The sequence below is a fragment of the Podarcis vaucheri genome (genome assembly GCF_965113315.1).
Source record: "Podarcis vaucheri genome assembly, chromosome: 13".
NCBI classification, from domain to species: Eukaryota; Metazoa; Chordata; class Lepidosauria; order Squamata; family Lacertidae; genus Podarcis; species Podarcis vaucheri.
The window spans coordinates 57,640,216-58,639,317 of NC_138751.1; the positions used below are offsets into that span (position 1 = coordinate 57,640,216).

A 999,102-nucleotide genomic window follows, 5' to 3' on the forward strand; every position below is an offset into this window, starting at 1 on the left:
GTAACAATTTCAAATGCTTCCTCTAGGGGGAAACAATTTCTATTTGTATCAATCCTTTTAAGCACAGTTCAAGCAATAAAGTTAGTTTCAATTTTCAATTACTTTTACTCCTTTTTAAACGCAGGAGACAATGGAAACAATGTATTTCTCTACTTTAACTTACTGTCAACAAACGATCTATTCACAGTCAATGAGCATATCCAAAACTTCAGTCTTACTAGCAGCCCGTTTCCAGGTTCAGAGCGGTGGTAATTTGACTTTCTTCACTCTCTCCTGCAGGCTTACACGATCTAAAATTTTCCCCCTCTTCTCCTGCTTCCAAGGGGGGTTTGATGATTTTAGCCGATGGAAGTTTAATCCTTTATGAAAAGCTTTCCAAGACTTTAGCTTGCAGACTCTTTGCTTCAGTCTATTTACAACAGGGGAAGGCGGGACTTCCGGGGTGGCGCCTCCGGCGATGGCGGACTCCCTCTGAACTGGAGGGACAAGCTCCGCACGAAACGGGTCTTTTCCGCTGCGGCGTAGTGGGGACCCTTCTGAAAATCACAGGCGGATGAAGCCTATGACTGTGGGACTCGGCGGGCACCTTTAGCGCCCCCCCAACCCACTAAGGAACCCATAAACGGGCTCCGAAGTGAAGAGGGGGAAGTGGCGCGGTGCTGTGAGTCAATTGCTTTTTCTGCACAGCCGTCGTCAGAGAGCGCTGCCTTTTTCCTGGGACAATTTGGCATTTAAAATAACCAACCGTGACTACTGGAACGCTAAATTTTCGGATTTTAAACAAGATTTGGCGAAATAAAAGGAACTTGGACTTTAAAATATACCCTAATTTGGTACTGAAACGGAAAGGGCTAAACAGGAAGTCACCCTTCCGTTTTCTTGTAGCTATAACAAAGCAAAGACAACGCAAACTAGAGCCTTAAAATCACTTTTAAAGGATCGACTTTCATCATTCAAAATCACGGAACCCCCCTTCGGAATCAGGAGAAGAAGGGGGACTTTTATTGAGCCGTTTAAACCTGCAGAAATAAAGCTAAAGTAAAGTAATTTTACACCGTCCTGACCCGGGAGCGGGGTGTCAGATTTGATGATTGAAGCTCATTGACCAGAAATAAATGCTTTGACAGATAGTTAAAAGGAGGGAAATATTGTGATTCCATTGTTTCCTCTCGTCTTTTAAATGAACAAATATGGACATAATATATTAAAAAAGAAACTGTTGCTATTGTTCTCAAGGAAAAGAACAATCAGAGGTTTTTCCCCCTAGAGGGGAATGGTGAAATTGTAACTAAATCTAGGAACTTGCAGCTGTTATTGATTACAACTGTGGGAAAGAACTTTGTGACCTTGCAGGACAATGCCTTCAGAAACACTGTTGGGTGTTTTCTGTAAAATAAATGCCCTATTGGATCAGTTAAGTCAGAAGATGGATTTTATGACTAATGCTGCCAGAGCCTTTGATCAGGTAGTGGAAAATTATATGGAGCCCACTCAGGAACTAAAACAGGAGTGTGCCACGACAGAACAACAGAAAGAAGAGGATCTTTCGGAATTTGAGATGCCAGAGATGGAGGGACTTTTGGCTCAGCAGGAAAATGAGCCTTTGGATTTGAACTTGGAACAAACAAGACTTGGAAAGATAAAGTTTGGATTGAACTGGAAATGGGGGGTTGGACTGACCCCCCTACACAGGAATGTTTGGACTTTCTGAGTCTGGTAATGGGCCGTCAGAGGTTTGGAGCTGTTGGGACTTCCAATTTTGGAGGAAATCTGAAATGTTTTAAAACATCACATGGAGCGTAGTCTGGACTATGAGAATGGGGCTGATTTGTTGAAAAGGGTCAAAAACACTACTAAGCTGGAGTTCCCGTGAGTGAAAGGAAAATATGAAGAAGAGCCGCTGAAGGCCTCGGATATAAGAGCACCAGGTTAAATGTGCCAGATAAATGGGACAAAAAAGACTGACAATCCCGGGACCGGGGGGAGGGGACACTGGAAGAAGATTGGTTTGTATTCTATTGTATTTTTTTTTATTATTACTAGAAATGTTTTATGAACGTTGGAAAAATGTTGAAATAAAAATACTTGGCTCTTGTAAAAATGTTTATAGAACCAGGTAAAAAGGTAATGGTTATGAGAAGTTAGTAGAAATAAGATTTAAGGTTTAAGCTTTAAGGTTGTTTTTATTAGACAAGATGATAATAGAGTAAGGTAACGTTATGAGAAGTTAGTAAAAATAAGATTTAAGTTTTAAGCTTTAAGGTTGTTTTTATAAGACAAGATGATAAAAGAGTAAGGTAACGTAATGACAGAATATTATGAATTATGGAAAGGATTTGCTGTGCCAACTATTAATCAAGATACAAGAGATGGGAGGAGGAGGAGGTCATGGAAAGAAGGTAATGAAAATGAAGAATTTGAAAGTGATGGTTTTATTTTTTGTGTATGTTTTTGTTTTTTGGTTTTTTTTGGTAATTTTGTCTTTTTTCTGTGTAATTTTAAAAATTGTTTGTTTCAATAAATATCATTATAAAAAAAAATACAAAAGGGGAAGGCGGACTTCCTGTTTGAAACCTCCCCGTTTTGGTGCCAAATTAAGACGTTTAAAAAATCAAATTTTCCGTTCTACTCACGGGTAGTTGTTTTAAGATCAAATTGTCCACAGGAAAAAGTCAGCGCTCTCCGGCAACAGCAATGCAGCTTCACTCAAGGAAAGAAGCAGTCAATACGAAGCACCGCGCCACTCACCCCACGTCGCTCCGGATCCCCGAAACCGGGTTTCCCCGCGAGTAGGGGAGGCGCAAAAGGTGCCAGCAGAATCCCACGTTCACAGGCTTCTCCCGCCTGTGATTTTTTTGTGGGTCCCCGCCTTCGCCGTGGCGGCCAGACCCTAATTTCCACAAAGCAAATTCCTCCCGATCAGAGGAATTCAGCCATTACCGGAGGCGCTAACCCGGAAGTCACCCCTGAGGATCTTCTAGGGCTTCCTCAGCAAAGCTGGACAAATGGATTCTGGATTTATTCTGTTTCTCATTTTCCCGCTCTTATGTTCAGTTTGCCTCATTTCCACAAACATTTGCATTTTTAAAAAAGACACATTAAAATTAATGCACACTTTTGTGCATTGTTCCCCTAATACACCATTTGCATGCAGCTTTGCAAGCAATTTCCCCTTACAGAATGCATTTTGTACGTTAATTTCACCAATATGCATTTTTATACACATTCCTTGATTGATTGAAGAACTGCAGATCAACATTCAGGGAAGTGTAGATTTCAAAGGTAAAGAGGGTTTCTGTTTACATACTGGTTTAGGAGCTGCAAATTTGGCAAGTGTGCTTTTCTCCCCATTCCTGCTCCACATGTAACAAAAAGCTGACTGGTCCAGAAGAAGCCTCAGCTGGCCACCTTACTTGGCTTTCAGACAGAGCTAGGAGACTTTAAAACCAGTCAGGAACTAGTTCTATTATTTGGGGGGGGGGGGACAAAACCATACAAGATCATTTCAAAGCCATGTTTCTCTAGTCTTTTTAATTCACATTGCCACTTACAGTCACATGTTGCTAGTATAGAGAGGAACACGGAGGCACGATTTCGACTGCAGAACCTTCCCCCCACCCCACCCCACCTCCCTTCGGTGGGCCTGTGGCTGCCCAAGCAGCAGCAGGGATCTCAGGGTTCCCCCAAAAAACAGTGCCAGAGAAAAATGAGGAGAGTTGTGTTCCAAAACCCTAAGGGACAGCAGCTGCCTGCTGGATTCAGCTTTACAGGATTGCCATTACGCTTCCAGCCCTGTAATGGGAAGAATACTTTTTCCAGAGTGTAGAACTTCCTCCTTCACTTCTAAGGTGCAATTTTTTTCTGAGGCTTTCCCCACTTGGACCTATTAAGGAAATCTAAGGAAATCTGTAACTGTTGACTTAGATTAGAGGCAAGTTATCACAAAAATATAGCCAGTTATTGGTAGTATTCATACAGTCAGTCATGGGATCTGCAACAGTCCTATGGCATCAAAACACTCTTTGTAAGCATCAGAATTATAATATGGGCTCTGCTCCTCTCCACAGAGGCGTTTGGGCTACTTTCTCTTTTGAACATCAGCAGTTAACAGCCAAAGGTGGAACAGGTGCTTCCGTCAGGATGTTATTCTGGGTGATACCTGTTGGATTTAAACATAGAAAGATTTTTTTTTAAAAAAAAATATTAGATGCCTCTCTTCTCATTTTGCAGCCCCTGCCTAAACAGAAGCATTGTTACTTGAGAGGCCTGCACTGCAAGATGTTAGACTAGATGATCCTCAGGGTCCCCTTCAACTCTACAATTCTGTGATTCCCACCAAAAGGTCAAAGGGGAGCTGACAGGCAACTAAGGGATCCGGCTTTTTAAAAGGAAATTCATGCCCTATAAATTCCTATAAATTCTAATTGTTGTTGATACAAAATACCGGTACATTTTACTTATGGTCACCAATCAAAGCAATACGTACTGCTATACATCATATCTGTAATTATTTTGGTATAGACACTTTGACACAGCTTTGTTATTATATTCAGAAACATTTATCCAAGTGTTTATTGCAGTTTTATTTTTAATATTTAATATTTAACATTATATAATTGTTGCATGTCATATGTTCTAATGTAAAAAGATATATATCTCAATACAAGCATATTAAACAGTTTAAAGATGAAAATTAATTTTAAAAAACTTCTTTACGAGCAACAGGGGGCTGCGCTGGATGGACCTTTGATCTGATTGATCTATTTTTGATGTTTCTCTTTAGAAAGCACCTGCCTTGAAATAAAAGCCTGTTTTGACAATGTTGCCTATTATAAATCATCCACTGTGTCGCACGATGAGGAAGGAAAATCTAAGAGCCTGCTAGATCAGGTGGCCCATTTTATCCAGCTTCTTGCTCTCAGAGGGATCAACCAGCTGCCCCAAAGGGAAGAAGCTCCTAAGCAGGACGTGAAGGCAATAGCAGCCTCCTCCCCACTGACGACCCCCAGCAACTGGCATTCAGAGGACTGTCCCCTCTGATTCTGGACATAGTGCGCAGACATCATGATTCATGGCTATTGATAGCCCTCTACTCCAAGAATTTGACCCAGTCTAACTATGTGCTGCATGTAGAAGTCCTTTTTTTTAACTGTCTCCTAAATCTTCCAACATTCAGCTTTGCTGGATGTCCAGCAAAACAGTGGGGTGAGAGAAAGAGAAGCTGTTCCCTTCTTCAAGGGAAGAAGCTGTAGTTTGAGCCTCAGACTCCAAAGAGGGATGGGCACAAAGGTTACAGCTCATCAGCATGGAAAATCACAGACAGATTATCAATATAGAGAAATAAGGGGGCAGCACACCTGCCTGGGAGGTAGAAGGCTCAGCACCTGACATTTCCAGCCCTTGTCGCCTAGGCTAGGTGGACAAGCAGCCTCACCATCTGGCCTAGGGGGCAACTTCACATGCAATTATTCAAGCAAGGCCAACTTAAACATACCCAAGGGACTTTTGAAAGTTTGCTTGGCTTCATGATAGTCTGGTCTGACACTATACCTGGGTTTAATTGGATTCCTCTTGGTTATCTAGACACTCACTTGCAATGTTCCTACACTGGTCTGCTCACCACCCCAAGTTACCTGCAAAAACCTCACTCCAGCTACAACATTTAGGCCCCTAAATCTGCTCTGCCAGTCATTCCTTCAGCATCCAGTTATTTGCCTGTAGAAAAAGGGCCACAGTCATTGCAAAGGACTTACCACCGTCAGTTGTCCATTTTTGGCTTTGTAGACCTGAGCATCCTGCCCAGTGGTGAAAACCATTGTTCCTTCTTTCCCTGAACTGATTTGGAACTGGAGGCTACAAAAAGAAACACCAGCAATGACATTCACAAGCCCACCAGGCTTAGGTGCAAAACCACCATCCTGGCCTCTAGGGAAGGGTCCGGGAACTCAGGGAAAGAAGACCTGCTCTCCATGCAGAAATAATAAGGCTGATAGTGAAGTCCCTGGAGAGCCACTGCCAGTTGGATAGACCAATAATAAATGAATAATAGTGCCCCAGTTTAGGAACTCCAATCCCTGAGGGAGATGTTGCCAACTCTTTTAAACCTTTACAAGCCAGTTGAATCCCTGGCCCTTCACTCAGGCTTTGGGAGGCATTTCAATACCAGCACCAACATGTGTCTTAGTTGGCTGGAAGCAACCACCTGGGGGTTACATTCCTGGAATGGCACATATATGCAAAAATGTATATAGTTGAACCATCCTCATGCGAGCAACCTTACCTTCTGAAGCCAGCAAGCCCAATGGATCCTACCCCCACCCCAAGCAAAGCAGAGTGTTTCTAAGCTGTCCGCTGTGCTTTCCAGGCTCTCGTGTGGCCGTCGGTGTTCCTGCAAGAGGCTCCCAGAGCCCAGTAAGCAAGTGAGAGCTTAAAAGCCAGGAAAACCCTGGAGCAAAAAGAGCTTTTAAGCTTTCCACCTTCTGCACATTTGATTTGTGTCATTTCAGCTGGCCAGACTTCAAGTGCATAAAGATGAAATCACACCTGCTCACTGGTTGCAATTGGACTGTTCCTAGGTGATTATGATGGTGGGGGTGGTTGTTGTTGCTTTTGTTATTAAACTCATTACCTGTCCTTCAGCAGCAGGTCTCAGGCAGGTCACAGCAATTCAAAGTTCAGTATTAAAAAACAGTTAAAAGAAATGACAGCCACAGGAATTGAAGTGGGTCCCAAAAACACAGGTGTGTCTTCAACAGTCATGGAAAGCTGTACACTTAAGGGACCAGTTGCCCTTCAATGGGATGGGAGTTCTGCAGTTTGGGGGCTGACACAGAGAAGGCCCTCTCCTGGGGTTACAACCCCCCTCCCTTGCAGTTCTGAGGGCAGCAGAACTACCAAGAGGGACCCGAAAGGGCCTAGAGGGAAGGAGGCAGTCTCAGATATTTCATTTGGGACCCAAGTGGTTTTTCTGAGCCAACTGCACTGGGACAAGGATGTCAGAGGCATCAGGCCAGAATCCCTCTAGTGGCTGTTCAGATGTTTCCCAGAAGCCCACTTACAGGCTGTGAAGGCGCCAGGCTTCTCCTGCCCTTCCTAATTCAGTGGTGTATCCTTCCCAATGTGGCATCAGAACAGCCTCTTCAAAATAGTCCCCTGGGTTTTTGCTTTAAATACATGGAGTGTGAAATTCAGGCTGATAAGCAGGCCTGTGCTTCCTATGTCATCAGATGTGGGTGATGCTTAAGAACAATCAATCCCATGATTTCATTCATTTGCAAATGCAAAGGCCTCGGAAGAGTGAGGGACGCACCTTCCCTGGACCACCGAGACATTCTGCTTGTGGGCCAGAATGCAGAGTTTTGTGACCGTCTCAAAAAAGTGCTCACACTGCAGAATGGCGTCTCCCTGGAAGCAAGAAACGGAGTCAGGCAGGGCTCTCCATTCACGGAGAAACACCCTTTTCACCACTGTGTTATGATCAGACAGCTGCATTTGAAAACTGAATACAAAGAGGTTAATAACACTTTTCAAAAGCAAAATATAAAATAAAAAAATGCACTTGGGCTAAACATGTCTCTATACCAGTGGTTCTCAAAGGGTGTGGCAGGAAAATTCTTTTATTTTATTTTTATTTTTTGCATTTTCTAAAACAGGAACATAGAGCATATTTAATGCCCCCCCATCCCACTTACAACTTCGTACTAAATACCACATTTATACATATACCATATGACTTCTCTTCCACACTTTTCCTGGTTCCTTTTGCTTTTCTACTACTCCGTGTAATCCACATATTTTTAATCATCCAATTTGTTATCTGTCAAATACTCTATTTCAAATCTGCTGGATTTACTAGAGACCTGCAAACTATGCATTTGTCTATACTGGTTTTTGAAATACTCAATAAACTTTATCCATTCCTCCTTCTATTCCTGATCTTTGTTTTCTCTTATCCTGTTTGTCAGACCAACCAGTTCAGCACATTCAAACATTTTCTTCCTTAGTGGGTACTAGACTTGTTCTCCCCCTTTGTGCCAATAAGGTTCTAGCTGCAGCCGTCGTGGAGAGTAGTAAACTCTCTTGCTTTTTTTTTTACCATCCTCAAGAGGAAAATCTCAGGTGTTTGGGGAAAAGTTTTTTTAAGTATCTTTTTAAATTCATTACATAGTTCCCCAATATTCTTTAATTATTTTACAGGACCACCACATGTGAAAAAAGATCTCTCAATTTCATTACACTTCAACATATACCTTCTTCTTTTTTAGACAGTTCTGCCAATCTGATGGGTGTTAAATACCATCTGTGGGACATTTTCATCACATTTTCTTTTAGCACATAACATGCCATAAAATTCTTATTTATTTTCCACAACTTTCCCCATAATTCATAATCAATACTGTGACCCACATCTTGGGTCCATTTAATCATGCTCGATTTCACAAATTCCTCTTTAGTTTCTCGCTCCAACAGCAGTTTGTACATTTTTTATAATACTTTTATATTTGTATCTAATAGGACTTTAGAAAACATACTTTTGTTCTGCAAAGCCATTTTTCCTATCTTAAACAATTCATTAATCTCATGTGGTTTTCTGTGCAGCCCCATATCCTACCACTAAGGAAAATAAAAACTGGTAAGCTAACTTTTCAGGAATACAGAAGAGGAGGCCTGGGCTGAATTAGGCCAAAGGGCCCAGCATCTTGTTTTCACAGTGGCCCCCCCTGATAATAATAAGAGCAAGACGCGAGTGCTCTCCCCACACTTATTCAAAGTCATGCCTTTCTCTTCTGATAATTAGCTGTATCACAGGCATCCATTGCCTGAAAGTAAGGCGTTCCTTTTGCTCCTTAGCTTGTTTTATTTCCATGCATTTCACACACGCAAACACACACCATGGGTGGGTAAAGGGAAACTGCTACCTTCTCTTGTTTGCTGTCTTCTGAAACATGGATGACTAAGATATGGTCGCCCAAGCTGCTGGCAGAAAGGCCTTGGAAAAAGAATGCAAAACAAAGTCACTTGCTAGAAAAATTTGGAAGGGCTGCCTTTCTTTGCCAAGCTGCAAAGAAGCCTGGCAGGTAGATTTTATTGTGTGCTTGGTTGCAGAACTGAGTTTCATACTTTACTGCTTCCTCTCCCTCACATGGGCCATTTGACAGACTGCAAGAAAGGACTGTTATGAGGTGGGGGAGGGGCGGTCAACCTGGGTCCCTTTCAGGCTCTTTGCTAGAAGAGACGGCTGAACCAGCCCAACCAGTTCCTTTGCCAGAGGGATGGCCTTGGCTGACCAGGCCATTTAGGCTATCCAAACAGGTTGCTCTGTTGCCAAGGAGGCAAATGGGTGGGTCTCTCCCCATCTCACTTGGCTGGATGCCTGGGAAGGGAAAGGGTTGCCCAAGGACAGCAGGGATGTTACCTCCGAGGGTGGCGTACTCAATCCTCTGCTTGATCTTGGCCATCTCCACCACATAAGCGGCCACACGCGTCAGAACCAGCAGCCGCTCTCGGGGCTTGAAGCCATTCCGGTCGTACTTCACCACCGGCGTCACATACTGAAAACCAACCACGAGGCGAGTCTTAGAAGCAGAGGCAGCTTCGCCTGAGAGTCGCAGCTTTAGCCACACACATTCAAGGACCACTGGGCAGGTTGGCCTGTCCTTGCCCCACGCACCCCAGCCCTCACCTTCACTCTCTCGTGTCGGATCAGCTGCAGGACTTTGGGGCTCAACTCGCTCTCATCTAGGAACACAGGAAAGAGCAAGGGTCACATCCCGACACAAGAGTGGGGAGCCACAAGGAGACATGCACAAAAGGAAACTGATCTCGGGGAGAGATTTTAGGCTGCCTCTGGCACAACAAAAGACATATCCCAGTCAGTACCAGCTCTACCATTCGGCAAAGTGAGGAGGCTGTTGATCTTGATTGTTATGGAAGGGCAGAAATTGCTATTTATTTACATATTGTAATATTTATACTGCTGAAGGCAGGAAGGAGAGGTGCTTCTGGGATTAATTTTTGCCTCAGTGACAAAACAACTTGCGCCTTGATCAGCTTCTCCATCTCTGAACTCAGCATCCCCTCAACCCTCCCCTGGCACAATTAAAATGCACGGTTCAAGTAAGGGGCTGAAATACAAGAGCCCACAAACCTATTAAGTCAATGATTGTTGACACATTTATGCTTGTGATATTCTTTGTTACATTAATCTTATTACGGTGGTACCTCGGGTTACATATGCTTCAGGTTACAGACGCTTCAGGTTACAGACTCTGCTAACCCAGAAATATTACTTCGGGTTAAGAACTTTGCTTCAGGATGAGAACAGAAATCGCACAGCGGCGGCAGGAGGCCCCATTAGCTAAAGTGGTGCTTCAGGTTAAGAACAGTTTCAGGTTAAGAACGGACCTCCGGAATGAATTAAGTACCACTGTACATATAAAACTTTTAAAATATGTATCAAACACTTTAATTATGTACCAGTTAAAATTAAATGTCTGTAACCCAGCTAGACTGATGTTTTTGGTTCTGTATCTGTGGGGGTAGAAGGTTTAAGAGCAAGCCTGCTAAACCAGTCCCTCTGCCTAGGCAGTGGTTGTGGCTGACTACAGGTGAAGAAAATGTGAAGCACAACCAAATAAGTTGCTCCGTGCCATCAAACAAATGGGTGGGTCTTTCCTCTGCCCCACAAACTGCTAGGGAGGAGAACAAAAGGCAGAGTTGTGTGGGAGAGCCGGAAGCCGTTTGGAGACACAGATACCTGTTTGCTCTGTGCTGGACCCCAAGCTGTGACTAAGGGGGAAGCAAGATCTGTTAGGGTGTTAATGCTGGGAGCCCCTCCATCCTCTGATCAGGTTGTATATATGGGCAAATAAAACCATATAGCCTAAAGACACCAGTCTCTGGCAACCTTCATTCCAAGGACCCTGGACCCTGGGAAAGTGCCTGGAACCCCTGGATTACCTCCCTGCTCAGATATTGTACAGCCATGTCGTCGTCTCCTTGGCAAGTGTGTGCTTTGGGGTTTGTCTGCTCAGGTAGGCTAGCTCCAAGTTCTCTTCTGTTTCCAGGGCGACTCTTCCTAAAAGATGCCTTAGCTATGCAAAAGTTTGGTTGGAAATCAGGCTTTTAAGCTTTCGTTCTCCTCTGCTTGTGTAGCCTTACATATTTGCATTTCCTTGCAAAGGAGGAGCCCACAATGTGTGTGTCAGGCCTTGTGCCTCCTGTGAACCAAATCCTCAACCAGCCTTGCCCTTTCTGGTCTACTCACTTAGCCTGGTCTCAAGAAACGGTTCATTCAGGCTCTGGGCATAGCCAGCCTTCTTACCGCAGAAGATGCCACTAGCAATCACTTTTTCCTCCATCTGTTTTGGAGCAAAAGAAAGAGACTAGGCCAGTATTTTGCAAGAAGGAAACCACATTAAAACTCTTACTTCAGGCTGATGTGGGGAGTTGTACTTATGTTACTAAGAGGCATAAGATCCCTCCTGCAAGCCATGGGCTCAGTTTTATTCATTCATTCATGTATTTGTTGTTGTTGTTGTTGTTGCTGTTGTTAATAACAACAACAACAATAATATCCTGCCTCAAGGTGACTTACACAGATATACTGAACAAGCTAAAAACAGAAAATAAAATCATTAAGATGCAATTAAACACAAATAAATTTTAAATAATATAAAAGATCTATTAAAAATACAGATAATTATCACAACAACAAATCACAGCACCAGCCCTTTCCTCAAAAACATCCAGTTCTTCACCAGCTGCCAAAAGGACAGCCAGGAGGAAGCCATTCTGGCTTCTCCAGGGAAGCGTTCCAGAGTCTGGGAGCAGCCCCCCCAGAGAAGACCCTCTCCCACACCTCCATCCACCAAGCGGGGCTGTCAGGGGGGCAGGACTGAGAGAAGGGCCTCCCCCAAAGATCTGAGCCCAGGCAGGTTTGCATGAGGAACGGGGTCTCTCAGGTAGCTGACCTAAGTCCACAGTATCACCGGCACCACTGACTTCCCGTTGTAGGCAGCGGGGCAAGGGGATGCGAAGACCAGCGTGGTGCAAACGCACTGGCAGGAAGCTATCCAGCACTCCAGGTGATGCATTCGTTTGTTTGTTGTTGTTGTTTTAATACTTTATTGAAACAATACTTTAAAAACAAACCACAAAACACTACAGTAACAGCACTAAAGAACAAGCAAACAAGAAAAAGCATCACATATTCCTTTGACTCCATTCATCCCACTATGTTTTCTAGGCTTCCCTTTCGATTTCACACTTTGTATTATCACTTAACTTTAATTATCACTTAATTTATTCATGTTTCATATTGTCTAGCAAGGTTCAGCCTAGGCTCGTCAAAGCATTTTTACAATGTAGCTGTAAATATTTGTCAGGGAACTACCATCAGCTCAGAGGCGAGAGGTGGAAGGGCAGTTGTGTTACAGGGAGCCTCCGAAGATCTGGCGAAGCAGTTCCTCCTCTGGCGAGGAGGAAAGCCCCGCCTCCAGTGGGAGGGAGTGCAGGGACCAGGAGATGCTAGGGAGAGCCCCAACACTGAGCCTGAGCCAAGCGGAGGGGAGGCAAGTCCCCCTTTGCCAACGCCCCTTCTGCGCAGTAGGGTTTTGTTTGTTTGTTTTTTAATGATATTTATTGAGAATTTAAAATTACAGAGAAAAAAAGAAAAAGAAAAAAAAAATAAACAATACAAGTCAATAAAAAGAAAAAAGAGAGCAAAACACACAATATATCCGAGCCAAAAACAAAGGCAAACAAAAAATTAAAAACAAATCCAATATTCCCAAATCTTTATCTTTCGTTATCTTGTTTCATCGACCTCCTCACACCTCCCTTTTTTGTATTCTAGTTATTAATTATCTCAGCAAATCTTTTCCATCTTTCACTATGTTCTGTCATTAAATTATCTTAATTTATTTTAACCTTATCTTGCCATAAAAAGCCCCAAAGCTTAAAACTTATTTGTACATAACTCCTTATAGCATTTCTACTACAGTGGTGCCCCGCAAGACGAAATTAATTCGTTCCACAATTTGTGTCGTCTAACGAATTTTTCATCTTGCGAAGCACGAAATCCCATAGGAATGCATTGAAAATCAATTAATGCGTTCCTATGGTCAAAGAAAGTCCAAACAAAGCCAAATTTGGTACAACAACAGTTTATTAACTGCTCTTTAAAGTCACACATACTGTAAAGAGCAGTTCAAAAATTTAAGGGAAAATAAATTAACTTTATAAACAAAACATGTCTTTGTTTTTAGTCAAAGAAAAAAAGTCGCGAGACGTTTTCGTCTTGCGAAGCAAGCCCATAGGGGAAATTCGTCTTGCGAGGCAAATCGCGAACGGAAAAAACTTTTGTCTAGCGAGTTTTTTGTATTGCGAGGCATTCGTCTTGCGGGGCACCACTGTAAAGCCAAATAGTTTCATTCCAACATTTTTTCTAACACTCATTAATTTTACAATATTTCTCTAAATGAATTTTTAAACTTTCTTCCAATCTTCATCCACCGTCTCTTCTTCCTGGTCTCGGGTTCTGTCAGTCCTTTCTATCCATTCCATTTAGTCCATCAACCTGGTGATCTTCTCTCCGAGGCTCTTAACTCTTTTCCATGTCCCTTCTGCAGGTCTTCTTCATATTTATACCTGCACCTTACTTTGTCTTCTGCTGATCTTGTTCTTAGTTTCCTTCCTTTATCGCTGAGGAGTAGATCTCAGGGAGACTCCAAACTACAATGTCTGGTTCTCACAATCTTTAATCTCTACAGCTGGAGAATTCTCCAGATCGACTCCAACAACAGTTTTCAAAGCTCCCTCTAGGGGAAACAATTTCTGTTTGTATCCGTCCTTTTAAAAGCAGATCCAGCAACAAAATTACTTTCGTTTTTCAAATATGTTGTTCCTTTTAAATGCAAAAGGAAACATTGGAATCAATACGTTTCTCTTTTTTAACTATCTATCAGCAAATGTTTTATTCACAGTCAATGGACGTCCCAAAACGACTGTCTTCCTAGCAACCCGTTCCCAGGTTCAAGGCGGTGGAAATTTATCTTTCTTTACTCTCTCTCCTGCAGGCTTGAACAATCTAAGATTTCCCCCCTCTTCTCCTGCTTCCAAGGGGGGTTTAGTAGTTTCAGCCAATGGAGATTTAGTTATTTACAAAAGTCTTTCCAGACTTTAGCTTGCAATGTCTTTGCTTCAATCTATTTACAAAAGCGGAAGGCGGACTTCCTGTTTAGAGCCTTCCCGCTTCGGTGCCAAATTAAGATATTTCATAGTCCAATTTTCCGTTCTACTCACGGGTAGTTGTTTAAAGTCCAATTGTCCACAGGAAAAAAGTCAGCGCTCTCCGGCAACAGCAATGTGGCTTCACTCCGTGAAAAGAGCAGTTGATTCGAAGCACCATGCCGCTCACCCCATGTCGCTCCGGATCCCCAAAACCGGGTTTCCCCGCGAGTAGGGGAGGCGCAAAAGGTGCCTGCCGAATCCCACGTCCACAGGCTTCTCCCGCCTGTGGTTTTTGATGGGTCTCCACCTCGCCGTGGCGGTCCAGACCCTAATTTCCACGAAGCGGATTCCTCCCGATCAGAGGAAATCCGCCATTGCCAGAGGCGCTAATCCGGAAGTCCTCTGCGCAATAGATTTGGGCGCAGAGAGGGGAGGAGAAGGATGGGGGTCACACAACTGTTATGCTGGGGGAGGTACATGGACTTGCGATGCTCTGCACTGTAAATAGTTTGTATTAATAATAAAGCCTGGAAAAGAAGGGTTGGAGTCTTGCCTGTTTGCTCTCGAGCAACCACACCACCACCTGACAATATTCTTTAAAGACATTCCATTCTTTATTTAAGCTCTGTTTTGATCAGCTCTTAAGCTGCCAGTCATTTTGGCTAGTTCTATATATTCTGTCATCTTCACCTGCCTGTCTAATTTGGTGGGTATCACTTCTCCTTTTCAATTTTTTGCTATCAAAATTCTAGCCACCATTGTTGCCTACATGAAAATTCTTCTAAACATTTTCGGGATTTCATTAAACATGATTCCCAACAGGAAGACTTCTGGGGTTTTTTGAAATGAGCATATAAATATTTTTTTAAAGTTCATGATATATAATGTCCCAGATTTTTTTTCTTAACTGTGAAAGCTTCTGTAGGGGAAAGCCACCAAGGGGTTTTCGGTTTGAGTAAATCTTTATATTTAGCCCATACTTTATAAAGGGATTTTCTTATCATATGATTCAAAGAACCCTTGTGGACTTTCACCCTGTCATAAACCAGATATACGTGCCAACCATAACGGTTGTCAAACCCCTCTATGTCCAACAGGTCTGTGTTTTGCAGTACTACCCATTCACAAATCCAAGTTAGGCACGCTGCATCGTGATACAATTTGAGATCAGGTAAGGGGAAAAAACCCTCTCCCCTTAACATCAATTAATAGTTCATGCTTAATCCTAGGTCTTTTCCTTTGCCATATGAATTTCGAAATGTCTCGTTGCCAGTCCTTAAAGCAGTGTATTCCCCCTAACACCAGAATAAAGGTAAAGGTAAAGGTACCCCTGCCCGAGCGGGCCAGTCTTGACAGACTCTGGGGTTTGTGCGCCCATCTCACATCTATAGGCCGGGGGCCAGCGCTGTCCGGAGACACTTCCGGGTCACGTGGCCAGCGTGACAAAGCTGCATCTGGCGAGCCAGCGCAGCACACGGAACGCCGTTTACCTTCCCGCTGGTAAGCGGTACCTATTTATCTACTTGCACCCGGGGGTGCTTTCGAACTGCTAGGTTGGCAGGCGCTGGGACCGAGCAGCGGGAGCGCACCCCGCCGCGGGGATTCGAACCGCCGACCTTTCGATCGGCAAGCCCTAGGCGCTGAGGCTTTTACCCACAGCGCCACCCTGAGAACACCAGAATAGTCTGAAACAAAAAATAATAATTATCGGAAGGACATTCATCTTAATTGTGGAGATTCTTCCCCAAAAAGAAATTTGTAGTCTATCCTAAATTTCCAAATTTCTTTTTATCTCATTCCAAGTCTTTATGTAATTTCCCTCATATAGGTTGATATTCTTTGCCGTTAGCCAAATCCCTAAGCACTTGACTTTCTTCTTCACCTCTAATCCAGTGATTTTTTTAATTTCATTTTTTCCCTGTAACTCCATATTTTTAACTAACAAATTTGTTTTTTTACAGTTAATTTTAAAACCAGCCACCTGTCCAAATTTTTTTATCAACTTCAATCACTTTCAGAAAACTTTCTTTGGGATTTTCCGTAGTAACGATAGGGTCATCAGCGTAGGCTCTCAATTTGTAAGATTTTCCTCCCAATACTATACCTCTTATACCTACATCATTCCTTATTTTCCTGTCCAGAATTTCCAACACCAAGATACATAGTCATGGGGATAGAGGAAACCCTTGTCTAGGGACTTCCGGGTTGGCGCCTCTGGCAATGGCGGAGCTCCTCCGTTCGGGAGGAACTTGCTTCGTGAAAAACAGGGTCTGACCGCCACGGCGAAAGTGGAGACCCATTGAAATCACAAGCGGAAGAAGCTTGTGAACCTGGGATTCGGCTGGCACCTTTTGCGCCTCCCCTACTCGCGGGGAAACCCTGTTTTGGGGATCCGGAGCGACGTGGGGTGAGTGGTGCGGTGCTTTGAATTGACTGCTTCTTTCACGGAGTGAAGCCGCATTGCTGTTGCCGGAGAGCGCTGACTTTTTCCTGTGGACAATTGGATTTTAAACAACTACCCGTGAGTAGAATGGAAAATTGGATTTTTAAATACCTTAATTTGGCACTGAAGCGGGAAGGTCATAAACAGGAAGTCCGCCTTCCGCTTTGTAAATAGACTGAAGCAAAGACGTTACAAGCTAAAGTCTTTGAAAGCTCTTGGCAAAGGATTAAATTTCCATCAGTTTAAAATACAAAACCCCCCTTGGAAGCAGGAAAAGAGGGGGAAATTTTGGACCTAGTGAGCCTGCAGGAGAGAGTGAAAAATCAAATTACCACTGCTCTGAACCTGGGAACGGGCTGCCAGATGACGTTTGGAGAGAGTGCATTGACAGAACGGATTTGACAGCTAGCTAAATAAGAGCAAGATATTGTTTCCATTGTCCTCTTCTGCGTTTATAAAGGAGGAAAAGTAACTGAAAATTGAAAATATCTTTAATGCTTGAGTTGTGCCTGAAAGAACTGATACAAGTGGAGACTGTTTCCCTCTAGAGGGGGCTTTTGAAACTGTTACAGGAGTGTAACTGGGGGATTTCCAGCTGCAGATAAGGATTCTGAGAACCAGAGATTGACCTTGGACCATTTAAAAATGTTGACAGGAGAGGCCATTGTGACTGTTTTATGTAAGATAAGCTGTTCGCTGGGACAGCTTCACAAGAAGATGGATGACATGACTTTTAAAGCTGATAATTTGGAACAGAAAGTGACTAATTTGAGTCAAAAAGCAAACACCAACACAGAAATAATTCAGGACTTGGTACAGGAATCCATTTTTGCAGGACAAATGGTGGAGGAGAAGGAGGAGAAGGAGAAAGCTGCTGTTGTTGAACATAAAGTAATACAAGCGGGATCCGTGGCTTTACAGAAGCAAATTGAGGACTATAAGTTGAGGCCTTTTATGATTGAATCTAGGAAAATCAGGCTTTGAGGAATGGATCCCGGCTTGGACTAAAGAAGGAAAGTTGGAAAGATCCCTCTATGCAGGGATTAACTGACTTTTGGGACATGGACTTGGGCTTGGAGGAGATTGAAGTTTTGGGGGCCTTTGGATTTGGAGGAATCTTGAAATATGCCCTGAAATACTTTATGGACTGTAGCTTCAACTATGGAAATTTGGCTGATCTGTTCAGAAGGAAGAAAAGTATTGATAGGTTGGAGTTTCCCTGAGATTTGCTCTTTAGCATTAAATAAAATGAAGACCTGCAGAAGGTACTTGGAAAAGAGTTAAGAGCCTCGGACATAAGATCACCAGGTTGATGGACTTTATGGAGTTGACGGAAAGGACTGGCAGAATCCGAAACCAGGGAGAGGAGATGGTGGAAGAAGATTGGAAAATTTAAAGTTTATATATAGACATATGGTAAAACTAATGAGTGATAGAAAAATGGTGGAATGTTATAAGGAGTTAAGCATATATAAGTATTTTAGTTTTAATGGAAAATAAGGTTAAAAAATACGTTATTTACAATATGATAGAAAATGGAGAAAGATGGTAAGGATTTGCTGAAACAATTAATAGAAATGGAATACAAAAAGGGAGGTGAAAGGAGATCGAGGAAACAAGGGAATGAAAGATAGAGTATGGAAAAGGGATGATGTATGTTTTTAAATTGCTTTTGTTTTGTTTTATTTAGGGTTAATGTTAGGGAGTGGGGTTTGTTTAGTTTAGTTTAATGTGTTTAGTCTTGAGTTTAGGTTGTGTTTTGCATTGTTTATATACTGTATTGTATTGTTTTTTTCCCTTTTTGTTTTTCCTCCATTGTCGTCTTTTCTGTTTTTCTTTTCCCTTTTTGTAATCTATAAAAGTAATAAATATATATATATATTTTTAAAAAGGAAACCCTTGTCTAGTTCCCTTCCGTTTATTTTAAGTCTGGACTGTTTTCCAGAATATACTGCCTCTACAGTATTCCCCTGACAAAGGTTTCTCCAAAACCCACTGACCTCCAGGAAATATTATTGAACGCCTTTTCTGTGTCAACCAGCATTAATGCTGCTTGCCTATTGTTTCTGGATTGCAAGTATTCTAAGATGTTAATGATGTTTCTTATATAACTTTGCATTTGGCATCCAGGTAACAAACCAGCCTGATCTTCGTGTATTATTTCCTTCAGAATCTTTTTCAGTCTTTCTGCTAAGATATCCACAATGATCTTGTAGTCACTATTAAGTAATGAAATTGGCGGAAAGTTGTAAATCAGGGGTCGGCAAACTAAGGTTCACGGGCCAGATTCGGCCCAATTGCCCTCTGAATCTGGCCCGTGAACGGTTCTGCAATCACCGCTTGGATGGGCACGATCACCATTTTTTTTCAAAAAAAAATTGGGCGCCATTTTTTTGCCCTCCCTCCCTCACTATGGTGGCCTCCGTCCTCCCTCCCTCTTCCTGGCTTCTCCCCGTCCTGGGGAGGAAAGGGGCTGGGCTTTAATAAGAAGCCTGGCGCCCGGGAAAGCTGGCCCGAAAAGGAGAGGTGCCGCTGCCGCCGGCCTCCAACCGCAGGCAGAGCAGCAGAGGGGGTAGGCAGGGCAGGGGAGAGAGAGAAGTCCCCTCCGCTGCGTGCGCGCACTCCGGCCCACCACTAAGTCAGGGGGACGGTGAACCAGCCCCCTCCAAAAAAGGTTTGCTGACCCCTGCTGTAAATCCATCCCTTGTTTAGGAATGAGCGTTATATAGGCCTCTGACCATGAAACTGGTGTTTTCCCATTAGCTAAAATATCATCCATCATGTCTTTTAGTGGGAACAATATAAGATCTTCCAATTTTTTATAATAACCGGCCAAAAGTAAGTCCGAACCTGGGGGTTTTCCTACTTTTGCTTTTTTAATTGGAGATTGAATTTCAAAGATCGTAATTGGCGAATTAAGCATGTTCATTTTTTCACTTGATATTTTTGGTAGATTGGTATGTTTTAAAAATTCTTCTATCTTTTCATGGTTTGCCTCTCGTTTTTGGTATAAATCTCTGTAGTATCTTACCAAGCTTTCACAATCTCATTTGGATCATCTATTGTTCTCTTTCCTATTCTCAGCCTCTTAACGACTCTTTCACTCTGTTTTCCTTGAGTTGCCACACTAGTAGTTTTCCGGACTCATTTGCAAATTCAAAATTTCTGTTTTAATACTTTGATTTTCCAATCAATTTCTTGGTCAATGATCGTTGCAAATTGCATTTGTAACAATTTAATACTCTGTTTAATTGTTCGCTTCCTGGATTCTTTAGGAGTTCTTTTTTTTGTTATCTCTTCTAAAATTTCTGTTTTTCTCTTCTCCCTCATTCTTTTTTGAAACATATTTTGTTGAAAAAAGAATCCCCTAACCACCGCTTTTCCAGCATCCCACACTACTTTAATATATGTACCTTGATTCATATTAAACTTTAAAAATTCTCTCAATGTCTTTTTTGCTTTCTGTAAAATTTCTTCATCATTCAATAAGTTTTCGTTGAGACTCCATCTTGGGTTTTTTTAATCTCTCCTCTTAGCGTTAACGTGACTGACTTATGATGAGAAATGGTTCTCGGCAGGATCTCTGGTTTTGCTACTTTTAATAGAAGTTCTTTAGACACCCATAAGGCGTCAGTTCTGCTTGTTGATTGGTTGCAATTTGTACAACACCAACCTCGTTGCTGCTTTGCCCCACCCAATTAGCCAATGGAGGCCAGGTGCATGGTGGTGCCACCTCACGAGGGCGTCCACTGCAAACGGCAGGATGCAACCGCCATTTCTGTCATGCATCATCTGTTGAAGGGGGGCAGTCTGAGGCCACCTTGGCACTATACATTTAAAAGCACCACGATACCACTTTAAACAGCCATGGCTTCCCACAAAGGATTCTGGGAGCCGTAGTTTGTCAAGGGTGTTGAGAGGCATGAAGGAAGCCCTATTCCCCCTCACAATTCCCAGAGTGCTTTAGCAACCAGTCCCTCCCAGGGAACTCTGGGAACTGTAGCTCTGTGAGGGGAATAGGGGACTCCTGCCAATGCTCAGCATCCTTAACAGATGACAGTTGCCAGGATTCTGTGGGAATGCACTTTAAACATATGCTTCGGGCAGAGGTTTCCAACCTTTTTGAGTCCACAGCTCCCTTTACCAACTACAGTGGTGCCCCGCAAGACGAATGCCTCGCAAGACGAAAAACTCACTAGACGAAAGAGTTTTGTGCTTTTGAGCTGCTTCGCAAGACAAATTTCCCTATGGGCTTGCTTCGCAAGACGAAAACGTCTTGCAAGTTTGTTTCCTTTTTCTTAACACCGTTAATACAGTTGCGACTTGACTTCGAGGAGCAACTCATAGAACGCAGTGTACATAGTAGCCTTTTTTGAGGTTTTTAAAGACTTTGGTGATTTTTGAAGCTTTTCCAAAACTTCTTTTGCAGCCATTTGGTAAGTTAAGCTTTTAAAACTTTTTTTGGGGGGGTTGGATTTTGGGTTGGGGTGTTTGGAATTCAAGGACTTGATGTTGGGAAGGGGTTTGCAAGAATCTGGAAGCTTGTGTGTTTTCCCCCCCTGCATTTTTATGATATTCTGTGACCATTGGGCCACTCTGCTGTTTTTCAAAAAAAATTCTGGGTTTGAATTTCTGTGTGCTGGGTGGCTGGGGGAACAGTTGGGGAGGGGTTTGCAAGAATCTGGAAGCTTGTGGTTTTTTTCTGCATTTTTATGATTTTCTGTGACCATTGGGCCACTCTGCTGTTTTTTAAAAAAAATTCTGGGTTTGAATTTTGAAATGCTCTTTACAGTATGTGTGAATTTAAAGAGCACTTAATAAACTCTTGTTGTACCAAATTTGGCTTTGTTTGGACTTTTTTTGACCATAGGAACGCATTTATTGATTTTCAATGCATTCCTATGGGAAACCGTGCTTCGCAAGACGAAAAATTTGCCAGACGAAAAAATTCGCGGAACGAATTAATTTTGTCTTGCGAGGCACCACTGTACATTGTTTCGGTGGCACCCCTGTGGGGCTCAGGAGCCCAGTTATGTAACCCCTTCCTCCAGAGCTGGCAGCCTCTCACCCTTTTGGGAACACCCTCCTTTGTGGAGTATTCCCTCGGCCTCCTCTCCTCTCCTTGGGAGTCCCCTGGTCTCTGAGCTGCCCCCCCCCGCCCCAAAGAGAGGGGCCTCCTCCTCACACTGCCCCACAGGGGCCTGGGACCTGTCTGTCCACTCCCAACAGCAAGGGCTGGCGGACGGCCTGGCTAGACTCCCTGGCCCGCTTGCTGGCTTACTCAGAGGCCGCCTCAACTCCTGACCACCAGCACCCCCTGGCCAGCCCCAGAGGCACCATTTGCCCATGGAGCTTGTGGCTAGGGCTGGTGCAACCAACAGCTGTGCAGAGATGCAAGAGGGCATCAGAGGAGAGAGGGAAGGAAAGGGGGACGGAGACCCCTGACCATCATTCAAGGCACCCCAGGGTGCCATGGCAAACGGGTTGAAAACCACTGGCTCAGGGGAATGGAATAAACCCCAAACCTCTGGCAGCTCTCGTCACAAGAGTATTTGATTTTCCATGAACAGAATTGCCTTTAACTGTCCTGGTCCTTCCCCACAAGGAAACCAGGGCCTTCTGGTGGTTCCCTCACTGTGAGAAGCTAAGTTACAGGGAACCAAGCAGAGGGCCTTTTCGGTAGTAGTGCCCGCACTGTGGAACGCCCTCCCATCAGATGTCAAGGAAATAAATGACCATCTGACTTTTGGAAGATACCTGAGGGAAGCCTTGTTGAGGGAAGTTTTAAATGTCTGATGTTTTATTGTATTTTTAATATTTTGTTGGAAGCCACCCAGAATGGCTGGGTAAACCCAGCCAGATGGGTATGTATGTATGTATGTATGTATGTATGTATAAATAAATTATGATGGTGATGATGATGTGAGAGAGCTGGAGTAGAGGTCTTTGGCCCTTCTGAGAGCTCCCAAGCCTCCGGACCTCTGAGCCTTTGCAGAGTGCACTGTCAGCACAACAACAGTAGATGCAACTAGGAGCCAGGGGGACGTACCCAGGGCAGATTCCAGCTCCCAACACCGTTCATTTTAAGAATTGAGCTCCACAAAAACTCAAAAACCCAGACTTTACCTGTGCCTTCTTCTGTGCTGTGATGCCACGGCAATATTTCCGGACAAGGTTTCTTGTGCAGATCTTTCTCAGGAACTCAGATGTCTAGGTTGAGAAGGGGGGGGAGTGTAATCTGTCATTTGAAGTGGGACAAGGTGAATGTTTGGGAAGTGGCCTTAACGCAGCATGCAGAAGGCCTCAGGTTCGAGTCCTGGTTTCTGGCTAGCGAAGACTTCAGCTTGAGAGAGCAGCTGCCAGTCAGAGCAGGTCGCACCAGGCAAGATGGGGATATGCCATATTGGGACTGCAAAGAGCACTGAATTTCAGCTCTGCAAGGCCCCTGCAGCTTGGTCTCAGCCTGCCCTGGGAATGGGCAAATCTGCCAATCTTGGTTTCTCTGTTTTGCGTTTTCCCAGCCACTCTCCTCTTTCCCTCCTCAGCGTGTGACATTCCTTCCAGGAAAGTCCTTGTGACAATCCCTCGGCATTTTAGTGCAAATTTCTCCCAACATATACAAGCAGTTTGGCCAAAATATGTACATATCGTGTTTTCTGTTAAATATATATACATACACACACACATACACATCTAACATAATATGGGGTGCTATTTTCAGTGATAGAGGCATCTTTGTGTACACCAAACTTTAGCATATGCCTATTTCCCTACATGTGCCTTGGCTGGAGAACTGCATTGCAAAATTTGGAGAAGTGCGGATTCCAAAGGACAGCTGAGCTTTGGTTCAAATTCCTGCCCTTCATCAGTGCCCTCAGCTAACACGAGAAGGGCTGGATCAGACCAAAGGCCCCTCTTGGCCAGCATCTCAGAGTGGCCATCCAGGCACTGCAGGACACCTGCAAGCAGGGCTTGAAAGGCAGCTGCCCCCCTCCCACTCTTCTTCCCCAGCAACCGGCATTCACAGGTACAGTAGCTCTGAACACGGAGGTTCTAACAGCTCTCACCTCTTGCATGATCTCTGGAGGCTTAAGCCAGCTTTTGTCCAGGACGTTCTTTGGGACGTGGTCTCTGAGTTTCATAAGGTAGGTGTACTGCACAAGCCTCACAAAGTCCTTGTTATTGCGGTTCAAGGGTTGCTTCCGGTGGATGAAGCCTCTGATGTACCTACAGGAGTGGTCCATTTTACTGATAATTTCACTGTTTTAGTTTTCTTGTAAACCACTCTGAGGTTTTGCTTTGCTTTACAATTCAGCAATCCAATGTAAATTGAATGAAACAAACAAACAAACAAGCCAGCTTACTTCCGGATGGTCTGGGCTGCCCACATCCTCTTTTTGGCCAGCTTCCGGGCCAGGACTCCTCTCCAGCAGGACTCCAGTTTAATGGCTGCGAAACAGAGAGCGTCACCATGGAGGGGAAGAGGACCCTTTTGCACAAGGGCAGAGCAAGAAGAAAGAGGGGCTGCCAAGAGGGATGCGAAAGCCCTGACCTGCCCCACCATTCCTCCAAGTCAAGCTGCCACGACCCCTATTTTTGGGGACTCCAAATTAAGGAAATGGGGGGAGATTGCCCAGAATGGTTAAGCTTGGGGGGGGGAGTTGTTGAGTTTTGTGGGGGGGATTGCCGACAATTGCTCACCCTCCTGAACACCACTGCCAATCGCATGCCTTGCCAAACCCACCAATCATCTGTCCGCTTGCCGCCAGCAAACACCAAATGACCGCCCAATTGCTGCAGCAGCCAATCAACAGCAAGCCTTGCGGCTCACAGCTGCCAACAATCACCCATCCCCCTTCTGCACTATCCGTGTGTAAGACAACCCCCCATTTTTAACATATATTTCTAATTAAAAAACCATAGTCTTATACACAGAAAAATACGATCCTTTTTTCCTCATCCCAAGCCAAAGAGGGGTCATAAGTACCTGAGAGACAGAGGGAACCTGAGCAACTGACTCTGGTTCTCACGGGTCAGGAAGGGACAGAAATCACTCCCTCCCAGGAGAGAGACTTTAAAAGGCTGAGCTGCCTTCCCACCATCAGGGATCCAGACTGGACTTTCTATAAAATTGACCATCCTTGTTGACTACTTGTAAGTAAACCAAACAACCACAGTGTGGCAAATAGGCTACGTTTAGTCCAGCTTTAGAGCCACAGTGCTCTGGTTCATTGTGAGGTCCACTTCAACCTTCTGCCTGCTTACCCCCTATCTTTGCTAAAAAATAAAGTTTTCTGAAGTATGTGCGAGGGCCAACATCAGGGTTTTGGAATCCCCATGCTGGGAGGTTCAGAAACCCCTGGAGGCAGCAGCATAGCTTAGCTGCTCAGGTGCCCGGTGCGATGCACGCATCCTGCAGCCAGGGGCAGGGCAAGCTGCCCATGGGGGTGGGGCAAGCCAAGGGAGGGTGCGCTGCGTGGAGCCTCTCCACAGCCTCCCCCTCAGCTGTAGGGCAGCTGAGGTGGTGAGCAGACGCAAGCCCCACGCTGCTCAAAAAAGCAGCGCACAGGTTGCAGGTAGTCCACCCACTGCCTCCCCCTCAGGAGAGATGCATGGCTCAGGCACGCTGCAGGCCCCGTGGTAGGAAGCCCAGTCCCCCCGCCTCACCTGGCTACCAGTGGCGTAGGAAGTGGGGTGCAGGAGTTATTTTTTCAAAAAAAAGTGTTGGGAGCCCAAATTTTATTTATTTTAGAAACACATATTTTTGCCATTTTGTCACCCGCCTCAGTGATGAAACCTGGGGCAGCCCACCCCCACCGCACCCCCCTTCCTATGTCATTGCCTGGAGGGCCAAAGGTTCCTCCCTTCCCACTTCAACATAACAGTTATTTTATAGAGTTTTAAATATTTTATTGTGAAGCTGCTTGTAAGTTATATCAATGAATAATAATGTCACATAATTGTGGCAAAGAACAGACAGCAGAGGGCAACAATGCACTGTTCTTGCTGAAGACCCAAGTAAACACTGAATTACCGTATTTTTTGCACCATAACACTCACTTTTTTCCTCCTAGAAAATAAGGGGAAATGTCTGTGCGTGTTATGGAGCGAATGCCTGCGGGTGGCGGGGGGGATCTGCTGCAGTTGTGAGCAGAGGATCCATAGTTCCCCTTCCTTCCCTCCTCCGTGGTTACAAAGCATGGATCCACATGGATCCTCAGGATTTTTGCATTGGGCTACTCCAAACTCACTGTCAGATCACATGTCTGTGGCCACAGCATGAACCACAAAAATCATATATCCACTATTTTGTTTAGAATATTTTTTTTCTTGTTTTCCTCCTCTAAAAACTACGTGCGTGTTATGGTCTGGTGCGTGTTATAGAGCGAAAAATACGGTAATTTCTTTGTTCAGCTGCACTATTCTGAAATCTAGGAGACAGAGAAGCTGAACAAAGAAATTAATTCAGGAGAATAGACCTCAAGTATGTTCTCCAGTGCTCATGTCCCAGCTGAAATGGGAATCTGTAAAGGAAAGGAAAGTTACCCATCCCCTCCTTGACCCGTTTCCACTCCATCTAGGCACTAAAAGAACTTGTAACTAAGAACAGAGGCCCAAGTTTTATTTTATTAAACTGTAAGCCTGAGAGCAGGGACCACCTTGTTTCTGCTACATTCTAGCAGAGGCGTAGGAAGGGAGGCGGACCCCCTGGGTGTCATCGCTGAGGGGGGTGACTCTCAGTGTGCCACCCACCCACAACACCCAAACCTACCCCGAGCCATCAATGGGGGGGGGGCGTGATAAAAAAAATTCCATGCTGGGTACCACTTGACCTTGCTACGCCTCTGCAGTCTGGGACACTTTCCAGCTGAAGAGGGGGCTAACCATTGTTTACATCAAATCAATAAATATGCAGCAAATTAATGTTCATTAGTAACATTCAGAATTGCAGCAAGAAGCTGAATGTTAGAAACCAGCATTTGAAATAAAGACGTTTTGGGTCTCAATTCCAAATAATGCATTTTTTATTTAAAAATCCTGAATTAGTACAAAACCAAGCAAGGTCCCCCTGGGGTTTTTGCAGCCAAGATCTGCTACTTACCTGCTTCCCTCATCTTTTGGAACTCACGCTTCCCTAAGCATCCTTTGTATTTGGCTTGTATTCTGGAAACTGAAAAGGAAAAGCAACTGGGAATTAGAGAATGGTAGAGTTGGAAGGGATCCCCAAGAGTCATCTAGTCCAAACCCCTGCAATGCAGGAACCCCAGCTAAAGAATCCATCACAGGTGGCCATCCATTGGCCGTCCTCCAATGAAGGAGAGTCTGCCACCTTCCGCAGGAATCCAGAGCTTAAATTTCCCTGAAAATATATTTGTGAGGTGAAAGTCCACATTCCAAGTCTAGCTTTAAGCCTGGGACAGGCAACCTGCTGTGGCGCTCAGGTGCTGCTGGGCTCCCAGCTCCCCTCCGCCCTGGCAGCCAGCGCAGACCATGGTCAGGGGCAGGATGAGAGCAGGAGTCCAGCCACTCGCTCCCCACCCTTGAAGGACAGAAGGCTAAAATGCTTCTGGCGGGCACAAGGTTGGCTGTGCCGATGCAAGGCTGAGGAGGTGAACAAAACAATTGGTTGGTAGATAGACAAAGATTGTCCCACCCCACCCCACCTCCAATTTCCACAGCAGAGCAGGACGCCAGGGAGTTCCAGGCACTTAGCCGGGTCCGTGTTTCGTTTTGGACAATGAGTCCCAGCAGAGACTGTGCTGTCTTTATGATATATGGTTAATTTACACATATATGCAACCTGAGCCTATGATGGAGGTGTTCAAAGCATTAGACTCCATGAAGGTCCCATCTCTTCCACTGCTGCTGCCTCTGATTTGAACAGACACCCCCATAAATTTCTGCAGTAATCTACAAATTTCCTTTCTAAAAAATCTGCACAAAAAATCAATTTACATATTCCATTGCAAAATACCTATCTAAACAAGGATTGTACGTCAAGGTATGTATTTCTAAACACACTTTATCCTAAAAAATGCATTTTAAGTGGATTTTTGTTTATATCTTTAGCCAAGAGCTGTACTGAAAAATCCAAAGAAGTGCAAAATCTGGAGGATGTTTACATTCTGATCTGTGCAAATTAAATCAGCTCATGTAAAACTGCAGACCAAATAAAATTCTCCTCCATTCCTAGTTGCAAAATCCTAAATTTCCTGCAGGCCATGTGAACTGCAAGGCTGTGGTCTTCTCAGATGCTGCCTAGGCCAAACCCTCACAGAAACTAGGTGGCATCAAAATATTCAGTTAAAAATGACTTTTGGGGATTTGCAAGATCAAAAGTGGGCAAATTACATACCTAGCCGATTTTTTCTGAATTCAAAGGCATCTTCTGTGGCAAACAGAGTTCTTGGGAAACGGATGAATATTTTGGTCCTAAACAAGAGAAAATCACCCAATGAGATGCAGGCACCCAAAAATCTATCATTTGCTCTGAGGGTGGTCTCACCGAATTTAAGCACTTCCAGGAAGAGATGAGCAAAATCTGTCCATTTCAGTTTCTCCCCATTTCCCACTTTTAAGTTCAGTTCACCACATTTCCACATCCATTTGCAGTCCTCATGAAAACACTTCCAGATTTCTCCTAACAGACATTCTTCTGTAATATTTTGCCCAATGTACACATTTTTGCAAGCAATTTATCCTAATGCCTATTTGTATGTTGCTCTTACTTTCCCATTTTGTACTCTTCTGGCTTGTAGCCAATATGCTTGATTAGCTTCTCAACTCCTTTGGCAGCCGTCCCTTGCCAGTAAGGCCAGGTATCCGGACACAGGGACTTGTACCTAAAAACAAAATTATAAATAAATTCAGGGACTAAAGGAAAGTGTGTTCCAAGCAAATCTCCTGAGCCACTTCTGACCCCCCTCTCAGGAGCTGGAGTCAAGTGTACTCAAAGCAAAACACTGTATCAGTGAAGTTAACTCTTTGTTCAAAGAAGCAAAGCAGCGCAGGCCTAGTGGTGACAGCAGCCCTTGCCCCCACAAGGCATTTGCAAGGGCTGAAGCTCCCTCTTTCCCACCGCTCTCTAAGGCTCCTCACCCAGTTCCTTCCCCAGCAGCTTAAGGCTCTGTCTGCTTCTCTCTCTTTCATAGAATCATAGAGTTGGAAGAGACCACAAGGGCCATCGAGTCCAACCCCCTGCCAAGCAGGAAACACCATCAGAGCACTCCTGACATATGGTTGTCAAGCCTCTGCTTAAAGACCTCCAAAGTAGGAGACTCCACCACACTCCTTGGCAGCAAATTCCACTGTCGAACAGCTCTTACTGTCAGGAAGTTCTTCCTAATGTTTAGGTGGAATCTTCTTTCTTGTAGTTTGGATCCATTGCTCCATGTCCGCTTCTCTGGAGCAGCAGAAAACAACCTTTCTCCCTCCTCTATGTGACATCCTTTTATATATTTGAACATGGCTATCATATCACCCCTTAACCTCCTCTTCTCCAGGCTAAACATGCCCAGCTCCCTTAGCCGTTCCTCATAAGGCATCGTTTCCAGGCCTTTGACCATTTTGGTTGCCCTCCTCTGGACACGTTCCAGTTTGTCAGTGTCCTTCTTGAATTGTGGTGCCCAGAACTGGACACAGTACTCCAAGTGTGGTCTGACCAGAGCAGAATACAGTGGCACTATTACTTCCCTTGATCTAGATGCTATACTCCTATTGATGCAGCCCAGAATTGCATTGGCTTTTTTAGCTGCCGCGTCACACTGTTGGCTCATGTCAAGTTTGTGGTCAACCAAGACTCCTAGATCCTTTTCACATGTACTGCTCTCAAGCCAGGTGTCACCCATCTTTTTTTTTTTGCCCAAGTGCAATACTTTACATTTCTCCCTGTTAAAATTCATCTTGTTTATTTTTGCCCAGTTCTCTAATCTGTCAAGGTCGTTTTGAAGTGTGATCCTGTCCTCTGGGGTGTTAGCCACCCCTCCCAGTTTGGTGTCATCTGCAAATTTGATCAGGATGCCCTTGAGTCCATCATCCAAGTCGTTGATAAAGATGTTGAATAAGACCGGGCCCAAGACAGAACCCTGTGGCACCCCACTAGTCACTCTTCTCCAGGATGAAGAGGAACCATTGATGAGCACCCTTTGGGTTCGGTCAGTCAGCCAGTTACAAATCCACTGAGTGGTAGCATAGTCAAGACCGCATTTTACCAGCTTCTTTACAAGAATATCATGGGGCACCTTGTCAAATGCCTTGCTGAAATCAAGGTAGGCTACATCCACTGCATGTTTCCTCGGCGTGTTCTAGACCATGGCGAAGGGAAACTGGTCGCAGCAAGAGGGGGAGACTCCCCGGCTTCTTCTCAACGCTGTCTCCTGGGCCCCGTCCTCTCCTGCCTCTGAGCCTGGACCGCTCTCTGCCACGGACTCTTCCTGCTCACCAAACTCTGTGGCCTCTTCCAGCACCCCCTCCTGCCAGTCTGCTCCCTCTGACCCCTCATTGTCGTCCCACCCCCACTCCCTATTCCCCAGGCCCCAAACCTTCTTCCCTTCGGGGTCCCCAGCTGGTTCCTCCCACCACAACTCTGTGACCAACCAGTCCATGAAACCTCCCTTTACTTTGCCAATAGGGCAGTTGGTGCAGTGAAAGTAAGAATGTAATCAAAGCCTGCTGGATCAGGCCAATGTCCTACCTAGACCAGGATCCTGTTCTCACAGAGGCCAACCACATGCCTCTGTAGGAAGCCCCAAGCGGGACTGGAGCACAAGAGCAACTCTCCCCTTCTTTGGTTCCCAGCAACTGGTATTCCGAAGCCGTGATGCAGGCGACTCGGCCTCCAGAGTCAGAGGCAGTGATGCTTCTGAATACCAGTTGCTGGAAACAAGGGTGGGGGGGGGAGAGCTTTGGGCCTCACCTTTGCAGAAAGTGCTCATACTTCCGACGGTAAGCGAAGCCGGCTCGCCTCACTCGCAGGTGCTCCATCAGGCCCAGGTACTTCACCTGGTGCCTTATCAAGGAGTCATCAAATTTGTCTGCAAAAGACAAAACCCACACCAAGGACAAGAGGTTGTTGCTACCAGCTGCATGAGGGCACATGTGCAAACAGGGGCGGAGGAAGGGGGTGTGGTGGGTGCAGTCTGCCCCAGGTGACAAAATGCCGGGCGGCACTCGCTGCGGGGCCTGAGCCACACGTCTCTCCTGGGAGAGACGCGGTGACTTGGGCGAACACAGGTTCCACGCTGCCCATACAGTCCGCCCGCTCCCCCCCCCCCCCGTCGTAGGGCGGCTGAGTGGGAGGAGGCAGGCAGACTCTAGAGGCCCTGCAGTGCATTGCCCCAGGCACCCGAGCGGCTTTCTCCGCAGCTGTGTGCAAACTTTTAAGTTAGGAGAGAGAGAGAGAGAGAGCAGGCAACTGACCAAGGGAAGAGACTGGCCAAGCCACGAGCTCCCTTCTCCTTTTACACCATTAAAATACATATGGTTGTTGGGGGGGGGGTTGATTCTGGATTATGCTCTGAGTCCCTTCCAATTTTTTGGATCCCCATCCCCAGTGAGGGCTGGAGTCTAATGGAGTAGCTTGCTGAACTGATCAGACAAGTTTCTTTGTGAGACAGTGACCCAAAGTATCCCCAAAGAATAAGCAAGTTTGTAAGAGCTACAACAAAGCGACAGTGCCCTCCAGAGGCTTTCCTTCACCCCCCCTCCCCTCATCTGGCTGCTAGGTAGCAGAACAAAGCCAGAGTTGTGTGTGTCAGCTGAGCTGGAAGCAGGCTGGAAGCTGGGGACACAGAGATGCAGAGATTTGCCTGCTCTGTGCTGGATCCAAAGCTGTGAGTCTGCTGCCCCCATTCCCAGGAAACCAAAACTGGGCAAGTGGCTGGAAACCGCTAGATTCTCACCACTTGGAGACTGGGATGGTGCCTATAGTTGCCCAGGGTTCAGTTTCCTTGGAATGGAGGTTACTAGAGACTGTGCTGTCTTTAGGATATATGGTTTTATTCACACACATATATACAACCCGAGCATAAAACCAAGAGACTCACAGCATGAATACCCCAACAGATCTCACATCCCTGTTAGGTTTCTAGGGGGTGCCCCCTCTCAAGCCATAGCTTTGGCTTCTGCACACAGAGCAAGTGACACCTCTCCTTTCCAGCTTCCAGCTTCAGTCCAGGATAAAAAGAAAGTGGCAATCATTGTTCTTCTCCCACCCCAGGATGATGTGGGCTAATCATTGCAGCAGTCCCTACAAACTACAGTCTTGCAGGCACAAAACCACAGGGTTGGTTGGGACCCAAAGAAATCATCCAAAACAACCCCTCAACCCAATAAGAATATATATTCTCCCAGAGATCCATCCTCTTGGTGGGAAAACCCAGATATGCACTCAGTTGTGCCAAGGAGGAACTGCATTTCTTACTTCTTTTAAAAGCCCCCCCCCCCAGCGCCTTTCCTTATTCCAATTATAGTATTGGGCATTTTGTGGGGAAGGATAGAAGTTGAAGAGGAAGGGAAGCTTGACCTTATGGTTGCATCTTAAGCTAAAAGGTTTCCTGGTTAGTAGGTCTAGAACAGGTCCCCATCACCGGAGATCTCTGCCAGCCAGAGCAAAGAGATTTGCCTAACAATAATTATGTTATTATTATTAACATAATGCACCCTCCTGCTGAGTTCCCAGAGACAACCTTACCAGCCGCTTTGTCATCATTGGGTTTAATGCATCGAATGTAGGAAGGTTCTTTCGACATGAGGATGTCTATCAAACTAGCCAGGCTGTTTTTGAACTGAGTTGCCACCTGAGCAAACAGAAAAGACTCATTCAAAACAGTTACACAGAATGTCACCTAGGAAGTACAGTTGCAAGAACAAATAATAAAAATATAAAAATAAAAGTGTCCCCCTCCAATTAATACAGGATTGCTGGTGGGACTGTGAGTTCTGGGGACATCCTTCCATCTGTGGTGGGAACGCCCTCGGGTTTCATTACAGTGGTACCTCGGGTTACATACGCTTCAGGTTACAGACTCCGCTAACCCAGAAATAATACCTTGAGTTAAGAACTTTGCTTCAGGATGAGAACAGAAATTGTGCTCCAGCGGCACAGGAGCAGCAGGAGGCCCCATTAGTTAAAGTGGTGCTTCAGGTTAAGAACAGTTTCAGGTTAAGAACAGACCTCTGGAACAAATTAAGTTCTTAACCCGAGGAACCACTATATTTTGATCTCAAGTATATGAAGAAATATCTTAAACCATGTGCCCTGGCTTCCCCACAACTGTCGTCTCTCCACATATTCCGAAACAGCATGTAAGCTTCATTTGTCCTTGTGGTATAAGAACTTAGGGACTCAGGCTATTGTAGGAAAAAATTACACATAAGCTGCGTGCCTCCAGGGAGGTGGAGGATCCAGAGCACTTTCATGTCTTCCCCCTCCAATTAATACAGGATTGCTGGTGGGACTGTGAGTTCTGGGGACATCCTTCCATCTGTGGTGGGAACGCCCTCGGGTTTGCAGGGCAGCAGTTTGCAGGGCAGCAGTTGAAGAAGGAGCAAAAGGTTTTCTTGTGTGTGTGTGTTTCTTTGTGGCTGATTAGCTGTTTTCCCTGTGTAAAGGTCAGAGGGGGCAGGGTTTCTGTTGAGGCAGGGGATTAGCTGTGGGAGGAGCTTATCAGAGTTTGCAGGGCAGCAGCACGCGCCTAGCGGCGCGCACAGTTATATCCATCTTTTAGATTTAGGGGAGCTAGTCTCAAACGTTTGTTGGGGGAGACCTAGGTTTTTTTGTGTGGGGGAAGTTATTTGTCCTGTCTTCAAGCTTTTTATGATGGAGGACCGCTGTAGCCACCCCCAACGACACGATCTCAAGATGGAAGGGGAGGGAACAGCTGCAGTCGCCTGCGATTCCTGCGCAATGTTTGCCATCTTGCCAAAGGTTGCAGGCAGCTTTACCTGCAGCAATTGCATGTTGATTGCCCTCTTAAAAGACAAAGTCCAGCAACTGGAGGAACGTGTAGCTACGCTCCAAAGAATTAGAGAGCTGGAGTTCTTCTTGGAAGCAACAGAGCACACCGTCTCCACCAAGGAGGAGACAGGGGACTCCCCTGAGAAGGAGTCTAGTTCACCAACACAGGAGCCAGATATATGGAGAAACGTGACTCAAAGAAGTAGGAGGCCCAGGGTTCACTCTGATTGTTTAGAAATACACAATCGCTTTGAGGTCCTCTCCCCTAGCATGGAAGACGAAGAGCAGACTCCATTTGAGGATCTCTCCCTCATTACAGTCGATCAGGTATATGAAGACGAGCAGCAAAGTCAGTCCTCAGGGAATGTGCAGGCGACCTTGGAACGGACAGCTCACGGAAGAACCCCGACCAAACCCAAGAGGAGGCGTGTAGTGGTGATAGGGGATTCCCTACTGAGGGGAACAGAAGCAGTGATCTGTGGACCTGACAAGATGTCTCGGGAAGTGTGCTGTCTCCCCGGGGCTAAGATCCAAGATGTAACTGAACGACTGCAAGGAATCATAAAACCCACTGACAAATACCCCTTCCTCTTGGTTCATGTGGGAACCAATGACACTGCAAGCAATAGCCTCCAGAAGATCAAAAGAGACTACGAGGCTCTCGGCAGGAAATTGAAGCAACTAAATGCACAAATTGTCATCTCATCTGTCCTCCCAGTTGAACGACGTGGCCCAGGGAGAGAGGGGGAAATAGTGGAAGTGAACAGCTGGCTTCGCAAATGGTGTAAACAGGAACGGTTTGGATTCTTAGATCACGGACTGCAGTTTCTTGAAGATGGACTTCTGGCAAGTGATGGGCTGCACCTCACAACGGTTGGGAGAAATGTTTTTGCCAAAAATCTCAGAAACCTCATCAGGAGGGCTTTAAACTGACTAATGTGGGGGAGGGAGACAGTGCTCCTGAAGGTAGGAGTCTATCAATTGATGAAGATGATCATCCAAATGTCATAGACCAAATGGAGCAAACAGCGCGCAGACCTAGTGGTGGGAGGAAAAAATCCTTAAATAAGAGACATGGGGGAATGATTAATGGACTTCAATGTCTGTACACTAATGCGCAAAGCATGGGAAATAAACAAGATGAGCTTGAGCTCTTAGTACAGCAAACTAAATATGACATAATAGGCATCACTGAAACCTGGTGGGATAAGTCCCACGATTGGAATGTAATAATGGGGGGATACAATCTATTTCAGAGAAACAGACCAGACAAGAAAGGAGGAGGAGTGGCGTTATATGTCAAGGATGTGTATACCTGTGAAGAGATCCAAGATTTAGATCCTCAAAGCCAAAGTGAGAGCATTTGGGTCAAACTTAAGGGAGAGAAGAACAACAGAGACCTCATTGTGAGAGTTTACTATAGATCCCCAAGCCAAACGGAGGACATAGATGATGCCTTCCTGGAACAGATGGCCAAGCATGCAAAAGGAAGGGAGATAGTAGTAATGGGGGACTTCAATTACCCAGATATTTGTTGGACGTCAAACTCAGCCAAGAGCATAAGGTCAAACAGATTCCTCACTGGCCTTGCAGACAACTTCATTGTCCAGAAAGTGGGAGAAGCAACAAGAGGAACAGCCATTTTAGATCTGGTCCTAACCAATGTTGATAACCTGGTTAGTGGGGTAGAAGTGGAAGGATCATTAGGCGCGAGTGATCATGCTCTTCTGAAGTTTACTATACAGCGGAAAGGAGCAGCCAAGCATACTAGGACTCAATTTCTTGACTTTAAGAAAGCCGACTTCATAAAACTTAGGGAAGTGCTGGGTGAGATCCCATGGACAACAATACTAAAAGGAAAGGGAGTTCATGATGGCTGGGAGTTTGTTAAGAGGGAGATAGTAAAAGCACAACGTCAGGCAATACCAATGAGACGGAAACATGGAAGGTGCCTAAAGAAGCCAGGGTGGCTATCTAAAGAACTTTTAACTGAATTAAGATTAAAAAAGGATGTGTACAAAAAATGGAAAAGGGGGGAAACCACCAAAGAGGAATTCAAACAAATAGCCAGCACGTGTAGACACAAAGTCAGAAAAGCTAAAGCACAGAATGAACTCAGGCTTGCTAGAGAGGTTAAAAGCAACAAAAAAGGCTTTTATGGGTATGTTCGTAGCAAAAGGAAGAACAAAGAAACAGTGGGGTCACTCAGAGGAGAAGATGGTGAAATGCAAACAGGGGACACAGAAAGGGCTGAACTCCTCAATGCCTTCTTTGCCTCAGTCTTCTCCGATAAAGAAAACAATGCCGACCTGAAGAATTTGGAGCAAACGATTCAGCAAAGGAAACGCAGCCCAGAATAACTAAGGAGATAGTACAATAATATTTGGCTAGTTTAGATGTATTCAAGTCTCCAGGGCCAGATGAACTGCATCCAAGAGTATTAAAAGAACTGGCAGATGTGATCTCAGAACCACTGGCAGTCATCTTTGAGAATTCCTGGAGAACAGGCGAAGTCCCGGCAGACTGGAGGAGGGCAAATGTTGTCCCTATTTTCAAAAAGGGGAAAAGAGAGGACCCAAATAATTACCGCCCAGTCAGTCTGACATCAATACCAGGGAAGATTCTGGAGCAGATCATTAAGCAAACAGTCTGTGAGCACCTAGAAAGGAATGCTGTGATCACCAATAGTCAGCATGGATTTCTGAAAAATAAGTCATGTCAGACTAACCTGATCTCGTTTTTTGACAGAATTACAAGCCTGGTAGATGAAGGGAACGCAGTGGATGTGGCCTACCTTGATTTCAGCAAGGCATTTGACTGGGAGGGGTGGCTAACACCCCAGAGGACAGGATCACACTTCAAAACGACCTTGACAGATTAGAGAACTGGGCAAAAATAAACAAGATGAATTTTAACAGGGAGAAATGTAAAGTATTGCACTTGGGCAAAAAAAATGAGAGGCACAAATACAAGATGGGTGACACCTGGCTTGAGAGCAGTACATGTGAAAAGGATCTAGGAGTCTTGGTTGACCACAAACTTGACATGAGCCAACAGTGTGACGCGGCAGCTAAAAAAGCCAATGCAATTCTGGGCTGCATCAATAGGAGTATAGCATCTAGATCAAGGGAAGTAATAGTGCCACTGTATTCTGCTCTGGTCAGACCACACCTGGAGTACTGTGTCCAGTTCTGGGCACCACAATTCAAGAAGGACACTGACAAACTGGAACGTGTCCAGAGGAGGGCAACCAAAATGGTCAAAGGCCTGGAAACGATGCCTTATGAGGAACGGCTAAGGGAGCTGGGCATGTTTAGCCTGGAGAAGAGGAGGTTAAGGGGTGATATGATAGCCATGTTCAAATATATAAAAGGATGTCACATAGAGGAGGGAGAAAGGTTGTTTTCTGCTGCTCCGGAGAAGCGGACACGGAGCAATGGATCCAAACTACAAGAAAGAAGATTCCACCTAAACATTAGGAAGAACTTCCTGACAGTAAGAGCTGTTCGACAGTGGAATTTGCTGCCAAGGAGTGTCGTGGAGTCTCCTACTTTGGAGGTCTTTAAGCAGAGGCTTGACAACCATATGTCAGGAGTGCTCTGATGGTGTTTCCTGCTTGGCAGGGGGTTGGACTCGATGGCCCTTGTGGTCTCTTCCAACTCTATGATTCTATGATTCTATGATTCTAGGTGCCCCATGATATTCTTGTAAAGAAGCTGGTAAAATGCGGTCTTGACTATGCTACCACTCAGTGGATTTGTAACTGGCTGACTGACCGAACCCAAAGGGTGCTCATCAATGGTTCCTCTTCATCCTGGAGAAGAGTGACTAGTGGGGTGCCACAGGGTTCTGTCTTGGGCCCGGTCTTATTCAACATCTTTATCAACGACTTGGATGATGGACTCAAGGGCATCCTGATCAAATTTGCAGATGACACCAAACTGGGAGGGGTGGCTAACACCCCAGAGGACAGGATCACACTTCAAAACGACCTTGACAGATTAGAGAACTGGGCAAAAACAAACAAGATGAATTTTAACAGGGAGAAATGTAAAGTATTGCACTTGGGCAAAAAAAATGAGAGGCACAAATACAAGATGGGTGACACCTGGCTTGAGAGCAGTACATGTGAAAAGGATCTAGGAGTCTTGGTTGACCACAAACTTGACATGAGCCAACAGTGTGACGCGGCAGCTAAAAAAGCCAATGCAATTCTGGGCTGCATCAATAGGAGTATAGCATCTAGATCAAGGGAAGTAATAGTGACACCGTATTCTGCTCTGGTCAGACCACACCTGGAGTACTGTGTCCAGTTCTGGGCACCACAATTCAAGAAGGACACTGACAAACTGGAACGTGTCCAGAGGAGGGCAACCAAAATGGTCAAAGGCCTGGAAACGATGCCTTATGAGGAACGGCTAAGGGAGCTGGGCATGTTTAGCCTGGAGAAGAGGAGGTTAAGGGGTGATATGATAGCCATGTTCAAATATATCAAAGGATGTCACATAGAGGAGGGAGAAAGGTTGTTTTCTGCTGCTCCAGAGAAGCGGACATGGAGCAATGGATCCAAACTACAAGAAAGAAGATTCCACCTAAACATTAGGAAGAACTTCCTGACAGTAAGAGCTGTTCGACAGTGGAATTTGCTGCCAAGGAGTGTGGTGGAGTCTCCTACTTTGGAGGTCTTTAAGCAGAGGCTTGACAACCATATGTCAGGAGTGCTCTGATGGTGTTTCCTGCTTGGCAGGGGGTTGGACTCGATGGCCCTTGTGGTCTCTTCCAACTCTATGATTCTATGATTCTATGTCATCTGGCTGGATTTTATTTCCTGTGCTTCAGACTCAAATGCCCCCGCATTCACCATCCATGCCACCTTGGGAAATACAGATGTCTCAGTTTATATTGGTATGGCTTTCCCTTAGTGTTTATTGTCTGTTTGCATTGCTTATGGTACTGCACTTTTCAGTTGTTAGCAAAGGCAATAAAGGTTTTTTTTAAAATTAAGGCCCCCCCCTCCCCACCACTTTCCACAAAACTGTGGAAGTTTCAAGCTACGTCACTTGAAGCTTGCATCAAGCTCAGCCCTGACATCTAGGCCCACATGTATGGGATAAACCAGGGGTTGGCAACATTTTTGGGGCATGGGCCGGTTTGCGATCCTGCAGACACCATTTCCAGCGCTCCTTGCGACGCGGAGGAGGCGTACGCAGCTTCCCATTGGCTAGAGGAGCTTCTTGCAGCCAATGGGAAGCCGCCCAGTGTCGCGGAAGGTGGTCCCCGCTCTGCTCCACGCCGGTTTAGTGCAGCACACAGGAGCCAGCCGAGTGGGAGGTGGGGGTCCATGGGCGGGTTAAACGACCCCCATGGGCCTTGGGTTGCCTATGCCTGGGATAAACTCACAGTCTCAGGCCTCCTTCGGTTGTCCAGCTCCGTCAGGTGGAAACATTCTCTGAGGATCCCATTTTTTGACCTGCACAGCACCTGGGATCAAATGAAAATAAAGCAAAGTCACTGGGAAGATCAGAGCACGGGTGGCCTATTCAAAATTTGCTGGGGGAGGGAAATGATGCAAAATTTCTAGACGTGCATGGGGCACAGGAAGCTGGAGAAAATACACCTCCTTTAAAAATCATGGACATTGGGGGGGGGGGCATGGAAAATTTGCAAATCCCAAGTCAGATCTTGCTGTTAAAACGAAACATAACCCAAGCTTTGACTTTAGAAAACAAGAGGATTCCCATCAGAACATCGTGGATTCTCCTTTCAAGTCGCCAGAATTATCACACGTTGAGAGCCTCACACTATAAAACAGCAGCACCCAGCAGCTTGGGTGGAGGGAAATCCCTGAGGCTTGCAAATCTTTTTTTCAAAAGAAAGGCATGGGGGGGGGGGGAGAGAATCCTAAAAGAGTCTCCAAAGAGGACTGGGGTCTTCCGTGACCACAAAATGCAGACTGGCTGGCTGTTGAGACTGGAGAGAGGAGGAATTCAAGGGCAGATTCGCAACAGGGGCTAACTTGGGGCTTCCAAGGATCTCCTCTCCAGACCATGGCTCATGTTTCAAGTTTGCTTTTGGGCAATGTAAGATTGCTGGAGAGGAGAGAGGGGAGGGGGTCCACCACCAGTGCTGCACTACACAGTAAATCTAGCTACCCTATAAGCGGGGGGGGGGGGGGCGGTCAGTAAAAAAACCCAGGGACTTGGGGGCCCTGTCTCACCCCGAAACTCTCTCTACTTATCTCCAATCAGGTAGTTTTATCTGTTGTTGCCAGACCAGACATCAGACCCCTAAAACATCCTTTGTTTTACATGAAATAATTTGTGTATTATTTATGTACTGGGTTTGTGTATTTAAATATTCAGTGGTACCTCAGTTTTTGAACGTAATCCATTCCAGAAGACCGTTGAAGTTCCAAAATGTTCGAAAACCGAACATTTACTTCCAGAAGCACTTACTTCCGTAAAACTCAATACGGAAGACGCATGGCACGTTCGATTTCCGAGATGTTAAAAAACCGAGGTACCACTGTATATGTAAGAACATGTGCCCATGTTGCTATTTAAATTAGCCATTGATGTCTCATAAATAAGACAGGATAGAAGCCCAAACAAATTAACATAATTAAAAGATGGGTTTACCTCTTTAAGGTTCCGGTACAGCAAGTCATTATTTTTCTCCAAGAATCCTGGAATTGGGGTGGGGTGGGGAAATCAAAGTGAATTAAAACACAAAAAATAATAGAATCATAGTGGCTAGGAGTTATTGATAGCTGTCTTCTCTGTGAAGCAAATCCCAAAATGATGCCCACCCCACATCTTGTGGGACTGAACTCCTCCTTTCTTCACTCCAGCAGCCCAAAAGAGTTACTGGAAATTTAGCCCGAGGATTAAACGTCGTGTGCTAGAGGGTAGCTAGTTAATGTCAGAACACCAGAAGAGCCTCCTGATCAGGCCGGGGGGGGGGGGCCTCTAGCCCAGCATCCTGTTCTCACAGGGGCCACTCAGATGCCTGTGGGAAACCAGCAAGCAGCGTTTGGAAGCAACACTGCCTCTGACCAGGGGAGCCATATCTGTGGGGCTGTGGGGGGTGAGCTCCCCAAAAAATTTTCCATGAGGGGGCCAAGCCCCCTCAATATTTTGCAGCCCACATAACGGAAGGAAGCCCAATGGGGCCTGCTACGCCCTCCAAAAAGCCCAGTGGGGCCTGCTGTGGCTGCAATGGGATCCGTCTGGCACCCACAATGTTGGGCAGAACCCGGCATGCCTGGCTCTGAATGTGGAGGCAGAGAATAGTTATTGTAGCTAGAAGCCATCCAAAACCTCCTGCTCCAAATTTGCCCAACGCTTTTTGAAAGCCACCCAAGTTGGTGGCCATCCCCGTCTCTTGTGGGAGGGAGTTTCATAGTTTAACTACGCGTTGCGTGAAGAAGTGCTTCTTTTTACATGTCCTGAATCTTCCAACATTCCGTTTCATGGGATGTCACTAGGGATTAGTTCCGACACTCTTTAACCTGGTCTGGTCTTAGTGTGTCTGGTCTGGTGCCACCACCAACGTGGCACCTCCAAGCCAGCAGAGGCTGGGCTCTTGCTTTCTCACCGACAGTGCAATAGGTCACCTCTCCGGCATAGTGAAGAAGGCGGAAGTCCACCCAGTCAATGGATTTCCGCGTCTTCTGGTCAGCAAGCTTCCGCCTGGAGACAGAAAGAGAAGAGGTCAAAACCTTTCCGTTCCAGGCGCATTTGCACCTCCCTCAGGGTCAAAGAGAAGAGCCAGGTGGGCAGGGTAGGGCTAGGGGGTGCTCTGAACGCAGAAGGGCTCTCCAAGGAAGGGAAGGGCATGTGGGAAGCAGGTCTCCTCTGGGGGAGGTTACGGAGCGTAGGTGCATACGTCACGAAGTGGGCATGGTCTCCTACTTTCTCTTCCAACTTTTCCAGAAAGCTCAGGTCTGTCGCTTCTCCGGGCCGCAAGCATTCTTCATCCTGACACAGGAAGGAATATGAGAAGTCTTGCCTATTCTTCAGCTAGCCAAAACTGGATTTCTTCAGCGGGGGGGTGGGCACATTCTCCCCACACATTTAAATCACCATGACACCATTTCAAACAGTCAGGGGTTCCCCCAAAGGATTCTGGGAGCTGGGGTTTGGAAGGGTGCTCAGAGCTGACCTCTATTCCCCTGAAGTCCAGTTCCCCAGGATGCAAAATCCCACAAGTGCTTCTGAGAAGGACAGATGGAAATGCCTCCCTGGGCCACTGCCAAGTCTGATGAAGTTTCCACTAATGAGCGTTCTGGCCTCAGGTTGCCCATCTATAAATCATTTGGCTCCATTTCTCTGTCAGCAGGCAAGGAGGCATGCGAAAAGTTATCCATTCTTGAATAACTCCTTTTATCCCTGAAAACCCACCACTTTGGTGGTTTCCTGGGGGTGAGAGTACAAGTCCTTCGTCCATGGAGAAGGAGGAAGAGGAGGAGGAGCAGGAGAATGGCTAATGCCCACCATTGGAGGCAGTTGCGCTCCTGAAGCTGGAAGATGCAGGAAAGGCCCTCGAGGGCTCTTTCCTCATGCTCTACCAACTGAGCTAACATGACTAGAAAGAAGATGTCGATTCCAGGCAGTCAGGCATCCCTGGGGTGTTGACACCACCAAACTAAAACATGACTGGAATTGGTTTAACTGCTGCACCCAACTCAGAAAGAAACTTTGGGGCTGTAGTTTTGGAAGGGTGTGCGACTAATTCTCTGTTAGAAACTCCCTAGCCATTCCCAGTATACTTTTGGCAGGAAGCCATGACTTTTAAACATGAATCTTCTTTCTTACCAGTATGGAAATGATCCCCTTGTGTTTCTCTTCCACGAGGTCACATATGATCTTGTTGTTGAAGTATGGGATTGGCTCCCACTGGAATGAGAAGCAAAAACAGAGACTCAAGAGGGCTTCCTGCAAAATTAAAAAGTCACACCTGATGCACATAACTTTTCCATCAGCAAAAGCATCTCTGAGATCCAGGTGTGTAGGGATGGGCTATTTTGGGGACAGGAGTCCTTGGGACAATCTGAGGCTGAAGATCTGAGGTGAGATTTGTTCAGAGAATTCAAACAAGGAATTAAACTCCCTCTGGGCTGGAAAAGATTATCAAGGGGTGAGCTGCAGCAAAATGTTGCCGTATGAGGCCCTCCTGTTTGGGTTTCCAAGCGCTTCATTCCCTGTTACCCCCTTCTACCTTGTTTTCCACATACACCCCGCTAAAGCCCCCTTACCTTGGCATTCCATGGCCACACTGGGCACCCTCAAACCTCATTAGTTGCTTCGGGGGGGGGGCTGCCTACCTTGAGGATTTTCTTTTCTGCTTCTGCAAACCTTGAAAGTCTCCCAAAACCGATGCCCCCCATCTCCATGCCCTATTTGGGCTATGCAAGGATTGGCAGAAACAAGAGAAAACTAAAGTGGGGTCTCTGCTTGTGATGTGCCCATCCCACTTCCCCCTCTGGCAGACACATTCAGCAGGTTTGGATATTGCTTTGAAAACTGGCAACACCTGTTTTCGCTGTTTGGGGTATGAGGAACCTGTGTCCCGACCAATTTCCAGCAATGGTAGGGAGCTGAAATCTCCCAACATCTGGAAGGCCAGTGATGGACAGATCACAAATGACCAGATCATCTAAGTCAACTTCACCTGTGTTTATTTGAAATTTCATTCAATCCACATGTACTTAAATATGTGTTTTATTTTAAGGAAGGATCTGACGGCAGACCAGGAAGGCAATAAGGAATCTTTTTTTTTGGGGGGGGGGGTTGCGGCCTTTACCTCAATGCCCTCCAGTTCATACTCCTCCTGCTCAGCCTTCAGGGTCATCTCTATCAGCAGTTGCTGTAGCTTCTCATTGCAGTAGTTGATACAGAATTGCTCAAAACTTGAGAGGAAATTCCAAGTGCAGAAAAGTCATTTGAAAAATATGGGCATTTAATTCTCAAACAGGAGCTAACGAGGGTAAACCCGTTTCTGCACTGCAGCTGCTTTAAGACTGCTGGGTGGGGGGGTAGGGTCTCATAGGACTGACAACTCTTCTAATCCTCCCCCACCCCACCTGCCATGTCAGGGACAAGGAGTCCAATGTCAGAGAATCCAAGAACTGTAGAGCTGGAAGGGACCCCAAGGGTCATCTAGTCCAACCCCCTGAAAGGCAGGAATCACAGCTAGAGAGTTCCTGACAGATGGCCACCCAATCTCTCTTTAAGAACCTCCAACGAAGGGCAGTCCACCACCACTGATATGCAAGATTTCCATGTACAGGGATTTTAAATTTATTTCATTTTTACTTTTTCACCAAGGGCCCTTAAGAAAAACCACCCTGAGCAATTGGAAGTGGAAGAGCTTGCAAAAGATGTTCTCCTCCTTTAGGTCTCAATACTCATAAGTCAGCTTTTTTTTTTTTTTTTTTTTTTGTAAATGCTGTGACCAGAAACACATGGGGACCAGCCCAAAGTTTCCAGGCAGACCCACATAAAGCACATTGCACTAATCAAGCCTGGAAGTGACCAGAGCAAGAGTAACTTACCTGTTTGTCTCAAAAACCTCAAAGCCATAAATATCAAGCAGCCCAATCACAGTTTTCCTGGTGAGATCCTGCCAAGCAAAGCAAACAACAACAACAACAACTTAGGGGGATTAAATCCAAAACATCATTTTCAGTTACTTGGTTTCCATTTGTCAAATTTTCTCTATATATTTTTAAGCCTACAGGGAGCAGTCCTCCTCACCCTCCGCGGATCTTCTGAGTCCATTATGGGCAGGTAGTATACCTAAACACTTTGGGCCTTTGCTTAAAAACATATAAATGACTTCCTTTGACATTCCAGGTTACTGTTTCTACATATTACCTCATTTTGTAATATACAGATGGGCGGGGTATAAATAAATTATTATTATTATGTCCCTGGTTGCATCAATTTTCTTATTCTCTTTATCAACAGGTAGTACTGGGACTAAGTTCAGAGTAAAGTTTTGTTATATATGTTGTGTTTACTATTATGTATTTCTTATTTGTCTAAGAAAATTTCTATAAAAATCAATTTATAATAAAGAATAAGTTATCAGAATATTGGCTTATTGAGCACTATGATCCAGAGATATAAAACTCAGTTACAACTCTGGATTACAGTGCTCAGTAATTTTGATATTTTTGATATTTGTAGATATATTTTTGTGTTAATGTATGTTTCAGAGCTTTTATCTTTTTATTTTGAGTTGCTCAAAGAGGGATTTTTTGTAATAAGTTAAGTGCCCTATAGGGGACGCGGGTGCACTTCCGGAGGCGGTGCGAACGACAATGGTGGTCTCCTTCACTTGCTGAAGGGGAAGCTCCGCGGAAACGGGTCGTCCGCTACGGCAAAGCGGAGACCCACGTTGGAAAACCACAGGCAGAGTGAGCCTGTGGCCATGGGACTCGGCGGGCACCAGAAGTGCCCCCCGAAACGGAGAAGGGACCCCGTAAGGGGTCTCGGAACGTGGAAGGGCAGGCGCGGTGCTGTGAGTCGATCACTCTTTCCGTGTGAGTGAAGCCGCATAGCTGCTGTCGGTGAGCGCTGACCTTTTTTCCTGGATTATTGGATTCGGAAACAGCAACCCGTGAGTAAAAGGGACTAAAATAACTGGACTAAATTAATTTCAAAAATTCGGCTAAAGCGGGAGATGCAACCAGGAAGTCCGTCTCCCGGTTCTGCTAAAAGTTTTAAAGCAACGACTTTGATCTGAAGCCTTTGAAGAGGAGTTAAAAGCCTCAATTTCGTGCATGACCTGAACTGTCGCTGTATGAACTAAGGGATTTAAACTTCTTATTCTTTTCTGTTTTGGACTTAGTTTTTCCTCTCCCTGTGGATTTACAAAAATTTACAAGGAAACCCAGGTACTTGACTGCCAAACTACTAGAGCTGTCAGTTTGCGGACTTTGTCTTTGTTACAGTGAACTGCTACATTTGAGTGTTGTTGGACTAGCTACTTTGAAACACTGTTTTCTGGCACCTTTCCTGAAACATTGTTTAAATAAGGACTTACTCTGCTGGTTTTAAAGAAGAGCTGAAGGTCTTTTCGAAATTTATGAGCGGTTGGACATTGTTGGACATTGTTTAAACTTTTTAAACTTTGGAATAAGTTTTGGAAAGATTTCCTTTGTTTCCCTCAAGACTCGTTTGAACTCCCCCTGGTGGACTTTGGATTTACAACTGTCTGGGACCCGTTTTTTTCCTCTTTCTTCCTTGAACTTGTTGTTTACTCTCTGGGCTTGTGCTTCCCATGGGAGTATACATAATTTGACCTTGGTACGTAGACAGGAGTGGAATGAGTGGCACTGGGAAAACAAGATCGGCCAAAGCTAAAGCTAAACAATTAACTCAATCAACATTAACTTCTCAGTTGTGCAGATCATCTGTTCCCACTGTTTTGGGAACACAAGAACTAGAAACTGAGTTGACTTTATCAGAAGGCATGGCAGCTGGAGGAAATGAATCAGTACTAGATAAAATCCTGGAGAAATTGGAAAAATTGGACAAAAAAGTGGATGTACAATCGGCCAAGATTGATCAAAACACTGCCAGCCTAAATAAATTAACTGAACAAGTTACTTTACATGCACAATCAATTGGGAAGCTTTTTGAATCGTAAAGCTACTACAGAGAATCGTAAATTGGCTGAGGAGGTTAATCAAAAAGTGGAAGCAGTGAAGGAAGAGGTTAAACCATTGTGTAAACAGATTGGTGAACACCAGGCCTACCTGTCTATGATTGAATTACGCAGCAGGGAAAATAACCTGAGGCTGAGATCAATTTCAGAACTTGAACAAGGGAATTTAACTGGCTATTTGACAAAAGAACTTTCTAAGTTTTGGAATTTGGAGGAAGATAAGGACTTCAAAATTGTGAGTGCCTTCAGACTTGGAAGAGTAGTAAGGAAGGACAGACCCAGAGACTGCTTAATTACTTTGAGATCTAAGGAAGAAAGGGACAAAATACTAAGCTTACACTACGAAAAATCACTTGAAATCCAGGGTAGGAGAGCGGAAATTTACAAAGATATCCCTAAACAACTTTTGGATCTTAGAACCACCTACACAGAACTAACAAAACTGCTGAGAAGTAATACAATTCCTTTCAGGTGGGAATTCCCCCAAGGATTATCTTTTACATTCAGAGGGAAGAAAGTGAAAATCAAAACACCTGAGGACAAAAATAAGTTTTTGAACGACTACGAAGAAGACCTTCAGAAAGGGATTACAGGGCCTGGGTCTTGGCCACCGCCACCGCCTGCACCTACACCCTTGGGATATGAGGACCAGAAGAAAGAAACGCCACCACCTACCGAATAACAGATTTGCCCAGGATGTCTCTGCAACTTCTTAGCTGGAACATTAATGGCGGAAACTCCCCGGATAAAAGGAGAAGGATATTCCATATATTAAAGAAAGAACAATTGGACATTATTTGCTTACAAGAAACACATGTGACTAGGCTCCACAGAAAAGTGCTAATTAATAAGAGATTAGGTCAAGAATTTATCTCATCAGACCGAGTGAAAAAGAGAGGAGTGGTGATCTATGCAAAGGAGAGCCTATCACCAAAATTCCTTTTTAAAGATGAGCAAGGAAGAATCTTGGCAATTGAAATACAAACACAAGGGGAAAAGTTTTTGATATTGGGAATCTATGCACCGAATGAAGCGAAATCAGAATTTTATAAGAGGCTGCATGAGACAATGCTGGACTATCTGGACTATAATAACATCATTATGATGGGAGATATGAATGGGGTGGTGTCTACAAATATGGATAAGTCACACGGTCAAAGCTTGACAAAGGATGGCAGACTACCTAAAACCTTTTTTGAATTAACTGACAATATGGACTTGATTGATATTTGGAGGATAGAGAACCCCCTAGGAAGAGAAGGAACATTCTTTTCTGAAGCCCAACTGACGTGGACAAGAATCGACCAAATATGGATAACTAGAGGCCTGGCTCCCAAGACTAGAAAGGTGGAAATCTGCCCAAAAACCTGCTCCGACCATAACGCCATAAAGATGGATATGAGACTTACTCCAACTGGCTCCTTTAGATGGAAGATGAATGACTCCTTGTTAAGAGACAAAGAGATTATACAGAAGGCCCAAAAGACATTGAAGGATTATTTTGAAATAAATTTGAACACTACAGTTGAAAAAAGAGTAATCTGGGACGCAAGCAAAGCTGTTATGAGGGGGTTTCTAATACAACAGAACACGATAAAGAAAAGAGCATTGAATGAGAAAAAGGACAAGATTTTGGAGAAAATAAAGGAAGGAGAGAAAAAGCTAAGATTGAAACCAAAATCACAGGAGATTTTGAGAGAAATTAAACTTTATCAATCACAATATTCCAAATTGATAAATCAGGAAGTTGAATGGAAAATTAAAATGATGAAACAAAGGACTTTTGAATCTGCAAACAAATGTGGGAAACTGCTAGCCTGGCAGTTGAAAAAGAGACAAAAATTGAATACGGTTACAAATTTAGAGATTGAAGGAAGAAACATCAAGAACCCCGAGGAAATTAGAAAATGTTTCCAGAGATACTTCAAACAATTATACACGCAAGGGCTGCAAAAAGAGACTGAGATGGATCAATTTTTAAGAAGAAATGGACTACCAAAACTGTCTCAAGAAAATAGAACAATTTTGAATTACAAAATAACGCAACAAGAAATTGAAGGTGCCATTCAGAATATGCAACTGGGCAAATCTCCAGGGCCTGATGGGCTTACCTCCAAGTATTACAAGATACTGAAAGACTATTTGACACAACCACTATTGGAGGTTTGCAATGAGATCATGGAGGGGAGGAGGGCACCGGAATCGTGGAAAGAAGCTTTCATCACATTGATACCCAAATCAGAAACTGAAAAGACACAACTTAAGAACTACCGTCCTATCTTGCTCCTGAATGTGGATTATAAAATTTTTGCAGACATTTTGGCAGGCAGACTTAAAAAAGTGCTAAATGAAGTAATTCATAAAGATCAGGCTGGTTTTCTCCCTGGAAGACATCTGTTTGATAATACTAGAAACATTATTGACATTTTGGAACTTTTGCAAACAAATATCAATACAAAAGCAGTGTTGATTTTTATAGATGCGGAGAAGGCCTTTGATAATATTTCATGGAAGTTTATGAAGAAAAATCTTGAAGAGATGGGAGTAGGACGGGGGTTTGAGAATGGCATAGAGGCAATCTACTCAGAACAAAAAGCTAAATTGATAGTTAACAATGTGGTGACGGAGGAGTTTAAGATAGAGAAAGGAACACGACAAGGTTGCCCCATTTCCCCTTTGTTGTTTATTTCAGTCCTGGAGGTGCTCTTGAATATGATTAGAGGGGACCGGTTGGTTAAAGGGATTCAGGTCGGAGCCAAACAGTATAAGCTAAAAGCCTTTGCAGATGACCTAGTTTTGACATTACAGGAGCCAGAATCTAGTACGAAAAGGGTTCTAGAATTGATTCATGAGTTTGGTCGGGTGGCGGGATTTAAATTAAACAAGCAAAAGACTAAGGTTTTGGGGAAAAAATTGACAACTGAGGAATCAGAAAGGTTTCAGAAAGAGACAGATCTAAAAGTGGTTAAAAAGGTGAAATACCTAGGGGTTAATATGACTGCTAAGAATCTGAATCTATTCAAGGATAACTATGAAAAGTGTTGGACAGAAATTAAAAAGGACTTAGAAAGTTGGTCAAGGCTGAAACTTTCCTTGTTGGGCCGAATTGCTGCGATAAAGATGAATGTATTGCCAAAAATGCTGTTTCTGTTTCAGACCCTTCAGATTGTGGACAGGGTGGAATGTTTTAGAAAGTGGCAGAGAGACATCTCTAAATTTGTCTGGCAGGGCAAAAAGCCCCGAATAAAATTTAAAATACTAACTGATGCTAAGGAGAGAGGGGGTTTGCCCTGCCAGATTTGAGGCTGTATTATGAATCTGCAGCTTTCTGCTGGGTGAAAGATTGGTTTCTTCTTGAGAACACTGATGTCCTAGATCTGGAAGGGTTTAACAATGCTTTTGGATGGCATGCATATTTGTGGTATGACAAGGTAAAAATTCATAAGGCTTTTAAGAACCATATTGTCAGGAAGGCAGTGTTTAATGTCTGGATAAAATACAAAGACTTATTAGAAAACAAGACCCCAAGGTGGCTGTCACCAATGGAAGCCAAGGCTCAGAAAAGACTCAATATGGAGGCCAAATGGCCGAAGTATTGGGAAATACTGGAAAAAGAAGGAGATACTTGGAGATTGCAGAGTTTTGAGAAATTAAAGGACAAAGTGCGAGATTGGTTACATTATGCTCAGATCAGGGAGGTTTTTAATTTGGATAAAAAAACAGGTTTCCAGGTGGAAAAATCGAAATTAGAAACAGAACTGTTAGAACCTAAGACCAAGGTACTTTCAAAAATGTATAGCTTGCTGTTGAAATGGAATACGCAGGATGAAACTGTTAAATCAGCTATGATAAAATGGGCACAGGACATTGGGCACAATATTATGTTTGCTGACTGGGAAAAGTTATGGACCACCGGAGTGAGGTTCACGGCATGTAATGCCTTGAAAGAAAACATTATGAAAATGATATACAGGTGGTACATGACCCCAGTCAAGCTGGCAAAAATATATCATTTGCCCGATAATAAATGTTGGAAATGTAAAGGAACTGAAGGGACATTCTTTCACCTCTGGTGGACATGCCCAAGGGTTAAGGCTTTCTGGGAAATGATCTATAATGCGTTACAAAAGGTATTTAAGTACCGTTAAAAAAAAAAAGTACCGTTAAAAAAGGTATTTAAGTACTGACAAACTGGAACGTGTCCAGAGGAGGGCAACCAAAATGGTCAAAGGCCTGGAAACGATGCCTTATGAGGAACGGCTAAGGGAGCTGGGCATGTTTAGCCTGGAGAAGAGGAGGTTAAGGGGTGATATGATAGCCATGTTCAAGTATATAAAAGGATGTCACATAGAGGAGGGAGAAAGGTTGTTTTCTGCTGCTCCAGAGAAGCGGACACGGAGCAATGGATCCAAACTACAAGAAAGAAGATTCCACCTAAACATTAGGAAGAACTTCCTGACAGTAAGAGCTGTTCGACAGTGGAATTTGCTGCCAAGGAGTGTGGTGGAGTCTCCTACTTTGGAGGTCTTTAAGCAGAGGCTTGACAACCATATGTTAGGAGTGCTCTGATGGTGTTTCCTGCTTGGCAGGGGGTTGGACTCGATGGCCCTTGTGGTCTATTCCAACTCTATGATTCTATGATTCTATAAGAAACCAGAGGCCTTCCTTCTGGGCATTGTTGGCCAAGGGGTGTTAAAGAAGGATAGAACTTTCTTTATGTATGCAACAACAGCAGCAAGAATACTCATCGCAAAGCACTGGAAGACACAAGATTTGCCCACTCTGGAAGAATGGCAGACGCAACTGATAGACTACATGGAACTTGCTGAAATGACTGGCAGAATTCGAGACCTGGGAGAAGAGACGGTGGAAGAGGACTGGAAAAAATTTAAAGACTATTTACAAAAACATTATAAGCTGTATGAATGCTAAGAGAATGCATGATAGAAAACAACACGGCATCAGTAATTTAGTTGTAAGATGTATGAATAAGTGATGACTAAGAAAAGGATGAAATTTGAAGTAATATTATGTTTAAGTTAAGCAGTTCAGTACATGATAAAATATTGAAAATTTGGGACATAATATCTGAGAACTATAAAATAAGAACTGAAATAAGGTAATAATTTGCTGCTTATAACTATATGGCTGAGAATGCAGGAAAGGGTGATGTGAGGAAGTCCAAAGATTATGAAAATATGATTTATGAATAACTGTATTTTATTCGTAGTCTTTTTTACCCTTTTTTCTATTCTTGTTTATTTCTTAACTTTGCTTTGACTTTTTCTGTTTGTTCTATGGTGATGGTATTTTATATGTTTGGTGGTTTGTTTGTTGTTTAAAAATTGCAATAAATATCATATATATATATATATATATATATATGCTTTCGTAGATTTTCACGGGTACAGGAATGCAGGTTTTGGTGTCTTCGGGTGTCTTCCCGTGTAAGAGTCGGGGTGTCTGTGCGACGTTTCGACGAGGTCTCACTCGTCATCTTCAGGCTGGTGCTTTCGGCTTCTTGTTACTGGAACAGAGCTTTCAGTAACAAGAAGCCGAAAGCAGTAACAAGAAGCCGAAAGCACCAGCCTGAAGATGACGAGTGAGACCTCGTCGAAACGTCGCACAGACACCCCGACTCTTACACGGGAAGACACCCGAAGACACCAAAACCTGCATATATATATATATATATATATATATATATATATATATATATATGGGACGCGGGTGGCGCTGTGGGTAAAAGCCTCAGCACCTAGGACTTGCTGATCGAAAGGTTGGCGGTTCGAATCCCCGCGGCGGGGTGCGCTCCCGTCGAACGGTCCCAGCGCCTGCCAACCTAGCAGTTTGAAAGCACCTCCGGGTGCAAGTAGATAAATAGGGACCGCTTACCAGCGGGAAGGTAAACGGTGTTCCGTGTGCTACGCTGGCTCGCCAGATGCAGCTTGTCACGCTGGCCACGTGACCCAGAAGTGTCTGCAGACAGCGCTGGCTCCCAGCCTCTAGAGTGAGATGAGCGCACAACCCTAGAGTCTGTCAAGACTGGACCCTACGGGCAGGGGTACCTTTACCTTTACTAAGTGGCCTATAGATGGATAAATAAGTAAATAAAAGGACTTTTCCTATCTGGCTGCCCCTTTATCCATTGTTTAAGGGGGAAAGGTGGGCTATGCAGAAGAATACACTCTGTTCTGGCCAGGCCTCCCTTCCCCAGTCAGCACGGGACCCAGAGAGGGGGATGTGGCCCGTCTCTCACAGACTGGCTCCAAGGAGGAACAGTTATCTTGGAACGACTGCCGGATTGCCAACTGCAAACATGGTTTTAAAAAAATGTTTCAAAGGGTCACGTTGTATTAGCTACAACAAGAGACTCACCTTGTTTGCTAAAGAGCTGTTGATTTTGTTGACCAGCCAAGTAAATGTCCGCCCATAAATGGCCTTTGCCACTGCATCTCGAGCGTAAAAGGCCAGGTCAACATCCAGTGGACTTAAAACCTTTGGGGAGGAAGAGCACAATGGTGGGGTCACCTAGTGAATTGGCTACTTCAGTTCTTTGCAAGCAAATCAGGAAAAGCTTGTTAGCATACCTCTTCAAACCGGGCTTCAATTTTTCTGTGAGTTAGGGCCTCTTGCAGAATTGATAAGTGGACCCCCAAAAGCTAGAAAGAAAGAGAGGGGGGAAATGGACCTTAAATTTCAAAGTCTAGCAGTGCCTTTCATTAGGAGCAACCAAGATTTTGCACAAGCTTTAGCGTTCTCCACAATTCTTTTCAGGTGAGACAGGAAGTGCTCCTTGGACCTGGGTCTGCCACCTGAGGCCACTGCTTCTCTCCAGCCTCCATTTCTCTTTTCTTTTCCCCAGGTGGTGGGGGCGGAGGAGGAGGAGGCAGGGGGGCAGCTGGGAATTCTGCCTCAAGCAGCAAAATGTCCTGGGCCAATTCTGCTCAGTATCATCTGAAGATGGAGAATGCAGACTGTATCAGGCTATACCTAGGTAGGATTCTGGGATGAAGCAACAATGGCTGCTCCATTTTTGAAAACACAAAATCTGGTTGTGTTACCCAAATCTGTCTTGATGCCTCAAGTGAAACACAGTTAAGCAGAGAACACAAATACAGACTCTGATGTTTTCCTTACATAAGTGAAGCCAGAGATTTAATTATGGTGGTCTACATGGTAAGGGGACGTGGGTGGCACTGTGGGTTAAACCACAGAGCCTAGGGCTTGCTGATCAGAAGGTCGGCGGTTCGAATCCCTGCGACGGGGTGAGCTCCCGTTGCTCGGTCCCTGCTCCTGCCAACCTAGCAGTTTGAAAGCATGAAGTGCAAGTAGATAAATAGGTACTGCTCCGGCAGGAAGGTAAACAGCGTTTCTGTGTGCTGCTCTGGTTTACCAGAAGCTGTTTAGTCATGCTGGCCACATGACCTGGAAGCTGCACGCCGGCTCCCTCGGCCAGTAAAGTGAGATGAGCGCTGCAACCCCAGAGTCGGTCACAACTGGACCTAATGGTCAGGGGTCCCCTTTACCTTTACCTTTTTACATGGTAAGGGCAATCAACTGAAGCCAAATGGCAAGTACCACCTAGCGGTTGGAGGGGACGCAACTCCTGAAATGCAAATGCCATGTTGAAGTGGCAGAAAAACATATTCTTCTGGTAGTATGTTTTTGCTGCTTCCTAAATTACCAGGCAGCTGGCAGAAAAGGAGGTTCAATGCAGGTGAGCCTACCAGAGATCTCCCTGTGGGTTCCTTCACCATCTGAAGTGGATTAAAGCTGGATTAAATGGGGGAGGAATACAGAATGGCATTTTGATGATTTAGCATCATGTGGATGCAAATGAATAGCCAGAACCTAGGAGGGACTCCACTGGAAGCGGCTGCTCCCACCTGCCACCCCCACCATGCCGGTACCTTTGAGATCCACTTGATCTGGGACCCAGTAGTGATGATGGCATGGCCATTGCTATCCTCCTCAAACTGGATGTTTCCCAGATGCAGGACACTGGCAATTACTCCAAAGAGGTTCTGCGGACACAAAGAGTCAGGTGAGCGCAAGGAAGGGTGACCAGCAGAAGAACAAACTCTGCATGGCTGGCAGAGCCCTTTCGGACCAAGTGCCTCTTCAGAGGCTGAAGTGGGCATTACTCCAGTCTGCACAGACCAGATAACCTCAGAAACGGCATTTCACTTCCAATTTATGCTCTGCACCTGCCAGGCTGCAGAACACCACCGTCACAGCAGCAAAACAGAAGAGCCCCCCTGGATCAGGCCAATGCCCTGTCCAGCCCAGCCCCCCGCTCTCTCAGAGCAACGAGCTCTTGCTCCTACTTGGTTGCATTGCTGTTGATCCATGTCCGCTCTCTTTCGGCCTGCCTTCTTACTTTGTTTCTTACAGTGATGTGGGTGCACGCCCACTTTTCCTAGTGTGTCTGTGATAGGTTTGATAGGGGAATTTGGATCGGCTCCTATAGGTTTCTCAACACCAGGTATATGGTTTCTTCAACGGTGCATTTTTAAAACTAGAGAGCAAGTTCCCTTAAGCACCCTCCATCTGGACTTCTTAGTCCCTTCTTCTAATTCAGAGGTCCCCTCACCCAAATGTTGGCCCACTGCCCTTGCTCAGCTGCTCCTTCCTCTTTACACAGAGTTCATAGAATCATAGAATCCTAGAGTTGGAAGAGACCACAAGGGCCATCGAGTCCAACCCCCTGCCAAGCAGGAAACACCATCAGAGCACTCCTGACATATGGTTGTCAAGCCTCTGCTTAAAGACCTCCAAAGTAGGAGACTCCACCACACTCCTTGGCAGCAAATTCCACTGTCGAACAGCTCTTACTGTCAGGAAGTTCTTCCTAATGTTTAGGTGGAATCTTCTTTCTTGTAGTTTGGATCCATTGCTCCGTGTCCGCTTCTCTGGAGCAGCAGAAAACAACCTTTCTCCCTCCTCTATGTGACATCCTTTGATATATTTGAACATGGCTATCATATCACCCCTTAACCTCCTCTTCTCCAGGCTAAACATGCCCAGCTCCCTTAGCCGTTCCTCATAAGGCATCTTTGCCTCCCACTGTGGAGGGAATGTATGGTAGTATATAAAGCATGTATATAATGTATATATATATGTATATAATGCATAGCTAGTAGTCTCTGGTAGGTAGCCTTTTTAAAAAATTGCACTTAATTTATTTATTATTAATGTTACAATACATATATGAAATCTTTACATATTCCTTAGTCACCACTTCCAACCTTCCAACCACAGTTTGATTCTTCCTTTCTCACTTGCTCTTTGATTTGTGCATGAACTTCATTTAGAGTTCTGTTTATTTGGGGACAGAATCCTAGAATGGAAGAGTTGGAAGGGACTCAAAGGGTCGTCTGCCATCTGCTAATGCTTTTTACAAGAGACTGAACTGTTGCTCAGGCTCCCTCCCGGGACAGATAACTTTTGAACTTCATGACCTCGTTGCTGTGAGCCCCACCGTACTCCCTGCCCGTTTCTTCTTTGCTAAAGTGTTCAGAACCATTGGGTGGCCCGCCAGGCATGTTTCAGCCTCCTGCTTCATTCCCCGTTTGTTCCAGGTTAACTGGTACTTTAATGCCCATAAATGTTATTGTTTCATTAGTTACTTAGTTTTTCAGGGACAAAGACCTCAGGGCTACGCAGCCATCTTGCTCATGAGCAAGCCATATCCAACTTAGAAGTGTGAGGAGCGGAATCTCATTTTACATGCAGGGGAAGTAGCATGGCTTCCTGGCTCCGGTAGAAAGTCCCTGGCTTAGTGCTCAGCATCTCCAGGGAGAGACCCTGCCCAAAACCCTGAAGAGCAGCTGCCAGTTTGCAGGCACTAGTGAGCTCAGCTGGCCAGTGGTCTGTTGCCCTGCAAGGCAGCTTCCTATGCTCCACTCAGCTCTTGACCAAAAAAAAAGCTTGCTGGCTTCTACAGGGATTCCAGTTTCCTTCCATCACTAAGCAGGGGCCCACTTCCAAGCAACGCCCCCTTCACCTGCCCCCCCTTTGTCTGTACCTCAAGGTCTCTCGCTTTGAAGTCAATGACAGTGAAAGCTTTGTGCACCGTCCTCCAGTCGCTCCTGTCGTTGATGGAAGACACTTTGGCACAGTGCCCCTGTTGTGGGGAGAGGGGGGTGGTATGAGAAACTTCTGCACAGGCAAAGCGCATGGCGGGGTCTGGGATTGAAGTGGGTGAGGCTGGAGGTTTAACCCACACACAGACACAAAGGGCTGAGCCACCCTAACCTTTTGCCCAGCTCTTTCAAGGCACAGGTCTGCGCTTAAAAGCTCAGTGTCCAAGTGCTCTTTATTTCACCCTTAAACTTTCTCCATGAAAATCCATTCTTTAAAACTGGAGCACAACAAACGGCAATTTGGGTTTTCCAGGGAAAGCCATTTGCTCCAATTCAGCATTAAAGGGCAGGTTTTCACAGGGAAAGCTCTGGAGGGAAAAAAGGGGGGGGAGCGCTCGAATACTGAGCTTTCAAGCACCTGGAAAGCGTGGAAGAAAGGCAAGTGTAGAAAAGCCAAAAGCTTACAGGGTGAGGATAAAATGAGGGTGGGGAGCGCCTTCCAAGTGCCTTCCTGAGCTCCTTGGAGGAAAGGCTAGATACAAAGACCACACATGCATACAGTACATTTGGTTGCCTTCCATTTGGCAGCTTGGAGATACAGTCCGGCCAGAGCATAGGAAGAGCCCGGCTGCTGGACTGGGCAGGAGGCCAGCTGAGTCCCGGCTCCTCTTTCACACAGTGGGTGCCCAGAGGCAAAACACGAGAGCAATGCAGCCCACACTAATGCAGCTATGAGAACAAAACGCAGGTGGTGCACATTTTAAGGAGTGCCCACTTATTTCGCACATCCTCAAACAAGATGCAGACCAAAATACAAATATCTTTGGAAAACCACGCTTTTCTAAATTTTGTGGTGCAGAGAATAATGAGCATATTAGGGCTATGTGAGCATAAGGATACATATTTTAGTGATAGCAATGTAGAACAAATAATTTTACTCCAGGAAATTGCTTGCAAAAATGGGTAATAAGGAGATTCACACTAAAATTCTGACAAAAAAATTAACGTGTTTTTTTTTAACATTGAGACAGAAGTTTTGATAAACTGAATTTAAGAATGGAAAAATGGAGAAACCAAAGCTGATAGACTCATCCACCCTTAATTCTGTCTGTGTTGATGCTCACTTGTATTTTTGTTCTTGGTCTGCTCGGGATCATATACACTACACATACAATATTTTTAAAATTGAGCATTCCTTTGAAGCAGCAGAATAACAGTTTACAAATAAAACAGAATGGGAATATTCCTTTCTCCCTTTTCTAAATCAAGGCCTACTGCTTGAGGTCCTTGGGGTCCTCTTTCCTGAAGCAGATGCTGAGTTTGTGCTGAGTGGAACACGCAGCCTGACCTACTGCAAGCACTTGCTAAACAGCGGGGCATGGAATAACTCTTATTGCACCCTGAGAAATAGATGAGTGGCTGCCATGAGCTCAAAGCACCTAACCAAAGGAGGATTTCTGGCGTGCTTCTGGGAGAAGCAAGGACCAAAACAATAAACTGCAGTCCCATCCTCTCTCCTGCTGGGTGCCTGACACCTTCCTGCATCATCTGGTGTGAGTGTGACTGAGACACTGGATTATTTCCTTTGCAGAGTGCAAAAAGATTTACCCATCCACAGTAGGGACTGTGGGCCTGTTTTCACTCTGTCTACCAAAGACACTGTTCTGGGTTTGGTCCCTCCCAAATCAGGAAGCCTGCTCAGATCAGCAACTCTTGCAGAACCCACCACGGGTTGGGTCTGCTCCTCTGATGGCTGGGAATCCAAGCCTTTTGGGGTTCTAAAGAGTAAGGTGTGCCTCTGTTATTGGGTTGAAACTGCATGTTTCAGTAGTTACTGGAGAAAGCTGGGCATAGAGAACAGAGCTGTTAAGAAGGGGGCACACAGAGAGCCCCCCACAACCTGAATTAGGTACATGTACTTCTGAGGGTTGCGTTCCAGGCCGAGGTCATGGAGCAAATCCTCTTCCCCGCCTTCCAGCAACTGGTAGAAGATGTGGAAGTTCCGTTCCCCAGGATTTTGGTAGACAACACGGGACTTCTCTATCAGGTAGCTGAGGATATGCCCACCAACAGGAGCTCCCTGGGAAGAAAAGAACAAAAAAACAAAAGGAAAGAGAGAGCATGTGATAACAAATGAAGAGCCAATGGAGCCCATCTGGGCCAGCATCCTGTTCTCACAAGTGGGCAACCTAAAGTGGAGGCAGAGCATAGAAAGAGCTTCTCCACACGTACCTTTTGCCTGGCTCTTTCCAGGCACAGGCGCACACTTAAAAGCTCTGTGTCTGAGCATAAATTTCAGAGGGTCTACTGAGTAAAACCTAGACGATGACTATCCCCTGTGTAGAATTCTGGTTCCACTGCACCTCAAAAATGGACAGAGAAATGAAGAAGGGATGGCTGAATTGTCTCAAGTCACATGGAAGCATCTCATGGCACTAAGAAGGCAGAGAGTCACCTTCACTTGAGCAAACAGTCAACCCTGATGTGAGCCAGTGTGGAGGAGTGTCTGGCTTGGCAGGGGGAGATCCAAGGTCAAATCCCTGCTGAGCCATGAAGCTCTCTGGGAAATGCTAGGTCAGTCACTCTGTCAGCCAACAGTGTCAGCGTGAGGGTAAAATGTGGGAGGAGGAGAATGACATTCGGTTTCTTCAGGGGGAGTGGCGCATAAGTGGCTCTTATAGCAGACCACTGCAAATCTCCCCATTCCAAGTGAAAGAAAGAAAGAAAGAAAGATGCTTTACCTTAAAGTCAAACTGGATGTCCATGTACTTTCCAAACCTGCTTGAATTATCATTCCGTAAAGTTTTTGCATTTCCAAAAGCCTACAGATTAGCACAAACAAAAAAGGAGGTCTTTTGGTGTTCCCCTCCCCTCTCTTCCTCCTCGCCTTGTTCAGTCCTTGAGTTGTTCTTGTTAGTTGCGCTGATCATTCAGTGCGACCCACATCACCCCTTCCCCTTTTCTCCCCCCCCTTGCATTCCAGCATTTCCCCACTCTTTTTCAAAATTTCATTTATTTATTAAAGCTTTTCTATCCCACTCCTCATTGCAAACAATTTCAGACAGGGTTCCAGATTAAAAATACAATGCCTCATCATGAAGCAACCGCACGAAAGACAGAAAGATGAATAAACTGCAACCAGGGCACTCACCACACCTCAACAGTCCTTAAACACCAGGGAGGTTTCCACAGGTGCCAAAAACCCACTCCAACTGTTTCAGTGGCTGTGTTTTACTCAGATTTCAGTTAGGATAAATACATCCTGACAGCAAGGAGCCCATCTTGGTTTTAATGCTTTTTTCTATGGCTTAGGCCCAGCAGATAAAAGACCCTATTCTCCTAGATTAACCTCCGAGATCTTGGAGGGGGCTTCTCTCGGGGCCCCCCCCCACCGTCACCGCTTGGTGGGGACGCGGGAGAGGGCCTTCTAGGTGGTGGCTGCTCCCAGACAACTTTGGAACTAAAGACGCTAGACGGGCTCCCTCTTTGTTATCCTTCTGCCAGCAGGTGAAGACTGTTTTTATCCCAACAAGCTTTTTTTAAGGAAAGGGCTTTAACAGTGCTGTGCTGTTTTTACTATTTGTCTTGTAATAGATTTGTTTTATATTGTATTTATTCTATTAAGAATTCAGTTACTTTTTGATGATTATCTTTTATATGATTTTAACTTATTATATTTTAGCTGTATTTTTAAAATTTGTGTAAGGGAAAAGCCTGGATGATGATGATGATGATGATGATAATAATAATAATGTAATTTGTATCATGCATTTTACTCTTTATGTAAACCTCCTAGAGAACTCTGCTGGGTAGGCAGACAAAATCTTGCTGCTCTCGCCTCTGATGTGGGAGCAATGTGCATTTCCTGCTTACCTCCAGAACAGGGTTGGAGAGCAGGAGCCTGTCTCGGACGACCTGCAGTTGCTCTGTGGTAGGGCAGGTCATGGCAAAATACTGAAGGATCTTCTTGGAAGCTTCTGTTTTCCCAGCACCGCTCTCCCCCGAAATCAGGATGAAGTGATTGTTGTACTCTGTACACATGACCCGGTAGGCATTGTCGGCTATGGCATAACTGGAAAAGGGCCAAACACACCCACTGGTCACAGTGACAGCCTTCTCAGAGTTAAGTAAAACAATGCCAGGCACCTTCAGAAGCTAGGAGGTTTCAAAGCATCCTTCATCACTTAGGCAGGTGGATTCTATCTTTATTTTTAAAATTACATTTATATTCCAGCTTTCCTCCAAGGATCTCAAGGTGGCATACACAGTTCTCCTTTTCATTTGATCATCACAACAACCCTGTGAGGCGGGTTAGGCTGAGAGATGCCAGTGACTGGTCCAAGAACACCCAGGGAGCATCATGGCTGAACTGGGATTTGAACCCTGGTCTCCCAGGTCAGAGTTCAGTGCTCTAACCACAACACCATACTGGCTGAATCAGTCTATCACCAGCCAATTTCACATGTATTAGTAAGTCCTTTCTGTTCAATTTCCTCATTAATTTTACAGACACATTAAAAAATGTATAAAAATCTGTATTTAGATTCATACTTAAACTCTTACTTTCAAATGTAATCCTAAAATGCACACTTTTTAAACTATACATTTTGGTACATTTTTGAGACAATAGTTTAAATGGCAAGATTTGGAGAAGTGTGAAATCTGAAGGTTAATTACCAGTGCTATTTTTCTAGGGAAAATAGCTGCTGCTCCAGAGAAGCGGACACGGAGCAATGGATCCAAACTACAAGAAAGAAGATTCCACCTAAACATTAGGAAGAACTTCCTGACAGTAAGAGCTGTGGAATTTGCTGCCAAGGAGTGTGGTGGAGTCTCCTACTTTGGAGGTCTTTAAGCAGAGGCTTGACAACCATATGTCAGGAGTGCTCTGATGGTGTTTCCTGCTTGGCAGGGGGTTGGACTCGATGGCCCTTGTGGTCTCTTCCAACTCTATGATTCTATGATTCTATGATTCTATGATTCTATGGAACGAAGGCTGGGTGAAAGCCCTGACAATAACATTCCATTTCACATATTAGTCAGGGAGCTGCAAATTTGGTGCTGCTACTTATAAATGTGGATAAAGTAAAATTCTCCTCCAGCCACGTTTTACACAACAATTTCCTTTCCTCCCCCCCCCCCAAATATTCTGCATTGTTATACAGCTCTATTAACTATGTTTCTGGAGTCAACCCTGTGTGATGCTAGTTACTCCCTTACAGTGGTAGCATTTTTTTTATGCCAGGTATTTAAAAACGAGTCTTTTGTTACACTGTCCACAAATTAGCGTAAACTTTTTGGAAGGTGCAACAGGCTCCACATCTACTCAACTACAAGCAGTAACTCAGAAACATAGCAATATAAGGATTTTGCCATTTAAAATCTAATTTGGTTCTTTAAAATCTGGGTGGGAGGAGACTTGCGCAAGCAGACACCTAAGAAAGTTGGCAACGTGCTTACATGTGTGGTGGCAGCTCAAAGAAGTTCACCCCTTTGTATTGCTCCATCTGCTTCACCGTGTAGATGCCCAGCTCTTTGTAGGGATTCACAGACACCAGGAGAGTGCCAATGTACGTCTGAGGGGTAAGGAACAAACGCTACAAATAAGGACCCAAACAGCCACAGGGATGAGGGGGTCTGTCCATTGCAGGTTATCTCCGTTTCTCAGTTTTCCAGCCTTAAGTGCAAGCTCTCCACTTTTACACACCATTTTGCAACGCAATTTGTTTGTGTGCAATTTTGCCTAATTCATAAACATTTTTGTAAAGCAACATTTTGTAAAGAGTACATCCTGGTATGTCCCACCACCGATGCCCATCAACAGGCATGAGGGAAGAGCACGTGGGAAATAAAACAAACAATGGTTTGTCTGAATGCCTTTGGAACAAGGCATGGTCAGAGAAACAAATGATGGCTTTGTGTTATGCTCAAGCCAGGCAAAAGCCAGGAAGAGGCAGAGCCCATGCAGAAGGTCCAAGGCCCACGGCCCTGCCATCGTGGCCCATGGCCACTGCTAGCCTTGTCCTCCATGAATTGGTCTGATCCTCTTCTGAAGCTACCCCAGGAGGCCCAACACTCCTTTTCTAGTTCCACATTTCCTCTCCACATCTGGAAGAGACACCAATCTAACAGAACAGCAGGCATCCCATAATAACCACCCATCACCACCCCTTTCTTCACAAGACAGCTCATGACCAACTGGAGCATCCCTAAAGCAGCTCAGAGTGCAATTACATAGATGAGGTTCTCCTGATATCGCTTGCGAAGGTTGTCCAAGAAGGCATTTTCACTCGTGTGAGAATCCAAAAGGACGAAATCTTGAATCCCAACTCTGTCCCGGGCCACGAGAGCCCCTTCCATGTTCAGCTTGTAGGGCTTCCTCCACGCTGCTTCGATCTGCAAGGGGCAAGGGGGGGGGGGACTGAATCAAGGATAGCTAGAACAGCACAATTTCTCCAAGAGAATTTGGGTACAAGAGGGAGACTAAAGTACAAAGCAACTTCCGGCAGGGCATCTTTGACACCACCTGCTAGTTTTCAGAGATGGAAGAGAACCGATGAGTGTAGGAGAATGGTTAGAGTGCTGGACTAGGACCCCAAGAGACCAGGGTTCAAATCCCTCCCTCAGGGTGACCTCGAGGGGCCAGCCAATGCCTCTCAGCCTCACTTACCTCACAGGGCTGCTGCAATGATAAAATGGGGAGGGGGAAAACAATGCACACCACCTTGAGCTCTGGTGGCACGGGAGGTGGTATACAAATGTAACAAATAAATAATAAATACATTTCTTACATGTCAACCCCTTTTTCAAAGACTCTGGACAATATAGGTATATATAAAATTACTATTTATATATTTACCGCGTTTCTATCCCCCTTTCCTCTCCACGACCAAGTTGGGATCAGAAGAACCCTGATCTCCCCGGTCCTAGTCCAACACTCTCATGGCTGCATCCCGCTGTCTCTCACGTCTGCCGGCAAAAACTTGACTTCATAAAGGACTATGGTATATTTGTTAGTAGCCACAACATACTTTTTTACCTCATTTTAATTTTTGCTGCTGTCCCTCTAGAAATAATTTGACACAATCATCCCATTATACTTTTATTTGGATGCCAGCCAGGCTTGTGAATTATCCTGGAAGCAGCCTTGTGTCTTCCAGAAACCAGCATTTACTTGACCTGCAAAGCTGCACAAACACAACTTTTTTATTCTCTTTTATGGTTTCCAAAATTCATTTAGAGTCTGCATTGAGAAGAAAACACAACGTTTCTTCCCAAGGCTGCAAAATTTGGGAGTGATGACAATTTTTCTAACTGGAGCAAGATTAATAAATTGTAAACCCTTTGGAAAAGCAATGAAACAAAATCCATCCGATTCAGCCTATTTACTCACTTATTTGCACTTAAAACTACAATAATCAGAACTAGAGAAAAACCTTCTTTTTGCAAAGTTCTCCTGCCTCATGCATACTACAAGCAACAAGGAAGTTTTTCCTAATGTTTAATCAAAATCTCCTTTCTTGTCATTTGAATCTGTTGGAACCTCAGTCTCCTCTTCTCTTCTATGCACACTTTTCATCAGTCTCCCTTAATTGCTAAGAAATTATTTGGATTTTGGAACGAGGCCACCAGCAAGACGTCTGCAAGGCAGAATCAGTATTACCATCACACTGCAGTTTAAACCATAAGTAGCACGGAGCGCACCAGAGTCCCTGCAGCTGTAAATTTGGAGACACCGCAATTTGGTCTAGAAGTTCACCGTCGGGAAGCAATTGGTTCCCCTCTTAATCGTCATTCTGCCCACTGAAACACTATTTTGCACCTCAAGGTACTACTTAAAACAAAAAGTGATCTCACAAAAACCCTGGCGTCTGCCACTGCCTTGGTCCAAGGCTAACCATTTGTAAATATTCTGGTTTGTAGCTCATTTTCTTGGCCGCTTTGCAGCTTAATAGTTTCACAGCAGTATTTGGCCAGGATTCCTCGCTTCCACTGCCACTTGCTGGATGGCAGGCTTCTCCAGCCTGGCTCCCCTCTGGCTGTTTTGGGCCAACTAGGACTTATGGGAGTTGTAGTCCAAACAGCACAAGGTTGGGAAGGCTGTCCTAAGACACTGCTGTCCTCTTAAGTTAATTCAGGAATCCACCTGAGTTCTCCACAAGTTGAACAGATGTGCTCTGCCAAAGGAGAGAGGTGGTGGTGGTGGTGATGAGGATCAGGGCCCCCAGATTATTTGCACGGAGCCCTGGAACTCCTGCCCCCCAAAATACACTTTTAAAGATTTGCTTGCAGGTCTGCCAAAATTTGCCCCATGCAGATTCATGGGCACTTGCCATTTTTAATGGGAATTTCAGACACAGGCTGTGCCACAAGTCTTTTAAGGATCTAGCTGGGCACAGCTGTGTTCCAGGGGGCGTCTGCTGGGGCTTCAGCCTCCCCCGCGCTCCCTTACCTGGCAGGCCTCGGCTCCCTCCTGCGATTCTCCTCTGCCTGTTCCGCAACACAGCCCTTTCTAAAGTGAGCCAGCTGGACTTTAAACATATTGTTGCAATCTCTGCCCTGACTGGGGATGCTGTTCCGCCAATGGGAACTCATGGCCATGGTTGGGAAGGCAGTGAATTGGACAGGGCGTCTTTCTGTGCAAGGTTTTTATCGGAGCTTGCTGGCCACCACAGGGTCATGAGCTGAGCAAAATATATTTTTCATCACCTTGGAGGAGAGAGAGAGAGAGAGATTCCGAGTGGCTCTTAGAAACAGATCTTGCTCATCTGCACCTGCAGCAGAGAAAGGCTTGCTGAACAGATCACAGGGACATGGCCAGCCTTTTCAGGTGCTGCAAAGACTCTTTCATAGGTTCCAGAAAACTAATTCAGCCCTGAACACACACCTAGGAAGTTGTCTGTCAAGCAGGGATGGGGGTGGGGGAAGAAATCCATTCAATTCACATTTTACCTAATTTACACTTCCCAAACCAGTAAGCGAACTGGGACACAGCCATCTATCAAAATCTGCATTTCTCCAAATTTTTTAATGCTGTTCTTTGGCCAAAAAGTGTGCAAAGATATGTGTAAACTGGTGAAAATTCCTTGCAAAAAATACATATATTGGGATAAATGTACACAAAAAATCATATTTATTTTCATGCAGATTATTTTTTCAAAAGGTCACTGATGCAGAAATGTAGCCAGCTGAATTTAAGGTTGGAAACTGAGAAACTGAAAGAAAGCAGATATTGACAGATTCACCTGGCTCTCCTGTCGGGGAGAATGTCTAAGTGACAGAATTTGGGGCTGCTTTACATGCACCCCATCATGACAGGCCATTTGCTCAATTTAGCTGCGAAGCAGTTTGGGAGTCTGCTGTGCTGCTTTTCACTTTTGCTTGGCTGAGCCCATTTAGTAGCTCCTCCTCCCCCTCAAAATCTCACCCACAAGCACACCCTGCGAAGACAGCGTCCTGCAGGTGCCCTTCCCCACAGGCCAAGCCCCACCTGCTGCATGGGGAAGGGCCTGCAGCAGACTTCCCCAACCTGGGGCCCAGAAGCCAGCAGGGCCAACATTCAGAGATGATGGGAGTTGTAGTCCAAAATATCCAGAAGGCAATAGAAGACACGTGTGCTCCCCATCCTCATGGGGACGCTGTGCCACCCACCCTCCTGCTTCCCTGCATCTCGTGCTGCAGAGAAACTATGAGCAGAGAATCACAGAACTGCAGAGCTGGAAGGGACCCCAAGGGCCAACCCCCTGCAGTGGAGGAATCGCAGCTCAGGAATCCCTGGCAGATGGTCGTCCAACCTCTGTTTAAACCCCTCCAACAAAGAAGAGCCCACCACCTTCCCAGGGAGTCTGCTGCATTGTCAGACAGCTCTTCCCGTCAGAAAGCTCTACCCAACAGCAGACTGGAATCTTCACTAACTCACTGGCCCTTCTGAAAACGTCACTCTCTGCCTTCCTAAATCTGCTGCGTGAATACTCTCCAGGGCTGCTTCCCAGGGCTTCCGGTGAAGCAAGACCGCACCTGTTCTTGCATGCAGAAGGTCCCAGGTTCAATCCCCCAAAGAGAGCCCAGCCAGAAGCCCTGGAGAGCTGCTGCCAGCCAGTGCAGGCAGTACTGAACTGGGTGGTCCAATGGACTGACTCGCTAGAAGGCAGCTTCCTTTGTTCCTATGCTGACACAGCCTGGGGTAAGGGTGGAGAGAGGAACACAAAATAAGAGACTAAAGTGCCTCTGACCATGTGCAGAGTTGCTCTCTCCACTGTACAACTCTCTCAGTCCTGTGCACATCTAGGGTTAGAACAGCCAAGGCTTCTCATTCGACATTGTGGCAGCTTCAGCCTTTCCCCTTTTCCTCCTAGGAAATAACTGCGTCTTTCCCAAAGGTCCCAGGCCTGGCTGACCAGCATGCTCGGCCAGCCCCTCTCAAGGGGCACTGACAGTATGAAGACCAACACACTGCTCTGCACTGGATACAGAAAGAACACCTTACCTTCTCTGAGACCAGAGAGAGAAAGGAGTGAGTGGCCTTTGAAATCCCAGGAGCTGCCTACTGGATCAGATTTCTCTCACCTATTTCTTTTCACGGAATTACCCCTCGGGCAAATTGCTTCCCTTCCTGCCATCCTTGGACTGCCACAGCTGCACAAGGAAGTGCTCAGTTCCCACTGAAACATTTCCACTGACTGCAGTTAGAAGCCAACCCATTAAGGGCACGGGGGGGGGGGGGGCAGGGAGATTCTCATCATTTTCTCTGCCATCCAAAACAGCATTGTCTCAAGGACGGCTGCCTTCCTGCAGCCAGGGACCCTGGCTCAAGCGTCTCATGGAGCACCAGAAATGCCTGCTCAAGGAAAACACCTGCCCCAAGTTGGTCAATACTGAAAGGACCCAGGGTGCAGGGCTCATGAGACACAAATCTATATAAGCTAAATTATATTACATTAACAACAAACAATAATAATTATGTTGCCAAGCCTTCACCAGCAGGCCCCAGGCTGGGTTACACCAACTCAACATTCAGGATTCAAAGCAGTTAAAGCATTTTGCATTTGCAATAATAGGTGGGTCCTGAAAACACACATAGAATCATAGAATTGTAGAGTTGGAAAGGACCCCAACGGTCATCTAGACCAACCCCCTGCAACACAGGAAACTCAGCTAAAGCATCCATTATAGATGGCCATCCAATCTCTGCTTAAAAACCTCCAAGGAAGGAGTGCTGAAGAGGTACATCTTCAACATTTGCCCAAAGCTGTTCAGTGAAAAAGGCAGGTGCACCTCTGTGTAGAGGGACCTCCACAGCTGAAGGGCTGCCACAGAGAAGGCCCTGCTCTGGGCTGCCACCACCCCAAGCCTCTGATAACCTACGCATTTCAGGTGTTTGAGGCCTGCAATGTTTGTAGGGTTGCCATATTTTGAACAGCAAAAAAGAGGACATATTTGCCGACTTCTACTTTTAGCTATGGATCACTATGACAACTCTCATTTTACATACCCATGGAAAAAAGGAGATAGGACAACCCTAGCTAGGGCTTTGAACACTAATGTGAGCATCTTGAATTGGGCCTTAAAAAACAAAACAAAACTGGCAGCCACAGTTTTAGAACAGAGGTCATATGTGATCTAAAGCCAAACCAGCTAGTAATTTTGGAGAAGCTGGAGTTTCTCAGCTGTCTTCAAGCACAGCCCCACATAGACCACAGCGCACACATGGCAATAATACAATCTGGAAGTTGCCAGAGCATGGAGTGCTGTAGCCAAGTCATCTACCTATCTACGGCCTTTGAAATCCCTGCACTGGGCACATTAAGATGGCAGAGGACTCACCAACCCTTCATTTTGCAATGCACTCAGCTGCCCTATGAGCAAAATATAAGAAAAAAATCTTATGGTGGCAGGAGCGAGAAAGCAGGAGATCCAATTATTAATGTCCTAAAGCCATGAGTTGCACATCAGCAGAAATCCAACAGGTTAAACTCCCACAACCATCCTTGCATCTAAAATTCCTGCCTGCAGAACTCCTTATTCACCTCCCTCCTCTAACAGGGCTGAGCTGCTTTTCCCAGCTGAACAGCAAGAGGAAATTCAACAGGTTAAGTATCCTGAGCCCCCTGTTGGATTTTGGCCCAACAAGGCACCTGTTTTGTTTTGTTTTTTTTTTAAAAAAAACATGTCTGAGGAGAAGAGGGCGCTGTGGTTACAGAAATGACAAGTGACTTTTTCACATTTTCAGAAGACGTACGTCCTGTTTTCTCCCACAAGAGGTCACCCTAAAACCTTCTTTAAAATTAAATCCTTAACAGTCCCTCTGCTGATCACAACACAAAGTGGGCAGAAAGTTTATTAATTTGTCTTATCAATTGATTTAATTCATTCTTACTTGATGGATTTATATTCTGCCCGAGGTGAGTGCATAAAATACAGACACATGATAACAGAAGCTGATGAAGATTTTTTTTTTAAGTCCAGTGTAAGCAACATAAAAAAGAAGAAAAAATTAAGATACTGAATTTAAGCACCTGAGTAAATTTTAGAGCCACTTGTTTGTCTAAACTCTGGCCAGCTCTATTAAGATCTGTCTCTATTGGGCTGCGTTTCCAAGCAATGCCCTCAGCTGTGCTGGACAAGCAACTAGATCCCATATGCAGATAGAGAGACTCTGTATTTGTGGGCAAGTGCGTGTAGAAGACATTCACCGTTATTTGTGACATGGCCCACTATACACAGAACCTAGGAGGCACTTTCTGAATCCCCTGTTTGTTCCAAGAAAGCAGTCTCTCCTTGGCAGAGAAGTTCTAGGCTGCTGAGCCCTCTTTGCGCTGGTGGCAAGAAAAATCAAGGAGGAGGAAGTGGAGAAAATTGCAGTGACTTGTAAGGGAGATTCAGAGGTCTAAACAGAAATGCATTGCATGCAGTCCTGGAGGCGCCCCAATTGCAGCCTTGCTTATGTCTTCGGCAGAGGCACAAACACACTCTTTCTGACAGGGTTTGTATGGTTTTGTCATGGCCTCTCTGGCTAGTACAATATTATCTTATTTACTTACTTCCTATAAGATGAGCCAGTCAGCAGCTGCTGCAGCTTGAACCGGATTTTTTTTAAGAGAACCTCGTCCTCAAGGGCAGCCCGACATACCAACAGATTGCAGTAGTCAAACCTGGAGGTGACTAGGGTCTGTATAATTCTGGGCAGGCTACTTCTGCCTAGGTAGATCCTACCCTTTCCGACAGGCTCTGGACAAACAACAGCCACCAAGCGTTTGCAGAGTTCACCTGCTTTTGGGAAGGTAGTCTTCTTGCAAATACAGTGGTAGACGCTTCAGGTTACTGACTCCACTAACCCAGAAATAGTACCTCGGGTTAAGAACTTTGCTTCAGGATGAGAACAGAAATTGTGCTCTGGCGGCGCGGCGGCAGCAGGAGGCTCCATTAGCCAAAGTGGTGCCTCAGGTTAAGAACAGTTTCAGGTTAAGAACGGACCTCCAGAACGAATTAAGTTCTTAACCCGAGGTACCACTGTGTGTTTCTTATCCCTGCGCTGCGGTGCACAGCTTTCTTTGACCCAGGCCTCTCCAGAGCACAGCACCAGCGCTGAGCTCAGTACAGGAGCAAGCCATGCGTGACACAGAAGCACTGAAACCTAAGAAGAGTTCTGCTGAGTCAGGCCCACCCAGTCCCGCCTCCTTTTCTCACAGTGGCCAACCAGATGCCCCCATGGGAAGCCTGCAAGCAGGAGCCGAGCAGAAGAGCAACTCTCCCCTTCTGTGGCTTCCAGCAGCTGATATTCAGAAGCACGTCTGACTCTGACCAAGCATGTGCAGAGTGCCACTCTCTCGCCACCAAGGAAGGGCAGCCAAGCACTTAAGATTACAGAAATGGAGACAACATTGATCAAGCATAGGGATGGGGAGAAATTAACTTCCTTTCACATTTAAAGGCTAGCCTGCCTTTGAAATATGAAAACTGAAACACAGCCATCCTTCACTATTTGCACTTCTACAAATTCTGCAGTGCAGTTCTCTGGCCACGTAAAGTGTACAAAAATGCAGGCATTGGGGTAAAATGTGCATTATAATGCATCTATTAGTGAAAGCAACATACACAAATGTCTTAGGGAAGATTGCTTTGTTCAAATGTGTGCTGGGCTAAACTGCAAATTTAAAGTTTGCATTGAAATACTGATGAATGTTGTGAGCCCCTCCATCTTATGCCCAGGCTCTACATAGGTGTAAATAAAACAGTACACCCTGAAGGCCTCGGCTGACCCTCATTCCAAGGAAACCGAACCTGGCAAAGCGCAGGGCCCCCAGAGTCTCTCCCTGCTTGGAGAGAGGGGTAAATACAGAACAAAGTAGAAGTGGTACTTAGAATCATAGAATTGTAAAGTTGGAAGGGACCCCCAAGGGTCATCTAGTCCAACCCCCTGCAATGCAGGGACCTTTTCTGCATTACAATCACAAACATTAAAAGAAATATTCTAACATAAAATAAAATACATACTGGTGAACAATTAAGAGTCTGACCTGGCATAAAGCAGCTTCTGGCACACTTCTCTGTGAAACTGTCTATCCCTCCTTGAAAACCAACCAGTCAACTGGCAATCGTTGACATGTAGATCTGGTATTGCTGAATTCCCCAAGGAGCCCTGCCTTGCCTTGCCCAGGCTCCCATTTCCTGCAGAGCCGTCCCTCTCGTTGGGCAGAGAGTGGCAGTGCCGATCTCAGGAGACAGCTGCCGAAGGATGTGGGGCAGAGCAAGGGGCCAGCTGGCATCTCATGAGCTAGCCTGCTGTCATTGGCCACGGGGGAGGAGGAGGCTGTCCAACCATCAGCATGGAAATATGCATCAACTTCCAGCCTGGATGGTTTGCTGAATGTGGAGTGGGGTTGCCATCTTGTCCTTTGCCTCAAGTGGCAAAATAGATTACACCAGTCCCATGCAGTGGCCATTCAGACACTCTGGAAAGCTCAGAGGCAGGGCAGGGCAAGGCGGAAACCTCCATCCCACCTGTCCCCAGCCTGTAGGGCACAAAAGGTAAACTGCTTCTGAAGATGGAGATTTCCTTTAGGTTTAGAGCAGTTCACAGGCTTCTCCTTCTCCACGAACTTAACTTTTTTCAAAAGCCACATAAAGCCTTTGCCACATCTTGTGGGACTGAATTTTATAATCAAATTATTTCCACTAGGTCAAAATATAAAGGGCAGAGGGACACCTGCTGTCCTGGAACCAGCTGCTCCTTAAAGGTAAGGGGACCCCTGACCATTATCTCCAGTCATGACCAACTCTGGGGTGGCAGCGCTCATCTTGCTTTATTGGCCAAGGGAGCCGGTGTGCAGCTTCTGGGTCATGTGGCCAGCATGACTAAGCCGCTTCTGGCAAACCAGAGCAACACACGGAAATGCAATTTACCTTCCCGCCGGAGCAGTACCTATTTATCTACTTGCACTATGACATGCTTTCGAACTCAGCTGCCCCTTAGCAACCAGCAAAACACCCCCAGAACGCCACAGGAAGTGGGGATGGTCACTCTTGTGGTGCATGCACAGAATATCATTTATAAAGGGAAACCACACATCTAATATTGGATTGCATAAATCGTTCGGTTTGATCTTTATGAATTATCTCTTTCAGCACCATTTTTAATCTATTTGCAAGAATGTCTGCGAATATCTTGTAATCGTTGTTTAGCAGTGCAATGGGTCTGTAATTGGCCATGTTTGAGGCATCTGTTCCCTGTTTATGGATAAGAGTAATAAAGCTGTCCTTCCAGGTTTTTGGTAGCTTTCCATTTGCCAGAATATTATTCATTAGGTCTTTCATGGGAAGAAATAATCAATCAGAACTTTATTAGCAAAGCCAACAGGCCACAGCTATACAAGAATTAGAAATAAAATAAAATAAACATAAAGAGGGGATAAAAACAAACAAAAGGAGGTCCGTCAGGTGAACACGTCTGTCACTCAGATGGTGGCCCTTAATTTCACAGCTCTCTCGATGTACCTTGCGACCTTCTCTGTTGTCTGACTGTCCGTATCAGATAAGAGAAAGAACAGTATAATGTCTTGTGGACGGCCGGGGTTGGGGAGAATGAGTGGGGTAATAATCTCATTCCTTAGGTCTCTATAAAGGGGGCAGGATAGAAGGACATGGGACACTGTTTCCGTGTTACCATCTCTGCATGGGCAGAGTCGTTTTTCAAATGGAGTCTTTTGGTAACGACCTTCGAGTACGGCAGAGGGAAGAACATCCCATCTAGCCAATGTAAAGGCGCGTCTGTATTTTGGGATGGTTAATTTAGACAAATATGAAGCTGGGAAGTCAAAGTGGGCAGGGGGAGAGTAAGTATACCATGGACACATTTTCTTTAGAATAGTCAGGTTGTTTTGCCGTTCAATGTCTTTCAGGCGCTGGCCTATTAGGCTCTTTGCTTTACTAAGGCCCATTGATAGTAAGGATTGCGAATGCAGACCGCATGTAAGGAGTTTTTGATGCACAGTTTTGAACCACATGCTTTTATGAGGGTCTTGCATTACTAGAGGCAGTAGACCGGGTGGATTTAGATTAAGGCGGAGCCAACAGTTGAGTGTTCTTTGCCAGCTCTGAGTTTCTGCAGATGGGAGGCAGGCCTCGAGTCGTAAAGCTGCGTTTGGGACACAGGAGGGGACACCGAATATCTGCCTTAGGAATTTAGACTGAACAGTTTCAAGACTTGAGCAGTGGTTCCCCGTCCATATTTGTGCCCCATACAGTAACTGCGCCAGAGGTTTTGCCTGAAAGACTTCAAGGGCTGCTGGGATATATCTGCCCCCCTTCGTGTAAAAGAAGCGCGACAGCAACTTAATGCTTTGAGCTGCTTTTTCTTTGGCATATTTTTGATGGACATCCCAGAACCCGGTCGACTGGAAGACGATACCCAGATATTTAAAGGCTTTAACCTGTTCGATTGTCTGGTTGTCCATCCTCCAGCTATACTGTCTGCATTTCCTTCCAAAAACCATGATTTTGGTTTTCTGATAGTTTATTACCAGTTGCTCTCTCCTACAGTATGCTGAAAATTCACCTATGAGCCTATTTAAGCCTATTCTTGTTCGAGATAGAAGTATCGCATCATCAGCATACAAAAGCACGGATATTGATTTGTCAGCCAGTTTGGGGGCATGGAAGTCCGGAGATGACAAGCAGTTAACCATATCATTGATGTAGAAGTTGAATAGAACTGGGGCCAGGATGCAACCTTGCTTGACCCCCTTGCTGACAGGAACTGGTCCTATAAGATGGCCATTTAACGAAGTTCTTACATACAGCACCGTGTCTTTATATAAACAGCTAATCAAAAATAATAGTCTTTTGTCTATACTTGATAATGCTTGTTCTAACTTTTTATAGTAATTAGCTGGAAGACCATCTGGGCCCGGTGTCTTTCCTAATTTTGATCTCTGTATAGCTTGTTGCACCTCCATAGCTGTTATTGGTGAGTTCAAGATTTCAGTTTTTTCCTTAGGTATTATTGGTAGTTTATTTTTGCCCAAATAATCAATTATTTTTTCTAGAGTTTCTGGACCTTCTTTATATAGTTTTCCGAAAAAACTAGCAAAGATTTTACTAATTTCCTTCGGTTCTTGAATCCATTTGTCTTCAATTTTAATTTTATTGATAATTCTATCTTCCTTTTTCTTCTTTAATTGCCAGGCCAGAAGTTTGCCAGGTTTATTTGCAAACTCAAAATTTCTATGTCTCAACCATTTTATCTTCCATTCTATTCATAATATCATTTATAAAGGGAAACCATTCCAGGTTCTTTTTAAGAAAATCTACCACATCTGTAAGCTTACTAATCTCACTGAAAAGCCAGCATTAAATATAAATGTGGTGACCAGCTGTCTGCTTGGGAAAAAGACAAAACTTGGCAGACACTCCTGTCCAGTTTTTAAAAGATGATATAATAATGTTCTAAACTTGATTATACCCACAGCAAAACATTTACATGGCAATATATTCCAGAGAACAGAAAATGCAAGCTTTTAAGGTTAATCGTCATCGGCATGAGGGGGACAGGATTATTCCACGGTTCCTTGTCAATAGACAAATCCTTGCCTGTAACTTTGGCACAGCAGCCTTAGATGGTCTTTCTCCGTGAAAAGCACAGAGGTTGAGAGGGGAACCCAACCTCTTCTCCCAAAGCAAAAGACAGTTCAAAAACATTCCTTTAAAACCCCAAAGCTTCCAACAGTTCCGCAGGCTTCACGGCTGCCATCTTGAAAAAGATTTGATGGCCAGGGGGCCTCTTTCCATTTCTATCAGGGTGGAGGGGAGAGAGAGAGAAAAAGACACCCTGTTATAAGAGTTTGATGGTAATCCTCTGAGAATTTTTTTAAAAAACCTCTCTCCCGGGGGTGGGGAGGGGGAAGAAAGCCCTTCTCCGAAAGCGCTTATGAAGGACAACATTTTTGTGTCCCCGAATAAAACGTTTTAATGTGCTACAATCCATTACACACACATCCCACCATTTCCTTTCAATAATTATTCATTAGAAAACATTTAACGTCACTGCAAATTTCACACCGGGCAGTCTGTGGACAAAGGGCCAGCGATGGCCCATTTAGGAGAGAGGCTGGAGGCCGCCTCTGCTAATCTGAGAAACGGGAGGGGGGTGCCTGGGCTGGCCAGGCTGGACACAAGGGCCCCCGCCAAATTGTGCAGTTAACGGTCAAAGCCCCCCTGCCTACTTTGACACTCATTTAAAGATGACAGCAAACAATAGAGATTTGTTCCTGGCAACTCTTTCTTGTCAGGCTCAGGCAGGTCTACAGCCACTGAGCCGAGGACCGACCGGCTCGGCCGGCGGGCGGGGTTCCGTTAGACCTGCCATGTCAGGCCTCTTCCTCTGGGGCCTCCCCCCCCCCCAACTCAATGTGACAGGTGAAGAATGCACAGGTTGAGAGAGAGAGAAGGGGAGCCCCAGGCAGAACACGTCCGCTCTGTGGATGCTATGGCAAGGTGGGCCAGGTCAAGAGAACCTTCTTTGGGACAGGAATCCTGATGCTTTGAAACAGTGTGGGCTTTGTGATGGGTGGGAGGGAACCAAGGCATATTTATTTCGGTCTCCCCTGCCCACCTCCCACAGAACCCTCCAGTCGCTGTCATCTCAGGGAGACGGTGCAACTCCTGCTCATTTGGGGTGCAGAAACAATAGGCCAAGCCAGGGGCCAGGGGCCATTCAAATTTCAAGCAGGGAAACCAACAAAAAAGTGGGTCTCTTGGGCTTCAGAAACTTAAGGGGGTATGCAATTCCCTATCTGTGGACTGGTCAGCAGCAGAGAGAGAATCTTGTGGGGGTCAAAAGAGGCCGCAGGTACAAGGAGGGTCGTGGCTCAGAGCCACAGCCCCTGCTTTACTTGCAAAAGGTCCCAGGTTTGACCCCCCCCCAACATCTGTAGTAGGGTGGGAATATTCCCCTTCTGAAAGAGGTGTTGCCAGTCCACGTACACAATGCTGAGCCAAGCAGATCAAGGCCCTGACTTTGAGAAAAAGCAGCTTCCAATGGCACAGTAGCTACAAACTGGAGATTCACCTGTTAAGGGTCAGGAGCAGCAGCAAGAGGCTTTGAGCTCCTGTAGCAGCCAAGAGACTAAGCTGAAGCTCATTGGGGAGGGGAGGGGCTTGGCATCACCTCTGCAGGATGTTCCCAAGTTCTGCAGCGAGGAGGTCAGGTTTGGAGAAACAGAGTAGCATCCCTGCTTTTTACTTGTTGCAAAAATTAGCCTGGATTGCACAGGCTGGCTATTTCTAAATTCTGAGGTTACATCGCATAGGACATCACCTGCGTGCGCAAATGGTATAATAGTATACATCACTGGAGTTATCACCAGGACTTTGTACACACTTTAAAAAAAAACAAAAAACCCCACACTATTTCTGTAATCTGTATCTATAATGCAAGCCAAGTACCGTATATCTGTATGCAGTTGCTGCTTATACATAATTTAATCTGGTTCTGCAAACCAGATTTGAGAAGGAGAGGAAGCAAAATTTCTTTCCAAAATTTGTACCTTCCATTTCTGTACCACCACTTTCCAAAGTGGCAGATGACACAGTTAAAAAATAGCAAACACACAGTAAATAAGAATCAAATCAATATTTTGTTTAAAGCATAAATCAGTGTACAATAATAAAAACAGCTGGACTAAAAAAATAAAATAAGAACAGCTGCCTTTTGTTATAATTCAACAGCTAATTCAGCAGTGGAACATAACAAAGTAAAACAGCAGATTAAAATTAGAAAGGTTGGCCTTGAGGCCACGTGTAACCCCCAAACTACAAAGTGCCACCTCTGTCAAGAGTGACCTGTGATCTGCTGCATCTGGCTGGGCAGAGAGGAAGCCGGAGAGAGAGCGGAGGTTGCGCTCCCCACTTTGTATCCAGCCCTGCCTACCATGGGCTTCAGCTGTGCACCCAGTTGGCACGAGGCCTCTGGCAGATTCCACCTTTGGGAACGTGGCCCTCAACAGAAAAAGGGGGTTCCCATCCCTCTTAGAAAGAATTAAATCAAAACTACTGGTGAATAAAAGGCAGGAGAGTGATGCCCCCTTTCCCTGCCCCACAACTGGAAATTTTGCTTGGCTTAACTGATTCAGAATTAACCCTCATGTCTTGCTCATAAATACAGATTTATCAACAAAGCTTTTGGAGGTGCTGCACTCTGGGGATAAGGCAAGATGCTCTTTGTAATCAGCACACTATACAGTTCTAAGAAACTGATGCTGCAATTACTTTTATTACTGGACAATACTGGACCAACCATCACATGCCAACCCTGTATCAAAGGTCTGGTCATGAAGAGAAGCATCCCTCCATCACCAAGAGGTCCCAGGCCCTGCAATGGAAGTTTACTAACGTGGAGCTGAGCAGGGGCTTAACATCTCCCATCAAGTAGAAGAGAACAGATGTCCCCGAGTCCTGGCAGAAAACAAGCACAGGCATCCTAGTCTAATTGCAGGTAGGGGAAACCATCATAAATCCCAGCCCAGGCATCGAGGCAAGTTGAGAAAGCTGACATTTGTCTGTTTATTTATCCTACATCTTAGAGAAATAGCAGGACAACAAAACAGATCCACTTTTGCATTTCGTGACTAAATCATCCCATTAAACCTTTCTCAGCTGCAACTCAATTCAAGCTCAATTCAAACTTAGCCAAAATCTACACTGTCCCCAGAGCAATTGCACAGAACACCTGCAACTTTAACTTACCCCTGCCTCAGTCCAAATGCTTGTGGGGTCAGATGTCGTGTTTGCAGCCAAGACCAAAGTTCATCTAGGACCTAGATTCTGGTTCCAGCACCAGGACGGTAGGATACTGAACTGCCGGATTCCAGCATTACCTTGTGGGTTAAATGTGTGCTGAGTTGGCAGCCCATTGCTGATTCTCAACTTAACAGATAGTTGGGGGGGGGGGGCAGGAACGGGACTTGCCGTACTTTGCATGCTCTCCTGGTTCCAAAAGTGCTGCACTCACTTTAACCCCAGGACAATGTTGTCAAGAAACTACCTGTCAAAAAGACAACGGCGCATCTGAAGGGCCGAGAGGAGCAAATGCATCTCAGCAGAAATTTTACAAAGTATCACTCTGCACGTTCCCAATCAATTGTGACATCAGCCTTTTTGACCTGCCCAAGCCTCGCTCTCAAATCCAGTATCACAGAGCAATGCAGTGACCCTCAACATAACAGCAACTTCCCTGGAGTCGATTGTGAGCTGAGCAGTTGCAAAGTCGAACCAGGGAAACAAACCCAAAGGAAGGACTTGGGACATAGGAAAGCAAAGGCACCAGGGCACCAAATGCAGCCTGGACACTCAGGTTCCACACACAGCAGACTTTCAAAGCCCACGACTCTTGCCAAATAATCCCTAGAGGTGTGCCTTGTTAAGGGCACTGGGAATTTTAGCACTGTGAAGGATAAGCTACAGTTCCCAAGATTCTTGGGAGGGGGAATATGCACTTCTGATGAGCTTTAAATGCATGGTGTGTTCAGCTTGGATTAAATCTGGGTCTGAGAACCTGCAGCCCCCCAGGTGCTGTTGGGCTTCAGGTCTCATCAGACCTGGCAAGAAGTTGGGAATGGAGGGACTTGGAATCCAACCCCTGGGAGGTCACAGGAGACACAGACACATCTTGGAGTGAGAAGTTAGTGGGCACCCTCCCCTACTAGCAAACTCTGAGAAATGGAGTTCTGTTTCATCACTTGTAATTTGCTGCCCTGAGCTCCTTTGGGAGGAAGATCAGGTTAATAAATAAACAAATCCATACAACGTTCTCAGCCCCTCAACCAAACAGCGCCCAAGATTCTTGGTGGGCAGTCAAACAGGCTTCCCTGTGAGTTTAGACACACTCTGGATGCTCCCCCATCTTCCATAGCTTCATTCCAGTGCAGAGCTTGGACCACCTTCCCCTGCCCTCCTCGTTCTGCCCTTCTGCCCCTGTGAGCTGCTGGCCAGACACTGCTGCGCCTTTCCCAGGAAGACCAACCAACTAAAGTGCACCTCATAGCACGAGAATGAAGTTAGTTGACATGTGACGGGACAAGGCCTTCTTAGGGACAGCCCCAGTGGGCTCCCTCTCTTCTAGCCCTCAAGCAAACCTGAAGAGGGCTATTTAGTGCTTTACTTTTTGAACCCCGCTGCTACAAATAGGTTTCCTGTTGCCCCAGTTCTTGTAACCCCTCAGTTCTGTATTTTCTTGCATGATAAGCTATTGTGTGGGCTCTTGTAGCCAAAAGGCAAAATATAGCCAGGGCTATTTTTCTAGAAAAATAGGTGCAATGGCACCCACCTGAGAGGTGCCAGACCTGAGTTCCATCTGAAAAAAGCCCCAAATATAAGCCTAATACAGTGGTACCTCTAGTTACGAACGTAGTTTGTTCTGGAGGTCCATTCTTAAGCTGAAACCGTTCTTATCCTGAGGCACACTTTTGCTAATGGGGCCTCCGGCGCGCGAATTCCATTCACATCCTGGGGCAAAGTTTGCAACCAGGAGCAGCTACTTCCGGGTTAGTGGAGCTCGTAACCTGAAGTGTTCGTAGCCAGAGGTACCACTGTATAAGGGGCATTCAGCAGCACTGACAAATGCCCTAGCTATACCTGGCCCCTCATTTTCTCAGTTGCCCAACTTCAAGCCTAGGTGCATTGGGGGCAGTGAATCAACACCCTCCAGCAGGAACGTTAACCAGGCGGCCACCCCCGCGGGGCACCCCGTTCCACGCAGGAGCAAGGCCACTGGGTGTCTAAGTGCTACCACAGCCTGCCCCAGTGGGAGCAAATGCCTGACTAGGGAGCTGCCTTCTATGCCAGTGTTTCCCAACCTTTTTTGGGCAAAGGCACACTTGTTTCATGAAAAAAATCTTGAGGCACACCACCATTACAGCCCCGTGACGTCAGCGTGCAGCGTCACGCCGGGAGGGACATGAATTGCTAGCAAATTACATAATCACCTCCTTGAGGGCTGGCTCATCTTCTCCGAAGGCAGAACCCCATTAATTAACAGCACAGACTCACACCATAGCCAAGACGAGGGGGGAAAACCTCAGTCATGCACATGTGGGGGCTAAATGAGGACGAAGACCGGGCAGAGAGCAGGGTTCAAATCACCCCACCTGGCCAGGACAATCCCTGGGTGCCCCCTTGGGCCACTCGCCTGACCCACCTCACAGGGCTGTTGTTGCGAGGATAACACGGGGAGAACCACGTGCGCCCCCGGGAGCTCCTTGGAGGAGAAAGCAGGCGATGAATGCAATGCACGAAATATATGAGAGGCGACCAGGTTTTGCAGGTGAGGGGCCCCCGCCAGCCTCCGCTTCCAACACCCGGCGCAACGACGCCGAAGTTTCCCCCCGGGCTCGGCTTGGGGAGCAGCGCTGCTCCCCCCCCCCGGCTCCCCTTCGCCCTCCCGGCTCTCTCTGCCGCCCACTGGGGATCCCCCTCACCTGCCAAGTCCGGAGCGCCGGTGGAAGTTGCATGCATGCATGCAGGGCGCCGCGTTGCCATTGCATTGCACTGCACTCCATGCAACGCCTGCACACATGCATTGCCTTGCACGCCCGCCAAGGGGTCTCCCCGCGGTCCAATGCGTCCCCTCCGGCGCGGATGCAGCATTGCAAAAATAAAAAACCCCCGACGCAGCCCTACCTGGGGGGCAGCCTCCGCCTCTGCCGCTCCGCCTCCGCGGGGATCCCCGGGCTCCATCCTGCCGCCCGATCTCCGCGGGGGCGCAGGCAGGCTGCGTGGGGTCTGCGCGGAAGAGCCCCTGCCCGCCCGGCCGCCGCCGCTGTGCTCATTCCATGGCTGGGAGAAGAGCGCTTCAAACAAAACGCCCGGCCCGCCAGGCCACGCTGGGAAACGTAGTTTGCGCACCCCGCGCGGGCGCGGAGCCCAAGGGCGAGGGGACTATGGATCCCGGCAGCCCCCGCGCCGGGGACGGAGGGGGAGAGGCCGGGTGCAGGGATGGAGGGACGGGTGGGCGAGCGAGTGAGTGAGTGGCAGCCGCCAAGCCTTGGCCGAGAGCCAGGAAGGGCCTCCCCGGAGGAGGAGGAGGAGGAGGGAGGCGCAGAGCGGGAGGGAGGGAACCCCAGGGGTCATCTAGTGACGGCGCCCCAATCGAAAATTTGACTTTAAAAAAAAATAATCTTTCGAATTTTTTAATTTTTCCCGCGGCACACCAGGCAACATCTCGCGGCACACTAGTGTGCCGCGGAACAGTGGTTGGGAAACACTGTTCTATGCAATGCGACCATTTTGTAGGCCTCACTTTGTTTGATTAGCTAAAATTAAGGAGTTTGCATAACGGGACTCTTTCATGGGGCGGGGAGGGGAAGAGTTTTATTACTTCCACATCACAAGAAATGCAGAAGAACTTGGCTGGAGAGAAGTGTTTCCTTTGCTGCCCCGTTTTATTGGCCGAAGCGATGGCTAAGGTGGCTCCCTGGGGCGTCCGAATCCTCCTTCCCGGCAGTGGGGAGCTTATGGGGGGCGCGGCAGCTCGGGAGCCCCCCGCCCCCCGCCGATGCCCCCAGCGCCTCTCCCCTGAGGCAGCCGACAAAGCTCCCTGGGAGGGACGGAGGGGAACAGGAAAGCCTGGCGTGGCCCCTTCAGCTCCAGCGCTCCCAAGTTCCCCGGCAATAAACCCCAGGCGCGGGGTCTCCCTGCTGCCTCCCCCCGTTTCAGACGCGCCTCTTTCTTGTACTGAAGGGGATGAGAAAGTCCAGGACAGAGAGAAGTCCTCTTCCCTTCCCTGCCCATACTTTTCTCCCGGAGCTCCGCTTACCTCCTCCGCCTCCGCCATGCTGCCTCTCCTGCAAGGAGCAGCCACCGGCAGAGCCATTTTGCGCGGGGCTCTTCTTGGGCCCCAGCCCCGCCGTCCCTTTAAAGGCGCAGCTTCCCCCAAAGGGCTCTGGGAGTTGTAGTTTGTGGGGTGCTGAGAGGAGGAGACTGCGAACTGCAGCTCTGGGAAGGGAACTCTCAGCGCCCTCCACAAACTACGGCTCCCAGAAACCTTTGGAGGAAGGCCTGCCTGGCGCTTGAGGTGGGTGGCGTGCCCATGGCCTCGGTCCCAAGGGTGCGGGGGCAGGTGCGGCGGGGCCCTCTTGTGTTTAGGAGACGGGGCCCCTTCAGATAAGGACACCCGGTGGAGCACAGTGAACCAACGGGGCTTAATGGCAAGAGGAAGAATTGCCATTCCAGTTCATAAGCGCTTGGGTTGCAATTTCCATTGGAAACGGGGCTTCCTTCTGAGTAGACAAGCACCGGATCACACTCTGAACTGCTTTACAGTTGGTGGATGAGAGAACATAGACCTTAGATTCAGGGGCTCTGACTTGTTAAAGACAAGAAAACAGTTTGCGGGTGTCCTGTGAAATCACAGAAGCATCACCAGTTGGGTGGTACCTCCTCCCCCCTCCTGTATTTGACTGAGCCTGTGCTTTTTTCAGCAACCAGCAAGGCAGCAATTAAACAGGTGAAGCTTTATCTGTCACTTAACTCTGTGCCAAGCAAACCTCCTAGTGTATAATGTTAAAGGGGAATGAGCAGGTCTACTTTATTTGAATGAATGACATCCCTGCGCAGGACTTTTACTTTCTTACTTTCTCTCTCCCCCCCCCCCTTTCAATAATGTTGTTATGGTGTAAAAGGCTCTAGAGAACCACTTAATGCAAACATTGCTTTTACCAGACAAGCAACCACAACAGCGATGCCTCGTGTAATAAATAAGTGAACGAACAGGTTCTGTCCACCGCCACTGCCACTTCATGGCTGACTGCATTAGGAAATGAGATTTTTATAACGGCCTGGCTGGAAGCAAACAAATGACCCATTTGTTTGGAGGGAACAGCTGCAGTCGCCTGCGATTCCTGCACAATGTTTGCCATCTTGCCAAAGGTTGCAGGCAGCTTTACCTGCAGCAATTGCATGTTGATTGCCCTCTTAAAAGACAAAGTCCAGCAACTGGAGGAACGTGTAGCTACAGCTCCAAAGAATTAGAGAGCTGGAGCTCTTCTTGGAAGCAACAGAGCACACCGTCTCCACCAAGGAGGAGACAGGGGACTCCCCTGAGAAGGAGTCTAGTTCACCAACACAGGAGCCAGATATATGGAGAAACGTGACTCAAAGAAGTAGGAGGCCCAGGGTTCACTCTGATTGCTTAGAAATACACAATCGCTTTGAGGTCCTCTCCCCTAGCATGGAAGACGAAGAGCAGACTCCATTTGAGGATCTCTCCCTCATTACAGTCGATCAGGTATATGAAGACGAGCAGCAAAGTCAGTCCTCAGGGAATGTGCAGGCGACCTTGGAACGGACAGCTCACGGAAGAACCCCGACCAAACCCAAGAGGAGGCGTGTAGTGGTGATAGGGGATTCCCTACTGAGGGGAACAGAAGCAGTGATCTGTGGGCCTGACAAGATGTCTCGGGAAGTGTGCTGTCTCCCCGGGGCTAAGATCCAAGATGTAACTGAACGACTGCAAGGAATCATAAAACCCACTGACAAATACCCCTTCCTCTTGGTTCATGTGGGAACCAATGACACTGCAAGCAATAGCCTCCAGAAGATCAAAAGAGACTACGAGGCTCTCGGCAGGAAATTGAAGCAACTAAATGCACAAATTGTCATCTCATCTGTCCTCCCAGTTGAACGACGTGGCCCAGAGAGAGTGGGGAAAATAGTGGAAGTGAACAGCTGGCTTCGCAAATGGTGTAAACAGGAACGGTTTGGATTCTTAGATCACGGACTGCAGTTTCTTGAAGATGGACTTCTGGCAAGTGATGGGCTGCACCTCACAACGGTTGGGAGAAATGTTTTTGCCAAAAATCTCAGAAACCTCATCAGGAGGGCTTTAAACTGACTAATGTGGGGGAGGGAGACAGTGCTCCTGAAGGTAGGAGTCTATCAATTAATGAAGATGATCATCCAAATGTCATAGACCAAATGGAGCAAACAGCACGCGGACCTAGTGGTGGGAGGAAAAAATCCTTAAATAAGAGACACGGGGGAATGATTAATGGACTTCAATGTCTATACACTAATGCGCAAAGCATGGGAAATAAACAAGATGAGCTTGAGCTCTTGGTACAGCAAACTAAATATGACATAATAGGCATCACTGAAACCTGGTGGGATAAGTCCCACGATTGGAATGTAATAATGGGGGGATACAATCTATTTCAGAGAAACAGACCAGACAAGAAAGGAGGAGGAGTGGCGTTATATGTCAGGGATGTGTATACCTGTGAAGAGATCCAAGATTTAGATCCTCAAAGCCAAAGTGAGAGCATTTGGGTCAAAATTAAGGGAGAGAAGAATAACAGAGACCTCATTGTGGGAGTTTACTATAGATCCCCAAGCCAAACGGAGGACATAGATGATGCCTTCCTGGAACAGATGGCCAAGCATGCAAAAGGAAGGGAGATAGTAGTAATGGGGGACTTCAATTACCCGGATATTTGTTGGACGTCAAACTCAGCCAAGAGCATAAGGTCAAACAGATTCCTCACTGGCCTTGCAGACAACTTCATTGTCCAGAAAGTGGGAGAAGCAACAAGAGGAACAGCCATTTTAGATCTGGTCCTAACCAATGTTGATGACCTGGTTAGTGGGGTAGAAGTGGAAGGATCATTAGGCGCGAGTGATCATGCTCTTCTGAAGTTTACTATACAGCGGAAAGGAGCAGCCAAGCATACTAGGACTCAATTTCTTGACTTTGAGAAAGCCGACTTCATAAAACTTAGGGAAGTGCTGGGTGAGATCCCATGGACAACAATACTAAAAGGAAAGAGAGTTCATGATGGCTGGGAGTTTGTTAAGAGGGAGATAGTAAAAGCACAACGTCAGGCAATACCAATGAGACGGAAACATGGAAGGTGCCTAAAGAAGCCAGGGTGGCTATCTAAAGAACTTTTAACTGAATTAAGATTAAAAAAGAATGTGTACAAAAAATGGAAAAGGGGGGAAACCACCAAAGAGGAATTCAAACAAATAGCCAGCACGTGTAGACACAAAGTCAGAAAAGCTAAAGCACAGAATGAACTCAGGCTTGCTAGAGAGGTTAAAAGCAACAAAAAAGGCTTTTATGGGTATGTTCGTAGCAAAAGGAAGAACAAAGAAACAATGGGGTCACTCAGAGGAGAAGATGGTGAAATGCAAACAGGGGACACAGAAAGGGCTGAACTACTCAAAGCCTTCTTTGCCTCAGTCTTCTCCGATAAAGAAAACAATGCCCGACCTGAAGAATTTGGAGCAAATGATTCAGCAAAGGAAACACAGCCCAGAATAACTAAGGAGATAGTACAATAATATTTGGCTAGTTTAGATGTATTCAAGTCTCCAGGGCCAGATGAACTGCATCCAAGAGTATTAAAAGAACTGGCAGATGTGATCTCAGAACCACTGGCAGTCATCTTTGAGAATTCCTGGAGAACAGGCGAAGTCCCGGCAGACTGGAGGAGGGCAAATGTTGTCCCTATTTTCAAAAAGGGGAAAAGAGAGGACCCAAATAATTACCGCCCAGTCAGTCTGACATCAATACCAGGGAAGATTCTGGAGCAGATCATTAAGCAAACAGTCTGTGAGCACCTAGAAAGGAATGCTGTGATCACCAATAGTCAGCATGTATTTCTGAAAAATAAGTCATGTCGGACTAACCTGATCTCGTTTTTTGACAGAATTACAAGCCTGGTAGATGAAGGGAACGCAGTGGATGTAGCCTACCTTGATTTCAGCAAGGCATTTGACAAGGTGCCCCATGATATTCTTGTAAAGAAGCTAGTAAAATGCGGTCTTGACTATGCTACCACTGAGTGGATTTGTAACTGGCTGACTGACCGAACCCAAAGGGTGCTCATCAATGGTTCCTCTTCATCCTGGAGAAGAGTGACTAGTGGGGTGCCACAGGGTTCTGTCTTGGGCCCGGTCTTATTCAACATCTTTATCAACGACTTGGATGATGGACTCAAGGGCATCCTGATCAAATTTGCAGATGACACCAAACTGGGAGGGGTGGCTAACACCCCAGAGGACAGGATCACACTTCAAAACGACCTTGACAGATTAGAGAACTGGGCAAAAATAAACAAGATGAATTTTAACAGGGAGAAATGTAAATTATTGCACTTGGGCAAAAAAAATGAGAGGCACAAATACAAGATGGGTGACACCTGGCTTGAGAGCAGTACATGTGAAAAGGATCTAGGAGTCTTAGTTGACCACAAACTTGACATGAGCCAACAGTGTGACGCGGCAGCTAAAAAAGCCAATGCAATTCTGGGCTGCATCAATAGGAGTATAGCATCTAGATCAAGGGAAGTAATAGTGCCACTGTATTCTGCTCTGGTCAGACCACACCTGGAGTACTGTGTCCAGTTCTGGGCACCACAATTCAAGAAGGACACTGACAAACTGGAACGTGTCCAGAGGAGGGCAACCAAAATGGTCAAAGGCCTGGAAACGATGCCTTATGAGGAACGGCTAAGGGAGCTGGGCATGTTTAGCTTGGAGAAGAGGAGGTTAAGGGGTGATATGATAGCCATGTTCAAATATATAAAAGGATGTCACATAGAGGAGGGAGAAAGGTTGTTTTCTGCTGCTCCAGAGAAGCGGACACGGAGCAATGGATCCAAACTACAAGAAAGAAGATTCCACCTAAACATTAGGAAGAACTTCCTGACAGTAAGAGCTGTTCGACAGTGGAATTTGCTGCCAAGGAGTGTGGTGGAGTCTCCTACTTTGGAGGTCTTTAAGCAGAGGCTTGACAACCATATGTCAGGAGTGCTCTGATGGTGTTTCCTGCTTGGCAGGGGGTTGGACTCGATGGCCCTTGTGGTCTCTTCCAACTCTATGATTCTATGATTCTATGATTCTATGACCCAACCCTAGTTAGATTTACTGCCGCATCTTCCCTGTCATGATTATTATAAGCCCTGTTTGGCTGTGGAGAAGCAGGAAGGAGAATGAGCTTTGGGAGTGGTGGGGTTTTAATAAGCGGGCTGGGGTGGGCACCCACACCTCACAGTGGGTTGGGAAATTTAAATATAATGGAACTTTAACAATGCAGTCCTATATATGTCTATTCAGAGATAACCCCCACTGAGCACAATGGGACTTACCCCCAGGTAAGCATGCGTTGGAGTGCAGCCTAAGTAATTTGGCCATATTAAAGGGGTCCCAACCGTGGCCTCCTTTAGTTCTGTGCTCTTCACCCCAGTAACTAGAGCTCTGGTCTGAAGCTAGTTCTGGCCAAGGCCAGGTCTCCTGGCCACAAAGGCCACACTCCAAGTCTCTCCTTTCTCATGACAAAGGTCACATTTCTGGATGCACTAAATGACTCTGCCCTAGAACACCTGGCTGTTAAAAGAAGGAAGTTTGCAGACCTGAAGCTGCAACCCCAGAGTCGGCCACGACTGGACCTAATGGTCAGGGGTCCCTTTACCTTTACTAGGAAGTGTGTTGGCCAAGGGCTTTCCCTCACTCTCCACCCCTGAAGACAGACATTCCCCCAACATGATGAATGTTTTCTTTTGAGCATGCAAGGCTCTACTGCTGTCCTTCCTTATTTCAAAAGGGTATTTGGCAATCTGGATTTATGTCTTGATTATCTCTCGTCACTGCATAATTATGTCTGTTGGCAGGAGTACCAGCATCCGATATCTAGCCTGCCATGGTTCCTCCCCAGAAGTCCGCCACTGGGTCTGATCTTGAGTGGCACCCAGGACCTGGTGCGAGAGGTGAGTGTTGTTGAGCCTGTTGGGAGCAGTGACCAAAGTGCTATGAAATGAAACAAACATGCAAATGGCCAGTTGCCAAGAAAATCCAATACAGTAACATTTGACTTCAAAAGAAGAAACTTCCCCCAAATAAGTTGAAAGGCAAAGCCAGGAGCTCCTTGTCAGGAATGACAAGGTTCTACTCCCTGGTTGCAAAGCTGGTTTGAAGGGAATCCTCTGGTGGGACTCCTTCCTGGTTCTGGTGCCCACCCACCCCCGACACATCCACTTTCATTTCCCACAATGCTCCAGAGCCATGCTGTGTCTGGGATACTGTGATGAATTAAAATGGCCAGCTGCCAGTTTGTGGCCCAGGGAGAAGGTGGGTGCTGGGGTGTCTGCAGCTGTTCCAGAGTGGCAGGTGCTGAGAGATGACCTCCCCAGCTGGGGATCCTGCAGCAGGCTGGACCAGCTCCATACAAACGTGTTGCTGTTGCTCGTACTGTAGTCTTATAATACCACCAGAGTATATGGTGCTACACAAGGAATGAGATTCTAGGTTTCTGCCCCATGGAGCTCAAATTCTGCGGAGCTCAAATTCTACCCAGGTTGCAGGTCAGGACCATCCCAGACTTTGAATTTTCAGGGCCCAGACTTGAGACCCAGGGCCGACCCCCCTGGTGACATCACAGGGGCAGGCCCCAGAGATGGAAAGTAGGTAATTGGGAGAGGGGAGCAGAGGACAGCAAATTCCTTCAGAGTGTCTGTACTGTAATTTGCAGTTGCTGGGCTGAAGCTTGCAAGCTGCATGCACAGCGCTCTTAATCATTTTTACCATGATCACTAAAGGCGTTCTCTCCTCCACCTGCCACCTGGAGGGGGCCAGGCAACCTGGAGACAGACCAGGAAAGGCAACCCTACACTCCAGGGAGAAAACAGGAAGTGGAGGCCTAACTGGGATGGAAGAGTTTCAGAGCTGTGATCCCTGGCTTTCTTGGACTTGGTTGCTTGAATGCCAGTAGCACATCACAACACGTGGGGTGGATGCTGGAACCTTATGGATGATGCCCTTTCTCCATCAACTCTGAGATAGCTGGCTGTTAAGTTCCCTTTTACAGGTGCACACCCACCTCCAGCAGTTATCGGATGGAAACAGAACCCACCAGCTGTAACATCCATAATATCAAGATATTGTTTCCTGCAGCCAGCGGGAGACGTTAATGGAGGCAACATCCTATCTGCTTATTGACTCTGCCATAGCCTGTTGTCTGTTGCTTTAAAAGGCAAGGGCTGCCTTTCTCTCTGGGTGAAAGGCAGAGCAGAAGGCAAATACTCTTTTCCTAATGCACTTTGTTCTCAGTTGTTCAAAAGATGCCTCCATAGCTGCAACATGTAATATGGCAACCTCTTGGTGCCTTATTGTTCATGGGCTGGAATCTGGGCACATGCGCACCACAGGCAAGATGCAGTTCACCCCCTCACTTAGAAAATGAACTCCAGCAGCTCCTGCCAACAAGAAAAAGAAGGCGGCAAAACCAGGGGTTTCAGGGTGCCAGAACTGTCTCGGGTAAACAAGAGCAAATGCAGAGGAGGCGCTGAGAGCGTGGCCTGCCCGAGGTCACATAGTGCACCCACAGTCGAGGCAGCGGGAGACTCCATCTGCAGCCATGGAGCTGTGTGGCTGCCGAGAAGCGAAGCAAGCCCAGCCTAGGTCTGGACAGTTCTCCACCACGACAACCTCGCCCCATTGCTAAGATTACCTGGGCAGCCATCCCGAAGGCCGTTTCAAACAATGGTTCCAGCTAAGCCATTCAGAGCTCGCTTGGCGAGTTGCTTAGGATCCATCCAGCGTAGCCTCAACACGATGCCGTGAGTTATGAGAAGCGGCTCTTCCGTCCCAGTGGAGAAAGCTCAATAATTCATGCTGCATGTCGGTGGCTTTGCCCTTCGAGTCCCAGGGAGGTGAGTATTGGCTGCTTCTCCAGATAAGAGTGAGAAACCGGACCTTCCTAGAGATTATATTGCAGCCACTGCTGATCTTTGATTAGCCACAGGTACATTACAGGCTGAGCATGGAAATAAGCCAGAGATCACAAAAGGGATCGAGCTGAAAATGTCACTCTTCCCTCGTGACACCCCCTCCCTCCCATTGCCCACCACCCCAAATCACTGGACCCAACGGAGGCCAGTGTGCTTTTTGAGCTCAGAAGCCAAGGAAGCCCAACTAAGCCACAGCCTTCATGGTGAATAATGCATAGCTGGTGAGCAAAGTCACAGGATCTCTTGCCAAGTTGGGTCCAAGGCAGGCGGTGCTTAAAAATTAAAAGTGCAGAGAACTGGGCTAACAATAAGACCAAGAAGTTAATGTTTAATGTGCTCAATAACTCACAAGACATGATAATTCTGACTCCCGCTTCTCCCAATCCAATTTGTATTATCATGGACACAGACCAGCCTCTAAGTTACAGGCAATTACAAATGCAATTTGCAATTTACAGACCAGTAGAAGACTATTAGGAAGTATCAGCACAGCAAAGGACTAAGATAGGCATGTGCTCAGTGGATTGCTGCATTGCTAGCATGCTTGGTAAAGAGATTTAATATTCCAGTTCCTAGTAATGCTTGCTGATGCCCTGAATTTTGCCACTTTAGTAGTGATTTGTTTACAGCACCTGACAAAAGGACAGCGGTAAAATTATCTAATCTGCCTAGGAATTTAGAATCATAGAATCATAGAATCATAGAGTTGGAAGAGACCACAAGGGCCATCGAGTCCAACCCCCTGCCAAGCAGGAAACACCATCAGAGCACTCCTGACATATGGTTGTCAAGCCTCTGCTTAAAGACCTCCAAAGTAGGAGACTCCACCACACTCCTTGACAGCAAATTCCACTGTCGAACAGCTCTTACTGTCAGGAAGTTCTTCCTAATGTTTAGGTGGAATCTTCTTTCTTGTAGTTTGGATCCATTGCTCCGTGTCCGCTTCTCTGGAGCAGTAGAAAACAACCTTTCTCCCTCCTCTATGTGACATCCTTTTATATATTTGAACATGGCTATCATATCACCCCTTAACCTCCTCTTCTCCAGGCTAAACATGCCCAGCTCCCTTAGCCGTTCCTCATAAGGCATCGTTTCCAGGCCTTTGACCATTTTGGTTGCCCTCTTCTGGACACGTTCCAGTTTGTCAGTGTCCTTCTTGAATTGTGGTGCCCAGAACTGGACACAGTACTCCAGGTGTGGTCTGACCAGAGCAGAATACAGTGGCACTATTACTTCCCTTGATCTAGATGCTATACTCCTATTGATGCAGCCCAGAATTGCATTGGCTTTTTTAGCTGCCGCGTCACACTGTTGGCTCATGTCAAGTTTGTGGTCAACCAAGACTCCTAGATCCTTTTCACATGTACTGCTCTCAAGCCATACCCATCTTGTATTTGTCAATCTCAATACCCATCTTGTATTTGTGCCTCTCATTTTTTTTGCCCAAGTGCAATACTTTACATTTCTCCCTGTTAAAATTCATCTTGTTTGTTTTTGCCCAGTTCTCTAATCTGTCAAGGTCGTTTTGAAGTGTGATCCTGTCCTCTGGGGTGTTAGCCACCCCTCCCAGTTTGGTGTCATCTGCAAATTTGATCAGGATGCCCTTGAGTCCATCATCCAAGTCGTTGATAAAGATGTTGAATAAGACCGGGCCCAAGACAGAACCCTGTGGCACCCCACTAGTCACTCTTCTCCAGGATGAAGAGGAACCATTGATGAGCACCCTTTGGGTTCGGTCAGTCAGCCAGTTACAAATCCACTGAGTGGTAGCATAGTCAAGACCGCATTTTACCAGCTTCTTTACAAGAATATCATGGGGCACCTTGTCAAATGCTTTGCTGAAATCAAGGTAGGCTACATCCACTGTGTTCCCTTCATCTACCAGGCTTGTAATTCTGTCAAAAAACGAGATCAGGTTAGTCTGACATGACTTATTTTTCAGAAATCCATGCTGACTATTGGTGATCACAGCATTCCTTTCTAGGTGCTCACAGACTGTTTGCTTAATGATCTGCTCCAGAATCTTCCCTGCTATTGATGTCAGACTGACTGGACGGTAATTATTTGGGTCCTCTCTTTCCCCCTTTTTGAAAATAGGAACAACATTTGCCCTCCTCCAGTCTGCCGGGACTTCGCCTGTTCTCTAGGAATTCTCAAAGATGACTGCCAGTGGTTCTGAGATCACATCTGCCAGTTCTTTTAATACTCTTGGATGCAGTTCATCTGGCCCTGGAGACTTGAATACATCTAATCTAGCCAAATATTCTTGTACTATCTCCTTAGTTATTCTGGGCTGTGTTTCCTTTGCTGAATCATTTGCTTCAAATTCTTCAGGTCGGGCATTGTCTTCTTTATCGGAGAAGACTGAGGCAAAGAAGGCATTGAGGAGTTCAGCCCTTTCTGTGTCCCCTGTTTGCATTTCACCATCTTCTCCTCTGAGTGACCCCACTGTTTCTTTGTTCTTCCTTTTGCTACGAACATACCCATAAAAGCCTTTTTTGTTGCTTTTAACCTCTCTAGCAAGCCTGAGTTCATTCTGTGCTTTAGCTTTTCTGACTTTGTGTCTACACGTGCTGGCTATTTGTTTGAATTCCTCTTTGGTGGTTCCCCCCCTTTTCCATTTTTTGTACACATCCTTTTTTAATCTTAATTCAGTTAAAAGTTCTTTAGATAGCCACCCTGGTTTCTTTAGGCACCTTCCATGTTTTCGTCTCATTGGTATTGCCTGACGTTGTGCTTTTACTATCTCCGTCTTAACAAACTCCCAGCCATCATGAACTCCCTTTCCTTTTAGTATTGCTGTCCATGGGATCTCACCCAGCACTTCCCTAAGTTTTATGAAGTCGGCTTTCTTAAAGTCAAGAAATTGAGTCCTAGTATGCTTGGCTGCTCCTTTCCACTGTATAGTAAACTTCAGAAGAGCATGATCACTCGCGCCTAATGATCCTTCCACATCTACCCCACTAACCAGGTCATCAACATTGGTTAGGACCAGGTCTAAAATGGCTGTTCCTCTTGTTGCTTCTCCCACTTTCTGGACAATGAAGTTGTCTGCAAGGCCAGTGAGGAATCTGTTTGACCTTATGCTCTTGGCTGAGTTTGACGTCCAACAAATATCCGGGTAATTGAAGTCCCCCATTACTACTATCTCCCTTCCTTTTGCATGCTTGGCCATCTGTTCCAGGAAGGCATCATCTATGTCCTCCGTTTGGCTTGGGGATCTATAGTAAACTCCCACAATGAGGTCTCTGTTATTCTTCTCTCCCTTAATTTTGACCCAAATGCTCTCACTTTGGCTTTGAGGTTCTAAATCTTGGATCTCTTCACAGGTATACACACCCCTGACATATAACGCCACTCCTCCTCCTTTCTTGTCTGGTCTGTTTCTCTGAAATAGATTGTATCCCTCCATTATTACATTCCAATTGTGGGACTTATCCCACCAGGTTTCAGTGATGCCTATTATGTCATATTTAGTTTGCTGTACCAAGAGCTCAAGCTCATCTTGTTTATTTCCCATGCTTTGCGCATTAGTGTACAGACATTGAAGTCCATTAATCATTCCCCCGTGTCTCTTATTTAAGGATTTTTTCCTCCCTCCACTAGGTCCGCGTGCTGTTTGCTCCATTTGGTCTATGACATTTGGATGATCATCTTCATTAATTGATAGACTCCTACCTTCAGGAGCACTGTCTCCCTCCCCCACATTAGTCAGTTTAAAGCCCTCCTGATGAGGTTTCTGAGATTTTTGGCAAAAACATTTCTCCCAACCGTTGTGAGGTGCAGCCCATCACTTGCCAGAAGTCCATCTTCAAGAAACTGCAGTCCGTGATCTAAGAATCCAAACCGTTCCTGTTTACACCATTTGCGAAGCCAGCTGTTCACTTCCACTATTTCCCCCTCTCTCCCTGGGCCACGTCGTTCAACTGGGAGGACAGACGAGATGACAATTTGTGCATTTAGTTGCTTCAATTTCCTGCCGAGAGCCTCGTAGTCTCTTTTGATCTTCTGGAGGCTATTGCTTGCAGTGTCATTGGTTCCCACATGAACCAAGAGGAAGGGGTATTCGTCAGTGGGTTTTATGATTCCTTGCAGTCGTTCAGTTACATCTTGGATCTTAGCCCCGGGGAGACAGCACACTTCCCGAGACATCTTGTCAGGCCCACAGATCACTGCTTCTGTTCCCCTCAGTAGGGAATCCCCTATCACCACTACACGCCTCCTCTTGGGTTTGGTCGGGGTTCTTCCGTGAATTTAGTTAAAATGGGTGTAATACCTGAAAGCTGTTAAATGGAAGATGGAGCAAGCTTGTCTTTTCCTGCTCCAGAGGGCAGGATGGGGACCAAGGGATGTTTCATGTTTTATTTTGTTGGAAGGCGCCCAGAGTGGCTGGGGCAACATATAAATAAATTGTTGTTATTGTTATTGTTACAATGGCAAGAAACGTGATTCCAACTAAACATCAGGAAGATCTTACTTGTGGTAAGAGTGGAATGGTCTCCTTCAAGAGGTTGTAGACTCTCCTTCCTTGCATTGCAGGGATTAGACTAGATCCCAATCAGGATCCCTTCCAACTCTATGAGTCTACAAATTTTCTATGATTCTACAATTCTATGACTCTACAAATTTTCAGGTGTAAATTGTACAGAGGGAGTCCAATTTTGATTCAGAAAACTGTCAAACAGCTCTTACTGTCAGAAAGTTCTTCCTGATGTTTAGTCTGAATCTCCTTTCTTGTAACTTGAAGCCATTGGTTCAAGTCCTAACCTCCAGAGCAGGAGAAAACAAGCTTGCTCCATCTTCCATGTGACAGCTCTTGAGATATCTGAAGATGGCTATCATATCTCTTCTCAGTCTCCTCTTTTCTAGGATAAACATCAGCAGCTACTTCAACTGATCGTCTGCACACCTTCCAGCTTATCAACATCTTTCTTAAATTGTGGTGCCTAGAATCATGGGTATAGCCAAGATTTTTGTTAGGGGGCAGGCTTTTGTTTGGGGGGGTGCAGAACCTCAGATTTGTATGCCCATGCCCAGAATTGGACACAGTATTCCAGGTGTGGTCCGACCAAGGCAGAATAGAGGGGTTCTATTACTTCTCTTCATCTGGACACTAGACATCTGTTGATGCAGCCGAGAATAGCATTAGCTTTTTCTGCATCTGCATCACACTGTTGACTCATGTTCAGCTTGTGGTCCACCAAGACCTCCGGATCTTTTTCATATGTACTGCTAGTAAGCCAGGTGTACCACATCCTCTATTTGTTTATCTGGTTCTTCCTGCCTAAGTGCAGAACCTGACATTTGTCCCTATTGAAATTCATTTTGTTAGCTTGAGCCCAGTTCTCCAATTTGTTGAGGTCATTTTGAATTTGGAATCTGTCTTCTGTGGCATCAGCTCCCCTCCCAGTTTGGTGTCATCTGCAAATTGGATGAGCATCCCCTCAATTCCTTCATCCAAGTCGTTTATAAAGTCGTTGAACAACAGTGGGCCCAGAACAGAGCCCTGCATCACCCCATTTATTACTTTTTTCCTGGATGATGAGGAACCAATAATGAGTACTCTTTGGGTTTGGTCAGTCAACCTGCTACAAATCCACCTGTTACCTCATTCAACCCACATTTTACCAGCTTCATCACAAGAATATCATGGGGAACTTTGTCAAAAGCCTTGCTGAAATCAAGATATACTACATCCACAGCATTCTCCAGATCCACCAAGCTTGTGATTCCACCAAAGAAAGAAATTAGTTTTCTTCTCAGGCAAGTAAAGTGTACCAGAATTTACATAGAATCTTAGAGTTGGAAGGGACCCCAAGGGTCATCTAGTCCAACCCCCTGCAATGCAGAAATCTCAGCTAAAGCATCCAGGACAGATGGCCATCCAACCTCTGCTTAAAAACCTCCAAGGAAGGAGAGCCCACAAACTCTCATGGGAGTCTGTTCCACTACCAAACAGCTCTTACTGTCAGAAAGTTTTCCCTGATGCTTAGTTGGGATTTCCTTTCTTGCAACTTGAAGCCATTGGGTCGAGTCCTACCCTCCAGAGCAGGAGAAAACAAGCATGCCCCCTCCTCCATGAGACAGCCCTTGAGATATTTGAAGATGGCTGTCAAATCTCCTCTCAGTCTCTTCTTTTCCAGGCTAAACATACCCAGCTCCTTCAAGCACTCCTCATAAGCAGGGGCGGAGGAAGAGGGGGCGGTGGGGGCGGGCCGCCCCAGGTGTCACCACTGAGGGGTGTGACAAAATGCCGGGCGGCACTCGCCGTGGGGCTTGCACCCATGCCTGAGCTATGCATCTCTCCTGAGCGAGATGTGGTGGCTTGGGTGCACCACTGCCCAAATGGTCCACCCGCTGCCTCCCCCCGCCCCAGCTGTGGGGCGGCTGAATGGGAGGAGGCAGGCAGACTCCTCGGAGGCCCCACGGAGCCAGCTGGTCCCGCCTTCAGGCACACCGCCCCAGGCAGCCGATGGGCTTGCTCCACTGCTACTCATAAGGCTTGGTTGATCCCTTGATCCTCTTGCTTGCCCTCCTCTGCGCACCATCCAGCTTGTCAACATCCTTCTTACATTGTGGTGCCCAGAACTGGACACAGTGTTCCAGGTGTGGTCTGGAATAGAGTGGGACCATGACTTCCCTTGGTCTGGACACTAGACTTCTGTTGCTGCAGCCTAGAATAGCATTAGCTTTTTTTGCTGCTTCCTCACATGGTTGACTCATGTTCAGCTTGCGGTCCACTAAGACCCCAATATTCTTTCCACATGTACTGCTAGTAAGCCAGTGTAAAGGGCACACATGGTGTAAATGCATATATAAGTGAAGATAACATAAAAAAATTATAGGAGGAGGAACTGTTTTGCAAAGATGTGTATAGTAGGCTAAATTGCAGGAGAAAACTGCACTAAAGTGCTAGTGAATTTCATGAGGAATATTTTTTAAAACATTTGCAAACCAATGTGGAGAACTAAACAGATGACTACAAAAATGAGAAGCTGAGGAGGGTTTCCCTCAAAAGAGAACCCCTACCTGCAAACAACCCCCCATAAATCATACAACAGCAACACCTCAACAATGACCCCAAATTGTTTTTTAAAAGAGAAATTTAAAAAATAAGTGGAAGAGGCAGGGTGCCTTGTTGGGCTCCAGGGGGGATGATTTCTCAGAGATTTGCAATGCCCATGGGCACATGTTAGGAACCCCTGTTTTTTATGTATTTGATTTTTATTTTCCTGGAGGCCCCCCAAAAGACATGATGAAAACCTATATTCCCACACATAAACAACTAACAGCAGTATACATCTGCAAAACACATTCTTATTAAGTGATCCACAAGTTAATGTAAACCTTTGGGACTGGTCTTTGGTTTTCTGGAGAATTTCTGAACAAACTAAAGCTCCCCCTTTCTCCCGCCAAGGTGTCCCTTTGTGCTTTGTTCCTCTAGCTGGTCTTAACTTGTGGATCAATCTTCCCATAAGGGCAAGAGGCTATCCTCTTTTGTACCAGGGATTCAGGGTTGCACCTTTTAAGTCATTCCGGAATGCAGCTATAACCATTTATGCTGCCACTAAGAGAAATCCCAGTTAGTGGTTTATCCACCTAGTCCTGATTCTCATTTAAATACAGATTCAGTAATGCAAGGGCTGCAGACTTTGCGACATGCTGTTGAGTAATTTTACTTAATTCATTACTATCTAGATGGCTTCCCCTTTCCTCAATTTAATCCCCACAACAACCCTGCAAGGTAAGTCAGGCTTAGAAGCAGCGACTGGCCCCCAAGGCTACCCAGTGAGCTTCATGGCCAAGTGAGGATTTGAACCCTGGTCCCTGCCAGGTTTAGTCTAACCGCTACACAGCACTAGCTCTATTACATTAAACCCTGAGTAAAATACTTGTTGACACTTTAAACACTTGCTCATTAAACACTTGTTCCCCCCAATCTGCCACCCTCGGACATGCCCACCACAAGTGCCTATAGCTGCCTCTCTCCCAGCCCCTCGCCAGGACACAGAGCCCCCATTCTAAGGCTGTGCTGGTTGTACTTTTGCTCTTGGGAGGTGGGGTTCTTAGAAGCCAGATGCCTAAGGAAAGTGCTTCAGACCCCACGCCTCATCCTCTTTTCTGCCATGCTCCCTTTAGGGCAATGGGCCAAGCGCCACTCTGGAACCTGCAGCATTTTTCTGGCAAATGCTCTAATTATTCCTATTGCGTTTTACAGCCTGCATTCAGCTCCATGCCATCCTACCTCCATGCAGAGAGATCTCCGACCCGTTATTCTTTCCAGGAGTTCAGATTCCTGCCTTGCTCTGACATGATGAATGACTTTTGAGCAATCTGATACGTGCCGTGCCCCTCCGTCTTGCACACCCATTCCATTGCCAGTTGTCTTAAATGACCAGATCCGAACGGCATTGTTTGCAGTCAGACAAAATGGAAAGAGGAATTCCTTACCACATGCCAGGATGTCTCTTGTTCGAATTTAATTGAATTCTTGCTTGTGCTAAAACAGCCATCAATTATTCAAGGCCGCATTCATTAATTCTAAATATTACAAGTAATAAGTGGGGTGTTATTGCACCGTTAAGGATTCAGGCAGATAAATGCACCTGCTTGTTGCATTTTAATCCTGCATATTTGATCAGTCATCAAGCCTGGAAAGGATTTAACCTGCTGCAGCTCATGAGAGATGGGAAATGGATATTTATTTTACAGAGAGCTAGTTACCAATCTAGTCAACAGTGTGATGCAGCAGCAAAAAAAGAGAGAAATGAATGCTGTTCTAGAGTGCAACAACAGAAGAATATAATGTCCAGATCAAGGGAAATAATAGTATCTCTCTCTTCTGCCTTGGTCAGACCCCACCTAGAACAACACTGTGTTCAGTTCAAGGAAGGCATTGGCAATCTGGAAGGTGTGTAGAGGATGGCAACCAGGATGATCCAGGGTTTGGAAACTAAGGTGGAATCTACACACATATAAAAAGCGTTCTGAAAATGCTTTTTTAAAACCGTTTTTTAAAAATACATTGAATTTTCCATAAGGCTCACCATCACCATCCAGTGTCACACTTAAAACATTTTATTTGCAGCTGTATAGCTGAGTTCCAAGCCTTAAGAGGAGCAGCTGAGGGAGCTGAGGATGTTTAGCCTGGAGTCTGGAGAAGAGGAGACGGAGAGGAGATACGATGGCCATCTTCAAATATCTCAAAGGCTGTTACACAGAAGATGGAGCAAGTGTGTTTTCTCCTGCTCCGGAGGGTGGGACTCAAAACCATGGCTTCAAGTTACAAGAAAGGAGATTCCGACTAAACATCAGAAAAAACTTTCTGCCAGTAAGATTGGTTTGACAGTGGAACTGTTTCCTTCAGCAGGTTGTGGGCTCTCCTTCCTCGGAGTTTTTTAAGAAGAAGTTGGATGGCCGTCTGTCATGAATGCTTCAGTTGAGATTCCTGCATTGCAGGGGGTTGCACTCAGTGCTTTTTTTCTTAGAAAAAAATGTTGAGGGGTACTCTCATTTTGACTCAAGAAGATCACCATTTTATTGTTCAAATCGGAAAAAATAAATACAGTAAATGGACAAAAGTAAAAAGATTCACAAAATATTTAGGGGGTCTGTGTACCCCCAGGAAAAAAGCACTAGCTGCACTAAATGGAGCTCAGGGTCCCTTTCACCTCTACAATTCTATGATTCTATTATCACTAGCATTGCTTAAAAGAGTAAATAAAACACAAAGAGGTCCCATTGGCAAGAGGGGAAATCTTTACTTACGGTGTTTTCATCTTTATGAGGTCGGCTGCCTTGTGCATTTTTCCTGACTATCTGTTAGTCTGAGCCCTGTCCTCTGCTGATGGGGGGCCTGCAAGGTCTACACAAGACTGACTTAGTGACACAAGAGAGCATCCTCAGAAGACAATGTCCACCACAAACACCCCCCTCCATGCTAGAATGCTGGCTTTCCTAAATACTAATTCAACAAGCACATTAAATCTTATCAAGTCTGCAAGTTAGTATTGTAATAAATGAAAATCTGCCCTTATTCCCTTATGGGGGAATAAGAGCCCTTATAGAGTCTTTTGCAGGTTCTCCATCGGTCGGAGAAAATAACAGTCCAACCAGAGAATATTGAGAAGCAAAGCAGCTGAAAAGCCTGATCTTTATTGAACTGTTGCAATAGGATGCTCCCCTCACACACAGGAAAGGAGGAGGACCCCAAACAAAGGTGTGCCCGCCCTTATATAGACATTTTTAATTGCCTGCCCTGGAGTCCAAGACCACCCTCAGAAACATCATACCTACATCACAGAAAGGGTGTAGCTCAAGAGAAATCTGAGTTCGTTGTTTACCTCCTGTCTGGCAGGTAACCTGTTAATGCTCACTTGATTGGATACCCTGGGGAGCCTGGCCAGTCTTTTGTAATGATAAATACTTAGTTCCTGAGCCAGGTCACAGGCTCACCCTATTCATACACAGACATACCCTTAAGACAGGATTTGTGAATGAAAAGACAATGGAGAGGCTTTTCCATTTTCCTTGACCTTGCAGAGAAATCATTTGGTCAGTTTGGGAGTCAAAATGGTTTCCAGGCTGTTTTCCTGTGCTGCTTCAGACATGTGGTTCATATATTTATGTACGTGTTTGCTTGGTACATTTATGAACATTTATTATATATAGACCTGAATTTTTTTATTTCAGTATAACTAAGGAGATAGTACAAGAATATTTGGCTAGTTTAGATGTATTCAAGTCTCCAGGGCCAGATGAACTGCATCCAAGAGTATTAAAAGAACTGGCAGATGTGATCTCAGAACCACTGGCAGTCATCTTTGAGAATTCCTGGAGAACAGGCGAAGTCCCGGCAGACTGGAGGAGGGCAAATGTTGTCCCTATTTTCAAAAAGGGGAAAAGAGAGGACCCAAATAATTACCGCCCAGTCAGTCTGACATCAATAGCAGGGAAGATTCTGGAGCAGATCATTAAGCAAACAGTCTGTGAGCACCTAGAAAGGAATGCTGTGATCACCAATAGTCAGCATGTATTTCTGAAAAATAAGTCATGTCAGACTAACCTGATCTCGTTTTTTGACAGAATTACAAGCCTGGTAGATGAAGGGAACGCAGTGGATGTAGCCTACCTTGATTTCAGCAAAGCATTTGACAAGGTGCCCCATGATATTCTTGTAAAGAAGCTGGTAAAATGCGGTCTTGACTATGCTACCACTCAGTGGATTTGTAACTGGCTGACTGACCGAACCCAAAGGGTGCTCATCAATGGTTCCTCTTCATCCTGGAGAAGAGTGACTAGTGGGGTGCCACAGGGTTCTGTCTTGGGCCCGGTCTTATTCAACATCTTTATCAACGACTTGGATGATGGACTCAAGGGCATCCTGATCAAATTTGCAGATGACACCAAACTGGGAGGGGTGGCTAACACCCCAGAGGACAGGATCACACTTCAAAACGACCTTGACAGATTAGAGAACTGGGCAAAAACAAACAAGATGAATTTTAACAGGGAGAAATGTAAAGTATTGCACTTGGGCAAAAAAAATGAGAGGCACAAATACAAGATGGGTGACACCTGGCTTGAGAGCAGTACATGTGAAAAGGATCTAGGAGTCTTGGTTGACCACAAACTTGACATGAGCCAACAGTGTGACGCGGCAGCTAAAAAAGCCAATGCAATTCTGGGCTGCATCAATAGGAGTATAGCATCTAGATCAAGGGAAGTAATAGTGCCACTGTATTCTGCTCTGGTCAGACCACACCTGGAGTACTGTGTCCAGTTCTGGGCACCACAGTTCAAAAAGGACACTGACAAACTGGAACGTGTCCAGAGGAGGGCAACCAAAATGTTCAAAGGCCTGGAAACGATGCCTTATGAGGAACGGCTAAGGGAGCTGGGCATGTTTAGCCTGGAGAAGAGGAGGTTAAGGGGTGATATGATAGCCATGTTCAAATATATAAAAGGATGTCACATAGAGGAGGGAGAAAGGTTGTTTTCTACTGCTCCAGAGAAGCGGACACGGAGCAATGGATCCAAACTACAAGAAAGAAGATTCCACCTAAACATTAGGAAGAACTTCCTGACAGTAAGAGCTGTTCGACAGTGGAATTTGCTGCCAAGGAGTGTGGTGGAGTCTCCTACTTTGGAGGTCTTTAAGCAGAGGCTTGACAACCATATGTCAGGAGTGCTCTGATGGTGTTTCCTGCTTGGCAGGGGGTTGGACTCGATGGCCCTTGTGGTCTCTTCCAACTCTATGATTCTATGATTCTATGATCAGTATAAACCGCTGGAACTGGAGAAATTTCTGGAGAAATTGTAAACGAATCCAGTTATCATCACTGGTCCTGCTGTAAGGAGGGGTACGATTAGCTCTTTACATTGACGCCCCCCCCCCAAATATACTCCTCAAATATACTTAGAAGAGACAGCTTATGTTACAACCTGCGATTGTGGGAAACCAGAGCCTAGACTTCCCATTTAGGGTTTTTAATGTTGCAATTCTTAACACCCTTTGCGGAGAGGGGGACCCTGTTTTCCAATACTCATGCACAGAAATGAGCACACATCTGGAGAGGATTTCATCAGAGTCACCCAAGCTGGCCTTTGCTGTGGGAGAGCATCCTTGGGGGCTGAGGAGAAGCCCCTGTGTCCTGCGAATCGCCTTGGAGGGACTCTGGAGAGGAAGAGCAGAAAGAGATGTAACGTCACGCAGTCCTGTTCCTTTGGCTTGTGTCTGCTTGCAGCATCTGTTCCAGATCAGGACTCTGTCCCTTTCTGCCTCCCTTCTGACATGCCCCTCCTGAAGAATGTGGCAGCCCAACATCAGCTGAGGTCTGAATGAGCTCATTGTTGCCCCTGTTATTCTGGTCATAATCTCCAACTCTCTTTCCTGGATTGCTTTTTTGGTGGGGGGACAACGACAAAGGTGACAACAGAGATTAATCCCTCTGCGGGGCTGCTATACCTTCACTCTTACTTTTGTGAATACTTCTCATCTTTTAGGGTTTTTTTAAAGACTATCATTTAGAGCTGGGGTGTAACAAAAGCTTTGCAAAAGCAGAGGTCTTCTTAGCAAGCATTTGCTCTTGGGCTGCCTGAACTGCCAAGCCTCTCAGCCTAGGACTGTCCAGGGGAAGGGGCTGTTTTTGGCGCTCATTGCAAATGGGAATGGAAATCACAGGGCCTTGTGAAACTGAAGCATGCATGAGATCAGAAAATGTTCTGGGACTTCTTCAGATCTTAACATTCACCAGAGGTGGGGTAGAAATTTGGTTTGGTTTGCATTTTAATGTGGACTGGTCTCATTCTCAAAACAATATGCAAACCAGAGTGCAGCTTGCCTTTAAAATTTGCATTTCTCCAGATTTTACAATGCAGAAAAATGTGTTCAAACATGCATATTTATGGAACAATTTAATTTTTTCTTTATTATTAAAAGCTAAAATAACATTTAAACTGTATTATATTTGGGGGAAATTCTTTTTAAAATGTGTTATATTAGGCAAAATCACATGCAAAGGTGTGTTTATTAGGAGGAAGAGAGTTTTAATGTTCAACATATATAGATATTTAACACAAATGAATGTGGAAATGTGTTGGACTGGAAATACTGGAAAATGAAAAATTTAGAGAAACGTAAATTGACAGATCTAACAATCCCTGCCATCCACCTTGAATTACAATGGAAGCATTTATGACACACTGAGTATATTTTGATTTTTCAGCTGTCAGATTACACACACACACAAAGCAGCAAAGAGGAATGAGATGTAATTGATTATTTAATAAATTGCATACCACTTTTCAAGGGGAAAAATCATCCAAAATATGTTTACAAATGACATATCAGATAAGCAATAAAATACAATTTAAGACTGCAAAGCACTGCCAAAATCTTAAAATAATATTTCAAAATGTTTCTAAAAAGCCAAGAGGACCAATGCTAATCCAGCATAATGTAAAATTATCAAAATCAGGTAAACATTGGAAAGTTATGCAGCTCAGATCAAACAAGTTGCTAAAGGTGGTGGGAAAAGGTGGAGCGTCTTGAAGGCTGCAAGAGAATGAAGAGAACAACCTAAGAAGAGCCGGCTATATCCAGCCAATGGCCCATCATCTTCTCCCAGCGGCCAAATGGATGGGCCGGCCTGGTCAGACTCTGACATCTCACGTAATCACATTCCACTGTTGTGGGACTGCCGCTAAGAATGCCTTCATCATGAGGAAGAACTTCCTGACAGTAAGAGCTGTTCGACAGTGGAATTTGCTGCCAAGGAGTGTGGTGGAGTCTCCTTCTTTGGAGGTCTTCAAGCAGAGGCTTGACAACCATATGTCAGGAGTGCTCTGATGGTGTTTCCTGCTTGGCAGGGGGTTGGACACGATGGCCCTTGTGGTCTCTTCCAACTCTATGATTCTATGAGCGCTTCACAGACATTTCATAGTGGATTGAGTAACTTCATTGATTGACTGTAAACTATCATCATCATTATTAAAGATTTCCTTATACTACGTCAGATCCTGGCTCCACCTAGCTCAATGTTTTCTCCTTACAAGGCAGATGTTGTGCCACGGAGCTATGGCCGCTTCGCCTAAGAGAGTGTGTATTGTTTTGAAAATGGCCAAAAACAATAAAAGGAGCAGAATTGGTTTTCTCCTGACTCCAAAGCAGACAAAAGAGCAGGATTGTGCTGGGCACCATCCACTGTGCAGTCCTTTCCTGCCAAAGTCCGGTAGACGTGGAGGGGGAAGCCGGGATTCTCCTGGAGGGCTCCTATTCCTCAGAAGGTCTTCTGCAGATTTTCCTGAATGACTAAGCCCATTGTGTTTTATTTAACTGCAGAACTATAGGACCCAATTAAAAATAATGAGGCCCGTCTCCACCTGCCAGGCTCAGTTAGTGATAATGGAAGCTGATAGCTCCTGGAATATATTCATTTTTGTCTGATAGGTGAACTAGGGCAGGGGTCTTGGCTTGGGTCAGTGGCACATCCCTAGCAACAAAACATGGGTCATTTGCACCCAAGGGGGCCTTTAGGAACCCAGTGATTAAATAAGGAAGTAGGAAGTAAATCAAATACCCCCCCCCTCTCTCCGTTTCAGCTGCATTTTACTGTTTGGCTATTCATCAGATTATTCCCTCTCTTTAAGGCCAATGGGAAAAATCCTCTGACTGTGGACAGATGAGGAGAGGGATCCATTTGACATCACACATCCAGGGACAAAGAAAACAAGCAATGTGATTCTGGTCCACATTGAGGAGTTGTGGAAAGGTCAGTATTCCCTGCCCTGTCCCAGAACCACCATACAAGCCTAATTGTATTACGAAAACCTGAACTTGATCGCGTTTGGGTTTAACTGAAAGAATTATTAGAAGTGCTGACATCTGCATGGCGAGATCAATATAAAATCACAGAGCTTTTAGTTAATGCACCAGGTTTCTTTTATCATTCAGCTCCCTCTTGAGGTATTAAAAAATACACATATATATTTACCCGTCAATGGAGACAGTGTGCTGGGGATATGTCCTAAATGAGAGCCACATGGGAGGAAGCAAGCCCAGTGGATGGTGTTTATTATTGGCTCAGGCCTTTCAAAACATACTATTTTGTGTGTGTGTGAGAGAGAGAGAGAGAGAGGAGGGGGGATTTGAACTTGGCCATCTGACATGACTGGTTCTTGAATTAACCTTAAGTATCTGTGCGGCGAGAGCACTCCAAACTTGGAGAAGCTGGACAGGACCTGTCATTTTGAATGAGTAATCCATCCTGAGTGCAGAGGCGAGGCAACACATTGCTTCCCCCTTCAGTCACGGAGAAGGGCAATCACTATCTGTCAGCAGCTCTTAAAACACACACACACACTCCAAGATGGGATGCTTAACTTATTGGCAGCAATTCAGCCCTGGCACCTCCACTGTCAGCAGTGGGTGACTTTGACACTTGTTAGTAGGTGACCACGGTGCAAGCTGCGCACCACCTCCCGTCTCTCTTGGCCATGAGAATTTTTTTTAAAAAACCCACTAACATCCTTCTCTGTGTCTAATGATGTTCCTGAGAGAGGCGAGAACAGCCTTTCCTGCGTTCTCCACCCACCTTGAGCCACTGCAAACAGCAGCCAGCAAATGCCTTAAAGGGACGCAATCCATCATCCAATAGTCCAGCACCCATTCCTTCGGATGAGATTGCGCAGCATAAACAGCTTATGGTGGGAGTTTGTGTTACATCCATTGCAGAGCTAATAACAATGTGGATTCTGTGTATTTGGGCTTGAATAGACCAGTGCATAGCTACCGTGAACCATGGAGCTTGCTCCCACGGGAGGCAGTGATGGCCACCAGCCTGGATGGCTTTAAAAGAGGAATAGAGAAATTCACAGAGCTACCAGCCAGGATGGCTCTGCTCTGCCTCCATGTGCTTCTGAATGCCCATTGCTGGGCATAGCAGGAGGGGGCAGGGCTCTTGCGCTTGGGTCCGGCTTGCGGGTTTCCTGAACACATCTGGTTGGACAATGTGAGAACATGGATCCTGGACTGGATGGGCCACTGGCCTGATCCAGCAACTCTTCTTATGTTCTTGGCCGCAGATTGTATCCTATTAGAAAAGTGTATATTGGAGCAATCTAAGTTAGGCTGGCTGATGAAGTTCCATTACATGGGAAGAACGTGAGACATGCCCAAAGCTGTTTTGAGGGCGCAGCCATGGGGGGAGGACATGCCCCCTTCCAGGGGAGCAGCACAATGGCACCATCACCTATTCTCCTCCAGACCTCTTTTGGTGGCAGAACTTTGCAGCTATCCTGACATCATTGGGAGCAATTTTTTAAGCTTTCCCACATCACTACAAGAGCACGTAGGTAGCCGGGGATGTGTGTCTGCCTTTTTGCACCATTTCCTGTGTTTTGTGTGTGTGTCCCAGGATAAGTGAATATTGGATACAGCAGCTGTTCTGATTCCTCCCCTCCTCCTCCCCCTAACTGCATCAGCATAAATTATGGGTATAGGATTGCTCTGCATGTTGCTTTTTTCCTCTATAGTTGACAACTAGGATAGCTACTCTCAAGTTATATATATAGTTTAAAAATGCACACAAAACTCAGCAGGTAGCTTGTGAATTTTTTCTCTGGTCTACAGTTATTAGTATCAATAAGAAAAGATTATGTAGGGAAAGAGGAAGGGGAAATGTCTGAAAGATACCAGAAATCCCCTTTTGTCCTTGTGTTCCCCATTGTTGTTGTTTAGTCGTTTAGTCGTGTCCGACTCTTCGTGACCCCATGGACCAGAGCACGCCAGGCACTTCTGTCCTCCACTGCCTCCCGCAGTTTGATCAAACTCATGCTAGTAGCTTCAAGAACACCATCCAACCATCTCATTCTCTGTCGTCCCCTTCTCCTTGTGCCCTCCATCTTTCCCAACATCAGGGTCTTTTCCAGGGAGTCCTCTCTTCTCATGAGGTGGCCAAAGTATTGGAGCCTCAGCTTCACGATCTGTCCTTCCAGTGAGCACTCAGGGCTGATTTCCTTCAGAATGGAGAGGTTTGATCTTCTTGCAGTCCATGGGACTCTCAAGAGTCTCCTCCAGCACCATAATTCAAAAGCATCAATTCTTCGGCGATCAGCCTTCTTTATGGTCCAGCTCTCACTTCCATACATCACTACTGGGAAAACCATGGCTTTTACTATATGGACCTTTGTTGGCAAGGTGATGTCTCTGCTTTTTAAGATGTTGTCTAGGTTTGCCATCGCCTTTCTCCCAAGGAGCAGGCGTCTTTTAATTTCGTGACTGCTGTCACCATCTGCACTGATCATGGAGCCCAAGAAAGTAAAATCTCTCACTGCCTCCATTTCTTCCCCATCTATTTGCCAGGAGGTGATGGGCCCAGTGGCCATGATCTTCGTTTTTTTGATGTTGAGCTTCAGACCATATTTTGCGCTCTCCTCTTTCACCCTCATTAAAAGGTTCTTTAATTCCTCTTCACTTTCTGCCATCAAGGTTGTGTCATCTGCATATCTGAGGTTGTTGATATTTCTTCCGGCAATCTTAATTCCGGCTTGGGATTCATCCAGCCCAGCCTTTCGCATGATGAATTCTGCATATAAGTTAAATAAGCAGGGAGACAATATACAGCCTTGCCGTACTCCTTTCCCAATTTGGAACCAATCAGTTGTTCCATATCCAGTTCTAACTGTAGCTTCTTGTCCCACATAGAGATTTCGCAGGAGACAGATGAGGTGATCAGGCACTCCCATTTCTTTAAGAACTTGCCATAGTTTGCTGTGGTCAACACAGTCAAAGGCTTTTGCATAGTCAATGAAGCAGAAGTAGATGTCTTTCTGGAACTCTCTAGCTTTCTCCGTAATCCAGCGCATGTTTGCAATTTGGTCTCTGGTTCCTCTGCCTCTTCTAAATCCAGCTTGCACTTCTGGGAGTTCTCGGTCCACATACTGCTTGAGCCTTCCTTGTAGAATTTTAAGCATAACCTTGCTAGCATGTGAAATGAGTGAAATTGTGCGGTAGTTGGAGCATTCTTTGGCACTGCCTTTCTTTGGGATTGGAATGTAGACTGATCTTCTCCAATCCTCTGGCCACTGCTGAGTTTTCCAAACTTGCTGGCATATTGAGTGTAGCACCTTAACAGCATCATCTTTTAAAATTTTAAACAGTTCAGCTGGAATACCATCACTTCCACTGGCCTTGTTATTTGCAGTGCTTTCTAAGGCCCATTTGACTTCACTCTCCAGGATGTCTGGCTCAAGGTCAGCAACCACACTACCTGGGGTGTACGAGACATCCATATCTTTCTGGTATAATTCCTCTGTGTATTCTTGCCACCTCTTCTTGATGTCTTCTGCTTCAGTTAGATCTTTACCACTTTTGTCCTTTATTATGGTAATCTTTGTACGAAATGTTCCTTTCATATTTCCGATTTTCTTGAACAGATCTCTGGTTCTTCCCGTTCTGTTGCTTTCCTCTATTTCTTTGCATTGCTCGTTTAAGAAGGCCTTCTTGTCTCTCCTTGCTGTTCTTTGGAAATCTGCATTCAATTTCCTGTATCTTTCACTATCTCCCTCGCATTTTGCTTGCCTTCTCTCCCCCGCTATTTGTAAGGCCTCGTTGGACAGCCACTTTGCTTTCTTGCATTTCTTTTTCATTGGGATGGTTTTAGTTGCTGCCTCCTGTATAATGTTGCGAGCCTCCATCCATAGTTCTTCAGGCACTCTGTCCAGCAAATCTAAATCCTTAAACCTGTTCCTCACTTCCACTGTGTATTCATAAGGGATTTGGTTTAGATTGTATCTTACCTGTCCAGTGGTTTTTCCTACTTTCTTCAGTTTAAGCTTGAATTTTGCTATAAGGAGCTGATGATCTGAGCCACAGTCAGCTCCAGGTCTTGTTTTTGCTGACTGTATAGAGCTTCTCCATCTTTGGCTGCAGAGAATATAATCAATCTGATTTCGATGTTGCCCATCTGGGGATGTCCATGTGTAGAGTCGTCTCTTGTGTTGTTGGAAAAGCGTGTTTGTGATGACCAGCTTGTTCTCTTGACAGAACTCTATTAGCCTTTGCCCTGCTTCGTTTTGATCTCCAAGGCCAAACTTGCCAGTTGTTCCTTTTATCTCTTGATTCCCTACTTTAGCATTCCAATCCCCTATAATGAGCAGAACATCCTTCTTTGGTGTCACTTCGATAAGGTTTTGTAAGTCTTCATAGAACTGGTCAATTTCAGTTTCTTCAGCACCAGTAGTTGGTGCATAAACTTGGATTACTGTGATGTTAAAAGGTCTGCCTTGGATTCGTATCGAGATCATTCTATCATTTTTGAGACTGCATCCCAGTACAGCTTTCGCCACTCTTTTGTTGACTATGAGGGCCACTCCATTTCTCTTACGGGTTTCTTGCCCACAGTAGTAGATATGGTAGTCATCCGAACTGAATTCGCCCATTCCCGTCCATTTTAGCTCACTGATGCCCAGGATGTCAATATTTATTCTTGCCATCTCATTTTTGACCACATCCAACTTACCCAGGTTCATGGTTCTTACATTCCAGGTTCCTATGCAATATTTTTCTTTACAGCATTGGACTTTCCTTTCGCTTCCATGCATATCCACAACTGAGCGTCCTTTCGGCTTTGGCCCAGCCGCTTCATCAGCTCTGGATCTACTTGTACTTGTCCTCCGCTCTTCCCCAGTAGCATGTTGGACACCTTCCGACCTGAGGGGCTCATCTTCCAGTGTCATAACTTTTATATGCCTGTTGTCTTTGTCCATGGAGTTTTCTTGGCAGGGATACTGGAGTGGCTTGCCGATTCCTACTCCAGGTGGATCACGTTTGGTCAAAACTCTCCACTATGACCTGTTCATCTTGGGTGCCCTGCTCGGCGTAGTTCATAGCTTCTCTGAGTTCTTCAAGCCCCTTCGCCACGGCAAGGCAGTGATCCATGAAGGGGGTGTTCCCCATTAGTACACCCCATAACACCAGCTGGGAGGAGAGCACATCGTGATCGATTCAGCTGGTCACCCGTGTGCTACAGAAGAAGCCAAAAACCGACAAGCAGTTGGCTCATTCTCTTGCGATATTGTCACCCAGGAAACAAATCTATGATGACACAGTTACATGCATCTGTGAACCTCCTGGCCTCATAGGTCACTGGGCAAATCTCTGCAAACCCAACTGTTGACAGTTCTTCATGGGGTTCCCCACAGGAAACAGAAGGTTAATTGACCATTCCCGAAAACCATGAAGTGCTTTTGAAAATGTTAGTTTTAAATCATGGGACACAGCCCCCTGGACTACAAAAAGGAGCAAGTGCGAGAGTGGCTTGTTTCTACTAATTACTGAAATGTTGGATTTGGGGACTGGGAAGGTGAAAAAACGGTTTAATTGGATTTCCGAGTCATGTCAAAATTGAGCAGAAGCAACCTAAGAAGTGGTGGCAGGATTTGGGACAGAGACGTTTGCGGAGGGTGGGTGGATCCATCAGGCTAAAGTGCCCCTGGATAAAAATAACACCCCTGCCTCGATTGTTCCAATTTGATTAATACCTGTCAAGGAGACATGTGTAGAAAAGTCTCACCCTGGTCCATGTAGAATCTGGAAAGGACAAACAGGGATGAAACATTGACGACACAGCTCACATTGCAAAGGGACTGGCTTTTTACACCAACTTCATGTCCTGACAATACCCCAAAGTAGATGTCAGCAGCTCATCTGCTATCTCAACAAAATAAATAGGGAGACACAACAATGCATGCATGTCCTTGTAGGTCTGTCTGTAACAGGAAGCACAGAAAACCTAAAACAATTTGAGATCTTGTGCTGGAAGAAACATCACCAACAGCTGGGGCAACAGGGCAGCTGGGGCAACAGGATGGGGCTTTCCAGATGTTTTGAACTAACCCCCATGACATGACATGGAGAAAGTTGAGAAAGAATTTTTCCCCCCTCCCTCTTTCATAACACTAGCAAGTCACAGGCATCCAATGAAGCTCAATGTCAGAACATTCACAAGTGATAAAAGAAAGCACTTATTCACGCAGCAGATTGGTTGAACTATGGAACTCGCTGCCACAGGAGGCAGGGATGGCCTTTAAAAGAGGATTGGACAAATTCATGGAGAAGGCTATCAATGGCTGCTAGCCACGATTGTTTTGCTTTGCCTCCACAGCTGGAGACAGTTGGTATCCATCTGTCTCGGGAGACACTGGAGGAGTGTGCTTTCAGGGATGAAGTCCAAAGGTTGGCGAGTTACAGCGCCTGCTGTGGCTGTAGAGACTGATAGGGGAGAGACATGTTTTGTTGCAGTTGCGGCAGAGGAAGGCATCCGGTTGTGTTGCTGCAGATGCACCAGGGCGTTTTTCCTCTCTGCGCTTTTCCCAGCAGTCATTCCTCCTCTGAGCATTGTTGTGGATGCAGGACCTGACGGTCTCCAGGCACTGCAGTCATCTGCTAAGGATTCCTACAAGGCAGATGTAAGGTTAATAGAGGCAACATTGCTTCTGAAGACCACTTGCTGGAAACTGCTGGAGGTGAGCATTTTGCTATTGCTGATATTGTAAAGACTGCCTTCTATTTGAACCAGTCAGGCACTAGGACCACCCTCACTTCTCCTGGTTTTCAGGAAGACCTTTTTGTCCGTTACATCCCTGCATATAATCAGTGGTTGGTCCTATTGTACAACTCTGATGCACCATCTGCATGCTCTCAAGTGACTAGACTTTTGCTAAATGCCTTTTGCTGGTGGGATTAATGGGCAATTTCACACTAAATGATTTTAACCACAATTTGTTACACTGACAGAAAGTATTACAAGCAAATTTCACCCATGGGGGGTGGGGAGGCCTGGCCTTGTAAAATGGAGCACCTATTGCTCTGGTTTATGTCTATTTCAGTTTAAATATCAGTCTACAAGAAATACAAAGAGGATTTGTAACACAAGTGGAGGGGGGAATTAAATGCTCTGGTAAATTAAAAGAGGCATTAAGCGTTCTGAGGAAATAAGTTGCTTGTTTAAAAGCAGTTATTCACTATAATTTAATTGTGTGTGTCTAGACTTTCCTAGTGCTGTTTTTCACTTCTTCTATCCCATTTTGGTGCACATGGTCATGCGTGGATCAGCCCTTTGCTCTATTTCTGTCAAGCAAATCACTGTGTTTGTTGCAGAGTACTGGAACTTGCTAGCCAGTGTGTCGTAGCAGAAACACATTCTGAATGATCCCCTAGTAGAGACCGGATGAACACTCCTTATTGATATACCATGTCTACTTTAATTTACCTGGAAGAAGGAAGAGGAAGGTTGGCTCAGGATTGCTGCACACAGGTTATGCATTTTGTAAATTCAAGAGAAGGCTTACTCAATGCTCTGCCTCCACAGCGATGCCTCCGAATGCCAGTTGCTAGAAGCCACAGGAGGGCAGAGTTGCTCTTGTGCCCGGGGCCTGTTTGTGGGCTTCTCATAATGGGGGGCCCCTGGCTGGCAAGGGTAAGAACAGGATGCTGGCCTAGTTGGGCCAATGGCCTGATCCAGCAGACGCTTCCTATGTCCATCTGTGGCACCCTAGTTTGTTTATTTATTGAACTGCTTTTAGACCCCACCCTTCCTCCAAATAGAAGCGCAGGACAACTTACATCACAACACATGGAGTAACCGTACTATAATATATAAAGCAAAAATGAAACACAATTGCACATTTATTATTTGTACTTTTTTCACAGCATTTATATACCACTTGCAATTAATAAAATCTTAAATCTTACAAACTTTGTGCAAATGAATGAGGATTGCTGAATAAACAGGTCATCTGAAAGCAATCAAAAGGGAATCTGCATGTGCTCAGAGGTTTTCTGTTTCTGGTAAGAACTGGCAAAGCTTATTGTTGCTCCGTGAAAGCCCCAGGGAGACCTGGAATGGGCAGAAAACATCAGAACATTGGAAGAACCCTGCTGGGTCAGGCCAACAGGGGCCCATCTGCTCCCACAAACCGTTTCCCCAGGGGCTCCCCAAGGCCTGCTGGAAACCTGCAAGCAGGATCTGAGCACAAGATCTCTGGTTTCCAACAACTGGGATTCAGAAGTATTGATGCCTCCAACCGGGGAGCCAACTTGAATAAAATATTGGGGGGGGGGCTGCAAGTAAGCCCTGCCCTGCATAATCAGTCGCATGACATGGCGCGCACACACCACTTGAGCGGCAATGCCCATCAACTGGGAAGGAGCAGCCCCTCAAATGTTTCATTGGGGACCTTGGCTGCTAGGAGTTGGCTCCTCTGCCTCGAGAGCTCTCTCCTCCTCCCTGAATTTGTCCAGTCTTCTTTCCAAACCATCCAGGTTGGTGGGGCGGGGGGGGGGGCAGCCCCTCCGAAGAGGCATCCTGGCTCTGCCCGGGGCAGCAGGGAGTTCCGCCGTTCCGCTCTGCTCGGACGGGCCTCTCCCGCCCGGGCTCCTCGCAGCCCCTTCTCTCCCGGCTTCCTCCTCGCGGGCCCTTTCCCGCGGCTGGAGGCGCGGGCGCCGCGGCGCCAAAGGGGAGGCCGGCCCGCCCGCCCGCCCTCCGGGGCGACTGGCAGCTCCTCGCGGCCGAGACCCACCCGGCGCCGCGCGCTGCCTCCGGGCTCTTGGGGGGGGGGCGCCCAGGCCAGAGAGAGAGAGGAGGGCGCCGCCTGCCCGGAGCTGCCCCGCCGCTGCCCCCCCCCCGCCGGCCCGCCCCTTCTGCGCATGCTCCAGGCTGGACAGCTCCCCGAGAGGGAAATTTAAAAACGGTTTGGCGAGCGAGGGAGGAAGCGAGGAGAGCGCAGCCCGCCGGGCGAAGGGAGCCGCCGTGGTGCAGGTACCTGCCTCCCCCCCCCCCGCGCGCGCCCAGGGTGCAAAAGCCGCAGGGCCCCCGAAGAGATCCCGCAGGTGGGGAGCCCAGGACCCGGGGGGGGGCATAAGGGGGTCTTGGAGCAGCTTCGCCTTCCTCCCCGTGAAAACAAAGTGGTCTTGGGATAAAAGATGCTGGAGTGATGATTGCCCCCCAAACTTGTCAGTTGCTATGACTTCGTTTATTTTCACCCACTTCTGCAATCAGCGGGTTTCTTTCTTTATTTGTTTTATTTTGAGCAATTATTTCACTTCAATGGGTTGTGGCTAAGTCCACCTTGAGTCTATTGGGCTGCATTTCTGAGTAAATGTGTAAGGTCAGGCTGCTCTCTCTCTAGATGAGGACACTCACAGCAAAAATGCCTGGAAAGTCGGTCCTGTGTAAATCTTACTGAATTTGGACTTGCACATAAGACTGCAAAATATTGTTTATCCCAAATTTATCCACTTGATAATGGTGGATTTTCCCCTCATTATATACTAGTGTTTGCTCATTAAGCATCAACAAAGTTTTTTTAAAAAAAATAAATCCAAGGAAATCTTCTTCTGAAGCAAAATATGTAAGATTTGGGTGTCGCATTTTAAACAATCAAGAGGCTAGTTCTTTATTTGTTGAAATACTGGGTAGTTCTGTCATACCTATGTGGTCCCTCTCCCCTTCTTTCCATGTAGGAAATGATAGAAAGTGATATCACCTCAGTCATGTCTGGCCTCATTCGAAATTCAGGGCAAAGCCACCACCCTTCTCCACAAGAATATAGGTGAGCATTTTCTTTCTTTCTTAATGAATTTGTATTTCTCCCTGCTGTCCTGTGAAACGGTGCTCTGAGTGTCATTTGCCGCCATGCAACATTTGCCCTTTGCTTTTCAATTAGCTCTCCAGCCTGGCAATTTCTTGCATCTTAGGATGTGCTCAGTAACTAAGGGTTAATAATTATTTATCTCTTCCCTTTCTTCCTGGGTCCTTCCCTTGGGAACCTGGCAGAGCATTTTAGTAGGTGCTACTGGGGATTTCTGTCCCCCTCAAATGGCTTCTGGAGGTGTGTAAATGCCAGGTAGAACATCTGTACACTCCTTGGTGTGCAAACATGGTTCAGCCCTTCCACTGAAATGAATGACAGGTTTTGCGTGCATAAGAAATTTGGTGTCTTTGACACGTAGCAAAATCACAGACACATTCTGGCCTCTGTCTGTTTTACCAAAGACTCATGTGTTCATACAAATTACATGAGAAAACTTGGTATACTTATTGGTATAACATTATTCTTGTTTATAAAACCCATTTTTAAAAAATTTCTTTTTTCGTGTATGTGTGTGTGTGTGTGTATTTCTTTAGTTTAAACCCCATACTTTATCCAGCATGAGCTATGGCAGTTTGGAAGTTAATGCCAGCCATCCGTATGCTTTGAATATTGAGCGTCTAAAGATTGTCTTGCTGAATCAAGCCATAGTCCAGGGGAAAGGAATCTCCCTCCCGGTCTCCCTCAGTCCAAATGCGCCCTGAGCAGGGAGGCGGGGTCTCCATCTGGCCCGGCTCCAACAGCACTCAGGCTTGAAATCAGCCTTGCATCCACATGAGTACACTGTACAGTACAGCGTGGCCAGTTGGGCAGATGCCTTTGGGCTCTCGCCTTCAGGGAATCTGCGCCTACCATCTTGGATCTTTCCTCTGAATATCAAGGTTCCACTTAGCTATCATGCCCAGTTGGCACTGAGAGACTCCTTCTCTGGAAACTTATTGACTTCCCTTTGCAGCCATATCAGTTGGTGGCCAATCACCACATTGTAACCGGTGGAACTTCCCACCACTGTACACCAAATTCCCTAAGTTAAATTACATGCGGTGTTTGTAATTTTTGTCTGCTGTAAAACTGCAGCCTAAAAGCTTGAATGGGTGACCAAAAGTTCTGGTATCACAAAAGAGGCGGAAAAGGTTTCCTCTCTCTCCACATAGTTCAGAATTTTAGAAACTTCTTATTGTGTCCTGCTTTCCTGCCACCCTCTGAAGTTATTTACAGGAAAACAAAGCATTGCAGCTTTCTAAAATGTTATTGCATCCTACCATGTGATAGGAGGCAGAATAACTGCTATATGTACTCTCTCTCTCTCTCTCTCTCTCTCTCTCTCTCCCACACCACCACCAACAAAAACAAAAACAGCCACGCCCACCAGTTGTTGCCTTGCTGTACTTTGGGTTAAACTGGGTTACATTTTATACTGTGGTATGAAGCTCCTGGCTGGACGCGGGTGGCGCTGTGGTCTAAACCACAGAGCCTAGGGCTTGCCAATCGGAAGGTCTGCAGTTCGAATCCCCGCAACGGGGTGAGTTCCCGTTGTTCGGTCCCAGCTCCTGCCCACCTAGGTAAACGGCGTTTCCGTGCGCTGCTCTGGTTCGCCAGAAGCAGCTTAGTCATGCTGGCCACATGACCTGGAAGCTGACTGCGGACAAACGCCGGCTCCCTTGGCCTATAGAGCGGGATGAGCGCTGCAACCCCAGTGTCGTCTGCGACTGGACCTAACGGTCAGGGGTACCTTTAGCTTTACCTATGAAGCTCCTACCAATTAATCTACCATCAGGTAACCTACTCAAAAGCACTTTTTAAAACTCCTCAACTTTTGTGCATTTGGAATGGGCGACTCAGAAGCCCCCTTCCCTCTCTGCTGGAGGGTCTTCTACCCTTTTGCTTTGGGCAGCTACTACTTTCAGACACTCTTTCCCACGGCAAACATTCCTGCTCTAGCCTCTCTGAAGCTCCATGGGGAAAAGGTTCATGGAAGACCTTGTGCTGCTCTTTCGTCTGCTGGACTCTTGACATATCCTGGCATTTGTAAAGGATGGATTTCATTGCTAAATAAAAGTTGTAGGTAACCTATATATGCCTTGCTAGTAGGTTTTGCAGATAACGTTATTGTTTTTGAGTGGGTGAGATCATTTTGAATTCAAGACAGAAGGAAAATAAGTATCATTTTCATTTTTTTAAAAAAGAAAGAAAATAAGTATCATTTTCATTTGTAGATACAAGCCTTCCACAAACTGAAATGGAACTTATTTCTAAGTGATCATGCTGAACATAATACCTTAAAAAAAAAGCAGGCATACATGCTATTATTGGAACTTTCCCCCCCGGTACAAACTGAGTTCCCAAAGTTTGTAAAACATAATGCTCTAATTTATTATTATGTATTCTAAACTAATTTGCCCAACCCCATTTAAAAGCAGTAAAAGAGTATTTTAAAAACCCTAGATTGTACCCCAAAGTGCATGGTAGCATTTGTTCTACTTCATGAGAAAGCACATTGGATTATGTAAAAGAAAATCTTTCAGACTGACTGATTTTAAGAAGAGAATGGACCTGTCAGATTCTATCAGGTCTGTTTACTCTCTTGCTGTCACTGCAGCCGCGACTGGAACCTGCAGCCCCGAGTTCTCCATGGGGGGGGGGGCGCATGAAGACTCCACAAAATGGGAATTGGCCCCCAATTAGTGAGCGGGAGGCTGAGATTGTGCTGAGAAGACTCCGCTCTCTCCCTTGAAATGTTTCCATTGGGCTGCGGAACTTAGAAGAGACCCGGTTTCCAATACAGTATTTTAAAGGAGGGGGCGGGGAGGGGAATGAAAAGGAACGAAGGAAGAGAGTCGCAGTTTTGAAAGACCGATCTGAGAGGCCTTCAGTTCTCTGACCATCAAACCTTTGTGCAGACACTGCTCCCTCTTGCCTGGTTTGATAGATGCTGTGGTGCTTAAATGTTAAGAACTAGCCTTTGTCCCAAGGGCTACAATGCGCACACCTGATCCTGGTCTGGCAAGGGAGAGTGCTGCGCAGACACAAGCATGGCCAGGCCCACGATGACATCTCATCTCATCTTATAATGAATTGTGTTTATATCCCCCCTCCCCCCCCAGGAGCTCAAGGTGGTGCACATGGCTCTCCCCCTCCTCACTTAATCCCCACAGCAACCCTGTGAGGGAGGTTGGGCTCAGAGCCCAGGGGACTTCCTAGCTGAGTGGGGCTCTATCCCTGGCCTCCCGAGCGCTAGTCTGACACTCTAACCACTAGATGTGCAGCCCCCAGATGGCACCCAGGGCTGCCGCACTCGTGCGCCTGTGTGTCTCAGTAAATAGGGCTCCCGCCTGAGGACTCCTCCACAGGCCCCTTTGTCCTGCCTGGGCTTTTCTGCTCTGTGCCCAGGCACTTCTGAAGCTTGCCCTTTCCCCCCTTTTTCTTTTTTGCCCCACTGCTGTCCCTAGGAAAACCCAATCTTTACCACTGAATCAGATCAAACTTCAGTTTTGGTTTTCTGCAGAATTGTTTTCAGCAGTAAAGAGCAGGCTTTTGCGGGGAAAGCGCCAGAAAAAGTGCTTGGACATGAAATCCCAGACCTGTGCCTAGAAATGCAGAGCAAAGGGAAGTGTGGAGGACCCCCAGCCCCCCCCCAATACGCCCCCCTCTGGCCGGCTTTGCTGGGATCCAGGATGGTTTTGCTCTGTGGCTCCATCAGGAATAAAGTGAGAGAAAGGAATAAAGCCTGCTTCTTCTGGTTTCTACTCCAGCTGTGGAGTGCCAGGGAACCTGCTTTCCGTGAAGAAATATGTCATTGCAAAGGGTGATTAGCACCCCATGGAGTGGGATTTACTGTTGGTGTGCTTGCCTTGGAGGAGACATCTAGAGTCCCCTCCTCAGGGGGAAGGAACCTGTTTTGGCTCTCCATGCATTGTTAAGACTACATCTCCCAGCATCCCTGGCCACTTGGCTGGGCTGACTGCAGGGGCTGATGGGTGCTGTGGTCCAGCAGCATGGGGGGCAGGGGGTGCCCATGCAGCTGCTTCCTCTGTCCTCTGGAGTCACTGGTGGATTAAGATGAAAACAGCCACAGGAGTGGGAGTTATGGGGGTGGCAGTGGGGGAGAAAAATTATCTGAGCATTGCTCCATGTGGCATTTTTACTCTGCCTTTTGAAAGGACAACAAATCAAACACAATGAGGGAAGTCTGGGTTCAACTGGTGGTCTTTTATGCCAGGGCTGGGGAAAGCACCCACCTGAAGCCCTGCAGAGCTCATTGTGGAATCAGAGAATGGTAGAGCTGGGAGGGACCTCCGAGGGTCCTCTAGTCCAAGCCCCTGCAGTGCAGGGACCTCAGCTGCAGCATCCAGGACAACCTCTGCTTAAAACCCTCCAGGGAAGGATGCCCGTCCCTGGCTCTGCACGCCCACACTAGGCAGTTCATGGGCTCAGGCTGACAAAACCAAGCGCGATGGACCACTGGCCTGAGCTGGTATTAGGCCAAGTCGGGGACGGGGGGGGGCCTCACAGAACCAAGTGCCTGGAGTGAGTGCTTGGCGACTGCGCTCTTGTGGGCAATCCATTGAGGGGAGAGCGGTTGGCAGACGGAGCCACCCTGCTTGTTTTTCACGGTGTGCAGAACCAAAGCCTGTTTCAGATGGAAAAGCTACCTAAATCCAAAACATCCAATGGCTAGAAATGCAGGCTTTACTCCTGTGCCATTGTTTTCCCTTCAGCCCCTTTTACATGACAGAGATTTACACAACCATCTTGCCGGTCCTGCACTGCAGGGCGTTGGACTAGGTGGCCCTTGGGGGTCCCTTCCAGCTCTACAGTTCTGTGATTCTAGACTGTCTAGCCAGGGGCACCTAGGCTTTAGCCTTGGCTGGTGGTTCATAACATTCAGTTCAAGAAGTTTAAAAGGGTTTTGAGTGCGTGTTCTCAAAGCTATATTTCCCTCTAACTCTGTGCCAACCCCTGTCTCCATACAGGGTGGGGACACAGGAAAGGGGGGGGGAGGTCTACCCTGTAGGCTAGTTGTGCAAAGATCATAGAATCATAGAATCATAGAGTTGGAAGAGACCACAAGGGCCATTGAGTCCAACCCCCTGCCAAGCAGGAAACACCATCAGAGCACTCCTGACATATGGTGCCCTTTGGTACAGAAAAGGGGCAGGCGCCTTCCCTTCTCCTCCACACAAGGCGGATTTACGAGGAAGTGTTTATTAGGGAGAAGAATGAACAGGGATCCCTTAGATCTGCCATAGAAAGCAGTTTGTTCTCCCGGGAAGATCAGCTGGAGAAGGAGATGGTCTCCCACCCAGCCATGTGCTGCGGGGGGCGGGCCATGCACTTGCTGACAGGAGGCGTGTGCAGTGGGTCTTGACCCTCCCCGCCCACCTGACCCCATTTATTTGTTGTGGGGGGGGCTGAGGGTTGCCGGGGCCCCGGAGTGCCAGATGGCACGGGGTTGTGTGTCTGCTGTCTTTCAGCCAGATTAATGGGAAGTTTGTAAAAAGGGGGAGAAAACAATTAAGCAAGAATCCCCAAAACAAAAGGCAGCCACGTGGCCTGGCCAACAGTCGCTGGAGCACAATGCCTCCTCGCCTTACAATGCCCAGGGCCAACTGTTGCAAACGACAGGGGCCTTCCCCACTTTTTAAACCATTTGATGCTCCTGTTTACTCACAGCCTGGCCAATGGCGGAGGAGGAAGGGGGACCACCTGATGCTCTTTCCCAGCCCTGCCTGGCAAGGCGGGTTATTCCATCTTGCAGGCAAGGACTAATACTGAGGAAGAAGAGAGCAGGGGGGGGGGGGAGCCAGGAGGGTCCTAGCAGGGGCGTCACCTTTGCTTCCTGCAATCACCCTTGGCCTTAAAAAGAGAAAAACGAGCTAAGTTTTGCTTTGAGGTTGGCAGAGGAAAACGGCAAAACACTTTTGAGAAATGTGAGCACAAAGCTCTGTGAATTAACTTGGCTGCAACAGTTGCATTATTAAACTCTTGAAAATTGCAAAGGGAGCAAGTGCAAATGCCAGATTTATTTTAGGGCGTAAGCTCAGTGTCTTCAGCCAATGATGCATATGTCTATCAGAAAAAACATCTATAATCTTATTTTAGATAACAGGAAAATTTTTGACGCTCAATCTGCAATAAGCCAAGTGTGGCAAGTTCTGCTAGAACACTGTGGTTCTAGGTTTCAGTACTTTTGTGCACCCAGGTGAAATGGGATTTTTACTTTCATTAATGTACTTGGGAGTGAAATAATATTGAACACTGTATGACCAGGGTCCCCAATGTGGTGCCCGTGGGCACCATGAGCCCTCAGACACCCCCTTCATGCCCACACAGACCCTTTCCTCCTCCCAATATTTTCTTTTTACTTTTTTTATTTGGTATTGGGAGAGGTTGCCTGTTTTTTGTTTTCTTTGTTACCTGTGTTTTAATTCTGATTCCCCACCCCACCCCAGATGGTTATAACTTCTGAATGCTCTTGCCTGTTGTCTGGGGGGGGGGGAGTCGGGGTTCTGACCATTGCCAGCCTCTTATCTGAGAATTATTTTTTTATTTTTTTAAGTACACACCACTTGATTGTTAAAACAACAACTTCAAAGTGGTTTGCAATAAAGATAAAACAATGAACTGATCAGTAATAAGAATTAGCAACAATAATTAAACACTTTCAGAAAGTTAGAAATAGACTAAGTACAGGTTAAAGCTTTCTAAACTTTATTTATTTATTTCATAAAATTAGGGTGCTTTGTGGTGTCCACAACGGTTTCTCAGATTCCCAGTCATGGGCCTGGGCCCATGCTGTGTGAATTGGGGCCGGGTTGCAGTGGCTGACACTGAACAGGGATTTGTGTCCAACCTCAAGACTATTGGGGAAAAGCCCATCCTAAGTCTCTCACCTGCGCGTCTTGTTTCTCCGCTCTGTAGACTCTTGGCTTCTGACCCTTCACAACTGGGTGAAGACGACCTCCCCGGTGACTTACAGTCCCTGTCCTGGCTGACTTCCGTGGACGTCCCTCGGCTGCAACAAATGGCCAGCGAAAGGATGGACTTTGGACTCAGCTCCCAGAATGCTGTGCTGCAGCAGACAGGTGGGTCTCTTGCGGGGATGTTGAGTTGCTCCATCAACTGCTATGGGAGCCATTTCAGGGGGTGGGGTGGGGAGTGTTTTCCCCTCCTTATTTCTACCGCCCTGCAGATTTATTCATTTGTTTTGGCCTCTGTGCGTGCCTCGGGTGCTAAACGGACATGTGCTAGCACTTCTCTTGTGCGTGCGAGTGGCGTGGTTTTGTCTGCACACACACTGGAAGACTCACAACGCCCCGTGTCTCTCCCATTGCCCAGCAGGGTCTCTGCCAGGGAATCTGCACGCCACCGCAGGGACTCCTGGAGCAATGATCCACATCCAGGCCAGCCTGCCTCAAGGCATTCTGGGAGGACTGAACGCCGTTTCATCTCACGGTGCCAATGTAAGCACTTCCTTTCCCTCCCCATTCCTGGCCAAGGAGGCGTTTCTGACCTGGTTCAACTGACGTTCCTCTTCTCTTTCCTTTGGCAGCAGATAAGCCAGTATGTGGTTGGGGGCCAGCTGTCTCCCAGTCTGCAAGCGCAGGCAGCCCCCCTCTTCCCTCCTCTGCCCCGCCACATCCAGCAGGTGTTCACCATCGCTCAACACGCGCAACAGGTACCATCTCCTGCTCCCGAGGCTGTGCGTATGTTGAGGCACAGAGCTTTAAGGGGATGTAAAACAACTTTAACAAAGAAGTGCAGCCAAGTCAAGGGCAAGTGACCAGGGGCGCCGACTTATAAAAAATATTGGGGGGGGGGCCATACCGGGGTCCTGCCCCGGGAAGTTTTCTAAATTTTAGAGTCAGAGCGATTGGGGAGGAGGGGGCTTGTTGCCGGATTCTTCAGCTGGGCCGGAGATCCGCTGCTGGGGGGTCCCTGGGCCGAGTTGTGAGCACGGCCTGCTGAAGGGAGATCCAGCCGATTGCGCGACGGGGACGGCCGGGGCTCTCCGGCTAGGGCGCGCGGCTGGCTGGCGAGGGAGCAGGTGGGGAGGAGGCGGGGGACGGCGGTGGCGCTCTGCTGGAGGGGCGCCCGAGATTATTGGGGGGGCAGAGCCCCCCCAAATGAATTTTTGACGGGGCTCGGGCCCCCTCAGGCCCCATGGAGTCGGCGCCTATGCAAGTGACCCAAGCTGAGCTGCTGCGGGTTTATTTGCCTTTATTTGAAAGCCTGGCAGGGGGCCACAGTGGGGGGTTGGCAGAGGAAGCAGCATGTGTTTGGATTCAGAGCAAGAGGCTCAGATTGCAATCCAGATATTTAATCCCAATTTAATGCAGAGGTAGGGCTCATCCACACTTTCACTTGACCCGTATTTTGATCATATTGTGTCCTGATTATTTCCCCTGGGTCTGAGGGCATTTCTCATCGTTTGGCTGCTGTGCCTTGCGAAAATTCAGTCTTACCCACTGAACTGAAGCTCGGTCAAACTCAATCTCTCTTTGGATTTCCAGCACATCTGATAAATTCAGATTCAGTGGGTAAGATTGGATTTTCACAAGGCACAGCAGCAGAACAATGAGAAAAGCCCTCGGACCCAGGAGAGCAATTTGTACACAATATGGTCAAAATATGGGTCAAACGAAAGTGGGGTTCAGGCCTTGATTTTGGAGCAAGAGGCCCTGGTTTAAATCCAGAGATTTAATCTAAAGATTTGGCTTTGGAGAAGGAGGCCTAGATTTAAATCCAAATATAAATCCAGAATTTTGGCTATCATGTCACCTCTCAGTCCAGGCTAACATGTAATGTTATAAGTTATATCTGTGTCTTGGTATCCTCCTCTCACCACCCCGTAAGATGAAGGAAAAGGTCTTTAAAGTCTCTATTTAACTGCTGAGAGAGCTGAAACTTCCCCCCCTTTCTCCCCCCTCCCCTCTTCCCCACCCCAGTGCCCTCCAACGACCATCTACAGCACCTCTTACGGGACGCAGCCTCAGTACTCACAGCCCCCCCGCCTGGCTCCTCACAGCACCCAGGAACAGCAGGCGAAGCCTTACCCCAAGCCTATCTACTCCTACAGGTGAGAAGGACCACACTTTGCCCAGGCACACCTGCCCGTCTTATCCCCAGAGAAGTCTCTGCCCCAAACTCAGCAACTGCAGCTGAAGTGAGTTGCTGTTCCGAAGGGCTTCCAGGTGTGGGGCTTAATTTGGGAATGAACACACTTAAACCTCATGTGTCTTTAATTTGCATAGTCCCAACAGGCTAGCCTTTAACAGCGCAAGGTTGAAACTGCACCAGTTAAATTAATGTAAGGTGCAACTGTACTGTAATTAGTGACAGAGTTTCTTTTTCCTCTTTCTCTTACTGGATTTTCCCCACTAAGGATCAATCCAGCTAAAGAGAAACAAACAACAAACAAGCCCCACATGCTGATGCCAGCTGGGTTGTGTGGGTGTTGCAGAACTGCAGCATCCGCAAACAGCACCCATCCCACAGTAAACATCCTCTGTCATTCTCACTTCTCCATCATAAATGAGAAAAGAACTTTACGCTGTGAAAAAATTGCAAAACAATCCTTAACTGGACCTAAGTCCTGTAAATGCAGAAGGGATGACTCATGGGAGGGGGCTTACCGTGCCCTGGAGTTACTGAAATGGGGAGAGATTACTCCGAGGAACAGTCTGCAAAAGGGAGGTGGGGGATGTTCTGCACCACCAGAACAAGAGTGCTGGGCTAAGACCTGGGAGGCCAGGGTTCAAGTTTCCCCCCTCAGCCACGAAGCTCACTGGGTCACCTTGGGGCCACTCGCTGTCTCTCAATGTAAGCCCACCTCACTAGCTGGTTGTGAGGTTAAAGTGAAGAGGAGAGAACTGTGTACTCCAACCTTTTTGCTCCTTGGATTAGAAGGTGGAATATAAATGGAAGCAGCAACAAGAACAGGAAGGCAGGGAGGAAACTCTGACTTCTCCTCTTCCTTGCAGCTGCTTGATTGCCATGGCCCTGAAAAACAGCAAGACAGGCAGCCTCCCCGTCAGCGAGATCTACAGCTTCATGAAGGAGCACTTCCCCTATTTCAAGGTGAGGGAGGCAGGGCTTGCCTTGCAGCTGACATGGAGAACTGCAGAGACAGAGCAGAGCCATCCTGGCTGAGAGGCATTGAATTTGCCCCATCCTCTTGTAAAGCATCCGAGGTGGTCACTATCACTGCCTCCTGTGGGAGGGAGTTCCACAGTCTAACTGTCTCCATGATAAAGTCCTTTATTTGATCTGGCTTCAGTCTCCCAGTATTTAACTTCATAGGGTGTCCATGAATTCTAGTCTTATGAGAGGGGGCGAAAACTTTTTCTCTGTCAGCTTTCTCAACACCACGCATAATTTTATAAACTTCTATCATTCTTACTCACCTTTTCTCTAAACTAAAAGGTCCTTGCTGCAACCTTTGTTCTCGTAGGACCCATTTGGGTCCCATAGCAATGATGTTGCCTCATGGAAGTGCTCGCTGGTGCTTTGCCTTTGAAGGGCACAATCCCACCCCTGGACACAGGGCTTTTTTTCTTAAATGACATGAGGAAGTGGCCTTGCTCCCTTTTGCAGACAGCGCCCGATGGGTGGAAGAACTCTGTCCGCCACAACCTGTCCCTCAACAAATGCTTTGAGAAGGTGGAGAATAAGATGAGCGGCACGTCCCGCAAAGGCTGCCTGTGGGCCCTCAACCCCGCCAAGATAGACAAGATGGAAGAGGAGATGCAGAAGTGGAAGAGGAAAGACCTGGCAGCCATTCTCCGGAGCATGGCCAACCCAGGTGAGCAGCAGGCTGGCACCTGGCTAGGAGGCTCCTGGGGGCCCTGCCTGCCAATAGTTCTCTGGCAAAATCACTGGATGTGGCTGCCGCACCCCTGCAGGGGAGGAGTTGCACGGAAGGTGATGCCCACGGGCATGGAGGCTGCCCCCTCCACACAGACAGCAGCTCGTTTAGCTGGTCTCTTTTCCTCCCAGGCACTTGAGGCCATGCACAGGGCTCCCAATTTTATGCGGCATGCCTTTCAGCGCTCTAAGTGCATTGCGTGAATGTGGCCTTAGTGCTGTGAAAGGATATAGTTTCTATATTTTCTTGAGCTGTGGGCCCCTTCTGAGGGACTTTACTCCCCACGCATCAATGGCAATCTCCCCTTGCAGAGGAGCTGGACAAGCTCATCACAGACCGACCCGAGAGCTGCAGGCGGGTGAGCAAGCAGTCTGAGGGGGACGGTTCCACGCGGAGCCACATGGCGGCAGCCGCAGGGCGCATCTCACAGCTGCAGCCCCAGCCGGTCATGACACTCGCCCTGCAGTCCCTCCCGCTGCACCACCAGATCCAGACGCAAGCGTGCATGACTCCAGATTCGCCTGCTCCTGCGCAGACCCCTCCCTTGCACCCGCTGCACGGTCTTAGCCAGAGTCCCCTTCCTCAGCATCCGATGAGCCGTGCCCCAGATTTCCTCAGCATGATGACCGACATGAACGCAGAGGTGGATGCCCTTGATCCCAGCATCATGGACTTTGCACTACAAGGTAAGGGGAAGAGTTGGGGGGTGGAGATGACTGCTGGATGGCAGGGATTCTCCAGCTGTGATTCCCGCCTTGCAGAGGGTTGAACTAGGTGAGCCTTGGGGTCCCTTCCAGCTCTACAGTTCTTTAATGTGGGATTTGAACTCAGCTGTGGAGGGGTTGATACTGGTCCAAGTGGGGGGGTCTAGGTAGGTCCTCATGAGGTTTGAGATGGGGATCGCTCATGGGCTTCCTTAGGACAGCTGGCTGGTTTCATCATGGAGGGAGATGGGCCTCTTCTCACTAGAGTCAATGTGTGTTTCGCGGTCCTCCTCTCTTGCACCTTCTCAAAGCTGAACTGTCACCAATGTTCACTACTCTGTTGTTGTCCCTATTATGAAAAGGTAACATCTGGGAAGAGATGAAAGACGAGAGCTTCAACTTGGAGAGCCTGGGTGCTTTCAGCAACTCTTCTCTGGCCCTCTCTGACTGCGACCTGGCCCCCGCTGGCCTCACCCCTGCCTCCAGCAACAACACTGACCATCCCTCCTTTTCAGACTTGCAAGTGACAGGCCTCTACACAACATACACAACGCTGGACCCCATCTCTGCCACTCAGTACATCAGCGCCCAAGGAAACAAGCCTATCGCCCTTCTCTGAAAGAGCCATTCCCGTCCCTTGAGCCTGACTGAGAAACAGAGAAGCCCAGTTCCTTCTGGGGGTGCTTTGAGCCTGCAAAATTATCTAAATTGGGGAGGAGAACTTGCCTTGCTGCTCCTTCAAGCATCCCAAGCAAGAGATTTTGGTGAGATGCATAGTCTTGAAGACACTAACTGAAGTGAAGGGATTCTGGTGTGCTCCAAGGCAAGCTGCAAAATTTCAGCAAAGCCCCCCCAACCCGCCGATGCTTGGGCTGTTGTGAAGCCCATTAGGGTTGCTCTGTCATTTGTGACAGTCTAAGCCGCAACTGGCTGAGCTTTCTATCACTAGTTGCAACTGTGTGCCCCCAGCTCCACTCTGGGGCCTGCTGGTGGTTCCTCCCCAGATCTTCTTCCCCAGTTCCCAGAGGCTTCACTTCCATTAGTGATCCCCCTGCCTCTTGACCAGCCTCTCTTCTCTTCAGGCAAAAGGGGGCAAATCTCCCCTCCCCTCTGTCCATCTCAAGCCACACCATCCAGCTACTCTACCTTCCTGCAGGCTCCTATTTCAGCCATCCCTTCTGGGAAGCCCCTGAGCAGCTGCCAGATAGTCTCAGTCTAGTCCAGGCCATGGGCAGCAGAGTCTTCCGAGGGAGGATGGCCCATGTTCCCTGGTAGAGAAAGTCTCAGCTCAGCCCTCACCAAAATCTGTGCCCTGCAGCCTCAGCCCCACCTGCACATCTGTGTGAGCCAGGATGGATGGGACCCGTGGCCAAAAACAGCTGGGGAGCGTCGGCTTGGCAAAGGCTGTACTAAATAAGGAACTTTACACTGGATAAAACATTACCTTAGGCTTTTAAAACAAAGGAGAAATAATTTAGGATTTATATTCTAGACTTGTGTATAGTATTTCCTAATTATTGTACTAGGCAGTATTACTGTTGTAAATTTTATTTATAATTTATTTTTATGAAAACAAAAAGGAATTGTGTATTCAGCATCATTTTTTTTTAATGTTGTAGTGACAGGAAAACAAAACACAAACCTTAAATTATTCAGAAGCACAGCAGAATACTGCAAAACTTTTATGTCAGGTTCTTTCCCTTTTTTTACCTGAACTTTAAAAGAAGTACTTTGGATACTTAGAGATAAAATGGCACATGCGCCAGACCCAATACTGTTTTTTATGTTTAACTGATAGGGCTTTTCTACAGCTGAAAAAGGACTGTGGCTCTTTTTTTGCAATTCATTCCTGTGGATCTTTTCTTTGAAGTGCACCCCACCCTCTTCAGTGGGGCTTACTGCTCCCAGGTGAGTGTTTCCAGGGCTGCAGCATTAGGTCACAAGGTAAATAAATGAATAGGTCCACCAACAGGAGGAAAAACTGGAAACGGGTTTTAAAATTTGAAAACTTACAATTTAACGTTTAGTCTGCTGATGCCAGTATAACCTTGATGTAATATTTATATTTTTAATAATGTTTTACTAAACACTGGTTGGATAGAATTTTTATAAAGTCTTTTTCAGATCTGGAACAAAATATTTGCTCTTCTTTATAGACTGTGGAAATATTGAATGGGAAAGTTCCTTCCTCTTGGGCTTGTTTACACAACCACAAGTCGGAGAACGTTGATCAAGGCAGGTGTCACTAACAGAATTTTTATTGTTTAAGGAAACCTCCCTTGGAAAATGTAATGTCAGTTCTGCTTACATGACATGACTTGCCATCCAATAATTTACTACTGTTGGCCTTATGATTTTTTAAAAAAATTCACAATAAAGAAGGATTAATGCTAGAGGCAGTAATGGAAGAGACATATGTCCAGAAATAAATCAAGATTGCAATTCAGAACAAGAGCAATGGAGAGGAAATAGCTTTGTGGCCAAGAACAAATCTAGTTGGAAATGCTCAGAGAATTAAAAAGACCTGTTTTGCGAGTCTCTGACATGGTAACAGACAAAATGCATGTGGCATCTGTAAATAAAATCCAGAGAGGATCATTTCTAGTAAACATTGCAGTTTTTATTAGACGCTTGAACAGTAGAGGACCCCCCAATGACAATGTGCACATAAATTAATATATTTGCTAGGAGAAAGAGCAACTTTTTTGAACTTGGTGCTTCCTTCCTTGAAGGAAGAAACCAGAACTCTCTTTTTCTTTTAGAAAAAACTCCCACCTGTCACTGAACTCAACACAACATGTTCCTCAACACCCACCTGGGCTTGAATAGTCCATGGCAGCCTGGTTTGGACACTGGAACGTTAGTGCGACTGTCAGGATATGCAACACTCAACAGTGGATAGGATTAGCAACATAAACTTCCCTTCGGTTGCCACCTTTGCCCTTTACACACTTATATAAGTTTTCTTGGTGGGGGGACTTACAATGTTCAACATTATGCAGATTACAATACATTCCACCTGCCAGGTATTTACACCTTTGAAATGCACTGTGAATTCCCAGGTTGCAGCCTATTCCAACAACCTACCCAATGCCTCCAATGGCCATGGCATCCGCTTAATCCCATTAGGCCAACCTTTGATGGAACCACTAGGTTGGCGATGGAGGCACAGCCTTAGGCACCACCAGGAAATGGGCAAATGTTTCCAACTGAAGGTGGAGATGCTGCTTTGCTTTTGAGGTGGGCAGACCCTGGCAGAATTGCCTTGCGCTCGAGGGATGCAGTTGGGAAGGATGATGGAGGGAGACGGAATAATCCCTTTCATTAGGAAAATTGACAAAACTTCCTACATCAGGCAAATGGAGCTAAAAATGTCATCTGCAACCAAGAAGCAGCAACATTTTTTGTAGGAATTTCTGCAATGTGTTCTGTGGTGCAGCGTGGCTGCAGTGCAGTCTGTGTGACACAACATTTTGCCAAGGCCTTGGAGACTGGTTTGGAAGTGGTTACTGGCATTGTTCCCTAGTGCACAATTCTATCACAGACATATTTTTTTTAAAAAAAAGTCACTGAAAACTGGTACTGTTATTTTATAAAGACAATACATTTTGATGTGAAAACACCTGGCGAGACTTGTCTTGTACACCTTCGGTTGATAGCCAGCCAAACAGCTGGGGATAATTTTGTCCTCAGGTGCACGACAGACAGCTGTCCTCCACTGCACCTGCCATGTGGCTGTGCTCTAGGAACTGCTGGTTGAGCCCTGCACTGAAGATGCATTCTGCGCTGCGCCGCTTGGCCACGAGGCTGTCAGGTCTGAAGGAGGCTGGTGGTGGGCGTGAGCCTGTTCCTGCTGCAGCTATGCCCTAGTCACGAGGAGGAAGGGTTGTCCATTGTTGCCAGGAGGTGAGAGATCTGGGCCCTCTGAGCACGAGTGATGTGTTGGGTCATGTGAATGATGCAGTCCATGGCAACTTCGGGGTTTGCTTGAACTAAGCTGCAAAGGGGGGTGTTACGAGGGAGAAGGAAGGGGGTCATTTAAGAATGCAGGCTGCTGGATCAGGCCCATGGGAGGCCACCCAGCCCAGCATCCTGCTCTCACAGCGGTTGGCCAGATGCCCATTAAGGAAAACCCACAAGCGGGACCCAAGGACAAGAGTGCTCCCCCCCCTCCCCTCGTGGCTTCTAGCCACTGGCATTCAGAAGCCCCATGCTGCACTTTCAACTTGCAATGGCGCTTGCAATGTGAATCAGGCACCAAGCACTGGACGGTCCTCCCTCCAGATCCCTGCTATGCAACTCTTTCCAACCCAGAACTAGCCCAGATGCACCCCTGCAGCAAACAAGCTGAGCTTCCTCAAGCAGCCCCCCTGCTGTCTCACTTTACACTCACTTTCGGATGTGCTTGAGGGCATAATCCCTCTTCAGGTACTTGATGTTCTCCTGGATGGCAGACTTGGCCCCGTCTTCCTCTTGCAGGTGCTTCTCAAGCCATTCCACCACCACTTGGTTGTTGTCCCAGAGGTAGCCCTAGAGGAGGAGGAGTGGAAACTCAGACTGGCTTTGAAGAGAGGTCAGAGTGGGGTATGGGTCCTTCACGCAGTATGCACCCCTCACTTCCAACCAAGCAGGCCTTGAAGGTTGCCAAACCCATTTAACCAGAGGTGAGAATGGGATGTAATGCACAGGCTTTAGAATCATAGAATCATAGAGTTGGAAGAGACCACAAGGGCCATCGAGTCCAACCCCCTGCCAAGCAGGAAACACCATCAGAGCACTCCTGACATATGGTTGTCAAGCCTCTGCTTAAAGACCTCCAAAGTAGGAGACTCCACCACACTCCTTGGCAGCAAATTCCACTGTCGAACAGCTCTTACTGTCAGGAAGTTCTTCCTAATGTTTAGGTGGAATCTTCTTTCTTGTAGTTTGGATCCATTGCTCCGTGTCCGCTTCTCCGGAGCAGCAGAAAACAACCTTTCTCCCTCCTCTATGTGACATCCTTTTATATATTTGAACATGGCTATCATATCACCCCTTAACCTCCTCTTCTCCAGGCTAAACATGCCCAGCTCCCTTAGCCGTTCCTCCTAAGGCATCGTTTCCAGGCCTTTGACCATTTTGGTTGCCCTCCTCTGGACACGTTCCAGTTTGTCAGTGTCCTTCTTGAATTGTGGTGCCCAGAACTGGACACAGTACTCCAGGTGTGGTCTGACCAGAGCAGAATACAGTGGCACTATTACTTCCCTTGATCTAGATGCTATACTCCTATTGATGCAGCCCAGAATTGCATTGGCTTTTTTAGCTGCCACGTCACACTGTTGGCTCATGTCAAGTTTGTGGTCAACCAAGACTCCTAGATCCTTTTCACATGTACTGCTCTCAAGCCAGGTGTCCCCCATCTTGTATTTGTGCCTCTCATTTTTTTTGCCCAAGTGCAATACTTTACATTTCTCCCTGTTAAAATTCATCTTGTTTATTTTTGCCCAGTTCTCTAATCTGTCAAGGTCGTTTTGAAGTGTGATCCTGTCCTCTGGGGTGTTAGCCACCCCTCCCAGTTTGGTGTCATCTGCAAATTTGATCAGGATGCCCTTGAGTCCATCATCCAAGTCGTTGATAAAGATGTTGAATAAGACCGGGCCCAAGACAGAACCCTGTGGCACCCCACTAGTCACTCTTCTCCCCCTTCTCTCTGTAAACTTGCCTTCCACTCTGAAAACGCCACAATTTTACCCATGCTTTGTATTATTAAGGCGTCTTATATCTACAGGTAGATTGCACACAAGGGTTTGGCTGCAAGGGCTCCATGTACACATACAAACGGTGTACAGTGGTGCCCCGCAAGACGAATGCCTCGCAAGACGGAAAACCTGCTAGACGAAAGGGTTTTCCGTTTTTGAGCTGCTTCGCAAGACGATTTTCCCTATGGGCTTGTTTTGCAAGACGAAAACGTCTTGCAAGTGTTCCGGTTTTTTTTTGCTTCCCCCCCTTTTTCTAAGCCGCTAAGCTGCTAATAGCCTTTTAGCCGCTAATCCGCTAAGCCTTTAATAGCCGCTAAACCGCTAATAGCGCTAATCCGCTAATAGGGTTGCTTCACAAGACGAAAAAACCACTAGACGAAGAGACTCGCGGAACGGATTAATTTCGTCTTGCGAGGCACCACTTTATCTCCAAACCCTTGGAGGCGCTGCGCGGCCAGCAGCTGAGGTGGAAAGAGGGAGAACACCCAGCCCCCCCGAGTATGCTGGCTTGGGCTGAAGTCCAGCCTCTGTGGAGGGAACAGAGGCTACCCCATCCTTGCAACAGAGCCAAGCCAAGCACCTTCACGGCCCCCTCCGTTTCCAGGAACCATCGTCGCAGCATGGACTGGATGTGGCTGTTGCTTAACTCGCTGTGAGCCTCTAGGATCTCTGCCTTCACGACTTCCTCCAGCAGGAGGCGCCGCAAACGCCAGTAGAAGAACGCCCGGGCATTTTTCCACTGGAGAATGTCCTAAAAGGGAGCAAATAAGGTCGTTGCTAGTTAATTTTTTTATGGGAATATTAATAAATTATTGCACTGGCCGGAGGAAGCTTATCAGGATATTCACATTATCCAGTGTTGTAGACATACTTAACCCCCCTTAGGCAGCCTGAATGATGCTCTCCGTCAACTCTGCTGTGACAAGACAGGAGGTCTGGGGCCAACCATGGGGCCAAGTCTGGGGCCAACCATGAGAGTGGGAGGCAAACACCTCTGGGGGGCAGCAGGTTGGGCAAGTATGGCTCAGAAGCTGAGCAGGTTCATGAGCCCACAAGCGTATGGTTATATTTTCATTCCACGCTTTCTCCAAGACACTCTGCCCAGCAGACAAAGACCCTTCCCTGCATTTTATCTTCATGACAACCCTGTGAGAGAGGTTAGCGTGAGATGGAGCCCAAGGGAGATGTAGCAAGCATTAGGGTGGAACAAGGATTCCAGCCCTTGTTTTTCCAACTTGAATGAAATGAAAAACAGTTCCTACACCTTCTCAGGCATGAGGGATGATCAGACTCCAGAGGCTGGAAGAACAGAGAATTTGGGAGTGAGAGAAAAAACCCATGGCTTAACTGTAACGACTCCTTTCTCCTGCATCCTCCCTGGCGTGTCGTGGAGGTCAGCAAACTGCACCGCCACCTGGTGGAAGATGGGGAGGAGGTAATCCTCGCGGGCCTTCAGCTGCTTCTCCAGCTCCTTGTGCTCCTCTGCAGAGAGCCTCGGGGAACCTGTTAATCCCAGAATACAAGAAGTCTTTGTAGGAGAAGACAAAATCTGTAGACACCAGAAAAAGCGGCTGATCCGTGGCAGGGAGGAAAATGCCAGGGAGGAAGAAGTCTGTGCAGGGAAGGACTATAGAGTTCAGTGGTCAGGGCATCTGCCTGCAAGCAGAAGGTCCCTGGCGCCATCTCCCCTGGGGTGTCCGGAGGAGTCTTGGAAAGGACTCCCTGCCTGAAACCCCAAAGAACTGGTGTGGATAATGCTGAGCTCGAGAGACCGCTAGTCGGACTCTGCAGAAAGCAGCTTCCTCTCTTCTGACTTCCAGGTTCACCAGAGGAGCCTTTGCCAACCTGGTGCCCTCTAGATGTTTGGGACGGCATCTTCCTTCAAGCCCACCCAGCAGGGCCATGGTTCTGTCATCCTGCAGCTGTGCTGGATGGGGCCGATGGAGGGCGCCAGGGTGGCGCAGTCTGCTCTAGCAAAACATGCCCAAAAGAGCACATCAAGAATATTTGCTCTCCCTCACCTCCCCACCCTGGATCAAATAGGGCCTTTGAAAATGGGTAGAAACCTTATTTCAAGGCCAAGCTTCCAAGGGGAAGGTGGGGAGGGTAGGGAGGCAGGAAACAGCCCCACAGCCCTTCTCTCTTTTCTTACCCAGCTGCTCAGCAATCCTGACATAGGTGGCATCAATCCTCCTCATGGTCTTCAGCAGCTCCTTCCTCCGGAATTTGATTTCCACGGTGCCTTCAGCTTCTAAGATGCCCCCCCTGGAAAGCAAAGCCATCTTGCAGAAACAGAGACCAGAGGCTTACAGGAGCTGCACTCTTTCCAGCCAGACATCCTTGCGGCATTTAAGTACACGCTGGTGGAGATGTTCAGCCAGGCTCCACGGACGTGATCACTTTGGATCAGAGACTGGCCCTTTGGGGAGGCTCCAGATGTGAAGACCACAAGAACCCAAGAAGAGTCTGCTGGTTCATCCAGTCCAGCCTGCTGTTCTCACAGGGGCCAACCAGACAGCCCAAGACGGGAAACCCGCAAGCGGGATCTGAGCACAAGAGCAACCCTCCCTTCTTGCAGTTTCCAGCAACTGGCATTCAGAAGCACGGCTGCCTCACACAGCACATGATTAGCCTATGGAACTCCCTGCCACAGGAGGCAATGATGGCTACCAACTTGGATTGCTTTAAAAGAGGGCTGGACAAATTCACAAAAGAGAGGACTGTCAGTGGCTACTCGCCACAATGGCTGGAAGAAGCTTCTGAATGCCAGTTTCTTGAAGCCGTCCTGGGGGAGAGGGCTCTTTCACTCGGGTGCTTGGGGCCTCTGGCTGGCCCCTGTGAGAAGAGGATGCTGGCCTGGATGGGCCCTTGGCCGGACCCAGCAGCAGGGCTCTTCGGATGTTTTGACGACAAGACTGTCTAGCGGGAGAGCGCCTCCCTCAGCACCCACCTGCTCTCTTTGTCTGCATACAGCTCCATGTGAAGAGGATTGATAGTTGGATCAATCACCACCCAGGAGCCCCCGCGGAGCTCGGCATGGGGGGGGATGTAGACGAGGGCCGGCTGCTTGAATTGCCGAAGGCTGTCCACAATATACGCCCCAAACTTCAGCACCTGATCATACATGTCTGCAAGGAGGGCAGGAGTCACGGCCAGCTCCAGGGCCGAGGGAGCAAGTAACATCACTGGGTGATTTTTTAAAATTAAACTTATTTGCCACTCTTTTAAGCAAAGTAACTTGAAATGATCAACAACAATAATTAAAGAACATTTACATTAAAACCAGCATAAAACAAGGCAGAGAAATCTAAAACACGTGGCTATTTTAAAAGGAAGGATTAAAAGATCCCACCCACTAAACAAGGCGATGGGTGATTAACAGCCAAAGGCTTGGCAGAAAAGAAATGTTTCTGCCTGGTGCCTAAAGGTATATAATGAAGGTGCCAAGGAAGCCTCCCTGGGAAGAGCATTTCACAAGTGGGGGGACACCACTGAAAAGGTCCCGTTCTCAGGTTGCTGCCTTCCTGTCCTCCTATGGTCAGCTCATACAAGGAGATGTGCGTAAGTTACCTTTCATCCCACCAGAGAATCCTCTCCAGTTGGCAAAAATCAAAAGTGGAAGGCGTTCACGGTCAAAGTCTCTGATAGCCTGGGCTGTTTTAAAGGCTGAATCCGGAAACCAAACCTGTCCAGCTTGCTGGATTATCTAGGAAGGAGGGAACAGAAGAGGTTGTGTGGGGGGGGGGGGGACCCTTCAAAACCAAAAACTTAGTAAAAAGGAAAGCAGGTAAAAATTTCAGATCCTGGTGACAGCAGCCAGGAGGTTGAGGGGCCAGGGGCTAATGGGGGGTTACCAAAAGTTTGTTGTTGTTTTGCCATTTTCAAACGAACATTCGGGCCAAAGCTCCCCCCCCCCCACACACAGTGCCCATGTTTCAAGGGATGTGTCACAGCAGAAGAGGAGCCATGTGGTCTGCGGACTTTTTACACAAGGAATGTAGAGGTCACCAAAACAACAAGGCAGCTTGAGAAGAACAATACAGGTTCATGGAAAAGATAAAATCAGCAATGGTACAGGAATGCAAATGACTCTAGTGCTCCCAACCTTCGCTTCTGATTCTGGGTTTGCTGGATCAGCTGGCACCGCCAACTCCACTGTTCGGGTCTCCACTGCGATCACACCCACCGGGATCCCTCCCAGCCTGCAAAGAATCCGAAGGAGGGAAAAGAGCTTCATGTGGACTCCATGCAAAACAAATGAAAAACTATTTAAAGACTCCAAGAGCATTTCAATGATCATAAGGACTAGGAATCCTATTTATGCAAAAGGCAGAAAGCAGAGATTTTCATTCTGACGAATTCTGCACCAGGCATTAAATGACCTGGGTGCCGTGACAAGGGCAGGAGTGTAGCCCACCCCAGTAACTGATCAGGCAGCCATTGGGGGGCACCTTTAAGAATGTGCCAGCCCCCTCCTCTCCCCAACTGCCTCTAGTAAGAGGGAAGATTCAGCCCATACCTGGCTCTGCCAACCACCACCGTCTGGGCCCAGGGCTGCATTATCTCCATGAAAGAGCCGTGGTCAAAGAAGCCGCTTTGCCAGGATCCCTTCACAGCTGCACAATAAAGGAACGGGGGGGGGGGGGGGAGAGAGAGACACTGAGAAAAGTCTGACTGTGGCCTTCCAAAGCCACAACCTTTTCATATATGCTGCATTCATTATATGCAAAGCTGGAGAAATGTCGTAGCAGCAGCTCACCTCCATTTCCAGCTTTTTTTTTTCCTTTAAAAAAAACTTTCACAGTGGAGTTTATGATCTTTTGCTTTCCCTTGCATTTTTACTCCACATATTTGATCCACATCTTTTAATTATGCAATTCACAATGCTTTGGGTTTTATACTGTATTTTGGGCTGTCAGATCCTGAGAGCCCAGGGCCCAATCCTGAGACCTTGGGGCAGCCTCTGGCGATATCATTGGGGGCTGGAGCCCAGTGGTGCCCTTAGGCATGACACATTAAGCATTAACCATAGTCGCCAAGAGCATGTCGTCCAAATAAAAAACATGACGTCTACAAATGAACAAATACGTCACTGGATGGAAATTCCTCCCCACACAGTGTGTTCATGCAGTTTTTTGCTTGTCCTGCCATTTCCTCCTGGGAAGAACTTCAGTCTTTACAGCTAAAACAGAGCAATTATCAGTGGGGTTTTCCATGGACTGACATTTGCTCTGACTCAGTCGCGAAGGGAAGGTTTGCCTGGGGTAAGCAGCAGGTCAAATGGAAAACCACTCAGACCTGTTTTTTTTAGGCAGGGGACAAGCAAAGCCTTGAGCCTTGGTGATGGAGGTTATTTGGGAGGGGGGAAGGGGGCAGATCTTCCAGAGAGTCTATGCAATAACCTGCAACCAGCTCCTGCCAGACTGAAGCTTGTAAGCTTCAAGCATAGCCTATTATTATTAGTAATGACAACAACAACAATGGCAACCTCCCTCTGTCACTTGGAAAGGGCCACACAAACCTAGAGACTTCAGGTCAGCCCTGGAAGTCTGGAAAACAAATTGTAGATTTGCCTTGATGACACTGACCAGGAGGAAATGTCAATGAAGAAAATTCCAGGTCAGAAACAATTCCCCTGCTATTACATTGCAACCCCTCCCCTTTCAGTTCCATACCTCCAAAAGCATTGCAGAACTCTTGCAGCTGGGTTAGTGTCTGTACTTACTGGGATGAGGTCTCCCTGCCAGCATCCACCGGGGATCATAAGGGGCTTTGGAAGGGACAAAGTCAATTTCTCTGTCAATGGGGTCACTTGTGGTGGTGATAGGCAAAGGGCTACGATTGTCCTACAAGAAGAAACTTCTCTTAAACGAGCTTTAAACAAAACGAGAGCCCTGAGAAGATGATCAAGAAAGGAAGAAATTAGGGCTGCTTAGCTCTGAGAACGTGAACAGCATCTTATATAATCAAAGCCTCATAAAATTGTCGGAAGGGACCCTCTTTCTCCCTCAAAGGGGATGGCAAAGGGGGCCTTGGGGAGGGGGCAGGCCATCTGTGCCCACGGAGAGGGTGGTCAGCAATATCCCATGGCCCCAGTGAATGCCCTTCCTGGAATCATAGGGTCTCATCCTCAACCCATCAATTAAACCTACATAAATCTGCCCTCCGGTTTATGAGAGAAGCAGGACAGAGAATTTTAAGATGGTGGCCATCAACCACAGTCATACTTCGGAAGTCGAACGGAATCCGTTCCGGAAGTCCATTCGACTTCCAAAACGTTCGGAAATCAAACCTGCAGCCAACCGGAACCCACCTCAGACATTCGGGTTCCAAAGAATGTTCGCAAACCAGAATCCTCATTTCCAGGTTTGTGGCATTCAGGAGCCAAAATGTTTGACTCACAAGGTGTTTGATTTCTGAGGTATGACTGTATTGGATTTTTATTTATTTATTGGTAATTCCCTTAAAAAAAAAATTAAATCATTATTTTTTTATTTTACGTCTGCTGCCCAGTTAAGATAGGGGGAAACGTTTTCAGTCAATTAAGATACTTTATTGTAAGAATTTATTTATGGATAGGTTTTGTTTTCACAAGGAAGAAAACAAGAACATGACATAAATAAATAAATAAATAAATAAATAAATGAAACAAACATTGCACCCCTGGTGTTTATCACCCCTATTAGGATAAATGATGAGGCGGGATGACTAGAGAGGAATTGTGAGGATTGTCAAAGCTCTGTCGCCCTCAACCTACCTTTGGCATAAATGTAAGCCACTGCAGAATAGTGTAGACGCCTTCAAAATCGTCTGGAACTGTTACGTGGGAAACGCCATTATTGTGCATGATCTGCACCCCTCCAAGCTGGTTGTTTGAAGTGTACACTTCACGGCCCAAGACCTGGTCCAAAAACACAACCCCAATCCAAGAAGAACGTAAGAAGAACCCTACCGGATCAGGCCAATGGCGACCCATTTGCCCCAGCCTCCTGCTCTCACGGGGGCCAGCCAGCAAGCAGGACCGGAGCCCAGGGGCTGCCCCTCCCCGCCTGCCCCACTGGCCAGCAACTGGCTTCCTCCAGGGGAAGCAGCAGGACAACGGGGAATGTGAGAGGGAGAGAAGGACTTTTCTCTCTTCACTTTCCCCAGGCCAGGCATATTTCTGTAAACTTCCATTGTGTCGCCTCTCACTCGCCATCTCTCTAAACTAAAAGGTCCCAAATGCTGCAACACGTGTAGGACTGTGATGCAAATCACTTAGGGAGATGCAGTGACTTTCTTTTTACATCCCCAAAATATTTCATGGGCAGAGAGAGAAATTGTTCCGTCCTTTCCCACACTGCAGCTGTCTGCAGCTGAGATGGTCTGGGAGCGGGTGGCTCCTTGGCCGAGAGGCAGACGTGGCAAAAGGAGAGCCATCCAGCTGAGAAGAAGAAGAGAGCTCCAGGCAGCTCTTTAGTGCTGCATGGGAACAAGCAAAAGGAAGTGGAGTGCCAAGAAGGATCTGCGCAATGGAACATGGAGGAAGCTTAGGGAACGCCGCCTGCTCACTACCTTATTCAGAGCTCCAGCTCCGGTCAGAATGATGTGGGAATTCTCCACCTGGATCACCCGCTGGCCCAGCCTCACCAGGTAAGCCCCGATTCCGATGGCACGGCAGGTCACCTGCAGGAGACAGAAAGAGCCCAGAGCTGCTTTGAGTCCCAGTCTGGGGGAAAGCAGGATATACATACATACATACATACATACATACATACATACATACATACATACATACCATGCTGATGGTGACAATTTCATCATAGGCAAGAGAAGACTCCCCAGCGATGGTGCCCGACGCTCTTAAGTTCTCCACACCAAAGCCTTCTTCTTTGCCAATGATATCGGTGATGATGTACCTGCAGGAGGCCAAGGCGGCTGAAAGATGGAGCCAGGCAGGGCAGGACACCAAGAGTTCCTCCTCCCAGGAACGAGGGAAGCTGCCTGAGTGAGGCAAAGCACTGGTCCATCTAGCCTGGCACTTGGCTGCCTTTCCATGACTAGTAGAGGCTCTCTGGGATTGTAGACACGGTTGTTGTTTCCCCGTCTCACCTGGAAATACCCTTGGGGGTTGAACACGGGACCTTCTGCAGTCAAGCCAAGACAGGGGGACACCATTGACTCACCTCGATTCACCGGCTTCCTCCACGTGCTCACAGTGAACAGAGTTTGTGGAGCTGATCCTGGTGTACTCCTGCGGGGTCAGGTACAGATACTTGAAGCCCTTTGGAAAAAGATGGTGGAGCAACATCAGTTGGGGAAACTGGGGGCACCACTTTGAAATCAGTGCGACAGATGAGCCGGAGCACAAACCAGGTGAAAAATGAGGCCACTGTGCTAGATGCCCTTACAGAAAGCAAAGCACCAGTTGAGAGCAGATAACTATTTGCCCCGTAATGCTTTGGCAGACCTCCCTGAAAACTTGCAAAGGGGGGCGGGCTTTTGAAATGGACTGAAGTGCCAAGAAGTTCTTGCACCCCACCCCACTTCAGCACAACCCTAGACTTGAAACTGGCAGGGTTTTTATTTGAAATCATGAGATTTTAAATTATGTATTGGGAAGGAAATTTATTAAGGCATAAGCTTTTCTCTTTTTTTGCAGACTCGAACCCACAGTGTCAGCTGAACATCCAATGAAGCGGATGCCATGATAAATCTGTTAGGCTTTAAGGTGCCTTTCTTGCAAGAGACTAACATGGTTGCCCCTCTGGAAGTCTCATGGATTAAGGGCATGATCCTGGGGAGGCTGCTGCAGTGCCTGAGGCAGAGCATATTGAGGCTCAAAGCGATCAATGGCCTTCTCCTCTTCTTCCTCCTCCTCTTCCTCCTCCTCCTCCATGCATTTGTCCAACCTCCTTTAAAGTCATCCAGGTGGGTGCCCTCATGATCTCCTATGCAAAAGAATTCCATCCTTTAACTATGTGCTGCATTAAAAAGGACTGGCTTCCTGTGGGTCCTAGCTTCCACTTCCAATGGCTGCTTTCTACAAGGCGGAGATGGGATTGCAGCCCAGAGGAGAGGCGGCTGTCGCTTGAGGAGGAGACCCTCCCACAGGGCTCTGCACACACTCAGGGAAGCTCCAGGAGACAAGTGGATCTCATTGAGAACTGTACCTATCCACCCCCCCACACAAAATGTCTCGGGATTCTACCCTAGTGAAACTCTCTTTTTGGGGGGAGGGGGGATCTGCCAGGAAGCCACATACCTTGTATGGCTCTGCAGGGTCCAGCCAGCCCACCTGGAACTTGTGCTTGATCTCATCGGCAAACCCAATGCGGGCCCCACTGTTGGCTGCAATGTAGATCCTGGGGATGCCTTCGCTGCGCGCCAGCTCTGAAGCGCGCAGGAAGAGGAGGTCTTCCTCCGGCCCAAAGGACCCGATCTTGTAGGTGATGTCATTGCTAATGACCACAATGTCACGGCCTCGGGGGTACTCAGGGGTCTTCATCTTCATCTTGAAGGCCACCATCCCAATCTGGAAGGATATTGAGGAAGAAGGAGAGGTGAAGAAATTACCATCTGTATGTTCTGGAGGTTTTGTCCACAAAGCTGACACTGATTGCTTTCAAAGAATAGCAAGTATTATGGTTATGGTTTAGTGAACAGCAAAAGCCAATGAGGTCATTTGTCTGAGAGCATTATCCAGCTTCCCCATCTCTCCTCAGTGGGCCTCCTATATATAGCCCTCGAGGGTTTAGCAACAGCCCCACCTCAGCAGTGAACATACTGGATCTAGAGAGCCAAGAGCCAGCTTCTCTGCCTGCACCTTTGCCATAAGAACATATTCAGCTGGATAAGGCCAAAGCAGCCCATCCATCTAGTCCAGCCTCCTGTTCTCACAGGGGCCAACCAGACAGGCCAAAGGACCTGGGCGCCAGAGCTCTCTTCCCTCCTGTGGCTTCCAGCAACTGGGACCCTGGAGGCAGATAATAGCCCTTGTGGCCAGTAGGCCTTGACAGCCCCCTCCCCCAGGAATTTGCCCAGTGCCATCTCTGCCTCTGGTGGGAGTTTGTTCCATAGCTTCTCTCACGCTGCCTCTCACTCGCATTTTCTCTATATCTTTCCTCACACGGGAATTGCTCCAACTCCTTGATCATATTGGTTGTTCTTTTCTGAACCTTTTCTAACTCTACAATGTTCTCTTTGAGGGGAAGTGATCAGAACTGCACATAACATTCCAAATGCTCTTGCACCACCTATTGTTGTAGTGGTAACAGGGTGAGACTAGGGTTCAAATCTCCACTCAGGGTGACCTTGGGCCAGTCTCTGCCTCTCAACCCAACCCACCTCATAGGACTGTTGTGGGGACAAAATGAGGGAAAGAACCAGGTTTGTCACCTTGAGCTCCTTGGAGGAAAAGGTGGAATATAAAAGTAATCAATCAATCAATCCAATGGCATTATGATGTTGGCAGTTTTCAGTTCCTTTCCTAGCGGGGGATTTGCCTTTTCCATGGCCCTACCTCATTTCCTCCAGGCAGCCTGTTCATCTGTACCAGCTGCCCCTGAGAATCCAGCACTAATTCTGTGTAGGTCAGGACATCTGCAGGGTCTGCTTCCGTGGAACCCCACAATTTGAACAGAGCCTAAAGAGGAACCAACACAAGAGTCGTTTTTGAAAACAAGGAGCCATGAGAAAAACAACAGAGTGCCACTCTTTCTTACTCCAGAAGATCCAGTGTGTCAAGGATCCCTGGCGCAGCTTCTGCAGTGGGGTGAGAATCCAGTGGCTTTCCAGCTTTGACTCGCCTTCCCAGCCAGAAGGACCAAGGAAGAAGGGAGCAGCCGTCTGGAAGCCCCCCCCCCCGCCATGTACTCCTGCAGTTGTGTCTCACTATCAGTTCTGGAGAAACAGGGACTAGAGGGTTTTTAAAAATAAGTAATGTAAACCTCAAACACCTTCCTGACCAGAGCTAACTGTGGGATGGGGGCTGTGTGTGCAGCAGTGTGCACAATCCCTCTTCTGCTTTGTGAAGCCTCTGGGCTGAACTGGAGTCTGCTCTTCCCACTTACAAAGCATTTCCCTGATCCAACAGAAGGAGATGTGGGGGCCTCGTCCTCAGCTCACCTGCCGGAACATCTCAAGGAAGTCGTAGACGTAGGTGGTGCCAAGCGACTGGGCCTGAAAGCGCTTGGATTGAAGCAGGTCTTTGGTGACGTACGGAGTGTTGATGAGCATTCCGTGCAGAGGCCCTTGCTTGTCTCCATAGGAGTGGAACATGATCTAGTCCAGGAAGCAAAGCACAGCGTCAGGCCGCCTCCTCCTCACTCTTCCCTGCAGACTTCTACACTTGTGAAATCAAAGCTGTTCCAAACCTGGCAACAGAGTTTGTGAGGGGCAGAACTTGGCCACATTCTCTCCATACATTTAAAGTGCTATGATGCCACTTAGAATCATAGAATCATAGAATCATAGAATCATAGAGTTGGAAGAGACCACAAGGGCCATCGAGTCCAACCCCCTGCCAAGCAGGAAACACCATCAGAGCACTCCTGACATATGGTTGTCAAGCCTCTGCTTAAAGACCTCTAAAGAAGGAGACTCCACCACACTCCTTGGCAGCAAATTCCACTGTCGAACAGCTCTTACTGTCAGGAAGTTCTTCCTAATGTTTAGGTGGAATCTTCTTTCTTGTAGTTTGGATCCATTGCTCCGTGTCCGCTTCTCTGGAGCAGCATAAAACAACCTTTCTCCCTCCTCTATGTGACATCCTTTTATATATTTGAACATGGCTATCATATCACCCCTTAACCTCCTCTTCTGCAGGCTAAACATGCCCAGCTCCCTTAGCCGTTCCTCATAAGGCATCGTTTCCAGGCCTTTGACCATTTTGGTTGCCCTCCTCTGGACACGTTCCAGTTTGTCAGTGTCCCTCTTGAATTGTGGTGCCCAGAACTGGACACAGTACTCCAGGTGTGGTCTGACCAGAGCAGAATACAGTGGCACTATTACTTCCCTTGATCTAGATGCTATACTCCTATTGATGCAGCCCAGAATTGCATTGGCTTTTTTAGCTGCCGCGTCACACTGTTGGCTCATGTCAAGTTTGTGGTCAACCAAGACTCCTAGATCCTTTTCACATGTACTGCTCTCAAGCCAGGTGTCACCCATCTTGTATTTGTGCCTCTCATTTTTTTTGCCCAAGTGCAATACTTTACATTTCTCCCTGTTAAAATTCATCTTGTTTGTTTTTGCCCAGTTCTCTAATCTGTCAAGGTCGTTTTGAAGTGTGATCCTGTCCTCTGGGGTGTTAGCCACCCCTCCCAGTTTGGTGTCATCTGCAAATTTGATCAGGATGCCCTTGAGTCCATCATCCAAGTCGTTGATAAAGATGTTGAATAAGACCGGGCCCAAGACAGAACCCTGTGGCACCCCACTAGTCACTCTTCTCCAGGATGAAGAGGAACCATTGATGAGCACCCTTTGGGTTCGGTCAGTCAGCCAGTTACAAATCCACTGAGTGGTAGCATAGTCAAGACCACATTTTACCAGCTTCTTTACAAGAATATCATGGGGCACCTTGTCAAATGCCTTGCTGAAATCAAGGTAGGCTACATCCACTGCGTTCCCTTCATCTACCAGGCTTGTAATTCTGTCAAAAAACGAGATCAGGTTAGTCTGACATGACTTATTTTTCAGAAATCCATGCTGACTATTGGTGATCACAGCATTCCTTTCTAGGTGCTCACAGACTGTTTGCTTAATGATCTGCTCCAGAATCTTCCCTGGTATTGATGTCAGACTGACTGGGCGGTAATTATTTGGGTCCTCTCTTTTCCCCTTTTTGAAAATAGGGACAACATTTGCCCTCCTCCAGTCTGCCGGGACTTCGCCTGTTCTCCAGGAATTCTCAAAGATGACTGCCAGTGGTTCTGAGATCACATCTGCCAGTTCTTTTAATACTCTTGGATGCAGTTCATCTGGCCCTGGAGACTTGAATACATCTAAACTAGCCAAATATTCTTGTACTATCTCCTTAGTTATTCTGGGCTGTGTTTCCTTTGCTGAATCATTTGCTCCAAATTCTTCAGGTCGGGCATTGTTTTCTTTATCGGAGAAGACTGAGGCAAAGAAGGCATTGAGTAGTTCAGCCCTTTCTGTGTCCCCTGTTTGCATTTCACCATCTTCTCCTCTGAATGACCCCACAGTTTCTTTGTTCTTCCTTTTGCTACGAACATACCCATAAAAGCCTTTTTTGTTGCTTTTAAACTTCAGAAGAGCATGATCACTCGCGCCTAATGATCCTTCCACATCTACCCCACTAACCAGGTCATCAACATTGGTTAGGACCAGGTCTAAAATGGCTGTTCCTCTTGTTGCTTCTCCCACTTTCTGGACAATGAAGTTGTCTGCAAGGCCAGTGAGGAATCTGTTTGACCTTATGCTCTTGGCTGAGTTTGACGTCCAACAAATATCCGGGTAATTGAAGTCGCCCATTACTACTATTTCCCTTCCTTTTGCATGCTTGGCCATCTGTTCCAGGAAGGCATCATCTATGTCCTCCGTTTGGCTTGGGGATCTATAGTAAACTCCCACAATGAGGTCTCTGTTATTCTTCTCTCCCTTAATTTTGACCCAAATGCTCTCACTTTGGCTTTGAGGTTCTAAATCTTGGATCTCTTCACAGGTATACACATCCCTGACATATAACGCCACTCCTCCCCCTTTCTTGTCTGGTCTGTTTCTCTGAAATAGATTGTATCCCCCCATTATTACATTCCAATCGTGGGACTTATCCCACCAGGTTTCAGTGATGCCTATTATGTCATATTTAGTTTGCTGTAGCAAGAGCTCAAGCTCATCTTGTTTATTTCCCATGCTTTGCGCATTAGTGTACAGACATTGAAGTCCATTAATCATTCCCCCGTGTCTCTTATTTAAGGATTTTTTCCTCCCACCACTAGGTCCGCGTGCTGTTTGCTCCATTTGGTCTATGACATTTGGATGATCATCTTCATTAATTGATAGACTCCTACCTTCAGGAGCATTGTCTCCCTCCCCCACATTAGTCAGTTTAAAGCCCTCCTGATGAGGTTTCTGAGATTTTTGGCAAAAACATTTCTCCCAACCGTTGTGAGGTGCAGCCCATCGCTTGCCAGAAGTCCATCTTCAAGAAACTTGAAACACCCCTGGCTGCCAGGAGATCCCCCATTCTCTCCACGGAGCCACAATTTCCCAGAGTGCTCTGGGAAGAGGGATTGTTAAACCACTCTGCAAATGGTAGCTCTTTGAGGGGAACAGGAGTCTCCTAACAACTCTCAGCACCCACAGTTCCCAGAATTCTTTGGGGGAAGCCATGTCTGTTTATCATAGCACTTTAAAGGTCTGCTGCGGAGGTGGCCCTTGTGTTCTGATTTCTGAAATTCCCATTTTTTAACTAACCTACAACTCAAAGAGGAAACAGCTGGGGGATAGAAAAGGGAGCACTGACCATGTACCTATTCACTTCCCTCCCCAAAGTTACTTTTCTTAACAAGGAACATTTCCTTCAGGAAAAGAAAAGGCTGTGAAATGCCGAGAGGCACTTAGAGTAGGAGGATACAGAAGACGGGGCCGGCAAGGATAGCAAGAGAGCAGCGGCTCCTCTGTCCTCTCACATTCCGTTCCAACATTTGCAAGCGCAAATTCTTTGGGGGCTGCAGGAGACATCACCAAAGGCAGCCAGTGTCTATAAGGCCCAGTAGGAGCACCTGTGGCCATTCAGGTGGTGCTGAGCAATGACTCCCGCTCTCCCTGACTATTGGTTGCCCAAGGCAGATGGGAGTTGAGTCCAACAACCTCTGAGAGCCACCAATGTCCTCCATCCCTGGCCTCCTCTGAAGAGCAGCAGTTCTCCAGGGGTTCAGTCAGGGGACTGAACCAGGAGCCCTTGGCATGCAAAGCAGCTGCTCTGCCACTCAGCTAACAGAGCAACGGAGGGAGATACCCCACTTTATACTATGTGGTCATGACTGGTGCAGAGAACAAAAATGCAAGTACAGAGGAGTAGCGTACACAAACATTCCCTCATCTCCGGCACGTGCAAGAAACCTACATTTCCCGTGCTGGGGTCGTTGAGCTCCTTGTAGAGGCTGATATCCAGGTAGTAGCCCGACTCGTCTGTGAGAAAGAGGCGGATGGGGATGGCCTGGGCAGTTGGCGTCAGGCGGATGTTGATCTTCACTTCGGCTTGCAGGACCCGGAGTTTCCACAGACGGCTCCCGTAGCGCATCACCATGGAGCGCACCGATTCCTCAATCTGGGGATGCCACCAACATAATCAGACTGATAACATTATTTTAAGAATGTTAAGAATGCAGGGAGAGGCTGCTGGATCAGGCCCACGGCCCACCTGGTCGAGCATCCTGCTCTCACAGGGCCAGCCAGATGCCCCCATGGGAAAGGAGCAAGCAGGATCCAAGCACAGGAGCAGCCCTCTCCCCTCCTGCAGTTTCCAGCCACCGTCATTCAGAAGCATTGCAGATTAGAAAATACAGTGGAACTTCGGTTCCCAAATGCCTCCATTGTCGTACAGTTCAATTCTTGAACACCGAAGACCCAGAAGTGAACGCTTCCGTTTTCGAACATTTTTCAGAACCCAAGCGTACGACGCGGCTTCCGCTGAGTGCAAGAAGCTCTTGCAACCAATGGGAAGTCACGCCTCGGTTTTCAAAAGTTTTGGAAGCTGAATGAGCTTCCAGAATGGATTTTCTTCAAGAACCGAGGTACCACGGTACTTTAACTAATAACACACAAACACAAAGGTGTGTCGGAAGACTGCTGCTGGTGGTGGGCTTCCTGGAAGAGGCGTCTGGTTGGCTACTGTGAGCAGCAGGGCGCTGGATGAGATGAGCCCCCTTTGGTCTGCCTCATCTGCAAGAGCCCTTCTCAGGTGTTTACCAGAAAGGGAAGCAAGCAAGGCTCAGACCTTGGAGGGGTCCATGACGACGGTGGGGACGAAGTTGAGGAAGATGTGGTTGCAGTCGGTGCGGACACTCGTGTTGCTGAAGGCCACTTCCAGCTCATCCATGGCCTCCAGGAGCAGCCGCTCACCCTCGTTCTGCAAGTATTCAAACGAGGCTTCCTGTCCCAGAGAGAAGGCAGAGGAAGCGCCACATCAGAGAGAGAAAGGAAAGACCCTCAAAGCAGAAAAGAAGAGGCTTCACAGTGCTATAAGGAGCCGGGCGGGAGCCTGGTTAAAATGCCTGATTCGGGCTGAGCTGACCTCAGCAGACGCTTCGCTCCTGGCCCCCCCTTCCACTTCTTGCACACACACACCCCGACAGCTTCCCTTGGCTCAGCCCTGAGGCTTACCTTGGTGATCAGGTCCGAGTGTCTGACAATGGCACGGACAAAAAACCTGTAGTCTGTGACTTCAGCGCCTTCCTCCACCTTGGCAGCACCCAGGTAAAGGTGCATCTTGTGGTTGGCGCAAGGCACTGCTGTCAGGTCAAAGTTGCGCATGCGGTTCAGCTCCAGCTGGAAGGCCAACGCTGGCTCCAAGTGGCGGTAGATGCGGTCTTCGGCAAACTGCCAGGAAAGTGGGACAAGCACCTGTTGGTCTTGGCAGTGCGCAAGCTAAGCTAACTTCCATGTACAAAACCACCTGGGCCAACTCACCTTATCTCGTGCCCGAAATGTGAAGAACTTGGGAAATTCCCTCTGCAACAGAAAGCAAAAGTCATAAACAAGGAGAAGGAGAAGCCCCCTCCCTCCACTACAGAGAACTGGGCTCCTTCGGGAAGAAAAGTGGGATACAAGAACAACCGATAGCAACATTCCTTTAGTGCCTTGTCTTCTTTTTAAAGAAAATAACCCACCAATCCTAAAAACCCCAAAATGAAATTCCATCACTTTCACTGACCTGCTGTGTTATCAAAAATGTGATTCTTCGGAGCCCACATTCAACAAGGATGTTGTTCTGTATGGAGAACAGACCAAGAAGAGAACAGAGGCAAAGGTGTGAGTGAGCCTAGGAGAAACGTCCCACAGACATGACACCCTCCAAGGGCAAAATAGTTGATCTTTCAGGGAACAGCAACACAAACCATCGGCTCAGACAGCATCAATGTAGGCATGGCTTTGGCTTGAGCAGGAGCCAGCGTTGGCCTTGAGGATCTGCAGCAGAGAGCTTGCAGGGTAGCAGTTGAAGAAGGAGCAAAAAGGGTTTTCTTGTGTGTGTGTGTTTCTTTGTGGCTGATTAGCTGTTCTCCCTGTGCAAAGGTCAGAGGGGGCAGGGTTTCTGTTGAGGCAGGTGATTAGCTGTGGGAGGAGCTTATCAGAGTTTGCAGGGCAGCGGCGCGCGCCTAGTGGCGCACGCAGTTATATCCATCTTTTAGATTTAGGGGAGCTAGTCTCAAACGTTTGTTGGGGGAGACCTAGGTTTTTATTGTGGGGGGAATTATATGTCCTGTCTTCACGCATTTTATGATGGAGGACCGCTGTAGCCACTCCCAACGACACGTTCTCAAGATGGAGGGGGAGGGAACAGCTGCAGTCGCCTGTGGTTCCTGCGCAATGTTTGCCATCTTGCCAAAGGTTGAAGGCAGCTTTACCTGCAGCAATTGCATGTTGATTGCCCTCTTAGAAGACAAAGTCCAGCAACTGGAGGAACGTGTAGCTACGCTCCAAAGAATTAGAGAGCTGGAGCTCTTCTTGGAAGCAACAGAGCACACCGTCTCCACCAAGGAGGAGACAGGGGACTCCCCTGAGAAGGAGGCTAGTTCACCAACACAGGTGCCAGATATATGGAGAAACGTGACTCAAAGAGGTAGGAGGCCCAGGGTTCGCTCTGATTGTTTAGAAATACACAATCGCTTTGAGGTCCTCTCCCCTAGCATGGAAGACGAAGAGCAGACTCCATTTGAGGATCTCTCCCTCATTACAGTCGATCAGGTATATGAAGACGAGCAGCAAAGTCAGTCCTCAGGGAATGTGCAGGCGACCTTGGAATGGACAGCTCACGGAAGAACCCCGACCAAACCTAAGAGGAGGCGTGTAGTGGTGATAGGGGATTCCCTACTGAGGGGAACAGAAGCAGTGATCTGTGGGCCTGACAAGATGTCTCGGGAAGTGTGCTGTCTCCCCGGGGCTAAGATACATCTGAACAACTGCAAGGAATCATAAAACCCACTGACAAATACCCCTTCCTCTTGGTTCATGTGGGAACCAATGGCACTGCAAGCAATAGCCTCCAGAAGATCAAAAGAGACTACGAGGCTCTGGGCAGGAAATTGAAGCAATTAAATGCACAAATTGTCATCTCATCTGTCCTCCCAGTTGAACGACGTGACCCAGGGAGAGAGGGAAAAATAGTGGAAGTGAACAGCTGGCTTCGCAAATGGTGTAAACAGGAACGGTTTGGATTCTTAGATCACGGACTGCAGTTTCTTGAAGATGGACTTCTGGCAAGCGATGGGCTGCACCTCACAATGGTTGGGAGAAATGTTTTTGCCAAAAATCTCAGAAACCTCATCAGGAGGGCTTTAAACTGACTAATGTGGGGGAGGGAGACAGTGCTCCTGAAGGTAGGAGTCTATCAATTGATGAAGATGATCATCCAAATGTCATAGACCAAATGGAGCAAACAGCACGCAGACCTAGTGGTGGGAGGAAAAAATCCTTAAATAAGAGACATGGGGGAATGATTAATGGACTTCAGTGTCTGTACACTAATGCGCAAAGCATGGGAAATAAACAAGATGAGCTTGAGCTCTTGGTACAGCAAACTAAATATGACATAATAGGCATCACTGAAACCTGGTGGGATAAGTCCCACGATTGGAATGTAATAATGGGGGGATACAATCTATTTCAGAGAAACAGACCAGACAAGAAAGGAGGAGGAGTGGAATTTGCTGCCAAGGAGTGTGGTGGAGTCTCCTTCTTTGGAGGTCTTTAAGCAGAGGCTTGACAACCATATGTCAGGAGTGCTCTGATGGTGTTTCCTGCTTGGCAGGGGGTTGGACTCGATGGCCCTTGTGGTCTCTTCCAACTCTATGATTCTATGATTCTATGATGTAGTCGGGTTCATCATTCAATGTGCACCCTTGAGTCCAAAAACCAGCTCAACAAATGCATTTTTTTGCGGGGAACAAATGGGATGTGTGCAGCTGCGCCCCCACCTCCCTGCACAAACATGGCAAGAGTTTGCAGCCCAAAAATGGAAAGCAAGCTGCTAAAAACAAGGGGGCTAGCTGCCTAATGCATGGCTGTTGGGGCACAACGCATCTCCTTCTTCGCCTGAATGAAGAACCTGACACACACACACTGTTTGTTAAGGGGGCTGGGAGCTGCTAGGAACCCCCTCACAGCAGCTTTAACAAACTACATTTCCCAGGATTCTTTGGAGGAAGTCACGTGACTCAAATGTGTTTCCAATGAAGCCCAAGACCCATTCTGTTTTTCCTGCCAGTCCCCAGAGTGAAGTGGAAGGCACAAAACCTTGGACTGAGCAAAGGCTCTGAAGACGGGCACCAGCTCCTCATCTTCATGGTGCTCTGCCCACCGAATTGCAACATTCAGGATATGGATGGGCTCCTCTCGGAGGTTCTGGAAACGGCAAAGCCACACGGTCAGTTACAGTGACAACCATAGTAACTGTCTGGGAGACGCAGGGTGTACTGGCCTCAAAGTTGCTGGGGCTGAGGAAGTGGTGGGAGGTGTCTGCCAGGGAAACAGGCAAGCTGCTTTGGTCTTGGATTAGGATAAAGCAGCTGGAAGTTAGCTCTGCTTTCCCCAGAAATGTCTGTGCAGGCTGAACAAATGCCATGGTGCCATGGCTTGGAGCCTTCCTAAAAGTAAGTGCTTTAGTGCCTCCCAGGTTCCCTCCCATCTGGGCTGCAAGAGTAAGTGGGAGGGTGGCAAAGGGGTGAAGCCCCACAGAGGCTCTCCCACCCCATTTGTTGCCCAACTGCAACACAACAGCCCTGCAGTGCTGCCCATGGGTATTACTCTCCTGAAGCAGACCCTTTCTTCACAGGAGGATGGTGGCAGCAACTACTGGAGAGTAAGATCCATTGGCAGCACTGCAGGACTGTTGTGTTGCAGTTGGACAAGGAACAGGGTGGCAGAGGCTGTCTTGGGCATTCTGCCTTCCCCGCTTATTGGCGCGCCAGCGTGGAGTGTTGGACTAGGACCTGGGTTCAAATCCCCACTTGGGCATGAAGCTGACTGGCAGTCACTGCCTCTCAGCCTACCCTACCTCACAGGGCTGTTGTGGGGATTAAATGAGGAAGGGAGAAACCTTGTATGCCACCTTGAGCTCCTCGGAGGCCCACAAGTCGCTCACCTTGCTGTCTTCTTCATCGTACAGCGTGGCCCTCACCTCAGTGAACAAGGGGCTCTCGGAAGGGTTGGGGTCGGCAAAACAGGAAACGACCTCATCAAAGTTTCTGGCACAAAAGAGAAAACAGGGAGCAGAAGAATCAAAGCAGGAATGAGAGGGCCTAAATGCCGATGTGAAGAATAAGGACTGACTGGCTGTTTTTTCAGTGGCCGCTTGGCTATCTAAACCTGGAAGTCCTTACAAGGGCTGTCGCTTGACTTATGGTATAAAAATGTCTGGCAAGTGACAGTCGTTGAGAAAATAACTCAGAGCATAAAAGGAATGGGGGCAGAATCAGACAAACTGTATGCAACATGGTGGGTATACAAATAGACCTGGTCTTAAACAGAAACCCTCCAAAGCAACTTTGAAGATACAGTTCTCTTGAACAGAATGGCTAGAACTACATTCTTTCCTGGGAATGACTGGTGGTTAATAAAGACTTTTGTGCTGTCCCCAGGATGCTACACACAGGAGAACCACAGGGTTCTGTCTTGGGCCCGGTCTTATTCAACATCTTTATCAACGACTTGGATGATGGACTCAAGGGCATCCTGATCAAATTTGCAGATGACACCAAACTGGGAGGGGTGGCTAACACCCCAGAGGACAGGATCACACTTCAAAACGACCTTGACAGATTAGAGAACTGGGCAAAAACAAACAAGATGAATTTTAACAGGGAGAAATGTAAAGTATTGCACTTGGGCAAAAAAAATGAGAGGCACAAATACAAGATGGGGGACACCTGGCTTGAGAGCAGTACATGTGAAAAGGATCTAGGAGTCTTGGTTGACCACAAACTTGACATGAGCCAACAGTGTGACGCGGCAGCTAAAAAAGCCAATGCAATTCTGGGCTGCATCAATAGGAGTATAGCATCTAGATCAAGGGAAGTAATAGTGCCACTGTATTCTGCTCTGGTCAGACCACACCTGGAGTACTGTGTCCAGTTCTGGGCACCACAATTCAAGAAGGACACTGACAAACTGGAACGTGTCCAGAAGAGGGCAACCAAAATGGTCAAAGGCCTGGAAACGATGCCTTATGAGGAACGGCTAAGGGAGCTGGGCATGTTTAGCCTGGAGAAGAGGAGGTTAAGGGGTGATATGATAGCCATGTTCAAATATATAAAAGGATGTCACATAGAGGAGGGAGAAAGGTTGTTTTCTGCTGCTCCGGAGAAGCGGACACGGAGCAATGGATCCAAACTACAAGAAAGAAGATTCCACCTAAACATTAGGAAGAACTTCCTGACAGTAAGAGCTGTTCGACAGTGGAATTTGCTGCCAAGGAGTGTGGTGGAGTCTCCTACTTTGGAGGTCTTTAAGCAGAGGCTTGACAACCATATGTCAGGAGTGCTCTGATGGTGTTTCCTGCTTGGCAGGGGGTTGGACTCGATGGCCCTTGGGGTCTCTTCCAACTCTATGATTCTATGATTCTATGATTCTATGAATTTGGAAGAGACCTACAATTCACAGAGCGGTTTAGCAATCAATCCTTCTTCAAAGGGAGTTCTGGGAATTGTAGCTGGGAAGGGATCAGGGGCCTCCCAACAGCTCTCAGCACCCTGAACAAACAGCAGCTCTCAGAATACTTTGGGAGACATCATAACTATTTAAAGTGGTATCGTAAGCACGTCATAGGTACAGTGTGAATGTGGTCTAGCTGTCTGGTGACATTCAGAAGGCCAGGGTCACAAAACATTCCTCCAAAAACATGGCTGTTCAGCTACCTGGTGAAGTCTCCAAATCTGTCAAAAGCCACCATGGCCCCCATCCGCTGGCAAAGAGGAGAAAAGCCGCTGTCCATGAAGAGTTCAGTGCTGTGTCGGGCTAAGTCGGGGTTCGAGATGCTTATGGGCACAGACATCCTACACGCAAAGGAAGGGAGGAATCAGGCACAGCAGAGCCCCAGAGTCATGGAGACAGGACTCTTGGGTGACTCAGGGGGTTACGGCTATTCTCGTAAAGGAAACAGGAGTGCTGCAGCAGCACCACGGATCCCCCAGGGCAGCCCTCACTCCTGCCGCCTTGGAGATTTCACAGCTCATGATGATGATCCCACAACTCCCAGCATGGATAGAAGGCTGACCCAGGACAGGTCACAGGAGGTGGCTGCGCACAGCTCATCTCAGCCCTTGAAAGTCCTTGCTCCCAGTGTGGCCCTGAGGCCACAAATGCTGGCTTCTTAGTTCCACCTGGAGATTTTGATACTCACTTCTAAGCTTCATAGCAGGGACCAAAAAAACGTAAAAAAATAATCATAATCCCATGATCCCGGAAGAAAAACCCCTTTCACATGCTTACCAAAAAGCAAATTAGTTAGCAAGCCGAGAATGAATGAAAGAACCAGGGAAAGGTAGGCAAGGAGTCGTACACGCACTTGCAGCCAGGTTATTCTTTTTACATTGCCACTCATGCTGCACAGTGTAAAGAACCAGACACTCTACCTGCTCAGGGCGGGGCTGCTGCCTCTGAAAGAAGACACACAAAGCTTCCTTACACCTCATGCCCAGCCACTGAGCCACCTGCTCCAATCAGCAGCGGCTATCCAAGGTCTCAGGTGGAGAGGCCAGGGACTGAACCTGGGACCTTCCGGGAGCTCTGCCCCCATGCCCACACCTCCTTTCCAGCCTGCCCTTGTCCAGTTTCCTTCTGCACCAAAGGTCCTCCCATGCACACATGTTGAAGAGCCCCCAAAGCCCCAGGGAGCCAGTGCAAGACCGTCGGTCTCTGGCTCTTGGCTAAGCCCACCTGTTTGGATGGGATGATGGCAGCATGAACTGGAATTCCACCACGCAGGTGCCGTCCGTGAGCTGGCGATGCTGGAGGCTGTTCAGCTCATAGGCGATGTAGGCTCTTCTCACGTACACCTGGGGAGGAAAGAAGGGAATTCCAATGACAGGTGAAGAGCAGCATACTGCTATAATCTTTTCCTCCCCAAACAGGGGTGCTGGCCACAGGTTGGGGTGGTGGTGGTTTTGCTTCTTGGATTTCCCCCAGAAAGGGCACATCTGGAGGGGGTGGGTGGGGAAATGCAGGTTGGAAGTGGATGCCAATGAGTGAGTGCTGCAACGCATCTGTGAATGGCAGGGGTTTGGGCTAGGCGACCCTTTGGGTCCCTCTCTTCCAGCCCTACTGTTCTATGAATGACAACCCACCCTTCAGATCATGAATGCTGCATGCATTCACCCCCAGCCTGCCAGCAGTTCCCCCAAACTATGCAGCTGCCATCAATGCTACAAGAGCACCCTCCCTTTTTTGGAAGGGGGGAAAATGTCACTGTGTCCATTCAAGCACTACCCTACTCTAGCCTTTGCCATCCTCCCTTTTACCTCAAGGGCTGCCATGCGGACCACCTGGTTGGAGTGATAGAAGAAAGTAGGCAGGACATCAAAGATGGTGGTTTCAGAAAGGATCAGTTTCTAGAAAGGAAGGGAGGAGCAGCGAATGAACAAACAGGCCTGCCGTTGGAGAATACAATACATTTTTAGAATCACGCTGGTTTAGAATTTAGAATAATAGGATTTTAGGGTTGGAAGGGATTCCACGGGTATCCAGTCCAACCCCCTACAAGATTTCAGCTAGGTAATCCATGGCAGGGGGCCATCCAACCTCTTCTTAAAACCACCAAGGAAGGGGAGTCCGCCACCTCTCATGCTTCCATGAGGAAGTTTGATTAGAATCACTCAGGCCTCAAGTGAGACCAAGGCCCTCTCCCCCACTGCAAGCTTTATATTACTGTAGCAAAGTTAAGAAGATGGAGTTATCACCAACAATCACTGTGTTTGTGTCGTGCACACAGCTGAGGTTTCGACAAAAAGCATCAGGAGGCAGCATCCTTACTGGTTTGTGGCATTTTGACGCTGCTGCTTAGAGTTCTTCTCTCTATACCCATCTACATCCCTAAAGTATGGATCTGCCCACAGGGCATAATACTCACAAGGAGAAGGAAGAACAGAGTAAGACAAGGAATGAATAAAAACTATAGTTTGAAAATGCTGTCTTCTCTGATAAGCATGCAGGGGTCTTTCTCAGCTAAGTTTATTTACTTTTTTAAAAATGAGGGATTTGATAGACTGACTCTGGGCAAAGGACCAGCTCCACCCCTGAGTACTTCTTGGCTAAAGCGTGACTCAAGTTTATGTCATGTATTCGTATCCGACCTGTTTTTCTCTCCCAGGAGCTCAAGGTGGCACACACAATTCTCTTCCTCCCCATTTTATCCTCAAAATGACCCTGTGTGGCAGGTTTGGCTGAGCATGAGTGACTGCCCAAGGACCCCCAGGGAGCTTCATGGCCAAGTGGGGATCTGAACCCTGGTCTCTCCTGGGTCCTAGTCCAGCACTCTTGCCAAGACACGACAATGGCTCTTTAGTGTGAACAGATGCTGTCAGTTGCAAGAGCCAGACCTAACAAGCAATCCAGGTCACCTTCAGGTTTTCAGGGCAGAACTGGTGTCCGTACATGTCTATGGCCGAGAGGAAAATGGATTCCACCTGGTTGTGCCTCAGTTCGTAGGAAGGGAGGTGGGAGGCAATCAGCACCTGAGAACAAAAAGGGGCTTCAAGGGAAGCAAGGAGAGAGGAATCACAGGGGACCTTTCAAGGCCCCAGCAAACCTTTTGAAACAAGATTTGTGCACAATTGCTAACTTTTGTGCCATTTATTCTGCCTCCAAGACGGAGGATTTCAAACGATCTGAAAAGTGTGGGAGCAAAAGATCAGGAGAGAATGGAGATGTAAAAGTTAGTGGGGAAAGACACTGAAAGTGCCCCTCTCTCTTCTGAGATTTCAAAGACCAGACATTTTCAAACGGTCTTTCCATGCTGACACATACAAAAACTAGAGCACCATCTGTTTTAACCCCAAAGTATAAATCAAAACTGTTAATCTTGTTGTCATTCACAGACAACACCTTAAACATAAAAATAATAAATGCAAAATATAGAATACAGCAGGAAAACAAAACATCAGAAATAAAGCACAACAGCAACACATCACAATAAGCAGAAGCATTACAGTTTAAAATGCTGAGTAAATTTGTAAAAAACAAAACAAAACAGAACAAAAAACCAACAGAATCAGGTTGGCCATATTACAAAATGCATTGTTGCTGGAATCTGAAGAGTTACCACCTGGACATATCAGGATCATCCTCTTTCTGTCAAACACAGAGTCAATGCTAAGGAGAAGGAACATCTGTAGCCCTCCAGATGTCGCTGAGCTACAACATCCATCATCCTGAGACAACTGGCCATGCTGGCTGCTGGGTGCCCAACAACATCCAGAGAGCCACACTCTTCCCATTCATGCCATGTGCTCTGGAAGGTCTCCTCAGATTCCTTGAGAAACCCAAACCCTCCTCCAGGGCATGCAAAGCTTGACATGGGGCCGTTTGGAACCTTCTCCCCTTAGGCAGCAACACAAAGCCTTGGCACAAAATGCCTGCAGTTCCAGGAATGAAGGAAGAACACGGGAGTCCCACTGACCTGCCTGGCCCTCAAGGCCACTTTGGAGTGCTCTGTTTTGCTAAGCTGAGTCAGCTCATTCAGAATGGCCATCAGCTCATCGGTCAGGGTGTGGTCTCGGCCACAAAGGTGATCCTGGAGGTAAAAAAATGCCAGACTGTATTGTCTCTTCCTGCACCAATGTAGAAAGGAGCCAGCAGCGGATAGGGAGCCTGGCTTCTGAAGCTGAAAGCAGAAGGGGGAACAACATCTCGGAAGAGGGGTTTCCAGCAGCTCCCTTGCTATTTTTGCTATTGCCAAGAGGCACAATGTTGTTAGTGTAATCTTATTATATTGGTATTGAAATGTTGGCGCTTTTGTATGCTGTTACATTTGCTGTTGTGCTATTGGGAAATGAAATTGCTCTTGCAGTGGCTGATTTCTAAATGCCTTCCTGTTTTCTTTGTTGCAAGCTGCTTTGAGCAAGATTCATTTTTGTGGAAAAGCATCATACAAATAAAATTTTGAATGAATGGTGAATCTGGGGGCTGCTCCAGAGGTGGCCAAACAACAACTCCCACCAGCCCCAGTCAGAATGACCGATGGCCAGGGAAGATGGACGCTGCCATTCAACCAGGCCCGGAGGGCCACAGACCTGCTGCACAGATACACACAGAAAAATCTGTGGCTCCCCAGGAAGCCCCTTCCTTGTTCTGAGAGGACTCCTGGCTCTTAGCTTCCTCCTGCTACTCACAATCAACATCGTCACCAGGAGATTCTTCTTTGCCACCTGCGCATGGGAGAAAATGCATTCCAGAACCGGGGTCATGTCGGGCATGTATTGCTCGCGTAGGTGGATCACACATTTGTCATAGTGAGCTGAGACAAAAAGGGAAAATAAAAAGGGATGCTTGTCAGATCTGGTCTCCTTCTTTCACTCCCGTGATGACCGAAGAGCGGCATACCTGTTGTTGAGCCTACCTTGCTGGAACTGGGTCTCCACCTGCAAATAACACCTTAGGAGATCCAACACGACTGATTTCATGTGGCCTCGGATGCCACTGCGATACCTAAACGAGGGGAACAGGTGTATTCCTCTCTTGCTGGGGTTGACAAGAGCTTTTGGAGAGCTGAAGGTGGGTTCAGAGGGGCTTTGCTTCTCGTGGTGGGGGGCACCTACATAGCTTTGTCCCACTGATTTTGGTTAAATAGGCTTTGCAGGTTTCTAATGCAAGAGAAAAACCTGCTCAGCCTGTTTACAACAGGCATTGGTAGGATGAGCAACGCCACCTCTTGTAAAGTACTTTCAACTCTCAGCTAAAAATATCATGTCGCTAGCTTGAGGAATTTAATTGTGAAGCACAGCTGTTTGAATAGAGTAGATGAAAAAGTATGAAGGTTTTACTTTTTTTAAAAAAAGGAAGCACATAATTTATGTATCAGGTCAGAGCAAGTTGAACTGGAGATTTATCCATCACTAACAGCCTTGTCCCCTGTGTTGCTCTGGAATTCTAAGAAACCAAATCTTGATTCAAAATGGTATCCGACTGTATCCCAATGTAAATGAAAATCCGATTCTTGAACTGAGGAGCCACCATGTAAAATTTAGTTATGAAATCTTAAAGAAAGAAACAACTTTCAAATATATAATGTAGGAAAAGGCCCCAATGGGCTGTTTGCTGCAAGGCCACAGCATATTCATTAAACCAGCCTTCCTCAACCTGGTGCTGTCTAGATGTTTTTGACTACAACTCAAATCAGCCCCAGCTAGGAAAGCAGAAAAAACTATACACTCAGCACACACATTGGGTGTAGGGAATGTATGCTGCATGTAAGTGAAGAGAAAGGCCGGGTGCCCATCCCCTGAACTTGCCTCTGAACTAGCTGCACGATGCTCTGGGTGTTCAGGAAGAAGACCTCCCGGTCAGCTTTCCGCTGCAGGGTGGCTGCATGGCTGTCCAGAATGCTGGCAATCTGGGAGGCAAAAGAACATCCGAAGAGCCTGGCTGCTGGATCCAGCCAGTGGCCCACCTAGTCCAGCCTCCTGTTCTCACAGGGGCCAAGCAGATGCCTGTACGACATCTGCACGCAGGACCGGAGCACAAGAGCCCTCTCCCCTAAAGCTGGACCCTAGCATGTCTTTTAGGGGAACGAAAGAGAGGGCAAGGAGAAAAACTAGAGGAGATGACTTGGGAGCTGCCTGTTTCTGCACTTCCAGTTCTGTGTCCATGCTTCTTTCTCCAGAGCAGCAGAGGATGTTCACAGAATCAAAGAACTGTAGGACTGGAAGGGACCTCAAGGGTCATCCAGTCCAACTCCCAACAATGCAGGAATCACAGCAAAATAATCCCCAACACATGGCCATCCAGCCTCTGTTTAACAACCTCTGGTGAAGGAGAGCCTTCTGGGGGAGTCCACTCCACTACTGAACAGCTCTTACCATCAGAAAGTTGAATCCATTGGTTCATGTCCTACCCTCTAGAGCAGCAGAAATCAAGCTTCACTCTATATATGAGCGCCCTCCTATACTGAGAGTAAGGCCAAGTCCCCTCTCAGTCTCCTCTTTCCCAGGCTAAACATCCCCAGCTCCTTCAACTGTTCCTCATCAGGCTGGGCTTCCAGACCCTTGATCATCTTGGTCGCCCTCCTCTGCACACCTTCCAGGTTGTCCATAACCGTCTTAAATTGTGACGCCCAGAACTGGACAAAGATTCCAGGTGGGGCCTGACAAAGGCAGAATAGAGCTGTACAATGACTTGAGCTGGACACTAGACTTCTGTGGATGCAGCCCAGGGTTGCATTAGACCCCTTTGCTGTCGCATATTAACACATCACAATCTGGAGGACCCCTGCATGCCAACTGGAGAAGAGCAGTAACTTCAGTTATACAGACCTAGGGAGGGGGAGGGGAGGGGAAACTCTGCACAAAGCTCAAGAACACCCCCACTTCTCTCAGGATCCCCCCTGGGCCTCCCCAGCATTTCTTTTAAGGCAGCCCACCCCCAGTCCTCCTGGCATCACCTGCCCTCCCCCCACTGCAGGCCTCACTTGCTGGCTGGGGAACTGGCACAGCACTGAGGTGATGTTGCTGGCATACTGGGCCATCACTTTCCGGATTGACTTCTCCACAGATGGCGGGATGCGGCCCGAAATGCTTGTCATGATCTCCTGCAGCTCCAGGAGAGGAAGAGAGGGGTCTCGGAGGGTCTTCATCAGCTTGAAGACCCATTCTTTGAGCTGAACAACAACATCAAAAAGGAGTAAATTATCAGGGACACAAGGACCTCCCAAATAAGACACAGATTCAGTTTGGGAAAAGGCAAGTTCAGGGGCATCGGCAGTTTGTGCTGAGGGGCTCTATTGGTATGGGGACTGCCAAGGAACCCAAGGGAAGTACAGTGGTACCTCGGGATGCGAACGGGATCTGTTCCGGAGCCCCGTTTGCATCCTGAACAGAACGTAAGACGCGACAGTGCGTCTGCGCGTGCACGGGTCGCGTTTCGCCGCTTCCACGCCTGCGAGTGACGTCATTTTGACCATCTGTGCATGCACGAGCGGTGAAACCCGGAAGTAACGCACTCCGTTACTTCCGGGTCGCCACGGAGCACAACCCGAAAGCGCTCAACCTGAAGCGTATTTATCCCGAGGTATGACTGTATTAAGAGAAGTTCTGCACATCTGAGAAAACTGTCTGGCGCAATGAAAGCCAGCTTTGCCTGGGAGCCTCCCAAGCACAAGGAAGAGGCTCCACTTGCTTTGCTTGTGGAAGATCCCTGGCTTGTGCCTGCCAGGAACTGTTGAGCCCTATTCCGCGTTACCACCACAGCCTCAGACGTGGCTCGGCCCTGCCACCCCCTAGCTCCTCCCAGCAGGAAGGAGATTAGAAGAAGGCTTCCTGTCCCTGTGGGACTTTGTTGGCCTCTAGGGCAACCCACAACCTCCTTGCTTTCTGTGCAGGACAAGTGGCATGAGAGGGTGGGACTTGGCTTTGACTGATAGATCTGTTGTTTGTATTGTTTTAGATTAATCTTAATAAAAATCATATTACAAAAGCTCACACATGCAAAACCAGCTAGGGTCTTTGCACACAAGGAGACCCCCCCCCCTTACTTTGGTGCTGAAATACGGCTCTGGCAAACAATATCCATTCATGACGTTCATCAGGCTCTCCAGCACGTTGTGGAAGACCTGGTGCAATTTCTCACCGAGGATGGGCAGGGGCTGTTGAGTGGGCAGCCCCCCGGTGTACAACTGGGCCTGGAGGTGGGGATGGGGAGACATTGGGGAGGGCAGCACAAGAAGGAAGAAAGCAGAGAAAATCCTTTTAGAATCCAGAAGGCCGGAGCAGAGGCGGAGGAGAGCCCAGCCAGACACACCTTCCTTTCCCAATCAGCCTCGGCTCACTTACCAGGTGGACTTTGGTGGGGTTGTCCAGCTCAAGCCTCGCCACAACGCAGCCCGTCTCCAGCAATGTACCTGGCCGCTTCACGTAATGGATGAGGCCCGATTCCTCCACTGCCAAGGTCACCACCATCTTCATCACCTGTTTGGAGAGTGACAGGAGGCTTCCTCACCCTTGCTGACAGGCCTCGGATGAAAGCTGGATTCACGCAGGGCTGGATTAGCCCTTAAGCAAAATAAGTGTGCGCTTGGGGCATCCAGGGAAAGGGGGCACCCCAGAAATGATCCACTCATCCCCACCCACTCTGCAGCTGAAAGTTCATTGCGCCCAATATGCTCCCGTTTGCCCCTGCCATGCGGTGGCTGTGAAGGCCAGCTCCAGAGCATTCTCAGAAATGCTTCCCAGCCAGCCAAAGGCCAGGGCTACCTCGATTTCCGCATAGCTGTGGCCCACACAGACGTGTCCCCCGTCATCCACTGTGTACTGCAGGAGCTTCCCAGCAGAGGGAGAACGGAGCAAGGTTGGGTCGTTCTCCTTTTCAAAGTTGCAGGTTTTATTGCCAATGGTGATGCGGTATCTGGAGCCGAAAAGAGACGGGTTTTTTTTTAGCTTTTAGGGTGTTAACTGCTACCCATTGCAGAGAGAAGGGTGTCCCTTTACCATTGCGTCTTTCCATCAGTTGCTGTGTCCAAGAAATCTTAAGTTATATATTCATTTTAAATATTTAAACTAATTTAATGGGGGGGGGTGATTAATTTGCCAATGAATGTACAGAATAGTTCTCAAACACAGGATGTGGAACTCCCAACCTCAGAAGGTGGAGGATTCTCTCTTCCTTGGAGGTTTTGAAACAGAGGTTGGATGGCCACCTGTGAGTGATTCTTTAGGTGTGATTCCTGCATTGCGGGGGTTGGGCTAGATGACCCCTGGGGGTCCCTTCCAACTCTCATGCTTTTTTTGCTTCAGATTTATGCTATGACAAAAACACCAGATTAAAACAGATCACTGCCACCTGCCAACAATATAAGCAGTTTTAATAAATAGTTGTATTAAAAATAGTATTTGCACATGTAAAAAAATTAAAATCTGCGGCCCAATTAATTGAGGCACCATTTAGTTGATTAATCTAGCTACTTATAACTTTAACACTGCAGCTCTAGTTGTTATGCTTTTCTTTAGAGTTCCCCCCTTTTTCTATGTGAGCTGTTATTGCTTTTATGCTAATCTTTCCTCCCTCTTCTAAAGGTTTGTCTTATCTGGTCTGGGAATTGAATGCACTACCTGACAGCCAAAGTGAAATGCACAGCCCTGGCCTACAGCTCCCAGCCTAAGCTGCTAGCCATGCCATCACAGGCAACTGCGACCTAATTGTGAGCAAACGGCTGCTGCACGTGTGGCCAGACAAAGCCGCTGCCTTCCCTGGTAGGTGGCCTGGAAAAGCTTCTCTCCCTTGCTAAGCCTTGAACTGGATTCCAAAAAGAGCAAGAAGCAGCAACTCAGAAATCCACTTACCGGTCTGTTTCTTCCTTCATGTACGTGGTATAACTGTTGCCATCGTAGGAGAGGAGGAGCCCCCCGTCATTCAACCTGTGGACGTCGATCTCTATGTGGGTGTCGTTCATTATGATCACGTAGGTCGACAGCGACTGGCGAGCAACCTGCCCGAGCGCCAGAAAAAGAAAACGGGAGCCTTTTTACCCATCTTCCCCTCAGAGTGGGAAGGAAACCCCCAAGTTACCCCATCTATCACCCTGCCCACTTCCAACCTCACAAGACACACTGCAGATCCAGATATTCAAACAGCCAGACCTGCGTGTAGATCAGCTGCCTCAAGGAAGCCTTGCTTTTCATGTTTGGCTGGCCTGCAGCAGCTGTTCTGCCGAAACCATGGTGGGGGTGAAGGGGGAGAGATAAGGCAAATAAGAGCACTTTTCCCTTCCTTGTTTGCTTTTTGCAAGGTTTCAGAGGGGTTTCCTGGGTCTTTTCGTCATTTTGGGGACAAAATTGCGTGGTCAGAAAAGCATTATACATTTCCTCATAGGAATCAATAGAAAATGTTGACTTGTTACACAAACACTCTCAAGACAAACCATTTCCTGAGGACTGATTATGTTCAGGTAGTGGCACCTGTATTTACCGTATTTTTTGCCCTATAGGACGCACTTTTTCCCCTCCAAAAATGAAGGAGAAATCTGTGTGCGTCCTATGGGACGAATACAGGCTTTCGCTGAAGCTTGGAGAGCAAGAGGGGTCGGTGCGCCCCGACCCCTCTCACTCTCCAGGCTTCAGGAAGCTATCAGCAAGCCTGGAGAGCCCGCGGGAGTTCCCGCAGGGCTACCTAGGCTGTGGATAGCAGCCTGCTGCATGGAGCGCGGGGCGCGCTGAAGCAGAGCGCCCCGCGCTTCGGGCAGACATCGGCCAGCCCCACAAGCTCAGGGGACAGCGGGGAGGGGGAGCGCCACCATACCACTGTTCCCCAACCTGGTTTGGTTTCCCCGACCTGGTTTTGGGGGGGAAATAAAGGAATTTCCCCCCCTTTATTTTCCCCCCAAAAAACTAGGTGCGTCCTATGGGAAGGAGCGTCCTATGGGACAAAAAATACGGTATGTCCCATGATGAATAACTTCATTATCTTCTTACTCCCTAAGCAACAGGTACAGTCTGCTCTCCAATCAAGTTCCCAAACCGCACCCTGCATACCAAGACTCCCGGTGGGAAGCCGCCTTGTGTCAAGTCCATGTAGCCCAGTGTTGCCTGCACTGGCTGGCAGGGGCTCTCCAGGGCTTCAGACAGGAGTCTTTCCCCAGCCTAACTGGAGTAGTCTTTGCGGACTGAGCCTGGGACAATCAACTGGCTCTCTGAGCCTTCCCCTTTGGATCAACCTTTCGCAAGCATTACCTTGAGTGAGTATTTCAGGCCTTCGTAAATAAGCTCAATGTCAACAATGTTCAAAAGTGAGGCTGCTGGTAGGACTTGGCCCCTGGAAGACAATCCCATATTAGCACAAAAATTGCCCTACAATCCTCTTCCTCCCCTCTCCACCGCCCTTCAGTTACTCTTCAGAACAATCTTTTGAAGACAGATCTGCAGAGCACCTTTAGAATACTCTAAGCAATCCACACACACATACTTTGCTGCTATGCTCGGACAGCTGCTCTTTAGCTATGGCCGCCACTCCATGCAGCATAATTTGCGACTGCAAGTCAGCATCAAAGCCCAGGTGAGAAGGAAGAGTTTCTCAAATGCGGCTGAGTGGTGTAACACCCCAACACTCCTTGAGGTGGCGCTTTACCTTTCAAGCGAATGCAGGAAGTCATCCATAGACGTCCTGAACAGAGCATCCGCCACGTTGAGAGCACCACAGACCACGCCCAGAATAGTGTCTGGCTTCTCTGCCTGAAGGGAAAATAATGTAGGCAGACTGATAGACAGACAACTTCTTCATAAGAAGAATGAATTCAGACCAAGGTGCTCACATCTTTGAATCCCAAAAGGTTAATAAAAAATATGCAGTATATATTCAGAAGCATGGTATAAATGACTGGCACCCGAAGCTCGGCTCACCTGCACTTTCTCTGCAATCAGGTGATCTAGCCAGCTGGTGTCAGTCTCGTTGGCCTGGAAACTCTCTGTTTCCAGCAGCTTGACCAGGTACTCGACTGTTGTCCTGAAGTCCCCACGGATGGACAGCTCCTTCAGAGCTACTACTAAGTTTCTGAGAAGATAACCCTTCTTATTAAGGTACAGATCTGCCTCAGGAGATTTTATTTTTATTTTTTATCTAGACTCTGCATACAACAATAAATTTGCTTTTCTCAAAAAGATAGCTGGAAATTTGATTTATCGGGGGGTGAAGCAAGGCCCTTTCTGAAGTATCATCCAATCACAGCCTGGAATTACGGTAGATGTTACTGGTATGAAAAGAGGCAGTCTTGCATCTCCTTCTCTCCTCTCCCTAATAACATCTGCAGGGCACCCTTTGCATTCACTCAGTTGGGATTACTCCCAAACAGATGTGGATAGGATTGCAGTCTGATCATCTAAAAAGTTTACCATCACATTCCTTATCCTCAAGCTACACTTTGGTGACTGCCATTTGAGGGGGAAAGCTCACAGCCCAACATCATGGCTCTTGTTTTAACTTACTGCAGGGGTGGGGTAGTTTTGGCCCTCCAGATGTTGCTGAACTACAACTCCCATCAGCCCAAGCAAGCATGGCCAAAGGCCAGGGGTGATGGGAGTTGTAGTTCAGCAACAGTTAAAAGCAGCTATTTACAGTGGTGTAGCGTGGGTTGTCAGCACCCGGGGCAAGGCAACAACAACCCGTGGATTTGCGCCCCCTAACCCTAACCCCCAGATGTTGCGTCTGGTGCGGCCGGCCCCCCCTGCACCCCCCCACGCTACGCCACTGGCTATTTAAAACATTCAAATAATAATTAACCTCAGTGATAAGCTAAAATCAGATTAAAACAACATGCCAACATTCAATGTATCTGGGCAGGCTTGCCTAAACAAAAGTGGTTCTCGCAGGTGTGAAAAAGAATAGAGTGAATATCTACTCACTGCATAGATTCACAGTGGTATCTATAGGCAGGGAGTTCCAAAGTGTGGTGCGGCCATGTGGCACCTCCAAGGGTGCCCATTCAGAAGCTCAAAGCAGTCAAGTGAGCATATGCAGGGCAAGGTGATCTCGCAGGTAACCTGCTCCCAACTCCTTAAGGCCACTAAGGTTGATGACAGTGAAATACTCACGAGATGGCTTCCTCTCGGTTCTCTCCCCAGGAGAAACAGTGTCCAAACTGAGAGTCAGCAAATTCATGCAAGCCGCCAGTGGCTGCCACACTGAAGTACCCCCAGACATTCTTGTTGCTGCGGAAATTCAGCTCCTGCACGGTGCCAGAGCTTGGCTTGAAGCCCTGCAAGGTGCAAAAAAGAGACATGGGGAGCAGGAAAGTGGTGGGGGGGGGAGAACATGCGTTTACACTTTTGCCTTATTTCCCCACCGACTTTTAAGTGAGGTCTCAAAAGGCAGCTTGCCACAAAAATGGTAAACATGAGACAGCAGAGTCACTGAAAAGCATAGATGGTGTTACCTGACTGGTACTAAGAAAAACCGGATGTGGGCTAAAGCTCCAGGTCTTTACTACATGTCCCCAGGTCTTTACTACAGTGTGATTGTGTCATAGGCACTCTTAACTTGAATTATTTCAACCATACGTGGTAGAACATGATTGAAATTCCACAAGTTAAATCCAAGCAAGGTGGAAAGCTTAAAAGCTCTTTTTGTGTCCACTTTGATGCTCCCCATCTTGCTTGAAGGGGCAAGGCCCAGGCAGTGCCCTCATTAAAGGGGGGGGCGCTCTTGCAGGGTCATCTGAGTTCCTGCAAGATCTTCTCCAAGCAATCCTGGACTTAATTTTGTTTTATTGTGGCTGCTAGTCCTTGCTGCTTCATCGTGAATAATAATATTTATGGTAATAATAAACTTCATTGTTATATGTTCATATTTAATGGTTGCTGGATTGTGCTTTTATTTCATTTTTAGATTGTAAGCAGCATAACAGAACCTTAGGTGGAAAGCTGGGGTCCAAAAAAATTAAATAAATAAACAATAGGCAATTTGTGAACTCCTGTTGCACAGAAGTTTGACACTGCTTGATAAAAGGATTCACATCCCACACGCTTGCAATGTGGACCCAAGCTCTCTCAACATCCCCTCTCCCTCTCCTTACAGGTAAGGACAGTTTGAGTCTCCATGACTGACCTCATCAGGATTTTCACTGGTGATCCGTGCTGCAATCACGTGGCCCCTGGGGACGGGCACATTGCTGGGGCTCTCAAAGGCAATGGGAGAATCCCCCCAGGGGGGTTCTCCATAGAGGGCTCGGATGTCCTTCAGTCTGTGCAAAGGCACACCCATGGCAATCTGAGAGGAGGAAGAGAAAAGAAGGGGCAAAAGGAAACAGAATTCCTTGGACCTTTCAGGGTCCTTTCCAGATGCTTTTACAAACATTTTATTTCATGGGATGCGTTATCTTCTTTGCATCAGAACACATGGCAAGATATTGGCTGCATTCCATGGCAGTTTATTCTGTTTTCTTGACATTTCCCTGACTGTTAATTTCTGCATTCTATTTGAGTTTTCAGATAACATAAAACTACTTCTGGTAATATGGTGTACATTTAGCACTCATTTCCATGATATTTGCTTCCAGAAAATAAATCTATTTGCAAATAACATGGAAACAAGTGCTAAACTTGTGCTATATTCCACTATATTTCAGGAAGTGTCTTTTACATCACGTGAAAGCTCAAATATAAACCAGAACTTAACAATTAGGGAAACAACAGGAAAATGAAATAAACTGCCAAGTGAATGCAGATAACCCTTAAAGGCTTATTCACATTTCCTCTTTTCCCTCTGCTTCCCCCCCAGAGAAAACTGCTTTTTGGTGCTCAATCAGAGCAAAGTGAAATTTGGGTTTTCTCCAGATTGATGTTTGCTCTAATTTAGCACTAAAGAATGGGTTTTCCATGGGAAAGGAGCAGGGAAAGGGGGCAACTGCTCGGACCTGTGCCTAGAAAGCAAGTGGGAGTGTGGATGAACCCATAGTCTCAACCGCAGCTAAGAGATTAGGAGTGGCTTGTAAAAATCCCATACTCCTTTTTTCTCTCTCTTACAGGCTCCCATACGCTCATCCACAGTTGAAGAGTACATGTGCACCAAGTCTTAATCATGTTTAGCACTAATCAGGTTCCCCTCTTAACCAGGGTCTGCAAGCTCACTTCAGTCTCTGGTTATTTTCTCTGCTACATTCTTATGGAGAAGAGCTAAATGCAGGCACCTGGCCAGCCGCTGTGGGAAGGAGGTTGCTGGATTAGATGGGTGCTTGGCCGGATCCAGCAGGGCTCTTCCTACATTCTTTACTGCAACTGGAGAGCCAGTGTGGCTGGCGTGCTGGACGAGGTCCTGGGATATCAGGGTTCAAATCCCTCCTTGCCCATGAGGCTCACTGGGTGTGACCTTGTGCCAGTCACTGAATCACTGCCTCTCTGCCTCACCTACTTCACGGGATAGGTAAAGGAGGGTTGTTTGGGGGAATAAACGTGAAGAGGGAGAGCATATGGCACCCTGGAGCACCATGGAGGAAAAGATGGGATAAAAATGCAATAAATAAATTACTACAATGAAAAAGACCTTAAAGAGACTGACTTTTGGTGGTATGAGAACAACACCAGGCGTAGAAATTTCTAGGTCCCTGCAAAGATCCTGCTTCCCACTAGTCCTAGAGAACAGGGATGGGTCCCCTGTGGTCCTCCAGATGTTGCTGGAACTACAACACCCATCATTCCTGACCACTGGCCATGCTGGCTGGGGAGGGCCACGGGACAAAAACCCCATTTAGTAGTATCTGAATTACCTGAAGCTGGGCAGCAGGCAAGTTAACATCAGCAATCATCTCGGTGCAAGGGTGTTCCACCTGCAGGCGCGGATTCAGCTCCAGGAAGTGGAAGCTGCCATCTTCACTGTAGAGGTATTCCACCGTTCCCGCGCTCACGTATCCCACTATTTTGGCAAGTCGTACAGCGCACTGTGGAGAAAAGAAGCCATGCAAAATAAGCCTCCATAAAACATGCAATGCCTTGGGAGAGTGACAGGAACAATTCATTCAGAGAAGTGCACGCTTCTACATTATCTGAAACTTTGACTTTAATTTTTCTTGCATTGTGATATATTGGCTGCTTTGGAGAACTGAATTTTGAAGAATAAGGAATATATTCAGCAAGTAAAGAAACAAAATAGTTTGCGGTGAAGGTGAGATTTGAACACGGGACAAGGAGCAGTGTGGTGCTGCAGTCGGAGTGTTGGGGCAGGGACTAGGGAGAGACAGGTTCAAATCCACACTCACCCCCAAAGTACTATGGGTGACCCTGGTCTCAGCCTGATCTACAGCACAGGGTGGTTGTGAGTGTGAAGGAAGGAGGGGGAGGAGGAAGAGGGCCAAAGGGAACGATGAGGAGGTCTTTGGAGAAGAGGCAGTCTATCAAGGGAAATAAATAATAAAATGAAAAACAGGGATGTGGGCCTGTGGGAAATTTTAGGGCACATTCCACCCAGTATATAAATTTTTGTTATGTCATTTCTGCACAATTTCCCAAGCAAGTTCCCCTAATGCATCAACTTTTTCTTTGTTATTTTCTATGTGCATTTTCCCCCAATATAGGCAATATACGTAGGCCATTTACACGGGGGTTACGTTCTAAGGAACCACATGTGTCAGTGAAATTGAACATATCTGAAACACCACTGAAAAAGCCTGCAAACACCTTGTTCTGCCTCTGCCCAATCCATGTGTGCACAGTCACACACATATTGAACATATGTAAATGAGGGGTTGCCTGTATACCTGCATTGCAAAACTCAGAAAAACATGATTTGCGAATGGTGGCTGCAGTTCAGTTTGCTTATTGTTTTGGTGCGTGCAAACAAGGAGATGGGGACAGGGGTCTCTGTCAACGCTTGGGTGCCAGGTGCCATTTTGAATCAGAATGGCAGACCAAAATGCGAGTTTGCTGTGACTTTGCCTAGTTTTTGGCATGATGGGTCCAAACTCATGAATTACACCATCCATTTTATAAAAAACATATTTTATTTCTAAAAAATCCTGAGAAGCACCAGGCACTCTCTGCTACTGTAGAATAAGAATCCAGTTATTGTGGTCCCAGATAAAGGGCTAGTTTAAATAAGAATAGAGAAAGCTGCCTTTTACCATATCAGAACATTGGCCCAAGCCAGCTTAGTGCTGTCGACACGGACTGGGAGTCTCTCTCAGCCCTACCTGGGAATCCTTGGGGGTGGAACCTGGGACCTTCTGCATGCAAGGCAAGTGGTCTACCACAGAGCTATGACCCTGTTGGAAAACTCAGGTGTGTGTACCTGTTCCATGTATTCAAACACAGACGTTGCTGCTACAGTTGCTGGAGCTTCTTCAATAATCTTTTGGTGCCTCCTTTGGATGGAGCAGTCCCGGCTAAACAACGAAACCGCGTTCCCATACTGATCTGCTAAGACTTGGACCTCAAGGTGACGGGCGTGCTGCAACAACTTCATCACAAAGATCGGAGAGCCTGGAGCCTCACTCTGCACCTAGAATCACAGAATCATAGAATTGTGGAGCTGGAAGGGACCCAAAAGGTCATCTGGTCCAAGGCCCCGCAGTGCAGGAATCAATGCTACACAATCCACACCAGCTGGATAGGAGGGGAAGCTGAGATGGGTCTGGGTGACAAAAAACCCACCAATCAACACAAAGCAATCCAAAGCAGTCCATAACCTGGTCATTGCCTTTGGGGCCAGCTGGAAGTTTCTGAATTGTAGAAAGTGATGCATGCATTACAACAAGCCAGTCTGGAAGTTACCAGAGCATGGAGTACAGCGGCCAAGTCATGTTGGCTATGGCCTTCCAGGTACATTCCAGAGCAGCATTACTCAAGGTTGGGACTGGGGAAGGATGTGAGCGGAGGACAGGACAAGGCTATGAGACACCCAAAGTTTGGTGTTTCGAAGTTTCAAGGGGGGGGGGAGGCTTCTGGAGACAGTTTACTGGTGCTGAATTGTGTGGGCCATAAGGTAAGGAAGATCAGGAAAGGGCAGGGGAGGGAGCAAAACTCAAAGAACACAGAGGCACAAAAGCACACTGTACAGACAGATGCCAGGATGCTTCTGCTGGGCACAGGGGTTTCACAACAGAGCTTTCACCCTGGAGAGCTGGCCTGATAATGTGAGTCATCACCTGAACAAACAATTTCCAGGGTGCTTGCTTGGGAGTAAGCTCCACTGAATTTAATGGAATTTACTTCTGAGTAAATATGCATAGGACTGCATATACACCAGGTAGTTGTATGAGGCCAGTGAGTTGAATGTGCATGTGATAAAACCCAAACACTAAGAAATAAACTGCTGCAACATATATACTGCAGCAGCTTAGGAGAGGCACCCGCCCTGTGCAGCAGTGAACAGGGAGCATCCTTTCTAAGCCATGTTCATGTTAATAACAAACACAGTAAATGCTGCTCAGTTAATCAGAGGCATTTTTTAGTCAACCAAAGTGGTTTTTCAAATCGTCAAAGTTGCACCCTACTGAAAACTCCTGCCTTAAAGGAATGCAGACGTCACAGACTGATTCACATCTGTTAATGATTTATGCCTCTCCAAGGGCAAACTCCACGGCAGGCGGCAATGCTGGAAGCAACATTTGTGCTGTTTGTTATGAACACATTAAAACAACCCATGTGTTTAATCTGGATTCAGCATTGGGAGAAAAAGCCCAATTTTTTTCCACAGGAAAGCCCAAAGTACAGATCTGCCAATTTTAATAAATGTGAACACATTTTCAGATATTCTGAAGAAGCCAAAGGTTTAAGGATTCTCTGTTGTGCAGCTTTTGGGAGGCAGGGCCGGAAAACCTTTTTCAGCTTGAGGGCCGCATTCCCTCATGAACAGAACTTTCTGAGGGCCACATACCAGCTGTGGGCGGGGCCAGAGGCCAGAGTGGGTGGAGCCTTGGGGGGGGCTTTTCCCATTGCACAGTGGACTACCTGCAGGCCACACAAGCGCCACACAGCTCTCCTCAAGAGGCACTGTCATGGTTCCAGGATACACCCAGCCAAAGCCCTCAAGGAGGGAGTGGAGAAATGAGACTTGGGGGGAGTCCCGAGGGCCAGGCAGAGAGGACTCAATGTAGAGCCATATTCAGCTCCTAGACTTGAGGTTCTCTGCAAAGAGCAGCATCTGAATTTCATTTTAGTGTATTTGTAACATACCCTGGCCTCAACTTCCAAAAGGAAGCCTAGCAGTCAATATGCTTTGTCCTTGGCTATGGAAACTTTTCATACATGAAGCAAAACCTCAGATAGTTGCAAATGTTCTGAAGTGGCACTTGCATGGATTATAAGATTATAAAATGGATATTTTAGTGTGGCAGCACCTGCACTCTGGAAGCCCCTGCCTATTTACACCAGGCACTCTTTTTGGCACCAGCTAAAAACATTATTGTTTAGACAAGCCTACCTAGATATGTGGAATGTTGATGTATTTTTTATTCATTTATTGCAGTTTATTGCTGATTTTATCTTTTGAACATCAAAGAATTGTTTTTACTTATAATTTTATTAACTCTCTTTGCAAACTGATTTGATGGTTTGTTTGTTTGTTTTACAATCAAGTGGCGTATACATTCTATGAAATTAAATTAATTAATACAGAAATGCCACATTAACATAACGAGTTAACCGTAAACAAACAATTAAACATTTAATTGTTAAGTGGAGAAAAGGGCGGGGTAAATTAATAATAAATCCACCACGGCAGTTTTCACCTGTCTGAAGCGGGTGGGAAACTCTTCTGCCGCTTCCACTATCCGGATTCCTTTTCCACCCCCTCCCTCTGAAGCCTTGATCATCACAGGGTAGCCAATTCTCTCGGAAGCCTGAGAGAAAGGAAATTTCAGAAAAAGGAAAGGAAAATAAGAGTCAGGTGGCAAAGAGCTAAAGGACCATTCTCCACTAATCGCAGCCCCGGACTACGGAGCGAACCATCTTCTCTGGGAGGCCAAGGCCTCTGCTTCTCTCAGGCTAGACTTCCCTCAGTACAAAATGGTGCCTGATTCACCCCGTGAAAAGTGCCCAGCTACACACACACAGAGCTATGGGCTCCTTAAGTAACAAGGCCGCTGGCTGCCCCCCAGGGAGTTACCACCTTTGCCCGATACAAATGCTGCCCCACTCCTCCTCAATGTGTCATGTTTCAGGGTTGAACTGCAGATCAAAATTCAGCCCTGAACCCCAAGGCTTAAAAATTTGGTGGGAAAGGGAGAAACTTGGTTGTCTCAGCTTCTCTCACTTAGTAAGGGCTGATGGGAAAAGCCTTGGTTGCAAATTCTTCCTGCAATGTGGCTGTTAAATTGCACAGGATTTCTTCAAGGCTGATAATGTTTCTTTTTGAGAAGGAAGCTGTGTGTGGAGAATGCAACCCTTTTCAGGTGTGTTGTGGCCCTGAGGAAAACCCCCCTTTTGCAGCTGGAGAATGTGCCTTGGGAGGAAATTCTGCTGGGGGTTTTGCTCAGGCCTTTCTTTGGACTCTCCTGAATCCACCGTCCATCAATTTCAGGGGGTGATTCCCAGTCAGGCAGCATCCGCTGGGCTCAGGGCTTGCTTGCTGGAGGAGCAGCAGATCTGACCTCCAGAGCCGCTTGCTGCCTCCTGCGCCTCTTCCTCCACGGTTGCCATCCCCCTGCTCCCTCCCCCGCCACCCTCAGGGCTTCCCCCGGCTGCCTCAAGTTGCCTTAGGTGGTGGCAGAGTGAGGAGGAGTTGGGTGGCATTTTCTGTCCTAGTCTGGCCCTGGCAGGGCCACAGGTCAGCCACCCCTGCTCTGAAGTCCAAAGTTCCCTCTCAACCTGTGTTACCTCCAGGCCTTCATCCTGATCCCTGACGCAGCCCTGCCAATACGTCTCCAGGGGGACAGTGATGGTTCTTGGCTGCTCCTTCTCGTCCTCTATCCACTCAGCAACCAAACCTGGAAACATTCACATCAAGAAGCCTCAGAGTGATGGCCACAGGGATGTAAGAACAGCCGGGCTGGATCCGACCAGAGGCCTATCCGGACCGGCATCCCACAGGGGCCTGTCCATCACCTCCAGGCAGCGCATGTAAGCAAAGCCCTGCTGGATCAGGCGGGGGGGGGGCATCAAGCCCAGCATCCTGATCTCATCCTTGCCAACTAGATGCCCCAGCAAAGCCCAGAAGCAGAACCTGAGCCCAGGAGCAGCCCTCTCCCTTGGTTGCTCCCCAGCCGCTGGAATTCAGAGGCTTCGAGTCCTGGAAGTAACACATAGCGATCATGAGGAGTATTCTCTCCCTCTTTCCAAGCACTGGAACTCATGGATGTCTAGCGAAGCTGAATGTTGAAAGATTGGGAGAGGACCAAAGAAATGACCTCTTCATGCAGCGCCGAGTTGAACTATGGAACTCACTCCCGCAGGAGGCAGTGAGATGGTCACCAGCCCAGGAAATTGGACAAATTCATGGCTGCTGAAACCACAGGAGAGTTGCTCTTGTGTTTGGGTTCTGCTTGTTGGTTTTCCATTGAGAATGGCTGGGGAAACCCAGCCAGATGGGTGAAGTGTTGTTGTTGTTGTTGTTGTTGTTGTTGTTGTATCTGGTTGGCCAGTGTGAGAACAGAATGCTGGACAAGATACAAATGGAGACTTAACCTTCCTCAGCTCATGTCAAACACTGCAGAGGTAGGTAGGAGGGCGACAAAATGTGAGAGAGGCTCCATTTCACAAAAACAGGCCTTGGTTTCTGCCGTGCTCCTTGAGCCCTGAACCTCCACTCTGTCCCATCCCCTCTGGGCATGTGTAGAGTGAAGCTGGGATCAGGGGAGGCCTGCAATTGTTGGGGAGCACCAACCAGAAGCCTGAGCTAGGCAGGGTCAGAGCGCACACGTTCTCTTACCACTTCCACTCCAAGGCAATGTGGGGATATGGACCGTCTGGGCCACAATGGTGGAAGCCACTTTGTCCCCCAGAGCCCACATGGCTTCACTGGGCGGGCCTGGCAAAACAGAACAAGTCGTCCTGGGGTAAGTGCAGGAAGAAACCACCAAGAACTGTACTTACTTGGGCAAGGCCCAACGGGACGGATGGTCCCCTCGCACAACAGCATGCGAGCCCGTCCGTTTGTAGGCAGGATTGGAAGAGCGTAAGGCCAGGAGAGGCCCCACAAGAAGCTCAGCAGAGCTCCCTTGCTTACACCTGCTCCGCACGCTGCTTGTTTTTAGCTTCTGCACCACAGAAACTCCATCAGTGCTCCTGTTCCAACAGGCAGGTTGGCACACGACTCATCCTGCGTCTGCCCATTTAACAGTGCCACCAACATGCAAGAGGACAGGTCCCTGCCCCAGGCAGCTTACAGTCTGTAGTGCTATACAGGATATAACACAGGAGGAGCCGGTGCTCGTCTTGTGGCCCCGGTTTTGCAATTTACCACAGCAGACAATTGTCTATTTTTGTATCCATGTGGACACACACAGAGCAATCTCTCAGTGCATAAACAACCTTGAAATCAGCCATATTAACAGGTACACAGCAGCATGCATTTCAAAGACACTGAGCCAGCTCCCCATGTCAGTGTTTTGGAAATCTAAGATTCCGCTATGCACACCACAAAATATCAATTCACAGGAGGAGAAATTGGCAAAAACACATCTCATAAAACAAGCAAAACACCTACCCTGTCCCCTAATAAACCCGGCAAAAAAGAAGATTGTACCTTCAAAAGCCACCCCACCCCATTTTTCCTCCAAAGGAATCTTAGGAGACGCTGTTGTGCCCACTGTCAAAATAGTAGGGACCCCTGCACGAAAGAATGCCTACCTAGGAAAGCAATGCCGTGTTTGTGAAGCAATTCTGGAAGTTTTGGATTTTCCGATGCATGTCCCCAACCAGCCCAAACAGCCTGCAATGAAAGCATTTAAGAAACAGACTTCAGATCCATAAACAGCTGCTTGGACTCAAGATCTGCCCTACAGAGCCCAAAGACTACAAGAGAGGTGTATAGCAGAGAACTCCCTAAGGGGAGTAGAGGAGCTTCGGCCACCTTCACACCATGCATTTAAAGCAGCGGGATACCACTCTAAACAGTCCTGGCTTCCCCCCAAGAAGTCTGGGAGATGTAGTTTGTTATGGGTGCATTCTCTCCCAGAGCTACAAATCCCGAGTTCTCTGTGAAGAGGGATTGACTATTAAACCACTCTAGAAACTGCAGCTCTGGAAGGAGAACTGGGGTCTCCTGACAACTCTCAGCACCCTTAGCAAACTACAGTTCCCAGAATACTGCTTAAATTGCTTTCCAAGGGCTTTCCAAGGGCTTTAATTCCGAGGAGGGAAACTGGTTGAGAGTGCAGAGGGTCACAGAGCCACCTTATTGCCATTCCCCACCCAGAGCACCTGCTGCCTGAGCCAGCAGAGTCTCTCTATCTGTCCCCAGGAATCCTTTGCATTGCATGGAGGTTTCATGGCAGACAGACGGAGGATCCAAACACAAAAGGCTGCGGAAAGCACTCCAAGGAAGCAAGCTCAAGAGCTACAAACCTGTTGTAAACAACTGATCCTCAAAGCCGCCAAACCAAAACTGTTCTGTTGTCTTGTTCTCCGGAACAGGAAAGAGGCAGACCTTACCTGCACTGGAATCCTTTTTGAAATATCCACAATTAATTCTACGTTGGCATAATTGTTATTATTCGTTCCTCCGGGGACTGGCACATACTGGTCGGCCATTTTTATATACTCTGAAAAATCGTAACGGTAGAATTATTTGCAGCGCTGAATGTGCATGCAGAGACAGAGCAGCCACACTCTCGCTGCTTACCTGCATTTGCTTTGAGGTCTTCGGGTGTCACCATGACCACGAATCTAATGGCCCGTTCATTGCGGAACATCTCATAGGCCCAGCGGCGGATAGAGCGCATGCACTTCACGGCAGCAATGCCATTGTTGGCAATAAGGACCTGTGAAGAAACCACATACAGGTAATGTTTGTTACTGATTGTTGTTAGAATCATGGAATCACAGAGTTGTAAGGGACCCTGAGGGTCATCTAGTCCTACCCCCTGCGATGCAAGAATCTCAACTGAAGCATCTAAGCAGCTAATCCTGGAAAGATTTCCAGCTGGAGAATGGAGAGCACCCCAATCCCTCCTCCAAAGACTACAAGAGAAGTGTGGGCCACATTCACACCCTACACTTTAAAACAGCCGTTCTCAACCTTGGGCTGCACTGAAGATTGGTGGAGGGCCGCCCCCCCCTAAAAAAAATAATTGGAAGGGGCCTAAAAGAGCTCAGCCTCTAGGACAGGGGTAGGCAACCTAAGGCCCGTGGGCCAGATGCGGCCCAATCGCCTTCTAAATCCGGTCTGCGGACAGTCCAGGAATCAGCGTGTTTTTACATGAGTAGAATGTGTGCTTTTATTTAAAATGCATCTCTGGAGCATAGGAATTCGTTCATTTAATTTTTTTCCAAAATATAGTTGCGCCCCCACATGGACTGAGGGATGGTGGACTGGCCCACAGCTGAAAAAGTTTGCTGACTAGGAGTTGGTGCGCCTGATGATGACCTACTTAGCATATACCCTTAAGTATTTATTAAGCCCACCCTTCACCATGGGGTTCCAGGGTGGGTTCCATAAAGCTTAGTACAATGAAACCATGTAATGCACGAATATTAAATTGGGGTGGGGGGGAGAGAGTGATAGTCTAACCTCATCCTCCAAACCCAAAGCTCTGTGCAAAAGAGTGTCTTGGTCTTCTTAAAAATGGAAAGAAAAATGAATGAAAAGTGATACAAATATGGTGGTGGACCCAACCTTCCGTGGAGGTTTTTAAACAAAGGTTGGATGGCCATCTGTCAAGGATTCTTTAGCAGTGATTCCTGCACTGCAGGGGGCTAGCCTAGATGACCCTTGGCGCCCCCTCCAATTCTGCAACTCTGTGATTCTATGAAAAATTTGCATTTGAGCTCTGCACCTTACGCCAAAAGAGGGCGACTATGCATACCCTCCCGGAGATATCTTTTAGAAGCCCACAAGAAACCCAGCCATGATCGCAAACCCCCTGATGTGCTACCCTTGTCTGGGGATGCTACCTTTTCAATGACACGGTTTCCTCCAAAACGAGTCACAAACTCCGCAGGCGAGGCCACCGTGAAGTCCCTGTGCAAGTCTAGCTTCCTTTGCTCACGCCCCTTCTTGGTCAGGTGCATCCCCGACATGCTGGGTCTGGAAGGGGTGAGAAGACGGAGGGAAATTAAGAGTGGAGGCTGACCTGGTAGGACTGATAGGAAGCAGGAGTCACAGGCAGCGACTCCTTGGAACCAGAAGGGCAGCTCAAGAAGGAGCAAGCTTTCAAACCACCACTCCTCTGGTTATCAAGGGCGAACCAGAATTGCCCTCCAGGTGGCACGTACTGAATAATTCCACATTTCTTGTTGTTGTTTTTCTCCTCTTTTCAGACCAAAATGACTCACCAAGTGTAGGCTGGCTCAGAAATGTGTTTGTGATCTATAAACTTTGGAGAACTCGTTTGAAAGCTGCAGAAGAAATTGTCTGTGTCCGACCACAAGGACACCCAGCAGGTCTTCTCCCAATGCAGTGCCAAGAGCAAAGAGTCACCAGCCTCAAGGCTGCTGCTTTGAGACCAGGAAGACTCCCTTCGCTCTGTCTCTATGTGAATGAAATGTCACCACAGTGAAACAAATTGGTGGCCTATTCAGGACACAACCTGCAACCTAGTGGCAGAATTCACCCCCCTAGGACGCAGTGATGATGACTAGCTTACATGGTGGCTTTAAAAGGTGACAAAGGGAAGTGAGATCTTAGAGAGAGCCTCCATGTGCAAGCACATCATACCACCAAATAATGCCAGATGCTGGGCACCAGGAGAGGAGGGCTGCTGCTGCTGGTGAGCTGGAAACAGAAGGCTGGGTTAAGCAAGACTTGGCCTGACCCAGGCAATCCTTACCCAAATTCTCACCTTCCGTATGCCCTCCTAACTAAGGAGAGGCAAAGGAGGGCAGCTTGCCACTCGGCTTCTGCTCCTTGCTGCTATCTCCTTGCTCTCTCGCCAAGTCCTTGCAGGGCTGGCCTCAGTCCTCCCAGAAATGCAGCTGCCGGGCAAGATTAGGCCGGGGAGGGGGGGCAACAAACACCCTCCGGAGCAAAGGACAAAAAGTGAGTGAGGCAGTTTTGACTGGGAATTTAGCCTAATCATCAAAATAAAAATTAATAATCACTCCTTCCGATAGCAAACACAGGTGGTGAGTTAAGACAAGAGGAAACTACTCCCACCGCTGGCTCCCCCCATGAATGCTGAGCAGTCCAGAAGCCACAGAACATTTGAGTGCCAGCTGGAAAAGAAGAATGAAAAATGGAAGGGGGAAGAGAGAGAAAAAGGAGGAGTGGAAATCCCCTCTTGGAAAGAATGACAGGCTCATGAACATGAGCACTCCACTAGGGTATATATTTCCAAACACAAACACCCCACACTCTCAGAACTCTTCAGTCTTCAAGAAACAGACAGATCTCCAGTAACTTTAGCAAATTTCTCTTGATGGTCATCTTGCAGTGACCTCAGCCTTTGGGGGATGGGAGAAGGGGTGATGTGCCCTTTCATATACAAATCTGAACCTGGACTAATTGGCATTTCAAAAAGAAAGTATAAACAGTCGCAAAGCAATATGAAAAATGTATCTCCACCCCATTCAGTCATTTAGTCAAGTTGGTCAGGCCACAGTTTTGTTGGCATGCATGGACTCCTAGAGGGTAAACCCTTTGAAATCTCTTCTCACAGAGGCAGGCAGTCTAGTCCCTCTCTAATGCAGACTCAAAAAAAGCCCTCCCTCAAAAGCTCCTCCCCAGAGTTGGGACATGGAAAGTGTGAGCTCTCTTCAACTGCACTTGACTTTCTCAGATAATCTGTGCAAGAGGAAATGGAAGCCCTGCTTGGTCAGAGGGTCATCAAGAGACAGGGGCCTGGGCAAACGTCCGGCCATGCCACCCTCTGGCTGGGGAAACATGGCTGCGCTGTGGGACCCACATTTTGAGTGGTGCATTTTGTGGGGTGGGGAGGGGGGAAGGGAAGAGAAAAGAATCTTAATAACATATATTTAGGGAATTAATTTTAAAGCCACCTTTCCAACTGCTTCACGCAATATGCAATGCATGACACATTTAAACAACTCACACTCAAAGCCTTATAAATCAGAATTTACAACTTTTGTTTTGCTATAAAAATATGCAAATTGGGGGGGGGACTCATAAATGGTGTGGTGCCAAAAAGAATTCAGGAGAACCCTGAATTCCCTTATATACAGCAGAAATACTGATACAAAGGACTCCCTCTCCACAGCACCATGTGAAATTTGGTTTTCATAATGGTCTTAAGTACTTTACCAACCTAATATTAAGTCTCCCCCAGAAATAACCTTGGAGGTTTTAGGCAGAGGTTGGATGGCCCTCTGTCATTCATGATCTAGATGATCTCTGCATTGCAGGGAGCTGGACTAGATTACCATCAGGATCCCTTCCAACTCTACAATTCTATGATTCTATACTATGCTGCTTTGTTGCACTTATGTTATTTTTACTATATTGATGTGTTTATTGAAGTAAATCAAAACCTTCATTAATAGTAATAAATCGGGATAAATTATACTGGGATCAGTGTCTCCCATGTACTCCCAAGGCGTGCACACAATTTTGCTTATTTCTGCTTTTAGCAAAAACTTAACCCAATTTTTAGATGACAGGCAGGGAAAGCAAGGGGAAAGGAAGATCAAGTAACCTGACAAGATGCTGTGAAGTTAGTCCCCCCCCCCCCCACTTTCTAAACTGGATGTTTAAAAGAAAAACGCAGTGCGGGCAGGGAGGGAAGAGGGCAAGAAAGGTTTAAAATGGAAGAGGCAAGCAAGGGTCAAGGGTGGGAAACACAGTGACGTCACACAAGAAACGTGGATTTTGTTTTGGAAATGGGAAACTCCATCTAGGAGCTTTTCCGGCCACAGCAGTTTTCGAAACACACACGGGCACAATCTTTGCTGACGAAAACGAAGAAGCGGAAGAATCTGGAGAATCCACTCCCCAAATGCACGGGAGGCTCCAAAACACCCAGGGGGGCAATAAAGCAGACGAAAGGGCTTCTGCAAGCCCCCACCTGACCTCTGGCACTTCTGGAAACCCCACGCGGGAAACATCCACTGCAGAAAGCCAGTCGCCCTTCTGACATGCACGTGCCTGAAAACCCCTCTTAAGCTGGGGGGGAAGGACTTGCCCGTCCCAGCAGGGCAGCTGCCGCCTCCCCCTCCCCGGCGGAAGGGGACGCCCAAGAGCCCCTCCTCTCCCGAGGCCCAAGTCCCCTGCCCGCCCCCCAGGACTGACCTCCAAAGGCCCCCGGAGCAGCTCCGACCGGCTCCGCCGCCTTCCTCTGCCATCCTGCCCGGGAGCCCCCCAGAAGGGCGGAGGGCAGGGGCCGGGGCCCCCGAGGCAGCCTCGTCCTCCGCCGCCGCCTCCCGCTGCTCCATTGCTGCCGCCGGCTGCTCCCCTTTGGGCAAAGCGCCAGCAAACTCTCGAGCAGCACCAAGCGGCCCCGAGAGGCGGCAGAGAAGGAAGCCCCGGGCCGGAGTCTCCCAAAGACACACAAGCAACCCTTTCCTAGGCAGGTGCTTTTTTAAAGGGGGGGGGCGCGAAGCCAAAGAGCCCCCAGGTCTTGTGGGCAGCAGCGAAAAAAGGACTTGGAAGAGTCGGATTAGTGTCGGGTTAGTACCCCGGAGAGCCCAGGGTTCAAAGCTCCCTTGGGCAGGTCACGGCCCCCGGCAGAGCCACCTGGCAGGGCTGTGGTGAGGAGCGGTGGAACCAGGTGGGCCACCTTGAGCTTTGGGGAGAAAAACGTGGGATAGAAACCTGCTCTCTGATGGTGACCAGCCAGGCACCTCCAGAAAGCTCATCGCCTGGCAGATGGGACACTTTCGCTGGACGCCACCACTGGCTTGACAGACTCACGGAAGGCATGCGGGGTTTGCTTCTCACTGAAATCCAAGTTGTGGCTTTCCTCGTTGCCAAGAGTCCCCTGCGCAAGGGACCCCCAGGGCTGCAAAGCCCCTTCACCATTTCTACATAGTCCCCCCCATTGCAACAGGAGAGCAGCAGCAGGAGGGAGGCAAGGGGCCTGCCCCCCCCCCCAAGAAACAGTCCTTTGTCCTAATCAGGCCTTTTGTCCTCCGCTTATCAGCAACCCTGGAAGGCTTTGGGAACAACTTGCAGCTAATGTGTTTGCCTGCGTTTAAAAATAAAATGTGTCCTTGTGGACATTAAGGCTTATTGTGTGACACTGCTTCAGAAGAGGTTCTCTAAAAAAAAAAATTAGAAGCAGGATATAGATCTTTGAAATACCAGATAATAAATAGACAATGGGTATCTGGAATACATTACCAACCATCTCGGACCCTAGGATTGGTTGACTGGTTGGTGGGGGCTCCACCAGAGGACCTCCGATTCTCACCAGCCCCTGAGGGAGCCTTTTCAGTGATGCCCTCCCTAGTCAGGTGCACCTGCGTCCATCATTATTTATTTTCAGGAGCAATTTTTAAACTTTCCTGCTTGGCCAGGCATTTGGTGACTAAAGAATTGCGATTATTAATTGATGTCCTTCATATTCCACCTTTTTTCTCTCCAAGGAGCTCAAGGTGGTGTACATAATGCTCCCCTCCCCCCTTTCACCCTCACAACAGCCCTGTGGGGTGGCCTGGGCTGAGTGACAGGCCCAAGGTCAGCCAGGGAGCTTCATGGCGGAGTGGGGATTCGAACCCTGGTCTTCCAGCTCCTGGAGCAGCACTCCAAACAGTGGCACCACACTGGCTCTGACTGTTCCAGGCAACCCTAAGATCACTGGGTGGAAAAATGCTTTTATCTTTTTGGTTAACTGCTTTTGGAATGTTCTTAACTGTAACTGATTTTAGATGTTTTCAATTGTAGTTCTTTTTAGACTGTTTTAACCCGTTTTAAAACGTTTAACTTGCTTTTGTTTTAAATGGCCCATCTGTTTGCCACCCTGGGCTCTTTGGGGAGGAAGGGAAGGATATAAATTCAATAAATAAGCAACAATAATTTCTCGTCTGAAAAACAAACAAACAGGTCATTCCCTCTGCCCCATCTACACAGTTCCATCAGCTTCAAGATCTGAACTCGCTGCTCCTCTCTCTTTTCACTCACCACTCCTTGCTGTTAGGAAATGTCGGGTGCTTTAACAGTTAACTTTTACTCACATGAAGCAGGGAGCTGTGCCTGCCTTTTCTGCTATGCAGCTGGTACAGGCAAGGGCTCCTCCACATTTCTGTTACTCCTGTGATTTCTATTCAAGGGTCAGAGAGGTTCATCTTTTGTCCTGCCACTTTTCCTGGAAAACCCACTGCTTACTGCTGAATTGGAACAAATTCCAGTTGGGTTTTCTGCAGATTGACATTCAGGTTTTCCCAGGAAAAGCGGCAGCACAAAATGAAAACCTCTTGGACCTGTGAATGGAAATCATGGGGCAAACAGAAATGTGGATGAGTCCCTGCCCTTGGAGCCTCGAGCCAAAAAATGCTGTATGCTCAATGCAGGTTGGTGAGCAATGCACATGGCCTTTTAATGCCCCCACCCCATAAGGCCATTTGTAGTGAGTGAGGCATACATTATTATCTGGAGAGAGCTGCCGCCCTCCAGCCGCCACCCATTAGAATCACCAATGCCCAAGAAGGGACCCCAAAGAACCTTAAGTCCACAATCTAAAATTACCTAAATCCCCCACTGGCTGCAAGCCAAGACCCCGGCTGAACTAAGAATCATAGAATCATAGAGTTGGAAGAGACCACAAGGGCCATCGAGTCCAACCCCCTGCCAAGCAGGAAACACCATCAGAGCACTCCTGACATATGGTTGTCAAGCCTCTGCTTAAAGACCTCCAAAGTAGGAGACTCCACCACACTCCTTGGCAGCAAATTCCACTGTCGAACAGCTCTTACTGTCAGGAAGTTCTTCCTAATGTTTAGGTGGAATCTTCTTTCTTGTAGTTTGGATCCATTGCTCCGTGTCCGCTTCTCCGGAGCAGCAGAAAACAACCTTTCTCCCTCCTCTATGTGACATCCTTTTATATATTTGAACATGGCTATCATATCACCCCTTAACCTCCTCTTCTCCAGGCTAAACATGCCCAGCTCCCTTAGCCGTTCCTCATAAGGCATCGTTTCCAGGCCTTTGACCATTTTGGTTGCCCTCCTCTGGACACGTTCCAGTTTGTCAGTGTCCTTCTTGAATTGTGGTGCCCAGAACTGGACACAGTACTCCAGGTGTGGTCTGACCAGAGCAGAATACAGTGGCACTATTACTTCCCTTGATCTAGATGCTATACTCCTATTGATGCAGCCCAGAATTGCATTGGCTTTTTTAGCTGCCGCGTCACACTGTTGGCTCATGTCAAGTTTGTGGTCAACCAAGACTCCTAGATCCTTTTCACATGTACTGCTCTCAAGCCAGGTGTCACCCATCTTGTATTTGTGCCTCTCATTTTTTTTGCCCAAGTGCAATACTTTACATTTCTCCCTGTTAAAATTCATCTTGTTTATTTTTGCCCAGTTCTCTAATCTGTCAAGGTCGTTTTGAAGTGTGATCCTGTCCTCTGGGGTGTTAGCCACCCCTCCCAGTTTGGTGTCATCTGCAAATTTGATCAGGATGCCCTTGAGTCCATCATCCAAGTCGTTAAGAAGGGGGTCGTTAATGGGAGGGCTGGATTTCTTAAACAGAAAAGTTCTGGCTTTGGCTGGATGCTGAGCTACCATGAAGCTGAGCTACTCTGGAGATTGCTACCTCTTCATATCACCTATTTTCGTCTTTCAGAAACCACGTCTAAATTTTAAATCAATAAAATAACAATAATAACAACCATAATACAGTGGTGCCTCGCAAGACGAAAAGAATCCGTTCTGTGATTCTCTTCGTCTAGCGGTTTTTTCGTCTTGCGAAGCAAGCCCATTGACGGATTAGCGGATTAGCGCTATTAGCGGCTTTTAGCGTTTTATCGGATCAGCTGATAAGCGGCTTAGCGGCTTAGAAAAGGGGGGGGGAGAGGAAAAAACCCCCGCAGGAACTCGCAAGACATTTTCGTCTTGCAAAGCAAGCCCATAGGAGATTTGTTTTGCGAAGCACCTCCAAAACGGAAAACTCTTTCGTCTAGCGAGTTTTCCGTCTTGCGAGGCATTCGTCTTGCGGGGCACCACTGTAATAATTTATTTGCACCCCGCCCATCTGGCTGGGTTTCCCCAGCCACTCTGGGCAGCTTCCAACAAAGATTAAAAATACATTAAAATGTCACACATTAAAAACTTCCCTGAACAGCCTTCAGATGTCTTCTAAATGTCAGGTAGTTGTTGTTCTCTTTGACATCTGGTGGGAGGGCATTCCACAGGGCAGGGGCCACTACCGAGAAGGCCCTCTGCCTGGCTCCCTGTAGCTTTGCTTCTCGCAGTGAGGGAACCACCAGAAGGCCCTTGGAGCTGGACCTGAGTGTCTGGGCTGGACATTGGGGGTGGAGACGCTCCTTTGGGAATACTGGACCGAGGCCGTTTAGGGCTTTAAAGGTTAGCACCAACACTTTGAATTGTGCTCAGAAACGTACTGGGGACCAATGGAGGTCTTTCAAGACCGGTGTTATGTGGTCTCGGCGGCTGCTCCCAGTCACCAGTCTAGCTGCTGCATTCTGGATTAGTTATAGTTTCTGGGTCACCTTCAAAGGTAGCCCCACATAGAGCGCATTGCAGTAGTCAAGAATAAATCAAACATTTCTAAACTGGGACTTCCGGAGGCGGCGCCAACGGTAATGGCGGATTCCCTCTAGTGTAGAGGGAGAAGCTCCGCGGAAACCGGGTCTTACCGCTGCGGCGAAGCGGGGACCCTATCGAAAAGCACAGGCGGACGAAGCCTGTGTCTGTGGGACTCGGCGGGCACCTGAAGCGCCCCCCCAAATAGCAAGGGAATCCCGTGAGGGGTTCCGGAGCGGAGTGGGGGCTGGCGCGGTCCTGAGAGTCGATCGCTACTTCCGTGGAGTGAAGCCGCGCAGCTGTTGCCGGAGAGCGCTGACCTTTTTTCTTCTGACAATTCGGCTGATAAACAACAACCCATGAGTAGGTCAAGTTTAAAGACTGAAAACTAAAAGGAAAATAAGGTATAATTCGGTACTGAAGCGGGAAGGTGTAAAGAGGAAGTCCACCTTCCGGTTTGTATAAAGATCAAAGCAAAGACTGTTTAAGCTAAATACTGAGAAAGACTTAAATTCCAAACGTCAAACCAGAAGAATTCCCCCCCTGAGTTGAAGGAGAGGGAGGGAAGAAGAGAAAGTATTTTCTGCTTATATTAAAAATCTGAAAGGAGAAGGAAAGAGACTTAAGACCACCACTCAATTCTTGGGAATGGACTGTCAAGATTAAATTGAACTTTGGCGTTGAGAATTTGCACTTTTTAAAGACATTGTAATTTGTTGCTAGATAACTCTACAAGTGAGATACTCTGAAACAGTTGAAACTGCTATTTATTTTCCTGAAGGGGGGCTTTTGAAAAACTGACAAGACATTTTGTTGCATTATTACTGACTGTTACTGCGTCCCCCTAGAGGCCTACTGAAATTGTTACAATTGGTTGGGGAATTTTCCATTTACAACCAGCCTGTGAAAGGCTTACAGAAAAACAAGTTTGACTGTGGGAGTGACCTTGACTTAGAGATAAAGTGCCATGGATGAGAAGGCAACAAAAGTGGATGAAAAGACAACAAGATCAGGCAAGGTTAGACTCCAACAGACTAGTGCAATACTGCAGCAACGCAGAGCATCTGCATCTGGCCCCCCTGTACCACAAGGGGAAGATCCAACACAAGCCAGGGCAAAGGGGATGATATCAGAAGAAGGATTTACTTCAGTTCTTAGCAAGATTTATGAAACTTTGGATAAATTGAGTAAACAAGTCACTGAAGCAACTAATAAAATTGACCAGAACACTACAAGTATTAATAATTTGAGCCAGAAGGTGAACTCAAACACAGAATCAATTGAAAAGTTACTGCAGGAATCAGCATCAAATCCAAAGATAGCTCAAGAAGCAAAAGAAAAAGCAGTGGCAGTAGAAGAAAAGATAATTCCGATAAATAAACAGCTTGGGGACCATCAGTCGCAGCTTGGGGCCCACCAGGCACTTTTGTCTATGATTGAACTGAAGGAGAAGCAGACCAATTCGAGGGTCAGGGCGGTACCTGAACTGGAGAAAGAGAACTTAAGTGACTTTTTGACACAGGAATTTGCAGGATTCAGGAAACTGGATGATAAGCAAGATTTTAAGATACTAAAGGCTTTTAGACTTGGAAGAGAAGGGAGAAAGAACAGGGTGAGAGACTGTTTGATCACTCTTCGATCAAAAGAGGAGAGAGACAAAATATTGAACCTGCCTTACCAGAATACCTTGATAATTCAGGACTCAAGAGTGGAGATATTTAAGGATATCCCGAAACAACTTTTGGACCTCAGGTCCAATTATACAGACCTGGTGTCATTGCTGAAAGGAAACAACCATTTTTAGGTGGGAATTCCCTCAAGGCCTATCTTTTACTTTTAAAGGCAAAAGGTTTAAAATAAGATCAGTGGAGGAGAAAGAAAAATTTCTGAGAGATCACGAAGAAGACTTGCAAAAAGGAGTGGAAGGAGAACCAGGAGCCTCACGACTAGCAGCATTAGACAAAGTATTACCACCTTTGGGATTGGACAAACTACAGAAAGCGATACCACCGTTAGAACAAGAGGAGTCATTGGGAGCAGCTGGAGGGAAATAATACATCATGTCTCTGCAACTATTAAGCTGGAATATTCATGGACTAAATTCCCCGGAGAAAAGGAAAAAAGTATTTCATTTGTTGAAAAAGGAACATTTGGACCTAATTTGTTTACAGGAAACACATGTGATAAGGCTACACAGGAAAATATTGATCAACAAGAGACTGGGTCAAGAATTTATTTCATCAGATAAGGTTAAAAAGCGAGGAGTAGTTATTTATGCAAAAGAGAGCCTTTCACCGAAATTTGTTTTTAAAGATGACCAAGGCAGATTTATTGCAATTGAAATTCAAACAGAAGGAGAAAAAAAATTAATAATTGGAGTATATGCACCGAACGAGGGGAAATCTGAATTTTATAAAAAGCTGCATGAGACTTTGTTGGACTATATGGACTACATCATTATTTTGATGGGAGACATGAATGGAGTGGTATCCACAAATATGGACAAGTCGCAGAGACAGGTAGTAACGAAAGATGGTAGACTACCAGAAACCTTTTTTGAAATGACTGACAATATGGATTTGACTGACATTTGGAGAATTAAGAATCCCTTGGCAAGAGAGGGAACCTTCTTTTCTGAAGCTCAAAAGACATGGACAAGAATTGACCAAATTTGGATAACTAGAGGACTGGCACCTAAGATTAGGAAGGTTGAGATCTGCCCTAAGACGTGCTGCGACCATAATGCCATGAAAATGGAGATGAAATTAACACCAACTGGTTCCTTCAGATGGAGGATGAATGACACCTTGTTTAGAGATCAAGAGGTGATTAAGAAGGCCCCAAAAACTCTGAGAGACTATTTTGAGATAAATTTGAAAACTACTGTGGAAAAAAGAGTAATCTGGGATGCAAGCAAAGCAGTTATGAGGGGGTTTCTGATTCAACAGAATTCATTAAAAAGAGAGCCCAAAATGAGAAGAAAGAAATTTTTTTGGAAAAAATAAAAGAGGGCGAGAAGAAATTGAGAGTGAAACCCAATTCACAAGAGATTCTGAGAGAAATAAAGTTACATCAAGTGCAATATACGAAGATGATAAATCAGGAAATTGAATGGAAAATTAAACAAATGAGACAAAGGACTTTTGAATCGGCAAATAAATGTGGGAAATTGTTGGCCTGGCAGATGAAGAAAAGACAAAAACTTAATACCATTACTAACTTGGAAGTGGAAGGGAAAAATATTCAGAATCCAGTGGAAATTAGAAAATGCTTCCAGAGGTATTTTAAACAACTATATACACAAGGGCCCCAGAAAGAGTTTGATCTAGACCAGTTCTTCAAAACAAACGGTTTGCAAAAAATCTCTCAGGAAAATAAGATAATGTTGAATCATAAAATTACAGAACAAGACGTAGAAGGTGCCATTCAGAATATGCAATTGGGAAAATCTCCAGGGCCGGATGGCTTAACCTCAAAATACTATAGGACTTTGAAGGACTGGATAATTCAACCACTAAAGGAGGTTTGCAATGAAATTTTGGAGGGGGGAAAAGCGCCAGAGTCGTGGAAAGAAGCATATATTACACTTATACCGAAAACTGAGTCTGAAAAGACACAACTTAAGAACTACCGACCCATATCCCTGCTAAATGTGGATTACAAAATATTTGCTGACATTTTGGCTAAAAGTCTAAAAAAAGTACTAGGGGAAGAGATACACAAGGACCAAGCTGGCTTTCTCCCAGGCAGACACTTGTCTGACAATACAAGGAATATAATCAACATTTAGGAGAAGTTGCAAGAGGGCATTAACACTAAAGCAGTTTTAATCTTTGTGGATGCTGAGAAAGCCTTTGATAATATTTCTTGGAGTTTTATGAAGAAAAATCTTCAGGGGATGGGGGTCGGTCAAGAGTTTGAAAATGGTATAAGTGCAATTTATTCAGAACAAAAGGCTAAACTAATAGTTAACAATGTGGTGACAGAGGAATTTAAGATAGAGAAAGGGACACGACAAGGCTGCCCAATTTCCCCATTACTTTTTATTTCGGTCCTGGAGGTTCTGCTAAATATGATTAGAAGGGACCATTTGATTAAAGGTATAATGGTCGGAGCTAAACAATACAAACTGAAAGCCTTTGCAGATGACTTAGTATTGACATTGCAGGAGCCAGAATCTAGTACTAAAAGAGTATTAGAACTGATTCAAGAGTTTGGTCATGTGGCAGGATTTAAGTTGAATAAGCTAAAAACTAAAGTCCTTGAGAAAAATTTAACAACGACTGAGAAACAGAGATTTCAGAATGAGACAGGTTTAACAGTGGTTAAGAAGGTGAAATATTTGGGGATTAATATGACAGCTAAAAATGGGAATTTATTTAAAGACAACTATGAAAAATGTTGGTTGGAGGTTAAAAAGGATTTAGAAATATGGTCAAATCTGAAGCTTTCCTTGTTGGGTCGAATTGCTGTTATAAAGATGAATGTATTGCCAAGAATGTTGTTTTTGTTCCAATCATTACAAATTTTAGACAAGATGGACTGTTTCAAGAAGTGGCAGAGAGACATTTCTAGATTCGTCTGGTAGGGCAAGAAGCCCAGAATAAAATTTAAAATACTAACTGATGTAAAAGAAAGAGGGGGATTTGCCCTGCCAGACCTTAAACTCTATTATGAATCAGCAGCTTTCTGCTGGTTGAAAGACTGGCTGCTTCTTGAGAACACAGACATTCTGAACTTAGAAGGTTTTAATAATGTTTTTGGGTGGCATGCATACTTGTGGTATGACAAGGTTAAAGCACATAAAGCGTTTAAAAACCATATTGTCAGAAAAGCATTGTTTAATGTCTGGACAAGCTATAAAGACTTACTTGAAAATAAAACCCCAAGGTGGTTGTCACCGATGGAGGCGAAGGCTCAGAAAAAGCTCAATATGGAGGCCAAGTGGCCGAAATATTGGGAAATTTTGGAGCAGGAAGGAGACAAATTGAAATTGCAGAGTTTTGAGAAATTAAAAGATAAAGTGTGAGATTGGCTTCATTACCAAATAAGAGAGATCTTTAATCTAGATAAAAAAAATTGGCTTCCAGGTGGAAAAATCAAAGTTGGAAACAGAACTGTTAGATCCTAAAACAAAGATACTTTCAAGAATGTATAACTTGCTGTTAAAATGGAACACTCAGGATGAGACGGTTAAATCTGCTATGATTAAATGGGCACAAGATGTTGCACATAACATTATGTTTGATGACTGGGAACAGTTGTGGACCACAGGTATAAAATTTACGGCATGTAATGCCCTAAGAGAGAATATTATGAAAATGATCTATAGGTGGTACATGACCCTAGTCAAGCTTGCAAAAATCTATCATTTACCCGAAAATAAATGTTGGAAATGTAAAGAGACTGAAGGTACATTCTTTCACCTTTGGTGGACATGCCCAAGGATTAAGGCTTTCTGGGAGATGATATATAATGAAATGAAAAAGGTATTTAAATATACCTTCCGGAAGAAACCAGAGGCCTTCCTCTTGGGCATAGTCGGCCAATTGGTGCCAAAGAAGGACAGAACTTTTTTTATGTATGCAACAACAGCAGAAAGAATACTCATCACAAAGTATTGGAAGACACAAGATCTACCCACCCTGGAAGAATGGCAGATGAAGGTGATAGAGTACATGGAATTGGCAGAAATGACTGGCAGAATCCGAGACCAGGGAGAAGAGGCGGTGGAAGAAGAATGGGAAAAATTTAAAGACTATCTACAGAAATACTGTAAAATTAATGAATGTTAAAGGGACGTTGGATTGAAAATAAGCGGTGTTGGTTAAAAGATTAATAAGAATATGTAAATATGGATTGACAATGGTGGAAAATATATATTTATTATAGGTTAAGATGTTGAGTAAGGATAAATGATAGAGGGTAAGGATTTGCTGAACTAAATATCTGAACTGGAACAAAGTTGGTCAGTCGGCTGACTGACCGAACCCAAAGGGTGCTCATCAATGGTTCCTCTTCATCCTGAAGAGTGACTAGTGGGGTGCCACAGGGTTCTGTCTTGGGCCCGGTCTTATTCAACATCTTTATCAACGACTTGGATGATGGACTCAAGGGCATCCTGATCAAATTTGCAGATGACACCAAACTGGGAGGGGTGGCTAACACCCCAGAGGACAGGATCACACTTCAAAACGACCTTGACAGATTAGAGAACTGGGCAAAAACAAACAAGATGAATTTTAACAGGGAGAAATGTAAAGTATTGCACTTGGGCAAAAAAAATGAGAGGCACAAATACAAGATGGGGGACACCTGGCTTGAGAGCAGTACATGTGAAAAGGATCTAGGAGTCTTGGTTGACCACAAACTTGACATGAGCCAACAGTGTGACGCGGCAGCTAAAAAAGCCAATGCAATTCTGGGCTGCATCAATAGGAGTATAGCATCTAGATCAAGGGAAGTAATAGTGCCACTGTATTCTGCTCTGGTCAGACCACACCTGGAGTACTGTGTCCAGTTCTGGGCACCACAATTCAAGAAGGACACTGACAAACTGGAACGTGTCCAGAAGAGGGCAACCAAAATGGTCAAAGGCCTGGAAACGATGCCTTATGAGGAACGGCTAAGGGAGCTGGGCATGTTTAGCCTGGAGAAGAGGAGGTTAAGGGGTGATATGATAGCCATGTTCAAATATATAAAAGGATGTCACATAGAGGAGGGAGAAAGGTTGTTTTCTACTGCTCCAGAGAAGCGGACACGGAGCAATGGATCCAAACTACAAGAAAGAAGATTCCACCTAAACATTAGGAAGAACTTCCTGACAGTAAGAGCTGTTCGACAGTGGAATTTGCTGCCAAGGAGTGTGGTGGAGTCTCCTACTTTGGAGGTCTTTAAGCAGAGGCTTGACAACCATATGTCAGGAGTGCTCTGATGGTGTTTCCTGCTTGGCAGGGGGTTGGACTCGATGGCCCTTGTGGTCTCTTCCAACTCTATGATTCTATGATTCTATGATTCTATGATTCTATGAAAAAGGGAGGTGTGAGGAGGTCAAGAAACTAGTGAATGAAGTATAAGATATGAAAATACTATTTTTTTTCCTGTTTTGTTTTTTGGTGTTTTTTCTTCTTTTTTCTATTCTGTTAACTGTTTTCTATTGTGTACTTCTATGTGTTTTGTATTTTCTCATTTTTGTAAACTTTAATAAATATTATTATAAAAAACAAAAAAACAAACATTTCTAAACTGACATACAATGAAAGAGACCTCAGCATCTCAAAATGAAAGACATTTTTTTAAGCCACAACTTCAACAGTTGGAGTAACAAGCAAGGAGCATAGCAAATAAAAAATCAGTTTGCCAAAAAATAAAAGAAGAGGGAAAAGGCACAGAGAAATCTCTTGGCCTGTAGCTTGAACTGAACAAATGAGGAGCCAGGAGCTTCTTCTCTGCCTTTTGGTTCCTTCATATGTTTATTTACTCCATTTGTATCCTTCCCTTCCTCCCAAAGAGCCCAGGATGTGCCACCACCAAGAAGACGCCCCACCCCCCGTCAAAGCAGAACATGGCTGGCAGGCCTGTTTTTGAGACTCCCACTCCCATCATCCTGGGCCACTTGGCCTCGCTGGCTGGGGCTCATGGGAGTTGGAGTCCAGCAACATCCGGAGGTCACAAGCTCCTCATCCCATCCTTTAAAGCTCAGCCTTCCCCAACCTGGTGCCCTCCAGCTCTTATCAGCCCCAGAAGGACGAAGCATCCTTTGGGGGGAACGTGGCCGTGCTGGCTGGGTGGAGATGAGCTGTAAGCCAAAACTTATTGAGGGTATGGGGTTGGGGAAGCTGCTTAAGGTCATAGGCATTCAGCTGCAAAGGAGGGATCGACTGCTGTGAATCAGAAGGAGAGGGGGCTTTGGCATAAGTTAGGAAAGACAAAGAAGGCAGGATCTCATATTGTGCCCGTTTCACATGCCATGCTCAAAGAAGCTTTTGCCTGGCCCAGCTGCCAGCAGGCTCTCTGGCTGCCATGATGCTTACCTCATCACCCCACTGGTCTCCGAGGAATCCACAGAGGCCGAGGACCCGACGCTGGCCAAGCTGCTCCTCCTCCTGCCCGCCATTTTGAAGGATCCAGCCACCAGCTCGTCATCAGAAGAGTTGTCTTCGAAAGAGCCCAGCACAAACTTGGTCATTGCTTGGCGCCTCACTTGGGCCTGACTGCTCTCTGGTTCCTCTCCTGAGAGGGACCCCATTTGCCTCAGCGACTGGCCTGAGGAAGGGCCGATGACCCGGCTGAGAGGCCTCCCCGACTCCGTGGCTGGGGAGCCCTGGGCCGAATGGCCTGAGGCAGACTGGGGAATTGGGGGCTTGCAGGGGCAGGAGGGGTGTTCTGGCTGCCTAGGGGCACCCCCAGAGGCCTGCGTGCTCAGAGGAGGGCACGGCTGTGAGGCGTCTTCGGAGTCCTGGCTGGGCCCCATCAGCGGGGGCTGCGACCCACAAGCTTTGGAGAGTTGGAGGGGGGATCCATTGGTGGGAAGATCCAGAGTTTCGGAAGGAAGTGGCTGGTCTGGGGCAGGCCCTTCCACGACCAGTTTCCTTGGGTAGTTTGCCATTTTGGTCCAAACTAACCAGGCCAAAGTCAGCAAAGAGAAAAAAGCTAGCAGGACCATTCAGAAATCCTGGATGGGGGTGGAAAGAGAGAAGAATATTTAGGGGTGGTAGTAGGAAAAACCACACACACACTTTCAGAGTTCTGAAAGTTAACCTAAGGTCACCTTTGGCAACCTGGTGCTCCCCAGACAAACTACAGCCCCCGTCAGCATTGAAAAGCCAGTAGCAAAATGGATAATTTTGCATTTTAAAAAATCTGTTCTGCTGCTGCTGCATCAACTGCCTTCCCCACAAGCTTTTATTAGATGCAAGCTCTCACCACAGAATTATAAACACACAAATTGTTTGGGTAGCTACACAAATTGATACTGGGCCCCTCAAAACTGAAAAAGAGCTTTCCTCAGCTCTGACCCCATGATCAAGTTAAGAGGAATTCCAAGGACCATATGGGCCAGATTCATGCACAAACACAGACAACAACAGCATCCACCACACTGTAGAACTGCTGCCCCAAGACCTTCACTTAAAAAGAGACACGACAACACACAGCAGGCCTTTGCTCCAGGAAAGATCCACCTCTTACAGTATTTTATATTGCAGCCAATGGAATCTCTTCGCTGATCTATCTCTCTGCTGCCAGGTGCTGCGGCTGAGCCAGAGGGGCTCTTGAAACATGAGCTATTTTTGTTAAGTTGTGGGTGAACATATCAGTCGACACAGCGATTCTTCAGACAGCTCTTGTTTATTCACAGGCCAGAACTGAACTGAACTGAACTGAAGGGTTCAGCCAGCCTGCTTATATAGAGCTCCACTAGAACGCAACTGTAACACTTTCTGTAACTATCCAATCACTGAATGTCACTTTCAATCCCTTATTTGCATATGTGGACCTGAGTGAAAACTATCTACAGTATCCCCCTGCTGGCCCAGGGTGAGAACTTCAGTACATAACAATTTTCATTCTCCAAAAGCAGCCCCTTGGCAAAGTCTGCCTGTTCTCCTGTGCCATGGCCTGAGCATAAGGCAACACCCCCGCCTCCTAGAATCATAGAGTTGGAAGAGACCACAAGGGCCATCGAGTCCAACCCCCTGCCAAGCAGGAAACACCATCAGAGCACTCCTGACATATGGTTGTCAAGCCTCTGCTTAAAGACCTCCAAAGTAGGAGACTCCACCACACTCCTTGGCAGCAAATTCCACTGTCGAACAGCTCTTACTGTCAGGAAGTTCTTCCTAATGTTTAGATGGAATCTTTCACGGGTGTCAAACACAAGGCCCGCGGGCCGAATCCAACTCGCCAGACCTCGTCATGTGGCCCGTGTAGCCGCCGGCGGCCGCCAGCTTTCACCTTTTATTTTCGCTTTTTTTTTTTTACACAAGAAAGCCGCCTCTTCAGCGCATGCGCGGCAGCCTACAAGCCAGAGAACGTCTGCCCTCTAGCAGCGCCGGCCGTTCTACATGGGAAACCTCCACTTTACATGTCCTTTACATAGTCCTACAGATACAACCGGCCCTTTGAGGGTGACCAAACTGCTGATGCGGCCCCCGATGAATTTGAGTTTGACACCCCTGGAATCTTCTTTCTTGTAGTTTGGATCCATTGCTCTGTGTCCGCTTCTCTGGAGCAGCAGAAAACAACCTTTCTCCCTCCTCTATGTGACATCCTTTTATATATTTGAGCATGGCTATCCTGGAGCAAGAGCTTTTGCACAGAGACACCTGTCATCCCTGGAAGGACGGGGGCAGGTGCAAAGGCCAGGAGGCAACCGTCCCCCTCCAGCCAAGTAAAGCGGAGCAAACTGCATGGCCACCACTCTTTTCAAGGGCAATGGATGGATCACGCTCCTGGGTGGGAGCTGCACTTGGGAGCCTGGGGCTCCAGCTGTGCGCTTCTGTACTGCTGGACTTGCGTGTAGCCTGGGAAAAGTGACCTTGTTGGCAGGCACAGAAAGGGGCAGCCTTCGTGTCAGGTGGAGGGAGGCAGCCACCTCGGGGGCAGATTCTGAGGGGCAACAAGAGGACGGATCCCTTTGGCTGTGCGGGAGATGCTGCTGCCCCATCGCCAGGGTGGAAGCAATCTGCTCAGCTTTGGAACAGGCACCCCCTCCCCCTTACGTGCACCCCACCTGCATTTACGCAGGTTGCTGAGAAATAAATGGAGAAATAAATTGGCCTTCCCTTGCTCAGGGCTGCTGCCGGGAAGTGAGCAAGGGAAGGCATGCTGGATGGTAGCCCAACTGAGGGGAGGCTTGGAACGGGCCGGGCAGCGGCCCCCAGCAATTTCTAGAGGGAGTCTCTCTCTCTCTGTGTGTGTCCTTACTTTGCAACCCCCACTTTACTCAATTTCACTTATGTGTGCAGGGCCCCAGAACCAAAGCCCCACGTAAGGGGGCGCTGTATATGGAATTGCAGAGGGAGCATAATGTCTCCACTTTGGCCCCTGACAACAAAATGTCTCAGGGGCCCAGACACCGACGTGTCACTTTAGGACACAGGCCCATCCCTCTCCTCTACCTCGCCCCCCCCCCAAATCCTGCCTCCCACGAGATCAATGTCATGTCCAGCACAATCCTAGGCGCTGGTCCATGGGGGTGTCAGCTTACTACAGGTAGCCAATTCAAGGTGGAGATTCATTTTGGGGATTCATTTGCTTTTAACATTTATTATTTTTATTATTTTTGTTTATTAAATCTGTAAACTACCCTTCATCTGTAGATCTCAAGGCAGTTCACAACATAAAATTACAATATAAAAACACAAAATACATAAGAACACTTAGAACAAACCAAACAGATACCCCCACCATTCCCACAAACACATTTAAAAGGCTGTAGAATATTAATTGGCCAAAGGCCTGGTTGAAGAGGAACGTTTTTGCCTGGCGCCTAAAGGTGTATAATGAAGGCACCAGAGTCTCCCTGGGGAGAGCATTCCACAGATGGGGAGCCACTGCAGAAAAGGTCCTGTTCTCATGTTGCCACCCTCTGGACCTCTTGTGGAGGAGGAAGATCTCAGGGTCCAAGTCAGTTATATGGAGAGAGACAGTCCTTGAGGTCTTGCAGTCCTGAGCCGCTCAAGGCTTTATAGGTCAAAACCATACTTTGAATTGGGCCTGGAAACTAATTGGTAGCCAGTGTAGTTGGACCAGGATCGGTGTAATGTGCTCTAACCGTCTTGCTCTGGTGAGCAACCTGGCCACCAAATTTATGCACCATCTGAAGTTTCCGAACTGTCTTCAGAGGAAGCCCTACTTATAATGCATTTCAGTAATCTAACCTTGAGGTTACCAGAACATAGACAACAGTAGTTAGGCTGTCCCTGTCCAAATAGGGGCGTAGCTGGGCCACCAGCCGAAGCTGATGGAAGGCACTCTGGGCCACTGAGGCCACCTGAGCCTCAACGATTCAGGAGGACCCTCAAGCTACGAACCTGCTCCTTCACAGTAAGTGTAACCCCATCAAGAGCAAGCGATCTCCCACCCATCTGGTCTAGGGAACCACCCACTAACAGTGCCTCCGTCTTATCTGGATTGAGCTTCACTTTGTTGACTCTCATCCAGTCCAGCACTTCCACTGCAGATGTAAAGGAGAAATAGAGCTGAGTGTCATCAGCATACTGCTGACAACGTACTCCAAACCTCCGGATAACCCCACCCAGTGGTTTCATGTAGATGTTAAACAGCATAGAGGGGGAAAATTGATGTTTATATGAAAAATCCCACTGAATTCAATAAGACTTACTCTTAAGTAAGACCACCTTCACCTCATACTTTTAAAGTGCTTTAAACAGTCATGGGTTCTCCCAGAGAATTTTGGGAGCTGTAGTTTGCTGAGAGTTGCTATTCCCCTCCCAGAGCTACAATTCCCAGAGTGGCTTAACAACCAGCCCCTCTTCACAGGGGTCTCTGAGACATGGAGGGCACTTTCTTCTCCACCCCCTGCCAAATTCAACTCTAGACATATTTCTATGGTGACTGTAGAAGCTGCTCTGCACCATAAACAAACAAATAACCATTAGCAGAAATACGAGCTTCCTTTGGTTTTTGCCACTTACCAGCCTCTCTGAGCCAAGGAGCCCCCTCACCACCAAGCGGCCCAATCTACAAACCTCCTTTCTTCATTCCCAAGAACTAGAGAATCACTGCACCCATCCAGGCGCAGCCACTGTAGTCTGAGAAGGAGCTTGGCAGCTGTTGCTGTGAAGAATGTAAACTTCAGATTCACTTGGTCCTGAGCCAGGCCAAAAAAAGGAGTCAAAACAACCCCCCCTCATTTGCAAGGTAACATGATGATAGTTTGCAGCGGGAGGGGGGCAGGGAAAGAGTGGCTCATTATAGCATCAGCCACCTCCTTTGACCAGGCAATACATCAAGAAGTAACCACTGACTGGGGGGGTGTCTCCCGAAACATCCATCTGTATTCCTGCATCAATAAAGTTTGGAAGACATACAGAACAGAAACAGGTCCTTTTTCAACCCACTGAACTAGGGATGGGAAGCATCTGCAGCCTGGCAAATGTTGCTGGACTCCTTCCCATCAGCCAGAACTGCCAACTGGTTATGGGGAGTGAGAGTTAGAACCCAGCACAGGTTCCTCTCCCCCATGGCTCCTCTGTCTCTGATTTATTTCTTTTAAAAGTGAGAGCATAAGTTCCTAGCCTTTAAGGCCTCAGCGGGAGGGTAGTGGTAAAATGTTGAAGACAGCAGCTCGTTGTGATTACCCTCAAAGCCAATTGCTGAAGTTGCTTGCATGAAGTAGGAACCTCATCAAAGAAAAGGAATGAAGGAGCAAGACTCTGATTATTTCCTTCCTTCTCCAACTTTTGCTTTGTTACTCTGTTGCACACAATAGTAGAACTTGAAAGCCTCCTTATCACCTCATGCACTAGGCAGAACAATGAGTGTCAATCAGCTTAGCATCATTGCAGATGATGTCATCACGCCTGCTCTGTGCTCCATGCACTACAAGCTAATAGAACTCAAAGGTAATGAAATAAATACTGCAAAATAAGGACAGCAAATCTTAAATTTATGTGAGTTATGGAATGCTGAGCCTATTGCCACAGAATTGTCATCCTAGCAAAGAATGCAGTTTCTGTTTTTACCAACTTGAAACATGAACAAAGGCAATTTGTACAGGAGCACAAATTAGGTACACACAGAACCTTGCCTATATGTAGAACTGGCATGCGGAATTCCCTGCAAAATTAGTTCAGGTTATCACTATTAGGAACTTCTGTCAAACTGCGAGCTCATGATTTTTCTGTTGTGTGTGCCTATTCAAAGGTAAGCCCCATCAAATTCAAAGGGTTTACTCCCAGCTAAGAGGGTATTAGATAACAGCCTTTGGTTCTTTTGTCTTCACTTGCTTTCCCTGTTAGCTATTACTTTGTCTGCTTCATCACTGTGCTTTGGTATAGTTTTAATAATATCATTGTTTTAATATCTCAAAAACGGCCAACATGTTGCTTTTAAACTTTGCACTGTGTTTATACTAAGCCACTTCGGACATCACATTTAGAAGTGGGCAGGGGAAGGATGATATAAATACTAGCAAATAACTTTTCCAGGGATTCCCCAATTTGGTGCACACTTCTTAGGGAATTTAACTATTTTAAGCCTATTTTAAACCAACTGATGTCTTCATGCCATTTCAAATACTACTGCAAGGATTTTCCAAAGCTGCACCTTTGGATGTTCATCTTGGAATATCTGTTTTTCACTTTGCGTGGAAACATCTTTGGGGGCTGAAAGGTCGAGGAAGCTGATGCCAGGAGGGACAATCCTCTGCTTGGCTGCACCCCAAAGCCACCTGCTGCTCTCCAAGTGGGACGGCTGGGATGCAAGTGGGACAAAGGTTGACAACTGTTTTCGAACAACATGTACACCTCCCAAATGTCACCAGCTGCCAGATAGCCATAAAAACTGCACCAGTCACACATTTTGTCCCTTGTAAAGATGGATCAGCTACTGGCAAAGAGACTGAATTATGATGTGGCTAAGTTTAGTGCTCCTCCCAAGACTGCAAACAATTTTAATATTGTCAATATTTTCATGCCCAACAAGTAAACCGAAATGCTTTATTAATCTGGATACATTTTTAAAGTCTAGGTGTGGCCACAGTAGAAATACATGAATCTCAGAAGGTGTGGAATCCTGCCCTCTATAATAATTCTAATTTTAATTTTTAATAATGACAATGATTTTCTGTATCTATGACACTCCTGCTTTCATTCCCGGAACAGGTTACAGTGATACAGAAACCCCATAAACATTTGGTCTTGAATCCCTACAGAAATTCAGCTTGAGCTAAAAGGAACTTACTCCCAAGATCGCAGTCTTACAGCACAGTCGTATATGCCTACTCAGAAGTAAGATCCACTGTGTTCAGCTGCGCCTGCTCCCCCATAAATGTGTTTGGGATTGCAGGTTTAGGCTTCAACCCTATGCACACTTATCTGGGAGTAAACACCATTGAACGGGTTACTTCCTGGTAAACACGCTCAGAAAGTACTCTTAAATTCTGTTTGAAGACTAGAGTCTATATTCTGCATAAGCCGAAGGTGTCAGGACTTCCACACAAACTATCAGATGTCTGCCATGCTGACTGTAGACTATGCTCTTGTCCCAAGAGCTGCTTTTTACAAAAAACACAGGAGGCCAAAGCAATGAACTCCCAAATCCACCACAAGGCAAAAGCACCCAATCAGGACCAGCCAAAACAGCCACCAAAGAGGGAGGAAGCTTTTGCAGTTTTCCTAACCCCTGATTCCATGGTGGTGTTAAAATAATTGGGGGGGAGGAGGGAGAAAAAATTTGGAATGTTGCAGCTGCTGTTGTGTTCAAGTTGCTCTCTCAACTCCAGCATTTACAGGAGCAAAAATAGGCTCCCAAAAGGATGAAAAACAGGAACCATAGCAATGCTCCCCCCATGTTTAATTAAATTCAAGATTTTGAAGCCTTGTTTCGCATTTGAGTAGAAAGTGACTTTCAAAAAAATCACAAGGAATGTCAATTTGTAAAGCAACTCAGCAGAAAAAGTGCTCTTGCAATTTACTCTCCTGGGATTTAAACCTTATTTTACAGTTTTATTAGGTAAACTGATCGGAGATTATAAAGTGTAGCATATAAATGGAGTATGTGAGATTTAGTTGTGAGAACCTATGGCTTGTACAGCACAGGAGCAGAACCAATATAATTTTTAAACTTATAGATTCTGCAGTGTTAGAAACTGAGATATGGAAGCTAGGAGCTGGTTATGGGCACAACAACAGAATGTCTAGGTGCACTTTTTTTAATAAGAAAAATACAAAGCTGAAAATGAATGAACTGGAGCTAAAATATTATGTTCATTTTTCACATGGTCTAGTCCTTTCCCTGCCCACCCCCCTAATATTCTTAAATTGGAGGCAGAAAAAGGTCCTCCTTTCCTTCCACTCTGCAGCTTTAATCTGAAATTTTAGGTGCAGTACTGCTCCCAGAGCTCAGAAACTGCTTGTGCTAATGAAATTCCCTGTCGCAAAATGTGCCTAGAACAATGGGGGTTTCAAACATTCAGATTCTGTGATCATAGGATTCAACATACATATTGAACTATTCCCATATCTCTACATCCTGGCCACAAGCATTTCTTCTACATAATTTTTCTAATCTGTTAATCTCATTTGGGCCCATTCAAGTCCTCTACTCACTTACCAAAGTCACCTTTGCAACAGAAAAAGAAAAGAAAAAAGATGAAGGGGCAGAAAGGGAGCAGAGGCAAGAGAAGGGGGTCCCTTTATTTTTGCAGATTCTGAAAGAAATGTCAAGCCCCACACCCTCTGCGACCTCGAGGGTCCAGTGCATTAAGGACATGAAGTGCAGACAGAAGCGAGGAGGGCAACAGCCAGAGACAAGGAATAGGATCCCAGCAGAAAGCAGGACGCGCAGCAGGAGACACTACCTCCAGCCAAGAGCTCCAGAAAAAGATGGCATGCAAAGGGCTGCCTTGCTTCCAGGCCCCCCGCTTCCCAGGACACTTGGCATCTCGGCCCAGGACTGCGCTCGGAGGCCCTGGGCTTACGGGGCGGAGCGACAGCAGGGGATTCCCCGCTTCTCCTCCTCCGCTCTGCCAGGAGAGCAGGGAAGGTCTCCTCCGAACTCTCACCCCCCCACAAACTACAGTTCCCAGGATTCTTTGGGCGAAGCCCAGGACTGTTTCAAAGGGGGTTGCCCAACTTGGGTCGCCTCGCCGGCTGTTTTTGGACTACAGTTCCCATCACCCCGACCACTGGTACTGGCAGCTAGGGATGATGGGCGTTGTAGTCCACCAGCAGTTGGCGTCACAAGGTTGGGCAGCCCTGGTTCAAGGTCTTTGAATGCCTTCAGTAGATGGACTACAACCTCCACCAGCCTCAGCTGACCTGGTCAAAGAAACGAGCGCAGACTTCGCACGGAGGAGTCTCGATCTCTGCGGCGGTCTCGAAAGGCGGAGCGCTCGGAGGAGGCGTGTCCCTCGGCGGCCCCCGTAGCCCGGCCCGGAAGTGTTGCCATGGAGCCGCTTGGCGGCACCGGAAGGAGCTCAGCCGTTAGGAGTCGCGGAGGCGGCGGCAGGTCGCCTGGGGCCCCAGGTGGGTGGCGGTAGTTGGCTATCGCCCTGTGGTTGTTACATATTTAAATACAGGATTTACCTTTTCTTTTAACAGCTTCCGCCGTGTTGCGCATAGAAGCGCGTCGCGTCGATGTGAAAACGGTTCGCCTTTTGACGTCACGGCGTCGACTGTGTGACGTCGGAGGCTCTTTCGCGGCGAGGGCCCCCTGGCTGAGGACTGAATGGATCGTATCTCCATTTCCTTCCCCCTTTTTTATCCAGGGATCTCGAGGGGCGGATGCGAGGCAGGCTGGGCCGGGAGGCAGCAGCGGCGCCCCCCCCCCCCCCGCGTCTCCGCTTCTCCACCTGCAGCTGCTGGGTGACCTTGGGCCGGTCACACTTCTCTGAAGTCTCTCAGCCCCACTCACCTCACAGAGTGTTTCTTGTGGGGGAGGAAGGGAAAGGAGAATGTTAGCCGCTTTGAGACTCCTGAAGGGGAGTGAAAGGCGGGATATCAAATCCAAACTCCTCCTCCTCCCCCCCCCCCCGCCGCCTCACATCCCGGGGGCTTCATGGCCTTGCCCGGGCCCGTCGGCCTGCTCTTTCCTGGTGCGCTCGCGCGTCAGAGCATTGCCATTTCGGAAAGGGCTTTTTTCTGCTGGGGCGAGGCAATAGGGAGGCTCTCGCAGGTCCTAGGACGATGCTTGGTACGCACACAATTAACACGCGCAAAGCACTTAAGTCTTCTAGCTGCAGTGCAGATTTGAACAGACAAGGTAGTTCCTGCCTGCAGGATCGAAATATAGCCGAGGGCAAAGTGCACAATGCAGCCCATCAGCTGATGGATGGCACTAGTTGGTTCCTCTGCCCCCTTCTGAGTTCTGAAGGTGGATCAGATGCAAGGTCCCCCGTTGCAAAATTCAGTTCTCACTGGAGTCAGATGCCTGCAAGCTGGACGCGAGTGCCCCAGCACTCTCCCTGCTTGTGGGCCCCAGCACCTCTTGCTAAGAGGCCTGCCATCTCTGGCAGTGGAGGTGGCGCACAGCTACAGTAGCTACTGCTAGCTCTACCTGCCATGTGTTTGCCTAACCCCTTTTAATAGTCATGCATCTCCCAGCCACCCTCCCTGAGAGGCAGCAGGTGCTGCTCCCCAGTGGCAAAGGCCAGAGTCGGCTGCCCATCTGTCCTCCAGTCCCAGGGCAGCAGGCCCCTGGAGCAGAGTGGCCTGGCAGGCTGGCAGTAAACTCCTTGCAGCTCCCACTTACTTATGTGAATAACTTTTAAAATATTCTGCTACCCAATCAACCAACAGATACTTCCTATATTTGATCCAATTTTTTAGTTAATCTAAGTCACAGAATGGACTAAACATCACAGCCGTAATATATCTAGGCAGCTGGGAAAACACACTCCTCTCCATCTCTTCCAGGTCTGTGTTGCAGAGTGTGCGTTGGGGAGGCTCTGAGCCATGGAATGCCGAGTGCCTGGGGGCTTGGGCCGGCTGGCCTGCATGGGGAGTGGAGCTTGGTGGGCTGATGGTTCATGCACCTGTTAAAACTAATACTTCTCATGTCCTTCAGGAACGAGGTGTTTATTCCAGAGTTGCCCAGATGGCGTTGCCTACAATCCCTTCGTTTTGGAGCAACCGCAGCAGAGCCCTTGAGCAGCAGATTGTGCACCACCGTGAGCAAGAAGCCCATTTCCGGAAACTGTGGGAGCTGAACAGCCGCTATTTTCAACAGTCTGGGGTCTACAGCTCAAAGCAGGCCCAGTGGAGTTCACGCCACTCCTACGAGCAAAGGCAAGGCTAGGGCAGTGGGGACCCATAGCAGGGTAGGGAGAAGCAGCAACTTGAATAATGCCTGGGTAGAATTTTTGGCTGCATTTGCTGTTAACTCTGTCCAAACACAAGAAAGGGAAAGAGCAGCACTGGCAAAGGCCCTGGCCCCTCCTCCACAGCCCTGTTAGCTGTCCCCGGCAGCTGAAATGTAAGTAAAATAGCTGAAGTGTAAACAAGCACTAGAATCTGAGAGAGGGTAAGACTTTTTACACTTCTTCAGGAAAGAAAGGACCGCTCTCTGCAAGCTTGCAGCAAACTGGGAGCGCCAGCATCAGTGTTGTGTGCCACAACAAAGAGAATAAAGGTAAAGGGACCCCTGACGATTAGAATCATAGAATCATAGAATCATAGAGTTGGAAGAGACCACAAGGGCCATCGAGTCCAACCCCCTGCCAAGCAGGAAACACCATCAGAGCACTCCTGACATATGGTTGTCAAGCCTCTGCTTAAAGACCTCCAAAGAAGGAGACTCCACCACACTCCTTGGCAGCAAATTCCACTGTCGAACAGCTCTTACTGTCAGGAAGTTCTTCCTAATGTTTAGGTGGAATCTTCTTTCTTGTAGTTTGGATCCATTGCTCCGTGTCCGCTTCTCCGGAGCAGCAGAAAACAACCTTTCTCCCTCCTCTATGTGACATCCTTTTATATATTTGAATTAGGTCCAGTCGTGGCCGACTCTGGGGTTGTGGCGCTCATCTCACTTTATTGGCCGAGGGAGCCGGTATACAGCTTCCGGGTCATGTGGCCAGCATGACTAAGCTGCTTCTGGCGAACCAGAGCAGCACACGGAAACGCCGTTTACCTTCCCGCCGGAGTGGTACCTATTTATCTACTTGCACTTTGATGTGCTTTTGAACTCCTGGGTTGGCAGGAGCAGGGACCGAGCAACGGGGACTCACGCCGTCGCGGTGATTCGAACCGCCAACCTTCTGATCGGCAAGTCCTAGGCTCTGTGGTTTAACCCGCAGCGCCACCCGCGTCCCAGTAAAGAGAATAGGACATCCTTAAAGAAGGTTAGGGAAGTCAGGGCTGTTTTTAGAAGCTAAACTTGAAAAAGGGATCAAAGTTGGGACCAGCAGAATATTACCATTTTCATCTTCGCTTTTCTTTTTTAAAACCTTTGCTAGCATGACCGCCTATCACCGTGAGAAGCTTAAGGAAGAGAAGTGTCTCAGCCTGGAGCAGAGACGCAGGCAGCTCCAGAAGCTGCTCTTTGAGGAGCGTGAGATGCTGGCAGCAGAGCTGCAGGAGCTACAGCTGAACAAGGATGCAGACCTGAGTGAAAAGAGGCGGAGACATGACGAGCTGAAGTCAGCCAGAGAGGAGCGGAGAAAACAAGTCAGTCTGAAAGGAAGACTATTTCTCATAGAATCAGAATTGGAAGGGATCCCAAGGGTCATCTAGTCCAACCCGCTGCAACTTTCCTTCGGTTACAATAGAGAGACACATCCTTTGTCAGAGTCTTAAATCAGAGAGTCTTGAGGGCTCTTCCTCATAGGACGACATTCAGAAGCATTCACAGAAGCACTGGGAGGGCTGAGAGAATTGTCAGGAGGTGATCTCTGCCATGGGAAATGTTGGTCTGCTCTTCTAAACCATCTGGGGGGTGTGGGGGTGGGGCACACACCAGCTGAGTGTAATAATTTCCCAGGAGGAGGAAGGGAAGGCTGTGTATCTGCTGGCAAGTCTGGTTCCTCTACAAGTCTACTTTGTGAGTGCCCCATTGTCCATAAGTGCTGCTGCGTTTGCAGGCTTCCCAGAGGCACCTGCAGGAGCCAAAGCTTGACTTGCAACAGCTTTGGTGGTCAAAGCCACCTTCATGTTGCCTAGTGATGCTTCCAGGTCTTGGCAAAGGCATCCTTTCCCAGCAGCATTCTTCTGCCACTGCAGGTGCATCCCCAAGCGGTGTCAGTAATTTCATTTCCCATTGCTGATGTAACATGATATCCATGCTTACATTCCTGTACTGTTGTGTACTGTTCTGTCTGAGAACAGAAGTAAACTGGCAGGCGGGTGAGGCTCTGGTGCCGCCTGCATGAGGGATTCTGATTTCTGCTTTTTTAACAGATTGCAGAGGATTGTCTGTACGAGTGCTGGAAGAACAACAGCGCTAAGCTCCGAGAGGTGAGAGACAAGGGCACAATCCAGCATCATTTTGCCCCAAGGAATCCTGGGGTGTGTGTGCATTAGAACAGAATGCAGCTCTGTCAGGGGGACAGAGTAGGACAGTCTCCTCTTGGGGCAGGATCCAGGCTGGACCAGCTCCAAGGCAGAGTGCCTTTCCTCAGGCCCTGGTAGGCTTCCTAGCAAGGGGGGCACCAGCAGCGCTCTGAGCAACATGGCTGGGGTGAGCCCCCTGGTGTTGGGTCACTCTGGGGCATTGTGGGGTATGAGCATTGTCACTAGACTCTTGCTGCTTTGTGCTGGTGGGAATATCTGGCTGGGAAACCTTTCTGATAAAAAGGTGGCAGCAGGGCAGGTGTCGGCAGTGTGTCCTGTATCCTGCCCAAGGATGCTGGGTGCCAAGGCCAACCCTGGCTCCCTGCTTCTTTGTATCAGGATGCTCCTGCCCTTTTCCTCCACCTCAAACCTTGGAATGGGAAGCAATGCTGTTGCTCCCCTCTAAAGCAAGTTCTGCAGCTCAAAGGATGGGGGACGGGTAGCAGTTCATTGAGACAGCTGGGCTCCTGCTTTCTGTCCCTTCCCACCAGGTTGGGTCCAAACTGCACAGGGATCACGTGGTGGAGGCCTGGGGAGATCAGCTGACTCAGAAGCAACAGGTAGGAGCCACAGTGTGCCTCTTTGCAGGCTTCCTGGGCCTGGTGCCCCATGTCTCCCCTTCTCCCTGCTCCTTCAGCCTTGAGAAGGCAGCAGGCGGACAGGATGCTCACGCTTCCATTTGACCCCGATCCAGCGAGAAGCCACTGAGCGGGAAGAGAAGATCCGTGCAGAAAACAAATACGAGGCAGCCCGGAGGGAAGCCCTGGAGAGGATGAAGCAGGAGGAGGAGAGGCGGAAGCAGGAAGAAAGGAAGCAGGCAGAGTTCCTGCAGCAGCAGATGAAGGAGCTGCAGCTGCGGGAGGTGGAGGTACATGCTGGGGCCTGGCATTGAGGGGATGGTGCTAGAAAGGGAGCTGGTGGAGGATTGCAAGTGCCAGTCCCCACCCCCCACCTGTCTTGTCTTGCTTCTCTTTGTGGCAGTCCCCTGGAAGAAAAGTCAGAGATGAGATTGGGGGGGGGGGCTGGGGGAAGAGAGACAGTAACTCTGTAGTGGTGCAGGTGCAGATCCCTGAACCAAGCCTCTCTCCCTCTTCTGCTTCTTCCCATATGTGACCACCACAGAAAGTGGGGTTTAGGGGCAGGGTGGCCTTTGGGGGCTATGAACTGAAGGCATTTGTTATAAATCGACCCAGCTTTGGTGTCAGTGCAACCCACGGTCCCACGTGGCTGCTCCAGGGCTTTTGGAGCTGAGGAAGATGTGCCCTGCCAGGAGGAGTGTTGGGTGCCCAGCTGCACATGCCCGCAATTGGTTGGCTCTTGTGGGGGCAAGCGGCAAGGAGGTGCAAGAGCTGAGCAGCTCCTGGTCATGTGCATCTGGGATGCTGAGTGCGCAGCCTCTGCTGTAGGGGCAGCTCCAGTCCCTCCTTTCCCTAGCAGCTTCTGTCCCCCACCCCCCTGCTTTCCTGCTGGGAAAGGGAGGTGAGCCTGGAGATGAAGGATTCTGGGTCGTTCTTCTTCTCAGGCCACAAAGCTGAAGAGGGAAGAGGAGAACCTGCTCAGGCAGCACTGGGAGCTGGAAGCCCTGGAGGCCAAGCGGAAGTGCCAGGAGCAGGAGAGGAAGAAGATTGAACTTGGGTACGGCTGTTGGAGAGCAGAGGGCACCTGGCTGCCCCGAGAGCTGCTATTTAGTTCCCTCCCTAGCTAAGTAAGGATTTGGGAGATGGTGGTGGTGAGAGAGGAGGGCAGGAATGGGGGAACCTTTATTTGGCTGAGGAGAAATCTGTTGGGTGGATTCCTGGCAGTGCCAGAGCCATAAGTGAGGGACACCCCCTTGTATCTCATTCCTTCTTTCCCCTCATTCCCACTGTATCTTCCTCCCAGGAGACCTGCTTGAAATTAGGCTTAGGGGTGCAGGGTTCCTATCCGCGGCTAGGGGATGGGTCAGCGCCAGTACTTAATTTCTCAAACAAGATATATTAGGCAGCTGCAACTTCCACCTTGCCAAAAGTGACCCTGTGGGTGCCTTTACTTGTGGTGAAAGTGAGGCAGTTTGCACATGCTCAGGGATGCTGTTTACATTTTTGTGTAGCTGAAATGTACTTTTAGCTGCGCTTGAGAACTTAACAAGCTGGGGCAGTTCTGAAGCCCCCCTGCTTGTTTTCTCTGGCTCTTCCCGTGAATTACAAAGTTTGGCTCTCCTCTTCTCTCTTCTCAGGTGCTTTCTGAGGCACCAGTATCAAGCCCAACTGAAGAGGCGGGCCCAGCGGATCCAGGAGGAGCTGGTAAGTTGGTGCCACTGGAATGCTTTGTGCTTCAGGCCCAGAGCACAACTGAAGGCTGGTAAGATGGCTGTCCCATACCCCTTCAGTTCTGGAGTACAAGGAGCTGCACCCTGCCCTGTCAGTGGCACTTGCCTTGATTGCATCACAGCCTGCTGCCAAATCTCAACATTTTTTGTAAAGCCAACAATGCTGGAGACGCCTTCCCTGTTGTATTCCTGCTTTTTTGGCGGCTGTTCTACTGTTGGCAGCCTGATCATCCTCTTTGGTTTGCTAGACCTTTGCTACCTCCCATCTCTTCCAGCCACCTTGGCCCTGCCTTAAGGAAGCGGCTGGGCCTCCATGCCAGAGTACACCCTTTGCACACAGACGGTCCTGGGCTCTGTCCCCAGCAGCTCTGACTCCAAGGGACTGGGAAGGGCTCTGGTTGGCTTGAGGCCCTGGAGCTCTGCTGGCCCACGGAAGCTTCTCCTGGTCTGCCCTGCAGGAGAAGGACAGGCAGATTCTCCTGGCGCTGATGGAACAGGAGGACGAGGACCAGCGCCTGAAGTCTGCCCAGCGGGAGCAAGCGGTGGCTGTCGTGGCCTGGATGAAGGAGGTCATTGAGGAGCAGCTCCAGCTGGAAAAAGCACGGGAGGCAGAGCTGGAGACTGTCTTCAGGTGAGGTGGGAGAACGGGATGGAGGGTGGGCTGTGGAGCTAGCTGCTGCCAGCGTTCCCTTCGACGGTGTGGCTGAAGCAAAGGCTGCTGGGAAGAGGAGCAATTGCTTCCCTGTAGCTGACAAACCTCACCCTGCAAAAGTGGCTTAGCTGTTGTGGTTGCAATGGTGGGGAGACAGCTGGAGAAGAGCGGCCGCCAGCCCAGCCTCCCCCCCCCCGCCCCGCTCCACCTAGTGCCCTCCAGGTTTTGCATCAGCTCCAGCCAGCATAGCCAGTGATCCATTTGTGGATGGAGAGGGCTCCTAGGATCTGGCAGGGGATCTGTGATGAGCTTGGAGGAATCTCGTAACTGTGATTCCTGCATTGCAGGGGGTTGGACAAGAAGACGCTTAGGATCCCTCCCAACTCTGTAGTTCTATGATTTCTTTGGGTCAGTGCTCTTCTGTTCTCAAAGCAGCTGTGGGGTCCCCTACTTGTATGGAGGAAGGCCATTGTCCTCCATGACACCTCTCTGGCACTCAAAGTCACTTCCTCCTTTCTCTCCCACCCCACCCCTGCCCCACCCCACCAAAGGGAGGAAGCCAAGCAAGTGTGGGAGAAGCGAGAACAAGAGTGGGAGAAGGAGCGCAAGGCCCGGGACAGACTCATGGCTGAGGTGAGCTCTCTGCACCTGGGGCAGAAAGAATCAAGGCAGGTTGCCTGCGCAGCAGGGACAGGAGCCTGGGCTTCTCCCTCCCTCTCACCTCCGGGTTGAAACAGGTCCTGGCAGAGAGGGAGCGCCAGATCCAAGAGAGGATGGAGAGGAACAGGCAGGCGCAGCAGGAATCGGTGAAGTCCCGGGAGCAGCTGATCCAGGAGCTTGAAGTGGCCAAGCAGCTGACGCACCGGGAGAAGGAAAAGGAGGCTGCACTGAAAACTGAGCGCAGGCGGGAGTTGGAAGCGCAGGTAGGTCTTGCTCAGGAGCCAGCTGGGCAGCCCCTGTAGGACTTTGTTGTTGAGTCCTTTAGTCGTGTCCGACTCTTCGTGACCCCCTGGACCAGAGCACGCCAGGTCCTCCTGTCTTCCACTGCCTCCCTCAGCTTGGTCAAACTCATGCTGGTAGCTTCGAGAACACTGTCCCACCATCTCGTCCTCTGGTGTCCCCTTCTCCTTGTGCCCTCCATCTTTCCTAACATCAGGGTCTTTTCCAGGGAGTCTTCTCTTCTCATGAGGTGGCCAAAGTCTTGGAGCCTCAGCTTCACGATCTGTCCTTCCAGTGATCACTCAGGGCTGAATTCCTTCAGAATGGAGAGGTTTCATCTTCTTGCAGTCCATGGGACTCTCAAGAGTCTCCTCCAGCACCAGAATTCAAAAGCATCAATTCTTCAGCGATCAGCCTTCTTTATGGTCCAGCTCTCACTTCCATACATCACTTCTGGGAAAACCATGGCTTTATGCTTTTTAAGATGCTGTCTAGGTTTGTCATCGCCTTTCTCCCAAGAAGCAGGCGTCTTTAATTTCGTGACTGGTGTCACCATCTGCAGTGATCATGGATCCCAAGAAAGTAAAATCTCTCACTGCCTCCATTTCTTTCCCTTCTATTTGCCAGGAGGTGATGGGCCCAGTGGCCATGATCTTTGTTTTTTTGATGTTGAGCTTCAGACCATGTTTTGCACTTTCTTCTTTCACCCTCATTAAAAGGTTCTTTAATTCCTCCTTTCTGCCATCAAAAACCAAAAGCAGGAGTGGTCCAGACCTTTGGTGTCTGGGTGGGTTTCCCCAAAGTCTAGACAATTCAGGGCAGTTATCCTCACGCCAGCTACAAGATGGTCTGCTTCATCATCCTGCTTTGTGGTTCCTCTCCCCAGTCAGGAATGGGACTGTTTTTCCACACAAAAGGGCAGTAGTCAGGCAGAGACGGGAGCGAGAAGTGAAGGACTGATCAAGGGCTGGGGCATAGGACCTCATGCAGCAGGTGATGACAAAATGATGCTCAAAGTTCAAGGCGAGCTGTGCTTAAGAAGAGGGACTTGGAAGGCACAGGCTCACAGGGGGGAGCAGGAGGGTAGGTGGGCTGTCCAGAGAGGACTGCTAACTGTGTGAGCTCTAATAGTTCACATGGGCTGGTGACGCTGTACCCACCTTGCTGGGTTTCTCCCTCTCCTTTCCCTATTGCTTTTTCAGCTCACGGAGCGGCATCGGCAGGAGCAGGAGGAGCTGCAGTGCCAGTGGGAGGAAGCGGCTGAGGCCAAGCAGCAGGAGCAGCGCAACGCAGAGTTGGAGCAACTGGCCGCCAGGCGCATGATGGAGCTCGGCTATCGCAACAAGGTGAGGGGGGCAGCAGCCTATCAGAACTGGTGCCTCATGCCAGTCAACAGGGAATTTCCCCATCCTGTGGGCAAGAGAAGAGTGATTCTGTCCCCCGGGTGTTTCTGAAATGCCTCTTGTGGATGAGCCAAGCCCTCTATATGGGGGAGGAGCCAGCCTGTCTGTCTGGCCTCCTAGCACATGGGTCCTGGACAAGGGAGTCAGGCATTTCCAAACTGTTTGGGGTTTTGTGCCTGGACCAACATATTTGGGGCACAGCAAGGCAGCCTTCACCACCTCTTATTTACACATGCAGCTGCCTCCCATCCCAGCAGTTTCATTCAGGGATCTGCCAGGGGTTGAAGGCAAAGTGTTCCCTGCAAGAACTGAAAGCCTTTCTCCTTCTCTGTTCTTTTCCAGAGCTACAGCTATCCCAAAGCAGCCTGGACCTAAAGAAGCGAGAGGGGGCTTGCTTTCCAGTTTCAGTAGATTAAAATCCTCAATGTGGGAGCAGCTTCCTGGTTGCATCCTGCTGGGGGTGCTGTGGGAGTATTTGTATAGATTAAAAAGGAGAGAGGCTGGAGGGTTGCAGCCCCCCCCCCCCACACAGCAGCCCTCTCCTGCTGAAGGCTTTGGCCCTTCCCGGAGGGCAGGCACAGCTGTGGCTCTAAGAGGCTCTGCAGGCGGGGATTGCTGATCCTTCAAGGCACTTGGGGGAGATATGGGATGGTGGTGGACAGACTCAGCCAGCAGGCAGCAGCTCAACCACACGCTGTCCTTGCAAGCCTTCACCTTCCCCAAACTTGGATGTGGAAGTAGCAGCTACCTATTATTGCTGTTGGCAAAGCAGTGCAAGGAAGAAGAGGGTGGGAGGCTCCAACAGGGATGTCCAAAGGCTCAATAAAGCTTTTTAACTCTCTTAATGCAAGTTGGTGTTGCTCCTTTGCTTTGTCCGTGAGAGAGAAGGACCTACAACCCAGCGGTCAGGTGCTTTCCCTTTCCTGAGCCTACTTCCTGGCAGGGAGGAGTGCGCGCTTGCTGCCCAAAACAGTTTCTCTGCCTGCAATGGGCCCACAGGCCCAACAAGGGCAAAGACATCCAAATCGGTCTCAGCCACATAGCTGTCAATGTTTCCCTTTTTTAAGGGAAATTCTTATTCCGAATAGGATTCCTCGCAAGAAAAGGGAAAAGTTGACAGCTATGCTCAGCCAACATTTCATGCCAGTCAACACTGTTTGCAAGAAGACAAAACCAGGAGACAAGAATAGAAAAAGCAAGATACCTGTTCTACCTTTTTTGTTTGTTTGTTTCTTTAAACCCAAAAATAGTACAATACTTTTTAAAAAGGTAGTTAATTACAAGGTAACATCAGCATCCAACATTATTATGGCACTTGGTTTGGTTTCTTTTAATATATAAATACCAACAGGGTAAAACACACACACACTCTCACACACACCCCTCAAGTTGGACTGCTGCTTCTAAACCCAGAAACCTCTCCACCGCCAGCCAAGCATCCCTGGAGCAGACAGCCTGTCTGCCCATTTCCTATGAGTGGCATGCAGGTGGGCAGATCGCCTCCTCTGCCTTGTACAAAAGCAGTACCCTGCAGTGAGCTGGCAACTTCACGGGCCGTGGCAAAGCCTGCCGGGGGGAGCACTAGGCAGGGCAGGAGGAAGGTTGACTTGCTTGCTCAGGCCCAGCTAGCGTCAAGCTGCCTATTTCCCCAGACCCGAGACCCTCTCGGTTTTGTGCGTACATTTTGGCCAGACTCTTAAGAGAAGAGGAGCTAAGTGGGTCTTGTCCTGCTGGGGTGGAAGGCTGCAGTGGAATGAGTGGGAGATGAACCCAGAGCACCACAAGGCACCCTTGCACACAGCTCTTGCTTGTTATGAGACAGGTGTGCACAGAATTGGGCATGATGTGCCCACAGGCTGCCCTTTGGGTTTTCCACCTTGAGCACCAAACTCTCACAGGCCGGCTGTAGCCCAAGACTCTTTCTCCATTCAGCAATTCAGCAGAATTCATAAGAATTTCTCCGGATTCATCGGAATCCTTTACTAGTGGGGTGGCCCAGACGCACCAAGATGAAGGGAGGGAGTGGGGCTGTCGCTGGACAAAATCAGCTGTTTGTTAAAGGGCCCCTGCCAGAAATCACTACACAGCATGCTGCATGCTGTTGGGACCATCCCAGAAATCTCTCCCCCAGAGACACACAATGCAGACTTGCCCCCCGAACCGCCTTCCCCAGGGAAGACTCCCCTCAAGTGGCACAAAGGATGTTCTGAAGCACTGAGGATCAGACTGGGCAACTGGGCATAAGGGGGGAGAGAGGCTCCTGACCCAGACCTAGTTCTCGCCATAGAGGGCCATTTAAGACCCACCAAACCCAACAAGACAAACCTGTCACCGCTCCCTCAAGGCCTAGCGATGGCAGCAGGGCTTCCATGCAACCAATGTGCTCTAGTGTAGGAACCCCTCTCATGCATGCCCATCAATAGTACCGGCTTCGTTCCATGAAGCACCAGCCAAATTGCCAACCTAGCAGGAATTACGATGATCCTTTCACCAGCAGGCACATTCAGCCTGCCACTCTGGGCCACTCTGCTTCATGGCATCTTGTCTGCAAACCATGGCATCCACTGGACCACTTGGACACCCAACAGCAAAGCAGAGGCTTTCTTAGCCACCCTGCACAGCTGCCCCCTTTCTTAATGTCACCCTGCCTTGCTGCCTTGGTGAACACAGGCACAGTGGCTCTCAAGAAGCAAGGTTGCCGGGGCTCAAATGGGACAGGACACCAAGCCCAGCTCTCAACACCAGCAGTTCTCTTCCCCCCCACCAAAAAAACACAAGACAATCAGTCTCTCACTCCTCCCCAAATCCAGGCAGGTTTCCACTGTACCTTTGCCACCCAAGATGGACCTTCAGTCCCACCTGCAACCAGACACTCCCTGCAGTGCACCGCTCCCGGCACAGCCACCACCAGCAGCAAGCCATCCTCCCAGGAATGCAGGAGGGGGGGCGGGTGAGCAGAAACAGGACAAGCAAAAAATCATTTTCTGCCCTAGGAAAGCTTTGTGGTGCAGTTATGTCATGAAAAGCACTTTCTCAAAGATCCATATGAACTGGGGCCAAAAAAAATCTGAGACACTCCCATCTGCTTCCACCGTTGAAAGCAAAGAAGAGTCCCAGGAGACTAAAATATTAAAGGGGTTGGGAGGCTAGTCTTACCATTTTGTAGCAAGCCTTTGATGGCCTGGTATTTCGCAAGGGGTGGGGACTGATGGGCAGGGATCATGTTGGGGGGGGGGTCCTTACCTACCCCCGCTCTTCAGAGGTTAGTGGTACATGCAACATAGTGGTTCAGGTGTGTCAAACAGCTGCATAACAAGACTTGGGGATATGTGCCCTGTATCCTGATATGTGCATTTCAGTTCACAAATGGTGCAGAGTGCAACCCTCCTCGCCACTCCCTGCCCCAGATACACACACACATCCCTTTGAGAGCGGTTGATGCAAAGATTGGCTCATGACGTTCCATACACTGTCACCCTCTTTACACTGGCAATACAGGCATAAAATAAGGCAGTGGGTTACATTAATTCGGGGGGGGGGTCCTTTTGAGGGGGGGAAACATGCAAAACCCCTTTAATACTGAGATTCCTTTTTTAAAAAGAAGTAATGCACCACCTTAAATATTCCTGTAAAAAACATGAAAATGTTCAGCTTCCAAGCCGACCCTTTGCAGGAGGCCTGCTGCGGAGGTGGGGGGACACGGCGGCCTCAGTTGGTGTTCTCCTTGGTTGTGATGGTGACCAGCTGCTTGGCAGCTTTGGCGATGTCATAGGCGCACTGAATGACCTGCTGAGTGACCAGCTGGATGTCGGCTAGGGGGCAGGACTCTGGCGGAAGGGCCTTTGTGCACTCGGAATGCAGTCGGAAGGCACTGGAGGTCAGCAGCCGCAGAGAGGTGCGCACCAGCTCAGACTTGGGCTTCTGGGGAGGACAGAGGAAAAGGGGGGAAAGCATGACACAGGGGGGCAGGCACCACCCGGCTAGAGCAGCACTTCTGCATAGAATCATAGAGTTGGAAGAGACCACAAGGGCCATCGAGTCCAACCCCCTGCCAAGCAGGAAACTAACCAAGCATGAACATCAGAGGCAGGGGGCTAAAGGAGCATGGAGAGAGGAAGATAGGTCAAAGGGCCAAATATTTTCTTTCTACTGCAAAAATGTATCAGCAGTTGCTTCCGTTGTGTGCACCTAAGACAGTGGTGGCGAACCTTTTAGAGACCAAGTGCCCAAACTGCAAACCAAAACCCACTTATTTATTGCAAAGTGCCCAAAGTTTTTGAGCTTTCTGGGGGAGAGACAGAACAGAAAAATTGCCGCGGTTCTCGCCATCTCCCTCCGTCTTCTCCCCTCCCACCAGATGCACTGGGCGCGCTCCCCGGCTAGCTGGCTGGCTGGTTCTCAGGCTGATGCAATGGGGAGGACGGAACACCCCTGGGGCCAGATGAGCAGCGGACAGGAAGAGAGGGAGAGCGAGAGCCCCCACCCCAGCCAGCCAGCCCAACAGCCGTGCCTGCCTGCCTGCCTGCCACCTGCCCGCGATCCCTGTGTGGTCTTCCCCATCTTCCTCCCTCCCTCCTTCCCTCCAGCAACGGCAAAGGGGTGAGGCTGGGTTGGGCCAGGCACGCAGGTAGGTGGCGGGCACAGGTGCCCTCCTAGCCCAGGCAGGTCAAGCCCAAGGGAGACGAGGAGCCTGCGGAGGATTGGAGTGGGGGGGTGCAGAAGGGAATGGGTGAGGCCTGGCTTGGAGGGGGGAGCTGGGAACTACCACCCAGCACCGGGAAAAGTGCAGAAAAAAAATCACGAGGGTCAAATAGCAAACACTGTTATGTCCAATCAGAAACAGCCACTGCTGTAGCCAATTGAAAAACAGACCAATCGCCGAACACAATCGCTGGCTACCAGCAAAAAAGAAAAAGAAAAGTTCCGGGTTTAAGCAGTGGATGCACGCAGTAGCACGGGGAGGAGCGGGAGCACAAATGGAAAAAACAACAAAACAACAGCGCAGATGGGCCGATGGCATGTGTGCCAGCAGTGAGGGCTCAGTGTGCCCACTCTGGCACGCGTGCCATAGGTTCGCCACCGCTGACCTAAGAGGATTTACGGTTAGGCCTGGAGAAAGGCTTCATCCAGGGAGCTGAGACTGGCTCCAGTGTCCTAGAATCAGAACTGTAGCACTGGAAGGGACCCCCAGGGGTCATCTGGTCCAACCCCCTGCAATGCCGGAATCACAGCTCAAGAATCCCTGACAGGCAGCCATACAACCTTTGTTTGAAAACCTCCAGTGAAAGGGAGCCCACCACCTTCTGAGAGACTCCCTTACTGCCAGATAACTTTTCCTGCTGTTTAGTCAGACTCTCCTTCTTGTCCTTTGACTATTCACTCAGTGTGAGCAAACCTGGATTATTTCTCGCTGTGTCGCTCAGCCAGAGATTCAGGTGTGAGCAGTGGAATTTATGGCATAAGGTTTTACATCTGTAATAATGTAAAACTGTAATAATGGGGGGATACAATCTATTTCAGAGAAACAGACCAGACAAGAAAGGAGGAGGAGTGGCGTTATATGTCAGGGATGTGTATACCTGTGAAGAGATCCAAGATTTAGCTCCTCAAAGCCAAAGTGAGAGCATTTGGGTCAAAATTAAGGGAGAGAAGAATAACAGAGACCTCATTGTGGGAGTTTACTATAGATCCCCAAGCCAAACGGAGGACATAGATGATGCCTTCCTGGAACAGATGGCCAAGCATGCAAAAGGAAGGGAGATAGTAGTAATGGGGGACTTCAATTACCCGGATATTTGTTGGACGTCAAACTCAGCCAAGAGCATAAGGTCAAACAGATTCCTCACTGGCCTTGCAGACAACTTCATTGTCCAGAAAGTGGGAGAAGCAACAAGAGGAACAGCCATTTTAGATCTGGTCCTAACCAATGTTGATGACCTGGTTAGTGGGGTAGAAGTGGAAGGATCATTAGGCGCGAGTGATCATGCTCTTCTGAAGTTTACTATACAGCGGAAAGGAGCAGCCAAGCATACTAGGACTCAATTTCTTGACTTTAAGAAAGCCGACTTCATAAAACTTAGGGAAGTGCTGGGTGAGATCCCATGGACAACAATACTAAAAGGAAAGGGAGTTCATGATGGCTGGGAGTTTGTTAAGAGGGAGATACTAAAAGCACAACGTCAGGCAATACCAATGAGACGGAAACATGGAAGGTGCCTAAAGAAGCCAGGGTGGCTATCTAAAGAACTTTTAACTGAGTTAAGATTAAAAAAGGATGTGTACAAAAAATGGAAAAGGGGGGAAACCACCAAAGAGGAATTCAAACAAATAGCCAGCACGTGTAGACACAAAGTCAGAAAAGCTAAAGCACAGAATGAACTCAGGCTTGCTAGAGAGGTTAAAAGCAACAAGAAAGGCTTTTATGGGTATGTTCGTAGCAAAAGGAAGAACAAAGAAACTGTGGGGTCACTCAGAGGAGAAGATGGTGAAATGCAAACAGGGGACACAGAAAGGGCTGAACTACTCAATGCCTTCTTTGCCTCAGTCTTCTCCGATAAAGAAAACAATGCCCGACCTGAAGAATTTGGAGCAAATGATTCAGCAAAGGAAACACAGCCCAGAATAACTAAGGAGATAGTACAAGAATATTTGGCTAGTTTAGATGTATTCAAGTCTCCAGGGCCAGATGAACTGCATCCAAGAGTATTAAAAGAACTGGCAGATGTGATCTCAGAACCACTGGCAGTCATCTTTGAGAATTCCTGGAGAACAGGCGAAGTCCCGGCAGACTGGAGGAGGGCAAATGTTGTCCCTATTTTCAAAAAGGGGAAAAGAGAGGACCCAAATAATTACCGCCCAGTCAGTCTGACATCAATACCAGGGAAGATTCTGGAGCAGATCATTAAGCAAACAGTCTGTGAGCACCTAGAAAGGAATGCTGTGATCACCAATAGTCAGCATGGATTTCTGAAAAATAAGTCATGTCAGACTAACCTGATCTCGTTTTTTGACAGAATTACAAGCCTGGTAGATGAAGGGAACGCAGTGGATGTAGCCTACCTTGATTTCAGCAAGGCATTTGACAAGGTGCCCCATGATATTCTTGTAAAGAAGCTGGTAAAATGCGGTCTTGACTATGCTACCACTCAGTGGATTTGTAACTGGCTGACTGACCGAACCCAAAGGGTGCTCATCAATGGTTCCTCTTCATCCTGGAGAAGAGTGACTAGTGGGGTGCCACAGGGTTCTGTCTTGGGCCCGGTCTTATTCAACATCTTTATCAACGACTTGGATGATGAACTCAAGGGCATCCTGATCAAATTTGCAGATGACACCAAACTGGGAGGGGTGGCTAACACCCCAGAGGACAGGATCACACTTCAAAACGACCTTGACAGATTAGAGAACTGGGCAAAAATAAACAAGATGAATTTTAACAGGGAGAAATGTAAAGTATTGCACTTGGGCAAAAAAAATGAGAGGCACAAATACAAGATGGGGGACACCTGGCTTGAGAGCAGTACATGTGAAAAGGATCTAGGAGTCTTGGTTGACCACAAACTTGACATGAGCCAACAGTGTGACGCGGCAGCTAAAAAAGCCAATGCAATTCTGGGCTGCATCAATAGGAGTATAGCATCTAGATCAAGGGAAGTAATAGTGCCACTGTATTCTGCTCTGGTCAGACCACACCTGGAGCACTGTGTCCAGTTCTGGGCACCACAATTCAAGAAGGACACTGACAAACTGGAACGTGTCCAGAGGAGGGCAACCAAAATGGTCAAAGGCCTGGAAACAATGCCTTATGAGGAACGGCTAAGGGAGCTGGGCATGTTTAGCCTGGAGAAGAGGAGGTTAAGGGGTGATATGATAGCCATGTTCAAATATATAAAAGGATGTCACATAGAGGAGGGAGAAAGGTTGTTTTCTGCTGCTCCGGAGAAGCGGACACAGAGCAATGGATCCAAACTACAAGAAAGAAGATTCCACCTAAACGTTAGGAAGAACTTCCTGACAGTAAGAGCTGTTCGACAGTGGAATTTGCTGCCAAGGAGTGTGGTGGAGTCTCCTACTTTGGAGGTCTTTAAGCAGAGGCTTGACAACCATATGTCAGGAGTGCTCTGATGGTGTTTCCTGCTTGGCAGGGGGTTGGACTCGATGGCCCTTGTGGTCTCTTCCAACTCTATGATTCTATGATTCTATGATTCTATGATCTCTGTATACAATATGATTGTGTCAGAATTCCCTTTCTCTTTAGATCTGGTTAGATGTTACCAGTCTCTGGACATTAAGATGATTTACATAACTATAATATATTTTATTATTTACAAAATTCACAATGAAATATTGCATTTAAAGAAACTAATAAGGACGGGATGGGAATAGAGAGCTTCACGGCTGGCAAAGGAGCCCACTCTGCATGCAGACCCTTTGTCCAAAACCCTACAGATCTGCCACCCATCCATGGAGACAGCCAGTGCCGAGCTAGAGGGACCCCTGGTGTGTCTGGCCTAAGACCACTTCCTGTGGCTGGTAAGAGTTCTCCCAAGAGAGCTAGCAGGGTGTCCTGGTTAGAGTGCCGGGCTAAGACCTCAGAGAGGCCAGGGTTCAAATCCCCACTTGGGCAGGAAGCTCACTGGGTGTGACCTTGGTCTCTAGTCACTGCCTCTCTCAGCCTAACCTTCCTCACACAGCTGTTGTGGGGATTAATGAGGAGTGGGAAGAACCATGTAGGCTCCCTTGAGCTCCTTGGAGATAAAGGTGAAATGAAATAAGTCCTCTGGTCCTTTCCACAGGCTGGCCACCACAAGGGAGTCCCTGCCGCATTCACAGCCCCCCTCTGACCTCTGCAGGGCTACTCACTTTTGGAAAGAGGGCAGCCATCTCCGTCACTGCCACGCGGATCCTTTCTGAGCAGGGGATGTAGCTGCAAGGGGAGAGAGGGGGCAGGTCATTCTAAGGGAAGCAAGTTCCCCCACCCCCAGGGCCACAAAAGGTGACATTAGTTGCTGTGTCCACACATCCAGGCCCACCTCATGCACCTTGGCAAGTGGCCACACAAGAAGTACAGATGGGAAGTCCAAATGCTTGATGTGGAGACTTTAAAATAAAAATAGTAGCCAGAAGAAAAGCTTTAAGTTGTCTCAAAGAAAAGAGTCTCATTGTGCTGGGAGAGAGCAGAGGAGATTCAAACTGTCCCTTTCAGAGAGCAGTGGTCCTAAGAACTTAAAAAGAGGCTGCTGGATCAAGCCAAGGGCCCACCGAGTCCAGTTTTCTGTACTTACAGGGGCCAACGAGATGCCTGTTAGAAACCCGCAAGCAGGATCCAAGCACCAGAGCCCTCTCCCCTCTTGCAGTTTCCAGCAACTGGGATTCAGAAGCACTGCTTCCCCCAACTGTAGAGGCAGAGCAGAGCCATCGTGGATAGGGGTCATCAACAGCCTTCTCCTCTGTGATGGCAGCAGTGGTGGCAGCGGGGAGGAGGGGCAAAATGCTTGTCATAGTGTCCAAAATTGCTCCCCAAAAAGTGACGTGATGGAGTTACAGGCAAGCAGGGATTGGAGCCTGTGTGCCTGAAGTGCCAAGACCCACACAGCCCACAAGATCCAACTGGTGCACGCAGAACTGTTAGCCAGGGATTGTGGCCCAGCCATGTGTGCATTAGTCCCCCAGTTAACACACACACACACACAAACCTCCTTGCTACCAGCTGCATGCCCAACCTCCATGCTCCTCCCCAAACTCAAGCCACAGAGAGACAGGCAGACAGGTGAGATGGGGAGCTGGGTCAGTCATGGACGATTATGCAGGAAAGTTGCTTGAGGCAAGGAAGGTCTCATCTAAAGCCCACCAGAGGTGGAGACAGATGTGGAGCCCAAACAGTTGCCGCCAGACCCCAGGAGGATGGTGATGGGACCCAGGGAGCAGAGTCATCACGGCTAAGAGCCTTATTCTCCTCCCTGTATTTGTCCAATGCCCTTTTAAAGCCATCCAAGCCAGTGGCCATCCCTGCCTCCTGTGGCAGTGAGTTCCAGTTTAACATGTACAAGAGGGCTGGACAACTTGTGCAGTCCTCTAGATGCCATTGGACTATAGGACCATGCTGGGAGTTGGAGTTCAACTGTGTGTGGGAGGGACACACGTCCCTCACCTGAACAAGAAAATGAAAAGCCCATTTCAGCAAGCCCACCTAGGATCAGCAGAGAGCTCCTACTGTGCTCCAAGAGCAGCCAGGACCTTCCTAAAGCTCCCTTCCACCCTCCCAGTCCCTGCCTCCTAGCACTCATCCTGTTCCCAGGCCATCTTTCTCCATGGTTGAGGAGGGGGTGTCCCATCACCAAATGCCAGGGCCTCAACCTTTTCCTTTAGCTCTTGTGGGGCTTCTCAGAGGTACAGGATTCTTCATCTGGATTTAGGTCTCTCTTTCAGACATCAGCTGCCTGCGCTTCTGTTTTCTGCCCTCAAGTGAGCTCAGAAAGTCCCACAAGGCAAGTACAACCTGTGATGAAACACAGGGTGCCAGCTGAGCAGGTGACACCCCTGTGGATGGTCAAAGAAGGTTTCCCCGTTCACTGCTGCACATTAGGGTACCAGGGACGGAGCAGACACAAAAGGCCAGGCTGGATGAAGGAACCCTCCCCCCGCTTGCTGGCCCCAAACTGCACTCCCATCAAACCCCAGCTCCTCTCCCAAATGGTGCTGAGAGGCTGGGCCAGGGTGTTCTGCAGCCTTTCTTGCATAACCGCTAAACACCCCATGCTTGGGACGGGAGGGGAGGACCCCAAAGAAAGAAAAAGGACACTGTGCCTGGGAGGCAGGGACAGAGGCCAGAATACCAGGTGGTGGGAGGGTCAGGCTGCCGGAGGGTCAGAGGCTGCAGAGAAGCTCGCTCGGCCCATGGAACCAGGGGACTGAAGCAGCCCAGGCTGTGCCTAAGCTTGGGGGTGCTGCTGTGCCTGAATGGCCTGGGCACCCCAAGGAGGAAAACCAGAGAGAGAGACAGAGAGAGAGAGAGAGAGGAGAGAGAGGTTTTTCTGCAGTTAACTCAGCACCGGAGCACCTCACAGCCCAACGGAGCGCTTGCAGAACCAAGGAGCGCATAAAGCTGTCATAACCTACACTTTTGCTCAAGAGGACACACATGTGACTCAAGCTTCTCCCCTCCCAAACTCCCAGGGTCACTTCTGCCTCTTGACACCCCTCCAACCCCAAATGGGGCGAGCAGGAAGGGGCGTGGGAAAATCCAGGACACCATCAGATACTTGTGTAGCTCAGGACTCCTCTTGTAGACACACCCTTTCCCAGCTAAAGAGGAGGAAGGCATGATTTTAAGCACCAGATCCTGGCCTGTTAGGAGGCCCAGAAGGATGAAAATAAAAGCTGCCAGTTGCCTTGGATGGAAAAGGTAGCAAAGCCAGCCAGGGGCACAAGAATTTGGGCCTCTCTTTCTTTAAAGAAAGAAGGACGTCAAACCACACTTGCAAGACACACACGCATCATCATCGCTCTGCATGCTGCCTCATCTAATTGATTCCAGGATCCCTCCTGATGGGGGAAGAGCACTTTTGCTCAACGCAGACCAGAGTACTCAAGCGCTTCTTCCAGGGACCTCCGCTCTGACTTCCTGGCCTCCTCACCTGTCGTGTTTGTTCTCCTGAGCTGCCCGCAGAAGCTCCTGGATGTTCTTGGTGATCTGCTCTGTTTTCCGAATTACGTCCTCTGTGCTGGGGAGGCTGGGGCTGGCATCTGGGTCCTTGGCCTCGGAGGGGGGCCCTTCTCCCTGTCGGAAGGTGCTTCGCTGCCTGGCCTTCCTGCTGATTCTGCCAACACACACACACACGCAAGCGTTTCAGAGGGCCACTTGCCTGACTGTCTCTGGCAAATCAGAATCTCTGCCAAGTGGCCAAGAGAGAATTTCCAGAGGATAACTGTTTTCCTCTCCCTTTGAAGACTGATATGAAACAAGCCACTAAAGAAACTGGGGGTGGGGGGACATCTGCAAGGCTGCCAACAGTGCTCTTTGCTCTCCACCCCAAGTCCCTAGCCAGCTGGGCTTGGCTGTCAGGTAAAGAACAGGCAACCTCCTTCACCCTAAGATTCATCCTCCACTTGTAGGCAGTCATGAACAAGGCCCAGAAAAGATCTGCTTCCTGGAGGCTCTGGCTCACTGCCTACAGCTTTACCCAGGTCCATTTGGGGAGAGAACCGGGGAGGCGGGGGGGGGGGGGCTTTTCTTCACTCGCTTGTGAAAATGCAGCCTGGCTCGATTACAGGAGTCATACTGAGGCATGTGCTCAGCAAAACTTCCTGCCCAGTCTTGAGGGTTGCCATGTTGCGCTTTGAAAGGAACTGAAGGGACCCTGTGTTATCTGTGGACTTTTGGCCGCTGCTGGACTTCAGATCCCACAATCCCTGGCTGCTGGGAGTTGGAGTCCTGCAAGAGGTGGAGGGCCTCCAGCTGGCAGAGGAGGCTGTGTGTGAGCCCAGCTACAAACCAGGAGGACAGGGACAACACTGCTTGTGGGGGACCCTCCAGAGGCCGCAGGACTCCAACTCCCAGCAGCCCCTGCAGCCAGCATGGGCAATGCTCAGGGATGACGGGAGGCTGGAGTCCAGAAACCTCTGGAAGTCTTCATGGGTTTCCCACCCATTTAGATTTCATATAAGCCCTGTTTTAAAACAGCCACACTGGTTGCCAGCTCCTTACCTGGCCCAATTCAAGGTGAGCACATTGGGTGTCCAAAGCTCCAACCCACATATACACCTCAAACACAGGAAAGACCTTCTTGGGTTCGGACCTAGGGACCTCCCCCCTCACACTGGAGCCTGCAAAGGCTGAAAAGGCTCCTCTTGGCCCTGGCCTTTGTCACCTGAGACAAAGTTTGTAGAGCCCACCTTACTTTTATGCTTGTAAGTTGCTTAAATTGGGCCCTTACGGTGAAGTGTGGGTAATAAATACTAATCAACAGTAATACTCATACACAGCCCATGCTCTCCTGACGCCTACCCTGTCTCGTCGGGCTCCAGCGCAGGAACGGCATTGTCATAATCCCCTTCAGGCAGGCTGCTCTGCTTTTCCAGTTTGGATGCCTGGAAGAGAAAGGCCAGGAAGCAAGATGAGCGCCACCAGATTCATAGATACAGCCAGACAAGATGCTCTTCTAGCCAGACCTTTGCTCTGCCTAACCCAGGGCTACTTACTCTCACTGCTCTCAAGCAGAGGGTCCGTTGCCCCCACTGCTACTGCTGTCCAAACCTTTTAACTGGAGAGGATAACCACTGTCCTCATTCCAAAAACACCAGCGTTTCTCAGCATAAGGCTATGCCAGCCCTCTGGGCTTCCGTGTACTGCATGGACAAAGTGATACATTCACCCTCCAACTTGAATGCACTGGGGTCAGCCAATGGACAGACAAAAGAAAGTCCTTCTTTGCACCCTGCACAGTTAAAACTATGGCACTCTCTCCCACAAGAGGCAGGGAGGTGCCAACCTAGCTGGCTCTAAAAGACGATTGGACAAATTCCTGCAGGAGAGGGCTATGGATGGCAACTGGCCCCCCAGGCTATGTTCCACCTCCGTCAGAAGCAGCTGCTCCTACAAATAACTGTTGCCAGGAATCGCAAATGGGGAGAGTGTCACTCTTGCGTTTGGGTCCAGCTTGCAAGTTTCCCATTGAGGTGTCTGGCTGGCTGCTGTGAGAACAGGAAATTGGCCGTGATGGTCTTTGGCCTGATCCTGCAGCGCTTGTCTTATGTTTGTTGTTGTCCTCTGTTTAAGAGAATCATGGTAACTGCAAAACCCTGCTGGATTTTGGCCACTGCTGATGCTTTAAAGTGCTGGGAAATTTCTTGTTTGGGGAGCTCCACCCCTACAAAGCTGCAATTACCCTCTTCCCTGTTTTGCCCTCTGCCTGAAGGATTTCTGAACTAATTACCTATGAAGTGGACAGCACACCATGGAGTAAAAGTGATCTGGGTATCAGCTCATTAAGGGAGGGGTTTACATGTGGGTGGATGGGAAGACCCAACACCCGTTTCTCCAATACCTACAGAACACTTTGAGGGCAATTTAAGAGCAGAGCAAAATCCAGGGAGACCAGAATAAATAGAATTATCAGATCCAGAAATTAAATTCTGGAAGGCTAAAGGACAGAAATATAAGGAACAGGCATCTCCTTGCACAGATGGTATCAAAAGCACACTTTTGTCATCTTGCTTTTCCATGGTTCTGCATCACCAGGAGAAAGAACCCCTAGGAAGAGGACGGATCTCCCCCATTGCCTTCTCCGCCCTCCAACTGCCTCCCCCCTTTTCCTTTTCCTTCTTGCTTCATCCCTCTTGGTGGCACAAGCTAAACTCTGACCCTGCGGTGCCACTTTAATGACAGGTGATTCTCTGGCTGCCATTGGCTGAGCTGCTCTGATATCACTGAAGGGGCACGTCTGCTGGAAGCCAGGAGTCCTCACTCTTAAAACTTGCCGTATCTCTGCTCACACCCTAAACAGAGGTGGATGGCCATCTGTCTTGGATGCTTTAGTTGTGATTTCTACATTGCAGGGGGTTGGACTAGGTGACCCTCAGGGTCCCTTCCAACTTGATGATCCTGTGATTCTTGTCGACTGCATCCTGTGCAAATCCATCTGTGGTCTGCCCCCCCCCAATCCTGCTTGGCTCCTCTTCTGGACTCCCCTCCCCCTGGCTACGTTGCTCCTTAAGCTGGAACAGCCCCCGACACCCCCCAAGAGCTTTATTCCTTGCTGTGACTTTGGTCTTCTCAGCTGCGCCCACCTCCCAGCTGTCACCACAGGCCCCTGCCCAGCTGCCCTTCTCCCTCTCGGCTTGCCAAGCCCTCCAGGGCTTCTTTGCCCAGGTGGCCAGCAAAACCACCAGCAGATTGAGCAAGAGATTCTGGGGACTGCCTTGCAAGCATTACAGCCTCCCCCAATTTCTGGTCCAGCTGGCACAGCAGCCCCTCCCCCAACGCAGAACAGTTAAACCTTCTCAGGCGGCTGTGACCACCTCTCAGTCTCAGCCAGCACTCCAGCTTGATCTGCCAGGCAGCTTCGCAGTTCAAGCAGCTGAGATAGAAATAAGGGGAGGCGGGGGGAGGCACAGGCATGGTGGATCCACAGTGCCAGAAGCTCAGGCATGGTAAAGTCTGAGGGGTGGATAAGAAGTGACCCTCCTGCAGAAGAAGGAGAAGAAACAGCTCTGCTAGCACAAGTGGGGGCTTTTCCAGGGAAGATGTACTGTACACAACCTTTTGTGTGTTTCTGTATGCCAACCAGGAGAGAATGGAGAAAAAAGGCATGGAGGAAGAATAGCTGGTCACCAGCCCATTCCTCCCTGCCTAAAAATAAGGGAGAGAAAGATACACACATGCACGCGCAGGCACATGTGCACAGTATAAAAGCAGGTTCTTATAAAAAAAGAAAGAAACCCACAATGTTGTTGTTTAGTTGTTTAGTCGTGTCCGACTCTTCGTGACCCCCTGGACCAGAGCACGCCAGGCACTCCTGGCTTCCACTGCCTCCCGCAGTTTGGTCAGACTCATCCTGGTAGCTTCGAGAACACTGTCCAACCATCTCGTCCTCTGTCGTCCCCTTCTCCTTGTGCCCTCCATCTTTCCCAACATCAGGGTCTTTTCCAGGGAGTCTTCTCTTCTCATGAGGTGGCCAAAGTCTTGGAGCCTCAGCTTCACGATCTGTCCTTCCAGTGAGCACTCAGGGCTGAATTCCTTCAGAATGGAGAGGTTTCCTCTTCTTGCAGTCCATGGGACTCTCAAGAGTCTCCTCCAGCACCAGAATTCAAAAGCATCAATTCTTTGGCGATCAGCCTTCTTTATGGTCCAGCTCTCACTTCCATACATCACTACTGGGAAAACCATGGCTTTATGCTTTTTAAGATGCTGTCTAGGTTTGTCATCGCCTTTCTCCCAAGAAGCAGGCGTCTTTAATTTCGTGACTGGTGTCACCTTCTGCAGTGATCATGGATCCCAAGAAAGTAAAATCTCTCACTGCCTCCATTTCTTTCCCTTCTATTTGCCAGGAGGTGATGGGCCCAGTGGCCATGATCTTTGTTTTTTTGATGTTGAGCTTCAGACCGTGTTTTGCACTTTCTTCTTTCACCCTCATTAAAAGGTTATTTAATTCCTCCTCACTTTCTGCCATCAAGGTTGTGTCATCTGCATATCTGAGGTTGTTGATATTTCTTCTGGCAATCTTTTTTTTATTTTTTTTAGGTTTTAATTCATTTTATAACATCATACATTAAACCAAACAAAAAAGGCATACATAACACATTCACACCAAAAAGAATACATAAAAAATTAAGAAAGAAAAATAATAATAAAGAGGACAAATAAGAACTCTTAACATAGGACAACAACAGATTAACTACATTAACTGCAAAACACACAACACTGACTGACTTCCCTTCATCTCGGTTTCGGAATGTGTTATAAAGTTTTTCTATCTGCAGTTTCTTCTCCTCAGACCATTCTTTACATCACAAGTGTTATATCGCACCTACTGTAATTTTTAGATTTTTTACCTCTGTTTCCACGTATGCCATAAATTTTTTCCAATCTTTATTAAACTTTGTGTCTTTTTGATTTCTTATTTTCTGTGTCATTTTTGCCAGTTCTAAATAATCAAATAGTTTGGATTGCCACTCATTTATAGTTGGGATTTTTGGTATCTTCCAATTCTGCGCTATTAGAGTTCTGGCAGCCACTGTCGCGTACTGAAAAAATGTTTGATCTTCCTTTTTGATTTCCTCTCCAGTTATCCCCAGCAAAAAGGCTTCGGGTTTTTTTTTATAAAGGTATATTTGAAGATTTTTTTTAGTTCATTGTAAATGGATTCCCAGAATTTCCTGATAGGTTCACACAACCACCACATATGACAGAACTCACCCTCCTTGACCTTGCACTTCCAACATGATTTATCACCAATTTTATATATTTTATCCAATTTTACGGGTGTTACATACCACCTGTACATCATTTTATACATATTTTCCCTGAGTGTTGTGCATGCCGAGAATCTCATACCTTTATTCCATAATGCCAGCCATTTGTCAAACTCTATATTATACCCAAAGTCCATTGCCCATCTCACCATTACCTCTTTTACTTCTTCATCCTTGGTGTCCCATTCAAGCAACAGGCTATACATTTTCGATAGGAGTTTTGTTTTGCTTTCTAGTATTTCAATCTGAAATCTAGATTTTTTCTCACTTATCCCATTTTTTTTGTCCTCGGTCCAGATGGAATTAATTTGGTGAAATTGGATCCAACCTGTCAATTTGTTCTTTATTTCTTCATATGGCCTAATCCTCCAACCGGTCTCTGTTTTTACCAGTAAATCTTCGTAGGTCCATCTTTCTCCTTTGATGTTTGCTTTTTTTATTGTCAAGATATCAATTGGCGATAGCCACCAAGGGGTATTCTGTTCCAGTAATTTTTTATTTCTTTCCCACACCTCCAGCAGTGGCCCTCTAAAAATATGGTTTGAAAACCCTTTATGGACCTTTCCCTTATTACGCCATAGGTAAGCGTGCCAACCGAATCTTATATTAAATCCTTCTAAATCTAACAGATCTTTATTTTTATAACAATCCAATCCTTGACCCAACAAAGGCTTCATAATACAACTTTAAATTTGGAACTGTGAATCCTCCCCTATCTCTTTGATCTGTAAGTAATTTGAATCTAATTCTAGGCCTTTTTCCTTGCCAAATAAATTTAGAAAGTATTTTCTGCCAATCCTTGAATACTGAAGTTCCCCTAATTATCGGTATATTTTGAAATAGGAATAAGTTTCGGTAATAGACTGATTTTTATTGCCGCCATTCTTCCCGACCAGGAGAGTTTTATTCTGTTCCAAGTATCTAAGTCCTTCCTTATTTATTTCCATGTGGTTATATAATTATCTTCCATCAGATTAATGTTCTTAGTCTCAAACGTTTGTTGGGGGAGATCTATGTGTTTTTTTTGTGTGGGGGAAGTTATTTGTCCTGTCTTCAAGCTTTTTATGATGGAGGACCTCTGTAGCCAACCCCAACGACATGATCTCAAGATGGAAGGGGAGGGAACAGCTGCAGTCGCCTGCGATTCCTGCGCAATGTTTGCCATCTTGCCAAAGGTTGCAGGCAGCTTTACCTGCAGCAATTGCATGTTGATTGCCCTCTTAAAAGACAAAGTCCAGCAACTAGAGGAACGTGTAGCTACGCTCCAAAGAATTAGAGAGCTGGAGCTCTTCTTGGAAGCAACAGAGCACACCGTCTCCACCAAGGAGGAGACAGGGGACTCCCCTGAGAAGGAGTCTAGTTCACCAACACAGGAGCCAGATATATGGAGAAACGTGACTCAAAGAAGTAGGAGGCCCATGGTTCACTCTGATTGCTTAGAAATACACAATCGCTTTGAGGTCCTCTCCCCTAGCATGGAAGACGAAGAGCAGACTCCATTTGAGGATCTCTCCCTCATTACAGTCGATCAGGTATATGAAGACGAGCAGCAAAGTCAGTCCTCAGGGAATGTGCAGGCGACCTTGGAACGGACAGCTCACGGAAGAACCCCGACCAAACCCAAGAGGAGGCGTGTAGTGGTGATAGGGGATTCCCTACTGAGGGGAACAGAAGCAGTGATCTGTGGGCCTGACAAGATGTCTCGGGAAGTGTGCTGTCTCCCCGGGGCTAAGATCCAAGATGTAACTGAACGACTGCAAGGAATCATAAAACCCACTGACAAATACCCCTTCCTCTTGGTTCATGTGGGAACCAATGACACTGCAAGCAATAGCCTCCAGAAGATCAAAAGAGACTACGAGGCTCTCGGCAGGAAATTGAAGCAACTAAATGCACAAATTGTCATCTCATCTGTCCTCCCAGTTGAACGACGTGGCCCAGGGAGAGAGGGGAAAAGAGTGGAAGTGAACAGCTGGCTTCGCAAATGGTGTAAACAGGAACGGTTTGGATTCTTAGATCACGGACTGCAGTTTCTTGAAGATGGACTTCTGGCAAGTGATGGGCTGCACCTCACAACGGTTGGGAGAAATGTTTTTGCCAAAAATCTCAGAAACCTCATCAGGAGGGCTTTAAACTGACTAATGTGGGAGAGGGAGACAGTGCTCCTGAAGGTAGGAGTCTATCAATTAATGAAGATGATCATCCAAATGTCATAGACCAAATGGAGCAAACAGCACACGGACCTAGTGGTGGGAGGAAAAAATCCTTAAATAAGAAACACGGGGGAATGATTAATGGACTTCAATGTCTGTACACTAATGCGCAAAGCATGGGAAATAAACAAGATGAGCTTGAGCTCTTGGTACAGCAAACTAAATATGACATAATAGGCATCACTGAAACCTGGTGGGATAAGTCCCACGATTGGAATGTAATAATGGGGGGATACAATCTATTTCAGAGAAACAGACCAGACAAGAAAGGAGGAGGAGTGGCGTTATATGTCAGGGATGTGTATACCTGTGAAGAGATCCAAGATTTAGCTCCTCAAAGCCAAAGTGAGAGCATATGGGTCAAAATTAAGGGAGAGAAGAATAACAGAGACCTCATTGTGGGAGTTTACTATAGATCCCCAAGCCAAACGGAGGACATAGATGATGCCTTCCTGGAACAGATGGCCAAGCATGCAAAAGGAAGGGAGATAGTAGTAATGGGGGACTTCAATTACCCGGATATTTGTTGGACGTCAAACTCAGCCAAGAGCATAAGGTCAAACAGATTCCTCACTGGCCTTGCAGACAACTTCATTGTCCAGAAAGTGGGAGAAGCAACAAGAGGAACAGCCATTTTAGATCTGGTCCTAACCAATGTTGATGACCTGGTTAGTGGGGTAGAAGTGGAAGGATCATTAGGCGCGAGTGATCATGCTCTTCTGAAGTTTACTATACAGCGGAAAGGAGCAGCCAAGCATACTAGGACTCAATTTCTTGACTTTAAGAAAGCCGACTTCATAAAACTTAGGGAAGTGCTGGGTGAGATCCCATGGACAACAATACTAAAAGGAAAGGGAGTTCATGATGGCTGGGAGTTTGTTAAGAGGGAGATACTAAAAGCACAACGTCAGGCAATACCAATGAGACGGAAACATGGAAGGTGCCTAAAGAAGCCAGGGTGGCTATCTAAAGAACTTTTAACTGAATTAAGATTAAAAAAGGATGTGTACAAAAAATGGAAAAGGGGGGAAACCACCAAAGAGGAATTCAAACAAATAGCCAGCACGTGTAGACACAAAGTCAGAAAAGCTAAAGCACAGAATGAACTCAGGCTTGCTAGAGAGGTTAAAAGCAACAAAAAAGGCTTTTATGGGTATGTTTGTAGCAAAAGGAAGAACAAAGAAACAATGGGGTCACTCAGAGGAGAAGATGGTGAAATGCAAACAGGGGACACAGAAAGGGCTGAACTACTCAATGCCTTCTTTGCCTCAGTCTTCTCCGATAAAGAAAACAATGCCCGACCTGAAGAATTTGGAGCAAATGATTCAGCAAAGGAAACACAGCCCAGAATAACTAAGGAGATAGTACAAGAATATTTGGCTAGTTTAGATGTATTCAAGTCTCCAGGGCCAGATGAACTGCATCCAAGAGTATTAAAAGAACTGGCAGATGTGATCTCAGAACCACTGGCAGTCATCTTTGAGAATTCCTGGAGAACAGGCGAAGTCCCGGCAGACTGGAGGAGGGCAAATGTTGTCCCTATTTTCAAAAAGGGGAAAAGAGAGGACCCAAATAATTACCACCCAGTCAGTCTGACATCAATAGCAGGGAAGATTCTGGAGCAGATCATTAAGCAAACAGTCTGTGAGCACCTAGAAAGGAATGCTGTGATCACCAATAGTCAGCATGGATTTCTGAAAAATAAGTCATGTCAGACTAACCTGATCTCGTTTTTTGACAGAATTACAAGCCTGGTAGATGAAGGGAACGCAGTGGATGTAGCCTACCTTGATTTCAGCAAGGCATTTGACAAGGTGCCCCATGATATTCTTGTAAAGAAGCTGGTAAAATGCGGTCTTGACTATGCTACCACTCAGTGGATTTGTAACTGGCTGACTGACCGAACCCAAAGGGTGCTCATCAATGGTTCCTCTTCATCCTGGAGAAGAGTGACTAGTGGGGTGCCACAGGGTTCTGTCTTGGGCCCGGTCTTATTCAACATCTTTATCAACGACTTGGATGATGGACTCAAGGGCATCCTGAACAAATTTGCAGATGACACCAAACTGAGAGGGGTGGCTAACACCCCAGAGGACAGGATCACACTTCAAAACGACCTTGACAGATTAGAGAACTGGGCAAAAATAAACAAGATGAATTTTAACAGGGAGAAATGTAAAGTATTGCACTTGGGCAAAAAAAATGAGAGGCACAAATACAAGATGGGTGACACCTGGCTTGAGAGCAGTACATGTGAAAAGGATCTAGGAGTCTTGGTTGACCACAAACTTGACATGAGCCAACAGTGTGACGCGGCAGCTAAAAAAGCCAATGCAATTCTGGGCTGCATCAATAGGAGTATAGCATCTAGATCAAGGGAAGTAATAGTGCCACTGTATTCTGCTCCGGTCAGACCACACCTGGAGTACTGTGTCCAGTTCTGGGCACCACAATTCAAGAAGGACACTGACAAACTGGAACGTGTCCAGAGGAGGGCAACCAAAATGGTCAAAGGCCTGGAAACGATGCCTTATGAGGAACGGCTAAGGGAGCTGGGCATGTTTAGCCTGGATAAGAGGAGGTTAAGGGGTGATATGATAGCCATGTTCAAATATATAAAAGGATGTCACATAGAGGAGGGAGAAAGGTTGTTTTCTGCTGCTCCGGAGAAGCGGACCGGAGCAATGGATCCAAACTACAAGAAAGAAGATTCCACCTAAACATTAGGAAGAACTTCCTGACAGTAAGAGCTGTTCGACAGTGGAATTTGCTGCCAAGGAGTGTGGTGGAGTCTCCTACTTTGGAGGTCTTTAAGCAGAGGCTTGACAACCATATGTCAGGAGTGCTCTGATGGTGTTTCCTGCTTGGCAGGGGGTTGGACTCGATGGCCCTTGTGGTCTCTTCCAACTCTATGATTCTATGATTCTATGATTCTATGATTCTATGATTCTTTGTCGTTAACCAGATCCCAAGGTATTTTACTTTTTTGATTACTTTAATTCCAGTCTGAGATTCAGGATTGTTTTTAACATCCTTTTTCACATTTTTAATAAACATTTTTGTTTTTGTTCTATTTAATTTAAAACCACTCTCTTTTGGGTCCTCCAAAGACAACATAAGATCGTCAGCATAAGCTTTCAATTTGTATTCTTTCGCTCCAATTTTTATTCCGCGTATTTCTGAAGTTTTTCTTATCTTATTTGTAACTATCTCTAACATCATAATAAACAGAAGAGGCGACAGAGGGCACCCCTGCCTTGTACCCTACGAGATTTCAAAGGATTCTGTTAAGTTATTATTGATAATTAATTTCGCACTTTGTTGTGAGTATATTGCTTTTATTCCTTCCAGGAATGTGCCCTCTATCCCTGTCTTTTCCAAACATTTTATTAGAAAACGCCAGGATACGTTGTCGAATGCCTTTTCGGCATCAATGAACAATAAAGCTGCAGGAATTTCATTTTTGCATTCTAAATATTCAATGATATTTATTGTATGTCTTATGTTGTCTTTTATTTGCCTATTGGGTAAAAAAACCAGCCTGATCGGTATGGATAAGGTTAACTAGGCATTTTTTAAGTCGAGTCGCCATTACGTCTGCATAGATCTTATAATCATTATTCAATAATGAAATCGGTTTGTAATTCTTAATATTTAGCCTATCTGAGTCAGATTTTGGTATCAGCGTGATGTATGCCTCTCTCCAGGACGCAGGTGGTCTTCCTCCTCTTAAGATCTCATTCATTACTTCACATAGCGCTGGTGTTATAAGTTCTTCTAGGACTATAATATTTGGCAGACAAACCATCTGGGCCTGGGGCTTTCCCCAGTTTCATCCTCTTTATCGCCTCTTGAATTTCCTCTGCTTTTATGGGTTTATTTAATAACCTTCTTTCTTCTTCCGATATACTGTTAATTCTATTTTCTTCTAGATATTTTCCTATTTCTATTTCATCTTCTTCTCTTTTATATAGGTTTTCATAGAATTTAAGAAGGCTCTTTTTTATTTCATTAGGGTCTTCCAAGATTTGCTCATCCACTTTTATTTTATTAATAAGGTTTTGTTTTCTTCTTTTTCTCAGTTGCCACGCCAGAAACTTTCCAGTTTTATTTGCCGATTCGAAAATTTTTTGTTTCATTAACTTAATTCCCCATTCTACCTCTTGATTTATTAATGTTGAATATTGTGCTTGTATCATCTTCTGGCAATCTTAATTCTGGCTAGGGATTCATCTAGCCCAGCCTTTCGCATGATGAATTCTGCATATAAGTTAAATAAGCAGGGAGACAATATACAGCCTTGTCGTACTCCTTTCCCAATTTTGAACCAATCAGTTGTTCCATATCCAGTTCTAACTGTAGCTTCTTGTCCCACATAGAGATTTCTCAGGAGACAGATGAGGTGATCGGGCACTCCCATTTCTTTAAGAACTTGCCATAGTTTGCTGTGGTCGACACAGTCAAAGGCTTTTGCATAGTCAATGAAGCAGAAGTAGATGTCTTTCTGGAACTCTCTAGCTTTCTCCATAATCCAGCGCATGTTTGCAATTTGGCCTCTGGTTCCTCTGCCCCTTAGAAATCCAGCTTGCACTTCTGGGAGTTCTTGGTCCACATACTGCTTGAGCATTCCCTGTAGAATTTTAAGGATAACCTTGCTAGCGTGTGAAATGAGTGCAACTGTGCGGTAGTTGGAGCATTCTTTGACACTGCCCTTCTTTGGGATTGGGATGTAGACTGATCTTCTCCAATCCTCTGGTCACTGCTGAGTTTTCCAAATTTGCTAGCATATTGAGTGTAGCACTTTAACATCACCATATTTTAAAATTTTAAATAGTTCAGCTGGAATATCATCCAGCTGCCTCCTGTATAATGTTGCGAGCCTCCATCCATAGTTCTTCAGGCACTCTGTTCAGCCAATCTAAATCCTTAAACCTGTTCCTCACTTCCACTGTGTATTCATAAGGGATTTGATTTAGATCAATAAACCCACAATAGAATGTCCCAAGAGTGGGTAATGGGTGCAAGAGCAACATCTCTGAAATCCAGCAAGACACAAAGAGGCAAGCATCAGCATCAGCAAGTCAAAGGTGCAAAAGAACTGAGTGAGGAAAGACAAAGACTCACCACTGCAAGGAGCTCAGGGTGCTTGGACGTTGGCGTGAGCAAACTCTGGCTTTGAAGTAATGGAGAAGCCCATGGGAAGAAGCCCCCTGTGGATCCCCCTGCCCCCCTCCTGGGGTCCCACATCTTTCAAGGTGCTAACTGACCACCACCCCTCTTTCATATTTGATCGCCCCTCTTCATCAGAGAAACTGACAAGCAGTCGTAGTCTATGCTTAAGGCTCCTTGAGCATGCACAGAGCAGCTTTCTCTCCCCACTGAGCAACAGCAGTCCGTCCTCACATGACAGGCACCAGGTTGGCGAAAGGTGAAATGAAGAGGGCAAGCGGAAGGCCAAAGCTCCAGTCTGCACAGCAGAAATGCTACAGCCCCAGACAGCTAGGCAGAGATGCTCTGTCCGCAGAGAGGGGCACTTCTCCCAGGGACATGGCCAGCCTTGCGCAACATCTGGGGAACCCCAGATTGGAGGCAGGCTGAGTGAGGCAAGCCCAAGCAGCCCCCCCCCAAAGAGGCAGCAGGTTGGTGGTCTTACTTACGTGGGGAGGGAACGGCTGCAGCCGCGACGTGATGTGCTCCTCTGGGTAAGAGACCTCGGCCAATGGCAAGTAGGGCTTCTGGGCTGATCCTGTCTCGTACATGGACATGGGCCGGCTGCTGCGCACAGAGGGCCGCCAGATCAAGGAAGAGTGGCTGCTGGCGTCTGGGTACTCAGAGCCAGCGGGAGTCAGGGAGGCGTTTGTTGTGGCCTGCCGCCGGAGACTCGTGTTCTCACTCTGTAGCGTCTGAAGCTGGAATAAAACATTTCAGAGTGGGGGCTTGGATGTCCCCACAGCACAGCAAAGCAAGAATTGGGGGAGGGGGGCAGCACGGTCGGTGCATCCTCATGCTTGGAAACTGTCACCAGCTAGCCAGGTTTTGCTTGTCTTTCTGTTTTTAAAGGCAGTCTTTTCCTTTTATAGGCAACGTCTGCCAAATCAGTTACATTCTCAAAGCTTTGGGAGCCCCCAAATTTCAGGTGGGGTTGTGTGTGTCAAGAGGAGCTCCAACATCTAGCAACGTGAACCCAAGCTAGGCCAAGTTTCTGAGCAACGCAGACAGCAGCTTTAGCAACATTCTTTAAAAGTGGCTGACTCAGGCCAAGCGCCCAACAGTCAAATCAGAGAAAAGAGGGAACTGGGGAAATGGCAATGTCACCGCAGGAAGTGGAAGACGAAACGAGACTCAAACCTATTTGCACAAGAGAGAGGGGCAAGGCCACTGGAATGGAAACACAACAAGGGGGGTCAGAACAGGAGCACCATCACAAGAGATTCCCAACAATGTCCTCAAGTCAGCTAAGGGCACAATTAATCAGGAGGAAGAGCCATAAAACATCTGGTGGCCCTTCTGCAGTTTTCTGCGCAGTTTAAAGCAGCTGGTGCTCCTGCTCCCCCCCCCCCCGCAAATAGATATAAAAGGAGGAAGTTGCCCACACCCCCTGGCGGCTCATGAATTGCTACATCCATCATAAAGGGGAGGAACTTTACATAGCACTGAGACGCTAAGCCATGCAATTGCAGTATTGGGTCAGAGAGATCTTGAAAAGAGAAAGAAAAAACCCTTTCGCTGCCTTTGGAAGTTAGTTCTCTCTCCCACCCCTGAAGGCCTGTGGATACCCTTCCTCAGCCCCTCCTCTTCCTTCTTACTCTAAGCTGCAACATATTTCTCACACTACCTCCCCACTGCCTGCAGTAGCCCTGGCCACCCATCCAAAGCAAGAGGGGCTTTGTGGTCAGCTGCTGCTCCTTGCTGAAAATCTTTGGGGGAGATGAAGAAGTAGGTGGGGGGAGCCACAGTTTGCACTCAAAGTCCTACACACATTCCCAGAAGCCCATTATAATTTTAGCAAGGCTCACAAGTCTAGTGACATTGAACTGAGAACTGAAAGGGCTCAGTTGGTGGAGCATGAGACGCTTCATCTCAGGTTCGTGGGTTCAAGCCCCAAGTTGAGCAAAAGATTCCTGCGTTGTCAGAGGTTGCACTAGATGACTCCTGCGGCCCCTTCCAACTCTACAATTCTAGGATTCTAGGATCCCCATTGCTCATATTTTGCAAAACGTTTTGCTATGATCACTGGGTTTGCTCTCACACAATAGATCACGGCCATGGTGGAAACTGTGAGCTGAGAACAGGTAGTGCTGTGGTTTGAGCACTGGACTATGATGAGGGAGACCGGGGCTTACATCCCTGATTTGCCATGAAGCTCACTGGGAGGGCTTTGGACTCCTCGGTCTCCCCACAGGGCTGCAGTGAAGACAAGAGGCCCACACAGTGTATCCCATCCTGAGCGTTATCCTGAACGGGATAATTTTGTTTATCATTCTCCTTTTTCATGCTATGGAGAAGACAGCACAGAAAAATATAAAATAAAGGCAAACTCTTTCACTTTATTGACACAGCGTAGACAAAGCATTGCCCTTGACCACTCAAGAAATTCATGGATTTAAAATCTCACCACACGGGAGAATCCATAAATGGCTGCACAGACCCACCGTAAACCATTTGCAGTCATGCCATTCCTTAATGGGGCGACTGAGATCAGCGGGTGGGGGGAGGGGAAAACTATGAATTAAAGTGACCAGGGCTGTGGTCTAGGGATGCATGTGATGAATATTTGATCTATGGGGGTCCAAGCCTGAGCCATCCCAAGAGGAATTAACAGGAACAGAAGGCTTCCATTTCCTTTTCTTTCACAGTGAACAGTGAGGGACAACTTCGTGCAGGATTGGACAACCTGCAGCTCATGGGAGTGGGGAGCCAAGTGGCTCCCCTCCCTTTGAGTCCCCGGCTGAGTATGGTTGAGCACCATCAATCAGGAAGTTGATGCTAGACCATGCTTCACCCAACAGCCAGTGGGAGGGTCTCAGGTTGCAGAAGGCTCTGCAGTCCTTTTTTTTTTTTTTGAGCTTTCAACATTCTGCCCTTTTCATGCATGTGGGGTTTTTACTCAAGGCGCACTAAACTAAACCCTCTCTCGTTCACTCTCATGCTACCTTCTTCTGCATGATCCTCAGCTCATCGCTCAAGTTGACGTTCACCTTCATTAACTGCTGGATTTTCATCTCCGAAGCCACCAGGGCGTTTTTAACCTGCAGATATTCCTGGGTTGTGATGGGTCCATCCGACAAGTCTGAATCTAGGCTCTGCAAAATGCAACACACAATGATGTGTTGCTCATTTAGACACAGCTGTTTCCTCTCACTTTAAGGACCAAAGTCAAAAGAGACATGTTAAATAATAAACAATGAAGCCTCTGAGAATACTATGGCATGATGCAGAATTCAGTGCCACTTATATACTGCACATCAGAAACAAACATCAAACAAACAACTCCAAAGGCAATTCACAAATGAATCAATATAACTAGAAGTTTTCAACTCAGAAGTCAAAAGTGAGATAGGCTCTCAAAATTAGCATCAAAGGGTTTATGCTGGTCCAAAGGCAGGTGTCCCCAAACACCTCAAGGATTTTGAAGTCCCATCTCTCTCTCTCTCTCCTTTAAAGTCAGGAGAGGCCGTAAGTCTCCTTCCAGACCTGGAAGGGGAACCAAGCAGCCTTACAAATCTCTTTTCAAATGAACCAAGAGTGCTGGGGATGGAGGCCCAGCTGCTCAAATAAGCAGGGACAAGGCTCACTCTGCAAAGGACTGTTCACCTTTTAGCAGCAGTGATGGGCCTGGGGCGAGCGCTTAGTGAGGAGCAGCCTTTTTGCACAGCCCCTTCCAACATGCTGCCGCCCTCTAGATATCTCTGCACGGGCTCACCTTCTGCCGGGGTGCCTTGACTGAGCTTGTTTCCAGATCCACTTCTTCGTCAGAGGCAACGCTGTCGTAGTCAGGCTGGTCATTATCCTGACACTCTGTACTGTGCTGGCTGTTGACAGACTTCAGGATCAGCTCTACATTTTCTGCAAAAGCAGCAACCAAATGCCTGATGTTTAGGGAATGTGTGCAGAATGTGGCATTCCTCAAAATGACCAGCCTAGAGAATGCAGCTCCATGAACCAGAACGAAAGGGAAACAGGCAGCAGGAAGGAGTCAGCTGAAGCCTTCACCAGGATCCCTCTGTACTTTTGCCTGCACTGCGGTCCTAAGCACACAAGCAGAACCTGCTGGATCCGGCCAATGGCCCATCTAGTCCAGCATCCTGTTGGGTCAAACAGATGCCTACGGAAAACCCACAAGGGGTATCTGAGCACGAGAGGCCTCCTCCCTCCTGTGGTATTCAGGAGCCCTGCTGCCTCTGACTGTGGCGGCAGAGCAGAGGCATTAGGGTGAGTAGCCATCAATAGCCCTTCTCTCCTCCAGGAGTTTGTCCAACCCTTTCTAAAAGCCATCCAAGCTGGAGGCCATCACTGCCTCCTGTGGAAGCGAGTCCCAGTGTTTAACTATGTGCTGCATGAAGGAGGACGTCCCTTTATCTGTCCTGAAAACTCAAGTCAGCCAGTCGTCCAAAGAGGGACTCACCTCTGGAACTTGGGACAGGGTTCCCTTGCTGCCTTCGCTTGGCATCCCCAAGAATGTCTATGACAAGTGTTGCAAATTCATGGGCGTTAAAGCGAGCCAGCTTTTGCCTTCCCTGAAAGACAAGAGGCAAGACAAGGCCTCAGAGGAGCTGGAGGAGCTTGCAAGGCAATAGAAGAAAGCAGCCAGAGAAGCAGGAAGAGAAAGCAGATCCTTCGCCTCCTTTACAGATTCATGCCTTCCCAGGCTTTCTGGAAAAATCCATTTCCAGCAGAAGGAAAGCTCAGAGCTCTTGGCATCTCCTTGTTCCCAAGATAATATCAGCAACAGGTTCAGTATTCAGAGCCAAGATGCACAGTTTGTTTATTTATTCATACAGATATTTGCATACAGCTGTATCACAGATATGTGTGGGCATGGGCACACACACACACACACACACACAACACATACATGGCTTACAGCAATAAAATCATGTAAGAAAAACCTTTAAAAGGTTAAAAACAGATATGGTGGCCTCCCAAGAGATCGGACAGCCAGTCATGTCAGTAATTCGGGGTTAAATGAGGGTAATTAACCCTGGCCACCCCCCCCCAGGTAAGGGGGGAGCTGTGCCACCTGCAGATAGTCCGTTATCTGCGCCCCGCAACAAGATGCAGAGACAGGGACCCTGGGTGCTGTCCGAGGCACAAATTTGGCAACTCTCCAAAGTCAGTCTCGTCAACTGGGAGTCCCTGTTTCCTAACAATTAAAAGATTTGGCAAAAAAACAGGCATGTTCTAGATGGAAAGAGTTAAAAGAAAAATCTGCTAAACTACACAATCGTTGGAGGTCAAGTTTCGGACTTCAAAAAGACTCCTTTCTTGTCGTTTTGATGAATGAGGTGAGCGGCTGCCGTACTTTTGTATTTGTTATATTTACTATTTCATGATTTGGCGAACCCCACCAAGAAATAATTAATTACCCAAAGGAAACGCAGGAGTAGTAAAATAATTGGACTTATTGGCAGAGAGCCCTGATCGAAATTGGCAGAGCAAGATCAGATATGATCAGAACAGCTTGGGCTAAGGAGGAAGATGGCAATGGTAAAAGCTCTGATGCAGTAAGAAAAAGGATATGATCAGAAAAACCTCCTTCAATGGCGGGAGATTGGAGATTTTTTTTTATTGGAATTGCAAAAGGGGTGTACTTTACAGAGGACACATTTGCTTGCATGGAACATTACAGTTTGAGAAAAGAGTGGCGGTGAACTCTGGATGCCTGCCAGCTGTCCAAGGGCCCCAGAGAGCTGGCGTGTGTTTTTATGAGGAAACCGAAACAATCTTTTTTTTTTTTATAAAATTTTTATTGGTTTTACAAAATTTTTAAATAACAAACAAACACTTAAAAAGACAAACATACACGTATAGTTTCATAACATATTTTCATAAACCTCTTTTCTTGGACTTCCCCTTACCCCCCCCTTTCTGCATCCCGATGTCCATAGTTTTTAGCAACTCCCAATTGTTACTTCCAACCTCTGTCATCTTAGTCCTCTCTATATTCTGACCTTATATCACTGTATCCCTTTATTTCTAAAAACCACAACACTTTAACATTCATTAAGTTTATAATAGTCCTTAAGATAGCTTTTAAATTTTCTCCAATCTTCTTCCACCGTCTCCTTTCGTTGGTCACGGATTCTGCCTGTCATCTCAGCCAATGTCATATAGTCCATCACTTTCATCTGCCATTCTTCCAGAGTGGGTAGATCTTGTGTCTTCCAATACTTCGCGATGAGTATTCTTGCTGCTGTTGTAGCATACATAAAAAAAGTTCTATCCCTTTTTAACACCAATTGGCCGACAATGCCCAAGAGAAAGGCCTCTGGCTTTTTAAGAAAAGTACATTTAAGTACCTTTTTCATTTCATTATAGATCATTTCCCAGAAAGCCTTAATCTTCGGGCACGTCCACCAGAGGTGGTAGAAGGTGCCTTCAGTCTCTCTACATTTCCAACATTTATTATCGGGCAAATGATAAATTTTTGCCAGCTTGACTGGAGTCATGTACCACCTGTAAACCATTTTCATAATATTTTCCTTTAAGGCATTACATGCCGTGAATTTAATACCAGTGTTCCATAACCATTCCCAGTCAGCTGACATGATATTGTGCCCAACATCCTGTGCCCACTTAATCATAGCCGATTTGACTGTTTCGTCCTGTGTACTCCATTTCAGCAACAAGTTATACATTCTAGATAAATTCTTAGTATTGGGTTCTAATAACTCAGTTTCTAGTTTTGATTTTTCCACCTGGAAGCCAATTTTCCTATCCTGTTTAAAAAACTCCATTATTTGGCGATATTGAAACCAATTTTGTACTTTGTGTTTCAATTTCTCCTGGCTTTGTAGTTTAAGCTTATCTCCATCCTGTTCCAAAATTTCCCAATACTTCGGCCATCCGACCTCCATATTGAGTTTCTTCACTGCTTTAGCCTCCACTGGTGACACCCATCTAGGGGTTTTGTTTTCCAACAGATCTTTATATCTTATCCAAACATTATATAGTGCTTTTCTAACAATATGATTTTTAAAGATACTATTAACTTTGTCATACCATAGATATGCATGCCAACCAAAAGCATTGTTAAAACCCTCCAGATCCAAAATGTCCGTATTCTCGAGGAGCATCCATTCTTTCAGCCAGCAAAAAGCTGCTGCCTCATAGTACAATTTTAAGTCCGGCAGGGCAAAACCCCCTCTTTCTTTTGCATCTGTCAATATTTTAAATTTAATTCTGGGCTTTTTGCCCTGCCAGACAAATTTCGAAATATCTTTCTGCCACCTCTTGAAACATTCCATCTTGTCAAGAATCTGCAAGGTCTGAAACAAAAATAGCATTCTAGGCAATACATTCATTTTAATCACCGCAATTCGGCCTAACATTGACAATTTCAAATTTGACCATATTTCTAGATCTTTTTTGATTTCTGACCAACATTTTTCATAATTGTCCTTATACAAATTCACATTTTTAGATGTCAAATGAACCCCTAGGTATTTCACCTTCTTAACCACTGTCAGCCCTGTTTCTTCTTGGAATTTCTCCTTTTCTATGTCTGTTAAGTTTTTTCCTAAAACTTTGGTTTTTTGTTCCATGTTTTCCATCATTTCGAAAAAAGTCTTAGGAAGTCTCCCTTCCTTGCTAACTGTTAGTCTTTGTGCCTTGTCCATGTTAGTGGAGACCACACCATTCATGTCTCCCATGATTATCATATTGTAATCCAAATAGTCCATCAGGGTTTCATGGAGTCTCTTAAAAAAGTCAGATTTACCTTCATTTGGTGCGTAGATTCCAACAACTAAAAATTTTTCTCCTTGTACTTGTATCTCCACTGCCAGATATCTCCCTTGTTCATCTTTAAATATCATTTTTGGAGCCCATTTCTCTTTCACATATATTACAACTCCTCTTTTCTTAACTTTATCTGATGCAATAAATTCTTGTCCTAGTCTTTTATTTGTAAGTAGTCTCCTATGGGCTCTAGTTATGTGAGTTTCTTGTAGACATATCAAGTCCAGTTGTTCTCTGTTCAAAATATGGAACACTTGTCTTCTCTTCAAAGGCCCATTAAGTCCATTACAATTCCAACTAAGGAATTGCAGAGCCATCTTATTATTTTTCTGAAACTCCTCCAACAGCTCCAAGTTGTTGCTCTTCTTCTGATGGTGGTGGTTTTTGTCCAAACGAGAGATTCAGAATGTCTAGTACTCTCCTCTGTTCTGCAAGTACGTCCACTGTCCCCTTCTGCAGGTCCTCCTGGTTTCTTGCCAAGAATTTGTCTTTGTCTTGAATAGTCTTTATCTTCACCTTCTTTCCCCTGTAGTCAAATGACAGTCCTTGTCGAAATTCCCACCTGAAGCGGATGGAATTTTTCTTCAGCAGAAGAGCCAAATCCTTGTAGAAGTTTCTTAAATCCAGAATATATTTTGGAATATCTTTAAAAATCTGTATAGCTGAATTTCCAATTTGCAGGGCCTTTTCAAAGTGTAGTCCTAATATTTTGTCTCTTTCGTCCTTGGATCTAAATGTAATCAGGCAATCTCTCGGGGTCTTTCTGTCCTGCTTTTTGCCCAGTCTAAAAGCTGTTGTAATTTTGAATTCGTCTTCTTCAAGATCCCAGCAGTCAACAAACTCCCGTGTCAGATATTCCGCGAGATTGTCTCTTTCATTCTCTGGAATCAATCTTAATTTCAAATTTCTCTCTTTTCTCTGTAACTCCCACAAGGCCAAAGTTGCGTCGTGCTCATAAACCTTCTTAGCGATCGGCTCTAATTTCTCTTGTGTCTCTGCAGCAGTAACTTTAGCATCTTCAGCAATTTTACGCGTGGTAGCATTTTCCTCCACCAATTTATTTATTGATTCTGTGTTCTGGTTTAGTCTTACTGATATTTCTGTTAATTTTTGTGTATTTTCTGAAGTCTGTTTTGTCAGAGACTCCAAAGATTGATTTATTTTAAGCAGGGCTTCTGTCACGGCATCCATAGAGACAGCCGTCCCTTTTTCTTGTCCTGTTGCTCCTGCAGATCCAGTAGCTACGCCTGAAATTGAGCCTCTTTTCTTTGTCTGTTGCTGCAGCTGTTGTTGTTGTTGTTGCTTGGTCTTGGCTCTTGTAACTATCTCTTCTTGTGAGCCACTCATGTCAAGGTCGTTTCCCACGGGAGCTATTCCCCGTTGGAAAATTCCACTGTCCCAAGCTGTGCCAAATTTTACTTTACCCTCTAGAGGGAGCAAATCAAAATGGCCAAAAATAAGATGTCCAAGTACAAAGACAAAGGAGAATATCCAAAGATGTAGAAAGAAAAGTTTTTTAACACAGTTAAAGCAAATATAGCTGGAGGCTTATAGCTACAAATTGCCACAGTCTCCCAATATATACTGTTTCATCTTGTAATGTACTGTAGCCAGGCGCTGTGTAAACTTTGTATCGCAATATCACTTTTACAGGAGGAAGTCAGTTCAGTGTCTTAATGTCCTAAAAGGCAGACCGTTTCATACTTTTAATAACTGAGACAGCAGAGGATTTTTACTTTGAATAGATCGTGCAGTTACTACAGTCTCTTTCACCTCCCCTCTGCCCTGCTAGCTAGAGGGGAGATCTGAGGTCTGAATGTCCGGTTTAGTTATATAAAAAGCAAGTTTCAACGGATGCAGATTTAGAGTTCCGTTGCTTTCACTTTCATGCAGTCGGGGGGAGGCAGACTTCCTTGATTTAACTTCCCCGCTTTTAGCCCGATTTTCAGAATTTAAAGGGTCTCAATTGTTTTCAGCTCCTACTCACGGGAATTCAGTCCAAATTTTCTTTCAGGAAGGAATCGGCGCTCTCCGCTTATGGCGACGCGGCTTCACTCCACAGGCTGGGTAACGACTCTCAGCACCGCGCTCACTCCCGATGCCGCTCCGTAGCCTTTAAAAAGGCTCTTTCGCAGTACCGGGGGGCGCAAAGGTGCCCACCGAATCTCCTTGTTCTCAGGCTTCAGCGCCTGAGATTTTAGGGGTCCCCCGCTCGCCGTAGCGGGTAAGACCCGAACTTGTGGAGCAGTCCTTCTCCGGAGCTCGGAGGTAGGACCGCCATTAAGCGCTGGCACCGACCGGAAGTCGGAAACCGAAACAATCTTTGTGTGACTTACTGATTGCCAAGTACACCTCTACAGTACATTTGAAACATCAAAGACAGTGAGAAGTCGCTAATTAATTTCAACCTTGGATGGAAGCCCAGAGCCTATTAGAACGACAATCAGCAGAAAAAGAAGGGCCCATCAAAGTGGACTGTGCTTCAAAATATTAAAACTAAGAACAATGTGGAAAAAGCCCCCTGCGTGATTACAGAAATAATGAATGGTCAAATAAAACAAGACCGTGAGTTATACCAGCAACTGACTGAGAGAGAGAGGAGATTGTTAATATCAGGATTGGAAAACTGTGAAGTAATAGAGAAGATAGTTGAAAGATAAAGGATGGATATTTGACTTTTGAAATCCAGAACACGGAAAGTCCCATTGAAATTAATTAATTTAGATTATATAATTGACTATATTGTTTTTTGTTTTTGAATGTGGAAAGATTTGGTTTGTTACTAATATGAATGTTTTTTAATTGGAAAATGAATAAAAATTATTTACAAAAAACCCCAAACCAGACAACAGTTAACCATTGTGGAAGGATGTATAGTTAACTGCCTGCATAGTCCTGGCAGAACAGAACAATTTTCAGCAGGCATTTAAAAGTTGGCACAGAAGGAACCTGGTGAATCTCTAGTGGCAGAGGGTTCCTCAGGCTCATTTTCTCACTGTTGTCAAATGAGCCTCACCAACTCAGGGAACAATCAACATCTGCTGCTGCAGAGGATTTCAGTGACTAAGCTGGGATACAAGGGTTCAGGCCATCCCTGAGGTTTCCTGGGCCAAAGTTATATGGGGCTTTGCAAATCAGTGCCAGAACCTTGAACCTGGCTCGGAAGCAGATGGGCTGCCAGTGAAGCTGCTTTAACCCTGGTGCTCCATGTTCTTGATCGGAAGCTCCCTGCTCAGCAGTTTGCCAATCACATTCTGCACCAGCAGGAGATTCCACATACGGTGAATTCCAGCAATCCATTTGTAAATTTGTCCACAAAGGTAGAAATCTGATAGATGGAAAATCCTCTGCCTGTGTTTAGGGCTTGGGAATAAGTTTCCTCCTCAGATGACAGAGAAATGGCATGAGTAACATACCTGGTTCCTTGTTGAGGAGTACTCGGGATTGACGGGGAGAAAAGGGACCACCGTTGTCTCGGTGACCAGCGTGCTGTGGTTCTGAGTGGCAAGCCATACTATTTCAAGGGACAGAGAGAGGAAAGCCAGGGTTAGCTTTGCTTAGGTTTCTACATAAAAGATGAGTGACTTGTTGTGGCTCTCCAGGTATTGCTGGCCTCCAGCCCCATAATCCCGGACCGTCAGCCATGCAGATTGCTGAGAGTTGAAGCCCAACAACACCTGGAGGCCCACAGTCTCTCCATGCTTGGGCATTGGCTGGGAATCAGTGGCAGACAATGGGGGCTCCCTCCCTCATAAACCTCCCACACCTGAAGTCAAAGCATTGGACACATGTCCTAGAGCCCAGTCCTTGTCCCAAATGAAGCCCTCTGGGCAAATGAGCTTTCCCCCCATACTAAGACACAAATTTCAATAATACTACTAATATTTATTATTTATACCCCACCCATCTGGCTGGGTTTCCCCAGCCACTCTGGGTGGCTTCCAACAAAACACTAAAATACAATAACCTGTTAAACATTAAAAGCTTCCCTAAACAGGGCTGCCTTCAGATGTCATTTAAAAGTTTGGTAGTCATTTTTCTCTTTGACATCTGGTGGGAGGGCATTCCACAGGGCAGGCGCCACTACCAAGAATGCCCTCTGCCTGGTTCCCTGTAACTTGGCTTCTCGTAGCGAGGGAACCACCAGAAGGCCCTCGGCGCTGGACCTCAGTGTCCGGGCAGAATGATGGAGGTGGAGACGCTCCTGCAGGTATACTGGACCAAGGGCTTTAAAGGTCAGCACCAACACTTTGAATTGTGCTCGGAAACGTACTGAGAGCCAGTGTAGGTCTTTCAAGACTGGTGTTATATGGTCTCAGCGGCCGTCACCAGTCTAGCTGCCGCATTCTGGATTAGTTGTAGTTTCTGGGTCAAACACAATTTCACTCTAAAGCAAAAACCAAGGCTTGGGTTGTGGGCTATAATCAGCCTTGTCCAGCCCTTGAACTACAACTCCCCAAGCACCTGCAGGGCCCCAGACTAGGGAAGGCCCACAGCAGCTGCCAAGGCTGACACCCCAGGCCATCACATCCCTGTGACGTAGAGCTACTCAGGAGGGGAAATTGCAGTACGGGGCAAGAAGAGTAGAGAGGACTTGGCACCTTCCAGGGGCAGGAGCCCTTTGCTGCAATGCAGCGTTTTGCTGAGGAGGCTCATTCTGGCCTCACGCAAGGCCCCTGTGCTGCGGCCTGGCACCCACCCACCCAGCCGCCCTCCAGCACCCAAAAGTCCCGCAACAGAAGGTCACCTGCGTCCGTCTCCCGCCTGTCCACCTCGTCATAGACATCCATGGCGAGCTCTTCAAACAAGTGATTGCTCAGCTGGAGAGGAGGGGAGGGAAAGTTAAGCATGACTCTCTATGGCAAAGCCCCCTCCTGGGAGTGAGCGGCAAAGGTGTGCTTTTTATTTTCCCGACATTCAGAACCTAAAGGGCCCCTGCTTGCCTGCTGGCCGGTGGATCAGCTTAAATTCCATCTATCTAGCCAGGCTTCTCACAGCAGCCACCAGATGCCCCACCAGGAAACCCTCCTCATGAAGCCCCCAGCATTTCCCCACCATTGCCGCCGCCCCCAGCACTGAAACACACTGTCAGAGCTGCTTGAAGATCCTAGCTCACAGAGGATCACGCTAGCCAGCGATCATTTAGTAAAAGTCTTTATTGAATTACAGTTTCCATTCTCACGCTGCTGCGCGCAACTCTACGTCTAGTAGCTAGATCGACGAAGCTCCGTCTGAGTCTCCGCCCCGTGCGCACCAACTTAATATCCTAGCCCTGCTCCACCTTTTCCGCCTGACTGTCCTCCTCTGGGTCCCTCTACCCCCCGGGGCTTCTTCCTTCCGGGATTCTTCTGACGCTGACCCGGACCCTCCTGCCTCCTTGCGCCGGGCTTTAGGACCTGGCTCCCTTTCCGGGCTGCTTACTGCGCCGCCTTCCTCTGCATTTGAACTTGGCGCGCGCGCCCAACCTTCCACTTTCCTCTTAACCGTTTCTTCGCTCCCCGATGGAGGTGTGGCCACTCCTGACTCATGCCCTCCCTCCTGTGGTGAGCTGCCAGCGCTTGCCCCCTGGCTCCCTTCCTCTTCCCTGCTCTCTGGCGGTGACGCTGGTCCCGATTTCCAACTGCTCTCCTCTGAGTCCCCTCTGGCTCTATCTTCCTGGGGTGCCCCCCTAGACTCCCCCCTTGCCCTGGCCACTGGTGCTCCTTTCTGTGAATCCTCTGATTCACTGGAAAGACTCGGAGATCTCGGGTCGTCGTCATCACTCATCTTTTCTTCTGCCTCCTCCCCTTCGCTCTCTGTTTCCTCCCTTGCCCTTGCCTCTGCTCCTAAACCCCTGACATCCATCCCCCACTCGAAGCCCCCCATTCCCCCCTCCCCTCCTTCCGGTGCTGGAGCTGGGGTGTGCTGTTGCAAAGGGACGAACGTCGGATATCGTTCGCTTCCCGTGGCGGGCCTCCATCTGAAGTCTCGCGGGTCTTCCTCCCTGCTCTCGTCGACGACGGTCACCTCCGCTTCCATCTCTGTGCCGCCGTGCTCGAAACCAGGGTCGTCCCCGAAAACGTCCATGTCCGTCTCTCCCTCACTTCCTCCTGGCGGCGTTGCTCGTCCTGGGCCTTCCAGCCACCTTCTGCGGAACTGCTCCTCTGGTCTATCGTCCCACCAATACGAGGGTTCTGATGCAGATCCCGAGGGTGACCCCTCCGGGGAACGGACGTCTTGTGTCGGGTCCTCGTCCGAGTCGAACCCCCGGAAAGTGCTGGCCGAAAGCGTGGGCGTGAAAAGCCAGTCGTCGAAAAAGTCTGCTGGCATAGGTCTATGTGGGAAGAGGGCATGAAACTCGTCTTTGAGTAGAGGTTCGTCCAAGGCGTAGCCCGGCACCCAGCTGTTCGCACTGGCCAGGGTGCCCTCCTTGGCGAGAAAGTATTCTACCCCCTCTTCCCCCCATCTGGAGTCCAAAATCTCCGTGACGTCATTGATGCGCTCCTTCTGTGCCACTCCCGCGTGCCCCGTTCTGTCTCTGACCGGACTCGGCGCCGTTCCGGGTTCCTGGAACCTGTGCGGTGCCTTGTAGGGAGTGAGCACCGATCTGTGGAACACCGGATGCATTCTGGAACCCTCCGGAAGTGCCAGTCTGAAAGCTACCGGGTTGACCTGCTCTTCGACTTGGTAGGGTCCCAGTTGTTTATGCCCTAGTTTCTTCTTGGCCAACGACCTGGCCGGCACTGCGTGGGCTGCTAACCAGACCCAGTCTCCCACGTGGAGCTCTTCGCCAACCCTTCTGTGTCTGTCCGCTTGTACCTTGTATGCGTGTTTGGCCAGCTCCAGGTGGCGCCTCAGCTGATCGTGGACTTCCTGCAGCTCCGACGCGAACGCATCTGCTGTCTGCGGCTCCCCCTCCCCCATTCTTTCCAGTCCCGGGAAGGTTCTGGGGTGCCTCCCGTTGTTGGCGAAGAACGGCGTGACCCCCGTGGACACGTGCTTCGTGTTGTTGTAGGCGAACTCGGCAAGCGGCAGGTAATCCACCCACGTCGCAGGCTGTTGATTCGCATAGCATCTCAGGTACTGCTGCATGATGGCATTGACCCGCTCCGCTTGCCCGTTGGTCTGCGGGTGTCTCGCCGACGCCAGGTTGATCTTGACGTTTAGGAAGCCCATCAGCTTCTGCCAGAAATTCGAGATGAACTGCCGCCCGCGGTCGGACAGAATAGACCGTGGCAGACCGTGAACCTTGAACACGTGGTCTATGAACAGTTTGGCGGTTTGCTCCGCCGTGGCCACCTTCGCACACGGAATGAAATGTGCCATCTTGGAAAACAGGTCCACCACCACCAGCACTGCCGTCTTGCCCCTCGAGCTGGGCAGATCTGTGACAAAGTCCAGAGCCACCCTTTCCCAAGGTTCGACCGGAGTTTGCAGCGGTTCCAACAGTCCTGCCGGCGGTCTGTGCACTGGTTTGGCCCTCTGGCAGGTGTCACACCTCACCACGTAGTCTGCGACCTCCCCTCTCATTCCAGGCCACCAGAAATCCCTGGCTACTAATTCCACCGTCTTCTCCTTGCCAAAGTGCCCGGCCGTGGGCGCGTCGTGCAGCTTCTGCAGCACCTTGGCGCGAAGGTCGTCTCCCGGCACGTAGATGGCCCCTTTACGGATGAGCAATCCATCTCGTAGCTGGAAACCGTCGGCCGCAGCCTTGCCCCTTTGCACCTCTGCCATCTTTGCTTGCGCGAAGGAGTCATCCTGCAACGCTCGTCGCACCGCCTCCAGGTCCACGGTGGCCGCGGCGCACGCCCATACTGTTGGTGCGAAGATGTGCATGGCGGCCGCTGGCGTTGCGTCCTCCAGATACTGTGGCTTACGGGAGAGGGCGTCCGCCATGATGTTAGTGTCCCCCGGGACATACTCTATGCGGAAGTCGAAGTTCGCAAAAAACTCAGCCCAACGTATCTGCCTCTGGTTTAGGAACTGTGCCGTGCGCCAGTGCTCCAGATTCTTGTGGTCCGTGCAAACCTGCACCGTGTGCTTGGCGCCGATCAGGAAGTGCCTCCACGCTTTGAACGCTGCATGAATGGCCAGCAACTCCCTGTCCCAGATGGTGTAGTTCTGCTCGGACTTGCTGAGCTTCCTGGAGTAAAACGCTCCCGGCCGCCACACCCCCTGCTGGTCCTTTTGCAGCAGGACCGCCCCCACGGCTCTGTCCGAGGCGTCTGTCTCCACCCTCATCGGCCTGCTGGGGTTGACGTGAAGCAGCTGCTCTTCCGACGCGAAGAGACGCTTGAGTGCCTGAAAGGACTGCTCCGCCTCCTCTGTCCAAACGAACTTCTTTTTCTTGGAGCTAAGCGTGTCTGTGATGGCCGCTGTCTGCATAGCGAAGCCCTTGATAAACTTGCGATAGAAGTTCGCAAAGCCGACAAACCTTTGGACCTCTTTTCGGTTGCGTGGACTCTTCCAATCCAATACCGCTCGAACCTTGGCGCTGTCCATGGCGAGCCCCTTGTCAGACAACTTGTAGCCCAGAAAATCCACCTCCGTCACGTCAAATTGGCACTTCTCCAGCTTGGCGTAGAGCCTATGTTGCTTTAGTCTGGTCAGCACTTCCTTGACGTGTCTGTCATGCTCCTGCTGCGATTCCGAAAAGATCAGGATGTCATCTAAGAAACAGACGCACGTCTTGTAGAGAAGTCCCGCCAACACGTGATGCATGAAAGCTTGAAAAACGTGGGAGCCATTTTGCAATCCAAAAGGCATAACTCTGTATTCGTAGGTACCCAGTGGCGTGAACATGGCCGTCTTCCACTCATCTCCCTCCCGCATGCGAATGAGGTTGTACGCCCCTCGCAGGTCTAACTTGGTGAACACTTTTCCCTTCCGCACCTTCGCCAGGAGGTCGTCGATTCGTGGCATGGGGAAGTCCGACGGCTTGGTCCCATTGTTTAAAATGCGATAGTCCACGACCAGTCTTTTTTGGGGCGTGTCTCGCTTTTTAACAAAGAATACAGGACTGCCCCCCGCTGCCTTGGACTCTCGGATGAAACCGCGCTCCAAATTATGATCTATGAACTCTTTGAGTTCCTGCAGCTCGTCCTCTGACATGGAATACAGTTTCCCTTTAGGCAGCGCCGCCCCCGGAAGCAGGTCAATTTTGCAGTCATATGGTCTGTGAGGGGGTAGCCTGTCCGCCTCCTTCTCGCAGAAAACTTCCAAAAATTCTGCGTACTTGTGGGGAATCGCTTGCAGCGTGCCTAGCAGCAGCTGTGACTCCTCTTCCTCTCCTTCCTGCCGGGGCACGATGCAGTGTTCAGCACAAAAGGAAGAGCCGAAGATCAGCTGCCTCTGGTACCAAGCCAGCGTTGGGCTGTGCTTGTCCAGCCAACTCATGCCCAATACAATGGGCGTATCTGATAGTTGAGTGACATTGAAGCTGATGATTTCTTTGTGATTCCCAAGTCGCATCGCCATTGGCGGCGTCTGCTTCACCACTTGCCCCCCTAGCAACTCCCTGCCATCCACCGTGACAACCTGCAGGGGCAGCGTGGCAGGCAGCAACTGTATAGCGTGCTTGTCGACAAACTCCTGCCCTATAAAGTCCGCGTTGCTGCCCGAGTCGATGGTAATTGGCACGTCCATGGTGATTCCATTGGGCAGCTGGAGAGATGCGGTGAGCCTCACCACTGGTTTGGGCGGGAGGGGGTTCACGGGCTGTAAAATCTCTGGGGACTGCGTCACTAACACGTCTGGCTGGGCCCCAGGGCCTCTTCCTCCAGCCAGACTGCTTCGTTTCCCTGCTGTGGTCCTCCTTGCTGCGTTGCTGCAGTCACCATTGCTGAGGCTGCAGTGAGCTTGTGGAGCCTCTGGGGACACTCTTTCGCCATATGCCCTGGCTCCTCACAGACGTAACACTTCCTGTTCCCTCTAGGAGGCTTCGCTTTCACTGCTGCCGGTGCTAGGGCTCTGGTTGCTGACTGAGCCCTTGCACCTCCAACCTCCATAGGTTCGGCTCCTCCTCCTGGCGGAGGCGTGGATTGCGCCCGCGCTGCTTCTCTGGGAAGGAAGGAGGGGCCCCTGGCTGATTCGCGCCCTCCACGCCCTTCGTCCCTGCTCCACGGACGTTCTTCCAGCCTCACCCCCACTGCCAGTGCCCTCTGAACGGCCTCCTGGGTGGTTCGGGGTCTCTCCCCCCTCGCGATCTCATCTTTAATCAAGCTGTGCAACCCCTCCCAAAAGAGGTCTCTTACAGGGGCCGAATCTCTGTCCCATTCCAGGGCACTGACCAAGGCGAAAAAGCGGGCATGGTACTGTCTGACGCTGGCCCTCCCTTGTCTTAGCCCATGCACCTCCTTCCGGGCAAGATCCACGTCAATACTTGATAAAAAACACCCATCCATCGCTTTAATAAAGGCATCTGCATTCTGGAGCGCCGGATCCTTATCCCTCCATAAATTGCGTAGCCATGCTTTAGCATCCCCATGCAAATGGGCCATGATGAATCCCACTCTCTCTTGCTCATCTCTAAAGTCTTTATGCAGCAGTTGCAGTGCGCACAGTACGTCTGCTCTAAAGTTGGGATACTGTTGCAGGTTCCCATCGAAGTGAGAGACCAGCCCGCCTGTTCGTCTCGCCAACCCAATTCCCTCCTGCCGGGGTGTCTGCTTCGTCAGCACGTCTAACCTGACCTGGAGATCCCTGCAGGCGGCAGCTGCCTCCTCCTCTCTCTTCCTGGATGCGAGAGCCTCGGCATTCAGTTGTGCCACTGCTTTTCTGAGTTCCTCTATCTGCTGCTCAGCCGTCATGTCGTCTGCTGTTCGTGAGCTCACTAGTAGGCACCTGTTTCTCTCCCCTCCTCGGGGCTGTAGATGCCCACAATTTGGAGACGGAGCTTACTGTCAGAGCTGCTTGAAGATCCTAGCTCACAGAGGATCACGCTAGCCAGCGATCATTTAGTAAAAGTCTTTATTGAATTACAGTTTCCATTCTCACGCTGCTGCGCGCAACTCTACGTCTAGTAGCTAGATCGACGAAGCTCCGTCTGAGTCTCCGCCCCGTGCGCACCAACTTAATATCCTAGCCCTGCTCCACCTTTTCCGCCTGACTGTCCTCCTCTGGGTCCCTCTACCCCCCGGGGCTTCTTCCTTCCGGGATTCTTCTGACGCTGACCCGGACCCTCCTGCCTCCTTGCGCCGGGCTTTAGGACCTGGCTCCCTTTCCGGGCTGCTTACTGCGCCGCCTTCCTCTGCATTTGAACTTGGCGCGCGCGCCCAACCTTCCACTTTCCTCTTAACCGTTTCTTCGCTCCCCGATGGAGGTGTGGCCACTCCTGACTCATGCCCTCCCTCCTGTGGTGAGCTGCCAGCGCTTGCCCCCTGGCTCCCTTCCTCTTCCCTGCTCTCTGGCGGTGACGCTGGTCCCGATTTCCAACTGCTCTCCTCTGAGTCCCCTCTGGCTCTATCTTCCTGGGGTGCCCCCCTAGACTCCCCCCTTGCCCTGGCCACTGGTGCTCCTTTCTGTGAATCCTCTGATTCACTGGAAAGACTCGGAGATCTCGGGTCGTCGTCATCACTCATCTTTTCTTCTGCCTCCTCCCCTTCGCTCTCTGTTTCCTCCCTTGCCCTTGCCTCTGCTCCTAAACCCCTGACACACACGTTCTGCTCTTCTGGCACCAGCCCCTTCAAAGCTGGGCTTGGTGGGCTCTGGGGTAGAATGGGGAGGCCCTGCCCCACTCAAACAAGGGGAAGCCAATGGGTGTCTGGGGCAATTCTATTGACATCAAGTCCGTGGAAGGATGGCGGCTCTTTAGAGCATGCAAACGGGCAGTGGGGCAGATGAGGGACAATGTGGTACAAACTCAGTGTGGCACAATCTCCACTCAGCCAGCAAGGGCTGCCGACTTCCAGCAGTCAATCCATTGGCACCTCAGCAAGGGCCAAATGCTCCTCGAGTTGCTGCTGGCTACTCCCAGGAGTTTAACACCAGCAACGCACTCTTTAAAGTGAAGGATATAAAAATCTTTAAAAGCCCCTAAGGCTTGTTCCTTTGTCCCTGTTGCTTTCCACACTCAAGACTCCTGGTAAGCTGTACTCCCTCTGTATCCAACCCACCCTCTGCACCCTCCCCAGTCCCACCCAGGGTCCAATCCTCCTCCCTGAAATGCCAAAGCTGAGAGCGGGGAAGCAGAGAGAAAATGTTACTCACCGACTGAAGCTTCCTCTTGGCTGCTTTGGCCAGCTCTGACAAATCTAAACTGCTATGAAAGAAAGAAGTCATCACTGTATTTATTGACACCTGAACCTTGGAAGCACCACCAGGCAAGGAATAAACAAAGAGGGGTGAAAATTAAAGTAACGCGCCTGTCATTCCTTGACCAAGAATGCAGACACAGTTGTAGTTTAGTCCTCTTGCTTTTTACTGCATCATTTCATTTTTTATCACAGCAGCTAATGAAGAAGGAAGGAGAAATGGTTTGCCACATAAATATAAAACCTGTTTTGTTAATCACAGTAACACGTATGTTATTTAAGTGATTAACTGAATTCTAAACGGGATCCAGAGAAAGCTTGTGTGAAGTGCTGCTTGATGCTTTTATATCATCTATCGATCATCTATCTATCTATCTATCTATCTATCTATCTGCTTCTCATAGCAGGCAGGCTTGTGGACAGTTTCTGCTAGAATGTCAGCCTATAGACTGATATAAACTTAATTACACACACCCTGAGAGATAACCTAAAGGTATATTCAGGGATTTCCCCCCTAAAAAAATGTTTAGGGGTACTCTCATTTTAACTCAAGAAAATCACCATTTTATAGTTCAAATCAGGGAAAATAAATACAGTAAATGGACAAAAGTACAAAGATTCACAAAAGGTTTAGGGGTATGTGTACCCCTGCGCTCCCCAAAGCACTGGATATATTATCAGTCGCCATCTAAATGTATTGATCGCCTTCAACAGAATCATCTCAAGGTGATGTACAATAAAAAAACAGAGGGAGGGGAGCAGGAAAAAACAATTAAACACACACACACAACCTCCCCAACCCAAAAACACCCAGATACACTTAAAACAAACCTAAAACCATACAGACTAGACATTCATGGCAAAGACCCAATTGTCCAGCTAGGAAGGTATGTTGGAACAAAAATGTTTTCAACTCTTTCCGGAGGGTCCAGATAGTGGGCAGGATGTTATTCCACAGAACAGGGGCAGCCACACTCAAAGCCCTGTCCTGAGTAATCTTTTGAGATAAATCTTTCTGAGATGAAAGGCTTATCTCAAAAGGGTGCGCTGGCCAGAACACAGACCCTCAGTTTAACAACTTCTGCAAAAACAGGTCACATAATACGCAGAAATGAAACAACCAACCCACACTTATTGTCCACACTTTCTAGTGCACAGCTGAGTTATCAGTGTGCTTTGTGATAAGTACCTACTTTTCAACCCTCACATAGCAGAGTTAATTGGTAAATTAAACTACTGAACTACTTACAGCCGTCTTAATCCCCAAGGGACCGCAGCAGGAGAAAAAATATCAATTAAATTTATTAATGTTATTGCCTTATTTATCAACATCTGCCCCACCAATCAGAAAAGACTTTAGGCACCTCAATCAATTAACAGAAGACAAGGAGAGGTTGCAAGGAGAAGGAAGACAAAAAGCAAAGCTTGAGCGCACATCACTCTTGACAATCAAACGAATCTACGACTGTCATTTGATTTGGCCAACAATACTATTACCACATATTATTAGTGCTTAGTCTGCATTCTTACCTGTCTGCCATTTGAGGTATAATAAAATGTTGTCCACTTTTGTGATCTGAAAATGAAGTTTCAAAAGAGCATTAGGTGCGAGAAAGGATCATGTCATTATCTCAACCCACAGTTCTCCACAAGCCACAACTTGATTCAGCTGAGCAGCCTTTTCAGTGCCTGCATAAACTGGAGAGGTCTGAGGGCTGCATTCTGGCAGGGCTAGGACAGGCAGAAGCAGATCTGGATCTCCTGCAGTAGATTGGTAAGGGTTTCTGACTCCCATCTGTTTATAGCAGCAACAGAATGACCCCTCCCACACCCAAACTAGACTGCAGAAGTGAATAAAGCTTGGGTGTCACCAGGTGTGGATTTCTGTGTGAAAGGAATGTGAGCTCACCTCAGTTCTGGTACTCCAAACAAATTCCTGGGATCAGAATACATACCTTATTTTTCGTTCTATAGGACGCACATTTCCCCCTCCAAAAATTAAGGGGAAATGTGTGTGCGTCCTATAGAGCGAATGCAGGCTGCGCCGCTAAGCCCAAAGCCAGAACAGGAAAACGGAGCACTGCAGAGCACCCCGTCTCGCTGCTCTAGCTTGGGGACGGTGCCTTCACCCCGCTGTCCTACAGAAGCTAGCAAGGCTGTTCCCAAGCCAGAACAGCGAGACGGAGGGCTCCATCTCACTGCTCTAGCTTGGGGACAGCTGCGCGCAAACCTCTGTAGGGCAGCGGGGCGCTGCGCTCCAAAGGCTTCAGGGATCTTTGAGGCTGGAGGTGGGGGAAAGTAGCGCTTCCCCCCACCGCCAGCCCCACAAGTTCTGGTGAATGTACCTTGTTTTAGAGGGGGAGAACAAGAAAAAAAAAATCCCTGTTCTCCCCCTCCTATGGTCCGGTGCGTCTTATGGTCCGGTGCGTCCAATGGAGCGAAAAATACGGTATTTTATACCAGACTGCAGTTCTAGGAAAAAGTCAAGTAGTTCCTGCAAGTCTAAAATCTCTCCTCCCTTAAGCTACAGCAGTCATGTCAGTCCATGTGGGGTTAAAAGATAATGGCGACCCAGGATGAACATATTCCCCATTCCTGCTGGACCACTTCTCAAACAAGTAGATGCAGGGGGATACATGAGCCATGGACTCCACTCTGAGCTCTCTAGAAGCAAAGCAGGATAGAAATAAGACTACCTCTGCTCAGGGACTTGTAGAAGCTGCCCACTTGCTAGTGAGCCATCTTCAAGGTGTTGCTAACAGTACATAAAGTGACCCCAGGTCTGCCCCTCAACTGATTCCATCAACAAAACCAGCACAGTTACCGGGGCCACCTAATTATTGTTCTGCCTTAGCAAGAAATCTTTTAGTGTGGCAGCACCTGCACTTTGGAACTCCCTGCCTGTGGACATCGGGCAGGCGCCTCCACTGCACTCTTTTTGGCACCTGCTAAAAACATTTTGGCTTTGACAAGCCTTCTCAGATATGGAGAATGTTGACATGGGTTTTAATCCATTTTTAGCTTATCGCTGACTTTTAAGTTTTTGGATGTTTTAACAGCTTTTTTGAACTGTTTTTACTGATAATTTTATTGTCTTTTTCTTTTTTACTCTTACTCTTATTCTACAAACACCCTCCAAGTGTCCCTATTTTCCAGGGGTGTCCCTGATTTAGAGAAGTTCTTCTGGTTTCTGATTTGATCCCAGAATGCCCCACATTTCCTAAGGACGTCCCTATTTTCATTGGGGAAATGGTGGTGAGTATGAAGTTATCCGACCCCGGAGCCGTCTGAAGGCAATCCTGTATAGGGAAGGGTTTTTTTCTTATAATGTTTAACGTTTTATTATGTTTTTATAGATGTTGGAAGCTGCCCAGAGTGGCTGCAGCAACTCAGTCAGATGTGCTGAGATATAAAGAGTAAAATTATCATTATGGAATGGGACATCCCTATTTTCATCAGAGAAATGTTGGAGGGTATGAGACACTACTCTGAAGTTTGTTTATTTTTAGCAATCAACCAATATACAAATTTTATGGGGGGAAATGAAATAACCACAATAACATGAAATAAACCTAGTCAGACCCTTACCAGGTTTTCTGCCACAAAGATAGAATGCCAGCCTGTCCGTGAGCTCGTACTGGATTTCCGCAAGGCGTTCTGCCAGCTCATGGTGCCCTCCTTGCCTATTGGGCAAAAGGTGGGTGGGAGATTCATTCAGAAATCACTACTGTTGAGTTGAAAACATCAGTAAGAACAAAAATAAAAATCTGTTGCAGGTGACTTCTGAGGCTGCAATCCTACTCACAGAGTGAGTGAAATATACTACAGTAGTACCTCGGGTTACAGACGCTTCAGGTTACAGACTCTGCTAACCCAGAAATAGTACCTCGGGTTAAGAACTTTGCTTCAGGGTGAGAACAGAAATCGCATGACGGCAGCGCAGCAGCAGCAGGAGGCCCATTACCTAAAGTGGTGCTTCAGGTTAAGAACAGTTTCAGGTTAAGAACGGACCTCCGGAATGAATTAAGTTCTTAACCCAAGGTACCACTGTACTGCACAGGTTAGCGATCTAAAATAAGGCACTGAAAGCCACCATGCCTTATTTTAACTGGGTGAAAGAATCCCACAGCACATAGAGCTCCTCCTTCTAACCTAGCTGCAGAGATCCTCCGTTGCCTCAGAAACAGAGGAAGGGATACGGTGAGAAAGTTTTTCATGTCACTAAACAGCAAAATTCAATAGTAAGGAGGTTTGGTCCATCTCCCACCCACTCCAAAAGGGATTTGGGAACTTGCTCTTAGTTTTTTTTCCTGCCAACAATACCCCCACCCCAAGCTTGAAATGGCTCACTTTGCATAGTCAATAGGCGTCTTCCCACTGGAGTCCTGTGTGCCAGGATCAGCCCCATACACCGCCAACAACTCCGCTTGTAAAATCTGACCCGTCTTGGCAGCTACGTGCAGCGGGGTGTTCCCTTTCTCCTGCAAAGGGGAGTTAACAGGCATTTGCTGAGAAGCTGCTGCAGACCAGCCCAAAGCAATGATGGCCAAGCTCATGGAAAGGCCTTCTCTTACTGGATGGAAGAAGTTGGCCTGGGCGCCCAGAGAGAGAAGCCGCAAACAGGTCTCCAGGTTCCCCGTCCTGACGCTCGAGTGGAGTTGCTGAAAGGGAGAGAGAGAGGTCAGCAGAGAATTTTCTCTTGCCTCACCGCAGCTGAGAAACCTGTGCTGACAGTCCCAGAAACTCCTTCCAGGGATTCCCAGAGGGGCTTGCTTTGGGGGACGCCAAGGCTGGCATCTAGCCACCTGCCAACTACAACCAACAAATAAGGTGTGGAGACATGAAAAAGGTTTATCAAATGGCAGGCGGAGTGGAGCAACCTCCCCTGACCTGCAGCTCTCCAGGTGACCTGGGGCCCCCAACACCCGTCCATCCCAGCTGCAGCCCAAAACGCCTGGAGACTCTCTGCTGGGGAAGGCTGGTGTGGAGGGAGCGACAGATGTTTCTCTGTCTCTCATAAAAACATCCACTCAGATCAGCTTCACACTTAAGATTTAACTGATGTCACTGAGCAGAATACAAGCCTGAAGCTGTGTTTCTTAGTTTTCATTCATTGTAACCCTCTGGCCTCTACATCTTAGCTTCCAAAATTTTGCAGGTTATTTTCCGAGGGACACCTCTAAGATTTCATATTGCCCACAATATATCACAGGGAAGGAAGCAAATCCTTTCTAGTTCTCCCACCTGCTCAAAATCAACTTCAAAGACACCAAGCACTAAAATCCCTGGGCTGATTTGTCTGTTATTTGGCAAATTTCTCACCTTTGATGTACCCTTTTTTTCATACAAGTTGTTTATAAAACAATTAAATGAATCATTTTTAACTACCCCCAAACTGTAAACACACAAAAGGGGCTACCCTGCCTGAAAAGTTAGTCCATTTCTGCAGAAACATTTTCTTTTTTCTTTTTTTAAGTATTGATGGTTCCCTTTTTGGGGGGAGAAGGGATGAATTTTACAGATGAGCCCAGTGGCGGAGGGAGGAATCCTAAACCTTTTTGTGTCTAATTTGGTAGTCCTTTATCCAATCAGGAGGGGCTACTGTGCCTGTAAATTTCATCCAATTCTGTAAAAAATGAAGTTATTTTTTCAATTCCTCATTAGTAAAAAAAGGAAATATTAAGTTTCTTTTTTCTGAATCAGAATTTGGATTTTGACACAGAGTGGCCTCTGAAGCATTTAGGACTCAATCATACCTTTCCCCCCAAAGTGTCAGGGTGGCAGCTAAATGTTGTGGATGGAACACATCCTGATCAGCTCCCTACCCATAAAGTGGGCATCTAGTGAGTACAGAATGTTGGACTAGATGGGCCTTCAGCCTGATCCAAACTCAGAGGTCTTCATGAGAGGGAATCTTACCTTACTAAGGTCTTTGGCAGTCACACTATCATCATCCCGACATGGTAAGCGATGAACAAAGGCCAGCATCTGATACTTTGCTCTGATGAATTCCGCTTTATTGGGGCTACAAGTGAGTCAAAAGGAAAAGGAACTACACCACAGAAGAGCATTAAAACGTCTCATGAGTGAGATCTACTTTTGGATAGTTACAAGCTTGGTGGAACAGGGGAATGTTGTGGATGTAATGTATTTTTATTTCAGTAGGGCTTTTGACAAAGTCTTGCTCCCAATGCCTTTTTACTCAGTAGTTGCGCCTGTGATCCCTAATTAAGCACCTTTAGCTTGAAACTAAGGCCGTAATCCTGTGGGTAAGATGAACACTTGCAGAGGGCCTTCTCAGTAGTAGCACCCACCTTGTGGAATGCCCTCCCATCAGATGTCAAGAAGATGAGTAACTATATAACCTTTAGAAGACATTTGAAGGCAGCCCTGAATTTAATGTGTAATGTTTTATTATGTTTTTATATATGCTGGAAGCTGCCCAGAGTGGCTGGGGAAACCCGTCAGATGGGTGAGATACAACAACAATGCAATAATATTTAAATAATAATAATTCACTTTCTATAAAAATACTCAATGTCCCCATTGGCGAAGGATGGCGAGAAAAAATTCCACTTGATGGGGAGAGGAAGCATGCCATGCAAGAGATGCCATGGCCCAGGAGACCACAGAGGTGGTCTGAATTTCACATGCTGATTTGAAACAAGCATCCCAATCGTGCTCCTCCAGCAGCAGGAGGCCATGGACTCAGCCACACTTCTGACATTTTGATCCGGTGTGCTCCTCCAACGCCCACCCCCAAATAGCTCTCTGAATAAAGAGGCTTTCTCCATTTTAGTCACATCTGCCACCAAGAGTGTTTTCCTCTGCTTGGGCAATGTGGGAGGCAGGATCAGGATTGGCTCACATCGGCTCCAGCCCTGGCCATGGTTTGCTGGAGGTTGCCGTAGGTCTGCCCCTTTGGCCCTCTAGGGAAGATAGAGGCGTTGCTCCCCACCCCTGCCCCGATCCAACTTACTGAACTTTGTCCTGGGGGTTTGCTTTGCGCCTTCCGCTCATGACAGATGCAGGATCCAGCAATGAATGTTCCCAGATGGAGTTAGCCCCATTACTGTACAAGGTTTCCAACATCTGCAAAAAACAAAGCAGAATACAAAGCATGGAGTTGGTGTCTTCCTCTTGTCCAGAGCAACTTAGACGCTAGGTGACAGTTGTCCTGTTGCTGGCATGGAGCTCTGCAGATGTACAGTGGTGCCCCGCAAGACAAATGCCTCGCAAGACGGAAAACCCGCTAGACGAAAGGGTTTTCCGTTTTTGAGCTGCTTCGCAAGACAAATTTCCCTATGGGCTTGCTTCGCAAGACGAAAACGTCTTGCGAGTGTTCCGATTTTTTTCCGCTCCCCCCCTTTTTCTAAGCCGCTAAGCCACTAAGCCTTTAATAGCCGCTAATCCGCTAAACCACTAATAGCGCTAATCCGCTAAAAGGGTTGTTTCGCAAGATGAAAAAACCGCTAGACAAAGAGACTCGCGGAACGGATTATTTTCGTCTTGCGAGGCACCACTGTACTCTGCAAACGTTCTATAATGCACCAGCATTTATTACAGAAAAAGCCCTTCTCTCTTTTTTTTAATATGATATTTATTAAAGTTTCAAAGAAAAGATTACATAAATAAAAAAAGAGAAAAGAAATAAAAAAAACAAAATACAGAAAAAAGATAATAAACATTTTTAAAAAAACCATATCAATCTTTCCGTACCTTACATTTCATTTCCTTACTTCCCTGACCTCCTCACACCTCCCTTTTTTGTATTCCAGTTCTATTAATTAATTCAGCAATTCCTTTCCCTCTTTGTTTTTATCTTAATCCTTTAACTTAATAAATTATAACTTTGAATTTTCATCTGTTAACAATCCATTTTTACATACACCTTAATAACATTGCTGCTAAAACCACTTAACTACATTCAGACATCATTCTAACATTCATTAATTTTGCAATATTTCTGTAAATAGTCTTTAAATTTCTTCCAATCTTCTTCCACCGCCTCTTCTCCCTGGTCTCGGATTCTGCCAGTCATTTCCGCCAATTCCATATAGTCCATCACCTTCATCTGCCATTCTTCCAGAGTGGGTAAATCTTGTGTCTTCCAATACTTTGCAATAAGTATTCTTGCTGCTGTTGTAGCATACATAAAAAAAGTTCTGTCCTTCTTTGGCACCAATTGGCCAACCACGCCCAGGAGAAAGGCCTCTGGTTTTTTCAGGAAGATATATTTATATACCTTTTTCATTTCATTATAGATCATCTCCCAGAAAGCCTTAATCCTTGGGCATGTCCACCAAAGGTAAAAGAATGTACCTTCAGTTTCTTTACATTTCCAACATTTATTTTCAGGCAAATGATAGATTTTTGCAAGCTTGACTGGTGTCATGTACCACCTGTATATCATTTTCATAATATTCTCTCTTAAGGCATTACATGCCGTAAATTTCATACCTGTGGTCCATAACTGTTCCCAGTCAGCCATCATTATGTTATGTCCAACATCTTGTGCCCATTTAATCATAGCACATTTCACCGTTTCATCCTGAGTATTCCATTTCAACAGCAAGTTATACATTCTTGACAAAATCTTAGTTTTGGGTTCTAACAGTTCTGTTTCTAATTTTGATTTTTCCACCTGGAAGCCAATTTTCTTGTCCAAATTGTATGCCTCCATTATCTGATAATAATGAAGCCATTCTCGCACTTTATTTTTTAGTTTCTCAAAACTCTGCAGTTTCAGTCTATCTCCCTCTTGTTCCAGAATTTCCCAATATTTCGGCAATTTGGCCTCCATATTGAGCTTTTTCTGAGCTTTCGCTTCCATCGGTTACAGCCACCTTGGGGTTTTGTTTTCCAATAAATCCTTATATCTTATCCAGACATTAAACAATGCTTTCCTGACAATATGATTTTTAAATGCTTTGTGTACTTTGACCTTATCATACCACAAATATGCATGCCATCCAAATACATTATTAAAACCTTCTAAATCCAAAATATCTGTGTTTTCAAGAAGCAGCCATTCTTTCAGCCAGCAAAAAGCTGCTGATTCATAGTAAAGTTTAAGGTCTGGCAGGGCAAATCCACCTCTTTCCTTTGCGTCCGTTAGTATTTTAAATTTTATTCTAGGCTTCTTGCCCTGCCAGACAAATCTAGAGATATCTCTCTGCCACTTCTTGAAGCAACTCATTTTGTCCAAAATTTGCAATGTTTGAAACAGAAACAACATTCTAGGCAATACACTCATTTTTATTGCAGCAATATGGCCTAGCAGTGAAAGCTTCAAATTTGACCAAATTTCTAAATCTTTTTTCACTTCAGCCCAGCATTTTTCATAATTGTCTTTAAATAGATTCCCATTTTTAGCTGTCATGTTAATCCCCAGGTATTTCACTTTCTTAACCACTGTCAAGCCTGTCTCATTCTGAAACCTCTCTCTCTCAGTCACTGTTAAGTTTTTCTCTAAGACCTTTGTTTTTAACTTATGCAGTTTAAATCCTGCAACCTGACCAAATTCTTGAATCAGTTCCAAAACCCTTTTAGTACTAGACTCTGGCTCCTGTAATGTCAATACCAAGTCATCTGCAAATGCTCTCAATTTGTACTGTTTAGCTCCGACTTGTACACCTTTAACCAATTGGTCTCTTCTAATCATATTCAGCAGAACCTCCAGGACCGATATAAAAAGCAATGGGGAGATTGGGCAACCTGGTCGTGTCCCTTTTTCTATCTTAAATTCCTCCGTCACAACGTTATTTACAATTAATTTAGCCTTTTGTTCTGAATAAATTGCACTTATACTGTTTTCAAAGCCTTGGCCTACCCCCATCCCCTGTGGATTCTTCTTCATAAAACTCCAAGAAATGTTGTCAAAAGCTTTCTCCGCGTCCACAAATATCAAAACTGCCTTAGTATATATGTTCACTTGTAATTTTTCCAAAATATTGATTATGTTTCTCACATTATCAGACAAATGTCTACCAGGGAGAAAGCCTGCTTGGTCTTTATGAATCTCTTCCATTAACACTTTTTTTAGTCTTTTAGCCAAAATGTCTGCAAAAATTTTATAACAGAAACAGCCCTTCTCAACGCTCTGCTCAAAGTTTTGTTGACCTTTAGAATAAAGTTAAGGGTTAGAGTATTGGGTTTAATGCGCAAAAAACATCCACTTCAGTATTTCAAAAGGCCCCAGACCAGTTTTGAAGTCTGCTGCATAGTCAGTCTCTAGACACATTCAGCAATGTGCATTGATCCATAATATTCTGTCTTTTTGCCATTTGTGTCTCATTTCATTACTTCTTCAAAAATTTATTTTATTTATTAAAATTTACATAATGCTTGATTGTTAAAAAAAACTAAACCCAGAGCTGTTTTAACACACAACACCAGAATCAATCAAACCATAAATGAAATAACCGATAAGCTCACGACGTTTCCTGTAGTTTTTTCCCCTTCTTTGCCTGCTAAACTATTTTCAGTAAAGGAACCTATGTCTAATTAGCTACTGTTTTATGTGGCCCCAAAACACTTGGCAGGATGCTTTTTAAAGCAACAACCACAAGCCTTCTGATTTTATATTGCCAGCTGTGGAAGGGTGAAAGCAGCCTTTCTTGCAGGCATCCCCCCCCACTCCCCCATACAACTGCAGTTACATTATAAAACATTAAAAAGCACCAAAAGCAAAAGGTTAGGAAATGTTGACAAACATAGAATCAAGAATCATAGAGTTGGAAGAGACCACAAGGGCCATCGAGTCCAACCCCCTGCCAAGCAGGAAACACCATCAGAGCACTCCTGACATATGGTTGTCAAGCCTCTGCTTAAAGACCTCCAAAGTAGGAGACTCCACCACACTCCTTGGCAGCAAATTCCACTGTCAAACAGCTCTTACGGTCAGGAAGTTCTTCCTAATGTTTAGGTGGAATCTTCTTTCTTGTAGTTTGGATCCATTGCTCCGTGTCCGCTTCTCTGGAGCAGCAGAAAACAACCTTTCTCCCTCCTCTATATGACATCCTTTTATATATTTGAGCATGGCTATCATATCACCCCTTAACCTCCTCTTCTCCAGGCTAAACATGCCCAGCTCCCTTAGCCGTTCCTCATAAGGCATCATTTCCAGGCCTTTGACCATTTTGGTTGCCCTCCTCTGGACACGTTCCAGTTTGTCAGTGTCCTTCTTGAACTGTGGTGCCCAGAACTGGACACAGAACTCCAGGTGAGGTCTGACCAGAGCGGAATACAGTGGCACTATTACTTCCCTTGATCTAGATGCTATACTCCTATTGATGCAGCCCAGAATTGCATTGGCTTTTTTAGCTGCCACGTCACACTGTTGGCTCATGTCAAGTTTGTGGTCAACCAAGACTCCTAGATCCTTTTCACATGTACTGCTCTCAAGCCAGGTGTCACCCATCTTGTATTTGTGCCTCTCATTTTTTTGCCCAAGTGCAATACTTTACATTTCTCGCTGTTAAAATTCATCTTGTTTGTTTTTGCCCAGTTCTCTAATCTGTCAAGGTCGTTTTGAAGTGTGATCCTGTCCTCTGGGGTGTTAGCCACCCCTCCCAGTTTGGTGTCATCTGCAAATTTGATCAGGATGCCCTTGAGTCCATCATCCAAGTCGTTGATAAAGATTTTGAATAAGACCGGGCCCAAGACAGAACCCTGCGGCACCCCACTAGTCACTCTTCTCCAGGATGAAGAGGAACCATTGATGAGCACCCTTTGGGTTCGGTCAGTCAGCCAGTTACAAATCCACTGAGTGGTAGCATAGTCAAGACCGCATTTTACCAGCTTCTTTACAAGAATATCATGGGGCACCTTGTCAAATGCCTTGCTGAAATCAAGGTAGACTACATCCACTGCGTTCCCTTCATCTACCAAGCTTGTAATTCTGTCAAAAAACGAGATCAGGTTAGTCTGACATGACTTATTGTTCAGAAATCCATACTGACTACAGTATTGGTGATCACAGCATTCCTTTCTAGGTGCTCACAGACTGTATGCTTAATGATCTGCTCCAAAATCTTCCCTGGTATTGATGTCAGACTGACTGGGCGGTAATTATTTGGGTCCTCTCTTTTCCCCTTTTTGAAAATAGGGACAACATTTGCCCTCCTCCAGTCTGCCGGGACTTCGCCTGTTCTCCAGGAATTCTCAAAGAAGACTGCCAGTGGTTCTGAGATCACATCTGCCAGTTCTTTTAATACTCTTGGATGCAGTTCGTCTGGCCCTGGAGACTTGAATACATCTAAACTAGCCAAGTATTCTTGTACTATCTCCTTAGTTATTCTGGGCTGTGTTTCCTCTGCTGAATCATTTGCTCCAAATTCTTCAGGTCGGGCATTGTTTTCTTTATCGGAGAAGACTGAGGCAAAGAAGGCATTGAGGAGTTCAGCCCTTTCTGTGTCCCCTGTTTGCATTTCACCATCTTCTCCTCTGAGTGACCCCACTGTTTCTTTGTGCTTCCTTTTGATACGGACATACCCATAAAAGCCTTTTTTGTTGCTTTTAACCTCTCTAGCAAGCCTGAGTTCATTCTGTGCTTTAGCTTTTCTGACTTTGTGTCTACACGTGCTGGCTATTTGTTTGAATTCCTCTTTGGTGGTTTCCCCCCTTTTCCATTTTTTGTACACATCCTTTTTTAATCTTAACTCAGTTAAAAGTTCTTTAGATAGCCACCCTGGCTTCTTTAAGCACCTTCCATGTTTCCGTCTCATTGGTATTGCCTGACGTTGTGCTTTTACTATCTCCCTCTTAACAAACTCCCAGCCATCATGAACTCCCTTTCCTTTTAGTATTACTGTCCATGGGATCTCACCCAGCACTTCCCTAAGTTTTATGAAGTCGGCTTTCTTAAAGTCAAGAAATTGAGTCCTAGTATGCTTGGCTGCTCCTTTCCGCTGTATAGTAAACTTCAGAAGAGCATGATCACTCGCGCCTAATGATCCTTCCACTTCTACCCCACTAACCATGTCATCAACACTGGTTAGGACCAGATCGAAAATGGTTGTTCCTCTTGTTGCTTCTCCCACTTTCTGGACAATGAAGTTGTCTGCAAGGCCAGTGAGGAATCTGTTTGACCTTATGCTCTTGGCTGAGTTTGACATCCAACAAATATCCGGGTAATTGAAGTCCCCCATTACTACTATCTCCCTTCCTTTTGCATGCTTGGCCATCTGTTCCAGGAAGGCATCATCTATGTCCTCCGTTTGGCTTGGGGATCTACAGTAAACTCCCACAGTGAGGTCACTGTTATTCTTCTCTCCCTTAATTTTGACCCAAATGCTCTCACTTTGGCTTTGAGGTTCTAAATCTTGGATCTCTTCACAGGTGTACGCATCCCTGACATATAACGCCACTCCTCCTCCTTTCTTGTCTGGTCTGTTTCTCTTAAATAGATTGTATTGCTTCAATTTCCTGCCCAGAGCCTCATAGTCTCTTTTGATCTTCTGGAGGCTATTGCTTGCAGTGTCATTGGTTCCCACATGAACCAAGAGGAAGGGGCATTTGTCAGTGGGTTTTATGATTCCTTGCAGTCGTTCAGTTACATCTTGGATCTTAGCCCCGGGGAGAGACATCTTGTCCGAGACATCTTGTCAGCCCCACAGATCACTGCTTCTGTTCCCCTAAGTAGGGAATCCCCTATCACCACTACACGCCTCCTCTTAGGTTTGGTCGGGGTTCTTCCATGAGCTGTCCGTTCCAAGGTCGCCTGCACATTCCCTGAGGACTGATTTTGCTGCTCGTCTTCATATACCTGATCGACTGTAATGAGGGAGAGATCCTCAAATGGAGTCTGCTCTTCGTCTTCCATGCTAGGGGAGAGGACCTCAAAGCGATTGTGTATTTCTAAACAATCAGAGCGAACCCTGGGCCTCCTACTTCTTTGAGTCACGTTTCTCCATATATCTGGCTCCTGTGTTGGTGAACTAGCCTCCTTCTCAGGGGAGTCCCCTGTCTCCTCCTTGGTGGAGACGGTGTTCTCTGTTGCTTCCAAGAAGAGCTCCAGCTCTCTAATTCTTTGGAGCGTAGCTACACGTTCCTCCAGTTGCTGGACTTTGTCTTCTAAGAGGGCAATCAACATGCAATTGCTGCAGGTAAAGCTGCCTGCAACATTTGGCAAGATGGCAAACACTGTGCAGGAACCGCAGGCGACTGCAGCTCTTCCCTCTCCCTCCATCTTGAGAACGTGTTGTTGGGGGTGGCTACAGCGGTCCTCCATCATAAAAAGTGTGAAGACAGGACAAATAACTCCCCCCCCAAAAAAAAACCTAGGTCTCCCCCAACAAACGCTTGAGACTAGCTCCCCTAAATCTAAAAGATGTATCAAACTGCGAGCGCCGCCAGGCACGTGCCGCTGCCCTGCTAGCTCTGATAAGCACCTCCCACAGCTAATCCCCTGCCTCAACAGAAACCCTGCCCCCTCTGACCTTTGCACAGGGAGAGCAGCTAATCAGCCACAAAGAAACACACACACAAGAAAACCCTTTTTGCTCCTTCTTCAGCTGCTGCCCTGCAAGCTCTTCTCTTCTCTTCAAGCTCTTCACAAGCGAGCTCTTCTCTTCCTCTGCCCCGTCCACCTTTGGGCCACACACGACTACTATGGGAAGCTGTTAGGCAGGAGGGGTGGTCATTTGCATGGGCAGCAGCGAGGCTCAATGGCATGATGAGCCCAGTGTGTGTTACCTGAAGCAGCGTTGTGGGCCATGGTGTGTGTTTCAGGTGCCTGACTTGGGAGATGTGCCGGCCCAGGCTCCTATGAACACTGCAGCATTCATCACAAATCAGAACTCCTCTGTTAACTGATGCCCAACATGGGTCTGAAAGAAAAACAGTGGTACATTTAGCATAGGAAGAGAGAGAGGCAAGAGTTTGGTTGCAAATAAATTCCACTACCGTCCACTTCAGCCACAGGTAGTGCTTGGGTTTCTCAGGTCCAGTTTTTATATTTTAAAAACTACTCTACTTTGTGCATCACCAAACAAGGAAGGAAATCTGGATTTGTACTGAGCTCAGAGAAGGCACCCAGGGCATGACTGGCTGACTGACCGAACCCAAAGGGTGCTCATCAATGGTTCCTCTTCATCCTGGAGAAGAGTGACTAGTGGGGTGCCACAGGGTTCTGTCTTGGGCCCGGTCTTATTCAACATCTTTATCAACGACTTGGATGATGGACTCAAGGGTATCCTGATCAAATTTGCAGATGACACCAAACTGGGAGGGGTGGCTAACACCCCAGAGGACAGGATCACACTTCAAAATGACCTTGACAGATTAGAAAACTGGGCCAAAACAAACAGGATGAATTTTAACAGCGAGAAATGTAAAGTATTGCACTTGGGCAAAAAAATGAGAGGCACAAATACAAGATGGGTGACACCTGGCTTGAGAGCAGTGCATGTGAAAAGGATCTAGGAGTCTTGGTTGACCACAAACTTGACATGAGCCAACAGTGTGATGCGGCAGCTAAAAAAGCCAATGCAATTCTGGGCTGCATCAATAGGAGTATAGCATCTAGATCAAGGGAAGTAATAGTGCCACTGTATTCTGCTCTGGTCAGACCTCACCTGGAGTACTGTGTCCAGTTCTGGGCACCACAGTTCAAGAAGGACACTGACAAACTGGAACGTGTCCAGAGGAGGGCAACCAAAATGGTCAAAGGCCTGGAAACGATGCCTTATGAGGAACGGCTAAGGGAGCTGGGCATGTTTAGCCTGGAGAAGAGGAGGTTAAGGGGTGATATGATAGCCATGCTCAAATATATAAAAGGATGTCATATAGAGGAGGGAGAAAGGTTGTTTTCTGCTGCTCCAGAGAAGCGGACACGGAGCAATGGATCCAAACTACAAGAAAGAAGATTCCACCTAAACATTAGGAAGAACTTCCTGACAGTAAGAGCTGTTCGACAGTGGAATTTGCTGCCAAGGAGTGTTGTGGAGTCTCCTACTTTGGAGGTCTTTAAGCAGAGGCTTGACAGCCATATGTCAGGAGTGCTCTGGTGGTGTTTCCTGCTTAGCAGGTGGTTGGACTCGATGGCCCTTGTGGTCTCTTCCAACTCTATGATTCTATGATTCTATGAGCTAAAACAAGCTGCAAAGAACATGCCAGGGTCATGCAAAACAGGAAGCATGACAAGCATCAAGCCAGATTTGGCCTTGAGTCACAAGCCAAGCTGTCTGGTGAACCGGAGCAGAACGGGAAGGTGCCTGGCAAAGCATGAGATCTCTTGAACTGAAGCTGAATAGAACATCTGTTGCACTACTGTCTTTACTGCAAAGGTGCATCATTATTAGAGAAGTTGTAAGAACAGCAGAGGGAAATTGTCAGTTCTCCCTGAAAGAGCTGAAAAACGCACACAATGAAGAAATGCTTGCATACTTGTTTAAGTGTGGGGGAAGATATGGGGCAAGACTGCTGAAACAGCCAGCAATTCCCATTTCCACATAAATTATTAGGGTCCCCTGTGCATTTCAGGTGCACGGCAACTCAGCCTCTACCCTAAAAACTACTTACTTACAATGCAGCAAAGTGGAATTGCAAGCTGCAAGAAAGAAGAGCATCTACGCTTAACCTCAGAGCTCTCATTTGGGATTTATGTGCAGTATGCCAGTATACATATTTTGTACTTGATGCTAGGCAGGCTCCCCAACTAGTACAAGTTGGCAACTTACTTACAGAAGGACAACTCATGTGTTTTTGAGTTGGGGGCACAGATTACCAAAGTTGCCTCTGTCTGATCTGGGGGAAGTGACTGCCACAGTTGTGGTGTATGCCCAAGTGCCCTCGGCTGTATGAACTCAGCCCACAAATGGCAGAGCTGAAGTAGTACTTTCATGATGGTGCAATGGGGAGGAAGAAATCGTCCAGAGCCGGTACCTTGAATTGTGCCCAGACCACGAGGCAGACCTGAGATTCGCTGAGGCAGGAAGATCCACAACAACAGCCCACGGGGCAACCATTGGTAGCCACACGAGGCTCTGATGTCAGGGGCAATTCTGGCTTGTTCATCCAAGGTACAGGGGAAAGGCTTGGGCCCCTTGTGCCACCACAAGCAGAGCCGGGTGGTTTCTGAGAACTGGCTGCTGCTTTCTCTTGCCACCTGCAATTAACTCAAGGCAGGACGCGCAATTTCCGCAGCTGGTTTCCTGTTTGGGGCCCAGAATGTCATCTCCATCAAAGGCCCTGGGGGAAGAGGGTGTGTCCCACAAACTGCCCCCAAGCTGGGTGCTGGTGATTTTGGAAAACATAACCACCTGTGGATGGATCAGGCCCAAGGCCTTTCTAGCCTAGCATCCTGCATCCCACGGGCCGGGGGAAGCCTTTGGGAGGCTAGTGGGGCCCATCCAGCAAAGCCTCTTGTTCCCGGGCGGGCAAGGGAAACCCATGTGCAAAGGGGAGATGGGGGCCCCCTCTTTAAACCCCTCCCTCCCTCTTTCACAGACACCCCAAGCCCAGAGCGGAGAGGTGCCGGGGCTCCCCCGACAGCTCCCCCCTCGGCACCTGCTCCTTCCCCCACCCGCTTGCGAGGGGAGGCCCTCTGCACATGCCCAGAGGCCCCCTGCACACCCCCAGACGGGCCTCCCCTCAGCGGGATCGCAGCCCTGCCTTTCCCCGGCGGCTCTCCCGCGGCAGCCCCGTGACGAGAGAGCAGCCCTGGGGTGCCTGGGTCCCTCGGACGCCTGGGTCCTTCGAGCTCCGCGGTGGCCCCCCGCCCGCCCCTGGTCTCCCGCGGCGCTTACCGGGAGCGCTGCAATCGGCGCACACGTCGCTGCTCCGCAGCCGCTTGGACATGGCCTAGCCGGGCCGGGTGGAGCCGCTCGGGGGGCCGCCGCTCCCGCTAACGGGTCCCTCTCAGCCCCGCCAGTCACGGGGAAGGCGTCCTGCGCGTGCGCGCGCCACTAGCGCACCTCTTCGCGCGAGCCGAGGCATTCGCCAAGCCGCTTGCGCCAAGTGCGCACCTCACCATCGCCGCGCGGAGGGTCCGTGACGAGGGACGCTGGGGCGGGGCCTCGGGCGGCCATCTTGCCGCCGGGAAAGGCGAGGCATGCGGCGACCATATTTGTTGTGGGTAAAGGTGGTCCATTATTAGTGCTACTGTTTTTATAAAATTGACACTCCAGGAAAAATTAGGGAAGAAAATTAATATGATAGCCCTCTTAAAAAATCAGAAGGGCTGTCCCATGGAAGATGAAGCAAGCTTGTTTTCTCCTGCTCTGGAGAGTAGGACTCAAACCCATGGCTTCAAGTTACAAGAAAGGAGATTCTGACTAAACATCAGAAAAAACTTTCTGACAGGAAGAGCCATTCAACAGTGGAAGGTCTCCCTCCAGAGGTTGTGGACTCTCCTTCCTTGGAGGTTTTTAAGCTGAGGTTGGATGCCCATCTGTCATGGATGCTTTAGTTGAGTTTCCTGCATTTTAGGACGTTGGAGTAGATGAGCCTTGGATTCCCTTCCAACTCTACAATTCTATGATTCTGTGATTCAATCCCAAGCCAGAGACCTGCCTCTTTAAACCCTTTGATCCAAGGAAGGGGCAGAGCCTGGAAGGTGATCATCTATAAAGCCCTCATAAAAGCTCACCTGGAGCTCTCCACAGTGCTGCAATTACTGACCTTGCCCCATTGTGAAATCAGAATAGGACATACGGTAAGTGGAGCCTAATGGATGACCAAAGGGGACCCATCTTGTCCATCCTTCTATTCTCAGTGGCCAACGAGATATCTATCTATTTGGGATTGTACAGCTCTAGGCAGGCCTAAGCCACCATGCCACCCCAGTCATGTGCTGATAGCAGAGTTAACCAGGGTTCCATCTGCACCCCATGCAAATATTACTTGCCCAATGAGAGCACTTCCTCAATCTGGTGATCCTCTTTTGAGCCCCTCCCTGCTCTGTAGCCCTGCAGCCTCCAAACCAGCGAAGGAGAGGCCAAGTTCCCCTCTGTCCTCTTTGCTGGCACAGCCACAGCCTGTCCAAGAAGCACCTTGGGTGGCTATTTAAGCTGAAGCCCCCTGGCATGTCACTGGCTGTGATGAATGAGGTTCCAAGAAAATTTGCTATGTTCTGCTCCCAGACAGACAAGCGGATGTATCTTGAATGCCAGTGAGTCCCCCATCTGAGGAGGAACTGGGGAGACCAGGCAGCTGCTTTTCAGATTTGTATGTAAAAGCCCCCCCCCTTCCAAGTTTCCCCTGCTGTGCCCGGGCGTGCCTTCCCCCTTCATCTATCATTCTAAAACATTTCTGTCTCGCTATTCAGCCACACACACCCCTGCAGCGAAGCAGCTTACAAAAACTAGTAGACAGTTTTGCCCTTAGCTCTGCAATTTAAAATACACAACCCACAAGGAAAAAGAGATTGGGAGGGAGGAGGAAAACAACAAGCTCAGGCAGGTGTTCTTAAAGTCACAGTTCTTCTAATGAACCGTTGGGATAGAAGAGATGAACTGCTTCTCCCTTGGAGGTTAATTTTGAAAAACAAAGTGGCAAACTGCTATGGTTCTGCCTTGGACCAGTACACTTCCCATTTGCCTGAATAAAAGTACCCTCCCCCCAAAAAATTAGGTGGGATTTGGAGCCTTCCAGGAAGCATGGGAGGCCATGGCACCTCTCTTGGCTAGAAATTAAGCCATGGCTGAGCCCACCAGAAGTGGCACCTCAACGCAGCTAGGCTCGCTCTGGGATCCTGCGTCTGTTCCAGGTCTCATGGCTGAGGCACTGGCTTGGGCTTTCCCTGAGGGAAGCGGGGAACCCAAAGCAACCAACCTTTGGTCAGGCATCTGGGTTGGGCTTTGCTCGTTCTGACTTGGTCAGATCCTACCTGGGATGTCCAGTTCTGGGCACCACAGTTTAAGACCGGATATTGATAAGCTGGAAGGTGTGCAGAGGAGGGCAGCCAAGATGATCCAAGGTCTAGTTGGTGGAGTCAGGGATGTTGAGGCTGCAAAGAGGAGACTGCGAGGGGACAGGATGGCCAGACATACAGGATATGATGGCTGTTATCCAGAGGGTGGAGTGAGCTTTTGTTTCTCCTGCTTCGGAGGGTAGGACCCAAACCAGTAGATTCAAATGCTAAGAAAGGAAATTTTTTTTTATAAGATATTTATTAAGATTTTCAAAGTATTACAAAATAAAAATGGGAAAAAAACAAAATAAAAAAGGTTAAAATCAACTCCATCTTTCCATTACTTATTTTTCATTAGCTTATTCCCCGGACCTCCTCACGCCTCCCTTTTTTGTATTCCAATTCAGTTTGTTGGTTCAGCAAATCCCTATCCTCTTTGTTTATCCTAGTCTTTAATTTTAAAATATTATGACATTAGGTTTTTACCTAAATAATCCATTTTTCATATTCCCTTATAATATTACAGCTGAAAACCACTTAATTTCTATCCAACATCATTCTAACATTCATCAATTTTACAATATTTCTGTAGATAGTCTTTACATTTCTTCCAATCTTCTTCCACCGACTCTTCTCCCTGGTCTCGGATTCTGCCAGTCATTTCCGCCAGTTCCATATAGTCCATCACCTCATATTTATCTCAAAATAGTCTCTCAAGGTTTTTTGGGCCTTCTTAAGCACTTCTTCCCCTTCATGGATCACTGCCTTGCCGTGGCGAAGGGGCTTGAAGAACTCAGAGAAGCTATGAACTACGCCGAGCAGGGCACCCAAGATGAACAGGTCATAGTGGAGAGTTTTGACCAAACGTGATCCACCTGGAGTAGGAATCGGCAAGCCACTCCAGTATCCCTGCCAAGAAAACTCCATGGACAAAGACAACAGGCATATAAAAGTTATGACACTGAAAGATGAGCCCCTCAGGTCGGAAGGTGTCCAACATGCTACTGGGGAAGAGCGGAGGACAAGTACAAGTAGATCCAGAGCTGATGAAGCGGCTGGGCCAAAGCCGAAAGGACGCTCAGTTGTGGATATGCATGGAAGCGAAAGGAAAGTCCAATGCTGTAAAGAAAAATATTGCATAGGAACCTGGAATGTAAGAACCATGAACCTGGGTAAGTTGGATGTGGTCAAAAATGAGATGGCAAGAATAAATATTGACATCCTGGGCATCAGTGAGCTAAAATGGACGGGAATGGGCGAATTCAGTTCGGATGACTACCATATCTACTACTGTGGGCAAGAAACCCGTAAGAGAAATGGAGTGGCCCTCATAGTCAACAAAAGAGTGGCGAAAGCTGTACTGGGATGCAGTCTCAAAAATGATAGAATGATCTTGATACGAATCCAAGGCAGACCTTTTAACATCACAGTAATCCAAGTTTATGCACCAACTACTGGTGCTGAAGAAACTGAAATTGACCAGTTCTATGAAGACTTACAAAACCTTATCGAAGTGACACCAAAGAAGGATGTTCTGCTCATTATAGGGGATTGGAATGCTAAAGTAGGGAATCAAGAGATAAAAGGAACAACTGGCAAGTTTGGCCTTGGAGATCAAAACGAAGCAGGGCAAAGGCTAATAGAGTTCTGTCAAGAGAACAAGCTGGTCATCACAAACACGCTTTTCCAACAACACAAGAGACGACTCTACACATGGACATCCCCAGATGGGCAACATCGAAATCAGATTGATTATATTCTCTGCAGCCAAAGATGGAGAAGCTCTATACAGTCAGCAAAAACAAGACCTGGAGCTGACTGTGGCTCAGATCATCAGCTCCTTATAGCAAAATTCAAGCTTAAACTGAAGAAAGTAGGAAAAACCACTGGACAGGTAAGATACAATCTAAACCAAATCCCTTATGAATACACAGTGGAAGTGAGGAACAGGTTTAAGGATTTAGATTTGCTGGACAGAGTGCCTGAAGAACTATGGATGGAGGCTCGCAACATTATACAGGAGGCAGCAACTAAAACCATCCCAATGAAAAAGAAATGCAAGAAAGCAAAGTGGCTGTCCAACGAGGCCTTACAAATAGCGGAGGAGAGAAGGCAAGCAAAATGCGAGGGAGATAGTGAAAGATACAGGAAATTGAATGCAGATTTCCAAAGAACAGCAAGGAGAGACAAGAAGGCCTTCTTAAACGAGCAATGCAAAGAAATAGAGGAAAGCAACAGAACGGGAAGAACCAGAGATCTGTTCAAGAAAATCGGAAATATGAAAGGAACATTTCGTACAAAGATTACCATAATAAAGGACAAAAGTGGTAAAGATCTAACTGAAGCAGAAGACATCAAGAAGAGGTGGCAAGAATACACAGAGGAATTATACCAGAAAGATATGGATGTCTCGTACACCCCAGGTAGTGTGGTTGCTGACCTTGAGCCAGACATCCTGGAGAGTGAAGTCAAATGGGCCTTAGAAAGCACTGCAAATAACAAGGCCAGTGGAAGTGATGGTATTCCAGCTGAACTGTTTAAAATTTTAAAAGATGATTCTGTTAAGGTGCTACACTCAATATGCCAGCAAGTTTGGAAAACTCAGCAGTGGCCAGAGGATTGGAGAAGATCAGTCTACATCCCAATCCCAAAGAAAGGCAGTGCCAAAGAATGCTCCAACTACCGCACAATTTCACTCATTTCACATGCTAGCAAGGTTATGCTTAAAATTCTACAAGGAAGGCTCAAGCAGTATGTGGACCGAGAACTCCCAGAAGTGCAAGCTGGATTTAGAAGAGGCAGAGGAACCAGAGACCAAATTGCAAACATGCGCTGGATTATGGAGAAAGCTAGAGAGTTCCAGAAAGACATCTACTTCTGCTTCATTGACTATGCAAAAGCCTTTGACTGTGTTGACCACAGCAAACTATGGCAAGTTCTTAAAGAAATGGGAGTGCCTGATCACCTCATCTGTCTCCTGCGAAATCTCTATGTGGGACAAGAAGCTACAGTTAGAACTGGATATGGAACAACTGATTGGTTCCAAATTGGGAAAGGAGTACGGCAAGGCTGTATATTGTCTCCCTGCTTATTTAACTTATATGCGGAATTCATCATGCGAAAGGCTGGGCTGGATGAATCCCAAGCCGGAATTAAGATTGCCGGAAGAAATATCAACAACCTCAGATATGCAGATGACACAACCTTGATGGCAGAAAGTGAAGAGGAATTAAAGAACCTTTTAATGAGGGTGAAAGAGGAGAGCGCAAAATATGGTCTGAAGCTCAACATCAAAAAAACGAAGATCATGGCCACTGGGCCCATCACCTCCTGGCAAATAGATGGGGAAGAAATGGAGGCAGTGAGAGATTTTACTTTCTTGGGCTCCATGATCAGTGCAGATGGTGACAGCAGTCACGAAATTAAAAGACGCCTGCTCCTTGGGAGAAAGGCGATGGCAAGCCTAGACAACATCTTAAAAAGCAGAGACATCACCTTGCCAACAAAGGTCCGTATAGTAAAAGCCATGGTTTTCCCAGTAGTGATGTATGGAAGTGAGAGCTGGACCATAAAGAAGGCTGATCGCCGAAGAATTGATGCTTTTGAATTCTGGTGCTGGAGGAGACTCTTGAGAGTCCCATGGACTGCAAGAAGATCAAACCTCTCCATTCTGAAGGAAATCAGCCCTGAGTGCTCACTGGAAGGACAGATCGTGAAGCTGAGGCTCCAATACTTTGGCCACCTCATGAGAAGAGAGGACTCCCTGGAAAAGACCCTGATGTTGGGAAAGATGGAGGGCACAAGGAGAAGGGGACGACAGAGAATGAGATGGTTGGATGGTGTTCTTGAAGCTACTAGCATGAGTTTGATCAAACTGCGGGAGGCAGTGGAGGACAGAAGTGCCTGGCGTGCTCTGGTCCATGGGGTCACGAAGAGTCGGACACGACTAAACGACTAAACAACAACAACAAGCACTTCTTCATCTCTAAATAAGGTGTCATTCATCCTCCATCTAAAGGAGCCAGTTGGTGTTAGTTTCATTTCCATCTTAACAGGATTATGGTCGGAGCAGGTTTTTGGGCAGATTTCCACTTTTCTTGTCTTTGGTGCCATTCCTCTAGTTACCCATATTTGGTCGATTCTAGTCCATGTCATCTTGGCTTCAGAAAAGAAAGTTCCCTCTCTTCCCAAGGGATTCTTAAGAAAGGAAATTCTGATCAAACCTCACAAAAAACTTTCTGACGGCAAGAGCCGTTTGGCAGTGGAATGGACGCCCTGGGAAGGTGGTGGACTCTCCTTCACTGGAAGTATTTAAACAGAAGTTAGGGGCCCATGTGTCAAGGATGCCGTAGCTTTGATTCCTGCACGGCAGGGGGCTGGACTAGATGGCCCTCAGGGGTCCCTTCCAATTCCACAGTTCCATGGTTCTATGATAAGCTAATACGTCGCCCTCTCCAAACATGGCCGCCTGATCTACGTCGGCGGCAACGGCGCCCTTAGTCACCATGGTGGTCGGAGGGAAGCGCGAGCGAAGCAGAGAGAGACAATACCAGTTGCCTTCTTCCAAGATGGCCGCCGGAGTACCAGGAGACTGTGGGCCGCCCTCAGACATCATGGCGGGCAGCGCAGGAAGCGTGGGTGTGTCGTGGGCGGGGCTGACGCTTTTGCCCGCACGCAGCATGGCGCCCGCGGCTTCAAGGGAGCGGACGAGGGAAGGCGGGCGGTTGCCCTGAGCGATTCCCCCCTCCCGGCACCGCCTCCGAAGGCCGTCCCGCCCGCGAGGGGAGGGGCCGCGGTTCTTCCTCCTCCTCCTCCTCCTCCTCCTCCTCCTCCTCCTCCTCCCGGGGCCTCCTTCCTGGTCCCCACAAGCGGGCGCGGGGCCGGGCGGGTCAGCCTGGCGGGGGGCGAGGAAGGAGGAGCAGCGTAGGAGCGGTGGGGTGGGGGGTGAAAGGGGAAAGGTTAGGGGGAGCCCATAAGCTGACGAGGACCTCCCACAGATTCCGAGAGGGGTGAGGGGCTTCGCTGGGCACCCAAAGGAGGGGCGGGGGGCGGAGAGGTGCTCCCCAGCCTGCATTGGGGGCAGCGGAGGGCATGACCTGAGAGGAGTGGGCTGCCGGTGTCAAGGCGTTGTGCCCCCTCCGGGCCCTGACGCGGGGGGAGAAGGGGCCCATCGGCCCAGGATGAGCTCTTCGAGGGACGCCGACAGCAAGTTCCCTTTGCACGGCTTGGTCTGGAATAATGACTTCCAGAAGCTGGAAGAAGCGCTGAAGAACAAGGTAAGAAAGAGGAAGGCGGGCATGTGGCGTCGGAGGGGACGCCTGGGCTCTTAAGACTTCCACAGGTGTTTGTGTGGGTTCTGAGCAGTTGCACCTGTGGATCACCTTCGTGTCTTTCCTTTCTTCCCAAGAGCTTCAGTAGGATGTGCATGAGAACATCCTCATGACCACCCTGTGAGGGAGGCTGGGCTGAGAGAGGGCCGGTGGCCCCCATTCTCAAGTGCTCCTGCCGCTGTCTTCTCTGGAGCCAGGGCTCTGGTCTGTTGGCTCAGGGCTGGAGGGGCTCAAGAGGGGTTGATGGACACATTCATCATGGCAGGGGGTGTACCCATATTTTCAGTAGAGCAAAGCTTTTAGGGTGGTGGAGAACAGGGGTCCTACAGTGGACTCCTCCATATCCTAATTCATTCTTCTCTAACCTGGTGCCCTCCATCCCTTTTGGACTACCACTTGCCGGTTGGGGATGATGGGAGTTGTCCAAAACATCTGGTGGGCACCAGGTTGGTGAAGGCTCTCCTGGTTATTTCTGGGCTTGCAGGTTTTCTAAAAGTCTTATAGCAATTACATACTATTTTTAGGTACTGCTGGCTGTTTCCTTTTTTTAAAAAAATGTGGAGTTACGGGAAAGAGAAACCAGATTTGTCAGGCCAACCTGAGATCTGTGAAAAAGCAGGAGCAATTAAAAACCTGCACAAAGTATGCTTTATTCTCAGGCTGTGCTGCTGAGGGCTCCCTAAATGAGTGGGAGGGGGAATGAATCTGATTTGGAAGAGTTAATCCCTGTGATATGCAAAATAAGAGCAGAGAGGCCATATGGAATCTCTGCCTCTGTTCAGGCCTATAGGTAGATATATAAAAGGAAAAGGGATGAGAAAAGCCATCAGCAGCTAAAGCTTCATAGGAAATAATGAGTTATGAGAAGGGGCAAAGGAAGTAGTAGGGGTCCCTTCATTTGGCAGACACAAAAGAACACAGAAATGGCCAATATTTGAGCTTGCAGCCCACCATGCCACTGGTAGAATCCTGCCCACTCTAGCAAATGGTTTCAAACTGAGAGAGTGGAAATGGCAGTTGCAACCCTTCTAGGAAGCTCTAAGGCACCATCTCGGCTTGCTCAGGTGATCTACACGCCAGGTCAGTGTCCTGGTCAACTGAGCTTGTGCTTCAGAACCTGTTATGAATTTTTCTGCAGTGCAATGATGTGTTTGATGTCTAGGGCTCTGTAGCTGATACATTGAGGCAAAAGGGGTTTTCTAAAGGGAGCATCTTCCTTGTTTTTCTCTTTCACTTGGGCATCACAGCAGGAAGTGTGTTTTTCTGCATTTCCTCTAAGGAGCATCCATCCCCTATGAGAGAGGCTGGGCTGAGTGACTGTTCCAAGGTCACCTGGTGAGCATCATGATGGGAGGATTTGAACCCAGAGCTCTCTGGTTATGTTCCCCCTGCTCCATCTTTGCCACCCGTTCTTTTCTTGCTATGCTGGCTGTTCTCCAAAGCAACTGTACAACAGCCTGGTTTTCTTAAGACCAGCTGGCTTCTAACTGAAGCTTACAGTGGTCCACAAACAGTGTTGTTGGTGTCTGGGAAATGTTGGAAACTGTCCAAGTGGGGCCAAGAAGCAAGGCCACTAGGAGGATGAGCATGCTTGCTAGCCTAGATGGAAGGAGACCACAAGGAAACCTGGGACTTTGCTAAGCTGAACCACTCTTTACTGTTGTTGGTAAAGCAGAGAATTGTTCTTCTCCACCCCTCCAAAAATCTGATTTCTTTTTGGAGAAGTTGGTCAACTTGTTCACTTCCTTCTCTGCCCAGTCAGAAGGAGTGATTTGTGTGCAGTGTTAGGCAAGTTCTGAAGGCAGGGGGAGCTTCCCGCAGGCTTAGAGCTGAGTTGGGAATTTGCGGGCTGCTGTGTTCAGATAGACCAGTGTTTCCCAACCGGTGTTCCGCGGCACACTACTGTGCCGTGAGACATTGGCTGGTGTGCCGTGGGAGGGAGGCGGGCGAGTCGGGCGGTGAGAGGCGGCGGCAGCGAGGATCCGCGTCGAGCCGGGGGCGGCTCCGCGGTGGTGGTGCCGAGCGGCGGGGCAGCGCGTGCAAAAGGGAGGAGTGCGAGACAGCGGAGGAGGAGGAGGCCGGCATGTCCGGGCAGCAGCAGCAACAACAGCAGCAGCAACTCCCGGCGACGGCTCCTCAAGCCCCGCCGCCGCCCCCTCCTCCGCCCGCTATCGCCGCCACCACCACAACAGCCGCCGCCGCCTCAGTTGCCGCCGTCCCTCAGTCCCTCGCTCTGCTGCCTCCTCCCACCCCCAAAGCTTGGAGGTTCCCCGGCAAGGGGGAGGGAAAAAACTTTCACTTTCGTCCGTCCCTCCCGGCGTGACGCTGCACGCTGACGTCACGGGGCTGTGCCGCGGTGGTGTGCCGCGAGATTTTTTTCCTTAAACAGGTGTGCCGTTGCCCAAAAAAGTTTGGGAAACACTGAGATAGACCAACTTGCCCCATAACCCCTTAGGCCCATAATGCTAAACTTGGTTTTAAATGTATCTGTTATCGCAGTTGTGGTTATTGTGTGTCTCCGTACACACACATACACCCAAAACCTCAGGCCCCTTCCCCAAGGAACTTGCAACTTGCAATTGGCAGCAGGTGCCAATTGTCACTTAGAGGTCCTGGTGTGTAGCTGAAATTCTGAATGGTAAGGAAAATATCACATACGGTCTTTCCTTCTTACAAGGACTAGCAGTTCTTTTACTGTGGAACTAAATTTCACTAAATTAATCCCATGAAAGTGTGCATAGGGATTGTGCCTGAACCTGTGATTTAAAGAATATTTGTTTATCAGTTAAGCTTAAGTAATCTACATATGGCCAGAACCGATCTCAGGATCCTTTGATATCTTCCCTGCAGCCTTATGCATCTTCACACAGAGGTTAGCCCATCTGCAGTCAGCAGACATACAATTTTATTGCTGGTGAGGTTTTGGTAATCTGCAGATAGGTTGAATCTTAATTGCTAAATCATCTGAAATGCGGGACATTGGCCAGTGAAAAACCTGGTTATCTGTTGTTGGGCCTAACTTTACAACTTCAGTGTAACTTGTGTGTTTGTGTGTGTTGGCCCACGTGGCCCTAAACTCACTATTGCCAGCCTAGTGTCTCCAGAAAATCCAGACTACGGCTCCCATCAGCCTCAACCAGCACAAACTGATGTGTGGTGTGTTGGGAACATGGCTGGCTGGGACCGCTCTGGAGGGCATCAGGTTGGGGAAAGCTGCCCTAAGCAGTGCTGTGTACAGCACTGATTGCACAATAGAACTCCCACCAGCAGTACTGAAAATGATCATGACCTTTCCTCTTTGGCTCACTGTTGATTTTTACTTTTCCCCCTTAGTTATAGATGCTCTTCTGTTTCAGATTTCTAAAGCTAGTAGTGAAAGACCTAGGTAAGGCGCAAGTGTGTGTTGCTGTTTGCATGCTAGTGGCTCTTTCTCTGCCTTGTGTGGTTTGCATTTTGTAGTGGTCTGTCAAGAGCGCTCATTGTCGTGTGTGTGTGTGTGTGTGTGTGTGTGACTGTGTCCGTCCCCCAAGTGGGGGTCCAATCCCAGTGACCATCTGTTTCCATAACATCACCAGTCATTTTACAAAGTTTGCTTTGTAAAGGTTATTGCCTGGTATATGCATCAGCAGGCATTTTGCCATAGCATCCTCTTGTAGCTGAATAGGATGACAGCAATTCCTGGTACAGAAAATCAGAGGCCAGATTCTTCTTTTTTGGGGGGGCAAAAGCTTCTTTTCAGCTTTCGGGGGGGGGACAAGAGGGGGAATAACACAGTGGGAGGACATAGACTTTGTACACAGAAGTCCCTCTCAGTCCCAGGCCTCTTAGGACATTCACAGAAGAATGTGAGTGTCTCCATTTGCAAGTGCTGGAGAGAAGATGGCTTCACCCTATTGGGCCAACACTTGTGCAGGAAGGCCTCATCCTGCAGGATACTCAGTGGGAGAGGATCCTGCAGTGTTCTTCAGCCTTGGGTCCCCAGATGTTGTTGGACCGCAACTCCTACCATCCCTGACCATAGGCTAAGCTGGCTGCGGATGGTGGGTTTTGTCATTCAGCAGCATATGGGGACCCAAGGTTGAAGAACGCTGCTTACCTGTGGGTTGTTGGACTCCCACCTCCCAGCTGGCATAGCCAATCCATGGTCAGGGATGATAGGAGTTGGAGCCCAGCAACAGATTCCTCACCCCTCCTGTAGGAGAAATCTGGGCTGGTGAAGAGGGGAGGCACGATGGTGAGATAAAGTCCCAGCAGACTAGGCTTCCCCGTTCGCTCCCAAAGCCCACTCACAAAGAGCTGGGAAATTGTAAGAGCCTGGAGGAACTTGCTGACACAGTTCTTGTGGAGCTCCAGTTTGTAAAAGAAAGGAGGAACCTCTTCCCACAAGTGCTTTCATGATTATTGCAGGGGAGATCCTAGCTCAGGGGTTGAACTCTGCCCACCAAATGCCCCAGGTTCAGTGCTCAGCATCTCTAGCCAAATGATCTCACATAGGAAGGCCGGTTGCCATCTGGGAGAGCTGCCACCACTCTTGGGTAGACCAGCCTTCCCCAGCCTGTCACTACCCAGATGCCTCCTGCCATTCTTGCTGTGGCTGATGGGAATTGCAGTCCAAAATGGCCCTAAGGCAGAGGGGAGTTGTATCCAGAATATCTGGAGAGCACAAGTTTGGGGAAAGTAAACAATATTGTGTTAAAGGGACCAATGATCTGACTCAGTATAAGATTGCTGCTTGAGTTGGATGCTGGTGGAACCTACCAGGAGAAAAATGGTTTATTCTTAATTGCAAAACATTGAAGGAGGCAAAATCTGTCTGTTTCACAGACCGCTGGTGGGGTGCCCCACATGAGCTGCAGTTTGAGACCAGAATTTCTTCCTTGTCTCTTCATAATTTCATTGCATAGGGTGTTTTACTTATCTCTATATAAAGGATGATCAGTTTGATTTCTCTTGGGATTGCTGTCTCATTTTAAGCTTGCCTGCCTATGTGTCCTTATAAGCAACACCAACAGCATTGAAGCTGTCAGCATAGACTCCATGAAACATTGTCAGCTTTCATATTTAGCTCTGTACATCCTTGATGACCTGTGCTGACTATAGCAGAGGCCTTAGAAGAGGTCTGCCTATTGGCTTTTTAGCAGGATGTGGACCAGCGGGATCCCCGTGGCCGGACCTCATTGCATCTTGCTGTTTCTTTGGGATACATCGAGTCTGTCAGAGTCCTCCTGCGGCATAAAGCAGATGTCACCAAAGAAAATGCACAGGGATGGACAGGTAAGGGGTTGCAGCAAGGCATGTTTGCAGCAAAAGGGAGGAGAACAGAGGAAGAACTTCAGGCAGGGCCTAGACCAGTGTTGGGCAGAAGGTAAAGCTGTTGGTCTACTAGTCAATCGCTCGTTGATTTGGTGCTTCAAGGAACCACGACTTGGATTCCTGGGCAAGGAATTCCAATTCCCACTTATTTAAATAGGGCACCAACAACACAGTTCCCACCACCCTTTAAATTAGACTTTTGAAACAAAGAAAGCTTGGGTTAAGCAGGCGTGAACTTTTGTAGGACAGGTTTATAAGCTCCAGTTCAGTTCTGGTACTGAAAACAGCTCAGAGGCACTCTGCTCTTTCATTCTAGTGTTACGTCTTTTGCACGTGACTCTGTTTGATAAATTTGGGGACTCCAGTAACAAAAGGAAAAGTAGATCTGACCAGGCTAAAGCATGTCTATTCTAGGCCTAGATGTTTCTATGCTTTCAGCAGAAGGTGTAGGCAGGCCCTGGAGCTTCTGAGGATGGCTGTCCAGGGAGCTAAGAAAGTTCCAGAAAAGCAGATGTGAAAGTTCATGTTCTTGTTTAAACTGGCTCACTGGTTGCCAAGTATCCAGCATGACGTGAATCCCTTTCCCTCTCTCTTAGCCTCCCTCTGTTTGTCTTTTTTCCAGTCTTGCATGAAGCTGTCAGCACAGGGGATCCTGAGATGGTCCACATGATCCTGCAACATAGGGATTACCACCAGACGTCCACCACTCTTGGTGGGGTCCCAGAATTGCTCCAAAAAATTAATGAGGTAAATAGAGAGGCATGAATGATGCCTATTTAGCTTGCCTGTTCTTTTTAATTCCATAACCTTCATTTTAAAAGCCATAGATAGGCCTCAGCTCAGTTATAGACGAGAAATGTAAAATTTCTGAGAAAACCCTGGGGGGAAGCTACCCATTCTTTAGTTGAGCATGCTCGCAATAAGTGCATGCAGGGTTGCAACCTCAATGGTATGAGTGTTTTAGATTGCTACTTAATACAGATGACTGCGAGATTGACTTCTGAGTTGTTGTTGTTTAGTCATTTAGTCATGTCCGACTCTTCGTGACCCCATGGACCAGACTACGCCAGGCACTCCTGTCTTCCACTGCCTCCGTCAGCTTGGTCAGACTCATGCTGGTAGCTTCAAGAACACTGTCCAACCATCTTGTCCTCTGTCATCCCCTTCTCCTTGTGCCCTCCATCTTTCCCAACATCAGGGTCTTTTCCAGGGAGTCTTCGCTTCTCGTGAGGTGGCCAAAGTATTGGAGCCTCAGCTTCACGATCTGTCCATCCAGTGAGCACTCAGAGCTGATTTCTTTAAGAATGGATAGGTTTGATCTTCTTGCAGTCCATGGGACTCTCAAGAGTCTCCTCCAGCACCAGAATTCAAAAGCATCAATTCTTTGGCGATCAGCCTTTTTATGGTCCAGCTCTCACTTCCATACATCACTACTGGGAAAACCATAGCTTTTACTATACGAGCCTTTGTTGGCAAGGTGATATCTCTGCTTTTTAAGATGCTGTCTAGGTTTATCATCGCTTTTCTCCCAAGAAACAGGCATCTTTTAATTTCGTGACTGCTGTCACTATCTGCAGTGATCATGGATCCCAAGAAAGTAAAATCTCTCACTGCCTCCATTTCTTCCCCTTCTATTTGCCAGGAGGTGATGGGACCAGTGGCCATGATCTTTTTTTTTTTTTTGATGTTGAGCTTCAACCCATATTTTGCGCTCTCCTCTTTCACCCTCATTAAAAGGTTCTTTAATTCCTCCTCACTTTCTGCCATCAAGGTTGTGTCATCTCCATATCTGAGGTTGTTGATATTTCTTCTGGCAATCTTAATTCCGGTTTGGGATTCATCCAGCCCAGCCTTTCGCATGATGAATTCTGCATATAAGTTAAATAAGCAGGGAGACAGTATACAGCCTTGTACTTCTTTCCCAATTTTGAACCAATCAGTTGTTCCATATCCAGTTCTAACTGTAGCTTCTTGTCCCACATAGAGATTTCTCAGGAGACAGATGAGGTGATCAGGCACTCCAATTTCATTAAGAACTTGCCATAGTTTGCTGTGGTCGACAAAGTCAAAGGCTTTTGCATAGTCAATGAAGCAGAAGTAGATGTCTTTCTGGAACTCTCTAGCTTTCTCCATAATCCAGCGCATCTGGTTCTTCTGCCTGCCCCTTCAAAATCCAGCTTGCACTTCTGGGAGTTCTCGGTCCACATACTAGAATCATTGAATCATAGAGCTGGAATAGACCACAAGGGCCATCGAGTCCAACCCCCTGCCAAGCAGGAAACACCATCAGAGCACTCCTGACATATGGTTGTCAAGCCTCTGCTTAAAGACCTCCAAAGAAGGAGACTCCACCACACTCCTTGGCAGCAAATTCCACTGTCGAACAGCTCTTACTGTCAAGAAGTTCTTCCTAATGTTTAACATAGATTTAGTTAACACCATCAACACCCCCCCAGCCCCGCACCCCCACAGAAATCCCCACCCCAACACCAGTCCAGACGACCTCAACCACATTCCCCATCACCCACACCTTCAACACCCCCATACTCCATACTAAGGAAAAACAACTCCTCCAACCTTAATAACACAACCCACAATCAGGCTAAAATCTGATACCCAACCAGCATTATGGTGGCACCAGAGCGTACCAGCACCCACATCCCCACACCAACACACCAACAATGTTGCTCATAACATTGGCAACATTTCTTATGAACCTTATACCTGACAGCGATGTTACAAAGTCACTTCACACTGTCTTGCTGATCACCCCCTATCGCAAACAACAGGGGGGATGGCCTGTCCTTGAACATGGCCTTCCACACCAGCTGAGACCTAGGACCAACTGGCTAAATGCCAGATGGCCCAAAATACCCCAAACAAACACCTATATGACTACATATAGGAAACTCCCTACAACTTACCCCCTACTCTTTAACCCAAATCTCACTCTAATCCCACTAGCCCCCCACCCACCACACCCTAGGTCAGCACAACCCCACTGGTACTTTAAACAACACAAAGAGAGAGATACAAGACAACCCAAACGGGTTGGCAGGGAATCGCCCCACATAATAGATAAGCAAGATGGCTAACCTAAAAGCAATTACATTAAATGTGACGGGGCTGGGAAACCCCATCAAAAGGAAACGCATCACCTCATACATAAACACCATGAAACCACACATCACCTTCCTACAAGAAATACACAACCCACCCAAAGGCAGCAAACTCCTGAGCGACCCCCGCTTCAGTCAACAGTGGGTCGCATGAGGCTCAGGGAAAGCTCATGGTGTAGCCATAATACTCAGTAGAGACCTGAACTTCACTGCCACAACAGTCCTCAAGGACAAAAAAGGCAGATTCATTTTCGCTAAAGGGACACTAGATGGCAAAATCAAACTGACAATCGGCTCCATATATGCCCCAAACACGAAACAATTAGAATTCTTCCAGAAGACACTAAACAAATTCCTCTTCTTCTCTGAAGGGGAAGCAATCCTAGGAGGGGACCTCAATCTAAATATGAAAGGTATATCCCTGAAAGATATCCACCCTACAACCCCATGGGCAACCTTCCTCCGAAGGAAACCCCCAACAACTAGGAACCCTTACAAGTTACTAAAAATGCTAAAAAACAGGGGTCTCTACGACATTTGGGGTGAGCAAAACCCGGGAGACATCAGCCATACATTCCAATCGGGACGCCATGATACGGTGTCCAGACTGGACAGCATTCTACTCACACAGGGTCTGATCCCCTCAGTGGAATCAACAAACATAGGTAACATTAAAATCACAGACCACGCCCCAGTAGAAGTCATTGTTAAAATAGGAGAAGGAACACAAACCACCCCATCATGGTCCTTCAGTCCCATCCTAACTACAAACAAACAAATTAGAGAGAGTCTCACAAAAACCCTCCAAAACTACTTCAAGGAAAACGATGTAAACAATATAACAACCCCCCTCCTATGGGACGCAATGAAAGCGGTCACCAGAGGAGCTTGCATAAAAGAGAAAACATTCCTTAAAAAACAAACCTCCTCAAAAATTAGCAAAATAGAACAAGACATCACAGCCCTCTCATCACGCTACAAACAAACAGGATCTTAAAAACTCCTCAAACTTATAGAACAAAAAAGGAGAGAACTAGACTCCCTAGAAATTAACAAAACAATGATCAACATTCTATACTCTAAACAACGTTTCTACGAATATGGAGGGAAAAACTCCAGATTACTAGCAAATAGATGTAGGAAAAAAGCACTCAAAACAAGAATACACTGCATCACCAAAAAAGACGGCAACATAACATTCTCCCCCAAAGAAATAACCTCAGAATTTGCAGAATTCTACTCCAACCTATACACCTCCCATAACCCACCAGAGAAGGAAATCAGAAAATTTCTAGCAGGACTGTCCATGCCTACCCTAACTGATGAGGAACAGGAATTCTTGGACAGCCCTATCACCCCAGAGGAAATAGATGCGGTCCTCAAAAACCTGAAACCACACAAAGCCCCAGGCCCAGACGGCTTCACAGCAGAATTCTATAGGAAATTCAAAGAACCCTTGATGCCCTACATGACCCGCCTATTCAACGACATCATAAAAGGGGGCCCCATCCCCAAAACCTGGACCCACTCCAAAATAGTCTCCATCCCAAAACCACTAAAAGACAGCCTCAAAGTAGAATCATACCGCCCAATCTCATTAATAAACCAAGACTACAAGATCTTCACATCAATCTTGGCCAACCGCCTAAAAATCTTCCTACACAAGTTAATAGCCCCAGACCAGACTGGCTTTGTCCTTGGCCGCAATATAACAGACCCCATCAGGAAACTACTGAACCTGATCGAACACAGCAAGGCAACCAAACTCCCATTGACAATTATGTCCCTAGACATCCTCAAAGCCTTTGATTGCTTGGAGTGGAAATACATACTAGCAGTACTAACTAACATGAAATTTGGCCCCAACTTCCTACAAACCCTCAAACAAATATACTCCCAAGCCTCAGCAAAATGCAGAACTAACAATATGGATTCTAATACTATAGCTATCCAAAGAGGCACGAAACAAGGATGCCAAACTGTCTCCCTTCTTATTTATCCTGGCCCTGGAACCCTTAGCAATCCGCATCCGAGCAGCCACAGACATCAAGGGAGTGGAAATAAAAGGCAGAACCTATAAATTAGGGCTCTTTGCAGATGACCTAATGGTCACAACACCAGACCCCATAAGCACAGCAACCTCCCTAATCAGAGAACTCAACACATTTGCAATGGTGTCGGGCCTACAGGTAAATTTTACAAAGTCAGAAGCTATGTGCTTCAACACCCCTCCTCACACCCAAAAAGAACTCACGAAGGTCACCAAAATAAAACTTTGCCACACCAAGTTCAGATACCTAGGGGTACAAATAACCAGAAACCTCAATAAATTGTACCTCCACAACTACAAGCCCCTGTGGCGACAAATTAACAAAGACCTAAAGAGATGGAATAACATGAATTTCACTCTCTCAGACAAAATAGCCATGATCAAAATGATCACACCCCCAAAACTAACCTACCTATTCCAAACCCTCCCAATCTGGATCCCCTCAACCCAACTTCTCAGTTGGGAGAGAAAACTACACTCTTTCATCTTCTCACATAAAAAACCAAGAATAAGCCTCAAATACCTGCACCTCCCCACCTCAGAAGGAGGATGGGGAATCCCCAACATAGAAGCATATTACAATGCCAACCAAATACGCCATATACCGTATTTTTCGTCCCATAAGACGCACCGGCCCATAAGACTCACCTAGTTTTTTTTGGGGGGGAATAAAGGAAAAAATTTTTTATTTCCCCCCCAGGTGCGCTGCGCTAATCCCGAAGCTTGGGGCGTGCGGAGCTCAGCACGCCCCAAGCTTCTGGGTGCCGGCAAGGTCTCCGCTAGCCGTGGGAGAGCCGCGCGGCTCTCCCAGGGTAGCGGACCGCTGCGCTAATCCCGAAGCTTGGGGCGTGCGGAGCTCAGCGCGCCCAAGCTTCTGGGTGCTGGCAAGCAGACCGCTAGCCCAGGGAGAGCCGCGCGGCTCTCCCAGGGCTAGCGGAGCGCTGCACTAATCCCGAAGCTTGGGGCGTGCGGAGCTCAGCGCGCCCCAAGCTTCTGGGTGCAGGCAAGCTCTCCGCTAGCCCTGGGAGAGCTGGGTCTCCCACAGGTAGCGGATAGCTTCCTGAAGCCTGGAGAGCGAGAGGGGTCGGTGCATACCGACCCCACTCGCTCTCCAGGCTTCAGCGAAGGCCTGCATTCGCCCCATAAGACGCACACACATTTCCCCTTCATTTTTGGAGGGGAAAAAGTGCGTCTTATAGGGCGAAAAATACGGTAATCCCATATATACTAGAAGATGAGACAAAACAATGGGTACACCTAGAGAGGGACACAATTGAAAATACCTGCACCACAACATACCCACTCCTCCCAAACAAACTAAAGAAAATTCCCACAACACTTAACAGACCATGCTCAAAGCATGGAAAACACAAATAGGCAAACTATCCCCAACCCCATCCCCACTAATCCCCCTGGCATACCACCCATTATTCCACCATGCAGCACAAAACCTCCAGATAAAAACCTGGCAAACCAAAGGCTTATATCGCCTAAGAGACTTTTATAAAAATAACAAACCCTTGTCAACACAAGAAATACAAGGCAAACTAGAAGACACCCAAATGCCCTGGTTAACACAACACCAGCTACATGCCCTCTTAAACAACCCAACAGTAAAAGCAGCAGCAACTAGGCAACCTTCGAAAACCTCCTCCTAACAACAAAGGGAAACGGTAAAGGGACGGTATCTGCAATATACAAAATACTACTCCAAAATCCCGCAAACCCCCTAGACGCAATCAAAAAACAATGACATAGGCTATGAGATTAACCCCACTCAATGGACCAGAATGTGGTCTAAACCCCCCTTTGAATCCATATCAACGAAAAGAAAAGAACTCACACTGAAACTCACCTACAGGTGGTACCTAACACCAAGGAAACGAGCGCTAATACACCCAGGAACCTCACCAAAATGCTGGAGAGGGTGCACCTCCACAGGCACATACCTCCACATGTGGTGGGAGTGTCCCAAAATCCAACTATTCTGGACAACAGCCATACAAGAAATATGTAAAATAGCAAGTAAGTAATAGCAAGTAAGTAATAGCAAGTAAGCAAGTAATAGACATCACCCCAGAATTGGCCCTACTAAACATCTTCCAAGACAACAATGCCCATTTACACCACAAAGAACTCATAACCCACCTGCTCTCAGCAGCCAGAAACACCATAACCAGACACTGGAGAGACCTGTCAGGAGTAAACATGGACCAATGGTACCAAATAGTATGGGAAACAGCCCTACTAGAAAAATTAACTAATAAACTGAAACTGACACGGGGACAAACAGAAGAAGATGCCTTCATGCCGGTATGGCTCCCCTTTATCACATACACAGCCCAACAGGACAGTGACAATAATCCGCCAACAGCATACAAATCAATATGGCTAACCTGATCCAAAACACCCACCCACCTCACTCACACACGAAAACAAAGATCACCACAGCCAATCACAAGTAAACAATCACACCCTAGGCCAACCCCAACCTCTCTCACCACCAAAGGAACACAAGTGAACAACACAAGCAACGCTGACACCAAACTCTACATACATTAAACATAATAGAAACACTGCCACCCGACCCCATCCCTATCCATCTTCCCTCTCTCCACCCCCCTTTCTTTTTCCCTTTTTTTCTTCTCCCCCTAATGCCTCAACAAATGAAACGGATTTGTAAAAATGTTACATGGGGGGGAAAAATACGAGGCATTATACTTACTTCTGTAAAACAAGAAAATCCTTAATAAAATATTAAATATTTAAAGAAGCTGATGATCTGAGCCACAGTCAGCTCCAGGTCTTGTTTTTGCTGACTGTATAGAGCTTCTCCATCTTTGGCTGCAGAGAATATAATCAATCTGATTTCGATGCTGCCCATCTGGTGATGTCCATGTGTAGAGTCGTCTCTTGTGTTGTTGGAAAAGAGTGTTTGTGATGACCAGCTTGTTCTCTTGGCAGAACTCTATTAGCCTTTGCCCTGCTTTGTTTTGAACTCCAAGGCCAAACTTGCCAGTTGTTCCTTTTATCTCTTGACTCCCTACAATCCCCTATAATGAGAAGAACATCCTTCTTTGGTGTCATTTCTAGAAGGTGTTTTAAGGCTTCATAGAATTGGTCAATTTCAGTTTCTTCAGCAGCAGTAGTTGGTGCATAAACTTGGATTACTGTGATGTTAAACGGTCTGCCTTGGATTCGTATCAAGATCATTCTATCATTTTTGAGATTGCATTCCAGTACAGCTTTCTCCACTCTTTTGTTGACTATGAGGGCCACTCCATTTCTTTTACGGGTTTCTTGCCCACAGTAGTAGATATGATGGTCATCCGAACTGAATTTGCCCATTCCCATCCATTTTAGTTCACTGATGCCCAGGATGTCAATATTTATTCTTGCCATCTCATTTTTAACCACATCCAACTTACCTTGGTTCATGGTTCTTACATTCAGGTTCCTATGCAATATTTTTCTTTACAGCATTGGACTTTCCTTTCGCTTCCAGGCATAACTGCAACTGAGCATCCTTTCGGCTTTGGCCCAGCCGCTTCATCAGCTCTGAATCTACTTGTACTTGTCCTCCGCTCTTCCTCAGTAGCATGTTGGACGCCTTCCGACCTGAGGGGCTCATCTTCCAGTGTCATAACTTTTATATGCCTGTTGTCTTTGTCCATGGAGTTTTCTTGGCAGGGATACTGGAGTGGCTTGCCGGTTCCTGCTCCAGGTGGATCACGTTTGGTCAAAACTCTCCACTATGACCTGTCCATCTTGGGTGCCCTGCTCGGCATAGTTCATAGCTTCTCTGAGTTATTCAAGCCCCTTCATCACGGCAAGGCAGTGATCCATGAAGGGGACTTCTGAGTAGATGTACATAAAATTGTGCTGAAGGATATGAAGTGGGGTGTTGCGGTCATTGGAGGAACACAGTGAAAAGAACAGCAGATGCCTAATACTTCTGTCTAATGTCTTAATGCAACAGCAGCAGGGAACCTTTGGTCACTGGCCTTACTGGGCCCTCCTGACCTCTCCACTTGGCCAAGCCATACCCACCTGCTGCCATATATGAGATCAGTTGTGGGTCTTATAAAGTCACGGCTGGTGAAAGCGCTTTGATGCCTCAGCTATTGGCTGATTGTTGAAGCTTCAAATCACAGGGCTTTTTGCAAGCCTCAAAGATCAGCGGGTGGTAAGAGCTTAAAGAGCACCCAGAACAGCCAGCCGCCTGCTGTTCATCTGTGTGTTGACCAAGTTCTCTTTATGAAACCACTTAATGATGTGGCCACTTCATCATCATGAGGCCTGCAGGCTTCAAGTTCCATGCCATTTGTGCAATATTGCATTAATTTCATTTTAAAGTAACACATTGGATTTTATAGGCCCTACCCCAGTCTGAATCACACATCACAACTGTGCTCTTTTCTCTCCTCCAACAGACACCAGATTTTTATGTGGAAATGAAATGGGAATTCACCAGTTGGGGTACGTTCGAATTAAATTTCCTTCTCTTTTCTTTGAGGCTGTGTATTTCCTTTTCTGTTCAGCTCACTCTTACTGGGACTTGCTTGTTTTCAGTTATGTTGCACCATGTCTATGTGTCTGTCCTGCCAAAACTCCCTAAGAGCCCCCAAAGGGTCTGTGTTTAACCTGAGTGCACATATACAAACCACATGCTAGATAGTGAACCACAAGAGGTGAGAGCATCTTCCCTACAAGGAAATGCTATATCAGGGATGAGGAACATGCTGCTCTGCACACCCTGTTGGGCTACAGCTCCTGTTCACCTGGCCCTTGCCAAGGCTGGCTGCTGGTGGTGGGAGTTGGGAGTCCAGCAGCATCTGGAGGGACTGCAGGGTCCTCACCTGCCGCCACCCAGTTTAGGAAAAAGCATGATTGGAAAGGGGCCTGTGAGTTCATGGGCGGTGCTGAGAGATTTTCCTCCCTTGTAATATTAGAACTTGGGGTGGGGTCCTCCAATGAAACTGATAGGGAGGAGATTCTGGACAGGTGAGAGAAAAGTCTGCAAAATGCAGATTTATTGTTTGGAATTGGATGCTGTAAGACAGCTAGCTACTGGGTTAAGCATATAGTGGTAAATTTTGACATGCAGCAGCTCGTCATGATGTTCCTGAAGCCTTGCTCTCCCAGTGCCGTGCTGCAGGTGGGATTCCTGGAACTCTCCAGGAGGCCAGTCCTGGAAGCAGAAGGCCAGACTCTGTGGGCCACGGGTTTGACCTCACAGGGGACCTTGGACATTGGTGTCTTCTTTTGCAAAAGGTACTTTTCTTTTCTCTCCCTTTCTCCAACAACCAACAGTTCCGCTGGTTTCCAGAGTTTGCCCCAGCGATGTTTGCCGCATCTGGAAGAGCGGTGCAAAGCTGCGAGTTGACATCACACTGCTGGGATTTGAGAACATGAGCTGGGAACGAGGGAAGCGCAGTCTGATCTTCAGGGGGGAAGAAGGTAGGCAGAGAGGGCGACAGGGCGACAGGGCTTGCAGGCTGGGGTTGCAGGGCCCTGGAGGGCAAGAGGTGGGGCATTTCCATCAGTCAGAGGCATGACCAACAGTGAACCCAGCAGTCTGTTGGAGGCAGAAAGTAAGGCTGCAATCCTAATAACCCCACTGAGTTCAATAGGGCTTACTCCTGAGTAAACATAGTTAGGATTGTGCTGTGAGTTGTGCAGGAAGACAGTCTCTCTGCAGTGGGGCAGGTAGAGGTGGAGTACATGGCCTCCTTGATAATGTTTGGGTTTTCCCCCCAAAGGCTAAGAGTGCAACATGCATTTCTGGATTGACACCCAGGTGATGCCTCTTGCTCAGTAAAGCAAAAAGGCCTAACTGAAAACCTTTGCCTTGGTTTGTTTACAAAGCCCAGGAAATGGTGTTTTCATTCCACTTGAAGACGGGCTCTGCAAAAATCAGAAACTTGCAGAGCCCTTCACCTACCTGAGTTGGCTCCATTAATGTCACCTGACCACATTAGGCCTTTACTATCCTTTGGGCACCCATTGTTGGCTATCACTGTCCTTGGTTATTGTTATTGGTCTACAGAGGAGTAAGCAGAATGTGCCTTGCAATGCTTCAGCTTCCCCAAGCTGTTGGGTTAAACAGTTCATAATGTTTTTTATGTGTTCATTTATTTGTTGCATTTATATGCCACCTTTTCCTCCAAGGAGCTCAAGGTGGTCTACATGGTTCTCCCCTTCCTCATTTAGTCCTCACAACAAAGGTAGATTAGTCTGAGAGGCAAGGAATGGCCCAAGTTAAGGTAGAGAGCTTCATGGCTGAGTGGGAATTTGAACCCTGGCTTGTCCCAGGGCCTAGTCAGACACTCTAACCTCCATCCCACACTGGCTCTCTGCCAAAAAAAAGACACACTCAAAGTGATGCACAGTAATATTCTTTCGTTGAAAAAATAATAATCCAAAAGTATAAAGGAAAACATCAACCTTATACCATTTTAAACCCAGCAATCAGTTTAAAAACCAAAACCAGGTGCTGCCTTCACACTTGGGAGTAGCTGCTCTTCCCCCAACGGATATCAATCCTGATATCCCCACAAGGTGAGTGAGTGAGCAGGCCATGCCTTGTCCCTAAAAGCTCGTCAGGTGGGCGAGGGAACTCACAGGAACTTCTCTGTCTCTTTCGTCCAGTTTTCAACTTTTTGCTCTGCACCTGAACTCCTCAGTTGTGACTCCTGAGCCCTCTGTCTGTTGCTGAGCCTGTCATGTTACTTGCCCAAATAAAGATCACTCTCTTACTCCCAAGTAAGGGCCTTTGTGTGCATGTGCTGGCCAGGAGCCCAGAAAGGCATCTTCCTCCTCTCTCCAGATACTGGGAACTGGGCAGAGCTGATCGAGGTGAACCACGATGAGAAGGTGGTTGCCACAGAGCGCTTTGAGATCACCCAGCAAATCAAGCGCCTGACCTTGGACTCCATGACCCCGAAGACCAAGGAGGTGGAGAGGCGGCTCACCTCTCCCATCATCAGCACTTGCCTGGACACGAGGAACATTGCCTTTGAAAGGTGAGGAGGAGGAGGAGGCCAGAGCTCTCAGGCTCTCCTTTGCCTTTGGGAGGGAGGGACAAGGCTCAAGTTTGGGTCTCCAGCAGCTGTTCCCCAAGCAGCCTTGCCCAGGCTGGTGCCCTCCAGACATTTTGAACTGCAATGGCACCCCCATAAGTAAGGCTGCTTGGTTGGCTACCCCTGCCCTAGATCTCACATAGCCCCAGTTTCAGAGTCTGGCACAGGGAGAGGAGGCATCCAGAGCTCCCCAACCCCTGTCTGTCCCCATATCCAAAGCCTCTGAGGAGGTGGAGGAAGCCTTCCCCTCTTCTCTTCTCTCTCTCTCTCTCTCTCTCTCTCTCTCTCTCTCTCATCCTGCTAAGAAACTATGCCAAGGCCACCATGGAGTGGTAATGGGCTCCCCTAGGTGCACGGGGGGGCTGGTGGGAGTTTGAGTCCCTTCCTGGTTCTTTCCTTAAAGAGGTGGGTAGTGAATGTATGTATGTATTTATCTATCTATCATCTATCTATCTAGCTATCTTTCACATTTATATGCTGCTTTTTCTTCCAAGGTGCTCAAGTCCATGGTTCTCCTCCATGTACATGCTACCTCCATGTACATCATGCAACACCTCCACCTGGCACCCTCTTGGCTAGTTAACACTAACAGAGTCAGTTCTTGAGTTACAAACCCAATGGTCCTTGCTGTTGCACTTCCAACAGCCAGTTTGTAAAGGCAGAAGCACAGATTCTTTGATAGCTTCCTGTCTCTTGCAGAAATACGTCTGGCTTCTGGGTCTGGAGAACTGAGAAGAGTGAATTGGTGAGCGATTATGATGCAAAGGTCAGTTGTTGCTCTTGTACTGATGTCCCTTTTCCCTGACAGCTAGGAGCCTTGCTCAGCATTTTAAGATTTCTCCAGGAGTTGCCCACAAATCTCCCCCTTCCACAGAGCTTTAATTTGCAGCCATGAGGACTTGACACCTGATGAAAAGTGCATGCAGCCTGAAAACCTTTGCTTCTGATTCGGAAGAGTGGCATGAATGAGGTTCACAAGGCCTCAGATGGTCTGGGAAAAGCAAACACCAAATAATGGGCTTCATTGTCTCACAGTGTAAGCATGTACAGCTATCTGACAAAAACATGGATTGGCAGTGTACTCATGACAAGCAAAAGACAGGGTGAAATGAGCCTCTGGAACTCTCTGGGACCAGTTTCAGTGGCTTTAAGAAGAAATGTCCATTGGCAGCTTTAGGCAACATTCCAGAGAAATGCAGCCTCCATGTCAAGAGGCTCTAAATAGATTGGGCAAGTTCACAAAGGAGAAGGCTATCAATGACGTTCATTTGGAGGCAGTAAATGCTTCTGAATGCCAGTTGCTGGAAGCCACAGGAGGGGAGGGGGCTCATGGCTTGCGTCCTGCGCTGTGGGCTTCCCCTTGAGGCGCCTGGTTGACCACTGTGAGAACAGGAGGCTGCACTGGGTGGGCCCCGGTTGGCCTGACCCAGCAGGGCTGTTATGCTCTTAGGTGGTTTTGATGATGGGATGTCTCTGAGAGGCATCAAGAAGAAGAAGAGTTTGGATTTGATATCCCGCTTTATCACTCCCTGAAGGAGTCTCAAAGCGGCTAACATTCTCCTTTCCCTTCCTCCCCCACAACAAACACCCTGTGAGGTGAGTGGGGCTGAGAGACTTCAGAGAAGTGTGACTGATCCAAGGTGACCCAGCAGCTGTATGTGGAGGAGCGGAGACACGAACCCGGTTCACCAGATTATGAGTCTTACCGCTCTTAACCACTACACCACACTGGCTCTCAAGTGTTCCTCTTTCACTATGAAGTTCTGCTTGAGAACTTAATGAGAGGTGTTTTGGCCTGCTGCTTTCAAAGGACGCAGTGGGCCTTTGGTACGGCTGTGGAGGTTCTTATGCAAATTCCCTTTTTCTCCTACCAGAATTACACAGGCTAGCTGTACCCTCCAAAGAGCTTACTGTGCATATTATATATTGAGATGTTGTTGTTATTATTAAAATTTCTATACTGTGGATCACAGGGCAGTTTACAAAAATGCATCTCATAGTAGCAAACAAAAACAGTCCTCCCCCTCAGAGTTTAAACGGCCACAGATAGTTTAATAAGCCAAAGGCGATAGGGAAGAGGAAGGCTTTATGTAAGGAAGGCGCCAGGTGAGCCTCCCTGAGGAGACCCTTCCACAAGAGGGCCCTAATGAGATGCTTTAGCTGGCCAACAGATGGTGCTTTGGCACCTTTGTGTTGGGAATTGGGGAAGAATGAGGATGGGTTGGGACCCTCCTTGTCAGTTACCCCATAGCCACTTCTATGGGGGCTTCCAGAACTAGCTGGGCTCTCTACATCTCTCCCTCCTCCTCCTTGTTTCCCTCAAGGTCTATACAGCCAACAACGTGAATGTTGTGACCAAGATCAGAACAGAGCACTTGACAGAAGAAGAGAAGAGGAGATACAGAGGTAATTTGGTCCTGTGGGAGGAAAGGGCCGAGGTTGATCACCCTCCTGCAGGCAAGGCATATTTGATTCTGAGCCCAGACATTACGACCCAATTCCTTGGTGACAGCTTGGCCAAAATTCAGTCCCCTGCAAAATGAAATGTGTTCACAGGCATGCTGCTGCTGCTCTATAATTCAGGAGGCTGGGAGGGCTGTGGGAAGAGCAGCTGGTCTGTTTTGGGGCTCTGTTTTAAGCAGGGCCTGCTGCTGTTTCATGCGACTTTGGGGTGAGCTGGAAGTCAGAACAGTGTGGGTATCCTCTAAGGATATCTTGAGTTGTAAACGGTTTAGAAAAGGGCCACCCAAATGGTCAAGAGGATGGCGCAATTCCCAGTGGGAAGGTTTTAGCATGACAGAGATAACACTGCAGTTGTGCTTCCTCCCCCGCCCTTTCCTCCAGCTGACAGAAACCCCTTTGAATCCTTTTTGGGAACCATCGAGCATGAGTACGGGGCACAACAGGTGAGCAAAATGCATTGTCTTTTTTCCCTTTTTTATGGTTTTAAGTCTTTTACTGGAAAACTGCTAACAGTACAATTGAAAATACATAAAGAAAAACAAAGGAAAATGAATAAAAGTAAGGGAGCAAAGTAGGGTTCGTGCTGCAAATTTAATACAAAACAAATTTCTTATGAGAGAATTTTATATTTCATGATGTCGTCCAAGAGAAGAGGTTTGTGCATCTGGGTTTGAAACATGAGGGGAAGTCCCTCTAGGCAGCCTAGAAGTGTTCTGGATCCTCTACCCCTCTGGAACCATGAAGTGTTTTTTTCTGCAACAGCCAAGGAACTCCAGTTTTTATACCACAGAGATAGGAGCAAAATGTATTTTGAGGCTGATCTCTTCAGCAAAAGAGGACCCCTCTTCTATTATTTACTCACTGTCCCACATTTCAACCTCCTGGTTCCTCAACTGGCTAGCATTAAAAAATGCAAGAATAAAACAGCACAGTATGTTGCTGATTTAAAAATAAATACCGTATTTTTTGCTCTATAAGACTCACTTTTTCCCTCCTAAAAAGTAAGGGGAAATGTGTGTGCGTCTTATGGAGCGAATGCAGGCTGCACAGCTATCCCAGAAGCCAGAACAGCAAGAGGGATTGCTGCTTTCACTGTGCAGCGATCCCTCTTGCTGTTCTGGCTTCTGAGATTCAGAATATTTTTTTTCTTGTTTTCCTCCTCCAAAAACTTGTGGCCTTGTGGTCTGGTGCGTCTTATAGAGCGAAAAATACGGTAATAAACATGGACTTAAAAGCAGGAGTTGGCCTGAGCTCCTTCCCAGCAGCTTGTGTTGTTTTCTCACGGTTAGGCCAGGGGTGGAGAAAGGGATCCGAGCAACTTTGATAGGTGGGAGGACCACCTGTATGTCAATCAGCTGATGTCATAATGACAGCATTATGTAATTACGTTAGGTGGTTAATGCCTGGCAAACTTCAAAGGAGAAGCCTCATTTGAAGATGGGCTCCCTGTAATGCTGATCAGCTGAGAGGCCTGCCCTGCACTTGGAAGCTGGGGGCTTTGCATTGGAAGACCCCTTTTGGCCCAGCCATGTAGGGCGGAAGGCAGAAGCCTGACAGGCCTCATTTGGCCTCAGGGCTGGAGGTGCCCCACGCCTTGCTAATCGGAGTAATCGGAGCAAGCAAGGGCACCGACCAAGATGTTCTGCCTTCAACTCCTCAAAATATAAATTTGTTTAAATGTAAAGCAAATAAACATTGGAAGTCCTCTGGTGAAAGGCCAGCACTTTATTTCATTTATATTCCACCTTTCTCCCATGGTGCTAAAGGTGGTGCACATAGTTCTCCTCATTTTCTCCTCACAACAACCCTGTGAGGTAGTTGAAGCTGAGGGTGAGTGACCGGTCTGAGGATCTGAACCCTGGTCTCCCAGGTCCTAGTCTAACACGGTCCACTGCACCCCCACTGACTGTCTTCCTTCAGATACCTTCATGTTTCCCTGTGCCGATCCTGCCCTCTGTTTTTGCCTGAGGAGCCAACTCACTTTGAGGCCAAATCCCCCTCTCTCCCTCTGAGCAGCTGACCTGCTGAGTTGGGAAGCCTTGGCCCACTGCGACTGATCTCCTGGGCTTCTGTTTTGGGGACACCATTGGCTTTTGAGGCAACCTGGACAGATAGCCAAGAGTTTCTGCCAAGCCTTGCTGGTCACCCACCTTGTGCTCTTCTCTTTCCCCCAGGACCTCACGACAGAATACGCCACAACCAACAACCCTACAGCCATCACTCCTGAGGAATATTTCAACCCTCAGTTTGACCTGAAAGACAGAGATATCGGGAGACCCAAAGAAGTGACCATCCGGACTCAGAAGTAAAGCTACTACTCTGTTGAACGTCCTGTTATCTTTGGTTCAGTTTTCCCTCCCTTTCTCTTGTGCCCCAGCTTGCAAATCCTGCACTCTGTTTATCTCTGGAGGAACAGATGCTCCCTGCAGAAGTCAGGCCCACTCCCTGCTGGACCATGAGTTGCTGCTGGAGCAGCCTCACAGCACTTGATTTGAGCCTGCGCTGAGACCCAGCACCCATTCAGTGAGAGAGCCCTTCACAGCATGGTCCCCAGGAACCTGGGAGTCAGAGAAGTCTTCCAGGATAACTCAAGCCACAGCACCTTTTATTTTAGAAATGCTCCACCAACTGCAGCTGGGAGCCTCCATTAGAAGCCTAACATCTCCCCAAAATCTTGCTTGCTTTGTGTAAGGATGTCATTTCCCCCGGTGCAGAAGCATTAGCGATACTTGCTTTTGTCAAGGCTTGAGTCAAGAGACAACATTCACTTGGTCCATGTTTTAAGATACTGGCTTGGCATTCCCCCCCTCTTTGAGATGAGCTTAAGAACGATATTGTCTCTTGGTGGCCTGGCAACTCGAGGCCTATTGGCATCGTGGTGTCTGAGATGCTCCCCGACAATAAGGGGCGCCCATCGATGGTCTGCACTTCTAGAGGGAGCTCCAAACTCTGCGTGGCCAACCCCAACCTCTCCACCGAGTCCAAGTCTGTGGATGCTCCCGAATCTATGAGGGCGTGCACTGATTCTCTGCGCCCATCTGGGAGCTGTAGTACGACACAGCCTGCGCATCTTGAGCGAGCTGACTTCTCACCCTCCCACTCTCTGCTAGCTCCTTATCAACATTGCATTCTGTGTCAGAGAGAGGGGGAGGAGGACTGCTTACTGACTCATGCTGTATTTCTCTACTTGGGGCAGATGTGTTTATGACACTTTCATCTCTGGTAGGTTTAAAGCCAACTTGTGGATGTCCGAACAGTTTCCCCTCTCCCTTGTGGAGCAGGTCACCCCCATTGTGGACTTGATGGCCAGAACCAGTGCACATTTTGCTCAACTCAAAGACTTCATCACCTTGGACTTTCCTCCTGGATTTCCAGTTAAAATCGGTATGACCCTTTTTGTGCTGGTGGTTCCCTCTTCCTGCCCCCCACCTGCCACCATGTTCAAGACATCAACCCCCCCCCCCTTGAACAGTGCTTCTTGTCTTGGGGCACCTTCAAAGCAAACTGTCGTGATGAGGATAACTGGTGACCTTACTCAACCTCTCCTGTCCCTCTTCCCTTCCCCCAAACTGCAGAGATCCCATTGTTCCACATCCTCAATGCTCGCATTACTTTTGGGAATGTGAACGGCTGCAGCACAGCAGAAGAGGCGTCTCCCCAGGCTTCAGATGGGGCACAGCAGCCATCTGGTGAGAGAGCTGCTCCAGGGTTTGAGGGAGGAACTCAAGTAAGAGGAACCCTTTGGTTTCCAGATTGGGATATTCCTCTGGGAGACTCTGTGGCAGTCAGATTTAAGTGGACAAAATGTGTGGACCTCTTTGCTCCTGGTTGCGCCTTCACACAGGCTGAATTATGCAAGATATCTCCTTCATTTTTATATATTTAAAATCCACTTTTCACCTGAGATCATCTCCCAAAGCATTGTGCAGCAGAGGGATAGATAGTGCCATCTTCCCCAATGTGTGGTCCTCTAGGTGTTTATGGATCCCTTATTATGTTCACTGCACAACAAATTAAAATGCTCAACGCAATGACGCATCCTTCACAAACTGGTTGCAAACTCCACCTTCCATCAGCCCCAGCCAATATGGCCAGCAGTCAGAGATGGCAAGCGTCCAGCAACATCTGGAGAGCCACCATGTTGCGGACGTCTCTCCTATTTTCTGATTTCTTTTTTTTTTATAATGATATTTATTGAAAAAATAATTTTTTTAAAATTACAAAGAAAAAAGACAAAAACAGAAAAAGAAAAAGAAAAAGAAAAAACAAAACCATCACTTTCAAATTCTCCACTTTCTTTACCTTCTTTCCATGACCTCCTCCCATCTCTTGTATCTTGATTGATAATTGTCACAGCAAATCCTTTCCGTAATTCATAATATTCTGTCATTACATTACCTTACTCTATTTTCATCTTATCTTATAAAAAACCTTTAAACTTAAGACTTAAATCTTATTTTTACCAGCTTCTCATAACCATTACCTTTTTACCTAATTCTTTAAACATTTTTACAAGAGCCAAGTAATTTCATTTCAACATTTTTCCAACGTTCATAAAACATTTCTGATGATAAAAAAGAGAATAAAAACAATCCAATCTTCTTCCAGCGTCCCCTCCCCCCGGTCCCGAGATTGTCAGTCCTTTTTATCCCATTAATCTGGCACATTAACCTGGTGATCTTATATCCGAGGCCTTCAAATCTCTTCCATGTCCCTTCTGCAGCTCTTCTTCATATTTTCCTTTCACTCGTGGGAACTCCAGCTTGGTAGTGTTTTTGACCCTTTTCAACAAATCAGCCCCTTTCTCATAGTCCAGACTAGACTCCATGTGGTATTTTAAGACATGTTTCAAATTCTCTCCAAGATTGAAAGTCCCAACAGCTCCAAACTTCTGACGGCCCATTGCCAGACTCGGAAAGTCCAAACATCCCTGCATAGGGGGGTCAGTCCAACCCCCATTTCCAAATCAATCCAAATTTTGTCTTTCCAAATCTGGTTTTTTCCAAGTTCATTTATCAAATCCAAAGGCTCATTTTCCTGCTGGGCCAAAAGTCTCTCCATCTCTGGCACCCAAGATTCTGCAACATCCTCTTCTATCATCTGCTCTGTCAGGACACACTCCTGTTTAAGTTCCTGGGTGGGCTCCATATAATTTCCCACTACCTGTTCAAATGTTCTGGCCGCATTAGTCATCAAATCAGTCTTCTGACTTAACTGATCCAATAGGGCATTTATTTTACAGAAAGCACCCAACAGTGCTTCTGATAACATTGTCCTGCAAGGTCACAATTCCTTTCCCACGGTTGTAATCTGTGGCAGCTGCAAGCTCCCTAGAATTGGTTACAATTTCACAGTCCCCCTCTAGGGGGGAACTTCTGGTTGTTCTTTCTTTTAAGGACAATAGCAACAAAGTTTCTTTTTTTAAGATTTTTGTCAATATTAGTTCCTTTAAAATGCGAAAGGAAACAATGGAATCACAATGTTACTCTTCTTTTTAACTATCTGTCAAAAGCATTTGTCTCTGGTCAATGAGCTTCAAAACGTCAATTCTGACACCCCGCTCCAGGGTCAGGACGGTGGAAAGTTACTTTACTTTAAACTCACTTCTGCAGGTTTAAACAGTCCAAAAAGGATCCCCCTTCTTCTCCTGCTACCGAAGGGGGGTTCAACGGTAACCAATCCTTTAAAAGTAATTTTCTAGGCTCTAGTTTACGTTGTCTTTGCTTTCTTCTAACTACAAGGAAACGGAAGGCTGACTTCCTGTTTAGACCTTCCCGTTTCAGTGCCAAATTAAGATAAATTTTTAAGTCCAATTCCTTTCTAGTCGCCAGTTCTTATTTGAAGTCCAATTGTTCAATATTTGAGTACTCACGGGTGATTACTTTAGATGCCAAATTGTCCCAGGAAAAAGGCAGCGCTCTCTGGCAATGGCTGTGCGGCTTCGCTCCACGGAAATAGCAGTTGACTCACAGCACCGCACCACTTCCCCCTCTTCGCTCTGGAGCCCGTTAGTGGGTTCCTTTGCGGGTTGGGGGGGCGCTAAAGGTGCCCGCCGAGTCCCACGGTCACAGGCTTCATCCGCCTGTGATTTTTGAAAGGGTCCCCGCTTCGCCGCAGCGGAAAAGACCTGTTTCGCGCTGAGCTGGTCCCTCCGGTTCAGAGGGAGTCCGCCATTGCTGATGGCGCCACCCCGGAAGTCCCCCCTATTTTCTGATTTCTCATGGGGTGTACCACTGGATAGACCAGTTCAGTGGCCCTATTATTTGATTCTGCACTACTGTTAAATAGAGCAGTGGACATTGTATGCTCACCTGGTTGCCATGATAGAGGTGAAAAGGTGTTCCCTGCTTTCCCTATTTTTCGTTCAAGATATGTCCAGAGCCCTGGAGCTTTGCATACTGATGGTGCCGTGCTCCCAAACTCCTAATGGCCATTCCCAGGAGCTTCATATAGATACTGGATAGCAGTGGATACCAAATAGTGCCCTGTGGAGTTGAAGAGCACTCCTCCAGGGTTTCTGCACCTTCTGCAGTCGTCCACTCCCCTTGAAGCTATCTAGGAAGATGCCGCAGTCAGCGGTATTGAAGGTCGCTGAGAGATCACGGAACGGCCCCTCTCCTGACATGGGCCATCCACCCAGGGCTGGAGGAGGAGCAAAGACGGTGGCCTGTTAGTCCGCACCCTTTTAGTGGGGGACACCCAGGACTGACCCTGGGGCATCCTTTGTGCCAAGCAGGTGCCCATCGTCAGCATCTTCACCCTTGGGCTAAACCATTTTTCACCCTAAGAGAGAATTACATCCTTAAGCCAGCAAGCCAAATGGAATAATACTGCTACACCTCTGCTTTCTGCTTTATGGGCTCTCTGCCAATCCCTGGGGTTAATGCTTGGTGTCCTTTTTCCCCCCCCACATGGCTACTCCAGCCTCTGCCTTTGTGGTCGACCAGTCCGTCTTTGAGATCCCTAAATCCTATCACATTCAGGACGATGGCAGGACTGTCCAGGTGCAGGATGAAGACAACGAGATCATGCAGTTTGCTATCCAGCAGAGCCTGATGGAGTCTGGCCAGAACAGAGTGAGCCCCTCTTGCTCAGGGTTCTTTTCCCATTCCCTTACCTCACGCCCCTGGCCAACTTCTCATGAGCTTGGACAGCCTTGCTGAGCTTTGCCCCTGCTCTTTTCTCACGCTGCAGAAGGGGCCACCTGAGGAGGCGGAGTTGGGGCAGCAGCATAATGGGAGAATTCTTGTGTGAAATAATCAGAGCACAGGAAAGGCCAGGGGATCGGGCAAATGGGGTCTTCAGACGATGCATGTGAACCATGTTCCCCAACCTCCAAGGAGGGAGAGTCCACCACTTTCTGAGGGAGTCTGTTGCATCCTGGGAATGCAACAATGCATGTCAAAAAGAACTCAAGAAGCTGCTTTATTCTGAGACCACTGGTCTCTCCTGGAGATGGAGAACCTGTGGCCCTCTGGATGTTGCAGGACCACCACTCCCATTGGCCATGCTAGCGGTGGATGATGGGACCTGACATTCAACAGTTTCTGGTGGGCCACAGGTTCCTCATCACTGGCCTACACTGACTGGCAGCCGCTCTGGTTTCAGTCAGGTCTCCTTCCCCAGCCCTGTCTGCGATGTCAGGGATAAAACCCAGAACCCTCTGCATGTCAAATATGAGCTCTGCCACTGAGCTGAGGACAGTATTAGATCTCCATTTTAGGAGAGATCCACCAAGCTCCTTCATGTGTTTGCTTTTTGGCAACCACTGGAGACTTTAAAAAACCCACAGTAAAACCACTGAGGCTTTCATGTTTAATATTGCTACTTTTAAGGATTGTTTGGCTTCTGAATTAACATGCTAGTTTAATGCTAGTGTTTAGTTTTTTAGATTGGTTTGTTCTGAGTTTTTGTAAGTCACTTTAATGCATCCAATAGAAAAGTGGGTTAGAAAAGATATCAATGGTATTAAACCCCCAGCACCAGCCACTTCTGCATGATGTGTGAGTGTGCGTCTCAAATTGTCACTGGTATTAACTGCTCTGGTGTCTTTCTCAGGAGGCTTTGGGACCAGACTTGAATGGGGCTGTCTCTTACTCACAGGACCTCAACCTTCAGTATCAAAGGTAATGTTCCTTCTTGCTAAACATGAGGAGTTACTCACCACCAGGTGCTAGGAAGCTGAGCCCCATCCAGGGTTTACTGTAGAGCAGGGAGGAGGAACCAGAGGAATCTGTTATTAAACTCTAGCTCCCATCATCACTGACTGGATCTGATGGGAGTTGGATTCCCAGCAACAGCTGGAGAGCTCCAGGTGTTCCCCAGCCCTGGCTTGGAGCATCTGTTGCTAGTGACAGTATCTCATGCTCCCTTGCCTGGCCTTCCCATCTCCCAGGGGTTTCTGGTGGGAGAGGGATGGAATACGTGGAAAGTGCAGGAGTAGAGCAGGGCTGCTAAGTGCTTTTCACCAACTCTGCTGCAGCTGCTCATAGCAGGGGTGGGTGGCCCTTTCGAAGTTGGGGACCACATTCCCTTGTGGGAAGGTGATCAGAGGCCACATATCAACAACCCTGAGTGGACCCAAAGCAAGAAGTGTGTGGGACAGCCCTGGTTCATTCATCCACCCATTCTCTCTCTCTCTCATTCACCACCTGCCCATCATTAGTTGATTCCCCCCCTTCCCAGGCCTCGGAGGGACCACGTAAAAGGAGGGGGCATTATGGTCTTCGTTCAGGCTGAGCCTGTCATCACTCCTTTTCTGTGTAGCTTCTGCAGCATCTTCTGCCTTTTCTGGTTGTGGATGGGAGACTTTTATGACCACCCGAAGCGCCTGCTGGATCAAGCCAAGGGGGGCCCATCTAGTCCAGCACCCTGTCCTCAGGGTGGCCAACCAGATGCCTGCGGGAAACCAGCAAGCAGGACCTGAACCAGAGAGCAGGGCACTTCTCCCTCTTGTGGCTTCCAGACCTGGTGTTCAGAAGTGTAGCTGCCTCACCTCCAGCCGTGGGGGCAGAGCAGAGCCATCCTGGCCAGTGGCGGCCGATAGCCTTCTAACCCTTGTTTAAAGCCATTCCGGCCTCCTTTCCTTCCATGACAATTGAGTATGTGAGAGTGAGAAACACAAAAGTCGCCCACAAAGGGCGGTGGGGAGGATGAATATACATCCTAAGCACCTGCGCATCATTCGGCTGGTCCAGTTAAGTTCCCTGCAAACACTGACCTGGGAGGGTGTGTGGAGGCATAGCGGCTTCCTGGCAAGACCCAGGCATGGCTGACTGACCGAACCCAAAGGGTGCTCATCAATGGTTCCTCTTCATCCTGGAGAAGAGTGACTAGTGGGGTGCCACAGGGTTCTGTCTTGGGCCCGGTCTTATTCAACATCTTTATCAACGACTTGGATGATGGACTCAAGGGCATCCTGATCAAATTTGCAGATGACACCAAACTGGGAGGGGTGGCTAACACCCCAGAGGACAGGATCACACTTCAAAACGACCTTGACAGATTAGAGAACTGGGCCAAAACAAACAAGATGAGTTTTAACAGGAAGAAATGTAAAGTATTGCACTTGGGCAAAAAAATGAGAGGCACAAATATAAGATGGGTGACACCTGGCTTGAGAGCAGTACATGTGAAAAGGATCTAGGAGTTTTGGTTGACCACAAGACATGAGCCAACAGTGTGACGCGGCAGCTAAAAAAGCCAATGCAATTCTGGGCTACATCAATAGGAGTATAGCATCTAGATCAAGGGAAGTAATAGTGCCACTGTATTCTGCTCTGGTCAGACCTCACCTGGAGTACTGTGTCCAGTTCTGGGCACCACAGTTCAAGAAGGACACTGACAAACTGGAACGTGTCCAGAGGAGGGCAACCAAAATGGTCAAAGGCCTGGAAACGATGCCTTATGAGGAACGGCTAAGGGAGCTGGGCATGTTTAGCTTGGAGAAGAGGAGGTTAAGGGGTGATATGATAGCCATGTTCAAATATATAAAAGGATGTCACATAGAGGAGGGAGAAAGGTTGTTTTCTGCTGCTCCAGAGAAGCGGACACGGAGCAATGGATCCAAACTACAAGAAAGAAGATTCCACCTAAACATTAGGAAGAACTTCCTGACAGTGAGAGCTGTTCGACAGTGGAATTTGCTGCCTGGGAGTGTGGTGGAGTCTCCTACTTTGGAGGTCTTTAAGCAGAGGCTTGACAACCATATATCAGGAGTGCTCTGATGGTGTTTCCTGCTTAGCAGGTGGTTGGACTCGATGGCCCTTGTGGTCTCTTCCAACTCTATGATTCTATGATTTCCTTGCTGTGGCTCTAGCTCTCACAGCTGTTCCAGCAGGTCCTTGATGCCTCTGCTCGGGAGCGTTGCTCTCCATGCATTGGGGGGTGGCAGAAAGCCAGGGGGTGTTAGGAAAGCAGGTTCTGTGTTCATAGAATCATAGAATCATAGAATCATAGAGTTGGAAGAGACCACAAGGGCCATCGAGTCCAACCCCCTGCCAAGCAGGAAACACCATCAGAGCACTCCTGACATATGGTTGTCAAGCCTCTGCTTAAAGACCTCCAAAGTAGGAGACTCCACCACACTCCTTGGCAGCAAATTCCACCGTCGAACAGCTCTTACTGTCAGGAAGTTCTTCCTAATGTTTAGGTGGAATCTTCTTTCTTGTAGTTTGGCTCCATTGCTCCGTGTCCGCTTCTCTGGAGCAGCAGAAAACAACCTTTCTCCCTCCTCTATGTGACATCCTTTTATATATTTGAACATGGCTATCATATCACCCCTTAACCTCCTCTTCTTCAGGCTAAACATGCCCAGCTCCCTTAGCCGTTCCTCATAAGGCATCGTTTCCAGGCCTTTGACCATTTTGGTTGCCCTCCTCTGGACACGTTCCAGTTTGTCAGTGTCCTTCTTGAATTGTGGTGCCCAGAACTGGACACAGTACTCCAGGTGTGGTCTGACCAGAGCAGAATACAGTGGCACTATTACTTCCCTTGATCTAGATGCTATACTCCTATTGATGCAGCCCAGAATTGCATTGGCTTTTTTAGCTGCCGCGTCACACTGTTGGCTCATGTCAAGTTTGTGGTCAACCAAGACTCCTAGATCCTTTTCACATGTACTGCTCTCAAGCCAGGTGTCACCCATCTTGTATTTGTGCCTCTCATTTTTTTTGCCCAAGTGCAATACTTTACATTTCTCCCTGTTAAAATTCATCTTGTTTATTTTTGCCCAGTTCTCTAATCTGTCAAGGTCATTTTGAAGTGTGATCCTGTCCTCTGGGGTGTTAGCCACCCCTCCCAGTTTGGTGTCATCTGCAAATTTGATCAGGATGCCCTTGAGTCCATCATCCAAGTCGTTGATAAAGATGTTGAATAAGACCGGGCCCAAGACAGAACCCCGTGGCACCCCACTAGTCACTCTTCTCCAGGATGAAGAGGAACCATTGATGAGCACCCTTTGGGTTCGGTCAGTCAGCCAGTTACAAATCCACTGAGTGGTAGCATAGTCAAGACCGCATTTTACCAGCTTCTTTACAAGAATATCATGGGGCACCTTGTCAAATGCCTTGCTGAAATCAAGGTAGGCTACATCCACTGCGTTCCCTTCATCTACCAGGCTTGTAATTCTGTCAAAAAACGAGATCAGGTTAGTCTGACATGACTTATTTTTCAGAAATCCATGCTGACTATTGGTGATCACAGCATTCCTTTCTAGGTGCTCACAGACTGTTTGCTTAATGATCTGCTCCAGAATCTTCCCTGCTATTGATGTCAGACTGACTGGGCGGTAATTATTTGGGTCCTCTCTTTTCCCCTTTTTGAAAATAGGGACAACATTTGCCCTCCTCCAGTCTGCCGGGACTTCGCCTGTTCTCCAGGAATTCTCAAAGATGACTGCCAGTGGTTCTGAGATCACATCTGCCAGTTCTTTTAATACTCTTGGATGCAGTTCATCTGGCCCTGGAGACTTGAATACATCTAAACTAGCCAAATATTCTTGTACTATCTCCTTAGTTATTCTGGGCTGTGTTTCCTTTGCTGAATCATTTGCTCCAAATTCTTCAGGTCGGGCATTGTTTTCTTTATCGGAGAAGACTGAGGCAAAGAAGGCATTGAGTAGTTCAGCCCTTTCTGTGTCCCCTGTTTGCATTTCACCATCTTCTCCTCTGAGTGACCCCATTGTTTCTTTGTTCTTCCTTTTGCTACGAACATACCCATAAAAGCCTTTTTTGTTGCTTTTAACCTCTCTAGCAAGCCTGAGTTCATTCTGTGCTTTAGCTTTTCTGACTTTGTGTCTACACGTGCTGGCTATTTGTTTGAATTCCTCTTTGGTGGTTTCCCCCCTTTTCCATTTTTTGTACACATCCTTTTTTAATCTTAATTCAGTTAAAAGTTCTTTAGATAGCCACCCTGGCTTCTTTAGGCACCTTCCATGTTTCCGTCTCATTGGTATTGCCTGACGTTGTGCTTTTAGTATCTCCCTCTTAACAAACTCCCAGCCATCATGAACTCCCTTTCCTTTTAGTATTGCTGTCCATGGGATCTCACCCAGCACTTCCCTAAGTTTTATGAAGTCGGCTTTCTTAAAGTCAAGAAATTGAGTCCTAGTATGCTTGGCTGCTCCTTTCCGCTGTATAGTAAACTTCAGAAGAGCATGATCACTCGCGCCTAATGATCCTTCCACATCTACCCCACTAACCAGGTCATCAACATTGGTTAGGACCAGATCTAAAATGGCTGTTCCTCTTGTTGCTTCTCCCACTTTCTGGACAATGAAGTTGTCTGCAAGGCCAGTGAGGAATCTGTTTGACCTTATGCTCTTGGCTGAGTTTGACGTCCAACAAATATCCGGGTAATTGAAGTCCCCCATTACTACTATCTCCCTTCCTTTTGCATGCTTGGCCATCTGTTCCAGGAAGGCATCATCTATGTCCTCCGTTTGGCTTGGGGATCTATAGTAAACTCCCACAATGAGGTCTCTGTTATTCTTCTCTCCCTTAATTTTGACCCAAATGCTCTCACTTTGGCTTTGAGGTTCTAAATCTTGGATCTCTTCACAGGTATACACATCCCTGACATATAACGCCACTCCTCCTCCTTTCTTGTCTGGTCTGTTTCTCTGAAATAGATTGTATCCCCCCATTATTACATTCCAATCGTGGGACTTATCCCACCAGGTTTCAGTGATGCCTATTATGTCATATTTAGTTTGCTGTACCAAGAGCTCAAGTTCATCTTGTTTATTTCCCATGCTTTGCGCATTAGTGTACAGACATTGAAGTCCATTAATCATTAATCATTAAAGTGTTTCACTCCATCTCTCTTCCTCTCCCCAGGGCTTTGCAGGAAAGCTTCCTGGCTACTCCAGCCTCTGCCTCTCTGCAGGAATCTTCCAGTTTCGATCAGGACCTGCGCCTGGCTATGGAGCTTTCCGTTCGTGAGCAGCAGGACCTGGAGCGGCAGCGGCAGGAGGAGGAGGAGGCAGAGCTGCAGCGAGCTCTCCAGCGCTCCCTCCTTGACAAATAGGCAGGCAGGCGGAGCTCCCGCAACCCTCTCTCTCTGTCTCTCAAAGCAAAAGGAAGAGCCTCATCCTTTCTCAGTGCTTGAGAAGCACATGGGATCAGCTGCCCAGGGCTGGCTGCACCTTGCGCCAGGCTACAAATGTCCTTTGTGGGGACAATTTGCGGCAGATCTACAGGAGCCGTCCCCACCTCTCAAGCTTCATTCTTCTTTTGTGTGCTCTGAACTTTGGACTTAAAAGACGAACTCCTTGGGCTGCCTTCAACTTTTTTCTGAAAGGGGGGGGCACTTTGGCTAGTGTCCAGCACTGCAGGGAACTTGCCCTGTTTGAGGAAGGTTTGTGTGAGCATCATTTCATTGCCGGTCAAAGACGCAGCAAGTCCTCCAGGTTGTCTTTGAATCCAGCGAACAGCAGCCACTGTCTGTTGGGGACAGTGCCATGAGCATCCTTACCTTAACCTGGCACCCTCCAGGTATGGGGAAGGATGCTCTAGGCATAATGCCCTATTTCCTTCCAGCCTTTGACACTATCTCAACCCCAGCTGTTCGCTACTCCAGTGGGCACAAGACCTTCTGTCCCACACGAGTGCTTTATGAGGGTTTTTGTGTGTATAGGAGTGTTTGGGTTTTTTTAAAAAAGAAAAAAAGGGAATTGAGGGAAACTTAACTCAGTACCCAATTCCCCATATTAAAAGGGAGAAAGGGACTGCTGTAAAGCAAGTTCTCAAGACCAAAAGGGAAACTCATGTTGCCTTCTTATAGTGCATATTATCTCCCTTTCCTCTAGAAAGTGCATTTTTTGTCTGTTTTAAGATTAGTACACTTCTTAAAGCAGGTGCCATGGGGAATAGGAGCAGCATAGGAGTAAATTTTGCCTGTTTTTCTGTTGCCTGCAGACCATGTTGCCTTAGCTAGCAATAAACACAGGGGAGGGGGCTGGGGGTCAGGGCGAGGCAGCAGTGCCACCACCTCCTCCCTCTCCAGAGGCACAGAGGGGCTGGGGAGCAAGCAAAGAGGTGAGCTGGCTCCACCTCCTTCAAACGTTGTTTCAGAAACTGGCAGGAGGGAAGCAAATGTGAAGCCACACCACAGGAAGTCCCTCAGAGCAGCAGCCTTTGCCAAGGCGGTGCCGTCCAACTATTTGGTAGTACCACTCCTAGGTGGGGAGTGGGGGGCTAGCCAGCAGAGCTGTGGGATGCTTTGGCTAATGGGGGGGGGGTCATCCAAAACATTGGAGGGCACAGGCTGGGGAAGGCTGCCTTGTGTTGGTTGGCAGACACGTCCCTGGGCTTTCAGGTGCCTCAGACCAGCTGCAGGGCTAATCTTTGCTCACCTCCCCTTGGGGGGGGGGGGAGGACAGCCTCTCCAAATGTACCAGTTGCAAGTTTTGCCTGACTTTATTTAATCTTCACTCTTAACTGAATCTGTCTCAAGGCCCCGAAGGGAAGGGAATCTCTATAAAGCACTCCAGAAGAAAGGTAGTTACAATTTCTGTGTGTGCTATGACGGGGCAAGCCGGGGGGTGGGTGGACAACTCTGGGATTGTCGTTGTAACCAGGCCAGAAATATGCAGCTAAGTTTCACATGAAAATAAAAGGAATCCTTTTGAAGAGGGCTTTGTTGGGTATTGTGGATTCTTTCAGTGCTTGCAAGGAGGTAACTGGGAATCAGCCCTCTTGCTACAAGGATGCCTTTTCTTGTTTTTGCTCTGGGACATTTGTGGCAAGCGGACTGTCCTCTCTGTGTCATTGTGCCAGTGGCCCATTGAGTCCAGGATAATGTAAATTATCTCCTCGCCAGAGCCCTTCTTGCAGCTCTCAGAAAGTTAGCTTGCTGTTGTTGAGCTGATGGCCAAAGTAAAAACACACCAATTGGCAGGAATGTTAGCTTACCCCTTTTAGTAATTCAGATCTTGCCCTTTTATAGAGCTTCAAAGGCAGGAGACTGCAATACATGAGAGGCTTCCTAGAAAAAGATGGTCTTTATTTAAACCTTTGTTCATAGAGTATTGCTTCTTAATACCACTGCAGGCTTAAAAGCAACTTATCTTGCTCAGCAGGCACCTGTAAGTATAACAGACCTCCCCCTTTTGAATAGTTTTCTTGTCTATCCCAAAGTTTAAACCAAAATCAATGCTCCTAATTCCTTGTTTGATCCTTGCATCTTCTTGCAACCCCAAAGGAAGGGGCACAAGACACCCTTCAGTCACTCTGTGCTTATCAAAGACAGATAAAAGTCTGCAGGAATAAGCCTGACATTTGAGTAGCTTCACACTGCTAAACCTACAATGTCAGCTGGCCCTCCAGAACAGAGGCACCTCATGCGGTGTAGACATTCTGTGACATTTAGCAAGTCAGTGGACCCTTCGCTCTTTTGATGCAGCGTGGCACTTAGTTGGGTCCAGAGAGACAAGCCACTTTCACATTCAGCACTTTGTTTGCATGTGCTTGTAATATAATGCATTAATAAGCCCTTGCAAAGCAGCTTTCATAAAGAAATGTCTTGAGCAGGCTGCTTTAATACAGCATAATCTGAATAGCATCTTATTTGCTACATAATATGTTCCATTTTGGGGATCATGCAGGGATGCTTGAAAATATTTGGGCAATATCATGGCTGACAGAACCTCATTATCTCTCAGCCATGATCCTGTGCTGCCCAAATAATAGAAACAGCAGTGACTGCCTTGAAAGATGCAAGGATTGCAAAAGGCCAAGCCCTTTACATCACAATCAGTCTACAAAATATGTGAACCACAATAGTCAGGAATTTGTTGTGTGAAGCCACATTTTTTTTTACTGCACAGTGAAGCAATTGGAGTTACATTTCCAGCTCAGAAGTACCTGAACTACAGCTGCAGGCTCATAGTCACAATGAAGGGAAAGAGACGGAGGCAGAATTCTCATTTTGAAAGTGACATTTAGGTTCAAATCAGTTAAACAAAAATAAATACAGTGGCAAAATTAACCCTTTGTTAAGTATAAAATATATACACCAGGAAAATCAAGTTTGTATGTAAAACAAAAAACGAAACCACATCTGCACCAACAAAAACTTAAGTGTGCATTTTTTTTCAGTGTGAATACCCTCAACTAGCTTATTCCATTGCATCTTCCAACCTCTTGACTCCTTGAAGAAATGGTTGTGCTAAGATACACAAAAAAGCCACAATCCAAGCACCTATGAAGAGGAAAGTCCCAAGGTTTGGATGTGTCTCCATGACTCTGCATGTGTGACTCTGCATGCTCAGCATGGAAGCTGGATCATGACTGCTGTTCTCCATTAATACTGTTTTGTGCATTTGCTAGGACAGACAGGGGGAGTTCGCACTTGCAGCCTTACCAGTTTCTCTGGTTAAAGGGACCTTGCCCACATACACAACTCTGTGCACAGTTCAATCTACTCCCCAGTGATGTATGGAGAAGCCAGTACATCAACAGGTGTTCCCTACTCTTCACATCATCATCATCATCATGATGTTCGACAGTGGAATTTGCTGCCAAGGAGTGTGGTAGAGTCTCCTTCTTTGGAGGTCTTTAAGCAGAGGCTTGGCAACCATATGTCAGGAGTGCTCTGATGGTGTTTCCTGCTTGGCAGGGGGTTGGACTCGATGACCCTTGTGGTCTCTTCCAACTCTGATTCTATGATTCTATGATCATTTATAGGCTGCCCATCTGACTAGGTTGCCCCAGCCACTCTGTTCAGGGAAGTTTTTAATGTGTGATATTTTATTGTATTTTGGGTTTTTATGGAAGCCGCCCAGAGTGGCTGGGGAGGCCCAGCCAGATGGGCGGGGTATAAATAATAAATTATTATTATTATTATTATTATTATTATTATTATTATTATGAGTAGCTTTTTCATTCATGGTGTAAAATGCTGGCACATGCATCTGTGCATGATAACTCACAGTAGAAGTTATCCTACTGTCTGGAGAAAATGGAGCAAGCAAAGTAGCCTTTCATTCAGTGCATAATGTGTAGTAAGAGAGGCTTGTATCTCACTGGGATCCCGTTGGGGAGCGAGAGCACTTTCCTGAGGAATTTGTTCTGCACTATTTCTAAGGCTTTGTTAGCCTTTGGGTCCATGCCCCATATCGCTATTCCATAGAGCATCTGGGAAACCACTTCACTGGCAAAGATTTTCAACACAGGTTCTAGTAACTGGCCACCCACCGTAAAATAGAATTTCATTAATGCCCCACAAGCTTTCTGCGCTTTGAGTTTCGTAGCCTCAACGTGCCCCTTCCATGACAGCATCTCAGTGAAGAGAACTCCCAGATATCTGAAGGAGCATGTTTGCTCCAGATTCTGCTGATCCATTTTCCATTTGGATCTGGGACTACGCTTCCCAAAGACCATAATTTTGGTCTTGGAGTAATCATTATCATTATATGATAATATATTTCAGTATGTCAATCTCTGGTAAATGGCACCTTGTACCTTTGAATAGCACTGCAAAAACCAGTTACTGGCACTAAATAAAAATATAGAAACGTCAACTGTTTAAATCAAGGCCACCTTGTGGTGTAGAGCGGTAGTCACGTAATCTGGGAAACCGGGTTCGCGTCTCCGCTCCTCCACCTGCAGCTGCTGGGTGACCTTGGGCCGGTCACACTTCTTTGAAGTCTCTCAGCCCCACTCACCTCACAGAGTGTTTGTTGTGGGGGAGGAAGGGAAAGGAGAATGTTAGCCGCTTTGAGACTCCTTAAAGGGAGTGAAAGGTGGGATATCAAATCCAAACTCCTCCTCTTATTCTTCTCACATGCTGTTAAACATAATTGTATAGGCCTAGGTACTTTAAGTGTAAAGTATTAAAGCTACTTTCTGTAAAAATAAATAAATCACTGTGTGGCCATGGGTATAGAATTGCTAAGAATAAGGTCACACCAAAATAGAAAAAAGGCTATTACATATAGTTGAAATACATACAAAAATTTGCAGGTTAGATTAAAATCTGGGAAACTTTTTTCTATTGTTGATAGCTGTTAATGGTTCTGTACTTAACTATTGTTAAGTTTCTTCGTAAGTAGCCCCTGGGGCAAAGATTTAGGGCAACTTACATTTTTACACAAAGCCCACAAAGGGGTAGTTCTCACTGCAGTTTCCTCAATGGCTCCCAATTTTACCTAAAGAAATTTGAATATAGTTCCATGTGCAGGGCATAGCTTTGTCACCTCTTGGTTTAAACCTCCTTTTTCTTTTCTTTTCAACTAACATAGCCTCTGTACATGCACAGGGTTCATGATTCAGCAATCTATTATACCATTTAAAGTGTTACATCCCCTGACTAAATTACCATTGGAATAAAGCCATGATTGGCTTTTCTTACTAGGGACTCAAGGAAGGGGTAAGAGACCAAATTCCCAAGGGCCAAAAACTTGTTTAGTCAGTTTAAAATCCATTTTCCCAGTTTGATGTCCTAAGACATTTCTGATACATATGCTTTCCTGTTTCTTGCTGCTTAGGAAGCAGGCTTATAAATCTTAAACTTTACACAGATCAGAATTTCACCATTCAGACAACCCAACAACTCAACTTTTCCACCGAAAGCCAGTAATAAAAGTTAGAATCATAGAATCATAGGGTTGGAAGAGACCACAAGGGCCATCGAGTCCAACCCCCTGCCAAGCAGGAAACACCATCAGAGCACTCCTGGCATATGGTTGTCCAGCCTCTGCTTAAAGACCTCCAAAGTAGGAGACTCCACCACTCCTTGGCAGCAAATTCCACTGTCGAACAGCTCTTACTGTCAGGAAGTTCTTCCTAATGTTTAGGTGGAATCTTCTTCCTTGTAGTTTGGATCCATTGCTCCGTGTCCGCTTCTCTGGAGCAGCAGAAAACAACCTTTCTCCCTCCTCTATATGACATCCTTTTATATATTTGAACATGGCTATCATATCACCCCTTAACCTCCTCTTCTCTGGCTTAGTCATGCTGGCCACATGACCCGGAAGCTGTACGCCGGCTCCCTCGACCAATAAAGTGAGATGAGCGCCGCAACCCCAGAGTCGGTCATGACTGGACCTAATGGTCAGGGATCCCTTTACCTTTACCTTACGTGCTTTAAACTTTGGCTGGACTCTAGCATATTTGAAGTCTGATTTAAATAACAGACAAAATGGTGAAAACCCCTAGATACGCACTCAAATGCTTGGTATCACCAGCTCTGCTTCAAAACATCACCACTTTCACCTCCCACTTCTTAAAACTATTCCAAACTCTGAAAACCAATCCTTCCATCTTTCTATACCAAAGAGCAAAGCTCAGCTGAATTTCAGCCCATCACCCCACCCAACCCTAACTTCACTCTCCAATGCTTGCAGACACATTCCTTATCCTTCCTTCTAATCACCTCTAGCACCTTCACATTACACACAACATACAATCCACCACTGAACTACTCTTCCACATAGCCATCGATTTGTATGGTTGGAAGGGACCCTGGGGTCATCCAGTCCAACCCAGTGAAATACAGGGATCTTAGCACCATGACCTCCCTTTTGCAACAAGATTTGTACTACCAAAAAGACACACACACATGTATACACAGGCATGACTGGAGAGGGACATACAATCACGCCCCTATGTTCATCCAATTAAATTAGTTATTTTTAAACGAAAAAATTTTAATGTTTCTGTAGCTCATATTTCAGAACTGCCAATGGTGAATGACACAATGTAACTGGATCAAAAAAATCATTATTCATTATGTACACTGGCAACATCACAGCTTGACTTATTATTTATTTACAAATTTTAATGTGGGTTGTAAAACTGGTTCTTACATTAGTTTACAGTTTGTGGAGAATATTCTCACCTCACATCACTACTCTTAAGATTTCACAATTCTCTTTCTTTTAAGTCACACCAGTCCCATCACGTGGCAGAAGAAAACAGGAAGAACTTTCTGGTGGTAAAAGATGTTTGGCAGTGGAACAGACTCCCGGAAGGTGGTAGACTCTCCTTCTTTAGATGATTTTAAGCAGAGGTTGGATGGCCAACTGCCAGTGCTTCTTTAACTGTGATTCCTGCATTTCAGGAAATTAGACTTCCAGCACTACAACTCCATGAAAACTGAAGCCTTTGCTTGCTACCCTTTAGAGCCTGTTTCCTAAAAACAGGCCAGATAATTTTGGGACCTAGACTGTTTGGTGCTCCTTATTTGTACTCCAAAACAACTTAAATGGGTCTTGCTGAAGTTTAATTTGCTACTAGCTTAGTTCAGGTAGGTAGCTGTGTTGGTTTGATGCAGTCAAAATATATAAAAAATTTAAAAAATTGTCCAGTAGCACCTTAGAGAACAACTAAGTTTGTTCTTGGTATGAGCTTTCGTGTGCATGCACACTTCTTCAGATACACTGAAACAGAAGTCACCAGACCCTTCTATATAGTGGGAGGGTGGGGTGGAGGTTTTCTCAGAAGGGTTGTAGGAGATGGTTGATTTACCAGCTTAGTGTTAAGTTCTGTGTTTTCTGATGCAGAGAAGTGATGCTAACTGATTGAAACCTGGAAGCCCAGGAAGCTGCCTTTATGCCATGGCCCAACGGTCCATCTAGTTCTGGACTGTCTGCACTGACTGGCAGAGGCTCCCAGGGTTTCTGGCAGGGGGCAATTCCCAGCCCTACCTGAGGAGGTGGGGTTTGCACCTGGCTGGGACCTTTTGCATGCATAAGCAAATACCATGTGACTAAGCTAGACCTCTTCCCAGAGGCTTAGGACAGTGACAGCTTCTGAAGACCCCTGTAATGACTAATGGATCACTCAAACTAGAATGGATTAAGTTGTGTTATTGGTAAGTGGAACCTTTCTGCAAAATGATACAAGATGAGCCCTCTGTGCTGGCCAACCAGAAAGGGACTGGGGTGGGGAATCAGTCCTTCTCCAGATGTTATTGGGCTACAATTCCTAGCCTCCCCAATCATTGGTCCTGCTGGCTGGGCTAGGTTCCCCATCCCTGTTTGAGAAGCTCCCTCAACAAAGCAGAGAGTGACTTCAATGCCCCACAGTGCAACTAACGTGTTTCAAGTGCATCTGAGAGATGCAGTCTTCCCACACACCTGAAGAAGTGCAAATAGTGATGGAAAATAGAAATAGTGGGGAGGAGTTCACAATGTTTTGTCAGCAAGAATATTACAGACAACAGTTTGGGGGGCTGGGAGCCTCTGGTTCATACACACAAAGAAACAATTTTCATAAAATGCTGCTTTTCTTTCCCAGTTCAAAATATGCTCTGCATTTTTGAAAGTCCAGGAGTGCCCAACTGAAAACAACCAGGGTGGTTTTTTTAATGCTCTGTTAAGTCACAAATCCCTGTAGCGCAAATGCATGCAAACACACACACACACACACACACACGGAACAGCAACTGGAGCAATCAGACCAAGAGCAAAACAACTTTTACATGGAAGATGGAAGGAAGCACAGCCCCCTTCCGCGTGCGCATAAGCTGGTCGGGCATGAAGATGAAGTGTATATCAGAGCACATGGCCCACGTTGGTGTGGGGAGCTGGGTCTCCCCTCCAGCCACCAGCCCTCCTGAAGATGCTGCTCCTGGGCTACCGCCGGCGAATGGGCTTGTACACACACACAGACAGCAGGATCATGGCGACGAGCAGGATGCCAAAGACACTTCCCATCAGAACTGCAAGAGAAAGGAAGAGCGAGAGCCTGGCTGATAAGGCATGGAGGAGGGCAGCCAGGGACTGATTCTGTCTACAGGGCACGCTGCTCTCTCTTCAAGAGCAGGAGCTGGGAGACACAGGGTGCAGTTACAGGCTGGGAATAGCACTTGGGAGAAACCAGGGTTCAAATCTCCACTCGACCGTGAAGCTCCCTAAAGGTAAAGGGATCCCTGACCGTTAAGTCCAGTCACAAATGATCTGGGGTTGCGGCGCTCATATCGCTTTATTGGTCATGTGGCCAGCATGACTAAGCTGCTTCTGGCAAACCAGAGCAGCGCATTGAAACGCCGTTTACCTTCCCGCTGGAGCGGTACAGTGGTGCCCCGCAAGACGAATGCCTCGCAAGACGGAAAACTCGCTAGACGAAAGGGTTTTCCGTTTTGGAGGTGCTTCACAAAACGAATTTCCTATGGGCTTGCTTCGCAAGACGACAATGTCTTGCGAGTTCCTGCTGATTTTTTTCTCCTTCCCCCCCTTTTGCTAAGCCGCTTATCAGCTGATCCGATCAGCAGATAAGCTGCTAAAAGCCGCTAAAAGCGCTAATCCGTCAATGGGCTTGCTTTGCAAGACGAAAAAACCGCTAGACGAAGAGAATCACAGAACGGATTCTTTTCGTCTTGCGAGGCACCACTGTACCTATTTATCTACTTGCACTTTGATGTGCTTTCGAACTGCTAGGTTGGCAGGAGCAGGGACCGAGCAATGGGAGCTCATCCCGTCGTGGGGATTCAAACCGTCAACCTTCTGATCGGCAAGCCCTAGGCTCTGTGGTTTAGAGTAGACCACAGCACCTAGGAGCCCTCAAAAGCCAATCACTCACAGTGCCTTCCAACCCTCGCTACCAATTCCTCCCATTTTCAGAATTCCTTGGACTCTTGCTCTCATCCTTGGGCACAACAAGAACCAGTGCTCCTACTGAGCATCTGCTAGAGCAGAAACAGGAAACCTGTAGCCCTCCAGATTCTGTTGGACTCTGCCAGGGGCTGTCAATGGGGAAATTCCAGTCTGCAATCCTTGCTGGCCCCATCCTGGCTGCAAGTAAATGCAGCTGGGCCAGGAACTGCCTGGCAGGGTGAGGAGAAAGTGCTGGGAGCCCCAGCTTGGCTGGGGAAAGAAACAGCCAAATGACCAGCAACCTGATTGTGGGGATTCTCAGAAGCATAATGAGGAACACATTTGGAAGTCTTCTTCACAGGATAGGAGGAATAGTACAACTTATTACTGATGCAACTTTCTGACAGTGAGGTGTAAATCTCAGCACATTTAAGTCACAATTGGACTGGGAGGCAAAACAGTTCAAGAAAGGAAGCTCAGTGCCGAGAGCCAGCCCAGGAGGCACCAAGGCCTCTGAATGCCAGTTGCCAGGAGGAGAGAAAAGGCCTCTTGCGCTCAGGTCTCACTTGCCACTTTCCCCCTGTGAGAACAGGACGCTGGACTGGATGGGTCACTGGCCTGATCCAGCAGGCTCCTCTGGCATTAAAAAAAGACATGCAGGGTCCACAGAGTCTGTCTTTTCCATGGCTTTTCACCCACCCACCCCGCAGCATAGGCAGGGTGTCCCAGAGGCCATCTAGTCTACCCCAGGCAGGGGCTACCGCCTCCTTCCCTGGCCCCGGCTGCTAGGGGCAAACCAGTTCACCCTGCCAGCCCTTGGCTAGAGAAGGACTTTGGCCCTGCAAGGAGAACTGAGCCAGGAATCACAGGGATGGAAGCGGGGAGGGAGCCAAAGCCCCCCCCCAAGTTCCGGGGCTCCCTTTCCGGGGGGGGGGCGAACCTGCAAGCGGCGGGCGCGGAGTGATGGGCTTGGGACTGGAGGGGTGGAAGGCGGGTGCAGGGCCGTGGGACCCAGGCGCCCGAGGAGGGTGCCCTCTCTCCCTCGGGGACCCAGGCGCCCGGCCTCCTCACCCAGGTTCTGCGTCTGGAGCACGGCGTAGGGCCGGCTGTTCCCGGGCGGGGCCGCCTCGGCCTGGTCCCGCCGCAGCAGCAGCAGCAGCAGCCCCGCCGCCCGCCAGCCGCCGCGCCGCCCCATCCTCGCCCGGCAGCGGAGGCCGAGGCCGCCAAATCCCCGGAGCTCCACCCGGTGTCTTCTGCACGTGTGGATGCGGCCAAGTTGCCAGCACGTCTTAGCCCAAGGTGCTTCGAGCGGCAACCTGGCCGCTGGGCCCCGCAATGCCACGCTCCTCTCTGCCCAGCGCAGGGCGGGAGGGAGGGCGGGCGAGTCAGCGGGGGGGGGGGGTCGCCAAGCGGCCCAACGAAAGGTCGCGCGTGGACACGTGGTCTTTAGGCCCCCGGGGTCCCCTTCAGCTCCCCTCCCTAGCATTGCATGCTGGGAGTGGTAGTCTCCATTCTGGGATGCCGCTGGAGAGGCGTCCGGGCACAAAGAGGGAGGAAAGTGGAAACTTGACCGCGCGATTCCCGGCGTCCCTGCTCGGAAGGAAACCCACTGAATTCAATGGGAGTTACTCCCAAGTGTGCATAGGACTGTAGCCTAAATGCAAATAACCTAAGCAGGCTTCAAAACCATGGGTCAGTCAATGCGGCTTTTAATCTCCTGCTCTTTTTATTGCATTTTAATCAATGTTATCTCGTTTCACCCGTTACCTCCTTGCCTTGGAAAAGGCAGCAAGCTATAGATCTTTCCTAGAAATAAAACGAGAACGATACAGTCCCCAGCTTTGAAGAATTCTGATTTTCATAGGTTCAAATGTCACTCATTTCCTAGCTGTTTTTGTTTATAACCAGATATTCTACAAGTCTGTGCATTTTGCAAAAGTTTCCTTTCTTTTCCGACAGCACTTTCTGAATGGAGTTGGCACCCAGCCATTTCCATTTCCAGAGGGCTAGTAGCCACACCAGTCCCTTACAGCAAAAACGACAGTCTTGTGGCACCTCAAAGGCTAACAAATTTATTACCACGATATAAATGTTTTGTGGACTTCACAGGACACAGTTGTGACCCAGCATCTCTCTGAAAGGAACCACAGTGCAAATACATTCTCAGAGTAACCCCTTCCTCACCTCACCTCCCCAAAACAAATAAATTGGTAATTTGGGGAATACAAGAGGGTATTAAATACAAGAGAATTAAAATCCACAGTGCTTCCAGCTGTGTACAATAAAATAAGATGGTCTCCAAGTCAAAGGACACTGGTGACATCCAGATATTTGAAATACATTTATCATAGAACAAATGTAGGGTTGCCAACTTTTGATTACAGTACTGTATTTTCTGATCCCTGAACCTGTAGACCGAGATCTAATTGAGGGTGATTCTCTCCACTCTAAGAACAGCTTATTTTCCCCAAGTCAAAAGAAAGTAAGGCAGAGCTCTTTATCAGGGAGAAAGCAGCAAGAGCCTTTGAAGATGATCCAAGTCAGGAATATGTGGTGGAAATGATTTGACAGCCTAGAATTGGGTCTAGAGGAGATAGCCTCGTGGAAAATTACACAACAGAGGTTCCTGTTCCTTTAAAACAGGGCTGCAAACTTCCTAAACACATTTTTCTGCTGCTCCCCACTCCACTGATTCTGGTATTGTCTGCAACAAGAAAATACTTAGCCCTAGGACTAGGGTGCGGGAGCCCTGCATCCTGGTTGTGGGGCACACCACCCTCTCCCCAGTCAGCAGATCAATCACTGGATGAGTGGAGATCATGAGCGGAGAGGAGGTCTGTGTTGGTGTGCATATGAGAGGGGTGTGTTGGCTGCACCCAGTTTTGGCCACACCCACTGCTGGAGTGTGGCCCCCAGAGGGTTAAGGTAAAGGTAAAGGGACCCCTGACCATTAGGTCCAGTCGTGGCCTACTCTGGGGTTGCGGCGCTCATCTCGAGGGAGCCGGCGTAGAGCTGCTGGGTCATGTGGCCAGCATGACTAAGCCGCTTCTGGTGAACCAGAGCAGCGCACGGAAACGCCGTTTACCTTCCCGCTGGAGCGGTACCTATTTATCTACTTGCACTTTGACGTGCTTTCGAACTGCGAGGTTGGCAGGAGCAGGGACCGAACAACGGGAGCTCACCCTGTCGCGGGGATTTGAACTGCCGACCTTCTGATCAGCAAGTCCTAGGCTCTGTGGTTTAACCCACAGCGCCACCCGCGTCCCCCCCAGAGGGTTAGCCAAGGACAAATGTGGCCCTCCGGCAGGGCTGGATTTATGTTTGATGTGGCCCTAAGTTACTGTAGGTAATGGGGCCCTATATATAGCAGGCAGGGCCCATTACTTACGTCATAGGAGCCTACACAACACAAAAACTGTTGCTGTATGTAAGTTTTATTTTATTTGTTTTTAATCTTATATTTTGAAAATGTACATCCAGTTGTTTTTTCCTTTAAAATTTTTTGGGGCCCCCAAGAGAGTGGGGCCCTAAGCCAAAGTTTGTTGAGCTTATACGTAAATCTGGCACTGCCCTCCGGGTAAGACAGCCTAGTCCGTGAGTAGAACGGAAAATTGGAATAAGAAATTTCTTTTAATTTGGCACTGAAGCGGGAAGGTCTAAACAGGAAGTCTGCCTTCCGCTTTTTGTAAATAGATTGAAGCAAAGACACGGCAAGCTAGAGCTTAGAAAATCGTTCGTAAAGGATCAATTTTCATCATTTAAAATTACTGAACCCCCCCCCCCTTGGAAGCAGGAGAAGAGGGGGGGACTTTTTCTGGACTGATTAAACTTGCAGAAGACAAGCAAAGAAAAGCAATTCTCCACCATCCTGAACCTGGGAGCGGGGTGTCAGGACAGACGTCTTCGGGAAGTTCATTGACTACAGACAAACGTCTTTGACAGGTAGTTAAAAGAAGAGAAACATATTGATTCCATTGTTCCCCTTCGCATCTAAAAGGAAGAAAATATTGACAAAATATCTGAAAAAGGAAACTTTGTTGTTAGATTTGTTTTAAAAAGAGAGAGAGAGAGAGAGAGAGAGAGAGAGAGAGAGATGGATACAAATAGAAGCTTTTCCCCCTAGAGGGAGCTTGTGAAACTGTTATTAAATTCGAACTGGGGAGCTTTGCAGCTGCAATAGATTAAGATCGTGGGAACAGACTCTGACCTTCAACAACAATGTACTCGGAGGCTCTGGTGTTGGCCTTTTGTAAGACAAGTGCTTTATTGGAACAGTTACATGAGAAGATGGATTTGATGACTGTTGGGATTGGAAAGTTTGGACAGGCAGTGGGCACTTGTATAGAACCCACAGGAATTAACTCAGGAGTGTGCTTTGACAGATCAGATGAGGGAGGAGGTTGTTGCTGGACCTAGTGAGGCAGAGATGGAGGGAACTGTGGCCCAGCAGGAACATGAGTTGTTGGACTTGACGAATGAACCTGGAGAAAGCCAGATTTGGAGAGACAGTTCTGTTTGGTTTGGAGATGGGGGGCTGGATAGACCCCCCTATGCAGGGATGTTTTGACCTTTCAAGTCTGGCTTTGGGCCGGGAGGCGTTCGGAGTTGTGCGGGCCCTTAACTTGGGAGGGACTTTGAAACATGCTTTTAAATACCACATGGAGTTCAGTGTTGACTTTGGAAAAGGGGCTGATCTGTCGAGAAGGGACAAAAACATTGTCAAGCTGGAGTCTCCCCGAGTGAAAGGAACAGAAGACAAAGTAAAGCACAGGTATAAATATGAAGAAGATCTGCGGATGGGACATGGAAGAGATCCAAGGGTCTCGGATATAAGGTTACCAGGTTGATGGACTAGATGGATGGGATAGAAAGGACTGACAAAACCCAAGACCAGGAGCAAGAGACGTTGGATGAAGATTGGAAGAAAGTTTTAAATAATTTATTTAGGAAAATCTTGTAAAAATAAAGAGTATTAGAAAAATGTTGGAATGAAATTATTTGGCTTTAGCAGAAATGTTAAAAAGAATTATGTAAGAATATGTCATGGTTAAGAGAATTTGGTATAAATAAGATTTAAATTTTAAGTTTTAGGGCCTTTTATGGTAAGATAAGGTTAAAATAGATTAAGGTAATTTAATGACAGAATATTATGAAAGATGGAAAGGATTTGCTGAGATAATTAACAACTAGAATACAAAAAAGGGAGGTGTGAGGAGGTCGATGAAACAAGGTAATGACAGTTAATGATTTGGGAATATTGGATTTGTTTTTAAATTTTTTGTTTATTTTTGCTTTTTGATTTTGATGTATTATGTGTTTTGTTTTGTTTTTCTCTTTTTGACCTTTTTTATTGATTTGTATTGTTTAAATGTTACTTGTTTTTTCCTTCTTTTTCTCTCTCTTTGTTTCTTTGTGATCTTAAAATTCTCAATAAATATTATTATTTTTTAAAAAGACAGCCTAGCCAAGCTTTGTGAAGATGTTGTGAAGATGTTGTGAAGATGAAAGGTGTTGAGGGCTGCAACTGTAGAGCGACAGCAACTCCCATTAGCCAAACTGAAGAGGTAGCTTTTCTCTTTGTACCATGGGCAGGGATTGACAAGACTCTTCTCACAGGCCAATGACACAAACTTGCATATGCTAATTTCCATATAAATTCAAGACAAATTTCAGAGGACAGAAAACAAACTTGCAGTTAGCGCTTCCTCTTCACAACAGGATGTCAGGGTACTGTCTCCTCTCCCACCAATGGTTACTCATTGGGCAGGGAGCCCACCAGTAGGTGGCGCCAGAGCCAGCTCACCCTGCATTTGTCCCCCTCCTCCTGGTTCTATGGAGGTGTGCTCCCTCCCACCTGGACTGGTTGTAAGTGGAGAGACAGACAGGTGGGGCAGACAGAGGGGAGATGGTAGGGTAGAGCCCCTCTTTCCCCAAAGGGCGAGCCTATTGTACTCAATGCCCACCCTTTACTGCACAAGTGAGGAGAGTGGCTGGTGTTGCACTCACTCACATGGTGCTCAGGGGCTTCCCATGGGGGTGTCTGGTTGGTCTCTGTGGGAACAAGATGCTGAACTATATGGATCAGCAGCTAGGTAGGTATTTGAGCCACAGGTGGGCAGAGAGAGCTGCACTGCAGGGCTGTGCTGAGGGCTTTGACATCCTGTGGAAGAGGAAGAGCCCCCTTCAGGGTGACTTTCCCCCCCTCCTCCTCTTTGCCTTCTTCTATGAAAAGGATTGCAGGGGGAACTATGCTGGTTGCAGACATGCACACTTCCAAAATCTCTCTTGGCAGCTTCTTTTAAACTCTTCTAGCCACATCGTCTGGCCAGACACACCTGGAACAATTAAGTGGAAAAGCAGGGCATCCAAAATGGTAAAGACCCTGGGAACCAAGACATATGAGGAATGGTTGAAGGAGCTGGATATGTTTAGCCTGGAGAAGAAAAGGTGGAGAGCTGAGAGGACAGCCACCTTCAAATACTGTATTTTTCGCTCTATAAGACGCACCAGACCACAAGACGCACCTAGTTTTTGGAGGAGGAAAACAAGAAAAAAAAATATTCTGAATCTCAGAAGCCAGAACAGCAAGAGGGATTGCTGCACAGTGAAAGCAGTAATCCCTCTTGCTGTTCTGGCTTCTGTGATAGCTGCACAGCCTGCATTCGCTCCATAAGACACACACACATTTCCCCTTACTTTTTAGGAGGGAAAAAGTGAGTCTTATAGAGCAAAAAATACAGTACCTCAAGGGAGGAAGCTTGTTTTTCCTGCTCCAAGACAGGAGATCCCAGCTAAACATCAGGAATAACTTATTGCCAGTAGCAGCTGTTCAACAGTGGAGCGGACTCTCTCAGAAGGAGGTGGACTCTCCTTCGCCAGAGGTTTTTAAGTAGAAATTGATTCACTAGCTGTGATTCCTGCACCGCAGGGGGTTGGACCCTTGGGGCCCAATACAGCAGATACAGCAGATATAGGAGTGGAGAGCAGGAGCAAGAAAGGTGTGACTTGGGAGTTGTCCAGTGTTGATGGAAATGCACTTTGGTGCCCCTGCAGCTGGTGCTGGACGAGCAGGGGGCCTCTCGCTCTCCTGGGGAGGCGAAGCAAGTGGTGCAGCTGCCTGAGCAGCCAAGGGCAGCTGGGGGCTCCCGGTTGCTCTGTCCTGCTGGCCTCTCCCTTCGGGGGGCTGTCCGTGCCGTGGATTAGGGGGCCGGTAGCGTGAGCCCAGGCTCCATGGGCTGCTCTTGAGTTCTCCTCTCCGGCCGAAGGCAGACTGCCAGGCGCTGGATGACCAAGGCAGAGAGACAGACAGTGAGAGGGACAAGCCTGGAAAACACCACTCAAGTGATGGATTTTACTTGATTACAGACATTTCCCATTCCATCTTTATTTTATATGGTTCTTTTACCACTTTAAACTGACTTGTCTAAGCAATTCGCCATAAAACAATGCATAAAATAAAAAACAGGTTAACGTACAAAACATGGGTCCCAGTTACAGCTGCCTGGGGAATATATCTTGCAAAGGAGAGAGGGGGAGCTGATGCCAGTGGCGCTGTAGTGGTTAGAGTGCTGGGCTAGGACCTGGGAGAGACCAGGGTTCGAATCCTCCCCCTCAGCCGTGAAGCTCACTGCCTCTCTCATCCAGCAGGCCATAAGAAGCTCTTCTATCGCTGAGTACCATCACAAGCAAACACTGTATATACATCATGACGTCATCACCCCCAGTTCAATTTCTTTTGAATATATTACTCACAAAGAAACACTAAGAAAAAGTATATTTTGGGGGGAGTGGTTCCCAACAATGCGCGTGACTGGTTCATAGCTTAGCCTCTTCACCATCAGACTCCCTGAGTTGCACAGTAGGTTCACAGGTTCCATGGAGTCAGGTAAGCTCAGAATGGCAGCCTTAGTGCCTCTGAGAAGACCTAGAATTCCACCACTGCTGAGAGAAACTCCCTTTCTTGAACCCGCGCCCAGACACAGGCATCCACACAACCACAGAGTAGAGAGGATTCTAGCTCCCTGACCTGCTTAAGAGATCCCGGGGTCCAGACCAGCTTGTAGACCATGTAGACTGGGATGCAAATGAAGGATGAGGCTCCGATGAGGTAACCCACCAAGATGCTCCAGTCTGGGTACTGGTAGTCGAAGAGAGTGAGGGGAGGCTGGTCCAGGAGGGAGCTGGCAATGATGAACTGACAAGAGGAGACGGGCAAAGTCTGGGTGCCAAGAACCAGCATGGAGAGCCCTGCCCTGAGCTAGCTGGGACACCCATCACCAGTGGCTTAGTGTGCGTGACCAGCAACTGGGGCAAGGCAACCTGTGTGCCCTGATTGGCACAGGCAAGGAGTGCCACGTGCTCCAGCCAGCTGGGTGCTTCCCAGGTGGGAGAAGCAGCTTGGAGATCAGCTGGCAGAGCAGCAAGGGCAGGCAGGAGGGCAGGGGGTTCCAGCCCCACCTTGTCTCCTCACACAACACTGCCAGGGGCAGCCATTGAGTGACAGGTACCAGAAATGAGGTTGCTGTGTACACACAAGCACACATACGCAGCACATGCCTGCACACATGCATCTGTACAAGATGGAAGGCAAGCATACTTCCCCACCACCCGCCTCAAACTCGGCTTCCAGATGTCTGGGACAGCCATATGACGCTGGGAGCCGTAGTCCAAAACATCTGCAGGGTGCTGGGTTGGCAGAGGCTGTTCTACACTAAGTGGTATCAGATCTCCAGTCTCGGGCAAAGAAAGGGCTTCCATGTAACTTGCTACTGAGAATTATAGAACTGAAGAGTTGGAAGGAACCCCAAGGGTCATCTAGTTCAACCCCCTGCTTGCCCTGTCCTAGTTTTATTTGAGGATCCATGGGGAGGGGGGATTGAAGCAATTGCCTTGGCTGAGAGGGTTGGAGAATCACATCTGGCAGGGCCAAGCCAAAGAAGGCTGTGCAGAATCACAGCAGGAAGGCCAGTCTCTTCAGGATCACAGACAAATCCTTGCAGCAGGTAGCCCAATCTGGAGCTCCCCCAAGGAGAAAGGGGTCACAGCAGCACACAGGGGCCTTCTGGAGGCTGACGGGTGCAGACTTGCTGGACCAGAGGAGAGAGCCTTTCCTCTGAGTCTGAGGAGACAAGGAAAGCCATGTCCCCTGCCTGGATGGTCCTGGAGCAGAAGATGATGTCTTGCCAATCAACGCCTCCTCCTCCTCCATCTCTGGCATGCCATGTTCTTTGGTCACTCACCAGAGATGTTTTTAACTGGAGATGCCCAGGATGGAACTGAGAACCTTTTGCCAGCAAAGCATACATGCTTGCACCAAGTGGCAACCCTTGCGCTCAAGGGAAGGGGCCTGAGAAAGCCCCTCAGCCTTATCTCAATTCCCCAGTGGCCAGCATTTTGAGAGCCAGCAGGTGTAGTGGTTAGAGTGTTGGACTAGAATCTGGGAGACCAGAGTGCAAACCCCCCCCCTCAGCCACAAAGCTCACTGGGTGACCTTGGGCCAGCAGCAGTATCGCAGCCCAATCTCACAGGGTTGTTGTGAAGATCAGATGGAGAGGAGGAGAACTATGTAAGCCACCTGGAGCCACTCAGAGGCTGCAACAACCACATCCATCCCTTATTAGCTTGGCCTCTTTTTCCCTTCTGCTTCCTCTGTGGTCTCAAGCACATGGTTGGCATTCCTGGAAGCAGGGAAGTGTCTCTTTTCCTGAGCTGGACATTGGGGGTGAATGAGGATGATGAAGATTAGTACTTACTGCTAGAAAGGCTGGACTGACAGCAGCCCAGCAAACCTGCCAATAGATTCCTGGAGCAAACCCCAGCATTGCCTTCACATCATTGCAAAACTGCTGGATCCCTGGAAAGAAAAGAAGGGGGCCAAGGAGGGTGACGCTCCTGTTCATGCGGCTGTGGCAGTTGTGGGGTCTGCACCACAAAAATTTCAGCCACAGTAAGTGTGTGATCCCTCTCAGCAGGTGCAGAAGTGCCATTTGTGTCACAGTGTTGCTGCAGCTCAAGACCTTTGTATTCACTTTGATCTTTCCTGATGTCAATTCTTATGAGTTTGACTTTGTTTAAACTACTAATTCATTTGGATTATAATTGTATTGCATATTGTATTTGCGTTGTAACATTTCATATCATATTTTGTATTGCTGTTGTACATTGCCTGGAGATGCTTGCATGACAAGTGGCATATAAATATTTTAAAATAAATAGTCTAATTAAAAAAAAACTCCCCACAGCCCCCACAACAATGGAACATTTGGCACATAAGGATAATGATGAAACATCCAGAGCAGCTGTGGTGCAATGGCTGTTGGAAGCAAGGCCTTCTGAGGTGTGGCCCCACCTCTATAGAGTCCTTTCCCTATGGAAACCCACTGGACACAATCCCCCCCGACTTCTAGGCAATAGCATGTACAGGGGGTTGTTTCAGAAGGCAGGGAAGGCTGAGAATCTCTCCGGGGCTCATAGTAAACCTAGTAACTGGGACATGGTGTTTCTCTCCTTACCGTAAAACCAGGAGACTGCAATGGACTCCAGGAACACCACTGCTAAGATGGAGCAGCCGGCACCAAACTCTTCCAAGAGTTTCACGATGTATGACCCGCCCTAAAATGGGAAGATCCAAGCTTAGTAGCTTTTCAGCTCGGGTGACAGATATGGCCAATGCTTCTCTGTTGAGATCTTGGTCTCTAAGGTGCTACTGGAAGGATTTTTTTTATTTTGTTTCGACTATGGCAGACCAACATGGCTACCTACCTGTAACTATGCCAGCCATATGTTAAACCATGCCAGTGGTTTAACAATGGCTGTGGGAACAGTTGAAAGAGTTGAGTATGTTTTGCTGGGGAAAGAGATGAAGAAGAGGAGACATGATAGCCGTCTTCAAAAAATCGAAAGGACCATCACACAGAAGTCAGGGCAGGTTTGTTCAGGAAAGGGCAAGCAAAATGATCACTGGGATGGAGTGACTATTTCCTATCAGGAAAGGCTTTTTGGTTTTAGATAAAAGGTGAGTAAGAGGAGACATGACAGAAGCTGATTAAATTATGCATGGCATGGAGAGAGAAGCGGAGAGAGAAGTTTTTCTCCCTCTCTCATAACCCTCAAATTTGAGAATATCCAACAAAGCTGGATGTTGGAAGATTCATGGAACCCACTCTCAAAGGAGGCAGAGTTGGCCACCAACCTGGATGGCTTTGAAAGGCAATTAGACAAATCCACAGAGGAGGAGAGGGCTAGTCATGACTTCCCCATCAGAGGCAGCAAGCCTTCTCCATACCAGTTGTTGGAAAGCGCAGGAAGGGAGAAGGCTCTTGGGCACAGGTCCTGCTTACTGGCTTCCCATCTAGTTGGCCACTGCGAGCACAGGATGCTGGACTAGATGGGTCCCTTTGGGCCTGATCCAGCAAGCTCTTCTTATGTTCTTATGTGCCAGTCCCACCAATGGGGGAAATGGCTGGGAAGCAGTTTCTGGCTAAACATGAGGAGAGATGTCCAAATGGGAAGGGTGGCTTGGCACTCTGCCTCAGAGGACAGCAGGCACCCCCTTCTGGAGATATTTAAGCCAAGTCTGAATGGGCTTCATTCACAGATGAAGTAGTTGCAAGGTCCTGTTCTGATCAGGGGGTGGACTAGTTGGCCTCCTGCATCTATGATTCTATTAAAAATGCTGGTAAAAAACCCCAAACCACAACTCTTTGTCCTGGCTATTCTTCTGTTACTTGCTTCTCTCTCAGTCTTGTGGCTCCACACTTGTAAACCAGGGTATTAACAAGATCCCTTTGACCAGGTCTTTACTGAGCTCTGTTGGCCAGTTTGTTGGGGCTCTGATGTAGATTTGCTGTTGTATACGAAAACCCTTCCAGCTGATGCCCTTGGGGGCAACAGGCTCTGCACCTTTTCTCAACATTTTGATTCTAGACACCTATATTTTGCACCTACCTCAAGATTCTAGCAGAAAATGAAGTGGATCCCGAAAAGTCCACTTGTTGTAGGCTGTTGGACAAGATGACCCTTGGGATCCCTTCCAACTCTACTGTTCTAGGATTCTGTTATTCTAAGTCTGAAGGCTGTCAACAAGCAAGAGACAACCAAGCCCCCTCCCCCCCCCCGCATATGGCTCCACTTTTTGGCAACTCACACTGGTCAGAGTGGCTACAGAGCCCAGGAAGCAGGTTGTGATGAGCCCCAGGACAAACAGCTCCCGTTGCTTGGCCAGGAGGTGGGGGTACTCGTCCATTATTGCTGTGATCATAGCCTCCAGGCCCCCAAACTGCAAATACACCCCCCCAAAAGAGTTGTCAGCCTGAGTCAGCAAAAGGACACGTGTGTGTGTGTGTGACAGAGACAGAGACAGAGACAGAGACAGAGACAGAGACAGAGACAGAGACAGAGAGAGTTATGTGGAAGGCTCAGTCAAAATATGGGATAATTCTTCCACATGGCACTATGGTGGTGCAGCAATGCTTCTGAATGCCAGTTGCTGGAAGCCACAGGAGCAGAGAGTGTTGCTCCTGTGCTGAAATCCTGCTTGGAGGGCTTCCCTTGGGGGCATCTGGGGGCCACTGCAGCGTATCCTCATTTGTTCTTGTCCACTTCTTTTCCCTGAGGAAAACCACTCTTTGGCACTCTGTCGCAGCAAACAGCAATTTGGGTTGATGTTTGCTCTGATTTAGAGCTAAGGTTTTCCCTGGGAAAGGAGCAGGGCAGGGGGCAAACCACTCCGACTGATGCCTCAGAAGCGCAGGTTAAGTGCCGGCTGCCTGGGGCCTGGGTGCTCCAGCCCCCACAACATTCCCCATGAAGGCACCCACAGATTTTGCACTGGGGCATGTGTGCCCAATGTCAGCAGGTACATCAGCATGTGCGTGCAATGTCAGCACATCCACTGACTTGTGCGTGTGACATCAGACACACGTGTGCCCATGCTGTGTGCGGCCTTGGGCACTCACAGTCCTGGGGCCAAGCCAGTGGGCCTGGAAGTGTGGACTAGAGGAGCCCCTTTGGCCGGATCCAGCCAGGCTCTTCTCTGAAGGTGCACACTTTCAGAATTTGGAAATATTTCAATTCGCAGTAGCCTTTTTTTCAAAGAAACAAATAAAAAAGGAATGATGTGCTATATTGGAGGAGCGTCCTCTTGTGGGTGAAATCAAACTAAAAACATGGTGAAAAGAATCCCATAATCTTTCCTATTGCCTGACCACAAAGCAGGGTCACTGTTAGGGGTGGCTTAGGGGGCCTGAGCCCCAGGGCCCTGGATCCCCTGCTCCAGTTATATGTCTGGGGGGGGGTACATTTCCATAGCAGTTTCCCTGCCTCACCCTACATCTATGTTAGCACAGGCAAAGTTTGCCCAGGTGGGTGGAGAGCTATGCCCTGAGCCTTTTAAAACCTAGCAATGCATGATTTGGGGTATAAGGCAGAGTTCTCCCTACCGTGCTGTCCAGTCCCAGTGTTATCATCATGAGGAAGAAGATTATGGCAAAGAAAGTGGAGCCGACCATGTTGGCGATGGCTTCAGGGTAAGTGATGAAGAGGAGGCTGGGCCCTAAAGAAGAGAATATGCCAAAGAGCTGTGGCTCTGTGGGGAGAGCACCTGTCCCAGGTTCCATCCCTGCAGCATCACCAGGTGGGGCTGGGAGAGACTCATGTCTGAAACCTCAGAGAGCCATTGCTGGCAGTCAGCGTAGGCAGCTCTGAGCCACATGGACCAATAGCCGGGCTCAGAATAAGGCAGCTTCCTAGCAGACCATGAATGGCCAAGCATTTCCAAAGGCCAAGGGCAAATGGAAGGGCAAGGCCTTGGGATGGGACTGCTGCAAAGATTGGAGGATGGCTGGCAGCTAACAAATTGAGGTTGAATCCTGACAAGATTGAAGTACTGTTTTGGGGGGATGGAGTGGGCGGGTGTGGGGGACTCCCTGGTCCTGAACGGAGTAACTGTGCCCCAGAAGGACCAGGTGTGCAGCCTCGGAGTCATTTTGGACACACAGCTGTCCATGAAGGCGCAGGTAAATTCTGTGTCCCAGGCAGCTGTCCACCAGCTCCATCTGGTATGCAGGCTGAGACCCTCCCTGCCTGCAGACTGTCTCGCCAGAGTGGTGCATGCTCTGATTATCTCCCGCTTGGACTACTGCAATGCGCTCTACGTGGGGCTACCTTTGAAGGTGACCCAGAAACTGCAACTAATCCAGAATGTGGCAGCTAGACTGGTAACTGGGGGCGGCCACTGAGACCACATAACACCGGTCTTGAAAGACCTACATTGGCTCCCAGGACGTTTCCGAGCACAATTCAAAGTGTTGGTGCTGACCTTGAAAGCACTAAACGGCCTCGGCCCAGCATACCTGAAGGAGCGTCTCCACTCCCATCGTTCTGCCCGGACACTGAGATCCAGCGCCGAGGGCCTTCTGGCGGTTCCCTCATTGTGAGAAGCAAAGTTACAGGGAACCAGACGGAGGGCCTTCTTGGTAGTGGCGCCCGCCCTGTGGAATGCCCTCCCACCAGATGTCAACTGACAACTACCTGACATTTAGAAGACATCTGAAGGCAGCCCTGTTCAGGGAAGTTTTTAATATTTAATGCTGTATGTTTTTAACACTCGATTGGGAGCCGCCCAGAGTGGCTGGGGAAACTTAGCCAGATGGGCGGGGTATAAATAAATAAATAAATAAATAAATAATAATAATAATAATAATTATTATTATTATTATTATTATTATTATTGTTATTATTATTATTATTATTATTCCTCTCTTGTGGGTCTGCAGATTTTGGATTATAAGCCTAAGAGCAACTCACAGCATTTTAAACATCTTGGGGACTCTTGCCTAAATATACATGAAGATGTTATCTCAGAGTTTCACTATATGGAACCCCTGAGCTTTGTAATTGCCAAAATGCCACATTCAAAGAGTGTGTAAATCAAGTGTACTCTCTACGCCTGCATGGCCACAGCTTGCCCTTGTGTTCAACATCGTATGGGCAGAAACCTCCTCTAACTGGATGTGGCAGGGACATAAGCACCAAGCAGGGTATGGAGGGTTGTCCACATCTCAGGTGTCACAGACTAACGGAGGGAGTTTAAGGACTGGGTGAACTCTATGGCAGACTCTCCTTCCTTAGGGGTTTTTAAGCAGAGGTTGGAGGGCCACCCGTTAGGGATTCTTCAGTTGTGATTCCTGCATTGCAGGTGATTGGACCCTTGGGGGTCCCTTCCAACTCTACAATGCTAGGGTTCTGTGTTATGGAGTGTGGAGCAGGAGGCCACAATCAGATGCACCACGGGGAAGAATTTTTAGCACTGCAGTTTTGATGCACATGACACACAGAACACAAACCTTTGTCTCTTGCCACATCCTCGACTTCCACATCCCTCATTTCTGCCATGTATCCCAAGACGGTGAAAATGACGAATCCTGACAGGAAGCTGGTGAGGCAGTTGACCACGCTGGTGATGATGGCATCCCTGGAAGGCAAAATAAATGAGTCTCTGGACAGGCCACAGGCCTCACCACAAGGTGACCTTGACTGTCATTGAGAGGATGCAGCAACAGCCTCGTTCTGCAGCACCATCTCAGGGCTAGCGGAAGACATTTTGCTCCCTGCAGCAAAAGGACAACCTCCAGAAGCCCACTGGGCTGGCAGCTGAATCTTAATTCTACCATGACAATGTGATGGTGTGCCTCTCCTCTCCTCAGGGTAGCCATCCTGGTAGGGCCTCCTGCACTTACCCTCTCTGCTCGCTGTTCTGCCTGGGATGGCATCCTCCCTGCAAGCTCAAATAAATGCTGCAGTGCACCAGTGGTGGCACCAGCATGCGCCATCAAAGGAGAGCAATGCCTGCATGCGCACAAGGCCTTCTGGAGAGGCCAACCCTGTGACCTGTTCCACCAAACAAAAACCAAGTCTATATGGTCAGCCCACATTAAGCCTTGAAATGAGGGAAGACTGTAGGGTTACCAAAGGCATACTCACTCCTTCCCACAGGAGGAATGGCAGTTCCCTGGGAGTTGAGCACAGCTTACTGGCACACCAGCAAGGCGTCAGCCAAGCTTGGCCAGTCCTCACTCAAGGGAAAGCCATTCAAATCATGGTGCTGCAGAGAGAAGGTTGTTAGCCTTGTCTCACTCATCTGCAGTGGAGGCCTGGGGGGAGGGGGCAAAGGGAGAATTTGGATTTGGCCTCAGGCCCTTACCGGTAGCAATTGTTGTGGAATGGATTGTAACTGGACAGAGCGAGGAGGACGCCAAATCCTGGCCCCAGGGAGAAGAAGATCTGGGCGGCAGCATCGACCCAAACCTGCACAGACCCAAATACAACAGGCCTCTGGCTCAGAGGAACAAAATAGAACCCAGACAGAGGCGAAACACCCAGAATCATCCCCTCCACCCCAGGAAGGAATCCCAAGTCCTCTTGTTCAGTTGGGTCACACCATGTTGCTCCTCAGGAAGGAGCAAAGACTCCAGTTGTGGGTGTAGTCAAGCTGTCTAATGTTTGGGAAGAGCTGTTGCCAGGATACATGGTGAGGGACTGAAAAGACGGCATGTGGGGCTGTAGAGACAAATTTGCAAATGCAATTTTATATGTGGAGATGTATGTTTGGACTTCAATGTCACAGAAAGGAAGCCAACTCATCTTCCACTCCAAATCACCGCAAATAAGTCCTTCAATGAATGTGTGCCCCACCTTAAGTTCCCCCCAAATAATTTTCTTTCCAATTAATTTGCCCTCAGTTACCTTCCCAACAGATCTTGCTCCAGATCAATTCAATTTCTCTTCAATTATCCCCATTCATTACTCCTGACACACCACTAGGTGAAATTGTTGGGCCTTTCCTTCTTTCCTGAAATTAATATTGTGCCCAGAAGCCAAGATCACCTCTGTCTTCAGTTCCCCCCATAATTTATTGCCCAGCTAGAAGCACTTGGGGGCACCTAGGAAAGGGCTTGAGGCTCTCCCTCTCTCCTTGCTCCCTGCAGTGCCCCTGGGCGGTTGCCCTCCTGGCTGGCAGGTGGTGATGGGGGCAGTGACCACAGGTGAAGCGTTTGGCAAACAGATTGTTGGGCTGGGGGAGTCTTTGGACAGATCCTGGTCCTTATTAGTTCCTCAGAGCAGGAGAACAGAAGTCTTGGCCCACCTGTCTGTAGGGGCCAACCCCCCCCCCATGCCCACCTGGATTCCCACAAGGGGAATGTGTGTGACTATAAAGGCGGGGGGGGGAGACTATAAAGGCAGCACCACTTCTTGGTTCTGATTCCTTTGCTTTTTCTCCTCTCCACCTGATTAGCTTTAATCAAAATTCGCCAGGGCAACTCAGCGGTAATTACAGGCAGGAAGTGTATTGTCAGTCCTGCTTTGCAAAGACAGTGAGAGGGAAGCTGGTCAACTAAATCCCCAGCAGATGCAAATGAGATGAGTGATTCAATTAGTGATTTACATTTCCAAGGGCTGCTTTTGATTATTGCTTTCTGAAACAATAATCAACCTAATACTCTCCCTCCTGACAATCCATCCTCTGATCTTCTCTGGAGTGGAAAGCCAGGTGGAGGGATGGTCAGAAACCCCACAGCTAGGCTTTAAAGAGAGCCTGCCACTGTGCTCCCCCAACCTCTCCCTGATTCTGTCCACTACAAGCCTCTCCTCCCTGTTGCTCCATGGGGTGGGAGTGTCTCTGCCCACTTGGGTAGGTGTGCTGCTAGAGCATCAGATGCAACCTGGGAAAGGGACCAGCCTTGGTGTTGTCACATTCTGGTAATCATTAACATAACACTGCATTATGCAATGCTCTCATATCAGTATGGAATACTCAAGGCTGGCTTTGAAATGGCAGATGGTACGTCAGCAGCCAGCATGCTCAGAGGCTCGGGCAGGGCAGCTGGCCTGGTAGTGCAAGGTGCCCCTTGGGGCTGCCATAGTAGCTCATTTGCAACTTGCTTCCGGTTATTTAAAGGAAAGGACTCAGGCCCAATCATGCCTAGAACAGGCTGAGAGAAACCTCTATGCCGTTTTCCTGGTGCTTGTTCTGGGGTGGGAGGAACACATCTTGGAAAGCTCCCTTAAGGCCCCAAGGAGCTTCAGCACTGCGTCAGGTGGACTGCCAGGGGCCACCTCTGCATACGAAGTCACTTTGCTGCTTCTTGCTGATGGCCGACCTGACGCACATCTGGTCAAGGCACAGGAGCCCAGCCAGCGAGCAAAAGTGGCAGCCTTTGCTATGTTGTGCAGGAGGCATAAGACCATAAGAAGAGCTGGCTGGATCAGGCGCAAAGGGGCGCATCTAGTCAAGCATCCAGTTCTCAAGTGCCTGTGGGAAACCAGCAAGTGGGCCCTGAGCGCAAGAGGCTTCTCCCCTCCTGTGGCTTCTAGCAACTGGGACTCAGAAGCACTGCTGCCACAAACCATGAGGACAGAGCACAGTCATTCTGGCTAGTAGCCATCAATAGCCCTCTCCTCCTCCATGAATTTGTCTAATCCTCTTTTAAGTCAAGCAGGTTGGTGGCCATCATGGTCTTCTGTGGCAGGGAGTTCCATAGTTTAACTCTGCACTACATGAAGTAATAAAAGGTAGTAAAGAACCCCTGACAGTTAAGTCCAGTCATGAACGACTCTGGGGTTGCGGCGCTCATCTTGCTTTACTGGCCGAGGGAGCCGACATTTGTCCAAAGACAGTTTTTCCGGGTCATGTGGCCAGCATGACTAAGCCGCTTCTGGCAAAACCAGAGCAGCACACAGAAACGGCGTTTACCTTCCCTCTGGAGTGGTACCTATTTATCTACTTGCACTTTGATGTGCTTTCGAACTGCTAGGTTGGCAGGAGAGGGACCGAGCAACGGGAGCTCACCCCATCGTCATGGGGATTTGAACAACTGACCTTCCAATCGGCAAGCCCTCGGCTCAGTGGTTTAGACCACAGTGCCATCCATTGCCTTTTATCTCTCCCCAATCTTCCAGCATTCAGCTTCATTGGAGGACCCTGGTTCTAGAGCTCTGAGATTGGGAGAAAACCTTTTCTCCATGTTTTGCCTAATTTTATAAACCTCTGTCAGTTGCCCTTTTCTGAACCTTTTCTAGCTCTACAACATCCCTTTGGAGGTGAGGTGAGACCAGAACTGGACACAGTATTCCAAATGTGGCTGCACCATCCATTTGTATCATGGCCTTATGAGGCAGCCATCATGCTGGCTTACGGCTGTGCTGGTGAGCTTCTCCCAGTTGGGTCGCAGGTAGAAGACGATCCCCCTCCAGGCTCCTGGCAGAGTCGCTCCACGAATCAGCAGGATGAGCAAGACAGCGTAGGGCAGGGTGGCTGTCACCCACACCACCTGGAAGGCAGCAAAGGGGCTGCAGTGGGCAGGGCCATTGTGATCAACAGCTCCCCATCCACTTCCCCTCCTGGGTGGGCTGTGCATCCCTTCCTTGTTCCCCCAAAACGTCAAGTTCCCAGATTTTCTAGGTGAATCTCCTGCTCCCTCCCCCTGACAATCCATCAGAGTGGTCAAATTACCATAGCTCTCCCTTGGAGTAATTCCTACATATCTCCCCAGTAGGATGTTTATCATCATAATCATCATTGCAACTATTGTTTTTATTTTGAAAAGGGGGGTTTGGCATCCTGGATCAAGCACAACTGAATGCTGTAATTGGTCAAATTATTCCAATTGGCTTGTTTTGCACCCTTTATTTGGATCCCTCCTGCCAATCCAGGAGCCAGGCAGGGCTGCCCTGATGCCTCCCTCCCTCTTCCCTGGGGATCCTGCTCAGCCCCTTCTCCTTTGGGCTCCGGACTCTTTCATCGGGGGTTAGTGTAAATGTCTCAAACTTAAGGGCTAGGAAGCTATTTGTTTGCTTTCAAAATGAAAATGAAGATGCTTAACAGTGCAGACTTTGGTACCCACACGCCCACTGTGGAATTGCAGGAAACACACAGATTCAGGCAGATCTATTGAAATCTGTCCAGCCAATCTCCTCTCTTTGCATGCCCCATGTAACTATCCTTGGAGCAGTGAGCAAATCATTAAAAATAAAACAAAAGATTATTATAATTTTTTTAAAGCAAAACAGTTCCTCATAAAACAAGATGTCATAGACCAAATGGAGTCATAGACCAAATGTCATAGACCAAATGGAGCAAACAGCATGCAGACCTAGTGGTGGGAGGAAAAAATCCTTAAAAAAGAGACACGGGAGAATGATTAATGGACTTCAATGTCTGTACACTAATGCGCAAAGCATGGGAAATAAACAAGATGAGCTTGAGCTCTTAGTACAGCAAACTAAATATGACATAATAGGCATCACTGAAACCTGGTGGGATAAGTCCCACGATTGGAATGTAATAATGGGGGGATACAATCTATTTCAGAGAAACAGACCAGACAAGAAAGGAGGAGGAGTGGCATTATATGTCAGAGATGTGTATACCTGTGAAGAGATCCAAGATTCAGAACCTCAAAGTCAAAGTGAGAGCATTTGGGTCAAAATTAAGGGAGAGAAGAATAACAGTGACCTCACTGTGGGAGTTTACTATAGATCCCCAAGCCAAACGGAGGACATAGATGATGCCTTCCTGGAACAGATGGCCAAGCATGCAAAAGGAAGGGAGATAGTAGTAATGGGGGACTTCAATTACTCGGATATTTGTTGGATGTGAAACTCAGCCAAGAGCATAAGGGCAAACAGATTCCTCACTGGCCTTGCAGACAACTTCATTGTCCAGAAAGTGGGAGAAGCAACAAGAGGAACAGCCATTTTAGATCTGGTCCTAACCAATGTTGATGACCTGGTTAGTGGGGTAGAAGTGGAAGGATCATTAGGCGCGAGTGATCATGCTCTTCTGAAGTTTACTATACAGCGGAAAGGAGCAGCCAAGCATACTAGGACTCAATTTCTTGACTTTAAGAAAGCCGATTTCATAAAACCTAGGGAAGTGCTGGGTGAGATCCCATGGACAGGAATACTAAAAGGAAAGGGAGTTCATGATGGCTGGGAGTTTGTTAAGAGGGAGATAGTAAAAGCACAACGTCAGGCAATACCAATGAGACAGAAACATGGAAGGTGCTTAAAGAAGCCAGGGTGGCTATCTAAAGAACTTTTAACTGAGTTAAGATTAAAAAAGGATGTGTACAAAAAATGGAAAAGGGGGGAAACCACCAAAGAGGAATTCAAACAAATAGCCAGCACGTGTAGACACAAAGTCAGAAAAGCTAAAGCACAGAATGAACTCAGGCTTGCTAGAGAGGTTAAAAGCAACAAAAAAGGCTTTTATGGGTATGTTTGTAGCAAAAGGAAGAACAAAGAAACAGTGGGGTCACTCAGAGGAGAAGATGGTGAAATGCAAACAGGGGACACAGAAAGGGCTGAACTCCTCAATGCCTTCTTTGCCTCAGTCTTCTCCGATAAAGAAAACAATGCCCGACCTGAAGAATTTGGAGCAAATGATTCAGCAGAGGAAACACAGCCCAGAATAACTAAGGAGATAGTACAAGAATACTTGGCTAGTTTAGATGTATTCAAGTCTCCAGGGCCAGATGAACTGCATCCAAGAGTATTAAAAGAACTGGCAGATGTGATCTCAGAACCACTGGCAGTCATCTTTGAGAATTCCTGGAGAACAGGCGAAGTCCCGGCAGACTGGAGGGCAAATGTTGTCCCTATTTTCAAAAAGGGGAAAAGAGAGGACCCAAATAATTACCGCCCAGTCAGTCTGACATCAATACCAGGGAAGATTCTGGAGCAGATCATTAAGCAAACAGTCTGTGAGCACCTAGCAAGGAATGCTGTGATCACCAATAGTCAGCATGGATTTCTGAAAAATAAGTCATGTCAGACTAACCTGATCTCGTTTTTTGACAGAATTACAAGCCTGGTAGATGAAGGGAACGCAGTGGATGTAGCCTACCTTGATTTCAGCAAGGCATTTGACAAGGTGCCCCATGATATTCTTGTAAAGAAGCTGGTAAAATGCGGTCTTGACTATGCTACCACTCAGTGGATTTGTAACTGGCTGACTGACCGAACCCAAAGGGTGCTCATCAATGGTTCCTCTTCATCCTGGAGAAGAGTGACTAGTGGGGTGCCACAGGGTTCTGTCTTGGGCCCGGTCTTATTCAACATCTTTATCAATGACTTGGATGATGGACTCAAGGGCATCCTGATCAAATTTGCAGATGACACCAAACTGGGAGGGGTGGCTAACACCCCAGAGGACAGGATCACACTTCAAAACGACCTTGACAGATTAGAGAACTGGGCCAAAACAAACAAGATGAGTTTTAACAGGGAGAAATGTAAAGTATTGCACTTGGGCAAAAAAAATGAGAGGCACAAATACAAGATGGGTGACACCTGGCTTGAGAGCAGTACATGTGAAAAGGATCTAGGAGTCTTGGTTGAACACAAACTTGACATGAGCCAACAGTGTGACGTAGCAGCTAAAAAAGCCAATGCAATTCTGGGCCTCATCAATAGGAGTATAGCATCTAGATCAAGGGAAGTAATAGTGCCACAGTATTCTGCTCTGGTCAGACCTCACCTGGAGTACTGTGTCCAGTTCTGGGCACCACAGTTCAAGAAGGACACTGACAAACTGGAACGTGTCCAGAGGAGGGCAACCAAAATGGTCAAAGGCCTGGAAACGATGCCTTATGAGGAACGGCTAAGGGAGCTGGGCATGTTTAGCCTGGAGAAGAGGAGGTTAAGGGGTGATATGATAGCCATGTTCAAATATATAAAAGGATGTCACATAGAGGAGGGAGAAAGGTTGTTTTCTGCTGCTCCGGAGAAGCGGACATGGAACAATGGATCCAAACTACAAGAAAGAAGATTCCACCTAAACATTAGGAAGAACTTCCTGACAGTGAGAGCTGTTCGACAGTGGAATTTGCTGCCAAGGAGTGTGGTGGAGTCTCCTACTTTGGAGGTCTTTAAGCAGAGGCTTGACAACCATATGTCAGGAGTGCTCTGATGGTGTTTCCTGCTTGGCGGGGGGTTGGACTCGATGGCCCTTGTGGTCTCTTCCAACTCTATGATTCTATGATTCTAAGAAAGGAAACTAGCCAGAGAACAAAGCAAAATTGATTCAAAAGCTTGATGGTTGGGGTAGAAGAGGAGGAAAAGTTTGCACTACCTCCTAAATCTCAGCTGGTGGTGAGGTCTTGGCACCTCAGCAAGTGGAAGGTCCCAGATTTTGGGAGCCGTGAGCACCATGAAGGCTTTGCTGCTAGCTGCTCCTGTTCCCACTTGACACATTACCCCTCTCTAATCCTCACCTCTCCCACCACTGCTGTCAGCCACAGGGGGCTGGAGAAACACCTCAGAAGTGGTGCAGGTCAGCTGGGGGGGGTCAAATATTTGCTGCCATGGGGGGGGTGCTACTTGCAGGTAGGACAATGTCCCTTCAGGGGCCAGTGCAGAATGTATAGCTGAGACATTTTCCCCTCCTTGATCTGCCCACTTCCAGGAGCCCGGACAGAAGGGAGTCAAAGCATCTGTTACCTTCCCAGAGGTCTTTACCCCTTTCCAAAGGCTGAAGTAGACAATGGTGAAGATGAGGAAGAGGCAGAGGAGCAGCTGCCAACGGATGCCTCCCACGTTGGACAGGCCCTGTGAGTTCTGGAGCTCCAGAACCTTCCTCCTGAGGCAGACAGAAACCCTTGGGTCAGTGAAAGAGAGAAACAAGTGGAAACACCAGAGTGCCATCGCCCTGAGCGCCTCACTTGTCACCAGAGCAGGCTCTCTTTCTACACACAAATGGTCAAGGGTGCAATTGTAAGCGCCACTGAAGCCAATGGGACTTAGCTCAGAGCAAACATGGTTGCAGAGGCTCTGAAGGAGGAACTGGGAACCCTGGTGGGTGGCCCTGCAGATCTTAAGAGCATCAGAGGAGCCTGGGCTGGATCAGGCCAATGGCCCACCTAGCCCAGCATCCTGTTCTCAGGGTGGCCAGTCAGATGCCTTCAAGGGAAATGGACAAGCAGGACCTGAGCCCAAGAGTCCTCTCCCCACCGGTGGCTTTCCACCCAGTGGGTTCCATGTAACTCTGATTCTTGCACTGCAGGGCATTGGAACAGATGACCCTTAGGGTCCTCTTTGACTCGACAATGCTATGGTTCTATGTTGTTGGATTCCAGCTCCCATCAGTCCCTTGTGCCAGTCTAACATGGTCAGGGATGATAGGAACTGTGGTCCATTGATACCTGCAAGGCCACAAGCTTGAGAGATGCAAGAGAGGGTAGGCTACTGTGCCTACGGTGCCTTTAACAGCCCTGCAGAGGATATTTTGAAGGGTCATGGAGAGGAAACAAGAGAAGCGTGCTACTATTATTGTACCTTTGCAACATTTCTAACCACTGAAAAGACAAAATAACAGTTAATAAAAGCAGGAAAAACTAGTGAATGAGAGATAGGAAGTGAGGGAGGGAGAGGGTTCAGGCAGAATTTGCAAATGTTGACAAAACCACATAAATGCAGGAGATGACACAAACTTACATGTAAAACTCCTCGGCTGGCGACTTGGAGTGGTTGGTCCAGGTGACGTTGCTCTTCCCAAAATAGCTGGTGCAGTTGGGTGTATTCCAGGGGTTGTCACAGCTGGTCCAGGGCAAGGTGTGGGTGAATGATGAATAGAAGTAATACAGGGCCCAGGCAATGATGGTGTTGTAGTAGAATGAGACATACAGGCCAATGATGCAGATGGCAAAACCGATACCTGCGTGGAGAGCAAAACAGCACCTTGGAGGGCAGGGATTGGGGGGACTCCCTGGTTCTGAACGGGGCAACTGTGCCCCTGAAGGATCAAGTGTGCAGCCTGGGGGTCATTCTGGACTCACAGCTGTCCATGGAGGCGCAAGTCAATTCTGTGTCCAGGGCAGCTGTCTACCAGCTCCATCTGGTATTCAAGATGAGACCCTACCTGCCCGCAGACTGTCTTGCCAGAGTGGTACACGCTCTGATTATCTCCCGCTTGGACTACTGCAATGCGCTCTACGTGGGGCTACCTTTGAAGGTGACCTGGAAACTACAACTAATGCAGAATGTGGCAGCTAGACTGGTGACTGGGAGCAGCCACTGAGACCATATAACACTGGTCCTAAAAGATCTTCACTGGCTCCCAGTACATTTCCAAGTACAATTCAAAATGTGTGTCATGGGCCAGTCGGCTTCACCTGCTGAGTAGCAGCCTAAAGGAGCAGAAGGCAAAGTGACTCCACCTGCTGCTGATCATCCCTCTTGCTCCTGATGAGAACTAGCTCGCTCCAGCTTTCTTAAGCATGGTTTCTAGTCTCAGTCATTTGCTGGAAACAACATTTGCCTTCCTGGCCATATCTTGCTGCTTCTTGCTTCTCAAGACCTTGGACCCTCGACTTTCTTGACCCCCGGATTGTCTGACTCTGTAAACTGAGATATTCCTGACCTTAGGGCTGAACTGAACCTTGCATATGGACTCTGCCTCCAGGCAAGTACTCCCCTGAGATATGGCTGGGTGGCTGGTTTTTCCCTCCACTGAGCTCTACTATGACAATGTTGCTGCTTTAAAGTCCTAAATGACATTGTCATTCAGCTTGGACACTGAGGTCCAGCTCCAAGGGTCTTCTGGTGGTGGTGCCCATCAGATGTTAAGGAGATAAATAGCTATAGAACTTTTAGAAGACATCTGAAGGCAGCCCTGTATCAGGAGGTTTTAAACCTTTGATATTTTATTATGATTTTATATGTGTTGGAAGCTTGAATGACTTGAATCCCACACCATCCACCCCCCCATGGGGATTGGGTGTGATGTGAATCTAAGATGCGTGTATTACACACGAAAGCTCATACATTGAAAGCTTATATTTAGATGATCTTTAAGGTGCCACTGGAATGATTAAAACAGATTTTTTCATCTTTCATCTTGTTATTTATTATGACTAAGATGAGTGGCTAACCACTTTCCTCTGGGACCGAAGGTTAAGAGCTCCCTCGCCTCCTGCAGTTTCCAGCAACTGCTATCCCAAAGCACTTACTGCCCCCCAACAGTGGAACCAGAACAGAGCCATCCTGGCTAGCAGCCATCCATAGCCCCCCCCCTCCTCCAGGGATTTGTCCAATCCTCTTTGAAAGCCATTCAAGCTGGTGGACATCACTGCCTCCTGTTGCAGCGAGTTCCATAGTTTAACTATGTGCTGTCCAAAGAAGAGCTTTCTTTTGTCTGTTCTGAATCTTCCAGCATTCAGCTTCAATTGATGTCTGAAACTTCTAGTGCCATGAGAGAGGAAGGAAAACTTTTTGCTCTGTTCTTTCCAGGATATGCATCATTCCACATACTTTTGTCGTTTCCCTTCTAGGTAAGTTGCTCCAACCCACTGATCATTTTGGTTACCCTTTTCCAGCTCAACAATATCCTATTCTGAAGCAGTGGAATCAGAACTGAATACACTATTCCAAGTGCTGTCGTGCTGAACAGCTGCAAGGAGACATGATAATGGCTGCTTTTTAAAAAATCTCATTCCTAATGATCCCTCAAATGGAAATTTATTTTCTCGTGCCTCCTGCAGGTTGGGCCCGACATTCTAGGGAAGCACTTAAAGCTTAACATCTTTTTTTTTTTTTAGAAATTAACCTTTTTACTGTTTTGAGTAAAAGTAGCCTCTGAATATTGAAAGCTAGATTCTCTTAAGATGTCCCAAATCTAGAGACATAAACATTGGGTGAGTTGAGGGAGACAGATGGCTCCTTTCTTGAGACGTAGATTTTAATTTTAAAACTTAAAGCATTTTTTTACCCCACTCTTTAGCCAAAAAGGCTCCCAGGGCAGCTTCCAAAAACATTAGTAGTAAATAAGGGTGTCAGTATTACCCTCATCATTACAATCTAAAAGACACGGCACACAATGAAAGAGGGAAGGGAGGGAGGAGAAAAAAAGCAAGCCCATAGCTTATAGAATCTTATAATTTTCATCCTTGCTTGTTTGGCTGGTTTTTACCTTTAAAGATGGGGCAGATGTGCTTCCAAATGGGTATAGCTCCTACCCGATGAAATTGTCCGAGAGCCAGTTCCATGTAAAAGAGAGGCACTCCTCCGAAAACGGCCATCAAGATGTACGGGATGAGAAAAGCTCCTGTGAGAAGAGAACAGAAAGGCCTCCATTATCCTGCCTGCACATTCAGACTCTTTGAGGGGGTCTGGGCAGGGCAGGGCCTTAACAGGTTTTTCCTCCTGTGCTGCTGGATCCAGGGCCACCAGGAAAGACCTGGCCTCCATCTCCCCGCAAGCAAAAAGGTCTTGGCTGTGAGACAGTCAAGTCAGCTGTGGACTGGGTGAAATTATAAAAATGTTGTGAGTGGGTGCAAGGCAGCCAGCACCCCAGGCAAGAATCCCTGCAGCCCAGTGGGGATGGAGGGACAGCTGAGAGGAGAGAGAGTTTCATGAATATGCTTTGCCCCCTCCCAGTGATATGAATAATTCATGGTCTGAATGAAAGACCCGGGGTGGGCAGTGGGTCCCCTGTGATAAAGCCTCCTCTTCCCTATAAAGGGTGGATCACTCTGAAACTGCAGTCCTAATGAGCAACATTCACTGCATTGTTGGTACACCAGGGCTTGTGTAGAAAGACATACCTGTTGTGCTGGGGAGAAATGCACCCCCCCAACACTGGGGATAGTTGATGGATGCACCCAGAGGAAGCACCATTAGGTGTGACTGTCATGGGCAAGTCGGCTGTGCATGTGTGGGGCTGGGTGTCACTTATCTACATCTCTGCCAGGGTAAAGGGCTTTAAAGGTGCCTGGAGAACTCAACCAAATGTTAAAAGACGGCCATCCAACTCTGCTTAGAAATCTCCAAGGAAGGAGAATCCACCACCTTCCAAGGGAGACAGTTCCACGGTCAAGCAGCTCTTACTATCAGAAAGTTGTTCCTGATGTTTAATTGGAATCTCCTTCCTTGTAAGCTGGAGAAAACAAGCTTCCTCCATCTTCCATGTGATAGCCCTTGAAACATACCACCTCCTACTGAGTCAGACCACCATCCATCGAGCTCAGTAGTGTCAACACTGACTGGCAGAGGCTCCCCAGGGTTTCAGAGAGGGAGTCTCTGCTAGTCTTTCCTAGAGATGCTGTTGGGGATTGAACTCAGGACTGTCTGCCTGCATTGCGGATGCTCTGCCACTGAGTCTTGGTCCTTCCGAAGGTTTGCTGACCAGATCATGTTGATTCCCTCCCCCGACTCAGTTCCATTTTTATTTTTGTATTTTAAATAGCTTGATTGCATAAAAAATGGAAGCCATGCTAGGAGGCATTAATAGTTCATATTAAAATTAGAGGGATAAGAAGAGAGAGCATGTTCTTTATTGCAAGATCTGTAGCATGAGAATACCTTGTATTAAGCATAAAATGTCGCTGAGTCATGAGCAGGTTTGCTCACTATCTTGCAACATTTGTGTTGGCTCCGATAAAGGTGTCACCAGACTGTAGATTTTGGATTATTTTTCTTATTAGCCAACACAGCTTTCTACATTCTTGTGTGCTAGTTATTCCAGGAATGCCCAATACCACGGACAGCTCCTTGGATTTTTTTTAAAAACCGCACATTTCTTTAAAAAACAAACTAATCTCCTGCATTATATTGACTTGTAGAACAGCTGCAGAGCCAGGAAGAATGTGGCATTTGGAGCCTGTCATTTGGAGCCCTCCAAAAGACAAAGCCTCAGATTTTGCAATAAAAGGAGAAAAATTGGCTGCTTTTCAGTGCCTCTGTTTTAACACCATTTTCAACAAAAACTATCCCTATCTGTCAACCAAACTAGTGTATTCTTTGTGCATCTGAATGTTCCCAACAAAGCCATGTATGCCATGTCTGAAGGTCACTTACCTTTTCCCAAGGAGCGCAAGGTGGCATACATGGTCCTCCTCCTCTGCATCTAATCTTCACAGCAGCCCTGTAAGGATGGCTCAGCTTGGCCAAGTGGGGATTTGAACCCTGGTCTCTCCCAGGTCCTAGTCTGACACTCTATCTAGCATACCACACTGGCTCTCAGATATGGTCTTTGACATGGACGCACCAATCTCCTTCCCTGAACCAATTTTATTATCATGGAATGTCACAGTACCTTTTTCAAACACTTTTCAAAGAAGAAAAAAGTTATAAAGGGTAAGTGGCTGAAATTAGGGAAGTTGGCTTAGAAACATGTAACTGACACAATCCTAGAGGGGCTACTTCAATGTAAACTATGCAATGAAAAGAACTCCTGGGGCAGATTTTATACCCATTTTTTGTAAGAGGGTTTTTTTAATGCTGCACCCGGCTCCTTCCACATTCAGAAACCTGAAACTTCTGATTCAGCCAGGAGTTGCATTGATGGGGAAAGAAGCTGTCAAGCAGGAAAGGATGAAAAAAATGATGGGGAATGAAGAAGGATTCTGCAAAGCTAAGACAAGTATTGAAACCCTAGTTAGAAACAGAAAATGTGGGATCCCAGGCAAGGCATTAATAAGACTCCCACAATTAAAGTGGAAAGCAGTTAACTGTTTAGAAGGGGATGGGGTAGGAGAGAGCCCAAAATCACACCCCGTCTCCTTACCACCTCCATTCTGGTAGCAGATATAAGGGAACCTCCAGACGTTGCCCAGATCCACGGCAAATCCTATCACTGACAAAAGGAAATCCATCTTTTTCCTCCACTTGTCCCTGGAGTCTGCCTGGGTGAGGAGGGGTGCTGGGCTAGGGTTTGCCAGAGCAGCCTGCCCGGTGATGAGGAACTCAGCTGGAGGAGCAGACATCCTCCTGCTGCGTCTCCTGAACGCCCCTGCAGGATTTCAGCTGAAGAAGTTGGTGAAGGGGAAGGCAGACCCCAGAAGGGGAGGGCCAGATGGGGGGGCACCCCCCCACTTGCCACAGAGCAGCCACTGGGAAGAGATGCGGTGGATCAAAGGAAGGCGGGAGCCGCCTATCAAAGGAGGCACGTCCGTGGCCACAAGAGCTGGTGTGGCTTCAGTGGCAAAGAGGAAGCCCCAGCCCAAACTGTGCCTGCACCGCAGACTCCCTCCGAGGCCCTAGGTGCCGCTGCCACCACCATTTCTCCTTATTATTATTACATTTATATCCCCTCCTCCCTTCTCTACAAGGAGCTCAAGGCAGCATTCACAATTCTCCTCCTCCCCATCTTGTCCTCACAACATTCCTGAGAGATGGCACTGCCTCTCCAATCCAAACCCAGCCCCATAGCCTCAACCTTTATCTGCAGGGAAGGAATCGCTGGATGTTGTGCAGGAATTGCTGTGTGTGCAAAGTTTCTGACCCAGCTAAGAATTTTAGTGATTACCGGAGAATGAGAGGAAATTGGCATGGCAAGTGTCCTGGTGGCAGAAGCAGGGCGCTCTGCTCTCCCGCCTCCCTTTCTTCCAGGCAGACCTTAACGCAAAGGTTCTGGGCCTCTGGCCTACCAGGGAGTCGCAATCTGTGACGTAGGAGGATGGTCCCAGTGAATGGCTGCTGTGAGTTGCAACCAGGGACATACCCTGGAATCTTCCACGCTCCTTCAACCTGGGATGAAGTCCTGTTGAACTTTGTCTGGCTCTTCTTGCACAGGGACTGGATTGTGGGGCCTCTCCATCCACGCTACTGAGAGACCAGCGACTCAGGACACCTTCTCTCTTGAAATATTTCCATTCCATCTGTAATTGCAATAACCCTGCAAGTAAGAAAGAGTGACTGGGTTTTCCTTTTTCCTCCTTCCTCCCAAATCCTTTTCCTTTTGTGATGTGCTTTCCTTCCTTCATTTGCTGTGGTCTGCCTCTTTGGCTCAGACCAGCCCCCTGATTCTGAGGGGCTCTTTGCTCCCACAGAAAGTGGGATGTTACACTGGAAGCTGGGGTTGTCATATTTCAAACAATGAAAATCCTGGCAGAAAAGTTGTTTTTTTTGCAAAATTTCAAAAATGCTGTTTTTGATTTACTTTTATAGAAAATCAGGGGGGAAATGACACTGCCGACATGGGCTGCTGACTGCAGTATTCCATATATGTCCAGGAAATTCCTGAAGTATGGCAACTCTGCCGGAAGCGATACTCCAAGAGACTGATATCTGAGGGACAGCAGCACAGATGTACTTCTGGCATATGTGGGAAGGCACCTGAGCCTGGAAGTAAGGAACACAGGAGGCATAATGAGGGCCAACCAGGGCAAGTCCACAAGGAGCCCTGGTGGGATGGAGACCAGCTCAGGCCCAGTCCCTACAAGGACTGGTTCTTGTTGTGCTCGGGGGTTCATGCTGTGAGCCCTGTATCCTGTGCTGTGAGCCCTGTATCCTGTATCCTGTGCTCATGCTGTGAGCCCTGTATCCTGTGCTCAGGTTGCTTCTATGTGCAAATAACTCAACATCTCCTAAAGACACCACAGTCTTGCCAATCGGAGACTGGCATGCGCACAGCATTATCTTCTGCTCAGTGGTGCTGGTCTCAGAAACTCAGCCAGGGAAGCGTAGTCTCTTTAGTTCCCTATCTGTTCTGTCAGTGTGATGTTCACATCTCCTGTCATCTTTGGCTCTAGGTTGTCAATCAAAGGAGCAAAATAATTCGCAAGGTGGAGGTGGAGAACTCGGAGCGAGAGACCAGGCCCTCATGAGCACTGAACCAGTCAGGCATGCTATTGTGGGCCACCCGCAGGCTGGGCTACAGCATCTTCTGCCTCCAGGCATATTGGCCTCAGGTCCCCTCCCCCCCCCCCCCAAGATCAGGTTAGCGAAAGGTCAACACTGGAAATTTAAAATCATGGCAAAGAGGATCAGGCTGAATGGCAGTGCTGAGTAAGTGGCACAAGCTGCAGAGAGGTATAGACAAATAGTCTGATCCATTGAGAGCTTCTCCTGCAGAAGCCCACTGGCAATGCTTGGAAACAGGAAGATAAGACTACCAGTGGCTACTACCAGCCATGGTGGGTAGACTCCTGAATGCCAGTTGCTGGGAATCACAAGTGCAGAGAATGTTGTTGCACTGAGGTGCAGCTTCCCAGTGGGCCTCTGGGGACAAGCACAGTTGAACTCTGGAACTCACTCCCACAGGAGGCAGTGATCACCTCCAGCTTGTTGTTGTTTAGTCGTGTCCGACCCTTCGTGACCCCCTGGACCAGAGCACGCCAGGCCCTCCTGTCTTCCACTGCTTCCCGCAGTTTGGTCAGACTCATGCTGGTAGCTTCGAGAACACTGTCCCACCATCTCGTCCTCCTTCGTCCCCTTCTCCTTGTGCTCTCAATCTTTCCCAGCATCAGGGTCTTTCCCACCAGCTTGGATGGCTTAAAAAGAGGATTAGAGAGAAGAGGGCTATCGGTTACTACTAGCCACAATGGCTATGCTCTGCCTCCACAGCTGGAGACTGGAGACAGCAGGTACTTCTGAATGCCAGTTGCTGGAAGCCACAGGAGGAGAGAGTTGCTCTTGTGCTTGTATCCTGCTTGTGGGTCTCCCAGAGGCATCTGGTTGGCCACCAGGAGAACAAGATGCGGGTCTAGATGGGCCATTGGCCTGATCCAGCAGGCACTTCATATTTTATTATGTTCTTAAAAAAAACTTGCAGAACGTCTTCAGGCTGCAGAATTTGGATAGTATTTTTGAAGCCGAGACCAGGAGGTGGCCCTTCAGATGTTGGTGGAACCCCAACACCTGCAATCTCAAACCCTTGGTGGCTTGGGCAGATGGAAGTTTGGGTTCAACAAGATCTGTTGGGCCACAGGTCCTGCCCCAGCCAAATCAGTATTCTTTTCCCAACAGGCGCCAGAGAGATGCCTCTTAGGAGCCCTTGAGCAGGCCATCCAGGCAGTGTGTCTTCTCCAGTTCCTTAATTTCCAGCATCTGGACTCTGGAGGTAGACCTGCCTCTGAACATGGAGACTTCATAGCTCAACATTTGTTCTAAGAACATAAGCAAATGCTTTGCCAGATCAGAGAAAATGTTTGTCTAGGTCTGCCTTTACACAGCACCTATCACATTTTCAGGGCATTTCCTGAACTGTTTATTTGTTTGTTTGTTTTTCATACCCCACCCATCTGGCTGGGTTTACCCAGCCACTCTGGGTGGCTTCCAACAAAATATTAAAATACAATAATTCATCAATTAAAAACTTCCCTGAACAGGGCTGCCTTCAGATGTCTTCTAAAAGTCAGATAGTTGTTTATTTCTTTGACAACTGGTGGGAGGGCATTCCACAGGGCGGGTGCCACTACTGAGAAGGCCCTCTGCCTGGTTCCCTGTAACTTCACTTCTCGCAATGAGGGAACCGCTAGCAGACCCTCGGCGCTGGACCTCAGTGCCCAGGTTGAACAATGGGGGTGGAGACACTCCTTTAGGTATACAGGGCTGAGGCCATTTAGGGCTTTGCAGGTCTGTATTATAATCTGAGTTTTCATTCCACATAAAAGTCTCTTCCAAAGACGTAGTGAAATATAAGTTTAGTGCTTGCTTCTGTGTTATTTGCTTCCAGGAAAAAATCCGTTTGCAAACAACACATTTGCTAAGATTGCACTATATTCCACAACATTTCTAGCAGTGGCTTTTATGTCATGTGAAAGCTCAAATAAAGCACAGAAATTAACAGTTAGAGAAACATTGTGAACATGGAATAAACTTTCCTATGAATGCAGTCAGCAGGCTGTTGCAAAAGATAGTGACACCTATCTGCTTCTCTTGCCTGCTCCCCCCGGCTTCTGAAACGCAGAGGTAAATAAATTAATTTTAAATCCATTTATCTAGAAATGATCTAGTGAATCAGAGTTATTTAAAAGGGCCTGCACCCTAGTTCTTTTTGTCACATAGCAACACCCCTGGTCACTGGACATGGAGGTTTTACATCGCTGTCAAACAGTTGTCATGGGCCACCCAAGCAGGGGTCACGTCCTAAGACAGTATGTGCTCAGGCTCAAGGCTGCCTCCCAGGCTGGTCCCTTCCAAGTCAGGAATCCCTGCATCACCTCCATTTGAACGGAAATTATTTGGAAACTGCTGGAGAGTTGCAATTTGGAAGGGTGAAGCTGTCCCCATCTCTTCCCATTGGCATTTCCATGTCAAGAATTTCAGCATGCCACCAAATTCTCCTTTTTTCAGTATAGTGCTGACCCTTCAAGAGGGAGAGCGTGTGTGTTTCAGTGTTGTGCCTTCACCTGGTGAGCATTGGGTGGCAGTGGCAGACCATGGCAAAGTGGGGCTTTGTGGAAAATGTCAGTGAGACTGCAAAGGATTCTCCATTTTGCACGCCATTCAAGTTGAGGTAGAATTTTAAACTCCCTTAGCTTTCCTCTTTAAACAAAAGTGTTTGGATCCTAGAATCTCGGGAGTGTGTCTAGTTGTGCTGAGATGTGTATATTCAGAGCCACTTTCATCTTAGAACTTTATATGTCTCTGTGATGAGCCCTGGAATTCTATGCCGATTAAACAGGCTGAGCTCTAGTGAGCGTCAGATATGAAATGAATGCAGCTTTTGCCAATCTGGTACTCTCTGGATGTCTTGGCCTGCAGGTCCCATTGATAGAGCCTGAATTAAGAAGCCCTTGGTTGGGATTTAAATCTTGGAGACAGCTATGTCTATCCATCTAAGCCAGTCATGCCTCTTTGTAGTGGCAGTAGCTCTCCAGAGTCTCAGACAGAGACCTTTCCCAGGTCTGCCCTCTGGCCTCTTCAATGGGAAATGTCAAGGACTGAACCTGGGACCTTCTGCCCTTGTTAGGAGACTGTGAAGGAGAAGGAACCAAAAGGCTGAAGGTGACTTATGTAAAGCTTTGGAAGAAGTTGACCCACGGGAGGGGTCGAAGTCGTGGCCATGGTCAGGAGGACCTTTGCCTGGGCTGCTCCTCTGCCTTTAAGACCAGCTCAATATGCAGGCAAAGCTTTTCACTGCAGGCAGATGAGCACTAGAAGCCCCCAGATGATGTGTGTAGATCAAGCTACTGGTGAGAGGCATAGGAGCAGGGTTTAGCATGAAAGCTGGCCACCTCAGAAACAGCATTTGGTGCTGCTCTCAGCTTCTTCTTCCCTGGAAAAGAGGCGTGGGACACGGAGAGAAACGACACGGAGCATGTTATTGAGCTGCCAGCCCAGGAAGGTGGTGAGGCCCAGCTCCCTTTGTGGCTCCTGCCCACAGTTCAGAAGTTGCTCTGTGAAGCTGACCTTGATGGGAAGTGACAGGCCGGACTGAGCTGATGTTCATCTGCCTGCAAGGGGTGCAGGAAGATTGACAGGAGTGGAGATTTCAGTGGGGGGTGGGGAGAGCCTTGGTGGGCAAAGGGCAAGGAAGCCTTTATCTCCTTCATCCTGGGGCCTCTCCTGTACCTGGTGCTTTTCCAGCTACATGAGGAAGCGCAAGCAGGGCTCCCTCTGGGAGGAGGGCAGCTGCGAGTCAGGAGCCCCCCCCCCCCCCAGAGGGCAGGATGGCCCTTCCCCAAAAGGACTAAAAAATGAGCTCTAATTACCAGTGAGAGAGGAGGAGCCTTCCCATACTAGAACTGCTTATTGCATATTCATTACATATCCAAGCATGTGTTTCTTTATTCATTACATTTATATATTGGGGTGTTAGGGTAGAACATCTGGTAGGGGAAACATCATGCTCCTTCTGGGGTAGTTTGTGTTATGTTAGGATATTTCCGTTCCACCTTAAAAGGGAGCAGGCTTTGTGAGTCACAGAGTCTGCGTATTTCCTGTTCACAGGAAGTTTATATTTTTGTCTATTGCTTTCGTTTTCTCTCTGTGCCTGAGACATCAACGCAGGCAGTCATGTTTTCTTTGTTCTGACCAACGCTGAATAAAGTTGTAAATAATGCTCTCCTGCATAGAATCATAGAATCATAGAATCATAGAATCATAGAGTTGGAAGAGACCACAAGGGCCATCGAGTCCAACCCCCTGCCAAGCAGGAAACACCATCAGAGCACTCCTGACATATGATTGTCAAGCCTCTGCTTAAAGACCTCCAAAGGAGGAGACTCCACCACACTCCTTGGCAGCAAATTCCACTGTCGAACAGCTCTCACTGTCAGGAAGTTCTTCCTAATGTTTAGGTGGAATCTTCTTTCTTGTAGTTTGGATCCATTGCTCCGTGTCCGCTTCTCTGGAGCAGCAGAAAACAACCTTTCTCCCTCCTCTATGTGACATCCTTTTATATATTTGAACATGGCTATCATATCACCCCTTAACCTCTTCTCCAGGCTAAACATGCCCAGCTCCCTTAGCCGTTCCTCATAAGGCATTGTTTCCAGGCCTTTGACCATTTTGGTTGCCCTCCTCTGGACACGTTCCAGTTTGTCAGTGTCCTTCTTGAACTGTGGTGCCCAGAACTGGACGCAGTACTCCAGGTGAGGTCTGACCAGAGCAGAATACAGTGGCACTATTACTTCCCTTGATCTAGATGCTATACTCCTATTGATGCAGCCCAGAATTGCATTGGCTTTTTTAGCTGCCGCGTCACACTGTTGGCTCATGTCAAGTTTGCATGCGTCTTTCGCTGTGCAAACTCTGCTGATACAGCATGCACCAGCTCTGGAATGTGGCAAGCTATTTCTGGAGCTCGTGTCGCTAATTGAATGATACTGCGTGTCTATGGGAGATCGATGGATCGCAACGGAGACGGCTTGGGGGCATGATGGCCTTTGTCTCCCTGGCAGTATCCCAACAGTTTGTCCACCTTTGGTCCTCCCCGCCTGCCCACCCACCACCCACTGCCCTTCGGCTCTCACCTGTGGCTCCTAGAAGCTGTTAGCATGCCACAGCAGCCACAATCTTGGGAACGGCTTTGACTGGCCAGCTAAACCAGGGAAGGAGAGCCGATGGGTCTCAAATCCTTGGGAAGTTAGGGACTTCCCTGCATGCAAAGACAGGCTCTGGCAGATGGATCGGATGAGAGAGACCAAGAGAAGGTCCAACAGTCAGGAAGGTAGTTTCTGCCTTTGTTGTGGAGGGAAGTGAGGGGCAGATGGGGCTTGTCCACCTGGAAAGGGAGCCCATCTAGGAGAAGAAAAAGTCTGATCCTAAACCTCCTTTGCCTTGTGGGATATCTTCAGGAGCAGAAAGGACTAAGGAGGCAACCTTCCACAAATCCAGAATGGAGTCCATAATTTTCCCCAATCATCCATTGTATGTTGTGTCCTATATCTTGTGCCCATTTAATTGTTACAGATTTGACCTCTTCATCTTTAGTCTCCCATTCTAATAATAAATTACACATTTTCTTTAAGAGTTTATTATTATCATCTACAATTTCTCTTTGAAATCTAGATATGATATATCCAAATCCTTTCTTACTATCTTCTTTAAAAACCTCATTTAACTGATGATGCTGCAGCCAATCATGAATGTGTTCTCTTATCTCATCATAATCCTTAAATTTTAATTTCCCTTCTCTTTCTATCTGCAAATCTCTATATGTCGGCCATTTCCCTTCCATATTTATCTTTTTAATTGAAATTGCTTCTGTTGGGGCGATCCACCACAGAGTTTTTTGTTCTAATAAATCTTTATATTTCCCCCATACTTTTATCAATGATTTCCTGATTATATGATTATGAAAAGCTTTAGGTACTTTTGCTTTATTATACCATAAGTACACATGCCAACCAAATCTATTATTATGTCCTTCCAGATCCAGTAAATCGGTATTTTCTAATTTAATCCAATCCCGGATCCAAGTAGCACAGCTCACTTCATAATAAAGTTTGAAATCTGAAAGGGAGAATCCTCCTCTATCTTTAGTATCTGTTAATATTTTATGTTTTATCCTTGGTTTCTTCCCTTTCCAGATAAATTTAGAAATATCTTTTCGCCATTTCTTGAAGCAAACTGTGTTGCTTATTACCAGTGTTGTCTGGAATAAAAACAACATTTTTGGCAATGTGTTCATTTTAATTGCTGCAATTATTCCTAATAATGATAAATTCATTCTGCCCCATATTTCTAGATTCCCTTTTAACTCATTCCAACATTTTCAAAATTATAAATATTGATATTTCTGGTTGTTAGCCAAATTCCTAAATATTTAACCTTTTATGGGTTTCTATTTCTATGGTTTGAGATAATTCCTTGTTATCTGCTTCTGTTAGATTTTTAACTAATAACTTGGTCTTACTTTTGTTTAATGTAAATCCTGCTACTTGCCCAAACTCTTGAATTCTTTCTAACACTGTCAGAAGAGTGTTTTTGGGATCTTCAACTGTAATTACCAGATCGTCTGCATAGGCTTTCAATTTATATGACTTTTCCCCTACTTTAATTCCTTTAATGTTTTCATCTGCCCTTATGTTTCTCGCCAGGACTTCCAGGACTAAAATAAATAAAAGTGATAGCAGACATCCTTGTCTTGTTCCTTTTTGTATTTTACATTCTTCTGTTACCACCTGATTGACAATTAATTTCGCTTTTTGATCTGAATACAGTGGTACCTCGGGTTAAGTACTTAATTCATTCCGGAGGTCCGTACTTAACCTGAAGCACCACTTTAGCTAATGGGGCCTCCTGCTGCTGCCGCGCCGCCAGAGCACAATTTCTGTTCTCATCCTGAAGCAAAGTTCTTAACCTGAAGCACTATTTCTGGGTTAGCAGAGTCTGTAACCTGAAGTGTATGTAACCTGAGGTACCACTGTATGTAGCTTGGATTCCTTTTCTAAAATTTTCTCTGAAATTCATTTCTTCAAGTACTTTTTTTCATAAATTCCCAAGAGACATTGTCAAATTCTTTTTCAGTGTCACAGGTATCACACTTCTGCAGGTATGCACAGAAAAGCTCACACCAATAACAAACTTAGTTGGTCTCTAACATGTTACTGGAAGGATTTTTTAAATTTTGTTATAAGCATCAATGCTGCTTGTTTTTCATTTCTCATTTCCAGGTATTCTATAATATCTATAATATTTCTTATATTATCCTTAATTTGTCTACCTGGAAGAAATCCTGCCTGATCAGGGTGTATGTACTCTTCCAATACTGTTTTCATTCTATTGGCCATTATGTTAGCAAACAATTTATAATCATTATTTAATAATGAAATAAGCCTATAATTTTTTTATGGAAGCCACATCAGTATCTTGTTTTGGATTTAATGTTATATATGCCTCTTTCTATGTCTCCGGGACTTTCCCTAATATTAAAATTTCATTCATTATATCCTGTACGTAAATGTTTTAGCAATTGATTATCGAATTTCCTATCATTTCGCGTTTCCTGGCTGGGGTGGAGGCGCCAGCGGAGCCCCTCCCCTTCGCGGTGCCAAGCGGCTAGTCCGCGGGAAGGCGGCCGGCGGAGGCCGTAGGCGGAGGCGGCTGGGGAGCTCGAGGGGCGGCGCGTCGGGCTCGCCCAGCCCCGCGCAGCGCAGCGCAGCCACCCGCCCTCCCTCGGCGGCCAGCGGCTCCCTGCGCTCGGGCAGAAGGAGGAAGCGCACCATGGCGGCGGCGGCGGCGGCGGCGGCGACCTCCTCCTCCTCTCCGGCCGGGGGCCGGCGGGGGGCGGGCGCGGCGGGGGGCGGCGGAGGCGGCAGCCGGGGGGCGTCGGGGGGCTCGGCGGCCGCCCTGCGCGCCTTGACGCCCTCGTCGCTGCTGCTGCTGCCCGCCGAGGCCGAGACGCGGCAGCGCCTCCTGCGCAGCGCCAAGAAGGAGGTGGGTGCGCGCTGCTTGCCCCGCGGGGGGCACCACGGAGGGGGGGCAGGGCTCGTGGCTGGGGGGGTGCTGGGGCTTTTCGGGGGTGCGACTGAAGAGTCTCCTGCCTTTAGCTCCATGCGCTTGACTCATCCTATTCAAGGCGGAGGGGGGCAGGGGAGAGTAAAGCAGCTTTTCCATTCCCCCCCTTTTTGGGGGCCTTAGACTGAGCGAGGAGATTTCCTCCCTCCTCTCAGGAAGAAGAAACCTGGCCAGCTGCAAATGGACATGGGGGGGGGGTTGTTACCCCAAAGAGCAGATCAGTTTGTTCAAAAAAGGAAAGCGAGGCAATGCAGGAAGGGATGCAAAACTCTCCAGATTTTTTTTTGGGGGGGGCATGTCACTCCTTCCCCATTTTGCCCTGCATGTGCAGGGTTACCCTGTCATAGTGGTCTTTGCAGTCTTCACATGCTCAGAGACCTTGCTCCTGTCTCCCATGCTCCCCTTATTTGGGGCAGGCCATGGCAGCAAGGTCACCATGGAGGCGCACAGATGAGAGGTGGCGTGGAGAGGCGACCAGTTGTTGGGCACCGGAGGTGGTGCTGGGGCCCGTGGGGGACTTCCCGCAGGTATCTGGCTGGCCACTGAGAGTCGGGTGCTGGACATCTCTTCCTGATCCAACAGGACTTAAGTTTAAGACGACACTAGTCCCTGGGGCAAGATGAGATAGTAGAGGTAAAGGGAGTCTCTGAGAACACACAGAGTGGCTTTCCCCCATCTGGGGACAACCCTTCCTCTCTAGTCTGGAACATGTCCTGGGGAAGATGGGCATCGCTTGCCCTCTGGGCAGCTTATTTATTATCTTTGTTGCCTTCAGCGTTATTGGAACATGAAGAATTTCTCAAGGTCTCTGGCAGCGTGACATCTGGACCTGTCTGCCTAGCCGATGAACATTCCTAAGGGTTCAAGACCCTTTCATCCTCCCCCTCCCCCTCCCCCCTCCCCCAAGGATCAGAACTGAGATGGCTCTGATTTTGTCCCCCCCCCCCGCTCCTCCAATCTTTCCCATGTGGTGCTAAAAGAGTTGCTGCTTATGTAAGTCTCGTTCTGGATTGTGCAGAGTCCACAGCCTAGGAGGTGTGTGCGGCTGGTACTGGGCTGCCCCTTTGCAGCTCCCTCTCACTGTACATTCACTTGTGCTCTCTTGGGAGGGGAGCTGCAGGCTGGCTGGCTGGCCTGACCCCATGGGGAAGTTTGGCTCCGTTGCGCCCATTAATTGAATTCTGGCATCATCTGTTGCTGCGTCCTGACAGACCCACCAAGGGCAAGATGAACAAGAAGAGGTCACTGCATTCGTTTGCCAAGGCCTGATGCTTCTCCACTTCAAAGCCTCTCCTGTGTTTTCTTTTGTCACCGACTGGAGCAAAGCCCTTGCTGGGGGCTAGAGCATAGGCGCCGACTCCATGGGGCTTGAGGGGGCTTGAGCCCCCTCAAAAATTTTTTTGGGGGGGCTCAGCCCCCCCAATAATCTCGGGCGCCGCCGCCGTCCCCCGCCTCCTCCCCACCTGCTCCCTCGCCAGCCAGCCAGCCGCGCGCCCTAGCCGGAGAGCCCCGGCCGTCCCCCGCGAGATTAGGGAATCCCCGGGGGCGGGGGCTCCTGCCTCTAGCCCCAGGTTTCCCGCATATCAGCTGTTCCGGAGCTGATAAATAGGCAACAGCACGCTCTCCCCTATTCGCTCACGAGGGGGCGGCGCCACTTTATTTGCATATTCATGAGCTTATTTGCATATTCATGAGCTTATTTACATTTCACGAGCTTTCCCGGGCCCCCCCAATATTTTTTATAAGTCCGCGTCCCTGGGCTAGAGAGACCAGGGGCTCCCGCTGCCCACTGGTCCATCTGGCTCAGGACGGTCCATGCCAGGGATGGGGAACCTCTGCAGGAGGTCTCCCTGGCCAACCCTCTTTGCAGGCTGTGCCCCTCACCAGCCCGGCTCCATGCCCACCATCCTTTGGCCCGAAGGGGATGTGTCCCCTTCAACTGGGAGCCTGGATGGAGAAGTGCATGTAGGGAAACCTCCGTGCAGATCCACACAAGGCACATTTTAAAAAGTGACTTCCCCCAAAGAATTCTGGGACCTGTAGTTTGTTAAGAGTACTGGGAATTGTAACTCTGGTGGGGAGACACAGCACTTTCCAGGATACTTTGCAAGGAAGTCATGTGCTTTAAATATATACTGTGGAATTGCCCTTAGATTTTGGCATGGCTGGGATGAAACCTCCTGTGCAAAGGTGAGGCGCACGTCAACTACTAGGCCCATTTTTCTTTCTGACCTCTGCTCAACATGGTGGTCTCCCATGGGGCAGGGTGGTCTTTGGGGCTGCTCCACCCTTTCCAGCTGACACAAGGAGCAGCTGCTCTCCAGGCTCTGAGGCAGGGATTGAACCTGGGACCTTTTGCTTGTGAGGCAGGCATTCTGTCCCTGAGCCACAATGCTCCCTGCTCCTCCTACAGCCAGCCATGTACCAAGCCATAGGTGCTGTGCGCCTCTTCCTGTGAGCCTGGGAGAGCTGGAGTCTGCATAGGGCTTTTAATCAGCAAGCCACCGTGATGATGGTTATGTAAGTGCCAGAGATGAGTTTCATTCAGGCTGCCTCACAGGGAGGGACCAGGATGTGAAAGGCAAACTGGGCTGGGATGTGAACTGTGGCACATGGGGAATGTGTCACAAACCTTGGATGGTGATGTTCTCCAGGCCGGACTGCCTTGTATCTCCTGTGTTGGGGTGTAAGTTGTGCAAGAAATAAGAAATATGAGCACGTGTCCACATTGGCCTGGGAGTTTTATTTCTGTTTGCAGTTGTGAGCTGGCAATTCCTCTGTTAGTCAAATAAATTGTGCTTCTCTGCTTGCATGTAATTTGCAGTTGATAGAGAGAGAGAGAGAGAGAGAGCATGCCTGCCCACTTTATGATCTCTGGGATGAAGGAGTTGGGTGGCCCGAAAACACATTCCTCCTCCTTCTCTGAGCTCCTCTCAAGGAATCTGGTGGTGGGCTAATATGAAAGTGTCCCCACTGTAAATGTAAAACACTAGCAAGCCACTTTAAACTATCATAGCCTTTCCCCCAAAGAATCCTGGGAACTGTAGTTTGTTGTTTGGTGCTGAGAGGCCCTAACAGAACTATTTGTCTCACAAAACTTCAATTCTCAGTGTGGTTTAATGGTCAGTCCCTCTTCTCAGGGAACTGTAGCTCTGTGAGGGGGATAGGGGGTCTCCCAACAATGCTCCCCACCCTTAACACTACAATTCCCAGGATTCTTTGGGGAAAGACATGGCTGCTTAAAGTGGTGCGATACCACTTTACATCTAGAGTGCAGATGGGGCCCATCATCTTGTGAGATAGTTTTATAGTGACAAGTGCTGGGGAAATGATGCTTTGCCAAAAAGCATCACATTCACATTCACATTCACACGCACACGCGCGCGCGCACACACACACACACACACACACACATGAATTGTGTCCCAAAGGTGAAACACACTGAAAAAACACAGCCATGGTTTGCGTGAAGCAAGCAAAAAAATATGTCAGCATCTTTTTCTCTTTCTGGCTGACTCTAAATGCTCTCAAGGAATAGCAAGGGAACCAGTTCATGCAGTCCCAATTTATGTATTGATGGTGAGAAAGCAGAATGAAGTTCTTCTGGTTGCCTTGGCAACCCCACCAATATTGGAGGGGTGGTGGTTACTTAACACCGGGGGTGGGGGCTCACAGTGGCAGCGAGGGTAGCATCCTGCTGACCCAGAAGGCATCCTCCTCAGTTGTGTGTCTTCCCTTTGATTTTTAAATGGGGCTCCCAGGGCACAAGGTGGAGGTCGTCTCCAGCACCTTTTAATTGCCTGCTCTGCCGGCAATGAGCTTAAGATGTTTTTATTCCTTGGTGCTGAACACTCTTAAGGTCTATTCTTGGATAGCTTTTTCTGGAGAGTTATTGATTGTGTGGCGTTGGTGGTTGTTCTCAGAATGGCCTGCAGTCAGTGAGAGCTGTTTCCTCATGGACATCCAATCAGGATGGAGGATTCAGGGCAGAAAGGCCTTCCTTGTGCAGTGCATAGCGGAACTCGCTCCCACCAGAGGCAGTGATGCCCCCAACTAGGAGGGCCTTAAAGAGGATCGGCCACATGGGCTGTCCTCTGCCTCCACAGTCTGAATGCCAGTTGCTGGAAGCCTTGTGCTCAGATCCCACAGGCCCCTGGCTGCCCACGGTGAGAACAGGAGGCTGGACGGCATGGATCCCACAGCCAAGCACTTCCTATGTTCTGCCTCCACTGGTGGAGCCAGGATACCTCTGAAGAACACTTACTGGGAATTGCAATTGGGGAGAGTCCTAATGGTGGGCTTCCCATGGGGGCCTCTGGGTGGCTGGACTACAGGGGCCCCCATTTGGCTTGATCCCCCACCCAGTCTTCTTACCCTCTCCCTCTCCTGTTAAAGAAGGCATGCACACCCCTGAATACCCCTTGCAGGGAATTGCAAGTGGAAGAGCGCTGGTGTGCCCTGGCCTTGCTTGTGGGCCTCTGGGTGGCTGCTGTGAGAACAGGATGCTGGACTATGTGGGCCATTGACTCTGCTGAAGAAGAAGAAGAAGAAGAAGAAGAGTTTGGATTTGATATCCCGCCTTTCACTCCCTTTAAGGAGTCTCAAAGCGGCTTACTCAGAGGAGAAGATGGTGAAATGCAAACAGGGGACACAGAAAGGGCTGAACTCCTCAATGCCTTCTTTGCCTCAGCCTTCTCCGATAAAGAAAACAATGCCCGACCTGAAGAATTTGGAGCAAATGAATCAGCAAAGGAAACACAGCCCAGAATAACTAATGAGATAGTACAAGAATACTTGGCTAGTTTAGATATATTCAAGTCTCCAGGGCCAGATGAACTGCATCCAAGAGTATTAAAAGAACTGGCAGATGTGATCTCAGAACCACTGGCAGTCATCTTTGAGAATTCCTGGAGAACAGGCGAAGTCCCGGCAGACTGGAGGAGGGCAAATGTTGTCCCTATTTTCAAAAAGGGGAAAAGAGAGGACCCGAATAATTACCGCCCAGTCAGTCTGACATCAATACCAGGGAAGATTCTGGAGCAGATCATTAAGCAAACAGTCTGTGAGCACCTAGAAAGGAATGCTGTGATCACCAATAGTCAGCATGGATTTCTGAAAAATAAGTCATGTCAGACTAACCTGATCTCGTTTTTTGACAGAATTACAAGCCTGGTAGATGAAGGGAACGCAGTGGATGTAGCCTACCTTGATTTCAGCAAGGCATTTGACAAGGTGCCCCATGATATTCTTGTAAAGAAGCTGGTAAAATGCGGTCCTGACTATGCTACCACTCAGTGGATTTGTAACTGGCTGACTGACCGAACCCAAAGGGTTCTCATCAATGGTTCCTCTTCATCCTGGAGAAGAGTGACTAGTGGGGTGCCACAGGGTTCTGTCTTATTCAACATCTTTATCAATGACTTGGATGATGGACTCAAGGGCATCCTGATCAAATTTGCAGATGACACCAAACTGGGAGGGGTGGCTAACACCCCAGAGGACAGGATCGCACTTCAAAACGACCTTGACAGATTAGAGAACTGGGCAAAAACAAACAAGATGAATTTTAACAGGGAGAAATGTAAAGTATTGCACTTGGGCAAAAAAAAAATGAGAGGCACAAATACAAGATGGGGGACACCTGGCTTGAGAGCAGTACATGTGAAACGGATCTAGGAGTCTTGGTTGACCATAAACTTGACATGAGCCAACAGTGTGACGCGGCAGCTAAAAAAGCCAATGCAATTCTTGGCTGCATCAATAGGAGTATAGCATCTAGATCAAGGGAAGTAATAGTGCCACTGTATTCTGCTCTGGTCAGACCTCACCTAGAGCAGTGTTTCCCAACCACTGTTCCGCGGCACACTAGTGTGCCGCGAGATGTTGCCTGGTGTGCCGCGGGAAAAATTAAGAAATCCGAAAGATTTTTTTTTTAAAAGTCACATTTTCGATTGGGACGCCGTCACTAGATGACCCCTGGGGTTCCCTCCCGCTCTGTGCCTCCCTCCTCCTCCTCCTCCGGGGAGGCCCTTCCTGGCTCTCGGCCAAGGCTTGGCGGCTGCCACTCACTCACTTGCTCGCCCACCCGTCCCTCCATCCCTGCACCCGGCCTCTCCCCCTCCGTCCCCGCCGCGGGGGCTGCCGAGATCCATAGTCCCCTCGCCCTTGGGCTCCGCGCCCGCGCGGGGTGCGCAAACTACGTTTCCCAGCGTGGCCTGGCGGGCCGGGCGTTTTGTTTGAAGCGCTCTTCTCCCGGCCATGGAATGACCGGCGCTCCGGACTTGGCAGGTGAGGGGGGTCCCCAGTGGGCGGCAGAGAGAGCCGGGAGGGCGAAGGGGAGCCGGGGGGAGCAGCGCTGCTCCCCGAGCCGAGCCCGGGGGGAAACTTCGGCGTCGTTGCGCCGGGTGTTGGAAGCGGAGGCTGGCGGGGGCCCTTCACCTGCAAAACCTGGTCGCCTCTCATATATTTCGTGCATTGCATTCATCGCCCGCTTTCTCCTCCAAGGAGCTCCCGGGGGCGCGCGTGGTTCTCCCCGTGTTATCCTCGCCACAACAGTCCTCCGAGGTGGGTCAGGCGAGTGGCCCAAGGGAGCACCCAGGGATTGTCCTGGCCAGGTGGGGTGATTTGAACCCTGCTCTCTGCCCGGTCTTCGTCCTCATTTAGCCCCCACATGTGCATGACTGTGCATGACTGAGGTTTCCCCCCCTCGTCTTGGCTATGGTGTGAGTCTGTGCTGTTAATTAATGGGGTTCTGCCTTCGGAGAAGTTGAGCCAGCCCTCAAGGAGGTGATTATGTAATTTGCTAGCAATTCATGTCCCTCCCGGCGTGACGCTGCGCACTGACGTCACGGGGCTGTAATGGTGGTGTGCCTCGAGATTTTTTTCATGAAACAAGTGTGCTTTTGCCCAAAAAAGGTTGGGAAACACTGACCTAGAGTACTGTGTCCAGTTCTGGGCACCACAATTCAAGAAGGACACTGACCAACTGGAACGTGTCCAGAGGAGGGCAACCAAAATGGTCAAAGGCCTGGAAACAATGCCTTATGAGGAACGGCTAAGGGAGCTGGGCATGTTTAGCCTGGAGAAGAGGAGGTTAAGGGGTGATATGATAGCCATGTTCAAATATATAAAAGGATGTCACCTAGAGGAGGGAGAAAGGTTGTTTTCTGCTGCTCCAGAGAAGCGGACACGGAGCAATGGATCCAAACTACAAGAAAGAAGATTCCACCTAAACATTAGGAAGAACTTCCTGACAGTAAGAGCTGTTTGACAGTGGAATTTGCTGCCAAGGAGTGTGGTGGAGTCTCCTACTTTGGAGGTCTTTAAGCAGAGGCTTGACAACCATATGTCAGGAGTGCTCTGATGGTGTTTCCTGCTTGGCAGGGGGTTGGACTCGATGGCCCTTGTGGTCTCTTCCAACTCTATGATTCTATGATTCTAACATTCTCCTTTCCCTTCCTCCCCCACAACAAACACTTTGTGAGGTGAGTGAGGCTGAGAGACTTCAAAGAAGTGTGACTAGCCCAAGGTCACCCAGCAGCTGCATGTGGAGGAGCGGGGACGCGAACCCGGTTCCCCAGATTACGTGACTACCGCTCTTAACCACTATACCACACTGGTTCTCCGCCACCTCCTCACTTAATTTTTGTAAAAGCAGAGCCCCCTCCTGCAACCTGGTGCCTCCGCATGGTGCTGGGTTACAACTCCTACCTTCCCACCACCCAGTGACACAAGTTGGGGCGTTACAAGCCATTTTCTCTGTTGGATGGTCAACAGAACACAGAATTGTTGGGGAAGTTGATGCGAATCTACATCTCTTCTGATTAGGAGAATTGCAGTATCTTATTCTGTAAATAGGTTAGAAATTGTTTGACCAACTAAAAACTTCCATTGGAAGGCAGGTTGAGAAAACACACTTATATATAATATGAGTTGCTCTTTTTAAAAAAAAATGTAGAGGGCAAACCTGTCTGTGAGAAGGGAGCCAATGTGGTGCAAGGTTAGAGTGTGGGACTGGCGCCTGGGATTCATAGCCCGGCTTGGACATGAAGCGCACTGGGCCTGTCACTGCTTTTCTCAGCCTTTCCTGCCTCGCAGGGTTGTTGTGAAGACAAAAGAGGGAGAAAGTTTCGTATGCCACTTTGAGCTCCTTAAAGAAGGCTGTGAGGCGTGGGGGCTGCTCCCTGCAAGGCCCTTTCCACCTGGCCTAGGGGGCAGGGCCAGACTCCCCCAGCCCTACTGTGCTAAGTATGCATTCTGTAGTTGACCTCCTTTGTAATGCTTTATTTTGAAATCTTTAAGATAATATTTTAGTTTTCTGTTATGTTGCTTTGACTGTATACTCTATATTTGACTTTCTTCAGATTGCTTTAATTATGTTAACGACCGCAAGGAATCATAAAACCCACTGACAAATACCCCTTCCTCTTGGTTCATGTGGGAACCAATGACACTGCAAGCAATAGCCTCCAGAAGATCAAAAGAGACTACGAGGCTCTCGGCAGGAAATTGAAGCAACTAAATGCACAAATTGTCATCTCATCTGTCCTCCCAGTTGAACGACGTGGCCCAGGGAGAGAGGGGAAAATAGTGGAAGTGAACAGCTGGCTTCGCAAATGGTGTAAACAGGAACGGTTTGGATTCTTAGATCACGGACTGCAGTTTCTTGAAGATGGACTTCTGGCAAGTGATGGGCTGCACCTCACAACGGTTGGGAGAAATGTTTTTGCCAAAAATCTCAGAAACCTCATCAGGAGGGCTTTAAACTGACTAATGTGGGGGAGGGAGACAGTGCTCCTGAAGGTAGGAGTCTATCAATTAATGAAGATGATCATCCAAATGTCATAGACCAAATGGAGCAAACAGCACGCGGACCTAGTGGTGGGAGGAAAAAATCCTTAAATAAGAGACACGGGGGAATGATTAATGGACTTCAATGCCTGTACACTAATGCGCAAAGCATGGGAAATAAACAAGATGAGCTTGAGCTCTTGGTACAGCAAACTAAATATGACATAATAGGCATCACTGAAACCTGGTGGGATAAGTCCCACGATTGGAATGTAATAATGGGGGGATACAATCTATTTCAGAGAAACAGACCAGACAAGAAAGGAGGAGGAGTGGCGTTATATGTCAGGGATGTGTATACCTGTGAAGAGATCCAAGATTTAGAACCTCAAAGCCAAAGTGAGAGCATTTGGGTCAAAATTAAGGGAGAGAAGAATAACAGAGACCTCATTATGGGAGTTTACTATAGATCCCCAAGCCAAACGGAGGACATAGATGATGCCTTCCTGGAACAGATGGCCAAGCATGCAAAAGGAAGGGAGATAGTAGTAATGGGGGACTTCAATTACCCGGATATTTGTTGGACGTCAAACTTAGCCAAGAGCATAAGGTCAAACAGATTCCTCACTGGCCTTGCAGACAACTTCATTGTCCAGAAAGTGGGAGAAGCAACAAGAGGAACAGCCATTTTAGATCTGGTCCTAACCAATGTTGATGACCTGGTTAGTGGGGTAGAAGTGGAAGGATCATTAGGCGCGAGTGATCATGCTCTTCTGAAGTTTACTATACAGCGGAAAGGAGCAGCCAAGCATACTAGGACTCAATTTCTTGACTTTAAGAAAGCCGACTTCATAAAACTTAGGGAAGTGCTGGGTGAGATCCCATGGACAACAATACTAAAAGGAAAGGGAGTTCATGATGGCTGGGAGTTTGTTAAGAGGGAGATACTAAAAGCACAACGTCAGGCAATACCAATGAGACGGAAACATGGAAGGTGCCTAAAGAAGCCAGGGTGGCTATCTAAAGAACTTTTAACTGAATTAAGATTAAAAAAGGATGTGTACAAAAAATGGAAAAGGGGGGAAACCACCAAAGAGGAATTCAAACAAATAGCCAGCACGTGTAGACACAAAGTCAGAAAAGCTAAAGCACAGAATGAACTCAGGCTTGCTAGAGAGGTTAAAAGCAACAAAAAAGGCTTTTATGGGTATGTTCGTAGCAAAAGGAAGAACAAAGAAACAATGGGGTCACTCAGAGGAGAAGATGGTGAAATGCAAACAGGGGACACAGAAAGGGCTGAACTCCTCAATGCCTTCTTACCCTCTCCCTCTCCTGTTAAAGAAGGCATGCACACCCCTGAATACCCCTTGCAGGGAATTGCAAGTGGAAGAGCGCTGGTGTGCCCTGGCCTTGCTTGTGGGCCTCTGGGTGGCTGCTGTGAGAACAGGATGCTGGACTATGTGGGCCATTGACTCTGCTGAAGAAGAAGAAGAAGAAGAAGAAGAAGAAGAAGAGTTTGGATTTGATATCCCGCCTTTCACTCCCTTTAAGGAGTCTCAAAGCGGCTTACTCAGAGGAGAAGATGGTGAAATGCAAACAGGGGACACAGAAAGGGCTGAACTCCTCAATGCCTTCTTTGCCTCAGCCTTCTCCGATAAAGAAAACAATGCCCGACCTGAAGAATTTGGAGCAAATGAATCAGCAAAGGAAACACAGCCCAGAATAACTAATGAGATAGTACAAGAATACTTGGCTAGTTTAGATATATTCAAGTCTCCAGGGCCAGATGAACTGCATCCAAGAGTATTAAAAGAACTGGCAGATGTGATCTCAGAACCACTGGCAGTCATCTTTGAGAATTCCTGGAGAACAGGCGAAGTCCCGGCAGACTGGAGGAGGGCAAATGTTGTCCCTATTTTCAAAAAGGGGAAAAGAGAGGACCCGAATAATTACCGCCCAGTCAGTCTGACATCAATACCAGGGAAGATTCTGGAGCAGATCATTAAGCAAACAGTCTGTGAGCACCTAGAAAGGAATGCTGTGATCACCAATAGTCAGCATGGATTTCTGAAAAATAAGTCATGTCAGACTAACCTGATCTCGTTTTTTGACAGAATTACAAGCCTGGTAGATGAAGGGAACGCAGTGGATGTAGCCTACCTTGATTTCAGCAAGGCATTTGACAAGGTGCCCCATGATATTCTTGTAAAGAAGCTGGTAAAATGTGGTCTTGACTATGCTACCACTCAGTGGATTTGTAACTGGCTGACTGACCGAACCCAAAGGGTGCTCATCAATGGTTCCTCTTCATCCTGGAGAAGAGTGACTAGTGGGGTGCCACAGGGTTCTGTCTTGGGCCCGGTCTTATTCAACATCTTTATCAACGACTTGGATGATGGACTCAAGGGTATCCTGATCAAATTTGCAGATGACACCAAACTGGGAGGGATGGCTAACACCCCAGAGGACAGGATCACACTTCAAAACGACCTTGACAGATTAGAGAACTGGGCAAAAATAAACAAGATGAATTTTAACAGGGAGAAATGTAAAGTATTGCACTTGGGCAAAAAAAATGAGAGGCACAAATACAAGATGGGTGACACCTGGCTTGAGAGCAGTACATGTGAAAAGGATCTAGGAGTCTTGGTTGACCACAAACTTGACATGAGCCAACAGTGTGACGTGGCAGCTAAAAAAGCCAATGCAATTCTGGGCTGCATCAATAGGAGTATAGCATCTAGATCAAGGGAAGTAATAGTGCCACTGTATTCTGCTCTGGTCAGACCACACCTGGAGTACTGTGTCCAGTTCTGGGCACCACAATTCAAGAAGGACACTGACAAACTGGAACGTGTCCAGAGGAGGGCAACCAAAATGGTCAAAGGCCTGGAAACGATGCCTTATGAGGAACGGCTAAGGGAGCTGGGCATGTTTAGCCTGGAGAAGAGGAGGTTAAGGGGTGATATGATAGCCATGTTCAAATATATAAAAGGATGTCACATAGAGGAGGGAGAAAGGTTGTTTTCTGCTGCTCCAGAGAAGCGGACACGGAGCAATGGATCCAAACTACAAGAAAGAAGATTCCACCTAAACATTAGGAAGAACTTCCTGACAGTGAGAGCTGTTCGACAGTGGAATTTGCTGCCAAGGAGTGTGGTGGAGTCTCCTACTTTGGAGGTCTTTAAGCAGAGGCTTGACAACCATATGTCAGGAGTGCTCTGATGGTGTTTCCTGCTTGGCAGGGGGTTGGACTCGATGGCCCTTGTGGTCTCTTCCAACTCTATGATTCTATGACTCTATGATTCTATGATTTATTGATTTAATATGTTGTAAACTGCTTTGAGATTTTTCTTAAAAATATAAAGCGGTATAGAAATGAATAAAATAAATGAACAAAATAAATATTAAGTTAAACAAATAAACAAAAATAAGTAAAAATATGTGAGAGTTGGGAGAATGTATCTTTTAAGATGATGGTATCTATACCTGATACAAGATACATGAACCATCCTTTAAGAGCCGGAGTTATTTTATTTTTGCTCATATGTGGGTTTGGGACCAAACTAGCCATGGCCGCAATTAACAATTGTGTGTTTCATTTTATTTTAAAGTCAGTTGCTGGTGCCCCCCCCCCTGAAATACCTGGGAGGGGGGAGCTTTCTGCTGTGAGTTGGCTGAGGAAGAGCCTCCAGGGCCAATTCCTTTCTCTTTGAAGGTCATAGCCTCTGCTTTCTCCTGCTCAAGGTGCTTTTTGTGCCCCCTCCCCCAAGAGCTCCCTTCCTCTGCCTCTGCTGCTTTGAAAATGTTCCAGAAAAAGATCCATGTGCCCCCCCCCCCGCCTCTTTGGAGCTGACTCTCCTGCTCCTCGCCCAGCTTTGCCAGCTCATCCTCCAGCATTGATTGCTTCAGTTTGTTTCCGTGGTAACAGCTGCTGCCATGATTTTAAAATCTTCAGTGGCTTTGGGGAGTGAAGCAGTTAGAAGGGGATGGAATTTGGAAATGTGCGTCAGCTCAGCATCACCTTTCTTTCTTTCTCTTTGTAGCATCATATGATCTGAAAGGGCTTCCTGGGGGCACATTTTACAGCTCCCCACTGATTATGGCAGAAACAGATGGCACCCCTGTTGTTGTGCACACTACGTTTTCCAAGGGTGCAAAAGCATAGGGACATGGGGGGGGGGAGGGCTGCCTTATCTGCCCTTGGTCCATGTAGCTCAGTATTGTCTACACTGACTGGCAGCAGCTCTCCAGGGTTTCAAACAGGGTGACGCTGCTAGGGATTGAACCAGGGACCTTTTGAATGCCAAGCAGGTGTTCTGCCACTTTAAAGAAGAGCAGACCTGGAACCAGCTAGGCATTCCTGCATTGCAGGGGGTTGGACTAGATGACCTGTGGGGGTCCCTTTCAACTCCACAATTCTATGATTCTGTTCAACTATTTGTATACGGGTCTGCAGAAAAGCATTTTGGCAGGAGGAGGGTTACCAGCAATAAAGGCAGAAATAATAGTTTTTGCACCTGGTTGGTATGAAGAAACCTTACATGGCTGTAGGAACTTGTATGCTTTAGCGGGGAAATGGATTTAGCTTTCAAGATGCACACTACCTTCCAGGTCTCTGCTTGCCTTCCCCCAGCTCCATCTCAACAGAAACAGTGCAATTCTCCAGTCCTTTCCTTGTTGGGAAATGTAGCTCTGCAGAAGGCTCCCTTGTGGCATTTCCTTTGGTTCTGGGAAGTGTGGAGCCCAAACTGAATTCTGCATATGGTGAAGGTGGGAAAGGCTGCACCTGGCTCTACAGGTGTGTTGCAACCCTGGTGCTTAGGAGCAATACCTGGGTGCAATGTGTGTGTGATCCGAGAAACATTTTGATCCCTACCTCCTTAAGACTGAAGGCTAACCCCAGGCGCCTAAAGTCATTGTCCCACTTTGCACCCTCAGGTATCTGTTGAAAATCAGTTCTTACCATGATTGTTTTTTGTCTCCCTAAATGAAACTTTGTGTGTGTGCAGGGGGTGGAGAGAGAACAGTTGTGCTTCTTCCATCCGTATCAGACTTCTCAGCTATGTTATCATCTGTATAACCCAAAGCAAACAGTCATTGAACGCACAGGAATAATGCAAGCAGTGTGTTTTTCTTCTTCATTATTAGGATGTTGCTGTATCTGCAGGATAGTTTTTCCCACTTGTCCCTGCAGGATATTGGAATTACAGGCTGGTGACAGCAGGTGGACAAATTGGAGGGGGGTACAGGGTGGGAGGGAGTTGTGTTTTGTTAAGACGATAGTCAATGTGCAAACCAAAAGGCTCTCCTGGTTTACACCTGTGCAAATTCAAAATGAGAGAAGAAGTTTTTCAGTGCTGACACGGCCAAGGTCAGGCTAGCCTTCCCTGGTTTACTTTTCATGTGGATGGGTCCTGGCACTGCTGTCTAAAAACTTCTCTCTAAGCCTTGATTTGCAAAGCAGTGAGGAGGCAGTTTGACTGCTGGGGAAAATGTGTGTTGTTGGAGCCTTAAGAGTTGAGTGTAGCAAGCTGCCTTGGACTCTACTAAAAACATCAGTAGCGCCTGCTGGATCAGGCCCATCCTGCTCTCACAGTTGCTGACCAGATGCCCATAATGGGAAACCTACAAGTGGGACCCAAGCACTCCAGCGCGCTCCCCTCCTACAACTCTCCCTTCCAGCAACTGGTATTCAGCAGCATTTCTGTCTCCAACCGCGGAACTAGAGCAAAGGCAGCAGAGCCACCCTGGCCCCTGATGGCGTCTCCTCCATGAAAAGAGCCTTAATGCAGGGCTGGGTGGAGATGCCCAGGTCAGTGCCCTTTGGAGGATGTCATCCCGGTCTCTCCCTTGAAGGCGTGGTCAGCTGTGGAGGTGTGTGCACACCTGCGTGTGAAAGTGTCCTGGGTGACTTGCACTGCTGGCAGGCTTGTCCCTTGCAAGGCAGGCCAAGAGCAATGCCAGCCTGGGGCTGAAAAGGGTTCCTCGCCTGCTGTAAAAGAAAAGTGAAGTGGGACAAAAAGGGGAGTTCTCCTCACAGGCTTGTATTTATTTCATTTATAAATGGCGGCCCTTGAGGCATCCCAAGGCAATTTAGAAGGTAAGAACATTTATAAATCAGTTACATACAGTATAGAAAAACAGATAAAACAATGGAATATTGGGGGGTGCTGTTCAAGGTATAAAGTTCATAACAACTTGGGAGCAGTTCACCTGCCAGATGGCCTTACCCCGTAGATGCCCTCATGGCTGCTTCAGTGTGGCAGCACCCACACTCCGGAAGTCCCTGCCTCTTGACACCCCCCCCCCACACTCTTTTTGCTCCCGCTGAAAACATTTTCATTTAGGCAAGCCAGTCTGGATATGTAGAACGTTGACAGTGCACTTTTGTTGATTGCTGATCTTATCTTTTGAATGTTTTGAAGAGTTGTTTTTACAGTTTTTTCTGATAATTTTATTGCTTCCTTCTCTCTGAGCATTTACCATCAAACAGTGTGTAAATTTTATGAAGTAAATAACAATAGTTTTAAACAACAATTATAAATACAGAAACAGTTTAAATCAACAACAATACATACGTAAAAGGAATTCCGATCTGAGACCGTGGTCAACTGTGACAAAGACATTTTGAAAGAGGCCTCGATGCAAGAAAGGAGTGCTTTGGGGTGGGGTGGGGGGGAGAGAGAGGAAGTCCCAGGGCCCAAAGAAGTCTCAGAGAGCTCCCATAGGAATGATTGCCTGTGCTTCCTGGATATGCCTTTGGGGACTGAGCCGGGGAGCTCTTCCACTAAGCTATGGGCCTCCCATGATTCTTTTTAAATGGAAGAGGACTGGCAAATGTCAGATACCAGGGAGGGGAGGGGCAGAAAGCACAGTCTGGCAGCCTGCCTCAGGTCTCCTCTTGAGGGTTGCCCTCCTCCAGCTGCAGAACCAGGTGGAAAATGCCGCTCAGCCAGTTTGCCTTCTGTGGGCTTGGGGCTTCCGGCTGCCTGGTGGAAGCCGGGGTCATTGCTGTTCTGGAGGGACAGCCAGCAGTCCACTTGCTCTCTCTTGCTGTGGATAGCAGTCCCCCCCACTTTCTAGCCGGAAACATCTGAGTGTCTTGGGAGGGAAGGGCAAGTTGATGGTTCCCCACAAGCAAAGCTTTGTTTGTACAGAGCAGCATTGGGGGTGGGGTGGGGCTGCTGCTCTGTGAAGGAATGCGAGGACACTTCTGTTATGGGCTCAACACTCAAGAGGGTTGAAATCCCCCCCACACACACCTCAAAGATAATTGGCTACTTGCTAAAAGGCCATCCTGTTCATCCTGGCATTGGGTCGACTCCATGGCCAGGTTCTTGCCATTGTGAATTCCCTCCAGCTCTGAGAGCCCCAACAAAGATCTCCTATTCACCAACACCCAGTGAGGAGTTGAACCAGTTCCTGGACTGAACCACTGCAGGCTTCACAGGTGGGTTGGGTTTATCCCTGCCAAGAAGAAAAAGCAAACTCCCTGCACTTAGAAAACCAGCATGGAAGTGTGAAGCTGGGCCAGCACCATTCTCCCTGAGCTGCTGGTTTTCTGTGTGCAGGGATTTATTCTTTCCTGTGAGCTCCCTATCTTCCACCTGGAATGGTGCCATGCAGAAATAGGCTTCCCTCCTCGTCTGCTGTTTGGGGGAATTGAGCACAGGATCCCCTCTGCAATCAGGTCCTATTTCACTGCTTGAACAGACTCAGTTGGGGAATTTATGCGTGCTGAGGAATGGGGTGGGGGAGCAGGCAAATCCCACCTTGGATGTGGGCAGAGGGCCATGGGTACTAATTTAGTGCCAGCTGAGAAGCACTCTGCACATGGTTAGAGGCCCCTTCTGCTTCTTCATTTCTCAATTTGTTTGCAATACAAACACTCACTGGGACTGATCTCTGCTTCAGGTTCAAACCCCGCTTCCTGTCCCACAGCAAGGCAACGATAGGGAAAGCACCAAACCTGCACAGGAAATTGTGACTCTGAATGCCATTATTTTATTATCATCCTAAGGGCACATTGGGGGCAGGAAGCGCAGCTGGCAGGTGAGGCAGCAGAAAGGAGCTGAGAGGGATTGTCGGCTGAATGGGGTTAGTCATTGGCCTGGTGCATCCGCTGTTGGCTGAGCAGCTGTAAAGCTCACACTGTCCTGTGAAAAGAGGCAGCAGCTGCAGACCGGGAAAGGAGCACAGCAGCAGGAGCAAAGCCTGGGCTTGTCAGCACTGCAGAGACAAACAGAGCTGGATGTTGGCAATGCAAGTGAGGAGGAGGCCAGCCTGGCCACTTCCTGTTTCATGTGCTTTCAAAGGATAAGCCAGTTCAATGTTTGTAAGGCAGCACAAGCTTTTCAGGAGCTCAGCTGTTAGATCTGCATTACCCTCACCTTAGAGGTCACATCCCACACTTCTCTACTAGCTAACTAGCAAGTAGCCAGCTAGCCAGTCATTCACCCTTAAAAGCAGCTTTTAATTTTTCTTTTTAAAGAAATCATGTGGCAGTTCAGCCAGTAAGTCCACAAAAGCCTAGCTCTGCAAGCAAAACGGAACACAAATTACAGAGAATATAAATATTCTAAAATCTGACTCTTTGAGTTTTACCAACTTGGGATTTGCGTGTGTGATACCTTCCAGGTGTATAATAAAACATGCATGGCTCTCTCAAGTGCAAAAGAAGACACATTTAAGACATTTAAGAAAGCAAGTCTGTGCTCAGAGCTGCTTTGAGCTGGAGCTCTTGAGCTGCCATCACCTTTTCGATTTCCTTCTTCTCATAAGAGGAAAGAGATCACAACTATTTTTCCTCTCAGGGTAGCTTTCTCTAAGGGCTGCTTGCCATCACATTCTCTGCAGAACATAGGAAGCTCATTAAAAGCAGTTTTCTTCAGGAAAGGATTGGTGCAGATGCAGGACCTTTCCTGATTCCTGGGAAAGGAAAAATCCCTGCTTGTTGGACCCCTTTGCCTCCCAGAATGGCTGGCTGGTTGACATGAGAGGGGTGACTAAGTTAGTTTTCCCCATCCTATCCTCCCTATCGGACCCTTGATCTGATCCAGCAGGGGTGCTTCTTAGGTTCTTGGATTTCATCGAATCAAAGAATTGCAGAGTTGGAAGGGATCCTCAAGGATAATTTAGTTGTCTTCTTCTTTGGCGATCCCTCATAGCCGAGTAAGATTGTCTACCATCAATATGGTCTTAACAGGGAGGCTATAACTGACTGTGGAGGCCAATTCTGGATCCACACGTCCTTCCACAGTGGGGACATGGGTTTTCGGGTGGGAGTTGATCCCAGTGAGAGTTTGCCAGGCCTACCTTCCTCTTAGCTCGTTTCTCCCTTTCGTCCTGAGTTCAAGCATCTTCAAAGTCCATGACACCTTTGGTCAAGGCTGTTCTCCAATTGGAGCGCTTGCAGGCTGGTACAACCCCCTCCAATGCAGAAATCTTAGCTAAAGAATGACAGAGATGTTCCTGGAAGGAGCAGCTGCCACCCCAAGACAGATTTAAAATCTCTCCCTTTCCCACCTGTCCTGCCATCTGCTCTCAGCACCATTATTTTAAAATCCCGGGGAGTTGTGCACAGGCATCTGCTGTGTGCAAGTAAAACGTTTCTTTCATAATGTGAGGCAGGAGGAAGGGGAGGATGGCTGATGGGATGGTGGAGGGGGAAGCTTCACCCTCTCCTCACCTTCTCTGACAGCTGCTCTTGCAAGGTGCCCACTCATTTTGTGTCTCACTTTTCATGTTGCTCCAGCTGGAATCGGGGTGGGGGTGGGGGTGAATAAGCGGAGCTTTGTGGGTGGGGCAGCAGCCCCAGGGGAGAATCCATAGCCCAGGGATTGGGAGGAGCACCTTCTGTAACCCACTGATCTTCACTTTGACCCCTTGTACCCTTGTACCCTTCCATCACATCCCTGTTGCCATTACAGGAACAAAGCACTCACTGTGGCCTGTGTGCTTCATTCCTTTAAGAGCAATTTTTAAAACTGCTGTAAATGGATTTCATTTTGATGCAGGTGCTTTTAATCCAACTGCTCTCTGCTCTCCAGGGCTTAATTTTCAGCCTTCTGCTCTACTTGCATCTGAGTTCAGCTTCGGGGCATAGTCACAAAAATCCTTCTACTTCTTGCGTGTGTATTTTGGAGGGGCTTTCAGGAGCTCTTTGAACTTGGTCCCTGCAGCCTCAAAGCTTCAAATTCTGGAATGATCTCTGTCCTGGGAGTGATCCAGTCTGCTAGCAAGGGGACTGGAACCTAATACTTTAATTTTACCTTCACAAACTAAAAAACTCACCTTTCTTTTGTTTTGTCTCTACTGTTTTGCAGGTGAAACAGATAATGGAGGAATCCGTCACCAGGAAGTTTGTACATGAAGACAGCAGCCACATCATCTCCTTTTGTGGTAAGTCTGCCAGCCGGACGTCTCCCCTCTGGTGTGCAGTTTCCCCTTTGTGCCCCATCGGTCATGCCTGGCCACCAATATCTGAGCTGTGAGCCTCAGTAGCTTCTTAAAGGCAGCTGCACACTGCCCTTTCGGATGACATCTAGTCAGGGATGAGGTGGGGCTTAAGAATAAACATGGAAAATTGATCCGAACTGGAAATAGACTGTTCTATCTGTCTGTTTTGCCTTACCAACTGTGGATTTTTTCCTGATCCCATACCAAGACTCCTTGGAGGCTGCAGCAGCCCCAAGGTGGAGAGGGCCCTGGTTCATCCTGTATGGGTCCATGGAGCTCACCTTCCCTTCCCTGAGCCCCAAAATGTCAGTTCCACTGCTAGGCCCTCTTATTGGACTCATTGGAGAATCAGGAGATCCCAGAGGAGAGATCCCAAGAGCTGGAAACCCCATTACCTTGAGGAAGGTACTAAGCTGCAGAAGGCGGCACCAGTCCTTTAGGTAGGAAGCAGTTGGGGGGGGTCAAGCATCTACTCAGTGGCCACACAACCCTGCTATAAAACTTGTGGTTGCTGAGACATCATTAGTGGTTGGGCTCAGCTGCAGAAACACTGGTTCCAGATCTGAACCCAGCCTTTACCTCTCTCCAAGGTGCTGACTCTTGCTTTGCGCACACCAGCTTGGCTGTCTTGCTAGCCTGGGGAAAACGAGCTACTGACCTTCCCTTGCTCGGGCCATCAGCCATCTTCAAGGGTGGCTCTCTCCATGGACCACATTTATGGAGGAGAGGGCTATCAATGGCAATTAGACATTGCCGCCATGCTCTGTTGCTGGAAACCACAGGAGGAGAGAGGGCTCTTGGGCTTGAATTGAGCTTGTAAGTTTCCCACAGGCACCTGGTTGGCCACTTTGAGAACAGAATACAGTGGCACCTCGGGTTACAGATGCTTCAGGTTACGGAGGCTTCAGGTTACAGACTCTGCTAACCCAGAAATAATACCTCGGGTTAAGAACTTTGCTTCAGGATGAGAACAGAAATCGTGCAGTGGCAGCAGGAGGCCCCATTAGCTAAAGGGGTACCTCAGGTTAAGAACAGTTTCAGGTTAAGAATGGACCTCCAGAACGAATTAAGTTCTTAACCCGAGGTGCCACTGTAGTGGACTAGATGGGCCATTGGCCTGGTCCAGCACAATGTTTTTATGATCTTAGGTTCTTATCAAAACATAGAATCATAGAATCATAGAGTTGGAAGAGACCACAAGGGCCATCGAGTCCAACCCCCTGCCAAGCAGGAAACAGCTTCAATACGTCTTACAATACGAAGTTTTCAAAAGTGTCCCTAAATTTGTATGCTTCCATGGAACTGCCCCCCTCTCTACTTGCCACCTGATATTGGGGGGATGTAGTGAAGAGCCTTTGAATCATTCTCAACTGGTGGGCAGGATCTGGTCTGTCAGGGAAGATGAGGCTGTCAATGGCTGCTAGTCACAGTGGCCATGCTCTGCATCCAAGCCATGGTGGAAGCCCCAGGAGGGGAGGGGATTGCTTTTGTGCTGGTGGCTTTCCACTGGAGCATCTGGCTGGCCCCTGTGGGGACAGGAGACTGGACTAGGTGGGCCATTAGCCTCACCCAGCAGGCCCTTCTTATGCCCTTTGGCTAAGCCATCCATTGACAAGTGATGCCTGTTGACCATTACCTCAACCTGACTCTTTGGTTAAGGTAGGCCAGCTGTGTGAGTGGGGAGAGAATTAAGATAGGGTGATCCAGACACCACCTCCTCTTCCTTGGAGCAACTGTAGCCTGAATCACCAAATGAACAGAGCAGATCTGGAGCTGGCTGGCTCCCTATGGGCTTCATATTATTTATAGCGCTGTTCCTCACCACCCACAAGGCAGGACAGGCAGGAGTGCTTGGCAATTCTCATCCCAGCCTCTTAAGTCTTCTGTTGCTTCAGGGCAGCTCTGGAGCACCATCTGGGGATGATGGGTATTTAATTTGAGTTGCCTGCCAGCCTCCCTCAGCCTCCATGGGGAGGATCAGGCTCTTAAATAACCCTTATTAGCATGCTAAGTGGCAGAGGAGGGGGAAGGGAGAATGGCGCCAGGATAGGGCAGCTTTCAGTTCCATCCCTCTGCCTTGTTCTCCTCCAGGCCTTTAAGAAGTCATGGCTGCAACCTTTCTGCTTTGTTCTTCCTTTAATGCAGTCATGTCCAACAGGTAGATTGTGAACGTCTGGTAGATCATTGGCTCCCCCCAAAGAAGCTCAACCCCCCCAAAACAGGGCTTTCCTTCCTAAAAAAAGCTCAACAAGTTTGATCACTGTCAGTCTTTAACTGTGAGTAGATCACAGTCTCTTGGGAGTTGGCCACCCCTGCTTTAATGGAAAGGCTGCAGCAGATTCCACTCAAAGGACTTGTCCAATGTGGGTGCCTGAAGTTTGGTGGGATTGACTGCATGGCAGTCCCTCTCAAAGGCCTCATCCACGCAGGTGGAAAGGGTGATGGTGGGGGAGTCCTTTCATTCCTGATGGATCTGTGTTGCCAGCTCTTGGTAAACAGCACTTGCTTTGGTGGTTCATTATTTAGTGACAATGTGTCATCTTGGCTTAATTGCAAAGCATCCCTTGCTGGCTTCTCCCTTGATGCAGCTTAGATGAGTCAGACCACAGAAAAGAAAGAGAGATAGACATCTGTCCCTTTGGTTGGGCAAGGAAATGCATGACCAGTTGCTGTATGGCTCAAGGTTGGAGGGATGGGTTTGCAGGCCAAAATGGCCTTCCTGCGTTCAGGCAAGCCTGCTCCTCCTCCTCCTCCTTAATTTTAATTTTCAGTTTTCATCATTAGCATCATTCAAACTTAAATTCAACATTATTTATACAATTGGGGGATTCCTTGTACCCCAAGACTTCCCTCCTCCCCCTTCTGGTTTTCCACAAATACATTTTTTAATTTTAACCGCATCTAATTCATATATCCAACTTTGATTACATCCTTATTTATTTCTTTACCTATTAAAAAATTACAAGCACTATATCAATCCTGCTAACATCTTTAAATCTTTGCATTGTTCCTTAATATACTCTATAAATTTATGCCATTCTTTTTTAAATTTACTATCATCTTGGTGTCTGATCTTCCCAGTCATTTTCGCCATTTCTGCATAGTCCATCATTTTCGCTATCCACTCTTCCTTGGTTGGCGTTTCCTTGGTTGGCGTTTCCTCTTCCTTCCATCTCTGGGCAAAAAGTATTCTTGCAGCTGTTGTTGCATACATAAACCGTCTTTTTAAGTCCCTTGGTATTTCATCTCCTGTGATGCCTATTAAAAAAGCTTCTGTTTTTTTGTGTTTTTTTAAACAAAAGTTATCTTAAACATTTTTGTCAGTTCATTATATATCATTTCCTAGAATGCTCTCCCCTTCATGGATCACTGCCTTGCCGTGATGAAGGGGCTTGAATAACTCAGAGAAGCTATGAGCTATGCCGTGCAGGGCCACCCAAGATGGACAGGTCATAGTGGAGAGTTTAGACCAAACGTGATCCACCTGGAGCAGGAACCGGCAAGCCACTCCAGTATCCCTGCCAAGAAAACTCCATAGGCAAAGGCAACAGGCATATAAAAGTTATAACGCTGGAAGATGAGCCCCTCAGGTCGGAAGGTGTCCAGCATGCTACTGAGGAAGAGCGGAGGACAAGTACAAGTAGATTCAGAGCTGATGAAGCGGCTGGGCCAAAGCCGAAAGGACGCTCAGTTGCGGATATGCCTGGAAGCGAAAGGAAAGTCCAATGCTGTAAAGAAAAATATTGCATAGGAACCTGGAATGTAAGAACTTGGTAAGTTGGATGTGGTGAAAAATGAGAAGGCAAGAATAAATATTGACATCCTGGGCATCAGTGAACTAAAATGGACGGGAATGGGCGAATTCAGTTCGAATGACCATCATATCTACTACTGTGGGCAAAAATCCCGTAAAAGAAATGGAGTGGCCCTCATAGTCAACAAAAGAGTGGAGAAAGCTGTACTGGGATGCAATCTCAAAAATGATAGAATGATCTTGATACGAGTCCAAGGCAGACCTTTTAACATCACAGTAATCCAAGTGTATGCACCAACCCCTGGTGCTGAAGAAACTGAAATTGACCAATTCTATGAAGACTTACAACACCTTATTGAAGTGACACCAAAGAAGGATGTTCTTCTCATTATAGGGGATTGGAATGCTAAAGTAGGGAGTCAAGAGATAAAAGGAACAACTGGGAAGTTTGGCCTTGGAGTTCAAAATGAAGCAGGGCAAAGGCTAATAGAGTTCTGCCAAGAGAACAAGCTGGTCATCACAAACACTCTTTTCCAACAACACAAGAGACGACTCTACACGTGGACATCACCAGATGGGCAGCATCGAAATCAGATTGATTATATTCTCTGCAGCCAAAGATGGAGAAGCTCTATACAGTCAGCAAAAACAAGACCTGGAGCTGACTGTGGCTCAGATTATCAGCTTCTTATAGCAAAATTCCAGCTTAAACTGAAGAAAGTAGGAAAAACCACTGGGCCGGTAAGATACAATCTAAATCAAATCCCTTATGAATACACCGTGGAAGTGAGGAACAGGCTTAAGGATTTAGATTTGCTGGACAGAGTGCCTGAAGAACTATGGATGGAGGCCCGTAACATTATACAGGAGGCAGCAACGAAAACCATCCCAATGAAAAGGAAATGCAACAAAGCAAAGTGGCTGTCCAATGAGGACTTACAAAAAGTGTGGGGGGGGGGAGAAGGCAAGCAAAATGCGAGGGAGATAGTGAAAGATAGAGGAAATTGAATGCAGATTTCCAGAAAATAGCAAGGAAAGACAAGAAGGCCTTCTTAAACGAGCAATGCAAAGAAATAGAGGAAAACAATAGAATGGGAAAAACCAGAGATCTGTTCAAGAAAATTGGAGATATGAAAGGAACATTTCGTACAAAGATTACCATAATAAAAGACAATAGTGGAAAGGACCTAACAGAAGCAGAAGACATCAAGAAGAGGTGGCAAGAATACACAGAGGAATTATACCAGAAAGATATGGATGTCTCATACACCCCAGGTAGTGTGGTTGCTGACCTTGAGCCAGACATCCTGGAGAGTGAAGTCAAATGGGCCTTAGAAAGCACTGCTAATAACAAGGCCAGTGGAAGTGATGATATTCCACCTGAACTATTTAAAATTTTAAACTATGATGCTGTTAAGGTGCTACACTCAATATGCCAGCAAATTTGGAAAACTCAGCAGTGGCCAGAGGATTGGAGAAGATCAGTCTACATCCCAATCCCAAAGAAGGGCAGTGCCAAAAAATGCTCCAACGAACACAGAATTGCACTCATTTCACACGCTAGCAAGGTTATGCTTAAAATTCTACAAGGCAGGCTTAAGTAGTATGTGGACCGAGAACTCCCAGAAGTGCAAGCTGGATTTCGAAGGGGCAGAGGAACCAGAGACCAAATTGCAAACATGCGCTGGATTATGGAGAAAGCTAGAGAGTTCCAGAAAGACATCTACTTCTGCTTCATTGACTATGCAAAAGCCTTTGACTGTGTCAACCAAAGCAAACTATGGCAAGTTCTTAATGAAATGGGAGTGCCTGATCACCTCATCTGTCTCCTGAGAAATCTCTATGTGGGACAAGAAGCTACAGTTAGAACTGGATATGGAACAACTGACTGGTTCAAAATTGGGAAAGGAGTATGACAAGGCTGTATATTGTCTCCCTGCTTATTTAACTTATATGCAGAATTCATCATGCAAAAGGCTGGGCTGGATGAATCCCAAACCGGAATTAAGATTGCCGGAAGAAATATCAACAACCTCAGATATGCAGATGACACAACCTTGATGGCAGAAAGTGAGGAGGAATTAAAGAACCTTCTAATGAGGGTGAAAGAGGAGAGCGCAAAATATGGTCTGAAGCTCAACATCAAAAAACCCAAGATCATGGCCACTGGTCCCATCACCTCCTGGCAAATAGAAGGGGAAGAAATGGAGGCAGTGAGAGATTTTACTTTCTTGGCCTCCGTGATCACTGCAGATGGTGACAGCAGTCATGAAATTAAAAGACGCCTGCTCCTTGGGAGAAAGGCGATGGCAAACCTAGACAGCATCTTAAAAAGCAGAGACATCACCTTGCCAACAAAGGTCTGTATAGTTAAAGCCATGGTTTTCCCAGTAGTGATGTATGGAAGTGAGAGCTGGACCATAAAGAAGGCTGATCGCCGAAGAATTGATGCTTTTCAATTATGGTGCTGGAGGAAACTCTTGAGAGTCCCATGGACTGCAAGAAGATCAAACGCATCCATTCTTAAGGAAATTAGCTCTGAGTGCTCACTGGAAGGACAGATTGTGAAGCTGAGGCTCCAATACTTTGGCCACCTCATGAGAAGAGAAGACTCCCTGGAAAAGACCCTGAAGTTGGGAAAGATTGAGGGCACAAGGAGAAGGGGACGACAGAGGACGAGATGGTTGGACAGTGTTCTTGAAGCTACAAACATGAGTCTGACCAAACTGCGGGAGGCAGTGGAAGACAGAAGTGCCTGGCGTGCTCTGGTCCAGGGGGTCACGAAGAGTTGGACATGACTAAACGACTAAACAACAAGAATGCTCTTAGCCTTTTTGCACGTCCACCAAATGTAGTAGAACATGCCTTCATTCTCTTTACACTTTCAACATATGTTGGTAGTGTACTTGTACATTTTTGCTAATCTTGTGGGAGTCAAATACCATCGGTACATCATTTTCATATAATTTTCTGTCAGCGAACAGCACGTGGTGAACTTCAAATCCTCCCTCCATAATCTTTCGCAATCGGCAAGTTGTATATTATACCCAACATCTTTTGCCCAATGAATCATTACTGCTTTTACCTCTTCATCTTTAGTTTCCCATTCCAACAGCAATTTATACATTTTTGACAATAGTTTCTCATTATTTCCCAACAACTCTCTTGCAAACCTTGACAGTTTTTTACTGAAACCCAATCCTTTGTCCAACCTAAATAGATCATTTAGTTGGTGGTATTGTAACCAATCTGTTAGTAATTGTCTTATATCCTCAAATTTTTCACCTTTAATTGGTTTCCTACAGTTAACAGCTCTTTGTAAGTTGCGCATTCACCTTCCATGTTGTTTTTTTAAACTGATATTGCTTCTAATGGTGATAACCACCATGGAGTGGGAATTTTTATAATTTTCCCATACAGCATATATTGATTTTCTTACAACATGGTTCAGGAATCCCTTATGTACTTATGTTTTCCATACCAAAGATATGCATGACATCCAAATCTGTTATCATAACCTTCCAGATCTAATATATCTGAATTCTTTAATGTTATCCCTTCATGAAGCCAGCAGAGGCAGGACACCTCATAATATAACTTTAAATCTGGCAAGGAGAATCTTTAGTAACTTATATTTAATCCTTGGCTTCCCCCCCTGCCAGTTAGATTTAGATATGTCCTTTTGCCATTGTTTGAAGTGTCCTGCTCCACTAACTATCGGTATGGATTGGAATAAAAATAACATTCTAGGCAATACATTCATTTTTATTACCGAGATCCTTCCCCATTAGCATAAATTTTTTCTTCCCCATACCTCCATATTCCTTTTTATTTCATTCCAAACTTGTCCCTGCCACAGACTGGTTTTCCAAGTTCCACCATTGGTGTCCTGGGTCTAAGTCGTCTTCTTCTGTGTCATCTCTGGGGGGTTCTTGGGCTAGTGCCTCCCACCACTCTTCATCATCCATCCAGGCCCCTGAAACGAACTTCGAACATGCCTGTACAGTGGTACCTCGGGTTACATACGCTTCAGGTTACATACGCCTCAGGTTACATACGCTTCAGGTTACAGACTCTGCTAACCCAGAAATATTACCTCGGGTTAAGAACTTTGCTTCAGGATGAGAACAGAAATCATGCTCTGGCGGTGCGGCGGCAGCGGGAGGCCCCATTAGCTAAAGTAGTGCTTCAGGTTAAGTAAGGACCTGAAACTGTTCTTAATCTGAAACACCGCTTTAGCTAATGGGGCCTCCTGCTGTTGCCGTGCCGCCGGAGCACGATTTCTGTTCTCATCCTGAAGCAAAGTTCTTAACCCGAGGTACTATTTCTGGGTTAGCAGAGTTTGTAATCTGAAGCGTATGTAACCTGAAGTGTATGTAACCTGAGGTACCACTGTATTAGATATTTTGGGAAGGGGTTTGTCTGTCTGTTCCAGCCACCTATCAAACTTGACCTGTGAGTGGTGGGTCAGGGAGCTCTACCCCAGACTTGTCACCAAAACAGCAGTGTCAGTGCCCCTTTTTTTAGATAACTGACAATGACTTTTCCTTGTTTGAAGAAGCACTCTCTTTGAGCACTAACCCCTTGAATATGTTCTCGTTCATTCCCAACTGACAGTAACACACCAGAAGCAAAGTAGCCTAAGAAAATGAACCAGTGTTCCCTGAGTTTGCAAGTTACCCTCACAAATTTTACTGAGCTTCTCTCAGTTAATCAGCAAAAATTATTTGATTTGTCATTTTGAAGCCTTATGAAATGGGCTGTAACAGAGGAAGCATGTTTTTTCTTCAGAGGGGGGTAAGTGGGGATTGTGGGGGTTGGGCTGGATGGCCTTTGGGGTTCCCTTCCAAGTCTACAATTCTATGATTCTAGGTAGCTTCTGCCATTTCTTCCCCCCGCTATGCTGTGGGCTGCCATGCTGTCTGCTGATAAGGGAGCTTGCTGGCAGCTGAATGAGTTGGAAACACTGCAGCTTGCCAAAGCTGAAAATAATTCAGACCCAAAATGCTAATTTACTCTGTCTGGCTCCCCCCTGCCCCCCCATTGGACTCCAGAGAGACGGAGCCGCACCGTCACCCGCAGCAGGGAAGGCAAATGAATTCACAACAGCATTGGAAAGACTTGGGGGCCTGCAAGGCAAGCGCTCTCCCTGGCTCACGCTGTGGACCTCTGCTACCCAAGGGCAAGAGTGCCAGTAGGGAAGATGCCTCTGTCCTGGTTCTGGGCAACGTCAGCCTTGGGTGATAATTGGAGACATCAGCATCTCCTTCACTCGTGGACATCCAAGGAAGCTGGGTGTTGGAAGATTCAGAACAGACAAATGGACAGACTTCTTCACCCTGTGCGTAGAACTCACTCCCACAGGAGGCAGTGATGGCCACCGACTTAGATGTCTTTAAAGGAGGATGAGACACATTCATGGAGGAGGAGAAGGCTATCGATGGCTACCAGCCACAATGGCCATGCTCTGACCGCCACAGTTGGAGGCAGCGATGCTTCTGAATCCCAGTTGCTGGAAGCCACAGGAGGGGAGGGGATTGCTTTTGTGTCCCAAAACTGCTTGTGGCTTCCTCCTGGGGCATCTGCTTGACCACTGTGAGAACTGGATGCTGGGCTGTAGCCCTGATAGAGCCGGCTCTTCCCAAGTTCTTATGTTCTGAGAAGGATCAAAGTGGAGTTGGGAGTCCTCCCAGCAGCAGGTGGCAAATGGTCTTTGGATACCTGGTTGAGGTCACAGGTTGCGCCAAGCTGGTGGGGTTCAAGCTGGCATTGGTATCTGGGGACTGACAATGTTGTGGTAAAGATGGGCTTGGACAGCTTAGGGAGGAGCTTTTCTGAACTTCCAATTGTTGAAGTGCAATCTCTAGAGCGTTGCCGTTTATTTTACTTTTTTACAGTGTTTGCTCTTTGCACTTCAGCCAAAACAGCTACCAGAGCAGCTTGCGTACAATTGCTCAGAAACATGGCAGTCCCAGCTGTCAGACTCACAGATTAAAGACAGGACACAAAAGAAGAAAGGGGCAGGGAGGGAAGAGGAGGGAAATCTCAACTCTGGCACCAAACGCTAAAGTGGAATAGTGCTTTCTTATAAGGATAATCTGGAATGGAGGTCATTTCAGGGCATCAGGAGGTGTTTGTTGGAGCTGATCTCTCTGCAGACTGATAAGAGTGTGACCAGGTGGTAAGATGAACATAGGATGGACCACTTCCGCCACAGCCGCCATGGCAAACAGCTGTTCCTGCAGTAATGGATGCCAGCCATGCAGTTAGTTAAGGATAATTTGGGAGTAATTATCCTTGTAAGCCCCAACCCCCAGGTTGGGGGGAGAGATTTCCCTTGTGGATCGTCCGATAACTGCTTCTCGCTCCGATGGAATGCAGGGGCAGGGACGCAGAGTGCATAGCACTGCACATATTGGAAACTCTCCAAGGCGATTGCCATGAACGGCGGTATCTCTGTTTTTTGTAAAATGTATCTGATTTTGGACATAAGAAACGTGTTTTGGAAGAAGGAGAAAGATAACCTGCTAAACGAATCAGCCACTGGGTGCCAAGGTTTTGATCTGGAGAGGACTTTCGTTATCATAATTGGAATGCTACGTAAGTGAGGAGGCGCCTTTGTTCTCTTTGTGTATTTCTTGTGCTATGATTTGGCAAGTCTTCACTGAAGAGGAATCAATTATTAATGGAATGAAATTATTAATGAATTACAACTATATATGGAATGCTAGAGGGATTCAACAAGAACCTATAATTTTCTTCGTTGTTGTTGTTTAGTAGAGTAGTCGTGTCTGACTCTTCATGACCCCATGGACCAGGCACTCCTGTTTTCCACTGCCTCCCACAGTTTCGTCAAATTCATGTTGGTCGTTTCTATAACACTGTCCAACCATCTCTTCCTCCGTCGTCCCCTTCTCCTTGTGCCCTCAATCTTACCCAACATCAGAGTTTTTTCCAGAGAGTCTTCTCTTCTCATGAGGTGGCCAAAGTCTTGGAGCCTCAGCTTCACGATCTGTCCTTCCAGTGAGCACTCAGGGTTGATTTCCTTCAGAATGGATAGGTTTGAGCTTTTTGCAGTCCATGGGACTCTTTTCTTTATGGAGTACTTAAAAGAATAGACTGTGTGAAATACTGTGATGATTTGTGACATTGCCTGTTAAAGAGAGCTCTGATTCTGATTTATTATGGTTTTGGGAAGGCACCAGCTCGTTAGAAGGAACAGGGAGATAAACACTGGAAGTAGGCCAGAAGCCGTGGCCGGGCTCTGGAATGCTTTCGGATGGGACAAAATGGAGACGTGTCACACGTAGAAATCAGTTCTCGAAGGAGGGGCAATGTTGAAGAAAACTGACTGATTACAACAGGAAGGGGGGAAAGAAGGTAAATAAATATTTTACACAGCTACAGGATATAAAACTCCCTCTGCAATTGAATGGATATGGATTTATTAAATACGTTCGAAAGTGGTCACATCAATGGCTGCAAAAACCCCCACAAAGGATTAAGATTGGAATTGTGGAACTTGGACTAATTAAGAGAATTGGCGCAGGTTCAAGGAATAACATCAATAACATCAACTCCTGAGAGCCGGAACATGGGAAGTCATCCAAAAATGTTGATTTCGGAACTGATTAATTGGTTCTTTTGATTGTATTGTGATTTGGCATGATTTGGTATTGTATTAATGTGGCCTCCATTGGATTGTTATTAATGAAAAATTAATAAAAATTATCATAATAAAAGAACATAAGAAGGACCTTGTGGATTTCGTCCCGCATCCTGTTCTCACAGTGGCCTGTGGTATGAGAGAGGGAGAAACAGTTTTCTCTGTCCACTTTCTGTTCATCATTTTATGAACTTCAATCCTGTCTCCTCTTACTCGCCTTTTCTCTCAACTAAAAAGTCCCAAACTCTGCAACCTTTATTTATAGAGGAGTCCCTCTTTTCCTTGGATCATTCTGGTTGCCTTTTTCTGAACCTTTTCCAACTCTACAATATCCTTTTTGAGGCGACCAGAACTGGACACAGGATTCAAAGTGCAGTTGCACCATAGTTTTCAGCATTATGATGCCAGCAGTTTTATTTTCAATTCCTTTCCTAATGATCCCTAGCATGGAATTTGCCATTTTCACAGCCATTGCACTTTGGAGTGACATCTTCATTGAGACCCAAGGTCTCGCTCCTGGTCAGTCATCGCTAGTTCAGACCCCAGGCACATGTACGGGCAATTAAGACATTTTGGTCCCACATGTATCACTTTACACATTTCACTGAATATCATTTGCCAATTTTACCACCCATTTTCTTACTTTGGAAACATTATTTTGGAGCTCTTTGCAATCTCTTTTTTAACAACTTCCCATCATCAGCGAACTTGACTGCCTCACTGCTCCCTCCTAATGCACCAGCTGGCCCCTCTCTCTTGTCTCCTTCCAGCTGCCGTTGAAGCCTGTGTCCTCCACGGCCTCAAGCGGCGGGCGGCGGGCTTCCTGCGCAGCAACAAGATTGCTGCCCTGTTCATGAAGGTGGGGAAGAGCTTTCCTCCTGCTGAGGAATTGTCCCGGAAGGTGCAGGACCTGGAGCAGCTCATTGAGAATGTGTAAGTCTATGCTCTGAGCCTGGGCGTGCGCATGGGGCTGAGACGTGGCCAGACATCAGCTGGAATGGGGCTTCAAGCAGCAGAAGGAGATCTTCGGCCCTTGCATCTCATCCCCAGCGTCAGGCCCCTGGAGAAGTCTGGAGGGCCATTGGACCTGGGTTGCTAGTGCAAGACCTATGTGATTTTATGGTGGTATTTTTATTTACTGTAAGAGGATTGTTTGATTTTATTCATTATTTCTTCATGGGTGTTCTCATTAATTGTTCATTGTTTAAATTTTGTTATATTTTGTAACTTGGTAAATTATGTAATTATTTTTTTATTTGTGAGCCACCTTGAACATAGTTTGTTCTGGAACGGCAGCATCCAAATAAACAATGACGATGCTGAGACTCCTGGACCAATAATTTTTGTGACATGAAAAAGTAGCCTCTGATTTAGCCCCAAACTGGTCTGTGCAGATTAGGCCTTCTTTTGCTGCAATTTTCCTTCCACATTCTTAAAAACCTGGGTTATATCCTTTTGTAAGCAAATATGTCCAGTAAATAGATGAGTGCATCAACTTTGTGCATGTCTTTCTGGGAGATTTTGGCCGGCCACAGATGTGGGTGAATGTGGGACTTGTTATCCCTTCTCCCCTAAGGCGAAACCAGAGCCCGGGTGTCCAGGAGAGCACACGGAAGGCTTCCAAGCTCCCCAGCCTCTCCCCGCAGGCCATCAAGCACCTCTGGATACGGACGGCACTTTTTGAAAAGGTCCTGGACAAAATAGTGCTCCACTTGGTGGAAAACAGCAGGTAAAGAGAGACAATGAGTGGCGGCAGTTTCCTTTGCCTGCCTCCGCTCCTGCAGGAGACATCCGTAAGGTTCGTTTGCACAGTGAAACTTTGGTCTTTTCAGCATCTGGGTTCATTGGACTTCACATGGGAAGTAGGTCTTGTGATGAATTCCCCATGTGCCTGATCAATTTGTGGAGATCCAGAGGTTGTTTTAGGCCATTTGGAAAGCATGTCTGAAACTGTCTTCTGTTGGACAAGAAGAGCCTGCAGCAAAATGTTGCAGTGCCCCCCCCCGCAAAGCAGGAATGTTTTTTTGAGGTTATGATATTATAAGTTGCTGGAGGTTTGAGTAGTTTTCCATTTTTACTTCCCAACTGATGCACAACATTTTGTTTCTGAGACATGTCCGGTTGAGCTGGGGAGAGATACTTTACTCCCTTAGGTTTTAAAATATAAAAATAAATAAAATAAGTCACCTTGGAATCTCTCTGGATTAGAAGGTGGAGTAGAAATCAAATAAACAAACAAATTAATAAATAAATAAAGGGCAAAACTTTAATAATATCTAGTGATATTCAAAACCACTATGAACATAGCTATAAACTATACAATGTACAGAAGCCAACACACTTCTATTAAGGATAAAAACATGTCTCTGTGTGGTTAACACCAGACTGCAAGTACTGCAGAACAGCTTGTTGCCCTTGGGCTGAAGGCATTTTGCCTAAATTTTAGGTGCTGCAATTGAGTATTGTATCATGTCTTCTGATGGGGGCTCAACATTCTCAGCTGCTGGTCAAAGCTTGCCAGCAAGGGATAGGGTCTAGTGGGGTGCTGGATTCTCCCTGGCTGGGGCCAGGTGGGTGGAGCTCTGTCTCTGGGTCTCCTTGGGCAAACACAGATCAGGAGGAGAATTGGGCAGCGCAAGATAATTTGTGATTTTGGAAGGAGTGGAGTGGGCTTCTTGTAGTGGGAAAGCTTCTTATCTTTCCCCCCTTTTTCCCTCTCTCTTTAACTTCTTAAAAGGTGCTGTCATTTAAAAAGAACATAAAAAGGAAGAAGGCATTGGGTAGTGGGGAAGGAGATAGAGAAAAGTAAGAAGCTCCCACTTCTGTCATGGTAGCCTCTAAAACTGCCCCCATCCCAAACTGTGTCAGGGCCTGTATGGTCACTGAAAAAGTCTCCTCCAATTAGCGCCCTTCAAATAAGGTGGTGTATTTGGGACAGCCATTTAGATCTACCTCTGCAAAGAAATCTATGCCTTCCTTTTGGGCATGGATGTGGTAGAGAAGGACATCACTGCCTTTAACCTGTGTGCTTAAAAAGCATTATAGCTACAGGGAAAGGCAGGAGGAAGCCTCACTGATGTGGCATCAGGCTGAATTTTAGTCCCCTGCAGGCCAGACTGAAAGGAGGCTCTGGCAACAGCAGAATTTAAATCCTGTCATTTGTGTTAATTCAAGCCTGTTTCCTTCTCAGCTCCTTTTCCAACAGACTGATAAAATGGTATCCTAGCTTAAGACAAGCTCATAATTTTTCAGTGAGCAGATTAATGGTCATACAATAGCCTAGTTCAGTGCTGGAGAATTTTCACTTTTACTGGCATGCAGAGGCAACTGGAGGATTACCCAGCGGTATGTTAAATGCAGTGCTGTGCTAAAAAAAAAAGCCCTCACCCCATTATTTCCCCCCAACCATGCTCCATCAATTAATGAGAGAAATTACATTTGGAAGTTAACAAGGGGGAGAGGAAATTTTGGTGAGGTTCTCATGGATTTTGGGGGTGCTGACCTTATTGGTAAATTGGCCCGGGGGTGGCTGTGCAGCTGGCAGCCTTACTGGGTGCCCCCAATGAAAGTGATGATGTCATTGGGTCCCTCCTCCCACAGGGCATTTTTGGACGGGGCAGTGTGGGCAGCCAGGGAAGCTGTAGAGCGCTGGAGAAATGTTTCCTGGAAGATGCACGCACCATATCCTTCCTGGGGTTATTAAAGCCTTTCTCTCTCTCTCCTTGTTTTCTGTCTGTACAGCAAATACTATGAGAAGGAAGCCCTGCTGATGGATCCAGTTGATGGGCCAATCCTTGCCTCTTTGCTGGGTAATGTGGCTTTGCTTGCTTCTGCGCTGACACCCTGATGTACTTTGGGGCTGACAAATGTGCTTTTCTGAAGTGCTGTTGAGTGGTAAAACCTGACTGTTTTGGAGCAATACTTTGCTTGTGTTCGAGATGCTGGGAGTGAATTTTCAAGTTATACAGATAAAGTCTTTTAGAGTAGGTACTTGCAGTTGGGCAGGACCAGAGGTAGAAGTGCATGGGGCACAGAGCCAAGGGTGAAACTCCTGCCTGGCTACATTTCAGCAAAAGTCAGAGGTTTCCATGCAAGCAAACAGAATAATTATTGCAGTTCCAGGATACCTTCCAGTGGAGCAGGAACACCTGAGAAGGGGGTGGAGATGGGGTGGGGCATTCGTTGTCTGGAGTGGGAGTGGGAGCATGGTCTGGGGAGAGTCTCAGGTCCCCTGCCCTTGCTCTATATCAGTTGGAGACTCAGGTTTGGGAAACCCTGCTCTAGGCAATAAGAGCCCCCACTCCTCAGTATATCTTATTGTATCAGCTAGGTTTCCCCCTTGGCTGTTTTCTGCTTCCTCTAATGAATGGAGAGAAGAGATGGGGATGCCTTCAGGGAAATGGGGGGGGGGCATACCTGCTCCCCAGTGCCCCCAACTGGAACCCTGGAGAAAGTGGGTAGAGAAAAGTTTTTCTTCCTCTCTCATAACACTAGAACACGTGGACATCCCTTGAAGATGAATGTGGGAAGATTGAGGAGAGATGCAAGAAAGTCCTTCTTCATGCAGCGCGTGGTTAAACTATAGAACTCCCTCCCACAGGAGGCAGTGATGGCCACCAACTGGGATTGGGCAGATTCATGGAGATACGGGCTATCAGTGGCTCCTAGCCGCAATGGCTCTGCTCTGCCTTCACAGCTGGAGGCAGTAAATGCATCTGAATCCCAGTTGCTGGACGCTGCAGGAGGGAGATAGAACTTGTACTCAGGCATTGCTTGTGGGTTTCACTTTGGGGCATCTGGCTGAACTCAGTGGGCCACCAGCCTGATTCAGCAGGCTCTCCTTGTGTGCTCATGTTCTTCATTATGGTGTCTCAAGGTTTTGGGTTCTTGCATCAAGGGCATGCTGCACACACTGGTACTCCGACCTTCTGGGATTTTCCTGATTAATTCAGTGCTCTGGAATTTGGTCCAGCTGGGGGGGGGGTCTGTGTGTTTGGGGAGCAGTGGCAAATGGGGGATGGGCGCCTACCAGCTTGCTCTCCTTGTTTCCTCTGCCTGCCCTGCCTATTGCCTCCTTCCACAGTGGGACCTTGTGCACTGGAGTACACCAAGATGAAGACCGCCGACCATTTCTGGACCGACCCCTCGGCTGACGAGCTGGTCCAGCGCCACCGAATCCACAGCTCTCACTGCCGCCAAGACTCGCCCACCAAACGCCCAGCTCTCTGTGTAGGTTTCAGAAGCTGCAGGGAAGCAGCTGGGACTGTGGGGCATGTGTGCACATGCACATGTGAGGTTATTGATGTCTTTGTGTCATGCATGTTGTGGGGAAGGTTCATGACCAACACATTGAAATCATCATTAAAGACAGCACTCTAAAACATTCAAAAGATAAAATCAGCAACCAGCTAAAAACCGATTAAAACATCCATCAACATTCTACATGTCTGGGTAGCCTTGTCTAAACAAAAACATTTTTAGCATGCGCTGAAAAGAGTACGGTGGAGGTGCCTGCCTGGTGTCAATAGGCAGGGACTTCCAAAGTGTTCGGGTGCTGCCGTACTAAAATATTGATTCTTACAAAAGCAGAACAAGTATTACGTGGTGCCAGTTGCAGTGCCAGTTCTGCAGATCAAAGTGGTTAAGTGGGTGCATATGGCAGGTAAGGCAACCTAACAGGTAAACTGGTTCCAAGTTGATTTCCTGGCTGGATTCTCCTAGATTCAGAAGAGGCATTCCAGTGGAAGCATGGACGACCGGCTGTCTCTCTCAGCCAGAGACTACGTTGAGTCGCTGCATCAGAACTCCAGAGCCACACTCTTATACGGCAAAAATAATGTCTTGGTGCAGCCGGTGAGTAGAGCAAAGACAGTAGCCTCTCTGGGTCAGAAAGGGGTTGCTTTGAAACCAAATCTAGTAGCCACTAGCAAAGGTGGGAAGCACGATAAATCTTTTACCATGGTCAAATGATCAATGCTGAAACACTGAGCATACATACAGTTATGCTAGCTGTGAGGAGAACTCAGGAAATTTGCAGAATGCTAGCAATTTCTCTCCCCACCCCCAACCATGGAGTGAGTAGAAATCTCTCTTCGTAACCCTCTGGGCTCTGTAATGTCATGGCCCCCCAGTCATAAGAGCTGGAAACTGGCCTCTTAATTTTTTAACAGAGATTTTCAAGATGCAGAACAGACCCCCAGAGAGTGTTTGACCCTTGGCTATAACATTATAACAATAGCTAGGCTGTCACAGGTTCCCCTGTACACATCTAGCAGATCCTGGAATGGGCATGTCTAGTAGGATTGTGCTGTAAGCCATTCAGCTTGAGTTGACTCCCAGAGTGCGGTCCGGGGGGCACTTTCCCGAAGCTAAGCAGGGCCAGGTCTGGTCAGTGCCTGGATGGGAGGCTTGCCTGGCAATGACATTGCTAGGTACTTAAAGAACGGCACATAGGTCAAATTTGCATAAAATCTACATATGTTGAGCTTTGTGTACAGAAGTCCCAGGTTCAATCCCCAGCATCTCCAGGTCCAGTGTAGACCAGGCTTCCTCAAACTTGGCCCTCCAGATGTTTTGGCCTACAACTCCCATGATCCCTAGCTAGCAGGGCCAGTGGTCAGGGATGATGGGAATTGTAGTCTCAAAACATCTGGAGGGCCGAGGTTGAGGAAGCCTGGTGTAGTAGACAATACTGAGCTAGATGAACCCAGGGTCACCTGGCAGCAGCTGTTCCATCAGGTGGCAGGAGAGGAGCGGAGAGAAGGGCCAGGGCCGTCTGACCAGCCTTGTTGGGCATGTCCTTCCATGGCATTTTTCTGGCCCAGCTGCCCATTAGAAGAATTCATTGAATTCAAAGTATTGCACTTGGGCAAAAAAAAATGAGAGGCACAAATACAAGATGGGTGACACCTGGCTTGAGAGCAGTACATGTGAAAAGGATCTAGGAGTCTTGGTTGACCACAAACTTGACATGAGCCAACAGTGTGACACGGCAGCTCAAAAGGCCAATGCAATTCTGGGCTGCATCAATAGGAGTATAGCATCTAGATCAAGGGAAGTAATAATGCCACTGTATTCTGCTCTGGTCAGACCTCACCTGGAGTACTGTGTCCAGTTCTGGGCACCACAATTCAAGAAGGACACTGACCAACTGGAACGTGTCCAGAGGAGGGCAACCAAAATGGTCAAAGGCCTGGAAACGATGCCTTATGAGGAACGGCTAAGGGAGCTGGGCATGTTTAGCCTGGAGAAGAGGAGGTTAAGGGGTGATATGATAGCCATGTTCAAATATATAAAAGGATGTCACATAGAGGAGGGAGAAAGGTTGTTTTCTGCTGCTCCAGAGAAGCGGACACGGAGCAATGGATCCAAACTACAAGAAAGAAGATTCCACCTAAACATTAGGAAGAACTTCCTGACAGTAAGAGCTGTTCGGCAGTGGAATTTGCTGCCAAGGAGTGTGGTGGAGTCTCCTACTTTGGAGGTCTTTAAGCAGAGGCTTGACAACCATATGTCAGGAGTGCTCTGATGGTGTTTCCTGCTTGGCAGGGGGTTGGACTCGATGGCCCTTGTGGTCTCTTCCAACTCTATGACTCCATGATTCTATGATTCATAAATAAGCACGTCTACCTGAGTTTGCTGATTTCCTCCTCCCTCCTGTTCCATTTTCTTTTTGTTCCATGTTTTTATAGATTATAAGGCTCTGCGAATCAGGATGGGCTGTAACTCAGGGGCAGAGCATCTGCTTTGCATACAGAAGGTCCCAAGTTCAAATCTCGGTATCTCCAGGCAGGGCTGGGAGAGAAGGACCCCCGTCTGAAACACAGAGGAGCTGCTGCCAGTCAGTGCAGACAGTACTGAGCTAGACGGACCAAGGGACTGACTCCGTAGATGGCTGCTTGCTTTGCTAATCCTTTCTTTGCTGTATAGCAGAATAATTAAAGAAAAAGCACCAAATAGATATTTAAATAATAAAAAAATTAAAAAGCAAACAACTCTTCTTCCTGTTCCTCTTTTCTTAGCGGGACGATATGGAGTCCATCCCAGGATATTTGTCCCTTCACCAGACTGCTGACGTCATGACTCTCAAGTGGACCCCAAACCAACTGATGAATGGCTCTGTGGGTGATCTGGACTATGAGAAAAGGTGAGCAGCACAGAGAATAGATTATCCTAATTATTTTTATCCTAATAACAGGATAAAAAAGCAGCATAAAAAGAAACTAAAGTAAGCAGCAACATTATAAGCTCAGTCAGTAGAGCATGAGCATCTCAGGGTTGAGGGCTTGAGCCCCATGTTGGGCAAAAGGGGTTGGACTGGATGACCCTCATGGTCCCTTCCAACACTTCAGTTCTATGATTCCATGAAAAAGTATAGTCATGTCACCCACTCCAAAAGAAGAAAATTAACAAAAGGCTAGTCCCTGCAGCGGTTAAGTTGCTGCAGCACAGAATTTATCCACGTTGAAAACAATTGATCAGCCTCCCTCAACCTGATGCCTTGTGGACAGCAACTCCCATTAGCGCTAGCTGGGGCTGATGGGAGTTGTAGTTGAAAACACCCGGAAGGCACTAGGCTGGGGGAGGCTGCAATGGCTGCGTTTTGACCTGACAGGAGTATTTTGACCTGAAAGGATGTCAAGGTTGCCAAGGAGTGTGGTGGAGTCTCCTTCTTTGGAGGTCTTTAAGCAGAGGCTTGACAACCATATGTCAGGAATGCTCTGATGGTGTTTCCTGCTTGGCAGGGGGTTGGACTCGATGGCCCTTATGGTCTCTTCCAACTCTATGATTCTATGATTCTATGATTCTATATGCTTTGGAGCTTCCTGGCAGATTTAATTAGAGGAGTTTGATACAGACTTCTGTGTAGATCTTGGCAAAAGGAGCCCTGCAGGGCAGCCCAAACCATCTGTGGGCACCTGGAGGAAGGAGGCTGGACTACACAGGGGTGGGAGGGTGGGGGAGCTTTCTTCACTTCTTAGACAAATTCATCGCTAGGAGAGAGCTATCGATGGCTCCTGGCCAGCCTGGTTCTGCTCTGCCTCCACAGTCAGAGGCAGCTGTGCATCTGAATCCCAGCTGCTCAAAACTGAAGGTGAAGAGACGACTCTAGTGCACAGGTCCTGCACAGACATCTGGTTGGCCCCTGTGAGAACAGGATGCTGGCTGAGATGGGCCCCTGGCCGGATCCAGCAGGCTTTGCTTATCAGCAGCTGTGCTTGTCCAGATTCCTGCTGACTCCTCCTTCCGCTGGGTGGGGCTCCGTATTCTGGCCTCAAGCACGTTGTCCCAGCTGCTGCATTTCCCCAAAGGTCAAGGGGAAAACGCCTGCTTTCCTGTGTTTGCTTTTGCAAGGCCTCAGGGAGCATGGCTGCACTTTTTCAGCTTGGGCAAAGAGAAGTGAAAGGCAAATGAAACCCCAAAAGGTTCAGTCACCGCCTTTTGAAGAAGGATCTGAAGGGTCGGAGCTTGTCCTGCCCACTCAGGCTCCTCCATTTAAAGCACTACAGTGGCACCTCGGGTTAAGTACTTAATTCGTTCCGGAGGTCCGTTCTTAACCTGAAACTGTTCTTAACCTGAAGCACCACTTTAGCTAATGAGGCCTCCTGCTGCCGCCGCGCTGCTGGAGCACGATTTCTGTTCTTATCCAGAAGCAAAGTTCTTAACCTGAAGCACTATTTCTGGGTTAGCCAGAATGTGTAACCTGAAGCGTATGTAACCTGAAGCGTATGTAACCCGAGGTACCACTGTACAACTCCACTTAAAAGAATCATGGCGTACCCCAAAGAATTCTGGGAAGTGTAGTTTGGGAAGGGTGCTGAGAGTTGCAGAGGGACTCCTCTTCCCCTCCCAGAGTTACAATTTTCAGAGTGGCTTAACAGTCAATCCCTTTTCAGCAGAAACTGAAAGAGGAATGTGGGGTGTCTGTCTCCTAATATCTCTCAGGGGCCTTAACATTTGGAATAATTGTGTGAATGAGGATTCTAACATTTAAGTCACTTAAACGTTTCAATAAAGCTGAAACGCAACAAACAGCAATTCAGGTTTTATGCAGATTTCTATTCACTGTGATTTAACACTCAAGAGCACTTTTCACGGAGCAGAGGAAGAAAGAGCACTCGGATACAGAGCTTTCAAGTGCGAATCATGCCTGGGAAGGGAGGAGGAAAAGGTGAATAAGTCCTTAGTTGTGCTCGTCATGGGTTAGGAGGGGAGGAGGGCTGCCCAGCATCAGAGCCAGTGAACGCTCTGCTGGGGTTGAGGCAGAATGGCCGGCACTCTTCATACTGCTTTGTGCCAGTTGTCAGCAGGGATTTTCTGAGCGAAAGCCTGGACCTTCCGCCAAAGCCAAACACACACACACAAAGAGAGAGAGAGAGAGAAAGTGCCATCCTTGCTCATGTTGCTTGTCAACCTCCCCCTCACCCCACTCCTTCTACTCCCTGGCCGCCACCCTCCTCCCCATTGGGCAGGTGCTGCCTAGCTAGCCTCTAAGTTTGTCATCACACTCTTTTTCACAGTGCTACCTACTGGTGGTTGCGTGAACTGCAGAGCATGACAACAGCCTTAGATGGTTATGTATACAGTGGTACCTTGGGTTACAGATGCTTCAGGTTACAGATGCTTCAGGTTACAGACTCCGCTAACCCATAAATATTACCTCGGGTTAAGAACTTTGCCTCAGATAAAAATTTTGAAGAGAGGGAAAGGATTTGCTGAAATGGATAATTGACTTAGAATACAAAAAAGGGAGGTGTGAGGAGGTCAGGGAAACAAGCAAATGAAAGATAAGTTATGGGAAGGCTCAATTTGGTTTTTTGTTTTTTTGTTTTTAATTGTTTCTATTTTTCTGTTTTTTTATTGTCATGTGTTGTTTTGCTATTGTTTAATTTGGTTTTTTTCTTTTGCCTTTTTGTAAACTTAAAACCTTAATAAATACTATTTAAAAAATAAATAAAAAGAACTTTGCCTCAGGATGAGAACAGAAATCGCGTGGCCGCAGCGATTAACCTCAGGTTAAGAACAGTTTCAGGTTAAGAACGGACCTCCAGAACGAATTAAGTTCTTAACCCGAGGTGCCACTGTATAAGAAGATATATCTAGATCAGTGTTTCCCAACCTTTTTTGGGCAAAGGCACACTTGTTTCATGAAAAAAATCTCGAGGCACACCACCATTACAGCCCCGTGACGTCAGCGCGCAGCGTCACGCCGGGAGGGACATGAATTGCTAGCAAATTACATAATCACCTCCTTGCGGGCTGGCTCATCTTCTCCGAAGTCAGAACCCCATTAATTAACAGCACAGACTCACACCATAGCCAAGACGAGGGGGGAAAACCTCAGTCATGCACAGTCATGCACATGTGGGGGCTAAATGAGGACGAAGACTGGGCAGAGAGCAGGGTTCAAATCACCCCACCTGGCCAGGACAATCCCTGGGTGCTCCCTTGGGCCACTCGCCTGACCCACCTCGCAGGGCTGTTGTTGCGAGGATAACATGGGGAGAACCACGCGCGCCCCCGGGAGCTCCTTGGAGGAGAAAGCGGGCGATGAATGCAATGCACGAAATATATGAGAGGCGACCAGGTTTTGCAGGTGAGGGGCCCCTGCCAGCCTCCGCTTCCAACACCCGGCGCAACGACGCCGAAGTTTCCCCCCGGGCTCGGCTCGGGGAGCAGCGCTGCTCCCCCCCGGCTCCCCTTCGCCCTCTCGGCTCTCTCTGCTGCCCACTGGGGACCCCCCTCACCTGCCAAGTCCGGAGTGCCGGTGGAAGTTGCATGCATGCATGCAGGGTGCCGCGTTGCCATTGCATTGCACTGCACTCCATGCAACGCCTGCACGCATGCATTGCCTTGCACGCACGCCAAGGGGTCTCCCCGCGGTCCGATGCGTCCCCTCCGGCGCGGATGCAGCATTGCAAAAATACCCCCCCGACACAGCCCTACCTGGGGGGCAGCCTCCGCCTCCGCCGCTCTGCCTCCGCGGGGATCCCCGGGCTCCATCCTGCCGTCCGATCTCCGCGGGGGCGCAGGCAGGCTGCGCGGGGTCTGCGCGGAAGAGCCCCTGCCCGCCCGGCCGCCGGCGCTGCGCTCATTCCATGGCCGGGAGAAGAGCGCTTCAAACAAAGCGCCCGGCCCGCCAGGCCACGCTGGGAAACGTAGTTTACGCACCCCGCGCGGGCGCGGAGCCCAAGGGCGAGGGGACTACGGATCCCGGCAGCCCCCACGCCGGGGACGGAGGGGGAGAGGCCGGGTGCAGGGATGGAGGGACGGGTGGGCGAGCGAGTGAGTGAGTGGCAGCCGCCAAGCCTTGGCCGAGAGCCAGGAAGGGCCTCCCCAGAGGAGGAGGAGGAGGGAGGCGCAGGGAGGGAGGGAACCCCAGGGGTCATCTAGTGACGGCGCCCCAATCGAAAATTTGACTTAAAAAAAAATAATCTTTCGAATTTTTTAATTTTTCCCGCGGCACACCAGGCAACATCTCGCGGCACACTAGTGTGCCGCGGAACAGTGGTTGGGAAACACTGATCTAGATAATGGTCAATGGTGGTGTCTTAACAGGTTTAGAATCATAGAATTGTAGTGTTCGAAGGGACCACGAGGGTCATCTAGTCCAGTCCTCTGCAATGCAGGAATCTTTCGCCCAATGTGTTGCTTGAACCCACAACCCTGAAATTAAGAGTCTCCTGCTCTACAGACTGAGTTATCCCAGGTTTCCTGCTGAAATGTAATTATGCAGAGTTGCACCAGCCATACTGGTAGCTTAAATGATAGCTTCAGCTGCCAATCAGCAATGCTGCCATCATCTCTACAGGTGAGCTAAATTTTCATAACCAGCTCTTGCAGTTTCAGTGGTCCAACAGGTGGGAGCCAGTCTGAAAGATGACGCATCAATTGCATGTTAACTCAGAACTTCAATATTATTCACTAAATTGGTACAAAAACTGGTAGCATAGATGTAGTGAAAATTGCAGCTTCATTTTTTAAAGTGAGAGAACTCACTGTGGAAGGATTCTCTAATATTGTGGAACTTACTGCCACAGAATTTGGGATGGGTCTCTTTTTTTTGTTGAGCATTTGCCAGGAGTTTAGTTTTGCTTATTCCCACTCCATTTTCTTCCTGTTAGAGGTGGATGTGGGGCTGACCCTTCAGGGAGTTTTCTGAGGGTGACCCCGATGGGCTTTGTTCTTCCCTCTCACAGCATCTACTGGGACTACGCCATGACCATCCGCCTGGAGGACATTGTCTACCTCCACTGCCACCAGCAAGGTAAGAGAGGGGCTGGTTCCACTACAGAATCTGCTTTGGTCGCCCTGTCTGGTGGTCAGTCCAGTTTGGGCTCTGGCTTCACCCACGACTAACCTGGAGGGGAAGCAGGAGAGAAGCACCCCATTCTCTGGAAAGAGAGTAAAAGCTTCTCCACATCAAAACTAGAAACCTGTTGTATGTACGAGGGGATTTAAAGGGCGCACGAGGGGTGCATTGTTGACATTAAGCAGAGGTGTGGTGGCCCTAGGCCATTTGGGGGTGGGGGCAACAAAATGCTTCTGGCTCCCCCTGGAGGCCAGTGGGGTTTCTTTGGACAGAATCTGGTTCTCACCTCTTCCCTCTTTTCTGTCTCTCTCCCCTCACCCGCTTTCTCTTGCCAATAGTAGACAGTGGGGGCACAGTTGTCCTGGTAAGCCAAGATGGCATCCAGCGCCCACCACTGCGATTCCCCAAAGGTGGGCACCTCCTGCAGTTCCTCTCCTGCCTAGAAAATGGGCTCCTGCCCCATGGCCAGCTGGACCCCCCTCTGTGGTCACAGAGGGGGAAGGTAAGGTTGGCTGCAGCCTGGGGGGGGGTGAGGGTGGCCTCTCATGGGTTGGCCTCTCACAGCTCGGGACTGGTAATCTCCACTCAAGAATGACTTTGTAGAGCTGGAAAAGGACAACTGAGGTGATCAAGGGGGGGTGGAGAACCCTCCTACAAGGAAAGGCTGCAGGGCTTTGGACATTATAGTTTAGAGAAAAGGCAAATCATGGCTCATCCTTTTTGCCCTGATCTTTGCAGCCACAGTCCACACTTAAAAGCTCCATGTCCAAACATTTCTTCTTCTTTCTTTGGCTCCAAGCTGTCCCCACAAAAACCCATTCTTTAAAGCTCAATCGGAGCAAACGTCAATTTGGGTTTTCTGCCGAATGACATTTGCTCTGATTGAGCTTCAAAGAATGGGGTTTTGTGGGAAAAGCTCTGAGCAAAAAAAGCACAACCCCAACTCCTGCTCAGACCTGGAGCTTTTAAGTGCAGTCTGTGCCTGGAGACAGTGGAGGAAAGGCAAATGTGCATAAGGCCTAAGAGGAAACCTGATGGAAGTTTATGAAGTCATGCATGGCATGGAGAAAGTGGAGAGGGAAATGTTTTTCTCCTTCTGTCATTACATTAGAACTCATGGGCATCCAATGAAGTTGAAGATTTTAAGGTATATAGACAACAGAAAGGCCTTCTTCACATAGTAAAACTCTGGAACTCCCTCCCACAGGAGGCAGTAATGGCCTCCAACTGAGATGGCTTTAAAAGAGGACTAGACAAATTCATAGAGGTCAAGAGGCCTATCAATGGCTACTGGCCACGATGGCTGCACTCTGCCCACAAGGTCAGGGGCAGCAGTGCTTCTGAATGCCAGTTGCTGGAAACCAGTGGAAGGGAGAGGACTCTTGCGCTTGATTCCTGCTTGTGGGCTTGGCAGAAGAGGCACCTGGCTGGCCACTCTCAGGACAGGCTGCTGGACCAGACGGGCCTCACTGGGCGGATCCAGCAGGCTCTTCTGATGTTCTTATGAGCTGTTCATGGGCTCTGGAAGTGGCAGGTGCAAGAAGGGCTTTGTGGGTCTTCTGTTCTTCTGCTTTGCTTTTAGAGGGGTTGAGGAAGGTATAGGCCTCAGGAGCCCATCGAGGGCACCTGCTGGAGCTCAAGGTCTGTCACAGAGCTCCTGCTTTGCAAGGGGCTCAGGCCCCAGTGGCATCTCCAGGGAGGGCTGAGCTTGAGGCTCTGGGGGTATTCTATCTGGAGTCAAATCGTGTGATTCTAATCCTGCATATAGGATTTAAAAAATATTAATATTCTTCTGACTATCAGTACTGTAGCTAGAAATCACAGGAGGAGAACGTGATCTTGTGCATGGGTCCTGCTTGTGGGTTTCCCATTGGAGCATCTGGTTGGCCACTGTGAGAACAGGATTCTGGACTGGACAGGCACTGGCCTGATCCAGAGGCTCTTCTGATGTTCTTTCCGGAATGAACCCTTGTCGTGAAATATTGTTTTAATCAAATTTAAAAACTGAATGAAGAAAATCAGACTTGAAAAGCAACGAGGGAAAGCTTTGCTAGGGAGGGAAACCTCTGTGATAAGGGGAGACTGTTCTCACCCCCACCCCTTCTCCCCCATGGAAATGTGAGCTTGGCCTTAGGCATTCAGGAAGTTGTGTTAGATTGAGTCAAATAGTAGATCCATCAAGTTTCGTATTGGTTTCACAGACTGGCAGTGGTTCTCCACAGTTTCAGACGGGATAGTTCCTCACATTGGATGGGAATGCTATGGAAGTCTGAGCCTGGGACTGAGCCTGCTCTGGCACTGGCTTGGTCGTTGTTCTGCACTAAATGAGGCAGCCACATTTCTGAAGATCTTTGTTTCCTCCAAGTCTGGTCCTGACTGAAAGGATGCTGGAATCAACAAGGCAGACCCACATGACCTGAAGGTGCTGCTGTGCAATGCCCGGTCAATGATCCACAAGACCACCGCCATGCATGACTTGATTGTGGATGGAGAAATGAGGTTGGATGAGGCAGATGGGTCTGTTCTTGCCGCTGCTTGTCCACCAGGTTTCTCTTACGCACAGCAGCCCAGGTTATTTGGGTGGGGAGGGGGGGGGTTGCAGTGATCTTTAGAAAGTCATTAGCCTGCACCAGGCGTCCTATTGGGACGCCAGTTTTCTGACTGCATGTTCTGGAGCTTGGGCAATAGAGGCAGTGCAGGATTCCTATTACTGTATAACTTCCATACTGCATCAAGGATTCCCTGCCTGAGCTGCTTCAGGTTGTAGTGGATGTTCTCCTGAAGAAACCTAGTTTGGTTGTCCTAGGGGATTTTAACACCCATGCTGACACAACCTTACAAGGAACCGCTTGGGACTTTGTGGAACGCATGGCCTCCATGGGGCCGTCCCTAAATAAGTTTGGCCCAACTCATAGCCACGGACATGTCTTAGACCTGGTGTTCACCTCCATGGACGGGGGTGATCTGACAATTAAGTAAAACTGAAACAAAAGAAGTGCCATGGTCAGATCACTTAGTGCAACTGGAATTCTCTGCGACCCTTCCCCTCTGCAGGGAGGTGGGACCGATTCAGATGGTCCGCCCCCACCACTTAATGAATCCAGATAGTTTCCAGGGAGTGGTAGGGGATGTTTTATCCCATGTTGATGGCCTTTCAGCTGATTCCTTGGTGGCCCGCTGGAATGTGGAGTTAACCAGGGCTATCGACTGTCTGGATCCAAAGCGCCCTCTCCGATTGCATGGAGCCTGGACAACCCCATGGTTTCCCCCGGAGCTGAGGGCGATGAAACAATCGCTGAGATGGCTAGAGCACCAGTGGCAGAAAACTCATTCTGAATCTGACCAGACACGGGTTACAGCTCAACTTTGAGCCTACCAAGTGACGATAGCAATGGCGAAGAGAACCTTCTTCACCACCTCTATTGCATCTGCAGCAGCAGGAGACTCTTTCAGGTGGTTCACAATCTAATGGAACCACCTTCACCCTCGGGGCCTGGTGACAACCCCAATATCTTCTGCAATGATTTTGCAAAGTCTTTTGCAGATTAAAGTCACTCAGACTCCACCGTGGGAGCAGGGCCAGGGCGGGAGAGTGCTAGAGTCCTGTCTAGACAAGTTGCATTGGATCAGTTCCAATCTGTTACCTCTGAGGATGTGGACAAGTGAAACTGACCAAACTGAGGCTGCTTGGACAAGTGAAACTAACCAAAACATCCTCAGTTGCACTGGTCAAGGATCTCCAGTGTGCCGGGGATTGAGGTGATAGCTGTTTCCTAGTTCTGCTGGATCTCTCAGTGGCTTTGATACCATCAAACCGTGACATCCTTCTGGACCATCTAGAGCAGTGTTTCCCAAGCTTGGGCCTCCAGCTGTTTTTGAACTACAATTCCCATCATCCCTGATCTTGCTAGCTAGGGATGGTTCCCTCACTGTGAGAAGCGAGGTTACAGGGAACCAGGCACAGGGCCTTCTCAGTAGTGGCACCCTCCCTGTGGAACACCCTCCCTTCAGATGTCAAGGAAATAAACAACTATCTGACTTTTAGAAGAAATCTGAAGGCAACCCTGTTCAGGGAAGTTTTAAATGTTTGATGTTTTAGTATGTTCTGATATATGCTGTGAGCCGCCCAGAGTGGCTGGGGAAACCCAGCCAGATGGGTGGGGTATAAATAATAAAATTATTATTATTAATAATAATTTTGTTTGACTCCTCAAAGGGGAAGGTGTTTCCAAAGTTGAAGAAGCGAAGCCCCCAGGGGTCCTCGGAGTCAGCATCAGACAAGGAGGAGGAGGAGGCAACCGATTACGTTTTCCGGATCCTCTATCCTGGCCTTCAGTCAGAGTTTGGTAAGGTTGCTCGCCTGGTAGAAACTGAGAAAGCTGACATAGTTATCTTAAATAAGATTTTTTTTCCACCTTAGGCTAACTTTTAATTTTGCTACATGTTATAAACATATAGGAGTGTATTCCATTCATATATCATAAGCCATATTTATTATGCCATTGTAGCCTGCCTTCCATGCCCTGAGGAATACCAAGGAATGCTCAGAGGTGTGCATGATCCAGTTTGGATACATTAAAATTCGGCACCAAGGAATGTTCATGTCCACCACCAGTAAAAATTATGGAAATTTGCTTACTTTGTGTCAGGCATGGAGAGTCCTCTCCTCCCTTCGGTAACTTCACAGATAAGAATTAATGAGCAGCTGATAGATCTATAGTCCTTTTATTACTGCATCATGTTGAGGGCACAAATACACAGCTCTCCACAAGGAAGGCAGTTGGCTAGTTTAATCCTCTTTCCGGCTTCCGCAGCATTTTGGGCGCCAACTTTTGGATCTTAGAACCACCTACACAGAACTAACAAAACTGCTGAGAAGCAATACAATTCCTTTTAGGTGGGAATTTCCTCAAGGATTATCTTTTACATTCAGAGGGAAGAAAGTGAAAATCAAAACACCTGAGGACAAAGATAAGTTTTTGAACGACTACGAAGAAGACCTTCAGAAAGGGATTACAGGGCCTGGGTCTTGGCCACCGCCACCGCCTGCACCTACACCTTTGGGATCAGACGACCAGAAGAAAGAAACGCCACCACCTACCGAATAACAGATTTGCCCAGGATGTCTCTGCAACTTTTTAGCTGGAACATCAATGGTGGAAATTCCCTGGAAAAAAGGAGAAGGATATTTCATATATTAAAGAAAGAACAACTGGACATTATTTGCTTGCAGGAAACACACGTGACTAGGCTCCACAGAAAAGTGCTAATTAATAAGAGATTAGGCCAAGAATTTATTTCATCAGACCGAGTTAAAAAGAGAGGAGTGGTGATCTATGCAAAGGAGAGCCTATCACCAAAATTTCTTTTTAAAGATGAGCAAGGAAGAATTTTGGCAATTGAAATACAAACTCAGGGTGAAAAGTTTTTGATACTGGGAATTTATGCACCGAATGAAGGGAAATCGGAGTTTTACAAGAAGCTGCATGAGACAATGCTGGACTATCTGGACTATAGTAACATCATTATGATGGGAGATATGAATGGGGTGGTGTCTACAAACATGGACAAAGCGCAAAGCCAAAGTGTGACAAAAGAGGGCAGACTACCAAAAACCTTTTTTGAACTGACTGACAATATGGACTTAATTGATATTTGGAGGCCAAAAAATCCCCTAGGAAGAGAAGGAACATTCTTTTCTGAAGCCCAACTGACATGGACAAGAATTGACCAAATTTGGATAACTAGAAGACCAGAAAAGTGGAAATCTGCCCAAAGACTTGCTCCGACCATAATGCAGTAAAGATGGATATGAGACTAACTACAACCGGCTCCTTCAGATGGAAGATGAATGACAACCTGTTCAGAGATCAGGAGATCATTAAAAAGGCCCAAAAAGCATTGAAGGACCATTTTGAAATAAATTTGAACACTACGGTGGAAAAAAGAGTAATCTGGGACGCAAGTAAAGCTGTGATGAGAGGGTTTCTGATACAACAGAACTCCATAAAGAAAAGAGCACAGAATGAGAAAAAGGACAAGATTTTGGAGAAAATTAGGGAATGTGAGAAAAAGCTAAGATCGAAACCGAAGTCACAGGAGATTCTGAGAGAAATTAAACTTTACCAAGCACAATACTCTAAATTGATAAATCAGGAAGTGGAGTGGAAAATCAAGTTAATGAAACAAAGATCATTTGAATCGGCAAATAAATGTGGAAAGTTGTTAGCATGGCAACTGAAAAAGAGACAAAAACTAAATACGGTTACTAACTTAGAGATTGAAGGGAAAAACATCCAGAATCCCGTGGAGATTAGAAAGTGTTTCCAGAGATACTTTAAACAACTTTATACTCAAGGGCCGCAAAATGAGATTGAGATAGACCAATTTTTGAAAAGGAATGGCCTACCAAAATTGTCTCAAGAAAATAGAACCATCCTGAATTATAAAATAACACAACAAGAGATTGAAGGCGCCATTCAGAATATGCAACTGGGCAAGTCTCCAGGGCCAGATGGGCTTACCTCCAAGTATTACAAGATATTGAAAGACTATCTGACACAACCATTAATTGAGGTTTGCAATGAGATTATGGAGGGGAAGAAGGCACTGGAATCGTGGAAAGAAGCTTTCATCACTATGATGGGATGATTAGCTGCTTGTGCGTAAAATCGTGCTCCCTCAGAGTTTGTGCGGCTCCACAAACCTCTGTGTGTGACAGAGCTCCTCAAACATGTCTGCTCTAGTCACTCGTAGAGTCTGACAGTGGCTGTCTGCGGAAGCGCTTCCAGCAAAGAAGCTCCTTAACGGAAACGCGTCTCCTGGACTCACGACGTGGCAGCTTCCGGCGAAGCATGGGTCTCCCTATGGTTGCTTCTGACACCTCCCCGCTGTTCTCGCTGGACGTGTCTCTCACCCCTCCCTCTTCCCTGCTAGTTCCTGCCTTGGCTGCTGCGTCTCTTTCAGCATTCATGAGATCCTCCTCCAGAGTACACTCTCTCCCCCTGCTGGTCCCTGCTTTAGCTGCTGACTCCCTCCCAGCCTCTGGGAGCCCTACCACCTCCCTTTCCTCTGATGTCAGTTCCCTGACATCCACCTCCCCTCCAGGGCCCCCTTCCCCCCCGCCCATACTCTCTCCTCTGGGCGGTGAGGAGATAAAACCCCGAAAAGAATCCTCTTCATCTTCAGACGTCTCGAACATTTCCCTCCATCGGTCTTCGTTCCGGCTCGCTGAATCCTCCTCCTCCTCGGAATCAGAGAACCCCTCCAACTCTTCTTCTTCGTCGGTGGTGGCAAAGTATTCCCTCCGGAACCTCGCCACTGGCTGAGGTTTACGAGGGAATCTCTGATGAAAAGTTTCTATTAAAACCTCGTCATCTACATCCTCTGCCATGACCCAGGTGTTTTCCGACTCCGGTTCCCCTTCCCACATTACCAAATACTCTACTTGATCTCCCTTCCACCTGGAATCGAGAATCTCCGCTACATGGTAGCTGTGTTCCTTTTCCTCCATTGCTGGTCCCCTATTGACCCTCCCTTCTCTGTCCCCTTTATACGGTGACAGCAACGACCTGTGGAAAACTGGGTGCAGCTTCATGTGGTTCGGTAACCGGAGTCTGAAAGCCACTGGGTTGACCTGCTGCGTGACTTCAAATGGGCCCAGCCTTTTGGGTCTTAACTTCTTACAACCCCCTTTGAATGGTAACCCTTGGGTAGACAGCCACACCTGGTCCCCCACCCTAATGCTTTCACCTTCCCTTCTGTTTTTGTCTGCCTGCCTCTTATATTCCTCCTTAGCCCTGTTTAAGTTAAGTTGGAGCTGGCGATGGATCGCTTCCATTTCTTCAACGAACTGTTCTGCAGCTGGAACGCTCCAGTTCTCCCCTCCCCCCCCCCTGGGAAGGCTCGGGGATGGCACCCGTGATTAGCCAAAAAGGGGCTCATCCCCGTGGACACGTTCTCTGCATTGTTGTAGACAAATTCTGCCAACGCCAGCTTCTCCACCCAATCATTCTCTCTGTCATTCACATAACACCTCAAATATTGCTGGAGGACACCATTAGCTCTTTCCGCCTGCCCGTTGGTTTCTGGATGACGGGCAGTTGAGAAATTAACCTCTACATGCAGTAAGCTCATGAGCTTCCTCCAGAACCTGGAAGTAAATTGTTTCCCTCGGTCTGAAACCACCCTCAAGGGGGCGCCATGCAACCTAAACACATGTTCTACAAACAATTTAGCGGTTTCTTCTGCTGTGACCGCATGTGAGCAAGCTATAAAGTGGGCCATCTTGGTTAACAGGTCTACCACAACCATGATGGCTGTTTTCCCTCTAGACCTTGGCAGATCAGTCATGAAATCTATTGCCACTGTTTCCCATGGTCTTTCAGGTGTGGGTAGTGGTTCTAATAAACCTGCCGGTGCCCGCCTCTCCCCCTTGGCTCGTTGGCATTGGTCACACCCTCTCACATACTCCCGCACATCTTCCCTGACCTTGGGCCACCAGAATTCCCTGGTAACCAGCCACATGGTTTTGTGTTGCCCAAAATGCCCTGCTGTGGGGCTATCGTGCAGTTGCTTGAGTACCTTTTCCCTCAATTCCCCTTCAGGTATATATAACGCTCCCTTGTAGTACAACGCCCCGTTTCTCTCCTCAAAACCCCCGGGTTTGTCTCCCTCCCTCCTGAGACCCCTGAGTTTGTCCTGGGCGTATTCATCCTGCACCGTTCCCTCTACCAGTTCCCTTTGCCCCACCAATGCCGCCCCACACACCCAGCGGTCCTCTGGAATGACATGGGTCTCTTCGGGTGCTCCCTCCCCCTCCAAATATTCAGGTTTGCGTGAGAGAGCGTCCGCCCTAACGTTCTCTGGGCCTGGCACGTAACAAATCTCAAAGTTAAATTTGGAGAACTCCTGGGCCCATCTCAACTGCCGTTGGTTGAGCACTCGCGCAGTTCTCCAATACTCTAGATTCTTATGGTCCGTGCACACTTGCACCTTATGTTGTGCACCAATTAGCAGGTGCCTCCGTCTCCGGAAAGCCTCATGAATAGCAAAAAGTTCCCGGTCGTACACCGTGTAGTTCCTCTCGGATTTGTTCAGCTTTCGCGAAAAGAAGGCACACGGTCGCCACTCTGACTCCTCCTTCCCCGGCTGCAGAAGAAGAAGCACCGCCCCTATGGCTCTGTCAGATGCGTCTGTTTCGACCCTCAGCTTTTTTTGTAAATCCACATGCAGAAGTTGTCCTTCAGAGGCGAAGGCCCTTTTCAGTTCCTCAAACGCTCGCTCCGCCTCCGCCGTCCAAACAAACTTCTTTTTACTGCTGAGACAGTCCGTAATGGGCGCCGTCAGGTGGGCGAAGTTTCGGATGAACTTACGATAAAAGTTTCCAAACCCTAGGAACCTCTGCACATCCTTCTTGGTTTTGGGTGTTTTCCATTCCAGCACTGCTTGAACCTTGCCGGGATCCATGGCCAATCCCTTGTCTGACAGGCGGTACCCCAGGAATTCCACCTCCTTGGTATGAAACTGACACTTCTCCAGTTTCACCCACAGCCTGTTGGCTTGCAGCCTGCTCAACACTTCTCTGACGTCTCTCACATGTTGCTCCTCATTCTCTGAATACACCAACACATCATCTAGGAAGGCCACGCAATTCTTGTAGAGCAAAGGCCCCAGTACGTGGTTCATAAATGATTGAAAGCACGCGGAGCCTGCTTGTAATCCAAAAGGCATCACGAGATATTCAAATGCCCCCAAAGGGGTGAACATGGTGGTTTTCCATTCATCCCCTTTCCTTATACGTATTAGGTTGTACGCCCCCCCTTAGGTCCAGCTTTGTAAAAATCTTTCCCTTCCGCACCCTGGTCAAAATATCATCAATCCTGGGCATAGGGAAAGCCACCGGTTCTGTCACTGCATTTAACCGCCTGAAATCACATACAAGTCTCGGCTTGTCTGTGTGCTTTTTATCCACAAAAAACACTGGGCTACCCCCCGCTGCTTTGGACTCTCTGATGAAGCCTCTCTTCAGGTTCTTGTCAATGAACTCTCGCAACTCCTGCATTTCCCTGTCTGACATGGCATACAACTTGCCTACAGGAAGCTGTGCTCCAGGGAGTAAATTGATCTGGCAATCAAAGGGCCTATGCGGGGGTAGTTGGTCAGCTTCCTTCTCGCTGAACACGTCGCTGAGATCTGCATACTGTGGTGGTACCTTCACCTTCTCCATTACTTCAGTCCCTGCTAGGGTGGCTTGGGCCCCTGCTGAACCCTTTTCCCCCTTGCAGTGTTCTAAGCAATGTGCTGAACCGAAGGAAACCACTCTTTGATGCCAGCCCACCAGCGGATCATGTAGGGCTAGCCAGCTCATTCCCAAAATAATGGGAGCGCCTCCCAAGGTGGCCACATTAAACGCTATCAGTTCTGTGTGCCTTGCCACCCTCATTATCATTGGGACGGTCTGCAAGCTGACTCCTCCTCCCAACAGCTCCCTGCCATCGATCGTGGTCACCTGCAGGGGGTTGCTTAAAGGGATCGTCTGTATCTGGTGTTCAGCAGCAAACTCCTTGCTCATAAAATTGCAGGAGCTGCCTGAGTCCAACAGCGCCTTTATTTTTAGGGGGTGTCCATTTTGCAGCTCTAGCGACACTTCAATCACTAGAGCAGGTTGAGGAGCTTCTGGCACGGGCACTTTCACTGCTCTTTGGCCTGGCTGCAGTGCCCCGACTGTGGCAACCAGGCGTTGGCTTTTACCTGCTCCGTTTCTCCCTGCTCTCCTCCCTCAACAGCTCCCACCATCCCTTGCCATTCCTTCCTCTGGGGGCAGACTCTGGCAAAGTGGCCTGGCTGTTGGCAGAGATAGCATTTCCGGGCGCCCTTTCCCTCCTTCTTAGCCCCCTCACTGGGCTTTGAAACTGCGCACGCGCGCGCTGTTCCGATTTCCATCGGCTCTGCCGGCGGGAAAGCTGGCTCAGGAATGTCTGGAATGCGGAACTCCTTCCAACGTTCCCCTCTCCCTTCCCGCCTCTCCAAGGCTCTTGCCTCCTGGCGCGCTCCTATGGTCAGCGCAGATTTGGTCAGCTGATCCATAGACACCGCCCTGGGGCTCCGGGACAGTTCGTCTTTCACAGCCGAAGAAAGACCTTCTTCAAATAGCATCTGAATGGGGGCCGCCGATAAATCCCACCCCAATCTGTGAACCAGCATGGTAGAATCATAGAATCATAGAATCATAGAGCTGGAAGAGACCACAAGGGCCATCGAGTCCAACCCCCTGCCAAGCAGGAAACACCATCAGAGCACTCCTGACATATGGTTGTCAAGCCTCTGCTTAAAGACCTCCAAAGTAGGAGACTCCACCACACTCCTTGGCAGCAAATTCCACTGTCGAACAGCTCTTACTGTCAGGAAGTTCTTCCTAATGTTTAGGTGGAATCTTCTTTCTTGTAGTTTGGTTCCATTGTTCCGTGTCCGCTTCTCTGGAGCAGCAGAAAACAACTTTTCTCCCTCCTCTATGTGACATCCTTTTATATATTTGAACATGGCTATCATGTCACCCCTTAACCTCCTCTTCTCCAGGCTAAACATGCCCAGCTCCCTTAACCGTTCCTCATAAGGCATCGTTTCCAGGCCTTTGACCATTTTGGTTGCCCTCCTCTGGACACGTTCCAGTTTGTCAGTGTCCTTCTTGAATTGTGGTGCCCAGAACTGGACACAGTACTCCAGGTGAGGTCTGACCAGAGCAGAATACAGTGGCACTATTACTTCCCTTGATCTAGATGCTATACTCCTATTGATGCAGCCCAGAATTGCATTGGCTTTTTTAGCTGCCGCGTCACACTGTTGACTCATGTCAAGTTTGTGGTCAACCAAGACTCCTAGATCCTTTTCACATGTACTGCTCTCAAGCCAGGTGTCACCCATCTTGTATTTGTGTATAAATTCAGTCCAGTACTCACGGACAGATCGGCTTCCCTGCTTGCAAGCCATTAGCTGTCTGCGCACCACCCCTTCCTCAATATCGCTGGAAAACATGATATCCATTGCACGAAAGAACTTCATAGTGTCCTTTAGGATGTCATTGTGCGTTGCCATCAGGGGTCGAACCCAGTCCCGCGCCCCCTTCTCAAGATGCCCAATTACGAAAGCAACTCGTGATTCCTCATCAGGGAACTCATCAAACTGCACATTAAGGGCATATTGCATCTCTGTCCTAAAGGCATGGTAATCCTTGGGGTCCCCCCAAACTTCTGCACCAATCCTGGTACCTTTCTGGGGAACTGAGTGGTTCTCCCCTTCTTGTCTGCATCCTGAGCCCTTCTCTCCTCAAGCCTCGCCGTCTGCAGCGCAAGTTGGACTTCCAACGCTCGGTACCTTTCTTCCAAGCTTGGACCAGCTCCAACCCCTGCTCCTCCGGTTCCGGCTGGGTCGCTCATGATGCTTTCTCCTGCACAGGCAGCGTACAGAGACTGTCAGACTGCTATGATGGGATGATTAGCTGCTTGTGCGTAAAATCGTGCTCCCTCAGAGTTTGTGCGGCTCCACAAACCTCTGTGTGTGACAGAGCTCCTCAAACATGTCTGCTCTAGTCACTCGTAGAGTCTGACAGTGGCTGTCTGCGGAAGCGCTTCCAGCAAAGAAGCTCCTTAACGGAAACGCGTCTCCTGGACTCACGACGTGGCAGCTTCCGGCGAAGCATGGGTCTCCCTATGGTTGCTTCTGACACCTCCCCGCTGTTCTCGCTGGACGTGTCTCTCACCCCTCCCTCTCCCCTGCTAGTTCCTGCCTTGGCTGCTGCGTCTCTCTCAGCATTCATGAGATCCTCCTCCAGAGACCCCTCGCTCCCCCTGCTGGTCCCTGCTTTAGCTGCTGACTCCCTCCCAGCCTCTGGGAGCCCTACCACCTCCCTTTCCTCTGATGTCAGTTCCCTGACAATCACATTGATACCTAAATTGGAAACTGAAAAGACACAACTTAAGAACTACCGTCCCATCTCCCTCCTGAATGTGGATTACAAAATCTTTGCCGACATTCTGGCAAGTAGACTTAAAAAAGTGTTAAATGAAGTAATTCATAAAGACCAGGCAGGCTTTCTCCCAGGCAGACATTTGTTTGACAATACTAGAAACATTATTGACATCTTGGAACTCTTACAAACGAACATTAATACTAAAGCTGTGTTGATTTTTATAGATGCGGAGAAGGCCTTTGACAATATTTCTTGGAAGTTTATGAAGAAAAATCTTGAAGGGATGGGAGTGGGACGGGGGTTTGAAAATGGCATAGAGGCAATCTATTCAGAACAAAAGGCTAAATTGATAGTTAACAATGTGGTGACAGAAGAGTTCAAGATTGAAAAAGGAACACGACAAGGTTGTCTTATCTCTCCTTTGTTATTTATTTCGGTCCTGGAGGTGCTCCTGAATATGATTAGAGGGGACCGGTTGGTTGAAGGGATTCAGGTCGGAGCCAAACAGTATAAACTTAAAGCTTTTGCAGATGACTTGGTTTTGACATTGCAGGAGCCAGAATCTAGTACGAAAAGGGTTTTAGAATTGATTCATGAATTTGGTTGGATGGGGGGTTTTAAACTAAACAAGCAAAAGACTAAGGTTTTGGAAAAAAAATGACAACGGTGGAATCAGAAAGGTTTCAGGAAGAGACAGATCTAAAAGTGGTTAAAAAGGTGAAATACCTAGGGGTCAATATGACTGCTAAAAATTTGAACTTATTTAAGGACAACTATGAAAAGTGTTGGACAGAAATTAAAAAGGATTTAGAAAGCTGGTCAAGACTAAAACTTTCCTTGTTGGGCTGAATTGCTGCGATAAAGATGAATGTATTGCCAAAAATGCTGTTTCTGTTTCAGACCCTACAGATTGTGGACAGAGTGGAATGTTTTACAAAGTGGCAGAGAGATATTTCTAAATTTGTCTGGCAGGGCAAAAAACCCCCGAATAAAATTTAAAATATTAACTGATGCCAAGGAGAGAGGGGGGTTTGCCCTGCCAGATTTGAGGTTGTATTATGAATCTGCATCTCTCTGCTGGCTGAAAGATTGGCTTCTTCTGGAGAACACTGATGTCCTGGATCTGGAAGGGTTTAACAATGCTTTTGGATGGCATGCATATTTGTGGTATGACAAGGTAAAAATCCATAAGGCTTTTAAGAACCATATTGTCAGGAAGGCTGTGCTTAATGTCTGGACAAAATACAAAGACTTATTAGAAAATAAGACCCCAAGGTGGCTGTCACCAATGGAAGCCAAGGCCCAGAAAAGACTCAATATGGAGGCCAATTGGCCGAAATATTGGGAAATATTAGAAAAAGAAGGAGATACTTGGAGATTGCAGAGTTTTGAGAAACTAAAGGACAAAGTGCAAGATTGGCTACACTATGCTCAGATTAGAGAAGTTTTTAAGGTAGATAAAAAAACAGGTTTCCAGGTGGAAAAATCGAAATTAGAAACAGAACTGTTGGAACCTAAGACCAAGGTACTTTCAAAAATGTATAACTTGCTGTTGAAATGGAATACGCAGGATGAAACTGTTAAATCAGCTATGATAAAATGGGCACAGGACATTGGGCACAATATTATGTCCTTTCAGGGCTCTACCATCGCCATCGATCCCCGGCATCGAATGTGTTGGCCTAGTGTGGGGCTCCAAGGAGAGCTTGGCTGTCTGGCTGGTGTACCGGCCACCTAGCGCACCAGCAGCCACCCTGTCAGGCCTATTGGACGCGGTGGCCGGCTGGGCCTTGGAGTTCCCTAACCTATTGGTATTGGGGGACTTCAACATCCATGCTGATGCCACTCCCTCCTCACAGGCTCTGGACCTGGTGTCTTCCATGGCGACACTAGGGCTCTCCCAGTTTGTTTCGGGCCCCACACATCAAGCAGGCCACACGCTGGATTTGATCTTTGGCGTTGGTATAGATGTGATCATGTCTCCTTCGACGAAGGTGCCATGGTCTGATCACTACGCTCTGAAAGCCAGGATTGACTTTCCACCCCCACCCTGCTTAGGTGGCGAGCCAATTTGGGCTCGCCCGTGGAGGCTGATGGACCCTGATAGATTCCGTCAGGCCTTGCGGGACCTTGCTCCCCCTGGCGACTCATTGACTGAGCTTGTTGAGGGCTGGAATGCCCAGCTCCTGGCAGCCATCGATGAGATCGCCCCTAAGCGCCCTCTGCGACCCCGCAGAAACCGGGCTCCCTGGTTTACCGAGGAGCTCCGGAAAATGAAGCGGGACCTCAGACGGCTAGAGCGAGTATGGCGGGGTGCCCGTGACGGAGCCTCAAGAACATCTTATAGGGCTTTTATGAAAACCTACGAGATGGCGGTGAAGGCTGCTAAGAAGTCATACTTCTCGGCCTCCATTGCATCCGCTAGCTCTCGCCCAGCGCAATTATTTAGTATAATCAGGTCTTTAACGTCCCTTAAGGGACAGCCAAATTTAAATAACAAATTGACACACGGCTGTGAGGCATTTGCGAGCTTTTTTGCGGAGAAGGTCTTGTCGCTCCGCCATGACCTCCCTGCCAATTTGGATACAATAAAGGAACTGGAGGCCCCTCGACTGTCCTCGGGTCCAGTATTGGACCACTTCGACCAGATATCCCCAGCCGATGTGGACAGGCTCCTCCGAGCTGGAAAGCCCACCACCTGTCCTCTCGACCCGTGCCCGTCTTGGCTGATTAGAGCGTGTCCAGACGAGGTGCGGGCCCTCCTGGGGGATATCATCAATTTGTCCCTTGGCACGGGGACATTCCCAGGGGAACTGAAGGAGGCAGTGGTGCGCCCGCTCTTAAAGAAAACATCATTAGATCCTTTAGATCTATCCAATTACCGCCCGGTTTCGAATCTTCCGTTCCTGGGTAAGGTGATTGAGAGAGCGGTTGCTGAACAGCTTGGTGGGCTTCTGGATGAAACATCGGCTCTGGATCCATTCCAGTCCGGCTTCCGCGCTGGTCATGGGACCGAGACGGCTCTGGTCGCCCTAACAGATGACCTTCGTAGACAGCTGGATCGAGGCGGGTCGGGGCTGCTGATTCTTCTAGATCTATCAGCAGCTTTCGACATGGTCGATCACGAACTTCTGGACCACCGCCTTGCCGACGTGGGGATCCAGGGCACAGTCCTTCAATGGCTGCGCTCGTTTCTCTCTGGTCGGGGACAGAGGGTGGCGCTTGGGGGGGAATTGTCATCGCGCCACTCCTTGGTGTGTGGAGTACCTCAGGGTGCGATACTCTCCCCGATGCTTTTCAACATCTTTATGCGCCCCCTCGCCCAGCTTGTTCGGAGTTTTGGGCTGGGTTGTCATCAGTATGCCGATGACACCCAACTCTATCTGTTGATGGATGGCCATCCTGACTCGGCCCCAGACACACTGACCAGATGTTTGGAAGCTGTGGCTGGATGGTTACGTGGGAGCCGGTTGAAGCTAAATCCTTCGAAGACAGAGGTCCTGTGGCTGGGACGGGGCGATATGGGATTGGGGGGGCAACTCCCATCTCTTGCGGGGGCGCAATTAGTGCCAGCACCGTCCGTTAAGAGTTTGGGTGTAATCTTCGACACCTCCCTTTCCATGGAGGCTCAGATTGCAGCTATAACAAAGGCGGCATTTTTCCACCTCCGCCAAGCTAAGCAGTTGGCTCCTTACCTCTCTCGCCCTGACCTAGCCACTGTGATCCACGCGACGGTCACCTCCAGACTGGATTATTGTAACTCGCTCTACGTGGGGCTGCCCTTGAGACTGACCCAGAAACTCCAGCGGGTGCAGAATGCTGCAGCGAGACTCCTTACGAGGTCTTTGCTGTGAGATCACATTCACCCGGTGCTATACCAGCTGCACTGGCTCCCGGTGGAGTACAGGATCAGGTTTAAGGTGCTGGTTTTAACCTTTAAAGCCCTATATGGCCTAGGACCCTCGTACCTACGGGACCGCCTCTCCTGGTATGCCCCACAGAGAAACCTACGGTCTTCAAATAAAAACATCTTGAAGGTCCCAGGCCACAGAGAAGTTAGGCTGGCCTCAACTAGAGCCAGGGCTTTTTCGGCTGTGGCTCCGATCTGGTGGAACACTCTGTCACAAGAGACCAGGGCCCTGCGGGACTTGACATCTTTCCGCAGGGCCTGCAAGACAGAGCTGTTCCACCAGGCCTTTGGCCAGGGCACAGCCTGACTCCCTCCCTCGGCAATCTTCGCAGAGCTTTGGCCCAATGGTTGCTAGTGGCTTGAATTAATTAATTTTATAATGAATGATTTTAGAATGTTGTTTATGTTGTACTTTGTACTGTTTTATTGTTGTTAGCCGCCCTGAGCCCGGCTTCGGCTGGGGAGGGCGGGATATAAATAAAATTTATTATTATTATTATTATTATTATTATTATTATTATTATTATTGCTGACTGGGAAAAGTTATGGACCACCGGAGTGAGGTTCACAGCATGTAATGCCTTGAAAGAAAACATTATGAAAATGATATACAGGTGGTACATGACCCCAGTCAAGCTGGCAAAAATATATCATTTGCCTGACAATAAATGTTGGAAATGTAAAGGAACTGAAGGAACATTCTTTCTCCTCTGGTGGACGTGCCCAAGGGTTAAGGCTTTCTGGGAAATGATCTATAATGAGTTAAAAAACGTATTTAAGTATACCTTCCTTAAGAAACCAGAGGCCTTCCTTCTGGGCATTGTCGGCCAAGGGGTGTTAAAGAAAGATAGAACCTTTTTTATGTATGCAACAACAGCAGCAAGAATACTCATTGCAAAGTACTGGAAGACCCAAGATTTACCCACGCTGGAAGAATGGCAGACGCAACTGATAGATTACATGGAACTGGCTGAAATGACTGGCAGAATCCGGGACCTGGGAGAAGAGACGGTGGAAGAGGACTGGAAAAAATTTAAAGACTATTTACAAAAACACTATAAACTGTATGAATGTTAGGAGAATGCACGATTGAAAGTAACAGGGCAGCAGTAACTTGGTTGTAAGATATATGAGAATAAGTGAGGTTCAAAGAAATGATGAAATTTGAAACAATACTATGTTCAAATCAAGCAGTTTAGTTTATGATAAAGTTATTTAAAACCTGGGACATAAATATCTGAGATTTATAAGACAAGAACTGAAATAAGGTAACAAATTGCTGTCTATAACTATGTGATTGAGAACGCAGGGAAGGGTGATGTGAGGAAGTCCAAAGATCATGAAAATACGACTGTTGAACAATATTTTATATGTATTTTTCTTTCATTTTTTGTTTATTTCTTAATCTTGATTTGACTCTTTCTGTGTGTATGGTGAGGGTATTTTATATGTTTGGTGGTTTGTTTGTTGTTTAAAAAAATTGCAATAAATATCTTATAAAAAAATAGCAATCTGTACTTGTATTTAAATATATTAATAAATGAAAGCTGGGGAAACTGAATCCTCCATCAAACATCAAAGGGTGTGTATTTGCTCTGCTCTCTCTAGATGTTGACTGACTCCCAACTCCTATCGTGTTAGTGATCTTTATTATTGTTCTTTTCATTTATATCCAACCTTTTCATCCAAGGAGCTCAAGTTGGCATACATAATTCTCCTCCCTGTTTTATCCTCACAACACCCCTGGGAGGTCGGTTAGGCTGAGAGGCAGTGACTGGCACCCAAGGCCACTCATTGAACTTCATGGCTGAGTGAGGATTTGAATCCTTTTCTCCCAAGTCCTAAGCCCAACACTCTAACCACTAGGCCACACTGGCTCTCTTTTGCTTTCCCATAGGGGGATTTCTGGCCAATGATGGATTTTTCTACTATTCCTAGAATAGTAGAATACTATTCCTACTATTCCTGGAACCAACCCTCAGCAATGTGGGAATCACAGCTAGTGAGTTCCTAGGCTTGAGGAAGCAGCATGGACTGTGCCCGCCTTCATGTTTTGCCTTTTCTCTCCCTTCCTCTTTAGTGGTTGTTAACCACCCTTCTTGCCTTCCCTCCACCTCTACTGCCGCTGGGAAAGAAAAGGCCTGGATGCGTCAGACCTCTGGCAGAGTGGTGGTGATGCCCAAATGGTCTCTGAGTCTTCCTGAGGCAACGGCTCCCCTTCTGGTCACGTTGGGGTCCAGCCCACACCTGTGTAATGTTGTTGTTGGCACATGGAGGGTGCTTCTTGCTTTTGGCTTGGCAGCTGGGGCAGATGCTGGCATTTATGAATCTGGGCAGGGCAGGCAGCTGGGATCCTCCTCTTCCCCATCTTTTTCCTTGGCTCATTCCCTTGGGCTGCTTTGCCTGGAGGCACACAAGCAGAAGAAGCAAGTTCATTTAATTCATAACATTTATATACACCGTGGTTGTAAGAAAAAAAAAAGTGGTTTACAAGAAGAATAAAACAATAAAATTATTTTTTAAAAACCCTATGTAAAACATTTTTAAAAAATTAACGTTAATGAGCTAAAAACAGATTTAAACATACATCAATTGTCTGCATGTCTGGACAGGATTGTCTAAATTTTTTTTTAGCAGGTACCGAAAAGGGTACAGCAATTCCACCTGCCTGATGTCAACAGGCAAGGAGTTCCAACGTGTGCAGGCGCTGCCAAACTAAAACATTGCTTTCTTACAAATGCAGAACAGTATTATGGGGCACCTGTAAGAGTGAGTGTGATTAGGGCTGCTGCCCAGTTTAAAGAAATCTTAATAGATTGATCATACAATGCTTTTTAAACCAATGAACTGATTAGACCTGCATGTCCATAAAATACTCACAGCTGTGAAGGAAAAGCGGCCTCCTTTCTTCCCTCTGTAATGGTGTGCTGCATATGTCACAGCTGGCCCCAATCCCTTCTGTGTTAGGAGGAGGAGGTAGAGATGCCTGATGCCCACAGATGCATAAATAGCTATACCAATTAACATTTAAAAAAATGAAAACCGTGAAATCTATTGTCCAATTAAATCAGAGGCATGTTTTAATGGATCTAATTGCTTTTAGTAGTGATATAATGTTGCTGTCATACTTCTTGTTGGTTATAATCTGAGGCAGATGAAAGGAAGGAGGCAGCGGAGCTCAAATGAAAAATGTCCTTTAACAGATCAGCAGCTGCAGCCACCTCTGCAGAGATGGAGCCATCCCTCTTGCTGCCCAAAGGATGATCTGGGGAAGACTTTGTCCTCTCCAGGTTCCTGTCGGGCCAGCCCCTCTCCCTTTTGGATCTCTCCAGGCTGGAGGGGACAAGGGCAAGAATTGGCCCAGCAGACCTCAGCCTGACTTTCCCCAGTGTCACTATGGGGACATTATTGTTGTTAATGCTTGGGTCCTTCCTTTCCACCAAATGATACTTGAGGCATCTGATAGTAACATGGAAAACTGTCAATCAGCTGACCTTCGAAAAACACGGTGCTGTTTTTTCATTTCTCCTAGAAAGCAATAGAATCTGCTTTGTGCCTTCATTTTTAAATTGATTAGTTAAAAGCCCAGGCAGTTCACCTGCTAAATACCTGAACAGGTTGGTTGATGTAGGATTTAGCAAATACCAGCAGACACAAAGCCTCTGTGCAGAGTGACCTTCCTGCTGTGATCTGAATCAAAATGCTCCTCCCACCCTCCTTGAATTCACATTCCCCATTTCCCCTGCATAGAGTTTAGAGAGCAAGATATGGCTTTTGCGTCCTCCTGTGGTCCAATTCTTGTTTGGTGGAGGAAGGCTCCATTGCCCCGTCCCTCAAGAACAATCTGCTCCAGGGATGCTCTTTCTTCTTGTATCAAAGCATTTGGCATCCTTTCCAAAACTCATTTAGGCCATGGTGCTCCAGTGGGACATGTAGGGGTGATTCATGGAAATTTCCCTTCAATCATTTTGGTGTGGTAAAATTGTTTCAAAGTGACTCTGCTGCAGATTTGGAGTCAGCATGTCATTGCAGGGCTCCTGTGAGCCAGTGAGATGAGAGCTTGTAATTGGAAGGCACATCAGAGCCTTTGCTCTGATGTGAAACCAGCCAGGGATTATTTTGAAAGTTTTGCTGTGAATTGTAACTTAGCTGCCTCACAGCTCTTAAGTGCTTAGCCAGTTCTCCATGAAGTTTACTGTGACATGGTGAGCACTTAAGGTTAGTTGTTTCTGGGATAGCCAACATGGCCGCCGGATATTGCTGGACTACAACTTCCCAACACACACACCCAGTTTAGCCCAATGGTCCTGGACAATGGGAGTTGTAGTCCAACATCATCTGGGCAGCACAAGGTTGGCTACCCTGAGAAAGGGTTTGTATCTTTCCCTTCATCAAAGATCCCACAGTGATCTGCAAGATTTCAAAAATACAACATATATTTTAAAACAAGACAGAAAATGTGAACTGGATTCTGGAAAAAGTACCGTATTTTTTGCTCTATAAGACTCACTTTTTCCCTCCTAAATAGTAAGGGGAAATGTGTGTATGTCTTATGGAGCGAATGCAGGCTGTGCAGCTATCCCAGAAGCCAGAACAGCAAGAGGGATTGCTGCTTTCACTGTGCAGCGATCCCTCTTGCTGTTCTGGCTTCTGAGATTCAGAATATTTTTTTTCTTGTTTTCCTCCTCCAAAAACTAGGTCCGTCTTGTGGTCTGGTGCGTCTTATAGAGCGAAAAATACGGTATATAGATGGGTAAAAGGTAAAGCTAAAGGACCCCTGACAGTTAAGTCCAGTCGCGAACAACTCTGGGGTTGCGGCGCTCATCTCGCTTTATTGGCCGAGGGAGCCAGCGTACAGCTTCCGGGTCATGTGGCCAGCATGACTAAGCCGCTTCTGGCTAACCAGAGCAGCACACGGAAACGCTGTTTCCCTCCCGCCGGAGCGGTACCTATTTATCTACTTGCACTTTGTTGTTGTTTTTAAGATTTTTTTTTATTAACCTACCAATCACATCAAATCAAACCAAATTACATAAATTCCAAATTACACAGCCGAATTTTAAATTTTTGTTGGGGGTACCCATATTTCAAGTTCCAAAGGGGATCCAATCAACTTCTTGCTTCTTACTGCTGTTTTAATGTCCACAAATCTAACCTTATAATGTTCACAGTACTATCCAGTCCTTTCTTATTGTTTTTCCACATCTCTTGTTGTAATTTTCATATATTTTTCCTTTCTCTTTGTGACCTCTGATAGTCTCCACAAGCTGGTTAGAACAGTTTGTAATCCTGCGTGGATATTATTATTTTTATCCAGTAGCCATATCCAGACGTTTTCCATATAACATCACTTCCATACATCAAAACAGTCTTAGCATCATTAATCTTCACCAATCTGCCTCCTTTCTCAAAACCTCTGAGGAGATTCACCAGGAATGCAGTCTGAAAACAGCTCTGTTCCTCCTCCCGGCTATAAATCCTTTGGCAAGATGGCGACTCCGAATTAATTGCTGCACCATTCCAAAAGCTCTTATTGCTTCTCGATCTCCATAAAGCATACTTTTGGTTAAAGTTTATCTCCACACAGACCTTAATCATCCTGCTTGGGTCAGTTCAACCGACGATTCTAATGAGGAGGGGTTCTTGTAAATCACATAGAAGGAAAGTAAAAAAGGTCGTCCCCCCCATTCAGTCCCGTTGTCAACATACCCAGCCTTTGGTGTATCTTCATCATAAAATATTCCTGTTTCTCCAACCCGTCGTCTTCTTTCGCAGAGGTCACTTAAATTAGCAGACTTCACTCCCCTTCTTCACTTGAAATATGTGCATTTGCTTCTTTTGTAATTAATTATTCCAAATTGCTGCAGCTAGTGCGCGGTCAGAGACAGCGTCCAGGAGAGCCGAGGTCCACACGGGGGCATTCTGCCTAGGGCCCTCACCCCCTTCTTTCGAATTAGGGGGTGATTTATGGGCACAGCAGGCAAGGGCAGTGTTCCCCATTTCCTTGGGGCAACAAGGGAGGCTGCCTACTCCCATAACAGCCTCTTAATTACCCCGTGTGGTTCGGAGAGATGGTATTGTCAGCCATCTTCCAATGCGCCCCTAGTGGCCCCCCTATCTACTTGCACTTTGATGTGCTTTTGAACTGCTAGGTTGGCAGGAGCAGGGACCGAGCAACGGGAGCTCACCCCGTCGTGGGGATTCGAACCGCCAACCTTCTGATCAGCAAGCCCTAGGCTCTGTGGTTTAACCCACAGCGTCCCTTATATAGATAAGTAGAGGGTTTTAAAAGAGGATTGGACAAATTCATGGAGAATAAGGCTATCAATGGCTTCTAGCCCTTGAATTCTAGTTTTTGAACTCTGAACAGCATCCTCTGTACTCAGCCCAGCTCCTGCTTTACCTACACATCCAGAGGAGGTAAAAGCTGTGCCTAAAAATAACTGAGACTTGGCCAGCTCCAGAGAATGCTTCTGAGGCTGCCTAGAGACAAGCAAAAGCCCAGGCATCTCTGCTGTCCTACTATGTATGGAGGACCCAAGAAAGTTAAAGGCTGGGTGAGAGGATCCTGTTTTCCTGCCTCAGCTCATCCGGATGACCCTGTCTCACTGGTGGGGGTGGGGGCTTTCCAGAGGACTCCCCTCCACTCCAAACATCTTGGATGGAACCATTCTTCCCAGCAATAGAGCTCTTGATTCTTTTCCCTTTCATAACAGGAAAAGGGACCCTGCAAACACCAGAGGCAAGGTTTCTCTCTCCTCTGACCGCAGGGTTCCCAGTTCCCTTGAGGCACACAGTCCCTTGCAAATGACCCCAAGTTAGTCAGCAAGGAATAGGAGGTGCACAGCTTGATGGCTGAGCACCTGGGCTGCATGCAAGGGGTCCCTGGTTCAATCTCCAGCACCTCTGGGAGGGCTGAGAAAGTATCACTGCCTGAGACTGCTGCCATTCAGTGCTGACAGTACTAGCTAGATGGGCTGGGTACAAGGCAGCTTCCCTTGTGCTCCCTGCAAATTCATGTATTTTCCTTGGAGACTGAGGTGGTTATCTTGAGAAAAGCCTCCTTAGGTGCCACCTTTGGTTGTGCCAATGAGCCCAGTTTGTGGATGCTGGTGCAGTTGACCTTTGCTCTCTTTTTAATTGAAAGCCTTCCTGTGATTGGGTGCAGATCATGCAATTGGTTTAATCGATGTAGCCCTCCAAATATTGTGTGTCTGATTTTTCCCATCTAGCTTTCCCTCTCTCTCTGCTCCTGGGGTAAGCTGCTTCAAACCTTATCCTGATGTTGTGCTATTCTCTTTCTGCATTTCTAGCCCCGCAGGATCTGGTCGACACCCAGACGAGCACCCTCCCTTCCATGTGGCAGCCGGGCACCCGCAAGTCCTCCTGCTCATCCTGCTCTCAGAGCGGATCCACGGAGAGTGGCCCCTCCAATGGCTGCAACCATGAAAGGCAAGGCGACAGAGGCTGGCTTGGGGGTGAGATGGGGTTGCTCTCTGCCAGGGAGCCCAGGTGGCCTCACAGAGGCAAAAGGGCTGACTTGAGGGCTGGCGGGGTGAGGTCTGGAAGGACAGTTAAAGCACATGACTCTCCCCAGAGAATCCTGGGAGCTGTAGTTCAGGAACATAGGGAGTCAGGCCCATCTAGGGCAGTACTGTCCACACCAACTGGCAGAGGCTCTCTGGGCTCTGTAGACTAGAGAGGCAGTTGGGGATTGGCTCTTGGAGCTTCTTTGTGCAAGGCAGATGCTCTGCCTGTGAGCTACGACCCTTCTCTCTCAAGGGCTACTAGCCACGAGGGCTGTACTCTGTCTCCACGGCCGGAGGCCATTCTGCTTCGGTAGAGCAGTTGCTGGAAACCTCAGGAGGGGAGGGAGCTCTTGAGCTCAAATCCTGCTTCAGCGTTTCTCAGCATCTGGGTGGCCACGGTGAGACCAGGCTGTGGGGCTAGAGGGGTCATTGGCCTCATGCAGCAGGATCTCTTTGTGTTCTTAATTCCCAGCACCCTTAACAAACTACAGCTCCCATGATTCTTTGGGGGGAGGCTCTCACTGTACGGTGTGGCTCAGCCCACAGCCAGGTGCAGTAGCACATACATTCTTCATTATTATTAGCATTTTGAGTTTTATTGTGTTATTATATTGTGTTATTATTATGCTATTTTGTATAATGCCTTTTATAGACTGGGGGCTCTGGGCATGAGTTTATGGAACTAAGGGGGCAGGAGCCTGGAAAAGTTCAGGAACCCCTGTCTCGGATGCTTTTAAATTGCTTTTAATCTTGTGAGTCACTAAGGAGGGAAATGCTGTGCTTTGAATGGCAGCTAGTGTGTTTTTGAAAAGTACATCTTGAAAAATGGGATTATTGCTTGTGGTGTGTGCATTTGCAACAATCCATCCTCTGGTTCCTTACAGGACTGTAGCTATACCCCCCCCCCTTTCCCTCTCTCTTCCCAGGGCTCCTCTGAAGCTGCTGTGTGATAACATGAAGTACCAGATACTATCTCGAGCGTTTTATGGCTGTGAGTTTTCACTTCATCCCATTTTTAGTCACCACTTGGGAGCCAGGGGAACAGCCTGCTTAACCCTTCCCCCACCATTTCTTTGAAATTTGCTCCCCCCCCCCCCGTTTGCTGCATCTCCTGATGAAAAAGCATTTGGGGGCAGGAGATGGAATTACGATTTTGGGTGTAGAAATAACCATGGAGGAGAAAGGGTTAAGCAGCCTTTTCTGTCTTCTGCTGCTTTTCATTTTAAAGTACTTCTTTTGTTTATCCCAGACTTCCCCTGGCTCTTAAGCCAAAAAGACTTGCAGCTCAATAAAGATTAAGATGATCTTGGCCCTCAGGATTATGATCTATCAGACATGGCATTAAAGGAAAGAGATGGGAAGGGAGAAGGAAAAATCAAAGTCTGGCACCGGTTCTTAAAAGTGACAAAGTTCTTAATAAGGAACAGCTGGGATAGAATTGGTGCAGGTAGCCTGTGGAATGGCTGCCAGTTGGTGATGGTTGATGGAGGCAGCTGGCCTCTCATCCCCTTCTCTCCCTCTGCCACCAGTCTATAGCAGATGTTTGGAACTACAACTCCATCACCCCAGTGAGCATGGTCATTTGGACTACAGCGCATTGAATCGTAGAATAGTCGAGGTGAAAGGGACCGCCAGGCTCATCTAGTCCAGCCCCTCGCAATGCATGAATGTTTTGCTCAACATGGGGCTTGAACTGCGGCCTTGACACAGTTGGGGTGACTGGGATTTGCAGCTTAGAGCACCTGGAGGGCACAAAGCTTGGGCAGGGTGGTTGATACAACCAGTTCAGAATTTCTTTCCTCTAAGTGACAGCATGGGTCAGTGGAACTGTAGAGTTGGAAGGGGACTGAAGGGGCTCCTTGGGTCCTGACATGGTCCTACAGTCCCTCCTCCAAGTCAGGCGGGTGGGGGGGTCCTTCTTGTGCCAGTATTGCCCCTCCCTGGGGGAGGAATCGGCAGTGGTGCTTTAGCCGCCTCCCCTACCTGCCCTTCCCACTGTTGAGGGCTGGTCTCTCTGGGATTGCCCTCTGTGCAGCCTCTTTCTCTCTGCTTTCCATGGCTTAGGGCTGGCCTACTGCCGGCACCTCTCCACGGTGAGAACCCACCTCTCGGCGCTGGTGAACCACGACATTGTGTCACCCAGCGTGCCCTGCAGCGCCAGCCAGGGGCTGACCGCTGAGGTCTGGGAGATGTTCCTGCAAGACAGTACGGTAAGGGGGACCCCAATTCGCCCTGGCCAGCCCTGGGGCACAGTCGGCTCTGGCCCGGCTTTTGAAGGCGGATGGTTGAGGGCTGGCGGGGGGGGGGAGGAAAAGTCATTGTCTCTTTACTTGGCCTCAGTTTTCAGTGAACTTTCCCCACAGAGCTATGAGGAGAAAGAGCTTTTGCGGCTAGTCTACTTCGGAGGGGTCCAGCACAAGATCCGGAAAGCAGTCTGGCCTTTCCTGCTGGGACATTACCGGTTTGGGATGTCAGAAGCTGAGAGAAAGCAGGTGAGATAAGTAAAATTACTCATCAGTATGCCATGAAGTCTGCAGTGCTTGTGTTACTGAATCTGTATTTAAATGCTAAACAAGACGAACGATTAGTGGATAAACCACTAATTGGATTTCTCTTAGTGGCAGAGCACATGTGGTTACAGTCACATTCTGGAAGGGCTTAAAAGGTACAGAATTGAACGCATGGTACAAAAGAGGGTGAATCATTGCCTAAACGGCCTCGGCCCAGTATACCTGAAGGAGCGTCTCCACCCCCATCGTTCTGCCTGGACACTGAGGTCCAGCTCCGAGGGCCTTCTGGTGGTTCCCTCGCTGCGAGAAGCCAAGTTACAGGGAACCAGGCAGAGGGCCTTCTCGGTGGTGGCGCCCGCCCTGTGGAACGCCCTCCCATCAGCTGTCAAGGAAATTAACAACTATCTGATGTTTAGAAGACATCTGAAGGCAGCCCTGTTTAGGGAAGTTTTTAATGTGTGACATTTTAATGTATTTTTAATCTTTGTTGGAAGCTGCCCAGAGTGGCTTGGGAAACCCAGGCAGATGGGCGGGATATAAACATCATTATTATTATTATTATTATTATTATTATTATTATTATTATTATTATTATTATTGCCTTATGGAAAAATTGACCCACACATGAAGAGGAAGAGGAGCACAAAGACACCCTTGCAGGAGAATGGCGGAGCTTCATTCCATTCAAAAATTCTCCAGAAAACCAAAAGTTTATACTAACCAGTGGATCACAGTGTTTTATAGATATACGTAGAATCATAGAATCATAGAATCATAGAGTTGGAAGAGACCACAAGGGCCATCGAGTCCAACCCCCTGCCAAGCAGGAAACACCATCAGAGCACTCCTGACATATGGTTGTCAAGCCTCTGCTTAAAGACCTCCAAAGTAGGAGACTCCACCACACTCCTTGGCAGCAAATTCCACTGTCGTACCTCTTTGCTGCTATTTTAGTATTATGTGGGGCTGATTAAAACTTCCATTTGCTCTCTTTGCATAAGTCCTGCCTCAAAAATTGACTTTGCCCGGTGAAAGAGGGCTCCGTTTTTCTGCCTCATACTCAGGGCACTTTAGAGCTGGGGTTGGCACGTTCCTTACCATTGCAAAGTGGCTGAGGGTGTGGTGGGCGCATTTTTCTTTCCGCAAAGCATTTCTCTGGTGCTCCTCAGCCTTGCTGCCTGCCCTCACTTCCTGATCTGAAAATGCAGTGCATGGTTAAACTATGGAACTTGTTTCCCCAGGAGGCAGAGAGGTCTACAGACCTTTAAAAGAGGACTCATGGAAGAGAGAGCTAAGGGCGGCTCTCAGTGGCTCTGCTCTGCCTCCACAGTCAGAGGCAGAAAAGCTTCTGAATCCCAGTTGCCAGAAACCACGAGGGGGGGGGGAGAAGGCTGCTCTACTGCTTGAGCCCTGCTTGTGGGCTTCTCACTGGGGCATCTGAGTGGCCCCTGTGGGCTGAACTAGGTGGTCCCTTTTGCCTGACCCAGCAGTCTGTTGTGTTCCCTCCTGATCTCTTCCCCATGGGCTTTCATTGAAACTTGGGCACGCAGGAAGTCAGCAGAGCCCAGACCACTGGGTGGATGATTTTAGATTGAGAGAAAGGACTTCCAGAACTACTCCTTGGCCACCTTAAAAATAAGGCAGGCAGGACAAAATCCTGCACCCCACTCATGAGAAGCTCACTGAAAATTTCTTGATAATATTCAAATTAATTGATGGCAAATGATTTTGCGGGATGGGGGGATTGAGTAAGAGCCGAGGATCAGTGGATCAGGTTCAAACTCTGTAGAAAGTGGTCAGGCCTGGCATTGTTCTGTGCTGTGCAGTCTAAGGTATCACACTGCTTAAGGCAGCGCTGCGAGTGGTTTAAGGTTCTGGATTTAGGCTCCAATCTCTCCGGAGGCATGGGTTCAAATTCCCCTGCTGCCAAGTGTTCTTTTCCCTTGCTATCCTTTTCAAACTATCTGCACCACTTATCCTCTCTTGTGTGAGAGGCAGTGTGCTCTAGTGGTTAGAGTGTCAGACAAGGACCTCGGGAGACCAGGATTCAAATCCCCACTCGGCCACGAGGCTCACAGAGTGGCTGCCTTCTTGCAACCTAACCTCCCTCACAGGGGAGCTGCGGGGATTAAATGAAGAGGGAGGGGAACCATGTTTGTTGTTTTGTTTATTACATCTATATACCATCTTTTTCTTCCAAGAAGCTCAAGGTACATGGTTCTCCCCCTCCTCATTTAATCCCCACAACAACCCGGTGGGGTAAGTTAGGCTGAGAGGCAGCGACTGGCCCAGGGTCACCCAGGGAGCTTCAGGGCTGAGCGGGGATTCGAATCCTGGTCTCCCAGGTTCCAGCCTGACACTCTGACCATTATGCCACTTTTGAGCTACTTGGAGGAAAAGGTGAGACATAAATCCAGCAAACAAAGAAATGAAACTGGGTTCAGTTCTGCTCCAGGGTGCTGTGGGGGATGATGGGCCTCTCCAGCTTCTCTCTTGGCTTCAGGTCGACAGCCAGACTCGCGCCTGCTATGAGCAGACCATGGCCGAGTGGCTGGGCTGCGAGGCGATTGTCCGACAACGGGAGAAGGAGTCTCACGCGGCTGCCCTGGCCAAGTGCTCCTCAGGGGCCAGCCTGGACTCCCACATGGAACACATGATGCACCGAGATTCGACCATCAGCAACGATGTGAGTGGGGGGGGGGAATCAAGGTCCATTGGAATTGAGTCAGTTCCCAGATGGCTTCAGAATGCGTAAAAATCATTTAAATCTCTCAATTTCTCCCCTCCACTGCGCCCTTTCCTGCAGCACTGCCTGGAGCATGTTCGCCATATCCGCCCCCCACATTAAAGGCACTAGGATACCACTTGGAACAGCCATGGCCTCCTCCAGAGAATCCTGGGAGCTGTAGTTTGTTCAGGGTTATGAGAGGAGAGTCTCCCTAGCCCCCCCCCAACTGATTGTTAAAGCACCTTGTGAGTGGAAGGGGGCGGACAATTTAAAAAGAGGGGGCACTGTTGGTTCTTGCCCCCCAAGCTGGCCTCCTCCCCTGATTCCTGGCTTCAGCGCATTCTGCCCCCACTGCAGACACCTTGACTTGCCCCCTGGCCGGGTTCTCCCATGCGCCTCCTCTCTTCCCACAGTCTTCCCAGAGCGGCAGTTCCGGCCCACAGAACCTGACACGGCTTCAGAGCGACTCCAGTGGCAGTACCCAGGTGAGGTGTCCAGCCTGTTGGATCCTCGGGGGGGGGGCTGCTGTGCAAGCCTGAGAGACAGCACTGTGTAATGGTTAGAGTGTTGGCTAAGGAGCTGGGGAACCAAAGTTCAAATTTCCACTCAGCCACGCAGCTCACAGGGTGGCCTTGGCTGCCAGTCCCTGCCTTCTCACAGCCTGGCCCACCTCCCAGGGTAGTTGTGGGGATTAAGGGAGGGTGGGGGAGAAGCACATACACCAAATTGAGCTCCTTGGAGGACAGGACAGGATAAAAATGTGATTGTATGTTTTTAATAGATTGTCTAGATAGATGGATTGTTTTAATTCTATTAATGCTACCTTGTTTTTTAATCACGGTTCCCCCCTTCATGTTTTCAGTTGTTCTTATTTTACCTGTAAGTTACCTGGAGGGCAGTTCAATCCTCAGTGGTCTCCCCAGCCGAAGGGTCTCAGGAGCAGGCTGGGAAAGACCCCCAAGGCAGAGATTCAGGAGAGGCCCTGGCGAAGCTGGGTGGGCCAGTGGTCAGATCTGGCAGGTAGATAAAGTTTGCTGTAGATCAGCGGTCCCCAAACTTTTGGGGGCCATTGCCGCCTGTGCTCCATCATTCCATCTCTAGAGAGAGCATTGTTCAGAACTGCTTTTGGCCTGGCCCACTACGGTAAGAAAGATAACAACACAACAACTAATTGCACCTTTATTCAGAATCCAATTTAAACTATTTAGTTTAATTAATTCAAGAAAACTGATTAACTTGATCCAGTAATACCAGCTTTTCAAAGTCTGATAGTCATTTATACCTCCAGTGTCCCCTGCTTCTCCCTAGGTAATCCCACCCCTCGGGGTGCTACCACCCACTTGGGAACACAGCTTCAGATCTTTGCAGAATGCAGTCTCTTACTAAACATTTAACTATTTACTACTGTTACATAAGCATTTTTTAATTTTAATTTTTTGCTATAATAAATTAATCTCTGTTTTATGACTCACTGTAAAATATCTACCTATCTTTATAAACTCATTTTGGTATTTGTGTGGTGCCTTTCAGGGCTAGGCAGCCCACTCAATTCACACACAAATTTCACAGTAACGATCAAAATTTACATAACAAAAAATCAGCAGTGAAATGACAAAATAGGGTAGAAAAATTGTTGCAGCATTTTAAAATTGCACTTAAAAGCTTAGACCAGCCTTGAATGAATTGGATAAAAGCAGGTTTGAAAAGAGAGATCTTCAGAGCCAGTTCAGAAACCGTCAAAGGGGCCAAGTGCAGTTCCAAGGTGGGGGAGCCACCACTGCAAAGGACCTGCCTCACTAGACTGGTGCCCCTTCCTGATGGGAACCTCTACAGCCAGTCTTAAGAGCCAGGCAGCTTTGTGTGGGTGCTGGCAATCCTTGGAATAACCTGGCTCCAAGCAGTTTGTGGCTTTCAAGATGGCAGCCAGCACTTTGAATTGGGCTGGCAACCAATCTGGAATCTGAATTATATGCTGTGATCACTTGGCCAGAAAAAGCAACAGAGCATTTTGCACTGGCTGAGGCTCCTCGGTGGACTCAGCTATACAGCTGCAAATAAAACATTTTAAATGTGTTGTAAAGTGCAATATACAAATGTGACTCTAGATGGCAACAGTGAGCTATGCAAAGTTCGATGTATTTTTCAAAACTTTTAACAAAGCTTTTTCACAGCATTTTTTATACGTGTGTAGGTTCCACCAATATCTTGAAAGGCAGCTCCATGCAGAGGCCATTGCAGTAGTCAGACAATCTGATCCATTCCTGTTCTCTTTTGGCCTCTCCTTCTTTGCCCAGGTGTTTGAGTCGGTCGATGAGGTAGAACAGCCCGAGGCAGATGCCAAACCTGAAGAGGGCAAACGGCCCAAACTCTCCAACGGGATGATCCCTGATGGCGCCTCCTCCCCCGACCCTTGCTATCCCTCTTCCCAGAACTTTTTGGTCACCTCCCCATGCTCAGAGCAGATCTTCAGCACCGAGGACAGTATGGTGGAGACCGCAAAAGCCGCGGTGTGCCACTCTGCCCAGGCGAGCATGTCTGTCGGCCAGGGACCTCTCAGTGTGGACAATGCCCTTGTGGGTGGCACACAAACAGGGGAAGGTTTGCAGGGCCAGGACAGCCTGGAGGAGCTCCCCACCACCAGCAGCTTAGAGGAGTTTATCCTCATGGGCAAGGAGCACCCTGATAAAGAGGGGGCATCTCGGTCTATAGTGGATGTGACAGGCAGCTGGCCAGACCACAGTGTGGGGCAGCAGAGCTCCATGGGGAGTGAAGATGAGCTCTCAGAAGAGCCAGAGATGGAGAGCCTGTACCCGCAGCTGGAGTCCCACTCCCTGGCTGTCACTGACTTGACCATCAGCGAAGTCTCGCCTGTCTCCTCGTCGGGGGTCACCTACTCTGTGAGTGTGTGTCAGGGTCCCTGGTCCCTGGTTCCTCCTGATCTTTGGGAACGGTATTTTGTTTTGCTTTAAAACCCAAAAGGAGCAAACATTTTAGGCAGGGTGAAATTTTTGCTTTGATTGCACTAGAGCATTTATCTATTCACTTGCTAACTGTTACTAACTACTACAGTGGTACCTCTGGTTATGTACTTAATTCGTTCCGGAGGTCCGTTCTTAACCTGAAACTAACCTGAAGCACCACTTTAGCTAATGGGGCCTCCCACTGCCACCACACTGCCAGAGCACGATTTCTGTTCTCATCCTGAAGCAAAGTTCTTAACCCGAGGTAATATTTCTGGGTTAGCGGAGTCTGTAACCTGAAGCGTATGTAACCTGAAGCGTATGTAACCCAAGGTACCACTGTACAGCTAATTTACTTGCTAGCTACTACTAATGTACTACAGCCTTGCCTTTCTGGCAGTGTTCTCAAGACAGTTTAGTTTTTTAAATGATGGCCCACAGTTCTTGTTGGTGTTAAAATTTCCATACTGCCCTTCTTCTGAGGATCACAGGATGGTTTACAATATTAAAAATACCCAGTTTGTTTTGGGTTCCACACACCAAGCAGGCCACACGCTGGATTTGATTTTTGCTGTGGGTATAGATGTGATCATGTCCTCACTTGTGGAAGTGCCATGGTCTGAAAGCCAGGATTGACTCCCTCCTCCCTCCCGGGTGGCGAGCCTATTTGGGCTCACCCATGAAGGCTGATGGATCCTGATGGATTTCATCAAGCCTTGCGGGACCCTGCTTCCCCTGGCGGCTCACTAGATGAGCTTGTCGAGAACTGGAATAACCAGCTCTTGGCAGCCACCAATGAGAAGCGCCTTCTTCTCATCACCTAAGCGCCTTCTGCGACCCCACCGAAACCGGGGCCCCTGGTTTACCGAGGAGCTCCGGGAAATGAAGCGGGACCTCAGACGGCTAGAGCGAGTATGGCGGCGTGCTCGCACCAGAGCCTCAAGAACATCTTATAGGACGTTTATGAAAGCCTATGAGATGGCAGTGAAAATGTAAAGAAGTTTTACTTCTCAGCTTCCATTGCTTCCGCTAGCTCTCGCCCAGCGCAACTTTTTAGAATAATTAGGTCTTTAACAACCCTAGAGGAACAGCCAAATTTAAATACGAATTTGACCCATAGCTGTGAGGCATTTGCGAGCTTTTTTGCGGAGAAAGTCTTGCTGCTCTGCCGTGACCTCCCTGCCAGTTTGGATACAGTAACAGAACTGGAGGCCCCTTGACTCTCCTTGGGTCCAGTATTGGACCACTTCGATCGGATACTCCCTGCCAATGTAGACACCACTTGCCCCCTTGACCCATGCCCGTCTTGGCTGATTAGAGCATGTGCAGACGAGGTGTGGGCCCCCCTGGGTGAGATCATCAATCAGTCCCTTGGCACGGGGACTTTACCAGGGGAGTTGAAGGAAGCAGTGTCGCATCCGCTCTTAAAGAAAACATCCTTAGATCCTTTAGATCTATCCAATTACCACCTGGTTTCGAATCTTCCGTACCTGGGTAAGGTAACTGAGAGAGCGATTGCCAAACAGCTTGGTAGGTTTCTGGATGAAACATCGGCTTTGGATCCATTCCAGTCCGGCTTTCACCCTGGTTACGGGACCGAGATGCCTTTGGTCGCCCTAACAGATGATCTCCGTAGACAGCTGGATCGAGGCGGGTCGGGACTGCTGATTCTTTTAGATCTGTCAGCAGCCTTCGACATGGTCGATCACGAACTTTTGTACCACTGCCTTGCCGACATGGAGATTCAGGGCACAGTCCGACAATGGCTGCGCTCCTTTATCGCAGGTTGGGGACAGAGGATAGCACTAACGAGGGAGCTACCGTGGCACTCCTTGGTGTGTGGCGTGCCACAGGGTGCAATCCTTTCCCCGATACTTTTCAATATCTTTATGTGCCCCCTTGCCCAGATTGTCTGGTGCTTTGGGCTGGGTTGTCATCAATATGCTGATGACACCCAGCTTTATCTGTTGATGGACGGCCGCCCTGACTCGGCCCCAGACAAACTGACCAGATGCTTGGAAGCTGTGGCTGGATGGCTGCATGGGAGCCGGTTGAAGTTAAATCCTTCCAAGACAGAGGTCCTCTGTCTGGGTCAGGATGACATGGGGTTGGGGCGCCAACTCCCATCTTTTGCATGGGCTCAATTAGTGCCAGCGTCTTTTGTCAAGAGCTTGGGTGTAACGTTCGATGTCTCCCTTTTCATGGAAGCGCAGGTTGCAGCCACAGCAAAGGTGGCATTTTTCCATCTTCGCCGTATTAAGCAGTTGGTCCCTTACCTTTCTTGCCCTGATCTGGCCACAGTGATCCATGCGATGGTCACCTCCAGGGTTGATTATTGTAACTTGCTCTATGCGGGGCTGCCCTTGAAGCTGACCCAGAAACTCCAGCGGGTGCAGAATGCCGCGGCGAGGCTCCTTACAGGGTCCTTGCCGTGGGATCACATTCATCCAGTGCTTTACCAACTGCACTGGCTCCCGGTGGAGTATAGGGTCAGGTTTAAAGTGCTGGTTTTGACCTTTAAAGCCCTATGTGGCCTAGGACCCACATACCTACGGGACAGCCTCTCCTGGTATGCCCCGTGGAGGACCTTAAGGTCCACAAATGACAACACTTTGGAGGTCGCAAGGTGGTTAGATTGGTCTCAACTAGGGCCAGGGCCTTTTCAGTACTGGCCCCGACTTGGTGGAACGCTCTGTCACAAGAGACTAGGGCCCTGTGGGACTTGACATCTTTCCGCAGGGCCTGCAAGACAGAGCTGTTCTGCCTGGCCTTTGGTTTGGACTTAGTCTGACCCTTATGTTTCCCTCCCCTTATGGTTTTGATCTATGGGCTACTATTAAAATGAGGCTGCATTTTAAATTGTATTTTAACCTGTATTTTAAATTGGTTGCTTTTTCCTTCCCCGACGTTTTTATTGTGATTTTACTGGTGTTAGTTGCCCTGAACCCATCTCTGGCTGGAGAGGGCGGGGTATAAATAAAAAAATATTATTATTAAAAAATATCATAGTAACAAAGTCAATACCCCCCAGTTTTAAGGCCAGAGATTATGGGATAGATTGAGAGGAAGTAATCATATTTTAGTCCCATTGACATCAATGGGGTGTTAAAATTGATTTACCAATGCCAGGATATCTGTGTTATCAACAGCTCAGTTTTGAGTTTGTGTGAATAGTTTTGTAAATAACAAAACTATCACCACATGTACTTTTCTACATTTTATTCCTTTATTGCCCCATTTGAGGCAGGACTGGCCCACCTGTGAGGCAAGGTGAGGCAACTGCCTCGGGCAGCAGGATCCGCCTGTCATTTTGCTGTGATCCCTGCACTGCAGGGCGTTGCGCCAGATGGCCCTCTGGGTCCCTTCTAACTCTGCAATTCTATGACTTTTAAAACCAGCTGTTAAGTTTGTGGCGTGGACAGGCTCTTGCATGTACCTTAGCAGAAGTTGTGCTGAAAGTTAACTGGGCTGTGTTTCCTTGCCCTTTCTGCTTCCGCAGCCAGAGCTGCTTGACATGTACACTGTGAACCTGCACCGCATTGAGAAGGATGTCCAGAGGTGCGACCGGAACTACTGGTATTTCTCACCAGCCAACCTGGAGAAGCTGCGCAACATCATGTGCAGGTAGCTGCCCAGTGGGATGGGGGCGGGAACTGGCTGTGTCGTTCCTTCAGGCGACTCTGTCACTCTTTGGGCCTGGAACTGTGGGACCAGAGGATGTGCTTGGCGCAAGAAACAGCCCATGCACTGGCCACAGAGGGCCCTTTGCAGGCTGAGCGAAGTCTGGAACCCTGGCCCTTCCCGTCCAAATAAAGTGAGATCCCAGTCCTCATAATTCAGAATAAAGGATCTCCCTTCTACCACCTCAGGCCATTGGCACACCCAGCTCAGTACTGGTTATAGGACGCTGGTTATCCCACAGACCCAGGGAAACCTCAGCTTATTAAACAGAGGACTTGTCACTGATGGATTTATTAAGCTAGCATTTTTAGAGGGGAACCAACCACCCCCAAAGGCTATTTGGGGCTTTGAGATGATGCATTTCTGCATTGCAGCAGCCCCCCCCCCCAATCTTAGAAGATGCATTCTGCATTCCCTGTCTTGCTGGTGCCTCTTCTAAGACAGCACATGCCATCTTAAAAAAAAAAAAGAATCTGGGTGGTTTAATCAATGACACCATTTTCGCTGATCAAATTGCTTTTGTTTGTTTAAAATTATTTATTAATTAATTGGTTTAATCAGCTGTGGGTTCATTACCTATGGGTTAATTAGCAGTGATCCCTGCATTGCAAGCGCTTGGACTAGATGACCCTTGGGTCTCTTCCAGCTCTATGATTGTATGGTCAAATGTTGCAATCCTCCTATCCGAAAGCAAAATGAACTGGCAGCTGAAATATAGGTCTGCAGACATGCATGGTTTAGGGGAGGGACAAAGGTTTGGGATGTTTCCACACAGATTCTGCTCCTTTTTTCTGCTGGGTCTGCTGCTGACCCCTTGAAACCAGGGCCTTGGCAGCTGCTTTGCAGGACCTCTGTCACCTCACCCAGCCTCCTCTCTCTCTGCAGCTACGTCTGGCACCACATTGACATTGGCTATGTCCAGGGGATGTGTGACTTGCTGGCTCCTTTGCTTGTGATTCTGGATGATGGTGAGTTCTCTCTATTTGCCACTATGCCAGCCTTAACAGTCTGGGGAATTCTGGCTCTGATGAAGCCCCTCGCTGGACTATTCATTTATTGGTTCATTTATAACATTTTTGCCCTGACTCTATGGTGCAAAAGCACCATTCATGATAGTTTACAGACAGAATGGACTACCTGGGGAGGTGATGGGCTCTCCTTTGTTGGAGGTTTTTAAAATCAGATTGGATGGCCTCTGTCAGGGACTCTTTAGCTATGATTCCTGCATTCCTTGGGGTCACTTCTGACTCTACAGTTCTGTGATTCTATGAAATTACAATTTCATAAAAAGACCCAATGGAATAAGTCCACCAACCAAGGAAACAGGATCAGCAAATGTAAAAACATGATCACCCAGGCCCAATGAGAGCCTGCTTGAATGAAATGGCTCTGAGCAACTGATGTGGGCTTCTCATAGGCATCTGCTTGTTCACTGTGAGAACAGAATGGTGGACTGGATGGGCCTGTTGGTCTGATCCAACTCTTCATGTGCAGGAGGGGGCCAAGTGCACTTCCCAAGGCAAGGTGCTCTGTAGGTACAGCCGCTGTGAAAAGACCCCCCCCCCACTCTCTCATCCCACTCAGATGTGCTTCCATTGTGGGTGGGAGATTGTAGGATTTGGGCCTCACCCTCTTGCACCTCTCCAAATCCAGATGAGACAGGCGTGCCCACTCATGTTTCACAGCTTGAAGCAGGGACATGTCTGGTGTTTAAAAAAACAAATTCAGAGCCAGCTCCATGGCACATGAGAGGTAGCTGGAACATCAGGATGCAGAAAGCTCTGATGTGCGCTGATCCCCAAAGATCCACACGACTGTCAGACCAATGTGAACAGCCTAATTGGTGTGGCTTCCAGGCCATGGCTGGAATGTGGGGCTGCAGTTGGAGGAGGAGTATCCTGCACAGGAGAAGAGGTAGCACTTTTGTGATTTTCCCCAAGCCAGGATGTGTAAAACTGTCACCTGGACATGCATGCCTTTGGCAGCCAACACACAGAGAGCTCCTGGTTGTGTCCTTGGGTGGCCTGGGTCCTCTTCCTTCTGGGCAAAAGCAGGTGAGATCCAGGTCTACAAGGCACTGATTCCCCCGTTCTCTCTCTCTCTCACCCCCCCTGCCCCGCCCTTGTTCAGAAGCCATTGCCTTCAGTTGTTTCACAGAGCTTATGAAGCGGATGAACCAGAACTTCCCCCATGGAGGCGCCATGGACACCCACTTTGCCAACATGAGATCCCTCATCCAGGTAAAGAACAGGAACTCTTCCCTTTCCACGGAGTGTTCACCATGATCTGCTTGTCAGAGGCTTATGCAGAGGTTAGATCAGTGGTATGATGGGATGATTAGCTGCTTGTGCGTAAAATCGTGCTCCCTCAGAGTTTGTGCCACTCCACAAACCTCTGTGTGTGACAGAGCTCCTCAAACATGTCTGCCCTAGTCACTCGTAGATTCCGACAGTGGTTGCTTTCGGAATCGTCTCCAGCATAAGAGCTCCTTAACGGAAACCCGCCTTCTGGACTCACGGCGTGACAGTTTCCGGCGAGGCGTGGGTCTCCCTATGGGAGCCTCAGATACCTCCCCACTGTTCTCGCTGGAAGCGTCTCTGAGCCCTCCCTCCTGCTCGCATTCCCTCAGAGATCCACTCCTCCCCCTGCTGGTTCCTGCTTCAGCTGTTGAGTCTCTTCCTTCCTCCCTGAGCCCCTCCACCACCTGTTCCTCCGATGGCAGTTCCCTGACATCCACCTCCCCTCCAGGGCCCCCCTCACCCCCTCCCATTTCCTCTCCTCTGGGAGGTGAAGAGGTAAAACCCCGAAAAGAACCTTCTTCATCTTCAGACGTCTCGAACAATTCCCTCCATCGATCGCCGTCCTGGCTCGCTGAATCCTCCTCCTCCTCGGAATCTGTGAACCCCTCCAACTCCTCTTCTTCGTCGTGGTGGCAAAGTATTCCCTCCGGAACCTCGCTACAGGCTGAGGTTTACGTGGGAACCTCTGATGAAAAGTTTCTATTAAAACTTCGTCATTGACATCCTCTGCCCTAACCCAGGTGTTTTCCGACTCCGGTTCCCCTTCCCACATTACCAAATACTCTACTTGATCTCCCTTCCACCTGGAATCGAGGATCTCCGCTACATTGTAGCTTTGTTCCCTTTCCTCCATTGCTGGTCCCCGAGTGACCCTCCCTTCTCTGTCCCCTTTATACAGTGACAGCAATGACCTGTGGAAAACTGGGTGCAGCTTCATGTGGTTCGGTAACCGGAGTCTGAAAGCCACTGGATTGACCTGTTGTGTGATTTCAAATGGACCCAGTCTTTTGGGTCTTAACTTCTTACAACCCCCTTTGAAGGGTAACCCTTGGGTTGACAGCCACACTTGGTCCCCCACCCTAATGGTTTCACCTTCTCTCCTGTGTTTGTCTGCCTGCCTCTTATATTCCTCCTTGGCCCTGTCTAAGTTAAGTTGGAGCTGGCGATGGATAGCTTCCATTTCTTCTACGAACTGTTCTGCAGCTGGAACGCTCCATCTCTCCCCCTCCCCCCCTGGGAAAGCCCTGGGATGGCACCTGTAATTTGCCAAAAAGGGGCTCATCCCCGTGGACACGTTCTCCGCATTGTTGTAGGCAAATTCCGCCAATGCCAACTTCTCCACCCAATCATTCTCTCTGTCATTGACGTAACACCTCAAATATTGTTGGAGGATGCCATTGGCTCTTTCCGCCTGCCCATTGGTTTCAGGATGCCGGGCAGTCGAGAAATTTACCTCTACATGCAGTAAGCTCATGAGCTTCCTCCAGAACCTGGAAGTAAATTGTTTCCCCCGGTCTGAAACCACCCTCAAGGGGGTGCCATGCAACCTAAACACATTTTCTACAAACAATTTAGCGGTTTCTTCTGCCGTGACCGCATGCGAGCAGGCTATAAAGTGTGCCATTTTGGTTAACAGGTCTACCACAACCATGATGGCTGTTTTCCCCCTGGACCTTGGCAGATCAGTCATGAAATCTATAGCCACTGCTTCCCATGGTATTTCTGGTGTGGGTAGCGGTTCTAATAACCCTGCCGGCGCCCGCCTTTCCCCTTTGGCTCGCTGGCATTGGTCACAACTCCTCACATACTCCCGCACGTCTTCCCTGACCTTAGGCCACCAAAATTCCCTGGTCACCAGCCACATGGTTCTGTGTTGCCCAAAATGCCCCGCTGTGGGGCTATCGTGCAGCTGCTTGAGTACCTTCCCCCTCAACTCTCCTTCAGGTATATATAACGCTCCCTTGTAGTACAACGCCCCGTTTCTCTCCTCAAAACCTCCGGGTTTATCTCCCTCCCTCCTGAGTCCCCTGAGTTTGTCCTGTGCGTATTCATCGTTCTCCGTTCTCTCTACCAGTTCTCTTTGCCCCACCAATGCCGCCCCACACACCCAGCGGTCCTCTGGAATGACATGTCTCTCTTCGGGTGCTCCCTCCCCCTCCAAATATTCAGGTTTACGTGAGAGAGCGTCCGCCCTAACGTTCTCTGGGCCTGGCACATAACATATCTCAAAGTTAAATCTGGAGAACTCCTGGGCCCATCTCAACTGCCGTTGGTTGAGCACTCGTGCCGTTCTCCGATACTCTAGGTTCTTGTGGTCAGTGCACACTTGCACCTTAAGTTGTGCGCCAATTAGCAGGTGCCTCCATCTCCGAAAAGCCTCATGGATAGCAAGAAGTTCTCGATCGTACACCGTGTAGTTCCTCTCGGATTTGTTCAGTTTTCGCGAAAAAAACGCACACGGTCTCCACTCTGACTCCTCCCCTCCTGGCTGCAGGAGAAGCACCGCCCCAATGGCTCTGTCTGATGCGTCTGTTTCGACTCTCATCTTTTTTTTGTAAATCCACATGGAGAAGTTGTTCTTCAGAGGCGAAGGCCTCTTTTAGCTCCTCAAAAGCTCGCTCCGCCTCCTCAGTCCAAACAAATTTCTTCTTACTGCTGAGACAGTCCGTTATGGGCGCCTTCAGGTGGGCAAAGTTTCGGATGAACTTACGGTAAAAGTTCCCAAACCCTAGGAACCTCTGCACATCCTTCTTTGTTTTGGGAGTTTTCCATTCCAGCACTGCCTGGACCTTGCCGGGATCCATAGCTAATCCCTTGTCTGACAGGCGGTACCCCAGGAACTCCACCTCCTTGGTATGAAACTGACACTTCTCCAGTTTCACCCACAGCCGGTTGTCTAGCAGCCTGCGCAACACTTCTCTGACGTCTCTCACATGCTGCTCCTCATTCTCAGAATACACCAACACGTCATCCAGGAAGGCCACACAATTCTTGTAAAGCAAAGGCCCTAGTACGTGGTTCATCAGCGATTGAAAGCACGCTGAGCCTGCTTGTAATCCAAATGGCATAACGAGATATTCAAATGCCCCCAAAGGGGTGAACATGGTGGTTTTCCATTCATCCCCTTTCCTTATACGTATCAGATTGTACGCCCCCCTTAGGTCCAGCTTGGTAAAAATCTTTCCCTTCCGCACCCTGTTCAAAATGTCATCTATTCTAGGCATGGGAAAGGCCAATGGTTCTGACACTGCGTTTAAGGCCCTGAAATCACACACAAGTCTCGGCTTGTCCGTGTTTTTTTTATCCACAAAAAACACGGGACTACCTCCCACTGCCCTTGATTCTCTGATGAAACCCCTCTTCAGGTTCTTGTCAATGAATTCTCGTAACTCCTGCATTTCTCTGTCTGACATGGCATACAACTTGCCTGCGGGGAGCTGCGCCCCAGGCAGTAAATTGATTTGACAATCAAAGGGTCTATGCGGGGGTAGTTGGTCAGCTTCCCTTTCGCTGAACACATCACTGAGATCTGCGTATTGTCGTGGTACCTTCACCTTCTCCGTTACTTCCGTCCCTGCTAGGGTAGCTTGGGCTCCTGCTGAACCCTTTCCCTCCCTGCAGTGTTCTAAGCAATGTGCAGAACCAAAGGAAACCACTCTCTGATGCCAGCCCACCAGTGGATCATGTAACGCCAGCCAGCTCATCCCCAAAATAATGGGAGCCCCTCCCAAGGTGGCCACATTAAACGCTATCAGTTCCGTGTGCCTTGCCACCTTCATTGTCATTGGGACGGTCTGCAAGCTGACTTCCCCTCCCAACAGCTCCCTGCCATCGATCGTGGTCACCTGTAGGGGGTTGCTTAAAGGGATCGTCTGTATCTGGTGTTCAGCTGCAAACTCCTTGCTCATGAAATTGCAGGAGCTGCCTGAGTCCAACAGCGCCTTAATCTTCAGAGGATATCCGTTTTGCAACTCTAGTGACACCTCTATCACTAGGGCAGGTTTGGGAGGTTCTGGCGTGGGCACTTTCACTGCTCTTTGGCCTGGCTGCTGTGCCCGACGGTGGCAGCCAGGCGTTGGCTTTTACTTGCTCCGATATCTCTTCCACTCCTCCCTCAACAGCTCCCACCATTCCTTGCCATTCCTTCCTCTGGGGGCAGACTCTGGCAAAGTGACCTGGCTGTTGGCAGAGATAGCATTTCCGGGCGCCTTTTCCCTCCTTCCTACCCCCTTCGCTGGGCTTTGAAACTGCTCTCGCGCGCGCTGTTCCGATTTCCATCGGCTCTGCCGGCGGGAAAGCTGGCTCAGGAATGTCTGGAATGCGGAACTCCTTCCAACGTTCCCCTTTACCTTCCCACCTCTCCAAGGCTCTTGCCTCCTGGCGCGCTCCTATGGTCAGCGCAGATTTGGTCAGCTGATCCATAGACACCGCCCTGGGGCTCCGGGACAGTTCGTCTTTCACAGCCGAAGAAAGACCTTCTTCAAATATCATCTGAATGGGTGCCGCCGATAAGTCCCACCCCAATCTGTGAACCAGCATGGTAAACTCAGTCCAGTACTCACGGACAGATCGGCTTCCCTGCTTGCAAGCCATTAGCTGTCTGCGCACCACTCCCTCCTCAATATCGCTGGAAAACATGATATCCATTGCACGAAAGAACTTCATAGTGTCCTTTAGGACGTCATTGTGCGTTGCCATCAGGGGTCTAACCCAGTCCCTCGCCCCCCTCTCAAGATGCCCAATCACGAAAGCAATTCGCGATTCCTCATCAGGGAACTCATCAAACTGCACATTAAGGGCATATTGCATCTCTGTCCTAAAGGCATGGTAGTCCTTGGGGTCCCCCCCAAACTTCTGCACCAATCCTGGTACCTTTCTGGTGAACTGGGTGGCTCTCCCCTTCTTGTCTGCATCCTGAGCCCTTCTCTCCTCAAGCCTCGCCGTCTGCAGCGCAAGTTGGATTTCCAACGCTCGGTATCTTTCTTCCAAGCTTGGACCAGCTCCTTCGGTTCCGGCTGGGTCGCTCATGATGCCTTCTCCTGCACAGGCAGCGTACAGAGACTGTCGGAATGCTATGATGGGATGATTAGCTGCTTGTGCGTAAAATCGTGCTCCCTCAGAGTTTGTGCCACTCCACAAACCTCTGTGTGTGACAGAGCTCCTCAAACATGTCTGCCCTAGTCACTCGTAGATTCCGACAGTGGTTGCTTTCGGAATCGTCTCCAGCATAAGAGCTCCTTAACGGAAACCCGCCTTCTGGACTCACGGCGTGACAGTTTCCGGCGAGGCGTGGGTCTCCCTATGGGAGCCTCAGATACCTCCCCACTGTTCTCGCTGGAAGCGTCTCTGAGCCCTCCCTCCTGCTCGCATTCCCTCAGAGATCCACTCCTCCCCCTGCTGGTTCCTGCTTCAGCTGTTGAGTCTCTTCCTTCCTCCCTGAGCCCCTCCACCACCTGTTCCTCCGATGGCAGTTCCCTGACAAGTGGTTCCCAAATTAGGAGGCAACCTCCCACCCATCTGGCCTAGGGAATCCCCCACTAACAGAGCCTCCATCTTATCTGGATTGAGCTTCAGTTTGTTGACTCTCATCCAGTCCATGACTGAGGCAAGACACTGGTCCAGCACTTCCACTGCCTCACCTGCAGATGTAATGGAGAAGTAGAGTTGTGTGTCGTCAGCATACTCCATAATGCCGGAAAACCCAACTCAGTAGTTTCACCGTCCCGTCAGTCATTCATTTACCCCACACTTTCCAGTGCATTTTCACACAGCTTTCTAAACCAGAAAATTCCATAACATGAAATTGTTGGGCCACGCTGACAGCTCATTTTCTGACTTCTACAGTGTCTCACGTCCGTCTTTGGATAGAGACTTCTTCACAGTCTCTCCATCGCTTTCTGTTGTTTGCTTCCTGCATCCACATGAGCCCTACTGTTAGTTTTAGATTGCCCATCCACCGCACAGGTGGTCTTCTGAAATTGTATGGCCTCTGTGTTTGCTTTATTCCATTTTCCTGAGCCATCTCTTGCCACATGTCCAGTGCATGTGCATTTTAACTGCAACATTTCCTCCCATATCCATAAATTTGGATCTTTGCTGTACAGTGGTACCCCGCAAGACGAATGCCTCGCAAGACGGAAAACCCGCAAGACGAAAGGGTTTTCTGTTTTGGAGGCGCTTCGCAAGACGAATTTCACTATGGGCTTGCTTCGCAAGACGAAAGCCCATAGGGAAATCTCTGGGGACCTCTTTTAAATGCTGGTGGTGGGGAGCAAAGCCTTTCCCCCCCTCCGGCCTTCAGAAGAGGTCCAGGAAGGCCGGCGGGGGCCGAAAGGCTTTGCTCCCCACCGCCAACATTTTAAAAGCAGTCCGGGATAGCAGGGAAGAGCTTCCCGCTATCGCGGACGGCTTTTGAAGGCAGGCGGGGGGGAGCAAAGACTTTCGCCCCCCGCCCGCCTTCAGAAGAGGTCCAGGACCTCTTCTGAAGGCGGGCGGGGGGCGAAAGTCTTTGCTCCCCCCTGCCTGCCTTCCTGGGAGAGCTTTTGAAGGCAGGCGGGAGGGGGCAAAGACTTTCGCCCCCCGCCCGCCTTCAGAAGAGGTCCAGGACCTCTTCTGAAGGCGGGCGGGGGGCGAAAGTCTTTGCTCCCCCCTGCCTGCCTTCCCGGGAGAGCTTTTACATCCCCCCGGACAGCGGAGAAGTCCTCCGCTGTCCCGGGGTTTTTTAAAATGCTGGGGGTGGGAAGAAAAGCCCTTGTCCCCCCCCCCAGCGTTCAGAAGAGGTCGGGGGACAGACTGTCCCCGGACCTGGTCTGAAGGCGGTTTCCATAGGAACGCATTAATTGATTTTCAATGCATTCCTATGGGAAACCGTGCATCGCAAGACGAAAAACTCGCAAGAAGCAAAAACTTGCGGAACGAATTAATTTCGTCTTGCGAGGCACCACTGTATCCTATTTTTAGTTTTTCTGGCTTTTAAAAATATTTCTAACTTTGCACATTCCATGGCATGTTGAACACTTTCAAATCCAAGGAACTATTTTCATTTTTCACTATGAAGCTCTTCTTAGTCTACTTTAATTATGCAAACCTCAATTTGCACTGGAATCCCACCCTTGGTTACCGTTTGGGGTGATAAGCTCCTTGGTTTTTGCCTTGGGGCCTTAAGGAGGGGTGCCATTCCCTCCACATACACACCCCTGGAAAGAACCCAGTGCCTTTAATTAGTAGAAATTCAGTTGCTGAAAGCTCATCTCAGAGACACATTCTGCCTGCTGTTAGGCACAATACCTGTGCAAGGAAAATAAAGGGTGGCAGTGTTGCTTAGGTTCTCTGCTTGATACTTCCATGTCCTGTGAAGCTCTTTGAAAAGAGGTCAAGGGAGTATTGAGCACCTTGCTGCATGTAGGATGTGGGGGTTTTGTGGCGGGGGAGGGACAAATGTGGTTTTCTTGCAGAAACAAGATCCTGAAGCTTTTGCTTTTCTGGTAGATTTTAGACTCTGAGCTGTTTGAGCTGATGCATCAAAATGGCGATTACACGCATTTTTACTTCTGCTACCGCTGGTTTCTCCTGGATTTTAAGCGAGGTGCGTTGGGGGTATGGGGTCTGCATCTGCATTTTGACTTAAACACATCTTTTAACACTAGCTGGAGCAGCATGAGTTGCCCTGATAGCATCCTGAGGACAGGAGTTGGGAGAAGGTAAAATATAATTGCCCTTCTTTGTTCCTCCCCCCAATTTTTTTCCTGGTGTCCTCTTTGATGTTTGCTGCACAACGCTGTTAGCTGCAGAGAATTCTGGGATGGGGGTCACTTCTGCATTTTAGGGTTGCCATTTTTTAAAGAGCAAAAAAGAGGACACATTTGCTGACTTCTACTTTTAACTATGTATGGGACGCGGGTGGCGCTGTGGGTAAAAGCCTCAGCGCCTAGGGCTTGCCGATCGAAAGGTCGGCGGTTCGAATCCCCGCGGCGGGGTGCGCTCCCGCTGCTCGGTCCCAGCGCCTGCCAACCTAGCAGTTCGAAAGCACCCCCGGGTGCAAGTAGATAAATAGGGACCGCTTACTAGCGGGAAGGTAAACGGCGTTTCCGTGTGCTGCGCTGGCTCGCCAGAGTAGCTTCGTCACGCTGGCCACGTGACCCGGAAGTGTCTCCGGACAGCGCTGGCCCCCAGCCTATAGATGTGAGATGGGCGCACAAACCCCAGAGTCTGTCAAGACTGGCCCGTTCGGGCAGGGGTACCTTTACCTTTACCTTTACTTTTAACTATGGATCATTATGATGACTCTCATTTTACATACCCATGAAAACGAGAACGTGTCCTGGAAAAAGAGGGCATATGACAACCCTAGCTTTGGTCGCTTCGGATGGCTTCAATGACTGTTCTTTTTTTGTTCCTGTTTTCTAACAGAGCTAGTTTACAATGATGTCTTCTCTGTCTGGGAAACGATCTGGGCAGCAGCACAGATCTCCTCGTCTCATTATGTCCTCTTCATTGCTCTTGCCTTGGTGGAGGTTTATCGGGACATCATCCTGGAGAACAACATGGACTTCACAGATATCATCAAGTTCTTCAACGGTACAGATTGTAATGGGCTGGGGCTGAAGTTGAGGACACTTTTCTGTCCCAAATGACTGCACTGCAAAATCTGTGCCCCTCAGGAATAGGCACCAAGCCAGCCTCCAGGAGTCCTGAGCCAGGGACTTTGAGGTTGAGCTGCCTTCTGACCTCTGTGCAGGCAGAGAGAAATGTTGGCTTGTTCTCTGCTGCACTGCAGTACCACCACCAAAGCAGCCCAAAAGGTACTCTTTAGGGATCCGTTGGTGCCTGGAGGGACTCACCGGATTCCATCAAGCTGTAGACTTTGGCCTTAGTCTGAGCAATCTTTCACTTACATGCAGACTGAGCTACAGTGGTACCTCGGGTTAAGTACTTAATTCATTCCAGAGGTCCGTACTTAACCTGAAACTGTTCTTAACCTGAAGCACCACTTTAGCTAATGGGGCCTTCTGCTGCCGCCGTGCCGCCAGAGCCCAATTTCTGTTCTCATCCTGAAGCAAAGTTCTTAACTTGAAGCACTATTTCTGGGTTAGCGGAGTCTGTAACCTGAAGCGTATGTAACCCAAGGTACCACTGTATTTGACTTCTTGCTGAGCTCTTTTTTTGCACCATCTTCTTGCTTTCCTGCCCAACTGATATGCATGTGTGTTGTGAATGTCCTCTGTATCTTGCACATGACATACAGATCCTTTTTTTTAACTAGAGATGCTGGGGATGGGACTTGCGGTGTGCTGAGCATGGCCTCTCCCACATAGTTGTGGTCCCTTCCCAAAGGTGTCCCTGCAGGATGCCTGAGTGTGGGGATAGAGGCAAGGGCAGAGACCTCACCTTGTTTTCTTTGAACCTACCCTCTCTTCTTCCTCCGTTTTGCTTTACCCTTCCTTCCTTCCTTCCATTCCAGAAATGGCAGAACGGCACAACACTCAACAGGTCCTGAAGCTGGCGCGGGACCTTGTCTACAAAGTCCAGACACTCATTGAGAACAAGTGATTTGAGAGAACATCTGCCCTGGAGGAGGAAGGGAGACCGAAGCAACCTTGTGTACATTTGGAGGCTGGACTAGCGCATAAGGCAGAGAGCTAGAGAGGGAGCATGCCTCTCCCCATGAACTTGAGCCAGTCCCTGGAGAGGCAGTCTCCCAGCCAGTCATTCCACGGTTTGCGTGGGCTGGGTGTTTTCAGCCACTGCCTGCTGGCTCTTCTGTTTCCGTGATGACAATTAACCAAAGAACTCACAAGCTCTGCCTCCTTTCTCATTCAGGTAGGATGGAGCTTGACTGGCACAAACCTTGCTTTGAGGACAGAGGTCAGTCGTTAGGTGGGTGGAAAGGGTGTGGCTGTTTATTGGGATGTCTGGTTTTATTACCTTCTGTTCCTGTTTGGAAAGGTCAAGGTGACAGCCTTGAAAAGGGGTGGCTGGGATCTGTCATTGATTTCCCTCCCTCCCTTCAGCTCTTCCTTCAGAGAGAATATTTTAAACAGCCAGCATTTTTCCTTCCCCTGTCACCTCCAAAATGTGCAGGTCGGGATCTAACTCTTGGCCCTTTAATCAGGTGAGGCTTTGCCGAGGTCATCCTTTTATGGGGAAGCTTTCTCACCTTCTGAAGGGTGCCAGTTGAGGCCATCTCTGCCACTGAGGTTTGTCTGTCCTCTTCCTGATTTTCCTGAAATTTTCTGCAATGCCCCAGATCGCTGTCACCATATTTCATTAGGAAACCGTATAGCAGACTGAGGCCAGGCTGGCCTGTTCCATCCTGCTGTGGGGATGCTTGCCATTCTTTGCCCTTGACCAGGGCCTGACAAAAAAAACATGTTCTCCAACCCAGCACATTTTTTGCTGGACTGAGGACTTAAGCATCCTGCTTTTCTATCATGAGGTTGCAAAGCCATCATGTATGTCCAGGGCCTTGATGGCATCTCGTTGAAATTTCTCTCTCGCTTCTCTCTTTCTGCCCTAGATGGCTCCTTGTGTTTCAAAGCAGAAAGCACCCGATGGTTGCTCTGGTCCAGCCTCAGGAGTTTCCTCTCTTCAACACTGAACCTTGGAGGTTGGGCTCAGCCTATTCACACACACACACACACACACACACACACACACACACACACACACACTTTGCGCCTCTCCTTCACATTGTCCTTCTGAATGATGTGATAGTACAGGATACTTCTTGGAGAAAGTCTGTAAACACTTACTAGAGGAGGTAAGCCATCCTTCCCCAAGCTAGTGCCCTCCAGATGGTGTTGAGCTCCAACTTCCAATATCCCCCGTCTGCCTGGCCAATGGTCAAGGATGATGGGAGTTGTAGTCCAACACCACTTGGTGAGCCCCATGTTGGGAAAGGCTGATGGAAACGGCAGCCCATGGAGCTGATCCTGTGACTCCTTTGAAGTTCTGCCTCTGTGTTGTCTCTGGTCAGCACCAGATTAACCAGTCTTCTTAGCACTCTAGAGGACCAATATTTGAAATGGTCTGTGTTAAAAATTCAGGTGTTCTTTTTAAAAGAGAAGGAGAAAGAAACAGAATGAAATTAAATGGGTTTCCTGATTTTAAAAAATCTCCTGAAAAGGTTGCCATCATGGCTAAGTGAGTGCCTATATTTTGTTTGGTTGTTGTTGTCATGAAAAGGCCTTCCTCGTAGCCAGTAAATGCTCAGCCATAGTTGCTTCTCCCTCTCACTCCAGAGGACTAGTCTCTTAAACAGTGCTGCAAAATCCATCCCACCCACCCTGCTGGGTCTCTGTGCTGGCTACTCGTACTTCCATGCTAAGCCCTTCCTATTCTTCTTTCAGGAGAGAGTGGTCAAAGAGCACCGCTTCCAAAGTGAGTAACCCTTAATGACCTCCATCCTTAAATTGGGAGCGGGGGTTCAGTCCTTGGCAGCTGCACTTCAAAGCAGAGACCTCTGTCTCAACAGTACAGTCAAGCTGGTTTAACTGTCCCGGCTTCCCTATGCAAAGCCCTGGGGATTTGAGTTTGGAGAGGGAGCTGCTGACCTCGCCCAAGCCCATTAATTTTGCCCTTCCCATTTGGCGCCCAAGCTGTAAGTCCCAGGCTTCCATCACTGGCTGTGCAAGGAGGCCATGCCAGGTGGACCAGTAGTGCAAACTGGATTCCTTGCCCCAAAGAAGTTCAGCTTGGACTTCCCATGGCCTTTGGTGGCTGGTTGGACTTCCACAAAGTGGTAGGGCACTCCATTTTTCTGGCAAGTGTTAAAGAATCAGGCACCGCCCTCCAAAGCAGACATAGGCACATCCCAGGCTCAGCCAGACACTAAAGCACAAGAGAATCGTGCCCCTGGGCAGTGGTGCCAAGTGGGCTTTTGCCCCCATAAGGAAGGGGAACAGTTACAAAACAAGTTACTTCCTCCTGTTCTGGAGCTGATCTGCCTTACTACTTCTACCCCCAGAGCTTTTTCTGGGAGATGGCAGGGCAATGTGGTATTTTAAGGATAAAGTTTGGGACTGAAGGATCCATGCAGTCCATGGGGTGGGTGGGTGTACGTACATGTTGCTTGTGCTGGGCTTTTTGACTGTGGATGCTAGTGTTTCCACCCTCCTTTCTTAAAAGCACAAACTTGATCTAGTGACCTGTTTCTGAAAGATAAACCTTTCCACTTTGGAAAACTCCAAGAGAATTAAGCAGGCTGACTAGCCCTTTTCTGACAGGGCAGTGTCCTTGCCAAGCAAGTTGTGAGGAGCCAGCTGCCCTGGAGATGGCAGCGAGAAATGGTATGATGCAGTGGAAAGAGCATGGGACCTTGACTTGCTTTGAATTTTCGCTCACCCTTGAAGCTGTTGGTTGGTCACTTCCTGCCCATCCAGCCTACTTCACAGAGTGACCGTGAGGACAACATGGTCCATCTTCTCCCCTTTATTGGAAGAAGGGTGAGATGCAGTGCGTAGGCTGCATCTGCAGGGGATTTTTGATGTTGTCTTTGTTTTTGACACTATGAGAAGCTGTATCTAAATTTTGAGAAGTAGTTTATAGTATATAACTTTGCAATTGTTAGCACAAGGGTTTTCCACTCTCATATCACACTCTTGTTTTCAGAGCAATGTTACATCACCATGAACTCATTGCACTCACTCCTTGGGGTGAGCTTTTAGTTTTTCTGAAATCCCTTTAAAAAAATGGTTTTGTTTTAAAAGCTAGCTGAGTAATCAAGCCGAGCACTTTCTGCCTATGCTATCAGAGAGAGCATATTTTGGCCATTTGATAGCAGTCTTGCTTTGTGTGTGTGTGTGCGCGCGCGTGCATGTGTTTTAAGGAGAGCACTTTTAAATGCAAAGAAAATGTTATTTATTTACAGGTCTTTATTGATTCTCTCTGTGCGTCCTGAACTCTGTGTGCGTGAAGCATTATGCAAACGAATACATTCTTTTCTCAATGTTGCCAAACATATCTTTTAAATGTTGATCAGGAAATTGTTTGTGTGTGTGTGTCTATATCCATATATTATATAGATACAAATATTATATGTACAGTAAAGAAAATGTATATGTGAGTTAGGCAGGGTACTAAGAAATCATTGCTTTTAAGAAAAGCATTTTGCTGCTCCTCAGATGCCAAAATTCTTTGAGTGTATTGGGAGTAGTAGTGTTCTGTTGCACGTCAGAGGATAAAGACAGATAATAGTTTGCAAGAAAAAGTGGCTTCATTTCCTATGGGGTGTAAAGTGATATGTCTCTCTCATCCCATCACCTTGCCCAAGAGACTTGGCAGGTTTCTGAATCCCTATGAAAACCTTCCAGATTTTGTTGACCAGAGGTGAGTGTGCATGCCACAAGCATTGATTCCCTTTTTCACATTACCTAAAAAAAGAAAAGAAGTCTAATTTTGAAATTACAACACTTGGGGCTAGCGTGCATGTCAAAAAATTCATGCACAGAATGCCATGTCTGTCAATGAGAAACTGGCGTGGATTCGGATTGATTTGGTGGGGCAGAGGCTGGATGTGCTCTTAACTTGTGCATGAACCTGCCCTTTGAGTAGAAATGCTATCATGGGCAGCCTTTGGAATCTCTGGCTGGAGGACTTTTACATCCTTGAAAAAGACAGCCCATGTTATCTATACACATTACGACATCAGGTGAAGCCTTGGGCAGGGGGAAATAAAACCAGCTGTTACTCTTTGCAATCTTCTAAAAGAATGTTAAGCTAACACAGCAGGGGGGGCTATGGGGGGACACACACCCCAGAAGCTGCTGGACCTCCAACTGCCGTCACCCCTGACATCTGCTGGTCATCCCTGATGTGAGATGGGAGTCCACAACTTTTGTATAACACCCCCCCCCACACACATTATTCTCTTTCAGCTGCAGTGGAATTAATTTGACAGCCCACATTTAAACACTTGACTCTAGTTTTCTGGTCATTCTTAAGATGAAGAGATTTCTATTATTTCAACGGTGGCCAAACACAGTATCAGGCAGTCATTCCACTAGAACTTTTTGTTTCTTATTACAATCGTGGTTGAGAATGTGAACCTGTTAGAATATATAAAAAAATTGTCTAGTAGCACCTTAAGGTAAAGGTAAAGGGACCCCTGACCATTAGGTCCAGTCATGGCCGACTCTGGGGTTGCAGCGCTCATCTTGCTTTATTGGCTGAGGGAGCCGGCGTACAGTTTCTGGGTCATGTGGCCAGTATAAGTAAGCTGCTTATGGTGAACCAGAGCAGCGCACAGAAACGCCGTTTACCTTCCTGCACTTTGACGTGCTTTCGAACTGCTAGGTTGGCAGGAGCAGAAGGGTCAGCAGTTCAAATACCCGTGATGGGGTGAGCTCCCGTTGCTCGGTCCCTGCTCCTGTACCCACCACAGCACCACCCACATCCCTTATATAGATAAGTAGAGGGTTTTAAAGGAGGATTGGACAAATTCATGGAGAATAAGGCTATCAATGGTGTTTGCATAGTTCCTATATGCCCCTCCTTTTCAACTGGGACTTAAGTAGCAGCTGGAAATTTTGGTGATAATTGCCACAGATATGTTTTTTTAAAGGTTTCAATTGCTGCTATTTTGGTGTTTGAAAAAGCACACACTCCTTCCATTGCAACACCGTTTCTGCTTTTTCCTACGTTGGAGCCAAGCTGACTTTGATACCTGTTCTGTGGTGTGTAGTAAATACCCTTGCCATTGAACACCAAGTGTTCTTGTGTTCTCCTCTGACTAGTGTACAGTGCTGGAAGAAGCAAGTTTTGCAACAGGCTGACTGTGGAATATTCAAGTGGCATATTTGGAAATAACTGTTCCAGCCAGCTCTTTTTTAGTGTGTGTGTGTGTTTGTTTTCCAATGTCAGCTCTATCTGAAGACCTTAAAGCAAACATAGGGAACCTGTGGCTCTCCAGACATTGCTGGACTCCCATCTCTCATCTGCTGCAGTCAGCAGGGCCAATGATATGGGATGATGACAGGAGTTGTAGTCCAGCAACATCTGGAAGGCTGCAGGTGTCCCATCCGTGCCTTAAGGGAATGCAAAGTTCGAAGCAGAGAAAATGTATTGCTGTGCTTTCATTTAGGGGTGCCTCTGTTCTGCTGCATGTCTGGATTCTGGCCCCAATCCAAAGTTGTTGACACCCTCTGATGTGCACACACACACCAAGGTTGCAGGTTCGATCCCTGTACAGGACAGCTGCATATTTCTGCATTGCAGGGGGTTGGATTAGATGACTCTCAGGGTCCCTTCCAACTCTACAATTCTATGATCTCCTGCTGCATATGGTGGGGTGGTGATGGAGAAATCCCCATTCATTTCAGCAGGGCGGGCTTATGATAATACACAAGGAAGTATGCCAGAACAAAGATGAGAAGGACTTGTGAATTGGAGCTGTGAGATTTGTGTTTATCTAAATCAGCCTTTGCCAACCTGGTACACTCTGAGTGTTTTAGACCAGTGTTTTGCAACCTTGAGCCCTGAGATGTTGTTGGACAACAACTCCCATCATCCCCAGCCCACTTAACCCAAGGCCAAGAATGATGGGAGATGTAGTCCAGCAACATCTGAGGACCCATGGTTGAAGGGCACTTTTTTTTTTTAAGACTACAGTTCTTATCAGACCAAGCCCATGTGGCCTTCCTTCCATCAGCCCCATCATCATGCAGCTGCACTGGGAGGAGGGGCTGATGGAAGCTGGAGCCCCACAACATCTGGAGGGTCCCAGGTTGGTCTACAGCAGGGGTCAGCAAACTTTTTCAGCAGGGGGCTGGGCCACTGTCCCTCAGACCTTGTGGGGGACTGGACTATATTTTGAAGAGGGGAAAAATGAACGAATTCCTATGCCCACAAATAACCCAGAGATGCATTTTAAATAAAAGCACACATTCTACTCATGTAAAAACATGCTGATTCCTGGACTGTCCATGGGCCGGATTTAGAAGGCGATTGGGCCGGATCTGGCCCACGGGCCTTAGTTTGCCTACCCATGGTCTACAGCTTTTCCGTGTGAATTAGCAATTGTTGGCTTGTGGGCAACTGTGTCCTAATCACCAGAGCTTCGTTTTTGTTTTAACCAGGGTGGGGTGCATAGCTGTCAACTTTCGGATTTGAAAATAAGGGATCAGCAGGCTCACCTGTCCCTGAGACAGTCTATGGGATATCTAACAATCTGGGATAGCAGCGGGAAACAGCACTGAAATAAGGGAAATTCCTGCCAAAAAAAGGGGAGGTTGACAGCTATGGTGGGGTGGGGCTGGGGGCTCCATCTTGGCCAAAAGAGACACACCCAAAGCTGGAAGCTTAGTGGGAGTTCTGGTTGGAAAGGTGGTGTCTCTTTCTCTCTCTGTGTGTGTGCGTGTGTGTGTCTGTGTCAAGCAACCCAGGAAGATTCTTCAGGTACCTTTTTTGGAGCAAGAAAACACGAGCTCTGAATGTATCCTGTTGAGTGATTGCTGCCTGACACAACTTGCTACTGCTGCTGCTGCTGCTGCTTTGTGTGTGTGTCTCAGCGGGCTCCTTTGGGCTACTCTGGTATCACTCCTTATGAGATGCCCTGCTGTTGCTTTCATAGTTAATGTTTGACAATAAAAGTGCTGCTTTTTGCCTGTTTGCATTCCGCTCTGTGGCATAATCTTGGTTATTTAAAAAAAAATCTGCTTTGATATTTTGTTAACCGATGTTAATTGTAACTTATTTCTGTGGGGCCAGAAAGACAAAAGAAAGTTATATATTCTCTATGGTTCTATGTATTTTCAAATAATTAAACAAACAAACAAAATATGGCTGTTATATGTAACAGTTCTGGTGTTGGGATTGGGACAGATTCTGAGTTATGTCTCTCTAGCCTGGTTTGCATATAACACTGAGCCCTGCTTGTTACGGTTTATTAATCACAAACAAATGACACCCATAAGCCACAGTTTTTGACTTATAAACCCTGCCTTGTTTTAAGCATGACTTCTTGTATTATCATTAGAGGGTGAATAAGAGCTATTCCATGCTGTCATAAGAGGGTGGAGTGAATGAGATTGGACTGCTTATAATGCAAACAGCTTCTCTACGTCAGCCCATTTGAAATGGAAGTTAGTTCCCCATTCAGCAGGCACTAACTTCTCACATTGTAAAGTATGCTGGGCACCCTGAAGGACACAGGACAATATACTCATTCTGGTGGGGTGCTCTTCTATTCTAGAGCAGCCAAATAGGGTCAGGCCTTGGGCAACAGCTCTTTCAGGTCTTGGGCTTTCCCAGCCCTGCTAACCCAGCATCTTTCTACTTGGAGTTGAACTTGGAACCTGCACCCAAGGCTCATGTGTCCCCACAGGACTTTCTGCACTCTCCTACCACCTCTGCTCTTAGAGGGTTGTGTCTCCCGCTCCCCATTAATGTAGAATAATGATGAAGATGCACATACAATTTCCGGCTGTCCACCCACCCTTAAGGTTGCCAGGTCAGGAACATCCCAGATTCTGAAATTTCAACTTATCTGCTCCTTATAACCAGCCCTGAGCAACAGTCTGGCTGCAGCTCTTTGAGCCAGCTGATGTTTCTGAGCACTTTTCAAAGGTAGCCCTAATCCATACGGATTGCAACTAATGCATGTGTTACTGGCCAAATCAGACATCTCAAGGAATGGGTGCAGCTGGCGCACTAGCTGTAACTGCGCAAATGCACTCCTGGCCAATTCAGAAACATTAGCATCCATGCTCAGGGCTGAGTTCAAGAGAACACCCAAACTATGGACCTATGTCCTTAGAGGGAGTGCTCCCCATCCAGCACAGGATGAATCCCGATTCCCTGTTCTGCCTTCCAACTGATCAAGCGCACCTCTGTCTTGTCAGTATTATATTATAGTTAGTTCACTCTCATCCAGTCCACTACTGATGACAGACACTGGTTTAGAACTGAGACAGCCTCCTTGGATTTAGGTGAAAATGAGAACTAGAGCTGGGTATCATCAGCATACTGACACTGAACCCCGAAACTCCAAACCGCCTCTCACAGGAGTTTCATGTAAACATAAAATAGTTTGGGGGACAAAACAGAACCCTGAGGACCCTGCCGGCCAATGGCCAAGGCATCAAACAGGAGTCTCCCAGCACCACTTTCTGGGCTTACCCCTCCAGGAAGGAAGGGAGCCACTGTAACACAGGACCTCCAAGTCCCATCCCAGCAAAGCAGCCCAGAAGGATACCATGGTTGATGGTATTGAAAGCCACTAGGAAGTTCAGCAGAACACTAGCTCAGTCCAGTTCCTGGCAAGTCATCCACCAAGGTATCCAAAGTCATCTCTGTCCCATAACTACTGTAGTCCTGAAACCAACTAGCTACACCTCTGCCCACCACTGCTTATGCAATTTGTTACTCTTTTTTCCTAACTAATATTTAATTTCAAGTAACAAAACATACCCATACAATAAAAACAGCTTAGTAGTTGCACAGAAAAGAAAAATAGTGGGGTCTTAGTGGACCACAAGCTGAATGTGAGTCAACTGTGTGATGCAGCAGAAAAAAAGCTAATGCTGCCTCAACAGAAGTATTGTGTCCAGATCAAGGGAAGTAATAGGACCACTCTATTCTGCCTTCGTCAGACCACACCTGGAATACTGTGTCTAGTTCTGGGCACCACAATTTAAGGTTGTTGACAAGCTGGAACGCGCGCAGAGGAAGGCAACTAAGATGAAAAGGGGTCTGGAAACCAAACCTTGTGAGGAACAGTTGAAGGAGTTGGTTACTGTATGCTTAACCTGGAAAAGAGAGGACTGAGAGAAGATATGATATTCATCTTCAAATATCTCAAAGGCTGCCACATGGAAGAGGGAACATCTTGTTTTCTCCTGTTTTGGAGGGTAGGATGGCTTCAAGTTACAAGAAAGGAGATTCCAACTAAACATCAGAAAAAAAACTTTCTAACAGTAAAAGCTGTTCAACAGTGAAACGGTCTCCCTTAGAGGTGGTGGACTTCTTGGATCCTTGGAGGTTTTCTAAGCTGAGGTTGGATGGCCATCTGTCAGATTTGCTTTAGTTGAAATTCCGGCATTGCAGGGAGATGGACTAATGACCCTTGGGGCCCCAACTCTACAATTCTAGGATTCTATGGTACATGAAAGTGTCTGTAAGATTTTGTGAGTTAGTGGAGTGTGTATGAAAACCATGTTCAATTATCTTAACCTGGGGTGCCAACTTGAATAAAATATTGGGGGGGGGGAGAGAAGGTAAGCCCCACCCCACATAATTGATCACATGATGTGGTACATGCACACCATTTGAATGGCAATGCCTTGGGGGAGGGCAGTCCCATCAAATGTTTTATTTGGGGGCCAAAGGGACCTCAGCCCCTGGGAGTTGGCTCTTGTGGTCTTAACATAGGCAACAGAGTCTTAACAAAGTCCATAAGCACAATGTTCATCACTTGCGAAATCCAGGCTTCAAAAAGATTTGCATTAAGCTTTCCCATTTTTCTGCAATCACTAATCTAGCTGCAGTTAATAAATGGAGGATGAAATCTTTATTCGTTCTAATCTGTGAAGTATGTTACAATAGTAGAGTTAATTTCGAGTCTGGTTTTAGCAATTATTGCATCATTTGAAACACTTTTCCCCCAAAAGGGATAATTTTTGTGCAAAACCACCACATGTGCAGGTAAATTGCACTCCCACCAGCAAAGGTTCAATGTGTTATGATTAATTCTATATTATCTGGCTGGGCACATAAACCAGTGATGTGCTTTAAATCATTTTCTCAAATTCTAATTTAGATGGATCCAAAAGGTGGTTCACCCCAAATTTGTTCCCAGAGTTGTTCCTCTAATTCTTTTCCAAAATCTTTCACCCCATTTTAGTCTTACTGAAGTGAGAGGAAGGGTAGTCAGTTGTGTGAGGATTTTATATCGTTGGGAGAGATTCCCTTTCCCAGTGGGTTGGCCGAATAGAATAGTTTCACAAAACCATTTCAGCTGTGTAATTCTTGAGCCCCATTATTTATTTATTTATTTATTTATTTATTTGATTGATTGATTGATTGATTGATTGATTTAGAAAATGTATAATCTGGTGTATCTCTAACCAGCCACACAGTATATCTCCCAATATAAAATTTATTTATGGAGCTGCAAGGGCTTTTGATTAGCACAGAAGTCTCTGGACTGTTAAGCAGCCACAAAACATTCTTGCTTGTTCAGAAAACAAAGAAAATACATGTAGGTGTTCATAGGAGAGAAGAAGGGCAGAGCAATAATTTGCTGCAAGCTCCTGCCAGGCTGAAGCTTTCAAGCTGCATGCACAGTATTCTTAATTAATTATTTTTTTACAGGTGCTCTTGCCCACGTGTAGATAGATACAAGCCCTCCCCCTGGGGGCAGGCAGGCAGGCAAGCCTGGAGACTTCAGGTCAGTGGTCTGCCCTGGTGGGGAGCTGGCAACTCTGCCAATGGATTTGACCTCACAAATGCAGGCAGAGGCAAGGCTCACAGAAGTAGCCCCCGCACCCTCCAATCCTAGTTTTTGTTAATGAGTATCTGAAGAAAGTGGAGAAGCAAAGGCTTCAAAGCATCTCCTCTTGGCTAATGGAGGGAGATTGTGCCTGCATTGATAAGCCCCACCACATAGGCAAACATCACGAGGAACCACCCTCGGGCCCCACTTATTCATAGCAGCTTTAGTGGAACGGTGGAAACAGCACCCAACTGTTGTCATGCTTACATTTTTTCCTGAGCAGGAAGAAGCAGATCAGACCGTGGCACCCTATCCCCACCCATCTGCTCCCAGATCAAAAGGTTGCTTGCTTGCTTATTTTAAAGACTTGTGTGCATGTTCAGACATGGTGCAGGTTTAGCAAGGCCAGGAAGATGAGACAGACCTTTCAACCTGGGTCTTACAGGTTCAATCAAAGCACCTTATAGGAATGAAAGGTGTCTTGATCTCTCATTAGTTAGGCTGCAGAGTGAAAAGAACTGGACATGGTTTGGTCTAGAGCAGGCATAGTCCTGGTGGGGCTCTCCAGATGTTGCTGGACTCCAAAACTCCCTCCCACCCTGCCTGGCCAATAGTTGGGAATTAGGGCGTTGTAATCCAACAACATCTGGAGGGAACCATGGTTGGCTAACCATGTGGTAGATAATGGGTGGGAACCCTGCAGTCCTCTCAATATTAGGCAGCTTCTGTCATCCCTCAGGGCTGGCTATGCTGATTGGCTGGTTCAATCCACAAGTGACAGCACTGAACTTTCTTGGTGTTAATGTATACATAGGAAATGGCCTTACAATGAGTCAGTCCATTGGTTCGTCTGACTCATAACAACAACAACAACAACAACAACAACAACAGTAATTTATTATTTATATGCTGTCAATCTGACTGGGTTGCTCCAGCCATTCTGGGAGGCTCCCAACAAAAAATAGTAAAAGCACAATACTACATCACACACTAAAAACGTCCCTGAACTTCAGATGTCTTTTAAAAAATCACATAGCTGTTTATCTGTTTGAAATCTGATGGGAGGGCATTCCACAGGGCGGGCGCCACTACCAAGAAGGCCCTCTGCCTGGTTCCCTGTAACCTCACTTCTTGCAGTGAGGGAACTGCCAGAAGGCCCTCGGCGCTGGACCCCAGTGTCTGGACTGAACAACGGGGGTGGAGACACTCATTCAGGTCAAGGCCATTTAGGGCTTTCAAGGTCAGCACCAACCCTTTGATTTGTGCTCAGAAATGTACTGGGAGCCAATGTAGGTCTTTCAGGACCGGTGCTATATGGTCTTGACAGCCACTCCCTGCCGCATTCTGGATTAGTTGTAGTTTCAAAGTCAACTTCAAGTGTAGCCCCACATACAGCACATTGCAGTAGTCAATGTGGGAGATAACCAGAGCACCTCAGTATTGTCAACTCAGGTTCAGAGTCTCTCTTAGCCCTACCTGGAGATGCCAAGGATTGAACCTGGGACCTTCTGTATGCACGGCAGAGCCATGGCCCTTGAAATAGGTAGGGTTTGTTAGCTTAAAAATGATTGAGTCTTCTAAACATTCAAGTAAACCTTAGAATCCTAGAATTGTAAAGTTAAAGGGGACCCAAGGGTCATCTAGCCCACCCCTGCAATGCAAGTTGCAACTGGAGCAAATTATTTCCGAACACTGATATTTTAATAGACAAGTTTGCAGAGTTGTCTCATGAGATTCACAAGGATTAAATAAAAATCCAACTCAGATCCGTTTCTCCTTCCTCAGTCCTGGCTGTGTAGCATCTCTTCCACATGGCCCCTGAATGGCACCTCTCATCCAAGCCCTGCTGTTCAACTGGGAAAATGACCATTGCGGGGAAACTGCCATTTGCTTTTTTTACCTAAAGGTTTAACTGAGGGTGGCAAAGGCAAGTTTATATATTTGTCAAAGAAGGAAATGCAAGATAATTCATCTTTACCATGTACAGCTGTCTGCTTTCTTCAGTACAGTATATGGTGCACAGATACAACATTATGGAGTGACAGAAACCAGGTGAAGGTAAGAGATTACTGTTGGTCTACATAAACGGTTCTGATTTGCATATTATGTTTTTTGAATCCTTTTCTGGCTGGAAGACCTACACAGCTTTGGGAGAGGAAGAGGGGAACTGAGCTGAAATGAGGTATTTGAAGAAAGGGGAGATGCTTGGGCTGCAAATCCTCTTAGCTCATCCGTTTGCCTTTAATCCTTAAATTTATTCTTATGTATTTCTCACAAGGGACTCAGTGACATTATCAGGACTATACACAGGAATTGCTAAGAAGCAGGGTACTGACGGCGCACCTCTAGAGCCACAGTCTAGTCATCATTGCAAAGGCAAATTATAGTTGTGTTGCAACTGAAGAACAACAGATGTGTGCAGAGAATCCAACAGATCCACATCCACCAAGTCGAGACTTGGATATTTTACATGTAATATCACTGAGGATCCAGGAGAAATCCTGGACACCTTTGAGTGTCGAGCCCCAAGGCCTGCTTCTGCCTGGGCAGCTATGGAATGCCCATTTGCTATTAGCAATGTCTGCCAGAGATGGAATTGCAGAAGCATCAGTCTCTGTGCAGACAATGTGGTATTTGTTCTTAACTTTATATTGAAACAAAGTTTGCATGACAAACTTTAACTGGAGGGGGAGGAAGAAATGTGTTTTTTGTGTGTGTGTACATTATAGGAACATAGGAAGCCACCTTGAGTCAGACCAATGGGCCACATTGCTCAGTATTGTCTGCACTGACTCGCAGTTCTCCAGGATTCCAGACTGGGTACATTCCCAGCCTTACCTGCAGATGCCAGAGACTGAAGCCAGGACCTTCCGCATACAAGGCAGACGCTCTACCTCTGAGCCAAGGCCCTTTCTCTTAGTCCATCCATCTAGCAAACCAAGCATGGCAGCCCTAGTAAGAAAAGATCCCATGTGCAAAGCAAGCAAGAAGAGATCTCTGTTTGATATCTGCAGAAAATACACACAGCTACAGGACTATGAACCAGTAAGGGCTGCTTTAGTGTACATTTTTATACTAGCAGCCTGACCTCTCTTCACCTGCTCCATCCATTCCTGGGGGTGACTCATAGTAACGTGAATGTCTTTGAGACTGGTTACTTATTCTTAAGGAAATCAGCCCTGAGTGCTCACTGGAAGGACAGATCCTGAAGCTGAGGCTCCAAGACTTTGGCTACCTCATGAGAAGAGAAGACTCCCTGGAAAAGACCCTGATGTTTGGAAAGATAGAGGGCACAAGGAGAAGGGGACCACAGAGGACGAGGTGGTGGGACAGTGTTCTCGAAGCTACCAGCATGAGGGAGGCAGTGGAAGACAGGAGTGCCTGGGGTACTCTGGTCCATGGGGTCACGAAGAGGCGGACACGACTAAACGACTAAACAACAACAACAACTTCTTTTGTGGTTCCTGCTTACACACTGATCCCTCATGGTAGAGCACTTTTATAGGATTTCAAGTACAGTACAAGGGTGCAAAGGAGAGTGCAAGGAGAATTTCTCAGAGCAAAGCATGTTCCTGGCACCTTCGTGGAGGCAGGCCAGCGGGGAAAACTCAAATAAATGTTGCACCCCGGGGGGGGGGGTCAACAGAAAAGGAGTGTTTGCAGAAGCTTGACACTAGTTTGTTTCCACAGTTTGATTCAAGGATGTTTGGTGCTCCAGAGGAATGTTGTCATGGTGATTCCAAGGAATGAGAGCCCAAACTCAATGTGCAGAAGGGGCAAGCTAAGAAACAATAATTCATAGCCTGTTAATGCCTTCAATTTCCCCTGGAGTTCTGAATATTTAAAGGTGGAATCCAATGGCAGACTGAGTAATTTTAGCTGATGGAAACCATTGGGATGCTCTTATAGGCAAGCCCTGTTGAAATGTAAGGCTCTTGTAAGGCTCACCATTCATCTCAATAGCAGCAGTGTCCCAATGGACTGCATATTTAAGTGTTGCTTACAAAGGCCCCTACAGCCTGCTGTAGCGGCTGCCCAGCCATGCAAAATATCTAGCAGAATAATAGAATCATAGAATCATAGAGACCACAAGGGCCATCGAGTCCAACCCCCTGCCAAGCAGGAAACACCATCAGAGCACTCCTGACATATGGTTGTCAAGCCTCTGCTTAAAGACCTCCAAAGTAGGAGACTCCACCACACTCCTTGGCAGCAAATTCCACTGTCGAACAGCTCTTACTGTCAGGAAGTTCTTCCTAATGTTTAGGTGGAATCTTCTTTCTTGTAGTTTGGATCCATTGCTCCGTGTCCGCTTCTCTAGAGCAGCAGAAAACAACCTTTCTCCCTCCTCTATGTGACATCCTTTTATATATTTGAACATGGCTATCATATCACCCCTTAACCTCCTCTTCTCCAGGCTAAACATGCCCAGCTCCCTTAGCCGTTCCTCATAAGGCATCGTTTCCAGGCCCTTGACCATTTTGGTTGCCCTCCTCTGGACACGTTCCAGTTTGTCAGTGTCCTTCTTGAATTGTGGTGCCCAGAACTAGACACAGTACTCCAGGTGAGGTCTGACCAGAGCAGAATACAGTGGCACTATTACTTCCCTTGATCTAGATGCTATACTCCTATTGATGCAGCCCAGAATTGCATTGGCTTTTTTAGCTGCCGCGTCACACTGTTGGCTCATGTCAAGTTTGTGGTCAACCAAGACTCCTAGATCCTTTTCACATGTACTGCTCTCAAGCCAGGTGTCACCCATCTTGTATTTGTGCCTCTCATTTTTTTTGCCCAAGTGCAATACTTTACATTTCTCCCTGTTAAAGTTCATCTTGTTTGTTTTGGCCCAGTTCTCTAATCTGTCAAGGTCGTTTTGAAGTGTGATCCTGTCCTCTGGGGTGTTAGCCACCCCTCCCAGTTTGGTGTCATCTGCAAATTTGATCAGGATGCCCTTGAGTCCATCATCCAAGTCGTTGATAAAGATGTTGAATAAGACCGGGCCCAAGACAGAACCCTGTGGCACCCCACTAGTCACTCTTCTCCAGGATGAAGAGGAACCATTGATGAGCACCCTTTGGGTTCGGTCAGTCAGCCAGATACAAATCCACTGAGTGGTAGCATAGTCAAGACCGCATTTTACCAGCTTCTTTACAAGAATATCATGGGGCACCTTGTCAAATGCCTTGCTGAAATCAAGGTAGGCTACATCCACTGCGTTCCCTTCATCTACCAGGCTTGTAATTCTGTCAAAAAACGAGATCAGGTTAGTCTGACATGACTTATTTTTCAGAAATCCATGCTGACTATTGGTGATCACAGCATTCCTTTCTAGGTGCTCACAGACTGTTTGCTTAATGATCTGCTCCAGAATCTTCCCTGGTATTGATGTCAGACTGACTGGGCGGTAATTATTCGGGTCCTCTCTTTTCCCCTTTTTGAAAATAGGGACAACATTTGCCCTCCTCCAGTCTGCCGGGACTTCGCCTGTTCTCCAGGAATTCTCAAAGATGACTGCCAGTGGTTCTGAGATCACATCTGCCAGTTCTTTTAATACTCTTGGATGCAGTTCATCTGGCCCTGGAGACTTGAATACATCTAAACTAGCCAAGTATTCTTGTACTATCTCCTTAGTTATTCTGGGCTGTGTTTCCTCTGCTGAATCATTTGCTCCAAATTCTTCAGGTCGGGCATTGTTTTCTTTATCGGAGAAGACTGAGGCAAAGAAGGCATTGAGGAGTTCAGCCCTTTCTGTGTCCCCTGTTTGCATTTCACCATCTTCTCCTCTGAGTGACCCCATTGTTTCTTTGTTCTTCCTTTTGCTACGAACATACCCATAAAAGCCTTTTTTGTTGCTTTTAACCTCTCTAGCAAGCCTGAGTTCATTCTGTGCTTTAGCTTTTCTGACTTTGTGTCTACACGTGCTGGCTATTTGTTTGAATTCCTCTTTGGTGGTTTCCCCCCTTTTCCATTTTTTGTACACATCCTTTTTTAATCTTAATTCAGTTAAAAGTTCTTTAGATAGCCACCCTGGCTTCTTTAGGCACCTTCCATGTTTCCGTCTCATTGGTATTGCCTGACGTTGTGCTTTTAGTATCTCCCTCTTAACAAACTCCCAGCCATCATGAACTCCCTTTCCTTTTAGTATTGTTGTCCATGGGATCTCACCCAGCACTTCCCTAAGTTTTATGAAGTCGGCTTGAGTCCTAGTATGCTTGGTTGCTCCTTTCCGCTGTATAGTAAACTTCAGAAGAGCATGATCACTCGCGCCTAATGATCCTTCCACTTCTACCCCACTAACCAGGTCATCAACATTGGTTAGGACCAGATCTAAAATGGCTGTTCCTCTTGTTGCTTCTCCCACTTTCTGGACAATGAAGTTGTCTGCAAGGCCAGTGAGGAATCTGTTTGACCTTATGCTCTTGGCTGAGTTTGACGTCCAACAAATATCCGGGTAATTGAAGTCCCCCATTACTACTATCTCCCTTCCTTTTGCATGCTTGGCCATCTGTTCCAGGAAGGCATCATCTATGTCCTCCGTTTGGCTTGGGGATCTATAGTAAACTCCCACAATGAGGTCTCTGTTATTCTTCTCTCCCTTAATTTTGACCCAAATGCTCTCACTTTGGCTTTGAGGATCTAAATCTTGGATCTCTTCACAGGTATACACATCCCTGACATATAACGCCACTCCTCCTCCTTTCTTGTCTGGTCTGTTTCTCTGAAATAGATTGTATCCCCCCATTATTACATTCCAATCGTGGGCTTCCAAAAAGCCCTCAACTTGAAATTAAAGGTAGGAGCATTGGTCAACCTTTCAGTTACAATTTCTGCAACTCCCACCATCCCTGGCTACTGGTGATACTGCTGAAGTGTAGCAGATGGGAGGAGGCTGGCCTGGGAAACAATGGGTCTTCTCTCCCCCCTTCTTTTTGTATTTTTAGTTAGATTTGCCATCATACAATTTAATTAAAAAAGAGAAATAATACATAACAGAAAAGAAACATTAAATCATTATACATTAAATCATTATACAATATCCGAAAAAGAAAAAGAAAAAACATAAACAAAATAAAATAAACCACCACCCAGTTTAACTTCCCTCCACCACTACTCACCAATACTACTACTTGTCGTGTGTGTGTTTCTCTGTGGCTGATTAGCTGCTCTCCCTGTGCAAAGGTCAGAGGGGACAGGGTTTCTGTTGAGGCAGGGGATTAGCTGTGGGAGGAGCTTATCAGAGCTAGCAGGGCAGTTTGATCCATCTTTTAGATTTAGGGGAGCTAGTCTCAAACATTTGTTGGGGGAGACCTAGGGTTTTTTTGGGGGGGAGTTATTTGTCCTGTCTTCACGCTTTTTAAGATGGAGGACCACTGTAGTCACCCCCAACGACACGTTTTCAAGATGGAGGGTGAGGGAACAGCTGCAGTCGCCTGCGGTTCCTGCGCAATGTTTGCCATCTTGCCAAAGGTTGCAGGCAGCTTTACCTGCAGCAATTGCATGTTGATTGCCCTCTTAGAAGACAAAGTCCAGCAACTGGAGGAACGTGTAGCTACGCTCCAAAGAATTAGAGAGCTGGAGCTCTTCTTGGAAGCAACAGAGCACACCGTCTCCACCAAGGAGGAGACAGGGGACTCCCCTGAGAAGGAGGCCAGTTCACCAACACAGGAGCCAGATATATGGAGAAACGTGACTCAAAGAAGTAGGAGGCCCAGGGTTCGCTCTGATTGTTTAGAAATACACAATCGCTTTGAGGTCCTCTCCCCTAGCATGGAAGACAAAGAGCAGACTCCATTTGAGGATCTCTCCCACATTACAGTCGATCACGTATATGAAGACGAGCAGCAAAGTCAGTCCTCAGGGAATGTGCAGGCGACCTTGGAACGGACAGCTCACGGAAGAACCCCGACCAAACCTAAGAGGAGGCGTGTAGTGGTGATAGGGGATTCCCTACTGAGGGGAACAGAAGCAGTGATCTGTGGGCCTGACAAGATGTCTTGGGAGGTGTACTGTCTCCCCGGGGCTAAGATCCAAGATGTAACTGAACGACTGCAAGGAATCATAAAACCCACTGACAAATACCCCTTCCTCTTGGTTCACGTGGGAACCAATGACACTGCAAGCAATAGCCTCCAGAAGATCAAAAGAGACTATGAGGCTCTCGGCAGGAAATTGAAGCAATTAAATGCACAAATTGTCATCTCATCTGTCCTCCCAGTTGAACGACGTGGCCCAGGGAGAGAGGGAAAAATAGTGGAAGTGAACAGCTGGCTTCGCAAATGGTGTAAACAGGAACGGTTTGGATTCTTAGACCACGGACTGCAGTTTCTTGAAGATGGACTTCTGGCAAGCGATGGGCTGCACCTCACAACGGTTGAGAGGAATGTTTTTGCCAAAAATCTCAGAAACCTCATCAGGAGGGCTTTAAACTGACTAATGTGGGGGAGGGAGACAGTGCTCCTGAAGGTAGGAGTCTATCAATGGTTCCTCTTCATCCTGGAGAAGAGTGACTAGTGGGGTGCCACAGGGTTCTGTCTTGGGCCCGGTCTTATTCAACATCTTTATCAACGACTTGGATGATGGACTCAATGGCATCCTGATCAAATTTGCAGATGACACCAAACTGGGAGGGGTGGCTAACACCCCAGAGGACAGGATCACACTTCAAAACGACCTTGACAGATTAGAGAACTGGGCCAAAACAAACAAGATGAACTTTAACAGGGAGAAATGTAAAGTATTGCACTTGGGCAAAAAAAATGAGAGGCACAAATACAAGATGGGTGACACCTGGCTTGAGAGCAGTACATGTGAAAAGGATCTAGGAGTCTTGGTTGACCACAAACTTGACATGAGCCAACAGTGTGACGCGGCAGCTAAAAAAGCCAATGCAATTCTGGGCTGCATCAATAGGAGTATAGCATCTAGATCAAGGGAAGTAATAGTGCCACTGTATTCTGCTCTGGTCAGACCTCACCTGGAGTACTGTGTCCAGTTCTGGGCACCACAATTCAAGAAGGACACTGACAAACTGGAACGTGTCCAGAGGAGGGCAACCAAAATGGTCAAAGGCCTGGAAACGATGCCTTATGAGGAACGGCTAAGGGAGCTGGGCATGTTTAGCCTGGAGAAGAGGAGGTTAAGGGGTGATATGATAGCCATGTTCAAATATATAAAAGGATGTCACATAGAGGAGGGAGAAAGGTTGTTTTCTGCTGCTCCAGAGAATCACAGAATCACAGAATCAGAGTTGGAAGAGACCACAAGGGCCATCGAGTCCAACCCCCTGCCAAGCAGGAAACACCATCAGAGCACTCCTGACATATGGTTGTCAAGCCTCTGCTTAAAGACCTCCAAAGTAGGAGACTCCACCACACTCCTTGGCAGCAAATTCCACTGTCGAACAGCTCTTACTGTCAGGAAGTTCTTCCTAATGTTTAGGTGGAATCTTCTTTCTTGTAGTTTGGATCCATTGCTCCGTGTCCGCTTCTCCGGAGCAGCAGAAAACAACCTTTCTCCCTCCTCTATGTGACATCCTTTTATATATTTGAACATGGCTTCAAAACGACCTTCAAAACGACAAGAAGCGGACACGGAGCAATGGATCCAAACTACAAGAACATTGTAAACACTTGAACTCTTTGGCAGGCTTTGAATAACTCTTGAAGTGTTATACTTTGGATATATTGGAGGACTGTAATTCGGATGAACTATAATATGCAGTTGACATAGACATTTAAACCCACAGAGGGGAGGAGGGAGGTCCTAAGATTTGTTTTTTGTGTGTGTGTACATTATAGGAACATAGGAAGCCACCTTGAGTCAGACCAATGGGCCACATTGCTCAGTATTGTCTGCACTGACTCGCAGTTCTCCAGGATTCCAGACTGGGTACATTCCCAGCCTTACCTGCAGATGCCAGAGACTGAAGCCAGGACCTTCCGCATACAAGGCAGACGCTCTACCTCTGAGCCAAGGCCCTTTCTCTTAGTCCATCCATCTAGCAAACCAAGCATGGCAGCCCTAGTAAGAAAAGATCCCATGTGCAAAGCAAGCAAGAAGAGATCTCTGTTTGATATCTGCAGAAAATACACACAGCTACAGGACTATGAACCAGTAAGGGCTGCTTTAGTGTACATTTTTATACTAGCAGCCTGACCTCTCTTCACCTGCTCCATCCATTCCTGGGGGTGACTCATAGTAACGTGAATGTCTTTGAGACTGGTTACTTATTCTTAAGGAAATCAGCCCTGAGTGCTCACTGGAAGGACAGATCCTGAAGCTGAGGCTCCAAGACTTTGGCTACCTCATGAGAAGAGAAGACTCCCTGGAAAAGACCCTGATGTTTGGAAAGATAGAGGGCACAAGGAGAAGGGGACCACAGAGGACGAGGTGGTGGGACAGTGTTCTCGAAGCTACCAGCATGAGGGAGGCAGTGGAAGACAGGAGTGCCTGGGGTACTCTGGTCCATGGGGTCACGAAGAGGCGGACACGACTAAACGACTAAACAACAACAACAACTTCTTTTGTGGTTCCTGCTTACACACTGATCCCTCATGGTAGAGCACTTTTATAGGATTTCAAGTACAGTACAAGGGTGCAAAGGAGAGTGCAAGGAGAATTTCTCAGAGCAAAGCATGTTCCTGGCACCTTCGTGGAGGCAGGCCAGCGGGGAAAACTCAAATAAATGTTGCACCCCGGGGGGGGGGGGTCAACAGAAAAGGAGTGTTTGCAGAAGCTTGACACTAGTTTGTTTCCACAGTTTGATTCAAGGATGTTTGGTGCTCCAGAGGAATGTTGTCATGGTGATTCCAAGGAATGAGAGCCCAAACTCAATGTGCAGAAGGGGCAAGCTAAGAAACAATAATTCATAGCCTGTTAATGCCTTCAATTTCCCCTGGAGTTCTGAATATTTAAAGGTGGAATCCAATGGCAGACTGAGTAATTTTAGCTGATGGAAACCATTGGGATGCTCTTATAGGCAAGCCCTGTTGAAATGTAAGGCTCTTGTAAGGCTCACCATTCATCTCAATAGCAGCAGTGTCCCAATGGACTGCATATTTAAGTGTTGCTTACAAAGGCCCCTACAGCCTGCTGTAGCGGCTGCCCAGCCATGCAAAATATCTAGCAGAATAATAGAATCATAGAATCATAGAGACCACAAGGGCCATCGAGTCCAACCCCCTGCCAAGCAGGAAACACCATCAGAGCACTCCTGACATATGGTTGTCAAGCCTCTGCTTAAAGACCTCCAAAGTAGGAGACTCCACCACACTCCTTGGCAGCAAATTCCACTGTCGAACAGCTCTTACTGTCAGGAAGTTCTTCCTAATGTTTAGGTGGAATCTTCTTTCTTGTAGTTTGGATCCATTGCTCCGTGTCCGCTTCTCCGGAGCAGCAGAAAACAACCTTTCTCCCTCCTCTATGTGACATCCTTTTATATATTTGAACATGGCTTCAAAACGACCTTCAAAACGACAAGAAGCGGACACGGAGCAATGGATCCAAACTACAAGAACATTGTAAACACTTGAACTCTTTGGCAGGCTTTGAATAACTCTTGAAGTGTTATACTTTGGATATATTGGAGGACTGTAATTCGGATGAACTATAATATGCAGTTGACATAGACATTTAAACCCACAGAGGGGAGGAGGGAGGTCCTAAGATTTGGAAAAATCTTGTTTTATTTTCACTATTTTTTTAAAAAAATTGTTTGATTTACTTTGTAAAAACAATACAAATTATTTCAAAAAGAGAAATTGTGTGTGGGAAGAAGTCTTATATTTTATAATAAAAATCCCAATTTTTATTATTGTTTTTCATAATCGTAGAATTTCACTTCCAATACAACTAAATTTTAACACAATACTTGAGGCTGAACTCTGGGCCAGGAGCCCCTCCGACACACAGTCGCGCGGCAGAGAAATGTTATGCAATTAGACCTTAATTCCCCCTTTAAGGGAGGCCCTTCCCTCCCCAGGCGGGCTGCGAAACTCCTCCCCGCCTCCTCCGCCCGCGGCCTGCGCGGTCCCCATGGCAACAGAGGCGCTTCCTCCTGCCCCGCCCATGAAGGTGCGCAGGCCCCTCCCCCTTCTGGAAGCCCCGCCCCTGGCGCCCGGGCCAAGCAAGCTGGGCTGCGCCGCGCGCCCCCGACGCCCAGAAAGAGAGACCGGGAGCCGAGCGCGGCGGGCAGGACGGAGCACGCGCGCACGCGCCACCGCCGTCGGACCCAGGTGAGGACTACGGGGTGGTATTGTGTGGCCCCTCCTTCTGGGGACCCCCTTCCCCCAAATGCAGCTGGGGGGGGGAGCAGCGACGCCCCCTGGCCAGTTTCCTTCGGTCTATCGCGTCTCCCAAAATCTCCTCACGAGGAGGGGGCGCCCCCTCCCCCAAGAAAGGTGCTTCGCACGGAGGAGGAGGAGTCGGGTCTCTTTCTCTCTCTTTCTTACCCCCCCCCCCGATCCTTTTCCATCTCCGGGACCGGCCGCTGCCCCTCCTCCCCCAGAAGACAGCCGAAGTCTCCCCCTTGTGCGAGCGAAGGACAAGCCTCTTCCTCGGGGCAGCCCCCCCCCCCCGCAAATCACTTCCGATCGCCTCCCGACTTTCCTGGGCACCTGTGACCCTGCCCCCCCCCCGCGCGTCCTCTTCGGTCTCCTCGTTTGCTTTCCTCAGATCTGCGGGATGCGGCCCCCCCCCACTCTTCTCCCGCTTCGCAGCCTCTTCCCAAGCCACCTTCTCTTCCGGACAGCCCGCATTTTCTTCCTTGGGGTCTATATGTGTGCAGGCGGCACTTTCCCAAGGGGGGGGCTGTGTCCCCAGATTCCTCCTGACACGGAGCCTCCCCCCTCCCCCCCTTTCCTGCCTGGCAACAGCCCCTTCTGCTTTGTGTGCCCCCTACCCTTTTTCCCGTCGCCTCGGTCATGCGCCTCTGCAACAGCTTGGGGAGAAGGCGGCAGAGGAGAGCGCCTGCCTGCGAAACCCTCCAGCCGTGCAAAGAGGTCGGGGGTCAGCGCCTGCTCTGCTTTCTTTGCAGGAAGAAGAGCAGGGAAGGATGGGGTGGGAGGGCAGGCGGGGGGGTGGGTGGAAGAGCCCTCCAGGCAAGCTTGAAAGAAGGAAAGGGAGCCTCCTCTTTTAGGTCTAAAACTCCCTGGAGTGATTTTTACTTCCTTCCTCCCTCCCTCCCCTTCCCTTGTTTTTGCTGCGTGTAATGGGCTCTCCCTTTTTAGCGTCCAATAAGCCGGACCCTTTTGATGGGATTAAAGGCCAAAGCTGACAGAGGAAAAATAGCAACAGGGGCTGGAGCCAGGTCGAGTTCCTTGTTCTTCACCCATTTCCCAGACCCATTTCCCCCCCTCAATAGTTAGCTGCCAGGAGGACAGAGCAGGATCCTTATCAGCCAGGCAGCTTGGCTTGGCTTGTTCCAAAATTGGGTTGCTCTGACTAAAAACAAAAAGAAATCCGCTTCATCTTGATCATGCCTACCCTAAAAAAAAATCACATTATGCTATTTCCAGAGTTTCTTCCTTCTGCATAGCTAAATCATAGTATTTAAACCTCGTTAAAGCCCCATGGGATAATTAAGTGATTCTGACATCTGTAATTTGTCTTACTGCATTTGAGATGATTATGTTTAGTTGAGTTATGCTAATGTCATTGTTTGTCCTCTCTCTCCTTCAGAGATTATTCATTTATTTCCTACATAGAGTGTATGTCTCAGGGAGGGCAGACTGGAGGAAACTGCTGTGCACTTGTAAACTGGGAGGGGGTGCAAATGGGAAGTCAGCATCCCTTCCCTTCATGTAATGTACAAGAGGGGATCATTGGGCTTCTGTGCATCTCCCAGAGCAAAGGCCAGGGGCTGGCTAGTTGGAGGGATCTAATTTTTGACTTGTGGTATTTTAAAAGAAATTAATTTGGGGAAGGGGGTAGTCCCTTATTGTGGTATGTCCTGTGCTGATAGTATGGTTGTAAAATGAATCTGGGTCTATTTTTTATTATTCAGACAAAGTGTTTAATAAAAAGTTTTGGCAGTGTGGTGTAGTTGGAGAGTGGTCATGTGAATGGAAAGACTTCTTCCAGCTTTGGACACATTTGAATCAATATCCATTTCTCATTTAAAAGCAACTTAGTTGACAGATTAATGATGTTATTACTTTTGTAGTTTTTTTTTTTGATAAGGGATATTGTAGGATTGTGTTTTTTACTTGAAGCAGTAATAGTGTGACTAAATGATGAACACTTTAGACATCCTATTTCAGCTGAACTTCTTTCAGGACAGATGCTTTGAATTAGGGCAGCCTTTGCTAACCTGGTCTCCTGAAGGTGTTTTGGACTACAATTCCCATCAGCCCCAGCCAGCATGGCCCTATGATGAGGTTGTCAAGAGTTTCAGTCCGAAACATTGGAAGGGCACCAGGTTGGCAAATTAGGGTCTCCTTTGTGGCATTAACCTTAGTGCTAGTTCCACAGGCATCCACAATGGTGTGTGTTCTGCCTGTAACCTGAAAGTTTAAAGATAAAGTTGACTCCAAAGGGAGCATGAGCTTGATTCTACTGATGGCACAGTTAATTTGGTTCTGAGGCACCTGACAGTCAAATCATTTCTCAGCTGTGGATTCACTGAATCTCTGTTATTTCTTAGCAGTTCTCTAGACACTGTTGATAGACTGTACTGCATCAGACATCTGGTGTTACTGAATATTTGAAATACTGGTTTTCTGTATCTGATATGATATTATGGAAGAGTGCTGGGATATTCAAAACTTCTTAGTTTAATGCCCCAGTGTTAAGCACATTGACCTGGAAGAAAATCCTACTGGAATTAATAGAATTTACTTCCAACTGTGAAACAGGAATGTTAATGACATGTCTCTCATAGCAGTTAGGAAAACAAATATAAGCATTTAAAGCCCATTTAGCACTGTGATTCTTGCATTGCAGGGGGTTGGACTAGATGACCATTTGGGTCCCTTCCAATCCTACAGTTCTATGATTTCAACCTGAGGAGCCCAGCTCTGTTTCTGCTGGCTGCATCTGTGCAAAATGTGTTTTGCTTTGTGGCAGCTACAGCAGCATCCTTTGCTTAGCAAATGGATAGATAGCCTCCATGTGTCAGCAGCCTCAGCCTCCTGCCTGCCTGCTCTGCCCTGTCAGAAAAGGTGCCCCCAAGGACTAGGGTGGGCTCCTTGTGCTGGCATTGGAGAGTCTAGTTCCCATTCCTCTGAGAACTGCCTACGGGTCATGCCATCTTTGACTGTGGAAGTGTTGTACCCCATAGATTTGTAGAGTTGAAGGGGGGGAATAATGAATAGGATATGTTTTGATATTTTGTTATATTGAAATTGCTAAAAAAAAAAAAGAATTGTAGAGTTGGAAGGGACCACAAGAGTTATCCAGTCAACCTTCTGCAATGCAGGAATCTTTTGCCCAATGTGGGCCTTGAACCTACAACCCTGAGTTTTCATGCTGTACTGACTTGAATTAACACAGGCCATATGATGCTCCATTGCATTTGTTGTATTAGAACTGTCAAATAGTTTTCTTTTAGTTTCTCTATTCAATTTTCAGTGCAAACAGGTACATACATACCATTACTTATATTCAGATTGGGGAGGGAGATGAGAGATTCATAAAGAAATGCAAACCTAAAAGAAAGAAATGAGAAAAAAACTGTAATGTGAGAAAAGATCACAGAGGGATAAAAGGAAACTCAGCAAGTATATTCAATCTGCCCTTTAAGCAATGTGGCACATGTTCTGGTTTTGAGCATTGTTAACCAAAACATGCATAATGTGTCTTGTCTAAGACGGCAAGCTAACCTTGTGCAATGGTAGTGTCTGTATTTATAAAAGAATATACCAACGACCCTCTCATAACATAACAATGTCGCTATATACAGCAATATAAAAACATTTAAATATACATTAAAAGCACTACAAAGTAATCAATAAAATGACCAGCTACTGGGTATCCTGCAAATGTTCTGGTTTTGCGGGTTAAACATTTTCCTCAGATTGTCAAATCTGCCTTTATGTCCCTATTTGCATGACATGTTCAGTTTGCAGAGGCAAACCACCTCTGCAAATCCCATTGGGGATTGTGCCTGTTGTGTGATAAACTGAGCAATTTAATCTGGAAGGACAGGTGCTTTCCTGACGTCTGGCTTGAAGAAAGTTTTGTATTTTCCGTGTTTAAAGTAGGATTAGGACAAGTCTTTGACAGATGGCAGGATGCAGACTTAATCAGTGTACCACATGGTATCCAGTTCATAATCTTTCAAGTTTGATCTCTCAACCTCAGTGTCTCTAATGATGATTTAATGTGTGAATGATCTTGAGTATCTCTCTCTTCCAGGTACTTTGGATCATACAATTCTGTTCAAATTAATCTGGCGAGTGCAATCATTAAGTGAAGTTGGCATCGCTATTCAGGGATTGCAGCATATGGTTATTGATCCGTCATACATGACTTTTTATTGGTGACAATTATGAGAAAATTTCATTGCGAGAAAAAGGGTAGCTAATGTTTCTATGGCAATGATCCATTACTCTCAGCAGCTGTTGGCAGCACTCTTTTAAAAAGTCACGTGTACAGGCCTGAACCAAAAAGTTTTTGTCCCCCAAGCAACTGCACCATAATTCAAAAGGTGCCCCTCAGAGTCTCTTGCAACATGATACGTACTACCTGAGTTGTGTGCAAATATTATTTCCTAAAGCAAAGTGGTGAAGAATAAATATGACATAGGGTGGACAAATCACAAGAATGTGCCTGCGGACGTAAACCATCTAAGTAACCAAATGCATGAGGAAGAGAGGAAGTGGAAGGAAGGGAAGTCTGGAGCAGAGGAGACGCATTGGCTGTGCAATCCGATGCATATTCTCACAGAAGTAAGTCCCAGTGAACTTACTCCCACGTAATTGTAGTTAGGGTTGCAGCCTCAGTTAAAATATTAGTGAATGAAGAGAATACCTGGGAAAATAGAGACAAGACTACAAGAGTTCCTGGTTTGTTCTTGACCCCTGCAGCTACTTAATTGAGGGCCCTCATTGTAATAATAATAATAATAATAATAATAATAATAATAATAATAATAATAATTTATTATTTATACCTCACCCATATTTTGCTTTACAGAGCAGGCCTTTAGGCTAAGAGGATGTCCAGCACTGTTTCTCTGGCATTCTGGGTCATACCAGTAGGTAGTGCATTTGATGAAAAGACAACAGAAAATTAGAAATATCACAACACATCAAGTTGATCAAAATACAAATTAAATAATGTGAGTGTGAGAATAGAGTGAAAAAGTTAACTTTACAGTTGATAAATGTGACGTATCAGACAGCTGGTGCAACCCATGATGATATCACAAACGATCCTTGCTTATAGACCTACAATTTTCCTTGGCTCTTTTCAACATATTAAATGAATGCAACCCCCTGTTCTATAGGGGTTGATCATGACAAAAAATGGAGCTGCTAGTGAGGAGATCTTCCCTACCTGGCTGGAATTGGTGTTTTGTGTTACTGCCAACTTCTTCTAAAGTTAATTGGTAATTGGCAGATGAGTGATATTTTCATGATAAGGCTATTTCAGTTGCTTTAACAACTTCATTCACACAATATCACTAGTGCATCCAGCCACAACCTCATATCCTCCAGATGTTTTGGACTCCCGGCGCAGCAGTTGTGACTGGAGTTGATGGGAGTTGTATTCCAAAACATCTGGACTAGGTTGTGGGTGAGTGCACTAACAAACAATGGTAGCCTGGCTATATTAATTAAAATATGGTTTCTAAATCTTACATGCCTGGACAGCTTGATTTGGCAGATTTTTAAAAATTGGACACTGCATTTTGTGATGCACAAATAAGTTTCCCCCTGACTTTTCAAACCACCCTGATTGTTTTTGCCACTTAATGAGCATCTTGATCCCCCTAACTGCTCTAGAGCATCTGTTGTCTTATATATAAGTTTTCATTTCTCTGTGAAGAACCATGCACTGATTTTGCCACATAAATAGTAATTTGCTCACCAGGGTGGTGTTAAATCACCTGTTAAACTGAACAGGCAAAGATTAGGGACCCACGTATAAATGCATAGGAAAGACACGCCAGTTTTTCTAGTCAAACCAGTTAGGGAGTTTGCAATTATCCAGGGTATGGTAATTTTAGAAAACCTCTCGTATCAATGGTGTGCCAACTCCAGCCTCCAATTGTATGGTGGTAGCACCATGGAAACTGACTGTATCAAGGGGAAGACATTGTTGACTTTGGTTGGGAATGTGACAAATGGGGTGAATCCCCTGGCTCTGTAGTGTGTATTGTCATAACAAACAAGTTACAAGTTAAGCTTACTGTATTTGGGATGCTTTTTAGAAGCGTCTTCAGTTCTGGTTTATGACAGAAAAAAATAGATGCATACCGTATGTCACTTATCCCTGTGCTTTTTGCTTTCCTGTGAGTAACTAGCCAGGCTAGGTAGAACTTTGACCTGATCCAGCAAGGCAGCTCTTATATCTTCAGAGTGCCTGCAAAAAAGGGAGAGGAAGAAAGCGGGGCCTGAACAGACCCTGTCCCAGGACACTTACAAATAAAGTTTGACAGTGGATGCATATTAGAAGAAAAATAATGTATTAGTAACTTGGGCACATTTGCATTGATTTCTTTTTAGTAGATCAGTGTTCTTAGAGGTGCTTTTTGCTGATTTGCAGCTTTTAACTTTTATACTTTAAGGTGGTCCAAAGTATATTGCTCTCCCAGCTATATGCATCTTCCTCCACAGGCCAATCCCCACTGCTGCATAGAATCCTTTATTGTCAAAAGAGCTGGTCTTGCAATCCAGCTTCCACTCTGAAATGGCCTTTAAGAGGCTGTGCCAGTTTCCTTGACTGGTGCTTTCTTATTCCATGTTTTCTTCAAGGGTGCAATTTATAAATGGTTGAAAACTGAAAATGGCTGTGTTTATGTGTCAGATTAGGTACTTAGGTAGTCTTGTCTCTTTAATTTTTTTTAATCTTGAGTTGATAAACATCATTGTTCATGTGAAATGTATTTATAGTGCCTACAAGTCTCCTTTGGATAGGGCGTAATGTAATGTAATGTAATGTAATGTAATAATTGTACTAGAGTCTTTTCCTTTCCAAACAGATTCGTTCCAGCGGTGTTTTGCTCACCCCCTCCCAGACCACGTCTAATTTGAGGGGAGCAGCCTCAAGAGTTTGCATCACTGTTTATTTCTTATAGGCCTTTATGCCAGTCAGTTGTTTTTGATCAGTGTGGCATGAAAAGTATAATTGAGGTGCGTGGTTTTAGAAGTCACTTATGCTGTGCAAAAAAAAAAAAAAAGTTCTTTCTCCATGAAGACAACTAGTGAAATTAAGATTTAAACTGTGAAAAGAGCTCATCTTTAACTTGCCATCTAGAGATGTATAACAGAAGGTGTGTAAAATAATATTTATATGATGTGTTACAAGTGAATTAGGTTACAATTGAGTAGGTTATTATCCATCTCTGTTCTGCGTTGGTTGCCCCTCTACCGGATTCTGTTGGGTGCGGATGTGTGCTTTTGGCTTTCTGCTTAATTGTGAAATAATGAAGCTACTGTCAGGAGAACAAAGCTCTGCTTTGCAGCCTCTGAGATGCTTCAGAAGGATCTGAGGGGAATAGGCACTTGGTGGAGTATCTAGCCCAAGGTCAATCTGTCGTATGCTGTGGTTAGGAGATAATGTTGCTTGTTTAGGCATGCAACTGCCAGAGGTTCACAGGGATTATGTTCATCTTGATCTTTCGCATAGCCTTTACTTTGGCACTATTTTTACTTCATTTTATTTACATAGTGCTTGGAGCAGTCATTAGGGGATTTGGAGCTTGGTGTCATCAGTGTGCTGCAGATACTAAGCTCTGTTTCTCTGTTATATCTGAGTCAGGTGTGCCTGGGCTAGTTCTGAATCAGTGTCTGGGCACAATGGTGGGTTGGATAAAGGTCAACAAACTGCAGTTGAATCCTGGCAATGCAGAGACCGTGGGGAGGATGGTTCCTGGTCCAGTAATCAAGCAAATTACTTGTTCTGGATGGGTTTGCACTCCCTCTGAAGGAAGAGATGTGTGGCTTGAGTTCAAGTCGCCGCAGTGGCTCGGAGCACCTTGTACAGTCATACCTCGGGTTAAAGTCGCTTCAGGTTGAGCGTTTTCAGGTTACGCTCCACGGCAACCTGGATGTAACGGAACAGGTTACTTCCGGGTTCCACTGCTTGTGCATGCGCAGACGCTCAAAATGACGTCATGTGCATGTGCGGAAGCGGCGAATCGCGGCAGCGCAGACGTGGGTTGCGTTCTGGTCTGGATGTGAACGGGGCTCCGGAATGGATCCCGTTCGCATCCAAAGGTACCACTGTACTGCTTGGGCTGGTATAGCTCTTTCTTGATGGGATAACTTTGCTACAATGATCCAAGCATTGGTAACCTCAAGATCTAGTTATTGTAATGGAGTCTGTATGGGGCGGCCCTTATGGGTGTTTGGAAGTTGCCGTTAGTGCAGAATGCAGTGGTTAAGTTGCAGAGTGGAGCTGCTGACTGAGGGCATATCACAAAAAATTGGAAAAATTGGCACTGGCTACCCATTTGCTACCAGCAGCCAGGCGTAAGCTTTGGATACTAACTTATAACCTGATCCAGAGGCAACCTTATTGAAGGATGGGCCGGTTGACGCTCAATCCGTTGGAGGAGGGGCCGGAGCGTGTGCGCATGTGCTGTATTCCGGGTTTGAGAAGTGCTTGTGCACGTGCACACACGCTATTTCTGGCGCTCTGACCCAGAAGTGCACCGGAAACAGCGTATGCACACGAGCGCTGCTTTGACTTGGAAGAGTGCGCGTGCGCACACGCTATTTCCAGCGCACATGTGGGTCGGAGAAGCACCTGTGCACATGCGTACAGGCACCATCAACCTTGAAGTCGGTCCCCGCACCGTGCTGTTAAGAGCGGGCAGGGGCAGGAGCGGCAGGGGTCGCCGTGGGCCGGTACCGGCCCATGGGCCTTAGGATGCCGACCCCTGATTCTGATCTGAAGTTGTGTAGGGTTTTGTCAGAGCAAACACCTTCTTCTATATAGACCTCCTCCTGAAGCAACAGCCCCCAAAAATGGTGGGCACCAACAGTAATACATGTTCAACACACACTAAGAATCTACCTGTATATGGATGCTTTGGGTGGCTTTTGGCACAAACCATTTTTTAATAACATTTATACTGATTTTAATACTGTTTTTTTTTTGTTATTGTTATCATGTTCTAACAGGTTTTATTGTAAATCACTTTGAGATGTTTCCTCTCATACACACATACATGCTTTAATTAACAGAAATATATAAATTATTCTGTTCATTGAAAGCGTGTCACTGTGCAGAGTACTTACAGAGCAACAAGGAAAGACAGATCCTTGCCCCAGGAGACTTAGAACTCATGGCAGTTGGAAGGAACTTGAGGTGATAAGGATAAGTAGTGGGATAATGTGCAAGTATAAAGGCAATCAAAACCCATGACACACCATCCTGTGGGAATCTTTATTTTTGCAATAGCAGAATAATCTGGGAAAGGCTGGTGTCCCTCTCTCTGCCTTGGATGCTTTAGCTGAGATTCCTACGTTGCAGGCGGTTGGGCTAGATGGCCCTTGGGGTTCCTTCCAACTCCACAAGCTATTATTCTATGATCTAAAACTAGATTGAAAGCTCTTTAGCACTGAGACCTGCCTTTCCTTCCCCTGAGGCTTATATTTATGTAACTCATAACACACCACTTTGCTTAGCTTAGGCTATACAGTGGTACCTCGGGTTACATACACTTCAGGTTACATACTCTGCTAACCCAGAAATAGTACCTCGGGTTAAGAACTTTGCTTCAGGATGAGAACAGAAATCGTACGCTGGTGGCACGGCAGCAGCAGGAGGCCCCATTAGCTAAAGTGGTGCTTCAGGTTAAGAACAGTTTCAGGTTAAGAACGGACCTCCGGAACGAATTACCGTATTTTTCGCTCTATTGGACAAAGTTTTTCCCCTCCAAAAATTGAGGGAAAATGTGTGTGCGTCCTATAGAGCGAATGCAGGCTTGTGCCATAGCCGCGCGCAACCCCTCCGGCAGGGAGAGGCTGCACGGGGCTATGGCTTCTTTAGCCCTGCGCAGCGTCTCCCGGCAAGGAGGGGCTGCACGGGGCTAAAGGGGAAGCCAAAACAGCTTGCCTTCTTCCATAGCTGCGCGCAACCCCTCCAGCAAGGAGAGGTTGTGTGCAGCCTGTACGCTGCTCTTTGGGGCTGGGGGGGGGGAATATTTTTTTTCTTGATTTCCCCCCCTAAAAACTGGGTGCGCCCTATGGTCCGGTGCGCCCTATGGTGTGAAAAATACGGTAAGTACTTAACCCGAGGTACCACTGTATAAGTAAGTTGAAACTTACTTTTTTCTTCTGCCAACTCCTTAACTACAAGGTGACAGCTCAGGCACCTTCTGGAAGTCCACCTGTACCTTGCAGCCGCCTTATCTTGCAGGTATTAATATTATTTTATTTATTTTATCCCACCTTTCTGCAGCTCAAGGAAGCACACAGAAATAAAAACCAAAACAAATAAAACACAGAGAGCTAAAACCATATAGAATATAATAGTTTAAAAGTAATAAAACTATAATAGGCTATATAAGGGAACAAACAGATATATTAAAATACATGTAGTGAAAACGGTAAAGGTAAAGGGACTCCTGACCGTTAGGTCCAGTCGTGGACAACTCTGGGATTGCAGCGCTCATCTCGCTTTATTGGCCGAGGGAGCTGGCGTACAGCTTCTGGGTCATGTGGCCAGCATGACTAAGCCACTTCTGGTGAACCAGAGGAGCGCACTATTAAAAGCCTTTTCCTTAAAAGTAATCAGTTCCCCCTAGTCTCCAGGAATAAAGTTGCCTTCACCTGCCAGTGCAAGGACAACAAGGAGGGAGCCAGTCTCCCTGGGAAGGGGGTTCTGAAGTCTGGGGGCAACCACTGAAAAGGGCCATGGAAGGTCATAGCCCAAATCGTCCTAGTGGACAAAGGGCAGAGTCCTTGCAACTACACATTTTCGGTTTGGATGCCTACTTTAATTATAAGGCTGACTTACAGTTTAGGATAGTTGACCTACTTAGATGTGAAGCATGTAAAACATTTCAGCTCACAGAGAGGGCTTGATTTGCAAGAGGGGGAATGCATATTTTGCCCTACAAACAACTGCTGAGCTGGGCGCAGTGGGCCAGGTTATGTAATTATTTTCAGGTGAATTTCCAAGCGGCAGCAGCTAGAGATATGGTAGGTGGAGAAGGATCTCTGTGGCGGATGTGATGGCTTGGATTTTGCTATAGGCTCATATTTCTGGTCAAACAGTAGAAGAGCATGTGATCATGATCATGGAAGGACTTTGAGAACAGTCAATGGATCGTCATGCTCCCTTTGCAGATACTAGCAATTTGCTCCACAATTTGTAGCACTGCTGAGAGCAGGTTGGGGTGTATGGACCGTTGCCATGAGAACAATGTGCTTGTACCTTGCCCTTTCCAGTATCCTGGCATACCTTGGAGAAGAACAAGAAAGTATGCGTTGTAGCCTTAGACAGAGCTACTGTTCCATCACTCATGTCCCAGGCCCTTTCAGTGTGTGAAGACTCAATGAGGGATACAAGCAGTATACCTGAAGGAGCGTCTCCACCCCCATCGTTCAGCCCGGACGCTGAGGTCCAGCGCCGAGGGCCTTCTGGCAGTTCCCTCATTGTGAGAAGCAAAGCTACAGGGAACCAGGCAGAGGGCCTTCTCGGTAGTAGTGCCCGCCCTGTGGCACGCCCTCCCATCAGATGTCAAAGTGATAAACAACTACCGGACATTCAGAAGACATCTTAAGGCAGCCCTGTTCAGGGAAGTTTTTAATGTGTGATATTTTAGTGTATTTTTGGTTTCTATGGAAGCCGCCCACAGTGGCTGGGGAACAAATAATAAATTATTATTATTATTATTTTCCTGGAAAACAAAATTGTACCTATGGTATGTCAGTACAGTGGTACCTTGGGTTAAGAACTTAATTCGTTCTGGAGGTCTGTTGTTAACCTGAAACTGTTCTTAACCTGAGGTACCACTTTAGTTAATGGGGCTTCCCGCTGCCGCTGCGCAATTTCTGTTCTCATCCTGAAGCAAAGTTCTTAACTCGAGGTACTATTTCTGGGTTAGCGGAGTCTGTAACCTGAAGCGTCTGTAACCCGAGGTACCACTGTATCTTTTATTCCCATCCCCCTTCCTTGGGCTAAAAGAAGACAGGTCAAATATACTAGAGCTCTGATCCTAACATATCCCCATAAGATTTGTGCTCCATTTCATTTCGGAGTTGCTATGGATCTACAGGGAGGTGGTGTTAATTTTTTTGACATCATTGTGTGTCCCCAAATATAGGAAATAATATGTTTCATTTCAGTATTTCCTCCTCAGCTATTTTAGAAGGAAGATTTAATAGCATTTGAAAGATGAATCGTGCATATCCATGTGGTAGTGAAGAGTTAGAAAGTGTCCTACATGAGTTAGTATTGTGCAATTTTTATGAGGCTGAAAAAACTAGACTTTATTTGTCCTTTGATTGCTCCCTTTCTTGGAAAGCCTTTAGCGTTGTATATATATATGGCGTTCTTGATCATGAATAAACGGTCATTATGTAAGTAAATTGGTTGGAAGGTTTGTGTTCAAAGCTGCTAAGTTTCACAAGCAACTTCTACAGAATTGTTAAGGTGGACTGGTTTCTTTAAATTTAATTAATGAAAAGCATAGTGTTTGAAGGTCTTTTCTGTATTTTGTGTCCCCTCCTCTCCCTTCCACGCTTGGTAGTATGCAATCAAATATTTGTGTGTTTTTTAATTTGAATGTGGACTATGAATAAACCTGAGCACCCAAAGCCTGCCTTGGGTCTGTGTGTGGGAAGCCTTTGCTGGCATCTGCTTGCCACTCTGGGCCAAGGACACAAGGGGATGCTGCCAGGAGATTCACCTGTCATTAGTTCCACTTGTGAAGGCTGGGGCAGGTTTCCTGCCTTTGGGTGCTTCAAGTGTGGGCCATCCAGTGCCCCTGAAGCTCTGAGGCCATGAGGCAGCCGTTTGCAGCGTAGCTCCTTCTGAGTCTCTCCCCACTTCCATGAGGTAGATGCCAAAGATGGACGGTTCAGTTTGCCTATGACATGGAGCAAAAGGGGAGCAAAAGCCTTATGCCACCTTGGATTTACTTCCTATCTTACGAGTTGTGTGCTGTGTGTGAAACAGAGAACATGGGGAGCTTCCAGTGCAACTCTGGCTTGAATGAAACTGCTAAATGTTGTCTGCCCAACCTACTTTGGAAGAGATCTTGGACGTTGTTGATAGAAGTCTGTATGGCTCATGGCATTCTATGGGACACTGCCTTTGGCCTGTGCCTTGATCTTGAGAAGTATATTAATGGGTAATGGTAACAATGCCACAACCTGCGTGTTATCTGTGTTCAAGCTGTAACTGTGATTTCCTCACTAACGTATCACAGATGGCACGCTTGTTGATTTACAGGGCATCATAAGAAAGCGGGGGGGGGGGAGACAGGTCCCATTCTTGGTTACTCTAAATTTTGACAGAAGGACATGGCTCATCAGGGACCCAGGTTCTCATTTGTGGTTGAGGCAGTGATTTGGGAAGGGAACTCAAAGAGAGAAGGAGACAGAGGGTGCCCATAAGAGACACCACTTGAGTTTACCCACAGTCCTATCAGGGCAATTTTATCTGAAGAGAATGTTCTTGTGGGTGGGGTTTCTTACTTGATGGATGCAGCTGGGCGGCTGTCCAAGCAACTTTGGCAGTTAGTCTGGGATGTCTGTCTCTGGATGAGCTGGATTCCTGAATGTGTCTTCCTGTGCTTCTTTCCCCCCCCCCACTCCCCCCAGCTGCATGATGCTTCGTCAGTTTGTCACAACAGGGCCTTCCCACTCCTTGTTTCTGTGTGGTTTTCCTCAATAAACTCAGCTTAGAGTTTTCTCCTGAAGTAGCTCCCTTAATCTCAAGATGCCAGTCTTGCTTGAGGCCCCCAGGAGGCTGCAAGAGAGAGCAGGGCTTTGGGGCTTGACTGTGCCATCTGTATTCTTCCAACTTTTCAGCAGAGATAATGATGAGCTCAAGCATGTAACTAGAGACGGAGCTCTGTGGTTACTTTTCTTCCTCTAGAGTGCTTTTAGCATTAAAAGCTTCAAGAAAGGAGGAAAAAGGACTAAGATTTGGCTGCTCTCCTGATTCCTTTCCTGCTGACCTCTTGAGAGCCCACACTATTGGAGAGGATGTTCCACAGCTCTCAGTCCTCTAGCAATACAAGACTTTGACATCAATTTCCTGAGTGAAAGCTTTCATCACCTCAAAGCTCTGCTCATGGTTAGTGTATTTAGATAATGCAACTGAAATATTTTCTTTGGGACCTTTTCATATTTTCTGTATAGAACAGGGTTTGTTTGTTTGTTTGTTTGTTTGTGTGTTTTAAAGTCTATGAAATTCTCTGTTGGATTTTGTTCTGCACAAAGAAGAATTGGGAGTAGCTGCCTTGGGACTGTTGCCATGAGGAAAAAAGGAGGGTAGTTTACATTGATAGAGAAAAATACAAAACTTAATATATTTTCTTTTGTTAACCAAACTAAGACTTTTTTTCTAGATATAATAAAAACATAAAAAGTGGGAGGGGGTGAAGAAAGAAAGATAGAAAAAAGAGTAGAAAAGAAGTGAAAAGAGAAAGAGAAAAATATGATTCAGAAAGTAAAGAACTGCCTATTCTTCATCTGTCTACTATATAAATACAATATTCACTTCATCCAATCCAATATAACACCCAACAAAGCTACTTTCTATAAACAAACATTATCTTAAATCCTCAAATCCAGGGGTCCTCAAACTTTTTAAACAGCGCCACCGCCTTCCCTGGGCCTTATTCCCAATGGAAGGCGGCACAGGATCACTGCTGCCCAATTCCCCATTACAAGCTCTGAAACGCGCTTGCAACGAGGGTAACCTCCCAGGGGCTTGCTCATGAGCACACGAGGCGGGCGTTCGTCTGATCCGGCTGTGTCGCAGCGCCCCTACCTTGGCAGCCGCCTCCTCCACTTGCGGGTCTCCTCGGAGGAGGAGGTGCCTTGCCGAAACCCCACAGAGCAGGCTTGTTCCCTGGGAAGGTAGGAGACAAAGGCGAGCCTCTTGCTTGCGCTGCCAGCCCGCCCTCCTTCTCGCTTCCCTTTCTTTGGGGATTGGGAAATGCACTACAATTAAAATATGTGCCGTGTACATAGGAATTTGTTCCTATTTTTTTCAAACTATAGTCCGGCCCCCAACAGTGTCTGAGGGATAGTGAACTGGCCCCCTGTTTGAAAAGTTTGAGGGCCCCTGATCTAACTCAATATTGTCTACTCTGACTGGCAGTGGCTCTTCAGGAGTTTCTCCTAGACCTCCCAGGAGATAGCAGGAATTAAATTTACATGTGAACATCAGATGCTGTACTGATGAACTTTAGTCCTTTTCTTTACTGCTTTCTTGCACCAGTGCAGATGTGTCTTCATTGTACACACTGCTGTGCACAGAGTAGGACTGTTTTGGTGGGTGGTGCTCACCTTGCAGAAAATCTTCTAGGGGAAATCTTTGGCTTGGTCTGTGTTGCTTTATGCTATCTGACAAGGTTGCAAGTCATGGTTCCATTGGTCATCTAGAGTTGGCTTTGCACTAGCTAAATTAAGAAGCCATCTTTCTTAACATTTGTCACTTCATATTTGTCAGTAAAATTTGTGGAGGGTATCTCTCTCTCTCTCTCTCTCTCTCTCTCTCTCTCTCTCTGTGTGTGTGTGTGTGTTTAACATCAAACTACTTTCTACACAGAAGAGTACATTCAGGAGTTAGATCCTCTGTCTGCTAGTTGTTAAAATTTGGATTGCATGCACCAGGTGGTTGGGACCTGACTCTTTTATTTGTTACTCTGTGACTTGCTACAAATATGGTGTGTAAATTATTGGGAGTTTATATAAATACTGTATTTATGCAAGTCTAATGCACCACAAAGCCTAGGGCTTGCCAATCGGAAGGTCGGCGCTTCGAATCCCCGTGATGGGGTGAGCTCCCATTGCTCAGTCCCAGCTCCTGCAAACCTAGCAGTTTGAAAACACGCCAAAAGTTCAAGTAGATTAATAGGTAGTGCTCCGGCGGGAAGGTAAACGGCGTTTCCGTGCATTGCTCTGGTTCGCCAGAAGTAGCTTAGTCATGCTAGCCACATGACCCAGAAGCTGTATGCAAACGCACGCCAGCTCCTTCGGCCAGTAAAGCGAAATGAGCGCCGCAACCCCAGAGTCGTCCGCGACTGGACTTAACTGTCAAGGGTCCTTTTTACCTTTTAATGCACCATTGAATCTAATGCACACCTGAGTTTTCAGAACCTTGAAACCAAAAAAGGTATTTGCAGGCAAATGTAAATGTGCCTTTGAATCTAATGCTCACCTTAATTTTTGCAACGTAATTTTGCCCAAAAAGGTGAGCATTAGATTCAAGATTATATCCCTCACTCTATGCTGTTGCCTCAGGTATAGATGCAGCTGATAGGCACTGGCTGGGTGCCAGTCCTCTAATATTCTAGAGCACTCCTCCCCACAAAAAACCATCCCTGTCTGGAGGGGGGGAAGCAGGAATCAGCTAGCTCTGCAGGGCAGCTTTTAATTCAGCTACTGATCCGTGGGCAGCAACAGCTCCTTCCAGGCAAGTTGCTTGTCAGATCCATCACTCAAGCAGTCTTGTGATACCCCACCCCACCCCCACATATTTTTATTGTTGTTAGCCGCCCTGAGCCCGGCTTCGGCTGGGGAGGGCGGGATATAAATAAAATTATTATTATTATTATTATTATTATTATTATTATTATTATTATTTTATTTGTTTATTTGTTTATTTATTATTATATGTTCAGCCAAGGGAGCTGTGTGGTGTCTCCTTTGGCCCAACTGTTCATTAGCAAGTTGAACAAATTTCCAGGAGCTAGTATTTTGTCCCAAATCTAGTGTCTTTGAGAGTTGCTGCTGCTGCTATTGTTACTAAATTTATTACACGCCCTTCAGCAGGAACACCCACAAAAATTACAACAACTTAACATTCAGAATTAAACACAGTGATGACAAATTACAGTCACAGGAACAGAGTTGCCTTTGATTTTCCCTTGAATATGAAGTAATCTCAGGTTTTGCTGTACTTCGTAGGTTGCAGCAAGCTGTGGGCTAAAATGGAAGTTATATTTAATGCATGAAGATTTGAAATTGCAGTGCTTGTGTAGCGGCAGCTAGATCTGTGAGAAGCCCAGGAGTCTGTGATGCAGATCTGGCATTGCAGGTATGATGTGTTTCTGGCTTCAGCCCATTACTGGAACAAACCACAGGGGATGGCGATGGTTGTCTGGGCCTGCCCATGAGCTTCCCTGGGGCAAGTGGCCTGCTATTCTGACAAGACAGGGCTCTGTGCTGGCTGGTGACCTAGCTTGGGGATACTTAGGTTTGTACAGGTTTGAGTTTCTTGTGGGTGAATCTGGTAAAGCTAAATTCTTGTTAACTTTTATTTGTTTAGCTTGCCATAGGCTTTTGCATAGATGTGTATTCGCTTCTGATTTTTTCCCCTATTTCCATTTGTCTAGGTGTTTCATATTTTCAGTTATTTCAGGTGTAGCGTTGTGTAGAGAGAGGTAATGGAGGTTAAGAGCATAATATGGCTTTATCTGAATTTTGTTTTGAGAGTTGCTAACTACAGAGTACTGAAATGGGAAGGAGAAGTTGTGAATTACTGAAATCTCTTTTGCTACATGTTGGACACTCGTGGAACTTCATCAGCTATATATGCAGATTAAAAAATAAGAACTGCAAAACATTTGTGGTATTGGCCAGATGCCATTATTATCGAAGTATTCTGAACATTGGGTGGATATTGGCCACTGTCAGCTGTCTTACCCACACCCTTAACTTTTTTATTTTTTCTCTCTCCCCCAATCCTTTACAGTGGTGCCCCGCAAGATGAATGCCTCACAAGACGAAAAACTCGCTAGACGAAAGGGTTTTGCGGTTTTTTAGCTGCTTCGCAAGACAAATTTCCCTATGGGCTTGCTTCGCAAGACGAAAACGTCTTGCGTTTTTTGCAAGTTTGTTTCCTTTTTCTTAACACCGTTAATACAGTTGCGACGAAGTCGAGGAGCAACTCATAGAACGCGGTGTGGTAGCCTTTTTTGAGGTTTTTGGTGATTTTTGAAGCTTTTCCAAAACTTTTCCGACACCGTGCTTCGCAAGACGAAAAATTCACTAGACGAAAAAACTCGCGGAATGAATTAATTTCGTCTTGCGAGGCACCACTGTATTTCTTACAACTTTCCCATGTATTCAGCACATTTTAGCCTACATACGACTGGGCACCCTCTGCAAATCTTTCATGAAACTTTGATTTTGGCAGTGGGGAGTAAAGGTAAACTGTAGGCAGAGGTTTTGAAAGCACAATAGCTTTTATCGGAAGAAACCTGATTTTTGTAATACGCTTTTGACTCCATACACAAATAGTTTTAGGCAGCACAGAAACGTGACTAAGCGACAAGAAAGAGAAAATGGCTAATAGGAAGGAAGGAGCTGCAGGTGTATCAGTGAGGCCTCTTTATTGGGCAGTGTAAGCAAGGAGAGTGAGGTTAGAATAGAATAGAATAGAATAGAATCATAGAGTTGGAAGAGACCACAAGGGCCATCGAGTCCAACCCCCTGCCAAGCAGGAAACACCATCAGAGCACTCCTGACACATGGCTGTCAAGCCTCTGCTTAAAGACCTCCAAAGTAGGAGACTCCACCACACTCCTTGGCAGCAAATTCCACTGTCGAACAGCTCTTACTGTCAGGAAGTTCTTCCTAATGTTTAGGTGGAATCTTCTTTCTTGTAGTTTGGATCCATTGCTCCGTGTCCGCTTCTCTGGAGCAGCAGAAAACAACCTTTCTCCCTCCTCTAGGTGACATCCTTTTATATATTTGAACATGGCTATCATATCACCCCTTAACCTCCTCTTCTCCAGGCTAAACATGCCCAGCTGCCTTAGCCGTTCCTCATAAGGCATCGTTTCCAGGCCTTTGACCATTTTGGTTGCCCTCCTCTGGACACGTTCCAGTTTGTCAGTGTCCTTCTTGAATTGTGGTGCCCAGAACTGGACACAGTACTCCAGGTGAGGTCTGACCAGAGCAGAATACAGTGGCACTATTACTTCCCTTGACCTAGATGCTATACTCCTATTGATGCAGCCCGGAATTGCATTGGCTTGTTTAGCTGCCGCGTCACACTGTTGGCTCATGTCAAGTTTGTGGTCAACCAAGACTCCTAGATCCTTTTCACATGCACTGCTCTCAAGCCAGGTGTCACCCATCTTGTATTTGTGCCTCTCATTTTTTTTGCCCAAGTGCAATACTTTACATTTCTCCCTGTTAAAATTCATCTTGTTTGTTTTTGCCCAGTTCTCTAATTTGTCAAGGTCGTTTTGAAGTGTGATCCTGTCCTCTGGGGTGTTAGCCACCCCTCCCAGTTTGGTGTCATCTGCAAATTTGATCAGGATGCCCTTGAGTCCATCATCCAAGTCGTTGATAAAGATGTTGAATAAGACCGGGCCCAAGACAGAACCCTGTGGGACCCCACTAGTCACTCTTCTCCAGGATGAAGAGGAACCATTGATGAGCACCCTTTGGGTTCGGTCACTCAGGTTGTTCTGGGGAAGCAAGTTGAGGAATCGCTGAAGATGTCACCTTGAATTCTTTCTGGTGTATCTCCATCCAGTTCAAGCACAAGTTCATATTATGGAGAGAAAGCAGTGGCATCATCAGACTAATATTGTTCATGGAGGAGGAAAAAGGCAGATGGAAGGAACACAGTTTTTTGCGAAAAGGGAAGTGTGTGGGCAAAGTTGATCCATGTTCAGAAGGGAAGACTTGGCAAATAATGTGGCTACTGGCAGCACACTTGGGGGGGGGGATCAAGCAAGAAGCTCTGAAGTTGAAATGAAGTACATTGTGGGATGTTGATTTTCCTTCCCAGGTAGGAAATGGTGCTAAAGACTCTGCAGAAAAGCTCTACTTCAGTAGATATATGAAGTGGCTTCATCCTAGATAGGAAGATTGATAACATGCAGGCAACTCTGAGTCAAGCTTGATGGTGGGAAGGAATCGAAGGGGCTGGGCCCAGTCACTCATTGGCACTCCTTGCGCATACACAGCATCTGAGATGTGAAGGCCTCAGCAAACATGGGGGGGGGGACACCTTTGGGTGGAGGGACACCCCCCCCCTTCCATTGCCCCTGCCAAAGGCAATTTTCCTGAAGAATTAAAAAGGGTTTGTAAAATATTTCAAAATGATGAAAAGAATGTTTAAGACAAGCCACCCCAAAATGATTTCTAAAACTGTGTAGAGGGAAGACTTTTATGTAAGACTATCTACAGCAGGCATAGGCAAACTCAGCCCTCCAGATGTTTTGGGACTACAGTTCCCATCATCACTGACCACTGGTCCTGTTAGCTAGGGATCATGGGAGTTGTGTCTCTTGTGCTCTGGTATGCTTTTGGGAGGGAGGGTGCAGCCAGAATATGTTGATTCCCCCCCCCCCCCGCCGCTTGCTGAGAATGACTGAGATATGGACTTAAATGGGAGCAGGAACAAAAGACCCCACCAAAAAGAACAAACAGAGGTATACAGGACTGTTAAATAAACCAGTCTCTCTTTTTTAAACATTTCTGCTATTGCTGTTTCAGTGGGTCATTCCCTAATGAGCCATGAGTGGTCTTGGAGCTGAGTTTGAATTATGGACATAAGATATGAAGCCTACATGCCATGTTGCATCACAGCCATTTTTGTGGCCTCTTGATGTCTCCTTCTCCAGGTGAGGCTTCTTAGACAGGCTTGCAACAAATATGTGGAATCTTTTCCCTTCCTTTCCTGCCTTACCCAAGAAGAAAGAAAAGTGCCACGTATTGCAATAGAAAATACTGGAAACTGCTTTACCGTGGAAGGATGAACAAGCAGTATTAATGAGTTGATGTTCATCCTCTTGTAACATGGCAACCTACACAGAATAAGTACATAGGCAAAGGCCCCCTTTCCTTTTGTCACCACAACCTGCTTCCTTCAGATCTTTTCTTTTCTTTTACTTTTACTTTTCTGCTTTCTTGAGCTCCTTTGCCCTGGCAGACTCATCTTCTGCATCCAGAAAGAAAACTTTCCCTTCCTCACTCTACTGGAGTGCTGGTTGTGTTTTCCCAGAGTGATGACCATGTTGGCAGCCAAGGAGTAATTACTTTCCTTTACTTTTCAGACACTCACTAAGTTTTTAAGGAGGGGAACAAATCCTATGTTAGAGAGAGGTCTTTTAAAAAGACAGCTAGCTGTGTCTCAGCCATGCAGCCTCAATGAAGGATATATTTCTAGTGCTGGAGCAGAGACCTCTCTCAGGTCATTACTCTGGGAGTGGAATTGCTTAGAGGTAGTCTGCACATACCTTTGAACATATCCTTCCACCTAACGAATAGTCTGCCTCTTGCACCCCATATTGCTTAATCACAGTGGCTTCTCAGTGGTCACAACTCCTGGGTTGCCTGCTTAAATATGTTTAAGAGGTAGGATTTCCTGTTACGGGCAGAGGGAGCTGCACTTGGCACTTCATGACTTTATAATGTTTTACCTGAGGAATCTTTTAACCTCAGTCCTAGATTTGTGCTAGCTAGTGCTTAGGTGTGATTTGGCTTTTGTTTTCTCAGGTGTTTTTCATTTTACAGTTAGTTGAACAATCCTTTCTTCCAAGTGGCCAAGGTTTCCAGATGTAACTTTTAGAGGTGGCTTCACTGTTAACAATGTCCAGTTGACAAGTGCTTGTCAAAATGGCTATTAACAGACCAAAGGTGCTAATTATGAGGCAGTAATCTTGTTTTTTGTCTGGTGAAGGGGGGTGGGTTTGCCCTTCCACATCCATTGGATTTACTCCAGTCCTGATTCCCCAGCTAACAACAACAACAACAACAACCCCGCCCATTTGGCTGGGTTTTCCTAGCCACTCTGGGTGGCTTCCAACAGAATTATTAAAAACATGATAACACTTCAAATATAAAAAACTTCCGTAAACAGGGCTGCCTTCAGATGCAGCAAATTCATGAGCCATGGGTAGGGCCCTCAATCAGTATTTCAAATGCTTTTGCTGCAGTATCCAAGTTCTAAGTAGTAAACTGGTTAAGTGCCTGGGATTTTTCTTTACTATGAGGAAATACTTTTTTTTTTACTATGTGGAAATAACACCCCTCCTCCCTGGTTTATTTCCATAGAACCACATGCAATATATTTCAGAAAGTTGTTTGTTCACTAACTCACTATGCATTTGAACTCCTCTTAAGATAGTGTAGCCAAAATTTGCATGATGGTTCCTGAGATCAAACCACGTTTTTCTCCCTTTTTAATCAAGATTGCGGACTGAACCCTTAAAAACTGCACTGAGTTTAACCATTGATTTCAAAACTGCACTGTTTGTTTGTTTGTTTGTTTGTTTCTTAGCATTCCTAAGCAACACCAGGCATAAGGCTGCTGGTTTACAATAATAAATTAAAAATCCACTTGTGTTGCTGTGTCACTACTAGTGGGATTTGGCTCCCTAAGTTGTGTACTGACAGAGACGTATGAATGCATGTCTTCTGCTGCAATGGCTGCCCTTATTTTTTGAAAAACCATTAACTAGTCAAATAATGCACTCTGTGGAGTGTGGCCTGTGCCAGGTAAGTTCCTAATTAAGATGGACCATCCATCCTGCATACTGATGGACACTTCTGATTGCTTGATTGTGATGCATGTGAGCAGGGGTGCTGATCATGTTTTCAAGTTGTTGATTTCACTGAGCAAGTGTTCACCACGTAAGTCTTTTGTAGAGCAAAACAGACGGCCTTTTGAATAAATTTGCACCGCGCATTGCAGCACCCTTTTTATAAGCCTGTAAATCTAAAGATCAAGGTTGTGAGACTAAAGATTATCAGGGCAGTGAATCAACAGTAGTCGGGGGTTGCCTGGGAACACTCCTGCCCAGTGATCTTTGGTGAGGTATTCTGTGTGGTTTCTTGCCAGTCCCCTGGGCTGTCTGCTTCGCCTACAGCAAAGGGCAAAGTTCCTAGGGCGTGCCAGACCTTCTCTAGCCTGATTCCATTCTTCCTGTTCTTGTGTGTAGGATGCTCCCATGAGGACTTGTGCCCTGGGTGATTAAGGATCAAAGATCTAAGTGCAGGGTTGTATACAGAGGCACATGCAGAAGATAAAACTGCGAGCATTTTTTTTTAAAGCAAAGAATGTTGTGGGTCTGCAAAGGTGTCCTCCCCTTTCATGATCTCATACATGCAGAGCAACTTCAGAAAAGTCTAGAATAATTTTTATTTCAATATTTTCCAATTAGGATCAAGTAAATTCATCAGTGGCAACAACTTATTCTGAAATTTATATGGAACAATAAAGAAAGCAAGATTTAAAGCAAAAAATATTTTATGACAAAAAAGAGCCTTCAGGTCCCAAACCTCACCTTGTTATTTAATGTAAATTGTGTAAACTGGTTTACAGATGAGATAGTAAACAGAAATTCTAGTTATCATAGTTTGAATATAATGCACAAAACTTAAACTTTATCTACTATATCTTTTGGGAAATCTATTCAAAAAGTATGGAAGGAAGATCCCCGCATGCAATTAATTCATAACTGCATATTAACATTCAATGACCCCTTAACTGTGTTAAAGTTATTTCAGCTTATCCTGTTAAAATAGTCTTAAAGTACAATTAAAAGAAATGGGACTTGATAAGAGAAATGGAGAAACTTGGATGAGCTTAACAGCTTTCAGTTTTCTTTTGCAATAGGAGTCCATCGATTTTCAGGGCAGTTTCTCGTTAGCAGTATACTTTACTAAGAACATTGGAAGCATTGGGGCCGCCTGCCACTTGGTTTTCAGCTTGACAATTTTAAAGTGACGTTCACCAGCCAATAATTCCTAGGTATTTTTCCTTTTATCCCCACTGAGCGATTTCATTTTTCTCTTTCAAGAAAAGAGATAGTCGTCGTCGTCATCTTCTTTTATTTTTACTCTGCCCACCTGGCTGGGTTGGTCCAGCCACTCTGGGCAGCTTCCAACTAGAGATGGGAAGTCATGGGGAAAAACCAGGGAAATTGGAAAAAAACGGCTTTGGAAGAAAATGGAATTTTTCCACACACACACCCAGGCCTTCCCATCTCTACTTCCAATACATACAAAAACATCGCTTTTTACTTTTTCTTATAATAGGTAAGATTAAATGTTTTTATAGAAAAATCTGATAATATTGCTCATGAGTTTCTTAGCAGTTTACTAGACATAACAAACTTCAGACAGTTTCTTTCATAATAGTATGACTCGAATAATAGGAAGCCTCTTCTCACAGAAAATGTTCTTCAAGAGTATCCCAAACACCCACAGATCCTTAAGTACTGTTGTTGATCATCAAGGTTTGTAGAAGCAACAGCTACACACAGTTACTTGCCTCACATGTTTTGTTGCAGCAGAGTCTCTCGATCAGTGTCTTTTGCAAAAGTACAAACAGGTCACTGCTGCAACGGGAAGGCAAAATCTGGTGGCTCCCTTCTTTCTCTGCTGGGTGTGTGACCACAGGCTGTGCGATCCCTGGCTGCTGACTGAGTATTTAGCAGGAGATGCTGGGGACTCTTCCCACCTCTGCCTCCACTTGTCCAGCTGTCCAGCTGCTCCGTAAAGGAACCAGTGCCATCCAATGCTGCCAGGAGCTCATGGGAGCACAGGAGATAGAGCAGCTAGGCCAGCGGCTCTCGTTCTGGTACACCCCACTCCCACCCCCCTTCCCATGGTGATGGAGAGTGACTTTTTCTATTGGAACATCGCCTGCTACAAATCCAGACCTTGGACTTGCCGTTATATTTAGTGCCGTCTTTCCAGGGCTTCAGGCAGGGTTCTTTCCCAGCCCTTCCTAGAAGTGCCAGAGAGATCATATGGGTGACATTATTGTTTAGTAATGAAAGAAAATAATATACCGTATATACTCGAGTATAAGCCGACTTTTCTAGATTTCTGTCACTTCCTCACCCTTCCTTGCTTCTTGGTCTTGTTGCTGATTCCTCAGTTCCAGCTGCCGTTTTCCTTACAAAGTTGTGCAGTCAGTCAGTATCCTAAGAAGATGTCCTATGAGCGACACAGCTCAAGTGGAGAGGTTACACAGCAGTTTGAGTAAAACATGTGCGTTTGCATGTTCTCAGGATCTTCCTTTGCCTCTGAATGTTGTCTTCTTAAAAAGACCTGTTGTTATTCACAGGAGGAGGAGCAACACTTTTCTCATGTGATGCATGGAGAGGACTCTGCAGAATGTCTCCAGATCCAGCTTGCCTCTTTTTCCAGTGGCCAGGGAGACTAAGGTCAGTGTGGTTTGTGTGAAAGGGGGGTACTGGAAAGTGTCTTGTGGGTTTGATGTTACTACAACAAATTCATTGGAAGCACACGTTCACTTCTGACGCACCATTGGATTTCAAATGCTGCTCCTTCCTTCCTTCCTTCCTTCCTGCCTTCCTGCCTTTCGGATATTTGCAACTGTTTTTGTGATGGAAAGTGCATTGGGAATCAAGTGGAAATAGACAACAAAGAGGGCTGGGCTGGGACAATATGTTCAACTACAAGTGTGCCTTTGCAAATGAGAATGATTGTCTGAATCTGAGGAACTTGCATTTTCTACATGGAATCATTTATGTGGGCAAAAGGTACCCACAAAAATATTTATTGGCAAGGTAAAGGTAAAGGTACCCCTGCCCGAACGGGCCAGTCTTGACAGACTCTGGGGTTTGTGCGCCCATCTCACTCAAGAGGCCGGGGGCCAGCGCTGTCCGGAGACACTTCCGGGTCACGTGGCCAGCGTGACAAAGCTGCATCTGGCGAGCCAGCGCAGCACACGGAACGCCGTTTACCTTCCCGCTGGTAAGCGGTACCTATTTATCTACTTGCACCCGGGGATGCTTTCGAACTGCTAGGTTGGCAGGCGCTGGGACCGAGCAGCGGGAGCGCACCCCGCTGCGGGGATTCGAACCGCCGACCTTTCGATCGGCAAGTCCTAGGCGCTGAGGCTTTTACCCACAGCGCCACATTTACCCACAGCGCCACCATTTATTGGCAAAGATGACTCCAAATAAGAAACTCTTGATATTAAAAACATTGTTAGAATCCTGTCACCACCCGTCCATTTCTGTCCATATCCATGTCTGCTTGTTCACCTCCCATTTGTTGAACTGAGGGGCAGTAACACCTAATTTTATTGCTTTTTTATAGCATGTTCTTCCTCACGGGTTCTTTGTAATTCCCCTGGATGGCAATGAGAGCGATGGCAACGAAAGTTGAAGTCAGCTCTGTCCTGACATCCCTGACCAATCGAAGCGAGCTTGTGAATGAGGCAACACTTCAGCACACCTTTGCCAGCAGTCTCTCTCATACAAGCAACAAGTCCAATGAACATCCAAGTTCTGTGTCCCCACAAATTTCAGAAGGAAGGAGCACATTTGGGAACCCTATGAGACCAGCAACAATGCCTCCAGCTACTTCAAGGCCACGATTAACTCCGAAGCCATTCTCAAGGGAGAAGTCTTGGGACACTTTTGCAGCAGTGAAAGCTCCTGTCCCCACAGCCAAACCTGGCAATGTCGCCCGCAGATCCTTTGCATTTGCCAAAAACGTTGAAGACAATGTGGAAGATGCTAAGGGACTGCTTAGTGGAAGCATTCCTCCCTTGGTAGAGCAAAAATTAATCGAGAACAAAAGCACAAGTGAGTTTGTTGCAAATATGCCCTTTTATTCCAGTCCCCAGGCTAACACAGTAATCCTATTTGAAACCAGAAGTACTGAGGAAACAAGGATGAAGTTATCTTCTGAGAAAACATACAGCACTTTACGGGCGCAGGAGAGGCAGCTTCCCTCAGAATCAGAAATGTCCTACAGAAGACCTGAAGGTGCTGCCATTCACCGGCAATTTTCTGTTTCCTCAGAGTCCAAGCCTGTCTCCTGCAACCCTCACAGAACTCTCGAAAGGAAAGAGTCCTTTTCAGGTGCTACTGAGGAAAGGCCTAAAAATGTTGGAAAGCAGCAGAGCAGCGCTAGTTTGGCTAGCGAGGAGCAGCCAAGGCCCAAACAGAGACCAGTGTCTGCCATTTTTCTGGAGTCCTTAAAGGATCAAAAGCACTGTGGAACTGATGTTTCTGATGAAAAACCTAATCCTGAAAAGTCCTGGGTTAGGAAGCCTCGCCCACTATCCATGGATCTTACAGCAAAATTTGAAATCCGAGACTTTTCAATTCAAAGGAAATCTTGCCCATCTGAAAGCAAGGAGAGGAACCTCCTTACCAATGAGGGCAGCAGCAGACCATTTGAACTGAGGACCAAGAGTGAAACAGAAGGGTTAAGCAAAGTGGATTCTTCCAAGTCACATTTGAAAAGTGCCACTCAGGTTGATGACTGCCTGGGTATTAAAAGTAAAACTACTGCTCAAATCCAGAAGCCCTCTTCAAATGAAGTTGGGTCCCTAGGCCGGAACATTCCAAAACACTTGAATCAAGTCTCTGCAAAGGACAGAAAATACCTATGGGAGATGAGACTTAACAGCCAAGAGGAAGAAAATGGGAGAGAAACAGATATTGCAGCAACTTCAGGAAAAAACACAGAGCCACCCCGTAGCAAAGGGCTGTCTGGCAAAGAGAGAATGGCACCAAACCACAAGGGAACTTGTGCCTTTAGTGAAATCTCTGCAAATGTTTCAGACACCAAAAACAAAAGCTTGAGGGAAGGCACTATAAAAAAAATTGTGAATTTACCAGATGCATTTGAAAGCTGTGCACCTCCAGTGAATGCTGAATCCTTCCCAGAAAGTCCTGGGAAAGAAAACAAAATTATGAACATCCAGCAGAGGATCAGAGAACTGACTGCTGAAAATACAGAGACCAAGCCAGGAAACCTGCGCCAGTCATTCCGCTCGCGGCCTCTTTCTGCAGACTTGACCAAACTGTAAGTTTTGGAAGAATTAGATGTAAACTCCGTAAATTCAGATAAAATTTTATTTTTAGAACATTTCCACTATTCTCATTCTCCTACTGCCTCAGTTGCTCTTGAAATCTTATTTGTCTGCACAAGCATTGGCATTTTGCCTTGCAAATTGATAGGGGCAGTTGCTGGTGTGGAAAGGAGTGTCAGTGATGCCCTTTGACAGCACACTGTTTCTTTAAAATGGTGTGTTCTGGTTGGGGGCTGTGATTCCCTGTAGGTTTCAGCACAGCCTTAAAGAAGCAGGATTACCCTTGATTTTTAAAATAATGATTTTTTTTAATAACGCAAAATTCATAATGTAAGGTAGGACCAAGCATTGATAGTTCTATCAAACTAACAAATGTATGTGAATGAGTCTAATAGATTTATTTTTTTGTTAGCTGAATGGGCAATATTTTCAGTGTGTTCAGCTGTTTTAATGGGAGGGCTAGCAGATTGTACACCATCTCCTTCTGCCAATGGGGCCAGTTGCTCCCTGCAGTTCACAGGGGTTGACACGGCTAACTCTCCCTCTTGCCCACCTGCTGCTCCCCCCTTCTGCTTGCCGACCCTCTCACAGCAGTGGCATGGGTTCTCCCAGGTTTGCTCAGAGTGAGGTATTGTGGATGAGCTTGACCAGAGAGTGCCTGGACTACCTCTGCTTTAAAACACAGGTTAATTTCATTGCATTTGGAAGTGCAGAAAAGTGGCTTTGGCACAAGCACTCTTTCAGGCAGCCCTGCACATGGCACCATCAATTGCTTCCTCAGACTGAAGCTGAGGCAACCTGTTGTCACTTTGTCAGGAGTGGCTCAGAGGAAGGACAAAGGTGCCCCCCCCAGTCTGACTGCTTGTCATGGTGGGCGGGGGAGTGGGTGGGGGGGGTCAGGGTGCCGAGGAGGGAGGGAGGAGGTGGTTGCTGGGCCAGGCTCCAGTGGCTCATTGTCTTGTGCCTGCTCTGTTTAGATCCAGAGCTGGCCCTCATTAGGTCTGGGGCAAAGGGCAGACAGAATTAGATCCATTTACACATCATGGCCAGTACGACAGGTCAGGGTTTTCTGGAGTGGATGCATTGCTATTAAATTTAATTTTTCCAGTGACCTTTATGAAAAGCTGCTTTGGAATTTTTGGAAGTTTGCTAAATTAATATGCTGTTTACCTGTAATGTACTGATGTACCTGTATTGGAGCAAATGGCTAGTAATTTTGTTACTCAGGTTAGATCATTCCTTTTTAACTCAGTGGAATCTTTGCAAACAGGTTTTCCAACCCTGTGACTTCTGGTGACACGAAGCCTGAGCGACAGTCTGAATCAAACATGAAGCCTGTTAGTCAAACGCCAGATATTCAGGAGGTGAGAGAGCATTGTAGGGTTTGGTTCTTCTAAATGTAAGCCTGTTTTGACATTGTGTCAGGCTCTGCTTGTGCATATGCCTGATCAAGAAGTGGACCTTGTGCATTTTAAGAATGACCTAATCCTAAGGTGCTTAGCTTGCTAATTCCTTTGCTGAACTAGGCAGCAAAGAAAAATCCTTAATTTAGGGGTGTTTGGCTCATGTGTATGGTTGTTTCTAAGCATAAGATAGCAAAATGCCTCAGTAAGCATAGTAGCCTTTTATGAAAGAGTTCCCTCCCTCTCTTCTTTCTCCTGTGAATAGTGCTAGTTTGTTTTAATCATTATGCCATCAATTAACTCTCTCTAAACATTTCATTCCATTTGTCATAATGATACTTGGATATGGACAGAAGTTTCACTGTTAGATTTGTTGTTTCTCAGTTTGTGCCAAGGCATATTTTTATATCTTTAAAAAAGATGTTCAGTTTGCTTTTAAATCTCAGTCAATTAAAGTTTGCCATGCTTTAGTAAATTTTCATGAGGTCCCAGATAGGCTGGTGATGTACTCTCCTAGCTCAGTCTAGCTCGGTCTCACTATGGAGAAAAATAACAGTTTAATACAGTTGTTGAATATTTTATTAAAGCACCTCTTTAATTTTATTAAAGCACTAGCTTCAGTACATTAATTTCAGTGGGTCTACTCTAAGCAGAACTTAGTTGGATACTGCCCATTGGTCCTGCAGGGCTCAGCAGAAATTGGCTCAGGCTTCAATCCTTCAGGATGAAACCATGCACCATCCAAATCAGAGGAGAATAGTGGTTATATTTGGGGAAATAGTCCAATTTTACTGCATGCAATTTTTGCTATAGTTTTACAGTCCAAAAACCATTTGCAGGAAAGATCCTGTTCCTGTTATTGAAATGTTACAAACTTCTTAAGGAAAGCCCAAAACTTGTGAGTTGGTATAAAATTCTGGGATGTTACAAGGCTGTTCTTATGATTTATTTATTTTTAGTGCTACAGGAGTGGCATATGTGTAAGATGTCATTTAGAAATGCTCTAAAATATCTTTTTCTAATGTTATATTGTTTCAGGATGAGGCACATTTGCTGCATGCAACAGATTCTAGAGAAGCCCATTCGGCTGGAACTCCCTGGAAGCTACAGCAGCCTTTAAAAATCCCACACAGAGATGGGCACCTTGAGAGAGATAGTAGTTTTGTCATAGAGAGTCAAAATGTCACTCTGCAGGGTGAAAGTCCTGCTTTGGTCACAGATCATGACATGAAAACACATTCCAAGCCTTCTATAGAAAATGTGTGCATTAAAACTGTCAGAGCAACCATGTTTGAGCACAATGTGCAGAGGCACCACATAGCTGCTGATCACTTTGAAGCTGAGTCTACATTGCAGGCAATGAATGAGCTTGTTGAGGGGCAGCTAGGATTTGGCAAGGAGTCATGGCTAGAAAAAGCTCGGGAGGCTAAAATGAACCCAAAGAAAGTGTCCTCCAGGCAGGCTCATATATCAGCAGATGCTGGAAAACAAAGAAATGCAAACATTTCAAATGAAAACAAAGTTCCTCAGGCATCAGAGATATACACTGCAAAAGACAAGTATGAAAAACCCACTGCAAAGCATGTGGAGGACTCATTAATGTACCAAAGGATAGAGCCAAGATATGAAATTCTCCAGACAGTTGGCAAAAGGGTGCAAAGCGAGGCAGTTGCAGTTGTGCCTGAGGATAAGGCTGTAACCCTACGCAGCAGAAGATTTTTGAAAGAGAGGAGAAAAACGGATGGGAGTGCTGTGGATGCCTCTTGGACCTGTAGCTCCGACATTAAGGGTGATGGCTGGGAAGATGACTCTTTCCTTTTCAAAGCAAGAGACGCAGAGGAAATTTCAACAAAGGTAACTGCTCTGAAAGAAGTTAGTGCCTCCCAAAGCCAACATGTTTCCCACAAGCAAGAAGCTGAGTTGGATAAAAATCTGACTGGACAGCAGCATGCAACTGTGATAGCTTCATACTTCACTAATAGAGAGAAGGATTTGGGGAAAACAGATGACACAGTCTCTAAGCTATCTTCAGGGACAGAAAAAAGAAAAAGTGATGCTGTTCTTGCTGGTAAGATGGAGAGTTCCAAAATGCTGAAATGCTTCCCAGAGAGTTTTGAAGCAGGTCCAGACAGGACAGATGGCTGTGAAGCCAGAGCAAATGGTGGTCAGAACATTTCTTCACCCATTACCAGTAAGCAGGAGAGCCAGACTTCTCTGTGTGGGATGACCCATTACCAGTGGCAAAAGCACAGCAGCAAGTGTCCCCACCCAGAGGCAGACCCTACAATATCTGACGAGCAGAAAGAAGAATCTAAAGCATTTGGATTAATGACATGCTCAATGGCATACAGTGCCCAAGAAGAACGGAATGTTTTGGAGCACAAAGCTGAAGTACACCAACATCAACAGCTCAGTGGAGAAGAGATGGTCAGGAGAAGTGGCCGTCATGTTTCTGTTCCAAAAACTTCAGAAAGATGGCGAAGGAAGACCTTGCCTCATGATGCTGCCCAGTTTGAGGAAGTTGGGCTGCTGGCTCAGGAGAGTGGCAAAGCCCTGAGCAGACGGGACTCCTTGCAACTTCATGACAAATTGATTGCAAAGAGAAACCCAAAACCCAGGTGCGGAGCAGAGCCACAGGATGGGAGTTTAGTCACTCCCAGCAGTCCAGACAATGATCTTAAGAATCAGCTCTCTCCTTCAGAGCCGAAGGCAACATATTTTGCTATTACTTACCAGATCCCTGATGAAAACGCTAATATCTCTGGAAAACTACTTGATCCTCTCAGAAGCAAACACATTTCTTCACTAGCCAAAGATGCTTCAGTTACTCCCAATACTAGTACTTTCAGAAGATCCTATCCCCCAAATTACCAATATAGTAAAAGATTCACAGATGCACATGTGTCTCTGGACAGGCATCTTAAAAAGAACTGGATTGAAGGGGGAGAAGGTAGTGCCTCAGATCTTCCAAAGAAAGGAACATTTAAACATACACTAACTGAGACCAGAGATGGGAACTCGATGGCTCCGGAGAAGCGACTAGAGGATGCTAAAGCGAGGGTTATAGAAGTAGATCCCCTGCATCTAGCAGGGCCAGAGTCTCTCTTCTATTTCAGACCTCTTCATTGGGACAGTGAGCATTTAGGGCAAAAGAAGTGTAGCAACCACAGCCACAGTATGGCCAAAGGTAAGGCCTCTGATTATTACAGGTCAAAAGTTCTTGACATTGATGCACTGATGGCCCAATATGAAGGAGATTCTAAGAAGGACTCTGTGGCTCTGGGCAAGAAAGAGGGTGGTCTTCCTGAAGATAGCAGCTCATTTCCTTGGGAGAGATTGGCACATAAAAGGAATTCTCCAGGAAGCACTAGGCAGGATATTTACGCCACAGAATTCTGCACAAGAGAGAGAGAGCTGTTGAGGAACTGTGGCCAGCAGCTGAATCCCTCCAAGGCCATAGATGTGAATTTCAGCCCTCCTTTCCAGGCAAGGGCAGTTGCAGAAAAACCAAAGTTTTCACCTGCAGCAGATCCAGTCAGCACTAGGAAAAAAACATTCATTGTTGATGATGATCAAGGAGAGGACCTTGTGTTAAGGCACCAAGGTGCAAAATATGCTTACTACAATTCACAGGTCTCCAGTCTTGTCAGTACGGATGTGGAACTGGAGAAAAGCTTTGTCTTTCATCCCCCACAGGTACTCAGTGACAGTGCCTTGGGGAAGGATGTGAGCCTGAAGCAACTGTCAGCTGTGCATTCAGAGGGCAACTGGAGCACCAGTGTTGACGTGAGTGGGGCTGATAAGAAGCAAACTGGTGCAGGTGGAAGTTCTTTGGAGAATGACGGTTCTGCAGTCAAGAGCAGAGCCAAATGGAGTCGTGCCACATCTGGTTTGGCCTGTGACCTACCAGACTTAAAGCGTTCGTACTCTGAAAAGAGTCGCCAGTCCAGAGCAAGGGGCAGTTTACCCTCTGGGCCAGAAACAAGAGGAAGACAAGACCAAAACAGAGTATGTCAAAGCTTCCCACCAGAATCTATGGACAGCCAGCTGAGCCAACAAAGGACATCTCAACGGGACTCTTTCCTCCTTGAAAGGACAAAGGTACATTACAGAACCAGTCACTGAGTATAGCTTGTATTCTGCAGGGCAGCCTTCTGCAACTGGAACCATTCAGATGCTGCTAGACTCCAACTCCCATCATCCCCAGCCGGGGTGGCCTGTGGTCCATGGTGATGGGAATTGCAGCCCAGCAACATCTGGAAGGCATTAAGATGGGGAAGGCTACTGAAAGGAATGAGCAAAGGGTGAGGGGAATGACCATTCTAGGTCTTTTTGTTCTCATGTCATCTATGATGCCCCACAAGGTTTGTCTGCCCCATCTGCACAGCACATACAGCTGACCCTTGGGTGCACCACTGGCAAGCTGTATTAGCTGTGCAGATGGGCAGACAAACCCACACCTTCTGCCACTTCTCTGCAGTGGCAGATATAAAAACTTTGCAAGGACTCATGGCATTAAAGCAAGGTCTTGATTTTGGTGAGTTCAGTTCTCTTTTAAATTTCTTTCTCTAAAAGGATGTTGACAAAGAATGGACCAAGCAGGACCATGATGGCTCAGGAGCAAGAAATTCTCCCTACCTTCCTCTACAGAAGAGGAGCCACAGTTTTTACAAAGACAAAAGGACTGACCACTGGGCAGCGGTAGGTTCTCTTCTTCTTTGATTTTCCCCCCCAGGCCTGCAAATCTAGTTGCGTAAATGTGGTGCACTGAAGGTCTCAGAGCTTCACTGCCCACAGAATGGTTTACACACTTTGCTATGAGTGCAGATGTGCTTTCCCCCCTGCCTTGCTCTTTTCCGTAGCCTTGCTCAACCAAGGTTTCCTGGTCTAGAGTGGGCCAGTGACTTGCCTAAATCACATTGCGCCAGTCCTTTCTCTGTGGGGCTGCTGAGGGCGCAATGAGTCTCCCCTAGATCGCTGGATTGCCTCTAAAAGGGGCTACTTAGTGATCTGGTGATCTATCACGATGTTGAAAATCAGATATTGCCCAGCCCTATTGTTGACTCAGCGTGATTGGTTGGGATGGAGGAGAATATGGCATAAGTTTAGAATAGGCGATCAAGCTCAACAAAATGGATAGCAAGGGAGACATGAGCAAGTGAAACAAGGTGTTCTTTGCTCTGCTGATAAAAACATACTTTAGTCTTGAGCCATCTGGTAGACAAATTTGCTTGGTACTTTTCCCTTCTATTCATAGATGTAATGAATATCCGCACCCCACCCCAAACATTGTGAAATATGCAATTCATTTTGAACCTTTCTCTAAAAAAAAAAAAAAAAATAATTATAAGCACAGAATAGGTTTTAGTTTGAAAATATCTAAAAAGTAAAGCCAGATTTCAAAAAACAAAAAGGCAATCGGAAGTTTTCTGCTGGCTACTTTGAATTATCACTATCTAGAAACCCTCTTGAGAGTTGGAATACTGAACCTAAGAAACAGCCATGCAGTTAGTCTTTTACTCAAAGGCAAGACTTGGTGAGCCTGCTGTCATCTTGGAATGCCCATGGGAGACTCGCCTGCCTCATTCATTGGCTACCTTTAGGCACCAGGCAAAAACGTTTCTCTTCAACCAGGCCTTGGGCTGATGAACATTCTGTAGCTTTTGAAATGTGTTTGTGGAAGTGAGATTATTGGTTTGTTTTTGTCTTTGTTATATATTTTATATTTTCATTTTGTGTTTTTCTGTTGTGAACTGCCCTAGGATCTTTGGATGAAGGGCAGTAAATAAATTTAATAGTAAATAAATAAAGCTTTTGTGAGTTGTTGTAACTACCTATAATTGGATGTATGAGGTGAAATTAAGAGGCAAGTATTTGAAAATAATTGCCAGAATGCCTGCAATCAATGCCATTCCTTCTCCATTACCTTATGAAATTGACCATGGTGCAGAACTCATTTGAAACAGGCGCCTGTCCCAGAAAAGGAGCTAAAGCATATTAAATGTTGTGGCTGGGAATGATATCTCACTGTGTGAGGTGCAAGTATTGCTTCATATTCCTTCCAGCCTCTCCCTTTCAGAATTAAGTGTTCTCTTTTTGAATTTTGAATTCTGAGGTGCCAGGGCATAAACAGCAGAGGTGGAAGTTGGTGTTATTTGGTGCTGCTGTTGATCAGCATTGATGAAAGGACAGGAACAGTGTCTGATGGGTTATGGGACGCTGGTGACAGTAGTAAACTGCCGGTTAAGTGCTTATCCTTGAGGAGGAAACTTTTCAGAGTTGTGCCTGCAAATAGGAAACTCAAAAGTGTGCTTTAAATCAAAGATTTGCTGATCACCTGGGTGTTCAACTCCACCATGTGGTGACTGAAAGGATTGCTTTGTTTTGAAAATGGTATGCTTTTTTCAGCAGCTGCTAGCAATGGAGTACTAAGACTGGGGGAAGTTGTGCTAACTTTGGCAGGTGGGGGGCTCTTGTGTCCATGTTGTGATGTCCGTGCATGGGCAAGAGATTGGGGAGTGCTTTCTAGGATCCAGTCTCGGGAGGGGGGATGCCTGTAAACTTGATTGGGCATTATTGTTGTCCTGCGAGGTTGCCCTGAAACATACCCAGCTTCCCTTGGAGCTTCCTGTTAACAGGGGAAGACCAGGAACAGTGGTTGTCTGATAACTTGTCTGTGACTATCAGCCTTCTTGTGGCAGAGCTCTGATGTGCCTTGGTGGAATCCCAGTTTGAAAAGCTAGGAAACAATATAAAATCTGGCTCACTGTCTTTTGAGTGAATCAATCTCTCGTCTGGTAGTGAGATTCTTACTAATGGGAAGCCAAGGTATGTTTGCATTGTGCTTGGTGTATGTCAGTCCTAAATGGTGCCACCACATTGGCGTGTCAACATTTTATCCATTCATTCCGGGCAAGGTTCCCTTTAAAACCTTATCGCTCAAGTGTGTGTGTGTGTGTGTGTGTGTGTGTGTGTGAAAAGAACCCACCTTTTTAAACAACAGGTTCGGCCAAACCCTTGAAACGTCACCCAATTTCAATCGTTAAAAAATATTCTTAATAACAATATGAAATTCCATCCCCTTACATTAAGGGGTAATGACAAGGGGGTGGATTTGGAGTTTTGCTTTCATCATAATGTTGCACTGTTGCTGAAAAGGGAAATCATGAGATTATGATGATTTTTATATGTTCTGTGGGAGAGAGGTGAATACTGGAAACTGTCCTCCCCACTGCCCAATGTTGGTCTCCAGCTTCCCTAATCTCTGACCATTGGCCATGTTGTCTGCAGCCGACAAAATCCAGCGGGGCACAGGCAATGCACGGGGCATTGTGTGTCCCCCCCCCCTCATTTCACTTAAAAGTCTCTTGGTTTTCATTTGTGTGCTCCAACCTGTGCCCTCAGATGGTGTGAGCTCTCCTATTCTTGCTTCAGTACACCAAGTGCACGATTGTCTTTTCCCTATGAACCCAGCACTGCACACTGGGATTGGCTGATGGAAGTAGATGACTTTAATCATAACAGGGCTTAATCTTTGTGGGAGTCCAGATTTCCTCACGCTAATCCCAGCCCTGGAAAGGGCTAATCTGTGTCAGCTGGTTGCACCTGAAAAACAGGATAGGCAATTCTGCCTTTTGCAGTGACACCCCCCCCCAAGTCTTACCTGCAAACTCTTGCTTCCACACAGCCCTCCCCACATCCACTGCTGTCAGATGAAGTCCTCCTGGGCGGGGGGCGGCTCCTGCTCAGCTGTTGTTGTAAGAACTGCTGCTTTACCTTGTGCCCAAGGTTCTGGGTGCTGACTTACAGCACTTATATTTAGGTAAGCAGGGGAGGCTGCCGGCAGTCCTGGATTACCTAGCAGGCAGATGAGCATTTGCTTAGGGCACCAGCAAAGCAGGGGCACCCCCCCAAAAATGTGATTTTTTTTTTAAAAAAGAAGAACTTAGCATTTGATATTTAAGAAAAAGTGTTGAAGTCATCATTATCATGGGAAAAATGAGAACTTTGTAAAACTTCCTTACACTGCATTGCACACTCTTTCCCCCTTTCGCGTTCTCTTTTTATTACTCATCTGCACCTACATGAACCAGGATTGTGTCTTACTAATGTAGATTGAAATAATAAGAGGAAATCAGATCATCTCATGTGTTTATTTTATGGTTTAGTATTGCTTTTATTTTGAGTTACATATTTGGGGGCAGAATCTTTCCAGTGCTTAGGGCCTCTCAAGGTCTTCATCTGGCCCTGGCTACTCTTGCAGTCCTGCGCAAGTCTACTCAGAAGTAAGCCCCATTGAGTAGGGCAAGACTCCCAGTGTTAAGCAGGTTGCAGTCTGTGACTCAAAGAAGTGTGGGCAGCAGCATCTTGACCTCTCTTCCGCCTCTTCCTCTTCTCATACACCTGAGATCTTGAGAGGTGGCAAAGCTGTTCTCCTCCTCCTTCTCGCAGCCTTTGCTTAGGAAGCTGCATGCAGAGGAACACAGAGCAGCTGATGAATAATTTGTAGGGTTTACTGCTGGTTCTTAGTTTGCAAGTGCTGCTGGTCATCAGAGGAGCGCAGGACTATTCCATGCTCTAGAACAGTTTTATCCCCTTCTTTAATTTGAAAAGTGTTTTTGTGCTAAGCCTGTTCCTCTCCGCCACCCCCTTTTGTGGCCTGCATCTCAGGGGAAATGAGGTCAGTCAGCCACAAAGCAAGGGCTGCTCCTTTTGCCATGTACTGCAGCCTCAGGCCTTTTTCAGAAAAAGAAGTTTTGGTCAGAAGTATAATTGGAAATTGAAATTGCAGCTGCACTCTTGCTGGTGATCTACTGGCACTTGTTAGTTAATGTAAATAGGCTTGGAAGTGGCTTTAGCACCAGCACCCCCGCCTGTTAAAGGGACAGACGGTGCACAGATCCTTTCTTCCTATTGAGCAGCTCTCTGAATTATTCATGGTGCCTTTAATTGGGCTGATATGCTTATGACTTTCTACTAAAGAGCAAAACAAACGGAGGTGGGGGAGCACACTTTCTTTCCATCTTCTGGTGAGAATGGAGTATTATTACTGCCCAAACTTGCTGAAGTCCTTATGGTCTCTGTGGGTGAGTAGAACATCTGCCTCTTGCTCATATTCTCAGTATTTGGGTGTACTTGCTTTCCCGTTAAGTATATCTGTCCATGGCTTTGAGACCTGTCTGTCAGGAGGGAGGGAGGGCAATTGGTGTCTCTTGGTTAGGAGCAGGAGGGGAAGGTCATTTGAAAAGAGACACCTGAAAATAATTTAATCATGGTAGGATAATAAAAGATGACAGCATAGATCTGTGGTTTGTATATGGGACTGGGATCCTAGCTCCTTTCGGTGAGACAAGCACCAAACAAAGCAGTCATGCTGACTTGGGGCTGATGGCAGCTGTCAAAAACACTGGGAGGGTAGTGGTTTGGCCACCATAGTCCATGCATTAATGACATCAAGAATGGATCACTGCAATGGGCTCTGTGTGGGGCTTCCCTTGTGCTTGATTGGGAAGCTGCCATTAGTGCAGCACAATTGCTGGCAGCCATGAAACCTTGTCCGCATATCACAGCTGTGCTCAGAGACCGGCAGTGGCTGCCAGGTTCAAGGTATTACTATTAGCATAGAAAGGCCTCAATGACTTGGGGACACATTACCCCAAAGATGGCCCCTCGTTCGCTTCCATCTGCGGAACGGGCGCTGTTACAGGTACATCATACATGTCCCACATTTGCAAGAAATTGATATTTTAGTCTGGGAGTGCCCACACTTTGGAACTCCCTTCCAGGGGCCTTCGCTGTCCTCTTTCACCAAACCTGTCCTGATATGTGATTTAATCTGGTTTTAACTTATCACTGATTTTAATTATTTACCTAGCTGTTTTTACTGATAATCTTATTGTTTTATTCTTTTTGTAAAGCGCTTTGAGGGTTTTTTTAAACAATCAAGTGGCATATAAATTTTATGAAATAAATAAAAATAAACAGTAGGTTGAGGAAGGCAAATCTAGTTCTATTCTTCGTGGCCTTCAAAGGGTAGAAAAATATTTATTCCCCCGTTGCTTCTTCCCAGCCCCCTCCCCTTACACAGAGATGTCAGAGTCTGCTACAATTAGAAATGTAATCTGGAGTGGGGTATACAGTCTTTGGGCCTAGTAAAATCCTTGAGAAATTTGCTCTGTAAGCGCTTCTGGTGGCCTCCCAGAACCATTGTCAAAGGTGGGCATGGGTGGGCATCTGCTGAGGACCCTCACCCCAGCAAGAGGCACTGCTCTTCTTCACCCTCTTCACCAGCTTGCTTGCCCACCCATCTCTCCCTGACAACAGTGGGGGGTGGTGCTCCTCCTGATGGGGCAAGGAGGGTCCTTCCTGCTTGCTCTGTGGCGCTGTCTGCCTGGCAAGGAAGCAGGTGGTTGGAATGAAGAGGAAGAAGGGCAGGAACAGCTGGTGATCATGGGGCTAAGGCAGGAGCCTCATTGTGGGAGGGGATCCCATGGAAGTGGGTGTGACTTAGGCAAGGGCCCTTGCTGGCTCAGAGTTCATGAATGTCAGCCAATCATCTTCCTAACACCATATTTTCCTGTTAGGGATACATGTTACCTTTACACACCTTGCATTGAACACTGGTGCTAGTGTTTGTATGAAAGGGTGTACATTTGTTGATTTGTACATCTCAACTGTCGTACACACAGGAACACAGGTGAAACACCTACTGAGTGCTATGGCAAAACAACATTGTTAGTAGTTTGATTTCTGTTTCCCATTATCTGGGAAACCATGTGTCTCTTTGCCTGCTTCTAGCGATTGGGTGACGGGAGGTAGTAAGTTGCACCCAGGTTACAAATTAAAGGGAGAAAACTATTCCTTTAGCATTGTCTGAAGGGTATCTTGTGTGCTGAAAAATAGGAAGGAAACCAAACCAGAGACAGTGGTCAAATGACCTGGATGAATTTTCTAATCATTATGTCGAACTTGCCTCCTCAACCCCTTCACGCCTTGGCCTTCCTGCTTTTCATTGTGCCTCTAGCACAGTGGTTCCCACTTGGAGGGGGCACTGCCCCCTCAGTTCCACATCCCCAGTGCCCCCTGCCCTACCCTATAAAAATAGAGCAGCAGAGCTTAAAATACAAAGTGAGGAAGGCATTTTGCTGGGCTGTAGGTTGGTCAGTTGTAAATACGTGGTTGATGTGCTTCCTGGGGGGCCCCTGCCACATAGCGCCCTCCAGGGGATTCCCCAGGGGCTGTACTGCTCCCTTTCAGAAGCCCTGCACTAGCACATCCTTTGTTCTGGAAGCCTGCATGGCTCACGAAGTTTGGAAGCTCACCTAGGATCTCTCTGGTTCCCAGCGCCTTGTTGTGTTTTAGTCATCATGCAGGCTTGCTCGTGTGGGGCCTTGTTGCTGACCACTTCTTCAGTTCTCTTGCCACCCCAAACTGAACGAAAAGGAGATCCTTGCAGCAGGCTGAGGCCAGGGATAAGTGTCTCTTCTTTACTTCAGCGATCACAGTGCTGCTCCTGCTCCTTGTCAGCTGACTTTCACTAGGGATGGTGTACGATGTTGGCAGGATTCAGGATTAAAATTAACATAAACTGTGCCCGGTAACAGGATGTTAGCGCCTGCAGTCATGGCCTTTATGGTAACCCACATTCCTTGGCTGCTGGTACTATATGTGCATTGCTGAATTCAGGTGAACTCGAAACCTGTGGACATGCCCAGATAGAAGGGCTGGAGCCTGTTGGTAATGAGAAGGCTGGCACCTTTAAATCCCAGACTTGCCAGCCACTGAAACCTCATCCTGTCTGCGCTCGGATTCAGTCAACAAAATACCCAGTCCCCATCTCCCAGCCGAACCAAATGAACCTGGGTCACAGTACTGCTTTCTGTGTCAGAAGTGACCCAGGGGGCCTTTTTCCACCCTGGGGAGGGCTTGCACCTGGGACCGATGCAGGTGGGCACTTTGAGTGCTCTGCTAGGTGGGGAGGCTTGCAAAGACAAGCTCTGGTTACAAGCTCGTTTCTAACTGTATTGTTTATTCATTCATTTATTTTTTAAAGCTCTCTAGAGCTCATGAATAGCTCTGTTACAACATTTAAGACAGTTGCCTTTGAATGTTTGAGAGGGTAATTGGCATTTGTGTCAGAAACTGGTAGAAGTCCTTTCAGCTCTCTTTTCTGTCTAGGAGTGGGGGGAAACACATTTGTGGGGCTACTTTTGAAAGCATGTAACATTTTCAAATGCAGTGGTGGGGGGGTCATGTGTCCTGTGAGTAATTATACTGCAATAGGCTTAGTTCAGACATCAGAACCAAGCTGTGGTTTGTAACTGGTAAGCCAGAAAAGGAAACATCCGTTTTGAAGTTGGTTTGGAAACTGTGGCTTGTGCTAACTACAACTTGGGGTGAAATGACAGGCAGCATTTGCGACCAAGCCTCTTCTTCCAGAGGCCACTAAAGAACCCAGAGTAGGCAGGTAGCAGCAGCTGCAGCAGCAGCAGCAGCAGCAAAGGAGAGACTTGAAGCCTCAGTTTCCTTGATGGTCTGCACCCCACACTCTATTGCGCTTAGTTCACGTGAAGGCTTGGCAATGAGTTGTTTTTTTTTAATGATATTTATTGAAATTTTTTTAGAATTACAAAAAAAAACCCAAGGTAGAAAAAGGAAAAAAAAACACCAAGAAAAAACAAACCACAAAATAAAAATCAAAATTAAAAAATAGCACAACACAATCAAAAGACAAAAATATACCACAAACATTTAAAAACAAATCCAATATTCTCAAAACTTAACTGTCATTACCTTCTTTCTTTGACCTCCTCCTCCTCCCTTTTTTTGTATAAAGGTAAAGGTAAAGGTACCCCTGCCCGAACGGGCCAGTCTTGACAGACTCTGGGGTTTGTGCGCCCATCTCACATTTATTGGCCGGGGGCCAGCGCTGTCCGGAGACACTTCCGGGTCACGTGGCCAGCGTGACAACGCTGCTCTGGCGAGCCAGAGCCGCACACGGAACGCCGTTTACCTTCCCGCTGGTAAGCGGTACCTATTTATCTACTTGCCCCCGGGGGTGCTTTCGAACTGCTAGGTTGGCAGGCGCTGGGACCGAGCAGCGGGAGCGCACCCCGCCGCGGGGATTCGAACCGCCGACCTTTCGATCGGCAAGCCCTAGGCGCTGAGGCTTTAGCCCACAGCGCCACCCGCGTCCCCTCTTTTTTTGTATACTAGTTGTTAATTGTTGCAGCAAATCCTTTCCATATTTCATAATATTCTGTCATTACATTACCTTAATCTATTTTAATCTTATCTTACTATAAAAAACCTTAAAGCTTAAAACTTAAGTCTTTTACCAATTTCTCATAACCATAATATTCTTACATAATTCTTTAAATATTTTTACTAAAGCCAAATAATTTAGTTCCAACATTTTTCTAACATTCATCAATTTTGTAAAACAATCCTAATAGAAAAAAACAAAAAAAAAAAACAAAAAACAAACAAACAAAAAACCAATCTGATCTTCATCCAGCGTCTCTTCCTCCTGGTACCGGGTTTTGTCAGTCCTTTCTATCCCATCAATCTAGCGCATTAACCTGGTAATCTTATATCCGAGGCCCTTAAGTCCCTTCCATGTCCCTTCCGCGGCTCTTCTTCATATTTATAGCTATATTTTCCTTTGTCTCCTGCTCCTTTCACTCGTGGGAACTCCAGCTTAACAATGTTTTTGACCCTTCTCGACAAATCAGCCCCTTTTCCATAGTCCACACTGAACTCCATGTGGTATTTAAGAACCTGTTTCAAAGTCCCTCCAAAATTAAGAGCCCCCACAACCCCAAACATCTCACGGCCCATTACCAGACTTGAAAAGTCCAAACATCCCTGCATGGGGGGGGGTCTATCCAACCCCCCATTTCCAAGCCAAGCCAAACTTTCCAAATCTGGCTTTTCCCAAGCTCATTTGTCAAATCCAAAAACTCATGTTCCTGCTGGGCTGCAGCTCCCTCCATCTCTGGCGCCCAAGATTCAGCAACATCCTCTTCCCTCATCTGTTCTGTCAGGGCACACTCCTGATTTGATTCCTGGGTGGGCTCCATATAATTTCCCACTGCCTGTTCAAAATTTCTGATCGCATCAGTCATCAAGTCCGTCTTCTCATGTAGCTGTTCCAATAGGGCACTTGTTTTACAGAGAGCACACAACAGAGCTTCTGAATACATTGTCCTGCAAGGTCAGAAGTCTATTCCCACGATCGTAATCTGTAGCAGCTGCAAGTTCCCCGATTCAGAATTGGTTACAGTTTCACAGGCTCCCTCTAGGGGAAAAACTTCTATTTGTTCTTTTCTTTTAAAGGCAGATCTAACAACAAAGTTTCCTTTTTCAGTTATTTTGTCAATATTTGTTCCTTTAAAATGCAAAAGGGAACAATGGGATCACTATGTTTCTCTTATTTTAGCTATCTGCCAAAAACGTTTGTCTCTGGTCAATGAGCTTCAAAAAGCGTCAGTCCTGACACCCCGCTCCAGGATCAAGACGGTGGAAAGTTACTTTGCTTTACACTCACTTCTGCAGCTTTAAACAGTCCAAAAAATAAATAAATCCCCCCACTTCTCCTGCTTCTGAAGGGGGTTCAACAATCCTAAATGGTGAAAGTTAATCCTTTACAAGCGATTTTCTGAACTCTAGTTTGCCATGTCTTTGCTTTAATCTATCTACAAAGAAACGGAAGGCTGACTTCCTGTTTAGACCTTCCCGTTTCAGTGCCAAATTGAAATAAACTTTTAAGTCCAATTTTCCTTTCTACCCGCAAGTCCTTATTTAGAGTCCAATTGTCCGAAATTTAAGTACTCACGGTGATTGTTTTAAAAGCCAAATTGTCCCAGGAAAAAGGCAGCACTCTCCGGCAACGGCTGTGCGGCTTCGCTCCACGGAAGAAGCAGTTGACTCTCAGCCCGCGCCACTTCCCCCTCTTCGCTCCGGAGCCCGTTAGTGGGTTCCTTTGCGGGTTGGGGGCGCGCTAAAGGTGCCCGCCGAATCCCATGGTCACAGGCTTCATCCGCCTGTGATTTTTGAAAGGGTCCCCGCTTCACAAGTAGTGGAAAAGACCCGTTTCCCGTGGAGCTGGTCCCTCCAGATCAGAGGGAGTCCGCCATTACCGATGGCGCCACCCCGGAAGTTGGCTTGGCGATGAGTTTAGGCCTTGAAGCTCCTTGGGTGACTTTGAGCCTAACCTCAGCCTAACCTCCCTTACTGGGTTGTTGTGAGGGTAAAGTGGAGAGGAAAAGAACTATGTATGCCAACTTTGAGCTTCTTGGAGAAAAGATGGGATATAAATGAAATGAATGGATGATAATGCCTCAGCCATCCTGAATTTCCCCCCAGTGTGCATTTTTGAGAAGAGGTCATCAAGAGGTGGCTCGTTTCCTTTCAAAGATAACTAGAAGTATTTTGTTTTTGCTGATTTTCTTTTTCAAGACAGGGCTGCTTACAAAATGCTGCAACATTGCAAACATTAACTAATACAGCAAATGAAACCACAGCATAATTGCTAATGGCAATTTTTATTTACTGTATTTATTGAATTTATGTCCCTCCTTTCCTTCCTAAGGAGCCCAGGGCAGCAAACAAAGCAGAAAATAAAATAAAATCTGAAACAGATGAAAACAATTCAAAAAAACAATTACGATTAAAAACATCAGTTATAGTTAAAAACATTCAAAAGCAGTTGGAGTGGAAAAGATTGAAAGCATTCTTCCATCCAATGATCTTAAGGTTACCTGGAATAGTATTCTTCAGCCACCAAGGATGTTGTCAGGGCTGCCTCAGGTCTCAGCTCACAAAAGACCAACGCCAAGTTCTTCTTATATACAAAGCTGTTTATTGCAGTTCATTATAGGCTCCACAACCGAGGCGCGCAGCCCCGCGTCTCTTAAGCTTAGACATTAGAAGTCCCCTCTGAATCGGTCCCTCCCCTACACCAGTTTAATAAGCTAACGCTGCTCCACCTTTTTCTCTCTTTCCTTTTCCGCAGGGTCTTTCTGCCCGCCGGGGTTCCCCCCCCTCCTGCTTTCTCCTGAAGCGGAGTCTCCAGACTGCTCCTGCCCCCTCCTGCGGGCTTTGGGACCTGGCTCCTCCTCCTCCGGGCTCCCTGTTCTCCCGCGCGCCTCCTCATTTGAACTTGGCGCGCGCGCCCAACTTCTGACCTTCCTTTTGACAGTTATGCTACTCCCCTCACTGCCTTCCTCCCCTTCCGGGAGAACGGCTTGCTCTGATCCCTCCCCTTTCTCTGTTGCCGGAGCTGCTCCCTCTGACACACTGGAACCTCCCCCTCCCTCGCTGCGCTCTGGTGGGGAGGCTGGCTCTGATTCCCAGCTGCCGCTTTGGGGTCCCCTGCTGGCCCCCCGCTCCTGACACTTTCCCCCTGGGGCTCCCCTTGCCCTTACCACAGGCGCCCCCTTCTGGGAATCCTCTGATTCGCTGGAGAGACTCATGGAATCCCCTGCGTCATTGCTATCCTCTTCCTCGCTCTCCTGGGATTCCTCTCCATCGCTCTCCATTTCCTGCCTTCCCTGTGCCTCTGTCCCTGTACCCCTGACAGACGTCTTGGGGAGAAGTAAAACCCTACAAAAATCCAGAGTGGAATCCCTAAGACAGTTGGGTGGTGCCTTGTACACCTCCTTCAGACAACTCCTGCAGCCCAGCTGGTGCTAAACACCTGTCTCTGCTTTCCTTTAGACCACACCAGCAAGGCCGAGAGGGGGGTTTTGTTGTCTGGTCAGCCCAGGACCTCCATCCACACTGAGGTTGGTGCCCCAGGGAGGTCACTTTAGTGCTGCTAATGCAGCAGTTTGACTTCGCCCCGAGAAGCACACTCCATTGTCTTTTGAGACAGACAGATGCCAACAGCAATTGCCTCAGCAAATGGGAATGTTTTCAAATTCCTCCTGGAAGTTAATCGTGATAGAGCCAGGCATACCTCATAAGAAAGCAAATCGTTCCCATAAATGTTTTTTGAAATGAGCACACAAAGATTCTTGTAACCCTTTCTAAAGACTGGGCAAGCTAAGCAGGAGCAGACGCTGCTGGAGAGCTCAGTGTCCTAAGAGGACATTCTCCTGAGTGTGTGGTCTTGGTTTGGGGCTGAATATTGACTTAGGAGTTTGTGTGCGTGAAGAGAGAATTTTATGAACTGGAGCTTTCTGTTGCACAACTCTGAGCAAAATGTCGGCACCTTCTCTCTAGAGCACTAGGCAGAAGAATGTTTCGGTAAGTGTATGTATCTTTTTTGCTCTTATTTTAAAAGAAAGGATAGGAAGTAGACTTTTTCACCAAATCACTGTAGTCTTTTTGCAAAATGTCCTCATGATTTAACCACAGGAGGGCGCTATTACACTGTAGTCACCTCGACCCAGAATTTGCAAGAATTTGCCAATTCTTTAGTTTGGTAGTGGTACGCACTTGGGTTGATGGAAACCTCTGGATTTCACTAGCTCTACCTGCGAACCTTAAAACTTTCTCCTTGGTCTTGCTAGTTTGAACCATCCCAATTTAGATGTGGCCATTGACACATGCTTTTTTAATCTCCTGTTTGGATTACTGTAACACACTCTATGCGGGGCTGCCCTTGAAAAATGTAAGCAGCCCCACATACCTGGCTGCCGCCAGATTGTTGCCCTTCTGATCTGAGGTCCTCACGATTCCTTCACCAATTCCCATGCCACCTCCCTGTTCATAGAAGGCACTGCCTTCCCATTCCCCATTCTGCTGTGTATAATCCCACTGGGCTTGTGAGGACTGCAGATGTACAAATAAAAGAGCTGTGCTGGATCAGACTAAATGCCCAGCTAGTTCAGTCTTCCCTAACCTTGTGCCCTCCAGATGTTTTGGACCTCAATCTCCATCAGCCACAGCTCTCCATGGCCATTGATGAAGGCTGCTCTATAACAGGTAAAGGTAAAGGGACCCCTGACCATTAGGTCCAGTCATGTCTGACTCTGGGGTTGCGGTGCTCATCTCGCTTTACTGGCTGAGGGAGCCGGCGTACAGCTTCCGGGTCATGTGGCCAGCATGACTAAGCCACTTCTGGCGAACCAGAGCAGCGCATGGAAATGCCGTTTACCTTCCTGCCGGAGCGGTACGTGTTTATCTACTTGCACTTTGACGTGCTTTTGAACTGCTAGGTTGGCAGGAGCAGGGACCGAGCAACGGGAACTCACCCCGTTGCGGGGATTCGAACCTCCGACCTTCTGATCGGCAAGTCCTAGGCTCTGCGGTTTAGACCACAGCGTCACCCGCGTCCCTGTTATATTATATATCCCTTCAAAATCCTACTATCTATAGCTACGCTCCAAAGAATTAGAGAGCTGGAGCTCTTCTTGGAAGCAACAGAGCACACCGTCTCCACCAAGGAGGAGACAGGGGACTCCCCTGAGAAGGAGGCCAGTTCACCAACACAGGAGCCAGATATATGGAGAAACGTGACTCAAAGTAAGTAGGAGGCGCAGGGTTCGCTCTGATTGTTTAGAAATATACAATCGCTTTGAGGTCCTCTCCCCTAGCATGGAAGACGAAGAGCAGACTCCATTTGAGGATCTCTCCCTCATTACAGTCGATCAGGTATATGAAGACGAGCAGCAAAGTCATTCCTCAGGGAATGTGCAGGCGACCTTGGAACGGACAGCTCATGGAAGAACCCCGACCAAACCTAAGAGGAGGCGTGTAGTGGTGATAGGGGATTCCCTACTGAGGGGAACAGAAGCAGTGATCTGTGGGCCTGACAAGATGTCTCGGGAAGTGTGCTGTCTCCCCGGGGCTAAGATCCAAGATGTAACTGAACGACTGCAAGGAATCATAAAACCCACTGACAAATACCCCTTCCTCTTGGTTCATGTGGGAACCAATGACACTGCAAGCAATAGCCTCCAGAAGATCAAAAGAGACTATGAGGCTCTGGGCAGGAAATTGAAGCAACTAAATGCACAAATTGTCATCTCATCTGTCCTCCCAGTTGAACGACGTGGCCTAGGGAGAGAGGGAAAAATAGTGGAAGTGAACAGCTGGCTTCGCAAATGGTGTAAACAGGAATGGTTTGGATTCTTAGATCACGGACTGCAGTTTCTTGAAGATGGACTTCTGGCAAGTGATGGGCTGCACCTCACAACGGTTGGGAGAAATGTTTTTGCCAAAAATCTCAGAAACCTCATCAGGAGGGCTTTAAACTGACTAATGTGGGGGAGGGAGACAGTGCTCCTGAAGGTAGGAGTCTATCAATTGATGAAGATGATCATCCAAATGTCATAGACCAAATGGAGCAAACAGCACGCAGACCTAGTGGTGGGAGGAAAAAATCCTTAAATAAGAGACACGGGGGAATGATTAATGGACTTCAATGTCTGTACACTAATGCGCAAAGCATGGGAAATAAACAAGATGAGCTTGAGCTCTTGGTACAGCAAACTAAATATGACATAATAGGCATCACTGAAACCTGGTGGGATAAGTCCCACGATTGGAATGTAATAATGGGGGGATACAATCTATTTCAGAGAAACAGACCAGACAAGAAAGGAGGAGGAGTGGCGTTATATGTCAGGGATGTGTATACCTGTAAAGAGATCCAAGATTTAGAACCTCAAAGCCAAAGTGAGAGCATTTGGGTCAAAATTAAGGGAGAGAAGAATAACAGAGATCTCATTGTGGGAGTTTACTATAGATCCCCAAGCCAAACGGAGGACATAGATGATGCCTTCCTGGAACAGATGGCCAAGCATGCAAAAGGAAGGGAGACAGTAGTAATGGGGGACTTCAATTACCCGGATATTTGTTGGATGTCAAACTCAGCCAAGAGCTTAAGGTCAAACAGATTCCTCACTGGCCTTGCAGACAACTTCATTGTCCAGAAAGTGGGAGAAGCAACAAGAGGAACATCCATTTTAGATTTGGTCCTAACCAATGTTGATGACCTGGTTAGTGGGGTAGAAGTGGAAGGATCATTAGGCGTGAGTGAGCAGCCAAGCATACTAGGACTCAATTTCTTGACTTTAAGAAAGCCGACTTCATAAAATTTAGGGAAGTGCTGGGTGAGATCCCATGGACAGTAATACTAAAAGGAAAGGGAGTTCATGATGACTGGGAGTTTGTTAAGAGGGAGATAGTAAAAGCACAACGTCAGGCAATACCAATGAGACGGAAACATGGAAGGTGCTTAAAGAAGCCAGGGTGGCTATCTAAAGAACTTTTAACTGAGTTAAGATTAAAAAAGGATGTGTACAAAAAATGGAAAAGGGGGGGAAACCACCAAAGAGGAATTCAAACAAATAGCCAGCACGTGTAGACACAAAGTCAGAAAAGCTAAAGCACAGAATGAACTCAGGCTTGCTAGAGAGGTTAAAAGCAACAAAAAAGGCTTTTATGGGTATGTTCGTAGCAAAAGGAAGAGCAAAGAAACAGTGGGGTCACTCAGAGGAGAAGATGGTGAAATGCAAACAGGGGACACAGAAAGGGCTGAACTCCTCAATGCCTTCTTTGCCTCAGTCTTCTCCGATAAAGAAAACAATGCCCGACCTGAAGAATTTGGAGCAAATGATTCAGCAAAGGAAACACAGCCCAGAATAACTAAGGAGATAGTACAAGAATACTTGGCTAGTTTAGATGTATTCAAGTCTCCAGGGCCAGATGAACTGCATCCAAGAGTATTAAAAGAACTGGCAGATGTGATCTCAGAACCACTGGCAGTCATCTTTGAGAATTCCTGGAGAACAGGCGAAGTCCCGGCAGACTGGAGGAGGGCAAATGTTGTCCCTATTTTCAAAAAGGGGAAAAGAGAGGACCCAAATAATTACCGCCCAGTCAGTCTGACATCAATACCAGGGAAGATTCTGGAGCAGATCATTAAGCAAACAGTCTGTGAGCATCTAGAAAGGAATGCTGTGATTACCAATAGTCAGCATGGATTTCTGAAAAATAAGTCATGTCAGACTAACCTGATCTCATTTTTTGACAGAATTACAAGCCTGGTAGATGAAGGGAACGCAGTGGATGTAGCCTGCCTTGATTTCAGCAAGGCATTTGACAAGGTGCCCCATGATATTCTTGTAAAGAAGCTGGTAAAATGCGGTCTTGACTATGCTACCACTCAGTGGATTTGTAACTGGCTGAGTGACCGAACCCAAAGGGTGCTCATCAATGGTTCCTCTTCATCCTGGAGAAGAGTGACTAGTGGGGTCCCACAGGGTTCTGTCTTGGGCCCGGTCTTATTCAACATCTTTATCAACGACTTGGATGATGGACTCAAGGGCATCCTGATCAAATTTGCAGATGACACCAAACTGGGAGGGGTGGCTAACACCCCAGAGGACAGGATCACACTTCAAAACGACCTTGACAAATTAGAGAACTGGGCAAAAACAAACAAGATGAATTTTAACAGGGAGAAATGTAAAGTATTGCACTTGGGCAAAAAAAATGAGAGGCACAAATACAAGATGGGTGACACCTGGCTTGAGAGCAGTGCATGTGAAAAGGATCTAGGAGTCTTGGTTGACCACAAACTTGACATGAGCCAACAGTGTGACGCGGCAGCTAAACAAGCCAATGCAATTCCGGGCTGCATCAATAGGAGTATAGCATCTAGGTCAAGGGAAGTAATAGTGCCACTGTATTCTGCTCTGGTCAGACCTCACCTGGAGTACTGTGTCCAGTTCTGGGCACCACAATTCAAGAAGGACACTGACAAACTGGAACGTGTCCAGAGGAGGGCAACCAAAATGGTCAAAGGCCTGGAAACGATGCCTTATGAGGAACGGCTAAGGGAGCTGGGCATGTTTAGCCTGGAGAAGAGGAGGTTAAGGGGTGATATGATAGCCATGTTCAAATATATAAAAGGATGTCACCTAGAGGAGGGAGAAAGGTTGTTTTCTGCTGCTCCAGAGAAGCGGACACGGAGCAATGGATCCAAACTACAAGAAAGAAGATTCCACCTAAACATTAGGAAGAACTTCCTGACAGTAAGAGCTGTTCGACAGTGGAATTTGCTGCCAAGGAGTGTGGTGGAGTCTCCTACTTTGGAGGTCTTTAAGCAGAGGCTTGACAGCCATGTGTCAGGAGTGCTCTGATGGTGTTTCCTGCTTGGCAGGGGGTTGGACTCGATGGCCCTTGTGGTCTCTTCCAACTCTATGATTCTATTCTATGATTCTATGATAAAGGCTATTGTAAGGGACCCTGCTCTTAGCTAAAATGGGAGCTGTTTAACCATCCTTGATGGCAAAGTGTTACTAGACAGTAGCTGGGACAAAGCATGAAATGCTGCTTGCTGGGTGCGGTTGTCTCCACAGACATCCTTGACTTCAGCCAGGTGGAGGCCTCATATGCCAGCAGTTAGGAAGATTGATACTGTTGCATTAAAATGATAGACAATTCTCATCCTATTAAAATGGGGCAGAGGGCACGATGATTGTTGCAGGATGGTCCATGTCAGGCAGAGGCAAACTCGGCCCTTCAGATGTTTTCGGACTACAGTTGCCATCATCCCTGACCACTGGTCCTGTTAGCTAGGGGTGATGAGAGTTGTAGTCCCAAAACATCTGGAGGGCCGAGTTTGCCTATGCCTGGTCCATGTGTTGATTTTGAAGGGAATTGGGAGCTTGTCTAGGAATGGAGAAGGATTTGGTTTTACTTTATGCAAGGGGGGTGTTTCTGTTCTGCCTCGTCCCCACTATCTTCCCTTTTTTTTGCCAACTCAAGGCAATCAAATAATCTCTCTTGCCACTCTTTTGTTGTTGTTACTGTTTCGCATTTCCAGTTTTTTGCAATTAACATTCTTGCTGTGGATGTTGTGTAAAGGAATATTCTCTTATTTTCATTTGCCATGTCTGAATCTACTATGCCCAATAGAAATGCTTCTGTTTCTTTTTTTACAAAAGTTTGTTTAAATATTTTTTTCAACTCCTCATATACCGTGTCCCAGAAGCTCTTAATTTTGTTACAGGTCCACCTGGACCCTGCACTATAGAATTAAAATAAAAGTTGCATCCCACAGTTCAGCAACCTTGTCTCCTCTCCTTGCAAGTTTGCTGTCTTTACCACCTCCCCCCTCCCAGGCAGCCTCCTTTCTTGCTAGCATCCCTTATCTCTTTTATAGAAATTTTTATTGGTTTTTCACATTTTATAAAGACATGACACACACAAAAAAGACGAAGACAAAAACATGTATAGTTTCAAAAATCCTACTTTCTTAACCTTGTTCCTTGACTCCCCCCCACCCCCCTTCATGCATCTCAATTCCCATAATTATGTCAGCAAATTATTATTTCTCCTCTTTACCATCTTAATATTACATCTTTTATGAAAAGTAAATTCTTTCCTAAGTTGGACTCAAATTCTCTTCCATCGATTTCCCATTTTGTATTAAATAAAAGTCATAATAACTAAACCCAAAAGTCATGAGTGTTTTTAACGTTCTATTTTCCCCTCCCTCCCATCCCCGGTTTTCGTCCCTTCCCCAGTACGTGTCCAGAATAACAGTTCTTAGCCTGGATTCCTCACATCCGAGGCTTTCAAGTCTCTTTCAGTCCCTCTCCGACGGTCTTGTTGGTAGTCCTTTATGTTGGCCGTCGAATCTCGAAGGAGTTCTATCCCCATCGAACCAGGTTTTCTTCCCACAAGAGTATTTAAGAACAACTGCTGCGAAAGTTCCACAAGCCATTCATCTTCAGGGTGGAGGCCTCAATCATATTTCTTCTTTGTTTTAAGTTCCTGTATTCCATATACTCCAGGAGCCTCCTCCTTCATCTTTCGCATCTTTCGCAGATTTGTAATCCATGTGATCCAAAAGTCTCCTTGCTTATACTCCACTAGTGTAAGCTTCTGGTTGGTACTTTCCATCTGTACTTTCTCCTTTCCTTGTTTAGTCTCCTCCACTTCTTGAGATATCATTTCCAATCCAGCTGCAGATTCTTTCTCATTCAAGTCCTCAATACATTCAGCAGAGCTGCTTATTCCAGAGGTCAAGGTCGTGAGTTGTTTATTCATAGCCAGATTCTGCTCTTGTAAAATTCCCACCAAATAAAACATTCTTTCAATTTCAGCTAGTAACTTTCCATCCGCAGCCATTGTAATGTCACAGAATTCCCCCTAGAGGGAATCTGGTTACTTAGTAATCTTTTTCCAACAAACCTCTGACTCGTTGTTGTTTCTTTGTTTCCAACGATTTTAGTTCAATTGTAACTCATTTTAGTCCAAAGAGATCTTAAATAGCAATTTTTCAGCTTTAAACTGCCCGTTTGACAGCTTTGACAGCTGTCAAACTCTGTATTCCTCTTCCACAGACTCAAACACAGGACGCTCCCGGGCCCGGGAGGGGGGGTTGTACACAACCGAGAGAAAACTTCTAAAATTCCACTCACACTCCAGCTCAAAATTTCTTTTTGCCAAATCGTGGAAGTTAATAGCTTTTTTAACTCACCCCGCAAAGGGTAGGCTCTCCAGCTTAGTTCTTCTATTGTTGCTTTAGATCGTCTGCAAAAGGGGGGGTGCGGACTTCCCTTTAACACCCCCCCCGGTCGTACCGAATTCACGAATAAATATTTTAAAGTCCAAATTCTGCTTTACTCACGGGTTATTTCTTTTCCAGCCGAATTCAGGGAAAAAAGTCAGCGCTCTTCAGCCATGGCACACGGCTTCGCTCCACTGGGGTAGCGGTCTACTCCCAGCACCGCGCCGCTCTCCGTACCCTCTCCGAAGCCTTTAAAAAGGCTCTTCATGTGTCAGAGGGGGCGTTTAAGGTGCCCACCGAGTCACCAGGTCCGCAGGCATCCGCGCCTGCGGTTTTTAAGGGTCTCCGCGTCGCCGTCGCGGCAAGACCCGTCTCCAGCGGAGCCGATTCCCTCCGGAGCTCGGAGGGAATCCGCCATTAGCTGTTCGCGCTAACCCGGAAGTTCCAGCATCCCTTATCTCACTTCCGATCAGCGGCTTTGTTTCAACACCCACTTCCCTCTTTCAAAAAAAAACAACAAAAAAACAAAACATGATCTGCTTTTTGCCCCTGGGCAATTCAGCTCCAGGGACCACACATTCGCTCCATAAAACGCACAGACATTTCCCCTTACTTTTTAGGAAGAAAAAAGTGCGTCTTGTGGAGTGAAAAATACGGTATATTAATTTCTTGCATGTTTAGGGCTATATCCATTGCTAGTCATGCTCAGAGGAGACCCACTGAAATTAATGGACATGATTAATGTAATTTCAGTAGACCTACTCTGAGTAGAACTTAGTTGGATACATTCTTCGTAAGTAGAAGGAAGCCACTGTAATGAACAGCCATGTGCAAATGATGATACCTTGTACAATGTTTTTTAAATGGTGGCCAGCTGAAGCACATGTTGTAATAATGGAATACAGGCACATTGTCCAGGTGCTCTCTCCTTCTTTGCCCCCCAAACGCACATACACACAGTTGATGGTTCCCAGGTGCTCATCTCACAAAATGGCTCTAGCCACTCAGCTGTCATGGTGGCTGGGGGAAAGAGCCTGGCTTCTGGATGAGCTCCTGATTGACTCAGGGCTCTTCCCTCGCAGGCCGTGCATTCTTAATGCTATTCAGGCAGCTCTCCTAGTGCTACTGTGCACCTTGAGGTTCTCCACACCATCCCTTCACCTTGAACGCATCTGCACACATAATGTTCCACACCAGTGTGGGATTGCCAGCTGGTGGGAGGAACAATCAAACTGCAGTTGGGAATGTCTTCCTAAAATGGTATTTATGTTGTTGGTTTAAATATTAACTGAGGCAGTTTCGAGCTCATTTTGCTGAAGAGGTTTCAGGCCAGCTGCTGTGCAGAGTCCTTTAACCCTGCTGATGACCTTGCCACCTTTTCTCTGTTCTGCTTCCTGGCCTCTTCTGAGTAAGTTCAGCTAGCACATGGCTTCAGTCAGTGGTTTCAGAGCAGACTGCTACTGAGATGGGAAAATGGATCTCTGGCTTTTCTTGCTTCAGCCCAGCTGCTTGAGCTGATGAGGGTTTTTTTGCTTTTGTTCCTTTAGAAGGGTGGCTAACTGGGAGATATGCTGGAGGTTTACAAAATGAAGCACAGGGTGGAGAAAGTGGGTAGAAAACCTTTGCTCCCCCTTGTATATTACTGGAACTCGGGAGGGGGCAGGGTGTCACTCAGTGAAATTGATTGACAGTGGATTCAGGACAGGCAAAATAAGTGACTTCTTCACAGTGTTTGCTGCCACTAAGTATGGCAATGGCCATACTTTAAAAAGAGGATTAGACAGATATTCTGAGGACCTAAGTCTGTTGGTGGATATTACACAGGAGTAGAACTGAATGGAACCTCCAGGGCCAGATGAAGTATTCTTTGGAACGCCAGTTGTGTGAAGATGGGGCAAACTGGAGGAGGCCGGCTGCTTTGATGTTTTATGCCTCCTTGGGAAAGGTTGCAGGGATGGAGGGTGCCTTGTAAGTAGAGGAAGTCTCTCGATTTTCACAGTGGAACTGTTGTTTCCAGTTCAGGTCATTTATTTCAGTAATCTGATTTCAGATCCCTGAATCAACTTTTAAGAATGGTTTTTCACTCTGCCTTTGGGGCAGTGCTGTAAACAGCAAAATATAGGAGGCACTGTGTGACTCTTGTTGACATAGAAGGAGATGAGAACTTCCAAACACCTGTTCTCTTGGGATGATGATCAGTGCAAACCCCTGACTATTTTTAAACTGTCTCTGACAAAGCCAGCTGGCTTGAATGAAGTAATATTTCTAATGAACATTCACCATGATGGCTGTGGAATGCATGGTCGCTGCAGCCTTACAAGGGAAAGCCCAAGAAGGGGCCACAAAATGCCCTGAAACCTGGAGTCATACAGCCAAATAAAGGGGTGTGATAAAGGCGCACCTTGGCGGCTGTCTTGGATTTTGCCAAGACTTCCATCCCAAATTGAGCTGGAGATGGAGCATGTCCTAGCACACATTCCAACACAAACACAACAGTTTTCGGAAATGAAAAGGAGGGGAAAGGTGCTCCTTATGCATTCCTAATGATCTCTAGAGGGGTAGCCCTGCTAGTCTGTTGCAACAAAAGTAACAGTGTCTTATTGAACTTCAAGGACAATAAGTTTATTATGGGATGGACCAGAGTCCACTTCATCATATGCATGAGGTCTTTCCCTACCTTAGTGGGTCAGGAGTGGAGATAGGGCAGGCATACACACAAATGTACAGACACATGCACCTCTGGTTGGAAGGGGAGAGGAAGTGTACTGTAAGTTGTGTGGTCAGAGGGAAGTGTATACCAAGCAACAGGATTATAGCTTAAATGCATGCAAAATGGTTACATTGACCATTCACATAGCAGTGGGGGTGAGGATACAAACATCCTGGAATGGGTCAGTTGATTTGACACATGTAGTATCTTGATTCACATAACAGAATGTTACCTCTTTGCCCCTACTAGAACACCTATGTCGCCCATCTATGTGAGGGTAGTTGGTCACCCATTTCTTCAACATTTCCTCTTTTGGGTGCCTCGTCAAAGTCCTTCATGTCAAGATTTTTTGAGCATTTTTATCAAGGGGACAATGGCACATCTCCAGTACTAAATTACTCTTGGGGCCTGGCATTGTCACCCACAACAATTCTGTGGAAGAGTCTGCCTGGTTTTGGATTTCTAGCCAGGTGGATTCGGTACCCTCTTTGGCGTACAAAGTAATATAATTTTTGTGTGAGTGGAGAGGGGCTATTGTGTAGATGTTTTTATTTTTTATTAATGTATTTAGTGATTTTATATATTGGTTTTATTCTGTGAACCGCCCTGAGACCCCTGGGTATAGTGTGGTATATAAATTCAATCAATCAATCAATCAATCAGTCAGTCAGTCAATAAGTAAGTAAGTAAGTAAGTAAATAAATAAATAAATAAATACCAGTATGTTTTTCCCTATCCTTCCTGTAGAGCTTATATCCAGCGATAACCGTGTTTCACTGGTTCTCTCCATTCCACCTGGAATATATTTTTAAAATGTGCAAGGCTTGTGTCCCATCATACATCAGTATCCTAAGTGCTACTTAAGAATGTGGCTTAGTATTTTTATTACAAAAATATCACAGATCAAGTAAAGCATAAAAAATTGGACTCATACATTGCACATATTTACCCCAGTTGTACAACAGGTTTTCAGCTTATTTTGGTACAGTGATACCTCGGTTTAAGAACAGCCCTGTTTATCAACTATTCATAGAATCATAGAATCATAGAATCATAGAGTTGGAAGAGACCACAAGGGCCATCGAGTCCAACCCCCTGCCAAGCAGGAAACACCATCAGAGCACTCCTGACACATGGTTGTCAAGCCTCTGCTTAAAGACCTCCAAAGTAGGAGACTCCACCACACTCCTTGGCAGCAAATTCCACTGTCAAACAGCTCTTACTGTCAGGAAGTTCTTCCTAATGTTTAGGTGGAATCTTCTTTCTTGTAGTTTGGATCCATTGCTCCGTGTCCGCTTCTCTGGAGCAGCAGAAAACAACCTTTCTCCCTCCTCTAGGTGACATCCTTTTATATATTTGAACATGGTTATCATATCACCCCTTAACCTCCTCTTCTCCAGGCTAAACATGCCCAGCTCCCTTAACCGTTCCTCATAAGGCATCGTTTCCAGGCCTTTGACCATTTTGGTTGCCCTTCTCTGGACACGTTCCAGTTTGTCAGTGTCCTTCTTGAATTGTGGTGCCCAGAACTGGACACAGTACTCCAGGTGAGGTCTGACCAGAGCAGAATACAGTGGCATTATTACTTCCCTTGATCTAGATGCTATACTCCTATTGATGCAGCCCAGAATTGCATTGGCTTTTTTAGCTGCCACGTCACACTGTTGGCTCATGTCAAGTTTGTGGTCAACCAAGACTCCTAGATCCTTTTCACATGTACTGCTCTCAAGCCAGGTGTCCCCCATCTTGTATTTGTGCCTCTCATTTTTTTTGCCCAAGTGCAATACTTTACATTTCTCCCTGTTAAAATTCATCTTGTTTGTTTTTGCCCAGTTCTCTAATCTGTCAAGGTCGTTTTGAAGTGTGATCCTGTCCTCTGGGGTGTTAGCCACCCCTCCCAAGTTTGGTGTCATCTGCAAATTTGATCAGGATGCCCTTGAGTCCATCATCCAAGTCGTTGATAAAGATGTTGAATAAGACCGGGCCCAAGACAGAACCCTGTGGCACCCCACTAGTCACTCTTCTCCAGGATGAAGAGGAACCATTGATGAGCACTCTTTGGGTTCGGTCAGTATATGATCTCCGCAAAACCGGAAGCAGTGTTCCAGTTTGAGAACTTTGCCTCGGTTTATGAAGGGAAGCCAAACAGTGGAAGGGCACCGGCGGCAGGAGGCTTCATCAGGGAAAGCATGCCTCGGTTTAAGAAGGGCTTTGGTTTAAGAACAGACTTCCGGAATGGATTAAGTTTGTAAATCGAGATACCACTGTATAAGAGGCATTGGGTGGGATGTTATCTCTAATTTTGTCATTCAAAAAATTCATAAATAAAGCCTGCCTTTCAGTAAGCTTCTTCTCTTAAAACATATATATTTATGACATGTAAATGTGACTGTGATGTGTAGTGAAGAAAACGGCCACTTGCCTGGGGAGGGGAGGCCTTGGAACTTTTGTTGCTGACTTCCTTGAAATGAAGATGTTGCAGACATGCTGCCTTCCATTCTGGCTGATGTTTCTCTTTTCTTTTAATGCAGCAATAAATTGTCCATTTGAGAGAGTGATGAATATGAGCTTGTCATGGATGTTTTAGTTGAGATTCCTGCATTGCAGGGGGTTGGACTACACGACATTGTGGATACCTTCCAGTATTACAAATCTATGATTCAAGAGTGTAAAATGTTAATAATAATAATGATAATAAATTTTATTTATATCCCGCTCTCCCCAGCTGAAGCCGGGCTCAGAGCGGCTAACAACAGTAAAACGCTAAAACATTCTAAAATCATTTCATTATAAAATTAATTCCACTCAAATTAATGGCAACCACTGGGCTAGAAGTTCTGTGAGGATTGCCAAAGGAGGGAGTCAGGCTGTGCCCTGGCCAAAGGCCTGGTGGAACAGCTCTGTCTTGCAGGCCCTGTGGAAAGATGTCAAGTCCCGCTGGGCCCTAGTCTCTTGTGACAGAGCGTTCTACCAGATCAGAGCTACAGCCAAAAAAGCACTGGCTCTGGTTGAGGCCAGCCTAACCTCTCTGTGGCCTGGGACCTTCAGGATGTTTTTGTTTGAAGACCGTAAGTTCCTCTGTGGGACATACCAGGAGAGACGGTCCCGTAGGTACGAGGGTCCTAGGCCGGGTCCTAGGCCGTATAGGGCTTTAAAGGTTAAAACCAGCATCTTAAACCTTATCCTATACTCCACCGGGAGCCAGTGCAGCTGGTATAGCACCGGGTGAATGTGATCTTGCAGCGAGGACCCCGTAAGGAGTCTCACTGCGGCATTCTGCACCTGCTGGAGTTTCTGGGTCAGTCTCAAGGGCAGCCCCACGTAGAGCGAGTTACTATAATCCAGTCTGGAGGTGACCGCATGGATCACAGTGGCTAGGTCAGGGCGAGAGAGGTAAGGAGCCAACTGCTTAGCGTGGCGGAGATGAAAAAATGCCACCTTTGTTATAGCTGCAATCTGCGCCTCCATGGAAAGGGAGGTGTCGAAGATTACACCCAATCTCTTAACGGACGGCGCTGGCACTAATTGCGCCCCCGCAAGAGATGGGAGTTGCCCCCCCAAGCCCATATCGTCCCGACCCAGCCAAAGGACCTCTGTCTTCGAAGGATTTAACTTCAACCGGCTCCCACGTAACCATCCAGCCACAGCTTCCAAACATCTAATCAGTGTGTCGGGCTGAGTCAGGATGGCCATTCATCAACAGATAGAGTTGGGTGTCATCAGCATACTGATGGCAGCCCAACCCAAAACTCCGGACAAGCTGGGCGAGGGGACACATAAAGTTGTTGAAAAGCATCAGGGAGAGTATCGCACCCTACGGCACTCCACACACCAAGGAGTGGCGTGATGACAATTCCCCCCAAGCGCCACCCTCTGTCCCCGACCAGAGAGAAACGAGCGCAGCCATTGAAGGACTGTGCCCTGGATCCCCACGTCGGCAAGGCGGTGGTCCAGGAGTTCGTGATCAACCATGTTGAAGGCTGCTGACAGGTCTAGAAGAATCAGCAGCCCCGACCCGCCTCGATCCAGCTGCCTGCAGAGATCATCTGTTAGAGTGACCAGAGCCGTCTCGGTCCCATTACCATCACCGAAGCCAGATTGAAATGGATCCAGAGCTGATGTTTCATTCAGAAACCCACCAAGCTGTTCAGCAACCGCTCTCTCAATCACCTTACCCAGGAACAAAAGATTCGAAACCAGGTGGTAATTGGATAGATCTAAAGGATCCAATGATGTTTTCTTTAAGAGCGGGCGCACCACTGCCTTCTTCAGTTCCCCTGGGAATGTCCCGGTGCCAAGGGACAGATTGATGATATCCCCTAGGGGGGCCTGCACCTCATCTGGACACGCTTTATTCAGCCAGGGTGGGCACGGGTCAAGAGGACAGGTGGTGGGCTTTCCAGCTCGGAGGAGTCTGTCCACATCCGGTCCACATCCGGTCAAAGTGGTCCAATACTTGACCCGAGGACAGTTGAGGGGCCTCCAGTTCCATTATTGTATCCAAATTGGCAGGGAGGTCACGGCGGAGCGACAGGACCTTCTCCGCCAAAAAGCTCGCAAATGCCTCACAGCTGTGTGTCAAATTGTTATTTAAATTTGGCTGTCCCTAGAGGGACATTAAAGACCTAATTATACTAAATAATTGTGCCGGGCGAGAGCTAGCGAATACAATGGAGGCCGAGAAGTAAGACTTCCTAGTGGCCTTCACTGCCATCTCGTAGGTTTTCATGAAAACCCTATAAGATGTTCTTGAGGCTCCGTTGCGGGCACCCTGCCATACTCGCTCTAGCCATCTGAGGTACCACTTCATTTTCCGGAGCTCCTCGGTAAACCAGGGAGCCCGGTTTCTGCGGGGTCGCAGAGGACACTTAGGTGCGATCTCATCGATGGCTGCCAGGAGCTGGATATTCCAGCCCTCAACAAGCTCAGTCAATGAGTTGCCAGGGGGAGCAAGGTCCCTCAAGGCTTGGCGGAATCTATCAGGGTCCATCAGCCTCTGCGGGCGAGCCCAAATTGGCTCGCCACCTAAGCAGGGTGGGAGTGGAAAGTCAGTCCTGGCTTTCAGAGCGTAGTGATCAGACTATGGCACCTTCATCGAAGGAGACATGATCACATCTATACCTACGCCAAAGATCAAATCCAGCGTGTGGCCTGCTTGATGTGTGGGGCCCGAAACAAACTGGGAGAGCCCTAGTGTCGCCATGGAAGATACCAGGTCCAGAGCCTGTGAGGAGGGAGTGGCATCAGCATGGATGTTGAAGTCCCCCAATACCAATAGGTTAGGGAACTCCAAGGCCCAGCCAGCCACCGCCTCCAGTAGGCCTGACAGGGTGGCTGCTGGTGCGCTAGGTGGCTGGTACGCCAGACAGACAGCCGAGCTCACCTCGGAGCCCCACACTAGGCCAACACATTCAATGCCAGGGATCGATGGTGATGGTAGAGCCCTGAAAGAACAATCTTCCCGGATTAATAATGCCACCCCTCCCCCCCGGCCCACAGTCCGTGACTGGTGGAGGATGGAGAAACCCGGGGGCGTCATCTCTCATAAGGTAACTGCGCACCCAGGTCTCTGTCACACAAGCCTGGTCGACCCCCTGCGAGGTAATCTTGCAGGGTGGCGGTTTTGTTGCCTATAGACCTGGCATTGCACAGCACCAGTGACGGAGGTGAGTAATCCTTGCTCACCCTACCCTCGTCCCTCGGGATGGGGCGCAGATTGGAAGGGGTATGAGCATATCCATATCTCGATCCCCTTCGCCTGTAACATCTGCCCCGCCCCCCGGCACTGAAAACTCCCATTCCCTCTCCTTAACTGCAGAGACTTCTGGAGACAGGTGGGGTAATTTGTTGCCCACTCTGCTGAGCTGGTTGGTGATGACAAATAATGACTGCCTATAAAGCCAACACAAAATCTTTGCACCGCTGGATGAAACATTTGCATGACCTAGTATACCGAATGCTCATAAAATGAGTGCATTATGTGCCACACATCATGTTCTTACGTTTTGGTCATGCATCCTCTTTGCTGCCAAATTAAAATAATTTTAGGATCATTGAACTCAAGGCCCATCAAGAAGGCGGTCCCAAGTGCCCACCTCAGCATCCCACCTGCTGAGGATTGAGCTGCAAATATCTCGTTCTTTGCAGGGGGCAGTTGCTGTTTCTGTTTTCCTTCTACAGGCTCCCATTTCCTGCTGCTGGAACACCACTGTTTGCAGATGTTCCCCTTACATTATTGTGCATATTTCATTTAAGAATAAAAGTGAATTTTCTGCTGCTTGCTTCTCTTTATGGCTAATAACCTCCTGTCGACACCCACCCCCAATCTGACACACACTTTCAGATTTTTGCTTAGAATGTATTACTTACAAGGATATATTGTATGAAATGCTCAATGCGTTTAAAATGAGAGAGCTCAGGGTGTGGTGCTCTCATGAAGAAAATAATGGAATGATGACTGCTACAAAAAGGTTCATCAGCCTGATAGTTCCTGATAGTTACAGCTTTGAATAAGTGGCAGAAAGCTTCACCCCTCCTCCTCTTCCGCCTCCTCCTCCTCCTCTTTCGGGGGGGGGGGGAACCGGACGACACCAGATATCCTTTGGGGAATGCTGCAGGAATGGAGGTGCCTAATAGGTTGCAAATGGATAATGATCAAAGCAGGTTTGTAACTTCAGTGACATGGTTGCTCCTTTGGTGGGAGTTTTTGAAGAGCAAAAAAGAGAACACTTGCTGACTTCTGCTTTTAACTATGGATCTCTATGATGACTCATCATGAAAAAGAGGCCATGGAGTCCTGGAAAAAGAGGACACATGGCAACCCTAGTTTTGTATAGAATGAGACCATCTTGATTGATTTTGAATTTTTTTTTGTACTGAGGGTGCAGAACTAAACTCTGCTACTTACAAGGTTCTCCAAAGATGATTTAAAGCTTTGCACCCCAAGCTTTTTTGTACCCCAAGCCTTCCCGCTCAAACATTTCATTTAAGACGGTAAGAAGAGCCTTCTGGATCAGATCAACTGCCCGTCTTGTCCAGCATCCTGTTCTCACAGTGCTAACCAGAGGCTTGCAGGAAACCCACAAGCAGGATCTACATACAAGAGCAGCCCTCTCCCCATAGGAGCATTTCTGCTTCCAACCAAAGATTGCCCCCTCCTCTGCGAACTTGTCTGATCCTCTTTCAAAGCCATCTAAGTGTGTGGCCATCACTGCCTCCTGTGGGATGGAGTTCCATAGTTCAACTATCCTCCTCTTGTGATGTTGCCCTCCTTTATGCTTCCAGAAGAGCCTACATAACCTAAGATAACATTGGAACATGAGAGGACCCTTGGAACAAGCCTTCTTGCCCTGTTAGTGCAGGATGAAGAATTTGTGATCCTCCAGTTGCTGTTGGACTCCCCGCTCTCATCCACCCCAGCCAGCGTGGCCCATGGTCTGTCATGGATGGAGTCTCATTCTCCCTGGAGGAGCAGCTGCGCAGTTTGGAGGTGCTCCCGGATTCAGCTCTGTCACTTGACAGAGGCGCAGGTGTCATTGGTGGCTAGGAGTGCCATTTGCTAGCTTCAGCTACTGCCATTCCTTGGTCAAAATAGTGTAACTACCCTTGTCCATGGACTGGAGACCTTATGGTCAGATTACTGCAATGTGCTCCTCTATGTGGGGCTGCCCTTGAGGCTGGTCCAGAGACTGCGGATGCAGCAGAATGCAGTGGCTCGGTTGCTGGTGGAGACTCACAATCTTCAACAAAGCACCTTATTTGTAGGACTTGCTCTAGCTGCCATCTGCTATTGGCGAAGTTCAACAGTGTTAAACAGTGGGGTCACTCAGAGGAAAAGATGGTGAAATGCAAACAGGGGACACAGAAAGGGCTGAACTCCTCAATGCCTTCTTTGCCTCAGTCTTCTCCGATAAAGAAAACAATGCCCGGCCTGAAGAATTTGAAGCAAATGATTCAGCAAAGGAAACACAGCAGTCATCTTTGAGAATTCCTGGAGAACAGGTGAAGTCCCGGCAGACTGGAGGAGGGCAAATGTCCCTATTTTCAAAAAGGGGGAAAGAGAGGACCCAAATAATTACCGCCCAGTCAGTCTGACATCAATACCAGGGAAGATTCTGGAGCAGATCATTAAGCAAACAGTCTGTGAGCACCTAGAAAGGAATGCTGTGATTACCAATAGTCAGCATGGATTTCTGAAAAATAAGTCATGTCAGACTAACCTGATCTCGTTTTTTGACAGAATTACAAGCCTGGTAGATGAAGGGAACGCAGTGGATGTAGCCTACCTTGATTTCAGCAAGGCATTTGACAAGGTGCCCCATGATATTCTTGTAAAGAAGCTGGTAAAATGTGGTCTTGACTATGCTACCACTCAGTGGATTTGTAACTGGCTGACTGACCAAACCCAAAGGGTGCTCATCAATGGTTCCTCTTCATCCTGGAGAAGAGTGACTAGTGGGGTGCCACAGGGTTCTGTCTTGGGCCCGGTCTTATTCAACATCTTTATCAACGACTTGGATGATGGACTCAAGGGCATCCTGATCAAATTTGCAGATGACACCAAACTGGGAGGGGTGGCTAACACCCCAGAGGACAGGATCACACTTCAAAACGACCTTGACAGATTAGAGAACTGGGCAAAAACAAACAAGATGAATTTTAACAGGGAGAAATGTAAAGTATTGCACTTGGGCAAAAAAAATGAGAGGCACAAATACAAGATGGGTGACACCTGGCTTGAGAGCAGTACATGTGAAAAGGATCTAGGAGTCTTGGTTGACCACAAACTTGACATGAGCCAACAGTGTGACGCGGCAGCTAAAAAAGCCAATGCAGTTCTGGGCTGCATCAATAGGAGTATAGCATCTAGATCAAGGGAAGTAATAGTGCCACTGTATTCTGCTCTGGTCAGACCTCACCTGGAGTACTGTGTCCAGTTCTGGGCACCACAATTCAAGAAGGACACTGACAAACTGGAACGTGTCCAGAGAAGGGCAACCAAAATGGTCAAAGGCCTGGAAATGATGCCTTATGAGGAACGGCTAAGGGAGCTGGGCATGTTTAGCCTGGAGAAGAGGAGGTTAAGGGGTGATATAATAGCCATGTTCAAATATATAAAAGGATGTCACATAGAGGAGGGAGAAAGGTTGTTTTCTGCTGCTCCAGAGAAGCGGACACGGAGCAATGGATCCAAACTACAAGAAAGAAGATTCCACCTAAACATTAGGAAGAACTTCCTGACAGTAAGAGCTGTTTGACAGTGGAATTTGCTGCCAAGGAGTGTGGTGGAATCTCCTCTTTTGGAGGCCTTTAAGCAGAGGCTTGACAACCATATGTCAGGAGTGCTCTGATGGTGTTTCCTGTTTGGCAGGGGGTTGGACTCGATGGCCCTTGTGGTCTCTTCCAACTCTATGATTCTATGATTCTAAGATTTTGGCCCTATACAGCTCAGGGGAAGGTTTCTCGAAGGAGCATCATATCTTTCATATAACCATTAGGCCGCTGTGGTCTGCGGGAGAGTTCCAAAGAGCTCAAAGGAAGGCTTCTCCTGTGGCTGCTGCTTTCCCGAAACAATTGAATGCCTTTTTGTTCTGACAAGTTTTCGTAGCTGAATGAATTGATTTCGGCCATAGGTTTTTTCTTTGTATAGTTTTTAAAATTAATTTGCTGTTTTTAACTGTTTTCTTATGTTTTGTGGAACATCTTGAGACATATTTGTAAAAGGTAGTGGTGTTAACAACAACAACAACAACAACAACAACAACAACAACAACAGAAGATCTGGCCAGAATGCTGCTCATGAACAGAGTATATTCAGAAACCCACCTTGAACGGGACGCAAACTTATTAATTCAAGTAATAGGTGTTTCAAGGAGTTAGCTATTCATCAGGAGGTTAATATAACAAAAAGGAGTTTCTGATTCCTACAATAAATAGTAACTGGTGGTTCTATTCAAGAAACAGTCTGGGGTTTTTATGACTTAGAAGCATCTATTAGTTTCTGATTTGAGCTGCTGCCCTTTTGGTGTGTCCAGTCGATGTTCCCTGTGACTTAACATATTAAGTAAACTTCAACTGATAGTGCAGACACTGAATAACTTTGTTTATTTCTGGAATCTTTTCATATAATTTATGTTCGGCTAACCTTGATTGACTAGCATTTTGTCTTCACAGCTATTTTTTAATGGGGATACGTTTTTTGCTTTGCTCTTTTCCATACTAAGTTTGTAGTAGCTTACAAGCTCCAGATGAAGCTAGGGGAGAACATCAGATGGCCAAACAAACAAACATTTGTTCCCAGTCAACAGAAGGGGGGGTTGCTTTGTAGAGCACTCTGGGTGACCAGTTTTAGTCCTCCGCTGGCTGTTGCTGCTAAAGGGAGGCTTTCCAAGAAGCCCAGGTGGCTTCTCTCTCCTGATGTGCAGGCAAGGGTTAACAATTGCCCAGGTTCCACGTGATGAGATGCAAACTGAATCATTCCAAGGGATCTCCGCCTGCCCAGTCACCAGGCAGATGCTGTTCCCCTTGGTTGCCATGACAACCCGGGCTGTACTCTAATCAAGCCCAGCCCCTGCAGCGTTATATCTAATTTTCCTTCCTGTTGCAGAGGAGGGGAGAGGAGGAACCGGGTGCCTCTAAGTGGGGAGGAGGCCACCGCCTGGAGCCCCTTCTGCCTCAAGCTGCTCTCAGAGTCTCCCTGAGCGAGCTACCCCTCCACTTGCAGACACCCAGGTGGGCTTGCCCAGTGCTGCAGCAGCCAGCAGCATTTCTGGAGGGTGCCTTCTAGTGGCACAAAGGTGGAGAGGAGTGCTTTGAGGAAGCCTGCCTTTCTGCTGCCTCTCCTGGAACAGCCAGCAATCGCTCACTCTCAAGCTCTCAGTCTCTAGAACATCCCTGAGCCGGAGAGCCATGCAAAAGACTTTCTGGAGGCTGTGAGGCAGGCAAGCAGGGTCTCAAAGGCAGCATGCTTCACATCGTTCTCCCCATCTTGGAACTGATGGGGCTCTAGAAATTAAGGCAAGTGCTGGTCGTGGCGATGTCGGAGATTAAAACGGACCTCTGACAGGGTGGGGGCTTCTGTGGCCATCACTGGTACCTACCTTTGAAGGACTGGCTTTCTAGGGAGATGGGAAGAGCCCATCCCATGAATGGGTCAAAGGCCACCGTCGGAACTTCGTTCTCTGTGCTGCTGCCTCAGAAGCTCACCAGGCCAGAGGGGGAAGGAAGAGAAGAGGAGCTGCTTTTCTAGGATTCTCAACTCGAAAATTGCCGAACTGGCCTGTGGAAAGGAGTTCCCTGAGACTGTGTGGGAATGAGAAAGAAGACCAAATGCCATTCTGCTGCCAAAGCAAGCTCTAGATGTCTGTTCTTAATGTGCTTGATATATCAGATGCATTTTTACTGGGTGAATTTGGTTCAAAGAGGCATCCACAACTGAGGAAGAAAAATACTTGATTTTTTAAAAACTTAGAAATTTACCAGCCTTATTCCATCCCCCCCCCATCCCCCATGCTCCTTTTCCCCATTTTTCTTTTTGTAACTAGATTTTCAAGAGTGTTTAGTAGTTTCTGGCTCCCGGTCAGCTCTGGTTTCATTTTAGGGGGAAGTAAATTTATCGGTCTGTCTCTCCCCCCCCCCCGCAAGCCCATCCACCTTTTTGGGTGCCTTGGAGCAATGGATTACCTTGGAGACAAGCTGACGGTGGCGCAGAACCACATGACCCACTGGGTGGGCTCCGTGCGAAGGTCCTTGCAAGAGGCGCTGAATTTAGTCACAACTGCAGTTGCCCCTGAACGAACGAGTGGGGTGGGGGCAAGCAGAGCCCCTTTCAAGCGCACCTCCTCCTTCAGGCACTTTGCATCCCGGAGCAGAGAGTCCTTCCGCAGGTTTTCCATGCGCAGTCAGCAAAGGCTTTCCTCTCTGAGGAAGAGGCAAGCCAGCTCGGAGCAGCCTGACCTTGTAAGCACCCTTTTAAGTTGCCAGGATGGTTGCTGTTGCATTCTAGGCTGGTAACCCTGCTACAGTTTGTGTGCTTGCAAATGTATATCTGTTTAGTTTTAAGAAGGAAAAAAGCCTCCTGCTGTTGGTCATTTTAGCATTGTGGGTGTTTCTTTCAGATCTTTTAGCCTTCATTGTCCCAAAGGTACTTGGGCAACAGGGCGATTGGTCTGTGGCCCATTTCTTCTTGAAATAACTCAAAGTCCTTGGATGCAGGCATGGGGCTAAAAAAGAAAGCACTCCTAGGGACAGTTGCTTGGAGCTTGGTCCTGAGTAAATGTCTTCTCCTCTGTTCTGGAATGTTGCTTCCCTAATTCTAAACTTTGAAGGGGAGGCAAGGAAGGAACAGCTGGAAACACTCTGCAAATGCTCAAGGGTGCTTCCTCTTATGAGGACTTTGAACCGGAGCTTAGGAAATGGTATTTGGGGTGAAGCCTGACTCACCCTTCCTCCCATTAAGTCCCTGACTGACCCTGGGTCAGCTCCCTCGGCCACCCTTTCTGAGGGCCCTGTGGCAAAACACAAAAGAGCTGTGTTTGGCCTTTTTGTTCTCTCAGTTGATAACGTAACACCTGGGTGCCTGTCTGTGGTCGTGGGCTAAGTCCCTGCTGGGGAGCCATGTAAAAGGTTTCTTGTTCACTCATGCTCAGCTTCCCTTAAAGTCTAACCAGGTCAATGGGGGGTGTGGGGGTGTGAGTGTGAACAGGACCATGTGGACTTGCAGTTGCATAGTGCACACACACGAGGGCTTCCTGAAGAAATCATTGTTTGCGGCCTTGTTCAGTTCCAGCATAATGCCAGGAAAGGCTGCTGTGATTCTAAACTTAGCCAATTCAGCCTTGAGAGGGAATTTACCTCCAACGTTGAGAATATGCTGCAAGGACATTTCTTATTACTTTGAGGAAAGTGTAGATAGGGGGAAGTGTAAGTTTGTGAGTGCTCTGAATTTGCTGAAGCAAGAGTGGGCTGGGAGTATAATTTTAAAAATGGGTTCTTTGGTTTGTGTGGAATGCCAAGCTCTCTCTTGCCCATTGGCATCTTCAGGTTCTCCAATGTCCCAGGAAGGCTTCTCAGAAAGGCTCCCCAAATTTCAGACTGGGCAGGATAGGTCTTGCCTTTTCAACTCTTTGGCCGGTTCCTAGGGGGAATATTCTTCCAGCTGGCTGACTTCCCCCTGCTCCAGCTGGGCTTAGACCCAGCAGTTTCACCCTTCATGTTTCATTGCCTTGAACCCACCTTCTCCAGAAGGCCCTGTGGGATGTCCAGAAGGTTTATTCCATCCAGAAGTGAGGTGCCAGGGTCACAGCTACCACACTTGTTACCTCTAATGACACTGCTTCAGATTTTACATGTTGGTATCTACAACACAGCAGAAGGGTGGCTTCTGCAGCCTCATGCTAGAGTGTTTTGAGAGTGAAGAGTTAAACCTCCTCCATGGCCTGAGCTGTTCTTTGTTTACTCTTTGGCTGGGCCTGCCAGAGAAACTAAAAAGACATTATTGTGTAAGAGGTAGGCAAAGGCAGGTTGTTTGAATAACAAAGCTGGTTGCTGGAGGGGAATGTACCTTAAGTGGTGTTGATCAGAATTGTAGAGATTAAAAGTGACACCTGGGTTGAATGATTTGTTTATGGCTGATCCAGGTTGCAGAGCAATTTGGTGCCAGAAATCTACTCTATCTGGGCGGTTGTTGGCATGGCACCAACAGTTATCAGAAGTAAATTTGATTAATTTCAGCAAATATCTGGTCATGCTGAAAAACTATGTCCAGAAGGTGAGGTCAGGCACATGGTCTCCACATTGAACCTGCCATGGTTGAGGCTTTTAATTTTCTCTGTGCCATATAATTCTTAACCTAAAGTTCCCAAGGGTTATGCCTCTTTTCTGTAAGGAAGGATATTGTCCTGTGTCAGCCCTGTTCAGAATGAACAAGAACTGCTTAAACATGTGTAGTTTTGCAACTGCACTAGTTATTGTTCCAAGGTTCTTTAGAGGAGGTCGTGAAAAATTGCACTGGTGCACAGCTGATAGACGTTTGTAGTACAGAAATGAATGTGGTAAGATACTTAGGAAGTTGCCCTGTACCAACCAAGTCTCTTGGCACAGCTAGCCAAGACCACAAGGCAGATCCACACTATGCTTTCAAGTCACATCTAACATAATTTAAAGTGCATGACTACACCCCAAAGAATCCTGGGAGCTGTAGTTTGTTGTGAGTACTGGGCATTGCAGCTCTGTAAAGGGAAACTACATCTCCCAGAATTCTTTGGTGGGTGACATGTACTTTAAAATGTGTGTTGGGTGTGGTTTAAATACATGGTGAGGATCTGCCCTCAGACTGGGGCTCCCATGAAGGGGAGCAGCCTTGGTTTGTGATCTCCATGTAGCCTTGAACATGTACAAAAATGATGGCTTCTGAGTCATGACAGAACTAGTCTATACTGACTGGGGTTGGCTCTCCAGAATTTCAGGCAAAGTCTTTCTCAGCCCTCCTGGGAAGATGTCAGAGATTGAATTCCAAAAGGACAGACCAGACGCTTGGTAGCTTTAGGGCACAGACTCCTGCTTCTGATGGCTGGCTGTCATATTGGTTGGCCACTCTCAACCCTGAAAAGCAGAGGCTGTAGCAGTAGAGTTTTGGGGCAGTGACTGCTTCACTTGTCAGCTGGATTTATGTCATTGTTTTCTTTTTGTCCCCCAGATCCTTTCTCCTCCTGTCTCCAGGAACTCCTGGTTCCTGACATGGTGTGACTTCCTGACCAGACTTCCTGACTTGTTTTGGACCTGACCAGAGGCCACATTTTGACAAACAGGGAGAAAGTTTCTTTTGTAACCCCCACCCCCATGGTTGCACTGAAGGGTTTTAAAGAAACAGGCCTTTATCACAAAACGAGTCTGTTTAGTCAAGAATCTGTCTCTTTGCTTCAGATGATCCTGCCTATATTTCAAGCTTGGATCTCTGATCAGAATTGGACTCTGGAGCTTCTTGACCTTAAGCAGGGCTCGTGGTCCTCACTTTGTCTTGGTGCTCATTGTGGCAAGCACCTACAGATGGCTCCTCCGGAAGGAAGTTCATGTTGAGAGTCTAATTGGGTAAACAAACGATGGGAGCCTCACTTAAGGCACCACCACCAGCAGCAGTGTTCTCCGAATCTGGCTTTAAGCTTCGTCAAGGGGCAAGATGGATGTTGGCATTTTACCCCTTTACTCCTGTCCAAAGACATAAATGACCTACATTTGGGGATTACTTTTGGTCTGGACTTCCATGATTTTGCAGACTTGAGTACAGGGAAGGGCTGTCAATGTCAGGCCCTGGCACTCCACTTCCTGTGTATTATTCCATGGCATACATCTTGTCTTTCTTTTGAGTCCCTGATTGGCAGCTAGGTCACTTAGTGGGCCAGGCTAGTGCAGAGCTCTTTTTACAATTATGTAAAATGAAAGCCCATAAAGCTGGTGGGAGGGTGCAGAGCACTGGTTGGTTTTTCTCTTCTGCTTTTTTGGCAAATTCACCAAAAATAAATGAAGTTTTGGAGCTATTTTAAAGGGAAATTGCCAAAAACGACACTGCTGACATGGGTTGTCATATGTTTGGCAACCCTATCATACACAGTGACAACACAAATCAACTGAATTTAATAAACAAGGGGACTAGAACTGGCACCCAAGCAGTTCATAGTTTTCCACTTGATAACCTCTTTAATAGGCTGTGGAATTTGCTTGCAGAAGAGGCTTGGCCTCTAAGAAAAAGGCTTCTTCTGTTTACTGTATTCTTCCCATCTCCAGTTTTCAGATGGTGCCTTCTTGAAACCACATCTCACCAAGTTAAAATGAAGTTGGTGTGTTAATAGGCAATATTCCTAGATAACTTAGCTTAACATAGCGCAGTCAGAGACCTCGCTTGCTCTTGAAAATGGGTGGAAATCTATCCTTGTGCCCTGTACATGTGCACCTGCTTGTCTGCCAATCTCTCCATACCCCATTGCGTCCACATTTCTGCAGTGCAGGGGGTTGGACTAGATAGCCCTTGGGGTCCCTTCCAGCCCTACAATTCTATGATTCTATCTTCCCCTTGAAAATGGTTGCAGGAGTTGAACTGGGGCTTGGTGTTTAGAATGTAGAATTGTTTCTGAATCTGTGTATCAAGTTTCAATCTGACACGTCAGAGTTAAGTGGAATAATTGTGCTAAACCAACCTGACAAATGGGACCCAAAATGATTTAAGTTAAACCACAGGGTTCTCTTTTATCTTTAGTAATCTTTAGTGTAGCACAAGATTGCAGCGTGGAGTGCTGCTGCTCAAGGTTCCAGCCAGCCAGGTCTTCCCCCAAAATACTCCATTCCACATACAGTGCTCCTCTCCCGCTCCCCCCACTACCAGGGGCCACTCAGCGTGCTCCGCCCTCATTCGGCTGCTGGTGCAGGTGGCATCACTTTGGGGGCAGAAGAATCAGCCCCTGAAGGAGGAGCCTTTGGAATGTTTTTACTGCACTTCTGTTGCATTTGGGATGCATGGTTATATGTTGCAAGTCACTTTATTGAAAGGTAGTCCTAATTATTCTAAAAGAAGAAGGAAGCCTCCTGAGAATGCATCCAGAAGCAAATGGTATTTAAACCTAATTACTCCTTGGTACATGCAAAGGGAAACATCAGACAGCTGTAAGAACTTGATTCCATAGACATGCTGGCCATACATCTTTTTTTTAAAACCCAAAATTCTGAATAGAATAATAATTGTTGCCTTTGCACATTGTGGGTAACTCAGAGCAACATTCTGAGAGGCAGTGTGGTGCTGTGGATTAAGGGTGACAAGTTTGAAGAGCTTCCCTTTGGGGCAAGGGCTGTAGCTCATTGGCAGAAACCTGTTTTGCATGCAGATCCCCAGTTCAATCCCAGACATCTCCAGGTAGGACTGGGAAAAATCCCAGCCTGAAACCCAGGACAGCTGCTGCCAGTCTATGTAGATAGCACTGAGCTAGATGCGCACAAGGGTCCGAGTCCATATAAGGCAGCTGCTGCTGTTTCTATGAAATCTTTCAGGTGTTCCACGTATAGCTCTAGTGGCAGTGACCCAGGAGTGCTTTATTCAGCTAAGCAGAATCAACAAATCTTTCAGATGCCAGCCAGGTCTGTGGAACTTGAAAGGTCACATCTCAGCTACCAGGCAGGGAGGATTGGGGATCATTTGGGCACTTTATCAGAAGTGATGGTAAATGTTAGTAGGTCCGCTGAAATGGTAGACATGCCTAATCTTTTGTGCTTTCATGAAACAGCTGCTGCTGTTTCAGGCACCCTCTCTCTTCCAGATGCTATGGCACTTGCAGTTGGTATGCGAGTAGGTTTCCCCTCTTTGCTCTCTTTACCAAAGAGGTGAGGAGGCAGCCAGGTTTCCTTGCTGATGGTGCCATTCCTTTGGAAACTCACCTCCTAGAGAAACCCACCTGGTCCCCACTCCCTCACAAGGGTTAGGAAGCTGGTGGACATCCTTCTTATGTTCTCTGCCCTGGTTGTAATGTTTTGTTATTGTTCTCCAGCTGCTGTTTTCCTGATACGTGGTGCTGGTTTGGTTGATACAGTGGTGCTCCGCAAGACGAATGCCTCGCAAGACGGAAAACCCGCTAGACGAAAGGGTTTTCCGTTTTTGAGCTGCTTCGCAAGACGATTTTCCCTATGGGCTTGCTTTGCAAGACAAAAACGTCTTGCAAGTGTTCCGATTTTTTTTCGCTTTCCCCCCCTTTTCTAAGCCGCTAAGCCGCTAATAGCCTTTTAGCCGCTAATCCGCTAATCCTTTAATAGCCGCTAAGCCTTTAATAGGCGCTAAGCCTTTAATAGCCGCTAAACCGCTAATAGCGCTAATCCGCTAATACGGTTGCTTCGCAAGACGAAAAAACCGCTAGACGAAGAGGCTCGCGGAACGGATTAATTTCGTCTTGCGAGGCACCACTATATTGTCTATATTTCAGCTCCATAAGCATTCTTGAGTGCCTAATGATAATGAAAGGCAGGGGTGTAGTTCTCTATTGCCCATTTGATTTCAGGATAAACCAAAGGAAGGGGTGGAAAATGTTTACCAGTTAAGGTGCTCTGTAGGTCAAATAATAGCAATTTGCTGGTTGCCTGCCACATGAATGCTAATTTTACCCTTCTCAGCTCAGGCTTCCTCACTAGAACAATTTCTGGGTTCTTTGTTTATAAGTTGACAAAATTTAAAAGCAGATAAAAATTTTGTTTTCATCATTGTCAGATTTTCTGCTGATCTCTTGAGAGCTGCACAGATTCTTTCTAAAGTATGTGCTACAATATTCTTGCAGGAAATGTAAAAATCAAATATTTTCTCTCATTGGAGAAAAGTTAGCTTTGTAGAAGAAAATTTAACATGAACCACTACAGTGTTAAAGGAGCTTTCCATGAGCCTCTAAGTTAGGCTTCCTCAACCTCAGCCCTCCGGATGTTTTGAGACTACAATTCCCATCATCCCTGACCACTGGTCCTGCTAGCTAGGGATCATGGTAGTTGTAAGCCAAAAACATCTGGAGGGCCGAGGTTGAGGAAGCCTGCTATAAGTCTTTTAAATGCAACCAAGACTAACACTGGATTTTACATCAGGAACTATTTGGCAATCAACTCCTTGTTAGCACTCACAAGAGCCTTTCCAAATCAGCTTTGACTGCTGGCAATGTCACTTTCTAACTTGCACAAAGTGGAGCCATTTTTATGGGTTGGTGATTTTGGTAGTATATCCTCACTTTTCAGATGGGAGAACTGAGGTTTAGAGCAGTTAAGTGGAGGGCTGATCAGTACGTAAGGTGTGAATGTGAGACTCCTACCTGCCCCAAGAAGGATCTTATGCCTTTGGAAGGATGCAGAGGGAGTGTCACGGATTTTTTGAGGGGCTGGTAGGAAAGGTGCAGGGAAGCTGTGCTTACAGCTGGGAAATTAGCGCCAGGCAGGAAAATGGACTTGCCATTCATGGTGACCTTGGACAATTTGTTTTAGTCATGCTTTATCCTACATTCTCCTTTTAAATGACATTACCAGCCTTCATAACAGTACATCATCCCCACCCCCTTTTTGGTTAAGGAACATTCTTGGAGATGTTAACTAATGTTTTACGCTGTAGTGTAAACCCAGTCTGTGACAAACAATGAGTGGCTAGTGTTTGACTGCCAAGGAATTTGGAGGAGAGAACTGTGTTTGTGTTCTCCAGAAAGGCCTTAGGGGCTGCTCTTTGGGCTGGCCCGAGGGAGTATGTGCAGCAACTGGCTGATATGTGCTTGTGCTGGAACCCCTTTGTGGGAGACTTCCCCATTCCACTGGATCTCATGCCTAGCTGACACACACATAGCAGGTGAGCTGGTAAAGACTTGCGGACCATACGGCATCAGACTGCAGGAAGAGATTTTCTCTTGGGAAAACCAGCATATCAGGAAGAAACCTAGTGTGGTACTTAAGTAAGTTTTACTCAGAGTAGAAACGTTGAAATGAATGGATGAGACTAAGTTTTACAGTTAGTGAAGCTTACTTGAATACCACTCCTAGACTAGAGGTCATCTTCCTGCTGCCTGTTCAGCCTGGTTTTGCATGCAAATCAGCTGCTGCCATCTTTATCTCAAATTCCAGCTGTTTCTTGCCAGGGCAGGCTAGACAAGAGAGGTCTGAAAAGGCCTGAGCGTCTCCAGGAAGTAGTGTGCAAGATCTTGGTATTCAAGTAAGCCATCTGTGGTCAGGGATAATCTGGGTCTTCCTCCAGCTGCAAGCTTTCAGACCCATATGTTAAGCCATCTGGTTACTTGCTTCTAAACATCAGTCAGGGAATGCTTGTGTCAGGTTAGATAATAAAATTTCCAGTTCTAATTCCAGCTTCTCCATGCATTCAGAGAGCACACTTGCTTTTAATTTTACCAAATTGAACTGCCCTGTCCTCCCAGTTCCTGCTTCATCATTTCATAAAGCTTCCTCTGATCTTAAAGCAAACACCATCTCTTTGCAGGCCTGCCACCCGCTTGGTGAGGCGACCTTTGCAAGCCTGAGGTTGGCAGTCTTGTACTGCAGAATCAGGTAGGCAGACACCTTTGTTTCCATGTGAACCTTTGGAGCAGCACTTTGATGCCATCGGGTGCCTCTGAACCTGTGAAAAGAGTGCACCAACCTGGTATTCATTGCAGATGAGGATTCTGCATCATTCTGCTTCTGCCAGCCACCTGGTGATGGCTTCCTGAATACCTTGAAATGTCAACCTTCTCCATTTGCCATGAGGCCTATCCCATCAGGTGCACTCCACTCCACCTACTTGACTTCATACCATATGAATTTTAACCCTTCCTTTTCACCTGGCCCTTCCCCTTCTCGCTCAGATGGACTGCACTTTGAGTGCCCCACCAGCAGCATTTTGAACAAAAAAGGAGCCCTCTGGATCTGGCCAGCAGCCCATCCAGTCCACCATGCTGCTTTGACAGTAGCCAACCAGATGCCTCAGTGGGAACCCCATAAGCAGGGTATAAGCACAAGCATTCTCTCCCTCCTGTGGTTTCCTGCAACAGGAACATAGCCATCCTGGCTAGTATCCAGGCCCTCTCTTTCATGAATTTGTCTAGTCCTCTTTTAAAGCCATTTCCTGTGGGAGAGAGTTCCATAGTTTATGCGCTGTGTGAAGAAGGACTTTTCTGTCTGCGAAACTTAAGTGCAAGTGAGTGTGTGCTTTGCTGGCCTTACTGCTTTCTCTCCTTTGAGCCCTTTCAGTTTTGAGCTTTGTTGATAGGGTTGATTTCATTTCTCTATTATATCTCTTCTGGTTTTATGTTTGTGGCATCCATAGAATCATAGAATCATAGAGTTGGAAGAGACCACAAGGGCCATCGAGTCCAACCCCCTGCCAAGCAGGAAACACCATCAGAGCACTCCTGACATATGGTTGTCAAGCCTCTGCTTAAAGACCTCCAAAGTAGGAGACTCCACCAGACTCCTTGGCAGCAAATTCCACTGTCGAACAGCTCTTCCTGTCAGGAAGTTCTTCCTAATGTTTAGGTGGAATCTTCTTTCTTGTAGTTTGGATCCATTGCTCCGTGTCCGCTTCTCCGGAGCAGCAGAAAACAACCTTTCTCCCTCCTCTAGGTGACATCCTTTTATATATTTGAACATGGCTATCATATCACCCCTTAACCTCCTCTTCTCCAGGCTAAACATGCCCAGCTCCCTTAGCCGTTCCTCACAAGGCATCGTTTCCAGGCCTTTGACCATTTTGGTTGCCCTCCTCTGGACACGTTCCAGTTTGTCAGTGTCCTTCTTGAATTGTGGTGCCCAGAACTGGACACAGTACTCCAGGTGTGGTCTGACCAGAGCAGAATACAGTGGCACTATTACTTCCCTTGATCTAGATGCTATACTCCTATTGATGCAGCCCAGAATTGCATTGGCTTTTTTAGCTGCCGCGTCACACTGTTGGCTCATGTCAAGTTTGTGGTCAACCAAGATTCCTAGATCCTTTTCACATGTACTGCTCTCAAGCCAGGTGTCACCCATCTTGTATTTGTGCCACTCATTTTTTTTGCCCAAGTGCAATACTTTACATTTCTCCCTGTTAAAATTCATCTTGTTTATTTTTGCCCAGTTCTCTAATCTGTCAAGGTCGTTTTGAAGTGTGATCCTTTTGCAAGATAGGCCACAAAGTCATAAGGAATACCACCACTGCTGCATACAACAAGCAAAATGTTTGTTGATACTAAATGTTCATGGCTCCACAAAAGTGATGTCACTTGCAGGATGCTGTGGGAGAGAAATACGTAACTTAGATTATTCAGGCAGCCTTCTGGTTGCATAGCAACCTTGGTATTATTAGCAGTGAGAGCATTCAGCTACATGGCACAAGAGTAGGTGGGATGTTTAGTTAAGTGTTGAGAAAAATGAGCTCTGCTTGCATCTCCTGCACTGCTTTAATATAGCAGCAGGACTTGTTCTCCTAGTGCATGGAGGTGAGAGAGACTGGCCTGTTGCAAGCTGTCAGAGTTTTGCATCTCTTTGGCTTGTGTGTGTTCCCAAACCTGCAACTGTCCTAGTTTGCTAATGACCAAGTAAGTCTCAAGGATCGCTAAGGTCTCATCTCCTGTTCACCCCTTTGTGGTTTTTAGCAATAGTCCATAACATTTGCTGTTCGGTCACATCCACCTACATACCACGAGAGCAGGCGTGTGTATGTTCTTGGTGATTGCACTATTGATGGGGAACTCTCTGAAATCCTGGTCACACTACAGAGGGGGTGGGGGTAAAACTGTGCTCCTGGATTGTACCATTGCTGGCTGCCATTAGTAGAAGAGGCAGCTGCATATCTGAGCTCTTCCCACTCTTCTCAAATAAACTCACTCTGCACAGCAAACCAGCTTATTAAGCAAAAGGTTGGAGATGTTTTCCACATGCAAAGTGGTGTGTGTGTGTGTGTGTGTGTCTGTGTCTGTCTAGAGTACATCCCCTGCATTCTGAAATGGGACAGTCCAGGAATGTTTTGTCACCTCACTTGTGTAGAATCATAGAATCATAGAATCATAGAGTTGGAAGAGACCACAAGGGCCATCGAGTCCAACCCCCTGCCAAGCAGGAAACACCATCAGAGCACTCCTGACATATGGTTGTCAAGCCTCTGCTTAAAGACCTCCAAAGTAGGAGACTCCACCAGACTCCTTGGCAGCAAATTCCACTGTCGAACAGCTCTTACTGTCAGGAAGTTCTTCCTAATGTTTAGGTGGAATCTTCTTTCTTGTAGTTTGGATCCATTGCTCCGTGTCCGCTTCTCCGGAGCAGCAGAAAACAACCTTTCTCCCTCCTCTAGGTGACATCCTTTTATATATTTGAACATGGCTATCATATCACCCCTTAACCTCCTCTTCTCCAGGCTAAACATGCCCAGCTCCCTTAGCCGTTCCTCATAAGGCATCGTTTCCAGGCCTTTGACCATTTTGGTTGCCCTCCTCTGGACACGTTCCAGTTTGTCAGTGTCCTTCTTGAATTGTGGTGCCCAGAACTGGACACAGTACTCCAGGTGAGGTCTGACCAGAGCAGAATACAGTGGCACTATTACTTCCCTTGATCTAGATGCTATACTCCTATTGATGCAGCCCAGAATTGCATTGGCTTTTTTAGCTGCCGCGTCACACTGTTGGCTCATGTCAAGTTTGTGGTCAACCAAGACTCCTAGATCCTTTTCACATGTACTGCTCTCAAGCCAGGTGTCACCCATCTTGTATTTGTGCCTCTCATTTTTTTTGCCCAAGTGCAATACTTTACATTTCTCCCTGTTAAAATTCATCTTGTTTATTTTTGCCCAGTTCTCTAATCTGTCAAGGTCGTTTTGAAGTGTGATCCTTTTGCAAGATAGGCCACAAAATCATAAGGAATACCACCACTGCTGCATACAACAAGCAAAATGTTTGTTGATACTAAATGTTCATGGCTCCACAAAAGTGATGTCACTTGCAGGATGCTGTGGGAGAGAAATACGTAACTTAGATTATTCAGGCAGCCTTCTGGTTGCATAGCAACCTTGGTATTATTAGCAGTGAGAGCATTCAGCTACATGGCACAAGAGTAGGTGGGATGTTTAGTTAAGTGTTGAGAAAAATGAGCTCTGCTTGCATCTCCTGCACTGCTTTAATATAGCAGCAGGACTTGTTCTCCTAGTGCATGGAGGTGAGAGAGACTGGCCTGTTGCAAGCTGTCAGAGTTTTGCATCTCTTTGGCTTGTGTGCGTTCCCAAACCTGCAACTGTCCTAGTTTGCTAATGACCAAGTAAGTCTCAAGGATCGCTAAGGTCTCATCTCCTGTTCACCCCTTTGTGGTTTTTAGCAATAGTCCATAACATTTGCTGTTCGGTCACATCCACCTACATACCACGAGAGCAGGCGTGTGTATGTTCTTGGTGATTGCACTATTGATGGGGAACTCTCTGAAATCCTGGTCACACTACAGAGGGGGTGGGGGTAAAACTGTGCTCCTGGATTGTACCATTGCAGGCTGCCATTAGTAGAAGAGGCAGCTGCATATCTGAGCTCTTCCCACTCTTCTCAAATAAACTCACTCTGCACAGCAAACCAGCTTATTAAGCAAAAGGTTGGAGATGTTTTCCACATGCAAAGTGGTGTGTGTGTGTGTGTGTGTGTGTGTCTGTGTCTGTCTAGAGTACATCCCCTGCATTCTGAAATGGGACAGTCCAGGAATGTTTTGTCACCTCACTTGTGTAGAATCATAGAATCATAGAATCATAGAGTTGGAAGAGACCACAAGGGCCATCGAGTCCAACCCCCTGCCAAGCAGGAAACACCATCAGAGCACTCCTGACATATGGTTGTCAAGCCTCTGCTTAAAGACCTCCAAAGTAGGAGACTCCACCAGACTCCTTGGCAGCAAATTCCACTGTCGAACAGCTCTTACTGTCAGGAAGTTCTTCCTAATGTTTAGGTGGAATCTTCTTTCTTGTAGTTTGGATCCATTGCTCCGTGTCCGCTTCTCCGGAGCAGCAGAAAACAACCTTTCTCCCTCCTCTAGGTGACATCCTTTTATATATTTGAACATGGCTATCATATCACCCCTTAACCTCCTCTTCTCCAGGCTAAACATGCCCAGCTCCCTTAGCCGTTCCTCATAAGGCATCGTTTCCAGGCCTTTGACCATTTTGGTTGCCCTTCTCTGGACACGTTCCAGTTTGTCAGTGTCCTTCTTGAATTGTGGTGCCCAGAACTGGACACAGTACTCCAGGTATGGTCTGACAAGAGCAGAATACAGTGGCACTATTACTTCCCTTGATCTAGATGCTATACTCCTATTGATGCAGCCCAGAATTGCATTGGCTTTTTTAGCTGCCGCGTCACACTGTTAGCTCATGTCAAGTTTGTGGTCAACCAAGACTCCTAGATCCTTTTCACATGTACTGCTCTCAAGCCAGGTGTCCCCCATCTTGTATTTGTGCCTCTCATTTTTTTTGCCCAAGTGCAATACTTTACATTTCTCCCTGTTAAAATTCATCTTGTTTGTTTTTGCCCAGTTCTCTAATCTGTCAAGGTCGTTTTGAAGTGTGATCCTGTCCTCTGGGGTGTTAGCCACCCCTCCCAGTTTGGTGTCATCTGCAAATTTGATCAGGATGCCCTTGAGTCCATCATCCAAGTCGTTGATAAAGATGTTGAATAAGACCGGGCCCAAGACAGAACCCTGTGGCACCCCACTAGTCACTCTTCTCCAGGATGAAGAGGAACCATTGATGAGCACCCTTTGGGTTCGGTCAGTCAGCCAGTTACAAATCCACTGAGTGGTAGCATAGTCAAGACTGCATTTTACCAGCTTCTTTACAAGAATATCATGGGGCACCTTGTCAAATGCCTTGCTGAAATCAAGGTAGACTACATCCACTGCGTTCCCTTCATCTACCAAGCTTGTAATTCTGTCAAAAAACGAGATCAGGTTAGTCTGACATGACTTATTGTTCAGAAATCCATACTGACTATTGGTGATCACAGCATTCCTTTCTAGGTGCTCACAGACTGTTTGCTTAATGATCTGCTCCAGAATCTTCCCTGCTATTGATGTCAGACTGACTGGGCGGTAATTATTCGGGTCCTCTCTTTTCCCCTTTTTGAAAATAGGGACAACATTTGCCCTCCTCCAGTCTGCCGGGACTTCGCCTGTTCTCCAGGAATTCTCAAAGATGACTGCCAGTGGTTCTGAGATCACATCTGCCAGTTCTTTTAATACTCTTGGATGCAGTTCATCTGGCCCTGGAGACTTGAATACATCTAAACTAGCCAAATATACTTGTACTATCTCCTTAGTTATTCTGGGCTGTGTTTCCTTTGCTGAATCATTTGCTCCAAATTCTTCAGGTCGGGCATTGTTTTCTTTATCGGAGAAGACTGAGGCAAAGAAGGCATTGAGGAGTTCAGCCCTTTCTGTGTCCCCTGTTTGCATTTCACCATCTTCTCCTCTGAGTGACCCCACTGTTTCTTTGTTCTTCCTTTTGCTACGAACATACCCATAAAAGCCTTTTTTGTTGCTTTTAACCTCTCTAGCAAGCCTGAGTTCATTCTGTGCTTTAGCTTTTCTGACTTTGTGTCTACACGTGCTGGCTATTTGTTTGAATTCCTCTTTGGTGGTTTCCCCCCTTTTCCATTTTTTGTACACATCCTTTTTTAATCTTAATTCAGTTAAACGTTCTTTAGATAGCCACCCTGGTGTAGTGTAGTGTGGTGTGGTGTGGTGGTTAAGAGCGGTAGTCACGTAATCTGGGAAACCGGGTTCGTGTCTCCACTCCTCCACATGCAGCTGCTGGGTGACCTTGGGCTAGTCACACTTCTCTGAAGTCTCTCAGCCCCACTCACCTCACAGAGTGTTTGTTGTGGGGGAGGAAGGGAAAGGAGAATGTTAGCCGCTTTGAGACTCCTGAAGGGGAGTGAAAGGCGGGATATCAAATCCAAACTCTTCTTCTTCTTCTTTAGGCACCTTCCATGTTTCCGTCTCATTGGTATTGCCTGACGTTGTGCTTTTACTATCTCCCTCTTAACAAACTCCCAGCCATCATGAACTCCCTTTCCTTTTAGTATTGCTGTCCATGGGATCTCACCCAGCACTTCCCTAAGTTTTATGAAGTCGGCTTTCTTAAAGTCAAGAGTCCTATTATGCTTGGCTGCTCCTTTCCGCTGTATAGTAAACTTCAAGACCAGGCTGGAGCCTGAGGGTTGGATCCAAGTAACTTCTGCTCAGAGTAGACTCACTAAAATTAATGGACCTGTTAGCCATGTTCATTAATTTCAATGCATCTCCTCTTAGTAGGACTGGTGATTTGGGGTGGTGCTGCATTTGTGTTTTAATTATTGTAAACAAGCCTTGGGACCTGGGGGTGAAGGATGCATAATAAATAGTAGTAATAATAATAACAACTTTAAATGAGCCTTGTTTAAATGAGCTGTGCTAGAAGAAGAAGAAGAAGAGTTTGGATTTGATATCCCGCCTTTCACTCCCTTTAAGGAGTCTCAAAGCGGCTAACATTCTCCTTTCCCTTCCTCCCCCACAACAAACACTCTGTGAGTTGAGTGGGGCTGAGAGACTTCAAAGAAGTGTGACTGGCCCAAGGTCACCCAGCAGCTGCATGTGGAGGAGCGGAGACGCGAACCCGGTTCCCCAGATTACGAGACTACCGCTCTTAACCACTACACCACACTGGCTCTCTATCACACTGCTACTATCAGAACTCTTTCTAGCGTGTCCAAGTTACAGATAGGTAGCCGTGTTGGTCTGCCATAGTCAAAATAAAAATAAATAAATAAATAGTCAAAATAAAAAAAATTCCTTCCAGTAGCACCTTAAAGACCAACTAAGTTAGTTCTTGGTATGAGCTTTCGTGTGCATGCACACTTCTTCAGATACACTGAAAACCACATGTAAAAAATGCACATGTAAGTCAGACTCTGTCATGTTTAACTGTTGTGGTTTCCAGCTAAAGAGTTTTAGCAGGGAGAAGTCTAGACACCTTGCTAAAATGACATTTGTAAGACTTTGTGGAGAGGGAACCCATGAAAAAAGTCAATATTCCTTGTCAATATTTCCTAGACCCAGTGATGTTTCTGTGTCCTCTGCTGGATTTCAGAGACAAGGGATATTCAACTGGATGGCTTAAGTATCTGATGCTTCAGACATAGAGGATATTGGGAGTCCACACTTTAGTGGCTCATTGGCAGAGCATGTGCTGTGCATGCAGAAGGACGCAGGGTCAATCCTCAGCTTCTCTGGATGGGGCTGACAAGGTCCCTTGCCTGGAGAACCACCCCCGGGCAGTGCAAATAGAACAGGCTAGAGGCACCGAAGATCTGGCTTGGTATAAGAGAGCTTCCCATGTACCCACAATGGTGTCCCAGCACCCTGTCAGGGCTCCAAGGCACACTTTTTAGACTGCTTCCTTCTTGGCCCTTCCCCCCACCCTGCCCTTGAAATGTTGGCTACCCCAAGCCACTCATGTGCTGGGGTTCAGAGGGTTGGGCTGGTGGCTGCACTGGCTCCTTCTCCTCTCTGCCTCTACAGAGGAGTCATCAGCTACAGAAAAATGCTGTGTCTTCATGCTGTGGGAAATCTTCCAGATAAGTGCCATGGCTGGTGAGGTCAGCTGGGATAGGATCCTGCTCAGTTCTAGGAACTGTTTATCTGTTGCTGCAGCAGCAAACGTTAGGGGAGAGGAAGGTGTCTCTCACTCAGGAAATTGCTCTGCCTAACGCCATCTCCACATTGGACAGGGGTTCTTCACCGGGTCTAGAAGAAGGCATTGGGCCATGTTCAGATCCTTGTGGGCAAAGTTAACCTATCCAGTAGTGAGTATTTGGAAATGGTGCTTGGATTTTGTGTGTGTGTGTGTGTGTGTGTGTGTGTGTGTGTGTGTCTTGGTGTGCTTTCTGGGGAGCAATATGTGGATTTTGCCTTTACATTTCTGTGTGGTCAGTAAACTTTTTAAAAGAAATATGTGCCTGTTCTGTATCACTCAGTTTCCCGCGGGCATCTGGTTGGCCACTGTGAGAACAGGAGGCTGGGCATGAGTACTCTGTTAGCCCTCTGCTCAGTTGGAGTGGAGACAGGAAACCTTGAGTAAAGTGACATTAAAATTGTCACCTGATTAAAATGTTGTGGTCAGTTTAATCACTTAAATATGTACATGTGTAAAAGCAATAGTTCTGTTTTATAGAATGCCCTTGGAGCAGCCTTCCCCCACCTAATGCCCTTCAGATGTTCTGGCCTGCAACCTGCATTGGCACCAGCCAGCATGGTTGTCTGGGAGTTGTAGTCCAAAACATTTGGAGGGCAGGAACCAAGATGGAGTAGGCTGACAACTTGGAGGCATTTTTTACAATGCAAAGGGAAACAGGCCACGTCTGCCCGCTGTTCCATCCTCTCTTTTTAAAAATTCATTGCATTAAAAATAGATTTAAAGATCACATTGAGTAATTGAGGGCACATTTTTAGTCAATGAAAGGGTTTTTAATCCATCTAGCTAAACATTGCAGCCACGGAACTGCAGGCACTCCTAAAGCTGTGCTGGTAGAAGGGGGTTGCTTGTTTTCCAGGCACAAGCTGCACGGGTTGACTGTGAAAGGAGGCTTGCAAGTAGCTAGTCACCAGGTTACCGGGGTTGCCTCTGGCAGTTCAAGCACTTTGCAAAAGTTGGTGGTTGTCTTACTTTAGGGTTGCAGGTGGCCCATAGCTTTTTAGGAAGGCTGGAGAAAGTTATCAGGGCAGGGGCATACTTTTGTAGTTGCACTGAAGCCAAAAGCGTATCCCAGAGACTGCCTCTCTGTGCCCCATCTTGGTATATCTGATCTCCCTCTGAGAGAAATTCCAATCCATCCACTGACTTAGAAACTAGGATGTGTGTGGACAAACATTTGTGAGAGTGGCTGGATTTCCTTTTTCTGAAAATTCACCCCAACCTGAGCCTAGCTAAGAGGTGCATGAGGGCTGGTGTATTTTAGCTGATTGTTTGGTTGTGTGTCATGTTTTCAGTGGGATAGTGTGGAGAACAGAACTGTATCTAACTAAGCAGGCACCAAGGATTGCTTGCTGCACCTTGAATGCATCATGTGGATTCTGGTGAGTAGTTACATTGCAAAGCAGTGACATAGAAGACTGCTACAGGTCTAGGGGAGCTATTGCTCAGCAACTTGGCTATGGGCGGGCACCTTGAACTCTTCATACAACTGCTTCTGTATGGTGAGGAAATTTCCGTGTTCTTAGGTTGCCTTTGTGATGACTTTTGCTTGCAGTGGTTAAGAACTGCTGGCTTAAAGAGCAGCCTGAACATCAGACTCTTTCAGATAAGGGCAAATTGTGTTTTTACTACTGGGGGGGGGGGCAGAGTGGCTGCGGCAACCTAGTCAGATGGGTGACATATAAATAATAAATTGTTATTGTTATATAAACCTTTTCACCAGCCACAGTCCCAACTGCAGCATAGATATTCTGAAAAAGGGGTGTATGGGGGGTGGGGGGTGTTTGTTTCTCACATACGTCACAGACTTGGGCTTTTTATTTTATTTTTTATTTTATTTTACAAAGTTTGTGATCAACCCGTGGAAGGAATTTGCAATCAAATGCTATCAGCTGAAATGCAAAGGATAAGAGACAGAGAGAGAGAGAGAGAGAGAGAGAGAGAGAGCGCCATTTTGCCACCAGAAGGTGCCAGCCTGTGTCTGTACCAGTCCTCTCACTTTATGCGGACAACATGGACCCACCAAGAAACAGCCTGTAGCAGAAGTGTGCAACTCAGCCTTGCATCTATGTGCCCCCCAACCACAAACTGGGGTGCAACTCTTTCAAATGTTTTGCCTGGAGGGTTTTTTGGGGTGTCTCTTGACACTTCCCATCATTGGTAGAAGAATTTCCATAGCACATTTTGATGTCTAAAGATAATCTTTCATGACACAGTCATGGGTTACACATTCAAGCTGTCCCTTTAGCAGACTTTTTACTCACAGGAGGAGTGTTAAAAATGTAGATTTTTCATTGTTCTCCATTTACTGGGTTTTTTTAATTCCCATTGCTGATGGTGATTGTGGTGAGTAACCAGGCTCCTGTCCAGCGGACTAGTTAGCGAGTTTCACCCAGAAGCTCCTGTAGGTTCACATGGCCTGCTCTGGCCAGCTGACTGCAGGGCCTTCTTTTGGTGGTGTGGCTCCCGACCTCACACCCTGCATGTTCCAGCAGGTATTTAATGTGTCGCATAAATAACATGTGGTGGCTGTATGCCTCAAGATATTCATTGAGCTGGAGGTTCTAAACTCTTTCCCCAAGACTGAGTCTAGAAACAAAAATGTTGTACCACGGAGTCTCCATTACCTTAGTAGAGCAGCTGTACTAATACACTGGAAACTTTCATATGGTTTGGGTCAAGTAGTTTAGAGCATTCCACAGTCTCTCACAATCCAAATCATTTCTCTCTATTTCTTATTTTTCCAACCTTAAATTTAGTTCTCCACATTCTTGCAACAATTTGAACTTTTCTCATGAAGCTCATGAAAGTTCATCAGCATTTCAGTGTGAATTTATCTGAATACATTCTGTATGCAATTGTGCCCAATATACACATTCATGCATACCAATTTCCCCGGCCTAACACAATGCATTTCACTAATCTGTGCAGCTTTTATCTGCACTTTTGGACACATTACTTGACTAGGGAACTATACTTGAATTTTTTTTAAGAAATGCACATTTCAAGGGATGGTTGTGATTTGAGTCACATTTGATTTGGAATATGGGAGTTTGGCCAGGTTGTCTTTAAATGCAGACTAAATAGAATTTTCCCCCTCCCTAAATCCAGGGCTTTTCTCACAATAAGCCTTTTTTCCCTGCCTGTGTTGCCCAGCCAGAAGCTCTTCTGAATTTTCCCTGTGGGTCAATGCAAAGTCACCCCTCTTTGGAGAGAGGAGAGCCCCAATCCATCAGGATGTTGGAGAGCCAGTGTGGTGTAGTGGTTAAGAGCGTTAGACTCCTAATCTGGGGAACCGGGTTCACGTCTCTGCTCCTCCACCTGCAGCTGCTGGGTGACCTTGGGCCAGTCACACTTCTTTGAAGTCTCTCAGCCCCACTCACCTCACAGAGTGTCTGTTGTGGGGGAGGAAGGGAAAGGAGATTGTTGGCCGCTTTGAGACTCCTTAAAGGGAGTGAAAGGCGGGATATCAAATCCAAACTCTTCTTCTGGCACAAGAACCCATAGATTATGGTCTGGTGAAGCTTACAGTGACTCAAACAAGGGGTTTGATTGTGCTTCTGAGTGGAAGGTGCCTTTCCAGTGTGCACAAGAATTTTTAAAGCAAATATTTAAAGGTCTTCTGTGGCTTCTGTTGGACAACAGCCCAGAGGACACCATGGCAAAGCTGTCCACTGGAGAAGTTCTTACTCAAGTTCTGCCTTGTCTCACCAGTAGCCACTTGGTCTGGTCTCAACTAAGACTATAACCTGGGTTCTGGGATCTGAGTAGATCCCCAGGGCTTAAACAGAGAGCCTCCTTGTTTGTGGCTGGGACTTGCCCTCCTGAGCTACCCCTGGGGCTGTACTTTCTCGCAGTTTCCTCAGGCAGAGAAAGGAGTGTGTGTCTATGTTGTAAAGGTCCCTGCCATTAGCAGTGCACAAGTTGGAATCCTTTGGAGTGGCCACTCTTGGTGTGTGTTGTTAGCAAATCACTCCTCTGTTGCTAACATTGTGGCTGGTGTGTCACATGTCTGTGTTTACTTCCCTGATCTGGGAAGGTTCTGAGGACGGAAGAGTGTGGCCAGCCAGCAGCTGAGCTTGAGGACCCTGGCAGTGCTTGAAGAACCTCCTCCTGTGTTTACTTCCCTTCTAGAGGCAAGCTGATGGCAGGACTGAGAGCAAATCAAATAACTTTTTTGGGTTTCAGAGGGCCTTGGCAAAGGAAGCACATAGTTCTTTTTTAATGAAAAGCGATTGTCATGATAGGCTGGGTGGAAGGGGCCAGAATCATTTGGTGGCTGGAATGGAACTGCATAAAACAAAGGGCTTTTATTGGGCTGACCTAGCTTTATTCTGCTCTTTCGCTTTGCTGTCTCCATTAATTAACATGTACCATATTATTTTTCAATAGCTTTGCCCGTTGGTAGTGACCTAATCGTGGCACAGTTGCCAAGTGAGAGAGAGAGAGAGAGAGCAGGCCTGTGATGGGCATTCCATAAACAAAAGGGGTTGGGCAAGATAAGAAGGACCTTGAACAGGTTAGCCCAGGGGTCAGCAAACTCTTTCAGCCATGGGCCGGTCCACTGTCCCTCAGACCTTTGGAGGGCCAGACTGTTTTTTTTTTTGGGGGGGATGAACAAATGCCTATGCCCCACAAATAACAGAGAGATGCATTTTAAATAAAAGCACACATTCTACTCATGAAGAAACACACAGATTGCTGGACCACCTGCGGGCCGGATTGAGAAGGCATAGACAAGAAGGTGTTGTTAGAATCTCAGTAAGTTAAAAAGTAGAGAAGTAAAAAAGGAAAAATTGCTTCCCTGTGTGAAGTAATTTTCTTTTAATTGTCAAATAATTCTGTGTACATTGCGGCAGCCTTTGGCTATGTGCAATAAAACTGACTGAGACTGAGACGGCGATTAGGCCGGATCTGGCCCCCGGGCCTTAGTTTGCCTACCCATGGGTTAGCCAAACAGAAAAGAAAAATGTATAAAGTGAGAGAAAGGAAGACTCAGTACCAGATTTTGGGGTGTTCACTGGTTTCTAAAACCAGCTTTGTCTAGGCAAGATGAGTCTATGCTATGTTTCCTAAGAGGAAAATTTGGCACATTTTGTGAGAGAACCCTGCTATTTTTCTGTGAGTCCTTCTAACTCTTTTCCCGCATGGTACAAGAAGGCTGACCCAGGAGCCCCACCCCCATTACTCTTCCTGGGAATCCCCTCTGTCAAACAGCCGGCTTTCTAGTCAAGGATGCTCATAGCCCTCACACAGCAACAATACCTAGAGCAGTTTAAGTGACACCAGGTTTCAGCCTCCTTGAAAGTTGTCCTTTTAAAGGTGACTTCCCCATATTTTTGGCCCTTTGCTGTATTGGGGTGGGGCTGTTTATAAGAACAAGCAAGCAGCCATGGAACAAGGGTACACCTCTCAGTTTCTACAGATGATTCCCTATAGAAGGTGGGGGTGGGATGCTTGGAAAGCCCCTTGGGGAAGCCACACCCTGCTAAGTGCCAGGAGGAAACAGACATCACAACCCTTTATTTGCCATCACTCCCTAGACCTGCTAGCTGTTCCTTGCCCTAGAAGGGGCTAATGCATGCTCTCCCCTCCCCCTTGTGTGTTGCAGGATCAGCTGAAGCAGTGCTTTGGCAGGCCAGCTGCAGAAGCCAAGGACACCGACACGCTTGTGCAAGAGACGGACAGTCAGTATGGCACCTGGAGCGACCAGCGGCACAGTGTGGACAGGTGAGGCTCCTGGGGTGGCAACCCTGAGCAGCCAAGGTCCACGGATCCCTTTGTAAGGGAGAAGGGCCTGCTCCCACCTGGAGTCAGGATCCACTTGGGATCTACCTTTCTCATTCCCAGTCTCTTACAATGGATGGGAGCTGGGCAGTGGCTCTTTCTGATCCCTGCACTTTTGCAATAGGCTTGAACCTTGGAAACTGAGCCCTTGATCTGTTTTGTGTCCTTGGGGAGAGGTGGTGCCTCTAAGCTTCAGGGCAGCAGTTGAAGAAGGAGCAAAAAGGGTTTTCTCTTGTGTGTTTGTGTTTCTTTGTGGCTGATTAGCTGTTCTCCCTGTGCCAAGGTCAGAGGGGGCAGGGTTTCTGTTGAGGCAGGTGATTAGCTGTGGGAGGAGCTTATCAGAGCTAGCAGGGAAGCAGTTGAAGAAGGAGCAAAAAGGGTTTTCTTGTGTGGGGGTGTTTTAAACGGCGTGCACAGTTTAATCCATCTTTTAGATCCTCATTCAATCTCCATCTAAAAGTGGATTATATTTCATTTTGCATTTCTAAAAATAAAGGATTGTAGTCTGAGATTGTTCTTGGCATTATTTATATTTTCCTTACCTTCAGTTCTAATTCTTTAGACAGCCATATCACATCTATCCTTGCACTGCTTTCATGCACTTTGAATGGAAAGTGAATTCCCTATCTAATAGATGTTTATTTCTCCAAATGTCTACCAAATTTTAATTGCCCACCATCTCACAGAAGGTTTTTGGGAGTCAGTCCTGTTCAGTATCCTTCTTCCTAATTGTTCTATCCATTTACAATGACACAACTCCATTCAGATTACCCATCAATATCATTTTCTGATCTGCGAAATCCATTAAATCAGTCTCTAATTTCTTGTAAAAGTCCGCTTTTTTATCAATAGGGGCATAGATTCCTATTAATAAAAATTGTTCGCCTTGCACCACGATCTGTACCACTATTACTCTTCCTTGGTCATCTTTAAAAATTTGTTTTGGCTCGAATTTTTATTTAATATAAAGGACCACTCCACTTTTTTTATCTATCTGCTGTTATAAATTCCATTCCTAATTTTTTATTACTTAGGACTCTTTGGTATTTGCTTGCTATATGTGTTTCTTGAAGACAAACTATCTAAATTTTGTTTGAGAATTATATATTTTATTCCTTTTTGTTTTATTATTTAAGCTGTTTACGTTCCAACTTAATACTTTTAAATTTGCCATTTTGTTTTACTGTTTGTTTTTACCTACGACCTTGTCTAATATTCCCCTTTGACTTGATTATATAAGTTATCTACATCCCCTCCTGTTGCTCCGCTTATTGGATCTCTGCCTGTCCCTCCTGCTGGTCCCATTGGATCTTGACCTGTCCCTCCTACCAGGCCGAGAGGGCCTAGTACTGTATATGGGTTATCAAATTCAAAATCTCTGCCATGTTTTTGCCAGAATTCGTGTGCTTGATCTTCATTTGCCAATCTATATTTTTTGCTTTTGTATTTAAAGGAAATTCCTTCTGGGAATTCCCATCTGAATTTTATTTTGGATTTAATCAAACCATTTGTTATATAATGGATTCTCTGGCATCTTTGTCATAAAATCGGGGGGATTTCCTTGTAAATGGCCACCTCATTACTGTCAACCTGGAGACTGTTTTCATAATTTTTTGGAGAATAGCTCCCCTGACCCCAAGCAGTCTCCAGGTTGTTTTCTAGCTCTAGAAGTCTTCAAACGAAACCCGGTAGCAACTTGATTCTTCCAGATACTCCTGACTTTCCCCCAACCAATCAGCAATTGTCTTGGCTATATATGTCAACAAATCTTGTTTCTCCCTCCTTCTCTGGCAAACCTCTTATTCTGAGAACATTGGATTTTTGCCTCATCTCAAGGAGGGCAAGCTGTAGCTCAAATTGGTCCTGCCTGCCCGACAGACCTCTCACGTCGCTCTTAATTACCTCTTGTTCTTCCTGCAATTCTTGGGTGACTTTTTCCGTTTTTTTAGTTTTGGTCTCCAAATTTTTAACGGTTATTTCCATGGCATCTGTCACCTTTTTTGTATGCTTTTCCATCTCCCCCCTAATATCCCCAAGCCAAACGGAGGACTATAGATCCCCAAGCCAAACGGAGGACATAGATGATGCCTTCCTGGAACAGATGGCCAAGCATGCAAAAGGAAGGGAGATAGTAGTAATGGGGGACTTCAATTACCCGGATATTTGTTGGACGTCAAACTCAGCCAAGAGCATAAGGTCAAACAGATTCCTCACTGGCCTTGCAGACAACTTCATTGTCCAGAAAGTGGGAGAAGCAACAAGAGGAACAGCCATTTTAGATCTGGTCCTAACCAATGTTGATGACCTGGTTAGTGGGGTAGAAGTGGAAGGATCATTAGGCGCGAGTGATCATGCTCTTCTGAAGTTTTCTATACAGCGGAAAGGAGCAGCCAAGCATACTAGGACTCAATTTCTTGACTTTAAGAAAGCCGACTTCATAAAACTTAAAGAAGTGCTGGGTGAGATCCCATGGACAACAATACTAAAAGGAAAGGGAGTTCATGATGGCTGGGAGTTTGTTAAGAGGGAGATACTAAAAGCACAACGTCAGGCAATACCAATGAGACGGAAACATGGAAGGTGCCTAAAGAAGCCAGGGTGGCTATCTAAAGAACTTTTAACTGAATTAAGATTAAAAAGGGATGTGTACAAAAAATGGAAAAGGGGGGAAACCACCAAAGAGGAATTCAAACAAATAGCCAGCACGTGTAGACACAAAGTCAGAAAAGCTAAAGCACAGAATGAACTCAGGCTTGCTAGAGAGGTTAAAAGCAACAAAAAAGGCTTTTATGGGTATGTTCGTAGCAAAAGGAAGAACAAAGAAACAATGGGGTCACTCAGAGGAGAAGATGGTGAAATGCAAACAGGGGACACAGAAAGGGCTGAACTACTCAATGCCTTCTTTGCCTCAGTCTTCTCCGATAAAGAAAACAATGCCCGACCTGAAGAATTTGGAGCAAATGATTCAGCAAAGGAAACACAGCCCAGAATAACTAAGGAGATAGTACAAGAATATTTGGCTAGTTTAGATGTATTCAAGTCTCCAGGGCCAGATGAACTGCATCCAAGAGTATTAAAAGAACTGGCAGATGTGATCTCAGAACCACTGGCAGTCATCTTTGAGAATTCCTGGAGAACAAGCGAAGTCCCAGCAGACTGGAGGAGGGCAAATGTTGTCCCTATTTTCAAAAAGGGGAAAAGAGAGGACCCAAATAATTACCGCCCAGTCAGTCTGACATCAATAGCAGGGAAGATTCTGGAGCAGATCATTAAGCAAACAGTCTGTGAGCACCTAGAAAGGAATGCTGTGATCACCAATAGTCAGCATGGATTTCTGAAAAATAAGTCATGTCAGACTAACCTGATCTCGTTTTTTGACAGAATTACAAGCCTGGTAGATGAAGGGAACGCAGTGGATGTAGCCTACCTTGATTTCAGCAAGGCATTTGACAAGGTGCCCCATGATATTCTTGTAAAGAAGCTGGTAAAATGTGGTCTTGACTATGCTACCACTCAGTGGATTTGTAACTGGCTGACTGACCGAACCCAAAGGGTGTTCATCAATGGTTCCTCTTCATCCTGGAGAAGAGTGACTAGTGGGGTGCCACAGGGTTCTGTCTTGGGCCCGGTCTTATTCAACATCTTTATCAACGACTTGGATGATGGACTCAAGGGCATCCTGATCAAATTTGCAGATGACACCAAACTGGGAGGGGTGGCTAACACCCCAGAGGACAGGATCACACTTCAAAATGACCTTGACAGATTAGAGAACTGGGCAAAAATAAACAAGATGAATTTTAACAGGGAGAAATGTAAAGTATTGCACTTGGGCAAAAAAAATGAGAGGCACAAATACAAGATGGGTGACACCTGGCTTGAGAGCAGTACATGTGAAAAGGATCTAGGAGTCTTGGTTGACCACAAACTTGACATGAGCCAACAGTGTGACGCGGCAGCTAAAAAAGCCAATGCAATTCTGGGCTGCATCAATAGGAGTATAGCATCTAGATCAAGGGAAGTAATAGTGCCACTGTATTCTGCTCTGGTCAGACCTCACCTGGAGTACTGTGTCCAGTTCTGGGCACCACAATTCAAGAAGGACACTGACAAACTGGAACGTGTCCAGAGGAGGGCAACCAAAATGGTCAAGGGCCTGGAAACGATGCCTTATGAGGAACGGCTAAGGGAGCTGGGCATGTTTAGCCTGGAGAAGAGGAGGTTAAGGGGTGATATGATAGCCATGTTCAAATATATAAAAGGATGTCACATAGAGGAGGGAGAAAGGTTGTTTTCTGCTGCTCCGGAGAAGCGGACACGGAGCAATGGATCCAAACTACAAGAAAGAAGATTCCACCTAAACATTAGGAAGAACTTCCTGACAGTAAGAGCTGTTCGACAGTGGAATTTGCTGCCAAGGAGTGTGGTGGAGTCTCCTACTTTGGAGGTCTTTAAGCAGAGGCTTGACAACCATATGTCAGGAGTGCTCTGATGGTGTTTCCTGCTTGGCAGGGGGTTGGACTCGATGGCCCTTGTGGTCTCTTCCAACTCTATGATTCTATGATTCTATGATTCTATCCTCCTTGACACTATCAAATTGTGTTTGCATTTGTGCCAGCATTTCCTTTTTAAAGTCTCCCAAAATGGAAACTATCTCAGATGCTATACTGCCCTCAGGAACTGAATCTCATCGACCTGAGAGGCCTTTACTTCTTTCTAGTTGGAGATGCCATCCCTTGCTTACTTACAATTTTATGTCTGTTTAAGAACAGACATTAAAAACACTGGCAAAACAATGGCTTCTCAGTGTCACTTTTATCCAGGGGTCGGCAAGGTTTATCTCGCTTGGGCTGGTTCACTCCACTGGAGATCCCTCCATGGGCCAGATCGTGCGCATACATAAGCATGCGCAGCCGTGATTTCCGGTGTCTGCTGCGCAGGTGAGATTTTCGGCGTCTGAGTATGCGCAGACGCGATTTTCGGCACCACAGAAGCGAGTCCCTGCGTTGCGCTGCACCGGTTTAGCACAGCGTGCGGGGGCTTGCTGAGCAGGCAGCTTGGTTCGGGGGCGGCTCGGGGGCTGGTTAAATGACCCCCGTGGGCCGCTTGTGGCCCATGGGCCTTAGCTTGCCTACCCCTGCTCTTATTAGTTGTTCAAGGCCACCTCTCAGATTTTTGTTTCAGTTCTCAACCTAATAACAAGAGCAAACAGGATGGAAATGGAAAAAATCAAACTGTTCGCAGAGACATAGTATGTTCACCAATACAAAGAGTACGCATTTAGCAAATATGGACAATGTAACTTAAGGTTTATAGGAATTTAAAGATTAAACAATTTAAAGATTAAACCGTAGGCACAGTTAATAAAAAAATAAAAAAATTGTAATGCTGCTCACGGCTGCTCAGTTCTTTTGATTTTATTTATTTATTATTATTATTGTTTACTGAATTTATATACCGCCCTATACCCGGGTCTTTTAGTACTTCCAAATAGTTCCTGTCACACGTGGGTAATTGTAAATTGTAAATCCAAAATGTTTATACATCCAAAATAATTGTAAATCCAAATTAATATGATATTTTCCTTACACACTGGTCTTCACCATTCTTCATATTATTTCTCACAACGTATGCCCTCCAGCTAATTCCAGGCACTCTCCCGTCCCGAGGGTCCCTCCCAGAGTTGGGTGAGTGTTCACCTGCTTAGCTTTGGGTCTGATTGTGGAGATCCAGGTGTTATTAATCCAAAATCCAGAAAGCCGGTGCTCTTTTGTCAAGCTCCAATTTAAAGGATATTATTCCAAATCAGGACTAATAGAGCACCTTCCAAGTTTAGTGTCAAAACCAATCCTGTTAAATTCCAAAAAAGAAAAAAATAGTTCTCTCTTAAAAAAAAAAAAAATTATTAAGTTTTCCATTTTAACAATCCAATCAAATCACATTAAGTATTCCAAATTATACATATACATATCAAATAATCCAAATATTCTGCTGAGTTATTAATTTTTTATTGAGACTTCCCATGCTTCAAGTTCAGGGGGGCGGGGCTCTGATCATCTCATATCTCTACTGCTTTTGATGGTAATTTCTAATAGTTCCTTTAAATCTTCCTGTTGTTTTCCTTCTTTCATGGCCTCTGAGTTGTTTCCACAAGCGAGTTGAAGTAAAATGGTGTGTTTCTGTGTGAATTTTATGTGTATGATACCCCTCTGTCCTTTGCAGTATCTCCTCACATGCTGGTATTTCTGCTGAATCAATCCAAAAGTCTTTTCGCTGCTGGCAGCCGCCATCTTCTCTCAGTTCCGATGTAATCAGTTATAAGCGTCTGCTCATTAATTTTCCCAGACCGGTTGCATCAAACATTAGCCTTTCTAGGGGAGATTTACCAAATCGGACTTGAAGTACAAATACAGTAGCATATTAAAGGCTCACTTCCCCCTATGACTATTTATAATTCTGCAGCTCGGTCTTATTCCATCATGGTGGATTTCCAAATTAAAAATGTGTCATGAATCCTCCAACACAATCTAGGAAACCATCCAAAACATTTTAACATCCTCCAGTGGCTAATGAGATCCTGCTTCTGTCTAATATCAACAGTTGGAGAATCTTTTATCTTCTTCCAAGCAATTCAAATATCAAAAGCTTTAATTATATAATATTGTTATTTCCACACAGTTTATAGTTTTAGAGCCATATTTATATCAACAAATAGAAAACTTTTCAGTCTCGCTTGCTATAAATGATGTAAACGGTTCTTCTGGGTTGTTGTTTTTTGCCAAGTATCATAATAAATCAGAATCAGAATACAATAGTAAAAAAGGCTTACCCCCCCCCTTTCCGTTCCGTTCAACGTACCAACTTATATGTTATCCTTTTTCCGTATCTCAGTGGCTGGCTTAATTGGCAGAATAATCTCCCCCTCCTCACTCGAAGCATGTCCAAAACTTAAATCCAGTTTTTCATCTTAAGAAATGGAACTTGGTGCACTTGCAGAGACAGCGTCTGGGAGATCCAGACTCCCTCGGGGGCTTTCCATCCAGTGTCCTCACCCCCTCCTTCTTTATGAAATTGGGGCTGGTTTGTTGGGCATCTGCGGATGACACTGCATCTTCCCATACCCCAGGAAGATTTTGGAAGGCTGATTACTCCCATCTCAGCCTCTAATTACTCCGTGGGAGCCGGAGTGATGGTATTTTCAGCCATCTTCCGTGGCGCCTCAAGCGGAAGTCCAGAAAATATAGTTCTCACCATAGAAGCGTCCAATATTGTCCTTTAAGCACTTACAAATCTTTCCCTTGCAGTTGGCAGATTGCCAGAAAACGGAAGTTGACTTCCTCTTTAATTTCTGTTTTGCCAAATTTAATTTTATTTGGATAAAATAACTTTTAAACTGCTTATTGTTCTTCAGCTTCAATTGTTGTTATGCAAATCTGCAAACTGACAAACTGGAACGTGTCCAGAGGAGGGCAACCAAAATGGTCAAAGGTCTGGAAACGATGCCTTATGAGGAACGGCTAAGGGAGCTGGGCATGTTTAGCCTGGAGAAGAGGAGGTTAAGGGGTGATATGATAGCCATGTTCAAATATATAAAAGGATGTCATATAGAGGAGGGAGAAAGGTTGTTTTCTGCTGCTCCAGAGAAGCGGACACGGAGCAATGGATCCAAACTACAAGAAAGAAGATTCCACCTAAACATTAGAAAGAACTTCCTGACAGTAAGAGCTGTTTGACAGTGGAATTTGCTGCCAAGGAGTGTGGTGGAGTCTCCTACTTTGGAGGTCTTTAAGCAGAGGCTTGACAACCATATGTCAGGAGTGCTCTGATGGTGTTTCCTGCTTGGCAGGGGGTTGGACTCGATGGCCCTTGTGGTCTCTTCCAACTCTATGATTCTATGATTCAGTGTGTGGGTTCCCAATCTGGCTAACCACTGTGGGGAAAGAGTAAGGGACAAGATGGTTCTTTGGGTATGATCACTGGGGCTTTTCTCTTAAAATGTCCATCATTCTCTTCACGGAAACTCCGAAATGGCAGTTCTGCACTTCCTTCCAAGATGCAGTCAGTGTGCACACTATGGCTTCCTTGCTCCTGGTACATTTGGTGTGCTTTTTCTTCAGGGTGTTTTCTTCCTTGGTACCTGGACTCTTCAGTGTTGCAGGGCATCCTGGGACCCGCTGCCTCTCCTTGGCTTTGTAAACATACCACTTCCTGTGCTCTGTGGCAAGAAAGGGGCAAGAAAGAATCATAGAATCATAGAGTTGGAAGAGACCACAAGGGCCATCGAGTCCAACCCCCTGCCAAACAGGAAACACCATCAGAGCACTCCTGACATATGGACATCAAGCCTCTGCTTAGGAAGAATGCCAAGTGAGATAATAGGTTATTGTCAGTATTACTACTGTTATTCATTAAGTCTCCTCCTCCCTAAGGTCCTAGGGCAGGTTACAACATTCAAAAACAGCATCGAAAACAGATTAAAACAATTTAGAATCACAGAACTAAGAAGGATCCTAAAGATACACATCTCAGGTGCCAAAGGCCAGGGTTTCAGCATTTTCCCAAGGCTGTATAGTGCAGGTCCCACAACTCAGGGGTTGCAACAGAGAAGGCCCTCTCCAGCCCCACACCCCCACCTTGCAATCCTGAGGGAGCTACCAAAAGGGCTCCCTCTGCTGATCTTAACATCTGGGTGGACCTCTAGGGAAAATAGCACTGCACATGTTGTTTGTGCCATTGAGTCAGTTCTGGGGGCAAGAAAGGTGGGCCCCCAAACACAGGAGGTGAGGTTGAGCTTTAAGCAGCCTGCTTCAAGAGGCAGCTGTCTCCTGGGTTGGGGGGTGATTGAGTCACCACCCAGCCTTCCCTGCTTTGTATTCCTCTGGCTAACCACTGCTCTGTTCCCCTTGGTTGTTGTAGCTTTGTGCCAGAGTCCCCTTCCTCAGAAAGCAACATGGCTTCAGCCCGGAAACAGCCCCCCAGCAGCCGGTTCTCGTCCTTCTCCTCTCAAACCGATCCTGCCTCTGCAACCGACCAGCACGATTCCTCCAGGGACCACAGGAGCACCAGTCTGGACCGCTTCAGCACAGATGTAGAATCTGCAGACGGGGCTAAGGCCCCTGCGTTAGCAGGGGACGGCCCAGACTTCTCCTTCCTGGAGGTAAGTTCTTGAGGCATGGCCCTGAGGGACACATTGCAGGCAGTGTTGCAGGTCTGTGTTTGACAGCATGTGTGTTTGTTCTTCTCAAAGCAAACTCCTGTGCTGGACTCCAGTGTCTTGAAAACCCGCGTGCAGCTCAGCAAAAGGAGGCGCCAGCACCGAGCCCCAATTTCCCACTCGCTCAGAAGAAGCACCGGGGGAGACACTGAGCAGCGGCTCTCTGTGACAGAAGAGGCAGACAGCACGTGGTTGTTCAAGGGCTCCACAGGTAGCAGAGGGAAGGTGTCCTGTGCTATATAACCTGTCCCAAATCCCCAGAATCTGCCAAATACTTCCATGAGTGATACAAATAAGCGAGCCAAGCTGAAGGATCCCAGCCAATTTGAACCTGGATTACTTGCCATCCTTGAGCACGTTGAAAGGGTGTTGGATAGCACAGAGCTGTGTGCCTGGTCGTTGTGCCCTTAGAATAGTGTCCAACGGATACATTGTCAGGTGCAGCTTCATTCTCTCTCGCTTCCTATCTGGATGGTTCACTGTGAGGGAGAGGTGAGGTGGGAGACCTTAGCCAAAAGCACATGGAACTAGGCACTTCCCGCCTTTGTAGGTTGGAAGTACTCATCAGTGCGGGCTCCGAGACTTTCATCATCATCTTTGTCCACTTGTTTCTATACTGTTTTCTGGCCAAGACCCACAAAACGGTGAACAAATAAATATGAGAGACAATACAATAAAGCTGTAGTAAATACAAATGTGGACGTAAATCCATTTAGCAGCACACGGTGATTCATACTTCATACTTTCCCAAGCTGCATTTGTGCTCGGACCAAAACACAGCTGCCACCCACAACACAATGGCCCCTGCGACGGGCTTCTCTCTGGAAGCAGCTGTAGCTGTGGGACTCGCTGGCTCAGCCTTCTGGCTCTTCAACAGGCTGCAGTTCTCCAGGTGCAAATGCAGGAAAGAAGGGAGGGGGAGGCTAAACTTGATTTTCACCTCCCATCCAGCAAGGATCTTATTACTGCTGCCCTGCTACCTCTCCAGTCACCTCTGTACCTGGAAGGGTCAGGAAAGGTTGTGTAGACCCAGAATTCCCCCATGGTGCCTCTGGTTGCAAAGTGGGTGGTTGTTGGAGCAGCAGTGGGCCCTTGGCTAGTCTTGGGGCCACAGTGCCTGACCTTTCCACCACAGGGAGATTGGAGACAGAGGGACCTGGTCAGCAAAGTCACAGAGGCCTGGGCAGGAGCAAAGATGGCAGAGGGTGAAGTCGCATCCCCCGGCTGACCAAGCTGCTTTCTGGTGCTTCTGGCTTGGGAGAATTGATTGGAAAGTCATCCCAAGGACTGCTTTGAAAGGAGACAGAAGCTGCTGGTGGGAGGGGGCCAAGCAGTGGGTTTCTAGCCCTGTGTTTTGTGCCTTCCTTCCTTCCCTCCCTCCCTCCCTCCCTCCCTCCCAAAGTGTCTGAAGCCTCATGAGTAATCCTCATTCTTAAGCAGAAAACTCAGCCAAGAAAGAAGACTCTGGTGAGGACGGAAACCCACAGCCAACAGAGAGGTCGCCCATCTCTCAGCTGCAGAGGCTCCCTGTCTTTCCAGGGATGGACCACTCAGCCCTCAAGGTGAATGTTGGTGCACCCCCCCCCCATACACACTTGTCCTTAGCATTGGGAACCTGTCGTGGAGTATATTTCAGAGACACTGTGGAGAGGTTGATTCTGCCTCAACCTGCACTGAGAAACACGTGGTACTAGTTCATGTAATTTGGTAGCACAAGAAGAGAAATGTCATGGGGGCACTTTGGGTACCAATGGGAATACCTGGAGCCCATTCTGAGCCCCAAAGGCACCTGAGGGTGGGCTATGGAAATGGTGTCCCTCACATGTTGCATGCAAGGAGGCAGTGGAACGGTGTGGGGTGAAGGGGCCAGTGACTGGGGACTGGGAACAGGATGCCCAGTAGACAGCTGGGAGGCCCATGCCCTGTGCTGTGAGCCTCCATTCAACGCTGCCTGAAGATTTAGGAAGCTGCCCCTTCCTGTGTCAGAATGTTTGTATTATTGTATTATTGCTACAATTTATTGATTTATTGCCTTCCAAACCACCATCTCAAGGTGATTTACACGTCAGATAATTAAAAGCAGTTAGAAACACTAAAGTAACAAATACATTTGAAACAAGATTAAAACCATACAAAATAGGCATTCATGGCAAAGTCCATGGTTTATCTGGTTGGGAAAGCCTGTTGGAACAAAAATGTCTTCAGCTGTTTCCAGAAAGTGGACTCCTTCCTTCTCTCATCCGAGATGCTGTTCCACAGAACAGTTGCAGCTGCACTAAAAGCCCTGTCCTGAGTTACTGTGGAGTAGGGTTTTGGGAACTTGCAGGAGACACTGTCCTGCAAACTGCAGAGATCTGCTGGGTGTCTAAGTGTTAGGGCAGTCTGGTCTCAGCCTGGTCTCCCCTCAAAGGCCTCCTCAGGTCTTTTCCACGAGCTGCTCCTTGATTACTTGGTGACTGGATGCCCTAGCCGGGTGCTCCATCCCTGAAATCATTTCCCTCCACATGATGCATAACCACCCTTGCCTGGTGATGGCCAGAAGGCACCAGCCCTTGGCTAGACATTCCTTGGAGTGAGCTCAATGCTGATGGGTCCCTTTCTCACGCCTCCTTTTGTGAAACTTGTGATCCAACCGTGACATTTACCAGAGGGTTCCCCTCTCGCCACCCTCCAGGCTCAACTCAGGAAAAGACATGAACCAGATGGAACAGAAGTGCAGTTGTCCAAGTCACCAAAATTCCCATTTCAGGCTGGAGTTCCTGCTGGCAGAGTTCTGCCTGTTGGCACGGAGAAAGAAGAGAGGTGAGGAGGCTTGTTGTCAGGGTGACATTCTGATAAATTCACCTTTAAGTTTTTCTGCAGATTTTACTGCTTTGCTACTTGTGAAAGCCCCACCTTCTAGCTTCCCAAAAGTCTTCTGGTTTCTGAGATTCCAGCAGGGGTTGCCCAAATACTTTAAATCCTGCCTTTATAGTCATAAGGGCTGGTGACTTTAAAATTATAAATCTTGAAGTGGAATTCTACAGCTTATACAGTGGCACCTCAGTTTACGAACTTAATCCATTCTGGAAGTGCGTTCTTAAACCAAAGCCGTTCTTAGACTGAGGTGTGCTTTCCCTAATGAGACCTCCCACCGCCGGTGCCCTCCCACCATTCAACTTCTGTTCATAGACCAAGGTAAAGTTTGCTAACCGGAACACTACTTTCAGTTTTGCGGAGTTCGTATTCCAAATAGAATCATAGAATCATAGAGTTGGAATAGTCCACAAGGGCCATCGAGTCCAACCCCCTGCCAAGCAGGAAACACCATCAGAGCACTCCTGACATATGGTTGTCAAGCCTCTGCTTAAAGACCTCCAAAGTAGGAGACTCCACCACACTCCTTGGCAGCAAATTCCACTGTCAAACAGCTCTTACTGTCAGGAAGTTCTTCCTAATGTTTAGGTGGAATCTTCTTTCTTGTACTTTGGATCCATTGCTCCATGTCCGCTTCTCTGGAGCAGCAGAAAACAACCTTTCTCCCTCCTCTATGTGACATCCTTTTATATATTTGAACATGGCTATCATATCACCCCTTAACCTCCTCTTCTCCAGGCTAAACATGCCCAGCTCCCTTAGCCGTTCCTCATAAGGCATCGTTTCCAGGCCTTTGACCATTTTGGTTGCCCTCCTCTGGACACGTTCCAGTTTGTCAGTGTCCTTCTTGAACTGTGGTGCCCAGAACTGGACACAGTACTCCAGGTGTGGTCTGACAAGAGCAGAATACAGTGGCACTATTACTTCCCTTGATCTAGATGCTATACTCCTATTGATGCAGCCCAGAATTGCATTGGCTTTTTTAGCTGCCGTGTCACACTGTTGGCTCATGTCAAGTTTGTGGTCAACCAAGACTCCTAGATCCTTTTCACATGTACTGCTCTCAAGCCAGGTGTCCCCCATCTTGTAGTTGTGCCTCTCATTTTTTTTGCCCAAGTGCAATACTTTACATTTCTCCCTGTTAAAATTCATCTTGTTTGTTTTTGCCCAGTTCTCTAATCTGTCAAGGTCGTTTTGAAGTGTGATCCTGTCCTCTGGGGTGTTAGCCACCCCTCCCAGTTTGGTGTCATCTGCAAATTTGATCAGGATGCCCTTGAGTCCATCATCCAAGTCGTTGATAAGGATGTTGAATAAGACCGGGCCCAAGACAGAACCCTGTGGCACCCCACTAGTCACTCTTCTCCAGGATGAAGAGGAACCATTGATGAACACCCTTTGGGTTTGGTCAGTCAGCCGGTTACAAATCCACTGAGTGGTAGCATAGTCAAGACCACATTTTACCAGCTTCTTTATAAGAATATCATGGGGCACCTTGTCAAATGCCTTGCTGAAATCAAGGTAGGCTACATCCACTGCGTTCCCTTCATCTACCAGGCTTGTAATTCTGTCAAAAAACGAGATCAGGTTAGTCTGACATGACTTATTTTTCAGAAATCCATGCTGACTATTGGTGATCACAGCATTCCTTTCTAGGTGCTCACAGACTGTTTGCTTAATGATCTGCTCCAGAATCTTCCCTGGTATTGATGTCAGACTGACTGGGCAGTAATTATTTGGGTCCTCTCTTTTCCCCTTTTTGAAAATAGGGACAACATTTGCCCTCCTCCAGTCTGCCGGGACTTCGCCTGTTCTCCAGGAATTCTCAAAGATGACTGCCAGTAGTTCTGAGATCACATCTGCCAGTTCTTTTAATACTCTTGGATGCAGTTCATCTGGCCCTGGAGACTTGAATACATCTAAACTAGCCAAGTATTCTTGTACTATCTCCTTAGTTATTCTGGGCTGTGTTTCCTTTGCTGAATCATTTGCTCCAAATTCTTCAGGTCGGGCATTGTTTTCTTTATCGGAGAAGACTGAGGCAAAGAAGGCATTGAGGAGTTCAGCCCTTTCTGTGTCCCCTGTTTGCATTTCACCATCTTCTCCTCTGAGTGACCCCACTGTTTCTTTGCTCTTCCTTTTGCTACGAACATACCCATAAAAGCCTTTTTTGTTGCTTTTAACCTCTCTAGCAAGCCTGAGTTCATTCTGTGCTTTAGCTTTTCTGACTTTGTGTCTACACGTGCTGGCTATTTGTTTGAATTCCTCTTTGGTGGTTTCCCCCCTTTTCCATTTTTTGTACACATCCTTTTTAAATCTTAACTCAGTTAAAAGTTCTTAAATAGCCACCCTGGCTTCTTTAGGCACCTTCCATGTTTCCATCTCATTGGTATTGCCTGACGTTGTGCTTTTACTATCTCCCTCTTAACAAACTCCCAGCCATCATGAACTCCCTTTCCTTTTAGTATTACTGTCCGTGGGATCTCACCCAGCACTTCCCTAAGTTTTATGAAGTCGGCTTTCTTAAAGTCAAGAAATTGAGTCCTAGTATGCTTGGCTGCTCCTTTCCGCTGTATAGAAAACTTCAGAAGAGCATGATCACTCGCGCCTAATGATCCTTCCACTTCTACCCCACTAACCAGGTCATCAACATTGGTTAGGACCAGATCTAAAATGGCTGTTCCTCTTGTTGCTTCTCCCACTTTCTGGACAATGAAGTTGTCTGCAAGGCCAGTGAGGAATCTGTTTGAACTTAAGCTCTTGGCTGAGTTTGATATCCAACAAATATCCGGGTAATTGAAGTCCCCCGTTACTACTATCTCCTTTCCTTTTGCATGCTTGGCCATCTGTTCCAGGAAGACATCATCTATGTCCTCCGTTTGGCTTGGGGATCTATAGTAAACTCCCACAATGAGATCTCTGTTATTCTTCTCTCCCTTAATTTTGACCCAAATGCTCTCACTTTGGCTTTGAGGTTCTAAATCTTAGATCTCTTCACAGGTATACACATCCCTGACATATAACGCCACTCCTCCTCCTTTCTTGTCTGGTCTGTTTCTCTGAAATAGATTGTATCCCCCCATTATTACATTCCAATAGTGGGACTTATCCCACTAGGTTTCAGTGATGCCTATTATGTCATATTTAGTTTGCTGTACCAAGAGCTCAAGCTCATCTTGTTTATTTCCCATGCTTTGCGCATTAGTGTAGAGACATTGAAGTCCATTAATCATTCCCCCGTGTCTCTTATTTAAGGATTTTTTCCTCCCACCACTAGGTCTGCGTGCTGTTTGCTCCATTTGGTCTATAGAATCATAGAATCATAGAATCATAGAATCATAGAGTTGGAAGAGACCACAAGGGCCATCGAGTCCAACCCCCTGCCAAGCAGGAAACACCATCAGAGCACTCCTGACATATGGTTGTCAAGCCTCTGCTTAAAGACCTCCAAAGTAGGAGACTCCACCACACTCCTTGGCAGCAAATTCCACTGTCGAACAGCTCTCACTGTCAGGAAGTTCTTCCTAATGTTTAGGTGGAATCTTCTTTCTTGTAGTTTGGATCCATTGCTCCGTGTCCGCTTCTCTGGAGCATCAGAAAACAACCTTTCTCCCTCCTCTATGTGACATCCTTTTATATATTTGAACATGGCTATCATATCACCCCTTAACCTCCTCTTCTCCAGGCTAAACATGCCCAGCTCCCTTAGCCGTTCCTCATAAGGCATCGTTTCCAGGCCTTTGACCATTTTGGTTGCCCTCTTCTGGACACGTTCCAGTTTGTCAGTGTCCTTCTTGAATTGTGGTGCCCAGAACTGGACACAGTACTCCAGGTGTGGTCTGACCAGAGCAGAATACAGTGGCACTATTACTTCCCTTGATCTAGATGCTATACTCCTATTGATACAGCCCAGAATTGCATTGGCTTTTTTAGCTGCCGCGTCACACTGTTGGCTCATGTCAAGTTTGTGGTCAACCAAGACTCCTAGATCCTTTTCACATGTACTGCTCTCAAGCCAGGTGTCACCCATCTTGTATTTGTGCCTCTCATTTTTTTTGCCCAAGTGCAATACTTTACATTTCTCCCTGTTAAAATTCATCTTGTTTGTTTTTGCCCAGTTCTCTAATCTGTCAAGGTCGTTTTGAAGTGTGATCCTGTCCTCTGGGGTGTTAGCCACCCCTCCCAGTTTGGTGTCATCTGCAAATTTGATCAGGATGCCCTTGAGTCCATCATCCAAGTCGTTGATAAAGATGTTGAATAAGACCGGGCCCAAGACAGAACCCTGTGGCACCCCACTAGTCACTCTTCTCCAGGATGAAGAGGAACCATTGATGAGCACCCTTTGGGTTCGGTCAGTCAGCCAGTTACAAATCCACTGAGTGGTAGCATAGTCAAGACCACATTTTACCAGCTTCTTTACAAGAATATCATGGGGCACCTTGTCAAATGCCTTGCTGAAATCAAGGTAGGCTACATCCACTGCGTTCCCTTCATCTACCAGGCTTGTAATTCTGTCAAAAAACGAGATCAGGTTAGTCTGACATGACTTATTTTTCAGAAATCCATGCTGACTATTGGTGATCACAGCATTCCTTTCTAGGTGCTCACAGACTGTTTGCTTAATGATCTGCTCCAGAATCTTCCCTGGTATTGATGTCAGACTGACTGGGCGGTAATTATTTGGGTCCTCTCTTTTCCCCTTTTTGAAAATAGGGACAACATTTGCCCTCCTCCAGTCTGACATTTGCCCTCCTCCAGTCTGACATTTGGATGATCATCTTCATCAATTGATAGACTCCTACCTTCAGGAGCACTGTCTCCCTCCCCCACATTAGTCAGTTTAAAGCCCTCCTGATGAGGTTTCTGAGATTTTTGGCAAAAACATTTCTCCCAACCGTTGTGAGGTGCAGCCCATCACTTGCCAGAAGTCCATCTGTTTGATTATTTGATTGTTGTTAGCCGCCCTGAGCCCGGCTTCGGCTGGGGAGGGCGGGATAGAAATTAAATTTATTATTATTATTATTATCTTCAAGAAACTGCAGTCTGTGATCTAAGAATCCAAACCGTTCCTGTTTACACCATTTGCGAAGCCAGCTGTTCACTTCCACTATTTTTCCCTCTCTCCCTGGGCCACGTCGTTCAACTGGGAGGACAGATGAGATGACAATTTGTGCATTTAGTTGCTTCAATTTCCTGCCGAGAGCCTCGTAGTCTCTTTTGATCTTCTGGAGGCTATTGCTTGCAGTGTCATTGGTTCCCACATGAACCAAGGTATTTGTCAGTGGGTTTTATTATTCCTTGCAGTCGTTCAGCTACATCTTGGATCTTAGCCCCGGGGAGACAGCACACTTCCCGAGACATCTTGTCAGGCCCACAGATCACTGCTTCTGTTCCCCTCAGTAGGGAATCCCCTATCACCACTACACGCCTCCTCTTAGGTTTGGTCGGGGTTCTTCCGTGAGCTGTCCGTTCCAAGGTCGCCTGCACATTCCCTGAGGAATGACTTTGCTGCTCGTCTTCATATACCTGATCGACTGTAATGAGGGAGAGATCCTCAAATGGAGTCTGCTCTTCGTCTTCCATGCTTGAGGAGAGGACCTCAAAGTGATTGTGTATTTCTAAACAATCAGAGTGAACCCTGGGCCTCCTACTTCTTTGAGTCACGTTTCTCCATATATCTGGCTCCTGTGTTGGTGAACTAGCTTCCTTCTCAGGGAAGTCCCCTGTCTCCTCCTTGGTGGAGACGGTGTGCTCTGTTGCTTCCAAGAAGAGCTCCAGCTCTCTAATTCTTTGGAGCGTAGCTACACGTTCCTCCAGTTGCTGGACTTTGTCTTTTAAGAGGGCAATCAACATACAATTGCTGCAGGTAAAGCTGCCTGCAACCTTTTTAAGCTGCCGCGTCACACTGTTGGCTCATGTCAAGTTTGTGGTCAACCAAGACTCCTAGATCCTTTTCACATGTACTGCTCTCAAGCCAGGTGTCACGCATCTTGTATTTGTGCCTCTCATTTTTTTTGCCCAAGTGCAATACTTTACATTTCTCCCTGTTAAAATTCATCTTGTTTGTTTTTGCCCAGTTCTCTAATCTGTCAAGGTCGTTTTGAAGTGTGATCCTGTCCTCTGGGGTGTTAGCCACCCCTCCCAGTTTGGTGTCATCTGCAAATTTGATCAGGATGCCCTTGAGTCCATCATCCAAGTCGTTAATAAAGATGTTGAATAAGACTGGGCCCAAGGCAGAACCCTGTGGCACCCCACTAGTCACTCTTCTCCAGGATGAAGAGGAACCATTGATGAGCACCCTTTGGGTTCGGTCAGTCAGCCAGTTACAAATCCACTGAGTGGTAGCATAGTCAAGACCGCATTTTACCAGCTTCTTTACAAGAATATCATGGGGCACCTTGTCAAATGCCTTGCTGAAATCAAGGTAGGCTACATCCACTGCGTTCCCTTCATCTACCAGGCTTGTAATTCTGTCAAAAAACGAGATCAGGTTATTGATAGTTCATAAACAGGGCTGTTCTTGAACCAAGGTACCACTGTACTACATTCAAGACTACATACAGACCCTATTCTCGTCCCCAGTTTTGAGACTGTATTTACATAAATACCAGCACTTTGCTGAGTTTTTGCACTTTAAACATTTTTTAAATGAGAAGTGTGCTTTCGAAAGGCATGAAAAGCCTCTTGGGGAAACTTGGGGAACTCATGCAGTTTCTTTGTTTTTTGATTGCCCTGTTTCCAGCCCCAGATAAGCTACTATTTTCAATGTCCGTATTTTAAGTTTTTTCTTCTTGTTCTGTGAGTGAAGCCAATAAGGAATCACCCAGCAGAACTGTATCATCCTCAGATTTGGTCATCTGGCAGCATCTCAAAAGGCAAACAAAGGCTTCACTCATGGTGTCAGTGGGAGGAAGCGCAAAGCAGTTGCTGAGTTGTCTTTCTGGGTTCAGGCGACCATAATCACTAGCCAGGGCTGCATTGGCAAGACTTCCAAACTTCTGCCCCAGCCAAGCTCAGCATGATCAGCTGTGAGGGAGCAATGGCTGCACATTCCGCCATGCAGTGCAGAGGGAAAAGATCCTCCTTTAGATGCATTAGTAGGATTGAATCCAAAGGTTTTGCTGAAACTTTGGGCAACCAGGATGTGTTCCCCGCCTTCTCACCTGTGCACAAAGAGGACCAAACAAGGGCTAAGGGCAGAGGGAAAATGGGCTTGTGAGAAGCAGGCACCCTCCTTATTTCAGCTCCCCAGTAATGAATTTCTCATGGAAGGACCTCGAATGGGATGTGCATTTGTTTGTAAAGGGAGTGACCCAGGCCTGTTTCCTGCATTCCAGGTCGGAGGAGCTGTCTCCACGTTGGCTGAAGGAGCTGAAGTCCAAGAAGAGGCAGAGCCAATACGAGAACCAAGTGTGATGACCGAGGTCTGGAGGTGGCGGCAGTGGCGGTGATGGGGTTAGCTGCCTGTTGAGTGGAAGAGGGTCTGCAGAGCAAATGAGCCTGGCCCAATGCAGGGGGGAAAGGGCGGGGTGACCAGGGGCCATCAGCCATGATGTCTCATTGAGGAGCTCTGGATTCCAGATGCTTGGGTGGCAAGCATTTTTTAGAAACTTTTTGTTTTTTTGAAATCATTTTTAGTTGGTTTTACAAATACAGTGGTACCTCGGGATGCGAACAGGATCCGTTCCGGAGCCACATTCGCATCCTGAAGCGAACGTAACAAGCGACAGCGCGTGGGTGGGTTGCGGTTTGCTGCTTCCGTGCATGAGCGTGACGTCATTTTGAGCATCTGCGCATGCACGAGCGGCGAAACCTGGAAGTAACGCGCTCTGTTACTTCCAGGTTGCCGCGGAGCGCAACTCAAACATGCTCAATGTGAAGCACATTCAACCCGAGGTATGACTGTACAAAGTTATAAAAAGTATCCAAATATATATCCATATATAGAGATTTTTCCAAATCTGAGGACTTCCCCCGATCCACTCCATGGGGTCCCATTTTAAACATTTAATCAGTGATGGCCAAACTTGGCCCTCCATCTGTTTTGGGACTACCAATTCCCAACATCCCTGAAAACTGGTCCTGTTAGCTAAGGATGATGGGAGTTGTAATCCCAAAACAGATGGAAGGCCAATTTTGGCCATCACTGCATTTATTACTACATATTCTTCGCTACTGCAACTTTTATATCAATCCCTATTATACATGGTAATTGTTACACTACAAATGAAATCAAAGTCCTGCTAATGTTTCCATCTGCTTACAGTGGTTTCCTAAATAACTTATAAATTTTTCCCATTCTTTTATAAAGTTTTTGTCCTCTTGGTTTCTGAGTTTTCCAGTCAGTTTTGCCATCTCGGCATGGTCCATCAGTTTGGTTTGCCACTCCTTTCTGGTAGGGACTTTGTGTTCTTTCCATTTCTGGGCTAGTAACATCTGGGCAGCTGTTATTCCATACATGAAAAGTATTTTCTGTTCCTTTGGAATGTTGGTACCTGTAATTCCTAATAGAAAAGGTTTCTTAAGAAAGGTTATTTTAAGCATTTTTTTCATTTCATTATATATCATCTCCCAGAAAGCTTTTATTACCTTACAGTTCCACATATGGTAAAAGGTACCTTCTTTTTCTTTACATGTCCAGCAGGTATTTGTACTTGTCCTCTTACATTTTTGTCAGCTTAGTAGGCGTCAAATATCACTGGTACATCATTTTCATATAGTTTTCTTTCAGTGCACTGTAAATTTCAAGTCTGTTTTCCATAACCTTTCCCAATCTGCCATTTGGATATTATGTCCCAAACCCTTTGCCCAGTGTATCATTACTGACTTGTTCATGTTTGTATGCCACTCTAAAAGCAAACTAGACATTTTGGACAATAATTTAACATTATTTTCTAACAACTCTTTTTGAAATCTTGATATTTCACAACTAAAACTTCTCTTTTTATCTGTCTTAGAGATATAATCTAATTGGTGATACTGTAACCAATCCGTTAATAAATCTCTTATCGCCTCCTAGTTGGCCAATTTTTTCAGAGATATTGTTTCTAAAGCCACCAAGATGTTTTTTGTTCTAATAAGTTTTTATATTTCCCCCTTATCTTAAAAAAATATTTTCTTATTAAGTGGTTCTGAAAACCTTTATGCACCTTTACTTTTTCATAACATAAGTATTTGTGCCATCCAAATCTATTATCGTGTCCTTCTAGATTTAAAATATCTGCAATTTATTTCATGGAACGCTGGGGACAGTGGATTGGGTATTTCCTCTCGCATGACCTCAGGCAGGAGCAAAGACTTGTGGGAGGCAGGCACTTCCTCCTCGGTCATTTTCTCCTCCCTGACTCAGCAGTCTGTTTTGCCTGGCTTTCCTTCTTCAGATAAGTTTTTCAATTTTGATCTCATTTTATTATTGCTTTATTTTATCTAGTCCTGCTTAGTTTTAGCAACTTATCCCGTCCTTGAGTCTTGCACACACACACACACACTCCAAAAAATATTTCATCCCTCCCCACCCTGGTTGTTTCCCTTAGCAACCTTAGTTCTTCTTGTTTTTAGTTTATTTCGTATACTTCCTTGCAGAGCATCCTTGTATAATGTTCTCCTTCACGGTCACTGAATATGCTCGTTTTTTGCATGCTGTGGCTCCGTTTTGCCACATTTATCAGATTTAAAGATGGGGGGTGGGGTGGGATCCTACCCAAGTCTTTTTGCAATTGCAGCTCATTTTTAGTGGCTGCTGGCTCCAAATCACCACCTCATTTCTTTGGTGATTTCTACAGCCTTTAGCCATTATTTTCTGTATCATTTCAGGCTTCATTAAGGCTTCATATTGACTACTCTCCTAGTTCGTGGTACGGCAGAAGGAGTTGGGGTTATTATTCCTCAGCAATATATTCTCCTCCCAGTTCGCAGTCATGGCAACGGAGTGAGCAGGCACTGATAGACTGCTTCTGAACCTCCTAGTTAAGGAGTGATTCAATTGTTTATTATTATTTTCACTTATTATTCTGCGTCTTGCAGACCCAATCCACTTGTGACTGCATTGGAGAGATGTATGTTTGTGCCATTTCTCATAGTCCATGATTGTGGCATTGGAAGTGAATGCATTCATATATATCCATTCCTAGACGACCTCCTCCTCCAGGCAACATCCCTTCAACAGGCTCATCTCCATTTGCAGATCACCCTCAATCTCACAGCTTCTTGATCAACTACAAAAAAAGTTGCTTGGCTCCATCACAAAGGATCATTCACTTAGGCACCTGGCTAGATACAGTTCAAATCTCGTGACTCTTCACCAGAGCAGATCAGCAAAATCTCCACAGCGGCAGCTTCAATCTTAAAGACAAAAAAGATGGCAGCCAAACAACTGTCAACAATTCTAGGTCTCTGCATGTGAGCCTCTCAGATTACACCTTGAGCGAAACACCACACAAGAACCCTGCAGTGGTTTTTACTTCTGCATCAATGAGAGATCATTCAAAATTGGCCCAGGTCTTTGCTCTTATCTCCTCAACTCAAACTGTCCATGCTGCGCAAACCTCCAGTCTTTGGAAAGGCACTCCATTCAGAAATCCCTGCAGCACTCGGGTAACCATGTTTACAAGGTTTAATCTCTCTACACTCAATGCCTCCGAAGGCTAGAGTTGAGAGCAGCCAGACTGGCAATTGTTTGCTTCTCCTCTCGTCTTCAACTCCATCACGTCCTTCTTTGAACAGACAACTCAACAACAAAAGCCCACATATCTCGTTAAGGAGAGACCCATTTGGAATCTCTCCAGAAAGAGATGGCTCTTCTCTTCAGTTGGGCTGAGAGTCAACTCCTCAGCCTCACGGCAGATCTTACCACTGGTGACGGCAAACAGTTTGATTGAGCAGATCCCAGGTAAATCAAGGGGAATGGATACTGAATGAACAGGAGTTTCTTCAGATTCAACAATGCTGGGGTCCTCTACAAGTCGATCTCTTTGCTCACAAGCTAAACTGTCAGCTACCCCATTACTTTGGCAGGTTCAAAGACAACCAAGCAGACACCTGGGATGCCCTAATGACGCCATGGCCGAAGGAATTATTGTATGCCTTCCTTCCTCAAGCTATCATTCCGAGAGTCCTCTGAAAGATCAGGTTGGAAACAGCTCAGGTGGGTCTTGTTGCACCATTCTGGCCCCGCAGACCTTGGCTGTCAGAGATTCAGGCTTTCAGCGGCACCACCATTTCATCTTCCTGTATTTACCTCCAATTTACTTCGCCAGGAACCATTGACTCATCCAATCCTACAATGGTTGAACCTGACTGCATGGCGTTTGAGCACCATAGACTGAAATATTGTGGTCTGGATGAGATTGTGATCTCCACCATTCTAGCTTCCAGATGTCCATCCGCAAGATGTATTTATCAATCAACATGGTCAGCCTTTACCTCCTAGTGTAAAGCTGTGGCTACACAGAGTTCTCCACTATCTCCAACATGGTCTGCAAAATGGTCTATGGCCTAATACTTTAAAATGTCACCTTTCCACCATTTCTTCGACTTTAAGTTCTGCTGGCTGTCACAGAACATTGCTAATCAAACATTTCCTCAAAGGAACTATGTTACAGCATCCTCCAGTGAGTACCGTTTTCCATCATGGAACTTGCATTCTGTTCTGTCAGCACTGCAATGGCCTCCATTTGAACCACTATGCCAAATTTCCTTAAAGAACCTTTCTTTTGAAATCCTATTTTTGGTTACGATACCTCAGGTTATTTTTGGTTACGATACCTCAGGTGAGATGAGTTTCAGAACTGTCAGCCTTGTCAATAGCAAAGCATTTATGCATCTTCCATTAGGAGAAGGTGGAAGATCCCTCCTTTCTACCAAAAGATCTTACAAAATTCCACATTCGACAGGAACTCATTCTCCTGACTTTTTGTGCTGATCCAAAACATCCGTTGGAAAAGACTTGGCACTCTTTGGATGTCCGCAGAGCCTTAAAAGTGTATATACACTAATTCTTTGTTTGTGTCTTTTCATCCTTCCACCTTAGGAGCAAAGGGCACTTCAGTTTCCTTAGCTAGAGGGATTAGGGCGTGCATTTCCTTAGCTTATGATGCTATGAAATTGCCCCCCCCCATCTCATATTTTGCTCAGTCCTCTGGGTCAGCCTCGACTTCTGCTGCCTTTATGGCTGATGCCACTTTAATAGAGATTTGTAGGACAGCCACTTGGTCGCCTCCTTCCACTTTCACTAGGCATTGTGAGTTAAACTAAATGTCTTCAGCTGAGGCGGCTTTTGGCCATACAGTGTATATGTAGCTTTGTAGTCAGTGCGTAAGCCGGATTGGGAAGTGCTGTGGAATGTCCCAATCCACCGTTCCCAGCGTCCCATGAAATAAATAGAATGATTGGCTTACCTGAAGTGTAGATTTATGAATTGGGGATGCTGGGGACAGTGGAACCCTCCCTATGATGGTCTGCAGTCGCACTGATTTTTTTCCTTTAGGAGGGGTACTATTGACTGTTGCTTCTATTTTTATTGATTTATGAGCCAGGAAGGGAGGCAAGCTGCTATTATTGTTTCTGGTGCATTGGTGAACGTTACTGCTTGGCAAATCCGAAAAACTGAGGAAATGCCTGCCTCCCACAAGTCTTTGCTCTTGCCTGAGGTCATGTGAGAGGAAATACCCAATCCACTCTCCCCAGTGTCCCCATTTCATAAATCTACACCTCAGGTAAGCCAATTGTTCTTTTTCCAATGTTATCCATTCCCAGATCCAGCAACTGCAGAACACTTCATAATATAATTTAAAATCTGGCAGGGCGAAGCCTCCTCTCTCTTTAGCATCTGTTAACAATTTATATTATATCCTTGGTTTCGTTCCCTGCCAGATAAATCTAGAAATAACGTTTTGCCATTCCTTGAAGTGTCCTGTACTTCCAATCACCGGTATCACTCATATTCTTCCCCAAAAAGATAAATTCATCCTACCCGAAATCTCTAAATTTCTTTTTATAGTGGTACCTTGGTTCTCAAACTTAATCTGTTCCAGAAGTCTGTTCCAAAATCAAAGCATTCCAAAACCAAGACTCGCTTTCCCATAGAAAGTAATGCAAAATGGATTAATCCGTTCCAGACTTGTAAAAACAACCCCTAAAACAGCAATTTAACATGAATTTTACTATCTAACGAAACCACTGATCCATAAAATGAAAGCAATAACACTGGGCAACAATTTTTTACTTTTTGAATGTTGTCTAGATTTCTACAACTGATTTAGGGTATTTTTGCACTGCTGAATCAGGAAATGCCATCCGTTTCTCTCCATCAGGTCAGGTTTTCTGTAAACTGAATAGTGGGCATTGATAAAGGTAAGTACACGTAAATTGCATGTTGCTTCACCATTTTTCAAACTTCAGGGCTTGAACTTCTGTTTCTTGGAACTCCTGGAATGCTCAGCAGCACGGAGGTCTCTCTTCAGAGTCCAACAGTAGTCAGCCATCATGACTGCGTCCCAGCGACCCTGGTACCTGGTCTCCATCACTTTCATGTCCTGATGGAATCTCTCCCCCTGCTCGTCACTCATTGAACCCAGGTTCTCAGGAAACCGGTCCATATGTGAAAATAGGTAGTGCATCTTGACGCTCATGTTGCAGCCCAGGTTTCTGAAAGCAGTCAGCATGTTGTTGACAAATTCTGCGTAGTTTCTGGCCTTATTGCTGCCAAGAAAGTTCTTCACTACCAGAACAAATGCCTTCCACGCTTCCAGTTCCACTTCGTTCATTGAGTTTCCGAACTCTGGATCTCTGATGAGCTGACGGATCTGAGGACCGTCAAAGATGCCAGCTTTCAACTTCTCCATGGTCAATCCTGGAAAAGCCTGGCACAAGTAAGTGAAGCAGTCACCATCCTTGTCCAGAGCCTTGGTGAACTGCTTGATTAAGCCGAGCTTGATGTGCAGCGGTGGGAAGAGTATTCTGTCTCTGTCCACCAGAGGGTCGTTGATGACGTTCCTTTCTTTGCAAGGCACCAATTCCTCCCGCACAGGCCACTCCTTCTTCGTGTAAGGCTGAGCACGGTCCCTACTATCCCACATGCACAGAAAACATGGGTACTTGGTGAAGCCAGACTGTTGTCCCAACAAAAAGTTCACCATCTTCAGGTCAACACAAATAAACCACTTATGCTGATCATAACCAATTTTCTCCAGCACATACTTCACCGCTTCATAGTTCTCCTTCAGTGTAGTTGAGTGAGCCAGGGGTATAGAGGCAAACTGGTTGCCGTTGTGTAGCAGAACACATTTCAGTGATCGCTTGCTGCTGTCAATGAACAGTCTCCAATCTTTGGGTTCGTACTGTAGCACTCCAAGTTTGAGCAGAAGCTGTGCAATATCTGCACAGTACACCAAGTCCTTCTCTTCCGAGAAAAAACGGAGGTACTCTTGATGCCTGTTGCGCAAGAAGCTGATGCGAGCACTGTCAGAGAGGAGGTTTTTTTCCCTTCAATCTGGATGCCAACAGTTCGGCAGAGTCCTTTGACAAGCTGAGGTCACGAACTAGATCATTCAACTCCTTTTGGGAAAATGGATATGGAGCATCATCTTCAAGAACCACTTCTTCTTCTTCATGTCCTTCAACACTGGAGGCATCTTCGTCACTAATGTCAGGAACTTCTCCAAAGATAGGCACTGGAATTTCATCACAATGAGCTATAGGACGACGTGCTGATTGAAGATCAGGATACTTCGTGGGGCGGGTGCCCCATTAACTTAGTTTTGATCTCCCAACTTTATGCTTTGCTGGACCAATTTATGGAAGATTTCGAGGTTTTATGACTTCAAACTGATCCCTTTTCGACATAATCACCCAGAACTATCGGACCTGAATACTTCTTATCATTAAAATAATCATTTCCAATCAAAACAATTATTTGACAAGGTATTTTACCCCCACCAACTTCTTCTAAAATGCTCCACACAAGCGTACATGTGAACAAAAACGTAAAAAAAGACATGTGGCCATAGCTCAAAAACTTGACCTGATTGAGCAAAACCAATGTGATTTTTGGATTCAGCGCATCAGATTCATCCTAAATCAGCTGAAAAAATGCAGACAACAAATTTGTTGTTGACCATTGTAATCAATGTACTATACTATAAAATAAGTATTGTACATGATAAAAATTAAAATTATTTTTTTTCTTACCTGCACTGATGATAGTCAGTGTTTGGATGGGGGGCTTTTATCCATTTCTGCAGTCACACAATCAATCAATCAATAATAAAATGAAGAACAAGCCACAGTCACAAAAACGAAAAAGCCACACAAACAAAAATGCAAAAAATAGCAAAAACAAAAGCACCAAATATAAGCTCCAAATATCACCTCAGAACACTGCAATTGGAAAGGGAAGGCTTTGATTACAATGGGGGGGGGTGCAAATTAGCAGTGCAACAGTGAAAATGGGAGGAAAAAGGCTTTGATTACAATGGGGCAATGCAAATTAGCAGCTCAACAGTGAAAACGGAAGTTCAGGAGCATGTTCGGCTTCCGAAGCAAAGTTCGCAAACCAGAACACTGACTTTTGTAAGAACACTTGAATGATAGACAGCGTTCAAGTTCCAAGTTGTTCAGGAACTAAGCTGTTCAAAAACCGAGGTACCACTGTATTTCTTTCCAAGTGTTTATGTAATTGTCTTTAAATATATTAATGTTTTTAGCTGTCAGTCATACCCCCCAGATATTTAATGTGTAAGTCTGTAAGTTTCTGGAAACTTTATAAATGGGAAAACTTTTTGCCTCCCTAATTGACAAAGCTGGCCCACCTATGAGGCAAGGGGAAGCACCCGCCCCAGGCAGCGGAAATGCGAGAGGTGGTTCTCCACCTGCCCCACTGCTTCTCCTGCTCCCAGAATGTCTCCCTCTCACTGGTGAGAGGGGGTGTTCCAGCAGGAGGGGCCACCACTCAGCTTCCCTGTCCGCAGGCAGAGAAACACCTCAGCAACGCTTTGCAAATGCCAAGTGTTATAAATGCCAGCGTGGTTGCTCGAGAGAAAACAGGCAAGACTTCCTGTTGGTGTCTTTCCAAGGCTTTATTATCTGTCCAAAACGTTCACAATGCAGATTGACTCTTTTCCATGTCTGCTTAGTCACTAGCAGAATCTGGGAGTGGGCGGTCCTTAAAGTTTCCCCAGCAGAGCAGTTTTTTGACCCCTATCCTACGCCTCCGCTCTCTGCGCAGAGAGGGCATGGGCAAGGGGGGACCTGCCTCCCCCCCCCCGCTTTGCTCAGGTTCAGTGTTGCGGCTCTCCCTTGCATCTTCCGAGCCCTGCATCCCTTTCCCCGCTGGAGGCATGGCTTCACTCCTCCTCGGAGGACAAGCTGCTTCTCACAATCTTTGGCGGCTCCCTGTAACCCAACTGCCCTTCCACCTCCCGCCTCTGAGCTGATGGCAGTTCCCTGACACCAAGGCTCCTGCGGTGGAAGGGAAGGGATGGGGTGGGGAGGGGGAAGGAGGGAGAAATTCCCATTTTGCTTCAAGTGGTGAAATGGGCCACTCCTGCCTGTTGGAATTAGCAGACGCAAGTTACTTGTAGAATCCTAGAATTGTAGATTTGAAACAGACCTCAAGAATCATCCAGTCCAACCCCCTGCAATGCAGGAATCTCAACTAAAACAGCCGTGACAAAGGACCATCCAGCTTCTGCTTAAAAAGCTCCAAGGAAGGAGAGTCCACCCAAAGGAGACTGTTCCACAGTTGAACAGCTCTTCCTGTCAGAAAGTTTTTTTCTGATGTTTAGTCTGAATCTCCTTTCTTGTAACTTGAAGCCATTGGTTCAGGTCCTCCCCTCCAGAGCAGGAGAAAACAAGCTTGCTCCATCTTCCATGGGAGAGCCCTTCAGATATTTGAAGATGGCTATCGGGAATTTGAAGAGGGTTGTTAGCAGCTGAACAATAATAATAGTAATAATAGTAATAATTTATTGATGATGATAATGATAATAATAATAATAATATATGAAAGCATGGCCTCCTTTGGCTTGCAGTGGCTCTCCAGAGTCTGTGGCAAAGAAAGTTCTTCTCCATTGCCAGCCACCTGCTCTTATTTTAACAGAGATGCGAAGGAATAAATCTGAAGCTATCTGCGTGCAAAACATGTGTTCCGTCACTGAGCAACAGTTTCTCCCCAGGGGTTAAGTTAGACCCCAATGAGGGAAAGATGCCCTGCTCCTACGAACGCAGCAGCCCTTGCCCGCCTGCGTTTTCCAGCAGCATGGCTGCCTCTGGAGGCAGAGCAGAGCCACTGTGGCTGGAAGCCATCGACAGCCCTCCAAGTTGGTGGCCATCGCTGCCTCCTGCCTGTGAGAGTTCCACAGTTTAATTATGCGCTGTGTGAAGAAGGCCTTGTTCCACCAGCAGATATGAAATAGTGTTTCTCCCCCAACTTTCCAGGTGGAGTCCGGATGACTTGGAAGACAGAAGAAGCCTTAACTTGCTCACACCCCTCTCCCCTGCTGCTGCTGCTGCTGCTGCTGCTTCCCGCCCTGACTGCTGTGTGCGCAGTGCCTTTCCATCTGGTGTGGAGAATGTCCATGGTGGGCCTGATGCGGAAGGCTGTCCAACTCCTCAGGATCCATTCCGCCCCTCTGCAGCTGTGGGTCCTAGTTGTGCTGCAGAGCTGCCCCCCCCCACTCCAGCTGCCGGGGGGGGGGGCGGTGCTGTGCCTGACACACTGGCCTTCTGGCTGGGGAATTGGGCACACCAACCTGCTCTTTGTTGGCTTATGAACAAAGAGAGGATGTTGTAGCGGATGAACTTATAGGCTGGTCTCTTGCAAAAAGACTTGTTGCTGTCTGAGGATGGGAAATGGAAAGAGGAAGAAACAGATTATGTTTACTGCCATATTGAAAGATGAAACTTGACTGATTATTTTTTAAGAAAATTTTGATTGGCTGGTATTAACTTTGTGGATCATCTGTTCCGCCAAGACAATGTGATATATACTCTTCCTTTCTTTTTTAGGATCAAAGGAGATTTTATTGTTTAAGTGAGATTGTATGTGTGTGTGTTTTGTCAGCACACAGAGTAATGAGCATCCCATTTCTAGAGGGATAAAGCAATAACATCAGACAGTCCTCATTAAAATAGTTGTAAATAATCTGAGGGGTGGTTCCCCACCCCTCACTATTTACTGAAAAAAGAAGGGAAGTCTCACCTTGCCAGTATCAGGGCTGCATAGGAACCCTGCTGGGTTCTCTTGCTGGAAGTTTAAGTTTTTTCTTTCTGTAAATAAAGGGGTAAATAAATAGTTTATATTCCTCTGATTATTTCAAAAGTTCAGTTGCAGAAGTGTGTACCTATTTTTCCACAAATGTTAAACTTGGATGATATCAGTGAAGGAGCTTAGGGTCTCCTGCCTGTGGTCTCCAAGCATTCTTGAAGACAGACTCTAAGAAGCCTTTTTACCTTGTCACAATCTGTCAAAAGAAATCCAGGGTCGCTCATTCTTGTGAATGTATGGGGGGGGGGAACAGGTGAATTATGACCCTGCAAAGCACCTTCCTTCCTCTTTGGTCTTTTCCATTGCTGAGTCTCTGCTTTTGCCATCTAGGAAGCCTCTTTACCTGAACAAGTTCCCATGAAGGATCTGCAAGATTCTTTCTTCCATAGTGAGGTTTCTCTGTTGTTGTTTCCTTACCCAAAGCCCCCATGTTTGGGATTCCTTCTTTGGATGTTAAGAAAATAGCTCTAAGTGCTCTTCCCAGAAATGTTCTATTTTCAGAAAATTAAAGTTTATATTGTCACAGAATTAGACAGATTTCTATTGCATTGCACAGCTGTCCTCCATGGACATGCACACACGGTCTGTGGTGGGCAGAAGATTTCAGTGCTGAGCAGTGTCTCACAAGTTCACAGCCCTGTTGGAGTACAAAAATGCATCTGCACTGGCCCTTAGGAATGGGAAGGGGACGTGCCCACGGATCTAGGCCTAACCCTGAAGATGAGCATCCCCAATTTGCCCTTGTGGGCTTTCAGACATTCGTAATCTTTGTGCCAATTCCTCACGCAATTGGCTTTTTCTGCTCTTCCCTGCCCTGCCCCACGTGGGTTTTGCAGTCTTCGGCCTATGCCCAAGCCCCATGCAAATGGTGCTGTCTCCCAATCAGCCCCTCCCTTTCAGGAGACCATTCCTCAGCTAAGTGGCTGTGCCTGGGATGGAGCACCTTCTTCCTTGGGATGAGGCAGAATAACCTTTGTACGTCCCCTGGGGATCTGCCCCTATTAAACCAGACACCTCCCATGGGTTCCTCTCAGAGCAGAAATAGCAGTAGTATTTTGCCATAGGAAAACATAATATATTCTGCTCTAGGCACCACTGAGGATGTATCCTGGGGTCCTCAGTGCTGCTTAGCAGCATCCTCACCCCACTCCCAGCCCATAGGGAAGACCCAGTTGGCATGGTTTGGGAAGGGCGTGGGTATATCCAGGGGATTAGAGAGATGCTGTCACAATGCCCCTCCTTTTCAAGTAGCTGTGGGTATAGATTTCCCCCCAGACCTTGCCACTTCCTAAGACTCAGGATATTTTGGTTTGGCCCTAGTCTGTTTGTTTTGCTTGCTAGGTGGGTTGCCTGTGCTGTAGTGGCAAACGTGATTAGCACCAAAATGCCCCTGAAGGTGCTGACAATCTTCCCATTTGCTTCACTTTTTTTAAAAAAAATAATCAGTTGATTTTGTCCTGGTGTTCTCATTTGGTTTGATTTCCACCTGTGACTCTAATGTGTGCTAGAAGCCTTTCCTTAAATTGCACTGAGTATGCACACAGACACACACATCCTACAGACTCCTTCCCAGCCTAGCAGAAACCTTTTGCTGGGATGTGAGGGCCTGCAGCAAAGTTTGGGGCATCCACAGCATCTCTTTCATGTTGGGGGAGAGGCAGGGGGTTTGTTGGAATGTATGCAATGCCTGGATTCCCCGGGGAGCTGGCCCTGCACAAAGGAGCGAGATTAAGGTGTCATCAGGGCAAATCCCTCTGAATCTGTACACACACGGGTTCTCTTTTGTGCTTGTGCAAGGCACTGAAATTCTGTATTTTAGTAGTTTTACTACTAAGAAATGTTTGGACAACTATATCTGATTAAAAACAGCATTCAGAATGACTTTGCATGTCCATCTTTCATTTTTCTTTTAAACTATTCACATTTATTGAAGCAGAAGGTTTTCCTTCCCCTTTTCCTTCCCCATAGAAGACTCCACAGTCTGTTTTTAAATGTTACTCTCTCAGAACAGGATGGGGGGGGGCAAGGGCTGTTCACCTGCAGCAGCCTTGCTTGCTCTCTCTCTGAGGTAGCCAGAAAGAGGGAACAGGTAGCTGAAGAAGGGCCCCAGCATCTCTGCCTTCTTTTTCTCCCCCCTCCTATACATATAGTTTGGAAAGGAGAGAAGACTAGAGATGGGAGTTTGGCAGGGCCCTTTCTTACTCCTGAGGTGGCAGCTATACCATTTTCGGGCAGCTTGGGTCCCAGTTCCAACTCTTGCATCCTACCAGATGATGGCTGCTATGAAGCATTGCAAGACCACAAGTTGCTGGCTTCAGAGAATGATCTGAATGAGTGTTGTGATGCGTTCACCACTTTGCTGAAGCTAAGCTGGTTGGCACCTAGAGGAAGATGCATAGACATGCAAAACAGACAGAGCAAAATTCATAAATCACAGAATTGTACAGTTGGACGGAACACAAAGGGCCATCTAGTCCAACCCCCTGCAATGCAGGAATCTCAACTAAAACAGCTGTGACAGATGGCCGTGCAACCTCGGCTTAAAAGCCTCCAAGGAAGGGGAGTCCACCACCTCCCAAGGGAGACCTTGCCACTGTCAAACAGTTGAACAGCTCTTACTGTCAAAAAGTTCTTCCTGATGTTTAGCTGGAATCTCCTTTCTTGAACTTGAAGCCATGGGTTCGAGTCCTACCCTCCAGAGCAGGAGAAGACAAGCTTTGCTCCATCTTTTGTGTGATAGCCCTTAAGATATTTGAAGATAACAATCGTAACTCCTTTCATCCAGGCTAAATATACCCAACTCCTTCAACTCATAAGGCTTGATTTCCAGACCCTTAATCATCTTGGTTTCCCTTCTCCGCACATGTTCCAGCTTGTCAATATCCTCCTTACATTGCTGGTTCAAATCACTTCCACTTGCTAGAATAAACGCGTAGTTTTAATAACCTGGATGAGTATTCTCATGAGCCTGCCTTTTAAAGACCAGCAACATGAGACTGGAGGCACAGAATTCTTGCTCCTTTCAATGGAAAGGCCCTCCGCAACATCTCCCTGGCCTGGGACATACGGCATGCGTGTTTGTTGCTGCTGAAAGGGCTTTGTTTTGGGGTTGGAAAGCTGCTGACCCAGAACTTCTGTGAAGTTCTGGCAAGGAGCAGTGGCAACATGCTGATGGGCTGACTTGCAGGCAGGCTGTTAATCTTCTCCAAACTGTCAGCTGGGAGGCCTCTGCATAATGGCTCCGTATTGTGGAGTGGAGCCCTCACTATTGAAGTGAAAGGCAATGGGTGGGGTCTGCTGGATGGAGTTGCTGCTGCCTCAGCACCCCTCGAAAGCCAGGGCTGTGCTCAGAGGCAAGCGTATAAATAGGCGCCTGCTTCCTCTGCCTGCCTGCCTGCCTGTCTGCCAGAGTTTCCAACAGCATCTGGAAAAGGAGGTATGAATGTGTCCTCATCAGACCATGGTTACCCTGGATTCCTTCGCATAGCGCTTGCCTACCTCCAGCAAAAGCTTTTGAATGTCATACTTAAGCTTTTGATCCATGTTATCCCCCCACAGCCAAAAAAGGGGTAGATGAGACCTAAAGACAGTAAGTTGTATGTAACTGCATCTGTCTTTGTACCAGCGACAGCAGTGAGGGAAGGCCAGGGAGATGTCGCGGAGGGCCTTGGGAGGGTGGGGAACTGGAACACCAGGCAGTGGAATTCCAAGACTGAAACCTGAAGGAAGCTGCAAGTGAGGTGGCGTCTTGAACTACAACTCATTGTGGGTCAGTGGGTGGGCAGAGTGCTGAGAGGAATCTTACAGAGTTGATCTGTAGCAGCAAAAATGCAGTGTGCTGCTCTGCAGTTCCTTGAGGTGCAGAGCTTTGAGTCATGCACTCTTGGAGGAGAACCTTCCATGTGTCTCTGCCTCCCTGAAGCTTAGAACTACAGAGTTGGAAGGAATCCTAAGGGTCAACCAGCTTCACCAGTAATAAGGAATGAGAAAAAGACCAGCTGGGTGTAGGATGTGTTTACTCCCCACCCCTGTGTCCCCTGTCTCCAGTCCAATGAAGTTGACACTTGCCTCCATCACAAATAGGTTCCTCCCCAAAGCTCTCCTGCTCTTTTGGTCTTAAAGCTAGACAATAAAGTAGGAATGACCACTGCCTTACTTTGGCCAGTTCTTTGCAGGTCAATCTCCCAGAGTCCCTGGAGACTGGGAGTCTCCTTATGCAGATGATGATCTCTTCATTCTCATGCTCCCTGGCAGAAAGCCTGGCAGAAATCTTTGGCAGAGAGGATTTTCCTCCTTGGAGCAATAACCATCTCTAACTTGCACGGGGATGGGGGCGGGACAGGGTTTGATTGCAGACACCATGACTGAACAACAGACCCCTATGGAGGAGATGGCAGCTGCGGAGAGCCCAGAGGAAATGGGGCCAAATTACAAGGTATGGCAAGTGTTGAATTCATCCCTTCCCTGTCCCACAAAGCCCCTGAAGATTTTATACTGTTGCAGGTTTGGGCAGTCAGTCTGGATGATGCCCTGAGCCCCTTCTTGGGGTCCTGTACCCAGTGAGGGTAGAAATAAAGGGTTATATTGCTGAGCTGTTCAGACAAGTTTCTCTGTGAAACAAGAAGCTTAGCTGGCTACTTAAGTGTCCTCAATGTCATTCCCCCAAAAGAGCTAGATAACAAGGGCAACAACTAAATGATGGGGCCCTCCAGGCAGATGGGCCCTTTCCTCCGCCCCTCTCACCTAACTGTTAAGTAAGAGAACAATAGCCAGGAGAGAGAGTGAGTTTTGAGCTGAAAACAGGCTGGAAGCCAGAGACCCAGAGGCCTGCTTGCTCTGTGCTGGATCCCAAACTGTGACTTGACTAATGGAGAAACAAGATCCTTGGGAGTTTTAATGCTGTGAGTCCCTCCATTTGTGCTCATGTTGTAAATAATGTGTAAATAATTTCAATGCAGGTGGCGCTGTGGGTTAAACCACAGCCTAGGACTTTTCAATCAGAAGGTCGGCGGTTCGAATCCCCGTGACGGGGTGAGTTCCCGTTGCTCGGTCCCTGCTCCTGCCAACCTAGCAGTTCGAAAGCACGTCAAAGTGCAAGTAGATAAATAGGTACCGCTGCGGTGGGAAGGTAAACGGCGTTTCCGTGCGCTGCTCTGGTTTGCCAGAAGCGGCTTAGTCATGCTGGCCACATGACCCAGAAACTGTATGCCAGCTCCCTCGAAATGAGCACCGCAACCCCAGAGTCAGTCACGACTGGACCTAATGGTCAGGGGTCCCTTTACCTTTAATGTCATATAGCCTTAAGACTCAGTCTCCATTGACCTTCATTCCAAGGAATGCAACTAGGTGAGCTCCTGGAACTCCTGAATTCTCTCACTGCTCAGAGATTGAATAGGGGGCATGTAACAATACATGGTGCACGTTTTACTAGAAGCAGATACCAGTGGTACCTCAGGTTACATACGCTTCAGGTTACAGACTCTGCTAACCCAGAAATAGTGCTTCAGGTTAAGAAATTTGCTTCAGGACGAGAAGAGAAATCGGGCTTCAGTGGCGTGGCAGTAGCGGGAGGCCCCATTAGCTAAAGTGGTGCTTCAGGTTAAGTACAGTTTCAGGTTAAGTACAGACCTCCGGAACGAATTAAGTACTTAACCCGAGGTACCACTGTATTTTTTTCAGAGCTGGTTGTTATAGATTTAGACAGAAGATGGCACTCTTGACTTCTCCAACAAATCTTTTGCTTGCCAAGAGCAAGTCTGAGCACAGCCCGACCTCCCTGTACCAGCAAACATGCAAGGAGTGATGTGATATTTCCATAGCATGTAGTTTGTGGCCTTTGCCGGTGGCATGGTGTTGGGGCAGTTGTCTCAGGAGCAAAATCCTTAAGGGTGCAAAAACAGTGACGTTGCAAGCGTTGTAGCTTAGGACTCAGGCCGGAATTGGGATTGCTGGGCAATCGGCTCCTCTCGCACTTTGACCGGCAACCTTGCTCTCCCAACCCCGGGGACTAGTTGGATCTCCTGCAGGACTCACTGCCCAAGTGGCACCTTTTGGTGAGCTGGATCAGGGCAGGTGGTGGGGCAGCACGCTTGCCTCCCATGACAGCTGGGTAGGGGTGCTGCGCGGCCAACTTCTCACCAGGGTTGCCATTTCTGCATATCACTGGGCTAGGATGTGCCAGGCCACTGTCTTGCTAGCCACAGCCCTTTCAGCTGGGGTGGCAACTTGAATAAAAGTTGGGGGGGATGTAAGCCCCGTCCCCATAATTGATCACATGATGCAGTGCACACACACCATTTGAAAGGCAATGCCTATCCACTTTGGGGGGCAGCCCCTTAAATATTTAAGGGAGGGCAAAGACCCCTTCAGCCCTCCTGCTTGCACCTTGCACTCAAGGGCATTGCACTCGTCTAGGGCAGGGTATGGGTCTCACAGGTGCATCCCTTCCTCAGGCCCTCCCTGCTTCCCAAGCACTGGGCTCCCCATAGCTTCTCCCTCTCCCCAGCACATACACTTTCCCCAGCCTCTCCTTTCCTGCCCAACAACAGCCGGCTGTGGTAGGAGGTGTTTGTGGGCATGTGCTGCGCATGTGTGCAAAGACAGCCAAGGGTTTCTGCTACAACGTAACTGGTTAGTGCCCACTTCATCGTTCTGGGCTGTCTGTGTAAACTTTCTGGTGGTTTATACTAGACCACCTTCTGCTCCTTTTCTTCTTTTTCAAGGGTTTGGATACCTAAATTCAACTGCCTTCCCAGTGACCTCTTGAGCCTGTGGCATTGCTCCCTATCTCTGGAAAACTCGTCTGGGTATCAGAGAGATCTGAAATCTCAAGGCCTGGGGGGCTCCTGACCACTCTGTACTTGAGGCAGCTGCCTCACTGTGTCTAATGGTTGGGCTGACTGCTGAAGAGCCTCCTGTGTTCAGATATGCACAGCCTGTGGGGGATGAATGTTCTTGCAGTGGCATCAGGGCTGCCAGACTGGGCCTGGTGATGATGGTTGCCTTCATCCAGTGATGGTCTGAAACCTAAGAGTGGCCCCTGGTGATGTCATGGTAGGAGGCCCAGGAAACAGAGGTTACCTGGGAGAGCGGAGTGAAGGAAGGCAGGGACCCCCTCCCCCCAATTTGCAGCCAGCTCCTGCCAAGCTGAAGCTTGCAAGCTGTATGCACAGTCTTCTTAATATTTTTTCTTATTGATAAAGGTACTCTCACCCACCCTGAGAATCAAGTCCTCCAGCTGGAGGGGTCCAGGCAAACCCAGAGGCTTCAAATCAGACCTGGAGACCTGGCAATCATATCTTCAAGACCTTGTCGGCTTTCAAAGAGCTGGCCATCACTTGCTACATATTTGAACTATTACTTTCCTCAACACACACCTCTCCTTCACTTCCACCTCTTTTCTCTAAGGCTTTTGTTATGAGAATTCTAAGGTCTCAAATATAAATTAAATGTTCATAAATGTACAAGGCAAACACATACATACCATTTGTCTGAGAGAGCAATCCTAAAGCCATTTTGACTCTCCCAAATTGACCTCACTTTTTTTTTCTGCAAGGAGGAAGGAAATGGGAAATCCTCCCCATTGTCTTTTGCTTACAAATCCTGTCTTAAGGGCACATATTTGTGTATAAGAGTGAGCCTGGCTGCCCAGGTAATGCCCAGGTAATGTAATCAGTGCAATCAGTGACCATTATCAAGTATCCTGGCAGAAAGGATTTCTGCTGTAGACCACCTCCTGTGATTTATTTTTGCTGTAGACCGCCTCCTTCTGTGATGTATGTATGATTTTTTTTTTTTGGGGGGGGTCCTGAGCTACAGGGTGGGCAGTTTCAAAAGTCTTTGTGTAAGGACTCACACTTCATTGTTCAGGGTTCTCTCCTCCCTCCTGCATGTGGGGAGTGGGGACCCTGTTGCAACAGTTAATAAAGATCAGACTTACTAGCCACTTTGCTTCTCTATATACTCTGGTTGGCCTCTGTTTCTCCAACTGATAGGAAACCCACTTGGATACCCCATAAGGGGAAAGGAGCAGTTTTTTTCTTATAAAAATTTCCTTAACAAAAGTTTTCCTGCACCTTTCTTGGGCCTCTTGTTAGAAGCTACTTTTTGAACACTGTCCCCCTGCCTCTGTGGTTGTGTCCTTGTTGTCCCTGAATAAAGTCTTTCAAATTTCTCCACAATTGTGTCTTAATTGTGGTGTGGTGCAGTGGTTAGAGTGCTGGACCAGGGAGACCCGGGTTCAAATCCCCACTCAGCCAGACCTATGTCACAGGGTGGTTGTGGGGATTAAACGAGAAGCAGGAAAACTATGCATACCACCTCAGGCTCCATGGAGGAAAGGTGGAATACAAATGAAAAATAAGAGCTGCTGGAATCATAGAATCATAGAATCATAGAGTTGGAAGAGACCACAAGGGCCATCGAGTCCAACCCCCTGCCAAGCAGGAAACGAAGCTGCAAACATATTCCGAGAGTCTTCATTCTTTGGCCTTCCCTCCTCCACACAGAGAGAAACAGCTCTGTCTGTCCTAAAGGTGTCTGTGTCACCTTTGGTGGAGGGCATCTCAATTTGGGAATGCTTTTTTCTCCCCCTGCAAACAAGCTGACTGATAGCTTCTCTCCCAAAACTGTTTCTCCATCAGTACATGCTCCTTTTTGAGGCTCTTTACCCCTTGATGGCTGTTGGGCCACTTGACTTCTGTGCCCTTATCTAGGTCACCCTCTTCGAGATGGAGAATTTCCAGGGCAGGAAATGTGAGCTCATGGATGAGAACCCCAACGTGACGGAGAAGGAGTTGGACAAAGTGGGCTCCATCCAGGTGGAGGCTGGCCCGTGAGTACCAAGCATGGGAGAGAGCAGGGATCCACACCGGGCTAGAAGCACCTGTCTTGAAATTTGAGCATTCTCAAGGAAAGCTAGATTTTAAAAGCACCCAATTTTGATTTGGGTTTTATCCCAGAAGCTTTTGTGAGGAGTAAAAGTAGTTTGAGAGGTGTATAATGCCCCTAGTTGCCCCTTGAAGGCACCTCTTTTCTAGTTCTGGACTGCTGGCAAAGTTCTGGTTGGGGGGGGGGTGCCAGTCAGGAAAGGCCCGGGAGCTGCAAAGCTGCAGTGAACTCCCTTAGGTCTCCTCAGCTCTGTGCAGCCAATTATAGGCAGCTGTGTGTCCTTAAAAAAAAAGCTTTAAATGCTGTGCCCAGGTGATCCCAAAGGGAGCAAGCAGAGCAAGAGGTGAATTGGCTAAGAGGCTGAGCTACAAATCAGGGAATTGCTCCCGTCACAAACTCACTTCCAGAATCATAGAATTGTAGAGTTTCTGGAAATATAGATGCCAGAACTATTTGGCACCTAAACACCTCCTTTGTTCTCTTATAATAATGGCAATGGCACCCTCTCTGAATATGCCGGAACTGAGTTCTGGTGAGTTCCAGCTGCAAAAAAAAAAAAAAAAAGCCCTGGTTGGAAGGGACCCAACTACATCTAGCAGTAAGTAACCTGGCCCCTCAGCCTTCCTCTCTGAGTTATGGGGATAAAATTGGTACTGATTCTGATAACTGCTGTTCATAACCTGTGTTTTCTTTATTGACAGTCAGGCTCCTTACCTATAGAAAGCACAACCCACTAAGGAAGAGAAGAACAAAAAATAAAATAAAATTAAAACAGAAACAATTTTGCATATTCCCAAAATCAGGTTAAAACTTTACATGGCTGGGTCTAGGTCAGAGGGAAATTAATACACAAAATTTAGAGGTAGTGTTACAGGGGCCATTCACATGTTGATAACACAGACATTCTGGCAATGGGTAGCAAATTAACTATTGCTGGCAAGGAAAAAATAGATATAAAAGAATAATTTCCTGGATGCCAACATCCAGGTTTGGGGCATGTACTCTCTGATGAGACAAACCCAGCAGAGATTTAAAATCACAAAATCTACAGTAAAGTGAGGAAATATGGGAAATAAGTGAGGAGATATCCCGTTCTGAGTTCCTTCCAAAGTTCCCCTCTTCCCCAGTATAAAAAAAGACCACATGTTTAGTAAGTTAAAAATGGTTTATTTACAAACTTCCTAAAGGTCACATTCATGTGCTTTTCCATACAGTATTCAGAAAATGCTGCACAGGAATTCAATATTGGCTTATGATAGCCATGTAGTCTGAATTTGGAGCAACCTCTTTACACGCCAAGCTTCTCAGATTGACTGAGGAACAACAATAGGTTTGATTCCTCCCACAGGTGGCTCGGGTTTGAGCGTCAGGCATTCAGTGGCGAGCAGTTTGTGTTGGAGAAGGGTGACTACCCTCGCTGGGACTCCTGGTCCAACAGCCACTGCAGTGACAGCCTCCTCTCCATTCGCCCCCTGCTGATCGTAAGTCACAGATATTTGCCCACGAAAGGGCAGTGGCCATGGACTAAATTATGTGTATCTGCTGTTGTCCTGACCTACATTGGGGGAGGACACCCCAGTGCCTTGGGCAGCCCTTGTATGCCAGTTTCATGCTCCCTTTATCATATCCTGTGTGTTTGTTCAGGATATTTATCCTTCTAGCACCATGCTGTCCACTCTGGTTGGCAACAGCTTTCCAGGAGCTCAGGCAGAGAGATTCCTTCTCATCACCTGCCTTCTGTATGCATAGCAAATGTCCTGGTACAGCCCCTCCCTCTTCATTGTGAATATGTGGTTCATTGTGAATATGTGGTTGCAGGGGGAGAGGGTTCAGGGACCCATTCAGCCACCCCCACTCCACACCAGCTCCCATCACTTGTTCCCATTGCAGGACAGTGCAGACCACAAGATCCACCTCTTTGAAAACACCAGCTATGGGGGCAGGAAGATGGAGATCGTGGAGGATGACGTCCCCAGCTTGTGGGCTCATGGCTTCCAGGACCGCGTGGCCAGCATTAAGGCCCTGAATGGAATGTAAGGAGGGAGCGGGGTGGGGGTGGGTGGGGAGGCAAATCCTGTAGCCCCATGCGAAAGGTGGAGGGGGTGCCTCTGCTTCAGAAGGGGGCTTCTTTGCACAGTTGCTTCTCTTGGAAGAGCAAATCCCTAAATCAGCTTCCTTAGAATTAGTATATAAAGCCCTTAACAATTTGGGACCAGCTTGCCCCATATCTTTTCCCCCTTGACCGCTGCAATTGGCAGATCTGGCATTCTTGCAGGGGCTGCATAATATCTATTCCACATTTGTAGAAAATGGATATTTTAGTGTGGCAGCACCTACACTCTGGAACTCCCTTCCTATTGACATCAGGCAGGTGCCTTCACTGTACTCTTTTTAGCACCTGGGGCAGATCTACACTCAGGGTTTTTAACCTTGTTGTTGTTTAGTTGTTTAGTCGTGTCCGACTCTTCGTGACCCCATGGACCAGAGCACTCCAGGCACTCCTGTCTTCCACTGCCTCCCGCAGTTTGGTCAGACTCATGTTGCTAGCTTCAAGAACACTGTCCCACCATCTCGTCCTCTGTTGTCCCCTTCTCCTTGTGCCCTCCATCTTTCCCAACATCAGGGTCTTTTCCAGGGGTTTTTAACCTTAAGGAAGGGCTAAGAAATGGTTTTGACAGCCACAGGACACATTATGTCCTAATGAGTTGTTGAAAGGTGACACCAGAGGGCACTGCAGAGCAGCCAGCAACCGGCAGTAGGAAGACAGCCGCTTTGACAAATAAAAAGGTAAAAAAACCTGTGGCGTTTTAGAATGATATATCCCTGTTAAAACGATATAGAACGATATAGCCCTGTTAAAAACATTCTTGTTTAGCCAAACCTACCCAGTTGAAAGTTAGTGTGAGTTTTAATCCGCTTTTAGCCTTTAACTTTTTGAAAGTCTTAAATTGTTATTAATTCTTCTTATAGACAATTTTATTGTTTTATCTTTGTTGCAAACCACTTTGAGGGTTTTAATTTTTTACAATCAAGTGGAATATAAATTGTATGAAATAAATAATGATGGAACTCACTGAAGGTAATCCAACCGATTTTGGCTCATTCTGGCATGTGGGCTAATCTCCCCCCCCCAAAAAAAAGATGAAAAGAACAGGCAGGAGGCACGGAAACCCCAAAAATGCAGGAAGGAGAAGCTGGTTCCCCAAAGTGGTGGCTCTGAGCTACTGACTACAGCTCAAACACATTTGGAACAGACTTTCCTTCAGGAACAACCTTCAACTTCCTGAGCCATTTTGGCATTCCTGAAGCAACCCCCATAAATGTTTCTGCCAGGACTTGCTCTCATGTTAATTGTCCACACACCTTGTCCAGGCCCCCTTTTGCTCTTTGTCTTTCTCTCCCAGTCTCTGGCCTCCATCTTCACATTATTTGAAATCTGAGGAACAAGGGCCAAGACTATTAGCGTGGTTCTTGCTCTTAAAACCTGTCTCTCATTATAGATCTTTGTAAGCTACTCTGATAGTCTTTTCCAGCCAAAGAATTTGGGGTTGTGGCAGTAAAAATGCTTCAAATATTATAAATGAATGTAATACATAGTTGGCTCTGGGAGGGACAATGGCCAGTGAGAAAGATCTATTAACAATCATGCTTATAACCAGAGTGGCTGGTGGGTGCTTGAAGATCTTTGGGCAACATTTTGGTCTTATATATTTTATTAATCAGATGTCCAGTACAAATGCTCTCTAGGTGCTGCATAAAATGAGATTAAAACAGAAAAAAATGCAAAGCAATAATCTACAAGGTCTGGGCAAATAAAAATGGATTGGTCTCTGGTATCTTTCCCTGGGGAAAGCATTCCACAAAAAAGGGAATTAAAAAGTGACATGAACAATGAACAATGAAAAGAGAGTTGGATTCAAATTCTGACTAAACATTAGGAAGAACTTTCTGACAGTAGAGCTGTTCAGCAGTGGGACAGGTGACCTCAGAAGGTGATGAACCTTCACTGGAGTTTTTTTTAACAGATGTTGGATACCCATCTGCCAGGGATTCTTAAGTTGGGATTCCTGCATTGCAGGGATTTGGCTTATAATAAGGTTACCAGATATTTTTTTAATGAATCTGGGGACAGTTTAAATACATACATACATACATACATACATACATACATACTACATGTTCAGGACGTTGATGCTGCAGCAATGGCAGTGGCAGAGGGGCGGCCGGACCTTGACCTCAACCGCCATGTTTCCCCTTCCTCCGAGGCTTCTATCTCCTTTCTCCATGAGCCTGGGCAGCCCCTGAGTTGTTGGTTCTTCAGTGATGGTGGTGGGGGAAGCGGTGCGCAGTGGGTCATGCATGGAAGGCAGAGAAGGAGGGCCGAGAGCAGCGGCAGCAGCTGGGGCAGCGCAATACCTCCCTTCCCATTGGAGCAGCCCCAATCCCATTCCTACTTGTGTGCAAGCAGGAGGAGGCGGGGATCCCTCAGCTTCCTCTTGCCTAACTGAGAGATCCCCACCCTGTTCCTGCTTGCACGCAAGTAGGAGTTGGGAGGCTGCTCCAGTAGGCATCATGAAGCCTCCCTTCACAGCTTAATTGCTGGGGTCAGGGAAGGTGGAAGTAGCTCGGAAGCTCCACCTTAGAGCCCCTGTACCACCATCATATGGGGATTTCTGAGCAGCTCCTGAAGCCAGCCAGAGCCAACTGCTCCAGGCTGCTGAGACTGCCGCTGCTGCGTTTCCCGGGGATATTAGATGAAATCCAGGGACATTATTCGCAAATGCGGGAAGTATCCCAGGGAAATGGGGACTTCTGGTAACCCTAGCTTATAGGGCCATTGGGGTCCCTTGCAACCCTACAGCTCCATGATTCTGTGAGTCTATGAGTTGAAAACTGTAACAAGCAGCACAAGTGGCCATAAAATGCCCAGGAAAGCAACTTGAAGGACTATTTGACTAGTACTGAGATGTATTTCACCCAGAGGACACTGATGGGTGAGCAATCTATAAATGAATGAATTCCTTTGTAGCATTTATATCCTGCTTTTTTCCAGTCAGATGGCCTTTGTGGTGGCTTAAATGAACTAAAAATAACCCCAAAAAACATAGTAAGCAAATTAATTAGCGCCTGCATCACAAACAAATCTCAGAGACCTGGAATGTGTTGCTCAAAACTGAAGGATATGCAAGCATAATCAAGGATTGGGTTTTAAAATAAATAGTTTGAGGATGTCCTTAAAATCATGCCCCCCACCAATGCAATAGCAGCCCACAGGAAGGGGGCAGGGGGCAGGCTCCAATCCAGCTTATATTGTTGTAACCAGAGTTTGGGAAGTTCATTTTTGAAAGGAACTAATACTAGATCATGTTTGACATGCCCCAACAGAAAGTAATTCCAGTTCATGTTTGTCCCTTTACAAAACCAAGTGGTTCAGCTCCCAGTTTAGTTCAAGTTGTTGGCATCTCTTTCTTGAGAAAAAATGGAGCTCCCGTAATGCTTCTGAATACCAGTTGCTAGAAGCTCCTGGTTGAGGGCTTCTCCCCTTTAGTGCATCTAGGTGGCCACTGTGAGAACAGGATGCCGTACGAGATGGCTCTCTTTGGCCTGATCCAGTAGGCTCTGCTGATGTTGTTAAATTCATCTAAATGATCCTCCGGGGTGGGAGGGAATTCAGCATTCAGGATGTCAGCAGCTACTGTACTGGTGTGACATATACTTCAGAAGACACTGAACCACACAGACAGTGGAACGTGACTCAATGAGTTCATTTCCCTCAACAATTACGAACTTAGAGAGTAAAAAAAGTGTGTATAGGAAATGAAATTGAAGATAAACTAGAAACAAACCTAGTTTAGTTCAACCAGAAATCATGGGAACTACTTTTATGCATAGTTCAGAGATTTTTGAACTAATTCTGTGAACTAATTCTAACACACATTCTGCCTGAATTTGCCTTTGAACGGCACCTGGAAATTAAAACTGGTGCAAGATGATCTTATCTTCCTGGTACTTGTGCTGACGTCTAATTAATTTCAGGACCCAATTCAAGATGTTGCTAACTCCCTATTAAGGGAAACCATTCTTTCTCCAAGCTAGTGCCCAACAGACATTGCTGGACTCCATTCATGGGTGTAGCCAGGGGGCAGGGGGGACACTGCCCCCCAGATCAGGTAAATCAATAAAAATACATAACTAATGGAGGTTTGCCCCGCTAACATAAATCATGGCTACTCTCATGACTCCATTTCCCATCAGTCCCAGCCAGCATAACTGATCAGGGATGATGGGAACTGTAGTCCAATATCACCAGCTTGGGGAAGTGTGCCGTAAACCGTTTGGGACACGGCCTTCTTCCATATGAACCTGACAGCCCACCACGTTTACCTTGGGACCTTTGATCCGGGTTCTTCCACCAGGAGAAGTACATTTCGTTGGGATACAGGAGAAGACCTTTTCAGCTGTAATACCCTGATTGTGGAACTACTTCCCAAAAGAGGCTTCATGTGTGTGTTTGTGTATCCTTTTCATATTTTACACCAAGCTTTTTCAACTTTCATACCTAACCTACCATATAGCTCTGTTTTGTTGAATCTTATTATGTAAATGAAAATTTCATTTTGTAAATTGTCTTCGGAGAGGAACTGTTGAGAGCCCAAAGGCAGTAGTTCTGACTTCAATGAGTAGTTTGGATCTTTGGAAATGAGTTGTTACTGCGGTGAGCTGTGTTGGGAAGGATGCCTGGCTGAGCCTATCCTGATAGGTCCTCCTTCTCTTGCCCCTCTGTCTCTATAGATGGGTGGGATATGAGTATCCCGGGTACCGTGGCCGCCAGTACGTCTTTGAGAAGGGTGAGTACTGCCACTGGAATGAGTGGGATGCCAGCCAACCTTTGATCCAGTCAGTGCGGCGCATCCGGGACCAGCAATGGCACAAAAGAGGCTGCTTTGAGGAAAGCTAAAGTAATAGCGAGTGACATTCGTCAAGGAGAAGAAACAGAAATGAGACCCTCCCCTCCCTGAAGTGCTGGCAAAAGGCCGTGTTTTGCTGTCTAAATAAAAATAAAGCCTAATGTTCTCAATAAAGTTCTAAGCCTCCAAGGCTTCTGCTCTTTGCTGCGTCTCCTCTCGTTTGTCACTTGATGGCAGAACTTTGCAGGCAGCAGGTCCCCTGTTCAGTCCTCCACCGCTTTAGTTAAAAAGGACCTCAGGTGTTCACAGGGCTGGGGATGGCCACAGAGAGTGGACACAGCGACAGGCTAAGTGAATCTGGCACACTCCAAGGCAGCTTTGAATGTTCCTATGGCTTGTTCACTGGGAGCAAAGGTGGTTCCTGCCAGATCCTTAGGTAATATCACCATCAAGATGCAAGTGATCTTAAAACACATGGGGAAATCAAAGGCTTCACCTTGTGCCAAAAAATGCCATAATGCAAGGCTGCCAGTACTTAGCATTGGTTCATCCAGTTTTGCCCTTGCACTCACATCAGCCCAAGCTCCATCCATCCTGTCTCTTAGGAGGTTTTTTGTCACACACACACACACACACACACACACACACACACACACACACGGATATGCAAAAGTTCATACCCAATGCATAGTATATTTTTATAATACACTGAAATAAAAGAAATGCTTAATCTAAAATGGAATGGAGGCGGAAAAAAGGAAAAAAGGGGGGAAAGGGAAATAAAGGTCTGGAGGTGGTCTGACCTGCCTGCCTTCCAATTGAATTAAGATTCTCATAGGGGTGGGGTCAAAGTGCCACCCCCAAAATCTCCTGAGCCCTCCAAGTCTGGGAGATTTGAGCCATCAGGACCCCCCAGGCACTGTGCCAGCTGTGGAGGATGCCAATTGGCATGCCTGTATGGAGCAGGAGGACCACCTTCACATTCCAATGGTCCTAGACTCAACATTCAGGTAAAGTTTGGTAAAGAAATTTCATACGATAGAAGTTTACAAATTATTGCATGACATGAGAGCGGACAAAGAAAGGTTTCTCTCTCTCCTAACACTGGAACTCGGGGCCACATCCAATGAAGCTGAATGTCAAGAGAGTCTGGATGGATAAAAGAAAGTCCTTCACGCAGCGCATAGTTTTCTTTTGATAAACTGCGGAGCTCCCTCCCACAGCAGGCAGGGATGGCCACCAATGTGGATGGCTTTCAAAGAGGACAAATTCATGAAGAAGGATAAGGCTATTGGTGCCCTCTAGCCCGGCTGGCTTTGTTCTGCCTCCATGGTCAGAGCCAGGGATGCTTCCAAAGGCCAGTTACTGGAGACCCCAGGAGGGGAGCATCCTGCAACCGGGGGCGGAGTGAGCCAAGGGAGGGTGCACTGCATGGAGCCCCTCCACAGCCTCCCCCTCAGCTGTAGGGCGGCTGAGGTGGTGGGCAGACACAAGCCCCATGCTGCTCGAAAAAGCCGCGCAGAGATTGCAGGCAGTCGGCCTGCCACCTCCCCCTCAGGAGAGATGCAGGCCCCGCACCTCACTTTGGAAGGGGGTGAGGGGGGTGTGGGAGTTATTTTAGGGTTGCCGGGCACCCTTGTTTTATAAAAACACACATATTTTTGCCATTTTGTCACCCCCCTCAGTGATTACACCCCAGGTGGTCCACACCCACTGCATCCCGCAGGGCGGGGAAGAGGGCGTGCTGGGCAGCTGCTGCTCCTGGCTGCCCCCCTCGCCCCTTGGCCTTCCTGGCAGTTGGGCACTGTGGCTGGGCTGGCGAGGGAGCCTGCACACACCCCAAGCGCCCCGATCCCGCTTGGTCGTGAGGCGCTGGCTCTGCCTCTTCCGGCCCTGCTCAGGGTTGGAGCCAGGATGGTCCACCAGCCCTGGCCCCTGATGCTGCCCGGTCCACCTCATTGCCTACGCCCCTGCCTCTCTGTTGCGCCTGTCAAGCCCAGGGCCCTCTTCTTTTTTTGATCCTGGGCTAAATGGTCTTACAGAGCAGGGGCTCTTTGGATGCCCAGGATGTCTACAGGCCTCAACATCATCTACAGTCATACCTCATGTTACTGACGCTTCAGGTTACGTGTTTTCGGGTTATGGAAGTACCCAGAAGTACCGGAACCCTGCCCTTCAGGATGCGGGTTGCAGACATGCCTCCGTCACGGATTACGTGGATTACCCAAGGTTCCACTGTACATGTGTTTACAAACCGTGACATGCCATTCTGTGTTGAGGGTTCCCATCTGCTTTGCATAAAATGAAGCTCCGTGATCCACATTTGCTGTAATGAGAAATCTTAAAAACTGCTGTTGCATCTTCTCCTTTTGGTCACAGGCAGGAGCTGGCAAATTTTTTTAGCTGCAGGCCGGTCCCCTGTCCCTCAGACCTTGTGGCGGGCTGGAGAAGGGGCATGCGGGGAGGGAGCTGGAAAAAGAGGCAAGGGGGCCCAGGCGCTGCGCTTAGCTTCCCAGGGGCACAATCCATAGCGCATTTCATTTCAGTGGGCTTCGGGCGCTGAACAAGCGGTCTTGAAACGATTGCAGCTTACTTGCGAGTAAGCGTGGCTTTAGGACTCTTAGTGTCTGTGCATCCAATGGCACGGCGTCTAAAGTGGACTTCCGAAGGTGGCAAGGCGGAAGGAGCCAATCGCTGCCCATCAAACGCCGCTGAGGCAAACCTTTTCCTCCCGTCACCATCGCCGGGAGTCTCGGCTTCACGGCGCAGGCCCTTGGTTTGCCTTGGCCTGCCAAAGTGATTGAAATCTATAGGAACAGGAGACCCTCGCCCCAGCTCCTCAAATTGATTAAATCTGCCACATTGCTGACAAATAGGCGCAGAAGCTTTTGTGGGAGAAAGTAAAAGGGACTCACTTTCCTCCCTAAACACGGGAGAGAAGGTGTTTTAAAGGGGGCCAAATGCTGGTGCATTTTTTAAAAAACTTGTTGCTTCCAGGTGACTTTCCCAGTTCCCTTTTGTGTCCAAAGAGCTATTTTAGTGCTCTGAGTTTGTGGGTGCCACACCCTCCTAGCAAGTGTTATAAGCTTATCAAGACAGACTAGCTTCCTGACGCTGGGCCATTAAGAGAGCAAAGGAAAGGGGCTCTGTGCCAGATGACAATGGAGAGAGGTTCCTCTAGTTCTTAGACAGGAGGACAAAGCCTGAGTTTGAGAGCAGTGTGTGCTAGAGGAAAAAGCTGCAGGCTGGAAAGGCAGAGCTCTCTCAACCATCACCCATGGTAGATTTATGCTTGAAACCAAGGCTGTGGCTTTGGGATAAACAAAAATACACCTTTGGGATGTTAATACTGTGAACCCCTCCATCCTAGACTCAGGTTATATATATGTATAAAGAAACCATATATCCTAAAGAAACCATAGTTTCTGCTGTGTGTCATTTCCAAAAGTTAACATGAACCCTGGGTAAGCACCTGGAATCTCACCCCCCTCAGAGATTGGAGAGGTATGCAACAATAGGCTTTGCAACATGAGACTATTGAGGGTGCTGCCCATGGCACTAAGGTTATTTGTTAAAGTACAGCAATGCAGTTAAAAAACAAAAAATTTAAATGAAGCTTTTAACTTAAAAACAAACAAAAATGTTAAAACAAAGTGGATTTTAAAGCTGTGCTTTAAAACAAAAAAAAAAAAAAAAAAAAAAACCACCAAATAATCCCAAACTCTCCAATGCTCTGCAAGCAGCATTTTAGACAGTCCCACTTCTTGCAAAGCCCACTGGACCTATTGAAACAGATTTGTGTGTATGTGAATGTGGGAGAAAGGAGACATGGATCACTCCAATTTGTCTTGGTGCACACCCTTATTAGATGGCAATGTGCTTCCTTCAAAATGTGGCATATCAGCCCTGGGCCCTCTTACACTTTTTGCAGAATGGACCCAAGCTCTTTGTGGATCTGTTGAGAAACACCAATTAGTACAGAATAACCCCGCAATGTTGCCTTATTTCCATTTGCAGTAGTTTTTGCAGGGTGCAGAGAAAGAGAGAGAGAGAGAGAGAGAGAGAGAGAGAGACTCTTCTGCTTCAAGGATCAAGCACAAGAAATGTGTAAATGTATCTATGGATCTAGCTATCCATGCCACAGTGATGACTCCCAAATATTATCATGGTTTGGTGTTATCAAGAATAGGGAAACCCCTAGGCCATGAGTATTGATGGTTTCTTGAAACTGGGCAGATCCCACACTATCTGAGCCTAGTTTTGCCCCATCTCAGTTATGGGGCATCATGTGCCCACCTGCAAGCAAAAGACATAATGGGCAAGAGGCACCAGGAGACCACTTCTTGTGATCAGCCAACCTGGTGTCTCCAGACGCTGATGGACTCCTATTATCACCAGTCAGGATGGCCTGAGGTCTGATGGCAAAAGGCCTTGGACTTTCCCTGGAGAAGCTCTATTGGACACCAACTGCCTCCACTTAGTGCTTAAGAGCTTAAGCTGCAGAGGTCCAATCAGGTTTAGCTTGTCAGAGTGTTGCATTGGTGGGTGGCTATATTTGAGCTGTTTTCTTTTTAGCATAATTTACAATCCCCAAAAAGGGGTACTTGTCAATTGCCAAGGAATAATAAATGATATGGGATGCGGGTGGCACTGTGGATAAAACCTCAGCGCCTAGGACTTGCCGATCGTCAGGTCAGCGGTTCGAATCCCCGCGGCGGGGTGCGCTCCGGCTGCTCGGTCCCAGCGCCTGCCAACCTAGCAGTTCGAAAGCACCCCCGGGTGCAAGGAGATAAATAGGGAACGCTTACTAACGGGAAGGTAAACAGCATTTCCATGTGCTGTGCTGGCTCACCAGATGCAGCTTCGTCACGCTGGCCACGTGACCCGGAAGTGTCTGCGAACAGCGCTGGCCCCCGGCCTCTTAAGTGAGATGGGCGCACAACCCTAGAGTCAGACACGACTGGCCTGTACGGGCAGATGTACCTTTACCTTTAATAAATGATATGGGTTGGGATCCCACTGGGAGCCCCAACTTTATGGGGCTGAGAACAGATCACCCCCCCCCCCAGAAAAGTATGCAGGAATGGGGCTGAGGCCTCCCAATCTTGATTGGCTGTGCCCTGCTGGGCCTCCCATCAGCAGTGGTGTGCCCTGGTGGGCTCTCTGTGGTGGCAGAGGGCCCTGCTGGGCCTACCTGTAGTGGGCAGGCCTGACAACCTCCTCCCAACTTATGAGACATTGCAAGTGTGTGTTGCACATGTGATGTTACACACACATGTCAAACCCCCCAGTGTCATGCAGAACTCGGTGCCTCTGCTCTCCTGTAAAGAAAGACTGCTGTATTTGCAACGTTTTAGTTCAGAGAAAGGGTGAGAAAGATATGGCATGAAATATACTTTTAAAATTATGCCTGGCATGGAGGACACAGATAGAAAAAAACTTTTTTTCTTCTCTCTGTGTGTCTCCTGTCAACCAGAACTCATAGACATCGGATGAAGCTGAATGTTTGAAGATGCAGGACAGATAAAAGAAATGACTTCTTCACGCAGTGCATAAACTATGGAACTCCCTCCCTCAGGAGGCAGGGATGGCTACTAACTTGGATGGCTTTAACGGAGGCTTGGAGAAATTCATAGCGCAGGAGAGGGCTCCCAGTGGCTCCTGGCCACAATGACTCTGCTCTGCCCAGGAGGGGAGAGTGTTGCTCTTCTGCTTGCATATTGTTCGCCCCTTTCCCTTTGGAGCCTTTGGGCAGCCAGTTGCTTCATGGGTCTCCCTGTGGTTGCTTCTTGCCAAACCAGCAGGGACTGTGGCCTGAGCAGCGGGCAGAATGTGTGCATAGCTGGAAAAACCCATCTTCCCTTAAAAAATAAACAAACAAAACTCCAACTTTGCAACTGCTGACCTTGGCATTTTTATTTCTATTATTTTGCCTCCTAAATGAGCTATATGGGTGTGTTGGGTTTATCAAAGAGGGACAGTCTCTCGTCCTCAAAATCCCCAGGCTGGACTGAGCTGGGAGCAACATTGTTCCAAAGGGATGCCGGGGGGGCTTGGCAAAGATCCTGCTGAGGTTGACAGAAATTCCCTTTTCTTGCCAACAGGCCTGACAAAGAGAGTGGCTCCAAAATGAAAAGCTCATGAAATAATTCTGCCTCTTGGTCTTTAGCAGGACAAAGGGTCGTGACGAGTCAGCTGATCTGGGTTTTCATTGCCCTTTAATCCAACCTTCTCGATTTTGATCACACATTCGTGAACTCGATAAATACTTCTGGTGCATTAATGTGCCGGTTGCCTATAAATTCTGGTGCTTGGCTGCAGCACTTCCAGTGGCATAAGCAAACTCTGGTGCAACTGGTAAGCATCTTATTCTTTTTTTAAATCCCCCCCCCCCACAAAGTTTTAAAGCTGGGGGGTTTGGGTTTTTTTTTGTTATATATTTTTTGGGGGGTCTTCTTCTTTCCATTCCAGGCGTGAATATCCTGTAAAGGAAATCCCAGAAGGAGAAATTAGAAAGCAGCTCTCTAGTTCTCAGCCAGTCTCAGCTTCCACTGAGGCACCTCAAGTTAGGCATCCAATATCTTTGTTCCAACCTGTCCTTACCTATGCTTTGAAAATCCAAACAGGAGAGCTGCCTCCATTGCCTAGGGAATATCTGTACAGTGGTACTTCGGGTTAAGAACTTAATGTGTTATGGAGGTCTGTTCTTAACATGAAACTGTTCTTAACCTGAAGCACCACTTTAGCTAATGGGGCCACTGGAGCATGATTTCTCTTCTCATCCTGAAGCAAAGTTCTTAACCTGAGGTACTATTTCTGGGTTAGCAGAGTCTGTAACCTGAAGCGTCTGTAACCTGAAGTGTATTTAGAGAGGCGGAAGAGGGACAGCAGCAATTGGGAGGGGAATGCCCTTTGGACAAGAGGGAATTGAGACAGGTGGTTCACAGCCTGCATTAAGCCGTGCTAAGTGCTTAAAAAAGTAAAGTAAAGGACAGTTAAGTCCAGTCGCAGACGACTCTGGGGTTGCGGCGCTCATCTCGCTTTACAGGCCGAAGGAGCTGACGTTTGTCCACAGACAGTTTTCCCGGGTCATGTTGCCAGCATGACTAAGCCGCTGGGACCAAGCAACGGGAGCTCACCCCGCCGCGGGGATTTGAACCACTGACTGGCAAGCCCAAGAGGCTCAGTGGTTTAGACCACAGCGCCACCCGCATCCCTATGCTAAGTGCTTAGTGGTGAGTAATTCCTCCTGGCTAGATGTGTCTGTGTCTGGACTGTTTGGGTATTTCCCAGCACCTTGGCAGCAATCAGAGGGTGTGGTCCCCACCCCCTATAGACCCCCCTTTTTTCTTTTGCAAACTGGCTGATTCCCTCTCCCTTTCAAATGTATATATTTTCTAGCTTCCTTTTACACAGCAGTCTCTTTAACCCTGGCAAGTGTTTGTGTGGCCACCTGCAAATGGGGACCTTTCTGTTAGGTTTCCTATCTAGAAATACATATGATGGGAAAGGGAGCTGGTTGCAGTGGCGCTTTATGACTGCTTTGCAAATGAAGAGAGCCAAGTAGGGACAGGAGAGCAAGACAGTTTCTGCCTAAACCGCACTTCCCCAAGTGATTTCTGGACCAAAATGCAACTATCTTTCAAAATTGGCACTTCTCTGAGTTTTGCGGTGCGATTCTCCAATCCTTGAAAATGTTACAAAAATGCATCTATCTATCGGGGTGGGTGAGAGGAGAGAGTATCAGGGGGCATAGCTTGCAAAAAGCATACATGTTAGGCACAGCTGCATACGTGACAATTAGGGAAATGGCACACTAAAAGGATGACTAATTTTCATGAGGACTCTTTAAAATAAAAAGTTCAGATTGGTGTGGAGAACAGATTGGGGCAAAAGAAAAATTGAGAGAAATTGAAACTGACAGATCAATCCTCTGTCCCTGCTTTGTCAGGAGATTGTCTCTTGCCAGCTCTGCCGCTCCAGCTACCTACCTCCCAGGACTAGTAAACCCAGCATTGCAGACAGCAATGCTTCTGAATACCAGTTGCTGGATATTGCAGGAGGGGAGAGAGCTCTAGTGCTCATGTTCTCCTTGCAGGATTCCCATCTGTTTGGCCACTGTGAGGATAGGATGCTGCACTAGATGGATCCAGCCAATGGCATTGCCGGGTTTCTGGTGCTCATGGAGCAGAGTGACCTGAACTTCCTCTGGGATGGCCCCTACCTAGCATTGTGTTTGTGCAATTTCTCCAATGTGGTGACTTTGCCCTTATCCTTCTAATCTGATGTGAGGTTCTCTCCCCAGGGAGCAGCTCAACCACTTTTCATGATGGCTTCAGACCACCAAGCATCAAAACAGCAGCAAGCCAGTTCCAAGGTCAGTAAGGGGCAGGCCAGGAAGCCCAGAGGGCTTGCAGCCCTGCAGAGGCTCTCCCTGGAAAGAACTCAACTGGGTGGAAAATTCCACTGCAGATCCAGAATCTTGCGGGGCAGCAGGAAGCAGTGACAAGAATAGATTTTGGTCCAATCTTACATTTTATCAATAAAATGAGAACATTTATAACAGGGGAGATCTTTCCTGTAAACAAAGGAGGTGTAAGATCAACAAAGAGTATTATAGCTCCTCAAAGACTAATGAATGCATCATGGCACAAGCTTTTGTGGACGTTTGTGCATGAAAGTGTTAAGTTGCTCAGAAGGCAAGCAGAATGCAAAATCATTAGCCCACCATTTCTACCCTGACTAGGAGAAAGGTAATCTCCATCTTGCTGGCTTCTGTGCAGAAAGAGAAAAGCAAGCCTGGCCACCTTCCCCATCAGCACCACACAGAAAAAGGCAGAAAGCACAGGAGCTCCAGCAGGGAGCTTGGGCATCCTTGACATAGGTGGGCTTCTTAACTGTATGTGTGGGCTGGTAGGGAGGACTCTCCAGAGTTTCAGGCAGAAGGACATTCCCAGCCCTACCTGGAAATGCCAAGGATTGAACTTGGGGACCTTCAGCATTCAAAGCAGATGCTCTGCCTCTGAGCAGAGTAGCACTGAGAAACCACGGAAGGATTTTCTGGGAGCTTGAGTGTGGTCTGGACTAGCTCACCACCCTCAACAGGGGGTGGTGTTGGTTCCTCCTGCCCCCCCATCAATTCTCATTTATTGCTCCTATGTGTAACCTGTGGGACAGGGGGTTGGTCTGTAAAAGGCAGCAAGTTGGTTATAAGCGAGGACCAGGGCAGGATTCATGAATACATCTCAAACTTCTACTCTGTGCAGCTTTTGCATCACTGAGGTTCCTCTTTAGCCCTACGGGAAGCAGGATCGCATGTGCCTGTTCAAGCTTCAAAGATGCTTCAAAGCATCCTGCCAACTTTTTACACACACAAAATGAACCAGAAAGTGGACAGAGCAGGGCAATGGAAAGGTGGTGGAATCCACCCTTGCCCCCCTCCCCATATTGGGCCATAATACAACAGAAGTTGCCAGGGACCCAAGCTTTGCAAAGTTCCCGAATGCCTCTCCTACCTCCCAGCCCTCCTGCCAGGGTCACAGGAAGTGTCCACACAAAGACAAACCCTGAAATGAGCTTGTTAATGCTGGAACTGGTTTCAGTAACAAAGCCATGTTACTTGGCCTTTTGCAGCAAAAAAGTCCAAGAGATCTGAGGCATCTAAGGGCCAATTTTCAGGAAACCTGTTTGTGTCTCAGTTCTCACTGGTCATCTTTTTTTACTCTCTGCTGTTGTGGTAGGCAGGAGGGGAGGCCTTGGGTCTATTATTTATTGCATTTATATCCCACATTTTTCTCTAAGGAGCTCAAGGTGAGTTACATGGTTCTTTCTCTCGTCACTTAATCCCCACAACAGCCCTGGGAGACAATGGCTGCCCCATGAGCTTTATGGCTGAGCTTTATGGATTTGAACCCTGGTCTCCCAGGCCCAACACTCTGACCTCTAGGCCACCCTTGCTCTCTCCCAGTGAGCCTGGTAGATGTTATGTATCTACCCTTGCTTTCCCTTTGGCCTGCTCCTCCTCCAGGCACTAGCATTCCCATCTTTTAGCTGGAACCTCAGTGGATGGTACAATCCATGGAGGTCTTGGGCCAAAAGTGGATAACTAGGTAGGTTAGGGAGGAAATTGGTGCAGGATGAAGTCACTCACAGTTAGGCCTGTCAAAACAATGTTACAGCATTGCTTGTAAAGTCCTGTTGCAAAGTCCCATTGCAAAGTCCTGTTTCCGCCTGTGAACAGCCCAGGGAGGTCCATGAAGTAGGTACCCACCACCTCCTGCTGCCATCCCAGTATCTGCTTCTCAGCAGGAGGCTGTTCTGAAGGTGCCACTGGAAATCATGTCCTCGGTGCACATTTCCACCTCCTTTGAAGTGTAAGTATTCTAACCCCTTCACCTGACCTGCTCCACTTGCTCCCTGCTCCAGGACTGAAAGGGAAATCTGAAAGAGGGAAGTTTATAGGAAAGTTCACTGACTTGATGAAACCTGAATGCAGCCAAAATTCCTGGTGGATCCACTGGCAGAGGAAGAGGAGCGTGGAGGGAGCACGCCGCCGCCGGCAGCACAATCCTGGTGGGGTGCCATCGCAGCTGCCCCCCCCGCCTGTGCTGGGTGCCACGCCCCCCGCAGGTGGTGCACCACACCCCCAGGACGTGCGCCAGCCCCGCCCCCGCCTGCTTTCTGCCACTGGGTGGATCATGACATTTGTAGCTCAGAGGTAGAGTATCTGCTTTGCATGCAGAACATCCCAGCTTCAGTCTTCAGGTAGAGCTTGAAGAGACCCTCCCTGAAACCCTGGAGGGCCACTGGCAGTCAGTGAAGACAGTACAGTACTGAGCAGTGGCCTAGCCGGGGGGGGGCTGGGGGGTTCTGGGTGCCCCCATGGCAGGTGGGGCAGGAGCACAGGGAAGATGCGCCCAGTCAGGGGTGGCACCCCCTTCCCCTTGTGGCCAGTGAAGGGGCACCCCTTGGCAGGCCAAGAGGCGGGGGGGGGGGAGGCACAGCCACTGCAACTACCTCCCCCCAGGGCGTGACCTGGGACAGAAACAGTGGACAGCAGGAGAGGTGATGGAGGCCTCTCCGCTCCTCTCCTCCGCTGGCCTCAGCATGTGATTGCACCCACCATACTGCATTGCGAGGCTGCAATCAGAAAGTCACAAAGGCGCACAGGGCTGCCAGGCACGTGCCCTTCAAATCAGTCCAATCAGACTAATTGCAAGCAGCTGCTCCCTCTGTGCCCCACCCCTGCCACTTTGTGCGCCTGCCCCGGGCAGCAGTAGCATACGCTCTGCCATTGGTCCTGAGCTAGCTGGACCAGCGCCCCAATGCCATATAAGGGAGCTTCCAATGTTCATACCCAGACACAGCTGTTCTCTCCATCTGCACGTTCGGCTAGCCACACCATGATGACTGCACCAACCTGTCCTCCTCTGTTCCTGCCTTCTCTGCCTATTTGGAGGCAGCTTCCCCTCCAGATGTTTGGACTGCAGCTTTCACCAGCCACCCAGCATCAAAAGGCTCTGGGTAGGCCCCCTGAGTAGGGTACCAGGTGTCTGTCTGTCTCTCTTTCTCGGGTTCCAGATTGTCGTCTTCGAGCAGGAGAATTTCCAGGGTCGCTGCCATGAGCTGAATGCGGCTTGTCCCAATTTGAAGGAGGTTGGGCTAGAGAAAGTGGGCTCCATCCTGGTGCATTCAGGCCCGTAAGTCTCCCCCTGTGCGAACAGGGGTCAGGAAAGATGCAAGGGCAAGCTTCTGTGCCAAGGTGGGGTTGGATCACACAGCTAGAAGGAGCTTCGTTTTTGACACTGCACAATTTCATGCAAGTGTCTTGTTTGTCCTTCAAAGGGCAAAATGAGGAGAACCTCCCGCCTCTTCAGATAATTATCTCAGATAGCCTCTGAGGTGAATCATGCTCCAACATGACTGTCATTTCAATGATGAGCAAATATGACACTCTTAGCCCTTTGTGGGAGAGGGAATGATGTATTTGGAGGAATGAGATTCCTTCAGCTCCAACTTTCATTTTAATTTTATTTCAGCAATTTTTGTTAGGGTGAGGTTTTGGGTTTGAGTTTATGAATGTATGGATCATTTGAGCAAGTTTGGGGTTATTCTGGGTTTAAGGCTGTTTATTTCCTGTTAGGTGAAGAATAGGTTGCAAATAGCAGAAGTAAATAAATAATTGAATTAAAATGTTGGAGTAGTTCCCCTCCTCTACACCAGAGGCATACACCAGAGATTTTCTTCTAAATCTGAAGTGAGGACAGATAATTTATCTGTACAGTGGTACCTCGGGTTAAGAATTTAATTCGTTCTGGAGATCCGTTCTTAACCTGAAACTGTTCTTAACCTGAGGTGCCATTTTAGCTAATGGGGCCTCCCACTGCCACTGTGCTGCTGCTGCACAATTTCTGTTCTCATCCTGAAGCAAAGTTCTTAAGCCGAGGTACTATTTCTGGGTTAGCGGAGTCTGTAGCCTGAAGCATCTGTAACCCGAGATACCACTGTACTGCCAGGAAAAAGTTAGTTCTGCTCCAGCTGATGGAGATTTTTTTGGGGGGTGGGGGGTATCTCTGTGCTTTTCCAGATGGGTTGGCTATGAGCAGGTGAACTGCAAAGGGGAGCAATTTGTCTTTGAGAAAGGAGAATATCCCCGCTGGGACTCGTGGACCAACAGCCGGAGGAGCGACAGCATCTCTGCCTTGAGGCCCATCAAAGTGGTGAGGAGGTGGGGAAGGGAGGGGGACATTCTGGCTGGTGGCGGGCAGCACTCCTGTAGTGAATGTCCTGCGCTGGATACAAGAATGGACAGGTTTGCAGCTGATCTTAGAAGATTTTGGAGTAGGCAGATGGAATCATTAAGCTGGGATCCCACTTTGGGGTCACTCAGTCCACCCCCTTGTAATGCTCTCCTAGGGATGTGTGCCCAGCAACATCAAATTCCCCATCCCTGCTCGAAATATGATGGGGCTGGACAGACATGGAACAGATGGCAGCTTCAGCAGCAAAAACAAAAGAGAGGAAGGAAAGAAGGGTGCAAATGATGACCTTCATGTGCCCTTTGTGGTTTGTTATTCCAGTTGGAAGGTGGGTCATGGCTTTATCTCCAAAGCAAAACTCTGAATCAGTGACACAAGTCATGCTGTCACAGGAACCACTTGGAGGAAAGAGGGGTTTTGTGGGCAGGGGGAGATGTAATATTCTGGAACACACAATAGCCTAGTTTTATGAGAGAGATTTCTCCCTACCACCACCAACCATATACTTGTGAGGAGGACCCACCCGTGGTGTGTTACCGTTTGGGTGGCTTTCAATGATTAAAAATGCAATGCATTAAAATTCATGCATGGTATTTTCAGTGCTATTTTTCTAGAAAAAGAGCCAGAACTCACCACGGACACCTCCCTTGTTCTCTTATAATGGCAATGGTGCCTACCTGAGAGGGACTGAGTTCCGGTTGAAAAAAAGCTGTGGGTATTTTAATATATTTTTATTAACAATAAAATTGCATTAAGTACATGGCATTGAAGTCCCTTCAAAAACCAAGAGCTGAAGTGGCTACAGCAGAGAAGTCCCTGCTGCCGCAGAAATTTTCCGATCAGCAAGGAGTGTGCAGCCCTTGCCGGAAGCCTCCAAGGAGAGCTTTCCCCCCACCCCCCTCCGGATCTCTCTGTTCATTCCTGCCTCCAAGGACCCCTTTTAATTACGGGATGTATTTCTTGGAGAAAGAGGTTTAGAAGAGAGATTCCTACTCTCTGGTAGGCACAATGGCGATAGCTACCAAGTACATTACAACTTGGTTAGATATTACATCTACCCTTATCCACTTTTAAACAAATGTTCTGTACAAAAATACAGAATAAAATCACAGATGCTTGGCTTTGCAAATAAGTAAATGTTTTACTCACAGAATTTCCAAAAGTTGCAGCAAGAAAGTCTCCATCTGCTGGCAGTCATACAAAGAAGAGGCTCTAAAAGACTTTAAAATAAAATTTTTTTTTAAAGGATCTATAAAATCTCCCTTTTGGAGAGGTTCAGCTCAATGGCAGCATTTGCAGAGCCCGGAGTCAAAGCTATATAGCAGGAAGAGAAAGAGACTGAGGGGGGGGGGAGGGGAGCCTGCTAAGCAACACCCCCTCTGATAGCTTGGGCTCAGGGTTAACCCTTTTATGCACACAGGTGTGTGTCAATAACTGCATATTACAGCATTTATACCCTGCCTTTTTCCCAAGCTGGGATTCAAGGAGGCGTCCAACATTTAAAAACACCATTATGAAATACAAAGTAATCCCAACAAGCTAGTTAAAAACCAATAGTTAAAATACATTAGAACGCCAGCAATTAAAATGCAGTTTGCCCCGACAGCAGCACTGTCTGCACCTTAGTTTCCAAAGACCTGTCCAAACAGGGAGGTCTCAACCTGCCAGCAGAAGGATGACAAAGAGGGAGCCAGTCTAGCCTCTCTTGGGAGGGAATCTCATATTCTGGGAGCAGCTGCAGAAAAGACTCATTCTTGGGTCACCACCAGCTGCGTTTCTGATGCTGTTGGGACCAAGATCTCACTCAAAGATCTCACCCAAAGATCTTAACACCTGGGCAGGTTTGCATGGGGAGATGTGATTTTTCAGGTAGCCTGGGCCCAATCATATAGGACTTTGTAAGTTACAAGCAGCACTTTGAAGTGTGCCTGGAATCAGATTGGTAGCCTGTGAAATTGTTTTAACTGGGCTGTAGCGTGCTGAGGTGGTCTGCATAATTCTCCCAGCCACCCCTTAATCCTTACAAGGATCCTACGATGTACAGCTAATCCAAGGGTTTGAGCCCAGAGGAGTGGAGCTGGCATGCTTCTGCTCCTGCCCAGTGAGCCAGGGTTTGCACGTGGCTTTTCCCCCATGGCCTCCTTCTTCCTTTGCTCTGTCACCCTTCCCCCTGCCTCTAACCTTGGCCTGGTGCGGCTTCCTCCTAGGACAGCCAGGAGCACAAGATCGTCCTCTATGAGAACCCCAGCTTCACTGGAAAGAAGATAGAGATCATCGATGATGACGTGCCCAGTTTCCATGCCCATGGCTACCAGGAGAAGGTGTCCTCTGTGCGCGTCCAGAGTGGCACGTAAGTCCTCTGCCAGGCAGCTTGGTCAAGCTTGGTTGGCTGAGAGAGCTCATTTCCTAAAGATTCCTGGGTGGAGTGGCACAAAAGCCTCTGAGGTGTTCCTGGACTCAACTGCAGGCCACTGGGGTTTTTGCAGGACACCACTGGCATGCACCTAGAAACATAGGTATCAGACCATTGGTCTATCTAGCTCAGTATTGCCTCTACTGACTGGCAGCGTCTCTCTTGCCCAGTCCTCCCTGGAGATGCCAGCAGAGATTGAACCTGGGACCTTCTGCTTGCAAGACAGATGCTCTTCTGTGACCCTCCATAAGGACAGTGCAAAAAAGGCGCTAGAGATGGAGGCGCAGGTGTGGGGCAGATGAAGAGGCTGGGCTTCGTTAGGGTCCAGTCTATGTCTTATAGGAAGTGCCCAGAGTCTGAGCCAGAGTGCTGCTTAGGACTGTCTGCAAGAATATTCCCCAACCTGGTGCCCTCCAGGTCTTTTGAATGACAGCTCTCATTAGCTCTGACCATTGGCCAGGGTGGGAGTTGTTGTTCAAAACACCTGGAAGGCACCAGGTTGGGGGTTCAGGTGGGGTCTTTCCCAGCCCTGCCTGGGGTGGGTTGAATCTAGGGCCATTTGCATGGGGGTCAGGGACCCTATTTCTCCTTGATAGGATCGTGCAAATTCATGTCTTCCTTGAGTTCCTTGGGTTCACGTGTTACACTCAGGCCACATTCATGCAAAACATTTGAAGCACTATAATACAGTGGTGCCTCGCAAGACAAAATTAATCCGTTCCGCAAGTCTCTTCGTCTAGCGGTTTTTTCGTCTTGCGAAGCAAGCCCATTGAAGGATTAGCGGATTAGCGCTATTAGCGGTTTAGCGGCTATTAAAGGCTTAGCGGCTACTAAAGGCTTAGCGGCTATTAAAGGCTTAGCGGATTAGCGGCTAAAAGGCTATTAGCGGCTTAGCGGATTAGAAAGGGGGGGGAGCGGAAAAAAAATGGAACACTTGCAAGACGTTTTCGTCTTGCGAAGCAAGCCCATAGGGAAAATCGTCTTGCGAAGCAGCTCAAAAACGGAAAACCCTTTCATCTAGCGGGTTTTCCGTCTTGCGAGGCATTCGTCTTGCGGGGCACCACTGTACTGCTTTAAAAAGTTGAGGCTTCCCGCAAAGAATTCTGGGAGCTGAAGCAGTGGCGTAGCGTGGGGGGTGCAGGGGGGGCCGGCCACACCGGGCGCAACATCTGGGGGTTAGGATTAGGGGCGCAAATCCACGGGTTAGGGGGCGCAAATTACTTGCCTTGCCCCGGGTGCTGACAACCCACGCTACGCCACTGAGCTGAAGTCTATTAAGGGCACCCTGTTCTCTGAATGGTTTGACAATCAGTCCCTCTTCCCAGGGAATTATGGGAATTGTGGCTCTGTGAGAAGCACAGGGGTATTCTAGCAATGCTCAGCACCCTTAACAGACTACAGCTCCCAGAATTCTTTGCAGGAAGTCATTGCTTCTTAAAGTGGCACCATAGCTCTTTAAATGCATGGTGTAGATGTGGCTCAGCCAAAGTGGCAGGCAGTGGCAGATCCATGATCATCCCCCCTGGATGGTGGAAGCATATAGAAAGGCCTTTTTTGCTTTTGGAAATAAATGAGATGCTGTAAATCTGCTTCCAAACTTTTCTTAATGTTCAGTTCTAAATATAACAAATGTGTTACAGACTGCAAGCAAAACAGAGCAGAAAGCCCTGTCCACTAGCCAGATCCCATCACCTGGGATGAATAGCTGGGAGGGGACTCCCACTGTGTGCTGCGCTGACTCCACTTCCCTTTTGCAGATGGGTGGGATACCAGTATCCTGGCTACCGAGGCTACCAATACCTCTTTGAGAAGGGGGACTATAAGGACAGCGCTGAGTTTGGTGCTCAGCAGCCCCAGATCCAGTCGGTGCGGCGAATCCGGGACATGCAGTGGCATCAGAGGGGGGCCTTCCATCCTGCCAGCTAAGCCTCCCACTCCCCTTCGCTGCTGCCTCCAGACTGGGGTGGTGGGGTGGTGAGAGTGCTCTGATAGAGCCAGCAAGGGCCCTGACCTGGTCATCTACCACCTCCCCACCAGCTGGGGCCGCCTCTTCTGCACGCTCATGTGTATGAGTAACCGTTCTTGCTACTGCTGCCATCACCATGGAATCGCCTGAATAAAGCTTTGCCATTCGAACACAGTTCTTGGTCTTTTCTGTTCTACTCATGATACTCCTAGAATCATGGAATTGTAGCATTGGAGGGGCTCTCTGAGGGTCATCTAGTCCAGCTCTCTGCCATGCAGGAATCAAAGCTACGGCATCCTTGACTTCTGTTTAAATACTTCCAGTGAAGGAGAGTCCACCACCTTCCCAGGGCGTCCATTCCACTGCCAAACGGTTCTTGCTGTCAGAAAGTTCTTTGTGAGGTTTAATCAGAATTTCCTTTCTTAGAATTTGAATCTACTGGTTTGGGTCCTGTCCTCTGAAGCAGGAGAAACAAAAGCTCACTTCACCCTCCATTGGCTATGCATTTTTATTGATTTGTATTGATTGGGGGCGGCAACTTTCCCCCCTGCCCCCCCCGCTACACCCATGAGTCCAATCCCCTTTGATGCAGGAAGAGCTGCAGTCCAGACTTACTCAGCCATGGTAAGTTACTTAAGGGCCCTACTTCACAGGGTTTTTGGAAGGATAAAAGGACAGAGGAAAACCATAGATGCCTTGTAGTTCAACCAACACAGAAAAATTACAAATTTTCCCTTCCAAACAAAGGCTCCCCCCCCCCTTTTTAAGGGGGAGGGTTGTGTGCATGGCTAGATTAGGTGTCTAATGTCTTCCTGTGTGTGGGGAAGAAGACAAAGACAAAGACAAAGGGAGAGAGAGGAAACAAGAGGCATAGAGTGAAGATATGAGGGAAGTGAGCAAGGAGAGCTTCACGCCTGATAACCCCCTATTCCCTCACCCCAGATTCCCCTCACTGGTGAAGTACATGGCAGCCTGTACTTGGGGGAAGCTTAGATAAGAGAGAGAGGGGACGAGAGACAGAGAAGCTGATGCTTGCCCTCCTAACCCCTCCACCCCAAATCGCATGGGAACTGCTGTGAACTGCTGCTCACCTGTGGGCAGCTGGCAGCCACTAGAGTTACCATATTTCAAACAGTGAAAATCAGGACAGAAAAGTTGTTGTTGTTTATTGAGTTTTTTTTAGTTTTGCCCAAAATTGTTGACACTGTTGACATGGATTGCCACATGTCCAGATTTTCCCAGACATTTTTTCATTTTTTCCTGTCCCTCCACTTTCAACCCTTTTGGAGGGGTCTCTTAGGGTCACTTCCCATCTCTCCACATCCCCATAGGTGAGATTACTGTGACATGTTATAGGCTCAAACCACCTATATGACATCAATCCTGGCCCAACTGCACTGGTTGCCACTTAGTTTCTGGACCCCATTCAAAGCCTTAAATGGCTCAGGATTGCAATACCTGACCAGACCCAGCATTCATCATCAGCTATCATTTTCTGATCATTCTCTATTGCTGTTGAAGGTGTGCACTGTTGAAAGTCTTCTGCCTCTGCTATTTACCATGGAGGGCTGTTTAACCCACAGCCACCATGCCACCCCAGTCATGTGCTGATAGCAGAGTTAACCAGGGTTCCATCTGCACCCCATGCAAATATTACTTGCCCAATGAGAGCACTTCCTCAATCTGGTGATCCTCTTTTGAGCCCCTCCCTGCTCTGTAGCCCTGCAGCCTCCAAACCAGCGAAGGAGAGGCCAAGTTCCCCTCTGTCCTCTTTGCTGGCACAGCCACAGCCTGTCCAAGAGGCACCTTGGGTGGCTATTTAAGCTGAAGCCCCCTGGCATGTCACTGGCTGTGATGAATGAGGTTCCAAGAAAATTTGCTATGTTCTGCTCCCAGACAGACAAGCGGATGTATCTTGAATGCCAGTGAGTCCCCCATCTGAGGAGGAACTGGGGAGACCAGGCAGCTGCTTTTCAGATTTGTATGTAAAAGCCCCCCCCTTCCAAGTTTCCCCTGCTGTGCCCGGGCGTGCCTTCCCCCTTCATCTATCATTCTAAAACATTTCTGTCTCGCTATTCAGCCACACACACCCCTGCAACGAAGCAGCTTACAAAATGTTATGTACTGAGTTGAATAGGATCCAAACTGCAGCAGTCTGATTGGTCCTAGAACAATAGGATCCAAAATGCGGCAGTCTGACTGGTCCTAGAACAATAGGATTCAGAATGCAGCAGTCTGATTGCTCCTAGAACAATGCAGCAGTATGATTGGTTGGCAGGATGCTCCAGATATAAGTGAATCCACAACCTGATTGGCTTACAGTAGAATTCCAGAATTAGCCAATCATGTGCAGCAGTGTAAATAATGTATATAAAGCAGATACTTTGAGGGGACATTCATTCATTCCTCCTCACCACTATGAGCTGAATAAAGAGCATGAAATCACTTTACGACTCTGAGTATATTTCACAAAAACTAGTAGACGGTTTTGCCCTTAGCTCTGCAATTTAAAATACACAACCCACAAGGAAAAAGAGATTGGGAGGGAGGAGGAAAACAAGAAGCTCAAGCAGGTGTTCTTAAAGTCACAGTTCTTCTAATGAACCGTTGGGATAGAAGAATCATAGAATCATAGAGTTGGAAGAGACCACAAGGGCCATCGAGTCCAACCCCCTGCCAAGCAGGAAACACCATCAGAGCACTCCTGACATATGGTTGTCAAGCCTCTGCTTAAAGACCTCCAAAGAAGGAGACTCCACCACACTCCTGGGCAGCAAATTCCACTGTCGAACAGCTCTTACTGTCAGGAAGTTCTTCCTAATGTTTAGGTGGAATCTTCTTTCTTGTAGTTTGGATCCATTGCTCCGTGTCCGCTTCTCTGGAGCAGCAGAAAACAGCCTTTCTCCCTCCTCTATGTGACATCCTTTTATGTATTTGAACATGGCTATCATATCACCCCTTAAGAGATGAACTGCTTCTCCCTTGGAGGTTAATTTTGAAAAACAAAGTGGCAAACTGCTATGGTTCTGCCTTGGACCAGTACACTTCCCATTTGCCTGAATAAAAGTACCCTCCCCCCAAAAAATTAGGTGGGATTTGGAGCCTTCCAGGAAGCATGGGAGGCCATGGCACCTCTCTTGGCTAGAAATTAAGCCATGGCTGAGCCCACCAGAAGTGGCACCTCAACGCAGCTAGGCTCGCTCTGGGATCCTGCGTCTGTTCCAGGTCTCATGGCTGAGGCACTGGCTTGGGCTTTCCCTGAGGGAAGCGGGGAACCCAAAGCAACCAGCCTTTGGTCAGGCATTTGGGTTGGGCTTTGCTCGTTCTGACTTGGTCAGATCCCACCTGGGATGTCCAGTTCTGGGCGCCACAGTTTAAGACCGGATATTGACAACTGGAAGGTGTGCAGAGGAGGGCAGCCAAGGTCTAGTTGATGGAGTCAGGGATGTTGAGGCTGCAAAGAAGAGACTGCGAGGGGACAGGATGGCCAGACGTACAGGGTATGAGAGCTGTCATCGGGAGGTTCTGCCCTCCCCAACAAAAGGCCTGCCCCCTCCATATAAAGTCCTGGCTTCACCCATGGTTGGACTAGATGAGCCTTCTATGATTCTAAGTCTGTTGGTGCCTTTAAAAGACTGACTGTTGCATAAACTCCATTGGACTGGTGTTGTGAGTGTGAGGGTACTACAGCAGACTTGGGAGTTTGTATGTGTGTTGTTCAGCTGAGTTCATTTGATAGGAGGTGGGCATTGTAGGCATGTTGCCCATGTTAATCCCCTGCTAGACTGGCACCTCTGCCCCGGCTCTGGCAGAGTTAGTGTTCCTTTAACAAATTATGGCAGGCAGAAATTCAGCAGGTCAGAACTAGCCTATGGGATTTAAATTAGGGTTACCAGACGTCCCCGTTTCCCCGTTTCCCGGGGACAGTCCCTGCATTTGCAAATAAGTTCCCGGACAAATTCCATCCCTGGAATGTCCCCGGATTTCATCTAATATCCCCGGGAAATGCAGCAGCGGCAGGTAGGAATGGGATTGGGGCTGCTCCGATGGGAAGGGAGGCATTATGCTACCCTTGCCTCGCCACCGCAACTGCTCTCGGCCCTCCTTCTCTGCCTTCCATGCACACCGCTTCCCCACCACCTCCACCACCATCGAAGAACCAACAACTCAGGGGCTGCCCAGGCTCACGGGGAAAGGAGATAGAAGCCTCAGAAGAAGGGGACACGTGGCTGTTGAGGTCAAGGCAGCAGCCGGCCCTCTGCCACCACCACTGCTGCAGCATCAATGTCCTGAACATGTAATATCTATTTATTTATTTCATTGAAAAAAATCTGGTAACCTTAATTTAAATTCCTACTTGTAACAGTTTAAAAAGGTTGCAGATCCCTTTGTGTGCACTTACTGACTTGAATGGGACAGCATGTGCATAAGATTTCAGATTGCGCACACTTGTATTTGAACTTGTGTTTGCTTAGACGTAAGGCCTATTGGGGCAGCTCAGCCAACCCCACCCTTTTCCTGTAGTCCATGGGCAGAGCACGTATCTAGGGTGTCAGGTGGGGACACCAATGCAAAACAGAATGTCCATATTTTCATCTGAAAAATGTTGGCGTCAACAGCTGTTAATAGTGATGGGCAAATAGAAACTCCAGGTTCAGAGACAGCAGAGGAGACAATTGCCTTCATGCCTTGCTTGTGTGCTGGTCCTGTGGGTTTCCCTGAGGCATGGTCCAAGTCCAGTCCGAGGTCGAGGGTGCAGTATTGAGGTCGTCCGTCAAAGTTGAAGCTGGGTCCAAAGCAGGGAGTCGGGCGAGATCAGGAGATCTGGCAGGACAGGGTGCAGGCAGGAACTGGCTACCAACAACGTTGCTCCTGCAACCTGGGACTGGGGCTGCCTGGGTTACCGGACCCAGAGGCAACCTCAGCTTCCCCTGACGGGGCTGAGAGTGGAGCACCTGCAGGCAATGGGTCCTCTATCACCTCAGGAGCCAGAGCAGACTCAGCTGGTGCCTGCACCTGAGGATCCAGCACAAGTGAGGACCCTTCAGGCTCAAGCCCCAGCCCCGGCTCAGCTGCTTCTGGAGGCGGGGAATCCTGTGCAGGCTGGGATTCCTCAGGTTCAGCTTCTGAGTCCAATTCCCAGGCCATCACAGCTTGTGATGGCCTTTGTGAGAAGCAGGACGAGTGTCTCTGGACTCTTTGCCTACCACCCCACCTTTGTTGTGTAAAACTCACCCGTGGTGCTCCTACCATGGTGCCCATGTCCCCGCCAAGGACTATTTTTATCCATCTCCTTTGTTTATAGTTTTGAGTGTGGTTTTAAATCTTCTCCTTCATGTGAAATGTATTTTCTTCCCTCCAATAATTTTCCATTTCATGGTCTGAGCTGCAGCAGCCAAGTCTCCAGATTAGAACTGAGAAGGAAATGAGCTGTGACGGATGGACCCCTTGCCGTGGAGGGTACCAGGCCTCTTTCTTGTCAGTTGGGGGCCCGAGCGGGTGGCCCACAGTTGAGGGAGGTGGAGGGGCTGTCTTTGCAGCCCTCAGCCCAAAGAGCTACTCAGTAGTCCTGTGTGGGTCAGAGGAGGGTGGCATTCACTGCTGCTCTTTAGCACCACCAGGCTCTCATGCCCAGGCTAGCCTCTATCCAAAAGGAAGGTGCGTCCCAATCCACCCACAAGAAATTCTCCTTCTCCAGCCTCATGGGAATGAAAAAAGACTGAGACATTTCCCCCTGGGATGTAGTGATTAGGAAACTTGACCTGTTGAATGTCCTTGGCACACAGCTCTTAGAACTACACGTCCCCTGGCCTGCTTCCTTGCAATCTAAAATACATAGCACAAAAGGAAAAAGAGATGAGGAGGGAAGAGGATATCCTGCTCCCCAACATAAATCCTGGCTATGTCCATCCTTACTGGGGCTGCTGGAAGGTCATGGGTGGCAAATGAGCAGCAGCAAGTGGGTGGTCAAGTTGGTTGAAGGAAGGAAGGAAGGAAGGAAGGAAGGAAGGAAAGAAAGAAAGAAAGAAAGAAAGAAAGAAAGAAAGAAAGAAAGAAAGTGTTCCATTTTGGGAAGTGTGAATGATGGAAGTTTGCAAATATGAACTGAACTATCTTTCTCCCGCTCTCCCAGAGAGGAGACCCTCCTGCCACGTTTGGGTCAAAGGCATGTTCCTGCAGGAACATTGTTTCTGCTGATCCTCACAGCTTTGGATTGACTGGAGGGTCTGTGCATTGGCTTCTTCTTCAAAAGAAAACAGATCTTCATACTTGACAGTGCCTGTGTCAGACTAGTCAGCTGCAGCCACGCCTGGCTGACCTACCCTCCTAGTGCCCCCAAACACGTCATCCTAATATAACTGTTGCCAAGGGAAGGGGGGAATAGCACAAAAGAGTGATCATTAGAGAGCCAGCAGGTGGCCACCAGGCATTGTATAATATCTGGTAGCAAAAATAACTGCTTGGAATTTCTCAACAAATGTCATTGACGAGAAACAGCAGGTGCAATCCCCCTACCCCTCCCAAAGCAGAGAGAGGCAACTCTAGATGTTGTTGGACTCTCAACTCCAGGCAGCTCCAAGGCAGCATGTACAATGGTCAGTGAGGAAGGGAATTGCAGCCCAGCAAGAGCTGGAAGGAGACACAGCATGTTCCCCATGTCTTGTGAAAGAGATTGTGGGAACAGGATTCTGTTCTTGGTTCATAGGGGCAAAAGAAAGCAGAGATTGACCCATTAGAAAAAAGCATCCCAAACCCACTATTGGATAGAACCCATGAAAATGTCAAGAGGTTCTGGCAAGTTTGTTTGAGTCCTCCAGAATGCTGTTGGGAAAGATGTTACCCAAAGCAGAGGGCCAGTGCTTTTTTTAAAAAAATGTTTAGGGGTACTCTCATTTTGACTCAAGAAAATCATCATTTTACAGTTCAAATCGGGGGAAATAAATACAGTAGATGGAGAAAAGTACAGAGATCCATAAAATGTTTAGGGGTATGCGTACCCCTGTGTACCCCCAGAAAAAGCACTAACAACAACAACAACATGTACAAATAATAGGCTGATGGTGTAGTCACAGGAGAGCAGGGCAGATCAGCAGACAACAGGTAAAAACAGGTAAAAACTCAACATCAGCAGTTCAGCAATTTCAGATATCCTCTGCATTTGAACTCTGCCACAACTTCATTCATTCCTCAAAACCAAACAGTGCAAAAACAATTTCATAACACAGAAAAAGAACACAGCAGCAGATATAGCCTAGGGGAATTTTTTTTAAAAAATATTTTTATTAAGTTTTACATAACAAATTTAAATTCAAACAAATCCACATCATCATTTAGGATTCCCTGAATCCTTTGACTTCCCTCTGTCCTTCCACGGTTACCATTAACAACCCCCCCCCCGCTTATTTTCTCTATTTAAAAAAAAAGAATAGTAATCCGTTTTTCCATAGTTTTTCGTACATTACAAGCATTACTTCAATCCTGCCAAAGGATTTTTAGTTGTTTACAGTATTCTCTTAAATACATTATAATTTTTTCCCATCCCTTCTTAAAATTCTTCTCTTCCTCATTTCTGATTTTCCCAGTCAGTTTTGCCATTTTGGTGTACTCCATCATCTTCATCGGATGTCAGGGAGAAGGAGAGGGTCTCTGATTCTGCAGGAGAAGGTCCCAGCGCTAGGGGGAGACTCAGCTGGGAAGGAGGGGAAGAGAATGAGTGTAACACCAGGGATCCAGGAGAGCAACGGGACAGGAAGGTGCAGGGGCTCCAGGACTCTTCGTTGGAAATTAGTGAGGAGAGCCCAAGCACCCCGCTGCCCATGCCCACCCTGCGCAGGAGACTCCCGCGCAGTGAGAGGCGGAGACGCTTAGGCATCAAACAACTCTTATGTTGGCAGCGTTTTAAGAAACGCCCACAGACAGATTCTACGAGTGACTAAGGGCAGCCACGCTGAGATGGGCTGTGCAGTCCGGAGGGTTTAACCAGGCAATCCAATGCTCAAACAGGGCAGGATTACGCACGAGTAACTCCCAACCACTACAGCAATCTGTCTGTGTCTGAAAGTTGCTCGTGCGCAACAAGCAGAAGGGGGCATCATGAGTAAGACCGGAGAAGTCGGAGCCACGGGAGGGGCGGCTGGAGGCCAGTCGCTGGAGGAGAGAAACCACGACTTGGAAGAGCACATAGCCATCCTGACGGCGAGGCTGGACGAACGACGGTCGCTGGATGCTCAGGGGAAACCCACCCCCATAGCGAGGAAGGTACCGGGACTGGTGCACAGGTTTGGGGGAAAGCCTCAAGAGTATGGGGCGTTTAGAACAGAAATAGAATATGCCTTGAAGCTGCAGCAAAACGATTTTGAAAATGACGCAGCCAAAGTTGCTTATATTGTGGGGCACTTGCAGGACGGGGCAAGAGAGTGGATTTGACCGCTTATGGCGACGCAGAATGACGCCATGGAGGATCTACCGAAATTCTTTCAGGCGATGGATGCTATGTTCAGTAGCGATGTGCAACAGAGTGTGACCAAACGGGAACTGCTGAGCTGTAAGCAGGGAGAAGGGTCAGTTAGAGACTATTGGTCACGTTTTGCCATGATCGTTCATCGCCTGGGGTGGCAACTGGACTCGGAACCCATACAAATGCTATTTGAGGAGGGGTTGTCACCAACGGTCAAAGATGAGCTTTCGCGCACACCCCGCCCACAGTCTATGGATCAGCTGACCAAGGCAGCCCTTGCGATTGGCGTAAGACAGGAAGCGCGGGCTCAAGAGAGGCGGGAAGGGAGAGAGCAGCGTTGTCATGACTACCGCATTCCTAGAATACCTAGGCAGCCTTCCCCGCCGGCGGAGCCAATGGAAATAGGCGGTGCGCGTGCCCAGGAAGTTTCAAACTCCAGCGAGAGTCGCAAAAAGGAGGGAAAGGATGTAAAAACGACCAAGAAATGTTTCCTTTGCCAACGGCCAGGACATTTTGCCAGAGTCTGCCCACAAAGAAAGGCCTGGCAAGGAATGGTGGGGGCCGTGGGGGGCGAGGAGGAGGAACCCCAGACCCCGGAGCAGGGAAACGGAAACGCTTGGCTGCCAATCAGCGGGCACAGCAGCCGAGCCAACAACCAATGAATGTGCCCAAACCAGATTCTCCAATAGCAGCAATTGCCATTGAGGTGGTGCTTGAACTCCCAAATGGGCACCCAGTGAAGGTTCAGGGTATGCTGGACTCAGGAAGCTCATGCAACTTTTTTAGCAGGGACTTTGCCTTAGAGCATCAGCTTCACCTGCTACCTTTGGATGCATCTCTGCAAGTCACCACCATTGATGGGAGGGAACTGATTGGGGGGAAGTTACCCACCAGACCCCACTGATGAGAATGAGAGTGTCTAGGCACTCAGAGACAATCGCCTTCCACGTTGCCTCATTAGCGGGTCCCCCAATAATATTAGGGATGAGCTGGCTAGCGCAACATGATCCGGTGGTGGCGTGGCATCAGAGGACCATCAGCTTTGGGTCTGACTACTGCCTGCAGCACTGCCTAGGTGGGGAAATGCCAAGGATGAGCGTAGCCAGAGTGGCAAGCACTGCAGTGGAGGGTAAAGGGAAGGTGCCACCACAATATGCTGATCTGAAGGAGGTTTTTAGTGAAAAGGAGGCAGATAGACTGCCACCACACCGGCCGTTCGATTGCCAGATCAATTTGCTCCCTGGGGCGCAGCTGCCTGTGGGTAAGCTGTATGCCATGTCAGACAGAGAGATGAAGGAGTTACGGGACTTTATCGACAAAAACCTAAAGAGAGGGTTTATAAGAGAGTCAAAGGCAGTGGGGGGCAGTCCAGTATTTTTTGTGGACAAAAAGGACACTGATAAACCGAGGCTGGTGGTGGACTTCAGGGCGGTAAATTTGGTGTCAGAACCTGTGACTTTCCCTATGCCCAGAATTGACGACATTCTGACGAGAGTGAGGAAGGGAGAGATTTTCACCAAGCTAGACCTTAGGGGGGCTTACAACTTAATCCGAATGAGAGAGGGAGATGAATGGAAGACCACCATGTTCACACCCCTGGGGGCCTTTGAATATCTCGTTATGCCTTTCGGATTACAGTCAGGCTCCGCCTGTTTTCAAGCGTTCAAGCACCACGTGTTGGGGTCTCTGCTTTACAAGAACTGTGTAGCATTCCTGGACGACGTCTTGATATATTCAGAAAATGAGGAGCAACATGTGAGAGATGTCAGGGAAGTGCTACAACGCTTGCAGAAACACCAGTTGTGGGTCAAGCTAGAGAAATGTCAGTTTCATGCCTGAGAGGTGGAGTTCCTGGGGTACAAGTTATCTGACAAAGGTTTAGCGATGGACCCAAGCAAGGTGCAAGCAGTATTGAAGTGGAAAACCCCAAAGACACGAAAGGATGTGCAGAGGTTCCTAGGTTTTGGCAATTTCTACAGGAAGTTCATCAATAATTTTGCACACTTGACAGCCCCAATCACGGACTGTCTCAGTAGTAAAAGAAAGTTTGTGTGGACGGAGGAAGCCCAGCAATCCTTTGAAAGATTGAAGAAGGCGTTCACGTCGGAAGAACAATTACTACATGTGGATTTGGAGAAACCACTGAGGTTGGAGACGGACGCGTCAGACAGAGCCATCGGGGCGGTTCTGTTGCAGCCAGGACTGAACAAGCAAGAATGAAAACCGTGCGCCTTTTTCTCGAGGAAGCTGAGCAAGTCGGAACAAAACTACACCGTGTACGACCGAGAACTGCTAGCAATTTACGCCGCCTTTCGTCGGTGGCGCCATTTGCTGATAGGGGCGCAGCACAAGATCCAGGTCTGCACAGATCACAAGAACTTGGAATATTGGCGGACAGCACGGGTGCTCAACCAGAGATAGATTCGCTGGGCGCAGGAGTTTTCCAAGTTTTCCTTCGAAATCCAGTATGTGCCAGGCGAGCAAAACGTGAGAGCAGACGCTCTCTCGTGGAAACCAGAGTACTTCGAAGGAGAGGGGCCGCCGGAGACCCGACACGTCATACCTGAGGACCGATGGGTGTGTGGGGGTACTCTAGTGGGCACGAGAGAACTGGCAGGACTCACTAGGGATGAATTCGCACGAACAAAAATCAGGGAACTCCAAGAGGGGAGGGGAGCACCAGAGGGGTTCAAAGAGAAGAAAGGGGTGTTGTACTACAGGGGGACGATGTACGTACCGGGGGAGGCTCTAAGAAGAAGGGTACTCAAGCAACTACATGACATCCCCACAGCGGGGCACTTTGGGCAACACAAAACCATGATGCTGGTGACTCGACAATTTTGGTGGCCACGGGTGAGGGAAGATGTACGCGAATATGTAAGAGGGTGTGACCGCTGCCAGAGGGCCAAAGGGGAACGCACTGTACCAGCGGGTTTGCTGGAACCCTTACCCACACCCAACAAACCCTGGGAGGTGGTGTCAATTGATTTCATGACGGATTTGCCCAAATCGAGGGGGGAAACAGCAGTGATGGTAGTAGTCGACTTGCTAACCAAAATGTGCCATTTCATCGCCGGCAGAAGAAACGGCACGGTTGTTTGTAGAACACATTTTCAGGCTGCATGGCGCCCCCTTGAGGGTTCTCTCAGACCGCGGAAAACAATTTACTTCCCGGTTCTGGAGGAAGCTCATGAGCCTACTGCAAGTCGAGGTCAGCTTCTCGACCACGAGACACCCAGAAACCAATGGGCAAGCGGAAAGGGCAAACAGCGTACTCCAGCAATACTTACGCTGCTATGTAAGCGAGAGGCAGAATAATTGGGTAGAGAAACTAGCGTTAGCAGAATTTGCGTACAATAACGCTGAACATGTATCCACAGGAATGAGTCCATTTTTGGCCAATTATGGGTGTCATCCCAGGGCATTCCCGGGTAATAAGGAACAGAGCTGGAGTGTGCCCGCAGCTGAGCAGTTTGTGGAAGAAATGGAAGCGTTACATCAACAGCTCAAGATGAACCTAGAAAGGGCCAAAGCCAATTACAAGAAGCAAGCAGATAAACACCGAAGGGAAGGGGAAACCATAAGGGTGGGGGATCGCGTGTGGCTGTCCACTCAAGGATTACCCTTTAAGGGAGGGTGCAAGAAGTTGCAGCCCAGATGACTGGGGCCATTTGAAGTTATACAACAGATAAACCCCGTGGCGTTCAAGCTCAGGTTGCCCGACAACATGAAAATACATCCTGTGTTCCACAGGTCCTTACTCTCACCACACAGAGAGGGGCGGGAATTCGAGGGGCGGGAAGTAGAAGTCACGCCACCACCACAGGTAGAAGAAAGGGAACACCAAAGTTCGGCCGCAGAGATAGTTGATTCAAGGTGGCGAGGTCGGCAAGTGTAGTACTTGGTGGCGTGGGAAGGAGAGCCCTGGTCGGAAAACACGTGGGTGCCCGCAGAAGCAGTTGGCGACGAGCATATGGTGGAAGTGTTCCACCGACGGTTCCCAGATAAGCCCCAGCCCTTAGAGCGATTCTGGGAGGAACAATTCGGTACCACAGAGGAGGAAGAGAGTTTCGAAGGGTTTTCAGAATCCGAAGAAGAATCGGATTGGGAGGGTCATTCCTTGGGTGGGAACCTTAGCAGGTGGGAAGAGGTTTTCGCACCCACAGATGAGGAGGACAGCTCATTCCGGGGTTTTCTTGGCTCACCGACCAGAGCAGAGGCTACAATAGAGCCCACAGGTAGGAGGGGGAGTGAAGGGGGCCCTGGGAGGGAGGTGGATGTCAGGGAACTGACATCAGAGGCACGGGAGAAGGAGAGGGTCTCTGATTCTGCAGGAGAAGGTCCCAGCGCTAGGGGGAGACTCAGCTGGGAAGGAGGGGAAGAGAATGAGTGTAACACCAGGGATCCAGGAGAGCAACGGGACAGGGAGGTGCAGGGGCTCCAGGACTCTTCGTTGGAAGTTAGTGAGGAGAGCCCAAGCACCCCGCTGCCCACGCCCACCCTGCGCAGGAGACTCCCGCGCAGGGAGAGGCGGAGACGCTTAGGCATCAAACAACTCTTATGTTGGCAGCTGTCAGGGCTGCCTCAGGTCTAAGCTCACAAAAGACCAACGCCAAGCTCTTCTTATATACAAGGATGTTTATTGCAGTTCATTATTGGTTCCACAACCGAGGCGTGCAGCCCCGCGTCTCTTTCTCCTAGACATTAGAAGTCCCCTCTGAATCGGTCCCTCCCCTACACCAGTTTAATAAGCTAACGCTGCCCCACCTCTTTCTCTCTTTCCTTTTCCGCAGGGTCTTTCTGCCCGTCGGGGTTCCTTCCCTCCTGGATTCTCCTGAAGTGGAGTCTCCAGACTGCTCCTGCCCTCTCCTGCGGGCTTTGGGACCTGGCCCCTCCTCCTCCGGGCTCCCTGTTCTCCCGCGCGCCTCCTCATTTGAACTTGGCATGCGCGCCCAACTTCTGACCTTCCTTTTGACAGTTATGCTACTCCCCTCACTGCTTTCATCACCTGCCGGGAGAACGGCTTGCTCTGATCCCTCCCCTTTCTCTGTCGCCGGAGCTGCTCCCTCTGACACACTGGAACCTCCCCCTCCCTCGCTGCGCTCTGGTGGGGAGGCTGGCCCTGATTCCCAGCTGCCGCTTTGGGGTCCCCTGCTGCCCCCCCGCTCCTGACACTTTCCCCCCGGGGCTCCCCTTGCCCTTACCACAGGCGCCCCTTTCTGGGAATCCTCTGATTCGCTGGAGAGACTCATGGAACCCCCTGCGTCATTGCTATCCTCTTCCTCGCTCTCCTGGGATTCCTCTCCATCGCTCTCCATTTCCTGCCTTCCCTGTGCCTCTGTCCCTGTACCCCTGACAGCAGCGTTTTAAGAATCGCCCACAGACAGATTCTACGAGTGACTAAGGGCAGCCACGCTGAGATGGGCTGTGCAGTCCGGAGGGTTTAACCAGGCAATCCAATGCTCAAACGGGGCAGGATTACGCACAAGTAACTCCCAACCACTACATCAGCCATTCATCTTCTTTCCATCTCTGGGCCAGTAGTATCCGCACTGCTGTCATTGCATACATGAATAGTTGTTTCTGCTCCTTCAGAATCTCTGTACCTAGAATAGCTAGCAAAAAAGCATCTGTTTCCCCCCACAAATGTTATTTTAAACATTTTTTCAACTCTTTGTAAATCATTTCCCAGAATGCTTTTGTTATCTTGCACGTCCACCACATATGGTAGAACATGTGTTCTTTCTCCTTACATTTCCAGCAAACATTTGAAGCAGTTCTATACATTTTTACTAATTTTACAGGTGTTTTGTTGTTGTTTAGTCGTTTAGTCGTGTCCGACTCTTTGTGACCCCATGGACTAGAGCACGCCAGGCACTTCTGTCTTCCACTGCCTCCTGCAGTTATGAGAAAGGTGAATTCCACACTAGGAATTATTAGGAAAGGGATTGAAAATAAAACTGCCTATATTGCGATGTCTCTACAAATCTGGGTTGCAACCAGACTTGGGAGTCCTGTGTATAATCCTGCTGGCCTCATGTCAAGAATGATTTAGTAAAGGTTCAGAAAAGGGCAACCCATGTGATCAAGGGGACGGAGTGTCACCCATAGAAGGAAAGGTTACAGGATTAGAGGCTTTTATGTTCTGATGAAATGCAAGCAAGAGGTGACATGCATCACAGAATTGTAGAGTTGGAAGGAACCACCTTCCACGAGAGACCGTTCCACTGTCAAACAGTGCCAGAAAGTTCTTCCTGATGTTTAGTCAGTATCGCCTTTCTTCTAACTGGAAGCCATTGGTTTGAGTCCTACTCTCCAGAGCAGGCGAAAACAAGCTTGCATCCTCTTCCATGTGACAGCCCTTTAGATAGTTGAAGATGGCTATCTTCTCAGTCTCCTCATTTCCAGACTGTTGTTGTTTAGTCCTTCAGTCGTGTCCGACTCTTCCTGACCCCATGGACCAGAGCATGCCAGGCACTCCTGTCTTCCACTTCCTCCCACAGTTTGGTCAAACTCATGCTGGAAGCTTCAAGAACACTATCCAACCATCTTGTCCTCTGTCATCCCCTTCTCCTTGTGCCCCCCATCTTTCCCAACATCAAGGTTTTTTCCAGGGAGTCTTCTCTTCTCACGAGGTGGCCAAAGTATTGGAGCCTCAGCTTCACGATCTGTCCTTCCAGTGAGCACTCAGGGCTGATTTCCTTCAGAATGGATAGGTTTGATCTTCTTGCGGTCCATAGGACTCTCAAGAGTCTCCTCCAGCACCATAATTCAAAAGCATCAATTCTTCGGCGATCAGCCTTCTTTATGGTCCAGCTCTCACTTCCATACATCACTACTGGGAAAACCATGGCTTTTACTATACGGACCTTTGTTGGCAAGGTGATGTCTCTGCTTTTTAAGATGCTGTCCAGGTTTGTCATTGCTTTTCTCCCAAGAAGCAGGCGTATTTTAATTTTGTGGCTGCTGTCACCATCTACAGTGATCATGGAGCCCAAGAAAGTAAAATCTATCACTGCCTCCATTTCTTCCCCTTCTATTTGTCAGAGGGTGATGGGACCAGTGGCCATGATCTTCGTTTTTTTGATGTTGAGCTTCAGACCATATTTTGTGCTCTCCTCTCATTAAAAGATTCTTTAATTCCTCCTCACTTTCTGCCATCAAGGTTGTGTCATCTGCATATCTGAGGTTGTTGATATTTCTTCCAGCAATCTTAATTCCAGCTAGGGATTCATCCAGCCCAGCCTTTCACATGATGAATTCTGCATATAATAAGCATGGAGACACTATACAGCCTTGTCATACTCCTTTTCCAATTTTGAACCAATCCGTTGTTCCATATCCAGTTCTAACTGTAGCTTCTTGTCCCACATAGAGATTTCTCAGGAGACAGATGAGGTGATCAGGCACTCCCATTTCTTTAAGAACTTGCCATGGTTTGCTGTGGTCAGCACAGTCAAAGGCTTTTGCATAGTCAGTGAAGCAGAAGTAGAATCATAGAATCATAGAGTTGGAAGAGACCACAAGGGCCATCGAGTCCAACCCCCTGCCAAGCAGGAAACACCATCAGAGCACTCCAGACATATGGTTGTCAAGCCTCTGCTTAAAGACCTCCAAAGTAGGAGACTCCACCACACTCCTTGGCAGCAAATTCCACTGTCGAACAGCTCTTACTGTCAGGAAGTTCTTCCTAATGTTTAGGTGGAATCTTCTTTCTTGTGGTTTGGATCCATTGCTCCGTGTCCGCTTTTCTGGAGCAGCAGAAAACAACCTTTCTCCCTCCTCTATGTGACATCCTTTTATATATTTGAACATGGCTATCATATCACCCCTTTACCTCCTCTTCTCCAGGCTAAACATGCCCAGCTCCCTTAGTCGTTCCTCATAAGGCATCGTTTCCAGGCCTTTGACCATTTTGGTTGTCCTCCTCTGGACACGTTCCAGTTTGTCAGTGTCCTTCTTGAATTGTGGTGCCCAGAACTGGACACAGTACTCCAGGTGAGGTCTGACCAGAGCAGAATACAGTGGCACTATTACTTCCCTTGATCTAGATGCTATACTCCTATTGATGCAGCCCAGAATTGCATTGGCTTGTTTAGCTGCCGCGTCACACTGTTGGCTCATGTCAAGTTTGTGGTCAACCAAGACTCCTAGATCCTTTTCACATGTACTGCTCTCAAGCCAGGTGTCACCCATCTTGTATTTGTGCCTCTCATTTTTTTTGCCCAAGTGCAATACTTTACATTTCTCCCTGTTAAACTTCAACTTGTTTGTTTTTGCCCAGTTCTCTAATCTGTCAAGGTCGTTTTGAAGTGTGATCCTGTCCTCTGGGGTGTTAGCCACCCCTCCCAGTTTGGTGTCATCTGCAAATTTGATCAGGATGCCCCTGAGTCCATCATCCAAGTCGTTGATAAAGATGTTGATGTCTTTCTGGAACTCTCTAGCTTTCTCCATAATCCAGCGCATGTTTGCAGTTTGGTCCCTGGTTCCTCTGCCTCTTCTAAATCCAGCTTGCACTTCTGGGAGTTCTCGTTCCACATACTGCTTGAGCCTTCCTTGTAGAATTTTAAGCATAACTTTGCTAGTGTGTGAAATGAGTCCAATTGTGCGGTAGTTGGAGCATTCTTTGGCACTGCCCTTCTTTGGGATTGGGATGTAGACTGATCTTCTCCAATCCTCTGGCCACTGCTGAGTTTTCCAAATTTGCGGGCATATTGAGTGTAGCACCTTAACGGCATCATCTTTTAAAATTTTGAATAGTTCAGCTGGAATACCATCACTTCCACTGGCCTTGTTATTAGCAGTGCTTTCTAAGGCCTATTTGACTTCATTCTCCAGGATGCCTGGCTCAAGGTCAGCAACCATACTACCTGGGGGTATACGAGCCATCCATATCTTTCTGGTATAATTCCTCTGTGTATTCTTGCCACCTCTTCTTGATGTCTTCTGCTTCTGTTAGGTCCTTGCCACTTTTGTCCTTTATTATGGAAATCTTTGTACGAAATGTTCCTTTCATAGCTCCAATTTTCTTGAACAGATCTCTGGTTTTTCCCATTCTATTGTTTTCCTCTATTTCTTTGCATTGCTCGTTTAAGAAGGCCTTCTTGTCTTTCCTTGCTATTTTCTGGAAATCTGCATTCAATTTCCTCTATCTTTCACTATCTCCCTCGCATTTTGCTTGCCTTCTCCCCCCCCCCACTTTTTGTAAGTCCTCATTGGACAGCCACTTTGCTTTGTTGCATTTCCTTTTCATTGGGATGGTTTTCATTGCTGCCTCCTGTATAATGTTGCGAGCCTCCATCCATAGTTCTTCAGGCACTCTGTCCAGCAAATCTAAATCTAAATCCTTAAACCTGTTCCTCACTTCCACTGGGATTTGATTTAGATTGTATCTTACCAGCCCAGTGGTTTTTCCTACTTTCTTCAGTTTAAGCTTGAATTTTCTATAAGAAGCTGATGCTCTGAGCCACAGTCAGCTCCAGGTCTTGTTTTTGCTGACTGTATAGAGCTTCTCCATCTTTGGCTGCAGAGAATATAACCAATCAAATTTCGATGCTGCCCATCTGGTGATGTCCATGTCGTCTCTTGTGAGCCAGTGTGGTGTAGTGGTTAAGAGTGGTAGTCTCGTAATCTGGGGAACCGGGTTCGCGTCCCCGCTCCTCCACATGCAGCTGCTGGGTGACCTTGGGCTAGTCACACTTCTCTGCTCAGCCCCACTCACCTCACAGAGTGTATGTGGGGGAGGAAGGGAAAGGAGAATGTTAGCCGCTTTGAGACTCCTTAAAGGGAGACTCCTTAAAGGGAGTGAAAGGCGGGATATCAAATCCAAACTCTTCTTCTTCTTCTTCTTGTGTTGTTGGGAAAGCATGTTTGTGATGACCAGCTTGTTCTCTTGACAGAACTCTATTAGCCTTTGCCCTGCTTCATTTTGAACTCCAAGGCCAAATTTGCCAGTTGTTCCTTTTATCTCTTGATTCCTCTATAATGAGAAGAACATCCTTCTTTGGTGTCACTTCTATAAGGTGTTGTAAGTCTTCATAGAATTGGTCAATTTCAGTTTCTTCAGCACCAGTAGTTGGTGCATAAACTTGGATTACTGTGATGTTAAACAGTCTGCCTTGGATTCGTGTCAAGATCATTGTCAGGGGTTCAGGAGCAGAGGCGAGGGCAAGGGAGGAAACAGAGAGCGAGGGGGAGGAGGCAGAAGAAAAGATGAGTGATGACGACGACCCGAGATCTCCGAGTCTTTCCAGTGAATCAGAAGATTCACAGGAAGGAGCGCCAGTGGCCAGAGCAAGGGGGGAGCTTAGGGGGACACCCCAGGAAGAAGGGTCCAGAGGGGGCTCAGAGAGCAGCAGTTGGAAATCGGGGCCAGCATCACCAACAGAACGTAGTGGAGAGGAAGGGCACCAGGTACCGAGCTCTGGCAGCTCGCAGCAGGAGGGAGGGCATGAGTCAGGAGTGGCCACACCTCCATTGGGGAGCGAGGAAACGGTCAGGCGGCAAGTGGAAGGTTGGGCGCGCGCGCCAAGTTCAAATACACAGGAAGGTGGAGCAGTAAGCAGCCCGGAAAGGGAGCCAGGTCCTAAAGCCCGACGCAAGGAGACAGAAGGATCCGGGGGGTCAGCGTCAGAAGCGTCCAGAAAGGAAGAGACCACGGGGGGCAGAGGGACCCAGAGAAGAACGGTCAGGCGGAAAAGGTGGAGTAAGGCTAGGGTACTTAGCTGGTGTACAGGGGGCGGAGACTCAGACGGAGCTTCGCCGGTCTAACCCATAAGACGTAGAGTTGCACGCAGCAGCTTGAGAATGGAAACTGTAATTCAATAAAGACTTTTACTAAGTAACCGCTGGCTAGCGTGATCCTCTGTGAGCTAGGATCTTGAAGCAGCTCTGACAATCATTCTATCATTTTTGAGATTACATCCCAGTACAGCTCTCGCCACTCTTTTGTTGACTATCCTTTTACAGGATTCTTGCCCACAGTAGTAGATATGATGGTCATCCAAACTGATTTCGCCCATTCCCGTCCATTTTAGTTCACTGATGCCCAGGATGTCAATATTTATTCTTGCCATCTCATTTTTGACCACATCCAACTTACCCAGGTTCATGGATCTTACATTCCAGGTTCCTATGCAATATTTTTCTTTACAGCATTGGACTTTCCTTTCGCTTCCAGGCATATCCGCAACTGAGCAACCTTTCGGCTTTGGCCCAGCCGCTTCATCAGCTCTGAATCTACTTGTACTTGTCCTCCGCTCTTCCTCAGTAGCATGTTGGACGCCTTCCGACCTGAGGGGCTCATCTTCCAGCGTCATAACTTTAAATGCCTGTTGTCTTTGTCCATGGAGTTTTCTTGGCAGGGGTACTGGAGTGGCTTGCCGGTTCCTGCTCCAGGTGGATCACGTTTGGTCAAAACTCTCCACTATGACCTGTCCATCTTGGGTGCCCTGCACGGCATAGTTCATAGCTTCTCTGAGTTATTCAAGCCCCTTCGCCATGGCAAGGCAGTGATTCATGAAGGGGCATTTCCAGACTAAACATACCCAACTCCGTCAACCATTTCTCCTAAGACCTGGTTTCCAGTAACTTGACCAGCTACAAAGCCATCTAACAGTTACCTCAACCAGTCCACATTTTACCAGCTTCTCTACAATAATATTGGGGGGAGGGGCTTTATCAAAAGCCTTAATGAAACTCACAGCATTCCTCTGATCCAACAAGCTTGTAACTATCAAAAAAAGAAATGAGATTCATCTGGCATGACTTGTTTTGGAGAAACCCATGCTGGGTCTTAGCAATTACAAAATCCTTTTTTAAGTGCTCACAGACCAACTGTTTAATTATCTGTTCTAGGACCTTTCATAGATTCATTGAATTGTAGAGTTGGAAGGACCACAAGGGTCATCTAGTGCAACCCCCAGCAATGCAGGAAACTTTTGGGACTCAAATCCATTACCTTGAGATTAAGAGTGTCATGCTCTACCAACTCAGCTATCCCAGGAGATTTATCAGTGCTAAGCTCACAGAACAAAAGTTACCTGTGTCTTCTTTTTGCTCAGTTTCTACATTCCAGTCATGAGTCTCATCCCACCATGTTTCACTAATGCCTATTAGGTCATATTTTCTATTTTGTATTAAAAGCTCAAATTTGTCTTGCTTATTTCCTGTACTCTGTGCATTAGTATAGAGATACTGTAACGGAAACCACAAGTCATTCCCTCCAGCTGCTTCCTTCTTGTTGTTTCCTGCCCTTTAGCAGGGCATAAAATTATGTGGAGAATCTGAACAGAGAGAAGTTTTTCTTTCTCACTCATAAATAATGCTAGAATCCAATGGAATGATCCAAAGATCCTGAATGTTGAAAGATATAGAACAGATTAAAAGAATGACTTCTTCACAAAGTGCATAGTCAGACTATGAAATTCACTCTCCCAAGAAGTAGTGATGGCTGCCAACTTGGATAGTTTTAAATGACTTTTAAATTTACTCACAATGCCCCAGTGTAGTATTGTCCAAGGGAACGGTGGTTAACTAAAATAGTGGGTGGCTCACAGCTGTCCACCTGCCAGTGATAAGTCCTGCTAGGGCACCAGAAGTCCCAGCAACTGTCTGGTATGCCAGTCCTGCACATGGTTTATATAAGCCTCATATCATTGAAGTCTGGTAGAGTCCACATTTTGAATCAACGTCTTTATAAGGAATAGAGGGGATGCTCATCAAATTTGCAGCAGGCACCAAACTGGGAGAGGGAGCTAATGCTGCAGAAGACAGAATCAGAATTCAAAATGACCTTAACAGATTGAAGAACTGGGCCCAAGGTAACAAGATGAATTTCAATAGGGACAAAAGTAAGGTTCTGCAGTTAGGCAGGAAGAACCAGGTGCACAAGTATAAGATGGAGGCACCTGACTTACTAACAGTACATGTGAAAAGGATCTTGGGGTCTTGGTGGACCACAAACTTAACATGAGTCAACAGTGTGATGCAGCAGCAAAAAAAAAAGCTAATGTTCTTCTAGGTTGCATTAAGAGGGAAGTCATAGTCCCACTCTCTTCTGCCTTGGTCAGACCACACCTGGAATACTGTGCCCAATTCTGGGCACCACAATTTAAGAAGGATGTTGACAAACTGGAGGGTGTGCAGAGGAGTGCAACCAAGAGGATCAAGGAGCTGGAAACCAAGCCTTATAAGGAATGGTTGAAGGAGCTGGGCATGTTTATTCTGGAAAAGAGGAGATTGAGAGGAGATATGATAACCATCTTCAAATATCTTAAGGGCTGTCACATGGAAGAGGGAGCAAGCTTGTTTTCTCTTGCACTGGAGGGTAGGACTCGAACCAATGGCTTCCAGTTAGAAGAAAGGAGATTCTGACAAAACATCAAGAAGAACTTTCTGACCGTAAGAGCTGCTTGTCAGTGGAATGGTCTCCCTCGGTAGCTTGTGGACTCTCTTTCCTTGGAGGCCATCTGTCCTGGATGCTTTAGCTGAGATTCCTGCATTGCAGGGGGTTGGACTAGATGACCCTTGGGGGTACCTCCCAACTCTTTTATGATTCTAATCTGACCTCTTCTGTGATAAACTCAGTGGAAAGCCTTAGCTCTCACTCTCGCCAGCAGTCTCCTACCTGCTTCTACTGTGATGGGGAGATAAGAGCTTCTTCTTCTTTGGCGATCAGACTCCAGATCTGAAAGCAGGGGAAGGCTGAAAGCACAAGCTTTGCACACAGAAGGTTCCAGTACATACTTTGATAGCCTGCATGGGAAGAGATGTAAAAACTGTAATAAAGTATGTGAAAGGATATTGTTAGGAGAATCTGCTTACTCAGACTGTATTACAAATGTGTCAATGATGTTATGCAGCAAAAACTCTTCTTTCTGAATCAGGCATCCAGCTCTGATAATGCAAGCTTCTCCTCTGAGAATGTGACTTAATTTCTACATGTGTAAAGAAAGCTAAGGTGAGGGAATGCCTTTCTATAAGCCCGTGCCTTTTATGGGTCTGAGTACTCTTTCTTTTATGGGTTCCCCAGTAGCCACTGTTATGACCAAGTAAGGCCTTCTCCAACATCACGATGATGCGATTATTGAGGACATCTACTGCAGACACCCTTGCTCTCCCTTCTGATGGCTCTTCCTCTTTAAACTGATCTTGGGCTGGACAGTCTTTCAAAGAGAGGACTGCTTCCAAATAGCGGACTGCCCTCTTTCAAACAGGACACATGCAGACTTTCCTTGAACATTCAAAACATGCTACATAAGTGCTGGTTTCTGACTGATTTGTTTTTTGAAATTGCATTAGCACATAGAGCCCCAAGGACCTTTCTGCTGGACCTTCGCCACCTCTCCTGTAAGCCAGCTAGGGGAGGTGGAATCTCTCCTCTTACCAGTTGCTGTGATGCCTGAGGACTTGAGTGGCATTCCCAAGAAGGTTTTAAAAGGGACCCCTGATCATTAGGTCCAGTCGTGACCGACTCTGGGGTTACGGCGCTCATCTCGCTTTATTGGCTGAGGGAGCTGGCGTACAGCTTCCGGGTGATGTGGCCAGCATGACTAAGCCACTTCTAGTGAACCAGAGCAGCACATGGAAACATTGTTTACCTTCCCGCCGGACCTATTTATCTACTTGCACTTTGATGTGCTTTCAAACTGCTGGTTGGCAAGAGCAGGGATCAAGCAACGGGAGCTCACCCCGTCGCGGGGATTCGAACCGCGACCTTCTGATTGGCAAGTCCTAGGCTCTGTGGTTTAACCCACAGCGCCACACACATCCCTAAGAAGGTTTTAGAGGACTATTATAGAAGGTGATTAGTGCTAAAATTAGTGCCTGTGGGCTGAGATGGCTCTTTTTTTTGTTGAGAGAAGGAAATCCTCTGGGTGATCCACTCTGTCCCTGGCCCCCACAAGGAATGCAAGCCCCAACCTTCATTGCATGGATTGGGGGATGAGGCTGTGGATTGTAGCTTTACTGCACTGATGCACACTTCTAAGTACACCCGTCATTAACAGAGCTGGCTTAGGCTGGGTGTGTGTGATTGTGATGGGCAGTAGTGGAGGAAGGGGGGGCGAGGGAGGTCTGCCCCAGGTGCCATCTCTAAGGGGAGTGACAAGAAGGCACCTTGCAGGGGGCACAAGTCGCTGCCATCGTGCTGCCACCGCCACATGTAGAGGATCCTCCGCTCACGGCTGTGGCGGTGGCAGGATCCCACTGCCGTCTGCACGGCGCTCAAGCGGTTCGTATGGCACTCGTACAGATCCCTCCGCTGCCACTGCAGCCATGAGCAGAAGATCCTGCTGCCGTCTGTACGGCACTTAAGCGGCTCCGGTGGCAAACTGCCCCACAGCGCATGCACAGCATCATAACGTATTGCACATGTGCATGCACAATATGTAGTAGCACCGCGCATGTGCCGTACATATGGTGCAAGCGCCGCTGGGCAGTTTGTCCTGCCCCCGAAACCCTGCCCCGGGTGCTGGTTAGCGTTCCTTTGCCCCTGGTGACAGGCAGCTTCTCTCATCCAACCAAAATGGTCAAAGGCCTGGAAACGATGCCTTATGAGGAACGGCTAAGGGAGCTGGGCATGTTTAGCCTGGAGAAGAGGAGGTTAAGGGGTGATATGATAGCCATGTTCAAATATATAAAAGGATGTCACATAGAGGAGGGAGAAAGGTTGTTTTCTGCTGCTCCAGAGAAGCGGACACGGAGCAATGGATCCAAACTACAAGAAAGAAGATTCCACCTAAACATTAGGAAGAACTTCCTGACAGTAAGAGCTGTTCGACAGTGGAATTTGCTGCCAAGGAGTGTGGTGGAGTCTCCTACTTTGGAGGTCTTTAAGCAGAGGCTTGACAACCATATGTCAGGAGTGCTCTGATGGTGTTTCCTGCTTGGCAGGGGGTTGGACTCGATGGCCCTTGTGGTCTCTTCCAACTCTAGGATTCTATGATTCTATCAATCCATGAATGATTTCATAGGATCCTAGACTTAGATGAAACTTTGCAGGACATCTAAACCAACCCTCCCGGAAACCCAGACCCAGAGCATCCCTAGCAGATGGCTGCCTGGTCACCCCATATCTAATGACTGAGTGCTGCTGACTCTCCATGGTGGTCTTTGTGCAAATATGACAGAGAGGGGCAACTAAAGCAATGGGGGGGGGGGAGGAAATGCTCAAAGTGCATTGGGGACCTCTTAGTTCAGAACAGGGATGGGGAACCTGGTGTCCTCTGGAATGTGCTATTGGATTCTGGCTGCACTCTTCCCTGTGACCAGTGGCTCTGCAGGCTGGGGCTGGTGGGAGTTGGAGGGCAGCAATAGCTGGACAAGCTCCACGGGTCACCAATACTAAGGTGGGACCAACACTGAAGCCTGTCAGTTACATGGTACAGTGCAGAAAGTGGTTGGAGAGTTTCACATGCAAATAGAACTTGGGCTCCACAAATGAAATTGATGCACAGTAGACTCAGGACAAACCAAAAGTCTTCACACTATGCCTTATGGAACTCAGCACCATCACCAGGTGGGGTGATGGTCCCTGGCAGAGGGCTATAGGTGGTCCCTGGTGTTATAAGAATTCTAAGGTGTCATTAACAAAATGAATATTCATAAGTGCACAAGGTAAACACACATCCATAAGTATATAAACCACATGTCTGAAATAGTACAGGAGAGCAATCCTGAAGCCATTTTGACTCTTAATGACCCCAAATATTTCTCTGCAGAAGGAAAAACCTTTCCCAATAGTTCTTTTCACTTACAAACCCTTCAAATCCTATCTTACGGGCATATTATCTGTTGTAGATACCGTATTTTTTGCACCACAACACTCACTTTTTCCCTCCTAGAAAGTAAGGGGAAATGTCTGTGCGCGTTATGGAGCGAATGCCTACGGGTGGCGGGGGGGGGGATCTGCTGCAGTCATGAGCAGAGGATCCATGGTTCCCCTTCCTTCCCTCCTCCGTGGCTCGCTTTGAAACAGCAAAGAGGGAGAAGAGCCGCTGAGTGGGGAGGAGAGAGGGACAGAGAGCCTGCTTGCTTTAAAGGAGCAAAGCGGGAGAGGAGAGGAGTGTAAGTGGCTCCTGTCCGGTTGGCTCCTTTAAAGCAAACAGGCTCTCTGTCCCTCTCTCCTCCCCACTCAGCTGGCTAAATAGCAGCAAAGTTTTTCAGCGAGCCGGGGAGGAGGGAGAGAAGCAGAGCCTGCTTGCTTCTCCTCTTATACCCCTCTTCTGCATTATTAACAGCATCCTTCTCCACCTACCCCACGCGTGTTCCTTGGCCCTTGAGTGCTTTTCCTTCCCTCCCCACTTAAAACGTGGTTACAAAGCATGGATCCGCATGGATCCTCAGGATTTTTGCATTGGGCTACCTCAAACTCACCATCAGATCACATGTCTGTGGCCACAGCATGAACCACAAAAATCATACATACACTGTTTCGTTTAGAATATTTTTTTTCTTGTTTTCCTCCTCTAAAAACTAGAATCATAGAATCATAGAATCATAGAGTTGGAAGAGACCACAAGGGCCATCGAGTCCAACCCCCTGCCAAGCAGGAAACACCATCAGAGCACTCCTGACATATGGTTGTCAAGCCTCTGCTTAAAGACGTCCAAAGTAGGAGACTCCACCACACTCCTTGGCAGCAAATTCCACTGTCGAACAGCTCTTACTGTCAGGAAGTTCTTCCTAATGTTTAGGTGGAATCTTCTTTCTTGTAGTTTGGATCCATTGCTCCGTGTCCGCTTCTCCGGAGCAGCAGAAAACAACCTTTCTCCCTCCTCTATGTGACATCCTTTTATATATTTGAACATGGCTATCATATCACCCCTTAACCTCCTCTTCTCCAGGCTAAACATGCCCAGCTCCCTTAGCCGTTCCTCATAAGGCATCGTTTCCAGGCCTTTGACCATTTTGGTTGCCCTCCTCTGGACACGTTCCAGTTTGTCAGTGTCCTTCTTGAATTGTGGTGCCCAGAACTGGACACAGTACTCCAGGTGTGGTCTGACCAGAGCAGAATACAGTGGCACTATTACTTCCCTTGATCTAGATGCTATACTCCTATTGATGCAGCCCAGAATTGCATTGGCTTTTTTAGCTGCCGCGTCACACTGTTGGCTCATGTCAAGTTTGTGGTCAACCAAGACTCCTAGATCCTTTTCACATGTACTGCTCTCAAGCCAGGTGTCACCCATCTTGTATTTGTGCCTCTCATTTTTTTTGCCCAAGTGCAATACTTTACATTTCTCCCTGTTAAAATTCATCTTGTTTATTTTTGCCCAGTTCTCTAATCTGTCAAGGTCGTTTTGAAGTGTGATCCTGTCCTCTGGGGTGTTAGCCACCCCTCCCAGTTTGGTGTCATCTGCAAATTTGATCAGGATGCCCTTGAGTCCATCATCCAAGTCGTTGATAAAGATGTTGAATAAGACCGGGCCCAAGACAGAACCCTGTGGCACCCCACTAGTCACTCTTCTCCAGGATGAAGAGGAACCATTGATGAGCACCCTTTGGGTTCGGTCAGTCAGCCAGTTACAAATCCACTGAGTGGTAGCATAGTCAAGACCGCATTTTACCAGCTTCTTTACAAGAATATCATGGGGCACCTTGTCAAATGCCTTGCTGAAATCAAGGTAGGCTACATCCACTGCGTTCCCTTCATCTACCAGGCTTGTAATTCTGTCAAAAAACGAGATCAGGTTAGTCTGACATGACTTATTTTTCAGAAATCCATGCTGACTATTGGTGATCACAGCATTCCTTTCTAGGTGCTCACAGACTGTTTGCTTAATGATCTGCTCCAGAATCTTCCCTGCTATTGATGTCAGACTGACTGGGCGGTAATTATTTGGGTCCTCTCTTTTCCCCTTTTTGAAAATAGGGACAACATTTGCCCTCCTCCAGTCTACAGTATGTGCATGTTATGGTTGGGTGCGTGTTATAGAGCGAAAAATACGGTACCTCTTTCTGTGAGGTATGATGTTTTTACATGGTCTTTGACTAAGGTAGGCATAGGCAAACTCGGCCCTCCAGATGTTTTGTGACTACAACTCCCATCATCCCTAGCTAACAGGACCAGTGGTCAGTGGCTTGGGCAATTTCAAAAGTCTTTGTCAATTGGGACCTCACCTCCTTGCAAGTTGCAGGGAGGCGGGGGGGGGGGGGCTCTGTTGCAACAGAAAAATAAAGATCTGCCTTGCTTTGATTGGTTCCTACCTCCATCCCTTCTTATCTGATTAAATGATGGGCTTAGGGGACATGGAATCCCATTATGGGGAGTTGGGCTGTAAAAGCCAACCCCATTTTTTTGTATAATATCAGTATCTATTCAAGAGCCCTTGCCTGGAAACAGGGCACCACATGGTGCCTTCTGCAGAAGAAACCAGAGGCCTTTCTCCTTGGAATAACAGGTTCTGAATTGCCCAAAAAAGATGTATAAGTATTTTTGTACGCCACAACTGCTGCACGGATTTCATTAGCCAAAAAATGGAAAACACAAGAATTACCAACGGTAGAAGAATGGCAGATGAAGATGATGGACTTTATGGAGTTGGCTGATCTCAATGGGAGAATCCGCGACCAGAAAGAAGAGGAATATCAAGAAGATTGGAAGAAATTTAAAGACTATTTGAATAAATATTGTAACATTAAAGATTTGTAACTACTTTAAAGAACTAATTAGGCCTAGGATTAAATTAGGATTAAATAAACAAATAAGAAACAGTACGATAAGAAAAGTTAGGAAATTTGATTATGACCAGAATATTGTTATATGGAATAATGATATTGGAAACTGCTACATTCAATTACAAGGAAATTCAGTTGGAAGAGATTAGAGGAAGTCAAGTAATATGTTTATGAAGTTGGATTTTAATTATTTAACTAAGTCTTATTGTATTTATGTATGTGGTGGTATAGGTGAGGTCTGTAATACTTTATTTACTTTAATTTATTTTCTCTTTTTCTTTTATTATTGTCTTCTTTTTTCTGTTATGTTAAAGTTATGTCTTTGTATGAAATTTAATAAATGTTATGGGGGGGGGGAATTGGCAGGGGAGATGCAGCTCCTTGGGAGGAGAGGAGGAACAGATGGCAGGTTGCAATTCCTTGTCTCCCACCAGCCTTGCAGAAGTCAGTGCCACTGCGGCTTTCAAAACTGCTGAACCAGCTGGGCAGGAACTTGAACATGGAGCTCTCCAGGCTATAAAGCACTCCCAAGCACATGCTTATCAGACATTTAAGCATCTCTGCCCAATAATATTTCGAATTGTAGTTCACCTCTCACAGAACTACATTTCCCATCACCCTTAACAGACACATTTCCCAAAACATTGGGGGGGGGCAGTGTGTGTTTGCACGCATGCGTGTTAAATAAATGGTTTGCACACAGCCACGGCAGGATGTTTTTGCAATACTCATTAAGGTGCATGGCATTTATGCAAGTGCAGGAGGAAAATAAATGGTTAAACTGTGGCCCATCTAGCTTTGCATCGTCTCCATGGGCTAGTTGTGGTTCTCCAGGATTTCACGCAAGGAGACTCTCCCAACCACGTGCCAATTTGCCCCCGCAATTGAGGGGGCCAAGGCTGCGCGATATCGGTACACCCGACAGCCTGTGCACATGACATCCGCACGCCCCGCGTCATGCTCATGCCATGCGCACACGTCCCATAGCGTGCTGACATTGCTTTGAGGGGGCCTGGCCCCTTCATTGAAAATATTTGAGTGGGCCTGGCCTGCCTGCCGCCCCTACATGGTGAGACTGCTCCCAACCCTACCTGGAAATGCCTCTGAGGATTGAACCTGGCATCTTCTGCATGCAAAGCAGGCACTCAATTGCTTCCCAATGGGCCTTCTTGCTTTTTTCACATAAAAGTCTGCTCCTGGTTAGCTTTCTTCATTTCAGAAGCCTAATTAAAGTGGAAATAAGGCATTCTGTTGCTGCTTTTGTTAAATAATTGGGAATCAGAAATCCTTCCTGCTTTACTGCAGATTGCCCAGATATCTACTAGCTAATCCTGAGATCTTCCTCCTGATGCCTCGCTGCACAAAATCACCCCAGAAGTCGAACCAAGATGTGTCACACCAAGTCCTGAATACCTTGCTCCAATTTATATATTTGCCCTGCCAATATGAACTTAGAACGTTTTCCTTTGATAACAATGCCAGCACTTTTCAAAGCCTCAAAACCGCTGGCTTTTTTCTTCTTCCTACAGTGCTAGATTAATGTGCCTCTTCTCATAAATGATTCCGTTTAGAATTTTCACACAGGACTGCTTTCTATTGAAACAACAGTCAATTATTCCGAGAAAGTCAGTGAATGGATGTAATATGGTGTATAACTGATGTTGTCCACTACCCCCCATGATCGCAATCAATCTCAGAAAGTCATTAATTCTATTTTTGTGAGGGGGTGGAGAAATAAATTTGTGTAAAGCAGAACTATTAAGGCAATGCTGCTAATGGGCTGATGTTGGCTTTTCTCTTTGTTTCCCAATTAGATGGTTGTCTGGATATTTAGCAACAAGTGTGGAAGATCATTTCAGCTGATGTTCTTGTCATGAATGTTTCATGCCGAAAGTGTTTCAGAAGGGAACAGTTCCTTTTCCTTGGAAAAAGAAAGAAAAAGTTCATTTGAAGTCATAACCACAGAAGGTTACAGAGACCAAGATCTGATATATAGCCCATTTTATGGGCATGGCAGTAAATAATGCAAAATATAGCAAGGATTATTTATTTATTTATTTATTTATTCATTCATTTATCAAAATGTGCACATGACTTCTGCTTTAACAACAGCTTTTGGATTTGAAAGCTGAAATGAACAGAATCTCAAACAAAATTTGCTTTGGAGATATCAAAAATGGGAGAATTTATGGAACATACAGGACCTGTTGGAAAGAAGGTGGAATGCAGGGAGCCAGTGCAGGAAATAGCTATGGAAGGCAAATCCCAACAGTTACTTGAAAAATTGGAAAGGAAAGCTGTTTTGCTTACGGAAGAACTAAATGAAGCTATGGTCAGAGAAGATGGAAGACGTCTACAAGTGGTGGAGCTTAAAGGTAAAGAGATGGCTGCAAGACAAGAAGCTTCTAGGCCATTGATGGCTGGTGTAAGAATTGGAAAAAGCATAGAAAGGACTTTAATATTAAGATCTGATGGAATTTTTGGAAAGAATTTACTGAATTGTGATAAAAGGGTTATTGGTTTATTTTCTCTCTCTCTTGCCTCTTTGTTTCTTGTTTATTATTATTTATTATTTATTAAATGTGTATACCAGCCTATACCTCCCTGCTGCACCAAGCATTCCCTGCCCAAGCTGCTTCAGGTTGTGGCGGATGTTCTCCTGGAGACACCTAGTTTGGTTGTCCTAGGGGATTTTAACATCCATGCTGACATGACCTTACAAGGCGCTGCTTGGAACTTTGTGGAAAGCATGGGCTCCATGAATAAGTTTGGCCCAACTCATAGTCATGGACATGCCTTAGACCTGGTGTTCACCTCTAGTGACGTGGGTGATCTGACACTAAGTAAAAGTGAAACAAAAGAAGTGCCATGGTCAGATCACTTCCTGGTGCAACTGGACTTCTCGGCGACCCTTCACCTCTGCAGGGAGGTGGGACCATTTCGGATGATCCGCCCCCACAACTTAATGGATCCATTTGGCTTCCAGAAAGTGGTAGGGGATGCTTTATTCCATGTTGATGGTCTTTCAGCTGATTCCCTGGTAGCCCATTGGAATGCGGAGTTAATCGCATCTGTCTATCGACTGTCTGGCTCCGAAGTGCCCTCTCCGATTGCATGGAGCCCGGACAGCCCCATGGTTTCCCCCGGAGCTGGGGGTGAGGAAACAATCGCTGAGACGGCTAGAACACCGGTGGCAGAAAACTCATTCTGAATCGGACCGGACACAGGTTAGAGCTCAACGTTGAGCCTACCAAGCGGTGATAGCGACAGCGAAGAAGACTTTCTTCACCGCCTCTATTGCATCTGCAGAAAACAGTAGCAGGAGACTCTTTCAGGTAGTTCACAATTTAACGGAACCACCTTTACCATCGGGGCCTTGTAAAGACCCCAAGATCTCCTGCAAAGATTTCGCAAAGTTTTTTTTGCAGATAGAGTCACTCAGATTCGGAAGGAGGTAGGCACCACCATGGGAGCAGGGCCGGGTCGGGAGAGTGCTAGAGCCCTGTCTGGTCGACTTGCAAGGAATCAATTTCAATCCGTTACCCCCGGGGATGTGAACAGGCTGCTTGGATGCGTGAAACCAACCACCTGTCTCCTTGATCCTTGCCCATCCTGGCTAATAAAAGGAGGTCGGGAAGGGCTGGGCAATGGGCTCTGTGGGGTAGTGAATGCTTCCTTCTGTGAGGGAGCGTTCCCAGACCCGCTGAAAGAGGTGGTCATTAAACCGCTTCTTAAAAAAACATCTTTAGACCCGGCCAGTATGGCCAACTATCGCCCAGCCTCAAATCTTCCATTCTTGGGCAAGGTGATTGAGCCGGGTGGTTGCTGAACAACTCCAAGCACGCCTTGAGGATGCGGACCATTCGGATCCCTTTCCAATCGGGATTCAGGCCTCACCATGGGACTGAAACTGCCTTGGTCGCGCTGGTTGATGATCTCCAGCGGGCTAGGGACAAAGGTGAGAGCTGTTTCCTAGTTTTGCTGGATCTCTCAGTGGCTTTTGATACTATCGATCATAACATCCTTCTGGACCATCTAGAGGAGCTGGGAGCACTGTTGTGCTGGACCCGGGGGGGGGGGTTACCGAGAGGCGTGGTCAGAGTCCGGCCCTGGGTCGAGGGTCTGGAGACTGTCCACCAAGGGCGAAGCGGGGTCCAAAGCAAGAAGCCGGGTGTGGTCAGGAACTCCGGAAGAACAGGTCTGGGTGCTGGCAGAAACAGGTTTCCAACAATGTTGCTCCCGCAACCTGGGACTGGGCTGACTGGCCTTTATCTCCTCTGAGGCCAGGGGCGGTCCCAGCCCCACAGGTGACCCGCCTCTCCTGGCCTTAAGGCGAGCACTCCTCCTGAGAGAACTTAGTTCCCTCCGCCTCTCTGCCCTGAGCCTCTGCAGCTCAGTAGAGGCTGGAGGGTTACTGGACCCAGGGGCAGCTTCACCTTCCGCTGACAAGGCTGGGAGAGGAGCACCTGCAGGCAATGGGTCCTCAATCACCTCCGGAGCCAGAGTGGATACATCTGGTGTCTACATCTGGTGTCTGATCCTAAGGATCCAGCACAGGTGCAGGCCCTTCAGATTCAAGCCCCTGCCCCGGCTCAGCCGGCCCTGTAGGCGGGGACTCCTCGGGTTCAGCTTCTGAATCAGATTCCCAGGCCATCACAACTGTTATACAGTGGTTCCGCTCCTTCCTCCTGGGCCATGTCCAGAAAGTGGTTGGGGGATGAGTATTTAGACCCCTGGGCTCTCACTTGTGGGGTGCCTTAGGGTTGCATCTTCTCCCCTATGGTTTTTAACATCTACATGAAGGCAGTGAAGGTCCTGTCTGAGTCTCTGGAGGCGGTTGGAGGATGGATGGCGACAAGACAGAAGTACTGTTTTGGGGGGACAGGAGGTGGGCAGGTGTGGAGGACTCAGTGGTCCTGAATAGGGTAACTGTGCTAGGACCAGGTACGCAGACTGGGAGTCATTTTGGACTCACAGCTGTCTATGGAGGCACAGGTCAAATCTGTGTCCAGGGCAGCTGTTTACCAGCTCCATCTGGTACATAGGCTGAGACCCTATCTGCCTGCGGACTGTCTCGCCAGTGGTGCATGCTCTAGTTATCTCCCACTTGGACTACTGCAATGTGCTCTACGTGGGGCTACCTTTGAAGGTGACCCAGAAACTACAACTAATCCAGAATGCGGCAGCTAGAATGGTGACTGGTGATTGGGAGCGGCCGCCGAGACCATATAACACCGGTCTTGAAAGACCGACATTGGCTCCCAGTACGTTTCCGAGCACAATTCAAAGTGTTGGAAGTGAACAGCTGGCTTCGCAAATTGTGTAAACAGGAACGGTTTGGATTCTTAGATCACGGACTGCAGTTTCTTGAAGATGGACTTCTGGCAAGTGATGGGCTGCACCTCACAACGGTTGGGAGAAATGTTTTTGCCAAAAATCTCAGAAACCTCATCAGGAGGGCTTTAAACTGACTAATGTGGGGGAGGGAGACAGTGCTCCTGAAGGTAGGGGTCTATCAATTAATGAAGATGATCATCCAAATGTCATAGACCAAATGGAGCAAACAGCACGCGGACCTAGTGGTGGGAGGAAAAAATCCTTAAATAAGAGACACGGGGGAATGATTAATGGACTTCAATGTCTGTACACTAATGCGCAAAGCATGGGAAATAAACAAGATGAGCTTGAGCTCTTGGTACAGCAAACTAAATATGACATAATAGGCATCACTGAAACCTGGTGGGATAAGTCCCACGATTGGAATGTAATAATGGGGGGATACAATCTATTTCAGAGAAACAGACCAGACAAGAAAGGAGGAGGAGTGGCGTTATATGTCAGGGATGTGTATACCTGTGAAGAGATCCAAGATTTAGATCCTCAAAGCCAAAGTGAGAGCATTTGGATCAAAATTAAGGGAGAGAAGAATAACAGAGACCTCATTGTGGGAGTTTACTATAGATCCCCAAGCCAAACGGAGGACATAGATGATGCCTTCCTGGAACAGATGGCCAAGCATGCAAAAGGAAGGGAGATAGTAGTAATGGGGGACTTCAATTACCCGGATATTTGTTGGACGTCAAACTCAGCCAAGAGCATAAGGTCAAACAGATTCCTCACTGGCCTTGCAGACAACTTCATTGTCCAGAAAGTGGGAGAAGCAACAAGAGGAACAGCCATTTTAGATCTGGTCCTAACCAATGTTGATGACCTGATTAGTGGGGTAGAAGTGGAAGGATCATTAGGCGCGAGTGATCATGCTCTTCTGAAGTTTACTATACAGCGGAAAGGAGCAGCCAAGCATACTAGGACTCAATTTCTTGACTTTAAGAAAGCCGACTTCATAAAACTTAGGGAAGTGATGGGTGAGATCCCATGGACAACAATACTAAAAGGAAAGGGAGTTCATGATGGCTGGGAGTTTGTTAAGAGGGAGATACTAAAAGCACAACGTCAGGCAATACCAATGAGACGGAAACATGGAAGGTGCCTAAAGAAGCCAGGGTGGCTATCTAAAGAACTTTTAACTGAATTAAGATTAAAAAAGGATGTGTACAAAAAATGGAAAAGGGGGGAAATCACCAAAGAGGAATTCAAACAAATAGCCAGCACGTGTAGACACAACGTCAGAAAAGCTAAAGCACAGAATGAACTCAGGCTTGCTAGAGAGGTTAAAAGCAACAAAAAAGGCTTTTATGGGTATGTTCGTAGCAAAAGGAAGAACAAAGAAACAATGGGGTCACTCAGAGGAGAAGATGGTGAAATGCAAACAGGGGACACAGAAAGGGCTGAACTCCTCAATGCCTTCTTTGCCTCAGTCTTCTCCGATAAAGAAAACAATGCCCGACCTGAAGAATTTGGAGCAAATGATTCAGCAAAGGAAACACAGCCCAGAATAACTAAGGAGATAGTACAAGAATATTTGGCTAGTTTAGATGTATTCAAGTCTCCAGGGCCAGATGAACTGCATCCAAGAGTATTAAAAGAACTGGCAGATGTGATCTCAGAACCACTGGCAGTCATCTTTGAGAATTCCTGGAGAACAGGCGAAGTCCCGGCAGACTGGAGGAGGGCAAATGTTGTCCCTATTTTCAAAAAGGGGAAAAGAGAGGACCCAAATAATTACCGCCCAGTCAGTCTGACATCAATAGCAGGGAAGATTCTGGAGCAGATCATTAAGCAAACAGTCTGTGAGCACCTAGAAAGGAATGCTGTGATCACCAATAGTCAGCATGGATTTCTGAAAAATAAGTCATGTCAGACTAACCTGATCTCGTTTTTTGACAGAATTACAAGCCTGGTAGATGAAGGGAACGCAGTGGATGTAGCCTACCTTGATTTCAGCAAGGCATTTGACAAGGTACCCCATGATATTCTTGTAAAGAAGCTGGTAAAATGCGGTCTTGACTATGCTACCACTCAGTGGATTTGTAACTGGCTGACTGACCGAACCCAAAGGGTGCTCATCAATGGTTCCTCTTCATCCCGGAGAAGAGTGACTAGTGGGGTGCCACAGGGTTCTGTCTTGGGCCCGGTCTTATTCAACATCTTTATCAACGACTTGGATGATGGACTCAAGGGCATCCTGATCAAATTTGCAGATGACACCAAACTGGGAGGGGTGGCTAACACCCCAGAGGACAGGATCACACTTCAAAACGACCTTGACAGATTAGAGAACTGGGCAAAAATAAACAAGATGAATTTTAACAGGGAGAAATGTAAAGTATTGCACTTGGGCAAAAAAAATGAGAGGCACAAATACAAGATGGGTGACACCTGGCTTGAGAGCAGTACATGTGAAAAGGATCTAGGAGTCTTGGTTGACCACAAACTTGACATGAGCCAACAGTGTGACGCGGCAGCTAAAAAAGCCAATGCAATTCTGGGCTGCATCAATAGGAGTATAGCATCTAGATCAAGGGAAGTAATAGTGCCACTGTATTCTGCTCTGGTCAGACCACACCTGGAGTACTGTGTCCAGTTCTGGGCACCACAGTTCAAGAAGGACACTGACAAACTGGAACGTGTCCAGAGGAGGGCAACCAAAATGGTCAAAGGCCTGGAAACGATGCCTTATGAGGAACGGCTAAGGGAGCTGGGCATGTTTAGCCTGGAGAAGAGGAGGTTAAGGGGTGATATGATAGCCATGTTCAAATATATAAATGGATGTCACATAGAGGAGGGAGAAAGGTTGTTTTCTGCTGCTCCAGAGAAGCGGACACGGAGCAATGGATCCAAACTACAAGAAAGAAGATTCCACCTAAACATTCGGAAGAACTTCCTGACAGTAAGAGCTGTTCGACAGTGGAATTTGCTGCCAAGGAGTGTGGTGGAGTCTCCTACTTTGGAGGTCTTTAAGCAGAGGCTTGACAACCATATGTCAGGAGTGCTCTGATGATGTTTACTGCTTGGCAGGGGGTTGGACTCGATGGCCCGTGTGGTCTCTTCCAACTCTATGATTCTATGATTCTATGATTCTAATAATATTTTTGGGTTAGCGGAGTCTGTAACCTGAAGCTTATGTAACCCGAGGTACCAGTGTAGTGGAAAACAAGTCCCTGGAGTTGGCTGGCCTGGAGAAGAGACCATTAAGAGGCAATATGATGGCCACCTTCAACTATGTGCAGGGCTGTTACACACACAATGGCTCAAATTTATTTTATGTTGCTCCCAGAGGGTAGCTATTGAACCAGTGGATACAAATCAGAAGGAAAAGGATTTAGCCTAAATACTAGGAAGAAGTCCCTGGTGGTTTGAGCTTTTGGACAGGGGAACCGGTGGCCTCTCCTTCACTGGCAGTTTTTGAGTAGGGGCTGAATGGCTACTGCTAGTAGGGGGGTAGACAAGATGATTCCTGAGGTCTCTTCCAACCCCAAGTTTCCACTTTTATTTAAAATAATGACCTTTATAAAGCTTACCTGGCTGATCTGAGGTGCCCCTTTAGTTGAAACCCTTTTGCTCTATATATTCAAGGCTGCAGCTGTTATATACTGTTTTTAATAATAATTGCCTCCCACTGAGGCGTCCAGGCTCACAGGTCAGCAGGAGAGCAGCAGCTTTCCAGGCAGGTCGGAGCTTCAGTCTGCAGCACCTCCAGTTTAAAAGGAAGGAAGGATTAGGCCTCAGCTATGAGGAGAGGCTTTTCTCTTCCCTGGTGGGCTAGGAGATGAACCAGGGGCCCGACTGCCGGCCTAAACCAGCTTCCTCTTATGCTCCTGGATGAAGCAGAACTTCTAATCGGAATCAGAAGCCCACGGTCCATATTGCGGACCAGGAAATCGCTTCGTGTGAGGAAGCTCAGCGCTGCGCAGGAGGCCGCTTGGAGGCAGCAGTCTGGCCCCCGCCCCGCTATTCCGCAGCGGCTCGGCTTCTTACTGCCGTCCGGAGCGGCGGGGAAATCGATCCAGCGCCGGAGTTTGGAAGGCGCCGCCGCCTCGTCCTTGCAGTCCTTCTCCTCCTTCTGGGCCGGGAGAGGAAGCTCAGCCTCGGCGGGCAGAAGCACCAGAAGCCCGCAAAGGAGGAGCGGGGGGCGGCGCGCCAAGGCGGCTGCTGCTGCTGCTGCAAGGAAGCTGCGTCGGGGCGTTTGCGCCGGATTGCCCAGCGGCAGCGTCCCTTCTGCGCCCCCCCCGGGCAGTAGGAAAGGAGCCGCCTTGGGGGGCGGCACAGCTCTCTGCGCCCCCGGCGTGCATTGCCCTCTCCGGGCAGAGGCTGCTTTTTCCTTCTTTGCAACGGCCCCCCCAGCCGCTCTCCCTCGCTGCCCCTGCCGAAAGAGGGGCGCTGAGGGCGGGGGGAGCAGCTCGGGGGGGGGGGCTAGTCTGCGCTGCGCCCCCCAAGCCTTTCCCATCTTTTGCTCCCTCGCGATGGGAAGGCGGCGGTGGCAGCAGTTGCTTCTTCTTTGAGGGTCTCGGCTTGGCGAGGAGGGGGGGGTCCCCGGTAGCCTCCCAGGCCACGGGGGGGATGGCCCCCCAGGACTAGCAGAACTCCGAGCCCCCTCCCCACCTCAGGTATATAGGGTGGGAACTGGCAAGGCTTCGGGGGACCTGGAGGAGGGGAAAGCGGGGCCCAAAGGGGTTTTTCCGGGGGGGGGGGTTAGGCCGTAAATGAAGGGGAGCGGTCTCTTCAGAGCAGGGGAATTTCGTGTGAGAGAGTTTAGGGGGTTCATTTAGAAGAGCCAAGGTGAGGGGGTAGTCTATATATAAAAGGAGGGACGGGGGGGGGGAGTCTGTTGGTCATTTTAGCCCCTATTGGGAAATGGGGACATAAAGTGAGGGTATTGGGGGTCAATCATAGGATCCTGGGTTAGGGGTGTGTGCCAGTTAGCAGGGGAGAAGGGCTTGCTTACATGGGGGGGGATCCTTTGTTTTTAGGGAGGAGGAGGGGCTAGCCAGCTGAGAAGGGGGCCTCCTGGGGAGAGAAGGAGGGACACCCCACCCTCACCTGACAGGTGTTTTTTGCCAAGTGCGGGCCCTGGCCAGAGTCCCAGGCCAAAGGCCCAGGCCTGTGGGCAGCCAAGATGGCGGACCTGGAGGCCGTGTTGGCGGACGTCAGCTACCTCATGGCCATGGAAAAGAGCAAGAGTTCGCCTGCCGCTCGCGCCAGCAAGAAGATCACCCTCCCCGAGCCCAGGTGAGAGCAGCTGGCGGGAGGTGTTGGGGGGGGGGGCTTGCAGTGTGCTCCTCCTCCCCACCAGTACTTTATTTAATTTATTACTTATTTGCTTCATTTCTATCCCAACCTTTTCTCTTTCCAAGGAGTTCCACATGGGTGTAAATGGTCCTTGCCCCTCCCCGTTTGATACCCCCACGACAACCTTGTTTCCCAAGTTCTAATCCTTTTTTATCCTGACAGCAACCACCACAATCCTGAGAGGAAGGCTAGGCTGAAAGGCAGTGCCTGGCCCAAGATCACACCCAGAGAGCTTTGTGGCTGAGTGGAGGGATTTGAACTCAAACCACTGTGCCACGCAGGCTATCTCCACCACCACCACCACCGCCAACACCTGCAGGCCCAAAGCACCTGTGATGGAACTCTGCCAAGGAGGATGAGCCAGGATTAGTACTGCCCATCATCCTTGTTATCATCAATATTATTACTGCATTTCTGTCCCACCTTTTCTCCAAGGAGTTCCAGGGTCCTTGTCAGACACTAACTCCTGCACCACCCTGGCTCCAATTATGAGTCTCCCCTTCCTATGAATATCTTCTAGAGCCTGCTTCTCCTATCCAGATACCCCTCTCCAATATCCCAGATACAACTCCTCCACCATGACGGCTGACTGAAGGGTCAGCCAGGACAGATCCCTCTTTGCTCTTTCCCAGCACCATACTTTTATAAACCCCTCACCCTTGTCTCCCCCAAATTGCCCCCCAAACCAGCACTCTGTGAGAGTTGGGGTACAGTGAATGTGAACCAAATGAAGGATTGCAACCCACCCCCCTTTTTCTTTTGCATGTGGTCCGCTTGGATTCCCTTCAGGAGGTGGAAGCTGCTTCAGGTCTTTGCATTCCCCTGACCCTGGCCTTTGACTGCTCTTAAGTTATGTTTGACTTATTTATTACATTTTATATCCTAACTTTCCCCCTGTGGAACTCAAGGTGGCATGCATGGTTCTCCCTCATTTCATTTAATCCCTACTACAACTCTGAAGTAGGTTAGGCTGAGAGGTAGTGACTGGCCAAAGGCCACCCAGTGAGCTTGGTGGCTGTGTGAGGATTCGAACCCTTGTCTCCCAAGGTCAGAGTCTAACACCTTTAAGCATTACATCACACTGGTGCTTAAATCACACAGTCACAAGACCATCCAAGAGCATAACCCAAGAGGGTCTGAGCATATCTGGTTTGACTGCACTGGCTACTACTGATTAGTTTGGGGACTGGTTTTTGACCTATAAAGCCTTAAGTGACTCAAGATCCTGCTACTTCAAGGACCGCCTTTACCCACATGAACCAACGTGGACTCTGCCCTTCATTGTGGTCTTTGTGAGGGAGGCAGAGAGGATGTCAACATGAGAGTGGGCCTTTTCAGAGGGGGTTCCCTGTTGGCAAGCACGATTTTAGGTGCCAGGCAAAACCACCCTTATTTAGGCTTCTGGTTTTTAATTGCAAGGGTAGTTCGTTAAGCCAATGGCCTTTGCTTAGCCACTGAGGATGACCTTTAGGTGAAGTGGGGATGGTCTGTTCATTTTAAATTTATTGTCTGATGTTTGCTGCTCTTTTCATCTAATGCCTTTGTCATTTTATTTTTTCCTTCTTAAGTAGCTTTGAGGTACATGAGTCCAAAAATGTGACAAATAAATAGAATAAATAAAAAAGTTTATAATGACCCCTCTCCTCTACATAAAAGGATTCCCACCCCCACCCTGGCAAGTTGTTCCAATGATGCTTCTTTGACTTCAGTTGTCCTTCATCCTACTACTCTTTTTACTATTATTTAAATTAAAATGATACTGTTATTAAGTGACCATAGTAAACCTCCACTTATGGTTGGTGGATGTTTTGTGTCGTTTGGTGGTGCCCACAACCAGACACCTGGGTCATATAAATAATCAAATTGACCCTTTCCATGTCAGATCCTTCCCCTGACCCCTTCAACTTAAAGTTTGACAAAGAAATTATGGAAATAGCTGGGCTTTTGCAAGGCTTTTCAGAGCTGCTGTCCCTGGTAGCAACTGTCTTTCTCCAGTGTCACCAAAGTCAGCGTAAACGTTGGCAAGCACCTCTGCTGCAGCGCTTTAGTGGGAATTCACATCTTGGTCTTCTTCCTCTACCTGCTACTCTTAGCTACCTTGGTACCATTCTCTTTGGCCTCCAGTTGTCTAAAATCTTGAGTGGCCAAGGTTTTTCCTCTGCCCCCCAAAGTCCCCTTAGAGATGGGACACCCAGACATCTTATTCTGTTTCATGGGAGCTGATGTGAATATACAAAGGTGCCATTGGCCCATTTATGCCCAGCTTTCTCTGCTCTGACCAGTGGCAGCTCTTAAAGGCTTCAGGACTTTCCCAGGTTTGTGCATCCCCCTTCCTTCCTCCTTTTAGCTGGAGATGTCAGGGCTTGCACCCAGAACCATTTACATGTAAACCTGATGCTCTACCACTGAGCTGTGTTGGTCCTTGTCGTTAGGCTGCTACTTCTTCCTGGAATGGTCCTCCCTGTGATTGGATGGGGAACCAAAAGCCTCCTCTCTGCTTCCAGGGATTGAAAAGCCTCCCTCCCTCCCTATTTTCATCCAGCTACTCTTATCCCTTTGGGGGATATTTCTGTCCCTGATTCCACCCCACCCCCCGCCCCTCCTGAGCTCACCAACCTTGTATCTAAGCTTCCTAGGGAACCAGTGTGGTGTAGTGGTTAAGAGCGGTAGACTTGTAATCTGGGGAACTGGGTTCGCGTCTCCGCTCCTCCACATGCAGCTGCTGGGTGACCTTGGGCTAGTCACATTTCTCAGAAGTCTCTCAGCCCCACTCACCTCACAGATGTTTGTTGTGGGGAGGAAGGGAAAGGAGAATGTTAGCTGCTTTGAGACTCCTTCAGGTTGTGATAAAGTGGGATATCAAATCCAAACTCTTCTTCTATTAGCACCTCTGTGTCTTCTGCTACAAATCGCCATCCCAGCCATGTGGGATGTTCTGCACCCTCTTTTGACTCCATGTCAAACAAAGGACAGGTACAACAAACACTTTCCTGATTGCTGTTTGTAAAAAGTACAGACAAAAAGGGGAGTGGGAGTGGTAATTGGGAGTTTCGTATATGCCCACATCAGACCACCTAGCCTAGTATTGTCTACACTGACTGGCAGCAGTTTTCCAGGGTTCCAGGCAGCTGTCAGGGATTGAACTTGGGACCTTTTTTTATACAAAGCAGAAACTGCCCTTGCCCATGGACTTGCGTTGGAAGGCTTCAAATTGCCCGAGACATGGACTTCAGAATTTGGGAATCCTAAAAGGACATGTGGACTGTGAGATTGAAATGTTTCTGATCAAATGAGGAAGTGTGTTGTGAGGGAAAACATTCTTTCCCAGGAAGAGACCATATTTCTCCAGTTATCTTTAGACAGGGTGCTGAACCAGCAATAATATTGGCTTCCTGCAGCTCCGTATCTCCATGTGCTTGACTTCCATGGAGCCCTTCGTGGTCAAAGTTCCTGTTTTCTACCTTGTTTTTTGGCCTTGTTCGTGCAAGTTTGGGTTGCCTTGTAAGGGGGAAAGAGCTCATCCTTTTTGGGATAAATGTAGATGCATTTCTCTCTTGAAAGATACAGTAAAGGGACCCCTGACCATTAGGTCCAGTCGTGGCCGACTTGGGATTACGGCGCTCATCTCGCTTTATTGGCCGAGGGAGCTGACGTACAGCTTCCGGGTCATGTGGCCAGCATGACTAAGCTGCTTCTGGCGAACCAGAGCAGTGCATTGAAACGCCGTTTACCTTTCCGCCGGAGCGGTACCTTTATCTACTTGCACTTTGACGTGCTTTCGAACTGCTAGGTTGGCAGGGACCGAGCAACGGGAGCTCAACCCGTTGCGGGGATTCGAACCACTAACCTTCTGATCGGCAAGTCCTAGGCTCTGGTTTAACCCACAGCGCCACCTGCGTCCCATTTGTCTCTTAGAGGACACATAAATGTTCCCTCCCTGAACTGATGGTGAATGATGTTCCTACTCCTGTTTTTTAGGCTAGCCAGGAGATCAAGAACTGGAGTATAGCTAGAGGGAGGAAATCTCTCCCCGCCCCTTTAAGGTGGGCACTGTTGGGGTCATTTCACATGGTTTTAAGTGCACCATCTGTGTGTGTACATTTGAGTGCACCCTCTCCTGTGTAGGACAGGCAATTACCAGGCTGGCTTTTAAATCTCAATGAGTCATCACCATTATCCCTTGCTGGGTTTCCTTTTGACCACTTACTTGACAGGTATTTCTCTATTTCTAGACCAGGGGTCAGCAAGCGTTTTCAGCAGGAGGCCGGTCCATTGTGCCTCAGACCTTGTGGGGGGCTGGACTATATTTTTTCTTTTTTGGGGGGGAATGAACAAATTCCTATGCCCCACAAATAACTCAGAGATGCATTTTAAATAAAAGCACACATTCTACTAATGTAAAACATGCTGATTCCTGGACCATCCGCAAGCCAGATTTAGAAGGCGATTTGGCCATATCTGGCCCCCGGGCCTTAGTTTGCCTACTCATGTACTAGACAGGCAGGGCTGAGTCTTACGCATGCACTGAATGTCAATGCTTCTGGCCTAGGTGGTTGTGGAGGGATGCGGTGCTTGTCTGCTCAGAAAGAGAGAGAGATGACTGTGCTGATGCAATCCTAGACTGATACCCAGACAAGAAAGAAACACCCCCATGTGATACTTGCTGTTGAATGGGATGGAACAACTGCAGTGTGATTTAAATCAAGTGCTGAGCAGCACTGAAGGTTTTTCCTTTTCTTTCAGGAGAACATTTTTTTCTTTTTTTAGAAAGAGTATGAGGCAAGGAGAAAAATGTCTACTCTCCTGTCCTTCAAAATTAGGGTTGCTTCCCAAGTGTAGCATATAGGTTTTTTAAAATCCTGACATTGGTGTTTTCTGCAAAAGAATATAGTGAAGAAGCAACATTAAGATGATGTTGGTGCAAACAAATGGATTGGCCTTGTAGGTGCTCTTGTCAGCTCCAGTCTGGTTGGCTGGCCTGGCAGAGAACAGGGCAAGGAGAGAGCAGTTTTAAGTGTGTGTGTATTTATGTTTGTGAGCCAGGTAGCTCCCTGCTCAATAGGAAATATCCCTGAGAGGTAATTGCTGAGTGATTAGGGGCAGGCACACCTGCAGTGATCCCCTCCTGCCCTCAAATCACATAGATCAGGATGTGTTTAAACCAGATTCTTTAGCTTAAACATAGATTTCAAAGCAACAAAGTCTATTTGGTTTTTATGTATGTTAGCTCCACTGCTTGTAGGATCAAAGAGGTGAGAGCAGGCTTTCCTAATTAGATTACAGGTAACAGTCTTTGTCCTAGGAAATGGTTGAGAGCTTAGGTGTCCTGAATCCTTCAGAGACAACACAACAAATGGCAAATGACAACAGGATGATGAGAACCCCAGGTGTTTCCTTCCATGTCTCACCTGATGTTTAATATGCTGGCAGTGAGCTTTTGAGTCATACAGATCTCTTGAAACCAAGGAAAACAGAAATTTCCAGATGTGCACTCCCAGGACAGTTGCCTGGATGTTCACTCCTGCACAAACCTGAGAAAAATGAATGGCTCAAATGGCAGAGCTCATGCTTTGCGTGTCTCCAGGTTCAATCCCTGGCAACATCTCCAGGTAAGGTTGATAAAATATCCTTGCCTGAAACCCTTGAGAGCTGCTGCTGGCCAGTGAAGGTAATACTGAGCCAGCTGCTTTAATGGTCTGACTTGGGATTGGTGAGGCAGATTCTGATGGGATCAGAAGTTGCACTCACTTCAGTGGGACTTGTGCAAGGAGCTGGGGGGGGTTCTTTTGCCTCCTAACTTTTGCTGTTCAGCAGCCAACCTCTGTCCCACCAGCTCCGCTGGCCCTCTGCCTCGTCCTGGAACTGCCATTGACTTTGTGTGTCTCAGTGACTGTTAGCCGTGGAGATGACCATCTTTCCTCATGATCAGTCTTCATGTGCACATGTAGGGGATTTTCTTGAAATGCTGGCAGCCATGGGGGCAGCCTGTGCATGAGGTAGGTGACATGGTCCTCATACTGAGCTACTGCAGTAGTAAATTTGAACATCCTGTAATTGGCCACTCACCCTGGGCTTAGCAACAGTTCCCAGCAACTTAATTCAGTCTGCCATTTATCCATCTTGTCTCACACAGGGTTCATTGGTAGGTTTTGCTTCGCTCGTGTCCTTCTGGAAGAATTTATTTAGATGGGAGGGCCTGCAGCTCAGGGCTAGAGTGCCTAAGGTTGCAAGTCTCAGCCTGGCCCTGTGCTGGGATGTTTCTGCTAGCCAGGATTGTCTGCAGTGAGCTAGATGTCAGACATGGAGTAAACAAGATGGAGGAGGGCCCACAGCCCAGTGTTAAGGCATCCCACTTAAGGGGGGGAAAGGATGATTGAAAAAGGAGCTGAATTTTTCCTATAGGTTGTAACAATTGTAATTGACAATTGCATTTGAGTAAGATGGCAACCAAGGAGCGGACAACACCAATGATGACTAGGAGGGCCTCGGTTCAAGAGTCCCACTCTGAATTATTTGATATGATTTCTGAGATGAAATCAGATTTGGCCAAGGAGATAACACAGCACTCAGACAAATTAGCAGATAACTTACTAGCCCGAATTGATAAAAATACGGAAATGGTGACACAATTGTCAAGTACAGCAGTACCTTGGGTTAATAACTTAATTCGTTCTGGAGGTCCGTTCTTAACCTGAAACTGTTCTTAACCTGAGGTACCACTTTAGCTAATGGGGCCTACCGCTGCCACTGTGCCACTGCTGCACGATTTCTGTTCTCATCCTGAAGCAAAGTTCTTGACCCGAGGTACTATTTTTGGGTTAGCGGAGTCTGTAACCTGAAGCGTCTGTAACCCGAGGTACCACTGTAAGATTGACTCACTGACTAAGAAAACAGAAGCGTTTGATGTCTCTCTGAAAGGCTTGGAGGAAAAATCAGGGAAACTGGAGACTGAAACCAAAGATTTAAAAAACTTTCAGGAACCGCCAAAGGAGGATGTGTCCTGGCAGACAGGAATCATTTGCGGATTCTCTAGTGGTCCTTGAAATGAAACAGAACAGACTGAGAGAATGATGGGCGTCCCTGAGGAGGGTGCATTTTGCTTGCCTTCTCCCCCCGCTATTTGTAAGGCCTCATTGGACAGCCACTTTGCTTTCTTGCATTTTCTTTTCATTGGGATGGTTTTCGTTGCTGCCTCCTGTATAATGTTACGGGCCTCCATCCATAGTTCTTCAGGCACTCTGTCCAGCAAATCTAAATCCTTAAGCCTGTTCCTCACTTCCACGGTGTATTCATAAGGGATTTGATTTAGATTGTATTTTACCGGCCCAGTGGCTTTTCCTACTTTCTTCAGTTTAATCTTGAATTTTGCTATAAGAAGCTGATGATCTGAGCAACAGTCAGCTCCAGGTCTTGTTTTTGCTGACTGTATAGAGCTTCTCCGTCTTTGGCTGCAGAGAATATAATCAATCTGATTTCGATGCTGCCCATCTGGTGATGTCCACGTGTAGAGTCGTCTCTTGTGTTGTTGGAAAAGAGTGTTTGTGATGACCAGCTTGTTCTCTTGGCAGAACTCTTATTAGCCTTTGCCCTGCTTCGTTATGAACTCCAAGGCCAAACTTGCCAGTTGTATCTTTTATCTCTTGATTCCCTACTTTAGCATTCCAATCCCCTATAATGAGAATAATATCCTTCTTTGGTGTCATTTCTATAAGGTGTTGTAAGTCTTCATAGAATTGGTCAATTTCAGTTTCTTCAGCACCGGTGGTTGGTGCATAAACTTGGATTACTGTGATTTTAAAAGGTCTGTCTTGATACTGGTGATTAAAATGAACGTATTGCCAAAAATGTTATTTCTATTTCAGTCAGTCCCAGTGGTAAGCAATATGAGATGCTTCAAAGAATGGCAGAAAGATATCGCGAGATTTATCTGGAAACAGAGGATACTGAGAATAAAATATAAACTCCTTATGGATGTTGAAGAAATAAGAGATTTCTCCCTACCAGATTTAAAGTTATATTATGAAGTATCTTGTATCTGTTGGTGTCAGGGGTTCAGGAGCAGAGGCGAGGGCAAGGGAGGAAACAGAGAGTGAAGGGGAGGAGTCCGAAGGAAAGATGAGCGATGACGACGACCCGAGATCTCCGAGTCTTTCCAGTGAATTGGAAGATTCACAGAAAGGAGTGCCAGTGACCAGAGCAAGGGGGGAGCTTAGGGGGACACCCCAGGAAGAAGGGACAAAAGGGGGTTCAGAGAGCAGCAGTTGGAAATCGGGGCCAACATCCCCAACAGAGCGCAGTGGGGAAGAAGGGCGTCAGGCATCGGGATCAGGCGGCTCGCCGCAGGGGGGAGGACATGAGTCAGGAGTGGCCACACCTCCATCGGAGAGAGAAGAAACGGTCAAACGGGAAGTGGGAGGTTGGGCGCGCACGCCAAGTTCAAATGCACAGGAAGGCAGCACAGTAAGCAGCCCGGAAAGGGAGCCAGGTCCTAAAGCCCGCCGCAAGGAGACAGAAGGGTCCGGGGGGTCAGCGTCAGAAGAGTCCCGGAAGGAAGAGACCACGGGGGGGCAGAGGGACCCAGAGAAGAACGGTCAGGAGGAAAAGGTGGAGTAAGGCTAGGGTATTAAGTTGGTGTACAGGAGGCGGAGACTCAGACGGAGCTTCGCCGGTCTAGCTTATAAGACGTAGAGTTGCATGCTACAGCTTGAAAATGGAAACTGTAAATCAATAAAGACTTTTATACAGTGAATGCTGGCTAGCGTGATCCTCTGTGAGCTCGGATCTGGAAGCAGCTCTGACAGTTGGATTCGGGATTAAATTAGAAAACATGGACCTTCTAGATTTGGAAGGGCATGACAATAGATTTGGTTGGCATGTGTATTTATGGTATAATAAAGCCAAAGTCCACAAAGGATTCCAGAACTACATAATAAGAAATGCAATTTTAAAAGTATGGGAGAGATACAAGGATTTACTAGAACAAAAGACACCATGGTGGATCTCACTGACAGAAGTAATATCAGTAATATCAGTAAAAAAAGTGAACATGAGCTGTTAACAGAAGTGGATAATCAATTAAAGTTGAAAGATTTTGAGGAAATCAGCGAGAAAGTTATAGATTGGTTACAATACTTTCAACTAAGTGAAAACTTTAAAAATGATAAAAAGAAAGGATTTAGTTACACCATATCAAGATTTCAAAGAGAAATAGTGGAGGATAATATAAATTATTGTCAAAAATTCTCATTGCTGTTGGAATGGGAAACAAAAGACAAAGAGGTTAAGTGTGTAATGATAAAGTGGGCAAAGGATCTGGGACATAACATACAAATGAATGATTGGGAAAAACTTTGGAAGGCGGATCTCAATTTTTTTAAAAATAAGATATTTATTGAGATTTTTTAACATATTACAGTAAAAATGGAAAAAGAAAAAACAAAAATACAAAATAAAAACAGTTAAAAACACATTAATTTTCCGTTTCTTATTTTCCTTAAGCTTATTTCCCCGGACCTCCTCATACCTCCCTTTTTTGTATTCCACTTAGATTTATTAGTTCAGCAAATCCTTGCCATTAAGCTTTTACCCATTTATAAAACTTTTTTCAAATTCTCTTAAAGCATTACAGCTAGAAACCACTTAATTTCTATCCAACATCATTCTAACATTCATTCATTTTACAATATTTCTGTAAATAATCTTTAAATTTCTTCCAATCTTCTTCTACCGACTCTTCTTCCGGGTCCCGGATTCTGCCAGTCATTTCTGCCAATTCCATATAGTCTATCACCTTCATCTGCCATTCTTCCAAAGTGGGTAGATCTTGTGTCTTTCAATATTTTGCAATGAGAATTCTTGCTGCTGTTGTAGCATACATAAAAAAAAGTTCTATCCTTCTTTGGCACCAATTGGCTGACTATGCCCAGGAGAAAGGCCTCTGGTTTCTTCAAGAAGGTATACTTAAATACCTTTTTCAATTCATTATATATCATTTCCCAGAAAGCCTTAATCCTTGGGCACGTCCACCAGAGGTGAAAGAATGTACCTTCAGTTTCTTTACATTTCCAACATTTATTATCGGGCAAGTGATAGATTTTTCAAACTTGACTGGGGTCATGTACCACCTGTATATCATTTTCATAATATTCTCTCTTAGGGCATTACATGCTGTAAACTTCATACCTGTGGTCCATAACTGTTCCCAGTCAGCAAACATAATATTATGTCCAACATAATATTTTGTTGGGGGAAATTTATTGTGTATATGCAGAAATACTGTAAACAAGTTGGTACATTGGCAGGTTTAGATTAAGCACTTGTAAGTCGTAAATAATTAGATAATGTAAAGGTGTATCAAGTGGATAAAAATGATAACAAAATGCAGAGAATGATGTAAGATGTAAAGAACCAGTAGAAGGGGGTGGAAGGAAGTCTTGAGGTTTAAAGAACCTCAAAAGAAGGTTTGTAAAATAGTAGAATCTTTTATTAGAAGTATAAATGTTAATGGTGGTTTGATTTTTGTATCCTTATTTTATTGATTATTATTTTTGGAAAAAAAATTTACAAAAGAAAGAAAGAAAAAGAGTCACTGCCCATCAGTATTAAGCCAGAGGGACAAGTGTCTTGGTGATCAGAGAGCTTTATGTGCCCAAGAGACATGTACCTTAGCCTTGTTTGAGGTCTGAGCCCTAACCATTTTTCAATAATCCTTAGCAGAAATAAAATAGTTTTTAAAGCAGAGAATCATTTCCTATTTTAGACAGCTGGATGGCTCCATTAAAAAGTTTGTCTCCCCCGTTCCAGGTTGTTGCTGGTATATTTGTCCCCCTAACTCTAAGCAGGACAGGATGGTGCACATTTGATTATCCTGTGTTGTGTTTCCAGGGTGAAAGCATGTGACTTTTGTAGGTCTGTCCAGGGGGGATCACAGCTGAATCCAGATTAGCCCTCAAGTGTAGCCTATGCTAGCTGTTTGGTTGAAGGAAACTGATCTCTGTACAACATGATGTTGGGTTGGGTTGTTCCTTTAAACCAAGAGGCGGCAAATTGTGTAGCTGTTTATCTGGAGCAGGTGACTAGCGACTGTGCTTTGTTCCAGTTACATTATCACTTGAAAGAAATACACCAAGTGCAGTTTGGTTGCTCCTTCATGGTTTGTCAGCCGTCTAAAGCTACGGCACCTGCCTTCCATAGGTAAGTTGGGTCCTAAAGGAAGGAAAGGACTTGATGGCAGTGGCGTAGCATGGGGGGTGCAGGGGGGGCTGGCCGCACTGGGCGCAACATCTGGGGGTTAGGGTTAGGGGGCGCAAATCCACGGGTTAGAGGGTGCAAAATACTTGCCTTGCCCCGGGTGCTGACAACCCACGCTACGCCACTGCTTGATGGAATGGAAATTTTGAAGCTCCTTTCTTGTTTTATTGTGGCATAACTGAACTGTTGGCTCAACTGACCCCTACACACACAAATCTTTTTTGTGCTGTGGCCTTTGTAGCATGAAAGGCAAACATGAGTAGTTTATTGGCCGTGCTTAGGGGAGTTGCAGAAGGTTGATTTCAAGGCTATTTACTAATGTATCATCAAACCTTTTATTGGCATCACATGCAAACATCCATAGCAAATCAATACAGAATTACCACCTTCCCAGTGACACAAAACATTTGTCAAATGAAAGAGGCAAAGCAGTCTAACATTACATCTCTAGGTCTCCAGGGAGATCAGACGTCTGCAATGTGTTTCAATGACAAAAAACCAGATAAAGATATTTAGCCACTAACTTGGTGAGCTCCTGATTATTCCCCAATAATAGAAAATATATGACCTCTGACTCTGGTTTCCATTTGGGGATGCAGAGTTGTTCTAGGAACTGCTGGTGGAGATCCACATATAGTTTACATTTAAGAACCATATGTGTAAGAGTTTCCACCTGATGGACTTCACATGGGCAAATTCTTTCTCCTTCCACCATTCCCGAGAAGCTTCCCCATAGGAGGTTTGAAGGATTTGAATTAAACCTGGCCAGCGAAAATGCCCTTCTTTCTTGAGGATTAAGCAAAAATGCAAGATAATTGTGGTTAATTTCATGTGCCCAAGAAAGTTGAAAGTTAAGAGGGGAACATGTTTTCGCTGTTGCTGCTGCTGTTAGTTCCTGGCGTTCAATGTCCCACAACCTAGCTTTTAGTATAGCCTTGGCAGATGGTGGGGACATCGATTGCAAAAATTCCACTGACAGCCCAAGTTGCTGTACCATTAGATTAAACTGTTGTAGCCCTGGGAAAAGAAAGGGATCTAGCAAAACTTCACTAAGGAGAGGATCTTTTTTTAAAAAAATCATTTTTTTTATTTTCCAATAAAAAACATTCAATTAATATATCTAATCATAATACTCCAATTAAAGTAAAAAACTAAAAAAGAGACCAAATTATAGTCCAAATTATAATTATCTTTTCAGAGCTCCCCACAGTCTGGATCTCTGAAGCATATCTCCACATCTCAGTCCTGCCTCTCCTCGTTGTTTCCATATTTTCCACATCTCGATTTTGATGCTTTATAATTCTCCGTCCCTGAGTCCACGATTCTCAATCATGTCAAACATCATATACTTTTATCCATCGAATACAGCTTTATTAGTATATATTTTTCCAACTGTCTTTTTATCAGCGCAGCTTCCTCTGACTCCGTTCCAATCCGGGATGTTGTCCAAGTCTGTTATCTAAAGTTTAATGGTGCAGCAACTCCCAATCATTAATTGTCCAAACCTTCCTTTTGAGCTTTATTGAACCAGTACCTTCCAAGTTAAATTGTTAGGCAAAACTGTTTGCAATATTACAATGTAGATAAACTGTATTTCACAAATATCAGTCATTTGGCAATCGATCAGCCTTTGGAAACCGTGTTCTCCCCCCTCCAGACCCTAGAGGGAGGGCTGCTAGACACAACTTAACCTTCTTATGATTCTATGATTCTACGATTCTATGATTCTCTCTTGCTCATAATAAATATAAAAAAATCTTCAAACAGCTGCACTGTATATTGTTCCAGGTTGTTCTCTCAAATCATTGCAAAATCAGCCAGCACATAACTCCTGCTTCCCTTGAAGAAAGGAAGGAATAAATTTTTACATGCTGCGTCATATTAGCGGCATCTTGCCTCCTCTTCCATCTTTATCAAGTCCTTCAAGTCTTAAGTAAAGCTGCTCAATTAAATGTCTAATTATAAATAGAAGTCCATCTGTACTCTTTTTTTTTAAAAGTTCTTAATGAGGCTTGGCATTGAAAACCAATTGTAGATGTTAAGTGGGGGGAGGGGCATACCAAACACCTCCGTTATCCAAACTCCATGATGAGAATCTTTTTGAAGTCTGAGCTTAAACCCCCAGGGACTGTACACTTCTGCAGGTTTTTTCTTAAGCTTCTTCGATCCAGTCCCATGTCTGTTTATTGTCCAAATCTGTTCATTTTTTCAAACAGATGTTCCCGGCTATGAGAATAGTATTGGAGAGTGCCGGCCGTACCGTGCTCTGCGACCCAGTGTTCTGCCGCTTGCACCTTGATGCAAGTCAGCATTCTCGGACAATCTGCGGGTCTACGAGACAGTCCTCCCCCAACCTGGGGAGTCTGCCAGGGCTAATTACCCCCATATCAGCCTTGAATTACCGGCACAGCTGGGGTCCGGCTGTATGGGAGTCAGCCATTTCCCACCGCCAGAAACAGGAAGCTCCAAGGAGAGGATTTTTATCTGTTGTGAGGCAGATGTTTAACCAGCATGTAAGAAATCTCGCCCAGGCTATGGTTGCCCAGGTAGTTGAATTTGAATACCTACTGGATGGGTTTTCCACCAAATACCTAGCTATAGCTTTTGCGTGAATTCCCAAAAACCATCATTTTGCTTTTATCAAAGTTCATAGAATCATAGAATCATAGAGTTGGAAGAGACCACAAGGGCCATCGAGTCCAACCCCCTGCCAAGCAGGAAATGCACAATTTCATTCTGGACAGATAGTCAATTCAGGAATTTAACAAACGTTTTAGGCCAATTCTTGTCCATGAAAGCAAAATCATATCATCTGCATATAGAAGGATGGGAATGCTTGATGCGTTGAGTTTTGGGCTGTGGGCATCCATCTGTTTTAGTAAAGAAGTGAGGTCGTTAAGAGAATATTAAAAATAGAGGGAGCAAGTACACAGCCCTGCATTACTCCTCTGTTTATAATGACAGGATCTGTCATTACATTCGTTGGTGGTGTTCTTATGCAACAGGTGTTCTTTGTGTAAAGTTTTTTAATCAAGTAAAGTAATCTAGGTTCTAGGCCCATTGTCTCCAATTTGGACCATAACAGCCCCCTGTCAACAGTGTCAAAAGCAGCCTCGATATCAATGCTATCAATAGGAGTATAGCATCTAGATCAAGGGAAGTAATAGTGCCACTGTATTCTGCTCTGGTCAGACCTCACCTGGAGTACTGTGTCCAGTTCTGGGCACCACAATTCAAGAAGGACACTGACAAACTGGAACGTGTCCAGAGGAGGGCAACCAAAATGGTCAAAGGCCTGGAAACGATGCCTTATGAGGAACGGCTAAGGGAGCTGGGCATGTTTAGCCTGGAGAAGAGGAGGTTAAGGGGTGATATGATAGCCATGTTCAAATATATAAAAGGATGTCACATAGAGGAGGGAGAAAGGTTGTTTTCTGCTGCTCCAGAGAAGCGGACACGGAGCAATGGATCCAAACTACAAGAAAGAAGATTCCACCTAAACATTAGGAAGAACGTCCTGACAGTAAGAGCTGTTCGACAGTGGAATTTGCTGCCAAGGAGTGTGGTGGAGTCTCCTACTTTGGAGGTCTTTAAGCAGAAGCTTGGCAACCATATGTCAGGAGTGCTCTGATGGTGTTTCCTGCTTGGCAGGGGGTTGGACTCGATGGCCCTTGTGGTCTCTTCCAACTCTATGATTCTATGATTCTATGTTTCTATATCAAGGAAGGCCGCATAAAGACATTCTTTATGAAGCCACGTGTACTTAGCAGCTAAATGAGTTAACACCAAACAGTTGCGTAAAGTAGATTTCCCTGGCCTGAACCCTGCCTGCTCTGGACCTATGATGTTATTCTCATCAAGCCAAGTAGTTAGTTTATTTAACAGATGTTTAGCATACAATTTCCCGATGTTTGACAGTAGACTAATTGGCCGATAATTGGATGACAGCTTTTTGTCACTCTTTTTAAAGATTGGGATAATTATAGATTGCTGCCATGAGTTAAGTATAATACCAGATCTATCTATCATAGTGAATAGTTCCGCTAGTATCAGAGCCCACCACTCTGGCTTGGCATTGATCAGTTCAGATGGAATAGCATCAGGGCCGGCAGCCTTTCCTGCTTTCATCTGGTCAGCTAAAGTTACAACTTCAGTGATGGAGACAGGGGGCCACTCATCCGCGAAAGTAAAAGTGGTACGGTCATGACTATCTGGTAGAATACAGTCATCAAAGAAAACTGCCTTAAAATGCTCTACCCATGACAAAGATGGAATCAATGTCAGCGAATCATCCTGTGTCTGTGGGGAGACTGCTACAGCCTTCCAAAATTTCTTATGATCTTTCATTAGGATGGCTGAGAGTAGCGTATCCCAGCATGCCTGATTATATCTTATCCGGCTGAGCTGGATAGTTTCCCTAAGTTGTTGAGATTTGGAGAAGTATATGTCGGGCAATGGAGAGCTGCCCGTCTCTCTGAACTCTCTATAGATTCTTCTAACCTCAGTTTTAATTGCTATGGTTTCTTTGTCAGTCCAGTCGCGAATCCCCCTCTTCTTAGGTGGCCTGTGCGAGTGTAAATGGGACAGTTCAGTTGTTAAAGTGTCAATAAGTTCTTCAAACCGAGTGACTCCAACAACATGGAAAGTTCACCTTTCTCTACCGCAAACAAATGAATCACACGGTCAGAATTCACCAAGCTTTGGTAAAGAGATAGTGTATGCTCGTTAACTTGTATCGTTGTGTGCTGGAAACTCGGTTCCTGGGGGGATGGATTAATTAACTCTTCTGACTTCCTCAATGGAAAGACAAGTTTGCAATGTAGAGGGAGATGGTCATTGAGCATAGGATCACCTATGTAGAACTCAGCCACATAGGGCATCAAATTGGTATCAGAATATAGTCCACCACACTATTTCCCTGCAGGGAGATATAGGTAAAATTCCCAGAGCCTTCCCAGTCAGTTAGCCCATTGAGCCACATCAGGGCCCTGGTGGTGGTCAGCTTGGTGAGTCACAGACCAGCCAGACTGATTACTGGATCCTGGGATCTACATTCCCAAAACCAGAAGTCTGGGAGAACAGAGGTATCCAAGATTTCCCATGCTTTTGTATACACTTCCTACCCTTGCCCTAGGCGGGCATTAAAGTCGCCAATCAATGTAATAGGTAGGTCAGGGCAGATGAAGTCCAGATTCTTGAGCACATGTGCAATAAATTCCCATTGTAGGTTCTTGGCTGTGACAGTAGGAGTGGGAGGGATATACACATTAATCAGTAACATTTCCTGGCATACTAGCTCTATCCTTGTTACTAGTAATATACAGCTAGCATTTGCACAGCTGTCAACTTTTCCCTTTTCTTGCAAGGAATCCTATTCAGAATAAGGGAATTTCCCTTAAAAAAAAGGAAAACATTTACAGCTATGCATTTGTCGACAGGATGTGTTCACTTTTTATATGGGGAGCCACCAGGGTTAACAATCCACCCGAAGGCGTACCTTTCTTGTGGCTTTTGGTTGCTGGAACTGAAAAGGCATTAAAACCTGCAAGTTTGATGTGACATAATGACCAGGTTTCTTGTAAACAGACTAGAGTGGTACCTCGGGTTACAGACGCTTCAGGTTACAGACTCTGCTAACCCAGAAATAGTACCTCGGGTTAAGAACTTTGCTTCATGATGAGAACAGAAAGCGCACAACAGCGGTGCAGCAGCAGCGGGAGGCCCCATTTGCTAAAGTGGTGCTTCAGGTTAAGAACAGTTTCAGGTTAAGAACGGACCTCCAGAATGAATTAAGTTCTTAACCCGAGGTACCACTGTATATCATGTGCCCTTATTAACTTTGTAGAGTCAGGGAGACACAGCTTAGAAAACCACCCTGCCACATTCCACGATAACAGCTTCAAAGAGGAATGTTACACCAAGTTCCCAGGCATGGCATAAAGTCAATCTAGGTGCATGTCGGAAGGTTGGCTATCATTTGGAGCCCCAGACGGTTCCTGATTTATTTCCTCCACTACCTCTGGGGTGCCAGTTGTTAGTCCGTTGACCCTGGTGTCATCACTTCTTGAACTTGCAACTGTCATCTCCTTGATCGTGCTCGAGTTAGCGATTTGATGGGTGAGTCCACTAGAACTTGGAGCAATGTTAGAATTATACTCCCCTGTAATTTCTCCTGGTGCCAGTGTTAGCTGATTTGCTGAGATCATGGGGGGGGGGGGAGGCTTCATCAAAGACAATTAGATCTATCTCTGACTTTCTGTGTGTCACGTTACCCTTGGGAGGAGTGTCATTTGTCATTGGCTGAACAGATTTCAGACGGGGTAAATAATGGTGAAATTCAGGATTTGCCAAAGGTCTGATGGATCTTTGACTTATCTAGATTGTGCTTGCGGTCTTTATGTGTTTGGCCTATTTGCTCTGAAGTTTTCCTCTCCAAGGGAGTATTACAGCTAGGTTCACTGCACATATCCATCTTTGACGGCCCTTCTGAATGAATCGTGGCCCTATGACAAAATCTCTTCAGCAGAGAGGGCATTGGTTTCTTTGGGCTGATCGGCTATACGGCAACTTTGGTAGTAGTTGTTTTCGTTCCGTATCTTTAAAAACGTGCCTCAAATCAATATTATAGTCCTGTAAGACGGCCCTATAATTCAGGAGCTTTTTAGGAGTAGCCGAGTCAAAAAATGTCAGCATGAGTCTAGTGTGCTGGGGGTCCGTGCAAAGCAAGTTTATCGTGATCAAATTGTCGTACTGGATGTTTAGTAAAAGCTTAAAGTTTCTCTTCACGCTGTCAATTGTTTTCCAGTAAGGCAGCTTACCACTGAAAGGCTATATATCGAGAGCTACTTGAGTGCTTTGTAGGATTAGGTCCCTACTTTCACTATTGTTATTTTTACTATTTGTAGTCTCTTGGTTATCAAGTCCAGACTGATTACATGCCTGTACATGATGGTCATGGGGGAGGGCAACGCTGTGGTTGGCCTCTTTAGAATTGAGGGTGCTATTTCTGGTCGCCAGAAGCACCAATTCAGTCAAAAGAGACATTACTTTTTTTAATTTGCTGTTAATTTCCTCCACTGTTCTCGCAGTCAGCAAACAGTGGTCCGCAAGTATTTCCACATAGAGCGGTGCCCCCTCTGATGTTCATTGGATAGTTCATGGGCACTCGTCTCAGCATTCTCCCCTGGGTGATCTCCACCCATTAAAGTGTTCCCACCTACCTGGGAATGTGCTCTGTTGGATGTGGTAGGTTCTGAATTCTGTGCTCTTACAAAATCATCCAGTTTACTCTGCTTGCACTTCTGCTGTGGGCTCACTTGTGGAGAAGAGACTGGTTGCTTCTTTTTCCTAGTCATTTTCCTGGAGATGCAGCCACTACTAATTTCAGCTGTGAATCCGAAAGCTTGGCGTCCTCCTAAAAGAGAGCAATTAATCTCCACTCTTGCTGATAAGTAGTTGGTAGATTGAGTTGAGCTAGAGCTAACTCCCCGAGACTTTCCAGGACTTTTTCTAAGACTTTTAACTTGAGCTTTTAACTCAAGCTTTGTGAATATATTAGTTAAGGAACAGCCGGCAAATGTTGTAGATAAAATACTGAGGCTGATAAAAGCTGAATAAAAGCTGATAAAACTAATAAAAACTAATAAAAACCGCACAACTGCTGCGGAGCTCAAGTCAATGCTTCCACTAACGACGCCATCTTGGTGCCTCTCCAATTCACTAATCCTATTTGCATGTCACCCAAATAATTATTGTTTCTGGCTAGTTTACTGAAACATTAGACAGATACAGATACAGAACTTTACAGAACAGCAAGAGTAGTCTAAACTCACCACAAGCACAGCAGCCAAAACATTTTAGGATTTGAAATGCAGGGCTAGGAAAGTGGTGCATGAAGAGTCCAGAAGGGACCTGGTCATCTGCTCTTTCCCCCTTTGGCCTCATTCCCTTTCTCCCCAGAAGACCTGTGAGATCTTATTTCCAGCATGAGAGTCAGTTTGCTTTCTCCTTGAGATGAAACTGTTGGGATACTGCCAGGGAGACATCATCCATCAAGTCTCCACGTCGCCTCCGGACGTCCATCGATCTCCTGTAGACACGCAGTATCAGCAATTAGCGACACGAGCTCCAGAAATAGCTTGCCACATTCCAGAGCTGATGCACGCTCTATCATCAGATAATGCACAGCGAAAGATGCACTAAGGAGAGCATTGTTTAAGTTTATTCAGCGTTGGTCAGAACAAAGAAAAAAACATGACTGCCTGCTTCAGTGTCCAGGCACAGAGAGAGAAACGAAAGCAATAGAAAACATAAACTTCCTGTGAACAGGAAATACGCAGACTCTGTGACTCACAAAGCCTGCTCCCTTTTAAGGTGGAACGGAAATATCCTAACATCCTCCCCCTTTCTATGTAACCTGTAGTACCTGTGGTGCAACCCAATTGCAACCTCTGTACATAAACCTTAAGTTGTTCTCTGTTAACAACCTTAGACAACAGATCAGCAGGAATTTCATTTCCTGGCATGTAGGACAGCTGAATGAGTCCTTTCTGAATACACTCTCTTGCATGATGTAGCTTAATCTGCAAGTCCTTGGTTCTTTGCTTGCAATTCTCTGAGTTCAGCAAAGCCAAACAGGATCTATTGTCTTGATACACTTGTATAGGACATTTCACAGAAACTCTGATGTCCTTAAACAGTTGCATCAACCATTCACAATCCATGAGTGAAAATGACAGAGCATTGAGTTCTGCTTCACAGGAACTTAGGCTTACTGTCGTCTGCTTCCTGCACAGCCAGTCAAACAGACAGTGGTTGTACATGTAGCATACTCCAGAAGGGCTTTTACCATCCGTGGTGTCACTTCCAAAACTTGCATCTGCAAAGATTTCAAGACCTCCAGTCTTCTGACTGGTGAACCTCAGCCTGTAGTGCAGAGCTTTCCAATCCTGAACAGTAGGATTGTTAGCATGTCTGCTAAGCAGGTTAGTGCTTACAGCTATGTTGGGTCTTGAGCATCTAGCAATGAAATTCAACTTGCCTAGAATGCATCTGTAGAGCGTAGTGTCAGAAAACGCTTCAGCAGTACTATCTACCTGGTAACCTGTCACCATCGGTGTGTCTGCTGGGTTTGCATCAACCAAATTCAACCTGGTTAATACATCAGCAATTTTCTGTGTTTGGTGTACCAGAAAATTACCTGCTCGGTCCCTCTCCACCTGCAGAGAAAGATAGTTGGATACCTCACCAAGATCCTTCATGTCAAAGTGCTCCTTCAGCTGAGCTAGGGTGCTTTGGTAGAAAGCCTGATTCTTCCAAAACATCAGAAGATCGTCAACAAAACATAAACAATACAGTTTGTTTTGCCCCTCCTCCTTGACAAACACACATGGATCAGCCTTGCTCTGGTGAAAACCTAGAGAAATCAATGTCTCACTGAGTTTTGTGTTCCGACACCTGGCACTCTGCTTGAGACCATATAAGGATTTCCGAAGTTTACAGACCATTCCCTTCTGTATCTGCATTCCATCAGGTGGAAGCATAAACAGCTCCTCCCCCAAAACCCCGTACAAAAAGGCTGTATTAATGTCATGATGGGAAACATGCAGTTTCTCCTCCGCAATCTTGAGCATTAGCCGAATGCTCTCATATTTGACGGTGGGAGAGTAGGTCTTGTGGTAATCCTGTCCTGGTACCTGTGAAAAACCTCTGGCAACCAATCTGGCTTTGTGTCTGACAACCTTGCCATTCTGGTCTGTCTTGGCTTTGAAGACCCATTTGCTGCCAACCAGTCTCATCCCTGGGACTACCGGTACCAGCTCCCAAGTTTGGTTCCTATTCAAGGAATCAACTTCAGCCTTCATGGCATTAAGCCCAAGGCTCAGCATCTTTACAGGTTAACTCCTGAACCTCTTTGAAGCTTGAAGGTTCCCATACCTTCTCTGAGCTACTAAGAACAGCAGTTGCCGTCTTAGCAAACTCATCAGCAAATCTCTTTGGAGGTCTGCCCTTCATCGCTCTTTCAGATCTGCGTACTAGACGCAAGTCTTCTGGACTCATCTCCTCTTTCTTAGGAGAAAAGTGACCAATGGTGAACAGTGGTTCTTCCAGTTCATTGTCAGACGCATCAGATGGTCTGATGGAGGCCTTTGCGCTCTTGTAGTCTGCTGTGTCATCACTGTCACTGACATCAGCAGCAGCGCCGCCCACTGAGCTGGAATCCGAACTCTGATCATCATCATCACCATCCTCAGCTTCCTCAGCTTCCTCAGCATTTTTCACATCACCTTCATCTTCCTCTGGGTAACTCTGGAAAATTCCCACATCCCCCCCCCACTTAGGATTGAACTCAACACTCTTTGTGAACTTAATGGACTTAGAGTCTGTCATTCATACCCTGTATGCACCTTTTTCGTACCCCATGAACAAACCATGTGCCCCACACTTCCCGAGCTTGTTGCTCTGTGGGGTGTGTACCCACATGTCAGAACCAAAGATTCTCATGTGCTTGACGTGAGGTTTCTTCCCAAACATCTTATAGGGAGTACAACCAATAGGTGATGACAATCTGCGATTATAAGTGTAAACAAAAGTCGACAGAGCCTCCCCCCAATACTTATCAGTAGCCCATTCATCCATGGCGATCTAGGCGTTGACAAGTCATGCTGGATTCCCTTCTCAGTCAGGAAAGCTTCAAACTGCTGAGAAGTGAATTCCCCGCCTCGATCAGTAAAGAGACAGCTGATACGTTTACTGTGAACATTCTACAACCAAGCACAGAATGCCTTGAACCTAGGAAACGCTTGCGATTTCTGCTCGAGCATAAACACATGAATGTACCTGGAAAAAGAATCAATTAGAACCTTGAAGTACCTTGCTCCACCCACAGAGGGCGCAAGTGGACCAACCAGGTCTGCGTGGACTAGCTGATAGGGTTTGGAAGCCTGCCTGCTAGACTCCTTGCCTTTTGGAGCAACCTTCACCTTGTTCTCTGCACAAGATACACATTTCATGTGATACCTACAGGGTTTGATGTTCAAACCCTCAACCCACTCAGGCATCTTGGCCAGTGTCTGCCAAGACATGTGACAAAATCTTCTGTGTGCATCATGAATGCATCCTGCATGAAGAACTTTGTTAGTTTGTGCAACACAACAAGAATCAACATTAGACACAGCAACAGCACCACTGTCATCATAAGTTAAACAGAACAAACCATCTATAAACTTTGCATGCAAAATGTCCTATTTGCCTTTCCTGATGACACAGACGCTCCTCTTGAAGGAAATCTCAAAGCCACACCCAGTCAGCTGTGGGACACTGAGCAAATTGTCTGCAGCACCTGGAACATAAAGTACATCTTTGATGGTAGTGTGCAGACTTGCCAGTTTCACAGTCCCTTCTCCTGCAATTCGCAACGTCTTTCCATCAGCCAGGTGGATCTCACCATCTTGAGGCTTGAAGGAGATAAAAAGATGCTTATCTTTTGCCAGATGGCGAGTGCATCCAGAATCTACAATAAATCTGGCCTTGGCCTTTGGAGCAGCTTTTGCAGCAAGCAAAACCTTGTTTTCCACTGGCGTGGGCTTTTGCTGCTTGCCCCCCTGCTCCTGGCCATCAGACTTGCCTTTAGCCTTTGGTGAAGCTGTGCCAGCAAACAAAGCCTTGTTTTCCACTGGCGTGGGCTCTTCACCCCCCTTCTGCTCCAGGCCATCTGCAGGCATCTGTCTCTGTTTACCTCTGGCCTTCCAGTATCTGTGAGGATGACCTTGGCTCCCATGAGAAACAGAGCTCACAGCTGCCGACTCCTTGGCTCCCCCTGGAGGCTGGAATGCTGCCTGGGATGACATCACAGTCAGCTCCCTCTGCAGCTTGCAACCGGTGCCCTTAGCATCCCTGCATTCACTCGCATTCTGGGAAACAGCCAGGACCTCCGACGCAGTCAAACTCTGGGCTGGGATGATTGGCAGATGGGCTACTTTCAAAGCATTCCACATCTGACGTGCTGTAGTGTTGCCAGCTAGCGTAGTAATTTCCTCCAGAGAGACAGACAAGACTATTACGTCTATGGCCCTTAAATCTTGGGCCCTCCATCTATCTGTCAGAGGAACTGGAGGGGCTTCACACACAGTATGCCACACTCCAAACTGTCGTAGTAAACTCTCATACCACACAGCCCAGGTCTCATAATTGTGCCCATTTAGCTTTGGGCACTGAGCAGCTTCAGAAGCTTGGAAAAACTCCATTCCAGCTCTTTACTTGAGCTGTGAGTCTTATACACTTCAGAAACTTCTTATTATGGCAGCTCATAAATTATGAAGCCTCTGGCGCAGCTCCCAGGCCAATTAGCCGCCGGAGTTCAAAGAGACTCTGCCGTGGCAACGAAAAGCCTCACTTTCGCTTTTCCCCCACAGACCTCTCCCGCAGTCTTACTCTCCTGTAAGTGCCGTTAATCTGGGCCCGAAACCTGTTGTTGGGATACTGCCAGGGAGACATCATCCATTAAGTCTCCACGTCACCTCCGGATGTCCATCGATCTCCCGTAGACACGCAGTATCAGCAATTAGCGACACGAGCTCCAGAAATAGCTTGCCACATTCCAGAGCTGATGCACGCTCTATCATCAGATAATGCACAGTGAAAGATGCACTAAGGAGAGCATTGTTTAAGTTTATTCAGCGTTGGTCAGAACAAAGAAAAAAACATGACTGCCTGCTTCAGTGTCCAGGCACAGAGAGAGAAACGAAAGCAATAGAAAACATAAACTTCCTGTGAACAGGAAATACGCAGACTCTGTGACTCACAAAGCCTGCTCCCTTTTAAGGTGGAACGGAAATATCCTAACAGAAACATGCCTTGAAGGGAAGGCCTGTCCCATTTCAGTGACATCCCACATGGTCTGGTAGATGTTCTGGGACACATATGGGCAGGCAGCCTGCAGTGCTTGGATTCTGAGTGGCTGCGGACCTGACTTCATCATGGGAGTGCCAAGGGCAGGGAATGGGAGAAAGGAAGTGGCAGAGAGAGACTGGGGAAGGAAGGTAGAAGGAAAAGTGGGTGGCCCTGCCCATCACCATTAAGTGACCTGGCAGATTCTCCCCATTTCTGAACAACAATAGAAGTTTCTCACCTGTATTTCTGATGCTAATTTGCAAGGCAGGGCACCAGTGCCAACTTGCACCTCACTCATTAAAAGCCTGGCACACCTAACCATGATAGCCATGTTCAAATATATAAAAGGATGTCACATAGAGGAGGGAGAAAGGTTGTTTTCTGCTGCTCCGGAGAAGCGGACACGGAGCAATGGATCCAAACTACAAGAAAGAAGATTCCACCTAAACATTAGGAAGAACTTCCTGACAGTAAGAGCTGTTCGACAGTGGAATTTGCTGCCAAGGAGTGTGGTGGAGTCTCCTACTTTGGAGGTCTTTAAGCAGAGGCTTGACAACCATATGTCAGGAGTGCTCTGATGGTGTTTCCTGCTTGGCAGGGGGTTGGACTCGATGGCCCTTGTGGTCTCTTCCAACTCTATGATTCTATGATTCTATGATTCTAACCCCAATGTGCTTTATTTGTCCTGATGCACAGAGCACAGCAGATGCCAAAATAACTGCAGTCACAAGGTGACAGAAGAAAGTGGCTGTTGCTCAAAAAAAAGGGCAGGAAGCTTGTAAAGCGACACTCATTTCCAGCTGCTGGGGTTCTTTGGGTGGGAAATCGCTTCTCCCCTCCTGCCCCCCTTTTGGGATGCCTTCCTTGAAGGGAGCTGCTTGAAACAACATTAGCTTGAGTTTGAGCTACAGAAATGAGTGTGCCAGAACGGGACCAACCTTGGATGAACCAGGCTACTGGTGCTGGGTCAGCCAGAGCTCCTCTGTAGCCCTTGGCATCATCTCTGGTGGAATAGAGAAGTGTGTCACCATGCCACACCTTAGATCTTTATGCACCTCTCCTGCTGGGCAGGTAGACATCTTAGCATGGCAGCAGCAGCAGCAGCAGGTGGTCTGGCTGCCTTCCAGCAGAACTAGGAAGCAGTCCCAGCTGTGCACAGAGGGCAGTTCTGCTGCTTTGACAAGCTGCCTGCCAGGCTTTGACCAGGGCCAGGCTACAGGTAGGCCTGGTTGTTTGCCCAAGTAGAAGCAAATGTCTTAAGATTTGGCTTTCTGTCCAGCAGTGCCTAAGAAATGCAAACAGGTCCTTGCTAGTGTGGTTTTCTGTGTGCAAGATATTCTCATGGTCTTCAGTACAATTTTTACAGACCTGTACTGATTCCTCCCTATCTCCTTACAAAGTCATTTCCTCAGCATCTTCTTTCAGTCCCCACTGAAATATGATTCATTCCTACTATCTCCACATGTGACTAATGTGGCGATCCTCATTTATTTGAACAAATGGCAGGTCTTGTGTTCCCTTTGGGAAGAAGCACCTCTCCATTTCTTAAGAACACAAGAAGAGCCTGCTGGATCAGACCCAAAGGGGCACGTCTCGCCCAACATCCTGTTCTCAGTGTGGTGTAGTGGTTAAGAGCGGTGGACTCGTAATCTGGTGAACTGGGTTTGTGTCTCCGCTCCTCCACATGCAGCTGCTGGGTGACCTTGGGCTAGTCACACTTCTCAGAAGTCTCTTAGCCCCACTCACCTCACAGAGTGTTTGTTGTGGGGGAGAAAGGGAAAAGAGAATGTTAGCCGTTTTGAGACTGCTTAGGGTATTTCTGCCTCAGACCATGAAGGCATAGCTTAGCTTTAAAGTCTCCTCTCCCTTAAAGACTTCCTGTAGTTGCAAAACATGGCCAAGTCCTAGCTGCCTCATGTTTCCTACTGAGTTGGGGAGGCAGAAGATCAAACCTTCTCAAGCTGGTCCTAGTCTGCCCTTGTGTTTTCCACCCCCATCGTTCTGCCCACACACTGAGGTCCAGCGCCGAGGGCCTTCTGGTGGTTCCCTCACTGCAAGAAGTGAGGCTACAGGGAACCAGGCAGAGGGCCTTCTCAGTAGTGGTGCCTGACCTGTGGAATACCCTCCCATCAGATGTCAAGGAAATAAACAACTATCTTTTAGAAGACATCTGAAGGCGGCAGCCCTGTTTAGGGAAGTTTTTAATGTTTGATGTTTTATTCTGTTTTTAATCTGTTTGGAGCTGCCTAGATGGGCTGGGTAAACCCAGCCGGATGGGCGGGGTATTATATATATATATATATATATATATATATATATATATATATATATATATATATGAGAAAAACAGGGGGACTCTCATCACACTTGCACACTCTGCATAAGCAAATGAACCACAACTCATTTGTAAGACAAACCAATCCTCACATCTGGTCACTCACGCAAAGGCAAAGAACCGTTTCTGCATTTAAACATGAGCTTGCAGAAATACTTGTGAGAGGTGGGGATCTTAGCAGGAAGAGGGCAACCCAAATGATCAAGGGCAAGGAGCAACTCCCCCGTGAAGAAAAGTTACAGTGTTTGGAACATTTTACTTTAGCGAGTGGTTTAGAGGTACTGTATATAAAATTATGCATTGTGTGAAAAAAGTTCAATAGAGAGATGGTTTTCTTCCTCTCTTGTAACACAAGAGCCCAACTGAGAGATCCACTGAAGCTGAATATGGAGAGATTCATGACAGGCAAAATGAGGGACTTCTACACACAGCAAGCACATAGTTAAACTGTGACCTTTATTCCCACAACAGTTATTGATAGCTACCAACTCGGATGGCTTTATAAGGGGACTGGGCAAATTCACGGAGGATAAGGCTATCGCTGGCTACTGTCAAGGGCCCTCGCCAGCCAAAGGAGTACAAAATTGACACAGTCATTTCTACATACCCACACACACCAGTTTAGCATCTAGGCAGCCATGCCCTGTTCTGCATCTATGGAGCACTAACAGGGGGGGCTCACCCCCTCCACCAGTTTATGCACAGTGAAGAATCCCCCACTTCTGTATGATTCCTATAAGTATATTTCTAACCACCAAAGGCTATCTCTTGGATTTAGTGTGAAGGAATTCTTAGGAACTTGGAAACTCAGGCAAAAGTTGAACAAAGAAAGATTTATTTTACAGAACAAAGTGGATAAAACAAAGGTTATATCAGGAAGCAATGTTCTTTCAGAAAATGATTAACTTAATAATTATATTAAAACTAATGGATGTGACAGGCTTCTAATCAAGCACAGCTTCTTTTAAACTTCAGTTGCTTATGTTCAGTTATTACGTTTCAGGTAGATGTTACAGGTTTCTAGACTAGATGGTAAATGCTCAGCTTATTTTCAGTTATTTCACTTCAGTTCCTTAACTCAGTTGTTGTGTTTGTGGCGTTTGCCCTCCTAGGTGTGTGACATCATACTGGGTCATAAGGAAAGGGTTAACTAAGTGTAAAATGATTAACCAATAGGAACCCAAGGGGAGGAGTTAGAGTTGTTAAGAAGTGAGTCTGGAGTTAGAGAAGAGAGAGGGAGGATAAGTCGGTGGGTTGGGCAAGTCTGATGTGAGAGAGTGAGAGAATCTGTTAAGAGGAGTCAGTTAAACAGTTGGGATAATCAGTCAGAAGGTATTAGGAAGGTACAGGCCGTAAAGAAACTAAGGTTAAGAGACTGACAAGAAAAATTATCTGAAACCATAAACTTGTTAATGCTTATAAAATAAACTTGGTTATTTGGTTCAATTTTAAAAACTGTCTGGACTCAGTGTGTACCCGAGAGTAACGGGCTGGTGGCAGCGGCGAAGCGAGCACGGTGGCACAGGGATCAATAGACTGTCAAACATCCGGGGACCCTGTGTGATCGCCATAGTGTTACATCTTAATACTTTGGTTCTTAAACCAGGTGGTACTTTCTGTCAGTTACCCAACCTTTTAACAGTCACACCCCTGAGGTGCTTCAAATAATACAACAGACCCAGGGGATCCCCACACCCCTCTTAACTGGACTTAGGTTCTTCTTTTCTTTCTAGAAGATGTCCCCTCTCCTGACTGGAAGGAGACCCAAGGAGACAGCTTCTACTTCTCCTGGCTCATGCTCAGCCCTCCAATTCACTCCTCTCTGAATACTCTCCCAATACACACAACATTGTCTTCCAGCCTAAGCTCAGAGGCTCTTTTCTCTAGCTGTAGATATTTTCCTTAGGGTAGATGTTCCACACACTGATCAGAACCAAATTCCTCCCTCTCCATCTCCATCTCTCAGAAACAGCTCCTTTTATTCTCCCTCCCAAAGTGCTGTCTCCACCCTCTGTGGCTTGGTGGCCAATCAGAGAGAGGCTCCAGCCCCCTGGTGGAATTCTGAGGCACTGCATCCCCAGAGCCTAGTCTCACTCTGCTGTCTGTCACATGCACCTTCCATGTTGGGCTGCATGCACACAGGTGGGGACTACAGCTGCATAAGAACTGCCTCTGTTCTTCCCTCTTCAATCTCCTCCTGGTTCTGGGAGAGGGTGGGGAAGCATTTGGCCCTTCACTTGCCTGATCTGCCTCTTCCTCCTCGTCTACCAACCCATCCTGAACTCTACCCTCCAACTCTGAAGGTTTTCCTGCCCCTGCCTCTTGCCTCCTGGCTGGTTCACAGGGCCCCTCTCCCGAGTCAGCCAGCAGCCCCCTTCCCCTGGTGCACACTTGTCTGGGTCCTGCCAGTCCCCGACAGCTACTAGTCATGATGGTTATTGTCAGGGGTACAGGGACAGAGGCACAGGGAAGGGAGGAAATGGAGAGCGATGGAGAGGAATCCCAGGACAGCGAGGAAGAGGATAGCAATGATGCAAGGGATTCCATGAGTCTCTCCAGCGAATCAGAGGATTCCCAGAAGGGGGCGCCTGTGGTAAGGGCAAGGGGAACCCCAGGGGGAAAGTGTCAGGAGCGGGGGGCCAGCAGGGGACCCCAAAGCGGCAGCTGGGAATCAGGGCCAGCCTCCCCACCAGAGCGCAGCGAAGGGGGGGGAGGTTCCAGTGTGTCAGAGGGAGCAGCTCCGGCGACAGAGAAAGGGGAGGGATCAGAGCAAGCCGTTCTCCCGGAAGAGGAGGAGGGCAGTGAAGGGAGTAGCATAACTGTCAAAAGGAAGGTTAGAGGTTGGGCGCGCGCGCCAAGTTCAAATGAGGAGGCGCGCGGAAGAACAGGGAGCCCGGAGGAGGAGGGGCCAGGCCCTAAAGCCCGCAGGAGGGGGGAGGAGCAGTCTGGAGATTCCGCTTCAGGAGAATCCAGGAGGGGAGGAGCCCCGGCGGGCAGAAAGACCCTGCGGAAAAGGAAAGAGAGAAAAAGGTGGAGCAGCGTTAGCTTATTAAACTGGTGTAGGGGAGGGACCGATTCAGAGGGGACTTCTAACGTCTAAGCCTAAGACACGCGGGGCTGCACGCCTCGGTTGTGGAACCAAGAATGAACTGCAATAAACATCCTTGTATATAAGAAGAACTTGGCGTTGGTCTTTTGTGAGCTGAGACCTGAGGCAGCCCTGACAGTAAGTCCCCTCCCAAAAGAACGCAAAATTTTTTTTTGCGCAGCTCACAAAGTTTGGCGGCCATGAATATGGAGGAGCAGATAACGGCCCTGCGCAACGCAGTCTCCGAGCTTACCACTGCGGTAGTGGTTTCCCAGAAGAAGAGGGACGAGGCGGAAAAGCGATGCCAGGATCTGCAAGCCAGGTGGGATCATGCATGCCAAGTGGGGTTCCCGGGGTCCAGATCTGCAGGAGTAGGACTGGGCCGAAGGGGGGGGGCAATTTGGTAGCCCACTTCGATGGGAACCTGAAGCAGTACCCCAGTTTTCGAGCAGACGTTGTATATGCGTTGCATTTGCTTCGCGAGGACTTTAAAGATGAGGAGGAAAAAGTGGGTTTCATTGTGTCCCACTTGCATGGGGAAGCGAGGGCTTGGCTGCGCAATTTGTGGCGCGAAGACTGTCCTGCTCGAAGGGACTCCGATGAATTTATCAAAGCCATGGACGCTTGCTTCCAATCTACCGTGGATGTGGATGTAGCACGCAAAGAGATGCATGGTTTAAGGCAAGGCAAGGCTACAGTACGTCAGTACCATGCTCGCTTTTTCGCTTTGCTGAATGTGCTGAGGTGGGAGAAAGACTCCCTGGCAGTAAGAGACTTGTTTTGGGAGGGGTTGTCTGGCGCTGTAAAAGATGAATTGGCTAGGGGGGACAGACCTCAAACCCTAGCAGAAGTTGTGCAGCGGGCGCTCGCCATTGGGGTGCGCCACGAAGAACGCCCTTGGCGTAATGAGGAGGGTCGCCAGATCTATGCACCGTCTAGAGTGCCTCCTTTCCTTCCCAGAGATCTAGGACGTACGCGTCCCTCACCTCAGCTGCAGGCAGGGGAGGAACCAATGGAACTTGGTGGTGCAAAGGCTCAGACAGCTACCGGAGCCCCAGCGTCCGGAGCAGTCAAGGCGAAGCCTCCTAGAGGGAACAGGAAGTGTTACATCTGTGACAGTGCGATGCACATGGCCAAAGAGTGTCCCCAGAGGCTCCACAAGCACACTGCAGCCTTAGCAACAGTAACTGCAGCAGCACAACATGAAGAGCAGTTTCAGGGAAACGACAATGCCTGGCTGGAAGCAGAAATGCTGGGGCACAGCCAGGCGAGTCAGTAGGGCAGTCCCCAGCGCTTTTGCAGCATACAGACCCCCTGCCACCCAAGCCAGTGGTGCAGCTCACTGCAACTCTTCGGCTACCCAATGGACGCACCCTGGAAGTCCCCATCACAATTGACAGTGGGAGCAACGCAGACTTCGTGGGGGTGCAGTTCGTCAAGCAGCATCGCATACAGCTTCTACCAGCCACGCTGCCCCTGAACGTCGTCATGGTAGATGGCAGGAAGCTGCTGGGTGGGCAGGTGGTACAACAAACGCCACCCATGGTGATGCAGATTGGGAATCACCGAGAAGTCATCGGTTTCAACGTCACCCACCTGTCAGACACGCCTATAGTGTTAGGCATGAGTTGGCTGGATAGGCACAGCCCGGCCATGGCGTGGTTCCAGTGGCAGCTCACCTTTTGCTCGTCCTACTGCGCGCAGCATTGCATCCAGACCGGTCAGGAGGAGGAGGGCCAAGAGGAGGGGCAGCAGTTACATCTCAGCATGGCGCAAGCAGTACCTCTCAAGTACAAGGGGTTCTTGGAGGTCTTTTGCGAAAAGGAGGCTGACCAGTTGCCACCTCACCGACCCTACGACTGCGCCATCGACCTTTTGCCTGGGACAACGCTGCCGCCTGTGAAGCTGTATTCCATGTCCGAGGATGAGCTACAGGAGCTCAGGGAGTTCATAGATCACAACCTGCAGCGGGGATTCATCCGGGAATCCAAGGCAGTAGGGGGCAGTCCTGTGTTTTTTGTGAAGAAGAAAGACACGCCCCAAAAAAGGCTGATCATAGATTATAGGATCACACTTCAAAACGACCTTGACAGATTAGAGAACTGGGCAAAAATAAACAAGATGAATTTTAACAGGGAGAAATGTAAAGTATTGCACTTGGGCAAAAAAAATGAGAGGCACAAATACAAGATGGGCGACACCTGGCTCGAGAGCAGTACATGTGAAAAGGATCTAGGAGTCTTGGTTGACCACAAACTTGACATGAGCCAACAGTGTGACGCGGCAGCTAAAAAAGCCAATGCAATTCTGGGCTGCATCAATAGGAGTATAGCATCTAGATCAAGGGAAGTAATAGTGCCACTGTATTCTGCTCTGGTCAGACCACATCTGGAGTACTGTGTCCAGTTCTGGGCACCACAATTCAAGAAGGACACTGACAAACTGGAACGTGTCCAGAGGAGGGCAACCAAAATGGTCAAAGGCCTGGAAACGATGCCTTATGAGGAACGGCTAAGGGAGCTGGGCATGTTTAGCCTGGAGAAGAGGAGGTTAAGGGGTGATATGATAGCCATGTTCAAATATATAAAAGGATGTCACATGGAGGAGGGAGAAAGGTTGTTTTCTGCTGCTCCGGAGAAGCGGACACGGAGCAATGGATCCAAACTACAAGAAAGAAGATTCCACCTAAACATTAGGAAGAACTTCCTGACAGTGAGAGCTGTTCGACAGTGGAATTTGCTGCCAAGGAGTGTGGTGGAGTCTCCTACTTTGGAGGTCTTTAAGCAGAGGCTTGACATCCATATGTCAGGAGTGCTCTGATGGTGTTTCCTGCTTGGCAGGGGGTTGGACTCGATGGCCCTTGTGCTCTCTTCCAACTCTATGATTCTATGATTCTATAGATTCATAAACTCGAGGACAAAGCCCACGGCCTTTCCCATGCCCAAAATTGATGATCTGCTTGCGACGGTGAGGAAGGAGAGGATCTTCACCAAGTTGGATCTGCGCAGAGCATACAATCTCATACGCATGCGAGAGGGTGATGAGTGGAAGACGGCCATGTTCATGCCGTTGGGCACCTATGAATACAGAGTTATGCCATTCGGTCTCCAAAATGGCTCCCACTGTTTCCAAGCATTCATGCACCACGTGCTAGCGGGACTACTCTACAAGAAGTGCGTCTGCTTCCTCGACGACATCCTGATCTTCTTGGAATCCCAGGAGGCTCACGAAAGTGACGTCAAGGAGGTCCTGCAGAGGCTACGGGAGCACAGGCTCTACGCCAAGCTGGAGAAGTGCCAATTCGACGTGACGGAGGTGGATTTCCTGGGCTATAGGCTGTCCGACAAGGGACTAGCCATGGACAGCGCCAAGGTCCGCGCGGTGTTGGACTGGAAGAGCCCGCGAAATCGAAAGGAGGTACAGAGGTTCGTCGGTTTCGCCAACTTTTACCGCAAGTTCATCAGGGGCTTCGCCAAGGAGACGGCAGCTATCACGGACACCCTCAGTTCCAAGAAGAAGAAATTCGCCTGGACAGATCAGGCGGAGCAGTCCTTCAGGAAGCTTAAGAGCCTTTTCGCGTCCGAAGAACAGCTGCTTCACGTGAATCCCGGCAGGCCCATGAGGGTTGAGACTGACGCATCTGACAGAGCGGTGGGGGCCGTCCTCTTACAGGAAGACCCGCAGGGGAACTGGAGACCCTGCGCTTTCTACTCCCGGAAGCTCAGCAAGTCCAGTTTGTCAGTGTCCTTCTTGAATTGTGGTGTCCAGTTCTGGGCACCACAATTCAAGAAGGACACTGACAAACTGGAACGTGTCCAGAGGAGGGCAACCAAAATGGTCAAAGGCCTGGAAACGATGCCTTATGAGGAACAGCTAAGGGAGCTGGGCATGTTTAGCCTGGAGAAGAGGAGGTTAAGGGGTGATATGATAGCCATGTTCAAATATATAAAAGGATGTCACATGGAGGAGGGAGAAAGGTTGTTTTCTGCTGCTCCGGAGAAGGGGACACGGAGCAATGGATCCAAACTACAAGAAAGAAGATTCCACCTAAACATTAGGAAGAACTTCCTGACAGTGAGAGCTGTTCGACAGTGGAATTTGCTGCCAAGGAGTGTGGTGGAGTCTCCTACTTTGGAGGTCTTTAAGCAGAGGCTTGATAACCATATGTCAGGAGTGCTCTGATGGTGTTTCCTGCTTGGCAGGGGGTTGGACTCGATGGCCCTTGTGGTCTCTTCCAACTCTATGATTCTATGATTCTATGATTCTAAGTCGGAACAGAACTACACCATCTGGGACAGGGAGTTGCTGGCCATCCACGCAGCTTTCAAGGCGTGGAGGCACTTCCTCATCGAAGCCAAGCACACCGTGCAGTTCCGCACGGACCACAAGAACCTAGAGTACTGGCGCACGGCGAAGCTCCAGAGCCAGAGGCACATACGCTGGGCGGAATTTTTTGCGGATTTCGATTTCAGAATAGAGTACATCCCAGGCGACAACAATGTCATAGCAGATGCGCTCTCCAGGAAACCGCAGTATCTCGAGGAAGCGGCACCTGTGGCAGCCAAGCACATTTTCGCACCGCAGGCGTGGGCGTGTGCTTCAGCCGTCGTGGACCTGGAGGCGGTGCGTCGCGCGCTGCAGACGGATCCGTTCGCACAGTCCAAGATGGAAGAGGTGCGGAGAGGCACAGCGAAGGCCGACGAGTTCCAGATACGCGACGGCCTGCTAACCCGTAAAGGTGCTCTCTACGTTCCGGGAGACGATCTCCGCGTGAAGGTTCTGCAGCAGTTGCACGACGCACCCAGCGCTGGCCACTTCGGCAAAGAAAAGACGGCGGAATTAGTAGCCAGAGACTTTTGGTGGCCCCAGATGCAAGGGGAGGTCGCGGATTACGTCGCCAGGTGTGACACTTGCCAAAGGTCCAAGCCAGTGCACCAGAAGCCGGCGGGACTGCTGGAACCGTTGGAGACACCACTACAACCGTGGGAGAGGGTAGCGCTGGACTTTGTTACTGATCTGCCCAGTTCGCGAGGCAAGACGGCGGTGCTTGTGGTTGTAGACCTGTTCACCAAGATGGCGCATTTCATTCCTTGCGCGAAGGTGGTGACAGCGAAGCAGACCGCCAAACTGTTCATAGACCACGTGTTCAGAGTGCACGGCTTGCCGCGGTCCATCCTGTCCAACCGCGGTCGCCAGTTCGTTTCTAGTTTCTGGCAGAAGCTCCTGGGTATCCTGAACGTCAAGATCAACTTAGCCTCGGCGAGACACCTGCAGACCAACGGCCAAGCGGAGAGGGTCAACGCCATCATGCAGCAGTACCTGCGATGTTACGCCAATCAACGGCCTGCGACTTGGGTGGACTACTTGCCGATGGCCGAGTTTGCCTACAACAACACGAAGCACGCGTCCACGGGGGTGACGCCGTTCTTCGCCAACAATGGGCGGCATCCCAGAACCTTTCCGGGAGTGGAGACGACGGTGCAGGGAGAGACGCAGGGAGCTGAGCATTTGGCGGCAGAATTGCAGGAGGTCCACGAGGAGCTCCGACGGCACTTAGAGCTAGCTAAACACGCCTACAAGGTGCAGGCAGACTGGCACAGGAGGGCAGGAGAAGACATACAGGTGGGGGACTGGGTATGGTTAGCAGCCCAGGCTATGCCTGCTAAGTCATTAGCTAAGAAGAAGCTAGGCCACAAACAGCTGGGGCCATACCAAGTTGAGGCCAGGATCAACCCCGTAGCTTATCGGTTGACCCTCCCAGAAGGTTCCCGAATGCACCCGGTCTTTCATAGGTCAGTGCTTACGCCCTACAAAGCCCCACACAGGTTTCAGGAGCCAGGGACGGCACCGGACCCACGCAGGGAGTCCCCGGGGGGGGGGGGAGTCACCGAAGGCCGAGACACTCAACGAGGTCACGGAAATTCTGGACTCGAGATGGGGGGAGGAGGGAGTAGAATACCTCCTCGCCAGAGAGGGTACCCCGGCCAGTGCCAATAGTTGGGTGCCGGACTATGCTCTGGAGGAACCCCTCCTTAAGGACGAGTTCCATGCACTCTTCCCACACAGGCCCATGCCAGTGGAATTTTTCGACGACTGGCTTTTTACGCCCACACTTTCAGGCAGCACCTTCCAGGGGTTCTCCTCAGCAGAGGAGACCACGCCAGAATCGAGTCCTCCAAGGGGATCGTGTTCGGGAGTGGACACGGATCGCTCTTACTGGTGGGACGACCACCCAGAGGAGGAGTGGCGCAGGAGATTGCTGAGAGGGCCCTGGCAAACAGCATCGTCCGAAGAAACAGGGGGAGGGGAGGACATGGACGTATTGGGAGAGGACACATACAATGAACTGGAAGCAGAGGAGATTGACGTCGACGAACTGTATCCAAGATCTACCCCGGCAACTGAGGAGCTTCCGGAACCTGCACCCGAACAGCGGGAGGGGGGAAGGGGGGGCTTCGAGGGGGGGATGGATGTCAGGGGTACAGGGACAGAGGCACAGGGAAGGGAGGAAATGGAGAGCGATGGAGAGGAATCCCAGGACAGCGAGGAAGAGGATAGCAATGATGCAAGGGATTCCATGAGTCTCTCCAGCGAATCAGAGGATTCCCAGAAGGGGGCGCCTGTGGTAAGGGCAAGGGGAACCCCAGGGGGAAAGTGTCAGGAGCGGGGGGCCAGCAGGGGACCCCAAAGCGGCAGCTGGGAATCAGGGCCAGCCTCCCCACCAGAGCGCAGCGAAGGGGGGGAGAGGTTCAAGTGTGTCAGAGGGAGCAGCTCCGGCGACAGAGAAAGGGGAGGGATCAGAGCAAGCCGTTCTCCCGGAAGAGGAGGAGGGCAGTGAAGGGAATAGCATAACTGTCAAAAGGAAGGTCAGAGGTTGGGCGCGCGCGCCAAGTTCAAATGAGGAGGCGCGCGGAAGAACGGAGCCCGGAGGAGGAGGGGCCAGGTCCTAAAGCCCGCAGGAGGGGGGAGGAGCAGTCTGGAGATTCCGCTTCAGGAGAATCCAGGAGGGGAGGAGCCCCGGCGGGCAGAAAGACCCTGCGGAAAAGGAAAGAGAGAAAAAGGTGGAGCAGCGTTAGCTTATTAAACTGGTGTAGGGGAGGGACCGATTCAGAGGGGACTTCTAACGTCTAAGCCTAAGACACGCGGGGCTGCACGCCTCGGTTGTGGAACCAAGAATGAACTGCAATAAACATCCTTGTATATAAGAAGAACTTGGCGTTGGTCTTTTGTGAGCTGAGATGAGACCTGAGGCAGCCCTGACAGTTATATTCTGCCTCTGGTACTGGAGACAGTGTGCCTCAAAACCAGTTGCTGCGGAACAACAGCAGAAAGGGGCAGTTGCTAATGCTGTGTGTGTTTGTGGGCTTCTCAGAGTCATGTTTACAGAAGAAGAGCCCTGCTGGATCAGGCCAGTGGGTGTCCATCTAGTCCAGCATCCTGTTCTCACAGTGCCAACCAGATACCCCAGTGGGAAGCCCACAGGCAGGATGGAAGCCCCACAGCACTCTACACAATTGTGATTCTCAGCAACTGATATTCAGAGGCATACTGCCTCCGACCATGGAGGTTAGAGATGGGGAAAGAGCGGGGGGGGGGTAACAGGAATTAGAGGAGAGATGGCGTCAGAATAATGCAGGATATGTGGGGGAGGCCAGAGAAGGCCATATGCAATGAAATTTGAAATTTGCAAATTATTTTTGCCTACAGTCTCCCCCCCCCCCAACTGCCATCAAATCACCAATCATGTATTTTTCCACTGATATAACTGATCTGAATTCACTGATCTGGTGGTTTCCAGTGCTGCTGTGGTACAAAAACATAGAATTGAGGCACAGATCCTTTGGGATCCTCACAATTATTTAAAAGGGATCCCCTCCAAACCACCAACAAATCTGTTGGGAGAGGAGCAAGCAAAGTGGGTGGTGCCCACGGCCCTCTCTCAAAATCCCAAATATGTCTACTGGCCTCCAAAAGGTAGCAACCACTAATACTCACATACATGCATGTGAAAGTAAATCCCATGCAGACATTTTCTGTTTGATTTATCCATTTCTGATTGAAAACCAAAACCCCAAATCCTTCAGGATGACATCTTCAGGGTTTTGTAGTTGATTTGGCCTGTTGTTCACCATATCTAGCTTTTAAAGGTACCTTTTTATACCTCTCTTTCTTCATTTCCTTGTTGTGTGTGTGGTTGCAAGGAGTAATGTGTGTCTGTGATTTCTCTTTCAGTATCCGCAGCGTGATGCAGAAGTATTTGGAGGAGAGAGGTGAATTAACCTTTGACAAGATTTTTAGTCAGAAGATTGGTAAGCCGCCATGTGCTTTTTTTTACTCCTCCCACGCTGATGTTCAGAACTGCATGCTATACATTGGTGTTTTCCAAAATGTGGATATCTGGGGCAGAGTTGTGTGCTTTCCTGAGGGGAAATTGGGAGGCAAATGGTGCTTCACATACAAAGCAAGATGTGAGATATATTTTTGATAATGTGACAGAACAATGGGCTGCGAGTTAAGAGTCCAGTTGGTTTTTGATTCTGGGATTTTTGTTGGAAATTGGGGTGCAACTCAGCTGGCAGAAAAGGATTTGCATGGGCTTAAAACAGCAAGAGACCTCCTGACTATCCCTGTACCTTTGACCCTATCCTTCAAAGTTTGGACTGATACAGCTTAGGTTGCAGCCTGTTTAGAGCTCCATCCTCCTCCTTACACTTCTCTCTTGGACCACAGAGAAAAAATTATCACTGTCTTTGTCTCTAGACTAGTTAGTTAGTTTAGAAACATTTATTTCCAAGTTATGTACTTCCTATGATAAGCAACTTTGTTATTTTTCTTACTCTGCAAGCATCTCCGTCTGTGTGTGATGGCAACAGGTAAAGTCTGCTCTCCAACCAGCTTCACAAGCCATACTCTGCACACGGTGCGTAACAACAGACTCCCAATAGATCTGTCCTCTTGGCTCAGGGATAGGACTGTGCTTTCCTGGCAAGGGTGGGGCTTTTGACATTTCCCACTGGACCAGCTATGTGTAGCAGCTTTCCCCAACCTGGTGCCCTCGAGATGCTTTGGACTACAACTTCCATCAGCCATGACAATTGGCTGTGCTGCTTGGGGCTGATGGGAGTTGACCTCTGGAGGGCTCCAGGTAGGAGGAAGGTTCAGCTGAAGCCTGGGCCTGTGATCTAACACCTCCCTTGTGGGTGTGGGAAGGGGTGTCAGTCTTCCATGAGGCCTCCCCAGTCTGAGGAACATAGACTGATGGATGCATCCAGTAAGGTGGCTCATGTCCAGGATGGTAACTTGATTGTTCAAGGCATGCCTTAGTCTCTCTCACCACCACAACATCATACAGTTTGGAAATGTTTGCCATAGCTATGCCTTGTCTGTTTTTGTGGAACCATAGTTCTAACTGTGGCTTAGCAGTGCAAGTGGTTGGGATTGCAGTCTCCAATCTTCCATTCTTGGGCAAGCTGATTGAGCAGGTGGTTCCTGAACAACTCCAGGTACTCCTGGAGGATGCAGACCATTTGGATCCCTTCTAATTGGGATTCAAGCCTCATCATGGGGCTGAAACTGCCTTGGTTGCGCTGGTTGATGATCTCCGGTGGGCTAGGGACAAAAGTGAGAGCTGTTTCCTAGTTTTGCTGGATCTCTCAATGGCCTTTGACACCATCAACCATAACATCCTTCTGGACCATCTAGAGGAGCTGGCGGCACTGTTATACAGTGGTTCCGCTCCTTCCTCCTGGGCTGTGTCCAGGGGGATGAGTGTTCAGACCCCTAGGCTCTCACTTGTGGGGTGCCTTAGGGTTCTGTCCTCTCCCCCATGTTTTTTAACATCTATATGAAGCCGCTGGGAGTGATCATTAGGGGGTTTGGGATGAGTGTTCATCAGTGTGTGGATGATACCCAGCTCTACCTCTCTTTTAAATCGGAACCAGTGAGGGCAGTGAAGGTCCTGTGTGAGTGTCTGGAGGCAATTGGAAGATGGATGGCAGCTAACGGACTGAGGTTGATTCCTGACAAGGCAGAAGTGCTGTTTTGGGGGGACGGGGCAGGCAGCTGTGGGGGACTCCTTGGTCCTGAATGGGGTATCTGTGCCCCTGAAGGACCAGGTGTGCAGCCTGGGAGTCATATTCGACTCACAGCTGTCCATGGAAGCGCAGGTCAATTCTGTGTCCAGGGAAGCTATCTACCAGTTCCATCTGGTACGCAGGCTGAGATCCTATCTGCCCACGGACTGTCTCGCCAGAGTGGTGCATGCTCTAGTTATCTCCTGCTTGGACTACTGCAATGCACTCTACATGGGGCTACCTTTCAAGGTGACCCAAAAACTACAACTAATCCAGAATGTGGCAGCTAGACTGGTGCCTGGGAGTAGCCACCAAGGCCATATAACACTGGTCCTGAAAGACCTCCCAGTACATTTCCAAGCACAATTCAAAGTGTTGGTGCTGACCTTTAAAGCCCTAAACGGCCTTGGCCCAGTATACCTGAAGGAGTGTCTCCACCCCCATCGTTCAGCCCAGACAATGAGGTCCAGTTCTGAGGGCCTTCTGCTGGTTCCCTCACTGCGAGAAGCGAGGTTACAGGGAAGCACTCGCTCGCTGGATCACATTGGATCACTCACATTGTCATGGTGAGTGGTGCCCTAAACCTAGGTGCCCTAAACCTAGTCTGCCTCCCCTTTCCCCTGACCACCCAGTAGTCGTAAAAGAAAATTGAAGTTTAGAACAGGGAATATATGGACTTTGTCGGGTAACACAGATAATAAGCATCCCGAACGCAGAACTTGCCAATATTGCAAGACAGCTGTGACGCTTTAACATTGATCTTGCAGCGCTTCAAGAAACTCAAAGATCAGGTGAGGGACTACTGAAGGAAGAAAAAGGAGGCTACACATTTTTCTAGAAAGATGTACCTGAACAAGAACATCAAATACATGGGGTAAAAAGGTAAAGGAACCTCTGACCGTTAAGTCTCTCCCTCATTACAGTCGATCAGGTATATGAAGACGAGCAGCAAAGTCAGTCCTCAGGGAATGTGCAGGCGACCTCAGAACGGACAGCTCACGGAAGAACCCCGACCAAACCCAAGAGGAGGCGTGTAGTGGTGATAGGGGATTCCCTACTGAGGGGAACAGAAGCAGTGATCTGTGGGCCTGACAAGATGTCTCGGGAAGTGTGCTGTCTCCCCGGGGCTAAGATCCAAGATGTAACTGAACGACTGCAAGGAATCATAAAACCCACTGACAAATACCCCTTCCTCTTGGTTCATGTGGGAACCAATGACACTGCAAGCAATAGCCTCCAGAAGATCAAAAGAGACTACAAGGCTCTCGGCAGGAAATTGAAGCAACTAAATGCACAAATTGTCATCTCATCTGTCCTCCCAGTTGAACGACGTGGCCCAGGGAGAGAGGGGAAAATAGTGGAAGTGAACAGCTGGCTTCGCAAATGGTGTAAACAGGAACGGTTTGGATTCTTAGATCACGGACTGCAGTTTCTTGAAGATGGACTTCTGGCAAGTGATGGGCTGCATCTCACAACGGTTGGGAGAAATGTTTTTGCAAAAAATCTCAGAAACCTCATCAGGAGGGCTTTAAACTGACTAATGTGGGGGAGGGAGACAGTGCTCCTGAAGGTAGGAGTCTATCAATTAATGAAGATGATCATCCAAATGTCATAGACCAAATGGAGCAAACAGCATGCGGACCTAGTGGTGGGAGGAAAAAATCCTTAAATAAGAGACACGGGGGAATGATTAATGGACTTCAATGTCTGTACACTAATGCGCAAAGCATGGGAAATAAACAAGATGAGCTTGAGCTCTTGGTACAGCAAACTAAATATGACATAATAGGCATCACTGAAACCTGGTGGGATAAGTCCCACGATTGGAATGTAATAATGGGGGGATACAATCTATTTCAGAGAAACAGACCAGACAAGAAAGGAGGAGGAGTGGCGTTATATGTCAGGGATGTGTATACCTGTGAAGAGACCCAAGATTTAGATCCTCAAAGCCAAAGTGAGAGCATTTGGGTCAAAATTAAGGGAGAGAAGAATAACAGAGACCTCATTGTGGGAGTTTACTATAGATCCCCAAGCCAAACGGAGGACATAGATGATGCCTTCCTGGAACAGATGGCCAAGCATGCAAAAGGAAGGGAGATAGTAGTAATGGGGGACTTCAATTACCCAGATATTTGTTGGACGTCAAACTCAGCCAAGAGCATAAGGTCAAACAGATTCCTCACTGGCCTTGCAGGCAACTTCATTGTCCAGAAAGTGGGAGAAGCAACAAGAGGAACAGCCATTTTAGATCTGGTCCTAACCAATGTTGATGACCTGGTTAGTGGGGTAGAAGTGGAAGGATCATTAGGCGCGAGTGATCATGCTCTTCTGAAGTTTACTATACAGCGGAAAGGAGTAGCCAAGCATACTAGGACTCAATTTCTTGACTTTAAGAAAGCCGACTTCATAAAACTTAGGGAAGTGCTGGGTGAGATCCCATGGACAACAATACTAAAAGGAAAGGGAGTTCATGATGGCTGGGAGTTTGTTAAGAGGGAGATACTAAAAGCAAAACGTCAGGCAATACCAATGAGACGGAAACATGGAAGGTGCCTAAAGAAGCCAGGGTGGTTATCTAAAGAACTTTTAACTGAATTAAGATTAAAAAAGGATGTGTACAAAAAATGGAAAAGGGGGGAAACCACCAAAGAGGAATTCAAACAAATAGCCAGCACGTGTAGACACAACGTCAGAAAAGCTAAAGCACAGAATGAACTCAGGCTTGCTAGAGAGGTTAAAAGCAACAAAAAAGGCTTTTATGGGTATGTTCGTAGCAAAAGGAAGAACAAAGAAACAGTGGGGTCACTCAGAGGAGAAGATGGTGAAATGCAAACAGGGGACACAGAAAGGGCTGAACTCCTCAATGCCTTCTTTGTCTCAGTCTTCTCCGATAAAGAAAACAATGCCCAACCTGAAGAATTTGGAGCAAATGATTCAGCAAAGGAAACACAGCCCAGAATAACTAAGGAGATGGTACAAGAATATTTGGCTAGTTTAGATGTATTCAAGTCTCCAGGGCCAGATGAACTGCATCCAAGAGTATTAAAAGAACTGGCAGATGTGATCTCAGAACCACTGGCAGTCATCTTTGAGAATTCCTGGAGAACAGGCGAAGTCCCGGCAGACTGGAGGAGGGCAAATGTTGTCCCTATTTTCAAAAAGGGGAAAAGAGAGGACCCAAATAATTACCGCCCAGTCAGTCTGACATCAATAGCAGGGAAGATTCTGGAGCAGATCATTAAGCAAACAGTCTGTGAGCACCTAGAAAGGAATGCTGTGATCACCAATAGTCAGCATGGATTTCTGAAAAATAAGTCATGTCAGACTAACCTGATCTCGTTTTTTGACAGAATTACAAGCCTGGTAGATGAAGGGAACGCAGTGGATGTAGCCTACCTTGATTTCAGCAAGGCATTTGACAAGGTGCCCCATGATATTCTTGTAAAGAAGCTGGTAAAATGCGGTCTTGACTATGCTACCACTCAGTGGATTTGTAACTGGCTGGCTGACCGAACCCAAAGGGTGCTCATCAATGGTTCCTCTTCATCCTGGAAAAGAGTGACTAGTGGGGTGCCACAGGGTTCTGTCTTGGGCCCGGTCTTATTCAACATCTTTATCAACGACTTGGATGATGGACTCAAGGGCATCCTGATCAAATTTGCAGATGACACCAAACTGGGAGGGGTGGCTAACACCCCAGAGGACAGGATCACACTTCAAAACGACCTTGACAGATTAGAGAACTGGGCAAAAATAAACAAGATGAATTTTAACAGGGAGAAATGTAAAGTATTGCACTTGGGCAAAAAAAATGAGAGGCACAAATACAAGATGGGTGACACCTGGCTTGAGAGCAGTACATGTGAAAAGGATCTAGGAGTCTTGGTTGACCACAAACTTGACATGAGCCAACAGTGTGACGTGGCAGCTAAAAAAGCCAATGCAATTCTGGGCTGCATCAATAGGAGTATAGCATCTAGATCAAGGGAAGTAATAGTGCCACTGTATTCTGCTCTGGTCAGACCACACCTGGAGTACTGTGTCCAGTTCTGGGCACCACAATTCAAGAAGGACACTGACAAACTGGAACGTGTCCAGAGGAGGGCAACCAAAATGGTCAAAGGCCTGGAAACGATGCCTTATGAGGAACGGCTAAGGGAGCTGGGCATGTTTAGCCTGGAGAAGAGGAGGTTAAGGGGTGATATGATAGCCATGTTCAAATATATAAAAGGATGTCACATAGAGGAGGGAGAAAGGTTGTTTTCTGCTGCTCCGGAGAAGCGGACACGGAGCAATGGATCCAAACTACAAGAAAGAAGATTCCACCTAAACATTAGGAAGAACTTCCTGACAGTAAGAGCTGTTCGACAGTGGAATTTGCTGCCAAGGAGTGTGGTGGAGTCTCCTACTTTGGAGGTCTTTAAGCAGAGGCTTGACAACCATATGTCAGGAGTGCTCTGATGGTGTTTCCTGCTTGGCAGGGGGTTGGACTCGATGGCCCTTGTGGTCTCTTCCAACTCTATGATTCTATGATTCTATGATTCTAAGTCCAATTGCGGACGACTCTGGGGTGCTCATCTTGCTTTACTGGCTGAGGGAGCCGGCAAATAGCTTCTGGGTCATGTGGCCAGAATGACTAAGTTGCTTCTGGCGAAACCAGAGCAGCGCATGGAAATGCCGTTTACCTTCCCGCCGGAGCAGTGCCTATTTATCTACTTGCACTTTGTGCTTTCGAACAGCTAGGTTGGCAGGAGCGGGGACCAAGCAACGGGAGCTCAACCCATCGCGGGGATTCAAACCGCCGACCTTCTGATTGGCCAGCCCTAGGCTCTGTGGTTTTAGACCACAGCGCCACCCATGTCCCTTAGATGTGGTAGTGTGATGGCCTGGGAATCTGATTCAGAGGCTGAACCTGAGGAATCCCAGCCTGCACAGGAGTCCCCGCCACCAGAACTCTTCTGGAGTTCCTGACCACGCCCAGCTTCTTGCCTTGGACCCCACCTTGACCTTGACGGACAGCCTCCAGACCCTCGACACAGGACCGGACTCAGACCTCGCCGCATGGTAACACCCGCCCCCCCGGGACCAGCACAGATAGGCTTTGCTATTAAAAATGATCTTGTGAGGCTCTTGTCAGAAGTTATCTCCCGCTTGGACTACTGCAATGCGCTCTACCTGGGGCTACCTTTGAAGGTGACCCAGAAACTACAACTAATTCAGAATAACACTGGTCCTGAAATACCTACATTGGCTCCTGTCACCGCTGCCTCAGGTCCCAGCTCACAAAGGACCAACGCCAGTTTCTCTTTATAAACAAAAGTCTTTATTGAAGTCCATTTGCTGTTTCACAGTAGTGGCGCGCAGCCATACGTCTGTAACCCTAGACCGTTGAAGCTCCCTCTGAGTCGGTTCCGCCCCGACACCAGTTTAAGATCCTTGCCTTGCTCCACCTCCTCCTTCGTTCCCTTTTCCGCTGGGTCCTCCTGCCCCCTGGGGTTTCGCCCTTCCTAGACTCTTCCGACACTGATGATTCCCCGGATTGTTCCCCCTCCCTCCGGCGTGCTTTAGGACCTGGCTCCCAATCCAGAGGCTCTGCTGTCCCGCGCGCCTGCACATTTGAACTTGGCGCGCGCGCCCAGCCCCCAACCTTTCTTCTGACCGTTACACTACTCCCGTCACTGCTTTCTATCCCTTCCGGGAGGATGGCCGGTTCTGACCTCCCCTCCATTCCCCCTTTCTCTGATGGAGGCGCGGTCAGCCCTGACTCATCCCCCCTCCCTGCTGGAGGGGATGCTGCCCCTGACACACAGGAACCTTCCCCCCCCCCCGCTATGCTCTGGTGGGGAAGCTGGTCCTGATCTCCAACCGCCGCTCTGGGAATCTCCGCTGGCCCCTTGTTCCTGGTGCGTCCCCCCCGGGAACCTCCTTGTCCTGACCACCGGCATCCCCTTCTGGGAATCCTCTGATTCGCTGGAGAGACTCATGGAATCCCTCTGATCACTGTCATTCTCCTCCCCGCTGTCCCCAGATTCCTCCCATTCGCTCTCCATCTCCTGTCTCCGCTGTGCCTCCGTCCCTGAACCCCTGACAGCTCCCATTACGTTTTTAAGCACCATTCAAAGTCCTGGTGCTGACCTTTAAAGCCCTAAATGGCCTCAGCCCAGTATACCTGAAGGAGTGCCTCCACCTCCATCATTCTTCCCGGACACTGAGGTCCAGCTCTGAGGGCCTTCTGGCGGTTCCCTCACTGTGAGAAGTGAGGTTAGAGGGAACCAGGCAGAGGGCCTTCTCAGTAGTGGCACCCACCCTGTGGAACGTCTTCCCATCAGATGTCGAGGAAATAAACAACTACCTGACTTTTAGAAGACATCTGAAGACAGCCCTGTTTAGGGAAGTTTTTAAATGACTGATGTTTTATCATGTTTTTAATATTCTAGTGGGAGCCACCTAGAGTGGCTGGAGAAACCCAGCCAGATGGACGATAAATAAATAAATAAAATTATTAATCATCATTATCATTATAATCACTATTGGCATCAGAAAGTGTGTGTCCAGCTGTTTTGGGGAAGGGTTCATAAGCAGATGGTTTTAGCTGTCCATTGTTAACTCCAGCTGCTTTTCAGCTTTACTCACTTGTAGGGCTAACAGGCTTATCTTCTAGAGCAGGTGTGGGGAACCTTGAGTAGCTGCTGTTGGACTCCAACTCTCACCAGCCCCAGCCAGCGTTGGAGTCTTAAAAAATAAATTTATGGCAGTTGCTGTCAGTATACCTGGTTACATCTAGGAGCAAGCCCATGACTTACAATAGGTTCTGGGATATCTTCCTTGGGACATTCCTATGCATGCTCATGGTCTTCTGAGCATTACTCTGGTACCCCAGGAGGTGCCACAAAAATGAGATGGCTCACAATTTTCCTTCACCTCCTTTCTTTAACGCCCATGGTGCAGGATAGAGAATTGAGGGAATATTTACATCACAGACTAGGACGGTTGCTTCCATTTCCCTAGAGAGCCCTGTGAACTGTAGTTCTCTCTCTTGCGCGCGATCACTCTCAGCCTTGCAATCATTCTTAGGATTTTGGGAGTAAGGACTGTCAGGACTGGTCGTTGTCCTCTTCAGATCACAACACAAACGCTTCTTGTTTTATAACTTTTTGTTATGTATTAACAAAACAAGCTTATAAACGGTTCTTCTCTTTAACTACTACAGTGGTGCCCCGCAAGACGAATGCCTTGCAATACAAAAAACTCGCTAGATGAAAGTTTTTTCCGTTCGTGATTTGCCTCGCAAGACGAATTTCCCCTATGGGCTTGCTTCGCAAGACGAAAACGTCTCGCGACTTTTTTTCTTTGACTAAAAACAAAGACATGTTTTGTTTATAAAGTTAATTTATTTTCCCTTAAATTTTTGAACTGCTCTTTACAGTATGTGTGACTTTAAAGAGCAGTTAATAAACTGTTGTTGTACCAAATTTGGCTTTGTTTGGACTTTTTTTGACCATAGGAACGCATTAATTGATTTTCAATGCATTCCTATGGGATTTCGTGCTTCGCAAGACGAAAAATTCGCTAGACGACAAAAATTGCGGAACAAATTAATTTCGTCTTGCGGGGCACCACTGTATTCCTCAGAGTCACTTACTTCAGCTACCTTCTGAGCTCTGCTTCCTCATGATCAGCCACTCTCAAAATGGTGAAGGTGCCCTTCCCTTCGCTTTCCCGCTCTTTTTCCTACCCTCCTGGCTAGAGCTGGCTTGTATCTCCCCTCCTCCCAATCTGAGCTAGAACTGAACCCTTGCCTTTCCTGGGAACAGCTGGTCAGTGGCGTAGCGTGGGGGGTGCAGGGGGGCCCAGCCGCACCGGGCGCAACATCGGGGGGGGGGGCGCTCGCACTCGCAGCTCTCTGCCCCTACCTGGCTCACTCACTCTCTCTCACTGCAGTGCTGGCTGTGCAAATCTGATCCAAGCCGCTGGGTCTCCGCCCACTGTGGAGGGGGTGGGTGCCAGGCGTGCGGTGCGGAGAGAGAGCGAGGGACTATCTGGGGGAGGGACAGTGCAGCGGCCGTCCAGCACAGCGCTGAGCGCGGGAGAGAACCACACCAGACCAGACCAGGCAGCAGCAAGAAGAAGATGGCAGCGGCGGCAGGTTAGGGGTTAGGGGGCGCAAATTACTTGCCTTGCCCCGGGTGCTGACAACCCACGCTACGCCGCTGCAGCTGATCCCTCCCTGTTGTTCCTGTTAGATTCACTGCTCTCCTCCTGGCCTTGGGGAAAACATTCTCCCTCTGGGAAACTAGAAACTTCTAACTCTAACTCTTCCCTGACAAAAGCCATGGCATTTAAATATATAAAACCCTTCCTTCTCCAGTTACTAGGGCCTGGTGATACCTGGTTTTCAACATTACGATATGCAACCAGTTAAATATTGTGATATTTCAGTAGATCACAATATCTGAAATAAGGCTGGAGCTATGTAGAGGTGAACATGGTCCTGGCAACTGCTATTACTTATGGCTCTAACTCTAAAACTGATAAAATTTTACTTAACGTATTGTTGCAACTGTTATGTTATAGTACTACTGTACCGATAATAGCACATTTTCTCTAAAATTAAAGCTGTGGAAGTAATTAGAAGCTAGATACCAAAGGTTCCCTAAACATTTAATTACATTACTAAACAAGAAAAAAGCAAATTCAATGTCACACTTTTAGATATTCAAATATAATTCACTATCGAGTCTTAGTTGAATGTATACATCGCACACCAGTTATTTGATTGTTTGTTAATTTTCTTTTCTAAACAAGGCCAAAATAGAAAGAATGGAATGGATAAATTTTAACAGAACAAAATATAAACAAAATTTATATTTTTATTGCCAAGAAAATTTGCATTTCTTTTATAAACCAGGCCAAACCGGAAAGCATGGATAAAATTTTACAGAACAAAAACTATTAAACACAATTTATATTTTTTGCAAGGGATGCCCTTTGTATTTGAAGAACATTGCCAGCCGAGCTGAACACACTTTCAGATTGCACACTTGTTCTTGGAATAGCCATAAACTTTTTTGCAAGCTCCTTCAACATTGGGAAGGATGCCTAATGCGCCTTCCACCCCATCCGAGGGCATTTGTAAGTGTCCACTCTTGGCGTAGCCATCTAGGAGAAAATGGGCAGCATAAGGAGGTGGGGGGGCACCCAGAAGAGGCTCAAACGCAAAGCAGGGTGGGGCTTTTTTCTTTTACTCTGAAGCAACTTGCAAGCCAACAAGCATCTCAAGAGCGTATTTCCCTCCTGTTTGCGTCAGGGGAGGGGAGAGCTGAAGACTGGCAGAGCTAACCTGAGGCTGACAGCGTAGGCTGGGTTAGTAAGAAACCTGTGGGCTGCTTCTTCCCCCAAAGAAAGGCACACACAACAAACACTGGGTGTTTTCCCCCTTTTATTCTGAAGAAACATCCGAAAACACACACACAGAGAGAGAGAAGCAGGGGAGGCGAGCAAGAAAGGGAGAGAGAGAGCGTGCAAGCGAAGCCCTGCAGGGCAGACTGAGCTCAAGAAACCTGGGGCTCCCGAAGCTTCTCTGGAGATGGAGATTGAACCTGGAGGCCCATTGCCTGACTAGGATGTGCTCTGCCACAGAGGTGGAGCCCTTCCCACCAAGCAGGTCAGGTTCCAAAATTTCCGTGACTTCGTTGATGCGCTCCTCCTGTGCCATCCCCGCGTGCCCGGTTCTTTCCCTGAGCGGACTCGGCGCCGTTCCGGGTTCCTGAAACCTGTGCGGTGCCTTGTAGGGAGTGAGCACCGATCTGTGGAACACCGGATGCATTCTGGAACCCTCCGGAAGCGCCAGCCTGAAAGCCACCGGGTTGACCTGCTCTTCGACTTGGTAGGGCCCCAGTTGCTTATGCCCTAGTTTCTTCTTGGCCAACGACCTGGCCGGCACTGCGTGGGCTGCTAACCAGACCCAGTCTCCCACATGGATCTCTTCGCCAACCCTTCTGTGTTTGTCCGCCTGCACCTTGTATGCGTGTTTGGCCAGCTCCAGGTGCCGCCGCAGCTGATCGTGGACCTCCTGCAACTCCGACGCGAACGCATCTGCTGTCTGCGGCTCCCCCTCCACCATTCTTTCCAGTCCCGGGAAGGTTCTGGGGTGCCTCCCGTTGTTGGCGAAGAACGGCGTGACCCCCGTGGACACGTGCTTCGTGTTGTTGTAGGCGAACTCGGCGAGCGGCAGGTAATCCACCCACGTCACAGGCTGTTGATTCGCATAGCATCTCAGGTACTGCTGCATGATGGCATTGACCCGCTCCGCTTGCCCGTTGGTCTGCGGGTGTCTCGCCGATGCCAGGTTGATCTTGACGTTTAGGAAGCCCATCAGCTTCTGCCAGAAATTCGAGATGAACTGCCGCCCGCGGTCGGACAGAATAGACCGTGGCAGACCGTGGACCTTGAACACGTGGTCTATGAACAGTTTGGCGGTTTGTTCCGCCGTGGCCACCTTCGCACACGGGATGAAATGTGCCATCTTGGAGAACAAGTCCACCACCACCAGCACGGCCGTCTTGCCCCTCGAGCTGGGCAGATCCGTGACGAAGTCCAGGGCGACTCTCTCCCATGGTTCGACCGGAGTTTGCAGCGGTTCCAACAGTCCGGCCGGCGGTCTGTGCACTGGTTTGGCCCTCTGGCAGGTGTCGCACCTCGCCACGTAGTCCGCGACCTCCCCTCTCATTCCGGGCCACCAGAAATCCCTGGCGACTAATTCCACCGTCTTCTCCTTGCCAAAGTGCCCGGCAGTGGGCGCGTCGTGCAGCTGATGCAGTACCTTGGCGCGAAGTTCGTCTCCCGGCACGTAGATGGCCCCTTTACGGATGAGCAATCCATCTCTCAGCTGGAACCCGTCGGTCGCTGCCGTGCCCCTTTGCATCTCTGCCATCTTTGCTTGCGCGAAGGAGTCATTCTGCAACGCTCGTCGCACCGCCTCCAGGTCCACTGTCGCCGCAGCGCACGCCCACACTGTTGGTGCGAAGATGTGCATGGCGGCCGCTGGCGTGGCGTCCTCCAGATACTGTGGCTTACGGGAGAGCGCGTCCGCCATGATGTTGGTGTCCCCCGGGACATACTCTATTCGGAAGTCGAAGTTCGCAAAGAACTCAGCCCAACGTATCTGCCTCTGGTTCAGGAACTGTGCCGTGCGCCAGTGCTCCAGATTCTTGTGGTCCGTGCAGACCTGCACCGTGTGCTTGGCGCCGATCAGGAAGTGCCTCCACGCTTTGAATGCTGCATGAATGGCCAGCAACTCCCTGTCCCAGATGGTGTAGTTCTGTTCAGACTTGCTGAGCTTCCTGGAGTAAAACGCCCCCGGCCGCCAAACCCCCTGCGGGTCTTTCTGCAGCAGGACTGCTCCCACGGCTCTGTCCGAGGCGTCTGTCTCGACCCTCATCGGCCTGCTGGGGTCGACATGCAGCAGCTGCTCTTCCGACGCGAAGAGACGTTTGAGTGCCTGAAAGGACCGCTCCGCCTGCTCCGTCCAGATGAACTTCTTTTTCTTGGAGCTAAGCGTGTCCGTGATGGCCGCTGTCTGCATAGCGAAGCCTTTGATGAACTTGCGATAGAAATTCGCGAAGCCGACAAATCGTTGGACCTCCTTCCGGTTGCGCGGGCTTTTCCAATCCAACACCGCTCGAACCTTGGCGCTGTCCATTGCGAGCCCCTTGTCAGACAACTTGTAGCCCAGAAAATCCACCTCCGTCACGTCGAACTGGCACTTCTCCAGCTTGGCGTAGAGCCTATGCTGCTGCAGCCTGGTCAGCACTTCCTTGACGTGTCTGTCATGCTCCTGCTGCGATTCCGAAAAGATCAGGATGTCATCTAAGAAACAGACTCACGTCTTGTAGAGGAGCCCCGCCAACACGTGATGCATGAACGCTTGAAAAACGTGGGAGCCATTTTGCAATCCAAAAGGCATAACTCTATACTCGTAGGTGCCCAGTGGCGTGAACATGGCTGTCTTCCACTCATCTCCCTCCCGCATGCGAATGAGGTTGTACGCCCCCCGCAGGTCTAACTTGGTGAACACGCTGCCCTTCCGTACCTTTGCGAGGAGGTCGTCAATTCGGGGCATGGGGAAGTCCGATGGCTTGGTCACACTGTTTAAGATGCGATAGTCCACGACCAGCCTTTTTTTGGGCGTGTCCCGCTTCTTAACAAAGAATACAGGACTGCCCCCCGCTGCCTTGGACTCCCGGATGAAACCGCGCTCCAAATTATGATCTATGAACTCTTTGAGTTCCTGCAGTTCGTCCTCAGACATGGAATACAGCTTCCCTTTAGGCAGCGCCGCCCCCGGCAGCAGGTCAATTTTGCAGTCATATGGTCTGTGGGGGGGTAGCCTGTCTGCCTCCTTCTCGCAGAAAACCTCCAAAAATTATGCGTACTTGTGGGGAATCGCTTGCAGCGTGCCTAGCAGCAGCTGTGACTCCTCTTGCTCCCCTTCCTGCCGGGGCATGATGCAGTGTTCAGCACAAAAGGAAGAGCCGAAGGTCAGCTGCCTCTGGTACCAAGCCAGCGTCGGGCTGTGCTTGTCCAGCCAACTCATGCCCAATACAATAGGCGTGTCCGACAGTTGAGTGACGTTGAAGCTGATGATTTCCCTGTGATTTCCAAGCCGCAGCACCATAGGTGGCGTCTGCTTCACCACTTGCCCCCCCCTAGCAGCTCCCTGCCATCCACCGTGACAACCTGCAGGGGCAGCGTGGCAGGCAGCAACTGTATAGCGTGCCGGTCGACAAAGTCCTGCCCTATGAAGTCTGCATTGCTTCCCGAGTCGACGGTGATTGGCACATCCATGGTGATTCCATTGGGTAGCTGGAGCGATGCGGTGAGCCTCACTACTGGCTTGGGCGGGAGGGGGTCCATGGGCGGTAAAATCCCTGGGGACTGCTTCACTGACACGTCTGGCTGGGCCCCAGTGCCTCTTCCTCCAGCCAGACATCGTCGTTTCCCTGCTGCGGTTCTCCTTGCTGCGTTGCTGCAGTCACCATTGCTGAGGCTGCAGTGTGCTTGTGGAGCCTCCGGGGACACTCTTTCGCCATATGCCCTGGATCCTCGCAGATATAACACTTCCTGTTCCCTCTAGGAGGCTTCGCTTTCACTGCTGCCGGTGCTAGGGCTCTGGCTGCTGACTGAGCCCTTGCACTTCCAACCTCCATCGGTTCCACCCCTCCCCCTGTTGGAGGCGTGGATTGCGCACGCGCTGCTTCTCTGGGAAGGAAGGAGGAGCCCCTGGCTGGTTCGCGCCCGCTACGCCCTTCGTCCCTGCTCCACGGACGTTCTTCCAGCCGCACCCCCACCGCCAGCGCCCTCTGAACGATCTCCTGCGTGGTCCGGGGTCTCTCCCCCCTCGCAATTTCATCTTTAACCGAGCTGTGCAATCCCTCCCAAAACAGGTCTCTTACCGGAGCCGAATCTCTGTCCCATTCCAGGGCACTGACCAAGGCGAAAAAGCGTGCATGATACTGCCTTACGCTGGCCCTCCCTTGTTTCAATCCATGTATCTGCTGCCGAGCAAGATCCACGTCAATACTTGATAAGAAACATCCATCCATCACTTTAATAAAGGCATCCGCATTTTGGAGCGCCGGATCCCCATCCCTCCACAAATTGCGCAGCCACGCTTTGGCATCTCCATGCAAATGAGACATGATGAATCCCACTTTCTCTTGCTCATCTCTAAAGTCTCTTTTCAGCAGTTGCAGTGCACACATTACATCTGCTCTAAAGTTGGGGTACTGTTGCAGATTCCCATCGAAGTGAGAGACCAGACCACCTGTTCGTCTCGCCAACCTAATTCCCTCCTGTTTGGGTGTCAGTTGCCCTTGCTTAGTAAGCATGTCCAACCTGATCTGGAGATCCCTGCAGGCGGCAGCTGCCTCCTCCTCTCTCTTCCTGGATGCGAGAGCCTCGGCATTCAGTTGTGACACTGCTTCTCTGAGTTCCGCTATCTGCTGCTCAGCCGTCATGTCGTCTGCCGTTCGTGAGCTCGCTAGTAGGCACCTGCTTCTCTCCTCTCCTCGAGGCTGTAGATGCCCAGAATTAAGGAGACGGGACTTACTGTCAGAGCTGCTTCCAGATCCTAGCTCACAGAGGATCACGCTAGCCAGAGATCATTAAGTAAAGTCTTTATTGAGTTACATTTTCCATTCTCAAGCTGCTGCGTGCAACTCTACGTCTAATGGCTAGATCGGCGAATTCCCGTCTGAGTCTCCGCCCCTTGCGCACCAACTTAATATCCTAGCCCTGCTCCACCTTTTCCGCCTGACTGTTCTCCTCTGGGTCCCTCTGCCCCCGGGGTCTCTTCCTTCCTGGATTCTTCTGACGCCGACCCCCCGGACTCTCCTGTCTCCTTGCGCCGGGCTTTAGGACCTGGCTCTCTTTCAGGGCTGCCTACTGCGTCACTTCCCTGTGCATTTGAACTTGGCGCGCGCGCCCAACTTTCCACTTTCCGTCTGACCGTTTCTTCGCTCCCCGATGGAGGTGTGGCCACTCCTGACTCATGCCCTCCCCCCTGTTGTGAGCTGCCAGCGCTTGATCCCTGGCTCTCTTCCTTTTCCCTGCTCTCTGGCGGTGACGCTGGTCCCGATTTCCAACTGCTCTCCTCTGAGTCCCCTCTGGCTCTATCTCCCTGGGGTGTCCCCCTAGGCTCCCCCCTTGCCCTGGCCACTGGTGCTCCTTTCTGTGAATCTTCTGATTCACTGGAAAGACTCGGAGATCTCGGGTCGTCGTCATCACTCATCTTTTCCTCTGCCTCCTCCCCCTCGCTCTCTGTTTCCTCCCTTGCCCTTGCCTCTGCTCCTGAACCCCTGACAATATCCTTTACAGTTAATGGCTACCTTGGCTATATAATTTGCTCTAATTTTCCTAGCAGCAGTTGCAAAAAGTACTACCCGCCAGGTCACATACTTATCTGTGTCTGCAAGGAGATAGTTACAGATAGGTAGCCGTGTTGGTCTGCCATAGTCAAAATAAAAAAAATCCTTCCAGTAGCACCTTAAAGACCAACTAAGTTAGTTCTTGGTATGAGCTTTCGTGTGCATGCACACTTCTTCAGATACACTGAAACAGAAGTTGCCAGATCCTTCTATATAGTGAGAAGGTCTATATAGAAGGATCTGGCAACTTCTGTTTCAGTGTATCTGAAGAAGTGTGCATGCACACGAAAGCTCATACCAAGAACTAACTTAGTTGGTCTTTAAGGTGTTACTGGAAGGATTTTTTTTATTTTGCAAGGAGATATAACATCATATCAAGGGAGTTCTGGCCAGGGGACCCTGTCATTATAGGTACCAAAAATCTTTTTCTTGCATCATTATATAATGGACAGTGCAAGATATAATGCATAAGGTCCTCTACTTCAGAACATCCCCTAATGCAAACACGTTCGTTTTTTGGTATGCCTCTATGTCTCCCATCTCTATAAGCAGATCTTATTGTATTTAGTCGTAGCTCTGTAAAAGCTTTTCGAAGCTGTGCAAAAGTCAATTCATTAAAATAAGATATGTGTTCATTGACCTCTCTAAGTTTAAAATACAATGGGGCGCATGTAGATGTGCACATAGAGTTTAGATCGTTTTTAGTTGCCACTGCCCTTGTGGTTCGTTTAAAAATATTTTTCTGTGAATATAAGGGGAGTTCTTTAATCTCAGTCATTGAGGTCATATTTGCCCATCAGTTGGGCAGCATGATGTACCCAGTTTTTAAAGGGTAATCCATTTGAGAGCTCAATCAGGCATTTTTTTGGTAGCCTAGTGTTGTCCATCTATTGAACTCTAAACCAGTAACAGAGAATTCTTTTATCAATTTGGCTCTCTATGCTCAACATGCGAGTTTCCAACCTGACCATGGCAGATTGCACGTCTTTGGGTAAACCTAAAAGAACTCTTAAAAAATAATTCTGTGGGGGTTCCAGACCAGAGACCTTTGAGGTACCCCAAACCTCTGCACCATATAAAATCTGGGCCATTGTTTTTGCTTTATACACAGATAGAGCTGGGTTGACCAGATTTCCACCTTTACATGCAGCGAATTTCAGAATGGCTTTTGCTGATTTAAAGGCTTGCAATTTAATATTGGATAGCTGTGTATTCCAAGATGCCGTTTCTGAATAAATCAATCCCAGATATTTAAACGTATTTACTTGGTTTATGATGTGTTCATCCAGGTGCCAAACATGCTTTTTAGAACGCTTCCCAAATACAATGACCTGCGTCCTTCAATATCTAAACAGTAATCTGCATGTTAACCCCTCCTTAGATCTAAGTAGGGGACAACGCAAAATGCAAAAAGACAGAACAGAACAAGACAGAAACACAAACTCAGCAAAAAGAGAAAACAAGAAAAGGAAAAAGGAAAAGGAAAGGAAAGAGAGGCAAGAGATAAGGATATTAAAGGAGATAATAAAAAAAATTAAAAAAGAAGAAACAAATCAGAAAAAGGACTTCCTACTATCCCTCTGTTGGCTATACTGTATAAAAGTGTTCTTCAAGTGTTCTTCAAGATAGTCAAATGTTCAATCCAGAGTAATACCCAGATGTTCCTCCCTCTGCTAGGCAATGTGCTTTCAGTCTTCAGTTCAGGCATTTCAAGTTCATTCATTTTTCTTTCAGAACAAAAAGCACAAAAGAGGTTCTCCGGTAATTGTTATAGATAAACATCAACCATAGTGTTCCTTCAGTCCCACATCACAACTTTATCTCCAATGTTAAGAAACATTCAGTCCTTGTTCCTTATTCACTCAAAAGTTTCTTCATTGTTGTGATGGGAATTGGGGTTGCTTGTGCGTAAACTGCAAACTGCTCCAAGCTAGCCGTGTAGCTAAAACTTTCCCCGGTTGGCAGCCCTTGAAATGCGACTGTCTTAGTCACTGGCAGAATCCGTCAGTGGGCGGGACCTAAATTTCTTCCAACATAAAAGTTGCTTGACACCAAGTCTCCTCCTAGATTCTCTGCGTGGAAGCCTTCTGCGCAGCGTGGGCGTGCCAAGCGGAGGTCCTGTGCTCTCTCCACTGATTTCACTGGAAGAGTCTCTGAGCCTCCCCTCCACCTTGCTCCCGGCTTCCCTTTTCTCCCTGGTGTCCCCTGGATTTCTTTCCCCTGTGGAAACCCTCTCTCTCTCCCTGCTAGTTCCCTCCCCTGCATCACTGGAGCGACTTTCCTCTCCTCTTCCCTCCGATGGCAGTTCCCTGACATCCACCTCCCTCCCAGGGCCCTCCCCCTCTCCCCTCCTTTCCTCGGACAGCGATGCGGGAAACCCCTGGAAGGAGCTCTCCCCTTCCTCAGAGGATTCAAACACCGCTCTCCATCTGTTGCTATCTCCTTCCGCTGCCCAATCTCCCCAGTCGGATTCCTCTTCCTCGGCTTCCCCTCCTTCCTCCTCTTCTGAGGCTGGCCACCCCTCAAACTCTTCTTCATCCTCCGTGGTGCCAAATTGCTCTCTCCAGAACCTGCCAAGGGGTTTGGGCTTCCTTGGGAACCTGCTATGAAACTCCTCCTGCAGATACTCATCCCTGATTTCTTCCGCAGGAACCCAAGCGTTTTCCGACTCTGGTTCCCCTTCCCAGGCCACCAAATATTCCACCCTTCTCCCTCTCCACCTTGAACCGAGGATTTCTGCTGCCTGCCCACTGAATTCCCTTTCCTCCACCTGTGGATGCCTGGGGATTTTTCTTTCTCCTCCCTGCCATTCCCACCCCTCCCGGTACGGTGAGAGCAAGGACCTGTGGAACACCGGGTGTAGCTTCATGTTGGTGGGCAATCTCAGCCTAAAGGTTACCGGGTTTACCTGCTGCGTTACTTCAAAGGGTCCCAGCCGTCTCGGCTGTAATTTCCTACACCCCCCTTTGAACGGTAACCCTTTGGTTGACAACCACACCTGATCTCCCACCCTTATAGTCTCCCCTTCTCTTCGGTGCTTGTCTGCCTGCCTCTTGTATACTTCTTTAGCTCTCTCCAGGTTAACCTTAAGTTGTTGGTGTAAAGCTTCCATTTCTTCCACAAATTGTTCGGCCGCCGGCACACTCCCCCTCCCCTCCCCCTCCCCTGGGAAGGCCCTGGGGTGACACCCGTAATTGGCCATGAAGGGACTCATCCCCGTGGACACATGTTCAGCGTTATTGTATGCAAATTCGGCCAGCGCTAGCTTTTCCACCCAATCGTTTCCCCTTTCGTTGACGTAGCACCGAAGGTACTGCTGAAGTACGCTATTAGCTCTTTCTGCTTGTCCGTTGGTCTCCGGGTGTCTGGCCGTCGAGAAGCTCACTTCGATGTCCAGCAGACCCATGAGCTTCTTCCAGAACCTGGAAGTAAATTGTTTGCCTCTGTCGGACAAAACCCTCAAGGGTGCGCCATGCAACCTGAAAACGTGATCTATAAACAGTCTAGCTGTCTCCTCTGCTGTCACTGCATGCGAGCAAGCAATAAAATGGCACATTTTGGTCATCAAGTCCACTACCACCATGACTGCTGTTTTCCCCCTGGACTTGGGTAAATCGGTCATAAAATCTATGGATACCACCTCCCATGGCCTTTCCGGGATGGGTAAGGGCTCCAGTAACCCCGCGGGTGGTGCCCTCTCCCCTTTAGCCCTCTGGCAGCGCTCGCACCCCCGTACTTATTCTCGAACATCTTCCCTCACTCTTGGCCACCAGAACTGCCTGGTGACTAGTAACATGGTCTTGTGTTGACCAAAATGTCCCGCCGTGGGGTTATCATGGAGTTGTTTAAGTACTTTTCTCCTCAAGTCCCCTTCTGGTATGTACAATGCTCCCTTATAGTATAGCGCCCCCTCCTTTTCCTCAACCCCCCCTGATTTTCTGCATCTCGTATCTCCCTGATTTTAGTCTGTGCGTACTCATCATTCCTCGTCAACCCGGTTAGTTCTTGTCTCCCTATCAACACTCCCCCCCACACCCATCGGTCCTCGGGTATCACATGTCGTGCTTCTGGCTCTTCCTCCACGTACTCTGGTTTACGGGAGAGGGCGACTGCCCTGACGTTTTCTTTTCCGGGCACATACTGAATTTCAAAGAAGAACTTGGAAAACTCCTGTGCCCATCGCACTTGTCTTTGGTTGAGAACTCGAGCAGTCCTCCAATATTCCAGGTTTTTGTGGTCCGTGCACACCTGAATCTTGTGCTTCGCGCCTATCAGGAAATGTCTCCAACGTCGAAAGGCTTCATGAATTGCCAGTAATTCCCGGTCATACACTGTGTAATTCTGCTCCGACTTGTTCAGCTTCCTAGAAAAAAAGCACACGGCTTCCACTCTGATCGATTTCCTGGCTGGAGCAGCACGGCTCCGATAGCTCTGTCTGACGCGTCTGTCTCCACCCTCATAGGCTTTTGCAGATCCACGTGTAAGAGTTGCTCCTCCGAAACAAACACCCTCTTTAGCTTTTCAAAAGATTCCTGCGCTGCTGCTGTCCATTCGAACTTCTTCTTGCTGCTGAGACAATCAGTTATGGGTGCCATCAGGTGGGCGAAGTTCTTGATGAACTTTCTATAGAAGTTGCCAAACCCCAGGAACCTCTGCACGTCCTTCCGGGTCTTAGGAACCTTCCATTCTAGTACTGCCTGCACCTTGCCTGGGTCCATTGCCAGACCTTTGTCTGACAACCTGTAGCCCAGGAACTCCACCCCTCTGGCATGGAATTGGCATTTCTCCAGTTTGACCCACAGCTGATGCTCCTGCAGCCTTTTCAGCACTTCCCTGACATCTTTCACATGCTGCTCCTCGTTCTCTGAGTAGATAAGCATGTCGTCCAGGAAGGCCACGCAATTCTTGTACAGTAGGGACCCCAGCACGTGGTGCATGAATGCTTGAAATGTGCTGGATCCCGATTGTAATCCGAAGGGCATAACGAGATACTCAAAGGCTCCCAGAGGGGTGAACATCGTGGTATTCCATTCATCCCCCTCCCTCATCCTTATCAAATTGTACGCCCCTCGAAGGTCCAACTTGGTAAAAACCTTCCCTTTCCTTACCCTGGCCAAAATGTCATCAATCCTGGGCATTGGGAAGGTCACTGGTTCCGACACCCGGTTGACGGACCTATAATCTGCGATTAAGCGGGGTTCCTTGGAGTCTCTTTTGTCCACAAAGAACACTGGACTGCCCCCCACCGCCCTTGATTCACGTATAAAGCCCCTCTTCAGATTCTTGTCGATGAACTTCCGCAACTCCTGCATCTCCCTGTCTGACATGGCATACAGCTTACCCACTGGTAACTGAGCCCCTGGGAGTAGGTTGATCTGACAGTCAAAGGACCGGTGAGGGGGTAGTCTATCCGCCTCTTTCTCGCTGAAGACTTCTTCCAGGTCTGCATACTTCTTCCACTGCCATCCCTGCCACCCTGGCTACTGCCATCCTCGGGGTTTCCCCTTCGTGGCAGTGCTCTACGCAGTGAGCTGACCCAAAGGTAACTGTTCGCTGGTGCCACCCCACTATGGGATCGTGCAGGGCTAGCCAGCTCATTCCCAGTATGATTGGTGGCCCTGCTAATGTGGCAACGTGAAAGGCAATTGTCTCAGTGTGTCTGGAGACCCTCATTTTCATGGGAGGGGTCTGGTGGGTCACTTCCCCCCCAAGAGTTCTCTCCCATCAATGGTAGTTACTTGGAGGGGGTGTTCGAGAGGCACCACCTGGGACTTCCGGTCGGCGCCAGCGTTAATGGCGGTCCTCTTTCCGAGCTCCGGAGGAGGACTGCTCTGCGAGTTTGGGTCTGACCCGCTACAGCAAGCGGGGGACCCCTAAAATCACAGGCGCTGAAGCCTGTGAACAAGGAGACTCGGTGGGTACCAGAAGCGCCCCCCTTACTGCTTCCAGAGCCTTTTTAAAGGCTCTGGAACGGCATCGGGAGAGCGCGGTGCTGAGAGTCGCTACCCAGCCCGCAGGGTGAAGCCGCGTCGCCATTGACGGAGAGCGCCGATTCCTTCCTGTAAATCTGGGACTGAAAAACCTGTGAGTAAGACTGAACGCTAATTTGGAACCTTTTAAAAGAAAATCTGGCTGAAAACGGGAAAGGCAAAAATTAAGGAAGTCTGCCTTCCCCTGACTGCATGACAGCTAAAGCAACGGAATTTTAAAGCTGCATCCGCAAGAGATTTTTTTCTTTGACTATTTAAACCTGACATTGAACTTAGACCTCCCCTCTAGCAAGCAGGGCAGAGGGGGGGGGAAAGGACATTAAGAACTGCATGATTTCTTTAATAAAGGAAAACCCTTCTGTTGCCTCACTGCCCTGAAGCGGACTGCCAAATAAGATAGTGGAACACTGAACTGTTTTTAACTCTGGGGAAAGTTACATAGTTGAAGTTTCTGTTGATACAAAGTTTTTGGACTCTGTTGCTACAGTCTATTGGAGTATGTTGAAATTGTATCTACGGGAAAAAGTGTTGTAAAAGACTTTTACAAGCCTCCTGATATACTTGTTTTTAAACTTCTTTGTCTCTATACTTATTTTTTTTGGCCTGCTCCCCCTAGAGGGCTAAAGTAACAGCTGTAAAGCCTAGGACAGTGGAATTTTCCATTAGGGGACTGCTTTCCTGGGAACGACCTTGGGACATGAGTGGCTCAGCGGAAGAGATAACCACAAGAGCTAAGGCTAAGCAACAACAATACCAGCAACAACAACAACAAAAAAGAGGCTCGATCACTGACGCAACTCCTACAGGAACAACAGGACAAGAAAAAGTGACAGCTACTTCCATGGAGTCAGTGACACAAGCGCTTCTCAAGATAAATCAGTCTTTGGAGAACTTGACAAAGCAGAGTACAGAAAACACACAGAAATTAACAGAGCTAACAGCAAGATTGGACTTAAATACAGAATCTATAAACAAGCTGGTCCAAGAAAATTCCGCAACACGTAAGATTGCAGAGGAAGCCAGAACTATTGCTGGAGAGACTCAACAGAATTTGCAACCGATTGCTAAAAAAGTTTACGAACATGATACAACTCTGGCTTTGTGGGATTTACAGAGAAAGGAAAGAAATCTGAAATTAAGACTGATTCCCGAGAGCGAAGGAGACAATTTGTGGAGTTTTTAACATGAGAGTTTGCTGATTTCTGGGAAGACTTGGAGGACGAAGAAATTAAAATAACAACAGCATTTAGACTGGGCAGAAGACAGAACAGAAAGACCCCGAGGGACTGTTTGATCACCCTTAGATCGAAGGAAGAAAGAGACAAAATATTAAGATTACATTACGGAAGGGCCTTGCAAATTGAAAACTCATCTATACAGATTTTTAAAGATATCCCTAAACACATCTTGGAGTTGAGATCCTTCTACAAGGACTTGGTCTATCTGCTGAAGAAGAACATCATCCCTTTCAGGTGGGAGTTCCCACAAGGACTGTCTTTTGACTATAAGGGAAAGAAGGTGAAAATAAAGACCATACAAGACAAAGAAAGATTCTTGGAAAGAAATCAAGAGGATTTACAGAAGGGAACGGTGGACCCAATTGCAGAACAAAGGAGAGCAATAGACATTCTTAATTTATCGTATGGACTTGACTCAGCACCATCAGAGGAAGAGCAAAAACTTGGAGCGGTTGAAGGAGTAACAGAAAAATAACAAGATGGCCCTGCAATTCCTTAGTTGGAATTGTAATGGGCTGAACATGCCTTTGAGGAGACGCCAAGTATTTCATATTTTGAAAAGAGAACAATTGGATTTGATTTGCTTACAAGAAACTCATATAACCAGAGCACACAGGAAACTACTTATAAATAAAAGATTAGGACAAGAATTCATCTCTTCGGATAAAGTTAAGACAGTGTTTCCCAACCTTTTTTGGGCAACGGCACACCTGTTTAATGAAAAAAATCTCGTGGCACACCACCATTACAGCCCCGTGACGTCAGCGCGCAGCGTCACGCCGGGAGGGACGCACGAAAGTGAAAGTTTTTTCCCTCCCCCTTGCCGGGGAACCTCCAAGCTTTGGGGGTGGGAGGAGGCAGCAGAGCGAGGGACTGAGGGACGGCGGCAACTGAGGCGGCGGCGGCTGTTGTGGTGGTGGCGGCGATAGCGGGCGGAGGAGGGGGCGGCGGCGGGGCTTGAGGAGCCGTCGCCGGGAGTTGCTGCTGCTGTTGTTGCTGCTGCTGCCCGGACATGCCGGCCTCTTCCTCCTCCGCTGTCTCGTGCTCCTCCCTTTTGCACGCGCTGCCCCGCCGCTCGGCACCACCACCGCGGAGCCGCCCCCGGCTCGACGCGGATCCTCGCCGCCGCCGCCTCTCACCGCCCGACTCGCCCGCCTCCCTCCCACGGCACACCAGCCAACGTCTCACGGCACAGTAGTGTGCCGCGGAACACCGGTTGGGAAACACTGAGTTAAGAAAAGAGGAGTCGTGATTTATGTAAAGGAAAAATGGGCCCCAAAAATGATGTTTAAAGACGAACAAGGAAGATATCTGGCAGTCGAAATACAAGTACAAGGAGAAAAATATTTAATAGTTGGAATTTATGCACCAAATGAGGGCAAAGCGGAATTTTTCAAGAAACTACATGAAACTTTGACGGACTATCTGGACTACAATATGATAATCATGGGAGACATGAATGGTGTAGTCTCTACAAATATGGATAAGGCACAAAGATTGACAATCTCCAATGAAGGGAGACTTCCGAAGACTTTTTTTGAGATGACGGAAAATATGGACTTAATAGATATATGGAGAACAAGGAACCCACTGGAGAGAGAGGGAACCTTTTTCTCCCAAGCAATGATGACCTGGACCAGAATTGACCAAATCTGGATCACTAGTGGGATGGCTCCAAAGATCAAGAAAATAGAAATCTGCCCAAAAACCTGCTCCGACCATAACGCCTTGAAGATGGAAATGAAACTTACAACAATTCAGATGGAGGATGAATGACACCCTGTTTCGAGATAAAGAGATCCACATGAAGGCCCAAAAAACATTAAAGGACTATTTTGAAATAAACCTAAAGGCCGATGTGGAAAAAAGAGTGATCTGGGACGCAAGTAAAGCTGTGATGCGAGGATTTTTGATTCAACAAAACTCAATTAAAAAGAGAAAGCAGAATGAGAAGAAGGAAAAGATTTTGGAAAAGATAAAAGAAGGAGAGAAAAAATTAAGATCAAAACCGAAGTCCCAGGAGATCTTGAGAGAGATTAAGTTATATCAAACACAATACATGGAATTGATGAATCAAGAGATTGAATGGAAGATAAAGCAAATGAAACAAAAGACATTCGAATCGGCAGATAAATGTGGCAAACTTCTGGCATGGCAATTGAAGAAAAGGCAGAAACTAAATACAGTTACAAGTCTAGAAGTGGATGGAAAGAATATATCTAAACCCAATGAGATTAGAAACTGCTTTTTGAGTTATTTCAAAAAACTTTATTCTCAAGGATCACAAAATGAAGAGGATATAGATAAATTCCTCAATAAATATGGATTACAAAAAATCTCTCATCAAAGCAAGGTGGATCTAAACCAGAGAATAACAGAACAAGAGATAGAGGGTGCCATTCAAGACATGCAATTGGGCAAATCTCCAGGGCCAGATGGATTGACTTCCAGATATTACAAATCTTTGAAGGAGTGGTTGGTCCACCCGTTAAAGGAAGTCTGCAACGAGATCTTAGAGGGGAAAAAGGCACCAGAATCGTGGAAAGAAGCGTATATTTCACTCATACCAAAGACAGAGACTGAAAAGACTCAAGAACTACTGCCCAATATCATTACTTAATGTGGATTACAAAATTTTTGCAGACATTTTGGCAAAAAGATTTAAAAGAGTATTGATGGAGAAGATTCATAAGGACCAAGCAGGCTTTCTCCCAAAAAGACACCTATCAGACAATGTAAGGAATATAATAGACATTTTGGAATTGCTAGAGGTGAAAATTAACACTAAAGCAGTGCTGATTTTTGTGGACGCGGAGAAAGCCTTCAAAAATATTTCTTGGAGTTTTATGAAAAAGAATCTTCATGGGATGGGGGTAGGCCAAGGATTTGAGAACGGTATGGGTGCGATATACTCTGAACAAAAAGCTAAGCTGATTGTAAATAATGTGGTAACTGAGGAACTTAAGATAGAAAAAGGAACACGACAGGGATGCCCAGTTTCCCCATTGCTTTTTATTTCGGTTCTGGAGGTGTTGCTGAATATGATTAGAAATGACCAGCAGGTTAAAGGTGTACAGGTCGGAGATAAACATTATAAGTTAAGGGCGTTTGCATATGACTTAGTATTGACCCTACAAGAGCCAAACACTAGTACGAAAAGGGTGTTGGAGATAATTCAACAATTTGGCCAGGTAGCTGGATTTAAACTGAATAAACAAAAAACTAAAGTCTTAGAAAAAAATTTAACAGTCATGGAGAAGGAGAAATTTCAAGAAGAGACAGGTCTGACACTGGTTAAGAAGGTGAAATACCTAGGGGTTTATTTGACATCTAAAAATTTGAACTTGTATAAGGACAACTATGAAAAATGCTGGTTAGAAATTAAAAAAGATCTAGAAATATGGTCAAATTTGAAACTGTCGATGTTAGGCCGAATTGCAGTGATCAAGATGAATGTATTGCCTAGAATGTTATTCTTGTTTCAAACTTTGCAGATTCTTGACAAGATGGACTGTTTCAAGAGGTGGCAGAAAGATATTTCGAAATTTGTCTGGCAGGGCAAAAAGCCCAGAATTAAATTTAAAATACTGACAGATGCTAAAGAAAGAGGGGGATTTGCCCTGCCAGACTTAAAATTGTACTATGAAGCAGCAGCATTTTGCTGGCTGAAAGAGTGGATGCTCCTCGAGAACACAGACATTTTGGACTTGGAAGGTTTTAATAATGCATTTGGTTGGCATGCATATCTATGGTATGATAAAATCAAGGTGCATAGGGCCTTTAAAAACCATATTGTTAGAAAAGCATTGTTTAATGTCTGGATAAGATATAAGGATCTGTTGGAAAACAAAACCCCTAGATGGTTGTCACCCTTGGAGGCTAAGGCATTGAAGAAACTCAATATGGAGGCCGGATGGCCGAAGTATTGGGAAATCTTGGAACAGGAGGGAGATAAATTGCAATTACAAAGTCATGAGAAATTGAAACCTAAAGTACAAGACTGGCTTCAATATTACCAAATAATGGAGATTTATAAACAGGACAGGAAAATTGGCTTTCAGGTGGAAAAATCAAAATTAGAGACTGAATTGTTAGAACCCAATACTAAGAACTTGTCAAGAATGTATAATTTGCTGCTGAAATGGAATACACAAGATGAAACAGTTAAATCGGCTATGATTAAGTGGGCACAGGATATTGGTCATAACATTATGTTTGCTGACTGGGAATGGTTGTGGAACACCGGTATTAAATTCACGGCATGTAATGCCTTAAAGGAAAACATTATGAAAATGATTTACAGGTGGTACATGACCCCAGTCAAGCTAGCAAAAATCTACCATTTGCCTGACAATAAGTGTTGGAAATGTAAAGAAACTGAAGGTACTTTCTATCACCTTTGGTGGACATGCCCGAAGATTAAGGCTTTCTGGGAAATGATATATAATGAAATGAAAAAGATACTTAAATGCACTTTTCCTAAAAAACCAGAGGCCTTTCTCTTGGGCATTGTCGGCCAATTGGTGTCAAAGAAGGATAGAACTTTCTTTATGTATGCTACAACAGCAGCAAGAATACTCATCGCAAAGTATTGGAAGACACAAGATTTACCCACCCTGGAAGAATGGCAGATGAAAGTGATGGACTATATGACATTAGCCGAGATGACTGGCAGAATCCGCGATCAGGGAAAGGAGACGGCGGAAGAAGAATGGAAGAAATTTAAAATCTATCTGTCAGGGAACTGACATCAGAGGAAAGGGAGTTGGTAGGGCTCCCAGAGACTGGGAGAGAGTCAGCAGCCAAAGCAGGGACCAGCAGGGGGAGCGCGGGGTCTCTGGAGGAGGATCTCGGTAATGCTGAGAGAGACGCAGCAGCCCAGGCAGGAAACAGCAGGGGAGAGAAAGGGGTGAGAGACACGTCCAGCGAAAATAGCGGGGAGGTGTCAGAAGCAACTGTAGGGAGACCCATACTTCGCCGGAAGCTGCCACGTCGTGAGTCCAGGAGACGCGTTTCCGTTAAGGAGCTTCTTTGCTGGAAACGCTTCCGCAGGCAGCCACTGTCAGACTCTACTAGTGACTAGAGCAGACATGTCTGAGGAGCTCTGTCACACACAGAGGTTTGTGGAGCCGCACAAACTCTGAGGGGGCACAATTTTAAGCACAAGCAGCTAATCATCCCCTGACAGCAGTCTGACAGTCTCTGTACGCTGCCTGTGCAGGAGAAAGCATCATGAGCAACCCAGCCGGAACCGGAGAGGCAGGGGTTGGAGCTGGTCCAAGCTTGGAAGAAAGGTATCAAGCTCTGGAGGTCCAACTTGCGCTGCAGACGGCGAGGCTCGAGGAGAGAAGGGCTCAGGATGCAGACAAAAAGGGGAGAACCACTCAGTTCCCCAGAAAGGTACCAGGATTGGTGCAGAAGTTTGGGGGGGACCCCAAGGATTACCATGCCTTTAGGACAGAGATGCAATATGCCCTTAATGTGCAGTTTGATGAGTTCCCTGATGAGGAATCGCGAGTTGCTTTCGTAATTGGGCATCTTGAGAAGGGGGCGCGAGACTGGGTTCGACCCCTGATGGCAACGCACAATGATATCCTAAAGGACACTATGAAGTTCTTTCGTGCAATGGATATCATGTTTTCCAGCGATATTGAGGAAGGGGTGGTGCGCAGACAGCTAATGGCTTGCAAGCAGGGAAGCAGATCTGTCCGTGAGTACTGGACTGAATTTACCATGCTGATTCACAGATTGGGGTGGGATTTATCGGCGGCACCCATTCAGATGCTATTTGAAGAAGGTCTTTCTTCGGCTGTGAAAGACGAGCTGTCCCGGAGCCCCAGGGCGGTGTCTATGGATCAGCTGACCAAATCTGCGCTGACCATTGGAGCGCGCCAGGAGTCCGCATTCCAGACATTCCTGAGCCAGCTTTCCCGCCGGCAGAGCCGATGGAAATCGGAACAGCCCGCGCGCGCGCAGTTTCAAAGCCCAGTGAGGGGGCTAAGAAGGAGGGAAAAGGAGCCCGGAAATGCTATCTCTGCCAACAGCCAGGCCACTTTGCCAGAGTCTGCCCCCAGAGGAAGGAATGGCAAGGGATGGTGGGAGCTGTTGAGGGGGGAGAGCAGGGAGAAACGGAGCAGGTAAAAGCCAACGCCTGGTTGCCACCGTCAGGGCACTGCAGCCAGGCCAAAGAGCAGTGAAAGTGCCCGTGCCAGAAGCTCCTCGACCTGCTCTAGTGATTGAAGTGTCGCTAGAGCTGCAAAATGGACACCCCCTAAAAATAAAGGCGCTGTTGGACTCAGGCAGCTCCTGCAATTTTATGAGCAAGGAGTTTGCTGCTGAACACCAGATACAGACGATCCCTTTAAGCAACCCCCTGCAGGTGACCACGATCGATGGCAGGGAACTGTTGGGAGGAGGAGTCAGCTTGCAGACCGTCACAATGATAATGAGGGTGGCAAGGCACACAGAACTGATAGCGTTTAATGTGGCCACCTTGGGAGGCGCTCCCATTATTTTGGGAATGAGCTGGCTAGCCCTACATGATCCGCTGGTGGGCTGGCATCAAAGAGTGGTTTCCTTCGGTTCAGCACATTGCTTAGAACACTGCAGGGGGGGAAAGGGGTCAGCAGGGGCCCAAGCCACCCTGGCAGGGACTGAAGTAATGGAGAAGGGGAAGGTGCCACCACAGTATGCTGATCTCAGCGACGTGTTCAGCGAGAAGGAAGCTGACCAACTACCCCCGCATAGGCCCTTTGATTGCCAGATCAATTTACTCCCTGGAGCACAGCTTCCTGTAGGCAAGTTGTATGCCATGTCAGACAGGGAAATGCAGGAGTTGCGAGAGTTCATTGACAAGAACCTGAAGAGAGGCTTCATCAGAGAGTCCAAGGCAGCGGGGGGTAGCCCAGTGTTTTTTGTGGATAAAAAGCACACGGACAAGCCGAGACTTGTATGTGATTTCAGGCGGTTAAATGCAGTGACAGAGCCGGCGGCTTTTCCTATGCCCAGGATTGATGATATTTTGACCAGGGTGCGGAAAGGAAAGATTTTTACAAAGCTGGACCTAAGGGGGGCGTACAACCTGATACGTATAAGGAAAGGGGATGAATGGAAAACCACCATGTTCACCCCTTTGGGGGCATTTGAATACCTCGTTATGCCTTTTGGATTACAAACAGGCTCCGCGTGTTTTCAAGCCTTCATGAACCACGTACTGGGGCCTTTGCTCTACAAGAATTGCGTGGCCTTCCTAGATGATGTGTTGGTGTATTCGGAGAATGAGGAGCAACATGTGAGAGACGTCAGAGAAGTGTTGAGCAGGCTGCAAGCCAACAGGCTGTGGGTGAAACTGGAGAAGTGTCAGTTTCATACCAAGGAGGTGGAATTCCTGGGGTACCGCTTGTCAGACAAGGGGTTGGCCATGGACCCCGGCAAGGTTCAAGCAGTGCTGGAATGGAAAACACCCAAAACCAAGAAGGATGTGCAGAGGTTCCTAGGGTTTGGAAACTTTTATCGTAAGTTCATCCGAAACTTCGCCCACCTGACGGCGCCCATCACGGACTGTCTCAGCAGTAAAAAGAAGTTTGTTTGGACGGCGGAGGCGGAGCGAGCGTTTGAGGAACTGAAAAGGGCCTTCGCCTCTGATGAACAACTTCTGCATGTGGATTTACAAAAAAAGCTGAGGGTCGAAACAGACGCTTCTGACAGAGCCATAGGGGCGGTGCTTCTTCTGCAGCCGGGGAAGGAGGAGTCAGAGTGGCGACCGTGTGCCTTCTTTTCGCGAAAGCTGAACAAATCCGAGAGGAACTACACGGTGTACGACCGGGAACTTCTTGCGATTCATGAGGCTTTCCGGAGATGGAGGCACCTGCTAATTGGTGCACAACATAAGGTGCAAGTGTGCACGGACCATAAGAATCTAGAGTATTGGAGAACTGCGCGAGTGCTCAACCAACGGCAGTTGAGATGGGCCCAGGAGTTCTCCAAATTTAACTTTGAGATTTGTTACGTGCCAGGCCCAGAGAACGTTAGGGCGGACGCTCTCTCACGCAAACCTGAATATTTGGAGGGGGAGGGAGCACCCGAAGAGACCCATGTCATTCCAGAGGACCGCTGGGTGTGTGGGGCGGCATTGGTGGGGCAAAGGGAACTGGTAGAGGGAACGGTGCAGGATGAATACGCCCAGGACAAACTCAGGGGTCTCAGGAGGGAGGGAGACAAACCCGGGGGTTTTGAGGAGAGAAACGGGGCGTTGTACTACAAGGGAGCGTTATATATACCTGAAGGGGAATTGAGGGAAAAGGTACTCAAGCAACTGCACGATAGCCCCACAGCAGGGCATTTTGGGCAACACAAAACCATGTGGCTGGTTACCAGGGAATTCTGGTGGCCCAAGGTCAGGGAAGATGTGCGGGAGTATGTGAGAGGGTGTGACCAATGCCAACGAGCCAAGGGGGAGAGGCGGGCACCGGCAGGTTTATTAGAACCACTACCCACGCCGGAAAGGCCATGGGAGGCAGTGGCAATAGATTTCATGACTGATCTGCCAAGGTCCAGAGGGAAAACAGCCATCATGGTTGTGGTAGACCTGTTAACCAAGATGGCCCACTTTATAGCCTGCTCACATGCGGTCACAGCGGAAGAAACCGCTAAATTGTTTGTGGAAAATGTGTTTAGGCTGCATGGCGCCCCCTTGAGGGTGGTTTCTGACCGAGGAAAACAATTTACTTCCAGGTTCTGGAGGAAGCTCATGAGCTTATTGCATGTAGAGGTGAATTTCTCAACTGCCCGTCATCCAGAAACCAACGGGCAGGCGGAAAGAGCTAATGGTGTCCTCCAGCAATATTTGAGGTGTTATGTGAATGACAGAGAGAATGATTGGGTGGAGAAGCTGGCGTTGGCAGAATTTGCCTACAACAATGCAGAGAACGTGTCCACGGGGATGAGCCACTTTTTGGCTAATCACGGGTGTCATCCCCGAGCCTTCCCAGGGGGGGAAGGGGAGAACTGGAGCGTTCCAGCTGCAGAACAGTTCGTTGAAGAAATGGAAGCGATCCATCGCCAGCTCCAACTTAACTTAAACAGGGCTACGGAGGAATATAAGAGGCAGGCAGACAAAACCAGAAGGGAAGGGGAAAGCATTAGGGTGGGGGACCAGGTGTGGCTGTCCACCCAAGGGTTACCATTCAAAGGGGGTTGTAAGAAGTTAAGACCCAAAAGGCTGGGCCCATTTGAAGTCACGCAGCAGGTCAACCCAGTGGCTTTCAGACTCTGGTTACCGAACCACATGAAGCTGCACCCAGTGTTCCACAGGTCGTTGCTGTCACCGTATAAAGGGGACAGAGAAGGGAGGGTCAATAGGGGACCAGCTATGGAGGAAAAAGAACACAGCTACCATGTAGCGGAGATTCTCGATTCCAGGTGGAAGGGAGATCAAGTAGAGTATTTGGTAATGTGGGAAGGGGAGCCGGAGTCGGAAAACACCTGGGTCATGGCAGAGGATGTAGATGACGAGGTTTTGATAGAAACTTTTCATCAGAGATTCCCTCGTAAACCTCAGCCAGTGGCGAGGTTCCGGAGGGAATACTTCGCCACCACCGACGAAGAAGAAGAGTTGGAGGGGTTCTCTGATTCCGAGGCGGAGGAGGATTCAGCGAGCCGGAACGAAGACCGATGGAGGGAAATGTTCGAGACGTCTGAAGATGAAGAGGATTCTTTTCGGGGTTTTAGCTCCTCACCGCCCAGAGGAGAGAGTAGGGGCGGGGGGGAAGGGGGCCCTGGAGGGGAGGTGGATGTCAGGGAACTGACATCAGAGGAAAGGGAGTTGGTAGGGCTCCCAGAGACTGGGAGAGAGTCAGCAGCCAAAGCAGGGACCAGCAGGGGGAGCGCGGGGTCTCTGGAGGAGGATCTCGGTAATGCTGAGAGAGACGCAGCAGCCCAGGCAGGAAACAGCAGGGGAGAGAAAGGGGTGAGAGACACGTCCAGCGAAAATAGCGGGGAGGTGTCAGAAGCAACTGTAGGGAGACCCATACTTCGCCGGAAGCTGCCACGTCGTGAGTCCAGGAGACGCGTTTCCGTTAAGGAGCTTCTTTGCTGGAAACGCTTCCGCAGGCAGCCACTGTCAGACTCTACTAGTGACTAGAGCAGACATGTCTGAGGAGCTCTGTCACACACAGAGGTTTGTGGAGCCGCACAAACTCTGAGGGGGCACAATTTTAAGCACAAGCAGCTAATCATCCCCTGACACTATCTTAAGGACTATTATAAACTTGCTGAATGTTAGAATGTCGAGGTTTGAGTAAGAAAGGGTTACAGCGATATAAGACTAGATTGAAGGAAAGATCAAGAGGACAGAGGTCTGACAGATTTATTTAGAGTTGCTAAAAACTTTTGGACATTGGGATGCAGAAAGGGGAGGTATGGGGAAGTCTGAGATACACGGTCTATGAAAAAAAAGGTTATGAAATTATACGTGTTTGTATGTCTTTTTATATGTCTGTATTGTCTTAAAAAATTTTGTAAAACCAATAAAAAAAAATTATATATATAAAAAAAAGAGAGGCACCACCTGGAGTTGGTGTTCTAGTGCAAAATCCCTGCTAAAGAAATTGCAAGAGCTGCCAGAATCCAGCAATGCCTTCACCTTAATAGGGTGTCCGTTTGGGAGCTCTAGCACCACCTCTATGGCTATGGCTGCCCGGGGGGGGGGTTCTGGTTTGGGCACCTTCACTGGTTGCTCGCCTGGCTGCTGTGCCCGCTCTCCTGCAGCCAAGCCTTGCCATTTCCCTGCTCCTGCTCTCCCCCAGCGGCCCCCACCATTCCTTGCCACGCCTTTCTCTGGGGGCAGACTCTGGCAAAATGTCCCGGCTGTAGGCAGGGGAAACACTTCCTGGTCGTTTCCCCCTCTTTCTTGCGAACCTCGCCGGAGTTTGAAACCCCGCGCGCGCGCACTCCTCCAATTTCCATTGGTTCTGCGGGCGGCGCGGGCGGTGCCGGTGGCTCAGGCATGTCTGGAATGCGATTGTCATGCCAACGCTCCGCTCTCCCTTCCCGCCGTTCCAGAACGCGCACCTCTTGGCGTACTCCCACAGCAAGCGCCATTTTTGTCAGTTGGTCCATCGATTGCAGGCGGGGCGAGCGGGAAAGTTCATCTTTTACCCAAGAGGATAAGCCCTCCTCAAATAGCATTTGTACTGGTTCGGAACCCAGTTCCCACCCGAGTTTGTGGATTAGCATTGCAAATCGTGGCCAGTACTCTCTCACTGATTGGTTCCCTTGTTTGCACGTCATCAGCTCTTTGCGTGTCACGCTTTGCTCCACATCACTTGAAAACATGTGGTCCATCGCGCTAAAAAATTTCCTTAAGTCCTTTAAGGCAGCATTCTCCGATGCCATTAAGGGCCTAATCCATTCTCTGGCCCACCCCTTCCAGGTGCCCTATCACAAAAGCGACCCTTCCCCCATCGTCTTCAAAATCCCCAAATTGCAAGTCCAGGGCATATTGCACTTCTGTCTTAAATGCATTATAGTCTCTGGGGTTGCCTGAAAACTTCTGTACAAGTCCTGGTACCTTCCTTGCGATGGGGGTGGGCTCTCCCTTAGCATCCTGAGTCCTCCTTTCATCCAGCCGCGCCACTAGTATAGCCAGTTGCTGCTCCAACTCTCTGTTTCTCTCTTCGAGCGTTGGTTCCTTCCTGGCCCCTTTTCCGGCGCCTGCCCCTCCAGTTTGACTCATGACGCTGTCTCTGCTGCTCTCCGCACAAGCAACAAGAGACTGACGGATTGCTGTAATGGGAATTGGGGTTGCTTGTGCGTAAACTGCAAACTGCTCCAAGCTAGCCGTGCAGCTAAAACTTTCCCTGGTTGACAGCCCTTGAAACGCGACTGTCTTAGTCACTGGCAGAATCCGTCAGTGGGCGGGACCTAAATTTCTTCCAACATAAAAGTTGCTTGACACCAAGTCTCCTCCTAGATTCTCTGCGTGGAAGCCTTCTGCGCAGCGTGGGCGTGCCAAGCGGAGGTCCTGTGCTCTCTCCACTGATTTCACTGGAAGAGTCTCTGAGCCTCCCCTCCACCTTGCTCCCGGCTTCCCCTTTCTCCCTGGTGTCCCCTGGATTTCTTTCCCCTGTGGAAACCCTCTCTCTCTCCCTGCTAGTTCCCTCCCCTGCATCACTGGAGCGACTTTCCTCTCCTCTTCCCTCCGATGGCAGTTCCCTGACAATTGTGTTTAATAATAATTTATTATTCATACCCCACCCACCTCACTGGGTTTCCCCAGCCACTCTGGGCAGGTTACAGCACATAAAAAATTGTAAAACATTAGACATAAAATAATTATGATTACAATTACAATTTATTATTTAGACCCCTCCCACCTGGCTAGGTTTCCCCAGCCACTCTGGGCAGCTGCCAACAGAATATTAAAAATAGAATCAAACAATAAAAATTTCCCGATACAGGATTGCCTTCAAATATCTTCTAAAAGTCAGATAGCTGTTTATTTCCTTGACATCTGATGGGAGGGTATTCCACAGGGCAGGCGCCACTACCGAGAAGGCCCTCTGCCTGGTTCCCTGTCTTCTTCTTTTGCAATCACTCATAGCTGAGTAAGATTGTTTTCCATAAACACAGTTTTAACAGTGGGTTCGTAAGTGACTGTGATCCAATTCTGGATCCACACGTCCTTCCACAGTGAGGACATTGATTTCCGGGTGGGACTTGATCATGGTGAGAGTTTACCAAGCATGCCTTCCTCTTAGCACACTTCTCCCTTTCATCCTGAGTTCGAGCGTCTTCAAAGCCCATGACACCTTTGGTAAAAGCTGTTCTCCAGTTGGAGCACTTGCAGGCCAGTGTTTCCGAGTTGTCAGTATTTATACTACTTTTTTTTTTTTTAGATTTGCCTCGAGAGAGCCTTTAAACTTCTTTTGCTGACCACCAGCATTACACTTTCCATTTTTAAGTTCTGAATAGAGTAGTTGCTTTGGAAGACAATAATCAGGCATCTGAACAACATGACCAATATAATGAAGTTGATGTTGAAAAATCAACGTTTCGACCCTGGTGATCTTTGCTTCTTCCAGTACACTGGCTTTAGTTCACCTGTCTTCCCAAGTGCTGTGTAAATTTTTTCGGAGACACCGTTGATGGAATCTTTTGAGGAGTTGGAGATGGCGTTTATAAATGGTCCATGTTTCACAAGTGTACAGTAAGGTTGGTAGTACAACAGCTTTGTAAACAAGCAGTTTGGTTTCCCTGTGAATGTCCCAGTGCTCAAACACTCTGCACTTCAATTGGGTGAAAGCTGCACTTGCAGAGCTCAGGCGATGCTGGATTTCGGCCTCAGTGTGGGCCCTTGTGGAAGGATAACTGCCCAGGTAGAAGTGATTGACATTTTCCAGCATTGCACCATTGAGTTGGATTTGTGGTGCTGCAGAAGGATTGTTTTGTGCTTGTTGGTGCAGCACTTTGGTTTTTTGGATATTGAGCAATAGGCCAAGCTTTTCATAAGCTTCTGCAAAGATATTTAGGATGGTTTGGAGGTCTTCCTCTGAGTGTGCATACACTACATTGTCATCAGCATACTTAAGCTCTAGGACTAAAGTTACAGTAACCTTACTCTTTGCTTTCAGCCTGCTCGATTAAAGAGCTTTCCATCTGTTCAATATATGATTTCTACACAGGAGCGGCGTTTCCCTTCAACAAAGTGTAGGATCGTAGCAATGAAAATAATGAATAGAGTTGGGGCAATAACACAACCCTGTTTAACACCTGATCCCACTACAAATGGTTCACTTTGAGAGCCTTGTTATCTGTGATTGTTGCCATCATATTATCATGGAGGAACCAAATGATGTTCTCAAATTTATCTGGGCAGCCAATTTTCAGAAGGACGGTCCACAGGGCATTATGATTTACAGTGTCGAAGGCCTTAGCTAGGTAAATAAATGCCATATACAGGGGTTGGTTTTGCTCTCTGCACTTTTCTTGAAGCTGTTGAGCAGTGAAAATCATGTCCACTGTCCTCCTAGAAGGTCTAAAACCATTTGGGGATTCAGGGAGGATCGCACTGGATATTGTTAAGAGATGGTTTGCTAAGATGCTTGCAAGAAATTTGCCAGCCGCAGCTAATAAAGAGATGCCTCAATAGTTTCCGCAATCCATTCTGTCACCTTTTTTAAAGAGATTGATAATTTTGGCATCCCTAAAGTTGCTGGGATCTCCTCTCTCTCCCAGATTTTTTCGATGAGCTAACCCTCATATAAGGGCTTTATATACTAATAGTAACACCTTGAACATGGCCTGATGGCAAATTGGTAACCAGTGAAAATCTCTGATCAGAGGGTCTGAGGGGCTTACGCCTGTCAGCAACTGTGCTGCAACATTCTGCACTAATGGCAGCTTCTGGATCCAGCATCTGTAAAGTCCCACATTTTGTTGCACTGCAGTACAGTGGTACCTCAGGTTAAGAACTTAAGAACACCAGAGATTTTCTTCTAAATCTGAAGTGAGGACAGATAATTTATCTGTACAGTGGTACCTCAGGTTAAGAATTTAATTCGCTCTGGAGGTCCGTTCTTAACCTGAAACTGTTCTTAACCTGAGGTACCACTTTAGCTAATGGGGCCTACCACTGCTGCCATGCTGCTGGTGCGTGATTTCTGTTCTCATCCTGAAGCAAAGTTCTTAACCCGAGGTACTATTTCTGGATTAGTGGAGTCTGTAACCTGAAGCGTCTGTAACCCGAGGTACCACTGTAATCCAGTCTTGAAGTACCCATTGTTGAAATAATAAAATATCTGGGGTCCTGCAAGTGCCTGTGAGCAGCAGAGAAATATATGGAAGCTATTTGGAACAGATACATGAAGGGGGAAAACAGAGGCTTTGTGGACCTGGCACAGTTCATGTCAGGCGCCAAGGGCAGCTAACATGGTGCCCTGACAACAGTCCCAGCCAGCACTGCAGTGAAAGGCATTAAATGAGCCCAACGGTGAGAGGTGGAGTCCAGTGACACCTGGAGGTTGGCTGACCGTGGCCATTTGTGGAGGAACAGTGCCTCGTGCCTTTCTCAACCAAGTTTTCGGCTAACAGCTTGGAGGAGTGGATACTACAGACTTCAATTGACTTTTGTAGCTTGAAAACATCTTAAGAGCTCTGCTTGAGTACCCTAATGTGGATCTACGTAGTCCAGCCTCCTGCTTGCCACAGTGGCCAACCAGATGTCCTTAGGAAGCCTAGAAGGGACAACCCACCAGGCACTTGGAGGCAGTTTACATTTAATGTGGAGGTTCTGGTCCTATCACTGCTAATAGACATATACCAAGAGAGTCACACTGGGCAGACCATGGTGGACTTTCTAGGTCAGCATCCTGCTTCCTCCGGCCACCAACAAGATGCATGGAGGCAGTTGTCCTCTTCCTACTTCCTCACACACTGACCTCATTTGGATGACAATGCTGAACTGTGGTTAGCACAGGCTTCAACAACCTGCTGCCTTCCAGGTGTTTTGGACCACAGCTCCAGCCAGCACTACTTGTGAATGTTGCTTTACCACTAAGGGCACTAGGTGGGTGAATGCTGGTTTAACATTAAGGAAATAAGCCCCAGGCTTGTGTGTTCCCCTCTCCACTGAAGCCATGTGTATCATAACTCACAATTTGAAGCTGGCTTGTTTGAACAAACCATAGTTTATCCTGCAGTTTATCCTGCCTTGGACATAATGACAAACCATGGTTACTCTAAAACAGGAGATGAATCTTTCTGCTCTTCTCTTTTTGGCTGCACTGGACTGTGATGCGGGACTTGCTCAGATTCATTCCAGTGGTGGTAAACAGTGTTTTTTTAAGCATTATGTTCAGACAAGGCCACTTAAGGACTTTGGGGTTTACAGGTTGCCGTGTGCTGTGGGAATTCTCTGTGGGGCTTCAAGGGAAGAGCCAGGAGGAGGAAAGCTTAGAGTGTCATAGTTGGCAGTTAATTGAGTTGCTCCTTCCAAATTAGCTCTAGTTGCAAGGAGCAGTGATGACAAAATCCTGGTTGGCTTTACAGGATGGTAGGCCAAGTTTCAGCCCATAAAGGTGGTTATGTGAAAGAACTGAATTGGGGTGGGTTGCAGTATAGAAAGGATCCCAGTAAATGAAAGATAAAGCAGAGTTTTATGGTGACTGTGTCAACACAAGCAACACCTCCTGATGATTCTGCCCTAGGAAACTATATGTACTGATGAAGGGAACGCAGTGGATGTAGCCTACCTTGATTTCAGCAAGGCATTTGACAAGGTGCCCCATGATATTCTTGTAAAGAAGCTGGTAAAATGCGGTCTTGACTATGCTACCACTCAGTGGATTTGTAACTGGCTGACTGCCCGAACCCAAAGGGTGCTCATCAATGGTTCCTCTTCATCCTGGAGAAGAGTGACTAGTGGGGTGCCACAGGGTTCTGTCTTGGGCCCGGTCTTATTCAACATCTTTATCAACGACTTGGATGATGGACTCAAGGGCATCCTGATCAAATTTGCAGATGACACCAAACTGGGAGGGGTGGCTAACACCCCAGAGGACAGGATCACACTTCAAAACGACCTTGACAGATTAGAGAACTGGGCCAAAACAAACAAGATGAATATTAACATGGAAAAATGTAAAGTATTGCACTTGGGCAAAAAAAATGAGAGGCACAAATACAAGATGGGTGACACCTGGCTTGAGAGCAGTACATGTGAAAAGGATCTAGGAGTCTTGGTTGACCACAAACTTGACATGAGCCAACAGTGTGACGCGGCAGCTAAAAAAGCCAATGCAATTCTGGGCTGCATCAATAGGAGTATAGCATCTAGATCAAGGGAAGTAATAGTGCCACTGTATTCTGCTCTGGTCAGACCACACCTGGAGTACTGTGTCCAGTTCTGGGCACCACAATTCAAGAAGGACACTGACAAACTGGAACGTGTCCAGAGGAGGGCAACCAAAATGGTCAAAGGCCTGGAAACGATGCCTTATGAGGAACGGCTAAGGGAGCTGGGCATGTTTAGCCTGGAGAAGAGGAGGTTAAGGGGTGATATGATAGCCATGTTCAAATATATAAAAGGATGTCACATAGAGGAGGGAGAAAGGTTGTTTTCTGCTGCTCCAGAGAAGCGGACACGGAGCAATGGATCCAAACTACAAGAAAGAAGATTCCACCTAAACATTCGGAAGAACTTCCTGACAGTAAGAGCTGTTCGACAGTGGAATTTGCTGCCAAGGAGTGTGGTGGAGTCTCCTACTTTGGAGGTCTTTAAGCAGAGGCTTGACAACCATATGTCAGGAGTGCTCTGATGGTGTTTCCTGCTTGGCAGGGGGTTGGACTCGATGGCCCTTGTGGTCTCTTCCAACTCTATGATTCTATGATTCTATGATTCTATGATCTTGATAAGACCCAGAGGGGGAAATCACACTATTCCCCCAACAAATATTTGTATTTCGTAGCAAATAAAGCCGTCTGTCCATAAATCCATCAGCAAATGCCAAGGAGGCTATACACCACACCCCTCAACAGTATTTATAGGAACTCAAACACCAGACTCTGCTCTGTTCCAGTAACAAGAAGCCGAAAGCACCAGCCTGAAGATGACGAGTGAGACCTCGTCGAAACGTCGCACAGACACCCCGACTCTTACACGGGAAGACACCCGAAGACACCAAAACCTGCATTCCTGTACCCGTGAAAATCTACGAAAGCATATATATATATATATATATATATATATATATATATATATATATATATATTATTTATTAAAGGTTTTAAACAATACATCACCAAACACATAAAACACCATCGCCAACATAGAAAAAAAAATAAACACGAAACAGATAACATACAGCATAATTAAGTTTCAATAAACCAAATTTCCATAACCTTCCTTTCGGACTTCCTCACATCTCCCTTTCCTGCGTTCCCATTTATAAAGTTATATTCAGCAGTGCTTCACCTTCTTTCAAATCTTATTTTGTAATTTTCAAATATTGTGTCTCCAATTTTAAACTTAATTATCAAATATTTAGATATTTAAATTAAACATAATATTAATCAAAATTTCAACCTTGTTCTTATAGTTCGCTTATTTTCGTACATCTTTCCACTAAGTTACTGATGCCCAATTATTTTCTATCCTGCATCATCTTAACATTCATACAATTTACAGTGCTTTTGCAAGTAGTCCTTGTACTTTTTCCAGTCCTCTTCCACTGTCTCTTCTCCCAGGTCCCGGATTCTGCCAGTCATTTCTGCCAATTCCATATAGTCTATTAGTTGCGTCTGCCATTCTTCCAGCGTGGGCAAATCTTGTGTCTTCCAGTACTTTGCAATAAGTATTCTTGCTGCAGTTGTCGCATACATAAAGAAAGTTCTGTCCTCTTTTAACACCATTTGGCTGACAATGCCCAAAAGGAAAGCCTCTGGTTTCTTAAGGAAGGTATATTTAAATACCTTTTTTAGTTCATTATAGATCATTTCGCAGAAGGCCTTGACCTTTGGGCACGTCCACCAAAGGTGAAAAAATGTTCCCTCAGTTTCTTTACATTTCCAACACTTATTGTCTGGTAAATGGTATATTTTTGCAAGCTTGACTGGGGTCATGTACCACCTATATATCATTTTCATAATATTTTCTTTCAAGGCATTGCATGCCGTGAATTTAACACCGGTGGTCCACAATCGTTCCCAGTCAGCGAACATAATGTTGTAGCCAATGTCCTGTGCCCATTTTATCATAGCTGATTTAACCGTTTCATCCTGTGTGTTCCATTTTAACAGCAAGTTATACATTTTTGAAAGTACCTTAGTTTTAGGTTCTAACAGTTCTGTTTCTAATTTCGATTTTTCCACCTGGAAGCCTGTTTTCTTATCCAAGTTGAAAGCCTCCCTGATCTGAGCATAGTGTAACCAATCTCGCACTTTGTCTTTTAATTTCTCAAAACTCTGCAGTCTCCAAGTGTCTCCATCTTTTTCTAGTATTTCCCAATATTTCGGCCATTTGGCCTCCATATTGAGTCTTTTCTGAGCCTTAGCTTCCATTGGTGACAACCACCTTGGGGTCTTATTTTCTAATAAATCTTTGTATTTTATCCAGACATTAAACACTGCCTTCCTGACAATATGGTTCTTGAAAGCTCTATGAGCTTTTACCTTACAAATATGCATGCCATCCAAATACATTGTTGAACCCTTCCAAATCCAAAATATCAGTGTTCTCAAGAAGTAGCCAGTCTTTCAACCAGCAGAAAGCTGCTGATTCATAATACAACTTTAAGTCTGGCAGGGCAAACCCTCCTCTTTAATTTCTGACCAGCACTTTTCATAGTTATCCTTAAATAAATTCAGATTTTTAGCTGTCATATTTACCCCTAGGTATTTCACCTTTTTAACCACATTTAAGTCTGTCTCTTTCTGAAACCTTTCTGTTTCTAAAGTTGTCAATTTCCCCCCAAAACCTTAGTTTTCTGCTTGTTTAATTTAAATCCAGCCACCCGACCAAACTCTTGAATCAGTTCTAACACCCTTTTCGTACTAGATTCTGGCTCCTGTAATGTCAAGACCAGGTCATCTGCGAAAGCTTTAAGTTTATACTGTTTGGCTCCGACCTGGATTCCTTCAACCAACCGGTCCCCTCTGATCATGTTCAAGAGCACCTCCAGGACCGAAATAAATAACAATGGGGAAATAGGGCAACCTTGTCGTGTTCCTTTTTCAATCCTAAACTCTTCTGTCACCACATTATTAACTATCAATTTAGCTTTTTGTTCTGAGTAAATTGCATCTATGCCATTTTCAAACCCCCGTCCCACTCCCATCCCTTCAAGGTTTTTCTTCATAAACTTCCATGAGATGTTGTCAAAGGCCTTCTCCGCATCTATAAAGATCAATACTGCTTTTGTATTAGTGTTCATTTGCAAAACTTCCAAAATATCAATTATATTCCTTGTATTATCAAACAAGTGCCTGCCAGGGAGAAAGCCTGCCTGATCTTTGTGAATCACTTCATTTAACACTCTTTTTAGCCTATTTGCTAAAATGTCTGCAAAAATTTTGTAATCCACATTTAAGAGAGAGATGGGATGGTAGTTCTTAAGTTGTGTCTTTTCAGTTTCCGATTTAGGTATCAATGTGATGAAAGCTTCTTTCCACGATTCCGGTGCCTTCTTCCCCTCCATGATCTCATTGCAAACCTCCATTAGTGGTTGTATCAGATGATCTTTCAATGTCTTATAGTACTTGGAGGTAAGCCCATCTGGCCCTGGAGATTTGCCCAATTGCATATTCTGAATGGCACCTTCAATTTCTTGTTGTGTTATTTTGTAGTTCAGTATTGTCCTATTTTCTTGAGATAATTTTGGTAATCCATTGCTTCTTAAAAATTGGTCTATCTCAGTCTCTTTTTGCGGCCCTTGAGTATAAAGTTGTTTGAAATATCTCTGGAAGCATTTTCTAATCTCCACAGGGTTCTGGATATTTCTCACTTCAATCTCTAGGTTAGTAACCGTATTCAATTTTTGTCTCTTTTTCAACTGCCATGCTAGCAGTTTTCCACATTTGTTTGCCGATTCAAAAGTCCTTTGTTTCATTAATTTAATTTTCCACTCAACTTCCTGATTTATCAGTTTAGAATATTGTGCTTGATAAAGTTTGATTTCTCTCAGAATCTCCTGTGACTTTGGTTTCGATCTTAGCTTTTTCTTACCTTCCTTTATTTTCTCCAAGATCTTGTCTTTTTTCTCATTCTGCACTCTTTTCTTTATCGTATTCTGTTGTATCAGAAACCCCCTCATAACCGCTTTACTTGCGTCCCAGATTACTCTTTTTTCCACTGTAGTGTTCAAATTTATTTCAAAATAGTCTCTTAAGGTCTTTTGGGCCTTCTTAATGATCTCCTGATCTCTTAGCAAGGTGTCATTCATCTTCCATCTGAAGGAGCCGGTTGGAGTTAGTCCCATTTCCATCTTTACTGCATTATGGTCGGAGCAGGTTTTTGGGCAGATTTCCACCTTTCTAGTCTTAGGTGCCAGTCCTCTAGTTATCCATATTTGGTCGATTCTTGTCCATGTCAGTTGGGCTTCAGAAAAGAATGTCCCCTCTCTTCCCAGGGGGTTCTTTGTCCTCCAAATGTCAATCAAGTCCATATTGTCAGTTAGTTCAAAAAAGGTTTTTGGTAGTCTGCCCTCTTTTGTCACACTTTGGCTTTGCGCTTTGTCCATGTTTGTAGATACCACCCCATTCATGTCGCCCATCATAATGATGTTGCTATAGTCCAGATAGTCCAGCATTGTCTCATGCAGCTTCTTGTAAAATTCCGATTTCCCCTCATTCGGTGCATAGATTCCCAATATCAAAAACTTTTCACCTTGTGTTTGTATTTCAATTGCCAAAATTCTTCCTTGCTCATCTTTGAAAAGGAATTTTGGTGACAGGCTCTCCTTTGCGTATATCACCACTCCTCTCTTCTTCACTCGATCCGATGAAATGAATTCTTGGCCTAGTCTCTTGTTGATTAGCACTTTTCTATGGAGCCTGGTCACATGTGTTTCCTGCAAGCAAATAATGTCTAATTGTTCTTTCTTTAATAGATGAAATATCCTTCTCCTTTTTTCCGGGGAGTTGCAGCCATTAATATTGCAACTTAAGAGCTGCAGAGACATCCTGGACAAATCTGTTATCCCTTTGGTGGTGGTGTCTCTTTCTTCTGTTCTTCAGGCACCAAAGGTGTAGGTACAGGCAGTGGCCCAGACCCTGGAACTCCCGCGATCCCTTTCTGAAGGTCTTCTCCGTTGTCACTCAGAAACCTTTCTTTATCCTCGGCTGTTTTGATTTTCACTTTCTTCCCTCTAAATGTAAAAGATAATCCTTGAGGAAATTCCCACCTAAAGACGATTGAATTGCTCCTCAGCAGTTTCACCAACTCTGTGTAGCTAGATCTGAGTTCCAGTAATTGTTTTGGGATATCTTTATAAATTTCCACTCTCAAATCTTGAATTTCAAGTGACTTTTGAAAATGTGCGCTCAGTATCTTATCTCTTTCCTCCTTTGTTCTCAAAGCAATCAAACAGTCTCTGGGCTTGTCTTTCCTCACTACTTTTCCAAGTCTGAAAGCACTCACGATTTAAAAGTCCTTGTCTTCTTCCAAAGGCCAAAATTTTGTGAATTCTTTTGTCAGGTACTCGATTAGGTCCCCTTGTTCAAGTTCTACGATTGACCTCAATCTCAAGTTGTTTTCCCTGCTTCGTAGTTCTATCATAGACAGATAGGCCTGCTGATCACCAATCTGCTTGCGCATAGGTTTTACCTCCTCCTTTAAAGCTTCAGCTTTCTGATTAGCTTCCTCAGCCAATTTGCGATTTTCTGTGGTGGCTTCAAATAGTTTCCCAATTGACTGTGCATTCAGAGCAACTTGTTGGGTCAGTTTATTAACACTGGCTGTATTTTGATCAATTTTAGATGATTGCTCAGCCACTTGTTTACTCAGACCTTCCAACTTTTCAAAGATTTTGTTCAGTACTGAGGGAGATCGTCCTGCAGCCATACCTTCCGGCCTAGTCTGCTCAGTTTCTTCCTTTTGTGCCACCAAAATAGCAGGAACACATGATCTACGCAGCTGTGAAGTTAAAGTCGTTTGTTTAGCTTTAGCTTTGGCTGATCTTGTTTTCCCAGTGCCGCTCATTCCACTTCTGTCTACGTGCCAAGGTCAAACTGTATACAATTCCCATGGGAATCCACAAGCCCAGAGAGTAGGAAAAAAAAGGAAAGGAGAAAAGAAAAAACAAGTCCCAGACAGTTGTAAATCCAAAATCCTCTAGGGGGGGTTCAAACGTATCTTGAGGGGGAAAACAAATTTGTTGTTCATAAAAAGTTTTTTCAAGTTGTTCCAAAGCCTCGAAACATTTAAAACAATGTCAAAACAGCCTCAAAATTCCAGAAGACCTTCAGGTCTCTTATAGTTAGCAGAGTTAGCCTTTAAAGTACAACAATGTCTCTAAAAAGTGCCAGAAACAATGTTTCAATGTAACAGTTCAGGTAGCACTCAAATATAACGGTCCAGTATAACAAAGTCCACAATCTGACAGTTCTGACAGTCTGGCAGTCCGACTGCCTAGTTTCCTTGATAAGTTTGTAAATCCAAAGGAAGAGGTAAAAACAAAGTCCACAAATAGAAGAGTTGAATCCACTAATATCAACAAAGTCGGTTCAGTTAATGCACGGATTAGTTCCTTTAGGCACCGCTTGAAAGGCACCAGACAGATCAAAGTCCTTGCTTTAAATCTTTAAACAGAACTGGGAGACGGACTTCCTGGTTGCGTCTCCCACTTTGGCCGAATTTTAAATCAATTTAGTCCCGAATTCATTCAGTTCCTTTACTCACGGGTTGTTGCTTTTCTGGCCGAATGTTCCCAGGAAAAAAGGTCAGCGCTCACCAACAGCAGCTATGCGGCTTCACTCCACAGAAAGAGCGATCGACTCACAGCACCGCGCCAGCCCTTCCACGTTCCGGAGCCCCTTACGAGGTCCCTTCTTCGTTTCGGGGGGCGCTGCTGGTGCCCGCCGAGTCCCACGACCACCGGCTTTCGCTGCCTGTGGGTTTCCGACTTGGGTCTCCGCTTCGCCGTAGCGGACGACCCGTTTCTGCGGAGCTTCCCCTTCACAGCGTGAAGGAGACCGCCATTGCCGTTCGCGCCGCCTCCGGAAGTCGAGCAAATGCTAAATATATTTTAAGGTTGTGTCAGCTTTATGGGATGTAACATAAGCAGTTAAGTACATCACTTCCTGTTTGCCTAGAGTGGACACAGACAGGGGGGTGTTGATCCAGCCAGCTGAACTTCCTGTTCCACCTGGTCTGGAGCACCCTCCTCCTGCATGTGAACAGGTAGGTGGGTGTGACCCTTGCAGACCCTACAAAAGGTCCAGTCATGCAGTCATCTTTCTCTCTTTGATTCTCTTCTGATGCCATTTCTTCTCTTGGACTGCATTGCTGGCTCTCTGCCAGCGGCACATGGGACCATCCTTACAAGGATGTAAGCCACGCTGTAAAGCCTGCCTTCAGGGATCCAGCTGTGAACTGACTGTGGGTAAACTTCTTGTTACTTTTAAAAGAAGCTTCTTGTGTCTTTATTCTTTTTAGAAGGGATAAAAGGGGTCTCACCAGGAACAAAATCCAGTCTGAACAAAGCCAGATTGGATTGCTTAAATATAGAGATTCAAACGAATCTACCACGTAGCTTCCTGCTATATATGGGGAATGAACTCTGCTGTATGACTCACTAGCATGAGTTAGGAAGGATAATATTTAATCAGTATATCCTCTCCTAGTATGTACAATATTCCTACAGGCTTATTTCTTCTTTGACACTTCACAAAACTAATAGTATGTGCTTTGTGTTTTCAGGCTGTGGTTATTTTTAAAAAGTGGTTGCATACTGATGGTGTCTTATGGATTAGGTTGTCCTGCTTTTGTGACTTGCAAGGGAGATCCACCTCCACCCATTGAATGTGTGAGTCAGCCGGCTGGAGAACGCTAACAGTATTTGCTGACTTAGAAAAGGAACTCTTTCTGAGGCTGTTCAATGTCTCCTAAAGACAAGAACTCTGGGGGAAATTATGTGACCGAAGTTGAAACAGGGTTGCCTCCAGAAGCAATTGTTGCAGGGGGAGTAAATGTATTCCTACAATAAATGGAGTGAGTGCAGCTCCTTGTTGGAGTTTTGTGAGGGGTTTTGCAACTCACAGTAAGACACAGGTGCACACCCCATAGTCCACCTCGCCACATTTAGCATAACCCAGTTTATTCATTTAGTAGGATGCTGGGCCTTGGGAAGGAAGAGAAGTGGGATACTTAGGTCTCTGGGATGTGAGCCCGAGGCAGTTGGGCAGGCTGCGGAGCAAAGGTGTGTTTGTGTGCAGGTGGGGTCTCTTTGCTACATAAAAGCAGAGTACTGGGGACTTTCCATGAGCAGGATCTCCATCAAGGTGTTGTCACTGGTAAAATATATTTTCCCAGTGGTAGAAATTCCACTTAGAACAGGCCTCATCAGGCTCAGGGTCTGGCCACAGAGGCTTTCCTCACAAAAATGTGGTGGTAAAGAATATATTGAGAAGTCCCTCCTCTCCTGTGTGTGAGAGTTAAAAATAGTTGTGGAACTGATTTTAAAAGCTAATTTTAAGGTATGTGTTATTTTTCATCTATATGATGGAGACCTGTCCTACCAGTATGCTTTTGGGTAACTGGTTAGCCAAACAGTTTGACAGAAGGCAAAAGTTCTTGGGTAAACCCTTTTGCAGTGTTTCCCAAGGGGATTAAGCCAGTGGCTTTCTAATTCTCTCAGATGCACATATGTTTGCTTTAGATCTACATTCCTTGCCACTGGGCTTTATCTGGGCCTGTTGGGAATTTTCTTCCGTAGAAATAAATTTACCGCATTGCTGCCTTTATTGTAGAGTATCCAAACATCACTCTATGCAAAAATTTCCTGGTGCACATGGTCTTGTGTGGGAATGTTTTGTGCTTCAGGTTTGGCAGCTTCCTTGCCTAAGTACGTATCCACCCAAAATAGGTTTTCTGTGCCCAATACCGGGCCAGCAATGATTGGTGGGCCAGCATTGGCATCTGCAGGGGGAAAACAGCGCAAATGAAATTTTATTTATTTATTTTGTTAAATTTATGCACAGCTTGATTGTAAAAAAACCTTAAAGCATTTCACAAAATGAAGAAAATCAATAAAAGTATTAGTAAAAACAATTATTTAAACTATTCAATTGGCAGTATACTAAAGACAGGGATGCGGGTGGCACTGTGGGTTAAACCACAGAGCCTAGGACTTGCTGACCTGAAGGTCGGCAGTTCGAATCCCCGCAACGGGGTGAGCTACCATTGTTCATTCCATGCTCCTGCCAACCTAGCAGTTCAGAAGCACGTCATAGTGCAATTAGATAAATTACCTTCCAGCGGGAAGGTAAACGGCATTTCCGTGCACTGCTCTGCTTCGCCAGAAGCAGCTTAGTCATGCTGGCCACATGACCCGGAAGCTCTATGCTGGCTCCCTCAGCCAATAAAGCGAGATGAGTGCCGCAACCCCAGAGTCAGTCATGACTGGACCTAATGGTCAGGGGTCCCTTTACTTTATACTAAAGACACATTAAACCACACATCACATTCCACATAACTGGGTAGACTTGTTTAAACAAAAATATCTTTAGCAGGTGCTGAAAAGAGTACAGTTCTGGATCAAGTGCAAGCTTCTAGATCAAGAGCTCATTGCAGTAATCCAGCCTTGAAGTAACGAACACATTAACTACTGCAACAAGGCTTTCCTGTTCCAGGAATGGCCATAGCTGCCAAAGCAGCTGCAGTTGGTCAAAGGCACTTTGAGTCACTGTGGCTGCATGAGCCTCCAGGGACAGAGCACCTCCAAGCTGCAAACCTGCTTCTTCAAGGGAAGGGCTTGTTGTTTAGTCGTTTAGTCGTGTCCGACTCTTCGTGACCCCATGGACCAGAGCACGCCAGGCACTTCTGTCCTCCACTGCCTCCCGCAGTTTGATCAAGCTCATGCTAGTAGCTTCAAGAACACCATCCAACCATCTCATTCTCTGTCGTCCCCTTCTCCTTGTGCCCTCCATCTTTCCCAACATCAGGGTCTTTTCCAGGGAGTCTTCTCTTCTCATGAGGTGGCCAAAGTATTGGAGCCTCAGCTTCACGATCTGTCCTTCCAGTGAGCACTCAGGGCTGATTTCCTTCAGAATGGAGAGGTTTGATCTTCTTGCAGTCCATGGGACTCTCAAGAGTCTCCTCCAGCACCATAATTCAAAAGCATCAATTCTTCGGCGATCAGCCTTCTTTATGGTCCAGCTCTCACTTCCATACATCACTACTGGGAAAACCATGGCTTTTACTATACGGACCTTTGTTGGCAAGGTGATGTCTCTGCTTTTTAAGATGTTGTCTAGGTTTGCCATCGCCTTTCTCCCAAGGAGCAGGCGTCTTTTAATTTCGTGACTGCTGTCACCATCTGCACTGATCATGGAGCCCAAGAAAGTAAAATCTCTCACTGCCTCCATTTCTTCCCCATCTATTTGCCAGGAGGTGATGGGCCCAGTGGCCATGATCTTCGTTTTTTTGATGTTGAGCTTCAGACCATATTTTGCGCTCTCCTCTTTCACCCTCATTAAAAGGTTCTTTAATTCCTCTTCACTTTCTGCCATCAAGGTTGTGTCATCTGCATATCTGAGGTTGTTGATATTTCTTCCGGCAATCTTAAATCCGGCTTGGGATTCATCCAGCCCAGCCTTTCGCATGATGAATTCTGCATATAAGTTAAATAAGCAGGGAGACAATATACAGCCTTGCCGTACTCCTTTCCCAATTTGGAACCAATCAGTTGTTCCATATCCAGTTCTAACTGTAGCTTCTTGTCCCACATAGAGATTTCGCAGGAGACAGATGAGGTGATCAGGCACTCCCATTTCTTTAAGAACTTGCCATAGTTTGCTGTGGTCAACACAGTCAAAGGCTTTTGCATAGTCAATGAAGCAGAAGTAGATGTCTTTCTGGAACTCTCTAGCTTTCTCCATAATCCAGCGCATGTTTGCAATTTGGTCTCTGGTTCCTCTGCCTCTTCTAAATCCAGCTTGCACTTCTGGGAGTTCTCGGTCCACATACTGCTTGAGCCTTCCTTGTAGAATTTTAAGCATAACCTTGCTAGCATGTGAAATGAGTGAAATTGTGCGGTAGTTGGAGCATTCTTTGGCACTGCCTTTCTTTGGGATTGGAATGTAGACTGATCTTCTCCAATCCTCTGGCCACTGCTGAGTTTTCCAAACTTGCTGGCATATTGAGTGTAGCACCTTAACAGCATCGTCTTTTAAAATTTTAAACAGTTCAGCTGGAATACCATCACTTCCACTGGCCTTGTTATTTGCAGTGCTTTCTAAGGCCCATTTGACTTCACTCTCCAGGATGTCTGGCTCAAGGTCAGCAACCACACTACCTGGGGTGTACGAGACATCCATATCTTTCTGGTATAATTCCTCTGTGTATTCTTGCCACCTCTTCTTGATGTCTTTTGCTTCAGTTAGATCTTTACCACTTTTGTCCTTTATTATGGTAATCTTTGTACGAAATGTTCCTTTCATATTTCCGATTTTCTTGAACAGATCTCTGGTTCTTCCCGTTCTGTTGCTTTCCTCTATTTCTTTGCATTGCTCGTTTAAGAAGGCCTTCTTGTCTCTCCTTGCTGTTCTTTGGAAATCTGCATTCAATTTCCTGTGTCTTTCACTATCTCCCTCGCATTTTGCTTGCCTTCTCTCCCCCGCTATTTGTAAGGCCTCGTTGGACAGCCACTTTGCTTTCTTGCATTTCTTTTTCATTGGGATGGTTTTAGTTGCTGCCTCCTGTATAATGTTGCGAGCCTCCATCCATAGTTCTTCAGGCACTCTGTCCAGCAAATCTAAATCCTTAAACCTGTTCCTCACTTCCACTGTGTATTCATAAGGGATTTGGTTTAGATTGTATCTTACCTGTCCAGTGGTTTTTCCTACTTTCTTCAGTTTAAGCTTGAATTTTGCTATAAGAAGCTGATGATCTGAGCCACAGTCAGCTCCAGGTCTTGTTTTTGCTGACTGTATAGAGCTTCTCCATCTTTGGCTGCAGAGAATATAATCAATCTGATTTCGATGTTGCCCATCTGGGGATGTCCATGTGTAGAGTCGTCTCTTGTGTTGTTGGAAAAGCGTGTTTGTGATGACCAGCTTGTTCTCTTGACAGAACTCTATTAGCCTTTGCCCTGCTTCGTTTTGATCTCCAAGGCCAAACTTGCCAGTTGTTCCTTTTATCTCTTGATTCCCTACTTTAGCATTCCAATCCCCTATAATGAGCAGAACATCCTTCTTTGGTGTCACTTCGATAAGGTCTTGTAAGTCTTCATAGAACTGGTCAATTTCAGTTTCTTCAGCACTAGTAGTTGGTGCATAAACTTGGATTACTGTGATGTTAAAAGGTCTGCCTTAGATTCGTATCGAGATCATTCTATCATTTTTGAGACTGCATCCCAGTACAGCTTTCGCCACTCTTTTGTTGACTATGAGGGCCACTTCATTTCTCTTACGGGTTTCTTGCCCACAGTAGTAGATATGATAGTCATCCGAACTGAATTCGCCCATTCCCATCCATTTTAGCTCACTGATGCCCAGGATGTCAATATTTATTCTTGCCATCTCATTTTTGACCACATCCAACTTACCCAGGTTCATGGTTCTTACATTCCAGGTTCCTATGCAATATTTTTCTTTACAGCATTGGACTTTCCTTTCGCTTCCATGCATATCCACAACTGAGCGTCCTTTCGGCTTTGGCCCAGCCGCTTCATCAGCTCTGGATCTACTTGTACTTGTCCTCCGCTCTTCCCCAGTAGCATGTTGGACACCTTCCGACCTGAGGGGCTCATCTTCCAGTGTCATAACTTTTATATGCCTGTTGTCTTTGTCCATGGAGTTTTCTTGGCAGGGATACTGGAGTGGCTTGCCGGTTTCTACTCCAGGTGGATCACGTTTGGTCAAAACTCTCCACTATGACCTGTTCATCTTGGGTGCCCTGCTCGGCGTAGTTCATAGCTTCTCTGAGTTCTTCAAGCCCCTTCGCCACGGCAAGGCAGTGATCCATGAAGGGGCAAGGGAAGGGCAACCCTGGCCAATTTCCTGGACATGGGAGCTACTGACCCACAGTCCCTCTGTCTTGCCAGGATCCAAGCTCAGTCCAACCTCAGGATCCAACCTCATCCTTCTCAGCACTGCATCCAAGCAGTGGCCCAGGGGCATTGCAGCCTCTCCCGATTCAGATGTCATGGAGAAATAGAGCTGAGCGTTACTGGCATACTGAGGAGGTTTGCATGGGGATAAAGTAGAGGAATTGCCAGACTTCCTAGACAGTCTTTCTAACCTAACCTGTGCTGATCTCTCCTGAATTGCTAGGCTGCTGTTCTTAGGGCCCCTATCTAGCTTCCTGTTCTCCCCTGCCCCATGGCAGGGTGGGCAAAATATTAGGGTTCTGTATCCAATACCCTGAGGGTTTAGTCTGGACAGCCAATAAAATCCTGACAAGGACATTTACTGAGGCATTGCAAGACTGGTGCAACACCTCAACCAGCAAGGAGTTTGGGGTGGCGCACCAAATATGAAAACTGTGCATCATCCATACACTTCCAAGCAAAGGGGCAGTCATGTCCATCTTTGGCAATACTTCCTTCTACAAGCTTATGCTGGTTTAATCATGAGGCAGAACAACTTTCTTCTAACTTCCTTACCTCTTCTGCAGAGACTGAAATAGCAGGCATATCTCCTTTGCATGTCCATCTTAGTTAAATAGGATTAGGGCCTCTTTCCTGTGTCTTATAATGAACAAGCTTTTCTTCCCCTCCCCTACACTTACAAGGAGGGGAGGGCTTCTTACACGCTTTAAGTCAAGGGTCAGCAACCTTTTTCAGCTGCGGGCCAATCCACCGTCCCTCAGACCATGTGGTGGGCCGGACTATATATTTGAGGGGTGTGTGTGAATGAATTCCTATGCCCCACAAATAACCCAGAGATGCATTTTAAATAAAAGAACACATTCTACTCATGTAAAATCACACTGATTCCCAGACCGTCCACGGGCTGGATTGAGAAGGCATTGGGCTGCATCCGGCCCCCGGGCCTTAGGTTGGTGACCCCTGCTTTAAGTGCTCAGGTCAGCGCTCTGGCTGCACCCGGGAATTCCCAGGGAGGAACTCTGGGAGGGGCCTTTAAGCTCTTGATGGTTCCTTAGTAGCATCATCCATACACTCATCCATGTGAGCCCTTAACTGCCTCACACCTGTTGACATGTATTGTGGCCAGCTGTTGGGCAGCTGTGGGTGGTGTGGCTCAAATCAGGACCTGATAGGGCTGGCGGGCTGGCTGTTCCCCACCTCTGTGTTGGACATGAGATTTTTCTACCTTGCATTGCACAGAGCAGTCTTTGCCAACCTGGTGCCCTCCATATCTTTTGGACTAAAACGTAGCATTTCTTCCTTCAGCTCCAGCATCATATGGCTGTACTATCCATGTGGGGCTGCCTTTGGAAAGTGCTCAGAAACGTCAGCTGGTTCAAAGACCTGCAGCCAGATTGTGGACTGGGGCTGGTTATAGGGAGCAGACGACTCCCTTGCTAGAACAGCTCCACTGGCTACTGGTCTGTTTCCTGGCACAGTTCCAAGTCCTGGTTATGACCTGTAGATCCCTATATGGCTTAGGCCTAGTCCATCTGAAATACCATATTCCTCCGTATGAACCTGCCTGGGCTCTGAGATCTTTGGGAGAGGGCCTTCTTGGTGGTGGCTGCTCCCATACAATTTTGGAACTCCCTCCCCAGAGAAGTTAGACTGGCTCCTTCCTTGCTGTCCTGCTGGCAAATGAAGACCTTCGCGTTCCAACAGGGTTTTGGGAATTGACTGCTTTTAAGGAAAGGGTTGTTGCCATTCTGTTTTTGGTTTTTGGTTTTGGTGTAATTGTCTGTATGTTTTTAATAGATCTGGGAGAGTGTGTGTGTTTTAATTCTATTAATGCCTAATTGTTAAGGATTGTTCTTTCCCCATGTTTTTAGCCGTTCTAATTCTGTCTGTAATCTACCTTGAGTTCCTGTCAGGAAGAAAGGTGGGCACAACTAAATATATAACAACAACAACAACAATGTTATCTGGGGCTGATGAGAGTTGCAGTCAGACTCTAGTCCTCCAGCTGTGCAAGGCCTGCTGGCCTAGAGACTCCTGGCTTGCCTCTTGTTTCTTGTGGGGTGAGAGAAAATCAGCTGCTGTGGCAAGGTGCCCCAGCCCAAACAGGTTTCCTGTCACTAGATTGTAATGCTCCTTTGTTTGAAACCATTGCTTGAGTCAGCAGAAATGTTTGGAAAGCAATTTTGTGTCCCGTATTTTTCGCCCTATAGGACATACCGGCCCATAGGACGCACCTAGATTGGGGGGGGGAATAAAGGGAAAAAATTTATTTCCCCCCCCCAGGCTCGGGGCTGGGGAAGCTCCGGCTTTGGCAGCTTTGGCATCGCTCTGGGAGCTTGTGGGGCTGGGGGCGGGGAAAGCGGAGCTTCCCCCTCCCCAGCCCCCAGAACAGGACCCAGAGTGATGCCGAAGCTGCGTGCAGCTTTGGCATCACTTTGGGAGCTTGCGGGGCTGGAGGAGGGGAAAGCCCTCCGCCAGCTTTCTAGCCAAGTTGGGGGACAGCGGGAAAGGCACGCTGCGCCTCCCGCTGTCCCCTGAGTTTGCGGGGCTGGCGACGGAGAGGAGCAGGCTTCTCCCCCCCGCCAGCCTTCTAGCCAAGTCGGGGGACAGTGGGAAAGGCGCGCTGCGCCTCTCCCGCTGTCCCCCGAGTTTGCGGGGCTGGCGACGGGGAGGAGCAGGCTTCTCCCCCCCGCCAGCCTTCTAGCCAAGTCGGGGGACAGTGGGAAAGGCGCGCTGCGCCTCTCCCGCTGTCCTCCGAGTTTGCGGGGCTGGCGACGGGGAGGAGCAGGCTTCTCCCCCCCCCAGCCTTCTAGCCAAGTCGGGGGACAGTGGGAAAGACGCGCTGCGCCTCTCCCGCTGTCCCCCGAGTTTGCGGGGCTGGCGACGGGGAGGAGCAGGCTTCTCCCCCCTGCCAGCCTTCTAGCCAAGTCGGGGGACAGTGGGAAAGGCGCGCTGCCCCTCTCCCGCTGTCCCCCGAGTTTGCGGGGCTGGTGCCGGGGCTCTCCTGAAGCCTGGAGAGCAAGAGGGGTCGGTGCACACCGACCCCTCTCGCTCTCCAGGCTTCAGCGAAAGCCTGCATTCGCCCCATAGGACGCACACACATTTCCCCTTCATTTTTGGAGGGGAAAAAGTTCGTCCTATAGGGCGAAAAATACGGTAATTGTGCAAAAGGCTAAGTCAGTGTGTGTGGTTTGAGTGGAACTTGATTGTGCCTGAGTAAAGTGGGCTTCTCACCCCAAGCAGTGGCGGAGCTTCATGCTCCGGCACCAGGGGGCGGAGAGCAGGGCTGGCACGCCTCCTCCGGGGGCATGGCGCCCAGCACGGGCAGGGGGGCAGCCACGATGGCACCCCACCGGGATCATGCTGCTGGGGGTGCTGCACTCCCCCCGCACTCCTCTTCCTCCACCAGTGATCCCAAGGCTAATATTGAGTGCTCCTTCTCTCCTACTTGCTCCCAGTTTTAATTGATCATGAAATTATTTTTATCAAGTCAAATTCTGCATGATGGACATGTGTGACAGCCTGTATATCATGCACTTTTGCAGGTAAGGAAAATGTTTACGAAGGTAGAGAATGTATTGTTCTGCTGGTGTTAAGTGTGGACCCTTTAAAAGATTGTCTGGTCAAAGTTCAGCAGCAGGTTCCTTGGAAAATGGTTCTAGCCATTTAGCACCCACTGAAAACAGTGTTATATCATGCAAACCTATATCTTTCTGCATTTCCAAATTCCTGTTCAGACCTCAGTTTATCCCAGTGCACTGAGGTAGATAAGGACTTGCATGTGGGATTCCTTTATATGGGATTCCATTTCCTATTACATTACATTCCTATTACATTGACAACACGCTTCTGTCTTTACTAGGGTTTCTGCTCTTCAAAGAGTTATGCCAAATGAACATGGAGGAAGGGGTTCCTCAGCTGAAGTTCTATGAAGAGGTAAGAGATCTGTCCTCTATGGGATTCAAATCTGGTGAATCGTGTCTGGATCTTTCTTCAACATGGTAAAGGAATCTCTTCCCCCACCCCACCCCTCTTTTTTTTTTAAGAGCTAGGTTCAGGGGAAATTTTTGACACTACATGGATGGTGATAAAACAGCTCTTTTGCAAACTTCCCTTTTTGTTTTTTTTATAATAATATTTATTAAAAGTTTAAAGATTACAGAAAAAAGAAAAAAGAAACAACAACAAGGAAATTAACAGAACATACATTACAATACATAAAAAATACATAAAAAATACAACAATACAGCAAAAAAACCAAAACCAAAAACACTAAAACACATATCCAGTATTCCATATCTTTGCCTTTCATTAACCTGTTTCACCGACCTCCTCACGCCTCCCTTTTTTGTATTCTAATTCAATTTAGCTATTTCAGCAAATCCTTTCCATCTTACTCAATTTTTGTTCTATAATTTACCTTAACCCAATCCGACCTTAAATTTTACACTTTGGCCCACTAACAATCCATTTTTACTTAATTCTTTATAACATTTCTGCTAAAGCCATGTAACTTCATTCCAGCATCCTTCTAACATTCATTAATTTTGCTATATTTTTGTAAATATACTTTAAATTTTTTCCAATCTTCTTCCACCGGCTCTTCTCCCTGGTCTCGGATTCTGCCAGTCATTTCCGCCAATTCCATGTAATCCATCAGCTTCATCTGCCATTCCTCCCTGGTGGGTAGAGCTTGTGTCTTCCAGTGCTTTGCGATAAGTATTCTTGCTGCTGTTGTAGCATACATGAAAAAAATTCTATCCTTCTTTGGCACCAATTGGCCGACCATGCCCATGAGAAAGGCCTCTGGTTTCTTCGGAAAGGTATATTTAAATACCTTTTTCATTTTATTATAGATCATCTCCCAGAATGCCTTAATCTTTGGGCATGTCCACCAAAGGTGAAAGAATGTACCTTCAGTTTCATTACATTTCCAACATTTGTTATCAGGCAAATGGTAAATTTTTGCAAGCTTGACTGGTGTTATGTACCACCTGTAAATCATTTTTATTAAATTCTCTTTTAAGGCATTACATGCCGTAAATTTCATACCAGTGGTCCATAGCTGTTCCCAGTCAGCCATCATAATATTATGTCCAACATCTTGTGCCCATTTAATCATGGCAGATTTCACCGTTTCATCTTGAGTATTCCATTTCAACAGCAAGTTATACATTCTTTTTTTTTTATAATCATATTTATTAAAATTTCCAATAATGACAGAATAGGAAAATAAGAAAGATAAAGGAAAGAAAGAAAAAGAGAAACTAATTTAGACCCTTCTTTTCATAACCTTCTTTCTGGGACTTCCTCCTTCCCCTCCCGATTGTATTCCCCTTTATCTAAGTTGGTTCCACAAGTTCTCATCCCCAATTAAACCTAATATATTTTACTCATAAACCAATTTAAATTTACACCATCTTAGCATCACTCCTCGTCTTATAATAGAACAAAATTTTCCCCCAAGATCCGCTCTCATTCCTTCCACAAGTTCCCCCTTTCTAAAAGAAAGAAAAAACAGAAACGTAAAATATCAAAGTTATAAAGAATATAAGATAGAAAGTATAGAGAAATTCAAAAAGTTGGTTACAAAGCCTTTGGATTCTAAGATTCCCCCTCCCTTCCCCGGTTTTGATTCCCCATGTCCATTTGTCTGTATGTTGTCGGCCTGGAGATCTTAAGTCCACAGCCAAATTTATCTCAGTCCATCATGCTGTTTTCTTCGGATTTGGTTGTTTTAATGATGTTTAACTTCGAAAATCCAATCTAATAGAGGCCTTTAATTTTCTTTAATCTTTTGTTGCTCCTCCCATTATTCTTTCCGTGTCGTATTCGGTCATCTACTCTTTTGTTTCTTGGTTTCTCAGGTTTCTGTCTTGTTCAGCTGTCAAAACATTCTTGTTCCAAAATTTAACGTCTCTACAGAGGTTTGTTATTCAGGGACACAGACTTACGTCCAGTTCCTTTCTTGCTTCAATAGAAGATTCTATTGTATTATAGTCACCTCTGTAGACAAAATAATATTTCAGTTCTGCAGCTTTCCCAGGAGATAAGACCTTTGCACATCCCAGAGTAGTTTTCCACATACGACACTTGTAATGTCCCGAATCCCCTCTAGAGGGATCACAATAACTTTGTATCCTCTAATCCAAAAGTCAATTTGTTGTTTCTTTTTCCCGACAGTTTATATCCATATTTGTATCAAATTGTAACAAAATTAACCAGCAAAGAACTTGTAGCAAAGTCCTCTTTATAATTTCCAGTTTTGACAGCTCCTTTGACAGCTGTCAAAATCTCCATCTCTCTTCGCCAGGCTGTCCGAATCGCCCCGGTTCCCAGGGGGGGGTTGCTTTTTCCTCACCCTCGACTCCTCTCCTCCAGCACAGTTCTTATAATTCACATCGTGGAGTTGGTAATTTTTATCATCAATAAGCTTCTGAATAGATCTTGGTTTCTCAGTCCTTGTTTTAGCATGTTTACAATCAGGGAGGGGACTGACTTCCTTTTTTGGATCCCCTCCCGCTCGTGCCAAATCCGGAAAAAATTTTCTTTTTTCCTCCTTTTAAACCCGGTTGCCCAATTACTCACGGGTTGTTGATCAATTGTCCGAATTTCCTTTGGAAGAAGCCAGCGCTCTCCGCCGAATGGCATGCGGCTGCGCCCGGCAGGGGAAGCGGAGGACTCAAAGCACCACGCTACTCCCCGGCGCCCGATCCGTAGCCTTTAAAAAGGCTCTTTCACAAGCCGGGAGAGCGATAACGGTGCCAGCCGAGTCACCATGTCCACGGGATCCGTTCTTGACAAATTCTTGACTTTAGGGTCTAACAATTCTGTTTCCAATTTTGATTTTTCCACCTGGAAGCCTATTTTTTTTGTCCAAATTATATGCCTCCATTATTTGATAATAATGGAGCCAATCTCGTACTCTGTTTTTTAATTTTTCAAAGCTCTGCAGTTTTAATCTGTCACCCTCTTGTTCCAAGATTTCCCAATACTTCGGCCATTTGGCCTCCATATTGAGTTTTTTCTGAGCCTTTGCTTCCATTGGTGAGAAACATCTTGGGGTTTTGTTTTCTAGCAAGTCCTTATATCTTATCCAAACATTAAACAATGCTTTTCTAACAATATGGTTTTTAAACGCTCTATGTGCTTTAACCTTATCATACCACATGTATGCATGCCAACCAAATACGTTGTTGAAACCTTCCAAATCCAACATATCCGTGTTTTCAAGAAGCATCCATTCTCTCAGCCAACAAAATGCGGCTGATTCATAATAAAGTTTAAGGTCTGGCAGGGCAAATCCACCTCTTTCTTTAGCATCTGTTAGTATCTTAAATTTTATTTGAGGTTTCTTGCCCTGCCAGACAAATCTAGAGATATCTCTCTGCCACTTCTTGAAACAGTCCATTTTATCCAAAATTTGCAATGTTTGAAACAAAAACAGCATTCTTGGCAATACGTTCATTTTTATCGCAGCAATTCGGCCTAACAACGATAGCTTCAAATTTGACCATATTTCTAAATCCTTTTTCACTTCAGTCCAGCATTTTTCATAGTTACCCTTAAATAAATTCACATTCTTAGCAGTCATGTTAACCCCTAAATATTTCAGTTTCTTAACCAGTGACAATCCAGTCTCCTTCTGAAACTTATCTCTCTCAATCTCAGTTAAATTTTTCTCTAGAACTTTAGTTTTCATCTTATTCAACTTAAATCCTGCTACTTGACCAAATTCTTGAATCAATTCTAATACTCTTTTAGTGCTTGATTCTGGCTCCTGTAAAGTCATAGAATCATAGAATCATAGAATCATAGAGTTGGAAGAGACCACAAGGGCCATCGAGTCTAACCCCCTGCCAAGCAGGAAACACCATCAGAGCACTCCTGACATATGGTTGTCAAGCCTCTGCTTAAAGACGTCCAAAGTAGGAGACTCCACCACACTCCTTGGCAGCAAATTCCACTGTCGAACAGCTCTTACTGTCAGGAAGTTCTTCCTAATGTTTAGGTGGAATCTTCTTTCTTGTAGTTTGGATCCATTGCTCCGTGTCCGCTTCTCCGGAGCAGCAGAAAACAACCTTTCTCCCTCCTCTATGTGACATCCTTTTATATATTTGAACATGGCTATCATATCACCCCTTAACCTCCTCTTCTCCAGGCTAAACATGCCCAGCTCCCTTAGCCGTTCCTCATAAGGCATCGTTTCCAGGCCTTTGACCATTTTGGTTGCCCTCCTCTGGACACGTTCCAGTTTGTCAGTGTCCTTCTTGAATTGTGGTGCCCAGAACTGGACACAGTACTCCAGGTGTGGTCTGACCAGAGCAGAATACAGTGGCACTATTACTTCCCTTGATCTAGATGCTATACTCCTATTGATGCAGCCCAGAATTGCATTGGCTTTTTTAGCTGCCGCGTCACACTGTTGGCTCATGTCAAGTTTGTGGTCAACCAAGACTCCTAGATCCTTTTCACATGTACTGCTCTCAAGCCAGGTGTCACCCATCTTGTATTTGTGCCTCTCATTTTTTTTGCCCAAGTGCAATACTTTACATTTCTCCCTGTTAAAATTCATCTTGTTTATTTTTGCCCAGTTCTCTAATCTGTCAAGGTCGTTTTGAAGTGTGATCCTGTCCTCTGGGGTGTTAGCCACCCCTCCCAGTTTGGTGTCATCTGCAAATTTGATCAGGATGCCCTTGAGTCCATCATCCAAGTCGTTGATAAAGATGTTGAATAAGACCGGGCCCAAGACAGAACCCTGTGGCACCCCACTAGTCACTCTTCTCCAGGATGAAGAGGAACCATTGATGAGCACCCTTTGGGTTCGGTCAGTCAGCCAGTTACAAATCCACTGAGTGGTAGCATAGTCAAGACCGCATTTTACCAGCTTCTTTACAAGAATATCATGGGGCACCTTGTCAAATGCCTTGCTGAAATCAAGGTAGGCTACATCCACTGCGTTCCCTTCATCTACCAGGCTTGTAATTCTGTCAAAAAACGAGATCAGGTTAGTCTGACATGACTTATTTTTCAGAAATCCATGCTGACTATTGGTGATCACAGCATTCCTTTCTAGGTGCTCACAGACTGTTTGCTTAATGATCTGCTCCAGAATCTTCCCTGCTATTGATGTCAGACTGACTGGGCGGTAATTATTTGGGTCCTCTCTTTTCCCCTTTTTGAAAATAGGGACAACATTTGCCCTCCTCCAGTCTGCCGGGACTTCGCCTGTTCTCCAGGAATTCTCAAAGATGACTGCCAGTGGTTCTGAGATCACATCTGCCAGTTCTTTTAATACTCTTGGATGCAGTTCATCTGGCCCTGGAGACTTGAATACATCTAAACTAGCCAAATATTCTTGTACTCTCTCCTTAGTTATTCTGGGCTGTGTTTCCTTTGCTGAATCATTTGCTCCAAATTCTTCAGGTCGGGCATTGTTTTCTTTATCGGAGAAGACTGAGGCAAAGAAGGCATTGAGGAGTTCAGCCCTTTCTGTGTCCCCTGTTTGCATTTCACCATCTTCTCCTCTGAGTGACCCCACTGTTTCTTTGTTCTTCCTTTTGCTACGAACATACCCATAAAAGCCTTTTTTGTTGCTTTTAACCTCTCTAGCAAGCCTGAGTTCATTCTGTGCTTTAGCTTTTCTGACGTTGTGTCTACACGTGCTGGCTATTTGTTTGAATTCCTCTTTGGTGGTTTCCCCCCTTTTCCATTTTTTGTACACATCCTTTTTTAATCTTAATTCAGTTAAAAGTTCTTTAGATAGCCACCCTGGCTTCTTTAGGCACCTTCCATGTTTCCGTCTCATTGGTATTGCCTGATGTTGTGCTTTTAGTATCTCCCTCTTAACAAACTCCCAGCCATCATGAACTCCCTTTCCTTTTAGTATTGTTGTCCATGGGATCTCACCCAGCACTTCCCTAAGTTTTATGAAGTCGGCTTTCTTAAAGTCAAGAAATTGAGTCCTAGTATGCTTGGCTGCTCCTTTCCGCTGTATAGTAAACTTCAGAAGAGCATGATCACTCGCGCCTAATGATCCTTCCACTTCTACCCCACTAACCAGGTCATCAACATTGGTTAGGACCAGATCTAAAATGGCTGTTCCTCTTGTTGCTTCTCCCACTTTCTGGACAATGAAGTTGTCTGCAAGGCCAGTGAGGAATCTGTTTGACCTTATGCTCTTGGCTGAGTTTGACGTCCAACAAATATCTGGGTAATTGAAGTCCCCCATTACTACTATCTCCCTTCCTTTTGCATGCTTGGCCATCTGATCCAGGAAGGCATCATCTATGTCCTCCGTTTGGCTTGGGGATCTATAGTAAACTCCCACAATGATGTCTCTGTTATTCTTCTCTCCCTTAATTTTGACCCAAATGCTCTCACTTTGGCTTTGAGGATCTAAATCTTGGATCTCTTCACAGGTATACACATCCCTGACATATAACGCCACTCCTCCTCCTTTCTTGTCTGGTCTGTTTCTCTGAAATAGATTGTATCCCCCCATTATTACATTCCAATCGTGGGACTTATCCCACCAGGTTTCAGTGATGCCTATTATGTCATATTTAGTTTGCTGTACCAAGAGCTCAAGCTCATCTTGTTTATTTCCCATGCTTTGCGCATTAGTGTACAGACATTGAAGTCCATTAATCATTCCCCCGTGTCTCTTATTTAAGGATTTTTTCCTCCCACCACTAGGTCCGTGTGCTGTTTTCTCCATTTGGTCTATGACATTTGGATGATCATCTTCATTAATTGATAGGCTCCTACCTTCAGGAGCACTGTCTCCCTCCCCCACATTAGTCAGTTTAAAGCCCTCCTGATGAGGTTTCTGAGATTTTTGGCAAAAACATTTCTCCCAACCGTTGTGAGGTGCAGCCCATCACTTGCCAGAAGTCCATCTTCAAGAAACTGCAGTCCGTGATCTAAGAATCCAAACCGTTCCTGTTTACACCATTTGCGAAGCCAGCTGTTCACTTCCACTATTTCCCCCTCTCTCCCTGGGCCACGTCGTTCAACTGGGAGGACAGATGAGATGACAATTTGTGCATTTAGTTGCTTCAATTTCCTGCCGAGAGCCTCGTAGTCTCTTTTGATCTTCTGGAGGCTATTGCTTGCAGTGTCATTGGTTCCCACATGAACCAAGAGGAAGGGGTATTTGTCAGTGGGTTTTATGATTCCTTGCAGTCGTTCAGTTACATCTTGGATCTTAGCCCCGGGGAGACAGCACACTTCCCGAGACATCTTGTCAGGCCCACAGATCACTGCTTCTGTTCCCCTCAGTAGGGAATCCCCTATCACCACTACACGCCTCCTCTTGGGTTTGGTCGGGGTTCTTCCGTGAGCTGTCCGTTCCAAGCTCGCCTGCACATTCCCTGAGGACTGACTTTGCTGCTCGTCTTCATATACCTGATCGACTGTAATGAGGGAGAGATCCTCAAATGGAGTCTGCTCTTCGTCTTCCATGCTAGGGGAGAGGACCTCAAAGCGATTGTGTATTTCTAAGCAATCAGAGTGAACCCTGGGCCTCCTACTTCTTTGAGTCACGTTTCTCCATATATCTGGCTCCTGTGTTGGTGAACTAGACTCCTTCTCAGGGGAGTCCCCTGTCTCCTCCTTGGTGGAGACGGTGTGCTCTGTTGCTTCCAAGAAGAGCTCCAGCTCTCTAATTCTTTGGAGCGTAGCTACACGTTCCTCCAGTTGCTGGACTTTGTCTTTTAAGAGAGCAATCAACATGCAATTGCTGCAAGTAAAGCTGCCTGCAACCTTTGGCAAGATGGCAAACATTGCGCAGGAATCGCAGGCGACTGCAGCTGTTCCCTCCCCTTCCATCTTGAGATCGTGTCGTTGGGGTTGGCTACAGAGGTCCTCCATCATAAAAAGCTTGAAGACAGGACAAATAACTTCCCCCACACAAAAAAAACACCTAGATCTCCCCCCACAAACGTTTGAGACTAGCTCCCCTAAATCTAAAGGATGGATCTAACTGCCCTGCTAGGTCTGATAAGCTCCTCCCACAGCTAATCCCCTGCCTCAACAGAAACCCTGCTCCCTCTGACCTTTACACAGGGAAAACAGCTAATGAGCCACAAAGAAACACACACACACAAGAAAACCCTTTTTGCTCCTTCTTCAACTGATGCCCTGCAAACTCTGATAAGCTCCTCCCACAGCTAATCCCCTGCCTCAACAGAAACCCTGCCCCCTCTGACCTTTACACAGGGAAAACAGCTAATGAGCCACAAGAAACACACACACACAAGAAAACCCTTTTTGCTCCTTCTTCAACTGATGCCCTGCAAACTCTGATAAGCTCCTCCCACAGCTAATCCCCTGCCTCAACAGAAACCCTGCTCCCTCTGACCTTTACACAGGGAAAACAGCTAATGAGCCACAAAGAAACACACACACACAAGAAAACCCTTTTTGCTCCTTCTTCAACTGCTGCCCTGCAAAGTCAATACCAAGTCATCAGCAAATGCTTTCAATTTGTACTATTTGGCTCCCACTTGTATACCTTTTACCAATTGGTCCCTTCTAATCATATTTAGCAAAACCTCCAGGACCGAAATAAAAAGCAATGGAGAGATTGGGCAACCTTGTCGTGTTCCTTTCTCAATCTTAAATTCTTCCATCACTACATTGTTCACAATTAATTTAGCTTTTTGTTCTGAGTAAATTGCACCTATACCGTTTCCAAAGCCTTGACCAACCCCCATCCCCAATAAATTTTTCTTCATAAAACTCCAGGAAATGTTGTCAAAGGCTTTCTCCGCATCCACAAATATCAGGACTGCTTTAGTATTGATCTTCACTTGTAATTTTTCTAAAATATTAATTATATTCCTCGTATTGTCAGACAAGTGTCTGCCCGGAAGAAAGCCCGCTTGGTCTTTATGAATTTCTTCTGCTAACACCTTTTTTTTAATCTTTTAGCCAAAATGTCTGCAAAAAAATTGTAATCCACATTAAGCAACGATATGGGGCGGTAGTTCTTAAGCTGTGTCTTTTCAGTCTCTATTTTCGGTATAAGAGTAATGTACGCTTGCTTCCACGACTCTGGTCCCCTTTTCCCTTCCAATATTTCATTACAGACTTCCTTTAAAGGTTGTATTAACCATTCTTTCAAAGATCTATAATATCTAGACGTCAGTCCATCCGGTCCTGGAGAGTTACCTAATTGCATGTTCTGAATGGCCCCTTCTACTTCCTGTTCCGTTATTTTATAATTCAGCATTAATTTGTTTTCTTGGGAAATTTTTTGTAGTCCATTCATTTTCAAAAAATTATCAATATCCATTTCTTTCTGCTTCTCCTGTGTATATAGTTGTTTAAAATACCTCTGGAAGCACTTTCTAATTTCCACTGGATTCTGTATATTCTTTCCTTCCACTTCCAAATTCGTGATAATATTAAGCTTTTGTCTTTTTTTCATTTGCCAAGCCAGCAATTTCCCGCACTTATCTGCCAATTCAAATGTCCTTTGTCTCATCTGTTTGATCTTCCATTCTATTTCCTGATTCATCATTTTCATGTATTGTACTTGATATAGACTTTGGTTTCACCCTCAATTTCTTCTCTCCTTCCTTTATTTTTTCCAAAATTTTATCTTTTTTCTCATTTTGCATTCTCTTCTTAATTGCATTCTGTTGTATCAAGAATCATCTCATGAGAGCTTTGCTTGCATCCCAGATTACTCTTTTTTCCACAGTAGTGTTCATGTTTATCTCGAAGTAGTCTCTCAAAGTTTTTTCGGCCTTCTTAGTAAATTCTTCATTCCTAAACAGAGAATCATTCATCCTCCATCTAAAGGAACCAATTGGGATCAATTTCATTTCCATCTTCACTGCATTGTGATCGGAACAGGTCTTGGGGCAAATTTCAACTTTGCTAATCTTCGGAGCCAGTCCTCTGGTTACCCAAATTTGGTCGATTCTTGTCCATGTCATTTTAGCCTCAGAGAAGACAGTTCCCTCTCTTCCCAGAGGGTTCTTCGTTCTCCAAATATCAACTAAGTCCATATTTTCAGTCATATCAAAAAAAGTTTTTGGTAGTCTTCCATCCTTGGTAACTATTTTTCTTTGTGCCTTATCCATATTTGTAGACACTACGCCATTCATGTCTCCCATCAAAATCATATTGTAATCCAAATAGTCCATCAGGGTCTCATGTAGCTTTTTAAAGAATTCCGGTTTCCCTTCATTTGGTCCATAAATTTTTCTCCTTGTGTTTGAATTTCAATTGCTACAAATCTTCCTTGATCATCTTTGAATATAAATTTTGGTGATAGGCTCTCCTTTGCATAGAGGACCACTCCTCTTTTTTTTACTTTATCCGATGAAATAAATTCTTGGCCTAATCTTTTGTTATTCAATAACTTCCTGTGTAACCTTGTCACATGTGTTTCTTGTAAACAAATCAAGTCCAAATGCTCTTTTTTCAATAAATGAAATACTCTCAGCCTTTTTCTGGGCTGTTCAGTCCATTCACATTCCAGCTCAGGACCTGCAGCGCCATCATGTGGTTACTTTGGTACCCCCCCCAACTGCCCCCAAAGCTTTCTCCTCTTCTGTTGGTAATAGTGTTGGCACGTTCACTGGGGGGTCCAATCCAAAAGATAATGTCGATATGTTCAGCGTTCCCCTGTTTGGTGATGATCTCTCCAGTGCTCTTTGCTCTAATCCTCTGTCTGGTGATCTTCTGTCCAATTTTGTTGGCTCTTTTCCAATTCCCTTCTGTAGATCTTCTTCGTAGTTAGACAGAAACTTTATTTTATCTTCTACTGATCTTATTTTAATTTTCCTTCCTTTGAAGCTGAAGGATAGGCCTTGAGGGAATTCCCACCTGAAGATAATTTTGTTCCTTCTCAACAGAGCAACCAAATCTCCAAAATTGAACCTGAGGTCCAAAAGGTGTTTTGAAATATTTTTAAATATTTCCACTCTTGACTGATGTATTACCAAGGTCTTCTCGTAGTGCAAACGTCCCTTTTTGAGTTCAGAACCATTCAGCCCCTCCCTCTCCATTCTTAAATGCCCAAGAAAGGATCTCCCTCTTTTCCTTGGACTTTTCAGTGTTTCTCTACAACCACAATAAATTCTAGGAAGAAAAGAAATTGAGTTTTTGGTTCTGGTGTATTTGTTGTGCAATAGGGAATAAATAAGAAAATATGAAAAGATACTCTGTTATAAGAACATACGAAATAGGCTTATATTGGGATCTGGATATTGCCTCCTCTCCTCTTCCCCAACCTGGTGTTCTCCGGATGTTGCTGGACTGCAACTCCCATCAGCCCCAGCAGCATGGCTAGTGGCGAGGGTTTCTTCCTTCCTTCCAAAGGTAAACAACAGCAGCCTTTTGGGCAAAATGGCAAGCTAATAGAAGTCATAAATAAATATATAAGGTGGTGGTTGCCACCTTCAGTTTTTTAAAAAATAAGTATTAGAATCTTTTTTTAAAAAAACCTCCTGGCTGATTAATCACATGTCCTTCATGGAATTATGCTACATTTGATCCCTTTCTTATTCTCACTGAGAGCAGAAGAAATCCAGGCACATCAACACATCCTTATTCAGAAATAGAATCTCACCTGTTGCTGTGCGAGTCACGATTAAGGATTTATTGGGAATGATTCAGCCATAGCTGTCAAATGGGTGTGTATTAGAGGGGGGTAATATATGCTTATGTAGAGCAACCTTTGCAAACGTAGTCCCTTCCAGATGATGTGGACTACAACTCCTATCAGCCAGCGCTGTCATGCTTGACTGGAGATGATGGGGGTTGTGTAGTCCAAAATATCTGGAGGGTGTCCTGTTGGTGAGTGCTGATTCAAACTGACAGTCTTCACGCTGGGAAGTCAGCTGATTCTGTCCCGGCTGGAACTGCAGGCCAGAGTGTTTCTTCCTCCCCTTTCTTCCACGGTAGGGCTGTAGCCCAGGGGACAGAGCCGCCACCTTGTTGCAGGTTCAGTCCCTGGCAGCATCTCCAGGTACGACTGGGAAAGTCCCCTGCCATTGCTGCCAGTCAGTAGACAGCATTGAGCAAGATGGATTGACCAAGGGTCTGACTCAGTACATGACAGCTTTTAGAGACATTGCAGCAAAGGAGACGAACAGAGCTGTTGAGAGTGGCTGCTGAAAGTCCTGGTTTGGGACCCCTCACCCAGTGACTTACATTTATTTATTTCATAAAATTTGTATGTTGTTTAATTAGATTACTGCAATGCGTTATACATAGGGCTGCCTCGGAAACTTCAGCTGGTGCAGAATTCAGCAGCCAGGTTGCTCACCAGAGCAAGACAGTTTGAGCATATTACACCAATCCTGGTCTGACTGCACTGGTTACCAGTTAGTTTCTGGGCCCAATTCAAATTGCTGATTTTAACCTATAAAGCCTTAAACGACTCAGGACCGCAATACCTCAAGGACTGCCTCTTCCCATATGAACCTACTCGAACCCTGAGATCAGCTTCTGAGGCCCTCCTTCGTGTGCCGCTTCCTCAAGAGGTTCAGAGGGCGGCAACACAAGAATGGGCCTTCTCTGCAGTGGCTCCCTGTCTGTGGAAGGCTCTCCCCAGGGAAGTTCGCCCAGCGCCTTCATCATACACCTTTAGGCACCAGGCAGAAACATTCCTTTTTAACTAGGCCTTTGGTTGATCCGATTTACATCATATGCCCTTTTAAATTTTTTTTTTTGGGGGGGAAGATTGGGTTGTTTTTATTTTTATTGTGTATTTTGTGGTTTTATATCTTGATTTTATTCTGTGCACTGAGAGCCCCAGGTATAGGGTGGTATAATAATAATAATAATAATAATAATAATAATAATAATACATTTAAAACTCTCAAAGCAGGTTACAAAAAGAATAAACAATAAAATTATTAGTAAGAACAATTTAAAAAAAATTAAAAATTAAAACCAGCAATAAACTAAAAACATACCTGCACCCTCTATATCTGGACAGGCTTGTGTAAACAAACATTTTTTATTGTTGTTGTTGTTTAGTCGTTTAGTCGTGTCCGACTCTTCGTGACCCCATGGACCAGAGCACGCCAGGCACTCCTGTCTTCCACTGCTTCCCGCAGTTTGGTCAAACTCATGCTGGTAGCTTCGAGAAAACTGTCCCACCATCTCGTCCTCTGTCGTCCCCTTCTCCTTGCGCCCTCTATCTTTCCCAACATCAGGGTCTTTTCCAGGGAGTTGAGTCTTCTTATGAGGTGGCCAAAGTACTGGAGCCTCAGCTTCAGGATCTGTTCTTCCAGTGAGCACTGAGGGATGATTTCCTTAAGAATGGAGAGGTTTAATCTTCTTGCAGTCCATGGGACTGTCAAGAGTCTGGCGATCAGCCTTCTTTATGGTCCAGCTTTCACTTCCATACATCACAACTGGGAAAACCATAGCTTTTGCTATACGGAACTTTGTTGGCAAGGTGATGTCTCAGAGTGATAGGTTTATTTCATTTTGCTCAATATGGAAATGCGACAGGCTTACACAGCCCTGTGGGAGGCTAACCAAGGAGCATGCAGAGATCCATCATCTGGGAGCCTGGCATGATTGAATGTCCTGCTCTGTGTAGAGATGCAACAGAACTGCCGGCCTTCAGGTGGAGTGGGAGGAGATGGGGCCAAGCACTGCCCACACAAGCAGACTGCCCTCCTTGGGGGCTCACAGAAGCCACTCATTTAATTTCTGGTGGCACACAGATTGGGAATTGCCTTCATGCCCTGTTGGTAGGCTTCCCAGAGGCAGTGGCTGCTGGAGACAGGATGCTGGGCTGGGTGGACCCATGGCTCCTCTGAGGCTCTTGGCCCTCATGCTGAGGATCACACCAAGGGGCTCTGGTGCCAACACATCCTGAATATGGGGCAACCACAATCCACCAGCATCTACACCCAACCCAGAGCTGCCTGTTAATGAGGCTTAAGCAGCTGCTCCATTCCCCCGCAAATCCTTTCCTGGTGTCAATGCCGCTGCAGGCCTGATGCAAATGCAGAAGTCTCTTTTCCATGGAAACTGATTAGAGGAATTAACGGATGGAGCTGAGTCAGTTAGGGTAAGAGGCTTGATTGCAGCTTGTGAACCCCTGGCCTGCTTTCCAGCACCAGGAAGGCTGCTCTGGCCTTTCCCAAAATAGCCCAGGGTCTGAGAGGTAGGGAAGGAAGAGAGCGCCTGGTGCTGGCCGTAGCAGCCCTGCTTGGACTGTGTACTGGTCACCTGGGGAGAGAAATCTTAGGAGAGCTCCCCTTTTCTGGAAGAGCATTGTAAAAAGGGGAGAGTGGCATGCATTTGGCAACGTAGCTAGAATCTGCTTTGAAAGACAAGGTTTCTCAAGCTGTGATACCTGCATTGGGCTAGATAACCCTTTGGGTTCATTCCAACTATGATTTTACGATCAAGCTCTTTGCCGCTCTATCAGCTGCACAAAGAATGGCTTTCACTACCTCCAGATGTAGGCAAAGTGGCCTGGAGTGTTGAACTTAGGACATTGCCTTACACTGAGTTGTTCCATCTCTACACTGACCGGCAGCAGCTCTCCACCATTGCAGGCAGGAGTGTCTCCCAGTCCTACCATTCATAGAATCATAGAATCATAGAGATGGAAGAGACCACAAGGGCCATCGAGTCCAACCCCCTGCCAAGCATATGGCTGTCAAGCCTCTGCTTAAAGACCTCCAAAGTAGGAGACTCCACCACACTCCTTGGCAGCAAATTCCACTGTCGAACAGCTCTTACTGTCAGGAAGTTCTTCCTAATGTTTAGGTGGAATCTTCTTTCTTGTAGTTTGGATCCATTACTCCGTGTCCGCTTCTCTGGAGCAGCAGAAAACAACCTTTCTCCCTCCTCTATGTGACATCCTTTTATATATTTGAACATGGCTATCATATCACCCCTTAACCTCCTCTTCTCCAGGCTAAACATGCCCAGCTCCCTTAGCCGTTCCTCATAAGGCATCGTTTCCAGGCCTTTGACCATTTTGGTTGCCTTCCTCTGGACACGTTCCAGTTTGTCAGTGTCCTTCTTGAATTGTGGTGCCCAGAACTGGACACAGTACTCCAGGTGAGGTCTGACCAGAGCAGAATACAGTGGCACTATTACTTCCCTTGATCTAGATGCTATACTCCTATTGATGCAGCCCAGAATTGCATTGGCTTTTTTAGCTGCCGCGTCACACTGTTGGCTCATGTCAAGTTTGTGGTCAACCAAGACTCCTAGATCCTTTTCACATGTACTGCTCTCAAGCCAGGTGTCACCCATCTTGTATTTGTGCCTCTCATTTTTTTTGCCCAAGTGCAATACTTTACATTTCTCCCTGTTAAAATTCATCTTGTTTGTTTTGGCCCAGTTCTCTAATCTGTCAAGGTCGTTTTGAAGTGTGATCCTGTCCTCTGGGGTGTTAGCCACCCCTCCCAGTTTGGTGTCATCTGCAAAATTGACCAGGATGCCCTTGAGTCCATCATCCAAGTCGTTGATAAAGATGTTGAATAAGACCGGGCCCAAAACAGAACCTTGTGGCACCCCACTAGTCACTCTTCTCCAGGATGAAGAGGAACCATTGATGAGCACCCTTTGGGTTCGGTCAGTCAGCCAGTTACAAATCCACTGAGTGGTAGCATAGTCAAGACCGCATTTTACCAGCTTCTTTACAAGAATATCATGGGGCACCTTGTCAAATGCCTGGCTGAAATCAAGGTAGGCTACATCCACTGCGTTCCCTTCATCTACCAGGCTTGTAATTCTGTCAAAAAACGAGATCAGGTTAGTCTGACATGACTTATTTTTCAGAAATCCATGCTGACTATTGGTGATCACAGCATTCCTTTCTAGGTGCTCACAGACTGTTTGCTTAATGATCTGCTCCAGAATCTTCCCTGGTATTGATGTCAGACTGACTGGGCGGTAATTATTTGGGTCCTCTCTTTTCTCCTTTTTGAAAATAGGGACAACATTTGCCCTCCTCCAGTCTGCCGGGACTTCGCCTGTTCTCCAGGAATTCTCAAAGATGACTGCCAGTGGTTCTGAGATCACATCTGCCAGTTCTTTTAATACTCTTGGATGCAGTTCATCTGGCCCTGGAGACTTGAATACATCTAAACTAGCCAAGTATTCTTGTACTATCTCCTTAGTTATTCTGGGCTGTGTTTCCTTTGCTGAATCATTTGCTCCAAATTCTTCAGGTCGGGCATTGTTTTCTTTATTGGAGAAGACTGAGGCAAAGAAGGCATTGAGGAGTTCAGCCCTTTCTGTGTCCCCTGTTTGCATTTCACCATCTTCTCCTCTGAGTGACCCCACAGTTTCTTTGTTCTTCCTTTTGCTACGAACATACCCATAAAAGCCTTTTTTGTTGCTTTTAACCTCTCTAGCAAGCCTGAGTTCATTCTGTGCTTTAGCTTTTCTGACTTTGTGTCTACACGTGCTGGCTATTTGTTTGAATTCCTCTTTGGTGGTTTCAAAAAGGGGAAAAGAGAGGACCCAAATAATTACCGCCCAGTCAGTCTGACATCAATAGCAGGGAAGATTCTGGAGCAGATCATTAAGCAAACAGTCTGTGAGCACCTAGAAAGGAATGCTGTGATCACCAATAGTCAGCATGGATTTCTGAAAAATAAGTCATGTCAGACTAACCTGATCTCGTTTTTTGACAGAATTACAAGCCTGGTAGATGAAGGGAACGCAGTGGATGTAGCCTACCTTGATTTCAGCAAGGCATTTGACAAGGTGCCTCATGATATTCTTGTAAAGAAGCTGGTAAAATGCGGTCTTGACTATGCTACCACTCAGTGGATTTGTAACTGGCTGACTGACCGAACCCAAAGGGTGCTCATCAATGGTTCCTCTTCATCCTGGAGAAGAGTGACTAGTGGGGTGCCACAGGGTTCTGTCTTGGGCCCGGTCTTATTCAACATCTTTATCAACGACTTGGATGATGGACTCAAGGGCATCCTGATCAAATTTGCAGATGACACCAAACTGGGAGGGGTGGCTAACACCCCAGAGGACAGGATCACACTTCAAAACGACCTTGACAGATTAGAGAACTGGGCAAAAAAAAACAAGATGAATTTTAACAGGGAGAAATGTAAAGTATTGCACTTGGGCAAAACAAATGAGAGGCACAAATACAAGATGGGTGACACCTGGCTTGAGAGCAGTACACGTGAAAAGGATCTAGGAGTCTTGGTTGACCACAAACTTGACATGAGCCTACAGTGTGACGCGGCAGCTAAAAAAGCCAATGCAATTCTGGGCTGCATCAATAGGAGTATAGCATCTAGATCAAGGGAAGTAATAGTGCCACTGTATTCTGCTCTGGTCAGACCACACCTGGAGTACTGTGTCCAGTTCTGGGCACCACAATTCAAGAGGGACACTGACAAACTGGAACGTGTCCAGAGGAGGGCAACCAAAATGGTCAAAGGCCTGGAAACGATGCCTTATGAGGAACGGCTAAGGGAGCTGGGCATGTTTAGCCTGCAGAAGAGGAGGTTAAGGGGTGATATGATAGCCATGTTCAAATATATAAAAGGATGTCACATAGAGGAGGGAGAAAGGTTGTTTTCTGCTGCTCCAGAGAAGCGGACACGGAGCAATGGATCCAAACTACAAGAAAGAAGATTCCACCTAAACATTAGGAAGAACTTCCTGACAGTAAGAGCTGTTCGGCAGTGGAATTTGCTGCCAAGGAGTGTGGTGGAGTCTCCTACTTTGGAGGTCTTTAAGCAGAGGCTTGACAACCATATGTCAGGAGTGCTCTGATGGTGTTTCCTGCTTGGCAGGGGGTTGGACTCGATGGCCCTTGTGGTCTCTTCCAACTCTATGATTCTATGATTCTATGATTCTATGATTCCCCCCTTTTCCATTTTTTGTACACATCCTTTTTTAATCTTAATTCAGTTAAAAGTTCTTTAGATAGCCACCCTGGCTTCTTTAGGCACCTTCCATGTTTCCGTCTCATTGGTATTGCCTGACGTTGTGCTTTTAGTATCTCCCTCTTAACAAACTCCCAGCCATCATGAACTCCCTTTCCTTTTAGTATTGTTGTCCATGGGATCTCACCCAGCACTTCCCTAAGTTTTATGAAGTCGGCTTTCTTAAAGTCAAGAGTCCTAGTGTGCTTGGCTGCTCCTGCTCGCCCTGCTGGCTACCATTGGATCCTGGTACCTCCTGCATGCAAGGCCGATGCTCTGCCGCTGAGCTCAACCTTGCTGTTGTTGGGTTTGGGGAGTTTCTCCAGTTATTCAGTCGTCTGGCAGTGGGAAAGCCAAGAGAAGAGCCATCAAAGGAGGAATTGAGGAGCTCAAAGGCTCAGTGTGCTGAATCACCACATTTGTGTCTTGCAGATTAAAGAATATGAAAAACTGGACTCGGAGGAGGATCGTCTCAGCAGGAGCCGGCAGATCTACGACACCTATATAATGAAAGAGCTGCTCTCCTGCTCACACGTACGTAAGCACATCCTCCCGGGATTAGTTAAAAGCTAGGACTTAAAACCAGACAGAGATGTCTTAATGTGGAGGCCTAGCCAGAGACTGGAATGCAGCACTTCTTTAAACACAGTGAGGGACAGGGACCCTTTAAAAGCCACTTAAAGCAGTGATTTTGTTAAAAGGATTGGAAGCCAGGAAGAAACGTCTCGTGGCTTCCTCTGCTTCAGCTGTAATGCCTCTTTTGAGTGCTATATACCAATTTTCTTCTTCCGCCCATGAAAATATTTAGCATAAGCTGGTGAGGACAGTAAACAGCTGTTTATCTATTTATCTATATGAGAAACAGTAGTATATACGTATTTTAATTAATAAATGAAAGCACTTTGCTGGCTCCCCCCCCCCGCCTCAAACCATCTTTAAAGGTAAAGGTAAAGGTACCCCTGCCCATACGGGCCAGTCTTGCCAGACTCTAGGGTTGTGCGCTCATCTCACTCTATAGGCCGGGAGCCAGCGCTGTCCGCAGACATTTCCGGGTCACGTGGCCAGCGTGACAAGCTGCATCTGGCGAGCCAGCGCAGCACATGGAACGCCGTTTACCTTCCCGCTGGTAAGCGGTCCCTATTTATCTACTTGCACCCAGAGGTGCTTTCGAACTGCTAGGTTGGCAGGCGCTGGGACCGAACGATGGGAGTGCACCCCGCCGCCAGGATTCGAACCGTTGACCATGTGATCGCCAAGTCCTAGGCGCTGAGGTTTTACCCACAGCGCCACCCGCGTCCCTCAAACCATCTTTAGCCCATTAAAAATAATTATCCCTCCCTTCTTTGTATTTCTTACTGGATTGTTATTTTAACTTCATAATAAAGTCTTGGGGGGAAAATGTAATTAAAAAAATCCTTTCCCCCCTCCCACAGCCTTTTTCGAAGCCAACAGTTGATCACGTGCAAACTCATCTTGCCAAGAAGCAGGTCCCACCAACCCTTTTTCAGGTGATTCTGGAATCCTTGTTGTTGTTGTTATTATTTCCTTTTATATACTGCTTACTACCTGAAAGATCTTGAAGCAGTTTACAATGGGCAGATATGTGTCTTCGCTGTGTCTCAATTCTCCAAAGGAACACAGATCCTGGGTGAGTGCCTGGAACCCCCTGGAATCTTGCTACCGCTTGGTAGAGAGCAGGAGTGGCACCCAATGTTTGTAACACTGATGTCAAAAGTGGGATCTCTGTTTCCTGGAGAGAAGGCCTAGGAGCAACATGCGCCTGAAGTCAAAATGGAGGGAGGAATAGCAGTACTCCTTGAGCAAAATGAAGCTGATGGAGGAGTGCCAAAGCCAGCAGTTTGCTGAAAGGAGGGCCTCTCCACAAGATATAAAACACCTGATAGACCCAGGGGGGAAGGAGAGGGGGGCGGAGGGTGGGTCACCCCAGGTGCCATCATGGAGGGGGGTGACAAATTATCAAGGAACAATTACTGCCCTACTAGGGTGGTTCATAAAAAACTTTTTTTTTAAAAAATGCCTGCTCCAAAGGCATCTTACTACACTAGGGATTATATAGCTAAATATTATTATTTAGTGGATGTTTTCCGGATGCCTTTGGCAGGCTTCACGACTACCCCGGGCAGTCTACGCCTCCCCCAGCACCCGGTAGACCGAGCAGCTCCAGCCTCCACAGCAAGTAGGCCGGAGAGCACTCGTCTTCCCATCCCATGTGACTGGGTAGACCTGGAGGTGCCGGTAGACCGGGAAGGGGTCCTCCAAAGGGGACCAGCAAGCGATAATGGAGGCATACAATTTGGACAAGAAAATTGGCTTCCAGTTGGAAAAATCAAAATTAGAAACAGAACTGCTAGAACCCAAAACTAAGATTTTGTCAAAGATGTATAACTTGCTGTCGAAATGGAATAAACAGGATGAAACGGTGAAATCTGCTATGATTAAATGGGCACAAGATGTTGGACATAACATAATGATGGCTGACTGGGAACAGTTATGGACCACAGGTATGAAATTTATGGCATGTAATGCCCTAAGAGAGAATATTATGAAAATGATATACAGGTGGTACATGACACCAGTCAAGCTTACAAAAATCTATCATTTGCCCGATAATAAATGTTGGAAATGTAAAGAAACGGAAGGTACATTCTTTCACCTTTGGTGGACATGCCCAAGGATTAAGGCTTTCTGGGAGATGATCTATAATGAAATGAAAAAGGTATTTAAATATACCTTCCTGAAGAAACCAGAGGCCTTTCTCCTGAGCATGGTCAGCCAATTGGTGCCAAAGAAGGATAGAACGTTCTTTATGTATGCCACAACAGCAGCAAGAATACTTATCGCAAAGTATTGGAAAACACAAGATCTACCCACCTTGGAAGAATGGCAGATGAAGGTGATGGACTATATGGAACTGGCAGAAATGACTGGCAGAATCCGAGACCAGGGAGAAGAGTCGGTGGAAGAAGATTGGAAAAAGTTCAAAGATTATTTACAGAAATACTGTAAAACTAATGAATGTTAGAATGATGTTGGATAGAAACTAAGTGGTCTTTTGCTGTAATGCTATAAGGGAATATGAGAAAATGGTTATTAATAGGTAAAAAATTAATGTTACAATATTTAAAAATTGAAGATTAAGATGAATGAAGAGGGGAGGGATTTGCTGAATTAACAATTTGAACTGGAATACAGAAAAGGAAGGCGTGAGGAGGTCCGGGAAATAAGCAAATGAAAAATATGTGATGGAAAGACTGAACTGTTTTTTAACTATTTTTATTTTGTATTTTTCTTTTTTCTTTTTCTTTTGTAATTTTTTGAAAATCTTAATAAATATATTTATGTATATGTGTGTGTGTGTGTATATATATATATATATATATATATATATATATATATATATATGGCTAAATATGAAATTTCATGCATATCAGTTAATATCTTGACCCTCCTCCACGAAAATAGCTGTTTACTTGGCCGTTTTCCTATGTCGTGAAGGCTAAAATTTCAACAAAGCACATGCCTTTGCTAGACTCTTTTCAGGCACCTGCTAAAGGCATTCTTTTTTAGGCAAGCATACCTAGATGTTTAGGAAGTTGAAGTAATTTTAATCTTAATATTTTAGCTTTTGTATGTTTTAAAGTAGGATTGTTAATTTTTCTTGATTTTACTGCTGTTATATTTTGTTTTTTGTTTTGGTAAACCACTTTGCAGGTTTTTTTACAATAAATTTTATTAAATAAATAAACAATAAATATAAATAAAATAACACAAGCCAAAACACAATCCATCCTGTAGATTTAAGTATCTGTCCATAGTCGCCTACTTGTTATCAGAGGCTCAGAATCCACATTCCTTTCTAAGAAAATATGAAATAATGTAAAACCATTTTTGCAGGCAAAAAAAAACCAAACAACAATTTGGGGAGGGGTGACAAGAAATTTTCCACACCGGGTACCACCTGACCTTCCTACGCCTCTGGATAGACCAACAGCTGCAGGTGGTGAGGGCTGATGTGGAAGCCCAGTTACGAGGTGCTGATCAGAGGATAGAGGGTAGTGGAAGAAAAAGGTACTGCATTGGCTGGAGCTGAGGAGAGGCTGCTGAACTCCTCCCAGGTTGCCAAAAGAAATTGCCCTGGAGGAAGGCTGGCTGGCAGAGCTGCTTCTAGTTGACCCTGGAAACCTGCTGAGGATGAGGAAGAAAGGAAATTTGTGTTTGATTCTTGGTTTTTTATACTGCCAAATGAATCTTGATAAATCTTTTTGCCATAGTTTAAAACAACCTATCCCTCCAATTACTGGTATCATTTGAAATAAGAACATCATTTTGGGAAGCATGTTCATTTTTACTACTGATACCACTGAATGATAATTTTAACCTATTCCAAATATCCAGATCCTTTTTAATTTCTTTCCAAATTTCCAAATTATTATCATTAAATAGATTAGTTTTTTTGTTTGTCAACCAAGTTCCCAGATATTTAGCCTTATTTACTATCTTTAGTCCTGAAATTGTTTGTAATTCTTCTTTTTCTTGTATAGACATATTCTTTGCTAACTACTTCTTCTTTGGTGATCACTCGTAGCCGAGTAAGATTGTCTTCCATAAACACGGTTTTAACAATGAGTCCGTAGATGACTGTAGAGGCCAATTCTGGATCCACATGTGATTCCACAGTGGGGAAATTGGTTTCTGGGCAGGAGTTGATCACGGTGTGGATTTGCCAAGCATGCCTTCCTCTTAGCACGTTTCTCTCTTGCATCCTGAGTTCGAGTGTCTTCAAAGCCCAAGACCACTTTGGTAAAGGCTGTTCTCCAACTGGAGCGCTCGTAGGCCAGTGTTTCCCAGTTGTCAGTGTTTATACAGCATTTTTTTAGATTTGCCTTGAGACAGTCTTTAAACCTCTTTTGTTGACCACCAGCATTACGCTTTCCATTTTTAAGTTCGGAATAAAGTAGTTGCTTTGGAAGATGATCATCAGGCATCCGCACAACATGACCAGTCCAACGAAGCTGATGTTGAAAAATCATTGCTTTAACACTAGTGATCTTTGCTTCTTCCAGTACACTGATATTAGTTCACCTTTCCAAATTCGAGGATTCTTTCTATTATTTTTGGTACACTTTCCTCCGGGTTTTCGGTAGTTAGTATCAGGTCATCCGCAGAAGTCTTTCTCTTATGTGATCCCACCCCCACTGTTAGACTTTTACATCTTGGTCTTTTCTTATAGCGATCGCTAGCAATTCTAGCACCATGATGAACAATGAAGAGGGCATCCTTCTCTGCTCCCCTTACTTACCTTAAATTCCTCTCTTATTTTGTTGTTCAATATCAGCTTTGCTCTCTGATCTCTATATATTGCCTAAATGCCCCTGTTGTAATTTCCCCCGAATCCCATAGCTTCTATTCCCCCCCCCAATAAAAATCCAGGCGATGTTGTCAAAAGCCTTTTCGGCATCTACCAGCATCAGAATTGCTTTTTGGTCAGTTCTGGATTCCAAATATTCTAAAATATCTATTATATTTCTCATATTGTACATATGCCTGCCTGGTAGAAAGCCAGCTTGATCCTTGTGTATAATTTCATTAAGTACTCTTTGTAATCTATTAGCCAGTATGTCAGTAAATATTTTGTAATCATTATTTAATAATGATATAGGTTATAATTTTTGGTTGACGTTGGAACCGTTCCTTGTTTGGGTATCAAAGTGATGAAGGCTTCTTCCTATGATTTTGATATTTCCCCTTTTTAAAAAATTCCATTCATGACTGTTTTCATTGGTTCTGACAGTATATCTTCTAATTTCTTATAATATGCTGCAGATAAACCGTCTGTGCCTGGAGATTTCCCTGTCTTTGCTTTTGAAATTGATGGTTGCACCTCTATCATAGTTATTGGCAGATTTAATTGGTTGATTTTGTTCACTTGTTATAATTCTTCTGCTTGATATAACTTCCAATAATATTTCTTTGGGTTCTTCTGTTATCTTCCCTTCTTGTATTAATTTCTCTATTATTCTCTCTTTTTGTTTATTCTTTATTTGCCATGCAAGCAGTCTACCTGGCTTCTTAGCAAATTAACAAAAAAAGTCTTAATATTTTTATCTTTTGTTCTATTTCATAATTCAAAATCATGCATCTGTAATATCTTAATACAGTATTTTGTTTTGCTATTTCCTTCTTTGGATTTTTAACCAATTCATTTTCATTTTCTCTTACCTCCTTCAAGAGTTTCTCCATTTTCTGTTATCTCTCTCTTTGGATTATATTTTGTTGGATGAAGAAGCCTTGAATTACTGCCTCGCTTGCATCCCATCCCATATTTATATCAGTTCCCTGATTTAGATTGTTCTCAAAATATTCTTTTAGGGTCACCCTTGCCTTTCCCACTATTTTCTCATCATTTAGTAAATTTTCATTGATTCTCCGTCTTTTTATTTTTCTTCCTTCTTTTATTTTAGAATCATAGAATCATAGAATCATAGAATCATAGAGTTGGAAGAGACCACAAGGGCCATCGAGTCCAACCCCCTGCCAAGCAGGAAACACCATCAGAGCACTCCTGACATATGGTTGTCAAGCCTCTGCTTAAAGACCTCTAAAGTAGGAGACTCCACCACACTCCTTGGCAGCAAATTCCACTGTCGAACAGCTCTTACTGTCAGGAAGTTCTTCCTAATGTTTAGGTGGAATCTTCTTTCTTGTAGTTTGGATCCATTGCTCCGTGTCCGCTTCTCTGGAGCAGCAGAAAACAACCTTTCTCCCTCCTCTATGTGACATCCTTTTATATATTTGAACATGGCTATCATATCACCCCTTAACCTCCTCTTCTGCAGGCTAAACATGCCCAGCTCCCTTAGCCGTTCCTCATAAGGCATCGTTTCCAGGCCTTTGACCATTTTGGTTGCCCTCCTCTGGACACGTTCCAGTTTGTCAGTGTCCCTCTTGAATTGTGGTGCCCAGAACTGGACACAGTACTCCAGGTGTGGTCTGACCAGAGCAGAATACAGTGGCACTATTACTTCCCTTGATCTAGATGCTATACTCCTATTGATGCAGCCCAGAATTGCATTGGCTTTTTTAGCTGCCGCGTCACACTGTTGGCTCATGTCAAGTTTGTGGTCAACCAAGACTCCTAGATCCTTTTCACATGTACTGCTCTCAAGCCAGGTGTCACCCATCTTGTATTTGTGCCTCTCATTTTTTTTGCCCAAGTGCAATACTTTACATTTCTCCCTGTTAAAATTCATCTTGTTTGTTTTTGCCCAGTTCTCTAATCTGTCAAGGTCGTTTTGAAGTGTGATCCTGTCCTCTGGGGTGTTAGCCACCCCTCCCAGTTTGGTGTCATCTGCAAATTTGATCAGGATGCCCTTGAGTCCATCATCCAAGTCGTTGATAAAGATGTTGAATAAGACCGGACGTAATCGGATTATGATCTGATATTGTTTTTGAATGAATTTCCACTTTCCTAATCTTTAATAATAGATCTTTTGATACCCAAATGGCATCGATTCTCCTCAATAATTATTTTTTATTATTTTTTACAATAGAGAGGGGCAGCGAAGTCTTTTTTGCATCAACTACGCGATGCTAAAATTAACAGGGCAATCCGCAATGCTATTTGGTGTATTGGTGGTCACTCCATCAAACAAATGGACATTAAGGCTGACAGTCCAGATTTGTTCCTTCCTGATGGCATGCATTTGACCTCGACCTGTTGTTGTGGGACATGAGGCAGGGTCTTGAAGGCTGGATTGCGGACATTTGTTAGGTTTTTTCAGCTGTAGGGATCTTGGTGGCGAGACCGCAATTTCACGGTTTTAGGCCTTGGGTAGAATCCTTTAGTCCATAAACAGAATGGGAAGGTAGCGTAACACACCCCTTATGCAATGGTGTTAACAGGGCCTCTTTAGAGGGGTTTGTAAGGTGAGTCACTGACCATCAGCGCTTGGTGTATGATCAAACTCCCAGAACAGAAAGGGGAACAAGCTGCGTAAACGCACATTTTGCAGTGTCCCCCTAAATTCCTGTCTGTCCCTGCTTTGCCTCAGACCCCAACTGGGGGCTGAGAGGGATACATGCCCAATGCCTAAGCCAAGGTTTTCCTACATCTGAAATTAATAAAGTTGTGGCCTATTTTAATCCCATACCTGTGCTGTACTGTGTCTTATTTATCTGGGCCTGGCACCTGGGGTGGAGGGTGTGCACACAAAAACTGATGAGGAAGGGTTGAGAAGCTGGGTTTTCTAACCTGGAAAAGAGGAGACTGAGGGGAGATCTAATGGCCATCTTCATGTACCTTAAGGGTTGTCACATGGAAGAGGGAGCAAGCTTGTTTTCTCCTGCTCTAGAGGGTAGGACTCAAACCAGTGGCTTCTAGTTACAAGACAGGAGATTTCAACTAAGCATTCAGAAAAACTTTCTGACAGTAAGAGCTGTTTGGCAGGAACGGTCGCCCTTGGCAGGTTGTAGACTTTCCTTCCTTGGAGCTTTTAAGCGGAGGTGGACTGGCCATCTGTCCTGGATGCTGTAGTTGAGATTTGTGCATTGCAGGGGTTAGACTAGATGACCCTCAGGGTCCCTTCCAGCTCTACAATTCTGTGATCAAGTATTGCCACTTTGTTCAAAGCAAGGAATGTGGTGACATTTTCCTTATGTCAAGTTGAAATGTGCTGTTCCCCAATATGCCTCCTAACTACTGACCCTACAGGAAATGGCTTCTTGAAAACAATCTGCAGCTTATCACAAGATGAATGGTATTTTGGGGCTTCCTCTTCGGAAGTGGCTGGGGAAACCCAGCCAGATGGGCGGGGTATAAATAATAAATTATTATTATGAAGCAATGTGAGGGCATCTTTAAGGGACCATCTTCTCTATGATCACGGCTGTACTTTAATACAGTACTCTCATTAGAAGCTTCTGTCCAATGGCCCAAATGTTATCCGATTCCCTGCTAGGGGTTCAGCTCCCTCTGTTGTCTCTGACAGGCAAAGACTGTTGCTGGGATCCACAGGAGCAGGGATCACTCTTGTGCTGGAGTCCTGCCGGTGGGTTTCCTATGGGCACCTGACTGGGCACTGTGAGGACAGGCTGGACTAGAGGGGCCCCCATTGGCCTCATCTGGCAGCTGGGCTCTTCCATCCTTAGGAAGGTTTTTGCTTTAGGGACTTTATTTGCAGACGATGCCTTCTGCTGAATTTTGTTACCACCTTTTTCTTGTTTCTGCTGCTTAGTTTACTGAAGCTTTTTCACTCCTGTTAGGGATTTTTAAATGTTTCATTAGGCACTTTGCAAGTATTATTACAAGTAAAGGCCACTGCCTCAAATACAATAAATGTTTGTTTCCCCCTCTAGCCCTACATAGAAGAAATTTGTGACAGCCTCAGAGGAAAAACCTTCCAAATGTTTCTAGAAAGGTATGAATCTGATTGCATGTTTGTCCCATGGCCAGTTGCTGAAGGATTGGCATTGGGATGGCTAGTAGGAAGGAGCAGACACAAGCCATTTTGCAAACTGCATCCAGGTGCATTGAATGTGCTAGAATGGTAATGAGTCTGTGCCTTTAAGAGTCTGTGCCTTGTACATGGACCTGCCCACTCTTCTAGTCTAAGCAGAAGGCAGCTATCTTCCTTCCATCCAGCTTCAAAGTCTACTCTCCTGATGTTTCCTCTGATCATGGAAGGTGTTCTTCACTCTGCTGTGCTTGGCAATTAGATACGCTTTGCAGGAGCTGAGCTGGATTTTTACTCAGCAAGCATTTTATAATGTGGCTCAGCTCTTCTGCAAGATTTACAGCTGATTTTATCTACTTGGTTAATTAAGTTGCTTTATTTTCATTTTCTATTTTTAGAAAAGAGCTGCAAATCTTGCAGAAGAGCTGAGCCGCATTACAAAATGCTTTGCAGTACAGCAAACCCAGCTCAGCCCCTGCAAAACAACTGCCATAAGAAGTAGTATGAAAATGTTCTCATTGGAGTTTTACTGTTTTTAATAAACAGGAAAGCAGAAGGGACATGCCTAGTTAGGGAAGGCTTTGGTGAGCAAATGGCTTGGCAGAGCTATCTAAGAAAGAGTTCCAACAGGCAGGATTGCCAGCTGAGACAATTTTGTTGAACCTGAGCTGTGTTGATAGATTCCAGTGATGGCCAAACTTGGCCCTCCAGCTGTTTTGGGACTACAACTCCCATCATCCCTAGCTAACAGGACCAGTGGTCGGGGATAATGGGAATTGTAGTCCCAAAACAGCTGGAGGGCCAAGTTTGGCCATCACTGGATTAGACCTAAGGTCTTGCAAAATGAGCTTCTGAGTACTGGCCCTCGGTGTGCTGGAAGGTAGATGCTAAAAGATCCTTTCCTATGTTCTTAATTCTGTTTGCTTTCACAAAAGGACTTGCACCTCAGAGATTTTACTCCCAAATGTAGCAGATGAAATCACTAAATTATATATGAGAACAAAGATCATTATACAATGTGATCTTTCAGGGGTCTACTTTGGAAATAAACAGTCATTTAACTTTTAGAAAAAAACAAAATTCCCTGGCAGCATATGATAATGACACCTATGTGATTCCTTAATTATTTTATAGAGCTCTAAAATGCAGAGATTAATTACTTTTCTCAGGATATGATTGGAGATTTTTTAAATAAAAAAATACAATTGAGTCTTACAGAAATAAGAAATATGGAGGCATTTTTACTGGAATGCTGTCAGAAGCATCGTAAACCATGTATTGCTATAGAACTGTCTTTAATTAACATCTGCTCACTGAAGGTTTGCTCTTCAAGAGAGCTTTTAAAATTTTAAATATAGTTTTTACTTTTCATAAATCATCACGTGCACAGTTTTCATCACCGTAATGCACATTCTTTTTTCTTTCTTTTTTGCAGTGATAAGTTTACTAGATTTTGTCAGTGGAAAAATGTAGAGCTAAACATTCATGTAAGTAATTGCAGGGGTGTGTGTGTGCATTTTCTAAAAATAGGGGCAGGGATGAGGTGGATCTGGACCACTGCCTAGTTTCTGGGGGACCTCCAAGCAATTGATGAAATTCTTTCAGAGAACACTGGGCTTATATGTATTTTGATATGAGCAAGGCAACGGCACTTGCTTCAGGCTAGCAGCAACAACAATCTTCCCCTGTGCCCGTCCCGCCCCGCCCCCCACCTCTGGGAAGCCCCCCTCCCAAATCCCAGATAGGGATGGTCAGCATTCACTCTGCTGTTTACTTAACAACACTGAGATTGGGTGTTCTTAGCAAAAGCAGCTTTTCTGTTTTTGCTTTTAGAACATTGCCTTCACAGTTTGCTTTCTAACTTTGATTGATTGAATTTATGTTCCACCCTTCGTCCCAAAAAGGCCACCTGTATTTCTTTATAGATGAGTCTGGGGGTCCTGCTGGCGCAAGGCCCAGTACAAAGGTTGGCATTCTGGGTTCTGCATGATGTGGTTTCTCCATGGTGAAGAAAGGCACTTGGCACATGCTCAGAGGCAGCCTGTTGCTTCAAGTGCGCAATGAAAGCATTATGAGATTTTGAGACTATCCTTGACAGTTTGATTTAAGCTCTGCTTTGGACTTATTTCATAGAATCAGAATCGTAGAGTTGGAAGGGACCCTGAGGATCATCCAGTCCAACCCCCTTCAATGCAGGAATATGCAGCTGTCCCGTACGGGGATCAAACCTTAGTGCTATTAGCACCAAGCTTTAATTAGCTGACTTTGTCTCAAGGTTTCATTTGGAGCACTTATTCTGCAGGCCCCTAGTTTAAATGAACATTCCTCAGTAGTGCCCTAACATTTGCCCTGAAACCCACAAAATCTCTTCTGCCTTCAATTCCTTATAATTTGGGCATTGTCTCCTTTCATGTGTCCCCCTATTGATTCCCTGATTTCCAGAGTGCACCACTGCTTTACAAGGAATAGGATTCCATTTCATCCTTAAATTGCACCAAATCCCTGAAAAGCAAAAGGAGGCAGCCAGTTCGTTGTGACACATTAGCCTGAGTTGTTTTTGGAGGCAGGTGGGTGCTTGCAAGGAGGCATGTGTGCTGGTCAGCACAAGCAAATGTTCATTTCCACCTCTTCCATCCCCAGCTGACCATGAATGACTTCAGTGTCCACCGGATCATCGGGCGAGGGGGCTTCGGAGAAGTTTATGGCTGCCGGAAAGCAGACACAGGGAAGATGTAAGTAGCTTTGTTTGTATTTGTAATGCATCCATATAAAATCCCCAAGTAACAGAACAATCAACGTGAGGGGCATTGCAGTGCTGTGTGTTTAATTGCTGTGGTTCTCCACTTTGGCTGGGAAGTGGGATGCCCTTTCCACCTGAAAAAGCCAGCAGCAAGGTGTGTCTGAGGAGTGGGGAGTGATGACCCATTGAAGCTTCATTGGCTCCCAGTGGGCTTATTACATTTTAACTGGGGTACAGTTAACAAGCTTTTATCCACTGCTTTATTCATCTAAAGAATTTCCTTCTAAATTGTGCCAGTGAATGCTGTTTTCACCCTTAACCCAGGGTACGGGTGCAGCATATCTATATGTGAATGTCCAGTTTTGTCTGAACAGGTACCCCCACCCCAAACTGTCCTTGCTGCTTAGGCAGTCTGGATTTTGCTATGGGCTCTGGTCCCTTTCCAAAGGGGCTGGGTCACCTCTTGCAAAATACATTTCCGTTTTCCAGACTGTTGTTGGGCGATAACAATGGCCTCTTGAGAAAGCATCCCTTAGGTGATGAGAATTACACCAGATTGGGGAAGGCTACTGTAGAGTGACTTATAAACCAAAACTCACAAGCAATAGAGGTGGGATAATTGAACCAGAGGAATTGTAACTCAGTGGAGCAGCATCTCTTCTTGAGGGACCAGAAAGGTGGACCTTGCCTATGGCAGCAGTCCCTGAACCTCTCCTGAACTCCCAGTTTACCTACTTTTCTGCCTTCAGACTACCAGTTGAAAGTGATGAAAATTGAATGCTCTGTTAAAGCCCCTTTCTCAACAAGTTACAATTTTCAGGTATGCAATGAAATGCTTGGATAAGAAGAGGATCAAGATGAAGCAAGGGGAGACTTTAGCCTTGAATGAAAGGATCATGCTGTCGCTCGTCAGTACAGGCGTAAGTATGTTCTGACTCTTTGCTCATTCTCTTAACGTTAATAATAATAATAATAATATTGGGAAATTCCACCACAGGGCAGACTGGGTGCTGCATGCTTTTATTTTTTACATTTGTATTTGTTGCTTTAACAGTGGCATTTTGGTTTTACTGTAACTCACTCTAGGATCACTACCCAATGAAGTTTAGGATATAAATTCAACCAGTGGATTCCGGGAGGTATTCTGCAGCCATATAAACAAATGCTCCCTTGTGTTGTGAGTTGTCACTGCCAAAATAGGGGTCAACCTTCAGCTGAAAGATACCAGCAGGTGCTTTCCAGAGGCCCTTGAAATTGGGTTGGTGACTAAATGGATGAACAGAACAAGACATGAAAGTATGAGGAAGTCCTTGTCATGTTAAGCCAAAGTCAGTCTGGCTACAATAGTCTGTTGTGTGGCCACATTTGAATCGTGGTGTACAGCAGTCTTCCCCAACCTGAAGCCCCAGATACTAGTGGGCTCCAACTCTCAATGCCCGGGCCGGCCTGCCCATGCGGTGGGCCAAAGCAGCTTCCTTGGGTGGCAGAACATCAGGAGTGGCACCTTCCACCGAGAGCTGTGTGAGCACTCATTTGCCCCATGAGATCTCACCAGAATTAGCCATCATTGCTTTGCAGTCACTGCCACATCACCCAGGTAAAGGAGGGATTGGCAGGGCAGCCCCTTCCCATTTTGCCTCAGGCGGTGAAACAGGATGCGCTCTCCTGCCCACTGCCCTTGACCTCTGGCTTTTGGGACTGATGGGAATTGGAGTTCAACAGCATCTGGAGGGCATGAACTGCCCTGGAGGGCGGTATATTATTATTATTATTATTATTATTATTAATAATAATAATAATAATAATGTGCCTGATACTCAGCTTTGGCCAGCCTGTCTCAAGCAAGGATATTATAGAGCATGAAGAAGTACAGAAAATGTCAACTGAAATGGTTGTTGGAGCAGGAACACCTTCCTGATGCAAAAAAGCTAAAGCACTTAAGGAAAAAGGTTCCTGAGGAAGGTCATTAAGGAGGTTTGCGAAAGTAGGCATGGGGTAAAGAAAGTGGAATAGCTTTTCTCTATCCCCCAAGAGGTCATCCAAAAAGTAGTTTGGTGGGAGATTCAGGAGGAAATGAAGAAAGGTACTCAGGCAGCACCTAATAAATTTGTGGAATTGATTGTCATGAGTTGTGGTGATGGCCACCAGCGTACATCAGAGTCCTGCAGCTGGATCAGACCAAAGGCCCATCTAGGCCTATCTTCCCAGGAGTCACCCACATGCCTCCAAGAAGTGTGCAGGCAAGACATAACTGCAACAGCACCCCCCTTATTTGTTCTCCCCAGCACTTGGGACCCAGAGACTTCCCACCTGGAACTGGAGCTTCCCACCCATACTGGAGGTAAGATGCTGCCACCAGGCAGCCTTATCCTCCTCTGTGGATTTGCCTTGCACCCCTTTCAAAACTATCTAAGTTGGTGGCTTTGGGGAAGGGCTGCACATAGCTCAGTGGCAGAGGGAATCTGATTTGGATACAAATCCCAGCCCCTTGAATTTCCAGAGCTGAGGTAGTGCTGGGAATGATTCCTACCTGAAATCCTGGCCAATCATCGTTAACAGTACTGAGCTCAGTGGACCAATCATTTGACCTGGTATAAGGCAAATTCCAGCACAGCCAGCACCACACTATGTAGTAGCTTAGATGACTTTAGGCCAATCTATGAAATGCTGTCCATATGGAACCTCCCTACCCAGAGGCAGTGTGTTTCTGCACACCAGTGGCCAGGGAGTTGCTTTCTGACCTTGCTTGTGGGCTTCGTGGAGGCATCTGAAATACCTGGAGGACTATCACATGGAAGACGGAGCAGGCTTGTTTTCTGCTGCTCCAGGAGGTAGGACTTGAACCAATGGATTCAAATTAGAAGAGAGGAGATTCCGACTGAACATTAGGAAGAACGTTCTGATGGTAAGAGCCGTTTTGACAGTGGAACCGATTCTTTCTTTAAAAAATAAATAAAAATAAAAAATATTTATTGAGTTTCCAAAAATTTAAATTTAAACACTACAAACAAAAAACAAAAAACAAACGAAAAACAACACAATGCAATACAAAAACACTACCAAACTAACACATAAGACAAAACAAAACAAAGACCATTTAAAACATATTAAACAATTTCAATGTCATATCTTTCGTTCGCTTATTTCCACGACTTCCTCACACCTCCCTTTTTGTATTCCACATCAATTAATTATTTCAGCAATTCCTTTCCATCTTCCCCTGTTTTCTATCCTATAATTATCTTAACACATTCTAACCTTATTTTGTTCCCTTTAATACTCTATTGATCTATTTATACTTAATTCCTTATAACATTTCTGCTAAAGCCATATAACTTCATTCCAACTGTGTTCTAACATTCATTAATTTTGCAATATTTCTATAAATAGTCTTTAAACTTCCAGTCTTAGAGAGCCAGTGTGGTGTAGTGGTTAAGAGCGGTAGATTCGTAATGTGGGGAACCGGGTTCACGTCTAAGCTCCTCCACATGCAACTGCTGGGTGACCTTGGGCCAGTCACACTTCTCTGAAGTCTCTCAGCCCCACTCACCTCACAGAGTGTTTGTTGTGGGGGAGGAAGGGAAAGGAGACTGTTAGCCGCTTTGAGACTCCTTAAAGGGAGTGAAAGGTGGGATATCAAATCCAAACTCTTCTTCTCTTCTTCTTCTTCCACCAGCTCTTCTCCCTGGTCTCGGATTCTGCCGATTCTCTCAGCCAGCAAAAAGCAGATGATTCACAACAAAACTTAGGGGTCTGGCAGGGCAAGTCCACCTCCTTCTTTAGCATCCGTTAATATCTTAAATTTTACTTGGGGCTTCCTGCCCTGCCAAACAAATCTAGAGACGTCCCTCTGCCACCTCCTGAAACAATCCCTCCCATCCAAAGCTTGCAAAGTTTGAAACAAAAGCAACATCCCCAACATCACAGCAACCCTCATCCCCACCACAACAACTCGGCCCAACAATAACAACTTCCAATTTAACCCTATTTCCAAATCCCCCTTCTCTTCAAGCCAACGTCCTTCACAGTTGCCCTTGAATAAATTCACATTTTCCTCAGGTAGGGCTCTGATCCTCAATTTCATCTGTTTCTCTTTAAGTTCAGTCATAACCATTGTCAGCTTGAATTCGTAAAGTTGTCCTTGTATGGATGGGACTCTCTCTCCAGTTGAATTACTTTAACTTCAGCAGCAAGGGTTTTCTCCTTAACTTCATCCACAGTTTGCCGTATCAGGATAGATTCCTCTATCAATTTCTGGGTGGTTTCTATATTGGTATTCACCTTTTCTCCCAGGTTATTTAAACTTTCTACCATTAAGTCAGTTTTAATATTTGCAGCATCCACTTTCATATTTATCACATCCATTTTCTTGTGAAGTTGTTCCAGCGAGTCATTTATTTTCACTAATACAACCGCTAAGGCCTCTTCTGGCGACATTCCGTCTTTCCCATCTGCCATAAGAATCATAGAATAATAGAATCATAGAGTTGGAAGAGACCACAAGGGCCATCGAGTCCAACCCCCTGCCAAGCAGGAAACACCATCAGAGCACTCCTGACATATGGTTGTCAAGCCTCTGCTTAAAGACCTCCAAAGGAGGAGACTCCACCACACTCCTTGGCAGCAAATTCCACTGTCAAACAGCTCTTACTGTCAGGAAGTTCTTCCTAATGTTTAGGTGGAATCTTCTTTCTTGTAGTTTGGATCCATTGCTCCGTGTCCGCTTCTCTGGAGCAGCAGAAAACAACCTTTCTCCCTCCTCTATGTGACATCCTTTTATATACCGTATTTTTCGCTCTATAAGACGCACCAGACCACAAGACGTACCTAGTTTTGGGAGGAGAAAAACAAGGGAAAAATATTCTGAATCTCAGAAGCCAGAACAGCAAGAGGGATCACTGCGCAGTGAAAGCAGCAATCCCACTTGCTGTTCTGGCTTCTGGGATAGCTGCGCAGCCTGCATTCGCTCCATAAGACGCACACACATTTCCCCTTACTTTTTAGGAGGGAAAAAGTGAGTCTTATTGAGCAAAAAATACGGTATTTGAACATGGCTATCATATCACCCCTTAACCTCCTCTTCTCCAGGCTAAACATGCCCAGCTCCCTTAGCCGTTCCTCATAAGGCATCATTTCCAGGCCTTTGACCATTTTGGTTGCCCTCCTCTGGACACGTTCCAGTTTGTCAGTGTCCTTCTTGAACTGTGGTGCCCAGAACTGGACACAGTACTCCAGGTGAGGTCTGACCAGAGCAGAATACAGTGGCACTATTACTTCCCTTGATCTAGATGCTATACTCCTATTGATGCAGCCCAGAATTGCATTGGCTTTTTTAGCTGCCGCGTCACACTGTTGGCTCATGTCAAGTTTATGGTCAACCAAGACTCCTAGATCCTTTTCACATGTACTGCTCTCAAGCCAGGTGTCACCCATCTTGTATTTGTGCCTCTCATTTTTTTTGCCCAAGTGCAATACTTTACATTTCTCCCTGTTAAAATTCATCTTGTTTGTTTTGGCCCAGTTCTCTAATCTGTCAAGGTCGTTTTGAAGTGTGATCCTGTCCTCTCGGGTGTTAGCCACCCCTCCCAGTTTGGTGTCATCTGCAAATTTGACCAGGATGCCCTTGAGTCCATCATCCAAGTTGTTGATTAAGATGTTGAATAAGACCGGGCCCAAGACAGAACCCTGTGGCACCCCACTAGTCACTCTTCTCCAGGATGAAGAGGAACCATTGATGAGAACCCTTTGGGTTCGGTCAGTCAGCCAGTTACAAATCCACTGAGTGGTAGCATAGTCAAGACCGCATTTTACCAGCTTCTTTACAAGAATATCATGGGGCACCTTGTCAAATGCCTTGCTGAAATCAAGGTAGGCTACATCCACTGCGTTCCCTTCATCTACCAGGCTTGTAATTCTGTCAAAAAACGAGATCAGGTTAGTCTGACATGACTTATTTTTCAGAAATCCATGCTGACTATTGGTGATCACAGCATTCCTTTCTAGGTGCTCACAGACTGTTTGCTTAATGATCTGCTCCAGAATCCTCCCTGGTATTGATGTCAGACTGACTGGGCGGTAATTATTTGGGTCCTCTCTTTTCCCCTTTTTGAAAATAGGGACAACATTTGCCCTCCTCCAGTCTGCCGGGACTTCGCCTGTTCTCCAGGAATTCTCAAAGATGACTGCCAGTGGTTCTAAGATCACATTTGCCAGTTCTTTTAATACTCTTGGATGCAGTTCATCTGGCCCTGGAGACTTGAATACATCTAAACTAGCCAAGTATTCTTGTACTATCTCCTTAGTTATTCTGGGCTGTGTTTCCTTTGCTGAATCATTTGCTCCAAATTCTTCAGGTCGGGCATTGTTTTCTTTATAGGAGAAGACTGAGGCAAAGAAGGCATTGAGGAGTTCAGCCCTTTCTGTGTCTCCTGTTTGCATTTCACCATCTTCTCCTCTGAGTGACCCCACTGTTTCTTTGTTCTTCCTTTTGCTACGAACATACCCATAAAAGCCTTTTTTGTTGCTTTTAACCTCTCTAGCAAGCCTGAGTTCATTCTGTGCTTTAGCTTTTCTGACTTTGTGTCTACACGTGCTGGCTATTTGTTTGAATTCCTCTTTGGTGGTTTCCCCCCTTTTCCATTTTTTGTACACATCCTTTTTTAATCTTAACTCAGTTAAAAGTTCTTTAGATAGCCACCCTGGCTTCTTTAAGCACCTTCCATGTTTCCGTCTCATTGGTATTGCCTGACGTTGTGCTTTTACTATCTCCCTCTTAACAAACTCCCAGCCATCATGAACTCCCTTTCCTTTTAGTATTACTGTCCATGGGATCTCACCCAGCACTTCCCTAAGTTTTATGAAGTCGGCTTTCTTAAAGTCAAGAAATTGAGTCCTAGTATGCTTGGCTGCTCCTTTCCGCTGTATAGAAAACTTCAGAAGAGCATGATCACTCGCGCCTAATGATCCTTCCACTTCTACCCCACTAACCAGGTCATCAACATTGGTTAGGACCAGATCGAAAATGGCTGTTGCTCTTGTTGCTTCTCCCACTTTCTGGACAATGAAGTTGTCTGCAAGGCCAGTGAGGAATCTGTTTGACCTTATGCTCTTGGCTGAGTTTGACATCCAACAAATATCCGGGTAATTGAAGTCCCCCATTACTACTATCTCCCTTCCTTTTGCATGCTTGGCCATCTGTTCCAGGAAGGCATCATCTATGTCCTCCGTTTGGCTTGGGGATCTATAGTAAACTCCCACAATGAGATCTCTGTTATTCTTCTCTCCCTTAATTTTGACCCAAATGCTCTCACTTTGGCTTTGAGGTTCTAAATCTTGGATCTCTTCACAGGTGTACACATCCCTGACATATAACGCCACTCCTCCTCCTTTCTTGTCTGGTCTGTTTCTCTGAAATAGATTGTATCCCCCCATTATTACATTCCAATCGTGGGACTTATCCCACCAGGTTTCAGTGATGCCTATTATGTCATATTTAGTTTGCTGTACCAAGAGCTCAAGCTCATCTTGTTTATTTCCCATGCTTTGCGCATTAGTGTACAGACATTGAAGTCCATTAATCATTCCCCCGTGTCTCTTATTTAAGGATTTTTTCCTCCCACCACTAGGTTTGCGTGCTGTTTGCTCCATTTGGTCTATGACATTTGGATGATCATCTTCATCAAGTGATAGGCTCCTACCTTCAGGAGCACTGTCTCCCTCCCCCACATTAGTCAGTTTAAAGCCCTCCTGATGAGGTTTCTGAGATTTTTGGCAAAAACATTTCTCCCAACCGTTGTGAGGTGCAGCCCATCGCTTGCCAGAAGTCCATCTTCAAGAAACTGCAGTCCGTGATCTAAGAATCCAAACCGTTCCTGTTTACACCATTTGCGAAGCCAGCTGTTCACTTCCACTATTTTCCCCTCTCTCCCTGGGCCACGTCGTTCAACTGGGAGGACAGATGAGATGACAATTTGTGCATTTAGTTGCTTCAATTTCCTGCCGAGAGCCTCGTAGTCTCTTTTAATCTTCTGGAGGCTATTGCTTGCAGTGTCATTGGTTCCCACATGAACCAAGAGGAAGGGGTATTCGTCAGTGGGTTTCATGATTCCTTGCAGTCGTTCAGTTACATCTTGGATCTTAGCCCCGGGGAGACAGCACACTTCCCGAGACATCTTGTCAGGCCCACAAATCACTGCTTCTGTTCCCCTCAGTAGGGAATCCCCTATCACCACTACACGCCTCCTCTTAGGTTTGGGCGGGGTTCTTCCATGAGCTGTCCGTTCCAAGGTCGCCTGCACATTCCCTGAGGACTGACTTTGCTGCTCGTCTTCATATACCTGATCGGCTGTAATGAGGGAGAGATCCTCAAATGGAGTCTGCTCTTCGTCTTCCATGCTAGGGGAGAGGACCTCAAAGCGATTGTGTATTTCTAAACAATCAGAGCGAGCCCTGGGCCTCCTACTTCTTTGAGTCACGTTTCTCCATATATCTGGCTCCTGTGTTGTTGAACTAGCCTCCTTCTCAGGGGAGTCCCCTGTCTCCTCCTTGGTGGAGACAGTGTGCTCTGTTGCTTCCAAGAAGAGCTCCAGCTCTCTAATTCTTTGGAGCGTAGCTACACGTTCCTCCAGTTGCTGGACTTTGTCTTTTAAGAGGGCAATCAACATGCAATTGCTGCAGGTAAAGCTGCCTGCAACCTTTGGCAAGATCGCAAACATTGCGCAGGAACTGCAGGCGACTGCAGCTTTTCCCTCCCCCTCCATCCTGAGAACGTGTCGTTGGGGGTGGCTACAGCGGTCCTCCATCATAAAAAGCGTGAAGACAGGACAAATAACTCCCCCCACAAGAAAGAAACCTAGGTCTCCCCCAACAAACGTTTGAGACTAGCTCCCCTAAATCTAAAAGATGGATCAAACTGCCCTGCTAGGTCTGATAAGCTCCTCCCACAGCTAATCCCCTGCCTCAACAGAAACCCTGTCCCCTCTGACCTTTGCACAGGGAGAACAGCTAATCAGCCACAAAGAAACACACACACACACACAAACCTTTTTTGCTCCTTCTTCAACTGCTGCCCTGCTAGGTCTTGGGACTTTTTAGTTTAGAGAAGAGCTGAGTAAGAAGAGACAGTGGATACAGAAAAGTTTTTCTCCTTCTCTTATAACACTAGAACTCAGGGACATCCAATGAAGCAGATTATTGGAAGATTCAGGGCAGCTCTGAAAAAGTACTCACTCCCACAGGAGGCAGAGGTGGCCACCAACTTGGATGGCTTTGAAAGAGCATTAGATACATTCATGGAGGAGGAGGAGGCTATCAATGGCTAGTAGCCATGGTGGCCATGCTGGGCCTCCACTGGCTGAAGCAGTAATGCTTCTGATATCAAATGATGGGAACCACAGGAGGGGAGGGTGCCCTTGTGTTTGGGTCCTGCTTGCAGGCTTCCTATTAGGGCATCTGATCGGCCACTATGAGATCAAGATGCTGGCCTACATGGGCCATTGGACCGATCCAACAGCCAGGCTCTTCTCTGATGTTCTCTGCCAGAGTCCTTCCTGTAAGGGATCCATTGAGTTTCAGGAGAGTTATGATCTTATATAGGAGTACACAAGCCCCTTCAGAGAAACTTCAGACCTGCTACCTACATTTGTATTGGGAAGTTGAGGGAATGTGTGGAGACATTTACTTTATGCTTCATTTATATTTCTGTCCCCTCTTATCCCTAGGCACCAGGGTGGGCATCTCTATTTCGCTTCACATAATTTTATCCTCACAATGATCCTGTGAAGGAGGCTGAATGTATAATTGATTGATGAGACTCACTGCCAAAAGATGTCATGATGGCTGCCAGCTTAGAGGAATTTTAAAATGGGGAGGGGATTGTTAGACCAATTCATGATGGAAAAGTCTAATAACAGTGATGACTAAGTGGAACCTCCAGCTATCTCTGAACACCAGTTGCTGGTTAGTTACTGTGTGAAACAGTGGACTAAGGTGTGTGTTATGACACAAACCTGCAGTTGAGATTCCTGCGTTGCAGGGGGTTGGTCTAGATGACCGTCAGGTCCCTTCCAACTCTGCAATTCTGTGACTCTACAAATCCATAAGCCAGGCTTTCTGAGGTGGACTGTACATCTGAAAACTAAATGGACAGTGGGTCATGGGTCTGAGCCAAGCTTCTCATATTCCACTGCTGGTCTTGTCGTTCCATGGGGAAAAACAAAGACTGGGAGTTTATTGAGAGCCAGCTAATAATTCAAAAAATCTTGTGAACTTGGATTCCCTTGCTGGGACATAGTTGTCCAGAAGCTGCCCAGGAGCCTTGCAAGAGCCACCAAGCCCCGCTACCTGCCCCCTCTCAAATGCTTTTGCCTGGTTGTCCTCCCCCAGTGCAGGCATCTGTGTCTCCTATGGCATCTTTTACCAGCCTGGTACCCACCAGTTGATTTTGGATTCCAGTTCCCAGCAAGCATCCCCAGCAGCCAGCATGGCCAACGACCAGGGATTATGGAAGCTGGAGGGCACCAGGTTGGAGAAGACTGACCTGTCATCAGGCCAGATCGATGTGCACCCTCGACCAGGGTGTCTTGGGCATCTCCCAGGTGTGTCCCTTAGCTGCCGGTGGCACAGGCCTCGATTCTTGGCACGCTTGACAGGCGGAAACCCAGGCAGTAATGGCATCGTCCATGTTAGGGCGCCAGACGTAACATCGAGCCAACGCCTTCATTTTGACGATTCCCGGGTGGCCAGCATGCAGAGCCTCCAGGGCGCGTTGACGGAGTCTTTGGGGAATCACGACGCAGTCTCCCCACAGCAGACAGCCACGATGAGCAGGCATCTACTGGGAGTCAGCAGCTGGTTCCCATGAGGCTGCAACCTGGCCTGCCTAGAGGTGATGGTCAAAGTATGGCTTGCCTGTAAAGGGTGGGGTCTCAGCCCTTTGGCCTCCACCTCCTTTTCAAAGCAGTTATGCGGCAAACTTGGGGGCACATGTAGGATGATCAGGGGGCTGGGACTAGGACTGGAGGATGTCAGTTGGTGGCAGGTCCCAGGTCTGGCCAGCTCTTCTTCCCCCTTGAACTTAGGGGGAAGTTGGCCTGGAGAGGAGAAGAATGGGAGGTCTTGATCTTCAAATATCTAAAGGGTTGTCATATGGAAGATGGAGCAAGCTTGTTTTCTGCTGCTCCAGAGGGCAGGAAGCAAACCAAGGGATTCAAATAACAAGAAAGAAGATTCCAACTGAACTTCAGGAATAACTTACTGTGGGTAAGAGCCATTTGACAGTGGAACAGACTGAGAAGGTGGTGGACTCCCTTTCCTTAGAGGTTTTTAAACAGGTTGGATGGCCACCTGTCCTAGATGCTTTAGCTGTGGTTCCTGTAATGCAGGAGTTTGGACTAGATGACCCTCAGGGTTTCTCCCAACTCTACAGTTCTATGGTTCTGTGAACTAAGGATGCTTCTAGGCAAGAATCAGGACAAGGCAGCACAGCATCCAACTCTTTCAGAGGCTGTTTGGTCTTGCAAAGGTTTCCTGCTTCTTAGTACCAAAAGCAAACCATAAACTTGTACCTTGTGCCTACCTGCTGGATCCAGGAGAGGCCAGGAAGGCCGTATCTTGCTTGACAGAAACCCTTTGCTTTCTCTCCCGCCCCAGGACTGCCCTTTCATTGTGTGCATGACTTACGCCTTCCACACCCCTGACAAGCTGTGCTTCATTCTGGACCTGATGAACGGTAAGGAAGATCAAGTGGGAGATCTTGGGGTGGGAATATGCACAGATTGCTATGCCAAGTTCTGAGCTTTGCAAATGGAGGCCAGTCCCTCCATTTGCAAATGGAGGACAGTCAAGGGCTTTCACCTCCCCGCTCTGCTTGCCAATGTTGGAAACAGGGTCAGATCGAGCAAGGCCATTGCAGTGTTCTTTTTTAAAACAAAATTATTAACAAATTCAACATAACAAATCAACAATACAAATCATCTTCATTGTTTTTCCCCCTCCCATTTTTCTCCCTCCCACCTCCCCAACAAACCCCCCTCCCTCCCCCCAGGACTTCCCTCAGCTCCTCTCTCTGATTTCTCATCTCATATTGTTCTCTGCATATTATAAAATTCTATACATCCTTATATTATCTACCCTCCACATTAACCCAATAAATTTGTGTATGTTTATTCAAAACCTGCCAAGGAGTCCAGTTCATTTTGTTGTATTTTTAAATAGACTGTAAAAGGTTCCCATTCTTCTTTAAAGTCACAGTTGTCTTTATCTCACAATTTACATGCCTGGAGTGCCTGGAGGCGGTTGGAGGATGGATGGCAGCTAACAGATTGAGGTTGAATCCTGACAAGACAGAAGTACTGTTTTGGGGGGACAGGGAGCGGGTTGGTGTGGGGGATTCCCTGCTCTTGAATGGGGTAACTGTGCCCCTGAAGGACCAGGTGCGCAGCCTGGGAGTCATTTTGGACTCACAGCTGTCCATGGAGGTGCAGGTTAACTCTGTGTCCAGGGCAGCTGTCTACCAGCTCCACCTGGTACGGAGGCTGAGACCCTACCTGCCCACGGACTGTCTCACCAGAGTGGTGCATGCTCTAGTTATCTCATGCTTGGACTACTGCAACGCGCTCTACGTGGGGCTACCTTTGAAGGTGACCCGGAAACTGCAATTAATCCAGAATGCGGCAGCTAGACTGGTGACTGGGAGTGGCCGCCGGGACCACATGACACCGGTTCTGAGAGATCTGCATTGGCTCCCAGTACGTTTCCGAGCACAATTCAAAGTGTTGATGCTGACCTTTAAAGCCCTAAACGGCCTCGGTCCTGTATACCTGAAGGAGCGTCTCCACCCCCATCATTCAGCCCGGACCCTGAGATCCAGCGCTGAGGGCCTTCTGGCGGTTCCCTCATTGCGAGAAGTGAGGCTACAGGGAACCAGACAGAGGGTCTTCTTGGTAGTGGCGCCCGCCCTGTGGAACGCCCTCCCATCAGATGTCAAAGAGATAAATAATTACCTGACATTCAGAAGACATCTTAAGGCAGCCCTGTTCAGGGAAGTTTTTAATATGTAACGCTGTACTGTTTTTAACACTGATTGGGAGCTGCCCAGAGTGGCTGGAGAAACTCAGCCAGATGGGCGGGGTATAAATAATAAATTATTATTATTATTATTATTATTATTATTATTATTATTATTATTATTACATATCAGTTTCACCAGTTCTGCATAGTTCATTTCTCTTGCCACTGTTCTTTTGTTGGGGTTTCCTCATTCGTCCATCCTTGTGCTCTCAAGACTCTTGCCACCGTCATTGCATACATAAAAAAATTCTTTATTTTTCTTGGCAGGTCTTGTCCAACAATCCCTAACAAAAATGCTTCTGGTTTTTTTACAAATGTCATTTTAAACATTTTCTTCAACTCGTTGTATATCATTTCCCCCAAAAAATTAATTTCTCTGCATTCCCACCACATATGGTAAAAGGTACCTTCTTTTCCTTTACATTTCCCACATATATTTGACCCAGTTTTATACATTTTTGCTATCTGTACTGGTGTGATACATCATGTACATCATTTTCATATAATTTTCTTTCAAAAGAGAACAGTCTGTAAATTGTAAATCTGTTTTCCACAATTTTTCCCAGTCTTCAAATTGTATATTATGCCCTATATCTTGTGCCCATCTTCATCTTTTGTTTCCCATTCTAGCAGAATACTATATGCATCCTTCAGCAACTTCATTTTCCCTTCTATGACTTCCTTTTGAAATCTAGAAGTAGTATAACTAAATCCTTTCTTGTTATCTTCTTTATACATCTTATGTAACTGCCTATAGTGTAGCCAACTCTGAAAATGATCTTTTATTTCCTCATACTCTTTTAGTTTCCATTTTCCTTCTTGTTCTTTCAGTAAATCACTATATGTAAGCCACTTCCCTTTCTTTCCAAGTGGCTTGAGCAGCAAAGCTTCAATTGGTGAGAGCCACCAAGGTGTATTTTGTTCTATTATTATTATTATTATTATTATTATTATTAAATCTTTATATCTCTCCCACACCCTCATTAATGATTTCCTAATTATATGGTTATAGAATCCTTTATGTACTTTTCCTTTCCCATACCATAAGTATGCATGCCATCCAAATCTGTTATTGTGACCTTCTAAGTCCAATGCTTCTTCCTTTTCCAGTTTTATCCAGTCCCTAATCCATACCAAAACTGCCTCTTTCTTTTTATATCTGTAAGTATCTTATGCTTTATCCTTGGCCTCCCCCCCCCCCCCGATAAACTTGGAAACTTCCTTCTGTCATCTTTTGAGGCAGTCATCTTTCACCATTACTGGGACTGTCTGGAAAAGAAAGAGCATTTTTGGCAAAACATTCATTTTTACCGCTGCAATTTTTCTTAGTAGGGTTCATTCTACTCCTTATTTCTTTTTATCTCAAGCCGCACTTTTTCATAGTTGTCTTTATAGATATTTATATTTTTTTATGTTAACCATATCCCTAGATATGGACTTCTATCTCAATACTTTGCTCCAGCTCTTATTCTTTCAAATTCTTAACTAATGACTTAGTTTTATTTCTATTTAATTTAAATCCTTCCACTTCCCCAAATTTATGAATCTTTTCTATAACTCTGAGTAGAGAGTTTTTTGGATCTTCCACTGTAATCACTAAATCATCAGCATATGTTTTTAATTTAAACTCACTTTCCCCTGTTTTTATCCCAGTGATCTTCCTATGTTTCTGGTAAGTACTTCCAGGACCAGAATGAACAAAAGCGGTGATAGTGGACATCCTTGTCTAGTTCCTTTTTGTATCTTACAGTCTTCTGTTATCACCTGATTTACAATTAATTTGGCTTTTTGTTCTGAATATATTGCTTGCATTCCTTTAAAAAATTTGGATCCACAATTAATTTCTTCAAGTAATTTTATCATAAAATTAAAAGAAAATTAAAAGCTTTTTCAGCATCCATAAACATCACTGCTGCTTTCTTTTCATTTTTAACCTATAGGTATTCAATTACATTCAGAATATTTCTTATATTCTCATTCATTTGTCTACCTGGAAGGAATCGTGCCTGATCTTGATGTATATCAAGCGGGTCTTCAGCACAGTTTGGGGATTGTCCTTCAGAGCATCCCAAGGATGGGCAGGTTGCTCCCTTTGGGTTCTCCACCAACACAGAATCATTGCTTGAAATTTTTCGATTTCTCTCTTCAATAATGCATTCTCTTAAGTGGCTAGGATGAAGTTCTCTTTCTTGGGAGGCTGGTGTGGTCCCTTCCCTCTGTTGTGTTCCATTTTTAAATTGTTTTGTGAACCACTTTGATGACCTTTGGAATGCCAAGAGGAATATACCATATTTTTGGCTCCATAAGACACACTTTTTTCTTCCTAAAAAATAAGGGGAAATGTCTGTGCATCTTATGGAGCAAATTTGTGGTCCCTGGAGCTGAATTGCCCAGGGGCAAAAAGCAGATCATGCTCTTTTTTTTTTTTTGAAAGAGGGAAGTGGGTGTTGAAACAAAGCCACAGATAGCAAGTGATCGGAAGTGAGATAAGGGACGCTAGCAAGAAAGGAGGCTGCCTGGGAGGGGGGAGGTAAAGACAGCAAACTTGCAAGGAGAGGAGACAGGAAGACTAAATAAATGAGGAGAGAAATTAGAAGGAGAAGCAAAAAACTGCTCCACCCTAAAAGACACTAAGGCAAACAAGAGGGAGAGGAAGCAGCTGACTGGTGGGATCGGGAGAGAGATAAGGGACGCTAGTGGAGGCTGCCTGGGAGAGGGGAGGTAAAGTCCATGGATCCTCAGGATTTTTACATTGGGTCACCCCAAATTCACCATCAGTTCACATCGCATGTCCATGGCTACAGCCTATACCAAAAAAATCATGCATCCACTGTTTCCTGGGGCTGCAATGGTGCAAAAATGTGGTTACAAACAACAGCAATGGGATTAATTAACAGTCTGTGGGCAGGTAGGGTCTTAGCCTGCGTGCCAGGTGGAGCTGGTAGACAGCCGCCCTGGACACAGAATTAACCTGCACCTCCATGGACAGCTGTGAGTCCAAAATGACTCCCAGGCTGCACACCTGGTCCTTCAGCGGCACAGTTACCCCATTCAGGACAAGGTAATCCCCCACACCCGCCTGCCCCCATCCCCCCAAAATAATACTTCTGTCTTGTCAGGATTCAACCTCAATCTGTAAGCCGCCATCCATCCTCCAACCGCCTCCAGGCACTCACACAGGACCTTCACCGCCTTCACTGGTTCTGATTTGAAAGAGAGGTAGAGCTGGGTGTCATCTGCATACTGACGAACACCCAGCCCAAAGCCCCTGATGATCTCTCCCTGCGGCTTCATATATATTTTAAAAAGCATGGGGGAGAGGACGGAACCCTGAGGCACCCCACAAGTGAGAGCCCAGGGGTCTGAACACTCATCCCCCGACACCACTTTCTGGACATGGCCCAGGAGAAAGTATAACAGTGCCCCCAGCTCCCAGCCCCTCTAGATGGTCCAGAAGGATGTTATGGTCAATGGTGTCAAAGGCCGCTGAGAGATCCAGCAGAACTAGGAAACAGCTCTCACCTTTGTCCCTATCCTAGATCATCAACCAGCACGACCAAGGCAGTTTCAGTCCCATGGTGAGGCCTGAATCCCGATTGGAAAGGGATCCAAATGGTCCGCATCCTCCAGGCGTGCTTGGAGTTGTTCAGCAACCATCCGCTCAATCACCTTGCCCAAGAATGGTAGATTTGAGACTGGGTGATAGTTGGCCATATTGGATGGGTCTAAAGATGTTTTTTAAGAAGCGGTTTAATGACCGCCTCTTTCAGCAGGTCTGGGAAGGCTCCTTCACAGAGGGACGCATTCACCACCCCACAGAGCCCATCGCCCAGCCCTTCCCAGCTCACTTTTATCAGCCAGGATGGGCAAGGATCAAGGAGACAGGTGGTCGGTTTCACTTGTCCAAGCAGCCTGTCCACATCCTCGGAGGTAACAGATTGGAATTGATCCCATGTAACAAGACTAGACAGGACTCTAGCACTCCCCTGCCCTGGCCCTGCTCCCACGGTGGAGTCTACCTCCTTCTGAATCTGAGTGACTTTATCTGCAAAAAACTTTGCAAAAGCATTGCAGGAGATCTTGGGGTCCCTACCAGGCCCCGGTGGTGCAGGTGGTTCCGATAGATTGTGAACCACCTGAAAAAGTCTCCTGCTGCTGTTTTCTGCAGATGCAATGGAGGCGGCGAAGAAGGCCCTCTTCGCCATCGCCATTGCCACTTGGTAGGCTCGACGTTGAGCTCTAGCCCTTGTCCGGCCTGATTCAGAATGAGTTTTCCGCCACCGGCGCTCTAGCCGTCTCAACGATTGTTTCATCGCCCTCAGCTCCGGGGAAAACCACGGGGCTGTCCGGGCTCCATGCAATCAGAGAGGGCGCTTCAGAGCCAGACAGTCAATAGCCCTGGTTAACTCTGCATTCCAGCGGGCCACCAGGGAATCAGCTGAAAGGCCATCATCTTGGAATAAAACATCTCCTATCACTCTCTGGAAGCCAATTGGATCCATTAAGTGGCAGGGGCGGACCATCCGAATCGGTCCCACCTCCCTGCAGAGGGGAAGGGTTGCAGAGAAGTCCAGTTGCACCAGGAAATGATCTGACCATGGCGCTTCTTTTGTTTCGCTTTTAGTTAGTGTCAGATCACCAACATCCGTAGAGGTAACCACCAGGTCTAAGGCATGTCCGTGGCTATGAGTTGGGCCAAACTTATTCAGGGACAGCCCCATGGAGGCCATGCGTTCCACAAAGTCCTGAGCGGCCCCTTGTAAGGTCGTGTCAGCGTGGATGTTAAAATCCCCCAGGACAACCAAACTAGGTGTCTCCAGGAACATATCCGCCACGACCTGAAGCAGCTCCAGCAGGGAATCCTTGGTGCAGTGGGGAGGTCGGTACACCAAAAGGAATCCTGTACTGCCCCTATTGCCCAACTTCCAGAGCATGCACAGAAAACTGGGTCTTCCCAATAGGATGCCTGGTGCAGACTAATGACTTCCTAAAAATCACTGCAAACCCCCCTCCCCGCCCACATGACCTGGGTTGCTGTGCATAAGAGAAACCTGGTGGACAAGCAGCAGCAAGGACAGGCCTATCTGTTTCATCCAACCAAGTCTCTGTCACACATGCCAAATCAAGTCATGATCAAGTCATGGATGGCAGTGGTCTTATGAATCATTGACCTGGCATTGCACAGCAACACTTTCAGGTCATGTGGGTTTCTCTTGCTGATTCCAGTATCCTTCCGGTCAGGACCAGACCTGGAGGCAGGGATAGTCCTCAAACAACGACTAAGCCTGCCTCCTCGGTAATGACATGGTCTGATCTTAGCATAACTCCTCCTCAGGATTTTTGCATTGGATCACCCCAAATTCACCATCAAATCACATAGCATGTCCATAGCTACAGCCTGCACCCAAAAAATCACGCACCCACTGTTGTGTGGGGCCGCAATGGCACAAAAATGTGGTTACAAAGCACAGATCCACATGGATTCTCAGGATTTTTGCCAAGCTCACCATCAAATCACATGTCTGTGGCCACAGCATAAACCACAAAAATCATACATCTACTGTTTCGTTCAGAATAGTTTTTTTTTGTTTTGTTTTCCTCCTCTAAAAACTAGGTGTGTCTTATGGTCAGGTACGTCTTATGGTGTGAAAAATACAGTATATTGCAAAGCTGTATTGACCAGAGAGTGTTCTCAGGCCTGAGCTTGCATAGTCCTGGTCACTGTTCCATTCCCACCACCCCTGCAAAAGAGGGCCTCTGGAACTTCTGGGGAGCCATCCAGAGGTTGCTGTGTTGCTTCAGGACTGGCAAGGCCCTAGCAGAGCTAGTTTAGCTGCTCCTTTCCTCCCGGTCCCAGATCCAGGGCATGTGAGGAGTCCTTCTTCTTCCTCATCAGTAGGATTTGGTCCCCCTCAGAAGTAGGGGGCCTCATGCTGTCACACAGGCAGGCGTCCTTCTGTGCTGCTGGGGATTTTCTGACGCAAGAGGGTCAGGCCATTGGCCTGACCAGCATGCATTGATTCTCCCTAAACCTGTGGTTTCCTATAATGGGGTTTCTTCCTGGGTGGTGGCCTCCAGAGAAATGCTGATGTCTGTTGACTTCCCCCTTAAGTGCTTGAGCTAGAAATAGGGTGGTCTTCTTACTTGTCCAACACTGGGCTTGTACTGCCAGGATGGTGGTGGAACTCAGCAGTAGCTCACTGGACTCACTCTCAGCATTGGACTGCAGTGTTTTTAGGGAAGGTCCTGGAGTCCCTGACAGGTTCAGCCACTGATTAATGTCTACAAGGAAGGCAGCTGGGACTTGAGTGTTTCAAGACCTTGTCGTCCCAGATGTGCTTACAGTTATTGGGCAGTCATTTCCTTTCCCCAGCACTCCATTGTGGGAAACCAACTGGCACTTGCAACTCTGCAATTAAGTGTAGAGGAATGTGTTCATTTGCTTGGGGGAGATTTGGAGGCAAGCATAGGAGGAAACTCTGCTTTGGAAGAGTGAGGCCTGGGGGTTCTGTGTCGCTCTTTGCTCCACTATAGCCTTGCCCATCTTTGCTTAAACTGCAGAATCAATGAAGGCAGCAGAATTCAGCTTTTTCCTGGCACAGGATTTGGATATGTTAAAAGTATTTTTCCAACTCAACACTTGCAATGGTTGACAAAGAAAACCTTTGAAGGAAAGGGGAGTGTTGAGTGGAGGTTGGGAATAGGAAGATCTGGATGTGGATAGGAAAAGGGGGGCAAGTAGAGGCCAGGAAAGGCTAGCAAATCTGGTTGCCCCTGAAATCTCTTCCTCCTTCTTCTTTGCCTCCTCTTCATCCTCTTGCTGTTAATGTATTTCCCTATATTCACACCCTGTTCCCTCCCCCGCAGTTTGATATTAAACAGGGTAACAATCTACAGTGGTACCTTGGTTTACGAACTTAATCCGTTCCGGAAGTTCGTTCTTAAACCAAAGCGTTCTTAAACCAAGGCGTGCTTTCCCATAGCAGTGGGGAAATTTACAAATGAACACACTCAATAGGAAACGGAACATGTTCTGCTTCCAAGGCAAAGTTCACAAACCGAAACACCTACTTCCGGGTTTGCAGCGTTCTTAATCCAAGTTGTTCACAAACTAAGCTGGTCCTTAAACCAAGGTACTACTGTAGTTAAGCAACTCTTCTTAAGACGTACACATCAAAAATAAAAAACATCACAGTTAAATTATGGATAAAAATAAGATAATTGCACTCTTAGAAGTAGCTTCAATGTCATTTAAAGATCCAGCTAAGCGGGTGGGTCTTAAGTACCGACCTGAACACCATCTTCCCACGTAAGAGTCCTGGCATTTGCTCTCCTGGCCCAGGGGAGACTGCCTGGCTCAATGCAGGCTGTCCAGGCTGATTGGCAAAGGTGCTGGAAATTGAGCCTGGCTTGTTCTTCCTGTGAAACTGACTTCTGGGCCCTTTCTCTCCTCCTCTTCACCTCTAGGTGGAGATCTTCACTACCACCTCTCACAGCATGGAGTGTTTTCGGAGAAGGAGATGCGCTTTTACGCCACTGAGATCATCCTTGGGCTTGAGCACATGCACAATCGCTTTGTGGTCTATAGAGACTTGAAGGTAACTTTTACCTAGGAGATGAAAATGCCACCATGGTGCCACACAGATTTGAGGGATGAGTGCCAAAGGAGTGCCGGAGATGGATGTGGGGAACTGCAGGCTGGTTTTGGAAGGAGTGAGGGATGTTCATTACAGGTGCTTGCTGTAACTGGCCTGAGAGGCAAAGGCAGAATGGGGCAGAGGGAAAGTGGCTGAAAAACCTATAGTCCTGTTCAGGCATCAGGGCAACCCAGAGTCCAACATGACAGGTGGGTGGATCTCGCCACCCACCCCGCTTTGTGAGTTGCAGGACGACTGTGAAGAGTAACATTCAGGACACATAATAGGAAGTCCTTTTTTTACACAGCACATAGGACTTGCTCCCCCAGCGAAGCAGTGATGACCACCAACTTGGATGGCTTTAAAATCACATTGGACAAATTCATGGAGGAGAGAAGGCCATCAATGCTCTGCTTCTAAAGTCGGAGGCAGTGATGCTCCTGAATAGCAGTAGCGAGAAAATCACCTTGATTTCCAGGATCTGCCTCTGCTTCTGATTCTTGCCCCCAGCTCACAGACTGGTGGAGGAACCATTTCATCACCGTGCCACCCCCTCCACCCTCTTTGGATTTCTAGATTGCCCTGATGCTTGAGTAAAGCTTTCCACTTTCTGTGGTTTAGCTTAAGATGGGCCAAATAATTGCATGCTTCCAGGTTCAAATGCTCTTCATCTTCTGTCTGTGCCCGTGCTTAGCATAGCTTGTGAACATTTTGACCTTTCCCCCTCTGCCCCTAACAGATGAAAGGTAAGGGGGGGGGGTCAGCTGTGCCAAAGACACAGGCCAGTGTTAGTTTTTCAGCAAGTCCATTTTCTTTTTTTTCTGGGTTGAGCATGTGCACAGTTTGGTGAACTGACCCTGTTGGTCGAACATTTCTTCGTTTCAGTTGCTAAGTAACAGGTGCTTATTGATGTGCTTCTAGCCAGCAAATATCCTCTTGGATGAACACGGCCATGTGAGGATTTCCGACCTGGGGCTGGCTTGCGATTTCTCCAAAAAGAAGCCTCATGCCAGCGTGTAAGTATTGTGCAAAGACAGCTTCTGGCTGACACTTTGCACCGCTGTTGCTTTCTCTTTGCCAACACCACCATGATTACTATCATGGAATTTATCACTTATTTATTTATTTCATAAAATTTATATTGCTACCATTTATTAAACTTATAAGCCACTTTTTTGGTCAAGGCAACTCAAAATGACTTTTAACCAAGCAAATAAGCCACCAATACATTAAAACACATTAAAACTAAGGGGAAGAAATACATTTAAAATATCCCTCCTGTCAGGGGTTCAGGAGCAGAGGCGAGGGCAAGGGAGGAAACAGAGAGTGAAGGGGAGGAGTCCGAAGGAAAGATGAGCGATGACGACGACCCGAGATCTCCGAGTCTTTCCAGTGAATCGGAAGATTCACAGAAAGGAGCGCCAGTGACCAGAGCAAGGGGGGAGCTTAGGGGGACACCCCAGGAAGAAGGGACAAAAGGGGGTTCAGAGAGCAGCAGTTGGAAATCGGGGCCAACATCCCCAACAGAGCGCAGTGGGGAAGAAGGGCGCCAGGCATCGGGATCAGGCGGCTCGCCGCAGGGGGGAGGACATGAGTCAGGAGTGGCCACACCTCCATCGGAGAGAGAAGAAACGGTCAAACGGAAAGTGGGAGGTTGGGCGCGCGCGCCAAGTTCAAATGCACAGGAAGGCGGCACAGTAAGCAGCCCGGAAAGGGAGCCAGGTCCTAAAGCCCAGCCAGACGAGTCAGTGAAGCAGTCCCCAGAGATTTTGCAGCCCACAGACCCCCTCCCGCCCAAACCAGTAGTGCAGCTCACTGCATCACTTCAGCTACCCAATGGCCTCACTCTGGACGTGCCAATCACCGTTGACTCAGGAAGCAATGCGGACTTTATAGGGCAGGACTTTGTCGATAAACACGCTATACAGCTGCTGCCTGCCACGCTGCCCCTGCAGGTCGTCACAGTGGATGGCAGGGAGCTGCTAGGGGGGCAGGTGGTGAAGCAAATGCCACCAATGGTGATGCGGCTTGGAAATCACAGGGAAGTCATCAGTTTTAATGTCACCAGACTGTCGGACACGCCTATTGTCTTGGGCATGAGTTGGCTGGACAGGCACAGTCCGACGTTGGCTTGGTACCAGTGGCAGCTGGTCTTCGGCTCATCATATTGCGCTGAACACTGCATTCTGCCCCGGCAGGAGGGAGAGGAGGAGGAGGCACAGCTGCAGCTGGGGACGCTGCAAGCAATTCCCCACAAATACGCAGGATTTTTAGAGGTTTTCTGCGAGAAGGAGGCGGACAGGCTACCCCCCCACAGACCATATGACTGCAAAATTGACCTACTGCCAGGGGCGGCGCTACCAAAAGGGAAGCTGTATTCCATGTCTGAGGACGAACTACAGGAACTCAAAGAGTTCATAGATCATAATTTGGAGCGCGGTTTCATCCGAGAGTCCAAGGCAGTGGGGGGCAGTCCTGTATTTTTTGTTAAGAAGAAGGACACGCCCCAAAAAAGGCTCGTAGTGGACTATCGGACTTTGAACACCATGACCAAGCCATCGGACTTCCCCATGCCCAGGATCGACGACCTCCTCGCGACGGTGTGCAAGGGCCGCGTGTTCACCAAGTTGGACCTGCGAGGGGCGTACAACCTCATTCGCATGCGGGAAGGAGATGAGTGGAAGACAGCCATGTTCACGCCCCTAGGCACCTACGAATACAGAGTTATGCCTTTTGGACTACAAAATGGCTCCCACTGTTTTCAAGCTTTCATGCATCACGTGTTAGCGGGGCTCCTCTACAAGACGTGTGTCTGCTTCTTGGATGACATCCTGATATTTTCTGAATCGCAACAGGATCACGACAGAGACGTCAAGGAAGTGCTGAGCAGGCTACAGCAGCATAGGCTGTACGCCAAGCTGGAAAAGTGCCAGTTCGACGTCACGGAGGTGGATTTCCTGGGCTACAAGTTGTCAGACAAGGGTCTCGCCATGGACAGCGCCAAGGTTCGCGCGGTGTTGGATTGGAAAAGCCCGCGCAACCGGAAGGAGGTCCAGCGGTTTGTTGGCTTTGCTAACTTCTATCGCAAGTTTATCAGGGGTTTGCGATGCAAACGGCGGCCATCACAGACACGCTCAGCTCCAAGAAGAAGAAGTTCATCTGGACGGAACAGGCGGAGCAGTCCTTTCAGGCACTCAAGCGTCTCTTCGCGTCGGAAGAGCAGCTGCTGCATGTCAACCCCAGCAGGCCGATGAGGGCGGAGACGGACGCTTCAGACAGAGCCGTGGGAGCAGTCCTGTTGCAGAAAGACCCGCAGGGGGCTTGGAGGCCGGGAGCGTTTTACTCCAGGAAGCTCAGCAAATCTGAACAGAACTACACCATCTGGGACAGGGAGTTGCTTGCCATTCATGCAGCATTCAAGGCGTGGAGGCACTTCCTGATCGGCGCCAAGCACACGGTGCAGGTCTGCACGGACCACAAGAATCTGGAGCACTGGCGCACGGCGCAGTTCCTGAACCAGAGGCAGATACGTTGGGCTGAGTTCTTTGCGAACTTCGACTTCCGCATAGAGTATGTCCCGGGAGACACCAACGTCATGGCAGATGCCCTATCCCGTAAACCGCAGTATCTGGAGCAGGCGACGCCAGCGGCGGCCATGCACATCTTCGCACCGACAGTGTGGGCGTGCGCTTCGGCAACAGTTGACCTGGATGCGGTAAGGCGCGCGTTGCAGGATGACTCCTTTGCGCAAGCAAAGATGGCAGAGGTGCACAGGGGCACGGCGGCGACCGCCGAGTTCCAGGTGCGCGATGGATTGCTCATCCGTAAAGGGGCCATCTACGTACCGGGAGACGAACTTCGCGCCAAGGTACTGCAGCAGCTGCACGACGCGCCCACTGCCGGGCACTTTGGCAAGGAAAAGACGATAGAATTAGTCGCTAGAGACTTCTGGTGGCCCAGAATGCGAGGGGAAGTCGCGGACTACGTGGCGAGGTGCGACACCTGCCAGAGGGCCAAACCGGTGCACAGACCGCCGGCCGGACTGCTGGAACCGCTGCAAACCCCGTTCGAACCGTGGGAGAGAGTGGCCCTGGACTTTGTCACGGATCTACCCAGCTCGAGGGGCAAGACAGCGGTGCTCGTGGTGGTGGACTTGTTCACCAAGATGGCGCATTTCATTCCGTGTGCGAAGGTGGCCACGGCGGAACAAACCGCTAAACTGTTCATAGATCACATGTTCAAGGTTCACGGTCTGCCGCGGTCTATACTGTCCAACCGGGGGCGACAGTTCATCTCGAACTTCTGGCAGAAGCTGATGGGCTTCCTGAACGTCAAGATCAACCTGGCGTCGGCGAGACACCCGCAGACCAACGGCCAAGCGGAGCGAGTCAATGCCATCATGCAGCAGTACCTGAGATGTTATGCAAACCAACAACCTGCAACGTGGGTGGATTACCTGCCACTCGCCAAGTTCGCCTACAACAACACGAAGCACGTGTCCACAGGGGTGACGCCGTTCTTTGCCAACAATGGAAGGCACCCCAGAACCTTCCCGGGACTGGAAAGAATGGGGGAGGGGGAGCCACAGGCAGCAGACGCGTTCGCGTCGGAGTTGCAGGAGGTCCACGATCAGCTCAGGCGGCAGCTGGAGCTAGCTAAGCATGCATACAAGGTGCAAGCGGACAAACACAGGCAGGTCGGCGAAGAGATCCAAGTGGGAGACTGGGTCTGGTTGGCAGCCCACGCAGTGCCGGCCAGATCGTTGGCAAAGAAGAAGCTTGGGCATAAGCAACTGGGGCCCTACCAAGTCGAGGCACAGGTCAACCCGGTGGCCTTCCGGCTGACACTTCCGGAGGGATCCAGGATGCATCCGGTGTTTCACAGATCGGTGCTCACTCCCTACAAGGCTCCTCACAGATTTCAGGAACCGGGAACGGCACCGAGTCCGCTCCAGAGGGGGACCGAGCAGGGGGGAGTACCGCAGGAAGAGCCCCTCAACGAGGTCACAGAGATTTTGGACTCTAGATGGGGGGAAGAGGGGGTAGAATACCTTCTCGCCAGAGAGGGCACCCCAGCCAGTGCCAACAGCTGGGTGCCAGGCTACGCTTTGGAGGAACCTCTGCTCAAAGAAGAGTTTCATGCCCTCTTCCCGCACAGGCCCATGCCAGCCGAGTTTTTCGACGACTGGCTTTTCACACCCACGCTTTCCGCCAGCACGTTCATGGGGTTCGACTCGGACGAGGAACCGACACTGGAAACGCGTTCCCCGGAGGGGTCACCCTCGGGATCTGCCTCAGAACCCTCGTATTGGTGGGATGATCGACCAGAGGAGCAGTGGCGCAGGAAGTGGCTGGAGGGTCCAGCTCGAGCGACGGACCCGGGAGCGACCGACGCAGAGACTGACATGGACGTGTTCGGGGAGGATCTTGGGTTCGAGCACGGCGGCACAGAGATGGAAGAGGAGGTGACCGTCGTCGACGAACGCAGGGAGGAAGAACCAGAAGTCTTCAGCTGGATTCCCACCACAGGAAGCGAACTGTATCCGGCATTCGTCCCCATGACGATGGAGCACCCAGCACCCACACCTGAAGGAGGGGAGGGGGAAAGGGGGGGCTTCGAGGGGGGGATGGATGTCAGGGGTTCAGGAGCAGAGGCGAGGGCAAGGGAGGAAACAGAGAGTGAAGGGGAGGAGTCCGAAGGAAAGATGAGCGATGACGACGACCCGAGATCTCCGAGTCTTTCCAGTGAATCGGAAGATTCACAGAAAGGAGCGCCAGTGACCAGAGCAAGGGGGGAGCTTAGGGGGACACCCCAGGAAGAAGGGACAAAAGGGGGTTCAGAGAGCAGCAGTTGGAAATCGGGGCCAACATCCCCAACAGAGCGCAGTGGGGAAGAAGGGCGCCAGGCATCAGGATCAGGCGGCTCGCCGCAGGGGGGAGGACATGAGTCAGGAGTGGCCACACCTCCATCGGAGAGAGAAGAAACGGTCAAACGGAAAGTGGGAGGTTGGGCGCGTGCGCCAAGTTCAAATGCACAGGAAGGCGGCACAGTAAGCAGCCCGGAAAGGGAGCCAGGTCCTAAAGCCCGCCGCAAGGAGACAGAAGGGTCCGGGGGGTCAGCGTCAGAAGAGTCCCGGAAGGAAGAGACCACGGGGGGCAGAGGGACCCAGAGAAGAACGGTCAGGAGGAAAAGGTGGAGTAAGGCTAGGGTATTAAGTTGGTGTACAGGAGGCGGAGACTCAGACGGAGCTTCGCCGGTCTAGCTTATAAGACGTAGAGTTGCGCGCTACAGCTTGAAAATGGAAACTGTAAATCAATAAAGACTTTTATACAGTGAATGCTGGCTAGCGTGATCCTCTGTGAGCTCGGATCTGGAAGCAGCTCTGACACCTCCCATCCACTCTAAAAGGCCAGAGATAGAGGCCAAAGACCCAGTTAAAGAGGAAAGGTTTTGCCTTGATATATTGCTCATATGCTGTTTGATTGTAAAACACACACACACACACACATACATGCACACACACACACACACACACACAAACCAAACCCTGAAAAAGAATAAAGCAAAAAAATTATCAGTAAAGGAAATTATTTAAAACATTCAAAAAATGATTAAAATCAGAGATTGGCTAAAAACAGATTAGAACGTCCATCCATTATGAGGCTGGGTAGGCGTGTTCAAGCAAAATGTTTTTAGCAGGCACTGAAAAGAGTAGAGCGAAGGCACCTGTCTGATGTCAACAGGCAGCAAGTTCCAAAGTGCTGTGGTGCCACACTAAAAGATTGATTTCTTACAAATGTGGAACATGTATTATGTGGCACCTGTAACAGTGTCAGTTTTGCTCTTATTGGAATGCAGAAAGCTGCCTTCCACCTAGTCAGGCAGAATGGGGCCACTAACTCTGACTGGCAGCAGACTTCCAGGGCCTCAGGTGCTGAGAGTATTGCACTTGGGCAAAAAAAATGAGAAGCACAAATACAAGATGGGTGACACCTGGCTTGAGAGCAGTACATGTGAAAAGGATCTAGGAGTCTTGGTTGACCACAAACTTGACATGAGCCAACAGTGTGACGCGGCAGCTAAAAAAGCCAATGCAATTCTGGGCTGCATCAATAGGAGTATAGCATCTAGATCAAGGGAAGTAATAGTGCCACTGTATTCTGCTCTGGTCAGACCACACCTGGAGTACTGTGTCCAGTTCTGGGCACCACAATTCAAGAAGGACACTGACAAACTGGAACGTGTCCAGAGGAGGGCAACCAAAATGGTCAAAGGCCTGGAAACGATGCCTTATGAGGAACGGCTAAGGGAGCTGGGCATGTTTAGCCTGGAGAAGAGGAGGTTAAGGGGTGATATGATAGCCATGTTCAAATATATAAAAGGATGTCACATAGAGGAGGGAGAAAGGTTGTTTTCTGCTGCTCCAGAGAAGCGGACACGGAGCAATGGATCCAAACTACAAGAAAGAAGATTCCACCTAAACATTAGGAAGAACTTCCTGACAGTAAGAGCTGTTCGACAGTGGAATTTGCTGCCAAGGAGTGTGGTGGAGTCTCCTGCTTTGGAGGTCTTTAAGCAGAGGCTTGACAACCATATGTCAGGAGTGCTCTGATGGTGTTTCCTGCTTGGCAGGGGGTTGGACTCGATGGCCCTTGTGGTCTCTTCCAACTCTATGATTCTATGATTCTATGATTCTATGAGACTGCTTTAATGTTAAGTTCTCGGGAGGCATTTTGTGACAAGTGGCGCTTACATATATAAGGACTGCTACCTGACCTTTTTTCACCTGGAGGTGCTGGATTGTACCTAAGGCCCTCTGTATGCATAGAACATGTTCTGATGCTGAGTTATGGTTCCTGCTTTTCGGACACAAGATCACCAGCAACTCCATGTTTCAGTCTTAGGTCTGAAATCCTGGAAAACTGCTGTCAGTCAATGTAGACAATATGGTGCTAGATGGATCAGTGGTTTGATTTGGTACAAGACAGCTTCCCATCTTACTATTTAATTCACAACTATGAGGACTAGAAACTAAGTTAATTTTAAGAGAAATATGCTTTGCATGGCCAGGAGGTTGTTTCTCAAATCAGTTTGATCTCAGCTCCCTGTGGGCAGCACATGCACAGCAGAGTATTTCTCCAAGGCCACCTACTTCAATAAGAAACTCATTCTTGGAGTTTAGCCAAGTTCTCAGCATTTTTCATAATTGTTGCAGAACCTTCTCACCAAAAGTGTGTGCCCCTTTGCTGCATCAAAAGAGTGTTAAGTTCAGAGACGGTAGTTGTGGGAGTTTCAAGAACATAACAAAAGGAGAGCCTCCTGGATCAGGCCAGTGGCTCACCTAGTCCAGCTGCCACAGTGGCTAAGCAGATGCCTCTTTTGGAGAACCCTCCAGCCCAGACCGGAGTACAAGAGCCCCCTTCCTTCCTGTGGCTTCTTTCTCCAACTGGTATTCTAATGCCATAGTTGGAGGCAGAGCAAAGCCATCCTGGATAGTAGCTTTTGATAGCCATGTCCTCCACGAACTTGTGCAGTCCTTTTTAAAAACCATCTAGGTTGGCAGCCATTACTGCCTCCCATTGGTGTTTTAAGTTCCATAGTTTTAAGTATGTGAATAAGTACTTTCTCTTATCTGTCCTGAATCTACCTATTTTCAGCTTCATTGGATGTCAACGAGTAACCCTGCCCCTTGCTTGCAGATTTTAGAAATGAACCATTGTAGGTGGTCCATCAAGCATCGCCCCCATAGCATCCTAAACTGCAGCCAGGCATTCACTAGTTGTCTGACTCGCTCCTTTTGCCTCCCTTAATCACAGTGGCACCCATGGCTACATGGCTCCCGAGGTGCTCCAGAAAGGGACAGCCTATGACAGCAGCGCAGACTGGTTCTCCTTGGGCTGCATGCTCTTCAAGCTTCTCCGAGGGTGAGCCCAGCCATCCTGGGGAGCGCAGAATTGGGGGAGGGGTCCTCCTAAGCCATTGCTGCCTTCTGTTGTGCATGTGAGAAGTGCTTGGAGCTCCTTGGAGCAACAGGGCTTTGTGATGAGATGCAAAAAGAAAGTGATTTCTAGAATTTGAGAACAATTCCCAAAGATATGTATGTAATCTGCTTTATTTAATCCACACCTCCAACATTTATCCAATCCTAATTTATAAATTAAGTTCAATGTATTGTTAAATACCATTGATAGGGGTTTTTAAAACAGTTCTCATTTAGGTCTGCTGAAATTATATTAGAATGGAAGTTAACCCAAATTGAGTTCCATTTTTCCTGGTTATTCTTTGATCCAAATCTGACACCCATTTTCTCATACGTGTATCCTGGTTCCAATCAAAGTTTAATCCATAGATAGCTAGAATTAATTACTTTATCCAAATGATCAGACTAATGATCAGACTTTGATATATTAGCTAGCGTATACCCACTGGAACTTTAAATATTTCTGCTGGGTTATCTATAATGTTATTATAGATGTTATTATAGAAAATGATAAAAAAATAGTGTTCAACTTTATAAAGGTAAAGGTAAATGTATCCCTGCCCGTAGGGGCCAGTCTTGCCAGACTCTAGGGTTGTGCGCTCATCTCACTCTATAGGCCGGGAGCCAGCACTGTCCGCAGACACTTCCGTGTCACGTGGCCAGCGTGACAAGCTGCATCTGGCGAGCCAGCGCAGCACACGGAAACGCCGTTTACCTTCCTGCTAGTAAGCGGTCCCTATTTATCTACTTGCACCCGGGGGTGCTTTCGAACTGCTAGGTTGGCAGGCGCTGGGACCGAGCAGCGGGAGCGCACCCCGCCACGGGGATTCGAACCGCCGACCTGACGATCGGCAAGTCCTAAGCACTGAGGTTTAACCCACAGTGCCACCCGCGTCCCTACTTTATAACTGCTGCTAAAATTATAATAGCCAAAAATTGAGGGAAAATCATATCTTCTGCTGAATGGACTGAGAAAATTTGGTCCATAGTAACTGTGATTAACTTAACATTTCAAAAGAATACATAAAAACCAGCCGAGCAGGTTTATGGAAAAATGAGATTATTTGGCACTTTGAAGTGCCAGGGACAGAACTTTGAAGCACCACACAGGCAGCAAGACACTGCTAAAATGAAGGAGGGGGTAACCCTTTGTTTTAGCAGCTGTTCCAATGCAAACCCTTTCCTGATTCTAAAACAACAGAAACTGCTGAAACTTTGCTGCCTCAGCTAGGCTGAGCTTCATTGCTAGACTGAGTTTTCATTGAAACTGCTGCTGAAAAGCAGGGGGGAAAGCAGGAAAACATTGGTTTCAGCAGGGCCTTTCCATCCTGCTTAGCACTGGGTTTGGGTGTGCAAGAGAGTTCCCTGCAGGGAGTTCTCTTGCTTTACTGGAACTGAGCAAGTTTCACCTCCTTTTGCATCAGCTGTTTAGTGCTGGGTTCAAGAGCATGAGGAAAGTCTTTCACATGCGCATCTAGTAGGATTGGCCTGCAAGCCTACTTTGTGCAGTGCTCCAGAAGCTGTGCAGGGGCTTTTGGCCAAGCCCCACCCTTGTTGTTTAGTCGTTTAGTCGTGTCCGACTCTTCGTGACCCCATGGACCAGAGCACGCCAGGCACTCCTGTCTTCCACTGCCTCCCGCAGTTTGGTCAGACTCATGTTTGTAGCTTCAAGAACACTGTCCAACCATCTCATCCTCTGTCGTCCCCTTCTCCTTGTGCCCTCAATCTTTCCCAACATCAGGGTCTTTTCCAGGGAGTCTTCTCTTCTCATGAGGTGGCCAAAGTATTGGAGCCTCAGCTTCACGATCTGTCCTTCCAGTGAGCACTCAGGGCTGATTTCCTTCCAGCACTCAGGGCTGATTTCCTTAATAATGGATAGGTTTGATCTTCTTGCAGTCCATGGGACTCTCAAGAGTCTCCTCCAGCACCATGATTCAAAAGCATCAATTCTTTGGCAATTAGCCTTCTTTATGCTCCAGCTCTCACTTCCATACATACTGGGAAAACCATGGTTTTAACTATAGGGATCTTTGTTGGCAAGGTGATGTCTCTGCTTTTTAAGATGCTGTCTAGGTTTGTCATTGCTTTTCTCCCAAGAAGCAGGCGTCTTTTAATTTCATGACTGCTGTCACCATCTGCAGTGATCATGGAGCCCAAGAAAGTAAAATCTCTCACTGCCTCCATTTCTTCCCCTTCTATTTGCCAGGAGGTGATGGAACCAGTGGCCATGGTCTTTGTTTTTTTGATGTTGAGCTTCAGACCATATTTTGCACTCTCCTCTTTCACCCTCATTAAAAGGTTTTTTAATTCCTCCTCACTTTCTGCCATCAAGGTTGTGTCATCTGTATATCTGAGGTTGTTGATATTTCTTCTGACAATCTTAATTCCGGTTTGGGATTCATCCAGCCCAGCCTTTCGCATGATGAATTTTGCATATAAGTTAAATAAGCAGGGAGACAATATACAGCCTTGTCATACTCCTTTCCCAATTTCGAACCAATCCGTTGTTCCATATCCAGTTCTAACTGTAGCTTCTTGTCCCGCTTAGAGATTTCTCAGGAGACAGATGAGGTGATCAGGCACTCCCATTTCTTTAAGAACTTGCCATGGTTTGCTGTGGTCAGCACAGTCAAAGGCTTTTGCATAGTCAATGAAGCAGAAGTAGATGTCTTTCTGGAACTCTCTAGCTTTCTCCATAATCCAGCGGATGTTTGCAATTTGGTCTCTGGTTCCTCTGCCTCTTCTTTTTTTTTTAAATAAATTTTTATTGGGTTTTCACAATTTACACAAACACAAACAATACACAACACAGACATACAAACACAAAAACAAACACATGTAATTTCAAATCCCTAATTTCTTAACCACTTTCCCTGACTTCCCCACACCTCCCCTTCCTGCATCCCAACTCCAATGATTAACTCAGCAAGTTCTTATCCCCAACTTTTACCTTATTACTATTTTACTTATTTCTTCTTAATTAACCAAATTTAACTTATACACCTCAATTAAACCAAAATACACACCCTTTACATATTTTTCTAAGGTCGACCCCGTTTCCCTTCCACGAATTTCCCAATTTTTATCATATTTACAAAACAAAATAACAAAAAATAACATATAATTATAGACCCTTTGGGTTCCAAAACTCTCGCCCCCCCTTTTTCGGTTTCGATCCCCAAAGAATATCCATCAATCCATCAGCTCTCAGCCCGGATCCCTCACGTCCGAGGCCCTTAAATCTCTTTCAGTCCCTCTCTGCCGGTTTTGTTGGTAGTCCTTTATGGTAAACATCGAATCTCGGAGAAGCTCTGTCCCGATGGGGTCTACGTTTCTTCCAACCAGACCTCCGTATTCAAAAGTGGAGCCCAAATCATATTTCTTATTCCTTTTAAATCCAAATGTCCCAAAAGCTCCAACTTTCACCTTGATCAAATTTGTAATCCATAGATCTTCCGATCTCCCCGTAGGGGGATCTCTCCAGTCATTCTCAAATTCAAGCCAAATTTTAATCATCCAGGTCTTGTTTCCTTTGTAATCCATTTTTTCAGGCCTCTGGTTGTCTTTTTTCACCTGCAACGTTTCAGCTTCTCCTTCCCACTCCTCTGAGTCTGCCCATATCTCTTCTTGTTCCGCTGCAAGATTTTCTTGAGTAAAGTCCTTGGCACCATCAACAAGATTATTTACTTCGAAATTCAAGGTCATAACATCTGCGGCCAGAGCTTCACTCTGATCTTGTAATTTTCCCAATAGAAAGAACATTCTTTCCAGCTCAGCCTGTAATTTTCCATCTGCAGCCATTGTAATGTCTCCGAACCCCCTCTAGAGGGGTTCTGGTTACTTAGTATTCTTTTTCCAACAGTCTGATTACTTTTGTCAGAGCTGCTTCCAGATCCTAGCTCACAGAGGATCACGCTAGCCAGCGATCATTAAGTAAAAGTCTTTATTGAGTTACAGTTTCCATTCTCAAGCTGCTGCGTGCAACTCTACGTCTAATGGCTAGATCGGCGAAGTCCCGTCTGAGTCTCCGCCCCTTGCGCACCAACTTAATATCCTAGCCCTGCTCCACCTTTTCCGCCTGACTGTTCTCCTCTGGGTCCCTCTGCCCCCCGGGGTCTCTTCCTTCCTGGATTCTTCTGACGCCGACCCCCCGGACTCTCCTGTCTCCTTGCGCCGGGCTTTAGGACCTGGCTCTCTTTCAGGGCTGCCTACTGCGTCACTTCCCTGTGCATTTGAACTTGGCGCGCGCGCCCAACCTTCCACTTTCCGTCTGACCGTTCCTTCGCTCCCCGATGGAGGTGTGGCCACTCCTGACTCATGCCCTCCCCCCTGTTGTGAGCTGCCAGCGCTTGATCCCTGGCTCTCTTCCTCTTCCCTGCTCTCTGGCGGTGACGCTGGTCCCGATTTTCAACTGCTCTCCTCTGAGTCCCCTCTGGCTCTATCTCCCTGGGGTGTCCCCCTAGGCTCCCCCCTTGCCCTGGCCACTGGTGCTCCCTTCTGTGAATCTTCTGATTCACTGGAAAGACTCGGAGATCTCGGGTCGTCGTCATCACTCATCTTTTCCTCTGCCTCCTCCCCCTCGCTCTCTGTTTCCTCCCTTGCCCTTGCCTCTGCTCCTGAACCCCTGACAACTTTGTTTTTATTTTTTCTTTATTTTCAAGCGACTTAAAGTCAATTGTATCAAAAATAACCAGCAGAAATAACAAAAGCAGATTTTTCTAACTTTGACAGCTCTTTTGACAGCTGTCAAAGTCTTTGTATCTCCTCAACAGGCTCTCTCACGGATCGCTCCCAGATCCCGGGGGGGTTGCACATCAGCTCCTTAAAATCAGATTTTATCCTCCAGCAGAATGCTTATAGTGCCAAATCGTGGAATTAGAAACTTTTGTCTCACAAAGAGAAAGATGGTCTTTCGACCTTAGTTATCCGGTTCTTGCTTTAAATTGTCTACAAGACGGGGGGCGGACTTCCTTTTAACGCATCCCCCGGTCGTGCCAAATTTAAAAATAGGATTTTTAAGTCCAATTTCCGTACTACTCACGGGTTGTTACTTTTGCAGTCCAAATGTTCAAAGGAAGAAGTCAGCGCTCTCCGGCCATGGCTCGCGGCTTCACGCCGTAGAAGAAGCGGTCTACTCACAGCATCACGCCACTCTCCGTCACCCACTCCGAAGCCTTTAAAAAGGCTTCTTCGTGGGTCGGGGAGGGCGCAAATGGTGCCCACCGAGTCACCAAGTCCACAGGCTTCCGCGCCTGTGGTTTCTGAGGGTCCCCGCGTCGCCGCCGCGGCAGGACCCGTCTTCCACGAAGCCGATTCCCTCCGGAGCTCGGAGGGAATCCGCCATTAGCCGATCGCGCTAACCCTCTGCCTCTTCTAAATCCAGCTTGCACTTCTGGGAGTTTTCGTTCCACATACTGCTTGAGCCTTCCTTGTAGAATTTTAAGCATAACCTTGCTAGTGTGTGAAATGAGTGCAATTGTGCGGTAGTTGGAGCATTCTTCGGCACTGCCCTTCTTTGGGATTGGGATGTAGACTGATCTTCTCCAATCCTCTGGCCACTGCTGAGTTTTCCAAATTTACGGGCATATTGAGTGTAGCACCTTAACAGCACCATCTTTTAAAATTTTGAATAGTTCAGCTGGAATACCATCACTTCCACTGGCCTTGTTATTAGCAGTGCTTTCTAAGGCCCATTTGACTTCACTCTCAAGGTCAGCAACCACACTACCTGGGCTATATGAGCCATCCATATCTTTCTGGTATAATTCCTCTGTGTATTCTTGCCACCTCTTCTTGATGTGTTCTGCTTCTGTTAGGTCCTTGCCACTTTTGTCCTTTATTATGGTAATATTTTTACGAAATGTTCCTTTCATATCTCCAATTTTCTTGAACAGATCTCTGTTTTTTCCCATTCTGTTGTTTTCATCTATTTCTTTGCATTGCTCGTTTAAGAAGGCCTTCTTGTCTCTCCTTGCTATTATCTGGAAATCTGCATTCAATTTCCTCTATCTTTCACTATCTCCCTCGCATTTTGCTTGCCTTCTCCCCCCCCCCACTTTTTGTAAGTCCTCATTGGACAGCCACTTTGCTTTGTTGCATTTCCTTTTCATTGGGATGGTTTTCATTGCTGCCTCCTGTATAATGTTGCGAGCCTCCATCCATAGTTCTTCAGGCACTCTGTCCACCAAATCTAAATCCTTAAAGCTGTTCCTCACTTCCACTGTGTATTCACAAGGGATTTGATTTAGATTGTATCTTACCGGCCCAGTGGTTTTTCCTACTTTCTTCAGTTTAAGCTTGAATTTTGCTAGAAAAAAGCTGATGATCTGAGCCACAGTCAGCTCCAGGTCTTGTTTTTGCTGACTGTATAGAGCTTCTCCATCTTTGGCTGAAGAGAATATAATCAATCTGAATTCGATGCTGCCCATCTGGTGATGTCCATGTGTAGAGTCGTTTCTTGTGTTGTTGGAAAAGAGTGTTTTTGATGACCAGCTTGTTCTCTTGGCAGAACTCTATTAGCCTTTGCCCTGCTTTGTTTTGAACTCCAAGGCCCAACTTGCCAGTTGTTCCTTTTATCTCTTGATTCCCTACTTTAGCATTCCAATCCCCTATAATGAGAAGAACATCCTTCTTTGGTGTCATTTCTAGAAGGTGTTGTAAGTCTTCATAGAACTGGTTCATTTCAGTTTCTTCAGCACCAGTAGTTGGTGCATAAACTTGGATTACTGTGATGTTAAAAGGTCTGCCTTGGATTCGTATTGAGATCATACTATCATTTTTAAGATTGCATCCCAGTACAGCTTTCGCCACTCTTTTGTTGACCATGAGGGCCATGCCATTTCTTTTAGGGGATTCTTGCCCGTCAATGAATTTGCCCATTCCCGTCCATTTTAGTTCAGGATGTCAATATTTCTTGCCATCTCATTTTTGACCACATCCAACTTACCTTGGTTCATGGTTCTTACATTCCAGGTTCCTATGCAATATTTTTCTTTGCAGCATTGGAAAGGAAAGCCTTTCACTTCCAGGCATATCTGCAACTGAGTGACCTTTCGGCTTTGGCCCAGCTACTTTATCAGCTCTGAATCTATTTGTACTTGTCCTCCGCTCTTCCTCAGAAGCATGTTGGACGCCTTCCGACCTGAGGGGCTCATCTTCCAGCATCATAACTTTTATATGCCTGTTGTCCATGGAGTTTTCTTGGCAGGGATACTGGAGTGGCTTGCCGGTTACTGCTCGAGGTGGATCACGTTTGGCCAAAACTGTCCATCTTGGGTGGCCCTGCATGGCATAGCTTATAGCTTCTCTGAGTTATTCAAGCCCCTTCGCCACGGCAAGGCCGTGATCCGTAAAGGGGAGCCCCGCCCTTACTTGCACCATACCTGATGTAGGTTGGGTGGGCCTGGCTTTCTCCAAGTGACCTTGTGGACTAGCTAGAGAGGCCCGGCAGGCCAAGTGTAGCCCACTGGCTGGAGAAACACACACACACACACACACACACACACACACACACACACACAGTTTATCTGTTCCATGCCACATCTTGGATTTTCCTGAATGTTATAGCACAGAACTTCAGGCAGCTAGCTGAGGAACATGCTTTATTCTTCTACAGTTTAGGATATAAAACTCCCCCCCCCCCCCGGTATGAAAGTGTTTCTATGTCCCAATCTAAAGGAGCAGATGCAAACTTCTCTGTGCATGGATGCATGCCTTTGCCGAACTGGTGACCTCGAGATTTTTTTGGGACTACAACTCCCATCAGCCCCAGCAGGATCATACAACTGTGGTGACTGGGGTTGATGGGAGATTTTAATCCCAAACACCCAGAGGGCACCAGCTAATTTTATCAATCCCATTCTCCCATGTGCTGCCTAGTGCTCATGTCCCTGTTTCCTTCCATTCCCTTCTCTCCCTGCTTCCCCACACACCAAATCAGTGCTTTAATTTTTCTTCTTTCTCTAGGCACAGCCCTTTCAGGCAGCACAAGACCAAAGACAAGCATGAGATTGACCGCATGACACTCACAGTGGTAAGGATTCTGAATGATGCCATTGTGCTTGTGGGAAGGGTCATCGTTCAGTGGTAGAGCAGCAGCAGAAGGTCCCTGCTTCCATCCCCACTGACCTCTCCAGTTAGAGATGGGAGAGATACCTTTCTGAAATTCTGGAGAGCCTGTGCCAGCCAGCATAGATATTACTGATCTAGAGGGGTCAATGGTCTAAGGCAGCTTCCAGTGTTTCTATGCTTTGTATCATGACTGTTACTCTGCAGTTATACTCTTTGGCCAGACGTGGTTCTGTCTCTGCTTTTGTTTGTTCATTTCAGTCATTAACTATACTTCTTTTCAGGTGCAAGCCATCACTCAAAATAGTTTGCAATAATATTAAAATGAAAGATCAGTTGGAAGACAATTAATGAAGAGCAGCAATAGCCTTCTTCCTATAAAAAAATTTCTATAAAAAGCCTGATGAAGCAATACTAAAAGTTAGAGCATCCCAAACTCTTCCTTTGGCAGCAACAAGAGAAGTTCCCTGGGGAGACTGCTCCAAAGTTGGGCTTCCACCACAGAGAAGGCCCTCAAGGTCATTGATCCAGCCATCCACTGAATCTGCCTCTTTTCCTTATTCAAGACATGCAAAGTGCTTGGCTGCTCTTAGTTCAGGTACCCATACAGCTACCAGGAAGACATTTTTTGTTTAAAAGGAGGCTGAACTGTTTTATGGAAAACTAATTCTGTAGTTGTAGTGATGGCTTTAATTGCTTTTGGAATCTGTAGCTTTTGAATTTTGTCTCATTTTATCTTGCTATGCCGCTTTGATAACTTTGGCTATGAAGCAGTATATGCATTTGTTAAATAAATAACATCAGCCCTGCAAGGTAGGGCCCAGCCAGCCTTGAGAGTAGTAGTTAGAGTATCAGACAAGGGAGACCTTAGGCCAGTCACCATCTCTCAGCCTCACCTACACCATAGCTTCACCCGTGCTGAATGTACAGAAGTAAGTAGCTTCCTTTTTTTGCTGCCATCTTTGCTTGCAGATGATTTTGTGGGGTCCTTTGTGGGTGTTGTTGTTATTGTTATTGTTCAGTCGTTTAGTCGTGTCTGACTCTTCCTGACCCCATGGACCAGAGCACGCCAGGCACTCCTGTCTTCCACTGCTTCCCGCAGTTTGGTCAAACTCATGCTGGTAGCTTCGAGAACACTATCCAACCATCTCGTCCTCTTTCGTCCCCTTCTCCTTGTGCCCTCCATCTTTCCCAACATCAGGGTCTTTTCCAGGTTGTCTTCTCTTCTCATGAGGTGGCCAAAGTTGGAGTCTCAGCTTCATGATCTGTCCTTCCAGTGAGCACTCAGGGCTGATTTCCTTAAGAATGGATAGGTTTGATCTTCTTGAAGTCCATGGGACTCTCAAGAGTCTCCTCCAGCACCAGAATTCAAAAGCATCAGTTCTTCGGCGATCAGCCTTCTTTACTCCCAGCTCTCACTCCCATACATCACTACTGGCTTTTTGTGGTTTGGGGGCACTGATACCTGTCTGGAGGATCCTAACTTTTGAGCAACTCCATTCAACTCTCACTGAGCTTATAGCCCTGTTTTCTTCTCAGAATGTGGAATTACCAGAGTCATTTCCCCCTGAACTCAAGTCTCTTTTGGAAGGTCTTCTCCAGCGAGACGTGAGCAAGAGGCTTGGCTGCCAGGGTAGTGGGTAAGTCCTTACTGATGGAAGAAGTGTTGCATGCCTTAAGAACATCCAAAGAGCCAGGCAGTAGGCTAAAGATGGTAAGCTAAAGATGGCCCAGCCTCCTCTTCTCACAGTGGCCAGCCGGAAGCACAGAAAGGCAGGAAGCAGGACCTTCCAGAGTTGGAGTTATACCAGTTGCTGTAAGCCAGGAGGGGTTTTGTGTTCAAATCCTGCTTGCGGGTTTCCCACAGGCATCTGGTTGGCCACTGTGAGTGGAGGATGCTGGAGCTGAGGGGTCGCTGACCTGATCCAGCCAGCTCTTATTATGTTACTATGAGTGCAACAGCAGCACTCTCCCCATTGTGATTTCTAGCAAGTAGTGTTCAGGGTTGTGCTGTCTCTGGCAGCGGAGGTGGAACATAGCCATCATGGCTAAAGTTAGTAGCCCTCAGAAGTTTTGTTTTACTTCAGCCCTAAACAAAAGATCTAGGGCTGCCCTTGCTGAATAAATTAAATCAGTGAAAAGACACCTGTCAGGGGTTCAGGAGCAGAGGCGAGGGCAAGGGAGGAAACAGAGAGCGAGGGGGAGGAGGCAGAAGAAAGGATGAGTGATGACGACGACCCGAGATCTCCGAGTCTTTCCAGTGAATCAGAAGATTCACAAAAAGGAGCACCAGTGGCCAGGGCAAGGGGGGAGACTAGGGGGACACCCCAGGAAGATAGAGCCAGAGGGGACTCAGAGGGGAGCAGTTGGAGATCGGGACCAGCGTCACCGCCAGAGAGTAGGAAAGAGGAAGAGCGCCAGGGATCAAGCGCTGGCAGCTCGCAACAGGAGGGAGGGCACGAGTCAGGAGTGGCCACACCTTCATCGGGGAGCGAAGTGACGGTTAGACGGAAAGTGGAGGGTTGGGCGCGCGCGCCAAGTTCAAATGCACAGGAAGGTGGCGCAGTAGGCAGCCCGGAAAGGGAGCCAGGTCCTAAAGCCCGGCGCAAGGAGACAGGAGAGTCAGGGGGGTCAGCGTCAGAAGAATCCCGGAGGGAAGAGACCCAGGGGGGCAGAGGGACCCAGAGGAGAACTGTCAGGCGGAAAAGGTGGAGCAGGGCTAGGATATTAAGTTGGTGCGCAAGGGGCGGAGACTCAGACGGAGCTTCGCCGATCTAAGCATAAGACGTAGGGTTGCACGCAGCAGCTCGAGAATGGAGACTGTAACTCAATAAAGACTTTTATTTAACGATCGCTGGCTAGCGTGATCCTCTGTGAGCTAGGATCTGGAAGTAACCCTGACAACACCCTTCATATATTGGTTGCAGATTTTGTTTTAAAAAATCACTAACACAAGTAATACAGACTGCAAGCCCTGTCTGCAAAGAGGCATTCCTTCCCTTTTCCTCGCAATGGACAGAATGCCTTGTATGATGCCCCCTACAACACAAGAGAAGCGCATAGTCTAATAATGAACAGAAAAGCAAAAGAAGCATGCTGTTTGCTTCAGAACTTATGCAAATAAAATCGATCAATTTGCAAATAGCAGTGCAGCCCCGAGAAAATCCGTTGGTTTTCCATTTCTATGGATTGATTCTCTGATGTCTTAGATAGCACCTAGATAGCCCTAAGCTACCTTTTAAAATATTTAAAGCAGCAGGGCTGTAACTCAGGAGACAGAGCACCTGCTTTTCATGCAGGAGGTCCCAGGCTCCTGGTGCAAGTCAATGTAGATAATACTGAGCTAGAATACTGAGCTCTATATGCCAGACACCATATAGAGCACCTCTGTGTTCATAGCAAATTGGTCTGCCTGAAAGCGTTATTGCCTAAGACAATCACCATCTGGTTGCAATTCATTCCTCAGGGCGCAGGAAGTGAAGGAGCACCCCTTCTTCAAAGGCATTGACTGGCAGTACGTCTACTTGCAAAAGGTGATTTGCTGCTATTTTTTAATCACACCCCTTATGTACGCTTGTGCATTTTTTCTTAGGGGCACCAAAAGTTCAAATGGGGCGTTTGATGCAGTTTTGTGCTGAATTTTTGCCCTGTTGTTTGTTTTTAATTCTTATCACACATTGTCCTGATAGCTCAGCTGAAGGGCAACCTACCTTTTTAAATAACTACTAAGACTCCATATCACCATGGCCTGTGGATTTGTAACTGCTACTCTTGCTTTGGCAGTACACACCGCCTCTGATTCCTCCGCGGGGAGAAGTGAATGCGGCGGATGCTTTTGACATTGGCTCCTTCGATGAGGAAGACACAAAAGGCATCAAGGTGTGAGGGGGACATTTTCCTTTAGCCATTGAGACCAGAGGAGGTGGGCTGTTTGTGATTTCCACCATGCTCACCCAGAAGCTTCTTGTGCTTCTCATTTGACCCTCCTGTTCCACTCTAAACAGTCTTCTTGGCTTCCAGTGGTCCATAATGAGATGGGAGAGTGTTGGCAAGTGAGGGTGATGGATGGGGAAGGTGCAATGTAGCTGAGGATGTGTCCTTGCACCAGCTGGTGCAAGGATTACTGAGAGAATACATGCAGGGCCATTCAAAGATTTCCCTAATATGATAGGGACATGTTGGACTCCAATTCCCATCAGCCCCAGCCAGTCAAGGATGATGGGAGTTGTAGTTGTACATTCAACGTTAAGAATTGTTTTATGACTGTTGGGTTTGGAAAGGCCTTTGTCCAAGACAAGGTTGGGACTTGAGGACCAATTTCTCCCAGATTACCCCCTCCTCTCCAGATTGATTATATATTTTTAATCCATAGGCATAATTCCAATCAGTTTTATGGATATGATGGAAGGCAGCTGGTTTTGCCCTTTTGGTGATGTCTCTTCTCTCTCTCTGCTTCCTTGTACTGCCCACTTTTTATCAGTTGCTTGATAGTGACCAAGAACTGTACAAGAACTTTCCCCTGGTCATCTCAGAGCGCTGGCAACAAGAAGTGGTGGAAACAGTTTATGATGCAGTGAACAGTGACACGGACAAGATCGAAGCCAGGAAGCGAGCGAAGAACAAGCAACTGGGGCACGAGGAAGGTAGCAAAGGCAGCTCTGGTTCTGGAATGTGAGGTGGGATTTGCCAAGTCATGGCAGAGAGTGTGAGGGTCTTTGGGGGCTGATTTCTGCTCTCCCATTATTAAGGACTTCTTTTTAGGATTCTTTTAGTGCTCTCTTGCACTTCTGTTTGACTTCTTAAGGAGAGGGGCCTGGAAGTTCTTCCTGCTGAATCCCAGATGCATAAGGATTGACTGTGGCTACTGGGGACCTGCTTGCTAGTTTCTTTATTTAGATAGTACCCTCATTGTGGGCAGTGCTTTAGAAGAGGAGAGGGAAACTTTCAGTCTATAATTCAGTGCACGGAAGAGGCTTCAGGTAGTGGAGGGTGGTGGAGCGGCAGGAGCGAATGTCACCAGCACATATGTTGTGCAGGAGGCTCGTTATCTGATGGTTATTGCTATGTGTGAGCTGATGATTCTCATGTCCCTCTGGTACATGTAACTGCATTTTGCTCACATTCATCCCTTTTGCCCTCCCATCCTGAGAGGATAGGAAGATCCATTGGCCAATCTAGTCCCACCAAGCAGATGCCTGTGGGAAACCTGCAGGCAGTATTCAAGCATAAGAACACTGCAGCTTCCAGTGAAAGCATTTACCATGGTGGCAGAGCATAGCTATCATGGCTAGTATCCAGAGAATCAGACTTTATTGTTATGATCTCAGATCAGCCACTAGAATAAAGTTGTCACAGTAAAGATTGGCTATTAGCTCTTTCATGAATTTGGCCAATCCTCTTTTAAAGCCACCCAAGTTGGTAGTCATCACTGCCTTCTATTGGAAGGAGTTCCATAGTTTAACTATGTGCTATGTGAAGGACTTTTCTTTTGTGATTCAAGGACCTGCCACATGGGCACAGTATATTAGGTTAATGGGCTAAAAAAGGCCACATCATGATTACAGCATGTGAGAGGTATTGGCTCTTGGAGGCATTGGATAAAACAACAGAGCATGACTCCACCCCCTCAGGGAGGGGTGAGTCTATCAAGAGTTAACCACCAGTGGGAGGAGCCTGTTGATGCAAATACAACTGAAAGCCCCCCCCCCTGATGTCACCGGGGGTCGTACTATGGCCCTAGCCACCAGCAAGGACGTTGGACAGGATCCACAACCGCCGGATTCCTTAAAATGGGGGTGTAGGCGATGGCCACACCCTGCCCTCCAACACACAACCATATTCCAATGCCTGACCGCCACCTGAGCCAAAAGAGGCTCGCCGCCAATACCCTCACAGCTGCAACCAATCCCTAAGGCGTCTGATGTTGGCCAGCCAAATATAATTGCAGAGGTCCGAGAGGTGAACTCCATCATCACGAAATAAAGACCATTCGCTGAACCGGATGTCAGCATGCTGACCACTTGGCCATTCATATGTGTGCACAGCAGCACAATGGCTGAGAATCTAAACCCTGCCGCCAAGCCTCCAGCTGATTGGCTGGCCGCCTGGGGGCGTGCCACAGCAGCTGGAGACCCCCTGCCAATGGGGGAAACGGCTCCTGCTCACAACTCCTCCCCTCCCTGAGGAGGAGAGGCTTTGTCCCAAATCTTCCAATATTCATCTTCAGGTAACATTCAGACCCAGGTAACTACCGAGCTTGACATCAATACCAGGAAAGGCCCTAGAATAGATAATTCAACAGTTGGTCTGTAAACATTTAGAAAAGGATGCTGTGATTACTAAAACCCAGCAAGGGTTTCTCAAAAATAAGTCATGCCAGACCAATCTGATTTCTTTTTTGGATGGAATTACAAACTTGGTGGATCAGGGAAATGCTGTGGACATAGAGTATACTGATTTCGTATACTGATTTCAGGAAGGCTTTTGACATGATATTTTCACAAGGAAGCTGGTAAAATGTGGGTTGAACGAGGTAACTGTTAGGTGGATTTGTAGCTGGTTTACTGACTGAATCCAAAGAGCACTCATTAGATGCCGAAAATCAGGCCTGCGCAGAAGCGATTTTTGGCATGTGGGCATGCACACAAGCGATTTCCGGTGGCACTGACATGCGCACAATTTCCAGTGCCACGGACATGCGCACAAGCTTGTTTTCTCCTGCTCTAGAGGGTAGGACTCAAGTTACAAGAAAGGAAATTCCAACTAAACATTCAGAAAAACTTTCTGACTGTTTGGCAGTGGAACGGTCTCCCTCGGGAGGTGTGGACTCTCCTTCCTTGGAAGTCTTTAAGCAGAGGTTGGATGACCATCTGTCATGGATGCTTTAGCTGGGATTCTTGCATTGCAGGGCCTTGGACTAGATGACCCTGGGGACCCCTCCATCTCTAAGATTCTCTGATTGGATGTCCACTAGTGCTACTGCTTCTGCTGCTTCCTCTGCCTTCCTCTCTCCTTCCTCTAAAGAAGGAGGAAGGAAGCAGTTGAATCGGACTAGAGGGGACCCATTTAGCCCAGTGGGTCCAGATGCCTCCAGGCTGGACCAGGCAGCCCCAAAGCAGGAGACAAACGAAACCGTCTTCTCCCACTGTTGTCCCCTGGCAGTTGGCAGGATGACTCTCAACATAGTGGTGGCACAGAGACATCAGGGCCCTTCTTTCTCCCTTAATTTGCCTTGTCCCTTTGAAAGCCACTTCAGCCAAATATTTTGGAACAGAGAATTATGGCCTGTCCATAGCTCAGTTTAATATGGATTGTCAACCCCTCTTGTGCCTCCTTTTATTCCCCTCCATACAGAGTTCTTCTCAGGGGCTGCTCCAGCACCTGGAGCGGCGGGGGCGGGGAGAGCTGCCCACAGGAGCATTGTGGTGAGGTGATCTGCGCACGGGGCACCACATGGGGGCACTGTGGCACATGGGGTGGGGTGGCGAGGTGGTGTGGCAAGGTGCCCACGGAGTCTGCCTGGCAGACGCAAACCCCACACTGGCATTTTGGGCAGCGCGGGGCTGCGAGCCACTGCATCACTCCCAGGAGAGACGCATGGCTTGGGCATGCTGCAGGGCAGGCCTCACGGTGTGCCGACCCCCAGTGTGCCATTTTGTCACCCCCCTCAAGGATGCCACCCAGGGCGGACCTCACCCCCTTCCTACGCCCCTGGTTTTCCTCCAAGATTTCCTATTTGGATTTTCAAAGCATAGGGAATCTCCAGCTTTAGGGAGAAGAGGTGACGTGAGAGAAGTTTATAAAATTATGCATAGCATGAAGAATTGGGCAGAGAATAGTTTTTCTCCCTTTCTTAGAACACAGTGAAGCTGAATGTTGGAAGATGCAGGACAGATGAAAAAAAGGCCTTCAAATCACAGTGCATGGAAACTATGGCGCTCCCTCCCACAGGAGGCAGTGAGGCCACCAAAAGAGGCCTTAAAAGAGGATTACACAAATTCATGGAAAGAGAGGGTCTGCCTCCACACTTGCAGGCAGCAGTGCTTCTGAATAGAAGCTGTTAGAAACCACAGGAGGGGAGAGTGCTGCTGGGTGGGTTTTCTGTTGTCGTAACTGACTGGCCTCTGTGATTAGACTGGATTAGAAGAACCATTGGCCCAATCCAGCAAACTCTCCTTATGCTCTTAAAATGTGTGATAGCAGTAGTTGGAGGAGAATGCTACTACATGGACAAGGGGGAATTGAGGCATAAGTATTCCACAAGCCACGTATTCCACAAGCCCTCTGACTGTAGCCTCCAGGGACCTCTTTCTGGCACGTCTTCCTCTGCAAATTGCTCCTTCTGCCGATGGAACTATAGAGCTGCAAAGCTCCCCCCTTAACGGTGGATTTTTTCTGCCTTGTGACAGACTATGCTCTGGGGAAGGACTGCATCATGCACGGGTACATGCTGAAGCTGGGGAACCCCTTCCTGACTCAGTGGCAGAGACGCTATTTTTACCTCTTTCCAAACCGGCTTGAATGGCGTGGAGAAGGAGAGTCACGGGTGAGTTGGGCAGCTGGGCTGGCAGGGGGAGGGAGCACATGATGTCAGTGGTGGCGGTGGGTGCTCTGCCTCCTCTCTGGTATGCTAAGGCTTGACGGGCCAACGCAGGAGGGGATATGCCAAGCTCCAGGTGCTCCAGGTAATATTCTTGTTTTCCTGTTTAGGATACCTGGCGCACTTACACAAAAAGACGCAAGCGGGTAAGGCAATGAAACCTGCCTAGCAGCAGTTCCCAAAGCACCGCCCCTACAGGCTGTGAGGAAGTGAATCCAGCTCCTGTGAACCCCACATGGCCACCCACAGAGCTGGGAGGCTGGGTGGCTCTCTTGCCCTTCTCCTCTCTTCCCAGTCTGGCTCTGCTGGGCTGGGCTGGCCAAGGCTGGTGGGACTAGCTGCCTGAAACACCCGGAGAGCACCATTTTGGCTAAACACAGCACTTCTGCTCTTGAGGCTGAAGAATTACCACCCTCTAAGGGAGCTGCCCCAAACAGCTCTAAATCTGGCGCTTTTCTGGGTTACTTTTTTCACCAGGCAGGAAGCGTGCCCAGATCTGTTGTGGGCTCCGCTTGTGGCCCTTTTTCGGTTGCAAAAGTGAAGCTCTGCTCCTTGTACTTTCGATTCAGGTGAAGTGTGTCACAGGTCCTTTGCCTTTGGGAACTGCTGCTTTGTAAGGATGACCCCCGAGACTTGCCCTGTAGCAGCTATAGAAGAGAGCATCTTTGTTGCTGCTTTAGGGGAAATCACCAGGGAACATCCCCGCTTCCCTTGCGGCCCCCAGAGCTCCCCTTTTAACTCCTGCTTTTAACAGAATGATGACTGATTTCTTTCCGCATCCTTGGGCCCCATCAAAAATGGTAAACTATCCATGAAAGGGCTTTGGGACACACACCCATGCTAGTCACAGAAAAAAGGCAAAAACTTGCTCCAGAGGGCAGGATTAGATCTCAGGGGCTGAACATGAGGAAAAGCTGGGCCATTGGAAGACGTTGCCTAGAGGGGTGCTGGGCTGTTCCACCAGCCAGAGGTCTTCTTGCAAAGCCTGTGCAATCATCTGTTGGAGGGGCTCCCTTGCTGAATTTCCTGTATTGAGTAGTGCAGTAGGGTGGACTAGAAGCCTTCGTCTGATCCGACTCTGTTCACTTAAAGTAAATCATTGGGGGGGGGGGAGGCCATATTCACTTCCTGTCTGAATACTCATGAACCACCTGGGGTAAAAAGGTGTGTGTCTAATCCCTGACCACTGGTCCTGTTAGCTAGGGATGATGGGAGTTGTAATCCCAAAACATCTGGAGGGCCAAGTATTGCCATGCCTGGTCTACCTCCATAAGGTAGGCATAATTGCCACCCCTTTTCCCTCTCCATAAATATTGTAGAGCCTTCAGTATTCAGCATCTGAGAAATTTTCCAAGCAATGACTTGGGGGTTGGGTAGGGAAGGCAGGAAGAAGTAGCCATTGCTTCTAGGCTTAGATGCCAAAACCTGAAACATCAGCTTGGTCTCCTTCACCCACCCACCCTGGGCTGCCCTGTGGGAAAAGATTGCCTTGTGGAAGGGAAAAGGCCCACCCTGTTGATTCTCCAGCAGAATCAAATCTCAGCCGACTTGCTGCATGTCCTCTCTCCCACCCCAGGAGAAGACAGGATGGGTGGACAGGAAGCACGCTGGTGACCAGCCCCCCTGCAAAATGCCCTTATCTACTTCTTAGATCTTTCCCATCCAAGTTTGAGGGGGGCACAAGGACTTGGGGTTTGGCATGCAAGTGTAAGAAAGGAAGGGATTCCCCCCCCCACGTAGCATTTTTTAAATGAAGACTTTTGGGGTCCTTTGCTTAACAAAACATCACCTTTTTCTTTGGTTTGACAAAGCCACAAGCCTTGTGATGCTGTGCACAGGTTGTGACATTTATGAGTTGCCTTGTGAGGAAGTGCCACTTCTGTAGAGAGAAGCTAGCTGTACTGCTGCTAAGATTCCTTCCTTTTCCAAAGTCCCACCTCCCACCCCCTGTAAGCAATTTATGAAAACCCAAGGAAGCTGGATTAGGGTTTTGGCCAGTTTCATTCTCAGGGCTGTGGTAGCAGCTGGGCCTTCAATTCAACCTGTCTTTCCTTTTTGCTTCCTTAGCAAAATTTGCTGACTATGGAACAGATTTTGTCGGTGGAAGAAACTCAGATCAAGGACAAAAAATGCATCTTGCTCAGAATTAAAGGGGGGAAGCAGTTTGTCCTGCAGTGTGAGGTAAGCTGTGTGTCTTTGAGGGATGAGGGGAGGGAGGTCCTGAAGCTTAAAGGTCTTTTTAGAGGTGGGGAAGGTTTGGGTTCAAAACCCAAAACTGTTAATGCTTCCCTCCACACACATGGAAATAGCCTCAACCTGGAAGTTGAGCATGTTTTGGTTATCTAAGTAAGCCCTTTCAAGTGCTGAGAGCATACCCTCATTGTCCCAGTAATCCTTAACCACCACCACCAGTATTATTGGGGAGGTGCTGAAAGCCAGAGCACCCATTTGCTGTGCAGAAGGTCCCAGATTCAGTCTCCAGCCAATTAGAGCTGGGAAGATGACCTCATCCAAAAACTGAGGGAGCTGCTGCCAGATAATACTGAGCTTGGTGGATAATACTGAGCTTGGTGGACCAGTGATCTGCTTTCTGTGTTCCCATTTTGCAGATATGGGAACTGAGACTGATAGAACAGCGTGGTTGCTAAAGCAGTCTGCTAAGTTTATTGGAGTGACAAGGTTTGGGCCTGTGAATTTTTCTAGCTCACATCCGTCGGGATTGTCACGACCTCAGAAGCCATCAGTGATTGAGGCATGGTGTTGGAGGCTGCAGCATCAGCTGCTTAGGAGCCAGTCCTATCTGATTTATGGGGCTCCTGCCAGTGCTAAGGGACTGGCAGGAGCCCCATGAATCAGATTCTTCTGCACCAGGGCTTGTAGAACTTGGACACTGGACCTTGCCCTGAGCTTGAGGAATGGAGCACCTCAGCCACTACCTTGCCTGCTCAGCAGTGCAGGGATGCACAAGGCAAGAACTTATGAAACACAAGGAAAGTGCCCATCCTGAGGCCAGAGGGCTATCCCTTTAAGAAAGGTGTGGCACCTATGAGAGGTAGGCTGGGAGGCAGAGGCTTGAAAAGCCTCCAAGCTCTCGCTGGAGCAGGTCACTCATCCAGAGTGACCTGCCTTCTGCCCGGGGCTCTTCTGCCACCGCAGGGCAGGGTTTCACTGCTCTGCTGCCCACTAGTTCTTTTAGGAGCATGCAGTGGGCATGGAGAAAGCTGGTGGAGCCTTTAAAATAGCAGAACAACAGGCCGGGTGTGCCGCAGCAGCAGTGACTTTGGGCATGTTTCTTCCTTAAATAAATTTTGAGCCATTTTAGCACATAAGATACCACTGTGTGCTGCTTGCTGCCTGCTGCCCAGGAGGACTCCCTGAGTGAGTGCTTGAGGGCCCTGCTCTTGCCACTTACCATCTGGCTTGGGGCAGGGCCTGGGGCCTCACAAGGACTGTGTGCTGCTTGCTGCCTGCTGCCCAGGAGGACTCCCTGAGTGAGTGCTTGAGGGCCCTGCTCTTGCCACTTACCATCTGGCTTGGGGCGGGGCCTGGGGCCTCATAAGGACTGCGTGCTGCTTGCGGCCTGCTGCCCAGGAAGACTCCCTGAGTGAGTGCTTGAGGGCCCTGCTCTTGCCACTTACCACCTGGCCTGGGGCGGGGCCTGGGGCCTCATAAGGACTGTGTGCTGCTTGCGGCCTGCTGCCCAGGAGGACTCCCTGAGTGAGTGCTTGAGGGCCCTGCTCCTCCCTGCCACTTACCACCTGGCCCAGGGCAGGGCCTGACAGGCCTCACTAGGACAGTTGTTACTGCCGGAGAGGCACAGAGTGTTTTTAAAATTTTTTTTTTAAAAAATTTTTTTAAAAAATAAATAAATCTGGATTTTTTTGTATGTGGGGGGTGGGGGTGGGATTGATGTTTGGTTGGGCTTGGGGAATTATTATTTTTTATTTTGATGTTTTTGTAATTTTTACTGTTTCTTGTTTGTATTGTTTTATTGCCAGTGAGTCTTGGGGAGGACCGCTCCCCCTGCAAGCCCATTCTCCACCTTGGGCCTGGGGGCGGCCCCCATACTCACCACCGCCACAACTCTAAGGACACTGCTGCTGTGGCAGCAAATGTTTAAGCGTGTTATATATTTTAAAATGTTTTCAAGGTGTTTTTACTTTTTATTTTGTTGTACCACCAGAAACGGTGGTTTTTTATCCATGTATTTTTATTTTGTTTTGTTTTATTTTGGGTTGGGGTGGGATGGTTTGTTGAGTGGGGTGGGGATTGGTTTTGTTCCGGTGTATTTTTTGTTTGCTTTTATATTCTGTAAATGGAGGCGAGTATGAGGCTTGGGATTCCTACTGTGGAGGGGCGAGGGAGGTATGGCGGTGGGGGCAGATGGCATAGGCGAAGGGGATCGAGATACGGATATGCTCGTACCCCTTCCAATCTGCGCCCCATCCCGAGAGACGAGGGTAGGGTGAGAAAGGATTACTCACCTCCGTCACTGGTGTTGTGCAATGCCAGGTCTATAGGCAACAAAACCGCCACCCTGCAAGATTTCATCATCTCGCAGGGGGTCGACCTGGCTTGTGTGACGGAGACCTGGGTGCGCGAAGGGGTAACTGTTACCTTACGAGAGATGGCGCCCCCGGGTTTCTCCGTCCTCCACCAGTCACGGACTGTGGGCCGGGGGGGAGGGGTGGCATTATTAATCCGGGAAGATTGTTCTTTTAGGGCTCTACCACCGCCATCGATCCCCGGCATTGAATGTGTTGGCCTAGTGTGGGGCTCCGAGGTGAGCTTGGCTGTCTGGCTGGTGTACCGGCCACCTAGCGCACCAGCAGCCACCCTGTCAGGCCTGCTGGAGGCGGTGGCCGGCTGGGCCTTGGAGTTCCCTAACCTATTGGTATTGGGGGACTTCAACATCCATGCTGATGCCACTCCCTCCTCACAGGCTCTGGACCTGGTGTCTTCCATGGCGACACTAGGGCTCTCCCAGTTTGTTTCGGGCCCCACACATCAAGCAGGCCACACGCTGGATCTGATCTTTGGCGCTGGTACAGATGTGATCATGTTTCCTTCGATGAAGGTGCCATGGTCTGATCACTATGCTATGAAAGCCAGGATTGATGTTCCACCCCCACCCTGCTTAGGTGGTGAGCCGATTTGGGCTCGCCCGCGGAGGCTGATGGACCCTGATAGATTCCGCCAAGCCTTGTGGGACCTTTCTCCCCCTGGCGACTCATTGACTGAGCTTGTTGAGGGCTGGAATACCCAGCTCCTGGCAGCCATCGATGAGATCGCACCTAAGCGCCCTCTGCGACCCCGCAGAAACCGGGCTCCCTGGTTTACTGAGGAGCTCCGGAAAATGAAGCGGGACCTCAGACGGCTAGAGCGAGTATGGCGGGGTGCCCGTGACCGAGCCTCAAGAACATCTTATAGGGTTTTTATGAAAACCTACGAGATGGCAGTGAAGGCCGCTAAGAAGTCTTACTTCTCGGCCTCCATTGCATCCGCTAGCTCTCGCCCGGCACAATTATTTAGTATAATTCGGTCTTTAACGTCCCTCGAAGGACAGCCAAATTTAAATAACAATTCGACACACAGCTGTGAGGCATTTGCGAGCTTTTTTGCGGAGGTCCTGTCGCTCCGCCATGACCTCCCTGCCAATTTGGATACAATAAAGGAACTGGAGGCCCCTCGACTGTCCTCGGGTCCAGTACTGGACCACTTTGACCGGATATCCCCAGCCGATGTGGACAGACTCCTCCGAGCTGGAAAGCCCACCACCTGTCCTCTCGACCCGTGCCCGTCTTGGCTGATTAGAGCATGTCCAGACAAGGTGCGGGCCCCCCTGGGGGATATCATCAATTTGTCCCTTGGCACCGGGACATTCCCAGGGGAACTGAAGGAGGCAGTGGTGCGTCCGCTCTTAAAGAAAACATCATTAGATCCCTTAGATCTATCCAATTACCGCCCAGTTTCGAATCTTCCATTCCTGGGTAAGGTGATTGAGAGAGCGGTTGCTGAACAGCTTGGTAGGTTTCTGGATGAAACATCGGCTCTGGATCCATTCCAGTCCGGCTTCCGCGCTGGTCATGGGACCGAGACGGCTCTGGTCGCCCTAACAGATGATCTTCGTAGACAGCTGGATCGAGGCGGGTCGGGGCTGCTGATTCTTCTAGATCTGTCAGCAGCTTTCGACATGGTCGATCACGAACTTCTGGACCACCGCCTCGCCGACGTGGGGATCCAGGGCACAGTCCTTCAATGGCTGCGCTCGTTTCTCTCTGGTCGGGGACAGAGGGTGGCGCTTGGGGGGGAACTGTCATCCCGCCACTCCTTGGTGTGTGGAGTGCCTCAGGGTGCGATTCTCTCCCCGATGCTTTTTAACATCTTTATGCGCCCCCTCGCCCAGCTTGTCCGGAGTTTTGGGCTGGGCTGCCATCAGTATGCTGATGACACCCAACTCTATCTGTTGATGGATGGCCATCCTGACTCGGCCCGACACACTGATTAGATGTTTGGAAGCTGTGGCTGGATGGTTACGTGGGAGCCGGTTGAAGTTAAATCCTTCGAAGACAGAGGTCCTTTGGCTGGGTCGGGACGATATGGGCTTGGGGGGGCAACTCCCATCTCTTGCGGGGGTGCAATTAGTGCCAGCACCGTCCGTCAAGAGTTTGGGTGTAATCTTCGATACCTCCCTCTCTATGGAGGCGCAGATTACAGCTATAACAAAGGCGGCATTTTTTCATCTCCGCCAAGCTAAGCAGTTGGCCCCTTACCTCTCTCGCCCTGACCTAGCCACTGTGATCCATGCGACGGTCACCTCCAGACTGGATTATTGTAACTCGCTCTACGTGGGGCTGCCCTTGAGACTGGCCCAGAAACTCCAGCGGGTGCAGAATGCCGCAGCGAGACTCCTTACAGGGTCCTCGCTGCAAGATCACATTCATCCGGTGCTATACCAGCTGCACTGGCTCCCGGTGGAGTACAGGATCAGGTTTAAGGTGCTGATTTTAACCTTCAAAGCCCTATACGGCCTAGGACCCTCGTATCTACGGGACCGCCTCTCCTGGTATGCCCCACAGAGGAACTTACGGTCCTCAAATAAAAACATCTTGAAGGTCCCAGGCCTCAGAGAGGTTAGGCTGGCCTCAACTAGAGCCAGGGCTTTTTCGGCTGCGGCTCCAACCTGGTGGAACGCTCTGTCACAAGAGACAAGGGCCCTGCAGGACTTGACATCTTTCCGCAGGGCCTGCAAGACAGAGCTGTTCCACCAGGCCTTTGGTTAGGGCACAGCCTGACTCCCTCCTTTGGCAATCCTTACTTTAGTTTATGGTTGCTATCAATTCTGATTTTAATTAATTCTTATGATGTTTTTATAATGTTGCACTATTTTAGTGTTGTTAGCCGCCCTGAGCCCGGCTTCGGCTGGGGAGGGCGGGATATAAATAAAATTTATTATTATTATTATTATTATAATGCAGTGTTGCATCCCTCTTGGGTACTGAGAGCACACCTCTTTCTGAACCCAGATGTCCGTAGGAACAGATTTGTTTTGTTAAAGTTCTGTGTTTCTGAGGACTGTAAAACTTTTTTGTGAGAGTGATTCCCTCATTTAAGTTTGCTAAAGCCGCCCTCCTAGGAATTCCCGAGACATTTGCTGTCTGGCTTACGAAAGCAGCTTTGTGTCTGCCCCAACTCCTTTGGATCAACCAGTCTTGCACATGCCCCACCACCCTGTGCAATAAAATAGTTGCATGCTTCCACCTGGCCCCTGGCCCTTTATCTCTTTGAGCATTTGCAAATAGCAACTTTGAACTTGCTGGAGTCAGACTCTTTAGCTCAATAATGCCTACACTGGCTGGCAGTGACACTCTGGGATCTGAGGCACAGAGTTACTTTTTCCCCACTCTTCATTTTACTAGGCATTCCAAGAGTCAGATTAGGGACCTTCTGCAGGTGCTCCACTGAGCTGTGGGCTCCCAACTTCCGGTAATGTTTGTCTCTATCTCTATCTCTTTCCTTACAAAACTGTATGAGACAAGTGGTAGTTATCTTGCTGGTACAATGGATTCTGAAGAAAAAACTGATTTTTGTGTGTGTGTATTTGTTTTTCCCCAGAGTGACCCAGAGTTTGTACAGTGGAAGAAGGAACTGACCGAAACGTTCACAGAAGCACAGCTGCTCTTACGTCGGGCACCCAAGTTCCTGAATAAATCCCGCTCTGCAGTTGTGGAGCTCTCCAAGCCCCCCCTCAGCCACAGGAACAGCAATGGCCTTTAGGACCCAGGCAAGGAAAGGCTGTGCCATTGCAGGGGATGTCTGTCTGTCATTGCATCGCTGTTAGTTCCTTGCCCACTCCCCGGAGTTGGGTGAAGGGCTCAGGGGCAAGTGCTGAGCTCAAAAAAGTGGCACAGGGACCAAGGCCTCAGAGAAGGCCGATGCAACGACCAGGGGGTGGGGAGGAGAGTTGTTGCCAACAACGGAGCAGACAAAAGAAGTTTCTTGCACTCCCAGGCAGCTTGCACTCCCAACAGGGCAGCCCCCGAAAATGTTGCTTATTTGCAATAAACCTCTTCAGGTGCATACTGTAGACTTGCAATCTGAATGGGCAACTACCTGATTTTCATGACTGCATTTTTATGCCACGGGGCTGTGTGTTGGACGTGTGGAAAGAGTTGCCACCTTCCAGGGTGGACTGACTCCTCCCATGACGTCACCAGTGACTTCCATATGCACATTCTTGTTCTGCTGGCCACCAACAACATGTCTCTTTTTCCCATGTCCTTGGAATGGACTGAACTATGTGTCCTGTGGTTTTAAATGTTTCCTGCTGCTGCTGCTTCTAGGGGAACAAACACTTCATGCTGGACTGTACTTGACAGCAGATGATGATGAGCTATGGGCAGAAACCGTTTGTTTGTTTGTTTGTTTGTTTGTGTGTGTGTGTGTGTGTGTGTGTGTGTGTGTGTGTGCTAGTGTTGTTCAGTTGGGTAAGTGTTTCTCTCTGTGTGCTTTTCCTGGGTTTTTTCTTTTACATATTTTTTACTGCTGGTTCTGTTAGACAGGTTTACGGGGAATGCAAAATCAGCTTCTCTCCATTCCTGGCCAATGGCACTTTCTTTTAAAAATGTTTAAAACAAATCCAATTTTAAGATCCTATTGGATTGGGTTGCAGATGGATGTGTATTCTTTGCTGTCCCAAAGTGTCGCCCTGACAATCTTGTCTTGCAAGGGATGCTGTCAGCCTCAGGCAACTGCAGAGGGAACCAGCAGAAAGGAAGAGAGAGTGACACCTGGGGGTCATGCAGAAATGACTGGAAAATGACCATTGGCTAACCACCACATTTTCAAATAGTTAATCACTTTTGCAGAATAATATTGGAAGTCCCTTTTTGTTGGACTGGATCTTGAAGGGAGGACATTCTGTAGTATATGATTCTGCATTGATGCTCTCCTCCCCAGGGCTCCATCATCATTTATTGTGTGCATGTTCCTTCCATTGGACAAGTCAAGAGCTTGGTTCATCTTGTATGGTTGGTTGTGCACAACCTCTGCAGCCCAAAGAATTGTGTTCTCCAAGAAAAGCAAGCTAAAGTCCCCCAGTCCTGGAATTTGTCGTAGAGCATCACTCTCTGTCCTCTTGCATGTTAAGGAGCTGGGGTGGAGCAGCTTTGAGTGGGCTCCCCATTCATCTGTGATCTAGACACTTTCTCCATGGAATGGAATGCATTTTTTTCCTTTTGTTTGACAAATTGCACTTAAAATTATCTTCATTATTTGCATTTTAATACATTCCAGGTTACAGTTTTTTGAGAGTGCTGCTAAGTCCGTTGCCCTGAACCTCCAAAACTGTCCTTTGGGACACGAATCTTGGGCAACCGATTCACAGGCCAACTCCTGGCTTTTCCCCCCTGTGGAAATGGCACTCTGAGGTTCCAGGCAAGCAACCTTTTGGCTCCATACAATAAGAAGTCCTGAAATGTTTTCTGCCTCTTCTAAGTAGCTTCTGGAATTTGGAACCACAGCAACCATGGATTAAGGATGTCTGCTGACCATGGTTGCATTTTAGGGTCGCTAAAGTACCCCTGTGCATTCTTTGGTACATTCTTTGCACCAAAATTCTTTTAAGTTTTGTTCTCTGTATCCTAAAATTCTGCTCAGATCCTTTGTTTCTTAGATCATACCTGCAGAGTCCCTGCTAAAAGAAACCGCTGCCTTGGTTTGGTGCATCCTCGGAGCATGCACAGAAAGCCCCTTGGCCCTCCTGCCTAGAAGAGGCCACATGACTCCTTGGGGTCCTCTAGTCTGTTTGGCTAGCCCTGAAGCCAAATGTGTCTGGCTGCCTCTGCACATTCCACTTGGACTTCCCCTTCTTTCTTACCTTTGTTAGTTCATTTAGTTCCTTCAGTTAGTTCTACGCCTTCTTAGCATGGCACCCACAGCCTTATGTTGGCGCTATGTTTCAGACTTATCATTGGAAGTAACAGGGCGTTGCTTTCTTTTTTGGATCCGCTCTTATGAAGGGGATGTGAATTTTAAAAACTGCTGTGCAATGACCTCATTTTTGTAAACATTGAGTAAGCTATTATTTAAAATAGCCTAGATTTAGATTGTTTTTCCAGAGGCAGCTAAAATGCTCTGTAATGTAATAATTCCTAATTTCATTTTAGCAAATTCCCAATAGCAGTAAAAAAAAAATAAATATGAATATGACCTCATTTGATTTCAGCTCTGCTGTGCTCTAGAATATTCTCAAATTTTTATGGAAGGTTTGTTTTTAATCTGTCTTAGTTCAACTGCTGTGTGTGCAGAGAAGAATCCAAGGGACGCATTTGTTGTATTTAAGTCCTGTTGAAACACAGATGAGCCATGATTTCATATTTCAAAGGGACTCAAATGCCATTCACCTCTCATGGATGGTCGGGGAAAATATATGAATAACAGGAAGGAAAATGACTGAAATGTTTTGGCATTTCACTACTGGAAACAGTAGTGAAATATATGCGTGGGCTTCTGAAAATTGAGACTTATAAAACCCTAAATATATTTTTAGTGGTGATGCTGTTTTAGATTGCACATTGTTTAATTTCTCCTTAAGTTAAATTAAATTTTGGAGACTTCTGTCTCCTCTGCACACCCCAGGAGGGAATTTAAAGCATACATGTAAAAGTGACATGGATGGTGATTAAACTGTTCAGCCCATTGTTGGTGGGCTTGTGGATGGTGATTAAACTGCTCAGCCCATTGTTCCATTTTGGACTTCCTATGCTCTTCAAGGCTTGGCAGTTCGTTTAGCAGAGCTGTGGGGGAGGCGAGGAGAAGAGCCTGCAATGGAATCAACACAGCTAAGTGATTGCATCTTTGTATAGGAAGATAATTAACCTGTAATAAAGTCAGGAACTTGAAACCATTATAAGGAAATTAGGTAAGTAATTTCCTTCGTAGTTTTTGCAAGCACAAAAAGACATTCTAAGAATCACAAGAACTTCAGAAGACGTTGGAAGTATGTTGAAATAATAATATTATATATTTTTATCTAGTGTTCGTTTGGGCATGAGAATGAATGAATGAGTGAGTGAGGTGGTCTTGCACTCTGACCACCTTTAATGCTTTATCACTGGAAGGAAATTTGTTGTGGTTTCTGGTGTATGATCAACCAGACGGTTACCCATCCAGTTTGAATGACATAAAACTGGTCACCGGTACTTGACAATCGTTGAGCTGTGACTGTGTGCAGAGGAGGGGACCGCCCTTGGGGCAATGCTATGGGCCTCCATACTTCCAACATAGGGAGGGAGAATAGGGACAGCTCACACTGTGCACTATGTTGATCTGTTGTGTGAAAAACTCTGTCTCCCAATAATCCCTGTGAACTGCAGTTTGAGTCCTCTAGCTCCAACCCACCCATCCCCACACCACCACCTGTCTCTTTCTCAGGTGGTTGAGACAAGAGACACAAGTATCCTGGGAGCTTTTTAAAAGGACCCTTTAAGGGAAGGTAGAATCGGGTGCTCACCCACCCAAAGGGTGCTCCGACTCTGCTTATTTTCTTTTTTTATATCTTCTTATTTTTTAAAAGATAGTGTGCATGTGCAAAGCTGCTATAAATCTTAAGCTGTTGCAAAAGCACTATTCTGACCATGTACCAAGTGGGTGTAAAAAGGAATCTTGTAGTATTGGCAGGGATGCAACACACTGAGTTTGTTGCAGAGGTGAGTTTTGGAAATCGCAGTGTTACATTTCAAATTTACATTTCAAATTGCAGTGTTAAATTTGAACTGCCCTGTGTGTGGAATCTGTGAAATATGTCCTGTTTGCTCCTGGTGCTAGAAAGAGTAAGATCACATCCTGCAAAGAACAGCACTTGAATTAGGATCTGGGCCATTGGTTGCTACCAAACTGCCTCATGAAAGGTTTTTATGGGGTGGGAGACTGGTGTGTTCTGCTCTCTTGACTGGCTCCTAGTGATGTGTTCAGTATCCGTGAGTGTACACAGTTGCAATCTATATCCCCCCCCCCCAGCAACACAATCTTGTTGGAGCCATTTTTGAAGGTATCTACCATCTTGGAGCTATGGTGTATTCATACTCTTCAATAAAAATGTAGGACTTACAGTTGTTTTTAAATAGCAGAGGACCAGTTGACAGTAATATATTTTTTAAAAAATATTGAAGGTATATTATTAACCTAATTAATATAGTTTTAAGTAATGGGAGGAAATTAGTCTATATATATTGATAATATATGTATATCCAAAACATATCCTGTGATTCATAATGGTTTCCCTTTCTGTGTTGCCTGCTGATACAATATTCCATGATGTAAATATTATATGGGCTAAGCACTTCGGAATATTGGAGAATGTTAATACATTTGTTAAATCAATTTTTAATATTTTTGTGTTTTTGTTACTGTACCAGGTTACTTTTATCTAAGGGAGTATTTTTTTAAAAAAAACAACACCTCAAGAATTCTGTTTTATCTGAGAGGCATTTTTTTGTTATTTATTAAGTCTGCACATTTCTTTCAACTTATTTAATTCCTTGTACAATTTCTTCTCCTTTTTGCCTGTGTGTTATTTAAGTGACAGTTACTTGAGTTGGAAACAGCATTATTACAGTTTTCACAAATTAATTCTAGTAATAATAAGTTTGCCATTTTGTCTCTAATAAAAGAAAGAGAGAAAAACAGAGTTGTTTCATTTTGTTTTTCATACCTCCACTGGCCTTTTCCATGAAGACCCAAATGTTCAGTAAGACGTGAGAGTCTCAGGGACCTGCATTCCCCCGTCCCAAAATGGCGCAACACCCAAAGACACATGAGAGCATATTCACCAAAAAACACGGAACGAATGACACAATGCCGTTAGGGTTAGAGTTAGGGCCAGGGCTAGGACTACAGGGTTAGGGGATTAGGATTATGTGAGCCTTATGTGGGTTAGGGCACCTACCTGCTGCTCTGCTGCAAAGCGGCAGTTACAAATTCACGGAGTTCTACGGCAGCTGTCGCCACGAAACCAACCCTTTATGAAGGTTTCCCCATGGTGGCTGGGGAAACTCTGCCAGATATAATAATAATAAAGAAATTTATTATTATTATTATTATTATTATTATTATTATTATTATTATTATTATTATTTTTAGTGGATGTTTTCCGGATGCCTTTGGCAGGCTTCACGACTACCCCGGGCAGTCTATGCCTCCCCCAGCACCCGGTAGACCGAGCAGCTCCAGCCTCCACAGCAAGTAGGCTGGAGAGCACTCGTCTCCCCATCCCATGTGACTGGGAAGACCTGGAGGTGCCGGTAGACCGGGAAGGGGTCCTCCAAGGGGGACCAGCAAGCCCGAACCTCGCCAGTGAGTAGACCGGGCAATCATTCCAGTCCCCACTGCTAGGTAGTTCCAGCTGGTAGATCAGGGTCACAATGGGGCTAGACCTGGTAACGCTGCCAACCCCTCCACCAGGTAGACCAGCGTCTCCCGGCACTGCAGTAGGTAGACCAGGTAGTTGAGTAGACCAGACAATGCTTCCAGTCCCTTCCTCCCAGGTCCCTTCCCCTCAGGTAGACTCAGTCCCTTCCTCCCAGGTCACTTCCCCTCAGCTTTTTTTTTGTTTGTTCCTGTTTCTATCGTAATAAATGAAAATCTGCCCTTATTCCCTTATACACAAGGTTCTCCATCAATTGGAGAAAGGAACAGAGGCCAACCAGAGAATATACAAAGCTGCTAGTAAGCCTGATCTTTATTGAACTGTTGCAACAGTGTGCCCCCTTCACACGCAGAAGAAGGAGGACCCAGAACCTAGGTGTGCCCGCCCTTATATTGACATTTTAAATTGCCTGCCCTGGAGTCCAAGACCACCCCCCAGAAACACCTACATCACAGAAAGGGGTTATCTACAACAGAAATCTGAGTGCGTTGTTTACCAGAAATCTGAGTTGTTAGCTGTTAATGCTTACTTGATTGGATACCCTGGGGAGCCTGGCTAGTCTTTCGTAATGATAAATACTTAGTTCCTGAGCTCACCCTATTCATACACAGACATACCCTTAAGACAGGATTTGTGAAGGAAAAGACAATGGGGAGGCTTTTCCATTTTCCTTTGGTCAGTTTGGGAGTCAAAATGGCTTCATGGGTGTTTTCCTGCACTGCTTCAGCCATATGGTTGATATATTTATGTACGTGTTTGCCTGGTACATTTATGAACATTTATTATAAGACCTTATTTTTTTATTTCGCTACTGAGTATTTTGCGTTTGCCCCTTGTGTTTTTGTGCTGTGAACCAGCCAGGGATCTTCAGATGACGGGCAGTATACAAGTAAATAACTTTTGAATGTTTTTAAATAGCTCTTTTTAACTTTTTGTTGATCATTTTATCGATATCCGCTCTGAGGGTTTTTCTCATAGTCGAACAGTATATAAATGCTATGAAATGCACAAGAAATAAAGACATTCTTATCTGATCACAATTGCATCCACACACCCATTTCCTCTGCTTAAATTGTGTTCTGTCTTTAATTTGGGAAGTGGGGCAATGAAACGGGAGCTGTTCAGCAGCAGAAAAATCCCTATTTCAGCAGCAGCAGCACTCTGCCTGCTGCCAATCCCATCTTTACGGCCATGACGGTTAGGCACTTGGTTTTTGCAAAAAGCAAGTGTAATAAAAATTAGGGTCATATATATATTATTTTTTTCCCTAAATATATTTTTCCTAAATATTTTTTTCCCTATATATATTTCCCTAAATATACACCGTATTTTTTGCTCTATAACACGCACCCGACCATAACACGCACATAGTTTTTAGAGGAGGAAAATCCATAGGCATGCCACCTGTAGGCATTCCCTCCATAACACGCACAGACATTTCCCCTTACTTTCTAGGAGGAAAAAAGTGAGTGTTATGGTGCAAAAAATACGGTATTTTATATATATATGTTTCCGAGCACAATTCAAAGTGTTGGTGCTGACCTTTAAAGCCCTAAACGGCCTCGGTCCAGTATACCTGAAGGAGCGTCTCCACCCCCATCATTCTGCCCGGACGCTGAGGTCCAGCGCCGAGGGCCTTCTGGCGGTTCCCTCATTGCGAGAAGCAAAGCTACAGGGAACCAGGCAGAGGGCCTTCTCGGTAGTGGCGCCCGCCCTGTGGAACGCCCTTCCAGCAGATGTCAAAGCGATAAACAACTACCTGACATTCAGGAGACATCTTAAGGCAGCCCTGTTCAGGGAAGTTTTTAACGTTTGATATTTTATTGTATTTTTGTTTTCTGTGGAAGCTGCCCAGAGTGGCTGGGGAGGCCCAGCCAGATGGGCTTGGTATAAATAATAAATTATTATTATTAATAATAATTATATATATATATATATATATATGCTTTCGTAGATTTTCACGGGTACAGGAATGCAGGTTTTGGTGTCTTCGGGTGTCTTCCCGTGTAAGAGTCGGGGTGTCTGTGCTAGAAACTAGAAATCCGAAGAGCCACCATCTTATGTGATCTCCTGTTCCTACGCAACTGCCGAGACAACAACTTAACTCCCACATGCTTCCAACTTAAATTCCACTCTAAAACCCCAGCTAACTTCCTCTCTGCCCAGAACGTTGGAGGCTATACACCACACCCCTCAACAGTATTTATAGGAACTCAAACACCAGATTCTGCTCTGTTCCAGTAACAAGAAGCCGAAAGCACCAGCCTGAAGATGACGAGTGAGACCTCGTCGAAACGTCTGCACAGACACCCCGACTCTTACACGGGAAGACACCCGAAGACACCAAAACCTGCATTCCTGTACCCGTGAAAATCTACGAAAGCATATATATATATATATATATGCCTGGACACAGGTCTAGTGCCGAGAGCCTTCTGGCGGTTCCCTCACTGCAAGAAGTGAAGTTACAGTGCCTTCTCAGTAGTGGCACCCGCCCTGTGGAACGCCCTCCCATCAGATGTCAAAGAGATAAACAACACCAGACATTTAGAAGACATCTCAAGTCAGCCCTCTTTAGGGAAGTTTTTAATCTGTGACACTTTAATGTACTTTAAAATATATATATATTTATTACTTTTAAACCTTACAAAAAGGAGAGAAGAAAACAAAAAAGAAGAAAAAAGAAGAAAAAGCAAAAGAAAAAACAATACAGTACAATACACAACATTAACACATCAAACAAAACGAAAGCAAAAACAGTTCAAAAAACACACACCATACCATCTCAATATCCTCTCTTTCAATCCCTTGTTTCATCGACCTCCTCTCACCTCCCTTTTTGTATTCCATTTCTATTAATTATTTCAGCAAATCCTTTCCATCTTTCTCTATTTTCTATCATATGATTATCTTAACATATTTTAACCTTATTTTCCATTAATACTATAATACTTATTTATGCTTAATTCCTTAAAACATTTCTACTAAAGCCGTATAATTCCCTTCCAACATTTTTCTAACACTCATTAATTTTACATTATTTCCATATATAGATTTTAAACTTTTTCCAATATTCTTCCACCGCCTCTTCTCCCTGGTCTCCGATTCTGCCAGTCATTTCCGTCAATTCCATATAGTCCATCAACCTGGTGATCTTCTGTCCGAGGCTCTTAACTCTTTTCCAAGTCCCTTCTGCAGGCCTTCTTCATATTTATACATGCACTTTACTTTGTCTTCTCCTGATCTTGTTCATATTTTCCTTCCTTTGATGCTGAAAAGTAGATCTCGGGGAAATTCCCACCTAGCAATGTTTTTATTCCTTCTCGACAAGTCAGCCAAATCTCCATAGTTAAAACTAAAATTCAAAAGATATTTCCAGTCATATTTCAAAGTTCCTCCAAGTCTGGTGGTCCCCACAACTCCAGTCTCCTCCTCACCCAAGTCCATGTCCCAAAGGTCAATAAGTCCCTGCATGAAGGGATCTATCCAACTTTCCTTCTCCAGTCCAAGCGGGGCTCCAATCCTCAAAGTCTGACTCTCTCTAAATTCAGTCATAAAAGGCATCAACTTATAGTCATCAAATTGTATCTGTGAGGCTGGGGCTCTCTCCCTCTCCACTTGTGCTACTTTAGGTTCCACAACAACAACAACTTTCTCCCCCGCCTTCTCCTCAATTTGCCATGTCAAAGAAGATCCCTGTATCGATTCCTGAATAGTTTCTGTATTAATATTCACTTTTTGTCCCAAATTAGTCACTTTTTGTTCCAAGTTATCAATTTTTATAATCATCACATCCGTCTTCTTATGGAGCTGTTCCAGTGAGTCATTAATCTTACATAATGCAACCACTAAGGCTTCTTCTGTCAACATTCTTAACGGTCCAAGGTCAATCCCAGATTCTCACAGTCTTATCTTGCAGCTGGAAATTCCCCCAGCTCAGCTCATGTAACAATTTCAAAGGCTTCCTCTGGGGGGAAACAATTTCTATTTGTATCAATCCTTTTAAGCACAGTTCAAGCAATAAAGTTAGTTTCAATTTTCAATTACTTTTACTCCTTTTTAAACGCAGAAGACAATGGAAACAATGTATTTCTCTTCTTTAACTTACTGAAAAACAAACGATCTATTCACAGTCAATGAGCATATCCAAAACTTCAGTCTTACTAGCAGCCCGTTTCCAGGTTCAGAGCGGTGGTAATTTGACTTTCTTCACTCGCTCCTGCAGGCTTACGCAGTCTAAAATTTCCCCCCTCTTCTCCTGCTTCCAAGGGGGGTTTGATGATTTTAGCCGATGGAAGTTTAATCCTTTATGAAAAGTTTTCCAAGACTTTAGCTTGCAGCCTCTTTGCTTCAGTCTATTTACAAAAGGGGAAGGCGGTCTTCCTGTTTGAAACCTCCCCGTTTCGGTGCCAAATTAAGACGTTTAAAAATCCAATTTTCCGTTCTACTCACGGGTAGTTGTTTTAAGATCAAATTGTCCACAGGAAAAAGTCAGCGCTCCCCGGCAACAGCAATGCGGCTTCACTCCGTGAAAGAAGCAGTCAATTCGAAGCACCGCGCCACTCACCCCACGTCGCTCCGGATCCCCGAAACCGGGTTTCCCTGCGAGTAGGGGAGGCGCAAAAGGTGCAGAGTTAGCTGTCAAAAAGTACTCTATTCACCAACAGCGCAATTCACAGTATGGCATTCTTATTGTCCATTGGCAGCCTGTTCCCAGGTTTTAAGCGGTGGATTTTAGCTTCCTTTCCTCTCTTTTTGCAGGGAAATACAGTTCACACCTTTCCCCCCTCCTCTCCTGCAACCAAGGGGGGGAAATCACTTGTTTTGATGTTAGAATTATAGTCCTTTTCAGGCATCTTTCAAGGTTTTAGCTTACAAGTTCACTGCTTTACTCTATTTACAAAGAACGGAAGGCAGACTTCCTGTTTATGCCTCCCTGCTTCAGTACCAAATTACACCTTTGTTCTCCTTTATTTCCAAAATTAACCTACTCACGGGTAGTTGTTTTTGTAGCCAGATTGTCACAGGGAAAAGGTAGCGTTCTCCGGTAACGGCTGTGCGGCTTCGCTCCACGGAAGAAGCAGTTGACTCTCAGCACCGCGCCGCTTCCCCGCTTCACTCCGGAGTCCGTAATTGGGTTCCCTTGCAAATGGGGGGGGCGCAAAAGGTGCCCGCCGAGTCCCACGGTCACAGGCTTCACCCGCCTGTGATTTTTTCTGGGGTCCCCGCTATGCGGAACTTGATAAACTAATGGGAAGGATCTGAAACCGGCGGTACCAGAAGTTTACCGAGGACTGGAGTAAATTTACGGATTATTTGAAAAGTATTTGTGACAACCAGACGACGTTTGTAGGTTTGCAAGTTTTGTGAGGAATAATATTAGAAATATTGCAAAAATGGAGGAGACGTGATATGTTAAGAGATGTAAAGGCAATATTAAGTTAGGAAATGCGTAAGAAGTGATTAAGATGGAGGATTATCAAAGGTGCTGATGGAAGTCCAATAAGAATGTATTTGTGATAAATTGTGTGGTATGTTTTATAATTTTGTATGTTAAAAACCAATAAAAATATTTATTTTAAAAAAAGAGCCTCATGCTCTACTGACTGAGCTAACCCAGCTGCTTCAAGTTTATAAACAACTCAATATTGAACAGAGTTGTATTACCTTTCCCCCCAAAAGGGGATGTGAAAGATACTAAAACAAACACCGGCCTTTATGAACAAATAACTCCAAATCACTTATAATAAATTAATGTATTCAAGCAAACTGTGCCAGGCGTAAGGCAATAAAATTGCAATGATATAATTTTATCATTACTATTATTGCTAAATTTATTTATATGCTGTGCAGTCAGCTGCGTTCGTTTCTCCCTATTAACTTTAATGAAAAGCACTGTAGTGTGTGTGTGTATATATATATATATATTCTGTTCCAGTAACAAGAAGCCGAAAGCACCAGCCTGAAGATGACGAGTGAGACCTCGTCGAAACGTCGCACAGACACCCCGACTCTTACACGGGAAGACACCCGAAGACACCAAAACCTGCATTCCTGTACCCGTGAAAATCTACGAAAGCATATATATATATATATATATATATGGCTGAGACTCCAATACTTTGACCACCTCATGAGAAGAGAAGACTCCCTGGAAAAGACCCTGATGTTGGGAAAGATGGAGGGCACAAGGAGAAGGGGACGACAGAGGATGAGATGGTTGGATGGTGTTTTTGAAGCTACCAGCATGAGTTTGATCAAACTGTGGGAGGCAGTGGAGGACAGAAGTGCCTGGTGCGATCTGGTCCATGGGGTCACGAAGAGTCGGGCATGACTAAACACTATATATATATATATATATATATATGCAGGTTTTGGTGTCTTCGGGTGTCTTCCCGTGTAAGAGTCGGGGTGTCTGTGCGACGTTTCGACGAGGTCTCACTCGTCATCTTCACCAAAACCTGCATTCCTGTACCCGTGAAAATCTACGAAAGCAAATATATATATATATATATATATATATATATATATATATATATGCAGGTTTTGGTGTCTTCGGGTGTCTTCCCGTGTAAGAGTCGGGGTGTCTGTGCGACGTTTCGACGAGGTCTCACTCGTCATCTTCAAAGATGAAGATGACGAGTGAGACCTCGTCGAAACGTCGCAGACACCCCGACTCTTACACGGGAAGACACCCGAAGACACCAAAACCTGCATTCCTGTACCCGTGAAAATCTACGAAAGCAAATATATATATATATATATATATATAATCTATTTATTATTTTTAGCCCCACAATCCCCACGGGTGCTATCAATTTGTGCCACAAGCACCAACTACCCAAGCATTCAGAACCAACAATGTATCACTTTAGTAGCAACAAGCTGAAGGCAAGCCGCAATATAACGATAGGGACTGCAGGCTAAGAAACATGATGCAATTAAATACCAATGTAGCTAGCTATGTCACAATATAAAGCTACTAGCACGGAGAAACTAAGCTAGATTATAAACAATATAGCCCACAGGAGGTAAGTAAAGGTGATGGTCAGATAAATTCAAGTTCCGAGAGGGCTCGTGAATGGAAGTTTTCTATGCATAGCTGTTGGATTATGGGAAGCCTTGCTTCTTTCCTATTGCATTCTGGGAAGTCTTGCTTTTAATCTTTTCTCTCTCCTTGCTGCAAACTGTTTCAAGCATCAAGGACATTCCACATTCCAAATATATTTCCTCATGTGCTCAGTTCAAGAAGTTCATGTTTACCCATTCCCAATTATATTCTTTATGTTATGATAAATCATTAGTAATTGTTTTAAGTCATGCTATAATCAATCTCTAGTTTTAATTTGATAAGGAGCTGTCATACCTGTCTAAACTCCAGCTCTTTCTTAGCCTTTGATGTATTGATATATACTGATATAATCCCGCCTTGTATTTATGCTACCCAATAAGAGATGAGTTTCTTTGTCTTTGTATCAACCAATCAGCCACTAGCACACCCATTGCAATGCTAGTTAATATTCAATAAAAGAGAGCTCTCGGGGTTTGCCCGGGGGGAGATGCCTCTCATTGACACCTACTGCTCGTCTGTCTGACTCTCATTCCAACAGGCTCGCATGCAACGAAGCTTAATAAAAAGCCCCAAAATGCATCGGACATGAAAAAGGGGGCCAGCCTTGCAAGAAACTGCCTCTCCTAAAATGGCTGCCCGTGCTGGACCACGTGGTGAAAACAAAATGGTGATGGCCAGGGAGCCGTAACCCTGACAACAATAAACAACCAGCAGCACGAGAACCGGGGAGGGGGGGAGGGGAATTAGGCTGAAACCTGATAAACGGGCTGGTAATGCAGTCCCCAGAACAATCTCTTTTTCCTGCTTGGCTCACTCTCCCCCCAAGCAAGAATAATGTACACACAAAGCAACCCCAGTGCTCCCTGACCTTGTCCTACAGTGACCAAACCCAGCCACCAATAGCTTAAACTGCTGCAGCAAATTACTCCCCAACTAGTTCTGCAGTCCCTCCTGGTCAGCCCCACACCAACTCCAAACCTTAGGAAGCGGCGGCTCCAAAGCACTCAGGGTGAAATGAGGGGAGGGCTCCAAAGCCGGGGAAAGAGACTTGCAGCAGAGGGCTGCCGGACAAAGCGCTACTCACAGGAAAAGAAAGGGCTCCTGCTGGCAAACAGCAGCTCTTAAGGGGGAAATCAGCAGCCGGAAAAGGCAGGCAGCAGCAGGCACAGCAACTAAAAGGAAAGGGGAAGATTAAAGCAAAAGAACAAGCAGGCGCACGTGCTCCAGAGCAGGCAACGCAGAGATAAACTGGAGCAGCTGGAAGCGGCAAAGAGGGAGATCCCAGGCAACCCCTGCGTTAAATTGAGCAGGCCACGCCCCCCAGGCCATCCGATTGGCTGGCCAGGGGGTGATGCGGTCGGGATTCCCGCAATCGCGCGGAGGCTGAGGTGCGTGCATGGTGGGAGGGTGAAGCCCCAACCCCACCTCCTTCTACGTCGGAAGTGGCTTTGCAGAAAAACAGATATTTTATTATAAATTGACATGGATATTTGCACGCACAGAGAAAACAGCTTTGTGTTTTCTCCAAAATTCTAAAAGCCAGTTCACAATATTGCATTGTCAACACAATGTCCCCTGTATGTATGTATGTATGTATGGGTATCTATGAAACTTCATCTGTGGATGTTTGATCATGCCAAGCTCATGGAAATGTTCCTGAATGCAACCCAAAGCCCCTTCTGCGCAATCACAGATTTGCATCAATGTTACATAAGCACATTCACAAAGCAGCAGATATGAACAGTTAACCCAAAGAAGTCAACAAAAGTTTTAAGCACATTTCTATTGCATTTATTTTGATAAGAAATTTACAGACATTTGTAACTAGATTCCAACTTATTCTTATTGCCTTGGTCTCCCCCTTTTTCTCCAAGGAGTCTGTGATTCACCCCACTAAATATTCCCTACAACAACCCTGTGAGGTTTGCTAAGAGGAGGCAACTGACACCAAGGTCACCCATTGAGCTTCTGGACTGAGTAGGGATTCGAACCCTGATCTCCCAGGTCTGACACCACATTGCCTTCCTAGAGCACTTCTGCAATATAAATAGGGGAAAGCAGAATGTCCCTTGGCAGAAGGAGCTGAAATACTTTCCTTGAGGGTGCCATTGGGAGGGATCCCCAAAGCAGCATTGCTCTGGATGATCCTGTCTCCTGGTTGCATGCAGCGAATCAGTAAGGAAAAAAGGAGTAGAAATAAGGCTCCTGTTCTCTTTATGATAATTCTTTCTTCAAAAATATTTTATATGGGTCATATATGTGTGTGTATGTGTGAGTGAGTTTATCTGTCTTGTGAACTGCCCTGAGACCTGTGGGTATGGGAATGGGAGAATGGGAAGGGACCCTGAGGGTCATCCAATCCAACCCAGTCTTTTTGGCTGGAACCCAAAACCCACAGAGGAAGAGTCTCACGGGACTGAGCCATCCTTCCATATCTATTCCACCCACCAGTCTCAGTTGACCCCAAAAGTTCTAACCCTAGGGCAACCCTAGGGTTAGGGTTAGGTTACGGTTAGGGTTAGGGTTAGGGTTAGGGTCAGGGTCAGGGTGAATGACCACCGAAGGAGCAATCCAAGCTTATTTGTCCTTTTTCTATCGAGGTGGAACCAAAACACCTATGTTATTTTGGTTTCAATACACACACTTCGCGATTTCTACGTCAATGTGCATTAACACCAAAGAAAACGAGTGATATCCAAGATTCTTCTTTCTATGTAGCTGGAACACAAAACAACCTGTTTGGCTTTGTTTAGCCTTATTACACTTCGCTTTGCTAGGGTTAGGGTTAGGGTGAGGGTTAGGGTGAATGACCACCGAAAGAACCATCCAAGTTTATTTGTCCTCCTTCTATTCAGATGGAACCTAAACACCTATGCTTGATTTGGGCTGATAACAAACATGTCACTCTGCAATTTTTGAGTGAATGCGCATTCTAACCCTAAAAACACCAATTTGAAATGAGCCCAATCTTAGCTTTATCATCTTCTTTTTATGTAGATGGAACCCAAAACACCTTTTTGCTTTGGTTGGGGGTGATTCCCAAAAAACACCCAAAAAACACTATGCGAATTTAAATAATACCAATCAAAGCTTATTCATCTTCTTTCTACGCATATGGAAGCGAAAAGACGGTATTGTGTTATTTTGGTTTCATTACACACACTTTGTGATTTCTAGGTCAATGTGCATTAACACCAAAGAAAATGAGAGATAGAGTTAGGGTTAGGGTTAGGTATAGCCTTTCAGTATGGGTTAGGGTTAGGGTTAGGGTTAGGGTCAGGGTTAGGTTTAGCATTTCGGTTAGGGTTAGGGTTAGGGTTAGTGTTTTGGTAAGGGTTAGGGTTAGGGTTAAGGTTGCGGTTGCGGTTGGGGTTAAGGTTAGGGTTAGGGTTAGGGTTAGGATTAGGGTTAGGGTTAGGGTTAGGGTTAGGGTTAGGGTTAGGGTCAGGGTGAATGACCACCGAAAGAACAATCCAAGCTTATTTGTCCTCTTTCTATTGAGGTGAAAACAAAACACCTATGCTTTATTTGGGCTGATAAAAAACATGTCACTCTCCGATTTTGGGGTGAATGTGCATTCTAACCCCCAAAACACCAATTTGAAATAACCCAATCAGAGCTTTATCATCTTCTTTTTATGTAGATGGAACCCAAAACACCTTTTTGCATTGGTTGGGGGTGATTCTGGTGCACACCCAAAAAACACCATGCGAACGGAAATAATACCAATCAAAGCTTATTCGTATTCTTTCTATGCATATGGAAGCGAAAAGACGGTATTGTGTTATTTTGGTTTCATTACACACACTTTGTGATTTGTAGGTCAATGTGCATTAACACCAAAGAAAACGAGTGATATCCAAGATTCTTCTTTCTATGTAGCAGTAACACACAACAACCTGTTTGGCTTTGTTTAGGCTTACTACACTTCGCTTTGCTCAGGTTAGGGTTAGGGTTAGGTTTAGGTTTAGGCTTGGGATTGCGGTTAGGGTTAGGGTTAGGGTTAGCATTAGGGATTGGGTTAGGGTTAGGGTTAGGGTTGGGGTTGGGGTTAGGGTTAGGGTTAAGGTTAGGGTGAGGGTGAGGGTGAGGGTGAGGGTGACACCTCACCCAAAACACCTTTTTGCATTGGTCGGGGGTGATTCCCCAAAAAACCCATGCGAATTGAAACAAGACCAATCAAAGCTTATTCGTCTTCTTTCTACGCATATGGAAGCGAAAATACGGTGTTGCATTATTTTGGTCTAATTACACACACTTTGCGATTTCTGGGTCAATGTGCATTAACACCAAAGAACACGACTTGAAATAAGTGAAGTCCAAGATTCTTCTTTCTATGTAGCTGGAACACAGAACAACCTGTTTGGCTTTGTTTAGGCTTATTACACTTCGCTTTGCTAGGGTTAGCGTTAAGGTTAGGGCTAGGGTTAGGGTTAGCGTTTCGGTTAGGGTTTGGTTTACGGTTAGTGTTACGGTTAGGGTTAGAGTTAGGATTGGGGTTAGGGTTAGGGTTAGGGTTACGGTTAGGGTAAGGGTTAGGTTTACGGTTAGGGTTAGGGTAGTTAGGGTTTCGGTTAGGGTTAGGGTTAGGGTTAGGGTTACAGTAAGGGTTAGGGTTAGGGTTAGGGTTAGGGTTAGGGTTAGGGTTAGGATTGGGGTTAGGGTTAGGGTTAGGGTTAGGGTTAGGGTTAGGGTTAGGGTTAGGATTAGGGTTAGGGTTAGGTTTATGGTTAGGGTTAGGGTTATGGTTATGCTTAGGATTGGGGTTAGGTTTAGGGTTAGGGTTAGGGTTGGGGTTAGGTTTAGCGTTTTGGTTAGGGTTAGGGTTAGGGTTAGCGTTAGCGTTAGGGTTATGGTTATGGTTATGGTTAGGGTTAGGTTTAGCATTTCGGTTGGGGTTAGGGTTAGGGTTAAAGTTATGGTTAGGGTTAAAGTTACGGTTAGGGTTAAAGTTACAGTTAGAGTTACGGTAAGTGTTAGTGTTAGGGTTACGGTTAGGGTTAGGATTGAGGTTAGGGTTAGGGTTAGGGTTAGCGTTTCGGTTAGGGTTAGGGTTAGGGTTAGGGTTAGGGTTAGGTTTAGGTTTAGGTTTAGGTTTAGGGTTAGGGGTAGGGGTAGGGGTAAGGGGTAGGTTTAGCGTTTCGGTTAGGGTTAGGGTTAGGGTTACGGTTAGGGTAAGGGTTAGGTTTAGGTATACGGTTAGGTTTAGGTTTAGGTTTAGGGTTGGCGTTAGGGTTAGCTTTTTGGTTAGGGTTAGGGTTAAGGTAAGGGTTAGGGTAAGGGTTAGGGTTAGGGTTAGGGTTAGGGTTAGGGTTAGGGTAAGGGTTAGGGTTAGGGTTAGGGTAAGGGTTAGGGTTAGTTAGGGTTAGTTAGGGTTAGTTAGGGTTAGGGTTAGGGTTAGGGTAAGGGTTAGGGTTAGGGTTAGGGTTAGGGTTAGGGTTAGGGTAAGGGTTAGGGTTAGGGTTAGGGTTAGGGTTAGGGTTAGTTAGGGTTAGTTAGGGTTAGTTAGGGTTAGTTAGGGTTAGGGTTAGGCTTACGGTTAGGGTAAGGGTTAGGGTTAGGTTTAGGATTGGGAAAATAAAAAAATTCCTTCCAGTAGCACCTTAAAGACCAACTAAGTTAGTTCTTGGTATGAGCTTTCGTGTGCAAGCACACTTCTTCAGATACGTAACTGAAGAAGTGTGCCTGCACACGAAAGCTCATACCAAGAACTAACTTAGTTGGTCTTTAAAGTGCTACTGGAAGGAATTTTTTTATTTTGACCATGGCAGACCTACACGGCTACCTATCTGGTTAGGATTGGGGTTAGGTTTAGGGTTAGGGTTAGGGTTAGGGTTACGGTTTGGGTTAGGGTTACGGTTAGGGTTAGGGTTAGGGTTAAGGTTACGGTTAGAGTTAGGGTAAGGGTTAGGGTTAGGATTGGGGTTAGGGTTAGGGTTAGGGTTACGGTTAGGGTTAGGATTGGGGTTAGGGTTAGCGTTAGCGTTAGGGTTAGCGTTTCGGTTAGGGTTAGGGTTAGGGTTAGGATTGGGGTTAGGGTTGGGCTTAGGGTTACGGTTAGTGTTTCGGTTATGGTTAGCGTTACGGTTAGGGTAAGGGTTATGGTATTGTTAGGTTTACGGTTGGGTTGGGGTTAGTTTTAGGATTGGGGTTAGGTTTAGGGTTAAGGTTAGTGTTAGGGTTGGGGTTAGGGTTAGGATTGGGGTTAGGGTTAAGGTTAGGATTAGGATTGGGGTTAGGTTTAGGGTTAGGGTTGGGGTTAGGGTTAGCGTTTTGGTTAGGGTTAGGGTTAGGGTTAGGGTTAGGGTAAGGGTAAGGGTAAGGGTTAGGGTTAGGTTTAGCGTTTCGGTTAGGGTTAGGGTTGGGGTTAGGGTTAAGGTTAGGGTTAGGGTTAGGTTTAGGGTTAGGGTTAGGGTTAGGGTTAGGGTTAGGCTTAAGTTTAGGTTTAGGTTTAGGGTTAGGGTTAGTTTTAGGGTTAGAGTTAGGGTTAGGGGTAGGGGTAGGTTTAGCGTTTCAGTTAGGGTTAGGGTTAGGGTTAGGGGTTTGGTTAGGGTTAGGGTGAGGGTTGGGGTTGGGGTTGGGGTTGGGGTTAGGGTAAGGGTTAAGGTTAGGGTTAGGGTTAGGGTTAGGGATTGGGTTAGAGTTACGGTAAGGGTTAGGGTTAGTGTTAGGGTTAAGGTTAGCATTGGGGTTAGTGTTAGTGTTAGGGTTACGGTTAGGGTTAGGATTGGGTTTAGGGTTAGGGTTAGGGTTAGGGTTAGGATTGGGGTTAGGGTTAAGTTTAGGGTGAGGGTTAGGTTTAGCGTTTCGGTTAGGGTTAGGGTTAGGGATAGCGTTTCGGTTAGGGTTAGGGTTAGGGTTAGGGTTGGGGTTAGGGTTAGGGTTAGGGTTAAGGCCAAAGTTAAGGTTAAGGTTAAGGTTAGGTTTAGGTTTAGGTTTAGGTTTAGGTTTAGGGTTAGGTTTAGGTTTAGGTTTAGGTTTAGGTTTAGGTTTAGGTTTAGGGTTAGAGTTAGGGTTAGGGTAGGGTTAGGGTTAGGGTTAGCATTTCGGTTAGGGTTGGGGTTGGGGTTGGGGTTGGGGTTATGGTTAGGGTTAGGGTTAGGGTTAGGGATAGGGATAGGGATAGGGTTAGGGTTGCGGTTGCGGTTGGGGTTAAGGTTAGGGTTAGGGTCAGGGTGAATGACCACCGAAAGAACAATTCAAGCTTATTTGTCCTCTTTCTATTGAGGTGGAAACAGAACACCTAGGCTTTATTTGGGCTGATAAAAAACATGTCACTCTCCGATTTTGCGAACGGAAATAATACCAATCAAAGCTTATTCGTCTTCTTTCTACGCATATGGAAGCGAAAAGACGGTATTGTGCATTAACACCAAAGAAAACGAGTGATATCCAACATTCTTCTTTCTATGTAGGTGTAACACACAACAACCTTTTTGGCTTTGTTTAGGCTTACTACACTTCACTTTGCTCGCCTTAGGGTTAGGGTTAGGGTGAGGGTTAGGGTTAGGTTTAGGGTTGGGATTGCGGTTAGGGTTAGGGTTAGGGTTTGGGTTGGGGTTGGGGTTAGCATTAGCGTTAGGGATTGGGTTAGGGTTAGAGTTAGAGTTAGGGTTAGGGTTAGGGTTACGCTTAAGGGTTAGGGTTAGGGTTAAGGTTAGGGTTAGGGTTAGGGATAGGGTTAGAGTCAGGGTGAATGACCACCGAAAGAACAATTCAAGCTTATTTGTCCTCTTTCTATTGAGATCTAACCAAAACACCTATGCTTGATTTGGGCTGATAGCAAACATGTCACTCTGCGTTTTTTCAGTGAATGTGCATTCTTACCCCCAAAACACCAATTTGAAATAAGCCCAATCAGAGCTTTATCATCTTCTTTTTATGTAGATGGAACCCAAAACACCTTTTTGCATTGGTTGGGGGTGATTCTGGTGCACACCCAAAAAACACCATGCGCATTGAAATAATACAAATCAAAGCTTATTCGTCTTCTTTCTACGCATATGGAAGCGAAAAGACGGTATTGTGTTATTTTGGTTTCATTATTTTGGTTACACACACTTTGCCATTTCTAGGTCAATGTGCATTCACACCAAAGAAAACGAGTGATATCCAAGATTCTTCTTTCTATGTTGCTGTACCACACAACAACCTGTTTGGCTTTATTTAGGCTTACTACACTTCGCTTTGCTTGGGTTAGGGTTAGGGTTAGGGTTGGGGTTAGGGTTAGGGTTAGGGTTAGGGTTACGGTTAAGGGTTAGGGTTAGGGTTAGGGTTAGGGTTAGGGTTAGGGTTGGGGTCGGGGTCAGGGTTAGGGTTAGGGTCAGGGTCAGGGTTAGGGTTAGGGTTAGGGTTAGGTTTAGGGTTAGCGTTTCGGTTAGGGTTAGGGTTAGGGTTACGGCTAGGGTTAGGATTGGAGTTAGGCCTAGCGTTAGGGTTAGCATTTCAGTTAGGGTTAGGGTTAGGATTGGGGTTAGGGTTAGGCTTAGTGTTACGGTTAGCGTTTCGGTTAGGGTAAGGGTTAGGGTTATGGTTAGGGTTAGGGTAAGTGTTAGGGTTACCGTTAGGGATAGGATTGGGGTAGGGTTAGGGTTAGGGTTAGGGTTAGGATTGGGGTTAGGCTTAAGGTTAGGGTTAGGGTTACGTTTATGGTTAGGGTTGGGGTTAGGTTTAGGATTGGGGTTAGGTTTAGGGTTACGGTTAGGGTAAGGGTAAGGGTTAGGCTTAGGGTTAGGTTTAGGGTTGGGGTTAGGGTTAGGTTTCTATTGAGATCTAACCAAAACACCTATGCTTGATTTGGGCTGATAACAAACATGTCACTCTGCGTTTTTTCAGTGAATATGTATGCTAACCCCAAAAACACCAGTTGGGGTTAGGGATAGGGTTACGTTTACGGTTACTGTTAGGGTTAGGGTTAGGGTTAGGGTTACGGTTACGGTTACGATTAGAGTTACAGTAAGGGTTAGGGTTAGGGTTAGGGTTAGAGTTAGGATTGGGGTTAGGGTTAGGGTTAGGGTTACGGTAACGGTAACGGTAAGGGTTAGGATTGGGGTTAGGGTTAGGGTTAGGGTTAGGGTTAGGGTTAAGGTCACGGTTACGGTTAGGGTTAGGGTTAGGGTTAGCGTTTCAGTTAGCGTTAGGGTTAGGGTTAGGGTTAGGGTTAGGGTTTGGATTTGGATTTGGGTTAGGGTTAGGGTTAGGGTTAGGGTAAGTGTTAGGGTTAGGGTTAGGTTTAGCGTTTCGGTTAGGGTTAGGGTTGGGGTTAGCGTTAGGGTTAAGGTTAAGGTTAGTTTTATGTTTAGGTTTAGGTTTAGGTTTAGGTTTAGGGGTAGGGGTAGGGGTAGGGGTAGGGGTAGGGGTAGGGGTAGGTTTAGCGTTTCGGTTAGGGTTAGGGTTAGGTTTAGCGTTTCGGTTAGAGTTAGGGTTAGGGTTAAGGTTAGGGTTAGGGTTAGGGTGAGGGTTGGGGTTGGGGTTAGGGTTAGGGTTAGGGTTAGGGTTAAGGTTAGGGTTAGGGTTAGGGTTAGGGTTAGGGTTAGGGTTACGGTTAGGGTTAGGGTTAGGGTTAAGGTTACGGTTAGAGTTACGGTAAGGGTTAGGGTTAGGATTAGGGTTAGGGTTAGGATTGGGGTTAGGGTTAGGGTTACGGTTACGTTTAGGGTTAGGATTTGGGTTAGGGTTAGGGATAGGGTTAGCATTTCGGTAAGGGTTAGGGTTAGGATTGGGGTTAGGGTTAGGATTAGGCTTAGGGTTAGGGTTAGGTGTAGCGTTTCGGTTAGGGTTAGGGTTAGGGTTAGGGTTAGGGTTAGGGCGAGGGTGAGGGTTAGGGTTAGGGTGAATGACCGCCAATTTGAAATAAGCCCAATCAGAGCTTTATCATCTTCTTTTTATGTAGATGGAACCCAAAACACCTTTTTGCATTTGTCGGGAGTGATTCCCAAAAAAACCATGCGAATTGAAAAAAGACCAATCATAGCTTATTCGTCTTCTTTCTACGCATATGGAAGCGAAAATACGGTTTTGCTTTATTTTGGTCTAATTACACACACTTTGCCATTTCTGGGTCAATGTGCATTAAGACCAAAGAACACGACTTGAAATAAGTGAAGTCCAAGATATTTCTTTCTATGTAGCTGGAACACAAAAGAACCTGTTTGGCATTGTTTAGGCTTATTACACTTCGCTTTGCTAGGGTTAGGGTTAAGGTTAGGGTTAGGGTTAGGGTTAGCGTTTCGCTTAGGGTTAGGGTTACGGTTAGTGTTACGGTTAGGGTTAGGGTTAGGGTTAGGGTTGGGGTTAGGGTTAGGGTTAGGGTTAGGGTTAGGGTTAGGGTCAGGGTCAGGGTCTGGGTTAGGGCTTGGGTTAGGGTTAGGGTTAGGGTTAGGGTTAGGTTTAGGTTTAGGTTTAGGTTTAGGGTTAGGGTTAGCATTTCGGTTAGTGTCAGGGGTTTAGGAGCAGAGGCAAGGGCAAGGGAGGAAACAGAGAGCGAAGGGGAGGAGGCAGAAGAAAAGATGAGTGATGACGACGACCCGAGATCTCCGAGTCTTTCCAGTGAATCAGAGGATTCACAGAAAGGAGCACCAGTGGCCAGGGCAAGGGGGGAGTCTAGGGGGGCACCCCAGGAAGATAGAGCCAGAGGGGACTCAGAGGAGAGCAGTTGGAAATCGGGACCAGCGTCACCGCCAGAGAGCAGGGAAGAGGAAGGGAGCCAGGGGGCAAGCGCTGGCAGCTCACCACAGGAGGGAGGGCATGAGTCAGGAGTGGCCACACCTCCATCGGGGAGCGAAGAAACGGTTAAGAGGAAAGTGGAAGGTTGGGCGCGCGCGCCAAGTTCAAATGCAGAGGAAGGCGGCGCAGTAAGCAGCCCGGAAAGGGAGCCAGGTCCTAAAGCCCGGCGCAAGGAGGCAGGAGGGTCCGGGTCAGCGTCAGAAGAATCCCGGAAGGAAGAAGCCCCGGGGGGTAGAGGGACCCAGAGGAGGACAGTCAGGCGGAAAAGGTGGAGCAGGGCTAGGATATTAAGTTGGTGCGCACGGGGCGGAGACTCAGACGGAGCTTCGTCGATCTAGCTACTAGACGTAGAGTTGTGTGCAGCAGCGTGAGAATGGAAACTGTAATTCAATAAAGAATTTTACTAAATGATCGCTGGCTAGCGTGATCCTCTGTGAGCTAGGATCTTCAAGCAGCTCTGACAGTAAGCTCCGTCTCCAAATTGTGGGCATCTACAGCCCCGAGGAGGGGAGAGAAACAGGTGCCTACTAGTGAGCTCACGAACAGCAGACGACATGACGGCTGAGCAGCAGATAGAGGAACTCAGAAAAGCAGTGGCACAACTGAATGCCGAGGCTCTCGCATCCAGGAAGAGAGAGGAGGAGGCAGCTGCCGCCTGCAGGGATCTCCAGATCAGGTTAGACGTGCTGACGAAGCAGACACCCCGGCAGGAGGGAATTGGGTTGGCGAGACGAACAGGCGGGCTGGTCTCTCACTTCGATGGGAACCTGCAACAGTATCCCAACTTTAGAGCAGACGTACTGTGCGCACTGCAACTGCTGCATAAAGACTTTAGAGATGAGCAAGAGAGAGTGGGATTCATCATGGCCCATTTGCATGGGGATGCTAAAGCATGGCTACGCAATTTATGGAGGGATAAGGATCCGGCGCTCCAGAATGCAGATGCCTTTATTAAAGCGATGGATGGGTGTTTTTTATCAAGTATTGACGTGGATCTTGCCCGGAAGGAGGTGCATGGGCTAAGACAAGGGAGGGCCAGCGTCAGACAGTACCATGCCCGCTTTTTCGCCTTGGTCAGTGCCCTGGAATGGGACAGAGATTCGGCCCCTGTAAGAGACCTCTTTTGGGAGGGGTTGCACAGCTTGATTAAAGATGAGATCGCGAGGGGGGAGAGACCCCGAACCACCCAGGAGGTCGTTCAGAGGGCACTGGCAGTGGGGGTGAGGCTGGAAGAACGTCCGTGGAGCAGGGACGAAGGGCGTGGAGGGCGCGAATCAGCCAGGGGCCCCTCCTTCCTTCCCAGAGAAGCAGCGCGGGCGCAATCCACGCCTCCGCCAGGAGGAGGAGCCGAACCTATGGAGGTTGGAGGTGCAAGGGCTCAGTCAGCAACCAGAGCCCTAGCACCGGCAGCAGTGAAAGCGAAGCCTCCTAGAGGGAACAGGAAGTGTTACGTCTGTGAGGAGCCAGGGCATATGGCGAAAGAGTGTCCCCAGAGGCTCCACAAGCTCACTGCAGCCTCAGCAATGGTGACTGCAGCAACGCAGCAAGGAGAACCACAGCAGGGAAACGACGATGTCTGGCTGGAGGAAGAGGCACTGGGGCCCAGCCAGACATGTCAGTGAAGCAGTCCCCAGAGATTTTACAGCCCGTGAACCCCCTCCCGCCCAAACCAGTGGTGAGGCTCATCCCATTTCTCCAGCTGCCCAATGGAATCACCATGGACGTGCCAATTACCATCGACTCGGGCAGCAACGCGGACTTTATAGGGCAGGAGTTTGTCGACAAGCACGCTATACAGTTGCTGCCTGCCACGCTGCCCCTGCAGGTTGTCACGGTGGATGGAAGGGAGTTGCTAGGGGGGCAAGTGGTGAAGCAGACGCCGCCAATGGTGATGCGACTTGGGAATCACAGGGAAATCATCAGCTTCAACGTCACTCAGCTATCGGACACGCCCATTGTATTGGGCATGAGTTGGCTGGACAAGCACAGCCCGGCGCTGGCTTGGTACCAGAGGCAGCTGACCTTCGGCTCTTCCTTTTGTGCTGAACACTGCATCATGCCCCAGCAGGAAGGGGAGCAAGAGGAGTCACAGCTGTAGCTAGGCACGCTGCAAGCGATTCCCCACAAGTACGCAGAATTTTTGGAAGTTTTCTGCGAGAAGGAGGCGGACAGGCTACCCCCTCACAGACCATATGACTGCAAAATTGACCTGCTGCCGGGGGCGGCGCTGCCCAAAGGGAAGCTGTATTCCATGTCAGAGGACGAGCTGCAGGAACTCAAAGAGTTCTTAGATCATAATTTGGAGCGCGGTTTCATCCGAGAGTCCAAGGCAGCGGGGGGCAGTCCTGTATTCTTTGTTAAAAAGCGAGACACGCCCCAAAAAAGACTGGTCGTGGACTATCGCATTTTAAACAATGGGACCAAGCCGTCGGACTTCCCCATGCCACGAATCGACGACCTCCTGGCGAAGGTGCGGAAGGGAAAAGTGTTCACCAAGTTAGACCTGCGAGGGGCGTACAACCTCATTCGCATGCGGGAGGGAGATGAGTGGAAGACGGCCATGTTCACGCCACTGGGTACCTACGAATACAGAGTTATGCCCTTTGGATTGCAAAATGGCTCCCACGTTTTTCAAGCTTTCATGCATCACGTGTTGGCGGGACTTCTCTACAAGACGTGCGTCTGTTTCTTAGATGACATCCTGATCTTTTCGGAATCGCAGCAGGAGCATGACAGACACGTCAAGGAAGTGCTGACCAGACTAAAGCAACATAGGCTCTACGCCAAGCTGGAGAAGTGCCAATTTGACGTGACGGAGGTGGATTTTCTGGGCTACAAGTTGTCTGACAAGGGGCTCGCCATGGACAGCGCCAAGGTTCGAGCGGTATTGGATTGGAAGAGTCCACGCAACCGAAAAGAGGTCCAAAGGTTTGTCGGCTTTGCGAACTTCTATCGCAAGTTTATCAAGGGCTTCGCTATGCAGACAGCGGCCATCACAGACACGCTTAGCTCCAAGAAAAAGAAGTTCGTTTGGACAGAGGAGGCGGAGCAGTCCTTTCAGGCACTCAAGCGTCTCTTCGCGTCGGAAGAGCAGCTGCTTCACGTCAACCCCAGCAGGCCGATGAGGGTGGAGACAGACGCCTCGGACAGAGCCGTGGGGGCGGTCCTGCTGCAAAAGGACCAGCAGGGGGTGTGGCGGCCGGGAGCGTTTTACTCCAGGAAGCTCAGCAAGTCCGAGCAGAACTACACCATCTGGGACAGGGAGTTGCTGGCCATTCATGCAGCGTTCAAAGCGTGGAGGCACTTCCTGATCGGCGCCAAGCACACGGTGCAGGTTTGCACGGACCACAAGAATCTGGAGCACTGGCGCACGGCACAGTTCCTAAACCAGAGGCAGATACGTTGGGCTGAGTTTTTTGCGAACTTCGACTTCCGCATAGAGTATGTCCCGGGGGACACTAACATCATGGCGGACGCCCTCTCCCGTAAGCCACAGTATCTGGAGGACGCAACGCCAGCGGCCGCCATGCACATCTTCGCACCAACAGTATGGGCGTGCGCCGCGGCCACCGTGGACCTGGAGGCAGTGCGACGAGCGTTGCAGGATGACTCCTTCGCGCAAGCAAAGATGGCAGAGGTGCAAAGGGGCAAGGCTGCGGCCGACGGTTTCCAGCTACGAGATGGATTGCTCATCCGTAAAGGGGCCATCTACGTGCCGGGAGACGACCTTCGCGCCAAGGTGCTGCAGCAGCTGCACGACGCGCCCACGGCCGGGCACTTTGGCAAGGAGAAGACGGTGGAATTAGTAGCCAGGGATTTCTGGTGGCCTGGAATGAGAGGGGAGGTCGCAGACTACGTGGCGAGGTGTGACACCTGCCAGAGGGCCAAACCAGTGCACAGACCGCCGGCAGGACTGTTGGAACCGCTGCAAACTCCGGTCGAACCTTGGGAAAGGGTGGCTCTGGACTTTGTCACAGATCTGCCCAGCTCGAGGGGCAAGACGGCAGTGCTGGTGGTGGTGGACCTGTTTTCCAAGATGGCACATTTCATTCCGTGTGCGAAGGTGGCCACGGCGGAGCAAACTGCCAAACTGTTCATAGACCACGTGTTCAAGGTTCACGGTCTGCCACGGTCTATTCTGTCCGACCGCGGGCGGCAGTTCATCTCGAATTTCTGGCAGAAGCTGATGGGCTTCCTAAACGTCAAGATCAACCTGGCGTCGGCGAGACACCCGCAGACCAACGGGCAAGCGGAGCGGGTCAATGCCATCATGCAGCAGTACCTGAGATGCTATGCGAATCAACAGCCTGCGACGTGGGTGGATTACCTGCCGCTTGCCGAGTTCGCCTACAACAACACGAAGCACGTGTCCACGGGGGTCACGCCGTTCTTCGCCAACAACGGGAGGCACCCCAGAACCTTCCCGGGACTGGAAAGAATGGGGGAGGGGGAGCCGCAGACAGCAGATGCGTTCGCGTCGGAGCTGCAGGAAGTCCACGATCAGCTGAGGCGCCACCTGGAGCTGGCCAAACACGCATACAAGGTACAAGCGGACAGGCACAGAAGGGTTGGCGAAGAGCTCCACGTGGGAGACTGGGTCTGGTTAGCAGCCCACGCAGTGCCGGCCAGGTCGTTGGCCAAGAAGAAACTAGGGCATAAACAACTGGGACCCTACCAAGTCGAAGAGCAGGTCAACCCGGTAGCTTTCAGACTGGCACTTCCGGAGGGTTCCAGAATGCATCCGGTGTTCCACAGATCGGTGCTCACTCCCTACAAGGCACCGCACAGGTTCCAGGAACCCGGAACGGCGCCGAGTCCGGTCAGAGACAGAACGGGGCACGCGGGAGTGGCACAGAAGGAGCGCATCAATGACGTCACGGAGATTTTGGACTCCAGATGGGGGGAAGAGGGGGTAGAATACTTTCTCGCCAAGGAGGGCACCCTGGCCAGTGCGAACAGCTGGGTGCCGGGCTACGCCTTGGACGAACCTCTACTCAAAGACGAGTTTCATGCCCTCTTCCCACATAGACCTATGCCAGCAGACTTTTTCGACGACTGGCTTTTCACGCCCACGCTTTCGGCCAGCACTTTCCGGGGGTTCGACTCGGACGAGGACCCGACACAAGACGTCCGTTCCCCGGAGGGGTCACCCTCGGGATCTGCATCAGAACCCTCGTATTGGTGGGACGATAGACCAGAGGAGCAGTTCCGCAGAAGGTGGCTGGAAGGCCCAGGATGAGCAACGCCGCCAGGAGGAAGTGAGGGAGAGACGGACATGGACGTTTTCGGGGACGACCCTGGTTTCGAGCACGGCGGCACAGAGATGGAAGCGGAGGTGACCGTCGTCGACGAGAGCAGGGAGGAAGACCCGCGAGACTTCAGATGGAGGCCCGCCACGGGAAGCGAACGATATCCGACGTTCGTCCCTTTGCAACAGCACACCCCAGCTCCAGCACCGGAAGGAGGGGAGGGGGGAATGGGGGGCTTCGAGGGGGGGATGGATGTCAGGGGTTTAGGAGCAGAGGCAAGGGCAAGGGAGGAAACAGAGAGCGAAGGGGAGGAGGCAGAAGAAAAGATGAGTGATGACGACGACCCGAGATCTCCGAGTCTTTCCAGTGAATCAGAGGATTCACAGAAAGGAGCACCAGTGGCCAGGGCAAGGGGGGAGTCTAGGGGGGCACCTCCAGGAAGATAGAGCCAGAGGGGACTCAGAGGAGAGCAGTTGGAAATCCGGGACCAGCGTCACCGCCAGAGAGCAGGGAAGAGGAAGGGAGCCAGGGGGCAAGCGCTGGCAGCTCACCACAGGAGGGAGGGCATGAGTCAGGAGTGGCCACACCTCCATCGGGGAGCGAAGAAACGGTTAAGAGGAAAGTGGAAGGTTGGGCGCGCGCGCCAAGTTCAAATGCAGAGGAAGGCGGCGCAGTAAGCAGCCCGGAAAGGGAGCCAGGTCCTAAAGCCCGGCGCAAGGAGGCAGGAGGGTCCGGGTCAGCGTCAGAAGAATCCTGGAAGGAAGAAGCCCCGGGGGGTAGAGGGACCCAGAGGAGGACAGTCAGGCGGAAAAGGTGGAGCAGGGCTAGGATAGTTGGTGCGCACGGGGCGGAGACTCAGACGGAGCTTCGTCGATCTAGCTACTAGACGTAGAGTTGCGCGCAGCAGCGTGAGAATGGAAACTGTAATTCAATAAAGACTTTTACTAAATGATCGCTGGCTAGCGTGATCCTCTGTGAGCTAGGATCTTCAAGCAGCTCTGACAGTTAGGGTTAGGGTTACGGTTAGAGTTACGGTTAGGGTTAGGGTCAGGATTGGGGTTACGGTTAGGGTTAGGGTTACGGTTAGGGTTAGGGTTAGGTTTAGGGTTAGGGTTAGGGTTAAGGTTAGGGTGAGGGTTGGGGTTGGGGTTGGGGTTACGGTTAGGGTTAGGGTTAGGGTTAGGGTTAAGGTTAAGGTTACGGTTAGAGTTACGGTAAGGGTTAGGGTTAGGGTTAGGGTTACGGTTACCTTTAAGGGTTAGGGTTAGGGTTAGGGTTAGGGTTAGGGTTGGGGTCGGGGTCAGGGTTAGGGTTAGGGTTAGGGTTAGGGTCAGGGTCAGGGTCAGGGTTAGGGTTAGGGTTGGGGTTAGGGTTAGGGTTAGGATTGCGGTTAGGGTTAGGGTTAGGGTTAGGGTTAGGTTTAGCCTTTCGGTTAGGGTTAGGGTGAAGGTGAGGGTGAGGGTTAGGGTTTGGGTGAATGACCACCAAAGAACAATCCAAGTTTATTAGTCCTCTTTCTATTGAGATCTAACGAAAACACCTATCCTTGATTTGGGCTGATAACAAACATGTCACTCTGCGTTTTTTCAGTGAATGTGCATTCTAACCCCCAAAACACCAAATTGAAATAAGCCCAATCAGACCTTTATAATCTTCTTTTTATGTAGATGGAACCCAAAACACCTTTTTGCATTTTTCGGGGGTGATTCCCAAAAAAACCATGCGAATTGAAAAAAGGCCAATCAAAGCTTATTCGTCTTCTTTCTACGCATATGGAAGCGAAAATATGGTGTTGCATTATTTTGGTCTAATTACACACACTTTGCGATTTCTGGGTTAAGACCAAAGAACACGACTTGAAATAAGTGAAGTCCAAGATACTTCTTTCTATGTAGCTGGAACACAAAAGAACCAGTTTGGCGTTGTTTAGGCTTATAACACTTCGCTTTGCTAGGGTTACGGTTAAGGTTAGTGTTAGTGTTAGGGTTAGGGTTGGGGTTAGGTTTAGGTTTAGGTTTAGGTTTAGGGTTGGGGTTAGGGTTAGGGTTAGGGTTAGCGTTTCGGTTAGAGTTACGGTTAGGGTTAGGGTTAGGATTGGGGTTAGGGTTAGGATTAGGTTTGGGGTTGGGGTAGGGGTTCGGATTAGGGTTAGGGTTAGGGTTAGGGTTACGGTTACGGTAAGGGTAAGGGTAAGGGTTAGGGTTAGGTTTACAGTTAGTGTTAGGGCTAGGATTTGGGTTAGGTTTAGGGTTAGGGTTGGGGTTAGGGTTAGGGTTAGGGTTAGGGTTAGGTTTAGGTTTAGGTTTAGGGTTAGGTTTCGGTTTCGGTTTCGGTTTCGGTTTCGGTTTCGGTTTAGGGTTAGGGTTAGGGTTAGGGTTAGCATTTCGGTTAGGGTTAGGGTTAGGGTTAGAGTAAAGGTTAAGGTTAGAGTTACGGTAAGGGTTAGGGTTAGGGTTAGGGTTAGGGTTAGGGTTATGGTTAGGATTGGGGTTAGGGTTAGGGTTAGGGTTAGGGTTAGCGTTTCGGTTAGGGTTAGGGTTAGGGTTACGGTTAGGATTTGGTTTAGGGTTACGGTTATGGTTAGGGTTAGGGTTAGGGTTAGGGTTAGGTTTAGGTTTAGGTTTACGGTTAGGTTTAGGGTTAGGATTGGGGTAAGGTTTAGGGTTAGGGTTATTGTTAGGGTTAGGGTTGGGGTTAGGGTTAGCGTTTTGGTTAGGGTTAGGGTTAGGGTTAGGGTTAGGGTAAGGGGTAGGGTTAGGGTTAGGGTAAGCGTTAGTGTTAGCGTTAGCGTTAGGGTTAGGGTTAGGGTTAGGGTTACGGTAACGGTAAGGGTTAGGGTTAGGATTGGGGTTAGGGTTAGGGTTAGGGTTAGGGTTAAGGTTAAGGTTACGGTTAGAGTTACGGTAAGGGTCAGGGTTAGGGTTAGGGTTAGGGTTAGGATTGGGGTTAGGGTTAGGGTTAGGGTTACGGTAACGGTAAGGGTTAGGGTTAGGATTGGGGTTATGGTTAGGGTTAGGGTTAGGGTTAGGGTTAAGGTTAAGGTTACGGTTAGAGTTACGGTAAGGGTCAGGGTTAGGGTTAGGGTTAGGATTGGGGTTAGGGTTAGGGTTAGGGTTAGGGTTACGGTTATGGTAACGGTTAGGGTTAGGATTGGGGTTAGGGTTAGGGTTAGGGTTAGCGTTTCGGTTAGGGTTAGGGTTAGGGTTAGGATTTGGGTTTGGGTTAGCGTTAGGGTTAGAGTTACGGTTAGGGTTAGGGTCAGGACTGGGGTTAGGGTTAGGGTTAGGATTAGGATTAGGGTTGGGGTTAGGGTTAGGGTTAGGGTTAGGGTTAGCGTTTCGGTTAGAGTTAGGGTTAGAATTGGGGTTAGGGTTAGGGTGAGGGTTGTTAGGGTTTTGGTTAGGGTTAGGGTTAGGGTTAGGGTTCGGATTAACGTTGGGGTTAGGGTTAGGGTTAGGGTTAGGATTGGGTTAGGGTTACGGTTAGGGTTAGGGTTAGGGTTAGGGTTACGGTAAGGGTAAGGGTGAGGGTTAGGTTTACAGTTAGTGTTAGGGCTAGGATTTGGGTTAGGTTTAGGTTTAGGGTTGGGGTTAGGGTTAGGGTTAGGGTTAGGGTTACGGTTAGGGTTAGGGTTAGGTTTAGGGTTAGGTTTCGGTTTTGGTTTTGGTTTCGGTTTCGGTTTAGTGTTAGGGTTAGGGTTAGCATTTCGGTTAGGGTTAGGGTTAGAGTAAAGGTTAAGGTTAGAGTTACGGTAAGGGTTAGGGTTAGGGTTAGGGTTATGGTTAGGATTGGGGTTAGGGTTAGGGTTAGGGTTAGCGTTTCGGTTAGGGTTAGGGTTAGGGTTAGGGTTAGGATTTGGTTTAGGGTTACGGTTATGGTTAGGGTTAGGGTTAGGGTTAGGGTTAGGTTTAGGTTTACGGTTAGGTTTAGGGTTAGGATTGGGGTAAGGTTTAGGGTTAGGGTTATTGTTAGGGTTAGGGTTGGGGTTAGGGTTAGCGTTTTGATTAGGGTTAGGGTTAGGTTTAGGGTTAGGGTAAGGGGTAGGGTTAGGGTTAGGGTAAGCGTTAGTGTTAGCGTTAGCGTTAGCGTTAGGGTTAGGGTTAGGGTTAGGGTTACGGTAACGGTAAGGGTTAGGGTTAGGATTGGGGTTAGGGTTAGGGTTAGGGTTAGGGTTAAGGTTAAGGTTACGGTTAGAGTTACGGTAAGGGTCAGGGTTAGGGTTAGGGTTAGGGTTAGGATTGGGGTTAGGGTTAGGGTTAGGGTTACGGTAACGGTAAGGGTTAGGGTTAGGATGGGGGTTATGGTTAGGGTTAGGGTTAGGGTTAGGGTTAAGGTTAAGGTTACGGTTAGAGTTACGGTAAGGGTCAGGGTTAGGGTTAGGGTTAGGATTGGGGTTAGGGTTAGGGTTAGGGTTAGGGTTACGGTTACGGTTATGGTAACGGTTAGGGTTAGGATTGGGGTTAGGGTTAGGGTTAGGGTTAGCGTTTCGGTTAGGGTTAGGGTTAGGGTTAGGATTTGGGTTTGGGTTAGCGTTAGGGTTAGAGTTACGGTTAGGGTTAGGGTCAGGACTGGGGTTAGGGTTAGGGTTAGGATTAGGATTAGGATTAGGGTTGGGGTTAGGGTTAGGGTTAGCGTTTCGGTTAGAGTTAGGGTTAGAATTGGGGTTAGGGTTAGGGTGAGGGTTGTTAGGGTTTTGGTTAGGGTTAGGGTTAGGGTTAGGGTTCGGATTAACGTTGGGGTTAGGGTTAGGGTTAGGGTTAGGGTTAGGATTGGGGTTAGGGTTAGGGTTAGGGTTACGGTTAGGGTTAGGGTTAGGGTAATGGTTAGGGTTAGGTTAGCGTTTGCGTTAGGGTTAGGGTTAGGGTTACGGTTAGGGTAAGGGTTAGGGTTAGGTTTACGGTTAGGTTTAGGGTTAGGATTGGGGTTAGGTTTAGGGTTAGGGTTAGGTTTGGGGTTAGGGTTAGGGTTAGGGTAAGGGTTAGGGTTGGGGTTAGGGTTACGGTTAGGGTTAGGTTTAGGGTTAGGGTTAGGGTTAGGGCTAGGTTTAGGGTTAGGGTTAAGGTAATGGTTAGAGTTACGGTAAGGGTTAGGGTTAGGGTTAGGATTGGGGTTAGGGTTCGGGTTCGGGTTCGGGTTAGGGTTCCGGTTCCGGTTAGAGTTACGGTTAGGGTTTGGATTGGGGTTAGGGTTAGCGTTAGGGTTAGCGTTTCGGTTAGGGTTAGGGTTAGGATTGGGGTTAGGGTTAGGCTTAGGGTTACGGTTAGCGTTTCGGTTAGTGTTAGTGTTAGGGTTATGGTTAGGGTTAGGGTAAGGGTTAGGGTCACCATTAGGGATAGGATTGGGGCAGGGTTAGGGCTAGGGATACGGTTAGGGTAATTGTTAGGGTTAGGTTTACGGTTAGGGTTCGGGTTAGGTTTAGGATTGGGGTTAGGTTTAGGGTTAAGGTTAGGGTTAGGGTTGGGGTTAGGGTTAGGGTTACAAGGCACCACACAGGTTTCAGGAGCCGGGAACCGTACCAGAACCACGCAGAAAGTCATCAGAGGGAGGGAAATCACCGAGGGCGGCGACACTCAACAAGGTCACGGAAACTTTGGACTCGAGATGGGGGGAGGAGGGAGTAGAATATCTCCTCGCCAGGGAAGGTACCCCGGCCAGCGCCAACAGCTGGGTGCCGGGCTATGCCGTGGATGAGCCTTCGCTCAAAGACGAGTTCCATGCTGTCAGAGTTGCTCCCCGATCCTAGCTCACAGAGGATCACGCTAGCCAGTGATCATTAAGTAAAAGTCTTTATTGAGTTACAGTTTCCATTCTCAAGCTGCTGCGTGCAACTCTACGTCTTATGGTTAGATCGGCGAAGCTCCGTCTGAGTCTCCGCCCCTTGTGCACCAATTTAATATCCTAGCCCTGCTCCACCTTTTCCGCCTGACTGTTCTCCTCTGGGTCCCTCTGCCCCCCCGGGGTCTCCTCCCTCCGGGACTCCTCCGACGCCGACCCCCCGGACCCTCCTGTCTCCTTGCGCTGGGCTTTAGGACCTGGCTCCCTCTCCGGGCTGCCTACTGCGTCACTTTCCTGTGCATTTGAACTTGGCGCGCGCGCCCAACCTTCCACTTTCCGTCTGACCGTTTCTTCGCTCCCCGATGGAGGTGTGGCCACTCCTGACTCGTGCCCTCCCTCCTGTTGTGAGCTGCCAGCGCTTGATCTCTGGCCCCCTTCCTCTTCCCTGCTCTCTGGCGGTGACGCTGGTCCCGATGTCCAACTACTCCCCTCTGAGCCCCCTCTGGACCCTTCTTCCTGGGGTGTCCCCCTAGGCTCCCCCCTTGCCCTGGCCACTGGTGCTCCTTTCTGTGAATCTTCTGATTCACTGGAAAGACTCGGAGATCTCGGGTCGTCGTCATCACTCATCTTTTCTTCTGCCTCCTCCTCCTCGCTCTCTGTTTCCTCCCTTGCCCTTGCCTCTGCTCCTGAACCCCTGACAACAACAACAACAACAACAATAATAATAATAATAATAATAATAATAATAATAATACAATAAAAATTAGAAGGACAGAAAATCAGGGCTGAAGTGGCGATCCCAGGAAGTGGCCTGTTCAGGTCTCCCTTCTGGGCACCTCCATTTTAATTCTTAGGAGTTAGAAAAAATAGAGGTAAAAAATCCGCCCTGGCCCTCCTGGTTCTCACCTACCTCTCCTCTTTCTTTGGTGTCGGTGGCAGTGGCGACAGCCACTTTTTTCTTTGTTTTCCCTTTGGCTTCAGAGGCCTTCAGGCCCTGGAGCTCTGCCAGGGCATTGGTTGGGTCTCTTGGAGCCGGTGTTGTAAGCCAAAAATGGCTTATCTTCTGAGTTAAACCAATAAAACTCAGAGACAAGAGGAGTTAGGAATCCATTGTTGTTTATTGCAAAGCAATAGGTTACAGTCGAATCTTTTTGCCAAACTGCAACCCTGCCCAAGGGTCTGGGCAGGGGTATCTATAACATTTCAAACAAAGGATTTCAGTTTTCACCAATCATGTACATCATTACCTCATTTCATCTTTAATACACATGTGCAATAAGCATTGCTAACTAAACTTTGATTCTCACCGTGATTGTGTTAGTATGCATGTTGGGAAGCACGGCAACTTGCCAAATCATCACTTTTATAAACAACAGGTTACCATAACTTCTCTGTTAGAAACATATTCAAAGATTTATAGGGGTTCATATTATCACATTCATTATGGCCCTTTGGGCCACTACCACACCGGCACGGCCAAGGTCACTGGGGAGAGTCTTGGCGGCTTCCCCCGCTGACACCCGGTTCCCCTCCGGTGATAGCAGACTGGAGGCCAGCCAGGCAGGCAGCGCAGTTGGAGCTGGCTGTCTTCAGGAGCTCCATGCTGTTGTGGCGCCCACTATCTTGCCTCGCCGGAAGTCCATGAGCCTTTTTTTTAAAATACCTCAGATCGCAGCAAAAATGTAAAGTCATTTTAAGAGTGGTAAAATGAGAAACTGCAGAAAGTTGTGCCATTCACAAGGGTGGGTGTGTTTACCCTCCCCCTGATTAGATTACCCAAGCCTTTTTTTGCCTGCACATGTCCTAGGTGAATAAGGGAGCTATTATTGAAATCACAACATCATTGTGGATACACACACTCCATTGCCAGAAATGCCCCGTCTATTTTGATCTGTTTTCAAATGGACACAGGCCGCATTCACACCATATACTATACAATTTTAAACAGTCATGGCTTCCCCTGAAGAATTATGCAATCTTTAGTTTGTTAAGACTGCTGGGAGAGACCCCTTTCAGAATTAGAATTCACAGAATGGTTTTACACTGTTATGTAATGTAATGTTATGTTATGTAAGCTTGGGTTGTCTAATGACTCTCAGCACTCTTAAGAGGTCAGAGCTCTCAGAAATCTTTGGGAGAAGCCATGACTTTTGGCGTCATAGAGCTTTAAATGTATGAGTGTGAATGTGGCCTTACTGCAGGGCAATGCAGAATCAAACTGCAAATAAGCTTTTGTTTTTGGAATGAAACTAGTTTCTCAAGAAACACTTTTCAGGGGCAAAACAATGTGCAATGGATCTCAGTTGTGTGTGGATTGCATAGAAAGCACAAGTGCTCAGTTCACTTTGATTCTAGAATGAAAAGTCTGTATCCAACCCCTCTCTGCCTCCCACATTGTATGGGGGGAGGGGGCTCATTTAATTTCACTGCACACAGGTGGTGTAGTGACAATAAAGGTTTATTTATTTATTTATTTATTTTTAACTACTACTACTACTACCACTACTACCACTACTACTACTAATACTACTACAGGCAGTGCCACAGGTGGTTAATGGCATGCTTCAGCCTGACAAGAGAATCCTGGAAGAAGCACTGCAGGATGTGGCAAGCAGTCTCAGAGACATGGCCAGGGTGTTGAAGAAAATGCATGGTAAGCTTGATATTTCCCACTTTCATTCACAAACTATTGCTCAGCCATTCATAGCACAAGGACAGAAAAGGTAGAAAGCTGGAGAAAATAGCATAAAGGTGATATGCACTCTAAAATGGGAGTAGCAAATGCCCTCCAGATGTTGTTGGACACAACTCTCATCATCCCTGACTATTGCCCATGTTGGGTGGGGTTGATGGGAATTGGAGTCCAAAGACCCCTGAAGAACCACAGGCTGGCTATCTAAAAGACAACAGTTGTGTGTGTAGACTAAGATTGTGCAGAAATATGGAAAAGTCTCATGATGTGATCCTGACAACAGAATTCAACTTCCAGAGCATATTACTGCCCTGTGAAAAAGAAAGTGCAGATTCAGCTACTCAAAGTAGTTCCACTGAAATGAATGAACCTAAGTTAGTAATGGGTTTGCTCTGAGTAGAACTAGCACTGGATAGGATCAGCACGGGAAACCCAATGAAGCCACTGAGGGTTGCCTGCTTGGCAGTGACCTGTCCACATGACTTTCTTGGTGAAACGTTCATTTGTGGAATGCCCTCCATTGTGAGGTGTGTCAGTCTCCCTCATTATTAGCTTTTAGGAGAAATTTTAAAACACTCCTGTTTACCCAAGTATTTGAGAGCTGAAAGTCCTGCCCCTGGCACCCCTGAAATTTTTAATTTGAGAATAAGAGCAGTTTTTTTGGCAGTTTTAGAATATTGTTTTCAACTGTTTCAAGAAATCTCACTAGTCTTGTTTTGGTATTGATGTGTTTTCTGCATGGACTCCTTTGGAGAAAGGGTGTAATATAAATTTAATAAAATAAATAAATAAACTGACTTCACCAGTTTTGGAAATGTGAAATTTATTTTTGATCCAGTTTTGTTTTTGTTTTTATGCTTCACTTCCTAGATTACGTGGATCCTGCAATATTCTACGGTGTGATACAGATCTTCTTTTCTGGGTAAATACAGCATGTATACTTTTTGCTCTTTAAACGTTTTCCAAGTAGGAGTAGAGGGACAAGCAGGGGTACACTCTTGAGAAAATCCGCGCTCTAGAAACAGCCACACATGCTGCTCTTATTTCTTTATGCATTTGATTCCATTTATGCATCATTTCCTGTAAAATAAGTTGAGGTGAGTCCACAGTGAAAACATCAAGGATAACTTTTTATTTCATTTATGAATTGCTTCCCACAAGGCATCTTGAAATTATTTAAAATGCAATAAAAGCATATGCAAAACAATTGTATGCATTGTATAAAAGCGGCGAAAACATTAAAAACATTAAAACAACAACATATAAAGTATTTTGCGCCCCATAAGATGCTCCGGCCCATAAGACGCACCTAGTTTTTTTTTGGGGGGGGAATAAAGAAATTTTTTAAAATCCCCCCCCAGGTGCGGGGCTGGAAGAACCAGGTCGGGGAACAGTGGGACGGCACGTTCTGCCTCCCCGCTGTCCCCCGAGCTTGTGGGGCTGGCGATGGGGAGAAGTGCACCAGTCCCGGGAGGGCAGGCAGCTCTGCGCCGCCATCCCGAGCGGGGCGGGACTTGGCGCCCCGCTCCGGATGGCGGCGCAGACCTGCCTGCAGTCCCAGAACAGCAGGCAGCTCTGTGCCGCCATCCCGAGCGGGGCGCCCCGCTCGGGATGGCGGCGCAGAGCTGCGCTGGTCCCAGGACCGCAGGCCGCTCTGCAAGACCACTGGGAGCGGGGCGGAGCTTCTCCCCTGGCTCCCGGTGGCCGGGCAGAGCTGCGCTGGTCCCAGGACCGCAGGCAGCTCTGCACGGCCACCGGGAGCAGGGCGGAGCTTAGCGCCCCGCTCCAGATGGCAGTGCAGAGCTGCGCTGGTCCCAGGACCGCAGGCAGCTCTGCGCGGCCACCGGGAGCGGGGCGGAGCTTAGCTTCGCGCCCCGCTCCGGATGGCGGCGCAGACCTGCCTGCAGTCCCGGGACGGCAGGCAGCTCTGTGCAGCCATCCTGAGCGGGGCGGGACTTGGCGCCCCGCTCCGGATGGCGGTGCAGAGCTGCACTGGTCCCAGGACTGCAGGCAGCTCTGCGCGGCCACCGGGAGCGGGGCGGAGCTTCTCCCCCAGCTCCCGGTGGCCGGGCAGAGCTGCGCTGGTCCCAGGAGCACAGGCCGCTCTGCACGGCCACCGGGAGCGGGGCGGAGCTTCTCACCCGGCTCCCGGTGGCCGGGCAGAGCTGCGCTGGTCCCAGGACCGCAGGCAGCTCTGCGCGGCCACCGGGAGCGGGGCGGAGCTTCTCCCCCGGCTCCCGGTGGCCGGGCAGAGCTGCGCTGGTCCCAGGAGCACAGGCCGCTCTGCACGGCCACCGGGAGCGGGGCGGAGCTTCTCCCCGGCTCCCGGTGGCCGGGCAGAGCTGCGCTGGTCCCAGGACCGCAGGCAGCTCTGCGCGGCCACCGGGAGCGGGGCGGAGCTTCTCCCCCGGCTCCCGGTGGCCGGGCAGAGCTGCGCTGGTCCCAGGAGCACAGGCCGCTCTGCACGGCCACCGGGAGCGGGGCGGAGCTTCTCCCCCGGCTCCCGGTGGCCGGGCAGAGCTGCGCTGGTCCCAGGACCGCAGGCAGCTCTGCGCGGCCACCGGGAGCGGGGCGGAGCTTCTCCCCCGGCTCCCGGTGGCCGGGCAGAGCTGTGCTGGTCCCAGGACCGCAGGCAGCTCTGCGCGGCCACCGGGAGCGGGGCGGAGCTTCTCCCGCGGCTTCCGGATGGCAGCACAGAGCTGCGCTGGTCCCAGGACCACAGGCAGCTCTCCACGGCCACCGGGAGCAGGGCGGAGCTTAGCGTCCCGCACCGGATGGCAGCTCAGAGCTGCGCTGGTCCCAGGACCGCAGGCAGCTCTGCGCAGCCACCGGGAGCGGGGCGGAGCTTAGCTTGGCGCCCCGCTCCGGATGGCGGCGCAGACCTGCCGGCAGTCCCGGGACGGCAGGCAGCTCTGTGCAGCCATCCCGAGCGGGGCGGGACTTGGCGACCCGCTCCGGATGGCGGTGCAGAGCTGCACTGGTCCCAGGACCGCAGGCAGCTCTGCGCGGCCACCGGGAGCGGGGCGGAGCTTCTCCCCCGGCTCCCGGTGGCCGGGCAGAGCTGCGCTGGTCCCAGGAGCACAGGCCGCTCTGCACGGCCACCGGGAGCGGGGCGGAGCTTCTCCCCCGGCTCCCGGTGGCCGGGCAGAGCTGCGCTGGTCCCAGGAGCGCAGGCAGCTCTGCGCGGCCACCGGGAGCGGGGCGGAGCTTCTCCCCCGGCTCCCGGTGGCCGGGCAGAGCTGCGCTGGTCCCAGGACCGCAGGCAGCTCTGCGCGGCCACCGGGAGCGCCCGCTCCGGATGGCAGCGCAGAGCTGCGCTGGTCCCAGGACCGCAGGCAGCTCTGCACGGCCACCGGGAGCGGGGCGGAGCTTCGCCCCCGGCTCCCGGTGGCCGGGCACAGCTGCGCTGGTCCCAGGACCGCAGGCAGCTCTGCGCGGCCACCGGGAGAGGGGCGGAGCTTCTCCCCCGACTCCCGGGCAGAGCTGCGCTGGTCCCAGGACCGCAGGCAGCTCTGCGCAGCCACCGGGAGCGGGGCGGAGCTTCTCCCCCGCCTCCCGGGCAGAGCTGCGCTGGTCCCAGGACCGCAGGCAGCTCTGCGCGGCCACCGGGAGCGGGGCGGAGCTTCTCCCCCGGCTCCCGGTGGCCGGGCAGAGCTGCGCTGGTCCCAGGACCGCAGGCAGCTCTGCACGGCCACCGGGAGCGGGGCGGAGCTTCTCCCCCGGCTCCCGGTGGCCGGGCAGAGCTGTGCTGGTCCCAGGACCGCAGGCAGCTCTGCGCGGCCACCGGGAGCGGGGCGGAGCTTCTTCCCCTGGCTTCCGGTGGCCGGGCAGAGCTGCGCTGGTCCCAGGACCGCAGGCAGCTCTGCTCGGCCACCGGGAGCGGGGCGGAGCTTAGCGCCCCGCTCCGGATGGCAGCACAGAGCTGCGCTGGTCCCAGGACCACAGGCAGCTCTGCGCGGCCCCCGGGAGTGGGGGCTTAGCACCCCGCTCCGGATGGCAGCGCAGAGCTGCGCTGGTCCCAGGACCGCAGGCAGCTCTCCACGGCCACCGGGAGCAGGGCGGAGCTTAGCACCCCGCACCGGATGGCAGCGCAGAGCTGCGCTGGTCCCAGGACCGCAGGCAGCTCTGCGCAGCCACCGGGAGCGGGGCGGAGCTTAGCTTGGCGCCCCGCTCCGGATGGCGGCGCAGACCTGCCTGCAGTCCCGGGACGGCAGGCAGCTCTGTGCAGCCATCCCGAGCTGGGCGGGACTTGGCGACCCGCTCCGGATGGCGGTGCAGAGCTGCACTGGTCCCAGGACCGCAGGCAGCTCTGCGCGGCCACCGGGAGCGGGGCGGAGCTTCTCCCCCGGCTCCCGGTGGCCGGGCAGAGCTGCGCTGGTCCCAGGAGCACAGGCCGCTCTGCACGGCCACCGGGAGCGGGGCGGAGCTTCTCCCCCAGCTCCCGGTGGCCGGGCAGAGCTGCGCTGGTCCCAGGACCGCAGGCAGCTCTGCGCGGCCACCGGGAGCGGGGCGGAGCTTCTCCCCCGGCTCCCGGTGGCCGGGCAGAGCTGTGCTGGTCCCAGGACCGCAGGCAGCTCTGCGCGGCCACCGGGAGCGGGGCGGAGCTTCTCCCGCGGCTTCCGGATGGCAGCACAGAGCTGCGCTGGTCCCAGGACCACAGGCAGCTCTGCGCGGCCCCCGGGAGCGGGGCTTAGCACCCCGCTCCGGATGGCAGCGCAGAGCTGCGCTGGTCCCAGGACCGCAGGCAGCTCTGCACGGCCACCGGGAGCGGGGCGGAGCTTCTCCCCCGGCTCCCGGTGGCCGGGCAGAGCTGCGCTGGTCCCAGGACCGCAGGCAGCTCTGCACGGCCACCGGGAGCAGGGCGGAGCTTCTCCCCCGGCTCCCGGTGGCCGGGCAGAGCTGCGCTGGTCCCAGGACCGCAGGCAGCTCTGCGCGGCCACCGGGAGCGGGGCGGAGCTTAGCTTGGCGTCCCGCTCCGGATGGCGACGCAGACCTGCCTGCAGTCCCGGGATGGCAGGCAGCTCTGTGCCGCCATCCTGAGCGGGGTGGGACTTGGTGCCCCGCTCCGGATGGCGGCGCAGACCTGCCTGCCGTCCCGGGACGGCAGGCAGCTGTGTGCCGCCATCCGGAGTGGGGCGGGACTTAGCGCCCCACTCGGGATTGCGGCACAGAGCTGCACTGGTCCCAGGACCGCAGGCAGCTCTGCGCGGCCACCGGGAGCGTGGCGGACCTTCTCCCCCGGCTCCCAGTGGCCGGGCAGAGCTGCGCTGGTCCCAGGAGCGCAGGCAGCTCTGCGCGGCCACCGGGAGCGGGGCGGAGCTTCTCCCCCGGCTCCCGGTGGCCGGGCAGAGCTGCGCTGGTCCCAGGACCGCAGGCAGCTCTGCGTAGCCACCGGGAGCGGGGCGGAGCTTCGCCCCCGGCTCCCGGTGGCCGGGCACAGCTGCGCTGGTCCCAGGACCGCAGGCAGCTCTGCGCGGCCACCGGGAGAGGGGCGGAGCTTCTCCCCGACTCCCGGGCAGAGCTGCGCTGGTCCCAGGACCGCAGGCAGCTCTGCGCAGCCACCGGGAGCGGGGCGGAGCTTCTCCCCCGGCTCCCGGGCAGAGCTGCGCTGGTCCCAGGACCGCAGGCAGCTCTGCGCGGCCACCGGGAGCGGGGCGGAGCTTAGCGCCCCGCTCCGGATGGCAGCGCAGAGCTGCGCTGGTCCCAGGACTGCAGGCAGCTCTGCGCGGCCACCGGGAGCGGGGCGGAGCTTCGCCCCCGGCTCCTGGTGGCCGGGCAGAGCTGCGCTGGTCCCGGGACTGCAGGCAGCTCTGCGCAACCCTCGGAGCCGGTCTCCCGAGGGTTGCGCAGAGCTTCCTGAAGCCTGGAGAGCGAGAGGGGTCGGTGCGCACCGACCCCCATCGCTCTCCAGGCTTCAGCGAAAGCCTGCATTCGCCCCATAAGACACAGGCACATTTCCCCTTCATTTTTGGAGGGGAAAAAGTGCGTCTTATGGGGCGAAAAATACGGTACATAAAATCGATTCTAATCCATTACAGATACTAACTGGGATAAAAAATCTCAACCTAAAAGGCTTGTTGAAAGAGGAATGTCTTTAACAGGCCCCAAAAGACTGGTAAATGCCACCAGGTTCTTCCTCTTCCCTGCTAGAAAGGGGAGTGGAAAATTTCATACCAATGGCCTTAGTGACTCCAAACATCCAAATCACTGAATTTATTTATTTTTAAATTTATTTTTATTAATTTTCCATTAAGAACCTCCAATTTATAACAAATCAAATCATAATCCAATTCAAAAATTAAAATTAAATTTAAAAAAAAACAACCAAATTACAATCTGAATTGTTAATTATTAAATTTCACATGGACTTCCCATATTCTGGACCTCTGAAGAACTCATATCAGATAGTTATATTTCTGCCCTCTTGTTGTTTTCATATTTTCCACATTCTGATCGTAAACTCTCAAAGTCCTCAGTCCCTGGCTGATCGATTCTCAGTCATGTTAAACAATCATATATCCAGTTTAATTTATGTATGCGTATGTCCTACTGCCCGCCTGCCACCCACCCTCTCCATCCATGGGCACACCAGGTTTACCTCAGCGTGCAGACATTGAGGCTCTGGATTGGCTGCAGGAACTTCCTGCAGCCAATCTGAAGCCGTGCCAGTGTCGCTGCCCTGCTTCCCCATAACAGGCACCCCTTGTGGGCCGACAGTCATGTTTGTGGGTTGTGTAGCTGGCGAATTCTGGCCTGGGGCTGCTGCTGGGCCATCCCCTCCACACCCAGTCCAAGACCCGGGAAATGACCCTATCTTTCTTGGAATGGTGTGCAACTTCTTGTGCCTGAATGGGGCGGTCAGGAAGCAGCTCCAGGCTCATAACCTCTTGTGCAGGTGCTGGGTCGGGGCCTGTTTCCGGTAGTGGTAGCCTGCTGAGGGTGTCCGCATGGCCCATCGCCTTCCCAGGGCGGTAAATCATTGCATACTGGTAGCTGGCAAGGAAAATTTACCACCTGAGGACGCGAGGAGACAGCACTTGGGGGGGGGTCTGCTTTTCGGGGGCAAACAAGCCAAGCAACGGCTTATGGTCAGTCACCACGGTAAAGGGCCACCCGTACAAGAAATCATGGAATTTTTTTACTCCCTTCACGATTGCCAAACCCTCCTTGTCGATTTGCGAGTAGTTCCGCTCCGTTGCGTTGAATGTCTGGGGAAAGTATGCCACCGGTACCCCTCTTCCATCCAGGAGTTGGTGTCTCAGGACAGTGCTGATGCCATACGGTGAGGCGTCTCATGCTAGCACCACTGGCAGCCTCTCGTCGAAGTGTGCCAAGACAGAGTTTGAGACAAGCAAGTCCTTGACTGCCTGGAATGCGGCCTCCTGGCACTGGCCCCACACCCAAGGGGCCCGCTTGTCCAGGAGTCTGTGTAGGGGCTCCACTACCGCCGCCTTGTGGGGAAGGAAGGAATGGTAAAAGTTCAATAGTCCCAAGAAGGCCTGAAGTTCAGTCTTGCTCTTGGGCGCTGGGGCATCACAAATGGCCCGTACCTTGTCCCCAGTCGGGTGGACCCCTTCTGTGTCCACCATAAAATCCAGAAAGTCCACCTGAGGCACTCCTAGTAGACATTTTTCCTGCTTCACTTTGAGACCCGCCGTCTGGAAACGGTGCAGAACGGTGCGGAGGTGGTCCTCAAACTCCTCTGGTGTGGGCCCAGCAATCAACACATCATCGAAGAAGGGGGTGACGCCAGGAATCCCTTTAAGGAGAGAGTCCATTAGATTCTGGAATATGCCTGGTGCCACGCTGACACCGAATTGCAGCCGCTTTACCCTGAACGCTCCTCTATGCGTCACAATCATCTGTGCCTCTGCTGTGGCCTCATCTACTGGCAGCTGTTGATATGCTTGGGCCAAGTCCAGCTTGCCAAAAAAATTTGACCCAGCCAGGGTGGCAAGGACATGGCTGACCACTGGCACTGGGTATGCGTGGGCCGTGAGGGCCTTGTTTATGGTACATTTGTAGTCTGCGCAGATGTGGACCGAACCATTAGGCTTGACGGATGTGATGATTGGGGTTTCCTAGGGGGCATTAGGCACAGGCTCCAGCACTCCTTGCTCCACGAGCCGGTCCAATTCCTCGTCTATACAGGGTTTCAGGGCAAACGGGACCCGGCGAGCCTTGAGCCTGACAGGTCGTACTGCGGGGTCAAGCTGTAGAGCAATGGGGGGCCCCATATACTGTCCCAATTTCCCATTGAAAACCCCCGGAAATTCTTTGCAGATGGTGTCCACGTCCACTTGTAAGCTAGTGTGGTTCACCCCAGTGATGGCTAGCCCCAGTGGTCCAAACCATGCCAATCCCAGTAAGCTAATGTAGGGGCCCTTGACCACAAGCAAGTCCAGTTGCCGCGTCCGCCCTCGATATTGCACCCTGAAGGTCCCCACCCCCATTGTGGGGACCTTACGTTTCTGGAAGTCCCGGAGGGTGAATGGGGCCAGCCTGAGTTTGGGACCTTGAGTAGGACACAGTTTCCTTAAGGTCCTTGCCGAGATTATGGATAGAGTTGAACCCGTGTCAAGCTCCATGCAGCACGGGGGCCCCTCTATCTGTACCTCTACATAAATTTTCTCTACGTTGGGGTGGGGCAACTGGTATACCTGGAAGTCCGTGAGCTCCGTCGAGTTGCCTTGGTGCGTTGGGCCCTGGGACCTGGGGTTCTTGGATCGGTCATCTGATGCCTGGCGTCAGGTGGGCTGAGCCCGACACACCCGAGCGATGTGTCCCAATTTTCCACACTGCCTGCACTCTGCGTTGCGGAAACAGCAGGTCCTCCTCTCGTGACTCTCGCCGCAGCTCGCGCAGTTCCCTCCTCCTCGTCGAGGCAGCCATGGTCTGTGCGCTGCTTGAGTGTGCTGCTGTACTCGGTGCACCTCCTCCCTGTCAGATCCTGAGTCGTCGGTGAGGTCTTTGTGGTGGACCCTTGGTTGGGATGACAGGCTTGGTCATGCCTCTTGCGTCGACCTCTTGGCAGCTTCTGTTACCAGGGCCTCCTCCAGGGCGACCTGGAACGTTAGGTCCTTCTTAGCGTAGAGGTGTCGTTGCAGCTTCTCATCCTTTAGGCCACCGACGAGGCGGTCACGAAGCATGTTCTCCAATTCTGAGAAGTTGCAGAACTGGGCAGCTTGGTGGAGAGAGGTCACAAACCCAGTTATGGTTTCCCCAGGGGCTTGCCGCTTTGCGTAGAAGGCATTTCGACAAGCCACCACTGAGGGCTGCGGCGAAAAGTGCCCCTTCAGCTGTTCTATTATTGTTTTGTAAGGAACGGTAGCGACGTCTTCAGGTGCAAGGAGAGCCTGGACAATTTCAAATGTCTCCTCTCCACAGACGCTGAAGAATATCGCCCTCTTCTTGGCATCTTCTTCGCCGGTGACCCCTTTGGCTTCTAGGAGGAAGGTGAAATGGGAGGCATACTGTCAGGGGTTCAGGAGCTGAGGCGAGGGCAAGGGAGGAAACAGAGAGTGAAGGGGAGGAGTCCGAAGGAAAGATGAGCGATGACGAAGACCCGAGATCTCCAAGTCTTTCCAGTGAATCGGAAGATTCACAGAAAGGAGCGCCAGTGACCAGAGCAAGGGGGGAGCTTAGGGGGACACCCCAGGAAGAAGGGACAAAAGGGGGTTCAGAGAGCAGCAGTTGGAAATCGGGGCCAACATCCCCAACAGAGCGCAGTGGGGAAGAAGGGCGCCAGGTATCGGGATCAGGCGGCTCGCCGCAGGGGGGAGGACATGAGTCAGGAGTGGCCACACCTCCATCGGAGAGAGAAGAAATGGTCAAACGGAAAGTGGGAGGTTGGGCGCGCGCGCCAAGTTCAAATGCACAGGAAGGCGGCACAGTAAGCAGCCCGGAAAGGGAGCCAGGTCCTAAAGCCCGCCGCAAGGAGACAGAAGGGTCCGGGGGGTCAGCGTCAGAAGAGTCCCGGAAGGAAGAGACCACGGGGGGCAGAGGGACCCAGAGAAGAACGGTCAGGAGGAAAAGGTGGAGTAAGGCTAGGGTATTAAGCTGGTGTACAGGAGGCGGAGACTCAGACGGAGCTTCGCCGGTCTAGCTTATAAGACGTAGAGTTGTGCGCTACAGCTTGAAAATGGAAACTGTAAATCAATAAAGACTTTTATACAGTGAATGCTGGCTAGCGTGATCCTCTGTGAGCTCGGATCTGGAAGCAGCTCTGACAGTAAGCTCCGTCTCAAAGAATCTTGGCACCTAAAACCTAGTAGAAAGGGGTGAAGACTGGTGCCTACTCACGAGCTCACGAACGGCAGACAAGATGACTGCCGAACAGCAGATAGCGGATCTGCAAGAAGCAGTGAGGCAACTGAATGCCGAGGTACTCGCATCCAGGAAGAGAGAGGGGGAAGCAGCCGCCGCCTACAAGGATCTCCAGGTCAGGTTGGAAATGCTTACGAAGCAAGGGCAACTGACACCCAAACCAGAGGGAATTGGGTTGGGGAGAAGAGCAGGCGGTCTAGTATCTCACTTCGATGGGAATTTACAACAGTACCCCAACTTCCGAGCAGATGTACAGTGTGCGCTGCAACTGCTGGACAAGGACTTTAGAGATGAGCAAGAGAAGGTGGGGTTTATCATGTCCCATTTGCATGGAGATGCTAAAGCATGGCTGCACAATTTGTGGAGAGATAAGGATCCGGCGCTCCAAAGTGCGGATGCCTTCCTTAAAGCGATGGATGCGTGCTTTTTATCAAGCATAGACGTGGATCTTGCCCGGAAAGAGGTGCACGGACTGAAGCAGGGGAGGGCCAGTGTAAGGCAGTATCATGCCCGCTTTTTTGCACTGGTCAGTGCACTGGAATGGGACAGAGATTCGGCTCCAGTCAGAGACCTGTTTTGGGAAGGCTTGAGCGGAGCGGTTAAAGACGAAATTGCGAGGGGGGAGAGACCCCGGACCACGCAGGAGGTCGTTCAGAGGGCGCTGACGGTTGGGGTGCGGCTGGAGGAACGTCCATGGAGCAGGGACGAAGGGCGTGGAGGGCGCGAACCAGCGAGAGAGGTCTCCTTCGTTCCCAGAGAAGCAGCGCGTGCGCAATCCACGCCTCCGCCAGGAGGGGGAGCGGAACCTATGGAGGTTGGCGGTGCTAGGGCTCAGTCAGCAACCAGAGCCCTAGCGCCGGGAGCAGTCAAAGCGAAGCCTCCTAGAGGGAACCGGAAATGTTACATCTGCGAAAGTCCTCAACACATGGCGAAAGAGTGTCCCCAGAGGATCCACAAGCTCAATGCAGCCTCTGCAACGGTGACTGCAGCTACTCAGCACGGATACTCACAGCAGGGAAACGACGGAGTCTGGCTGGAGACAGAGGCACTGGGGCCCAGCCAGACGAGTCAGTGAAGCAGTCCCCAGAGATTTTGCAGCCCACAGACCCCCTCCCGCCCAAACCAGTAGTGCAGCTCACTGCATCGCTTCAGCTACCCAATGGCCTCACTCTGGACGTGCCAATCACCGTTGACTCAGGAAGCAATGCGGACTTTATAGGGCAGGACTTTGTCGATAAACACGCTATACAGCTGCTGCCTGCCACGCTGCCCCTGCAGGTCGTCACAGTGGATGGCAGGGAGCTGCTAGGGGGGCAGGTGGTGAAGCAAACGCCACCAATGGTGATGCGGCTTGGAAATCACAGGGAAGTCATCAGTTTTAATGTCACCAGACTGTCGGACACGCCTATTGTCTTGGGCATGAGTTGGCTGGACAGGCACAGTCCGACGTTGGCTTGGTACCAGCGGCAGCTGGTCTTCAGCTCATCATATTGCGCTGAACACTGCATTCTGCCCCGGCAGGAGGGAGAGGAGGAGGAGGCACAGCTGCAGCTGGGGACGCTGCAAGCAATCCCCCACAAATACGCAGGATCTTTAGAGGTTTTCTGCGAGAAGGAGGCGGACAGGCTACCCCCCCACAGACCATATGACTGCAAAATTGACCTACTGCCAGGGGCGGCGCTACCAAAAGGGAAGCTGTATTCCATGTCTGCCCCTTCATGGATCACTGCCTTGCCGTGGCGAAGGGGCTTGAAGAACTCAGGGAAGCTATGAACTACGCCGAGCAGGGCACACAAGATGAACAGGTCATAGTGGAGAGTTTTGACCAAACGTGATCCACCTGGAGTAGGAATCGGCAAGCCACTCCAGTATCCCTGCCAAGAAAAATCCATGGACAAAGACAACAGGCATATAAAAGTTATGACACTGGAAGATGAGCCCCTCAGGTCGGAAGGTGTCCAACATGCTACTGGGGAAGAGCGGAGGACAAGTACAAGTAGATCCAGAGCTGATGAAGCGGCTGGGCCAAAGCCGAAAGGACGCTCAGTTGTGGATATGCATGGAAGCGAAAGGAAAGTCCAATGCTGTAAAGAAAAATATTGCATAGGAACCTGGAATGTAAGAACCATGAACCTGGGTAAGTTGGATGTGGTCAAAAATGAGATGGCAAGAATAAATATTGACATCCTGGGCATCAGTGAGCTAAAATGGACGGGAATGGGCGAATTCAGTTCGGATGACTACCATATCTACTACTGTGGGCAAGAAACCCGTAAGAGAAATGGAGTGGCCCTCATAGTCAACAAAAGAGTGGCGAAAGCTGTACTGGGATGCAGTCTCAAAAATGATAGAATGATCTCGATACGAATCCAAGGCAGACCTTTTAACATCACAGTAATCCAAGTTTATGCACCAACTACTGGTGCTGAAGAAACTGAAATTGACCAGTTCTATGAAGACTTACAAAACCTTATCGAAGTGACACCAAAGAAGGATGTTCTGCTCATTATAGGGGATTGGAATGCTAAAGTAGGGAATCAAGAGATAAAAGGAACAACTGGCAAGTTTGGCCTTGGAGATCAAAACGAAGCAGGGCAAAGGCTAATAGAGTTCTGTCAAGAGAACAAGCTGGTCATCACAAACACGCTTTTCCAACAACACAAGAGACGACTCTACACATGGACATCCCCAGATGGGCAACATCGAAATCAGATTGATTATATTCTCTGCAGCCAAAGATGGAGAAGCTCTATACAGTCAGCAAAAACAAGACCTGGAGCTGACTGTGGCTCAGATCATCAGCTCCTTATAGCAAAATTCAAGCTTAAACTGAAGAAAGTAGGAAAAACCACTGGACAGGTAAGATACAATCTAAACCAAATCCCTTATGAATACACAGTGGAAGTGAGGAACAGGTTTAAGGATTTAGATTTGCTGGACAGAGTGCCTGAAGAACTATGGATGGAGGCTCGCAACATTATACAGGAGGCAGCAACTAAAACCATCCCAATGAAAAAGAAATGCAAGAAAGCAAAGTGGCTGTCCAACGAGGCCTTACAAATAGCGGAGGAGAGAAGGCAAGCAAAATGCGAGGGAGATAGTGAAAGATACAGGAAATTGAATGCAGATTTCCAAAGAACAGCAAGGAGAGACAAGAAGGCCTTCTTAAACGAGCAATGCAAAGAAATAGAGGAAAGCAACAGAATGGGAAGAACCAGAGATCTGTTCAAGAAAATCGGAAATATGAAAGGAACATTTCGTACAAAGATTACCATAATAAAGGACAAAAGTGGTAAAGATCTAACTGAAGCAGAAGACATCAAGAAGAGGTGGCAAGAATACACAGAGGAATTATACCAGAAAGATATGGATGTCTCATACACCCCAGGTAGTGTGGTTGCTGACCTTGAGCCAGACATCCTGGAGAGTGAAGTCAAATGGGCCTTAGAAAGCACTGCAAATAACAAGGCCAGTGGAAGTGATGGTATTCCAGCTGAACTGTTTAAAATTTTAAAAGATGATGCTGTTAAGGTGCTACACTCAATATGCCAGCAAGTTTGGAAAACTCAGCAGTGGCCAGAGGATTGGAGAAGATCAGTCTACATTCCAATCCCAAAGAAAGGCAGTGCCAAAGAATGCTCCAACTACCACACAATTTCACTCATTTCACATGCTAGCAAGGTTATGCTTAAAATTCTACAAGGAAGGCTCAAGCAGTATGTGGACCGAGAACTCCCAGAAGTGCAAGCTGGATTTAGAAGAGGCAGAGGAACCAGAGACCAAATTGCAAACATGCGCTGGATTATGGAGAAAGCCAGAGAGTTCCAGAAAGACATCTACTTCTGCTTCATTGACTATGCAAAAGCCTTTGACTGTGTTGACCACAGCAAACTATGGCAAGTTCTTAAAGAAATGGGAGTGCCTGATCACCTCATCTGTCTCCTGCGAAATCTCTATGTGGGACAAGAAGCTACAGTTAGAACTGGATATGGAACAACTGATTGGTTCAAAATTGGGAAAGGAGTACGGCAAGAGTATTAAAAGAACTGGCAGATGTGATCTCAGAACCACTGGCAGTCATCTTTGAGAATTCCTGGAGAACAGGCGAAGTCCCGGCAGACTGGAGGAGGGCAAATGTTGTCCCTATTTTCAAAAAGGGGAAAAGAGAGGACCCAAATAATTACCGCCCAGTCAGTCTGACATCAATAGCAGGGAAGATTCTGGAGCAGATCATTAAGCAAACAGTCTGTGAGCACCTAGAAAGGAATGCTGTGATCACCAATAGTCAGCATGGATTTCTGAAAAATAAGTCATGTCAGACTAACCTGATCTCGTTTTTTGACAGAATTACAAGCCTGGTAGATGAAGGGAACGCAGTGGATGTAGCCTACCTTGATTTCAGCAAGGCATTTGACAAGGTGCCCCATGATATTCTTGTAAAGAAGCTGGTAAAATGCGGTCTTGACTATGCTACCACTCAGTGGATTTGTAACTGGCTGACTGACCGAACCCAAAGGGTGCTCATCAATGGTTCCTCTTCATCCTGGAGAAGAGTGACTAGTGGGGTGCCACAGGGTTCTGTCTTGGGCCCGGTCTTATTCAACATCTTTATCAACGACTTGGATGATGGACTCAAGGGCATCCTGATCAAATTTGCAGATGACACCAAACTGGGAGGGGTGGCTAACACCCCAGAGGACAGGATCACACTTCAAAACGACCTTGACAGATTAGAGAACTGGGCAAAAATAAACAAGATGAATTTTAACAGGGAGAAATGTAAAGTATTGCACTTGGGCAAAAAAAATGAGAGGCACAAATACAAGATGGGGGACACCTGGCTTGAGAGCAGTACATGTGAAAAGGATCTAGGAGTCTTGGTTGACCACAAACTTGACATGAGCCAACAGTGTGACGCGGCAGCTAAAAAAGCCAATGCAATTCTGGGCTGCATCAATAGGAGTATAGCATCTAGATCAAGGGAAGTAATAGTGCCACTGTATTCTGCTCTGGTCAGACCACACCTGGAGTACTGTGTCCAGTTCTGGGCACCACAATTCAAGAAGGACACTGACAAACTGGAACGTGTCCAGAGGAGGGCAACCAAAATGGTCAAAGGCCTGGAAACGATGCCTTATGAGGAACGGCTAAGGGAGCTGGGCATGTTTAGCCTGGAGAAGAGGAGGTTAAGGGGTGATATGATAGCCATGTTCAAATATATAAAAGGATGTCACATAGAGGAGGGAGAAAGGTTGTTTTCTGCTGCTCCGGAGAAGCGGACACGGAGCAATGGATCCAAACTACAAGAAAGAAGATTCCACCTAAACATTAGGAAGAACTTCCTGACAGTAAGAGCTGTTCGACAGTGGAATTTGCTGCCCAGGAGTGTGGTGGAGTCTCCTACTTTGGAGGTCTTTAAGCAGAGGCTTGACAACCATATGTCAGGAGTGCTCTGATGGTGTTTCCTGCTTGGCAGGGGGTTGGACTCGATGGCCCTTGTGGTCTCTTCCAACTCTATGATTCTATGATTCTATGATTCTATGATTCTAAGGCTGTATATTGTCTCCCTGCTTATTTAACTTATATGCAGAATTCATCATGCGAAAGGCTGGGCTGGATGAATCCCAAGCCGGAATTAAGATTGCCGGAAGAAATATCAACAACCTCAGATATGCAGATGACACAACCTTGATGGCAGAAAGTGAAGAGGAATTAAAGAACCTTTTAATGAGGGTGAAAGAGGAGAGCGCAAAATATGGTCTGAAGCTCAACATCAAAAAAACGAAGATCATGGCCACTGGGCCCATCACCTCCTGGCAAATAGATGGGGAAGAAATGGAGGCAGTGAGAGATTTTACTTTCTTGGGCTCCATGATCAGTGCAGATGGTGACAGCAGTCACGAAATTAAAAGACGCCTGCTCCTTGGGAGAAAGGCGATGGCAAACCTAGACAACATCTTAAAAAGCAGAGACATCACCTTGCCAACAAAGGTCCGTATAGTAAAAGCCATGGTCTTCCCAGTAGTGATGTATGGAAGTGAGAGCTGGACCATAAAGAAGGCTGATCGCCGAAGAATTGATGCTTTTGAATTATGGTGCTGGAGGAGACTCTTGAGAGTCCCATGGACTGCAAGAAGATCAAACCTCTCCATTCTGAAGGAAATCAGCCCTGAGTGCTCACTGGAAGGACAGATCGTGAAGCTGAGGCTCCAATACTTTGGCCACCTCATGAGAAGAGAGGACTCCCTGGAAAAGACCCTGATGTTGGGAAAGATGGAGGGCACAAGGAGAAGGGGACGACAGAGAATGAGATGGTTGGATGGTGTTCTTGAATCTACTAGCATGAATTTGATCAAACTGCGGGAGGCAGTGGAGGACAGAAGTGCCTGGCGTGCTCTGGTCCATGGGGTCACGAAGAGTCGGACACGACTAAACGACTAAACAACAACAACAACAATTCCATGTCTGAGGACGAACTACAGGAACTCAAAGAGTTCATTGATCATAATTTGGAGCGCGGTTTCATCCGAGAGTCCAAGGCAGTGGGGGGCAGTCCTGTATTTTTTGTTAAGAAGAAGGACACGCCCCAAAAAAGGCTCGTAGTGGACTATCGGACCTTGAACAGCATGACCAAGCCATCGGACTTCCCCATGCCCAGGATCGACGACCTCCTCGCGACGGTGCGCAAGGGCCGCGTGTTCACCAAGTTGGACCTGCGAGGGGCGTACAACCTCATTCGCATGCGGGAAGGAGATGAGTGGAAGACAGCCATGTTCACGCCCCTAGGCACCTACGAATACAGAGTTATGCCTTTTGGACTACAAAATGGCTCCCACTGTTTTCAAGCTTTCATGCATCACGTGTTAGCGGGGCTGTGCGGGAAGAGGGCATGAAACTCGTCTTTGAGCAGAGGTTCCTCCAAAGCGTAGCCTGGCACCCAGCTGTTGTCACTGGCTGAGGTGCCCTCTCTGGCGAGAAGGTATTCTACTCCCTCTTCCCCCAATCTAGAGTCCAAAATCTCTGTGACCTCGTTGAAGGGCTCTTCCTGCGGTACTCCCGCCTGCTCGTTCCCCCTCTGGAGCGGACTCGGTGCCGTTCCCAGTTCCTGAAATCTGTGAGGAGCCTTGTAGGGAGTGAGCACCGATCTGTGAAACACCGGATGCATCCTGGATCCCTCCGGAAGCGTCAGCCGGAAGGCCACCGGGTTGACCTGTGCCTCGACGTGGTAGGGCCCCAGTTGCTTATGCCCAAGCTTCTTCTTTGCCAACGATCTGGCCGTCACTGCGTTGGCTGCCAACCAGACCCAGTCTCCCACTTGGATCTCTTCGCCGACCCGCCTGTGTTTGTCCGCTTGCACCTTGTATGCATGCTTAGCTAGCTCCAGCTGCCGCCTGAGCTGATCGTGGACCTCCTGCAACTCCGACGCGAACGCGTCTGCTGCCTGTGGCTCCCCCTCCCCCATTCTTTCCAGTCCCGGGAAGGTTCTGGGGTGCCTTCCATTGTTGGCAAAGAACGGCGTCACCCCTGTGGACACGTGCTTCGTGTTGTTGTAGGCGAACTCGGCGAGTGGCAGGTAATCCACCCACGTTGCAGGTTGTTGGTTTGCATAACATCTCGGGTACTGCTGCATGATGGCATTGACTCGCTCCGCTTGGCCGTTGGTCTGCGGGTGTCTCGCCGACGCCAGGTTGATCTTGACGTTCAGGAAGCCCATCAGCTTCTGCCAGAAGTTCGAGATGAACTGTCGCCCCCGGTCGGACAGTATAGACCGCGGCAGACCGTGAACCTTGAACACGTGATCTATGAACAGTTTAGCGGTTTGTTCCGCTGTGGCCACCTTCACACACGGAATGAAATGCGCCATCTTGGTGAACAAGTCCACCACCACGAGCACCGCTGTCTTGCCCCTCGAGCTGGGTAGATCCGTGACAAAGTCCAGGGCCACTCTCTCCCACAGTTCGAACGGGGTTTGCAGCGGTTCCAGCAGTCCGGCCGGCGGTCTGTGCACTGGTTTGGCCCTCTGGCAGGTGTCGCACCTCGCCACGTAGTCCGCGACTTCCCCTCGCATTCTGGGCCACCAGAAGTCTCTAGCGACTAATTCCATCGTCTTCTCCTTGCCAAAGTGCCCGGCAGTGGGCGCATCGTGCAGCTGCTGCAGTACCTTGGCACGAAGTTCGTCTCCCGGTACGTAGATGGCGCCTTTACGGATGAGCAATCCATCACGCACCTGGAACTCGGCGGTCGCCGCCGTGCCTCTGTGCACCTCTGCCATCTTTGCTTGCGCAAAGGAGTCATCCTGCAACGCTCGCCTTACCGCATCCAGGTCAACTGTTGCCGAAGCGCACGCCCACGCTGTCGGTGCGAAGATGTGCATGGCCGCCGCTGGCGTCACCTCCTCCAGATACTGCGGTTGACGGGATAGGGCATCCACCATGACGTTGGTGTCTCCCGGGACATACTCTATGCGGAAGTCGAAGTTCGCAAAGAACTCAGCCCAACGTATCTGCCTCTGGTTCAGGAACTGTGCCGTGCGCCAGTGCTCCAGATTCTTGTGGTTCGTGCAGACCTGCACCGTGTGCTTGGCGCCGATCAGGAAGTGCCGCCACGCCTTGAATGCTGCATGAATGGCAAGCAACTCCCTGTCCCAGATGGTGTAGTTCTGTTCAGATTTGCTGAGCTTCCTGGAGTAGAACGCTCCCGGCCTCCAAGCCCCCTGCGGGTCTCGCTGCAACAGGACTGCTCCCACGGCTCTGTCCGAGGCGTCTGTCTCTACCCTCATCGGCCTGCTGGGGTTGACATGCAGCAGCTGCTCTTCCGATGCGAAGAGACGCTTGAGTGCCTGAAAGGACTGCTCCGCCTGTTCTGTCCAGATGAACTTCGTCTTCTTGGAGCTGAGCGTGTCTGTGATGGCCGCTGTTTGCATCGCAAAGCCCTTGATAAACTTGCGATAGAAGTCCGCAAAGCCGACAAACCGCTGGACCTCCTTCCGGTTGCGTGGGCTTTTCCAATCCAACACCGCGCGAACCTTGGCGCTGTCCATGGCGAGCCCCTTGTCAGACAACTTGTAGCCCAGGAAATCCACCTCCGTCACGTCGAACTGGCACTTCTCTAGCTTGGCGTAAAGCCTATGCTGCTGTAGCCTGCTCAACACTTCCTTGACGTGTCTGTCGTGATCTTGCTGCGATTCCGAAAAGATCAGGATGTCATCCAAGAAGCAGACGCACGTCTTGTAGAGGAGCCCCGCTAACACGTGGTGCATGAAAGCTTGAAAACAGTGGGAGCCATTTTGTAGTCCAAAAGGCATAACTCTATATTCGTAGGTGCCCAGGGGCGTGAACATGGCTGTCTTCCACTCATCTCCTTCCCGCATGCGAATGAGGTTGTACGCCCCTCGCAGGTCCAACTTGGTGAACACACGGCCCTTGCGCACCGTTGCGAGGAGGTCGTCGATTCTGGGCATGGGGAAGTCCGATGGCTTGGTCACACTGTTCAAGGTGCGATAGTCCACCACCAGCCTTTTTTGGGGCGTGTCCTTCTTCTTAACAAAGAATACAGGACTGCCCCCCACCGCCTTGGACTCCCGGATGAAACCGCGCTCCAAATTGTGATCTATGAACTCTTTGAGTTCCTGTAGTTCGTCCTCAGACATGGAATACAGCTTCCCTTTGGGCAGCGCCGCCCCTGGCAGCAGGTCAATTTTGCAGTCATATGGTCTGTGGGGGGGTAGTCTGTCCGCCTCCTTCTCGCAGAAGACCTCCAAAAATCCCGCGTATTTGTGGGGGATTGCTTGCAGCGTCCCCAGCTGCAGCTGTGCCTCCTCCCCCTCTCCCTCTTGCTGGGGCAGAATGCAGTGTTCAGCGCAATATGAGGAGCCGAAGACCAGTTGCCGCTGGTACCACGCCAACGTCGGACTGTGTCTGTCCAACCAACTCATGCCCAAGACAATAGGCGTGTCCGACAGCCTGGTGACATTAAAGCTGATGACTTCCTTGTGATTTCCCAGTCGCATCACCATAGGCGGCGTTTGCTTCACCACCTGCCCCCCTAGCAGCTCTCTGCCATCCACTGTGACGACCTGCAGGGGCAGCGTGGCAGGCAGCAGCTGTACAGCGTGTTTATCGACAAAGTCCTGCCCTATAAAGTCCGCATTGCTTCCTGAGTCAACGGTGATTGGCATTTCAAGAGTGAGGCCATTGGGTAGCTGAAGCGATGCAGTGAGCTGCACTACTGGTTTGGGCGGGAGGGGGTCTGTGGGCTGCAAAATCTCTGGGGACTGCTTCACTGACTCGTCTGGCTGGGCCCCAGTGCCTCTGTCTCCAGCCAGACTCCGTCGTTTCCCTGCTGTGAGTCTCCGTGCTGAGTAGCTGCAGTCACCGTTGCAGAGGCTGCATTGAGCTTGTGGATCCTCTGGGTACACTCTTTCGCCATATGCTGCGGACTTTCGCAGATGTAACACTTCCGGTTCCCTCTAGGAGGCTTCGCTTTGACTGCTCCCGGTGCTAGGGCTCTGGTTGCTGACTGAGCCCTGGCACCGCCAACCTCCATAGGTTCCGCTCCCCCTCCTGGCGGAGGTGTGGATTGTGCACGCGCAGCTTCCCTGGGAACGAAGGAGAACCCTCTCGCTGTTTCGCGCCCTCCACGCCCTTCGTCCCTGCTCCATGGACGTTCCTCCAGCCGCACCCCAACCGCCAGCGCCCTCTGAACGATCTCCTGCGTGCTCCGGGGTCTCTCCCCCCTTGCAATTTCGTCTTTAACTGCGCTGTTCAATCCTTCCCAAAACAGGTCTCTGACTGGAGCCGAATCTCTGTCCCATTCCAGGGCACTGACCAATGCAAAAAGGCGGGCGTGGTACTGTCTTACACTGGCCCTCCCTTGCTTCAGCCCATGTACCTCCTTCCGTGCAAGATCCACGTCTATGCTTGATAAAAAGCACCCATCCATCGCTTTAATAAAGGCATCCGCATCTCGGAGCGCCGGATCCTTATCCCTCCACAAATTGCGCAGCCATGCTTTAGCATCTCCATGCAAATGGGACATGATGAATCCCACCTTCTCTTGCTCATCTCTAAAGTCTTTGTTCAGCAATTGCAGTGCACACATTACATCTGCTCTAAAGTTGGGGTACTGTTGCAAATTCCCATCGAAGTGAGAGACCAGACCGCCTGTTCGTCTCCCCAACCCAATCCCCTCCGGTTTGGGTGTCAGTTGCCCTTGCTTCGTAAGCACTTCCAACCTGACCTGGAGATCCCTGTAGGCGGCAGCTGCGTCCTCCTCTCTCTTCCTGGATGCAAGTGCCTCGGCATTCAGTCGTGTTACTGCTTCTCTGAGTTCCGCTATCTGCTGTTCGGCCGTCATATTGTCTGCCGTTCGTGAGCTCGCAAGTAGGCACCCGCTTTCTCTCCTCTCCGCGAGACCGTAGATGCCCACAATTTATGGAGACGGAGCTTACTGTCAGAGCTGCTTCAAGATCCTAGCTCACAGAGGATCACGCTAGCCAGCGGTTACTTAGTAAAAGTCTTTATTGAATTACAGTTTCCATTCTCAAGCTGCTGCGTGCAGCTCTACGTCTTATGGGTTAGACCGGCGAAGCTCCGTCTGAGTCTCTGCCCCCTGTACACCAGCTAGGTACCCTAGCCTTACTCCACCTTTTCCGCCTGATCGTTCTTCTCTGGGTCCCTCTGCCCCCCGTGGTCTCTTCCTTTCTGGACCCTTCTGACACTGACCCCCCGGACCCTTCTGTCTCCTTGCGTCGGGCTTTAGGACCTGGCTCCCTTTCCGGGCTGCTTACTGCTCCACCTTCCTGTGTATTTGAACTTGGCGTGCGCGCCCAACCTTCCACTTGCCGCCTGACCGTTTCCTCGCTCCCCGATGGAGGTGTGGCCACTCCTGACTCATGCCCTCCCTCCTGCTGCGAGCTGCCAGAGCTCGGTACCTGGTGCCCTTCCTCTCCACTACGTTCTGTTGGTGATGCTGGCCCCGATTTCCAACTGCTGCTCTCTGAGCCCCCTCTGGACCCTTCTTCCTGGGGTGTCCCCCTAAGCTCCCCCCTTGCTCTGGCCACTGGCGCTCCTTCCTGTGAATCTTCTGATTCACTGGAAAGGCTCGGAGATCTCGGGTCGTCGTCATCACTCATCTTTTCTTCTGCCTCCTCCCCTTCGCTCTCTGTTTCCTCCCTTGCCCTCGCCTCTGCTCCTGAACCCCTGACACATACATAAGACAGTACCATGCCCGCTTTTTTGCATTAGTCAGTGCCTTGGAATGGGACAGAGATTCAGCTCCAGTCAGAAATCTATTTTGGGAAGGCTTGAACAGTGCGGTTAAAGACGAAATTGCAAGGGGGGAGAGACCCCGGACCACGCAGCAGGTCGTTCAGAGGGCGCTGGCGGTGGGAGTGCGGCTGGAGGAACGTCCATGGAGCAGGGACGAAGGACGTGGAGGGCGCGAACCAGCGAGAGGGTTCTCCTTCGTTCCCAGGGAAGCTGCGCGTGCGCAATCCACACCTCCGCCAGGAGGGGGAGCGGAACCTATGGAGGTTGGAGGTGCCAGGGCTCAGTCAGCAAACAGAGCCCTAGCACCGGGAGCAGTCAAGGCGAAGCCTCCTAGAGGGAACAGGAAGTGTTACATCTGCGAAAGTCCACAGCACCTGGCGAAAGAGTGTCCCCAGAGGCTCCACAAGCACACTGCAGCCTCAGCAATGGTAACTGCAGCAACTCAGCAAGGGGAACCACAGCAGGGAAACGACGGAGTCTGGCTGGAGAAAGAGGCACTGGGGCCCAGCCAGACGTGTCAGTGAAGCAGTCCCCAGAGATTTTGCAGCCCACAGACCCCCTCCCGCCCAAACCAGTGGTGAGGCTCACCGCATCGCTCCAGCTACCCAATGGACTCACCATGGACGTGCCAATCACCATTGACTCAGGAAGCAATGCAGACTTTATAGGGCAGGACTTTGTCGATAAACACGCTATACAGCTGCTGCCTGCCACGCTGCCCCTGCAGGTCGTCACAGTGGATGGCAGGGAGCTGCTAGGGGGGCAGGTGGTGAAGCAAACGCTACCAATGGTGATGCGACTTGGAAATCACAGGGAAATCATCAGTTTTAATGTCACCAGACTGTCGGACACGCCTATTGTCTTAGGCATGAGTTGGCTGGACAGACACAGTCCAACGTTGGCTTGGTACCAGCGGCAGCTAGTCTTTGGCTCCTCATACTGCGCTGAACACTGCATCCTGCCCCGGCAGGAGGGAGAGGAGGAGGAAGCGCAGCTGCAGCTGGGGACGCTGCAAGCAATCCCCCACAAATACGCGGGATTTTTGGAGGTCTTCTGCGAGAAGGAAGCGGATAAGCTACCCCCCCCCACAGGTCATATGACTGCAAGATTGACCTACTGCCAGGGGCGGCGCTGCCCAAAGGGAAGCTGTATTCCATGTCTGAGGACGAACTACAGGAACTCAAGGAGTTCATAGATCATAATTTGGAGCGCGGCTTCATCCGGGAGTCCAAGGCGGTGGGAGGCAGTCCTGTATTCTTTGTGAAGAAGAAGGACACGCCCCAAAAAAGACTTGTAGTGGACTACCGGATCTTGAACAGTGTGACCAAGCCATCGGACTTCCCCATGCCCAGGATCGACGACCTCCTCGCGACGGTACGCAAGGGTCGCGTGTTCACCAAGTTGGACCTGCGTGGGGCGTACAACCTCATTCGCATGCGGGAGGGTGATGAGTGGAAGACAGCCATGTTCACGCCCCTGGGCACCTACGAATACAGGGTTATGCTTTTTGGATTGCAAAATGGCTCTCACTGTTTTCAAGCTTTCATGCATCACGTGCTGGCGGGGCTCCTCTACAAGACGTGCGTCTTCTTCTTGGATGACATCCTGATATTTTCTGAGTCCCAGCAGGATCACGACAGACACGTCAAGGAAGTGCTGAGCAGGCTACAGCAGCATAGGCTTTACGCCAAGCTGGAAAAGTGCCAGTTCGACGTGACGGAGGTGGCTTTCCTGGGCTACAGGTTGTCAGACAAGGGGCTCGCCATGGACAGCGCCAAGGTTCGTGCCGTGTTGGACTGGAAGAGCCCGCGCAACCGGAAGGAGGTCCAGCGGTTTGTTGGCTTTGCGAACTTCTATCGCAAGTTTATCAAGGGGTTCGCTATGCAAACGGCGGCCATCACAGACACGCTCAGTTCCAAGAAGAAGAAGTTCATCTGGACGGAGCAGGTGGAGCAGTCCTTTCAGGCACTCAAGCGTCTCTTCACGTCGGAAGAGCAGCTACTGCATGTCAACCCCAGCAGGCCAATGAGGGTGGAGACGGACGCATCAGACAGAGCCGTGGGAGCAGTCCTGTTGCAGCAAGACCCACAGGGGGCCTGGAGGCCGGGCGCGTTTTACTCCAGGAAGCTCAGCAGGTCTGAACAGAACTACACCATCTGGGACAGGGAGTTGCTTGCCATTCATGCAGCTTTCAAGGCGTGGCGGCACTTCCTGATCGGCGCCAAGCACACGGTGCAGGTCTGCACGGACCACAAGAATCTGGAGCACTGGCGCACGGCGCAGTTCCTGAACCAGAGGCAGATACGTTGGGCTGAGTTCTTTGCGAACTTCGACTTCCGCATAGAGTATGTCCCGGGAGACACCAACGTCATGGCAGATGCCCTATCCCGTAAACCGCAGTATCTGGAGCAGGCGACGCCAGCGGCGGCCATGCACATCTTCGCACCGACAGTGTGGGCGTGCGCTTCGGCAACAGTTGACCTGGATGCGGTAAGGCGCGCGTTGCAGGATGACTCCTTTGCGCAAGCAAAGATGGCAGAGGTGCACAGGGGCACGGCGGCGACCGACGAGTTCCAAGTTCGCGATGGATTACTCCTCCATAAAGGGGCCATCTATGTGCCGGGGGACGATCTTCGCGCCAAGGTACTGCAGCAGCTGCACGACGCACCCACTGCCGGGCACTTTGGCAAGGAGAAGACGATAGAATTAGTCGCCAGGGACTTCTGGTGGCCCAGAATGAGAGGGGAGGTCGCGGACTACGTGGCGAGGTGCGACACCTGCCAGAGGGCCAAACCAGTACACAGACCGCCGGCGGGACTGCTGGAACCGCTGCAAACCCCGTGCGAACCGTGGGAGAGAGTGGCCCTGGACTTTGTCACGGATCTGACCAGCTCGAGGGGCAAGACGGCAGTGCTAGTGGTGGTGGACTTGTTCTCCAAGATGGCACATTTCATCCCGTGTGCGAAGGTGGCCACGGCGGAACAAACCGCCAAACTGTTCATAGATCACGTGTTCAGGGTTCACGGTCTGCCGCGGTCTATACTGTCCGACCGGGGGCAGCAGTTCATCTCGAACTTCTGGCAGAAGCTGATGAGCTTCCTGAACGTCAAGATCAACCTGGCTTCGGCTAGACACCCGCAGACCAACGGGCAAGCGGAGCGGGTCAATGCCATCATGCAGCAGTACCTGAGATGTTATGCGAATCAACAGCCTGCGACGTGGGTGGATTACCTGCCTCTCGCCGAGTTCGCCTACAACAACACGAAGCACGTGTCCACGGGGGTCACGCCGTTCTTCGCCAACAACGGGAGGCACCCCAGAACCTTCCCGGGACTGGAAAGAATGGGGGAGGGGGAGCCGCAGACAGTAGATGCGTTCGCGTCGGAGTTGCAGGAGGTCCACGATCAGCTTCGGCGGCACCTGGAGCTGGCTAAGCACGCCTACAAGGTACAAGCGGACAAACACAGAAGGGTTGGCGAAGAGATCCGTGTGGGCGACTGGGTATGGTTGGCAGCCCACGCAGTTCCAGCCAGGTCGTTAGCGAAGAAGAAACTAGGGCATAAACAACTGGGGCCCTACCAAGTCGAAGAGCAGGTCAACCCGGTGGCTTTCAGGCTGGCGCTTCCGGAGCGTTCCAGGATGCATCCGGTGTTCCACAGATCGGTGCTCACTCCCTACAAGGCACCTCACAGATTTCAGGAACCCGGAACGGCACCAAGTCCGCTCCGAGAGAGAACCGAGCAAGGGGGAGTGGCACAGGGGGAGCGCATCAACGAAGTCACAGAGATTTTGGACTCTAGATGGGGGGAAGAGGGGGTAGAATACCTTCTCGCCAAGGAGGGCACCCCGGCCAGTGCTAACAGCTGGGTGCCGGGCTACGCTTTAGACGAACCTCTGCTCAAAGAAGAGTTTCATGCCCTCTTCCCACACAGGCCCATGCCAGCAGACTTTTTCGACGACTGGCTTTTCACGCCCACGCTTTCAGCCAGCACGTTCCGGGGGTTCGACTCGGACGAGGAACCGACATGCGACGCACGTTTCCCGGAGGGGTCACCCTCGGGATCTGCCTCAGAACCTTCGTATTGGTGGGACGATAGACCAGAGGAGCAGTGGCGCAGGAAGTGGCTGGAGGGTCCAGGCCGAGCAACGCTCCCAGGAGGAAGCGAGGGAGAGACGGACATGGATGTATTCGGGGACGACCCGGGTTTCGAGCACGGCGGCACAGAGATGGAAGCGGAAGTGACCGTCGTCGACGAGAGCAGGGAGGAAGAACCGGAAGACTTCAGATGGAGGCCCGCCACGGGAAGCGAACTGTATCCGACATTCGTCCCCATGACACGGCAGCACCCAGCTCCCGCACCGGAAGGAGGGGAGGGGGGAAGAGGGGGCTTCGAGGGGGGATGGATGTCAGGGGTTCAGGAGCAGAGGCAAGGGCAAGGGAGGAAACAGAGAGCGAGGGGGAGGAGGCAGAAGAAAGGATGAGTGATGACGACGACCCGAGATCTCCGAGTCTTTCCAGTGAATCAGAAGATTCACAGAAAGGAGCACCAGTGGCCAGGGCAAGGGGGGAGCATAGGGGGACACCCCAGGAGGAAAGGGCCAGAGGGGGCTCAGAGGGGAGCAGTTGGAAATCGGGACCAGCGTCACCAACAGAGAGCAGGGGAGAGGAAGGGAGTCAGGTATCAAGCGCTGGCAGCTCACAACAGGAGGGAGGGCACGAGTCAGGAGTGGCCACACCTCCATCGGGGAGCGAAGAAACGGTCAGACGGAAAGTGGAAGGTTGGGCGCGCGTGCCAAGTTCAAATACACAGGAAGGTGGCGCAGTAAGCAGCCCGGAAAGGGAGCCAGGTCCTAAAGCCCGGCGCAAGGAGACAGAAGGGTCCGGGGGGTCAGCGTCAGAAGAGTCCCGGAAGGAAGAGACCACGGGGGGCAGAGGGACCCAGAGAAGAACGGTCAGGCGGAAAAGGTGGAGTAAGGCTAGGATATTAAGTTGGTGTACAGGAGGCGGGGACCCAGACAGAGCTTCGCCGGTCTAACCCATAAGACGTAGAGCTGCACGCAGCAGCTGGAGAATGGAAACTGTAACTCAATAAAGACTTTTACAAAGTGATTGCTGGCTAGCGTGATCCTCTGTGAGCTAGGATCTGGAAGCAGCTCTGACACATACGCTTCCCAGTCTCCGGATGCTGGGTTGAACGGCGAGAAGCTGCTGTCGGTTGCCATTCTGAGTTCCTTGGGTCCCAGAGCTGAAGCCTGGCTACACGGTGCGAGGCAGCGGTGCAGAAGGTGGCGGTGCTGCAGTGCTGTGTGTGGTGGTCAGCTCAGCAGGATCCCACCTTCGTCGCCAGTGAAATATACTCAGAGTGGATTTCATGCTCTTTATTCAGCTCATAGTGGTGAGGAGGGAATGAAAGTCCCCTCAAAGTATCTGCTTTATATACATTATTTACACAATGGGCTGCACGTGATTGGCTAATTCCGGAATTCTCCTGTAGACCAATCAGGTTGTGGATTCATAGAATCATAGAGTTGGAAGAGACCACAAGGGCCATCGAGTCCAACCCCCTACCAAGCAGGAAACACCATCAGAGCACTCCTGACATATGGTTGTCAAGCCTCTGCTTAAAGACCTCCAAAGTAGGAGACTCCACCACACTCCTTGGCAGCAAATTCCACTGTTGAACAGCTCTTACTGTCAGGAAGTTCTTCCTAATGTTCAGGTGGAATCTTCTTTCTTGTAGTTTGGATCCATTGCTCCGTGTCCGCTTCTCTGGAGCAGCAGAAAACAACCTTTCTCCCTCCTCTATGTGACATCCTTTTATATATTTGAACATGGCTATCATATCACCCCTTAACCTCCTCTTCTCCAGGCTAAACATGCCTAGCTCCCTTAGTCGTTCCTCATAAGGCATCGTTTCCAGGCCTTTGACCATTTTGGTTGCCCTCCTCTGGACACGTTCCAGTTTGTCAGTGTCATTCTTGAACTGTGGTGCCCAGAACTGGACACAGTATTCCAGGTAAGGTCTGACCAGAGCAGAAAACAGTGGCACTATTACTTCCCTTTATCTAGATGCTATACTCCTATTGATGCAGCCCAGAATTGCATTGGCTTTTTTAGCTGCCACGTCACACTGTTGGCTCATGTCAAGTTTGTGGTAAACCAAGACTCCTAGATCCCTTTCACATGTACTGCTCTCAAGCCAGGTGTCCCCCATCTTGTATTTGTGCCTCTCATTTTTTTTGCCCAAGTGCAATACTTTACATTTCTCCCTGTTAAAGTTCATCTTGTTTGTTTTGGCCCAGTTCTCTAATTTCTCCCTGCTTCGTTTGACTAATCAAGTCTTCTCATGGAGAGGGCTTTTTGTTTCATATCTGATCTGAACAAGAGGTGAGATGAATTAAAACATTACAGTCTAGATTCCACAGCTAGTATGTGCATGCACCATGTCATGTCATCAATGATAAAGTAGGGGGGCTGACCTGCCCCTCAAATTTTATTCAAGTTGGCAACCCTGGCTACAGCCTTTCCTACAATACACTTGTTCCCCCCGTTAGAGGTGGGTCTGAGACCCTAAAAATAAAATCTGAACAAAATTGATGAAGCAGCGAGAACAGGTGTCCCAAGTAGGCACAACCAGTTTTGGCAAAGCATAATCTTATAGTGGGGCTAATCTGAAAGCTCTTTTGCAAATGGAAAGTTCGAATGGACGGAAGAGGCCCAGCGGTCCTTTGAAAAACTTAAGAGGGCTTTCGCGTCGGAAGAGCAGCTCCTACATGTGGATCTGCGGAAGCCGATGAGGCTAGAGACGGACGCGTCAGACAGAGCGGTAGGAAGCATATTGCTCCAGCCGGGAAATGGGGGACAGTGGAAGCCGTGTGCCTTCTTTTCCAGGAAGCTGAACAAGTCAGAGCAAAACTATACGGTGTATGATCGGGAACTGCTGGCAATTCACGAGGCCTTTCGACGATGGAGACATTTTCTCATAGGTGCACAGCACAAAGTCCAGGTGTGTACTGACCACAAGAACCTGGAATATTGGAGAACGGCGAGAGTACTGAACCAACGACAGGTGCGGTGGGCTCAGGAGTTTTCCAAGTTTAATTTTGAGATTAGATACGTGCCTGGGAAGGAAAATGTCAGAGCAGACGCCCTCTCCCGCAAGCCCGAATATGCAGAAGGGGAGGGAGGGCCAGAGGCACGTTATGTCATACCCGAGGACAGATGGGTGTGTGGGGGAGTGTTCGTAGGAAGGCAAAAGCTGGCCGGTTTGACGAGGGATGACCAGTATGCACAAACCAAGATTAGGGAAATGGGGAGTACCGAGGAAAATCAGGGGGGATTTGAAGTAAAGGACGGGGCATTGTACTATAAGGGTGCATTGTACATACCTGAGGGGGATTTGAGGAGCAGAATACTCAAACAACTACATGACAACCCCACAGCGGGACATTTTGGCCAACACAAGACAATGCTACTGGTAACCAGGCAGTTCTGGTGGCCACGGGTGAGGGAAGATGTGAAGGAATATGTACGCGGGTGCCAGTGCTGCCAGAGAGCGAAGGGGGAGAGGGCAGCACCCGCGGGGTTACTGGAGCCCTTACCTACACCAGAGAGACCATGGGAGGTGGTATCAATTGATTTTATAACTGATTTACCCAAAGCCAGGGGGGAAACGGCAGTAATGGTGGTAGCTGACTTGATGACCAAAATGTGCCATTTTATTACGTGCTTGCATGCGGTGTCTGCAGAAGAAACAGCAAAACTGTTTGTAGAGCATGTTTTCAGGTTGCATGGTGCCCCCTTGAGGATTTTATCCGACAGAGGCCAGCAATTCACGTCCAGATTCTGGAGGAAGCTGATGAGTCTGCTGGACGTCAAGGTTAGTTTCTCGACGGCCAGACACCCAGAAACCAACGGACAAGCAGAGAGAGCTAATAGCATACTTCAACAATACTACGCTGCTACGTCAACGAGAGGGAGAATGATTGGGTGGACAAATTAGCGCTGGCTGAGTTTGCATACAATAACGCGGAACATGTGTCCACAGGGATGAGCCCGTTTATGGCGAATTATGGGTGTCACCCCAGGGCTTTCCCAGGGGAGGGGGCGGGAAGGTGGAGTGTTCCCGCGGCTGAACAATTTGTGGAAGAAATGGAGGCTTTACACCAACAGCTTAAGATCAACCTGGAAAGGGCAAAGGAAGAGTACAAGAGGCAGGCAGACAAGCACCGCAGAGAGGGGGAAACCATAAGAGTGGGGGACCAGGTGTGGTTGTCTACCAAAGGGATACCGTTCAAAGGAGGGTGTAAGAAACTACGGCCAAAGAGATTGGGACCATTCGAAGTAGCCCAGCAAGTTAATTCGGTGGCCTTTAGGCTCAAATTGCCATCTCACATGAAACTGCACCCAGTGTTCCACAGGTCCTTACTCTCACCATTCAGGGAGGGGAGGGAATTTCTGGGTCAGCAAAGTGAAACACCCTTGCATCCACAGATGGAGGAAAGGGAACTCAGTGGCCATGCAGCTGAAATTCTCGATTCCAGGTGGAGAGGGGGGCGAGTGGAATACTTGGTGGCGTGGGAGGGGGAGTCAGAAGCGGAAAACGCATGGGTCCCAGCAGAAGAGATTAGGGATGAGTATCTGCAGGAGGAGTTTCATAGCAGGTATCCGAGAAAGCCCAAACCACCAGAGAGGTTCTGGGGGGAGCAATTTGGCACCACCGATGAGGAGGAAGAGTTTTTGGGGTTTCCCGCCTCCGAAGAGGAGGAAGGGGCATTATCCGATGAAGCATCCGACTGGGGAGATTGGGGAGAGAGAAGAGACAGCAGCGAATGGAGAGAGGTTTTTGAATCATCAGATGGAGGGGAGAGCTCCTTCCGGGGGTTTCCTGCATCACCATCCGAGGAAAGGACAGGGGAGGGGGAGGGCCCTGGGAGGGAGGTGGATGTCAGGGAACTGACATCGGAGCAGAGTGGAGAGGCTAGGCTCCCAGATTCTGCAGGAGAGGGAACTAGTAAGGGAAGAGAGAGAACATCCTCTGGGGAAAGAAGTCCAGGTGACACCAGGAAGAAGGGAGAGGCAGAGAGCACTTCGGAGGGGAGGCTCCGAGACTCTTCCAGTGAAGTCAGTGAGGAGAGTGGAGGACCACCGCTTGGCACGCCCACTCTGCGCAGAAGGCTTCCGCGCAGAGAGGCGAGGCGAAGGTTGTCCGTTAAGGAATTCTTATGCTGGAAGAAATTTAGGAGACACCCACTGACGGATTCTGCCAGCGACTGAGCAGCAGCGCAAAAGGGCTGCTCAGCCAGGGAAAGACCAACCACCCCAAGCAGTTGGGAACGGCTGGAGGTTTACACACAAGCAACCCCAATTCCCATGATATATGCAGACAGTTTTTCCGGGTCATGTGGCCAGCATGACTAAGTCACTTCTGGCAAAACCAGAGCAACTCATGGAAATGCTGTTTACCTTCCCACCGGAGCGGTACCTATTTATCTACTTACACTTTTTGGAGTGCTTTCGAACTGCTCGGTTGCCAGGAGCTAGGACCGAGCAATGGGAGCTCACCCTGTCACAGGGATTCGAATTACCGACCTTCTGATCAGCAAGCCCAAGAGGCTCAGTGGCTTAGACCACAGCGCCACCCACGTCCCTACCATATACATATATGTATACAAATTTGCAAAGTTTTTACCTTGCCTCTCGTGAACACTGAACTGAAGGGAAATGAGACCCACCCAACATGAAGCAAAAATAAAAGTCAGGAACTGTCAGAGTTGCTCCCCGATCCTAGCTCACAGAGGATCACGCTAGCCAGCGATCATTTAGTAAAAGTCTTTATTGAGTTACAGTTCGCTCCTCCGACGCGAAAAGACGCTTGAGTGCCTGAAAGGACTGCTCCGCCTGCTCTGTCCAGATGAACTTCTTTTTCTTGGAGCTGAGCGTGTCCGTGATGGCCGATGTCAGGGGTTCAGGAGCAGAGGCGAGGGCAAGGGAGGAAACAGAGAGCGAGGGGGAAGAGGCAGAAGAAAAGATGAGTGATGACGACGACCCGAGATCTCCGAGTCTTTCCAGTGAATCAGAAGATTCACAAAAAGGAGCACCAGTGGCCAGGGCAAGGGGGGAGACTAGGGGGACACCCCAGGAAGAAAGAGCCAGAGGGGACTCAGAGGGGAGCAGTTGGAGATCGGGACCAATGTCACCGCCAGAGAGTAGGAAAGAGGAAGAGCGCCAGGGAGCAAGCGCTGGCAGCTCGCAACAGGAGGGAGGGCACGAGTCAGGAGTGGCCACACCTTCATCGGGGAGCGAAGTGACGGTTAGACGGAAAGTGGAAGGTTGGGCGCGCGCGCCAAGTTCAAATGCACAGGAAGGTGGCGCAGTAGGCAGCCCGGAAAGGGAGCCAGGTCCTAAAGCCCGGCGCAAGGAGACAGGAGAGTCAGGGGGGTCAGCGTCAGAAGAATCCCGGAAGGAAGAGACCCAGGGGGGCAGAGGGACCCAGAGGAGAACTGTCAGGCGGAAAAGGTGGAGCAGGGCTAGGATATTAAGTTGGTGCGCAAGGGGCGGAGACTCAGACGGAGCTTCACCGATCTAAGCATAAGACGTAGGGTTGCACGCAGCAGCTCGAGAATGGAGACTGTAACTCAATAAAGACTTTTATTTAATGATCGCTGGCTAGCGTGATCCTCTGTGAGCTAGGATCTGGAAGTAACCCTGACAGTAAGCTCCGTCTCATCAAATTGTGGGCATCCACGGCCTCGCGGAGAGGAGGGAAAGCGGGTGCCTACAAGAGAGCTCACGAACGGCAGACAATATGACGGCCGAACAGCAAATAACGGAACTCAGAGAAGCAGTTTCACGACTGAATGCCGAGGCGCTGGCGTCCAGGAAGAGAGAGGAGGAAGCAGCTGCCGCCTACAGGGATCTCCAGGTCAGGTTGGACGTGCTTACGAAGCAAGGGCAACAGACACCCAAATCAGAGGGGATTGGGTTGGGGAGACGCACAGGCGGTCTGGTCTCGCACTTCGATGGGAATTTGCAACAGTACCCCAACTTTAGAGCAGACGTAATGTGTGCACTGCAACTACTGCACAAAGACTTTAGAGATGAACAAGAGAAAGTGGGGTTCATCATGTCCCATTTGCATGGAGACGCAAAAGCATGGCTGCGCAATTTGTGGAGAGATAAGGATCCTGCGCTCCAAAATGCGGACGCCTTTATTAAAGCGATGGATGGCTGTTTTTTATCAAGCATTGACGTGGATCTTGCCCGAAAGGAGGTGCATGGACTAAGGCAAGGGAGGGCCAGCGTAAGGCAGTATCATGCCCGCTTTTCGCTTTGGTCAGTGCCCTGGAATGGGACAGAGATTCGGCTCCTGTCAGAGACCTTTTTTGGGAGGGCTTGCACAACTCGGTGAAAGATGAGATTGCGAGGGGGGAGAGACCCCGGACCACGCAGGAGATCGTTCAGAGGGCGCTGGCGGTGGGGGTGCGGCTGGAAGAACGTCCGTGGAGCAGGGACGAAGGGCGCAGCGGGCGCGAACCAGCCAGGGGCTCCTCCTTCCTTCCCAGAGAAGCAGCGTGTGCGCAATCCACGCCTCCAACAGGGGGAGGGGTGGAACCGATGGAGGTTGGGAGTGCAAGGGCTCAGTCAGCAGCCAGAGCCCTAGCACCGGCAGCAGTGAAAGCGAAGCCTCCTAGAGGGAACAGGAAGTGTTATATCTGCGAGGATCCAGGGCATATGGCGAAAGAGTGTCCCCGGAGGCTCCACAAGCACACTGCAGCCTCAGCTATGGTGACTGCAGCAACGCAGCACGGAGAACCACAGCAGGGAAACGACGATGTCTGGCTGGAGGAAGAGGCACTGGGGCCCAGCCAGACGTGTCAGTGAAGCAGTCCCCAGAGATTTTACCGCCCATGGACCCCCTCCCTCCCAAGCCAGTAGTGAGGCTCACCGCATGGCTCCAGCTACCCAATGGAATCACCATGGACGTGCCAATCACCGTCGACTCGGGAAGCAATGCAGACTTCATAGGGCAGGACTTTGTCGACCGGCACGCTATACAGTTGCTGCCTGCCACACTGCCCCTGCAGGTTGTCACGGTGGATGGCAGGGAGCTGTTAGGGGGGCAAGTGGTGAAGCAGACGCCACCTATGGTGCTGCGGCTTGGAAATCACAGGGAAATCATCAGCTTCAACGTCACTCAACTCTCGGACACGCCTATTGTATTGGGCATGAGTTGGCTGGACAAGCACAGCCCGACGCTGGCTTGGTACCAGAGGCAGCTGACCTTCAGCTCTTCCTTTTGTGCTGAACACTGCATCATGCCCCAGCAGGAAGGGGAGCAAGAGGAGTCACAGCTGCTGCTAGGCACGCTGCAAGCGATTCCCCACAGGTACGCAGAATTTTTGGAGGTTTTCTGCGAGAAGGAGGCAGACAAGCTACCCCCCCACAGACCATATGACTGCAAAATTGACCTGCTGCCGGGGGCGGCGCTGCCCAAAGGGAAGCTGTATTCCATGTCTGAAGACGAACTGCAGGAACTCAAAGAGTTCATAGATCATAATTTGAAGCGCGGTTTCATCCGAGAGTCCCAGGCAGCGGGGGGCAGTCCTGTATTCTTTGTGAAGAAGCGAGACACGCCCCAAAAAAGACTCGTAGTGGACTACCGCATTTTGAACAGTGTCACCAAGCCATCGGACTTCCCCATGCCCCGAATCGACGACCTCCTCGCAAGAGTACGCAAGGGCAGCGTGTTCACCAAGTTGGACCTGCGAGGGGCGTACAACCTCATTCGCATGCGAGAAGGAGATGAGTGGAAGACAGCCATGTTCACGCCCCTGGGTACCTACGAATATAGAGTTATGCCTTTTGGATTGCAAAATGGCTCCCACGTGTTTCAAGCGTTCATGCATCACGTGTTGGCGGGGCTCCTCTTCAAGACGTGCGTTTGTTTCTTGGATGACATCCTGATCTTTTCGGAATCGCAGCAGGAGCATGACAGACACGTCAGGGAAGTGCTGAGCAGGCTACAGCAACATAGGCTTTACGCCAAGCTGGAGAAGTGCCAGTTCGACGTGACGGAGGTGGATTTCCTGGGCTACAAGTTGTCTGACAAGGGGCTCGCCATGGACAGCGCCAAGGTTCGAGCGGTGTTAGATTGGAAAAGCCCACGCAACCGGAAGGAGGTCCAACGGTTTGTCGGCTTCGCGAACTTCTATCGCAAGTTCATCAAAGGCTTCGCTATGCAGACAGCGGCCATCACGGACACGCTCAGTTCCAAGAAAAAGAAGTTCATCTGGACAGCGCAGGCGGAGCAGTCCTTTCAGGCACTCAAGCGTCTTTTCGCGTCGGAGGAGCAGCTGCTTCATGTCGACCCCAGCAAGCCGATGAGAGTTGAAACAGACGCCTCGGACAGGGCCGTCGGAGCAGTCCTGCTGCAGAAGGACCCGCAGGGGGTTTGGAGGCCCGGAGCGTTTTACTCCAGGAAGCTCAGCAAGTCCGAACAGAACTACACCATCTGGGACAGGGAGTTGCTGGCTATTCATGCAGCGTTCAAGGCATGGAGGCACTTCCTGATTGGAGCCAAGCACACGGTGCAGGTCTGCACGGACCACAAGAATCTGGAGCACTGGCGCACGGCACAGTTCCTGAACCAGAGGCAGATACGTTGGGCTGAGTTCTTTGCAAACTTCGACTTCCGAATAGAGTATGTCCCGGGGGACACCAACATCATGGCGGACGCGCTCTCCCGTAAGCCACAGTATCTGGAGGACGCCACGCCAGCGGCCGCCATGCACATCTTCGCACCAACAGTGTGGGCGTGCGCTGCGGCGACAGTGGACCTGGAGGCGGTGCGACGAGCGTTGCAGAATGACTCCTTTGCGCAAGCAAAGATGGCAGAGATGCAAAGGGGCACGGCAGCGACCGACGGGTTCCAGCTGAGAGATGGATTGCTCATCCGCAAAGGGGCCATCTACGTGCCGGGAGACGAACTTCGCGCCAAGGTACTGCATCAGCTGCACGACGCGCCCACTGCCGGGCATTTTGGCAAGGAGAAGACGGTGGAATTAGTCGCCAGGGATTTCTGGTGGCCCGGAATGAGAGGGGAGGTCGCGGACTACGTGGCGAGGTGCGACACCTGCCAGAGGGCCAAACCAGTGCACAGACTGCCGGCCGGACTGTTGGAACCGCTGCAAACTCCGGTCGAGCCATGGGAGAGAGTCGCCCTGGACTTCGTCACGGATCTGCCCAGCTCGAGGGGCAAGACGGCCGTGCTGGTGGTGGTGGACTTGTTCTCCAAGATGGCACATTTCATCCCGTGTGCGAAGGTGGCCACGGCGGAACAAACCGCCAAACTGTTCATAGACCACGTGTTCAAGGTTCACGGTCTGCCACGGTCTATTCTGTCCGACCGCGGGCGGCAGTTCATCTCGAATTTCTGGCAGAAGCTGATGGGCTTCCTAAACGTCAAGATCAACCTGGCGTCGGCGAGACACCCGCAGACCAACGGGCAAGCGGAGCGGGTCAATGCCATCATGCAGCAGTACCTGAGATGCTATGCGAATCAACAGCCTGCGACGTGGGTGGATTACCTGCCGCTCGCCGAGTTCGCCTACAACAACACGAAGCACGTGTCCACGGGGGTCACGCCGTTCTTCGCCAACAACGGGAGGCACCCCAGAACCTTCCCGGGACTGGAAAGACTGGGGGAGGGGGAGCCGCAGACAGCAGATGCGTTCGCGTCGGAGTTGCAGGAGGTCCACGATCAGCTGCGGCGGCACCTGGAGTTGGCCAAACACGCATACAAGGTGCAGGCAGACAAACACAGAAGGGTTGGCGAAGAGATCCATGTGGGAGACTGGGTCTGGTTAGCAGCCCACGCAGTGCCGGCCAGGTCGTTGGCCAAGAAGAAACTAGGGCATAAGCAACTGGGGCCCTACCAAGTCGAAGAGCAGGTCAACCCGGTGGCCTTCAGGCTGGCGCTTCCGGAGGGTTCCAGAATGCATCCGGTGTTCCACAGATCGGTGCTCACTCCCTACAAGGCACCGCACAGGTTTCAGGAACCCGGAACGGCGCCGAGTCCGCTCCGAGAGGGAACCAGGCAACGGGGAGTGGCACAGGAGGTGCGCCTCAACGAAGTCACGGAGATTTTGGACTCCAGATGGGGGGAAGAGGGGGTAGAATACCTTCTCGCTAAGGAGGGCACCCCGGCCAGTGCCAACAGCTGGGTGCCAGGCTACGCTTTAGATGAACCTCTGCTCAAGGAAGAGTTTCATGCCCTCTTCCCCCATAGGCCAATGCCAGCGGACTTTTTCGACGACTGGCTTTTCACGCCCACGCTTTCAGCCAGCACGTTCCGGGGGTTCGACTCGGATGAGGAACCGACACGAGACGCCCGTTCCCCGGAGGGGTCGCCCTTGGGATCTGCTTCAGAACCCTCGTATTGGTGGGATGATCGACCAGAGGAGCAGTGGCGCAGGAAGTGGCTGGAGGGTCCAGGACGAGCAACGCCTCCAGAAGGAAGCGAGGGAGAGACGGACATGGACGTTTTCGGGGACGACCAGGGTCTCGAGCACGGCGGCACAGAGATGGAAGCAGAGGTGACCGTCGTCGACGAGAGAAGGGAGGAAGAACCGGAAGACTTCGGATGGAGGCCCGCCACGGGAAGCGAACTGTACCCGACATTCGTCCCCTTGACACTGCAGCACCCAGTTCCCGCACCGGAAGGAGGGGAGGGGGGAAGAGGGGGCTTCGAGGGGGGGATGGATGTCAGGGGTTCAGGAGCAGAGGCGAGGGCAAGGGAGGAAACAGAGAGCGAGGGGGAGGAGGCAGAAGAAAGGATGAGTGATGACGACGACCCGAGATCTCCGAGTCTTTCCAGTGAATCAGAAGATTCACAAAAAGGAGCACCAGTGGCCAGGGCAAGGGGGGAGACTAGGGGGACACCCCAGGAAGAACCGCTTGCAGCGTGCCTAGCTGCAGCTGTGACTCCTCTTCCTCTCCTTCCTGCCGGGGCACGATGCAGTGTTCAGCACAAAAGGAAGAGCCGGAGGTCAGCTGCCGCTGGTACCAAGCCAGCGTCGGGCTGTGCTTGTCCAGCCAACTCATGCCCAATACAATGGGCGTGTCCGATAGTTGAGTGACGTTGAAGCTGATGATTTCCCTGTGATTCCCAAGTCGCATCACCATTGGTGGCGTCTGCTTCACCACTTGCCCCCCTAGCCATCCACCGTGACCACCTGCAGGGGCAGCGTGGCAGGCAGCAACTGTATGGCGTGCCGGTCGACAAAGTCCTGCCCTATAAAGTCCGCATTGCTGCCTGAGTCGATGGTAATTGGCACGTCCATGGTGATCCCATTGGGCAGCTGGAGCGATGCGGTGAGCCTCACTACCGGCTTGGGTGGGAGGGGGTCCATGGGCTGTAAAATCTCTGGGGACTGCTTCACTGACACGTCTGGCTGGGCCCCAGTGCCTCTTCCTCCAGCCAGACTGCGTCGTTTCCCTGCTGTGGTTCTCCTTGCTGCGTTGCTGCAGTTACCATTGCTGAAGCTGCAGTGTGCTTGTGGAGCCTCCGGGGACACTCTTTCGCCATATGCTGTGGATCATCGCAGATATAACACTTCCTGTTCCCTCTAGGAGGCTTCGCTTTCACTGTTCCCGGTGCTAGGGCTCTGGCTGCTGACTGAGCCCTTGCACCTCCAACCTCCATAGGTTCCGCTAGCCAGCGATCATTTAGTAAAAGTCTTTATTGAGTTACAGTTCCCATTCTCAAGCTGCTGCGTGCAACTCTACGTCTTATGGTTAGATCGGCGAAGCGGATAAATAGGTTGTATTTATTAAATATAACAACTTGAGGATCGGCAAAACTAGTCAGATTCGACCAATGTAACCAAATCAAATTACTGGTAAGTCTGGGCAGGTGTGCTTGTTCACCTCCACCCACAAACACGCAAGTGCTCAAACAGAGCTCTTTGCAGATCCTTAAGAATCATGTCACAACCCAAATCAGAAAGATGCATACCACCAGGTCTATACAACTGTGGGGCACAGAACATAATTCTGCCATGAGGGATATAAGCACCCACATCTTCAAACACAAACATCGTTGTAGAATGATTAGCTTTATGTCTTGCCCATCCACCTTCTTAGGAAGGCTGCCCCCACTCCATAAGCACCTCTACAACATTCCAAACCAAACTATGATAAACTCAGGGATGAGGAAGCACAGCTGATATTTAGTGATCTCAACTGAATTTACCTCACCAGATTGTTATCCCCAAGATGGATGACCAGAATATCAGGGTTAGGGTTAGGGCTAGGGCAGGGGATAGGTGGACGTTCAGGGTTAGGGTTAGTGCCTGGGGTTTTTTTTTCCCATGCTTTTTAAGCTTCTAATGATATTGCTTCATTTTTATGAGACTGGATAATTCCAAAAAGTAAGCAAACTACCTGAAACGTAGCAAAACTAAGAGAAATGTGAAAACCAAAAGTGAGATACCAGAAACCCAACAAGGAAGGAATTCATGAAAAAGGAAAATTGCCAGACAGAGACTTTAATCAAATCATTACCAAATTCACCAGAATCCCAAAACCAATTGAAAAGAAGCAGAAATGTGAGAAGCAGAAGAAATACCACCAGAAACCCCCCAAAAGAGGGGAAAAGTAAATTGCGCAGAAACCCCAAAGCCAGTTAAACCTTAGTTTTGCATGGTGTGGGGGTGCTTTTGCTTTTCCCTGAGATGTTTACTGCGTGAGTTTCTTGAATTTCTATTCAATTGGTTTTCTCATCTTTGGTGGATGTGGTTTGTTTCTGTTGTTTCTGGTTTGTTTTTGGGATGATGTTGAATTTTTTCTGTGGTTTTCGTTTCATAGATTCTTTTATATAAATTACAATTGTGAAATATACTCAGAGTCTTGTATGTATTTCATGCTCTTTATTGCCCCCCCCCCAAACTCAGGCTTTTATATACATTATTTACACAATGAGTCCCGTCTGACTGGCTAACTCTGCTTCCCTCTTGGAGCCTGATTGGCCTGCAGGAAAAGACCAATCAGTTGTTGCATTCTAGGATCCAAGGTTAGTATATAACAGATTGGGTGCTGGATTTATGGTGGGTTTGCTTCATTTCTAGGTTTTTTGGGTTTTGCACCTTTGAGAATATTAATTTGTATGAGATCTGATAATCCCAAGAATAAAAGGAAAACCACCAGAAATGAAGCAAAACCACCAGAAATGTCTAATGACCATTCCAACAATGAAGTCAACCACTAAAAACACAAAAACCTACTGAAAAGAAGCAGAAGAACCATATAAAAGCAACATCAATGGAAACTGACAAAGAAGCCAGCCAACCCCAAACAAAGCAGATTCACCAGAAACCCCCAAAGAATTCAAAAGTATTACCACCGGAATGCAAAAACAAGAAAACTTCTCAAAAGAAGCAATAAAGCAAAAGTCCAAAAAACAAGCTAAACCAATGGAAAAGAAATGAAGCCAGCTGCAAACGAAGCACATTCACCAGAAACCCAAGACTAAGTGAAAACTAGTATGCTGTGTTGGTTAATTTCTGTTGCTTGAAGTGCTTTTGGACTCCCACAAATTGCATGCTTGTTGAGTTTCTGGTTTTGCTTTTTAAAAACTGGTTTCCAGTTTCTTGTGGCATTGCTTTGTAATTGGTGGCTTTACTGCTTTTTTGTTTTCTGCTGATTTGTTTAATTTGGGGTGGTTTTGCTTGTTTTTTGCATTTAATTGTTTTGCTTCTTTTACTTTGAATGGTTCTGCGGTTTTGGGTGAGATTGTTTCTTTTCCATTGATTTGGCTTGGTTTTCATGTCTCCTGGTTTTGCCTCATTTTGGGAATATTTCTTGGTTTTTGTGCTTCTGGTGGTATGTCTTCTATTTTTTGGCATAACCAAGCAAAAACACCAGAAACACAGAAACAAATCATAAAGAAGCAGAGCTACCAGAAATCCAAAGCAAATTAATCAGAAATCCAAACAACCTATGAAGATGATGCAATACCAAAAGAAACACAAAAGCCAATTAAAAAACTGCTAAATGAAGCAACACCACAAGAAACAAAGAAAGCCTCATGACCTACGAAATGAAGCAATAACACAAAACACCACAAAAAGAAGCAAAGCGTTTAGGATTAGGTTTGGGTAAAGGTTAGGGTGAGAGTTGGGTTTGAGTTGGATTAGGATTAGGAGTTAAAGTTGGGGTTGAGTTACGGTAAGAGAAGAACAGCAGAAGGAGAAATATAATTTTATTACTTAGGGTTAGGGTCCTAACCAATTGGTCCTAACCATTGGTCCTAACCAATGTTGATGACCTGGTTAGTGGGGTAGAAGTGGAAGGATCATTAGGCGCGAGTGATCATGCTCTTCTGAAGTTTACTATACAGCGGAAAGGAGCAGCCAAGCATACTAGGACTCAATTTCTTGACTTTAAGAAAGCCGACTTCATAAAACTTAGGGAAGTGCTGGGTGAGATCCCATGGACAACAATACTAAAAGGAAAGGGAGTTCATGATGGCTGGGAGTTTGTTAAGAGGGAGATAGTAAAAGCACAACGTCAGGCAATACCAATGAGACGGAAACATGGAAGGTGCCTAAAGAAGCCAGGGTGGCTATCTAAAGAACTTTTAACCGAATTGTCAGGGGTTCAGGAGCAGAGGCGAGGGCAAGGGAGGAAACAGAGAGCGAGGGGGAGGAGGCAGAAGAAAGGATGAGTGACGACGACGACCCGAGATCTCCGAGTCTGTCCAGTGAATCAGAAGATTCACAAAGAGGAGCACCAGTGGCAAGGGCAAGGGGGGAGACTAGGGGGACACCCCAGGAAGAAAGAGCCAGAGGGGACTCAGAGGGGAGCAGTTGGAGATCGGGACCTACGTCACCGCCAGAGAGTAGGGAAGAGGAAGAGCGCCTGGGAACTAGCGCTGGCAGCTCACAACAGGAGGGAGGGCACGAGTCAGGAGTGGCCACACCTTCATCGGGGAGCGAAGTGACGGTTAGACGGAAAGTGGAAGGTTGGGCGCGCGCGCCAAGTTCAAATGCACAGGAAGGTGGCGCAGTAGGCAGCCCGGAAAGAGAGCCAGGTCCTAAAGCCCGGCGCAAGGAGACAGGGGAGTCAGGGGGGTCAGCGTCAGAAGAATCCCGGAAGGGAGAGACCCAGGGGGGCAGAGGGACCCAGAGGAGAACTGTCAGGCGGAAAAGGTGGAGCAGGGCTAGGATATTAAGTTGGTGCGCAAGGGGCGGAGACTCAGAAGGAGCTTCGCCGACCTAAGCATAAGGCGTAGGGTTGCACGCAGCAGCTCAAGAATGGAGACTGTAACTCAATAAAGACTTTTAATCAACAACCGCTGGCTAGCGTGATCCTCTGTGAGCTAGGATCTGGAAGTAACCCTGACAGTAAGCTCCTTCTCTTCAAATTGTGGACATCCACGACCTCGCGGAGAGGAGGGAAAGCGGGTGCCTACAAGAAAGCTCACGAACGGTAGACAATATGACGGCCGAACAGCAAATAACGGAACTCAGAGACGCGGTTTCACGACTGAATGCCGAGGCGGTGGCGTCCAGGAAGAGAGAGGAGGACGCAGCGGCCGCCTACAGGGATCTCCAGGTCAGGTTGGACGTGCTTACGAAGCAGGGGCAACAGACACCCAAATCAGAGGGGATTGGGTTGGGGAGACGCACAGGCAGTCTGGTCTCGCACTTCGATGGGAATTTGCAACAGTACCCCAATTTTAGAGCAGACGTAATGTGTGCACTACAACTACTGCACAAAGACTTTAGAGATGAACAAGAGAAAGTGGGGTTCATCATGTCCCATTTGCATGGAGACGCTAAAGCATGGCTGCGCAATTTGTGGAGGGATAAGGATCCTGCGCTCCAAAATGCGGACGCCTTTATTAAAGCGATGGATGGCTGTTTTTTATCAAGCATTGACGTGGATCTTGCCCGAAGGGAGGTGCACGGACTAAGACAAGGGAGGGCCAGCGTACGGCAATATCATGCCCGCTTTTTCGCTTTGGTCAGTGCCCTGGAATGGGACAGAGATTCGGCTCCCGTCAGAGACCTTTTTTGGGAGGGCTTGAACAGCTCGGTGAAAGATGAGATTGCGAGGGGGGAGAGACCCCGGACCACGCAGGAGATCGTTCAGAGGGCGCTGGCGGTGGGAGTGCGGCTGGAAGAACGTCCGTGGAGCAGGGACGAAGGGCGCAGCGGGCGCGAACCAGCCAGGGGCTCCTCCTTCCTTCCCAGAGAAGCAGCACGTGCGCAATCCACGCCCCCAACAGGGGGAGGGGTGGAACCGATGGAGGTTGGGAGTGCAAGGGCTCAGTCAGCAGCCAGAGCCCTAGCACCGGCAGCAGTGAAAGCGAAGCCTCCTAGAGGGAACAGGAAGTGTTACATCTGCGAGGATCCAGGCCATTTGGCGAAAGAGTGTCCCCGGAGGCTCCACAAGCACACTGCAGCCTCAGCAATGGTGACTGCAGCAACGCAGCAAGGAGAACCACAGCAGGGAAACGACGATGTCTGGCTGGAAGAGGAGGCACTGGGGCCCAGCCAGACGTGTCAGTGAAGCAGTCCCCAGAGATTTTACCGCCCATGGACCCCCTCCCGCCCAAGCCAGTAGTGAGGCTCACCGCATCGCTCCAGCTACCCAATGGAATCACCATGGACGTGCCAATCACCGTCGACTCGGGAAGCAATGCAGACTTCATAGGGCAGGACTTTGTCGACCGGCACGCTATACAGTTGCTGCCTGCCGCGCTGCCACTGCAGGTTGTCACGGTGGATGGCAGGGAGCTGTTAGGGGGGCAAGTGGTGAAGCAGACGCCACCTATGGTGCTGCGGCTTGGAAATCACAAGGAGATTATCAGCTTCAACGTCACTCAACTCTCAGACACGCCTATCGTATTGGGCATGAGTTGGCTGGACAGGCACAGCCCGACGCTGGCTTGGTACCAGAGGCAGCCGACCTTCGGTTCTTCCTTTTGTGCTGAACACTGCATCATGCCCCAGCAAGAAGGGGAGCAAGAGGAGTCACAGCTGCTGCTCGGCACGCTGCAAGCGATTCCCCACAAGTACGCAGAATTTTTGGAGGTTTTCTGCGAGAAGGAGGCAGACAAGCTACCCCCCCACAGACCATATGACTGCAAGATTGACCTGCTGCCGGGGGCGGCGCTGCCCAAAGGGAAGCTGTATTCCATGTCTGAAGACGAACTGCAGGAACTCAAGGAGTTCATTGATCATAATTTGAAACGCGGTTTCATCCGAGAGTCCCAGGCAGCGGGGGGCAGTCCTGTATTCTTTGTGAAGAAGCGAGACACGCCCCAGAAAAGGCTCGTGGTGGACTACCGCATTTTGAACAGTGTCACCAAGCCGTCGGACTTCCCCATGCCCCGAATCGACGACCTCCTCGCGAAAGTACGCAAGGGCAGCGTGTTCACCAAGTTGGACCTGCGAGGGGCGTACAACCTGATTCGCATGCGGGAAGGAGATGAGTGGAAGACAGCCATGTTCACACCCCTGGGCACCTACGAATATAGAGTTATGCCTTTTGGATTGCAAAATGGCTCCCACGTTTTTCAAGCTTTCATGCATCACGTGTTGGCGGGGCTCCTCTACAAGACGTGCGTCTGTTTCTTGGATGACATCCTGATCTTTTCGGAATCGCAGCAGGAGCATGACAGACACGTCAGGGAAGTGCTGAGCAGGCTCCAGCAACATAGGCTTTACGCCAAGCTGGAGAAGTGCCAATTCGACGTGACGGAGGTGGATTTCCTGGGATACAGGTTGTCTGACAAGGGGCTCGCCATGGACAGCGCCAAGGTTCGAGCGGTGTTGGATTGGAAAAGCCCACGCAACCGGAAGGAGGTCCAACGATTTGTCGGCTTCGCGAACTTCTATCGCAAGTTCATCAAAGGCTTCGCTATGCAGACTGCAGCCATTACAGACACGCTCAGTTCCAAGAAAAAGAAGTTCATCTGGACAGCGCAGGCGGAGCAGTCCTTTCAGGCACTCAAGCGTCTTTTCGCCTCGGAGGAACAGCTGCTTCATGTCGATCCTAGCAGGCCGATGAGAGTTGAAACAGACGCCTCGGACAGGGCCGTCGGAGCAGTCCTGCTGCAGAAGGACCCGCAGGGGGTTTGGAGGCCCGGAGCGTTTTACTCCAGGAAGCTCAGCAAGTCCGAACAGAATTACACCATCTGGGACAGGGAGTTGCTGGCTATTCATGCAGCGTTCAAAGCATGGAGGCACTTCCTGATTGGAGCCAAGCACACGGTGCAGGTCTGCACGGACCACAAGAATCTGGAGCACTGGCGCACGGCACAGTTCCTGAACCAGAGGCAGATACGTTGGGCTGAGTTCTTTGCGAATTTCGACTTCCGAATAGAGTATGTCCCGGGGGACACCAACATCATGGCGGACGCGCTATCCCGTAAGCCACAGTATCTGGAGGACGCCACGCCAGCGGCCGCCATGCACATCTTCGCGCCAACAGTGTGGGCGTGCGCTGCGGCGACAGTGGACCTGGAGGCGGTGCGACAAGCGTTGCAGAATGACTCTTTCGCGCAAGCAAAGATGGCTGAGATGCGAAGGGGCACGGCAGCGACCAACGGGTTCCAGCTGAGAGATGGATTGCTCATCCGCAAAGGGGCCATCTACGTGCCGGGAGACGAACTTCGCGCCAAGGTACTGCATCAGCTGCACGACGCGCCCACTGCCGGGCACTTTGGCAAGGAGAAGACGGTGGAATTAGTCGCCAGGGATTTCTGGTGGCCCGGAATGAGAGGGGAGGTCGCGGACTACGTGGCGAGGTGCGACACCTGCCAGAGGGCCAAACCAGTGCACAGACCGCCGGCCGGACTGTTGGAACCGCTGCAAACTCCGGTCGAGCCATGGGAGAGAGTCGCCCTGGACTTCGTCACGGATCTGCCCAGCTCGAGGGGCAAGACGGCCGTGCTGGTGGTGGTGGACTTGTTCTCCAAGATGGCGCATTTCATCCCGTGTGCGAAGGTGGCCACGGCGGAACAAACCGCCAAACTGTTCATAGACCACGTGTTCAAGGTTCACGGTCTGCCACGGTCTATTCTGTCCGACCGCGGGCGGCAGTTCATCTCGAACTTCTGGCAGAAGCTGATGGGCTTCTTAAACGTCAAGATCAACCTGGCGTCGGCGAGACACCCGCAGACCAACGGGCAAGCGGAGCGGGTCAATGCCATCATGCAGCAGTACCTGAGATGCTATGCGAATCAACAGCCTGCGACGTGGGTAGATTACCTGCCGCTCGCCGAGTTCGCCTACAACAACACGAAGCACGTGTCCACGGGGGTCACGCCGTTCTTCGCCAACAACGGGAGGCACCCCAGAACCTTCCCGGGACTGGAAAGACTGGTGGAGGGGGAGCCGCAGACAGCAGATGCGTTCGCGTCGGAGTTGCAAGAGGTTCACGATCAGCTGCGGCGGCACCTGGAGCTGGCCAAACACGCATACAAGGTGCAGGCAGACAAACACAGAAGGGTTGGCGAAGAGATCCAGGTGGGAGACTGGGTCTGGTTAGCAGCCCACGCAGTGCCGGCCAGGTCGTTGGCCAAGAAGAAACTAGGGCATAAGCAACTGGGGCCCTACCAAGTCGAAGAGCAGGTCAACCCGGTGGCTTTCAGGCTGGCGCTTCCGGAGGGTTCCAGAATGCATCCGGTGTTCCACAGATCGGTGCTCACTCCCTACAAGGCACCGCACAGGTTTCAGGAACCCGGCACGGCGCCGAGTCCGCTCCGAGAGGGAACCAGGCAACGGGGAGTGGCACAGGAGGTGCGCCTCAACGAAGTCACGGAGATTTTGGACTCCAGATGGGGGGAAGAGGGGGTAGAATACCTTCTCGCTAAGGAGGGCACCCCGGCCAATGCCAACAGCTGGGTGCCGGGCTACGCTCTAGATGAACCTCTGCTCAAGGAAGAGTTTCATGCCCTCTTTCCCCATAGGCCAATGCCGGCGGACTTTTTCGACGACTGGCTTTTCACGCCCACGCTTTCAGCCAGCACGTTCCGGGGGTTCGACTCGGATGAGGAACCGACACGAGACGCCCGTTCCCCGGAGGGGTCACCCTCGGGATCTGCCTCAGAACCCTCGTATTGGTGGGATGATCGACCAGAGGAGCAGTGGCGCAGGAAGTGGCTGGAGGGTCCAGGACGAGCTACGCCTACAGAAGGAAGCGAGGGAGAGACCGACATGGACTTTTTCGGGGACAACCAGGGTCTCGAGCACGGCGGCACGGAGATGGAAGCAGAGGTGACCGTCGTTGACGAGAGCAGGGAGGAAGAACCGGGAGTCTGCGGATGGAGGCCGGCCATGGGAAGCGAACTGTACCCGACATTCGTCCCTTTGACACTGCAGCACCCAGTTCCCGCACCGGAGGGAGGGGAGGGGGGAAGGGGGGGCTTTGAGGGGGGGATGGATGTCAGGGGTTCAGGAGCAGAGGCGAGGGCAAGGGAGGAAACAGAGAGCGAGGGGGAGGAGGCAGAAGAAAGGATGAGTGACGACGACGACCCGAGATCTCCGAGTCTGTCCAGTGAATCAGAAGATTCACAAAGAGGAGCACCAGTGGCAAGGGCAAGGGGGGAGACTAGGGGGACACCCCAGGAAGAAAGAGCCAGAGGGGACTCAGAGGGGAGCAGTTGGAGATCGGGACCTACGTCACCGCCAGAGAGTAGGGAAGAGGAAGAGCGCCTGGGAACTAGCGCTGGCAGCTCACAACAGGAGGGAGGGCACGAGTCAGGAGTGGCCACACCTTCATCGGGGAGCGAAGTGACGGTTAGACGGAAAGTGGAAGGTTGGGCGCGCGCGCCAAGTTCAAATGCACAGGAAGGTGGCGCAGTAGGCAGCCCGGAAAGAGAGCCAGGTCCTAAAGCCCGGCGCAAGGAGACAGGGGAGTCAGGGGGGTCAGCGTCAGAAGAATCCCGGAAGGGAGAGACCCAGGGGGGCAGAGGGACCCAGAGGAGAACTGTCAGGCGGAAAAGGTGGAGCAGGGCTAGGATATTAAGTTGGTGCGCAAGGGGCGGAGACTCAGAAGGAGCTTCGCCGACCTAAGCATAAGGCGTAGGGTTGCACGCAGCAGCTCAAGAATGGAGACTGTAACTCAATAAAGACTTTTAATCAACAACCGCTGGCTAGCGTGATCCTCTGTGAGCTAGGATCTGGAAGTAACCCTGACACGAATTAAGATTAAAAAAGGATGTGTACAAAAAATGGAAAAGGGGGGAAACCACCAAAGAGGAATTCAAACAAATAGCCAGCACGTGTAGACACAAAGTCAGAAAAGCTAAAGCACAGAATGAACTCAGGCTTGCTAGAGAGGTTAAAAGCAACAAAAAAGGCTTTTATGGGTATGTTCGTAGCAAAAGGAAGAACAAAGAAACAGTGGGGTCACTCAGAGGAGAAGATGGTGAAATGCAAACAGGGGACACAGAAAGGGCTGAACTCCTCAATGCCTTCTTTGCCTCAGTCTTCTCCGATAAAGAAAACAATGCCCGACCTGAAGAATTTGGAGCAAATGATTCAGCAAAGGAAACACAGCCCAGAATAACTAAGGAGATAGTACAAGAATATTTGGCTAGTTTAGATGTATTCAAGTCTCCAGGGCCAGATGAACTGCATCCAAGAGTATTAAAAGAACTGGCAGATGTGATCTCAGAACCACTGGCAGTCATCTTTGAGAATTCCTGGAGAACAGGCGAAGTCCCGGCAGACTGGAGGAGGGCAAATGTTGTCCCTATTTTCAAAAAGGGGAAAAGAGAGGACCCAAATAATTACTGCCCAGTCAGTCTGACATCAATAGCAGGGAAGATTCTGGAGCAGATCATTAAGCAAACAGTCTGTGAGCACCTAGAAAGGAATGCTGTGATCACCAATAGTCAGCATGGATTTCTGAAAAATAAGTCATGTCAGACTAACCTGATCTCGTTTTTTGACAGAATTACAAGCCTGGTAGATGAAGGGAACGCAGTGGATGTAGCCTACCTTGATTTCAGCAAGGCATTTGACAAGGTGCCCCATGATATTCTTGTAAAGAAGCTGGTAAAATGCGGTCTTGACTATGCTACCACTCAGTGGATTTGTAACTGGCTGACTGACCGAACCCAAAGGGTGCTCATCAATGGTTCCTCTTCATCCTGGAGAAAAGTGACTAGTGGGGTGCCACAGGGTTCTGTCTTGGGCCCGGTCTTATTCAACATCTTTATCAACGACTTGGATGATGGACTCAAGGGCATCCTGATCAAATTTGCAGATGACACCAAACTGGGAGGGGTGGCTAACACCCCAGAGGACAGGATCATACTTCAAAACGACCTTGACAGATTAGAGAACTGGGCCAAAACAAACAAGATGAATTTTAACAGGGAGAAATGTAAAGTATTGCACTTGGGCAAAAAAAATGAGAGGCACAAATACAAGATGGGGGACACCTGGCTGGAGAGCAGTACATGTGAAAAGGATCTAGGAGTCTTGGTTGACCACAAACTTGACATGAGCCAACAGTGTGACGCGGCAGCTAAAAAAGCCAATGCAATTCTGGGCTGCATCAATAGGAGTATAGCATCTAGATCAAGGGAAGTAATAGTGCCACTGTATTCTGCTCTGGTCAGACCTCACCTGGAGTACTGTGTCCAGTTCTGGGCACCACAGTTCAAGAAGGACACTGACAAACTGGAATGTGTCCAGAGGAGGGCAACCAAAATGGTCAAAGGCCTGGAAACGATGCCTTATGAGGAACGGCTAAGGGAGCTGGGCATGTTTAGCCTGGAGAAGAGGAGGTTAAGGGGTGATATGATAGCCATGTTCAAATATATAAAAGGATGTCACATAGAGGAGGGAGAAAGGTTGTTTTCTGCTGCTCCGGAGAAGCGGACACGGAGCAATGGATCCAAACTACAAGAAAGAAGATTCCACCTAAACATTAGGAAGAACTTCCTGACAGTAAGAGCTGTTCGACAGTGGAATTTGCTGCCAAGGAGTGTGGTGGAGTCTCCTACTTTGGAGGTCTTTAAGCAGAGGCTTGACAACCATATGTCAGGAGTGCTCTGATGGTGTTTCCTGCTTGGCAGGGGGTTGGACTCGATGGCCCTTGTGGTCTCTTCCAACTCTATGATTCTATGATTCTAGGGTTAAATTAGGCTTAGGTTTAGACTGAGGCTTAGGTTTCGGTTAAGTTTAGGGTTAGAGTGAGGATTAGGTTTGAGTTAGGGTGAGCATTCGGGTTAAGGTTTGGTATTGGGTTGGATGTGAGTTACGGTAAGAGAAGAACAGCAGCAGGAGCAATATAATTTTATCATTTATACTCCACCCAAGTCACTTGTGGCCGCTTTCAATAAAAGGTAAAAACATGAGCGCACTCCAAGTGAATGCTCATGAATGTAGAAACTCATACTTCCCATAGAATTCCCAAAGAAGACCTGGGAATTGTAGCTCTGAGCTTCTTTGCAGAGGGTTGGACTAGATGACCCTTGGGTTCCCCTTCCATCTCTACTAGGATGCTCCCTGTCTCACTCTCACTCACTCACTCACTCACTCACACACACACTCCTCCTCTCCTTTTCCTGGCAGTTTCACCTTTTTCTGCACTCCTAGCTCGGAAGAGGCTGTGCTACCGCCATGTTGGGCGAGAGCAGGGGTACCGGAAGGAGGTGCCACCGGAGGAGAGGCAAGAGGACAGGAAGGGGAGAGAAACGGGCGGAAGAGCCTGTGTTGCCGCCATCTTGGGCGAGGGCAGGGGTACCGGAAGGAGGTGCCACCGGAGGAGAGGCAAGAGGACAGGAAAGGGAGGGAAACGGGCGGAAGAGCCTGTGCTGCCGCCATCTTGGGCGAGGGCAGGGGTACCGGAAGGAGGTGCCACCGGAGGAGAGGCAAGAGGACAGGAAGGGGAGAGAAACGGGCGGAAGAGCCTGTGTTGCCGCCATCTTGGGCGAGGGCAGGGGTACCGGAAGGAGGTGCCACCGGAGGAGAGGCAAGAGGACAGGAAAGGGAGGGAAACGGGCGGAAGAGCCTGTGCTGCCGCCATCTTGGGCGAGGGCAGGGGTACCGGAAGGAGGTGCCACCGGAGGAGAGGCAAGAGGACAGGAAGGGGAGGGAAACGGGCGGAAGAGCCTGTGCTGCCGCCATCTTGGGCGAGGGCAGGGGTACCGGAAGGAGGTGCCACCGGAGGAGAGGCAAGAGGACAGGAAGGGGAGGGAAACGGGCGGAAGAGCCTTTGCTGCCGCCATCTTGGGCGAGGGCAGGGGTACCGGAAGGAGGTGACACCGGAGGAGAGGCAAGAGGACAGGAAGGGGAGGGAAACGGGCGGAAGAGCCTGTGCTGCCGCCATCTTGGGCGAGGGCAGGGGTACCGGAAGGAGGTGCCACCGGAGGAGAGGCAAGAGGACAGGAAGGGGAGGGAAACGGGCGGAAGAGCCTGTGCTGCCGCCATCTTGGGCGAGGGCAGGGGTACCGGAAGGAGGTGCCACCGGAGGAGAGGCAAGAGGACAGGAAGGGGAGGGAAACGGGCGGAAGAGGCGCTGCGACGTTGGGGCAGCAGAGACGTGCTGAGCCAGGCTGGCCCTCTCTCTTTCTCCCGCCCACTCTCTCTCGACCCCGCTCTCCCCAGGGGGCAGCCCCGCCCCCCGCCCCGCCCTCACCTGCCTTTCTCCCCCAGTGGCCTTCCTCTCGTGCCCCTTGGCGGAGGGATGGGGCGGGGGGGCCGCGGAAGTTTATATACAAGAATATACATACCTAGATATAGGTGTCCGTTTGTAAATATATAAAAATAAAACGGATTTATGTATATGTGTGTGTATATATGCAGTGCTTCTTTTCTAAAAAAAATGATTGGGGGTTCTCTCATTTTGACTCAAGAAAATCGCCATTTTTTAGTTCAAACCGGGAAAAATAAATACCGTAAATGGACAAAAGTACATTCACAAAATGTTTTATGCATTCCCCAGAAAAAAGCACTGTATATGTTCTGCCAAGGGCAGGGTTATTTCTGGCTCTGGAGCCTATAAGCACACCAGTGGATGAAGAATAAGCAATGCTTTATTTGCATAAGGTTTTTTTGTTTTTTTTTAATAATAAATTTTATTGATTTTCCATGCAATTATACATTTTTATCCAAAATACAACAAATTATCTCCTTTTTTGAACTTCCTTAATCATCCATATTTATAACTTTAATTACACATTCCCTTCTTTCGTATTGCCATTATACCTCCCTTCCCCCACTATTTCATATTAACAATATTTCTCTATTTTTACAGTGCCTCTTGAAATCCCACTAGAGTTGTGTTCACGCCGCATACGTTTTTCAGATAATCTACGAACTTTCCCCAGTCTTCGATGAACTTTTGGTCTTTGGTGTATCTGATTTTCCCAGTTAATTTGTCCAATTCCGCATAATCTGTCAATTTCAGTCTCCATTCTTTTATCGTCGGTATTTCCTCTTGCTTCCATTTCTGGGCCAACAAGATTCTGGCTGCCGTTGCTGCATATTGAAAGAGTTTACAGTCTTTTCTTCTTATGTCCTTTCCTAAGATCTCTAAAAGAAAAGCCTCCGGTTTTTTTGCAAGTCAGTGGCGTAGCGTGGGTTGTCAGCACCCGGGGCAAGGCAAGTAATTTGCACCCCCTAACCCGTGGATTTGCGCCCCCTAACCCGTGGATTTGCGCCCCCTAGCCCGTGGATTTGCGCCCCCTAACCCTAACCCCCAGATGTTGCGCCCGGTGCGGCCGGCCCCCCCCTGCACCCCCCACGCTACGCCACTGGCAAAAGTATATCTTAACAGTTTTTTCATTTTATTGTATATCATTTCCCAAAAGCTTTTCACTTTCTTATTCCCACCACACATGAAAGAACGTCCCTTCTTTTTCTTTACATTTCCAACATTTGTTACACGTCTTATACATCTTTGCTAACTTTACAGGTGTGATGTACCATCTATAAAACATTTTCATAACATTTTCTTTCAGTGCCGTGCATGCAGTAAATTTTATATTCTCTTTCCACAATTTTTCCCATTCATCAAATTGAATATTATACCCAAAATCTTTGGCCCACTGTATCATTACCGATTTAACCTCTTCATCTTTCGTATGCCATTCCAACAATATCTTATACATTTTTGACCGAGTTTTATATTAATTGTTTATTATGTCTATTTGAAATTTAGATTCTTTTTCTACATAACCCCTTTCTTTTAAGTCTTTTTTAAACATTTCTGTCAGGGGTTCAGGAGCAGAGGCGAGGGCAAGGGAGGAAACAGAGAGCGAGGGGGAGGAGGCAGAAGAAAAGATGAGTGATGACGACGACCCGAGATCTCCGAGTCTTTCCAGTGAATCAGAAGATGTTTGTTATCAGCCCAAATCAAGCATTGGTGTTTTAGTTAATCTCAATAGAAAGAGGACGAATAAGCTTGGATTGCTTTTTCGGTGTTCATTCACCCACAAATAACAAAGCATATGCTTCTTCCAGAAGACGAATAAGCTTCGAGAGGGCTTATTTGAATTTGCATGGTGTTTTTGGGGTTTGCACTAGAATCACACAACCAAAGCAAAAAGAATGCACATTCAACCAAAAATCGCAGTGAAATGTTTGTTATCAGCCAAAATCAAACATAGGTTGTTTAACTTAATCTCAATCGAAAGAGGACGAATAAGCTTGGATTGCATTTCGGTATTCATTTACCCACAAACTGCAAATCGAAGTGTCATAAACATAAACAAAGCAAAACAGGTTGTTTTGGATACCATATACATAGAAAGAAGAATCTTGGTTTGCGCTTATTTCAAAGTCGTGTTCTTTGGTTCTAATGTACATTGACCCACAAATCGCCAAGTGAGTGTAATGAGCCTAAAATGACAAAACACCATATTTCCGCTTCTTTCTCCGCATATGGAAGACGCCTTAGCTTCGAGGCTTATTTCAATTCACAGGGTGTTTTTTGTGTTTGCACTAGAATCACACAACCAAAGCAAAAAGAATACACATTCAACCAAAAATCGCAGAGTGAAATGTTTTTTATCAGCCAAAATCAACCATAGGTGTTTAAGTTCATCTCAATAGAAAGAGAACGAATAAGCTTGGATTGCTCTTTCAGTGTTCATTCACCCACAAATAAGAAAGCAAAGTGTAATAAGCCTAAAGAAAGCAAAACAGGTTGTATTCGGTTCCATCTGCATAGAAAGAAGAATCTTGGATTTCGCTTATTTCAAAGTCGTGTTCTTTGGTATTAATGCACGTTTACCCAGAAATCGCAGTTTATGTAAGGAGACCAAAATATCAAAACGCCATATTTCCGCGTCCATATGCGTAGAAAGAAGACGAATAAGCTTCGATTGGGCTTATTTCAATCCATAGAATCATAGAATCATAGTTGGAATTTACATGGTGTTTTTTGGGTGAGCACCAGAATGACCCCCAAACAAAGCAAAAAGGTGTTTTGCGTTCCATCCACGTAGAAAGAAGATGAAAAAGCTCTGATTGGGCTTATTTCAAATAGCTGTTTTTGGGGTTAGAATGCACATTCAACCAAAAATAACAGAGCGAAATGTTTGTTATCAGCCCAAATCAAGCATAGGTGTTTTAGTTAATCTCAATAGAAAGAGGACAAATAAGCTTGGATTGCTCTTTCGGTGTTCATTCTCCCACAAGCTGCAAAGCGAAGTGTCATAAGCATAAACAACGCAAAACAGGTTGTTTTGGTTTCCATCTACATAGAAAGAAGAATCTTCGATTTCGCTTATTTCAAAATCGTGTTCTTTGGAGTTAATGCACATTTACCCAGAAATTGCAAAGTGTATGTAATGAGACCAAAATAACAAAACACCATATTACCGCTTCCATAGGCGTACAAAGAAGACGAATAAGCTTCGATTGGGCTTATTTCAATTCATAGAATCATAGAATCATAAGTTGGAATTTGCATGGTGATGCAAATTTTGGGTGTGCACCAGAATCACACAACCAAAGCAAAAAGGTCTTTTGGCTTCCATCTGCATAAAAGAATATTGGATTTCGCTTATTAAAAAGTAGTGTTCTTTGGTGTTAATGCACATTTACCCAAAAATCACAAAGTGAATGCAATGCGACCAAAATAAAGAAACACCATATTTCCGCTTCCACATGCGTAGAAAGAAGACGAATAAGCTTCGAGAGGGCTTATTTGAATTTGCATGGTGTTTTTTGGGTGTATACCAGAATCACCCTCAAACAAAGCAATAAGGTATTTTGCGTTCCATCTACGTAGGAAGAAGATAAAAACGCTTCGATTGGGCTTATTTCAATCCATACAATCATAGAATCATAGTTGGAATTTACATGGTGTTTTTTGGGTGAGCACCAGAATGACCCCCAAACAAAGCAAAAAGGTGTTTTGCGTTCCATCCACGTAGAAAGAAGATGAAAACGCTCTGATTGGGCTTATTTCACATAGCTGTTTTTGGGGTTAGATGCACATTCAACCAAAAATCACAGAGCGAAATGTGTGTTATCAGCCAAAATCAAGCATAGACGTTTTAGTTAATCTCAATAGAAAGAGGACTAATAAGCTTGGATTGCTCTTTAGGTGTTCATTCACCCACAAATTCCAAAGCCTAAAGAAAGCAAAACAGGTTGTTTTGGGTTCCATCTACATAGAAAGAATAATCTTGGATTTCGCTTATTTCAAAGTCCTGTTCTAGGGAGTTTATGCACATTTACCCAGAATCGCAAAATGTATGTAATGAGAACAAAATAACAAAACGCCATATTTCCGATTCCATATCCGTAGAAAGAAGACGAATGGTTCGATTGGGATTATTTCAATTCATAGAATCATAGAATCATATAGTTGGAATTAGCGTGGTGTTTTTTCGGTTTGCACCAGAATCACACAACCAAAGCAGAATGTCTTTTGGCTTCCATCTACATAGAAAGAAGAATCTTGGATTTCGCTTATTTCAAAGTCGTGTTCTTTGGTATTAATGCACTTTTACCCAGAAATCGCAAAGTTTATGTAAGGAGACCAAAATATCAAAACGCCATATTTCCGCCTCCATATGCGTAGAAAGAAGACGAATAAGCTTCGATTGGGCTTATTTCAATCCATAGAATCATAGAATCATAGTTGGAATTTACATGGTGTTTTTTGGGTGAGCACCAGAATGACCCCCAAACAAAGCAAAAAGGTGTTTTGCGTTCCATCCACGTAGAAAGAAGATGAAAAAGCTCTGATTGGGCTTATTTCAAATAGCTGTTTTTGGGGTTAGAATGCACATTCAACCAAAAATAACAGAGCGAAATGTTTGTTATAAGCCCAAATCAAGCATAGCTGTTAATGCACATTTACCCAGAAATCGCAAAGTGAATGTAATGCGACCAAAATAAAGAAACACCATATTTCCTCTTCCATATGCTTCTTCCAGAAGACGAATAAGCCTCGAGAGTGCTTATTTGAATTTGCATGGTGTTTTTGGGGTTTGCACTAGAATCACACAACCAAAGCAAAAAGAATGCACATTCAACCAAAAATCGCAGTGAAATGTTTGTTATCAGCCAAAATCAAACATAGGTTGTTTAACTTAATCTCAATCGAAAGAGGACGAATAAGCTTGGATTGCATTTCGGTATTCATTTACCCACAAACTGCAAATCGAAGTGTCATAAACATAAACAAAGCAAAACAGGTTGTTTTGGATACCATATTGTCAGGGGTTCAGGAGCAGAGGTGAGGGCAAGGGAGGAAACAGAGAGCGAGGGGGAGGAGGCAGAAGAAAAGATGAGTGATGACGACGACCCGAGATCTCCGAGTCTTTCCAGTGAATCAGAAGATTCACAAAGAGGAGCACCAGTGGCCAGGGCAAGGGGGGAGACTAGGGGGACACCCCAGGAAGATAGAGCCAGAGGGGACTCAGAGGGGAGCAGTTGGAAATCGGGACCAGCGTCACCGCCAGAGAGCAGGGGAGAGGAAGGGAGTCAGGTATCAAGCGCTGGCAGCTCACAACAGGAGGGAGGGCACGAGTCAGGAGTGGCCACACCTCCATCAGGGAGCGAAGAAACAGTCAGACGGAGCCAGGTCCTAAAGCCCGGCGCAAGGAGACAGAAGGGTCCGGGGGGTCAGCGTCAGAAGAGTCCCGGAAGGAAGAGACCCCGGGGGGCAGAGGGACCCAGAGAAGAACAGTCAGGCGGAAAAGGTGGAGTAAGGCTAGGATATTAAGTTGGTGTACAGGAGGCGGGGACCCAGACAGAGCTTCGCCGATCTAACCATAAGACGTAGAGTTGCACGCAGCAGCTTGAGAATGGGAACTGTAACTCAATAAAGACTTTTACTAAATGATCGCTGGCTAGCGTGATCCTCTGTGAGCTAGGATCGGGGAGCAACTCTGACAGTAAGCTCTGTCTCATAAATTGTGGGCATCTACGGCCTCACGGAGAGGAGAGAAAGCGGGTGCCTACTAGCGAGCTCACGAACGGCAGACAACATGACGGCTGAACAGCAGATAGCGGAACTCAGAGAAGCAGTGACACGACTGAATGCCGAGGCACTTGCATCCAGGAAGAGAGAGGAGGACGCAGCTGCCGCCTACAGGGATCTCCAGGTCAGGTTGGAAGTGCTTATGAAGCAAGGGGAACTGACAGCCAGACGGGAGGGGATTGGATTGGGAAGAAGAACAGGCGGTCTGGTCTCTCACTTCGATGGGAATCTGCAACAGTACCACAACTTTAGAGCAGATGTAATGTGTGCACTGCAACTGCTGAACAAAGACTTTAGAGATGAGCAAGAGAAAGTGGGGTTCATCATGTCCCATTTGCATGGAGATGCTAAAGCATGGCTGCGCAATTTGTGGAGGGATAAGGATCCGGCGCTCCAAAATGCGGATGCCTTTATTAAACCGATGGATGGGTGTTTTTTATCAAGCATTGACGTGGATCTTGCTCGGCAGCAGATACATGGACTGAAGCAAGGGAGGGCCAGCGTAAGGCAGTACCATGCCCGCTTTTTCGCTTTGGTCAGTGCCCTGGAATGGGACAGAGATTCGGCTCCTGTAAGAGACCTGTTTTGGGAGGGATTGCACGGCTCGGTTAAAGATGAAATTGCGAGGGGGGAGAGACCCCGGACCACGCAGGAGATCGTTCAGAGGGCGCTGGCGGTGGGGGTGCAGCTGGAAGAACGTCCGTGGAGCAGGGACGAAGGGCGTGGAGGGCGCGAACCAGCCAGGGGCTCCTCCTTCCTTCCCAGAGAAGCAGCGCGTGCGCAATCCACGCCTCCGCCAGGAGGAGGAGCGGAACCTATGGAGGTTGGAGGTGCAAGGGCTCAGTCAGCAGCCAGAGCCCTAGCACCGGGAGCAGTGAAAGCGAAGCCTCCTAGAGGGACCAGGAAGTGTTATATCTGCGATGATCCACAGCATATGGCGAAAGAGTGTCCCCGGAGGCTCCACAAGCACACTGCAGCCTCAGCAATGGTAACTGCAGCAACGCACCAAGGAGAACCACAGCAGGGAAACGACGCAGTCTGGCTGGAGGAAGAGGCACTGGGGCCCAGCCAGACGTGTCAGTGAAGCAGTCCCCAGAGATTTTACAGCCCATGGACCCCCTCCCGCCCAAGCCAGTAGTGAGGCTCACCGCATCGCTCCAGCTGCCCAATGGAATCACCATGGACGTGCCAATTACCATCGACTCAGGCAGCAATGCAGACTTTATAGGGCAGGACTTTGTCGACCGGCACGCCATACAGTTGCTGCCTGCCACGCTGCCCCTGCAGGTTGTCACGGTGGATGGCAGGGAGCTGCTAGGGGGGCAAGTGGTGAAGCAGACGCCACCAATGGTGATGCGACTTGGGAATCACAGGGAAATCATCAGTGTCAGGGGTTCAGGAGCAGAGGCAAGGGCAAGGGAGGAAACAGAGAGCGAGGGGGAGGAGGCAGAAGAAAGGATGAGTGATGACGACGACCCGAGATCTCCGAGTCTTTCCAGTGAATCGGAAGATTCACAGAAAGGAGCACCAGTGGCCAGGGCAAGGGGGGAGCCTAGGGGGACACCCCAGGAGGAAAGGGCCAGAGGGAGCTCAGAGGGGAGCAGTTGGAAATCGGGACCAGCGTCACCGCCAGAGAGCAGGGGAGAGGAAGGGAGTCAGGTATCAAGCGCTGGCAGCTCACAACAGGAGGGAGAGGGAGGGCACGAGTCAGGAGTGGCCACACCTCCATCAGGGAGCGAAGAAATGGTCAGACGGAAAGTGGAAGGTTGGGCGCGTGCGCCAAGTTCAAATGCACAGGAAGGTGGCGCAGTAAGCAGCCCGGAAAGGGAGCCAGGTCCTAAAGCCCGGCGCAAGGAGACAGAAGGGTCCGGGGGGTCAGCGTCAGAAGAGTCCCGGAAGGAAGAGACCCCGGGGGGCAGAGGGACCCAGAGAAGAACAGTCAGGCGGAAAAGGTGGAGTAAGGCTAGGATATTAAGTTGGTGTACAGGAGGCGGGGACCCAGACAGAGCTTCGCCGATCTAACCATAAGAAGTAGACTTGCACGCAGCAGCTTGAGAATAGGAACTGTAACTCAATAAAGACTTTTACTAAATGATCGCTGGCTAGCGTGATCCTCTGTGAGCTAGGATCGGGGAGCAACTCTGACAGTAAGCTCTGTCTCATAAATTGTGGGCATCTACGGCCTCACGGAGAGGAGAGAAAGCGGGTGCCTACTAGCGAGCTCACGAACGGCAGACAACATGACGGCTGAACAGCAGATAGCGGAACTCAGAGAAGCAGTGACACGACTGAATGCCGAGGCACTTGCATCCAGGAAGAGAGAGGAGGACGCAGCTGCCGCCTACAGGGATCTCCAGGTCAGGTTGGAAGTGCTTATGAAGCAAGGGGAACTGACAGCCAGACGGGAGGGGATTGGATTGGGAAGAAGAACAGGCGGTCTGGTCTCTCACTTCGATGGGAATCTGCAACAGTACCCCAACTTTAGAGCAGATGTAATGTGTGCACTGCAACTGCTGAACAAAGACTTTAGAGATGAGCAAGAGAAAGTGGGGTTCATCATGTCCCATTTGCATGGAGATGCTAAAGCATGGCTGCGCAATTTGTGGAGGGATAAGGATCCGGCGCTCCAAAATGCGGATGCCTTTATTAAAGCGATGGATAGGTATTTTTTATCAAGCATTGACGTGGATCTTGCTCGGCAGCAGATACATGGACTGAAGCAAGGGAGGGCCAGCGTAAGTCAGTACCATGCCCGCTTTTTCGCTTTGGTCAGTGCCCTGGAATGGGACAGAGATTCGGCTCCTGTAAGAGACCTGTTTTGGGAGGGATTGCACGGCTCGGTTAAAGATGAAATTGCGAGGGGGGAGAGACCCCGGACCACGCAGGAGATCGTTCAGAGGGCGCTGGCGGTGGGGGTGCAGCTGGAAGAACGTCCGTGGAGCAGGGACGAAGGGCGTGGAGGGCGCGAACCAGCCAGGGGCTCCTCCTTCCTTCCCAGAGAAGCAGCGCGTGCGCAATCCACGCCTCCGCCAGGAGGAGGAGCGGAACCTATGGAGGTTGGAGGTGCAAGGGCTCAGTCAGCAGCCAGAGCCCTAGCACCGGGAGCAGTGAAAGCGAAGCCTCCTAGAGGGAACAGGAAGTGTTATATCTGCGATGATCCACAGCATATGGCGAAAGAGTGTCCCCGGAGGCTCCACAAGCACACTGCAGCCTCAGCAATGGTAACTGCAGCAACGCACCAAGGAGAACCACAGCAGGGAAACGACGCAGTCTGGCTGGAGGAAGAGGCACTGGGGCCCAGCCAGACGTGTCAGTGAAGCAGTCCCCAGAGATTTTACAGCCCATGGACCCCCTCCCGCCCAAGCCAGTAGTGAGGCTCACCGCATCGCTCCAGCTGCCCAATGGAATCACCATGGACGTGCCAATTACCATTGACTCAGGCAGCAATGCAGACTTTATAGGGCAGGAATTTGTCGACCGGCACGCCATACAGTTGCTGCCTGCCACGCTGCCCCTGCAGGTTGTCACGGTGGATGGCAGGGAGCTGCTCGGGGGGCAAGTGGTGAAGCAGACGCCACCAATGGTGATGCGACTTGGGAATCACAGGGAAATCATCAGCTTCAATGTCACTCAACTATCGGACACACCCATTGTATTGGGCATGAGTTGGCTGGACAAGCACAGCCCGACGCTGGCTTGGTACCAGAGGCAGCTGACCTTCGGCTGTTCCTTTTGTGCTGAACACTGCATCGTGCCCCGGCAGGAAGGAGAGGAAGAGGAGTCACAGCTGCAGCTAGGCACGCTGCAAGCGGTTCCCCACAAGTACGCAGAATTTTTGGAGGTTTTCTGCGAGAAGGAGGCAGACAGGCTACCCCCCCACAGACCATATGACTGCACAATTGACCTGCTGCCGGGGGCGGCGCTGCCCAAAGGGAAGCTGTATTCCATGTCTGAGGACGAACTGCAGGAACTCAAAGAGTTCATAGATCATAATTTGGAGCGCGGTTTCATCCGAGAGTCCAAGGCAGCGGGGGGCAGTCCTGTATTCTTTGTTAAGAAGCGGGACACGCCCCAAAAAAGGCTGGTCGTGGACTATCGCATCTTAAACAGTGTGACCAAGCCATCGGACTTCCCCATGCCCCGAATCGACGACCTCCTCGCAAAGGTACGGAAGGGCAGCGTGTTCACCAAGTTGGACCTGCGAGGGGCGTACAACCTCATTCGCATGCAGGAAGGAGATGAGTGGAAGACAGCCATGTTCACGCCCCTGGGTACCTACGAATATAGAGTTATGCCTTTTGGATTGCAAAATGGCTCCCACGTGTTTCAAGCGTTCATGCATCACGTGTTGGCGGGGCTCCTCTACAAGACGTGCGTCTGTTTCTTGGATGACATCCTGATCTTTTCGGAATCGCAGCAGGAGCACGACAGACACGTCAAGGAAGTGCTGAGCAGGCTACAGCAGCATAGGCTTTACGCCAAGCTGGAGAAGTGCCAGTTCGACGTGACGGAGGTGGATTTCCTGGGCTACAAGTTGTCTGACAAGGGGCTCGCCATGGGCAGCGCCAAGGTTCGAGCAGTGTTGGATTGGAAAAGCCCATGCAACCGGAAGGAGGTCCAACGGTTTGTCGGCTTCGCGAACTTCTATCGCAAGTTTATCAAAGGCTTTGCTATGCAGACGGCGGCCATCACGGATACGCTCAGCTCCAAGAAAAAGAAGTTCATCTGGACAGAGCAGGCGGAACAGTCCTTTCAGGCACTCAAGCGGCTCTTTGCGTCGGAAGAGCAGCTGCTTCATGTCAACCCCAGCAGGCCGATGAGGGTGGAGACAGACGCCTCGGACAGAGCCGTGGGAGCAGTCCTGCTGCAGAAAGACCCGCAGGGGGCTTGGAGGCCGGGAGCGTTTTACTCCAGGAAGCTCAGCAAGTCCGAACAGAACTACACCATCTGGGACAGGGAGTTGCTGGCCATTCATGCAGCGTTCAAAGCGTGGAGGCACTTCCTGATCGGCGCCAAGCACACGGTGTCCCAGGGGAGTATGTCCCAGGGGACACCAACATCATGGCGGATGCTCTCTCCCGTAAGCCGCAGTATCTGGAGGAGGCAACGCCAGCGGCCGCCATGCACATCTTCGCACCAACAGTGTGGGCGTGCGCTGCGGCAACAGTTGACCTGGAGGCGGTGCGACGAGCGTTGCAGGATGACTCCTTCGCGCAAGCAAAGATGGCAGAGGTGCACAGGGGCACGGCAGCGACCGACGAGTTCCAGCTGCGAGATGGATTGCTCATCCATAAAGGGGCCATCTACGTGCCGGGAGACGAACTTCGCGCCAAGGTACTGCAGCAGCTGCACGACGCGCCCACTGCCGGGCACTTTGGCAAGGAGAAGACGATGGAATTAGTCACCAGAGACTTCTGGTGGCCCGGAATGAGAGGGGAAGTCGCGGACTATGTGGCGAGGTGTGACACCTGCCAGAGGGCCAAACCAGTGCACAGACCGCCGGCCGGACTGTTGGAACCGCTGCAAACTCCGTTCGAACCATGGGAGAGAGTGGCCCTGGACTTTGTCACGGATCTGCCCAGCTCGAGGGGCAAGACGGCCGTGCTGGTGGTGGTGGACTTGTTCTCCAAGATGGCACATTTCATTCCGTGTGCTAAGGTGGCCACGGCGGAACAAACCGCCAAACTGTTCATAGACCACGTGTTCAAGGTTCACGGTCTGCCGCGGTCTATTCTGTCCGACCGAGGGCGACAGTTCATCTCGAATTTCTGGCAGAAGCTGATGGGCTTCCTGAACGTCAAGATCAACCTGGCGTCGGCTAGACACCCGCAGACCAACGGGCAAGCGGAGCGGGTCAATGCCATCATGCAGCAGTACCTGAGATGTTATGCGAATCAACAGCCTGCGACGTGGGTGGATTACCTGCCTCTCGCCGAGTTCGCCTACAACAACACGAAGCACGTGTCCACGGGGGTCACGCCGTTCTTCGCCAACAACGGGAGGCACCCCAGAACCTTCCCGGGACTGGAAAGAATGGGGGAGGGGGAGCCGCAGACAGCAGATGCGTTCGCGTCAGAGTTGCAGGAGGTCCACGATCAGCTGCGGCGGCACCTGGAGCTGGCCAAACACGCATACAAGGTACAAGCGGACAAACACAGAAGGGTTGGCGAAGAGATCCATGTGGGAGACTGGGTCTGGTTAGCAGCCCACGCAGTGCCGGCCAGGTCGTTGGCGAAGAAGAAACTAGGGCATAAGCAACTGGGGCCCTACCAAGTCGAAGAGCAGGTCAACCCGGTGGCTTTCAGGCTGGCGATTCCGGAGGGTTCCAGGATGCATCCGGTGTTCCACAGATCGGTGCTCACTCCCTACAAGGCACCTCACAGATTTCAGGAACCAGGCACGGCACCAAGTCCACTCCGAGGGAGAACCGAGCAAGGGGGAGTGGCACAGGAGGAGCGCATCAACGAAGTCACAGAGATTTTGGACTCTAGATGGGGGGAAGAGGGGGTAGAATACTTTCTCGCCAAGGAGGGCACCCCGGCCAGTGCCAACAGCTGGGTGCCAGGCTACGCTCTAGACGAACCTCTGCTCAAAGAAGAGTTTCATGCCCTCTTCCCACACAGGCCCATGCCAGCAGACTTTTTCGACGACTGGCTTTTCACGCCCACGCTTTCAGCCAGCACGTTCCGGGGGTTCGACTCGGACGAGGAACCGACACGCGACGCACGTTCCCCGGAGGGGTCACCCTCGGGATCTGCCTCAGAACCTTCGTACTGGTGGGACGATAGACCAGAGGAGCAGTGGCGCAGGAAGTGGCTGGAGGGTCCAGGCCGAGCAACGCCCCCAGGAGGAAGCGAGGGAGAGACGGACATGGACGTATTCGGGGACGACCCGGGTTTCGAGCACGGCGGCACAGAGATGGAAGCGGAGGTGACCATCGTCGACGAGAGCAGGGAGGAAGAACCGGAAGACTTCAGATGCAGGCCCGCCACGGGAAGCGAACTGTATCCGACATTCGTCCCCATGACACGGCAGCACCCAGCTCCCGCACCGGAAGGAGGGGAGGGGGGAAGAGGGGGCTTCGAGGGGGGGATGGATGTCAGGGGTTCAGGAGCAGAGGCAAGGGCAAGGGAGGAAACAGAGAGCGAGGGGGAGGAGGCAGAAGAAAGGATGAGTGATGACGACGACCCGAGATCTCCGAGTCTTTCCAGTGAATCGGAAGATTCACAGAAAGGAACACCAGTGGCCAGGGCAAGGCGGGAGCCTAGGGGGACACCCCAGGAGGAAAGGGCCAGGGGGAGCTCAGAGGGGAGCAGTTGGAAATCGGGACCAGCGTCACCAACAGAGAGCAGGGGAGAGGAAGGGAGTCAGGTATCAAGCGCTGGCAGCTCACAACAGGAGGGAGGGCACGAGTCAGGAGTGGCCACACCTCCATCAGGGAGCGAAGAAACAGTCAGACGGAAAGTGGAAGGTTGGGCGCGCGCGCCAAGTTCAAATGCACAGGAAGGTGGCGCAGTAAGCAGCCCGGAAAGGGAGCCAGGTCCTAAAGCCCGGCGCAAGGAGACAGAAGGGTCCGGGGGGTCAGCGTCAGAAGAGTCCCGGAAGGAAGAGACCCCGGGGGGCAGAGGGACCCAGAGAAGAACAGTCAGGCGGAAAAGGTGGAGTAAGGCTAGGATATTAAGTTGGTGTACAGGAGGCGGGGACCCAGACAGAGCTTCGCCGATCTAACCATAAGACGTAGAGTTGCACGCAGCAGCTTGAGAATGGGAACTGTAACTCAATAAAGACTTTTACTAAATGATCGCTGGCTAGCGTGATCCTCTGTGAGCTAGGATCGGGGAGCAACTCTGACAGTATGTAATGAGACCAAAATAACAAAACGCCATATTACCGCTTCCATAGGCGTACAAAGAAGACGAATAAGCTTCGATTGGGCTTATTTCAATTCATAGAATCATAGAATCATAAGTTGGAATTTGCATGGTGATGCAAATTTTGGGTGTGCACCAGAATCACACAACCAAAGCAAAAAGGTCTTTTGGCTTCCATCTGCATAAAAGAATAATATTGGATTTCGCTTATTAAAAAGTAGTGTTCTTTGGTGTTAATGCACATTTACCCAAAAATCACAAAGTGAATGCAATGCGACCAAAATAAAGAAACACCATATTTCCGCTTCCACATGCGTAGAAAGAAGACAAAAAAGCTTCGAGAGGGCTTATTTGAATTTGCATGGTGTTTTTTGGGTGTATACCAGAATCACCCTCAAACAAAGCAATAAGGTATTTTGCGTTCCATCTACGTAGGAAGAAGATAAAAACGCTTCGATTGGGCTTATTTCAATCCATACAATCATAGAATCATAGTTGGAATTTACATGGTGTTTTTTGGGTGAGCACCAGAATGACCCCCAAACAAAGCAAAAAGGTGTTTTGCGTTCCATCCACGTAGAAAGAAGATGAAAACGCTCTGATTGGGCTTATTTCACATAGCTGTTTTTGGGGTTAGATGCACATTCAACCAAAAATCACAGAGCGAAATGTGTGTTATCAGCCAAAATCAAGCATAGACGTTTTAGTTAATCTCAATAGAAAGAGGACTAATAAGCTTGGATTGCTCTTTAGGTGTTCATTCACCCACAATTTTCCAAAGCCTAAAGAAAGCAAAACAGGTTGTTTTGGGTTCCATCTACATAGAAAGAATAATCTTGGATTTCGCTTATTTCAAAGTCCTGTTCTAGGGAGTTTATGCACATTTACCCAGAAATCGCAAAATGTATGTAATGAGAACAAAATAACAAAACGCCATATTTCCGATTCCATATCCGTAGAAAGAAGACGAATGGTTCGATTGGGATTATTTCAATTCATAGAATCATAGAATCATATAGTTGGAATTAGCGTGGTGTTTTTTCGGTTTGCACCAGAATCACACAACCAAAGCAGAATGTCTTTTGGCTTCCATCTACATAGAAAGAAGAATCTTGGATTTCGCTTATTTCAAAGTCGTGTTCTTTGGTATTGTCAGGGTTACTTCCAGATCCTAGCTCACAGAGGATCACGCTAGCCAGCGATCGTTAAATAAAAGTCTTTATTGAGTTACAGTCTCCATTCTCGAGCTGCTGCGTGCAACCCTACGTCTTATGCTTAGATCGGCGAAGCTCCGTCTGAGTCTCCGCCCCTTGCGCACCAACTTAATATCCTAGCCCTGCTCCACCTTTTCCGCCTGACAGTTCTCCTCTGGGTCCCTCTGCCCCCCTGGGTCTCTTCCTTCCGGGATTCTTCTGACGCTGACCCCCCTGACTCTCCTGTCTCCTTGCGCCGGGCTTTAGGACCTGGCTCCCTTTCCGGGCTGCCTACTGCGCCACCTTCCTGTGCATTTGAACTTGGCGCGCGCGCCCAACCTTCCACTTTCCGTCTAACCGTCACTTCGCTCCCCGATGAAGGTGTGGCCACTCCTGACTCGTGCCCTCCCTCCTGTTGCGAGCTGCCAGCGCTTGCTCCCTGGCGCTCTTCCTCTTTCCTACTCTCTGGCGGTGACGTTGGTCCCGATCTCCAACTGCTCCCCTCTGAGTCCCCTCTGGCTCTTTTTTCCTGGGGTGTCCCCCTAGTCTCCCCCCTTGCCCTGGCCACTGGTGCTCCTTTTTGTGAATCTTCTGATTCACTGGAAAGACTCGGAGATCTCGGGTCGTCGTCATCACTCATCCTTTCTTCTGCCTCCTCCCCCTCGCTCTCTGTTTCCTCCCTTGCCCTCGCCTCTGCTCCTGAACCCCTGACAGGTATTAATGCACTTTTACCCAGAAATCGCAAAGTTTATGTAAGGAGACCAAAATATCAAAACGCCATATTTCTGCGTCCATATGCGTAGAAAGAAGATGAATAAGCTTCGATTGGGCTTATTTCAATCCATAGAATCATAGAATCATAGTTGGAATTTACATGGTGTTTTTTGGGTGAGCACCAGAATGACCCCCAAACAAAGCAAAAAGGTGTTTTGCGTTCCATCCACGTAGAAAGAAGATGAAAAAGCTCTGATTGGGCTTATTTCAAATAGCTGTTTTTGGGGTTAGAATGCACATTCAACCAAAAATAACAGAGCGAAATGTTTGTTATCAGCCCAAATCAAGCATAGGTGTTTTAGTTAATCTCAATAGAAAGAGGACAAATAAGCTTGGATTGCTCTTTCGGTGTCATTCTCCCACAAGCTGCAAAGCGAAGTGTCATAAGCATAAACAACGCAAAACAGGTTGTTTTGGTTTCCATCTACATAGAAAGAAGAATCTTCTATTTCGCTTATTTCAAAATCGTGTTCTTTGGAGTTAATGCACATTTACCCAGAAATCGCAAAGTGTATGTAATGAGACCAAAATAACAAAACGCCATATTACCGCTTCCATAGGCGTACAAAGAAGACGAATAAGCTTCGATTGGGCTTATTTCAATTCATAGAATCATAGAATCATAAGTTGGAATTTGCATGGTGATGCAAATTTTGGGTGTGCACCAGAATCACACAACCAAAGCAAAAAGGTCTTTTGGCTTCCATCTGCATAAAAGAATAATATTGGATTTCGCTTATTAAAAAGTAGTGTTCTTTGGTGTTGTCAGGGGTTTAGGAGCAGAGGCAAGGGCAAGGGAGGAAACAGAGAGCGAAGGGGAGGAGGCAGAAGAAAAGATGAGTGATGACGACGACCCGAGATCTCCGAGTCTTTCCAGTGAATCAGAGGATTCACAGAAAGGAGCACCAGTGGCCAGGGCAAGGGGGGAGTCTAGGGGGGCACCCCAGGAAGATAGAGTCAGAGGGGACTCAGAGGAGAGCAGTTGGAAATCGGGACCAGCGTCACCGCCAGAGAGCAGGGAAGAGGAAGGGAGCCAGGGGGCAAGCGCTGGCAGCTCACCACAGGAGGGAGGGCATGAGTCAGGAGTGGCCACACCTCCATCGGGGAGCGAAGAAACGGTTAAGAGGAAAGTGGAAGGTTGGGCGCGCGCGCCAAGTTCAAATGCAGAGGAAGGCGGCGCAGTAAGCAGCCCGGAAAGGGAGCCAGGTCCTAAAGCCCGGCGCAAGGAGGCAGGAGGGTCCGGGTCAGCGTCAGAAGAATCCCGGAAGGAAGAAGCCCCGGGGGGTAGAGGGACCCAGAGGAGGACAGTCAGGCGGAAAAGGTGGAGCAGGGCTAGGATATTAAGTTGGTGCGCACGGGGCGGAGACTCAGACGGAGCTTCGTCGATCTAGCTACTAGACGTAGAGTTGCGCGCAGCAGCGTGAGAATGGAAACTGTAATTCAATAAAGACTTTTACTAAATGATCGCTGGCTAGCGTGATCCTCTGTGAGCTAGGATCTTCAAGCAGCTCTGACAGTAAGCTCCGTCTCCAAAGTGTGGGCATCTACAGCCCCGAGGAGGGGAGAGAAACAGGTGCCTACTAGTGAGCTCACGAACAGCAGACGACATGACGGCTGAGCAGCAGATAGAGGAACTCAGAAAAGCAGTGGCACAACTGAATGCCGAGGCTCTCGCATCCAGGAAGAGAGAGGAGGAGGCAGCTGCCGCCTGCAGGGATCTCCAGATCAGGTTAGACGTGCTGACGAAGCAGACACCCCGGCAGGAGGGAATTGGGTTGGCGAGACGAACAGGCGGGCTGGTCTCTCACTTCGATGGGAACCTGCAACAGTATCCCAACTTTAGAGCAGACGTACTGTGCGCACTGCAACTGCTGCATAAAGACTTTAGAGATGAGCAAGAGAGAGTGGGATTCATCATGGCCCATTTGCATGGGGATGCTAAAGCATGGCTACGCAATTTATGGAGGGATAAGGATCCGGCGCTCCAGAATGCAGATGCCTTTATTAAAGCGATGGATGGGTGTTTTTTATCAAGTATTGACGTGGATCTTGCCCGGAAGGAGGTGCATGGGCTAAGACAAGGGAGGGCCAGCGTCAGACAGTACCATGCCCGCTTTTTCGCCTTGGTCAGTGCCCTGGAATGGGACAGAGATTCGGCCCCTGTAAGAGACCTCTTTTGGGAGGGGTTGCACAGCTTGATTAAAGATGAGATCGCGAGGGGGGAGAGACCCCGAACCACCCAGGAGGTCGTTCAGAGGGCACTGGCAGTGGGGGTGAGGCTGGAAGAACGTCCGTGGAGCAGGGACGAAGGGCGTGGAATCAGCCAGGGGCCCCTCCTTCCTTCCCAGAGAAGCAGCGCGGGCGCAATCCACGCCGCCGCCAGGAGGAGGAGCCGAACCTATGGAGGTTGGAGGTGCAAGGGCTCAGTCAGCAACCAGAGCCCTAGCACCGGCAGCAGTGAAAGCGAAGCCTCCTAGAGGGAACAGGAAGTGTTACGTCTGTGAGGAGCCAGGGCATATGGCGAAAGAGTGTCCCCAGAGGCTCCACAAGCTCACTGCAGCCTCAGCAATGGTGACTGCAGCAACGCAGCAAGGAGAACCACAGCAGGGAAACGACGATGTCTGGCTGGAGGAAGAGGCACTGGGGCCCAGCCAGACATGTCAGTGAAGCAGTCCCCAGAGATTTTACAGCCCGTGAACCCCCTCCCGCCCAAACCAGTGGTGAGGCTCACCGCATCTCTCCAGCTGCCCAATGGAATCACCATGGACGTGCCAATTACCATCGACTCGGGCAGCAACGCGGACTTTATAGGGCAGGAGTTTGTCGACAAGCACGCTATACAGTTGCTGCCTGCCACGCTGCCCCTGCAGGTTGTCACAGTGGATGGAAGGGAGTTGCTAGGGGGGCAAGTGGTGAAGCAGACGCCGCCAATGGTGATGCGACTTGGGAATCACAGGGAAATCATCAGCTTCAACGTCACTCAGCTATCGGACACGCCCATTGTATTGGGCATGAGTTGGCTGGACAAGCACAGCCCGGCGCTGGCTTGGTACCAGAGGCAGCTGACCTTCGGCTCTTCCTTTTGTGCTGAACACTGCATCATGCCCCAGCAGGAAGGGGAGCAAGAGGAGTCACAGCTGCAGCTAGGCACGCTGCAAGCGATTCCCCACAAGTACGCAGAATTTTTGGAAGTTTTCTGCGAGAAGGAGGCGGACAGGCTACCCCCTCACAGACCATATGACTGCAAAATTGACCTGCTGCCGGGGGCGGCGCTGCCCAAAGGGAAGCTGTATTCCATGTCAGAGGACGAGCTGCAGGAACTCAAAGAGTTCTTAGATCATAATTTGGAGCGCGGTTTCATCCGAGAGTCCAAGGCAGCGGGGGGCAGTCCTGTATTCTTTGTTAAAAAGCGAGACACGCCCCAAAAAAGACTGGTCGTGGACTATCGCATTTTAAACAATGGGACCAAGCCGTCGGACTTCCCCATGCTACGAATCGACGACCTCCTGGCGAAGGTGCGGAAGGGAAAAGTGTTCACCAAGTTAGACCTGCGAGGGGCGTACAACCTCATTCGCATGCGGGAGGGAGATGAGTGGAAGACGGCCATGTTCACGCCACTGGGTACCTACGAATACAGAGTTATGCCTTTTGGATTGCAAAATGGCTCCCACGTTTTTCAAGCTTTCATGCATCACGTGTTGGCGGGACTTCTCTACAAGACGTGCGTCTGTTTCTTAGATGACATCCTGATCTTTTCGGAATCGCAGCAGGAGCATGACAGACACGTCAAGGAAGTGCTGACCAGACTAAAGCAACATAGGCTCTACGCCAAGCTGGAGAAGTGCCAATTTGACGTGACGGAGGTGGATTTTCTGGGCTACAAGTTGTCTGACAAGGGGCTCGCCATGGACAGCGCCAAGGTTCGAGCGGTATTGGATTGGAAGAGTCCACGCAACCGAAAAGAGGTCCAAAGGTTTGTCGGCTTTGCGAACTTCTATCGCAAGTTTATCAAGGGCTTCGCTATGCAGACAGCGGCCATCACAGACACGCTTAGCTCCAAGAAAAAGAAGTTCGTTTGGACAGAGGAGGCGGAGCAGTCCTTTCAGGCAATCAAGCGTCTCTTCGCGTCGGAAGAGCAGCTGCTTCACGTCAACCCCAGCAGGCCGATGAGGGTGGAGACAGACGCCTCGGACAGAGCCGTGGGGGCGGTCCTGCTGCAAAAGGACCAGCAGGGGGTGTGGCGGCCGGGAGCGTTTTACTCCAGGAAGCTCAGCAAGTCCGAGCAGAACTACACCATCTGGGACAGGGAGTTGCTGGCCATTCATGCAGCGTTCAAAGCGTGGAGGCACTTCCTGATCGGCGCCAAGCACACGGTGCAGGTTTGCACGGACCACAAGAATCTGGAGCACTGGCGCACGGCACAGTTCCTAAACCAGAGGCAGATACGTTGGGCTGAGTTTTTTGCGAACTTCGACTTCCGCATAGAGTATGTCCCGGGGGACACTAACATCATGGCGGACGCCCTCTCCCGTAAGCCACAGTATCTGGAGGACGCAACGCCAGCGGCCGCCATGCACATCTTCGCACCAACAGTATGGGCGTGCGCCGCGGCCACCGTGGACCTGGAGGCGGTGCGACGAGCGTTGCAGGATGACTCCTTCGCGCAAGCAAAGATGGCAGAGGTGCAAAGGGGCAAGGCTGCGGCCGACGGTTTCCAGCTACGAGATGGATTGCTCATCCGTAAAGGGGCCATCTACGTGCCGGGAGACGACCTTCGCGCCAAGGTGCTGCAGCAGCTGCACGACGCGCCCACGGCCGGGCACTTTGGCAAGGAGAAGACGGTGGAATTAGTAGCCAGGGATTTCTGGTGGCCTGGAATGAGAGGGGAGGTCGCAGACTACGTGGCGAGGTGTGACACCTGCCAGAGGGCCAAACCAGTGCACAGACCGCCGGCAGGACTGTTGGAACCGCTGCAAACTCCGGTCGAACCTTGGGAAAGGGTGGCTCTGGACTTTGTCACAGATCTGCCCAGCTCGAGGGGCAAGACGGCAGTGCTGCTGGTGGTGGACCTGTTTTCCAAGATGGCACATTTCATTCCGTGTGCGAAGGTGGCCACAGCGGAGCAAACCGCCAAACTGTTCATAGACCACGTGTTCAAGGTTCACGGTCTGCCACGGTCTATTCTGTCCGACCGCGGGCGGCAGTTCATCTCGAATTTCTGGCAGAAGCTGATGGGCTTCCTAAACGTCAAGATCAACCTGGCGTCGGCGAGACACCCGCAGACCAACGGGCAAGCGGAGCGGGTCAATGCCATCATGCAGCAGTACCTGAGATGCTATGCGAATCAACAGCCTGCGACGTGGGTGGATTACCTGCCGCTTGCCGAGTTCGCCTACAACAACACGAAGCACGTGTCCACGGGGGTCACGCCGTTCTTCGCCAACAACGGAAGGCACCCCAGAACCTTCCCGGGACTGGAAAGAATGGGGGAGGGGGAGCCGCAGACAGCAGATGCGTTCGCGTCGGAGCTGCAGGAAGTCCACGATCAGCTGAGGCGCCACCTGGAGCTGGCCAAACACGCATACAAGGTACAAGCGGACAGGCACAGAAGGGTTGGCGAAGAGCTCCACGTGGGAGACTGGGTCTGGTTAGCAGCCCACGCAGTGCCGGCCAGGTCGTTGGCCAAGAAGAAACTAGGGCATAAACAACTGGGACCCTACCAAGTCGAAGAGCAGGTCAACCCGGTAGCTTTCAGACTGGCACTTCCGGAGGGTTCCAGAATGCATCCGGTGTTCCACAGATCGGTGCTCACTCCCTACAAGGCACCGCACAGGTTCCAGGAACCCGGAACGGCGCCGAGTCCGGTCAGAGACAGAACGGGGCACGCGGGAGTGGCACAGAAGGAGCGCATCAATGACGTCACGGAGATTTTGGACTCCAGATGGGGGGAAGAGGGGGTAGAATACTTTCTCGCCAAGGAGGGCACCCTGGCCAGTGCGAACAGCTGGGTGCCGGGCTACGCCTTGGACGAACCTCTACTCAAAGACGAGTTTCATGCCCTCTTCCCACATAGACCTATGCCAGCAGACTTTTTCGACGACTGGCTTTTCACGCCCACGCTTTCGGCCAGCACTTTCCGGGGGTTCGACTCGGACGAGGACCCGACACAAGACGTCCGTTCCCCGGAGGGGTCACCCTCGGGATCTGCATCAGAACCCTCGTATTGGTGGGACGATAGACCAGAGGAGCAGTTCCGCAGAAGGTGGCTGGAAGGCCCAGGACGAGCAACGCCGCCAGGAGGAAGTGAGGGAGAGACGGACATGGACGTTTTCGGGGACGACCCTGGTTTCGAGCACGGCGGCACAGAGATGGAAGCGGAGGTGACCGTCGTCGACGAGAGCAGGGAGGAAGACCCGCGAGACTTCAGATGGAGGCCCGCCACGGGAAGCGAACGATATCCGACGTTCGTCCCTTTGCAACAGCACACCCCAGCTCCAGCACCGGAAGGAGGGGAGGGGGGAATGGGGGGCTTCGAGGGGGGGATGGATGTCAGGGGTTTAGGAGCAGAGGCAAGGGCAAGGGAGGAAACAGAGAGCGAAGGGGAGGAGGCAGAAGAAAAGATGAGTGATGACGACGACCCAAGATCTCCGAGTCTTTCCAGTGAATCAGAGGATTCACAGAAAGGAGCACCAGTGGCCAGGGCAAGGGGGGAGTCTAGGGGGGCACCCCAGGAAGATAGAGCCAGAGGGGACTCAGAGGAGAGCAGTTGGAAATCGGGACCAGCGTCACCGCCAGAGAGCAGGGAAGAGGAAGGGAGCCAGGGGGCAAGCGCTGGCAGCTCACCACAGGAGGGAGGGCATGAGTCAGGAGTGGCCACACCTCCATCGGGGAGCGAAGAAACGGTTAAGAGGAAAGTGGAAGGTTGGGCGCGCGCGCCAAGTTCAAATGCAGAGGAAGGCGGCGCAGTAAGCAGCCCGGAAAGGGAGCCAGGTCCTAAAGCCCGGCGCAAGGAGGCAGGAGGGTCCGGGTCAGCCTCAGAAGAATCCCGGAAGGAAGAAGCCCCGGGGGGTAGAGGGACCCAGAGGAGGACAGTCAGGCGGAAAAGGTGGAGCAGGGCTAGGATATTAAGTTGGTGCGCACGGGGCGGAGACTCAGACGGAGCTTCGTCGATCTAGCTACGAGACGTAGAGTTGCGCGCAGCAGCGTGAGAATTGAAACTGTAATTCAATAAAGACTTTTACTAAATGATCGCTGGCTAGCGTGATCCTCTGTGAGCTAGGATCTTCAAGCAGCTCTGACAGGTGTTAATGCACATTTACCCAAAAATCACAAAGTGAATGTAATGCGACCAAAATAAAGAAACACCATATTTCCGCTTCCACATGCGTAGAAAGAAGACGAATAAGCTTCGAGAGGGCTTATTTGAATTTGCATGGTGTTTTTTGGGTGTATACCAGAATCACCCTCAAACAAAGCAATAAGGTATTTTGCGTTCCATCTACGTAGGAAGAAGATAAAAACGCTTCGATTGGGCTTATTTCAATCCATACAATCATAGAATCATAGTTGGAATTTACATGGTGTTTTTTGGGTGAGCACCAGAATGACCCCCAAACAAAGCAAAAAGGTGTTTTGCGTTCCATCCACGTAGAAAGAAGATGAAAACGCTCTGATTGGGCTTATTTCACATAGCTGTTTTTGGGGTTAGATGCACATTCAACCAAAAATCACAGAGCGAAATGTGTGTTATCAGCCAAAATCAAGCATAGACGTTTTAGTTAATCTCAATAGAAAGAGGACTAATAAGCTTGGATTGCTCTTTAGGTGTTCATTCACCCACAATTTTCCAAAGCCTAAAGAAAGCAAAACAGGTTGTTTTGGGTTCCATCTACATAGAAAGAATAATCTTGGATTTCGCTTATTTCAAAGTCCTGTTCTAGGGAGTTTATGCACTTTTACCCAGAAATCGCAAAATGTATGTAATGAGAACAAAATAACAAAACGCCATATTTCCGATTCCATATCCGTAGAAAGAAGACGAATGGTTCGATTGGGATTATTTCAATTCATAGAATCATAGAATCATATAGTTGGAATTAGCGTGGTGTTTTTTCGGTTTGCACCAGAATCACACAACCAAAGCAGAATGTCTTTTGGCTTCCATCTGCATAGAAAGAAGAATCTTGGATTTCGCTTATTTCAAAGTCGTGTTCTTTGGTATTAATGCACTTTTACCCAGAAATCGCAAAGTTTATGTAAGGAGACCAAAATATCAAAACGCCATATTTCCGCGTCCATATGCGTAGAAAGAAGACGAATAAGCTTCGATTGGGCTTATTTCAATCCATAGAATCATAGAATCATAGTTGGAATTTACATGGTGTTTTTTGGGTGAGCACCAGAATGACCCCCAAACAAAGCAAAAAGGTGTTTTGCGTTCCATCCACGTAGAAAGAAGATGAAAAAGCTCTGATTGGGCTTATTTCAAATAGCTGTTTTTGGGGTTAGAATGCACATTCAACCAAAAATAACAGAGCGAAATGTTTGTTATCAGCCCAAATCAAGCATAGGTGTTTTAGTTAATCTCAATAGAAAGAGGACTAATAAGCTTGGATTGCTCTTTCGGTGTTCATTCTCCCACAAGTTGCAAAGCGAAGTGTCATAAGCATAAACAACGCAAAACAGGTTGTTTTGGTTTCCATCTACATAGAAAGAAGAATCTTCGATTTCGCTTATTTCAAAATCGTGTTCTTTGGAGTTAATGCACATTTACCCAGAAATCGCAAAGTGTATGTGTCAGAGCTGCTACCAGGTCCCAGCTCACATAGGACCACGCCACACAGCGTCCACTTTAAAAGAGTCTTTATTGAGTTACAGGTTTCATTTCCGAACTGCAGCGTGCAGCTCTACACCTTCTGCTCTAGGTCGGCGAAGACCCGTCTGAGTCCCCGCCTCTTGCACACCAGCTTAATACCCTAGCCTTGCTCCACCTCCTTCGCCTCTCCCTACGTCTCTGGGTCCTTCTGCCCCCCTGGGCCTCCTCCCTTCTACTCTCCTCTGACGCTGACCCCCCTGATCCTTCTGCCTCCTTGCGGCGGGCTTTAGGACCTGGCTCACTCTCCGGGCTGCTTACTGCTCCAGCTTCCGCTGCATTTGAACTTGGCGCGCGCGCCCAACTCTCTACTTTCCTCTTAACCGTTGCCTCGCTCTCTGAGGAGGGCGTGACCACCCCTGACTCGTGCCCTCCCTCCTGCTGACAGCCTCCGGAACCCGATGCCTGGCTACCTTCCTCCCTGCTGCTCTCAGTCTTGAGCGTGGGTCCCGACTTCCAGCTGCTGCCGCCCTCAGTTATGAGCGTGGGTCCCGACTTCCAGCTGCTGCTCTCTGAATCTCCTCTGTTCCCTTCCTCCTGGGGTGTCCCCCCGGATCCCCCCCTTGCTCTGCTCACTGGGGCTCCCTTTTGGGAGTCCTCTGACTCACTGCTTAGGCTTGGAGATCTCGGGTCGTCATCATCACTCATTCTCCCTTCGGCTTCCTCCCCCTCGCTCTCTGTTTCCACCCTTCTCTGCGTCTCTGCTTCTGAACCCCTGACATCCATCCCCCCCTCGAAGCCCCCCCTTCCCCCCTCCCCGCTGTCAGGTGTGGGTGCTGGGCGCTCCATCATCATGGGAGGGAATGCTGGATACAGGTCGCTCCCCGTGGGTGGCCGCCAACTGAAGACCTCCGAGTCTTCCCCCTCGCGGTCGTCGACGTTGACTTGTTGCTCTTCCATCTCTGTACCGCCGTGCTCGAACCCGAGGTCCTCCCCGAACACGTCCATGTCAGTCTCTGCGTCGGTCGCTCGACCTGGCATCTCCAGCCACTTCCTGCGCCATCGCTCCTCTGGTCGATCGTCCCACCAATACGAGTTGCCTGATGCCGAACCTGCCGGTGAACCTTCTGGGGAACGGGTGCTCCGTGCGGGTTCCCCTTCTGAGTCGAATCCATGGAACGTGCTGGAAGAAAGTGTGGGTGTGAACAACCAGTCGTCGAAGAAGCTCGCTGGCATGGGTTTGTGTGGGAAGAGGGCATGAAACTCGTCCTTGAGCAGGGGTTCCTCCAAAGCGTAGTCTGGTACCCAGCTATTGGCGCTGGCCCGGGTGCCCTCTCTGGCTAAGAGGTATTCGACTCCCTCTTCCCCCCATCTGGAGTCCAAAATCTCCGTGACCTCGTTGATGTGGTCCTGGTGCTTCACCTCCCGCGTCTCCGTCCGTTCCCGGAGCGGACTTGGCGCCGTCCCTGGCTCCTGGAACCTGTGAGGTGCCTTGTAGGGAGTGAGCACCGACCTGTGGAACACCGGATGCATTCTGGAACCCTCCGGCAGCGCCAGTCGGAAGGCTACCGGGTTGATCTGCGCTTCGACTTGGTACGGACCGATCTGCTTGTGCCCCAACTTCTTCTTGGCAAGCGACCTGGTCGGCACTGCGTGGGCTGCCAACCAGACCCAGTCTCCCACTTGGATCACTTCGCCAACCCGCCTGTGCTTGTCAGCTTGCACCTTGTAGGCGTGCTTAGCTAGCTCCAGCTGCCGTCTGAGTTGATCGTGGACCGCCTGCAGCTCTGACGCGAACGCGTCCGCCGTCTGTGGTTCTCCTTCCCCCACTCTCTCCAGTCCCGGGAAGGTTCTGGGATTCCTCCCATTGTTGGCAAAGAACGGCGTCACTCCTGTGGACACGTGCTTCGTGTTGTTGTAAGCGAACTCGGCTAGCGGCAGGTAATCCACCCACGTCGCAGGCTGTTGATTGGCATAGCATCTCAGGTACTGCTGCATGATGGCATTGACCCTCTCTGCTTGCCCGTTGGTCTGCGGGTGTCTTGCTGATGCCAGATTGACCTTGACATTTAGAAAACCCATCAGCTTCTGCCAGAAAGACGAGATGAACTGGCGGCCGCGGTCGGACAGGATAGACCGTGGCAGGCCATGCACTTTGAACACGTGATCTATGAACAGTTTGGCGGTTTGTTCCGCCGTGGCCACCTTCGCACACGGAATGAAATGTGCCATCTTGGTGAACAAGTCCACCACCACTAGCACAGCTGTCTTGCCTCTCGAGTTGGGTAAATCCGTCACAAAGTCCAGGGCCACCCTCTCCCACGGTTCAAACGGTGTTTGCAGCGGTTCTAACAGTCCCGCCGGTGGTCTGTGTACCGGCTTGGCCCTCTGGCAGGTGTCGCACCTCGCGACGTAGTCCGCGACCTCTCCTCTCAGCCTGGGCCACCAGAAGTCTCTCGCGACTAATTCCATCGTTTTCTCTGTGCCAAAGTGACCGGCCGTGGGTGCGTCGTGCAACTGTTGCAGTACCTTGGCGCGAAGGTCGTCTCCTGGTACATAGACAGCCCCTTTGCGTAGGAGCAAGCCGTCCCGCACCTGGAACTCGTCCGTGGTAGCCGTGCCTCTGAGCAGTTCCGCCATCTTGTCTTGCGCGAATGAGTCGTCCCGCAATGCACGTCGCACCGCATCCAGGTCTACTGTAGCTGAGGCACACGCCCACGCCGTCGGTGCGAAGATGTGCATGGCCGCCGCTGGCGTCACCTCTTCTAGGTATTGCGGTTTTCGGGACAGTGCATCCGCCATGATGTTGGTGTCGCCTGGGACGTACTCTATTCGGAAATTGAAGTCAGCAAAGAACTCCGCCCAACGTATCTGCCTCTGGTTCAGGAACTGAGCCGTGCGCCAGTGCTCCAGATTCTTGTGGTCCGTGCAGACCTGCACCGTGTGCTTGGCGCCGATTAGGAAGTGCCTCCACGCCTTGAAAGCTGCATGAATGGCCAGCAACTCCCTGTCCCAGATGGTGTAGTTCTGCTCCGACTTGCTGAGCTTTCTGGAGTAGAACGCTCCCGGCCGCCACACCCCCTGCGGGTCTCGCTGCAGCAGGACAGCTCCCACGGCTCTGTCTGACGCGTCTGTCTCTACCCTCAACGGTTTACTGGGGTCGATATGCAGCAGTTGCTTCTCCGATGCGAAGAGATGCTTGAGCGCTTGAAAGGACTGTTCCGCCTGCTCCGTCCAGATGAATTTCTTTTTTTTGGAGCTGAGCGTGTCCGTAATTGCTGCCGTCTGCATCGCGAACCCCTTGATAAACTTGCGATAGAAGTTGGCGAAGCCGACAAACCGCTGGACCTCCTTCCGGTTGCGCGGGCTTTTCCAATCCAATACCGCACGAACCTTGGTGCTGTCCATGGCTATCCCCTTGTCCGACAACTTGTATCCCAGGAAATCCACCTCCGTCGTGTCGAACTGGCACTTCTCCAGCTTGGCGTACAGTCTATGTTGTTGCAACCTGCTGAGCACCTCCCTCACGTCTCGGTCGTGAGCTTGCTGCGAGTCAGAGAAAATCAGGATGTCATCCAGGAAGCAGACGCATGTCTTGTAGAGGAGTCCCTCCAACACATGATGCATAAAAGCTTGAAAACAGTGAGAGCCATTTTGTAATCCAAAGGGCATAACTCTGTATTCGTAGGTGCCCAGCGGTGTGAACATGGCCGTCTTCCACTCATCGCCCTCCCGCATGCGGATGAGATTGTACGCCCCTCGCAGGTCCAACTTGGTGAACACGCGTCCCTTGCGCACCGTCGCGAGGAGGTCGTCAATCCTGGGCATGGGGTAATCAGACGGTTTGGTCATCTGGTTCAAAAGGCGGTAGTCCACAACTAGTCTTTTTTGGGGCGTGTCTTTCTTTTTCACGAAGAAAACGGGACTGCCCCCCACTGCCTTGGACTCTCTGATGAAGCCACGCTCCAGATTATGCTCGATGAACTGTTTGAGTTCCTGCATTTCATCTTCAGACATGGAGTATAGCCGCCCCTTCGGCAGCGTCGCCCCCGGTAGGAGGTCAATCTTGCAGTCATATGGCCGGTGAGGGGGTAGCTTGTCCGCCTCCTTCTCGCAGAAGACCTCCAAAAAGCTCGCGTATTTGTGGGGGACCGCTTGCAACGTTCCCAACTGCAGTTGTGATTCCTCCTCCTCTCCCTCCCGTCGGGGCAGGATGCAGTGTTCTGCGCAATAAGAGGAGCCGAAGATCAGTTGTCTCTGGTACCAAGCCAGTGTCGGACTGTGCCTGTCCAGCCAACTCATGCCCAACACAATGGGCGTGTCCGACAGTTGGGTGACATTAAAACTGATGACTTCCCTGTGGTTGCCAAGGCGCATCACCATCGGTGGCGTCTGCTTCACCACCTGCCCCCCTAGCAACTCTCTGCCATCCACTGTGACGACTTGCAGGGGCAGAGTGGCAGGCAATAGCTGTATAGCGTGCTGCTCCACAAAGCTCTGCGCTATAAAGTCTGCGTTGCTTCCAGAATCCACAGAAAGCGGCACTTCGATAGTGACGCCGTCGGGTAGCTGGAGAGATGCTGTGAGCTGCACTACTGGTTTGGGTGGGAGGGGATCCGTGGGTTGCAAGATTGCTGGGGACTGCTTCACAGATGCGTCTGGCTGGGCCCCAGTGCCTCCGTCTCCAGCCAGACATCGTCGTTTCCCTGCTGTGGGTCTCCTTGCTGCGTTGCTGCAGTCACCATTGCTGAGGCTGCAGTGTGCTTGTGGAGCCTCCGGGGACACTCCTTCGCCAAATGGCCTGGATCCTCGCAGATGTAACACTTCCTGTTCCCTCTAGGAGGCTTCGCTTTCACTGCTGCCGGTGCTAGGGCTCTGGCTGCTGACTGAGCCCTTGCACCTCCAACCTCCATCGGTTCCCCTCCCCCTCCTGGCGGAGGTGTGGATTGCGCACGCGCTGCTTCCCTCGGAACGAAAGAGAAACTTCTCGCTGCTTCGCGCCCTCCACGTCCTTCATCTCTGCACCATGGACGTTCTTCCAGCCTCACCCCCACAGTCAGCGCCCTTTGGACCACCTCCTGCGTGCTTCGGGGCCTCTCCCCCCTTGCAATTTCATCCTTAACCGCTGAACTTAGACCCTCCCAGAAGAGGTCTCTGACAGGGGGCGAATCCCGATCCCATTCTAAAGCACTGACCAGCGCAAAAAATCGGGCGTGATACTGCCGGACGCTCGCCCTCCCTTGTTTTAGTCCATGAATCTCCCGTCTGGCAAGATCCACATCAATAGTAGACAAAAAACACGCATCCATCGCTTTGATAAAGGCATCTGCATTCTGAAGCGCCGGATCTTTATCCCTCCACAAATTGCGCAGCCAGGCTTTGGCATCCCCATGCAAATGGGACAATATGAACCCCACCTTCTCTTCCTCATCTCTGAAGTCTTTTGCCAGCAGTTGCAGTGCGCACATTACGTCTGCTCTAAAATTAGGGTACTGTTGCAAAGTCCCATCGAAGTGAGCCACAAGCCCTCCTGCTCTCCGTGCCAATCCCACGCCCTCCGGTCTGGGTCCCGGTTGCCCTTGCTTAACAAGCATTTCAAACCTGGCGTGTAGGTCTCTGTAGGCGGCTGTAGTCTCCTCCTCCCGTTTCTTGGAAGCCAATACCTCTGAGGACAACTGGGTCACTGCCTCTTGCAGCGCGGAGATCCTCTGTTCTTCCGTCATCTTGCTAACCTTTGTGAGCTCGCTTACAGACACCCCTCTTCCTCCCCTAGCGGCTTCTGCTCCCGCTGCGAGGTTTCAGGTTTCTGAAGCTTTGAAGAGACGGGTCTTACTGTCAGAGCTGCTACCAGGTCCCAGCTCACATAGGACCACGCCACACAGCGTCCACTTTAAAAGAGTCTTTATTGAGTTACAGGTTTCATTTCCGAACTGCAGCGTGCAGCTCTACACCTTCTGCTCTAGGTCGGCGAAGACCCGTCTGAGTCCCCGCCTCTTGCACACCAGCTTAATACCCTAGCCTTGCTCCACCTCCTTCGCCTCTCCCTACGTCTCTGGGTCCTTCTGCCCCCCTGGGCCTCCTCCCTTCTACTCTCCTCTGACGCTGACCCCCCTGATCCTTCTGCCTCCTTGCGGCGGGCTTTAGGACCTGGCTCACTCTCCGGGCTGCTTACTGCTCCAGCTTCCGCTGCATTTGAACTTGGCGCGCGCGCCCAACTCTCTACTTTCCTCTTAACCGTTGCCTCGCTCTCTGAGGAGGGCGTGACCACCCCTGACTCGTGCCCTCCCTCCTGCTGACAGCCTCCGGAACCCGATGCCTGGCTACCTTCCTCCCTGCTGCTCTCAGTCTTGAGCGTGGGTCCCGACTTCCAGCTGCTGCCGCCCTCAGTTATGAGCGTGGGTCCCGACTTCCAGCTGCTGCTCTCTGAATCTCCTCTGTTCCCTTCCTCCTGGGGTGTCCCCCCGGATCCCCCCCTTGCTCTGCTCACTGGGGCTCCCTTTTGGGAGTCCTCTGACTCACTGCTTAGGCTTGGAGATCTCGGGTCGTCATCATCACTCATTCTCCCTTCGGCTTCCTCCCCCTCGCTCTCTGTTTCCACCCTTCTCTGCGTCTCTGCTTCTGAACCCCTGACAGTATGTAATGAGATTCATGTGGGAGACTGGGTCTGGTTAGCAGCCCACGCAGTGCCGGCCAGGTCGTTGGCGAAGAAGAAACTAGGTGTCAGAGTTGCTCCCCGATCCTAGCTCACAGAGGATCACGCTAGCCAGCGATCATTTAGTAAAAGTCTTTATTGAGTTACAGTTTCCATTCTCCAGCTGCTGCGTGCAACTCTACGTCTTATGGCTTAGACCGGCGAAGCTCCGTCTGAGTCTCCGCCCCTTGTACACTAACTTAATATCCTAGCCTTACTCCACCTTTTCCGCCTGACTGTTCTTCTCTGGGTCCCTCTGCCCCCCTGGGTCTCTTCCTTCCTGGATTCTTCTGACGCCGACCCCCCGGACCCTCCTGCCTCCTTGCGCCGGGCTTTAGGACCTGGCTCCCTTTCCGGGCTGCTTACTGCGCCACCTTCCTGTGCATTTGAACTTGGCGCGCGCGCCCAACCTTCCACTTTCCGTCTGACCGTTTCTTCGCTCCCCGATGGAGGTGTGGCCACTCCTGACTCGTGCCCTCCCTCCTGTTGTGAGCTGCCAGCGCTTGATACCTGACGCCCTTCCTAAACCCTGCTCTCTGTTGGTGACGCTGGTCCCGATTTCCAACTGCTCCCCTCTGAGCCCCCTCTGGCCCTTTCCTCCTGGGGTGTCCCCCTAGGCTCCCCCCTTGCCCTGGCCACTGGTGCTCCTTTCTGTGAATCTTCTGATTTACTGGAAAGACTCGGAGATCTCGGGTCGTCGTCATCACTCATCCTTTCTTCTGCCTCCTCCCCCTCGCTCTCTGTTTCCTCCCTTGCCCTTGCCTCTGCTCCTGAACCCCTGACACTAACCCTAACCCTAACCCTAATCATAAAGCTAACCTTAACCCTAACCCTAACCCTAAACCAAACCCGACCGTAACCGAAACCCTAACCCTAACCCTAACCCTAACCCCAACCCTAAACCTAACCCTAACCCTAACCCTAACCCTAACCCTAACCCTAACAGAAACGCTAAACCTAACTCTAAACCTAACCCTAACGCCAATCCTAACCCTAACCCTAACCCTAACACTAATCCTAACCCTAACCCTAACCCTAAACCATCCCTAACACTAATCCTAATCCTAATCCTAACCCTAACCATAACCCTAACCCTAACCTCAACCCTAACCCTAACCCTAACCCTAACCCTAACCCTAACCCTAACCTTAAGTCTAAACCTAACCCTAACCGTAACCGTAACCCTAACCCTAACCCTAACCATAACCCTAAACCTAACTCTAACCCCAACCCTAACCATAACCCTAACCCAAATGCTAACCCTAACCCTAACCGAAACGCCAACCGTAACCGTAACCCTAACCCTTACCCTAACCCTAACACTAACCAAAACGCTAACCCTAACCCTAATACTAATACTAACTCTAACCTTAACCCCAATCCTAACCCTAACCCTAACCATAAGCCTAAACTTAAGTCTAAGCCTAAGCCTAAACCCAACCCTAACCCTGACCCTAACTGCAACCCCAACACTAACCCGAACCCTAACCTTAACCTTAACCCTAACCGTAACAGGAACAGTAAACGTAACCCTAACCCTAACCCTAACCTTAATTCTAATCCTAACCCTAACCCTAACCCAAATCATAACGCTAACCTTAACCCGAACCCGAACCCTAACATTAACCCTAACCCTAACCCTAACCGTAACCGTAACCCTAACGCTAACGCAAACCCTAACCCTAACCCTAACCCTAACCCCAACCCCAACCCCAACCCTAACCCTAACCCTAACCTTAACTCTTACCGAAACACAAAACCTAACCCTAACCCTGACCCTAACCCTAACCCTAACCCCAACCCTAACCCTAACCAAAATGCTAACCCTAACCCTAACCGCAACGCTAACCCTAACCCCAACCCTAACCCTAACCCTAACCCTAACCCTAACCCTAACCCTAAGTCTAACCCTACCCCTACCCCTAACCCTAACCATAACCCTAAACCTAACTCTAACCCCAACCCTAACCATAACCCTTACCCAAATGCTAACCCGAACCCTAACCGAAACGCCAACCGTAACCGTAACCCTAACCCTTACCCTAACCCAAACCCTAACCCTAACACTAACCAAAACGCTAACCCTAACCCTAATACTAATACTAACTCTAACCTTAACCCCAATCCTAACCCTAACCCTAACCATAAGCCTAAACCTAAGTCTAAGCCTAAGCCTAAACCCAACCCTAACCCTGACCCTAACTGCAACCCCAACACTAACCCGAACCCTAACCTTAACCTTAACCCTAACCGTAACAGGAACCTTAAACGTAACCCTAACCCTAACCCTAACCTTAATTCTAATCCTAACCCTAACCCTAACCCAAATCATAACGCTAACCTTAACCCGAACCCGAACCCGAACCCTAACATTAACCCTAACCCTAACCCTAACCCTAACCTTACCCTAACGCTAACGCTAACCCTAACCCTAACCCTAACCCTAACCCTAACCCTAACCCTAACCCTAACCCCAACCCCAACCCTAACCCTAACCCTAACCTTAACTCTAACCGAAACACAAAACCTAACCCTAACACTAACCCTAACCCTAACCCCAACCCTAACCCTAACCAAAATGCTAACCCTAACCCTAACCGCAACGCTAACCCTAACCCTAACCCAAACCCTAACGCTAACCCTAACCCTAACCCTAACCCTAATCTTAACCCTAACCCTAACCGTAAGCCTAACCCTAACCCTAACCCTAACCCAAACCCTAACCCTAACCCTAACCCTAACCCTAACCCTAACTCTAACCCTAACCCTAACCCTAACCCTAACCCAAACCCTAACCCTAACCCTAACCCTAACCCTAATCTTAACCGTAACCGTAACCCTAACCTCAACCCTAACCCTAACCCTAACCCTAACCCTAACAACAATCCTAACCCTAACCCGAAGCCTAACCGTAACCCTAACCCTAACCTTAACTTTAACCAAAACACTAAACCTAACCCTAACCCTAAGCCTAAGCCTAACCCTAACCCTAACCCTAACCCTAACCCCAACACTAACCCTAACACTAACCCTAACCAAAACGCTAACCCTAACCCTATCCGCAACCCTAACGCTAACCCTAACCCAAACCCTAATTCTAACCATAACCCTAACCCTTACAGAAACGCTAAACCTAACCCTAAACCTAACCCTAACGCCAATCCTAACCCTAACCCTAACCCTAACCCCAATCCTAACCTTAACCCTAACCCTAACCGTAACACTAAGCCTAACCCAAACCCTAACCCTAACCCTAACTCTAACCCTAACCCTAACCCTAACCCTAACCCTAACCCTAACCCTAATCTTAACCGTAACCGTAACCGTAACCCTAACCCTAACCCTAACCCCAACCCCAACCCTAACCCTAACCCTAACCATAACCCTAACAACAATCCTAACACTAACCCTAACCGTAAGCCTAACCCTAACCCTAACCCTAACCCTAACCGAAACGCTAAACCTAACCGTAACCGTAACCGTAACCCTAGCCCTAACCCAAACCCTCGCCCCAATCCTAACCCTAACCATAACCCTAAACCTAACTCTAACCCCAACCCTAACCCTAACCCTAACCCTAACCCTAACCCAAATGCTAACTCTAACCCTAACCCAAACGCCAACCGTAACCGTAACCGTAATCCTAACCCTAAGCCCAACCCTAACACTAACACTAACCAAAACGCTAACCCTAATACTAACTCTAACCTTAACCTCAATCCTAACCCTAACCCTAACCATAAGCCTAAACCTAAGCCTAAGCCTAAGCCTAAGCCTAAACCCTAACCCTAACCCTAACCCTAACCCTAACCCTAATCCCAACCCTAACCCTAACCCTAACCGAAACGCTAAACCTAACCGTAACCGTAACCCTAGCCCTAACCCAAACCCTCGCCCCAATCCTAACCCTAACCCTAACCCTAACCATAACCCTAAACCTAACTCTAACCCCAACCCCAACCCTAACCCTAACCCTAACCCTAACCCTAACCCTAACCCAAATGCTAACTCTAACCCTAACCCAAACGCCAAGCGTAACCGTAATCCTAACCCTAAGAACAACCCTAACACTAACACTAACCAAAACGCTAACCCTAACCCTAATACTAACTCTAACCTTAACCTCAATCCTAACCCTAACCCTAACCATAAGCCTAAGCCTAAGCCTAAGCCTAAGCCGAAGCCTAAGCCTAAGCCTAAGCCTAAGCCTAAGCCTAAACCCTAACCCTAACCCTAACCCTAACCCTAACCCTAACCCCAACCCTAACCCTAACCCTAACCCTAACCCTAACCTTAACCCTAACCGTAACCCTAACCCTAACCCTAACCCTAACCCTAACCCTAACCATAACCCTAACCCTAACCCTAACCCTAACCGAAACGCCAACCGTAACCGTAACCCTAACCCTTACCCTAACCCTAACACTAACCAAAACGCTAACCCTAACCCTAATACTAATACTAACTCTAACCTTAACCCCAATCCTAACCCTAACCCTAACCATAAGCCTAAACCTAAGTCTAAGCCTAAGCCTAAACCCAACCCTAACCCTGACCCTAACTGCAACCCCAACACTAACCCGAACCCTAACCTTAACCTTAACCCTAACGGTAACAGGAACTGTAAACGTAACCCTAACCCTAACCTTAATTCTAACCCTAACCCTAACCCTAACCCAAATCATAACGCTAACCTTAACCCGAACCCGAACCCTAACATTAACCCTAACCCTAACCGTAACCGTAACCCTAACGCTAACGCTAACCCTAACCCTAACCCTAACCCTAACCCCAACCCTAACCCTAACACTAACCAAAACGCTAACCGTAACCAAATACTAACTCTAACCTTAACCCCAATCCTAACCCTAACCATAAGCCTAAACCTAAGCCTAAGCCTAAGCCTAAGCCTAAGCCTAAACCCAACCCTAACCCTAACCCTAACCCTAACCCTAACCCTAACCCTAACCTTAACCCCAACCCTAACCCCAACCCTAACCCTAACCCTAATCCTAACCCTAACCCTAACCCTAACCCTAATCATAACACTAACCTTAACCCTAACCCTAACCCTAACCTTGACCCTCAATCTAACCCTAACCTTAACCCTAACCCTAACCCTAACCCTATCCCTAACCATAACCCCAACCCTAACCCTAACCCTAACCCTAACCCTAACCCTAACCCTAACCTTAACTCTAACCGAAATACTAAACGTAACCCTAACCCTAACTTTAACCCTAACCCAATTGCTCACCCTAACCCCAATCCTAACCGTAACCCTAACCCTATCCCTATTCCTAACACTAACCCTAACTCTAAACCCACTAACCCTAACCCCAACCCAAACCCCAACCCTAACCCTAACCGAAAGGTTAACCTTAACCCTAACCGAAACGCTAACCCTAACCCTAACCCTAACCCTAAGCCTAAGCCTAACCCTAACTTTAACCCTAACCCAATTGCTAACCCTACCCCCAATCCTAACCGTAACCCTAACCCTAACCCTAACCCTAACCCTAACCCTAACCCCAACCCTAACCCTAACCCTAACTCTAACCGTAACCTTAACTCTAACCGAAACACAAAACCTAACCCTAACCCTAACCCTAACCCCAACCCTAACCCTAACCAAAATGCTAACCCTAACCGCAACGCTAACCCTAACCCTAACCCAAACCCTAACGCTAACCCTAACCCTAACCCTAACCCTAACCCTAACCCTAACCCTAACCTTAACCCTAACCCTAACCCTAACCGTAAAACTAACCCTAACCCAAACCCTAACCCTAACCCTAACCCTAACCCTAACCCTAACTCTAACCCTAACCCTAACCCTAACCCTAACCCAAACCCTAACCCTAACCCTAACCCTAACCCTAATCTTAACCGTAACCCTAACCCTAACCCTAACCCTAACCCTAACCCTAACCCTAACCCTAACCCTAACCCTAACCCTAACCCTAACCCTAACAACAATCCTAACCCTAACCCGAAGCCTAACCGTAACCCTAACCCTAACCCTAACCTTAACTTTAACCAAAACACTAAACCTAACCCTAACCCTAAGCCTAAGCCTAAGCCTAAGCCTAACCCTAACCCTAACCCTAACCCTAACCCTAACCCCAACCCTAACCCTAACCCTAACCAAAACGCTAACCTTAACCCTAACCGCAACCCTAACGCTAACCCTAACCCAAACCCTAATCCTAACCATAACCCTAACCCTTACAGAAACGCTAAACCTAACCCTAAACCTAACCCTAACGCCAATCCTAACCCTAACCCTAACCCTAATCCTAACCTTAACCCTAACCCTAACCGAAATGCTAACTCTAACCAAAACCGCAACGCTAACCCTAACCCTAACCCTAACCCTAACCCTAACCCTAATCTTAACCGTAACCGTAACCCTAACCCTAACCCTAACCCTAACCCTAACCCTAACAACAATCCTAACACTAACCCTAACCGTAAGCCTAACCCTAACCCTAACCCTAACCCTAACCGAAACGCTAACCCGAACCGTAACCGTAACCGTAACCCTAGCCCTAACCCAAACCCTCGCCCCAATCCTAACCCTAACCCTAACCCTAACCCTAACCCTAACCCTAACCCAAACCCTAACCCTAACCCTAACCCTAACCCTAATCTTAACCGTAACCGTAACCCTAACCTCAAGCCTAACCCTAACCCTAACCCTAACCCTAACCCTAACCCTAACAACAATCCTAACCCTAACCCGAAGCCTAACCGTAACCCTAACCCTAACCCTAACCTTAACTTTAACCAAAACACTAAACCTAACCCTAACCCTAAGCCTAAGCCTAAGCCTAACCCTAACCCTAACCCTAACCCTAACCCCAACCCTAACCCTAACCCTAACCAAAACGCTAATCTTAACCCTAACCGCAACCCTAACGCTAACCCTAACCCAAACCCTAATCCTAACCATAACCCTAACCCTTACAGAAACGCTAAACCTAACCCTAAACCTAACCCTAACGCCAATCCTAACCCTAACCCTAACCCTAATCCTAACCTTAACCCTAACCCTAACCGAAATGCTAACTCTAACCAAAACCGCAACGCTAACCATAACCCTAACCCTAACCCTAACCCTAACCCTAACCCTAATCTTAACCGTAACCGTAACCCTAACCCTAACCCTAACCCTAACCCTAACCCTAACCGTAACCCTAACCCTAACCCTAACCCTAACCCTAACAACAATCCTAACACTAACCCTAACCGTAAGCCTAACCCTAACCCTAACCCTAACCGAAACGCTAAACCTAACCGTAACCGTAACCGTAACCCTAGCCGTAACCCAAACCCTCGCCCCAATCCTAACCCTAACCCTAACCATAACCCTAACCCTAACCCTAATCTTAACCGTAACCGTAACCCTAACCTCAACCCTAACCCTAACCCTAACCCTAACCCTAACCCTAACCCTAACCCTAACCCTAACAACAATCCTAACCCTAACCCGAAGCCTAACCGTAACCCTAACCCTAACCCTAACCTTAACTTTAACCAAAACACTAAACCTAACCCTAACCCTAACCCTAACCCTAAGCCTAACCCTAACCCTAACCCTAACCCTAACCCTAACCCTAACCCTAACCCTAACCCTAACCCCAACCCTAACCCTAACCCTAACCAAAACGCTAACCTTAACCCTAACCGCAACCCTAACGCTAACCCTAACCCAAACCCTAATCCTAACCATAACCCTAACCCTTACAGAAACGCTAAACCTAACCCTAAACCTAACCCTAACGCCAATCCTAACCCTAACCCTAACCCTAACCCTAATCCTAACCTTAACCCTAACCCTAACCGAAATGCTAACTCTAACCAAAACCGCAACGCTAACCATAACCCTAACCCTAACCCTAACCCTAACCCTAACCCTAACCCTAACCCTAATCTTAACCGTAACCGTAACCCTAACCCTAACCCTAACCCCAACCCTAACCCTAACCCTAACCCTAACCCTAACCCTAACAACAATCCTAACACTAACCCTAACCGTAAGCCTAACCCTAACCCTAACCCTAACCCTAACCGAAACGCTAAACCTAACCGTAACCGTAACCGTAACCCTAGCCCTAACCCAAACCCTCGCCCCAATCCTAACCCTAACCCTAACCTTAACCTAACCCTAACCCTAACCCTAACCATAACCCAAATGCTAACTCTAACCCTAACCCAAACGCCAACCGTAACCATAATCCTAACCCTAAGCCCAACCCTAACACTAACACTAACCAAAACGCTAACCCTAACCCTAATACTAACTCTAACCTTAACCTCAATCCTAACCCTAACCCTAACCATAAGCCTAAGCCTAAGCCTAAGCCTAAGCCTAAGCCTAAGCCTAAGCCTAAACCCTAACCCTAACCCTAACCCCAACCCTAACCCTAACCGTAACCCTAACCCTAACCCTAACCCTAACCCTAACCTTAACCCTAACCGTAACCGTAACCGTAACCCTAACCCTAACCCTAACCCTAACCCTAACACTAACCCTAACACTAACCATAACCCTAACCCTAACCCTAACCCTAACCCTAACCCTAATCATAAAGCTAACCTTAACCCTAACCCTAACCCTAACCCTAACCCTAACCCTAACCCTAACCCTAACAACAATCCTAACACTAACCCTAACCGTAAGCCTAACCCTAACCCTAACCCTAACCGAAACGCTAAACCTAACCGTAACCGTAACCGTAACCCTAGCCCTAACCCAAACCCTCGCCCCAATCCTAACCCTAACCCTAACCTTAACCTAACCCTAACCCTAACCCTAACCATAACCCAAATGCTAACTCTAACCCTAACCCAAACGCCAACCGTAACCGTAACCGTAATCCTAACCCTAAGCCCAACCCTAACACTAACACTAACCAAAACGCTAACCCTAACCCTAATACTAACTCTAACCTTAACCTCAATCCTAACCCTAACCCTAACCATAAGCCTAAGCCTAAGCCTAAGCCTAAGCCTAAACCCTAACCCTAACCCTAACCCTAACCCTAACCCCAACCCTAACCCTAACCGTAACCCTAACCCTAACCCTAACCCTAACCCTAACCTTAACCCTAACCGTAACCGTAACCCTAACCCTAACCCTAACCCTAACCCTAACCCTAACCCTAACCCTAACCCTAACACTAACCCTAACACTAACCATAACCCTAACCCTAACCCTAACCCTAACCCTAACCCTAATCATAAAGCTAACCTTAACCCTAACCCTAACCCTAACCCTAACCCTAACCCTAACCCTAACCCTAACCCTAACCCTAACCCTAACCCTAACCCTAACCCCAACCCCAACCCTAACCCTAACCCTAACCCTAACTCTAACCCTAACCCTAACAGAAACGCTAAACCTAACTCTAAATCTAACCGTAACGCCAATCCTAACCCTAACCCTAAACCTAACTCTAATCCTAACCCTAACCCTAACCCTAATCTTAACCGTAACCCTAACGCTAACCCTAACCGTAACACTAACCGTAACCCTAACCCTAATACTAACTCTAACCTTAACCCCAATCCTAACCCTAACCTTAACCCCAATCCTAACCCTAACTATAAGCCTAAACCTAAGCCTAAACCCAACCCTAACCCTAACCCTAACCCCAACCCTAACCCTAACACTAACCAAAACGCTAACCGTAACCAAATACTAACTCTAACCTTAACCCCAATCCTAACCCTAACCATAAGCCTAAACCTAAGCCTAAGCCTAAGCCTAAACCCAACCCTAACCCTAACCCTAACCCTAACCGTAACCCTAACCCTAACCCTAACCCTAACCCTAACCCTAACCTTAACCCCAACCCTAACCCTAACCCTAACCCTAACCCTAACCCTAATCCTAACCCTAACCCTAACCCTAACCCTAACCCTAATCATAACGCTAACCTTAACCCTAACCCTAACCCTAACCTTGACCCTCAATCTAACCCTAACCTTAACCCTAACCCTAAACCTATCCCTAACCATAACCCCAACCCTAACCCTAACCCTAACCCTAACCCTAACCCTAACCTTAACTCTAACCGAAATACTAAACGTAACCCTAACCCTAACCCTAACCCTAACTTTAACCCTAACCCAATTGCTAACCCTAACCCGAATCCTAACCGTAACCCTAACCGTATCCCTATTCCTAACACTAACCCTAACTCTAAACCCACTAACCCTAACCTCAACCCAAACCCCAACCCTAACCCTAACCGAAAGGTTAACCTTAACCCTAACCGAAACGCTAACCCTAACCCTAACCCTAACCCTAACCCTAACCCTAACCCTAACCCTAACCAAAACGCTAACCCTAACCCTAACCCTAACGCTAACCCATCCCTAACCCCAACCCTAACCCATCCCTAACCCTAACCCTAACCCTAACCCTAACCCTAAGCCTAACCGTGACCCCATTCCTAACTCTAACCCAAACCATAACAATAACCGTAACCCTTGCCGAAACCGTAACCCTAACCCTAACCCTAACCCCAACCCTAACCCTAACCCTAACCCTAACCCTAACCCTAACCGAAACGCTAACCCTAACCAAAACCGCAACGCTAACCGTAACCCTAACCCTAACCCTAAACCTAACCGTAACCCTAACCCTAACCCTAACCCTAACCCTAACCCAGCCCTAACCCTAACAGAAACGCTAAACCTAAAGCTAACCCTAACCCTAACGCCAATCCTAAGACTAACCGTAACCCTAATCCTCACCCTAACCCTAACCCTAACCCCAACCCTAACCCTAACCCTAACCCTAACCGCAACCCAACACTAACCCTACCCCTAACCTTAACCTTAACCCTAACCCTAACCCTAACCCTAACCATAACCCTAACCATAACCCCAACCCTAACCCTAACCCTAACCCTAACCCTAACCCTAACCCTAACCCTAACCCTAACCCCAACCCTAACCCTAACCAAAATGCTAACCCTAACCCTAACCGCAACGCTAACCCTAACCCTAACCCTAACCCAAACCCTAACGCTAACCCTAACCCTAACCCTAACCCTAACCTTAACCCTAACCCTAACCGTAACCCTAACCCTAACCCTAACCCAAACCCTAACCCTAACCCTAACCCTAACCCTAACTCTAACCCTAACCCTAACCCTAACCCAAACCCTAACCCTAACCCTAACCCTAACCCTAATCTTAACCGTAACCGTAACCCTAACCTCAACCCTAACCCTAACCCTAACCCTAACCCTAACCCTAACAACATTCCTAACCCTAACCCGAAGCCTAACCGTAACCCTAACCCTAACCTTAACTTTAACCAAAACACTAAACCTAACCCTAACCCTAAGCCTAAGCCTAAGCCTAACCCTAACCCTAACCCTAACCCTAACCCCAACACTAACCCTAACCCTAACCCTAACCAAAACGCTAACCCTAACCCTATCCGCAACCCTAACGCTAACCCTAACCCAAACCCTAATTCTAACCATAACCCTAACCCTTACAGAAACGCTAAACCTAACCCTAAACCTAACCCTAACGCCAATCCTAACCCTAACCCTAACCCCAATCCTAACCTTAACCCTAACCCTAACCGTAACACTAAGCCTAACCCAAACCCTAACCCTAACCCTAACTCTAACCCTAACCCTAACCCTAACCCTAACCCTAATCTTAACCGTAACCCTAACCCTAACCCTAACCCTAACCCCAACCCCAACCCTAACCCTAACCCTAACCCTAACCCTAACCATAACCATAACCCTAACAACAATCCTAACACTAACCCTAACCGTAAGCCTAACCCTAACCCTAACCCTAACCCTAACCGAAACGCTAAACCTAACCGTAACCGTAACCGTAACCCTAGCCCTAACCCAAACCCTCGCCCCAATCCTAACCCTAACCCTAACCATAACCCTAAACCTAACTCTAACCCCAACCCTAACCCTAACCCTAACCCTAACCCAAATGCTAACTCTAACCCTAACCCAAACGCCAACCGTAACCGTAACCGTAATCCTAACCCTAAGCCCAACCCTAACACTAACACTAACCAAAACGCTAACCCTAATACTAACTCTAACCTTAACCTCAATCCTAACCCTAACCCTAACCATAAGCCTAAACCTAAGCCTAAGCCTAAGCCTAAGCCTAAACCCTAACCCTAACCCTAACCCTAACCCTAACCCTAACCCTAACCCTAATCCCAACCCTAACCCTAACCCTAACCCTAACCGAAACGCTAAACCTAACCGTAACCGTAACCCTAACCCAAACCCTCGCCCCAATCCTAACCCTAACCCTAACCCTAACCATAACCCTAAACCTAACTCTAACCCCAACCCCAACCCTAACCCTAACCCTAACCCTAACCCAAATGCTAACTCTAACCCTAACCCAAACGCTAACCGTAACCGTAATCCTAACCCTAAGAACAACCCTAACACTAACACTAACCAAAACGCTAACCCTAACCCTAATACTAACTCTAACCTTAACCTCAATCCTAACCCTAACCCTAACCATAAGCCTAAGCCTAAGCCTAAGCCTAAGCCTAAGCCTAAACCTAAGCCTAAGCCTAAACCCTAACCCTAACCCTAACCCTAACCCTAACCCTAACCCTAACCCTAACCTTAACCCTAACCGTATCCCTAACCCTAACCCTAACCCTAACCCTAACCCTAACCCTAACACTAACCATAACCCTAACCCTAACCCTAACCCTAACCGAAACGCCAACCGTAACCGTAACCCTAACCCTTACCCTAACCCTAACACTAACCAAAACGCTAACCCTAACCCTAATACTAATACTAACTCTAACCTTAACCCCAATCCTAACCCTAACCCTAACCATAAGCCTAAACCTAAGTCTAAGCCTAAGCCTAAACCCAACCCTAACCCTGACCCTAACTGCAACCCCAACACTAACCCGAACCCTAACCTTAACCTTAACCCTAACCGTAACAGGAACTGTAAACGTAACCCTAACCCTAACCTTAATTCTAACCCTAACCCTAACCCAAATCATAACGCTAACCTTAACCCGAACCCGAACCCTAACATTAACCCTAACCCTAACCGTAACCGTAACCGTAACCCTAACGCTAACGCTAACGCTAACCCTAACCCTAACCCTAACCCTAACCCTAACCCCAACCCTAACCCTAACACTAACCAAAACGCTAACCGTAACCAAATACTAACTCTAACCTTAACCCCAATCCTAACCCTAACCATAAGCCTAAACCTAAGCCTAAGCCTAAGCCTAAACCCAACCCTAACCCTAACCCTAACCCTAACCCTAACCCTAACCTTAACCCCAACCCTAACCCCAACCCTAACCCTAACCCTAACCCTAATCCTAACCCTAACCCTAACCCTAACCCTAACCCTAATCATAACGCTAACCTTAACCCTAACCCTAACCCTAACCTTGACCCTCAATCTAACCCTAACCTTAACCCTAACCCTAACCCTATCCCTAACCATAACCCCAACCCTAACCCTAACCCTAACCCTAACCCTAACCTTAACTCTAACCGAAATACTAAACGTAACCCTAACCCTAACCCTAACTTTAACCCTAACCCAATTGCTCACCCTAACCCCAATCCTAACCGTAACCCTAACCCTATCCCTATTCCTAACACTAACCCTAACTCTAAACCCACTCACCCTAACCCCAACCCAAACCCCAACCCTAACCCTAACCGAAAGGTTAACCTTAACCCTAACCGAAACGCTAACGCTAACCCTAACCCTAACCCTAACCCTAACCCTAACCCTAAGCCTAAGCCTAACCCTAACTTTAACCCTAACCCAATTGCTAACCCTACCCCCAATCCTAACCGTAACCCTAACCCTAACCCTAACCCTAACCCTAACCCTAACCCCAACCCTAACCCTAACCCTAACCCTAACTCTAACCGTAACCTTAACTCTAACCGAAACGCAAAACCTAACCCTAACCCTAACCCTAACCCCAACCCTAACCCTAACCAAAATGCTAACCCTAACCGCAACGCTAACCCTAACCCTAACCCTAACCCAAACCCTAACGCTAACCCTAACCCTAACCCTAACCCTAAACCTAACCTTAACCCTAACCCTAACCCTAACCGTAACACTAACCCTAACCCAAACCCTAACCCTAACCCTAACCCTAACCCTAACCCTAACCCTAACTCTAACCCTAACCCTAACCCTAACCCTAACCCTAACCCAAACCCTAACCCTAACCCTAACCCTAATCTTAACCGTAACCGTAACCCTAACCTCAACCCTAACCCTAACCCTAACCCTAACCCTAACCCTAACCCTAACAACAATCCTAACCCTAACCCGAAGCCTAACCGTAACCCTAACCCTAACCCTAACCTTAACTTTAACCAAAACACTAAACCTAACCCTAACCCTAAGCCTAAGCCTAAGCCTAACCCTAACCCTAACCCTAACCCTAACCCCAACTCTAACCCTAACCCTAACCAAAACGCTAACCTTAACCCTAACCGCAACCCTAACGCTAACCCTAACCCAAACCCTAATCCTAACCATAACCCTAACCCTTACAGAAACGCTAAATCTAACCCTAAACCTAACCCTAACGCCAATCCTAACCCTACCCCTAACCCTAATCCTAACCTTAACCCTAACCCTAACCGAAATGCTAACTCTAACCAAAACCGCAACGCTAACCATAACCCTAACCCTAACCCTAACCCTAACCCTAATCTTAACCGTAACCGTAACCCTAACCCTAACCCTAACCCCAACCCTAACCCTAACCCTAACCCTAACCCTAACAACAATCCTAACACTAACCCTAACCGTAAGCCTAACCCTAACCCTAACCCTAACCCTAACCCTAACCGAAACGCTAAACCTAACCGTAACCGTAACCGTAACCCTAGCCCTAACCCAAACCCTCGCCCCAATCCTAACCCTAACCCTAACCATAACCCTAACCCTAACCCTAATCTTAACCGTAACCGTAACCCTAACCTCAACCCTAACCCTAACCCTAACCCTAACCCTAACCCTAACCCTAACAACAATCCTAACCCTAACCCGAAGCCTAACCGTAACCCTAACCCTAACCCTAACCTTAACTTTAACCAAAACACTAAACCTAACCCTAACCCTAACCCTAACCCTAACCCTAAGCCTAAGCCTAACCCTAACCCTAACCCTAACCCTAACCCTAACCCCAACCCTAACCCTAACCCTAACCAAAACGCTAACCTTAACCCTAACCGCAACCCTAACGCTAACCCTAACCCAAACCCTAATCCTAACCATAACCCTAACCCTTACAGAAACGCTAAACCTAACCCTAAACCTAACCCTAACGCCAATCCTAACCCTAACCCTAACCCTAATCCTAACCTTAACCCTAACCCTAACCGAAATGCTAACTCTAACCAAAACCGCAACGCTAACCATAACCCTAACCCTAACCCTAACCCTAACCCTAACCCTAACCCTAATCTTAACCGTAACCGTAACCCTAACCCTAACCCTAACCCCAACCCTAACCCTAACCCTAACCCTAACCCTAACCCTAACCCTAACCCTAACCCTAACAACAATCCTAACACTAACCCTAACCGTAAGCCTAACCCTAACCCTAACCCTAACCGAAACGCTAAACCTAACCGTAACCGTAACCGTAACCCTAGCCCTAACCCAAACCCTCGCCCCAATCCTAACCCTAACCCTAACCTTAACCCTAACCCTAACCCTAACCATAACCCAAATGCTAACTCTAACCCTAACCCAAACCCTAATCCTAACCATAACCCTAACCCTTACAGAAACGCTAAACCTAACCCTAAACCTAACCCTAACGCCAATCCTAACCCTAACCCTAACCCTAATCCTAACCTTAACCCTAACCCTAACCGAAATGCTAACTCTAACCAAAACCGCAACGCTAACCATAACCCTAACCCTAACCCTAACCCTAACCCTAACCCTAACCCTAATCTTAACCGTAACCGTAACCCTAACCCTAACCCTAACCCCAACCCTAACCCTAACCCTAACCCTAACCCTAACAACAATCCTAACACTAACCCTAACCGTAAGCCTAACCCTAACCCTAACCCTAACCCTAACCGAAACGCTAAACCTAACCGTAACCGTAACCGTAACCCTAGCCCTAACCCAAACCCTCGCCCCAATCCTAACCCTAACCCTAACCATAACCCTAACCCTAACCCTAATCTTAACCGTAACCGTAACCCTAACCTCAACCCTAACCCTAACCCTAACCCTAACCCTAACCCTAACCCTAACCCTAACCCTAACAACAATCCTAACCCTAACCCGAAGCCTAACCGTAACCCTAACCCTAACCCTAACCTTAACTTTAACCAAAACACTAAACCTAACCCTAACCCTAACCCTAAGCCTAAGCCTAACCCTAACCCTAACCCTAACCCTAACCCTAACCCCAACCCTAACCCTAACCCTAACCAAAACGCTAACCTTAACCCTAACCGCAACCCTAACGCTAACCCTAACCCAAACCCTAATCCTAACCATAACCCTAACCCTTACAAAAACGCTAAACCTAACCCTAAACCTAACCCTAACGCCAATCCTAACCCTAACCCTAACCCTAACCCTAATCCTAACCTTAACCCTAACCCTAACCGAAATGCTAACTCTAACCAAAACCGCAACGCTAACCATAACCCTAACCCTAACCCTAACCCTAACCCTAACCCTAATCTTAACCGTAACCGTAACCCTAACCCTAACCCTAACCCCAACCCTAACCCTAACCCTAACCCTAACCCTAACCCTAACCCTAACCCTAACCCTAACAACAATCCTAACACTAACCCTAACCGTAAGCCTAACCCTAACCCTAACCCTAACCCTAACCCTAACCCTAACCAAAACGCTAAACCTAACCGTAACCGTAACCGTAACCCTAGCCCTAACCCAAACCCTCGCCCCAATCCTAACCCTAACCCTAACCTTAACCCTAACCCTAACCCTAACCATAACCCAAATGCTAACTCTAACCCTAACCCAAACGCCAACCGTAACCGTAACCGTAATCCTAACCCTAAGCCCAACCCTAACACTAACACTAACCAAAACGCTAACCCTAACCCTAATACTAACTCTAACCTTAACCTCAATCCTAACCCTAACCCTAACCCTAAGCCTAAGCCTAAGCCTAAGCCTAAGCCTAAGCCTAAGCCTAAGCCTAAGCCTAAGCCTAAACCCTAACCCTAACCCTAACCCTAACCCGAACCCTAACCCTAACCCTAACCCTAACCCTAACCGTAACCGTAACCGTAACCCTAACCCTAACCCTAACCCTAACCCTAACCCTAACACTAACCCTAACACTAACCATAACCATAACCCTAACCCTAACCCTAACCCTAACCCTAACCCTAACCCTAATCATAAAGCTAACCTTAACCCTAACCCTAACCCTAACCCTAACCCTAACCCTAACCCCAACCCCAACCCTAACCCTAACCCTAACCCTAACTCTAACCCTAACCCTAACCCTAACAGAAACGCTAAACCTAACTCTAAATCTAACCCTAACGCCAATCCTAACCCTAACCCTAACCCTAACTCTAATCCTAACCCTAACCCTAACCCTAATCTTAACCGTAACCCTAACGATAACCCTAACCGTAACACTAACCGTAACCCTAACCCTAATACTAACCCTAACCTTAACCCCAATCCTAACCCTAACCTTAACCCCAATCCTAACCCTAACTATAAGCCTAAACCTAAGCCTAAACCCAACCCTAACCCTAACCCTAACCCCAACCCTAACCCTAACACTAACCAAAACGCTAACCGTAACCAAATACTAACTCTAACCTTAACCCCAATCCTAACCCTAACCATAAGCCTAAACCTAAGCCTAAGCCTAAGCCTAAACCCAACCCTAACCCTAACCCTAACCGTAACCCTAACCCTAACCCTAACCCTAACCCTAACCCTAACCCCAACCCTAACCCTAACCCTAACCCTAACCCTAACCCTAACCCTAACCCTAACCCTAATCATAACGCTAACCTTAACCCTAACCCTAACCCTAACCTTGACCCTCAATCTAACCCTAACCTTAACCCTAACCCTAAACCTATCCCTAACCATAACCCCAACCCTAACCCTAACCCTAACCCTAACCCTAACCCTAACCCTAACCTTAACTCTAACCGAAATACTAAACGTAACCCTAACCCTAACCCTAACCCTAACTTTAACCCTAACCCAATTGCTAACCCTAACCCGAATCCTAACCGTAACCCTAACCCTATCCCTATTCCTAACACTAACCCTAACTCTAAACCCACTAACCCTAACCTCAACCCAAACCCCAACCCTAACCCTAACCGAAAGGTTAACCTTAACCCTAACCGAAACGCTAACCCTAACCCTAACCCTAACCCTAACCCTAACCAAAACGCTAACCCTAACCCTAACCCTAACCCTAACCCTAACCCATCCCTAACCCCAACCCTAACCCATCCCTAACCCTAACCCTAACCCTAACCCTAACCCTAAGCCTAACCGTGACCCCATTCCTAACTCTAACCCAAACCATAACAATAACCGTAACCCTTGCCGAAACCGTAACCCTAACCCTAACCCTAACCCCAACCCTAACCCTAACCCTAACCCTAACCCTAACCCTAACCCTAACCGAAACGCTAACCCTAACCAAAACCGCAACGCTAACCGTAACCCTAACCCTAACCCTAACCCTAAACCTAACCGTAACCCTAACCCTAACCCTAACCCTAACCCTAACCCAGCCCTAACCCTAACAGAAACGCTAAACCTAAAGCTAACCCTAACCCTAACGCCAATCCTAAGCCTAACCGTAACCCTAATCCTCACCCTAACCCTAACCCTAACCCCAACCCTAACCCTAACCCTAACCCTAACCCTAACCGCAACCCAACACTAACCCTACCCCTAACCTTAACCTTAACCCTAACCCTAACCCTAACCCTAACCCTAACCATAACCCTAACCATAACCCCAACCCTAACCCTAACCCTAACCCCAACCCTAACTCTAACCGTAACCTTAACTCTAACCGAAATACTAAACGTAACCCTAACCCTAACCCTAACTTTAACCCTAACCCAATTGCTAACCCTACCCCCAATCCTAACCGTAACCCTTACCCTAACCCTATCCCTATTCCTAACACTAACCCTAACTCTAAACCCACTAACCCTAACCCCAACCCAAACCCCAACCCTAACCCTAACCGAAAGGTTAACCCTAACCCTAACCGAAACGCTAACCCTAACCCTAACCCTAACCCTAACCAAAATGCTAACCCTAACCCTAACCCTAACCCTAAACCTAACCCTAACCCCAACCCTAACCCTAACCCTAACCCTAACCCTAACCCTAACCCATCCCTAACCCTAACCCTAACCCTAACCCTAACCCCATTCCTAACTCTTACCCAAACCATAACAATAACCAAACCCTTACCGAAACCTTAACCCTAACCCTAACCCTAACCCTAACCCTAACCCTAACCCTAACCCTAACCCCAACCCTAACCCTAACCCTAACCGAAATGCTAACTCTAACCAAAACCGCAACGCTAACCATAACCCTAACCCTAACCCTAACCCTAACCATAACCCTAACCCTAACCCTAACCCAGCCCTAACCCTAACAGAAACGCTAAACCTAAAGCTAACCCTAACCCTAACGCCAATCCTAACCCTAACCCTAACCCTAATCCTCACCCTCACCCTAACCCTAACCCCAACCCTAACCCTAAACCAAATCCTAAGCTTAACCCTAATTGAAACACTAAACCTAACCCTAACCCTAACCCTAACCCTAACCCCAATCCTAACTCTAACCCTAACCCTAACCCTAACCATAACCCTAACCCTAACCCTAACCCTAACCCTAACCCTAACCCTAATCTTAACCGTAACCGTAACCCTAACCCTAACCCTAACCCCAACCCTAACCCTAACCCTAACCCTAACCCTAACAACAATCCTAACACTAACCCTAACCGTAAGCCTAACCCTAACCCTAACCCTAACCCTAACCGAAACGCTAAACCTAACCGTAACCGTAACCGTAACCCTAGCCCTAACCCAAACCCTCGCCCCAATCCTAACCCTAACCCTAACCATAACCCTAACCCTAACCCTAATCTTAACCGTAACCGTAACCCTAACCTCAACCCTAACCCTAACCCTAACCCTAACCCTAACCCTAACCCTAACAACAATCCTAACCCTAACCCGAAGCCTAACCGTAACCCTAACCCTAACCCTAACCTTAACTTTAACCAAAACACTAAACCTAACCCTAACCCTAACCCTAAGCCTAACCCTAACCCTAACCCTAACCCTAACCCCAACCCTAACCCTAACCCTAACCAAAACGCTAACCTTAACCCTAACCGCAACCCTAACGCTAACCCTAACCCAAACCCTAATCCTAACCATAACCCTAACCCTTACAGAAACGCTAAACCTAACCCTAAACCTAACCCTAACGCCAATCCTAACCCTAACCCTAACCCTAACCCTAATCCTAACCTTAACCCTAACCCTAACCGAAATGCTAACTCTAACCAAAACCGCAACGCTAACCATAACCCTAACCCTAACCCTAACCCTAACCCTAACCCTAACCCTAACCCTAATCTTAACCGTAACCGTAACCCTAACCCTAACCCTAACCCCAACCCTAACCCTAACCCTAACCCTAACCCTAACCCTAACCCTAACCCTAACAACAATCCTAACACTAACCCTAACCGTAAGCCTAACCCTAACCCTAACCCTAACCCTAACCCTAACCAAAACGCTAAACCTAACCGTAACCGTAACCCTAGCCCTAACCCAAACCCTCGCCCCAATCCTAACCCTAACCCTAACCTTAACCCTAACCCTAACCCTAACCCTAACCATAACCCAAATGCTAACTCTAACCCTAACCCAAACGCCAACCGTAACCGTAACCGTAATCCTAACCCTAAGCCCAACCCTAACACTAACACTAACCAAAACGCTAACCCTAACCCTAATACTAACTCTAACCTTAACCTCAATCCTAACCCTAACCCTAACCATAAGCCTAAGCCTAAGCCTAAGCCTAAGCCTAAACCCTAACCCTAACCCTAACCCTAACCCTAACCCGAACCCTAACCCTAACCCTAACCCTAACCCTAACCCTAAGCCTAACCGTAACCCTAACCCTAACCCTAACCCTAACCCTAACCCTAACCCTAACCCTAACACTAACCCTAACACTAACCATAACCCTAACCCTAACCCTAACCCTAACCCTAACCCTAACCCTAATCATAAAGCTAACCTTAACCCTAACCCTAACCCTAACCCTAACCCTAACCCTAACCCCAACCCCAACCCTAACCCTAACCCTAACTCTAACCCTAACCCTAACCCTAACAGAAACGCTAAACCTAACTCTAAATCTAACCCTAACGCCAATCCTAACCCTAACCCTAACCCTAACTCTAATCCTAACCCTAACCCTAACCCTAATCTTAACCGTAACCCTAACGATAACCCTAACCGTAACACTAACCGTAACCCTAACCCTAATACTAACTCTAACCTTAACCCCAATCCTAACCCTAACCTTAACCCCAATCCTAACCCTAACTATAAGCCTAAACCTAAGCCTAAACCCAACCCTAAGCCTAACCCTAACCCCAACCCTAACCCTAACACTAACCAAAACGCTAACCGTAACCAAATACTAACTCTAACCTTAACCCCAATCCTAACCCTAACCATAAGCCTAAACCTAAGCCTAAGCCTAAGCCTAAACCCAACCCTAACCCTAACCCTAACCGTAACCCTAACCCTAACCCTAACCCTAACCCTAACCTTAACCCCAACCCTAACCCTAACCCTAACCCTAACCCTAACCCTAATCCTAACCCTAACCCTAACCCTAACCCTAACCCTAATCATAACGCTAACCTTAACCCTAACCCTAACCCTAACCTTGACCCTCAATCTAACCCTAACCTTAACCCTAACCCTAAACCTATCCCTAACCATAACCCCAACCCTAACCCTAACCCTAACCCTAACCCTAACCCTAACCTTAACTCTAACCGAAATACTAAACGTAACCCTAACCCTAACCCTAACCCTAACTTTAACCCTAACCCAATTGCTAACCCTAACCCGAATCCTAACCGTAACCCTAACCCTATCCCTATTCCTAACACTAACCCTAACTCTAAACCCACTAACCCTAACCTCAACCCAAACCCCAACCCTAACCCTAACCGAAAGGTTAACCTTAACCCTAACCGAAACGCTAACCCTAACCCTAACCCTAACCCTAACCCTAACCAAAACGCTAACCCTAACCCTAACCCTAACCCTAACCCTAACCCTAACCCATCCCTAACCCCAACCCTAACCCATCCCTAACCCTAACCCTAACCCTAACCCTAAGCCTAACCGTGACCCCATTCCTAACTCTAACCCAAACCATAACAATAACCGTAACCCTTGCCGAAACCGTAACCCTAACCCTAACCCCAACCCTAACCCTAACCCTAACCCTAACCCTAACCCTAACCCTAACCCTAACCCTAACCGAAACGCTAACCCTAACCAAAACCGCAACGCTAACCGTAACCCTAACCCTAACCCTAACCCTAAACCTAACCGTAACCCTAACCCTAACCCTAACCCTAACCCTAACCCAGCCCTAACCCTAACAGAAACGCTAAACCTAAAGCTAACCCTAACCCTAACGCCAATCCTAAGCCTAACCGTAACCCTAATCCTCACCCTAACCCTAACCCTAACCCCAACCCTAACCCTAACCCTAACCCTAACCGCAACCCAACACTAACCCTACCCCTAACCTTAACCTTAACCCTAACCCTAACCCTAACCCTAACCCTAACCATAACCCTAACCATAACCCCAACCCTAAACCTAACCCTAACCCCAACCCTAACTCTAACCGTAACCTTAACTCTAACCGAAATACTAAACGTAACCCTAACCCTAACCCTAACTTTAACCCTAACCCAATTGCTAACCCTACCCCCAATCCTAACCGTAACCCTTACCCTAACCCTATCCCTATTCCTAACACTAACCCTAACTCTAAACCCACTAACCCTAACCCCAACCCAAACCCCAACCCTAACCCTAACCGAAAGGTTAACCCTAACCCTAACCGAAACGCTAACCCTAACCCTAACCCTAACCCTAACCAAAATGCTAACCCTAAGCCTAACCCTAACCCTAAACCTAACCCTAACCGCAACCCTAACCCTAACCCTAACCCTAACCCTAACCCTAACCCTAACCCTAACCCTAACCCTAACCCTAACCCTAACCCATCCCTAACCCTAACCCTAACCCTAACCCTAACCCCATTCCTAACTCTTACCCAAACCATAACAATAACCAAACCCTTACCGAAACCTTAACCCTAACCCTAACCCTAACCCTAACCCTAACCCCAACCCTAACCCTAACCCTAACCCTAACCGAAATGCTAACTCTAACCAAAACCGCAACGCTAACCATAACCCTAACCCTAACCCTAACCCTAACCATAACCCTAACCCTAACCCTAACCCAGCCCTAACCCTAACAGAAACGCTAAACCTAAAGCTAACCCTAACCCTAACGCCAATCCTAACCCTAACCCTAACCCTAATCCTCACCCTCACCCTAACCCTAACCCCAACCCTAACCCTAAACCAAATCCTAAGCTTAACCCTAATTGAAACACTAAACCTAACCCTAACCCTAACCCTAACCCTAACCCCAATCCTAACTCTAACTCTAACCCTAACCCTAACCATAACCCTAAACCTAAGTCTAACCCCAACCCTAACCATAACCCTAACCCAAATGCTAACCCTAACCCTAACCGAAACGCCAACCGTAACCGTAACCCTAACCCTAACCCTAACCCTAACCCTTACCCTAACCCTAACCCTAACCCTAACCCTAACCCTAACCCTAACCCTAACCCTAACCCTAACCCTAACCAAAACGCTAACCCTAACCCTAATACTAACTCTAACCTTAACCCCAATCCTAACCCTAACCCTAACCATAAGCCAAAACCTAAGCCTAAGCCTAAACCCAACCCTAACCCTGACCCTAACTGCAACCCCAACACTAACCCTAACCCTAACCTTAACCTTAACCCTAACCGTAACAGGAACCGTAAACGTAACCCTAACCCTAACCTTAATTCTAACCCTAACCCTAACCCTAACCCTAACAACAATCCTAACCCTAACCGTAACCCTAACCGTAACCCTAACCGTAACCCTAACCCTAACCCTAACCCTGACCCTAACCGAAACCGAAACCGAAACCGAAACGCTAAACCTAACCGTAACCTTAACCGTAACCGTAACCCTAGCCCTAACCCTAGCCCTAACCCTAGCCCTAACCCTAACCCTAACCCATCCCGAACCCTAACCCTAACCCTAACCCTAACCCTAATCCTAACCCTAATCCTCACCATAACCCAAATGCTAACCCTAACCCAAACGCCAACTGTAACTGTAACCGTAACCGTAACCGTAATCCTAACCCTAAGCCCAACCCTAACCCTAACCAGAACCCTAACCCTAACACTAACCAAAACGCTAACCCTAACCCTAATACTAACTCTAACCTAAACCCCAATCCTAACCCTAACCCTAACCATAAGCCTAAGCCTAAGCCTAAGCCTAAACCTCAGCCTAAACCTCAGCCTAAGCCTAAGCCTAAGCCTAAGCCTAAACCCTAACCCTAACCCTAACCCCAACCCTAACCC

The 999,102-nt window shown here is 47.7% G+C and overlaps 12 protein-coding genes and 3 long non-coding RNA genes across 51 annotated transcripts; 9 read left to right on the top strand and 6 right to left on the bottom strand.

Moving 5' to 3' along the window:
* Positions 1-3,755: 3,755 nt before the first annotated feature.
* Positions 3,756-77,714, bottom strand: MYO1H (myosin IH). Its single transcript, XM_082196072.1, is given in 33 exon segments — positions 3,756-4,159; positions 5,754-5,853; positions 7,310-7,404; positions 8,919-8,989; positions 9,416-9,551; positions 9,683-9,738; positions 11,267-11,360; positions 22,802-22,885; positions 23,743-23,902; positions 24,040-24,124; positions 26,778-26,846; positions 28,032-28,108; positions 28,405-28,518; positions 30,591-30,708; positions 32,367-32,472; positions 39,033-39,113; positions 40,271-40,317; positions 41,229-41,323; positions 41,520-41,611; positions 42,449-42,529; positions 43,437-43,542; positions 44,188-44,255; positions 52,686-52,805; positions 52,898-52,969; positions 54,221-54,334; positions 56,338-56,436; positions 58,296-58,475; positions 59,137-59,217; positions 60,269-60,467; positions 61,856-61,971; positions 62,630-62,791; positions 77,636-77,665; positions 77,667-77,714. Coding segments are annotated over 33 exon segments (3,165 nt in total). The 5' UTR covers positions 77,700-77,714; the 3' UTR covers positions 3,756-4,135.
* A 1,914-nt stretch (positions 77,715-79,628) lies between these two features.
* FOXN4 (forkhead box N4) lies at positions 79,629-141,344 on the top strand. Of its 12 annotated transcripts, none has more exons than XM_082196108.1 (12): positions 79,629-79,663; positions 87,559-87,651; positions 104,821-104,942; positions 114,695-114,783; positions 121,744-121,907; positions 122,161-122,285; positions 122,375-122,500; positions 123,771-123,901; positions 124,806-124,902; positions 125,419-125,626; positions 126,001-126,375; positions 126,756-127,547. In XM_082196108.1, the coding sequence occupies exons 4-12, from the start codon at positions 114,698-114,700 to the stop codon at positions 127,010-127,012; spliced, it is 1,569 nt and encodes a 522-aa protein (XP_082052234.1). In that variant the 5' UTR covers positions 79,629-79,663; positions 87,559-87,651; positions 104,821-104,942; positions 114,695-114,697; the 3' UTR covers positions 127,013-127,547. The 12 variants fall into 12 exon arrangements, with proteins under 12 accessions (XP_082052234.1, XP_082052232.1, XP_082052236.1 ...); XM_082196106.1 differs by lacking the exon at positions 79,629-79,663 and adding an exon at positions 81,992-82,391 and having other exon boundaries at positions 87,556-87,651; XM_082196110.1 differs by lacking the exon at positions 79,629-79,663 and adding an exon at positions 81,992-82,391 and having other exon boundaries at positions 87,556-87,651; positions 122,164-122,285.
* On the bottom strand, positions 129,957-203,335 carry ACACB (acetyl-CoA carboxylase beta). 8 transcript variants are annotated; one of them, XM_082196054.1, is made up of 54 exons: positions 203,277-203,335; positions 194,764-195,404; positions 179,030-179,162; positions 177,759-177,897; positions 177,482-177,678; positions 176,765-176,846; positions 175,845-175,943; positions 174,794-174,903; positions 173,707-173,817; positions 171,267-171,476; positions 169,750-169,920; positions 168,093-168,254; positions 167,081-167,244; positions 165,893-166,043; positions 165,621-165,724; positions 165,227-165,308; positions 163,841-163,986; positions 162,755-162,905; positions 162,335-162,469; positions 162,037-162,183; positions 160,975-161,163; positions 159,800-159,900; positions 158,908-158,996; positions 158,681-158,805; positions 157,969-158,082; positions 156,911-157,024; positions 155,813-155,902; positions 155,232-155,350; positions 154,928-154,951; positions 154,211-154,348; positions 152,440-152,542; positions 151,593-151,700; positions 149,014-149,070; positions 148,770-148,811; positions 148,464-148,679; positions 148,078-148,233; positions 147,205-147,408; positions 143,238-143,393; positions 142,633-142,755; positions 141,376-141,645; positions 140,297-140,394; positions 139,909-140,029; positions 139,686-139,796; positions 138,889-139,032; positions 137,857-137,977; positions 136,651-136,747; positions 136,237-136,333; positions 135,702-135,837; positions 135,082-135,259; positions 134,284-134,396; positions 133,480-133,634; positions 132,712-132,882; positions 130,787-130,923; positions 129,957-130,390 (listed from the first exon to the last, which is right to left on the bottom strand). In XM_082196054.1, the coding sequence occupies exons 2-54, from the start codon at positions 195,393-195,395 to the stop codon at positions 130,264-130,266; spliced, it is 7,470 nt and encodes a 2,489-aa protein (XP_082052180.1). In that variant the 5' UTR covers positions 195,396-195,404; positions 203,277-203,335; the 3' UTR covers positions 129,957-130,263. The 8 variants fall into 8 exon arrangements, 7 of the variants coding, with proteins under 7 accessions (XP_082052180.1, XP_082052179.1, XP_082052182.1 ...); XM_082196053.1 differs by lacking the exon at positions 203,277-203,335 and adding an exon at positions 199,390-199,714; XM_082196056.1 differs by lacking the exon at positions 203,277-203,335 and adding an exon at positions 199,390-199,713 and having other exon boundaries at positions 177,569-177,678.
* A 1,166-nt stretch (positions 203,336-204,501) lies between these two features.
* TCHP (trichoplein keratin filament binding) lies at positions 204,502-213,695 on the top strand. Its single transcript, XM_082196152.1, has 12 exons — positions 204,502-205,704; positions 206,871-207,081; positions 207,811-207,867; positions 208,455-208,523; positions 208,658-208,831; positions 209,486-209,598; positions 210,179-210,245; positions 210,730-210,902; positions 211,475-211,556; positions 211,661-211,846; positions 213,065-213,208; positions 213,608-213,695. Exons 1-12 carry the CDS (start codon positions 205,439-205,441, stop codon positions 213,638-213,640), a joined length of 1,575 nt encoding a protein of 524 aa, XP_082052278.1. The 5' UTR covers positions 204,502-205,438; the 3' UTR covers positions 213,641-213,695.
* A 773-nt stretch (positions 213,696-214,468) lies between these two features.
* Positions 214,469-275,539, bottom strand: GIT2 (GIT ArfGAP 2). Of its 6 annotated transcripts, none has more exons than XM_082196080.1 (20): positions 275,390-275,539; positions 272,337-272,470; positions 264,619-264,731; positions 263,559-263,664; positions 262,214-262,300; positions 261,990-262,120; positions 261,228-261,322; positions 259,170-259,215; positions 257,596-257,644; positions 250,157-250,229; positions 248,826-248,923; positions 242,075-242,186; positions 241,373-241,515; positions 240,603-240,752; positions 238,107-238,358; positions 226,272-226,354; positions 224,902-225,084; positions 224,101-224,229; positions 222,128-222,191; positions 214,469-217,186 (listed from the first exon to the last, which is right to left on the bottom strand). In XM_082196080.1, exons 1-20 carry the CDS (start codon positions 275,439-275,441, stop codon positions 216,974-216,976), a joined length of 2,313 nt encoding a protein of 770 aa, XP_082052206.1. In that variant the 5' UTR covers positions 275,442-275,539; the 3' UTR covers positions 214,469-216,973. The 6 variants fall into 6 exon arrangements, with proteins under 6 accessions (XP_082052206.1, XP_082052207.1, XP_082052205.1 ...); XM_082196081.1 differs by having other exon boundaries at positions 240,648-240,752; positions 257,596-257,647; XM_082196079.1 differs by having other exon boundaries at positions 257,596-257,647.
* Positions 275,540-278,102: 2,563 nt separating this feature from the next.
* On the bottom strand, positions 278,103-672,011 carry LOC309517099. The gene is made up of 6 exons (XR_014213150.1): positions 671,608-672,011; positions 656,634-656,761; positions 640,311-640,374; positions 631,319-631,389; positions 630,812-630,878; positions 278,103-278,193 (listed from the first exon to the last, which is right to left on the bottom strand). It is a non-coding gene; the product is annotated as an uncharacterized lncRNA (long non-coding RNA).
* Positions 282,541-317,987, top strand: ANKRD13A (ankyrin repeat domain 13A). Of its 5 annotated transcripts, none has more exons than XM_082196091.1 (15): positions 282,541-282,770; positions 287,963-288,098; positions 288,760-288,884; positions 297,740-297,785; positions 298,620-298,766; positions 300,136-300,331; positions 301,088-301,154; positions 302,713-302,794; positions 303,233-303,294; positions 305,026-305,156; positions 306,078-306,235; positions 306,427-306,540; positions 309,776-309,927; positions 310,910-310,977; positions 316,189-317,987. In XM_082196091.1, the coding sequence occupies exons 1-15, from the start codon at positions 282,675-282,677 to the stop codon at positions 316,376-316,378; spliced, it is 1,770 nt and encodes a 589-aa protein (XP_082052217.1). In that variant the 5' UTR covers positions 282,541-282,674; the 3' UTR covers positions 316,379-317,987. The 5 variants fall into 5 exon arrangements, with proteins under 5 accessions (XP_082052217.1, XP_082052218.1, XP_082052219.1 ...); XM_082196092.1 differs by having other exon boundaries at positions 287,966-288,098; XM_082196093.1 differs by lacking the exon at positions 309,776-309,927.
* LOC309517093 lies at positions 323,099-327,042 on the bottom strand. The gene is made up of 2 exons (XR_014213143.1): positions 326,961-327,042; positions 323,099-325,015 (listed from the first exon to the last, which is right to left on the bottom strand). It is a non-coding gene; the product is annotated as an uncharacterized lncRNA (long non-coding RNA).
* Positions 328,890-464,914, top strand: LOC309517098. Its single transcript, XR_014213149.1, has 2 exons — positions 328,890-329,035; positions 462,434-464,914. It is a non-coding gene; the product is annotated as an uncharacterized lncRNA (long non-coding RNA).
* On the bottom strand, positions 333,086-355,648 carry LOC309517065 (sodium-dependent serotonin transporter-like; the record flags this gene model as incomplete). Its single annotated transcript, XM_082196096.1, is given in 13 exon segments — positions 333,086-333,169; positions 333,916-334,083; positions 335,642-335,742; positions 336,401-336,500; positions 338,035-338,166; positions 339,329-339,441; positions 341,234-341,361; positions 342,091-342,194; positions 345,083-345,217; positions 349,389-349,527; positions 350,382-350,601; positions 352,855-352,987; positions 355,436-355,648. Coding segments are annotated over 13 exon segments (1,767 nt in total). The 3' UTR covers positions 333,086-333,088.
* Positions 365,385-464,914, top strand: SGSM1 (small G protein signaling modulator 1). The gene is made up of 25 exons (XM_082196073.1): positions 365,385-365,492; positions 384,692-384,767; positions 397,015-397,177; positions 397,821-397,973; positions 399,986-400,053; positions 401,328-401,473; positions 401,966-402,097; positions 404,266-404,390; positions 409,444-409,511; positions 409,895-410,058; positions 413,773-413,902; positions 428,514-428,684; positions 433,747-433,885; positions 434,889-434,953; positions 436,027-436,172; positions 436,326-436,454; positions 438,976-439,158; positions 439,614-439,685; positions 441,495-442,097; positions 445,660-445,784; positions 446,727-446,809; positions 447,972-448,081; positions 455,630-455,726; positions 456,551-456,718; positions 457,602-464,914. The coding sequence occupies exons 2-25, from the start codon at positions 384,704-384,706 to the stop codon at positions 457,688-457,690; spliced, it is 3,393 nt and encodes a 1,130-aa protein (XP_082052199.1). The 5' UTR covers positions 365,385-365,492; positions 384,692-384,703; the 3' UTR covers positions 457,691-464,914.
* Positions 480,692-595,075, top strand: KIAA1671. 4 transcript variants are annotated; one of them, XM_082196060.1, is made up of 12 exons: positions 480,692-480,802; positions 505,965-506,064; positions 506,966-508,687; positions 509,965-510,058; positions 511,136-514,198; positions 514,673-514,798; positions 571,110-571,228; positions 580,202-580,442; positions 580,533-580,710; positions 581,937-582,061; positions 583,174-583,301; positions 590,690-595,072. In XM_082196060.1, the coding sequence occupies exons 3-12, from the start codon at positions 507,003-507,005 to the stop codon at positions 590,766-590,768; spliced, it is 5,838 nt and encodes a 1,945-aa protein (XP_082052186.1). In that variant the 5' UTR covers positions 480,692-480,802; positions 505,965-506,064; positions 506,966-507,002; the 3' UTR covers positions 590,769-595,072. The 4 variants fall into 4 exon arrangements, with proteins under 4 accessions (XP_082052186.1, XP_082052187.1, XP_082052189.1 ...); XM_082196061.1 differs by having other exon boundaries at positions 581,940-582,061; XM_082196063.1 differs by lacking the exons at positions 480,692-480,802; positions 505,965-506,064; positions 506,966-508,687; ... (1 more) ...; positions 511,136-514,198; positions 514,673-514,798 and adding an exon at positions 519,118-519,183 and having other exon boundaries at positions 590,690-595,074.
* Positions 598,175-617,611, top strand: LOC309517085 (beta-crystallin B3-like). The gene is made up of 6 exons (XM_082196143.1): positions 598,175-605,050; positions 605,957-606,049; positions 610,329-610,447; positions 611,852-611,984; positions 612,394-612,536; positions 617,296-617,611. The coding sequence occupies exons 1-6, from the start codon at positions 604,898-604,900 to the stop codon at positions 617,459-617,461; spliced, it is 807 nt and encodes a 268-aa protein (XP_082052269.1). The 5' UTR covers positions 598,175-604,897; the 3' UTR covers positions 617,462-617,611.
* On the top strand, positions 621,184-634,722 carry LOC309517089 (beta-crystallin B2). 2 transcript variants are annotated; one of them, XM_082196149.1, is made up of 6 exons: positions 621,184-621,306; positions 625,717-625,788; positions 628,992-629,110; positions 629,998-630,130; positions 632,377-632,519; positions 634,340-634,722. In XM_082196149.1, exons 1-6 carry the CDS (start codon positions 621,280-621,282, stop codon positions 634,506-634,508), a joined length of 663 nt encoding a protein of 220 aa, XP_082052275.1. In that variant the 5' UTR covers positions 621,184-621,279; the 3' UTR covers positions 634,509-634,722. The 2 variants fall into 2 exon arrangements, with proteins under 2 accessions (XP_082052275.1, XP_082052274.1); XM_082196148.1 differs by lacking the exon at positions 621,184-621,306 and adding an exon at positions 623,401-623,768.
* Positions 672,012-672,921: 910 nt separating the features above from the next.
* On the top strand, positions 672,922-858,344 carry GRK3 (G protein-coupled receptor kinase 3). Of its 6 annotated transcripts, none has more exons than XM_082196086.1 (23): positions 672,922-673,315; positions 711,172-711,248; positions 768,795-768,868; positions 787,270-787,371; positions 788,271-788,345; positions 796,213-796,274; positions 797,746-797,797; positions 798,951-799,042; positions 799,871-799,970; positions 810,700-810,778; positions 819,586-819,716; positions 820,677-820,771; positions 828,572-828,679; positions 836,701-836,767; positions 838,342-838,442; positions 840,269-840,335; positions 840,586-840,681; positions 841,283-841,445; positions 845,211-845,347; positions 845,512-845,547; positions 847,469-847,582; positions 853,517-853,685; positions 855,576-858,344. In XM_082196086.1, the coding sequence occupies exons 1-22, from the start codon at positions 673,203-673,205 to the stop codon at positions 853,676-853,678; spliced, it is 2,103 nt and encodes a 700-aa protein (XP_082052212.1). In that variant the 5' UTR covers positions 672,922-673,202; the 3' UTR covers positions 853,679-853,685; positions 855,576-858,344. The 6 variants fall into 6 exon arrangements, with proteins under 6 accessions (XP_082052212.1, XP_082052211.1, XP_082052213.1 ...); XM_082196089.1 differs by adding an exon at positions 713,780-713,894 and having other exon boundaries at positions 673,273-673,315; positions 853,517-858,344; XM_082196085.1 differs by having other exon boundaries at positions 853,517-858,344.
* The last annotated feature ends 140,758 nt before the right edge of the window (positions 858,345-999,102 follow it).

What these genes read in the sequence shown, in the direction of transcription:
- FOXN4 (XM_082196099.1), top strand. Translation starts at nt 121,601, where the DNA reads ATGGGCCTGGGCCCATGCTGTGTGAATTGGGGCCGGGTTGCAGTGGCT. An exon ending in AAGCCTATCTACTCCTACAG is followed by an intron (nt 123,902 to 124,805) that starts GTGAGAAGGACC and finishes TCTTCCTTGCAG; the next exon opens with CTGCTTGATTGCCATGGCCC. An exon ending in CATGGACTTTGCACTACAAG is followed by an intron (nt 126,376 to 126,755) that starts GTAAGGGGAAGA and finishes TATTATGAAAAG; the next exon opens with GTAACATCTGGGAAGAGATG.
- ACACB (XM_082196054.1), bottom strand. Translation starts at nt 195,395, where the DNA reads ATGGTCCTGCTAGCTTTTTTCTCTTTGCTGACTTTGGCCTGGTTAGTT. An exon ending in TGGCCTTGAGGGCCAGGCAG is followed by an intron (nt 157,025 to 157,968) that starts GTCAGTGGGACT and finishes TTTTGTTCTCAG; the next exon opens with GTGCTGATTGCCTCCCACCT. An exon ending in TCGTCATGGACCCCTCCAAG is followed by an intron (nt 147,409 to 148,077) that starts GTCTGAGCCTTG and finishes TGGCATCCCCAG; the next exon opens with ATTGAGGAATCGGTGCGCTC.
- TCHP (XM_082196152.1), top strand. Translation starts at nt 205,439, where the DNA reads ATGGTTCATGCACCTGTTAAAACTAATACTTCTCATGTCCTTCAGGAA. An exon ending in CGCCACTCCTACGAGCAAAG is followed by an intron (nt 205,705 to 206,870) that starts GCAAGGCTAGGG and finishes AACCTTTGCTAG; the next exon opens with CATGACCGCCTATCACCGTG. An exon ending in ACAGCGCTAAGCTCCGAGAG is followed by an intron (nt 207,868 to 208,454) that starts GTGAGAGACAAG and finishes CCTTCCCACCAG; the next exon opens with GTTGGGTCCAAACTGCACAG.
- GIT2 (XM_082196079.1), bottom strand. Translation starts at nt 275,441, where the DNA reads ATGTCCAAGCGGCTGCGGAGCAGCGACGTGTGCGCCGATTGCAGCGCT. An exon ending in TCAAGGCACCCCGGCAGAAG is followed by an intron (nt 240,753 to 241,372) that starts GTGAGCCCGTGC and finishes TGCATTTTGCAG; the next exon opens with AGCCTAGATTCAGACTTGTC. An exon ending in TGGCTGCCCTCTTTCCAAAA is followed by an intron (nt 217,187 to 222,127) that starts GTGAGTAGCCCT and finishes TGTCCTCCCCAG; the next exon opens with AAGCCCAAGTCTGAGCTGGT.
- ANKRD13A (XM_082196091.1), top strand. Translation starts at nt 282,675, where the DNA reads ATGAGCTCTTCGAGGGACGCCGACAGCAAGTTCCCTTTGCACGGCTTG. An exon ending in AGGAACATTGCCTTTGAAAG is followed by an intron (nt 300,332 to 301,087) that starts GTGAGGAGGAGG and finishes TGTCTCTTGCAG; the next exon opens with AAATACGTCTGGCTTCTGGG. An exon ending in AGAGAAGAGGAGATACAGAG is followed by an intron (nt 302,795 to 303,232) that starts GTAATTTGGTCC and finishes CCTTTCCTCCAG; the next exon opens with CTGACAGAAACCCCTTTGAA.
- SGSM1 (XM_082196073.1), top strand. Translation starts at nt 384,704, where the DNA reads ATGGAGGAATCCGTCACCAGGAAGTTTGTACATGAAGACAGCAGCCAC. An exon ending in CCTCCACTGCCACCAGCAAG is followed by an intron (nt 409,512 to 409,894) that starts GTAAGAGAGGGG and finishes TCTTGCCAATAG; the next exon opens with TAGACAGTGGGGGCACAGTT. An exon ending in TCTCCTGGATTTTAAGCGAG is followed by an intron (nt 455,727 to 456,550) that starts GTGCGTTGGGGG and finishes GTTTTCTAACAG; the next exon opens with AGCTAGTTTACAATGATGTC.
- KIAA1671 (XM_082196060.1), top strand. Translation starts at nt 507,003, where the DNA reads ATGGCAATGAGAGCGATGGCAACGAAAGTTGAAGTCAGCTCTGTCCTG. An exon ending in TCTGCAGACTTGACCAAACT is followed by an intron (nt 508,688 to 509,964) that starts GTAAGTTTTGGA and finishes CTTTGCAAACAG; the next exon opens with GTTTTCCAACCCTGTGACTT. An exon ending in CAGCGGCACAGTGTGGACAG is followed by an intron (nt 571,229 to 580,201) that starts GTGAGGCTCCTG and finishes TGGTTGTTGTAG; the next exon opens with CTTTGTGCCAGAGTCCCCTT.
- LOC309517085 (XM_082196143.1), top strand. Translation starts at nt 604,898, where the DNA reads ATGGGTGGGGTCTGCTGGATGGAGTTGCTGCTGCCTCAGCACCCCTCG. An exon ending in AACAGCATCTGGAAAAGGAG is followed by an intron (nt 605,051 to 605,956) that starts GTATGAATGTGT and finishes GGGGCGGGACAG; the next exon opens with GGTTTGATTGCAGACACCAT. An exon ending in AAATGGGGCCAAATTACAAG is followed by an intron (nt 606,050 to 610,328) that starts GTATGGCAAGTG and finishes GCCCTTATCTAG; the next exon opens with GTCACCCTCTTCGAGATGGA.
- LOC309517089 (XM_082196148.1), top strand. Translation starts at nt 623,694, where the DNA reads ATGTGCCGGTTGCCTATAAATTCTGGTGCTTGGCTGCAGCACTTCCAG. An exon ending in AGCAAACTCTGGTGCAACTG is followed by an intron (nt 623,769 to 625,716) that starts GTAAGCATCTTA and finishes TTCTCTCCCCAG; the next exon opens with GGAGCAGCTCAACCACTTTT. An exon ending in CCTTGAGGCCCATCAAAGTG is followed by an intron (nt 630,131 to 632,376) that starts GTGAGGAGGTGG and finishes GCTTCCTCCTAG; the next exon opens with GACAGCCAGGAGCACAAGAT.
- GRK3 (XM_082196085.1), top strand. Translation starts at nt 673,203, where the DNA reads ATGGCGGACCTGGAGGCCGTGTTGGCGGACGTCAGCTACCTCATGGCC. An exon ending in ATGTAGAGCTAAACATTCAT is followed by an intron (nt 797,798 to 798,950) that starts GTAAGTAATTGC and finishes TTCCATCCCCAG; the next exon opens with CTGACCATGAATGACTTCAG. An exon ending in AGTACGTCTACTTGCAAAAG is followed by an intron (nt 840,336 to 840,585) that starts GTGATTTGCTGC and finishes TTGCTTTGGCAG; the next exon opens with TACACACCGCCTCTGATTCC.